Source organism: Calliphora vicina, chromosome 4 (genome assembly GCF_958450345.1).
Source record: "Calliphora vicina chromosome 4, idCalVici1.1, whole genome shotgun sequence".
In the NCBI taxonomy this organism is placed as follows: domain Eukaryota; kingdom Metazoa; phylum Arthropoda; class Insecta; order Diptera; family Calliphoridae; genus Calliphora; species Calliphora vicina.
The window spans coordinates 111,920,238-113,073,670 of NC_088783.1; the positions used below are offsets into that span (position 1 = coordinate 111,920,238).

The 1,153,433-nt window shown below is 26.7% G+C and overlaps 33 protein-coding genes and 1 long non-coding RNA gene across 49 annotated transcripts; 23 read left to right on the forward strand and 11 right to left on the reverse strand.

Annotated features, from left to right (window-relative positions):
* Window positions 1-302: 302 nt before the first annotated feature.
* Window positions 303-18,186, reverse strand: LOC135958681 (ABC transporter F family member 4-like). Its single transcript, XM_065509572.1, has 3 exons — window positions 18,093-18,186; window positions 16,687-18,021; window positions 303-451 (listed from the first exon to the last, which is right to left on the reverse strand). The coding sequence occupies exons 1-3, from the start codon at window positions 18,184-18,186 to the stop codon at window positions 303-305; spliced, it is 1,578 nt and encodes a 525-aa protein (XP_065365644.1).
* An 81,299-nt stretch (window positions 18,187-99,485) lies between these two features.
* On the reverse strand, window positions 99,486-100,080 carry LOC135958682 (uncharacterized). The gene is made up of 3 exons (XM_065509573.1): window positions 99,931-100,080; window positions 99,705-99,872; window positions 99,486-99,635 (listed from the first exon to the last, which is right to left on the reverse strand). The coding sequence occupies exons 1-3, from the start codon at window positions 100,078-100,080 to the stop codon at window positions 99,486-99,488; spliced, it is 468 nt and encodes a 155-aa protein (XP_065365645.1).
* Window positions 100,081-105,707: 5,627 nt separating this feature from the next.
* Window positions 105,708-106,359, forward strand: LOC135958683 (uncharacterized). The gene is made up of 3 exons (XM_065509574.1): window positions 105,708-105,920; window positions 105,974-106,141; window positions 106,207-106,359. The coding sequence occupies exons 1-3, from the start codon at window positions 105,708-105,710 to the stop codon at window positions 106,357-106,359; spliced, it is 534 nt and encodes a 177-aa protein (XP_065365646.1).
* A 9,995-nt stretch (window positions 106,360-116,354) lies between these two features.
* Window positions 116,355-117,006, forward strand: LOC135958685 (uncharacterized). Its single transcript, XM_065509575.1, has 3 exons — window positions 116,355-116,570; window positions 116,632-116,799; window positions 116,854-117,006. Exons 1-3 carry the CDS (start codon window positions 116,355-116,357, stop codon window positions 117,004-117,006), a joined length of 537 nt encoding a protein of 178 aa, XP_065365647.1.
* A 7,358-nt stretch (window positions 117,007-124,364) lies between these two features.
* Window positions 124,365-125,023, forward strand: LOC135958686 (uncharacterized). The gene is made up of 3 exons (XM_065509576.1): window positions 124,365-124,577; window positions 124,635-124,802; window positions 124,871-125,023. Exons 1-3 carry the CDS (start codon window positions 124,365-124,367, stop codon window positions 125,021-125,023), a joined length of 534 nt encoding a protein of 177 aa, XP_065365648.1.
* A 45,467-nt stretch (window positions 125,024-170,490) lies between these two features.
* Window positions 170,491-171,106, reverse strand: LOC135957223 (sericin-1-like; the record flags this gene model as incomplete). Its single annotated transcript, XM_065507927.1, has 2 exons — window positions 170,491-170,723; window positions 170,761-171,106. Coding segments are annotated over 2 exons (579 nt in total), but the record flags the coding sequence as incomplete, so codon positions are not given.
* A 1,984-nt stretch (window positions 171,107-173,090) lies between these two features.
* LOC135958687 (circumsporozoite protein-like) lies at window positions 173,091-174,095 on the forward strand. The gene is made up of 2 exons (XM_065509577.1): window positions 173,091-173,163; window positions 173,455-174,095. Exons 1-2 carry the CDS (start codon window positions 173,091-173,093, stop codon window positions 174,093-174,095), a joined length of 714 nt encoding a protein of 237 aa, XP_065365649.1.
* Window positions 174,096-184,132: 10,037 nt separating this feature from the next.
* On the forward strand, window positions 184,133-186,592 carry LOC135958688 (AAC-rich mRNA clone AAC11 protein-like). Its single transcript, XM_065509579.1, has 3 exons — window positions 184,133-184,161; window positions 185,147-185,628; window positions 185,742-186,592. Exons 1-3 carry the CDS (start codon window positions 184,133-184,135, stop codon window positions 186,590-186,592), a joined length of 1,362 nt encoding a protein of 453 aa, XP_065365651.1.
* Window positions 186,593-287,089: 100,497 nt separating this feature from the next.
* Window positions 287,090-446,050, forward strand: Fas2 (fasciclin 2). Of its 4 annotated transcripts, none has more exons than XM_065510335.1 (10): window positions 287,090-287,242; window positions 297,785-298,277; window positions 381,249-381,423; window positions 382,416-382,469; window positions 403,985-404,151; window positions 421,214-421,338; window positions 422,837-424,327; window positions 426,282-426,465; window positions 439,276-439,477; window positions 445,904-446,050. In XM_065510335.1, the coding sequence occupies exons 2-10, from the start codon at window positions 298,196-298,198 to the stop codon at window positions 446,025-446,027; spliced, it is 2,604 nt and encodes an 867-aa protein (XP_065366407.1). In that variant the 5' UTR covers window positions 287,090-287,242; window positions 297,785-298,195; the 3' UTR covers window positions 446,028-446,050. The 4 variants fall into 4 exon arrangements, with proteins under 4 accessions (XP_065366407.1, XP_065366410.1, XP_065366408.1 ...); XM_065510338.1 differs by lacking the exon at window positions 382,416-382,469 and adding an exon at window positions 440,941-441,063 and having other exon boundaries at window positions 287,091-287,242; window positions 445,904-446,045; XM_065510336.1 differs by lacking the exon at window positions 382,416-382,469 and having other exon boundaries at window positions 287,091-287,242; window positions 445,904-446,049.
* Window positions 446,051-451,515: 5,465 nt separating this feature from the next.
* GlcAT-I (Glucuronyltransferase I) lies at window positions 451,516-453,218 on the forward strand. Its single transcript, XM_065509124.1, has 2 exons — window positions 451,516-451,821; window positions 451,920-453,218. Exons 1-2 carry the CDS (start codon window positions 451,607-451,609, stop codon window positions 452,629-452,631), a joined length of 927 nt encoding a protein of 308 aa, XP_065365196.1. The 5' UTR covers window positions 451,516-451,606; the 3' UTR covers window positions 452,632-453,218.
* A 5,353-nt stretch (window positions 453,219-458,571) lies between these two features.
* Window positions 458,572-464,907, forward strand: LOC135957323 (farnesol dehydrogenase-like). The gene is made up of 2 exons (XM_065508049.1): window positions 458,572-459,168; window positions 464,616-464,907. The coding sequence occupies exons 1-2, from the start codon at window positions 458,587-458,589 to the stop codon at window positions 464,808-464,810; spliced, it is 777 nt and encodes a 258-aa protein (XP_065364121.1). The 5' UTR covers window positions 458,572-458,586; the 3' UTR covers window positions 464,811-464,907.
* Window positions 464,908-465,168: 261 nt separating this feature from the next.
* LOC135958804 (farnesol dehydrogenase-like) lies at window positions 465,169-466,068 on the forward strand. Its single transcript, XM_065509704.1, has 2 exons — window positions 465,169-465,785; window positions 465,841-466,068. Exons 1-2 carry the CDS (start codon window positions 465,204-465,206, stop codon window positions 466,033-466,035), a joined length of 777 nt encoding a protein of 258 aa, XP_065365776.1. The 5' UTR covers window positions 465,169-465,203; the 3' UTR covers window positions 466,036-466,068.
* Window positions 466,069-470,226: 4,158 nt separating this feature from the next.
* Window positions 470,227-471,600, forward strand: LOC135956680 (uncharacterized). Its single transcript, XM_065507230.1, has 2 exons — window positions 470,227-470,510; window positions 470,574-471,600. Exons 1-2 carry the CDS (start codon window positions 470,327-470,329, stop codon window positions 471,305-471,307), a joined length of 918 nt encoding a protein of 305 aa, XP_065363302.1. The 5' UTR covers window positions 470,227-470,326; the 3' UTR covers window positions 471,308-471,600.
* A 1,257-nt stretch (window positions 471,601-472,857) lies between these two features.
* LOC135956901 (uncharacterized) lies at window positions 472,858-474,085 on the forward strand. Its single transcript, XM_065507504.1, has 2 exons — window positions 472,858-473,121; window positions 473,184-474,085. The coding sequence occupies exons 1-2, from the start codon at window positions 472,938-472,940 to the stop codon at window positions 473,963-473,965; spliced, it is 966 nt and encodes a 321-aa protein (XP_065363576.1). The 5' UTR covers window positions 472,858-472,937; the 3' UTR covers window positions 473,966-474,085.
* A 1,879-nt stretch (window positions 474,086-475,964) lies between these two features.
* Window positions 475,965-477,308, forward strand: LOC135956822 (peroxisomal ATPase PEX6-like). The gene is made up of 2 exons (XM_065507415.1): window positions 475,965-476,266; window positions 476,334-477,308. Exons 1-2 carry the CDS (start codon window positions 476,083-476,085, stop codon window positions 477,167-477,169), a joined length of 1,020 nt encoding a protein of 339 aa, XP_065363487.1. The 5' UTR covers window positions 475,965-476,082; the 3' UTR covers window positions 477,170-477,308.
* A 4,952-nt stretch (window positions 477,309-482,260) lies between these two features.
* On the reverse strand, window positions 482,261-571,596 carry bif (bifocal). 2 transcript variants are annotated; one of them, XM_065508637.1, is made up of 5 exons: window positions 571,025-571,593; window positions 528,802-532,364; window positions 503,060-503,233; window positions 500,430-500,733; window positions 482,261-482,892 (listed from the first exon to the last, which is right to left on the reverse strand). In XM_065508637.1, exons 1-5 carry the CDS (start codon window positions 571,536-571,538, stop codon window positions 482,507-482,509), a joined length of 4,941 nt encoding a protein of 1,646 aa, XP_065364709.1. In that variant the 5' UTR covers window positions 571,539-571,593; the 3' UTR covers window positions 482,261-482,506. The 2 variants fall into 2 exon arrangements, with proteins under 2 accessions (XP_065364709.1, XP_065364710.1); XM_065508638.1 differs by lacking the exon at window positions 482,261-482,892 and adding an exon at window positions 486,151-486,322 and having other exon boundaries at window positions 571,025-571,596.
* Window positions 571,597-579,023: 7,427 nt separating this feature from the next.
* On the forward strand, window positions 579,024-581,656 carry LOC135957683 (uncharacterized). The gene is made up of 2 exons (XR_010576421.1): window positions 579,024-579,976; window positions 580,037-581,656. It is a non-coding gene; the product is annotated as an uncharacterized LOC135957683 (long non-coding RNA).
* LOC135957682 (zinc finger BED domain-containing protein 4-like) lies at window positions 581,637-583,967 on the reverse strand. Its single transcript, XM_065508469.1, has 2 exons — window positions 583,085-583,967; window positions 581,637-583,021 (listed from the first exon to the last, which is right to left on the reverse strand). Exons 1-2 carry the CDS (start codon window positions 583,935-583,937, stop codon window positions 581,910-581,912), a joined length of 1,965 nt encoding a protein of 654 aa, XP_065364541.1. The 5' UTR covers window positions 583,938-583,967; the 3' UTR covers window positions 581,637-581,909.
* Window positions 583,968-585,421: 1,454 nt separating this feature from the next.
* On the forward strand, window positions 585,422-589,157 carry Pis (phosphatidylinositol synthase). Its single transcript, XM_065507532.1, has 5 exons — window positions 585,422-585,713; window positions 586,079-586,213; window positions 587,934-588,087; window positions 588,160-588,320; window positions 588,385-589,157. The coding sequence occupies exons 1-5, from the start codon at window positions 585,653-585,655 to the stop codon at window positions 588,555-588,557; spliced, it is 684 nt and encodes a 227-aa protein (XP_065363604.1). The 5' UTR covers window positions 585,422-585,652; the 3' UTR covers window positions 588,558-589,157.
* A 249-nt stretch (window positions 589,158-589,406) lies between these two features.
* Window positions 589,407-590,649, forward strand: LOC135957359 (mitochondrial inner membrane protease subunit 1). 2 transcript variants are annotated; one of them, XM_065508089.1, is made up of 2 exons: window positions 589,407-589,591; window positions 590,099-590,649. In XM_065508089.1, the coding sequence occupies exons 1-2, from the start codon at window positions 589,499-589,501 to the stop codon at window positions 590,516-590,518; spliced, it is 513 nt and encodes a 170-aa protein (XP_065364161.1). In that variant the 5' UTR covers window positions 589,407-589,498; the 3' UTR covers window positions 590,519-590,649. The 2 variants fall into 2 exon arrangements, with proteins under 2 accessions (XP_065364161.1, XP_065364162.1); XM_065508090.1 differs by having other exon boundaries at window positions 589,451-589,591; window positions 590,104-590,649.
* Window positions 590,650-591,086: 437 nt separating this feature from the next.
* On the forward strand, window positions 591,087-596,974 carry CCT6 (chaperonin containing TCP1 subunit 6). Its single transcript, XM_065506797.1, has 2 exons — window positions 591,087-591,352; window positions 595,204-596,974. The coding sequence occupies exons 1-2, from the start codon at window positions 591,216-591,218 to the stop codon at window positions 596,660-596,662; spliced, it is 1,596 nt and encodes a 531-aa protein (XP_065362869.1). The 5' UTR covers window positions 591,087-591,215; the 3' UTR covers window positions 596,663-596,974.
* A 726-nt stretch (window positions 596,975-597,700) lies between these two features.
* On the forward strand, window positions 597,701-598,968 carry Hap40 (Huntingtin-associated protein 40 kDa). Its single transcript, XM_065506988.1, has 3 exons — window positions 597,701-597,825; window positions 597,894-598,815; window positions 598,896-598,968. The coding sequence occupies exons 1-2, from the start codon at window positions 597,743-597,745 to the stop codon at window positions 598,780-598,782; spliced, it is 972 nt and encodes a 323-aa protein (XP_065363060.1). The 5' UTR covers window positions 597,701-597,742; the 3' UTR covers window positions 598,783-598,815; window positions 598,896-598,968.
* A 441-nt stretch (window positions 598,969-599,409) lies between these two features.
* On the reverse strand, window positions 599,410-601,828 carry Ns3 (nucleostemin 3). The gene is made up of 5 exons (XM_065508576.1): window positions 601,630-601,828; window positions 600,315-601,562; window positions 600,100-600,253; window positions 599,834-600,039; window positions 599,410-599,770 (listed from the first exon to the last, which is right to left on the reverse strand). The coding sequence occupies exons 1-5, from the start codon at window positions 601,726-601,728 to the stop codon at window positions 599,552-599,554; spliced, it is 1,926 nt and encodes a 641-aa protein (XP_065364648.1). The 5' UTR covers window positions 601,729-601,828; the 3' UTR covers window positions 599,410-599,551.
* Window positions 601,829-605,496: 3,668 nt separating this feature from the next.
* On the reverse strand, window positions 605,497-959,537 carry LOC135956281 (uncharacterized protein CG43867). 10 transcript variants are annotated; one of them, XM_065506722.1, is made up of 12 exons: window positions 903,242-903,494; window positions 697,787-697,849; window positions 626,696-627,895; window positions 618,467-618,704; window positions 616,156-616,391; window positions 615,674-616,096; window positions 615,313-615,592; window positions 615,134-615,246; window positions 614,851-615,060; window positions 608,128-608,223; window positions 607,669-608,010; window positions 605,497-607,067 (listed from the first exon to the last, which is right to left on the reverse strand). In XM_065506722.1, the coding sequence occupies exons 1-12, from the start codon at window positions 903,422-903,424 to the stop codon at window positions 605,742-605,744; spliced, it is 4,710 nt and encodes a 1,569-aa protein (XP_065362794.1). In that variant the 5' UTR covers window positions 903,425-903,494; the 3' UTR covers window positions 605,497-605,741. The 10 variants fall into 10 exon arrangements, with proteins under 10 accessions (XP_065362794.1, XP_065362790.1, XP_065362789.1 ...); XM_065506718.1 differs by lacking the exons at window positions 608,128-608,223; window positions 903,242-903,494 and adding an exon at window positions 959,449-959,537 and having other exon boundaries at window positions 605,498-607,067; window positions 615,313-615,595; XM_065506717.1 differs by lacking the exon at window positions 608,128-608,223 and having other exon boundaries at window positions 605,498-607,067; window positions 614,881-615,060; window positions 616,156-616,292.
* LOC135956650 (retinol dehydrogenase 11-like) lies at window positions 938,014-938,931 on the forward strand. The gene has a single exon (XM_065507200.1). The coding sequence runs from the start codon at window positions 938,020-938,022 to the stop codon at window positions 938,929-938,931; it is 912 nt and encodes a 303-aa protein (XP_065363272.1). The 5' UTR covers window positions 938,014-938,019.
* LOC135956283 (retinol dehydrogenase 12-like) lies at window positions 950,094-951,436 on the forward strand. Its single transcript, XM_065506723.1, has 2 exons — window positions 950,094-950,226; window positions 950,286-951,436. The coding sequence occupies exon 2, from the start codon at window positions 950,290-950,292 to the stop codon at window positions 951,310-951,312; it is 1,023 nt and encodes a 340-aa protein (XP_065362795.1). The 5' UTR covers window positions 950,094-950,226; window positions 950,286-950,289; the 3' UTR covers window positions 951,313-951,436.
* Window positions 959,479-960,608, reverse strand: LOC135958689 (double-stranded RNA-binding protein Staufen homolog). Its single transcript, XM_065509580.1, has one exon. The coding sequence runs from the start codon at window positions 960,540-960,542 to the stop codon at window positions 959,583-959,585; it is 960 nt and encodes a 319-aa protein (XP_065365652.1). The 5' UTR covers window positions 960,543-960,608; the 3' UTR covers window positions 959,479-959,582.
* Window positions 960,609-1,036,101: 75,493 nt separating this feature from the next.
* Window positions 1,036,102-1,037,098, reverse strand: LOC135958690 (retinol dehydrogenase 12-like). The gene has a single exon (XM_065509581.1). The coding sequence runs from the start codon at window positions 1,036,987-1,036,989 to the stop codon at window positions 1,036,102-1,036,104; it is 888 nt and encodes a 295-aa protein (XP_065365653.1). The 5' UTR covers window positions 1,036,990-1,037,098.
* A 50,973-nt stretch (window positions 1,037,099-1,088,071) lies between these two features.
* Window positions 1,088,072-1,093,990, forward strand: Lztr1 (Leucine zipper like transcription regulator 1). The gene is made up of 8 exons (XM_065507641.1): window positions 1,088,072-1,088,942; window positions 1,089,008-1,089,316; window positions 1,089,383-1,089,497; window positions 1,091,432-1,091,595; window positions 1,091,675-1,092,499; window positions 1,092,559-1,092,734; window positions 1,092,799-1,092,977; window positions 1,093,049-1,093,990. Exons 1-8 carry the CDS (start codon window positions 1,088,347-1,088,349, stop codon window positions 1,093,451-1,093,453), a joined length of 2,769 nt encoding a protein of 922 aa, XP_065363713.1. The 5' UTR covers window positions 1,088,072-1,088,346; the 3' UTR covers window positions 1,093,454-1,093,990.
* Window positions 1,093,991-1,094,288: 298 nt separating this feature from the next.
* LOC135957857 (uncharacterized) lies at window positions 1,094,289-1,094,911 on the reverse strand. The gene is made up of 2 exons (XM_065508662.1): window positions 1,094,782-1,094,911; window positions 1,094,289-1,094,719 (listed from the first exon to the last, which is right to left on the reverse strand). The coding sequence occupies exons 1-2, from the start codon at window positions 1,094,824-1,094,826 to the stop codon at window positions 1,094,414-1,094,416; spliced, it is 351 nt and encodes a 116-aa protein (XP_065364734.1). The 5' UTR covers window positions 1,094,827-1,094,911; the 3' UTR covers window positions 1,094,289-1,094,413.
* A 1,122-nt stretch (window positions 1,094,912-1,096,033) lies between these two features.
* sunn (sisters unbound) lies at window positions 1,096,034-1,101,865 on the forward strand. Its single transcript, XM_065509141.1, has 14 exons — window positions 1,096,034-1,096,153; window positions 1,096,215-1,096,653; window positions 1,096,718-1,096,829; window positions 1,097,020-1,097,143; window positions 1,097,209-1,097,444; window positions 1,097,510-1,097,690; window positions 1,097,752-1,097,926; window positions 1,098,098-1,098,234; window positions 1,098,290-1,098,505; window positions 1,098,559-1,098,912; window positions 1,098,979-1,099,248; window positions 1,100,936-1,101,079; window positions 1,101,152-1,101,372; window positions 1,101,429-1,101,865. The coding sequence occupies exons 1-14, from the start codon at window positions 1,096,112-1,096,114 to the stop codon at window positions 1,101,517-1,101,519; spliced, it is 2,742 nt and encodes a 913-aa protein (XP_065365213.1). The 5' UTR covers window positions 1,096,034-1,096,111; the 3' UTR covers window positions 1,101,520-1,101,865.
* A 9,422-nt stretch (window positions 1,101,866-1,111,287) lies between these two features.
* Ork1 (open rectifier K[+] channel 1) lies at window positions 1,111,288-1,134,861 on the forward strand. 2 transcript variants are annotated; one of them, XM_065507693.1, is made up of 7 exons: window positions 1,111,288-1,111,388; window positions 1,122,719-1,123,041; window positions 1,128,525-1,128,826; window positions 1,128,892-1,129,143; window positions 1,129,280-1,129,383; window positions 1,130,265-1,130,412; window positions 1,132,126-1,134,861. In XM_065507693.1, the coding sequence occupies exons 2-7, from the start codon at window positions 1,122,897-1,122,899 to the stop codon at window positions 1,134,217-1,134,219; spliced, it is 3,045 nt and encodes a 1,014-aa protein (XP_065363765.1). In that variant the 5' UTR covers window positions 1,111,288-1,111,388; window positions 1,122,719-1,122,896; the 3' UTR covers window positions 1,134,220-1,134,861. The 2 variants fall into 2 exon arrangements, with proteins under 2 accessions (XP_065363765.1, XP_065363766.1); XM_065507694.1 differs by lacking the exon at window positions 1,122,719-1,123,041 and having other exon boundaries at window positions 1,111,359-1,111,388.
* Window positions 1,134,862-1,136,404: 1,543 nt separating this feature from the next.
* On the forward strand, window positions 1,136,405-1,142,844 carry LOC135956541 (putative ATP-dependent RNA helicase DHX57). The gene is made up of 6 exons (XM_065507074.1): window positions 1,136,405-1,136,669; window positions 1,136,737-1,138,829; window positions 1,138,896-1,139,100; window positions 1,139,165-1,139,921; window positions 1,139,981-1,140,179; window positions 1,142,066-1,142,844. Exons 1-6 carry the CDS (start codon window positions 1,136,602-1,136,604, stop codon window positions 1,142,629-1,142,631), a joined length of 3,888 nt encoding a protein of 1,295 aa, XP_065363146.1. The 5' UTR covers window positions 1,136,405-1,136,601; the 3' UTR covers window positions 1,142,632-1,142,844.
* A 1,314-nt stretch (window positions 1,142,845-1,144,158) lies between these two features.
* Window positions 1,144,159-1,145,216, reverse strand: LOC135958691 (uncharacterized). Its single transcript, XM_065509582.1, has 2 exons — window positions 1,145,197-1,145,216; window positions 1,144,159-1,145,122 (listed from the first exon to the last, which is right to left on the reverse strand). The coding sequence occupies exons 1-2, from the start codon at window positions 1,145,214-1,145,216 to the stop codon at window positions 1,144,159-1,144,161; spliced, it is 984 nt and encodes a 327-aa protein (XP_065365654.1).
* Between the last annotated feature and the right edge of the window lie 8,217 nt (window positions 1,145,217-1,153,433).

The following is a 1,153,433-nucleotide window of genomic DNA, read 5'->3' on the forward strand; positions in this document are numbered from 1 at the left end:
TCAGTTCTAGTTCAGGTTCTTGTTCAGGTTTTTCTTAAGATTCTTGTTCAGGTTCCAGTTCAGGTTGTAGCTTATTCCTCATTCAGTTCTAGTTCAGGTTCATTTTCAGGCTCTAGTTAAGCCTCTACTTCAGGTTCTTGTTCAGGTTCTATTGCAGGATATAGTTCTGGATCATGTTTTAATTCACGTTCTAGTTCAGTTGTAGTTCAGGTTCCAGTTCAGGGTCTAGTTCAGGTTCTAATTCGGGTTCTTGCTCAGGTTCCAGTCCAGGTTCTATTGCAGGTTATGTTTCAGGTTCTAGCTCATTCCTCATTCAGTTCTAGATCAAGTTCTTGTTCAGGTTTTAGTTCATGTTCTTCTTCAGGCTGTACTTCAGGTTCTAGTTCAGGTTCTAATTCGGGTTTTTGTTCAGGTTCTAATTCAGGTTCTATTGCAGGTTCTTGTTCTAGTTCTATTGCAGGTTATAGTTCAGTTTGTTCTTCAAGTTCCATTGCAGGCTCCAGTTCGTGTGCAGCTTCTAGTTCAGGTTCTAGCTCATTCCTCAATCAGTTCTAGTTCAGGTTCTATCACAGGTTCATGTTCAGGTTCCTGTCCTAATTTAGGTTCTGTTGCAGGTTCTAGTTCAGGTTTAGGTTCTAGATCTAGTTCAGGTTCTAGCTCATTCCACATTTAGTTCTATTTCTAGTTCTGTTCTAGTTCTGTTCTAGTTCTGTTCTAGTTCTGTTCTAGTTCTAGTTCTGTTCTAGTTCTGTTCTAGTTCTGTTCTAGTTCTGTTCTAGTTCTGTTCTAGTTCTGTTCTAGTTCTGTTCTAGTTCTGTTCTAGTTCTGTTCTAGTTCTGTTCTAGTTCTGTTCTGTTCTAGTTCTGTTCTAGTTCTGTTCTAGTTCTGTTCTAGTTCTGTTCTAGTTCTGTTCTAGTTCTGTTCTAGTTCTGTTCTAGTTCTGTTCTAGTTCTGTTCTAGTTCTGTTCTAGTTCTGTTCTAGTTCTGTTCTAGTTCTGTTCTAGTTCTGTTCTAGTTCTGTTCTAGTTCTGTTCTAGTTCTGTTCTAGTTCTGTTCTAGTTCTGTTCTAGTTCTGTTCTAGTTCTGTTCTAGTTCTGTTCTAGTTCTGTTCTAGTTCTGTTCTAGTTCTGTTCTAGTTCTGTTCTAGTTCTGTTCTAGTTCTGTTCTAGTTCTGTTCTAGTTCTGTTCTAGTTCTGTTCTAGTTCTGTTCTAGTTCTGTTCTAGTTCTGTTCTAGTTCTGTTCTAGTTCTGTTCTAGTTCTGTTCTAGTTCTGTTCTAGTTCTGTTCTAGTTCTGTTCTAGTTCTGTTCTAGTTCTGTTCTAGTTCTGTTCTAGTTCTGTTCTAGTTCTGTTCTAGTTCTGTTCTAGTTCTGTTCTAGTTCTGTTCTAGTTCTGTTCTAGTTCTGTTCTAGTAAAAAGTCCTAAGTAGCCTTATTATAGTTTACTTCCCTTGTTCTCCTGCAAGTCATCTTAAAAATAAAAAAAAAAATACTAAATTTATGTACTGTATGATAAATATTAATTAAGAGCTTTTCTACAAAAACTCTTATAAAAACCGCAATTTTGCGGGGATTTTTAAAATTTAAATTGCATTTGAAACCGAAAAGAACATAAATTATTGTAATAGTAAAAGCAAATTCTCAAAGTTGCTTTTAAAATAAAAAAAAAATATTTTTTTTCTGAAAATAAAATTTTTTAAAAAATTTTGTCTCCAAAAACTTGAAATAAGAGAAAGTATTTCAAACTTTAAAGTAAAAAAATATTTGTTATATAAGAAGCTATAAATTTCCAAACATTTTGTTCTTTTAATTATTTTTAAAAGGCTTAAAACATTGAAAAATACAAAATTTGTGTACTCAGACGTATGATTAATATTAATTATGAGCTTATCTACAAAAACTCTTATAAAAACCACAATTTTGCTGGGATTTTAAAAATTTAGATTACATTTGAAACTGAAAAGAACACAAATTATTGTAGTAATAAAACCAAATTCTCAAAATTGCTTTTAAAATTAAAAAAATTAATTTTTTTCTGAAATAAAAAATTTTGAAAAAAATGTTTGTCCAAAAACTTGAAATAAGAGAAAGTATTTCAAACTTTAAAGTAAAAATAAAATTTTATATAAGTATTAAACCCAACAATATGCAACAATTATGTAATTCCTCAAACACTTTGTGTCTGGTAAAATATATAGCGAAATAAGACAACAAAGTCATGGTCATAAAGTTAACATTGAAATGCAATACAAAAAAAAACTTTTGCTCTTTGTCTCCAGCTCACCACCTGAATGAGCAAAACGTCACTCAGTCATTTTTGAACACCAGACACAACAAATATTTGCCTGTTTGTTTGTTTATTTAACAACAGCAGCATACTTTTAGGTTAAATTGTCAAGCTTACACAGTAAAACAAACATACACAGAATTTCGGCGTGTTTAAATTAATGGTTTCTGTAGCAAATTTTACATCCATGTAAAGAGTGTATCTCATTGTATGAGTAATTTTTCCGCTCCACTGCCGTGCACGCACAAAACATGTCAGAAAATATTAAAATCCAACAAAAAAATATAAAATAAAGTCAATGTCTGACTATTTGTTAAACACTGACTGAGTAACTGTCACAGCATGTCAATTTCAATTTGACATTTATTGTTTGAGTAGAGTAGGTTGTTTACATTTTCTATATTACTATTGTATTGTTGTAGTAGTTGTTGCTGTTTTGGTGTTTTATGGACAATAGACTATAGAAAAAGGGGTCGGTGGTTTTATAATAATAAGCTGTATACAAATACAAATGTACACATAAACATTGTGTATTAATTCAAGCACGTTCCTCTACAATACAAATAAATGAACACACTCATCATCATCATCATTGTCATTATACTTCTTCTCTTTTTATTGCTAGCAGTGGCATTATAATTGTGTCTGACTTCTTTGCCTAACTCAGCAGCCATCACGCCCGAAATATTTAAGAATTCATAGAAAAACCTTTGTAAAAGTTGGTATTCTCTAATATTGAGCAAATAACGAGGGTGAACAGAACTAGAACAGAACTAGAACAGAACTAGAACAGAACTAGAACAGAACTAGAACAGAACTAGAACAGAACTAGAACAGAACTAGAACAGAACTAGAACAGAACTAGAACAGAACTAGAACAGAACTAGAACAGAACTAGAACAGAACTAGAACAGAACTAGAACAGAACTAGAACAGAACTAGAACAGAACTAGAACAGAACTAGAACAGAACTAGAACAGAACTAGAACAGAACTAGAACAGAACTAGAACAGAACTAGAACAGAACTAGAACAGAACTAGAACAGAACTAGAACAGAACTAGAACAGAACTAGAACAGAACTAGAACAGAACTAGAACAGAACTAGAACAGAACTAGAACAGAACTAGAACAGAACTAGAACAGAACTAGAACAGAACTAGAACAGAACTAGAACAGAACTAGAACAGAACTAGAACAGAACTAGAACAGAACTAGAACAGAACTAGAACAGAACTAGAACAGAACTAGAACAGAACTAGAACAGAACTAGAACAGAACTAGAACAGAACTAGAACAGAACTAGAACAGAACTAGAACAGAACTAGAACAGAACTAGAACAGAACTAGAACAGAACTAGAACAGAACTAGAACAGAACTAGAACAGAACTAGAACAGAACTAGAACAGAACTAGAACAGAACTAGAACAGAACTAGAACAGAACTAGAACAGAACTAGAACAGAACTAGAACAGAACTAGAACAGAACTAGAACAGAACTAGAACAGAACTAGAACAGAACTAGAACAGAACTAGAACAGAACTAGAACAGAACTAGAACAGAACTAGAACAGAACTAGAACAGAACTAGAACAGAACTAGAACAGAACTAGAACAGAACTAGAACAGAACTAGAACAGAACTAGAACAGAACTAGAACAGAACTAGAACAGAACTAGAACAGAACTAGAACAGAACTAGAACAGAACTAGAACAGAACTAGAACAGAACTAGAACAGAACTAAGACAGTTTAATTTTGCTGCCACCCTCGTTTTATTATTAAATGTTCCTGCATTGTTTTGTCATTTCTTGTCTACGCACGACTGCTTAATTTCTTTCTTTTTTTTGTGAAAATTTGTTTTATTTTGTGGCTTATTTGTCTTTCGAAATAAATTTCCTGTTCAAAATAAAACTTTTTCTTTTATATTATTTATTTCCTTGAAGAGGTATGAGTTTAACTGTAAGGTTTAATTACGGGAAACCTTTGTAAAATACAAAAATTAATATTAAGTTGCGGAGAATTTGCAGGACCAGCACAAATAATATTTGAGTAATAAGCAGGCTTGTTTTAATTTATAAAATAAATAAGTGACTGAAATAATAATGAATTGAAAAAGATGAAATAATAAAGAAAAGTAGTGGTATAATGAGGCTAAGAAGGGTGCTAATGGAAGGACCTATAAAGTTTTGGGTAGGTGAAATTTTTATTAATATTTTGTTGAATTTAAAAAATTTCTCTAAAAATATTTAAGTATTTTTTAAAATCTTTTTACAAACTGGTTAAACTAACATGTCTTTTACAATTTATTCAACATCTTGCGTTTGTTTTTAGCTTAGCATGTGTGTCATTTATTTTTATATACAAGCAAAATAAAGGCCTATTTATTTCGAGGAATAGGAAATATAAAGAAAAGCTGTGCAAAAATGCGAGCACATGTTAAGAAATGTTTAAGGAAATTTCTCACGTTTTTACTATAATTACGAATCAAAATACGTGACATGGGTAGCAAACAAATAAATAAATACAACTTAATGGAACCAACACACACAAAAACACATTTAGTTACCTATACATATACAAGATAAACACATGTGTGTGTAAATAAGTGAGTTAAAGTGTAACCAAATGTTGATGATGATGAAAATTAACAACTTTAACAAAAGCATATAAAATATAGCCTATATTTAGGAGTTATCGTAAAAATAAATGTGAGTTAGAGAGGAAAACAGAGAGAGCCAACAAAACGCTTACATATTTATCTCTAAAACACATGTCCCTTGCAATTGTATTACAAGAATTTATTGTCTTTTAATATTGAGCAAATAGTAAAATAAATATATGCCCCCGAAGTATGCTACAGTTTTTATAGTGGCAAGCAAAGCTTTATTAAAATCATCATAAAAGTATACTATAAATATTTATATTTGCTAAAAAATTTTTATGAATATTAACTGTAATGAGAAACATTAAAATTTGTGGGCATTAATATATTGTGATTTTTATGTTTTATATATTATGATATACAGACAGATTAATGAGTGATTTAGAAAATAATGAACCAAAGAAATAAATAAATAAGCTTTAATATGTTTTACAATAATAATAAATCTTTATGAAAAGAAACATTTTTAAAGGAATAAAATAGAATCTCAAAATTTTTGAAAATTATTTTTTTTAATTTTTTTTTTGAAGCACTTTTTTTAATATTTAAATTAGACACTATAAAGAAATTTAGTAGAATGGAAGCCCTAAAGTAATGTGAATTTACATCGCCCAAAATTAGTTTCATAGCTAGATTATCAAAAAAGTTATAAGCATTAATAGTAAGCAACCTCTGTATTAATATTAATCATACGTCATGTTTAAAAAATATTAAAATTTCGAAATTTAAAAGAATTATAAACATATTTTAAATAAATTTAATCTAATTTTGTTAGTTTTAATAATTCCTAATAACAAGTGTCTTTAAACTACAATAAAGGCATTAATTTGGCTCAAAAAATTAAAAATTTTCTTTAAGGAATTTTTTGCTTTTTTACTTGGAAGCCCTTTTTTGTTAATATTTTGTATTAAACAATATAAAGCAATTTAGTTTTATTGAAATATTGCGAATTCTCTTTACCCTAAATCATTTTCCTACCTAGATTACAAAAACCAATCAAACCTTAGTTTTAAACCACCTTTGTATTAATATTAATCATACGTCATGTTTTCACAACATTCAAATATGTGAATTTGAAGAAAATTATAAAAAAAATTAAACAAAAAGAATCAACATTTATTTGGTTTAATAACTATAACTACGAAGAACCTTCAAATATTAATAAACAGCTTAAATTTACTAAAAAACTTAAAATTTTTGTTATGGAATTTTTTAAAATTTTTACTTTGAAGCCCATTTTTGTTGGCATTTTGTATCAGACATTATAAAGAAATTATTTTATATTAAATCCCTGAAATATTGTGATTTCATATTGGCCTAAATCACTTGCTTAGCTAGATTACAAAAAAAGTTATAGGCATTATTAATAAATATGATCTAAATTAATATTACTCATACGTCAAATTAAAAAATTTCAAAATATTAAGATTTTTAAATTCTAGAGAATTAGAAACAATATTTCAAGCAAAATTAATTAAATATTCTATGTTTTACTAATTCTTAAAACCGAGTGTCTTTGAATAACAATAGCAACCTAAAATTGCCACAAAAAGTTAAACATTTTCTTATGAATTTTTTTATATTTTTATTTGAAAGACTTTTTTGGTAGAAGAACTTAAACAGAACTTTGATTGCATTTCATCCTCGAAGTCTCGTCTATAGTCTCGTCAATAGTCTCGTCTATAGTCTCGTCTATAGTCTCGTCTATAGTCTCGTCTATAGTCTCGTCTATAGTCTCGTCTGTAGTCTCGTCAATAGTCTCGCCTATAGTCTCGTCTATAGTCTCGTCTATAGTCTCGTCTATAGTCTCGTCTGTAGTCTCGTCAATAGTCTCGCCTATAGTCTCGTCTATAGTCTCGTCTATAGTCTCGTCTATAGTCTCGTCTATAGTCTCGTCTATAGTCTCGTCTATAGTCTCGTCTACAGTCTCGTCTATAGTCTCGTCTATAGTCTCGTCTACAGTCTCGTCTATAGTCTCGTCTAGAGTCTCATCTATAGTCTCGTCTACAGTCTCGTCTATAGTCTCGTCTAGAGTCTCATCTATAGTCTCGTCTACAGTCTCGTCTACAGTCTCGTCTATAGTCTCGTCTATAGTCTCGTCTATAGTCTCGTCTATAGTCTCGTCTATAGTCTCGTCTATAGTCTCGTCTATAGTCTCGTCTATAGTCTCGTCTATAGTCTCGTCTATAGTCTCGTCTATAGTCTCGTCTATAGTTTCGTCTATTGTTTTGTCTATAGTCTAGTCTATAGTTTCGTCTATTGTTTTGTCTATAGTCTAGACTATAGTTTCGTCCATAGTCTCGTCTATAGTCTCGTCTATAGTCTCTTCTATAGTCTCGTCTATAGTCTCGTATATAGTCTCGTCTATAGTCTCGTCCATAGTCTCGTCTATAGTCTCGTCTATAGTCTCTTCTATAGTCTCGTCTATAGTCTCGTCTATAGTCTCGTCTATAGTCTCGTCTATAGTCTCTTCTATAGTCTCGTCTATAGTCTCGTCTATAGTCTCGTCTATAGTCTCGTCTATAGTCTCGTCTATAGTCTCGTCTATAGTCTCGTCTATAGTCTCGTCTATAGTCTCGTCTATAGTCTCGTCTATAGTCTCGTCTATAGTCTCGTCTCTAGTCTCGTCTATAGTCTCGTCTCTAGTCTCGTCTATAGTCTCGTCTATAGTCTCGTCTCTAGTCTCGTCTATAGTCTCGTCTATAGTCTCGTCTATAGTCTCGTCTATAGTCTCGTCTATAGTCTCGTCTATAGTCTCGTCTATAGTCTCGTCTATAGTCTCGTCTATAGTCTCGTCTATAGTCTCGTCTATAGTCTCGTCTCTAGTCTCGTCTCTAGTCTCGTCTCTAGTCTCGTCTATAGTCTCGTCTATAGTCTCGTCTATAGTCTCGTCTATAGTCTCGTCTATAGTCTCGTCTCTAGTCTCGTCTATAGTCTCGTCTATAGTCTCGTCTATAGTCTCGTCTATAGTCTCGTCTATTGTGTCGTCTCTAGTCTCGTCTATAGTCTCGTCTCTAGTCTCGTCTATAGTCTCGTCTCTAGTCTCGTCTATAGTCTCGTCTCTAGTCTCGTCTATAGTCTCGTCTATAGTCTCGTCTACAGTCTCGTCTATAGTCTCGTCTAGAGTCTCATCTATAGTCTCGTCTACAGTCTCGTCTATAGTCTCGTCTAGAGTCTCATCTATAGTCTCGTCTACAGTCTCGTCTACAGTCTCGTCTATAGTCTCGTCTATAGTCTCGTCTATAGTCTCGTCTATAGTCTCGTCTATAGTCTCGTCTATAGTCTCGTCTATAGTCTCGTCTATAGTCTCGTCTATAGTCTCGTCTATAGTCTCGTCTATAGTCTCGTCTATAGTTTCGTCTATTGTTTTGTCTATAGTCTAGACTATAGTTTCGTCCATAGTCTCGTCTATAGTCTCGTCTATAGTCTCTTCTATAGTCTCGTCTATAGTCTCGTCTATAGTCTCGTCTATAGTCTCGTCCATAGTCTAGTCTATAGTCTCGTCTATAGTCTCTTCTATAGTCTCGTCTATAGTCTCGTCTATAGTCTCGTCTATAGTCTCTTCTATAGTCTCGTCTATAGTCTCGTCTATAGTCTCGTCTATAGTCTCGTCTATAGTCTCGTCTATAGTCTCGTCTATAGTCTCGTCTATAGTCTCGTCTATAGTCTCGTCTATAGTCTCGTCTATAGTCTCGTCTATAGTCTCGTCTATAGTCTCGTCTATAGTCTCGTCTATAGTCTCGTCTATAGTCTCGTCTATAGTCTCGTCTATAGTCTCGTCTATAGTCTCGTCTATAGTCTCGTCTATAGTCTCGTCTCTAGTCTCGTCTCTAGTCTCGTCTCTAGTCTCGTCTATAGTCTCGTCTATAGTCTCGTCTATAGTCTCGTCTATAGTCTCGTCTATAGTCTCGTCTATAGTCTCGTCTATAGTCTGGTCTATAGTCTCGTCTATAGTCTCGTCTATAGTCTCGTCTATAGTCTCGTCTATAGTCTCGTCTATAGTCTCGTCTATAGTCTCGTCTATAGTCTCGTCTATAGTCTCGTCTATAGTCTCGTCTCTAGTCTCGTCTCTAGTCTCGTCTATAGTCTCGTCTATAGTCTCGTCTCTAGTCTCGTCTATAGTCTCGTCTATAGTCTCGTCTATAGTCTAGTCTCTAGTCTAGTCTCTAGTCTAGTCTCTAGTCTAGTCTCCAGTCTAGTCTCTACTCTAGTCTCTAGTCTAGTCTCTAGTCTAGTCTCTAGTCCAGTCTCTAGTCTAGTCTCTACTCTAGTCTCTAGTCTAGTCTCTAGTCTAGTCTCTAGTCTAGTCTCTAGTCTAGTCTATAGTCTCGTCTATAGTCTCGTCTATAGTCTCGTCTATAGTCTCGTCTATAGTCTCGTCTATAGTCTCGTCTATAGTCTCGTCTATAGTCTCGTCTATAGTCTAGTCTCTAGTCTAGTCTAGTCTAGTCTCTAGTCTAGTCTCTAGTCTAGTCTCTAGTCTAGTCTCTAGTCTAGTCTCTAGTCTAGTCTCTAGTCTAGTCTCTAGTCTAGTCTCTAGTCTAGTCTCTAGTCTAGTCTCTAGTCTAGTCTCTAGTCTAGTCTCTAGTCTAGTCTCTAGTCTCGTCTCTAGTCTCGTCTCTAGTCTAGTCTCTAGTCTAGTCTCTAGTCTAGTCTATAGTCTAGTCTCTAGTCTAGTCTCTAGTCTAGTCTCTAGTCTAGTCTCTAGTCTAGTCTCTAGTCTAGTCTCTAGTCTAGTCTCTAGTCTAGTCTCTAGTCTAGTCTCTAGTCTAGTCTCTAGTCTCGTCTCTAGTCTCGTCTCTAGTCTAGTCTCTAGTCTAGTCTCTAGTCTAGTCTATAGTCTAGTCTCTAGTCTAGTCTCTAGTCTAGTCTCTAGTCTAGTCTCTAGTCTAGTCTCTAGTCTAGTCTCTAGTCTAGTCTCTAGTCTAGTCTCTAGTCTAGTCTCTAGTCTAGTCTCTAGTCTAGTTTCTAGTCTAGTCTCTAGTCTAGTCTCAAGTCTAGTCTCTAGTCCAGTCTCTAGTCTAGTCTCTAGTCTAGTCTCTAGTCTAGTCTCTAGTCTAGTCTCTAGTCTAGTCTCTAGTCTAGTCTCATCTCTCTTCTATAGTCTCATCTATAGTCGTGTCTATAGTCTCGTCTATAGTCTCGTCTATAGTCTCGTCTATGTCTCGTCTATAGTCTCGTCAATAGTCTCGTCTATAGTCTCATATATAGTCTCGTGTATTTTAGAGTTTTTTAACATTGTTTAAATTACTATAGTGCCAATATCCGTCGCTGAGCTAAAAATGAGGTGATCGAAACAGTGGACGTGCTCTCTCCCATATAAAGCAAATATCTGTAATCTAAAGAAGTTAATTATTAAGATTTTTGATAAAACTGGGCGGGATCGACACAAGAGAAACATTCTTATACAAGGTAAATAGTTTTTTCTTCGAATATCTGCAGAATAATTTTTGTGAAAGTTATCAAAAGTTGTCTATCATTTTAAGTAGTTTCTATCTAAAAAAATAAACCTTTCTTTCCCTCTCCAGCCTCAAAATCTTTAACAACATCTCAAATACTTTCTTGCAACTTCTTGACTTGTTCATTTTGCTAACAAATTGTATTAAGAAATTCATGACATCATCTCATACTTATGTATACATAAGAACATTGTATTTACAACCACCACCACCACCAACAAATGTCGCCATCATTGCTACAATCAACCACAGCCATCAATAATTCATCTAATGTCCAACTCCTACCACCAACACCAACATTATCTTCCTCATAAACTCCCATACATATATGATACAATACAATACAATAAAACTGTGTGTAATGCATAAAAGATGAAGCGTAAAGAGACAAAGAAGACACAAAATCTACTAGAGGAGTCTTATAGAATCAATAAAATACGAAAAATAACCAACAATTTTAAGCATATTTACAGCTAAAGACTCTTTAGAGACAAACAATATTTTCGTTCAAAATATATAAAGAGAAAATGTTGAAAAAGTAGAAATAAATATATCATATACAAACACGTTTGCTGGCAGACAAAAACACAAACGCATTTTAAAGAAAATAGGATTAACTTGTCATACACAATTGAATTTAATTTTCTATAGCTAAAATAATACACTCTCGCAAACATGTAACAAATTCTAAACCAATCCTCACTCCTTCTCCCACAGAACTAGTTCTGATGCATTCCTTGTTTAAACTAAGCATACATTCAGGAGTTTATAATACCACAATTGTCTGTCTAGTCTTTGAGTCTATAAGCATCAACATCAAACTTTTTTCTTGTTTTTTTTTTTAGTTTTGTTGCTGTTGTTGTATATTTATTAATGGGGTTATTTTGTGATTGGTTTTATTGCTGTTTTACTACCATCAGTGCCGCCACCTAAACTCTGTATATGTGAGTGAATGTATTGCATATTTGAAGGATCAAGTTGCATGTATCAAGTGTTTTAATAAATGTGCATAAAATGCCTGAATACATGCATAAATGAAAGGTATATGCTAAAATGAAGAGCGAATAGCTTATTTCAGTAACTTTGGGGGAATTTTTGGAAAAAGTACTTTTTCGTAAAAGTACTGAAATTTTGGGATTAAAATACATAAAAACATGTCCAAAAGATATGAGAATTTTTTTGAAAAAAATAAATTTTTGGAAAAAGTACTTTTTTGAAAAAGTAGTGAATATGTACTGAAAATTATGAAAAAGTACTGTTTTGAAACTATTTTTGGAAAAAGTACTTTTTCGTAAATTTAGGGTTTAAAATACATAAAAACGTAAATAAATAATAGGATATTTTGGCGAGTTTTAGGAAAAAAGTAAATTTTTGGGAAAGTACTTTTTTGAAAGTACTAAATTGAGGGAAAATTCTTGAAAACATAACTAAATGAAAAATGTTACATATGAGAAAGGAGTATATTTCAGTTACTTTTTGGGAGTTTTTGGAAAAAAGTACTTTCTAGAGAAAAAGTACTTTTTCAAAAATGTAATAAAATCAGAGATTAAAATATATAAAACCATGACTAAATGAATAAGTTTATTCCTTAAATAAGAAATATGAGCAAATTAAAGTTTTAAATAATGAATTTTTGATAAAGGTACTTTTTTAAAAAAAAGTACTTTTTTGAAAAATGTAAAAAATTTGGAAATTTTGGGAAAAAGTAAATAAATTTTAGTTATTTTAAATAGAAATAAACAAATTTTAGTTTAAAAGTCCAATTATTTAAGAAAAGTTTTTTTTTTTTTAAAAAAAGTACTTTTTTAAATGATAAATTTTAAAGGTGGCAAATGTGGAAAATTCAAAATTAAAAATATGTTTACAATTTAAAATCATATAGAAGAGAATTTAAGTTATTAAAGGTGTTTTTTTTCTTTTGGAAAAAAGTACTTTTTAAAAAAACGTTCCATTATTAGAAATTTGTAGAGAAATTTTATATAGCACATTAAACAATAAGCTCATTTTAATTCTCAAGAACCCTATTATTTGAATAAGGTACTTTTTTTTAAATTGTACTTTTTATAAAAAAGTACCAAATCCGTAAAATTTGTGGAGAAATGTTATATACAAAATTAATAGTCGTTAAAAATTCCATCTTATATGATTTTTGAAAAGTACCAAAAGTACTTTTTTATATTTTTAAGGAAATTCATACTTTTTGATTACAATACATTTTTAAATTAATAAAAAAATTTAGTTTTAGATCCCAAGGTACTTTTCGGAAAAAAGTACTTTTTATAAAAAAGTACCAAATTTGAAAATCTATGAAAATATGTACTAAAGTACCTTCAAAATATACAAAAATGAAATTTGTGCTGAATTTTCATATACAATTTAAATGAACTAAGTATTTTATTAAAAATATTATCCCCTTTAATTTCATATTTAAAAAGGTACTTTTTTTTGCTTGTAAATTGTTCTTTTGTAGCACAACTCTAGTGTAATCAAACATCCTGTTTTCTATCACTCACATACATTTGCATTTTAAAGTAACGGTAGTACTATGCTAGCATTCCCAGCAGGGAAAAGGTTGTAATAAAGAGGCCTTACAGAAGGCCACAATAGGCAGCTTCAATTCTTTTGGTACCCAATTTCCCTGCATTTCCATGAATCCTGCTGCTCGCAAACGTTTTGAGATTGCTACTTGTGTAGCTCCAAATGATTTTGTAAGCTCTTGTTGAGTTTGACAACAATCTACATGGCGTAGTTCCTCCAATTCTAGGTCCTCAAACTTCTTTGGCTGGCCTGGGCAATCTTTGTTTTCCGTTTCCAAATCACAACTTCTGAACCACACAAACCATAAGCTTTGGTGAGCAATCGTTGTGCTTCAGCGTTACTTATTTTCAATTTAAAGAAGTAAAGTAAAAGTTCCCACATGTGACGCTGTGTTGATACAAAATTCGTCATTATTAAAAACAACAACCAAGTTCAAAAGATACGTCCGTGAAATAATTATATAACTGCATGAGACATTTCCAGGTCGTGCACTCCCTGCAGTGATCAGAATTTGGCTCTATTCTCGTCACTCAGTCTCGTCTCTATTCTTATCTATAGTCTCGTCTCTAGTCTCGTCTCTAGTCTCGTCTCTAGTCTCGTCTCTAGTCTCGTCTCTAATCTCGTCTCTAGTCTCGTCTCTAGTCTCGTCTCTAGTCTCGTCTCTAGTCTCGTCTCTAGTCTCGTCTCTAGTCTCGTCTCTAGTCTCTAGTCTAGTCTCGTCTCTAGTCTCATCTCCAGTCTCGTCTCTAGTCTCGTCTCTAATGTCGTCTCTAGCCTCGTCTCTAGTCTCGTCTCTAGTCTCGTCTCTAGTCTCGTCTCTAGTCTCGTCTCTAGTCTCGTCTCTAGTCTCGTCTCTAGTCTCGTCTCTAGTCTCGTCTCTAGTCTCGTCTCTAGTCTCGTCTCTAGTCTCGTCTCTAGTCTCGTCTCTAGTCTCATCTCCAGTCTCGTCTCTAGTCTCGTCTCTAATGTCGTCTCTAGCCTCGTCTCTAGTCTCGTCTCTAGTCTCGTCTCTAGTCTCGTCTCTAGTCTCGTCTCTAGTCTCGCCTCTAGTCTCGTCTCTAGTCTCGTCTCTAGTCTCGTCTTTAGTCTCGTCTCTAGTCTCGTCTCTAGTCTCGTCTCTAGTCTTATCTCCAGTCTCGTCTCTAGTCTCGTCTCTAGCCTCGTCTCTAGTCTCGTCTCTAGTCTCGTCTCTAGTCTCGTCTCTAGTCTCGTCTCTAGTCTCGTCTCTAGTCTCATCTCTAGTCTCGTCTCTAGTCTCGTCTCTAGTCTCGTCTCTAGTCTCGTCTCTAGTCTCGTCTCTAGTCTCGTCTCTAGTCTCGTCTCTAGTCTCGCCTCTAGTCTCGTCTCTAGTCTCGTCTCTAATGTCGTCTCTAGCCTCGTCTCTAGTCTCGTCTCTAGTCTCGTCTCTAGTCTCGTCTCTAGTCTCGTCTCTAGTCTCGCCTCTAGTCTCGTCTCTAGTCTCGTCTCTAGTCTCGTCTCTAGTCTCGTCTCTAGTCTCGTCTCTAGTCTCGTCTCTAGTCTTATCTCCAGTCTCGTCTCTAGTCTCGTCTCTAGCCTCGTCTCTAGTCTCGTCTCTAGTCTCGTCTCTAGTCTCGTCTCTAGTCTCGTCTCTAGTCTCGCCTCTAGTCTCGTCTCTAGTCTCGTCTCTAGTCTCGTCTCTAGTCTCGTCTCTAGTCTCGTCTCTAGTCTCGTCTCTAGTCTCGTCTCTAGTCTCGTCTCTAGTCTCGTCTCTAGTCTCGTCTCTAGTCTCGTCTCTAGTCTCGCCTCTAGTCTCGTCTCTAGTCTCGTCTCTAGTCTCGTCTCTAGTCTCGTCTCTAGTCTCGCCTCTAGTCTCGTCTCTAGTCTCGTCTCTAGTCTCGTCTCTAGTCTCGTCTCTAGTCTCGTCTCTAGTCTCGTCTCTAGTCTTATCTCCAGTCTCGTCTCTAGTCTCGTCTCTAGCCTCGTCTCTAGCCTCGTCTCTAGTCTCGTCTCTAGTCTCGTCTCTAGTCTCGTCTCTAGTCTCGTCTCTAGTCTCGTCTCTAGTCTCATCTCTAGTCTCGTCTCTAGTCTCGTCTCTAGTCTCGTCTCTAGTCTCGTCTCTAGTCTCGTCTCTAGTCTCGTCTCTAGTCTCGCCTCTAGTCTCGTCTCTAGTCTCGTCTCTAATGTCGTCTCTAGCCTCGTCTCTAGTCTCGTCTCTAGTCTCGTCTCTAGTCTCGTCTCTAGTCTCGTCTCTAGTCTCGCCTCTAGTCTCGTCTCTAGTCTCGTCTCTAATGTCGTCTCTAGCCTCGTCCCTAGTCTCGTCTCTAGTCTCGTCTCTAGTCTCGTCTCTACTCTAGTCTCTAGTCTCGTCTCTAGTCTCGTCTCTATTCTCGTCTCTAGTCTCGTCTCTAGTCTCGTCTCTAGTCTCGTCTCTAGTCTCGTCCAGTCTCGTTTCTATTCTCATCTATAGTCTCGTCTCTAGTCTCGTTTCTATTCTCATCTATAGTCTCGTCTCTAGTCTCGTCTCTAGTCTCGTCTCTAGTCTCGTCTCTAGTCTCGTCTCTAGTCTCGTCTCTAGTCTCGTCTCTAGTCTCGTCTCTATTCTCATCTCTAGTCTCGTCTCTAGTCTCGTCTCTAGTCTCGTCTCTATTCTCGTTTCTAGTCTCATCTCTAGTCTCGTCTCTAGTCTCGTCTCTAGTCTCGTCCAGTCTCGTTTCTATTCTCATCTATAGTCTCGTCTCTAATATCGTATCTAGTCTCGTTTCTATTCTCATCTGTAGTCTCGTCTCTAGTCTCGTCTCTAGTCTCGTCTCTAGTCTCGTCTCTAGTCTCGTCTATATAGGAAATTTTAGAAATTTTAGCAGGCCCTTAAAATGAATACCTTTTATTTCTTTCCCTCTACGTTACCGCAGTTGCAGCCCTTACTTCCTAAGAGCACAACAAACACACACACAAAAAAGCAAAAGAGTTGGAGAGTTGTGCATAGATCCATTTGAGTTTGTGTGAAGGCATTGGCTACCGAGTGTGTTGGAGTATAATTCATGATATGACAAGTGTAATGCATAAAATTGCATGCCATTGGGGAAACATTTATCATCTGCATCACTTTGTTACTGGAGTAGAAGTTTTTCCTCTTCATCTCTTGTTTTTTTTGCAGTTTTTGTATTGAATGATGTTTTATGTTTGACTATTATCTAAGGTATGAGTGCTTCTTAATACGGTAGTCTATAAGGATAATTTGTCAAAATTATATTGTAAAAGTGTGTATGTAGGAATGAGAACAAAAAAAGCATATAGTTTAATGTTATAAATGAAGGGAAAGAGTTACTTGTCCAGTTTTTCAGGTTGGAGTGTAAGAGGTTTTTTTGAAGTTTAACAGGAAAAAGGAGTTTTTGTATTATAATAATGAGGAGGAAAAGTGGTAAAAAATAAGGATATAAGAGTCAATTTATGTTAGAGAGATTATAGTTGAGTCTTCTTAGGAGATTTTTAAAGTTTTTTTAGAAATATTTTTACATGATTTTAAGATTAATTAAAATGAAGAGACATTTTTTCTCCGCCTTTTCTGTTTATAAACCCTTTAAATAAATTAAAATTTTTTGGTATTTTTCTGTATTCCAAAGAACTTTATTTAACAAAACTATGTATTTAGAACAAAAGTAAATGAGCTATTTTTACAATATGACTTGTTAATTTTTGTATTAATTCCAAGTCTCTAGTAATTCAAATATTTCCCATATTTACGATAGCATGTGGGTTTTGGAAATGATCTTAGATGATACCAAGTATGCTTTTCTGTTGTCCATCATGAGATTGGTCTCCTTCCGCTGAAGCTTCTCCTCCAGCTCCAGCTCCAATACTACCTTGTGCAGCAATTCCTCCTTCAGCTTTTCCTGCAGCTCCACCTTCAGCATCTTCCTCTGATTCTGAGTCAGACTCTTCTTCAGCTTCTGCTTCAGCTCCTCCTTTAGCTCCAGCTCCAATTTTAGCTTTGCCTTCAGCCTTGCCTTCAGCTCCTCCCTCAGCCTTACCTGCTGCACCTCCCTCGGCTTCTTCGTCATCTTCTTGAGATTCTTCCCCAGCTCCTCCTTTAGCTTGTCCTACAAGTCCTTCTAAAGCTTCTCCTGCTGCTTCGCCTTGAACTTCTGCCCCTCCCTCAGCTTTGTTGGCAGCTCCTTCTTCAGCTCCTCCCTCAGCTTCTTCGTCTTCTTCTTCAGGTTCAGCTCCAGCTCCTCCTTTGGCGTGACCTCCAGCCTTCTTAGCATCTTCTTCCTCTTCTTCAGGCTCTTCATCCTTGCCTTCTTCTTCTTCTGGTTCTTCATCGGCTTCATCTCCGGCTGGCTTCTTTTTAGGTTTTTGCTCTTTCTGTTGTTCTTCTTGAGATCCTTCTTCTTCTTCTTTGGGCTTTTGCTGTTTGGCTTCTTCCTCTTCAGAACCTTCTTCTTCCTCTACTTGAGGTTTATCTCCTTTAGGCTTTTTGCTTTTGGGTTTCTCTTCCTCCTCTTCATCGTCTTTAGGTTCGGCTTCCTCATCTTCACCATTTTCTTCTTGAGGTTTGCCTTTCTTACCCTGTGCCTGTTGTTCTTTTTCATCCTTGGATGCTTCTTCATCTTCTTCTTCAGATTCAGCTTCTTTAGCTGGCTGTTTCTCCGACTTTTTCTTCTTTGAGGCAGCAGCTTCATCTCCTTCAGCTCCAGCTTGACCAGCTGCTTTAATGGCTTTAGCTACTTCATCATCAGTTTCACCACTTTCCTCTTCCTCATCTTCACTACCAGCTTCAGCGGCATTTGCACTAGCTATCTTTGGCTTTCCACCGGCTTTTGCTTCACCTTCCCCACCAATTCCTGCTGATCCCTTGGCAGATGCTTTTAGAGCTGCTTCGCCACTGGCACTTCCACCATCTTCTTCTTGAGCTTTAGCTTCCTTTTGCTCACCTTCCTCATCATCTCCCTCAGCCTCAGAAGCATCTTCTCCTCCCTTGTGACTACCGCCCAATTTCACCTGGCCCTTCTCCTCATCTTGTCTCTTACCAATGGGACTTTTATTTAAGCTAAAGCCTCCATCCTTTTCGTCCAGCAAATTAGTCAAACTGGCCGATTGTGCCTGCTGCAAAATCACTATAAAAGTAAAGGCTTTTTTGAGAATTATTTCCATTTATTAGGGGGGAAATTTCGGTTGCCTTTCTTACCTGCTAGTGCAATAAATGCTACAATTATGTATGAACGCATTGTATTAAATGATGGTCTTGTTTTTCGCTGAACTTGTAAACGTTTGTTATACATTTTCTTAATTGTTTCGTATTTTATATGCATTTTATTTGCAGTTACATGGGGTAAACTGTTTTACATTTGTGGCCATAAAGTCACGTACTTGAATTATTTTTGTATATTTTTTTTAGTAGGAATTTTAATTGATTAAAGTATTCTTTTGTTAAAAAATGTAATTGATTAATACGCTGAATGGAATGTTTGGTGTTTTTGTTTGTTTGTTGAGAAGATGTGAGAAATTGTTGAGAAATTTTAGAGGTAATGAAGGGGAGAGTGAGTAACATTACGTCAGAATAAACTTAATACTTCAAATTAATTAAATACTGACTGTTTTGGTTGGTATTATAACTGGAATCGTCACATGTCCAGTACTAATACTAGCAAGAAAGCTTCCTTAGCCAGCCTAAGGCGCGCGGCGCTGTGGTCGAAACCTGGAGTCTAAAATCTTGATATGATTGGAGTACGATACCTAGGAAGGGTGGCACGTCTCATTTGAGAAGCTTAGCTACATTTTACAGAGCTTTGGAGACTTTTTATCTTGGAAATAATTCGTTAACTAGGGAACGATTGGAGATATTTTAATGAAATTTCACATAGTTTGTGCAGAAAAATGAAAAATTTCAAGAAAACACCTCTGTGAGTCCCCTGAAGGTTAGAAATATCCAAGAGCGTCCAATGCATCATATAGAAATCACTGCTTGGTGTGGATATTGTGCTGGCGGTGTCACCAATCCATATTTCTTTCAAAACGACGTTGGCCAGGCCAATGGCGAGCACCATACATCAATGCCTACCAACTTTTTTTGACCTGAATTGGATGATATGGATACCAACGTCATTTGGTTTCAACGGGACTTCTCTACATGTCAAACAGCTCATTCAACATTCTGCTCGAGTGATTTTAGGGCATGGTCATCAAATCATAGCACGTGGAGATGATGTGACATGGCCACCGAAAACGTGCCATTTGACCCCGTTAGACTTTTTCTTGTGGGATTTTCTTTGAGAACTAGTTTGGACAGGTCGAACTTTTTGGATGATATTGAAACCAACGACATGTGGTTTCAACAGGACGAAGCTGTATTCTACATTTGAGGTCATGGTATCTCACGTAGGTGGATTCAACAGGACTTCTCTACGTGCCAAACAGCTCATTCAACATTCGCTCGAGTGATTTTAGGGCATGGTCATCAAATCACATCACGTGGAGATGCTGTGAAAAGGCCACCGAGATCATGGAATTTGACCCCGTTAAACTTTTTCTTAAAAGGTTTTCTTAACTCACAAGTCTATGCCAGTAAGCCACAAACCAGAGCGGCTTTCAAAGCCAACATAACCCATGCCATCGTTCAAATTCAGCCTGATTTATGCACCAGAGTCATGGGATAATGTCCAATTTCCCATGACTCTGGTGCTTTGAAAATGTTGAGTTTTTTACCAACGTATCGTCATATGCTTTACTTCTTTAATTTAGTTCAGGTGCCGCTGAAGCATACCATCATGTTCCATCTGTTTCTTCGGTTTCTTCGGTTCATAAGTGGTGATTTTGACAAGGAAGACAAAGGTTTGGAGGCATTACTCCTTGAAGATTGTTGAAAAACTCAAGTTGACAAACTCAAGAGCTTGCGAAATCATTGGGAGCTACTAAAGCAGCAATTTCAAAACTTTTAAAAAGAACGATTCATCCAAAGGCAAGGAAATAGGATACCATAAGAATTGGGAGCTACTAATGCAGTAGTTTCAAAACTATTCCAAATAGCAGGATTCATCTAAAAGCAGAGAATTTTGTTAACATACGAATAGAAGCTGACACACCTTAAAGACCATGAATTGGATGCATTACTCCATGAAGATTGTTGTCAAACTCAACAAACAGCAAGCAGCAGGATTGATCCAGAAGCAGAGAAATTGGATACCATAGGAATTGATGCCGAGAGACCTTGAAGACCAAGAATTGTTGGCATTACTCCATGAGGATTGTTGTCAAACTCAACAAGAGCTTGCGAAATCTTTGGGAGCTACACAAGCAGGAATTTCAAAACTTTTCCAAATACGAGGATTCATCCAAAAGCTGGGAAATTTGGTACCATACGAATTGAAGCTGAGAGACCTTGAAAACCAAGAACTGGAGGAATTACTCCATGAAGATTGTTGTCAAACTCAACAAACAGCAAGCAGCAGGATTGATCCAGAAGCAGAGAAATTGGATACCATAGGAATTGATGCCGAGAGACCTTGAAGACCAAGAATTGTTGACATTACTCCATGAGGATTGTTGTCAAACTCAACAAGAGCTTGCGAAATCTTTGGGAGCTACACAAGCAGGAATTTCAAAACTTTTCCAAATAGGAGGATACATCCAAAAGTAGATAAATTGGATACCATACGAATTGAAGACGAGATACCTTGAAGACCAAGAACTGGAAGCTTAGAGAACTTGAAGAACGATTTTGCATGTTCGAAATGATAATTTTTGCACCGAATCATTACTTGCGATGAAAAGTAAATCCCTTACGATAACCCGAAGCGTAAGAGAATGTATGTGAAGCCCGGCCAACCAATCGAATCGACACCAAAGCCAAATATCCAAGGCGCTAAGGTAAATTTCTGTATTTGGTGGAAGCAAAGGGGTCCTCTCTATTATGAGCTGCTGAAATCTGATCTGATCATCACAGAGAATCTGTACCGAATGCAACTGATTCGTTTGAAGCGAGCATAGGCCGATCAGAATATGCGGCCTTGAAACCATAATATTCCATCATGACAATGCTGGGAAACATGTTGCAATAGCTGTTAAAAAATATTTAAAAATTCCTGACTCCCCCTATAGTCTAGACCGTGCTCCGTCCCGTCTACTATTTGTTTCGTTTGAAGGAGAAGCATTTCTCTGAGTTTCACTTCACTTTGGAACAGAGTATCCGATATTGGCTTGATTCGTTCTTGGCCTCAAAAGATGAGCAGTTCTTTTGGCATGGAATCCATATGTTTCCAGAGAGATGGGAAAAGGCCAATACTTAGAATAAATTAATATTGTACAAATGTTTCAAAATAAAAGTCACAAAATTTACAAAAAAAAAAATCGAATTTTTTAAACTTCACCATGAATGGCAAGTTTGTAATTACTACATTTCTCATTTACGACCCCGCAAAGTGTATATATTCTGGATCGTTATAGATAGGCGGAGTCGATATAGCCATGTCCGCCTGCCCGTCTGTATGTTGAAATCATATTTCAGTAGCCTTCAAATAACTTGCATAAATGATTCTTACATTACAGCCGGTTCGGTTGGTATATAAATCGAGAAAATCGAAAAAATTTTTTTGTCAAAATTTTTTTCAGTAATGAATTTCTAAAAAAAATATTTTTTTAAAAAAATTTAAAAAAAATATATTTTTAAAAAATTTCAAAAATAAAAAATAAATTTAAAAATTTTTTTTCCCAGTTGAACTGTACGTTGTACAGCATGAACAAATTTTTCTGTCAAAATTTTTTTCACGAATGAATTTTTTAAAAAAAATATTTTTTAAAAAAATTCTAAATATTTTTTAAAAAAATTTTGAAATATCTTAACACAATTCTTAAGATAAAAAAATATTTTTTTGAAATTTTTTAAAAAATACTCTTTTTTTTTAAATTCATTAGTGAAAAAAATTTTTTCTGTGAAAAAAAATTCGGGCTAAATTACGTTGTACAGCATGAAAAAATTTTTTTCACTAATGAATTTTTAAAAAAAAAATATTTTTAAAAAAATTCAAAAATAAAAAAGAAATTTTAGCACAATTTTTTTTCACCGACAAAATTTTTTTGTCAAAATTTTTTTCACTAATGAATTTTTTAAAAAATTTCCAAAAAAAATATTTTAAAAAAATTTCAAAAAAAAATATTTTAAAAAAATTTCAAAAAATAAAAAAAAAAATTTTTTTTCCCAGTTTCACTAATAAACTAAAAACATTTTGAAATATCTTAAGAATTGAAATTAAAAAATTTCAAAAAAAAAATATTTTTAAAAAAATTTCAAAAATAAAAAAGAAATTATAGCACAAATTTTTTTTCACCGAAAACCTGTACGTTGTACAGCCCGATTTCAAGATTTTTTGCAAAAATCAAAAATTTAAAATCAAATTTTTATTTTATTTCAATTACTGGTTACCATACTCATCACAAGTAATCTATCGGTGGGTAAATAGTAACCTAACAGCTGCCTATTGGGCAAGTGCAGACGCTATTTTATCAGAAAAATGAACTAAGCAGCTGAAACCGATGACTTTGTTGTGATTTCTCATATTTAAAACCGATTATTAAAGTTTACGATGGTTTAAACAGGAATTTTGTATAAAGAATCAGGAGGTTAGGTTTTCAACCATTTCTGATTTATTTTTCTTAACATTTTCTAAACAGATTCTTCACTTAAAAGCCATAACCTGGGGTTAAATTAAAAATCTTATCTTCAAAACTCAATTAATATAATTTATTAAATAAACACATAGTAATATATCTAAGCAATATTACATACAAATACTAATTTATCTCTGAGCTAATAATAAATTTTATCATTGTCTGCTTAATCATTGAAACTGTATAGCCAGCCATTGATATTGTTAACAAGGTTTTATTAACTTTATATTTGTTGTTATTGCAGTTGTTGTCGATGATGAGTTTTAAATCTTAACTAATTACACCCTAAAGCAACAAAAACTAAAATACAACAACATACACAATCTAAACAAATACACGCACAAAACTCGTTAAAGTTTTCTTAATAAGTTTCTAAACTCACGACTGATGGGTTTATTGCACACATACATATAATTATATATACATACACACACACACACAGAGTTTCTAACACATACATACATATAGTAAATTAGTAGAAATAAAAATTAGTTAGGAGTAAGTGTTTAAGGGAGATTAGGTTAGAATTTGCTGCATTGCTATTATTTGCAATAAAATGGAATTTTTGTTAAATCTTTTAAAAACGGCTTAAAAATAGCAAAAAGTACTTTTTCTAAATAGTACCAAGAAAAAGTACCAAAGTACTTTTTGCTAATATGCTACAATTTGCTCTAATAAATTACACTTTTAAGCTTAAGTTTTTGAAATCTATAAAAAATACCAAAAAGTACTTTTTTTAAATAGTACCTAAAAAAAGTACCAAAGTACTTTTTGCAAATATGCTACAATTTACTCTAATAAATTACAATTTTAGGCTTAGCTTTTAAAAATCTATAAAAAATACCAAAAAGTATTTTTTTTAAATAGTACCTAAAAAAAGTACCAAAGTACTTTTTGTAAATATCGTACAATTTGCTTTAATAAATTATGTTTTTAGGCTTAACATTTCAAAATCTATTTAAAATAACTGAAAAGTACTTTTTTTAAATAGTACCTAAAAAAAGTACCAAAGTACTTTTTGTAAATGTGATACAATTTGCTTTAGTAAATTACAATTTTAGGCTTAGCTTTTAAAAATCTATAAAAAATAGAAAAAAGGTACTTTTTTAGATAGTACCTAAAAAAGTACCAAAGTACTTTTTGTAAGTATGAAACAATTTGCTTTAATAAATTACATTTTTAGGCTAATCTTTCTAAAATATATGTAAAATAGCAAAAAGTACTTTTTTTAAATAGTACCTAAATAAGTACCAAAGTACTTTTTGTAAATATGGTACAATCTGCTTAAAAAAGTACTTTTTTACTCTTAGCTTCTAAAATATATGTAAAATAGACAAAAAGTACTTTTTTTAAATAGTAGCTAAAAAAGTACCAAAGTACTTTTTGTAAATATGGTACAATTTGCTTAAATAAATAAATATTTTAAGCTTCGCTTTTAAAAATCTATAAAAATAGAAAGAAGGTACTTTTTTAAATAGTACCTAAAAAAGTACCAAAGTACTTTTTGTAAATAGGGTACAATTTGCTTAAATAAATAACAATTTTAAGCTTAACTTTTAAAAATCTATAAAAAAATAGAAAAAAGGTACTTTTTTAAATAGTACCTAAAAAAGTACCTAGTACTTTTTGTAAATATGGTACAATCTGCTTAAAAAAAGTACTTTTTTACTCTTAGCTTTTTAAAATCTATGTAAAATAAACAAAAAGTACTTTTTTAAAATAGTACCTAAAAAAAGTACCAAAGTACTTTTTGTAAATATGGTACAATTTGCTTTAATATATTACAGTTTTAAGCTAAACTTTTTAAAATCTATATAAAACAAACAAAAAGTACTTTTTTTAAATAGTACCTAAAAAAGTACCAAAGTACTTTTTGTAAGTATGAAACAATTTGCTTTAATAAATTACATTTTTAGGCTAATCTTTCTAAAATATATGTAAAATAGCAAAAAGTACTTTTTTTAAATAGTACCTAAATAAGTACCAAAGTACTTTTTGTAAATATGGTACAATCTGCTTAAAAAAGTACTTTTTTACTCTTAGCTTCTAAAATATATGTAAAATAGACAAAAAGTACTTTTTTTAAATAGTAGCTAAAAAAGTACCAAAGTACTTTTTGTAAATATGGTACAATTTGCTTAAATAAATAAATATTTTAAGCTTCGCTTTTAAAAATCTATAAAAATAGAAAGAAGGTACTTTTTTAAATAGTACCTAAAAAAGTACCAAAGTACTTTTTGTAAATAGGGTACAATTTGCTTAAATAAATAACAATTTTAAGCTTAACTTTTAAAAATCTATAAAAAAATAGAAAAAAGGTACTTTTTTAAATAGTACCTAAAAAAGTACCTAGTACTTTTTGTAAATATGGTACAATCTGCTTAAAAAAAGTACTTTTTTACTCTTAGCTTTTTAAAATCTATGTAAAATAAACAAAAAGTACTTTTTTAAAATAGTACCTAAAAAAAGTACCAAAGTACTTTTTGTAAATATGGTACAATTTGCTTTAATATATTACAGTTTTAAGCTAAACTTTTTAAAATCTATATAAAACAAACAAAAAGTACTTTTTTTAAATAGTACCTAAAAAAGTACCAAAGTACTTTTTGTAAGTATGAAACAATTTGCTTTAATAAATTACATTTTTAGGCTAATCTTTCTAAAATATATGTAAAATAGCAAAAAGTACTTTTTTTAAATAGTACCTAAATAAGTACCAAAGTACTTTTTGTAAATATGGTACAATCTGCTTAAAAAAGTACTTTTTTACTCTTAGCTTTCTAAAATATATGTAAAATAGACAAAAAGTACTTTTTTTAAATAGTAGCTAAAAAAGTACCAAAGTACTTTTTGTAAATATGGTACAATTTGCTTAAATAAATAAATATTTTAAGCTTCGCTTTTAAAAATCTATAAAAATAGAAAGAAGGTACTTTTTTAAATAGTACCTAAAAAAGTACCAAAGTACTTTTTGTAAATAGGGTACAATTTGCTTAAATAAATAACAATTTTAAGCTTAACTTTTAAAAATCTATAAAAAAATAGAAAAAAGGTACTTTTTTAAATAGTACCTAAAAAAGTACCTAGTACTTTTTGTAAATATGGTACAATCTGCTTAAAAAAAGTACTTTTTTACTCTTAGCTTTTTAAAATCTATGTAAAATAAACAAAAAGTACTTTTTTAAAATAGTACCTAAAAAAAGTACCAAAGTACTTTTTGTAAATATGGTACAATTTGCTTTAATATATTACAGTTTTAAGCTAAACTTTTTAAAATCTATATAAAACAAACAAAAAGTACTTTTTTTAAATAGTACCTAAAAAAGTACCAAAGTACTTTTTGTAAGTATGAAACAATTTGCTTTAATAAATTACATTTTTAGGCTAATCTTTCTAAAATATATGTAAAATAGCAAAAAGTACTTTTTTTAAATAGTACCTAAATAAGTACCAAAGTACTTTTTGTAAATATGGTACAATCTGCTTAAAAAAGTACTTTTTTACTCTTAGCTTTCTAAAATATATGTAAAATAGACAAAAAGTACTTTTTTTAAATAGTAGCTAAAAAAGTACCAAAGTACTTTTTGTAAATATGGTACAATTTGCTTAAATAAATAAATATTTTAAGCTTCGCTTTTAAAAATCTATAAAAATAGAAAGAAGGTACTTTTTTAAATAGTACCTAAAAAAGTACCAAAGTACTTTTTGTAAATAGGGTACAATTTGCTTAAATAAATAACAATTTTAAGCTTAACTTTTAAAAATCTATAAAAAAATAGAAAAAAGGTACTTTTTTAAATAGTACCTAAAAAAGTACCTAGTACTTTTTGTAAATATGGTACAATCTGCTTAAAAAAAGTACTTTTTTACTCTTAGCTTTTTAAAATCTATGTAAAATAAACAAAAAGTACTTTTTTAAAATAGTACCTAAAAAAAGTACCAAAGTACTTTTTGTAAATATGGTACAATTTGCTTTAATATATTACAGTTTTAAGCTAAACTTTTTAAAATCTATATAAAACAAACAAAAAGTACTTTTTTTAAATAGTACCTAAAAAAGTACCAAAGTACTTTTTGTAAGTATGAAACAATTTGCTTTAATAAATTACATTTTTAGGCTAATCTTTCTAAAATATATGTAAAATAGCAAAAAGTACTTTTTTTAAATAGTACCTAAATAAGTACCAAAGTACTTTTTGTAAATATGGTACAATCTGCTTAAAAAAGTACTTTTTTACTCTTAGCTTTCTAAAATATATGTAAAATAGACAAAAAGTACTTTTTTTAAATAGTACCTAAAAAAAGTACCAAAGTACTTTTTGTAAATATGAAGCAATTTGCTTTAATGAATAAGAATTTTAGGCTAAAATATTTAAAATGTAAGCAAAATAAACAGAAAGTACTTTTTTTACATAGTACCTAAAAAAGTATTAAAGTACTTTTGGAAATTATGATACATTTTGGCTCAATAAAAGTACTAAAGTACTTTTTTCAAAATCATATTTCAGATTAATGATTAAAAAACAACAGAAAAAAGGGCAAAAAGTACTTTTTTAAAAATAAATATCAAAAAAGTATTAAAGTACTTTTGGAAACTGTTTTACATTTTTGCTGAATAAAATCAGATGTCTGGCAAAAGTCATGGTCAAAAAGTACTTTTTCTGCAATGTTACCTAAAAAGTACCAAAGTAGTTTTTTTAAAATAAGCTAAATTTTGGCTGAATTATAAGATTTCTTGCAAATATTTAAAAAAACAACATAAATAAGGACAAAAAGTACTTTTTTCATATAGTACCAAAAATGCTACTAAAGTACTTTTTGAAGTAATGCAACATTTTGACTTCCAAAATTGAAATTTTTTAACATTTATTTTCAAAATAATGTAAATAAGGACAAAAAGTACTTTTTTCATATAGTACCAAAAATGCTACTAAAGTACTTTTTGAAGTAATGCAACATTTTGACTTACAAAATTTAAATTTTTTAAAATTTATTTTCAAAATAAAATAAATAAGGACGAAAAGTACTTTTTTTAAAAAAGTACCAAAAATAGTACTAAAGTACTATTTAAAGTAAGGCAACATTTTGACTTACAAAATTTCAAATTTTTTAACATTTGTTTTCATAATAAAGTAAATGAGGGCAAAAAGTACTTTTTTTAAAAAAGTACCAAAAATCGTACTAAAGTACTTTTTAAAGTAACGCAACATTTTGACCAAAATTTCAATTTTTTAACATTTGTTTTCAAAATAAAGTAAATAAGGACAAAAAGTACTTTTTTAAAAAAGTACCAAAAATCGTACTAAAGTACTATTAGAAAAAATGCAAAATTTTGCAAAACTAAAATTTAATTTAAGGAAATTATCTTAAGATTAATGAAAAGATAAACAAAAAGTACTTTTTTTAAAATAGTACCAAAGTTCCTTTTATACATAATGGTACTAATGACTTATTTATCACACCTCCCTCGCTTAATAATAATAATGAGCCAACTGAAAGCCTGACAGGGGAAGTCTGCTCTAAACATTATCACAAGTTTAATGATTGCTTGTCTGTCTCTATCTCTGTGTGTCAATGTATGTATTTTAAAATAAATATTTCTGTTCTATGGAAAGATTTCTAGAATTTATTTAGAGAAAAAGACAATAGAAAAAATAAATTTCATTTATTTTCTTTAGCAATATAAGCAAATATAGAAATATAGATAAATGTTCATTAAGTTTTCTAAAAACTATCACACATTTAAACACTGATTAAAGCCAACCCTAACTCTCTAACCTAACCCCCCCCTCCCCCTTTAAAATATTCCAGCATACATACATTTGACACATGTCTGACATGGCAAATAAATAAATGTTTAGAAAAGTGTTAATTAGATAAGTTTAAATTAAAAAAGAAAAAGAATTTGATAAAATTATTCAAATAAGTTTTCAACAAAGACAAAACAATGAAAACTTAGCAAATTGGTAAAGAAATATTCATTTAATTTGAACATTTGTAAAGCCTACAGTATAAGTGATGTGATGAATAAATTGTGTTGCCTACTTTTAGGATTGAATTTTAATTTGTTTAACAAGCCGAAATGTAGGCCATATTTCAAAGAAAACTTATGAATTATTGAAATTAAATTGTATAAAAAAATATTTCAACACTTTTTTAATAAAATATGAAATTATTTCTCCAAAGAACCACCTTAATACTTCCACAAATCTCACGCAATTTGTCAATATATTTATAGACAGCTATTGCTATTTAGCAAAATATCTCTTAAATGCGGAAAACTCACAACAATAATACGAAGTAAAATAAATCCAAAACCAATATTTTGTTTAACAGTAAAACGTGACCAAAACGTGATAAAGACCATTTACAAAAATTCAAACAAACAAACTAAAAATAAAAAGAAAACGATATTGAAAGTAATTAAAATGAAAGCAGAAGAAGAAAAAAAAATGCTAAAGACAGCCAAGAAAACTATAAATACAATAAACATTAAATAAATACAAAATAAATTGTTGCAACGTCAGCAATTACGGTCTCAAGTCAATGACCGTACGTACTAGAGCTAGTGGTTGGTGCTCTGGTTGCGAGTTTTTAATTCTTTTACAACAAACTGAAGCGTCAATAACAATTGGAAAAAAAAAGTTGTAAATACTAGTGTTAAATAACAATGAAATTGTTAATTGTTTTTATAATGGCTTTGGCATGTGGTATGTATGAGTTAGCAAAAAAAAAAAAGAAATAAATTAAATAATAATTTTATTTTTTTAATTGAAAAATTAGCCAAACAAACTTGAAGACATAAGAAAAGTACCAAAAAAATACTTTTTAAAAATTTTCAACTTTTAAAAATCAGTTACCAAACAAAAAAAAAACAATTAAAAAGGCTCTAAAAATACTTTTTTTTTAAATAGTACCCAAAAAATTAAAAAGTACTTTTTGCAAATTTTGAACATTTTGCTACAGTAAAATTAGTTTTGTTGACAACTTTTATAAAAAAAAACGGAGAAATAAAAAAAGTACTTTTTTACCTAAAAAGTACCTAAAAAGTAAATTTTTTAAATGCGCTAAATTTTGTCAATATCCTTTATGTTATTTATTCTTTATGTTATGAAATAAGCCAAAAATTACTAAAAGTACTTTTTTGAAAAAAGGTATTAAAAAAGTACTTTTCGGTATTAATGAAAATTTTTATCAAAATTTTTACCTAAAAATTAGTTTTTTGACAAATGTTTAAAAAACGGAGAAATAGACCAAAAAAGTACTTTTTTGTAAATAGTACCAAAAAATGTACTTTTTATAAAAAAATTCAAAATTTTCCCTTAATAACACAGTTTTTTCAATATGTTCTAAAATGGATTAAAAATGAAAAAAGTTCTTTTTTAAAAAAGGTATTAAAAAGTACCAAGGTACTTTTCGGTTTTTTTGACAAATATTTTCAAAACGGAGAAAAAGTACTTTTTTGAAAATAGTACCAAAAGAGGTACTTTTTATAAAAAAAGCAAAATTTCCCCTTAATAACATCAGTTTTTTTAATATGTTTTAAAATGGATTAAAAATAACAAAAAGTCCTTTTTTAAAAGAGGTACTAAAAAAGTACCAAGGTACTTTTCGGTATTAATTAAAATTTTTTACCTAAAAATTAGTTTCTTGACAAATGTTTTAAAAATGAAGAAATGTACCAAAAAAGTACTTTTTTGAAAATAGTACCAAAAAAGGTACTTTTTACAAAAAAAATCAAAATTTTCCCTTAATAACATCAGTTTTTTGAATATGTTCTAAAATTGGTTAAAAATTACTAAAAGTACTTTTTTTTAAAAAAGTACCAAGGTACTTTTCGGTATTAATGAACATTTTTTTCCAAGTTTTTATCTAAAAATTAGTTTCTTGACAAATGTTTTAAAAACGGAGAAATGTACCAAAAAAGTACTTTTTTGTAAATAGTACCAAAAAATGTACTTTTTATAAAAATTGCAAAATTTTCCCTTAATAACATCAGTTTTTTTAATATGTTTTAAAATGGATTAAAAATAACAAAAAGTCCTTTTTTAAAAAAGGTCTTAAAAAAGTACCAAGGTACTTTTCGGTATTAATGAAAATTTTTACCTAAAAATTAGTTTTTTGACAAATGTTTAAAAAACGGAGAAATAGACCAAAAAAAGTACTTTTTTGTAAATAGTACCAAAAAAGGTACTTTTTATAAAAAATGCAAAATTTTCCATTAATAACATCAGTTTTTTAATATGTTTTAAAATGGATTAAAAATGACAAAAAGTCCTTTTTTAAAAAAGGTACTAAAAAAGGTACTTTTCGGTATTATTGAAATTTTTTCCAAACTGTTACTTTTTTCAAATCCTTTAAAAAACGGAGAAATAAGACAAAAAAGTACTTTTTCTTTGAAAATAGTACCTAAAAAGTACCAAGGTACATTTTTAAAATAAGCTAAATTTTACCTTAATAACATCAGTTTTTTTTTAAATGTTTTACAAAATTACTAAAAGTTCTTTTTTGAGAAAAGGTGCGAAAAAAGTATACCTTGGTACTTTTTTCGATATTATTGAAAATTGAATAAAATTTTTTGTAAAACCTTATAAAACATAAATATGCTTTTTTCTACCCAAAAAATTTTTTACAAGAAAAAAGTATAAAAAAGTACCAAAAGCCGCAAATAATACTTTAATGAAAAAAAAAGTACCAAAAAAGTACTAAAGTAGATTTTGAAAATATCGTACATTTTGACCTTGTAACATCAATTAATTGTTAATTTGCTCAAAATTTTGCAAAAAACTTAAAAAGTACTTTTTTCAATAATAGCACCAAAAAAGTACGAAAATACACTATTAAAATTTAGTATAAAAAAGTACCTAAAATGTATTAAAGTACTTTTGTCAAATATGATTCATGTTGGACCTGTAACATCAACTTATTGTAAATTTTTTCAACATTTAAAAAAAAAATACCCAAAAGTACTTTTTTTTAAACTTACCAAAAAAGGTACCAAAGTACTTTCTGAAAATATGCTAAATTTTAGGTCAATAAAATCCACTTTTTGACAAATGTTTTAAAAACTATTTAATGAAGGAAAGAAGTACCAAAGTACTTTTCTAAATTATCGCATAGTTTGTCCCTGTAACAGCAATTAATTGTTAATTTGTTTAAAACTGTGCAAAAACAAAGCAAAAAGTACTTTGTATTTTAAAAGGAACCTAAGTACTTTTTGAAAATAAGAGATATTTTGGCTTTTTAACATCAAATAATTTAAAATTTGTTTGAAATTTTCCAAAATACACAAAAAAATTACTAAAAGTACTTTTTTTTTAAAAAGTACTAAAAAAGTACCAAGGTACTTTTCGGTATTAAAGAAATTTTTTTTCCAATTTTTTACCTAAAAATTAGTTTCTTGACAATTTTTTTTAAAAACGGAGATATGTACCAAAAAAGTACTTTTTTGAAAATGGTACCAAAAAAAGTATTTTTTTGAAAATAGTACCAAAAAAGGTACTTTTTATAAAAAATGCAAAATTTTCCCTTAATAACATCAGTTTTTTCAATATGTTCTAAAATGGATTAAAAATTACAAAAAGTCCTATTTTAAAAAAGGTACTAAATAGTACTAAAAAGGAACCTAAGTACTTTTTGAAAATAAGACATATTTTGGCTTTTTAACATCAATATTGCAACAAACATAAAAATTACTTTTTTGAGAAATAGTGCCAAAAAAGGACTTTCTTAAAAACATTTATATTTTGACCTTGTAACAGTGACTAATTTTAAACATGGCAAAAAAAATCACGAAAGTACTTTTATAAAAATAGTACCGAAAATTTATAAAAGTACTTTTGTAAAATATGGTTAATTTTGGACTACCAATATCAATTTATTGTAAATTTGTTAAAAATTTTCCAAAAAAAACTTAAAAAGTACTTTTTTGAAAAATAGTACCAAAAAAGTACTTTCTTAAAAAATTTTAAATTTTGACCTGGTAACATTGTCTAATTGTAAATATGCAAAAAAAAACAAAAAAGTACTTTTATAAAATAGTACCTCAAATGTATAAAAGTACTTTTGTAAAATATGGTTAATTTGTACTAGTAATATCAATTTATTGTAAATTTTTTCAAAATATTGCAAAATACACAAAAAGTACTTTTTTGAAAAATAGTACCTAAAAAGTACTTTCTTAAAAAATGTTACATTTTGACATTGTAATCACGACTAATTGTAAATATGAAAAAAAAATCACAAAAGTACTTTTTTAAAAATAGTACCTAAAATTAATAAAAGTACTTTTTTCAAATATTGTTAATTTTTCACTAGTAACATCAATTAATTGTAAATTGGTTCAAAATGTTCCAAAAAAATTCAATTTTTTTCGTAAAATTTGGTAAAAAAATTTGTCCTTTTTATTCCAAATTTTATTGAAATTTTGCAAAAATCCCAAAAAAGTACTTTTTTGAAAAAAGTACCAAATTCATTTCTTAATTGTAAATTTCTAAAAAGGTTTTAATTTTTATTTCCATTTTATTTAATGACATTATCGTCTATCCTCCCTTTAAAGCCCAAGCCATTTTCCCCAAACTCGTCCTGGAATTCTCTGAGGAAGAAGACGAGGGTTTCATTAAAATTCCCAAACTCAATCTATTTCCCAAACCCTTATTATTTGAGAAGCTGATCAAGAAAAAAGAAAAAATGGAAGCATTGTTTGAAAAGAAATTGGAAAAGCTTGAGGCAAAACTTTTGGCTAAAGATCCGCCTCCACCGCCTCCACCTGTTTTACCACCTCCACCAGTTCCACCTCTTGTCCCGCCTCCACCAGTACCACCACTTCCAGCCGATGCATTTGCCTTGACCTTATTGAAAGTGCTAGACGAAAAACCGAAAGCCAAATTAGTTTATGAGAAATTGGCTGAATTTCATCCAGATCTTCCGCCACCATGTGATTGCAGTCCTCCCGATGACTGTGAATTTGCATTTTTCACTTAGACATAATTATGTTTAGTATTTTAATAAAAATATGATTTTTAGAAAAACAAAAAAATGTTGGTTAAATAAATTATTCCTAAAATGGGGAAGGAGTTCTTCAAATTTCCCTAAATGTAATTTAAAGCCACAAAATTGAAATTATCTTAACATTAAATTATGTTTAAAAAAAAAACACAAGTACATTTATAACATAAATGTCTGCCATATGTTAAAGCTCATGTAGACGACCTATTTTACACAACAATTATTTATTTGTTCTCCCGGAGTGTGTCATATATTGTATTCATATGAAATTAAATGTACAATAAAAAGGGGAAGAAATTTACTTAAGTGAAATTGATTGAATTGTAAATTGATTGACGTTTGACAGCCGAAATTGTTTTACGCAAAATTGCGAAAAAGTCAATACTTGGAAAAAAAAGAAATAAATAAAATGGCCAATCAAAAGAATTAAAAGGGGATGGATTTTTTGTTTCAACAATATGGAGTAATACATTTTGATAAATTCAAAGGTATTGAATTGTTAAAGGACAAAAATTAATTTATATTAAGTGCAAAAGTGCATAAAGTTAATTATAGCTAATATTATTTATTTTGAAAGGGAATTTTCAAGAAATTTTGATTGGAGACCAAAATAAGAATTTTTTGAGAGAAAACTAATTTTCTAGAAAAAAAATTTAGCTTAAAATGGAACATTTTCTCAGGCTCATATCTGGCAAACAGTTCAAAATTTTACTCTCTGAGTCAAAGTTGTAGCCCTAGTCGTAAAGAACAAAAATTGTGAACAAATAAAATCAAAAAAACTTCATCTTCAATACCAAAATCGCAAAAAACTTAAAAAAAATCAATTTTTTTACCTTTTTTCCCTTGTTCAGGTCCATAGGTAGCAAACCGTTCAAGATTCAAGAAAACAGTCAACCACAAAAATGTACCTAAGATCTCAATAAACAACTTCTTAGAACATATGAACTTCCTAGGAATGATTCTTAATACAGTTTAGGTAGGTCAATATAAGTTAAAACTAAAGGAATTAAGTGTTTTGGGTCATAAACTATTAAATTATTATAAACTAAAGCATACTTTTAGGCAGCTTTAAAAAAAATTATTTTGAGTCGGAGATTAAATCGAAATTCCTAACGTTTACAAGACATGAGCCTGAGAAAATGATCAGTTTTTTGCAAAAATGACATCGAGGCTCCAAATCTTTGGGGGCCATAAAAAAAGTACATGACTTTGGACAAAACTGGGAGATACGGGTATTTTTTTGGGTCTTTTATCACGTACTGATATCCGTATATGCTTATATTTCTATTTCTAAAGCTGGATAACCTCGATTTTTGGCAGTATTATACCCTTCACCATGAATGGCAAGGGTATATTATCTAAGTTTGTCATTCCGTTTGTAATTTCTATAATTTTTCGACCTTATAAAGTATATATATTCTGGATCCTTATAGATAGCGAAGTCAATATAGCCATGTCCATCTGTTCATCAACTTTCCTTAGCGCCCAAATAACTTACATACATGATTTATACATCAATATATCTGGAATACCTTCGGCTCGGTTGGCTGATATATAAAGAAAAAACCGGGATTACCTCGATTTTTGGCCTATTTTTGATCTATGTATGTATATCTGGGTTGCTAAGTCATTAATAAATAAAAATGTTTAAAACTTTAAAAAAAATTTATTAAAAATTTTCAAAACAATTTTGAAAAATATTTTAAATCTCGAATTTTTTTTTCATAAAAAAATTTTTTTGTCATAAATTGTTTTTCACTAATAAATTGGAAAAATAAATTCTTTTACAAATTTTGAAGAACATTTTAAAAATTTTCAAAAACAATTTTTAAAAAAAAAAATTAAGTTTATTTTTGATGTATATAAGGCATAATAGTAAGTTGGACCATCACTGGGTCAAAATAGGGAAAAATATTTTAAAACCCGAAAAAAAATTTAATGTTTTTGTCATAAATTTTTTTCACTAATAAATTTAAAAAAAAAGAAATTTATTAAAAATTTTCAAAACATTTTGAAAAAAAAAAATTTTAATTTAGTTTTTTACAAAATTTGTAAAAAAATATTTTTATCATAAATTTTTTTTCACAAATAAATTTAAATTGAAAAAAAAAAATTAAAAAAAAATTAAAAAAAATAATTTTTAAAAATAAATTTTTTTTACAAATTTTGAAGAATATTTTAAAAATTTTAAAAAAAATGTTAAGTTTAGTTTTGATGTATATAAGGCTATATATAGTAATCTGGACCAACAAAGGGTCAAAATCGGGAATAAATATTTTAAAATCCGAATTTTTTTTTTTCATCAAAAAATTTTTTTTTGCATTAATTGTTTTTCATTAATAAATTTAAAAAAAAAAATTATTAAAAATTTTCAAAACTTGAAAAAAAAAATCGGAAAAATATTTTTTAACCCGAATTTTTTTTTAACAAAAAAATGTAATGTTTTTGTCATAAATTTTTTTTCACCAATTAATTTAAAAAAAATAAATTTATTAAAAATTTTGAAAACAAATTTGAAAAAAAAAATTTTAAAATTACAAAATTTTGTAAAAAAAAAAATTTTAATTCGGAAAAAATTTTAAAAAGAAATTTGGAAAAAAAATTAAAAAAAAATAATTTGGAAAAGGAAATTTTTTACATATTTTGAAGAACATTTTAAAAATTTTCAAAAACAATTTCGAAAAAAAAAGATTTATAGTAAGATGGACCAACAATGGGTCAAAATCGGGAAAAATATTTTAAAAACAGTTTTGATAGATATCTAGTTCTGTTCTAAGTTGGACCAACAATGGGTCAAAATCGGGGAAAAATATTTTAAAACCCGAATTTTTTTTCATCAAAAAATTTTTTTTTTCATAATAAATTTAAAAAAAATTTTTAAAACTTTGGAAAAAAAATGTATAAAAAATTTTCAAAACAATTTTGAAAAAAAAAAATCGGAAAAAAATTTTTAACCCGAATTTTTTTTTAACAAAAAAATGTAATGTTTTTGTCATACATTTTTTTTCACCAGTAAATTTTAAAAAAAAGGAAATTTATTAAAAATTTTCAAAACAATTTTGAAAAAAAAACAAATAAAATATAGTTTTTTACAAAATTTGTAAAAGAAAATGTTTATCATAAATTTGTAAAAAAAATTGTTTTTTGCAAATTTTGAAGAACATTTTAAGGGTATATAAGATTCGGCACAGCCGAATATAGCGTTTTTACTATTGAATTTTAAAATTTCTTATTATTTTTCGAAATGTTATGAAATCAATATTTCTTTCTGTTCATTGTTTTCATAGATTTTTATTATATCTCTCTGAATTAAATAATTATCACATATTGTTTTCTTGTTTTCTGTTTAGCACAGAGTTGCTTGCTGTCTGTCAGATTCTATTAGCAATTTGACAGCTCAATTTGTGTTGCATTTCATAACAGCTGTAAGATTGACATTGAATTTGTTAGTTGGATTAAAATACTAAAAGAATACCTAAACAAGTTGTTTAACAAACAAAGAAAAACACTTAAAAGAAAAGAATTGAAATTGCACTTTATAATAAAAAACATAAATAAAAAATTCAATGAATTTGAAAAACTGACATTTTCAGTTTCCAATGAAAATCTCTGTCACTATTTACTTAGACTAAGGAAAACAAATTAACCTTTCTACATAATTTAACAAAATCAATTGCAATTGTTATTCTTTAGCACATAAAAAAATAGCAAAAAACTCAATACGAAATAATATTTGTTGTAACACCAACTGACAACTCTGCTGGAGGCATAAAAATAAATGTACATGTCAAATTCGCACCCCTTTTTTTTGAAAAAGCAATGACTTCTAACATACAATTGACTGAGTGACTGACTGCATTTGTTTTATTTGTGTGTGTAAGTTTATTGTGAGTAATAACAATATGTTGATGTTAAATATTGTTGCAACATTAACACCTACCCCCTGGTTGCATAGCCCTCTTCCGGCACTATAGCACAGTGTTTGTGCAAGTGTCTGTATTTACTTGGCAGTGATTGCGAAATGTTCAATGACTTTTTGCCATTTTTTGTGTCTAATTGTTGGAATGAGAAAGGTTATTGACTAAACATTATTCTTAATAATGTTTCTAGGAAAATTTATGATTTAAATTAAAATATATTAACAAAATGTTTTCTATTTTTAACTATGAAGCCTAGTTTAACAAAAACAAACTTCCCACCCTCTCCTCTTCTATATATTTGTTTTGTCTGCAAATTTATGCCCAAAATATGTTGTTTTTAATCTAATATTTGTGTTTCCAATTAATCTCTAACCTCCAGCTCTAATAACTTGCTTCTACCATCTGCCCCCCCCCCCTAAATTTATAAAATATTTGTTAATCATAAACAAATGTAAATTTTTAGCCTTGTATAATTTGTTAAAAAATATGGAATAAAACCAAAGCAGAAAGCAATATTCGGCTAAGCCGAAACTAAAATACCAATCGCCTAAGATATACCCTTCAGTTCCAGTTCTGTTCTAGTTCTGTTCTAGTTCTGTTCTAGTTCTGTTCTAGTTCTGTTCTAGTTCTGTTCTAGTTCTGTTCTAGTTCTGTTCTAGTTCTGTTCTAGTTCTGTTCTAGTTCTGTTCTAGTTCTGTTCTAGTTCTGTTCTAGTTCTGTTCTAGTTCTGTTCTAGTTCTGTTCTAGTTCTGTTCTAGTTCTGTTCTAGTTCTGTTCTAGTTCTGTTCTAGTTCTGTTCTAGTTCTGTTCTAGTTCTGTTCTAGTTCTGTTCTAGTTCTGTTCTAGTTCTGTTCTAGTTCTGTTCTAGTTCTGTTCTAGTTCTAGTTCTGTTCTAGTTCTGTTCTAGTTCTGTTCTAGTTCTGTTCTAGTTCTGTTCTAGTTCTGTTCTAGTTCTGTTCTAGTTCTGTTCTAGTTCTGTTCTAGTTCTGTTCTAGTTCTGTTCTAGTTCTGTTCTAGTTCTGTTCTAGTTCTGTTCTAGTTCTGTTCTAGTTCTGTTCTAGTTCTGTTCTAGTTCTGTTCTAGTTCTGTTCTAGTTCTGTTCTAGTTCTGTTCTAGTTCTGTTCTAGTTCTGTTCTAGTTCTGTTCTAGTTCTGTTCTAGTTCTGTTCTAGTTCTGTTCTAGTTCTGTTCTAGTTCTGTTCTAGTTCTGTTCTAGTTCTGTTCTAGTTCTGTTCTAGTTCTGTTCTAGTTCTGTTCTAGTTCTGTTCTAGTTCTGTTCTAGTTCTGTTCTAGTTCTGTTCTAGTTCTGTTCTAGTTCTGTTCTAGTTCTGTTCTAGTTCTGTTCTAGTTCTGTTCTAGTTCTGTTCTAGTTCTGTTCTAGTTCTGTTCTAGTTCTGTTCTAGTTCTGTTCTAGTTCTGTTCTAGTTCTGTTCTAGTTCTGTTCTAGTTCTGTTCTAGCAAACGGAATGACAAACTTATATTTACCCTAGCCTCCCATGGTGAAGGGTATAATAACGTAACAAAATACTACAGATCAATTCAATTTATATGCAAATTTTCTTTGGGCGGCTACGCCTTGATGTCAGCCAGAAAATATTCAAATTATACCACCACAACAGGTGGCGGCAACGGAAATAAATACAAAACAAACAAAAAAATTCACAAATAAATGAAAATTCTTTGAAGCTGAGCAATATTTTCAGTTTTAATTAAAACACAACTAACAAAATGTCAATTGGCATAAATTTTCTTGGATTATTTAATAAAAATTTTGAAAAATAACAAAGATTTTAAGGAAAATCACAAGATACTGATAAAAAACAAAAGAAAACATTTTTTAAAATCGTATCAATTTTTTACAATAAAAAATTTATAAAATTTTTTAAGGCATTTGAATATTTTACAAGGTTTTTTGATTTTCGAACATGGTTTTTATGATGAAAATTCAATTATTTCATAATTTTTCTGGTAATTATTAGAAGTATATCACAAAAATACGGTTTTTGGTTTAAGTTCGAAAATTCGAACTTAAGTTCGAATTTCTAAAAATCCTCCAAAAATATTTTATTTTTAAAAAGCAATAAGAAACAAATAAAATTTTTAAGAAATTCCAATATTTTCTACGATTTTTTCATTTTCGAACATTGAATTTCGAAAGTAATAGAAAAACACAATATAAATTTTCTATTCATTTTTTAACTTAATTAATAAAAACATATTTTTATAAGTAAAAATCCAAATTTGTAGCATTTTAATCAATTTCGAAAATTCGAACTTAAGTTCGAAATTCTAAAAACCCTCCGAAAATATTTTATTATTTAAAAGTAATAAGAAACAAATACAATTTTTAAGAAATTCCTAGATTTTCTAAGGTTTTCGCATTTTCGAACATAGAATTTCGAAAATAATAAAAAAAAATAATAAACATTTTGTTTTAATTATTTAACTTTATTAATAAAAATATATTTCTTTAAATAAAAATAAAAATTTATGGCATTTTAATTAATTTCGAAAATTCGAACTTAAGTTCGAATTTCTAAAAACCCTCGAAAAATATTTTATTTTTAAAAAGCAATAAGAAGCAAATAATTTTTTTGTGAAATTCCAAGATTTTCTAGGGTTGTCTCATTTTCGAACATGGAATTTCGAAAGTAATCCAAAAAAATAATTAACATTTTGTATTAATTTTTTTAACCTTTAAATAAATTCTATGTTTTTTTTAGCTCATATGTAAGATTACGACTATGAAATTCAATTGATTTACATTTCCTCCTTAAGGTATGCAACAAAAAACTATCTTTAGGGGTACAATACATTATGCCCTTGTATTTAAATAAAATAACAATTGATTGGCTTCCTTTATTAGGAAATTTATACCTACAAAGGTTTTTATACACTCAAATGACAGCCCTTGAGCAGAAGAGAGATATACTTGAGCAGATATAAATGTTTTTTAACCAAACACAAGTAAAATTAATACAAAACGAATTAACCCCTTTTACGTGCAACCAACCACTTCAATAAGTTAAAATTTCCGGTGTTATTTTTTTTAACACATACTCCAAAATTAGAGTAAAAAAAAAATAAACATGATAAAGGGAATCTGATACAATAGCTTACATTTGAATGTCGTTGATGATGATGATGAGGAGGAGGAAGATTTGGAGGATGTAACCGGGCAGTAGTATAACACACTTATGCAAAATTTTCTATAAAACTTGTGCCGGGAGTATTGATTTTACAATACCACAAAATGTGTGTGTGTGTTTTTGAATTAATGAAAACGTTAAGGTTTTAGTGGTGGAATCAGGTGTGGCAGGAGGGTTGGCTTGTGGATGCTAAAGAAATTTAAGCTTAAGTAGTTTTCAAGTAGAAGTTGTGCTGCATATTTTTCTATCTCTCTTTCATTTATTTTTTTATGAAGTCTCAAAGTAAATAAAATCAACTTGAAAATCAATATCAACTTAACAATAAATTCTGTAATACTCGTGCAATTCTCTTCATTCATTCCTTAACAAAGGACACGTGCCAGACAACAATAGCTTGTCAGGGTCTGAGTGTGCATGTGGATGTTTGTTAGGAATATTCTCCTGTCTTTATTTGCCACACAATACCATAAAGTCGCGGCAATTATGTTGCAATTGTTGGAAAATTTTCTTAACATTTTTTTTATGAAGTTTCCTTTATTGTGTCAAGTGTTGCTGTAAATTATTGATGGAGCAAATATTCATTTTCTTGCTATTTCCACTCATCTCTTGTGTAAATATCAGATAAACGATAAAAATAGGTCTGGCGGATTGTTTGTAACATTTATAATTTCTATATTACTACTTAGATAACATTATTTAATCATTTCCAAATGAAGAACCCAAGAAAATGACTAAATTGTCTTTAAGATCATCTAGATCAGCTTAGAAATCAGAAAGAATGAAACATATTCAACTTTTTGTCTATGGTAGGGTACATCAAATAATATTTTACTTATTTCTTTCTTTCACATACTTATTGAAGGGTACAAAGTTTTACAGATTTAAATTCTTTTCATGTGTTGGAATATAAAAAAAAAACTTTCTAGACAACCGCAAAATATGCTAAGGAAATACTTGCCAAAGTTTACTTAAAGTTAGCATAACAAATACATGCAGTTGGGGTTTATATGGTTGACTTAAGCAGGAAAACAAAGTTAATTTGGTGAATAATTTCAATAATGAAAACATAAAGAATGAAAACTCAAAGATTTTGATTTAAATTAAAAAAAAATAGAAAAAGGAAAGGAAGTTTTTTTAACCACCAAAAGTATGCAGTGGTTTCTTTCAAACAGATAAGTTATAAAATACATATTAATGTAAGATAACCATAACTGAACTAGAACAGAACTAGAACAGAACTAGAACAGAACTAGAACAGAACTAGAACAGAACTAGAACAGAACTAGAACAGAACTAGAACAGAACTAGAACAGAACTAGAACAGAACTAGAACAGAACTAGAACAGAACTAGAACAGAACTAGAACAGAACTAGAACAGAACTAGAACAGAACTAGAACAGAACTAGAACAGAACTAGAACAGAACTAGAACAGAACTAGAACAGAACTAGAACAGAACTAGAACAGAACTAGAACAGAACTAGAACAGAACTAGAACAGAACTAGAACAGAACTAGAACAGAACTAGAACAGAACTAGAACAGAACTAGAACAGAACTAGAACAGAACTAGAACAGAACTAGAACAGAACTAGAACAGAACTAGAACAGAACTAGAACAGAACTAGAACAGAACTAGAACAGAACTAGAACAGAACTAGAACAGAACTAGAACAGAATTGCAGCTTATAAAACTCATTTTAATGTCAGTGTTCAAGACTTGTATCCATTTCGCACACATTCAATTTCCCATCTCCCTAAAATATGCTTTAAATATTACTCATCAAGTTTATTTGCGAAAACGTAGCATACTTTTCTTGATCATAAATTCCTCTTACTTAAAAGCCTTTTTTTAGTAGCCCTCTTAAAAGAAAACTCTTCATAAACAAATCTTGTTAAATCTTTTAACAAAATCAAAAACCCTCATCTTAACAACTCAACAAAATTTTTAACACTTCTTCATCATAAAAATAAACCTCATAATAATAATTTTCCGGCTTTTTATCGCTACATACTGAAATAAAAATTTCCTTTAATAAAATCAGGCTTTAAAAAAATATGTAATTTATTGCTTTATATCTGTGTGCAAGTGATGATGAGTAGTAGTTACTCTTTTCATTGATACTTCCATCAAAATTTGTTCATCCTCGAAAGTGCTAATGAAAACAGACAGTTTGGCAAAAAAAAGAAAACAGCATGCAACAAAAATGTGTTGTATATTTATAGGCTCATCAATCAATGTGAAGTGTTGCCTATAAATACTTGCAACAGTAGTATAATAATAATATTACAGTGAAATTTGAGAGCTTATCATAATGTTGAAAATAATAATAAACACTCAATATATTTTTGGTTTTTTTTTTATTATAAATTTTGCCAAAGCGGGTGCTATAAATCATTAAATATGGATTTTGATGTTGAGAGTTTATTAAAGCCGAAGGAAGACAGCTAGCAAGATTTGAGAAGCGCTACAATGAAACAAAAAATTAAAAGATAATCAACTCAGCCTATGACTCTTCTAATGATAATTGAAGTATCCTATCTTATATATTTAATTGCCTTTAAAACGCCTAAAAATATGTTTTACTATGGCTTTTTATCTTTGCAAAGGAAACGGATGCCACTATTATTTGTAAGGCACTTTTAATTACATCATTTTAATCACTAAACTGTTGCTACTTTCATTATTTTCTACGACAGCCCTTCAAATACATATTGCGTTGTATTTGCCAAAAAAAAAATTAATTTCATATAATTATCTTTTATAATAAATCCATATAGATTTTTCCATCATTATATAGTATTTGTTGCAGCCTTGTGTGGCAATAAACACGCCTTCGTTAAAATTAATTGTGGGGAAATGTGTATCAATAAAGTTTCCTTCCTGACTACTTCAATTGATAGGCTATATTAATCTCTCTAAATAAATAAGGCAGTTCAAATTCAAGTACTTTTTCAAAAAAAGATTAAATTTACTGCAATTTAATGTAAAAATCTACTACTTTTTTATAAAAAAAAGTATTGAAAAGTACTTAACTTTTAAAAAAATAATATTTTTCTCTTAATGTTTTCAAAATGGTTAAAGAAAAAATAATACTATAGCAAAATCTACTACTTTTTCAAAAGGTAGTATTTTTAATTTTTAGTACTATTTCTATAAAAATCAGGTTTTTGGAATGTATTCAAAAATATTTAATGAAAACAATATTTTTTATAAAAAAATCTATTACTTTTTTAAAAAGTAGTATTTTTAATTTTTGGTACTTTTTCCAAAATTTTTTAAAAAATTACTTAACTAAAACATTTACTACTTTACTATTTACTATAATTATAAAAAAAGAAATTTCATAGAAAAATCTACTACTTTTTCAAAAGGTAGTATTTTAATTTTTAGTACTTTTTCTAAAAAAATCAGGTTTTTGGAATGTATTCAAAATTATTTAAAGAAAAAAATATTTTTTATATAAAAATCTACTACTTTTTCAAAAAGTAGTATTTTTAATTTTTAGTACTTTTTCTATAAAAATCAGGTTTTTGGAATGTATTCAAAAATATTTAGAGAAAAAAATATTTTTTATATAAAAATCTACTACTTTTTTAAAAAGTAGTATTTTTAATTTTTAGTACTTTTTCTATAAAAATCAGGTTTTTGGAATGTATTCAAAAATATTTAAAGAAAAATATATTTTTTATATAAAAATCTATTACTTTTTAAAAAAGTAGTATTTTTAATTTTTAGTACTTTTTCCAAAAATTTTTAAAAAATTACAAACTTAAACATTTACTACATTTTTAATAACACAATAATTTTATTTATAAAAAAATCTACTACTTTTTCAAAAGGTAGTATTTTTAATTTTTAGTACTTTTTCTATTAAAATCAGGTTTTTGGAATGTATTCAAAAATATTTAAAGAAAAAAATATTTTTTATATAAAAATCGACTACTTTTTCAAAAGGTAGTATTTTTAATTTTTAGTACTATTTCCAAAATTTTTTAAAAAATGACTTAACTAAAATATTTACTACTTTTTCAATAACACAACAATTTTATTTATAAAAAAAATAACTTTAATAGAAAAATCTACTACTTTTTTAAAAGGTAGTATTTTTAATTTTTAGTACTATTTCTATAAAAATCTGGTTTTTGGAATGTATTCAAAAATATTTAAAGAAAACAATAATTTTTATATAAAAATGTACTACTTTTTTAAAAAGTAGTAGATTTTTAATTTTTAGTACTTTTTCCAGAAATGTTTAAAACCAAACTTTTTTACTATATTTGTTTTATTAGTTCACAAAAATAATTATTTTTATCAAAATATACTACTTTTTTAAAAAGTAGTATTTTTTATTTCAAATACTTTTTCTAAAAATATTGCAAAACTTTGCTATTCACTACTTTTTTCAAATACACAATAATTTTATAGATTTAAAAAAAATATTTTTTTATAAAAATCTACTACTTTTTTAAAAAGTAGTATTTTTTATTTTTAATAGTTTTTCAAAAAAAGTAGTTTTTTGGAAATGTATTCAAAAATATATAACGAAAAAATAATTTTTTATAAACATTTACTACTTTTTTAAAAAGTAGTACTATTTAATTTTAAGTACTTTTTCTAACAATGTTTAAAATTAGTCTTGTTTACTATCCTTAATAAATTATTCTACAAAAATAAGGATTTTTTTCAAAATCTACTACTTTTTTAAAAAGTAGTATTTTTCAATTTTAATACCTTTTCCATAAATAGTTGGAAACGTAACTATAACAGATACTTTTTAATACTCAAGTCATTTTTTTTTCAAAATATTTTTTTTTTTCAAAATCTACTACCTTTTTAAAAAGTTAAAAAAGTAGTATTTTTTTATTTTTAGTACTTTTTCAAAAAAAGCCAAATTTTTTGGAATGTACTCAAAATTATTTAAATAAAAAATAAAGTAAAAATAAAATCTACTACTTTTTAAAAAAGTAGTATTTTTAATTTTTAGTACTATTCCCTAAAATGTTTCAAAATACACTCATTATCTATACGTCTTTTATTATTATATAAAAATAATTATTTTTATTAAAATCTACTACTTTTTAAAAAGGTAGTATTTTTTTAAATTAAGTAATTTTTGAAAAAACAAATGTTCTAAACCGCTTTTTATTACATTTTTAATAATAAGGTAATTTTTCTAATGAATTTTTTTTTTCAAAATCTACTACTTTTTTAAAAAGTATTAAAATTTGTTTTTGCTCAAACACATTAGAACTTCCCTAATATTAATAATTTCCCCATATTTTTCCCATACATCATAATTGTCTGCTGTTACACCATCACTCCTTCCTCCTCCTCTCAAAAATCTTACCATTTCCTCTTCTATTAATTTGCCATTTCGTCTCGCGTGTGTTGCCTAAAGTTTTGCTATTTTATTCTAGCATGTCCTTCTTTCTTTCTTTCATTTGTCTGTCTGAAAAACGGATAAAAGGCTGAACAAAAACGTATTATACATAGAAGAATTGTAGCTTTATTATACAAAATTGCTCATTGAACAGGAAGTTATTATGTAAGTAAGTAAATCTGTATTTATAGTCTCTATATTGTTGTCTGCTATTTTCAATTTTATTTCAAGGGGTCGCTATTTGTATTGTATTTTGAGTCTATACTCCTATTCGTAACACAAAAGAAGTTTCCTTAAATAGATTATATTTTGAGCTGGCATATTTTGTACAAGGAATCATGAAATGAGTGAAAATCTTTGGGGAATTGAGAGGAAATTGTTAATAGAAAGCCAAAAAAGGCAGACATATTTTTAAAGTCACATGTCAGAAGAAGATATACTTTATATATGTTGTAGTCGAAAGCCATTCAAGTTTTTAAGAACCTTTTAGAATTTCTCGATCCTAATTTTTCCCCAATTTCCTCTCTTAAGTACCTGCAATTTTTACTTTAAATTTTTTATTTATCTTTTATTCTATTACCTTGCTTCCTTCGAAAGCCTTCTCCTTTTTGCCCAACTTTATCACACATTTCATTGTGACTTTGTTTAGACTTTATCAAGACTTTAAAACGCATGAAGCATTTCAAATTATCAACTCAACAGTAAAGTTTTTAAAATACAACAAAGGAAACAAAAAACAAATGCATCCAAATTCTGTTCAAAGTTTTGTTTCAGATACAAAGAGGAAAAAAATGGCTGATAAAATAACAACATGAGAATAGAAAAAGTTTTTGAAAACCCATAAAGTATGTACAACCACGATTACTAGTTAGTTGAAAAAATGAGTGGCGAAATTTAAAAGTTGCTGTAGAATAATTCAATCCAAATTGCATTAGAAAATACTATAACAAATTAACTATAGCAATGGTTAAAGTCTTGGCTATAGTTTCTAAATCCTCTCGCCTAGTCCATAGTTTATACTCTCCCGTATCGTCTATAGTCTTGTCTATAGACTCTTCTATAGTCTTGTCTATAGACTCTTCTATAGTCTTGTCTATAGACTCGTCTATAGTCATGTCTATAGACTCTTCTATAGTCTCGTCTATAGTCTCTCGTCTATAGTCTCTCGTCTATAGTCTCTCGTCTATAGTCTCTCGTCTATAGTCTCTCGTCTATAGTCTCTCGTCTATAGTCTCTCGTCTATAGTCTCTCGTCTATAGTCTCTCGTCTATAGTATCTCGTCTATAGTCTCTCGTCTATAGTCTCTCGTCTCTCGTCTATAGTCTCTCGTCTATAGTCTCTCGTCTATAGTCTCTCGTCTCTCGTCTATAGTCTCTCGTCTATAGTCTCGTCTATAGTCTCGTCTATAGTCTCGTCTATAGTCTCGTCTATAGTCTCGTCTATAGTCTCGTCTATAGTCTCGTCTATAGTCTCGTCTATAGTCTCGTCTATAGTCTCGTCTATAGTCTCGTCTATAGTCTCGTCTATAGTCTCGTCTATAGTCTCGTCTATAGTCTCGTCTATAGTCTCGTCTATAGTCTCGTCTATAGTCTCGTCTATAGTCTCGTCTATAGTCTCGTCTATAGTCTCGTCTATAGTCTCGTCTATAGTCTCGTCTATAGTCTCGTCTATAGTCCCGTCTATAGTCTCTCGTCTATAGTCTCTCGTCTATAGTCTCTCGTCTATAGTCTCTCGTCTATAGTGTCTCGTCTATAGTCTCTCGTCTATAGTCTCTCGTCTATAGTCTCTCGTCTATAGTCTCTCGTCTATAGTCTCTCGTCTATAGTCTCTCGTCAATAGTCTCTCGTCAATAGTCTCGTCTATAGTCTCTCGTCTATAGTCTCTCGTCTATAGTCTCTCGTCTATAGTCTCTCGTCAATAGTCTCTCGTCAATAGTCTCGTCTATAGTCTCTCGTCTATAGTCTCGTCTATAGTCTATAGTCTCTCGTCTATAGTCTCGCCAAAATCTCGTCTATAGTCTTGTCTATAGTCTCTCGTCTATAGTCTCGTCTATAGTCTCGTATATAGTCTCGTCTATAGTCTCGTCTATAGTCTCGTCTATAGTCTCGTCTATAGTCTCGTCTATAGTCTCGTCTATAGTCTCGTCTATAGTCTCGTCTATAGTCTCGTCTATAGTCTCGTCTATAGTCTCGTCTATAGTCTCGTCTATAGTCTCGTCTATAGTCTCGTCTATAGTCTCGTCTATAGTCTCGTCTATAGTCTCGTCTATAGTCTCGTCTATAGTCTCGTCTATAGTCTCTCGTCTATAGTCTCTCGTCTATAGTCTCTCGTCTATAGTCTCTCGTCTATAGTGTCTCGTCTATAGTCTCTCGTCTATAGTCTCTCGTCTATAGTCTCTCGTCTATAGTCTCTCGTCTATAGTCTCTCGTCTATAGTCTCTCGTCTATAGTCTCTCGTCTATAGTCTCTCGTCAATAGTCTCTCGTCAATAGTCTCGTCTATAGTCTCTCGTCTATAGTCTCTCGTCTATAGTCTCTCGTCTATAGTCTCTCGTCAATAGTCTCTCGTCAATAGTCTCGTCTATAGTCTCTCGTCTATAGTCTCGTCTATAGTCTATAGTCTCTCGTCTATAGTCTCGCCAAAATCTCGTCTATAGTCTTGTCTATAGTCTCTCGTCTATAGTCTCGTCTATAGTCTCGTCTATAGTCTCGTCTATAGTCTCGTCTATAGTCTCGTCTATAGTCTCGTCTATAGTCTCTCGTCTATAGTCTCGTCTATAGTCTCGCCAAAATCTCGTCTATAGTCTCGTCTATAGTCTCGTCTATAGTCTCTCGTCTATAGTCTCGCCAAAATCTCGTCTATAGTCTTGTCTATAGTCTCTCGTCTATAGTCTCGTCTATAGTCTCGTCTATAGTCTCGTCTATAGTCTCGTCTATAGTCTCGTCTATAGTCTCGTCTATAGTCTCTCGTCTATAGTCTCGCCAAAATCTCGTCTATAGTCTTGTCTATAGTCTCTCGTCTATAGTCTCGTCTATAGTCTCGTCTATAGTCTCGTCTATAGTCTCGTCTATAGTCTCGTCTATAGTCTCGTCTATAGTCTCGTCTATAGTCTCGTCTATAGTCTCGTCTATAGTCTCGTCTATAGTCTCGTCTATAGTCTCGTCTATAGTCTCGTCTATAGTCTCTCGTCTATAGTCTCGATAAAATCTCGTCTATAGTCTTGTCTATAGTCTCTCGTCTATAGTCTCGTCTATAGTCTCGTCTATAGTCTCGTCTATAGTCTCGTCTATAGTCTCGTCTATAGTCTCGTCTATAGTCTCGTCTATAGTCTCGTCTATAGTCTCGTCTATAGTCTATAGTCTCGTCTATAGTCTCGTCTATAGTCTTGTCTATAGTCTCTCGTCTATAGTCTCGTCTATAGTCTCGTCTATAGTCTCGTCTATAGTCTCGTCTATAGTCTCTCGTCTATAGTCTCGCCAAAATCTCGTCTATAGTCTTGTCTATAGTCTCTCGTCTATAGTCTCGTCTATAGTCTCTCGTCTATAGTCTCGTCTATAGTCTCGTCTATAGTCTCGTCTATAGTCTCGTCTATAGTCTCTTCTATAGTCTCGTCTATAGTCTCGTCTATAGTCTCGTCTATAGTCTCGTCTATAGTCTCGTCTATAGTCTCTCGTCTATAGTCTCGCCAAAATCTCGTCTATAGTCTTGTCTATAGTCTCTCGTCTATAGTCTCGTCTATAGTCTCGTCTATAGTCTCGTCTATAGTCTCGTCTATAGTCTCGTCTATAGTCTCGTCTATAGTCTCGTCTATAGTCTCGCCTATAGTCTCGTCTATAGTCTCGTCTATAGTCTCGTCTATAGTCTCGTCTATAGTCTCGTCTATAGTCTCGTCTATAGTCTCGTCTATAGTCTCGTCTATAGTCTCGTCTATAGTCTCGTCTATAGTCTGGTCAATAATATCTCGTCTATATTCGTCCCATCTATAGTCTATTGTCTCTCGCCTATAGTCTCTCGCCTCTCATGTACAGTCTTTCGTTTCTCATCTATAGTCTATCGGCTATATTTTCTAATCTGTTGTCTCTCGTCTATAGCATCCTTCGACCATTTTCCAATCAACCCACCCACTTACATGACTGTTCTTTTTAAACAAAATAATAAAAGTCTTGACTGATCTACCTGTCCTTTTTTACCAAAAAGTTAACAAAATAACTCTATTTTAGTAGACAATCCCAAGAAAAAACTAGCTTTTTGGTTGAAAAAAAACAACAAACTTTTGGGCAAAAGTTTTGAAAATATAAAGCAGACACAAAGTTGTACTGCAAGTCCAGTAATATAAAAAAGGTAGTAATTTAGTTGCATTTTAAGTAATTCTATTTAGTATTTTAACAATATAAATTATTTACATTTAATGAAGTACATATATTGCCTTAATAATGTTTAATTTCAATTTAAATAAGATCACATGTCATTTGCTACTGTCACGTAAGACACTACGTGTTGTTCTCAATATGAAAATATTTGCTCAAAGTTTTTTTCTTTAGTTTGTTTTAGGCTTGGGTTTGTCTTGTCTCTCATCATCATGGTTTATAACAGAATGTTTTATTTAGTTTTAATTTTGCACTCAGACATGTGTGGAGAATATTAAGAAAAAAATGTTTATTAAAATATTAAAACTCCTTCTCCCAGCAGCAGGCTGTTAGACTTTACGATTTGACAGCAGGCAAGATGTCACAAAATTAGGGAGAGCAACAGTGAAAAGGAACCTTCTGCTCACCAAATAATGTTGTATTTAAAAAATTTTAAGATTCTTTCAAAAATATTGTAATTATTTCAAATTTTCCAAAAAAAAAAAAATATATTTTTTCTCTTATGGTCTCCTCTATTTTCTATATCTCCTGCTTGCAAGCTTATTTGAATGTGTTGATGACTTTTAACACATGTAGTTGTCAAAAAACATTCTGAAAAATTCCCAAAACTTTTCTTAATTTTTTTCTTTTGTTTCAATAGAAAAACTTTAAAGAAACCATATGGTTTCACAGGAATTTCCTTGCTATGAAAAGAAAATCAAATAATAATTAACAAAGGCAGCCTGGAATGCAAGAATGTGAGGCAGCTTGAAGTTTTCTTAAAATAAAAACTCACAACAATGTCACTGATTTTGGCATTAAAATAAAAAAAAAATGCTAGAAGAAATAAAAAACATAATGAAAGAATGTGAGAGTTAATACGGGGCAACTAATACACAGAGAGTAGTAGAGAGAGACTATTGACGAGACTATATACAAAACTAGAAACGAGACTATAGACGAGACGACACTATAGACGAGACGACATTATAGACGAAACGACACTATAGACGAGACTATAGACGAGAGGAGACTATAGACGAGACGAGACTATAGACGAGAGACTATAGACGAGACTATAGACGAGAGACTATAGACGAGAGACTATAGATGAGAGACTATAGACGAGAGACTATAGATGAGAGACTATAGACGAGAGACTATAGATGAGAGACTATAGACGAGAGACTATAGACGAGAGACTATAAACGAGAGACTATAGACGAGAGACTATAGACGAGAGACTATAGACGAGAGACTATAGACGAGAGACTATAGACGAGAGACTATAGACGAGAGACTATAGACGAGAGACTATAGACGAGAGACTATAGATGAGAGACTATAGACGAGAGACTATAGACGAAAGACTATAGACGAGAGACTATAGATGAGAGACTATAGACGAGAGACTATAGACGAGAGACTATAGACGAGAGACTATAGATGAGAGACTATAGACGAGAGACTATAGACGAGAGACTATAGATGAGAGACTATAGACGAGAGACTATAGACGAGAGACTATAGACGAGAGACTATAGACGAGAGACTATAGACGAGAGACTATAGACGAGAGATTATAGACTATAGACGAGAGACTATAGACAAGAGACTATAGACGAGCGACTATAGACGAGAGATTATAGACTATAGACGAGAGACTATAGACGAGAGACTATAGACGAGAGACTATAGACGAGAGACTATAGACGAGAGACTATAGACGAGAGAATATTGACGAGAGACTATATACGAGAGACTATAGACGAGAGACTATAGACGAGAGACGATAGACGAGAGACTATAGACGAGAGACTATAGACTATAGACGATAGACTATAGACGAGAGACTATAGCCGAGAGACTATAGCCGAGAGACTATAGACGAGAGACTATAGACGAGAGACTATAGACGAGAGACTACAGACGAGAGACTATAGACGAGAGACTATAGACGAGAGACTATAGGCGAGAGACTATAGACGAGATACTACAGACGAGATACTATAGACGAGAGACTATAGACGAGACTATAGACGAGAGACTATAGACAAGAGACTATAGACGAGAGACTATAGACGAGAGACTATAGACGAGAGACTATAGACGAGAGACTATAGACGAGAGACTATAGACGAGAGACTATAGACGAGAGACTATAGACGAGAGACTATAGACGAGAGACTATAGCCGAGAGACTATAGACGAGAGACTATAGACGACAGACTATAGACGAGAAACTATAGACAAGAGACTATAGACAAGAGACTATAGACGAGAGACTATAGACGAGAGACTATAGACGAGAGACTATAGACGAGAGACTATAGACGAGAGACTATAGACGAGAGACTATAGACGAGAGACTATAGACGAGAGACTATAGACGAGAGACTATAGACGAGAGACTATAGACGAGAGACTATAGAGAGAGACTATAGACGAGAGACTATAGACGAGAGACTATAGACGAGAGACTATAGACGAGAGACTATAGACGAGAGACTATAGACGAGAGACTATAGACGAGAGACTATAGACGAGAGACTATAGACGAGAGACTATAGACGAGACTATAGACGAGATTATAGACGAGACTATAGACGAGACTATAGACGAGACTATAGACGAGATTATAGACGAGACTATAGACGAGATTATGGACAAAACTGTAGACGAGACTAGGCAGTGTTTTCTATATTCTTCTTATTGCTTAAACACAAAAATATTTTCTCTCTGTGTCCCATACTTTTGTAACAAATGTTGACTTCTTAACAACAAATTGTCCTGTTCCAAAATTAATTCACCATTTCGGTATTCTTTCTCAAAAATTAAAAGAAAACATTACCAAAAACATCTCAACAAAAGCCTAAAAATATGTTACATTTGCAAAAAGAAAAACGACAAATAAACAACAGGAATTAAAGTCAAACATATGCAGCCTCAAAGCATATTTTGTTTTTCTTATTATTTTTACATCTTTGTCAGTTTTGTTTTTTTTTATATATTTTTCTTTACTGTTTTGTTTCCTATTTAGCCCAAAAAAAAATGTTAAATAAAGAACATGAAAGACTTTCGAACAACTTTAGGAGAACGACAGGAGCAAAAAAAAAAAATTCATATCACGTCCTGGCGCTATAATTATTTCGTACGTGAATTATAATGTTGGCATAGAAGAAGAGAAAAAATTATGTAGTATGTGTTTTATTTTTATTATAAGTTTCCTGTTGAACACATGTTGTTTGCGAAAGAGTTCTTTTGAGTTTTGGTAGGTTGAGCTACACTAGGAACTTTACTTTGACAAATACTGAGAAAGAAAAAGTCCATAGGTACCAAAAGTTTCTTTTCCAAAATAGTCTGCTCAACTATCCAGGAATATTGCAATCTGTTGCGATATTTGTCGCGTTTACATCTTGAGAAATGATTTTGTTGACTCTTTAATAGATCCTAAACTGTAGCCTACTTTTAGTTCACCTTCAACTCCTTAACATATTCTGCATAAGTGCCTCCTCATTTCCGTTAAATGTTTTCGTAAAATTTCCTCTTTGTCAGTGAAATGTCAACACGTGTGCACCAGAAACAAACACGAACATAAAGAACTGTGTTTGGATGTGATCTTATGTTTGGTATGTTTTCTTCTTTTATTTTTTTCCGTTAAGAAAACACCAAAAAAAAAAGACTCCTGAAAAAACTTAGGAAAATTACGGCAGTTAAGTGAGGAGAGAAAATAGTGGAATGGGATGTATTAGTTTGTAATACTTCTTGTGTATATATGGTTTATGCAGTCAGTAGGAGTTTGTTTTAGCTTCAAGAAAATAAATAACATTTGATCGTGTTGATATGGTAGTTTATCTCTAAATAGATGGATAGATAGACCAATCATTGGCACACGATGTGGATGATAACATTAGAAACTAATAATTTACTGAGTGGCTAAGCAAAAGAATAACAAAAAAAATCCATATTGAACCCAACAGTTGGAAGATTCAATATGAACCCAGGAGTGGGGAGGAAAATAGCTTCTTTGGCTTGAGCAAGAAGTCTTTAATGAAAAAGGAAGGACAACTGTAACCACAACAAGGTACATGGAAATTAAGACTTAAACGTCCACAAAAAATAATTTGGAGTTAGCGAAAAGCGTCAGTACGAAAAGAGTAAAGACGCCTTATCAAGAACGTGATATCAATAAGAATAGAATGATGGATATGAAGATGGTTAGGAAGATGGATAGGAAGATGGAAAGGAAGATGGAAAGGAAGATGGATAGGAAGTGGATAGGAAGATGTATACGAAGATGGAAAGAAGGATTGATAGGAGGATGAATAGGAAGATGGAAAGGAAGATGGATAGGAAGATGTATACGAAGATGGAAAGAAGGATGGATAGGAGGATGGATAGGAAGATGGATAGGAAAATGGATTTAAGATGAATAGTAAGATGGATAGGAAGATGGATAGGAAGGTGTATAGGAAGATGGATACGAAGTTGGAAAGAAGGATGGATAGGAGGATGGATAGGAAGATGGATAGGAAGATGGATACGAAGATGGACAGGAAGATGGATATGAAGATGGATAGGAAGGTGGATAGGAAGATGGATATGAAGATGGACAGGAAGATGGATATGAAGATGGATAGGAAGGTGGATAGGAAGATGGAAAGGAGAATGGTTAGGAGGATGGATAGGAAGATGGATTTAAGATGAATAGTAAGATGGATAGGAAGATGGATAGGAATTTGGATAGGAAGATGGATACGAAGATGGCAAGAAGGATGGATTGGAATATGGATAGGATGATGGATAGAAAGTAGATAGGATGATGCACAGGATAATGAATAGGAAGATGGATAGGCAGATGGAAAGGAAGATGGATAGGAAGAAGGATAAGAAGATAGATAGAAATATGGAGAGGAAGATGGATATGATGATGGATAGGAAGGCGGATAGGAATATGGAAAGGAGAATGGATAGGAAGATGGAAAGGAAGATGGATAGGAAGGTGGATAGGAAGATGGATACGAAGCTGGATAGGAAGATAGAAAGAAGGATGGATAGGAGGATGGATAGGAAGATGGATAGACAGATGGAAAGGAAGATGGATAGGAAGAAGGATAAGAAGATAGAGAGAAATATGGAGAGGAAGATGGATATGATGATGGATAGGAAGGCGGATAGGAATATGGAAAGGAGAATGGATAGGAGTATGGATAGGAAGATGGATTTAAAATGAAAAGTAAGATGGATAGGAAGATGGAAAGAAGGATGGATAGGAGGATGGATAGGAAGATGGATAGGATGATGGATAGGAAGTGGATATGAAGATGGACAGGAAGATGGATATGAAGATGGATAGGAAGGTGGATAGGAATATGGAAAGGAGAATGGATAGGAGTATGGATAGGAAGATGGATAGGAAGATGGATACTAAGATGGAAAGAAGGATGGATAGGAGGATGGATAGGCAGATGGAAAGGAAGATGGATAGGAAGAAGGATAAGAAGATAGATAGAAATATTTAGAGGAAGATGGATATGATGATGGATAGGAAGGCGGATAGGAATATGGAAAGGAGAATGGATAGGAGTATGGATAGGAAGATGGATTTAAAATGAAAAGTAAGATGGATAGGAAGATGGAAAGAAGGATGGATAGGAGGATGGATAGGAAGATGGATAGGATGATGGATAGGAAGTGGATAGGATGATGCACAGGATAATGGATAGGAAGATGGATAGGTAGGTGGATAGGAATATGGAAAGGAGAATGGATAGGAGTATGGATAGGAAGATGGAAAGAAGAATGAATAGGAGGATGGATAGGAAGATGGATAGGAAGATGGATTGAAAGATAGATAGGAAGGTGGATAGGAAGATGGATACGAAGGTGGATAGGAAGATGGAAAGGAGAATGCATAGGAGTATGGATAGGAAGATGGATTTAAGATGAATAGTAAGATGGATAGGAAGATGGATAGGAAGGTGGATAGGAAGATGGATACGAAGATGGAAAGAAGGATGGATAGGAGGATGGATGGGAAGATGGATAGGAAGATGGAAAGGAAGATGGAAAGGAAGATGGATAGGAAGAAGTATAGGAAGATGGAAAGAAGAATGGATTGGAGGATGGATAGGAAGATGGATAGGATGATTGATAGGAAAATGGAAGATGGAAAGGAGGATGGATAGGATGATGCACAGGATAATGGATAGGAAGATGGATAGGATGATGGATAGGATGATGGAAAAGATGATGAACAGAAAGATGGATAGGAAGATTTCTAGTAAGCGATTCAGCACAGTTATGAACAGCGGCGATGAAAGAAAGCATCCCAGTTTTATACCAAAGTTGGAGTTGAAGGGTTCACTAAGCTTGCCGTTGTGTAGAACTCTGCATTTAGCGCCATGGTAACTGTTAACAGATTATATTTATGATTTTCTGTGGTATTCGCATGTTTTCAATGCGCTCCAGATGTATTCTCTATTCAGGGTTCGGGTCCGTTTAAAGTTCTGGAAACATTCTCTCAAAAAACAGTCATCTCCCCTTAATCATATACTAGAGCAAACTGAAGAAATCTCTATCAAAATCAAATTAAATCCTTGTTTCATCTTAATTAAAGACTACAAAACCATAACCAGATTCTTTTGTCTATTTGAGTATACTACAGTAAGTAAAAAGCATTTTCATGTGTTTTTCTCTCTACTCTTAATATAAGCTGACATTTAGCCATCAAACAAATTTGTGTTTATTAACGCCCACACTCTTAATCGTAACATAGAAAATCAACCACCTGACTTTTAAATCTCTATAACATCATTGCAGCACTTCATTACTCTGCTAACACGCTTTCGCTTTTCTCGCGTTTGTGTTTTTATCTGTTCTTTTTTTTCTATTTCTATGAATAATTACATTACAATTGTAATTCAATTTAATGCCAAACATTCTCATTTAACAATTTAGCAGACGTTTTTCTATGCCTGTCATGTTAGAGACTACAAAAGGAGGTGGTATGCTTGCAGATTTTAAAGTGTTGGGTAGAGGTGTGGAATGAAGTACAATTCAATGTACTTTTTTGGAAGGAATATTTGACAATATATTGGAAAGTTTACAGCGAAATTCAGTTATTTTGTTAGGTTTAAGATACTAATATTTCCAATGGTCAAATTCTCCAGATTTTTCGTACAGTTAAAGTTGATAATCATTTCAGATATAATGCTTTTCTCATTTAAATTGATTTTTTCCAAAATTTTTCATAAGTAGTGCTTCCTGCTAGTCGCCTTTCTTTCTTTCTGTAATCAATTAAAAAAGGTGGTCTGTTAAATAAAGCTGCCTGGCTGCTTGTATGGCTACATTTTAATCAGTCTCTTCATTGTCAAATTCATGTCTTTGTTCAGACTTTGGTTGGTTATAATCCTGTGTTTTTCGTTTTCGAGATGGGCGGAGGGCATAAGCCTGTGTATAGAAATGTTCAAATTGTAGCATTATTTACATAAGAATATGTTTTATTTTGAAAATTTGATTGTATTACAAAACCCAATTTGTTAGGGGTAGAGAGAACAGGTATCAAGGGGTTGTAATTCTTTTGTTCATCTCAATGGAGGGTGGCTTTTGTCACGGTTTGTTGTTCATATTTGTTTTTGTGCTGACAGACAAACTGTAATTAAATGCAAATTGAGAATAAATTATAAAAGTTTTATTTTGATTAAAAAGTTTACAAGAGTTCGGGTGCAAGTAGGTGGAGAGAGAGGAGTGAGAGTAAGTAATCTTACATTAAACACATAATTTAACGGAATAACTTTGAAGATGTTAATTTAGAAACACTTTGTTTTGTTAATTTATAAAAGCAAGAAAGTTGAGTAGAAGAACATAAAGTTGACTTCATACATGTGAGATTTTGTTCAGCTTAACCTACAAATATGTTTGGGGTTGGTATCCTTTCTGAATTTAATTAATATTTAAATAGCTTTTACTTATATATTTTCCGATCCTATCCATCCTATCTATCCTATCTATCCTATCTATCCTATCTATCCTATCTATCCTATCTATCCTATCTATCCTATCTATCCTATCTATCCTATCTATCCTATCTATCCTATCTATCCTATCTATCCTATCTATCCTATCTATCCTATCTATCCTATCTATCCTATCTATCCTATCTATCCTATCTATCCTATCTATCCTATCTATCCTATCTATCCTATCTATCCTATCTATCCTATCTATCCTATCTATCCTATCTATCCTATCTATCCTATCTATCCTATCTATCCTATCTATCCTATCTATCCTATCTATCCTATCTATCCTATCTATCCTATCTATCCTATCTATCCTATCTATCCTATCTATCCTATCTATCCTATCTATCCTATCTATCCTATCTATCCTATCTATCCTATCTATCCTATCTATCCTATCTATCCTATCTATCCTATCTATCCTATCTATCCTATCTATCCTATCTATCCTATCTATCCTATCTATCCTATCTATCCTATCTATCCTATCTATCCTATCTATCCTATCTATCCTATCTATCCTATCTATCCTATCTATCCTATCTATCCTATCTATCCTATCTATCCTATCTATCCTATCTATCCTATCTATCCTATCTATCCTATCTATCCTATCTATCCTATCTATCCTATCTATCCTATCTATCCTATCTATCCTATCTATCCTATCTATCCTATCTATCCTATCTATCCTATCTATCCTATCTATCCTATCTATCCTATCTATCCTATCTATCCTATCTATCCTATCTATCCTATCTATCCTATCTATCCTATCTATCCTATCTATCCTATCTATCCTATCTATCCTATCTATCCTATCTATCCTATCTATCCTATCTATCCTATCTATCCTATCTATCCTATCTATCCTATCTATCCTATCTATCCTATCTATCCTATCTATCCTATCTATCCTATCTATCCTATCTATCCTATCTATCCTATCTATCCTATCTATCCTATCTATCCTATCTATCCTATCTATCCTATCTATCCTATCTATCCTATCTATCCTATCTATCCTATCTATCCTATCTATCCTATCTATCCTATCTATCCTATCTATCCTATCTATCCTATCTATCCTATCTATCCTATCTATCCTATCTATCCTATCTATCCTATCTATCCTATCTATCCTATCTATCCTATCTATCCTATCTATCCTATCTATCCTATCTATCCTATCTATCCTATCTATCCTATCTATCCTATCTATCCTATCTATCCTATCTATCCTATCTATCCTATCTATCCTATCTATCCTATCTATCCTATCTATCCTATCTATCCTATCTATCCTATCTATCCTATCTATCCTATCTATCCTATCTATCCTATCTATCCTATCTATCCTATCTATCCTATCTATCCTATCTATCCTATCTATCCTATCTATCCTATCTATCCTATCTATCCTATCTATCCTATCTATCCTATCTATCCTATCTATCCTATCTATCCTATCTATCCTATCTATCCTATCTATCCTATCTATCCTATCTATCCTATCTATCCTATCTATCCTATCTATCCTATCTATCCTATCTATCCTATCTATCCTATCTATCCTATCTATCCTATCTATCCTATCTATCCTATCTATCCTATCTATCCTATCTATCCTATCTATCCTATCTATCCTATCTATCCTATCTATCCTATCTATCCTATCTATCCTATCTATCCTATCTATCCTATCTATCCTCTCTATCCTATCTATCCTATCTATCCTATCTATCCTATCTATCCTATCTATCCTATCTATCCTATCCATCCTATCCATCCTATCCATCCTATCCATCCTATCCATCCTATCCATCCTATCCATCCTATCCATCCTATCCATCCTATCCATCCTATCCATCCTATCCATCCTATCCATCCTATCCATCCTATCCATCCTATCCTATCCATCCTATCCTATCCATCCTATCCTATCCATCCTATCCTATCCATCCTATCCTATCCATCCTATCCTATCCATCCTATCCTATCCATCCTATCCATCATATCCATCCTATCCATCCTATCCATCCTATCCATCCTATCCATCCTATCCATCCTATCCATCCTATCCATCCTATCCATCCTATCCATCCTATCCATCCTATCCATCCTATCCATCCTATCCATCCTATCCATCCTATCCATCCTATCCATCCTATCCATCCTATCCATCCTATCCATCCTATCCATCCTATCCATCCTATCCATCCTATCCATCCTATCCATCCTATCCATCCTATCCATCCTATCCATCCTATCCATCCTATCCATCCTATCCATCCTATCCATCCTATCCATCCTATCCATCCTATCCATCCTATCCTATCCATCCTATCCTATCCATCCTATCCTATCCATCCTATCCTATCCATCCTATCCTATCCATCCTATCCTATCCATCCTATCCATCATATCCATCCTATCCATCATATCCATCCTATCCATCCTATCCATCCTATCCATCCTATCCATCCTATCCATCCTATCCATCCTATCCATCCTATCCATCCTATCCATCCTATCCATCCTATCCATCCTATCCATCCTATCCATCCTATCCATCCTATCCATCCTATCCATCCTATCCATCCTATCCATCCTATCCATCCTATCCATCCTATCCATCCTATCCATCCTATCCATCCTATCCATCCTATCCTATCCATCCTATCCTATCCATCCTATCCTATCCATCCTATCCTATCCATCCTATCCTATCCATCCTATCCTATCCATCCTATCCTATCCATCCTATCCATCATATCCATCCTATCCATCCTATCCATCCTATCCATCCTATCCATCCTATCCATCCTATCCATCCTATCCATCCTATCCATCCTATCCATCCTATCCATCCTATCCATCCTATCCATCCTATCCATCCTATCCTATCCATCCTATCCTATCCATCCTATCCTATCCATCCTATCCTATCCATCCTATCCTATCCATCCTATCCTATCCATCCTATCCATCATATCCATCCTATCCATCCTATCCATCCTATCCATCCTATCCATCCTATCCATCCTATCCATCCTATCCATCCTATCCATCCTATCCATCCTATCCATCCTATCCATCCTATCCATCCTATCCATCCTATCCATCCTATCCATCCTATCCATCCTATCCATCCTATCCATCCTATCCATCCTATCCATCCTATCCATCCTATCCATCCTATCCATCCTATCCATCCTATCCATCCTATCCATCCTATCCATCCTATCCATCCTATCCATCCTATCCATCCTATCCATCCTATCCATCCTATCCATCCTATCCATCCTATCCATCCTATCCATCCTATCCATCCTATCCATCCTATCCATCCTATCCATCCTATCCATCCTATCCATCCTATCCATCCTATCCATCCTATCCATCCTATCCATCCTATCCATCCTATCCATCCTATCCAGATGCTGAAGGAGATATCAAGGAAAATTAAGGAAATATTATTGAAATGGTAAGAACAAGGAAAGCTGAAGAAAACATGAAGGACACATTCGGGAAATTGGAATGGAAAATTAACGAAAATAGATGTTAAAGTGCAGGAAATATGAACATTACGGAAAGATGAAGGAAAGATGAATACAAAATTAAGGAAAGTTGAAGCAACGATCAGGGAAATATGAAGGCAAGAAGATGAAAAGATGAGAGAGATCAAGAGATCAAGGATAGATTAACAAAATATGGAGAAAAGATGAAGGAAGGAAGGAAGGAAGGTAAAGGAAAGATGATGAAAAGATGCAGAAAATTAAGGAAATATGAACGAAAAGTGAAGGACAAATTTGGGTAAAGATGAAGGAAAATAGATGGAAAGTTGCAGGAAATATAATGGAAAAATTAAAGAAAGATGCAGGAAAAATTAATGAAAAATTAAGGAATGATTTTTATGAGATTAAAGAAAAATCAAGGAAAGATGACGAACAAGATAAATGCAGGAAAAATAAAGTCAATATGATTTAAATATGCAGGACTGATCAAGGAAAGATGAATGAAAGATAAAAAGATCAAAGAAAGATCAAGGAAAAATAAAAGAAAGATAAACAAAATATGAAGGAAAGATTAAGTTTCTAAGAGTACATTCTTTCCTTTGTACTTATGACTTTAAGCTGTGCAGCATCATTCGATGTTCCCGTAAATTTTTTTAACTAATACAAATTTTAAATTTCTGTTTATCTCTTCTTGTCCCATTTACTTCATATATATTTTGTTCATTAATTCATTCCCATAAAATACATTTAAACTTAAATTAGTATTTTAAATGTTTAACATCCCTTTCTGCCGCCTTAAATAAAGGAAACCCTCCCTCCATATTCCTCAGCCAGTAATGACTCTTTTATGGTGTGAAAGTGTTAATGGTCGAGCATGGCAAAAGGTGTTGCATGTTTCGTGTATCAGTTGAACCTGAACAAATTTTTATTAATGTTAGCAATTCATAAAATTAGCAGGTCCTTTGTAATGAACGGTACAACGTTCGTTCGTTCATTCATTCATTTCTTGCTTTAGTGCAACCTTCGAACTTTAACATACTTTGTATGGAAGGAGAGAGAACGTGCAATAGAAAAAAGTGTAAAAAAGAACAAAACATATTGGATGATGGAAAAGAAAGAAAAATAAAAACAGGTAATAAAAGGGTTCAAGGCAATTAAATATGAGAAATTATGAAAAAGTATTTGCCACATTAAATTTCTGGAAATGAAACCCAGTAAAAAATTCTTTACTTTGTTAAGAATAAGAAGATGGGCTATCTATTTGAATTGTCACACATTAGACTTCAAATTTCCTTCATGTATCTTTGCGTATATAAAACTTATTGGTTTAAGTGTGTTTAAATCATATTCTCCCAAGTTAGTTAACAATATTTGAACATTTATTATTAAATTCTTGCATCTGAGAGCTCTATTTAGTTTGCTATTAAAATTTGGAAAAATCCGGTTAAAAATGGCTGAGATATGAGGCCGCGAAAATTTGTCCTTCCAAAATATTTTCAATTTCAACATTTCTGCGTAAATTGCATCTTTTCTCATTCTTTCTTATCTCCATATCTATCACTGGGTTATTTGCCTTAAATTTCACTGTAGAGACAATATTTTGTAACATTTTCATCTTAAGTACTCTTACACTTTGTTGAATTTTGTGAAAAACTGTTTCTGTTTTATTTGAATTTTTTTTTTATTCCTACTTCACGTTCTGGTGAAAGTTCTTCAATGCGTTTATGTTTTAATGTCTTTTCTGAACTCATTTACAATTTGTTTAGTAATAACGTTATGAATTTTTTGTTGTTTTCATTTCATGATTATTATGAACTGAGCTGAGCTCTTCATAGCTTTTGTTTCTTCTCCACTTTCATTTTATTTTTAATTGAATCATAAAATAATGCTAAATTATAGACAGTGTTTTTTAGTCTTGTAATAACAGAAGTGCTCACATTTTGGTGAAAAGATGTTTTGTAAAGATGCATAATGAGATTATGAACATTTTGCGTGACGAAAACTGAAGGTGTATGAAATGTGGAGTGTAAGGAAACTGGAGAATAATTTGTAAAGAGTTAGGGAAATGGAAAGAAAAACAGATGGTTTGTTACACTTTAAAGCATAAACTTTTTTAAAAGAACTAAAAACTTAAAACTAAACTAGTCCCTAGTCTAGTCTTTTTTTCTAGTCTCTACTCGAGTCTCTTGTTTGGTCTCCAGTCTAGTCTCATGTTAATTTCCTGGTCTAGTTTCAAATCTAGTCTAGCCTCCAGTCTAGTCTCTAGTCTATTCCCTAGTCTAGTCTCCATTTGTTCTAGTTCTAGTTCTGTTCTAGTTCTGTTCTAGTTCTGTTCTAGTTCTGTTCTAGTTCTGTTCTAGTTCTGTTCTAGTTCTGTTCTAGTTCTGTTCTAGTTCTGTTCTAGTTCTGTTCTAGTTCTGTTCTAGTTCTGTTCTAGTTCTGTTCTAGTTCTGTTCTAGTTCTGTTCTAGTTCTGTTCTAGTTCTGTTCTAGATCTGTTCTAGTTCTGTTCTAGTTCTGTTCTAGTTCTGTTCTAGTTCTGTTCTAGTTCTGTTCTAGTTCTGTTCTAGTTCTGTTCTAGTTCTGTTCTAGTTCTGTTCTAGTTCTGTTCTAGTTCTGTTCTAGTTCTGTTCTAGTTCTGTTCTAGTTCTGTTCTAGTTCTGTTCTAGTTCTGTTCTAGTTCTGTTCTAGTTCTGTTCTAGTTCTGTTCTAGTTCTGTTCTAGTTCTGTTCTAGTTCTGTTCTAGTTCTGTTCTAGTTCTGTTCTAGTTCTGTTCTAGTTCTGTTCTAGTTCTGTTCTAGTTCTGTTCTAGTTCTGTTCTAGTTCTGTTCTAGTTCTGTTCTAGTTCTGTTCTAGTTCTGTTCTAGTTCTGTTCTAGTTCTGTTCTAGTTCTGTTCTAGTTCTGTTCTAGTTCTGTTCTAGTTCTGTTCTAGTTCTGTTCTAGTTCTGTTCTAGTTCTGTTCTAGTTCTGTTCTAGTTCTGTTCTAGTTCTGTTCTAGTTCTGTTCTAGTTCTGTTCTAGTTCTGTTCTAGTTCTGTTCTAGTTCTGTTCTAGTTCTGTTCTAGTTCTGTTCTAGTTCTGTTCTAGTTCTGTTCTAGTTCTGTTCTAGTTCTGTTCTAGTTCTGTTCTAGTTCTGTTCTAGTTCTGTTCTAGTTCTGTTCTAGTTCTGTTCTAGTTCTGTTCTAGTTCTGTTCTAGTTCTGTTCTAGTTCTGTTCTAGTTCTGTTCTAGTTCTGTTCTAGTTCTGTTCTAGTTCTGTTCTAGTTCTGTTCTAGTTCTGTTCTAGTTCTGTTCTAGTTCTGTTCTAGTTCTGTTCTAGTTCTGTTCTAGTTCTGTTCTAGTTCTGTTCTAGTTCTGTTCTAGTTCTGTTCTAGTTCTGTTCTAGTTCTGTTCTAGTTCTGTTCTAGTTCTGTTCTAGTTCTGTTCTAGTTCTGTTCTAGTTCTGTTCTAGTTCTGTTCTAGTTCTGTTCTAGTTCTGTTCTAGTTCTGTTCTAGTTCTGTTCTAGTTCTGTTCTAGTTCTGTTCTAGTTCTGTTCTAGTTCTGTTCTAGTTCTGTTCTAGTTCTGTTCTAGTTCTGTTCTAGTTCTGTTCTAGTTCTGTTCTAGTTCTGTTCTAGTTCTGTTCTAGTTCTGTTCTAGTTCTATTCTAGTTCTGTTCTAGTTCTGTTCTGTTCTAGTTCTGTTCTAGTTCTGTTCTATTTCTGTCTAGTCTCTAGTCTAGTCTCTAGTCTAGTCTCTAGTCTAGTCTAGTCTCTAGTCTAGTCTAGGCTAGTCTCTAGTCTAGTCTCTAGTCTAGTCTCTAGTCTAGTCTCTAGTCTAGTCTCTAGTCTAGTCTCTAGTCTAGTCTCTAGTCTAGTCTCTAATCTAGTCTCTAGTCTAGTCTCTAGTCTAGTCTCCAGTCTAGTCTCTAGTCTAGTCTCTAGTCTAGTCTCTAGTCTAGTCTCTAGTCTAGTCTCTAGTCTAGTCTCTAGTCTAGACTCTAGTCTAGTCTCTAGTCTAGTCTCTAGTCTAGTCTCTAGTCTAGTCTCTAGTCTAGTCTCTAGTCTAGTCTAGTCTCTAGTCTAGTCTCTAGTCTAGTCTCTAGTCTAGTCTCTAGTCTAGTCTCTAGTCTAGTCTAGTCTAGTCTAGTCTAGTCTAGTCTAGTCTAGTCTAGTCTAGTCTAGTCTAGTCTAGTCTAGTCTAGTCTAGTCTAGTCTAGTCTAGTCTAGTCTAGTCTAGTCTAGTCTAGTCTAGTCTAGTCTAGTCTAGTCTAGTCTAGTCTAGTCTAGTCTAGTCTAGTCTAGTCTAGTCTAGTCTAGTCTAGTCTAGTCTAGTCTAGTCTAGTCTAGTCTAGTCTAGTCTAGTCTAGTCTAGTCTAGTCTAGTCTAGTCTAGTCTAGTCTAGTCTAGTCTAGTCTAGTCTAGTCTAGTCTAGTCTAGTCTAGTCTAGTCTAGTCTAGTCTAGTCTAGTCTAGTCTAGTCTAGTCTAGTCTAGTCTAGTCTAGTCTAGTCTAGTCTAGTCTAGTCTAGTCTAGTCTAGTCTAGTCTAGTCTAGTCTAGTCTAGTCTAGTCTAGTCTAGTCTAGTCTAGTCTAGTCTAGTCTAGTCTAGTCTAGTCTAGTCTAGTCTAGTCTAGTCTAGTCTAGTCTAGTCTAGTCTAGTCTAGTCTAGTCTAGTCTAGTCTAGTCTAGTCTAGTCTAGTCTAGTCTAGTCTAGTCTAGTCTAGTCTAGTCTAGTCTAGTCTAGTCTAGTCTAGTCTAGTCTAGTCTAGTCTAGTCTAGTCTAGTCTAGTCTAGTCTAGTCTAGTCTAGTCTAGTCTAGTCTAGTCTAGTCTAGTCTAGTCTAGTCTAGTCTAGTCTAGTCTAGTCTAGTCTAGTCTAGTCTAGTCTAGTCTAGTCTAGTCTAGTCTAGTCTAGTCTAGTCTAGTCTAGTCTAGTCTAGTCTAGTCTAGTCTAGTCTAGTCTAGTCTAGTCTAGTCTAGTCTAGTCTAGTCTAGTCTAGTCTAGTCTAGTCTAGTCTAGTCTAGTCTAGTCTAGTCTAGTCTAGTCTAGTCTAGTCTAGTCTAGTCTAGTCTAGTCTAGTCTAGTCTAGTCTAGTCTAGTCTAGTCTAGTCTAGTCTAGTCTAGTCTAGTCTAGTCTAGTCTAGTCTAGTCTAGTCTAGTCTAGTCTAGTCTAGTGTAGTCTAGTCTAGTCTAGTCTAGTCTAGTCTAGTCTAGTCTAGTCTAGTCTCTAGTCTAGTCTAGTCTCTAGTCTAGTCTCTAGTCTAGTCTCTAGTCTAGTCTCTAGTCTAGTCTCTAGTCTAGTCTCTAGTCTAGTCTCTAATCTAGTCTCTAGTCTAGTCTCTAGTCTAGTCTCCAGTCTAGTCTCTAGTCTAGTCTCTAGTCTAGTCTCTAGTCTAGTCTCTAGTCTAGTCTCTAGTCTAGTCTCTAGTCTAGACTCTAGTCTAGTCTCTAGTCTAGTCTCTAGTCTAGTCTCTAGTCTAGTCTCTAGTCTAGTCTCTAGTCTAGTCTAGTCTCTAGTCTAGTCTCTAGTCTAGTCTCTAGTCTAGTCTCTAGTCTAGTCTAGTCTAGTCTAGTCTAGTCTAGTCTAGTCTAGTCTAGTCTAGTCTAGTCTAGTCTAGTCTAGTCTAGTCTAGTCTAGTCTAGTCTAGTCTAGTCTAGTCTAGTCTAGTCTAGTCTAGTCTAGTCTAGTCTAGTCTAGTCTAGTCTAGTCTAGTCTAGTCTAGTCTAGTCTAGTCTAGTCTAGTCTAGTCTAGTCTAGTCTAGTCTAGTCTAGTCTAGTCTAGTCTAGTCTAGTCTAGTCTAGTCTAGTCTAGTCTAGTCTAGTCTAGTCTAGTCTAGTCTAGTCTAGTCTAGTCTAGTCTAGTCTAGTCTAGTCTAGTCTAGTCTAGTCTAGTCTAGTCTAGTCTAGTCTAGTCTAGTCTAGTCTAGTCTAGTCTAGTCTAGTCTAGTCTAGTCTAGTCTAGTCTAGTCTAGTCTAGTCTAGTCTAGTCTAGTCTAGTCTAGTCTAGTCTAGTCTAGTCTAGTCTAGTCTAGTCTAGTCTAGTCTAGTCTAGTCTAGTCTAGTCTAGTCTAGTCTAGTCTAGTCTAGTCTAGTCTAGTCTAGTCTAGTCTAGTCTAGTCTAGTCTAGTCTAGTCTAGTCTAGTCTAGTCTAGTCTAGTCTAGTCTAGTCTAGTCTAGTGTAGTCTAGTCTAGTCTAGTCTAGTCTAGTCTAGTCTAGTCTAGTCTAGTCTCTAGTCTAGTCTCTAGTCTAGTCTCTAGTCTAGTCTCTAGTCTAGTCTCTAATCTAGTCTCTAGTCTAGTCTCTAGTCTAGTCTCCAGTCTAGTCTCTAGTCTAGTCTCTAGTCTAGTCTCTAGTCTAGTCTCTAGTCTAGTCTCTAGTCTAGTCTCTAGTCTAGACTCTAGTCTAGTCTCTAGTCTAGTCTCTAGTCTAGTCTCTAGTCTAGTCTCTAGTCTAGTCTCTAGTCTAGTCTCTAGTCTAGTCTCTAGTCTAGTCTCTAGTCTAGTCTCTAGTCTAGTCTAGTCTAGTCTAGTCTAGTCTAGTCTAGTCTAGTCTAGTCTAGTCTAGTCTAGTCTAGTCTAGTCTAGTCTAGTCTAGTCTAGTCTAGTCTAGTCTAGTCTAGTCTAGTCTAGTCTAGTCTAGTCTAGTCTAGTCTAGTCTAGTCTAGTCTAGTCTAGTGTAGTCTAGTCTAGTCTAGTCTAGTCTAGTCTAGTCTAGTCTCTAGTCTAGTCTAGTCTCTAGTCTAGTCTCTAGTCTAGTCTCTAGTCTAGTCTCTAGTCTAGTCTCTAGTCTAGTCTCTAGTCTAGTCTCTAGTCTAGTCTCTAGTCTAGTCTCTAGTCTAGTGTCTACTTTATAATTAAGAGCTTGGTTTTTATACTAAACATTTATTAAGTTATTTTCCTTGTATTTCTCCTGTTTATTTAGTTTTAATTGAGAAATACTCCCTCTCTGTTTTTTTAATTTAATATAAACTTTTTAATTAAATATATTTCATATGTTTACTTACTAATGATTCAGTTAAACTAAAATCTGCTTTTAGCACTATATTTCACATGCTTTCCATTTGTTTCTATTTTTTCTTTTTTGCACCAAAAAAGAAAACAAACTTGTTGAAAACTTTTTAACAAAAACTTAATTTTACTCTTTATGTCACACTAAATTACTTAATAAATATTTTTGTACAAGTTGTTCATTTTGTTTTAAGAGAAATTTTTACTGTGAAAGTGGACTTCATTAAATGGTAGTAAAATAAAGAATGTTTGCCACAGAGAAAGTATGCATAAACATAGTAAAACTCTGTATGTAAATTAAATTATAAGGGATAGAATGTGTGAATTGTTTTAAACTAATACATGGGAGGTTAAGTGAAAAGGGACTTAAGAGGAAAATATTAAAAATCTAATTCAAACTGCTATAATTTAAAATTTCTATTTCAAGGACAACATAACGTATGATTAATATTAATTGAGGGTAATTTAGGTTAAACTTAAATAACTTTTTTATTCGAAGTGCTATTAATCTAATTCAAATGGTTAATTAAAGCAAACATTCCAAAGAATAATATGGTTGCTTTATTATATTTGAAAAAGTTCAAAATTCTATATTTTAAGACCATGTAAAAACCTATCATTGCAATTTTACCATTTAAAACCTTTTTCTCTTTAACATAACAATATGTATAGATTTCCAAATGTTAGTTACTTATTCCCATATTTTTTATTTAAGTTTTTCCTTTATTTCAAACTAGTTTTAGGTTTTATTTAGAAAAAATAGAAACCAAAAACTCCATTTCAATGTTTTAGCCGGTTGTATGAAAGTATATGGTGCCTTGTTGCTTTTGTTATGTGGCCTCAAAGTTTATAATGAATTTTGTCTTAAAACCCTTCAACTATGCTACACATTTTTTAGTTGAAATAGCAACTAAAAAACAAAAAACTACAAAAACTGTACCAAATTTGATTGTGCTGAAGTGTAAACTGGCCAGAGTAAAGTTTTCTCTCTCTCTCTCGTTTTTTGCACATTTATTTAAAGACTAAATTAATTTGCGTACAAAAATGTTTGTGTGTGGCCCAGTAAAATAACCAACTTGGTCATTATTATCTAATAAGCTGCAGGGTTGAAAGAGGAAATTTTTGTGGTGTTAATGAAATGTGAATTAAGGGAATATTAAAAGGTTTTTTTAATGAATTAAATAAACCAAAGGTTAGAGAAAAATAATAAAAAATAAATTAGAGAATGTTTAAAGGCTGTTGAAATAAGAAAATCTTGATTTAAAATATTATTTTTATAAATAACACTTAAAATCCTAAAAGTATGCTATATATTTTAATATATTCACATCAAAGCCTAAACATATGCTACACTTTTTTCTACTACATTAAATCTTCATTGTAACCTAAATCTTCCAATAATATTAAACTGTATTTTAACACCTCAAAGTATGCAAGGTTTTTCTATGGCCTAACATTCCATCACAACTTTGTTTTAAATAATTTTCCGTAAAAGCCTCAAAATATTCGTTTGAAACTAAATTAAATTAAAATCTTGTTTTAAAAAATTTAAAATAATCAACAAAATTTACTAAACTTACTGAAATTTATATTTTATTTAACCCAAAATATACCGATACTATAAATTTTATAAAAAATTGTTTATTTCACAAATTCATCATGCTGAGATTTCTATATACAAACACAAATATTCTTCATAAAAAAACTCCTCAAAACAAAAATAAATTACTTTACCTTAAAGCCTTTAAATATGCTTTAAATAAATTATACAATTTACAAAAAAAAAACAACATATTACACAAATTTTACATTTACCTAACAGCATGAATAACAATAAATAAATATTTACAACATAGCCAGAGAAAAAAAAAACTGAAAAAGAATTGTTTAAACATATTGGAAATAAACAAAAACATACACCCACTTTCTATTTATGTATGTTACAAGCAGCCTACAGGTATGCAATAATTTATATTTAATAGGTTTGTTTTTTTATATGCTTTTACCTTTTTCCTTACCTTCTCTACATATATTTTCTGTAGTTTAAATCAAAAATAGTTTTTGTCCGGATTTTTCCTCGAATCCCTTTAACTATGCAATATTCTTATAACACATTATAAATAAATTTGTAGATGTTAGCATATCTTTAAGGCATTTGTATATATGATTTAATATGAATTTATTTATAAACAAATTTCCTGCTTTTTTATATTTAAGTCTTCTTCATACACATTTTGTATGTTCTTGAATAGATTTCCTGTGTACGAAGTACACATGTAGAAGAAATTGGAAAAAAATCAGAGTGGAACAGGAAAACCCAGCAACAAATGGCAATTGAAAACTACAAGAGAATTAGAACAGAACTAGAACAGAACTAGAACTGAACTACAACAGAACTAGAACAGAACTAGAACAGAACTAGAACAGAACTAGAATAGAACTAGAATAGAACTAGAACAGAACTAGAACAGAACTAGAACAGAACTAGAACAGAACTAGAACAGAACTAGAACAGAACTAGAATAGAACTAGAACAGAACTAGAACAGAACTAGAACAAAACTAGAACAGAACTAGAACAGAACTAGAATAGAACTAGAATAGAACTAGAATAGAACTAGAATAGAACTAGAATAGAACTAGAATAGAACTAGAATAGAACTAGAATAGAACTAGAATAGAACTAGAATAGAACTAGAATAGAACTAGAACAGAACTAGAACAGAACTAGAACAGAACTAGAACAGAACTAGAACAGAACTAGAACAGAACTAGAACAGAACTAGAATAGAACTAGAATAGAACTAGAATAGAACTAGAATAGAACTAGAATAGAACTAGAACAGAACTAGAACAGAACTAGAACAGAACTAGAACAGAACTAGAACAGAACTAGAATAGAACTAGAATAGAACTAGAATAGAACTAGAATAGAACTAGAATAGAACTAGAACAGAACTAGAACAGAACTAGAACAGAACTAGAACAGAACTAGAACAGAACTAGAACAGAACTAGAATAGAACTAGAATAGAACTAGAACAGAACTAGAATAGAACTAGAATAGAACTAGAATAGAACTAGAATAGAACTAGAATAGAACTAGAATAGAACTAGAATAGAACTAGAATAGAACTAGAATAGAACTAGAACAGAACTAGAATAGAACTAGAATAGAACTAGAATAGAACTAGAATAGAACTAGAATAGAACTAGAATAGAACTAGAATAGAACTAGAACAGAACTAGAATAGAACTAGAATAGAACTAGAATAGAACTAGAATAGAACTAGAATAGAACTAGAACAGAACTAGAATAGAACTAGAATAGAACTAGAATAGAACTAGAATAGAACTAGAACAGAACTAGAATAGAACTAGAATAGAACTAGAATAGAACTAGAATAGAACTAGAATAGAACTAGAATAGAACTAGAATAGAACTAGAACAGAACTAGAATAGAACTAGAATAGAACTAGAATAGAACTAGAATAGAACTAGAATAGAACTAGAACAGAACTAGAATAGAACTAGAATAGAACTAGAATAGAACTAGAATAGAACTAGAACAGAACTAGAATAGAACTAGAATAGAACTAGAACAGAACTAGAATAGAACTAGAATAGAACTAGAATAGAACTAGAACAGAACTAGAATAGAACTAGAATAGAACTAGAATAGAACTAGAACAGAACTAGAATAGAACTAGAATAGAACTAGAATAGAACTAGAATAGAACTAGAATAGAACTAGAATAGAACTAGAATAGAACTAGAACAGAACTAGAATAGAACTAGAATAGAACTAGAATAGAACTAGAACAGAACTAGAATAGAACTAGAATAGAACTAGAATAGAACTAGAACAGAACTAGAATAGAACTAGAATAGAACTAGAATAGAACTAGAATAGAACTAGAATAGAACTAGAACAGAACTAGAATAGAACTAGAATAGAACTAGAATAGAACTAGAATAGAACTAGAACAGAACTAGAATAGAACTAGAATAGAACTAGAATAGAACTAGAACAGAACTAGAATAGAACTAGAATAGAACTAGAATAGAACTAGAATAGAACTAGAACAGAACTAGAATAGAACTAGAATAGAACTAGAATAGAACTAGAATAGAACTAGAATAGAACTAGAACAGAACTAGAATAGAACTAGAATAGAACTAGAATAGAACTAGAATAGAACTAGAATAGAACTAGAATAGAACTAGAATAGAACTAGAATAGAACTAGAATAGAACTAGAATAGAACTAGAACAGAACTAGAATAGAACTAGAATAGAACTAGAATAGAACTAGAATAGAACTAGAATAGAACTAGAATAGAACTAGAATAGAACTAGAATAGAACTAGAATAGAACTAGAACAGAACTAGAATAGAACTAGAATAGAACTAGAATAGAACTAGAATAGACCTAGAATAGAACTAGAATAGAACTAGAACAGAACTAGAATAGAACTAGAATAGAACTAGAATAGAACTAGAATAGAACTAGAATAGAACTAGAACAGAACTAGAATAGAACTAGAATAGAACTAGAATAGAACTAGAATAGACCTAGAATAGAACTAGAATATAACTAGAACAGAACTAGAATAGAACTAGAATAGAACTAGAATAGAACTAGAATAGAACTAGAATAGAACTAGAATAGAACTAGAATAGAACTAGAATAGAACTAGAATAGAACTAGAATAGAACTAGAATAGAACTAGAATAGAACTAGAATAGAACTAGAATAGAACTAGAATAGAACTAGAATAGAACTAGAATAGAACTAGAATAGAACTAGAATAGACCTAGAATAGAACTAGAATAGAACTAGAACAGAACTAGAATAGAACTAGAATAGAACTAGAATAGAACTAGAATAGAACTAGAATAGAACTAGAATAGAACTAGAATAGAACTAGAATAGACCTAGAATAGAACTAGAATAGAACTAGAACAGAACTAGAATAGAACTAGAATAGAACTAGAATAGAACTAGAATAGAACTAGAATAGAACTAGAATAGAACTAGAATAGAACTAGAATAGAACTAGAATAGAACTAGAATAGAACTAGAATAGAACTAGAATAGAACTAGAATAGAACTAGAATAGAACTAGAATAGAACTAGAACAGAACTAGAATAGAACTAGAATAGAACTAGAATAGAACTAGAACAGAACTAGAATAGAACTAGAATAGAACTAGAATAGAACTAGAATAGAACTAGAACAGAACTAGAATAGAACTAGAATAGAACTAGAATAGAACTAGAATAGAACTAGAATAGAACTAGAACAGAACTAGAATAGAACTAGAATAGAACTAGAATAGAACTAGAATAGAACTAGAACAGAACTAGAATAGAACTAGAATAGAACTAGAATAGAACTAGAACAGAACTAGAATAGAACTAGAATAGAACTAGAATAGAACTAGAATAGAACTAGAACAGAACTAGAATAGAACTAGAATAGAACTAGAATAGAACTAGAATAGAACTAGAATAGAACTAGAACAGAACTAGAATAGAACTAGAATAGAACTAGAATAGAACTAGAATAGAACTAGAATAGAACTAGAATAGAACTAGAATAGAACTAGAATAGAACTAGAATAGAACTAGAATAGAACTAGAATAGAACTAGAACAGAACTAGAATAGAACTAGAATAGAACTAGAACAGAACTAGAATAGAACTAGAATAGAACTAGAATAGAACTAGAATAGAACTAGAATAGAACTAGAATAGAACTAGAATAGAACAAGAATAGAACTAGAATAGAACTAGAACAGAACTAGAATAGAACTAGAATAGAACTAGAATAGAACTAGAATAGACCTAGAATAGAACTAGAATAGAACTAGAACAGAACTAGAATAGAACTAGAATAGAACTAGAACAGAACTAGAATAGAACTAGAATAGAACTAGAATAGAACTAGAATAGAACTAGAATAGAACTAGAATAGAACTAGAATAGAACTAGAACAGAACTAGAATAGAACTAGAACAGAACTAGAATAGAACTAGAATAGAACTAGAACAGAACTAGAATAGAACTAGAATAGAACTAGAATAGAACTAGAATAGAACTAGAATAGAACTAGAATAGAACTAGAATAGAACTAGAATAGAACTAGAATAGAACTAGAATAGAACTAGAATAGAACTAGAATAGAACTAGAATAGAACTAGAATAGAACTAGAATAGAACTAGAATAGAACTAGAATAGAACTAGAATAGAACTAGAATAGAACTAGAACAGAACTAGAATAGAACTAGAATAGAACTAGAATAGAACTAGAATAGAACTAGAATAGAACTAGAATAGAACTAGAATAGAACTAGAATAGACCTAGAATAGAACTAGAATAGAACTAGAACAGAACTAGAATAGAACTAGAATAGAACTAGAATAGAACTAGAATAGAACTAGAATAGAACTAGAATAGAACTAGAATAGAACTAGAATAGAACTAGAATAGAACTAGAATAGAACTAGAATAGAACTAGAATAGAACTAGAATAGAACTAGAACAGAACTAGAATAGAACTAGAATAGAACTAGAATAGAACTAGAACAGAACTAGAACAGAACTAGAACAGAACTAGAACAGAACTAGAACAGAACTAGAACAGAACTAGAACAGAACTAGAACAGAACTAGAACAGAACTAGAACAGAACTAGAACAGTACTAGAACAGAACTAGAACACAACTAGAACACAACTAGAACAGAACTAGAACAGAACTAGAACAGAACTAGAACACAACTAGAACACAACTAGAACAGAACTAGAACAGAACTAGAACAGAACTAGAACAGAACTAGAATAGAACTAGAATAGAACTAGAATAGAACTAGAACAGAACTAGAACAGAACTAGAACAGAACTAGAACAGAACTAGAACAGAACTAGAACAGAACTAGAACAGAACTAGAACAGAACTAGAACAGAACTAGAACAGAACTAGAACAGAACTACAGCAGAACTAAAACCGAACTCTAAACCTCCTCATAGAACTTAATCTAGATAATTTTGAACCCAATTCGAGTCCAATTTTTGCTTTATTTTTTCAAAATGATTGCTGGGCTTCTTTTAAATTTATTATATTTTGATTCTTGTTAGATTTATATGCTAGAGAACCATGTGTGTCTATAGAATCCTATTGCTTTATACACAGAACTAGAGTTTTGTTCACATTTATACAGAAACATCATCTTTAGTGTAGAAAATTTCTTATGTTTTTCTTGTAACTGTTTTTGTATATTTTTCTGATTTAAAAAAGACACAATTTTATTTATATTTTCTAGTCGTTTTGCACCTCGTTTTGTATTTTTATCTAGGTTTTCTTCTTGTTATTTTATTGCAGTTTTATTTAGTATTTTTCTGGTTTTATTATTGTCTTTTAGAATATTTTTGCTGGAATAAAAAACAATAAGTCTGGCAAATCTTAACATATGTAATGCATTTGATTTCCTGTAAGCTGATGTGTTAGAGTACATAATTTACATATTTTGAAATTTGCAAGACTTAAAATAACTTTAAAAGAATTTCCCTGGTAATCCTCAGATAGTATAATTTTGGTATGAAATTATTAAAGCCTTTACTAATACGGCTTTGTACAAGCAATTATTGCTTATTGATTTTCGAAACCTTAAATACAAATCTCATCTTCCTTAATAAATTGTTGCCTACAATCAAGCATTTCCCTTAAACTAATTATGAATTCCTAGAAATCAAATATTTGCCATTTAACTAGGCACTTGTACTAAAAGCAAATTCTTTAGTTCAGAGGGTCAGAGGTTATAAAAAGCTTTTCATGGTAAATGTATGTATAAATTGCAAAAGATCCCTTAACAGCAATTTACACATATCAACTGGACAATTAAATCTGCCACGTTTGCATTTAACTGGATATTTTTACTACAACTACTGGCCTTAAACCATTTATTGTATATCCCCCCGCTCCCCTCTATACAAACAGTCAGTCTTTATGCAGTCTTTAGTTGTGAATATCCAAACTAACGAATAATAAATTAAAAGAAAACATTTTATACGCAGAACAATTAATTTTGGCTGGCAACAAAAAAAAAACAAAACATTATTCTCCCCCTCCTAAAAGTATGCCAACAAAATGTTTTTACTCTCTTGTTGCTTGTTACCATTTCCGGCTACAAAATAGTGAAAGTATATATGAAATACAAGAAAAACATTGTGCCAAAATAATGAAAACATAACAAAAACAAAAACAACAACAACAACAAAAACCTGACAAAAACACAAAAACTACAAAACAAAAAGGAAAAGGGAAATGAGGAAAAAAGAAATAAATGAAGGGAAAAAAATTAAAGCCTACAATAAGGCGTCTTATAATTGTAATTGTATGGCTGGCAGTAGTCAGTCCCCAAGTTAATCACAGAAGCCTCACAACTATTATTTCCTTTTTATATTATTCTTATTTTATCTATTCACACAAAACTAAAAATGTCTGCATTTAAGATTAGGCGGTATGGTATTTGAGGTGCCCTTCACTTTCGTTTAAAGAATATAGTCAGTATTCTAGTCCAGTCCAGAATCCAGTCTAGAGTCTAGTCCAATCTAGCGTCCAGCCTACAATCCATTCTAGAGTCGAGGCTAGAGACTCGTTTAGAATCTTGTTAATAGTCTGTTTCTAGTATTGTCTATGGTTTTGTTAATATTCTCCTCTCTAGTCTATGGTTTCTTCCATTGTCTCCTCTCTAGTCATGTGCCTAGTATCGTCTCTAGTCTCGTCTACCTTCTAGTCTCCCTTCTAGTATCGTTTCAATACTCGTTTCTGGCATAGTTTCTAGCCTCGCATATAGTCTGCTATCTAATCTCGTCTATAGTGTCGCTTCTAGTCTCCTCCCTAGTCTAGTACAGTCTCTAGACTCGTTTCTTGTATCGTTTATAGTCTCGTCTATAGTCTCCTCTCTAGTCTTGTTTCTAGTATCGTGTCTAGTCTCGACTATAGTATCGACTACAGTCTTGTTTATAGTATCGTCTATAGTCTCGTCTCTAGTCTCGTCTTGTTTCTAGTATGGTCCCCACTGTAGTCTTGTTTCTAGTATCGTCTCCAGTCTCGTCTCCAGTCTCGTCTATAGTCTCGTCTATAGTCTAATCTCGTCTATAGTCTGGTCTCGTCTCGTCTATAGTCTCGTCTATAGTCTGGTCTCGTCTACAGTCTGGTCTCGTCTATGGTCTGGTCTCTTCTATAGTCTTTTCTCGTCTATAGTCTGGTCTCGTCTATAGTTTGGTCTCGTCTATAGTCTCGTCTCGTCTATAGTTTGGTCTCGTCTATAGTCTCTCGTCTATAGTCTCTCGTCTATAGTCTCTCGTCTATAGTCTCTCGTCTATAGTCTCTCGTCTATAGTCTCTCGTCTATAGTCTCTCGTCTATGGTCTCTCGTCTATAGTCTCTCGTCTATAGTCTCTCGTCTATAGTCTCTCGTCTATAGTCTCTCGTCTATAATCTATAGTCTCTCGTCTATAGTCTATAGTCTCTCGTCTATAGTCTCTCGTCTATAGTCTCTCGTCTATAGTCTCTCGTCTATAGTCTCTCGTCTATAGTCTCTCGTCTATAGTCTCTCGTCTATAGTCTCTCGTCTATAGTCTCTCGTCTATAGTCTCTCGTCTATAGTCTCTCGTCAATAGTCTCTCGTCTATAGTCTCTCGTCTATAGTCTCTCGTCTATAGTCTCTCGTCTATAGTCTCTCGTCTATAGTCTCTCGTCTATAGTCTATAGTCTCTCGTCTATAGTCTCTCGTCTATAGTCTCTCGTCTATAGTCTCTCGTCTATAGTCTCTCGTCTATAGTCTCTCGTCTATAGTCTCTCGTCTATAGTCTCTCGTCTATAGTCTCTCGTCTATAGTCTCTCGTCTATAGTCTCTCGTCTATAGTCTCTCGTCTATAGTCTCTCGTCTATAGTCTATAGTCTCTCGTCTATAGTCTCTCGTCTATAATCTATAGTCTCTCGTCTATAGTCTATAGTCTCTCGTCTATAGTCTATAGTCTCTCGTCTATAGTCTATAGTCTCTCGTCTATAGTCTATAGTCTCTCGTCTCTCGTCTATAGTCTCTCGTCTATAGTCTCTCGTCTATAGTCTCTCGTCTATAGTCTCTCGTCTATAGTCTCTCGTCTATAGTCTCTCGTCTATAGTCTCTCGTCTATAGTCTCTCGTCTATAGTCTCTCGTCTATAGTCTCTCGTCTATAGTCTCTCGTCTATAGTCTATAGTCTCTCGTCTATAGTCTCTCGTCTATAGTCTCTCGTCTATGGTCTCTCGTCTATAGTCTCTCGTCTATAGTCTGGTCTCGTCTATAGTCTCATCTATAGTCTGGTCTCGTCTGTAGTCTGGTCTCGTCTATAGTCTGGTCTCGTCTACAGTCTGGTCTCGTCTATGGTCTGGTCTCTTCTATAGTCTTTTCTCGTCTATAGTCTGGTCTCGTCTATAGTTTGGTCTCGTCTATAGTCTCGTCTCGTCTATAGTTTGGTCTCGTCTATAGTCTCTCGTCTATAGTCTCTCGTCTCTCGTCTATAGTCTCTCGTCTATAGTCTCTCGTCTATAGTCTCTCGTCTATAGTCTCTCGTCTATAGTCTCTCGTCTATAGTCTCTCGTCTATAGTCTCTCGTCTATAGTCTCTCGTCTATAGTCTATAGTCTCTCGTCTATGGTCTCTCGTCTATAGTCTCTCGTCTATAGTCTCTCGTCTATAGTCTCTCGTCTATAATCTATAGTCTCTCGTCTATAGTCTCTCGTCTATAGTCTCTCGTCTATAGTCTCTCGTCTATAGTCTCTCGTCTATAGTCTCTCGTCTATAGTCTCTCGTCTATAGTCTCTCGTCTATAGTCTCTCGTCTATAGTCTCACCTATAGTCCCGTCTATAGTCTCGTCTAAAGTCTCGTCTATAGTCTCGCCTATAGTCTCGTCTATAGTCTCGTCTATAGTCTCGTCTATAGTCTCGTCTATAGTCTCGTCTATAGTCTCGTCTATAGTCTCGTCTATAGTCTCGTCTATAGTCTCGTCTATAGTCTCGTCTATAGTCTCGTCTATAGTCTCGTCTATAGTCTCGTCTATAGTCTCGTCTATAGTCTCGTCTATAGTCTCGTCTATAGTCTCGTCTATAGTCTCGTCTATAGTCTCGTCTATAGTCTCGTCTATAGTCTCGTCTATAGTCTCGCCTATAGTCTCGTCTATAGTCTCGCCTATAGTCTCGTCTATAGTCTCGTCTATGGTTTCGTTTCTCGTCTCAAGTCTCGTCTAGACATTTTCTAGTATCGTCTCTAGTATCGTCTCAAGTCTCGTCTCTTGTCTCATCTCTAGTCTTACCTCGATTCTCGCCTGTAGTCTCGTATCTAGTCTAGTCTATAATATAGTTTTTAATTTAGTGTGAAGTTTTCACTGAATCACCTTAACATCATGCTGTAGGGTACTTTAACAAAAAATGTTAAACTTTAGCAAAAGCATGTCCCTTAAGATAACACGCTGGAAATGAACAAGAAATTAAACAAAAACCATCAAAGGAAAGTCTAGCACAAAAAAAAAGACAGAAATAAAACTTTTGCAATTTCGGCCATAACATTTACTTTCTTTTACATTTCTTTAATAGAAAGAAATGAAACTGGACTTTTTCTTTAATTTTCTTATAATACGTTTTTTTATTTGTAGCATTATTTTAGGGGTCAGCTAAAAGTTTAAATATAAAATTGAGAGGTAGAGAGAAAAAATAACCCAAAACTATTGCAATTAAGTTAATCAAAAAAGTTTCTTTCAGGGTTTTCTTTTTTCGTTGGAAATATTTTTCGACAACAAGCTGTCATTGCAGCATAAAAGTTTTTTTTTTTCAAACAAATTTCAAGTCTACACCAAAAAGTATGCAATGCAGTATTAGTGGTCATCATTTTTGTATGATTTTTTTTTTTGATGCTAGAGTGAAATATTGTTATAAAGAAGTTTTTTTGATAAAACTCTTTGGTCTTGTGTTTTGATTGGGGTTTTTTTAAAAGGCTTTTTGGTTGGAGATTTTGCCATTAAATAGATTTAAAAGCATAACTTTAGGGGTTTATGGAGCAAAAAAGAAATAATGCATATGAAAATGTAATAAGAAATGCTGTATTTCCCTAACCACAATTATTTTTAATAAAATTTATGAAATAATTTGATTAGAATGACACTTTATGAGAAAATGAAGTTAACATTTCTTGGAAAATATGAAAAAAATATTTTGTTTTGGTCATTGATTGTATGATAAAACCATTTAAGGAGTCTTAACATTTCTGCTAACTAAAATACTTTAAGAGATTTCAAAAAAACACTTGAAATAATTTCTCTATTTCCTTTTGTTTTCATATTTTAGGTTTGTTTTACTTAAAACACACACTTTCATTTTATATATAGTCTACTTTCAGGCTTTTAAATATTGTTTATTTATTTTGCAAATATTCATTTAGTTTTTCTCTCACTTGGTTTTTGTCACATACTCACACAAGACAATGTTGTTTGAATTGATTTTATTATTAAATTTATTTATGGTAAATAATATTTTTCCTTTTCTTTGGGTTGTCTAATTGTTTGTCTATTGTCTGAAACTTTACTTGTGCAGCTAGCATACTTTTAGGCTTTTGTTATCTTTGCATTTGAAGGATAAAATGTTGTATGTTTATTATTGTTATTATGTTGTGCAAATATTTGCTTTAGTAACAAATACATTTCATAAAAATTTAACAAGTAGTTATTTAGCAGTAAACACAATTAAATATTGTTGACATTTATTGAGGGTTTGGGAAGAGTCTGGCTTTTATTTCTGATTTTTTTAGGTTTTTTTTCCTCAGAATCCATTACTCCTCTCCTTTTGATAAGATTTAATAACCCATTTCTTCTCTGGCTTTTTTCTAGCTTTGCTAAAGATCTTATTGCCATTTTTATTTGTCACAATTTCAATTTCGTAAGTGCTTTAAATGAATTTTAAGAAGTCAAAAGTCATGCTGCATAAAGTGTACGCGTTTTTTCTGCAGTTTTTTTTTAGTTTGTCATATTTCATATCTCATATAGCGAGAAAACAAAACGAACAGCATACAACAGGTGTTGTCACTTGTCATTTCAAAGCTCTTCTTTAGTTTAGTTTTTTTTTTGGAGTACTTTTTGTTTGCATGTATATGGAAAGGGGGAAAGTAGACCTATCTTGAGTCATGTCAGATAGTATCTACTATAGTCACGTATATAGCATCTTCCTTTAGTCTCTTCCTATAGATTCACCTTATTATCTCGTCCTTCAGTCGTCTGTAGTCTCGTCCTATAGCCTCGTCTCTCTTCCACACTCTAGTCTCGTCTCTAGTGTTGTCTTGTCTCTAGTCTCGCTTTAGTCTCGCCTCCAGTCTCGTTTCTAGTCTCTTGTCTCATCTCTAGTATCGTCTATAGTCTTGTCTATATTACCGTCCTGAGTCTCGTGTCTATTCCCCTCCCTAGTCTCGTCTATATTAATGTCTCCAATCTCCAGTCATGTCTCAAGTTCCGTCTATAGTCTCGTATATAGTCCCGTCTCAAGTCTCGTCTCGTCTCCAGTCTCGTCTCTAATGTCGTCTCCTTTCTCGTCTCTAGTCTCGACTATAGTCCCGTTTATAGTCTCGTCTATATTCCGGTTTATAGTCTTGTACATATTAACGTATCGAGTCCCGTCTCCAGTCACGTCTCAAGTATCATCTCTAGTGTCATCTGTAACGTCTCGAGTCTCGTCTACATTAACGTCTCTTGTCTCTATACCCATCTCTAGTCTCGTCTCTTGTCTCGTCTCTAGTCTCGTCTCTAGTCTCGTCTCTAGTCTCGTCTCTAGTCTCGTCTCTAGTCTCGTCTCTAGTCTCGTCTCTAGTCTCGTCTCTAGTCTCGTCTCGTCTCTAGGCTCGTCTCTATTCTCGTCTCTAGTCTCGTCTCTAGTCTCGTCTCTAGTCTCGTCTCTAGGCTCGTCTCTAGTCTCGTCTCGTCTCTAGGCTCGTCTCTAGTCTCGTCTCTAGTCTCGTCTCTAGTCTTGTCTATATTACCGTCCTGAGTCTCGTCTCTATTCCCCTCCCTAGTCTCGTCTACATTAACGTCTCCACTCTCTAGTCATGTCTCAAGTTCCGTCTATAGTCTCGTATATAGTCCCGTCTCAAGTCTCGTCTCGTCTCTAATGTCGTCTCCATTCTCGTCTCTAGTCTCGACTATAGTCCCGTTTATAGTCTCGTCTATATTCCGGTTTATAGTCTTGTACATATTAACGTATCGAGTCCCGTCTCCAGTCACATCTCAAGTCTCATCTCTAGTGTCATCTGTAACGTCTCGAGTCTCGTCTACATTAACGTCTCTTGTCTCTATACCCATCTCTAGTCTCGTCTCTTGTCTCGTCTCTAGTCTCGTCTCTAGTCTCGTCTCTAGTCTCTTCTCTAGTCTCGTCTCTAGTCTCGTCTCTAGTCTCGTCTCTAGTCTCGTCTCTAGTCTAGTCTCGTCTCTAGACTAGTCTTTAGTCTCGTTTCTAGTTGCGTCTCTAGTCTCATCTATAGTCTCGTCTCTAGTCTCGTCTTAAGTCTCGTCTCTAGTTTCGTCTCTAGTCTCGTCTTTAGTCTCGTATCTAGTCATGTCGCTAGTCTCGTCTTTAGTCTCGTCTCTTGTCTCTTCTCTAGTCTCGTCTCTAATCTCGTCTCTAGTCTTGTCTCTAGTCTCGTCTGTAGTCTCGTCTCTTGTCACGTCTCTAGTCACGTCTCTAGTCACGTCTCTAGTCTCGTCTCTAGTCTCGTCTGTAGTCTCGTCTCTAGTCTCGTCTCTAGTCTCGTCTCTAGTCTCGTCTATAGTCTCGTCTATAGTCTTGTCTATAGTCTCGTCTCCAGTCTCGTCTCCAGTCTCGTCTCTAGTCTCGTCTATAGTCTCGTCTATAGTCTCGTCTCTAGTCTCGTCTATAGTCTCGTCTCTAGTCTCGTCTATAGTCTCGTCTCTAGTCTCGTCTATAGTCTCGTCTGTAGTCTTGTCTCTAGTCTCGTCTCTAGTCTCGTCTCTAGTCTCGTCTCGTCTCTAGTCTCGTCTATAGTCTCGTATCTAGTCTCGTCTATAGTATCGTCTATAGTCTCGTCTATAGTCTTGTCTCTAATCTCGTCTCTAGTCTCGTCTCTAGTCTGGTCTCCAGTCTCATCTCCAGTCTCGTCTATAGTCTCGTCTCTAGTCTCGTCTCTAGTCTCGTCTATAGTCTCGTCTGTAGTCTCGTCTCTAGTCTCGTCTCTAGTCTCGTCTCTAGTCTCGTCTCCAGTCTCATCTATAGTCTCGTCTCCAGTCTCGTCTATAGTCTCGTCTCTCGTCTCTAGTCTCGTCTCTAGTCTCGTCTCTAGTCTCGTCTATAGTCTCGTCTATAGTCTCGTCTATAGTCTCGTCTCTAGTCTCGTCTCCAGTCTCGTCTCCAGTCTCGTCTATAGTCTCGTCTCTAGTCTCGTCTCTAGTCTCGTCTCTAGTCTCGTCTCTAGTCTCGTCTCTAGTCTCGTCTCTGGTCTCGTCTCTAGTCTCGTCTCTAGTTTCGTCTCTAGTCTCGTCTCTAGTTTTGTCTCTAGTCTCGTCTCTGGTCTCGTCTCTAGTCTCGTCTCTAGTTTCGTCTCTAGTTTCGTCTCTAGTCTCGTCTCTAGTCTCGTCTCTAGTCTCGTCTCTAGTCTCTTCTTTAGTCTACTCCAAAGTCTCGTGTATAGTTTCGTCTCTAGTCTAGTCAATAGTCTCGTCTATAGTCTCCTCTATAGTTGCCTTTATAGTCTCAGCTATAGTCTCGTTTGTAATCTCTTCTATATTCTTGTTCACGTCTATAGTCTAGTCTTGTCTTATAATCTGGGCATTTAGACACGTGCTGAGAATCTTTGTTAAGTATCCGATGTCTTTCTTTAGCTCGCCTTCCCCTTGCATTACTTGGTCCTGCCAAATGTATGCAAATAAAGCATTTTTTTGTTTCGCTTCAACAGCAAACTTCCAAAAAGAAAAAAACAGCTTTCATGACAAATTCCCCCAGAGCTTTATTTGATTTTATGCGTATAGTTATGGCAACAACAGGAAAGTAGGCTAGAAAGGCTGAATAGAAAAACCAAAAAGGATGCTTTAATGCAGGCAATGTAAAAAGGATTTCAATGCTTTTAAACTTGAAAACTGTTTTAAAGAAGAAGTGCAGAAAGCTTTAAAAAAAGTGGTTGCTCAATGAAAATAACCAATTAGGAGATGGAAGACTTTTAAAGCAAAGTTATTAAAAGAAATTTATTTAGAGGAGTTTTTTGGTTTTAGTAAATGAAATTTTTTGGAACTGTCAACATTTTTTTATTTGAATTCTTTATAATTTGTGTTTTTTTTCCAAATTCTTGTTCCAAATTTTCGTTTTTGTCTTTTACTCTTGATTGAATATTGTCATCATCCATCTGTATGGATTCTTTTTTTGTTAATTTTTTCCAATTTTTTGCATCAGCTTTTTTGCAGCAATGTGTCAATTCAGCTGAATTGAATTTAGTTTTTTTGGCTGAATTTTTTTTTTTTGGGAATGCTGCTTGCTCTCAAAGGACTCGTTAGGTTTATTAAATTTTAAATGCATCCGAAAAACTTTAGTTTAGCGTTGATTTTGCCAAGTCTATCGGCAGCACGTCCTTTCATGTGATGCTTTGGCATCATAAATGTTGCAAGAAATGAAAGATTATTGGTGGATTTGGAAGCAACATGCAGCAGTAAAATTTGAGGAGAACAATGAGGAATTTGGAAATTTTATTTAAGAGAATAATCTTTAAACAAAAGTCCAACATTTCAATAATTTCTTTTCAGTTTACCTGGAGTTTTCCTTTTCATAACACAACTTTAACACGACTTTAATACTATCGATTTATTGCCTGACCCCTTTTCCCTTACGAAACCATGTCTGCAGTGTGCGTTTCAAAAACCTAACCAAATAGCGGAAGTGAAAAGGTGTTGGTATGATTAAAATCATTGACATTAAACAATGTGCTCATGCACACAATTATAAACAACCCCCTGCCTTAAAACTCTGGCACCCTTTAAATGCAACACTACCTGAGCCACATGAAACTGTTTTGCAACCCATGCACTCATTCATTCATTCACTCACTTCATTTGCATTTCAATTGATTGCAGAGTGTTTGTTAGTCCTGCTGTCCTGCCAGTACAAGGATAATTGTGGAAAATGTCTATTAATAGTGAAATTGAGGTGAGTTGGAGGTTGTTGTAATGGAATTACTTAGATGTTATTAAAATCCTTAAGATGCAAAAAGTGCAAAAGGGCGTAGAGATTGCATGTTTTAGATGTAAGCAACATTAATAATGCAAATGTGAGGGAAAGAAAGAGAGAGAAAGGGTTAGAAAACAAATAACTTTGATTAAAAGAAGAACATGTCAAAGATTTGCAATAATTTTACCCTCCACCTACAATTTTTTATAATGAACTAAATGGATTTTAGACTAAAAGCCTCTTCATCTTATAAATTGAAGAAATAAAGGAGGTGTATAGACCAAGCCTAAGGTGGACATTGATGTTTTAATGTGTAAGTCTAAGGGAAGGAGAGAACAATATACTAGAAGATAGTGTACTGGGTTATCAATCTGAGGTTTGAGGGTTCGAATCCCACCAGAGACTCTGGTTGTATCTGTGATGTTTTATCCAAAGATCCTCTCCGGAACATGCCGAGTGTCAATCGGTAAAATTAGTTTTTTCTTCTTGGACGGAAGGAAGGAAGGAGGAAGGAGGAAGGAGGAAGGAGGAAGGAGGAAGGAAGAAGGAAGAAGGAAGAAGGAAGAAGGAAGAAGGAAGAAGGAAGAAGGAAGAAGGAAGAAGGAAGAAGGAAGAAGGAAGAAGGAAGAAGGAAGAAGGAAGAAGGAAGAAGGAAGAAGGAAGAAGGAAGAAGGAAGAAGGAAGAAGGAAGAAGGAAGAAGGAAGAAGGAAGAAGGAAGAAGGAAGAAGGAAGAAGGAAGAAGGAAGAAGGAAGAAGGAAGAAGGAAGAAGGAAGAAGGAAGAAGGAAGAAGGAAGAAGGAAGAAGGAAGAAGGAAGAAGGAAGAAGGAAGAAGGAAGAAGGAAGAAGGAAGAAGGAAGAAGGAAGAAGGAAGAAGGAAGAAGGAAGAAGGAAGAAGGAAGAAGGAAGAAGGAAGAAGGAAGAAGGAAGAAGGAAGAAGGAAGAAGGAAGAAGGAAGAAGGAAGAAGGAAGAAGGAAGAAGGAAGAAGGAAGAAGGAAGAAGGAAGAAGGAAGAAAGAAGGAAAGAAGGAAGGAAGGAAGAAAGGAAGAAAGGAAGAAAGGAAGGAAGAAAGAAAGGAAGAAAGGAAGCAAGCAAGAAAGGAAGGAAGGAAGGAAGAAAGAAAGGAAGGAAGAAAGGAAGGAAGAAAGGAAGATATGAAGAAATGAAGAAATGAAGAAATGAAGAAAGGAAGAAAGGAAGAAAGGAAGAAAGGAAGAAAGAAAGAAAGAAAGAGAGAAAGGAAGCAAGGAAGGGAGGAAGGAAGGAAGGAAGGAAAGAAGGAAAGAAAGAAAGAAGGAAAGAAGGAAAGAAGGAAAGAAGGAAAGAAGGAAAGAAGGATAGAAGGAAAGAAGGAAAGAAGGAAAGAAGGAAAGAAGGAAAGAAGGAAAGAAGGAAAGAAGGAAAGAAGGAAAGAAGGAAAGAAGGAAAAAAGGAAAGATGGAAAGAAGGAAGGAAGGAAGGAATTCTATTGCATTTTCGGTCCTATATAGATGGTGTAAATAGTGACGAGATCAGATGGAGTGACATCTGATCCCATGATATCACAGCGAAACCTAACTATGTGACTTTCTCTAAGCGACTGGCCTTGTTAATGAAAATCAACAGGGATATTAAATACAACAATTTCAAGCAGATCATATCAAATCAATAATCAAGTCCATACAATAAGTCCATGACTTTTTGAATTTCCCTCCTCTTCACTGAAAGAAAAACACTGCTCCTGTCAACAGGCATCTGTCAGTTGACTCCTGTCAAAGTTTGAAGTAGTTGCGTCGTTTAGTTTGTGTTTGACAGCCATTGATAGCTGGATAAGCTACATAAATACCATGAGCACTCTGCACCATCAATTTAAATGGTAAATTTAGTGGTTTACTATATTTCGTTGTGTGAGTTGAGGGCTTTACAAACGAAACAATTGAAAAATCTCACGATATGCTGTTGGACGATCGAAATTGAAAATGCGAGAGATCGTGGAAGCCATAGGCATTTCACCTGGTTCAATGGTTTCAATTTTATTGCTCGCTTGGATATAAAAAAGCTTTCCACAAGCTGGGTGCCGATGACTGATTTTCAAAGTAAATTTGGATAATTTGCTAGCGTTGTTCAAGCCTCAATCTAGTCGGCATGATTTTCCAGAGTATACTGATCGTAAATATCAAAAGTGAGCGCATTGATCTCACAAAAGAGAGTAATTATTCTTCTTGGTTTTGTATATTGATCTCAACTTGCTGAATTACTTATTTAATGGCTCAACTCCTTACGTCTTCGCTGTATTACATCACATCTGTTGATTCTCCTTGGTTAAACTCCTCTCTAGGCTCTACGATTATTCTTCTCCTAACTGATCAGCTTCAGGTTCGCAATGTTGCTAAGAAATTTTTGACTTTTCGATATTTAGAGATAGAGCGGCTATCTTGAGACAAAAAGGGAAAGGTAATAGATAAGAGTAATTTAGGTTTATTAGCCTCAAATAAATATTGGAATTATATTTGAAATGAAGATAAAATGAAGAAAAAACCGGGACTATATTGATTTTTGGCCTATTTTTTATATATATCTGTATTACTAAGTCATTAATATAGACAATATGGATATCTAATGATAGATATTTTAAAGTCCATTGAAACGATGTAATTTGGACCTACAATGGGTCAAAATCGGGAAAAATATTTTCTACAAAAAAATGTTTTGTCATAAATTTTTGAAAAAAAAATTTTTTTTAAATTTTGTTTTCCAAAATTGCAACGATGTAATTTGGATCAACAATCTGGAAAAATATTTTTTAAAATTTGTTGTCATACATTTTTTTTACAATAAATTTAAAAAAATATTGGAAAATTTTTTTTTTAAATTTTCAAAAAAAAATTTCAATTTTTTTTTTTTAAATTTTGTTTACCAAAAAATATTTAAAATTTTTTATTTTAAAGTATAATTTGGTGAAGGCACAGCCATATACCCTTCACCATCGTGAGTTTGTCATTCCGTTTGTAATTTTCACAATATAATTTTCCGACCCTATAAAGTATATATATTCTGGATCATTATACATATCGGAGTCGACTAAACCATGTCCGTCCGTCTGTCTATTGAAATCAATTTTCTGAAGACCCCAGATATTTTCGGGATAATAATTCTGCCAGAAATGCTTTCGAGAAGTTTCCTATTTAAAATCAGCAAAATCGGACCAAAAATGGCTGAGATATGAGGAAAAAACCAGGACAACCTCGATTTTTTACCCATTTTTGACCTATATCTGGATTACTAAGTCATTAATATAGACAATATGGATATCTAATGATAGATATATCAAAGACCTTGGCAACGACGCGTCGCGACGTATATAGACCATAGTAAGTTGGACCTACAATGGGTCAAAATCGGAAAAATATTTTTTAACCCGAATTTTTTTTTTCACCAAAAGTTTTTTTTCGCTAAATCTTAAAAAAAAAATTTGAAAAAAACAAAAATTTAAAATTAAAAAAAAAATTTAAAAAAAAAATATTTTAAAATTAAAAACAAAAAAAATTAAAAAAAAACAATTCGAAAAAATTTTTTTTCCAAAAAATGAAAAAACATCCGTCTGTCTGCCTGTTGAAATCAATTTTCTGAAGACCCCAAATATCTTCGGGATGCAAATCTTCAATAATTCTGTCAGACAGAGAAGTTTGCTATTTAAAATCAGCAAAATCGGTCTAAAAATGGCTGAGATATGAGGAAAAAACTAGGACAACCACGATTTTTTACCTAGTTTTGACCTATATCTGGATTACTAATTCATTAATATAGACAATATGGATATCTAATGATGGATATTTTAAAGACTGCAACGACGTTATAAGGCCATGGTATGTTGGACCTACAATGGGCCAAAATCGGAAAAATATTTTTTAACCTTTTTTTTCACCAAAATTTAAACAAAAAAAATTTTTTTAATTTAAAAAAAAATATTTTAAAATTAAAAACAAAAAAAAAATAAAAAAACAATTCGATAAACTTTTTTTTCCAAAAAATGAAAAAACATGTCCGAGTCTGTCTGTTGAAATCAATTTTCTGAAGACCCCAAATATCTTCGGGATCCAAATCTTCAATAATTCTGTCAGACAAAACCTGGACAACATCGATTATTGACCTATATCCGGATTACTAAGTCATTAATATAGACAACATAGATATCTAATGATAGATATTTCAAAGACCTATGCAATGACGTATATAAAACCATAGTAAATTGGACCTATAATGGGTCAAAATCGGAAAAAATAAAAACGAAAAAAAAATTTCAAAAAACAAAAAAATTTTTTTTTTAAATTTAAAAAAAAAAAATTCAAAATAACAATTCGAAAATTTGTTTTTTTCCAAAAAATTTAAAAAACAACTTTGGAAAAAAAATAAATTTTGTTTACCTAAAAATATTTAAAATTTGTATTTTGAAGTATAATTTGGTGATAAGATTCGGCACTGCCGAATATACTTGTTCTTCTTTCGCTCTTCCAATCTCTTTATAGCTGTCAAATTTCTTATTATACCTCAAATTATTGCTCTTTACTCAGGCGGATTTAAATTTGTTTTTTTTTAAGTTGGACCTACAATGGGTCAAAATCGGAAAAAATATTTTTTAACCCGAATTTTTTTTCACCAAAAAAAAAAAATTTAAAAACAATTTTTTTTGGAAAATTAAAAAAAAAAAATTTTAAAATTTAAAAAAAAAAATTTTAAAATTTAAAAAAAAAAATTTCAAATTTAAAAAAAAATACATTTTTAACCCGAATTTTTTTTCACCAAAAAAAAAAATTTTAAAAACAATTATTTTTTTTTTGGAAAATTTAAAAAAAAATTTAAATTTAAAAAAAAAAATTTCAAATTTAAAAAAAAAAAATTTTCCAAAAAATGAAAATAAAAAAATAAATTTTGTTTACCTAAAAAATTTTCAAAATTTGTATTTTGAAGTATAATTTGGTGAATATTATTTGATTTCCTTTCGCTCTTCCACTCTCTTTATAGCTGTCAAAATTTCTTTTTATACCTCAAATTATTGCTCTTTACCCCCAGAGTGTTGTTTACTCTGGCGGATTTAAATTTGTTTTATTTTTCTCTTGCTAACATTTCTGCTTTATTATTATGGTCGTTGTTATATATTTTAATATTAAACATTAAAATTTGAGTTTTTCAACTTAAATACCATGACCATAATCTGGTCATGGCTTAGGGATTTGAAAAAATATTTTAAATATACAAAATATAGAGAATATTGAACACAACAACGAATAATATATTTTACATAAATGGGTGTGGATATGTGTTAATAACTAGGAATGTGAGATACTTATATATATAAGCCAGTATTAATACCCAGTAGTTGTAGGAGACTTTCCCGAACTAGTGATATTATCTATCACTAGCTAAGTCTCTAATTATTTTAGCATGTTCGTGTCCTAATTGACCCCACATAGATTACAAATAGACTGTCTTATAGCTGGTCCAAAGTAGTCAATGTTTTGGATTCATATTCATACTAAGAGCCAGTTACTTTACTAGTTATTTTAACATATACGACTGCTAATTGACCTCAAATAGTCAGTTAAAAAGACCTCTCATAGACAGTCCAATAACCGCTTGCTTGTAAACAAACCTTTTTCCGACAACAAGTCTCCAATAGATGACTGCTGGTGGGTGAAACAACTATTTTCTAAAGTGGCTACACTCTAGATTACTTAGGGACACTAAAGTGACAATTGAATACACGCTTGATTACATGGGAGGTATAAAGTAACCAATTGACCATGCATTAGTGACAATTACTGTCTATAAAGAATACATTGACTACTCCCCTAACTGCTGGGATGAACCACTATTAATATTTTTGGGATTTTACATGTATACTTTCAAAAATCTATTTTTATTTGGTTTTTAACCAGTCACAACCACTTCTACTTCCACACCATCCCTTTCATTCGCACTGATGAGGGTCAAAATTTCCATTAATAGATAAATACATGTTTATTATATGTATTTATGAATGTGGAAGTATTTTCCTATATGGAGTATGCATGCTTAAACATGTCCGTCTGTCCGTCTGTCTGTCCTGTCAATAATTTTAAATATTTTATTGTGGCTTGAGGTTTTAAAATACAATTTTCACTCTAGTATTTTTATGAATCCATATGGACAGGATGTTGTTATATGTTTTTTTATTTTTTCATTTTTCTCTCTTGTAGTTGCTCGATTTCATTTATTGTTTGGTTACAGTTTGATGTCGGCTTGTTTAATGAAAAATTCTATAGAATTTTCTGTGTTGCGGGGGTGTTTCTATGTTGGATTTTGTTGTCATAATGGACTTTAGGTTTTTTTTTTATGTAAAAAAATATTTGAAATGGGTTTAAAACTTTGGGGAATTATTGATTGTATTTGTCGACAATACAATGAAATTTAATAATAATGTCAAATATCTATGCATACATAACATGTATTTGAATATTTTTGTAGAGAATGTCAGTGTTTTGTTAGGGCAAGCAAATGAAAATGATTCAGACAATTTCAATCTATAGGGTCTTCCAAATAGGGACTTTCGAAGTTTGACCCAGAGTCTCTGGCGGGAATCGAACCCGCAACCCTCAGATTAATAGTTCACTACACTATCGACTGGTATATCGGGGCACCCTGTGGTTCTGAAATCCACACTATCTTTACCCCACTTAAAAATAAGAAAAATATGACAAGAAAAAGCCAGCTAATTTTAAACCTCTACAGACTTTCCATAACTTATACAATTTATGCCATCATCAATTCCTTCTCTAATCCACTTTCATTTGTTTTTAATCTTAAAACAAACTCTTAAATAACTCAAATCATTGCGGCATAAAAATCCCCTTAAAACAAGAAAATACAATTAAAATAATTTTTTTAATTCCACCAAAAGGCCTTTCCATTTAGTATCATAAAAAGAGGCCTTCATAATTCATCATACTCCAAGTGTTTGAAATAAACAAACCAAAAAAAAAATCACAGTTCTTAAAGAAAACCTCCCCCTTTATTAAGTGGACACCACTTAACTTAGGTTACAGAGTAAAAAGAAAAAAGAAAAATAGCGAGAAACAGCAAAAACTCATTAGTCTTAAAGAAATTTTTGCCTAAAATGGCAAACAAATCAGATGGATTTTCATTAATTAACAAAGTGCTTTTAAATGTTCACAAATTGTTAATGATATATTTAAATCAAACTCAGTTTAAGGAAAGCAAATTCTCGTCCTTCTTTTATTCACTTATTTTTCATGTGAATTTTGGTTTGAAAATTAAAGTAAATTTCCATTTGGACCACCATTAACCAACTTATAGCCATGACTATATTTCAGTTCATTTTCATATGAAATATCGTTTTTTTTTTGTTTGGAAAATATAAGATATCGTTCTTTTTACATTTAGACCACCAAAAGATCACAGTACAAATCAATTCGACAAACCGAAAGAAGACTGTCCATACAAAACTGGCAACGAAGGCAGGACAACTCATACAAATTGATCACAAATATCGAAAAATGGATAAATCGCAGTCACGGGGAAATCCTCTATCATCTGACATAGTTTTTGTCAGGACATGGAGGTTATCGTAGCTATCTACATCATTTCGAACACTCCATCGTCAATACCACACTCCGTGGGATTACTAGTACAGGCTCGGATCCAGCAGGTGAAAAAAGAGATTTTCCCCTCCCCATCCAAAACAGAAAAGTTGTATTAAAATAAAAGGAAATGAGAAAAATTTAAAATAAATTTTAATTTATTGTACCCCCTAAAATGGTTTCCCTGTATCTGTCTATAGTCACTTCTATAGCCTCGTCTAAAGTATCGTCATTAGTTTTGTATTCATTATAGTCTCTAGTCTTGCCTAGTCAATATAATCGTCTATAGTCTCGTCTGTAGTCTTGTATATAGTCTTGTCTATAGTCTCATCAATCGTTATAGTCTCTTGTCTAGAATCGTATTCATTATCGACTCTAGCCTCGTCTATATTCACATCTGTAGCCTCGTCTCTTGTGTCCTTTCTAGTCTCGTCTTTAGTCTCGTCTCCAGTTTCGTCTCTGGTGTCGACTCTCTAGCCTCTTCTATAGTCCAGTCTACAGTGTTGTCTATAGTTTTCGTCTATAATATCGCCTATATTTACAGCTGCAGCCTAGTCTATAGTCTCGTCTATAGCCTCGTCTATAATATCGGTTGTAGTATCGTCTATTGTCACATCTATACTATAGACGAGAGACTATAGACGAGAGACTATAGACGAGAGACTATAGGCGAGAGACTATAGACGAGAGACTATAGACGAGACACTATAGCCTCGTCTACAGTCTCTCGTTTATAGTCTCTCGTCTACAGTCTCATCTATAGTCTCGTCTATAGTCTCGTCTATAGTCTCGCCTATAGCCCCGTCTATAGTCTCTCGTTTATAGTCTCTCGTCTATAGTCTCTCGTCTATAATCTCGTATATAGTCTAGTCTATAGTCTATCGTTTATAGTCTCTCGTTTATAGTCTCTCGTCTATTGCCTCGTATATAGTCTCATCTATAGTCCCGTCTATAGTCTCGTCTATAGTCTCGTCTATAGTCTCGTCTATAGTCTCGTCTATAGTCTCGTCTATAGTCTCGTCTATAGTCTCGTCTATAGTCTCGTCTATAGTCTCGTCTATAGTCTCGTCTATTATCTAGTCTATAGTCTCGTCTGTAGTCTCGTCTATAGTCTCGTCTATTATCTAGTCTATAGTCTCGTCTATAGTCTCGTCTATAGTCTCGTCTATAGTCTCTCGTCTATAGTCTCTCGTCTATAGTCTCGTCTATAGTCTCGTCTATAGTCTCGTCTATAGTCTCTCGTCTATAGTCTCTCGTCTATAGTCTCGTCTATAGTCTCGTCTATAGTCTCGTCTATAGTCTCGTCTATTATCTAGTCTATAGTCTCGTCTATAGTCTCGTTTATAGTCTCGTCTATAGTCTCGTCTATAGTCTCGTCTATAGTCTCGTCTATAGTCTCGTCTATAATCTCGTCTATAGTCTCGTCTATAGTCTCGTCTATAGTCTCGTCTATAGTCTCGTCTATAGTCTCGTCTGTAGTCTCGTCTATAGTTTCGTCTATTATCTAGTCTATAGTCTCGTCTATAGTCTCGTCTATAGTCTCGTCTATAGTCTCGTCTATAGTCTCGTCTATTATCTAGTCTATAGTCTCGTCTATAGTCTCGTTTATAGTCTCGTCTATAGTCTCGTCTATAGTCTCGTCTATAGTCTCGTCTATAGTCTCGTCTATAGTCTCGTCTATAGTCTCGTCTATAGTCTCGTCTATTATCTAGTCTATAGTCTCGTCTATAGTCTCGTTTATAGTCTCGTCTATAGTCTCGTCTATAGTCTCGTCTATAGTCTCGTCTATAGTCTCGTCTATAGTCTCGTCTATAGTCTCGTCTATAGTCTCGTCTATTATCTAGTCTATAGTCTCGTCTATAGTCTCGTTTATAGTCTCGTCTATAGTCTCGTCTATAGTCTCGTCTATAGTCTCGTCTATAGTCTCGTCTATAGTCTCGTCTATAGTCTCGTCTATAGTCTCGTCTATAGTCTCGTCTATAGTCTCGTCTATAGTCTCGTCTGTAGTCTCGTCTATAGTTTCGTCTATTATCTAGTCTATAGTCTCGTCTATAGTCTCGTCTATAGTCTCGTCTATAGTCTCGTCTATAGTCTCGTCTATAGTCTCGTCTATTATCTAGTCTATAGTCTCGTCTATAGTCTCGTTTATAGTCTCGTCTATAGTCTCGTCTATAGTCTCGTCTATAGTCTCGTCTATAGTCTCGTCTATAGTCTCGTCTATAGTCTCGTCTATAGTCTCGTCTATAGTCTCGTCTATAGTCTCGTCTGTAGTCTCGTCTATAGTTTCGTCTATTATCTAGTCTATAGTCTCGTCTATAGTCTCGTCTATAGTCTCGTCTATAGTCTCGTCTATAGTCTCGTCTATAGTCTCGTCTATAGTCTCGTCTATAGTCTCGTCTATAGTCTCGTCTATAGTCTCGTCTATAGTCTCGTCTATAGTCTCGTCTATAGTCTCGTCTATAGTCTCGTCTATAGTCTCGTCTATAGTCTCGTCTATAGTCTCGTCTATAGTCTCGTCTATAGTCTCGTCTATAGTCTCGTCTATAGTCTCGTCTATAGTCTCGTCTATAGTCTCGTCTATAGTCTCGTCTATAGTCTCGTCTATAGTCTCGTCTGTAGTCTCGTCTATAGTTTCGTCTATTATCTAGTCTATAGTCTCGTCTATAGTCTCGTCTGTAGTCTCGTCTATAGTTTCGTCTATTATCTAGTCTATAGTCTCGTCTATAGTCTCGTCTATAGTCTCGTCTATAGTCTCGTCTATAGTCTCGTCTATAGTCTCGTCTATAGTCTCGTCTATAGTCTCGTCTATAGTCTCGTCTATAGTCTCGTCTATAGTCTCGTCTATAGTCTCGTCTATAGTCTCGTCTATAGTCTCGTCTATAGTCTCGTCTATAGTCTCGTCTATAGTCTCGTCTATAGTCTCGTCTATAGTCTCGTCTATAGTCTCGTCTATTATCTAGTCTATAGTCTCGTCTGTAGTCTCGTCTATAGTTTCGTCTATTATCTAGTCTATAGTCTCGTCTATAGTCTCGTCTATAGTCTCGTCTATAGTCTCGTCTATAGTCTCGTCTATAGTCTCGTCTATAGTCTCATCTATACTCTCATCTATAGTCTCGTCTATAGTCTCGTCTATAGTCTCGTCTATAGTCTCGTCTATAGTCTCGTCTATAGTCTCGTCTATAGTCTCGTCTATAGTCTCGTCTATAGTCTCGTCTATAGTCTCGTCTATAGTCTCGTCTATAGTCTCGTCTATAGTCTCGTCTATAGTCTCGTCTACAGTCTCGTCTATAGTCTCGTCTGTAGTCCCGTTTATAGTCTCGCCTCGAGGCTTGTTATAGTCTCTCAAGTTAATGATTTAAAGAGTGAGTCAGAATAAACTTATACAGACTATTCCAGCCAAAACTTATACTTGCTCCAACAAATTATTATTTTTATACCCTTCGACTTCGTGAAAAGTGTATATATGAGTTTGTCATTCCGTTTGTAATTTCCACAATATAATTTTCCGACCCTATAAAGTATATATATTCTGGATCCTTATACATAGCCTATTAAGCCATGTCCGTCTGTCTGTTGAAATCAATTTTCTGAAGACCCGAGATATCTTCGGGATCCAAAACTTCAAGAATTCTGTTAGACATGCTTTCGAGAAGTGTCCTATTTAAAATCAGCAAAATCGGTCCTCAAGTGGCTGAGATATGGGGAAAAACCAAGACAACCTCGATTTTTGACCTATTTTTGATGTATATATGGATTACTAAGTCATTAATATAGACAATATGGATATCTAATGATAGATATTTCAAAGACCTTTACAACGACGTATATAAAAAAAATTATTATCGGAAAAATTATTTTTTAACCCGAATTTTTTTTTTCACCAGAAAAAAATTTAAAAAAAAAATAAAATTTAAAATAACAATTTGAAAAAAAAAAAATGTCAAAAAAATTATAAAAAACTTTGAAAAAAAAATAAATTTTGTTTACCTAAAAATATTTAAAATTTGTATTTTGAAGTATGATTAGGTGAAGGGTATATAAGATTCGGCACAGCCGAAGTCGAACAACTCTTTCGAGAAGCACCGAACACTTCTAGAAGAAAAACAGCTCGTAAAGTTAAATGATCTGATTTAAAATTTGATGAAGGATATATTAGATTCTACACAGCCAAATATAGTTTTCTTACGTGTTATTTTATTATTTTGTATTGCTTTGGATTTAAATTCTATTATTTATCTAATGTAGCCCACTTTTATTTATCCACTTAATAAGCCTCACCCCCTTTTTTCCTCTGCTACCTTAATTTTATTTTTAATCCTTTTTGGTTTTCAAACAACTTTAATTCCCAGAATTTTATGCTTCACTGCTCTTTAAATTTCAAAAACAAATGTTTCCCCTTGCTGTTGTCATAACAGTACAGATATTTAGTATATTTTTCTGGAGCGTGTCTCTTCTAATTTTCATCAGTTCATTGGAATTAATGTTAATGAAACTATTTGTTTTTGTAGTACAAGTATTTATGCTAAATAATGTCTGTGTTTATGACCAAAAACAAACAAACAAATAGAATGAAACATTGTCTGTCTAGCAATGTCCTGCTTTATTTTTCTTATTATTTACTTTGGTTTAATGATGAAACTACACGATATTTATAGGATTTCTATCCAAATCAGCTATTGACTTAGTGAAACGGATGTTCACCAGCTCATTTGCATTTGGTTTTTGTGCTTGTTTTTGTTAAAAAAGGAAAAGGAAATTTCTGTTGTTGAGTGGGGGGGGGGTGGTAGAAGTACATTGAAAAATAAGAAATTAACCCTTAAGTGTGTAAACCAGCCAATTGTGGAACATTCCTCCTTTTACCGCCATGATGAAAGACCTTTTCCGTTTGTAATTTCTACATTTTCGATTCAGCCATGTCCATATGTATGTTGAAATCAGCTTTCCGTTGCCCCTAAATAACTTACATACAAGATTCATACATCAATATATTGGTTATAGTGCCGGTTCAGTTGCTTTTTAAAATCGAGAAAATCGGTCCACAAATGGCTGAGATATAAGCAAAAAACCAAGACTACCTCGATTTTTAAACTATTTTTGATCTAAAGCTGGATGAGTTATTAATATAGGCAATATGGATATCTAATGATAGGTATTTCCAAGACCTTTCCAATGACATATATAACGTCTTAGTAGTTTGGACCTACAATGGGTCAAAATCGAGAAAACGTAGTTTTTAACCCGAATTTTTTTTTTCACCAAAAAATATTTTCAATCTTTTTCTTAAGGTCCCTCTTTGGATCTCTAACTTGTTTTTACATGTTTCTAGTTTATCACTGTTGTTTTTAAATGCCTGTCTCTATACGACCCCAGTGACCTTTTGAGGGTTAATCTGTTAAATAACCAAAACTGTTGGTTAACTAGTTGCCAGGGGCTAAAGAATTTACTTCATCTAATTACATTATTTACATCAAGTTTAAGTGTTTCTCTTGTTGTTTCATGTTTTATATTGTGGCTTCAACTTCTTTTGCTCGCTTTTAACGGGAGATAAACTCAGTTTCATGCTGTTGTTTAAGGAAAAAAACCCAAAACATCAGCAAATTTTATACTTGAATAAATTTTGCCAAAAGAAAAATCGACTAAAAGCTTCATTAACAAATTGTTTAATTTCCATCATCTCTCAACAAAAAAAAAAATACAAATATTTTTATTGAATGTAAAATGCTACTCAACAATGACTATATAGATTTTCACACGCATTTTTAAATCATTAAATGAAGAAATTTTCAACTGGATCATATAATCATTGGAGGGAAATGGTAAATGTTTTAAAATGCTCTCCTCCAGAATCATATTCTTAACAATGATGTCATGCTGGAAATAAACAGAAAAAAATTCTCTTAATTGAAAATCAAGGGAAGTCATCTTAAATAAACAACTTACATCATAAGGACAGGTATGATTAATATTGCTGAAGTGCGATAAATCCTGCACCAAAGTCTTCCAAAATAGAAAACGATTTGAGTTCTTCATAAAAAGGCAAAAATCAAAGGTGTCATTATATAAAAACGGGCGAAAATCATGACTCTTGCGAAACAATTGGGCGCTCAGCTGTAATTTTTAAAAAAAATTAATAAATTTTCTTCCCCCACATTTCACCTCAACTTACCGTTATATTGTTCAAAGGTCTCTCATGCAAATTCACATTTATATTCAGAGCTATTTTATCCCTGCCCACGGCCTTCAGCTGGCATAACTTGAACTCGGCATAACTCTTATCATACGCCTGGCATTCCAATTTGGTGAATTTAACAATCATGCAGTTTTGCAAAGCTAAACTCTTAATAAATATTAAACAGATTAATAAATACCTGTATTCGTTTTGAAAATAAAACATTTTTTTTTAAGAAAAAATTTTGAAAATATTTAATGCGATTTGTTTAAAAGGTTATATAAAACTCATGACGAATTTAAGCTTATTTGGTTTTTTGAAAAACAATTACAATTTTGGTTGCTCAAGCATTAAGATTTAGTGATATTTTAAAAATAATTAACTATTGGCTCATTATTGGGCTACTAAGTAACAGTAAACGTTAAAACTATGATAAAATTAATTACAAACTAAATCATGTTAAACGAATAATCGTTTAAATTACAAACGATTAATCGAATATTTAATCGATTATTCTTTTCTTGCTTAAAACTAGCCAGAGAATAAAAGTATTTAACAAAATTAATTTAAAAAAAAGTTAAAAAAATATTAATCGATTAATCGAATAAAATATAACCGAATAATTTCATGAATATAATTCCAAGCAAATAAATAATAAACGCCTATAAAAAAAATAATTCACAATTCCAGGAATTTTTAGAATATTTTTAAATATTAATCGAATAAAATATTAACTATTAATCGATTGAAATAATACCGATACATCGAATATTTCAAATTAGCTTGCAAAATACAATCAGACGATGTAAAAACATGTTTTTGGAAATTTAAAAAAAAATTAAATATTAATCGATTAATCGAATAAAATATTAACGATTAATCGATTAAAATAAAAGCGAATATTCGAATATTTCAGAAACAATAGTGAAAAAACTTTGACCGAATTTAAAAAAAAAATTCAAAAATTAATCGATTAATCGAATAAAATATTAACGACTATTCAACTAAAATAAAACCGATTATACGAATATTTGAGAGAAAAAAAAAAGATTTTTTTAATTGTTAGAAATTTGTTTCAATATTCGAACGATTATTCGAAAATTTTAAATCGATTTAACGAATAAATTCAACTCATTTATCGAATATTTAAAATCCATTTAAAAGCTTTTTCAATATTAATTGATTAATCGAATAAAAAAATTAACGATTAATCGATTAAAATAAAATCGACTATTCGAATACTTCAGAAACAATAGTCAGAAAACTTTGACCGAATTTAAAAAAATTTCAAAAATTAATCGAATAAAATATTAACGATTATTCGACTAAAATAAAACCGATTATACGAATATTTGAGAGAAAAAAATATTTTTTTTAATTATTAGAAATTTGTTTTATTATTTATCGATTAATCGATTAAAATGACAACGATTATTCGTAATTTTTAAATCGATTTAACGAATAAATTCAACTAAATAAATTTATCTAATATTTAAAATCGATTTAAAAGATTTTTCAATATTAATTGATTAATCGAATAAAAAAATTAACGATTAATCGATTAAAATAAAATCGACTATTCGAATATTTCAGAAACAATAGTGAGAAAACTTTGACCGAATTCAAAAATTAATCGAATAATCGAATAAAATATTAACGATTATTCGACTAAAATAAAACTGATTATTCGAATATTTCAGAGGAAAAAAAGATTTTTTTTAATTATTAGAAATTTGATTCAATATTTATCTATTAATCGATTAAAATAAAAACGACTATTCGAAATTTTTAAATCGATTTAACGAATAAATTCAACTAAATAAATTTATCGAATATTTAAAATCCATTTAAAAGATTTTTCAATATTAATTGATTAATCGAATAAAAAATTAGCGATTAATCGATTAAAATAACAGCGATTATTCGAATATTTCAGAAACAATAGTGAGAAAACTTTGACCGAATTTAAAAAAAAATTAAATATTAATCGAATAAAATATTAACGATTATTCGATTAAAATAAAACCGATTATTCGAATATTTCAGAGAAGAAAATAAGATTTTTTTAATTGTTAGAAATTTGTTTCATTATTTATTAATCGAATAAAATTAAAACGATTATTCGAAAATTTTAAATCTAATTAAATCTAATTAGAATCGATTTAGAAGATTTTTCAATATTAATTGATTAATCGAATAAAAAAATTAACGATTAATCGATTAAAATAAAACCGATTATTCGAATATTTCAGAAACAATAGTGAGAAAAAATAGCTTATTTTAATTCGGTCAATTAAATATAAGCTATTAATCTAACAAAAACGATTATTCCGATATTTCAGAACAGAATAAGAAAAATTTAACCAATTAATCAAATAATTTAAATTGAATAATCTGATATATTAAACGATTAAAACAAAGCTGATTATTAACCGAATACCGAATTAAATTTATTCGATTATAAGAATATTTTAAATCGATTAATCGAATTTACTTAATCGATGAATCGAATATTTCAAATAAACTTATCGAATAATCTAATTTTCTTAATAAATTAATCAAAAATACCGAATTAAATTTATTAGATTAATGCAAGCGAATCAATAATAAACACGAATAAAAAAGATAATTTAAAAACACAATTCCAGGAATTTTTAGAATATTTTTAAATATTAATCGATTAAAATAATACCGATTAATGGAATATTTCAAATTGGCTTGCAAAATACAACCAGACGATGTAAAAACATATTTTTTTGAAAATTTAAAAAAAAATTAATCGATTAATCGAATAGAAAATTAACGATTAATCTATTAAAATAACAGCGATTATTCGAATATTTCAGAAACAATAGTGAGAAAACTTTGACCGAATTTAAAAAAAATTTCAAAAATTAATCGATTAATCGAATAAAATATTAACGATTTTTCGACTAGAATAAAACCGATTATCGAATATTTCAGAGAAAAAAATATTTTTTTTAATTATTAGAAATTTGTTTCATTATTTATCTATTAATCGAATAAAATTAAAATGATTATTCGAAAATTTTAAATCGATTTAATCGATTCAATTAAATAAATTTACCGAATATCTAGAAGCGGATTAGAAGATTTTGCAATATTAGTTGATTAATCGAATAAAAAATTAACAATTAATCGATTAAAATAAAACCGATTATTCGAATATTTCAGAAAAAATAGTGAGAAAACTTTGACCGAATTCAAAAATTAATCGAATAATCGAATAAAATATTAACGATTATTCGACTAAAATAAAACCGATTATTCGAATATTTCAGAGAAAAAAAAAAGATTTTTTTAATTGTTAGAAATTTGTTTCATTATTTATTAATCGAATAAAATAAAAACGATTATTCGAAATTTTTAAATCGATTTAACGAATAAATTCAACTAAATAAATTTATCGAATATTTAGAATCGATTTAGAAGATTTTTCAATATTAATTGATTAATCGAATAAAAAAATTAACGATTAATCGATTAAAATAAAAGCGATTATTCGAATATATCAGAAACAATAGTGAGAAAACTTTGACCAAATTTAAATAAATTTCAAAAATTAATCGATTAATCGAATATAATATTAATGATTATTCGACTAAAATAAAACCGATTATTCGAAATTTTCAGAGAAAAAAATGTTTTTTTTTAATTGTTAGAAATTTGTTTCATTATTTATTAATCGAATAAAATTAAAACGATTATTCGAAAATTTTAAATCTAAATTAATGAATACATATGTATATTCAGTTAAATGATATCGAATACTTAGAATCGATTTAGAAGATTTTTCAATATTGATTAATCGAATAAAATAAAATAGATTATTCGAATATTTTAGAAAAGATTAGTGAGGAAACTTTAACCAATTTAAATATAAGCTATTAATCGAATAAAAATTATTATTCCTATATTTCAGAACAGAAAAAATTAACCAATTAATCGAATAATTTAAATTGAAAAATCTGATACATTAAACGAATTAATTGAATATATTTAATTGATAAATCGTAGTTTTCAAATAAATTAATCGAATAATCTTATTTTCTAATAAATTAGTCAAATATTTTAAATCAATTAATCGAATTTTTAGAAAAAATTTTAATATTAATCGAATAAAATATCACTGATTAATCGATTAAAATGAAACCGATTATTCGAAAATTTCAGAATGAAATAAAAACATTTATTTTTTTGAATTGTTAAAATTTTTAATAATTAATCGATTAATCGAATAAAATATTTGTGATTAATCGATTAAACTAAAAGCGATTATTCGAATATATCAGAATGAAATAAATTCTTTTATATTTTTGATTTGGTAGACAGTTTTTATTATTATTCGATTAATCGAATAAAAAAATTAACGATTAATCGATTAAAATAAAAGCGATTATTCGAATATTTCAGAAAATAATAGTGAGAAAAGTTTAACCATATGAAATATGTAGAATGTGTTGATCTAATCTGATTCATTAATCGATTAAAACTGAAGGAAAACTTGACCACGCCCACTTATTTCAATTTATCTAAAATCGGAAAACGGCTGCACCTATGATAATTTGTTGTTAAATGTTCGTAGTAAAATTCGTAAGAAAAATTTACCACGCCCACTTTTTTTCTAAAATCGCAGAACGCTCATATTTCTGACCAAAAATTAGTTTTTTATATAAAAACTCAAAATATCTAAATTCGCTAATAACTTGGGTTTAATTAAGAAAAGGAGCTCGATCAGTGATCACTCATATTTCTCACCAAAAATCGATTTTTTTTATATAAAAACTCAGATTTTCAAATAAATTAGTCGTATACTTTAAATCAGTTAAACGATTGTTTAGGCAAAATTTTAAATTCGATTTAAATTAAAACCGATTATTCGAATATATAAGAATGAAATAAAAAACATTATTTTTCTTTTTACTACTAATCGAATAATCGAATAAAATATTTTAAAAATATAAATCGATTAAAATGAAACCGATTATTCGTAAATTTTAATTTAATCGTTATTCAATTACACATATTTATCGAATATTTTGAATCGAATTAGAAAATTTTTCAATATTAATTAATTAATCGAATAATGATTTAACGATTAATCGATTCATATAAAACCGATTAGTCGACTATTTCAGGAAAAAATATTATGGAAATTTTAACCAAATTAAATAAAAACTATTAATCGAATAATTTAAATCAATTAATCGAATAATTTAATTTTCTAATAAATCAATAAAAAATCATTTTCAATTTTAAATCATTTAATCGTATTTGCGATAAATTTTTAATATTAATCGAATAAAATCTTACTGAATAATCGATTAAAATAACTGCGATTATTCGAATGATGTTTTGTTATTTGTTAGAAATTCTTTTAACTATTAATCGATTAATTTAATAAAATATTAACTATTAATCGATTAAAATGAAACCGATTATTCGTAAATTTAATTTAATCGATATTCAAATATTGCACCTTTATTTGTTGTTGTCTTTGAAGGTTTGAATAAAATTAACGGGGTTTTCCAATAAACCGATTATTCGCTTAAATAATACACCGAAAACTATTTATTGTTCTGAAACTATCGCTGTTTGTTAATCAGCAACTTTTCGGTTAACAAACCTCTACCATTTAGTTTCAATTACAATCATAATCAGTTAATTGTAATTGTCATTTAACCATAAATAATTTGCGTAGCTAAGTACCAATTTTATGGTCTATCTCGTTCACTTCAGCTCCATAGTTGAACATGAGAACATCAATTATTTTAAAACTATTTCTATTTTTAAATAGTCTGCTCTCAATACCCGGATACCTAATCAAATTTACCAATTTAGAATGTCACGTTATCGATAAGGAATATGCGAACATACAGCAGTGTCGCCTAAAAGTGGTGGATCGTAATAAAGTTTCGCTAAATGTCCATTTAGGAATGTTGCAACTTCCTTTAAGCAATATAACGGTAAGTTATTAGATACTTCGATTTAACGAATTTATTTTCTATATTTTTATCAGATCGGTGGCCAACTGTTGCGCAAAAGTAATGATTATCGTCCCTTTCTTTACAACACCACGGCGGATTTTTGTAGTTTTGTTAAAAGTGGCCATAGATTTTTATTCTGGAAAATCTTATATGACATTATACGGCCGTATACCAATGCCAATCACACTTGTCCCTATAATGTAAGTTGATTTGTGTTGTATTTATTTAGTAATTTAATGCAAAAATTCTTCTTTACTTCTCTTAGGACGATCTGATTGTGAAAGATTTGCTTCTGAATGAAAATCTTATGAAACTTGTGCTATTTCCCACAGGCGATTATATGCTTCGTTTATACATGTATTCCTTCAATGATCTTAAGGTTAAGGCAAATGTTTATATTGCTATAAAAGAATATTGATTTGATAATATGTTTTTCACATTTAATTTGCTACACGTTTTTTATAAAATAAAATGCACGCAAGACTGAATTACTTAATTAGCCTCTACATTCTCGCCCATTGTCTTGTCTATATTATCGTCCATATAATCCCCCATAATATCGTCTACAGTCTCGTATATAAAGTGGTCCACATACTACTTGGAACAAATTTAGTTATTAGATGACCCAATAGTTGGATCTAACATACTGAATACCGATTCATAACTATGAAAAATCAGAGAAATAGTATCGTATATAGAATCGTATATCGTCTCGTTTATAGTCTCGTCTATAGTCTCGTCTATAGTTTCGTCTATAGTCTCGTCTATAGTCTCGTCTATAGTTTCGTCTATAGTCTCGTCTATAGTTTCGTCTATAGTCTCGTCTATAGTTTCGTCTATAGTCTCGTCTATAGTCTCGTCTATAGTCTCGTCTATAGTCTCGTCTATAGTCTCGTCTATAGTCTATAGTCTCGTCAATAGTCTCGTCTATAGTCTCGTCTATAGTCTCGTCTATAGTCTCGTCTATAGTCTCGTCTATAGTCTCGTCAATAGTCTCGTCAATAGTCTCGTCTATAGTCTCGTCAATAGTCTCATCTATAGTCTCGTCTATAGTCTCGTCTATAGTCTCGTCTATAGTCTCGTCTATAGTCTCGTCTATAGTCTCGTCTATAGTCTCGTCTATAGTTTCGTCTATAGTCTCGTCTATAGTCTCGTCTATAGTCTCGTCTATAGTCTCGTCTATAGTCTCGTCTATAGTCTCGTCTATAGTCTCGTCAATAGTCTCGTCTATAGTCTCGTCTATAGTCTCGTCTATAGTCTCGTCTATAGTCTCGTCTATAGTCTCGTCAATAGTCTCGTCTATAGTCTCGTCAATAGTCTCATCTATAGTCTCGTCTATAGTCTCGTCTATAGTCTCGTCTATAGTCTCGTCTATAGTCTCGTCAATAGTCTCGTCTATAGTCTCGTCTATAGTCTCGTCTATAGTCTCGTCTATAGTCTCGTCTATAGTCTCGTCTATAGTCTCGTCCATAGTATCGCCTATAGTCTCGTCAATAGTCTCGTCAATAGTCTCGTCTATAGTCTCGTCTATAGTCTCGTCAATAGTCTCGTCTATAGTCTCGTCAATAGTCTCATCTATAGTCTCGTCTATAGTCTCGTCTATAGTCTCGTCTATAGTCTCGTCTATAGTCTCGTCTATAGTCTCGTCAATAGTCTCGTCTATAGTCTCGTCTATAGTCTCGTCTATAGTCTCGTCTATAGTCTCGTCTATAGTCTCGTCTATAGTCTCGTCTATAGTCTCGTCTATAGTCTCGTCAATAGTCTCGTCTATAGTCTCGTCTATAGTCTCGTCTATAGTCTCGTCTATAGTCTCGTCTATAGTCTCGTCAATAGTCTCGTCTATAGTCTCGTCAATAGTCTCGTCTATAGTCTCGTCTATAGTCTCGTCTATAGTCTCGTCTATAGTTTCGTCTATAGTCTCGTCTATAGTCTCGTCTATAGTCTCGTCTATAGTCTCGTGTATAGTCTCGTCTATAGTCTCGTCTATAGTCTCGTCTATAGTCTCGTCTATAGTCTCGTCTATAGTCTCGTCTATAGTCTCGTCTATAGTCTCGTCTACAGTCTCGTCTATAGTCTCGTCTATAGTCTCGTCTATAGTCTCGTCTATAGTCTCGTCTATAGTCTCGTCTATAGTCTCGTCTATAGTCTCGTCTATAGTCTCGTCTATAGTCTCGTCTATAGTCTCGTCTATAGTCTCGTCTATAGTCTCGTCTATAGACTCGTCTATAGTCTCGTCTATAGTCTCGTCTATAGTCTCGTCTATAGTCTCGTCTATAGTCTCGTCTATAGTCTCGTCTATAGTCTCGTCTATAGTCTCGTCTATAGTCTCGTCTATAGTCTCGTCTATAGACTCGTCTATAGTCTCGTCTATAGTCTCGTCTATAGTCTCGTCTATAGACTCGTCTATAGTCTCGTCTATAGTCTCGTCTATAGTCTCGTCTATAGTCTCGTCTATAGTCTCGTCTATAGTCTCGTCTATAGTCTTGTCTATAGTCTCGTCTATAGTCTCGTCTATAGTCTCGTCTATAGTCTCGTCTATAGTCTCGTCTATAGTCTCGTCTATAGTCTCGTCAATAGTCTCGTCTATAGTCTCGTCTATAGTCTCGTCTATAGTCTCGTCTATAGTCTCGTCTATAGTCTCGTCAATAGTCTCGTCTATAGTCTCGTCAATAGTCTCGTCTATAGTCTCGTCTATAGTCTCGTCTATAGTCTCGTCTATAGTTTCGTCTATAGTCTCGTCTATAGTCTCGTCTATAGTCTCGTCTATAGTCTCGTGTATAGTCTCGTCTATAGTCTCGTCTATAGTCTCGTCTATAGTCTCGTCTATAGTCTCGTCTATAGTCTCGTCTATAGTCTCGTCTATAGTCTCGTCTACAGTCTCGTCTATAGTCTCGTCTATAGTCTCGTCTATAGTCTCGTCTATAGTCTCGTCTATAGTCTCGTCTATAGTCTCGTCTATAGTCTCGTCTATAGTCTCGTCTATAGTCTCGTCTATAGTCTCCTCTATAGTCTCGTCTATAGTCTCCTCTATAGTCTCGTCTATAGTCTCGTCTATAGTCTCCTCTATAGTATCGTCTATAGTACGTCTATAGTCTCCTCTACAGTCTCCTCTATAGTCTCCTCTATAGTCTCGTCTATAGTCTCCTCTATAGTCTCGTCTATAGTCTCCTCTATAGTCTCCTCTATAGTCACGTCTATAGTCTCCTTATGGTCTCCTCTATAGTATCGTCTATAGTCTCGTCTATAGTCTCGTCTATAGTCTCGTCTATAGTCTCGTCTATAGTCTCGTCTATAGTCTCGTCTATAGTCTCGTCTATAGTCTCCTCTATAGTCTCGTCTATAGTCTCGTCTATAGTCTCCTCTATAGTATCGTCTATAGTACGTCTATAGTCTCCTCTACAGTCTCCTCTATAGTCTCCTCTATAGTCTCGTCTATAGTCTCCTCTATAGTCTCGTCTATAGTCTCCTCTATAGTCTCCTCTATAGTCACGTCCATAGTCTCCTTATGGTCTCCTCTATAGTATCGTCTATAGTCTCGTCTATAGTCTCCTCTATAGTCTCGTCTATAGTCTCGTCTATAGTCTCGTCTATAGTCTCCTTATGGTCTCCTCTATAGTATCGTCTATAGTCTCCTTATGGTCTCCTCTATAGTATCGTCTATAGTCTCGTCTATAGTCTCCTCTATAGTATCGGCTATGGTCTCGTCTATAGTCTCGTCTATAGTCTCGTCTATATTCTCCTCTATAGTCTCCTCTATAGTCTCCTCTATAGTCTCGTCTATAGTCTCCTCTATAGTCTCCTCTATAGTATCGGCTATGGTCTCGTCTATAGTCTCGTCTATAGTCTCGTCTATAGTCTCGTCTATATTCTCCTCTATAGTCTCCTCTATAGTCTCGTCTATAGTCTCCTCTACAGTCTCCTCTATAGTCTCCTCTATAGTCTCGTCTATAGTCTCGTCTATAGTCTCCTCTATAGTCACGTCTATAGTCTCCTTATGGTCTCCTCTATAGTATCGTCTATAGTCTCGTCTATAGTCTCGTCTATAGTCTCGTCTATAGTCTCCTCTTTAGTCTCCTCTAAAGTCTCGTCTATAGTCTCCTCTATAGTCTCGTCTATAGTCTCCTCTATAGTCTCGTCTATAGTCTCCTCTATAGTCTCGTCTATAGTCTCGTCTATAATCTCGTCTATAGTCTCCTCTATAGTCTCTTCTATAGTCTCCTTATGGTCTCCTCTATAGTATCGTCTATAGTACGTCTATAGTCTCCTCTATAGTCTCGTCTATAGTCTCCTCTATAGTCTCGTCTATAGTCTCGTCTATAGTATCGGCTATGGTCTCGTCTATAGTCTCGTCTATAGTCTCGTCTATAGTCTCGTCTATAGTCTCGTCTATAGTCTCGTCTATAGTCTCCTCTATAGTCTCGTCTATAGTCTCCTCTATAGTCTCGTCTATAGTCTCGTCTATAGTCTCCTCTATAGTATCGTCTATAGTACGTCTATAGTCGCCTCTACAGTCTCCTCTATAGTCTCCTCTATAGTCTCGTCTATGGTCTCCTCTATAGTCTCGTCTATAGTCTCCTCTATAGTCTCGTCTATAGTCTCCTCTATAGTCTCGTCTATAGTCTCCTCTATAGTCTCGTCTATAGTCTCCTCTATAGTCTCGTCTATAGTCTCGTCTATAATCTCGTCTATAGTCTCCTCTATAGTCTCTTCTATAGTCTCCTTATGGTCTCCTCTATAGTATCGTCTATAGTACGTCTATAGTCTCCTCTATAGTCTCGTCTATAGTCTCGTCTATAGTATCGGCTATGGTCTCGTCTATAGTCTCGTCTATAGTCTCGTCTATAGTCTCGTCTATAGTCTCGTCTATAGTCTCGTCTATAGTCTCCTCTATAGTCTCGTCTATAGTCTCCTCTATAGTCTCGTCTATAGTCTCGTCTATAGTCTCCTCTATAGTATCGTCTATAGTACGTCTATAGTCTCCTCTACAGTCTCCTCTATAGTCACGTCTATAGTCTCCTTATGGTCTCCTCTATAGTATCGTCTATAGTCTCGTCTATAGTCTCGTCTATAGTCTCCTCTATAGTCTCGTCTATAGTCTCCTCTATAGTCTCGTCTATAGTCTCGTCTATAGTCTCCTCTATAGTATCGTCTATAGTACGTCTATAGTCTCCTCTACAGTCTCCTCTATAGTCTCCTCTATACTCTCGTCTATAGTCTCCTCTATAGTCTCGTCTATAGTCTCCTCTATAGTCTCCTCTATAGTCACGTCTATAGTCTCCTTATGGTCTCCTCTATAGTATCGTCTATAGTCTCGTCTATAGTCTCGTCTATAGTCTCCTCTATAGTCTCGTCTATAGTCTCGTCTATAGTATCGGCTATGGTCTCGTCTATAGTCTCGTCTATAGTCTCGTCTATAGTCTCGTCTATAGTCTCGTCTATAGTCTCGTCTATAGTCTCGTCTATAGTCTCGTCTATAGTCTCCTATATAGTCTCGTCTATAGTCTCGTCTATAGTCTCCTCTATAGTATCGTCTATAGTACGTCTATAGTCTCCTCTACAGTCTCCTCTATAGTCTCCTCTATAGTCTCGTCTATAGTCTCCTCTATAGTCTCGTCTATAGTCTCCTCTATAGTCTCCTCTATAGTCACGTCTATAGTCTCCTTATGGTCTCCTCTATAGTATCGTCTATAGTCTCGTCTATAGTCTCCTCTATAGTCTCGTCTATAGTCTCGTCTATAGTCTCGTCTATAGTCTCCTTATGGTCTCCTCTATAGTATCGTCTATAGTCTCCTTATGGTCTCCTCTATAGTATCGTCTATAGTCTCGTCTATAGTCTCCTCTATAGTATCGGCTATGGTCTCGTCTATAGTCTCGTCTATAGTCTCGTCTATAGTCTCGTCTATAGTCTCGTCTATAGTCTCGTCTATAGTCTCCTTATGGTCTCCTCTATAGTATCGTCTATAGTCTCGTCTATAGTCTCCTCTATAGTATCGGCTATGGTCTCGTCTATAGTCTCGTCTATAGTCTCGTCTATAGTCTCGTCTATGGTCTCGTCTATAGTCTCGTCTATAGTCTCCTCTATAGTCTCGTCTATATTCTCCTCTATAGTCTCCTCTATAGTCTCCTCTATAGTCTCGTCTATAGTCTCGTCTATAGTCTCCTCTATAGTATCGTCTATAGTCTCCTCTATAGTCTCCTCTATAGTCTCCTCTATAGTCTCGTCTATAGTCTCCTCTATAGTCTCGTCTATAGTCTCCTCTATAGTCTCCTCTATAGTCTCGTCTATAGTCTCCTCTATAGTCTCCTCTATAGTCACGTCTATAGTCTCCTTATGGTCTCCTCTATAGTATCGTCTATAGTCTCGTCTATAGTCTCCTCTATAGTCTCGTCTATAGTCTCGTCTATAGTCTCGTCTATAGTCTCCTTATGGTCTCCTCTATAGTATCGTCTATAGTCTCCTCTATAGTCTCGTCTATAGTCTCGTCTATAGTCTCGTCTATAGTCTCGTCTATAGTCTCCTTATGGTATCCTCTATAGTATCGTCTATAGTATCGTCTATAGTCTCCTCTATAATCTCGTCTATAGTCTCGTCTATAATCTCGTCTATAGTCTCCTCTATAGTCTCGTCTATAGTCTCCTTATGGTCTCCTCTATAGTCTCGTCTATAGTTTCGTCTATAGTCTCCTCTACAGTCTCGTCTATGTTCTCCTCTATAGTCTCGTCTATAGTCTCCTCTATAGTCTCGTCTATAGTCTCCTCTATAGTCTCGTCTATAGTCTCCTCTATAGTCTCGTCTATAGTCTCCTCTATAGTCTCGTCTATAGTCTCCTCTATAGTCTCGTCTATAGTCTCTTCTATCGTCTCGTCTCTAGTCTCGTCTATCGCCTGGTCTGTAGTTCTCGTCTCTAGTCTCGTCTATAGTCAAGTCTGTAGCCTCGTTTATAGTATCGTCTATAGTCTCGTCTATCATCCCGTCTCTAGTCTCGTCTATAGTCAAGTCTATAGCCTCGTTTATAGTATCGTCTATAGTCAAGTCTATAGTCTCGTCAATCGTCTCTAGTCTCGTCTATCGTCTCTAGTCTAGTCTATAGTCTCGTCTATAGTCTCTTCTATCGTCTCGTCTCTAGTCTCGTCTATAGTCTCGTCTATCGCCTGGTCTGTAGTTTCGTCTATAGTCTCGTCTATAGTCTCGTCCATAGTCTCGTCTATAGTCTCGTCCATAGTCTCGTTTATAGTCTCGTCTACAGTCTCGTCTACAGTCTCGTCTATAGTTTCTTCTATAGTTTCTTCTATAGTCTCGGCTATAGTCTCGTCTATAGTCTCGTCTATAGTCTCGTCTATAGTCTCGTCCATAGTCTCGTCTATAGTCTCGTCTATAGTCTCGTCTATAGTTTCTTCTATAGTTTCTTCTATAGTCTCATCTATAGTCTCGCCTATAGTCTCGTCTATAGTCTCGTCTATAGTCTCGTCTATAGTCTCGTCTATAGTCTCGTCTATAGTCTCGTCTATAGTCTCGTCTATAGTCTCGTCTATAGTCTCGTCTATAGTCTCGTCTATAGTCTCGTCTATAGTCTCGTCTATAGTCTCGTCTATAGTCTCGTCTATAGTCTCGTCTATAGTCTCGTCTATAGTCTCGTCTATAGTCTCGTCTATAGTCTCGTCTATAGTCTCGTCTATAGTCTCGTCTATAGTCTCGTCTATAGTCTCGTCTATAGTCTCGTCTATAGTTTCTTCTATAGTTTCTTCTATAGTCTCGTCTATAGTCTCGTCTATAGTCTCGTCTATAGTCTCGTCTATAGTCTCGTCTATAGTCTCGTCTATAGTCTCGTCTTTAGTCTCGTCTATAGTCTCGTCCATAGTCTTGTCTAAAGCCTTGTCAAAGCCCTGTCAAAAGCCTTGTCCAAATTCTCGTTCATAGTTTTATCCAATGTTTCGCTTAAAGTCTCATTATATCCTCCTGTCCGTCCTAGGGTTTATAGTGTCGTCTGAAATAATTTTTTTTTAATTTTACTGCAATGCGAAAAGTGATACTGCTTTTGCTATTACTTTTTTTTAAATATTTGTTTTCTACTTTAGTTCACCTTAAAGTATGCTACAGTTTTCAGTTCTTCCCTTAAAATACTTAAGTATTACCTCAGCTTCTTACTTTAAGTGTGTATAGCTGTCATTTCATTACTTTCAGCAGACTTCCTGTTCCAAATTTCATGTTTTATCTTTGTTACTTGCTTTACAAAATAAAACTTTTATTTAGACAAGTTTTTTTTTTTGCCTTAATTTGCTTTTATGAACAAACACATGTCTACTGAACTTTTTTTGCCAACTGTCTGAGTGTTATGTCAAGTTTTTTTTTAGATTTTTCTATATTGCAAATATTACTTGACTTTTGATGTTTGTTTTCTAACGAATATAGACTTTCGTAGTTTATATTCAAAAAGGTTCCATTAAACCCAATCAGTGTTTGATAATAAATGGTCATTTGCTGGGATGTGGAGTAAATAAGAGAAAAAATAGCCTTTAAAAGTAGGAAGTTGAAGAAAAACTGATATAAATATAGCAATTTACTAGAACGAAATTCTATTAGAAAAATAAATATTTTTTTATGAACCCTTGAAATATGTTTCTTTTTTTTGGGGAATCTTTACTTTTTTAAAGCCTACATTTAGGGGTAATATTTGGTCAGTACTTGTTAGAGGGTTTGTTTATTTAGGTAATATTTTACCTTTGGCTTCATATTGATAAATGTTAAGATTTAGTAGAGTGATATTAATATTAACACATTTGCCAGTATTTTTAAATATTTCTTATGTTTTTTGTCTGCATTGTTTAGCCCCTTAAGATAGGCTATTGTTATTGAGTTTGTGAATAATTTGTTTATTTTTATAAATACAAAATGCTTTATTGTGATTAGTTTATTTTGCTTCTCTTTTGACATGAATAATGATGTTTTCTTTGGAAATATTTATTAATTTATCATATCTTGATGCCATGATTTCGTAATATGTACATAAAATGCTTTTTTTCAGTCAATAATAAATCATTGAATAAATCTTTAGTTTCATTATTAAAAAAGGTATGACAAAATTTAGTTCTTTCTTGAATTCTTAATTAAATCTTAAAATCAAACATAATTTATTTGTATTTATTATTTAAATCATTCTCTGAATAGCCTAAATGTATGCTTTACTTATTATTTGAAAAAGAAAATCATCTTAATTGATTTGTTATTTAAATAAACAAATAAAAATAAAAATTTTTTTTAAAAAAAGACAGGCAATTAAGTTTTTGCATATTTAATTTTTGTTTAATGTGTTTATTTAACATATTAAATAAATACCAAACAATTAAAGAAAATAAATTGTGTTGAATTTGTAAAGACAACCAAAAAAAATAAGAATAAAATTAAAGCATACATTTGGGATGATTTAATTATGAGTAAAATAAATAAGAAATAAAATAATAATAATAAATATCATTGATTTTTTGAAAATGGAATAATATTTATAAAAATTTCTGTAAAATTGGCAACCCTACTTTAGGGAAACTTTTCCCCGCAATGGATATTATTTTCCCCATTTTGGGAATTTGAAATTTTTTTTAAAAAATGGCTTAATAAGACTTAAAATATTAAATTACAGCTAACAAATTATAAATTTAGGCATTCAAAATTTTTTGGGAATTTTTTTCCCCGAAATGGGAATTTACAAAAATTTTAGATATGATGGAAAATGTGTAATTTTTAAGCAAATGAAAAAATTTTGCTGGAGAAACCAAAATTTTTAATTAAAATTTTTAAGGAAATTATTTTCCCCGTTATGGGAATTCAAATATTTTCATAGAAATTGTTTTTTGAATTTAAAAAAATTATGTTTAATTTGATAAACTTCAAAATTTATTAAAAATGTCTGTAAAATTAACAACCCCACTTTAGGGAAACTTTTCCCCGCAATGGAAATTATTTTCCCCATTTTGGGAATTTAAAAATTTTTGCTAAAATGGCTTAATAAGACTTAAAATATTGAATTACAACAATTTATAAATAAATTTAGGCATTAAACAATTTTTGGGGATTTTTTTCCCCGAAATGGGAATTTACAAAAATTTTAGATATGATAGAAAATGTGGAAAAATTTCGTATGAAAACACTAAATTTTTATTTAAAATTTTAAGGAAATTATTTTCCCCGTTATGGGAATTTAAAAATTTATTTAGAATTAGTGTTGGGAATTTAAAAAATGTGTGTGTTTAATTGCATAGAATTTCAACATTTATCAGTTTCTCTTAACCATATGCTTTCAATTTATTTAATTTAATACATATTATTCAAAAAATAATTGCCTTAAACTAATTATATCTAGATTAAAAATAAATAAAACTTTTTTTGTTCTAGCATTTAATTCATTGTCATAGTTTAACATGAGAACATCAAATATTTTTAAAATATTGATAATTTTAAATGAAATTTTCATAATCCTTGCATTCGGCATTAAATTTACCAATTTGGAGTGTCATGGTTTTGATCCGGAATTTGTGCAAATTCCCTTGTGTCGCTTAAAAGTGGTGGCTCGTAATAAGGTTTCTGTAAATTATCATTTGAAATTGTTGCAGCTTCCCTTAAACAACAATCTAACGGTAAGTTTCAATTGCTGTAAAATTTGTAATAAATTTCCTAATTATTCTACTGATTATGCAGGTTAGAGGTCAATTGCTGCGCAAAAGTAATGAGTACCGTCCTTTTATTTACAATACTTCGACGGATTTTTGTCGCTTTTTGAAAAATGGCCATAAATTTTTATTTTGGAAAATTATATTGGACATTGCCCGGCCGTTTACAAATGTCAATCATAGCTGCCCCCTTAATGTAAGTTTTGTTATTATTTATTTCTAAATAAAATCTTTATTTTTATTTATTTAGCATGATATTATAGTGGCAAATTTGAGTTTAAATGAAAGTGATATGAAATTGATATTATTTCCTGCTGGTGATTATCTATTACGTTTATATCTGGATGCCTATCAAAAGCCTAAAATTAATATTAATGCCTATTTTGCTATCAAGGATAATTGATGTTAAAAATTTTATTAAAATGTAAGATAATAAAATAAATGCTGTTAAAGGGATATTTATAGTCAAGCAAAAAAAATTTAATACTCATTTCGCAACATTGTTTACGTTTTTTATCATTTTTACTTTGTATCACATATGAATTTCATATGTGTGGAAAACCACACACCAGGGTAACATGTCATTTTTTAAATATTTTTGAATCAATTAATTCGATATAATTATTTCATGCAAATCTCTTAACAAATTTTTTTAAAAATTTAAAAAAATATACATTTTGTGTGGTTTTACACACAAGGCGGAAATGAAGTTTAATTAGAGTTTTTCTTTTAAAAATTTGTATTATTCAAATTTTAAAATGTTTACTTAAAGCTATCTTTCATTACATAGATATTACATATGTGTGGAAAACCACACACTAGGGTAAGCAACCTCACTTTTTAAACATTTGTTTGTTCTAAAATATTTCCTAATCAATTAGTTCGCTAATTTCATGAAATACATATAAATAGCTTAACAAATTTGTTTGTGTGGTTTTACACACAAGGATGAAATGAAGTTTAGTTAGAGTTCTTCTGTAATTTTCTCACGGAATAGACATACAAATGTATACAAACACATGTTTATTCTAACTATTTTTTTTTTTTTTTTTTTTTTCATCATTTATTTATTGTATCTTCATTATTTAATGAACTAACAATAAGTGGTTCAAATCTTATATCTAATATTATTATTTAATTAGTCCAGCCAGTGCCGGACGAAAAAATTTTGTGTTCATGGTTGTTTTGGTTAAATTGGCATTCTTCCTTCTAGATTAGGTCTGCTGTGTCCCTCCTTCTTAATCGAGTGTGGCCACGGTTATCTAATATGTTGCGGGCCAGCGGGTTTGGGTGAACTTCAAGTTTTTTTAAATATTTTTGTACGTTTTTCGAGATTTCAGTTTTTACAATGGGCACGTTTAGATCTTTGTGTATATTCGCGTTTTTGATATACCAGGGGGCAACTGTGATCATTCTTAGAAACTTGTTTTGGCGTCTTTGGATCTTTTCTACATTTGACGCTGAGGCCGTGCCCCATAATTGTATGCCATAACACCATATCGGTTTTATGATCATGTTATAAAGTAGAAGTTTACAATCTAAACTAAGCGTGGAGTTTCTGCCAATAAGCCAATTAATTTGAATTGATTTCAATTTCATTTGAGTCAACTTTGCATCTATATGACTTTTCCATGTAAGGCGACGATCGAGATGTATTCCGAGGTATTTCACTTCCGATTGTTGAATTATTGTTTGGTTATTGATATGAATAGGGGGGCATGATTCTCTACGCAATGTAAATGTAATGTGTGTACATTTTTGCTCGTTGACTTTAATTTTCCATTGTTTTAACCATTTTTCTAATTCAAATATGTGGTTTTGTAAGTGACGAGACGCTTCTTGAGGGTTTTCATGAATGCTTAGAATAGCAGTATCATCAGCAAATGTTGATGTATGAGTGCGATTGTTAGTTGGCATATCAGACGAATACATCAAATATAAAAAAGGTCCCAGGATACTGCCTTGGGGGACTCCAGCTTCAATGGGTTGTGCAGTACTTAAAAAGTTTCCCTCTTTAACCTTAAATGTTCGACCAGTTAAATAGCTTTCCAACAGCTTATGTGTGTTTGCCGGTAAATTTTGACTCAATTTGTATATTAATCCAGCATGCCATACCTTATCAAACGCTTGAGAGATGTCGATGAAGAGTGCAGAACAGTATTTCTTTTCTTCAAACGCTTTTCTCACCATATTTACAAGTCTATGGGTTTGTTCGATAGTACTGTGTTTTCTTCTAAATCCAAATTGATGATTCGGAATACAATTGTTTTCAGTTAACATCGGGTACAACTTGTTCATAAGTATCTTCTCAAATAGCTTTGATATATTAGACAATAGGCTGATGGGTCTGTATGATTCTACTTTTGTGTGATCTTTTCCCGGCTTGGGTATCATGGTAACCAGTGAAACCTTCCATTCTGGAGGATAATATTCAAGTCGTAATATAGCATTAAAAATAAAAAGAATTATTTTTATTGCTATCCGGGGTAGCTCCATAAGCATCTTGTTGCTGATCTTATCCATACCAGGCGCTTTCTTGGGATTTAAATCAGCAATAGCATTTTCGATCTCTCGAATCTCAAAACGTAGGGGTACGGCTGCTGCAAAATAGGGTGCAACAGGTGGCAACTCAATTGCTTCGTTTGATGTGTTCGGTGTAAATACTTTTTTTAAATGATTAACAAACAGATTCCCTTTTTCAGTATCATTTCTTGCCCAACCACCACTTGAATTTCGCAAGGGGGACTTACATATAACGGGTCTTTTAAGATTTTTTGTTGCTCGCCATAATGAGTAATCCGATTGTGGGGTTGCGTCCAGGCTTTCTAAATATTTTTTCAATGATTCCATTTTTCGAAATTCCAAGAGCTTTTTAAGTCTTTTTATACAATCTTTAAGCTTCGATTTTAGTTGGGGGGATCTGTGCAATTGCCACTCTCTTCGAAATCTTCTTTTTTCATTTAAGAGCCGTTCGACATCTGCAGAATTAATTCTATTATATCTGAATTTTCGGGGTGTTTGGGTAGCATGTTGAGCAGCCATTCTGAGATTTTGATCGAAATTGATAAGAGAGTGATCGATATTTTCTGGTGTTCTTAGCGGTATGTTTTCCGAGCAATGTGTACTGAGGTATTTTTTATATTTGAGCCAATTTATTCTTGTGCCTGCCATCGCTAAATTACCAGTCGGGGATACAATTTCTAGGGGGCTCAATAAAGTAATAATAGTGGGTGAGTGATCTGAAGATAGTTCCAGCGAGGATTCAATTTGAATCATTTCTCTAGGGATATTTTTCATCACGCTAAAATCAATAACATCCGGTATTTTTCGTGGGTCAGTAGGCCAGTAAGTAGGTTGGCCGCTCGAAAGCACATGCAAACCCATTTTAGAGATTGAGTCGAACAAAACACGACCTTTAGGGGTAATCAGTCGTGATCCCCAGAATGTGTGCTTAGCATTATAATCGCCAGCAGCCAGGAAACGGGGGCCTAGTGATTTAAAAAATCTATTATATTGACTTTCTGTAATTGAGAATCTTGGGGGTGAGTATATCGATGAAATCACTAAGTTTCGATGAAAATCTTCAAGACAGATTGTAGTAGCTTGAAGATAATCTTCGCAAAAATCACACATTAAGTAGTGTTTTATTCGAGCTTTTATTAAAATTGCCGAGCCTCCGCATGCTCTACCTCTGGGATCTTTGGTGTCATATATTACATATCCATTTATTCGAAAGGAACTTCTGGACGTCAAATGAGTTTCAGAAACCAGCATTACATCAATTTGTTGGTTTCTTAAAAAATATTCGAGTTCGTTTTTGTGTTGGCGTATGCCGTTTGCATTCCAAAAACATATTCTTAGGCAGTTCATGGTCTGTTAAGCACAGCCTGCAATAACATTGATTGCATCTTAAGCATTTCTTGCATCATGTTACTCATTGAGTTTGTAAAGTTATTTACCGATTGCACAAGAGTTTCTATTGTAGATTCTAGTCGGGTAAAATTGAAAATTGGCGTTTGCTCTCTTACCTCTGGGTTCATATTTTCGTTTTGGGGTTGACGGACTTGCGGCTGAGTTTGGTTGTTTCTAAGTACATTTGCATATGTTACTTTGTTGTCATATGTCTGTTGCAACGGGGGGTAGTTCAAATTGATGTTATTTAATGGCTGAGCGGGGAAAATCTTTGGTTTCTGGCTTTGTGATTTTTTAACAATTGAGTAGACAGGACAACCCCTGTAGTTTGCTGTGTGGTTACCTCCGCAATTGCTGCATTTTTTTATTTTAGGATCATCTTTAGATTTGTTACATTGGGATGTGTTATGCAACTCCCCGCAAATGACACATACTGGTGGCAATTTGCAATATGCCTTGGTGTGTCCATATTCTTGGCAATTCATACATTGAACGGGGCCAAATCGTTTGTGTGGTTCTTCTACCGTAATTTTACGATGCAATAAGTACTTCAAGTTATATATGGGATGTGTTTCATTTTTTTTCAGGTTTATGTCACCGGGTTCAAGTTCAACACGGAAGAGTGGTTGGGGTATTTTTTCGCGATTTCTAATATTTATCACATTTTTTGTCTTATAGCCTTTATCTTCTAAGCTTTGCTTTATTTCGAGTGGTTCAACATTACAGTCAATACCCTTTATTACAACTTGTAGACCCTTGCTTCCTTTCAGCTGATAAGTGTAAAAACTTTTCTTTTGAGTTTCAAAATATGTTACAACCTTTCTATAATCGTTTTCACTATTGACCTGTATTTTAGTTTCATGAATCGTGCCTTTCTTGATTGGGATTACGTAAAAAGAGTTCTCTCCTATTAATGAGATCAGGCTCTGAACCAGTGGATTCGAATTATTTTCTCTCAAGTAAATGGGGGGTGGTTTTGTAGAATGGATTTTATTTACTGGTTCATTAGTTTCACATTCCAGAATAGAAAAACGATTTTCATTGTTTAGTCTATGAGGTTCACTATCCTTATATAATTTGGCCAAGGGTGCCGCTTTCGAGGACTTGGGACTTCGTGCCCGTTTTAAAACTGTAATATACCGGTCCATTCCAACCTGTATTTGGGATTTATTTTCATTATTTAATGGTTGACTAATCTTGGGTACAGCGCCGCTTAATGGGTTAATTTTATTTGTAGTTAGTGTGGTGGATTTCGTATCTGAAGCTGATATAGCTAGCATACTTTCAGGCATAGATAAAATATTTTTATTTTCTGATTGAGTTGAATTTTCTTTTGTTTGACAATCATTAGTTGTTGTCAATGCGGGGGAACAAGAACGAGCGCGGTTAACAGGTTTGGCTGTTAAAAACAAGTTGTCATCTATTCTTCTGTTTGTTTTGTTTATATTTTTTTCGTCTACATTAACTGTAACGTATGCATTTCTGCCGTTTACACTTAACCTTCGCTCACTGTTTTCGTTGAAGAGACTCATTTAAGAGTATTTGTAATTACTTTCGTTAACACTCTTGATCTTTATTTAATAGTCAATGCACAAAAAAGGTTCAAAAAAAGAAAAAAAAATATAAAGAATTTTTTTTTTTTACTTATTTGTCTTTTAGTTGTTGTTTTGATTTTTTATTTAATAATATTATTAAAAAAAAAGCGTCCTTTCGCGTAAATAATAAACAGGTGATATTTATATTTATTTTCCGATAGATACATTAAAATAACGAGTTATCTCGGAGTAAAAATAAACACGTCCGAACTGAACTAGAACTGAACGTCCGAACTGAACTAGAACTGATTTATTCTAACTATAAATCAGTTTTCTTAGTATTAGCTCTGGTTTATGCAAAATTCTTAACATCAAAATGGGGAAATTTTGGGTGAAATTTTTTCCCCCAAAAATGGGAATTAAGAAAATCAGCTATAACTTCAAATAAAGATTTAATTAATTAATATTATTTGAAATTTTAATAAATTTTGAAAAAAAAATTTGATTTTTCCCCGGAAATTAAAATTATATTTAGGGGATTATTTTCCCCATTTTGGGAATTTGAATTTTTTTTTTAAAAATGGTTTAAAAAAACTTAAAACATAAAATGATTGCTTTAAATTTATAAATTTATGTATTAAAATTTTTTGAGGGAATTATTTTCCCCGTTTTGGGAATTTACAAAAAATTAAAAATATGATAGAACATGTGTAATTTTAAAGCAAATGAAAGAAATTTATTGGAAAGACCATAATTTTGAATTAAAATTTTTAGGGAATTATTTTCCCCGTTATGGGGATATACAAAGACCTTGAAATTAAATATTTGTTAAATATGATTCATAAACTTTACAATTATGTTGAGAATTTCAAAGATTTGCAATAAACAATTTTGTGTGGTTTTACACACAAGGGTGGAATGAAGTTCTACTGGATTTCTATCATAGTATAAACGTATAAATGGATACATGCAAGTGTTTTTTCTTACTATAAATAATTTTTCCTAGTATTGTCTCTGTTTTATGCTAAATTCTAAATATCAAAAGGGTAAATAGGGGATTTTTTCCCCCAAAAATGGGAATTAAGAAAAACAACAATAACATAAAATTGATATTTAATTAATTAATATTATTTGAAATTTTATAAATTTTGAAAAAAAAAATCGATTTTTCCCCGGGAAATTAAAATTATATTCAGGGGATTATTTTCCCCATTTTGGGAATTCGAAATTTTTTGCTAAAAATGTTTAAAAAAAACTAAAATGATTGCTTTACTGAAATGGATATTATTTTTCCAAAATTTTTTTAATTGAAATTTTAAGGAAATTTTTTTCCCCGTTTTGGGAATTTAAAAATTTATTTTGAAATAGTTATTAGAATTTATAAAATTTATGTTTTATATCATAAAATTAAAAAAAAAATTAAAAATTTCTTTAAAACTAATATCCCCAGTTGTGGGGAAATCAATCCCCCAACAATGGAAATTAAGAAAAAGAACTAAAATATAAAATTTAGATTTAAATATGTATTTTAAATGTGATTTTTAAAATTTCCAAAAAAAAATATTTTTAGATTTTTCCCCAGAAATGGAAATTTTTTTAGGGGATTATTTTCCCCTTTTTGGGAATTTAAAAATTTTATTTAAAAATTGTGTTAAGAAACTTAAAGCAATGAATTATAGTTCTAAAACTAAAAAATTAGAGATTAAATATTTTTTGGGGAATTTTTTCCCCGAAATGGGAATTTACAAAAAATTGTATTATTATAGAAAATGTAATGTTTTCAACTAAATAAAAAAATTCAGCTAAAGAAACTATAATTTTGAAAAAAAAAATTTGAGGGAATTATTTTCCCCGTTTTGGGAATTTAAAAATTTTGCACAGAACTTATAAAATGTGTAGTAAACATTCAAATTTGTTTAAAATTTCCTTATTTGAGGAAATTATTTATTCCCACTTTAGGGGAACTTTTCCCCAAAATGGAAATAATTTCCCCGTTTTGGGAATTTAAAATTTTTTAGAAAAATTCTGTAATAAAATTTAAAACATTGAATTAGAGCTTTAAAATAATAAATTTATTTTAAAAAAAAATTTATTCCCCGAAATGGGAATTCATAAAAGTTTCAAGTGAAAATTTCATGGAAATTATTTTTTTCATTATGAAAATTTAAACATTTCATACAATAGTTGATTTTTTGGTTTCCCTAACTTTCAGTTTAATATTCAATTTGCCATAAATAATTGCTTTAAACTAATTAAATTTAGATCAAATATATAATTTGGCAGTCTAGTATTTAATTCATAACCATCATTAGACATGAGAACATCAGCTATTTTAAAGCTATTTACATTTTTCAATGGTATTTTTACATTCAGCGCTTTGGTAATAAGATTTACCAATTTGGAATGTAAGAGTTTTGATCAGGAATTTGTACAAATACCACAGTGTCGCTTAAAAGTAATGGCTCGTGATAAAGTTTCATTAAATTTTCATTTGAAAATGTTACAGCTGCCCTTAATCAATATGACGGTAAGTTTATTCTGCTGCTGTGAAAATTTCTCATAAGTTTCTTTTAATCTCCATCAGGTTTTGGGTCAACTGTTGCGTAAAAGTAATGATTATCGACCATTTCTTTACAATTCATCTACGAATTTTTGTAGCTTTGTTAAAAATGCCAATAAACTTTTATTTTGGAAAATTGTTTGGAACATTGCACGACCGTTTTCAAATGTTAATCACACCTGCCCCTATAATGTAAGTTTTTCTTGAGGTGATTTGTATTTCGAATAAAGCAATAATATGTTTATTTTGTTACATTTTAGCATGATATTATAGTGCAAAATATGATTTTGGATGAACATAATATGAAATTGATTCTATTTCCACCGGGTAACTATTTGATACGCTTTTATATGTATGTCCAGGGTAAGCGTAAAGTTGGTATTAATACTTATTTTTCTATAAAAGATAATTGATGTAAATAACATTGGTAAAATTAAAAAAAAAAAAAAACTAATTTTTTTTTTGATTCAAAAAAAATATATTATTCTAAAAGTTTTTTTTGTATTATTTAATGTTAAATTGTTGTTTTAACTGTTCACTTTAAAATGTATTTAAAAGTTTTTCTAAAGCTTGTCTTTAACTTAAGTTATAAGTGTTTTAACAAAAAATGAGCCTAATTAATATTAATCATACGCCTAGTTGGTTTTTAAAGCATATTTTGGATTTTCTTAGAAACCAGCTAACTTTTGAAGAATATTTTTTTTAATAAATCAATTTTAAATCAAAACGAACATATTTAAATGTATTCTGAAAATGCATTCAATTAAATTAAGGAATAATAGGTTGATAGATTGTTTTGATGGAAATAAATTTTCTAAATTTTCATATAAAAATACATATTTTGTGGGTATTTGTTATTCGAGGATTATAATGAGAAACAATGATTTCATTAAGTTTGAAAACAAAATAATGCATTCTTTTTTTAAAATTGAAAATACCAAGATTAAAATGAATGGAAAAACTCCATCTGTACGTGAGGATTTGAATTTTTCCCACAAAATGTAAAATTTCAATTTTTTTTTAAATTATAGAAAATGCAATGATTTTAACTAAATAAAAAAAATCTAATGAAGAAATAATAATTTTGAAGAAAAAAAAATTCGAGGGTATTATTTTCCCCGTTTTGGGAATTTAAAAATTTTGCACAGAATTTTGTTTAAAATTTATAAAATGTGTAGTAAACATTCAAATTTGTTTAAAATTTCCTTATTTGAGGAAATTATTTATGCCCACTTTCGGGGAACTTTTCCCCGAAATGAAAATAATTTTCCCCGTTTTGGGAATTTAAAAATTTTTAGAAAAATTCTGTAATAAAATTTAAAACATTGAATTAGCACTTTAAAATAATAAATTTATGTAATAGAATTTTTAAGGGGAATTTTTCCCCCGAAATGGGAATTCACAAAAATTGTTAAATATGATAGAAAATGTAATGTATTCAACTAAATAGAAAAATTCTGATGAAAAAACAATAATTTTGAAAAAAAAAATTCGAGGGAATTATTTTCCCCGTTTTGGGAATTTAAAAATTTTGCACAGAAATTTTGTATAGAATTTATAAAATGTGTAGTAAACATCATAATCATTAAAATTGGTATAAAATTTCCCCAAAAAAATTATGCCCACCTTAGGGGAACTTTTCCCCGAAATGGAAATAATTTTCCCCGTTTTGGGAATTTGTAAATTTTTAGAAAAAATCTGTAATGAAACTTATAAACATTGAATTAGAACTTTAAAATTATAAATTTGTGTATTATCATTTTTATCGGGAATTTGTTCCCCGAAATGGGAATTCACAAAAAATTTAAATTTGTATAAGATGAAGAAACAATAATTTTGAAAAAAAATTCGAGGGAATTATTATTCCCGTTATGGTAATTTAAACATTTCATACAATAGTTAATTGTATGGATTCCCTTAACCATATGTTTTCAGTTTAATAGTCAATTTGTCATAAATAATTGCTTTAAACTAATTAAATTTAGAACAAATATATAATTTTATGGTCTAGTATTTAATTCATAAACATCGTTAGCCATGAGAACATTAGCTTTTTTAAAAATATTTATGATTTTAAATGTTAGCTTTACAATCGACGCTTTTGTAGTAAGATTTACCAATTTGGAATGTAAGAGTTTTGACCAGGAATTTGTACAAATACCACAGTGTCGCTTAAAAGTAATAGCTCGTGATAAAGTTTCATTAAATTTGCATTTGAAAATGTTGCAGCTTCCCTTAGTCAATACGACGACGGTAAGTTTATTCTGTTTTTCTGAAAATTTCCAATAAATTAAATTTCTATTAATCTCCACCAGATTTGGGCTCAACTGTTGCGCAAAAGTAATGACTATCGACCATTTCTTTACAATTCATCTACAAATTTGTGTAGATTTTTAAAAAATGCCAATAAATTTTTATTTTGGAAAATTGCTTGGAACATTGCACGGCCGTTTACAAATGTCAATCACACCTGTCCCTATAATGTAAGTTTTTCTTTCGGCGATTTGTATTTTGAATACAGCAGCAATATGTTTATTTTGTTACTTTTTAGCATGATATTAAAGTGCAAAATTTGGTTTTGGATGAACAGAATATGAAATTGATTCTTTTTCCGCCGGGTAACTATCTGGTACGCTGGTATATGTATGTCCAGGAAAAACGTAAAGTTAATATAAATATTTATTTTTCTATAAAGGACAATTAATATATTTACAAAAATTAAAAAAAAAAAAAAAATACAAAAATTTTTTTTTTTTTTTTTTATTAAAAAAAAATATATTATACTAAAAGCTTTTTTTATATTATTTAATGTTAAATTGTTGTTTAAACTGTTTACTTTAAAATGTATTTAAAAGTTTTTCTAAAGCTTGTCTTTAACTTAAGTTATAAGTGTTTTAACAAAAAATGAGCCTAATTAATATTAATCATACGCCTAGTTGGTTTTTAAAGCATATTTTAAATTTTCTTAGATACCAGCTAACTTTTTAAGAATATTTTCTTTAATAAATCAATTTTAAATTAAAACGAGCATATTTAAATGTATTCTGAAAATCTTAAGGCACATTAAGGCGATTTAAAACTCAATATTTGATGGAAATAAATTTTCTAATTTTTTTTTTATTTTTTTTTTCTCAATTATAATAGCGTGAAACAATCTTCCTTTAGATGCTTTAATTTTACAAATTTTTTAATAATTAATGTAAAGTATCCCTCAAAATTTTATCAAATTCTTGCTTTAACTTTCTTGTAATCTCCATTTTTTAAACAAACATGAAATGCTCAGTCAATTTTTACCACAATTTCTTTCAGCAAAAAACCAAGAAATGCCACAAAAAATGTATTTCATTACATTTGATTTTGTTGCTGCTCATCATAACTGACATTTTTCTAATTTTCCACATGAATGATCAATAATTTAATGTGAATTTGTGCTGGCACAATGAAAAGGAAAGGAATTTCTACATAAAATAAAAAAACAACACAACTAACAAAGGTGAATGAGTACAAATTTAGGTACAAAGAATTCTGTAGAAAATTATTACAATTTGTTTAGAAATGTTATTTAAATCAAGGCAAATTATGACAATGTACAAGTTCATAGCAATATTTGCAGTAAATTTAATATAATTTTTAGGCATAAACTATTTTGTGGGAAATATTTTACAAAAATGATATCAATTGGATTTTTATGACTGGTATCTAGCCACCTTCCTTTCGTGTTCAGAAGAGTTATCAAGGATGAATCTGAGACACATCCATTACCTCATCAGAAAATCTATTTAACAAAATTTATGCTTAAATAGCTAAAAATTAAATATTTTTTCTTAAAGTCTTACTATACGTATGATTAATATTAATTAGGGAGCATTTATACATAAATGCTCATAACTTTCTTTAAAGAGAAGCTGAGAAAACTCTGGGAATACTATTAGAAAGTAGAAACATCAAAGATTAAAGCCAAATGAAGATAAGATAATAATATTTAAAAAAAGTTTGTTTTTTAGGAGGTAATAATTGGCTGAAGGAAAAAAAAATTTTAAATTTTTTGAAGAACATTATAAAATGGCTAAATTAGGAGGTTTATTTTTAAAGCTATGATTGAAAACTTAAAATTAACTAAAACTAAGTAACATTTGTAGAATTTTGTTTAAAAAATTTCTAAAAAATTGTGTTACTTCAAGGTATTTTACTTGATATTATAAAGAAACTCAATGATAATAAGTTTAAATATGTTTGCTTTTAATTAGATATTGTGTTATTTAAACATTTATGCTAAAAAAGTTAGCTGTTATTAATAAAAAATCATTAATATTATTTAAAACTAAAAGGCGTATGATTAATATTTAATTTTTTTTAAATTTGTTCATATTATATTGAATGTTGCTGAGAAACTTGTTGATAATAAGTTTAAATATGTAGCTTTTAATTAGATATTGCATTATTTAAATATTTTTGCTCTAAAAGTTAGCTGTTTTTAATAAAAATCTTGAATATTCTTTGGAAACCTACTAAGCGTATGATTAATATTAATTATGAAGTTATTTTGTTTAAATTACAATAACTTTGGTTTAGGAAACAATTAAAGGAATCTTTAAACGGATATTTAAAGCTAACATTCCAAAGAATAATTAAGCATTTAAATAATATTTAAGAATTGTTTAATAATACAATTTTTTAAAGGAGGAATTTAAAATAATTTTTTTTTAAAGGAAAATAAATTTTAATTTTTTTAATTTTAAACGAATTTTTAAGCTAAATAAAAACAAAATAGCTTAAAAACAAATTGTTTTTAACAAACAACAAAATCCTTCTTTCATTTGGTTCATACTTTTTTTAGTTTTTTGCTTAATTTATTGTTAAAGTTAAGCTTAATCTTCTTTATTTTTATTTTATTTAAAATTAATGTATATTTGTAATCACCCCCTTGCTGTTCATTTATTTCCGTTTAAATTTAAATTATAAAACATAAATTTTAATTTGAAACATTCTTCTTTATTTCAAACACAAATTTACACTTTCAGGTGTTATTAAATTTCCTTTTTGTAGCTAAAACAATAGCATGCTTTCAGGCGCACCTTTAAATTTAATTTAGAAAACCTAACAACAATAAGAAACCTTTTTGTGTTTAACAAAAACCAGCTTCTTTGTTTTAAGGCAGTAGCAACAACAAAAAAATCTAAAACAATTGATTTATTGTTATTTCCTTAAGTTCATTTTAGTGTTTTCAATACATTTCCGGTTTTAAAGTTCTTTTTTAAATTCTATTGTTTGCCGAAAACAAAATGTATACAAAATCCTTAAGGACTCTAGAAATGTTTCAAAAAGGGGAGGGAGAAACATAAAGTTTCTTTCAACAAAACCCTTATGGAAAGTTCAATAAAGCAAAAGAAACAAAAAATAGAGTTAGATTCGGCTAAAACGAATCTTAGATAACCTTCACCAACGATTGAAAATATTTCTTGGTGAAAAAAATTATTAAAAAAAAAATTTTTTTTTGGGTGAAAAAAGTCGGTTTAAAAAATATATTTTACCAATTTTAAGCCATTACGGCTCAGAATTACTATGGCGCCATATATGTCATTGGATAGGTCTTTCAAATATCTATCATTTGATATCCATATTGTCTATATTAATGACTTAGTAATTGAGATATAGATCAAGATCCAAAATCGAGGTAGTCTTGGTTTTTTGCTTATAACTCAGCCATTTATGGGCCGATTTTCTTGATTTTAAATAGCAAACTAACCGGGACTATAGCGGATATATTGATGTATGAATCATGTAAATATAATATTTGGGGGCTATGGAAACATGATTTCAACATACAAGCGGAAAGACGGAAATGGCTATATCGAACCCGCTATGCAGAATATATATTTTAGGGGGTCGCAAATGAAAAATTTAGAAACTACAAACGAAATGACAATTTTAACACTCTTGGTGAAGGGTATAAAAATAAAGCAAATACCCATAGAGTTTTGAAAACCAGCTACCCCTTTGTTTTTTGTTTTGGTTGTAACAAAAAAAAATAACAGGGTTTGTTTTTGTGGTTTTTGCTTGGAAATATGTAAAAGAATCTTTGCTAGCTAGTGTCATGTGTTATTATTGAGTCTGTGTGGCAACATGATAAGCTTGGCCATCCAAAGGGGGTGGCTGCTTCATTTTGTGTGGTTTTTATATGTTTGTTTTTTTGTGTTATTTTTTTTTTGTCCTCACTACTCATTTGCACTAATTTGCATTTATTAAGCTTGTTTGAATATTTGATCAAGATTTTTGATTTGTTTTCCTAGCAATTTTTTTTTTTGACTAGAAATTACAAATTATTGATTTTTGTTGTTGGTATAGGAGGTTTTGGTTGAGGCTAAGATAAGGGTTTATTTGTATAACCAAAAAACAAATTTTTAGGGAATTGACACAAATATTTTTAGAAAATACCATCAATATCTATATAGTGGCAAGATGTATATTAAGTAAAGTATGGCATACTTTTAGGCATAGATAAGAAATTATATAAATTTTGGATTGCAAAAATCATAAGAATATCAAAATGGTTTTCCAGACTATTAGTAAAAATATAACAACTTTTGCTGCAATGTTGGGACTATTTAAAAATATTTAAACTGAAGAACCTTAAAACCTATTTAAAAAAAAAAAAAACTTTAGCTTTTGAACCCAAACCTTATTGCTATAAAAAACTATTCCTGAATTAATTTTCTTATCAATTAATGCCTAAAATATTTACCTTCAAAAGGCTATCAAAACTTTAACTTTAGCTATTCTAGAACAAAAGTTATTAAAATTTGAATGAAAAATGTGCTCAATTAATATTAATCATACGCCTAGTAGGTTTTTAAAGAACTTTCAAGATTTGTATCAATTACAAGCAGCTTCTTAAGAATATTTTCTTCAAAAAATTAATTTAAAACAAGTAAGAGAGCATTATTTATGATAAGCCTAGCAGCGCTAGAATCTAATGTTACAACTTCGATAAAAGTTGGTCATATTAAGCGTAACTGCAAAGCTTCAATTAAGCGAAAATGACAAAACCGTTTTATTTTAAAGATTTTTCAATGAAAATATAATTAATTTATTATTATTAATGAAACTTTTAACAAATATCAAACAAATTTAGATTTTTTAAAGAAAGGTCAAAGGTCATGCTTTACGATTTTTTTTATTTTAAGGAGATGTTGTATTAAAACATAGCTAAAATTATAGCAAAGCCTTTCTTAAAGATTTTTCTTAAATATTTATGATTTTTTTTTTTTAAAAAAAAGGTCAAAGGTCATATTTATAATATTTGATTTTTGGTATTTTTTTATACCCTTCACCTTTGTGAGAAGGGTATATATAAGTTTGTCATTCCGTTTTTAATTTCTACATTTTTCATTTCCTATACACCCTATAAAGTATATATATTCTGGATCCTTATAGATAGCGGAGTCGATTAAGCTATTCCGTCTGTCCGTTGAAATCAATTTTCTGAAGACCCCAGATATCTTCGGGATCCAAATCTTCAATAATTCTGTCAGACATGCTTTCGAGGAGTTTGCTATTTAAAATCAGCCAAATCGGTCCACAAATGGCTGAGATATGAGGAAAAAACCAAGACAACCTCGATTTTTGACCTATATCTGGATTACTAAGACATTAATATAGACAATATGGATATCTAATGATAGATATTTCAAAGACATTTGCAACGACGTATATAAGACCATAGTAAGTTGGACCTACAATGGTTCAAAATATCAAAAACAATTTTGAAAAAAATTTATTTTTAATTTGAACCTACAATTTGAACCAAAATTTTAGAAGAAAACTGTCTTCACAAAGACACTTTTTTCTAGAAGAAAACTGTCTTCACAAAGACACTTTTTTCTAGAAGAAAACTGTCTTCACAAAGACACTTTTTTCTAGAAGAAAAAGTGTCTTCACAAAGACACTTTTTTCTAGAAGAAAAAGTGTCTTCACAAAGACACTTTTTTCTAGAAGAAAAAGTGTCTTCACAAAGACACTTTTTTCTAGAAGAAAAAGTGTCTTCACAAAGACACTTTTTTCTAGAAGAAAAAGTGTCTTCACAAAGACACTTTTTTCTAGAAGAAAAAGTGTCTTCACAAAGACACTTTTTTCTAGAAGAAAAAGTGTCTTCACAAAGACACTTTTTTCTAGAAGAAAAAGTGTCTTCACAAAGACACTTTTTTCTAGAAGAAAAAGTGTCTTCACAAAGACACTTTTTTCTAGAAGAAAAAGTGTCTTCACAAAGACACTTTTTTCTAGAAGAAAAAGTGTCTTCACAAAGACACTTTTTTCTAGAAGAAAAAGTGTCTTCACAAAGACACTTTTTTCTAGAAGAAAAAGTGTCTTCACAAAGACACTTTTTTCTAGAAGAAAAAGTGTCTTCACAAAGACACTTTTTTCTAGAAGAAAAAGTGTCTTCACAAAGACACTTTTTTCTAGAAGAAAAAGTGTCTTCACAAAGACACTTTTTTCTAGAAGAAAAAGTGTCTTCACAAAGACACTTTTTTCTAGAAGAAAAAGTGTCTTCACAAAGACACTTTTTTCTAGAAGAAAAAGTGTCTTCACAAAGACACTTTTTTCTAGAAGAAAAAGTGTCTTCACAAAGACACTTTTTTCTAGAAGAAAACTGTCTTCACAAAGACACTTTTTTCTAGAAGAAAACTGTCTTCACAAAGACACTTTTTTCTAGAAGAAAACTGTCTTCACAAAGACACTTTTTTCTAGAAGAAAACTGTCTTCACAAAGACACTTTTTTCTAGAAGAAAACTGTCTTCACAAAGACACTTTTTTCTAGAAGAAAACTGTCTTCACAAAGACACTTTTTTCTAGAAGAAAACTGTCTTCACAAAGACACTTTTTTCTAGAAGAAAACTGTCTTCACAAAGACACTTTTTTCTAGAAGAAAACTGTCTTCACAAAGACACTTTTTTCTAGAAGAAAACTGTCTTTTGTATTTTAATGTATAATTTGGTGAAGGGTATATAAGAAAAAATTAAAATTTTTTTTTAAAAATTAAAAAAAAATTTCGTATAAAAAAATTTTAAATTTTTCGAAAACAATTTTGAAAAAAATAATTTTTAATTTTGTTTCAAAGTCCATTGCAGCGATGAATATAAGGCTAAAGTAATTTTTAATTCAAAATTGTTTTTAAAAAAAATTAAAAAATTTCGAAAAAAAAATTTAAAATTTTTCAAAAACAATTTTGAAAAAAAATTTAATTTTGTTTACTTAAAAATATTTAAAATTTGTATTTTAATGTATAATTTGGTGAAGGATATATAAGATTCGGCATAGCTGAATTTAACTTGAATTTAATTGTTGCATATTACATGAAATATTTAAATTCAAAATCTGCTTTTAGGCTCAAAAGATTAAAGATTCACCGATACAAATATATTAAGATCCAGTCGCTTTGTTTTACTTAAAACTCTGTAACAAAGTTTTATATAATTACAGCTATATACGAATACATTATAAAAGAGAATGTGTGTAAAATATAACAACCGGAAGTAAAACCGTGAGACAATCATAATAAAAAATACAACACACCGAAAACAAAGCTTTAGCAAAGAATTTAACACAAACAAATAAACAGGATAAAGCTAAAGGAGAACAAATGAATTTTCATGATGCAGTAAAGCAAAAATACTCACATGCCAGTACATAATACTTCAGTTTAAACACACCAGCATGACAAATAGACAAATAAACGACCAAACAAAACAAAAAAAAAAAAATTAAATTAAATTGGTATTGTATTATTCCTGTCACCTACCTCTACCTCACATGCCTGCAATGACATTTACATTTTTACATTGTATTGTGGCAGCATGTATTATAAAATATTTCATGTATGTAAAGTATTACACTTCTTTTTTTTCGTATGTATGTACTGTGTTTCCCAAAGGATAAGTCGCGCGTGAAATTACAAACGTTAAAGTTTCCCATTGTTTTCTTGTTTTTTAGTACCTAGCTCGTTCGCTCGCTCCTGCTCTCATTCTATAGAATGAAACAAAAATTTGTTTCATTGTTGTTGCTGTTGTTTAAAGTATAAAGGTGTTTGAATTACTCTCATCCACACTCATATACAAACATACATTTGTTGTAAAATGTTTCATTCATTTTTGTTACGGTTGTTATTGTTGTCAAACATCATGACATAAAGGTGAGCGAGCAGAGACAGACATACAAAGGCAAATATATAAAATACTCTGAAATTATATTCGTAGCATATAAAAAATTGTAAATAATTGAGCTTTGGAAAGCTGTAAAGAGATGGGAAATAGAATTTTGCAGGAGCTCAACTTCGAAGGGGACTAGATGAGGAAGATAATAGGAAGATTTAGGCTTTAACCTTTATTCTTATATTTTTGTATTGAAAATGCAAAAATGTAAAAATTAAAAAAAAAAAAAAATTTAATTTTTTAAATATTTCAGAAATAATTTCAAATTCATTTAAGGTTTCTTAATAATTAAGTAGTAATTACATTAAATAACTAGGTTTAAAACAAAAAACTTTTATTTTATAGCCAGAAATATGTAAATTTATAAAAATTTAAATTTTAAGCTACAAGGCGTATGATTAATATTAATATAGAGGTAGTATTAAACAAATCGCTATAACTTGGAAACCAAGACATATATTTGAATAAATGAAAATATAAAATAAAGCCAAGACTTTACGGCTTCTCCCCTATACACATTTATTTATAAAGCTTTTGCAATTTAAGAAAATTTTTTATTTGAAATTAAAATTTACAAAATTTTTAAAAAAATTTCAATAATAATTCTTAATTCTTTTAAGTTTTCTTAATAATTAGGCAGTAATTACATTAAATTGAAAACGCAAAAATGTAAAATTTAAAAAAAAAATTTTTTAAGAAAATAAAATTTATTTAATTTTTTAAATTTTTCAGAAATAATTTTAAATTCATTTAAGGTTTCTTAATAATTAAGTAGTATTTACATTAAATAACTACGTTCAAAACAGAACCCCTTTATTTTATAGCCAGAAATATGTAAATTTATCAAAATTTAAATTTTAAGCTACAAGGCGTATGATTAATATTAATATAGAGGTTGAGTTAAATAAATCGCTATAACTTGGAAACTAAGAAATATATTTGAATAATTGAAACTGTTAAATAAAGCTAATACTTTAGGGCTTCTCCCCTATACAAATTTCTATATAAGATTTTTGAAATTTTTGTAAAATTTGTTATTTAAAATAAGATTTACAAATTTTTTAAAAAAAAAAATTTAAATTCTTCTGAGTTAACTTTATAATTAAGCAATAATTACATTAAATAAATATTTTTAAAACAAAAAAGCTTTATTTTGTAGCAAGAAATAAGTAAATTTATCAAAATTTAAAATTTAAGCTACCAGGCGAATGATTAATATAGAGGTAGTGTTAATTAAATCGCCATAACTTGGAAACTAAGAAATATATTTGAATAAATGAAACTCTTAAATAAAGCTAGGACTTTAATGCTTCTCCCCTTACACATTCCTTTATAAACCTTTTGCAATTTAAAGAAAATTTCTTAATCCAAATTTAAATTTTTAACAAAATTAAAATTTTTTCAAAAAAAATTTAAATTTTTCAAAGTTTTCTTAATAATTAATTAGTAATTACGTCAAATAAACAGATTCAAACCAAAAAACCTTTATTTTTTAGCCAGAAATATGTAAATTTATCAAAATTAAAATTTCAAGCTACAAGGCTTATGATTAATATTAATATAGAGGTAGAGTTAAATAAATAGCTATAACTTTTAAAGTAAGAAATATATTTGAATAAACTAAAATTTAAAATAAAGCTAAGACTTCAAGGTTTCTCCTGTATACACATTTTTTTATAAGGCTGTTGCACTTTATGGAAAAATTTTTATTTCAAAATAAAATTTACAAAATTCTTTAACAAACTTTTAATTTTTCCCAAACAAATTTTCAATTTTTTTGAGTTTACTTCATAACTAATTAGTAATTACATTAAATAATTATGCTCAAACCAAAAATCCATTATTTTATAGCCAGAAACATGTTAATTTATCAAAATTAAAATTTTAAGCTACAAGACGTATGATTAATATTAATAAAGAGGTAGTGTTAAATAAATTGCTATAACTTTGAAACTAATAAATATATTTCAATAAATGAAAATGTAAAATAAAGCCAATACCATACGCCTTTTACCTTATAGTCTTTTATATAAAATTCTTTGTAAATTTTTATCAAAAATTTTATTTGAAAATAAATTTTAAAAAATTTAAAAAAAAATTTATTTCAAATTTTCAATTTGAAAAGAAAATTTACAATATTCTTACGGAAAATTAATTAAGATTTTATAACAAAACTCAATTTTGTAAAATTTTTAAGAAAAATTTAACATAAATTTATATTAAAAGAGAAAATTCAACTTTTTATAACAAAGGTCATAATAAAATTAATCAAATCCGCCTCAATGTAAAAACTCTTACAAATAGCTTAGGTTTACGACCTCACTTTTGTCCACTCTGCCTTAAGAATGACGGAAAGCCTTGAAATTTTGTTAAATCCTTAAAGCCCACACCTCTGCTTGCTTTTCTTCAAGTCTAAGTATGTGTATGTCCTTTTTCTCTCCTGATACCTTTGTGTTTCCTCTTTTTTATGTTGTTTAACTAATATTTTTTTTATATTATTTGCTAAACTTTATGTCTAAACTTTTCTACAACAAAATTCTGCTAAAGGTTACAACACAAAAACCTAACAATGCCTGAGTGCCGGTATGGCTGCTGCTGCTACTGCTGTTGCTTTTTGTGGCTATACCTTAAGGAGTTTAAAGTTATTTTTTTGTGCCGCCACCTTTTTTTTGCATTTGTTTGCTTGCCTGTCCTAGCGTGAAAGCCGTGAAAATTGTCACCGAGGAAAATTGTAAAACACCAAGTGCCAACCATTGTTTAGGTGTCAGGAATTGCTAACATTCTTACTCTCACACCCTCACAAATTCGCATACCACGATTATGCTAACAGTAGCTTTTACTGGTTTTCAAAAGATTTTTATTAAAGCATACTTTAGGGAGCTATCTCAACAGAGGAGGGAGTTGATGGCAAAAAAAGTGTTATAATTTTTTACGCTACAAAGTTTTTTTCTTTCCATTGCTAACAGTTCGATTATTTTACGTTTTTGCTATGCTTTTGGTAGAAAGCTGAAAGAAATGTTACAAGTAAAATAACATTGTTGAGTGTCATTGTTATTTACGGTTTTTAATCTTCCATTTGTGCAGCTTTGTAAGAAAAATGCTGAAAAAATAAAAGGAATAAGAAGAAATTTTAAAGTTTTCTTAACAAAATCTTAATACGCATATTTTTGAATAATAATTTATTAAAAAAAAGTTTATATTAAAAGTTACAATAAAGGAGAAATGGTAGGTGAAAATAGGGAATAAATTAGCTTGAATTAAATATATTAAATTACCTAAATCATAACACAACTAGAGCTTATCTCTTTTTAAAACTTTTTTTTTTTTATCAAAAACTCCTTAAAGTATGCTAAGCGAAAAACATTTTAAAAAAACGTAGCATAATTTTGGGGTTTATTGGTCATCTCTCTCTACCACCAAATTATACTTGCTAAAACCTTCATAAAACCGCACAAAATATTAGATTTTAATTGGCTTTACATCTCGTTAAATCTTTCAAGTTTATTGTCTTTGAATTCCCTTTGATAACAGCCAACTGCCATCTTTGCTGTTCACCAAATTTTGTACAGTCGACAAACGAATTATAGGAGCAGAAAAAAGTTATCAAATGTAGCTTGAGGTAGATGATAATTTCCATTGGTACAATGTTACGGTTTATAAATATTGTTTATGGCCAAGATGATGGCTATAAAAGTATCAACACTAAATATTCGTTTTCAAAATAAAGATGAAACTTTCTCTGTTGGAGGGTAAAAGGACAGGAAATTAAACAAAAGCAGAAAGAACTAAAGGAGAAGAATACTCAGAAAATTATGAGGAAGGGCCTTTTATCCTTTTCCGTCTTTACAAAGACACTTTTTTTCTAGAAGAAAACTGTCTTCACAAAGACACTTTTTTCTAGAAGAAAACTGTCTTCACAAAGACACTTTTTTCTAGAAGAAAACTGTCTTCACAAAGACACTTTTTTCTAGAAGAAAACTGTCTTCACAAAGACACTTTTTTCTAGAAGAAAACTGTCTTCACAAAGACACTTTTTTCTAGAAGAAAACTGTCTTCACAAAGACACTTTTTTCTAGAAGAAAACTGTCTTCACAAAGACACTTTTTTCTAGAAGAAAACTGTCTTCACAAAGACACTTTTTTCTAGAAGAAAACTGTCTTCACAAAGACACTTTTTTCTAGAAGAAAACTGTCTTCACAAAGACACTTTTTTCTAGAAGAAAACTGTCTTCACAAAGACACTTTTTTCTAGAAGAAAACTGTCTTCACAAAGACACTTTTTTCTAGAAGAAAACTGTCTTCACAAAGACACTTTTTTCTAGAAGAAAACTGTCTTCACAAAGACACTTTTTTCTAGAAGAAAACTGTCTTCACAAAGACACTTTTTTCTAGAAGAAAACTGTCTTCACAAAGACACTTTTTTCTAGAAGAAAACTGTCTTCACAAAGACACTTTTTTCTAGAAGAAAACTGTCTTCACAAAGACACTTTTTTCTAGAAGAAAACTGTCTTCACAAAGACACTTTTTTCTAGAAGAAAACTGTCTTCACAAAGACACTTTTTTCTAGAAGAAAACTGTCTTCACAAAGACACTTTTTTCTAGAAGAAAACTGTCTTCACAAAGACACTTTTTTCTAGAAGAAAACTGTCTTCACAAAGACACTTTTTTCTAGAAGAAAACTGTCTTCACAAAGACACTTTTTTCTAGAAGAAAACTGTCTTCACAAAGACACTTTTTTCTAGAAGAAAACTGTCTTCACAAAGACACTTTTTTCTAGAAGAAATGTGTCTTTCGAAAGACACTTTTTTCTAGAAGAAAACTGTCTTCACAAAGACACTTTTTTCTAGAAGAAAACTGTCTTTACAAAGACACTTTTTTCTAGAAGACAACTGTCTTTACAAAGACACTTTTTTCTAGAAGAAAACTGTCTTCACAAAGACACTTTTTTCTAGAAGAAAACTGTCTTTACAAAGACACTTTTTTCTAGAAGAAAACTGTCTTCACAAAGACACTTTTTTCTAGAAGAAAACTGTCTTTACAAAGACACTTTTTTCTAGAAGAAAACTGTCTTCACAAAGACACTTTTTTCTAGAAGAAAACTGTCTTCACAAAGACACTTTTTTCTAGAAGAAAACTGTCTTCACAAAGACACTTTTTTCTAGAAGAAAACTGTCTTCACAAAGACACTTTTTTCTAGAAGAAAACTGTCTTCACAAAGACACTTTTTTCTAGAAGAAAACTGTCTTCACAAAGACACTTTTTTCTAGAAGAAAACTGTCTTCACAAAGACACTTTTTTCTAGAAGAAAACTGTCTTCACAAAGACACTTTTTTCTAGAAGAAAACTGTCTTCACAAAGACACTTTTTTCTAGAAGAAAACTGTCTTCACAAAGACACTTTTTTCTAGAAGAAAACTGTCTTCACAAAGACAGTTTTTTCTAGAAGAAAACTGTCTTCACAAAGACAGTTTTTTCTAGAAGAAAACTGTCTTCACAAAGACAGTTTTTTCTAGAAGAAAACTGTCTTCACAAAGACAGTTTTTTCTAGAAGAAAACTGTCTTCACAAAGACAGTTTTTTCTAGAAGAAAACTGTTTTCACAAATACATTTTTTTGTAGAAGAAAACTGTCTTCACAAAGACACTTTTTTCTAGAAGAAAACTGTCTTTCGAAAGACACTTTTTTCTAGAAGAAAACTGTCTTCACAAAGACACTATTTTCTAGAAGAAAACTGTCTTTCGAAAGACACTTTTTTCTAGAAGAAAACTGTCTTCACAAAGACACTTTTTTCTAGAAGAAAACTGTCTTTCGAAAGACACTTTTTTCTAGAAGAAAACTGTCTTTCGAAAGACACTTTTTTCTAGAAGAAAACTGTCTTTCGAAAGACACTTTTTTCTAGAAGAAAACTGTCTTTCGAAAGACACTTTTTTCTAGAAGAAAACTGTCTTTCGAAAGACACTTTTTTCTAGAAGAAAACTGTCTTTGGAAAGATACTTTTTTCTAGAAGAAAGATGTCTTTCTAAAGACACTTTTTTCTAGAAGAAAAATGTCTTTCTAAAGACACTTTTTTCTAGAAGAAAAATGTCTTTCTAAAGACACTTTTTTCTAGAAGAAAAATGTCTTTCTAAAGACACTTTTTTCTAGAAGAAAAATGTCTTTCTAAAGACACTTTTTTCTAGAAGAAAAATGTCTTTCTAAAGACACTTTTTTCTAGAAGAAAAATGTCTTTCTAAAGACACTTTTTTCTAGAAGAAAAATGTCTTTCTAAAGACACTTTTTTCTAGAAGAAAAATGTCTTTCTAAAGACACTTTTTTCTAGAAGAAAAATGTCTTTCTAAGACACTTTTTTCTAGAAGAAAACTGTCTTTCGAAAGACACTTTTTTCTAGAAGAAAAATGTCTTTCTAAAGACACTTTTTTCTAGAAGAAAAATGTCTTTCTAAGACACTTTTTTCTAGAAGAAAAATGTCTTTCTAAAGACACTTTTTTCTAGAAGAAAAATGTCTTTCTAAAGACACTTTTTTCTAGAAGAAAAATGTCTTTCTAAGACACTTTTTTCTAGAAGAAAAATGTCTTTCTAAAGACACTTTTTTCTAGAAGAAAAATGTCTTTCTAAGACACTTTTTTCTAGAAGAAAAATGTCTTTCTAAAGACACTTTTTTCTAGAAGAAAAATGTCTTTCTAAAGACACTTTTTTCTAGAAGAAAAATGTCTTTCTAAAGACACTTTTTTCTAGAAGAAAAATGTCTTTCGAAAGACACTTTTTTCTAGAAGAAAAATGTCTTTCGAAAGACACTTTTTTCTAGAAGAAAACTGTCTTTCGAAAGACACTTTTTTCTAGAAGAAAACTGTCTTCACAAAGACACTTTTTTCTAGAAGAAAACTGTCTTCACAAAGACACTTTTTTCTAGAAGAAAACTGTCTTCACAAAGACACTTTTTTCTAGAAGAAAACTGTCTTCACAAAGACACTTTTTTCTAGAAGAAAACTGTCTTCACAAAGACACTTTTTTCTAGAAGAAAACTGTCTTCACAAAGACACTTTTTTCTAGAAGAAAACTGTCTTCACAAAGACACTTTTTTCTAGAAGAAAACTGTCTTCACAAAGACACTTTTTTCTAGAAGAAAACTGTCTTCACAAAGACACTTTTTTCTAGAAGAAAACTGTCTTCACAAAGACACTTTTTTCTAGAAGAAAACTGTCTTCACAAAGACACTTTTTTCTAGAAGAAAACTGTCTTCACAAAGACAGTTTTTTCTAGAAGAAAACTGTCTTCGCAAAGACAGTTTTTTCTAGAAGAAAACTGTCTTCACAAAGACACTTTTTTCTAGAAGAAAACTGTCTTCACAAAGACAGTTTTTTCTAGAAGAAAACTGTCTTCGCAAAGACAGTTTTTTCTAGAAGAAAACTGTCTTCACAAAGACACTTTTTTCTAGAAGAAAACTGTCTTCACAAAGACAGTTTTTTCTAGAAGAAAACTGTCTTCGCAAAGACAGTTTTTTCTAGAAGAAAACTGTCTTCACAAAGACACTTTTTTCTAGAAGAAAACTGTCTTCACAAAGACACTTTTTTCTAGAAGAAAACTGTCTTCACAAAGACAATTTTTTCTAGAAGAAAAATGTCTTCACAAAGACAGTTTTTTCTAGAAGAAAACTGTCTTCGCAAAGACAGTTTTTTCTAGAAGAAAACTGTCTTCACAAAGACACTTTTTTCTAGAAGAAAACTGTCTTCACAAAGACACTTTTTTCTAGAAGAAAACTGTCTTCACAAAGACACTTTTTTCTAGAAGAAAACTGTCTTCACAAAGACAGTTTTTTCTAGAAGAAAACTGTCTTCGCAAAGACAGTTTTTTCTAGAAGAAAACTGTCTTCACAAAGACACTTTTTTCTAGAAGAAAACTGTCTTCACAAAGACACTTTTTTCTAGAAGAAAACTGTCTTCACAAAGACACTTTTTTCTAGAAGAAAACTGTCTTCACAAAGACAATTTTTTCTAGAAGAAAAATGTCTTCACAAAGACAGTTTTTTCTAGAAGAAAACTGTCTTCGCAAAGACAGTTTTTTCTAGAAGAAAACTGTCTTCACAAAGACACTTTTTTCTAGAAGAAAACTGTCTTCACAAAGACACTTTTTTCTAGAAGAAAACTGTCTTCACAAAGACACTTTTTTCTAGAAGAAAACTGTCTTCACAAAGACAGTTTTTTCTAGAAGAAAACTGTCTTCGCAAAGACAGTTTTTTCTAGAAGAAAACTGTCTTCACAAAGACACTTTTTTCTAGAAGAAAACTGTCTTCACAAAGACACTTTTTTCTAGAAGAAAACTGTCTTCACAAAGACAATTTTTTCTAGAAGAAAAATGTCTTCACAAAGACACTTTTTTCTAGAAGAAAACTGTCTTCACAAAGACACTTTTTTCTAGAAGAAAACTGTCTTCACAAAGACACTTTTTTCTAGAAGAAAACTGTCTTCACAAAGACACTTTTTTCTAGAAGAAAACTGTCTTCACAAAGACACTTTTTTCTAGAAGAAAACTGTCTTCACAAAGACACTTTTTTCTAGAAGAAAAATGTCTTTCTAAAGACACTTTTTTCTAGAAGAAAAATGTCTTTCTAAAGACACTTTTTTCTAGAAGAAAAATGTCTTTCTAAAGACACTTTTTTCTAGAAGAAAAATGTCTTTCTAAAGACACTTTTTTCTAGAAGAAAAATGTCTTTCTAAAGACACTTTTTTCTAGAAGAAAAATGTCTTTCTAAAGACACTTTTTTCTAGAAGAAAAATGTCTTTCTAAAGACACTTTTTTCTAGAAGAAAAATGTCTTTCTAAAGACACTTTTTTCTAGAAGAAAAATGTCTTTCTAAAGACACTTTTTTCTAGAAGAAAAATGTCTTTCTAAAGACACTTTTTTCTAGAAGAAAACTGTCTTCACAAAGACACTTTTTTCTAGAAGAAAACTGTCTTCACAAAGACACTTTTTTCTAGAAGAAAACTGTCTTCACAAAGACACTTTTTTCTAGAAGAAAACTGTCTTCACAAAGACACTTTTTTCTAGAAGAAAACTGTCTTCACAAAGACACTTTTTTCTAGAAGAAAACTGTCTTCACAAAGACACTTTTTTCTAGAAGAAAACTGTCTTCACAAAGACACTTTTTTCTAGAAGAAAACTGTCTTCACAAAGACACTTTTTTCTAGAAGAAAACTGTCTTCACAAAGACACTTTTTTCTAGAAGAAAACTGTCTTCACAAAGACACTTTTTTCTAGAAGAAAACTGTCTTCACAAAGACACTTTTTTCTAGAAGAAAACTGTCTTCACAAAGACACTTTTTTCTAGAAGAAAACTGTCTTCACAAAGACACTTTTTTCTAGAAGAAAACTGTCTTCACAAAGACACTTTTTTCTAGAAGAAAACTGTCTTCACAAAGACACTTTTTTCTAGAAGAAAACTGTCTTCACAAAGACACTTTTTTCTAGAAGAAAACTGTCTTCACAAAGACACTTTTTTCTAGAAGAAAACTGTCTTCACAAAGACACTTTTTTCTAGAAGAAAAATGGGTTTCTAAAGACACTTTTTTCTAGAAGAAAATCTTTCTAAGGGCCCTGTTCTCTGTTAATTTATTTTAATATCCCCCTCTTTCCGACTGTTTTTCTCTTTGTTAATGTTCCATAAAAGATTTATAACGCTGTAATTATAAATTAGCGTAAATAATATAGAAAATATAAACATAAAACATTACTTTGACCTCAAGGGTAGAATTACGTTTAACAAAATTTGTTTATTTATCACCACCCCTGCCTTATTATCATTATCCTCTAAAAAAGCAAACCACAAAACCTTAAAAAAAAATCCACCATAAAGTTACAAAAAGGTGTTATAATCACAATTTCTTTATAAACACAAAGTTTTTTTTACACAAAAAATTTAAAAATTCTCAAACATTATGAATACAAAATTAGTTGTTTGTTTGCAGGATACTAAAGTTTTTGATGTTTACATTATGATTAATATATACAACGAAAAGTACTTACACTTGTAGCTTTACAAAGTCTACAAAATATGACAAATTTTATTTAAAGTTAGAATACAAAAATGTTCCCTTTGTATAGCCTGACTTAGTCATTTCAAAAACTTGTGTAAATTACACATAAAACATGGTAAAACAAATGCCATGAATTGAGAACGTGTTAAGAATTTAAAATAGACACAGGATTTTTTTTAACATTTTATATTTATTTTCCATACAAATGTAATACTTTCAGTTTTTATGAAAGTCTTTTTTTAAACAGAAAGTGGAAAGGTGAAAGTACAAGTAAAAGTACGATAAAAGTGCTGCTGTATATGTTTTATAGATGTGTGGTTTTAAAACAAGAAAAACTAATAACCATGTTATGTTTTCTACAGGATACTTTAAAATAAATAAAAGTTTTATATTCATCATCAGCATCAGCAGCACAGGAAAAATGGTGGTTGCAAAAATTATGGCTAGAAACATAAGGTGACCTGCTTTACGAAAAAAAGTTCTTAAATAGGAATATTTCAGTACTGCTAAATATATTTTTCTTATAAACAAATTACTGGTCACCCCAACATGCAACATGTTAAAGATTTTTATGATTACAAAAAGCAAAAGCATATATACAAATTCATACAGCCTTATATTCATCGACAATTGTTTTAACAAAAAAAAAAAACATAAATAAAACCCAGCAAAAAAAAACCATAAAACTGAAAGCACAATTTTGAATGATGTTCAAAATAAAATTGAACATACACATTAAACTTGACTGTATGTATTTGAGGGTAATACAAATACATGCGTGCAAAGTTACAGTGAGTGCTAGAAAAAGGCCAGATATTCCAAAAGCAAACCTTCAAAATAGAGGCTAATTTGGAGTCAAAACTAGCCAAGACTCGCCTATAGTCCCGTCTATTGTCCCATTACAGTCTCGTCGAAAGTCTCGTCTATAGTCTCGTCTATAGTCTCGTCTATAGTCTGGTCTAAAGTCTCGTCTATAGTCTCGTCTATAGTCTCGTCTATGGTCTCGTCTATAGTCTCATCTATAGTCTCGTCTATAGTCTCGTCTATAGTCTCGTCTATAGTCTCGTCTATAGTCTCATCTATAGTCTCATCTATAGTCTCGTCTATAGTCTCGTCTATAGTCTCGTCTATAGTCTCGTCTATAGTCTCGTCTATAGTCTCGTCTATAGTCTCGTCTATAGTCTCGTCTATAGTCTCGTCTATAGTCTCGTCTATAGTCTCGTCTATAGTCTCATCTATAGTCTCATCTATAGTCTCGTCTATAGTCTCGTCTATAGTCTCGTCTATAGTCTCGTCTATAGTCTCGTCTATAGTCTCGTCTATAGTCTCGTCTATAGTCTCGTCTATAGTCTCGTCTATAGTCTCGTCTATAGTCTCATCTATAGTCTCGTCAATAGTCTCGTCTATAGTCTCATCTATAGTCTCGTCTATAGTCTCGTCTATAGTCTCGTCTATAGTCTCGTCTATAGTCTCATCTATAGTCTCGTCTATAGTCTCGTCTATAGTCTCGTCTATAGTCTCGTCTATAGTCTCGTCTATAGTCTCATCTATAGTCTCGTCTATAGTCTCGTCTATAGTCTCGTCTATAGTCTCGTCTATAGTCTCATCTATAGTCTCGTCAATAGTCTCGTCTATAGTCTCGTCTATAGTCTCGTCTATAGTCTCGTCTATAGTCTCGTCTATAGTCTCATATATAGTCTCGTCTATAGTCTCATCTATAGTCTTGTCTATAGTCTCATCTATAGTCTCGTCTATAGTCTCATCTATAGTCTCGTCTATAGTCTCATCTATAGTCTCGTCTATAGTCTCGTCTATAGTCTCGTCTATAGTCTCGTCTATAGTCTCGTCTATAGTCTCATCTATAGTCTCGTCTATAGTCTCATCTATAGTCTTGTCTATAGTCTCATCTATAGTCTCGTCTATAGTCTCATCTATAGTCTCGTCTATAGTCTCATCTATAGTCTCGTCTATAGTCTCATCTATAGTCTCATCTATAGTCTCGTCTATAGTCTCGTCTATAGTCTCGTCTATAGTCTCATCTATAGTCTCATCTATAGTCTCGTCTATAGTCTCGTCTATAGTCTCGTCTATAGTCTCGTCTATAGTCTCGTCTATAGTCTCGTCTATAGTCTCGTCTATAGTCTCATCTATAGTCTCGTCTATAGTCTCGTCTATAGTCTCGTCTATAGTCTCGTCTATAGTCTCGTCTATAGTCTTGTCTATAGTCTTGTCTATAGTCTCGTCTATAGTCTCGTCTATAGTCTCGTCTATAGTCTCGTCTATAGTCTCGTCTATAGTCTCGTCTATAGTCTCGTCTATAGTCTCGTCTATAGTCTCGTCTATAGTCTCGTCTATAGTCTCGTCTATAGTCTCGTCTATAGTCTCGTCTATAGTCTCGTCTATAGTCTCGTCTATAGTCTCGTCTATAGTCTCGTCTATAGTCTCGTCTATAGTCTCGTCTATACTCTCGTCGATAGTCTCGTCTATAGTCTCGTCTATAGTCTTGTCTATAGTCTTGTCTATAGTCTTGTCTATAGTCTCGTCTATAGTCTCGTCTATACTCTCGTCGATAGTCTCGTCTATAGTCTCGTCTATAGTCTCGTCTATACTCTCGTCGATAGTCTCGTCTATAGTCTCGTCTATACTCTCGTCGATAGTCTCGTCTATAGTCTCGTCTATAGTCTTGTCTATAGTCTCGTCTATAGTCTCGTCTATACTCTCGTCTATAGTCTCGTCTATAGTCTCGTCTATAGTCTCGTCTATAGTCTCGTCTATAGTCTCGTCTATAGTCTCGTCTATAGTCTCGTCTATAGTCTCGTCTATAGTCTCGTCTATAGTCTCGTCTATACTCTCGTCGATAGTCTCGTCTATAGTCTCGTCTATAGTCTTGTCTATAGTCTTGTCTATAGTCTCGTCTATAGTCTCGTCTATACTCTCGTCGATAGTCTCGTCTATAGTCTCGTCTATAGTCTCGTCTATAGTCTCGTCTTTACTCTCGTCTATAGTCTCGTCTATAGTCTCGTCTATACTCTCGTCGATAGTCTCGTCTATAGTCTCGTCTATAGTCTTGTCTTTACTCTCGTCGATAGTCTCGTCTATAGTCTCGTCTATAGTCTTGTCTATAGTCTTGTCTATAGTCTCGTCTATAGTCTCGTCTATACTCTCGTCGATAGTCTCGTCTATAGTCTCGTCTATAGTCTCGTCTTTACTCTCGTCGATAGTCTCGTCTATAGTCTCGTCTATAGTCTCGTCTATAGTCTCGTCTATAGTCTCGTCTATAGTCTCGTCTATACTCTCGTCGATAGTCTCGTCTTTACTCTCGTCGATAGTCTCGTCTATAGTCTCGTCTATAGTCTCGTCTATAGTCTCGTCTATACTCTCGTCGATAGTCTCGTCTATAGTCTCGTCTATAGTCTTGTCTATAGTCTTGGCTATAGTCTCGTCTATAGTCTCGTCTATAGTCTCGTCTATAGTCTCGTCTATACTCTCGTCTATACTCTCGTCGATAGTCTCGTCTATAGTCTCGTCTATAGTCTCGTCTATAGTCTCGTATACTCTCGTCTATAGTCTCGTATACTCTCGTCTATAGTCTCGTCTATAGTCTCGTCTATAGTCTCGTCTATAGTCTCGTCTATAGTCTCGTCTATAGTCTCGTCTATAGTCTCGTCTATAGTCTCGTCTATAGTCTCGTCTATAGTCTCGTCTATAGTCTCGTCTATAGTCTCGTCTATAGTCTCGTATACTCTCGTCTATAGTCTCGTCTATAGTCTCGTCTATAATCTCGTCTATAGTCTCGTATACTCTCGTCTATAGTCTCGTCTATAGTCTCGTCTATAGTCTCGTCTATAGTCTCGTCTATAGTCTCGTCTATAGTCTCGTCTATAGTCTCGTCTATAGTCTCGTCTATAGTCTCGTCTATAGTCTCGTCTATAGTCTCGTCTATAGTCTCGTCTATAGTCTCGTCTATACTCTCGTCGATAGGCTCGTCTATAGTCTCGTCTATAGTCTCGTCTATAGTCTCGTCTATAGTCTCGTCTATACTCTCGTCGATAGTCTCGTCTATAGTCTCGTCTATAGTCTCGTCTATAGTCTCGTCTATAGTCTCGTCTATAGTCTCGTCTATACTCTCGTCGATAGTCTCGTCTTTACTCTCGTCGATAGTCTCGTCTATAGTCTCGTCTATAGTCTCGTCTATAGTCTCGTCTATAGTCTCGTCTATAGTCTCGTCTATAGTCTCGTCTATAGTCTCGTCTATAGTCTCGTCTATAGTCTCGTCTATAGTCTCGTCTATAGTCTCGTCTATAGTCTCGTCTATAGTCTCGTCTATAGTCTCGTCTATAGTCTCGTCTATAGTCTCGTCTATAGTCTCGTCTATAGTCTCGTCTATAGTCTCGTCTATAGTCTCGTCTATAGTCTCGTCTATAGTCTCGTCTATAGTCTCGTCTATAGTCTCGTCTATAGTCTCGTCTATACTCTCGTCGATAGTCTCGTCTATAGTCTCGTCTATAGTCTTGTCTATAGTCTTGGCTATAGTCTCGTCTATAGTCTCGTCTGTAGTCTCGTCTATAGTCTCGTCTATACTCTCGTCTATACTCTCGTCGATAGTCTCGTCTATAGTCTCGTCTATAGTCTCGTCTATAGTCTCGTATACTCTCGTCTATAGTCTCGTATACTCTCGTCTATAGTCTCGTCTATAGTCTCGTCTATAGTCTCGTCTATAGTCTCGTCTATAGTCTCGTCTATAGTCTCGTCTATAGTCTCGTCTATAGTCTCGTCTATAGTCTCGTCTATAGTCTCGTCTATAGTCTCGTCTATAGTCTCGTCTATAGTCTCGTCTATAGTCTCGTCTATAGTCTCGTCTATAGTCTCGTCTATAGTCTCGTCTATAGTCTCGTCTATAGTCTCGTCTATAGTCTCGTCTATAGTCTCGTCTATAGTCTCGTCTATAGTCTCGTCTATAGTCTCGTCTATAGTCTCGTCTATACTCTCGTCGATAGTCTCGTCTATAGTCTCGTCTATAGTCTTGTCTATAGTCTTGGCTATAGTCTCGTCTATAGTCTCGTCTATAGTCTCGTCTATAGTCTCGTCTATACTCTCGTCTATACTCTCGTCGATAGTCTCGTCTATAGTCTCGTCTATAGTCTCGTCTATAGTCTCGTATACTCTCGTCTATAGTCTCGTATACTCTCGTCTATAGTCTCGTCTATAGTCTCGTCTATAGTCTCGTCTATAGTCTCGTCTATAGTCTCGTCTATAGTCTCGTCTATAGTCTCGTCTATAGTCTCGTCTATAGTCTCGTCTATAGTCTCGTCTATAGTCTCGTCTATAGTCTCGTCTATAGTCTCGTCTATAGTCTCGTCTATAGTCTCGTCTATAGTCTCGTCTATAGTCTCGTCTATAGTCTCGTCTATAGTCTCGTCTATAGTCTCGTCTATAGTCTCGTCTATAGTCTCGTCTATAGTCTCGTCTATAGTCTCGTCTATACTCTCGTCGATAGGCTCGCCTATAGTCTCGTCTATAGTCTCGTCTATAGTCTCGTCTATAGTCTCGTCTATAGTCTCGTCTATAGTCTCGTCTATACTCTCGTCGATAGTCTCGTCTATAGTCTCGTCTATAGTCTCGTCTATAGTCTCGTCTATAGTCTCGTCTATACTCTCGTCGATAGTCTCGTCTATAGTCTCGTCTATAGTCTCGTCTATAGTCTCGTCTATAGCATATATTCTAGAGTATATTTTGATTTCTTGAATGGTTTTCTTTATTTGTTCCTTCACTGTTTACATGCGGTACGAGTATTACTATCAACTGTCTTTAAATTATATTCATATGTGTGTATTTTTTGGGGGTATACGGAAATAAATGCGATTTTTTTTTTTATTAAAAATTATTTACTACGTGAGGTTTTTTTGTTTCCTTTACTATCGAACACAACAGACACACACATGCTGACTAATATAATTTACAGGTTCCTTTTAGTTTTATGTTTTTTTTTTCATTTCAAAACAAGGATACTTCCTGTATATTTTTTACGCTTGTCTGTATAAATGATGATAATGAGGGTGTTTGGTAACCTCCACTGTAGTGGTGGCTGTTTTTTGTTAAAATATTCGTGCGTATGTGTTGTTAATATTTTATTAATGCACATTTGCTGAGTGTATAAGTGTTAAAATTTTGTACGGTCTCCAGTTTTATGCTTCAAACAGTGCTTTAAGTTTTTGTTCCTTCGTTTTTTTTTTTTTTTGTTTGATTTTATTTCATCTCATTTTTATAAATGATAATTTACCATAAAAGCCACAAATGTTTTATAAAACTAAATGCAGTGTAAATGTGGAAAGCAGCAGCGCGAGCTAGAATGAAAATATTTCATTTGGTGTAGAAGAGTGTCTGTTTTGCTAAATAAAATGGACCACAGGGTGTAGTTAATGCTGCGAAGCAGGGACTCATTTAATACAAGTTAATATGAAATACATGTTGTTCCAAGTATAAAAGAAAATAATAGAATATAATAGTATATTAAATAAATAATATGTACCACTAGGAGGGAGTGAACTTTTATATTTAGAAAAAAAGCTTGTGTATTATTTTATTATTATTTTGCTTTTGAAATAATGAAAACAAAATAGCAAATTAGATTTTATTATTAAGCGAAAAAATACTACATAAATTTGTTTCAATAAGCAACACCTAAAAGTATGCAGGGTATTTTTTTTTTGCAAATAAGGGGAGACTTAATAAGAATTTATAAAAAAAAAACATGAAAGTAAACCAGCTGCTACAGGAAATTGCAACAAATTTATAATTTTTATAAACAAATAAGGGACAAAACTATATAATTAACTAGATTTTTTTAAATTAAAGCAAACTCTACATTTTATAAGTCAAGCCTAAAGTATTTCCCGAGAGAGTAGGGACGAGAGACCATAGAAGATAGACTATGCGAGACTACAGAGGAGACTTTTGACGATAGAATATTCTGTAGACTAGACTATATATGAGACTATAGCCGAGACTATAGACGAGACTATAGATGAGACTATAGACGAGACTATAGATGAGACTATAGACGAGACTATAGACGAGACTATAGAAGAGACTATAGACGAGACTATAAACGAGACTATAGACGAGATTATAGACGAGACTATAGACGAGGCTATAGACGAGCCTATAGACGAGGCTATAGACGAGGCTATAGACGAGGCTATAGACGAGGCTATAGACGAGACTATAGACGAGACTATAGACGAGACTATAGACGAGACTATAGACGAGACTATAGACGAGACTATAGACGAGACTATAGACGAGACTATAGACGAGACTATAGACGAGACTATAGACGAGACTATAGACGAGACTATAGGCGAGACTATAGACGAGACTATAGACGAGACTATAGACGAGACTATAGACGAGACTATAGACGAGACTATAGACGAGACTATAGACGAGACTATAGACGAGACTATAGACGAGACTATAGACGAGACTATAGACAAGACTATAGACGAGAGTAGAGGCGAGACTATAAACGAGACTATAGACGAGACTATAGACGAGACTATAGACGAGACTATAGACGAGACTATAGACGGGACTATAGACGAGACTATAGACGAGGCTATAGACGAGACTATAGACGAGGCTATAGACGAGACTATAGACGAGGCTATAGACGAGACTATAGACGAGGCTATAGACGAGACTATAGACGAGACTATAGACGAGACTATAGACGAGACTATAGACGAGACTATAGACGAGACTATAGACGAGGCTATAGACGAGACTATAGACGAGACTATAGACGAGACTATAGACAAGACTATAGACGAGACTATAGACGAGACTATAGACGAGACTATAGACGAGACTATAGACGAGACTATAGACGAGACTATAGACGAGACTATAGACGAGACTATAGACGAGACTATAGACGAGACTATAGACGAGACTATAGACGAGACTATAGACGAGACTATAGACGAGACTATAGACGAGAATATAGACGAGACTATAGACGAGACTATAGACGAGACTATAGGCGAGACTATAGACGAGACTATAGACGAGACTATAGGCGAGACTATAGACGAGACTATAGACGAGACTATAGACGAGACTATAGAGACTATAGACGAGACTATAGACGAGACTGTAGACCAGACTATAGACGAGACTATAGACGAGACTATAGAGACTATAGACGAGACTATAGACGAGACTATAGACGAGACTATAGACGAGACTATAGACGAGACTATAGACGAGACTATAGACGAGACTATAGACGAGACTATAGACGAGACTATAGACGAGACTATAGACGAGACTATAGACGAGACTATAGACAAGACTATAGACGAGACTATAGACGAGACTATAGACGAGACTATAGACGAGACTATAGACGAGACTATAGACGAGACTATAGACGAGACTATAGACGAGACTATAGACGAGACTATAGACGAGACTATAGACGAGACTATAGACGAGAATATAGACGAGACTATAGACGAGACTATAGACGAGACTATAGGCGAGACTATAGACGAGACTATAGACGAGACTATAGGCGAGACTATAGACGAGACTATAGACGAGACTATAGACGAGACTATAGAGACTATAGACGAGACTATAGACGAGACTGTAGACCAGACTATAGACGAGACTATAGACGAGACTATAGAGACTATAGACGAGACTATAGACGAGACTATAGACGAGACTATAGACGAGACTATAGACGAGACTATAGACGAGACTATAGACGAGACTATAGACGAGACTATAGACGAGACTATAGACGAGACTATAGACGAGACTATAGACGAGACTATAGACGAGACTATAGACGAGACTATAGACGAGACTATAGACGAGACTATAGACGAGACTATAGACGAGACTATAGACGAGACTATAGACGAGACTATAGACGAGACTATAGACGAGACTATAGACGAGACTATAGACGAGACTATAGACGAGACTATAGACGAGACTATAGACGAGACTATAGACGAGACTATAGACGAGACTATAGACGAGACTATAGACGAGACTATAGACGAGACTATAGACGAGACTATAGACGAGACTATAGACGAGACTATAGACGAGACTATAGACGAGACTATAGACGAGACTATAGACGAGACTATAGACGAGACTATAGACGAGACTATAGACGAGACTATAAACGAGACTATAGACGAGACTATAGACGAGACTATAGACGAGACTATAGACGAGACTATAGACGAGACTATAGACGAGACTATAGAGACTATAGACGAGACTATAGAGACTATAGACGAGACTATAGACGAGACTATAGACGAGACTATAGACGAGACTATAGACGAGACTATAGACGAGACTATAGACGAGACTATAGACGAGAGTAGAGGCGAGACTATAGACGAGACTATAGACGAGACTATAGACGAGACTATAGACGAGACTATAGACGAGACTATAGACGAGACTATAGACGAGACTATAGACGAGACTATAGACGAGACTATAGACGAGACTATAGACGAGACTATAGACGAGACTATAGACGAGACTATAGACGAGACTATAGACGAGACTATAGACGAGACTATAGACGAGACTATAGACGAGACTATAGACGAGACTATAGACGAGACTATAGACGAGACTATAGACGAGACTATAGACGAGACTATAGACGAGACTATAGACGAGACTATAGACGAGACTATAGACGAGACTATAGACGAGACTATAGACGAGACTATAGACGAGACTATAGACGAGACTATAAACGAGACTATAGACGAGACTATAGACGAGACTATAGACGAGACTATAGACGAGACTATAGACGAGACTATAGAGACTATAGACGAGACTATAGAGACTATAGACGAGACTATAGACGAGACTATAGACGAGACTATAGACGAGACTATAGACGAGACTATAGACGAGACTATAGACGAGACTATAGACGAGACTATAGACGAGACTATAGACGAGACTATAGACGAGACTATAGACGAGACTATAGACGAGACTATAGACGAGACTATAGACGAGACTATAGACGAGACTATAGACGAGACTATAGACGAGACTATAGACGAGACTATAGACGAGACTATAGACGAGACTATAGACGAGACTATAGACGAGACTATAGACGAGACTATAGACGAGACTATAGACGAGACTATAGACGAGACTATAGACGAGACTATAGACGAGACTATAAACGAGACTATAGACGAGACTATAGACGAGACTATAGACGAGACTATAGAGACTATAGACGAGACTATAGAGACTATAGACGAGACTATAGACGAGACTATAGACGAGACTATAGACGAGACTATAGACGAGACTATAGACGAGACTATAGACGAGACTATAGACGAGACTATAGACGAGACTATAGACGAGACTATAGACGAGACTATAGACGAGACTATAGACGAGACTATAGACGAGACTATAGACGAGACTATAGACGAGACTATAGACGAGACTATAGACGAGACTATAGACGAGACTATAGACGAGAGTAGAGGCGAGACTATAGACGAGACTATAGACGAGACTATAGACGAGACTATAGACGAGACTATAGACGAGACTATAGACGAGACTATAGACGAGACTATAGACGAGACTATAGACGAGACTATAGACGAGACTATAGACGAGACTATAGACGAGACTATAGACGAGACTATAGACGAGACTATAGACGAGACTATAGACGAGACTATAGACGAGACTATAAACGAGACTATAGACGATACTATAGACGAAACGAGACAATAGACGAGACAATAGGCGAGAACATAGACAAGACTACAGATGATACTATAGACGAAACTATAGACGAGACTACAGACGATACTATAGACGAAACTATAGACGACACTACAGACGACACTACAGACGATACTATAGACGAGACTACAGATGATACTATAGACGAGACTATAGACGAAACTATAGACGAGACAATAGACGAGACTATAGATGAGACTATAGACGAGACTATAGACGAGACTATAGACGAGACTATAGACGAGACTATAGATGAGACTATAGACGAGACTATAGACGAGACTATAGATGAGACTATAGACGAGACTATAGACGAGACTATAGATGAGACTATAGACGAGACTATAGACGAGACTATAGACGAGACTATAGACGAGACTATAGACGAGACTATAGACGAGACTATAGACGAGAGTAGAGGCGAGACTATAGACGAGACTATAGACGAGACTATAGACGAGACTATAGACGAGACTATAGACGAGACTATAGACGAGACTATAGACGAGACTATAGACGAGACTATAGACGAGACTATAGACGAGACTATAAACGAGACTACAGACGATACTATAGACGAAACGAGACAATAGACGAGACAATAGGCGAGAACATAGACAAGACTACAGATGATTCTATAGACGAAACTATAGACGAGACTACAGACGATACTATAGACGAAACTATAGACGACACTACAGACGACACTACAGACGATACTATAGACGAGACTACAGATGATACTATAGACGAGACTATAGACGAAACTATAGACGAGACAATAGACGAGACTATAGATGAGACTATAGACGAGACTATAGACGAGACTATAGACGAGACTATAGACGAGACTATAGATGAGACTATAGACGAGACTATAGACGAGACTATAGATGAGACTATAGACGAGACTATAGACGAGACTATAGATGAGACTATAGACGAGACTATAGACGAGACTATAGACGAGACTATAGACGAGACTATAGACGAGACTATAGACGAGATTGATTCATTGATATTTTCGTCTATATATAGAGACTCATCTATAGTCTGGGCTATTTGGTGAAACTCGTCTTTAGTCTTGTCTATATAGAGAGACCTGTCTATATAGAATAACTTGATTATAGTGTTGCCAATAGTCTTGTCTGCAAGCTCTTCTCGTATGTAAAGATACTATGAAGAGACGAGTGAGAGGTATGAGACTATAGAGGAGAAGATAGACGTGACTCTAGATGTGAATCTATGCGAACCTGTAGACGACACTATGGAACATAGAAAACGAGACTATGGAATAAGTGAATATTGAAGACGAGACTAAAGATGACGGTAATAAAGGCGATGCTTTTCTAAGACCTCTAGGAAGAGGTTTTCGCTGATAATTTATTATCCTTTAATAGAAAACTTTACAAAATCGCTGCCTTTGTGATTAATTACAAAAATATAAATCACTTTTTATGTTAAACAAAAATTAAATCCCGTGAAAATGCAATGAAATCAACAAAGCAACACCGGAGAATGTTTAATAATAATCTGCTTGAGACAACTGCAGTTGGAAAAATTGCTATGGTATTATTATTGTACTTTCTAGCAGTATGAGTTTTGCCAACATTTCTCCCTATTACTATTTACTCTTTACTAGCAAGTTAAAGCTTTTTATAATGAAATCATGGTTATCACATGGAAAAAAAGCAAGAATTCCCTGTGTTCAGTGAATTGTAAATGTTGGACAAATAAAAAATAAAAAATAAAGGGATTTATATGACAATTGTTGGCAGACGACAGTTTTTATTTGGTAGAGATTTTTCTTGTTTTTTGGTTGGTTTCATGGCATTTGTATTAAAATTAAAAGTAGAATTTTTTGATTTTTGTAAATGAAACAAAGAGGAGATATAATAAATTGGGCAGACAGGTTTTTTTGTGCAGAGGGATTTAATAAACATACAATAATATGATGGTGTTTAAAGGTTTAAGAAATAGTAATGGAAAAAAATATGTCTTGTGTCTTGTTATGAGAGGTTTATTAAATTAGTACAAAGAAATTGTGGCATACTTTAAGGCGCTAAATAACTTTTTTGAAATCATTTAATAAAAATTAGATTGGGAAGTAATAAGATAGAAAGCGGTTTGTTCTACTTTTTTTTATTAATTTTCTATTAGTATTTTAAACTTTCTACTAAATTGAGGTTTTTGTGATGCAAAAATTAATTGCCATCTAAAACTATGCTACAGTTTTTAGTTGCAATAAAAAGTTTTTAATTGTTTAAGCTTTTTTCCATTAAGTTTTATTGCAGTTAAAATGTTCAGTTTAAAAACTTGCTAAAAACGACAATGACATACTCAAAAATGTCCTTTTGAAGAAACACTCTCCTCACTAGACAAATCAAAATCTCAACCCCTACTACTAAAAGCTTTAGAATTCCACTTATTTCTAATTGTAACAATATAAAGACACCTTCTTCTATTATTAAATGTACAACATAATCGTATTAGTGTTTTACAATAATAAAATACTGCATACATTCAGGAAAACATACCTCTCTTGCATTTATACACTTTGACTCTGGTAACTTTTACCTAAAAAAGCCACAGCGTTATACATTTCTACGGAAGTATGTACTGAATCTGTATGTATGTCGGGATAAAAGTAAGTGTAAGTATGTGTTCCAATTTAGACATAAATTTTGTGTAAAAGTTTTCTTAAGTGGGATTTTCGACTTGTAAACGAGTACGGCAACAACAATGAAGAAAGAAAAAGTAACTTTCATGTTGTAACATGAACTAAATGCTAAATGACAAGTCTGTGTAATTGTATTAGTGAGAACACTTGATAATGAACACGTTAAACATGATAATGATGATGACAAGGCAACAGCAAGAGCACAAGCTACACTACGTACTCTCACTCTAAATGAAGCTGCTGTAACTATGATGATGTGAATGGTGATGATGCTTTGGTACATGGACAATATTTTTAATGGCTTTTTCCTGCATGTATTTTCACTTTTATTTTATATTTTTTTTTTCATTTGCTGTACTCTTACTTGTTCATAAAGTTTCTCTAAATTTTCTAAAAATTAAAACATGACATTATTGTTGTTGCAGTTGTATCTCAACTTGTCGAGAGAAATGTTAATGGTTTTCAAGTGTATAAAGGTAGAAAAAAATACGAACAAATTTGTGTAAAACTAAAAGATGTTTTAACATTTTGAAAAGTTAATTGATTAAAATTTGTTCAGAGAAAATATTAAATGAAAAAAGAAAAACAAAAGGGATTAAATACTTTTGGTAGTTAAATAATATTTGTTTTATTTTCTGTATGAAATTTAAAGAATGTTATACAATTCAATATAGGATTTAGTTAAAAATAAAATTTTATATTTTATTCATAATTGAAAAAAATAATAGCCATTTTTGTAAAATAAAAAAAAATTATAAATTTTTTTTTATTTTTCCAAAAAAATTTTTTTTTCAATTATAGAAAAATTTAAATTTGTTTATAAACAAATTGTAGTAATAATTTTTACCATTCATTAATAGAAAAAAAATTTTAAAAATTTTCCTTAGAATCTAAGTTATATATTTTTGAAGTTTTGAAGAAAGTGAAATTTGAGGGGCAGTCGTCACTACATTTTAAAATATACTTTTTTATGCTTTCACGCATATATTTTTTGTTGCAAGAAAAATTTTTTTTTTATAAAAATTGAAGGCTTTCATGGCAATTATCTCTGTTTAACAAAAAAATATTTTTTTTTCATAAAAAAAATTTATTTTTTTTCTAAAAAATATGTTTTTATTTAAATATAAAATAAAATTAATTAAAAAAATTGTAGTACTAATTTATACAATTCATAAACAAAAAGGAAATTTCAAAAATCTTTTTCATAAAACAAGTTATACATTTTTGAAGTTTTCCAAAAACTAAAATTGGCGGGGAAGTTGTTTATATATATATTTTTAAAAATTCCTATTTATGTGTTCAGCTTGGCTTTATTTCATCTAAAAAGTTATTTTTTATGTAAAATTAATTATTTTGTAGTAATTTTCTCAAATTAATTAACAAAAAAAAATTTTTTTTTTTTTTTTAATTTTTTTTAATTTAAGAAAAGTTTAATTTTTAATATACAAATTATAGCAATAATTCTTTCTTCTTCACAAACGAAAACAAAATTTAAAAAATCTTCATACAAACCAAATTATACATTTTTGAACTTTTAAAAGAACTGAAATTGGCGGGGAAGTTGTTTCTATATTTTTACAAATTGTTATTTATGTTTTCCGCAGGGATTGTTTAACCAAAAAAGTTTTTTTTTATAAAAATTATGTATTTTTCTAGTAATTTCCTCAATACAAATAAAAAAAAAAAATTTTTTTAATCAACCAAAAAAAATTTTTTCTTTAAAAAAGAAAAGTCAAATTTTTAATATTTAAATTATAGCAATAATTCTTAATATTCATAAACGAAAACAAAATTTAAAAAATCTTCATACAAACCAAGTTATACATTTTTGAATTTTAAAAAAAAAAACTGAAATTGGCGGGGAAGTGTTTCTATATTTTTACAAATTGTTATTTATGTTTTCGGCAGGGATTGTTTAACTAAAAAAGTTTTTTTTTTTATAAAAATTATGTATTTTTCTAGTAATTTCCTCAATTTAAAAAATAAAAAAAATTCTTTATTTTCCAAACAAAAAAATTCTTTATTTTCCAAACAAAACCATTTTTATTCAACAAAATTTTTTTTTTTTTATTAAAGAAAAGTTTAAGTTTTAATATACAAATTATAGCAATAATTCCTAGTATTCATAAACGAAAACAAAATTTAAAAAATCTTCATACAAACCTAGTTATACATTTTTGAATTTAAAAAAAAAAACTGAAATTGGCGGGGAAGTTGTTTCTATCTTTTTACAAATTGTTATTTATGTTTTCAGCAGGGATTGTTTAACAAAACAATTTTTTTTTTATAAAAATTATGTAGTTTTGTAGCAAATTCCTTTATTTAAGCAATAAAAAAAATTAAATTAAATTTTTTTCAATCAAAAACAAATTTTTTTATTCGATTATTGTTAACAAACAACAACAATACCTTTAAAATGTTGCTTAGAATCCAAGATATAAATTTTCTAATTTTCCCAAACCTATAAATTGGCGTGGAGTCGCCTCATTATTCTTAAAAATACTTAATTGTACTTATAAGATTGAATTATTTTCAACAAAAAACTGTTTTATGAATTTTAGGTATTTTTCAAAATTCAAAATTATTTTACCCAACAACATTTATTTTTTCAACTTTTAAAAAACTTAAATTTTTTATATACAAATTATATCCATAAATTAAATTATTCATAAACAAAAAGAAAATTTTAAAAATATTTCTTAGAATTCAAGTTATACATTTTTGAAATTTTCAGAAAAGTGAAATTGGCGGGGAAGTTGTCTTTATAAATTCTTAAATTAATATTTTATGGAACGGGGTGTTACTTTTTTCACCCAGAAACTTATTTTTTCTTATTATTTTTGTAGTTTACATGCATTTAACTATTTTATTCAGAAAATAATTTTTTTAATATTTTAAAAAACAAAAATTTGTCATATCTTCTCAATATTCTTAAAACTTAATTATTCTTATACTTAATTCTACTTATAAGCTTTTTCAGGAAACAATTTTTTTTATAAATATTATGTATTTTTCAAAGATTTTCCTATTTTAGATTAAAAAAAAATTTTAATATTTTTTTACATCCAAAAAATTTAAAAAAAAAATTTTTCAATATCTCAAAAAACTTAAATTTTTTATATACAAATTATAGCAATAATTTAAAGTATTCATAAACAAAAAGAAAATTTTAAAAATATTCCTTAGAAATTAAGTAAAATATATTTGAAATTTGCAAGAAACTGAAATTGGTGGGGAAGTTGTATTTATAAATTCGCTAATTCATATTCTATGGTACGAGGTGTTATTTTTTCCACTTAGGAACTTATTTTTTGTTATTATTTTTGTAGTTTCCATGCATTTAACTATTTTATTTACAAAATTTTTTTTCATAGAATTTTGTCCACGAAAACAAATATTTTTTTTTTAATATTTTTTTTTAAAAAAAAAATTATATTTAAATTGTAGCACTAATCTTTATTCCAGATCAAAATTCCAGAAGAAAATGCTTAAAAATTTTCTTTAAAAGTCTTATTATACAGTTTTGAAATTTACAAATAAACAAAATTGGCGGGGAAGTTGTCTGCATAATTTTTTTTTTCAAAACTCAAAGAAAAATTTAATTTTTACTTGATAAAAGAAGCAATAATTTGCTCTATTCACTAGCCTCTAATCTAGTTATTGACTCTAGTTAGAGAACTATGCTAGTCATTATATTAGATTTTAGAGTAGTTAATACCCTAAAGCCTAGTATATATAATAGTCTCTAGACTTAGATATAGATTATAACCTTGTGTAACCTAGTCTAACACATGGACTATTTACTAGTCTAGTTTAAACCCCTTGAAATCTTATTTCAAGCAGCATCCTTCTATTTTTAAATTAATGGAATACATTTATTTCTTAAAAAAGTAATCTTTCCCAAAAAGTGTGCTTTAGTTTTCCTCTCATATTTAACCTAAAAGTAAACACCATTTCTTATCAAGTCTACTATATGGCTTGAATATAATTCTAAATTTAACAGTTACCACAATAAAATGTTTGCTCGCAATTAAAACAGCTATGGTAAAAATTGAAATTGTAGACTGCTATGAGTGTGTATAGCTGTAATTGTGGATGTGTGTTAATAAAATGTATAAATTAAGCCACAAATTGCAATTTAATTTTAACTTGACATATTGAATTGTATGTTGGCGTTTCAAACAAGTAGGAAAACACGCACAGACACTAAATGTAAAAACATATTGGCGAAAATACCAAAAAATAACACACAAACAGGAACAAGGAATAAATAACAGAAACACAGTGTTATGGGTAGGTACCCATATCAAATGGTTCTCTGGAAAAATGTTTAAATAAAACGCGATTGTAATTTTCTTCAACAGGCATAAATTGGCATGGTAGTTTTCGCTTGTTCCCGACTCTCCTGGTTTATTACCACAATTTTATATTATACGTTATGCTGCCTTTTGTTACATTTTGTTGGGCCAACGTTTAAGAGTAAGAAGAAGTGTAAATGTTTAAATTATATGGAAAAAAAATTAAAGAAAAATATTTCTTCTGTGTTTGGTAGGTGAACACAGAATGTATGAGCAATGTAATTTATAGCATTTTCAGACAATAAGAAGCAAGAAGTAATTAAATTTTTTTAATTTTTGTTCTTTTTCCATTCTTTCGCTCTCTTGGCATTTACTTCATGTTCAGAGGTTTAAGCAAATTATAAAGTTATAAAGAAAATTGTTTAAGGTTTGAAATATTAATAAAAATAATAAGAAATGGAAAGCTTTATGGTATTGTGGGTAAGTTAAAAAGGAAAACCGTGTGAAATAGATTAAATTTCTAACCCCTTTAAACTCCTTATGAAAATTTTAGTTGCATACCAAGAATTTGTTTGACAGCCTTAAGGTATGCTTTAGTAAATGTGTTTAATGACAAATATTCAAATGAAAATAGTTGCGGGCCTGTGATATTTCGCACCTTTAAGTGTAATTAAATGAAGTGATGGGAATTTGAAGAGAACGAATTATGGAAGAAGATTAGTATCATAAGAAGCTTTAAAAAATCATTGTTGTTATGTAGATATGACGTCTGTATGATGAAGGCTCGTCTAGAGGTCTCTGCTTTATATTGATAAGGTTCTAGTCCATATTTTGTTTTCATAAAGTTGCTTGATTTCTCTAGATACAGTTTTAAATATTTTTAAACTCTAATGCCTACTTTAAGGCTGTTGTGTTGTACCTTACCAATTTGCATATTTCTCCTTTAATAGGCCTTCAAATACAATTTATTCGTAGCAAATATTGTTAAATTTTTTATAAAATTATTTTAAATTACTATTTTTTATACAGTTTCTGCTCAAACCATTTACAAAACTACCCTTATCCCCAAAAAGTAATAACACAAAAAAAATCTATAAAATTGCAACATTTTTGTATGCCAGACACGTTGTAGACAAATGACAAAATATTTTTCTTATCTTTGCCTTTCACAAAGTTGGTATTTTATTTATTTATTTTCTGTGTTTCTTACTGTTGTCCTTTTTGCAAATAAATTGAAAGTGAGTGCCAAGCAAAATAAAACCCAATTTGTGCACATTTTATTTTTCAAATGTTTTCAGTTGCTTTCTTTTTATGTTTTATTGTAGAGATTGTAGAAGAAGGCAAAATAAAATTTAATATTATTAGTTTTGCATAACAAAGCATGTTCAAAATACATATTTATTTGAAAGAAAAACAATCTATAAGAAAAGAAATGTAGCCAGTTATTGTGAATGAAAGTTGATAGTAAAAAAACTGTTGCATAGTTTTAGGAGGGGGAAATAAAATCAATTGAGATTTTTCTAAAGACTTAAGTTTAATTGAGCTTGAAGTTATAAAGTGAAAACTCGGTTTTTTTTTGACTCCAAAAATTTTTAAATTTTTTTTATATCGCAAAAATTATTTTCCCAAAAAAATTTTTTTTTAACTTTTTAAAAAAACTTAAATTTTTTTATATACAAATTAAAGCAATAATTTAAAATATTCATAAACAAAAAGAAAATTTTAAAAATATTCCTTAGAAATGAAGTTATTTATTTTTGAAATTTTCAAAAAAGTGAAATTGGCGGGGAAGTTGTCTTTATAAATTTTTAAATTCATATTTTATGCTACGAGGTGTTATTTTTTCCACTCAAAAACTTATTATTTCTTATTAGTTTTGTATTTTCCATACAATTATCAATTTTATTAAAAAAAAAAAAATATTTTTTCAACTAAATTTTTCCTCCAAAAAAATTTTTTTTTTTTAATATTTAAAAAAAAATATTTAAATTGTAGCAATAATTTTTATTATGAAAATTCCAGAAGAAAATGCTTAAAAATTTTCTTTAAAAACGTAATTATACAGTTTTGAAATTTACAAATAAACAAAATTGGCGGGGAAGTTGTCTGTATAAATTTTTTTTATTTCATAACTGAAAGAAAAATTTGTATTTGTACTTAAAAGCAGTAGTTTTTTTTTCTCTATTCATTAGCCTCTAATCTAGTTAAAAAAGTGAATTTAGCAACAAAAAGTTTTAAGTTAAAAACAAGTAAGAGTGCTATATTCGGCTGTGCCGAATCTTAAATACCCTTCACCAAATTATACTTCAAAATTTTAAATATTTTTAGGTAAACAAAATTTAATTTTTTTCCAGTTGTTTTTTGAATTTTTTGGAAAAAAAAAATTTTTCGATTATTTTAATTTTTTTTTTTTTAAATTTAAAATTTTTTTTTAAATTTTAAAATTTTTTTTTTTTAAATTTAAAAAAAATTTTTTTTTTTAAATTTAAAAAAATTTTTTTTTTTAAATTTTAAAATTTTTTTTTTTGTTTTTTAATTTTTTTTTTTTTTAAAAAAAAAATCTGGTTCAAAATTTTTTTCCCGATTTTGACCCATTATAGGTCCAACTTTCTATGGTCTTATATACGTCGTTGCAAATGTCTTTGAAATATCTATCATTAGATATCCATATTGTCTATATTAATGTCTTAGTAATCCATATATAGGTAAAAAAATAGGTCAAAAATCGAGGTTGTCTTGGTTTTTTCCTCATATCTCAGCCATTTGTGGACCGATTTTGCTGATTTTAAATAGCAAAATTCTCGAAAGCATGTCTGACAGAATTATTGAAGATTTGGATCCCGAAGATATCTGGGGTCTTCAGAAAACTGATTTCAACAGACAGACAGACAGACAGACAGACGGACAGACAGACAGACAGACAGACAGACAGACAGACGGACATGGCTTAATCGACTCCGCTATCTATAAGGATCCAGAATATATATACTTTATAGGGTCGGAAATGAAAAATGTAGAAATTACAAACGGAATGACAAACTTATATATACCCTTCTCACGAAGGTGAAGGGTATAAAAATTGCTGAAATAAATAATTTAATTCCTTTAAAACATTATTTTTCTAAAATTTGAAGAAATGAATTTTGATGTTTTTCGAAATCTTTTATTTTTATTTATTTAAAATTTTCTGATTTCCAAATATTTCTTTGGACATCATTGTATGTCTAAAGTTTCTTTTAATAATCTTTAGTATAAGTATATTTGGGATATTCATCAGGTTTATTTAAACAATTGTAGTCCAAAAATTGCCTCCATCTAGTGCAAGTTCTTCTATAGCAACGTGTGTCTGTTGGTGGATAACTCACTGGCTTTTCGGTATAGGGGGTAGGAGTTGGGGTAATAGGAGTGGGTGTAGGTATAGTGGGCACCGGTATGCAAATTCTTTTCACCGTTAGATTAGATTGTGGAGCCGTCTGTTTGACATTGCTAAGCAGATTTAAACCCAAATTAATTTTGGGCTCTACATTGACCAAATTGGAAATTTTATTATTATTGCCGCTGATTACAGTGCCCGATTCTAGGAAAAGAAAAATACCATAAAATCTTGTTCTATTACTTAATCGGAGAAATACTTACGATCTACCAGAACATCAAAACAAATTTCATTGGGTGGTGTCGGAGGTGTTACGTAGGTTGTAGGAGGAGCTGGGGTAGGGGGAGCTGGGGTAGGAGGAGCTGGTGTTGACGGTGGCAGTATGGGTGTTGTCGGTTTTATTATACACACCCTTTGTGTGGGCACATTGGAGGCTGCTCCCGTCTGCTTAACCTTGCTTAAAAGATTTAAATCCAAATTGATTTTCGGTTTCACATTGACCAAATTGGAAATTTTATTATCATTTCCTGTAATAGAGGTGTCAGCTTCTAAGGAAAAACAAAGAATTTAATTCAAAAAGTCATTAAAAACATTAGCAGATACTTACGACTTATGGGTATATCAAAACATATCTCATTGGGATTGGTTCCTGGCGTAACACCACCGCTGGGGTCTGGACTTCCACTACCAGCTCCACCCAATAGTTCAGTTATTTGACTTAGAAGATTCAAATTGACATTTAAATCGGGTGCCACATTTAATAAACTGGATATAACGTTTTTATTTCCCTTAATACTAGTGCCTCCGGGTGCTTAAGAAAATTAAAACAAATTAAATGGTTGCTGTAATACTAGAGATAAACAAACTTACCCGCTGCCGAAGGCAAACTTGGTATTGGAGATCCTGGTGGAAGAACACCTGGTGGTAGAACACCTGGTGGTAGAGCTCCTGGTGCGGGTGCTCCTGGCTTTCCTGATAGCTTTTCTACCAAAGAACTTAGGAGATTGAGTTTAACATCAGCATTAATGGGCAAGTTAATCAAGGAGGAAATTTCATTATTGTTGCCTTGAATCACAGTGGCAGCTGGAAGAAATTTGTAGAAAAATAAAATGATTCTTTAAAATTGGAACAATATTTAACAAGAAAAATTTGAATTTCAATCATTAGCCTTTAAGAAAATCTAAATAGGATAGAGATAGAGAAGTTTTTGGAAGAAAGCAGACGGAAAATTCATAAGAGATTCACACAAAAGAAAGATAAAGTACTAAAAACGCAGGAAAATCTTAATCCGAGAATTCCCAAGGCTTGAAAATAGAGCTTAAAGAACCTCAATTGATTTAGGATATTGGGACAAGTTTTTGGAAGAGAGCAGATGTCTTTCTTTCTACAAATTCAAGTCAGTCGATAGAGATTGACACAGAAGAGAGACGGGAACACAGAAAAATCTTAAGCCAAGAATTCCCAAGGCTTGAACCACAATTGATTCAGGATATTGGGAAAAGTTGAAGGTTTTGAGTAAAATCCTAATCCTAAAGGGTAAAAACAGCTGCGCTTACAACCTAAAAAAGTCATTGGAGTGTGAAAGTTATCCAAATCGGGATGTTTGCAATGCTGTGTATGGTGTATATTGTATATTTTTCAAAGATTATTACCTGATGCAGGATTCGCTTGTTGAGCTATTTCTTGTTTCAAAGAACTCAAAGCATTGATGAGGGCGGTAATGCGTATGGGTGCATTAATTAAGGATGAAACTTTATTATTATTGCCTTCAATGTTTAAACCACCAGGAGCTAAAAAGACAAATAATGAAATAAAACTATAGTAATTAGTTTCTTTTACAAACAAAACAAAACCTACCACCAGCTGTACTACCTCCAGCACCTGGAGTTGCTCCCGTATTGGGATCCACGGGACCCGGAACACCTGCAGTCGAACCTGCCAAGCCTTGTAATAAACCTTCCAAAATGCCCACCAGCAACTCCAACAGATTATCCACCAATTCCACCACACCTCCCAGTAAACTATCCAATAGTTCAGTGACCACTCCCTTACCATCGACACCACCCAATAGACCGCCCAATAAACCACCCAACAGATCACCCAACGTATCACCCAATAGGTTACCCAATAAACCATCACCCAATAAACCTCCCAAAAGTCCATCCACCAAGCCTTCCTTCCCCTTGCCACCGCCGCCCAATAAACCACCCAATAGACCGCCAACAAGGCCTTCGGCTTTTTTATCACCACCAGCAGCCGTTGGGGCACCAGTCCTATCAACTTTGCTTAAAATATTGACAATGGCATCTACATCGATGGGAGCATTGATCAGGCTAGAAACAGTATTATCATTGCCGGTAATGGTGGTGGCACCTAAGCAAAAGGAAACACAAATTCATGAAATACTGGAGGTTGTTGTCAGGGCATAAGTTTCGTAGAACTTACCTAAAGGCTTTTCTTTGGCATCTACCACACCGCTGCTTAATTCACTCAAAACATTGGCCAATACCTTGAGTCTGATGGGTAAATTTATTAAATTATTCAAACGATTTCCATTGCCCTTAATGGCAGTTTCTGGAAAAGAAATAGAGAAAATTCATAAACATAGACATGGAACCATTCAAGATCAAAGAGTTCTTAATAGTTTAAATACTTACGTCTCTTAAACTTATCCAGATTTGTGGCACATGCCTCTTTGGAAGCCTGCTTTTCTAAATCCTTGGCTTGTTCCACTGTTACTATTTTAAGTTCACTTGTTTCCTCACTATCTTCTTCTGATTTTTTCAGTTCAACAGAGGTAGACATAGAAACATCTTCATTGAATTTCTTTATATTGTTTGCTGATTGACCTTTAGTCTCCATACTTTCCATGGAGACAGAGGATTTAGAGGGAGAACCTGTAAGAGAAGATATACAAATTAAGGAACAGAACTAGAACAGAACAGAACTAGAACTAGAACAGAACTAGAACAGAACTCGAACAGAACTAGAACAGAACTAGAACAGAACTAGAACAGAACTAGAACAGAACTAGAACAGAACTAGAACAGAACTAGAACAGAACTAGAACAGAACTAGAACAGAACTCGAACAGAACTAGAACAGAACTAGAACAGAACTAGAACTAGAACAGAACTAGAACAGAACTAGAACAGAACTAGAACAGAACTAGAACAGAACTAGAACAGAACTAGAACAGAACTAGAACAGAACTAGAACAGAACTAGAACAGAACTAGAACAGAACTAGAACAGAACTAGAACAGAACTAGAACAGAACTAGAACAGAACTAGAACAGAACTAGAACAGAACTAGAACAGAACTAGAACAGAACTAGAACAGAACTAGAACAGAACTAGAACAGAACTAGAACAGAACTAGAACAGAACTAGAACAGAACTAGAACAGAACTAGAACAGAACTAGAACAGAACTAGAACAGAACTAGAACAGAACTAGAACAGAACTAGAACAGAACTAGAACAGAACTAGAACAGAACTAGAACAGAGCTAGAACAGAACTAGAACAGAACTAGAACAGAACTAGAACAGAACTAGAACAGAACTAGAACAGAACTAGAACAGAACTAGAACAGAACTAGAACAGAACTAGAACAGAACTAGAACAGAACAGAACTAGAACAGAACTAGAACAGAACTAGAACAGAACTAGAACAGAACTAGAACAGAACTAGAACAGAACTAGAACAGAACTAGAACAGAACTAGAACAGAACTAGAACAGAACTAGAACAGAACTAGAACAGAACTAGAACAGAACTAGAACAGAACTAGAACAGAACTAGAACAGAACTAGAACAGAACTAGAACAGAACTAAAACAGAACTAGAACAGAACTAGAACAGAACTAGAACAGAACTAGAACAGAACTAGAACAGAACTAGAACAGAACTAGAACAGAACTAGAACAGAACTAGAACAGAACTAGAACAGAACTAGAACAGAACTAGAACAGAACTAGAACAGAACTAGAACAGAACTAGAACAGAACTAGAACAGAACTAGAACAGAACTAGAACAGAACTAGAACAGAACTAGAACAGAACTAGAACAGAACTAGAACAGAACTAGAACAGAACTAGAACAGAACTAGAACAGAACTAGAACAGAACTAGAACAGAACTAGAACAGAACTAGAACCGGATCTAGAACCTGAACTAGAACCTGAACTAGAGCCTGAACTAAAACCTGAACTAGAACCAGAACCTGAACTAGATCCTGAACTAGAGCCTGAACTAGAACCTGAACTAGAACCTGAACTAGAACAGAACTAGAACCAGAACTAGAACCTGAACTAGAACCTGAAGTAGAACCGGATCTAGAACCTGAACTAGAACCTGAACTAGATCCTGAACTAGATCCTGAACTAGAACCTGAACTAGAACCTGAACTAGAACCTGAACTAGAACAGAACTAGAACAGAACTAGAACCAGAACCAGAACTAGAACTAGAACCAGAACTGGAGCCTGAACTAGAACTAGATCCTGAACTAGAACCTGAACTAGAACCTGAACTAGAGCCTGAACTAGAACCTGAATTAGAACCAGAACTAGAGCCTGAAGTAGAACCAGAACTAGAACCGGATCTAGAACTAGAACCTGAACTAGATCCTGAACTAGAACCAGAACTAGAACCAGAACTAGAACCTGAACTAGAACCTGAACTAGTACCTGAACTAGAACTAGAAATCTGAATTAGAACCTGAACTAGAAAGTGAACTAGAGCCTGAACTAGAACCTGAACTAGAACCTAAACTAGAGCCTGAACTAGAGCCTGAACTAGAACCAGAACTAGAACCGGATCTAGAACTAGAACCTGAACTAGAGCCTGAACTAGAACCTGAATTAGAACCAGAACTAGAGCCTGAACTAGAACCAGAACTAGAACCGGATCTAGAACTAGAACCTGAACTAGATCCTGAACTAGAACCAGAACTAGAACCAGAACTAGAACCGGATCTAGAACCTGAACTAGAACCAGAACTAGAACCTAAACTAGAGCCTGAACTAGAACCTGAACTAGAACCAGAACTAGAACCTGAAGTAGAACCTGAACTAGATCCTGAACTAGAACAGAACTAGAACCGGAACTAGAACCTGAACTAGAACCTGAACTAGTACCTGAACTAGAACTAGAAATCTGAATTAGAACCTGAACTAGAAAGTGAACTAGAGCCTGAACTAGAGCCTGAACTAGAACCTGAACTAGAGCCTGAACTAGAACAGAACTAGAACCTTAACTAGAACCAGAACTAGAACCTTAACTAGATCCTGAACTAGAACAGTTTACAATTAAAGTCATATCGGAATATCACTTCAATATCAAAGTGTTAACCATAGCTCACCTATTTCCCTTTTCAGCTTATTCGTTTCCATTTGCTCTTCATTACTTTCCATTTCCACTACTTCCTCCGACGAAGCTTCATCCTCCTCCTCTATTGGCATGGCACCCTTCATCACTGGCAAAAATTCCTTAGTAAATTTAGTTTCCATTTCTTTCATTTTCAGCACTACATCAGCATTTTTACGCCACAATGGGAAACCTTGAAAACCTTGAATATTTTGTTGTTGACTTTGTATGTAACCGAATTCAGTGGCCAGTAAAAATATGACTACAAATATTTTTGGTGTCATATTTATTTGGTTTTGTTTCTGGTGTGTTTACAATTTATTTGTTGTGTTTATTTTAGCTGACCTAATTAATTAATAATTTTTTTTCTGTTCTCGGTTTGTTTTATATACTAAAATTGTGGCAGCTAAAAATAATCGTTTATTATTAAACATTCTTGGTGCTTGCAAAAAAACGTGTTAAAAGTTGGTTTTTTTCTCAATGAATGATAAGGTTAATGACTTGCCAATCAATTTATGTTTGCAAGAATATTTTTTTGTTATAGGGGTAAATATTGGAGTTTCTTTAGCATTTAATTGATTGTAAATTATAAAATATTTTATTGCAGTTATTTAATTTAAGACTTGTGTAAGAAAAAGTTATGCTGATAGTGGGAGATTAAAGAAAGTATTAATGGAGAATGGAGAAGTTCTGTAGAAAATAATCAACTAGCTTGAATGGGTTTAATATTGTTAAATTAAAGTAAATATGAAATTTGTGTACTACTGTTCTAAAAGAATAAAATATTGTCAATAATACAATGTCATAAATTTTAAGGTACGAATGCTTGAAGATTATGTTAAAGGAGGAGAGCGATTCTTCTCTCGTTATCTATTGATAGGAAATTCTCTGGAAAGATCACCTATTCTTCAGCCTTCTGACGGTCTCGAAATAAACTTTCTATGTCACTTACCCTGTATACATTTTCCAAACAAGGACACTCCCTAGCTTCTCTAGTAATTTTAAATTTTTTTCGTGCGCACTGCCTAGTTGTATGTTTCTAAGACGAAAGCTTTGATTGAGATTATGTTAAAGGAGGAGTCCGATTCATAATATAGAAAGGACGTTGGTTGTATAAAGAAGATTGGGAAATTTTCCAAATGAAACACAAAGATCCTGATTATTTGGAGAGTTTGATTGGATTGTAGCATCTCATGGGCATTGTAGCCCAGACTGTTACTGGACTTGGAAAAAATTAGTATTAGAGTAATCATAGGTATGATTAAGGATCATTGCCTAGTTAGGGATAGGTCTAGGAGATCGGACAACGGTACCACGGACTATTGTAAAACTTAAGCAGACGAAGAGAAGTTTGAAACTGTGTATCATATTGTCTGGCATTGCCCGGATTAAATACTAGGTCGGAAATTCCAAGACAGCTTAAAATATAGGATTTAAAAATGTTTTGTATCTTTAATTTAGGAAGTGTTTCATAATGGACTGCGAATCTCCTAGTAAAATTGTATCTTACTAAACTAAAAGAAGGGGAACGATTAAGAGATTATATGTAGGAAACGAAGTGAATTGTAAAGATTTGAGTACTTAGATGAAGGGCTAGAGATTGTGCAAAAGAAAGTGTAAGAAATTGTAAAGAAAAAAGGCAGGTTGTTCATAAATACAGGAAGATTTTATAAAGTGGCTATTAGACGATGAAGCGCAGCATGATGCGCGAGCGAGAAAGCTTTGCTATTAAACCATCATATGAGGAATACGTTTCATATGGTAAACTTCACTTCTTATCTGTCACAATTCCGTCAGACTTCCATATATTTCAATAAATTATTGGTGGCTGAGTAGTAGGTTGAGAAGGAGAAAGGGTTGGTGGTAGAGTAGGAGGAAGAGTTGGTGACAGAGTTCGTCGAAGCGTAGGAGGAAAGGTTGGTGGTAGTGTAGTAGGAAGAGTTGGTGGAAGAGTAGCAAGAAGAGTTGGTGGCAGAGTAGGAGGTAGAGTTGGTGATAGAGTAGGAAGAAGAGTTGGTGGTACAGTTGGTGGCAGAGTAGGAGGATGAGTAGGTGGCAGAGTAGGAGGTAGAGTAGGAGGTAGAGTAGGAGGAAAAGATAGTGGCAGAATTGGTGGCATAGTTGATGGAAGCGTAGGAGGAAGAGTAGGATGTAGAGTAGGAGGAAGAGTTGATGGCAGAGTTGGTGGAAGCGTAGGAGGAAGAGTTGGTGGCAGAGTAGGAGGTAGAGTTGGAGGAAGAGTTGGTGATAGAGTAGGAGGAAGACTTGGTGGTACAGTTGGTGGCAGAGTTGGAGGAAGAGTTGGTGGCAGAGTAGGAGGTAGAGTAGGAGGAAGAGTTGGTTGCAGAGTTGGTTTAAGCGTAGGAGGAAAGGTTGGTGGTAGTGTAGGGGGAAGAGCTGGTGATAGAGTTGGAGGAAGAGATGGTGATAGAGTAGGAGGAAGAGTTGGTGGCCAAGTAGGAGGTAGAGTTGGAGGAAGAGTTGGTGATAGAGTAGGACGAAGAGCTGGTGGAAGATTAGGAGTAGGAGGAAGAGTTGGTGGAAGCGTAGGAGGAAGAGTAGCAAGAAGAGTTGGCGGCAGATTAGGAGGTAGAGTTGGAGGAAGAGTTGGTGATAGAGTAGGAGACCGAGTTGGTGGAAGCGTAGGAGGAAGGGTTGATGGTAGTGTAGGAGGAAGAGTTTGTGGTAGTTAGAGGAAGAGTTGGTGGTAGAGTTGGAGGCTGAGTAGGTGGAAGAGTAGGAGGTTGAGTAGGAGGAAGAGTTGGTAGTAGATTATTTGGAAGAATTGGTAGTAGAGTTGGTGGTTGAGTAGGAGGAAGAGTTGGTGGTAGAGTAGGAGGACGAGTTGGTTACAGAGTAGGAGGAAGAGTTGGTGGCTGAGTAGGAGGTAGATTTGGTGGCTGCGTAGGAGGTTGTGCAGAATGAAGCGTTGATGGATGAGTAGGAGGAAGAGTAGGAGGTAGGGTTGGAGGAAGAGTTGGTGATAGAGTAGTGGCAGAGTTGGTGGAAGCGTAGGAGGAAAGGTTGGTGGTAGTTTAGGGGGAAGAGTTGCTGATAGAGTATGAGGAAAAGTTGGTGGCAGAGTAGGAGGAAGAGTTGGTAGCAGAGTTGGTGGAAGCGCAGGAGGAAAGGTTGGTGGTCTTGTAGGGGTAAGAGTTGCTGATAGAGTAGGAGGAAGAGTTGGTGTCAAAGTAGGTGGTAGAGTTCGAGGATGAGTTGGTGATAGATTAGGAGGAAGAGTTGGTGGCTGAGTAGTTGGAAGAGTTAGAGTTTTAAAAATACGGGATCTGACCAAGCCATCTTCACAGTTTGATTATAAAAATACAAATAAAATTTTCACTGCGTTTGAGGAGAATTGGTGGGTTTAAGAGGAAGGATCAAATAATACTTTAATAAGGAGTAAGATTCGTTGTGTAGGAAAAACAAAGATTATGTAAAGAGAAGGTCTAGGCACAAGGAAAAGCATGAAAAACTCCCGGTGAATTGTTATTCATAATTGGGCTGATTGAGTTGGGGATTTTGTAACGGAAAGGAGTCAAATTCATTGTGCTAGAAAAACTGAGATTGTAGAGGGAATAAATTGGCTACAAAGATGGTGAAATTTCATGTCGCTACATTTTTTCTATGTAAGGTTTGCTGAAGTCACAGGTATCCAATCAAACCATAATCTCGAAGTCAACCTAACCAAGGAAACGCTTCAGTTCACAACTGAACTGATAGTAGATGGATAAGATGATTTAATATTTGGATTGAAGCCAAAAGATGGATGTTATGTGACGTAAATGATAAGTTAGTTGTGTGTTTTTTTAACAAATAATAGATTTATTTAGTTTTTAATAAAAAAAAGTTAAAATTTATTAAAAAAATGTATTGAATAAATAAGTATTTCCAGCTGGAACATAATCTCCTTTTGTGTTCCTCTTGCTGTCGTTGTAAATCTTAAGTCCTAAGATGAATGACAGCGATACCTCATTTTTCGCCACTTACGACAATACTTACGATAACAACGACGGATGGGAGGATATAGTGTATAAGGAGGATAGTAGGTGGTGGTAGGTTTGTAAGGAGGATAAGTGGGTGGATATGGGGGTGAAGTAGGTGGTTGGGTGGGAGGTAATGTTGGTGGCAGAGTAGGAGGAAGTGTTGGTGGAAGAGTTGGTGGCTGAGTAGGAGGAAGAGTTGGTGGCAGAGTAGGTGGAAGCGTAGGAGGTAGAGTAGGAGGAAGAGTTGGTGGCTGAGTAGGAGGAAAAGTAGGAGGAAGAGTTGGTGGTTGAGTAGGAGGAAGAGTAGGAGGTAGAGTAGGAGGAAGAGTAGGAGGTAGAGTAGGAAGAAGAGTTGGTGGTAGAGTAGGAGGAAGAGTTGGTGGCTGAGTAGGAGGAAAAGTAGGAGGAAGAGTTGGTGGTTGAGTAGGAGGTAGAGTAGGAGGAAGAGTTGGTGGCAGAGTAGGAGGAAGAGTTGGTGGCTGAGTTGGTGGCTGAGTTGGTGGCTGAGTAGGAGGAAGTGTTGGTGGAAGAGTTGGTGGTAGAGTAGGAGGAAGAGTTGGCGGAAGCGTAGGAGGAAAGTTTGGTGGTAGTGTAGGAGGATGAGTTGGTGGCAGAGTTGGAGGTAGAGTTGGAGGAAGAGTTGGTGGCTCAGTAGGAGGAAGAGTTGGTGGCAGAGTTGGAGGAAGAGTTGGTGGTAGAGTAGGAGGAAGAGTTGGTGGAAAAGTAGGAGGAAGAGTTGGTGGCTCAGTAGGTGGAAGAGTTGGTGGCAGAGTAGGTGGAAGAGTTGGTGGTAGAGTAGGAGGAAGAATTGGTGGAAGCGTAGGAGGAAAGGTTGGTGGTAGTGTAGGAGGATGGGTTGGTGGCAGAGTTGGAGGAAGAGTAGGAGGAAGTGTTGGTGGTAGAGTAGGAGGAAGAGTTGGTGGCTGAGTAGGTGGAAGAGTAGGAGGAAGACTTGGTGGAAGCGTAGGAGGAAGAGTTGGAGGCTGAGTAGGTGGAAGAGTAGGAGGTTGAGTAGGAGGAAGAGTTGGTGGCTGAGTAGGTGGAAGAGTAGGAGGTTGAGTAGGAGGAAAAGTTGGTGGCTGAGTAGGTGGAAGAGTTGGTGGCAGAGTAGGAGGAAGAGTTGGAGGTAGAGTTGGTGGCTGAGTAGGTGGAAGCGTTGGAGGTTGGGTGGATGGTAAAGTTGGTGGAACTGTTGGAGGCTGTGTAGGTGGCAAAGTTGGCGGTAATGTAGGAGGTCCCGTAGCTGGCTCTGTTGTCGATTCAATTGGTGGTTTTTTCGTTGTAGTCTTACGAACTTTACATCTTATCTTTTGCAAAAGCTGTGTAGCCACATTCGTATCAACTATTAGCTGTCCACCCACCTTAGCCAAAGTACTGATCGTATTATTTTCTCCCAACTGGGTAACATTCGATATTTCTAAAACACAATAAATAATTAAAATCTTAGTTATTATAAATTACAGTTGTAGAAAATACTTACGTTCTTGTATAATAATTTCATCACCCTCTTCTACACACTCCTCATCGGTCAATTCCTTGCCTGAAACCAAACCAGTCACCTGTTTGACAATTTCACCCAAACGTAGTTTCACCACACCCTGGGTATTCACCACAGCGCCTCTAATAACTTCATTATTATCGCCCACCATCAACACAGAATTGTCGGCTGGAAATTTTATAGAAATTTTATGCAAAATCTTTGGCTATTCCTCAAAAAATAAATACCTACAAACTTGTTTGGTTATATCTTTGTGTTTGGCCGAACCAGGACCGCCAGTCTTTTGCTGTGTTAGTTCAAGCAAACCCAGATCTACTATCAAGTCGGGGTTAATGTCCAAAAGCTGTATTACTTTAGTATTGCTGCCATTAATGAAAACGCGATTGGAGCCTAATGAATTTACAAATATTAGAAATAGATAGCTTTACATTTCATCAAAAAGATATCATACTATCTTGTGTATTTAACATGGTATTTAAAATTCCTCCTTTTTCTCCTTCTTGGCCTGCTGTTGCTTGATCGTTTTTATTCAACAATTTTGCCAGAATTTGGGCCTGCGGCGTTATTTTACCCAATTGGAATTTGGTTATGTTGGAGCCAGTTATGTTGGTGTCGGCATTGACTAGAAGAAATTTGTTAAAAATTAGATTGAAATGGTTTTATATAGTTCTTAAATTAAACTTACGTTTTTGAGCATTAACTTCCACATTTTCTATACCTCCCTTACTGGTGCTTTGCTGGTTTTTGGTTAACCCGGTTATGCCCAGCAAAGCCTGAGGAGCCACTAGTAAGCCATCAGTTTTGCGTATATTTGAGCCCTCCAAGGTGTCACTAAAATCAGCTGGGGAAAAAAAGATAATAAAATTAATTTCTGTGAGTTTTTTTTTTTTAAATTTACCATTTTGTATATTAGCTTTGATATTTTTAATGCCTCCTCTCTCCTTGCCCAATACAGTGTTTAGAAGTCCTAAATAACAATTAAATTTACTTGTTTTTTGGAGTTTTAAATGTTTTTTTAGCAGATTTCTTACCTTCTTTACCATCTCCTGTTATAACTTGTTTATTACCCTTCAATAAATCAATGGGTGCTCCCACTAAAGCTCCCAGTTGCAATAAATTGGATTTTCTTAAATTTTTGCCTTTTAATTTAGATGTTTGATCAACTGGAAAGTAATAAAAACATAAGAAATTGATATATTAGAAATTTAAACAATAAATGCAGAGCTTTTTAACATAAATTAAACAAAATTTAAACTAGAGCTTTAACCACTTCCTTAAAAAAGCTTTACTAAAACTTGATCGTAAAGTTTTAGTCGAAAAGTATTGTTAAATTTCCTATTTCAAAGCTAAAGCTTTTAAAGCTGCTTCAAAAGCTTTTATTTTATCCAAAAAAATACAGTAAATTCAAAGTTGAAATATTTGTATCTTAAGCTTTTAAAAACTTAACCGAAAAGCTTTAATTTAAATTAGAAATCTTAATAAATAAAACAGACTTTAAATTAGAAGCTTTTAAAAGCCTCAACTCCCCCATAAAGCTTTATTTTTAATATTTATATCAATAAAACAAAAGTTTAAACTAGAACAGTTCATTAAAATAGCTTTACTATAACTCGATCGTAAAGTTTTAGTCGAAAATAATTGATAAATTGCATTTTTGAAGCTAAAGCTTTTAAAGGTGCTTCAAAAGGCTTTTATTGAAGTACTAAATATCCAATAAATACAGTAAATAACACAAATTTGAAATATTTTTACACAAAGCTTTTAAAATCATTAATTTTGTTTAGAAATCTTTAAAAATAAAACTGGCTTTAAAACAGGAGCTTTTAATAAAGCTTTATTTTTATTGTTTAAACTAGAACTTTAAACAGCTCATTAAAAAAGCTTTACTAAAACTCGACTGTAAAGTTTTAGTCGCTAAAGCTTTTAAAGCTTCATCAAAAAGTTTTTATTGAATTACTAAATATTCAATAAATACAGTAAATACAAATCTGAAATATTTTTACATAAAGCTTTTGAAAGCTTAACTGAAACGCTTTAATTTAAATCAGAAAGCTTAATAAATAAAACTGACTTTGAAACAGAAGCTTTTGAAAGCCTCAGCTTCTCCATAAATAAAGCTTTAATAGTTAAATCAATAAAAAAATTAAAAGCTTTTCTTGCAATTTTCATACAACTTACCATTCTGCTGATTTATATTGAAATTATTTATATCACCCTCAGAACCTTCAATAGTTTGAACATTCTGTGTCAAGGCATTAATGGGAGCTCGTACTCCAACCGCTCCCTGTATCAAATTTGACTCTTGATTGCCCTGTCTTTTTATATTAGAGCTTTGGTCAACTATCAAGACAATATTGAAAAGCTTTAGATGTTGTTTAACAATTTTAATCAAAAAAAACTTACTCAATTGATTGTTTATATCGAAGTTATCAATATTACCATGCTCTCCATTCCTTACAGTTTGCTCATTTTTCGTTAAAGCTTTAATAGGGGCTGAGGCAGCTATCGGCAATTGAACGATAATGAACTTTTGATTGTTGGAGCCAAATAGTTCAGCAGTTTGATCCACTAATATGAAGAGAAGCTAATTAATGCATTATTATAGAATTTGTTTGCACTGAAATCCTTACCTTTTTGTGTATTTATTCTAGTATTATTTATACCCACCGGACCCTCCGCAATTTGCGTATTTTGCGTTAAAGCTTTTATGGGAGCACTAGCCTGCACCGCAGCTTGAGCAAAATTTGATTTACTATTGTCGCTGCCAAATAATTTGCCAGATTGTTGGGCTAATGAAAGGGAAAAGGAAGAGATTGAACAAAATTCCTTGACACAAATTGAAAAATGTTAAATAAAAAATGTGTTTAGTTACTAAATTGTTCATTTTCCTGCAAGTTACTGATGCCACCCTCTCCCCGGCTTATTTGTAAATTATTGCTGAGAATATCTATGGGAGCATTGATGCCAGCAGCCACCTGAGCCACATCGGATTCAACATTTTGAGCTCCCAGCAATTTGCCAGCTTGATTTACTAGAAGAATTCAAAATTAAATAAATTTGATATAAAAGCTTTTTCAATTAAGCTTTTATGAAGTTTTTTTTTAAGAAGCTTGAAGATTCTTTTACCTTTTTGTTTATTTGTTTTCACATTCTCTATACCGCCAGCACCCTCAGCCATTTGGATATTTTGTGTTAAAAGCTTTATGGGAGCATTAGCTTGCACTGGAACTTGAGCCAGGCCAAATTTCTGATGGCCAATGCCAATTAAATCGGCTGATTGGTCAACTGCAAGAAGAAAATAATTATAAAACCATATAAGCTAATAAATAAATTATATTCCTACATATTTGCTGGTTACTCTCCAAATTGTTGATGCCTCCTGGACCTTCGCCTATTTGCAAATTGTTGCTTAACAAATCCAAAGGCAGATTAACGTCGGCTGGTATAAGAATGCCGATAAAATCTTCATCAAATTCACCCAGCAATTGGGAATGTTGATCAACTGAAACAAATAATTGAGAATATCGGAGTTTAAAGCTTTTTTGAATAGGAATGGAAGACCAAAGCAGGTATTTTTTCTAAACAATTTGGAAAAAAAAAAGTTTTTTTTTGGGCAAATATTGGATATATGACTTAAAAATGCGGAATTTTTTTCCAGTTTTTAGCTTTTATTTTGTCATTTCGTTTGTAATTTAAACATTTTTCATTTGTGACCCCCAAAAAAACTCATATTCTTCATCATAAAAGATAGTGGAGCAGATATAACCATTTCCTTCTATCCATTTGTGTGTTGAAATCAACTTTCCGTTACTAGTTACTAGGTTCTAGAAAATCGGTTCATAAATGGCTGAGATATGAGAAAAAAAACACGACTACTTCGATTGTTTACCTATTTTTATACCCTTCACCTTCGTGAGAAGGATTTGTCATTCCGTTTGTAATTTCAACATTTTTAATTTCTGACCCTATAAAGTATATATATTCCATGTCCGTCTGTCTGTTGAAATCAATTTTCTGAAGACCCCAGATATCTTCGGGATCCAAATCTTCAATAATTCTGCTGGACATGCTTTCGAGAAGTTTCCTATTTAAAATCAGCAAAATCGGTCCACAAATGGCTGAGATATGAGGAAAAAATCAGGACAACCTTGATTTTTGACCTACATATATCTGGATTACTTAGTCGTTAATATAGACCTTTGCAATGACGTATATAATACCATAGTAAGCTGGCCCTACAATGGTCCAAACAAAAGTTCTTATTCGCTAAATATTAAAAAAAATTTAAAAACCAAAAAAAAAATTTTTAATTTTAAAAATTTTTAAAATAAAAAAAAATTTTGAAAATCGGAAAAAATATATTTTAACCCGATTCTTTTTTTAAAATATTAAAAAAAAAATGAAATTTAAATTTTAAAATTTTTGAAAAACAAAATTTTTATTTTTCACAAAAGTTTTTTTTACTAAATATTAAAAAAAAAATTTTAAAAAATTAAAAAAATGTTAAAAACATTTTTTCGAGAAGTTTGCTAAATCGGTCCACAAATGGCTGAGATATGAGGAAAAAACCAGGACAACCTCAATTTTTTTTTTTCAACAAAACTTTTTTTTTCGCTTAATGTTAAAAAAAAAATTAAAAAAAACAAAAAAAATTTTTTTTTTGGAATTTAAAAAAAATTAAAAAAAACAAAAAAAATTTTTTTTTTGGAATTTAAAAAATTTTGAAAAAAACTAATTTTTTTTTTTTTGTTTTTAAAAATTTTGAAAAAAAAAATTTTTTTTCAACAAAAGCTTTTCGCTAAATATTAAAAAAAAAATTAGAGAAGTTTGCTCTTTAAAATCAGCAAAATCGGTCCACAAATGACTGAGATGTGAGGAAAAAACCAGGACAACCTCGATTTTTGACCTATATCTGGATTACTAAGTAGTTAACATCTAATGATAGATATTTCAAAGACCTTTTCAATGACGTATATAAAACCATAGTAAGTTGGACCTACAATGGGTCAAAATCGGAAAAAATATTTTTTAACCCGATTTTTTTTTTCAACAAAAGTTTTTTTTCGCTAAATATTAAAAAAAACTAATTTTTTTAAAAAAATTTAAAAAAATAAAAAATTTTCAAGAAGTTTGCTATTTAAAATCAGCTAAATCGGTCACCAAATGGCTGAGATATGAGGAAAAAAACAGGACAACCTCGATTTTTGACCTATATCTGGATTACTAAGTCGTTTATATAGACAATATGGTTATCTAATGATAGATATTTCAAAGTCCTTTGCAATGACGTATAAATACCATAGTAGGATGGACCTACAATCGAAAAAATATTTTTTAACCGGGTTCATTTTCGCTAAATATTAAAAAAAAAATATATTGAAAAAAACAAAAAAAAAAAATTTTTAAAAAACAATTCAAAAATTTTTTTTCCAAAAAAATTAAAAAACTGCAAACAAAATAAATTTTGTTTATCTAAAAATATTCAAAATCGGAAAAAATATTTTTTAACCCGATTTTTTTTTCAACAAAAGTTTTTTTTTGCTTAATATTAAAAAAAAAAATTTTAAATTTTAAAAATTTTGAAAAAACAATTCGAAAAAATATTTTTCCAAAAAATGAAAAAACTGCAAAAAAAAAAAAAAATTTACCTAAAAATATTTGAAATTTTTATTTTGAAGTATAATTTGGTGAATGGTATATAAGATTCGGCACAGCCGAATACAGCATTCTTACTTGTTTTATTTATTGTTTATCAGGATTATTAAGTCATTAATATAGACAATATGGATATCCAATGACAGATATTTCAAAGACCTTTGCAACGATTTTTATATATAAAGCCATTGTAAGACGGACCTACAATGGGTCAAAATCGGTACAAATATTTTTTAAGCCGAATTTTTTTTCAACCAAAAAAAATTTTTTTCTCTAATAAATTTTCTTTTTAAAAATTATAAAATAAATTTTTCAAATTTTTTTTTTCACATATAATTTTTTTTAATAAAAAATAAAAAAAAAAAAATTTTTAACCCGAAATTTTTTTCAACCAAATTTTTTCACTAATAAATTTTCTTTTTAAAAATTATAAAATAAATTTTTAAAATTATTTTCATTATAAAATTAAAAAAAATAATTTTTAACCCAAATTTTTTTTCAACAAAAAAAAATTTTTTCACTAATAAATTTTCTTTTTAAAAATTTTTTTTCTCATAAAATTTTTTTCACTAAAAATTTAAAAAAAAAAATTTTAACCCGAATTTTTTTCAACCAAAAAAATTTTTTTTCATTAATAAATAAATTTTTTTTTAAAAATTATAAAATAACCCGAATTTTTTTTTAACGAAAAAAATTTTTTTTCACTAATAAATTTTCTTTTTAAAAATTTTTCAAATTTTTTTTTCTCATAAAATTTTGTTCACTAAAAAATTAAAAAAAAAATTTTAACCCGAATTTTTTTTCAACCAAAAAAATTTTTTTAACTTATAAATTTTCTTTTTAAAAATTATAAATTAAATTTTTAAAATTTTTTTTTCTCATAATATTTTTCACCAAAAAATATTCCAAATTTTTATTTTGAAGTATTCTTTGGTGATGGATATACAAGATTCTGCAGTATAGCTCTCTTACTTCAAAATTAAAACTTACCCTCTTGCTGATTATCCTTTATATTAAACACTCCCTTGGAGACATCCTTTACCGCTGGTAAACTAGCTCCCCCCAATAAACCTTGCAGTAAACCCCCGCTATTAAGTAAAAGTTGTGGTTTACCACTAACCCCTAAAATCACCCCTATCACCACACTTAATCTTAACAAAACTTTAAACATATTAAAGTCCTTCTTTTTCACTCAAAAATTATAAAAATTTTCTTTATTTTCTATTCATTTATTTTAACATTTTAATCTTGTTAATTATTACGTTCACTTGTTTAAACCAACTAATCGCATTTTTGTTAATTGTGTTTAATTTATAAACTATTTGCTGTGCGTTCATGTTTTTAGCTCATTTCAATTGCAGATTACAAATGGGAAATAAATATTTATTATAATAAATGCAGATAATTCTTTAATGAGACGTGGTTTTGTTTAGTTTAATCTTCGAACAACATCTGCTTTAAATAGTTTATTTCGTTTAAAATATAATATTATGAGGGTTTGGAGAGATTAACAATTCGGCAAAAGAGCGAAGTTGAGAGAGGTAACAGTGGAACTCAACTAAAACAAATAGTAATTTTTACTTTTAGGGATACCATGCGTAAATATTGCTCCGGTTTACAGTTGTACGATCTTATTTTCTGGGATAATAGGATTGATCCATCTTATCGAATTCTTTTAATGTAGGCCTATCCTTCCTGGACTGGTTTTTCTAGTGAAAATGCGGCTGTTACTATAAAATAACGAGTGAGTAGCCTTTTGAGATATATTTCAATTAACTTCAAGAACTGATATGCCTTAATCATGTGTTGAGTAATATAGCTGAACGATCCTCAATATCCCAAAAGGATAGAAGCTAATGTAGATCAGTTTAAGCTGGCAAAGGTTTGGATCAATTGCTTTATTACATAAACAATACAGTTTGGTATCAAGAATGTAATCTCAGTAAAGAATAAGCAGATCGCTATTAGAAGAACACAATTCACCAACTTTGAATTACGCAGGATATACTTAGGTAATCTAGTTTATATCCTTCCTGGACTATTTAGATCACTTAAAGAGTTTTCTACACAAACTTAAGCTGATAATTATGAGTTCATTGTCTTGTTAGGATTTCAGTGATCTTATGCTGATGAACTCTTTGTGTAAAAAGCTCTTTAACTGATCTAAATAGTCCAGAATCCCAACGACAAGTGTTTCCAGCCAACAATGAAAGAGGAAATCCTCAACAACCATCTTCATCTGCTCAAAATAGATCATATTCCTCCAACAATGGCAACAATCCCAAACAAAAATCTTCAGATACAAAAGGACAATCATTTCCTTTTGCCAACAGCGGCAATTCTTGGTAGCAGCCTTCAGAATCTAAAGCACAACTGTTCCCAGCCAATAATGAAATAGGAAGTCCTCATCAACAATACTCCCATGTTCAAAATATATCATATTACTCCAAAAAAGGCAACAATCCCAAAGAAAAATCTTCAGATACCAAAGAACAATTAGTTCCTTTCGCAAACAGCGACAATTCTTAGCAGCAGCCTTCAGAATCTAAAGCACAATTGTTTCCAGCCAACAATGAAAGTGGAAATCCTCATCCTATGTTCAAAATAGATCATATTCCTTCAACAATGAAAATAAGCCAAGACAACAATCTTTAGATAACAGAGGACAATCATTCCTCTTCGCCAAGAATGATAATTATTGGCAGCAACCTTCAGAATATAAAAGACAAGTGTTTCCAGCCCACAATAAAATAGAAAACCTTCAAGAAGAAATTTTCTATGCTCAAAATAGATCATATTCCTCCAACAATAGCAACAATCCCAAACAACAGTCTTCAGAGACCAGAGGACAATCAGTTCCTTTCCCCAACAGCGACAGTTCTAGGCAGCAACCTTCAGAATCCAAAGGACAACTGTTTCCAGCCAACAATGAAAGAGGAAATCCTTATCTACAATGCTCCTCTGCTCAAAATATATCGTATTCCTCCAACAATGGTAACAATCCCAAACAACAATCTTCAGATACCAAAGGACAATCATTTCCTTCCACCAACAGCAACAATTCTTGGCAACAACCTTCAGAATCCAAAGGCTAATCGTTGCCATCCAACAATGAAGGAAAAAGTTCTCATCAACACACTTACGATGCTCAAATAGATCATATTCCTCCAACAATGGTAATAATCCCAAACAACAATCTCCAGATACTAGAGGACAATCATTTCCTTTCGCCAACAGCGACAATTCTTGGCAGAAACCTTTAGACTCTAAAGGACACTTGTTTTCAGCCAACAATGAAAGAGGAAATCCTCAACAACCATCTTCATATGCTCAAAATAGATCATATTCCTCCAACAATAGCAACAATCCCAAACAACAATCTTCAGAGGCCAGACGACAATCAGTTCCTTTCCCCAACAGCGTCAGTTCTAGGCAGCAACCTTCAGAATCCAAAGGACAACTGTTTCCAACCAACAATGAAAGAGGAAATCCTCATCTACAATGCTCCTCTGCTGAAAATATATCATATTCCTCTAACATTGGCAACAATCCCAAACAACAATCTCCAGATACTAAAGGACAATCAGTTCCTTTCCTCAACAATGATAATTCTTGGCAGCAACCTTCAGAATCTAAAGGACAACAGTTTCCTTCCAATAATGAAGGAGCCCATCCTCATCAACCATCTTCCTACGTTCCAAATAGATCATATTCCTCCAACAATGGAAACAATCCCAAACAAAAATCTTCAGATACCAAAGGACAATCATTTCCTTCCACCAACAGCAACAAACCTTTAGAATCCAAAGGCCAATCGTTGCCATCCAAAAATGAAGGAAAAAGTTCTCATCAACACACTTACGATGCTCAAAATAGATCATATTCCTCCCACAATGTCAACAATCCCAAACAACAATATCTTGATAATAGAGGACAATCATTTCCTTTGGCCAACAGAGCTAATTCTTGTCAACAACCTTCAGAATTCACAGGCCAATCTTGGCCATCCAACAATGAAATAAAAAAGTTTTCATCCACAAACTTACGATGCTAGAGGTCCCTCATTTCCTTTCAAAATTGGAGATAATTCAAGGAGACAGTCATTTCCATCAATTTACATCAATGGAGGAATTTCTCCTCAACCACTTTCTGATGCCAAACCAACAAAATTTCTTTCCAACAATAATGACATTTACAGACAAACAACTTCAGATGCTACAGGATGAACATTTGCTACCCAAACAGACCACAATTCTACACAATTTCCATTCGATATTATAAACCGATTTCTACGAGCAACCTCCAAATGCCCAAGGCTCTTCTTTACCTCCTTCCAATTATGGAGACAACTCCATATATTCCTCAGTTTCAGAACAAACCAGATCTCTTATAACTAACAGTCCTTCCTTCTTATTATCTCCCTTGATGCGGAACTTTTAAGGAAGCGTCTTCTTACTCCCAACATCAATCTGGAAGATATTCCGGATTATGAATCTCTCTTTAAACAAACTTTAAAAGACGCAACATTAACACAGCCTTACACCAAAGCTGATAATTCAATATATCCTCTATCCTTTATCTGACAAGAAAGGGAGGACATTTCCCTTTACAACTAGCACAATATCTAAAGAAACACCACATCCAACTCTAACTTTTCTTTAATAAATATCCCTAATTTTATTGCAATAAAAAACACTTTTTATTGAAATACCATGTATTTTTCTTCCCATGAACTTCATGCATCAATTAATTGCTTATTAATGAAGGTCATTCAAAACTATTGAGACTTTCTTAATGAAAGTTTATCTCACGAGACCGGATATAACCAACAAACGTCATTTCCGCAGGCTGAAAAAAAGAAAACATACGGAAATTTCTCTTCTACTCAAACCAAATTTCACACGCAATTTTAATAAAACACTTTCTTATCTTTCTTAAATGACATAATACTCCATAAAATAATAAGAAAAAACTATTTTTTCAAGCACGTACAATCACAATTGACTACTCAATTTAAGAACAAAAAACGCAATACCAGACAATTAAACAGTTTAAACAAATTAATTCATATAAATTTCACAAAAATATAAACAACATCATCAGTTTTGCCAACATTACACCACACAACAAACGTCATTCTTTTACACAGTCATTCAGTCATTCATTCATAAAAAAAAGAAACTTTTAAAAAAAAGCCATTACAAAAGTGAAAATAACATGAATCAATATAAAACTTTCATGTTATTGTCCATGGCCATGGTGTGTCATACATTTCCATTAGTTGAAAACTACAATGAATATTCGCATCCGTATAGTAGAAGTTTTAAAAATTCCACGGTTGTTTTGTATGACAATGATATAGAAGTTTTGAAAACATTTATGGGTTTTGTAAATGATTTGATGCAGCAGAAACTGGAGATGAAAAAACGTAATGCTCTGACTAATAATACGGTGAATGCTAGTATGCAAAAGCAGGAGACTATGACCTCTACTCCTATGACCACAACAACGGCCTCTCCTTTTGATAGCTCCACACTTTCTCCTTTTGTAAGGCTGCTTTTAAAAAGTGGCATATTAATGAAAGCTATGAATGTTAAGCAACTACCGCAAATAGATATTGATGAAGATTTGGTAAAGAAGAATATTGGAAAATCTCATTCCAAATCTCCAGAAAATCCTAAACAGTCTCTACCATTAAAGAGTCATAACAATTCTCAGCAAATACCTTCAGAAGTTGGTTCCGGAATATCTCTGCCTTTCCATAATCCTATCATTTCCAGTCGACCAACTACAGCAAGCAGTGAAGATTCAGTTTCTTCCACTATTAATGAAAATTATCTCCAACAATCTTTAGATTCCAGAAAACAAACATTTCCTGCTAAACGGGATGAAAAATCTAAACAGGAACCTGAAAAAACAAGAGCACCACAATCCTCCTCTGCTCAAAATAGATCATATTCCCCCAACGATAGCAACAATTCCAAACAACAATCTTCAGATACCAGAGGACAATCAGTTCCTTTCACCAATAGCGACAATTCTTGGCAGCAACCATTAGAATCTAAAGGACAACTGTTTCCAGCCAACAATGAAAGAGGAAATCCTCAACAACCATCTTCCTATGCTCAAAATAGATCATATTCCTCCAACGATAGCAACAATCCCAAACAACAATCTTCAGATACCAGAGGACAATCAGTTCCTTTCACCAATAGCGACAATTCTTGGCAGCAACCTTCAGAATCTAAAGGACAACTGTTTCCAGCCAACAATGAAAGAGGAAATCCTCAACAACCATCTTCCTCTGCTCAAAATAGATCATATTCCTCAAACAATGGCAACAATTCCAAACAACAATCTTCAGAGACCAGAGGACAATCAGTTCCTTTCCCCAACAGCGACAATTCTATACAGCAACCTGCAGAATCCAAAGGACAATTGTTTCCAGCCAACAGTGAAAGAGGAAGTCCTCATCAACAATCCTCCTATGCTCAAAATAGATCATATTCCTCCAACAATGGCAACAATCCCAAACAACAATCTTCAGATACCAGAGGACAATCATTTCCTTCCACCAACAGCGACAATTCTTGGCAACAGCCTTCAGAATCTAAAGGACAACAGTTTCCTTCCAATAATGAAGGAGCCCATCCTCATCAACCATCTTCCTATGTTCCAAATAGTTCATATTCCTCCTATAATGGCAGCAATCCCAAACAACAATCTTCAGATACCAGAGGACAATCAGTTCCTTTCGCCAATAGCGACAATTCTTGGCAGCAACCTTCAGAATCTAAAGGACAACAGTTTCCTTCCAATAATGAAGGATCCCATTCCCTTCAACCATCTTCCTATGTTCCAAACAGATCATATTCCTCCAATAATGACAGCAATCCCAAACAACAATCTTCAGAGACCAGAGGACAATCAGTTCCCTCCACCAACAGCGACAATTCTTTAGACTCTAAAGGACGCTTGTTTTCAGCCAACAATGAAAGAGAAAATCCTCAACAACCATCTTCCTCTGCTCAAAATAGATCATATTCCTCCAACATTGGTAACAATCCCAAACAACAATCTTCAGATGCCAGAGAACCGTCATTTCCTTTCCCCAACAGCGACAATTCTAGGCAGCTACCTTCAAAATCTAAAGGACAATTGTTTTTAGCCAACAATGAAAGAGGACTTCCTCATCAACCATCTTCCTATGCTCAAAATAGATCATATTCCTCCAACAATGGCAACAATCCCAAACAACAGTCCTTAGATACCAGAAGACAATCATTTCCTTCCACCAACAGCAACAATTCTTGGCAGCAGCCTTCAGAATCCAAAGGCAAATCGTTGCCATCCAACAATGAAAGAGAAAGTTCTCATCCACAAACTAACGATGCTAGAGGTCCATCATTTCCTTCCAAAAATCAGGATAGTTCAAGGCAACTGTCCATTCCTCCATCCAACAATGGAGGAATTTTTCCTCAACCACCTTCTGATGCCAAAACAACAAAATTTCTTTCCAACATTAAGGACAGTTCAAGACAACCAACTTTGGATGCTACAGGACGAACATTTGCTTACCAAAACGACCTTAATTCTATACAAAATCCTTCCAATACTATAAACCGATTTCAAAAGCAACCTCCAAATATCCAAGGCTCTTCTTTACCTCCTTCCTATTATGGAGACAATTCCATATATTCCTCAATTTCACATCAAACCAGATCTCCTTTAACTAACACTCCTTCCTCCTTATTATCTCCCTTGATGCGAGAACTTTTAAGGCAGCGTCTTCTTACTCACAACATCAATCTGGAAGATATTCCGAATTATGAAAATCTCTTGAAAAAACCTTTAGCAGATGTAACGTTAACACAACCTTACACCAAACATGATAATTCAATATATCCTCTAAATGATCTTGCGAGAAAGGGAGGAAATTTTACTTTACAACTACCACAATCTCTAAAGGAAATAACACATCCAGGAAAAAGTTTACATCATTATTCTATTCAAGATAATTCTCTTTTAAATGCACAGCAAATTCCCGGCCATCGACCTTTGGAAGTCTGGAAAAGATCACTGCCAATTCCCACCAATTATGATCCCAAATACCTTTTGAATTTACCATCATTCCATAATGCTCAAGCTGCTTTAAAACTTCCAGGAAGTCCGCATCCTTCTACTCAAAAGAACGACTTAAGTTTTCAATCTCTAGACTCTTCCAGTCCTGCTCTAACCGTACCTCCTTATATACGAGACATTATAATAAATCATTTAAATTCTAGAAATCAGGAGTTAGGAAATGATGCAAAACAAGAAAATTTAAATGCCAGCAAACAAACTTCCACAACACCAGCCACAACCTCTCCTTCTACATCCACCAGCAACCCAGCCTCATCTCTACCAGATTTCATTAAGCAAATTTTAAAAGGTATAGGAAAAATTCCAGATACCGCTACGGATCCAAACTCCAACATAGCTTCAAATAGCCAATCATCAACTCCAGCCACTACTACTACTCCTTCTTTAGCAGTACATGTACCGCAACCAGCTACTATATCACCTTTCTTGAAACAATTCCTAAGCAGTGGCTTGCTTTCTAAAGCTCAGAATCCCGAAGACATTCCAGTCTTTGACTTTAGTTCACAGCCTTTAGCAGAACTCAAAAAACATTTGTATTCCACTACTCCCAGCTCTTCTACAGCTAATAGTAGTAGTAAAGAAGATCTTCCTTCAAGAGTAGAACGAGAATCTACCACACCAACTCCCAAGAAACGTAAGTGTTTCAAAACGTTTTGCTTTAAGTTCCAACATGACAAAGAATTTCTCTATTAGTTTAAGAAAACATAAGTTAATTTAAGCCTAATGTTCCTGTAACTAAAGTTCCTTTTAAGTATTTATGTTAATAAAATGTTCTGTAAATAAAGAATCCTTTTTAATATAAAGAAAATTCAAGCACTAAAATAAAGACGTAAGCTGAAATGAGTACAATAATCCTTAACCAAACTCTCTTTAAAATGGTAGACAAATATCAAGGAAGATAAAATACTGGACCATCCCGGAAGCAATTAATCTAGAATAAAGAGTGACAGCCAAATTTAAATAATCTCCTTTAGATTGAGTCACTCCTGGAGAAAATATAGAAAAATATTAGGAAAGATTTGACATAAATATCAAATACATTACTTCAATTTGAACCAATCTTCCAACAGGGATTCATATCAACTCCTCCTGAGATAACCATGCCCTCAAATCGGTCGTGCAGAATGTCCTAAGTGGCATGAACAGGAAATATTTGCTATCTTTCCTGGAAACAAAACCAAACTTCATTACTTTTTTCCACATTTTCACAATTTGTTGGCTGGCTGACCATCAATTTAGGTTTCTGTTTTTGCGCCTCATTTTAATTTCACTGTCAAGGTAATGTGAGACATCCCAATGATGTGTAGTTTACTTTAAATATGAAATGAAAATCCCTTAAGTCTAGTCAATGTCATTGCGGTGATGTAAAACGTAAACGAACACGTCCAACAGAAAAATACCAAACATAAAAATTCATCAGGAAAAATTATGACATTTACTTAAGCATGATAAATTATGGTCAACGTGACGAGTTATGACGAAGGGGAGAAGGTAGGCTAAGCTAAAATAATGGAAATTATTAAAATAAAATTATGGGGTTTGGAAAATAATGGTCGTTATAAAGCTCAAAGAAGACAAATCCCAAGAATATTTCATCGAAAGCCATAAAAATTTCAACATTTTCCTTATCATTTTTATCTTCTTCCAAGAGATCGTTCTGAATTTTAAGTACTTGCAGTCGATGATCTGTTACCAGAGCTGGAGTTGGATCAACGATCTGAGAATGTCGGAAGTTTATTCTCGAACTCGCTGCAAACACAATCCTCACATAATAAAACCTTTGTGATTATAGTAGAGGAATACAACTTCCTTCCAATGAGCTCAACAACGATCTTGTCAGATACCAATAATTTTTCTCCAACGATGAAAGAGCAAATCCTTGTTAAAGATCTGCAGATGAAAGAGAACAATAATTTCTTTATAGGAAATAAAGGATCTTACAAATCCAAATACAAATTCTAAGATCCTTCCAAAGTAGGATCCAAGATCCTTCCGAAGTAGGAGAAAGAAAGAAAAGCAATATTTTTTAATCAACGCTGAAAGAGAAATTCCTCGTTAGAGATTTTCAGATAAGAGATTTCATCCAATCCAATTAGCTTTACTATTGGATGAAGATGATTGAAATCTTTTATCTGAAGATCTCTAACGAGGAATTTCTCTTTCATCGTTGATCAAAAAATTTTGGTTTTCTTTCTTTCTCCTATTTTGGATGGATCTAGGATCCAACTTTGGAAGAATTTTTATCTGGGTTTGATCCTATATTTCCTATAAAGAAACAGTCTTACAAATCCAGATCAAAGTTCTTAGCAAGATCCTTCCAAAGTAGGAGAGAGAAAGAAAACCAAAATTGTTCTCCAACAAGGAAAGAGAAATTCCTCGTTAGAGATCTTCAGATAAAAGATTGCAATTATCTTCATCCAAGAATAAAGGAAATTCCTATCAACAGTCTTACAAATCCAGATGAAAGTTCTAAGCAAGATCCTTCCAAAGTAGGAGAGAGAAAGAAAACCAAAATTTTTCTCTTCAGAAACAAGATTTCAATCATCTTCATCCAATAATAAAGCAAATTCCTAGCAACAGTCTTACAAATCCAGATGAAAGTTCTTAGCAAGATCCTTCCAAAGTAGGAGAGAGAAAGAAAACCAAAATTTTTCTCCAACGAGGAAAGAGCAAATCATCTTTATAGATCTTCAGATAAAAGATTTCAATTATCTTCATCCACTAATAAAGCAAATTCTTAGCAACAGCCTTACAAATCCAGATGAAAGATCTTAGCACGATCCTCCAAAGTAAGAGATAGAAAAAAACCAAAATTTTTCTCCAACGAGGAAAGAGAAAATTCTCGTTAGAGATCTTCAGATAAAAGATTGCAATTATCTTCATCTAAGAATATAGGAAATTCTTATCAACAGTCTTACAAATCCAGATGAAAATTCTTAGAGATTCTTCAATACCCTTCCAAAGTTTGAGAGAGACAAAGAAAACCAAAATTTTTCTCCAACGAGGAAAGAGAAAATTCTCGTTATGGATCTTCAGTTAAAAGATTTCAATTATCTTCATCCAATAATAAAGCAAATTGGATGAAGATGATTGAAATCTTTTATCTGAGGATCTCTAACGAGGAATTTCTCTTTCATCGTTGATTAACAAATTTTGGTTTTCTTTCCCTCTCCTACTTCGGAAGGATCTTGGATCCTACATTGGAAGGATCTTGGAATTTTTATCTGGATAAAATATTTTATCTGGATTTGTAAGATCCTATATTTCTTATAAAGAAACAGTACTAAAATAAAGACGTAAGCTGAAATGAGTACAATAATCCTTAACCAAACTCTCTTTAAAATGGTAGACAAATATCAAGGAAGATAAAATACTGGAGCATTCCGGAAGCAATTAATCAAGAATAAAGAGTGACAGCCAAATTGAAATAATCTCCTTTAGATTGAGTCACTCCTGGAGAAAATATAGAAAAATATCAGGAAAGATTTGACATAAATATCAAATACATTACTTCAATTTGAATCAATCTTCCAACAGGGATTCATATCAACTCCTCCTGACATGACCATGCCCTCAAATCGCTCGTGCTGAATGTCCTAAGTGGCATGAACAGGAAATATTTGCTATCTTTCCTGGAAACAAAACAAAACTGCATTACTTTTTTCCACATTTTCTTGGCTGACCATCAATTTAGGTTTCTGTTTTTGCGCCTCATTTTAATTTCACTGTCAAGGTAATGTGAGACATCCCAATGATATGTAGTTTACTTTAAATATGAAATGAAAATCCCTTAAGTCTAGTCAATGGCATTGTGGTGATGTAAAACGTAAACGAACACACGTCCAACAGAAAAATACCAAACATAAAAATTCATCAGGAAAAATTATGACATTTACTTAAGGATGATAAATTATGGTCAACGTGACGAGTTATGAAGAAGGAGAGAAGGTAGGCTAAGCTAAAACAATGGAAATTATTAAAAGAAAATTTTGGGGTTTGGAAAATGAGGGTCCGATTGACCAGACAGCTCATCAAAGAAGACAGATTCCAAGAATATTTCATACAAATTTTAAGGTTTTCCTTATCGTTCTCATCTTCTATTTAGAGGTCGTTCTGAATTTTAGTTATTAGCAGTTGATGATCTGTTACCAGAGCTGGAGTTGGATCAACGATCTGAGAATGTCGAAAGTTTATTCTCGAACTCGCTGCAAACACAATCCTTCCATAATAAAGGAAGTAAATTTCTTTCCATTGAAGATGTTAATTCTCCAACAAAACCTTTGTGATTATAGTGGAGGAATACAACGTCAACGATCTTGTCAGAAACCAATAATTTTTCTCCAACGATGAAAGATCAAATCCTTGTTAAATATCTGCAGATGAAAGAGAACAATAGTTTCTTTATAGGAAATAAAGGATCTTACAAATTCAGATAAAAATTCTAAGATCCTTCCAAAGTAGGATCCAATATCCTTCCAAAGTAGGAGAGAGAAAGAAAACCAAAATTTTTTAATCAACGAGAGATCCTGAATCTGAGAGATCCTCAGATAAAAGATTTCAATCATCTTCATCCAATTTGCTTTATTATTGGATGAAGATGATTGAAATCTTTTATCTGAAGATCTCTAACGAGGAATTTCTCTTTCATCGTTGATCAAAAAATTTTGGTTTTCTTTCTTTCTCCTATTTTGGAAGGATCTAGGATCCAACTTTGGAAAAATTTTTATCTGGGTTTGTAAGATCCTATATTTCCTATAAAGAAACAGTCTTACAAATCCAGATGAAAGTTCTAAGCAAGATCCTTCCAAAGTTTGAGAGAGAGAAAGAAAACCAAAATTTTTCTCCAACAAGGAAAGAGAAATTCCTCGTTAGAGATCATCAAATAAAAAATTGCAATTATCTTCATCCAAGAATAAAGGAAATTCCTATCAACAGTCTTACAAATCCAGATGAAAGTTCTTAGCAAGATCCTCCAAAGTAAGAGAGAGAAAGAAAACCAATATTTTTCTCCCACGAGGAAAGAGAAAATTCTCGATATAGATCTTCAGATAAAAGATTGCAATTATCTTCATCCAATAATAAAGCAAATTCCTAGCAACAGTCTTACAAATCCAGATGAAAATTCTAAGCAAGATCCTTTCAAATTAGGAGAGAGAAAGAAAACCAAAATTTTTCTCCAACAAGGAAAGAGAAAATTCTCGTTATGGATCTTCAGTTAAAAGATTTCAATCATCTTCATCCAATAATAAGCAAATTCCTAGCAACAGTCTTACAAATCCAGCTGAAAGTTCAAAGCAAGATCCTTCCAAAGTAGGAGAGAGAAAGAAAACCAAAATTTTTCTCCAACGAGAAAAGAGAAAAATCTCGTTATAGATCTTCAGATAAAAGATCGCAATTATCTTCATCCAAGAATAAAGGAAATTCCTATCAACAGTCTTACAAATCCAGATGAAAGTTCTAGGCAAGATTCTTCCAAATTAGGAGAAAGATAGCCTCCATCTATCAATGAACGTAAAGAGAGCACTTTCAAAAGCAGGAGAAGAATTCGCCATTAGACGAAGTAGATCAAGCAAGAGAAAGATAACTTCCCTCTAACAATGAAGTTAAAGAGACAAACTTCAAAAGCAAGAGAAGATCTTTTCCTAGATTTGCTTAATGCCACCGCTTCAAATGTAAAACTTTCGCAATATTAAAGTCACGGAACGAGAGAGATAATTTCCTATAATAAAGACCTTTTTTTGTACAAAAAAGGAAGAACCACATTACGTATTTTTCCTGACATAGGTTTCTTGTCTAACATCCCCTTATAAATGTCTATCGCTCATAAGTGTCAGTTGGATGCACTCAAATCCACTTTGGTAAACAGAAACACGTATCATTTTGCAAATTTTATTGCTACAGCCTTGAGCATAAACTTAAGGCGATATTAACAATTCAGTCCATATGTTTGCAACAAGTTAATGGAATACTTGTTAAGGCTTATAGGATGGAAAGCATATTTTTAATGTTATCAATAGTTCTACGATAAAGAGTTTTATGTCTTGCGGAAGCCAAGGTTTCAAGGTTTTCTTTAAGTAAACAATAAAAAAGCATTCATTCTTCTTCTTAGCTGGAAGCGGGAAACATTCTATTTATAATTCTGCAGTTTTTTTGGGAAAAATTACCGTTTTTAGAACTTTTATTATTCAAAAACAAGAACATTTACTCCTAAAAGACATTTCGTGTTATTTTTTTCGGATTTAAACGATAATTTTAAATTTTTTGTTAAAAAGTACTTTTTTGGTACTTTTTATAAAAATATGTTAAATTACACCTAGACCAAGCAAATCTTAGTTTTTTGTTTTTCAAAGGTAAAAAAATTATAATTTCACTAGTTTTTGTGAAAAAGGAAATTTTTTTAAAAAGTACTTTTTTGGTACTTTTTATAAAAATATGTTAAATTACACCTAGACCAAGCAAATCTTAGTTTTTTTTTGGATTTTTAAAGCTAAAAAATGATTAATTCATTATTTTTAATGAAAAATGAAATTTTTTAAAAAAGTACTTTTGTGGTACTTTTTACAAAAATATGTTAAAATACACCTAGACCAAGCAAATCTCAGTTTTTTTTGGGATTTTTAAAGCTAATAAATGATTAAGTCACTATTTTTTGTAAAAAATTAAATTTTTTAAAAAAGTACTTTTTTGGTACTTTTTCAAAAATATAATAAGACCAAGCAAATCTTAGTTTTTTGGGATTTTTAAAGATAAAAAAGGATAAATTAACTATTTTTTATGAAAAAGGAAATTTTTAAAAAAAGTACTTTTTTGGTACTTTTTACAAAATTATTGAAAAATGTATTACATTACACCTAAGACCAAGCAAATCTTAGTTTTTTGAGGGTTTTAATATAAAAAAAGTGATAATTTAACAAAATTTTGTGAAAAATTAAATTTTTAAAAAAGTACTTTTTTGCTACTTTTTACAAAAATTTTCAAAAATATGTTAAATTTCACCCAAGACCAAGCAAATCTTAGTTTCTTGAGGGTTTTAATATAAAAAAGTGATAATTTAACTAATTTTTGTGAAAAAGGAAATTTTTTAAAAAAGTACTTTTTTGATACTTTTTATAAAAATATGTTAAATTACACCTAGACCAAGCAAATCTTAGTTTTTTTTTGATTTTTAAAGCTAAAAAATGATTAATTCATTATTTTTTGTGAAAAAGGAAATTTTTTAAAAAAGTACTTTTTTTGGTACTTTTTACAAAAATATAATAAGACCAAACAAATCTTAGTTTTTTGGGTTTTTTGAAGATACAAAAATTATAATTTCACTAGTTTTTGTGAAAAAGGAAATTTTTTAAAAAAGTACTTTTTTGGTACTTTTTATAAAAATATGTTAAATTACACCTAGACCAAGCAAATCTAAGTTTTTTGGGATTTTTAAAGCTAAAAAATGATTAATTCATTATTTTTTGTGAAAAATTAAATTTTTTAAAAAAGTACTTTTTTGGTACTTTTTACAAAAATGTTGAAAAAGGTATTACATTACACCTAAGACCAAGCAAATCTTAGTTTTTTTGGGGTTTTAAAATACAAAAGTGATAATTTAACAAAATTTTGTAAAAAATTAAATTTTTTAAAAAAGTACTTTTTTGCTACTTTTTACAAAAATATTCAAAAAATATGTTAAATTACACACAAGACCCAGCAAATCTTAGTTTTTAGGAATTTTTTAAAAGTAAAAAATTATAATTTCACTATTTTTTGTGAAAAAGGAGATTTTTGTAAAAAGTACTTTTTGGTATGTTTAAAAAAAAATACAACTTAGACTTAATTCTAGTTACTTTTTTAGTTTTTAATAAAAATTTATCTATTTTTAGTGTAATAGTAATTTTTGTAAAAAGGTATGTACTTGTTTTGGTACTTTTTTAAAAATATTAAAAAATATATTAAAAATTAAACCTAAGACCAAACAAATCTTAGTTTTTTGAAGAGTTCTTAAAAGGAAAAAATGAAATGAAAAAAGGAAATGTAAAAAAGTAGTTTTTTAGTATATTTCTAAAAAAAATTCAAATTACACTTTATTTCGCTTTTAAAACATAAATAAACAATAATTTCACTATTTTAAGTATAAAAGTAATTTTTGTAAAAAGGTACTTTTTTTGGTACTTTTTTTAAATATATAAAAACATGCAGAATTACATCAAAAACCCGATAAAAGTAAAAATTTTAATTTTACAATTTCATTGTGAAAAAGTACCTTTTAGAAAAAAGTACTTTTTTTGGTACTTTTCAAAATTATTCAAAAACATATAAAATTACACCGAAAATCAAGGTATTTAGACATTTTAGAATAAAAAAATATAATTTAGCTGTTTTCTAGTAAAAAAGTACTTTTCTGAAAATTTTTTAAAAAAGTACTTTTTTTGGTACTTTTCAAAATTATTCAAAAACATAAAATTTTACCCCAAAAATCAAGCTAGATTTAGTTTGTTAGTTACTTTAGAGAAAAATAAATATAATTTTTAAGTTTTCTAGTAAAAAAAGTACTTTTTAGAAAAAATTTAAAATAACTTTTATAAATAACTTTTTAAAATAACAATAAACACCAATCTAGTTTATTTTTTTATTTTTAGATATAAAAAATTGTAATGTTACTATTTTATTGTGAAAGAATACCTTTTCGAAAAAAGTACTTTTTTGGTACTTTTTAAAATTATTCAAAAACATATAAAATTACACCGAAAATCAATGTATTTAGACATTTTAGAGTAAAAAAATATAAATTTGTTGTTTTGTGAAAAAGTACTTTTTTGGAACTTTTTAAAAAATAATCAAAAACATGTAAAATTGTATCTAAGACCAAATTACGATTAGTTTTTATTTAAAATGATAATTTTTCACTTTTTCGAGAAATTGTACATTTTATTGAAAAAGTACTTTTTTGGTACTTTTTAGAAAATATTCAAAATCACTTTTCTATAAAAAAAGGTTTTATACTTAAAGATAAAGCTATTTTATTTTAAGGCATAAAAAATTATAATTTTAGTACTATTTTGTGAAAAGGTGCCTTTTAGTAAAAAACTAATTATTGAAAAAAAATATAAAAGGTACTTTTTTGGTACTTTCTAAAATTATTCAAAAAAACATATAAAATTACACCGAAAACCCAGGTAGTTTTAGTTTTTTAGATAATTTAGAGGAAAAAAAATATAATTTAGCTGTTTTCTAGCGAAAAAGTACTTTTCTGGTACTTTTTGAAAAAATTCAAAAACATGAAAAATTACATCTAATATTTTAATCTTATTATATTATATTAGTTTTACTTAAAAAAGGACGATTTTTCATTTTTCGTGAAAAAATATATTTTAATAAAAAAGTACTTTTTTGGTACTTTTTAAAATTATTCAAAAACATTTAAATTACTCTTGAAATTCAGCTTATTTTAGTTTTTTTTCTATTTTAAAGTAAAAAAAATATAATTTTATTGTTTCCAAATGAAAAAGTACTCTTTTGGTACTTTTTGAAAAAAATTCAAAAACATGAAAAATTACATCTAAGATTAAAATACCATTAGTTTTATATCAAAAACATATAAAATTTCACTAAAAATTCAGATAATTTTAGTTTTTTAGATATTTTAGAGTAAAAAAAAATTTTAATTTTTGTTTTTTCTGGTACTTTTTTTAAAAAGTACCAAAAAAGTACTTTTTTTGGTACTTTTTAAAAAATATCCAAAATCATATAAAATTACTTTTAAGTCCAAAATATGCTTAAAAATTATAATTTTTCACTTTTTCGTGAAAATGTTCTTTTTTCAAAAAGTACTTTTTTGGTACTTTTTAAAATTATTCAAAAAAAATATAAAATTACACTGAAAATAAAGCTAGTTTTAGTTTTTTAGATATTTTAGAGTAAAAAAAATATAATTTAGCTGTTTTCTAGTAAAAAAGTACTTTTTGGTACTTTTTGAAAAAAATTCAAAATCATATAAAATTACTTTTAAAACCAAAATGCGCTTAGTTTTTATTTAAAAAATTATAATTTTTCAATTTTTCTTGAAAATGTCCTTTTTAAAAAAAGTACTTTTTTTGGTACTTTTTTAAATTATTCAAAAAACATCTAAAATTACATCTAAGACCAAAATACGCTTAGTTCTTATTAAAAAAAATTTTAATTTTAAAATTTTTCTTGAAAATGTCCTTTTTTAAAAAAGTACTTTTTTGGTACTTTTTAAAAAATTTTCAAAAACATGTAAAATAACACCAATACATCTAGAAATAAACTTTATACTTTATTTTGAAAAATATAAATTTTCTTTAAGAATAAATGCTTAGCTTTAGAAATTATTTTTGTGTAGTAGTTGCTTTAAGTGTCGCCTTAACTCTACTTAACGTATGCTAAAGCTTCGTATGACAATTGAAAAAAGCAACCTTAAGTGAAACATAAAATTCCCAAATGTAAAACAAAACCAACAAAAAAACAACAACGAAATATGAGACTAACAAAATGTTTATAATGGACCAGACATAAATTCATTAAAATGTAATAAAATACTGTTAATAACAAAAAAAAAAAACAAAAAACTAGAATAAACAAAATATTTTTAACAACACACCCACAAATATATATAAATAAATAAAATAAGTTTAAGTTTTAAAATAACAAAACAACAAAGTCCCATGTGCAGGGCCTTTACTAATAATAAGACACACGTGTCTAACCCACAAATTAAACAGTAAAAAAAATTAAACTTAAACAAAACGGGGTGGGATGGGGTGAGAATTTTTCACTTAAATTATAAACTAAACAAGAGATAAACCTCAAAATAAAAAAGAATTAAAGTTAACTAATTAATAATGATGGTGATAACAACAAAAAAGCAACAATTTTAATAGGGTTATAAGGGTTTCAGCATATGCTCTTATTAAAATATAAAAGAGATAAGGCATAAGTAAGTAGGAGAGTGTGTAGAGAAGGTAAGTTAACGGTATTAAATCTAATTATCTTTATCAACACACTGGCTCATCTCTTGCTCTTGCTAGACAAAAACAACAACAATACAAAGTCTCTCAAGGTTTTTGTCATGTGTGTGTGGGTCTCTATATATTGTTGCTCTTGACATTTACCGTTATTGTGTTTATTAAACTCAATATTAAACATTCTCTCTTGTTGTTGATTAATCCTTCCTTTCTGTGTGTGCATGATAGTACAATGTCATATTATTGTTATTATTTGTGTTTGTATTTAGTTAATGAGCTTATTATTTTCTGTTTCACACAGTTTTCAACAATATGGCTGGCTTTTAAAATGTTATTTTTCTAACAATATTGTTTACAATTCACAGAACTTTGTTTTTTGGACAATTCTATTTTATTTTCAATAGACTTTTTTCATTAGAATTTATATTGAATATCTTTTTAGTCCACATAGGAGGGAGGGTTGAGTTTTATAACAAAATAACAAACAACATTATCTAGTTAATTGAGTTGTTTTCATAGAAACAAACACATATGTATTGTAAATATTTGCTATCAGTTTCAAATTTTCAAAATTATCAACCATTGTTTTGAAATGAGTGGGTGCCAAAGCAGGCTTTTTGAACAAAAAAATTAATGTGGGAACAACAACAATTTTATAAAATTTATAACAAGGGGATGTTAAATTAATCATAGAGGTATAAAACAAGAAAATACCAAAATTCATAAACAAAATTTCCAATTGGGGATTTTTTTAATTTGCCGGGAACTTAAAATTTCATTAAAAAACTGATAAAATGTTAAAAATATTAATAAAATACATGAAAATATTAAGAATTTCAAGTGATTTTATAAGAAAAATGAGGCAAAAATCGTGGTAATTTTAAGGGGATGTGAAATAATTTGTTTTTTTATAAAGAATTTAGCAAATTCCCAAACTTTTATTACAAAATTCCCCTTTTGGGATTTTAAAAAAAATTAGATTTTTCTTAAAAATATGAAATTTGGTGGAAAATAGTAGTTTTGTTAAATTCCCAAACTCTAATAACAAAATCCCCACTTTGGGATTTAAAAGAAAACAAATGGGAATTTAAGAAAACTTAGATTTTTCTTAATTTTTTACTAAAGAATGAAATTTTTTTTCAAAATTGTAGTTTTTTTAAATTCCCAAATTGTAATATCTAAATCCCCACTTTGGAATTTTTCAAAACTCTAAATGGGAATTTAAAAATGGAATGATATTTTAACATAAATAACCGTTTTGATAAATTCCCAAATTTTTATAACAAAATCCCCACTTTGGGATTTTGAAAAAATTAAATGGGATTTAAAGAAAAGCTTAGATTTCTTATATTTGGTTGACTTTAAAGTGAAATATTAACCTAAATAAACATTTTTCTCAATTCCCAAACTGTAACTGCAAAATCCCCACTTTGGGATTTTGAAAAAATTAAATGGGATTTAAAGAAAAGCTTAGATTTTTTGGCATTTGTTAACTTATTAGTGAAATTTTGAGAAAAATAACAATTTTGCTTAATTCCCAAAATGTTTAAACGAAATCCCCACTTTGGGGATTTTTAAAGTTTAATTTGGGCGAAAGATTTTAAGGGAATTTTGTAAAAGAAACTAAATTAATGTTAAATAATAAATAAAATATAAAGAAATCTTTAAAAATACTGTAAAAACTAACAAAATTAAAAGAAATTTTATTAAAAATGGAAAAAAGGTGGTAAAATTGGCGGGGAAGTCGAAAAATAGTTTTGGTATAGATGTTTAGCGATTTTTTTCAAATGATAATTGTTTCTGATAGTCTTAATTATATTGTAAACAGAAGTTTTTAAAATTCCCAGACTTCTATAACAAAATCCCCAATTTGGGATTTTGAAAAAATTAAATGGGATTTAAAGAAAAGCTTAGATTTTTTACATTTGCTTATTTTAATGTGAAATATTAACATAAATAAACATTTTTCTCAATTCCCAAACAGTAACTGCAAAATCCCCAATTTGGGATTTTGAAAACATTAAATGGGATTTAAGGGAAAACTTAGATTTTTTAAATTTATTTACTTTAAAGTGAAATATTAACATAAATAACCAATTTTTTAAACTCCTAAACTGTAACTGCAAAATCCCCAATTTGGGATTTTGAAAAAATTAAATGGGATTTAAAGGAAAACTTATTTTTTTTACATTTTCTTACTTATTAGTGAAATTTTGTGAAAAATAACCAATTTGCTTAATTCCCAAAATGTGTATTCGAAATCCCCACTTTGGGGATTTTTAAAGTTTTATTTGGGTGAAAGATTTTTATAGAATTTTTCATTGTAAAACTTCTAAGCATGTCTAAAGTAATAATTTTGCCAATTCCCAAACTTTATAAATAATTTCCCCCACTGGAATTTTTCAGAAATTTAAAGGGAACTTCGAGGAGACTATAAAAGTACCAAGGAAACTCAAATAGAGTTTAATAGTAAACAAAATTCTGTAAAATATTAAAAAATTAATAAAATTTCAATTAATTTCTTAAAAAAGGAATTTTTCGGGGAAATCTAATACTCGTTTTGAGGCATAATTTATCATACTTAAATTGATTTAATGGGTAAATCTTTTAATTAAGGACTTTAAGAATATTTTTAATACAGAATCTGAAGATTTTCCTTAAAAAAATTACAACTTTCTACTAATGCTTTCAGTTGGTTGATGGAAAAGTTTACTTACATGCCATCTTAGTTAAAACAAATTAATAAAATTTCAATTTTATTAAGAACTTTTTACACAAATAGAATATAAATGAAATATTATTACAAAATAATCGCTTTAATTAATTTTTATTAATATTTCATAAATAAAATCTTCTGTTTTAGTTGTTTGAGTAAAATGTAGCGGTTTTTATGTAAAAATATTGTTGGCAGCATTTTTAATTGTACCGTTATATTGTTTGTTTACATTTGGCAATGATAGAGAGAGATTATTGTTAAATGATGACAATTTCTAAAGCATACGTTAAGGCTGTGGCTACAAATAACGGTTACTAAGCTGTACTCAAAGTTAAAGTGGTTGTTTGGTTCTTAAGTCATTCTTAGAGTTTAAAAAACATTTATTGCATACTTTAAGGCTGTAAGAATTAGTTGGAATTATTATGGGGTTTTCTTTCTATTAAATAGTAAGAAAATAGTGTCATATTTCTGTTTTCGGCATTATAACTAAGAAATTAAGGTTTTTTAGGATTCTTAGATATATAATCAATTAAAGGCTGAGTGAGAATGATTGAAATATCCTTTATTAAATTTAAAAGTATCATATAGCTTATTGTTTTGTTAATTTTTTCTTTGTTGTATAGATTATATTACAGGTGGTTGTATTGTCCTAGACTAGATTTTTTAATAAATAGCACAAAGCCTTAGATTTTCAATTAAGATGTTGAAAATCTGTCAAAAGATTTTGAGAGAGATTTGTTTCATTTACAACAAAACACTTAAGAAGAACAATTTAAAGCAATTTACGTGTTATTTTCTTATTAAATCACGAAAAAAAATATCCCCTGCTAGAACGGCTATCAAATTATTTAAAATGTATCAAATTTCATTATAAATTTGCCGGATTCACAGATTTTAAAGTTATGATTTTATAAATTATATTAAAGTACTTTGCGGTTAGATTACAGGGGTTTTTTTCTGCTGTTTGACAAAAGATCCTTTTCCACTATAGAGCTGACACAATGAAGAGGGTGGTTTTCGATTTTAAGGGTTTCTTTTGTGTGTGTCTAATGCAAAAAAGAACAAGGAAGAAAGTTTTTTATTTGTTTTTTATATTATAAAGAGAAAAAAAACATTGTTTAGCGGATATTTGTTTAGATTACAAGTAAATTACATTAAATTTTATATAAGAGGATCAAAAATACAACAAGTAAAAAATCTGTTAGCAAAAAATCATTTGAATTATAATAAAATTATGCTGTAAAAAACACTTGAAGGACTTAAAAATTTTGTTTTGTAAAAAAATATGTTAAAATTTTAAGCTTTTAATAATAAAGTTACAAAAAGAAACTTCAAGGGAAAGGCACATTAGTGACTCAAAATTGTTTAGAAATGTATAAAAAACTTGTAAATAAAGCATAATCCTTAACAATTTGTTGTAGGAAATCCCAAGTGGGGATTTATTTTTATTGGAAATTTATTTTTTTTTTAAGATTTTTTATTGAAAACTACTTGAATTTATTTAGTAACTCGATTTTATACTTCCCCACTAATTCCCATAAATTTTCAAAAAATCCCTTGGAGGGAATTTATCTTTGAAATATTGGGAATTAAATAAATAACTTGGGAAACATGAAATTTAAATATTATGAATGAAAAATTAAATTTTTAAAGTTCCCCGCTAATTCCCATTAAGTTTTTTAAAATCCCCACAAAGGGATTTGGCTTTCTAAAATTGGGAATTACATAAAAATAATATTTTTATAGCAATTAGGAAATCTTTAAATGTTAGCAATTAAAAAATCTCACAAAGTTTATACAAAACTAACAATTTATAAGTTCCCCGGAAATTTCTCTAAAATTGAGAATTTGTTTTTTATGCTTTTTGATCATTTGGTTACACCAAAAGTGGCTAACAGTAAACTTTTGGCATTTCCTTTAGAAACTCTTGAATTTTAAATTGAAAATTTGTTAATATTGCTAAAATTTCAAATTGGGGATTTCCAGGATTATTTTAGGAATTTAAAATTTTAAGTTTTAAAAGAGACAAATGCTTATATAAGTTCCCTGCATTAATTTTTTATGTTCCCCTTTGATTCCCAGAAAATATTTAAAAATCCCAGAGAGGAGATTTCTGTTTCTAAAATTGGGAATTGAATAAAAAAATAATTTTAGTTGAATTTAAAAGTCTAAATATGATAAATATTAAGAAAATCTTAAAAATAATTATTTAAAACAATTTTTTCTAAAGTGGGGATTTTGTTAATTAATTTTAGGAATTTAAAATTATATGTTTTAAAAGCTAAAAATGCTTAAACAAAATGTAAGCATTAATTTTTTAAGTTCCCCTTTGATTCCCAGAAAATTTTTAAAAATCCCAGAGAGGGGATTTCTGTTTCTAGAATTGGGAATTAAATAAAAAAAATGATTTTAACTCCATTTAAATGACTAAGTATGATAAATATTAAGAAAATTACAAAAATAATTATTTTAAACGATTTTTCACTAAAGTGGGGATTTTGTTAATTAATTTTAGGAATTTAAAATTACAAGTTTTAAAAGCAGAAAATGCTTAAACAAAATGTAAGCATTAATTTTTTAACATCCCCGCCAATTCCCAGAATTTTTCTAAAAATCCCAAAGTGGGGATTTCAGTTACTAGAATTGGGAATTGAATAAAAAACAAATTTTAGCTCAATTTAAATGTCTACATTTGATAAATATTAAGAAAATCTCAAAAATTATTATATAAAACAATTTTTTCTAAAGTGGGGATTTTTTCAATTAATTTTAGGAATTTAAAATTATAAGTTTTAAAAGCAGAAAATGCTTAAATAAAATGTAAGCATTAATTTTTTAAGTTCCCCTTTGATTCCCAGAAAATTTTTAAAAATCCCAGAGAGGGGATTTCTGTTTCTAGAATTGGGAATTGAATAAAAAAACTAATTTTAGCTCAATTTAAATGTCTACATTTGATAAATCTAAAAAATTTTTAGTTTAACCGAATATTTTTAGTTCCCCGCAAATTTCTGTTTATTTGGGAATTTGTTAAAAATATTTCCAGGATTAAGTTTTGAAACTGGAAACTGCTTAAATAAGTTGCTAGGATTCATTTTTTAAGTTCCCCTTTGATTCCCAGAAAATTTTTAAAAATCCCAGAGAGGGGATTTCTGTTTCCAGAATTGGGAATTAAAAAATAATAATTTTAGGTGAATTTAAAAGTCTACATATGATAAATATTAAGAAAACATAAAAAAAAATTATTTAAAACCATTTTTTCTAAAGTGGGGAGATTGTTAATTAATTTTAGGAATTTAAAATTATAAGTTTCAAAAGCAGAAAATGCTTAAATAAAAGGTAAGCAATAATTTTTTAAGTTCCCCTTTGATTCCCAGAAATTTTTTAAAAATCCCAATTTGGGGATTTCTGTTTCCAGAATTGGGAATTAAATAAAAAAATTATTTTAACTCCATTTAAAAGACTAAGTATGATAAATATTAAGAAAATCTTAAAAATAATTATTTAAAACAATTTTTCTCTAAAGTGGGGATTTTGTTAATTAATTTTAGGAATTTAAAATTATAAGTTTTAAAAGCTAAAACTGTTTATATAAGTTCCCTGCATTATTTTTTTAAGTTCCCCTTTGATTCCCAGAAAATTTTTAAAAATCCCAGAGAGGGGATTTCTGTTTCTAGAATTGGGAATTGAAAAAAAAAATAATTTTAGTTGAATTTAAAAGTCTACATTATGATAAGTATAAAGAAAATCTCAAAAATTATTATTTAAAACAATTTTTTCTAAAGTGGGGATTTTGTTAATTAATTTTAGGAATTTAAAATTATAAGTTTTAAAGGCAGAAAATGCTTAAACAAAATGTAAGCAATAATTTTTTAAGTTCCCCCTTGATTCCCAGAAAATTTTTAAAAATCCCAAAGTGGGGATTTCAGTTTCTAGAATTGGGAATTAAAAAAAAAATAATTTTAGTTGAATTTAAAAGTCTACATTTGATAAATCTAACAAAAATCTTAGTTAAACCGAATATTTTTAGTTCCCCGCAAATTTCTGTTTATTTGGGAATTTATTGAAAACCTGTGCTAAATATGTTTTCTTTAAGAGAACATTTCAAACTTGTTGTTAGCATAGAATTGCACCTACTTATTAAAGTTTCCTGCAAATTCCCAGAAAAATTTTTAAAATCCCCCAGTGGGGATTTTGATTTTCAATTTTGGGAATTTACGGAAATAGGATTTACATTATAATTAAGAGTTTAAATGCTTAATTTCTTTTAGTTTTGCTGTAATTTAAGTTCCCCGCAAATTGCCTTCTCAATTTTCCAAAATCCCAAAATTGATAATTTTGGTTTAAAAAAAACTTTTTTTATTATAATTTTGGGAATTTAAATATTAGTACATATTTGTGAGACGATTGGAAAATCCATTAATGTTTGGGATTATAAGTTTTTATTGTTTTCCCCATGAACGTATCATCAATTCCCAAAGGCTCGATTAAGATGTCCTGCAATTGGCTATGATCAATGCTTGTAATCTCCTTAATTACTTTGCCAATTTGAGGGTTAATATTGGCTAAAGAAACAGTTTGTTAAAAATTAAACATTTTAAAGTTTTAAATGATTAGTACAGATTTCACCTACCAGCCATTGTTATCGCCTCATCCGCCGGCTTGGCCCAGCTGTGGTCAAAAAGTAACCCCAAAATTGTCAAAACTAATGAAAACCTCATTTTTGCGAAATTATTGAAATTTTTCTCTCCACATTTTTAGCAAGTTTTTATATACCGAAATCAAATAGATTTTTTCCAATTAGAAATTTATTTTATAGGCACGTTTTAAATTACACTCAAATAGCTGATTTTATGTATTTGTTGTGGGTTGTGGCAATTTGATTAACTATTAAACAAAATTATTTTGTAAACTATAGAATTTTACTGCTACGTGCTTTAGTACTAAAATTGAAAGCTCTAGCTAAAATGATTTTTTCATATAAAAACTGAAGGCACCTTTTACCTTACAACGTATTCCGTCTAGTCTCTCGAGGGTTTTAAATACGAAAGTAAGAACAAATGCGTTTAATTGCGGTGATTTTATTGCTGTGTGTTGGCTTTGTCGTGGTGCTGAGTGGGCCCAATGTGAATAAAATATTGAATATACAAATTGGTGAGTTAGTTCAAAAAGTGAATTGAAAATCGTGAATTTCTTTAAATTAAACTTTTGGATATGATTGATATTCACTTATGCTTGGAATGGGCTATTGCTATTAATGATAATAATTCAATAAATCTTAAAAATTCTTTATTGAAGAGAATTTGTTTAGTTCCCCTGATATTCCCTGAAATAAAATGGCGATTTTTCATAGAGAATTTTAGGAATTTAATAGAACTTCAGGTAAATACAGTCTTTTTAATGATAAATTTAAAAAATTGTTTTCAAAAACATATAAAAATTCGAATTTTTAAAGTTCCCCGCAAATTCCCATTTAAGTTTTCAAAAATCCCATTAGTGGGAATTTTGATTTTAAAGTTTAGCAATATGACAAAACCGCTTAAAATGATTAAGTAAAACAAATTATTGCAATCCCTGCAAATTCCCACAAAAATTTCAAAAATCCCCAAATGGGGATTTGTTATTTTAATTTTGGGAATTGAAAAATTTAAATTTTTAGCATGATTAGAAAGTCTATTAATGTTATATATAAACAAAATCTTAAAAATTTTTATTTAAAACCAATATTTTTAGTTCCCCGCATATTTTCTACAATTTGGGAATGTTACAGAACTTGTTTTTATTACGTTTTGTTTATGGAAACATTAAGCTGTTGTTGTTAGTAACGTATTGTATCTATTTATTAAAGTTTTAAGCAAATTCCCAGAAATTTTTTTAAAATCCCCAGCTGGGGATTTAGTTTTTAAACTTTGGGAATTTGCTGAAATGTAATTTAAATTACAATTACCATTTTGGATTATTAATTTCTTTTAATTTTTTAGTAATTTAAGTTCCCCGCAAATTCCCATTCTAGGTTTTAAAAATCCCAATAGCGGTAAGTTTTAATTTAAAGTTTAGCAATATGACAAAACCGCTTAAAATGATTAAGTAAAACAAATAATTGAAATCCCGGCAAATTCCCACAAAAATTTCAAAAATCCCCAAATGGGGATTTGTTATTTTAATTTTGGGAATTGAAAAATTTAAATTTTTAGCATGATTAGAAAGTCTATTAATGTTATATATAAACAAAATCTTAAAAATTTGTATTTAAACCCAATATTTTTAGTTCCCCGCATTTTTTCCACTATTTGGGAATTTCACAGGACTTGTTTTTATTACGTTTTCTTTATGGAAACATTAAGCCGTTGTTTTTAGCATCGTATTGCATCAATTTATTAAAGTTTTAAACAAATTCCCAGAAAATTTTTAATAATCCCCAGGTGGGGATTTCGTTTTTCAACTTTGGGAATTTGCAGAAATGTAATTTAAATTACAATTACCATTTTAGATTATTAATTTCTTTTAATTTTTTAGTAATTTAAGTTCCCCGCAAATTCCCATTCTAGGTTTTAAAAATCCCAATAATGAAAATTTTCAGTTTAAAGTTTAGTTATATGTGAAAACCGCTTAAAATGATTAATTAAATTGAATTATTGAAATCCCGGCAAATTCCCACAAAATTTTCAAAAATCCCCAAAATGGGGATTTCTCAGTTTAAGTTTGGGAATTAAAAAAATAGTATTTTTAGCTAGATTGAAAGGTCTATGAACATTTTCTTTTTGTTTCAGATAATACAGACAATTTTCTTTTAAATGATAACCAATTCCCAGTGGAAACTAAAGCGTTTTTCCTAAAACGTGTGCCCAGAGGCATTATTAAGGCAATTGCTGATAAAAAAGCAATCCTACTTAAAGGTCATTTAAAGAAAGGCAGTGATGATTTATGCTGTGACATATGGCCGGAATCTGCAGGTTTCTATATAATAATATCTTGCTTATAGCTCAATTTAAATATAAAATTCTTTCTTTATCCTTAGAAATCTCTATAGCGGAAGGTTTGCCCTTGGAAATTTTGGGTAAGTCTCTAAAAAGAAACTTTTAATTTTTGGTTATAATATGGAACTGATTTTCCTTTAAATAGATGGCCAGTTGCCGGTGGAGTCTGAGGCTGGCCTCTTGCCTGTAAAGGGCTTAGTGGGAGGCTTGTTAAAGAATAAAAAGGCCTTACTAGAAGCTTTACTGGAAGGTGGCTTACCCTCAATTAAACTGTTAGCAGGAGGAGTTTTGCCCCCCAAACCTGTCCTCTTGAAACTCTTACTTGCTCAATTGGATTTAAGTGGCCTCAAGTTTCCCATAACTGATGCTGCTGGAAAGGTTTTGGCCAATAAAAAGGCTCTTTTAGAGGTTTTATTGGAGAAAGGTTTGTCGGCTTTGAAGTTCCCCTTAACTGCAGGGGGAGGTTTTGTATTAAAAGGCAAATCGGAGCTTTTATCGCTGCTGTTGGGAAAAACTGTTGATACAGTTACGGATCTATTAGGAGGCTTGTTAGGAGGCCCCCTAGATCTAGTCTCCAATCTTCTGGGTAGTGGAGCTTTGTCGGTTTTAAAGTTCCCCCTAAAAGATGGTGTTGGAGGAGTTTTATCCGGCCTGGGAGATTTATTGGCTGTTATATTGGAGGGCGCTTTAAATTTATTGAAATTTCCTTTAGCTAATAAAGCTGGTTTGGTTTTCGCCGACAAAACAGCTTTGCTAACAGCTCTGGTGGATAATGGGGTTCTAAAGAATTTAAAGTTTCCCATAACGGATGCCAAAGGAGCCGTCATAAAGGATAAACTAAGCTTACTAAAGGGTCTATTGGATGGCAGTGTTTTGAAGTCTTTGCAGTATCCCATCCAGGATAAAGCTGGTGTAGCTTTCAGTGGTCCCGATGCCTTATTGGCCGCCTTGTTGGATAATAATGCCTTAGAGGCTTTGGGTTTTCCTTTGGCAGATGCTGCTGGCTTAGTTTTAACCACAAAACTGGATCTCTTAAAGACTCTTTTGGAGGGAGGTTTGTCTTTAATAAACTTCCCCCTTACAGATGCTCTGGGAGCCGTATTAAAGGGCAAGGCTGATTTATTGTCTTTGCTATTAGGGGCTGTGAAGACACTATTGCAAACCAAACAAACTCTTTTGCAGGCTCTGCTATTGGGTGGAGTTCCCAATTCAAATCTCCCTATAGTTGATGGTTCTGGGCTAATATTGCCTGACAAGTCGGATCTTTTGGCTGCTTTACTGGATGGAGTTGCTTTGGCAGCCTTAAACTTTCCCCTAACTGATGCAGAAGGTGTGGTTATAGATGACAGCGATATTATGCTGCAAATTATGCTAGAGTCTGGCTTAAATGCTGTGGAATATCCTTTAATAAATTTTCTAGGAGTTATAATGAAAAATGATGCTGATCTGCTGGATGCTTTAATTGATGCCAGTGCTTTACAATTCTTAAAGTTTCCTCTAGTGGCTAGCAATAGAGCGATTATCAAGGACAAGGAAGCCTTTTTGCAAGCTGTGTTGGATGGCAGTTTAGACTTTCCCTTAACTGATAAAGCCGGAGTAGTTTTACAGGACAGAGCAGAGTTATTGGGTTTACTTTTGGAAGCAGATACTTTAGCCGGCTTACATTTTCCTATTACAGATTGCACTGGCTTGATTTTGAACAACAAAGCTGATTTATTAACCATTTTAATTAAGGGTGGTTTGTCAGGCTTAAATTTCCCCATAACTGATAATGCTGCCTTAACTATCAAAGACAAACAGGCCTTCTTGCAGCTTCTGTTTGAGGCCAGTGTCTTGGCGCCCTTGGAGTTTCCTTTAAAAGACCAGACTGGAGGCCTTTTAACACATGAATTGGATCTATTAAAAACTCTACTAGGAGATATTCCCTTAACTGGCTTACTATCGGGAGTTTTAAAGGATAAAGAAGCTTTATTGGAACTTGTTTTAAACAAAGCTTTGGCAGCTTTAAAGTTTCCCCTAACAGATGCCGATGGAGGTATTTTGGCCAGCAAGTTGGAGCTTTTGAAAGCCATAATCGAGGGAGGACCCTTAGCAGCTTTGCAATTCCCCTTAACCAGTGTTAATGGCCTTGTAATAAAGGACAAGCTGGCCTTATTGGAAGCCTTAAACAATAAAGATATTTTGGCTAAATTAAAGTTTCCTTTAAAAGGATCGGCAGGCAAGGTTTTGCAAACCAAGGCAGATCTATTGGGGCTCTTACTAAAGGGTTTAAAGGTCTTGAAGTTTCCTCTAACCAATGCCGACGGAGTAGTTATTAAAGACGTAAAGGCTTTGTTGGATATGATACTAGGCCTAGTCTTGTCTATTCTAAAGCCGGTACTAGATTTAACAGGAGGACTTTTGGGAGCTAAAGAAGAGGAACCAGCAGCAGTTTTAGATGACAAACCAGCTCTTCCGGATGTGGATCTTAAAGAAGGAGCTTTAGATGCCAAACCAGCTCTATTGGAGGCAGTACTAAATGCTTTAGCTGCCATAAACTTTTCAGTTACCGATGCCAAAGGCATTGTTCTACCTACAAACATTGATTTGGTGGAAATCCTACTTGAAGCTGGTTTAGCTGCCCTTCCATATCCTATAACAAATGCTGCTGGCCTAACTCTAAATGCTAAGAAAGATGTGCTGTTGGTATTATTTGAAGCTGGTCCTTTGTCATCCTTAACGTTTCCCATAACAGCAGCTGATGGCACAGTTGTACCAGATAAAGCAGCTTTACTGGAACTGCTGGCGACATCGGGTCTATCGGCCCTTAAATTACCAGCCACAGATGCAGCTGGCATAATTTTGAAGGACAAGGCAGAACTTTTACTAGGACTGGCTAATTTATCGGCCTTACAATTTCCTCTAACTGCGAAAAATGGAGCGGTAATCCCGGATGAACTAGCCTTAATACTTCTCCTGCTTGATAAAGGCTTAGCGGCCATAAGCTTTCCAATAACTGATGCCAAAGGATTAGTTTTGAAGGATAAAACGGAAGTACTTGCTCTACTAAAAGGAATTTTGGATCTTAAAGAAGACGTACTAGCAGGAACTTTAGATGCCAAACCAGCTCTATTGGCTGCAATACTAAATGCTTTAGCTGCCATAAACTTCCCAGTAACCGATGCCAAAGGCATTGTTCTACCTACAAAAATTGATTTGGTGGAAATTCTACTTGAAGCTGGTTTAGCTGCCCTTCCATATCCTATAACAAATGCTGCTGGCCTAACTCTAAATGCTAAGAAAGATGTATTATTAGTACTATTTGAAGCTGGTCCTTTGGCAGCTTTAACGTTTCCCATAACAGCAGCTGATGGAGCAGTTGTAGCTGATAAAGCAGCATTAGTGGAACTGCTGGCGACAGCGGGGCTATCGGCCCTTAAATTACCAGCTACAGATGCAGCTGGCATAATTTTGAAGGACAAGGCAGAACTTTTACTAGGACTGGCTAATTTATCGGCCTTAATGTTTCCTCTAACTGCGAAAAATGGAGCAGTAATCCCGGATGAACTAGCCTTAATACTATTACTGCTGGATAATGGTTTAGCGGCCATAAGCTTTCCAATAACTGATGCCAAAGGATTAGTTTTGAAGGATAAAACTGCAGTACTTGCTCTACTAAAAGGAATTTTGGATCTTAAAGAAGACGTAGTAGCAGGAACTTTAGATGCCAAACCAGCTCTATTGGAGGCAGTACTAAATGCCTTAGCTGCCATAAACTTTCCTGTAACCGATGCCAAAGGCATTGTTCTACCTACAAATATTGATTTGGTGGGAATCCTACTTGAAGCCGGTTTAGCTGCCCTTCCATATCCTATAACAAATGCTGCTGGCCTAACTCTTAATGCCAAGAAAGATGTGCTGTTGGTACTATTTGAAGCTGGTCCTTTGGCAGCTTTAACATTTCCCATAACAGCAGCTGATGGAGCAGTTGTAGCTGATAAAGCAGCATTAGTGGAACTGCTGGCGACAGCGGGGCTATCGGCCCTTAAATTACCTGCTACAGATGCAGCTGGCATAATTTTGAAGGACAAGGCAGAACTTTTACTAGGACTGGCTAATTTATCGGCCTTAATGTTTCCTCTAACTGGCAAAAATAGAGCGGTAATCCCGGATGAACTAGCCTTACTCTTATTCCTGCTTGATAATGGCTTAGCGGCCATACACTTTCCTATAACGGATGCGAAAGGATTAGTTTTGAAGGATAAAACTGCAGTACTTGATCTACTAAAAGGAATTTTGGATCTTAAAGAAGACGTAGTACCAGGAACTTTAGATGCCAAACCAGCTCTATTGGAGGCAGTACTAAATGCCTTAGCTGCCATAAACTTTCCAATAACCGATGCAAAAGGCATTGTTCTACCTACAAACATTGATTTGGTGGAAATTCTACTTGAAGCTGGTTTAGCAGCCCTTCCATTTCCTATAACAAATGCTGCTGGCCTAACTCTAAATGCCAAGAAAGATGTAATGTTGGTGCTATTTGAAGCTGGTCCTTTGGCAGCTTTAACGTTTCCCATAACAGCAGCTGATGGCACAGTTGTACCAGATAAAGCAGCTTTACTGGAACTGCTGGCAACAGCTGGTCTATCGGCTCTTAAATTACCAGCCACAGATGCAGCTGGCATAATTTTGAAGGACAAGGCAGAACTTTTACTAGGATTGGCTAATTTATCGGCCTTACAATTTCCTCTAACTGCGAAAAATGGAGCAGTAATCCCGGATGAACTAGCCTTAATACTATTACTGCTTGATAAAGGCTTAGCGGCCATAAACTTTCCAATAACTGATGACAAAGGATTAGTTTTGAAGGATAAAACTGCAGTACTTGCTCTACTAAAAGGAATTTTGGATATTAAAGAAAATGTAGCAGTAGGAACTTTAGATGCCAAACCAGCTCTATTGGCTGCAATACTAAATGCTTTAGCTGCCATAAACTTTCCAGTTACCGATGCCAAAGGCATTGTTCTACCTACAAACATTGATTTGGTGGAAATCCTACTTGAAGCTGGTTTAGCTGCCCTTCCATATCCTATAACAAATGCTGCTGGCCTAACTCTAAATGCTAAGAAAGATGTGCTGTTGGTGGTATTTGAAGCTGGTCCTTTGTCATCCTTAACGTTTCCCATAACTGCAGCTGATGGCACAGTTGTACCAGATAAAGCAGCTTTACTGGAATTGCTGGCGACAGCTGGTCTATCGGCCCTTAAATTACCAGCCACAGATGCAGCTGGCATAATTTTGAAGGACAAGGCAGAACTTTTACTAGGACTGGCTAATTTATCGGCCTTAATGTTTCCTCTAACTGGCAAAAATGGAGCGGTAATCCCCGATGAACTAGCCTTACTCTTATTCCTGCTGGATAATGGTTTAGCGGCCATAAGCTTTCCAATAACTGATGCCAAAGGATTAGTTTTGAAGGATAAAACTGCAGTACTTGCTCTACTAAAAGGAATTTTGGATCTTAAACCAGAGGTACCAGCAGAACCTTTAGCTGCTAAACCAGCTATATTGGATACCCTACTAAGTGGCAGCGTTTTCTCTTCAATTGAGTTTCCAGTAACTGATGCCAGCGGAACAGTTTTACCCAGCACCATTGATTTAGTGGAAATCCTACTAGTTGGTGGTTTAAATGCCCTACACTATCCTATAACTAATAGTGCTGGCATAGTTTTGAAGGATAAGAAAGCTGTACTCACCATTCTGTTTGATAACGGTCCCTTGGCAGCTTTAAACTTTCCCATAACCGATGCTGCAGGCATTGTTTTACCTAACAAGGAAGCTTTATTGGACCTTGTTGCGACAAGTGGTTTATCGGCCATCAATTATCCAGCAATAGATGCTGCTGGCGTAAGTTTGAATGACAAATTGGATTTAATTGTAGGCCTTAGCAATTTAGCTTCCTTAGGCTTTCCTCTAACTGATAACAAAGGAGCAGTACTTGCGGATATTCCAGCTTTTGTAATATTCCTGCTTAATAATGGTTTAGCTGCTTTAAACTTTCCTCTAACTGATGCTAAAGGAGGCGTTTTAAAGGATAAATCGTCTATAACTATTATGGTGAAAGAGAGTTCGAATGGTAAACCTATTCCTATAACTGATGATGTAGGAGTAGCTGTAAAGAGTAAAAGAGAGGCCATTGATGATGAAGCTGTAAGTGGCAAACCCATTTTGGAGTCACTACTAAATGGTAGTGCCTTCGCTGCAATCAACTTTCCAGTAACTGATGCCAACGGAGGAGTTTTAGCCACCAACAATGCTTTAGTGGAAGCCTTACTTAATGGTGGTTTAGAAGCCCTTCAATATCCTATAACTAATAATGCTGGAGTAGTTTTCAATGATAAGAAAGATGTTGTAGCAGCTCTATTTGATGGGGGTTCTTTGTCGTCTTTGACGTTCCCAATAAGTGATGCAGGTGGCACCATTTTCAATGATAAAGAGGCTTTCCTGGACGTTCTTGCTTCAGGAGGTTTATCGGCAATACAATTTCCCGCAACCGATGCTAATGGCGTAAGTTTGAATGACAAAGCAGCTTTAATTCGAGGTCTTGGTAATTTATCATCCTTAAGGTTTCCTCTAACTGATCAAAATGGATTTTTAATCGGCGATAAACAAGTATTCATTCAATTTCTGCTTAACAATGGCATAGCATCTTTAAACTATCCTTTAACTGATGCTTCAGGAGCAGTTTTAAAGGATAAACAGGAAGTAACTGCTTTACTAGGAGGAAATTTGGATGTCAAAAAGGGCGCTACAGCAGAAGCTTCAGATGACAAACCAGTTTTGGATTCTCTACTAAATGGCAGTGCTTTCTCCTCACTTAAGTTTCCAGTAACTGATGCAAGCGGAAGAATCTTGCCCAGCAACATAGTGTTAGTGGTAATCCTAATTGATGGAGGCTTAAACTCACTTCAATATCCTGTAACTAATGCCGATGGACTGGTTTTAAATGATAAGAAAGCTGTTCTTTCAATACTATTTGATGGTGGTTTTATGTCTTCTTTGACGTTCCCAATAACTGATGCTGATGGCATTGTTTTAACTGACAAAGATTCTCTGCTGCAAGCTGTTATTAAACGAGGTTTATCGGCGATCCAATTTCCCGCCACTGATGCTGCTGGAGTTAGTTTGAATAACAAAGCAGATGTTATTAGAGGATTTGGTAATTTATCCTCCTTAAAGTTCCCTCTTGCTGATAGAAATGGGGCGGTGCTCTCCGATAAACAAGCCTTCATAAAATTCCTGCTCGATAATGGTTTAGAGGCGATAAACTTTCCTTTAACTGATGCTACAGGAGCTGTTTTGAAGGATAAACAATCTGAAAGTATTTTAACTGATGAAGAGACTTCGGGTGGAAAGCCAGTTTTGGATTCATTACTAAATGGTGAGGCTTTCTCGTCAATCAACTTTCCACTAACTGATGCCAAAGGAGGAGTTTTAGCCACCAACAATGCTTTAGTGGAAGCTCTACTTAATGGAGGTTTAGAAGCCCTACAATATCCTATAACTAATAATGCTGGAATAGTTTTGAATGATAAGAAAGATCTATTGTCAGCTCTTTTTGATGGTGGTTCTTTGATGTCTTTAGCCTTTCCCATAACTGAAGCAAGTGGCACCGTTTTAACTGATAAAGAGGCTCTTCTAGATGTACTTATTCAAGGAGGTTTGTCGGCAATCCAATTTCCCTTAACTGATGCTAATGGAGTAAATTTAAAAGACAAGTCTGAAATTATTAGAGGCTTTGGAAATTTATCGTCTTTACAGTTTCCTCTAACTGATAAAACTGGAGCGGTGCTTGAGGATAAACAAAAACTCATAGAATTTCTCATTGATAATGGTTTAGCTTCCTTAAACTATCCTTTAACCGATGCCACAGGAGCAGTTTTTAATGATAAACAATCATTAACTGATTTAGTAGGAGGGGCTGCGAGTCGCAATCCTGATGATGAAGGAGTTGCTGAGAGGGCTAAAAGAGAAGCAACTGATTCACAAGACGCAACAGGAAAAGCTTCGGCTGGTAAACCCGTTTTGGAGTCACTACTAAATGGCAGTGCTTTCGCTGCCATAAAATTTCCAGTAACTGATGCCAAGGGAGGAGTTTTAGCCACCAATAATGCTTTAGTGGAAGCCCTACTTAATGGTGGTTTAGAAGCCCTTCAATATCCTATAACTAATAATGCTGGAGTAGTTTTCAATGATAAGAAAGATGTTGTAGCAGCTCTATTTGATGGTGGTTCTTTGTCGTCTTTAACATTCCCAATAAGTGATGCAGGTGGCAATATTTTCAATGATAAAGAGGCTTTCCTGGACGCTGTTGCTACACAAGGTTTATCGGCAATACAATTTCCCGCAACTGATGCTAATGGCGTAAGTTTGAATGACAAAGCAGCTTTAATTCGAGGTCTTGGTAATTTATCATCCTTAAGGTTTCCTCTAACTGAAAAAAATGGATTTTTAATCGGCGATAAACAAGTGTTCATTCAATTTCTGCTTAACAATGGCATAGCATCTTTAAACTATCCTTTAACTGATGCTTCAGGAGAAGTTTTAAAGGATAAACATGAAGTTATTGCTTTACTAGGAGGAAATTTGGATGTTAAAAAAGATGCTAAAGCTGAAGCTTCAGATGACAAACCAGTTTTGGATTCTCTACTAAATGGCAGTGCTTTCTCCTCACTTAAGTTTCCAGTAACTGATGCAAGCGGAAGAATCTTGCCCAGCAACATAGTGCTAGTGGTAATCCTTATTGATGGAGGCTTAAACTCTCTTCAATATCCTGTAACTAATGCCGATGGACTGGTTTTAAATGATAAGAACGATGTTCTTTCTATACTATTTGATGGTGGTTTTATGTCTTCCTTGACGTTCCCAATAACTGATGCTGATGGCATTGTTTTAACTGACAAAGATTCTCTACTGCAAGCTGTTATTAAACGAGGTTTATCTGCGATCCAATTTCCCGCCACTGATGCTGCTGGCGTTAGTTTGAATAACAAAGCAGATGTTATTAGAGGATTTGGTAATTTATCCTCCTTAAAGTTCCCTCTTGCTGATAGAAATGGGGCGGTGATCTCCGATAAACAAGCCTTCATAAAATTCCTGCTCGATAATGGTTTAGAGGCGATAAACTTTCCTTTAACTGATGCTACAGGAGCTGTTTTGAAGGATAAACAATCTGAAAGTATTTTAACTGATGAAGAGACTTCGAGTGGAAAGCCTGTTTTGGATTCATTACTAAATGGTGAGGCTTTCTCCTCAATCAACTTTCCACTAACTGATGCCAACGGAGGAGTTTTAGCCACCAACAATGCTTTAGTGGAAGCTCTACTTAATGGAGGTTTAGAAGCCTTACAATATCCTATAACTAATAATGCTGGAGTAGTTTTGAATGATAAGAAAGATCTATTGTCAGCTCTATTTGATGGTGGTTCTTTGATGTCTTTAGCCTTTCCCATAACTGAAGCTAGTGGCACCGTTTTAACTGATAAAGAGGCTCTCCTAGATGTACTTATTCAAGGCGGTTTATCGGCAATCCAATTTCCCTTAACTGATGCTAATAGAGTAAATTTAAAAGACAAGTCAGAAATTATTAGAGGCTTTGGAAATTTATCGTCTTTACAGTTTCCTCTAACTGATAAAACTGGAGCGGTGCTTGAGGATAAACAAAAATTCATAGAATTTCTCATTGATAATGGTTTAGCTTCCTTAAACTATCCTTTAACCGATGCCACAGGAGCAGTTTTTAGTGATAAACAATCATTAACTGATTTAGTAGGAGGGGCTGCGAGTCGCAATCCTGATGATCAAGGAGTTGCTGAGATGGCTAAAAGAGAAGCAACTGATTCACAAGACGCAACAGGAGAAGCTTCGGCTGGTAAACCCGTTTTGGAGTCACTACTAAATGGTAGTGCTTTCGCTGCAATCAACTTTCCAGTAACTGATGCCAACGGAGGAGTTCTAGCCACCAACAATGCTTTAGTGGAAGCCCTACTTAATGGTGGTTTAGAAGCCCTTCAATATCCTATAACTAATAACGCTGGAGTAGTTTTCAATGACAAGAAAGGTGTTCTGTCAGCTCTGTTTGAAGGTGGTTCTTTGTCGTCTTTAACATTCCCAATAAGTGATGCAGGTGGCACTAGTTTCAATGATAAAGAGGCTTTCCTGGACGCTCTTGCTGCACAAGGTTTATCGGCAATACAATTTCCCGCAACTGATGCTAATGGCGTAACTTTGAATGACAAGGCAGCTTTAATTCGAGGTCTTGGTAATTTATCATCCTTAAGGTTTCCTCTAACTGATCAAAATGGATTTTTAATCGGCGATAAACAAGTATTCATTCAATTTCTGCTTAATAATGGCATAGCATCTCTAATCTATCCTTTAACTGATGCTTCAGGAGCAGTTTTAAAGGATAAACATGAAGTAACTGCTTTACTAGGAGGAAATTTGGATGTTAAAAAGGGCGCTACAGCAGAAGCTTCAGATGACAAACCAGTTTTGGATTCTCTACTAAATGGCAGTGCTTTCTCCTCACTTAAGTTTCCAGTAACTGATGCAAGCGGAAGAATCTTGCCCAGCAACATAGTGCTAGTGGTAATCCTAATTGATGGTGGCTTAAACTCACTCCAATATCCTGTAACTAATGCCGATGGACTGGTTTTAAATGATAAGAAAGCTGTTCTTTCTATACTATTTGATGGTGGTTTTATGTCTTCTTTGACGTTCCCAATAACTGATGCTGATGGCATTGTTTTAACTGACAAAGATTCTCTGCTGCAAGCTGTTATTAAACGAGGTTTATCGGCGATCCAATTTCCCGCCACTGATGCTGCTGGAGTTAGTTTGAATAACAAAGCAGATGTTATTAGAGGCTTTGGTAATTTATCCTCCTTAAAGTTTCCTCTTGCTGATAGAAACGGCTCGGTGCTCTCCGATAAACAAGCCTTCATTAAATTCCTGCTCGATAATGGTTTAGAGGCGATAAACTTTCCTTTAACTGATGCTACAGGAGCTGTTTTGAAGGATAAACAATCTGAAAGTATTTTAACTGATGAAGAGACTTCGAGTGGAAAGCCAGTTTTGGATTCATTACTAAATGGTGAGGCTTTCTCCTCAATCAACTTTCCACTAACAGATGCCAAAGGAGGAGTTTTAGCCACCAACAATGCCTTAGTGGAAGCTCTACTTAATGGAGGCTTAGAAGCCTTACAATATCCTATAACTAATAATGCTGGAGTAGTTTTGAATGATAAGAAAGATCTATTGTCAGCTCTTTTTGATGGTGGTTCTTTGTCATCGTTAGCCTTTCCCATAACTGAAGCTAGTGGCACCGTTTTAACTGATAAAGAGGCTCTTCTAGATGTACTTATTCAAGGAGGTTTGTCGGCAATCCAATTTCCCTTAATTGATGCGAATGGAGTAAATTTAAAAGACAAGTCAGAAATTATTAGAGGCTTTGGAAATTTATCGTCTTTACAGTTTCCTCTAACTGATAAAACTGGAGCGGTGCTTGAGGATAAACAAAAATTCATAGAATTTCTCATTGATAAAGGTTTAGCTTCCTTAAACTATCCTTTAACCGATGCCACAGGAGCAGTTTTTAATGATAAACAATCATTAACCAATTTAGTAGGAGGGGCTGCGAGTGACAATCCTGATGAGGTAGGAGGAGCTGAGAGGAATAAAAGAGAAGCAACTGATTCCCAAGACGCAACAGGAAAAGCTTCGGATGGTAAGCCAGTTTTGAATTCACTACTGGATGGTAGTGCCTTCGCTGCCATCAAATTTCCAGTAACTGATGCCAACGGAGGAGTTTTAGCCACCAACAATGCTTTAGTGGAAGCCCTACTTAATGGTGGGTTAAAAGCCCTTCAATATCCTATAACTAATGGCGCTGGAGTAGTTTTCAATGATAAAAAAGATGTTGTGTCAGCTCTGTTTGAAGGTGGTTCTTTGTCGTCTTTGACATTCCTAATTAGTGATGCAGGTGGCAACATTTTCAATGATAAAGAGGCTTTCCTGGACGCTCTTGCTACACAAGGTTTATCGGCAATACAATTTCCCGCAACCGATGCTAATGGCGTAACTTTGAATGACAAGGCAGCTTTAATTCGAGGTCTTGGAAATTTATCATCCTTAAGGTTTCCTCTAACTGATCAAAATGGATTTGTAATCGGCGATAAACAAGTATTCATTCAATTTCTGCTTAATAATGGTATAGCATCTTTAAACTATCCTTTAACTGATGCAACAGGAGCAGTTTTAAAGGATAAACATGAAGTAACTGCTTCACTAGGAGGAAATTTGGATGTTAAAAAAGGCGCTACAGCAGAAGCTTCAGATGACAAACCAGTTTTGGATTCTCTACTAAATGGCAGTGCTTTCTCCTCACTTACGTTTCCAGTAACTGATGCAAGCGGAAGAATCTTGCCCAGCAACATAGTGCTAGTGGTAATCCTAATTGATGGAGGCTTAAACTCACTTCAATATCCTGTAACTAATGCCGATGGACTGGTTTTAAATGATAAGAAAGCTGTTCTTTCTGAACTGTTTGATGGTGGTTTCATGTCTTCCTTGACGTTCCCAATAACTGATGCTGATGGCATTGTTTTAACTGACAAAGATTCTCTGCTGCAAGCTGTTATTAAACGAGGTTTATCGGCGATCCAATTTCCCGCCACTGATGCTGCTGGAGTTAGTTTGAATAATAAAGCAGATGTTATTAGAGGCTTTGGTAATTTATCCTCCTTAAAGTTCCCTCTTGCTGATAGAAGCGGTTCAGTGCTCTCCGATAAACAAGCCTTCATAAAATTCCTGCTCGATAATGGTTTAGAGGCGATAAACTTTCCTTTAACTGATGCTACAGGAGCTGTTTTGAAGGATAAACAATCTGAAAGTATTTTAACTGATGAAGAGACTTCGGGTGGAAAGCCAGTATTGGATTCATTACTAAATGGTGAGGCTTTTTCGTCAATCAACTTTCCACTAACAGATGCCAAAGGAGGAGTTTTAGCCACCAACAATGCTTTAGTGGAAGCTCTACTTAATGGAGGTTTAGAAGCCCTACAATATCCTATAACTAATAATGCTGTAGTAGTTTTGAATGATAAGAAAGATGTTTTATCATCCCTATTTGATGGTGGTTCTTTGACGTCTTTAGCCTTTCCCCTAACTGAAGCTAGTGGCACCGTTTTAACTGATAAAGAAGCTCTTCTAGATGTACTTATTCAAGGAGGTTTGTCGGCAATCCAATTTCCCTTAACTGATGCTAATGGAGTAAATTTAAAAGATAAGTCAGAAATTATTAGAGGCTTTGGAAATTTATCGTCTTTACAGTTTCCTCTAACTGATAAAACTGGAGCGGTGCTTGAGGATAAACAAAAATTCATAGAATTTCTCATTGATAATGGTTTAGCTTCCTTAAACTATCCTTTAACCGATGCCACAGGAGCAGTTTTTAATGATAAAGAATCATTAACCAATTTAGTAGGAGGGGCTGCGAATGGCAATCCTGATGAGTTAGGAGGAGCTGAGAGGAATAAAAGAGAAGCAACTGATTCACAAGACGCAACAGGAAAAGCTTCGGATGGCAAACCCGTTTTGGAGTCACTGCTAAATGGCAGTGCCTTCGCTGCCATCAAATTTCCAGTAACTGATGCCAAGGGTGGAGTTTTAGACACCAACAATGCTTTAGTGGAAGCCTTACTTAATGGTGGTTTAAAAGCCCTTCAATATCCTATAACTAATGGCGCTGGAGTAGTTTTCAATGGCAAGAAAGATGTTGTGTCTGCTCTATTTGAAGGTGGTTCTTTGTCGTCTTTGACGTTCCCAATAAGTGATGCAGGTGGCAACATTTTCAATGATAAAGAGGCTTTCCTGGACGCTCTTGCTACACAAGGTTTATCGGCAATACAATTTCCCGCAACTGATGCTAATGGAGTAAGTTTGAATGACAAGGCAGCTTTAATTCGAGGTCTTGGAAATTTATCATCCTTAAGATTTCCTCTAACTGATCGAAATGGATTTCTAATCGGCGATAAACAAGTATTCATTCAATTTCTGCTTAACAATGGCATAGCATCTTTAAACTATCCTTTAACTGATGCTTCAGGAGCAGTTTTAAAGGATAAACAGGAAGTAACTGCTTTACTAGGAGGAAATTTGGATGTTAAAAAAGATGCTACAGCAGTAGCTTCAGATGACAAACCAGTTTTGGATTCTCTACTAAATGGCAGTGCTTTCTCCTCACTTAAGTTTCCAGTAACTGATGCAATCGGAAGAATCTTGCCCAGCAACATAGTGCTAGTGGTAATCCTAATTGATGGAGGCTTAAACTCACTTCAATATCCTGTAACTAATGCCGATGGACTGGTTTTAAATGATAAGAAAGCTGTTCTTTCAATACTATTTGATGGTGGTTTTATGTCGTCTTTGACGTTCCCAATAACGGATGCTGATGGCATTGTTTTTACTGACAAAGATTCTCTGCTGCAAGCTGTTATTAAACGAGGTTTATCGGCGATCCAATTTCCCGCCAATGATGCTGCTGGAGTTAGTTTGAATAACAAAGCAGATGTTATTAGGGGCTTTGGTAATTTATCCTCCTTAAAGTTCCCTCTTGCTGATAGAAATGGCTCGGTGCTTTCCGATAAACAAGCCTTCATAAAATTCCTGCTCGATAATGGTTTAGAGGCGATAAACTTTCCTTTAACTGATGCTACAGGAGCTGTTTTGAAGGATAAACAATCTGAAAGTATTTTAGCTGATGAAGAGACTTCGAGTGGAAAGCCAGTTTTGGATTCATTACTAAATGGTGAGGCTTTCTCGTCAATCAACTTTCCACTAACTGATGCCAACGGAGGAGTGTTAGCCACCAACAATGCCTTAGTGGAAGCCCTACTTAATGGTGGTTTAGAAGCCATACAATATCCTGTAACTAATCATGCTGGAATAGTTTTGAATGATAAGAAAGATCTATTGTCAGCTCTATTTGATGGTGGTTCTTTGATGTCTTTAGCCTTTCCCATAACTGAAGCTAGTGGCACCGTTTTAACTGATAAAGAGGCTCTTCTAGATGTACTTATTCAAGGAGGTTTGTCGGCAATCCAATTTCCCTTAACTGATGCTAATGGAGTAAATTTAAAAGACAAGTCAGAAATTATTAGAGGCTTTGGAAATTTATCGTCTTTACAGTTTCCTCTAACTGATAAAACTGGAGCGGTGCTTGAGGATAAACAAAAATTCATAGAATTTCTCATTGGTAATGGTTTAGCTTCCTTAAACTATCCTTTAACCGATGCCACAGGAGCAGTTTTTAATGATAAACAATCATTAACTAATTTAGTAGGAGGAACTGCGAGTAGCAATCCTGATGATGAAGGAGTTGCTGAGAGGAATAAAAGAGAAGCAACTGATTCACCAGCAACAGGAAAAGCTTCGGATGGTAAACCAGTTTTGAATTCACTACTGGATGGTAGTGCTTTCGCTGCAATCAACTTTCCAGTAACTGATGCCAACGGTGGAGTTTTAGCCACCAACAATGCTTTAGTGGAAGCCCTACTTAATGGTGGTTTAGAAGCCCTTCAATATCCTATAACTAATGGCGCTGGAGTAGTTTTCAATGGCAAGAAAGATGTTGTGTCTGCTCTATTTGATGGTGGTTCTTTGTCGTCTTTGATGTTCCCAATAAGTGATGCAGGTGGCAACATTTTCAATGATAAAGAGGCTTTCCTGGACGCTCTTGCTACACAAGGTTTATCGGCAATACAATTTCCCGCAACTGATGCTAATGGCGTAACTTTGAATGACAAGGCAGCTTTAATTCGAGGTCTTGGAAATTTATCATCCTTAAGGTTTCCTCTAACTGATCAAAATGGATTTTTAATCGGCGATAAACAAGTATTCATTCAATTTCTGCTTAACAATGGCATAGCATCTTTAAACTATCCTTTATCTGATGCTTCAGGAGCAGTTTTAAAGGATAAACAGGAAGTAACTGCTTTACTAGGAGGAAATTTGGATGTTAAAAAGGGCGCTACAGCAGAAGCTTCAGATGACAAACCAGTTTTGGATTCTCTACTAAATGGCAGTGCTTTCTCCTCACTTAAGTTTCCAGTAACTGATGCAAGCGGGAGAATCTTGCCCAGCAACATAGTGCTAGTGGTAATCCTAATTGATGGAGGCTTAAACTCTCTTCAATATCCTGTAACTAATGCCGATGGACTGGTTTTAAATGATAAGAAAGATGTTCTTTCTGAACTGTTTGATGGTGGTTTCATGTCTTCCTTGACGTTCCCAATAACTGATGCTGATGGCATTGTTTTTACTGACAAAGATTCTCTACTGCAAGCTGTTATTAAACGAGGTTTATCTGCGATCCAATTTCCCGCCACTGATGCTGCTGGAGTTAGTTTGAATAACAAAGCAGATGTTATTAGAGGCTTTGGTAATTTATCCTCCTTAAAGTTCCCTCTAGCAGATAGAAATGGCTCGGTGATCTCCGATAAACAAGCCTTCATAAAATTCCTGCTCGATAATGGTTTAGAGGCGATAAACTTTCCTTTAACTGATGCTACAGGAGCTGTTTTGAAGGATAAACAATCTGAAAGTATTTTAACTGATGAAGAGACTTCGGGTGGGAAGCCAGTTTTGGATTCATTACTAAATGGTGAGGCTTTCTCGTCAATCAACTTTCCACTAACTGATGCCAAAGGAGGAGTTTTAGCCACCAACAATGCCTTAGTGGAAGCCCTACTTAATGGTGGTTTAGAAGCCCTACAATATCCTATAACTAATAACGCTGGAGTAGTTTTGAATGATAAGAAAGATCTATTGTCAGCTCTATTTGATGGTGGTTCTTTGATGTCTTTAGCCTTTCCCATAACTGAAGCTAGTGGCACCATTTTAACTGATAAAGAGGCTCTTCTAGATGTACTTATTCAAGGAGGTTTGTCGGCAATCCAATTTCCCTTAACTGATGCTAATGGAGTAAATTTAAAAGACAAGTCAGAAATTATTAGAGGCTTTGGAAATTTATCGTCTTTACAGTTTCCTATAAATGATAAAACTGGAGCAGTGCTTGAGGATAAACAAAAATTCATAGAATTTCTCATTGATAATGGTTTAGCTTCCTTAAGCTATCCTTTAACCGATGCCACAGGAGCAGTTTTTAATGATAAACAATCATTAACTAATTTAGTAGGAGGAACTGCGAGTAGCAATCCTGATGCTGAAGGAGTAGCTGGGAAGAGTAAACGAGAAGTAACTGAATTACTAGGAGGAGTATTGGATGCTAAAGAGGACGTATTAGGAGGAGGTTTATTAAAGGATAAAGAAGCTATACTCAATACTTTGCTGGATAAAGGTTTAGCTAAAATCAAGTTTCCTTTAACTGATGGAGCTGGCGGAATTTTGAAAAGCAAAACAGATCTATTGGCCGCAGTACTCGATTTAGCCGAGCTAGAGTTTCCCTTAACTGATGGAGCTGGAGGAATATTGAAGAATAAGCTGGCTTTTATTAAACTATTACTAAAAGGTGATGCTTTACAAAGTTTAGTGTTCCCCTTAACAGCTGTTGGCGGTCAAGTTTTGAAGGGCAAGGCAGATCTATTGGTCTTACTGTTGCAGGGTTTAAAGGGCTTAACCTTCCCCCTAACCGATGGAGCCGGCACAATTGTCAACGATGTAACAGCTCTTTTGGAAATTGTTCTGGGCATTGCTCTCTCGGTCTTAAAGCCGGTAACTGATGTAGTAGGTGGAATTTTGGGTAACAAAGCAGATGTGGTGGGAGGCACACAAAATCTGTTGCCAGCTCTTTTGGATGACAATGCTTTAGCCTCTGTTAAGTTTCCCCTAAATGATGCCAATGATGAAGTTTTGCCCGATAAATTTGCTTTATACGAAATCCTGCTTAATGGAGGTTTATCTTCGTTAGATTTTCCCTTAAGCGATGCTAATGGTAAAATTCTGGATGCTAAAGTAGATCTTTTGCAATTGCTATTTGATGCTAGTCCCTTGGCAGCCTTTAAGTTTCCCTTAACCGATAAAAAAGGCTTTGTTTTGGATGATAAGGAGGATTTATTGGAAGCTCTGCTGGAGGGTGAATTACCCTCAACAAACTTTCCCATAAAAGATGTTGCCGGTCAATTATTGCACGACAAGTCCGATATTTTCAAAGGACTATTTGATGTTAAGGTTTTAAAGGCTTTAAAGTTTCCCTTAACCGATGATAAGGGGGGAGTTGTAAAGAATATACCGGCCTTTATAGAGACTATGCTTAATGGCGGTTTGGCGGCCATAAACTTTCCTTTAACTGATGCTGGTGGCAAGGTTTTAAAGGATAAACAAGCTCTACTAGGTTCAATTTTAAGTGGCGCCGAAGCTGCGTTGGGGAATTCACCAATAGGGGATGTGGTTGGTGGGTTATTGGAGACGGAAGGAAACATTATTAAGACCACCGTGGATGGAGTGTTGGGAGGAGGAGCTTTAGGTAAGCTTTTTTTTAAGCTAATTTTAAGCAAATTTGTTTATTTCCATTTTTTGTTAAATTTATTTATTTTTAAAAAAAATTTATTTCTAAAAAGGTTTTAAAAAATAATTTTTTTTTAAAAAAAATTTCCAATATTTTTTTTAAAATTTTGTGTTTCTAAAAAAAATTCAATATTTTGTTTATTTCCATTTTTTTTTTTAAATTTATTTAATTTTTTTTTTAATTTTCAAAAAAAAAATTTTTTTTCTACAAAAAACGTTTTAGAAAAATTACCAAAATTTTTTTTTAATAATTTTCAAAAATTTCAATATTTTTTTTAACCAAATTTATTTCTAAAAAGTTTTTAAAAAATTATTTTTTTTAAAAAAAAATTCCAATATTTTTGTTTAAAAATTTGTGTTTCTAAAAAAATCAATATTTTGTTTATTTCCTTTTTAAAAAGTAATTTTTTTTTTCAAATATTTTTTTAATTTTCCAAAATATATAAAATTTTTCCCAAATAAAAAATGAAAAATCAATTTTAAAGATTTTTTTAATTCTTAAAAAATTTCGAAAACCCAATTTTTTCAAAAATAATTTTTAAAAATTTGTTTTTCAAAAAAAAATTCCAAATATTTTTTATGTTTACAATTTAGTTTTTTGTTGTTTCTTCATTCTTTTTTTTTCTAAAATTTTGTAAAAAAATTTCCAAGATTTTTTTAATTCTTAAAAAATTTCAAAAACCCAATTTTTTCTAAAAAAATTTCAAATATTTGTTTAGGTTTACAATTTAGTTTTTTGTTTGTATCTTCAATATTTGATAATTTTTTTTTTCAAATAAAATTTCGAAAAATCTATTTTTTCTAAAAAAAAATTTCAACCTTTTTTTACAAATTTTATTTGTTTCTAAAATATTAAATTTTTTTTAAATTTTCCAAAGAAAATTTAAAAATTTCCAATGTTTTTTCTAAAATAATTTTCAAATATTTTTTGTTACTATTTTAAAAAAATGTTAACAATTAAAATATGTTGTAATTATAAAAAAAAAATCCCAGATTTTTTTAATTCTTCAAAAATTTCAAAGAAACTATTTTTTCAAAAATTTGATCCATTAAAAAAATTTCAATATTTTTAAAAGTTTTTACAAAATTTATTTTTTTCTAAAATATTTTAAATTTTCCAAAAAAAATTTAAAAAACTTCCAACTTTTTTTCTAAAATAATTTTCAAATTTTTTTTGTTAATATTTTAAATCTATTAAATATATTAAAATCACTTTTTTTCTAAAATAATTTTTAAAAATTTCAATATTTTTTTATTTAATTTTTCTTTTTAAAAAGTTTTTACAAAATTTTCAGTTTTTCAATCTATTTCTTCTAAAACAATTTTGAAATATTTTTTAATTTGTTTTTAAAAAAAAAAAATTTTTCTAAAATAAATTAAATCAATTTTTTTTAAATTTTCAAGAAAAAAAGTTTTAAAAAATTGTCAAATTTTTTTTAATTCTTAAAAAATTTCGTAAAATCATTTTTTTCTAAAATAATTTTTTAAAAAAAAAAATCAATATTTGTTTATTTCCAATTTTTTTTTCAAATTTATTTCTAAAAAGTTTTTTTTAAAATATGTATTTTAAAGTTTCCCAAAAAAAACGTTTTAGAAACATTTCCAAAATTTTTTTTTTAATACTTAAAAAATTTTAAAAATAAATTTTTTTGAAAATAATTTTTAAAAATTTCAATATTTTTTTAATTTTTTTTAAAAAGTTTTCCAATATTTATTTTTATCTAAAATATTTTAAATTTTTCTATCTACATATTTCTTCTAAAATATTTTTTTTAATTTGTTTTTACAAAATTTTTTACTAAACTGTGAACTTTTAAAAAATAAAAAAAATATTTTCAATTTATTTTTAATTTAATTTTTAAAAATTTAAATATTTTTTTTTATTAAAATTTTTTTAAAAAGTTTTTACAAAATTTATTTTTATCTAAAATATTTTCAATTTTTCAAATAAAAAAAAATATTTTAGAAGAAATATGTAGATGGCTACAAATTTCTTCTAAAATTATTTTTACAAATTTTTTTACTAAACTGTGAACTTATAAAAAATAAAAAAATATTTTCAATTTAATTTCCCCAATTTTTTTTAATTCTTAAAAAATTTCGAAATGTTTTTAAAACAAATTCCAAACATTTTTTTAAAAATTCAAAAAAAATATTCGAATTGAGTTTTTTTCGAAAAAAAATTCGAATTTTTAAAAATTCAAAAAAATATATTCTAATTTAGTTTTTCCGAAAAAGAAAATTTTCTACAATTTTTGTTTTTGCAAAAAAATTTTGAAAAATCAGTTTTTTCTAAAATATTTAAAAAAAAAAATTTTCAAATATTTTTTTATTTTTATGTTTACAGTTTAGTTTTTTTCTTAAAAAACTTGTATTTATATAAATTTGTTTTGTTTCTTTTTAAAATATTCCTTCAAATTAGGTGGAAAATCTTCTGCGGGAGGCCTTGATATATCCGGCGACCTCCCTGGAGTTCCTGGTGGAATTGTACAATTATTGGGACACAATAAAGCCTCGCTACCCGCAGATAAAGCAGCTCTTTTGGAGGTTTTTTCAGATGGCACCATAAATGAACAAGATTTAAAAGAAATACTAGGTTAGTTTAAATTTATAAATGAAACCGGGAGTTTTCGTGACCCTTTATTATTTACTCTTTTGATAATTTTAGGCGATGAACAGTTCTCTTCTCTAAAACATAAATTATCCGGAGCTTTAAGTGCTGATGGTGGCTTTGATGAAAAGGAAAAAGCAGGACTTTTAGGTGGAATCTTTGATATACTGGGTGGCAGCCATGGTCTTGGAGATATACCTGCCCATCGCCTAGGCAAGTTAAGACCCGATATTGCTACTAAATTAGGAAAACTAAGTGCTATCAGTTCATTTACATAGAACCGAGATCTAAATCTTTCAAATTGTTGCCTTATCAAGATCAAAGTTTTTAATTTTTCGAACAAATATAATAAATTACATTAAATTACTCATTTTATTTTAAAACAATTTTAAACTAAATTTATATTGATAAAAAATTAATAAAGTTTTCATAAAAATTTTAAACTTTTTTCTCTTTTTATATGAATTATGCTTATTTTACTTATTTAGATTTTCAACTCCCCCTTAAAATAAATAAATTATTCTTATTTTTTCTCCAACAAAAAAAAATCTTTGAAAAACAAATAAAGCTGTTTTTGATTTTATGTTAAATTCAATTTAATACTTTGCAAATGAAACCATCTGCTTTTCAAGTTTCTGAAATCTGACAATGTCATTTCTTCTTTATACACTTCATTCAAATTTGTTTGTTTTTCTTTATTTTGTTTTTTTTTTTGTTTTGCATCCTGCAGCCTTATTTTTTTTTCTCATTGAAATTCATTATAATAATTTGCATAATTTCATAAAAATTATTAAACATTATTTGCTTTGTGTGTGCGTATGTTGTTGCATTTAAATTGTTTATTTAGAGATTAAATTACACATTTTAAAATGAATCAACAAAAAGAAAAACTGAATTCACTGAACCAAATTGAAATCTGTCAATATTTACACGGCATTTAAATGAAAAAAACAAAACAAGAAGAAGAAGTAAAGACAACAACAATTGTTTACTAATGTTTGAAGGACACGGTAATATTAAACTCGCACATCCATAGAGATAACAGTATTTTTGTTGTTTGTTTACTTATTTGTTTAGTTTTCATTATGCTGTTGTTATTGTTGTTGCTTGTCCTCATACGAGTACACGACAACTTACGGAGAGTATCACTCAATTAGTGGTGAGAAGAGCTAAATGAGGCAACAGAATGAATTACCGTTAGTTATTTTAATAATAACAAACATGGCTGGCTACAAAGTGTTATAAAATAATAGGGTTTGTTGAGTTTGTTTGCTTTTATAAAGATTTAATTTGATATTTAATAAAGAAAATATTAAACGAAATGCGTAATTGACATTATGTTGAAATAGTAGAGAATAATTTTAATTAAATGAAAGACAAACAAGACAAAGTAATTGTTTACTTTGTAACACTTGTTTTGGAAAACTTAAATAATCAAAAGTAATAAGTAAAATCTAAAGGGGGGTGAAAAAATAAGATTAAACTAATCAATTATCAAGAAATCAATAAGTTGACTTATGGCAAAAGCAAACAGCTGTTAAAGAAAAGCGAAATTTTTATTACTAAATCTAAAATAAATTATAGTAATATTTATAGCCAATATTTAGAGACAACAACAAAAGTTTTAAGAGTTCTATTGCTTTAAAAAATACTTAAAAATGGATTTATAACTAATATTAAGCCCTTTTTAGAACAGGCCTGAAAAAAGTACCAAAAGTACTTTTTTACAACATTCAAGATTTTGCAATTTTAGGTTTATTATTGCTTTATAAAGCACTAAAAATCGATTTATAACTAATATTAAGCCATTTTTAGAATAGGCCTGAAAAAAGTACCAAAAGTACTTTTATAAAAGACTCAAGATTTTGCAGTTTTAGGTTTTCTATTGATTTATAAAGCACTAAAAATCGATTTATAACCAATATCAAGACATTTTTAGAACAGGCCTGAAAAAAGTACCAAAAGTACTTTTTTAAAACATTCAAGATTTTGCAGTTTTAGGTTTATAAAGCAATAAAAATCGATTTATAACCAATATTAGCGAATTTTTAGAGCAGAAATCAATTTATAACCAATATTATGCAATTTTTAGAACAGGCCTATAAAAAGTACCAAAAGTACGTTTTTAAAACATTCATGATTTTACAGTTTTAGGTTTTCTGTTACATTATAAAGCACTAAAAATCGATTTATATATAATATTAAGCCATTTTTAGAATAGGCCTGAAAAAAGTACCAAAAGTACTTTTATAAAAGACTCAATATTTTGCAGTTTTAGGTTTATTATTGCTTTATAAAGCAATAAAAATCGATTTATAACCAATATTAACGAATTTTTAGAACAGAATGTAGATATTTGATATATTTTCTCAAAATATAAAAAAAGAACCAAAAAAGTACTTTTTGGAAATTTTGGAATTTTTGTAGTTTTTTATATCTCAAATTGTTTAATTAAATTTTATTAAAAAAAATCAATAAAAAGAGTTAAGTTATTCTAATTTTCTAGGAAAGGCCTAAAAATAGTACCAAAATTGGTGGTTTTAGAAATTTGTTTGTGAAATAAAGTATTTTTTGTAGGTTTTTCTTAATGTGGAAGTATCAAGCCTGAAAAATCTATTTAAAAAACCTATTTTTGGCATATTTTTAACATTTCAAAAAAAGTACCAAAAAAGTACTTTTTGAAAACTTTGGAATTTTTGTAGTTTTTATATTTCAAATTGTTTAATTAAATGTTAGTAACAAAAATCAGTAAAAATATTTAAGTAATTCTAAAATTTTCTATGAATGTCCTAAAAATAGTACCAAATTTGGTACTTTTAGAATTTTTTTTTGTGAAATAATGCATTTTTTATGGTTTTTTTCTTAAAAATATTTATTTAAATATCAATAGATATAAGCTGGCCAAAAATAAACTGTTTAAAAGTAAGAATTTGCTGGTTTTTCTCAAAATTTAAAAAAGTACCAAAAAAGTACTTTTTAAAAAATTTAATTTTTTTGTAGTTTTTTTTTATATTTTTCTTTTTATTTAAAGGTTAGCATTATAAATCAAGAAAAATAAAGAAGGAATTTCAACAAATTCCAAAAAAAGGGCCTTAAAATAGTACTTTTTTGAACAAATTGTAGTTTTACTGATATTTCATTTCATATTGAATTAAATTCTTGTTGCAAATTTCTATCAACATTATTTTGGTAGCCACTCATTTATTATTAAATTACTTAAGTAATTCTAATAATTAAACAGCTGAGCTCTCATATTTTAATAATTTACATTCTAACCTTTTGTTTTTATTTAATTAATTTATAGAATCTCTAAAAATATTAACTTAATAGAAGGTTAACCATTTTAATCCTATTTTTTTGGTGAAAAAAGGTACCTTTTATCCTTTGGATTTAGACCCAAACAGCAATAATCTTAAATAACTTAAATATACAAACTATATAGAGCCTTATACAACTTGTTAACCAAATATAATTACAAAATGCCATTATGTTTTTACAACACAATCACACACCGAGCTAAATATACAACAACTACATTAACACACAGCAGGAGCTGAGTACTTACACAAGGACTTCAGCAGACCTTTTCAGCCCAAAAAATTATTAAAACCACACACACCGTATGTCTCTGGATGGATGGATGGATACACTTGTGCGTTACGGGAATGTGTAAATTTTTGCACTTTGTCTTTTGTTTTTAAGGTTGTCGGGTGCGTTTTAATGTTGATTAAGGAAACCTTAGATTTACACACAGTCACTGTGATACTCATATCCATACACATATGTAAAGTATAACATATGTTGTTTTAACATCCTGGCAACTGACTGACTCTACTACCATCATCATTGTCCTCATTGTCATTGTAATCATCATCATCATCATCATCATTGCCAATGGTTTCATATTGACCACATGCTACATTTCAGTCCCTTTGGTTAAGACCTTTTCACTTGTAAGCGAGTTCTTTTCAGCCAACATATTGACCGTGGTAGGAATTCTTTTGTGGGGCGTTGGTAAGAGCAACAAAATATTAAAGAAGAGCCGGTGCTAAAGGTTTTTGTGGTCACGTGACGTTGATAAGAAAAATTCACAGGCAGTCACTTGACAAAACCACACTGCAGCACAGCGACACACACAAACAGTTGTTTCACACTCAAATTCCTTGAAAACTGTAACTTAATTAAGTTATTTGGCAGTGACAATGATTTTAAGGCATTAAGGCTGATAATGTGAGAATTTAAAAAAAGTACCAAAAGTACTTTTTGAGTTTAAAATTTTTTTTTTGTTTTTATTTGTTTTATAGCACGACAGTTAGTTAAAAATTATATTTAAAACAAAATTTTAGCAAATTTTATAGGGACAAAAAAAGTACCAAAAGTACTTTTTTGAAAAAATTTACAAATTGCCATTTTGGCCGTATAATGTTACTAAGTGACTAAAAAAAACAATTTTGGTCAAAATTTAATATGATTTGCATTTTTCCAAAAAGTACCAAAAGTACTTTTTCAAAATAATTAAAAAAAAAATATGTTAATTTTATAAATTTATAAGTACTAACCAAAAATTTCACCAAATTTTATAAGGGACAAAAAAAGTACCAAAAGTACTTTTTTTGAAAATATTTGCAAATATTTCATTTTTACATAAAAAAAAGTACTTTTTTGCAAACATTTACAAATTGTAATTTTTTGCATAAAATATTAATAAAGAGCCTAAAAAATCATTTTTGCAAATTTGACATGGGAAAAAAAAAAAAAAAAAAGTACTTAAAGTACTTTTTTGAAAATATTTACAAATATGACATTTTTGCATAAAATGTTACTAAAAAACCATTTTGACAAAAATTTAATAAGATTTTGGAATTTTCCAAAAAGTACCAAAAGTACTTTTTCAAAATAATTAAAAAAAATATGTTCATTTTATAAATTTATAAGTAAACTAAAATGTCTTCAAATTTTACAAGGAACAAAAAAAGTACCAAAGACCTTTTTTGAAAATATTTACAAATATGCCATTTTGGCCATAAAATGTGCCTAAAAAACCTTTTTGACAAAAATTTAATCAAATTTTACATTTTTCCAAAAAGTACCAAAAGTACTTTTTTGAAAATATTTACAAATTTGAAATTTTTTCATAAAATGTTACTAAAGTGCTTAAAAAATTATTTTTGACAAAAGTTTAATAAGATTTTGTAATTTTCCAAAAAGTACCAAAAGTACTTTTTCAAATTAATTTAATTTTTGTACTTTTTATATGCACAATGGCAAAATTGAGCGATATTTAAAACAAATTTTACCAAATTTTCTATTTTTACATAATGTCAACAATTGAAATTTTTTGCAAAATTGAAAAAAATACTTAAAAATTTGTAATTGTATTAAGATATTCTATTATTTACATGGAAAATACATTGTTTACATAATGTCAACAATTGAATTATTTAGCTAATTAAAAGAAAACTCCTAAAACTTGCTTAATTTATAAAGATTTTCTATTATTTATCTGGAAAATACATTGTTTACATAATGTCAACAATTACAATTTTTGGAAAATGAAAAGAAATACTTGAAAATTGATAATTTTATAAAGATTTGTTAATATTTACATTGAAAATTCATTGTTTACATAATATTTTAAGAAAATCATAAAAAATACTTAAAAATTGGTGATTTGATAAAGATTTTTTATTATTTACATGGAAAATACATTGTTTACATAATGTCAACAATTGAAGTTTTTAGAAATTGAAAAGAAATACTTAAAAATTGGTAATTGTATTAAGATTTTCTATTATTTACATGGAAAATACATTGTTTACATAATGTCAACAATTGAATTATTTAGCTAATTAAATACAAATTCCTAACTCTTGCTTAATTTATAAAGATTTTCTATTATTTACCTAGAAAATACATTGTTTACATAATGTCAACAATCAAAATTTTTAGAAAGTTTTAAGAAAATACTTAAAAATGGGCAATTTTACTAAGATTTTATATTATTTAGGCGGAAAATACATTGTTTACATAATGTCAACAATTAAAATTTTTAGAAAATCATAAAAAATACTTTAAAATTGGTGATTTGATAAAGATTTTTTATTATTTACATCGAAAATACATTGTTTACATAATGTCCACAATTGAATTATTTAGCTAATTAAAAGAAAATTCCAAAGTCTTGCTTAATTTATAAAGATTTTCTATTATTTACCTAGAAAATTCATTGTTTACATAATGTCAACAATTAAAATTTTTAGTAAATTTAAAGAAAATACTTAAAAATGGGCAATTGTACTAAGATTTTTTATTATTTACGCTTAAAATACATTGTTTACATAATGTCAAGTATGAAAATTTTCAGCAAAATTTTAAAAAGTTCCTAAATAATGGTAATTTTATAGAGATTTTTTATTATTTACATCGAAAATACATTGTTTACATAATGTCAACAATTGAATTATTTATCTAATTAAAAGAAAATTCTTAAATCTTGCTTAATTTATAAAGATTTTCTATTATTTACCTGGAAAAATACATTGTTTACATAATGTCAACAATTGAAGTTTTTAGAAAATGAAAAAATTACATAAAAAATTTGTAATGTTATTAAGATTTTCTATTATTTACGTGGAAAATGCATTGTTTACATAATGTCAACAATTGAAATTTTAAGAAAATTATAAAAAAAATACTTAAAAATTGGCAGTTGTACTAAGATTTTCTATTATTTACCTGGAAAATACATTGTTTACATAATGTCAACAATTGAAATTTTTAGAAAATTAAAAAAAAAATACTTAAAAATAGGTAAATGTACTAAGATCTCCTATTATTTACGTGAAAAATACATGTATACATAATGTCAACATTTTGATTATTTAGCTAATTAAAAGGTAATTCCTAAATCTTGCTTAATTATAAAGATTTTATATTATTTACCTGGAAAATACATTGTTTACATAATGTCAACCAATAAAATTTTTAGAAAATTTAAAGAAAATACTTAAAAATGGGCAATTGTACTAAGATTTTTTATTATTTACGCGGAAAATACATTGTTTACATAAGTCAAGTATGGAAATTTTTAGCAAAATTGAAAAAAAAAAGTTCTTAAATATTGGTTATATTATAAAGACTTTTTATTATTTACGTGGAAAATACATTGTTTACATAATGTCAACAATTGAATTATTTACTTAATTAAAAGAAAATTCCTAAAATTTGCTTAATTTATAAAGATTTTCTATTATTTACCTGGAAAATACATTGTTTACATAATGTCAACAATTAAAATTTTTAGCAAAATGAAAAAATTACATAAAAAATTCGTGATTTGATAAAGATTTTCTATTATTTACATGGAAAATACATTGTTTACATAATGTCAACAATTGAAATTTTAAGAAAATTATAAAAAAATACTTAAAAATTGGCAATTATACTAAGATTTTCTATTATTTACCTGGAAAATACATTGTTTACATAATGTAAACATTTGAAATTTTTAGAAAATTTAAAGAAAATACTTAAAAATTGGTAACTGTATGAAGGTTTTCTATTATTTACATGTAAAATACTTTGTTTACATAATGTCAACAATTGAATTATTTAGCTAATTGAAAGAAAATTCCTAAATCTTGTTTAATTTATAAAGACTTTCTATTATTTACCTGGAAATTACATTGTTTACATAATGTCAACAATTAAAATTGTTTGCAAAATAACATCAAATTCCATAAAACCTTAAAATTTTTAAAAATTCTGAATTTTTTACCTATAAATTCATCAGAGAATCTGGTTGCTTTAGCTTGGAAACAACGGATGAAGTATAAATATCGTGCTGTTTACTTCTTGGGTATTAGAATGGGATGAGTTTTGAATGGATCCAAGTGAGCTGCTAAATTCCAATTGGGTCTCTTAAACTCTTAGAAATTCTAAGAGATTTTTGCGTACTTTTACAAATTCTATTGATAAGGAGTGAGTTTTTGAAGCACTGTCTCACTAGTTTCACTTGTTATCCTGTGTTTCATAGCTTTAGCAAGTTTGTAGACATAATTTTCAATATTTTCTAAACATTTATTGTTCATTATTTTTCAAAAATATTCCAGCATTTCCCTTTTTCATCTAGACTTTCAGCTTATTTTGTTTCCTTGTTGCTGGTAATTTTTCATTATTTTTTATGATGTTTGTTTGTTGGTTGGTTGGTTTTTTTCCTATACAATCCCTTTTGTTTTAATGGACTTGAGTTGTGAGTTACGCTCCTTTTTTTGCTGGTTATAGTGGAAAAAAATAGAATAAATTGAAGTTGTTGTGTTTATAAAGAGGGAGAGAGACTAAATCCCTGATACGTGTGGTTTATGGCTGGCCATAGGCTTAAAAGGGGAAGAGTGATAGAAAGAATAGACTTCAAATCAACTGATACTGCTGGTTTTATATTTATTAAATGGTCGAGTTAAGTGGATTTAAAAACAAACACCAGAAACCTTAAAGAAATGATATACTTGAAGATAACAAACAGGAAACAGCAAGGAAGTGGAAGAGAGAAATGATTAATACTTTAGCTCAATAGAAGAGGAACTAAAGAAGAGCTACAGATGGGATTAGGAAATTGTTAAAGGATGCTAGGAGAAATATGAAATTTTTAAATTTAACTAAATTCCTTTAAATTTAAATGGAGGTTCTTTTTTAATCCTAACTGCTGCTTCAAGCCAACACCAGAAGTAGGAAATATCCTAACTAAAAAGGAAATTAAAATTAATTTCATTTAAAAGCAAAACTTTGTCCTTTGAAAAAAAAAAGTTTCACTTGTTTTTCTCTTCCACAAAATGAGTGTGTGAATGAAAAATTCCTCTTATTTTTTGTAACACATTCTCTCCACACAAAATCCCCATAATCCATTGTTTTTCTTTGCTGTTCCTGTTGTAGTTTTCTGTTGCTCATATTACATGTAGACGACTAATTAACATCTGCATTCCTTTGTAGAAAATCTCTCACATAATTAACACTTATGATAATGTTAATAATAGACAGGACGGACAAGGAATTACGTAGCAGAAGCATTAAAAATATGCCAGACATCATAAATTTTTTTGTGTTTTATGCTATAACAGCCAACCATCCCGCCAACCAACAAACAGTTTTGCTTTTGTTTGGTAAATAAATTTTAAATGAAAATAATGGCTGGCAAAAAAAGGTAAAACAAAAACTTACGGTAATTTAAACATAAATAATCGTTTATAAGAGATAATGCTACAAAAGTGATGGCAAAACATAATTAAGGCGTTAAGCAACTAAATTTACTTTAAGTTTGCGCAAAAAATTTAATGAATTTTCAAAGGAAATAAGATTTTTTTAGGAATTTGACATTATGTAAACAATATATTTTCAAGGTAAATAATAGAAAATCTTTATAAATTAAGCAAAATTTAGGAATTTTCTTTAAACTAGCGAAATAATTCAATTGTTGACATTATGTAAACAATGTATATTCCATGTAAATAATAAAAAATCTTTATAAATTAAGCAAGATTTAGGAATTTTCTTTTAATTAGCTAAATAATTCAATTGTTGACATTATGTAAACAATGTATTTTCCAGGTAAATAATAAAAAATCTTTATCAAATCACCAATTTTTAAGTATTTTTTTATGATTTTCTAAAAAATTCAATTGTTGATATTATGTAAACAATGTATTTTCCAGGTAAATAATAGAAAATCTTTATAAATTAAGCAAGTTTTAGGAATTTTCTTTTAATTAGCTAAATAATTCAATTGTTGACATTATGTAAACAATATATTTTCAAGGTAAATAATAGAAAATCTTAATACAATTGCCAATTTTTAAGTATTTTCTTTAAATTTTCTAAAAATTTCAATTGTTGACATTATGTAAACAATGTATTTTCCATGTAAATAATAGAAAATCTTAATAAAATTACCAATTTTTATGCAATTTTTTTCATTTTCTAAATATTTCAATTATTGACATTATGTAAACAATGTATTTTCCAGGTAAATAATGGAAAATCTTTATCAAATCACCAATTTTTAAGTATTTTCTTTAAATTTTCTTAAAATTTCAATTGTTGACATTATGTAAACAATGTATTTTCCATGTAAATAATAGAAAATATTAATAAAATTACCAATTTTGTATGTAACTTTTTCATTTTCTAAAAATTTCAATTGTTGACATTATGTAAACAATGTATTTTCCAGGTAAATAATACAAAATCTTAATAAAATTATCAATTTTTAAATATTTCTTTTCAATTTCTATAAATTTCAATTGTTTACATTATGTAAACAATGTATTTCCCATGTAAATAATAGAAAATCTTACTACAATTGCCAATTTTTAAGTATTTCTTTTCAATTTCTAAAAATTTCAATTGTTGACATTATGTAAACAATGTATTTTCAATGTAAATAATACACAATCTTTATAAAATTACCAATATTTTAGATTTTTTAAATTTTATAAAAATTACCATAATTAACATTATGTAAACATATACTTTCCATTAACACAACTAGTTTAATTTCCCTGGAACTGACGAACTAGTTATGTACTCCAAATCTGCCTGATCTTGCCGTTTTTCAAAACGATGAGTTAGAAATCATACTGATACTCATCTCATATTCGTCAACTCTTCCTTTAAACGCCGAATTCTATGCAAAAGAGAGTTGAGTTATTCTAAATCTGGTTGCTATGGGTGTTCTTTAAAACGTTGAGTAAGAATCGTGTACTTCTTCGTAATTAAAACGAGTTCCGTTATTATAGAAAAGATGAACTAGAAAGTCCTTCCTCGTTCTCATTTATTTTCGTTAAGAAAATTAGTTTCGTTTTCCTAAAACTTTCGAATTAAACATGTTCGTTATAGAGATTCCAAATCTGCTTGAATCTCAGTGTTTTTCAAAACGATGAGTCAGAAGTCTGGTATCTTGTACTTCCTCGTTAAGAGAACGGGTTTAGAAACAACTTCCTAGTTATTGGACCTATAAGAGATCCTTTATAGAGTCAGAAGTCTGTTATCCTGTACTTAGTTTTAGTTTTGTGGAGCACCTTACTCGTTCTTCTAAAAGATGAACTAGATAGTCCTCTAGAAGATTCTTTATAGAGATTTCAAATTGTGTTGATTTTGTTCTGTTTCAAAACGATGAGTCGGATATCAGGTATTTTTCACTTCCTCTTATAGAGATCAAGTTTCGTTATACTGGAACAGACGAACTAGACACTCTGGTAGAATGTTACTTATAGTCAATTGAAGAATAGAGTCATTCCATATGAGGAATAACAATGAGTCAGATGATTTCTCTTTAATGCCTTGTAAAGACAACGAGTTTTGTTGTCGTGCTACAGATCGTTGACTTCAACTCCTCGAAAATATTTTTCTGACACGTATGGACTAGACAGCCCTGCAGAATGTCTGTTATAGAGACTCTGTGAACACTAGTTGATCTCGCGGATCTTCAAAACAATGAAACGGAAATAAGGAATTTGTGCTTCCTCGTAATCAAAACGAATTTAGTTTTCTAGATTAGATACATTAGAAATTCCTTCCATTTTTCTGTTACGTTATCGTAAAGTGAACGTGTTTCGTTTACTTGACTTTCTAGATATATTCTGTATAAAGTTTTGTTGATCTCAGATCTCAGAAGTCTCGTACTTCCTCGTAAAAAGAACAGATAGACGAGACATATTCACTAAACTGCCTGTATAGACTGCTCTCCTCAATAGTACTTTTTTGAAATTCCAACAGGTCATATAAATACCATTTTTTTTAATTCAAACCACAAACTTTCAAAATCTACAGCTTCCTTGTCTAAGACTAAATTTTAACATTTCCTTGCCTCACTTCAACAAAAAAATAACAAGGATAATAATAAAAATTTGAAATGCTTGTACAATACATGTTCCGAAAAAGAAGATAAAAAAAAACGTTATTGGAAAAAAGGAACATGTTGTATTAAAATGTAGTAGCATCACATATGTACGAGTATATAAGTGGGGGTAAGTACTTATCAGACTGACCAAAAAATTTAAAAGAGTTTGAGTTTATAACTACCAAAATGTTCAATGTATATGATATAACAGGCTTTTAACTTTCACCCTGCTACTAAGAAGACGTCTTCCTATATAAAGGGTCTTCCAATAGAGACTTCCAAACTTTGAAAGTTGATAGGTGACATATTGTTGAAGCTTTGTGAAATACTACAGAGGATATTCTTCATGGAATCTATCTCTGAATCTAATGCTAAAAGCATTGATTCGGACTATAAATACCAGACTACTTTACGATGAAGTAAGAAATACTTAACTACCATCTCAACGTTTTGAAGAATACCGAGATCAACAACATTTGAAACACTTTCTTTTTACGATATGGTCAAGGAAATGAGGAAGGACTTTCTAGTCTATCGTTTTGATTATGAGGAAGTACATAATTCCTGGCTTCCGTTTCAATGTTTTGAAGAATATCGAAATCAACAAGATTTTTTATATTAATGAATATTCAAAACACGTTCCCTTTACGATGGGGTAATGAAAATGTGAAATGACTTTGATTATGAGAAAGTACAAAATTCCTCATCGTTTTGAAGATCTATTTGATAAACTGGAGTTGGAAGAGTGTCTATAACGGATATTCTCCAGGTCAATCTAGTCCTTATATGTCAGACAAATAATGGTTGTGAATTTGCTAATGATTTTGCTGATGAAGTCCAAAACAAATTCCTTTTTACTATCATAGAAATTCTAGTAAAGGACTGTCTAGTCTACAAGGAAGTACAAGAGTCTTCGCTTTGAATATTCAACAGGCCTGTAGTTCATCTGTTCCAGGAAAACGATGCCCGTTCTCATTACAAGGAAGTAATAGAAAGGAGGATTAGAGCAAGGCTTCTTCATAGTTACAAATTACATCTGTTAATAGTGCAATACTACAGAGAATGTCCTTCGTGAGATCTACAAGGAAATACAAGACTCATCGTTTTGCAAAAGAGTGAGATTAGACAGATTTGGAATCTCCATAATGGATATTCTACAGGCCTGTCTAGTTCATTTGTTCCAGGAAAACGATGCCAATCCTCATTACGCGGAAGTAATAGAAAGGAGGATGAGAGGACTTTTATTTTCATGTTCGGTACGCGCAACGTTCCACTTTTTTATGTGATGAGACCCGTTTCTCCATAATGGATATTCTACAGGCCTGTCTAGTTCATTTGTTTCAGGAAAACGAGACCCCTTCTCATTACGAGGAAGTAATAGAAAGGAGGATGAGAGGATTTTTATTTTCCATTCCGCGCGCTGCTTCCACTTTTTTAAGTGATGAGACCCCTTTCTGGATGATTGTTGGTCGTCAACAAATAAAATTGCCGAATTTGGGACGATATCAATCCAAATGAGATCCAAAGCATCCAATGCATCCCGAAAAAGTCACTGTTTGGTAAGGATTTTGGACGTGTGGAACCATCGGTTCGTATTTCTTTGAGAAAGGTCTATGATTACCAACTTCTTTTAGCCTGTCTTAGATGATATGAACTTCAACGATATGTGGTTTGGAAGTAATAGAAAGGAGTATGACAGAAAATACTTTATTTTCCATATTTCTTTTACGAGGAAATGTTCTGTTCGGGCAACGTTTCGCACGATTCATTCATCTTTATTGCGATGAGGCTTTTTTCTGGATAAATGGGTAACTCAACAAACAAAATAGTCGAATTTGGGACGCTACCAATCCAAATGAGATCCTAAGCATACAATGCATCCCGAAAATGTCAATGGTTGGTGTGGATGTTGGGTGTGCGGTGACATTGTTCCATATTTCTCTGAGAACGATGCTGGCCAGGTCGATGATTTATAATTTCTTCGCCCAATTTACGCGATAAGGATCATTTCTGGATAAATGGGTATCACAACAAAAAAAATTGTCGAATTTAGGTTGCTACCAATCCACATTAGATCCAAAACGTCAAATACTTTCAGGAAAAAGTCACTGTTTGGTGTGAATTTTGGGCGTGCGGTGTCATTATTCTAAATTTCTTTGAGAACGATGTTGGCTAGCTCTATGATTACCAACCTCTTTTTGCCTGAATTAAATAATATGGACATCAAAGATATGTGGTTTCAACAGGACGGCGCTTCATGTCTCACAGCTGATGCCAGATTATCCAATCTGCACTAGCGATTGGAAGGCATGGGGCATCTCAAGTGGAGGTAAGTAATAGAAAGGAGGATGAGAGGAAGGACTTTATTTTCCAGAAAAACTAAACATGTTCCTTTAACGAGGAAGTGTTCTATTTGGGCAAAGTTCAGCGCTCTTCGACCATGTTGCGCGATGAGGACCATTTCTGGATAAATGGGAACCTCAACATACAAAATTGTCGATTTTGGGACGCTAACAATCCAAATGAGATCCCAAGCATCTAATGCATACCGAAAATGTCAATCTTTGGTGTGGATTTTGGGCGTGTGGTGTCATTGGTCCATATTTCTTTGAGAACGACTTTGGACAGATCGATGATTACCAACTTCTTCGCCAAATTTACGCGATAAGGATCTTTTTTGGATAAATGGGAACCTCAACAAACTAAATTGTTGAATTTGGGACGCTACCAATGCACATGAGATCCAATGCGTTCAATGCTTTCAGGAAAAAGTCACTGTTTGGTATGAAATTTGGGCGTGCAAAGCATACAATGCATCCCGAAAAAGTCATTCTTTTGTGTGGATTTTGGGAGTGCGGCGTCATTGGTCCAAATTTCTTTGAGAACGACTCTGGCCAGGTCGATGATTACCAACTTCTTCGCCAAATTTACGCAATAAGGACCATTTCTGGATAAATGGGAACCTCAACAAACAAAATTGTCGAATTTGGAATGATACCAATCTACATTAAATCCGGAAAATGTCACTGTTTGTTGTGGATTTTGGGCGTGCGGTGTCATTATTCCAAATTTCTTTGAGAACGACTCTAGCCAGGTCGATAATTACCAACTTCTTCGCCCAATTTACGCGATAAGGACAAAATTGTCGTATTTAGGATGCTACCAATCCACATTAGATCCAATGCTTCCCGAAAAAGTCACTGTTTGGTGTGGATTTTGGGGGAGCGGTGCCATTGGTCTATATTTCTTTGAGAACGACGCTGTCCAGGCCATCACAACGCCTCCACTGAGGGCATGGTTATCTCACGCGGAGGAGATGTAAACTTCGATCCATATTTCTTTGGGAACTACTTTGGCGAGGTCGATGATTACCAACTTCTTCGCCCAATTTACGCGATAAGGACCATTTTTGGATAAATGGGTTCCTCAACAAAGGTAAGGATATTGAGCGTGCGATGACATCGTTCCTTTCTTCTTTGAGAACGACGTTGGCGAGTTCAATGACCAATTTCTTTTAGCCTGAGTTGGATGCTAAGGACACCAACGATATGTGGTTTCAACAGGATGGTCCTTCTTGCCTCACATCCTCACGAACGACTGAAGGGATTGAGTCATCTCTCGTGGAGGTATTGTAAGCTGCCCATCGAGATCGTGCGATTTGACCCAGTTAGAGTATTTCTTGTGGGATTTTCTTAAGTCGCAAGCTACAAAAAACAGCGGTTCTCAAAACCAACATTACCAATGTCACCGACCAAATTCAGCCAAATTTTTGCACCAGAGTCATGGAAAATTGGACATAGTGAAGCCGCGACGAACATTTCCATACATAATGCTAGACATAGGCCTTCCAAACTCATACATAACTTCGATGCTATCTCGCCAAAGCCGAAAGAAGGTACCGAAATTCCCTATTGTCGAGTACGTGATCTATAAAGAACTCAACCTTATTCCGTTACTACAGGAGTAATGTAGCCTTTTATCTCCAGAAAGCCAACTCGTCATTAACTACCTCGTTTAAGTTCTTTTTGGGAATGAAGATGAAACTGGTCCAACAGTCGTTGAATTCTCGACGATCATCCTTACTGAAGAGGAAGAAGGAGAGTACTTGTGTTTTGAGCTCAAGACCTCTTGGGAAGTTCTGTCCTCTTCGCGTAGTTTGGTGAATCAGTTTGCGGCATTATTAAATATCTTATTCAGAATGTTTTTTTTTTTTTTTTTTTTCTTTTTTTTTAAAAAAACAAACACAAACTGCGAAGCGTTTTGCTTGTCTGCAGTTACACCCAGAGTCTCTGGCGGGAATCGAACCCGCAACCCTCAGATTAATAGTTCAGCACACTATCGACTGGTCTATCGGGGCACCCTTATATGATAGAGCTTTGGAAAAAAAACCTGATTTGGGAATGTCTTTCTGACTCTTCTTCTTCTTGCTCTTAACCTTCGATTGGTCGGCAAACTTGAAGGCTATTGGTCTTCAAGTTGTTTTTTTATGTGTGACTTTTATCATCACTGCCTGAGAGGTCGTGTGCTGCCACCTAACTAGGGGCGAGAACTTTATTTTATTTAAGTCTTAAGCTAAGAAGCTCATACATAATTTCGATGATATCTCGCCAAAGCCGAAAGAAGTCACTGAATATCCCTATTGTCAAGTATGTGATCTATAAGGAACTCAACCTCATTCGGTTACTACAGATGTAATGTAGCCCTTTATCTCCAGAGAGCCACCTCGTCTTTAACTATCTCTTTTATGTTCTTCTTGGAAATGAAGCTGAAACTGGTCCATCAGTAGTTGAATTCTCGACGATCATCCTTACTGAAAAGGAGGAAGGAGAGTGCTTGTGTTTTGAGCTCAAGACCTCTTGGGAAGTTCTGTCCTCTTCGCGTACTTTGGTGAATCAGTTCACGGCATTATTAAATATCTTATTCAGAATGATAGAGCTTTGGAAAAAAAGCGGGATTTTGGAATGTTTCCTAACCCTTCTTTTTCTTGCTCTTAGCCTTCAATTGGTCGGCAAACTTGAAAGCTATTGGTCTTGTATTTATATGTGGCTTGAGAGGTCGTGTCCTGCCACCTGCCTAGGGGCGAGAACTTAGTTTTATTTAAGGAAGCTCTTACTGAGAGACCCTTTATTTGTGTCCTTTTTTGGCATTCTTCCCTGTACATTTATTCTTTCAATTTATTAATAAAAAAAAAGTGTCAGTATCATGTACTCACGCCTTTTGCTGCTGCATTGAGTCTGATGCCTGCCTTTACTGATTCCTTTTAACATTATTTTTTTATTCTTTCAGCCAACCCTTATGTATTATATATAAGGTTCTGTGTTCTGTGTGTTTTTTATTTTTGGGCAGGAATTTTTTGGAAGGTCCTTTCATGCTTCCTTTAGTAGTTTAAGTAGTAGCAGTAGTTTTTTTTATGTTTTCAATGTTGTCATTTTGTTTTTGTGCTGCTTTTTATGTTGTTGTCATTACATTTATTTATCCGTAAAGGATGTTGTTATCCTTTTTTCTACGGCTTGTGTTTCCCCCTTTTTTTTGGTTGTTGCTGTTGAGGATGATGACGATGATTCTCTGTATCTGTATAGGTTTTTTGTATGTCCTTTGTATTTTGTCATTTTCGTGTTTTTTTGTTGTTGTTGTTGTTATTGTCCTTCTTATGATCCTGTGTTTTGTCAAGTTAAGTGTTGACACATAAAATAAGTTTTTATTTTTTTGTTATAAAATAATGACCCTCATCATCACCATGAAATGTTTTGTTGCTGTTATTCCTAGCCGGCTTGCTTTAGCTATTATTGTTATTGTATGTCCTTATGTTGCTTTTGTTAGAAGGTTTTCCAAACTAATATTAAACATGTAGACAAGTGTAAAAAGGATTTTTTTTTGTTAGTTTGTGCATCTTTCTTTCTGTGTAGTTATAACATATTGTGTAGAACATTTATTAAATAGACTAATGGCTAAAGAAGTTCATTCAACTTTTGCCGTCATCGAAAATAATGTTAGTGGTCAAAGTGGTAATAAAGCTTAGAAGGAGGCTGGTGAAAATAAAAGTTATGAAATCAATTCTTAAACAAACTTAAGGAAAAAGTGTTTTATTTTAGGCCATTTATGATTTTCTTCTGAAGATTTCGCTTTTAACTGAGACATTTCAAGTGCCTGGTCGTCTGCCTGCTCATAACCATGGTAGTCTCAAGTATACAAGGAAATTTACCTTGTAAAGATCACAGCCCACAAGTATACAATGAAATATACAAGGAAATACATCGTGCAGTGAGAACTAGTTTCATTCTCCTGAATCAGTCCTGAAGAATGTCCACTATAGAGACTTGAAATCATGTTGATCTTGACACTTAATGAAAATGTGTTTTATTTTGGTCCATAGTTCTAAAATATATTCCAGTTGTCCGCTATAGAGATTTGCAATCAGATTGATCTTGTAGTTCTTCAAAACGCTGAGTCAGAAGTCATATGCTTCCTTGCAAAAAGAACGATTTTCCCGAAACAGGTAGATTAGACAGTCCTGAGGAACGTCATTTAAAGTCCGTTATAGAGTATAGTTATTCCAAATCTGCATGATCCCGGAGTTTTTCAAAAGCCTGATTCAAAAGTCAAGTATCTACGAATTTTCACTAAAATAGACTCGAAATTATCAAGGAAACTGATCGTTAAACACAAGGTTATTCTTACATAAGGATTACGAAAGACGATTGCAATTGGCTGGAAATTCAGAACATATGGACATTTAAGTATCTTCAATTTGCTTCCTTGGTTGTTAAACCAAACCTCTGAGTACATAACGCCCCAAACTAAACACTTTTCCCTGTAAAGAGAAAGTGGATTTCCACCCAACTGCAATCCTCCTTCGTGATCCTTATGTAAAAAGAACCTTGTGTTCAACGATCAGTTTCCTTGATAATTTCGAGTATATTTTAGTGAAAATTCGTAGTCTAGTAGTCATCGTTGTTTGGAGATATGTACCTTGGTCTTTGTGGTTCTCTTTCTATGATCCAATTGATAAATATTTTCTTGTTAATCACCTGCAAAATCCCACTTGGAAAACTCAATACCACATTGTCTCCTTAAGCATTCATTCCCTTATTCTCCAATTCGGCAAGAATCAGCCTTTGTAGAGTGTAGATCATCTTAACTTTAGCTGCTGTACATCGAACATGTTTCGACTTTTCGCTCTAGCGATTGCTCCATGAATTCCTCTACAACCTCTGGCAAACCTATTAACATTGAACGGCGCTTTAGTTAACCATGCGGAAAGCTCGAATGTTATGAAGAGGCCTCTAGCTTCTTGAGTGTTTTCTTGTCAATCACCAGCAGAAGCCTACCAGGAATATATAATACCACATCGCGATGCATCGTCTGCTTAATTCTCCAATTCGACAAGAATCGAATTAAGAGCAATCAGTCTCAGTAGAATGAAGATCATCCTACATTGAGCTGTTTCACATCAAACTTGTTAGTCGAACTTCAGTTAGTTCGGGAAGTTTTTGGAGGGTTCTTTTCTGTAAGCAGATTGTTGGCTTCCTGAAACCTCTGGGCGTTCCTCAAGCCAAAGAATAATTTAAAATCTTCAAAGTTATCGGAAACTATCGGATAAAAGGTGCTTTTGAGAATAAAGAACGACCTGAGAAGGACTCTTTCAATTTGTTCGGGAGGTTTTTAGAGGGTTCTTTTCTGTAAGCAGATTGTTGCTTTCCAGGGCGTTCCTTAAGCCAAAGAACAATTTAAAATCTTCAAAGTTATCGGAGACTATCGGATAAAAGGTGCTTTTGAGAATACAGAACGACTTTAGAAGGACCCTTTCAGTTAGATCGGAAGGTTATTAGAGGGTTAATTTCTTTAAGCAGATTGTTGGCTTCCTGAAACCACAGGGCGTTCCGTAAGCCAAGGAACAATTTAGAATCTCCAAAGTTATCGGAGACTATCGGATAAAAGGAGCTTTTGAGAATAAAGAACGACCCTAGAAGGACCCTTTCATTTAGATCGGAAGGTTATTAGAGGGTTAATTTCTTTAAGCAGATTGTTGGCTTCCTGAAACCTCTGGGCGTTCCTTAAGCCGAAGAACAATTTAGAATCTTCAAAGTTGTTATTACGTTTGCAGAACAGAAATAATTCAACTTTTTTGAATCTACAAAAAAAAAAACTAACAAATTACAGAAATTGATAGTTTTTGTCCATTAACAACAGATTTCTTTGCATCTTTTTGCCTGTTTTGTCTGCCTTCATCATGTTCTTACCCAAACAATGACTAATTTAAGTGAGTCATTTTGGAAATTGTAGAAATTTAGTCAGTTTGTCAAAAGGATACAGGATACTTAATGACAAATTTGTGTTTGTTTGTCTGTTTTTCTTTGTGACAATCAATTTCAAACACATACTTTCTTGTTTTTTCTTTCATCTTCAATGATTCCAATTTTCTAGTCAATTATTTGGCATGTGCTAATTAACAAAATTGAGTAAAGAAAAGTAAAAGGAGACAAAATGTTAACAACAAATTATCGCTAAGGCTACAAAAAGAAAAGGAAAACCAATGACCAAAACAAAAATTCAAAACAAACAAAAATAGAAAAGAAAGAAATGAAATGAATCAACAACAATGACATGATTTAATGCAAAGGATACACACTTAACCACAGGATACAAGGTAACTGTAAACGAACAAAACATTAAACAGTAGGGATTCCAAAGAAGAAAAAAAGAAACAGGACATACACACACATTTTGACATTATTTTTGTTATGTTTTGTTACATGATGTTGTTATTATTGCCATTGATGTCCTTGTTATTGTTGTTGTTTACCCCAAAGAGCTGTAAATTTTCTGTCACTCTCTCTCTCCCTCTCTAGAGGCTATACAATACCCAACACGCGTTAGTTTGATGATTATTTCGTTTTGGGTTACGCTTTTAGTTTTTGTTTACAAATGTCATCACAAACAATAACCAGCAAACAATAACACACACAAAAAAGGACATTTGATAAAGAAACTGGCCTGTGTTTAAACCAGCTAAAGTTACAATTGTTTAAATGTCCTTTTTTAAAGTAATTTTCAATGTTAATGTGTAGATATCATATAACCACTCTTTCACACACTTCGAGTTTACATTTTGTTTAATAAACTCTGTGCTATTCCCATGCTAAGATCTAGGGGTTTGTGGTACAGGGAGTGGTTTCCCAGTTTCCTTATTTGCCGAAAGCAAACATCATCCCAGCTGCCGGTATGTGTGAGAAAAGCCAATAGTTTGAATTTGGTTTTTCTGTGAGACAATTTTCAATATTTTAACAAATTGCTAGAAAATGAAGTCTTCTTTTTTGCAATTTTCACAAGGAATAGCGAAAGAATGCATTTTATTTGGTAGTCAAGAGGAGCATGGGAAATTCAGTAAAAATTCGGCTGTTGTTTTTATCTTGTTTTGGATTCTGCAACCTCATTAGTAGCAACTTTCAAAATAATGAACTCTATTTCATAATTCCTTATCAGCCTTTCCACCACTTGCAAGATTAAGATGGTTGGTTGCAGAGCAAAGAGTACTAGTTTTCTAATTGTCTCCGTCTTCTTATGAATCATCCATTCCATTCAAAACAAAAACTCAGGAAACCTTTGACGATCACTAAGGCAGTGAGAACAAAGTCACTCATGAATGCACAAAGATCACTAGTGGGAGCTCTGGCATTTCTGTTGACAGCCTGATGGAACTTATTTGGCTGCTTGTTCTACAACTTTACTGCTGCTTCTTAGATGGGCAGTGTAAGGATGAACTGTCCAGGCTAGGGCGTCGAAATGTTTTGAATCTCATTTCTGAAAAGCAAATCCACATGCAGTCTAAGAAATTAATCATCAGTACTTCAATAATGGACAATATATCTCTCTGAGGATTCACTATGGATCATCATTTATTGGCTTTTGCATGCCTAACCTTCGACCTTCCTGTTTTTCGTAACGTTTGATTTATTCAGGAATTGTGAAATACCGAAATGTTAAATAAATTCTTTGATAGACGAACTAAATATTCATTATCAAGATTTCCTCTTAGTTCTTCGCAGATAGTCTGGTTTCATCTGGATCTTTGTGGTAGCAGAATCTTATCTGGACTTGAGGCTTTACTATTAGTATATAAGTTTTAATAAAACGTTCTTTTCATTATGTTTAAAAGTTTTCCGCTTTCATTCATTAGGTGTTGGAGTCGTCTCCGTGTTTACTGTGGTGGTAGCTAGAATTTCCTAGGATATTCTTTGCATAAGTTTGGTGATATAATATTAACAAGACATCCTCGGTGGATGGTGTCATAGGCTTCTGAATTTCATCGTTAAATATGTTATCAATCCCTGTTCTAATAGAATCTATAAGTTTATTTCTGATATCAGGAGGGTTTCCGAGTCAGTACTGCTTTATTTATTTCGATTATGCAGCTTTCCATTATGTCTGGTTTCAGCTGCAACCTTGGAGTATCGGGATGTCCAAATTTACTCATAAACTTTGCACTAATTCCTTTATAGTCCTTGTGACTTTCTATTGCAATAGATTTATTTTACAAGTATCCATCAAGGCAGCTAGAATTTTGCAGGATATTTCTGTTTAGTGTCCGAGGTAAAACAACGACAACAACACTTTTAGATATCTACTGATCGCAGTTATTTTCACTCTTGATGGTGGCTTTAACTGAGCAAGATTTTTGAATTTCTTGAATTTGGATCTTACAGAAATAACGATCTACGAGTCTGTAATTTAAACTTATTCAGTGCCAAAAAAGTTAATGCTACAAAATGTGTTCACGCTTCAATCACTTTAAGAAGAGGATATCCGAGCAAAACCATATAAGGTACCCTGTTATCCTTCTCGATCGCCGTCTAACATGATACCACCATATTGAATCAAAAGTGACACACACAGAGAAAACAGATTCGTGATAGCAACCGAATTTGTTGCTAAACGAATGATTCTATCTTAGTGACCGAATTTTAAAGTTGTAGCTACAATATTTTGGAATGGGTAACTAAAATTTGGTTTCCTCAACTGAAATTCATCTTTATCAACTGACTTTCTGTTGTTAGGACTGAAAAATGGTATGTGTGCAACCGAATCATTCGATTGGCAACAAATTCGGTTGCTATCACGAATCTGTTTTCTCTGTGCATATAAAACTGAAGTCTATTCAAATGCACTGTCTTCCCGGTCAGCCCTAGACTTGGATTACAAGGTTGACTTGTATAAGGCGGTTATAAACCAATATAATCGTATGACAATGGGGAACAGCCTCTTCTTCTAACATCAAAAATATACAAAGAATACAGTCAAGACAAATAGGGTTCTCAGTGTTCCTACAATACGGCAGGAGATCAAATACTCTACTTCGAACTTCAAGAAAAAATTACTGAATCATCCAAATCCCCTTGTAAGGGAAAATTACTATCCTTCGAGGGTCACAGACCCATTAGAAGAATTGAAAACCTTGGACTTAATCAGAATTTCTTATCGATGAATACTTTTGTTGGGTATTGCAGTAAGAATTTCTAAAAGAAAGATTCAATAAAACTTGAAAATGGACAAAAAATTGTTTCTCCTCAAGAGAAACAATTTTCTATTGCTCTTTATATTTAATCCTTTTAAGTTTAATATTTAAATGATTTTTAGAATATTCATCTTTTGTCTACTTTTACCCTTTGATTTACAAAAAAAAAAGCCCAATCACAGAATATGTTTCGGCATTAGCTATTTCCAGATATCTTTGCTCCCATTTGATGCAAGTTGTTCCCAGATCCTTTGAGATAACTGTGATAGAAAATGAACCTTTGAAAGAGATCATGAATTTCATTTAAATTTCCTCCCCAAATAAAATCTTTTCATTCTATTGCACTTCTATTTAACTATTACTTACACGTAGAAACATATTATTCCTTTTTTTTCAGTTTAAAATTTAAATGATTTTTAGTTTATTCTCACTTTTTCTCCACTTTCTTGCACTTCCAGTGCCGGCATCCAAAACAATGTCTGCCATAAAGTATTAGTTTTATTTTTGCCCAGGTACTTGTAACGTATTGTTCTATTTGCATTACGGTTACTGGGGTAACCTGCTTCATACAGACATGCATGCATTCATGTTTGTCCAATATATACGAGAATGTTGGCCATTACCTTGTACCAAACAGGCAAACCAAACCAACCATGCATTCATTCATTCATCCATCTATCTATCCTTACATTTCTCTTGCTGTTTGTGGTTTATTATTTCCGTTACAGTTATTTTTTCCTCATTTTTTTTTGGGTAGGAGAGTGTTTAAGTAACAGTTTCATTTTCAAAGCATATTTTAGGGGGGCTAAATTGGTTATTGTTGTTGGCTTTGCCTTACCACCCAGTGATGTATGTGTTGACATGGGGAGAGAGAGAGTGAGAGTTTGCGAGTTGCCAACCTTGTTAATAGTGGCTTGCCAATGTTTTTTTTTTTTGTTCGTCTTGTTTGTTTGCTTGACATTGTTGTACAAAAACTTAATTAATGCAGTTGCAGTTTTGTGAATGTTGATGATTTTTTGTGTTTCTTTGCTGTCGGAGGTTTCTTTTTTGGGAGTAAAAAAGAGAATTTGTATTTAGATATGAAAAACTGGGAACATTTCTACAAACTCTCACTTTCTTTGTTGGACTGCTAGGCAAATGTTGCATCCAGCTTTTTGTACTTTTTGTTCTGGTATTAAAAATGTGTTAATGTGACAATAGATAATGGAAGCATTAAGATTTCTTACAAATAAGCCTCTCTCCTCTCCTCACTCTGAATACTTCAGAGGATTATAATTCTTTAAAAAGTCTCTGTAATAACTTTTTATCAAGTCCAGTTTATAATCGATTTATTTACTAGTCTTTGTTTGCTTCAAATGTTTTATTGATCTTTTTCTTATTAAATTTTTAAAAGACCTTTTTCGTCATTATTTCCCCCTCTTAACCATAAATATTCCATATTTATTTACCCAAAACTCATTAATAACAAATTACTTTGTGTAACTGAAATCTGCCCGTAAATTGGCAGTCAGTCATTCAGCCGGCCAGGCATTCAGAGTTTGGGAATTATTAAAAATCAATTTATCAGTAGCTTAACTTTTGAAACCTTGAAAAGTTTTCTGGCATAATGAAATTCCTTTTTTTTACTTAAAAACAAAATTCAAACAAACAATGTTCAAAATCCAAAATAATAAAAAAAAGGAAAGAGCAACACATGAAAGAGCGAAAACTCGCTGGCTATAACAATGAAATGTCATTAATCATTTGAGTACAATTCCAGCCAGCCAGCCATCTATCCATCCTCACATGAGTATGATTGGGACATGTGAGTAGGAAAATAATGGCATAAAAATTTAATGAATCCAACACCAACACAAAAAAAAAGAAAATTCAATTGAAATGGAAAGTTTTTTTATTTTTTTGGAAAGGCTGATGTATGGATTTAAACAACAATAAAGGATATGAGATGTGTTTCTTGTATATGAAATACATTACTGACATGACTTAAAGTATGACATGCAAAGCACAAAAAATTTGACAGATTAAAAGGGAACAAAACAAAAAACCGGGTTTCTTTTTAAGTAAAATTAATGGAAAATAAAATATTAATGAAATGAAGACTGATGTGATGAAATTTAAAGTTTAAAATCTTAAAGACAAAATTACAAAAGCCAGCAACAGGTCTACAAGAGATAACACCAACAATCTGTCAAAAAACAAGCAAAATGATAAATGACTTTAACCTTAAAAAGGGTTTTCTTTAGAATATGAAATTTCTTAACAGAACTAAAAAAATATATAGAAACTAAACATTTAAAAATAGTAGTAGATTTAGTACTATTTTCAAAATATAAAAATAATTACAATTCCCTTAACAAAAGACAGGAAACTAAATTTTGAAGTTCTGCTAACATTTACAAAAAAGTAGTAGATTTACTACTTTTTTTAAAATTAACGAAATATAAAATTGAAGCCAATAAAATCAATAAAAGACTTTAATTAACTAAAATTTTTGAAAATTTAACAAATTTGGCAACTTTTAAAAAAGTAGTAGATTTACTACCTTTTTTAAAATTAAATAAATATAAAACTAAATTAAATAAAATCAATAACAGACATTAGTTAACTAAAATTTTTGAAAATTTAACAAATTTGCCAACTTTTAAAAAAGGAGTAGATTTACTACCTTTTTTAAAATTAACAAAATTTTATAATAAAGTAATTAAAATCAATGAGAGAGTTTCATTACAAAGAATTTTTAAAAATTTAACAAATTTGGCAACTTTTAAAAAAAGTAGTAGATTTACTACCTTTTTTAAAATTAAATAAATATGAAACTGAAGCCAATAAAATCAATAAGAGACATTAATTAACTACAATTTGTAAAAATTTAACAAATTTGCCCACTTTTAAAAAAGTAGCAGATTTACTACTTTTTTTAAAATTAACTAAATATAAAATTGAAGCAAATAAAATCAATAAGAGACATTAATTAACTAGAATTTTACAAAATTATACAAATTTGCAAACTTTTAAAAAAGTAGCAGATTTACTACCTTTTTATAAATTAACCAAATTTTAAACTAAAGTAACTAAAATCAATGAGAGAATTTCATTACATAGAATTTTTAAAAATTTAACAAATTTTGCAAACTTTTAAAAAAGTAGTAGATTTACTACATTTTTATAAATTAACTAAATATAAAATTGAAGCCAATAAAATCAACAAGAGTCTCTAATTAACTAAAATTTTTGAAAATTTAACAAATTTGCCAACTTTTAAAAAAGTAGTAGATTTACTACCTTTTTTAAAATTAACTAAACTAAAACTAAAGCAAATAAAATTAATAAGAGACTTTAATTAACTAAAAATTTTAAAAATTTAACAAATTTGCCAACCTTTAAAAAAAGTAGTAGATTTACTACCTTTTTATACCCTCCACCACCATAAGTGGTGAATGAGGGTATATATAAGTTTGTCATTCCGTGTGTAACATTGAGAAATATTCATCTGCGACCCAACAAAGTATATATATTATTGATCCTTATGAAATTTTAAGTCGATTGAGCCATGTCCGTCTGTCTGTCCGTCTGTCTGTCTGTCTGTGTAAAACACGCTCACGTCCGAAATAGACAAACAAAATGGTTAAACTTGCAAGAAAAATGTTTATTGTTCTCCTAAGCAGTTTGGTATTGAAAATCAGCGAAATCGGTACAGTGGAACCAAAGTTATGAATGAAAATGTGGGACAACCTCAAAAAAAAATTGATAATTTTCATATATTTTTGGACATTTTTTGTAAATATATTGCAGCTAATATCATAAAATTTTGCACTCGTTACTTTTATGATAAAAAGAGTAACTCTGGTTAAAATTATAAGAATCGGTCCAAGATTTCTCCTAGCCCCCATACAAATTTCTTCCCGAAATATGGTTATATGGTCTATAAATGCCTACAGAATATGAATATCCATATGAAATTCAGCGAAAATAAGTTTCGTGGTAAAAGAAATTATATTACAAAATTTTTCGTGGATCGGCCCATATTTGACCATAGCCCCCATATAAAGTACACTTCCGAAAATCTCTTAAATAAGCATAAATGTCTTATAAATATCGCTATCAAGTTGAAATTCGACATGAATAATCCCCATATATACCAAAATTGCTGTACCTAATTCTATGAAAATCGGCCGATAATTGGTTATAGCTCCCATATAAGGACCACTTCCGAAAAACACAATAACCTACATAAATATCTAAAAAATATCAATATCAAAACAAAATTTCACACACATCCATAGTTTATATTTAGAAATCATACTACTAGATTTTGTGAATATTGGTCCATATTTGACCATAGCTCCCATATAAGGTCCACTTCCAAAAATCAGTTAAGTACTCATAAATCTCTTATAAATACATTTATCATGCTAAAATTCGACAAAAATTATACTCATATATATAGATATCACTGTACCAAATTTTATGCAGATTGGCCGATAATTGGTCATAGCTCCCCTATAAGGCCCATTTCCGAAAAAAGATATTAACCTTAAAAAGTATTAAAAACATATCGATATCAAAATGAAATTACTCACAGATCCAGTAATTTGAATCCAGTAATCATACTTCTGGATTTTGTGAATATCGGTCCATATTTAACCATAGCTCCCATATAAGGTCCACTCCGAAAATCACTAATATCCTCATAAATTTCTTACAAATATAGTTATCAGGTTGAAATTCAAAACAAATTTATTCAATATATACAAAAATCGATGTACCAAATTTTATGATGATAGGCCCATAATTGGTCATAACCTCCATATAAGAACTACTTCAGGAAAACACATTACCCTGCACAAATATCCATAAAAATCTACACTCAACCAAAATTTTACACCGATGAGTAATTTGTATCCAAGAATCGTACTACAAGATTTTTTAAATATTGGTGCATAATTCGGCATAGCTCCCACATAAGATCCATTCTTGTTAATAGCGTTGTTTATATGAAATTCTACAAAAATAGCCCTCAAATACTTAGGACCATAATAGGTCATAGCATCCATATATTAAATAAAAATAGTATACAGATCAGTAATTTGTATTCAAAAATCATAATACTGAATTTTGTGAATAATGGCCCATAATTGGCACCAGCTCTCATATGAATACATAAAAATCACGTTAAAATATTTTATAACAATCGAACGATAATAGGTCATAGCTAACACATAAGTCCCACAACCAAATATTTTGAAATTTGTCTAAATATATTTGTATACCCTTTTTTATACTCTGTTTCTTCACTTGAAGTTAAAAGGGCAAAATGTTGAGGTCCAGACTTAAACTCGACAACACTTTCCCTTTGCGCATGTGAAATTTCATTAAAATCGGACTAAGGGTTTAGAAGTTACAGATTTGTTTCCCTCTTTTTTTTCTCATACCACTGTGCTCCACTTTGACACTGAGATATTGTAGATCGTTTAACCCAGTTAAAACAAAGTGTTTACGGTTACCCATGTAAGAAAATAATAATTTACACGAAGATTTAGAAAAATTAAATTTAGACGACAATTTCTCAATTAAAAGACAATAATTAACTGTGTCAAACGTTCTAATAGGAATTTCAGTTATAAATTGCTGAATTAGATACAATTTTTTGTACATTTGAAATTAAATATCTTCTGCGTAAACTAGTCTTTCTAACAATTGTTATATTATTTCAGCTTTTATACCATCATATTTAGGTGGAGGGTATTTAAGATTCGGCCCGGCCGAATATAGTACTCTTACTTGTTATAAATTAACAAATTATAAAATTTAAGCAAATAAAATCAATAACAGACATTAATTAACTAGAATTTTTAAAAAATTATACAAATTTGGAAACTTTTAAAAATGTAGTAGATTTACTACCTTTTTATAAATTAACAAAATATAAAATTTAAGCAAATAAAATCAATAACAGACATTAATTAACTAGAATTTTTAAAAATTTAACAAATTTGCAAACTTTTAAAAAAGTAGTAGATTTACTACTTTTTTTAAAATTAACTAAACATAAAACTGAAGCCAATAAAATCAATAAGAGACTTTAATTAACTAAAATTTTTGAAAATTTAATAAATTTGACAACTTTTAAAAAAAGTAGTATTTCTACTACTTTTTTAAATAAAATAATTTATTAAATTAAATCTATAAATAGTTTAGAAAAGTTAAAATAAACTAAAATTATAAAGAAATTTCAATTTCGAGTATGTTTTAAAATAGTATTATTTTTACTACCTTTTTAAACATGAAAATATTTCTAAAATTTTGGCAATAATTAAATGTTTTGATCTTCAATATCCTAAAAATATAAAAATAGTTTTCTTTTACAAACATTTTAGGAAAGTAGTAGATTTACTACTAATTGTCAGCAAAGGAATTTATATTCCTGTAAATAGTATAAATCAGTTCAAATGAACTAAAATTATAAAGAAATTTCAATTCCGAGCATGTTTTAAAATAGTAGCAGATTTACTACCTTTTTAAAATATGGAAATATTTCTAAAATTTTGGCAATAATTAAATTTCTTTGGCTTTAATATCATAAAAATATAAAAATTTTGTACTTTTACCAACATTTTAAAAAAGTAGTAGATCTACTACTTTTTTATATAAAATAATTTATTAAATTCAAGCTATAAATAGTATAAATCAGTTCAAAAAAAAATAAAATTATAAAGAAATTTCAATTCCGAGTATGTTTTAAAATAGTAGTATTTTTACTACCTTTTTAAAACATGGATATATTTCTAAAATTTTGGCAATAATTAAATTGCTTGGGCTTTAGTATTCTAAAAATATAAAAATTTTGTACTTTTACCAACATTTTAGAAAAGTAGTAGATCTACTACTTTTTTAAATAAAAAAATTTATTAAATTAAAGCTATAAATAGTATAAAACAGTTCAAAAAAAAATAAAATTATAATAAAATTTCAATTCCGCGTATGTTTAAAAATAGTAGTATTTTTACTACCTTTTTAAAACATGGAAATATTTCTAAAATTTTGGCAATAATTAAATTGATTGGGCTTTAAATTCTAAAAATTTTGTACTTTTACCAAAATTTTAGAAAAGTAGTAGATCTGCTACTTTTTTATATAAAATAATTTATTAAATTCAAGCTATAAATAGTATAAAACAGTTCAAAAAAAACTAAAATTATAAAGAAATTTCAATTCCGAGATTGTTTTAAAATAGTAGTATATTTACTACCTTTTTAAAACATGAAAATATTTTTAAAATGTTGGCAATAATTAAATTGATTGGGCTTTAATATCATAAAAATATAAAAGTTTTGTGCTTTTACCAACTTATTAAAAAAGTAGTAGATCTACTACTAATTTTCTGTAAAGAAATTAATACAAATTAAAGCTATGAATATAATAAATAAGTTTGAATAAAATAAAAAAAAATTGTTTTCAATTTTGAGCAACTTTAAAAATAATTTTTTTATAAATTTTAGAAAAGTAGCAGATTTACTACTTATTTTATAAATATATGATAAAAGAATTTATACAATTTTATCTACAAATACCATAAAATAATTTAAATAAACTAAAAATATTATTTTTTTTCAGTTTTAAGCAACTTTTAAAATAGTAGTAGATTTACTACCTTTTTTAAACATGAAAATATTTCTAAAATTTTAGCATTGGCCTTGAATATCCCAGAAATATAAAAATTATAAATTCGAGCAACTTTTAAAATAGTAGTAGATTTACTACCTTTTTAAAACATGACAATATTTCCAAAATTTTAGTAATTATTAAAATTTTTGATCTTGAATATCCCAAAAATATAAAAATTATAATTTCGAGCAACTTTTAAAATAGTAGTAGATTTACTACTTTTTTTAAATATGCAACTATATGCAAAAATTTTAGCAATAATTAAAAGTTGTGGGCTTGAATATCCTAGAAATACAAAAATTTTATATTTTTTTAACCTATTAAAATAGTAGTAGATTTACTACTTTTTTGAATAATATTAAATTGCGATTTTTATTCAGAAAACTTTCTTTACTTTATAAATCTAATAAAAAATGACAGTTTTGTGGTTTTGCATAAATAATAAGTTATCTTAGGCATACATTTGATTAAATTATTATAATAAATTAATGAAAAGTTATGCCAAATAAGTTTTCAACTTTTCGAAAGAGATTTACAGAATGTAGTTTTATAATTCAATTAAAAATTTAGCAGCTAAACTAAAAGAAAAACTTTTTTGGTTTAGCTGTTAATTAAATTATAAGATGATGGCATACATTTAATACAATTACTTTATCTTTATCACTCCCCCAGCTACTTGCTCCTTCTTTGCAACAGTATTTCTTTTACTGAGTATGAATAAACTGACATGAGATCATTTAATCAGGGAATGAGAAAATTAAAAGGAAAATCCAATAATGATTTCATTACAAAAAATAAAGAATGAATGACAAGCCACACGTGTATTTAATTTTTGTTATTAATACATACTTATTATCACAACTCCCCACCCTCCCCTTTTCAGTTATATATTCCCCTTGTAAATATTTTATATTGTTGTACAAATAATAAGGATGATTTTTATTATAAACTTCCGGGGCTTTTAAAAGTAAAAATTTCCTTTAAGCCGGTAGAATACAATAGTTTAGCTAAATCAGTGTGAACCAAACACAAACAGCGAGGCACGAATAGAACTCGACTGCTTGCTCAAATATAATACGAACCCCAAAAAACACTCTCAGAGAAGAGAGCTTTCAACAAAGCAGGTTCCTGTACTTTAATACATTCTCATTTAAATTATGTCTCATTTTGGTTGACACTGAGTTAAATACTCTATTTCTTAACATATGGAGACTCCACTTATCACTCTCTCGCTCAGTCATTTAGTTTGCCATTCATTCTTTATTGTTTTGTAATAACAATATTGAATAGTTTAGACAGCCGGAAGACTGTGAAACCCTGAATGAAACCCCCCAAATGTCAACACATTTCACAAAATTTTATTTCGATTTCTTTTTTAAGGGAATCCTTAAATAGTCATTGTAAGTATTTCACCAGGACTCTGGCATTTGCTTATGATGATTTGTATTGTTATAGTTGCTGTAAATTCTAATGAATGTGTCACAAATATGCAGCGGGTGTTAAGTGAAACTATCAAATTTAGAAATTAACAACAATGACAGAAATGTAATTGATATTTTTAAAGGTAGCAGGGTAAACACAACATCATGCTAAAGTATTGAATAACCTAATTAAACAAATTTTTATTAAAATTTCCTTTTTCTTATTGAGAAATTGACCTTATTTTAATCTTAATTTGAAATTTCCCTAGAAAAGAAAGGAAAACTTTGACAGTTGTTTGTTATTTATTTGACTTATTTGACAGTTAAGGAGATAAACAGACAGCTCAGAGAGCAGGGGATGTTAAGAAAGTTTTATAACTTAATTATAAACATGTATTTATAATTAAGAAAGTAATTAAGTGAAATTAATAAAATATGTAAAGCAACCCAAATCTTTGCATGATTTATTTTGTCATCTATATAAATTTAAAAATGGGCGGGATGAGATTAGTGGGCGTGGCAACTTCCATACAAAGTAAATGAATTATATTAAAGTAATTAAAATCCATGAGAGTGTTTCATTAAATAGAATTTTTAAAAATTCAACAGATTTGCATGGTTTTAAAATAGTAGTAGATTTACTACCTTTTTTGATATAACGAAATTTAAACATTTTTATTAATTTGTAACATTAGTGGACTTCAATTTGTAAAATAAAATAAAAATTTTGCAATTTTTACATCATTTTAAAAAAGTAGTAGAAATACTACTTTTTTTCATTAATAAATTTCAACAAATTTTAGCCAGAAATGTTATAAAATAAGTTTACATAATCGAAAAATAAAAATTTTTAAATTTTGAGCAACTTTTTAAATAGTAGTAGATTTACTACCTTTTTTGATATAATGAAATTTAAGCAAATTTATTAATTTATAACATTAAAGAACTTCAATTTAAAAAATTAAATAAATTTTTTTCAATTTGTACAACTTTTTAAAAAAAGTAGTAGATTAACTACTTTTTTAATTAACAAATTTAGGAAATGTTTAGCTAGAAATATTAAAAAGAAGTTTAGATAAACTTAAAATATAAAATGTTTAAATTCTGAGCAACTTTTAAAATAGTAGTAGATTTACTACTTTTTTAATATAATGAAATTGAAACATTTTTAGTAATTTATAACATTAATGGTCATCAATTTAAAAAATAAAATAAAAATTTTGCAATTTTTACAATATTTTAAAAAAGTAGTAGATCTACTACTTTTCTTAATTAACAAATTTAAAAAAAAAATTAGCTAGAAATGCTACAAAGAAGTTCAGATAAACTTAAAATAAACAATTTTTAAATTCTGAGCAACTTTTAAAATAGTAGTAGATTTACTACCTTTTTTGATATAATGAAATTTAAACAATTTTATTAATTTATAACATTAATGGACTTTAATTAAAAAAATTAAATAAAAATTTTTAAATTTTTATAACTTTTTAAAAAAGTAGTAGATTAACTACTTTTTTTAATTAACAAATTTAGGAAATGTTTAGCTAGAAAAATTAGAAAGAAGTTTAGATAAACTTAAAATAAAAAATTTTTAAATTTTGAGCAACTTTTAAAATAGTAGTAGATTTACTACCTTTTTTGATATAATGAAATTTAAACAATTTTATTAATTTATGACAATAATGGACTTCAATTTAAAAAATTAAATAAAATTTTTTAAATTTTTTAAAAAAAAGTAGTAGATTAACTACTTTTTTTAATTAACAAATTTAAGAAATGTTTAGCTAGAAATATTAGAAAATTAATTTATCAATTTTTAGCCACAAATGTTATAAATAAGTTAACATAACCTAAAAATATAAAAAATTTATAGTAGTAGATCATACTTTTTCAAAAAAGTATATTTATATCTTCCCATTAAAGCAAATTTTTCTAAATAACCTATTCCTTACAAAAAATTTAAAATTTTAAGTTTTTTAAAAAAGTAGTATTTCTGCTACTATTTTCAAATCAAAAGTTATTTATGTATTTCAAATCGCCTTCACGAATATAATATCTAACACATACAATTTTACAAAACTATTTTACTATTTTAAAAAAAGTACTTAATATTTCACTACTTTTTTAAAAATATTTACAAACAAATATATTCCTATTAAAGCAATTTTTTTAAATAAGCATATTCCTATCAAAAAAATGCAAAATTTTAAACTTTTTTAAAAAAGTAGTATTTCTACTACTATTTTTAAATCAAAAATTATTTATGTATTTAAATTCGCTGTCACAAATATATTATCTATCACATAAAATTTTACAAAATTTACCACTTTTTTAAAAAAAGTACTCAATATTTCACTACTTTTTTGAAAATATTTAAAAAAATATCTTCCTTTTAAAGCTAATTTTTTAAATAACCATATTCCATACAAAAAATGGAAAATTTTAAAGTTTTTTAAAAAAGTAGTATTTCTACTACTATTTTTAAATCAAAAATTAATTATGTATTTCAAATCGCTGTCACAAATATATTATCTATCACATAAAATTTTACAAATTTTACTACTATTTTTAAAAAAGTACTCAATATTTCACTACTTTTTCAAAAATATTTAGAAAAAAATATATTCCTATTAAAGCTAATTTTTTAAATAACCATATTCCATACAAAAATTTAAAAAATTTTAAACTTTTTTAAAAAAGTAGTATTTCTACTACTATTTTTAAATTGAAAAAGAAACATGTCTTTCAACTTACAATTAATCATTTAATAAGATAAGATAAGATTCAATTTTAAACTTGTTTCAATCTCAGAAAAACACTTAACTTAAGTTTTCATATTTCTTTTTGTAAATTAACATGTCGTAACATTTAAATAAAACTGTCCAAAACAAGTAAAATATCCACAAAAAAAAACAAAATAATTTTATATTGAGAACATGATATAAAAACAATGTTTTCTGTAACATTTTTATTACTTTCAAATAGAATTGTAATGATAACACATACTATCGCTCTCTCTCTCTGTCTCTCTCTTTCACACACACAAAATCTTGGTTAAATGAATCTACACTTAAACAAAAACAGGAAACTGCACTGTCTAAATGTCACACATTGTAACAAATGCAAAAAAAAAAATAAAACCGGGCGTGTGTCAATATTCGAAGCAATAAAAATTTCGCAAAAAATTTTCGTATTTTCCAATAGTCCAAAAAACGTATGCAAGTAAGTAAAAGGAACTCTGCAACGATTTGTATAACTAGCAGACACACGCAGAACGAAAATGTATTGTTTCGGTTGTAAAATAAAAATGTATTTCTTTTTCATACTTTAAACAATTCTTATATACAAAAACTACGTATGAAGCGTAACAATATCAATTTATTAACTGACACAAACATACAATAAAAATACTACACATTCAAACAAACATAAATACATATGTATGTATTGAACACATGTATGCGAATTTCCAACCAAAATAACAATTGAAATTGTAGTGCAGTTTGTGTTGTTTTTTTTTTCTCCATCTGAGTGCGAGAGTGTTCTGAATTTTTACACATCATGCGAGGAAACTACTAGCAGCAGGACTGCAACAAAAAGCAAGAACAGCATCATCACTATCTGTGCCAGCAGAAAGAAGCTGTAGTGAGACAACTGCAACAACATGAAACCAAATGAAATTGTTAATAAAAATCGTTTTCAAACACAAAAACACACGCAAACCAAGCTCACGCATACCAACTTAAATTGTGCACGTTTCGCTCACACATACAACACTTGTTATCCTTGCACAAGTGAATGTTGGTAAAAGTGTGTGAGAATAAGATAAAAATTATCAAGTTATCGAGAAAAAATCACTAAAGCTTAAGAAACACTCGAAAAAATTTAGTTTAATTCTATATGAAAAACAAAAAAATTTTAAATTAAAAAAAGTAGTATTTCTACTACTATTTTTAAAATTGATTAAATTTATATTTTCGTAATAATTTAATTGCCTTACAAAAAAATTTTATAAAATTTACTACTTTTTGCATAAAAGTACCAAATAATTTACTACTTTTTTACAAAAATGAAAAGAAAATTTTCTTTTCTCCAAGTAAATTTTTTAAATAATCATATGGCAACAAAAACATTTAAATTTCATGGTTTTTTAAAAAAGTAGTATTTCTACTACTATTTTTAAATCGAAAATTAATTATGTACTTCAAATCGCTTTCACAAATATAATCCATAAAACATAAAATTTTAATAAATTTACTACTTTTTTAAAAAAAGTACTTAATATTTCACTACTTTTTTAAAAATATTTAGAAAAATTTTTTTTTCTGTTAAAGCAAATTTTTTAACTAACCGTATTCCATGGAAAAAAGTGCAAAATTTTTAACTTTTTAAAAAAAGTAGTATTTCTACTACTATTTTTAAATCGAAATTTAATTATGTACTTCAAATCGCTTTCACAAGTATAATCTATAAAACATAAAATTTTACAAAATTTACTACTTTTTAAAAAAAAGTACTTAATATTTCACTACTTTTTTAAAAATATTTAGAAAAAAAATATTTTCTGTTAAAGCAAATTTTTTAAATAACCGTATTCCATGGAAAAAAGTGCAAAATTTTAAACTTTTTAAAAAAAGTAGTATTTCTACTACTATTTTTAAATTGAACAAGTAAGAGTACTATATTCGGCCGTGCCGAATCTTAAATACCCTCCACCTAAATATGATGGTTTAACAACTTAAATAATATAACAAATGTTAGAAAGACTAGTTAACGCAGAAGATATTTTATTTCAAATGTACAAACAATTTTATCTAATTCAGCAATTTATATCTGAAATTCCTATTAGAACGTTTGACACAGTTAATTATTGTCTTTTAACTGAGAAATTGTCGTCTAAATTTAATTTTTCTAAATCTTCGTGTAAATTATTATTTTCTTATATAGGTAACCGTAAACAGTTTGTTGGAACTGGGTTAAACGATCTACAATATCTGAGTATCAAAGTGGCGCACATTGGTATGAGTAAAAAAAGATTGAAATAAAACTGTAACTTCTAAACCCTTAGTCCGATTTTAATGAAATTTCACATGCGCAAAGGGGAAGTATTGTCGAGTTTAAGTCTGGACCTCATGAAATGAAATTTAACAATTTATATACTTAATAATTGGATCAACATTTTTCCCTTTTTACCTCAAGTGAAGAAACAGATTATAAAAAAAGGTATACAAATATATTTAGACAAATTTCAAAATATTTGGTTGTGGGACTTATGTGGGAGCTATGGCCTATTATGATTCGATTGTCATAAAATATTTTTACGTGATCTTTATGTATTTATATGAGAGCTGTGGCCAATTATGGACGAATATTCACAAATTTCAGTATTATGATTTTTGAATACAAATTACTTATCTGTGTACTATTTGGATGCTATGACCTATTATGGTCCTAAGTATTTAAGGGCTATTTTTGTAGAATTTAATATAAACAACGCTATTAACAAGAGTGGACCTTATGTGGCAGCTATGCCGAATTATGGACCAATATTTAAAAAATCTTGTATTACGATTCTTGGATACAAATTACTGATCGGTGTAAAATTTTGGTTCAGTATACTTTTTTTGGATATTTGTGCAGGTTAATGTGTTTTCCTGAAGTGGTTCTTATATGGAGGTTATGACCAATTATGGGCCTATCATCATAAAATTTGGTACATCGATTTTTGTATATATTGAATAAATTTGTTTTGAATTTCAACCTGATAACTATATTTGTAAGAAATTTATGAGTATATTAGTGATTTTCGGGAGTGGACCTTACATGGGAGCTATGGTTAAATATGGACCGATATTCACAAAATCCAGAAGTATGATTACTGGATTCCAATTACTGGATCTGTGCGTAATTTCATTTTGATATCGATAAGTTTTTAATACTTTTTAAGGTTAATATCTTTTTTTCGGAAATGGGCCTTATAGGGAGCTATGACCAATTATAGGCCAATCTGCTTAAAATTTAGTGCAGTGATATCTATATATATGAGTATAATTTTTGTCGAATTTTAGCATGATAAATGTATTTATAAGAGTTTTATGAGTACTTAACTGATTTTTGGAAGTGGACCTTATATGGGAGCTATGGTCAAATATGGACCGATATTCACAAAATCCAGTAGTATGATTTCTAAATATAAACTATGGATGTGTGTGAAATTTTGTTTTGATATTGATATTTTTTAGATATTTATGTAGGTTATTGTGTTTTTCGGAAGTGGTCCTTATATGGGAGCTATAACCAATTATTGGCCGATTTTCATAGAATTAGGTACAGCAATTTTGGTATATATGGGGATTATTCATGTCGAATTTCAACTTGATAGCGATATTTATAAGACATTTATGCTTATTTAAGAGATTTTCGGAAGTGTACTTTATATGGGGGCTATGGTCAAATATGGGGCGATCCACGAAAAATTTTGTAATATAATTTCTTTTACCACGAAACTTATTTTCGCTGAATTTCATGTGGATATTCCTATTCTGTAGGCATTTATAGACCATATAACCATATTTCGGGAAGAAATTTGTATGGGGGCTAGGAGAAATCTTGGACCGATTCTTATAATTTTAACCAGAGTTACTCCTTTTATTATAAAAGTAACGAGTGCAAAATTTTATGATATTAGCTGCAATATATTTACAAAAAATGTCCAAAAATATATGAAAATTATCAATTTTTTTTTTAGGTTGTCCCACATTTTCATTCATAACTTTGGTTCCACTGTACCGATTTCGCTGATTTTCAATACCAAACTGCTTAGGAGAACAATAAACATTCTTTTTGCAAGTTTAACCATTTTGTTTGTCTATTTTGGACGTGAGCGTGTTTTACACAGACAGACAGACAGACAGACGGACAGACAGACGGACATGGCTCAATCGACTTAAAATTTCATAAGGATCAATAATATATATACTTTGTTGGGTCTCAGATGAATATTTCTCAATGTTACACACGGAATGACAAACTTATATATACCCTCATTCACCACTTATGGTGGTGGAGGGTATAAAAATAAGCATATTTTCAACTTATTTTTATAACATATAATATATTCCAGCTAATTTTTTTTATAATTTACCACATTTTGTAAAATAGTACTAAATAATTTACTACTTTTTTGAAATAAAATTTTAAAAATTATTATCTCATGAAAGCTTTTTCTTATAATAATCATATTCCATTCCAAAAACTTCAAAATTGTAAACTTTTTTAAAAAAGTAGTATTTCTACTACTATTTTTAAATTTAAAAATAAGCATATTTTCAACTTATTTTTATAACATATAATATATTCCAGCTAATTTTTTTATAATTTACAACTTTTTGATAAAATAGTACTAAATAATTTACTACTTTTTTAAAATAAAATTTAAAAAAAATATTATCTCATAAAAGCACATTTTTTAAATAATCGTATTCCGGTCCAAAAACTTCAAAATTGTAAAATTTTTTAAAAAAGTAGTATTTCTACTACTATTTTTAAATTTAAAAATAAGCATATTTTCAACTTATTTTTAGTGATATAATATATTCCACATCAATTTTTTTTATAATTTGCCACTTTTTGTAAAATAGTACTAAATAATTTACTACTTTTTTGAAATAAAATTTAAAAAAAAGATCGGCTTATTAAAGCAATTTTCTTAAATAATCAGATTCCACACTAAAAAGTAGTAAATTTAATACTTTTTTAAAAAGTAGTATTTCTACTACTATTTTTAAATTTAAAAATAAGCATATTTTCAACTTATTTTTATAACATATAATATATTCCAGTTAATTTTTTTTTATAATTTACCACTTTTTGAAAAATAGTACTAAATAATTTACTACTTTTTTGGAATAAAATTTAAAAAGAAATATTATCTCATAAAAGCTAATTTTTTAAATAATAATATTCCATTTCAAAAACTTCAAAATTGTAAACTTTTTTAAAAAAGTAATATTTCTACTACTATTTTTAAATTTAAAAATAAGCATATTTTCAACTTATTTTCATAACATATAATATATTCCAGCTAATTTTTTTTTAATTTACCACTTTTTGTAAAATAGTACTAAATTTTTTACTACTTTTTTTAATAAAATTAAAAAAAAAAATTCGGCTTATTAAAGCATTTTTCTTAAATAATCAGATTCCACATTAAAAAGTAGTAAATTTAATACTTTTTTAAAAAAGTAGTATTTCTACTACTATTTTTAAATTTAAAAATAAGCATATTTTCAACTTATTTTTATAACATATAATATATTCCAGCAAATTTTTTTTATAATTTACCACTTTTTGTAAAATAGTACTAAATTATTTACTACTTTTTTTAATAAAATTAAAAAAAAAACGGCTTATTAAAGCAATTTTCTTAAATAATCATATTCCATTCCAAAAACTTCAAAATTGTAAACTTTTTTAAAAAAGTAGTATTTCTACTACTATTTTTAAATTGAAAAATAAAGATATTTTCATGTTATTTTTAATCATACAATATATTCCACATAATTTTTTTTTATAATTTACCACTTTTTGTAAAATAGTACTAAATTATTTACTACTTTTTTTTAATAAAATTAAAAAAAAAGTTCGGCTTATTTAAGCAATTTTCTTAAATAATCAGATTCCATACAAAAAAATGCAAAATTTAATACTTTTTTAAAAAAGTAGTATTTCTACTACTATTTTTAAATTGAAAAATAAAGATATTTTTTAAATCATTGTTACTTTTACAATACATTCTTGATAAAATTTATTATGATTTTGTAGTTTTTCTTTAAAAAAAAAACTAAACTCTTTCTGTGAGTGTTTAATGATTCGTTACTAAACTTCTAATACAAAACTGCAATCGATATAAGGAGTGAGATCGAAAAATTCTTAACACACGTTTTTCATTACATTTTTTAACCCAAGTATTATTTGAATTTTTTTTTGATCAAGTTACCTTTGAAAAACATGTCAGTTATTATGTGTAATGTCAATTATATTAATTTTTTTGTTAATCTGATTAAAATGAGTGACCAGAAAAAAGTGCGTACTGAAATTATTAAATATTTTCAACAAAACCCAACTTGGTCTTACAAAAAGTTGGCCAAGCATACAAAGGTCTGCCGTCAAACTGTTTCCAATGTTATTAAACAGTACCGGGAGAACTTGTCAGTTGATAGAAAACCTGGTTCAGGTAGAAGGAATGGTCCACATGATGTTTCTAAAGCCAAAAAAATAGAACGCATTTTCAAAAGAGCTCCCAACACATCCGGTAGGAAAGCAGCCCGGTTAGCTCAGTGCTCGGACTATTTGGTACGAAAAGTTAAAGCTAATGCAGGTTTAAAAACATACAAGGCTCAAAAAGTTCCTGACAGGAACGCTACTAAAAATTTAGAGGCCAAAAACAGAGCACGGAAATTGAAGTCAAGTTTTATAAAAAAATATTCTTGCTGCATAATGGATGACGAAACGTATGTTCTGGCAGATTTTTCGCAACTTCCAGGTCAAAAATTTTATGTTGCTGATGCTCGAGGGAATGTTGAAGAAAAGTTTAGGACCCAAAAGCAGACAAAATTTCCCAGAAAGTTCTTGGTATGGCAAGCAATATGCAGTTGCGGCAAAAGAAGCCACTCATTTGTTACAACGGGCTCTATAAATACCGAAATTTTCATCAAGGAATGTTTACAAAAAAGGCTGCTTCCATTCATAAGACTTCATAATGTGTCCACTTATTTTTGGCCTGACTTGGCATCCTGTCACTATGGCAAACAAGCCCTTGAGTGGTACATGAACAATAATGTGGTATTTGTACCAAGAGAGGCAAATCCTCCAAACTGCCCGGAGCTAAGGCCAGTGGAGAGATATTGGGCTCTTGTTAAAAGAGAATTGAAGAGTACAAAAAAGGTGTCCAAAAGTGTGGTAGATTTTAAACGGAGATGGACTACATGTTCGAGCAAAGTGACAGAAAGCACTATAAAAACGTTAATGGAAGGGTTTCCGAAAAAGGTTCAAAATTTCATCACTAGTGATTAAAACTATAAAAATAATTTTTTTTGTAAATTGTAATAATAATTTCAATCAAATAAAAAAAAAATTAAAGCTGTAAGTTTAGTGGTTTCTTTTTTATAAACATATATGTATGTTAAGAATTTTTCGATCTCACTCCTTAGTTGTTAATCTTGGCATGTGGTTGTTTATTCTAGTTGATATTGTTACTACTATTATTTCCGTTCTTAGTTGTTATTGTTGTTGCTAATGTTATTGCTTGTTATTGTTATCCGTATCAGTTCTTTTTTTTTTGTTTGCTCCTTGTTATTTTTGCTTTCCAATTGCAATTTTATACACTTCACAACAAATCCTGTTTGCCAACGTATTTTCATAGACTGCTTTTCAAATAACCAACGATTTCAGTCTGTCTATCGTTGTTTAAATTTCCCAAGCATTTTCATTCAATGTTTTCAATTCGTATTGAATTTATTTGTTGATTTCGTTTAAATGTGCGTGCATGTTTTCCCCAGTCATAATTTATGAATTGAAGGATTAATATGCGAGTCAATGTATAATTTTATTTAGTTTCGTTTCCTTTTTAATATTCCTAGCATAACTAAAACGCAAAATTATTAGTTTTTTGGTGTCCAGATGATATCTTCGATTTTATTATATTTTTGTGATAATTTTGTAGCAATTTTTATCTTTCAACACTTGAGTTTGCGTAACCAAAATTTATGAGGGTAGGGAGTTGGTGGCTGGGAATTTTTGATTTCAATTTGCAGGAAATTCTTCACACTTTGAAGTAATTTTATGAGGAAGAAAAAACTAATGAATTACTTTGGCAAAGAGTCTCAGACATGCAATGTTGTCGTTAAGAATAATAATAAAGCAAATTGAAAAGAAAAAGAGGTCATTTTGGGAAGGAGGTTTTTAAGAAAATAAAATTTAAAATTCTTCAGAATTAGAATTTTTTCATTAAATGACTTTAAAAATTTCTCTCTATTTGTTTCATTTAATCCTGCAATTTTTCACAATTTCTTTGTATTTAAAACTTCTGAAATGTGTCCACAAAACTGTCAATGATTTCATATCCTCACCTTTGATTTTATTGGATTGTTTCGCCTAATAACCACCTATCAAATTTCATTGCTATTAGCTTTGATTTTTTCCATTGTCCTGCTTGTTTAGATGGGTGTTTCAAACACCAACCACCAGCGGTACCACCCATTGTTTGAAACTCATTTTCGATTTCCGGCCAAAAACCATAAAATTTTCATTGTTTTGCAATGGAAATTAAAACAAAAACTTTTCACTTTCTCCAGCATTTATTGCGTATTTAATTGTTTAAACAATGTGTGCTGATTTTTGTTTGCTAAATATTTTTCATTAAATTGTAACAACAAACCAAAAAGTGATTAAAATGCAACCCGAAACATCCCCCCCATCCAATATTGTAATAAAATAGGTCAAGCAAATACAATTTATGGGTTTTAAATGAAAATCTTATTTTCTCTAAACTATTTGCAAGTCTTTTTTCTATATAAAAACAATTTTTTTTTTTAATTTGAAAATAGTAGTAGAAATTTTACTAAAAAAGTATTAAATTAACTAAATTTTTAAATGGAAGTGATTGTTTTAGTAGTAAATTATTTACTACTTTTTTACGAAAAGTAGCAAATTATAAAAAATTTTAGCTGGAATATATTGTACAAGTGTTGGTGATTAGAAAATTATGATTATTTTTTAATTTAAAAATAGTAGTAGAAATACTACTTTTTTAAAAAAGTATGAAATTTACAAATTTTTTAAATGGAATGTGATTATTTGAAAACTAAGATTTAAGGATATGGTATTTTTCAAATTATTTTGTAAAAAAGTAGTAAATTATTTACTACTTTTTTACGAAAAGTAGTAAATTATAAAAAATTTTAGCTGGAATATATTGTACTAGTGTTAGTGATTTGAAAACTATGATTATTTTTCAATTTAAAAATAGTAGTAGAAATACTACTTTTTTAAAAAAGTATGAAATTTTCAAATTTTTTAAATGGAATGTGATTATTTAAAAAATAAGTTTTAAGGAGATGATATTTTTCAAATTATTTTGTGAAAAAGTAGTAAATTATTTACTACTTTTTTACGAAAAGTAGTAAATTATAAAAAATTTTAGCTGGAATATATTGTACAAGTGTTAGTGATTAGAAAATTATGATTATTTTTCAATTTAAAAATAGTAGTAGAAATACTACCTTTTTAAAAAAGTATGAAATTTTCAAATTTTTTAAATGGAATGTGATTATTTGAAAAATAAGATTTAAGGAGTTGGTATTTTTCAAATTATTTTGTAAAAAAAGTAGTAAATTATATACTACTTTTTTACGAAAAGTAGCAAATTATAAAAAATTTTAGCTGGAATATATTGTATAAGTGTTAGTGATTATAAAATTATGATTATTTTTCAATTTAAAAATAGTAGTAGAAATACTACTTTTTTAAAAAAGTATTAAATTTTCAACTTTTTTAAGTGGAATATGATTATTTGAAAAATAAGATTTAAGGAGTTGGTATTTTTCAAATTATTTTGTAAAAAAGTAGTAAATTATTTACTACTTTTTTACGAAAAGTAGTAAATTATAAAAAATTTTAGCTGGAATATATTGTACTAGTGTTAGTGATTAGAAAATTATGATTATTTTTCAATTTAAAAATAGTAGTAGAAATACTACTTTTTTAAAAAAGTATTAAATTTTCAAATTTTTTCAATGGAATGTGATTATTTGAAAAATAGTACTTTTTAAAAAAATATATTAAAAAATATCATTTTATAAAGTGTAATTTTGAGGTAATCGTATTCTATACAAAAAAGTCTAAAATTTAATACTTTTTTAAAAAGTAGTATTTCTACTACTATTTTTAAATTGAAAAATTACTAATTATTTTAAATCACTGTTACTTTTAAAATATTTTCCCACAAATTTTTTGGATAATTTGCTACTTTTTGTAAAAATAGTACTAAATAATTTACTACTTTTTAAAAAAATATATTAAAAAATATCGTTTTATAAAGCATAATTTTTAAATAATCATATTCTATACAAAAAAGTACAAAATTTAATACTTTTTTAAAAAAGTAGTATTTCTACTACTATTTTTAAATTGAAAATTATCTATATATTTTAAATCACTGTTACTTTTAAAATATTTTCCCACAAATTTTTTCTATAATTTGCTAATTTTTGTAAAAATAGTACTAAATAATTTACTACTTTTTGAAAAAAATATGTTAAAAAATATCGTTTTATAAAGGGGAAATTTTAAGTAATCATATTCCATACAAAAAAGTATAAAATTTAATACTTTTTTAAAAAAGTAGTATTTCTACTACTATTTTTAAATTGAAAATTATCTATATATTTTAAATCACTGTTACTTTTAAAATATTTTCCCACAAATTTTTTGGATGATTTCTACTTTTTGTAAAAATAGTACTAAATAATTTACTACTTTTTGAAAAAAATATGTTAAAAAATATCGTTTTATAAAGGGGAAATTTTAAGTAATCATATTCCATACAAAAAAGTATAAAATTTAATACTTTTTTAAAAAAGTAGTATTTCTACTACTATTTTTAAATTGAAAAATAAGCATGTTATTCAACTTAGTTTTAATTATAATACTTATTCCAGTTAAAAATTTTAAAATTTGCTACTTTTTTGTAAAAAAGTACTAAATAATTTACTACTTTATGATGAAATTTATAAAAAAAAATTGTTTTATTAAATATAATTTTTTAAATAATCATATTCCATACAAAAAAGTGCCATTTTTCAAACTTTTTAAAAAAGTAGTATTTTTACTACTATTTTTAAATTGAAAAATTTTTATATTTTTCAAAACACTTTTACACTTATAATATATTCCACATAAAATTTTTCATAATTTACTACTATTACTAAAAAAAAAGTAGATTAGTTTAAAAATATATAAAGTTACGTTATTAATTCCTTTTCCTTTTGTCATCTAAATCATTACGGTTTTAAACTATAACTTATTTCCTTCCTGTGATCTATTTTATTTATTAAATTAAAACCTTTTTTTCTTTCTCCCTTTTGAAAATAGTTTCCTTTTATGGCTCGTGTTTGCCACACATTCTCAGCAGGGTGTCTGTCAGGCATCTTCTCTTCATTTAGAGTTAAACTAAAAGAGTAGTGTGTGAATGCAATGTGTGTGTTTGTGTGCTGGGGTTAATTTGAAAACAGCCTGTATGACCATAATTATGTTGTGTCTGTAAATTCCGAACTGTCACACCAACCCGAGATCATAAAAGTTCAATTCAATTAAAAAAGGATGAGTAGATCTTTTCTGTGTAAAGATTTTGAGCCTGTATATTTATTTGAAAGCCTGTCTATACATCTGTATGTCTGTCTGACGGTTTGACTATTTGGCCATCCTTTTATGTGTGTTTGTGTTTAATAGGAGTTAATTTTCTAAATGAAATTGAAAACTGGTACTTTTCATCATTATTTCAGTATTGTGGTTGTGTGTAAATGTTTTTTGCATTTCACAATTATCTAAAAGGGTCAATCTCGGGGTTAAACATATTAAATGGTTTTTAATTTAATTAAAAAAAGTATAAAAACAATTGCATTCATAGAAGCAACAGTGCTAATAATCATATATTTTTAAAATTAAATTTTTCAAAATATTCTTTAAAACCTTCCAAAGCTGTTTTATTTTAACCCTCAATATGATTAATTACTGCCATTCTGGATTGAAATAAAAACATTTAAATATTCAAAATTCAAGCGGGTTTAAAATGTTTCTTTGTTTTGTTTTCAATCCTACTTAATTAAATTCTAAATCATTTGAATGATTTCAAATCAATTTTAATTTAATTTAAAAGTCTTCTTATTTTACTCATGGCATAAGTAAATTAGGAATTTAAATTACAAGGGTGTGTTTTTATTGTGTTGTCTAAATAGACAGTGGCTGCACTTCTGTCAGATTTTGCCGTTACGCCCTGTCAATTTAAATTTAAGCACGAATTGACCAGCGAGTGCAACAACATTGATTTGTTCTGGTTGTTGGGTCAAAGCAAAAACAAAAATAAGTTAAAGTCATGGTATTACAAAAGAAAAGAAAAATATGACACCAAATAAGGGTGACACCAATTTTGGGAAAATTTATATGAAATTTGAAAACTTTAAAGAAATTTTCTTTAAAAAAAACTAATTATGCTCAATTTAGTCTTATATCATTTAATATTGATGTAGTGATTGTAAAAATATGAATTATAAATAAATTAAAAATAGTAGTAGAAATACTACTTTTTTCAAAATTTGGAAATTTGTAACATTTTTGTGTAGAATATTATTGTTCTCAAAATTTTTACTAAAATGAAACAAATTTTTATATCAATTTTTAAAAAAAGTAGTAAATTAGTTGCTACTATTTTACTAAAATGTGTAAATTTTTTGAAATTTTAAATTTATATCAATTAATTTTGATGAAGTGATTCCAAAAATATAAATTTCAAGTAAATTAAAAATAGTAGTAGAAATACTACTTTTTTCAAAATTTGGAAATTTATTACATTTTTGTGTAGAATATTATTGTACTCAAAATTTTTAATAAAATGAAACAATTTTTTATAGCAATTGTTGAAAAAAGTACTAAATTAGTTGCTACTATTTACTAAAAGGTGTAAATTTTTTGAAATTTTAGTTTTATTTCCATTAATTTTGATGAAGTGATTCCAAAAATATAAATTTTAACTAAATTAAAAATAGTAGTAGAAATACTACTTTTTTAAAAAGTTGGAAATTTATTACATTTTTGTGTAGAATATTAGTTGCTACTAAATTAGTTGCTACTATTTACTAAAAGGTTAAATTTTTTGAAATTTTAGTTTTATATCAATTAATTTTGATGCAGTGATTCTAAAAATATAAATTTTAACTAAATTAAAAATAGTAGTAGAAATACTACTTTTTTAAAAAGTTGGAAATTTATTACATTTTTGTATAGAATATTATTGTTCTCAAAATTTTTACTAAAATGAAACAATTTTTTATATAAATTTTTAAAATAGTAGTAAATTATTTGCTACTATTTTACTAAAAGGTTAAATTTTTTGAAATTTTAGTTTTATTTCCATTAATTTTGATGAAGTTATTCTAAAAATATAAATTTTAACTAAATTAAAAATAGTAGTAGAAATACTACTTTTTTTAAAAAGTTGGGAATTTATATAATTTTTGTATAGAATATTATTGTTCTCAAAATTTTTACAAAAATGAAACAATTTTTTATAGCAATTGTTGAAAAAAGTACTAAATTAGTTGCTACTATTTTACTAAAAGGAGTAAATTTCGGGACATTTTTATTGGAATTTGTTTAATATGCATTTTTGAGTTTATAAACATGTTAATTTTTCAAATTTAAAATAGTAGTAGAAATACTACTTTTTTCAAAAAGTATGGATTTTCAAACTTTTAAGTATAGAAATGAATTATTATTAAAATTTACTCCCAGAAAATAATAATTTTGGTATAGATTTTGTTTAAAAAGCGGTAAATTATTTAGTAATTTTTTAAAAAACTAGTAATTTATAAAAAAATTTGTCTGATATCAATTAAACTTTATGATGTGATTCTAAAAACATAAATTTTAAGAAATTTAAAAATAGTAGTAGAAATACTACTTTTTTAAAAAGTTTCAAATTTAGTACTTTTTTGTACAGAAAATGATTACTAACAAAATTTGCTTTAAGATAACAATAATTTTTCTATAAATTTTTTTTAAAAAGTAGTAAATCATTTAGTACTTTTTTTAAAAAGTAGTAAATTTGACAAAATTATATATGACAACAATTTATGTTGATGATATGTTTCTAAAAACATAAATTTTAAGAAATTTAAAAATAGTAGTAGAAATACTACTTTTTTAAAAAATTATCTAATTTAGTACTTTTTTGTATAGAAAATGATTATTAACCAAATTTTGTTTAAGATAACAAAAATTTTTTTATAAATTTTGTGTAAAAAGTAGTAAATCATTTAGTACTTTTTTTAAAAAGTAGTAAATTTGACAAAATTATATATGACAACAATTTACCTTGATGATATGTTTCTAAAAACATAAATTTTAAGAAATTTAAAAATAGTAGAAATACTACTTTTTTAAAAAATTATCTAATTTAGTACTTTTTTGTATAGAAAATGATTACTAACAAAATTTACTTTAAGATAACAATAATTTTTCTATAAATTTTTTGTAAAAAGTAGTAAATCATTTAGTAGTTTTTTTAAAAAAGTAGTAAATCTTACAAAATTATATATGACAACAATTTATGTTGATGATATGTTTCCAAAAACATAAATTTTATGTAATTTAAAAATAGTAGTAGAAATGCTACTTTTTTAAAAAGTTTAAAATTAAGTACTTTTTTGTACAAAAAATGATTACTAACAAAATTTGCTTTATGATAACAATAATTTTTCTATAAATGTTGTGTAAAAAGTAGTAAATTATTTAGTAGTTTTTTTAAAAAGTAGTAAATTTTACAAAATTATATATGACAACAATTTATCTTGATGGTATGTTTTTAAAAACATAAATTTTATGTAATTTAAAAATAGTAGTAGAAATACTACTTTTTTAAAAAATTATCTAATTTAGTACATTTTTGTATAGAAAATGATTATTAACCAAATTTCGTTTAAGATAACAATAATTTTTCTATAAATTTTTTGTAAAAAGTAGTAAATCATTTACTTCTTTTTTTAAAAAGTAGTAAATTTTACAAAATTGTATATGACAACAATTTATGTTGATGATATGTTTCCAAAAACATAAATTTTATGTAATTTAAAAATAGTAGTAGAAATACTACTTTTTTAAAAAGTTTAAAATTTAGTACTTTTTTGTATAGGAAATGATTATTAACCAAATTTTGTTTAAATTTAGTAAATAGTTTAATACGTTTTTATGTAAAAATTGTATTGTATTATTTTTTTTAACTCCTTTTGAAAATTTTCCTCTGCCATTTGTGAAATTAGCCTTTTTTATATGTAAAAGTATCGTTTTCACTTTCAGTTCAGTTCAGTTTTTCTTTTTTCTTGATTTACTTTAGTTGATTATTTTGTTTTATTATAAAGTGAACACAAATTTTTTCCGCCAACAAACTTTGACAGTTTGACAGTTGAATGATGGAGACACAAGAATAAAAAAAACAACAAAAACACAAAGCACACAAAGGAAAGTACTATGAAAATGCTGTGTAGTTACCACTGACATTCTAACAGACACCTGTTTGAGTGGCTTTGAACAAAGTATTTAAAAGGACAGACAGAAGGATGGACGGAATGAGAGTTAAAACCAATTGAAAAGGGCTCGATTACATGGAGAAGAAAAAAATTTCACTTTATATGCTAGATTAAGTCACAAAGTAAAAATTCAATGAATTAATTTTGAATTAATGTGATTCCAAACAACAATTGCAAAGGGTTTCTTGTTAAAATGAAGTAAGTAGCTTTAGAATTGTGATTAAAAAGAGAGATAAATTGAGCTAAAATTACTTGAAATGCCCAGCAGAGTTTTCAATTTATCAATAACAAAATTGAAAATATCTTAGAAACTTAAAGAAAATAATCTTTGAACTCTTACTAAAACAAGAAAATTCGAATAAAATTTATAATCAACATAATTAACATTGTATCTAAACATTCATAAATATAAACAATATTGAAATGGGCTATAAACATAAACTGGGGACATTATCAACATTGTTGATAAACAATGTCAACATCAACAGCAACATTTTATTAGCAACAATCAACATTGGGACGTATCAACATTTATTTACTTTTCATACATGTTTAGAAACATGTCTGAGTTAATAAAACAAACATGTTTCTTTTTTTTATGAGAGCGACTCTCTCTTCCAATTGGAATTTCGAAAACTCAGCATGTTGCTTGAAACCAAACACACACAAAACAACTTCTTTGCCTTTTTTATTATTTCGCCGGAAATCTTATTACATTTCAGAGAACTGATGCAACATTTTTTTTTCAGTTAAAAATATTTGTAAAATCAAAAGGGAAGTATGAAAAAGTGTTTAATTGTGTTGTTGTTGCTGTTGTTTTAAACTACACACAAGACACCTGTTGTTGTCAAAGAGATGGAAATAAAAGGAAGAATTAATAAAGAAAGCCATAAAAATATGACAAGATTAAGAAGATGATACTAAAAAAATTATATTCTAAGAATAAAACTAATAAAAAAAATCTTGTAAAGGAAATAAAAATATGGATTTATTAACATTTAAAAAACAAATCTTTTATATAAAGTCATAAAAACAAGAAGTAAATATTCTGAAGAAAATAAACCTACAAATAGTTTTCAATAGACCTTTTTTTTACAAAGATTACAAAAAGGAAGCTATTCAAAAGTAGAAATATAAACAAGTTTCTAATATGATACTTGCACAATTATTCCAATTTTTTTAATTTAAATATAAAATATTTCTATTATTGTAAATTTTATAAAAAATAAGATGCTTTTTAAAAAACGTAATAAATTTCCAACCTTTGAAAAAAGTAGTATTTCTACTACTATTTTTAAATTACTTAAAAATTATATATTTGGAATCACATCATTATACTTTATTTATATCATACTAAATTTTTTGTAATTTACTACTTTTTCAAAAAAGTATTAAATAATTTACTACTTTTCAATCAAAATTTATAAAAAAAAATGAATTTTTCTAGAAACAAATTTTATTCTTAACTATTTTCTATACAAAAACATACAATATTAAATGCTTTTTTTAAAAAGTAGTATTTCTACTACTATTTTTAAATTGAAATTTAAACATGTTTCTAAAATCACTCATGCAAAACTATAATATTCCATCAACATTTTTAAGAAATTTTTAACTTTTTGAAAAAAAGTAGTAAATAATTTACTACTTTTTGGAAAAATAATATAAAACATTTCATATTATTAATTTAAATTCTATAAACATTAATTCTATAAAGAAAATAATAATAAATTTCCAACTTTTGAAAAAAGTAGTATTTCTACTACTATTTTTAAATTACTTAAAAATTATATATTTGTAATCACATCATTATACTTTATTTATATCATACTAAATTTTTTGTAATTTACTACTTTTTCAAAAAAGTATTAAATAATTTATTACTTTTGGAACAAAATTTATAAAAAAAAATTAATTTTTCTAGAAACAAATTTTATTAATAAGTAATTTCTATAAAAAAAATACAAAATTAAATACTTTTTCTAAAAAGTAGTATTTCTACTACTATTTTTAAATTGATAAATAATCTTGTTTTTAAACTAACTAAGCCGCTCTAAAAATATTCCTATACACATTTTCTGATAATTTAATACTTTTAGTAAAATAGTAGTAAATAATTAACTACTTTTTTGAAAAAATAACATAAAAAGATTTTACCATTTTATCAACAATTTTGTTTAACATTTATATTTCATTAAAAATATCATAAATTTCAACTTTTTTAAAAAAGTAGTATTTCTACTACTATTTTTAAATTAGTTAAAATTTATATTTTTAGAATCTCATCGGAAAGTTTAATTGTTGCCATGCAAAATTTTTTTATAATATACTACTTTTTAAAAAAGTACTAAATTATTTACTATTTGTTAAAGAAAATTTATAGAAAAAATAGTTTTTTTTTAAAGTAAATTTTATTACTTATTATTTTTTATTCAAAAATGTACTAAATATGTACTTTTTTAAAAAAGTAGTATTTCTACTACTATTTTAAAATTGAAAAATAAACATGTTTTTAACAGTTTTATGACGAGCTAAAAATATTTCATTACATATTTTTTAAAACTGTTTACTTTTTGGAAAATAGTAGCAAATAATTTACTAAGCTTTATGAAATTTATAAAAAAAAATATTTTGTATTTTTATTAATTTTAAGAACAATTTTATTAACATGAAAAATTAATAAATTTTGAACTTTTTTTATTTTAATCATTCTGATAAATCTTTATTTATTTTTGTTAAACATTTCTTTATAATTATATTAAAATATAGAACTTTTTTTATTTTTCTTAAAGAAAACACTTCAAATATTATATTTTCTTAATTTTTCCTTTGTTAATTCCAACAGAATAGGTTCCACTGTTAATTTTTCTATTACTAAACATTTACTTTGCTTAGCTACATTTCCAAAGAGTATTTAATGTTGCCAGCAACATTTTAAAAGTCTCTTAGTGAATCACTAAAACAAGTTCTCCGGAAATTTCACAACATTTACTGAGAAATTATTTTCCGTTATATTGGATTGAGTGAGCAAAGTACTGGTAATTTTGGGGTGTGTGTGTGTGCCTAAGAAATCAACATGAATCCATGCAATTATAAGTTGGAGTATTTAGTTGAATTTAGTTCTTATTAAAACACCAGAGCGTTGACAACACAATCAAATAATAACGGTGGTGGCTAAAAAGAAAAGCAAACGTAGAAAAAGGCCAACAAAATAATAAAACGAATCAAAGAAAAGAGCAACTTAAAAACAAATCCACACACACACGCTCTCTTCCCCCTCACAAAATTGTGTATTTGTGAGTGTTGCGTGTCATTGTATGAGTGCGTATTGTGTTGGCGCGTTTTATTTGAAACAGAATTAAAACGTTAATCATACAAGAAACGACTTCGGTTGATTTTTTTTTATTCGTTGTCTTGTTCTGGTTTGAGTATTAACGTTCATACAACAATCAGTTAGTTGTTTAACGATAACGAACGTGTTAAGAACGTTTGTGCAAAGAAAAGCGGTCGACAAAGTGTTAACACAGTTGAAGAAAACAAATACAAAAGAATAAAGAGAATTTATAAAATAAAGATAAAAAAGTAAATTAAAATAACAGAAAAATAAACGCAATTTTTTTCCTACTTTTTTTTACTAAAAAAAAAAAATTATAACGAATTTATTAAAAATAAACGGAAAGTTTTAGATTTTTTTTTTTAAAAAAATCTTTTATGTAATTTAATAAAATAAAAAGTACGTGTAAATTTTTTTTAAATAGTGTAACACTTATTTTGGTGTTAAGAAAAAAACAAATAGTAGAATATTTGTGATTTTACTTCAACAATTCACGTGCTGCTGGATTTTTCAAGGAAAATTATTGGAAATTTTGTTTAATAATAAAAGGTGCGTGAAAAAAATTGTTCTTCTAGAAACTATACCTATAAAAAAAATATTTGTTTAAACAAAATTAACATAAAAACTTTATAAAACATTTAAACAAAAGAAAAACTTAATTAAAATAAAAGAGAGAGAATTTACACAGGGCAACAATTTTTTTTTATTAAAATGGAGTTTTAAATATTGCAAAATTGTTTTGGGAAAAATACTATAAGCCTATGCAAGATTTCAAAAATATCCTTAATTTTCAATTTCAAAATAATTACTTTTGCCAGATCGTTCATAAAAGCAAACAGCTAGGGAAATCCCCAAATTATTATGCAATTGAGTTAGAATTAAGCACTACCCTGTTGATTTAGATTTCAACTCTGTTTAGATCGATAAAATCCGTTAAAAAAAACAAACAACAGGGTAGTGGCTAAATTTTAATTCAGAAAAATGTTTGTAGATGGGAATTAGATGCAACAAATTGCTACTTTTTATTAAAAAATACGAAATTGACAAAAATTTGTTAGCAAATGTTTAATAAATGCAAGAGTGATTTCAAAAACGTTATTATTTTTCAATTTAAAAATAGTAGTAGAAATACTACTTTTTTCAAAAATTGTAAAATTTATTAATTTTCTATACAGAATATGATTATTAATAAAATTAGCTGCAAATAGACCATATTTTTTCTAAATATTTTTTGAAATTAGTAGTAAATATTTGCTACTTTTTATCAAAAAGTTCTAAATTTTCAAAAATATGTAATAGAATGTATTTAAGACGATTAAGTGATTTTGAAATCATAAATTTTAACAATTTTAAAAATAGTAGTAGAAATACTACTTTTTTAAAAACTTTTAAATTTAGCATATTTTTGCAAAGAATAATATTGTTAACCACATTTATATTAAAAACATCAAAAATTTCTTATTAATTTTTTTATAAATAGCAAATTATTGGCTACTTTTCAATAAAATGTAAAAAAATTGTTAATTTATTTTTTAAAAAAATGTTAAAAATTTGTTTTTCAATAGAGAAATTTTCTTAAATTTAAAAATATCTCAAACTTAATTAAAATACTAATTAGTTTATTAAAAAATATTAAAATATCTTGAAAAAAATCCCAATTAATTTGAGAACCTGTAATGGAAAATATAGAAATTTTATTTTTGCTCACATTTTGGTCTTTCAGCTAAATCACAAAAATATAAAGATTTACAAACCGGTTATTATGACCTATAGTTCGAAAAAACTGTTAAAGAAATTTTATTACAAGTTGTAAAATCATTTAGCTGTCCGTCGCTTTTTGGACTTTCAAAATCTCAAATTTGATTTTTAAGACCTATATATTTTTTTAAACTCCTCAAAATGGTCTATCAAAAAGTCATTTAAAACTTATTGGTCTTTTTAGAAAATATTCGAGAAATTTGTTTATAAAAATCTATAGATTTTGACTAAAACTTTCATAAAACATGTTGGAGATTAAGATCCAAACATTTTATAAATTGTTATTCGATTTTAAGGATCTTTATTTAGTTTGATAACTATAGAATATGGTCTATTAAAAACCATTTATAAATTTACCGGTCCTCTTATAAAATGTTAGAGGAATTTGGCTTCCAAGTCAAAATTTAATTTTTATTATATTCATCAATTTTGTGGAACAGCAAGTGCTCAATTATGAAAAATTGTTAAAGGATTTTAAAGATCTACCTATATATTTTTAAAAACTATTCATTGTGGTTTATTAACCACAAAAAAACTTCATATAAAACTTCAGAAATTTGGTTTTAAAATCAACATTTTTTTATTATGACTTTCATAAAACTTTTTCAAACATAAAGAGCTCAAAAATAAGAAATAATTGATGGATTTTAATTTTTGTAAACTACTAAATGTAGACTAACAAAACCCATTTATAAATTTGCCGATTCTTAAACAAAGTTTAGAGAAATTTGGGTTCAAAATCCAAGTTTGTTTATTATCATATTCATAAAACTTGTTGGACCATTACAGCCCAATTCAGAAAACATATTTGCTGGTTTTGCAAAATCTATAAATATTTGTAAACTACTTCAAATTTACTATCAAAAACTAATTAGAAGTTCATTGGTGTTCTTATAAAATTTTAGACAGATTTTGGTTCCAACTCCAAACTAATTTTTATTACTCCCAAAAAACATAATGGATTTTGTAAATGTTCTAAAATGCAAAATTATTACCGCAATGTAAAGATTTATATATTTTTGTAAACCACTTAAAATCGTGTAACAAATAAAGCTTTCTTCTTTTAGAAAAAGTTTGAGAAATTTTGTTTTCAAAAAAAAGTTTTTAAATTTTATAATTTTTTCTTTTAAATCTAATAATTTTTGTTTATAATTTTTTAGATTTTAAAAAATCTGCATTGTTATTATGTAGGTATATAAAAAGCCTATAAAATTTAATAAAAATAATTTTTTTTTAAATTAAATTTTTTTATTTTTTAGTTTGTTTCATAATTATAAAAAAGTATTTCATTTATATGAAACCCTTAACATATTTTCATAGCTTCAATTCTGTTTGTAATTCATACAAAATTTTAAACAAATCCCTTTAGTTTTGACAAAGTTATAAGCTTATTAACAATAAGTTAAATCCGCAATTAATAACATATTTCCTTAAATTTCACAATATCGAGGCAAGAGATTTTGTGAAATTTAAGGAAATGTGTTGGTTATTAAAGCCGGATTTAAAACTAATTTCATTTTATTATTATAAATATGTGACAATGTTGTTATGATATATTTTGTTATAAACATTAATACACCTACATTTGGGACATATTTTTGGTTGTCCCAAAATTTTTTGGACAATTTTTTTTTGTCCCAAAATACAAAAACTTTTTAAAATTGCTATAGTTTTTGTGTCTTCAGTTTTTGTATCTTAAAATGCTTACAAAACACTAATTAAGCTTCTTTTCTTTGTCCCAAAATTTATGTGCCAATTTTTTTTTGTCTCAAAATAGAAAATAATCATATATTTTTTACATGTTCTTAAATTTTTGACAACATTTATAGCACTTTTTATTTTCACAATAAATTTGTGACAAATTTTTTGTTACATTTCTACACCTTAATTTCTTAACTAGGTATTTCCTTGTTTTAGAATTTCTTGTTTTTTTTTTTTCATCACAAAAGAACAAAACGATTTCTTTAGTTCACTGACTAGTATTTGTATTTCTAGTACAAGTAATAAGTTTTCATTAAAGTAAAGTTATTTTTAGTTTTGTTGTTTAACAACACACACTTTCGGTACCTAGAAAAAGAAAAAAAAAAACAGCTACAAATGAAATGCGGCTAAATCCAGTTGCAAAGGCCAAGAGACTTCGACATGTGAACAGTTTTTATAGCTTTGTAACACACATGAGTCTTTTTAAGAAAGAGCGTTTGTAAAAATGAATGACTAGAGTCAATAAACGACACAAAAAAGAAATAAAATAAGAAACAATTACGCAAAAAAATTATGAAAATTTTAATAGAAAATTTCCATAATTTGAACAAATAATTTACTACTTTTTGTAAAAAATATTTAGAAAAAAATATATATTTAAAGCAAATTTTATTGAAGATCATATTCTATACAGAAAAGTGGTAATTTAATACTTTTTGCAAAAAGTAGTATTTCTACTACTATTTTAAAAATAAAAAATTATGATGTTTTTGAAGAGTGATTCCATATTTAAAACATTTAAACAGAAATTTTCGCCAATTTTATTGATTTTAGTAAAAAGTAGCAAATAATTTACTACTTTTTGGAAGAAATATTTATAAAAAATATATATTTAAAGCAAATTTTATTGAAAAAAATATTCTATATAGAAAAGTAATAGTTTAGGACATTTTGAAAAAAGTAGTATTTCTACTACTATTTTTAAAATAGTTAATAGAAGGTCGTCACTAAATAATTTCTTCGCCCTTAATGATTCCTAATAAAAATATTAACATTTTTACTACTTTTTTTAAAAATAGTAGCAAATAATTTACTACTTAATTTCAAAACATTTTTAATGAATTTTTTAATTGAAAAATTGTGTAGTCTAGTGTTAATATTTCAATATTTGTATTTATTTTTTGATAAACACAATTTCAAGAGAGTGCGAGAGCTGCAGATAGATTAAAAGATACGGTTGACTAACAAAACCACAATTGGAATGCACGTTGAATAAAAAACTGGCTACCTGTCGTAAGTCAAAACAAAAAAAAAACAAACAGGTATACCTAGTTACAATACGTTTCAATGCACTGTGGATCAGTAAACTGCTCTCAAAACAAACTCGAATCTTTATGCTCTTTTCAAATACACTCTTTGAGTTCCCAATTCCAACTCTTGTCTAAATAAAACCTGTACTTAATGGGTTTGTCAGTTGTTTGTGTTTTCCAAAGCGAATTGACTTCAAGCGTGTTCAAGTAATCAAGTCATAAATAATAAAAAACAGAATTTAGTATTACAATGATTATTTAAAGTTTTTATCTTCTTTTATTAAACAGATTTCATATAATTGTGTCATTGTAGAAAAAAAAAGATAATTTAAACAACTGATTACAAAAACTCAGTTACAACGTTACTGTACTTTAGAATGCCGGTAAGAATTTGTTAAAAACTAAATTTTAAATGCTGGTCAATTTTTGATTCTGCTCAAATTTAATTTAGTTGTCTGCCATATGACTCACATTTTTTATTGGTTCCTTATCTATAGCTATCTTTTCGTAAAAAAAAACTATAATAGTAGTATATTTTATTATTGCTTTTAAGTGCTATTCAATCGCATTAAAGGAAAGGAAATATTTATGGGAAATAATTATGAATGAAATTTTGTTTTGTTTTTGTGTGCAATGAAATCTGAAACCAGTTTATAAACAAAGGCGCAGTAACAAAAAAAAAATTCACAAGAATTTTAAAATTTTTTTAATTGCAAATAAAATAAAGACATCATAAACACAATAATAAACACAGGCGAAAAAAAACAAATTTTCAAATTAAATTTCTTATTTAAATACCAAGAAATGCTTAAAATTCTATAATTTTTTTTATTAATATGTACAATATAAAACGGGCCCTTAAAGTACCACAAATTTAAAGAAAAATATGCATTATTTTAAATTTAGTACTTTTTTGGTACTTTTTTAAAAACCTGAAAAATCATAAATTATAATTAATTTTGACATTAAATCAGCTTAAAATACATAAATTTCGAATTTTTTAAAAAGTACCAAAAAGGTACTTTTTGCATAATTTTCCTTTTTAAGCTATAAATTAAAAAATTGTACATTCAAATTTCCATTTCAAATAAGAATTTAACAAAAAGTACTTTTTTTATTAAACAATTTTAAGGAAAATTTTAATCCAGAAAAAGAAAATAACTTTTAAAAACAACTTTTATTTTGCTAATGGTGTACAAATTCTGTAAATTCCCTTCCAAAAAAAAAAGTTTTTAAAAAGTACTTTTTTTGATTTGTTTCTTACAATGGAAAATTTCATATGGGAAACGAAAATTTCTTTTTAATAACTAGTTTTAAACAGTTTTGTTATAAAAATTCAGCAAGGATATGCCCCTCCGTAAGTGATTGATAAAAAAGTTTATATTGGACATTTTAAAGGAAATTTCATCGATGAAGTAAAAATTTCTTTTCAACAATGATTTCCGACAGTTTTTATACCAAAATTCCCTAAATAAAGCAATAATTCCATTCAAATATAATTTTTAAAAAAAGTACTAAAAAAGTACTTTTTTCAAATTCCAAAATTTTTAAGAAAATTTCATCTTTAATATGGAAATTACTTCTCAACCATGATTTCTGACAGTTTTTATACAAAAATTCCTTTCAAATATGATTTTTTAAAAAAGTACCAAAAAAGTACTTTTTGCAAATTCCAAAATTTTTAAGAAAATTTCATCTTTAATGTATAAATTACTTCTCAACAATGATTTTTTACAGTTTTTATAAAAAAATCCCCTAAATAATGCAAAAATTCCATTCAAATATGAAATTTTAAAAAAGTACCAAAAAAGTACTTTTTTAAATTCAAAAATTTTTAAGAAAATTTCATCTTTAATGTGGAAATTACTTCTCAACCATGATTTCTGACAGTTTTTATACAAAAATTCCATTCAAATATGATTTTTTAAAAAAGTACCAAAAAAGTACTTTTTTCAAATTCCAAAATTTTTAAGAAAATTTCATTTATAATGTGGAAATTACTTCTCAACAGTGATTTCCGACAGTTTTTATACCAAAATTCCATAAATAAAACCAAAATTCCATTCAAATATAAATTTTTAAAAAAGTACCAAAAAAAGTACTTTTTTCTAATTCCAAAATTTTTAAGAAAATTTCATATTCAATGCGAAAATTACTTCTCAACCATTATTTCTGACAATTTCTATACTTTCCCTAAGAAAAGCCACAATTTCTTTTCGAAAATGGTTTTTAAAAAAGTACCGAAAAAGTTCTTTTTTTAAATTTAACAAACTAACAAGGAAATCTCATTTATAAAGTCGAAATTACTTCTCAACAATTATTGGTTTCAGTTTTTTTCATAAAAAAGCGAAAATTTCTTTTCAAAAGGGAGTTTTTAAAAAGTACCCAAAAAGTACTTTTATGAAAAAATTTAATTTTAGTGGAAAATTTCAAGTAAAGTCAGAATTGCTATACAAAAACGAGTTTTACACTATTAGGTTATAAAAATTAAACAAGAAAACCAAAAATTTCTGAACAAAACCAATTTTTTTAAAAAAAGTCCCAAAAAGTACTTTTTCATATGAAATTTAACAATTAAAATGATAAATTTCATATGAAAAACAGAAATTACTTTACAAAAATGAGCTTTAAATAGTTCTGTTATAAATATTATGCAAGAAAAGCTAAAATTTTTAATCAAAATCAATTTTTGTAAAAAGTACCAAAAAAGTACTTTTTCAAAATTGTAGTATTTTTAATAGAAATTCAATATTATTTAAAGTTTTTTCACAAATTAAATTATTTCTCATACAACATTATAACAAAAAGTGTTAAAATTAGATAAAAATTTAAATTTTTATAAAAGTACCAAAAAAGTACTTTTTTTAAAAATGTATATTTTTGCTTAGAAATCAAAGTTTTACAAAAACAAGTTAAAATTTAACTCAAAAATCCATTTTTAAAAAAAGTACCAAAAAAGTACTTTTTGGAAATTTTAGTATTTTTAATATAAATTCATTAAAATCGGTATTATTTAAAGATTTTTTATCAATTAAATCATTTTCCATACAATATTATAACAAAAAGTGTTAAAATTAAATTAAATTTTTAAAAAAAGTACCAAAAAAGTACATTTTTTAAAAATGTATATTTTGCTTAGAAATCAAAGTTTTACAAAAACAAGTTAAAATTTAACTCAAAAATCCATTTTTAAAAAAAGTACCAAAAAAGTACTTTTTCAAAATTTTAGTTTTTTTTAATAGAAATTCATTAAAAACAGTAATATTTAAAGATTTTTTATCAATTAAATCATTTTCCATACAATATTATAACAAAAAGTGTTAAAATTAAAATTTTTTAAAAAAGTACCAAAAAAGTACTTTTGTAAAAAATATAAATTTTTGTTTAGAAATCCAAATTGCAGAAAAACAACTTAAAATTTAATTCAAAAACTGGTTTTTAAAAAAGTACCAAAAAAGTACTTTTTTGAAATTTTATTTTTTTTAAATAATTTATGATATAAAAGCTATAACTGTTTATTTCCGTAACAAAAAAACTAAAATTTATTACAAAATATTTGTTCTTTTTTTCCAATATCTCCTTTTAGTATACAATTCCTTGTTTACATTAAACATAATTTAAATGACAACACGTAAAAATGTTACAACATTAAACATAAATATTCATTAAACCCAATCATTATTATGCTAAAAGATAATGATCGTTTTTATGATGTCTTTTTTTTTTCCTCAGAAAATATGCTTAGGGTCTTTTGTTAATAAGAATTTAAGCATTCCGAAGGCATAATTTTCACACATTTTCAATGCGACACCACACCAACAACATCACGACGTGCCACTACTTAACACACGCATACAACATACATCCGAACACCTGTAAAGTATGAAGAATATCCTTTTGTTTGCCAGCATAATACGCTACATTTCAAAACATTCATGCATTATTTCGTTTGTTGCATTCTGAAGTTGTTGTTGTCGTCATTGTCACAAAGGAAAGAGTAAGTAACAGAGAGAGAGAGGGGGGATTCTTTTATGCGCGCTGCATCATTAAGCATTCCACAAACGTGTTTTCTTTAGATGCTTCTTACACTTTTACCTCAATAACCACCATATGATTTCCGTTACCGCCACCATGCCAGTACCAGCCAACCAACCAACACCATCAGCACCTGTATATAATCAGGCATTTGAGGAAAACTCCAGTGGCATTTATTTAGCTCTGACTTCGAAGAGGCGACAGCGTTAGCGGCGACGTGGTTTAAGTATTTAGTATGTATGTCCGTCCGTCCTTGTGTCTGTCCCGGTTTAATGTTAGGAAACATAAAGTAAAAAAAAAAACTAGGAATGTTGTAGAGGTTGGTGAATGTACTTTCAAGGAATTTTTAATTAATTTTATTGTGAAAATTGATTATTTAATTTTTACAGATTTGAAAATAAAAAAACGTTGAAGTTAGGCTTGATTTTAAACATTTAGTTGTGGTTAATCAAGTGAAACATTGCAACAGTTTTGAGAAAAACAATAATAAAGGCTGGAGTTTAACAAAAAAAATTAAAAAAAACTTAAATTAACAAATTTATATCAAAATGTAAAGAAATACAAAATTTGTACCTTTTTGGTACTTTTTTTAAAATGCTACAAAGTTAATTTTTTTAACTGTAAACTATTTAGAATTGAAAATAGTTTTCAAAAATCGAGATTTTTCAAAAAGTACCAAAAAGTACTTTTTGAAAACTTTGCTTATTTTATAAAAAAATAAATTTTTCAATTGTAAAACGCTTAAATTTGGAAATTCTTTTCAAAAATCGATTTTTTGAAAAAAGTACCAAAAAAGTACTTTTTTAAAAATGTACTTTTTTCATGAAAATTACTTATTTTCAGAAGTAAAACGTAATAAAATTAAAAATTCTAATGAATTCTACAATATTTTTTTTTGGAAAAAGGCCAACATATTAAAAGAATTAGAAAATTGGTACTTTTTTTAAATTCCATTTTAATAGAGAATAAATTTATTTCTATTAAAAATAGCAAATAATAGTGTTCTTTTTGCATTTATAACACTTTTTAAGACTTTTTGAAAAAAGTACCAAAAAGGTACTAATTTGAAATTTTACTTTTTTATAGTAAATTTCCCTAAAATCACTTAGAAATAAATTTCTTCAAAAACTTACAGATAATTTGTATGTCTATGCACCAAATTCTAGCCATTTGCTGATCTTTGAGCGTTTTTAAAGACATTTTCAAAAAAAAGTACCAAAAAAAGTACTAATTTGACATTTTTCTAAATCTCCTTAAATCATTTGGAAACAAATTTCTTCAAAACTAACAAGCTATTTTTATGTCATTGCAGCAAATTCTGGCCTATTTCCTGATATGTAGCCCTTTTAAAGCTTGTTTCCAAATAGTACCAAAAAAGTACTTTTTCAAATATTCCTAAATTTATAGGGAATTTTCCATAAAAAATGTTTATTATTGATCGGATTTTTTGTACAATTTTTGGTGCCAAAAAAGGTACTAACTTTTTTCATTCTTAGTACTTTTAAAGACATTTTCAAAAAAAAATACAAATTTGAAAATTTTCTTTTTTTATAGTAAATTTCCCTGAAATAGATAAGAAATACATTTCTTCAAAAAATTACAAACAATTGTTTGTCATTGCACCAAATTCTGACCTATTCCTGCTATTAAGCGCTTTTAAAGCTTTTTTTTCCAAATAGTACCAAAAAAGTACTTTTTCAAATGTTCATAACTTTTTAGTAAATTTTCCCTAAAAATAGTTATAAATAAAGTTTTTGAAATATTTTTATTATTTTCCGGATTTTTTGTACAATTTTTGACATTTAGTACCTTTTTTTCAATTTGGTACTTTTTTGGTACCTTTTTTAAAACTATAAAAAATATTTTTTGTAGCCCTAAGAAATTGCATAATTAAAAATTTGATATAAAAAATTGATTTTTAAAAAAGTACCAAAAAAGTACTTTTTAAAAAATTCAACATTTAACAAAAATGGATTAAAATAAATAATTTTCTCCTAAAATCCGTTATAATTTTTATTAAAAATAATGTTAAGTACTTTTTTCAATTTGGTACTTTTTTGGTACCTTTTTTATAATTGAAATAATTTAAATTTTTTAATCCTTAGACAAGGAAAATGAAAAATTTCGTACAAAAATTTATTTTTTAAAAAAGTACCAAAAAAGTACTTTTTAAAAAATTAAATATTTCAAGAAACAATTTATTTTTTTTCCCAAAATAGCAATTAATAATATTAATAACTTTGCAAATATCTAATAATTTTCTTTATTTATTTCTATATCTTTTCAGCTTCTACAAATGGCCATTATTAAATAAATTACGTGTCTTTTAGTGTATTTTGCTTTCAAACTTTTTTAACCGATAAAAAACCTCAATAATTATTGTTTTTATATACCTATGAATACAAAACACAAACAATTTCATTAAATCGAGAAACTGCTCTACAATATAAAAATTCGTGTTAAAAATTAATGTTTTTTTTATAAATAAAAAAAAGAATCTAAATACTATAGTCTAAATAACATCAATTTGTTTTAAAAATAACAACAAAAAATCTAAATAAAAATATTGTGTTTTATTGCAAAAAACAAAAAGAGAATAAAAATTTCTAAAATAAAACTAACAAACATCAATCTAGCAAAAGACTAGCACAACGCACAGTTCAATCCGAAAGCAGCAACTATAAAAATAACAACAAAAATGGGGCCTATAGGCAAAATAAATATTAAACCATTGGCGACCGCCATAGCAGCAGTATTATTTTTAAATATTTTATTAATAGGTAAGTAAAAACAAAGAAAAATAAACAATTAACCTAAAAATACTAATATGTACTAGGGTTTGTGTCTTAACTAAAACTGCAACCTTTTTAAAAGAGAATGACAACTACATGTTTTATAATGAGAAATATTTGCTTAAGACTCTTTAGTTTTTATGAATTTATTTATTCTAAATAACATCAGCTGACAATTTCCATATTTAAATAATAAAAATTAAAAACTTGTCTAAACATTAGGCAACTTGAAAATATTCCATATTTCTTAATATCTTAGTTTCTATGTATATTACAGTTTCAAGTACATATTAAAATTATCTTTAAACTTAAACAAATATTTATTAACTAATTAAATTAAGCTAAAGGCTAACATAAAGTTTCTTTCAACATAATCCCTGAAATTTTGACAAGAATATATCATTTATTTAAATAAAACTTTATTATATTTTTCTTCTAAAGATAAGATTATACTTAAAAAATTATCTTTATTTCATAATTTCCCAGTTAAAAAGTAAATAACTCATAAACACCAATATTTTGCTCACTGTTCAACCTTAAGAAAAGATAAACTCTTAAAAAAATTTAATGAAATGAAATCATTATCAAACTAATTTTCTTAAAACAAAAAAAAATTTGAAAAATTCAAAAAGGTGGCAACGTTATGATTCAAATCTTCAAAATTTTTACAAACATACATTATTTAACAAAACATTAGCTTTAAATAACTCAAACCCTACAAAATTTGTCTATAAAAAGAGAGAAATAAATAAAATTTATTAGAAAGGTGGCAACCCCAAGACACACAAAATAAAATTTAGCACCAGAAAACCTTCATAATTTAATTAGTTCACTTAAATATTAAAAACAGTTAGATTTTTGCCATCAAAAGCCAAAAATAACCAAAAGTGCTTCAAAAAGGTGGCAACTCCATTTACAAAAACTTAAAATTTTAAGAATTACAACTTTTTTTACTTCAAATTTACTACATTTAATTTAAAATTAATACATTTTAGCTTAAATTTGAGAAATATTAAAATTTTAGTGGCAACTCCAAAAATCAAAATTTAAAATTTGCCATAAAATTAACATTCTTAAACCTGGAAGAAGATATTTAAGTTATTTTTATCAAGTTTTTTCAATAATAAGATAAAATTAAACAACATTTATACCAAAAGGTGGCAACTCGAAATTTAAAATTTACTATAAAATCAATATTCTTAAATTGCAATTAAATATTTTAGTTATTTATAACAAGTTTTTTCAATAAAAAGTAAATATTAAACAAAATTTGTGGAAAAGGTGGCAACTCCATAAACAAAGTTATGAATTTTAGCACCAAAAAACGTTCATTAATTTAAACATTTAATTTAAAATTAGTAACTTTGTCCTTTAATTTGACAACCATACAAATTTTAATAAAAAAGTGGCAACCCCATAGATTAAAACTTAAAATTGACTAGAAAATCAACATTCTTAAACTTGCAATAAGATATTTTTGTTATTTTTAGCAAGTTTTAATCAAGATTTTTCAATAATAAGACAATATTAAACAAAATTTTCAAAAAAGGTGGCAACTCGATAAACTAATTTATAAATTTTAACACCAAATATCATTTTTTATAATAATATTTACCTAAAATTACGAAACTATCAGAATTTTAATGTTTAATTTGTAAAATAACCAAAAGTAATCAAAAAGGTGGCATCTCCATAACTTAATTTATAAGTTTTAGCAGCAATTATCATTCATTATGATAATATTTACCTAAAATTATAGCAACTAACAGAATTTTAATGTTGAATTCGTAAAATAACCAAAACTAATCAAAAAAGGTGGCAACTCTATTTTCAAAAGTTCAACTCCATTTTAAATTTCATAACGATTACTACTTTTCTTACCTAAACTATACAAGATTTAACTTAAAATATAACTTTTCCCTTAAATTTGAGAACAATAAAAAATGTTAGCCAAAAGGTGGCAACTTCATACACCAAATATAATATTTCTAAGCAAAATTTATAAAAAATTGCAAGAATTTGGGCAATCAATGAAGTTTCTAAACACAATTCTCTAAAAATTTTAATATTTTAAGAATTTTAGAAATGGGTGGCAACACTTTATAAAAAAATTTTATATTTTAAAGAAATAATTTAACAAATAATGTATATGCGTTTAAAATTATTTAAAAATTTCAATAAATAGCAACATTGGAGAAAAAGGTGGCAACGCTTCATAACCAAATTTGATATTTTAAAGCAAAATTTAGAAAATATTATAAGAATTGGAGTAATCAATGAATTTTTGCTACACAATTCTGTAAAAATTCTAATTTTTAAAAATAATTGGAAAAGAGTGGCAACGCTTTTTTTAACCAATGTCATATTTTAAAAAAAATTTTACAAACAATTTTGTTTACTTTAATAAATAATGTATTTAAGGTAGAAAATTCATTATTTTTTATGCAAAGTTTTCAAAATTTCATACTTTCCAAATTTGGCTTGATTGGATATTTAATGCTTTTGGTTGTTAAATTTTTTTATTTATTTTTTTTTATTTCAAACTAGGTTTATGTGTAATTTATGTTCAAAATTAGCCTAACATTAAATAAAACTAAAGCATTCTATTTTTGTTTGCTTTAACCGACGTAAGCTAGATTTTATCGGTTTTTTTTTTCATTTCCAACACAAAATTATTATTTTTGAGCAAAATTTATGACTATAATTTTTCAAAATTTAATAAGCCATACAAAATTGTGTGTTGTTGTAAAGTTAAGAGGCGTTTTTATGTTGATTTGTTTTTGGATTTTCTTTTTTAAGCCGCCTTTTGTTTTAGACGTATGTACTACATAGAATGTTGAGCAATTAATTTTCATGTTTAACCTCAAAAAAACAGGTTACTAGTGCTACTTACTCCAAACAGAAATTATTTTATGTACTAGCTTAATTTTAGGAATTAGTGGATTTTCAAAATGTATGTTAAGTGTAGGTTCTTGCTAAAGTAGACAAGAATCATAAAAAAGAATTTAAACGAATAGATAACTTTCATAAAATATATTTTTAGAAGGTAGTTTTAAATTGAATTTTCAGCTTTTAAAAATAAAGGTAATTAAATTTAGAGATAATTTAGGTGGTAAGCTAAACCTTGCTGACTCATTTAAACTGTCTAGCAGGGCCTTAATGAATGGTTAACTCGAGTTTATGTTGCAATTAAAGTTCATTATAAAAAACTAAGAAAAAAATTTAACAAAGTTATTGTGTTGCTTAAAGACAAAACGGAAATACGGTCACTTTTTTTTTGTTGTTTGTCAGAGTCTATATTCAGTTCAAAAGAAATGAAAATCTCTTTTATGGAAACAGGAAAATGTATCATGAAATAGAAATTGCTTACCTTAGGCATTTTTAATACATACTACTATTTACTACGTTCAGGTATGTAGAGCTATGTATGGTTGGGAAAATGTTTGATGGTTCCCATGATTATCATTACAACTGATAGGAAGATGATGACATAGAAACGTTGGAAACAAAGTCTACAAGTAAATAAAACATACAGCCAGTCATTCATTCATTCAGTTAGTCAGTCAGTCATGGAAACCAGCAGCATTACTTTCAATTACAAAATCAAAAAGGAAATTCATTACATTACGAGCCAGAGTATTTTTTTTCTGGCTTTATACTTTATTTAACATAGTTTTACTTTGTAAAAAAAATAGAATTTGTGCAAGGTATTTTTGTATGTTGTTTATAGAATCATTAAAATTAGATTTAATAGGGATAACCAACTATCATTCACTTACAATTTAAAGAAATTTACTTCATTACACTTTTTACAGTCAAATCTTTTTCAAAATCATGACTGTTTATATAAACAAATGTTTCCATGAATCTTTACTATTTTAAAATCTCAAAAATATACATTTCAATACAATTTAACAATAAATTAAACAAAATATTATTAAAAGTTTGTTAAATAACAACGATTTCCTTAAAAATGCAACTCTGCTAAAGATTTTCCCAACTGTCATTTAAATTAAGCAAAGCTAGGCTGGTATAGTACATAGATTGGGAACCATTTCATACGAATGTAAACAGAGAGAGAAATTAAGCACAGCTTGGCTGGTATAGTACAAAGATGGGGGACCATCGCAAGCAATATGTAAACAGAGAGACAAATTAAGCACAGCTTGACTGGTATAGTACAAAGATTGGGGACCAACTCAAAAACATGTAAATAGAGAGATAAATTAAGCACAGCTTGGCTGGTATAGTACAACGATTGGGGACCATCTCAAGCAATATTTAAACATAGAGACAAATTAAGCACAGCTTGGCTGGTATAGTACATAGATTGGGGACCATCACAAAAACATGTAAACATAGAGAAAAATTAAGCACAGCTTGGCTGCTATAGTACTTAGATTGAGGACATTTTGGTTTCAAATTCCCATTTTATACCGAAAAAATTTGCCTATTTTGTTCATTCATCCCTTTTTCAGCTATCTATAACAATTTAATGTTTTCTTTTTTTCTTCCATCAAATTGAATTTAATGTAAACAGCAGGCTTTTAGTAAAAATTTGAATTCCACAAAAACTATTTAATGTTTTGCCCATAAACCAAATATTTTATCATCACATTTCCGTACAGCTTCCTCGAGCCAGCAGAGTTTTTGCAAATAAAGTGACAAATATTTATCTATAAAATAAAACTTTTTGTCTTTATTATCATTGCTAAAGCAGAGAAAAAGGGATGAATTTGTTATGTTTTATATTTACTAAAAGAAAGCAATGATCTTAATGTTTATAGTTAGAGACATAAATCAATTTATGGTTATTAAATTTATGTGAATTTTTCCTGTAAAGGGAAGGGGGAAATTTAATGTTTTAACAACAAACACCCTTTTTGTTTGTGGATCTATAATGAAGTCATCTTTTTCAAAGAGGAAATTTACAATTTGAAATTGTTTTAATTTTGTTTTGTATTTGGGAAAACCATTCCCCCCCATATTTTCTTTTTAGAGGCTGCTTAACAATGATGTCATTTGTTTTTGGTGAAACATTTTAAGGTTTTAAATTATTGTTTGCTGGATTTTATTTTATGGCAATTGAACTGGCAATTTTTAGTTTCAGCTTTTAAGTAAATTGAAAAATATTTTGGAAAGTGGTGACTACTTTTTGATTTATGGCCACAGCAGTTATTGCTGTGTTAGCAATACAATTTTAACTGATATTTTGGCAGAAAAAAATAAAGCGATAGTATAACAAACTTTTAAAGTGTTTCCAAACATTTATTAATTAAATCCAACTCTAAATACTTGAAAATTAAGGATTTTTTTCAACCTAACCTCAAAATAAAAGTTTTTATTTTTAACTATTTCCACTCTAAAAATAACAAAATAAACTATATACATCATTTAATTGTCAAATTAAACAATTTGAAGTCAAATTTCTTTAAAATGGCAACATTTTTCAACATATCCTCAAATTGAAAATTTTTATTTTCACCTTTTTCTACTTTAATCCTAGTTAGTTAAACTATATAAATGTTTTAATTTCCAAACTAACCAGTTTTCAGTAAATATCCCTAAGAATAACAAAATTTTTCAACATAACCTCAAAATTAAAATTTTTATTTTCTACTATTTCCGCTTTAAAACCAGCAAAATTAAACTATATACATGTTTTAATTGTTAAATTGAATCAATTTATAGTAAATTTTCTTTAAAATATCAACATATTTCAACATAACCTTAAAATGAAAAGTTTTATTTTCATATAATCATAAAAAATTAAACTATATAAATGTTTTAATTTATAAATTAATCAGTTTTATGTAAATTTTCTTAGAATGGCGAAATTTGTCAACCTAACCTTAAAATTGAAAAAAAATATTTTTACTTTATGAAACATATAACTATATAAAACTTATTTTAAAACATAAGGTATTCCAGCACATATTTATTGAAAATAACGAAGTATTAAGATTATTTTCAACCTAACCTCAAAATTTAAAATTTTGAATTTAGCTTATTTCAAGCAGAAATAATGTGTTAGAGTAATTACAAAACAGTTTCAAGGCTTAATTCAACAAATTTTCCACATAATTTTGTATACTTTCTTCATAAACCCAAATATTTAGAAAAATCGTATGAAAATTTTGAAATAAAAGAAAAAAATTGCTTAAATGTGTAAAGCCTTAGAAGTAATATAAACTGAAAAACTAAATTTAATGAAGTTTTAAAAGATTTATTGCACATTTCAACATAATTTAGACTTTAAAAAAATATTTTGACATTTCTTTGTAACAAATTTCCATGTTAAAGCAATTATATGCCCAACACATATCTATGTTAACAATTTGGGTGATAAAAATTCATCACTTCACCCTGGCCCTATTGAGGTTAAAGTACTTTAGCTTATGTCAAACCACCCTTAAAAAACTGCATTGTAAATCATCTTTTTTTTATTTTTCTATACCCTTCCCCCCTCTTTAAAAACAAAAAAAAAAGAAATGACAAGCTTTAATTGACATTTTATGTAAACATGTATTGAAAACATTAAATACAAATTGAGATTACAACAATGAAAACAATATTCAAATATGTTTTCAAATAAGTACTATGGTAAACAACACAGCTGTGTTTAACTATCCAACACTCTCCCTCCCCCTCTTTATCTAATAAAAAAAAGAGAAAAACCCCAAAATATTTATGTAATTTTTAAATAATCTTAAATATTTCCTGAGATAATCTAAACAACATTTTATTAAAAAAGATAAACCATAAAATTTCCAAAATATTTTAATTCCTTTGGCTTAAGGTGGCAAGTTTATGTTGCAGTTAATTAAAACAACATGTTTTCTATTATTAACATTAACAAAATATTAATGTTTATAAACAAAATTTCAACAAACCAGAACAAATGGGTTTTTCTTAATGATTTCTAAGAAAGTTGGAAAAATGAGGGTGGGTGGCCTTTTACACTAATTCTAATTTTTTAAGTTATAATTTATGACCATAATAAACTATAATTCAAATGCAGGAATGTGTAAATTTTTATTTTTTCTGGAGTTATTTACCATTTCTAAATATTTAACTAATTTTCATGTACAATTTATAAAAAGAGAGAAGAATTAAGAATTAAGGTATAGTACATAGATTGGGGTCCATCTCAAACATATGTAAACAGAGAGAAAAATTAAGCACAGCTTGGCTGGTATAGTACAAAGATTGGGAACCATCTCAAGCAAAATGTAAACAGAGAGAAAAATTAAGCACAGCTTGGCTGGTATAGTACAAAGATTGGGGACCATCTCACGCAATATGTAAACAGAGAGACAAATTAAGCACAGCTTGGCGGGTATAGTACAAAGATTGGGTACCATCTCACGCAATATGTAAACAGAGAGACAAATTAAGCACAGCTTGGCGGGTATAGTACTTAGATTGGGGACCAAATCAAAAAGATGTAAACAAAGAGGAAAATTAAGCACAGCTTGTCTGGTATAGTGCAAAGATTGGGGCCAACTCTAAACGTGTAAAGAGGGAGCAATATTAAGCACAGTTTGGCTTCAATAGTGCAAATATTGGCGGCCATCTAAAAATATTAAAAGAGAGGAATATTAAACAAGCTAAAGCTTGGACAAAATTTAGATTAGGGACCAAATTAAGAGATTTGACAAACATAAATAAATATTAAACTCAGCTTAGTGCAAAAATTTCAACTTAACGATTGTTTAGAAAACTTAACGAAATTTTATTTCCAAAATTAAACATTTAATTAACATGTTAAATCCTTTTTTACCATAATGTACTTCATTTAAACTCAGATAGTGGCTTCCTTTCAGCTAAACGAATTTTTTTTAAAACTTAACGAAACTTTATTTCGAAAACAAAGTAACTTACCCACGTTTTTAAACTTGCTTTAGCATACCACACACTATCTAAACTTACGTCTGGACTTGAATTCCATTTAAAGAAATATTTGAAAACTTAACGAAACTTTATTGCCAGAACCAAGCAACTAAGAAATATTTGAATACCTAGTTTATCACACTACACATAATTTAATCTTATATATGGTCTTAATTTCAACTTAACGAAACTTTTTGAAACTTAACGAAACTTTATTTCCGGAACTAAAAAAATAGAAAAGTTTTTAAACTGGTTTTATCATACCAAGAAACATATAAACTTATTTATAAGCTTAATTTCAACTTAACGAAATTTTTTAAAACTTAACGAAACTTTATATCTGGAACTAAGCATTTTAGAAACATTTTAAAACTAGTTTTATTATACTAGACTCCATTTAATCCTATTTATTGGCTTAATTTGAACTTAACGAAAGTTTCTAAAACTTAACGAAACTTTATTTCCGGAACTAAGCTACTTAGAAACATTTGAAAACCTGATTTAACATAATACTTATATTTACTTGCAAAAATAGCCTGAATTTCAACTTCACGGATGTTTTGAAAACTTAACGAAACATTATTTTTGAAACCAAAAACATAAGAAAAATTTTAAAACCTGATTTTTTACCCCAACATAATTCTAATTCCAAAAATTGACTTAAAATATATTTAACAAATGTTTTGAAAACTTAACGAAACAGTTTTACGAAAACTTAAAGTCTAATAAAATAGTGTTTTGTATATTCATGAAGGCTTTAAATATAGATAACTAATTATTTTCATATACATTTTAGTTTTGTATGAATGTTTTAAAATCTAAACATTAACTTTATTTTAATTTAACAAACTTTTTAAAAACTTAACGAAAAATTTATTTTCTTAAGCTTAAGCCTCACAAGAAAATGTTCCATGTTTCTTAATATTTCCTTTTTTATTGCATTTTTTAAAGTAATTATTCATTAATTTTCACACGAAATAAACATTTTCCCATTAATTTATTTTATTGCTTTTCTCTGTGTAAAACCTTTGGTTTTTTTACAACCAAAAAATACATTTATTATGGTGGACGTTCTTTTTAACTCTTTTTTGGGGGAATATTTTGCTTTAAAGGAAAACAAAATGTATTGGAAATTTATAACCAAAGATAATGATGGCTGCTTTTACAGCAAAAACAGCATCATTAAGAGCTGGAGAATGCAGTTTATGGTTAAAGAGAGAGAAACCTCTCTTTTCGTATTAATCATTTAATGGTTTTAAAGAATTAGTAAACAGATTCTAGAAATTTATTTTAATTATTTAAAAATATTAATATTGTTTAACTGCTAAGGGGATTTAGAGACTAAGCGGCTTAAAAAATATAAAAAATTATACGATTTTTATTATTTCATTAATACTGTTACCTGCTGCCTCCTATGCTGCTCTTAGCTTAATTACTCTTCTAAGATGGGGTAACAAAAAGATGAGTAATCTTGTTGGCTCTTTAAGTACAGTTTTCAAATGAGTCATGTTAAGCTGTAATGAGAGATATAAAGAAGCATCTCTTATTACAGCTAAAACAATATTGATTAGCTGAGTAATTAGCTCTTTTTCCGTGATTAATGTTAAGATTTAATGAGAGCAATTAACAGGCATCTCTTATTACTGCTTAAATAATACTGTTAAGACTATTTTCCATTATTTTGTGAGGTATTCAAGGATTTTACTACATAACTTTGGTTAAACTTAACCGATTTTAAAGAAATTTTGGATTATATATCTAGAGACTATAAGAATTTCATGGGTATAAATATTAGCTTAAAAGAGGGTAACAAACTATAGAAAAAAGTGAATTGAAAATAAGGAAATTTCCTAAAACTTCGCAATATTACTAAACTGAGGTTGAGGTTGAATTTTGCTTCAAAACTTTGGCTAATATCAAGCGATTTCCAAAAAATTTTAAACTCTCTAGTCAAGAGAGTTTAAGAAATTCATTAATTCAAATTTATTTTGAAAAACTGTATTAAATTCTGTTTTATTTATCACCTTAAAATATTTAAAATTATGCTGAAAATGCATTTATTGCTTAAGCTTTGTCTTATTCATGGTTTTTTACCAACAAATACCAATAAGATCTTGGAAATGTCAGATTTTTTTAATTTTATTTTTATTTTAAACAAGCCAAAGATTAATGATGCCACGGGTTTTACTCACTTTACCTTTAAAAAAGCATTATTACACTAAAACCAAGCAGCAGAGACCTGAAAATATATATCACCAGCATGCACAGCAGAAGCAGTAACTCAGCATCAGCAGCTTAACAAAAACATGAAGCATCCATCTCTTATTTGTTTTTTTTTCTACAAAAAAAATGCTGAAAAACCTTTTGTTACACATTCCTTGTAATGATGATGATTGTTCTTCCATGTGATGTGATGTTGAGGTAAAAAAAAATCCATTAAATTTCATTTGAAATTGTATATTTTTTTTTTGTCGATTCAAACATGGTTTTATAAACATGCGTTTTCTGCTGATGCTGGCCCCATGCATTTTTAATCTCACCTACAAAAAGAATTTTAAGGTTTTTTGGGTGAAAAAAACGTCATTAACACTCGAAAGTTCATAAATCTTTTATACAGTTTTTAGTGGGAAAAATGTCATTAGTTTTGGCTTGTTAAAAAAATTGGCCCGGGAAAAAAACGCATGTTTTTCATTATGAATCATTTTGAATAATTTTTTTGGCCGAAAAGTTATAAAGCTAAATAACTGAAATCTGGCCAAAAATTTATGGGAGTTGTAAGAGAGATAAATTAACAAAGAGAATATTGATTTATAATTAAATTTCAATTTAAAAGCAGATTTAATAAGCTAAAGTCAATTGAAACTCATATATACAAATATTTTCAACTTAACGAAAGTTTTTGAAACTTAACGAAACTTTATTTCAGAAACTAAAACTGTCAGTAATATTTCAAAACCGGTTTTACAATATTACCACTACTTTGAACCTATATATAAGCTTAATTTCAATTTAACGAAAGTTTTTGAAACTTAACGAAACTTTATTTCAGGATCTGATAAGCTTAGAAACATTTTAAAACCGATTTTAGCACACTACACAGTATCTAAACTTGTTTATAAGCTTATTTTCAACTTAACGAAAGTTTTTAAAACTTAACGAAACTTTATTTAGGAACCAGAAAAACTTAGAAACCTGCTAATTGGAGGTTTAAAAACTACACTCAATCTAAACTTATATATAGGCTTAATTTCAACTTAACGAAAGTTTTTGAAACTTAACGAAACTTTATTTATGGAACTAAAAAACTTGGAAAAATTTTAAAACCAGTTTTCGCTTACCACATTCAGTTTAAACTTATCTACAAACTTAATTTTAACTTAACGAAAGCTTTTTAAACTTAACGAAACTTTTTTCGGAAACTGAAAAACTTAAAAAGATTTTAAAACCGATTTTAGCACACTACACAGTAAATAAACTTATTTAAAAAATTATTTTCAACTTAACGAAAGTTTTTAAAACTTAACGAAACTTTATTTCAGGAACTAAGAGAGCTGGAAATATTTTCTAAACGGTTTTCGCATACCACATGCAGTTTAAATTCACCTATAAGCTTAATTTCAACTTAACGAAAGTTTTAGAAACTTAACGAAACTTTTTTTTGGGAACTAAAAGTCCTACAGAAATTATAAAACCAGATTTATGATACTAAATGTAACTTAAACTTTTGTATAGGCTTAATTTCAACTTAACGAAAGTTTTTAAAACTTAACGAAACTTTATTTTTGGAACTAAAAAACTTAGGAACATTTTAAAATCGGTTTTATAATACCATCGTTTATTTAAATCCATATATAAGCTTAATTTCAACTTAACGAACGTTTTTGAAACTTAACGAAACTTTATTTCTAGAATTACAAATTTTGGAAAAATTTTAAATTGGTGTTTATATTACTACACCTTGCTTAAACTCATTTTAAATCTTAATTTCAACTTAACGAACGTTTTTGAAACTTAACGAAACTTTATTTCTGGAACTGAAACTCTGAGGAACATTTTAAACCCAGTTTTATAATACTACAGTATATCTAAACCTATGTAGAAGATTAATTTCAACTTAACGAACGCTTTTAGAACTTAACGAAACTTTTTTTTGGGAACTAAAAGTCCTAGACAACTTTTAAAACCGATATTATAATACTACATGCTATTTAAACTTTTGTATAGCCTTAATTTCCACTTAACGAAATGTTTTGAAACTTAACGAAACTTTATTTCGAGATACAAAAAACTGAAAAAAATTTTAAAATCAGTTTTATAATACTACATAGCATTTAATGTTATTTATAGGCTTAATTTAAACTTAGCGATACTTTTTGAAACTTAACGAAACTTTATTTCAGAAACTAATTATCTTGGAAATGTTTTAAAATCAGATTCATAATGCTTAACACCTTGAAATCCTAAATAATATATTAATTTCTACTTAATGCAACATTTTAAAACTTAACGAAACTTTAGTTTTGCAACCAGTTAGTTTAAAAACTTTTTGAATCGTAATTCTTGAAGCTAAACACCGTAAAATCTATTACATTAACTTTAGTACAATCTAAAGACAGTTTTAAAAACTTAACGAAAGTCTGTTTTCAACACTAAGCTTCTTCGAAACATTTTAAAGCCTGTTTTGCCATAACACATCTCCAAAAATCTTAAATATAAGTATAAATACAACTTAATTTAAGAATTTAAAACTTAACGAAACTTTATTTTTTAATCTATAAGAATTTATAAACATTTTTTCTGTTTTTGTTTTGCATAAACATTTTCCATATTTGTTTAAATAAAAAAAAACTTAACGAAACTTGATTTGTTCAACAAAATGCTTTAGAAATAATGTCAACTAAAATAACTTCAAAGCCTTGTAACTTTTTAATAATTTTCATAATAAAATTAAACATTTCTAGCATAATAAAAGGCCATTTTATTTACAAAATAAATTATTTCCTTTCCACTTAATTGAATCTTCTTAAATGGGTTTAAAAACTGACTTATACCGACTGACTGACAGCCAGCCTTTCTTTATATTGTTTATAAAAGAAACCAAAATAAACAAACAACAACAGTTTCCAATTGAAAACGTTTGTATTGAAACTGTCTGAACTGAGTTCAAAAAAAAGTAGTCACGATTTAACAAATAAAAAAAAACGAAACACAAACGATAAGACCTGAATGACGAATATCATTATTATTGACAAGAGTAAATGAATGAATGAATAAATGAAGTCTATATGCAATAAAAGGATTTAATTATTGAATGCAACAATATAACAATAGCTCTCGACTAGAGTTTTAAACCCCACAAAACCCATACAATCAAACACATTCCTAATAGAATTTTCAATTTGGTAAACGAAAGAGACAGGAAAGCCCACATGCAACCATTCTATAAAAAAAACTCGTACTAAACAAATGAAACGTGAAAGGCAAACTGATTAGTTTCTCGAAAATGAACAAAAAAACGAACAAAAATTAAATAAAACTTGTTAACATGAATTCTAAGCCATAAAAAATAAAATAAGAAAAGGAATATTTTACAAAAAAAAAAAAAAAACAAGTTGACCATAAAAATAGGGGGACTAATAGAAGTTAAAAACAAAAATTTAAGGCAGACCCTGTTTGGTAACATAACAATATTAAAGAAAGGGGGGAACAAGTCATGTTTTCTGTGTATGAAAATTCAATTAAAAGTAAATTTTGTTACAAAAAATATAGTTTTTAAAAATAGTAGTAGATTTACTACTTTTTTAAATTAACAAAAATTTATCAGATTTTTGTTTAGTTAAAGAAAAGGGAATTTAAAAATATAATTTTTTTCAGATTTACTACTATTTTAAATTAGTAGTAGATTTAGTACTTTTTAAAATATTTCATATTATGAAATAATTTCCATAATTTTGGAATTATAAACAAGACAATTTAAAAAAAATATTTTTTTTTTTGTAATTTGCTGCTTTTCTAAAATAGTAGTAGATTAAGTACTATTTCTAAAACTTAAAAGTTTTCAATAATATGCACCATTTTAAGCATACTATTAAAATAAATTGCAAGAAATTCTATTATTTTTGTAATTTACTACCTTTTAAAATTAGTAGTAGATTTAGTGCTATTTTAAAAACTTAAAATTGTGCAATTATCTGCAGGATTTGAGAACGATAAACAAGGAAATTTAAAAAATTCTAAATTTTTGGTAATATTTAATTTTTAGGAAATAGTAGTAGATTTAGTACTATTTCAAAAATTTAAAATATTGAAAAAACTTGCATTGTTTTAGAAACTGTATTTAAGGAAGTTTCAAAAAATTCAAAGTTTTTGTAATTTACTGCATTTTAAAAATAGTAGTAGATTTAATACTATTTTAAAAAGTTGAATTTAAGCAATAATTTCAGATATTTAAGAACTCTAATAAAGAATATTTAAAAAAAACACAATTTTTTGGAAATTTACTTCTTTTTTAAAAAGTAGTAGATTTAGTACTATTTTAAAAATTTAAAATATTGAAATAATTTGCATTATTTTAGAAACAGTATTTAAGGAAGTTTCAAAAAATTCAATGTTTTTGTAATTTACTGCATTTTAAAAATAGTAGTAGATTTAATACTATTTTAAAAAGTTGAATTTAAGCAATAATTTCAGATATTTAATAACTCTAATAAAGAACATTTAAAAAAACACAATTTTTTGGAAATTTACTTCTTTTTTAAAAAGTAGTAGATTTAGTACTATTTTAAAAATTTAAAATATTGAAATAATTTGCATTATTTTAGAAACAGTATTTAAGGAAGTTTTAAAAAATTCAAAGTTTTTGTAATTTACTGCATTTTAAAAATAGTAGTAGATTTAATACTATTTCAAAAAGTTGAATTTAAGCAATAATTTCAGATATTTATTAAAAAGTTAAGTTTTTTTGAAATTTCCTTTATTAGAAATTTCAAAAAAACTTAACTTTTTTGTAGTTTACTACTTTTTAAAATAGTAGTAGATTTAGTACTATTGTAAAATGTTAAAATATTGAAAAAACTTGCATTATTTTATGAACTATATTTAAGGCAGTTTAAAAAAATTCGTCTTTTTTGTAATTTACTACTTTTTAAAAATAGTATTAAATTAAGTACTATTTAAAAATTTGAAAAATATAAATTTTTACATAGTTAAATTTAATAAGGAATAAACAGAAATTTAAAAATATGTATTTTTTATAATTTATCACATTTTGAAATTAGTAGTAGATTTAATACTATTTCAAAAAGTTTAATTTAAGCAATAATTTCAGTTATTTATGAGTGCTAATAAAGTATATTTCAAAAAACTATATTTTTTTTTGTAATTTACAACTTTTTCAAAATAGTAGTAGATTTAATACTATTTCAAAAAGTTCAAATATTGAAAAAACTTTCATTATTTTATGAACTATAATTAAGGAAGTTTATAAAATTTCACCTTTTTTCTAATTTACTACTTTTTAAAATTAGTAGTAGATTTAGTACTATTTAAAAATTGGAGGATTCAACATTTTACATAGTCAAACTTAATAAGGGATTAAAAGAATGTGAAAAATATGTAGTTTTTTTTATAATTTACAACATTTTGAAATTAGTAGTAGATATAGTACTATTTTAAAAACTTCAAATTATGAAAAAATCTGCATATTTTAATAACGATAAACAAGAAAGTTTAAAAAAAATAACTTAAACTTAATTTAATACATTTTGAAAAAAGTAGTAGATTTAGTACTATTTTAGAATGTTAAAATATTGAACGAAATTGCCTTATTTTAGGCACTATATTTAAGGAAATTAAAAAAAATTCCAGAAGTTTTACAACTTTTTTTAATTAGTAGTAGATTTAGTACTATTTAAAAATTTGAAAAATTCAACTTTTTACATAGGTAAACTTAATATGGAATGAACAGAAAATGAAAAATATTTATTTTTTTTAAACTTATTGCATTTTGAAATTAGTAGTAGATTTAGTACTATTTTTAAAAACTTCAAATTATGAAAAAATTAGCATATTCTAAGAAAGATAACATGGAAATTTAAAAAAAAAATCAACTTATTTTATTTGAACTTAATTTAATACATTTTTAAAATAGTAGTAGATTTAGTACTATTTCAGAATGTTAAAATATCGATCAAAAATGCATTGTTTTAGTTACTATATTAAAGGAAATTAAAAAAAATTCTAGAAGTTTGTAATTTAAAACTTTTTTAAATAGTAGTAGATTTAGTACTATTTTCAAATTTGGAAAATTTATAATTTTTTCATAAGCAAAATTAATAAGGAATGAAAGGGAAATGAAATATATAATCAAATTTTGTGTTAATACTTTTTGAAAATAGTAGTAGATTTAAATTTAAAGATTTATGTTTAAAGAACCCGCATAATATTAACAACATTAATCAAGAATATTTAAATTTCATTAGTAAAGAATTTGTTTGCTGCCAATAATTTATTCACTTCTTTTTTATGCTAGTTTCTCTATCCGCATTACGTAATGAAGGTGTTGGTTATTCTTTGGCCACCAAAAGGTAATAGATGAGCCAATGAAGCCTTAATAATCTTTTAAAAACAGTTAAACTGTATACACATGTATCATTGACCTTAGCCACTCATGGATAGAGATAATGTTGGCAATTGTTTAGCCAGCATAAAGTTAACTAAGACTTAGGGAAACTGTCCCTCACCTCTTAGTCAGTTTTTTTTATTTTTTTTTTATTTTAAACTGACTCATGTTTTTTTTTCTGTTTTTATTTGTTTCCTTTGAAAACAAGTGAACTCAATGTAAAATTTACCCAAGTAAATGGCTTTAGAAGGTGACATTGTGCAGGTTCTTTTATAAAAAAATAGAGGTTGGCTTGGTGTTGGTAGCAGCAACAAAAGAGTTAAATGAAAAAATAATGTTTTTCATTTAACTTGTTTTAATTTTACTGTTAAATCTTATTTAATCCAATTACAAAAGTGTTGGTCAGGCGAACTAACTATAGAACAAAAAACAACACACAACATTAAATAAAGGGTTATAAAACAGTTAATTTTAAAAATAGATTTAGAAAAAAACGGTAATAAAATGTAAAAAAACAAGTAAATTTAATTAACTTTTTAAATAGTACTAAATCTACTACAATTTTAAAAATGGTAGTAATTTAAAAATCATAACAATTTGTTTCTTAGTTTATTATTTATTCAATTTAACTATGTAAAAAATGTATTTTTTCAAATTTTTAAATAGTACTAAATCTACTACTATTTTAAAATCCTAGTAAAATAGAAAAGAAAACATATTTTTTTTAAATTTTGCTTGATATTTATTAATTATGTAAATTTACAAAAAAAAAAACAACTTTTCAAATAGTACTAAATCTACTACTATTTTAAAAAAGTAGTAGCTTTAAAAAATAACCATTTTACAATATGTTTTTATTTTTTATTAAGTTTAATTATGTAAAAAGTAGTATTTTCTAAATTTTTAAAATAGTACTAAATCTACTACTATTTTCAATAGGTAGTAAATTAAATAAAGTGCAATTTTTGGAAATTTCCTTCTTTATAAATCCAAAAATAATGCAATTTTTTCAATATTTTAACTTTTTTTAAATAGTACTAAATCTACTACTTTTTGCAAAAAGTGGTAAATTTAAGAAAATCTATTAAAATATTATAATTTTCTTTTTCATTTTATTCCTCATTTAATTTAACTATGTGAAATGTTAAATTTTCCGAATTTTTAAATAGTACTAAATCTACTACTTTTTTCAAAAGTTAGTAATTTAAAAAAACGTGTAATTTTTGGAAATTTCCTTCTTTATAAAGCCAAAAATAATGCAATTTTTTCAATATTTTAACTTTTTGAAATAGTACTAAATCTACTACTTTTTGCAAAAAGTAGTAAAAGCTATTGAAATATTATATTTTTCAATTTCTTTTTATTCCTCATTTAGTTTAACTATGTAAAATGTTAAATTTTTCGAATTTTTAAATAGTACTAAATCTACTACTATTTTCAAAAGGTAGCAATTTAAAAAAAAAGTGTAATTTTTGGACATTTCCTTCTTTATAAAGCCAAAACTAATGCAATTTTTTTCAATATTTTAACTATTTTTAAATAGTACTAAATCTACTACTTTTTGCAAAAAGTAGTAAAATCTATTAAAATATATTTTTCACTTTATTTTCATTCCTCATTTAGTTTAACTATGTAAAATGTTAAATTTTTCGAATTTTTAAATAGTACTAAATCTACTACTGTTTTCAAAAGGTAGCAATTTAAAAAAAATGTAATTTTTGGAAATTTCCTTCTTTATAAAGCCAAAAATAATGCAATTTTTTCAATATTTTAACTTTTTTTAAATAGTACTAAATCTACTACTATTTTCAAAAGGCTGTTAATTATTAGAAAATAATTCATTTTCATTACATTTTTATTCCTTATTCATTTAAACTATGTTAAATCTTATATTTCTGAGATTTTCAAATAGTTTTCAAACTTTTTCAAATAGTACTAAATCTACTACTATTTTCAAAAAGCTTCAAACTTAAATTTTGTATGTTCTCACATTTTTTCTCTAACCTGGTTGTATCTCAAATGATTATTGCTATATTTTACCAAAATATTCAAGAGACTATATTTAATTCCTTCAGAAAATAAAATATTTTCCTATAAAACATCCACTTCAAACTTATTTAATTGACTTGATTACAACATGTTTTATTATTTCTTTATTTTTTAAATAAAAATGTACAGTTTTTTTTTAAATTAAACAAATATCATTTACATTCCATAAAATTTCGTAAAAAATTAAAAACAAACTGCTTAGTTTCATCTCAATTTAAAAAAAATTGCTGATGTCTTGTTAAATTCACTTTATTTTTTTCTCATTCTCTGAGTTTCCTCTGCCTCTGCTGTCAGAACTCAGGCCACTTAAAGTGTTGCCATTATGTCCAGCCATTAAACTTGATCTTTTTTTGTTTTCTTTTTTGACTAAAAAACTATTTTTTATTTATTTATACACATCTTCCTCTTTCTTCTGCTGAAACTAAATATCTAAGTAAGAATCATTGTGTTTTATATACATTTCTGTTATTTTTCAAAAAAAATATTTTTTGTTGTTTTTTTCTTCTCTACAACAAGTTGGCATAACAGCTCATTTGTAGATAATTTATGTTAATGTTGCTAATGATAATTATAAAGAATTTTTGTATTGTAATCAGTTTTTAAAAACGTTCTTTAGTTTGGAGGGAGGACAAGTTAGTGTTTCTTGCTTTTCTGCAAAATGTAATGGAGTAGAAAAGAATTTTAAGATCATTTTGTTTCGTTCTTCAAATTAACAGCTAGATAATTTGAGAATATTAAATTTACTTGGAAGAAAAATAAAGCAATTTTGAGGAAAATTCCATTTACTGGCTTTAATTGCTAGGCAAGGAGATCTGAGTTTCAAAATAATTCTAAGAAATTAAAAACAAAAAATTTGCCTAAATTAACATAATGTTAAACAATTCCAAACATTTAAGAAAAAAACACTTTTTTGTCTGTAAAAACAGGCAAATTTCTTAAAATTTTGGATTTTTTTAAAATAGTACTAAATCTACTACTAAATTAAAAAGTAGGAAATTGCAACAAATTTTTCATTTGATATTTCCTTGATTAATAATCTTAAAATTAGGCAGATTTTTAAAAAAAAAATTAAATAGTACTAAATCTACTACTATTTTCAAATCGCTGTAAAATACAGTAGAAAAAAATATTTTCAATTTTTAAACTAGTGTGTTAGTAAAATTAGGCAGATTTCATAAAATTTTTAATTTTTTGAAATAGTACTAAATCTACTACTAAATTATAAAAGTAGGAAATTGCAAAAAATTTAGCTTTTGATATTTCCTTGATTAATAGTCTTAAAATTTGACAGATTTTTCAAAAAAAATTAAATAGTACTAAATCTACTACTATTTTAAAATCGTAGTAAAATAAAAAAAAATTATATTTTTTTATTAAATAAAATGAAAATCATGTTTTATATTAATTAATTATGTAAATTTGTAAAAAATAACTTTTCAAATAGTACTAAATCTACTACAATTTTAAAAAAGTAGTAAATTACAAAAAAAAATAACTATTTTCCAATTTGTTTTTATTATTTATTCAGTCTAACCATATAAAAGGTTGTATTTTTCATATTTTTAAATAGTACTAAATCGACTACTATTTTAAAATCCCAGTAAAATAAAAAAAAATATATTTTTTTTTATTAGATTTGCTTAATAAACATGTTTTGTATTTATTAATTATATAAATTTGTAAAAACAATAATTTTTCAAATAGTACTAAATCTACTACAATTTAAAAAAAGTAGTAAATTAAAAAAATTACTATTTTTCAATTTGTTTTTATTTTTCATTCAGTTTAACTATATAAAAGGTTGTATTTTTCATATTTTTAAATAGTACTAAATTTACTACTATTTTAAAATCCCAATAAAATAACAATAACAAAATAACAAATATATTTTTTTATTAGATTTGCTTAATAAAAATGTTTTGAATTTAATTATGTAAATTTGTAAAAAAAATAACTTTTCAAATAGTACTAAATCTACTACAATTTAAAAAAAGTAGTAAATTACAAAAAAAATAACTATTTTCCACTTTGTTTTTATTCATTATTCAGTTTAACTATGTAAAAAGTTGTATATTCCAAACTGTTAAATAGTACTAAATCTACTACTAATTTTAAAAAGTAGTAAATTGGAAAAATTTTGGTTTTTTTTAAACTTCCTTAAATTTATTTTCTTAAATAATGTTGGTTTTTTCATAATTTTAAGTTTTTGAAATAGTACTAAATCTACTACTATTTGCCAAAAGATGTAAATTACAAAGAAATTATTATTTTTCATTTCCTTTTTATTGCTTAATCAGTTAAACTATGTAAAATATAGACTTACTCAGATTTTCGAATAGTACTAAATCTGCTACTATTTTAAAAAAGTAGTAGTTTTAAAAAAATCTTGCTTATTTAAATTTCTCTAAATTAATATTCCTAAAATTATGATGATTTTTTGAAATTTAATTTTTTTAAATAGTAGTAAATCTACTACTATTTTCAAAAAGGTAGTAAATTAGACAAAATTAGAATTTTTAAAAATTTCCTAAGATATATGTATCCAAAAATTATAAAAAATTTTTCATTATTAAAATTTTTTAAAATAGTACTAAATCTACTACTTTTAGCAAAAAGTAGTAAATATAAGAAAATCTATTAAAATTTTATATTTTTCACTTTCTGTTTTATGCCTCCTTTGGTTTAACTATGTAAAATAAGGAATTTTTCGAATTTTTAAATAGTACTTAATCTACTACTATTTTCAAAAGGTAGCAATTTAAACAAAAGTGTAATTTTTGGAAATTTCCTTCTTTAAAAAGCCTAAAATAATGCAATTTTTTCAATATTTTAACTTTTTTTAAATAGTACTAAATCTACTACTTTTTTAAAAAAGTAGTAAATATAAGAAAATATATTAAAATTTTATATTTTTCACTTTATGTTTTATGCCTCCTTTGGTTTAACCATGTAAAATGTGGAATTTTTCAAATTTTTAAATAGTACTTAATCTACTACTATTTTCAAAAAGTAGTAATTTTAAAAAATTTTAAATTTTTGGGAATTTCCTTATTATACTGCCCAAAATAATGACATTTTTTCAATATTTTAACTTTTTGAAATGGTATTAAATCTACTACTATTTTAAAAAAAGTTGTTAATAACAAACAATTAACTCATTTTCATTAAAATTTTATTGCTAATTCACTTTATTTTTGATAAATTCTGTTTTTCTGAGATTTTCAAATAGTTTTCAAACTTTTTAAAATAGTACTAAATCTACTACTATTTTCAAAAAGTAGTAAATTTCAAAGAAATAATTATTTTATATTTCCTTTTTAATCTTTATTAAATTTAACTATATAAAATCTTTTATTTCTCAAATTTTCTTATAGTACTAAATCTACTACTAATTTCAAAATGTAGGAAATTACTGAAAAGTTGTTTCTTGTTAAGAAAATTAGTTGTAATAATATTTTTTTATTGCTTAAGAAATTTGTTAGAAATTTTATTACATTTTGTGGTAGTTTTTATTTTCTATTTAATTAATTTTCAAGAAAATTTGTTCTGTTTTATTTCTTTGTTTTTTTATAGGGGCTTTTTTAAGTGCTTTTACATTTAATTAATTAACAATTTTATAGTTTAAAATTTCCCACCATTTAACAAGTCAGTGTTTTATGTCAAATTTTATTTTTTTATTGTGTAAGAAATTTTAGAGAAACTCATTTATCATTTCGTGTTTTTAAAATTTTCCATTTTCTAATACATAGTAAAAGTCTTTTGTTTTCATATTTTCTATAAATTGGTTTTTTATTCATTACTTCCTAGTTTTATTTTTAGTATTCTTGCCTTACGGTCAAATTCTTTTTTCAGTGTTTTTTCAACATTTATTAAGTTTTATTCCCTGCCTCAGGTTGGTTAGTTAGTAGTAGGAAAAAGTACTTTTAAAATTATTGTTGTTGTTGTTCTTATTGCTGCTGCTGAATCCTTTAGGGTCTGCCAGAGTGTTTGTTTGGTTGTTGTTTATGGCAAACCCTGCATAATGGAGAATACTTGTTATTGTTGTAATTTATTAAAGCAACGGTATTTCTGCTCTTTTATTATATTTTCTCTTTATTTTCTTTGGTTTCTGCAGCTTAACCTTTAAGCAAATACAGTGTAACTTGTTTGCAAATAATATAGTAGTAAATAATTAAAAAGGAATTAATAAATAAATAAAAAAATTAGTCCTTAAGCGTTTGAAAAGAAACAATTTAAAACTCATGAAGAAAATTTCTTAACAAAATACTGCATAAAACTTGATGCTCAAGCAGGAATAAATATTAAGGTAATTAAAACAGAGGAAAATAATTAATGAAGGTAGTAATACGAAACAAAAAAAATTAAATTAAATTTATGGCTCAAAACATTATAAGGAGCAACTAAGATGGATAAATTTTGAGCAGAAAAAAGATATAAAATTTATTGAAATGCTAAAAAATTTTTGATTTAGGAAATAAAGTTATTGAAAAGAAATGTAAGTAAAGAGATTTTCTTTATAAATTTTCATTAATTTTTTAATTTTAATAAAAAGCTAAAAATATAAGAGTTAATTGTGAATTACAGCTGAAATAAATATTTTTAATGATTTCTTGTATTTTTCAAGGTTTTTTTGAGTTTTTGTAAAAAGCTTATTTTAGCATATTTTTTGCATATTTAATATATTTTATCACAAAAACAAGGATTTCATAATATTTTCAGCTTAAAATATTGTAATTTTTATTTACTCTGTATTTTTTATATGTTTTTATCAAATTTTTAAAAAGCTTATTTTAGCATATTTCCTTTATGAACTTAAAAACAAGGATTTTTGTTAATTTAATTCCTAAAATCAGGGTTTTTAACCCAATTTTTAGATATCCAGTATTTTTTATATGTTCTTATCAATTTCTTAAAAAGCTTATTTTTGCATATTTTCATTATGTGATTAAAATCAAAGATTTTTGTTCAATTAATTCTTGAAATCAGTTTAATTATTACAACTTTATAATATTGCGCAATTTTTATATGTTTTAAGCTGTTTTTTTAAAAGCATATTTTAGCATATTTCCTGTGGTAGCTTAAAAACAAGGAATTGTGAACATTTACTACTTAAAATCATTTCTATTGACATAATTTTGTTATATTCCGCAGATTTCCAATGTTTAAGCTTCTTTTTTTAAAAGCATATTTTTGCATATTTTAGCATATTCTTTGTATTATATGTTATATGTTCTTATCAATTTTTTAAAAAGCATATTTCTGCATATTTTCATTATGTGATTAAAATCAAAAATTTTTGTTCAATTAATTCTTGAAATCAGTTTAATTATTACAACTTTATAATATTGCGCAATTTTTATATGTTTTAAGCTGTTTTTTAAAAAGCTTATTTTTGCATATTTCCTGTGGTAGCTTAAAAACATGGAATTGTGAACATTTACTACTTAAAATCATTTCTATTGACATAATTTTGTTATATTCCGCAGATTTCCAATGTTTAAGCTTCTTTTTTTAAAAGCATATTTTTGCATATTTTAGCATATTCTTTGTATTAGCTTGAAAACAAGGATTTTTTTGTTAATTACATCTTAAAATCAGTTTTACTAACATAATGTAATGATATTCTTCCATTTTTTAAAGTTTTTATTATGTTTTAAAAAAGCATATTTTAGCATATTTTCTTTTAGGGCTTAAAAACGAGGACTTGGGCACATTTACTACTTAAAATCATTTCTATTGTTTTAATTTTATTATATCCCATAGATTTTCTGTATTTTAAGCTGCTTTTTTGAAAAGCAAATTTTTGCATATTTTAGCATATTTCCTGTGAGAGCTTGAAAACTAGGATTTATGTTTATTTAATGCTTCAAATCAGTTTAATTGCCAAAATTTTACTATAATCCAGTCATTTTTAAATATTTTCATAGAATTTTTAAAAAGCATATTTTTTCTTAGAGCTTAAAAACAAGAACTTGTACACAATTACTTCATAAAATCATTTCTATTGTTTTAATTTTATTATATCCCATCGATTTTCTGTATTTTAATCTGCTTTTTTGAAAAGCATATTTTTGCATATTTAAGCATATTTCCTGTGAGAGCTTGAAAACTAGTACTTATGTTTATTTAATGCTTCAAATCAGTTCAATTGCCATAATTTTACTATAATTCAGTCAGTTTTATATATTTTTATAGAATTTTTAAAAAGCATATTTCAGCATATTTTCTTTTAGAGCTTAAAAACAAGGACTAGTGCACATTTACTTCATAAAATCATTTATATTGTTTTAATTTTATTATATTCCATAGATTTTTTGAAAAGCATATTTTTGCATATTTTAGCATATTTTCTGTTGTAGCATAAAAACTAGTTTTTCTGTTTATTTAATTCTTAAAATCAGTTTAATTGTCATTATTTTACTATAATCCGGTCAGTTTTATATATTTTTATAGAATTTTTAAAAAGCATATTTTAGCATATTTTCTTTTAGAGCTTAAAAACAAGGACTTGTATACATTTACTTCATAAAATCATTTCTATTGTTTTAATTTTATTATATCTCATAGATTTTTTGTATTTTAAGCTGCTTTTTTGAAAAGCATATTTTTGCATATTTTAGCATATTCTTTGTATTAGCTTAAAAATGAGGATTTTTTATTATTTTCATGTTAAAATCAGTTTTATTAACATTATTTAATTATATTGTTAAATTTTTAAAGTTTTTGTTAAGTTTTAAAAAAGCATATTTGGGCATATTTAATATGCCAGCTTAAAAAGTTAAAATTTACTAAAATTTAGCTTTAAAGCTAGCAAAAATTATTGTTATTTAAGCATTGCTAACATTTTAAGCTAGTTTTTGATGATTTTTAAAAAAGCATATTTTGGCATATTTTTTTATTTCAGTTAAAAACTAATATTTTTATTAAAATTTTAAAGTTTATTGAATATCTGTAACAATTTGTTGATTTTGAGCTTATTTTAAAAAGCATATTTGAGCATATGTCTAAATTTACTACCCAAACTTAAAATTATGTTTTTATTTTTAACTACTAATTACAGGTTTTATAAAAGCAATTTAAGTTATATTTCCTAGATGGTTTTTATTTTTCTTTTATATAAAAAATTTAGATTTTATTTATAAATCTTTTAGGAAATTTTCATTAACTAACTGACAATTTATGTGTCTACAACATTAATAAATTTGATTGTAATTAGAATTTATTAATCTGTCTAATAAACATTTAAGCAAATGAGGTAAACCCTGTTTATTTTCTTGTGTATTTTTTTTATATTTTTTCTTTCCTTAAGTGTATCTTAATTAACACTTGGTTTTTAATTGATTTATATTGTTTTTGTTAAAAAAAAAAAAAAAAAACTTAAGCAGCTGTGTGTTTTTTTATTATTTGAACATGAAAAAAAACACCAAATAAATTTGTACTCATCATGAAATGGCATCATCAGCCATTGAAAATTGATATGGGGATATTAATTTCAAACAAGACAAACAGACTGACTGATGCGTTAAAGTGGAAACATATGGATTAGATTAGTAAAATAGGGAAATATGTTATAAAAAACACTTAAATTTATAAATTTCTTTATTTTCTAAAAGGAATTTAAATTTATTTTCATCTATAGCAAAAATATGATTTATTTTTTATAAAACATTTAATTGTTTGTAATAAAACAATAACACAACATGATATTTAATCTTGTTTATAATGTTAAAGTCAAAAACAATAGACAATTCAATTAATAAATCATAAAATTAATGAAACGTTTGACTTGGTTTTACCTTTATTTACTTTGTTCAACAATGAAACATCAAAAAACAAGCTAAAATAAATAGATATGCCTAAAAATGACCTTTTATAATGCAACTGTGCAATTTATAATGCAGTAAAACTCATCCCTTAGAAAATGTAAACAAAAATTAGCTAAACACACACACTCTTTTACGTACACACTTACGCAATAACAATAAAACTCAAACAACAATAATACAAAATATTCCTCTTCTTCTTGTACCCTTGTTCAATTACAGAGTAATAATAAGCTACAACAACAATAACATGAAAATAGAAATAATGAGAAATAGTTGATGTTTTGTTTATCATACATATTGACACGCGTTGGTGTTAGTAATTTGTTTTGATGCAGTTTCATTTTACTCTCAGTCTCTTTTTTTAAACAAAAAGAAGAGTGATAAACACGGCAATGTTATTGTTATGATTGTAACAGTAAATGGGGGACATTTGCAATAAAACAGGGATGCCAATATAAATTTGTAGGAAATACTGGAGAATTTAAAGGAAATCAAACAAAATTTCATTAAATAAACAAATATTTTACATTTTTATTAAATTTAAACTTAAAATTTAAGAAAATAATAACTATTTTATAAAATAAGCTACATTTGTTGGTTTAACTTATTTTCTTTATCTGCAATTTTCTTAATATTGCTATAAATTGCATTTTATTTAGAAATTTCCTGATTGCAATCATTTTTATTGAACACGAACAAAGAAAAAAAACAGCTGCTCTTAATGGCTTACAAATATTCAAAGCATTTTAATACAAAAAAAAACCTAAATCGTTCAAATACTTTAATACTAAAAACAAACATAACTAATTGCCTTCCATATATATTTTCCAACATGAACATCATCATTATTTACGTCTTATGCCACAATCAGTTTGTTAACATTCTTGCGATTTCATTATTAAGTCCTCTGTGTGTGCAACATGCAACCTTTTTTTTTAAAACCAATAAATGGTAAAAAAGCCAAAAAAAACTGAAACATGATGAGTGGCATTAAACCTAATCCCTAAAATGACAATATTGTGTATTTTATATACAAACAGGGAAGAAAATTTTAGCTTGTTACCAAAACCTACCCTCCCCTTGTAAGGTTATTATACCTTTAAACCTGTAACATTTTGGTAAATGTTCAATTTTTTTAGAGACAGCAACAGAAATTATTATTACTATTATTATTATTATTATGTAGCAGCATAAGGCGCTTATTTTGGAAATATAGGAAAAAAAGAAGCTAATAATAGAGAAAAAGGACACTTAATGTTCTTTTTGGGATTTTGGGACTTATACAGCGAAATAACAAGGCAAACAAAAAGGAAAATAACTATTATTATGTTTACAAAAACGTGTGCAGGAACAAATTCATATTAAAAAATAATTTTGGCTACTTGTATTCCATTTTATTAATGTTTTAATTAACAATTTCAAAAATTTCAACTTTTGAAAATCAATTGGCAACTCGAGAAATAATAAATTTATATAAAATTTTCAAGTTATTTTAACAAATTCCTTTAGACAAATATTTAACAAGATCAAAATTTCAAAAGTGATTAAATTTCAATTTAGTTGGCAACTCGAAATATGAATAATTTTTAAGATTTCTAAATATATTTTAAAGAAAATTATATTTCAAGCAATACTACTATAAAATTTAATAAAATTAAGCATTTAGCCAAAATTTCGCTTGTGGTTGGCAACTCGTTTTGTTTTAAATTTCCAAATTTCTTCTGAATTTTAAAAATTTAAAACAGTTATTAAAGCTTTAATCACAAAATTTTAATTTTCATAAACTAAAACTCAGATTTTAAGAAATTTTTTACTAGTTGGCAACTCGAAATTTTATAAAATTTCAAGATTTCCCTGGAATTTTTAATAATTTTGTAAGGAAATTAAATTCCAAGAAGAAACATAGAATAACTAAAGTCATTTAGCAAAAATTTAAATTATTGTTGGCAACTCAATTTATTTCAAATTTCCAAATTTCCTATGAATTTTAACAATTTCAAACAGTTATTAAATCTTTCAGCACATAAATTTTATTTTCTTTAAGAAAAAATCAAATTCTAAGTAATTCTAGCTTTAGTTGGCAACTCGAAATTTTATAAATTTTCAAGATTTTCCAAAGAATTTTTAATATTTTTGTAAGAGCTTTTAATACCAAGAAAAACCTGCACAAAATTTAACAAATAAAATCTTTCAGCAAGGTTTTCAGTTATAGTTGGCAACTCGTTTTATTTCAAATTTCCAAATTTCTTATGAATATCAAACATTTTAACAGTCATTAAATCTTTTAATCACAAACATTTTATTTTCATTAAGAAAAAATCTGATTTTAAGATTTTTTAGGTTTAGTTGGCAACTCGAAATTTCACAAATTATTAAGATTTCCCAAGAATTGTTAATATTGCCGTAAGAAAATTAAATTCCAAGAAAAACTTGTATAAAATTTAATAAATAAAGTCATTTAGCAAGGATTTCAGCTATAATTGGCAACTCGATTTATTGCAAATTACCAAATTTCTTACGAATTTTAACAATTTGAAACAGAAACTAAACTTTTATTTACACAATTTTAATTTTCATTAAGAAAGAATAAGATTTTAGGAAATTCTAGCTTTAGTTGGCAACTCGAAATTTTATAAATTTTCAAGATTTTCCAATAATTTTTAATAATTTCTTAAGAAAATATAATTCTGAGAAAAATCTGTATAAAATAGAATAAATAAAGTCATTTAGCAAGGATTTCAGATATAATTGGCAACTCTTTTTTTTTAATTTTCAAATTTCTTATGAATTTTTATAATTTTAAAAAGTTATTAAATCTTTAAGCACATAAATTTTATTTTCTTTAAGAAAAAATCTAATTTTAAGTTATTCTAGCTTTAGTTGGCAACTCGAAATTTTATAAATTTTCAAGATTTCTAAAGAATTTTTTATTACTTTTGTAAGAAAATTAAATTCCAAGGAAAACCGGTATAAAATAGAATGCATGAAGTCATTTTGGGACGGATTTCAGCTATAGTTGGCAACTCGTTTTATTTAAAATTTCCAAATTTCTTATGAATTTTTATAATTTCAAACAGTTATTAAATCTTTCAGCACATAAATTTTATTTTCTTTAAGAAAAAATCTAATTTTAAGTTATTCTAGCTTTAGTTGGCAACTCGAAATTTTAAAAATTTTTTAAATTTTCTTAAGACACTTATATTTCAAACAAAAACCATAAATTCGTTCATTTCTTAAGATTTGTTTTATATCTTAGGAATTTAAATATTCATTATAAGTTAATAATAATAAACCTTTTTAATGTTGTTTATTTAATGTTTCTTTATTTTTAAATTGTTAATTATTGCTAACAACTTCTTTAGATAAAAACTCATGCGAACTTGTATTTTTTGTCTGTTAATTTTGTCACGCAAGTGTAAACAAGTTTTAGAACTGTAATTAGTAGCAAAAATATGTTGCTAAGATTTATTGCCTATTTCACACCCAAACAAATCAAAACAATAAAGCTTCACAGGGCGTTAAGTGGTCAAATTCAATGTAAACAAAACTTTATTTAATACAATAACAAAACATTTATAAACTTTTTCACAGAATTTAAGTTATGTTATTTATTTTTAAACAGGACTAATTAACAATTTCCTGTTGAACAATTTTGTTTAAACTCAAGTTTCATTAAAACTTCCTTTTAAAGAGTTTTTTTTTAACAAATTATGTTATAAAATGTATCAAATAACAAAAAAAAAATTCCATAAAAATTGTATGAGAATTAATACCAGTTTGTTTTTTTAAGAGATTTTTTTAGCAATTATGAAATTTTCTGCCTGTGTGATTTTGATTATAGAGTACATTTGGTTTTTGTGTAATTCTTATTACCCAGTTTTGCGTTTTTGTAGTTTATTTACGTTTTTAATGTGCCATAATCTGTTTTTAAAAGCAGGGTTGAACAAACAATCAAACCAGCTGTTTTAGTTGGTATTTTTCTGTAATTATTTTATATATTTTTTTTAATCTTTGCTTTATTTGTTTGTGTTAAGTAATTAGTGTCTAGTCAGGTGTTTTTCTTTATTGTTTGTCATGGATGGCGCTTTTTACTGAATGAACCATACAAATTCAGCATATATGAGAGTAATGATCAACAAATATTTGGAAACTGTTGTAAAGCAACAGGTTTTACTCAACTTCCGGTCATTTACCGTTCGATTTAATGGTTTGATGAATTTTGGTGTTGCCAATTATATGAAAAAAATTTATTATTCTAAAGTTTTTAACAATAGGAGATTATAAAATTACAAAATTTTTAATTATTATATTGATTATTATCAAAAATTTATTTTTTTAAAAATTTTTATTAAAGTCTTTATTAATTATGTTTTCTTTTCATTACAGGTATGTTTTTTTCAATTAATTGTGACAATTCCCTTTGAAATACATCACTGGGTAAGTTTGTAAGGCTTTATGCCTGTTAACTTTACTTGCAAACTAACGGTAAATGTAAAAAAGTCGTTTACCAACACTAAACTTTTAGAGAACAACAACAAGGCAGAAAAACAGTAATGACACTCGTCTAAAGCTAGAAAACAAAACAAATATCTAAATTTGGCAGGAAAAACAAATTTAAAAACTCTTTCTAAATATGTAGTGTAAACAAAGCTAATTTTAATAAATAAAAGAAATTTAGGATAATTTTGAAAATTTCCATTTATGGATTTTATTTTCAAAAGAGGAATTTTTATATTTTTTTGTTTCAAATTTTAATTGCTTAAAATGTCTAAACGAAATTTGGAATAATTTTGAAAATTTCCCTATAAACAAACATTTCCCTTAAAGGGAAATTTTATAAATATAAAATTTTAAAAATTTTTATTAAATTAAAAGTATGTTTATTAATTGCTTAATAAAAATTCCCAAAAAAATTTCAGAATTTCCCTTTTGAAAAAAATTTCCCTATGAGGGAAATTTTTGTTTTTAAGGGAAATTTAGAAAATTATTTAAAATTTTCATTAAGCATTTAAAACTACCTCCAAATTTATGAAAATTATTCAAAATCTCCTTTAAAATAGAAATTTCCCACTAAGGGAAATTTTTGTTTATATGGGAAATTTTGAAAATTCTTTAAAATCTTTAATAAGCTCTTAAAACTATCTTAAAATTTAAGAAAACCAATAAAAATTTCCTCTTAATAAAAATTTCCCTAGAAGGGAAATTTTTTTGAAAAAGGGAATTTTAGAAAATTCTTTAAAATTGTTATTAAGCATTTAAAACTACCTCTAAATTTATGAAAAAAAAATTAAAATCTATTTTGAAACAAAATTTCCTTATAGGGGAAATTTTTGTTTATAAGGGAAATTTAGAAAATTCTTTAAAATTTGTATTCAACTCATAAAACTAGCTGTAAATTGAAGAAAAAAAAATCAAAATCTACATTTAAATAAAATTTCCCTATAAGGGAAATTTTTGTTTATATGGGAAATTTTGAAAATTTTTTAAAACTTTGAGTAATCAGTCAAGACTATTTCTAAATTTAAGGAAAACAATTCAAAATCTCCTTTAAAATAAAATATCCCTGCAAGGGAAATTTTTGTTATTAGGGGAATTTTAGAAAATTCTTTAAAAATTTTGTTAAACACTGAAAACTAGCTCTAAATTTAAGTAAACAATTCAAAATCTCGTTTAAAATAAAATTTCCCTCTAAGGGAAATTTGTGTTAGAAAAGGGAAAATTTTCAAAATTATTTTTTTTTAATTTCTTATTAAATTTACAGCTAGTTTTAATTGCTTAATGAAAATTTTAATGAATTTTCAAAATTTCTTTTATTAACTTTTTCGGTTTTTAAAATAATTTTTATTGTTTTATGACAGAATTATTTCAGTAATTAGAATTCCAAAGATTATTTTAATCGCAAACCCACTAAAACTCTTAATTTCTTCGAAATTTTATATAAAACTATTTTCCATACATCACCAAAATGTCGTGTTTAAGTGACAATGACATTTAATGTGCCAAACTATTAGCTAGACATTAAGAACATCTTCCCCAAAAACTGAAAATAACAAACAAATGTTCAAATTGTTTTTTTTTCCAGAAAAAAAGACTTATTCAAATGTCTAAATGTGTTAATCAAATTTATGAGTTTGTTTGAAAACAATTTATTTTGATGTTTAAAATCCAGGGAAATTAAATTTGATGGTTTTGGATGGGGGAACACAAGAAGATTTATGTTGAATATTATAAAAAGAAACAAAATTCTTTGCTAAACTCCTTAGGAATTCAACAAAATATTATTATCTAGGGAATTAAGAAAAAATCTTCAAGAAAACCCCCCTTCCCCTCTTTAAAATTTGTTTAAAAATAGATGGGAAAAGGTGAGAAATGTGTTTCAGGGAGAATTGAAGAACTGTAAACAATTGTAGCTTTCGTATGTTTTGATTAATAGGGCTGGTGTGTTGCACATCTTTTTGAAATTAATAATAAATAGTTGTCATTTCAGTTATCAATTGTAAACAAATGCTGAAGTCATTTCTTAAAATTTGTTAGGAATGCTAAAGACTTGTCTTTTTTGGATGCTAATGGAGTTGAAGCATTTTGAATTTTTTTATTTATTAAATATTTTATAACAGTTTCTTAAAATTTGAGGTTTTCTATTTAATGCGGTTTTTTATTTATTCTTATTAAGTTCCTTAGTTGGTTTTAAGAAATTGTCTATTTAATTGACAGCTGTCAAAATACTTGACATTTAATATTTAATTTCCTTTGGGTTTTAAATTTAAAACACAATGTTTAATTGAACTTAAAACAAAATGAAAAAAAAAACTTACACAAACTATTGCACAATTTTGACATTGCTCTAGTTTCTGTGGACAAATAATTTTTTTAATTGTCATCAATATTGTTTTACAAGCTCTAGCACACGTAATTATTAATTGTGTTTTAGCAAAAAGGGGGTGACCAACAATAAAAATTTCAAGCAATGATGTAAAATAAAAGTAATAGTGTAAATTAACACACAAGGTTATAAAACAACAGAAAAAAAATTAAAAAAAAATAAACAAATTTCATTAATCTTGTCAATATTTATAAAAAAATGTTAAAACCTTTTAAATCTTTATTATTTCTGTTTAATTTTAATTAAATGTAAGAAAATTCTTACAAAAGCCCTTTTAATTAACAATTTCTTTACTGTTTTGCAGTTTTATGTTAAATTCTAAATGTAAGCAAACATTTTGCTTAAATAACAACAACAACTGTTAACTTTACATGCAAGCTAACGGTTAATGTAAAATTAACGTTTACCAACACTATTTACACAGAGAGTAATAACAAGAGAGCAAAACCAGTGTTAACAAGCGGTTTATAATAAGAAAACGTAACAAATATTGAAAAATAATGAAATTAGTTGAATTTAACCAGGAAAAAAGGCAAAATATATAGAAATCTTATAAAATAAATAAAAATTTAACAAAATTTGTTAATTATTTATGAAAATCTGGAAAAATTAAAAAGTTTATATTAAAATTATGGATAATTATCAAAATCTTGTTAGAGGATTAGCTATTTTAAAGGTGAATTGTTAAATTTTAAGCCAGAAAAATACAAATTTCAAGGTTTACTAAAATTAAAAATTTCTTTATGTTATTTTATTTAATTCTTTAACTTTTTGTTTGATTTTCAAACAAAATATAGCTTACTTTACAAAACTCAATGATTTTTTCCTAAATTTTCTTAAGAAAATAAATTTCTTTATAAATGTCATCTCTCATCTACATGTTGTCTAAGACAAATAGTTTGTTTATAGCAATTTTTCAGGCCACTTATTCCATACAACAACAAAAATTTTATTTGTTTATTTGAAATTTACCACTTTTGCAAAGAGTTTATTAGTATTTCATGACAAATACATGCAAATGAAAAAAAAAAATTGTAAACAAATGCAGATGAATTTTTTTTCAGAATCATTTAAGCAAATAGTATAAATAAATAAATGTTTTTAGAGATAAAATAAACAAAAGTTTTCTTTTTAAAAAAAAATATGAAATAATATCATTAAACTTAAGTAAACAAGTCACAAATTTTAATTAAATTAGAGACAATAACAGAAAAATAAAGACACACACAAGTTTAGAATTAAAAAAAAATAGATTTCTTAAGAAATTTAAAAAAATTTCCTGGTTTTTTTAAGTTTTAGAAAATATTATTGGGAATAAAATTAGTTTAGTTATAAAAACTAATCTCTGCAGGCATATTTCTCTCCTTTTTATCCTGATTTATGCATTAAAATTGGCTTTGATCTTCGTTTTTTTTGATTTTTAATAAAATACTAATTTGAAATTCCCATGCCTGCTTTAATATTAAGCAACTCCCCTGTCTGGCTTAACACTCTCTCTCTGTTAATAGCAGTGCTGCCAAAGTTATACAAAAAGTGCTGCCAAGTTAAATTACGTTAGAAAATATTGCAAATAAGCTAGAATCAGGTTAATTTCGCTATAAAATGGTGAATTTTGATTAGAATTTGAAAGAAATATATTAAATTAATATTTGCGACATGAAAAAACATATGAAATCTTTTTAAAATAGTTAAAAACTACAGTTTTAAGGATTTCTTAGAAAGTTTTAAAAAAACTATTAGAAAATATAAAAATTTTATAAAATTTTCTCAAAATTTTTAACTTTTTTTTAAAAAAAAATCTTCAATAGTTTTGATTTTTATAAAAAAAAAAATTAAAACTTTTTGTAAATATAGAAAATTTATATCTTAAATCTTAATTTTGTAAACAAAATTTACTTATTTCTCAGATTTTATTTTCATTATATTCTTAAAAGGAAATTCTTTACTTTGTACAATCTATTAAAATTATTTAAAAATACTTTCATTTTCCTTATTTCTTTATAAAAAAAAACTCAAGATCTATTTAAAGCATTATATTTACCCCAACTATGACGAAATATTTTTGGCGTGTGTCGCAAAATCATCACACACCGTATAGAACGCGGCAAATATTGTTTGAATCTCTTCAAGAAAATTCTAAGAGACACAAAGTTTAATAAACTAAAAAAAAATTTAAAAATAATATGATAATCTACGAAAACCAACAACATATTTTAGGTCATTAGCACAGATTTTTCTGAAAACAAAAAAAAAACAAAAATCTAGAGATGATTTAGTTTTTTTGTTCTTGTTTAATAACATTTATGTGGCAATAATTTTTATGTATTTTTTTTTAATGGAATTTTACACATTTGGAAACTTTTTCTTTTATATTTTTAAAGGTCAGTTAAACATTTTTTTTATTATAATTTTTCTTTATGATTTTTCAAGTGTTAATAATTTTTGGAATAGAATTTTTTTTTATGGAAACTAAAATTAACCTTATGAGAACTAAAATGTGTGTGTCATTTGAAAAAGCATTTTATAAATAACTAAATTTTTGTGTGTAATATAAACACTCAGTTCCCTTTTAAACAAAATTTAAGTACTTATGGCCGCAGATATTTTCTGGTTATTTTTACTTAAATCCTGTAAAACCCTACCCCCTCTTGCTTTAGTATCTATCTAAGCAGTTTATTTTGTCACCAAACAAATTAATGAAGCAGAAATGTTTACATTATGAGCTAAAAAACACACAACTTTATATATAGAAAAAAGTGTCTAAATGAAATATATTTATAGAAGAAAGAATAATAAATAAGTTTAGATTGAATAAAGGGGAGAAAATTACAATTTAAAAGCGAATGAAATTTAAAATTGTTAGTTTTCAATAGTTTTAGATTTTTTTTAAGTCCTAAATATCAATTTGTTGCAAATATTTGAAAATTCTATTAAAAATTATGGTTTTATAGGGAAATTAACATGATTCTAAATCAGTTTCAATATTTCCAAAGGTATTTTAATTTGGCAGCACTTTTTATACGACTCTGGCAGCACTGCTATTGAGAGAGACAGAAAGTTAAGCCAGGCCGGGGAGTTGCGAACTGTTACAGCAGACATGGGAATTTCAAATTAGTTTTTCATTGGAAATCATGTAAAACCATAAATTTGAAGCAAATTCAATTTCTGTTTATATATTTCAAAGCTACAGAGCTGGCAGTAAAAATCTATTTAAAATTTTTGGTGAAAACATATTTTTTAATTAAAATTTTTGGAAATCATACTGGATTCTAATTTGCTCTTGAAATTAAACCTTTTAAATCCCTAAACGCTTAAAACTTTGATTTCCCACAAAACTGAGTTTTTTTTTTACTATTTTAAAATGATTTCTTGCTAAATTTCAATAGTTTTGGGTTTTTTCATATTGTAAATTTTATTTTATTATAAATATTTTAAAATTCTGTTTAAAATTATCAATTTATAGCGAAATTAACATGATTCTAGCTAATTTTCAATATTTTCTAACGTTTTATAACTTGGCAGTACTTTTTATACGACTTTGGCAGCACTGCTATTGAGAGAGACAGAAAGTTAAGCCAGGCCGGGGAGTTGTGAATTGTTATAGCAGACATGGGAATTTTAAATTAGTGTTTCATTGAAAATCATGTAAAACCAAGACCAGGACAATGTAAGGCCCTAAATTCGGAAAGGGAGGGTGTGAATTAGGAATGCAGAGATGGGAGTATTGAAATCTAAATGATTTTATACAAAAAATTAAACAAATTTATTACTGTTTATAATAATTAATGGTAATTAATGTTTTAATAGCAGGGAATTTAAAAAAATGGGAACTTTGGCGACAATTGACTTCACGCTAGATTACCTGGGATGTATAAAGTAACCAATTGATTTCTATGTGCAAATAATGCATTGGCATGCATTGACTACTTGATTATATATTTTTTTGTATGAAATTTAATATTTTCCTAGCATTTAACTGCATTTTTGTTTTATTTATTCATAAGTTTCGGTTGGTAAATTTATTCAGCTTGACTTTTCCAGCTACAAATAATGATTTTCAAACATGTAACCCAAAAAAAACAAAAATATTTCCGTGTCAGTTTTGAACCCAAAAAACTAACCTACAAACGCCATAATAATACCAGGAAAATTTGGAAAAATAAAGCAAAAGCCTTGTTAAAAGTTAAAACACTCTTATCCTTAAACAGCAAACAGGTTTTTTTTTACATATATGAAGCACCAGTTAAAAAGTAAAAGTTAATAAAATTAAAAACAGACAGACTATGAATGAGGAAAGCCAACCAGAACAGAGAAATAAACTGAAAAATAAAACATACTGTTTTATAAACTGTTCATCATAAAATTTTCAAACTATTTTTGTTTGTTCTAGTTAATGGCTGAGCCGGAGCATAAAACTTCAACCCTGGAAGAAAAAAAAAAATAACACAAAAGGCAACCAAACCGAGTAGAAATAAAAATTGCACTAAAACTGTCAGGCTTGTGCTGTTTGTTGTTGGCTATAAAACCGGCTTGGCTGTTTTTGGTCTGTCCAATGGTTGGTTGCTGGGGTTAGTAGTAGTAGTAGTTGCATATGAAAAGTTATGGTTTCCGACAACACAAATCATTAAAGGTTCTCAGGGAAGTTTTTTTTTTCTTGTTGTTTGTAGTTCTTTTTTTCTCAGCTGCGGCCATATTATAAAGTCCTACTTGTGGCTGTAGTAGTGATTACACTATAATAAAGTTTCGAGTGTACAGGCACCCACTCTATCCATAACCCCCTTCTATACATACCCCATAAAATAGGCAACACTTATTGTTTTATAGAGTATCCTATACAATAGGCAACACTATTTTTTTTTTGTTTGTTTATAGTATGTTGCTTGTTATATGCTTTTAATAAATATGCATATGAATATGCTGGCTGGGCTGGCTTGTTTTTCATCTGCCAAAGAACTACCAACTAGAAAATATGTCAGAATTTATTTGGCAAGAAAAAAAACTGAACTGGTTTTGTAAAGAATAATTACAATAACTTGGTATTTAAATACACTAGCATGTACATAAATCAAATGTAAGAAAATGTACATATGTATAGAGTTATATTTGCTTTTCTAGCCATTGTAAATGATAGGGTATTGTTTTTCTTGTTTCTGACAGCTTTTGTAGGTGACATATATTTTTTGGGCAAACAATTTATTTGTTTTCTTAAATACAGAAATACATTTGGGGTGTAAATTTGTATTAAAAATTAAAAAGAATTTAAAAATTTTATGATTTTTAGAGGATTTTGTAAGAAATTTAAAAAAAAATCCAGCCCTGAATTTAAAATTTTTAAAAAATTCAAAATTCTAGCTTTTTATTCATTGTATTATAAATTTTAAAACAAAATCTGTTAATTTTTTATTTGTTTAACTTGATTTGTAAAATTTTAAAAATATTTCTAAATTTATAATAAATAACTCCCGTCTCTGTGTTTACAGTGACCGTTAACAGGGCTACCAGATGGTTTCATTGGAAAAAACCTTAAATTTGAGGAATTTTCAAACAGAATGTCAGTAGCTCCTGAACGATTGCAGATATCTTAAGAAAATTTTACATAATCAGTGCTGAGATGTTTTTGAGTTGATTTGTATTTAAAAGGGCTGCTAGTTGGAAGGGTGGCCACCCTAGAGCCTTCAAATTTAAAAAAAATTCAATTCTTAACTGAAATTTTATATAAAAAATATACTTCGATTTGTGGGTTATCTCTTTCAGCTCAAGAGATATTTTTGTTCCAAATTTTTTTTTTTAAATTTTCGTCGACCTTCGAAAATTGAATTTTTTTTTAAATATCCGTTGTATTTTTGATAAAATTTCAAATAAATAAAATAAAAGTTAAATACAGTTATCCCAAATTCGGAACATCTTAAAAAGAGCAAAATTTTTAATGTTTTTTTTTTTTCAAAAAGGTCTTCATCTTATTTCTCTTATAAAAAATAAATTTATTCGGGCTCGTATATATTTTGAATACGTTTTCGAAAGCTAACTTAACATAAATAAGTGTAAAATAATAATTGGTGTAACTAAGAGAACAGAGCCCTTCTCAGCTGTATCCAAACTTGGTCAATTTTGAAAAGATCTAATTTTTAACGATTTTTTCTCCAAAAAGGTCTTCATCCGATTTCTCTTATAGCAAACAAATTTATTCGGGATGGTAGATATTTTGTATAGAATTTTGAAAGAAAACTTAACGTAAATGCTTGTGAAATAAAAATTTGTTTAATTAAGGGAACAGAGTCCCTCTCAGCTGTATCCAAAAACTTGGTCAATTTTGAAAAGAGCTAATTTTTAACGATTTTTTCTCCAAAAAGCTCTTCATCTTATTTCTCTTAGAGCAAAAAAAAAAAGCGCCTCCAAACTTGGCCAATTTTGAAAAAAAATTTCACATTGATCTAAAAATTTCTTAAAACTCAAAGCTATAGAGCTGGTAAATTTTAATTTGCTCTTGATATTAATATTTATTGAACTTTCTTTAATCCTTTAAATCCCCTAAATGCTTAAAACTTTGGTTCTTAGTAAAATGTTACCACAAAACTGAGTTTATTTTTACTATTTTAAAAAGATTTCTTGCTAAATTTCACTAATTTTAGGTTTTTTTAATGTCGTAAATTTTAATTCAATACAATTCTGTTTAAAATTATCCATTTATAGTGAAATTAACATCAGTTTCAATATTTTCTACATATTTGCACTTGACAGCACTTTTTGCATGACTTTGGCAGCACTGCTATTGCGAAAGAGAGAAAGTTAAGCCAGGCCGGGGAGTTGCGAATTGCTACAGCAGACATGGGAAGTTCAAATTAGTGTTTCATTCAATTTTGAGAAAAATTTCCAAATTTGAGAAAAATTTCCAAAAAACACAATAAAAAACATTATAAAAAAAATATTATTTTTGGAAAGCCTCAATTTTTAACTTTTTTTTTTGTTTTCTAAAATTACTTTCATTTTAATTGCTGCTAATTAACTTTATTCAAACATTTAGTTTTATTTAGAATTATTTTTTTCTGTTTTCTTTTTAATTAAAGCTAAATATTTAGTTAATTAAGTTAATCAAAAGTGCTGCTTGTATTTAAAGTAATTTAACAATGACCCTGTAAAATAGAATGACAGCAATGAGCAACATTGAAATGCTTTAAGTTAATTTAAATGTCATAATTCTTTGTGCTCTCTCTATATAACATTTTCTTTTATATACATTTTTTTTTTATTATTTTTTATGTGAAAAATAAAGTTTGTCATTTCAATTTTTCTTTTGATAATAATTCTCCAGAGTTTTATGGCAGTGTGAGGAATCTTAGGCAAAACTGAGTGTTAATAGAATAAAAAAGCAAAAAGAGAAATTGTTTTAGTTGCAAAACTGTTGTTAAATCATGATTAAATATTATTGTAAAAGTTTTCTATTTGTCCAGGGTTTAATTAAAGGCTGGCAGAAATATTAGAAAAAAAAATTTTTTTAGGAAAAATTCTTGTTGAGAAATTAAAAGAGAGATTGATTAAGATGCCAATAAATCTTGGAGATAAAAGATCCCTCGATTTTCCAAAAACCTTTGAAGTTTTTTTCTAAACTTTTGAGATTTCTCATTTTTCTTTTATTATTTTAAATTACTACTTTAAATTATCATATTGCATACATATTTACCTTTTTAGATTTTTTTTCTTATTTACTTTATTTCCCTCGTTGTTGTTTTTTTTTAGTTTAACTTAAATGTCAAAATGCAAATGACATTTACAGTCTGTTGAGTATTGTAGTCATATACCCAAAATGATGTTTTTGCTGATGCTAACTCTTGATAATGCCAGCTGCATCTTCAATTTTCCAGTTTATTTTTCTGATTTTTTTTTCTCTTCTTTTTATAAACACAAAAGTGATGATTTGTTAAAGAGGAAAAAAAATTTGTTCAACAAAATGTCATAAAGTTAAATGTCAAAAAATATTGTCAACTTGATATTTGATTACATTTTTATAGTATATAGGGATTTTTGTATAAAATTTTGGTGCAAGGAAGCCAAGGAGTGAATTTTTGTGGCCAAGAAATGAGAATAAATTACAGTTATAAACTGTTTTAGATTCAAGAAAGAAAAGTAAGTTTATTTTAATAGAGTAATAATGACTGGAAACAACAGAGAGTAAGGGAGAGAGCGAGAGTAATAGAAAAAAATGAAATTAATAAACAGTGTTACCAAGTCATGGCTTCAAAAGTTAATTAAAGTACTGTTAGGTAGAAAGAGGGAGAGAGAGAGTTAAAAGCAATGTTATGGTATTTAACAGTGATACCAAGTAATTTTAAAGATTTTTTTTTAAACAAACACAAACATATTTCTAAATTCAGACCAAAAATGTCGATAAATTGTCAAAAAAAGGATATGTGAGAGCAAAACAGTCTAGTTTTTAAAAAAATCGTTAATGAAGACATCCTCATTATCATTCAGTCGCAGTAACAAACGATTTTTTTTAAATTTATTTCTAAAAAAAATTTTATGAAATTTTTTAAATTTTTTTTTTTTTTTGATTTAAAATATTTATTTTTTTTTAAATTCTCATTCAATTCGTCACAGTAACAAAAATTTTTTTTTTTAAATTTATTTTTAAAAAAAAATTTATGAAATTTTTTTAAAATTTTTTTTTAATTTAAAAAATTAATTTTTTTTTTAAATTCTCATTCAATTCGTCACAGAACAAAAAAAAAAATTTTAATTTATTTGTAAAAAAATTTTTATGAAAATTTAAAATTTTTTTTTTAAATTTTAAATTTTTTTAAAATTTAAAAAAAAAAAAATAATTTGTGAAAAAATTTTTTTGATGAAAAAAAATTCGGTTTAAAAAATATTTTATATTTTTCCCGATTTTGAACCATTAAATATCTGAATGCTATGATGATATATATGTCGTTAGAAAGGTCTTTGAAATACCTATCATTAGATATCCATATTGTCTATATTAATGTCTTAGTAATCCAGATATATTGCATATAAAAAGTGGTTAAAAAAATCGAGATACACCTGGATTTTAAAAATTAAACGAAGCGTAAACTATAGCAGATATGTTGATGTATGAATCATGTACATAAAATATTTTGGGGCTAGGGAAAATTGATTTCAACATACAGGCGGCCAGACAGATAGATGTAAATGGTTATAACGACTCCGCTAGCTACAACGATCGAGGGCACTCAAATGAAAAATGAAGAAATTACATTCATAATTAAATTTCTTCTTACATTCGTTTGTTCATTTAGAAATTCTTCAATTTTATAAAAAAAAATTTTTTTTTATTTTAATTAAAATAAAGAAAATTAGTTAATGTTTTTTATTAATCTTAATTAAACCTTAATATTAAGAAAATATTCAACAAAAATCTTTTCTTTTATAATAAAAAAAAAATCTATAAAAAAATTTTATTTTTATTATTATAAAAACAAATAAACCTATTTTCCTAACAGTTTACTAAATCTCTTAATAACTCGTGCAGATTTTAAAGTACATAATTATATTAAAATTAAGATTTATCTTTTTCAAAAGCAACTAAAAAAAAAAAATAACAAACTTTTGTCATAAAATTCTATTAAAATGTTTTAGTACATGTTGTTGCTCTATTTTGCAAAAGTTTTGCTATAAATTTTAAGATTTAAAACTTTCCAAATGCTAACGCTGTGCAGAAAAAAAAATACACACAGCTACTAAGTAAAATGTTTGCTAAGAAGAAAGAAAAAATAAATAAACTTTGTTAGAAGAACTTAGCAGAGCACTGCAATAACAAAACTAATTGATATAAATAGACTAAAGTTAGCTAGTAAACGAAAGTAAAATAAACAGAATTTAGTTGGTATTAATAATATTTACATGATTATTAGGAATTATTGTTGAAAACTATACGAACTCTGGCTAAACAATTATTGAAATCCCTAAGAAAATTGATTAAAAGCATTTTTTAAATAACATTTAAACTCCCAGCTCTGATGATGCTTCTTCTTCATGCTCTTCCCTAATTACTCATAACCTTTCTCTAGTTAGTAATCGAAAATGCTTTTTAAAATAACCGCCTAAAATATTTGCCAACTAACCAAATAATTTTGAACTTAAAAAAACATAAAAACAGCATTATTTGGCCTTATATTACAAAAACCACAAGGAATTTTAGCTAACATTACAACATACACACACTCTCTCACACACATTAAGCTTGCCTTCAACAACACCAACATCAATAATAATGTAAACATTATATTAACTGTTAAAAACACAGAGTGAGAGGGAGGCAATCAGGGAGATAGAGAGACAATATTGAGAGCCTGTTCAATGTTTTTGTTTACATTAGTGAACAGTAAAAGAAATACAGGATATATGTACCCCGACATACTAACGATAAAATATATTAAAAACATACAGTTTTTTGTTTTGCAACAAAAATGTAGTTTATATAAATGTTTGTGAGTAAGCCTGAGAGCTTTACATATAAAATTGTGCAGCTTACACATGTAGAGATGTCAATATGTGGGGATATTGTTCAATAAATATAGTATTCGAGATAAAGTATCTTGTTGTTATTGTTGCTGTTGTGTGTTGTTATTCCGTGTGTTCTAAATTCCAAACGTGTACACATTCTGATGACACAGTAGTTTAGCATTGTATAAATATATAAATTGCTTGTTATTCTTGCTGTGTGTTTCGGAACTTTTTATAAAAAAATGCAGCTGTAAAAAGAGTGGAATCTTTAACTTTAAATAAGCTGTGTTTTCTAGATTTTTCTAGAGTTTTGTTAAATTTTTAGAAGTATAACAGTTTAAAATGTCCTTCTTTAGACAAATGTGTAAGAATTTCAAGTATTTTTTATTAAAATTCTTTATTTTTTTTAGGTATTTTACACATAAAAGTAACTATTAATTAAATAACAGTTTAATATAACTGTTATACTAATTTCATTTGCAAATTAAACATAAATTTTAAATATTTTCTATGAAAATTCTTAATTTTTTTGGTTATTTTAAACATTAAAGAAACTGTTATACAAAAGTTTTTAATGTATAGCAGTTTTATATATTGTTATACTCTCTTCATTTGCAAAGCAATCATATTTTTTATTTTTTGTTATTTTGAAGATAAATGAAACTGTTATACAAACATTTTACAGTATAACAGTTATATATAAGTACTTATTTTGAAAAATTAACATAAATATTAAATATTTTTCTTTAAAATTCTTATTTTTTTTGGTATTTTAAACATAAATGAAACTGTTATACAAAAGTTTTTTATAAATAAGAATTTTATATATTGTTATACTCTCTTCATTTGCAAAGCAATCATATTTTTTTATTATTAATATTTAATTTTTTTTATTTTGAACATAAAATTAACTGTTATACAAATATTTTACAGTATAACAGTTAAATATTAGAATTAATATGGAAAAATAACATAAGAAAGAATGTATTGTATAACAGTTTCAACAGCTAATTGTTGTTCTAAATTCAAATATTTTCTTTATATTGCATTATATTGTCAAAATGTGGATCTTTTATGAAAGTGTTATACAAAATTAATATAGTATAACAGTTTAATATAACAGTTATAAACTTTCCTTTAACAAAATCAACTTAAATTTCAAATATTTTTCATTAGCAGTCATTATTTTCTTATTATTTATGTTTAAAATGAAACTGTTATACAAAAAATGTTTTGTATAACAGTTTCAAATGCCAATTGTTGTACAAAATTCAAATATTTTACTTTATATTGCATTATATTGTCAAAATTTGGATCTTTTATGAAAGTGTTATACAAAATTAATATAGTATAACAGTTTAATATAACAGTTATAAACTTTCCTTTAACAAAATCAACTTAAATTTCAAATATTTTTCATTAGCAGCCATTATTTATTATTAAAATAAAACTGTTATACAAAAAATGTATTGTATAACAGTTTCAAATGCCAATTGTACAAAATTCAAATATTATTCTTTATATTGCATTATTTTATTAAAATTTTGATCTTAAATGAATGTGTTATACAAAATTTTTATAGTATAACAGTTTAATATAACAGTTATAAACTTTCATTTAACAAAATCAACATTATTTTGAAATATTTTTCATTATATTGCATTATTTTGTTCTTAAATAATTGTGTTATACAAAATTTTTATAGTATAACAGTTTAATATAACAGTTATAAACTTTCCTTTAACAAAATCAACTTAATTTTGGAATATTTTTTTAAAAGAAGTCTTTATTTTTCTTGTTAATTATGTTTAAAATTTAACTGTTATACAAATTTATATTGTATAACAGTTTTATGTGAAAATTTTAAAATGTTCTGGGGATTTCTGTAAATTTTGCGATATTTTTTTTTTAAATTTCATTAGTATAACAGTTAAGTAAAAGTGTCATACAAGTTTAAGCTAAATAAAATCCTTTACAACTAAACAAATTTCTGAATTTGCCTTAATTTTTTATATTTTAGATTTAATATGAATGTGGTATACTCATTAAATTTATGTATAACAGTTTAATAATAAAATTTAAAACTAAACCAAAGTTTCCTTATTTTCCAAAAGGATTTCTTTTAAAATTGCAGTTTTCTTTTAAAATTACTCTTCATTAAAACATAATTAATTTCTTTTAAATAATTTTCCTTGTTATTCACTCCTTAATAATACTATTCTTAAAAGCAACATGGCTTCCTTGCTTAAACTCACTCTCTCTCTCTATTACGAAATGCAATTTTTGTTTGCAAAACCGTTATTTCATTCCTTTACATCTCCTCTCTCCCTCTCTCATTCACAATAAATAACTAAATGCCAATGTTTGAACTTATTTTGTTGTTTTTTTTTTTTATTATTTATTGATGATTTGTTGTGTTTGTATGTATTGGTATAATGTTATATTCATTGTTGTTGATTTGTTTTTTTTTTGTTGTATTCTCTATATAAATGACAATATATTGTATATGAATAGAGAGAAGATATTGCTCTTACACGCAAACACTTTACAAATAATCATTAAGGCATTTACACATGTATCAATTGAGTAGCAATAACAAGAGACAAGGGGACAGACAATTCTACGAAATTCATGATAAAAAGGGTAGGGAGGGGACAAGGAATTGCCACTCATAGCTAAAGTGCAAATTAAAGAGGGCATTGTAATGCCCCTACCTCTGGATGCTGACTATAATGAAGCTGAAGATGATGAGGATGATGCCACATAAACTTACAGCATTTATTTATAATATCTGGGGGTAATTGCAGCATCATTTTCTTGTCGTTGTTGCTGTAATGAGGCAGCGGTATCAAGTAAAAAGATACCACAAGACCTTTTATAGAAACCGCTTGCTTACTAAAGAAATACTGTAGTTTTTCCGCAAAAATATTTTATATATAGAGAAGAAACATTATTATGTCAGTTTAAGTGAATGTGTATTTTTGTATAATGATCATGATCAATGACATTTTGACAATTGTTTGGAACATGTGTATGGGCTAAAAAAAAATGTGTTCAATATTAAAACAAGAATAAAATACCAGGAAGTTATTTAGTGTAAAATAAATAAATTTCATTTTTAGGAACTATAGACTATAGTGTACACTATAGAGTAGTGTAGTGTATAGTGTAGCGTATAGAAGCTTTTAATCTTTAACATTTCCTAGCATCTCTAGAGTTTAAAAGCCATGGTGCCTACAGCAAAAAATCTTTTTAAAATTGCTATTTAATAGTAATTTTTTTTTTAATTATTTCCTATTTCCGTTTTGCTAACCAATGGTTAAATTGCCATTGTGTAAAACACTTGTCTAATGCTTAAGAAACATTTAAAAAAAAAAATTCTTACAAAAGAAAATATAGAATAGTAATACAAAAAGAGACCATCAAACATAGAGCCGTCAGCAAGTCAGTCACACAGTCAAGTTAGTCTTCCTTTTTACTTGGTATTTCCTTATTATTTCACATAGTTTTTCTTTTTATTTCATAACAAATCTAGCACTTAAACGTTCTATGACATTTGTTTAACATAGTTTCTCATACTTTTGCCTTTTTGCTTTCAAGGAATTATTTTGCATTATTTTTTAAATATATATGTATTTTCTGTTTGCTTTTAGTCCTTATATGCATGTCTAATCATGATTAGGAATTGTGATGAAACTAGGTTTTTATAATATTCTAGATTTCAAATAAAATGTTTGCTGTCTTAGAGCTATGGGGGAAGGTTTAAGGGCCAGAATTAGTGTCAAGAAAAATCGAATACTTTTTGTGATCTAAATTTATGTAATTCTGTATTAAAAATCGTAGAAAACTATGAAAAAGTTTCTAAATTTTTAGTATTTTTTTGCATAAATTCAATTAGTTTTAATTTGTTTCCTTAAATTGTACATGTAAAGGCTAAAATGTATTTTATTTTACAAGAAATACACAAATTTTAGACAATAACTTCAAATATAAAGATTTCAAACATATATTTTCTTTAAATTGACATAAATAACACGGCAGCCCTGTAAAATATTTACTTTTTACCTTAAAATAACAACAACAATGCTAAAAAAAATCCTACTGCCTTTTTATTCTCAAAATAACGGTTGTATTATTACTTAAATTAAGTATAGCTTTGTAGAAAGAGAGAGAGACAGAAATTAAGCTAGTGTAGTAGAAAGATTGGGGACCAACTAACGATGAGAAGTAAACAGAAACACAAATTAAGCAGGCCTAGTAGGAAGATTGGGGACCAAACAACAAAGAGAGATAAACAAATTAGGCAACGCTAGTAGAAAGATTGGGGACCAAATAACAATGAGATGTAAACAGAAACACAAATTAAGCAGGCCTAGTAGAAAGATTGGGGACCAAACAACAGAGAGAGTTAAAAATTAAGCTGGCCTAGTAAAAAGATGGGGACCAACTAACGATGAGATGTAAACAAAGACACAAATTAAGCAGGCCTAGTAGGAAGATTGGGAACCAAACAACAGAGAGAGTTAAAAATTAAGCTGGCCTAGTAAAAAGATGGGGGACCAACTAACGATGAGATGTAAACAGAAACTCAAATTAAGCTGGCCTAGTAGGAAGATTGGGGACCAAACAACAGAGAGAGTTAAAAATTAAGCTACGCTAGTAGAAAGATGGGGAACCAACTAACGATGAGTTGTAAACAGAAACACAAATTAAGCAGGCCTAGTAGGAAGATTGGGGACCAAACAACAAAGAGAGATAAACAAATTAAGCAACGCTAGTAGAAAGATGGGGGACCAACTAACGATGAGATGTAAACAAAGACACAAATTAAGCAGGCCTAGTAGGAAGATTGGGAACCAAACAACAGAGAGAGTTAAAAATTAAGCTGGCCTAGTAAAAAGATGGGGGACCAACTAACGATGATATGTAAACAGAGACACATATTAAGCCAGTATAGTAGAATGATTGGGGACCAAACAAGAAAGAGAGTTAAAAATTAAACAATGCGATGTAAACAGTGAAACAAATTAAGCCAGTATACTAGAAAGATTGGGGACCAAAAAACAATGAGAGTTAAATAACAAAGAGAGTTAAAAATTAAGCTACTGTAGTAAAAAGATTGATGACCAATTAAAAATGTATTGTAAACAGTGAGAAAAATTGCTAAAAGCTCTCCTATGATTTAACTAATCAATTGGTCCTTCGATTTAGAAACTAATTACGGTTTATTTTTTAAATTTCCCCAGTTTTATTTTAATCTTCTTACCAAATACCCATTACCCCATAACCACTCAATATTAAATACACAATTTCTTATTTCCTATCAAGTATTTTAGCTTATTGTATATGATATTATGTTGGCATATACAAAAGAAGCAAAAAAATAGGTTAAACTGTCTGTCTAATACTTGTTCATCATCTTCTTCTACCATTTCCACAGCACACACTTGCCATAAACTGGTAACTGGCACAAAAGCCAAATACATTCAACGTTTTACAGTGAATTCTTCATAGAAGGAAGTTGAGTAGTAGGGGAAAAGGCTAAAAAAAATATCAAAAGACACTTAACAACTTCCTTATAATGCAATTTTCCTCTTGACTCTTTTTAAACTATAAAAATGTTTTTAGCTTATTGTTGATAACTTCTCCTCTCTCTCTTTCTATCATTCTATCCCTATTCTAGCTATTTACTTTACCAATCTAAGCACAATTTTTCTTATTATGCAAATATTTAGTTTTTTTTTTTTTTGTTTAGTTTTGCAAATCTTTACTTTAATTCTGTTGATAAGGAGTGCTTAAAAAGTGTTTGAAATTTCTAGCCATACATCAATATTTAGTAAAATGACAAGTGTCTTTTAAAGTAAAGAGTGTAATGATGAGTAAGAGAAGTAGTAAACGGAAATTGTTTGCATTGAAATGGAGTACATTTGAGCAATAACAAAAAAAACTGTTAGTAGTAAAGAAAAATTTGCATTAAAAATACTAGAGGGATTGTTTAAATTTGTAATTAGTGACAAAATCAGGTTAATAAACTTTTAAAGAATAAAGTTTTATTAAAATTCTTAATATAACAATTAATATTAAAGATTTTTTTAAATGAAAATATCAAGAGCAAAAAAATTTTCATAAAAAAATTATTTTTTAATTATCCAGTTAAGAATTAAATGTAATTAACTTTTGTTTAATTGCAATTAAAAATTATGATTTTTTAAATTAATTTCTTAAAGAGAAATTTTTTAATGCATTGCATTATACAACCCTGAGAGAGACAACAGTGTTGGAAAACTTAGTGATACCAAGTCTTTAACTCTAAATCTCGAGGATTAAAATCTTGAATTTTATTTAAAATAAAAATACATTATTTGTTTATTTCTCTTATGTTACTAAAAAATAAAACATTTCAAGGAATAATTCTTAAAAAATTTAAATTTTTCTTTAAAAAAAATAATATTTTTAACAAAATCATGAAAATTCTTTTTCTTTCGAAATCTTAAATAAACAAGCCATTTAAAATGTACATATCACAATTTTTCCTTCCGTTTTATTAGCTTTCATTTTCCATTTAACCATTTTACCAGCAAAATAAAAGAAAAAAAATACTTTTTATACAGCAATTTATTCCCAGTTTTCTTTTTATCTTAATGAAAAAATAAAAATATGCTTCTCTTTTTGCCAAGGCTTCCTTCCTTTTTATTTGTGTTGTTGTAGGAAAAACTGAAAAGTATATTAAAATACTGTAAGAAAATTTCTTGTCATTTGCAGTTTTTTTTGTTATATTTTTTTCAGCATGTAAAGAAAAACAACCTTAATTTCATTCACATGTTTTTTAATATCAAGAATTTTTTCTCAGTTTTTTTTTTATTTTTTGCAAGAAATGTATAAAAATACATTAAAAGTTTTTTGGTTTGAGTTGAGCCAACAATTTCTAGTCTATGTGTGTTTATGTTTTGAAATGACATTAATATGTTTGACACAATTGACATTTTATGGGTTTTGTTTATTTGTTGACATTTGTACAAATGATGTCATTGTTATGGAGTCAATTAATTTTTGAGCAACACCTACAAAGAATTTTTTGTAAGAAAATTTAAAAAAAAAAAATTAATGAAAAATGTGCCAAAAAATTTAAAAAAAGATTCCAGTTAAAAAAAAACAATGTTAAATGTAACTTTAATAGTATTTATTTTAAATAAAAATTTCTTGAAAAATTTCTTTTCATATTAAATAATTTTTTTATAAAAATGTCTTTTACATTTTACTAAAAATCAAATTATTCATCAAACACACAATTTTCAGTACAAATCTTCAGATAAAAACATCAAAATCATTCAATTTCTTTAAACTAACTTAAACAGCACTACAACCCTATGAATTATTTCCTGTTTACCTTAAAAAAAACAACAACACTGCTAAAATAATCAGTACTCTCTTTGTACTCTCAATATAACGTTTTTACTTTCACATAAATTAAGCTAAGCTTTGCTAATATAGTGCTTAGATTGGAGCCCATGTATTGTAAACAGAGAGCGAGAGAGAGAAATTAAGCTGGTATAGTAGAAAGATTGGGGACCAAATAACAATGAGTAATAAAAATTAAGCCGTCCTAGTAGAAAGATTGGGGACCAAACATTAAAATGTAAACAAAGCGAAAAATTAAGCAAGTGTAGTAGAAAGATTGGGGTCCAAATAACAATGTATTGTAAACAGAGAGAGACAAATTAAGCTGGTATAGTAGAAAGATTGGGGACCAAACAACAAAGAGAGATAAAAATTAAGCTACTCTAGTAAAAAGATGGGGGACCAAATAACGATGAGATGTAAATAGAGATACAAATTAAGCTAGTATAGTAGAAAGATTGGGGACCAAATAACAAAGAGAGATAAAAATTAAGCTAAGCTAGTAGAAAGATGGGGGACCAAATATTGAAATGTAAACAAAGAGATAAATTAAGCAGGACTAGTAAAAAGATTGGGGACCAAATAACAATTTATTTTAAACAGAGAGAAAAATTAAGCTAGTCTAGTAAAATGATTGGGGACCAAACAATGTGATGTAAATAGAGAGATACAAAATTAAGCTAGTCTAGTAAAACGATTGGGAACCAGGTAAGGTTTTTGAAAAGAAATTTAATTTAAAATATTCTTTAATAATTTCTCTATTATTTAACATAAATTTACAATTTTTTTCATAATTTATTAATTTTTTTTCTTATTTCTTGTCTTTGCAGGTATGTTTTCTTTAAAATCTGTAACAGCTACCACAATTTGGACTAAAAATAAACAATAATTTGGCAAGTTTAGTTAAAATAAACACACAAAAAATATTATTTAAATATAAACAAAGAAATTTAACTCAAGAATTTTTACAAAAAGAGGATTATTTTAAAAAGTTTTAAGCAAAAATTAACAAAATAAAAAGTTTTTAAGCAATTTTAATAAAAATTACAAATTTTCAGAGAGATTAAAAGCCACTATAAAGAAATAAATTTGAAAATAAAGCGATTTCAAGGAAACTAAATAGTTTTAAGGAACAAGAAAGTGCTATAATTTTAAAAAAACAAATTTTTTTTTGAAAAAATTTAAAAGAAAATTCTTAAATTTATACTTATAAGTAGGTTTTAAGGACTTATAATAACTTGGATAACCTAAATAACAAAAAATTCCTAGTAAATTATAAGATATTAAAAATGTCTATTTAATTTTTTCGCTTAATTCATTTTAAATTTTGTTCAAAATCATAAATTTCCAATCAATAGAAGCAAAATGCATTTTCTAATAAATACACATTCACAAAATTGTTAAATGTTTTAGCAATAATTTCAGAAAATAAACAAAAACAAAAATGAAGCAAGTCATTTGTAATTCAATACTTTAAACAACATAAATTGAATAACAATTCAATTTTGCAAATATGTAATGTAGTTAGATGGAAGAGTTTTTGTGTTCATACGATATTTTTATAACATCAAATTATATTCATGACCAAACACACAACTCACACACAGAAAATTGCACAAATTTAGCTAAAAACTATTTTCAAATGTAAGTTTTTTTTCCCCCAAAACAGTAAAGACAAAATTATTTTCAACAAAAAACTAATATTTGTAAATTTCTTGTTCATACAGGCCAAACAGATTCTACTGTTTCCACTATTAGCCAGTGATGCAGAAAATAAACTACTGCTACAAGTACCCACAAAAAAAAAAAAACAAGAAAAAAACTTTATAAATATTTTAGTTTTATAGACTACCCAAAGAACTATTGTATATTTTACAGCTAAATATCTGCAAGTTGCACTTTATGCATTCATTTGCACTATATTTCGCTGCTGCTCTAGCTCTAGCTCCTGCTGCTGATCATTATCATTTACTCGTTTAATGCTTTAATGAAAAACATTAAATAAAAAGCACAAAATGTTTTGCAGTCACGCGCAAAACCAATCTAATGATGATGTGCTAATATTCCCCAGTATAAAAATTACTGCAACAACAACTAGAAAAACATTAAAATTTATTTAGAGGAAAAAAAATAACAACATATAAATTGTTTCTATTTCGAGTAGTTTTTGGGAAAAAAAAAACAACAAAAACTGTGGTGAAAGAGTAGTAATGTTCAGTATTTTAAATCAAAAGAAAATAATAGGGTATAGGATAGAGTTTACATCCTTTAAAATACACAAATTTCAAACGAGATCTTTAAATTATTTTAAAATTTACATAAACATTTTAGCAACTCTGTAAAATGGTTACTTTTTACCTTAAAAACAACAACTACACTAATAAAATATCCTTACTTCGTTTATGCTCTCTATATAACGGTTTTAATTAAACTCAAATTAAGCATAGCTTAGCTAGTGCAGTACTTAGATTGGTGACCAAGAGATGTAAACAGAGTTACAAATTAAGCTAGTCAAGTAGAAAGATTGGGGACCATTTAACAATGTATTGTAAACAGAGACACAGATTAAGCTAGTCAAGTAGAAAGATTGGGGACCATTTAACAATGTATTGTAAACAGAGAAACAAATTAAGCTAGTATAGTACAAAGATTGGGGACCAAACAACAAAGAGAGTTAAAAATTAAGCTAGTCAAGTAAAAAGATTGGGGCCCAAAAAACAATGAGAAGATGCTAACAGAGAGACAAATTAAGCTAGTGTAGTAGAAAGATTGGAGCCCATATAACAATGAGATGTAAACAAAGCGAAAAATTAAGCTAGTCTAGTAGATAGATTGGGGACCATTTAAAATAGAGTTTAAACAGGGCTAGAAAGTGTTATATGTATATAAGAAAATTTAAAATGGAAAATATTAGAAATCAGAAAATAAAAGTAGGAATTATTGTAATTTATTCAAACTTAATAAATTTTATAGTACATATTTAATTTTCTTTGGTTTTTTCCTTCTTTTGTTACCAAAAAAAAAATCTCAGAAATCTGTTTTTTATTGCGTTTTATATTTTTCCAGCCAGTTGCATTTCCTTGTTCGATTTTCTGTAGATTTTTTTTTTCCTCAATTCAATCTATGATTTGTTGCTAGTGCAAAAATTTTTTTATTACAACACATATTAAATAAATATATATTTCATAAATCATATAAAAAAAAAACTATACTATACATAGTAACAAAATCCTTATATTGTAGCATTGTTCATTTGTAACTGGGATTTTTTGAATTTCAGTTAAATTTTTCTCTTTTTCGAATTAATACCAAAAAGTATTTACGGTTCAATTGTTATATTTTGCTCACTGCTTATTGAATGACATGCACAAAAGGGAGGCAACAAAATTTTAATATTTTTTTTAAATAAAAAAACCTTGTGCTTACTCAAATTTTTATATATAGAAGTTTAAGTGAATGTGTTTTTATTAAATGTAGGAGGTAGGAGAGTTAAGTATTTAACTGAATTTTGCCAAATAATATTATTTCTTAGTTGGATGCAGCCAATTACTTTTCGCTTGATCCTCGTTTTTTTTCGTTAAATGATTCCCCATTTGAATAATATACCTACATATATTATACATATTTTTTCGTTATGAATAAATCATGGTTGTTTAATTTTTTTATATATGCCTGCAGATTTCTGTACATATTTTGCTTGTGAAAAAGCCAGGAATGCGTAAATTTTTATTTTTTTTTGAACTATTAAGGTTTTGATAAGCCCTATAGAAAATTAAATTGTAAAATATTTATTGGTTTTAAACTTTAAAATATTTAAAACTATAATTTAAATTGTTTATTTATCTGAAATTTATTAAAATATTACAAAACTATGTTTAAATGCATCTCTGTGGTTCGCAAATTCTCTACAAATATTTAAATTAAGCACAGTTTGGCTTGTAAAGTACTGGGATTGGTGACCAACTAAGCATATTTTATAATTAAAGAGAAAAATTAAGCCTAGTTTGCCTTGTGGAGTACATAGATTGGTGACCAATTCAATACATATAAACAGAGAGTTTTTCCTAAAGAGTACTTAGATTGCTGAACAGTTGTAAACACAGAGAGACAAATTAAGCACAGCTTGGCTGGTGGAGTACTTAGATTGGGGTCCACTTAAAAACCTGCTGTAAGTAAACAGAGAGAAATGTTAAGCACAGCTCAACATAGATAGTACTTAGATTGGGGACCAGTTGAATTGTGATGTTATAAACAGAGAGACAAATTAAGCACAGCTAGGCTCGTATAGTACTTAGTTTGGGGACCAGTTGAATTAATGTTATAAACAGAGAACAATATTAAGCAAAGCTTGGTGTGTATAGTGGTTAGATTGGGGACCAGTTGAATTTCTGTTATGAACAGAGAGAAAGATTAAGCACAGCTAGGCTCGTATAGTGCTTAGATTGGGGACCAGTTGAATTGATGTTATGAACAGAGAGAACAAATTAAGCACAGTTAAGCATCGATAGTACTTAGAGTGGGGACAAGTTAAATTGATGTTATGAACAGAGAGAAATATTAAGCACAGCTTGGTGTGTATAGTGCTTAGATTGGGGACCAGTTTAATTGATGTTATAAACAGAGAGACAAATTAAGCACAGCTAGGCTCGTATAGTGCTTAGATTGGAGACCAGTTGAATTTCTGTTATGAACAGAGAGTAATATTAAGCACAGTTAAGCATCGATAGTACTTAGAGTGGGGACCAGTTTAATTGATGTTATGAACAGAGATTAATATTAAGCACAGCTAAACGTTGATAGTACTAAGATTGGGGACCTGCTTAAACATTTTTAAAAGCAGACCAAGAGAAATATTAAACCAGTTATGGTTTCCTCCAGAGAGCAATATTAAGCACCATTTCTCTTCGATATTACTTAGATTGGGAAGGATTATTAAAGGAGAGTTATTCTACCTTAAATAGTGTTACCAACATGAATAAAAGTCTTTATTTACCATTTATTAAGTAGTATCCTGTTCAAAAATACAAAATAAAAATAGTCCCACTAATGGCATTTACATATTGTTGTGGCATTTGTGGTAGAACAACATTGCTGCAAAGCCAATGGAAAATTTTTATTTGTATTTGATAAGCCAGCTTTTTTTTCCACCCATTAAAATGTTGTTTTATTTATTTTTTGATGTTTTTTTGTTTTGTATTTTATTTGGTCCTGTGCACAGGCCATAATTCAATATGAACAGTTAATATGTTGTTTTTTTTTGTGCAGTTTATATTTAAAAAATATATACTATTTTTTGTTAAATTATTTAATATTTTAATATTATTACGAGATTTATAATATTAACGTATTTTGTGTTTGTTAATTATTTAACTGCAAATGTGTGGTAAACAATCATTTAAAATGGTTAAATAAAAGAAATGATACTGAAAATGGGTAAAAGAATTTTAATATAAATACAATAATAAATTAAAAAAAGGAGATACAATTTTGGGTAAGAAAAAATTTTAATTGAAATTATTTTGGATAAATTTCTGTAAATTATAGAAATCTATTTTAAGAATTTAATTAAACTGCTTTTATGATGCCTTAAAATAAGGATAATATCATTTTTATCTATTTCTCGAACTTAATTTAATAATAAATTTACTATTTGCTAAATCCTTAACTATTATTAAAACTCACGTTTGCATTTGAGGTCCTGCCAACAATTTTAGTTTTTTCGCTCTAAACCTCATCAATAAAATTGTATGATGCCCTAGTCCTCTTTATCCTTAGGCTTTACAATTATGCAACAAATATCACATGTTTAGCATAAATAATCAACAGACAAATCATCCATCATCATCATTCTCATCCTAACAGTCGTCAATGTTATCCCTCGTCACATCAGTCATTCACACACACTCACCCCATATAATCAAACAAATTGAGAATATGTGTCAACAACATCCAGCGACAATGATGACAACAAATCAAACAATCAAACAGTCGCCCAAACGCAGCAGCATTATAATGTTTAAAAATCTGCACGAAATTTTCAAATATCATGGCTATATGTAGGGCAAATAAAAGGGATTTAAGCAAACAGCAACAACCCTGGCTTAAAACTGTAAACAAATACACACACTCACTCATTATGTGGCCTTTAATGACAAGTTAAAATCGCCATGTTGGTTTAGAGCAAAAAAACACAACACAGCAAATATGAGAAAAGCTAAATTAAATTTGTCCACCAAGAAAATATGGCAACAACAACAGCACTAAAATCTCTTTCCCTATAACCGTTAGTTTTTTTGTAACAACAAACACACATCACTCAATCGAAAAGACAGATGATAATGACAAACAGTTAACATAAGCCTCACTGCTGCATGTGTTTGTTTATATTTACTAAACTTTACAGTACAGAGAGAAGAGGAAAGGGCAGCCTTAACATAAGTGTCAAAAAATTATGATGGATTTGTTGTTTTCCTTTACATGGCTGCATATTTTAGGCGCATTAATTGGAAAAACTGCAATAACTGTGCTAATACTCAAATATTCCTTAACCATCAATCATTTTAAAATGAATTTTTGGGATTTGTAACCAACAAAACAGGGAATTTAAACTAACATTTGGTTTAACAAAAAAACAATATTATAATTTTCCCGTTTTTTGTTTGTTGATTGATCATTTCTAAAGTAAAAATAAATTTAAAACACTTTTGTACTTTTTTTCATGGAATTGTTATTTAAATTTTTTTTTCGAATTCTTTTTTTATATTTGTTAACATCCTTTATTGTCATGTAAATATCTTAAGAAACAAAAATACTTTAGTAATCAATATATTGATTTTGTTGAACAAAAAAAAAAAACTGCTGCCTGCAGTTTCTAGGTTTTTAATCTTTCAACTTAATTTACATGGAAACAATGATGAAATTTTCATGAGTTCTACTTAATGTTTTCAAAACAAATGCAATAATATGTAAAAAAAAATTTGTAATTCAAATAGGAAAGGCAGCAGCATATCATTACATAATATGCTTATAAGGGGGTTTACAAAAAAGAGAAAAAAAAATATTTAAATATTTTTTCATGATTTTAAAATCAGTGATATTTTTTATTTTGTTAAGAAGGAATAAATTAGGGTATTTTAAAATGTTTTTTTGGAATAAATATTAAAAGAAGAATTTAAGAACATAAAATATCTGAACAAAAATGTTGATTTAGTAAATAAAAATTGGCTTTAAACGCTTTAAATGAACAATATCTACAATATTTGATAAATTATAAGAGAAAAATTAAGCTTAGTTTTGCTACATTACTGTATAAATTTTATATGTATGTTTTTTATTTTGTATGTTTTATACTATAAAACATACATCGGCAAAGAGCCACCTTAAGAGCTCTCTGGATTTATTTTCTTTCACACGTACGTAATTGGCAAAAAAGATTACAAGAAATCATTCTTACAAACCTTTGTATCAGTGCACTGAAAGCCAGAGAGCGGTACTCAAAAAACGCAAAGTGGTGTTAGTGTGCAAAGGCAATTTTACTCTCTGCCGATGTCTGGTATAAAATATGTAAACAAAGAGACAAATTAAGCCTAGCTTGCTGCGTATAGTACTTAGATTGGGGACCAGTTGAATTTCTGTTATAAACAGAGAGACAAATTAAGCACAGCTAGGCTCGTATAGTACTTAGATTGGGGACCAGTTGAATTCATGTTAAAAACAGAGAGACAAATTAAGCACAGCCAGGCTCGTCTAGTGCTTAGATTGGGGACCAGTAAAATTCATGTTATAAACAGAGAGACAAATTAAGCACAGCCAGGCTCGTCTAGTGCTTAGATTGGGGACCAGTAAAATTCATGTTATAAACAGAGAGACAAATTAAGCACAGCTAAGCATCGATAGTACTTAGATTGGGGACCAGTTGAATTCATGTTAAAAACAGAGAGACAAATTAAGCACAGCTAGGCTCGTCTTGTGCTTAGATTGGGGACCAGTTGAATTGATGTTAAAAACAGGCTTAAATTAAGCATAGCTAGGCTCGTCTAGTGCTTAGATTGGGAACCAGTAACATTCATGTTATAAACAGAGATACAAATTAAGCACAGCTAGGCTTGTATAGTGGTTAAATTGGGGACCAGTTGAATTCATGTTATAAACAGAGAGATAAATTAAGCACAGCTAGGCTTGTCTAGTGCTTAGATTGGGGGCCAGTAACATTCATGTTATAAACAGAGAGACAAATTAAGCATAGCTAGGCTTGTATAGTGGTTAGATTGGAGACCACATTAATTTATGTTATAAACAGAGAGAAATGTTAAGCACAGTTAAGCAGCGATAGTTCTTAGATTGGGGACCAGTAACATTCATGTTATAAACAGAGAGACAAATTAAGCATAGCTAGGCTTGTATAGTGCTTAGATTGGGGACCAGTTAAATTCATGTTATAAACAGAGAGACAAATTAAGCACAGCTAGGCTTGTATAGTGGTTAGATTGGGGACCAGTTGAATTTATGTTATGAATCTAGAATAGTTTTGTTAAAGTTTCTTAATTAAAATACCAAATTGTTATATCTTTTATATAAATTGTTTATTTATTGTTATAACAAATACATATTTATTTATTTTGCTGTCATTTCTTTTAAATGTCTTTTTTAACTTTGACCTTTTGCCAAAAAAAAACTAACAATATTTACTTATTGTTGGAAAGGATTTAAAATAAACATATAGAAAACTTTGTTAGCATAAGTGTTTTTGTTTTTCATACCCAACAATAAAAAGTAGAGCAAACTTAACATAAACTTTATTTATGAAATTTATGAGGCGCCAGACATATTGTTGCTAAAACACAACTTCACATTACCAAAGACGGGAGGGAGGAGAAAACAAACAAACAAATTACTTAAATATCTGCTTATACACATACATTTTTCAACAAAAACAGGGACAATTCTGCAATTCTCCTTTAATTTATAACTTTAATTTTGTTTTTAAAACTTACTCCCCTTAAATGCAACCATGTGTAGGTGTCATATGAGAGAAGAGAGTAAACAAAACATTTAACTGAAGCCAAGGTGGCCACACTGCATAACTTGACATATAATTAAACGCCTACTTAAGGCGTTTTGTAGTTTAAAAAGTGATTTGTTGCAGATTTTTTTTCAACATATTTTCTGTAGGGAACAGTTTTATCTGCTTAAGACATGAAGAACAGCTGTTGTGTGTAAATGTGCATTGTAGTTGTGTGTTTTTTAATACAATTTTTTGGTTTTGTGTGCAAATAGCATGTATTTAATTCATATATCATAAACGTTTTTTTATTTTGTGTGTTGTTGTTATATATTTATTGTCTGTGGCTTTTTTAGTAAGCTCAATGTGTTATATAGTGAATTCCTGGGTAGCCAGAATCAAAAATAAAATGGGAAGTTTGGCTAAGGAAAATTACAAAAAAAAGGAATTTTGTATGCTTTATAGTGTTATAGCGGTGGTTTTAACTTGTTTAATTTAGTTTTTTTTCAATAACTTATTTGGGGTATCCTTCCCTTTTTAAGTATTTTTTTATGTTTTTTTTTAAAGAGTTGAAAGTTTAACATTTACAAATGTTATACTATATATTTCATTATATTTTTATGTTATTTTTTGTTTTGTTTGTATTCTTTTGTTTAGCAATATTTATTTATGAGGTCATGCGTAAATGTGGGAACTTTTTGTATTATTATTATAATAATTCTAAGGAGCACATATGTAGACAGTGGGCGCAAAATAAAAGCAATTTAGAAAAATAATTTAAAACAAATTTTTTTAGAACTAAAAAAAATTAACTTTTAAAAAATTATAAAAAAATATAAAAATAATCTTAAAACAATTTATAAATTTTATTTAAAACTAATAAAAATTAACTTTTAAAAAAATAAAAAAATTTAAAAAAGCTTGGGAAGTTTATTTAATTATTTTTAAAAAATTTATAATATTTTTTATCACACAAAAAATATAAATTTCCTTAATTTTTAAATATTCTTTAGAAAAAAATTATTTTTTTAACCACTGTATTCATAAATTTTATTTTTTTATGCAGTTTTAAATGTAAATAATCTTTTAATGTGGGTAGTATATTGTTATGTAGGACTTAGCAGTTCTTTTCTACATGGTTCTGGCTTTTTTTCACAAAGAAACTAAATATGCAGGATAAATGGGTTTAATTGCAAAAAATAAAACAAGAAAATAACCCACAAAATAAAAACTGTTAACAAAATTCAACATAAATATTAAAGAAACTAAAAAATTTAATTCTAAAAAGCAAAATCAAACTTAAGAAATTAAATAATCAGAATAAATTAAAATTTCGTTAAAAGAAAATTAAAAATATTTATTTCTAATACTAATATAAGCCTTAAAAACTCTAATTTAACAAATAACTTTAGTTTTAATTAAACAAAAATTTTTCACAGTGCAATTCTTAAAAAAAACGGTAAAAATTCTCAATCAAAACAAAATGACTCAATTTAAAGCATAACATTAGCTGGCTCCTGTTAGTACAATATTAGAGACAGAAATTAAGCACAGCTTCATGCGTATAGTACTTAGATTGGGAACCAGTAACATTCATGTTATAAACAGAGAGAAAAATTAAGCACAGCTTGGTGCGTATAGTGCTTAGATTGGGGACCAGTTGAATTTCTGTTATAAACAGAAAGACAAATTAAGCACAGCTAGGCTCGTATAGTACTTAGATTGGGGACCAGTAACATTCATGTTATAAACAGAGTGGAAAATTAAGCACTGCTTAGTGCGTATAGTGCTTAGATTGGGGTCCAGTTGAATTGATGTTATAAACAGAGAGACACATTAAGCACAGCTAGGCACGTATAGTACTTAAATTGGGGACCAGTAAAATTTATGTTATAAACAGAGAGAAAAATTAAGCACAGTTTGGTGCGTATAGTGCTTCGATTGGGGACCAGTTGAATTTCTGTTATAAACAGAAAGACAAATTAAGTACAGCTAACATTCATATTATAAACAGAGTGAAAAATTAAGCACAGCTTGGTGCGTATAGTGCTTAGATTGGGGCCCAGTTAAATTGATGTTATAAACAGAGAGACACATTAAGCACAGCTAGGCACGTATAGTACTTAGATTGGGGACCAGTAAAATTCAGGTTATAAACAGAGAGAAAAATTAAGCACAGCTTGGTGCGTATAGTACTTAGATTGGGGACCAGTAGTGTTTCTGTTATAAACAGAGAGAGAAATTAAGAACAGCTAGGCTCGTATAGTACTTAGATTGGGGACCAGTTTAATTTATGTTAGAAACACAGAGAAATATTTTCTTGCATTTAAAATATTTTGGAAATTAATTTCTGTTTTTCAATTAATTTCTAATTGAAAATTAATTTATTATTTTCAAAGTCTTTTAAAATTGTTCTTTAACAAGTTTTTATTGTCTTAAGACTACTTTTCTGTATTATCATACTTTATGCAAATGATTATTTCTCATTTTTTTATATCTTCATTCCTCCTTATCAAAAGTATTAACAACTATTTTATTGTTTTAACTCGTCAGCATGGTTTTTTCATTATATCCCCAGAAAAAAAACTTTTTCATATTTTTATCTTGTGGTAATCTACTTAAAAACTAAATTTTTTTTAAAGGTTTAACATTATTTTAGCATTTTTTACGCTAAAACAAGAAATATTTTTTTCTTTTTTATCACAAATGCCAAAAAAAACTTTTAGTGAACATTATTTTCTGTTAGTTTTTTTCTACTTTCTTTAGTATTTACCCAAAAAAAAGAAGAAAACTTTTTTAGGAATCTTTCTTCTTTCTATGAAACTAACAAAAAAACAAAGAATCTTATACAAATCTCTATATTTAACGCTGGAAAAAAATGTGTAAGTTTAAGGCAGTGGAATGCTTTATTTTTTTTTCTTGTAAACTATGAAAAGAAGTTATAATATTTTGGTAGCGGAAAAAAAAATATATAAATAGAGAAATTGAAAACATTTAACAGATTTTCAGTTTTCAAAAAAATAGTGGGAATTAAAATGTGTAGTAAAAAAAATAAATAGAACATTATCTTGGAGTTAAAAATATAACAAAAATATTATTTATTTTGTAAATAATATGGAAAATATATTCAACATTATTTAAAGTAGAAACTAATAAACTAAATTGTACAAAAATAATGGAAAATCGATGTTTTTTGAAAAATTTACAATAAAATACAAAAGATTTTAAAAACGGTTGAAAGAATTATTTTAAAAATATTAAATTTTACTCATTATTTATTTTATTTGTTTTTTAGTTTTCAAAAAATATATTTATTTTACATTTTTTTTTAATAAATAATAAAACTAAATAAGACATAACATCATTAAAATCCTTAATGATTCTTAATTTAGCTTTTTTACTGCTTAAAAGTCCTTAAAATCGTAAGCGAAATATAACCAAAACAACGTTCAAGCAAATATTCATAGCAAAATGCAGTAACAACAACAACAAAACACTATTCTTTACAACAACAATTAAACAATTTCAAAATGTAAACAATACACACACATGCACTCAGGCTGCTACATATTAATATACAGCGAGAGAGAGAGTGAAACAAATATGGCGTTTAAGCAAGAACAAGAAATTAATGTAAACAAAACAACAGGGTCAAGCTAATAACACACATTTAACAGCAGTAGTGAGTGTCACTATTAAAACAAACATGGAGGACTTGTTTTTAACATAAGAACAGTAAAATATGTAATGATTTACTGGAAATTATGAAAATTACAAGATATTTGTTAAACTTTAAGCTATAAATGTTGGGAAAATAATAAAATTTATAAGTAAATGATGAAATTGTTTAAAAAAATTTTATTTTTAAATATTTCTAAATTAAAAAAATTAAAGAAAAATTTTAAATTTTAAGATTGAGAAAATAGAAAACGAAAAATATTGAAAAATGTTATAAATAATTATTAACAAATCATTTTACTAATGTTTTTTTTATATTTTATTCTCTTTGCAGGTATGTTTTTGAAACTAAAGCAACATTTTTTTGGAATACACATGTGACTTTATAAAAAAAAATCTTTAATCAAGTAAATTTACTATTATTTTTCTAAAATTCTTTAAGCATCTTCCTAAAACCACATAACCCCTTTTGCTCTATTGATTATCAATAATATAAAATAAATTCTTTGAAATATTCATCTAAGGCCTTGATTATGTATGTGATTTTTTCCTCTTTCCCAACCATTCATGCATTTAAGTTTGAATGTTTTTCGTGTCACAGTGTTACTGGGTCAATGTATGAATTGTTAGTTAGAATGAATGTCTATTATATGGAAAATGCATTCTTTACATTGAGCCATTGATGATGATGATGTCTTTCTTAAAAATGAGATTTTTTTCTCAGGCTGCTTGGCCAGGCCTTTCTTTATAAGATTTGCTAAAAGTGCCAAAACATCTTGGGCAATCATCAATATAAATTACATTTTCATTTAGTTTTTTTTCCTTTCTTTCATAGACTAAAGTACTTTTTCAAACTTTTTTTCTGTTTCTTTCAATGACTTGTAGCAAACAAAAAAACAAGAGAATTACAGATGACTGGAGAAAGAAATACAATGTTTGTGCATAAAATCAAGTGTTAGAAAATCGGTGTCAAATCATTTTTAATGATTTTCTGTAATATAAATGTTAATGTAGCTTCCTTTCACACATTTAAAGCTTTAATTTTTATTGTGAATGTTAAAAGTAATTTAACAAAGTGTTTAAAGAAAAGTGAAAGTACAATTATTGAGAAGTAAATGAAGTTTTAATTAACATTTCCTTTCCTTTTTAAAATTTTGTTGAAGTAAATAGTAAAAAAAAGTTTTTAGTTTCATTTTAAAAATAAAAAAAAAATCTTAAGAATTTGATTTTGAATTTTATTTTTATAGAATTGTTTACCTTCCAGGAAATATTACTTATTTTTGCTTTATTATTATTTAATAAGCAAGAAAATATTTTAAAACCTATAACTTTTACAGTAAAATGTAAAATAATCGCTTTAAATTTCTTGCAATATTTTCAAAATGTAAAGATTATTCCCAAAAATTATTACTTTTGCAGTAACAAGTTAAATAAAATCATTTAATTTAAGAAAATCCTTGAAATCGCTTTAAATTTCTTGTAATATTTTTAAAATATAAAGATTATTCTTAAAATACAACAAAAATAAACAAACTAGTCCTTGAAAACATTAAAAATGAGAAAAAAAACAAACTAGGCTTGATATTATGCTCTAAACAAAGTGAGAGAGAGAGAGACAGTTATATAATACAAAGTAAACAATAACAAACACACATGCAAACACACTTTGGAAAAGTAACGGTCAGGCTAAGCAAATGTAAACAAAACAACAGTGACTGTAAAATAACAGTGTGGCTAACTAGTTTAAGATAAAAAACAGTAATTTAAAGGAAATAAAGAAAAAATAAAGCAATTTAAGTCAGAAAAGCTGAAATTTTCAATTTTAGTTTAAAATTTATTAAATAAAGTATAAAAATAATGAAATTAAACAAAAAAGAAACCCATTTTTGCAGTTTTTTTAAATTTTATTTAAAAATAAATTTAAAAAAATCTGAAATTAAAAATTTTATTAAATTTAAAAACATTAAAAACGAGAAAAAAAAACGAACTAGGCTTGATATTATGCTCTAAACAAAGTAAGAGAGAGAGAGACAGTTATATAATACAAAATAAACAATAACAAACACACATGCAAACACACTTTGGAAAAGTAACGGTCAGGCTAAGGCAAATGTAAACACAACAACAGTGACTGTAAAATAACAGTGTGGCCAACTAGTTTAAGATAAAAACAGTAATTTAAAGGAAATAAAGAAAAAATAAAGCATTTTAAGTCAGAAAAGCTGAAATTTTCAATTTTAGTTTAAAATTTATTAAATAAAGTATAAAAATAATGAAATTAAACAAGTTTTTTTTATTTTATTTAAAAATAAATTTAAAAAAATCTTAAATTAAAAATTTAATTTTGAATTAAAAAAAAATTTTATATAAAAAATTGTAAAATTAAATTTACGATTTAAGTACCCTTTGGCTTTTCTGATTTTTTACAATATTTTTAATCCTTGAATGCATAACATTAAATAAAACCATTTGTATTTTACAAAAAAAAAAAAAACTTTAAGCCTCTTCAACAACTGAATTTTTATTAATTAAAGCTATAAAAAGGATTTTCATGTTTTCGTAAAAACAAAACGATGTGTTAATGGTAATTAAGGAAAAATGATATAACAAAAAAAACAAACAAACAAAACCAAATAGATAAATATAAAAAGGATTAATAAAAGTTTAATTAATCAGGCAGCAATGGATATCACGTGCTTATAATAAGATAATTCAATTAAAACCAAATACAAATAAATGTATATAAAATCAATTTAATTAAAATTATGGGAGGTAGGGCAATTAAACAAATAAAAATGGAAAAATTTTAAAAGAGACATTAAATTGAGTACAGAAATTCTGGTAATTTAAGTATTTTATTTGTTTAATTTTAAATTTTTTGAAGAAATTTCTTTTGCTCTGTGTCTTTTTATCTCTATTTGCATATGAAGTCTGTCCCCTTTTCAAAATTTCCTGAATATTTACTTGTACACTTACAGCTGCCCTCTTTAAGTTCTCATTTTACACAACAACATAATTTTAAAGTAAATAAAATTTAAATACCTAATTCAAGTGTCACTACCCCTCTTTCCTTACTACTCTGCCTTTTGCAGCATGTTTACAATTGACATAAGTGCATTGCCTTAGCCGCCTACTGCTCAACAACTTAAGTTTAGCATAAATGACAGTACATACAGCTTTTTTTGCTGCAGTAAACAAAAGGGTACAGTTATTTACTGCAACCACTCTATAAATTTTAAGCATATGCTTATTGTTGTTAAGCCCAAAAAAGGAAACAAAATAAAACTGAAAGAAAAAAAAAGCCAGTAACTACATGTGTGGTCTTTAGTTTTGTGTTTAAGTTTACGTTTGGCCCACAAACAACAACAAAATTTTGACAAGAAGATGTCAAAAAGAAAAAAAGATGAAACCAAAAATAAATATACAATTGTCAAATAACAAATGTGGTTCGTTGTAGTTGGCCCCAACACACAAAAAAATTCAACTTGCTTCAAGATGACTTAATTGTTTGTCAAGCAAAAAAAAAATTACCAAAAAACAAGACATTTTAAATGGAATTCACAGACAATTTATTGTATTTTCACACAGCAATAAAAAAAAGGGAAACATTTTGGCAAATTTTTTAAAGGTTTTAAGAAATTTGTAATAAAGAAATCAAAATAAAAAATGTTTTAAGAAAAAAAAATATTTTCTATTTTAAATTTATGAATTAAGATAAAAATTTTTGCAAAAGCTGACATTTTTTGGAGACATTTTATTAATTTTTTAAAAAAATAATAAATTTTTTATTAAAATTAAATTTTTATTTTAAATTTCCTTCAATTCAATATTAATATTCCAAAAAATCCATAAAACTATGAAAAAATAATGGTTTTGCTGAAGAATGTTAATTTTAACAGTTAGCCACACTGGTCAAAATGTAAACACAGCGAAAGAGAAAATAACGGTTACTGAGTACTAGAGTACACAGTTGCTTAATTAAAATAAGCTTAAATGACGCCGTTGGATAAAAATAACGCCGTTTCTAGATGGAATTTGATAATTTAATTAATTTTTTCTTAATTTAATGAATTTTGATGCAATTTTTTACAAGAATAATAGAAAAATGCTAGGGTTTAATAAATCTATATAAAATAAATTTTTTTAACATTTATTTTTGTAATAAAATTTGATTTTGTTTTAAAAATGTTTAAATAAAATATAGAAAAATTATAAGATTGTTTTCCAGGTTATAAAATTCTTTAAATAATTTTACTTGTCATAACTTTTTTTATTATTTTAAATATTTTCTCCCTTGTTAACTTTTTATTCCTTAAATATGTTAAATGGCTCTTTTATTTTCCTAATTCCCTTAATGAATTTATAAAAATTACTTTTATTGAGCCACTTGATTTAAACAATTAATTTCATTTAAACAATTATTGTTAAGAACAAGTAAGAATATTTACTTTTAAAACTTTTTCCTAACAAACACAAATGGAAATGCAAAAAAAACTTCAATATCTAAAACAAACTAAAACTCAATTCATTTCAAAAATTATAAGAAATACCATGAAGAGTCCTTTAGTGACATGCTTAGACTTGACTACTTCTGCCCTACAATGATGTGTCTGCAAACGGCTGCTTAGTAGTACAACATGATATCGAATATCAATGCCGCAAAATAAAAAAAATAAAACCAAGAAGAAAATTCTCTAATGAATTTGTGCCACACACAAGTGTCTTTTGCTACACACATCAAACACAACTTGCCGTTCTTTGCTGCCACTTCTTCTGGGGCTAACAGTTTCCTTAAGTGTTTGCATTATCAGTCAGTTATAATCTTCAATTGAAAATCAATTCAAGCAAAAACTTTATTAAATGTTATTGATAGCTGTGCTCTCCAAAATCCCCCTCTCTCTCTATATGTACTCCATGTCTTCCTGTTGGAAACTAGGAAAATTCTAGGGGGAATTATTGTTAAATATGATGGGTTTGATTACTTGTTGTAGTTGTGGTTGTTGTTGTTCTTGTCGTTGTAGTACTTAAATCTAGCATATGAATAATCAAGTAGAAGAAATTCAAGTACTTCTGCTGTAAATTTAAATGATTGATTGATTTCATTACAATTGCTAACTCCCAGCTATGGTTATACAGTAACCGTTATATTGGCAATACTGAATGAATGAGTGCGAGGAGAGAGGGGAGAGTAATAATGCACAGAGTTGCATTGTTTAAGCATGAAAATGATTACAAGTGTAAAGTGCATCTTAAAAGAGAAGGGTATTAGTAAATTTTAAGGTTTTACATTAAATTAAGTAAAGAACTAAAGGAATTTTTAATTTGCAAACAAAATGTTTAGAAAATGATAAGTTTTAAGATGAAATTGTTGTTATATATTAGAGAATACCCCTGTTTTTAAACTTTTCATTATTTCTCTAGATTTTTTTTTATGATTTACCATAAAAAAATGTCACATGTATAAAACTTTTTTCTTTAACATGTCTTGCATTTCTTTTAGTTTTTTTTATCACACTCTTTTATAAGTTTGTCACAAGTAATTGTCTTCAATTAGACCTCTTTCATAGGCCACAAAATAAAAATAATAATAATAAAAAAAAAATTGTTATTAAATTTTATTTTCCATTCTTTTTTATATACATAAATGAACTCTAATGAAAGCTGCATTCATATACTACATATGTATAAACTTGTACAAGATGAAATAAATAGTAGGGAAAAAAAATACTGGAAAATAAATTGAGAAAACAAACAAAACTTGTCTATTTATTAAGTGCAAAATAATTAAAACACACAAATGTCTACACTACTAACAAGACCATGTACGCTGGGAATTTAATAAAAAAAATAAATAAATAGAATAAACAAAAAATTATATTAAAAGGAAACTAGAGAAATTGAAGCTGAGGGAAAAAGGGAAATTTTTATAAAATTATAAAATATAAACAAGTTAAAAATAAAGAAAAAAAAAACTGTTCAAAAATTATATTAAATGTATAGAAAATTGTTTATTCAAACCAAAATATCATTAAAATGTAATAAAAAATTATAAAATTTTTTAGAAATTTTAAATTTTTTATTAAATCATAACATTTACTAGACATTATTGTTGCAAACAACACTTAAGCATTTAAGTATGGTGTAAAACTAAGAGAGATGCTTAAAATTGTTGAGAAAATATTTTAAAATTAAAACAATTTCCTTTAGAACTTAAAATTCTATGTAAAATCACTAATTTGTTTGTTTAAATTATGAAAAAATTAATGAAATTATCATATTCTATCTAGAAACGGCGTTATTTTTGTCTAACGGCGTCTTTTAAGCTTATTTTAATTAAGAAACTCTGTACTCTGTTACTCAATAACCGTTATTTTCTCTTTCGCTTTGTTTACATTTTGATCAGTGTGGCTAACTGCTAAAATTAACATTCATCAGCAAAACCGTTATTTTTCCTAGTTTTATGAATATTTTTACATTTTAAGCTTAAATTGAAGGAAATTTAAGACAAAAATTTAATTTTAATAAAAAAATGTAAACAAATTTATAAATTTTTTAACAAATTAATAAAAATTTCTTTAAAAAATGGCAGCATTTGGGAAAAAAACTATTTGAAATAAAATTGAATTTTATAAATTTTTAATTTAATTTATTGTTTCTGCTTTTAACTTAATGTATAACATTTTTATACATTCAGCCCAATTATGAAAAAAAAAATTCCCCGGGAGTTTTTTCCCTTTTTTCTTTTTTCCTATTCAAATTCTATGTTAAAAAACGAAAAGGGAAAAAACTCTTGGGGATTTTTTTTCATAAAAAGTTAAAATCAGAAAACATTTTCTAGACATTATTGTTGCAAACAACACTTAAGCATTTAAATATGCTGTAAAACTAGAGGAGATGCTTAAACTTTTTGAGAAAAAATTTAAAATTAAAATATTTGCCTATATAACTTTCAAAATTTAGTAAAAAAAAATAAATTCTTTGTTTAAATCAGACATCGGCAGAGCGTAAAATTGCATTTGCACACTAACACCACTTTGCGTTTTTTGAGTAACGCTCTCTAGACTTCAGTGCACTGATACAAAGGTTTGTAAGAATGATTTCGTTTCATTTTTTTTGCCAATTACGTACGTGTGAAAGAAAATAAAACCAGAGAGCTCTTAAGGTGGCTCTTTGCCGATGTCTGGTTTAAATTATGAAAAAATTATAAACAAATATAAATAACTTTGTTTTTATTACAAAACAATAACAAAAATATAAGAAATCATTACAGAAAAATTCTTTAAAACAGAGACAAACATATTATACCAGCAAAAGCATTCAAACTAGAACTTTTCATTAAACCTTCAAGTAAAAGTTATAAAAGAGACAAATATAGTCTACTGAAACACTTAAACATATCAAAACAATAATAAAGAGCGTAAAACAACTTGTTTACATCTCTTACCAAATTGCACTAGTGCAAATAACAACAACAATCATAACTAGGCTGCAAACAAACACACACCCACCCACACATTTCAAATTAAAAAATGTAAACAAACATTTGCACACCTACACAAACATTGATTATGTGAGAGAGAGCACATATGTGAGTAGCCATGTTTAAAGGTGAGAATAAAAGAAAATACCGTAATTATGAGTACACTGAAGAAAATTAGGCTGTTAATAAAGATAATTTTATAAAAACTAAGAGGTTTGGTTACAAAAAAGACTAGAACTAACGAAATTCTTAAGCAAATTAAGCAATTTTTTGTTATAAGAAGCTTAATACTTTAATAAAGGTTTTGTAATACATAAATATTAAGAAATAATAAAAAATAATACAAAATTTTACAAAAATAAAAAGGGATTTTATAAAAAAATTTTAAAACATTTTTTTTAAATTTTTAATAAAATTATTTTTTAATTACGTTAGGACCAACACCCATTTAAATTTTTTTTTTCATTGACTAATGATTTGTCATATAAAATGTGTGTATATGGACATGTGTGTGTTTCAAAGTTTTCAAAGTCCATCTATTAAAATGTTTTGTTTCAACTTGTTGTAGTCTTCTCTGTACTGGTATTCAATTGCATAAATTAGCGTTGTTTAAATGACAAACCATTAAATGATGTTGAAAAACCCTCTGCACTGCACTCAGCAACACATAAACGACGGCAAACGACACAGCAACATAAAACCGCAATTGTATACAATTGAAAAGTTATTCAACCAGTAATGCATATAAACGAATATGAAAGTGAATATGTTACCCTCAAATACTTGTCATAAAATTCCACATAGCATGACACACAACTTTCCATGGCTGGTGTTATAAGCAGCCACAGACAGCATCATCATCACTAGCAGCAGCAGTAATTTGTATAAAAATGAATGGTACTCAAATTTTAATCACTTAAAATACAAATGATATCACTCCCAATACATTCCCTTAAATTTTTTTATTATTATTATTACCCCATCAGCTTTATGTGTGTGGTGAAGTTTGTGGATGACGCTAATGCACTTGTTCGCTTCTTTTTTTTTTTTTGTTTCTTTTGAAAGAACTCATTAAAATGTCATTTAATTAATAATTGAGCTGGAAAACCCTTTTGCCACATTCATTCATTAACTAGCACTCTCCATTTGAAGCATAAAACTGGCGCTTGTTTAATGAAAGTTTTTTTTTTGTTTTTTGTTCAATTTTCTTTGACATTTTATTTTGTGGTCTCGCAAAGAGTGTTAAAGTATTTAAAATAAAAAAAAATAAAAAACATTTAATTTAGTTCTTTTTTTCCTTTATCTGATGTCTGTGTTGTAACTCTAGAGTTCAATTCGCTATTTAGTTAAAGTTGTATATACACAAGTTTTTTTGTTAAGTGTAATCGATATTTTATTTTAATTTTCTCTTGTTTTTAATTCTTTAGCAATGTTAGTGGGAAAGAGACGGAAAAACAGAACTAGCTTCAATTAAGTAGTCAATTGTGAGGAAATAATGCACAAAAAACTTCAGTACACAAGAAAGATATTTAAATGGATTTTGTTAATTGTTCAATAATAAAACTACAATGTAAAGAAAATAAATTTTAAATTTAACAAAACAAATAAAAATCATTATTGAAAAAAGTCTTGGTACAAATCTTTAACATTTTTTTTATTAAAATTAAATTTTTTCTTTAAATTGTTTTCAATTTAAGCTAGAAATTTAAAAAAATCCATAAAACTGAAAAATAACGATTTTTATTAATTTTAGCAGTTAGCCACACTGGTCAAAATGTAAACAGAACAATAGAGAAAGTAACGGTTACTGAGTAACAGAGTACAGAGTTGCCCGAATAAAATAAGCTTTAAAGACGCCGTTATACAAAAATAATGACGTTAGACGATAGAATTGGATAATTTCATTAGTTTTTTTAATTTAAAGAATTTTAATGAATTTTTTTACAAGAATAACAGAAAAATTTTAGGATTTTATATATATTCAAAAAAAAATTTATGTTCAGATTAAATCGATGGAAAATCTGGCAAATCGGTTAACAAACTTTGATGATATCAGAAACTATTTTAATAAATATAAACATATTTGCTATAAATTTTAAAAAATTTTAAGTTTTATGTAATACAAAAGTTTTTTTTTGAAATTGCAATGAAATTATATTTTTTTTTCTGAAATTACATGATTACAAATTTTAGCGATTTTATATTAAATAAGCGCTTTTTTAGAAATTACCTTTTTTTATTAAATTTTAGTTAGGTTTTCATTTTATTCTTTTTTAAATGATTTTTCAATCAAATTAAATTTTTTTTAAAAACTAGCGATTTTTCCAGTGATTTTAGCGATTTTTTCCATAAAATAATAAATTTTTAGTGAAATTAGTGATAAACTTTGTGTTTTTCAATGAATATAGCTTTTTCACATGATTATAGATTTTAGCGATTTTTTTTATTAAATAAGCGTTTTTTTCGAAATTAGGGTTTTAATGAAATTTTTCCTTTCGTCTTGATTTTATAATTGATTTTTCAATCAAATTAAATTTTTTTTAAAACTAGCGATTTTTTCTGAAACCTGTGATTTTAGCGATTTTGTAATTTAGCGTTTTTTTTTTATAAAATAATCAATTTTTAGTGAAATTAGTGATTAAATATTTTAATAAATATAGCTTTTTCACATGAATACAGATTTTAGCGATTTTTTATTAAATAAGCGCTTTTTTAAAAATTAGAATTTTTTATGAAATTTTACTTCTGTTTTGATTTTATTCCTTTCTAAACGATTATATTCATTAAATTAACAAGGTTTTTATGAAACTAGCGTTTTTTCCAGAAACCAGTGATATTGGCGATTTTGTAATTTAGCAATTTTTTTTTATAAAATAATAAATTTTTAGTGAAATGTATGACTTTTCAGTTGTTTTTAATATTGGCGATTTTTTTTTCTTAAATAAGCGATTTTTGTTAATTTATAATTTTTTTTTGAGAAATATGTTCGATTTTTTTAAATTTGTCATTTGTAATCAAATTTATATTTTTTTTTTTTGTTAATTTTGGCGATTTTTTGTGAAATTAAAGTTTTTTTATCGTTAAAAGGTTATTTTAGTTTTGGCGATTTTTTTAAATTAACGTGTTTTTTTAAATTTGGCGATTTTTTAAATTATTTTTTTTTTTTTAAATTTGCCATCAGTGTTTTTTTGTGTTATTTAATTTCCCTAAATAAATTTGAATTTTTCTTAAATATCATTTAATTAAAGCTTTAAATTAGAAAAACTGCTTAAAACTATGAAAAAATACTATTTAGCTGAATGATATTACTATTTGCTGTTAGCAACATTGATCAAAATGTAAACAAAGCAAAATAAAGAGAATAACCGTTAGTGAGTCAAAGAGTACAGTGTTGCCTAATTGAATAGGGCATTTAATTAAGCGATTTTGATAATTTCTTTATTTCTTTGATTTTTATTACATTTTAATGAATATTTTTTGAATTTAAACATGAAAATTAATGTAATAATAAGGAATTTTTTATTTTGTTCCTAAAATAAACCCTAATTTAATATTTATTTATATTTTATTTTCTTTTTTTAATGATTACCTTCAAAATATTTGTTTAATTTTGCCCAAATACCTTGTTTTGTTTGTTAAGTTGTTGCCTAACATATGTAAATGACATTCATAGCATATTTATAGGTGTTTAGGCAATTTTGTATAACCTTAAATGCAAAAAAAAAAGAAAGAAAGAAAGAAAGAAAACAAACTGTCAAAGAAAGCAAAATCTGTGCATGAGTGAGTGATGAAGTAGAATATTAAAAGCTGTAAGGGCTCTATAACACTCAAACTCAATGTTACTAGACATTATTGTGAATAGTAATGGAAATGGTAATTTGAAAAATAGTAAAGCCTACTTTCACATGCAAAAAAAAAAGTTATAAATAGTAGAAAATAAAAGAGAATTATATTAACTGAGGCATAGAAGAAAGCAAATATGTACAAAACTACAAATAAAAAAGAAGGCTGGTAAATACCCTACTGTGGAATTTCCTTTTAGAAAAAAATTTTTTTTTTCTTAATTCAACATTACCTGTTTCCGTATAGTAGCAACTAAATAAATAAAAAAATCCTTACAAGTCTTGCTAGGCAAATTTAAATTACTATACAGCACAGCCTTGTGCTTGCACAGTCATGTGTTTGCATATTATGAAGTATACTTTTAGGCGTTCATGAATATTTTTGCCAATTTCAGGCCCCTTCTCCTGTTACCAGCAACAATTTCTAATTTATATGCCATTTCTATTTATAAAAGCTGGGTTTTTTTTTTCTTAGCAAACAAACAAATTCATTTTTTGCAGCATATTTTATTGGAAATTTTATTTCATTTAAAAAAAAAGTAAGGTTTTTGTGACTTGCCTTTTTTATTTATGCCACACACGTTTAACGTCAGAAATTTTTATGCTTCAACGTATCTGCAAAGTCATTAGATGAGACTGTCACATGTGTGTTTTTAACATATTTTTTCTCCCCTCTTTGAATTTTTGTCTTAAATTGCTGGTAACTAACTGTGTTTTTTATGTTTGTTTGTTATTTGATACTCTAGAAATGATCTTTCCTGTCTGGCATTTATTTTGCTTTTACTCCGTTATTATGGCTGTTATTGTTGTAGGGTAAGAAGGTATATTTCCTGGCGTTTTTAGGGGTTTTTTTAGCATTTGAAATAATCATTCCGGAAGACATCCGTTTTTATTTTTTAAGAGCAAAGTTTTGAATTTTAAACAGTTTGGAATTTAAAGCTATAGAAAAAAGATAATTTTCTTAATTTAAAGCAAAGAAATTTTAAACTATAAAGAAAAATACACACCTTCATTTTTTAATTTTTTTTTCCAAATTTTATATTCAATTTAGTTATTTTTGTTTCCTTATTTTAACTCCTCATAATATATAAAACATTTTTGTTTATTTTCCTCATTTGTTTAATTGAAAAAATGTGAGTGTTTTTTTTTAACTTTTCAACACTATTTGCTCATTTGTGGCCGTCTGTTTTTAAATTAACTATTCTCTCATTACAGGCTAATATTTAATTCATTGTTTGAGCACTGTATAAATGTAAAAATATGAAAAATCTACTTAAATTTCAATTAATATTAATTATTTTTTATTGCCTACAATAAACAACAACAACAAAAAAATGCAATGAATAAAATGGCTAAAGAGCTGAGACATGTATGTCGATGGGGTTTTTTTTTTTTGGTTTGTTTTAATGAAAAGCTCGTGAATTGTTTGCTGCTTGTTACAGAAATAATAAAATGATATTTTTACACAATTAATATTTGCTTTAGCCTGTTGTTAATGTAAATAAAATTTAATGATTCATTAAACAAAAAAATGCAATGAAACTGTATTAATATTAAATAAACCAAGGAAAAAATGTCAAGTTTATTAGAGAAAATTTAATTTTTTTTAGGTTGAAAAGAATTTTCGGAAATTTTTTTAAATTTAAAATTTTTTTTTAAATCTTAAAACAGAAAACGATTTTTTAAAATTGTAAAAAAATATAAAATAGTTATTATGATTTAATAGCAACATTTCCCTGTAAAAGAAAAGTTTCCAGAATTTTTTCTGAAATTTATTTTAATTTTTTTTTTGTCAATTTATTAAAATTTAAATTTTTTTCCTAATTTTTTTTTTAAAGAATCGAATCGAATTTTCCGAAATTTATTTCAGAAATTAAAATTTTTTTTATTTATAAATTAAAAATTTTATAATTTCACAAAACGATTTTTTAAAATTGTGAAAAAATATAAAATAGTTATTGTGTTTTAAAAGCAACATTTCCCTGTAAAAGAAAAGTTTCTAACATTTTTTTTAAATTTATTTTAATTTTTTTTTGGAAATTTATTAAAATTTAAATTTTTTTCCTAATTTTTTTTTAAAATAATCGAATCGAACTTTCCGAAATGTTTTTGAGAAATTATAAATTTTTTTTTTTATAAATTAAAATTTTTATAATTTTTTCAAAACGATTTTTTAAAATTGTGAAAAAATATAAAATAGTTATTGTGTTTTAAAGGCAACATTTCCCTGTAAAAGAAAAGTTTCCAAAATTTTTCTGAAATTTATTTTAATTTTTTTTTTAATAAATTTATATAAATTTTAATTTTTTCTTTAATTTTTTTTAAATTAAATTTAAAATATTTGTTTAGCTTTAAACTTTAGTTTTTTTGTTTTATTGTTAAAATTTGTCTGTAAGAGCTTGAAAGAAAACGATTTTTTAAAATTATGAAAAAATATAAAATAGTTATTATGTTTTAATAGCAACATTTCCCTGTTAAAGAAAAGTTTCCAACATTTTTTTCCTGTTTTTTTTTAAATTAAATTTTTAAAAATTTTTCTCTGAGTGCTTGATTTTAAGTTTTTTTCCCCCAGTTGTTGGCATAGTTTTTCACATACACAAAAATCCTCGTTTTATTTAATGTATTATATTGTGACATATTAATTTAAATAAATAAAAAATTGCCACACATTTACATAAAAACATTGTTTGTATTTAAAATCTGTACAAAAAAAAATTTAAATAACACTCGAATTAACTTAAGTTGTTAATAAAATTTACATAAAAAGTATGTAGTTATATACAAATAACTATAAAAAAATCAACTAAATAAATAAATTACTTAATGAGTTTATATACAAATTGTATACAATTTAAAATAAATTGTGATTTTTTTTTATTATTTTCTTAAAGTGTACAAAAAAATTTTGCTAAATTACTATAATATTTTTGGTAAAACAATTTTTATTAGTAAAACTTTGTTTTCATTTTCAAACAATACCCAAAAACTCTAGTTGTTTGTACAAAAAAATAACAAAAATTATGTTCACAAATTCACAATTTAATTAAAAACATAAAATAGCGTAATTTTAGCAAAAGAACTGCAGAAAAAGTGAAACAAAATTTTACAAAAAACTTTAACTGCCAACCCTGGCACCATACCCCTTATAAAATGTCCCACAAATTGCCCCGTTTTTTTGCAAATGGCCACAAATAAACATAAACATACCTTCACTTAACAACAACAACAACAAAGAACTGTTAGCTAGAGTATTACACATAGCGAGAGAGAGAAGTAAAGGAATGAGCAAGTGGTATTAACAACAACAATTGGAATTGCAAGGAAGTAAAACTGTGACACACTAAAGAAAACAACAAATGAAATTAATGTCAACTTGTGGCATTTTAAAATGGCTGCAAAATAACAAAACTAGCTAGCTAGTTAAATCGTAAAATAAGTAAAAAAAAATAACGACAATAAATGTCCTGAAATAACCAGCAAAGAAAAGTTCAATGAAATAACTAGTAAATTGTTAATATTTAAACGAATTTTTGCTGGTCCTTGTTGGCAGTCAGTTGTTGGTTAAAAATACTGCTGACAGTTTCAAGACAATTTCTATTACAACAGCAGTGGTGCACAGTGTTATGCTGTGCGGTTGTTTTCTCAAAGCTTTAGGAATGGAAAATTAAAAGTTTGAGTTATTTATTTCTTGGAATTATGGCCAGATGAAGTTTTGTTATTTTATAAGGGTGTTAGCAAAAGTTATTGTCAATATTTTATTAATAATCAACAGGAAATATTACAAACAAATGGAATAAATATTGAATTTAATTATGTATGCAAAAAATAGCTATAAAGAATTGATAATTTTAAGGGAAAAATTGAAATAATATGAAATGTATTTAAAAAAAATAGTTTTTCGAAAAATAAGAAAAATTAAAATTTTAAATGCAAACGATTTCAAATATTTTTTTTAAAATAATCCATCTGCTAGTGATTTTTAAAAATAATAAAATTCTTTTATTTCTTAAAATTGATTTTTGTAGGAAAAAAGTACTTTGTTTCGAAAATTTTTATATTTCAATTTTATTTTGTAAAATTGTTTTTATTAATTTCTTAATTATTTTAATGAAAATATGGCCATATGTTAAATTAATTAAAAATCTAGTGTGAAAAATGTTTTCATAAAATTTTTCAAATTACTCAATTTTTCCATATGTTTATAAAAAAAAACAAAAAAAAATATTTTATAACAGATATATGTGTAAGTATATGATTTAAAGTACTTGCTATGGGATTTTTATTTATGTTTTATATAAAAATACTACATACAAGCAAATGTTGTGCTAACTGACAGTTCTGACAGCTGCCTTTAGACTGTCAAATTTCAACACAAGAAATTATACACAAAAAAAGATCTAACAAATGACTGACTGGCATTTATACATGTATAAGTGTATAAAAGTACATGATATTTGCAGTTATTAGAATAACAAATCAAAATTGTTTTTCAAATAATTATTTGAATTTTGTTTATATTATCACTTGCTTATGATCTTAATAATGATGAATACTATGAAACTTGTTGTGTTGTATTCTTGTATTATTAATTTCTTTATGAATGAAAACAAAATATGTATGTGGTTTTTTTGTATGTATGGTTTGGAAAAACAAATGTTTCAAATTATGAAGTGTATTATTGTATTGTGTGTTAAACTTCAGAGTAAATTAAACTAAAAATGTTTATAATTATTTTTGTGTGTACAAGAGATCTGTCTGTCATTTGTTTAAATGTTATTGGGGAAAAATTTTGAAATATTTGTTTAATTTTTCTGGGACATGAAGTGGAAATTAAATCTATATTAGCCTTAATTAAGTTAAGCAATTGTTAAGTTGTTTAAATTAAATTAAGTATGTATTTCTAAATGTTTTTAGAAGTTTGAAAAATTTCTCTAAGAATTCTTATTTAAAAAATAAGTTTCAAATATTAAAGCCTACAAAAATATAATTTAAATACTATTTCAACTATTTTTCATTCAAATAATATTTAAATTCTGTAAAAATGCAACACTGCCATTCAAATTAAGCACAGCTAATCATCGATAGTACTTAGATTGGGGACTATTTTAAAAATATGTAAACAGAGAGATAAATTAAGCACAGCAGAGCTGGTATAGTACTTAGATTGGGGACCATATCATAAATATGTAAATAGAGAGAAAAATTAAGCACAGCTTGGCTGGTATAGTGCTTCGATTGGGGACCATCTCACAAATATGTAAACAGAGAGAAATTAAGCACAGTTAAACAGCTATAGTGCAAGGATTGGGGACCAACTAAAAACAAGTTATTAACACAGCAAAAATTAAGCACAGCTTGACTGCTAGAGTAAAATGATTGGGGACCACATCACAAATATGTAAACAGGGAGACAAATTAAGCACAGCTTGACTGCTAGAGTAAAATGATTGGTGACCAAATAAATAATTATAGAGAGAGAGACAAATTAAGCACAGCTAAGCTGGTATAGTGCAAGGATTGGGGACCAACTAAAAACAAGTTATTAACACAGAAGAAAATTAAGCACAGCTTGACTGCTAGAGTAAAATGATTGGTGACCAAATAAATAATTGCAGAGGGAGACAAATTAAGCACAGCTTGGCTGGTATAGTACTTAGATTGGGGACCATCTCACAATATGTAAACATGGAGACAGATTAAGCACAGTTTAACAGCGATAGTGCAAGGATTGGGGACCAACTAAAAACAAGTTATTACAACAGAAGAAAATTAAGCACAGCTTGACTGCTAGAGTACAATGATTGGTGACCAAATAAATAATTACAGAGAGAGACAAATTAAGCACAGCTTGACTGCTAGAGTAAAATGATTGGTGACCAAATAAATAATTGCAGAGAGAGAAACAAATTAAGCACAGCTTGGCTGCTATAGTACTTAGATTGGGGACCATTTCATAAATATGTAAACAGAGAGAAAAATTAAGCAGCGATTGTAAAAAGATTGGGGACCAACTAAAAGTACACAGTTTAACGGTGTTTAACACTGTGTTGCCAAGGTGTTATAATTTGATTTTGAGTTTTTAAACTCTAGTTTCCTAAATTAATGCATTTTTATTAAATTTCTTTTAATATTCTTAATTTTTTATATATTTATGAGCTGTTCACATTAAATTAACATTTCTTTTTCCTTTTTTTAAATAATTTTTGACAAATTCCTTTGTTTTATTTGCTTTTCCTCTCAAGTATTTTCATTAATTGGCTTATATGGACAATTTTTTACTTTGCAAGTATTGCAAATACTTCATCCTCTTATTCTTAATTTCACAATTCATGTGAATTTTTGTGTAACATCCTTGGCATATGTGCTACTTAAATTTAATCAAACAGCAACATGAAGCATCAAACCAAACGAAACCATTATAATAATTCACGTGCCAGGAAATTGAAAGCCTGAATGACAGACAGAGTTCTTAAGGCATACAGTAGTAGTAGTATGTGAATATTTAATCAGAAAACTTATATAAAACATTTAAGGACATTTGATATATAAGGCACATGTCACACTCTGGCCAAAGATAATTAAGAAGAGAAAATTTCAGTTTTTTTTTTTGGTTTTAAATAAAAAATTTACGATTTTCTTATATATAAGGAAATAAAAGCAAATTAAAAGTTAAAGGAAATTACAGTTACTAGAAAAAATTATGCAAAATATTAAACAAATTTTTTTTTAAAAAATTCTAGAAAAATCTTGAAATTTTTTTGGGGCAGAAATGAAAATTTTTTTGAGAAAACATTTAATTTGTTTCATTTTTTGCTTTTAACTGTATCATTAATTTCCATTTTAACACTTATGCCCAAGAATCATTAAATTTATTTATATATTTCTTTTAATGAAACTGTATTTATCCAGAGCTGTTGTGCATAAATTGTTTCTTTTTTTCTTGTCTTTTTATTATTGAGGTTTTGCTTTTACATGTTGTGTACAAAACTTATATGTAAATTAATCTGGCTACTCGTTAAAAATGCAACTCTGCCTTAAACATATTTCAAACAGCTTAAGCTGCCGTTATTTTCTTTTCTCTCTCTCACTCTCGTTCTCCCTCTCATTTGATAACTCCATAAATAAATAAAAACGTTTATTTTATGTGGTCTTTTACTTCCAACATTATTTGTTGTTATAATTAACGAAAAAAAATGGAGGAAAAAAGTAAAATACTTTACACATTGACCACGTTAAAATTGCATTTATATCAGTAGCATATGTATGCTGAGTCCTTTTTTTGTTTGGGGTGGTCAAGTGCGTTCGTCCTGACAGTCACATTAACGCATTATTTACACATGATGTTTTATGCACGTGAGTTCGTTTTCATTTATTTTTTTATATATTTTTATGACCTGATAAGAGTTTGTTTTTATTTTAATTCTTTTTTTTTTGTGGGTTTTTTAAGCTTTTGTGTGTAAAAAAAAACTACTTTAGCAAATTGTTGGTCACTTTGGCCTTATATTCATGCATATGTTATTTTTTCAACAAATATGGTTTTGTTATTGTTGTTGTGCAGCTTAACTTGTAAAGGATTATTAAATAAAAATTTATATATTTTTAAATTAAAGATTATTTATTTGGGAATTTAATAAAAAAACAAGCAATTTGTTATGAAAATAATACAAATTTAAGCCAACTATGATCTTAGCCTAGACACTTTAGCAGAGACACTTATTTGAAGAATAGGCTTTAAATCAAGTTTCTTTTAAATGGAACTATCAAAATTATGTTTTGCTTTCTAAAATTTATGTTTATTTATTTGCAGATATCACCTTAGCCGCTGACAATCCCAAATTGGAAATTTTCCCCATGCAAGAAGTACAAAGAAAACCTGTAGGCAAATCTCTTATATTAACCTGTCGACCCAATGTGCCTCAGGGTAGCCTAGTCACCGATTTACAATGGAAAGATAATCTCAGTAACACAATATTGCCCAAACCGTAAGTAATTTTTCTTTTTTGTTTGTTATTAAAAACATTAAAATTTTGTAAATTTTGTAAAAAGGTAAAATAAAAAAAAAATTCCTGTAAAAAGTCTCCCTCCAAAATATAAATAAATAACAAAACAAAAAGGGTTATAAAAAAAATAAATTTAAAAAAGGGAAAAAGTAACTAAAAATAAATATCAAATTGATTAGGACTATAAAACTAAACAAGAAAGCTTAAAACAAACCTAAATTATTTAGCTATTGCAGATTTATAAATAAAAAAAAATTTTGTTTCATCAGGTTACCCTTTATTTATATGATATATGATAAAAAACATATACAAATTCCTCTTAAACCCAGTAATAAAACAATAATAATAATTTTTCCCTTAAAAAAAAATTGCTAAAACCTTTAAAAATATACCAACTAAACAATAGGGAATTTAATGTTATTAATAAAATACTTTATTAGCACAATACATCCTGAAAATAACAATAATTTATAAATAAATCTATAATAACACCTAAGAACCTTTTAAATACAACTATACAGCCCTGTACAAACACAGAGATGTTGTTTGCTTGTTGCTAGTAATAACAGGGATGTTAAACAAATGAAACCAAGCAAACAACCGTTAGGTTTTTGTTTACCTTTTTTAGGAGAGTGTTATTTTCTTGTTTTGTTTACCTTTTTGAGAGAGAGGTTTATTTTCACACTCACATACTGTTGTTTATGTTTGTATATGTGTGTGATATTTGTTTATTAAAGTCATACCGTCAAGAAAACCGTTATTATTTGTTTTTTTTTAACGTAAAAACTCTTATTTAATGATTTTTTCAAACGTTTTAACTGCTTTTTAATGCTTATTACATTATACATTGTGTCTTTCTTCTCTCGTTTATTTATTTTTTTTGATTTGCTTTATTAAAACTATAATTATTTTCCAAATTTTTAATTTCTTTTCTATATTTTTTTTTTTTGATTTAATTAAAAACTCAACTTTAGGCACAAATCTTATCAACCACTGTATGATTCTAAAGGACATAGATTAACTGATAAGTAAGTAAAGGGAAGTTCAAAACAGGGGAATTTTTCCCCCAAAAAACTTCCCTTTAGTTTAGAATTTAAAAACAAAAAGAAAAACGCTAAACAAATGATTGCTTTTGGCTTGCCTTAAGAAAATTAATAAAAATTCTACATTATAATCCCACTAAAATTTTAAATAGTAACAAAATAACACACAAAATTTTAACAAAATAATAAATTCCAAAAAATTAAATTAAAGAAAACCTTAAATGTTAAAAACCCTTTGCACGTTTTCTAGTTAAATGAGATTTAAAACTAAAACACAATTAGTTAATTATCAACTTAAAAAAAAGTATTTATTGTTTTGTTTATTATATTATAATTTTTTCTTAATTGTTTATATAATTTGCCTGTTTCTTTTGTTGTAATTTTGTGTGTGTGTCATTATCTATTATATCATTTAGTTTAAAAAATTAAAAAAAAACTAATTCATATCATTTGCTTTAAAAGCCAGTCCAACAAAAGGACCATACATACCTTAACAGAGGTGTAGTAAACCAACTAACTAATTTTGTACAAAATGTATAGCATACCCTTAGGCTTAGTTAAATATTACCCGCATTCATTCTCAGGGATCATAAAACTCATAAAAATACTAATTTAAAAGCATTTGAAAGATATTTATTGCAATAAGCATTTACATTTCATAAATTTTTGCAATATTTACATAGTTTTCATAAATTATTAATAAATTATAAAAAAAAAACACATATATCAAGGGTTAACTAACTTAACGAAACTATATTTTGGTAACTAAAAAGAATTTGAATTATTTTCTTAGGTATTCAAGTAATAAACCAAAAATGCTTTTAATTTCGATACAAATTTCGAACTTAACGAAACTTTAAAAAACTTAACGAAACTTTATTTTATAAACTGTAAGGAATTTAAGTAATATTCATCTATATTCAAGTAAAGGACATAAATTACCATTCATTTTGATACAAATTTGAAACTTAACGAAAGTCTGAAAAACTTAACGAAACTTTATTTTGAAAACCATTAGGAATTTGAATAATTTTCTTTTATATTCAAGTAATAAATAAAAATGTCTTTTAAATTTCATAAAAATTTTGAATTTAACGAAAGTTCGAAAAACTTAACGAAACTTTATTTCGGAAACTATAAGAAATTTTAATGATTTTCCTGGATACTCATTCAACACACATAAATTGCTTTTAATTTTGATACAAATTTCGAACTTAACGAAAGTTTGAAAAACTTAACGAAACATTATTTTGAAAACCATAAGGAATTTAACTAATTTTCTTTTATATTTAAGTAATAAACAACAATTTCTTTTATTTTCGATACAAATTTTGAACTTAACGAAAGTTCGAAAAACTTAACGAAACTGTGTTTTGAAAGTCATAAGGAATTTAACTAATTTTCTTATATATTCAAGTAATAAACAACAATTTCTTTTATTTTCGATACAAATTTTGAACTTAACGAAAGTTTGAAAAACTTAACGAAACTTTTTTTCGGAAACTAAAAGAAATTTTAATAATTTTCTTGCATATTCATTTAACATACATAAATTGATTTTAATTTCGAAACAAATTTCGAACATAGCGAAAGTTTGAAAAACTTAACGAAACTTTATTTCGGAAACTAAAAGAAATTTCAATGATTTTTTTATATATTCTTTTAATATATAAGAATTGCTTTTAATTTTAATACAAATTTTGAACATAATGAAAGTTCAAAAAACTTAACGAAACTTTATTTCGGAAACTATACAAAATTTTAATGATTTTCTTGGATATTCATTTAACACTCATAAATTGCTTTTAATTTTGATACAAATTTCGAATTTAACGAAAGTTCAAAATACTTAACGAAACTTTATTTTGTAAATTATAAGCAATTTTAACGATTTTTCTGGATATTCATTTAACACACATAAATTGCTTTTAATTTTGATACAAATTTCGAACTTAAGGAAAGTTTTAAAAACTTAACGAATTTAATTTTATAAGATTTAATACATAATTCCTACATTTGATCTTTAAATTAAAAAAAAATCTTGCAATCTTTACCTTTTATTATAACATTGATAAAGTTTTGTAACTTTATAACGATTTTTAAAAAATCCATAGCATACTTTAGGGATTTGTGTTAAAATAACAAACAAAAATCTATAAAATATAAATGTTAAACAGGGAATTGCACCACAACAAAATATGAACATATTTAATGTTAAAAAGTATATTTAACAACAATTACATACTCTAAAAGCCTATGACATTTTAAGCCACATAAATAAATGCCGCCCTGCTTTAACAACTAATTAAGATTATCACATATAATTAAAAATTATTTATCCCAGGAGTATAAAAAGGCCATAAAATAAACATTATACTGATATGTTTGTATCTATAAAGTGTTTTGGTTTTTATTGACATTTTCATAAATAATTAATGGCAAAAACTTTTGAAAAAACTATGTATTTGCTTTAAACTAGCAATAATGTTTTCTGCAATTTCCGGCGCAAAAGAAATTAAAGTGTTATTATTATTATTTTATTTATCTAGCCATCTAAAATATTTAATAATTTTAAATATTTAAAATGGTTTACGTTTATTTTTTTGCTGACCATCCCTAAAATATACTATGCATTTTTCATTATTTTATGTAAACGGAAGTAAACAATACGCCATTGTTTTTTGTCGTGTTGCGAATAAAAATTTATGAATTTTTTTGTGTGTAAAAATTGTTAAATTGTAATTGTTTTAGAAAAGTAAACAATAATAAATTTATTTTGAATAATCTATAATAAAAGAGGATAAAAAATTCAATAGAAATAATAATAAATCAAAGAGAATTAGAAAAGAAATAAAAAAACATATTTTTTATTTTATTAGATTAGTTTATAAACTATAAAAAACCGAATAATCGTAAAATATTCGAATAAAAAACACAATATGTAATAGAAAAAATTTATTATTTTATTTTCATAGAATAAAATCCGGATAATTATTCGATTAAAAAAACGAATAATCGAACAAATTTTGCAAAAACTTGTTTAATAATATTTATTTTCAAATATCATTAAATTACAGATTTTTTATTAAAATATTCGGATAATCATACGAATAAAATCCGGATATTATTCGAATACAAAACCGAATAATGAAAAATTTTGAAAAAAACTGTTTTTTAATATTTATTTTCAAATATCATTAATTTACAGATTTTTTTACCAAAATAAACGAATAATTATTCGAATAAAATACGGATATTATTCGAATAAACCCGGAATAATCGAAAAAATGTCCAGACAAAGTTGTTTTATTAATTTATTGTCTAATATTATTAATTTACAGATTTTTTTTATCAAAATATCCGGATAATTAAACGAATAAAATCCGGTTATTATTCGAATAAAAATCGAATAATCAAAAAAATTTCCAAACAAATTTGTTTTATTAATTTATTTTGAAATAATGTTAATTTACAGATTTTCTTACTAAAATATTCGGATAATCATACGAATAAAATTCGGATATTATTCGAATACAAAACCGAATAATGAAAAAATTTTGAAAAAAAATCAGTTTTTTTATACTTATCTTCAAATATCATTAATTTACAGATTTTTTTACCAAAATAATCGAATAATTATTCGAATAAAATCCGGATAATATTCGAATAAAAACCGAATAATCGAAAAAATGTCCAGACAAATTTGTTTTATAAATTTATTTTCAAATATTAATTTACATATTTTTTAACAAAATATCCGGATAACTAAACGAATAAAATCCGGATATTATTCGAATAAAAACCGAATAATCGAAAAAAATTTCCAGACAAATTTATTTTATTAATTTATTTTCTAATATTATTAATTTACAGATTTTTTATCAAAATATCCGGATAATTAAACGAATAAAATCCGGATATTATTCGAATAAAAAACGAATAATCGAAAAAATTTCCAGACAAATTTGTTTTATTAATTTATTTTCTAATATTATTAATTTACAGATTTTTTTATCAAAATATCCGGATAACTAAACGAATAAAATCCGGATATTATTCGAATAAAACCCGAATAATCGGAAAAATTTCGTAAAAAATTATTTATTTTTAATTTTTTTACTAAATGATCATATTTATTCACATATTTTATAAATATTAGTGGGATAATTCCAATAAAAAATGTACGATTAATTATTCGAATAAAAATGGGGAAAAAAATTTCTTGAAATTTTTAATTTTTCTGTTTAAATATCTTATTTAATCAGTTTCTTTGTTATAAAAATTATTCAGATAATTATTCGAATATAAAAAAACCGAATAATCAGAAAAATATTTCAAATATTTATTTTTCTTATTTTTTTACAAATATCATTTTGATAATGATTCGAATAAAAAATGGTAAAAAATGTCTGGAATTTTTAATATTTCCCTTAAAAATCGTCTTATTTAATAAGTTTTTTTTTCAATATTATTCGGATAATTATTCGAATAAAAAATATCTGTTTAATTATTCGAATAAAAAATTTGAAAAATTTCCTAACATTTTATTTTTCTAAAGTTTTCTTGTAAAAGATCATATTTATTCACTTATTTTACAAATATTATTCGGATAATTATTCGAATACAAAATGTCCGGTTAATTAATTATTCGAATAAAAAATGGAAAAAATCATTCTTTGAAAGATTTTATTTAATCAGTTTATTTTGAAACAAAATTATAATCCGATTAATTATTCGAATAAAAATAATCCGATTAATTATTCGAATAAAAAACCAAATAATCGGAAAAATATCGAAAATATTTATTTTTCTTAATTTTTCCATTAAAATATTTTATTTATTCATATATTTTACAAATACAATTATTCGAATAAAAAAATATCTGTTTAATTATTCGAATAAAAAAACCGATTATTCGGAAAAATTTCCTAAATTTTTTTTTATTAATTTTTCCATTATAAGGTCTTATTTATTCACATATTCTACAAATATTATTCGGATAATTATTCGAATACAAAATGTGCGATTAATTAATATTCGAATATAAAAAATGGAAAAAACATTCTTTGAAAGATCTTATTTAATCAGTTTATTTTGAAACAAAATTATTCGAATAATTCTATTATTCGTGTTCAAATAATTCGATTAATTATTCGAATAAAAAAACCGATAATAGGGAAAATATCGCAAATATTTATTTTACTTAATTTTTCCATTAAAATATTTTATTTATTCATATATTTTACAAATATAATTATTCGAATAAAAAAATATCTGTTTAATTATTCGAATAAAAAAACCGATTATTCGGAAAAATTTCCTAAATTTTTTTTTCTTAATTTTTCCATTATAAGATCTTATTTATTCACATATTCTACAAATATTATTCGGATAATTATTCGAATACAAAATGTCCGGTTAATTAATTATTCGAATAAAAAAATGTAAAAAAAAACATTCTTTGAAAGATCTTATTTAATCAGTTTATTTTTAAACAAAATTATTCGAATAATTATTCGAATAAAAATAATCCGATTAATTATTCGAATAAAAAAACCGAATAATGGGAAAAATATCGCAAATATTTATTTTTCTTAATTTTTCCATTCAAATATTTTATTTATTTATATATTTTACAAATATTATTCGGATAATTATTCGAATAAAAAAAACCGAATAATCTGAAAAATATTCCAAATATTTATTTTTCTTAATTTTGCCATTAAAATATTTTATTTATTCATATATTTTACAAATATTATTCGGATAATTATTCGAATAAAAAAGAAACGAATAATCGGAAAAATATCGCAAATATTTATTTTTCTTAATTTTTCCATTAAAATATTTTATTTATTCACATATTTTACAAATATTATTCGGATAATTATTCGAATAAAAAAAAACGAATAATCTGAAAAATATCCCAAATATTTATTTTTCATAATTTTTCCTGTAAAAGATCTTAGTTATTCACATATTTTACAAATATTATTCGAATACAAAGAATCAATCCAGTATTTGTATGTGTTTTCTGTGTAAAGCAATATTTGTGGAAGTTTTTTAATTAATTCCTAAAACAAAATATTTTACAAATAAAAAACTTGTTTCTGTTTACTATATAACAGCCTATAAGTAGGCAGTAAGAAATATTAACAAAAGCAGCAGAGACCAAAGAAAAAATTTATGAAATTTTTAGGTAAATTGAGTTGGGCAAATGCTCAGAAATAGAATTATTTCATGAAAAATTTAATAAAAAATTCTTTTAAAGTTTTTTTAATTAAAATAAAGCAATATTGTGTATATTTTTTTTTGGAAAACAAGTTTTTTCTATAGTATTTTTCTAGTAATAAATAAATATTTGTTTTCTTTGTTGATTCCTTTTATTTTGCAATATTTTTTGAAGCCTACTTAAAGGGATTTTATTTATTTTGTTATTAAAAGCTAATGTTTGTTGGTTTTTAAACAAAAACCTTTTATTATTTATAACAGATTTCAAGTATTTATTTGAATCATTTGATATACAGTTCTTTGTGGAATTTATAATATTTTTTTTAGAGTTTGTAAAAACTGTAATAAAACTTTTGATTGTAAGGCACGCAAAATTGCAGTTTATTTGCAAATTAGCCATAAAAAACAAACAAAGTGTGTTATATAATATAGCCTACTTTAGGGCTATAGTAACAAAGGTAATAAAGTTAATTTACGCAGGTTTTTTTTGTTCTTTCTATTCTATGACCATAATTGACCTAATTCTTTTTTGTAATGAAATAAACAATTAAATCAAATAAATAGTTAAAAACAGTTAATATAAACTTTTAGAAAAAATTAAGTTTATTAAATTTAAACAAATTTGTGCTGAATTTCAAAGTATTCTTCTTCAAATTTCATTTAAAAATACTTTACTTTGTTTAAATTCCTAGCTCCCAAATGTATGCTATAAATTCCTAAACCTCAATGTAACAAGCAGCTTTCGGTTGTACACTGTACCACCGCCTAATGTAATGATTTTCCAAGAACCTTAGCTAAAATCTATATTAATTTACTGCTTACCGAAGCCCAACCAACCGCTCCAAAATATGCTTCTCTAAATAAAGGAATTTCGTTGGAATATTTTTTTCTGGTTATTTGAAGCATATGCAGGTAAAGTTAATATTACTTACATATGCATATGACCTGCTGTCTATACAATACCATTCACCACATGCCTGCCATTTGTTTAGCCTGATTAACAGAGAGTAATAGATTTTTCCAAGCCCCCGCTATTTTTAAATTTTTATACAGCCCAAAAGTATACTTCACTTTTTTTTTAGTATTCACTAAAAATTCAACGAAAATGAAAAGGTTGCTAGTATTGTAATTTGAAATAAGCTACTGCATGTAAAGAAAAATTATTTAGAAATTTGTTTGCCATACATATGCCTGAAAGTATGTTTAAATTTTTGTGTAAAAAATTTAATGTAAAGCTTGTAATACAATTCCATTGGTCAATATTTATTTAAAAATGCATAGGTTTTTATAATAATGAGCTGCCAATAATAATAAATTAAAATAGTTTTAACTAGGAGTTTTTGGGAAACAACAAAAAAATACTCAAACAAATTTAAGAAATAAAAAAAAAAAAAAATTACATTTTTTTTCTGACATTTGCCCAACTCAATTTGTTTAACAAGTTGTTGTAGATTATTGAAAAGCTGCTTTTCTTAATATTAATTTTAAATATTAATTTTATTTGTTTTAAGTTACTTTCTAAGAAGAGAAAAGAAAGAAAGTTTTTTCAGTTAATCGATTTCTGATTCGAATAATTAACCGAATTTTTTTAGTCAAATAATTATCCGAATAAAAAAAATCTAAACAAATAGGATATTTTAAAGGAAAAAATTTTTTAGGACATTTTTTCGATTATACGGTTTTTTATTCGAATAATTAACCGAATTTTTTTAGTCGAATAATTATTCGAATAAAAAAATCTTAGCAAATACGATATTTTAAAGGAAAAATAAATTTTTAGGATTTTTTTTTCGATTATTCGGTTTTTTATTCGAATAATTAAACGAATTTTTTTAGTCGAATAATTATTCGAATAAAAAAAATTTAAACAACTAAGATATTTTAAAGGAAAAATAAATTTTTAGGAAATTTTTTCGATTATTCGGTTTTTTATTCGAATAATTATCCGAATAAAAAAAATTTAACAAATAAGATATTTTAAAGGAAAAATAAATTTTTAGGAAATTTCTTCAATTATTCGGTTTTTTATTCGAATTTTTTTAGTCGAATAATTATCCGAATAAAAAAAATCTTAACAAATAAGATATTTTAAGGGAATAATAAATTTTTTGCAATTTTTATTCGATTATTCGGTTTTTTATTCGAATAATTAATCGAATTTTTTTAGTCGAATAATTATCAGAATAAAAAAATCTAAACAAATAAGATATTTTAAAGGAAAAATAAATGTTTAGGATTTTTTTTCGATTATTCGGTTTTTTATTCGAAGAATTAACCAAATTTTTTTAGTCGAATAATTATTCGAATAAAAAAAATTTAAACAAATAAGATATTTTAAAGGAAAAATAAATTTTTAGGAAATTTTTTCGATTATTCGGTTTTTTATTTGAATAATTAACCGATTTTTTTAGTCAAATAATTATCCGAATAAAACAAATCATAACAAATAAGATATTTTAAAGGAAAAATAAATTTTTAGGAAATTTTTTCGATTATTCGGTTTTTTTGATTCGAATAATTAATCGATTAATTAATTTTTTTAGTCGAATAATTATTCGAATAAAAAATAAACAAAAATCTTAGCAAATACGATATTTTAAAGGAAAAATAAATTTTTAAGAAATTTTTTCGATTATTCGATTTTTTATTCGAATAATTAACCGAATTTTTTTAATCGAATAATTATACGAATAAAACAAATCATAACAAATAAGATATTTTAAAGGAAAAATAAATTTTTAGGAAATTTTTTCGATTATTCGGTTTTTTTGATTCGAATAATTAATCGATTAATTAATTTTTTTAGTCGAATAATTATTCGAATAAAAAATAAACAAAAATCTTAGCAAATACGATATTTTAAAGGAAAAATAAATGTTTAGCAAATTTTTTCAATTATTCGGTTTCTTATTCGAATAATTAAACGAATTTTTTTAGTCGAATAATTTATTCGAATAAAAAAATCGAAACAAATAAGATATTTTAAAGGAAAAATAAATTTTTTGGATTTTTTTTCGATTATTCGGTTTTTTATTCGAATTTTTTTAGTCGAATAATTATACGAATAAAAAAAATCTAAGCAAATAAGATATTTTAAAGGAAAAATAAAGTTTTTGCTAATTTTTTCAATTATTCGGTTTTTTTTATTCGAATAATTTATCGAATATTTTTTAGTCGAATAATTATTCGAATAAAAAAAATCTAAACAATTAAGATATTTTAAAGGAAAAATAAATTTTTGGGATTTTTTTTCGATTATTCAGTTTTTATTCGAATAATTAACCGAATTTTTTTAGTCGAATAAATATTCGAATAAAAAAAATCTAAGCAAATAAGATATTTAAAAGGAAAAATAAATTTTTAGGATTATTTTTTAGATTATTCGGTTTTTTATTCGAATAATTAAACGAATTTTTTTAGTCGAATAATTATACGAATAAAAATAATCGAAAAAATTTCCTAAAAATTTATTTTTCCTTTAAAATATCCTTCTTGTTTAGATTTTTTTATTCGTATAATTATTCGACTAAAAAAATTCGTTTAATTATTCGAATAAAAAACCGAATAATCGAAAAAAAATCCTAAAAATTTATTTTTCCTTTAAAATATCGTATTTGCTAAGATTTTTTTTATTCGGATAATTATTCGACTAAAAAAATTGGATTAATTATTCGAATAAAAAACCGAATAATTGAAAAAATTTCCTAAAAATTAATTTTTCCTTTAAAATATCATATTTGTTTTATTTTTTATTCGAATAATTATTCGACTAAAAAAATTCGATTAATTATTCAAATAAAAAACCGAATAATTGAAAAAATGTTCAAAAAATTATTATTTTTTTTATTAAATATCATATTTAATCCGATTTTGTACAAAATTTTTTGGAATAATTACACGAATAAAGCCCTAAATCATCGAATAAATTTCCTGTTTGTTGTTTTTTAAATTGATTAATTCTTATTAACAGCTATTACTCGGATTATTATGCAAATAACTACTTTCGTTCTCATTTTGTTAAATTGACCTTTGTTAATTCTTTCTTTTCTCTTCTTAGAAAGTAACTTAAAACATTTAAAGGAGATATATACCAAATGAGATATTTTAAAGGAAAAATAAATTTTTAGGAAATTTTTTCAATTATTCGGTTTTTTATTTGATTAATTAAACGAATTTTTTTTTGTCGATTATTCGGTTTTTTATTCGAATAATTAACCGAATTTTTTTAGTCGAATAAAAAAAATCTAAACAAATAAGATATTAATTATTAATTAAAAAAAAATAGTTTTTAGCTAATTTTTTCAATTATTCGGTTTCTTATTCGAATAATTAATCGAATATTTTTTTATAAAAAATCAGAATAAATAAGATATTAATTGAAAACTTCAAGAAGAATTATTTTTTTAAAATTTTTTCGATTATTCGGTTTTTATTCGAATATTTTGCAATCGAATAATTATCCGAATAATAATATTTGTCAAATATCTATTTAATAATATATTTTAGGGAAAAAATTAGGAAACATAAATTTTTATAAAATTTTTCCGATTTTATGTTTTTATGCGAATATTTTACGATTATTCGATTTTTATTCGAATAATTATCCGGTTATTTTTGTAAAAAAATCTAGATTTTAAAAATCTTAATAGAATAATTAAACTTTTTTAATTTTGTATGGTTTTTCGATTATTCGGTTTTTTATTCGAATACTAAATCGGGTATTTAATGTAAAAAATCTATATAATTATTGTTTTCTATATTAAAATAAAATAAAACTTTTTTCGAATATTTTATTCGATTATTCGATTTTTATTCGAATAATTATCCGGTTATTTTTGTAAAAAAAATATGGAATTTAAAAATCTTTTAATAGAATAATTAAACTTTTTTTTAATTTTGTATGGTTTTTCGATTATTCGGTTTTTTATTCGAATACTAAATCGGGTATTTAATGTAAAAAATCTATATAATTATTGTTTTCTATATTAAAATAAAATAATATAATTTTTTTTATTCGAATATTTTTGGATTATTCGGTTTTTATTCGAATAATTATCCGGTTAATTTTGTAAAAAAAATCTCAAAATTTAAAAACTTTTAATAAAATAATTTAACTTTGTTATTTTTTTAAAAAAATTTTCGATTATTCGGTTTTTTATTCGAATGCTTAATCAGGAATTTAATGTAAAAAATCTATATAATTATTGTTTTCTATATTAAATTAAAAAAAAAAAAATTTCGAATATTTTATTCGATTATTCGGTTTTTTATTCGAATAATTATCTGGTAATTTTTGAAAAAAAATTCTCAAAATTTAAAATCTTTTAATAAAATAATCAAACTTTGTTATTTTTTTAAATTTTTTTTTCGATTATTCGGTTATTTATTCGAATACTAAATAAAAAATCTATACAATTATTGTTTTCTATATTAAAATAAAATAAAACTTTTTTCGAATATTTTATTCGATTATTCGGTTTTTATTCGAATAATTATCCGATTATTTTTGAAAAAAAATTCTCAAAATTTAAAATCGTTTAATAAAATAATTAAACTTTTTTATATTTTTTAAAATTTTTTTTCGATTATTCGGATATTTATTCGAATAAATTTTAAAGTAGTTTCGATAAAATGTGAACAATTTTGATTTATCATCATAAAATTTAAAAAAAATGTTTCGATTATTCGGTTATTTATTCGAATAATTAATCGGTTATTTTTATAAATTCTGAAAAATTCGAATTCCTTATTTTTTGATTATTGGCTTTATTATTGATGATTTTCCAAAAGGTTTTTCCTTTTTACTTAATTTTCATTAAAATTTCATCACTTATTTTGTGTGATGTTTTGTTGCTTTCAATAAATTTTATTGTTACACAATTCCTGTGTTTTTTAGCCTTGATTGTGCATTAAATTTAGCTTCAAGGCCAGTTTCTCAAATAAATACCTATAATATACTTACATAATTCACAGACTGCCTTATTTATTTGCCTACTTTAAGGGGCATTAAAATGAAAATCTTTATTGCTGCATCATAATAAAAGATTATTTTAAGGCATTTAAAGGCAAACAAAAAACACAAATCGATTTTATTATTGTATGAATGAAATTGAAAATCATTTAGGGATTTAAATTTTGCCATGAAATTGTTGTTTTGACCAGAACTTAAAGCAAGCATACTTTAAGGCTATAAATAACAATTATTTATTTCAATGAATTTGTTTGGCCTTTGTCTTCAAAAATAATTAATTTCAGTTTAAGTAACTTAAAGGCATTTTTGTGCATTTTGTGCGATATAAATTTCCATTTATTTCTCTTAATGATTTACAAAATTGTAGAAGAAATGAAATGAAAAGAAAAATCATTTCTATACAATTAACATTAATTTTGTGTAATTAAATATACATGCTATTGAAATGAAATTTAATCGAAAATATAATTAATTTTGCCACTAATCTTTAGGCGATTACATACAACCAGATTTAAATCTTACAAAACTCACAGAAATCTCGGGCTTTGGCTACTGGCAAATAGAAAGGAAATTGTAACAATATTACATGTTAGGAAATTTATTACAGTCTTTTGATTTATATAATTGAATTAAAGGAAATTGGGGGAGGGGGTTGGTTTAATGAGGAGAAGAATATGTGTTCCAGCTTAAATATTAAGCAAAGGTAAACAATTGGTGTAATTAATGTTTGCTGTAAATAGCCTTAAAATATGCTCTGATTTTGGGTTAAGAAATCTATGAAATGTAAATAATATTTAATTAAGATGGTCAGGTGATTACAAGCTAAAGAGAGAGAGTGTTGGGCAGTTAATGTACTGGAAAATCATAGAGCCTTTAGAAAATAATATAAATAGAAAACAAATTAACAAAATTATTTGAATTTTCCTGGAAGTATGCTTTAGTTTTTTAAATTCAAATTTAAATAAAATCTTTCTATTATTTGTATATTCTTTTATTTTCATTTAAATATAAACCAACCACAACATATCCATTCTTTTCCATACCCCCTAAAATTGTGCTTTACCAAAAACCAAATATTTTTTGGAAAAAAAAATCTCTCTTATTTCTCTTTAATACCCCAACCATAAAACCTCATATATCTACAACGTCCAGTAAACATGTTTCTTTTTCTTGTTTCCCACTGCAATCATGGAATATTTTCAAATATATAAACAACTAACTGAAAAAAAAACAAATTCTTTAAAAAAAAGCTAACTACAAAACTAAAATCCATGTTAAATACTGTGACTTTATCCATAAAGCTTGGCAGAAATAATAAAAAAAACATGAAAAACATTTAACCATATACAACTACAACAAAAAAAGAACATGTTTTGTCATGTTTAAACATTTGTTTTTACGCTTCCCAGTCTCCATTACTCTAAGTCCGGCTAGAGGAGTTTAAAAATAAATTGCCGCCTAAAACTATGCAACAGAAATATATACATACATAAATATGATAAAAAAAACAGCGTACACATATGTATTTCAATAGGGAAGGGAAATACTAAATAAAAAAAACAACAAAATATAAATAATAAAACTAAAATTGAAGTAGAGATGCAAAGAACAACACCCTACAAAATAATATCAACAATCTATAAAAAAAAGAAAATGGAAAATATTCTTTCAGAATAAACTAAATATGAAATTTATTTAAAATTGTCAAGACATACAATTTAAATACAAAAAATATCACTTACGAATTCATTAGCCAGTTAATTTTTTTAAATATAAATTTTTTTTATTCGAATAATTAATCGATTAATTTTTTATAGACATTTTAATAATTATATTTTATCAATACATATGAAAATGAAAAATTTATTTTATTTTTTCGATTATTCGAAATTTTTATTCGAATAATTATTCGATTATTTTTTTAAAAAGATCGATAATTGCATGACTTTTTTTAATAAAGACGTTGAATGGCAATATTTTTTCAATTATTCGAAATTTTTATTCGAATAATTATTCGATTATTTTTTTTAAATATCGAAATTTACCTGATTTTTTGAATAAAGTCGTTAAAAGGCAATATTTTTTCGATTATTCGAACTTTTTATTCGAATAATTATTCGATTATTAAAAAAAAATTAATTTTCCAGATTATTTAAATAAAGTCGTTAAAGGGCACTATTTTTTCGATTATTCGAACTTTTTATTATTTTATTATTAAAGATCGAAATTTGCCTGATTTTTTAAATAAAGTCGTTAAAAGACAATATTTTTTCGATTATTCGAACTATTTATTCGAATAATTATTCGATTATTTTATTATTAAAGATCGAAATTTGCCTGATTTTTTAAATAAAGTCGTTTTCGATTATTCGAACTTTTTATTCGATTATTTTTTTTTAAATATCAAAATTTTCCTTATTTTTTAAATAAAGTCATTAAAAGGCAATATTTTTTCGATTATTCGAACTTTTTATTCGAATAATTATTCGATTATTCGAACTTTTTATTCGAAGAATTATTCGATTATTAAAAAAAAAAATTTTCCAGATTTTTTAAATGAAGTCGGTAAAAGACAATATTTTTTCGATTATTCGAACTTTTTATTCGAATAATTATTCGATTATTTTTTTTTAAATATCGAAATTTTTCTGATTTTTTAAATAAATTCATTAAAAGGCAATATTTTTTCGATTATTCGAACTTTTTATTCGAATAATTATTCGATTATTTAAAAGAAAATCCAAATTTTCGTGATTTTTTAATAAAGACGTTGAAAGACAGACAATATTTTTTCGATTATTCGAACTTTTTATTCGAATAATTATTCGATTATTTTTTCCTGATTTTTTAAATAAAGTCATTAAAGGCAATATTTTTTCGATTATTCGAACTTTTTATTCGATTAATTATTCGATTATTTTTTTTTTAAATATCGAAATAAAGACTGAAAGACAATAAATATTTCTTCGATTATTCGAATAATTTTATTCGATTATTTTTTTAAAAAGATCGATAATTGCATGATTTTGTTTAATAAAGACGTTAAATGGCAATATTTTTTCGATTATTCGAACTATTTATTCGAATAATTATTCGATTATCTAAAAAAATCCAAATTTTCTTGATTTTTTAATAAAGACGTTGAAAGGCAATATTTTTTCGATTATTCGAACTTTTTATTCGAATAATTTTATTCGATTATTTTTTTTTTGTAAATATCGAAATATGCCTGATTTTTTAAATAAATTCGTTAAAAGGCAATATTTTTCGATTATTCGAACTTTTTATTTGAATAATTATTCGATTATTTTATTTTTAAAGACCGAAATTTGCCTGATTTTTTAAATAAAGTCGTTAAAAGCCAATTTTTTCGAATAATTATTCGATTATTTTTTTTTAAAATTTCGAAATTTTTCTGAAAAATTTTCCAGATATTTTAAATAAAGTCGGTAAAAGCCAATATTTTTCGATTATTCGAACTTTTTATTCGAATAATTATTCGATTATTTTATTTTTAAAGATCGAAATTTTTCTGATTTTTTAAATAAATTCGTTAAAAGGCAATATTATTTCGATTATTCGAATAATTATTATTAAAAAAAATTAAATTTTCCAGATATTTTAAATAAATTCGTTAAAAGGCAATATTTTTCGATTATTCGAACTTTTTATTCTAATAATTATTCGATTATTTTATTTTTAAAGATCGAAATTTGCCTGATTTTTTAAATAAATTCGTTAAAAGGCAATATTTTTTCGATTATTCGAATTTTTTATTCGAATAAAGTCGTTAAAAACTAATTTTTTCTAACTCTTTTTGATTATTCCTATTTTTATTCGAATAATTATTTGATTTTTTTGGTAAAAAATTCGGATTTTTTAAATAAAGTCGTTAAAAGCCAATATTTTTCGATTATTCGAACTTTTTATTCGAATAATTATTTGATTATTTTATTTTTAAAGATCGAAATTTGCCTGATTTTTTAAATAAAGTCGTTAAAAGGCAATCTTTTTTCGATTATTCGAACTTTTTATTCGATTATTTTTTAAAAAAATATCGAAATATTTTTTCGATTATTCGAATAATTTTATTCGATTATTTTTTTTAAAAAGATCGGAAATTGCATGATAAAGTTGTTAAAAACTAATTTTTTCTAACTCTTTTTGATTATTCCGATTTTTATTCGAATAATTATTTGATTTTTTTGGTAAAAAATTTGGGAAAAGCTGTTAATGATATTAAAAAAATAGATCTAAGAAAACAACTTTTCCAGAAATTTTTTTCGATTATTCGTTTTATTTAATCGAATAATTTCCGACCTCTATTTGTAAAATTATCCGCATATTTTCTTCATAAACCATTTAAAATAAAATTAAAATATCAAAATTTAAAAAAACCCGTTTGTACGGTTTTTATACGAATAATTAACAGAGTTTTTATTCGAATAATTATCCGAATATTTCTTTTGTGTAAAAAATTATAATAATTGTGAAATTTCAAAATAAAAATATTTTTTTCGATTATTCGGTTTTTATTTGAAAAGTAACCGGTTTTTTATTCGAAAAATTATTCGAATACTTGTTAAAAAATCTAAAAAAAATTATGATATTTCTATGTTGATTTTTATAAACTGTCTTTTTAGGAAATTTTTGTTCGATTATTCGGTTTTTTATTCGAATATTTATCCAAATAATTTTTCTAAAAAATCTAATAAAATTAAGTTTTTCAATATACGTATGTATTGAAATAGAACTTAAAATCTAACTATGTTAGAAATTTTATTTGAGTATTCTGGGTTTTATTCGTAAAGTAATCGGTTTTTTTTTATTCGAATAATTATTCGAATATTTCTCAAAAAATATAAAAAATCATGATCATTCTATATTGATTTTTAAAAACAACTTTTCATCGATTATTCGGTTTTATATTCGAATATTTATCCAAATAATTTGTCTAAAAAATCTAAAAAAATTATGTTTTTCAATATCTATGTATATTAAAATAGAACTTAAAATCTAACTGGTGGGAATTTTATTTGATTATTCGATTATTTATTCCTAAATGACCGGTTTTTTATTCGAATAATTATCCAAATATTTCTCAAACAAATATAAAAAATCATAATCATTCTATATTGATTTCTAAGAACAACTTTTCAGGACATTTTTCTTCTATTATTCGGTTTTTTATTCGAATATTTATCCAAATAATTTGTCTAAAAAATTAAATTTTTTATTCGAAAAATTATTCGATTACTTTAAAAAATCTAAAAAAATTATTACCTTTCTATATTGAGTTTTAGAAACTAACTTCTGGAAATTTTTGTTCGATTATTCTGTTTTTTATTCGAATAATTTTATTCAAATAATTTTTCCAAAAAATCTAAAAATTATGATTTTTTAATATCTATTTTGAAATAGAACTTAAAAACTAAACGGAAATTTTATTTGATTATTCGGTTATTTATTCGAAATAACCGGTTTTTTTATTCGAATAATTATCCGAATAATTTGTATAAAAAAGCTTAAAAAAATTATCATATTTAAAAACAAACTTTTCAGGAAATTTTTCTTCGATTATTCGGATTTTTATTCGAATAATTATCCAAATATTTCTCAAAAAAATCTAAAAATTATGATTTTTAATATCTATGTATATTAAAATATAACTTAAAAACTTACAATTTTTTATTCGAATAATTATTCGATTAACTTTTAAAAAATCTAAAAAAAATATAATTCAATATTGATTTTTAAAAACCAGTTTTCTGGAAATTTTTCTTCGATTTTGCGGTTTTTATTCGTTAAATAACAGGTTTTTATTCGAACAATTATCCGAAAATTTTTTCTATAAAATCCAAAAAATTATGATCTTCTATATTGATTTTTAAAAACCAACTTTTTAGGAAATTTTTGTTCGATTATTCTGTTTTTTATTCAAATATTTATCCAAAAAAATATAAAAATTATTATTTTTCTATATTGATTTTTAAAAACAAATTTTTTTTCTTAAAGTAACCGGTTTTTTTATTCGAATAATTATCCGAATAATTTTTCTAAAAAATCAAAAAAAAATACAGTAGATCATAAAAACCAACTTTGCCGGAAGTTTTACTTAATTATTCGGGTTTTTATTCGTTAAATAACCGGTTTTTTTCGAACAATTATCCGAAAAATTTTTCTATAAAAAAAATATGATCTTTATAGATTAATATAGATTTTTAAAAACAAATGTTTTTCGTAAAGTAACCGGTTTTTTATTCGAATAATTATTCGAATAATTTTTTTAAAAAAATCTCAAAAATTATGATTTTTAATATCTATATTGAAATAGAACATAAAAACTAAATTTTTTTTTATTATTCCGGTTTTTATTCGTAAAGTAACCGGTTTTTTATTCGAATAATTATCCGAATAATTTTTTTAAAAAATCAAAAAAATACAGTAGAACATAAAAACCAACTTTGCCGGAAATTTTATTTGATTATTCGGGTTTTTATTTGTTAAATAACCGGTTTTTATTCGAACTATTATCTGAAAAATTTTCTATAAAATCTAAAAAAAATATGATCTTTATAGATTTATATAGATTTTTAAAAACAAATGTTTTTCGTAAAGTAACCGGTTTTTTATTCGAATAATTATCCGAATACCTTTTTAAAAAATCTCAAAAATTATGATTTTTAATAACTATATTGAAATAGAACATAAAAACTATTTTTTTTTATTATTCGGTTTTTTATTCGTAAGTAACCGGTTTTTTATTCGAATAATTATCCGAATAATTTTTCTAAAAAATCAAAAAAAAAATACAGTAGAACTTAAAAACCAACTTTGCTGGACATTTTATTTGATTATTCGGGTTTTTATTCGTTAAATAACCGGTTTTTTCGAACAATTATCCGAAAATTTTTCTATAAAATCTAAAAAAAATATGATCTTTATAGATTTATATAGATTTTTAAAAACAAATGTTTTGCGTAAAGTAACCGGTTTTTTATTCGAATAATTATCCGAATAATTTTTTAAAAAATTCTCAAAAATGATGATTTTTAATATCTATATTGAAATAGAACATAAAAACAAAATTTTTTTTTATTATTCGGTTTTTTATTCGTAAAGTAACCGGTTTTTTATTCGAATAATTATCCGAATAATTTTTTTAAAAAATCAAAAAAATACAGTAGAACATAAAAACCAACTTTGCCGGAAATTTTATTCGATTATTCTGTTTTTTATTCGTTAAATAACAGGTTTTTATTCGAAAAATTTTTCTATAAAATCCCAAAAATTATGATGTTTCTATGTTGATTTTTAAAAACAAATGTTTTTCGTAAAGTAACCGGTTTTTTATTCGAATAATTATCCGAATAATTTTTTAAAAAAATCTCAAAAATTATGATTTTTAATATCTATATTGAAATAGAACATAAAAACTATTTTTTATTATTATTCCGGTTTTTATTCGTAAAGTAACCGGTTTTTTTATTCGAATAATTATCCGAATATTTTTTTAAAAAATCAAGAAAAATACAGTAGAACTTAAAAACCAACTTTGCTGGACATTTTATTTGATTATTCGGGTTTTTATTCGTAAATAACCGGTTTTTATTTGAACAATTATCCGAAAAATTTTTCTATAAAATCTAAAAAATTATGGTATTTCTATGTTGATTTTTAAAAACAAATGTTTTTCGTAAAGTAACCGGTTTTTTATTCGAATAATTATCCGAATATTTTTTTAAAAAATTCTCAAAAATGATGATTTTTAATATCTATATTGTAATAGAATATAAAAACTAATTTTTTTTTATTATTCCGGTTTTTATTCGTAAAGTAACCGGTTTTTTTATTCGAATAATTATCCGAATAATTTTTCTAAAATATCTAAATAATTGTGAAATCATTAAAAAAAAAATTTTTTTAGAGAGAAATTATTCGATTATAATTTTGATTTGATTTTATAAATTTTTTTCGAATATTCGGTTTTTAATCGAATAATTATTTTTTTTATTTCTTTCAAATTTTGTTTATTCTTTAGTTTATTTGATAATTTGTTTATTTCCTCTTATTTTGTTTGACTCCTTAAAGTAGTCTACAAAAAATCTTGTGTTTACTTTTTAAGTAACACAATTGGTACAGCCTATTTGTTACTGTCACTAGGGTATTTTTTGTGTGTTTTGCCAAATATTTTTGTTGTTTTTTTGCCATTTTAAATAAATTGTTTGTTTGAAAAAAAAAAGAAATAATAGAGCAAAAATACTCAACCTGGCGTGTTTTACATGTGTTAGATATTTTGGTACATTTTTAAGCTTTTAATCTTGTTATAAATCACTCATGTCGGTTTTTACTCTGTGTGAGTGTGCAATAAAATGTTTAACAAAAAGGTATGAGGAAGCTTAAACAAATTTAAAAGAAAAATATTATTTTGATAGAAAAATAAGTAAATGTTTTGGGTATTTTCATAAATTTATGGCAAGAATTTGTTTACGGATTTTTTTTGGTACCTTAAAAGTATGCTAAAGAATTTGTTTATAGATTTTTTATTACAAAACAGCTACAATGAGTTTGATTATTTAAAATAATTGTTAAATTTTTGGGGAGATATTACTTGGTTGTGTTTTCTGTTTATACTGAGAATATACAGCCTAAAAATAGGCTATATTTTTTAAGGTCTTTCAAAAGTGGTTTAAATATAAAATACAGCCTTAAAATATGCAACATTTTTTAAAAATAGCCTTTCATAACTGTTTTAAATAGAAAAAAATAAAAAATAAGAAATTCAATAGTTTTATTTGCTAAATTGTTAAAATAAAAAGATTTTTAAATGAAATCGAGAAAAAAAATTTTTTCAAAAAAAAAAATTATTTTTCGAAGAAAAAAGTTTAAATTGTTTTTTTTTATAGAAAACTCATTGTCATTTTAATTTTAGTTAAGCTTACATCTGCTTTAAACATTTATATTATATATAAAACAATTAAATCATGTGTGTGTTTTGTCATCCCCAAAGTATACTACAGAAATTAATATGCACTTACTTTACTACTTCCTTTATTCATCTATAAAAAAACTACTTACAATTAGTTTAAATCATGCTACCACTTACTCTAGGTTTCTGTTTTTTTACATATTTTTGGATGATTTTGGTTTGAAACACTAACAAGCAAATAAAAAAAAAGGAATATTTTTCCATATTTTAGAAATTTCTTTTTTTTTCATATATAAAATACTAATTAAACATTTTTCATTTCTTATTTTCTTCCTCTTTTACTTGCAATTTCCGCCTTGATAAATATAGCAATGGCCGCAATCAGCAACCACCCATGTATACGGAAACATTACCCGGTGAAAGTTTGGCGCTTATGATTACCTCCTTAAGTGTGGAAATGGAAGGCAGATACTATTGTACGGCATCCTATGCTAGCACTGAGCTTTTGGAAACCAGTGTAATGATTAAAACTTATGGTGAGTTTGGAATATATTTTTTAATATTTTTTTGTTTGAAATTAAACACAGTACATATTTGTTTAAAATAATTGGCTACTTTGGTTTAGCATACATTTAGGGGTAGTGAGGTTTACAAGAAATCCTAGGTTTTCTTAAAGATTTTTTGTAATTTTAATTGAAATTTGTTTGTTTGCTTTTCTTGTGGTTTTTTTTTTGTTTAAGAAAATATAAAATAAAGATATGGTGTTTAATGTACTGAAAATAAAAAAAAAAATTATTTAAAAATGAAAAAAAAACTTGAATGTTTTTGATATTTATTTATAAATTTAAATAAAAACCATAATTTTAAACAAAAATTTCCAATAACTTTAAACAAAATAAACAAATTTAACTTAAAAAAAATTTACGCCTAAAAGCAGGCACCAATTTTTTTAAATTTTATTTTTATTAAAATCTCAACTTTAATTTAACAATATCTAAACCCTTTAATATTAGCTAAATTAAATTATTTTCTTATTTTTCTAAAAATTCCCACAAACTCCCAAAACTATGCTATGCTCTTTTAAAACATTTATTATACCATAATAAAACTATTATCTATCTCTATATAAAGTTTGAAATTTTTCCCAGAAAATGAAAACTTATTTCATCGCATACATTAGACAACAACCATTATTATCTTTTAGCAACAAAAAGAAAAAAATATACCAAAAACTTTTTGCGCCACAAACTACCGCAATCATAATCGTTAACAAAATATATACAGCAGACTTAACAGCATCCCTTTCACAAGAAAACAAAAACATACTACAAAAAACCATAACGCCTTATTTACCAAAGCTAGTAAATGAGCACATTTTATTTTTTCTATTATAACAGCAAAAATCCTGAAGATATTGAAACTAAAGTACTTGAAAATAGGCTTTAGTTTTTTTTTGTTTGTCTTAATAAAAAAAAACAACAATACCTAAAAGTAGACTACTAGTTTTGTTACTAAACTGCAGTAAAAAAACACACACACACAAAAACCTAAATAAATTTAAGTCTACTTTAATTTGAGTTCCCAACAAAGGCCGCTAGAATAAGACAGTAAGCATAGAATCCTAAAAGTAGGCAATAGAATTTTGTTTAATGATAAAACTACATTAAAAGTAAAAAAAATAAATAACAAAATTATACAATAAATAAAGCAAAATAAAAATAACAAATTTAAGCAATTTCAGAATTTTTTTTTCGATTATTCGGTTTTTTTATTCGAATAATTATCCGAATAATTTTTGTAAAATATCCTGATTTTTAAATAACTTAAAAAAAATTCAGAATTTTTTTTCGATTATTCGGTTTTTTTATTCGAATAATTATCCGAATAATTTTTGTAAAATATCCTGATAATCATAATTTTTAAATAAAAACATAACTTATACAATAAATTAAGCAAAATAAAAATAACAAATTTAAGCAATTTCAGAATGTTTTTTTCGATTATTCTGTTTTTTGTTCGAATAATTTTTGTAAAATATCCAGATTTTTAAATAACTTTTAAATTAACTTTAAATAAAAAATTCAGAATTTTTTTTCGATTATTCGGTTTTTTATTCGAATATTTATCCGAATAATTTTTGTAAAATATCCTGATAATCATAATTTTTAAATAAAAAAAAACAATTCCGGTTAATCGGGTTTGACCAGGAATATTATTCGATTATTCGGTTTTTTTATTCGAATAATTATCCGAATAATTTTTGTAAAATATCCTGATAATCATAATTTTTATATAAAACATAACTTATACAATAAATAAAGCAAAATAAAAATAAAAAATTTAAGCAATTTCAGAATGTTTTTTTCTATTATTCGTTTTTTTATTCGAATAATTTTTGTAAAATATCCAGATTTTTAAATAAAAACGTAATAAAATAACTTTAAATAAAAAATTCAGAATTTTTTTTCGATTATTCGGTTTTTTTATTCGAATAATTATCCGAATAATTTTAGTAAAATATATTGATAATCCTAAATTTTTAATAAAAAAAACAATTCCGATTATTCAGGTTTTTCCAGGAATTTTATTCGATTATTCGGTTTTTTATTCGAATAATTATTCGAATAATTTTTGTAAAATATCCTGATTTTTAAATAATTTTTAATTAAAAACATAATAAAATAACTTTAAATAAAAAATTCAGATTTTTTTTCGATTATTCGGTTTTTTTATTCGAATAATTATCCGAATAATTTTTGTAAAATATCCTGATAATCATAACTTTTTAATAGAAAAAAACAATTCCGATTATTCAGGTTTTTCCAGGAAGTTTATTCGATTATTCGAATATTTACCGAATATTTTTTGTAAAATATTCTGATAATCATAATTTTTAAATAAAAACGTAACTTTTGCAGAAAAAAATTAACCGATTATTCGTGTTTTTAAAGAATGTTTTTCGATTATCCGGTTTTTTTATTCGATTAACTTTTTTTGTAAAATATCTTAATAATCATAATTTTTAAATAAATATATAATAACATAACTTTTTTAAGAAAACCGAATCGATTATTCGGGTTTTTAAAAAAATTCTTTCGATTATCCGATTTTTTATTCGAATATTTTTTTTTTTTTTTGCTAAATAAATTAATAGTCATAAGTTTTAAATATAAAAATAAAAAAAAAATAACTTTTTCGGAAAAAAATTAACCGATTATTCGGTTTTTTCCAGGAATTTTAATCGATTATTCGGTTTTTTATTCGAATAATTTTCTGTAAAATGACCAAAAAATTCTATAATTAAATACAAAAATACTTACACAATTTTAAAGTACAGAAATTTCTGAAATTTTTTTCGATCATATTCGGGTTTTTAGTCGAATAATTATCCGAATAATTTTTGTAAAATATCCAGATAACAATTTTTAAATAAAAATTATATCAGGAAAAAAATTAGCCGATTATTCGGTTTTTTCCAGGAATTTTATTCGATTATTCGGTTTTTTATTCGAATAATTTTCTGTAAAATGACCAAAAAATTCTATAATTAAATACAAAAATACTTACACAATTTTAAAGTGCAGAAATTTCTGAAATTTTTTCGATCATTCGATCATTTTTTAGACGAATAATTATTCGAATAATTTTTGCAAAATATCCTGATAATTACAATTTTTAAATAAAAATTCTGATTATCACGAAAAAAAATTAACCAATTATTCGGTTTTTTCCAGGAATTTTGATCGATTATTCGGTTTTTTATTCGAATAATTTTCTGTAAAATTACCAAAAAATTCTGATTAAATACAAAAATACTTACACAATTTTAAAGTGCAGAAATTTCTGAAATTTTTTCGATCAATCGGTTTTTTAGTCGAATAATTATCCGAATAATTTTTGTAAAATATAATGATAATCATAATTTTTATTTAAAAATTCTGATTATCAGGATTTAAAAAAAAAAATCCGATTATTCGGTTTTTTCCAGGAATTTTATTCGATTATTCGGTTTGTTATTCCAGTTTTTTTTTGTGAAATGTCCAAAAAATTTACAATTAAATGCAAACATTTTTGCAGTATTCCAAAGTGCTACAATTTTACATTTTTTGGATTATTCGGTATTTTATTCGAATAATTATCCGAATATTTTTTTTGTAAAATATCCTTATAATTTTAATTTTTAAATATAAAATTAAAAAAAACTTTTTCAGGAAAAAATTATTCGGTTTTTTCCAGGAATTTTATTCGATTATTCGAATTTTTTTTGTGAAATGTTCAAAAACTACAATTAAATGCAAAAATTCTTGCAGTATTTCAAAGTGCAGCATTTTAGAATTTTTTTTCGATTATTCGGTTTTTTATTCGAATAATTATCCGAATAATTTTTGTAAAATATCTTAATAATCATTATTTTTAAATATAAAAAATAACATTTTCAGGAAAAAATTATCCGATTCGGGTTTTTAAGGAATTTTTTTTCCGATTATTCGGTTTTTAATACGAGTTTTTTTCTAAAATGTTAAAAAAAAATATATAATAAATACAAAAATAGTGCTGCAATTTTAGAATTTTTTTCGATTATTCGGTTTTTTATTCGAATAATTATCCGAATAATTTTTGTAAATTTTCATAATTTTTAAATATATAAATAAAAAATAACATTTTCAGGAAAAAATTATCCGATTCGGGTTTTTAAGGAATTTTTTTTTCCGATTATTCGGTTTTTAAACGAGTTTTTTTTTCTAAAATGTTAAAAAAAATATATAATAAACACAAACATATTTACAGTATTTCAAAGTGCAGCAATTTTAGAATTTTTTTTTCGATTATTCGGTTTTTTATTCGAATAATTATCCGAATAATTTTTGTAAATTTTCATAATTTTTAAATATATAAATTAAAATTAACATTTTCAGGAAAAAATTATCCGATTCGGGTTTTTACGGAATTTTTTTTTCCGATTATTCGGTTTTTAATACGAGTTTTTTATCTAAAATGTTAAAAAAAATATATAATAAACACAAACATATTTACAGTATTTCAAAGTGCAGCAATTTTAGAATTTTTTTTCGATTATTCGGTTTTTTATTCGAATAATTATCCGAATAATTTTTGAAAATTTTCACAATTTTTTAATATATAAATAAAAAAAATAAAATTTTCAGGAAAAAATTATCCGATTCGGGTTTTTAAGGAATTTTTTTTCCGATTATTCGGTTTTTAATACGAGTTTTTTATCTAAAATGTTAAAAAAAATATATATGTATATAAAATAGAAACATACTTACAGTATTTCAAAGTGCAGCAATTTTAGAATTTTTTTTTTCGATTATTCGGTTTTTTATTCGAATAATTATCCGAATAATTTTTGTAAATTTTCATATTTTTTAAATATATAAATAAAAAATAACATTTTCAGGAAAAAGTTATCCGATTATTTGTTGTTCAATTTTTTTTCAATTATTCGGTATTTTATTCGCTTAATTTCCAGTTATTTTTGGTAAAAAAATTTAACTAATTTTAATTTTATAACTTTTAGAGCTCTTCTTTGACATTTTTCGGTTTTTTTATTCGATTAAATTAATCGGTTTTTTAATCGAATAATTATCCGGTTATTTTGAAAGAAATTTTTTAATTTTTGTAGCTACTTAATAATATTTTTTTTAAATTTTTCTTAAATATTTAATTTTTGATCAAATTTCTTTGAAACCCCTAAAATTCTACTTCAGTTTTTAATTAAATTATTTAGCATGACAAATATAATCTTTTCATTACTTTGTTAATTAAACAAATTATATAATTTGTTAGTTTTTTTTCCCAAGCAAATTATCTCAAATCTTTATAACAGCTTTTAAGCTTAAACAGCCTTAAAGTAAACTTTAGTTTTTTTTGTAATTTTATAACAGCCTTTAACTATATTACATAAAGTTTTTTTTTTGCTTTACCCATTATCAAATTCCCAAATTGACATTGTTTTTTTTTTAAAACGAGTGTCTAGCTGAGAACACTATGCTAGCGTGTCTTGTTTATTTTTAAGTTAATTTAATTAGAGTGTGCTTGCTTGTATAACTATAGCATACTTGCAGGCAAATTAAATATTTTCGCAATAGTCTTTTGCTTAAGTAGCAACAATTTTTTAAGAAATTTTAAGAATAAAATAAGGTTAATTGTTTGAGAGTTTGTAAAGACAAAGAAAATGAAGATTTTCATAACCAAAGAGCCTTAAAGTAGGCAATATATTTTTGAAATTTAATTGAAACTTTATGCTGGGGCTTTAAAATGTTTGTTTTTGAAGTTATGTGAAAGTTTATAAACAATTTAGCTTTGTGTTTTTTTGATGGTTTTGCTTAAGAGAAAACTTTGCATACTTTGTGGCAAATATTGCAAATTTTTTGATTATTAAATATATTCTGCTTGAAAAGTTTTGTGTATGTACAATAAATCTGCTTTATTTTCACAAAACTTAATACATATTTAAAATTTCTATAAATAAGAAGATTATAAAGCTGCTTTGAAGAGCTTATTTCATAATTTATTTACTGTGATTGCAGTTCTTTGAGTTATATTGTAGATTTAAATCCTTGACAATTTTTATCTTTCAAAATTTATCATAATTTCTTTTTTGCAGTTTTAAACATGTTAATTTTATGACCAGTAATATTAAGGAATTTGTTAGGATTTTCACAACTACTGGAAATCGTTCAAGTATGGCTTATGCCAAAAACTGTTTACACACAAAATCCATTGCCTATTTTTAGGTATTGTCTTTAGATACACAAAAATTATGGCATACTTTTGGCCACTAGCCACCAGAAATGTATACAAGGCACATGATAATGAAATTAATGCCAGTAAATGGAAACTAAAATAAATTTTAAGCCATAAACTCTTAAAAATTTATTTCCATTAAATGAAATATTTTAAGTCTTTTGTCTTTATTATATACATAAATTAAAGCCTTATATAAAACAAATATCTTAACATTTACATATTTATAGGTTAATTAAATTAGTTTCTATAAGAAATGCATTAAATAAATAAACCTGACAACAGCTTTCTTGTTATTTCTATAATTTATTTAATAGCCTAAATGTAGGCTAAGCTATTTCTTTTAAATAAAAAAGTTTTTCTTTTTTTACCATAAAGACAACTGCATTTATTTGTTATTATTGTCAATAAAAAGTATATGTTGAACAATAAAAAGTTTATTTGTTAATTCTGGGAAATTTTATGTTGTTAAACATTTATGAATGAAAGTTATAAAAACGAAAATAGTTGAGCATATTTTAGGGGGTTGAGAAGAAAAGTTATGTTAAGAAAACAATTTTAATTGAAAATTAAAACAATTATTTTTTTTGTTTCTCAACAATTCAAATTAAACTTTATGACATAATAAAGGTTTAATATTCTGCTGGAAGTTTTCAAAAAGGTTTTTGTAAGATAAAAAGTGAAAGTCTTATTTCAAATTCCTTGGAAATCAAATAAACTGCACCATAGTATAGACTGGCTGGGTACAGTTTTAAAATCCAGCAAATCTTATTAAATTAACTTAAAATAAACAAGATACACTAGCTTGACTTAAAAATAATGTAAATTTGGGATTTTGATAATGAGAAACTCGAAAAAAACTACATGTAGCATAGTTTAAGGCTGTTGCTGTAAAACTGCAAAAAACTAAAGTTTACTTTAAGGCTGTTTATGCTTAAAATCCTGTTATAAAGATATGAGATCATTTGCAAAATACATAATTTGTTTAATTAACAAAGTAATGGAAAGATTATCTGTTAATTTGTCAAACAAAATAATTTAATAAAAAAAAACTAAAGCATAATTTTAGGGATTTAAAAGATTTTTTTTCAAAAATTAAATATTGAATACAAATTTGAGCAATAAATAATTGAATAAATTAACTGAAAAAATATCTGAATAATTATTCGAATAAAAAATTAATAATCGATTGGATTTTTTTGATGAGTTTTATTCGGACAATTATTCGGTTTTTTATAATTAAATGAAATAATCGCTTTGATGTTTTTTGATGAGTTTTTTTTTATCAAAATGATCTGGGTAATTATTCGAATAAAAAGCCGAATAAAAAATTAAATAATCGATTGGATATTTTTGATGAGTTTTTTTTTAGCAAATTATCTAGGAATAAATAAAAATAAATAAAATAAAAATAAAATATAATAATAAAAAACCGAATAAAAAACGAATAAAAAACCGAATAATTATTCGGATTAAAAATTTAATAATCGATTGGATTTTTTTGATGAGATTTTTTAGCAAATTATCTAGGCAATTATTCGAATAAAATACCGAATAATTATTCGGATAATTATTCGGTTTTTTATAATTAAATGAAATAATCGATTGGATTTTTTTGATGAGTTTTTTTAGCAAAATGATTCGAATAAAAAACCGAATAATTATTCGGATAAAAAATTTAATAATCGATTGGATTTTTTTGATGAGTTTTTTTAGCAAATTATCTGGGTAATTATTCGAATAAAAAACCGAATAATTATTCGGATAAAAAATTTAATAATCGATTGTATTTTTTGATGAGATTTATTAGCAAATTATCTAGGTAATTATTCGAATAAAAAACCGAATAATTATTCGGATAATTATTCGGTTTTTTATAAATAAATTACATAATCGATTGGATTTTTTTGTTAAGATTTTTTAGCTAATTATCTAGGTAATAAAAAACCGAATAATTATTCGGATAAAAAATTTAATAATCGATTGTTTTTTTTGAGTTTTTTTAGCAAATTATCTAGGTAATTATTCGAATAAAAAACCGAATAATTATTCGAATAAAAAATTAAATAATCGATTGGATTTTTTTGATGAGTTTTTTTTTAGCAAATTATCTAGGTAATTATTCGAATAAAAAAACCGAATAATTATTCGAATAAAAAATTAAATAATCGACTGGATTTTTTTTGATGAGTTTTTTTTAACAAATTATCTAGGCAATTATTCGAATAAAAAACTGAATAATTATCCGAATAAATAATTAAATGAAATAATCGATTGGTTTTTTTGATGAGTTTTTTAGCTAAATGATCTGGGTAATTATTCGAATAAAAAACCGAATAATTATTCGAATAAAAATTTAATAATCGATTGGATTTTTTTTATAAGTTTTTTTAGCAAATTATCTAGGTAATTATTCGAATAAAAAACCGAATAATTATTCGAATAAAAATCGATTGGATTTTTTTGATGAGTTTTTTTTAGCAAATTATCTAGGTAATTATTCGAATAAAAAACCGAATAATTATCCGAATAAATAATTAAATGAAATAATCGATTGGATTTTTTTTATAAGTTTTTTTTAGCAAATTATCTAGGTAATTATTCGAATAAAAAACCGAATAATTATTCGGATAAAAAATTTAATAATCGATTGGATTTTTTTGATGAGTTTTTTTTTAGCAAAATGATCTGCATATTTATTCGAATAAAAAACCGAATAATTATTCGGATAAAAAATTTAATAATCGATTGGATTTTTTTGATGAGTTTTTTTAGCAAATTATCTAGGTAAATTATTCGAATAAAAAACCGAATAATTATTCGGTTTTTTATAATTAAATGAAATAATCGATTGGATTTTTTTTGATCAAAATTTTTTATCAAAATCAAAATGATCTGGGTAATTATTCGAATAAAAAACCGAATAATTATTCGGATAAAAAATTTAATAATCGATTGGATTTGTTTGACGAGTTTTTTTTAGCAAATTATCTAGGTAAATCATTCGAATAAAAAACCGAATAATTATTCGAATAAAAAACCGAATAATTATTCGAATAAAAAAACCGAATAATTATTCGGATAAAAAATTTAATAATCGATTGGATTTTTTTGATGAGTTTTTTTAGCAAATTATCTAGGTAAATTATTCGAATAAAAAACCGAATAATTATTCGGTTTTTTATAATTAAATGAAATAATCGATTGGATTTTTTTTGATCAAAATTTTTTATCAAAATCAAAATGATCTGGGTAATTATTCGAATAAAAAACCGAATAATTATTTGAATAAAAAACCGAATAATTATTCGAATAAAAAATTTAATAATCGATTGGATTTTTTTGATGAGTTTTTTTTTAGCAAATTAACTAGGTAATTATTCGAATAAAAAACCAAATAATTATTCGAATAAAAAATTAAATAATCGATTGGATTTTTTTGATGAGTTTTTTTAGGAAATGATCTGGGTAATTATAAGAATAAAAAACTGAATAATTATTCGGATAAATAATTAAATGAAATAATTGATTGGATTTTTTTAGCAAAATGATCTGGGTAATTATTCGAATAAAAAACCTAATAATTATTCGGATAAAAAATTAAATAATCGATTGGATTTTTTTGATGAGTTTTTTTAGCAAATTATCTAGGTAATTATTCGAATAAAAAACCGAATAATTATTCGAATAAAAAACCGAATAATTATTCGAATAAAAAAACCGAATAATTATTCGAATAAAAAATTTAATAATCGATTGGATTTTTTTGATGAGTTTTTTTTAGCAAATTATCTAGGTAATTATTCGAATAAAAAACCGAATAATTATTCGAATAAAAAATTTAATAATCGATTTAATTTTTTATGAGTTTTTTTAGCAAATTATCTAGGTAATTATTCGAATAAAAAACCGAATAATTATTCGGATAAAAAATTTAATAATCGATTGGATTTTTTTTGATGAGTTTTTTTTAGCAAATTATCTATTATTAGGATAATTATTCGGTTTTTTATAATTAAATGAAATAATCGATTGGATTTTTTTGATAAGATTTTTTAGCAAATTATCTAGGTAATTATTCGAATAAAAAACCGAATAATTATTCGAATAAAAAATTTAATAATCGATTTAATTTTTTATGAGTTTTTTTAGCAAATTATCTAGGTAATTATTCGAATAAAAAACCGAATAATTATTCGGATAAAAAATTTAATAATCGATTGGATTTTTTTTGATGAGTTTTTTTTAGCAAATTATCTAGCTAATTATTCGAATAAAAATTCGAAATAAAAACCGATTTTTATAACTAAATGAATTAATTGGATTTTTTTTGGCAAAATATCTGGATAATTATTCGAAGAAAAACCCGAATAGTTACCCTATAATAAATTAAATAATCGATTTAATTTTTTTATGAGTTTTTTTAGCAAAACATCTTAGTAAATTTTCGAATAAAAAAACCGAATAAAAAAGAAAGAAACAGAGAATTTTACAGGCAATTATTGGAATAAAAAATCGGGCAATTATCCAAATAATAAATTAAATAATCCAGTTTTTTTTTTAATCGAAAAAATTTAATTTGATGATAAAAAGATGATAATTTTTAATATTTTCTGCCAAAAATTATCTGGAAAATTACTCGAATAAAAAAACCGAATAATTATTCGAATAATAAACTAAAGAAACAAAAATATTTACGAAAAACAGAACTTATAATGAATAATCATGAGTATTCACCTATTTTTGCCAAAATAATCGGATAATTATTCGAATAAAAACCGATTAATCGAAAAATGTGGTTGAAAAATACAGTTAAAGCATGTTATCCTTAACTTTTGTATTAAATTATTAATAGTTTTAGATATTTGTCAAAAATAATCGAATAATTATTCGAATAAAAAACCGAATATTCGAAAAAAAATTTGCTGAAAATTCTGAAAAATAAAGTTAAAGCTTGTTATCTTTAACTTTTGTATTTAATTATAGAAATTTTATAAACATTGACCAAATTATTCGAATAAAAAAAACCGAATAATCGAAAAAAAAATTCTAAAAATAATAAAAAAAGTTTTTTAATTTTATATTTAAAGCTTACTATTTTATTGAGATATTTTACAAAAAATATTTGGTTAATTATTCGAATAAAAACACGAATAATCGAAAAAAAATTCCTAAACATTTACAATTAGAGCTTCTTTTGTATTTAATTATAGCAATTTTTTAGTCATTTGTCAAAAATAATCGAATAATTATTCGAATAAAAAACCGAATAATCGAAAAAAAATTTGCTGAAAATTCTGAAAAATAGAGTTAAAGCTTGTTATCTTTTACTTTTGTATTTAATTATAGAAATTTTATAAACATTGACCAAATTAATCGAATAAAAAAACCGAATAATCGAAAAAAAATTTCTAAAAATCTTAGTTTTTAATTTTATATTTAAAACACTATTTTAGTCAGATACATATTTTACAAAAAATATTTGCTTAATTATTCGAATAAAAACACGAATAATCGAAAAATGTTTTTGAAAAATACAGTTAAAGCATGTTATCCTTTACTTTTGTATTAAATTATCGACAGTTTTAGATATTTTTTAAAAATAATCGAATAATTATTCGAATAAAAAACCGAATAATCGAAAAAAATTTGCTGAAAATTCTGAAAAATAAAGTTAAAGCTTGTTATCTTTAACTTTTGTATTTAATTATAGAAATTTTATAAACATTGACCAAATTAATCGAATAAAAAAACCGAATAATCGAAAAAAAAATTCTAAAAATCTTAGTTTTTAATTTTATATTTAAAACACACTATTTTAGTGAGATACATATTTTACAAAAAAAAATTTGGTTAATTATTCGAATAAAAACACGAATAATCGAAAAAAAATGTCTAAACATTTAAAGCTTGTTATCTTTTGTATTTAATTATAGACATTTTTTTGGTCATTTGTTAAAAATAATCGAATAATTATTCGAATAAAAAATCGAATAATCGAAAAAAAATTTGCTGAAAATTCTGAAAAATAAATTTAAAGCTTGTTATCTTTTACTTTTGTATTTAATTATAGAAATTTTATAAACATTGACCAAATTAATCGAATAAAAAACCCGAATAATCGAAAAAAAAAATTCTAAAAATCTTAGTTTTTAATTTTATATTTAAAACACACTATTTTATTGGGATATTTTACAAAAAAAATTTGGTTAATTCGAATAAAAACACGAATAATCGGAAAAAAACCGATTAATCGAAAAATGTTTTTGAAAAATACAGTTAAAGCATGTTATCCTTTACTTTTGTATTAAATTATCGACAGTTTTAGATATTTTTCAAAAAATAATCGAATAATTATTCGAATAAAAAACCGAATAATCGAAAAAAAATTTTCTAAAAATTCTGAAAAATAAAGTTAAAGCTTGTTAGCTTTTACTTTTGTATTTAATTATAGAAATTTTATAAACATTGATCAAATTAATCGAATAAAAAAACCGAATAATCGAAAAAAAATTTCTAAAAATCTTGGTTTTTAATTTTATATTTAAAACACTTTTTATTGAGATATTTTACAAATAAAATTTGGTTAATTATTCGAATAAAAAACCGAATAATCGAAAAATGTTGTTGAAAAATACAGTTAAAGCATGTTATCCTTTACTTTTGTATTAAATTATCGACAGTTTTAGATATTTGTCAAAAATAATCGAATAATTATTCGAATAAAAAACCGAATAATCGAAAAAAATTTGCTGAAAATTCTGAAAAATAAAGTTAAAGCTTGTTATATTTTACTTTTGTATTTAATTATAGAAATTTTATAAACATTGACCAAATTAATCGAATAAAAAAACCGAATAATCGAAAAAAAAATTCTAAAAATCTTGGTTTTTAATTTTATATTTAAAACATACTATTTTAATGGGATATTTTACAAAAAAAAATTTGGTTAATTATTCGAATAAAAAACCGAATAATCGAAAAATGTTGTTCAAAAATACAGTTAAACCATGTTATCCTTAACTTTTGTATTAAATTATCGACAGTTTTAGATATTTTTTTAAAAATAATCGAATAATTATTCGAATAAAAAACCGAATAATCGAAAAAAAATTTGCTAAAAATTCTGAAAAATAAAGTTAAAGCTTGTTATCTTTTACTTTTGTATTTAATTATAGAAATTTTATAAACATTGACCAAATTAATCGAATAAAAAAACCGAATAATCGAAAAAAAAATTCTAAAAATTAGTTTTTAATTTTATATTTAAAACACACTATTTTATTGAGATATTTTACAAAAAATATTTGGTTAATTATTCGAATAAAAAACCGAATAATCGAAAAATGTTTTTGAAAAATACAGTTAAAGCATGTTATCCTTTACTTTTGTATTAAATTATCAACAGTTTTAGATATTTGTCAAAAATAATCGAATAATTATTCGAATAAAAAACCGAATAATCGAAAAAAATTTGTTGAAAATTCTGAAAAATAAATTTAAAGCTTGTTATCTTTTACTTTTGAATTTAATTATAGAAATTTTATAAACATTGACCAAATTAATCGAATAAAAAAAACCGAATAATCGAAAAAAAATTTCTAAAAATCTTGGTTTTTAATTTTATATTTAAAACACTATTTTATTGAAATACAGTTAAAGCATGTTATCCTTAACTTTTGTATTAAATTATTGATAATTTTAGATATTTCTCAAAAATAATCGAATAATTATTCGAATAAAAAACCGAATAATCGAAAAAAAATTTTCTAAAAATTCTGAAAAATAAAGTTAAAGCTTGTTATCCTTTACTTTTCTGTTTAATTATAGAAATTTTATAAACATTGACCAAATTAATCGAATAAAAAAACCGAATAATCGAAAAAAAAATTCTAAAAATTTTAGTTTTTAATTTTATATTTTATATTTAAAACACTCTATTTTATTGAGATATTTAACAAAAAAAATTTGGTTAATTATTCGAATAAAAACACGAATAATCGAAAAAAAAATTTCTAAACATTTAAAGCTTATCTTTTGCATTTAATTATAAAATTTTTTTAGTCATTTGTCAAAAATATTCTAATAATTATTCGAATAAAAAACCGATTAATCGAAAAAAAATTTGCTGAAAATTCTGAAAAATACATTTAAAGCTTGATAAATATATTTATATATAATTTTTTTTACTTTAGTTTTGATTTATTTAATTAAACTTTATTGTTTTGATAAATTCTTTTAGAGTAAAAATTTTGTTGTTTATTAAACTTATTTGCTGGTTTTGTTTTCCCAAAAAAAAACTTTTATTTTGTTTTTAAAAACCTTTGAGAAAACTGGTATTTAAGTGGTTTGAGTTTGAGTATTAATCTCAAGTTATGTGAACAATTTGTTATTTTCCAAATAAAGATTCAGTTTTTTTTTCACAAATAAAAAATATGGAGAAAACATATTGCCATTATGGAAAAGAAAAATAAGTTTGTTTGCCATACTTTGCATAAATAAAGTTTTTTGTTGGAATAATTTCATTTAAAACAAATAAATTTAATTTGATTTTTCATAGAAAAACACACAAATGTTATAGAAAATTTTTTTACATATTTTCTTGTTTTTTTTTTGGGAAAACAGCTAAACAAACTTTTTCAATAAACTTCAGTTTAAAGTTGCACAAAAATAATAGAAGCATAAGAAAAGGGAATATGTGAAAACAAAAAATAAAAGAGCTAAAGAATATAAAGAGAAAAATGGTCAAAAATAAAACAAAAAAGCTATAGTTATGAAAACAAATTTTAGTTTAAAGAAAAATTTAAAAGAAGTTAGAATCGTGTTTTTTTTTTTGCAAAAAGTGTGAAAACATATTTAAATTTTGTTTAATCACTTACCCTATTTTGAAAATGTCTTGAATTGTAGTTTTTCTGTTTATTTTCCTGCCACTTTTTTACTTTCTGAAACGAAAAATACAAAGCAAATATGTTGTTAAGTATATTTGTTAAAATTGAGCTATTTGTGTTGGTTGTGCAAGAAAATATATTAAAAAAACTTGCTAAAATATCTGTTTTCTATTGCCTTGTGTATTTTCAAGGATATTTACTTAGTTTTTATGCTATAATTCAAGATTTCTTTATTAAATATATCACAAGTATCTTCATGTTGCAATCCTTGCAATATATTATGTAAATAGCTTTGTTTACATCTTACTCTCTCCCTCCCACACGCAATATTGTTTAAACTCTGTTTACTGTTTTCATGAGTTGCTGTGTTTGTTTGCTTTTCTCATACTCTTTCATTATCCCACTCTCCCGCTCACCATTTTTGGCTAAGCTCTGTTTACTGTTTTCATGAGTTGTTGTGTTTGTGTGCTTTGTCTCACACACTCCATTTTCGCTAAGCTCTGTTTACTGTAGATATGAGTTGAAGGGTGTGTGTGTGCGCGTGTGTGCTTGTTTGTGATTTGTTTTGTTTATGTTTTTATTTAACAAGGCTGCCAGATTTCATTGCGGGTGTTGGTTTTAGATAATGTTGACGATTTTTAAAGCATAATAGTGGGAATTATACAAAATATTAAGATTTAATTGATTAAGTTGGGAATTTTTAGTAGAAATTAAGCAAATTAATAGATTTATTGTTACTAAAATATAAAAATAAAGCATAATATCTCTCAAATCTGGCAGTTTGCATTTTTTTCTAATTCTTTCCACAAAAAAACAACTTTAAACTTTTGCTCCATTTTCCTTAATGTTTGTTGAAAAACTTTCCGGTTTTTTTTTTGTTAACATTTTACCATTTCTACGTGATGATGACAACACATGTTGTTACTTGTTTTCAATGTGATCTGTTGAGATTTTTGTTCATAAGGATTTCCTTACACAACACAAGCTAAATTCGAATAGTATTTTTTTTCTCTTGGCTGGCATATTTTTAGAAGTTTTTTTTCTCTCAAATACTATGTATTGAAAGCTTTGCATGTCAGTTTACTGTTTGTGTAAAGAAAAATTCCCAACTTTTTTTTTTTTTTTGGATTTTGTTCCGCTATAAATAAAACTACAGGATATGTTTTGTTGTTTAAAACATTTTTTTTTCCTAGGAATTTGCTTTCATACTGCTTATTTATCTTCCTAGTTTTTACTGTTTATATTGCAATTGCTAATGCATTTGTTTGTTTAGAGTTTTCTTTCAAACAAATGGTTAGAAAGAAAAAATAAAAAACTCTAAAATAAAGAGCAAAAAGTGTAAGAAAATACTTCCAGTTTTGTTAAGATTTCCGGTTGGTTGGTTTAAAGAAATAAATGTGCAACAGAAGAGACAGTTTGAAAAGATTTTGTTTCAAAAAATAAATGAAACATAAAGTAGGCTATACAATTAAACTTTAAAAGAAAAAAAAACTAGAAAAAAAAGAAAAACTAAATTTTAATAAATCTTTTTTTATCTATTTTTATTCCTACTCCTTTGGCCCCCCAAAAAAAACTCAAACTCCCTTAAACACTCCTTACAAATCACATACATCTGCTTACAACTTTTATTAAAATATTATGTACAGTCACGTTTGTCTTGCAAACTTTTCCATAAATATTTCTGGCGAAATGTCAACAAATGCACTGCAGATCCTTTAAATCCTAATACGTATGTCCTTAAGCAGCTAAGTTAAGCAAAAAGTTTTGTTGTTATGGTCTGTTCTTCTCCACGCTTTTCGATAAATAAAGTAGTTGAACAACATTGTTATTTTGTAACTGTCACACATGATGATGATGATGATGCTCTACTCTGCTCTGTATGTGCAGCAAACAATTTATTTAATTTTATTATTAATTTTACTTTTTGTGTTTTTATTTTCAGTTGCCATTACATGGACAAATGCCCCGGAGAATCAGAATCCCATTTTGGGCGAAGACTATGTGGTGAGATGTGAAGTGAAAGCAGATCCAAATCCCACAATTGATTGGTTGAGAAATGGCGATCAGGTAAGTCTAACAAATGGTCAATTTAGAATAAGATTAATAATAAATTGGCAAATGAATATGAGAATCTTTTTACATCAAACCTACCCAGAGGAATGGTTGAATAAAGGAGAAAGGAAAACCTTGTAGATTTAGACTTGAAAGGAAAATTAAGCTTCATTCGTGGATCTTCCAATAGTCTTAGTTGAGCTTCAATCGTGGATCTTCCTATAGTCTTAGTTGAGCTTTAATCGTGGTTCTTTTTATAGGCTTAGTTGAACTTCATTCGTGGATCTTCCTATAGTCTTAGTTGAGCTTCAATCGTGGATCTTCCTAGTCTTAGTTGAGCTTCAATCGTGGATCTTCCTAGTCTTAGTTGAGCTTCAATCGTGGATCTTCCTAGTCTTAGTTGAGCTTCATTCGTGGATCTTCCTAGTCTTAGTTGAGCTTCAATCGTGGATCTTCCTATGGTCTTAGTTGAGCTTCATTCGTGGATCTTCCTAGAATTAGTTGAGCTTCATTCGTGGATCTTCCTAGAATTAGTTAAGCTTCAATAGTGGATCTTCCTATAGTCTTAGTTGAGCTTCAATCGTGGATCTTCCTATAGTCTTAGTTGAGCTTCAATCGTGGCTCTTCCTAGTCTTAGTTGAGCTTCAATCGTGGATCTTCCTATAGTCTTAGTTGAGCTTCAATAGTGGTTCTTTTTATAGGCTTAGTTGAGCATCAATCGTGGATCTTCCTATAGTCTTAGTTGAGCTTCAATCGTGGATCTTTCTATAGTCTTAGTAGAGCTTCAATCGTGGATCTTCCTATAGTCTTAGTTGAGCATCAATCGTGGATCTTCCTATAGTCCTAGTTGAGCTTCATTCGTGGATCTTCCTATAGTTTTAGTTGAGCTTCATTCATGGATCTTCCTATAGTCTTAGATGAGCTTCAATCGTGGATCTTCCTATAGTCTTAGTTGAGCTTCAATCCTGGATCTTCCTAGTCTTAGTTGAGCTTCAATCGTGGATCTTCCTATAGTTTTAGTTGAGCTTCAATCGTAAATCCTCCTATAGTCTTAGTTGAGCTTCAATCGTGGCTCTTCCTAGTCTTAGTTGAGCTTCAATCGTGGATCTTCCTAGTCTTCGTTGAGCTTCATTCGTGGATCTTCCTATAGTCTTAGTTGAGCTTCAATAGCGGAGCTTCCTATAGTCTTAGTAGAGCTTCAATCGTGGATCTTTCTATAGTCTTAGTTGAGCATCAATCGTGGATCTTCCTATAGTCCTAGTTGAGCTTCATTCGTGGATCTTCCTATAGTTTTAGTTGAGCTTCATTCATGGATCTTCCTATAGTCTTAGATGAGCTTCAATCGTGGATCTTCCTATAGTCTTAGTTGAGCTTCATTCGTGGATCTTCCTATAGTCTTAGTTGAGCTTCAATCAAGTTATAGATGTTTTCAAAAAGACTTAAGCAGAAGAACTTTCCTATTTCTTTAATATAATCTTACTAAACGTATTTTTTTCCTCCTTTTCCTTGACAGATCCGCACCGGCGATAAATACGTGGTCCAAACACATGGTCTGCTCATACGTAATGTCCAAGAATCCGACGATGGTATCTATACATGTCGTGCTGCTGTCATTGAAACTGGTGAACTCCTGGAACGTACCATACGCGTCGAAGTCTACAGCCGTCCCGAAATCACCTACTTACCCAACACTCTGGAAGCAGTCGAAGGCAAACCATTCTCGGCCAATTGCACAGCTACTGGCAAGCCAGTACCAGAAATTTCCTGGATCAAAGATGCCACCCAACAAAATGTGGCCAGTGCAGATCGTTTTCAAGTGAATCCCCTCACCGGTCTGTTGAACATTAATTCCGTTACCCAAGACGACTATGGCATGTACACTTGTATAGCGAAAAACGATGCCGGCGTTGTGGATAAAAAGACCAAGTTGAATGTTTTAATTAGACCATCGGTTTATGAGTTGTACAATGCGACCGTCATTAGTCAAAAGGAAGTAGCGATTACGTGTCGTGCCAAGGGTCGTCCAGCACCCGAGATCACCTTCAGACGTTGGGGTTCCGAGGACGAGTATGCACCGGGCGTGCAGGTCGATGATGACCGCATTGTTTTGGAACAGTATATGGACGAGGATAAGGGTGAAAGTTCTGGTACTTTGCGTATTGCTCGTGCTATGCGCACCGATGACGGTTTGTATCAGTGTCTGGCACGTAACAAGGGTGAGACGGCCTACAAGACCGGCCACATAACCGTTGAGTTCCCACCAGATTTCTCGCACATGAAAAGTTTACCGCCCGTATTCAGTTGGGAGGAACGTAAAGCAAATCTTAGTTGTTTGGCCATGGGCATACCCAATGCCACCATTGAATGGCGTTGGAATGGCAAACCCATCAAGGATTCATTTGACAAGAATTTGATTATTGAAGGCACCGGACCACGCAGTAATTTGATTGTACATCCCGTGGCCCGTCAATACTATTCGGTTTACAAGTGCATTGCCACCAATATTCATGGCACCGCCGAACACGACATGCAATTGAAGGAGGCTCGCGTTCCCGATGCTGTTGAGGCTGCTGTACCCAAACAACTTACCGCCACCAGTATTACTTTCGACATTAGAGGACCACCAACGGAATTAGGTTTACCAATTACAGCCTTTACGGCCCAGTATAAAGAAGCCATTAATCCCGATTGGTCAACGGCACAAAATCGCAGTTGGTCTCCCGACTCACCCTATATTGTGGAAGGATTAAAGCCTCAGACCATGTATCATTTCCGTTTTGCAGCACGCAATCAGGTAGGTTTGGGCATATGGGGTGTGAATACCCAACAGTCGACACCCAAACGTTCAGCACCCGAGGAGCCCAAACCATTGCATGCTCCCGAACAAAATGATTTCGAAGAACCCGTTGTCGTGTCACCCTATTCCGATCACTTTGAGTTGAGATGGAGCGTGCCAGCTGATAATGGTGAACCAATTGATTTCTATCAAGTTAAATACTGTCCGGTAAGTGGGAAATTTTTTTTTATTACACTTAGTAAGAATATGTTAAACTTGCGGGTGTCGAATATATTTTAAAATAAAAGATTTTAAATCCCTCGTGGTACTTTGGGGGAATCAGTTTCCCATACAACCAATGAGCTTTAATCGCGGATCTTCCATAGTCTTAGTTGAGCTTCAATCGTGGATCTTCCTAGAATTGTGGATCTTCCTATAGTCTTAGTTGAGCTTCATTCGTGGATCTTCCTATAGTCTTAGTTGAGCTTCAATCGTGGATCTTCCTATAGTCTTAGTTCAGCTTCATTCGTGGATCTTCCTAAAGTCTTAGTTGAGCTTCAATCGTGGTTCTTTTTATAGGCTTAGTTGAGCTTCAATCGTGGATCTTCCTAGTCTTAGTTGAGCTGCAATCGTGGATCTTCCTAGTCTTAGTTGAGCTTCATTCACGGATCTTCCTATAGTCTTAGTTGAGCTTCATTCGTGGATCTTCCTATAGTCTTAGTTGAGCTTCAATCATGGATCTTCCTATAGTCTTAGTTGAGCTTGAATCATGGATCTTCCTAGTCTTAGTTGAGCTTCAATATTAGATCTTCCTATAGTCTTAGTTGAGCTTCAATCGTGGATCTTCCTGTAGTCTTAGTTGAGCTTCAATCGTGGATCTTCCTGTAGTCTTAGTTGAGCTTCAATCGTGGGTCTTCCTATAGTCTTAGTTGAGCTTCAATCATGGATTTTCCATAGTCTTAGTTGAGCTTCAATCGTGGATCTTCCTATAGTCTTAGTTGAGCTTCAATCGTGGCTCTTAATATAGTCTTAGTTGAGCTTCAATCATGGATCTTCCATAGTCTTAGTTGAGCTTCAATCGTGGCTCTTAATATAGTCTTAGTTGAGCTTCAATCATGGATCTTCCATAGTCTTAGTTGAGCTTCAATCATGGATCTTCCTATAGTCTTAGTTGAGCTTCAATCGTGGCTCTTCCTATAGTCTTAGTTGAGCTTCAATCGTGGCTCTTCCTATAGTCTTAGTTGAGCTTCAATCATGGATCTTCCTATAGTCTTAGTTGAGCTACAATCATGGATCTTCCATAGTCTTAGTTGAGCTTCAATCGTGGCTCTTCCTATAGTCTTAGTTGAGCTTCAATCATGGATCTTCCATAGTCTTAGTTCAGCTTCAATCATGGATCTTCCATAGTCTTAGTTGAGCTTCAATCATGGATCTTCCATAGTCTTAGTTGAGCTTCAATCGTGGGTCTTCCTATAGTCTTAGTTGAGCTTCAATCATGGATCTTCCATAGTCTTAGTTGAGCTTCAATCGTGGGTCTTCCTATAGTCTTAGTTGAGCTTCAATCATGGATCTTCCATAGTCTTAGTTGAGCTTCAATCGTGGCTCTTCCTATAGTCTTAGTTGAGCTTCAATCGTGGATCTTCCTATAGTCTTAGTTGAGCTTCAATCATGGGTCTTCCTATAGTCTTAGTTGAGCTTCAATCGTGGATCTTCCTAGTCTTAGTTGAGCTTCAATCATGGATCTTCCTATAGTCTTAGTTGAGCTTCATTCGTGGATCTTCCTGTAGTCTTAGTTGAGCTTCAATCATGGATCTTCCATAGTCTTAGTTGAGCTTCAATCGTGGATCTTCCTATAGTCTTAGTTGAGCTTCAATCGTGGCTCTTCCTATAGCCTTAGTTGAGCTTCAATCGTGGCTCTTCCTATAGCCTTAGTTGAGCTTCAATCGTGGCTCTTCCTATAGCCTTAGTTGAGCTTCAATCGTGGCTCTTCCTATAGCCTTAGTTGAGCTTCAATCGTGGCTCTTCCTATAGCCTTAGTTGAGCTTCAATCGTGGCTCTTCCTATAGCCTTAGTTGAGCTTCAATCGTTGTCTTAGTTGAGCCACCATCTCAGGACTTTCCAAGTTTTCAGTTGAGCTTATGAACTGAAATTTATAATTTATTTTGTTGTTCTTTTTTTACAGGGCGTTAAAATGGCCGGCGCCTGGCATGAACTGGAAAACCAATGCCAATCGGCCGATGTGGTCGAGAGCACCTCCTATGAAATGACACGTTTAAGTGGCAACACCTACTATCGCATCGAGCTGCGTGCCCACAATATTATTGGCTTCTCGTCGCCGGCATCCATCATTATGAAAACAACACGAGGTGAGTCCGATTCTGCTAATAATAATTTGGGAACCTTATTGTATACGGCCGGTCTTAATTCGGCCAATGCCGCCGCCCCATCTACACATAAAAACTTCATAACATTAACACGAACTACAACAACAGCTGCTACTATCACCACCACCATCACAACAGTCATGGCTATTGCTGCAACAACATGCCTAACATTATTAAGCATTTTAGCCACAATGTCAGCTTAAAAGCAAAACAAATTCATTACATAAATTTTTTTTTAATATTTTTGAAAAAAAGAAACAAAATTTTGTCTAAAAATTCAGTTAACTTGAACAACAAATTTATTTTTAATAATGGATTGGTAATAATTTCAAAAATAGTTTACACCAAGTTTATTTTATATAATTTTCTTTTTTTTCAATATCAACAACCTTTAAATTTAGACCTATAAATAGTTTATTTTGTTCAGTGTATTTCGTTTTTTATTTTGTTTGTTTGTTTCGATCTCTGTTAGCTTTGAATTTGTTTCTTAATGATTTTTGTATGGTAAACATTTGTTTTTTTGATAAGATAAATCTATCTATATAGTTTTTTGTAATTTTTGCATGCATTTTTAAGTAGAGTTTTTTTGCTAAAAACTTTTTTCAAATAAATTTTCTAATATAAAATACTTTTTGTCTAAACACTTTCATAACTTTTTTTAAACAAAGTTGTTTAACTGTAAAACACTAACCTTAAAATGTTACAGTTTAATATCTTAATTAAATTTATTTAGTTTCACGATTTTTCCATTTCTTTTAGTTTTTTTACACTCTGTTTTTGAATTCAAATCATTTAATTGTATAAAAACGTTAAAACAATAACATTTAACGCTTCATGTGCCTTACTTAACATATGGCAACTTTGTTTAAGAGATAAACAGAGTTGTATAAAACACTCACTGTAAATTGATAGCCTAACAGGGCTGCTGGACAGTGGTTGCAAACAGTAACCGTAAAAACCCACAGAATTATAATTATGCTTTGTTTGTGCAATATTCTTACTAGAATTATGAATATAAGTAAGAATAATATGGGATTATGTATCAAGCAATTTAAAAAAAGAGTTTAAATTATAAAATTCTGAAAAATTAATCGAAAAGAGTTCTATTTGAACTATTTTAGAACTAAAAATGTTCTGAATGATTTTGAATATATTTCAAAAATTCTCAAAACCAAAAATCTAGAAAATTTTTCATGGGAAAAAAATAAATCAAACTCATGATTTCTTTAAAATTATTCGATATGCAGTTTTAAATGGTGGAATATAATTTTTGTTTAATCAAAGACCTTTAAATAGTAGATTTTTATATTTCAAAGCTTTATTTGATTAGGAAATTTAAAAAAAGAATGGATTTTATGAGAAAATTCTACAAAAGAAAAACAAAACTTCTCACAAATTGCCTTAATATTGTTACGTTTTTATCTTTTAAAAACGTGGTTTATTTCCCTTAAATAAACCGGATACTTTTGATTGCAAATAAAAGCAGTTTAGTAGTTTAAAATTTGTAACAAATCTTTATTTATTTAAAATGTACAACAACAGTTTAAATGGTCACTCAGTTTGCAATATAATATAAAAACTTCTCACAAAATACCTTAATATTGTTACGTTTTTATCTTTTAAAAACGTGGTTTATTTCCTTTAAATAAATCGGATACTTTTGATTGCAAATAAAAGCAGTAATTTACATGTTTCAAAAAAACAATGAGTTAATTGCTTTAATATGCAATCAAACACAAATTAATGTGATGTGTACAGCCCTGCTAGTAAAGCAACCCTGTGTTTGTAGGCAGCCATGTTAATATGGCTCTCTTTTCACTCACACAGCTTAGTAAGTGAAGAAGAAGCTCTAAACATAAAAATAACTGTTAAAGGGAAAATAACAACAACAAAAAGCAAAATACACTGTAAATTAAATAAATAATAACGAAATTAATATAAAATAACAAAGAATTTCATTAATAAAACAATTTAAATATATATTTTCATAAAAAAAACCACAAATCAAACATTTAAATCATAAAAATTCCATTTATTACATAAACAAAAAAACATTTCAACTCATTTTAAAACTAATTAAACAATTTATTATAATTTGCTTAAAAGCTTGATAAACTCATTATCATTCATGGAAGAAAAAATGTGTGTTTTTTTTAAAAAAATCATTTTATCATACAAGTTTATTTTATATAAATTAATTAAATTTCCATGTGTGTTATAAATAATTTTTGTGTTGCTTTAGTTTTTTGTAAGTAAAACAAAATAACAAAATTGTTTTATGTTTAAATTCATACAAACATTTTTATAACATTAAAATATTTCAACAACTGCCAAATATAACGAAATCAAAAAAATATTAAAATTAAAAAACAAAAATGTATAGGTTTGTTTGTATAGGAAAACCTAAAAAAAAATCATATATTCCATTAATTTAATTAAAAAAAAATTATAATTATTTTCAGTTTCTCTTAAATTAAATTCTTTTTTTTTTAAATATAAGTTAGTTTTATTTTTATTTTTTTTAAATAAAAAAATAAAAAAAAAATGTATAAAAAATAGAAAATTGGAAAATTTTTTTTTACTTTTTTTTATTAAAATACATTTTTATAAATATAAAAAAAATTAATTGGTTTAAGTTAACTTACACAGTTTACTTAATATTGCAATAATTATTTAATAATTTTTAAGGAAATCTGAAAAAAAAATTTTATAATTTCCTAATTTATAAATATAGTATTATTATTTCTTTAAAAAAAATAATTAATTATAAAATGTAATTGTTTTTGAGTTTTATATTTTTGTGTGTGCATTCTTGAAAAAAAAAATCAAACTCAAACTCAAATTTCTATATAAATAATCATTACTTTTTTTCAATTTATAATTATTATAAATTATGTCTTAATTTTTTTTTTTTAATTAGAATTTTTGCCGTTTGTATATTCTATTTTATATATATATAAATAATTTTTTGTTTTTTGGAATATATTTAAAATAATAATAATAAATATTTAAAAACAAATATCTCTATACTTTTTTAATTAAATCAGCATTTTCATTTCTTTTTCCATAAGGTTTTTTTATAAGTCTGTATGTGTGTGTGTCTTGTCTTGCTCGTTTTGTTGCCATAATTCTATAATAATTCGTTAAATTTTATTATTAAATGTGTAGTTTTGTGTTTTGTTTACTTAAATCATACTTTTTGTTAACATCTCAATCACTATAACTTTGTTTTTCTCAACAAAAACAACCGTTAGTTTTAATAGTAAATAAACAATACAACGCCATGTTTTTATATTCTCTCTCTCTCGCTCTCTTTCTATTAAAATTTTTGTTTATAAGTGTTTGTATTAGGAATATTGTAAAATCCCGTTACTTTGTGGGCAAACACTAATTTCTTGTGTGGCCTCTCTTTGTTTATGTTTTTGTTGGTTTTGTTGGTGTGGAGAGTATTTATATAACTGTTTTTTGAGTAAAAATATCAGTTATTTACTAGATTTATTAATTTTTAAAGGTTTCTAGGTTACTTTAATGGATTGTTTAATGATTTAAAGGGGGTTTTTTATAAAAATTAAAGTTTAGGCTTTATTTTCTTAAAATTTATGAAGAAAATCAAAAAAAAATTCAAAATTAAAGGAAAATTAATTGATTTTTGGGCTATTTTTAAACAATTTAGCAAAATTTTAATAGCTAACGATTAAAAGAATTTAAAAATTATAAAATAATTTAAAAATTCTCTCTTTCTATAGAGTTTTTTAAGCCAGATTATTTTTATTTATTAAAAATCAAGGTAATTTGGCATCTTAAAACAAAATATTATAAAAATTATAAAATAAATTGGAAATTCTCTCTTTCTATATAATTTTTTAAGCCAGATTATTTTTATTTATTAAAAATCAAGGAAATTTGGCTCTCTAAAACAAAGTATTTCAAAAATATTTTATTTATTATGAAAGTAAACAAAAATGTCTCTTCAAATTTCCCCTAACTTTAATTAAATTTTTAAAATTTTTCGATTTTAAACCAAAATCTTGTTATTTTTTACAAAAAGAATATTTTTTAGCTGCAGGTTTCCATAAAATTTTTCAAAAAATATTTTTTTTCCTCTTAGAAAAACCCAAAAATTTCCTTAAAATTTCCCCATTTTCCCTTTTCTACCATTTTTAATGTTTGTTACTGTTAAATGTTAAAATTATATAACCACTTTTTGTGTTTTAAATGTATAACTAACTTAAAGTAGACAGACACCAGGACACTCTAACACTCTAAACGTTAAAACATTTTTATGTTTATTGTTTTAACACCTTAAATAACAATGATTGATCTAATCTCAGCCAAAGTCTCAAAATCACTACTAAACCTAACTGTCTCAAATATAATTAAATAAAAAAACCATATAAATTTCCTGAAAGAAAAAAAAATTGGGTGTTTAAACCTTGTTTTTTTTTGTATCTTTTCCCCATTTTTTTCTTCTTTTTTTATCTCTTTTTTAAAATAAACTCTCTCTTTCTTCTATGAACTAAATAATTTTGGCACGCTTAAAACAAAACCAAAAACTAAATTAAATTAAAAAAAAAAAAAAATTCTTAAAATTAAATAAATTTAAAACGCGCCGTTGCTAAATTAATGTGTGTGTGACCCAACCTTAACAGATAATCCTTATCCCAAAGACTCGGCTTTTAGTTATCAGCAATCTGGCAAGGATTTACTACTGCTAACAACAACGTGTGGCATGCTTGTCTTACTCTTACCCCAGCTAAGCAGTTCTTTAATAACTGTACTTCAACATCCAGTGGCAGCATTGTAAAAATCAAAACAAACTTAACAGTCAACGGTGTATTAAATAAGTCCTGTTTTTTTTTTCTTTTAGCAATTAAGCTGTAAAAAATCTCTAAACAACAATATTTTTAAACAAATTTCTTTAGAAATCTGTTTTTAAAATTAAATTTTTGATTTAAAAAATTTTTGTTTGTTTGTTTTGTTAAACTCATGAATTTTATATAAAAATGTTACTTAAATATTCCTGTTTTACTTTTCACAGTATTAAAAAATATTATTTTGTTAATAAAACTATGTTAATAATATAAATTATAAAGCATTTAAATAATTGTTAATGAAAAAACAAACCAAAAATAAAACCAATTAATTATAATAGTTCAATTACACATGAAACAAATTTTTATGTTTTTATTTCTTATTTCACTATATTACATCAAATTCCCTGTTTTTCTATTTTTTAAAAATTTAAAATTTTCATTTTTTTTATTCATCACCCCCTTCTACAACTACAAACACTGCCAAAACAAATTTGGAATTTTTGTTCCATTACCAAAGATTCCATAATTTATAAAAATTTACAACAATAACAAAAACGTAATTTCTAATAAAAAAATACAAGTTTATATAAAACTTTATCTAAACATTTTATATATATAGTATAAATTTTATATATTTATGTGTAAATATTATATTAATTGTTAGTTTGTTTATAACAGCAACAACAAATAAAACCAAAAAACATAATGACTCTAATATACTGAAACATATCCTCCCAATTTTTTTATAAAAATTTTAAATTTCTTTTAAATATTACATTTTAGCTTAATATTTAATTTATATCCAAGTTATAAGGAAAATATTTAAAGAAAATACCTAGATTTCTCTTTCTTTTACTTAAAAATGTTAAACAAATTGAAAATAGCCTTAATAATCGCTTAGTTAGTTGTTTTTACAACAAACATAATTCATTTTGTAACTCTCTGTTAGTTGAAAAGTAAACAAAACTAAAAAAAACAGTACTTGGCTTATTTAGTTGTTTTTGTATTAAACATAAACATGGCAACCTCTTGCTTAACTCTCTGTTAGTTGAAATGTAAACAAAACAAAAAAATAACGGTTCATTGTTTATTCAGTTGTTTTTGTAGCATGTTTAACTCTCTGTTGTTGGCCGCCACATGTTTAACACTCTGTTAGTAGGAATATAAACAAAACAAAAATACCGGTAACTCGCTCATTTAGTTGTTTTTGTAATAAACAAACATGGCCACCTATTAATTAACACTCTGTTGTTAAAAATGTAAACAAAAGCGCTATAAATAAGCAAATTTAGCTAAAATTTCATATAATTCTTCAAATAATTTAACATAAATAAAATTTTATTAAAATAATTGATAAAACTAATAGATTTGAGATTGAAAAATCGAAAAGGTTTCAACAATTAAGTCTTAATGAAAAATGTTTGCCAAGAAACTCAAATAAAAAATGTGTTGTAATAATTTCTTAACAAAATATTGAATTTCTAGAAAGTTTATAAAATATTTTCAAATAATATTGAGAAATAAGTTTTAAAATTTCCATAAAAAGTAAAAATTCAAAAAGATTTTTAAGAAAAAATCTTTATATTCTTTATATATAAAATATATTTAAAATTTTTTTTTAGAAAAGTTTTGAAATTTCAATTTGAAAGAAAAAATTTGAAGAAAATTTTTAAAATCTAAAAAAATATTTGAAAAAATCTTAAAATTTTTTCTTGTTTTTTTTTTTGAAATTTCAATTTGAAGAAAATTTTTAAAATCTAAAAAAATATTTTAAAAAATCTTAAAATTTTTTCTTTCAATTTGAAGAAAATTTTGAAATCTAAAAAAATATTTTAAAATCTAAAAAAATATTTTAAAAAATCTTAAATTTTTTTCTTTTTTTTGAAATTTCAATTTGAAGAAAATTTTTAAAATCTAAAAAAATATTTTAAAAAATCTTAAAATTTTTCTTTCAATTTGAAGAAAATATTTTAAAATCTAAAAAATTTTTTCTTTTTTTTTGAAATTTCAATTTGAAGAAAATTTTTAAAATCTAAAAAAATATTTTAAAAAATCTTAACATTTTTTCTTTTTTTTGAAATTTCAATTTGAAGAAAATTTTTTAAAATCTAAAAAAATATTTTAAAAAATCTTAAAATTTTTTCTTTCAATTTGAAGAAAATATTTTAAAATCTAAAAAAATTTTTCTTTTTTTTTGAAATTCAATTTGAAGAAAATTTTTAAAATCTAAAAAAATATTTTAAAAAATCTAAAAAAATATTTTAAAATCTAAAAAAATATTTTAATAACTCTTAAAATTTTTTCTTTTTTTTTGAAATTTCAATTTGAAGAAAATTTTTAAAATCTAAAAAAATATTTTTAAAAATCTTAAAATTTTTTCTTTCAATTTGAAGAAAATTTTTAAAATCTAAAAAAATATTTTAAAAAATCTTAAAATTTTTTCTTTCAATTTGAAGAAAATTGAAAGAAAAAATTTTAAATTTTTTCTTTTTTTTTGAAATTTCAATTTGAAGAAAATTTTTAAAATCTAAAAAAATATTTTTAAAAATCTTAAAATTTTTTCTTTCAATTTAAAGAAAATTTTTAAAATCTAAAAAAATATTTTAAAATCTAAAAAATATATTTAAAATTTTTTTTTTAGAAATGTTTTAAAATTTCAATTTGAAGAAAATTTTTAAAATCTAAAAAAATATTTTAAAAAATCTTAAAATTTTTTCTTTCAATTTGAAGAAAATTTTTAAAATCTAAAAAAATATTTTAAAAAATCTTAAAATTTTGTCTTTCAATTTGAAGAAAATTTTTAAAATCTAAAAAAATATTTAAAAAAATCTTAAAATTTTTTCTTTTTTTTTAGAAAAATCTTGAAATTTTTCAAAAAAATCTCATAATTTGAATTTTTATTTAAACAAATTTAGAGAAAAATCTTTAAATTCTATAAATTTTTTTTAAATTTTTTTAAACAGTTTTTCTCTTTATTTATTTTTTCTAATTTGTTGCTGAATTTTGTAAGACTTTTAAATATTTTCCTTATAAAATCTTGTTAGAATTTTATAATTTACTTAAAAATTGATGTTGATATTGTTTACAATTGTTAAATAAATGCTTTTGAAATGAAATTGGTTTTAAATAAAATATAAATCGTTGTGTTTTAGAAGTATACGTTAAAGACAATAAATGAATTTTAAAGCAAAAACAAAATAAAAAAATTGGCTTAACGAATTAAAAAAATAAATTTAAAATAAAATTAAATAACATTAGAGAAATTAAAAATGCAATTTATAAAAAAAGAAGACAAAAATACAAGGCAACACAGAAATATTTTTTTTAAAATAAAATGGAAAAATATTTCAAATATTTGAATTTCATTAAAAAAAGTTCAAATTTTTTTTTTATATATAAAAAATGTTTCTTTGTGCTGCCGACTTAGTCTTCTCAGCCCCCTCCTCCCCCCAAATTCCCCTAAATGTTTATACTATTTATTAAAATTACTTACAAAACATAAACGAATAATATTTGTTCGTCTAAAGCCAGCCGCCATTAAATTAAATAAAATTTAGTTCAATTTTATACAACAAAACTATAACTATAGTTAGAGAAATCTTAAAACAAAAACCAAACACACTTACACAGACCTGTCCGGATTAAATTGTAATAAAAACATTCCATTTACAAAACTCCTGAACAGTGTGTGTGTGTATTGAAACCCGCCTCTTTAACCAATATTAGCATTAATATTTATAAATATTAAAAATTTATTAAGTGTAAATACAACAACTAGATGAAAATATTAATAAATCGTAATTAAAATTAAGTAAAATTTAAAATAAGTTATAAAAAACTACAATTAAATAAAAGAATTTGTGTTAAAGAACTTAATAAACACAAGTGTACTTAATAAAAGAGACTAGACTGTAACGTACAACAACAATTCTGGCAGGATAGTTACAACAAACGTAAACAAGACTTGATTACAACTATTCTCAAACTGTAAACATTTTCAAGTTACAGGGAAATGATGGCAAAGACATAATAACGGTACTTTTGGTAAACTGAGATTTTACAATGCTTCTCAAACTGTAAACAATTGGCAGCCACAGGGAAATGATAGAAAAGACATAATAACGGTACTTTTGATGATTGTTAGGTATACTAAGAGAAAAATATGTTTAAATTTGAAAATAACTTAGAATAATGAGAAATAAATATAATTTAACAAAATTTTAAAGGAAATAAATTCCAACAAAAGTGATTTATGAAAAATATATTAATTTTTTTTAAGTAATTAAGAATGATCTACAAAAATATTTTAAAAACTTGACAGATTAGGAAAAATCAAAAATATATAAATATTGCCCATCTTAAGTTTTATATATATCTTTATGTTTTTCCCCTAAAACTCAATTTTTAGCGCCAATTGTTAAAAAAAATTGCTGTTAAACCAATAAAAAAAAGGTAATATAAAACAAAACACTAGTAAATTAAATAAATATTAAAAAACTAACATTTAAAAAACACAAAACCAAAAAAACTATTAATAATAACACTTAAAACAAATTAGCAACTTTTCTACCACCCCTAACTCCCTCCCACCACACCTTTACATTAAAATCTACCCTGTAAATATATGATTTTTTTTCAACTTCTTAAAAGCTTTAAAACTACTTTTTACTATCCTCATCCTACTTAAAGCCTGTGTTAATATTTGTATATATATTTTTTTTTAAAAAAACTCTTAATAATAATTTCTTTCACCCCCAAAACCTACAGAAATTTGCTTAAACTATTTTCTTTTTTATTTTAAAATATAAATTTTTTGCATTGGTTGTTTGTAATTGTCCTTTTATTTTGATATTATTTAAATAAAAAAAAATTTCCTAAACTGCATGCTGCTGCTTTGATTTAATTGCTGAGAAAATTTTATTGCAAATTGGTTGTATAAGTTATGCTTTTTTTTATTTTTCTTCATTTTAGTTTAGTTGGTTTTTTTTTTTAATATCTAAACTTTAATTTGTAAATTATTTTTGAGAATTGTTTCAAAAAAAAAACATCTGAATTATCAAAATCCATACACACACAAAAATGTAAAAAAGTGAGAACAAAAAAAAAAAATATTTGATAAAACAAATAGATCACTTTATTGCAAAAATCATTATTAATATTGGAGTTTGCTTTTAGTTAATAAGTTTAGTAATTTAAGCTAAAAAAATTTAAAAAACAAAAAAAGAAAAAAAGAAAATTTCATGAAAAAAATGAAAATTTTGCCAAAAAAAAAATTATTTCGTTCCCAGAAACTAATAATATCCAGCTTTGTGGCTAAAATATGATAAAATTGTCTCAAATTTATTAAAATTTTTATTTAAAAAAAATGAAAATTTTGCCAAAAAAAAAATTATTTCGTTCCCAGAAACTAATAATATCCAGCTTTGTGGCTAAAATATGATAAAATTGTCTCAAATTTATTAAAAATTTAAATTTTATTCACTTCTGAACTATGACATGATCAGCAAATAGTTAAAAATTAAAAGACTTGACCTTGAGCTCAACAAAAATTATTTTATTTTATTAATTTATATATTTTTTCTATTAGTTTGTATAGAAACTAATTACTCCCACCTCTTTATAATGTTTAAACTATAAAACACTTCTTCAGAATGTTTAAATTTCCCAAAAAATAATAAGGCTTATAGCAATTAATAACATCCAGCTTTGGTATTAATTTCATATTTCCCAACTCTGATTTGAAGTTTAAGATGCACTAGGATTTACAGTTTAAGAGCCACTACAACAAGGGGATTGATGAAAACAAACAATACACAAGGAATAAAACTAAACCATAAATTAGACAATAGACGAATACACTAGACAAGACTGTAGACTGGTCTATACACAAGACCATAGCGTAGACTATAAAAAACATATTTTTTAATATCTTCAGTCTTATAACAATTAACAACACCCAGCTTTGGTATTAATTTAATATTTCCCAACTCTGATTTGAAGTTTAAAAGTAACTGGGATTTACAGTTTAAGAGTCACTACAACATTGAACAAAGGAATTTATGAAATAAGACACAAGAGATAAAACTAAACGATAAATTAGACAATATACTAGACTATAGACTGCACAATACACTAGACCAGACTATAGAACCGACAATACAACAGACTAGACGAGATTACAATACTATAGACGGCACTATAGCCAAGACCATGTCCAAGACTATAGACGAGACAATAGCCAAGAGACAATATACGAACTACAGAGGAGACTAGAGACAAGACTATAAACGAGATTAGAGACATGACAGTAGACGATAATATAGCCAAGACTAGAAAGGAGACTATAGACGAAATTAGAGACAAGACAATAATATAGACGAGACTGGAGACAAGACTATAGAAGAGATTAGAGACAAGACAGTAATCGATAGTATAGCCAAGACTAGAGACAAGACAATAGACAAGACTATTATCAAGACTAAAGACGAGATTATAGTCAATACTATAGAGGAGACAATAGCCAAGAGACAAGACTATTGTCAAGACTGTAGCCAATATTAGAGACGAGATTATAGACCAGACTAGAGATTGGACTAGAGACTTCAAACTAGGCTAAGTTATAATTTAATTACCAAATATTTGTGTGGTTTAGAAAATATTTCTGCGCACTTTGTGTAACATTTTAACTTCTCTTTTGGTTTATTCTCTTGTATACCTTTTAGCAGTTATTTTATTGTGTTTGAATTCTCATACCGAAATGGTTATTCACTGTGAATTGATAGAAATGTTGTGTATAGTAGCCGGGATGAATACAAACAAAAATTAACATAAAATCCGAAAAAGTAAATTAATAAAGAATTTGAAGACTTCTAATTTAACTATTTAAAAACGAGTAACCTCTAAAAACCAAACAGTTTTTAGAATATAATTCTAGCAAGTGAAAAATTCATAAAACCAAAAATACACAACACTTTGCTTTGGAAATAATGGCCGAGTTAAAAATATAATTTATTACATAATTTCAATTGATTGTAACAGCTTATAGTATATAAAATTGGTTTAATCTAAAGATTTTTAGGAGAAAATTATACAAAATTGTTCTAAAAATTGTTATACTTTATTTATAGCTTGAATTCAATTCTCAGATTTTTCTGAAAACTCTTAAAGATTTATTTAACTCTTTTCCGTCATACAAAAGGATTTTAAAACAAAATTTTTTAAATATAACAATTAAACTAGTTATCAAATCATTGAAAATAATTAAAAGTTAGTTCAATACATGAATTTAGCATTAAAAACTTAAAAAAAAGAAAGTTTCAATTGCTATCACAACTCAACACAATGCGGTGTGTACATCCCTGCTAGTAAAGCAACTCTGTGTTTGTTAAGATGTGCATGACAGTTCTATTTACAAACATTCACTTACACATAGTGAGAGATGAAGAAGAAGCATTAAACATAAAAATAACTGTAAAAGCAAAGCTAGCGGGTAAAATAACAACAATAAAAAGCAAAATACACTGGAAATTAAATAAATAATAAGGAAATTAATAAAAATACAAAGAATTTCATTATTTAAGCACATTTAATATAGAAATATAATTTTTTGCTTTAAAAATAAACTATAGAACCAGACTTTAAACTAGAAAGGACCATAAAATTTAAAAAAAAAAATTAAATGTTAATAATTTGATTTGGTACTAAATTTTTGCAAGATTTTAAATATTTTCATGAAATTTTCTTTTTAAAAAAAAAACAAAAAAACCATAACCAATTCTAAAATAAGCCTTCAACAGCATTATGTATAAAAAAAAAAACAAATCACCTAAAGTGAAAGACAAAACTTAGAAATTTAGATACAACATTGTTAAGCAGTATGATTTACCCCCAAAACCCCCTTTTAAACTTAGTTAAAAAAAAACTACTTTATTACATTTAAAACTTGAAAAATTAACATTTTCTTATTTGCCTTATTTAGGTATTGATGTCATACAAATGGCTGAACGTCAGGTGCTTTCCTCAGCCTCCATAGTGGGCATAGCAGTGGGTGGTGTTTTGCTGTTACTTTTTATAGTAGATTTATTGTGCTGCATAACCATTAATATGGGTGTTATGGCCAGCATGTGCAGGCGCACCAAACGATCTCCTTCGGAAATTGATGAGGAGGCCAAATTGGGCAGGTAAGCTTAAGATTATTTTTTTTTTTTTTTTGATTTTTCAATTTAGTAAATTTATAAACTAATATTTAAGATCATATTAATATTGCACTAAATAAATAAATTGAATTTAAAAATTATTTTTTTTTATCTTTTTAACCAAAAAAAAAAAAAGTGTTAAATTAACCAAAGTGAAAGCCCTTAATCAGGATTTAAATTATCATTGGGTATTTCTGCGACCCAAATCGTTTCTAAACAATCGTAATTCATTAACATTGGTTTAAGTTTTAATTTTTAATTTATTTTTTTTTTAATTTAGTTTTGGTTTTAATTTTTAATAAGAAAAACAAAAACTAGTGCAATATTAAATAATGTTCTTTTGTTAAAGAAAAAACCTATTTCCCATTTTCAAACCTTTTCATACTAATTTCTTAATTTTAAAGTTAAGTTTAGTTAGTTTAGTTTTTTATTATATCCCCTTTATGAATCCCAAGTTATTTTTAGCCTTCATTGTCATGCATTCACATTATATTCCTTTAATCCCTTATATCCCATCTTCTTTCGAAATCCAAAATTCTATTCAAAATTCATTTATCGTAAAAATCAAAAATATCATCATAGTCTTTATGGTTGGCGTTTTCCGCTACCTTATTGCAGTGGCCAGCTGGTTAAGGAGCCCTCACCTAGTCCACCTCCCCTTAGATTAGGTGGATCATCAATAATGACATCACCATCGTACGTAAAACTCCTTCAATATTTTATAGTTTTTTATATAAACTAATCCTAAAAACATTTAACAAATCACTAGTTATTAGCTCCTTAACATAAGTAGCAATAGATTTTTTAATAATCCAAAAAGCTTCTTTCTATCTTCATCTCTTTACTTTCATACTGTCAATGTCATTGTTGGTTAGCGAAGCTTTGACATTTTGCTTCGCTAGTTGAAATTCTTGGCATGTTAACACGATCTGTTCCTCTTACTCGCCTAAATTAACTCAAAGGATCAAGGAGATCACAGATATTTCATTATTGCAGTTAATTCCTAGACCTAAAAACAACTTTTAGTTTTTAGACTCAAGAATTCAACAACCACATCTTCTCCAACTTGGAGGATCTATGAAATTCGAAATATAATGATAAGGTGCCGTTTCCTAGACTTGGTTAAGCAACAAAGACTTTATTATTCCAATCATAGTCTTTAGAAACATGTACTTCATCTAATTCTTGTAGAGTTTCTTCTATAGAATCAAGAAACCCCTTTTCCCCTGTTTATTTCTTATAATTTATTTTATTATTATTTCCCCCTTTTTAAAGCATAAGTTATTTCGCCTTCATTGTCATGCATTTACATTATTTTAATTTTTCCCTTATTCCCCTCACTTCTTTCTAAATCCAAAATTCATTTATCGTAACATACAAAATAAAAAACAAAAAAATCAAACCATTCAAAAACAAATCCAAAAAATATCACAAATTTAACCAAGCAGTCTTTATGGTTGGCGTTTCCCGCTACCTTATTGCAGTGGCCAGCTGGTTAAGGAGCCACCACCATCACCGTTACCTTTACCTCCACCCGTTAAATTAGGTGGATCACCAATGACATCACCATCGTACGTAAAACTCAATCAATGCTAAAAACTCTCTACTCTATTTAACAGCATATTTAATATAATTATCTATAAACTAATCCTAAAAACATTTAACAAATCACTCATGTCATGTCACTTATTAATTATTAACTCCTTAATTACAATAATCCTACTAAAATAGTTTAATTAGATTTTAAGTAATTTAGTTTAGTTGAGCTTAAATACTAATAATAACAAACGATAGCATGTTGAATTTAGCAAAAAAATATATATTAAATTTACAGTTGAAAGCAGAGGTCAAAGGTTAATTTGACAAAAACAAGTCTACACTTACATGCCTCAATGGATTTCCTAATAATCCAAAGAGGAAGGAGTCATGTCCTCAAATATGTTATTCTTTCATCTATCTTCTTCTCTTGATTTTCATACTGTCAACGTCATTGTCTGGCACGGAAGCTTTGGAATTTCCCTTCAGCTTGTCATTTAAACCCGATCTGTTCCTCATACTCGCCCGCTTAAACTCAGAGGATCAAGGAGATCAGAGATATTAGCTGTAATGTAATTCATCGTTTTTGGACTCAGCAATTCAACAACCACATCTTCTCAAACTTCGAGGATCTTTGAAATTCTAAATATAAGGAAGGATAAGCTGCCCTTCCTAGTCTTGGCTAAGCAAGAAAGACATTCTTATTCCAATCATAGTCATTAGAAAGATGTACTTCTTTTAATTCTTGAAGTTTTTCGCTATTAGACTCAGCAATTCAACAACACATCTTCTCAAACTTCGAGGATCTTTGAAATTCTAGATAAAAGGATAAGGAGACCTTTCCTAGTCTTGGCTTAGCAAGAAAGACATTGTTATTCCAATCAAAGTCATTAGAAAGATGTACTTCTTCTAATTCTTGAAGTTTTTCGTTATTAGACTCAGCAATTCAACAACCACATCTTCTCAAACTTCGAGGATCTTTGAAATACAGAATTTAAGGATAAGGTGCCATTTCCTAGTCTTGGCTTAGCAAGAAAGACATTGTTATTCCAATCAAAGTCATTAGAAAGATGTTTTTCATCTAATTCTTTAAGAGTTTCTTCGATAGGATCAAGTATTTATGCAGATATTCTCTATATTGTCACCTTCTCAAACTGTAATTCACATAATCCTTGAAGTTTTTCATTCAATTCAACAACCACATCTTCTCAAACTTCGAGGATCTTTGGAATTCTAAATATAAGGATAAGATGACCTTTCCTAGTCTTGGCTTAGCAAGAAAGACATTGTTATTCCAATCATAGTCATTAGAAAGATGTACTTCTTCTAATTCTTGAAGAGTTTCTTCGGTAGAATCAAATATTTATGCAGATAATCTCTAGGAATCTTTGGAGGATCTTCGAAATCCTAAATATAAGGATAAGCTGCTCTTTCCTAGTCTTTGCTAAGCAAGAAAGACATTCTTATTCCCATCAAAGTCATTAGAAAGATGTACTTCTTCTAATTCTTGAAGTTTTTCGTTATTAGACTCAGCAATTCAACAACCACATCTTCTCAAACTTCGAGGATCTTTGAAATACAGAATTTAAGGATAAGGTGCCCTTTCCTAGTCTTGGCTAAGCAAGAAAGACATTGTTATTCCAATCAAAGTCATTAGAAAGATGTTTTTCATCTAATTCTTGAATTGTCAGCTTCTCAAACTGTAATTCATCTAAGCCTTGAATTTTTTCGTTATTAGACTCAGCAATTCAACATCCACATCTTCTAAAACTTCGAGGATCTTCGAAATCCTAAATATACAGATAAGGTGCCCTTTCCTAGTCTTGACTAAGCAAGAAAGACATTGTTATTCCAATCAAAGTCATTAGAAAGATGTACTTCTTCTAATTCATGAAGTTTTTCGATATTAGACTCAGCAATTCAACAACCACATCTTCTCAAACTTCGAGGATCTTTGAAATTCTAAATATAAGGACAGGGTACCCTTTCCTAGTCTTGGCTAAGCAAGAAAGACATTGTTATTCCAATCAAAGTCATTAGAAAGATGTTTTTCATCTAATTCTTGAAAAGTTTCTTCGGTAGAATCAAGTATTTATGCAGATATTCTCTGTATTGTCAGCTTCTCAAACTGTAATTCATCTAAGCCTTGAAGTTTTTCCCTATTAGACTCAGCAATTCAACAACCACATCTTCTCACACTTCGAGGATCTTTGAAATTCTAAATATAAGGATAAGGTGACCTTTCCTAGTCTTGGCTAAGCAAGAAAGACATTCTTATTCCAATCATAGTCCTTAGAAAGAAATACTTCTTCTAATTATTGAAGTTTTTCGTTATTAGACTCAGCTATTCAACATCCACATCTTCTCAAACTTCCAGGATCTTCGAAATCCTAAATATAAGGATAAGGTGCCCTTTCCTAGTCTTGGCTAAGCAAGAAAGACATTGTTATTCCAATCAAAGTCATTAGAAAGATGTACTTCTTCTAATTCTTGAAGAGTTTCTTCGGTAGAATCAAGTATTTATGCAGATATTCTCTAGGAATCTTTGGAGGATCTTTGAAATCCTAAATATAAGAATAAGGTGCCCTCTCCTAGTCTTGACTAAGCAAGAAAGACATTGTTATTCCAATCAAAGTCATTAGAAAGAAATACTTCTTCTAATTCTTGAAGTTTTTCGTTATTAGACTCAGCAATTCACCAACCACATCTTCTCAAACTTCGAGGATCTTTAAAATTCTAAATATAAGGATAAGCTGTCCTTTCCTAGTCTTGACTAAGCAAGAAAGACATTGTTATTCCAATCATAGTCATTAGAAAGATGTACTTCTTCTAATTCTTGAAGTTTTTCGCTATTAGACTCAGCAATTCAACAACCACATCTTCTAAAACTTCGATGATCTTTGAAATACAGAATTTAAGGATAAGGTGACCTTTCCTAGTCTAGGTTTAGCAAGAAAGACATTCTTATTCCAATCATAGTCATTAGAAAGATGTTTTTCATCTAATTCTTAAAGAGTTTCTTCGGTCGAATCAACTACTTATGCAGATATTCTCTATATTGTCATCTTTTCAAATTTCCAGGAGCATAGGAGTTCTAAACATAAGGAATTCTTATGGCGAAGGATTGATTATTAAACATCAAGTCATTCCTTGCTGTTCTTCATTGTAAATTCTGGCTTCCTAAACCAGAATGTCTCCTCATCCTTCTTTTGTACTCCAAGTCTATTTTTCAAGTTCTGGAGATCAAGGAAGCTCCAAATCTGATTCAATTTTTCCAGTACTACCAATTATTCATCTTTTCCATTGTAAATTCAGACTTTTAAATCCTGGATTTCGTTTAGTCCTAGTGTTTTTGAACTTCTAGTTCAATTTTCCAAGTTTAGTGATAATGAAAATTGCAAATCGTTGGCTTTTTTTAAACTAAAGGTTTAGCTTTCAAAGTCTATTGGTTATGTAAACCCCAAATATAAATAAATCTTTTCAGTCAACCTGTAATTTTTGTTATATTTGATAAATTATTCCTTCATAATCCAGGATGTCTCCTCTTCTGCATCTTTTCAAACTTTGAGTGTGAAAGATTTGGTAAATATAAGGAGATTTTAGGAAATACAGGCCATTGCACAGATTTGCACATTTAATTAGAAGATTTTAAAGCTATTCCTCTTGTTGATGAACTATTAACGTAACATTATTGAGACATTCTTCTTCTTCTCTTCTATTTGATACCTTTTCCTTCCTGTTTCTTTGAACTCTGAAAGTGAGAGGAGTTTTTAAAGATAATAGATTTCGGAGTCTTTTTAAAATTTGATCTCCTAATATCTCGAAATTATTCGGAGGCTTTTGAATCCTGGAAGAGCAAATTTGGAGAATTCTTACTCGTGTTTAAAGTGCTGAGCATGATAAATGTTCCAAATACAAGGAGTTTGAAGGAGGGGGTCGAGCAGCCACAAATCCAGTAAGTGCAAAAGATCAAGATTATTTCACATCTTTAAAGCTCTGAGGATAAGCGAATCGTTTTGTTGCCCAAACTTAGACTGGTTTCCTGGAAGTGGAGAGGAGTGAAGAATATGAGGATGTTTCCTTATCTTTTAAATACAATAACATCTTAAGTTTCTTTTGGGCAATAACGAGCTTCCTTATCTGAATATTTTGGAGGTTTAGTTCTTGTTCTTTTAAGACATTGAGGTGCGAAATGTTCTAGGAGTTAAGGAGACATTTTGTTTCCCAAACTAAGACTGGTTTCCTGGAAGTGAAGAGAAGTGAAGACAGAGGATCCTGGAAGTGAAGAATATGAGGATGTTTCCTTATCTCTACATCTCTATGAATGAAATAAAATAACATCTTAAGTTTCTTTTGAGCAAGAACGAGCTTCCTTATCTGGAGATTCTGGAAGTGCAAAATTTTGGGGTTTTGTTCTGGTTTATTTAAGACATTGAGAAGTGAAATGTTCTAGGAGTTAAGAGAAACGATCAATATCTCAAAGTTTTTGAACAGACGATCCTGGAAGTGCAAAATATAAGGATCCGCTTTGCCTTGAAAGCTCGGAGTATGGAAAATGTTTTAAAGGCAATGAGTTTTTAAGAGAAACGATATGTTTCCGAAATGTTTTTCCGCAGAATCGAGCCATTTATTCAGTGGATCATGGAAATGTAAAATTTTAGCCTATAAATGGGAATAATTTCCAAGTTCCAACGTTTTTGACCAAGCCAAAGGATCATAAAGTTCAAGAGTGACATTCGAATTGAAACCAAAAACTGTAAATTTAATATATTTGTAGAAATTAGTTAGTTAGCAACCATTTTTTTTAACACTTAACAATTTTATTTCAAAATATTTCATAAATAAATTTTATTTTCTTTCTCTCCATTTACACAGAGATGAAAAGCAGCCCCTACAAACGCCCACTGGCAGTATAAAACAAAACTCCACCATTGAATTCGATGGCAAATTTGTACATTCACGAAGTGGTGAAATAATTGGCAAAAATTCAGCAGTTTAAAACCATAACATTATATGAGATGAAAAATAAGGCGAAACATTATAAAAAAAAATATAGAAAAATCTTTAGATTTTTCTTACAGTTTGGGAATAAATATGCTTGGATTAATAAATATACTTATATAAGAAAACTTTATATATGGTAAACATATTTATATAAACTTTGATGTGTAATAATGAACGAAAATGAAATATGTATTTACATTTTTAAGTTACTTTTTAATTTTTTTTTATAAATTAACTTAGTTTTAAAGAAATTCCTCATTAGTTAATGATTTAAACGAAAAAAACAAAACTTAAATGTAGTATTAAAATCTTGGCCCTTTCCAAATGTTTTATGTACAAAAAAAATGTTTAAAAAGAAAGGTCTGGATTTATAATTGAACAAAATTTCTTTAGTTTAAAAATGCCTTAATTATAATTGAATATTATTTTTAAATTTTCGAAATAGTTTTAATTTTAATAATAAGTTTCATATAAATAACATGCCATTTATTTAAGTTAAATTAATACGTAAGCTTAAAGATTGCTTTAATTTTAAGAAAATTTTTAGTTCGTACAACCATGACAAGTTTTTAATACTCTTTCTAAAGAAAAGTTCAAATTTAAGAATTTTAAACGGGTTTAAATTTATTAAAAAAGGGAATTGCTAGAAAAAATTTTACATAAAATTTAAAAGAATATTTAATAAAGCATTTCCCTCTTAAACATTTGAAATTATTTACAAAAATCTTAAAATAATAATAAAAATTATAGAAAGCTGGACTTAATCGACCAAAACAATATTTAAAAGGTTAAACAACAACAAACAATACAACCCGGCAGCATAAAAGTAAACAAAACAAACATTGCTTTACATTACTGCTACATTAACACAAGTAAAATCATGCTCTCTCTGTCTCCCTCTCTCATTAAACGCAAAATCAAAACAATCAATTCAAAGCAACAACAAGTTACTTGTTTCCTTTGTAAATGTAAACAAAAGAGGTGCAATAAAACGTGTAATCATGCTCTCTCTCCTTTTCTCCTTCAAACCAATGAGCAGGGCTTTTCAAACTGTAACATTAAGAAAGCACTAAATCAAAACAGATACCCTCAAACTGTAAAATCACTTGTTTAAGTGAAGGTCAGTCAATAAAACTAAAATCAAAACGAATATAATGAATTTTTTATGAAAATAATGTAAATTATTGAAACAAATGTTATAAAATAAATTGAAGAAATAATATTGAGAGGCTGTTACTGAGAGCAGATTTTTTTCACAAAATTTATAAAAATTATTCCATTTTTTTTGGGAAAGACTGCAAAACATGACTTAAAATTTCTATATAAAATTCATCTTGACATTTTAACTTAAAATTTATTTATAAAATTGGTACTTAATTGCATGACAAATTGACAAGACTAAAATTTCTTTAAACATTATTTAAAATTAAATATTTTTTAAGTTTTTTTCTCTTTATTTTAATATAAATTAATAAAATATTAAATTTAAGTGTAAATTGTGGCTTATGTGAATAAAATTTCAGCTAATAAGAATTATAAAAGAAATTAAAATAAAAAAAATTTAATTGAAAGAAAATAAAAATACAGAAAAAACAAATTTATATAAAAAAAATTAAACAAAGAGAGGCAGCAATGGAAATTTTTGAAAATTTCAAAAACTTCTTTATTAAAGAAATTAAATTCTTTAATAAAATATGAAAAAATTTCTTTAAAAAATTAAAAATTTTGAAAAAAATTCAAATTTTCTTAAAAAAAATTTAAGAAATTTCAAATATTTAGATTTTCTTTACAAAATAAACGAACACTTTTAAAAACATTTTCAACTTTTATATTTTTTTAATAAATTTCTATTGTTTTCGTCACTCTTTGTATTTATAGAGGAACAATGCTCAATGTTTATGTTAAAATTATAGAGGAAATATTTAAAACTTAAAAGGCCAAAAGAAATATTAAGCTAAATTTCTAAAAAATCTTATTAAACGGCTTATTAAAGTTTAGAATTTATATAAAAATTCTGTAATATTTAATGCAACAAATGAAAAATTTAATAAACAAACTAAAATTGAGGCCAACATAATTTAAAAAAGAAAAAAAATTAACAAATTTTTACAAAACCGCTAAAAAAAATACACGGCAGACAAAAATTCAGTAAAACATAATTAAAATTGCATAAATATCTTAATTTTATTGAATTTTCTAACAAAATTTACAAATAAATATCAAACACAAACATTTTACTTGTTTTAAAGTGTTTCTTAAAAACCGCTACTTGTGTAACACCTTAATAACAAGCTGGCGGCATCCATTTTTAAAGAAAGTAAACAACAACAACATTACTCCCTCACAAGGAAGTAAACAAAAGAATCCTCTTGAATTCTAAGAGCATTAACAGTAGTTCTCAAACTATAAACTTTGGTTTCATTATTAAATGAGTAAACAACAGTGATTCTCAAACTATAAAGACTTTAATAACAATGAGACCAACTGTTTAAAAGCAAATATTGACTTGATTATAAAAATCAAATCAAAACGTCTTTTTCTTTCATTATTTCCCAACCAATTGTCTACAAATTTAATAATTTCCAAAAAAAAAAAATGAAAACTGTTTGCCTAAAAATCTGCCGTGTATTTAAAATTCGGCCAAGTCGAATAATTATTTAATCATTTACTAACAATGCCGAATTACATATAATTTCTATTGAAAACAAATATTTGTTGTCTTAATTTCTTTTTTTTTATATTAAAAATCAAACCTTGTATAAATTATCTTAAATTTAAGCAAAACATTTAGCATAGATAAAATTAATTATAAGTAAATGTATTTATTAGAGCAGTAAGTTAAACATTTAAACAAAAAAACATTAACAAAAACCAAAACAAAAACAAAAACCTTTTCCACCACAACAAAATTATATACAAAATGAAAAAACCAGAAACCAATAAAAATTTATAATAAAATCATATAAAAATATAAATAAATGTTCAAATTTTATTTAATTGCAGTTTAATTTCATTTACATTTTTTTTTATTTAAACTATATTTTGCCTAACAAACAAGCGCCTTTTACGAGCTTTTTAACATAGAAAAAAACAAAAACAAATATTTAACAAAAAAAAAATACCATTTAAATGTTGAAACAAAATATAAACAAAAAACTTGTACAAATATTATTTTGTCATCAATATAAATGAAATCTACATTTATATACAAACAAAACAATAAAAAAACCAAACATTTAAAGTGTATAATATAATTTAATAATATTTATTAAAACATTCATAAAGAATTTATTAAAATAAATCTATAAATGTATATTAAAAATCAGATGAAAAAAAAAACAGCAAAATAACTAAATACAATAATAAAATGCATTTAATATTTCCAATTATGTTCATATATTTACTCTATTTATGACCAGAACATAAATTATTATTAAATAAAAAAACAGTTTACAAAAAGCTAATAATGAAATTAACAAATTTTGTAGCTTTTTTATTCCATTTTTGTATAATTTTCTCATTTTATTTTCCAAAAAAAAAAAAAATGAAACCTTTAAAATATTGAATAAATAAAAAAGAATCTAATAAATGACTTCCAAAAGATTATAAAATTGAAAAAGAGTTTTATTTAAACTGCGTCAAGTTCGTTAAATACAAACATTTGTATTAATTTCAGTTTGAGAAATCTACGAAAAATTAATATAAAAAATGCCATACACTCCCGCCTTAAAATGTTTCGTAAAAACGTCAACATTGATGTCAAGATAAAACATTATCAGGTATAGTCCATATTTATTAGGATTACAACAAGCTCTGACAGCATTAAATAAAGTAAACATCATAATGACCTTCACATTTGAAGAAAAATATAAAAAGAACCGCTAATTTGAGAGAATACAGAAACTACTTAATTCGCAGTGATTCTCAAACTATAAAACAATTTAATGACTCTCAAACTTAAGCTTCCTTATTAATTGAGTGCAGATAAAAACCGCTATTCTGTGATCATTGAGTAAACATGAAAATAACAGTGATTCTCAAACTGTAAACTGTTTAATATTGCAGAGATGGAAAGAAAATTATGAAAACGTAAATTTCAAGTCGAAAAGACTAAACAAATGGAAGCAAAAACAAGCATGAAAGCAAAAACTTTATCAAAAAACGCTCTGCTTGCAATCTCTCTAAACATCGTTATGTGCAAGTCCCACTGCTTAACAGCGGAATTCGTGTCCTGTACCTCAAATATTTGACCAACTACTACAGTGAAGATTTCACAGAACTTCCAGATTAATTTAAGTTTGGTATCACGTTATCGCATAAAGAATAGGAATATCGCTGGGGCATTCCCCAAAGCTAAGCCACTTTCCTTAAATTGTGTTTAGTTTCGCGAAACTTCCACAGCTTCAACGATTGGTCTGTAAAGTATCTAACAGATGTTCAGAAAATCCTTTAAGCAACGATCGGGAAAATTCTCTGAAGCAGTGTCTGTCTGCTTTCCATAATTTGTAGTAATGGTTTTGCGGAACATTCTATGTGAGGAGATCGAAACATGTTCTTAGATTGAATCGGAAGATCATTGAATCGATGTGTAGTAAATTTGATGAAATTGATTTAGTCGGGGTAAATGCTTAAAAGATGTGTTAGCCTGATTTCTTATGATTGATTAAATTTTGGACTGATGGCGAAACTTACTGTTTCTATCATCTAGTATGATTGCTTTTTTCATTCACAATATGATGCTAATTTAATCATTTCCTTTTTTCTTTTTCGGTTTTCTCATATACATTTTTCAACAATTGCTTTTAAATAAATATCGCGCTGGTTCCTCTAAAGAGCGTCAACTCAAAATTTTTCAATTTTCATTTTTTGCAAGAAATCGATGTGCACTGTAAAAATCTGCTATAATTTTCTCTACTCTTTCGCCAAAAAATACAATTGTATCCATACAGTTGTTTTATTGTAATGTATTGAAAAAAAATAGTTTTTTTCTTCTACTGAACAATTTAAAATTTTGAGTTGAATCTCTTTAAAGGAACCAGCGCGATATTTTATTAAAATTCAAACACTTTTCTACAATTAAATTATGTTAAACTATAGTATCTATTATATTTTATAGTTTTATTACAAATAAACCCTGTTTTAATAGCAATTTGATTAACAACCATGTTCTCCATGGATGTTTTCATTCTCCCTGCTGTTTTCATTCAAATTAACGTTTTTATAAATCTACAAAACTCTCAAACTATTTACAGTTTGAAGATAACTCTGTTTTAATCATTTGTTTACATGATGATGGCAACTTCCTTCACACATCGTCATTTTGACATTTCATCATCAATTTAGTTGTTGCTTTCTTCTTTTTTTTTTTGTTTTTGTACACACAACATTTGTTTACCTTTTTTATCTTCAAAATAATTTATATATAGATATTTCTTTGGCGTATTTTAAGACCATAAAACAACTAATAACTTAAAAGTTAATTAGTGAAATACAAATTTTTGTTATTTACATACAAAATCACTGGTAAAAAAAAAACAATAACAACAATAGGCCATAACATCAACGCATTGCAACATGTCGGAAGTACGCATAAAACCTAGACAAGTTTTGGTATTGATAATTGTATTCCTGGTGGTGTTATTAATGGTGCACCGCAATGGCAAAAGAACTTGCCAAGGACCAGCCTATCTACAGGCCATGTATAATAAAATGCAAGATGAGGAATTGCCCACCATCTATTGTATAACACCCACATATGCCAGGCCTCAACAAAAGGCTGAACTAACAAGGTGAGTTGGCAAGTGAAAAACTATAAAAATAGCAGTTCAAAGAACATTAAACCCTTGGGGCGTTTTGATGACTAATTTGTTATTTTCTTTTTATACAGATTATCACACATATTCATGCTGGTGCCTAATTTACACTGGGTTTTAGTGGAAGACTCTGAAACCACCACTGAACTAGTAAGAAATTTGTTAGAAAGAGCCGGTTTGACACAAAGAGCCACCCAACTGAATACCAAAACACCGGCTGCCTTTAAACTCAAACACAATGATCCCAATTGGATAAAACCGCGTGGAGTGGAGCAAAGAAATTTAGCCTTATCTTGGGTACGCACCAATGGCAATCCGGACAAGCACAGCATAGTGTTTTTCATGGATGATGACAATTCCTATAGTGTAGAACTATTTGCTGAAATGAGTAAATTGGAGAGAGGTAAAGTGGGTGTATGGCCGGTGGGTTTAGTGGGCGGTCTAATGGTAGAGAAACCTTTACTTAATGAAGCAACCAAAGAAGTGATAGGCTTTAATGCCGCTTGGCGTCCTGAAAGACCCTTCCCCCTAGATATGGCTGGTTTTGCCATAAGCACTGATTTATTTTTCAAATATCCTCAGGCCACCTTTAGCTATGAAGTGCAACGTGGCTATCAGGAAAGTGAAATCTTAAGACATCTAACAACACGTTCGGAACTGCAGCCTTTGGCTAATAACTGCCAGGAGGTATTAGTGTGGCATACAAGAACGGAAAAAACGAAATTGACAAATGAAGAGGCACTCAACAAGCTGGGCAAACGTTCGGATGAGGGCATGGAAGTGTAGAAAACAAATGAAATTTAAGAAAATATCAGAACAAATTTTGAACAGAGTTCAAAATGAATCAATATATTTCAACATTCTTTATAGTAGCAGACAGAATTGAAGAAAACTATTTCAAAAATACTTCGGCTTTGAATAATTTGGCTGTTAAAGTTGAAAATTTTATAATTTTTGATTTCACACTATTCTTTTTGAGTATAATTTTTTCTTTTTCCCTTATTATTTACGGATTATTTAGGCTTAATTTATGTTCATTTGTTTGTGTAGCGAATTTATTAGCAATTTTTATTTATTTTGTTTTTTTAATTTCCTTTAATTTAAATAAAAACTTTCTAAATGATTTCAAAACCAGAAAACTGAAATTTTTAAAACTTTCAATAACTAATAGACTATTCAATAACAATAAACTATTACGAATTATTAAAAATGTTCACAGAAAAATTGTTTAATTCGTAACAGGCCAATTTTGAATTAAAAATTTCTTAACTCTAAAATAAGAATTTCATAAACAAATTCAAAATTATAAAATAAATTTAATTTTTAATTAAATATCAGAATTTTCCATAAGAATTGAAAATGTTCCATTAAAATTGAAGCTTTTAAATATAATTTTGGAGAATTTTAGGATAAAACTAAACATTTGTATTAAAATTGAGAATTTTAAAATATGATTGGATGGTTTAACCTAAAATTCCAAAATTTTAAAATAAAATTAAGAAAAAAAATTTGTTGTTTAAAATTAAAATATTTCTAAATTTTAAATCGAAATCGAATTTTTTCAAATACAATTTAAAAAAATATATTTTTTAACTCTGAAACAAAAATAAAATTCAGAATTTTGAAATAAAATTAAATAAAATTGAAATTTCCAAATAATATTCAGAATTTGAAATAAAAATAAATTTGAAGTAAAATTCAGAATTTTGAAATTTAATTTTAGAATTATTATATATTTCTAATAAAATTGTGTTTATAAATTAAAATTTAAAAAAAAAATATGAAATCTTAAAATAAAATTTTGAATTTTCAGAATTTTAAAGTAATTTTTATTTATTCATTTATTTTATTATTTTAAAATAAAATTTCGGAATATTAAAATAAAATTTTAGAATTTTAAAACAAAAATTAAGAACAAAACTCAGAATTTTTTTAAAAAAAATGTTAAATTCTCAAAATATAATTTCGGAATTTTGAAATAAAATTTTAGAATTTTGAAATAAACTTTTAGAATTCAATATTTTTAAATGAAATTAGATAATTTCTAATCAAATTGAGAATTTTAAAATAAAATTTTAGAATTTTTAAATAAACATTAAAAATTTGAATTAAATTCAAAATTTTTAAGTGTAATTTTTATTTATTAATTTATTTTATTATTTTAAAACAAAATTTCGGAATTTTAAAATAATATTTTAGAATTTTAAAATAAAATTTTAGAAATTTGAAATAAAATTTGGAACAAAGAGAATTTTTTAAAAAATATTTTAGATTCTCCAAATAATATTTTAGAATTTTAAAATAAAATTTTAGAATTTTGAAATAAATTTTAAAAATTTAAAATAAATTCAAAATTTTTAAATTAAATTAGATAATTTCTAATCAAATTGAGAATTTTAAAATAAAATTTTAGAATTTTGAAATAAAATTTTAGAATTTTTAAATAAAATTTTAGAATTTTGAAATAAACTTTAAAAATTTGAAATAAATTCAAAATTTTTAATTGTAATTTTTATTCATTAATTTATTCTATTATTTAATAATTTATTTTATTATGTATTTTAAAATAATATTTTAGAATTTTAAAATAAAATTTTAAAATAAAATTTTAGAATTTTGAAATAAAATTTTAGAAATTTGAAACAAAATTTAGAAGAAAACTGAGTATTTTTTAAAAAATATTTTAGATTCTCAAAATAATATTTTAGAATTTTAAAATAAAATTTTAGAATTTTGAAATAAATTTTAAAAATTTGAAATAAATTCAAAATTTTTTAATGAAATTATATAATTTCTAATCAAATTGAGAATATTAAAATAAAATTTTAGAATTTTGAAATAAACTTTAAAAATCTGAAATAAATTCAACATTTTTAAGTGTAATTTTTATTCATTAATTTATTCTATTATTTATTAATTTATTTTATTATGTATTTTAAAATAATATTTTAGAATTTTAAAATAAAATTTTAGAATTTTAAAATAAAATTTTAGAAATTTGAAACAAAATTTAGAAGAAAACTGAGAATTTTTTAAAAAATATTTTAGATTCTCCAAATAATATTTTAGAATTTTAAAATAAAATTTAAGAATTTTGAAATAAATTCAAAATTTTTAAATGAAATTATATAATTTCTAATCAAATTGAGAATTTTTAAATAAAATTTGAGAAGTTTTTAAAAAATGTTGAGAATTTTTAAATTAAATTTAGATTTTCTTAAAAAAATTTGAAATTTCAAAATTCTAAATAAAAATTTTTAATTTTTCGAATAAATTTGAGAATTAATTCAAAGATTTTTAAATGAAATTTTAAAAGTTTTTATATAAAATTTGAAAAATTTTAAATTCAATTTTAGATTTTCTTAATAAAATTTAAGAATTTAATTCTAAAAAAAATTTTCAGTTTATTCTAATAAATTTGCGAATTAATTCAAAGATTTTTAAAGAAAATTTGAGAATTTTTTAAATCAATTTTAGATTTTCTTAATACAATTTTGAATAAGATAAACATTTAAGATTTTCAGAATTGTAAGATAAATTTAAAAATTTTAACATAAATCTGAGATTTTGAAAATAAATTCGAAAATAAAATTTGAGAACAGAAAAGTAAAATTTGAGAATTAAAAAAGAATATAATTTTTATATGAAAAATTAAAATACAAAATGTAGTATTAAGTCTTGTCTATAACTTTTGTAGGATATTAATATTGAGATTTTACTTCTGAAATTATTTTAAAAAAAATATTGAAAAAATGTCGCACTATTTCTTATAATTAATGCTCACATACAAAACTACACACACATAAATTGCAATTAACACAAAATTTTCTAGGGTCTTCCAAACTAATTTAAAAAATAAATAAAGAATTTTTTTTATTAAAGACATAAAAAGAGAGTTTTATTTAACGAAAGCTACTTTAAATCAAACACAAACTATTAATAAATGTTTTTGTAGATGAATAATTTTTTTAGTTAAATTCCTAAACTTGGGATTTTAAATCCCGAGATTGGGAATTTACGAAATTTCGGAAATATCACCTTAAACCACTAACAAAATCATTGAAAACCTTTATTTTATAGAGAAAACTTCATTTTAATAATTTTAGTTAAATTCCTAAAACTTCTAACAAAATCCCCAAAGTGGGGATTTTTATTAATAAAATGGGAATTCAAAAAAATCATTAAAATGTTTAGCAAACAATAAATAAATATTATTGAGGATGTTTAAATCTATATTTAGCTATTTTGAGTTAAATCCCTTACTGGGGATTTTAAATCCCCAAATTGGGAATTTAAGAAATTTCAATACTATGACCTATATTCAATAAGAAATCATTGAAAACATTTATTTTGTATAGAAAACTTAATTTTGATACTTTTAGTTAAATTCCTAAAATTTTTAACGAAATCCCCAAAGTGGGGATTTTTATTCTGAAAATGGGAATTCAGAAAAATCATTAAAATGTTTAGCAAACAATTAATAAATATTATTGAGCAAGTATAAAACACTATTTAGCTATTTTGAGTTAAATCCCTTATTGGGGATTTTAAATCTCCAAATTGGGAATTTAAGAAATTTCTGAAATATGACCTATATTCAATAATAAATCATTGAAAATATTTATTTTGTATAGAAAACTTCATTTTGATACTTTTATTTAAATTCCTAAAATTTTTAAAGAAATCCCCTAAGTGGGGATTTTTATTCTGAAAATGGGAATTCAAAAAAATCATTAAAATGTTTAGCAAACAATTAATAGATATTATTGAGGATGTTTAAAACAACATTTAGCTATTTTCAAATAAATCCCTTACTGGGGATTTTAAATCCCCTAAGTGGGAATTTACGAAATTTCGGAAATATGACCTATATTCAATAATAAATCATTGAAAACAATTATTTTGTAGAAAAAACTTCCTTTTGATACTTTTATTTAAATTCCTAAAACTTCTAAAAAAATCCCCAAAGTGGGGATTTTTATTCTGAAAATGGGAATTCAAAAAAATCATTAAAATGTTTAGCAAACAATTAATAGATATTATTGAGGATGTTTAAATCTGTATTTAGCTATTTTGAGTTAAATCCCTTACTGGGGATTTTAAATGCCCAAATTGGGAATTTAAGAAATTTCAGAAATATGACCTATATTCAATAACAAATCATTTAAATTTATTAATTTTCAGATTTAATTTGCATTTTGATACTTTTAGTTAAATTCCTAAAATTTTTAAAGAAATTCCCAAAGTGGGGATTTTTATTCTGAAAATGGGAATTCAAAAAAATCATTAAAATGTTTAGCAAACAATTAATTAATATTATTGAGAGTGTTTAAAACAATATTTAGCTATTTTGAGTTAAATCCCTTACTGGGGATTTTAAATCCCCAAATTGGGAATTTAAGAAATTTCGGAAATATCACCTTAAACCACTAACAAAATCATTGAAAACATTTATTTTATAGAGAAAACTTCATTTTGATACTTTTTGTTACATTCCTAAAACTTCTAACAAAATCCCCAAAGTGGGGATTTTTATTCTGAAAATGGGAATTCAAAAAAATCATTAAAATGTTTAGCAAACAATTAATAGATATTATTGAGGATGTTTAAATCTATATTTAGCTATTTTCAAATAAATCCCTTACTGGGGATTTTAAATCCCCTAAGTGGGAATTTAAGAAATTTCAGAAATATGACCTATATTCAATAATAAATCATTGAAAACCTTTATTTTATAGAGAAAACTTCATTTTGATACTTTTATTTAAATTCCTAAAATTTTTAAAGAAATTCCCAAAGTGGGGATTTTTATTCTGAAAATGGGAATTCAAAAAAATCATTAAAATGTTTAGCAAACAATAAATAAATATTATTGAGGATGTTTAAATCTATATTTAGCTATTTTGAGTTAAATCCCTTATTGGGGATTTTAAATCCCCAAATTGGGAATTTAAGAAATTTCAATATTATGACCTATATTCAATAATAAATCATTTAAAACTATTAATTTGCTGTTTTTCCCCTTTTCAAACTGGGAATTTAATTTATTTAGCAAGTTAAATTTTGGGAATTTTTAATATTTCATTTTAATTTCGATTTAAATACGAGACAAAAACTTTCTCTTTTATAACAATTGAAATAAATGCTCTTGAAAATTATCAATGTTTCCTTCCTGTAAATAAAATATTGAAATGCTGAAAGGCATGTTACACATTTTGAAGTCAACAAATCGTTCATTAACCGCTTAGTTTGGGTTTAAAAACCGCATAAATATTAAAAAAAAAACTACACCTGTTTGAAAATATAAAAAAATGTTCTAAAAATTTTAGTACTAATACTTTAATTCAACGTTCACTACCTCCCTCCCTTCACTCAAAAAGCCAGGAGATTTAAATAAGATTTCAAATTGAAAATAAAAGTGCAACCAGTTTAACTTGAGTTCAATGCTTTTAGACGGTAAAATCAAACAACAAATTTTGTTAAATATTAGTTATTACACAAAACAAAACTGAAAAAAAAAACTTAATAAAAACTCAATAATACATTAAGTGCAGGCTTTCAGTTACCATTAGTACGGAAAGTACTTTCGAACGTTAAACATCTGAATAAGGGAAACGGTTTAAAGCAAAAAGTGTTAAACAAATAAAGCGTAAAATTTGAAATTAAAGTGTTGAAAAAACAATCACTTTTTGTAATATTTAAAGAAGGTCAAAACTAGCTATTAATTTAATTTATAAAGCAATGGATCGCTGGCGTGGTAAAGTAGCTGTGGTAACGGGAGCCAGCTCAGGCATAGGTTGGTCCATCACCCAACATCTATTGCAGGCCGATATGGTGGTCATAGGTTTGGCACGCAAACTCAAGCATATGGAAGACTTGAAATCTGAATTACCAGCCGGCCAGCAGGAACGTTTCTTTCCCCGCGAATGTGATCTGACTTCATTACCCTCCCTGCGTACCGCCTTTCATTGGCTGGAGCAAAGATTTGCCCAGCGCATGCATGTGCTCATCAACAATGCTGGCATGTTGGAATTTTCCCGTTTACTAGATGCCGGCAATGATGAGGCCCTCAAGCGCATGATTGATGTCAATCTTATGGGCTCAATATATTGTACCAAAGAAGCCTATAGGCTAATGAAAAAGGCCATGGCCTTTGGTGAGGAGTGTCATGTGATAAATGTTAATAGTCTGCTGGGTCATACAGTGCCCGAGCATATACCCCAGTGTGGTTTCAATCTATATCCGGTGGCCAAGCATGCATTGAGGGCCACCAATGAAGTGTTGCGCCGCGAAATGTTTGAAGACAAACTATTGCGCTTATCGGTGAGTTTACTGCGTTCTTAATAGATACATATTGTTAAACAATTAAAACTTGTATTTAATTTATGCCATGCATAGGATTATATAAAAACAGTTTGTTAATTTGCCACAAACATTACATCAGTTTGAACTTTAAAAACAAACAAAAAAACACAAAACAAAGGAATTTAATTAGAAATCAGTTACAAACATAAATTAAATTAATAAATAAAGCGCAGTTTAATAAGAATATATTAGAGAGGTAGTTAATTGCTAGATTGTAATAGAAAAATTCCTAAATAAATTTTTTACTGGGGATTATGAATCTTCAAATGGGGAAAAAAATGGGGAACTTAAAAAAAATCAAAAAAAAGTTTAAAAAAAAATTTAAAAATATTATTAAGGTTAAATAAACTTCATTTAAATACTTTTAAATAAATTCCTAAAAATTCTACTGAAATCCCCAAAGTGGGGATTTAGTTAAAAAAAATGGGAATTCTTAAAAATCAAAAAATTTGTTAGCAAACAATTTAAAATAGTACCAAGAATGAAATTTTCATAATTTTTTAAATTTTACATAAATTCCCAAAAGGGGATTTTAAATACCCAAATTGGGAATTTACCAAAAGGCAAAAATATCATGTAAATTCATTAAAAAATTAATATGAAATCATTAAATTGCAATTTATTTCATTAAAATAAGGATTCTACCAATATTCCCAAAGTGGGATTTCAAAAAAAAAAATGGGGAAGTTTAAAAAATCAAAAAAAAGTTTAGAAAAAAATTTAAAAATATTATTGAGGTTAAATTAACTGCATTTAAATACTTTTTAATAAATTCCTAAAAATTCTACTAAAATCCCCCTAGTGGGGATTTATTTAACAGATAATGGGAATTCTTAAAAATCACAAAATTTGCTAGGAAACTATTTAAAATAGTACCAAGAATAAAATTTTCATAATTTTTTAAATTTTACATAAATTCCTAAAAGGAGATTTTAAATACCCAAATTGGGAATTTAACAAAAGGCAAAAATATCATGTAAATTCATTAAAAAATTTATATGAAATCATTAAATTTCAATTTATTTCATAAAATCAAACATTTTGCTAAAATTCCCAAAGTGGGATTTCAAAAAAAAAATGGGGAAGTTTAAAAAATCAAAAAAAAGTTTAGAAAAAAACTTAAAAAGACTATTGAGGTTAAATAAACTTAATTTAAATACTTTTAAATAAATTCCTAAAAATTCTACTAAAATCCCCCTAGTGGGGATTTATTTAACAGATAATGGGAATTCTTAAAAATCACAAAATATGTATGCAAACTATTAAAAATACAACTAAGAATGAAATTTTCATATTTTTTTAAATTTTACATAAATTCCCAAAAGGGGATTTTAAATACCCAAATTGGGAATTTACCAAAAGGCAAAAATATCATGTAAATTCATTAAAAAATGTATATGAAATAATTAAATTGCAATTTATTTTGCTAAAATTCCCAAAGTGGGATTTCAAAAAAAAAGTGGGGAAGTTTAAAAAATCCAAAAAAAGTTTAGAAAAAAACTTAAAAATATTATTAAGGTTAAATAAACTTCATTTAAATACTTTTAAATAAATTCCTAAAAATTCTACTGAAATCCCCAAAGTGGGGATTTAGTTAAAAAAAATGGGAATTTTTAAAAATCACAAAATTTGTTAGGAAACTATTTAAAATAGCACCAAGAATGAAATTTTCATATTTTTTTAAATTTTACATAAATTCTCAAAAGGGGATTTTAAATACCCAAATTGGGAATTTACCAGAAGGCAAAAATATCATGTAAATTCATTAAAAAATGTATATGAAATCATTAAATTGCAATTTATTTCATAAAATCAAGCATTTTGCTAAAATTCCCAAAGTGGGATTTCAAAAAAAAAAGTGGGGAAGTTTAAAAAATACAAAAAAAGTTTAGAAAAAAACTTAAAAATATTATTGAGGTTAAATAGACTTAATTTAAACACTTTTTAATAAATTTCTAAAAGTTTTACTGAAATCCCCTTAGTGGGGATTTATTTAACAGATAATGGGAATTCTTAAAAATCACAAAATTTGTTAGGAAACTATTTAAAATAGCACCAAGAATGAAATTTTCATATTTTTTTAAATTTTACATAAATTCCCAAAAGGAGATTTTAAATACCCAAATTGGGAATTTACCAAAAGGCAAAAATATCATGTAAATTCATTAAAAAATGTATATGAAATCATTAATTTGCACTTTACTTCATAAAATCAATCATTTTGCTAAAATTCGAAAAGTGGGATTTCAAAAAAAAAAATGGGGAAGTTTAAAAAATCAAAAAAAAAGTAAAAAAAAACCTTGAAAATATTATTAAGGTTAAATAAACTTCATTTAAATACTTTTAAATAAATTCCTAAAAGTTCTACTGAAATCCCCAAAGTGGGGATTTTATGTACAGATAATGGGAATTCTTAAAAATCACAAAATTTGTTAGCAAACAATTTAAAATAGTACCAAGAATGAAATTTTCATAATTTTTTAAATTTTACATAAATTCCCAAAAGGGGATTTTAAATACCCAAATTGGGAATTCAAGAAATTTTAGAGATACCATCTAAATTCATTAAAAAATCATATTAAATCATTAATTTATACTTTATTTCATAAAATCTAGCATTTTCCTAAAATTCCCAAAGTGGGATTTCCAAAAAAAAATGGGGAAGTTTAAAAAATAAGAAAAAAGTTTAGAAAAAAACTTAAAAATATTATTAAGGTTAAATAAACTTAATTTAAATACTTTTTAATAAATTCCTAAAAGTTCAACTGAAATCCCCAAAGTGGGGATTTAGTTAAAAAAAATGGGAATTCTTAAAAATCACAAAATTTGTTAGCAAACTATTTAAAATAGCACCAAGAATGAAATTTTCATATTTTTTTAAATTTTACATAAATTCCCAAAAAGGGGATTTTAAATACCCAAATTGGGAATTTACCAAATAGCAAAAATATCATGTAAATTCATTAAAAAACGTATATGAAATCATTAAATTGCAATTTATTTCATAAAATCAAACATTTTGCTAAAATTCCCAAAGTGGGATTTCAAAAAAAAATGGGGAAATTAAAAAAATCAAAAAAAAATTAAAAAAAAAAACCTTAAAAATATTATGAAGGTTAAATAAACATCATTTAAATACTTTTTAATAAATTCCTAAAAATTCTACTGAAATCCCTAAAGTGGGGATTTAGTTAAAAAAAATGGGAATTCTTAAAAATCACAAAATTTATTAGTAAACAATTTAAAATAGTACCATGAATGAAATTTTCATAATTTTTTAAATTTTACATAAATTCCTAAAAGGGGATTTTAAATTCCCAAATTGGGAATTCTCAAAATTTTAGAGATATCATATAACTTCATTAAAAAATCATATAAAATCATCATTTTGGAATTTATTTCTTCTATTGTTATTAATTAAACACCATTTGGATACTTTTTGTTAAATTCCTAAATGGAGATTTTAAATCCCCAAATTGGGAATTCCCGAAATTTTGGTACTTTTTTGGAAAATTAATGTAATTTGTCAATTAAAATGTTTTTACTAAACAAAATATAAAATTTTGTAGATTTTTAAAAAAGTACTTGCAGAGAAATATTAGAGGAAAAGGAAATAAATAAATTTAAGAAATTGAAAAAATTTTGAAGCATTTTAGAAAAAGTACTATTTTGGAAAAAGTAGTAAATTAATAAAATTTGTTAATTAAAACGTTTTAAGAAAAAAAATTGCGTGAAATGTAAATTTACGCAAAAAATACAGAATTTTAAAGCTTTTTTAAAAAAGTACTTTTTTTGGTACTTTTTGGAAAAAGTAGAAAATTATTCAAAATTGTTAATTATGCAATAAAATTTCAATTTACTTAAAAAATATAGAATTTTAAAGCTTTTTTAAAAAAGTACTTTTTTGGTACTTTTTAAAGAAAAGTAGTAAACCAATAAAACTTGTGAATTTTCAAGTTTTTAAAGAAAAATTTAGTTTTAAATGAAATTTACTAAATAAAATAGAATTTTGAAGCATTTTCGAAAAGGTACTTTTTGGAAAAAGTAGTAAATTAACCTAATTTGTCAATTAAAATGTTTTAATATAACCAAATAATAAAATTTACTAAAAATATATAGAATTTTAAAGATTTTTGAAAAAGTACTTTTTTGGTACTTTTTGAAAAAAGTAGAAAATTATTCAAAATTTTTAATTATGCAATAAAATTGCATAAAATATCAATTTACTTAAAAAATACAGAATTTTAAAGCTTTTTTAAAAAAGTACTTTTTGGGTACTTTTTAAACAATAGTAGTAACTCTATAAAAATTTGGGTTTTTCACGTTTTTAAAGAAAAATTTAGTTTTTAAATGAAATTTACTAAATAAAATAGAATTTTGAAGCATTTTCGAAAAAGTACTTTTTTTGGTACTTTTTGAAAAATGTAGTAAATTAACCTAATTTGTCAATTAAAATGTTTTAATATAACCAAATAATAAAATTTACTAAAAATATATAGAATTTTAAAGATTTTTTAAAAAAGTACTTTTTTGGTACTTTTTGGAAAAAGTAGAAAATTATTCAAAATTGTTAATTATGCAATAAAATTGCATAAAATTTAAATTTACTTAAAAAATACAGAATTTTAAAGCTTTTTTAAAAAAGTACTTTTTTTGGTACTTTTTAAAAAATAGTAGTAACTCTATAAAAATTTGGGTTTTTCACGTTTTTAAAGAAAAATTTAGTTTTTAAATGAAATTTACTAAATAAAATAGAATTTTAAAGATTTTTGAAAAAGTACTTTTTTTGGTACTTTTTGGAAAAAGTAGAAAATTATTCAAAATTGTTAATTATGCAATAAAATTGCATAAAATTTTAATTTACTTAAAAAATATAGAATTTTAAAGCTTTTTTAAAAAGTACTTTTTTTGGTACTTTTTAAACAATAGTAGTAACCTATAAAAATTTGGGTTTTTCACGTTTTTAAAGAAAAATTTAATTTTTAAATGAAATGTACTAAATAAAATAGAATTTTGAAGCATTTTCGAAAAAGTACTTTTTTGGTACTTTTTGAAAAATGTAGTAAATTAACCTAATTTGTCAATTAAAATGTTTTAATATAACCAAATAATAAAATTTACTAAAAATATATAGAATTTTAAAGATTTTTGAAAAAGTACTTTTTGGTACTTTTTGGAAAAAGTAGAAAATTATTCAAATTTGTTAATTATGCAATAAAATTGCATAAAATTTCAATTTACTTAAAAAATAAAGAATTTTAAAGCTTTTTTAAAAAAGTACTTTTTTGGTACTTTTTTTAAAAAAAAAGTAGTAAACCAATAAAAGTTGGAAATTTTGTTTTTAACTGAAATTTACTGAAAAAATTATAAAATTTTTAAGTAATTTGTTGATTATTTCATTCCAGACCATTAGTCCCGGCTTAACCGAAACCAATTTCGGTGCAAATAGCCAGAGACCAGAACACTTAAGTAATATGCCCGAATGTTCAGAGATTCTAAAACCTGAAGATGTGGCCAAGGGAGTTACATTTATATTGGGAACACCGCTACATGTAACCATTGCGGAATTGTTAATGGTGCCCACGGCTGAAAAGTATTAGATCTAAAAGATATTTATGTGTGAATTGTATGCAAATTATATAACAAAATATTTTAACATTAAATTTAATAAAATAGAAAGAAAGCAAAACATAACAATTTTAATACATTATTGCATCAAATATTTGAACAGTTTGTAGGTAATTTAAGTCTATGAGGTTTTATGTTTACGATCAATTTGCATGATCTTGATGAGAGAGAGCATTCATGCAAAACAAACAGCTTGACGGCTAAACTTTTAATCAAATTTAATATATTTAAATTTTTGAGACACTTTTTGAGTGGTTCTACTAGACAAATAAACAAATCATTTAAGTTAAATTTACTTAAACAATAAACACTTGTGCGAGATCGTGTGAAGATCGTTTTCAGTATTTTTAAATAAACCATAAGCAATGGATCGCTGGCAGCAGAAAATCGCCGTTGTTACTGGAGCCAGTTCTGGCATAGGCTGGGCCATAACCCAAGAACTTTTAAACTCAAATATGATAGTCCTAGGTCTATCGTTGAGTTTAAAAACTGAGCAGGATATAACAAATGAACTAAGCCACCAACAAAGTTTAAATTTTTTTCAAAAACAATGTGATTTGTCAAAGCTGGAGTCTTTAAAGTCAGCCTTTCAATGGATTGCTGAAATAGCAAACAACAAAATCCATGTTTTAGTCAACAATGCTGGTATGTGTGAATTTTCCCGGCTGCTAGATGAGGACAATGAAGAGTCTCTTAGGCGCATGATTGATGTAAATCTAATGGCCGCGGTATATTGTACCAAGGAGGGCTATAAATTAATGAAAAATTCTATGGCTCTAGACGAGGAGTGTCATGTTATTAATATTTGCAGTCTTCTGGGCCACCACATAATGCCTCATATACCCCAGTGTGGTTTTAATTTATATCCGGTAGCTAAGCATGCTTTAAGGGCCACCAATGAGGTTTTGAGAAGGGAATTATCGGAAGATAAATTAGTGCGTTTGTCGGTAAGTTGGGGGCTTGAATAAAAGAGTATTTAAGATAATTTTCATTTAATTTTAGTCTCTTAGTCCCGGCATTACGGCTACCAGATTTGGCTCTTATTTAGACAAACCCTCACACTTGACAGATTTACCCGATTTTCCGAATCTATTGCAGCCGCAAGATATATCCAGGGCAGTGAAATTTATTTTGGAGTCTCCTTTGCATGTGACAATAGCGGAAATGTTGATAGTGCCCACTTCAGAGAAATATTAGAGTTAGAGGAAATAAATAAATTTAAGAAATTGAAAAAAATTTTGAAGCTTTGTAGAAAAAGTACTTTTTTGGTACTTTTTGGAAAGATTAGTAAATTAATAAAATTTGTTAATTAAAACGTTTTAAGAAAAAAAATTGCGAAAAATTTTAATTTAGTCGAAAAATACCGAATTTTAAAGCTTTTTAGAAAAAGTACTTTTTTGGTACTTTTTGAAAAATGTAGTAAATTAATGTAATTTGTCAATTAAAATGTTTTAATATAACCAAATAATAAAATTTACTAAAAAAAATGTAGAATTTTGAAGATTTTAAAAAAGTACTTTTTTGGTACTTTTTGGAAAAAGTAGAAAATTTATAAAAATTTGTTAATTAAGAAAAAGAATTGCGTAAAAATTTAATTTACTCATAAAAAACCAAATTTTAAAACTTTTTAAAAAAGTACTTTTTTGGTACTTTTTAAAAAATAATAGTAACTCAATAAAAATAAGGTACTTTTCACGTTTTTAAAGAAAAAATTAGTTTTAAATGAAATTTACTAAATAAAATAGAATTTTGAAGCATTTTCGAAAAAGTACTTTTTTGGTACTTTATGAAAAAGTAGTATGAAAAAGTAGTAATTTTGTCAATTAAATTGTTTTAATACAGCCAAATAATAAAATTTTAAATTTTAATAAAAAAAAATGTAGAATTTGTAGAGTTTTAAAAAAGTACCTTTTTGGTACTTTTTGAAAAAAGTAGAAAATTAATTAAATTTGTTAATTATGAAAGAAATTGCATAAAATTTTAATTTTCTTAAAAAATACAGAATTTTAAGCATTTTTAAAAAAGTACTTTTTTGGTACTTTAAAAAAAAATAGCAACTCAAAAAAATTGTAGTATTTTTCACATTTTAAAGAAAAATTTAGTTTTTAATAGAAATTTACTGAAAAACATAGAATTTTGAAGCATTTTAGAAAAAGTACTTTTTTGGTACTTTTTGAAAAAGTAGTAAATTAACGTAATTTTTCTATTAAAATGTTTTAATATAGCCAAATAATAAAATTTATTAAACAAAATATAGAATTTTAAAGATTTTTGAAAAAGTAGTTTTTTGGTACTTTTTGGAAAAAGTAGAAAATTAATCAAATTTGTTAATTAAAACGTTTTCCAAAAAAAAATTGCGTAAAATTTTATTTTCCTTCAAAAATACAGAATTTTAATACTTTTTTAAAAAAGTACTTTTTTGGTACTTTTTAAACAATAGTAGTAACTCTATAAAAATTTGGTATTTTTACGTTTTTAATGAAAAATTTAGTTTTTAAATGAAATTTACTAAATAAACATAGAATTTTGAAGCATTTTAGAAAAAGTACTTTTTGGTACTTTTTTAAAAAGTAGTAAATTAACGTAATTTGTCAATTAAAATGTTTTAATATAACCAAATAATAAAATTTACTAAAAATATATAGAATTTTAAAGTTTTTGAAAAAAGTACTTTTTTGGTACTTTTTGGAAAATGTAGAAAATTAATTAAATTTGTTAATTAGGAATGAAATTGCATAAAATTTTAATTTACTTTAATTTAATTTAAAATACAGAATTTTAATACTTTTTTAAAAAAGTACTTTTTTGGTACTTTTTAAACAATAGTAGTAACTCTATAAAAATTTGGTATTTTTCATGTTTTTAAAGAAAAATTTAGTTTTTAATAGAAATTTACTGAAAAACATAGAATTTTGAAGAATTTTAGAAAAAGTACTTTTTTGGTACTTTTTGAAAAATGTAGTAAATTAGCGTAATTTGTCAATTTAAATGATGTAATATAGCCATATAATAAAATTTACTAATAAAAGATATAGAATTTTAAAGATTTTTGAAAAAGTAGTTTTTTGGTACTTTTTTGAAAAATTTGAAAATTAATTAAATTTGTTAATTATGAAAGAAATTGCATAAAATTTTAATTTACTCAAAAAATACAGAATTTTAAAGCTTTTTTAAAAAAGTACTTTTTTGGTACTTTTTAAACAATAGTAGTAACTCAATAAAAATAAGGTATTTTTCACGTTTTTAAAGAAAAATTTAGTTTTTAAATGAAATTTACTAAATAAACATAGAATTTTGAAGCATTTTAGAAAAAGTACTTTTTGGGTACTTTTTGAAAAAATAGTAAATTAACGTAATTTTTCAATTAAAATGTTTTAATATAGCCAAACAATAAAATTGACAAAAAAAAATATAGAATTTTAAAGATTTTTGAAAAAGTAGTTTTTTGGTACTTTTTGGAAAAAGTAGAAAATTAATAAAATTTGTTAATTATGAAAGAAATTGCATTAAATTTTAATTTACTCAAAAAATACAGAATTTTAAAACTTTTTAAAAAAGTACTTTTTTGGTACTTTTTAAAAAAAAATATAACTCAATAAAAGTTTGGTATTTTTCGGGTTTATAAGAAAAATTTAGTTTTTAAATAAATTTACTGAAAAAGATATAAAATTTTGAAGCTTTTTAGAAATGTAATTTTTTGTTACTTTTTGAAAAAGTAGGATTTAGAGAAAAAATAAAATTTAAGTAAAAAAAATATAAAATTTTAAGCTTATAGAAAAAGTATTTATTTTGGTACTCTTTAAAAAAAGTAGTAAACTAACTAAAATAGCATTAAACACCAATTTAATAAAAAAATATTGACTCAAAATTAAATTTACTAAACATTATAGAATTTTGTAGATCAAGAGTTAGATTTTTGAAAATTACGTCACGTCTCCATGTTACCCTATGATACAAATCTACTAATTTAATCATTTTCATAATCATTCTGTAAAATAACAAAAATGTCAAAATATTTTTACAATTAATAACAATAACATCCAAACAAACAAAAATTTTAGGTTTAACTTTTCAAAATTCAAAAACTTTGGCCTATATCATGAAACCCGTACGCAAATTATGCCTGGCCCCTCAAAACTATTGGAAACATAAATTTGCTGTCGTCATAATGTCTCACACCAAGGCTGGCTATCCCATTGTACGCTCCCTACTCGAGCTAGGCATGTATGTGGTGGCCGTTTCGCCGCACTACAAACAAAATGAAGTGTTGCGCCACCTCTTGAACAAACAACAGCGCCATCACTATTTCACCAAACAGGTGGATCTGCATACCATAATGTCTATAAATATGTTGATAATGGAATTGAAATTGCAAGCCGGTGAAGTGAAACTGTTTTTGTGTCTAATACCACAAATCAATGAGCAGGAGAAGTGTAATATTTTCGAAAGTCATAGTGAGGCTTTGTTGCAGACCATTATGGAGGTGAATGAATTGGGAGTGGGTGCCTTGTGTGCGTCAGCCAAACGTCATATAATTGCTAAGGATTATAGTCATATGTGGACAATGAGATTTCATCATGAAGAGCCAGAGTTGGTGCATGATTATTTGGAATATTTAATGGGTTTGGCTTGTAACGCACCTAGGTTCTTGAATGTTAGTTTAGAGAGAAAGAGGGAAATTAACAAATGTGGGCGATAGTAGGCAAGAGTTTCAATATGAACAGGAATTTAAGGAAACAATACTAACTTGAAGAGACTATGAGCTTTATTTGTTCTAAAATTTGTGTATATTTCTAACAAATATTTATAAATAAACTACAATTTAGACAAAAATCCTAAGTTATTGTTCTTGAAAATACAATTTGTGATATAAATCTAAGTAAAATCTTGAACTAACCTTATTTCCAAAGAATCTTTGCCGCCATTCTAACGCACACATATTTTTTTCTTAATTATTAAACACTTTATGCATATATGTAACACACAAACCTACAACAACACTTTAACAGTTTAATTACTTAAATTTTTGGCAAAATTTTTATTTATTTACTTTTATTTTCTTATTTTTTCATTTATTTTCCTGACACAACTCAACTTCCTGTTTATTAATAAAATTGTACTGTTATTTTACAGTATTGCCAAGCATAACTTTCTTGTCTTTTTATTATTTTATGAATCACCCTGTTGAGAAAGTGTGCTGCCAATATGCTGTTGTGTGTGTGCGTTTTGGCTGTTTGCTATAAAAGACCTGTTTGTTTTCTTCAAATGCGAACAAAATGTAAACACAAGTACCTTTTAAGCAACTCTGTAGAAAAGTTTGCCATAAATCATCAGCTGCGTGATTTTTTTTTTTAATTTTGACGACTTGTAAAAATGGCGTTTTTTTATATACGCTAATAACAGCTTAAAAATATTTTGTAATTTTAGCTGAAAAAAGTTGCCAAAACGAAAAATAAAGTGTGGCATAACAAACAATTCAACACAGAAAATGAGCGGTTTTCATCCCCGAGATTTAATTAATGCCATCAAAATAAGACCAGGCATTTACAACAGAGATCTATTGGAAACACCACCGCGCGAGCACAAACGTCGTCTATGGCTAGAAGTGGCTGAGCATTTGACACCCGATGAAGACTGGGAAAGCTATACGGATGTGGAAAAAGAAGCCCGGGGTTAGTATTGTAGTAAAATGCTAACTTGTTAACATTAGTTACTAATTTTTTTCTTATCTTTAGTGGATGAAATTTCCACCAAATGGAAACACATGAAGGACCATTTCTATCGTGAAATTAAACTGCAGGAAGCCGGCGAGGCTCATAAAAAGCGTAAATATATTTACTTTGACGATATGGAATTTATGCGGCCATTTGTGGGCTACAAATTGCCGCCCATAAACAAACGCATCAACAAGTCCAGAGAGTCTGAGGATTTCACACAGGATTTTGTGGGCAATGACACAGATCTTGATATGGATGTTTTTCTGAAGACCAGTGATAATGGGGAAGCGAATAACAGTTCAGGCCAAGAAAGGCGCACTCAATTGAAACGTGCCGTAAAGTCCACACCCAAGGTCTTGCCAAATAAATCTGGTAACAAGAATTCTAATACCACCAAGAAAACGACTGAAACTACAACAAATCCCACTTTTAAAATACGTGATGGTGACATCTCATTTTGCCTCTCGCTAGTGCCTACTCTGCGTAAACTGGGCGATGGCCGGAAATTAAGAGCCAAAATAGAAATTCTTAAAGTTTTGCACCGGTATGTAGAGCACATTGAACGCCGCAATTTGGTTAACCGTGCTGGTGCAGCCAATCACAAAAATAAAAGCCATCAAAATGCAGACAATGAGGATGACATGGACGAGGATCATTTGGAGGAGTACGAAGAGGGTGTGAATGTTAAACATGAACAACATGATGATCCGCTGAATGGTAGCGAGGGCAACACCAAAACCTGGTGGACTTAATCTAGGCAAAGGAAAAGTGACAAATTAAACAAACAATATGTTTAAGAAACTGGAAATAAATTACAATTTAAGGTAATTTAAGCGAGTTAGTAATAGAAAATACCAAAAAAAAAGAAACAAAAGGTCTATAACAAGGCGAATTTATACAACTATATAAATTTGTCTTGGTCTATACGCCTCGAACCAGATTTTTTTTTAGGATAGTAACAAGACGAATTAATATTAAGTCGTCCTGGATAGTAGTTATTTGTTAAATTTAAAGTTGAAAGAAATAAACCGAAAAAAGAAAATTATATATTTTTAATTTTTCCTATTCAAAACACGAAAAGGAAGAAAACTCCCGGAGAATTTTCTATAAATCGAGTGATTTCAAAATTGAATAAATAGTTGACAAATTGATGTTCTGGAATCCTCCCGGTCAATTTTTTCCCATAAATAGGCTGTATATTTTTTATATTATCCCTCTGTTCTATAAATCGAGTGATTTCAAAATTGAATTGTTGACAAATTAATGTTGTGGAAATCACAAGATTTTGTTAATACGGGTTTCTTTACTCGAAAGTAAAACGATTCGATTTACAGAACAACAAAATAGGTGAATTCGTTTTAAAAACGTAGCTCGGATTCGATTTACAGAACAGGGGAGATAATTAGCTTCTTTATAAAAAAGAGTTCCCTGTTCTGTAAATATACTTTATGAAAACATCCTAAGCTCACTACAATTTTAAATATCTTCTAAAATAATTAAAAAATATATATTTAGCTGCAATTATATATAATTGAAGCTTAGAATTATTAAATTTTTGTTATCAAATCTATTCCCTGTCAGCACTCGTAATTTTTACTTCTTACCATCCGTCTCCACACGTAATTTTAATTTAAAACATAAATAATAACGTCGGCAGAATAACGGAACTTTATTTCCAACTTTATGTTTATGTTCAAGTTGTAGAGAACACGTATTCATATAATTCTTTTTTGTAATTTCTTATTTTTATTTATTTCTTGATTTTTCAGCTTAATTTATCTTTTTTAACATAATTACTTTTGTTCTGTTTTTGGTTTTGTACGAATTCTTACCGAATTCGGCAATAAATGTTATGTGGGAAGAGTTCTTTAGAGTACGTGATTTTTTATTGCTATAATCTGCTTTGAAAAGCACTAAATTGGCATTACTTATATTGTTTACATTTAAAAAAATGCTGCCAGATGTAAAGATTTTTAGAAACATAAATGGAGTTTGACAGATTTTAATCTAAATTTAGCGATTTTTACTAAAAGTAGATCAATATAACAATACAAATATATTATTTGCTTTATTAAAATCATATTTCGTCACAGAAATTGTAGTAATGAAACTAAATTTAAGATTAAATAAATTATTTTATACGTCAAGATTTATAGATAAACTAACAAAAGTTTTATAGAAACATATAAAATAAATGAATCATGTCATTTTGACGTTTTTCCAAACAACTTATCTGGTAACTTGGCACTCATCGCCCTAGTAAATGGTGTTTTTATAGACGCTAAATTTAAGCCTCAAAGAAAATTTGTGATTTAGCTGAAAAAAAAGCAACCGAAATAAAAATAAAGTGTGGCATAATATTCCAAACAAACAGTTTTGAAAATGAGCGGTGTCAAGCCTTTGGATTTGATAAATGAAATCAAAATAAGACCTGGTATTTACAACAGAGATGTTTTGGAACAGCCGCGTCGCGAGCACAAACATCAATTGTGGATGGAAGTGGCGGAACGTTTGACCCCAGCCGAAGACTGGGAAAGCTATACAGATGTGGAAAAAGAAGCTAGAAGTTGGTGGTTTTTCTTTTAATAATAAATTAATATCTATTAAACAGCTATTTTATACTTGTAGTGGATGAAATTGCGGGCAAATGGAAACACTTGAGAGCAAATTTTCATCGTGATATTAAGCTGCAGGAAGCCGGCGGAGCCAATAAGAAACGTAAATATTTATATTTTGATGATATGGAGTTTATGCGCCCCCATGTAGGCTACAAAATACCACCACTTAAAAGAAACAAGTCCGTGGACTCGTTAGATGGCACCGAGGATTTTGAGGAGAATGACAATGATACAGACATTGATCTGGATGCTTTGCTCAAGACCAGCGATAATGCCGAAGAGGAGGAGGCCAAAGTACAAACTCGCACCAGATCGAAACGTGTCATAAAGCCTACCCTCAAAGCCATGCAAAATAAACCTTCCACTAGCACCCCAGTAGCCAGCCGCCTACAAAAAGAAGCCATTGTCAAGAGTTTTGATTTTTTAAAGAAAACCGGTGGCTCCACAAATCCCAGCTTTAAAATACGTGATGGTGATATCTCATTTTGTCTTTCGCTAGTGCCCACTCTGCGCAAATTGGGCGATGGCCGCAAACTAAGAGCCAAAATCGAAATTCTTAAAGTTTTGCACCGATATGTGGATCACATTGAACGCCGCAATTTGGTTACACGTTCTAATGTACCAAATCACAAGAACACCACCAATGCCACACAAAATCCAGCAGACATTGAAGAAGATATAGCCGATGATAATTCGGATGAGTATGAGGAGAGTGTTAATGTGAAACGTGAAAAACATGATGATCCTCTAAATGGTAGTGGCAGTGGCAACACCAAGACCTGGTGGACTTAACCTTCAGGAAAAATGTGTGACAAATTTAACAAATAGTTAAAAGAAAATAGAGAAACAAAAAAAATAATATTAGTTAAGTTTATTTTAAGAATAATAAAGAGATTATTCAACAACAGAAAAGAGATGAAAGATGTTTTGGAAGTCTTCCTATATTAATTATAAGAAATATGCCATAAAAAGTCTTAATAATGAATATTTAAGATACGATTTGACTAATTATACCTAGCCCTAATAGCGAAAATATCTTAACCAACAATATATACGATTTTCAATTTTAAATACAAATCGATAATTTAAGATCTTTTGCACAATCTTTAGAATTTTCAATTTTAGCTAAAAGGCACATAGTTTATATTCAGCCCAATCATGCATAAAAATTCCCCGGGAGTTTTCTCCTTTTTCCTATGTAAATTCAATGGTAAACAAACTCCCGGGGAATTTTTTATTCAAAATTGGGCTGATTATATTGAATTAAAATAATGTTTGTTATCCACTTAAAATATTTTCGGGGCTTGATACTATAAATATCCCCTATCCCTTGGAAATAAAGCTCCGTTATTCTGCCGACGTTTATTATAAGCCCAATTATGAATAAAAAATTCCACGGGAGTTTGTTCCCCGGGAGTTTTTTCCCATTGAATTTGAATAGGAAAAAGGGGAAAAACTCCCGGGAATTTAATCATATATAAATTTGAGCGGGGAATATAAATGTTCAATAGAGCAAACCCTAATTTTTCTTCAAATTCTAATAAATAGTTTTGTGTCATCCTGTTGTATTGTACAATCATTCCTGTTGATGACACATTTGACAGCTACAAAAACCTTACGTAAACATAGACGCTACGTTTAAACTGTGTACCTTTGATTAGCAAAGCTAAATATGTATTCTATCGTAAACGTAAGATTGAGTTTCATTGTAATCAGCTACAATTATAATTAACCTGACAAATATTTATCATAACAATAAAGGACGTTTATTGTCAAGGCAATGTTGTCTGAACAATAACACTAACCCTATGTCTCCACGTAGCAATATTTATTGCTGCAATTGTTAAATTTGATTGCGTCAATGAAATTTGCAAGTGTAGACCGCAAATTGCCATATGTAGCAATCCATTGCGCAATGATTGCTCTACTGATTGTCTGAGCAATTACTGACATTAATGTAAAATTTCTTCTTTCTATGATTCGGTGCGATTAATTTATTAAAGAACCAAAAGTAAAAAAAACAAAGAAATTAGTGGAAAAAAATCATTCAATACAAAATATAAGCAAAATAAACCACAGTTTTTCATAGAACTTCTCGCTTTGAAAATTTTGTATTTTTGACGAAAGTTTTCTCCACCTAAAGCAATCAACAATCACTCTGCTGTTGTTCTGCCGACGTTATTGCTTGAGTTTAGCAATAAAAATTGCTATGTGGAGACCTAGGGTAACAATTTTGTCTTAACGAAACAATAATGCTAATAAATGGTGACTATATCTGATACTTTTTTTATCTTGACAACCATTTTGACGTTTATCATGACAAAAATGTGTCAGGTTTAGACATTTGGTTAGATTTAGTTTGTTGTTTATGAAAATATCAATGTACTATTTTTAAAAAGCTATGTTTTCATATAATTATATATGATATTATTAATTTAAGATATAACTTTCATAAAAAATAATTTAAAAAATAGAAACATAAAAATCTTTACTCTGTTACTGTTTTGTGACATGTTATACTATTGTGTTCCCCTTGTTTAACACTAATTTAAATCTAAACTAATTTTTTCCGCTATACTGTCGGCATCATCTCTCCTATTCTATCAATGTTAATCTAATTTGAGAGGCTGTATTACAAAAACAATTACATGAAGAAAACTATTTAAAAATACAACCCAAAATGTAACTGAACATTACGATACGTTACGTAACTTTACGTTTAGTACAGTCTTTCGTTTGTGTGACAGCAATAACAAATTGTTGTTATTAATCCAAGTATGGCAACATTAATTGGAATTTTGTCGCTTAGAGTATACATATGGCGATTTTTCGGACGCAAAATTCCAACATTTTGAAGAAATAAATATAAATAAAGTGTGGTACAATATTCAAAATAAACAGCGTCGAAAATGAGCGGGTTTCTTCCCAGAGATTTGATCAATGAAGTCAAAATTAGACCAGGCATTTACAATAAAGATGTGCTGGAGCATCCTACCCGCGACCACAAACGTCAGCTGTGGCTAGAGGTGGCAGAACGTCTAACGCCAGCCGAAGACTGGGAAACCTTTACTGATGTAGAGAAAGAAGTCAGGAGTAAGTATTTGTTTAAACTTATTACCATAAATTTGTATTTTTATTGATTTATGTATTCTATTTTTAGTGGGTGAAATAGCCACCAAATGGAAAAACTTAAAAGATCATTTCTATCGTGAGATTAAGCTGGAGGAAGCCGGCGAAGCTCATAAAAAACGTAAATACATTTACTATGACGATATGGAATTTGTAAGGCCATTTGTAGGCTACAAATTGCCACCCATGAACAAACGCCAGAAGATCAACAACAACAACAATACCAACAATAACAATAATGACTCCATGGAGTCCACACAGGAATTTTTGACCAATGAAACAGACATTGATATGGAGGCTTTTCTAAATGACACCGATACTGTCCAAGAGGATGATATAAAATTTGTACCTGACAGCAGCACAGTACAGGAGGAGCGTGCCAAAACGAAACGTGTCATAAAGCCCACATTTAAGGTGGTGCAAAATAAACCTTCCTCCAGCTCTGCCGCCACCAATCGTTTACAAAAAGAAGCTATTATCAAGAATTTTAATGTTTTAAAGAAAACCGATAGCCCTTCCAACTCCACCTTTAAAATACGTGATGGTGACATTACATTTTGCCTCTCGCTAGTGCCCACTTTACGTAAATTGGACGACAGCCGGAAACTAAGCGCCAAAATAGAAATTCTCAAAGTTCTACGCTGTTATGTGGATACCAATGAACGGCGCAATTTCAACAATCAATCGCATGCGTCTAATTTGGACAACACCACCAGTAGCCAGTGTGATGACATTGAAGAGGATGATATGGACGAGGAACATTTAGAGGAGTACGAAGACAGTGTTAATATTAAACAGGAGAGACGTGATGATCCTTTAAATGGTGGTGGTGGTGGCAGTGGTAATACCAAAATCTGGTGGACCTAACCTTTGCAGGGTGAGATGTGAGACAAATGAAAACAAGAAATGTTTAATAATGACAAACATTTTAGTTAAGATTACGTTTATTTAGTATATTAAAACGAAAGAATAATAAAAATTTGCCATTAAAAAGGAAATATAAAAATCCTCAAGGATTTGTTAAAATTATTAAGAAATTAAAAGAAAAAAAATTATTGAATTATCCAAAACGAAAAATATTTCGATGTACAAATTTACTGCATTTACAAACGAATACTATTTCTTAAATAGTTTGGTGTCACATGTCTCTAGTTCTAATCTATGGTGTGAAATCGGAGACTCTCATGTCAAAGACCTAACTCAGTTGTCAAAAACCATAGAGCCCAATCTTTATATAATTCTTCTGTACGTGTGTTAGTAACTAAACTCCTCCTTAACGGCTGGGCCGATTTCGATGAAATTTGTTGTGTGTGTTTGAGTAGGTCCCTGGATGGTTTAGATTCGCAATTGACCTATATAGGAACAATGGGAATGGCACCTCCCATACAAAGTAAAAATTTATTATTGCATATGTGGAGTACTATTATAGTGGGAGTCTTCAAACTTTGTGCTATGGCAGAACAACGTTTGCCGGGACAGCTAGTTGTGTATAAAAAATCCTCGGGTTTTTTTTTTCTCTATTCCCATTGACTTTCAAAAGGAAAAATGGGAAAAGGCAACAAAAACCTCCCGCAGAACTACTATAAAAACTATTGACGTTTTTGTTTTTAAATAGTTTTGACAACTGAGTTAGGTCTTTGAAAGGCGAGTTTTCTATCTATGTGTATTTAACGATGGTTCAAAATATCATTTTGATGCTTTTGAATTAATTTGTATTACATTTCTGGCCTAAATTGGTTAAATTACTTACCATTTGTTATCTGGACTTGATTTTGCTAGAATAGAAAACGTCTTTGGTTAAAAAATTACTTTTGAAATCAATGGAATTCATCACACCTTTTCAAAACGCGTTCGTTTTGATATCGATCGATTTACTGCATTCGATATCGAGTGAAATTTATCAAAATTTTCTTATTTGTGATTATGGCATTCGATAATATAGCAAGAAATTTAGTATATTTTATTATAATTTCGATATCGGAATAATTTTTTTTGATACTATAGCTCATTCCTGTATTATCCAGCCAGGTTTTACGCTGGTTTTAATAGAAACATCTTGCCGTATTTAAAATTGCAATATATTTAGTTCTTTTCCTGATTAATTCTGTGTCTTTTCAGACTAGATTCTGCAAATTTTACTAGCACTGAATAAAAAATGGAAATTCCATCATTTTACAATTTTAATTCAGAAAAGGAAAATTTCAAATTAGATTGTATATAAACCACTATTATTATTATATAATATTCCTTTAAGATCATACAATTTCAATTTGATTAATTTTTAATGGCCGAATTTTTTTTGCTGTTCCTTGATTTGAGTGAAAACAATTATATCCAGAAAATCTATGGATATAATGGAATCATTCAATTAGCAAAGAATTTGGCCATCGCAACGAATCTGAATATTGTAATTTTAACTTTAAGAAGACAAAAATTTCCACAAAAATATTCCGGGGAAAATTTTTCCACTTAGGAACCCTAGTCACATGTCCTTTGATATTTTTATAAACATAAGTTTAATTTGAAAGATTTTACAATATGTTGCTGTGCTCCTCCAGTCTTTGTCTCTTTGTAGCGAACTTACAAATCAAACGATTTTAAAAATTCATAGAATTAACAAATCTTCTATAGTCCTCAAATATATTTCGAACTAGTTGACCGGCCCGGCTTCGCCCGGTAGCATTTACTAATGTTAGTTCTTAAAGTTTCTCCAACCCACATAAACCTGCCTTTATTTGCAAATAAAATATCTAAATTTGAACTGCATACTTTAGGGAGCTTTTTTTATTACAGTTAACTGGACCCAAAAAAGAAAAAAATCCGAGTTTTAAACGGAATTTTTGAATTTTTTTTCTTTACAAACCATCTCCTGAAAATTTCGAATCGAATAAAAAAAAATTATGCCAAATCGCTCCAGCCGTTCTCACGTGATGCCATTACCTTTTCAAAACGCTGGTTTATTTCCTTTAAATAAACCGGATACCTTTGATTGCAAATAAAAGCCGTTTAGTAGTTTAAAAATTGTAACAACTCATTATTTATTTAAAATGTACAACAACCACAGAATTAAATAGCCACTCAATCTTTTTAAACACATTTATAAATTCTCAGAAATACAGACACAATTTATAATGTACACGAATTTACATGAAAAACACAACACACTTTAAGGCACTCAGTTGATGTTTATTCGAAAGGCTTCTCTGATAAACTCTGCAACCTCTGCCACTATTTATAACACTGCCATCTGCACTCGAATATTCTAGATCTTACTAATATATACGCCATCTGTGGTGTACTTTCTACAATGTTCTTTAACTGAATATTTGAATTCGAATACAGCGTTGCCAAATTACAGTTTGCTATTACAGCACTGTTATTTGAAAGCATTATGCTACTTTTAAATCAGCACTTTAAATCGTTATATTTGAATTCAAGTACAATTTCGAAACAATATAGATAAGAAAAATTAGTTTTTAAACAAACAATACTTAACTTTCTATAAAATTATGTTCTTTTCTACTCATTCACAATTGGTTTATAGTCTATTAATTTGTTTCTAAATCTGTTACTTTGCAATAATTCAGAACATACTTATTTTAACCTTAATTAACCTTCATTAAATCAATGAATTTGTACTTACTCCACCGTAATGGGGAGGGTATATTGCGTTATATACTATATAGGGTATAGTGCTGATGTTTTTAACTTAAAATATACAAATCTGCTTAGGATCATTTTCTGAAATAGCAAAAGATGTGAAGCTTCATCGACACACTGTTTCAAATGCCATTAAACAGTATAAGGAAGACTTGAACATTGAAAGAAAACCTTTATCGGGAAGAAAACTGGAACAACACCGAAATATTAGAAAAACAGCTCGTAAAAATAAATGCTCTGATTCTTTATTGTGCCGAGCTAAAGCTAATGCTTGGTTGAAGTCGTATTAAGTTCCATATCACAATGCGTAAGGAATTTAGAAGCAAAAGAATGACCAAAAAAAATTTAGGTCAAATTTTATAAAAAAAAAAATACACCTGTTGTGTGATGGCTTAAACTTATGTATTGGCAGACTTTTCACAACTTCCGGCTGAACATTTGTATGTGGCTGATGGATGAGGTTATGTTGCGAACAAAAAAAAACAAACAAAACTTCCCTAGATGTTTCTTGTGTGGCAAACCATTTGCAGTTGTGGCAAAAGAAGCCAATAATTTGTGACTTCAGGCAAGATAAATACAGAAATATATTTTAACACAGCACAGAGTAGCTTCATATTTCAGGCCCGATTTGGCATATTGCCACTATGGAAAAAGGCCCTTGAGTGGATTCAAACAATAAAACAATAATAGCAATTTTGTACCACGGGAGGCAAATTCACCTGTGCAAAAGTAATGGGCTCTTGTAAAAAAAAAATACAGGAAAGGTATCCCAGGACATGTCCGATTTTAAGCGTAAGTAAACCACCTCATCCAAAAAGGTAACGGAAGCAACTATAAAATCATTAATGGGAGGATTTCTGAAAAAAGTGGATAATGTTTTTGAATTTGTACAATATTTAAATAAATTTACGTATTTTTGAGAATTTCTATATTGAATGGTTTAAGTTTTATTTAACTTAATACTTTCATGATCATAATCACCCCTATCGCGAATTAATATTTCTCCATGTTGTGGGATTTTTAGATGGAATTTTGTAAACAATAAACGGAATTTCACGATAGCAATTTTCCCTTCGAGTGAAATGGATATTTCATGGGAACAAAATTTCACATGATTATTTTTTATGAAACTTTTTATAAAAAGTCCCCTTTTTAATTCTAATAAAATTTCATCTCCTCTGTTCTGTAATAGGAAACCGGGTAGCCTTTTCATTTTCACATATTTTGGTGTTTCTGAATCGAATCCACATGATTATACTCAATCGTGCAATTTTTCGTTTTAGAAACTACTCTGATTTCACACCATTTACTTGTCTAGTAATTTAATAATTCTCTTAGTTTTTGTTATAAATAAATGCAATGTATTTTTAATATTTATTTTATTATTTTTTTTTCTGAATATTTCTTAATTGTTTTTCACTTCTTCAACATTATTAATGTATGTATTATGTATTTAAATTATAAGTTTCACATAAGATTTTGGATTGTATTTCTGCTTAATATGTTTAATTAAATGTTTATAATATATGGTATTTTAAATTGTTTATAATTATGGTAATTATTAATAAATAAGTCTTAAAATGTATTGTATATTAAAAAAAAGAAAAAAAACATATTGAAATGAAGTTAAAACTCAGCTGTAATGTTTAAAACAAAAATAAATTATCAAATTATTTTTGCCAAAACTTTCTAAAAGAGTTTTAATTCTTTTTTTTCAATATTTAATTATTTTTTTTTAATGCAAAAATTACTTATTTTATGAAAATACTATAAAATTGTTTAAAATTATCATAAATATTTAGTTATGTTTTTTTTAAATTTTATATATTTTTAAATTTTTAAAAAAGTACTAAATTAAATTAAATTTTTTTTTTATAAATTTTAAACAAAAAAAAAATTAAATCTTTTTTTTTAAAATTAAAAACAAAGAAATCTCAAAAAAATTACAAAAAAATTAACATTTATAATGAAATAATTTCTTAATTATAAATTTATTAATTTATAAAAAAATTAAAACAAATTTTTAAGAAAAATTAAAGGGATTCAAGGTTTTCGCAAAACGTAAAATGATTTCTCAAATTTTAAGGAATTTATATTGTTTTTTTATAAAAGAAACAAAAATACTCAAAAATATTTAAAAAATTACACTTTTAAAAGTTTTCATAAGCAATTTTCATTCAAGGCTGCCTAAAAGCATAACTTTAATTTTAAGCCCTAAAGTATGCTTTACTTTTGTGTTTAAACTTTTTATTATCGTTTTGCCGCTGAATCCCTTTTTAATACAAACAACATCATCTATCTGTCTTTACAGAAAAAAGTTACTTTTTAAACTAAAATTCTTAAAACAAATACATAGAATTTTTACTTTTATATAACTGCTAGGATAAACACTCACAAAAAAACAGCACGCACGCCTGCGCTTGCCTTACTAAATCTATGATGCTATTGTTATATTATTATATGTTTAAATATAAATAGTAAAGAAAATCACAATAATTTCGAATTTAAATTTTTTTGTCCAAAATTGTTTGTTCTCAATTTTCTTCAGTACAATAAATCGGTTTTCTGTGTTCCTTCACTGTAGGCCATATTGAGATCATCATCAGCTGGTTTTATATATTGCAAACTATCTGGCTCGTCATCATCTGCAGCAGCTCGTTGTTTAGTTGGCTTTTTCTCAACATCATCATAATCATCACATATTAGACCACCTGAAATGCCTACAATACTGCCATTACCACCACCATCACCTAAATCATTAGCGCCAAAACAAATACCATTCAAAAGTGTACCACTACCATTTGCTGTTGTTTCTGTGGGTGAGGAGGAAGAATCATTGCTCAGTAGTGAGGGTGCTCGTGTTACGCCCAATTGAAACAGTCTATCAATGGGTGCTTTTAGAGGCGTGTAGAAACCAAGTGGTGCTGAACCTAGAAAAATATGTTTGGTGAAATTTAGCAATTGGTTTTGAATAAAAGAACTTTTTTTTTTTGTTTTCATTAAGATAAAGATAGTTTTTGTTTTTACTACTAGTTATTACAAACTACAATACTTTTGCCAAATAATAGTAAGGAAAATAAAAAGCTTTTTTTATTTTGGATATTGTAAACAATTTCAACATAAACCAGTGCATTAAAAATAAGTAAATTTATAAAAAAAAATAAAATTAAAGAAATTTAAAAAAAAAATATTTAAAGGAAGTGTTTGTTTTTGAATTTGTATGTATAAAATATGTTATTTTTTATTTATTAGCTTAAATTTATATAAATTAAATCAAATTCAGTTAAATTTATTGGCGTTATTTTATTTAGTGATGTTTGTCTTCTCCCTGTAGCTTCATTAGCCAAGTAGCAGCAAATCTTTTAAGTATTTTCTTTTAATTATTAAAATTTCTTTGTTTCAAACTTAAAATTGCCTAGAATTAAGTATTATTAAGCAGTTTATTTATTAAATTTCCTAAAATGTTACACTTTTCTAAGAAAATTTACTTTTCTTCTTCTTTTTTTAAATTGGCATTCAGTATATATTGATAGCCATTTAACAACAAGAAGCCTTGCCTTTTAATTATTAAAATTTATTGCTTTTAAACATAAAATTACCTAGAATTTCTAATTATTATGCAATTTAAATTCTATTATTTATTAAATTCCCTAAAAATTTCACTTTTGTATGAAATTTACTTTTCTTCTTTTCTACAAATTGGCATTCAGTATAAATTGATGTCCTTCAGGGATGGAAAATGGAATTTTTTTTTGGTTAGCAAAACAAATAAAAGTTGAAAGACTGGCATTTAATTTAACTTTAGCGTATTAAAAAAACAATTTTTACTTTATAATATTGAAAAAATATGTTTATAATTATGTGGAATGTTTTAGCAAATGTTAATGTAGAAATTGCCTACAAAATTTGTACAACTATTATAAAATCAGAGGGCATACAACTGATACAATATAAACCAGCGGGAAAAGGATGCAGTTAAAAGGTCTTCCTAGCTATCCGCATTGCGAAATGGTTTATATTTTATAGAATGTCTACATAGGAACTTCTAATTGAAGGTCTGCTGAAGTTAGGGAAAGTTTCTTAATCATAAAATTGACAAAGAATGGATGAGAGTAGTTTAAAAACTACTTCACGCGAACTTCATAATCAGCCCAATTATGAATAAAAATTCCCCGTGAGTTTTTCCCCTTTTCTCATTTTTCCTATTCAAATTCAATGGGAAAAAACTCCCGGGGAACAAACTCCTGCGGAATTGTTTATTCATAATTGGGCTGAATATAAAATTGTATAATAAACTATATTTTATTATACCTAGAAGGACGTTATATAGGAATAATTGCAAAACCAATCATGCTTGAATTTTTTAAATAAAGGTTTGTTTTAGTATTTTGCAATGGAATTTTGAATGTGTAAGACATTTTTTAGAAGGAGAAACAAAGTCTATCCAGAACATCTTCTGCGAGAAGGTAGAGTGTAATGATGAGTATCACATATTTTAGAATGTCTAAATATGTTTTTTAAAAGGCATATAGAAGGAGGCCCAAAATAAAGAAAAGCTCGCGCGTTCGTATTCACTCGTTTACGAATGGTCTTGGCAGCTATCGCCCAGCGAGAAACCGTCTTATTTCTAAAAAAAACCTGGTCGAGACAGAAATGGAATACTGTTGAATCCAAATACAACATTTATAAGACGGCCGAAGGGAAAGACACTGGACGTCAAGTATATTCGTGACGAAAAGGCGCAAAACAGGCCAAACATTCTTACAAAGTTGTCACACGAAACCCATTTTGCGGAAAGCTTTCTCATACCCAAATGATCATTCAAAATTGAAACCACTGAGCAATGTGAGATGCCTATGGCTTGCACAATCTCAGGCACTTATCTCCGATCAGCCAACAATATATCGTAAATTTTTCCAATTGTTTCGGCTGTAGCAAAGTAAATTAATAAAGTAGACTCAGTAGAACAGCTGACTATTTTTTTTACTTTGGTCTGAACTGTCAATTCATTTGTGGTTGTTGTGGCGAAAAATACAACAAGCCCAAAAGCAAAAACAACAACAGGCAACTTTGACAGCTCAGACCTTAAACCAAAAACAAAATTGCTTGTGGTTTTTGTAAATGTTGTATTTGTTGTAGTAGTGTCGCTACTTTATTAATTTACTTTGGGCTGTAGAGACCTCAATTGGGTGTCCAGATCTTTCGGCATCTTCCGTGCATTAGTAAACCATTTTTTTTACCATTGAAATTGATGGTGCAGAGTTCCCATAGTATTTATCAGGCTGCCAATGGCGCAGCTTGTTCAAATTTTGACAGAAGTCAACTGACAGATGCCTATTGACAGGAGCAGTGTTGTCCTTTCAGTTAAGAGGCGAGATATTCAAAAAGTCAAAGACTTATTGACCTCGTATAGACAAATTAAAAATAGAAAATATCTGGAAGCCTAGGCTAGAGCTTTAATAAAAAAAATCCTGGTATTTTTATATTTTAGTTAAAAATTTTCACAAAAAGTTACTTTTTTTTTAATAATTCAATTTTATATTTTAAACAAATTTGTAAATTTCATTATTATTTTACACTTCTTTTAAATATGTTTTCTTTTTTTTCAAGGTTTTAATAAAAATTTAAATAATAATTTATTGAAATATGGTATGTTTTTTGTTTCAAAAATAAATAAATTAATAAATAAAAATACAAACAAATTAGTAAATAATAAAACATTGATTGATATGGAAATAAATTTGAAAAATAAATGTTAGTTACCTTAAATATGGATTATGTATTTTTGGATTTTTATAGTATTTTAATGAAAATGTTTTATTTTTTTTAAGGAAATCTACATTATTATGATTTTTCTGCTGTGTTTTTTTTCGTAATTTGTTAAACAAATATGTAACTTATAAATTAATTTTTTAATGAATAAATACAAATATATATAAATAAATTTAAAACAAATAAATTGAGCAAAATTTTTTTTATAATTTTTAGATAAAAAATAAACATGATTTGTTACAAATAAAAAAAATTAAAAAAAAACACTCTTATACCACTATTTTTTAGAGAGAAGAGTAGAACTGCTGGGTTAAACTACTTTTTGGCCGGGATTTTTTTTGGTTTTTGTATGTTTGTATGTTTTATTTTGAATGTAGTTATTGATTTTGGCATTTGAATTTTGTTCAGTGTATATATTGTTTATTTTCATTTTTGTATGAAGGGGGGAAGGAGTAATGATTTTGCTTTAGGCACACTAGCATCGTTTTCTTTTTATTATATTTGTTTTTGCTTATGACAATTAAACAAATTTTGTTTTGTATATTTGTTTAGATTTTGGTTGTAGAGTTGGATGTTTTTAAATAACATCTGGAAAAAAATCAAGAATAAAAAAAAGAAAATAAAAATTAAGACAAATTATTTTAAAGCTGGGATTTTTTTGTTTGATTTGTTTTTTTAAATAATTGTTTTATTAAGGGGACAAACACACATAGAAGACATTTACATTTTTATTTTGTTTAATGTTTAATCACAAATGAATGAAAGTTTGCATTTTAGCGGGAAAATAACGAAATTTTGAAAATGTTTTTGTTTGATAGTTGCCAATTGAATATATCTAGAGTTTTTCTAAAACAAAACAACAAAATTGCTTAATTAATTAAGCAAATTTTTAATATACTACTAATTAAAGTTAAAAACTTTTAGCCACAATTTTTTTCATAAAAATGTTTTATGTATAAATGATTTTTTTAACTTAGCAAAACAACTAAAATTTACAACATACAATAACGAAAATAAAAAAAACAGAAAAAAATAACCTGGAAATTTTCTTCAAGCTGTAAACAGCTGCTTCACTAACAAACATAAATATTCGATTAAAAACACAATATTTTAAACCTAATTTGATCAAAATTATTAATAATTTAGTAGTTCCAAAGAATTTCTTACAAATAAATCACAAACAAGCGATTTCCTATGCAAATTTCTATATTAGCGGTATTTTAACCTAAACAATTGGCATCATTTATTAAATACAACTCTGTAAGCCAGACATGGAAATGTTGATATGTTTTACTTTTTTTCAATACAAAAGGGTCTTCCAATTTGGATTTTCTAACTTTGACCTTATTGTTAAAGCTACATCTGTCGAATTGGCTGTAATTTATTCTGTTTGTTTTGTCAAATCACCATGGACTAATATTGAGTTCAAAAAACACATGGAAATGATAAAATTGATTTATCAAAATGGGTATTCAGTTCAGGCAACGTAGCGCATGCTTCGACAAGTTTAATGTCGTTTTACATAGAGGATTATTCGCATTGTGGTGGATAAATTTGTGTCCACTGGTTCAGTAAACAATGAGCCAACACTCGAACGACCACGAAACGCAAGAGCTGTCAAAAATATCGCCGCTGCCCATGAAAGTGTACAGGAGAATCCGAGGCAGTCCATTTCGCGGACCACAACTTGGAGAATTTCAACTGAACCAGGAGCTGAAGGTAAACGACCATTTGAATGGGCCCTTAAGCTGATGGAAACTGACTTTAATTTTCATTAAAAAAATCATCTTTTAAACTGAACCAGTAAGCGACCATAGACAACGACGTGTGTTCTTTGAATGGGCCATGACCCTAATTTTCATTAAAAACAATTTTCTTCAGCGATGAGGCCCATTTCTATATAAATGGGTACGTCAACAAACAAAATTGTCGAATTTGGGACGATAGCAATCCATATGAGATCCAAGAGCGCCCAATTCATCCCGACAAAGTCACTATTGTGGCTCTATGAGCCACACAGCTCATGTCTCATTGGACATTCTGCACGAGCGATTTGAGAACATTGACATCTCACGTGCTGATGATGTGAACTGGCCAACGAAATTGTGCGATTTGACCCCGTTACACTTTTTCTTGTAAGGTTTTCTTAATTAGCAGGTCTATGCGAAAAAACCACAGCCCATAATCTATGTCATCGGTAAAATTCTGCCTGATTTATTCGCCTCATAATAATCGGTAGCATCGATAGGCCTTTCAAACGAATTAAAACTGTCAATGATATCTCACACACACTTTGTTTTATTTAAATTTAAAGATATCGCTTAATGACATACCCTTTAGATCATTGGTACGCAAATAGAGGCATTAAATTTGTGTGCATGAATGGGTAAACAAGAAAATATCAGCAACAACATCAAGCAACTGATTGAAATATTTGTATTTTTACTCTCTATTACTCTCTATTGTTTACATTGGGGTTGTGTAAGTGTAAATTGACGAAAATCATCGTAATCTGAACAATATGAACGCCTACAAATGCTTTAGATGCTGCTAATGAAGCGGAATTTTTAGGTAAAAGAGAAGTTACCTGTGTAAAACAATATTTTCTATCGAAAATCTTGTGTATAACAGTATTTTCTAAAGAAAATTGTGTGTTTAACAGTATTTTCCATAGAAAATCTTGCGTATAAAAGTATTTTTAATAAAAAATCTTGTTTACAACAATATTTTCTATGGAAAATCTTGTGTATAACAGTATTTTCGATATCAAATCTTGTTTAAAACAGTATTTTCTAAAGAAAATCTTGCTTATAACAGTATTTTCTATAGAAAATCTTTTGTATAACAGTATTTTCTATAGAAAATCTTTTGTATAACAGTATTTTCTATAGAAAATCTTGTGTATAACGGTATTTTCTATAGAAAATCTTGTGTATAACAGTATTTTTCATAGCAAATCTTGTGTATAACAGTATTTTTCATAGCAAATCTTGTTTAAAACAGTATTTTCTGTAGAAAATCTTGTGTATAACAGTATTTTCTAAAGAAAATCTTGTGTATAACAGTATTTTCTATAGAAAATATTGTGTATTACAGAATTTCTAAAGTAAATATTGTGTATAACAGTATTTTCTATAGAAAATATTGTGTATAACAGTATTTTTCATAGAAAATCTTGTGTATAACAGTATTTTCCATAGAAAATCTTGTGTATAACAGTATTTTCTAAAGAAAATCTTGTGTATAACAGTATTTTCTAAAGAAAATCTTGTGTATAACAGTATTTTCTATAGAAAATATTGTGTATTACAGAATTTCTAAAGTAAATCTTGTGTATAACAGTATTTTCTATAGAAAATATTATGTATAACAGTATTTTTCATAGAAAATCTTGTGTATAACAGTATTTTCCATAGAAAATCTTGTGTATAACAGTATTTTCTAAAGAAAATCTACTGTATAACAGTATTTTCTAAAGAAAATCTTGTGTATAACAGTATTTGCTATAGAAATTCTTGCGTATAACAGTATTTTCCATAGAAAATCTTATGTATAACAGTATTTTTATATAGAAAATCTTGTGTATAACAGTATTTTCTATAGAAAATCGTGTGTATAACAGTATTTTCTATAGAAAATCTTATATATAACAGCATTTTTCATAGAAAATCTTGTGTATAACAGTATTTTCTATAGAAAATATTGTGTATTACAGAATTTCTAAAGTAAATCTTGTGTATAACAGTATTTTCTATAGAAAATATTATGTATAACAGTATTTTTCATAGAAAATCTTGTGTATAACAGTATTTTCCATAGAAAATCTTGTGTATAACAGTATTTTCTAAAGAAAATCTACTGTATAACAGTATTTTCTAAAGAAAATCTTGTGTATAACAGTATTTGCTATAGAAATTCTTGCGTATAACAGTATTTTCCATAGAAAATCTTGTGTATAACAGTATTTTTATATAGAAAATCTTGTGTATAACAGTATTTTCTATAGAAAATCGTGTGTATAACAGTATTTTCTATAGAAAATCTTATATATAACAGCATTTTTCATAGAAAATCTTGTGTATAACAGTATTTTCTATAGAAAATTTTGCGTATAACAGTAATTTTTATAGAAAATCTTGTGTACAACAGCATTTTCTATAGAAAAATTTGTCTATAACAGAATTTCTATAAAAAATCTTGTGTATAACAGTATTTTCTATAGAAAATATTGCTTATAACAGTATTTTCTATAGAAAATCTTGTGTATAACAGTATTTTTAATAGAAACTCTTGTGTATAACAATATTTTCTATGGGAAATCTTATGTATAAGAGTATTTTCTAAAGTAAATCGTGTGTATAACAGTTTTTTCTATAGAAAATATTGTATATAACAGTATTTTTCATAGAAAATCTTGTGTATAACAGTATTTTTATAGAGAATTTTGTGTATAACAGTATTTTCCATAGCAAATCTTGTGTATAACAGTATTTTCTATAGAAAATCTTGTGTATAACAGTAGTTTCTGTAGAAAATCTTGTGCATAACAGTATTTTCTAAAGAAAATTTTTTGTATAACAGTATTTTCTAAAGAAAATCTTATATTTTGTATAGAAAATCTTGTGTATAACAATAGTTTATATAGAAAATCTTGTCTATAACAGTATTACAAAGAGTTTTGCATATTAAATTTTGTTCAACACTAATTTTTGGAAAATTTATTTTTAAAATTGTTGTATAAATTCTTTAGTATACAAACACATGTCTTGTTTTACTATAATAATTAAATAAATTTATTATAAAGCCCTTCGTTTTGGGAGAGGAAGGGGATTAAATAAGCTAACAATATAAAATTCCAAGCATACTTTTTAGCTACAAACTAAACCAACACCTTAATGTTATTATTATTATTACATTAAACCCCTACAAATATTTTAAACTATAATTCAAATATGAAAATACTCGTAAAAATAATAAAAAAAAAATCCTAAAAAATATAATTTTTAATACATACATAGTAAAAATGGAGTAATAGTAGTAGAAGTAGTAGGTGGTGGTGATGGTTGGTAGTAGAAGTAGTAGTAGTAGAAGAGGTACACACAAAGAAAAACACTTTAAGAGATAGAGTTGACAGTAGTAGTAGAAGAAGTATAAGTAGTTATTCAAACATAATACAGCGTATTGCCAGGTATACGTCTACGCACTGGTGAAGGAGCATTATTATTGGTAGAAGAAGCTTTAAAACAAGTGGAGGAAGTAGTTGTAGTGGAGGAGCTAGTGGTACAAGTAGTAGTAGTAGAAGTCATAGTGTTGGTGGTTGTTGCTGTTCTTGCATTAACAAATAAACGTCGTGGTAAAACTTTTGGAGGATTATTTACGACGTTTGCTAGTTTTTTCAAAGGTGGAGCTGGAGTAACAATTGTGGCTTTTTGATTTTGTTGATATTTTGCTGTGTCAGCACACGATTTATTGGTGGTACGTAAAGAAGAGAGAGAAGAACAAGAAGAAGAAGAAGTAGCAGAATTTGTATAAGAAATATTTGTTGGTTGTTGTTGTAAATTATTCAAAGCCACCACCTTGGTTGAAAAATTAGTAGGAGTATTAATGGTTGTAGTAATAGTAGTAGAACAATCTATAGTTGTTTTATTAAAGTCCTTAACCGTAAGTGTTGTTGTTGTGGTTGTTGTTGGTGTTGTTGTGGGTGTAATATTAAATTGTGGGTTTTGTTTAACATAGTTTGTTTGCAAAAAATGTGGGGATGAAGAGTTAAAGGAATTGGAAGCATATAAGTTAGGACTAACAGTATTTTCATTCCTTAGGGAATTAGCATGGACATTTAAGTATTGGGAAGAAGATTCATTGCATGGCTCTAATTTTAAAGCACAAGAATTTTCATTTAAAACAGAATTATCAGATAATTTGGATGAATCCAAGGAGTTTAAGGAGGAATTAGTAGAATCTAAAGAATTAATATTATTTTCATTAAAATTATGAAATTTATTAGCAGAATTTTCAGAGCTTATTTCAAGGTTATCTGGAACTTTTGAACTTTTAGAAAAAATTTTAGAATTTTCATTAAAATTATGAAATTTATTAGCAGAATCTGGCATTTTTAAAGGATTTTCAGGAATTTTGGAAGAGTTTAAAGAGAATTTCTTTAAATTAAAACTAAATTCGTTAGAATTAACATTTCTTTTCAAATCTTTTTCATTATTAAAAGATTTCGAGCAAAATTTTGTAGAATTAACCTTAAATCTTAAAGAATCGCTAGAAGAGAAACTATTAGAGCTTAAAGTCTCCAATTTAAGGTTTGGATTGTTGACATTCTCAGCAATTGATTCTGTGGAAGGAAAACTTCTACCACTTAAAGTTTCCATTATGGTGTTGGGATTAAAGTTATTTCCAGTTTCCAATTTAAGGTTGGGATTGTCATTTGAATTTGTTAGATTCTCCTTTAGCATAGAATTAGTAACAAATTCATGGGAATTATTAGAATGTTTTGAAGCATCTGCTGTCTGGTTAGAGTAAAAGCCTGGTAATGACAAGTTTTCTACGTTTGGAGTAGAAAATCCAGGCAAGTTTCCAGCAATAAAGGAGGAGTTTGATATTTCAGTGGTGGCTGTAGTAACTGAGGAAATTTCATCATTTGCTTTAGAATTTACAGAGAAATTAAATAAATTTCCTGAATCTGGGGAACTATGGGGAAGTTTTGAAGTATTATCAGCGAATTTCGGAGAGTTAGTAGCAAATGTTTTAGAATTGTTAGATATTTGAGAGGATTCAAGAGATTCTGAAGAAGTTTTATTGTTTGCAATAGAATTTCCTGTTAAACAAAACAAATTTCCCATTTCCTGGGTATTATTGGGAAATTTTGAGGTATTTTCAGGGAATTTTCGAAATTTTGAAGCAGATGTTTTAGAATTGTTAGATATTTGAGGGGACTCTAGAGATTCTAAAGAATTTTTATAGTTTGCAATAGAATTTCCCGTTTCTGGGTTATTATCGGGAAATTTTGAGGTATTTTCAGGGAATTTCCAAGAGTTAGAAGCAAATGTTTTAGAATTGTTAGATATTTGAGGGGATTGTAGAGATTCTAAAGAAGTTTCAGTGTTTGAAATATCATAGGAAGATTTATCTTGGAATTTGGAAAAGTTATCAGGGTTTGTCGTAGAAGTATTTGCAATTTCTATAGATTCCTGATGAAGAGAATTAGAAACTTCACTAAAATTTTCTTTTTTGTAAGAATTTTCAGAAAATTTTATAGAATTAGTTGGTTTCAAGTTATTTCTACTGAAACTCTCCACTTTTGTGGCCACATTTCTAGTGCCAGCATTAAAACTGCCATATTTTTTCAAACTATTTGATGTATTTGGTATATTTTCCTCAATAGATTTTGTAAAAAGTGTAGAAATATGATCTGAAGTTATTACAATTGGAGAGTTCATAAATTTACTGCCAGCATCTGTAAAAACTGTAGCAGGGTTGTCAAAAAAAGTAGTAGATTCTTGAATTTTTGGAGAAATTGCAGATTTAGTTTTATAATTTGAGGTATTAACGGAAAATACCGAAACCGAGCTGGATTTAAAGGGTATTGTTTCAAATTGTGAAGTTTCAGCTGCTAAACTAGAGGAATTTTGAGGTAAAAAAGAAATTTCTTTTGGGGTATCATCAGGTACCTCTAAAGAATTTAGATTAAGCAAGGATTTAGATAAAATAGGATGATTTTGATGTCCAGAAGCTAAAGTAGATTCCTCTTGAGACTCGTCCTTATCCACTAAAGTGGTGGCCTCATAAATGCCTTTACATGTTTGGAGACTGTTGGTAAAATAACTATCCGAAGTCTGGGGTTTTAAATTCAGTGATTTTTCTGATATGAGGACAGCTGTTTCCTCTAAATTTTCATTAAGTTGGGATAAATTTACACACTCAACTGTTAAATGAGTTTTATTACTGGAATCTTTTAAGGGACTTAGGGGAATTCCGGAATTCTCTTTTACAACCTCAATTTCCCTTGAATTTTGAACCAAATTTTCTTGTAAATCTTTATTTTCCTCTTTGTCCATTAAATTTTCCTTGATTACTTCTGGATGTATAACCTCCTCCTGCTTTGTTTCCTCTTTCACCAGTTTCCCATTAACATCCCCCACATTATCATAATAATCAAATGAATAGGAATTTTCCGTAGGTGAATACCATTCTCCTGCATTACCGCCTTTCATCTTCATTTTGCCAGTTTTGGCAAATATTTTGCAATTAAGTTCGGGCCTTTTGTCGGGTAAACTTAACGATCTTTTGACCGGTGAAGGCGGCTGCTTATTGTTTGAGGTTTTCTCACTGAATGTTTCATAAAATCTTAAAGAGTTTTTAAATGATTTAGAGGCATTTTTATAAAACATTTTCGATTTACGAAAGCTAGCATAAGTGGAGACATTATGCGTGGCCATACTAGTCAAGGTTAAAATCTTTTCCGTGGTTTTGGTGCGCAAAGTTTTGGTTTTTTTTGCAGGTTTTTTAGCCAAAGATTCTGGGTTAGATTCATTGGTTTTGTTAGGCTTTGAAGACCATTTGGATTGTAAAGTATTGCAGGCTGAAATGTAATTAGTTTCCTCAATGCTGGGTGAGTCCTCCTCGGAACTGGATTTATCTAGACTTTGTAAACAGTATTCGGTTTTAGATTTCTTTAGGGTTAATAACTTATTAAAATCGTACTGTGAATCAGAATTAAGACCCTCTTCTAATATTTCAGAAGCCTTTAAGTCTTTGGGGTTAGTTTCCTCGGCGTCTTCCAAAGCCTCTAAAGAATCCATAGACATTTGCAAATACTTATTTAAGTTGTTCAAATCACTGTTAATTTCATTAGTTGAACAGTCTTCCTTTAATTTATTATGTTCTTTATATTTGGCAGAAGTTTCAACAGATTTTGTTTTTGAGATGTTTTCAAAACTATTTTCCTCGGATTTCAATACATTTTGGAAATCTTTATGAGAAACTCCAATTGAGGACTCTAAAATGTCAACAGAATTTTGAGGTGGCTTCTCTATATTATCATTCGATTTGGTTAAATCTATATTATCTAGAGATTTTGAATAATTTCCACAAACTTTAACCCCTAAATCAATGTTATCCATCGATTTAGATCTCAACTCCTCCAAATTCTCTCTTAACCTTAAACTGTTTGAAGATTTTGATTCAGAATTTATCATGCCATCCGGAATTTCCAGATTTTTATTGTAAATATCTCCCGTTTTAATATTTCTATATAAAGAATAATCTATAAAATCCGAAAAATTCTCATTTGAAAAGCCTGACTCCTTTAAGCTTAATTTTGAAGTATTATTCCACAAATTATCTTGAGATTTGGATTTCAAAGAAAAATCAGTTTGTTTGTTTTTATTTGTTAAATTTTCTGTAATTTTTAATGAATACTCTTTCAAGTTATCAGCTGTAACGGATAAACTTAAAGAATCTTGTGAGTTACAATGATTTAAATTCTCCATAGACTTAAATTCCCTGCAATGCAAATTCTCGTTAACTTTAGTATCACAATCTAAGGAATAATATGTATTTGAGGTTAAACTTAAGCTTTTTCTAGACTTTATACCAGCTGAACATAGAATATCAATAGATTTATTAAGATTTTCTAAGACTTTAGATAAATTTTCTTGCAAATTTGCATCAAAATCTTTAGCTTGCTGGGCAATTTCAGGGGAATTTAATAAATTTTCTTTGGTGCCTAACTTTTCTAAAGATTTTGTTGGCTGTTGTTGGGAAATTGAGGTCAAATTATCTGTGAGATCTTTAAAATTTGTCTCCACATTTTTCGGTTTCTCCAGATTTATGTTTTCTAAAGATATTGTTGTAAAATTTTCCTGTAAATCTTTGGTTTTCTCCAGATTTATGCTTGAGTTTAATAAATTTCCTTTGCTGGTTAAATTTTCCAAAGATTTTGTTAGTTTTTTTGACATATTCGATAAATCAGCTGTTAAATTTTGTGTTCTATAACTTAAATTTATAGAATCCTTGAGAGATTCCTCAAAACTTTGATTTTTCTGGGAATTCAAAGGAAAATTTAACAAATTTTCTAAAGATTTTGTTTGTTGTTTTGTTATATTTGTCAAATCATCTGTTGAATTTTGTGTTTTCGAATTTAAATTGAAACTATTGTGGGTTTTCTTTAAAGAATTGCCCAAAATATTTATTTCATTTGCCTGGTCCAAAGATTTTTTAGCAATTTCTGTTGTTTTAATTGATTTAAGTCTTAATTTTGTAAAATCTTCACAGTTTTTTGCAAAATCTTGTGGATTTTGCTGGGTTTTTGCGCTCACTGTATTCAGTGCTGCCAAATTTGCTAAGTCATTGTTTACTTTACAATCCAGGGATGTCACATGCTTTAAATGTGTAGAGTAGGCCAAGGCTGGGAAATTGTCATTGTTTTTTGAATTTGTTTCTTTTTTTGTTATTTTTTGGGATTTTAAGGCATTTTTAACATTTAAACCGTCAATTGTTGTCAAATTTTCTAATTGTTTGATTTTCAAAGTATTTTTTGTTATTTGATTTGAATTTTTTATTAATTCTTTGTTTTCATCCATATTTTTTGTTTTATTATTAGAATTATCCAACTTTTCTTTGTTATTATTTGGATGTTTTAAATAAACTTCTGTTTTATTGTCAAGTTTTGTTAATGATTTTAAATTTTCCAAGGATTTTGTTTCTTGTTTTACAATGTTTCCGGTTAATTCTACATAATTTTGCTGTAAACTAAAATTTTCATCCGATTTACATAAATTTTCTTTAAATTTTAAACTTTCTTTTGAATTGTCTACTAAATTATTAAGCGATTGGCTTAGATCTTTACATTCTGCTTTTATTTCAAAAAAAGATTTAAGGTCTGATAAGTTTTTGGAATTACAGGGTGTTTTTAAAGTTTTATCACTAGCCAGGGGTGTTGGAGGAGTAGTGAAAGCATTTTTAGAGAACTGGGAAAGTTTATCTTTTGAATTTACTTCGGCTGGAAATAATAGAGAAGTTGCCCTAGTTGCAGAAGTTTGAGAACGTGTACGATTTTCCAAATTCCTTAAAGAATTTGAACGTGAAACAGTGTTAGAGTTTGAAAAAGTTGTAAAGGTTTTATGAAATTCATTAGAACGCGAACGTTGTACGGGATTCTTAACTGGTGGCGACAAACTGGAAGGCTCTTGCAGAAAGCAAGCATATTGAGGTTTACTTAAGACTCTGGGAGTTTTGCGTTCTTTGGGCTCCTCATCTTTACGCTGTGACTGCTGGGTTTCCGCTGTCATTACAGTTTCCTTCATGTCTTGTTTGGTTTCTGCGGATTTTTGTGAATTTCTGGGCAAATTTTTGGAATTTAAAAGTTTTCCTGCTGCAGCTGGGCTGTTCAGTTGAAACCGTTTCACCGGTAGTGGAGGCTTTTGTAGGCTCTGTTGCTGGCCCAGCGGTAGTTTTAGATCTTTTCTTAATTTCTTCTGGTCTGTGGTGGGCGGTTCTTGGTCGTGTTGTATCATTGTGGCCGCTGTTGCAGCTGTGGTTAATGTCATACCCTTCTGTAAATCTGGGTAATCTGTAAAAATTGATTTGAGTATTTGTATTTTTGTTGATTCAACTTGAATTTGTATTTGATTTAATTTCTTTTAATAAATTCTTCCTGTTTATATGGGTTGTTGGAAAATGGGACTGAATGTACAACATTGATTACCGGGTGGGAAGTTGGTTGTTGATTTGTTTTGAGAATTGAAAAGTGCATTGGTGACCCTTGTATGTGATTAGCTGAAAAAAATGTAATAATGCTTGAAAATTGAGGTGAATGGGGGAAATGTAAAACAGGACCCCAAAGAATAATAAAAAAACGAATTCCAGAGATAACTCAATGTGGTGTGGTGAAATTTGTTAATAATTTTGTAAATATCTTTGATGTTTAAGTGAAATTAAACAAAATTAAGTTTTTTTAATGAATTCAATTATATTTGCCTTCAATGTTTTCTGTTTTTAGTCTTTCTCCACTTTCTTCATTTAGCTAAAATCTTTAAATATAGTTCCAGTCAAATTTCAACAATTTTTAAATGTCTTGCGGTCCTAAAAATGTATGATTCTAATGGCTATCATTAAGCTTTGCTTTTTAAATTGAAAGTATCAATCAAATTTGTTTGTTGTTTCGTTATATTTGTCAAATCATCTGTCACATTTGGTGTTTTCGAATTTAAATTAAAACTATTGTGGGATTTGTTTGAAAATTTCCTAAAATATCTAATTCATTTGCATTGTTTAAAGATTTTCTGGCAATTTCTATTGTTTTAATTGATTAAATTGTTAATTTTGTAAAATCTTCACAGTTTTTTGCAAAATCTTGTTGATTTTGCTGGATTCTTGCGCTCACTGTAGCCAGTGCTGCCAAATTTGCTGCATCATTGTTTACCTCACAATCAAGGGATGCCACCCATACGTTTTAAATGTGTAGAGAATGTCAAGGCTGGGTAATACTCATTGTTTTTTGAATTTATTTTTTTTTAGTTATTTTGTTTGAATTTTTGGGATTCTAAACCCTTTAAATCTTTTAAACCGGCCATTTTCCTCAAAATCTTTACTTTTCTTCGAATTTGAGCAAGAATTTTATAAATTTCTGATACGTTTGAAGCGAGCATTCGGCGAAAAACACCCAGAATATTCCATCGTGACAACGCTCGGCCACTTTATAAAATACCTGTTAAAACTATTTATAATGAAGTGGTTGGGAAGTTTTGTCCCACCTTCCTTATAGTCCAGACCTTGCCCCGTCCGATTACTATTTGTTTCGATCGATGCAGAACGCTCTCTCTGGGATACGCTTCACTTTATAACAGAGTATCCGAAATTGGCATAATTCGAAATTGGCATAATTCGTTTTTGGCTTCTCCTACTGAGGAAGTGATTTAGGGGTTAAAAAGCGAGCAGAGAAGTAATTCAGGAGTATCAATTTAGATCCTGTTGTAAACATTTGAAAAATTCCACATAATCGTTTAGTTTTCAGTTAAATTTGGAGATTTTCGTTATTATTTGTGGAATTTTTAAAAAGTGCTGCCAAATTTGCTCAGGATTTGTTTACTTCTTTGTCTAGGGTTGCCATACTTGACTTTGTTGTTGCTGTTGCTTAATTTTTATGTTTTTTTAAATCTTTTTTATTAAAATTATCTGAAATGTTTGAAGAATTGATATTTTCGGAAATGCGGATTTAAATTCGGCCTAAAATTACTTATATTCGTTTAAATTTCTGTATTTTATAGTTAAATTTATAAAAATCCGTGAGATTTTCATTATAATTTGTGAAATTTATAAAAAGTGCTGCCAAATTTGCACATGATTTGTTTATTTCATTGTCTAGGGTTACCACACTTGAAATAATAACAGAGGTTGTAAATTAACTGTAAATTGTTTAATTTTTTAGTTAAATTGGCTGAATTTTCAAAAGATTGATAAAAGAACTTGCGGCAACATTTTATTTTTAGTTTTTTATTACTGTTACAGAATTTTCTGAATTATCCTTTAAAATTTGCAGTTTTTTTGAAAGATCACTAGAAAAACTCCCTGTTATTGTGGTAAACTAAATGTTTTCTAAATTAGTTTTTGCTTTTAACAATATAACACTTTATCAAATTATCATTTCTGTTAGTTTTTTTACGAAATCAGTTTTTTTTTAAATTAAAAAGACTGGGATTAAAATGCCACTGATAACATAATAACTTAAATGTTTAAATGTTATATGATTTTAAAAATTCAATAAAAATAAATCATAATGAACGACGTTATATGATGATTTTGAAAAATTATTGTATGAAGAAAAAACATAACCTAAAACTAGCACAGTGTTACTTTGACAGTTGGCACCACTAATGCCAATGGTGTCAACAATTTCAATAAAGGCCGAGGGGGAGGGAGGACGATTGTTAATACACACGACATTTAAAGAAGGGTATTTTTTGTAAACGAACCTGTCACTCAACTGTTGAAACAATTTGCTAAATGCCGTTGAACACGTTTTCTTTAAATGTCTAAGAGATTTTTTACAGTGTGAACACATTTGAAACTGGCAACAGTTAGTAGTTGTGGTAGTGGTTATGCAGTTGGGGGAGGAATTATTAACAGGAGCAGAAGATGTCATGTGTTTGGGAGAAGGAGGTCTTAAAGGAGGCCTTAAAGAGGCCAGACACGGTAAAGTCTTGGGCAAAGGCGGTGGAGGCAGGGGAGGAGGAGGTAAATCATCCTCAGTTAAATCTAAAATATTTAGAGAAGAAGATTTTCGTTTAAGAAAAAAGTTTTATATTTGAAAAGCAAACGAAAAAAAAATATATAAAATTAAATTGTTTTGCTTTTGTTGTTTTGCTAAATTAAATGTTTAAATTAATTTGTTTGTTAATTTGTTGCTTAAAAGTTATTTTTAGGTTAGAAATTAGAAATTATAAATGGAAAAAACCCCTTTAACCTTTAAATATATATACAAAACTAAAGAAAACTACTTTATATTAAAAATTTTGTTAAAGAAATTTTAAGTTAAAATAAATTATGAACGCAAAAACCATAAAATTATGAATTAAGAAAGAACATGTTTGTTATTTTGAATAAAATTAAATAAATAATAAAATTTTTTTTTTTTGATTTGATTTTGATTAAAAAGTTTGCTAATAAATTTTAAACTTTGTTAACTTACCTAATGGTAAATTGCCCAATATGTTTTTGGTAGGCGTATTTGTATTGTTAGCGGCGACGGCAGGTGAACTAGCATTAAAGGTTGGCAGTTGTATAATCTCATCGGCCACATGATGATGGCTGGTGGCATTCTCTAAACATAAATTCTGAAATGCCTGGGTAAAATCATCGGGGGCCGAGCAGCTAGAACCAAGAGGCTGGGTATAGCTCTCATTGTACGCGCTAAAGCTTTCATCCACAATTAATGAAGCTTCGGAGGGATATTCAAATGTGGATGTTAGAGTATCATTAAATTGTACGCGGAACTATAAAATAAGCAAAAAGAAAAACACAGAAATCACTATAATGTAATACAAAAAAAACTTATGTAATTTGAAAATAACCTACTTAGAAATGAAGACAAAACAGAAAATACCTTTATGGAATTTTAATTAACAAAATATATGTTACCTCACTTGTCCTAACTACTTATGTACAAGTATATGCAAATTATTTGTAAAATTGCTTTAAAAATAATAATGAAAGCAATACACGCTTTAAAACAAGACGTTGCCATAAACATTAACCATTTGAAATTGAAAATTTATGTTAAAATATTTGGCACACTAAAATAAAAAAAGTGAATTTGAAAAAAATTAACTTAAAAGAGCAATAAACTTTGAAACAAAACTGAAAAGTAAACAGTTTCTTTGATTTCTTTATTAAAAATTCCTAAATTTAATCAATTATTTTTAAAATGTTCGGCACACTTTAGAAAAGTAATGTTATCGATTACTTTTCTATAGAAAATTAAAGTTATCGATTACTTTTCTATAGAAAAGTAAAGTTATCGATAACTTTTCTATAGAAAATTAAAGTTATCGATAACTTTTCTATAGAAAATTAAAGTTATCGATAACTTTTCTATAGAAAAGTAAAGTTATCGATAACTTTTCTATAGAAAAGTAAAGTTATCGATAACTTTTCTATAGAAAACTAAAGTTATCGATCAATTTTCTATAGAAAACTAAAGTTATCGATCAATTTTCTATAGAAAACTAAAGTTATCGATCAATTTTCTATAGAAAAGTAAAGTTATCGATAACTTTTCTATAGAAAAGTAAAGTTATCAATAACTTTTCTATAGAAAACTAAAGTTATCGATAACTTTTCTATAGAAAAGTAAAGTTATCGATAACTTTTCTATAGAAAAGTAAAGTTATCGATAACTTTTCTATAGAAAAGTAAAGTTAACGATAACTTTTCTTTAGAAAAGTAAAGTTATCGATAACTTTTCTATAGAAAAGTAAAGTTATCGATCAATTTTCTATAGAAAAGTAAAGTTATCGATCAATTTTCTATAGAAAAGTAAAGTTATCGATCAATTTTCTATAGAAAAGTAAAGTTTTCGATAACTTTTCTATAGAAAACTAAAGTTATCGATAACTTTTATATAGAAAACTAAAGTTATCGATAACTTTTCTATAGAAAACTAAAGTTATCGATCAATTTTCTATAGAAAACTAAAGTTATCGATCAATTTTCTATAGAAAACTAAAGTTATCGATCAATTTTCTATAGAAAAGTAAAGTTATCGATAACTTTTCTATAGAAAAAGTAAAGTTATCGATAACTTTTCTATTGAAAATTAAAGCTTTTTAATAAAATTATACAAAAACCCGAAATTTAAGGATTTTTCATGTTTTTAATTTTTTTATCTGCAAAAAGTACTGTTTGTCAACATTTTATTACTGAGATTAATGAAAGTAGAAATTTGCCGACATCTTTGTTTTGTTTGACATCTCTGTGTTACACGACTCTAAAGCAGAGCTGGGAGGTATTTCTTTACAAAATAAAAGTTAATTAAAGAAAATTGCTAAAACCTTGAAATTTTATTAAAAAACTGGAAAAATAAAGGATTTTAATGCTATAAAAACTATGTATTTATAGTATTTATATGTATAATATTACACTATTCAAATTATTAATATTCTAGAAATTTGTTTAATATTCTAACAATTTCCTAATATTTTTCTAAAATTCTCCTCAAAAACTAATGATTATCCCCAATATGTGTAACTATTTATTAATTCTAATTATATTCTTTACCCCACAGACTTACTTTCATTTATTAAAATGTGACTGAAATTTTTAATCAACCAAGTTCGCTTTTTTTGCCCTGAACACAAAAAAAAATACACAAATAAACAAAATTTTATCGCAATACCATAAAAAGATTCATTAATGAAATTTAATTATTGAAATTGGCATAAACAAAAAAAAAACAAAGAAAAACAATAACAATAAAATAATACAATTCTGTATTCTAAACAAAGTGATGTAAACAAAAGACGACGACACATTTACTGAATTTTCTATAATAATAAAAATGTACTCATATACACATTTTTATTTTAACTGCCATTTCCGTTTGTATTTGTTAAGCAAAAAAGGGGTCAATTGAAAATAAAGCTGATACAAAGATAAAAATTACTTGAAAACAGAATTAGAATTTAAATTGTAAGTGGGTGTAAAATTTCAAACGCACGATAAGAACAAAAGAGGCTTAAAATGTCTTAAAATAAGAAAATAAAAATATAAAAATCTTAGAGAACATAAGTGTGATAATTTAATTCCATAATTTCAACTTACCGCTGTATCTTTGGATTTCTGTCGAATACTTGATTTACCATCAATCACAATATTTGCATTAACAAATTCAACATCACATGGTGAGGGTGGACACATGGAAAAATCATCATAATCCATATCGGTGGAAGTTTCCACCGACAAATCACCCAATAAAACGAAACCCGATTCATTTGGCTGCAAAATTTCCAAAACAAAAACATAAAATAAATATTAAGACAATTTAAAAACACAAGGTCATTTAATTTAGAAACTAAGAAAATATAAAAAAAAAATATTAAATAAAACTGCATCATCAAAAGTGATCTTGACATCATGACAGTGATGTTGATGATGTACTTATATAGATCATCATATCTACGTACAAGGGAGTATGCAAAAAAAAATATAAATAAAACAACAACAAATTAATTAAAATGTTTAAAACAAAAGATCAGCTTACACACATGCTGAACTTGCAAACAGCTAAATTGGAGGCAGAGAAAACATATAATTAAAGGAATGATTTTATGGAAAGAAAACATTACTATTTTTATAAAGATTTTGCTTAAATACTTTATTTAAATATTAAATTTTGATTATTTCTTTACTTTTTAATAATTTTTGCTGTTTTACTTATTATTTTTAAAGATTTTTATTAATTTAGTTTAATTTTTCCATCTCTGCTAATAGTAATTACATGTTAACAGGTCTGCTTACCAAAAAATGCAACTGTTCTGTTACTAAATCAATGCACTCTATTACAACCCTGTAATTGTTCTTGTTGCTTATTCAAGCATTAGTTTTTTTTTCTACAATAACAATTGTTGCTGTTGTTATTATAGTTGCTTGCTGCTGCCGTTTCAGTTGTTTTGCTATTGTTGTTATTATTGCTTTATTAAAACTTAAGAGCAATTGTTTTTTTGTTGTTGTTTTTTACACATGTTTGTATGTAAGCAACTCGTGTTTGTTTTGACAGCATTTGATACAAGTGTATGTGTGTGTTTGTGTTATGCTTAATTACATTACCCACAAACCCATAAATATGGCAAAGCTGCTAAATTAATATGGAGAACAGGCAACAACAACAACAACACACACCAGTATAGTGGCTGTCATAATGCCAAATATAAACAAATCTCCTACAAAATCTACATACTCAACTACATACATCTCTAATTGTAACATTAACAATAATAACAACAATTGAAGCTTTTATTGTTTTTGCTGCTGTTTTTGATTTGACCTTGCTTTGTTTATGTTTTTTTATACATTTCTATCAGAAAAAAGTCAGTTGAAACCAAACTGTTGGTAAGGCAGAATATTTAAATGTCAGTTTAATAGATAATATAGAATATTGTGGGTATTTTTGCTAAAGTTAGACATAAGTTTGTCCTTCCATTTGTAATTTCTTGAATTTTTATTTGCAAACTCCTAAAGCATAGGGAAGGAAGTTGGTATAAAGATGTCTGCATATCATTATGTTGCTTGAAATCAGATATCTTAAGAATCTAGAATCAATATATTAGATATGAGGAGCCACAGAACAAAAGGTACTTTTTCGAATTTTTTTACAAATTGATTTTTTGGTATTTTTATAATATTTGGATTGAAATCTTCTAGAAAAAAAATCAATTTCCCAAAATTTTTAAATTTTCAAAAAAGTACCTTTTAAAATCGGTTCATTAGAGACAGATATATGCAAAAAAAATGTTCTTTTAAAACATATGTTTAAAGGTGAAGGGTATATAAAATTCGTCTTAGCCAAATATAGCACCTCTCAATTGTTTTTATTTCAATTACTAACAAGTTTATTGTAAGTTTATTGATCTTTTGAGTGGCACCTTAAGAGCAACCACCATGTGATTGTTAATTGAGACCCACAGTAATTGTAATATAGTAAATATTTTTAAATAAGTAATATTAATATTGATTTAAGAGCTTTGGAATTTGCAAGTTATTTGTATATATAGAAAACAAATAGAAAATCGTGTTAAAAAGTTATTTTATTTTAAGACTCTCAACTGATAAACTTAAATTTGTTTGAAATTGAAAATAATTGAAATTCTAACTACTTAATAATAACCTTGCATAAAAACTGTTTATGTTTAATTAGAAATTTAATTTAAAATTAAATTTTAAAGCTAACAAAATGAAATCGTTTTAAACAAAAAAAGGAAATTCAACAAAATAACACAAAAATATTTAACAATGACACTCAACAACTGACAATTAAACGTCAATTATGTCAAATGTGACAATATTATATGATAGGTGACCCTGTGAATTGACCAAATATTTTATTAGTTATTAAGTTAGGCTTAACTTAAGTTGAAGTTAAGGTAACAGTTAGATGATGTCAAGTTTTAATACTCTATATCTTTTTTAATCTTACATTATAAAGAAAATGGAGGCTTGTAAAAGGCTATCGATGCCTTAATATAAAAAGGCCCCAACTCGTGTTTTTTTTAAGTCGAGATTTTTTTTTTGGCTAATTATGATCGGACCATTTATCGAAATAAACGAAAATCTGGACTTACAAAAAAAAAACACGAGTTAGGGCCTTTTTATATTAAGGCATCGATACAAAGACCCACGATTAGGGCTCATAAAAGACTATATAAAGACCCACGATTAGGGCTCATAAAAGACTATATAAAGACCCACGATTAGGGCTCATAAAAGACTATAAAAAGACCCACTATTAGGGCTCATAAAAGACTATATAAAGACCCACGATTAGGGCTCATAAAAGACTATATAAAGACCCACGATTAGGGCTCATAAAAGACTATATAAAGACCCACGATTAGGGCTCATAAAAGACTATATAAAGACCCACGATTAGGGCTTATAAAAGACAAAATAAAGACCTTCGATTAAGGCTTATAAAAGACAAAATAAAGACCTTCGATTAAGGCTTATAAAAGACAAAATAAAGACCTTCGATTAAGACTTATAAAAGATTATATAAAGACCTACGATTAAAGCTTATAAAAGACAAAATAAACCCTTCGATTAAGGCTTATAAAAGACAAAATAAAGACCTTCGATTAAGGCTTATAAAAGATTATATAAACCCCCCCACAATTAAGGCTTATAAAAGACAAAATAAAGACCTACGATTAAGGCTTATAAAAGACAAAATAAAGACCTACGATTAAGACTTATAAAAGATTATATAAAGACCCACGATTAAGGCTTATAAAAGACAAAATAAAGACCTTCGATTAAGGCTTAAAATACTATATAAAGACCCACGATTAAGGCTTATAAAAGACTATATAAAGACCTACGATTAAGGCTTATAAAAGACAAAATAAAGACCTTCGATTATGGCTTATAAAAGACAAAATAAAGACCTTCGATTAAGACTTATAAAAGATTATATAAAGACCCACGATTAAGGCTTATAAAAGACAAAATAAAGACCTTCGATTAAGGCAGTCGATTAAGGCTCATAAAAGACTATATAAAGACCTACGATTAAGGCTTATAAAAGACAAAATAAAGACCTTCGATTAAGGCTTATAAAAGACAAAATAAAGACCTTCGATTTAGGCTTATAAAATATTATATAAAGACCCACGATTAAGGCTTATAAAAGACAAAATAAAGACCTACGATTAGGTTTATAAAAGACAAAATAAAGATCTACGATTAAGGCCTATAAAAAACTATATAAAGACCTACAATTAACGCTTATAATAGACTATATAAAGACCTACGATTAAGGCTTATAAAAGACTATATAAAGACCCACGATTAAAGCTTATAAAAGTCTATATAAACACCCATGATTAAGGGTTATAAAAGGCTATGTAAAATATTCTAATGTCATCTTCATTTATCATGAATAAAAGCTTTATAGTTTTATTAGAAAATAACCTTAAAAATTCCTATTTTCTTTATATAGTTTTCCTATTTTCTTGAGATTTTTTGTGTTATACATATTTTTCAATTAATTAATTTTTCATAAAACTGTTACATATTTTTTCACTTAATATTTTTATATATATTTTTTTTTTTGTTAATATTACTTTCAAAGTCTATCATATAGTTTTGCTTAAAATATAAACCAAAATAATTATTAATAATAATTTATACGTTACGCTTGGCTTAATGTTTAATAATTTAGTTGAAAATAATTAATACTCAGACAATTTTGATAATAATTTCCTATAAAAAAAAAATGGAAATATTTATATATATTTTAGGTTTAAATTATAAAGTTTAACATGCCCCAAAGACTTTAAACTACAGAAGAAAAAAAAAACAAACTGTTTCATATAAATAGAAATAGTTAAAAACTTTACTTTAAAAAAGAAGAGCAAAAATAATCAAAGAACACGTAAATAACATAAATTTTAATGTTACGTTATTTATACAGCTCTGCTGCTGCATTATGTTCTTCTTCTTCTTTGTTGTTGTTAACAGTGTATTTGGTGGTAGAGGGGGTTGGCTGCCATGTTTAATGCACTTCTCTTTTGAACACTCTCTCTTAACAAGTGCCAAATAACGAGACATATATGAATGTTTGTAATTTTATGTTACAGAGTTGTATATTATAGCACGTTCTCAATGCCAACTATAGTTTTTTTTGTTAAAACTATGTTATTACATGTTGTAAGTAGTTTTTTAAACATTTTTTTATGTATTTTAGTTCCTGTTTGCACAATAAACACTTGAAAATGTTTTGTTTTATACAAAAAAAAAAGCAAATAATTAAATTTAAGAGGAAGCTTTATAGTTTGATGTTTAAATTTTTTTATTTTAAGGTTAGTGTTTTGGAAAATTAGTCAGCATACATGTTTAAGGCACAATTGCAGTGTAAGGCACCAAAAAAAATTCAAATTGTTTAAAAAAAGCTATTATTTTACTAAAATTATTAATAAAATGCAAAAATTAAGAAGAAAGAAACTCTACTAAATCATTACTGATTAGAATTAGAACAATTTTGTTTTTGACAGCACTGAATTTGAAAGGATAGCTGTTAATGCAATAGGAAATGGTATAGAATCTCAAAAATATGTTTAAAATAAAGAAAAACAAAATGAAACTTTTGAAAATTATTATTTGAAATTAAAATTTATTGATAAAAAAAGGAAATTTCTAAAAAAAAGTTGAACAAATAACTCTTGCTAAATAAGTTTCTATGTAAATTTATCTCTTAAATAAATTGTTTAAAAAAAAAAATATATTTATGCAAATTTTATATTCAAATAATGCTTAAATAGTGTTTAAAGTCTAATTGTATTCAAATTCTCCGCTAGGTAAATATTTGTGACAAGGTCGTTTTATGCGCCAACAATGTTTTAAACAAATGCCTACATAATAAATAATGGTTACGCATAATTTAGAATATGTACATTTGTAAATGTATAAAAAAAAAACACATGAATAAACAAAACAAAGTCTATTTTAAATGTAAATGTCAATAGAACTACAGCTAGTTATAACATTATATTGCTAGAAATTCAAATTGACAACTTGACGCACTGTTGTTATATTGCTAGTGACAATTTGATGCACAGATCTAGTAATGCCAAGTTTTAGTTTGTATCACAGCTATTGGTTGTGATCTTAAGATCTTAAGAAAGTTGTGTTTAGTTAATATTTACTGTTAATTATTTCAAATTAATAAATATTTCTTTTCATTATTGCTTAGTTTTAATAACCCCTGGTGTTTTAGGTTTTTTTTTGGAGGGGGGGGGGTCTTTACTAATTATGTTTTAACTCTCAAATGTGTGTGAATTTGTTTGTAGTTTTTCTAATTTCTTGTTTTTGTTTTTTTTGGTTAAACTATACAAATCGTTAACAAATTTTTGTTATATTAGTATAAAATATAAAACAAAAAACTCGTTAAAAAGTCATTAACCCTTTAGACACAAAAAAGAAAATATACATACATTTTTTGAAATAAATAAAAATATAAAGACCTACGATTGAGGTTTATAAAAGACTTTATAAAGACCTACGATTGAGGTTTATAAAAGACTTTATAAATACCTAATATTGAGGATTATAAAAGCCGATATAATGAACTAAGATTGAGGATTATAAAAGCCGATATAATGAACTAAGATTGAGGATTATAAAAGACTATATAAAGACCTACGAGTGAGGCTTATAAAGACCTAAGATTGAGGCTTATAAAGACTATATAAAGACCTACGATTGAGGCTTCAAAAGTCCTACGATTGGGGCTTTAAAAGTCCTACGATTGAAGCTTATAAAAGACTATATAAAGACCTACAATTGAGGCTTATAAAAGACCTACAATTGAGGCTTATAAAAGACCTACAATTGAGGCTTGTAAAAGACCTAAGATGGAGGCTTATAAAAGACTATATAAAGACTTAAGATGGAGGCTTATAAAAGACTATATAAATACCTAAGATTGAGTCTTTAAAAGACCTACGATTAAGGCTTATAGAAGACTATATAAAGACCTACAATTGAGACTTATAAAATACTAAATAATGACCTAAAATTGAGGCTTATAAAAGTCCTGCGATCGAGCCTTATAAAATATTAGTATTTCATAAACTTGGCTTTACTTATTTTATGTATAGGTCTTTCCATATGCTTTCATTTGCTGAAACTTAGTATTCATAACAACTAGTTTTTCTTTTCTTTATTATTTAATAGTTTTTCAATTTTATTTTCTATATTTATGCTAGAGTTTTGCTTTATTTCTTTACTATAACAAGTAGAGGTGATTGTAACATACGTATGACTTAAACATGTTTCATTCTGTTTTTTTTTTATTATTTATTTCTTGCCAACTATTTTTGTCTTTCTATTTAACAAATATGGCAAGCATTAAGTGAATGTTATTACGGTGTTTTTTTTATTTTTCATTTTCTTCTACTCTCTACTTCAACTCTTTAGCTGCTTGCTGTTCACTTTATAAAATTTACCTCAAAATGAAAAAAAAAAAAAAAAAAGTTCTCTTTTATGCGTTTTTCTTCACTATTATAACTTGAAAGCCAAGTTGTATTGCATCATTTTGTTGCGTGTAGTAATACTTCAGTATTTGTCTCTACATTCATGTACAAAATTTTTAAAAAATTTAATGAGAAATGGAAAAAAACAAGACTTTTGAACTTGTTTTTTTTTTCTTGTTGTCTTCATTTAGTCACACTGCAAAGAAATGCAGTTTGAAGAAATATGTGGCTATGTGGTGATTAGGAGTTATGCGTTTTATATAAATACTTTACAACTTCAATATTTTAGATAAAAGTAAAATAAAAAAAACTAAATTTAAACAGGAAATTCAAGCAACAAGTAAAAGTATATCAATGGTAAAATAGTAATGTTTAAAGACTTTTTTTGGACACTAATTGTGCACAAAAAGCAAACGGGTTTCATGTAGGCGTTTTATGCTCAAATTGAGACATTAAAAGGGGTGACAAACTCACATTTTTAAGGAAGTGCAACTAGTTTTCTCAAATAAAAAACAAAATTACTGAAATAGTTGCAGAAAACATTAAAAACTTTAACATAACTTCAATAGCTAATAAATAAGTGCAGGTTAAGCAACAATTTATCTTGATTAAATGTAAAATTATTGATAAAATAGCTAAAATCTTAAATTTGTTAACAAAATAAGCAAATTGGAAAGAATATACCAGGATATGCTAAGAAAAACCGCTACTAAGGCATCACCAGGCAATAATGAACTTGGCAGCACTGGGTTTAAAAGCAGTGTTGTTAATGCAGTGGGAAAATGTAGTATAAAAAGGATAAGAAAAAGGGATAATTGTCTTAAAAGAATAGAAAATCTTGTATTCTCTAGATTTTTATCAAAAATGAGTTAATAAGCAAAGAAAAGAAAACAATGTTAAAAAAAAACTAAAATATTTAATGTTTTTTTTAATAAATTGTCCTCAATTATTTTACACTTTTTTCAATTTTAGGCTGAACTAACGAGTAATCAAAAATGGTTACTCGTTAGCCTAAAAACCGATTACTTTAATTAAACTGTGAAATTTTAATTTTTTAAGCATTTTAAAATTATTATTTAACTCAATTGTAGCAATTAATTAAAATTATCAAATTTTTCAAGCTTTTGTTAACCGTTACTTAAAACCGACTACCGGTTCTTTGTGTATTATTTATATTTTTATGATTTTTTTATGTTTTTTAAGACATAACAAAGTAAGTTTTCAAGAAATATATATTTTTGTAGAAAAAAATATGGTTACTTGGTTAGCCCCTGAACCGGTTACTTTTGTGAACGCTCAAAATTTAAGATGTCTATGTACTTAAATATGATTTTAAACTTAATTGTAGCAATCAAATAAAATTTTCTTATTTTAAAAGCTTTTTGAAGCGGTTACTTAAAAAAGTCTATCGGTTACTTAGGTATTATTTATAAATTGTTTAGGTTTTTAAAGACTTAACAAAGTATGTTTTCAAGAAATATGAATTTTTGTGTGACAAAATTATGGTTACTCGGTAACCATTTTAAACCGGTTACTTTTAAGAAAGTGTAAAATTTAAAATTGCTCAATTTTAAAAATGAATAAAAATGGTCTAATTATTAAAACTTTTGGTAACGGTTACTTAAAAATTACAACAGGTTACTCGGGTATTATTTATATTTTTAGGAAAGTGCAAAATTTAAAAGTATTATGTGTCTTAATAAGATTTTTTAACTCAATTGCAACAATTAATTCAAATTTTCTAATTTTTAAGGCTTTTGGTAAAGGTTAATTAAAAACGACTACCGGATACTCGGGTATTTTTTATATTTTTATAAATTTTTTTTATAATATTTAAGACTTGTTTAAGTAATCTCTTAAGAAATATATATTTTTTTAAGTCAAAATTATGGTTACTCGTTAGCCCTTAAACCGGTTACTTTAAGGAAAGTGTACAATTTTAATTGTATAAGTATTTTAATAAGATTTTATTAACTCAATTGCAACAATTAATTCCAATTTTCTAATTTTTAAGACGGTTACTTAAAAACTGCTACCGGTTACTCAGGTATTATTAATGTTTTTATAATTTTTTATAGTTTTTAAGATTTACTTTAGCAAGTCTTTCAATAATTATGTATTTTTGTGTAACAAAATTATGGTTACTCGGTAACCATTAAACCGGTTACTTTTATAAAAGTGTCAAATTTAAAATTTTAATATGATTTTAAACTCTATTGTAAAAATTAATTAAATTTGTTGCATATTTAAGTGTTTTAAAAGCGGTTACTTAAAAAATACTGCCGGTTACCCGAGTATTTTTTTTAATTTTTGGCAATTTTACACTAAAAAATCAATATTTCAATATTTTTCTTAAAGTTTTTGTTTATTTACTAAATTTTTTTTATTTGTAGGGGTTTTCCTGTTTACTTTTTCGCAAACTTTAAAATGACTTTTAATTTTTATCTTTTGCCAATCTCTATTTATAAATCATAACTTTAACGGCAGTTTTTTTTCTTTTCTCTTTTAACTTGATTTCTTTTTTTTCAGCTCAACAAACTTATGATTTACAAAGAATTTTGCACAACAAAAAAAGGTTTGCAAAAAAATATTTTCGTATAAAAATTTCTCAACACAAAGAAACACAACAAGAAAATAAACATATGTGTTGATTAAATAAAAGATAAACAAACAAAAAAACTGAAGTATTCTTATTCATTCTCCAAAAATATGATTCATAATTTTGTGTTTGCAGTTTTTTCTTTATTAAGAAATATTGTCATCAATTTTTATAAGAATTTATTAAAATTTTCATTTAGTTACAAGGAAATTTTTTTGATAAAGTTTAAAGTCCACAGGTTTACGTTTTTTTATTTTAACAATTGTTATTGAAATAATTATAGATTGTAATAATAATATCACATTAATCATTAGATGTTACAAATGATTCATTGAAATGTAAATTTAAATATAGTTTATAACAATTTGAAACAGAAATATACAATAAACAAATAACAAATAACAATTGTTTTTAGTTTTCAGACAATAAACAGAGAGTGAGAGACCGATGAGACTTATGTAAATCAAGTAAAGTGAAATTTAATAATATATATTGAGGTATTTTCAAGGTGAAATGTGGTTAATATTAAATATGTTTTAGAAAAAAAAAATAATAATAAACAGAAAATCAGTAAAATATTGAATGTCAATACAATTGGCTAGAAAATTATTTTAAACAGCTTAACAATTGTTTACAACAAAACAAATTTCATTAATTTTAAAGCAGATGCTTATTTCAGAATTATTTATTAAAAAACCGTTCTTAAAAACTTAAAATAAACCAAAAATACTTAAAAAACCATGATAGACAATGAATTTACATATGCATCCAAAAAACACTAAGGGGGCAACACTGGCAAACAATCAACATGAATTTGGCAGCACTGTGCTTGAAATAACGGTTGTTTGAGAAATGTAAACAAACGGAAAACTACACTGAGAGTAAAGAAATGCTACAATTATTCTTTTAGAATAAGAATTTCGTATTTTTTGTTAATTTCTGGATTAAGCCAAGGAAAATTTAAGTTAATATTAAATATTTAGTAAATTTCATGAAATTTTTTTTTTGACAAAAAAGTATTACCAAAATTTTCTCCCAATTTTACAAGCGACGTAAAAAAGTACCAAAAGTACTTTTCGAAAATATTTACAATTTTGCAATTTTTTTTTGTATCATGGTACTATAGTGCGTAAAAAACGATTTTGTATAGAAAATTTAAAAAATTTTACAAGGGATAAAAAAAGTACCAGCAGTACTTATTGAAAATATTTGCAATTTTTTATTGTTTAATGCACCAAAAATGCGTAAAAATCGAATTTCCACACTAATTTTGTAAAACAACATAAAATACGATATTAACACATTTTTTTCCCAATTTTATAAGGGATAAATAAAAGTACCAAAAGTACTTTTTGAAAATATTTGCAATTTTGCAATTTTTAATTGTATCATGGCACTATAGAGCGTAAAAAATGATTTCGTACAAACAATTTACCCAATTTAGCAAGGGATAAAAAAAGTACCAAAAGTACTTTTTGAAAATATTTGCAATTTTGAATATTTAATTGTTTAATGGCACTAAAAGTGCGTAAAAAGCGATTTTCTACATAAGTTTTATACAAATTTTACAATGTTCCAAAAGTACTTTTAGCAAATTTTGTGAAAAAAGTACCAAAAGTACTTTTGAAAATATTTAAATTTTGGCAAATCAATTGGTTTACGGACATAAAACAGCACAAAATACGATATTAGCACAAATTTATCCAAATTTTACAAGGAACATAAAAAAGTACCAAAAGTACTTTTCGAAAATATTTACAATTTTTAATTCAATAATACCTAGTAGAGCCTTAAAAACGATTTTCTACAAAATTTTTAGAAAAATTTTATAAATACCAAAAAGTACCAAAAGTACTTTTTAGAATTTCATACATTTTTATTGATGCAAGGCCTAAAAAGACAATAAACTAACGTCCTAAAAAGTATTTTTTTAAAATATGGCAAATTTTATATTTTTTATATAAATTTTGCAGCATTTAAATTAAATATTACGGTAAACTTAAATTCCCCCTTTCTAAAATATCATATTTCTATTTCCCCCTTTAATCATGTGTTTACAGATAGATTTTAATCTCCAAAACATAAATAAATGTTATTATAAAATCCCTGCTATTGTTTTTGTGTGAATTTGAGGGTTATTTAGAGTAGAAAATTAAATAAATAAATACATTATTACATTGTTGAGGCCATAAAAAGCTAAATATATAATAAAATTACAAATTTTATTTTATATTAACAAACTGTCACAACATAAAATCTAATACAAAAATTGTATGATGCGGAAATTGTTATGAGAAAACAAACAAACAAAAAAAAAGTAAACTGCATTTAATTGAAATTTCTAAACGGAAATTAAATGAACTTTTATTTGTTATATGAGAAATAAATTTATTAGAAATGGCAAAATAAATTAAATAAAAAAATTCAACAACATATACGCCATATAAAGTAAACAATTCTTTATATACAACATTTGTAAAGATTTATTATGAGAAAATATATTTTATATTTACTTCTCTATTTTTCTTTGTTATTGAGTTAGGTTTGTTACTGTAATGTTCATCTACAGGAAACTTTAAACTTAAATATTTATCAAAAAAATAACAATTATTTGCATTATTATTTAGGAAATCCTAAAATTCTAGTTTAATATTACAAAAAACCAGATTAATTTAATCAACATTGCCTTAAATTAGCTAGAAAATTAAAGATTAAACTTTTTTTTTTTAATTTTCTACACTAAATTTTCGTTTGCTAAATATAAACAGGTCATAAGTATTTAAACATGCAAAAAATTTCATATATTTCATTTAAAATCAATAAAATTTAATAAAAATTGTAAAAGCAATAAAAATAAGGTGAAACCGCCAATTGGCAACACTTTTAATCAAGTAACTTGCATATGGCAGCACTGTGGTAGAAACAACGGTAGTTTGACAAAAGTAAACAAACGTCAAATACACTGAGAGCAAGAATAGAGTAAAATTCCCCTTAGAAAATAAGAATTTTATTATATTCAAGATATTTACAGATTTTTTGGTTTAAATTAATAAAAAATTTAATAAATATTTAAAATAAATAATAAAAACTTTATAATAAATCATAAAAATCATATATTTTGCTAAATACAATAATTTAACAGGGATTAATATTAATCCCACCAAAAAATTTTATATTCTTCTAATAAACTCCATAAAATTAATTAACATTTAACCTCCTCTATATAAAATTTCATAACTAATTCACATAAAACCCTAATTTTTATCTTTTTTTCTATAAGAAACCAGTATTCGTAGCAATAAAATTCCTACGGATTTGTTTGAAGCATACAAAATTATGAATAACATAGATAAGCTTAAGAAAACAAAATGTATTTATAAATTTAAAACTAAACATTATTAAGAGTGCGAATGCAGTCTTATACTAGAAACAAATCCGCAATTTAATGACCGGTATAGTAAGTCTCAAGTCTCCAATCTTATTTAAGAGTGTGTTGACTGCAGCTGTTAAACAATAAAGACCTTGGTGTGGCTGGCTGACTGACTGGCTCCTGCTTGAAATTTATTTTTATTATTTTTTTTTTAGCAGATTATTTGGCTGGCTGACTGGTTGGTTGGTTGGTCAGTTGCCATGGGAACTTGTGTGTAAGAATGAAAAATTAAAGAAGAAAAGCACATGTTAATGCCTGCAGTTTTAGCCTGGTTTCGTTTCAAAAAAATTTCAAACCACCACAGCCAGCTGACCAGGCCAGGCCAATAAACTACATTTGGGTACTTAAAGAATTAAACAAACAGAAATAAAACCAAAAACAGATAACATACAAAATATAGTATGTGAAGTCAAGAAAAAGGGTAAAATTTAAGCTCACAATAAAATCAATGCAAAATTGTACAAGTTTAAATATTAATAAAAGTGTCTTGGGTTTTTTTTTTGCAAAAAAATAACATAACAGCTGCTAAATTAAAAGTTATTTAACTTGTTCATTGAATTGGACTGCACCTTTTTCTAAAGTTATTATAATAAAAAAAAGCACAGGGTAAAACAAAAATAGATAATATTCTTTAAAAGAAATAAGATAAAAAGAAAATTATTTCCATAAATTTATGCTTTATTCAACATGAGTTTGTCATTTCCTTTGTAATTTTCCATAATGTAATATATATTCTGCATCCATCTGTCTATTTTAAAAACTAACAAAAATTTGTATTTAAAATGCTTTAAAATCTCTTAAGGATTACATTAATAACCGCAATATTACAAACAACGCTAACTAGGCAGCACTGTTAATATGTTAACATGCAATTTAACAACCCTGTAATTAAAATCAGGGTTGTATAACAGTTTACATCACAGGGTTGTTAAATGTCATGTTAATAGATTAACAGTGCTGTCTAGTTAGCGGTATTTGTAGTGGAAAATACACTGATACCTAAAATACACAAAATTCCCACAAAACATTAAGAATTTTGTAAAATTTCACATATTTAAAGATTTCTTTACCAAATTCTGTTAAAATTAAAGAAAATTAATTAAATATTATTATATAAACTTTAATTTTAGAAAATTAAAAATTTTTAAACAAAAAGAACTGACTTGTTTTTAAATAACTTCTGCTATTGAAACACTCTATTTATTAACCAACAATTTTAGCATAAACCTTATTTTGTTTAACAAAAAAAAAGCCTGTTTTGCAAAAGGTTTTTTTAAGTTTAATTATAATTATCAGGTTTTATTTGTATTTTTTGTAAAAAATAGGATTTTTTTCTTCTTAATGGCTTCAAATGTTGCTCATATTTTCGTGGTTGATTTAGTTAAAGAGAACTAGTTTCTTTTAGACAACATTCTTTTTCTAGTTGCAAGAATGTCTAGTTGTTATACAAAATAAAAAAAGCAAAAATCTACATAAAAAAAACCTGCAGCTAAAGATGTTTAAAAAGACATTAAACAAACAAACAAAAAAAACGAAAAGAACTAGTTTAAATAAATAAAAAAAAAGATTTATTTAAATACAAGTGTTAACATTTAAGCGGGTTTTGAAACTAGAATTATCAAAAAAAAATTTATTTAAACAATTTTAAACAAAAGTTAAAAAAAACGATTTTTAAATATTGCGTTTTTTTTTAATTTTTTCCTAAAGAATTATTAGCTGCAAAAATGTTTATTATTTTGTATTAATTATAACGACTTTTCTTTGTAATAAGATTTAAAGACCTCACAACGTATGATTAATATTAATTCCTGGCTGTTCTAAGAAAAATCGGCCTAACTTTTATAATAAAAGAGCTATTAAAAATATTTATTATAATAATGAAAGTTAACACTTAAGGAAATATTACCAAAGAAACAAATATTTCAAAATTTCAATAAAAATAAATTTTTTTTATTAATTTCCATAAATAAATTTTTTTGGAAAATTAAATTTTTCGATTTTTTTTATTTAAAGGATAAATTTTAAGGAATTTGTATTAAAAGTTTAACAATAATTTCCTAAAGAATTGTTTGCTACAAAAAAAAATTTACTATTTTGTATTAATTATAAAGAGTTTTCATTAAAATAAGATTTAAAGACCTCACAACGTATGATTGATATTATTTACTAGGTCTGCTAACAAAAATTGCTATAACTTTTAAGCAAAAACAGCTATTGAAATAATTTATTCAAATAATTAAAGCTAAGTTAATAGGCCTTAGTTTATGGGTAAAACTATATTAATCAAATCTATCTTTAATAAAAAACGTTTGCAAGTTTTAAAAATTAAACAAAATTTTGTTTTTTTGGGCCAATTTATTTATTTAACTTTGAAATATTACAAATTTTTTACTATAAATTTAGAATCCTTTGATTTAGATTTATTTGTTTTAAAACAATTTGCTATTTTGTTTCGACAAAGCCGTGTTTTCTTTAAAATACGTTTTAAAGACACCATAACGTATGATTGATATTAATTATTAGGTTGCCTTACAAAAATCGCCCTAACTTTTACAGAAAAAGATGGAATGAATTTATTTGTTTACCTAATAAAAGCCAACATTATAGGGTTCAGTTTAGATGTGAAAATATGTTAATAATCTATAACTCTATTAAACAAATTTTGCAAATTTTCAAAATTATTAAATTTTTCAAAATTATTTTTTTTAAAATTTTCTTATTTAACTAATAAATATTGCTATATTTTTTATATAGTTTATTATTCATATAATTTTGAACTATTTGTTGTAAAAAAATTGTGCATTTTGTGCAAAACGTATGATTAATATTAATTATTAGGTTGCCTTACTAAAATCACTATAACTTTTTATTTAAAAGAGCTTTTGAAGTAATTTATTTAACAAAACAAAGCCAAGTTTATAGGGTTTAATTAAGTGCAAAAAATATATTAATATGCTTTAATTTTCTTAAAAAAATTTTGATAGTTTTATAAATTTAGAAAAAAAAATCAAATTTACTTTTTTTTATAATTTTTTTTATTAACTTTTAAATGTAAAGAAAGTTTTAATGTAGCTTTAGTATTCATTTGATTTTGAACAAGTTTTTGTAAAATGTATTTTTTTAATTATAAAAATTTTTATTAAAAATACAGTCACCAAAACATATGATTGATATTAATTATTGAGTTCCATTAGAAAAATCTTTAAATATATACCATTTCTTTAGTGTTTTTTTAGGTAATGAGACTTTAAAATTACAATTTAAGCAATTTTCTAATAATTAAAATTGCAAATAAAGCTCTTATGTTGTTAGTTTATTTTAATTTAATTAAGAAAATCCTTAAATTTTCCAAAAATGTTAGCACTTTGTTCTCTAAATTATAATATTTATTATTATTAGCCTTAATTATAACAAAAATGTTATAAAAATCTATTAATTTTGAAGTATTGCTCAAAAATACAAAAATATTAAGCAAATCGCTACCTAATCAACACTGCTAACCTAACATGGTTGCCTACAACAACAACACCATGTAAAAGAACAACAAAAAAACCTGTTGTACATTGTTGCTTTTTTTACTTGCATACAATTCATATGTATAAAAACCAAACATAAATTCTTCATTATGATTATTTTTATTTTATTTATGTGTGTTTTATTTTTGTCTGTAACCTTTTTTTATAAATATAAATAATTTCTTTTTGTAGGTTCTTTTTGTTAGCTTCTTCTAGTACCTTGTTGTTGTTTTTGTTTTTTTTGTAACAATCAAGTTAACATTTTGTTCTTCTTCTTGTTCCAAATAGCTAACGTTTCTCTCTCTCGCTCTTTTGAGAATACTCTTTTTCCTTTTTTGAACGAGAAAAGGTTTTGTTATATTGGTATTGTTTTTGTTATTATTTGTTTTTGAGTTTGCTGTTCTTTTCTGCTGTTTTTTTTTGGGTTCATTATATTTTTTACGGTTTCTTTTTATTTATGTTTTTGTATTCTTTGTAGTGGGGGCAGGGGGGTACTTTTAAACATGGCTTAGTTTGCTGTGTTTGTTGTTGTCTGTCTTCTTTGTTGTTATAGAGTTTTTTTTCTCAGGCATGTGTGTGCTTGATTGTTTGTTTATAAACGAGAATATTGGTATTTTAAAAGTGTGGTTTAATAAACTTTTGCTTAAAAATTCTATTCTTAAACACAGTTTAAAAAGACTTGCAAACATTCAAGATAAAGAGTCGATAAATTGAGAGTATTATGAATTAAAATTATAAAAAGTATAGGAAAAAGAGAAAATTTAAATATAATTTCCAGATTTTTTAGATTTGCATTAAAAAAAATTAAAAAAAATTCTGCTAATAGCTAATGGATTGAAAAAATTTGTTTTAAAATCCTAAATAGCTTAACAAAACACAAATTTAAGTAAAAATTTAAGAAATTTTCTGTTTTCTTTTAAAACGAAAATAATTTTTGTATTAAATCTATCTTAAATTCATAACCGTTGAAGGAAAATGCTAAAATAAACCCATTTACTTAGAATCTAAAACAAAAATTCTTGAAATACTTTTTTTCTTAAAATTATTCAGTTATTTTAATTTTCATATTTCAAATTTTTATTTCACCTAAATTCCCATTTAAGTTAAAAAAATTCCTTATGAGGAATTTCGTTAAGGATGTTTGGGAATTTGCAGAAATGTGATTTTCATTCAAATAAAGAGCTATTTTAAATTTCGTTTTTAAAAAATTTTATTTTCCGTAAATTCCCATTTAATTTTATTTAAATTGATTATGGGGAATTTGGTTAATGAAGTTTGGGAATTTGCAGAAATATGTTTTTTATTAAAATTAATAGTTATTTTAAGTTTCTTGTTTAAAATTTGTATATCCCCTAAATTCCCATTTTAATTTATTAAAATTCCTTATGGGGAATTTCGTCAAGGAAGTTTGGGAATTCGAAAAAATAAGTTTTTTCTTAAAATTATTCAGTAATTTTCATTTTCTTGTTTAAAATTTTTATTTCCCTTAAATTCCCATTAAAGTTTAAAAAAATCCCTTATGGGGAATTTCGTTAAAAAAGTTTGGGAATTTATAAAAATGAGTTTTTTATTTAAATTAAGATTTATTTTCTTTTTCTTGTTTAAAATTTTCATTTTCCTTAAATTCCCATTTAAGTTTAAAAAGAATCCCTTAAGGGGAATTTCGTTAAAAAAGTTTGGGAATTTACAAAAATATGTTTTTTATTAAAATAAAGAGTTATTTTATGTTTCTTGTTTAAAATTTTCATTTTCCCTAAATTCCCATTTAAATTTAAAAAAATCCCTTATGGGGAATTTTTTTGGAAAGTTTAAGAATTTTCAGAAATGTGTTTTTTTATTCAAATTAAGAGTTATTTTAATTTTTTCGTTTAAAATTTCAAGTTCCCCTTAATTTTTTCCTCATTGTCTCCTTTTTTTAACGAATTGCTTGATTATCAATAGTATTTTACTTTTATTAGGTTCTAAGATAGTTTTAATGCCGCTAAATTCTTTGAAATGTTTATTATTTCACTATAATAGAGAATTTCCTTCCTCCTTGGCCGGAAAATAGATAAATGCAGTAATATTAACGAATAGTTAAAATTAAGCGTTTTTAAAATCACTATAGGGCATCACTGCTTTAAACTGTCAAACGTTTCTCATGTCAAGGATTAGCAGTGATGCCACACACTCAAATCTTAGCAAGCACCGCTAAATTGTATTTGCAAATGGAAAAAGTTGGCTCTAAACATATTTACTAGATTTATGAACTTATTTTGGAGAAAATTGTTCCAAAAATATGTAGAAAGAAACTTAAAATATTTAAAAACTATTTTTTAAATTTTTATAGATTGTTTATTTAATTTTCTATTTTTTACTATGAATCATTTCTTTATTAGAATTTAGAATTTATTAATTTAATTGTTCGTAACAGTTTTTAGGTTATTTTTCATGTTATCAATCATTCAAAAATGCAATAAAATTGTTTTATAAGCAAGTGAAAGAAATAATATTTTTTTTTATTATTATTTTTAATGAAAGTAAATAATTTGCAATTTGTTTTTAATACTTTATATAAGGTTTGCCATCACCTTTAATCAGTCATATTAAATTTGATTTTATGAAATCAAAATGTCTGTCTAAATATCGAAACTCATTTAAGTTGAGTATAATAACAAATATTTTTTTTGTAAAACAAATAAATACTTTAGCAACTATGTACAACAACAAAAAGCTAGTTGAAAAGATAAGAATTTATAAATATGTATATAAAAAAAAAACGTAATAAATAAATTGTCAACTAATAGATAATAATAAAAAAAATTCACAAAGGTAAATACCAGTACAGAGTGCAGTACTTAAATGAAGCTATATATTTAATATTTGATAAATAAAGCTAAAGACAAAATGAGAAATTTTAGTTTAATGAGAAATTTGTAACAAATTTTTAAATAATAAGAGTTTGAATACGAATTAATGATAGTTTCTTTTGTTTTTTGTTAAAAATACGATGCAAGAGTAAAATATTTGCCTATTTTTAAGGGATTTGTATGAAAAATAAAAAAAAATTCATTATTTTGCTTTAAAACTGATCAGGCAACCCCTCCTACCTTGCATTTGTTTTGATTATTGCCAAGGACAACAACAACAACCACATAACTCTCCTATACTATCTCGCCATATGTTTTGATTATTGCCAAGGACAACAAACACACAACTCTCCACTACTCTCTCTCTCACTCCATATGCAAAATAACAACTCTGTCTTATTGATAACAGGGTTGTTCATTAATTTTCTTTGTTTTTATACAAGAACAGTGAGAAAAATTGTAGTAGTAGTTAAAAACAAATTCGTTTTAACTCTATAAAACCCTAGACAAATAAACATTTACGTATTTGGTAGATAATAAATGACTGGCAAAAGAGTATTATAAAAAAAATGTAAAGAAATATTCATATTGCTTTTATAAACTTTATAAAATAAATAATAAACAAAAAATTCAAAACATTAAACAAAGAATTCTTTTCCATAAACTGAAACCGAAGAAATAAAAAAAGATTACAAAAACATTTAAAAATATTTCTGTATTTTTGTTGTAAATTTTTTAACTAAGGAAGTAGGCTTTGTGATGCAATGTATTTCGTAAATGATAAATGTATTTTTTCAATTTCATTGTTGACCAAATATGTGTCAATAAACTATGAATACATTAATTTTTTTTTGGAAAAAAATGCATCAGTTTTCTGCTTTAGTCATAACCAGCCATAAAACTGAGTATTGACTTTTTGTATGTTACGTCTTGATAAAGCAAAAGCCCCTTTTATAAAGAAAATTTTAAAAAAAAAATATTTTTATTTGTATTTCCCTTAATTTATGATAAGAAGTGACGAGTCGTATGTTTATTTAAAATGCCTTTTAGTCAGTGACTATCTAACATTTATTTATTATCTTTTAGGTCATAAAGATTAATACCAAACTACTAAAAACAGTAATATTTTCATAATAAAAAATAATCGAAAGAAAAATTTTAAAAATAAAATAAAATTTTTCAATAAATTTAAATCGCAATTAACCAAAAATGTGAATTCTAATAAGAAAATGAAAATCTGCAAATTCCCAAACTTTCTTAGCGAAATTCCCCATAAGGGATTTTTTAAATTTAAATGGGAATTTAGGGGAAATGAAAATTTTAAACAAACAAGTCAAAATAAGTCTTAATTTGAAAAAAAAACTTATTTCTATAAATTCCCAATTTTCTAAAACGAAATTCCACATAAGGGATTTTTTTAAACTTAAATGGGAATTCACGGAAAATAAAAATTTTGAACAAGAAAATTAAAGTAACTCCTAAATTAAACAAAAAACACATTTTTACAAATTCCCAAACTTTCTTAGCGAAATTCCCCATAAGGGATTTTTTTAAACTTAAATGGGAATTTAGGGGAAATGAAAATTTTAAACAAAAAAGTCGAAATAAGTCTTAATTTCAATAAAAAACTTATTTCTATAAATTCCCAAACTTCATTAACAAAATTCCCCATAAGGGATTTTTTTAAACTTTAATGGGAATTTACGGAAAACAAAAATTTTGAACAAGAAATTCAAAACAACTCTTAATTTGAATAAAAATCATATTTCTATAAATTCCCAAACTTCCTTAACGAAATTCCCCATAAGGGATTTTTTTAAACTTAAATGGGAATTTAGGGGAAATAAAAATTTTAAACAAGAAATTCAAAATAACTCTTAATATGAATAAAAAACATATTTTTACAAATTCCCAAACTTCCTTAACGAAATTCCCCATAAGGGATTTTATCAAACTTTAATGGGAATTTAAGGGAAATAAAAATTTTAACCAAGAAATTCAAAATAACTCTTAATATGAATAAAAAACATATTTTTACAAATTCCCAAACTTCCTTAACGAAATTCCCCATAAGGGATTTTTTTAAACATAAATGGGAATTCATGGGAAATAAAAAATTTAAACAAGAAATTCAAAATAACTCTTAATATGAATAAAAAACATATTTCTATAAATTCCCAAACTTCCTTATCGAAATTCCCCATAAGGGATTTTTTTAAACTTAAATGGGAATTCACGGGAAGTAAAAATTTTAAATGAGAAATTCAAAATAACTCTTAATTTGAATAAAAAACTTATTTCTATAAATTCCCAAACTTCCTTAACGAAATTCCCCATAAGGGATTTTTTAAACTTAAATGGGAATTTAGGGGAAATAAAAATTTTAAACAAGAAATTCAAAATAACTTTTAATTTGAATAAAAAATATATTTCTATAAATTCCCAAACTTCCTTAACGAAATTCCCCATAAGGGATTTTTTATACTAAAAATGGGAATTTAGGGAAAATAAAAATTTTAAACAAGAAATTCAAAAACTCTTAATTTTAATAAAAAACTTATTTCTATAAATTCCCAAACTTTCATGATGAAATTCCCCACAAGGGATTTTCACTTACACCAAATGAAATAGTGTAAAGTCAAATATTTGAGGCGTTACTTTAATTTATAGCTCTATCCCGCAGTTTAACAAAACAACCGTTTAACTTTACCTCAAACTAAGCATTTCTTTGTTAAAATCTTAATTGAACAGATTTCAAATAAGATTTCTTTGAATTTTATTTCATTTTAACAACCATTTTTTTAACCACTATTTATCAGTGGTTAAAAAATGGAGTCAATGCAGTCAATTTTTATTTGGCTTTAGAAACAAATCTTTAAAAGTTTTGTTTCTTTTAATTGTTTTTTAATGGTTTTATTTTATTTTTTATTTTACATAATGATGTTTTAGAAAACTTGTTTTTAACGAGCTCACTTTCATTTTAATGTGATTGATTTTTTTTTCTAGCACGAAAAAAAATGGTAATAGAGGGAATATTTTCAAGAAAACACGTGTTTTGAGGGAATTTTCTAAAAGTAAATAACAATTTCAATAAGCAGCTCTTGAAATAAATGAGATATGTTGAACATAGCTTCCAGATTTGAGAATTTAAAGGCATTTGGCAGAGTTTTTGGATTAAAAATGACAAAGTCTGTCTTTTGGTACTTTTTGCAAAAAGTACTTTTTTGTTATTTTACACATTTAGAGCTTCAGGGCATTGGAAAATTAGTTAGAATTAAAATTGCACTTACAATAAACATTTTTGGGAAAAAGTATTAAAAAAGGTACTTTTGAGAAAAAGTACTTTTTATGTATTTTATTAAATTTTCATGTGCAAATTCTCAAAATGTAGTTATATGTAAAAATATATACTTTTTACCAATTTTTTAAAAACGTAGTAGAAAAACTACTTTTTTTAAAAAAGTACTTTTTTTGTTATTTTACACATTTTGAGCTTAGGACAATGGAAAATTAGTTAGATTTAATATTCCAGTTATAATAAAAACAATTTTGGAAAAAGTAGTAAAAAAAAGTACTTTTGGGGAAAAGTACTTTTTATGTATTTTATTAAATTTTCATGTTGAGATTCTCAAAATGTAGTTAAAAAGAAAAATATGCAAGTTTAAAAAAAAAAAATTAAAGCGTAGTAGAAAAACTACTTTTTAGAAAAAGGTGTTTCTTGGTGATTTAACAGATTTTTAACTCCTAATACGATAAATTATAAATTCCATACTTTTGGCAGATTTTATGAAAAAGTAGTAGAAATGGTACTTTTTGGAAAAGGTACTTTTTTTGGAAATTTTAACACATTTTCTTGGGCCGATTTTGAAAATGAAGATAGTTCTAAAGATATAAAGACGATAGTTTTAAAATTAAACACTTTTTTAAAAATTTTTGAAAAAGTAGTAAATAAGGTACTTTTTGGAAAAAATGATTTTATTGAAATTTTAATATATTTTGATGTGAAAATACAAAAAATGTAGTTATATATAAAATTGGTTAATTTTTAACATTTCTAAAAAAAAAGTAGTAGAAAATGTACTTTTTCAAAAAAAGTACTTCTTTGGAATTTTAATCTACTTTCAGGTTACAACACCGAAAAATTAATTTATTGCATGATTTTACAAGATTTCATGAAAATGTGGTGCCAAAAAAGTACTTTTTCCATAATTTTTGAAAAAGTATTAGAAAAGGTACTTTTTGCAGGAAAGTACTTTTTATGTATTTTATTAGATTTTCATGTGCAGTTTTTGAAAATATAGTTAGTTTTAAAATTGTGCACTTCCTTACAAATTTTTCAAAACGTAGTAGAAAAGGTACTTTTTGCAAAAAAGTACTTTCTTTGTATTTTAACACATTTTTAAATCTCAATACGAAAAATCATTTTTTTTTTTGTAATTTTCCAAGATTTTATAAAATAGTAGTAGAAAAGGTACTTTTAGAAAAAAGTACTTTTTTGTAATTTAAACGCATTTTCATGAGCAGATTCTAAAAATGTAGTTACATTTAATATTTGTTACTTTTTAAAAAAGTAGTAGAAAAGGTACTTTTTGAAACAAAGTACTTTTATGTAATTTTAACCATTTTTATTGTCAGATTTTGAAAAATTATTTAAATTTAAATAAAATTGCTTACTTTTTAATAAGTTTTTGAAAAAGTAGTAGAAAAAGTACTTTCGGGAAAAAGTACTTTTTTGTAATTTTAACTAATTTTTATGTCAGATTTTGAAAAGTTACTTAAATTTAAATAAAGTTGCTTACTTTTTAATATGTTTTGAAAAAGTAGTAGAAAAAGTACTTTCGGGAAAAAGTGCTTTTTTGATAGTTTTATTAATTTTCATGTAAAGATTTTCAAAATATAGTTTATTTCAAAATTGTGCACTTTTTAGCAATTTTCAAAAACGTAGTAGAAAAGGTACTTTTTTAAAAAAAGTACTTTTTTGTAATTTTAATCCATTTTTAGGTAATGTTTTGAATTATTGTTAAAATTTAAATGAAATTGCTTACTTTTTAAAATTTTTTGGAAAAGTAGTAGAAAATGTACTTTATGGAAAAAGTACTTTTTTTGGTATTTTTTATTAATTTTCATGTAAACTTTTTAGGAATTTTCAAAAACCTACTTTTTGGAAAAGTACTATTTTTTAATTTAACCCTGTTTTTGCTCAGATTTTTAAAAATTACTGAAATGAAAATAAAATTGGTTACTTTTTAACATTTTTTGAAAAAGTAGTAGAAAAGGTACTTTCTGGAAAAAATACTTTTATGCAATTTTAACTAATTTTTAGCTTAAATTTTGAAAAATTAATTAAATTTAAATAAAATTGATCACTTTTTAAATTTTTTTTAAAAAGGTAGTAGAAAAGGTACTTTCTGGAAAAAGTACTTTTTTGGTGTTTTTATTAATTTTCATGTAAAGATATTCAAAATATAGTTTATTTCAAAATTGTGCACTTTTTAGCAAATTTTCAAAAACGTAGTAGCAAAAGTACCTTTTAACAATAAGTACTTTTTATGAATTTTGTTAGATTTTCAGCTGCTTATCATGATAAGGTTAAATTTAAATGAAATTGATACTTTTTAACATTTTTTGAAAAGGTACTTTCTGGAAAAAGTACTTTTTTGGTATTATTATTAATTTTCATGTAAAAATTTTCAAAATATAGTTAATTTCAAAATTGTGCACTTTTTAGCAAATTTTCAAAAACGTAGTAGAAGAAGTACCTTTTGCAAAAAGGTACTTTTTAAGTATTTTATTAGATTTTCAGCTGCTTATCATGATAAGGTTAAATTTTAATAAAATTGCTTACTTTTTAACATTTTTTGAAAAAGTAGTAGAAAAGGTACTTTCTGAAAAAAGTACTATTTTGTAATTTAACCCTGTTTTTGCTCGGATTTTTAAAAATTACTTAAATGAAAATAAAATTGGTTACTTTTTAACATTTTTTGAAAAAGTAGTAGAAAAAGTACTTTCTGGAAAAAGTACTTTTTTGCTATTTTAATTAATTTTCATATAAAGATTTTCAAAATATAGTTTATTTCAAAATTGTGCACTTTTTAGCAAATTTTCAAAAACGTAGTAGAAAAAGTACCTTTTGCAAAAAGGTACTTTTTAAGTATTTTATTAGATTTTCAGCTGCTTATCATGATAAAGTTGTTTATTGTTTACTTTTGTAAAAGTATTTTTGAAATGGTACTTTTTTGTTATATTATTCCGTACTTTTGCCCGTTTTTTACCTTTAAAGGTCATTTAAATATAGTTTTTTCTGGGTTTATGATAAAATTACCATATTTAAGAGAGTTCACTGCCTAGTCAAGATCACTTTCACTTTTCTTTAACACAGTTTCTTTGTTTAATAAAAAATAAATAGAAATTGGTGTCACTTACCTTTGGCAATTCCCTTTTACGCCTAAATATAACACCATCGTTCTCTATATAATCGGGTACTTCTTTGCGATTGGAGAAATTAAACACCATGCTGGTGTTTTCGGCCGGTGCTGCTGGTGGGGCCTGGCGCCGTTTACGCATGGCCCACAATGGACTATTTGTAGCACTTATAACGGAATCAACATCGGAATAGCCAGCAGCCGCCGTGGCAGCACTAGAGGCTCCTCCGGAGGCGGGCGATGTTGTGTTGTGTGTGGTGGTCTTAATCACATGATCTAGCTGACTAGCTGAGGGCGAGGAGTTGGCCGCCGATGCCGCCACTGTATTGTTGGTGTGTGAATTTGCTGTGGAAGATTTTTTCAAATCATTGATGCGATTCTTTTCGATTTCCCTGGAAGTCAATGAAGTGGGTGTGGAATGTTTTAGTGTCTCCATGGTGGTTTCTGTTTTTTGCTGCTGGGTATTGAGTAGAGGACGTATCACACCTATTTGTTTTTGTGTCGTATTAAGGGGCGTAGCAGAGGAAGAGGATGTGGAGTTTGTGGTATTATTAGGGGTAGAGGGTGCTGAAGAGTTTGAGTTGGAACTGGAGCTGGTATTAAATTTAAATTGTTGTGTATAACCCGCTTTTGCTATATTATCGAGTGCCGTGCGCGTAATACGCTTTGTTGTTTTCAAACCGCCGTATTCGTCGTCGTCGTAGTTTTCGCCACCATCACTTAAATCACTACTACTGGGAGGAGGCGAGCCAGCCTTTGTTAAACACTCATAATTGTTAACGGTCGCTGCTGGTTCGTTTTTCGTATCGATCGTGCTGCTTGTTGCTGTTTCATTATTGTTTGGTTTTGTATTTTTATTATTAATCTTATCGTTTTCGTTTTTAAGAGAGCTAATATTGTTAAATTCTTGCTGGGTTTCTTCGTTTTTGAAATCGTTGTTGCTGTATGGGTATTTATTGTTTTGGCGTTGGCATGCGTCACCACCATCGCCATTATTGTCGCCTCTGCCAGCGACACCGCTGACGACGCCTCCAACAGCCATACTACTACTTCCCTTATTATTCATTGATTCATGGTTATCGCTGCTGCTGGTGGCTGCAGCACAGTTATCGGTTTTTCGGTTTGGTGTTGTATCGTTTAATTTCAATTTACTTAACTCTTTGGTTAGAGCGGTTAACGGTGAATCCACCTCAAATTTCTCTTTAATTAAATGATCTCTCTTTAAACTGGATAGTGGTGTATCCAGTTTCTCTTTAGAGTTGAATAGCTCTTTGTTTTGTTTGAAATCTCTTTCGTTGTTGAATTTTTGCCGGGGTATTATGTCCGGTGTGTGTTCCGATAAGGTGGTTTGGTTTGTTTTCAAAGGTGTTAAACAGTCTTGCGTGTTATTGATGGACGTGGCTATGGCCAATGCCTTTCTACCCAGGGGAGACTGCAAGAGATCTTGGGCTTGTGGTGTAGAAGTCTTTAAAGGTTTTTGCAGTTTTTTAGTGGGACTCAGCGGCTTGGGATAAGTAACCACCGGTTTTTGTTCTTTAATGATATTTTTAAAGGTCTCCACTTTACTGGCCACATCTCCCTTGGAATTGCTGCGATTGGTGGTGCGTGGCCGGCGATTGGCGGTGGCCTCAAACATTTTCAAAGTCTGCTTAACCAAATCTGGTGGTGGTCTTTCGGTATCATCTATAATAGAGGTTAATCTTTTGGGTGGCAAATGATCGGTGCCCTGCTGCAGTCTTTCACGGGCATTATGTATCTTATCCTCAATGGTAACACCACAATTGGGAGCCGAGCTATTGGCTCTGGTATGCCAAGGAGATTTTTCACTTAGCAAAGCCTCCACCGATCTAGCTCTTTTCAAAGAATCATTGCCTCGTTTTAGATGGCGTGAACGTTTGTTGTAGGAGGTTTCGGTAAAGGTAACACCCACCCCATTGGAACCTTGGGTATTGGAGGAGTATCTTTTCTCCTGGCCATTATTAATGGAGGTCTTCAAAATACCCATTTTCTTGCAGCCCATAATATGAGAATCTCCATTTTGTGTATCATTCCTTATTGTTTTATAATCAAAACCCTGATTCTCCTCATCTTCAGGCTCGTCCTCCTCCTCCTCATCGTCCTCACAATTTTCCTCCTCATCCTCGTTATTGTCCAGCAAATTATTGAGACTGGTAGAGCGTCTCAATTGATCTTTATTCAAACGCTGCTGTTCCATGGACTCTCGCAAAGCCAAACTTAAATAACGGCAACGCAATTTGGAGACAATGCCGGGGCCATAACTTAAATCCTCACTAGTATCTAAATCGCTGGCTGCACCCCCTCCTCCTCCTGAGCGATTATTTGCACGATTGGTGGCCTGGCATGTGGAGGTAATTGGATGCAAATGTGTGGCGCCAGTTTGTGTGGATTTTTTCATTTCTTGTACGGCCACCATTTTCTTTTTAATTGCACAGTTAGCCAATGTTGCTGATGATGATGATGAAGATGATGATGTTAAACAAGAATATGAATTAGAAGTTGTTAATACGTTGTTAGTTGTTGTGGTCTTGGTAGGTGACTTTAAATCCAACGATATATTATTGCCACCACTTGTGGTATTTTGTTTAAATTTATTTAATTTCTTTATATTCAAATGTTGTTCGTTTTTGATAAATTGATTTTCTTGTAATTTTTGTGATATTTTCACTACACTTGCACTACTACTACTACCACCAACACTACTATTATTTATACCAACACTAATACCACCAATAGTTACACTATTATTTGTATTATTATTATTAAAATTAATCGAATTTCCCGTAATATTCGTTATATTTGTAGTATTTGCCGCACATACTAAACGTTCACTCTCGCATTTATTAAGCGACTGATTTTGTAAATTCCCAACAGCTATGTTGTTGTGGTAATGTGGTTGGCTATTCACTAAACTCTCTCGCTCAGTCTCGGCTCTCTTTACAATTGCTGATGATGAAGAAGATGACGATGATGAAGAAGCAGTGTTGTGTTGTGTACTAGTAGTAGTAGTGGTGGTGTTAGTGTTATATGAAGAACCCGTTAAACGAGTTGCCATTTGTTGTTGTTTATTTGTAATAATAGCTGTTGTTGTTGTGGTTTCTGTTTCATCATTTAATAATTCTGCTTCTTCGTCTTGTTGTTCTTCTTCTTCCAATTTATTGGTATTTCTATACATTTCAAAATGTTCTTGTTTTTGATTTTCTTCCGTCATTTCATTATTTTCTTGCTGTATGTTGACTTTGCACTCTTTATTTAGCCGTTGTGGAGTAGTGATCTCTTCTTTGGTTGTAAATGTAGCTGACGATGATGATGATGATAATGATGTTGGTGTTGTTGCTGTATATTGACCTCCAAACAATTTTTCTGCCTTTTCTTTAAGTGGCGATGATGATGATGTTTTTGTATATGATTTAATGTTGTTTGCCGGCTTCGTACTAGTTGTTGTTGTTGTAATATATTGTTTATTTACCTTTGTTGTTGTGTTCGCATATGTTAATAATGAAGTTTTAGTGTAATCTTTGGTTGAGCAGACTTGTTGTAAACCATCTGCAAAAAAACAAAACAGAATACAGAAAAAATTTTAATTTTTTTTTGCGGAAAATTGGAAAAAATGGTAAAAGGAAATATAAAATTTAATTGGAAAAAAACGATTTTTAAATAAATCGGTACTAAAATTAAATAAAACTAAAAAGATTTACATTAATTTTTGCTTAAAAATATAAATTTGGGATTATTTCAATTAAAAATACATTTTTGGTCATCTGCTGTAGTTTTTTTAAAAAGTAGTAAAATACTAATATTTTTAAATGTGAAAATTTATCATTAAACCGACTTAAAATTTATAAACCAAAATTTTTTTCAACTAAAAATCAATTTTTGGGAATTTTGCTGCAGTTTTAAAATAGTAGTAAAACTACTACTATTTTTAAATGTGAAAATTTATCATTAAACAGGCTTAAAATTTATAAAACAAACTTTTTTTCAACTAAAAATCAATTTTTGGGAATTCTGCTGCAGTTTTAAAAAAGTACTAAAAATACTACTATTTTTAAATGAGAAAATTAATCATTAAACAGGCTTAAAATTTATAAACAAACTTTTGTTTCAACAAAAAATGCATTTTTGGGAATTCTGTTACAGTTTTTTAAAAAGGTAGTAAAATACTACTATTTTTAAATGTGAAAATTTATCATTAAGCAGCCTCAAAATTTGTAAACCAAAATTTTTTTCAACTAAAAATCCATTTTTGGGAATTCTGCTGCTGTTTTTAAAAAAGTAGTAAAAATACTACTATTTTTAAATGAGAAACCAGTTCATTAAACCGGCTTAAAATTTATAAACTAACTTTTGTTTCAACAAAAAATACATTTTTGGCCATTCTGCTGTAGATTTTTAAAAAGTAGTAAAATACTACTATTTTTAAATGAAAAAATTTTTCATTAAACAGGCTTAAAATTTATAAATAAACTTTTGTTTCAACTAAAAAAACATTTTTTGTCATCTTCTGTAGTTTTTTAAAAAGGTAGTAAAATACTACTATTTTTAAATGAGCAAATTTTTAATTAAGCAGCCTTAAAATTTATAAACAAACTTTTGTTTCAACAAAAAATGCATTTTTGGGAATTCTGTTACAGTTTTTTAAAAAGTAGTAAAATACTACTATTTTTAAATGAGAAAATTAATCATTAAACAGCCTTAAAATTTATAAACTAACTTTAATTTCAATTAAAAATACATTTTTGGCCATTCTGGTGTAGATTTTTAAAAAGTAGTAAAATACTACTATTTTTAAATGAGAAAATTTGTCATTAAGCAGGCTTAAAAATTATAAACCAACATTATTTTCAACTAAAAATCAATTTTTGGAAATTCTGTTACAGTTTTTAAAAAAGTAGTAAAATACTACTATTTTTTAAATAATAAAATTTCTTATTAAACAAACTTAAAATTTATAAACAAACTTTTATTTCAACTAAAAAGTCATATTTGGAAATTCTGTTACAGTTTTTTAAAAAGGTAGTAAATTACTACTATTTTTAAATGTGTAAATTTATCATTAAACAGACTTAAAATTTATAAACCAAAATGTTTTTCAACTAAAAATCAATTTTTGGGAATTTTGCTGCAGTTTTTAAAAAAGTAGTAAAATACTACTATTTTTAAATAATAAAATTTCTTATTAATCAGGCTTAAAATTTATAAACAAACTTTTGTTTCAACAAAAAATACATTTTTGGCCATTCTGCTGTAGTTTTTAAAAAAGTAGTAATAAAAGAATTCTGATGCAGTTTTTTAAAAAGTAGTAAAACTACTACTATTTTTAAATGAGATAATTGTTCATTAACCAGGCTTAAAATTTATAAACAAACTTTCGTTTCAACAAAAAAATGCATTTTTGGAAATTCTGCTGCAGTTTTTTAAAAAGTAGTAAAATACTACTATTTTTAAATGAGATAATTGTTCATTAAACAAACTTAAAATTTATAAAGAAACATTTATTTCAACTAAAAATCTATTTTTGCGAATTCTGCTTTAGTTTTTAAAAAGTAGTAAAAATACTACAATTTTTTATATAGCCCAAGGTCTCTTTAAATTGCTTTAAAATTTTTAACAATCCATGCTTTTCTATAAAAACTTATTTTTGGAGATTTTTAACCTATTTTAAAAAAGTAGTCAAATACTACTATTTTTGAAATATGAAAATATCACTTTAATTTCACCTTGAATTATTAACAACATAATTTTTTCATCTAACAACATATTTTTAAGACTTTTGTAACATTGTTAAAAAGTAGTAGAAATAGCTACTACTATTTTTTGAGTTAAAATTTTTATGGAAATATATTTTTAAACTGGTTTAAAATTGGTAATATTTCATTAAGCAACATATTTTTGGAACTTTTGTAGCTTTTTTTAAAAAAGTAGTAGAAATACTACTATTTTTTAAATTGAATTTTTTAAGAAAATTTCGTTTTAAATGGGCTTAAACTTGTTAACAAACTTTAATTTTAGCTTAAAATTTAAATTTTTTAAATTTTAAGACTTTTTAAAAAAGGTAGTAGAAATACTACTAAGTTTTAAATATAAATTTTTATGAAAATTACATTTTAAACCCATTAAGCAGTAGTAACAAACTTAGAAACCTGTTTTTTGTTAATATTAAGCCTTTTTAAAAAAGGTAGTAGAAATACTACTATTTTTTAAATATAAATTTTTATGAAACCCATTAAGTAGTAGTAACAAACTTTGTTTTCCTTTAAAAACATATTATTGTTAATTTTAAGCCGTTTTTTTAAAAAGGTACTAAAAATACTACTATTTTTAAAAGTGCTGTTTTCTTGAAAAATCCTCTTTAAACATAAAAAAACTTGATTTCTTAGCATATTTTGAATATAAAAACGAATGTTATTTAATGAGGTACGCCTTCTTAAAAAAGGTAGTAGAAATACTACTAAGTTTTAAATATAATTTTTCATGGAAATTATTAGCAATAACATTAAGTAGTAGTAACAAACATTGTTTTCCTTTAAAAACATATTTTTGTTAATTTTAAGCCTTTTTAAAAAAGGTACTAAAAATACTACTATTTTTAAAAGTTTTATTTCCATGAAAATTTGATTTTAAACATCATAAAACCTAATTTACCACAATATTTTGAAAAAAACTACTAAAATTATTGGTTTTTAAAAAGGTACTAAAAATACTACTATTTTTTAAAGAGTTCTTTTAATGAAAATTAAATCTTAACATAATAAAAACTAATATTTTGTTAAAAACACCTAAAAGTACTGGTTTTTAAAAAGGTACTAAAAATACTACTATTTTTTAAAGCGTTCTATTCATGAAAATTCCATTTTAAACATCATAAAAATATAATATTTTGAAAAAACAACATATTTTTGTTAATTTTAAGCCTTTTTTAAAAAAGGTACTAAAAATACTACTATTTTTAAAAGTTTTGTTTCCATGAAAATTTGATTTTAAACATCATAAAACTTAATTTACCACAATATTTTGAAAAAAAACTACGAAGATTATTGGTTTTTAAAAAGGTATTAAAAATACTACTATTTTTTAGAGAGTTCTTTTAATGAAAATTCCATTTTAAACATCATAAAAATATAATATTTTGTTAAAAACACGTAAAAGTACTGGTTTTTAAAAAGGTACTAAAAATACTACTGTTTTTTAAAAGTGTTCTTTTCATAAAAATTCCATTTTAAACATCATAAAAATATAATATTTTGAAAAAACAACATATTTTTGTTAATTTTAAGCCTTTTTAAAAAAGGTACTAAAAATACTACTATTTTTAAAAGTTTTGTTTCCATGAAAATTCGATTTTAAACATCATAAAACCTAATTTACCACGATATTTTGAAAAAAAAACTACTAAAATTATTGGTTTTTAAAAAGGTACTAAAAATAATACTATTTTTTAAAGAGTTCTTTTAATGAAAATTAAATTTTAACATCATAAAAACTAATATTTTGTTAAAAACACCTAAAAGTACTGGTTTTTAAAAAGGTACTGAAAATACTACAATTTTTTAAAGCGTTCTATTCATGAATATTTCATTTAAAACATCAAAAAAATATAATATTTTGAAAAAACAACTAATTTTTGTTAATTTTAAGCCTTTTTTTAAAAAAGGTACTAAAAATACTACTATTTTTAAAAGTTTTATATCCATGAAAATTCGATTTTAAACATCATAAAACCTAATTTACCAAAATATTTTGAAAAAAAAACTACTAAAATTATTGGTTTTTAAAAAGGTACTAAAAATACTACTATTTTTTAAAGCGTTCTATTCATGAAAATTCCATTTTAAACATCATAAAACCTAATATTTTGTTAAAAACATCTAAAAGTACTGGTTTTTAAAAAGGTACTAAAAATACTACTATTTTTTAAAGCGTTCTATTCATGAAAATTCCAATTTAAAACATAAAAAAACTTCATTTCCCACCATATTTTGAAAAAAACGACTAATATTAGTGATAGTTAAAAAAGTACTAAAAATACTACTATTTTTAAAAGTGCTCATTTCTTGAAAGATCCTTTTTAAACATAACAAAACTTAATTTTACAACATACCTAGTAGAAAAAAATAAATAAAATGCCACCATGTTGTGACAAATGGCTTGTTTACAGCTTCTCCCTTCCTTTTTCTCTCTCTCTCCCACTGACTCTTTATGTTTTTTCAACCCATTAAAATGATTTACCGCAAATTAGTACGAAGTTTTAGTTAATCATCAATAAAATAATGTTTTATGAAACCTCAAAATAAATGACTCACATATTTTCCCCAAAAATAAAAACATAATTGCAATTGTAAATAAACATATGTTAAGAATTAGGAAAATAAATTTATAATCAAATCAACCCCATTTGCTAGCCAATCTTAACCCTTTTGTAGATTGCAAAATTCAAAGCAAAATTCTAATAAGAATGAGTAACAACCACCAACTCAAGGCTTATTGGCTCTATAGGCAGGCTTTTAAATTTTTAAATTAACAACAAACAGCTGAGCTTTTTTCATTTTTATTAAATTTATTTTATTCTTAAACTTTTTTTGCATAAAAAATCATATTCAAAGTCAAATATAAATTCATACAATTATAAGGGTAGTTAGTCTGTTTCAATTTGCCTTTTTTTATTTATATTTTCATTCCTTATTGTTGTTGTTGCTGTTTTTGTATTTGTTGTGTTTAATACGGTTTTTTTGTTTGTTTTGTTATTGATTCCTGCTCAAATTATAACATGTACACAAAAAATTGCAGTAAAACACACACATACAAAAGACAATTAAAATTGATATGCAAATTCAAGAGAGACGACCAACTCAAAGAGTTTAATTTTTACTCATCGCCTCATAGAGAGAGAGTGTTTAAGATTATCATTGTTTTAATGATTAAAAATGTATCACTACAACCGGTTTAATTTCTTTAGCTTAGCATGAGGTAATTTTGAGAGCACTTGTTTCTCAAATCTATAAAATATATATAGATTAAGGTGGCCGGCTAATTTTTTTTTCTCTTTTGTATATTATCTTTTGTTTTTTATTTAAAGTTATTTCAGAAAACAATGGTTGTTTGTAACAATGAATGAAGTATGTTTATTTATAACCAGAGACAAAGGTTTTAATTAAATATGTAAATTAGGGTTATTTTGTTAAGGTTCAAAAAAAAAAATAAAGTGGGCAAATTGTTAAAATTATTTCAGCAAACTAAATTAAAATTTAGTTTTATTGAAACAAAATTGTACCAGAAAAAATTACTAAAACCAAAATATCTTAAAAATATAAATTTTTTAACATTTTGCGCAATTTTCAAAAGCGTACTAAAAATACTACTATTTTTTTAAATTCATTTCTTATGAAAATTTTACTTTAAACTGGTTTAAATTAGTTATAAAACTTTTATTTTAGCTTAAAAATTTTTTTTGTTAATTTTAAGCCTTTTTAAAAAATTTACTAAAAATACTACTATTTTAAAAATACCAATTTTAATGAAAATTTCATTTAAAACTACTTTAAAATCGTTATAGAACATTTATTTTAGAATTTTTGGAAATTGTAAGCCTTTTTAAAAAAAGTACTAAAAATACTACTATTTTCAAAATATACATTTTTATAAAAACGACATTTTAAACTTATAAAGTAGTAGTAAATTTCAAAAATATCTTAAAAATTGATATTTTTTTTTGTTTGCTGAGTTTTTTTAAAAAAAGTACTAAAAATACTACTAATTTTTTATACAAACTTTTCATGAAAATTTCACTTTAAAATTATTATAGAACTTTTGTTTTTGCTTAAAAATATTTTTAGTACCTTTTTAAAATAAGTACTAAAAATACTACTAATTTTTTATACAAAATTTTCATGAAAATTTCACTTTAAAATTATTATAGAACTTTTGTTTTTGCTTAAAAATATTTTTAGTACCTTTTTAAAATAAGTACTAAAAATACTACTAATTTTTAAATAAACTTTTTATGAAAATATCACTTTAAACTGATTTAAAATTATTAAAGAAATTTTGTTTTTGTTTAAAAATATTTTTAGTACCTTAAAAAATATAAAAATAAAAATATATTTTTCCGAATTTTAAAAAATACTACTATTGCTTAAAAATATTTTTAGTACCTTTTTAATTTCAGCTTAAAAATATATTTTTGGAAATTTTAAGACTTAAAAATAACTACTAAAAATACTACTATTTTTTAAACATATTTTTTTTTGCAAAATATGTAGTAGAAAATTTTAACTATTTAAACATCACAGTTAAAATACATTTTTTGAACAATTTGCTGCATTTTTTAAAAAAAGGATTAAAAATACTACTATTTTTTAAAATAAAATTTTTAAGAAATTTTCACTTTAAACTGGTTTAAAATTATTATATTTCTGCTTAAAACTAAATTTTTAGGTATTTTAAGCCTTTTTAAAAAAAGTACTAAAAATACTACTATTTTTTTAAATATAAATTTTTATAAAAATTACATTTTAAACTTATAAATTAGAAGTAAATTTGATTTGAAGTAGTAAAATTTCATGATATTCAACATTTGGAAGGAAGATCTCGCAAAACTACTTCAAAACAAGATCATTTAATAGCAAGAGAGTTAAAGAAATTCCCAAAAATGGTTACCCGGAAGGTTATCCGTAATATAAAATTGAAAATTAATTTTCATTAAATATTTGGTTAAAGTTTCCATTGTACTTAAATACGGCCACACACTGTTTGCCATTTGGCCTTTCCTGCTAAATTCTCTTTTTATCTTATCTCCCCTTCTCTCTTTAATTAAACCCTTAAATCTTTAACTATTTCCTTATTGTAACTTATTAAGAATTTGGTTTATTTTCTTTTAATTAGTTCTTGCTTTAAATACATATTTAATATTAGTCAAGCACCTAATATTTACTTAATAAAGTATTTATTAACTTTGAAAATGATAACACTTTTAATTATACACCAAAGGTATATCTATAAAATACACAACAAAAACTTTAATTGTTTGGCAAAAAAATAAAAACACCTAACAAATAAATTTGCTCTTTATTATGGTTACTCCCTGCCACTAGGTATTGATTTTTTATTTAAAGAACTCAAACAGACCATTTTATCATGTACTTTGACACATACAATGAGAATGATAACACAACAATAAAAATAAAAGCCACCATATTGAACAAATGTGAAAAAAAATAAAGAACTCTTGATAAAAACAACAACAATAATAAAAATACAATTGACAGACAGACAGGTCATCCAGTCTGTCTGTCTGTTTGTATGTATGTTGCTGTGTATGTTTGCCAATAAATTCATGTATTGATATCTTGTTCTTGTTGTTTTCTAATCAGAACAATAACACACACCAACTACAACAACAACTACATATGGGGAGATTGGTAAACATGGAGTATAAATCATTGTGATGTTTCTCCTTCTTCTTCTTCACGGAGTATACATTATTGTGAGTGTGTTTATAGCTGTTTTGTTTTGCTCTTTGTTGTGTTTTTAATGTTTGTAGGGTGTATTGTGAATTGTAAAGAGTACACTGAAAGAAATTTTAGTGAAGTAACAATACAAATTGTGTGGGATTTGTAAAGAATAAATGAAATTGTTTAAAATACAGTAATTTTAATAAAAATTTGTTAAAATAATGAAATAAAATTAATAAAAAACATAAGCAATTAAAGAAAATGTTAATAAATATATTTAAAATATTTTAGATTATTATTTTTTAAAGTTTTTTTATGTGCTTTTTCTTGCTGTACTTTTTAACTGTTGCTGTTTATTGTCAGTTATTTGTTAAGCTTTCAAAAAAAAAAAAAAAATAAAGCTGATTCTTTACATTTTGTCAATATTTTTGTTTTTCTTCTTTTCCAGTTGAGTTATAAAAAAAAACAGCCTTAACAATTCATGAATAATGTCTACATATTTATTGATTACGATTGTATTTCTGCACATCTGAACATTGTTATTATTCTTATTCTTTAGTTGCTTCTTTAACATGTTCATGTTATTTTTCATGTCCGTCTTTGTTGTTTATTCTTATAGATTTCCATTTATTAGAAGCGAAAACACAGTTGGTACTTTACGATACGACGACGACGACGGCACAAAACGACAGCTATGAAAACACAAAAGTGCTGCATCCACATTTTGCAAAAACACACATTATAGAAGAAACTGAAGTAGAGAATAAAAATAACTCACAGAAGTGTTTAGAAAAATAGGGATTTAGAAACATTGATCAAGCTGAAAATTTTTTATTCTTGAAATACTTTAGCTAATATAAATCACAATTAAATTATCTCCAAATTTCTTAAGATTCTGGATTTTTCAAAATTTTTAAAAAAAAAGAATCCCAGCTTATTAATCTTAGAATCCCAATAGCTCATAATTTTAAATAAAATTTTGAAAATATTTGACACCAAAATTTTGAAAAATAATTTCAAATTCATTAAATTTCCACCTTGAAATTCCTTAGAAAGAGAAATTACCGACAATTAATCTCAAAATCTCTTTAGAATCCAAATTTTCCGTACTTTTGGAAAAAAAAAATTGAAAACAAAACAGCGCGAAAAGATCGAATTCAGCTTTATTTACCCTAAAAATTCGTCCAGAAGGAGAAATAATAGCTCCTTATTCTCAGAATCCCAATAGCCAAACTATTCAAAAAAATGTTGATACAAAATTTAAAAAAAAAAACTCGAATTTCCTATCTTTTTACCCTGAAAATCTGAAAATCTCTTTAGAATTCCAATTTTCTATATTTTTGTGTCAATTTTTTTTTTTAAAAACTGAAATCAACTTTATTTAACCAGTAAATTCCAAAGGAAAGAGAAATACCAATTTATTATTCTCAGAATCCTAATGGCTTATAATTCGAAGCAAATTTTGAAAAGATTTTGGACCAAAATTTTGAAAAAAACTATCGAAATTCCTCCTGGAAGTGAAAAATTGTCCCAGAAAGATCGAATTCACCTTTATTTAACCTATAAATTCTTCCAGAATGAGAAATCTCAGCTCATTATTCTCAGAATCCCTTTAGAAACCTAATAGCCAAATTTTTTAAAAAAAATTTCACCCAAAATTTTGAAAAAAAAACTCGAATTTAAAAATGTTTCACCTTGAAATTCCTCTACAAAGATAATTCACTGGCGATTAATTTCAAAATCCCTCTAGAATCTCAATTTTCCAAATATTGAAAAACAAAATTGACTCAAAATTTAAAAAAATCAGAATTAAAATTTTTGAAATTTCTACAGAGAGAGAAATACTGTTAATAAATCTCAGAATTCTTTAAAAAATTTTTTTAGAAAAATTTTGAAATTTTTTTTTTAATTTCCCACATTGGTTGAAATTTTGAAAAAAATCCGACTTCACCTTTATTTAATTTGTAAATTCCAAAAGAAAGAGAAATCCCAGCTTATTTGAATTCACCTTTATTTAACCTTTAAATTCCTCCAGAATGAGAAATCCCAGCTCATTATTCTCAGAATCCCTTTAAAATCCTAATAGCCAAATTTTAAAAAAATAATTTCACCCAAAATTTTGAAAAAAAAACTCGAATTTCCAAATTTTTCACCTTGAAATTCCTCCACAAAGATAAATCACTGGCGATTAATTTCAGAATCCCTCTAGAATCTCAATTTTCAAAATATTGAAAAAAAAAATTGACTCAAAATTTAAAAAAAAATCAGAATTAAAATTTTTGAAATTTCTACAGAGAGAGAAAAACTGTTAATAAATCTCAGAATCTCTTTAAAATTTTTTTAGAAAAATTTTGAAATTTTTTTTTTTAATTACTGGTGAAAATTTTGAAAAAAAAAATCCGAATTCACCTTTATTTAATTTGTAAATTCCAAAAGAAAGCTTATTTATTTCAAAATCCCTTTAGAATATCAATAAGGCAAATTTTGAAAAATAATATTTTTTTTTAAATTAAAAAAAAATGCAATACTCAATTTTCCAAGTATTGAAAAAAATTCAATTTTCCAAATATTGAAAAAAATTCTAAGGAAAAAAATCAGAATTTACATTTTTTAACCTTGAAATTTCTCCAGAGAGAATCACAGTTAATAAATCTCAGAATCCCTCAAATATTGAAAAAATTTTTGACTCAAAATTTTTTTAAAAAAAAATCAGAATTTAAATTTTTTTTTAACCTTGAAATTTCAGCAGAGAAATCAAAAAAATTTATTTCAAAATTCCTCTAGAATCTGAATTTTCCTAATATTGAAAAATATTTTGACTCAAAATTTTGAAAAAGAAATTAAAATTCACAAATTTTTAAGATTGCTGAAAGAGAAATAAATCACAGTTAATTACAATAATTTTAAAATCTCTTTAGAATCTCAATTTTCCAAATATTGAAAAATAAAAATTTACTCAAAATTTTTGAAGAAAAAAAAATCAGAATTAAAATTTTTTAAACTCGAAATTTTTCAAGTCAATAAATCTCAGTAAAATGTTTTTTTAAATGTCTACTATATTTTTAAACTTTTCTGTTAAAATGTTTAAAATTTGTTTTTTTTATATTTTTTTCATATCTTTAAATAAGCAACAACAAGAAAGCAAACTCAAATAATAATAATAATAAAAGTTGACAACACACTTCTTTATTTATTTAAGAACATACACAAAAAAAAAACTATAACAATTTGGTGTCTTGTACTTATTTGTACAATACTAGAGCATAAAGTACAATTTCAATATGGTTTTGTTGAAAAAAGTTGAGTTGAGTCATCATTGTCAACACATTTGTTTAAAACTGTTTGAGGGGGTGTTTTTCAAATGAGTTTTTTTTTATAAAAATAAATATACATATAATAAAATTGTCATATGTAGGTATATAGATTTTTTCTGGACTTTTTGACCTCCCTGTGTAAATCTCTTCCCCTAAGGAGTATGTAATTAGCTTTAGTTATTGTTATAGGTATATGAAATAAACACACCCTTTTTGTTTGGAATTTTGTTAGCACAACTTTTCCTATAGGGTTGGGAAAAGTGTAAAATCATGTTAGAAACATATAAGGAAATTTTAATTAAATATAATAAACTAAGGCAAAAACAAGTGAGATACGAAAAATTTAAAAAATTGTAAAAAATATTTTTTTTCCTTTAAATTTAATTAAAAATTATTTAAATTTAGAAAGTTTGTATTTAAAAACATTACATTAAATGAATTAACTATTAAAATATATTATTTACTTAATAAATAACTAAAATCCTTTAAAAATGCATAAAAATCTGTTTCTATTAACCTAAAAACTCCTTTAACCATCTGGTACCAACATAAACAATGATAACGACATATGGCAGCACTCCTGTTTTAGTGCAATGAATTTAATGCAGGCTGACCTTGACAGGTGATGAGAAAAACAAAACAAACTCTAGCCTTGTGGTGCTCACTAATATAAACACTACACACACACACTAATTATAATCTCTGACACATTGCTTTGTTTACATGCATTCTTTATTCATATAAATATACAAAAAAAAAGGGTCATAATTGTCTACGTGTTTATAAATTAATTTACTAAACAAAAAACTAAAGTTTTTTTTAATGAAATAAATCGTATTTATTAAAAGAAATAAAACAGATATAAACTTAAAGCAATTTGCGTGTGACAAACTACAGCTGAGAAATAATAAACACTAAATAAATTATACAAAAAAAGTAAAGCAAATACAACAAAAACAACTGCAAAACAAAGATAGTAGTAGATAATAAATAACAAAAAAGAATCGCATACAAAACGAAGCAACAACTTGTTAAGACCAAAAACTAAACAATCTATAAAAGTAATAAAAAATTTAACGAAAAAAACAATGATATCAAGAAACCAATAAATAAATTAACAAAATTTCTAAGTAAAATATGTCGTATACATACATATATAAAAAAAGTAAATAAAAGATATTGAAAATATTTGGTCAGTATGTACTTCTAATTAAAAACTTAATAAGTACTTGAAGAAATTAATAGATAACAATTTTAATTATAAAGGGATTTTTTTCACAAAAACATACACAAACAAAATTAAAATAAAATATTTTGATATTTTAAAGTCAAATTTTAAAGGTTTTTAGCACAAAAATAAAAATTTTTAACATTTTTAACCAAATTCGAAAATTCGAACTTAATTTCGAAAAGTTTCTAAATATGTCAAAAGGTTTCTTTTATTTAGTTTATTATAAAAATAACAAAAATTTGAGAAAATTTCTATAAATTCATAAGAAAATTAAATTTCGAAGATTTTAAATAAATTCGAAATTAGTTTTTAGGCCTAAAAATGTTTTATTTTTCATCTAGATTCTTAGTTTATTTAGTTTTCAAAACAAATATGCCAAATTTTAATATTTTTAAACAAGTTCGAAAATTCGAACTTAATTTCGAAAATTTTTTTAATGTCTCAAAATGTTTCTTTTATTTTGTTTATTATAAAAATAACAAAAATATAAAAAAATTTATATTATTCCATAAGAAAATTACTTTTCGAAGATTCAATCTAAATTCGAAATTAGTTTTTATGCCTAAAAATGTTTTATTTTTCTTCTAGATTCTTAGTTTATTTAGTTTTCAAAACAAATATGCCAAATTTTATAATTTTTACCCCAATTCGAAAATTCGAACTTAATTTCGAAAAGTTTTCAAATATGTCAAAATGTTTCTTTTATTTAGTTTATTATAAAAATATTAAAAATGTAAGAGAATTTCTATAATTTCATAAGAAAATTAAATTTCGAAGATTCAATCTATATTCGAAATTAGTTTTTATGCCATAAAATGTTTTATTTTTATTCTATATTCTTAGTTTATTCAGTTTTCAAAACAAATATGCCAAATTTTAATATTTTTAACCAAGTTCGAAAATTCGAAATTAATTTCGAAAATTTTTTAAATGTCTCAAAATGTTTCTTTTATTTAGTTTATTATAAAAATAACAAAAATTTAAGAAAATTTCTATAAATTCATAAGAAAATTACTTTTCGAAGATTCAATCTAAATTCGAAATTAGTTTTTATGCCTAAAAATGTTTTATTTTTCTTCTAGATTCTTAGTTTATTTAGTTTTCAAAACAAATATGCCAAATTTTATAATTTTTAACCAAATTCGAAAATTCGAACTTAATTTCGAAAAGTTTCTAAATATGTTAAAATGTTTCTTTTATTTAGTCTATTCTATAAATATTAAAAATATAAGAGAATTTCTATAAATTCATAAGAAACTTAAATTTCGAAGATTTTAAATAAATTCGAAATTAGTTTTTATGCCTAAAAATGTTTTATTTTTCTTCTAGATTCTTAGTTTATTTAGTTTTCAAAACAAATAAGCCATATTTTACATTTTGAAGCTTGTTCGAAAATTCGAACTTAATTTCGAAAATTTTTTAAATGTCTCAAATTGCTTCTTTTATTTAGTTTATTATAAAAATATTAAAAATATAAGAGAAATTCTATAAATTCATAAGAAAATTAAATTTCGAAGATTCAATCTTAATTCGAAATTAGTTTTTATGCCTTTATTTTTCTTCTAGATTCTTAGTTTATTTAGTTTTCAAAACAAATATGCCAAATTTTAACATTTTTAACCATTCGAAAATTCGAACTTAATTTCGAAAATTTTCTAATAATGCCAAAATGTTTCTTTTATTTTGTTTATTATAAAAATATTAAAAAAATAAGAGAATTTCTATAAATTCATAAGAAAATTAAATTTCGAAGATTCAATCTAAATTCGAAATTAGGTTTTATGCCTAAAAATGTTTTATTTTTCTTCTAGATTCTTAGTTTATTTAGTTTTCAAAACAAATATGCCAAATTTTATCAGTTTTAACCAAATTCGAAAATTCGAACTTAATTTCGAAAATTTTCTAATAATGCCAAAATGTTTCTTTTATTTTGTTTATTATGAAAATAACAAAAATATAACAGAATTTCTATAAATTCATAAGAAAATTAAATTTCGAAGATTTTAAATAAATTCGAAATTACTTTTTATGCCATAAAATGTTTTATTTTTCTTCTAGATTCTTAGTTTATTTAGTTTTCAAAGCAAATAAGGCAAATTTTAACATTTTGAAGCATGTTCGAAAATTCGAACTTAACTTCGAAAAGTTTCTAAATATGTCAAAATGTTTCTTTTATTTAGTTTATTATAAAAATATTAAAAATATAAGAGAATTTCTAAAATTTCATAAGACAATTAAATTTCGAAGATTCAATTTAAATTCGAAATTAGGCATAAATTAAAATGTTTTATTTGTCTTCTAGATTCTTAGTTTATTTAGTTTTCAAAACAAATATGCCAAATTTTATAATTTTTAACCAAATTCGAAAATTCGAACTTAATTTCGAAAATTGTTTAAATGTCTCAAAATGTTTCTTTGAGCTAGTTTATTATAAAAATATTAAAAATATAAGAGAATTTCTATAAATTCATAAGAAAATTAAATTTCGAAGATTCAATCTTAATTCGAAATTAGTTTTTATGCCTAAAAATGTTTTATTTTTCTTCTAGATTCTTAGTTTATTTAGTTTTCAAAGCAAATAAGGCAAATTTTAATATTTTTAACCCAATTCGAAAATTCGAACTTAATTTCGAAAATTTTTTAAATATGTCAAAATGTTTGTTTTATTTTGTTTATTATAAAAATATTAAAAATATAAGAGAATTTCTATAAATTCATAAGAAAATTAAATTTCGAAGATTCAATTTAAATTCGAAATTAGTTTTTATGCCTAAAAATGTTTTATATTTCTTCTATATTATTGTATTATTTAGTTTTCAAAACAAATATGCCAAATTTTAATATTTTTAACCAAGTTCGAAAATTCGAACTTAATTTCGAAAAATTTTTAAATATCTCAAAATGTTTCTTTTATTTAGTTTATTATAAAAATATTAAAAATATAAGAGAATTTCTATAAATTCATAAGAAAATTTAATTTCAAAGATTTAATATAAATTCGAAATTAGTTTTTATGCCTAAAAATGTTTTATTTTTCTTCTAGATTCTTAGTTTATTTAGTTTTCAAAACAAATATGCCAAATTTTAATATTTTTAACCAAATTCGAAAATTCGAACTTAATTTCGAAAAGTTTCTAAATATGTCAAAATGTTTCTTTTATCTAGTTTATTATAGAAATATTAAAAATATAAGAGAATTTCTATAAATTCATAAGAAAATAAAATTTCGAAGATTCAATATAAATTCGAAATTAGTTTTTATGCCTAAAAATTTCATCTAGATTCTTAGTTTATTCAGTTTTCAAAACAAATAAGCCATATTTTACATTTTGAAGCTTGTTCGAAAATTCGAACTTAATTTCGAAAATTTTCTAATAATGCCAAAATGTTTCTTTTATTTTGTTTATTATAAAAATAACAAACATTTAAGAAAATTTCTATAAATTCATAAGAAAATTAAATTTCGAAGATTTTAAATAAATTCGAAATTAGTTTTTAGGCCTAAAAATCTTTTATTTTTCTTCTAGATTCTTAGTTTATTTAGATTTCAAAACAAATATGCCAAATTTTATAATTTTTAACCAAATTCGAAAATTCGAACTTAATTTCGAAAAGTTTCTAAATATGTCAAAATGTTTGTTTTATTTTGTTTATTATAAAAATATTAAAAAATAAGAGAATTTCTATAAATTCATAAGAAAATTAAATTTCGAAGATTTTAAATAAATTCGAAATTAGTTTTTATGCCTTAAAATGTTTTATTTTTCTTCTAGATTCTTAGTTTATTTAGTTTTCATAACAAATATGCCATATTTTACATTTTGAAGCTTGTTCGAAAATTCGAACTTAATTTCGAAAATTTTCAAAATATGCCAAAGTGTTTATTTTAGCATGTCTATTATAAAAATATTGATATTATATGGAAATTTTTATTTTTAATATTTTTTTTTATTGTATAAAATTTATTTCTTTTAAAATTTTCCTTTAATCTAAAGTTTTAATCGTTTGCTTGCACTTTATTCTTTTACTTCTTCTTGATTTTGTTTTAAAATTTCCTGTTAAACTTATTGCCCCACATTTGCTTATAGTATAACGTTGGTTTTCTTATCATCTCCATATTGTTTTCTTATATTTACAACAAAAACAACAAAATCTTTCAATACACATCCTCTTTTTCAACATGCAAAGCTCCCACCACTGTTTTATTACAACAAATCTGGACTCTACACTCTCCAAAAAAAAACCAACAACAAACTCGTATGCTTAATTTAACAACAACATAAATGCATTACAACAATAAACATAAACTGTCAATAATGGTCTGCCTGTATTGTCAAATGTCAATTTTTTTTTGGTTTAAAAACAGAGATTAATTTCAACACAGCCCCAGTCACACACAAAAAATGCACGCAACTTTTTTGTAAAATAATGAACAAAAAAACTTGTTATTTTTATATTTTAATGACACAATTTTTTTAATCTTATTGTTTTTCTTTTGTTATTGGTAGGTATTTTTTAAAACCAAAATTTTTGTTGGGGGGGGGGAATTCAAGTCATTAGGGAATCTGGACACATACACGCATATTGATTAGCTTTTAGCATTTTGTAATACCCTTAAGATGAGTAATAAAAATGGTATGCAAAACTATAATACCATTTCAATAAAGTTGAGGCTTCTTTTTGAAAAGTAAAAGGTAAATAAATATGGCAAAAAAAGTGTGTCAAAAATTAAGCACAACACTCACCTAAGCTAATAACAACAACACACACACACCTACTCATCATTTTGCTCAGGAGTAATGAAGCAAATCAAAACAAAGAAAGAAACAACGGTAAATTGTCGTTTAATATTAAAAACAAACATTTTTTAGCAGGAGTATTAATTGATAACAACAACAACATCACGCACACTCAATTTCTTTCAAGGAGTATTAAAGCAAATCAAAACAAACAAAACAATAACGGTAAATACTCATGTAAACAAAGCAGAGAGGTTGCCAATATTAAAGCTGTTTGCAATGAGTTGCCAATATGCTAAATAATATATTTTCAAGTAAATTTCATTAAATAATGATTATTTAGTTTAAACACAGTCATAAGTGTTCTTAATACTAGATAATTATTTAAATTTAAAGGAAATTAATGAAAAGAAGTAAAAAAATTATCAAAATCATTTAAACCTTATTTTCTTTAACCATTTAAATATACATTTAATCAATATCATACTTTACTATTATTGCATTTATAGTACGTATGAAAAAAAAACCAAGGTGTTAATTTTTATAGTCTTTTGTTGACCGTTTTAAAATTTGTTAAAAAAAAAATCTGCATACTTATATTTTTTATGGTTTCCACAATAACTGAAATATTATTTCAACGCTAATTTATGGTTTTTTGTTTGTTTTGCATATTTGTTGTATGTATTAAAAATTGTTGAAATTCTTATCGTTCTTTTGTGTCAGATTTATGGAGGGTTTTTTTTGTTGAAATATTTCTTGTGTTCTCTACAAATTACAAAGGAATTTAGAATTTTAAATATCAAAACAAAAATCAATAATTTTAAAGGCAAATAAATGATGAACAAGTTAAATGTTTTAGGTTAAACAAAGATTAATTGTACATTTTTCATTTATAGATAGCGGAGTCGATATGTTGAAATCTGTCATTCTGTATGTTGAAATCAACTTTCGGTATCCCCCAAATAACTTATATACATTATTTATACATCAATATAACCGTTATAGTTCCGGTCCGGTTGCTATGAAAATCGGCCCATAAATGGCTGAGATATAAGCAAAAAACCACGACTACCTTTTTTACCTTTAATTTATCTATATCTGGATTATTAAGTTATTAATATGGACAACATGGATATCAAATGATAGAAATTTCAAAGACCTTTCCAACGCCATAGTAATTGGGACCTTTATGGGTAAAAAACCGGGAAAAATATCTTTTAACCCTAGATTTTTTTTACCAAAAAAATTGTTTCCAAATTGTTTTTTCTCATTAATAAAATTGTTTCAGAAAAAAAAAATTTAAAAAAATTATTCTCGAATAAAAATTAACCAAAATATTTTCAATAATTCTTTTTAAAAAAAAAAATTACAAAAAATAAATGTTTAGGTTTCTTATTGAATTGTTTAACTTTGTTAACTAAATCTTTAAAAATTTTCTCAGTTTTATAATGTAATCATGAGAAATTTGGAAACAAATTTGTAAAAACTGCCCAGAAATTAAATTTTTGTTATTAAATAATTTAGTTTTCTTTTTGGTTTAACAAATATACACAAAAAAATTATCAAAATAGTTATACAATTAAAAATTCTAACCTAAAACAGTCGCACTTTCTAACTTTCATACATCTGGCAGCTTTATATAACATTTATCTCATTTCTCATTGTTAAGAAGAAGAAGAAGTACAGTTCCCATTAATAGCTCTCATTGTTCTAGAGATGCCAACTTTCATACATCTGGTAGCATTAGATATAACAGTTATCTCATGCTTCATTAAGCAGAAGAAGAGTTCTTTCTCATTGTTAAGAAGAAGAATCATAACAGCTCTCATTGTTCTAGAGATGCCAACTTGCTTTAAAAAAGTATTAATTAAGCTGATGTTTAAAGCTTAAGTTTAATTAACAATTTCAAGTTTAAGTTTAAGGCTAAAATTTATAAATTTAATATTAATAGATTTATATGATTTTTATTTATAGATAACCACTGTTTTTAATTACCTTTCTTTTATTTTCTTTTTACAACAAATTAATTTATGAAACCCAAATATTTATTATGCATTTTTTTTTCTTAACAAATCTTTGTTAATAAACCGTTAATATTATTAAAACAACAGATACTACAACAACAAACATTAAATTAACATGTACCATAAATGAATGCAACAGCCATGTTTACTTGCATTGTTGACTATAATGAGATCTACTTGAAAATTTCAAGTATTAAATACACAAAATGCAACAAATAATGGAAAAAGAAATGAAAAAAAAAACACTCTCTGGCTTGGTGTCTGGGAGTCACGATAATAATACTCAAGCTTCCAAGTTATTTATGATGGATTAACTTGTTGAAGTAAATTTTTTTGTTTAAACAAAGAAATGGAGAAGAAAAATTTTTTTTAATACAAGCCAGCTATGAGTGTTTGTTACAAACTTCAATGAGATAAGATTTACATATTTTTTTTTTGAAATTATAAAAAACATACAAAAAACTTTACATTTATTTTTGTTGTTATTGATTTAATGGTTTTGTTTTTGTATAAACACGATTTCTAATGCAATATTATTATAAATAAGCTGGTTTTATATAAAATTTCCATTAATTTTTGGGATTTTTTTTATTAATAATTTTTTGACTTTGAAAAATGTAAACAATTGCAGAGTTGCAATATTTTGTAACCCATTAAACTACTGCAGTGATAATGGAACAAGGTTACCACAATATGTAAATTGGGTATTGTGTTTGTTTCAAGGAATACTACTAATGTAAAAGAAAATTTCCATATTTTGAAATAAAATTGTAAAAAAATAAAATTTAATGCAAAAGAAAATTTCCATATTTTAAAATAAAATTGTAAAAAATAAGCTTTAAATGTTTTATTCTTAAATAAAGGCCTATATACTACACAAATTGCTCTTTTAATTAAAAATAAACGAATTTTATTTTCTTTCGATTTTCTTCGATTCCTAATATTTCGATTTTTTACTTTAAAATGTGTATTTATACATAAATATCAGAAAATCGCCACTTTTTAAGAAATAATCGCAAAATCTCCTGTTTACCAATGTTAGAAAATCGCTAGAATAATCATTAGAAAAATCGCTAATATATCACACTGGCAGCCATGTTGGCAACGTTGATTACTTTAACAGTGTTACCAGAAGGCGTTACCATAATAATAAAAGCTACCAGAGTCTAAGTTTCTTTTCAATCATTCATATTAAATCCAAAAGCCTAAATTAAACTGAAAAATTTAAAATAGTCACTTTTTAAGAAATAATTGCAAAATCTCCTGTTCACCAATGAAAATAGCTAGAAAAATCGTTAAAATAAATCGCTAATATATCACACTGACAGCCATGTTGGTTGGTTACTTTAACAGTGTTACCAGATGGCGTTACCATATTAATAAAAGCTACCAGAGTCTAATTTTATTTTCTAACATTCATATTAAATTAAAAAAAATAAATTAAACTTAAAAATTTATATTTCATAAAATTTAAGTCTTCTTGATTAAAACCTAAATAATTTTAATAATTAAACAATATTAAAATCCCGGTCAGATGATTTTCTATAAAATCGCCTAGTTTAGTGTCAATTATTTATATTTTGCATTAAATATGTGTAATGTAAGGGTTTTATTTTTGATTGTTAATTATTTATATTTTTCATTAAATATGTGTATGTGGGGGTTTTATGTTTGAGTGCCGCCAGAAGCCGCTTTCGTAAATATTTTTGGATTTTATCTCCTTTTTTAGGGAAATTTTTTGTAGAAAATCACAAATTTCATAGCAATTATGAATATTTTCATTCGAATTTAACGAATTTTGTTTTCTTTTATTATTAAAGAACTATTCTCAAAATAATAATTTTTAAACTGTCAGTTTTTTTTTAAATTTTTTCCAAAATTATTTTTTTTTACTGATTTTTCCTTTGAATTTGGTATTATACATAAACAGAGACAAAAATAACTGAAATATAGCAATTTTAAATGAAAAATTAACAAATCATTAAAAACACCATGCGTTAGCTCAAAAATCGCCAATATATCACACTGGCAGCCATGTGGTTAATGTTTATAACGGTTTCTTACAGTGTTACCACATCAATAAAGCTACCAGACTATAATTTCATTACGCAAACAAATAAAATATGAAAATTTTCAAATACAAAGTGTTTTAAATGCATTTTATATTATTAATTCTTAATAGAATAGTTTTTAAATGACAAAGTATTTAAAATAAATTTCCAGACTTAAGTCTGTCTTCATTTTGCATAAATGTTTTATAAGCTTATAAATTCTTTTGAAAATCTTTGTTTGTTTTTTGTTACATAAATTTTCTTTTTATTAACACCAAGTTTTCCTCCTCTTTAAGCTGTCCATCTCAATTATAAAACCCCCTTGATGAGCTGTAAACAATCAACTTTTCAAAATAATAAAAATTTTATGCAAATTGTTTTATTTTATTTCATTTTAACGTGTGAATTGTTATAAGAAATTTTTATATTGTAGAAAAAAAAAATTCTTTCTTCCGTTATAATTAATGCATAAACATTTTACTGAAATTGTTGTATGTAGTATATAAAAAGTTTTTCAACATGATCTTTTTCTAAATTATCTCAACACGAAGATTGAAATAAAAAAGAAAGAAACGTGCCATAGCACTACAATTTTGCATTTTTTTTAAACACAAAATAATATAAAATTGAAACGTTATTTAAGTAAATATCTTTAAAAAAAATATTTTCGTTTTGTTTATTAACAAAAAATTAAATGACTTTTTTTATGATTGCTATAATTTTAATGATATTTATTTTGTTTATTATAAAAAAAATGATGTGATCAGTCACACGTTAAGAAGTAAATATGTACAAGCAGTAGCAGTACAAATAATATAAAGTACTTTTTTATTATTAATAAGGTAAACAAAGCGAAGAGTTGTTTATTGTTGGTAGTTTAAAGATAGTAAAATGAGTGGTAACTTTGTCAAAGTATAACAATAACAAACATGTTACGCTGACATTATTTGTGTTCAAGATCATTAATCTTTATATTGTTATTATTGTTCTGTTAATTTTTCTGCTTTCAAGACTATTAAATGAAAGCAAGAAGTTTTAGCATTATTTTTTTTATATTGTTGTGATGTCTGTCATCATTTTAATATGTATCTTGGCGTCTGTGTTGTAGCCACAATTAATTGTAGGTCAATGTCTTAAATCAATGAATTGTTTTGAAATCTTCTTTCTTTTGATTTTGATTTTATAGTTAGAATTTCATTTAATTGTAAGTAATTGTTGAAATTGAAAAAAAAACCATCAACAAATGTCTTAAAGTTGACATTGTTTTCACAGCAAAAAGTTAAAAAAAAGCTAAATGTTTTTTTTTTGAAATCTTCAATTGCTAATGATCAAGATTGTCGCAAAGATATTTATTTTGGCAGAAAAGTTCAAAAAAAAAACTAAAAATAAATTCACTTTCTCTTTTTTTTAAAAAGAAAACAAAACTTTAAACTGTTTTTATATAAAAAGGTTGAAATTGTCCAAAAAAAACAGATATAATCTTCCTTATTTAATTAAACATGATTAAATTAGAGTCTGATAGCTTTACTGATATGGTAACACTGTAAAAAACCGTTATAATTGAAATTAGAGTCTGGTAGCTTTGCTAATATGGTAGCACTGTAATAAACCGTTATAAACCTCAAACATGTGGTTGCCAGTGTCATATATTGGCGATTTTTGATATCACTTATTTTAAAGCAGATTCTTTAAGTTTTAAACCATATTACCTTAAAAATAATCAACAACAATATTATTAATAAATGTTTTATTAGCCTTAAACCCAAATTCTTTTAATCTCCCATAAAATCTTGTAAAAAAACAATTTTAAACTTTATATTTTATAATTTTAATAAAACATTTATTTAATTAAGCCCGACAGGCGTGTCAATTTTATAATTGGTAACCCTATAGCTCCTTGCCAAACCCACAATAAACCATAACCACCTGCTTTACAATATAAAAAAAATTGGCAACAATTTTTTTAGAGCCCCATAAAAATGTATCAAATTGTTATTGAAATTAGAGTAAACAAGTGAATTATGCAACAACATTAGATTGTGGTTACAATAATTGTACATTAATGTTATTGATGATACCGCAGCAGCAAAATGGGCCATTTGTTGATGGGATTAAGAGAAAAAATTATAACTACATGGAATAAACACAAAATTTGTGAGAGAAATTTAAGGTGTGGGCGGCACAAAAACCGCAAAGCAAAATGTTTTAGAGGATTAAACAAAAATATATTAGCATATAAATAAAGAAAATGTGAATTAAATGAAAAAAGGTAAAGAAAAATTAAAAAAAAAATTACAAATAGAAAAAAATCATATAAAAAAAAATATAAATATTAAAATTTTTCAATTAAAAATAACAAGTTTGTATTAAAATATTTTGAATAAAAAAAATCGCAAAATTTTTAAAATTAAAATTTATTAATTTCGAAAAATTTAATTTAATTTATTTGCAATAAAAATAAAATACTATTAACAATTAATTATTTGCAGAAAAACATTAATTTAATAATGACAGAAGGTTGAAATTTTAGAAATTTACATAAAATATGTATTAAAATTCATTAAATTGTAAATTTTTTTAACCGTTTGTTTTTATTTTATTGATTTTATTGTATTATAAAAAATTAGATTACAATAAATTTCAAAAATTATTGAATATTTTTCCAATATTCAAAAAGTATTAATTATTATCAAATCAATATTACATATGAAAAAAATAGTTAAAAACTACTTTAAAATCTAATAATAATCTCCAGAATTTACTAACATTTTAATCAATTGTTTAAACTCCTGCTCCTCCTAATTCATAATCAATTTTTAATTTTATAAAAAAAGATTTATAACACAAAATTTCCCTACAAAATTCGTTTTATAAACCTTAAATAAATTTAAAAATTTATTATAAATAAGTCCTCTACTTTTTATTACTAAATTATAGCAAATATATTATTTATTCTATTCAAAAACTAAAAATAATTAATTACAAAATTTGCACAAAGCTAATAAATATAAAACTTAATCAATTATAATGCCTTAAAATGATTATTATGCAAAATAATTGCTCTTACTATCATTTTCAGCTTTTTTTACAGTAAACACCAACAAAATGTAGTAGTATTTTATTTACATCCTAAAAGTATGCTTTAAAAAATATTGCTACATTGCCATTTTAACATAAACTGTTATAACACTGTCATACTAATACATTACAACAAAGCACAAAGCTGCCAGATTACAGATTTTGTTAATGCCCACATATTCAACACATTTACCCACAGAAAAGTTAATTTTGGCAAAAATCTTAGATTTTTAAGTAAACTAAGGGAAAAGTTATTGATTTACCTGGAAATATTTATTATTCAAATAATTTTAATGAAATTCAATGTTTTTTTAGACATTTTAAATAAAAAAATTCTTGAAAATTTATTTATTTATCCCCAAAAATTTATAATTTATAGGGGTAATTGAATGATTTTATAAAAAAAATTTATAGAATCGAAAATCAATGTTTTCTTAAAAAAAAATTAATCTTATTTAATTATTTTAAGTAAAGTTGACAAAAAAAAATCCAAAAAGTAACCAGTTTGAAAATTATACGATACTTTAGCCAAATGACTTTAAATTAGTTTTAAATTAATTTGTATAAGAAATTTACCAAAAATTATGAAATTCTAAACGAGTAACCGTTTAAAATTTGTTTAAGTAATCGTTTTTCGTCTAAAATACATGTCTCTGTTTCCATAAAAATATTTGAGTAATCAATTTATAGCAGTAATTTTCACATAAAATCAAAATTAGCAAAAAGTAACCAATTTTAAAATTATACGTTACTTCATCCAAATAACTTAAAATTAACTTTAAATTAATTTGTAGAAGAAATTTACCAAAAATTATGAAATTTTAAACGAGTAACTGTTTAAAATTTGTTTAAGTAATCGTTATTCGTCTAAAATATATATTTCAGTTTCTATAAAAATGTTGACTAATCAATTTATAGCAGCAATTTTATCATAAACTAAAAATTAACAAAAGTAACCACTTTGAAAATTACTCGTTATTTCATCCAAATGACTTTAAATTAACTTCAAATTAATTTGTATAAGAAATTTACCAAAAATTATGAAATTCTAAACGAGTAACCATTTAAAATTTGTTTAAGTAATCATTATTCGTCTAAAATAAATGTCAGTTCCTATGAAAATCTTTGACTAATAAATTTATAGTAGTAATTTTAACATAAAATCAAAATTTACAAAAAGTAACCAGTTTGAAAATTACTCGTTACTTCATCCAAATGACTTTAAATTGATTTGTATAAGAAATTTACAAAAAAAAAATCAATGATTTATCAAAAAAATGTATTCAACTATTTTAGGTGAAATTGATGAAAATTTTACAAATTTATTCAAAAATTTATGTATTTCCAATAGAACTTGATGGAAGTTGCAGTTATTTTATTTAAATTTTATTAATAAAAATAGCCTAAAATCTAATAAAATAATAACATTAATTGAATATGGATGATAAATGCAACACAAAACAATAAAAATCTATAATTTTATAATTCAATGATAAAAATCACCACTCTATAAATAAAAACATGCAATATGGCAACACTTATTAAGAGAGAGAGAGTAAAAAAGATGGCGGGTTGTTATGAAAACGATGCCAACTTTATTTGTTGAAAAAATAAACATTAAATATGGCAACACTTATAAAGAGAGTGAGAGAGAGTAAATAAAAGATGGTGTTTCTTGCATAGAAAGGATGCCAACTTTATTTTTAAAGCAAACAAGGTTCACAACTATATTTTTAATACATAACAGCTGTAAAAACACGCCCAAAGTAAAAATAACAGATATTTAAATAAAATTCTAGTTATTTCAATAATAAATTAACAAAATACTAAGTTTTTTTTTGAAACATCCAGCCTCTCACTGATATTTTTTATGTAAATTTCATAAATTTTAAATTTTATTTAAAAAAGATATAAAGGATTATTAAAAAAATCTTTACTAAATTTTACTACCAAAAGCACTATGTTGTTATTACTAATTTTTTTAGTATCAAGAGCTCAAAATATTTTGTTATTTATTTGCAATGGACTTTAGAATTAACAACTTTAATTTAATCTTTGTCTTACTAACAAAAGACTTTCAGCTGTAATTGTTTTTAAGAGTTAGTTGCTGTTTTATATGCAATTGTTTAGTTATTAAATATAATTATTTATGGTTACAAACCAGTTTGCAGCACAAAGTATAAAATTTAAAATATGCTTGCAATTTAAAACTCCAAACATACATTTTAAATACAATGTAAGGCAAATAAATTTGCTAATTAAGCGGTTTTTGGGTTTGGTGTTAAAGTAAAAAGCAAAAAAAAATAACAGAGACCTTTCATTTCACCATAAATATTTATAAAGAATCAGCAAAAAATTAAAAGAATTTAATATTAATATTTATTTTTTGGCCATAGTAAATATTAAGCCTAATTCTTAGAATTAAGTAATAAAGTATAACCTAAAAACCGGAAGTTTAAATTATTATAAACTAATTTTATATGTATTTCATCCAAAAAAAATAAATTCTTTAAAACTCAAACATAAATATTTATCATTTATTTTCTTAACTCTATTTTTAATGCAAACGTGATTTATTAACATTTATCATTTTGTCTTGGCTTTTTTTTTAATTTGCTTGTGGTATTTAGAAATTATTTCTGTTTGTATAAAAAAATAATAAAAATGGTTCTGCTTTCTTGCATTTGATTTTCACATCACTATAATTTACATTTTTTTTATAACAATTTTTTCATTTACTTTACTTAAGCAAAAAAAAAAAAAGAGGAAAAAAACGTTTAGCATTTAGCAAAAGAAATTTAAATTATATAGAAATTTTTTTTTTGTCTAACAATTTTATCTTTAACAAAACGAAAAACATGGAACCTCATTATGAGCTTAAACATGAATTGTTAAAAAAAAGCTATAATAGATTTTAACACACTTTAATATAGTGTGTTGTTGTATTCTCCCCCTCTACTTTAAGGTTCACTATCATTTTAAAGTTCAAAAAGAAAATATTTGTTTTCCTCTTACCCCAGGCTGCTCACATCCCATTATAGTTGCGATAACAAATAAAAAACATTCTTCTGGTGTTGTACAAAAATAAACAATTGTCAACATTTAGCGCAGAAAAAAAATGTAATTATTGTTTATTTTCCAATTTACCGTTATTGGTTTTTAGCTTTGTTCTATAAAGGGAAGGTTACTCGAAACAAAATTCTTTTATTTTATTTCGCTGCCACATAAAACCTTAAATTTTGCATATTCTGGCTTAAAAAACACTTTATTGCTAACAAAACAAGCAATCTGGCACCCCTTATTAATAAGAGTAAATAAAAGATGGCGTTTTTTGTATAAAAAGGAGACCAACTTTACTTTACACTGAAAAAAACAACAAAAACAAATAATTTTATTATTCTGCAATCAGGCATCCCTTATTAAAGAGAGTAAATACAAGATGGCGTTTCTTGCTAAAAAAAAGTGATGCCAAGTTTTGTTTATAAAGAAACAAGGTTAACAACTCTGTTTTTAATACCAAAGAGACGTTAACATAAATATTTCTATAAATCTGTAATAATTTAAATAAAAATTAAACAAATTTAGAAAGTTAAAGTATTTTAAAGGTCTTTTAAATAAATTATCTATTAAATAAATTTAAAAAATATAAAAAACCAAGAAAAAAATTCAAATAAAAGATTTAATAAATTTAAATAACTAATTGTTAAACAAATATTTTACTAAAGCAAATTGTGTGAATATTTATTTCCCTTAAGGCTTTCTTTGTACAAAAATTCCCTTTACATTGTGCACTTATGTCTGTTGGCTATCATTCCATAAAAGATAATATTTAATTAAAAAAAATTACTAGCAAATTTAAGTACCTTTTGTGTAGTGTGTAGTTTTGCATGTGAACAAGTTTATTTAATTATAAAGTTTACAAATAGAAAAGGCGCAATAACGTTTCAACAATTAAACAAAAAATGTACTTGGAGTCTATGTAAAAGAAGCATTTTAATATAAAATAAAAATTACAAAAAATTTAACCACTTCGAAAATTAATGGTTACTTAGCCAAATGATTTAAAATTAATTAAAAATTAATTTGTATAAGAAATTTTTCAAAAATTATGAAATTTTAAACGAGTAACCGTTTAAAATTTGTTTAAGTAATCGTTATTCAAACAAAATAAATGTCTCAGTTTTTATAAAAATGTTTAACTAATCAATTTATAGCAAAAATTTTAACATAAAATCATAATTAGCAAAAAGTAACCATTTTGAAAATTACTCGTTACTTTAGCAAAATGATTTTAAATTAGTTTTAAATTAATTTGTATAAGAAATTTTCTAAAAATTATGAAATTTTAAATGAGTAACCGCTTAAAATTTGTTTAAGTAATCGTTATTCGACCAAAATATATATCTCAGTTTTTATAAAAATGTTTAACTAATCAATTTATAGCAAAAATTTTAACATAAAATCATAATTAGCAAAAAGTAACCACTTTGAAAATTACTCGTTACTTCTTCCAAATGACTTTACATTCATTTTAAATTAATTTGTATAAGAAATTTTCTAAAAATTATGAAATTTTCTAAAAATTATGAAATTTTAAACAAGTAACCGCTTAAAAATTTTATAAGTAATCATTAATCTTCTAAAATTTGTATGTGTATTTTTATGGAAATCTTAGAGAAATCTATTTATAATTAAAATTTTAACATAAAATTAAAATTAGCTTAAAGTAACCATTTTGAAAATTACACGTTACTTTAGCCAAATGACTTCAAATTGGTTTTAAATTGATTTGTATATGAAATTTTCTAAAAATTATGAAATTTTAAATGAGTAACCGTTTAAAATTTGTGTAAGTAATCGTTATTCGACCAAAATAAATGTCTCCATTTCTATAAAAATGTTTGACTAATCAATTTATAGCTGCAACTTTAACATAAAATAAAAATTACCAAAAAGTAACCACTTTTGAATATTTTTTTTAACCACGCTTAAATGTCTTCAATTTAATTTTAAATTATATTTCTGAAGAAATTTTCCAAAAATTATGAAATTTTAAACGAGTAACCTTAAAATTTTTGTAAGTAATCGTTATTCATCTAAAATTGGTATCTGCATTTTTATGGAAATCTTAGAGAAATCGATTTATAATGTAAATTTTAACATAAAATCCATATTACCAAAAAGTAATCACTTTGAATATTTTTTATAATTAAGCTAAAACTTCTTCAATTTACTTTTAAATTATAATTCTAAAGAAATTTTTTAAAAATTATGAAATTTTAAACGAGTAACCGCTTCAAATTTTGAAAAGTAATCATTATTCAACCCAAATAATTATAGGTATTTTTATAAAAATTTCTAAGTAATTAAATTATAGTTTTAATTTGAACATAAAATCAAATTTATTAAAAAGTAACCACTTTGAAAATATTTGTTTATTAGACCTAAATTTTTTTAATTTTATTTGAAATTGAACTACTTAAGAAATTTAGCAAAGAAATTGATTTTGAAATTTTTGTATACAAAATTTTCCAAAATTTATTAATTGTTCATTAATTTAAAATGATACTTATTTGACTTTTTATAAAATTTCTATAATGAAATATTTTACTTATTAATTTATTATCTGTAGCTGTTTACTTTGTTTAAATTTGTAGCATACAATTTTGTGTAATTAATCAATTATTGGTTAAAATAAAACATCTCTTGTCTATGCTTTTTAAACTCTCGTTAAAAAAAATATTATTTCTTTCTTAAAATAAACATTACAAATGCAATGAAAACCACACTTATTACTTTTTGAATTGATTAAACAATTTTTTTGAAAAGAACATTAAACTATAATAAGAAAATGCAGGTGTTGATGATAAGGTTATAGTAAAAAAAAAGAATTATACAATAATTGAAATGTGTTAAAAATTATTTCTATACAGTTTTGATGTATTTTTGTTCATTTCGTTAAAAAAAATGCAAGATAAGAATGTCAAAATATATTATAAAATAGGTATGTAGGTATAGGCGGCTTGTCAGTACAAAAATAACAAGTATTTATTATTAATGTTCTTATTTTGATATTGTTTTCTGTTTTCCAATATATTTAAGATAATGTCAAAGAATAAGTGAAAAAAATAATAAGAAATAAAGCAAGAAGTAAACAAATTTCAATAATAAATACGAAATAAATCATATTAATTGAATTTATTTATTTATGCAATAATTAAAGGCGTTAAGGATGTTAAGGAAGCGGCCATTTGAAGTATTTACAAAGTGTTTGCCTTTGTAGTGTAGTTTTGTAAACACTCCTTTTTGTCTCTAACCAAAATGGCGTAAACATTTAGCGAAGGTCACTTGTCAACAATGTTGCTTTGTTATTATTGTAACGGTATATTTAATGTTGTTGTTTTACACCTTATTTTAGTTTGTTTTGTACCACTGCCTACAATAACAAAGAGATGATGAAGAAGAAGCAGACATATAGCGAAGGTCACTTGTCAACATCTTAACTAAGTAAACATAACAGTAGTGTTGTTGTTGTATTGTGGTATGTAAACATTCTAATGTAAAGAGATGCCAATACAAAGCCATTTAAGCTACATAAAGTGATGTTTTTAAAGGAAGATCATTATTAAAACTGATTTCTGTTAAAAATTCAACAATTTCAATAAAATATTAAAGGAATTAATAGTTTTTCAAAAGGAAATAAATCACAAATAAAAAAAATTTTAAAATAAGCAAAAAATACCAAAAAAATATCTTTTAAATGAACCAAAAATTAATATTTAAGAAAACGAAAACTAATTTTCTTAAAACTTACTATCTATCAATAAAATTCTTATCTAAATATTTCAAAACTTTCATTTATTTTTTCCCCACTGTACTTTATAAATTAAAAACGAAAAATTTTCAATTAATTTTTGTACACATAATTACATACTTCATGGTTATTTAACCATTGATGTATATAAACCATAGTTTTTTTAATCTGTACATTACAAAATAATGGTTAAAATCAAACAAAAATCTCCAAACAACATAATTATTTAATCTCTACACATTTGAAAGGCGTTTAAGGAAAGAAAAAAAAGCTGCATATATTTTCATTTAGCCTTAAGTATTTTACAATATAATTAGTTATGTTTTCAATATGTGGCATTTTTCCAAATTGCCAACATAATTCCTTTTACATTCATTTTTTTCATTTTTGTAGTTCAAATAACAATAGCCAGATAGATAAATATAAACTTGTCATATCTACATAACTGGATTTAAGTTTACTTTTTTTTTGTTGCTGTTTGTAATAAAGTTTAAAGTCATAATTATATTTAATTGCATTTTTCTAACGAAAATCAAGCAAAAACAAGAGAAAGAAAATAGAGGAAAACCTCAATACATTAATAAGAGAGTGTTAGAGTAGAGGTTTTTGACAGCTAAGTAACGGGAAATGAATTCCTAAGAAAGAAAAAAGAAAATACCATGAAAATATTATTTTATACAAAATTTTTATCAATTCAAATAACTTTTTAAAAAAGTAGTAGAAATGCTACTATTTTATTTCTGCACAATTTAAGCATAAATTAACTAAAATAAAATAAATTGAACCTAAAATTAGTTTTCAATTCAGCTTTTAAAAAAGTATTGGATCTACAACTATTTTCAAAAAGTTAGTTTTCAGAAAAATGTTTCATTTATTAAAAAAATAAATATATTTATTTTAAAAAGCCTTTGATTTAACTTAAAAATAATTTTTAGGCTTTAATTACCTTTTAAAAAAAGTAGTACAAATACTAATAATTTTCAAAAATGCATTTTTTATTTTAATTTTATGTTAAACAGTAATAAACTTTATGAATGTTAATTATTAGCAATTTAAAGCGAATTTTAAAAAAGTAGTAGATATACTACTATTTTATGTATAACTAATTTAAGCAAAAAATCACTAGAAATAACAAACATTTTAATTAAAATTTGTTTTGAAACTGATTTTTGGTATTTAGCTACTTTTTAAAATAAGTAGTAGAAATACTACTACATATTTCCAAAATGGTCATGAAAAATGAAAATATTATTTTAAACAGCATAGAACAATATAAAACAACTTAAATGTTAATTTTTATAATGTTAGAGCTCATTTTAAAAAAGTAGTAGAAATACTACTATTTATTTTATGCATAATTTAAGTAAATATTCACTAAAAATAACAAACATTTTACTTAAAATTTGTTTTGAAACTGATTTTTGGTATTTAGCTACTTTTTAAAATAAGTAGTAGAAATACTACTATTTCCAAAATGGTCATGAAAAATTAAAATATTATTTTAAACAGCATAGAACAATATAAAACAACTTAAATGTTCATTTTTATAACGTTAGAGATCATTTTAAAAAAAGTAGTAGAAATACTACTATTTATTTTATGCATAATTTAAGCAAAAATTCACTAAAAATAACAAACATTTTAATTAAAATTTGTTTTGAAACTGATTTTTGGTATTTAGCTACTTTTTAAAATAAGTAGTAGAAATACTACTATTTCCAAAATGGTCATGAAAAATTAAAATATTATTTTAAACAGCATAGAACAATATAAAACAACTTAAATGTTAATTTTTATAACGTTAGAGGTCATTTTAAAAAAGTAGTAGAAATACTACTACTTAGTTTATGCATAATTTAAGCAAAAATTCACTAAAAATAACAGACATTTTAATTAAAATTTGTTTTGAAACAGATTTTTGGTATTTAGCTACTTTTTAAAATAAGTAGTAGAAATACTACTATTTTCAAAATTGTCATGAAACATAAAAATATTATTTTAAACAGCATAGAACAATATAAAACAACTTAAATGTTAATTTTATAACGTTAGAGCTCATTTTTAAAAAAGTAGTAGAAATGCTACTAATTAATTTAAGCAAAAATTCACTAAAATAAAAGACATTTTACTTAAAATTGGTTTTCAAACCGGTTGTTTAATACTTAGAAACTTTTTAATTTTAGTAGTAGAAATACTACTATTTCCAAAATGGTTATGCAAAATGAAAATATTGTTTAATACAGCATAGAACAATATAAAACAACTTAAATGTTAATTTTTATAACGTTAGAGCTCATTTTAAAAAAGTAGTAGAAATACTACTATTTATTTTATGCATAATTTAAGCAAAAATTCACAAAAAATAACAAACATTTTAATTAAAATTTGTTTTGAAACTGATTTTTGGTATTTAGCTACTTTTTAAAATAAGTAGTAGAAATACTACTATTTTCAAAATGATCATGAAACATAAAAATATTATTTTAAACAGCACAGAACAATAATAAACAACATAAATATTAAATTTTATAACGTTAGAGTTCATTTTAAAAAAGTAGTAGAAATACTACTATTTATTTTATGCATAATATAAGCAAAAATTCACTAAAAATAGAAGCATTTTAATTAAAATTTGTATTGAAACAGATTTTTTAATATAAGTAGTAGAAATACTACTATTTTCATTCAAAGATTTAAACATATGAGTTTTAAAATTTTATATTTACACCTTTTTTAATCTGTCAAAACCTCAGCCACTTCCACTCTTAAAATTAAAATCCCAGTGAAAATAGCTAAACCTCTTTTGCAAGTTTCAGAGTTGCAGAAAAACTACAAAACATGTGGCTAAATATTTATTTATTGTTAGTTATGTTTATTTATTTGCTCCGCAAACAACAAAATCAAAATAAACTCTAGCAAAATACACAGAGTTTGTTAAATTGAAAATAGATTCAAACGGCAAAGAAATCAAAATAAACAAACAAACAAGAGCTCTGAAAACATGGCAAAAAACAGCAACAACAACATGAAAAATGTGCATAAGATCACAGCACTAATTGAATTTGCAACAAACATCAAGTTTGATGGACAACCAAAAACAACAACATCAACAACATTGCTGCTACTGTGAAAACAAAAACAACAACAATTTAAAAACAAATGTTACAGTGTGTTGAAAAGAGGAGAAAGAGATAATTTAATTATAGATTAAATTATTGAATTTAAGGAATCTAAAACAAAATTCTACTGAATTCTAAACCTTGAGGAGGAATTATTCAATAAACATTTAAATAATCTAATATTTCACAATCTACCGAAAATACTCTTACATATTTAGGGAAATATTTAAATACTTAAATGAACTGATTTCAATTTTATATAATTTTTTTTCCAACCACTGTGCCTTGGTTGATTGCATTTAAGCATTAAATTTTTTTTTTATTTTTTGTATTTGCCACACAAAATAAATATATTTTTTTTTGTTTGTACGTTAGACGTATGATTAGTTAACGAACAAAATGAATTGAACTGCCAACTGTATGATGGTTGTATACTTCACGTACAAATAAATGGTATGTGGTAGTAGTTAGTTTAAAATTTATTTATGTTTGATTTAACAAAGATAATTTAGCAACAAGAGGTGTTATTGATAAATAAATCAATTTAAAAAATTTTAATCAAATTTAGATAAATTGTTGAAAATTGGCAAATTTCAATAATTATTTAAACAAGAAATAGGAAATCTGGACAACCGGGTAACTAATAACCAGTTTTAAAATTAATTTTTAGTAAAATTTATTTATTTTAGTTAATTTTTGCTTAAAATAATAATAGTAGTATTTTTACTACTTTTTTAAAATGAGCTCTAACTTTATAAAAATTAACATTTAACTTGTTTATTACTGTTATATGCTGTTTAAAATATTATTTTAATTTTTCTTGACATTTTGGAAATAGTAGTATTTCTACTACTTATTTAAAAAAGTAACTAAATACCAAAAAACCTGTTTAAAAACTAATTTTAATTAAAATGATTTATTTTAGTTAATTTTTTGCTTAAATTATGCATCATTTAAATAGTAGTATTTTTACTCCTTTTTTAAAATGAGCTCTAACGTTATAAAAAATAACATTTAACTTGTTTATTACTGTTATATGCTGTTTAAAATATTATTTTAATTTTTCTTGACATTTTGGAAATAGTAGTATTTCTACTACTTATTTTAAAAAGTAACTAAATACCAAAAAACCTGTTTCAAAACTAATTTTACGTAAAATGTATTTATTTTAGTTAATTTTTGGTTAAATTATGCATAAATAAAATAGTAGTTTGCTACTACCTTTTTTAAAATGCACTATAACGTTATAAAAAATAACATTTAACTTGTTTATTACTGTTATATGCTGTTTAAAATATTATTTTAACTTTTCTTAACATTTTGAAAATAGTAGTATTTCTACTACTTATTTTAAAAAGTAACTAAATACCAAAAAACCTGATTAAAAACTAATTTTAATTAAAATGATTTATTTTAGTTAATTTTTTGCTTAAATTATGCATCATTTAAATAGTAGTATTTTTACTACTTTTTTAAAATGAGCTCTAACGTTATAAAAAATAACATTTAACTTGTTAATTACTGTTATATGCTGTTTAAAATATTATTTTAATTTTTCTTGACATTTTGGAAAATAGTAGTATTTCTACTACTTATTTTAAAAAGTAACTAAATACCAAAAAAACTGTTTCAAAACTAATTTTAATTAAAATGATTTATTTTAGTTAATTTTTTGCTTAAATTGTGCATCATTTAAATAGTAGTATTTTTACTACTTTTTTAAAATGAGCTCTAACGTTATAAAAATTAACATTTAACTTGTTTATTACTGTTATATGCTGTTTAATTATTTTATTTTAATTTTTCTTGACATTTTAGAAATAGTAGTATTTATACTACTTTTTTTAAAATGTTTCTAAAATCCAAAAAACCTGTTTAAAAACTAATTTTAATTAAAATGATTTATTTTAGTTAATTTTTTGCTTAAATTATGCATCATTTAAATAGTAGTATTTCTACTACTTTTTTAAAATGAGCTCTAACGTTATAAAAAATAACATTTAACTTGTTTATTACTGTTATATGCTGTTTAAAATATTATTTTAATTTTTCTTGACATTTTGGAAATAGTAGTATTTCTACTACTTATTTTAAAAAGTAACTAAATACCAAAAAACCTGTTTAAAAACTAATTTTAATTAAAATGATTTATTTTAGTTAATTGTTTGCTTAAATTATGCATCATTTAAATAGTAGTAAATGCACCATAACGTTATAAAAATTAATATTTAACTTGTTTATTACTGTTATATGCTGTTTAAAATATTATTTTAATTTTTCTTGACATTTTGGAAATAGTAGTATTTCTACTACTTATTTTAAAAAATAACTAAATACCAAAAAACCTGTTTCAAAACTAATTTTACGTAAAATGTATTTATTTTAGTTAATTTTTGGTTAAATTATGCATAAATAAAATTGTAGTTTGCTACTACCTTTTTTAAAATGCACCATAACGTTATAAAAATTTACATTTAACTTGTTAATTACTGTTATATGCTGTTTAAAATAATATTTTAATTTTTCATGATCATTTTGGAAATAGTAGTATTTCTACTACTTTTTTTAAAATGTTTCTAAACACCCAAAAACCTATTTCAAAACTAATTTTAATTAAAATGATTTATTTTAGTTAATTTTTTGCTCAAATTACACATAAATAAAATAGTAGTATTTTTACTACTTTTTTTAAAATGCACTATAACGTTATAAAAATTAACATTTAAGTTGTTTATTATTGTTCTAAGCTATTTAAAATAATATTTTAATTTTAAAAATAGTAGTATTTCTACTACTTATATTAAAAAGTGGTTAACCCTGTCCCAAACCCCATTTTAATTAAAATTTTCTTTTATTTTATGTTAAGATTTGCTTAAATTAGTTATAAATAAAATAGTAGTATATTTACTACTTTTTTAAAATTTGCTTTAAATTGCTAAAAATTAACATTTATAAAGTTTATTTCTATTCTATATTGTTTAACATAAAATTTATATAAAAAATACATTTTTGAAAATAATTAATTTTTCTACTACTTTTTGTTTAAAAAGCGAATTAATGACTACAAATTATTTTTCAGGCTTGATTAAAGGCCTTTTATAATAAATATATTTATTTTTTAATAAATGAAAAATTTTTCAGAAAACTAACTTTTTAGAAAATAGTAGTAGATTCAATACTTTTTTAAAAACTGCTAAAAAATCTCAAAAACTTAATTAAAAACAAATTTCAAATAAAATTTATTTTATTTTAGTTAATTTTTGCTTAAATTATCAATAAATAAAATAGTAGTATTTCTACTACTTTTTTAAAATTCTCTTTAGATTGCTAAAAATTAACATTTATAGAGTTTATTTCTGTTCTATATATGTATTTCTACTTCCAATATAAATATTTCTACATCCAAATTATTTTTCAAGCTAAATTAAAGTCTTTCTTTATGTAAATTAAAATTTTTCTGAAACTAACATTTTAGAAAATAGCAGTAGATTCCATATTTTTTTAAAAAAAAAACTGCTAAAAAAGCACAAAACTAAAAAAATTATTTTAGTTTAGTTAATTTTGGCTTAAATTAGTTATAACTAAAATAGTAGTATTTCTACTACTTTTTTAAAAAGTGATTTGAATTGGTAAAAATTTTAATTTATGTTGTTTATTTGTTATATGTTGTATAAAATAATATATTTCTCATGAAAATAATATTACAAAATAGTAGTATTTCTACTACTTTTTTTAAAAATCACACAAAATCACTTTTTTCAAAAATTGTCTAAAATTTTGAAAATTCGCTGTAGCAAAACTAAAAATTAACATTTAAGATGTTTATTTTTGTTCTATGTTGTTTAAAATAATATTTTCTTTGATAAACCAAGGTTTCATTTTTAAAAGCTACGACTTTTTTAGTTTCCCCTTGACTTACTAGTGAAAAATCACCAAAATCGCAGAGTTTCACTTTATGGCATATGGCAGCCCTGTGTGTTTACCGTTATCTCTTTAGGCCGGTGTTGCCAAATGTGAATCAGAGAAAATCCTTAATTTAAGCGATTTTTTAAATAAAAAACCCAAAATTTGGAAATTAGCAAATTGAATACTGAAACTAAATATATGAGCAAGTCGGGAAAAGTAATCAGATATTATTTTGATGAAAAAATTGAAAATACGTCTAGGGAAGTGAGGAATATTGAATTGGGTTTGCAGGGAAGTGAAATTTTGAATATGAATTTTCTTTCTATTTTCTTAAAAAACACTACTTTTCAAAAGCACCTATTATTCATTTTGTATTGATTAGAAAACCAAACAACTATTGTGTGTTTTTTTGTTTCAAGTTGATGTTTTTTTTTAAAGAAAAAAAAACTAACTAACTTAAAGTTGATTGTTGCCACTCACCTGATGCAAGTTGGTCAATATTAGTGTTACTACCGGCTAATGAACGCACAGATGATGAAGATGTAGAGGTTTTTAAACCGCCAATAGCCATAGCAATTGTTGTTGGCGATGATGATGATGTTGTTGTTGTGGATGATGGTGATGAAGCACTTATTGTACGTTGTACATTTTGTTTACGTCTTTGTATGAGGTCACGTTTCCATTGTGGCATCTCGGGCAGGAATGAAGGCGATAAACTGCCAGCACTACTTAAAGCAGGTGAAATATTGCCATGCGATGGAGTAACATTGGAATGTTGCAAATGATGCTGCTGCTGTTGTTGTTGATGTGTTGTTTCTAATGTTAAATTAGAGGGACGTTCTGGTGTTTCCATCATGTCATTGCCAGCAGCACTTGACGATGACGATGAATCAGCCTTAAGACATTGCTGCGGCGACATTAAAGGAGTTTGCAGTGTAATGCTTTCATTGCCAGGTGTTTGTAAAGTATCTAAAGTTAAAGGTAAAGCTGCCATGTTTGCAAACTTTAAGCTTTTTTCAAAACTTTATTTTTTTTAGAATTTGATTTTTAAAAATTCAGCCTTTGATTTTTTTTTTCTGGTATCACTTTAATTTTTTTAAATTTCGTTTAGTTGCATTTATTAATTTTTATTTTTTTTATGATTTTCTAGAAATTTTCTTTTAATTTTCCTGTAAATTTTCTATGAGAAACATAAAGAAGAGCTATAAACTTTATTATAGTTTTATTTTTATCACACACCTCTGTCGTTGTCGAATGCCAAACGCGCACTGGCTGAGGTGTTTAACAGAAAATTATCCGATACTCTGGCTGTTATGTTGTTATCGCACGAGCAACTGTAGCCGAGGCAGGTATGGAATAATGAGTTTTGAAATAGCAACAAGCTCTTAAACTTTGTTACAAATAAGCTGTTTGATTTTATTTATACTAGAGCTCCTGTTTATGGCTTAATTTGATTTATATATGAAAATAATATTTTAAAAGTCCCCAGCTCTCTGCATCTAATAGTTATAAAACCTAACTCTAGCTTTAGTTTAAGTTTTTTACTATTTTTATAAAAGTTTTGTAACTAATTTTAGTGATTTATACAAATTATTATTGATTTTTTTAAAACACAAGCCAGTTGTTAAAATAGTTAACAAATCTATCATATTTTTTACAAAAACCCTTAAAGAATTGTTAAAAAATGATTTAAAAATAATGCACGAGTGCTGTTTTAGGACATAAAATACAAATACTACTCAATTTTCCAACCCTGTGTATGAGTACAATACGATTGCAAGTATGTTGCTAGTGTTGTTGTTGTATGCATTGCTGTTATTATTTTCTGGTTCTTCTTGTTGTTGTTACATTTTTTTTCTTGCTCTTCGTTTTTATAAACTCATCGGCAGCAATAACAACAACAAAAACAGCAGCAGCCAAATCAGTCAGCAATAACAACAAAAGCTATAAGAATGAATAGGGATTTTCATTCATGCGAATATTTTCTTAAGTTTTTTCTTGTTGTTTTTGTTGTAAATTTTCGTTTCGGTTTGGTGGGGTGGTAAATTTTCTGCTGCTGCTGCTGCAGTCTGAGAGTTTTAGTTTGTTTTCTTTTCATAGGTTATGGTTGCGTTTAGGAAAATACATATGTATGAATGTATAAAGCACACAAAACTGGGAGAAAGGTTCAAAAGTTTAAATATTTTCTGTAGTTTTTTTGTTGTTGTTGTTATAGTTGGTGTTTGTAATTTCCTAAATATGTGTGTTTTTCTTTTCGTTCGTTCTTTTTTTTTTGTTAATTGGATTTACTAGTTTTAGTAGACTGTTTAAAATAAGTAGTAGTGTTTTCTAGTTTTCATGTTTTTTTTATTTAACATTACATATTTTTCTTGTATACCTATTTATTGATTTTCTAAAAACGTTACAAAGAAAACTTTAAAATTCAAATATGTACATTTTTCCTAAAATTAACACCTTAATGAGAAAAATAAATCTATTTTGGCACTCTCTCTCTCCCTCTCTTATTTACTTTCCTCTTGTAACGGTTATTTTGATTTCCTTGCTTTGAACTAGAGCAGTGTTAAAATCGATAACTTGATTTTTGTTAATTAGTGATGGCAATTTAAATAATATAACCAAGTTTAAGAATAATTAATAATAAAAGTTTTTTTATATATTTTTTTTAATTCTAATTAGAAATAGAATATCTTTTATATTTTGTTGAAATTAAATTATAAATTAAAATTTATTAGCTGAATTAAAATCACATTATTATTGTATTTAAAAATTATTAAGAATTGTTGCTGAATTCAATTAAACTGCCGCAAAATTGGTGTTAAACTAAACTGATTTCGCTGTAAGCCTAAAAAATAATTAAATTTTTCTTTGATTGAATTACAACGGTTGGAAAATGCACCCAGTCGTTGGAGTACTGACAGTGGAATGATTGGAAATATTTTACAAGATTCCTCATTTCCGATTAAATGAAAACTATCAAACAGCGCAAAATACTTGGGTGTTATTCTGGTTAGTAAACTATCCTGGAAACCCAATATCTTAGCAAAGATATCCAAAGCCTTGACGGCAATTTTCTGTCTGCAGGAAGGCCATAACTACGCATTACGATATTAGACTCCAGTATGTAAACTGGCTATCCGATATTATTCTATGGAGTCTCTGTATGATTGAAGGCACTAGACAAAGGCTCAAATTGTTTGCTATTCGAGAAGGTTTTAAGAATAGCAACAGGAGACCTAAGAACGACTGCAACAAAGTCGCTCTTTATTATATTGAACTGAATCCCTGTGGATCTAATGGCCAGAAAAATTACATGCATGGAAACATGTACCATACTGTCACGCCAGTATAATCGGAAGCATACAGAATCTTCCAGATAATATTGATTATTCCTTCCTATCGAGGAAATTCATGGAATTAATGATTGGACCTTTACATGACACAACGAATCTCTCAGTCTATGTGGCCGCTTCTAGGAAAAGAGAATCCCAAATGAATGTAACATTATTTAAGCTGAAATAACGGCTATTAAAAGGTCGGCTAACTGGCTCAGTTATAACAAGATATCAGGCAGGAATATTCGTTTATACACAGAAAGTCAAACCTCTGATAGGTGTGTACACAACATCGAACTTAGTCCAGGATGGCAGGGAATCATTAAATAGGATGGCAAGACATTAAACAGTCGTACTCATGTGGTTAAGTGGACACGGAGATATTTCGTGCAATTGAGTGGCTGATATCTTGGCGAAAAAAGACGCCATATGATGCCTAACGGAAACATAGACTTCCTATAAGGGATTCACTGATATAAATGCAAGCTTCAAAACAGTATCTTTTACGATGAGATCGCTCAGACAAGATGGGGATGTGAACCCACCTGTATGGCCCCGACTAAGGGGTGATGTAGTGATGGTGATAACCGGACACTGCATACTTGGCCACCAAGCGAGAAGACTTCTGTAGAAGTTGTCAAAATGAAGAAGAAGATAAAACAATTTTTCATATTCTTTGCCATTGCCCGACAACCATGCGAGAAGACTTGGCCTGCCCTATAACGACTTCTGTAAAAGGAGTCAAAATAAAGAGGAAGATAAGACAATTTTTCATCTTATTTGTCATTGCCTGACATTAGGAGATCTACGAATAAGATTTCTGGGACATCGTTCCTTAAAAAGTCCTACGAGCTTTCGGAAATGAAGTTAGAGTGCATCAATGCCTTTATTAGGGATAACAATTGGCAAATCAAGCCAGACACGGGATTCTCCGCGGAGTGACCTAATATCCCTTAAATGACTGGTGCTTAATATTCTCCTCACTTCTCTTCAACTAATATCCTCTCTCTTTAATTCTTCTACTCCTCTTTTCATCTCTATCTGGCCCTCTTTCATTTCTATTTTCAGTTAACATAAAGGGAGCTACTGTTTGGACCCAAGTGAGCTGCTGTCTTTCCTGTTTCTACCATAAGTCCATGAATTGGTCGCTTTGTGATACCCTAAGGATCATGCTCAGGTCCTCAAGAGTCCATCACATGTCGGAAATGGCTTCAGTGCCAAAACAACCTGACTCACGAATGAACGAATCCATCTTCCTTACGTCCACAGTAGATAGATCCGCTAGGCCGTGCAAAAAAGGACTACCTATTATCGAAGTCTGAGCCCCCGCTAGAGCAGGGCAAAGACATACGAGATGTTCAATCGTTTCCTTCTCGTCTTCATCATGACAACTTCTACAAAAGTCATTGTATGGAGTGCCGTAAGCCCAGTAAGCACGGATATCAAAACTCGCATCCAAGCCCCGTGACTGACAATGACCTATGATGGTCAAAAGCGGGACATGTGAGCCTCGATATCAGGCAATTTCACAGACTAGACCATCTGAGCTGAACAGACGCAAACAATTTAACGCTGCATGAGTGATTTACAGCAGGATATCGGTAAACCAATCAAAATATCGATCTCTACGACTTGCAGACGTAAGCCCTTTTTGACCAGTTCATCCGCAATAGCATTGCCAAGTACACCAGAGTGACCCGGCATCCAGAATAATTGTCTCTACCATGCGGCTGTGTGTTTACCTAACCTAACCTTCTTTAATTGAAGTAAAAATCATTTAAAATTTTGAAAATTTGCTATAATTTTAGTTTAAAGTACATAATTATTCATATTTATGCAATCTGAGCCAAAATTTAAAACAATTTTTTAAGGTTCATATTTCTCTAAGGTTTTTTTTCTGTTAAAACCACACTCACACATGTTTTTTCTTGTATTTTTGTTGTTGTTGTCATCATTTGTTTTTGTAGCAATAACCACATACACTTCAAAACAAGTGTGTGTTTCCCTAGATTTGTTTTTGTTTGTTGTTATTGTCTATTGATAGTATAGACCTCAATTTTGTTGTTGGTGTCATTGTATTATGTATGAGATTTATGTATGTTGAGAGGTGAAAAGAGTTGAAAAATGAGATAAAAACAATATAGAAGTAAATAGGACGAAAAACTGTAACAAAGTTCAGTTTGGTGAATAATAATTTGGGCAAAAACATATTGGAGGCTGTAGGGGAAGGTGTATATAATAAAATTATGTTTAGATAATAATTGAATAAAGTCTATATAAATTCAATAAATCAAAAAATACTAGACTTTATATTTTATTTGACACAAATAAAATGCTTTAAAAATTCTTGCTGTTCGTTATTAAATATGTATGAAAAGTTATAAAAATAAACTTATTTATAAAATTTTACTTAATTTTAAAGTAAATGAATAAAAAAAATTAATTTTCAAATTCTTACCTTTCAAAAATATATGACAAAGTTTATTATTACACAATTTAATAGAAAAAAAATATTTTTTTTATTGAATGAAACAATTTTAAGAAAAATAGGCTTGTTTTTAAAATTCCTTTGTTTTGAAATTGAAACTTCAAAAACAATTTTCGTTTGGTAATAATTTTTTAAATATTTTTTTATAATTTTCTTTCTTAAAAAATATCTCGGTTATTTTCCCCAAAATAACAAATCCTTGTAAATTAGTGTTATTAAACAATTTCTTTAAAAAAAAAAACTGTCCTTTTAAGCAACAGCCTGTTAACATGTCCCAAAATTATATACATGTTTCATATTATTAACAAAAACCTTGAAAACTAGTGTTATTAAACAATTTCTTTAAAAAAAACCGCCTTTAAAACAACCCCCTGTTAACATGCCTTAAAATCGCCCATGTGGCATCTTTATCTTATTATCGATTTTTGTTTGTATAAACCATATGGCATCTCTTTGAGCATAAAAACAAGGAAAATGAAAACAAAACAGAAAAAAGACAACAACAACGAAAAAACAAAATATAAACAAAACTACAATAAGAATGAAACAACAAAAAACACAGCAAAATAAAACTTCAATAAACGAAACAAAACAACAGCAACAACAACCAAAAAAAAGGAAGAGATAGAGAAAGTAAAAAATACACCTCAAATTAACTAGAGTTGTAGAGAAAGAATCTCACAAAAGAATAAAAAAAGGGTGGTTGTTTATGGATGAATAGAGGGCGGCGGCGTCCTTATTTGGTGGGGGTTTTTATTCCTGCTGGTCCACAAAAAAGAAAGTGGGAGGTGGGTGGTATTAAATTTTGTATTGAGACTATGTACCAACTAACCAAAGTTGTTCATGATACTCCCGATGGTTGCTAAGAGTAAAACGCATTGGGTAGTAAAAAAAAGACACACAAACTGCAGCAGCAATAAAATAATATTAACATAGAACAAAATAAGGGAATGATAAAAAGAAAGGAAGGAAAAAGTAGAATTTTATTTAATAAAAAAAAACAACACTCACATACATACACACACAATCAGGGGACTCAGTGGCTGCAAAAAAAATCGCACAGACTCCAGACAGATTCAATTAATGTCTGGGATAATTGTTGGAAAATTATGTATATAGTATTTTTTCACTTCTTTTTTATTAAATTTATGTAGATAAATGTTTTATTTATATCTTTTTAGTTTGTTTAAATTAAACAAATACCTTTATCATCACTTCACTTATCAAAATTTGTTGTAGCTTTTTTTTTTGTTATTCACCTGCTTTTTCTTTCTTGTTGATTTATTTAGTGTAAATTTCTTATCTTTTATTTTATATGTAGATAATAATTGTTTATTTAATTCTCTTTACAAAAACTTTACTTTCTTTCACTCCGTATACATTTTTATTAAGTTCTAACCGCGCAAACTGTGGAAAAAATCTTATTTTCTGTGTGTGTTTCGATGTGTTGTTGAAAAAAATGTACAAAACAGAGCTGCAAAAAACTAGAGATTCTGCCAATCTGGCAACTTTATATTTCTCCGGCTCAACGTGAGCAGCTCAAATGTTCACGCCTGTGTATTTCTTATGGGAGGTGTTTGGCTCATAGACCCCCAAATCTAGCTTGTAAAAACTTCATATAAAAAAAATGGTTTTGCTCATGTCAGCCGCTGATGTCTGGTGCGGTGTTGCCACATTTTTGTTTTTCCACTCCAAGTGGCTTGTGTTAACTTTAAGCGTTTATTGCCAGATCGTTTATGTGGTTAAGGGTTGAAATGTTGTCAATTTACTACAATATATGCAACTCTGTGGTTTTTGCTATGTATGGTATTGCCAGCTGTCATTCAGTTTCAACTGTTAATTTAAATTGCCGCTTGTTTTAAAATGTTTATAGAACAAGTTAAACGGAAATTTATTATTTAAAACAATTGATATTTTGTGCAAATTTTTTATATAGAATAAAATAGCTGAAAACAGTTTTAGTATTGCCCTAAATTTGAGAATTTTCTCTGTACTAATTTACAATTATTTTTTTCATTATTTTATTTGGACGTAAATTGGTTCTAAGTGTTTCCCTTTGCAATCGAACCAAAAGGTACACTAACCTTTTTTGTAAAAACATCATCCTCACTAGAAGAGTATATCAAAAAAATAATATATAATAATTATTTTAAATATATATACATTTTTTTATGAAAATGATTACATATTGGCAAAATCACTATATTTTTAAATTTTCTCCTTCATTTTTAGCTTAAATGGTTCTAAATTTTCTATATGTCCTAACTTTCATATCAGGTTCTTATAAAATTTAACAAGTATAGTATTTCCATTCATCATTATGTATGAAAATACAATACTGTTATGATTACTAAGCACAGCCACTGTAACATTTACTATTATGATTACTAAACACAGCTACTACATATTAGTACACAATCAAGGCGTATTTAACAAGGTGACAGCAGTGGCGAATTGAAATAAATACAGGCGAATTCACTTATTTTTTATATATAGAGTTTGACATACGGGCGGATATTTTTTATATATGTAGTTTGACATTTGTGCATGCTATTTCTATAATCAGCTGTGCTGCCGATGGCACCTTATTAAATGCACCTTGCAATCAGCCAAAGTATATTTATAAATATATTTATAAATATACTTTGCAATCAACCAACCCGACTGGTGTCAGATTGGATCAATTGATTGTAAAGATAACTTTATATACAAATCGTACTGCAGTGAATATTTTGTTCGTAATATGCAATGGCAAACGCAAGATCATTAGACGAAGTTAAGAAATTGGTCAGAAATGTCGATCTCCTAATTTACGCTCCACCTGCCTATGGCAAAACAGCTTATCAGACGAACCGGCGAAAGCAGTTTGATCTGTCTGTATTTGATACAGACGATCTGGACTGTCCTGAGAATAGCAATCTTGAGGTTTTAATTACTAATTATCACCAATTGATTCCGACCCTTCAGAGCCAACTCGTGATAGCATTTGTTCCTTCCGAGGAGCAGTTTAAACGTGGTTGTGAATTTAGGGGATTAAAGTACCTACCATCATGGTACACCGACGTACTTGACTCTCTTAAACAGGCCGGATCTGATAAGAACATTATCCTTGTGAACTCTGGTGCTCCGATACTATTTTAAGAGCATTGCACTCGTGTGCAATGGCAATTTGGGAATGTGAAGAACTTCCACCAGTACCATCTCCTCCTGATTCACCTCAGAAGGTCGTCACACATACGAAAACCCTAGTATTAGTAGGCGAGGGGATTTTGGAACCAAGAATTGTTGAGGTTATTGCTCCTATTCAACCGGGCTCCCAGCTAATGTATCGCGATGACGTACAGGAATCTGAACTCGATGACATTTGTTTAGAGATTCAGAATAATGAACAGCGACCGTCCTCTCCAGATAAAGTCAGCTCGACATCTACACCACCGGTGAAGAAGCTGTCACACACACACACACACACTAACATATTGAGGCGGAATTTTAACAAGAAGAAGACATTTCACAAAAAGACAAGTACAATTAATAAATAATAATTTCTTCTAATTTAAGAGCAATTATAAGACAAAGTATAACAAAGGGACTACATGGAGAAGATCTACACAGGTGAATATATTTTACTTTATTAGTTATAGACAATAATTAATATTTTTCATTTTCTTTCAGCTAAAACAACAAATGAAAAAAATGTCAACAAAAACCAACTATAACAAACGGACGAAATTGGCCAAACAAAAAGTGAACACGGAAATTAGGAATAGAAATGTTTGTCAATAGTTCTACTGCTTTTTATACCCTTCACCTTCGTGAGAAGGGTATATATAAATTTGTGATTCCGTTTGTAATTTCCACAATATAATTTTCCGGCCCTATAAAGTATATCTATTCTGGATCCTTATAGATAGCGGAGTCTTTTAAACCATGTCCGTCTGTTGAAATCAACTTTCCGATGCCCCCAAATAACTTACATACTCGATTCATACATCAATATCTCCGGAATTCTTGCGGCTCGGTTGCTATTTAAAATCGATCCACAAATGGCTGGGAAAAAACCAGGACGACCTTGGATTACCAAGTCATTAATATAGACAATATGGATATCTAATGATGTATATTTCAAAGATCTTTGCAACGACGTATTTAAGAACATAGTAAGTTGGATCTACAATGGCTCAAATCGGAAAAAATATTTTTAACAATTTTTTTTCGCTAAATATTAAAAAAAAAACAAGTAAGAGAGCTATATCTTGAAGGGTATACCAAATTATACTTAAAAATATTTTAAGGTAAACAAAATTTAATTTTTATTTTCGAAATTTTTTTATAAAAGTTTTTTTTTAAAATTTTGTCTTTTCGAAATTGTTTTTTAATTTTTTTTAAAAAAAAGTTTTTTCCAATTTTTTTTTAAAAAAAATATTTATGACAAGAAACAATTTTTGAAGAAAATAAATTCGGGTGAAAAAATATTTACCGATTTTGACCCATTGAAGTTCCAACTTACTATAGCTTTATATATATCGTTGCAATGGACTTTAAAATATCTAACATTAGATATCCATATTGTCTAAATAGGCCAAAAATCGAGGATTTTTCTTGATATCTCAGGCATTTGTAGGCCGATTTTGTCGATAGCAACCGAGTCGGAAGAATTCCCGACATATTGATGTATGAATCATGTATGTAAGTTATTTAGGGGCTACGGGAGGTTGATTTCAACATACAGACGGACATGGCTTTATCGACTTCGCTATCTTCGCTATTTATACTTTGTGGGGTCCCAACTGAAAAATGTAGAAATTACAAACGGAATGACAAACTTATATATGGCAAAGGTTATAAAAATTAAAAAAAAAAAAATTAAATTTAAAAAAACGTTTTAAAATTAAAAAAAAAAAATTTAAAATTTAAAAAAAACTAAAAAATTAAAAAAAAAACTATTTTAAAAAAATTCGAAAAAAATTAAACAAACAACTGGAAAAAATAAATTTTGTTTACCTAAAAATATTTCAAATTTTTATTTTGAAATATAATTTGATGAAGGGTATATAAGATTCGGCACAGCCAAATATAGCTACTCTCTTTTTCATTATAAATTAATTTATAGGCTTAATTCCATTGTACTTCAAATATATTGAATTCATTCCTTTCAGAATTCATTCTTTATAGAAATATTTGCTTATTGAATCATTAAAATTTTCTTGAAATCAAATCCATTACAAAATAGCTTTAAAAAAGTATTGAATGATTCAAAAATAAAAAGTTGGTCTTAAATGAAACTGAATTTAATTTTATTTTTAAAAATCCTCATGTTTAAGGCCTTGTTTTAAAAGTTTTACTCAAATTTTTTAATTTTTTGTTGAAGGGCATAAAATATTTGGGAAGTAATTTGCAATATATACAAGAATAAGAATATTATAATTATTTATTTATATTTATTTAAATCAATATAAAGAAGCCTTCATGGCCAAAAAAAAAATACATGTATTATGCCGTCAACAAAAAAATGCTTACACTCAACTAATAAATCCATACATACATTTCAATAAACAAAATCAAACAGTTTTATATTATAATGACAAAACAAAAATTGCTCTGCCTCCATGCCCTTAAGATGTTCACTTCTATCGGCGTACAGTTTGCCAGCAGCTGTAAACAATTCCTCACTTTCAACACTGGTAGGTGGAGCTGAAATATATTTCAATGCAACAGTTTTCAAATTTTCGTAAGCACTTTTATCCCAATATTCATAAATATTAGATTTTCTAGGTGTTAAAGGCTCCTGTAGATATAATTCTAATTCTCGTTTAAACGAAATATTAGTTTTTATAGCAGACGACATATTGTCATGTTTTTCCCACAGCTTATTCTTGGACTTTTGAGCCCTTTTTATTACATCCGACGAACGTGATTTATTTATAAAGTCCGACATTTCCTTTTCAGCCAATTGAATTTGAGTTTCGTTGAGATATTTGTTTTTGAAACGGGGATCGAGTAGTGTGGCTACTATAAGAAATAGTGAGGTTTCAATAAATTTAAATCTGTTATTAAGAGCCTTTTTTAGCTCATCTTTAAATTTATATACAGCACTATCATCATCCTCTATTGAAGAGGCTAACATATCTATCAAAGGAATTACTAAGGAAACCGAAGCATTATCTGCTGATAAATCAATAAAGGCCTCATAAAAATTTTCCAAAGTCTCTACAATATCGTTTAACAAATCCCATTCTTCGGGGCTTAAAATTTCTATGCCACCATGTTCCTTTGAGTAAACTTCCACAGCTTTACGTTGTTCATTGATACGTTCCACCATCAAATATGTGCTAAGCCATGTATTATCCATATCCAAAACAAAAGCAAATTCATCTAAAGAAAGCATTTCCTGAATGATTTTCAAATTTTCTTTAGCGTCTTTGTAATATTCGAAATGTTTTACAATGCCGCGGCATTTTATTATAACTGCCTGTATATGCTTATCGGACAAAATTGCATCAGATATCACCAGCTGCATGTTATGAGCTACACATTTTATGTTGGCCAATTGCATGTTTGCTTCTATATTTAAAGGATTTTCGCAAACAACCAAGTGCAATTTTTGTTCTAATTTAAAATTGGTAACAATTTTTGAAAGTTGTTCGGCTATATAAAGTTCTAAAGGAAATATGTATACTAAATAAGAAATTGTTTATTTAAATGCAATTTATTAAAACCTACCTTTGTAGTCTTTTTCCAAAACACTGGCACCCAAAATTATTTTTTTCCTTGAAGCTTCATGTAAAAAATAGGCTGTAAAGCTTAACATCGACTGCAAACTATTAGGAGAACTCGATATATTTACAGCAATGCTTATCCATTTGGCTGATTCCAATATAGCTACCACTTTTTGCTGGACTTTGTTAAAAGTTTCCGGCATCAGGGATGTACGGAAAAATTGTTCGGTCTTTTTCCTGTATTGATTTGATTCAGTGGGATTAGCAAATTCGAGACGTTTAAAAGCAGACCCCTCCACTATATTATATGGCAGCATGTCCACCAGAATTAAGTCCATTATAGATTTATCAATTTGTTTGGATATATGATGATCATCCGGCCACTTACTGGCTACTTCACTTATTACAATTTTCTCTTGATTCTCGCTTTCATGTGCATTTGAGTCACTACTGCCACCAAATACAAAACTTGCTGGCACAGGGGTCTGTTCAAATGTGAATTTCTGTACCTGTTGTTGTTGCTGGAATGCAATTCCTGCTGCACCCCCAAATATATTAGATTTTTTATTATTTAATGCCTTAATAGTGGTGTTAGTGGTTGTCAGTGATTTAGTTAATATAGTACCAGGACTAGTGGTAGTCGAATTTCCGTTTCCGAAAAGTGTATTGTTATTATTGGCCGGCTTTTCCATTGTTTTGATACTGCTGCTTTTAGCAACAGTCATATTTGCATCTGAGGCTTTGTTATTTTTCATATTTGTTGTAATATTGTTATCAGTGGACGTTGGTTCTAAGTGTTCTCCTTTGCAAGCGGAACCAAAGGGACAAAAACCTTTTTTGAATGAACATACGACCATTGTATTTAATTGCGTCTGATTCAGTAATTGGAGAAATATTAACAAACCACAAAAGCAAAACAAAGAAAACTTCATTTTATGACGTCACCTTATTTGCAGTGACATGTATGGAATTGCCAGATTGATTTTAGATGTAACGGTTTTTTATGAAAAATAATATAAAAGCCATAGGGTAACATAGAGACGAGTCGTAATTGTCTAAAACTCAAGTCTGTTGCCTAAACCTAAACTCTTGCAACAACAAAACTCATTTTTGTCAATGTATTATGTTGTTAAATCAGACTAAATTGTTTAATTCTTGTGTTAAATTTTACCGCCTTTCTATACACTGAAAAAAAAATGACATCCTGCAAACAAAAATTTGAATTTTTATTTTAAAATTGCAAAATTGTTTCTGCTAAACATGTTATAGTATTACTTAACATACTTTTGATTTTAAAATGCTTTTCAAAAAACATGTAATTTTAAAAATAAGAATTAAAAGTTTTATAATTAAAATAAGATTTTTTAGCTTGATTTGAAATTATTGTTTCTGTGTAGTTCTTAGCGAATTATAAATTTATTTTGTGATTTTATGAAGCACCCGTTTTTATTATTATTAAATAAAACTGTCAGCACTGAACACACACCCCACAATTGTTGAGAGAGTGACACAATCAGTGTTACTAACTTAATAACAAACACATAAATCACGTAAATTAATGGAACAGAGACATTGTTTTGGCCCAAGACATATTCATTACAAAAAGCAAAGCTAATTAGTTTTCCTTTAATTGTTTGGAGGATCGAGCTGTCTAATTCACAAATGTTTGCTGTTGCGAATACTACAACAAGTTTGGATTATTTTGGACTATTTCGCTAATTTGGATTATAGTGTTAACGATAATTTCATTCTGAATTAAATTTTGTATTAATAAAACTTGAAAATAAGTAGCAAATTCTGGAGATTTCAAAAATCTCAATTATTAAAAATTAAAAATGTGTATGTATTTTAATAATTTCAAGTTACATATTTATACACTATTGGTAACGGTATATATTTAAATTGTATGTTATTTACGATTATTTCGGTAACGGTATTTTAGCGGTAATGATAATTGTAGTTATTTATGTGACGGTAACGGTAAGAAATAGCCAGTTGTTTTTGTAATTGTTTTGTAGATGTAGAGTAACTGAATTATTTAAATCAGAGCGGCACAATTATACTTTTAATATGTTTAAAAAATATATTCTGAAAAGGTTTAAAGAAAAAAGTGAAATTTTTTTTTATTTTTAATGATAAATTTTCTTTAAATTTCATATTTTTGTTAAAACTAATAAGGTTTCTTTTTAAATATTTCAATATTTAATTAAATAATCGCTGACTTTACAATTTTATACAAATAAGCTTTTAGAATCTATATTCTGTGATTTTTTTATGTCACCATTAGCAACACTTATTTTCATTGACTTTAGTCTCTCTCTAGAATTTTACGTGACAAGTGGTGTTGTTGTTATTGCAAAAAAAATCTGAAAGAGGAAAGAACAAAACGAATTTAGCGTATATAGAAAAAAAATTAATTTACAATAGAAAATAAATGCAAATTTCTAAAAAATTTGCGAAAAAAGCCCACAAACAAATTACATAAAACATAAACTAATAAAGAATTAATAAATTTAATAAAAAAAATACAACCGGTACTTTGTAATTTAGAACACAGCTAAAGGAATTTAATATGGAAAAAATGGCCATAGCACAGCATGATAATATATTTCTCTTTATACCAAATATAATTGGTGAGTAATTAAATAAATATTAAAATTGTAGCTAGATTTCAAAGCCAAACAAAAAATTGTTATTGTATATATAAAAATAAAAGGAAAACATATGGAAAAACTCAAACAATTTGGAGGTGTTTTTTAAGGCGATGATGGAAAAAAAGCTGTGCGGATTTATTGGATGCTTTGCTTTGTACATACTAATTAAATTATAGATATAGCGTATAGAAGCTACATGATTTAGGGGGGTTGTTTGTATACCTACAAATATATACATATTCCCCTTTAAATGCTATTATTGATTTATTTAAATTTAAGCAAAGAATTTAGCTTTGTTTTTTCTATGAATGTATGTTATATTGATTTATGAAATTGTGTTTTAGGTTATTGCCGCATTGTTTTGGCTTTAATTGCATTTTGGTACATGTCCACCAACTATTTGGTGGCCGGTTGGTGTTATGCAATAAGCGCATTATTAGATGCCGTGGACGGACATGCTGCCCGAGCCTTTAATCAAAGTAAGTTATAAACAATTAAGCTTTCTTATCTTACACAAAAAAAACAAAATAAGCTAACTAATGCATATAGGTACCTAGTAGTAAAATGGTAATCAGTCAAAGCACCTTTCTCTATACATATTAAACAATTATTGTATAAATTTCTTTAAATAATCTTTTGTATTGTATGTACATAGTTATATTTATAACTTATTTATGAGTTTGATTTTTTTCCATCTACAATAATAATAAAAAATTGTGTATGCCAGTGTGCATATATACTACTACCATATCTAACAATAAAAGTTAATAGCCGGTGTGGAAAGAAAACTTTAGACAGCTTAAATGTATGTATACTTGAATTAAGCAAACAGCACTATCAATATAGCGTCATTGTAAAATTCTAGAAATAGTAATTACATACATATTTAACGCTCTAAATAGCAAAAAATAACCAGAAATACTTAAAAAAAAACTTAAAATGTTTATCAATTTTTTTCATTTCCTTCACATTACTTTTATATTTTCTTAAGATTCAGTAATTTGTTAAACTTTCCTATAAAATTGTCTATATTTTATTTAATTTATATACCTACCTTTTCCCATTTTCTTTGCAATTAATTACAATCTTGTTATATTTTGTTTACATTTTTTTGTTTTTGCCTCTTTACGTCATGCCTGTTTATTTTTATTTTTGCCATTTCACTGTTGTTGTTTATATTTTCTTCTTTGTTTAACTGTTTATTAAAACATTGTTGTTTTAATTTATACTAATCAAACAAGTGCAATTTTTTGTATGTACATCAGTGATGTTCATCCCATACAACAATTGTTTAAAAAATTTAAACACATTTGTTACGCTCTTTTAAAGAGCGTAATAAATGTCTCATTTTTTCAGAAATTCAATAAGCATTGTTGTTGGTTGGTTTTTGGATGAAGCATAGCAAACACACGCGTTTCAATTACAATTGAACACAAAAAAACAAAGTTAAAAATAAATAAAAAATTTGAGAGTATTTCGGCCGTATAATGTATATTCTTTCATTTCCTTAAAATTTAAATTATATTCATTTAATAAATTGGTTTTATTTGACAAAAATTCTAAATTTAAACTTTCTTCATTTTGTTATTATTTTAAGTGTTTGACATTATGTTTGCTGGGTAACTCTCTCACCAAATATCTTCATTTTTATTTTTGAACATCACTGATGTACATGTTTATGTATTTCTCTTGTGTTATTTTGTTATGATTCTCTTTGTTTATGCAAATGTGGTAGCTCTCTCTCTTTAACTTGTCAATGCAAATTAGTGCAGTTAATTTATTTTAACAGGGTTATTTAGATGGTCAATAATAAATTGTAGTAAATTACTTTAATTTAATTAAATCTTTAAATTTTTGTTATCTTTAACAAAATGTATGTGTAAAATGAATTTAAACAGTAATAAATTGTTAGAACATTTTTCACAATGGGAATCCATGTCAGATATTTAAAAAATCTGTACTAAAATTTTGATTTTAAGGCATATATATGAAAAATATTAAAATTATTTTAATTGTAACAAAATCTATGCAAATAAATATATTTGAAAATAGATCTTAAAAGAAAATTTCCGTAAAGACATATTTTTTCAAATATTTTTCTAATACGAATTTGAAATTAATCTTATAAGAACATTTTTTTTTGTAAGGATAAAAATTCGAAAATAATTTCATTGAAATATTATTTTTATTTTATTTTAGGCACTCGTTTTGGTGCAATGCTAGATCAGCTGACCGATCGTTGTGGTACCATGGGTCTTTTGGTGACCTTAAGTTACTTCTATCCCTCCTATATGTTTTGGTTCCAACTGTCCATGGCCATCGATGTAGCCTGTCACTGGCTGTATATGCAAACGTAAGTAAAATTAAAAACTAATAGTTACATTAAAAGAAAATTGTATTTATCTATATTTTTTAACCCATACAGGAGCGTTGTTGTGGGCAAATCTTCCCATAAATCCACCGATTTAAGTGAAAATATCGTTATGCGTTTGTATTATCAAAAGGATGTCTTAACATTTATGTGCTGTGTCAATGAAGCATTTTATATTAGTCTTTATGTCTTGCATTTTACCACCGGACCAATAAGTAAGTATATTTGTAAAATATTTCAAATGAATTGTTCATAATATTTGCTTTCTTAAATTTTTAGTTTTTGGTGTTTCCCTTTTTAAAATGGCTGCATTTGTTACCGCTCCATTTGCTCTATTGAAATCGTTGATCAGTTGCATGCATGCCTATGTGGCCAGCATTGATTTGGCCAATATTGATAAACGTGAGCGTTTGGAGAAACAGGCCAAAGAAGCTAGCAAACGTTCGGAATAAATCATAAATATTTCCTTTTATTTAGCTAGTAAGTTAAATTAAATGATAAAACATGTGAAAGTGGTTTGTTTAACCACTAAACATGAAAAATTCCAGTTAATTTATTGTATAAAAAAAAACAAATTATGAAATTCTATATACTACTTTTCTATAACTATTTTTCTATAGTTATTTTTTTCCTTTTGCTGTTAATTTACAAATTATATTTTGTAGTTTTAGAGTTATTATTTTTAATTTTTTTTTTATTTATTTTAATATTAAATTAACTTTAATTTATTATTAAGTAGTGCAAACAAAAAAGAAATAACTTTGAAATTTTCTCTTTAATTTATACGAATTTTCCTTAATTTTTTTGGCCAAATTTGTAAAGAAAAAACATTTGAAATTGTCTAGTCTTGTTGCTAAGAATCAGAAAGCATGATGGAAACTAATTGTTAAAAATTTCTAATTATTTTAATACAAACTTATAATTATGTATATGAATATAAGCATTTTAAAGCCTAAAAAACAAACCAGAGAAGAAAAAATTACGATATACACAGAAATAAATACTATATATGTGCAAAAAATAAATGTCTACCAAAATATATAAATAAACAAGTCTTATCTTTTATTAAAAAGTATGAATGAAGATTTTTCTTTAACAATTATTTAAAATCCTTTATTCCTGGTTTTTCTAACAAAAAATAACGGTTCTTTAGTTTTAATTTAGATATGTAACACCCTGTTTCAAAAATAATACTGTTCTCACTGAACATACTTCCCCATTGACAGCTTTAACACAAACAGCTGTTTTTGTTTTCATTTTTTTTTATTCGTTTTAGAATCATTGTATTATAACATTTTATTTTTGCAAAATTATCATAAAAACCTCAATTAAACTAAATTATTTATGTAGTAAAGTTTGCTATCAGTGAGTGGTGTATGAAAAGTTAAAGAATATGCTTTCCCATTTAAAAGATATACTTAAATACAGCATACAATATGCCTGTGTGACACATTGTTTTTTTGAATATATTGGCGATTTTGTGGTGGTATATATATATTTTTCTTAATTATTACTAATAAAATATGGATATTTAATAGTTTTTTTTACAAAAATAATGGAATTTTTATGAAATTGTTAAAAATAATTTAATATTTGATAAAGTAAAATAATACCCCCACAGTTGTAAAAAAATAGTAGTGGATACCAAATAACGGATAATACTTAAAGGACATACGGGGAAATATGGGACAAATACATAATTAAATTTGAATATCTTTCATCCGTTTCTGGGAATAATAAATTTCCACGATCAAACTGTGGACAACCAACGTATATTATGATTTAAGCCCCAAACACATAAAATACTTTTCTTCAACAGCTACGTAACGGTGAAACAAATGTAACCCAATCAGTTACTTAATGCAGAGTTAAAAACCCCAGTTGAAGCAAAATTATTGTATGTGTTTGAGCCTTAAAACTTAACTTATTGATCATATTAATCTAAAATTTTTATTTATATAATTGTTTAAAACTTGTTTTTTTATTATTTTAGTGCAGTGGCCCCTCCATGGAACCCACCTTGTTCTCCAACAATATTCTACTTACCGAAAGAATAACAACACGTTTTCATAAACCCAATCGTGGCGATATTGTCATTGCCGTCTCACCCACCAATCCCGAGCAGTATATATGCAAACGTGTTGTTGGCTTGCCGGGTGATAAAGTTATTTTGGAACAGCCCCCACCCGAACTTCATGATGTTACAACTGATGTAGTCAAAAACACTGCCACTACCTCCACCTCGAAATCCGCAATAACAGAAGATTACGTGCCAAGAGGTTTTGTATGGATCGAGGGAGATAATCAGAGAAATAGTTCAGATTCTAGATATTATGGACCAATACCTTTGGGTCTGATTAAAAGTCGGGCGGTTTGCAGAATATGGCCATTGAATGAAATAAAATTGTTATGAAATAGGCAGTTACTAAGGGTCGGCATGATAAAGTGAAATGTATGCTAAAGGAATAAAATTACCGTAGAAACATGTTGGAAGTAAAATAATTTAAAAAGAAATAAAATTACACAAATTTTATAAAAATCTAATTTGAAATCTTATTCATGTTTTTACTAGCTATTATTTTATTTAGGTTTAAGTACTATATGCAGGAGGATTATTGTGGAATTCGATTAGAAAGGAAACACTTTCGAAATAGAATGTATAAAGCATAAAAATTCTTGGGCAGAAATATTATTAAATTTTTACGAAAAACAAAGTAGGACACAATTTCCAGAAAAACCTTTCAATTTTGAGCGGTACTGGAAAAATTTTGTATTATAAACATAAAATACATTTAAAATGTGTTAATAAGGCTATATTTATACAAATTTATATATTTTTCGTACGTTTTCTTAAAATAAAATGTCTAGTTAGTACTTTAATTTTACTGCTTTAATTAGCAACTGTGTGTAAAAAGCATACATTGTCCTTACTGAACATACCCTTTGTTACTTTTTTCTTATTAATCAAGTTTTGACATCTGCACATTTTTTCATTCCTATAAGCAAAAAACAGTGAGACGGTCGTACAAACTCTGGAAGTTTCTTAAGAAAAGTGTATTAAAATATATTAAATTAACTTAAAAAAATAAAAGAATAAAAACCATTTAATAATGGCTTCCATAAGTTTGTTAAATCCAAAAGCTGAGTTTGCTCGGGCTGCCCAGGCTTTGGCCATTAACATTTCTGCTGCCAAGGGTTTGCAAGATGTTATGCGTACCAATTTGGGACCCAAAGGAACAATGAAAATGTAAGTTTAACTGTAATTTCTAGCATAAAAGAGTTTAGAGATTGTGTTTTAAAAAGCTGGTAAAGGATTTTTGGCTGTTTTGGAAGCATCTGTGTTAGGAAACATCACGGGGTGTCGGCATTTTTTTATAGTGTGTAAAAATGAGGTTAGTTTGAAGTATTTGTATGTGTCATCGAATGCAGTAATTGAACAGTGTTGGAAAGTGAAAACATTTGGGTTATTAAGTAGAGTTTAAAGTGGGTAGATGAAAAATTTTGGGAAAGTAAGGAAATTTTAAATTTTTTAATTATTTAGTAGCTTAAACATGTTGTTTATGATGTTTGTTTGTTTTTGTATTTAATATCTTTAAAATAAATACTAAAATGTGTTTATAATTATTGAAAATTACACCATATGTTGTTTAGTTTTTAAATTCTTGGAGTTGCCAATATTTGTTAATTTTGAAACATGGTGGTTTTTAATTTATTGGGCACATTTAGCCTGTGAATTGTTTAATATTGATTACAATTTGCTATAAACATTGTGCCAGATTAAAATGTTTAATTTAATTTGAAAATGGCTTTAAAAATTCAAGGCCAACTTTCGGAACCATTAAACGTTAGATTTGTATATAGTTTTTATAAGACTTGTGGAAATAGTGGGAAGTAAAGATTTCAAAGAAAAAGAATTTCCATTTTCTTGTTCTTAATATATATTTATGCACAATTGCCATTGGATATTCTTAATTTTAATAAGTATTTTTCCAATTTTATTTAAAATTGTGCTACATAAAATGTTTAATTAACTCTGAAGGTGATAGAAACATTATCATTATTCGTATAAATTAAACAACATTCAAGTTTTATAGGACTTTTGTAGAAATAGGGGAAAGTAAAGGTTTCAATCTAAACGTAATTTTTGTTTTTGCACAACTGCCATTGGATATTCTTTGAATTTGAATAAGAATTTTTCCAATTTTATTTAAAATTGTGCTACATAAAATGTTTAATTAACTCTGAAGGTGGTAGAAAAATTATCATTATTCGTATACATTAAACAACATTCAAGTTTTTTAAGCCATTTAAAGAAATGTTGAAAATTGAAGGTAAACAAGTAAAGAATTTCTATTTTTGCATAATTGCCATTGGATATTCTTTGAATTTTAATAAGAATTTTTCCAATTTTATTTAAAATTGTGCTACATAAAATGTTTAATTAACTCTGAAGGTGATAGAAATATTATCATTATTCGTATCCTTTAAACAATAAACACAAATTATAGCAAAAGTTAGATGTAAGCGCATATAGCCTGTAAATTGTTGTAATAATCTAATAATTTATTATAAATGTTGCGCTATAAAAATGTTTGGTTAATTTAATTTGAATATGACATTCCAATACATTGTCATTTTTCGGAACCATTAATCTACAAGATTTTTGAATTGAATTTTGTTTTAGAAGATAAAGGTATAGGAAATTTTTTATTTGTTAAGATTTTTGACTTATTTTAGTCATAATATTGATTTGTTATTTGCGCATATAGCCTGTAAATTGTTGTAATAATCTAATAATTTATTATAAATGTTGCGCTATACAAATGTTGGGTTAATTTAATTTGAATATGACATTCCAATACATTGTCATTTTTCGGAACCATTAATCAACAAGTTTTATAACAATTATTATAAATTAGGGTTTTCAATTTTTCGTATTCAATTTAAATACATTTTCATAAAATTTTTACTCATGGTCAATACTGGCATTTATTAACATGTATTGCAGCAAATGTCAATCTTATGTTATCTGCAGTGACCCCCTTGACAAATATTCATCATAACAATAACCCCCTGTCTATACCTGATAAATTTTTATCATGATAACCGTCAAAATCGTTGTCATGATAAAAAATTATTCAGTATAGTCCCCATTTATTAGTATTATTGATTCGTTATGACAAAATTGTTAGTGCTTTTTCACAGACAACTTTGTCTTGACAACAAATGTCATTAATTGTTATAATAAATATTTGTCAAGTATAGACAGGGGGTTACCCCTGTTACTTGACAAATATTTATTATAACAATTAATGACGTTTGTTGTCAAGACAAAGTTGTCTTTGGAAAAGCATTAATAAATGGAGACTATACTGGATTATTTGTTATCATAACAACGATTTTGACGTTTATCATGATACAAATTTATCAGGTATAGACAGGGGGTTATGTATTTTAAATTGTGTATTAACATAAATAAGTATTCCCATAACCTTAACAAAGGTAAAGCAATATTGTTCCGTTATTCTGCCGGCGTTATTGCTTTATTGCCAACACATTTATTGCTAGTCTAGTCAGGGGTTAATGGATTTTTTAGCGCATTTTTAGTTTGTAAATTATTGTATAACTTTAAAAGTTTATTTAAAAAATAGCGCTATAAAAATATGGGTTAATTTAATTTGAATATGGTTGATAAACTATTCACCAATGTTTGGAACCATTAACCTACAAATAAAGCTATCAATATTTGATTTATTTTTCTAGTTGCACATATAGCCTGTAAATTGTTGTAGTAATGAATGTGGTCTTAACAAAATTACCATTATTCGGAACCATTAAGCCATAAATTTTAATCAATTTCTAGTAAAATATTTTCTATTGAAATCTTGGTTTTCTAGAAGAATACTTGTTCTTTAGGAATTGCACATATAGCCTGTAAATTGTTGTAATAATCTAATAATTTATTATAAATGTTGTGCTATATTAAAAATATTAATTTAATTTGAATGTGGCCTTAACAAAAATGATCATTATTCGGAACCATTAAGCTATAAATATTAACAAATTTCTTGAACATCCTTATCGCGAATTAATATTTCACATGACATATTCCCATTCATCGTTCATCAACTTTGATCACGTGAAAAAATGTTCCATGTTGTGAAAATTTTAGATGAAATTTTATAAATAATAAACAGCTGTTACGAACAAAATCAACTATTGTGAATGATAAGTTAGTGGGAAATCACGATAGCAATTTTCCCTTTAAGGAAAATGAATATTTTATGGGAACATAGATTTCACATGTTATTGGTTAAAGGGGTGATAGAATTTTGGATATCATGATCTCAATTTAATAGCTGGATAAACTTGTAATGCTAATAAAATTCTTTAGGTATTGCACATATAGCCTGTAAATTGTTGTAATAATCTAATGATTTATTATAAATGTTGTGCTATATTAAAAAGATTAATTTAATTTGAATGTGGCCTTAACAAACATGACCATTATTCGAATCGATTAAGCAATAAATACCAAGTCTGGAGAGAAACTGGAGAAAAAAAAAATTGGTGGAAAAATAAATTTTAATTAAAAAAATTTGGTAAAAATAAAATTTTGCTAAAAACATATTTTGGATAAAAATGTTTTTGGAGAAAAAAATAGATTTAAATTAAAAAAAAAAATTTTGCGGAAAAATTGTGAAAAAATAGATTTTAATTAAATGTTTTTTTACAAAAATTTTTGGGGGAAAAAAATAAAAACTTATATGAAGTGTATAATAATAATCAGCTGTTTAACTGACTCCACCTTATATGCTGTAAGATTCCGGAACTCTACGAACCAATCCTGGTGTAGTAGGACGCATTGCAGGGTGCCCTAAGCAATTTGGCCAAAGTTGGATGCAAAGGCAACCAGAAAACTAATTATGTTGGATAGGAAAAGTCTCAGGGCGTTAGTAGAAGTGATAATTGGAGTCTTCAAATCATTAAAAAATCCCCAAACAGTTTTCAGCTCACTAAACATCTAAATTATTTAAAAATTCCACCTTTACATCAATAATAACAAAAAAAAAATCTTTCATTTCCCTCTTTTTGCAGGTTGGTTTCTGGCGCTGGCGATATTAAAATCACCAAGGACGGTAATGTTTTGTTGCATGAAATGCAAATTCAACATCCTACCGCCTCTATGATTGCTCGTGCCAGTACCGCTCAAGATGATTCGACTGGTGATGGTACCACCTCCACCGTTCTCTTGATTGGTGAGCTCCTCAAGCAAGCCGATATCTTTTTGGCTGAAGGTCTGCATCCCCGCATTGTCACCGAGGGTTTCGAGAAGGCCCGCGAACAGGCTTTGTCTGTTTTGGAGACCATGAAAGTGCCCATTGAGGTGAACAAGAAGAGTTTGACTGAGGTGGCCAATACCAGTTTGAAGACTAAGGTCCATGCTGGTTTGGCTGAACTCCTCACCGATGTCTGTGTGGATGCTGTGTTGGCTATACGTCATGATGATAAGCCTGCTGATTTGCATATGATTGAAATTATGGAAATGCAACACAAGACCTCTACTGATACCTCTTTGATTAAGGGTTTGGTTTTGGATCACGGTGCCAGACATCCTGATATGCCTAAGCGTTTGGAAAATGCTTACATTTTGACATGCAATGTCTCTTTGGAATACGAGAAGTCTGAAGTCAATTCGGGCTTCTTCTACAAGACCGCCGAAGAACGTGAGAAGTTTGTTAAGGCCGAACGTGATTTCATCGATCAGAGAGTTAAGAAAATCATTGAATTGAAACATAAAGTGTGTGATGGCACTGAAAAATCGTTCGTCGTCATTAACCAAAAGGGTATTGACCCCATGTCTTTGGATGCTTTGGCCAAGGAAGGTATTATGGCTTTGCGTCGTGCTAAGCGCCGTAATATGGAACGTTTGTCTTTGGCTTGCGGTGGCATTGCCATGAACTCTTTCGATGATTTGGAAGAATCTCATTTGGGTTATGCTGGTGCTGTTTATGAGCACACCTTGGGCGAAAACAAATATACTTTCGTGGAGGAATGCAAAAATCCCCAATCGGTTACCATACTCGTCAAGGGCCCCAACAAACACACTATTGTGCAAATCAAAGATGCCATCAGAGACGGTTTGAGAGCCATCAACAATGCCATTAACGATAAGGCTGTTATTCCTGGTGCTGCTGCCTTTGAGGTTAGAGCCTTCAATCATCTAATGAAATACAAGGACACCGTCAAGGGTAAGGTACGTTTGGGCATCCAAGCTTTTGCTGAAGCTTTGTTGGTTATACCCAAGAATTTGGCCATAAACAGTGGCTACGATGCCCAAGACACTATTGTTAAGTTGACTGAAGAAGATCGCCTCAATCCCGATCCTGTGGGTTTGGATTTGTCCACCGGTGAAGCCATGAAACCGGTCGATTTGGGTGTTTATGATAACTACAACGTTAAGAAACAAATATTGAATTCCTGCTCGGTTATTGCCAGCAATCTTTTGCTGGTCGATGAGGTTATGCGCGCTGGCATGACCAGTCTTAAGGGTTAGTTTTCCCCCTGGGTTTGGAAAACTTTCTCAAGTATTGAATTGAAATAAAAAACACCCGCTTATCTAACATTTTTACTTTATTTTTCTTTTCTTGGTATTTAACCATGTTCCATATGTCTCATTATTTGCTAATTTGTTTTTCCATGTGTGTATACTTTTAAGACATTTTCTATTGATTTATTTAAAAATGCACTTTGAAAATAAGAAACAAAAACCTAAGGTTTGAAAACAAAAACACTCAACGCTAATCTATTAACCATTTTTTTTGAAATTTATCTAAAAAAAATAATAAAATGAAATCAAGCATTTAAAGGTGAAGTTTGGCAAAATAATTATCTGAAAAGAAGAAAAGGGTGGGTTGAAACTCCAAATCAAAGCAATCATTTTTTAAACTCAATAAAAAAAACGTGCAATTTTAAAATAGAATTGAAGAGGCTTGCTTAACCCAATGTCTCCACGTAGCAATATTTATTGCTGCAATTGTCAAATTTGGTTGCGTCCACAAAATTTCTTATGAAATGAAAGAAATTAGTGGAAAAATCCAACACAAAATATAACCAAAATACACCTATGTGTTTCATACAACTTCTCGCGTTTATTTGTGATGAAGCAATTTTAAGTTTTCTCCACTTAAAGCAATCGCTCTTCTGCAGTTCTGGCAACATTTTAGCTTATCAATAAAAATTGCTACGTGGAGACGTATGATATAGAAACAATCTGGCAAGCACCAATCATATAAGGTGGTGGCAACAACATATCTTAGGAAATGTCAACAAACAGAAATGAAAAATTTAAAAAATATGTATTAAAACTAGTATGTACTAAATAGTGTGAATATTTGAGTAGTGGCGGTTTAGTTATTTAAGTAAAAACTAAGTATTTTAATAAGGGCGATATTGAAATATAAAAACTGTCAGCAAAACAAAAAAACAGCTGTTGACTAACTCCACCTTATATGAATCATCTTGTTCTTTGCTTTGTTTACATTGCAATTTTATGAGACACCCTGTTTAGCAAAAAAAAAACTAACAAAAAAAAAAAATCAGCTGCAATTTAGTTTTACCGTAAACTTTGTCGGAAATGGATAGTTATCCAAAAAACTTGGTCGATCAGTATTTAAAAACATCTACAAAACTTAAGAAAATCGAAAAAGCAGTGTTCAAGTAAGTATAACAAGATTGAAGAGTATTTTAGAACAAAAAAAAAAATAATTATTTTCTGCTTTGAACAGACGTTTCGGACCGAATGTCTCCGAGGTATTGGATGACTATGGCCGCTTGGCCATAAAATTTGAAGAAGCTGGCATCTACCAATATGCCGCCATGTGTCAGCTGGGTGTGGCAAAGTGTGAAAACTATTTACAAAACTCCATGGCCGAGTGTCAGGCTTTGCTAAAAGCAGCACGATTATTTTTAAAGGCCCACGAAGAAATGGAGTCTTTGCTGTTGAGATCTAATCGTGACGAGTATAGGGAAACGGCATTGCATTGTTTTACCCAGGCTGTGGAGAAATGTCCTGATGATAGTGTTATTAAGGCAGCCATTATACGCGAAATGACTCCTTTACAGCCTCACTATGAGGTGACTAGTACTTTTAACTCGCCGGCTCATCGTATATACGAGCTAGAATTGGCTACTGAACAGTGTTTAAAGAATCACGACTATCTCAAGGCTTTACAGCAGCTAGATGATATTGTGGATAATATTTATGAGCGTAAAAAGCAACATCTCTATCAAGAGGTTTTGGCTAGAGTGGAAATCCTCAGAGTTTTACTATTGGTGGCCCTAACATTGCCACCGGCACGCCAGACACCAGCTCACATCAAGCTTATAGAGTTCTATGCTCAATTGGCTGAGTTTCAAGCTGAAGAAACGCTTGTGCCCAGTCCTAACCATTCACCAGTGCATGAGGTACACTCATTTGCCTCCTGGCGTCCCGGTTCATATTTAACACAATTTCAAAAATTTGCTTTGGCTGAGATTATTTTAGCCTGGCATTTGAATAAGCCGCGTGATTTAAAAGTAGCTTTACAAGAATTTCGTCATAATTTTATATCTTTGTCGGAACCGCAAAGATTTCTTATAAATAGTATTATACAGAAAGTCGATAAGAAGTGTTGAGAGACATGGCAAGATGATGATTAAAACAAAAAGGTTAAGCATTATTTGTTAATTAATTACTTGGAAGAATATTACTAATTTACATTCCATTCCTTTGTTTTTTTTTTATTTAGGTTTAAGTCAAGTAACACAAGATTTTTTAGCAAGATACATTAATAAAAAAAATACAGTTTCAAAAAGTAACAAGATTTTAAGGTAAGATTTTCAATTATTTACTTTTAAAAATTAATTTTGAAATAGTTAATTATTTTATATAAGAATTTAACTATTAATCAGTTGTTGTTCTCAATAAGAAAAGCTGCAATATTCTGTCAAATAACGTTTTCGTTTTTAAATGAAATTCACATATTTCGTTGTTTTGTAAATCGAATCTACATAATCTACAAACCTATTTCATTGTACAAAATCGTGCGATATGCAGAACTTTAATTTGTTAATTATTTGTTTATAAAATCACTCGATTTACAGAACAGAAATTTAAATATTTACAATTTATATAACTAACAAATTAGAACAATTCCCCCCCAAAAAAAATGTATTAACGGCTCGTATTTTAATGGGAAATAAATTCCTGTGTTTATTGAGAACAATATTTAATTGTGCTTTAGTTTTGAACTCAAACATCACTTTCCACTTTTATAATTACTCATGATTATATATTTAAAAAAGTTAATTATAAATTAAAATTATCTTAATTAAAAAAAATTTCACTTCGATATCATAGATTTTCCAGTAAATCACTTTTAAAAATTCCTTTTCTACACAAATCTTAATGTTGATCTAAATGATTGAACTTCTTGCGTAATTTTTCACGTCTTTCCTTCTTAACATTACGCCATGGCTTTTCGGTAGGCTCTTGTTGAACTATAGAGCCATCAGAGAGAACTCTAATATGGGGAAAATGTGTGCGACCCTTGACATGGGCGGCACCAGTTTGTTGGACGAAGAATTGATTATCCAATTCCTTGGAGGAAGTGTTTCTATTGATCTATAATAGAAAATAAAGAAATTTGAAATATAAATGAATTCATTAAGAAAATTTGTAAATTACCCTCATGGCTCTTTGCTGCTGATCGGGTAGAGATTTTTCCTCTACGATTTTACGTGTTCTTTCGGGAAATTGATGATATTCTTCTTGATCCACGGTAGGTGGAGCTACACAATATAACAGTTTACCATTGACATAATCCTTTAATACATAACGGGCCGAGCGAGATTGATCCGGTTGACCATTTGAGGTCATGAAGCCACGATTGTCTTAAATAAAAACAACAAATTAATAATACAATTTCTTGGGGAAATTTCCATAAAACTTACAGCCATAGGCCAATAAAAGTTCTTCTGAATGGGGACATCTATTGGGATCTTCACCCTCTATGGGTTTGGTTATAATAATGCCATATTTATCCTCTAAAATGTGTCTGGGAATGCGGCAACATAAAAGATTTACAGGGGGCACATGATCACGCATCTAAAATGTTTGAATTATTATAAAAAAATGTTATGAATTTAATAAATTTTGTAATAAATACCTGATCTATGGGCAATATACCATTCAATATCATGTCGGCTTTGGTTAAAACAAAACTGGGCATTACTAAACCGGGACAATCACACAGCAATAGATCTTGATCCAAAAACAAAGTCTGGAAATGTTTAGTTTTACCCGGTGTGGCTGATACAGAAACCTTTTTCTCTATCATTAAAGCATTTATGGTACTACTTTTGCCCACATTGGGATAACCCACCAGGCCAATAGTAGTAACTTTGTCTGTATAGGTAGGGCCTTGATAAACGTTCTTAAACATTGCTATAAGTTCTTCGCGTGACAACAATTTTGCACTATTTTTAAGAAATTGGGCTTCTGCCTTTTCTTCTTGGGGTGTGGGCAGTTTCTTTTCAATTTGTTGCAGTTTATCTTCTAGCTGATCTAATGTATTGTTTATATCATTGGCCGCCTGTTTAAGTTCTTTCAGAGAAATATCCTCGGCGTGTTTTTCCTCTTCCACTTCCTCGTCACTGGTTTCTGATTTATTTTTCACATCTTCAATTTCTTCATCCTCATTTTCCTTTTGTTTCTGTAATTTAATCTCTGTTTTGACAGGCTTTTCTTCTTTGCTTTCTGCTTCATTTTTCAATTCTTCGGTAGCCAAAGAAGCCGAGAAAAATGCAGTCCTTATGCCCTGAGCATCAAAATACTCGGCCCAATATTGCCTTTGTTTATCTGTTAGCAAATCGGATTTGTTAACCAAAATCATATTCATTTTATTGGGATTAACTTCCTTCACATATTTCTCCAAATCATCATTTCTAAACAGCAAAGGATTACGGGCATCCACAATTTGCACCACCACATCAGATCTCTCCACGACACGCCACAACTGGCGCCAAAATTCCAAATTCTTCTCATAAGGAGTCATTATTATATCTTCATCTTCTTGCAACAAAGCCAAATTACGTCTCCAGTCCAAGAAACTTTCTCGTTCAGCCCTTTGCAAGTCCTCGGCTGAAGTCTCGGCGGTCCATTTGGGTCTGCGAGGAATTTTCAGCAAATCTTTATTGTCTTTATGCTTTTTCTCTATAGTCAATTGTTCTTTGCGTGACAATAGACCCACACCCTGTTTGGGATTGATAAAAGCAATATTCAGTTTCTCAGCCTGGAACTCGGTGCCAGCCAATTCGGCTGTCCTCAAAAATTCTTGAAAAGAAGATTCCTCAGTAACGGAACTTAAGTTTAAACGACCCCAATCATAACCATCTTGGATTTCGGTGGTATGTAACTATTATAAATTAGAAAACATAGAATTATTTAAATTTTTTTGTAATAAAATTAAGATATTTTCTCACCATAGAATCATTGTCCACTTTCCTTCTGGGCGTATGACCAAAACGATCTTTTATCAAAGTACGCCCTAAATTATTGCCTCCTTTACCTTTCTTACTCATTTTTATTTAATTTCTTAGTGAAATTCTTTAGTTTTTCTAAATTTTCTTAATAAATTCTTGCAATTTCAACACGTGCACTGCACTCAATGAAAACAATTATCAAAACAATGCCCAGCTGTCACAATAAATCATTCACAATAGCGTTTTGTGGAAGAGAGCTGCCATATGTTTGCTAAGGTTGCCATATATTCGCTTAAGGTTGCCATATGTGTGATATTGTTGCAAGCGGTTACTTTTGGAGTAACGCTTCATTTGTTAATTTTTAACGGTAATTTTTGAATATTTTAAGGGTTACCTTTAGAGTAGCGATAAATTTGGTTATTTTTGAAATTATTAAAGGGTTTTGTGTATTTTATATACATTTATAGGGTTGTTTTAGAATATTATATGGTTTTGTACAAGTTTTAGTTAAAATTTAGGTTATGTAGGGGGTTTATATTTTTTATAAACTAAATTTTAAGAAAATTATGGAAAAGTGCATAAAAAAAAATTTTTCAATAGCTTGAGAAACGCCTAAGATTTTTTTGTAGATAAATAAAACGCATTTTTATTTTTAATAATATATTTTTTTCTTTATTACGGTCTTTTTTTTCTTAATAATTGTGTATAATTTGTTTTACACGATGTTTTTGTTTGTTTTGCCTACAAAATAAAGAATAAACTTAAACTTAAAAATGAAATATGGCGTTGTTAAATAGTGTTGATTTTTTAAATATATTTTTCACCATATAATGTGAATATATGTATTGTATATGCTTTTTTGGGATGAGTATATAAGTAAATTGTATATAAACATGACATATAAATATTTGTTTTATTACTATATAAATATCGAGAGAGAGAGAGAGAGAGAGAGAGACAAAGAAATATAGTTAGAGTGAAGAGACACATACAACATTTATATCACTAGGATTATTAAGTATAAATTTTAAATAACAAAAAAATTAAATTGTAAATAATAAAGCTTATAGAATACGAGAAGACTTAAAAGCCTGTTTTATATAGTTACTTAAGCATTTAAGTATGAGTATTTTTGTTTTAAATAAAGTAATTTTAATAATTTACAAAAAGAATATTAAAAAGTAGTTTTTAAATAAAGTATTTTGTTGAAAATTTCTTAACTGATTTGCTGTTTAGCTTTTGTTTTGAGATTTTTGGTTTAAGTTTTAAATTTAAGCCAAGTTTTGTGGTTTAATTATTGTTTTAAATAAATAGGAATCTTAAAGTGATTGTTTTAAAAGGTTTTTTTGTAGTTATGCTATTTTTTTATAATAATTATTATGTTTTTTTTTAATATTTGGAATACAAATTGTTTGTTCTTTGGATGTTTTTTAATTTATTTGATTTTTGTTCTTGTGTTTATTACTACCTGATTTTTTTTTGTCTAAATTCAGCATTTTTTGTTTTATAAATTTTTATTTGATTTTTTTTTTTATTTTTTTTTTGGTAATTTTGTAAATTTATCAAAAAATTTTTTGTTTTTGTTAAATATTACTAATAATGCTTAAAATAATATTATTGTTAGAAAATCGTTTTTATAAATTTTATTATATAATTTCGTTCTGTGCGTTGTTTTTTAATTTTAATTTTTTTTTAAATAAAAAATACTAATCTTTGGTTGATAATGAAACAAGTAAAATTAAAAATTTAACAAATAAAAGATTCACAAATTTTGAAAAGCTCTAAGTTTAAATTTTTAAAGAAAATTTTAAATGTTAAAACTATTTTCGATATATTGAAGTATTTTTAAACAAAACATAAAGTTTAACTTTACAAAATCCTTAACATTCAGTTATTTATTATTTTAGCATTTTGCTATTTTTACAAAAAAATAAACTAAAGCCTACTTTTTTGGTGCTTTGCCTTGGTTTAGTTTAAATTTTTTCTCTTACTTAATTATGCTTTACAACATTTCTTAAATTTTATAAAAAATGAGCTGGTTTTCACATTTTTACGTAAAAAACGTTTGTTTAACTTCATAAATGCAGTTATCGGCAACTTTTAGCTGATATTTCTGCAGTATGGCATCATCATGTTCATTACACAAACGTTTGACATTAAGCAGTGATGACAATTATGCTTTTTTTAAACGCTTAAACTTTTTGTTTGCTGCAACGTTTTAATATTCCTGCTCTTAGGCCTCGTTTGCACTACACAAATTGATAGGTAGACAGATATGAAGCAACAAGATGAAAATTGCGTTTAAATTTGCAAACATATAAAATTTAAACAAATATTTAACAACTTAATATACAATAATTAAAATAATTTAAACTAAAAGTAGAAGTCCTTTATAAACATAATTGGGAAAATATTAAAATATTTTTAATAATACAAAATTTTCTCATGTTGTTAAAATTGTAACAAATATTTTGCGAAGAAACTTGATATTTTGTTAAGTGCCCAAAGCATAAACAGATATTTGTGACAAATTGAGGTTATGTTTGAAAAATATTAGGTTATGTTGAAAAAATTTGTATAATCGTTAAAATTGTGGTAAAGCAAACTACAATAATAGTGTAAAATAAACGTTAAAGTGTGTAGAATTGTTTAAAGTCATTGCTTTAGCTTTTACATTGTGATGAATTTGGTTTATGTCGAAAGAAAAGTAAGGTTAGATTTGGAAAAATTTTGAAATCTTATAGAATTGGGTAAATTGGTTTTATACACAAAAAGCTTTTCCACAATTGTTTAAAATCTGTTAGAAAATTGTTTTTAAAGTTTATGAAATTGGCTTTGTTTAACATTTTTAATATTTTTAAAAAATTTAGGCAAAATCTATCTATAAAAGCGCAATATAGTTACAAATCTAGTATTTTTAAAAAACTTAATAGAGTTTTTAAAAAAACTTTACCAAATATTGAGCTTTTTCAAAAATTTGTTCTAAGATTTATTAAAAATCAGAAGCTATACAAATTGGAGAAATTTTCCTTATGATATTTTTACAATTTAAAATATTATGAAATAATTAAGGACTTCTTAAGACAAAAATTTTAAAATTATATATTTGGTTGGGTTAAAAACAAAATGTTTGGGACAAATACTCAAAATTTTAAGTAAAATATTTAAATAATTAAAATTATTCAAATAAAATTGATATTTTAAATATTTTAAAATAAATTATTACTATCTAAAACCTTGAAATCTATTTTTCAAGCAAATAAGATTATTTTTGGGCTTTTTAAAAATAAATTTTATGGAAATACCTTGTAAAGTTAAAGATTTTTTTTAAAAAAAGTAGTAAAATTAATCATATCCCTCTATTCTGTAAATAGAAACTGGCAAACGGATGATTTACTTATTTTACTTTCGAGTAAACAAACTTGTTTCAGTCTACAAAATCGTGCAGTTTTTAAAAATCGCTTGTTTTTTAAATCACTCGATTTACAGAACAGGTGGCTAGATTTGTTTAATTCACAATAATAGTTGTAATTCGCATGCTTCTTTTTCTTGCACATGTCATGTTATTCACTTGCAACTGATAGCCCAAATGATGTAAACACAACAAATGTTGTAAACAAAGTATATTTTGAGGTTAAAAAGCACCAACATTATAACATATGCATACTTTACGGCGTTCACATGAAATCTTTAAATCTCTAGAACTTTTTGAAAATATTATTACTTGAAATCTATTAAAATCTTAATTTCTGCACAATTTGTGAAATAATATAAAATATAAAATAAATTATATAGAAATTATAATATAAAAAACAATTTTCTTGATTTTTTTTAGTTTTAGTTTTTAAAGTTTAAATGCTAATTTTAAGTTCTAGTTTTGTTTTTCAAAGTTTTTGTTTAATCACTGGGTTTTGTCTTTAAATATTTACACTAACTTATTTATAATAATATTTTGTTATATAAAAATTAGTTTTTTTTGTTTAAACCTAAATCGTAATACATATATAATTTTTTGCCTATTCTTCTAGGCATTTCATAATTTTTAAAGTCTCTTTAAATTTTCTGCTAATGAGTATTTATTTACAATTTCTAAATTTGTTTGTTTCACTGGCCTATTTAATACGCTGATGATCGGGGGTACTTTTCAAAATATCGGGCTGATGAGGATGATGCAAATGATGACTTTGACTGTGCATAGAGTTCATGGTGCCCTGATGGGAACCAGCCTGAGAACGTGTACCGCCACCGCCTATGGTACCCATACGTTCATGGTCGCCGGTACTATAGTGAGAGGAACTTAAAGTATGTGAATGATTTGAATTAAGGGTATGGGTGGCATGTGAATTCAGGGTATTGTGGGCAGTAGTAGTGGCATTGGTGGACATGCCGGCCATGGTATTGCCACACAAGGTGCCGCCCACGGTATTAGTGCCGGTGCCGACAGCAGGTCTGGTTCTTAAAGATCTATGCGAGCCATTGCGTGTTAGGGAATTCATATGTGGTGTGCCGGGCACTGTATGGCCCAAAGCATTCATATAGTCGGCTATTAGTAAAGTAATTTCCAAAATCTTGGGCTTTGACATGGCAAATAGTAGTTTTTGTTCTTGGGTCACACAGGAGGCCAAAGTATCTTCATTGGACACTACCAGCATAAAATCATCTTGACAGCCACCAAATGTCATGACACTGGTATAAGGATATCTGGCTATGGGAGCCATGGATGACAATTCCAAAACATTTAAAGCATCTTCTGATACCGCCAACCAGGCCATGGCTTGATCCGAGTGCCGGGGCTTAGCCTGGAACAAACTAGCACCAAAATATGGCCATTTGCGGCAGCAAGTCAAATATATGCGCACGCAATCCAAAGTACTGCGTCCCTTTAATAAAATCCATTTGGTTATAAGCAACTCCTGTATCTCCTTCAACTGATCCGGATTCAAAGCGTCTCTATAGCGATAGGGATAGAATTTATCTAAAGCCTTGATGCCTACATTAGTGGTGGCACTTTTAGACTTTTCATGCGAATAATCACCCATATCGATTTGAGCCATTAGCGAGGCTAATTCCAAAGCCAAATCCCTTGACAAAGGAAATCTGCCCTGAACAATTTGATTGTTGGTTTGATAGCATAACAGCAATCTTTCTTTGTCCGTTTCAAATTTCACGGTATGTTTCCAATATAAACGATTTTTATAGGTTAGTTGAATGACGCGAGTATTTTCAAATTTACCCGAACCCTTTTCCCGCAAGGCAGTCTCCCATTTGGAAATAACATCACACAATTTAGCCAAGGGATCGAGATAATGTTCCAAATCCTTTTCTATGGGATCATCACTGAAGAGACAAAAACCATTGGAAGAGTCTCTAGTGCCAATTTCATGAGCCAAAGTACTTTGGAATTCCTCAATTGTGGTGGAGCCATCAAAGGAGACAACCTAAAATGATAAATAATATAAATATAGTTATAGTATTGATTATGTTTGCATTAAATATTAAATTCGTAAAAAACGTTAAAAACTATAAAACATTTTTGATATGGCAGCTTTATAAAACTAGAAGCTTAATCATTCACAATAGTGCATGACAATTCAAAATAGCGAATGACAATTCAAAAGCAAACGTTATTTTTGTTGTAAATTTCCTTATTTACTTTTAAATAAAGAAAAATTTTATTTTGTTCATAAAAATGGTTTAAAATGTTAATTTTTCCCATTAAAATAAACAAAAATAATATAATTTAGTGATTATTAAGTAATTTGAAACTGTTTTTTTAAATTACAAAGTGAAAGTGAAATGACAAGGAGTTACAAATTGCAATTAAAGAAAATTTTAATTTTGTTCATAAAAATGGTTTAAAATGTTAATTTTTCCAATTAAAATAAACAAAAATAATATAATTTAGTGATTATTAAGTAATTAAAATTCCAAAGTGAAAGTGAAATGACAAGGAGTTACAAATCAAAAATGTTTCGAGTTTTTAAGAATTCTGGGAAAGCTAAACACAGTTGGTAAGTAATTTAAGTATAAACAGCTTACCTGGTATGTGGTATTCATCATATGCACGGGTATGGCATGGGGCAGTGAGTGGTGATAAGGATTCTTGAGCAATATAGACAAAACTTCCATGCGTGAGGGTTTAGTTTCTCGGCCACCATTCTTTAAGGTTCTTTCCAAAGCACGCTCACAATAGGCGGCATATTTACCGGTCTCCGTTTTCGAATCAGCATTGCGTGATAAATGTAATTTTAAATACCACAATAAGCGGCTGGATTTGGGTACAAATAAGGATACGGCCAATGACAACAGCTGCCAACCCTGGACAAAAGAATAGGCAGGTGGATTGGATTTGCAGTCTATAATGGGTGGAGGTACAGGTGCCTAGAAAGAAAAAACATTAAATTTATAAAGAAATTTATGGGGAAGGGGTTTGTTTGTTATATTAAAGAATTAAAGAGAAAAAAACATGCTAATTCCAAACAATCTCTGTTGCAATACCTGTAAGGAGGTGGGTGAACTGCCATTTGCTTGAGCATTACCACTTTGTTGAGTATCACAGGCAAATAAACTTTGCGTGGCACATAATAGTAGTTGCTGTAAATTTGTTTGTTTTTTTTTTTTATAGATATTTTGACGCGCATTTCAATATTTTCGATTCGGAAAAATATAAGAAAAAAGATACAAAAAAATAGGCCAAAAAGAAAAAAATGGATAAAAAGTGCATTAAATTTGTTTGTTGGTTGAAAACTTTTTTTCTTAAAATTTTGAGTATGAATTTTTGTACAGTGTTGAGTTTTAATTGGATAAAACATATATTTATAAGATATTTATTGTAGTTTTGGGCATTTCTGGACGTTTATAACAAACTCAATTTTAGTTTTTAATAAAAAAGCGCCAAAATTAAAACAGAAATTAAAAGTTTAAATTAAATAAATAATTGAAACTCAGAAAAATAATGCACTGAAAAAGAAAAAACACTAAATACAAGAGAAAATTTTTTTTTTTAAAGAAATTAATTAAATATTTAGTTATATGTTTTAAATCTTTTTAATATAATGCAAAAATATATAATTTATTATATAAATATACATAGAAATTATGCAATATTATGATTTAATTATGAAATTTGTATAGTTTTTGATTTTTTACTAAGAAAAGTTTTGAAATTTACAGCAATTACATGTATGTACGTGTGGTTTTTTGTATATTTTTAATAATTATAGATAAACAAATCCTTAAAACATGTCTTGAAATTGAAGAAACAAAATGTGGTAAAGACAAGTGTAAACAGCAATTTTGTAGAAGTGTTTTTTATAAAAATATTTTTAAAACTACCAAATAAGAGTATTATATTCGGCTGAGCCGAATTTTGTTTACCCACCATCAATGTGTAACAATAAAATATTTATTTGATATAGGTATTACGCCATTTCTTGTAAATCCCCAATTTTTGAGTCATACACCCAATAGATTTGTCCTTCAGATATTTCATGAAACTACTAGAAGATGGCACTGTGTATAAAAATAGTAACAGCAAGTTGCTGAGGATTTAGTGTATGGCAGAGGCTATTTTAGTTAACATTAACTATCAGCGCAATTATGAATAAAAAATTCCGAGGGAGTTTTTTCGCCGGGAGTTTTTTCCCATTGAATTTGAATAGGGAAAATGAGAAAAGGGAAAAAAACTCCCGTTGAAATTGTATTCATAATTGGGCTGTATATTACCAGTGTTGCTTTTAAAGTGTATATTAATAGAGAGTGACTGTTGTGTAGATTTTAAAAAAGTGTAAAATAAACCAACGTTTTTAAAAGGTAAAAACGTAACAATATTCATGACTGCTCAAACAGTACTTCCGGGCTCCTTTCGTTTAGACAGACAGAGATATGAACATAACTAAATCTCCTTAGAATCTTATGTGGACCCAGGATCTATATACTTTTTGGTTCTACGACCAATATTTCGATATACCCCCAACTTTTTTGATAATGGGTATTAAAACTTAAAGCTAAATACGAAATATTATTAATAAGTCTTACAAAATCTTAATAATTCAACAACATTTAAAACAAATTTGTTTATTATCTTTGAATTTTTTTGTTATTGGAAGATTTATTACACTTATTATAATATTTGTTGTTGATTATAAGAACATTTATCAAAAAAATCTTAGCTACTGCCTGCAGTGATGTTAAATATTTTTTTCAATATTTCAAAAAATTTTTAATACTTAACCTCAAATTTTAAATAGTTTCAGGATGTATTTTTTTATCTTTCACCCCCATTTTCTCAATCTCTGATTATTTTTTATCGCGACGATAAACTGACAGTTCTCATACAAAAAAAAATATTAATTGAAGGTTTATCGTTACGAAAAACGATAACCAGATATTGAGAAAATGGGGGTCAATGATGTAAAGTTTGGTATTAGATATTGAAAGTTAGTTTTGTTCATTTTTGTTTTTTATTTGCTGATATTAACACTATTTTAAACAAATTAACATTACTGCAGTATATTTTGTTATTAAATATCTTATAGAATTTTTCTTTAGAATAAAATTAGTATAAAATATGGTTATTATATTAACATGCATTTCTAAGCTACTTTTTATTTATAAAAAATATTAAATTTAAATTAAACATACAACATTCATAATATAATTACTAATTAGGCAGATTTTAAAAGCTATTCAAAAGCTCCACATCAAATAAAAGCAAGGCCAAGTTTATAAAAATAATTTAAATTTTAAGAATTTAAAATAAAGTTTCTTTAGAGAACTTTGCTTTGTTTATAAAGCAAAGTTTCTTTAGAAAATTTAGAAAACTTTGCTCTGTTTATAGAGCAAAGTTTCTTTAGAAAACTTTGCTTTGTTTATAGAGCAAAGTTTCTTTAGAAAATTCGCTCTGTTTATAGAGCGAAGTTTCTTTAGAAAACTTTGCTTTGTTTATAGAGCAAAGTTTCTTTAGAAAATTTGCTCTGATAATACAGAGCGAATTACTTTATAGACAGAGCAAATTTTCTAAAGAAAATTTGCTCTGTCTATAAAGTAAAGTTTCTTTAGAAAACTTTGCTCTGTTTATAGAGCAGAGTTTCTTTGGAAAATTCGCTCTGTTTATAGAGCAAAGTTTCTTTAGAAAATTCGCTCTGTTTATAGAGCAAAGTTTCTTTAGAAAATTAGCTCTGTTTATAGAGCGAAGATTCTTTAGAAAACTTTGCTCTGTTTATAGAGCGAAGATTCTTTAGAAAACTTTGCTCTGTTTATAGAGCAAAGTTTCTTTAGAAAATTCGCTCTGTTTATAGAGCAAAGTTTCTTTAGAAAATTCGCTCTGTTTATAGAGCAGAGTTTCTTTAGAAAATTCGCTCTGTTTATAGAGCAGAGTTTCTTTAGAAAATTCGCTCTGTTTATGGAGCAGTTTCTTTAGAAAACTTTGCTCTGCTTATAGAGCAAAGTTTCTTTAGAAAATTCGCTGTTCATAGATCAAAGTTTCTTTATTTAGAAAATTCGCTCTGTTTATAGAGCAGAGTTTCTTTAGAAAATTTGCTCTGTTTATAGAGCAAAGTTTCTTTAGAGAACTCTGTTTATAGAGCAAAGTTTCTTTAGAAAATTTGCTCTGTTTATAGAGCAAAGTTTCTTTAGAGAACTTTGCTTTGTTTATAGAGCAAAGTTTCTTTAGAAAATTTGCTCTGTTTATAGAGCGAAGTTTCTTTAGAAAATTTGCTCTGTTTATAGAGCGAAGTTTCTTTAGAAAATTTGCTCTGTTTATAGAGCGAAGTTTCTTTAGAAAATTTGCTCTGTTTATAGAGAGAAGTTTCTTTAGAAAATTTGCTCTGTTTATAGAGCGAAGTTTCTTTAGAAAATTTGCTCTGTTTATAAAGAGAAGTTTCTTTAGAAAATTTGCTCTGTTTATAGAGAGAAGTTTCTTTAGAAAATTTGCTCTGTTTATTGAGCAAAGTTTCTTTAGAAAATTTGCTCTGTTTATAGAGCAAGTTTCTTTAGAAAATTTGCTCTGTTTATAGAGCCAAGTTTCTTTAGAAAATTTGCTCTGTTTATAGAGCCAAGTTTCTTTAGAAAATTCGCTCTGTTTATATAGCAAAGTTTCTTTAGAAAATTCGCTCTGTTTATAGAGCCAAGTTTCTTTAGAAAATTCGCTCTGTTTATAGAGCAAAGTTTCTTTAGAAAATTCGTTCTGTTTCTAGAGCAAAGTTTCTTTAGAAAATTCGCTCTGTTTATAGAGCAAAGTTTCTTTGGAAAATTAGCTCTGCTTATAGGCGATATTTCTTTAGAAATTTCGCTCTATTTATAGAGCAAAGTTTCTTTAGAAAATTTGCTCTGTCTATAAAGCAAAGTTTCTTTAGAAAATTCGCTCTGTTTATAGAGCAAAGTTTCTTTAGAAAATTCGCTCTGTTTATAGAGCAAAGTTTCTTTAGAAAATTTGCTCTGTTTATAGAGCAAAGTTTCTTTAGAAAATTCGCTCTGTTTATAGAGCAAAGTTTCTTTAGAAAATTTGCTCTGTTTATAGAGCAAAGTTTCTTTAGAAAATTTGCTCTGTTTATAGAGCAAAGTTTCTTTAGAAAATTTGCTCTGTTTATAGAGCAAAGTTTCTTTAGAAAATTTGCTCTGTTTATAGAGCAAAGTTTCTTTAGAAAATTCGTTCTGTTTATAGAGCAAAGTTTCTTTAGAAAATTCGCTCTGTTTATAGAGCAAAGTTTCTTTAGAAAATTCGCTCTGTTTATAGAGCAAAGTTTCTTTAGAAAATTCGCTCTGTTTATAGAGCAAAGTTTCTTTAGAAAATTCGCTCTGTTTATAGAGCAAAGTTTCTTTAGAAAATTTGCTCTGTTTATAGAGCAAAGTTTCTTTAGAAAATTCGTTCTGTTTATAGAGCAAAGTTTCTTTAGAAAATTCGCTCTGTTTATAGAGCAAAGTTTCTTTAGAAAATTCGCTCTGTTTATAGAGCAAAGTTTCTTTAGAAAATTCGCTCTGTTTATAGAGCAAAGTTTCTTTAGAAAAATCGCTCTGTTTATAGAGCAAAGTTTCTTTAGAAAATTCGCTCTGTTTATAGAGCAAAGTTTCTTTAGAAAATTCGCTCTGTTTATAGAGCAAAGTTTCTTTAGAAAATTCGCTCTGTTTATAGAGCGAAGTTTCTTTAGAGAACTTTGCTTTGTTTATAGAGCGAAGTTTCTTTAGAAAATTCGCTGTTCATAGAGCAAAGTTTCTTTATAGACCTTTGCTCTGTTTATAGAGCAAAGTTTCTTTAGAAAATTCGCTGTTCATAGAGCAAAGTTTCTTTAGAAAATTCGCTCTATTTATAGAGCAAAGTTTCTTTAGAAAATTCGTTCTGTTTCTAGAGCAAAGTTTCTTTAGAAAATTCGCTCTGTTTATAGAGCAAAGTTTCTTTGGAAAATTAGCTCTGCTTATAGGCGATATTTCTTTAGAAATTTCGCTCTATTTATAGAGCAAAGTTTCTTTAGAAAATTTGCTCTGTCTATAAAGCAAAGTTTCTTTAGAAAATTCGCTCTGTTTATAGAGCAAAGTTTCTTTAGAAAATTCGCTCTGTTTATAGAGCAAAGTTTCTTTAGAAAATTCGCTCTGTTTATAGAGCAAAGTTTCTTTAGAAAATTTGCTCTGTTTATAGAGCAAAGTTTCTTTAGAAAATTCGCTCTGTTTATAGAGCAAAGTTTCTTTAGAAAATTTGCTCTGTTTATAGAGCAAAGTTTCTTTAGAAAATTTGCTCTGTTTATAGAGCAAAGTTTCTTTAGAAAATTTGCTCTGTTTATAGAGCAAAGTTTCTTTAGAAAATTTGCTCTGTTTATAGAGCAAAGTTTCTTTAGAAAATTCGTTCTGTTTATAGAGCAAAGTTTCTTTAGAAAATTCGCTCTGTTTATAGAGCAAAGTTTCTTTAGAAAATTCGCTCTGTTTATAGAGCAAAGTTTCTTTAGAAAATTCGCTCTGTTTATAGAGCAAAGTTTCTTTAGAAAATTCGCTCTGTTTATAGAGCAAAGTTTCTTTAGAAAATTTGCTCTGTTTATAGAGCAAAGTTTCTTTAGAAAATTCGTTCTGTTTATAGAGCAAAGTTTCTTTAGAAAATTCGCTCTGTTTATAGAGCAAAGTTTCTTTAGAAAATTCGCTCTGTTTATAGAGCAAAGTTTCTTTAGAAAATTCGCTCTGTTTATAGAGCAAAGTTTCTTTAGAAAAATCGCTCTGTTTATAGAGCAAAGTTTCTTTAGAAAATTCGCTCTGTTTATAGAGCAAAGTTTCTTTAGAAAATTCGCTCTGTTTATAGAGCAAAGTTTCTTTAGAAAATTCGCTCTGTTTATAGAGCGAAGTTTCTTTAGAGAACTTTGCTTTGTTTATAGAGCGAAGTTTCTTTAGAAAATTCGCTGTTCATAGAGCAAAGTTTCTTTATAGACCTTTGCTCTGTTTATAGAGCAAAGTTTCTTTAGAAAATTCGCTGTTCATAGAGCAAAGTTTCTTTAGAAAATTCGCTCTATTTATAGAGCAAAGTTTCTTTAGAAAATTCGCTCTATTTATAGAGCAAAGTTTCTTTAGAAAATTCGCTCTGTTTATAGAGCAAAGTTTCTTTAGAAAATTCGCTCTGTTTATAGAGCAGAGTTTCTTTAGAAAATTCGCTCTGTTTATAGAGCAAAGTTTCTTTAGAAAATGTCTGAAGTTTCTGTAGACAATTTGGTCTGTTTCTGTATAACATTTCGTCAGTTTCTGTCTAAAGTTGCTTTGAACAATTTACTCAGTTTCCGTGAAAGGTTTCTTTGGAAAATATCTGCAGATTCTGTCTAAAGTTTCTTTAGAAAATTTGGTCAGTTTCTATCTTAAAGTATCATTAGAAATCCTCAGTTACTTAATCCTTTATACAGCCTTCCAAAGGATCTTGAAGATGTTTTGTAGTTGCTTTAATTCTTTTGCATTGTGTCGAAAGAGGAGCTCTTTTAGTTACATTTACTTGAGTAACAACTCTTCCAAAATATTTACATTTTGTATGGTTTGCTTACACAAAGAGAGAGAGAGTCTGTCATTTCTATGCTCTCTTTTTTGTTTTGCTATATCACTAAAGATCCTCTAAAAGATCTGTTTTTAATAATAATAATAATAATGATTAGTGTGTTAAGAGTTAAAACTAAAGGAACTAAAACTAAAACTCTAAATTCAACTAAAGACAAAACTAAATGAAATGAAACAAAAAAGCACTTTGCAACTTAAAAAACTTACGCGCGTTTGCTTGCCCAGTTTCTTGTTTACCTGGACGCCAACACTGAGTTTTTGGCCCGTATGCCTAGAGGTCTGTTTAATCAATATACAAATCATTTCCGATTGCAACTCGGGCATATCCAAACAATGTTGCAAAGCATTTTGGGCCAACACCACATGATAGTCAATGCCGGGCTGATTGACGGCCACCGACATGAACAGTTGGATGCTCTAAAGAGGAGGAGGAGAAGGAGAATTTAGATGTTTAAAGAGTTTTAAGGAGTTTTAAAAGAAAATATTGTACCTTAAACAGTTTAATGGCCTCTGGATGCATGACTTCGGTATGTAATGTGGTTAAGGGAGCGGATATAGTATCTTTGGTATGCAGCAAAATGGGATGACGCCAAATAACACAGTCTGTTTGAGGAAAATATAATAAATATCAATATTTCAAGAGTTTTTTGGTTTGTTATTAAGACTTACTAGGATCTCCATCGGTTTCCATTAGTTTTTGCACCAATTGCTCGTATTGGGAGCCAGCACTGGGTCCTCCACCCGATACCACTGTTAAATGATACAACCAATTATCACGCTCTGCCTTGCCGGGCAATATTAAATAGGTGGGGCCCTGATGGGCCGGATATATGGCCACCGTCAAATGAGCCTGGCTTTGGGGATCTTCTCTTTCCTCGGAATCGGAATCAGAAACATGTTCCACCTCCTCTACCCTGGCATCACGCATATTTATCTGACCTAAAGGATTCTGCTTTGAGTTTAGCACCAAAAATAATGGAAAATTATAGTTTGCTTTGAAAAATATATCCAAAAAAATCAAAATACTTACAGTTTCATTGGGGGCCTTGAAATATAAAAACATTTTGCCCAACAAAACACACCAACATTTCTTGGCATGACCATTCTTGACCTTGGTCACCCAACCCTGTAAGGTAGGCTTTTGATCGTCTCGGCTCAACAGCAATTTGGTGGCATTTCTTCTTTGCACATTTTGCAAAACCCTGATCCAATCATCCATGGTGGCATTGGAATCAGCCGTCAAATAGTATACTTTTTTACCCGTATCAATTTCAAATGTGGAGGCTCCCTCCGCTTTATTAATGCGACACACTTCATCCAGCAAAATTTGGCCCTGGGGCTTGCGATTTACATCATGCTGGCTCTTCCAGTAGGTGAGAGAGCCGTTCTTTAAAACAAACCAACGTTTGCGCCAGGTCTTCAATTTGCCACCCAGCTTAGCCAAATGGCCAGCCTAAGAAAAACATTTTTTAATAAATTCTATTCGATTTTCTATACAAAATTTTCAATTACCTTTTCCAAGGACTCCAATTTCTTACTGGGCGAATCCACATACGATTGCCGCATTAACAGCGACGGCATGCTGGCATCCATGGGACAGGTTGACTCGGACACCGCATCGGGCGGCAAAGCATAATCATCGGAGAGGCCTGATTCAAATGAAATATCTGAAATTACTGTGCCACGCATAGGATGGTGAGGGACACGTAGATGATGATTGTTGGCAGACGACAGTCTATGACATTGTGCTGGATTGGTTTGTGATGGTGATTTATGAAGACTTGGATTAGAGTTAGTGTGTAAATGTGATTGATAGTGAGTGTAGGGCAGGGGCATGGTATTATGATGGTGATTAAACTCGTGCATCAAGGACACATTATGTGCAGGTTGTTGTTGATGGTGGTGGTAGTGATTTACTAAAGTTTTGAGGCAATGGAATGAGGGCGTGTTTGTTTTGGTATAATGAATTGAGGATGAGTCATGCATTTGTGAAAGTGATTGAAGTTTTGGTGAATTTAATGTGAAAATTTAAATAGTTTTGTTTAGTATTTGAGTTTTTTTTTGGCTTAAATTATTAATAAATTGTTGAAGGATTGAGGAAATCCGGGAAAAGTTAACAAAATAAAGGAATTGGTTATAAAAAAATACATGCTTTTTATAAAGAATAAGGCAGAAACAAACTAGAAACTTTACTCAAATTCTTTAGAAAATTTGCTCTATAAACAGAGCGAATTTTCTAAAGAAACTTTGCTCTATAAACAGAGCGAATTTTCTAAAGAAACTCTGCTCTATAAACAGAGCGAATTTTCTAATGAAACTGCTCTATAAATAGAGCAAATTTTCTAAAGAAACTTTGCTCTATAAACAGAGCGAATTTTCTAAAGAAACTTTGCCCTATAAACAGAGCGAATTTTCTAAAGAAACTCTGCTCTATAAACAGAGCGAATTTTCTAAAGAAACTTTGCTCTATAAACAGAGCGAATTTTCTAAAGAAACTCTGCTCTATAAACAGAGCGAATTTTCTAAAGAAACTTTGCTCTATAGACAGAGCGAATTTTCTAATGAAACTCTGCTCTATAAACAGAGCGAATTTACTAAAGAAACTTTGCTCTATAAACAGAGCGAATTTTCTAAAGAAACTTTGCTCTATAAACAGAGCGAATTTTCTAAAGAAACGTTGCTCTATAAACAGAGCGAATTTTCTAAAGAAACTTTGCTCTATAAACAGAGTGAATTTTCTAAAGAAACTTTGCTCTATAAACAGAGCGAATTTTCCAAAGAAACTTTGCTCTATAAACAAAGCGAATTTTCTAAAGAAACTTAGAAACTTTGCTCTATAAACAGAGCGAATTTTCTAAAGAAACTTTGCTCTATAAACAGAGCGAATTTTCCAAAGAAACTTTGCTCTATAAACAAAGCGAATTTTCTAAAGAAACATTGCTCTGTAAACAGAGCGAATTTTCTAAAGAAACTTTGCTCTATAAACAGAGCGAATTTTCTAAAGAAACGTTGCTCTATAAACAGAGCGAATTTTCTAAATAAACTTTGCTCTATAAACAGAGCGAATTTTTTAAAGAAACTTTGCTCTATAAACAGAGCAAGTTTTCTAAAGAAACTTTGCTCTATAAACAGAGCGAATTTTCTAAAGAAACTCTGCTCTATAAATAGAGAAAATTTTCTAAAGAAACTTTGCAATATAAACAGAGCGAATTTTCTAAATAAACTTTGCCCTATAAACAGAGCGAATTTTCTAAAGAAACTTTGCTTTATAGACAGAGCAAAGTTTTCTAAAGAAACTTTGTTCTATAAACAGACCAAATTTTCTAAAGAAACTCTGCTCTATAAACAGAGCGAATTTTCTAAAGAAACGTTGCTCTATAAACAGAGCGAATTTTCTAAAGAAATGTTGCTCTATAAACAGAGCGAATTTTCTAAAGAAACTTTGCTCTAGAAACAGAGCGAATTTTATTAAGAAACTTTGCTCTATAAACAGAGCAAATTTTCTAAAGGAACTTTTGTGAAGCCATTTTTACTTTAAGGAAAAGAAGTGAAACAATTGTTAAAAATTAAAAAAAATAAATATTTGAAATAAAAAAGGGAACTTCGGAAAAATCATAACATTCTAGGGTTCTACATTTTACAGGAGCCAGTGTCAATTAGTGTTTTGTTTTAGTTTTTACCATTTCCAAATTTATCGGGGATTTCATTACAAAGGATTTGTTTTTTTTGTTATTCTACCAACAAATCATTAACTACGCATTCAACAGAAATAGAGAAAGGGTGGGCTGTACATATTTTTTGGGGGGACACGAAAAATACATACCTCTTGGTTTAGTATTTTTGGGACTTTCCGAACCGCTACGCTTAGCGGGACTCAATGACGACGAGGTCTTACAACTTTTCGATGGACTGGAAGCACTGCCGGAAGTAGAGGTTTCCGTATTATCGGTACTCGAAGAGTTGTGTGAATTGTGGGTGAGCATAACGGCATGATCCTCGCCATCGCTGGAATCATCGCTAGAGTCACCGGTGAAGGGCATGGAACGTATTTGAGAAGCGCGCTGGAATAAAAGGAAGGAGGAAAGTTTATTAATCATATAATTTATAAGTAAATGTGTTTGTAATAGAAAGTTTGGTAAAATTTTAATTTTTGATTTTATTGTGGCAGCTTCAAACGTAAATGTTGTCAAATAACCGGTTTTTAAACGAATAAATTGTTTGAAACCCGGGTTTTTAACCGAATAACGTGTTTATGACTGTTTAACTTTAAATAAATTAATTTACAAAAAAATTTATTTATTCTAATAATCGGTTTTTAATACATTTTTTTAACCGAATAAAATTATTTTAACCGATAACGAAAACATTATTTTAAGTAAAAATAAATAAATTAAGAAAAAATAATTTAAATTGTATTTTAACAACCGGTTTTTAATCGAATAATTTTTTGGTAACCGGTTTTTAAACGAATAAAATTTTTATGATGGTTTAATAAAACCATTAATATAAATTAAATAAATTTTAAAAAAATTAAAATTTTTCAAACAATTTATTCGATTAAAAATAGTTTATTAGAAATTTTTTTTTAAATATTAAATGTTTATGACTGTTTAAGTTAAAATAAATTAAAATTTTATTCGAATAATCGGTTTTTAATCGAATAAAATTATTGTAACTGATACAGAAACCCTTATTTTAAGTAAAAATAAATAAATTAAAAAAAGAATTTAAATTTGATTCTAAGAACCGGTTTTTAATCGCATAATTTTTTTTAGAAAACCGGGTTTTAATCGAATAACATTTTTAGGAACGTTTAATGAAAACATAAATTTAAAATAAATAAATTAAAAAAAAAGTAAAAATTTTTTCTAATAACCGGTTTTTAATCGAATAAATTATTTGAAACCGGTTTTTAACCGAATAACATGTTTGTGACTGTTTAAGTTAAAATAAATTAATTTACAAAATAAATTAAAATTTTATTCGAATAATCGGTTTTTAACCGAATAAATTTTTTGAAAACCGCGTTTTAACCGAAAAATATTTTTGTGACTAAACCGCTAATTTAAGTTAAAATAAATAATTTAGCATAACAAATTGCAATTTTATTCGAATATTTGGTTTTTGATCGAATAATTTCGTAATGATATTCTAATAACCGGTTTTTAATCGAATATTTTTTTGGGGAAACCGGATTTTAACCGAATAAAATTATTGTAACCGATAACAAATTTAAGTAAAAATAAATAAATTTAAAAACAAATTAAAATTTGATTCTAAGAACCGGTTTTTAATCGAATAATTTTTTCTGGTAACCGGTTTTTAATCGAATAACGTGTTTATGACCGTTTAAGTTAAAATAAATAAATTAACAAACAAATTGGAATTTTATTCTAATAATCGGTTTTTAATCGAATAAATTTTTTTGGAAACCGGTTTTTAACCGTATAAAATTATTGTAATCGTTAATGAAACCATTATTTTAAGTAAAAATAAATAAATTTAAAAAAATAATTAAAATTTTATTCTAACAACCGGTTTTTAATCGAATAATTTTTTTTGGAAACCGTGTTTTAAGCGAATAACGTGTTTATGACCGTTTAAGTTAAAATAAATAAATTAAACAAATTGGAATTTTATTCGAATAATCGGTTTTTAATCGAATACATTTTATTGGAAACCGGTTCTTAAACTTTTGGAAACTGGATTTTAACCGAATAAAAATTTTGTTATCATTAATTTATGTTAGCATTATTAAATTTACAAAATAAATTAAAATTTTATTCGAATAATCGGTTTTTAATCGAATAAATTTTTTTGGAAACCGTTTTTTAACCGAAAAAAATTATTGTAACCGATAGCAAAACCGCTATTTTAAATAAAAAAAATAATTAAAATTTGTTTCTAACAACCGGTTTTTAATCGCATAATTTTTTTGGTAATCGATTTGTAATCGAATAACGTATTTATGACCGTTTAAGATAAAATAAATAAATTAAACTAATTGGATTTTATTCGAATAATCGGTTTTTAATCGAATAAATTTTTTTTGAAAACCGGTTTTTAACCGAATACAAATTTTTTGCTTAATTTAAGTTAAAATAAAAAAATTTGCAAAACAAATTGTAATTTTATTCGATAAACGGTTTTTAATCGAATCATTTTTTTTTTGGAAACCGGATTTTAACCGAATAAAAATTTTGTTACCATTAATTTATGTTAAAATTAATAAATTTACAAAATAAATTAAAATTTTATTCGAATAATCGGTTTTTAATCGAATAAATTTTTTGGAAACCGGTTTTTAACCGAATAACAATTTTGTGACCGTTTAATTAAACACCTAATTTAAGTTAAAATAAATAAATTTGCAAAACAAATTGTAATTTTATTCGATAAACGGTTTTTAATCGAATAAATTTTTTGGTAACCGGTTTTTAACCGAATAAAAATTTTGTTACCATTAATTTAAGATAAAATTAATAAATTTACAAAATCAATTTAAATTTTATTCGAATAATCGGTTTTTAATCGAATAAATTTTTTTGGAAACCGGTTTTTAACCGAATAACATTTTTGTGACCGTTTAATTAAACACCTAATTTAAGTTAAAATAAATAAATTTGCAAAACAAATTGTAATTTTATTCGATAAACGGTTTTTAATCGAATACATTTTTTGGTAACCGGTTTTTAACCGAATAAAAATTTTGTTAGCATTAATTTAAGTTAAAATTAATAAATTTACAAAATAAATTTAAATTTTATTCGAATAATCGGTTTTTAAACGAATAATTTTTTTTTGGAAACCGGTTTTTAACCGAATAACAATTTTGTGACCGTTTAATTAAGCGTCTAATTTAAGCTAAAATAAATTTGCAAAACAAATATGTATTCGAATATTCGGTTTTTAATCGAATAATTTTTTTGGTAACCGGTTTTTAACCGATTAAAAATTTTGTTACCATTAATTTATGTTAAAATTATTAAATTTACAAAATAAATAAAAATTTTATTCGAATAATCGGTTTTTAATCGAATAAAAATTTTGTTACCATTTTTTTAAGTTAAAATTAATAAATTTACAAAATAGATTAAAATTTTATTCGAATAATCGGTTTTTAATCGAATAATTTTTTTTTTGGAAACCGGATTTTAACCGAATAAAAATTTTGTTACCATTAATTTATGTTAAAATTAATAAATTTAAATTTTATTCGTATAATCGGCAGGATACTTATTGTATTTAATCAGTTTTTTTTGCAATTAAATCCTTAATCCTTTAAGTATGCTTTAATTTAAATAAATAATGAAGTAATAAATGCCGTTTCTATTTAACAATGTATGCAAAATACTGTGTTAAGCTTTATTGCTTTTGAATTCTTTAAATTTCTCACTCCCTAATTATGATTTAAAGCAGGCTCCTTTGTCTTTCTTGTTATTTTACTAAATTACAGCTTAAAGTGGTTAGTGTTCAATGATTAGCATAATTTGAAGTTCTTTTTTCTTTTGTTTGTTTGCAAATTTTCAACAATAAATAAAGTTTATATTTTAAATGCCCCTAAAAGCAGGCAACACTTAATATATATTTGTTTTAAGCATTAGCAAATATGCTAATGAATGCTAAATAGCAAAAGTTTTAAAACTTCATTAAGTATGCTTTAAATTTGTTATTATTAGTTGAATATAAATTTGTTAAAACAAATGCAATAATTTCAACAGTTTATCACAATGGTTTGAAAACAACAAAAAAAAATATGTAGGTGGGGTTACAAGTTCTATTTAAAACTAAAATTTAAGCACCTTAAAGTAGGCTGCAATATTTGCTACAACTCAAAAATACTTGTATTTTGTTAAATAACAATTTTAAAATTTGGTTTATTCTTGCTGCTTTTGCAACAATCATTTAAACTTTTAACACAAGTACGTCCACCTCTGTTTGTAGTGTTGTTGTTTAAAACCCCCCCCCTCAAGTATGCTTCAAAATGATGTTGAACAATACAGCACGTTTTGCTGTCACATAGAACATGTTTATGCTGCTAAAAATATGCTACATTATGTATGATTTTTAGGTTGCGTGTAAAAATATTTATAAATAACATATTCAAAAAAGAAAAAAAAAAGATAATCTAGCAGCCTAAAAATATGTGAAGTAAAGTCTTGATGATATTGTGTTTATAAATAAAAATATCAACAATTTCTACAGCCAAATATATTGTACGGATTTGGAATATTTCTTAAACAGCCTAAAAGTAGGCAACAAATATTGTTTAAAACATGTTTAGCCTTGAGAAGTCTTTAAATATTTTCCAGAAAAATATTTTTCATAACTGAGCAGATGTGTTATGGACAATTTAAAATTTATAGAAAATACATTAAAACGCCTATAAATAGGCCATAATTTCAAATTTATAGAAAACAAACTTGAATCATCTACAAATAAGTTTAAAAATGAATAAATTTTGACATATACATAAATTTAAACCAAATATTCGAATAATTGGGTATTAATCGAGTATATTTTTGTAGTCATTAGTAAAAACCAACTTTTAAATGTTTTGTTGGAATATAGTTTAAATACAATTTTGATTTTTTTATTCGAATAATTATAATCGAATAAATTATTTTTAACCGAATAAATTTCTTGTTACCTGGTTACTAAAACTATTAGTTTAAGTAAAACGAAATAAATTAAATCAAAATAAATTTTTTCTAATAACCGGTTTTTAATCGAATAAATTTTTTGAAAAACCGGGTTTTAACCGAATAAAATTTTTTATGACCTTTAATTTGAATTAAATAAATTGAAAAAATTTAATTTTTTTCTAATAACCGGTTTTTAATCGAATAATTTTTTTGGAAACCGTGATTTAACCGAATAAAATTATTGAAACCGATAACGAGAATAAATAAATTTTAAAAAAATAATTAAAATTTTATTCTAATAACCGGTTTTTAATCGAATAATTTTTTTTGGAAACCGGTTTTTAACCGAATAAAATTATTGTAACCGATAAAGAAACAATTATTTTAAGTAAAAATAAATAAATTAAGAAATATGTAAGAATTAAAATTATATTCTAACAACCGGTTTTTAATCGAATAATTTTTTTTGAAAACCGGTTTTAAACCGAATCAAATTATTGAAACCTTCTTTATTCTTTATTATTTTAAGTAAAGTAAATAAATTAAGAAATAAGAATTAAAATTTTATTTTAACAACCGGTTTTTAATCGAATAATTTTTTTTGGAAACCGTTTTTTAATCGAATCAAATTATTGTAACCGATAAAGAAACCATTATTTTAAGTAAAAATAAATAAATTAAGAAAAAGAATTACAATTTTATTTTAACAATCGGTTTTTAATCGAATAATTTTTTTTGGAAACCGGTTTTTAATCAAATTATTGTAACCGATAAAGAAACCGTTATTTTTAATAAATAAATTTAATTAATAAATTAACAAAAAAGAATTAAAATTTTATTCTAACAATCGGTTTTTAATCGAATAATTTTTTTTGCAAACCGGTTTTTAACCGAATCAAATTATTGTAACCGATAACGAAACCGTTATTTTAAGTAAAAATAAATAAATTAAGAAATAAGAATTAAAATTTTATTCTAACAACTGGTTTTTAATCGAATAATTTTTTTTGCAAACCGGTTTTTAACCGAATCAAATTATTGTAACCGATAATTTTTAAGTAAAAATAATAAATTAAGAAATAAGAATTAAAATTTTTTTCTAATAACCGGTTTTTAATCGAATAATTTTTTTTGGAAACCGGTTTTTAACCGATAAAGAAACAATTATTTTAAGTAAAAATAAATAAATTAAGAAATAAGAATTAAAATTTTATTCTAACATTCGGTTTTTAATCGAATAATTTTTTTTGGAAACCGGTTTTTAACCGAATAAAATTATTGTAACCGATAACGAAACAGTTATTTTAAGTAAAAATTAATAAATTAAAAAAAAAATTAAAATTTTATTTTAACAACCGGTTTTTAATCGCAATATTTTTTTAGTAACCGGGTTTTAACCGGATACATTTATTGAAAACCGGTTTTTAACTGTTTAAGTTAAAATAAATTTAATAAAAATTTTATCGTAACAACCGGTTTTTAATCGAATAATTATTTTTGGAAACCGGTTTTTAACCGAATCAAATTATTGTAACCGATAACGAAACCGTTATTTTAAGTAAAAATAAATAAATTTAAAAAAGGCATTACAGTTTTATTTTAACAACCGGTTTTTAATCGCAATATTTTTTTAAATTAAAAAATCTAAAAGAATTCTAATAACCGGTTTTCAATCGAATAAATTGTTTGAAAACCGGGTTTTAGCCGAATAACGTGTTTGTGACTGTTTAAGTTAAGATAAATTAATTTACTGAAAAAATTTAAATTTTATTCGAATAATCGGTTTTTAATCGAATATATTTTTTTGAAAACCGGTTTTTAACCGAATAAAATTTATGGGAGAGTTAAATTAAAACGCGTTAAATTATATTTCTAAAACAAATTAGAATTTTATTCGAATATTCGGTTTTTAATCGAACTTTTTTAGAAACCGGTTTTTAACCGAATAAAGTTTTTATAACCGGTTACTGAAAGCGTTCGTTTTTTAAAAAAAAAAAATTTAGTGGCCGGTTTTTAATCGAATACATATTCGGTTAATAATAATCGAATAATCGGTTTTTAATCGAATAATTTTTTTAAAAACCGGTTTTTAACCGAATAAAATTTATGTGAGATTTAAATTAAAACGCGTTAAAATATATTTCCAAAACAAATTGGAATTTTTTCGAATATTCGTTTTTTATGAAACTTTTTTAGAAACCGTTTTTTAACCGAATAAAATTTTATAATCGGTTACTGAACGTTCGTTTTTTTTAAGTAAATAAATTTAAAAAAAAAATTTAATGACCGGTTTTTAATCGAATACATATTCGGTTAATAATAATCGAATAATCGGTTTTTAATCGAATAAATTTTTTGAAAACCGGTTTTTAACCGAATAAAATTTATGTGAGAGTTAAATTAAAACGCGTTAAAATATATTTCCAAAACAAATTGGAATTTTATTCAAATATTCGGTTTTTAATTAAACTTTTTTAGAAACCGGTTTTTAACCGAATAAAATTTTATAATCGGTTACGGAACGTTCGTTTATTTTTAAATAAATAAATTTAAAAAAAAATTAATGACCGGTTTTTAATCGAATAAATATTCGGTTAAAACCCGAATAATGTTTTTGTGAGCCGGTAATAAAACCATTAATTTAAGTTGAAATAAACAAATTTATAAAAAAATGGAATTTTGTTCGAATAACCGGTTTTAATTTAATTTAGAAAATTATTCGAATTTTTTGGAAACCGGTTTTTATACGAATAATTTTTTATTGAAATTTAATTTATAATTTCATTCGAATAATCGGTTTTTATTAGAATATATTTTTTGAAACCGGTTTTTAATCGAATAAAATTTGTGTAGCCGGTTAAGAAAACTGTGAATTTAAGTTGAAATAAACACATTTTCAAAAATTATTTTAATCGAATGTATTTTTTAAAACCGGTTTTTAATCGATTAAAATTTTTTTTATGAATAAAAACCGTTTTTATTCGAATAAATTGTTTGGAAATTCTAAATTAAGTTTAAACAAAATTTCAACAGAACATTAAAAACCCGGTTTTTATAAACGGTTAAAAAAATTATTCGATTAAAAAGCCGATTTTCGAGTAAAATTATATTTTTTTTTTAAATTTTTACGTTTTTCATAAAAAAAATTTTAATCGATTAAAAACCGGTTTTAAAAAATACATTCGATTAAAATAATTTTTGAAAATGTGTTTATTTCAACTTATTTACAACCGTTATAATTTTTTTGAAACCGATTTTTAATCGAATAATTTTTTGTAACCGTTAATGGATGTCGCTCATTTAAATTAAAATTAAGTTTAAAAAAAACTTTATTCGAATCTTGATTGTAACCGAATAAATTTGTGGGAAACCGGGTTTAGTTTGAAAAAAAAAGATGTGCAACTCACCCCTTTAACAGTCGCATAAACGGGCACTGATATATCACAGAAACCTCCACTGGCCGTTTGCTGTTGCCTGGTGGGTAATTGGGGTGTGCCGGGCGTGGTGGTGCCCTCGTTCAAAGAAGCGGGCGTATGACGGCCCTGATGACCAGCATTATTTAAGGTATTCGAGTGACTATTCGCCGCACTAGTGGTGGACTCTTGTATATCGGGCGGCGGTGGTGGTGGCTGAGCGTGACGATCCAAAGTGCCGCCATTTTCCGAGGCTCCCGCCAAACCATCATTGGCCACCTGATAGATTTTGGCCTCCCATGAGGGGAAACGATGCAAAGGAGGTGTGGGCGGCCTGGGAACCCCGCCCATTTCACTGGTGGTGGTGGTAGTACTCGAATTACCGCCACTCGCCATTAAAGCTGGATTATTTTTCATCCAGGCGGGCATTTTCTCACAGGAGGGCGTATAGATTTCGGCATAATCATGAGCCGTATCCGTATCGGAACTATCGGGCCGGCCATTCTTAACGCTGGCCGCCTGTTTTGATATGCTAGCTAAAGGTGCCAATTGCAGGCCATCAACGGCCGCCACCAGATTACGTTCCAGCTCAGTGGGCTCCATGGAGAGATTGCGGCGGTGCTGGTGATGTGGATAGGAGGCAGTTAGGGGACGATTTATGATTTCCTGGGTGTCTAAACTTTCGCTACGTCGTCGATTCTCTTTGGAGGCGGCAAAGTCTTGCACATCCAAACTTAAACTATTTCTAACGGGACCTATAACACTATGTCTATTCGATTGATTGGCAATATAGTTTTTTAATAATTCCAATTGTTGATTGCACTTTTGATTTTGTTCGCGTAATAATTGATTTTGTTCTTCTAAGTCGCGGAGCTTATTGTTGACCCACTCTTTGATTTTGGCCGCTTTGGCTTCGATTTGTTTGGCGTCCTGCAGGCGCAATTGACGTTGTTCTTCGACTTGGTATTCGAGAGAGTTTATGGTTTTTTCAGCATCTGGAAGACTTGAGGATAATTGTTGTTGTTGCTGTTGACTGGCAGTTAAAGTTGTTGAATTGGCTGGAGTTTGTTGCTGTTGTGATGTTTGCTGTTGTTGTTGTTGTTGGCCTTGATGATTCGTTGAGCTGTTGTTGGTGTTGGCTGTGCTGGGCGGAGGTTTTGGCCATTCACTCAACCTTTGTTCCATAGCCCGCACCTAAAATAAATTATGAAGAAAAACAAGAAAAATTTTAATATTTTGCAACTAAAAGTAGGCTTTATTTTTTAAGATTAAAAGCTTTAAGAGCTATGCTATGCATTAAAATAAATAAATTTAAGGCAAACAAGGTATTTATGTGTATTTTGTTATTAATTTTATTGTTTATTGTACAAATATTTACAAATTGTTAACTTCAACCTAAAAGTATACCTCAGTTTTTATTTATTTTTTACTTTAGCCTAAACGTATGCTTCACTTCTTACACTTTACTGGTTTCTGTTTTACAAATGCCACAAAATGTTTTAAATTCCTTTATTATTCAAAATTCCCCGACGTGTTTGTTAAAATATTCATACATTTAAACCAAAAACTCCAAACACGCTCAAGTTTTAATGTCTTCTTTTCTTTAGAAAGAAAAAAAAGTACTGTGTACTTCCGTTTCTACTTCTAAGAAAGTAAAACATACTTAACAACTTAGCCAGACGACTGCGGCAACAACATTTTCTACACTTTCAATGTTACTTTTTTTGTTGTATGTGTTAACAAAAGTAATGCATACTTTTAGAGGCGGAGGAAGTAATGCCATGGCAAACGAAGTAATTAAACAATTCGCGTGATTGCTAAGACTGCGTGCATTAAGAAAATATATTTTATTTAACATTTTGAATGCAGCTGTTTGGGGAAATGTTTAAGACAGTAAAACGAAACAAAAGTTTCTTGTGATATTTGAAGTTTTAAAAGACTTTTCACTCTATAATTTTGTGTACAAAAAAACGGTTTACTTCTTTTGTTATCTGTATTGTTAGTAATTATCGCATTATCCTTTTGTGTATATCTTAAGAGTTTGTTAAGTAAAACTAGATGAACAAAAAAAAAACCTCAAGACTAAAATTAAGTTAAGACAGAAGATAAGGTTGTTTTCCACAACCGGAAAGTTTTTAATAATTCCCGCACGTGGTAATAGAAACATCAACAGTAAATGTAGGAATCATTAAAGTAGACTAACTAGAAATAATAAAAAAATTAGAAAAACAAAATTATATTTCTCAAAAACACAAATTTATCAAATTTTAAGAGCAATTTTTGAATAAGCTGCCTAAAAGTAGGCAGCATTTTTAACCATTTAAAGCAAAATTCTTAGTTTTGCTTAAGTACTTTAATTTTTCTGTCCTAATTTCTGCACTAATAAAATTTTTAAAATTTTTTATATTTTTTTTGGAACCGGTTTGCTTAACCGAATAATTTATTCGATTAAAAACCGATTATTCGAATAAAAAATCTAAATTTTGCTTTCCCAAAACCTTAGTAGATTTTTTTTAAATTTTGTATAATTTCTAGGAACCGGTTCCCAAACCGTAAAACTTATTCGATTAAAAACCGGTTATTCGAATAAAAAATTACAAGAATTTTGAAATTATTTTTTTATAAATTTCTAATTGGTTACCTTTAATTTTTGCGAATAAAACCAGATTATTCGAATAAAATGTATTCGATTAAAAACTTTATTCGAATAAAATTTTTTTTTGAAATTTTCTTAGTTTTTCTTAAGTTCTTTAAATTTTTGCTATATAATTTTTAAAATTTTTTATATTTTTTTTGGAACCGGTTTGCTTAACCGAATTATTTTTTATTCGATTAAAAACCGGTTATTAGAATAAAAAATTTTAATTTTTCTTTCCAAAACCTTAATAGATTTTTATTTTTTAATTTTCTATAGCTTCTTGGAAACGGTTTGTCAAACCGAATAATTTATTCGATTAAAAACCGGTTATTCGAATAAAAAAATCATATTTTTTGATTTTTTTTTATAAATTTCAAATTGGTTACCTTTAATTTTTGCGAGTAAACACAGATAATTCGAATAAAATGTATTCGATTAAAAACTAGTTATTCGAATAAAAATTTTTTTGGAAATTTTCTTAGTTTTACTTAAGTTCTTTAAATTTCTGCTATATAATTTTTAAATTTTTTTATATTTTTTTGGAACCGGTTTGCTTAACCGAATAATTTATTCTATTAAAAACCGGTTAATCGAATAAAAAATCTAAATTTTGCTTTCCAAAACCTTTATAGATTTTTATTTTTTAATTTTCAATAGTTCCTTGGAAACGGTTTGTAAAACCATACAAATTATTCGATTAAAAACCGGTTATTCGAATAAAAAATTATAAAATTTTTTAAATTATTTTTTTTATAAATTTCTATTTGGTAACTTTTAAATTTTGCGAGTAAAACCAGATAATTCGAATAAAATGTATTCGATTAAAAACTAGTTATTCGAATAATTTTTTTTTTGAAATTTACTTAAGTTCTTTAAATTTTTGCTATACAATATTTAAAATTTTTTATATTTCTTTGGAACCGGTTTTCTTAACCGTATAATTTATTCGATTAAAAACCGGTTATTCGAATAAAAAATCAAAATTTTTTCTTTCCAAAACCTTAATAGATTTTTATTTTTGAATTTTCTTAGTTTCTTGGAAACGGTTTGTCAAACCGAATAATTTATTCGATTAAAAACCGGTTATTCGAATAAAAAAATCATATTTTTTTTTTATTTATTTATAAATTTATAATTGGTTACCTTTCATTTTTGCGAATAAAACCAGATTATTCGAATAAAAAGTATTCGATTAAAAACTAGTTACATATTCGAGTAAAATTTTTTTGGAAATTTTCTTAGTTTTACTTAAGTTCTTTAAATTTTTGCTATATAATTTTTAAAATTTTTTATATATTTTTGGAACCGTTTTGTCTAACCGAATAATTTATTCGATTAAAAACCGGTTAATCGAATAAAACATACAAATTTTGCTTTCCAAAACCGTAGTAGATTTTTTAAATTTTGTATAGTTTCCAGGAACCGGTTCTCAAACCGTAAAACTTATTCGATTAAAAACCGGTTATTCGAATAAAAAATTACAAGAATTTTTAAATTATTTTTTTTATAAATTTCTAATTGGTTACCTTTAATTTTCGCGAATAAAATCAGATAATTCGAATAAAATGTATTCGATTAAAAACTAGTTATTCGAATAAATTTTTTTTTTAATTTTCTTAGTTTTACTTAAGTTCTTTAAATGTTTGCTATATAATTTTTAAAATTTTTTTATATTTTTTGGAACCGGTTTGCTTAATCGAATAATTTATTCGATTGAAAACCGGTTATTCGATTAAAAAATATCCAAATTTTGCTTACCAAAACCTTAACAGAATTTCGTTTTAATTTCCTATAGTTTCTTGGAACCGGTTTCTCAAACTGAAAAACTTATTCGATTAAAAACCGGTTATTCGAATAAAAAATTATACAAAATTTTAAATTATTTTTTTTATAAATTTCTCATTGGTTACCTTTAATTTTCGCGAATAAAACCAGATTATTCGAATAAAATGTATTCGATTAAAAACTAGTTACATATCGAATAAAATTTTTTCTTAATTTCTATAAATTTCTGCTGTACAATTTTAAATTTTGTAACATTTTTCTATTTCTTTGGAACCGGCTTGTCTAACCGAATAATTTATTCGATTAAAAACCGGTTATTCGAATAAAAAAAATTAAAATTTGTTCGGACAAAAACTGATTTTACGAATAAAATTTATTCGATTAAAAAACGCTTAGTCGAAAAAATCATTCTTAAAAGATTTGTATATTATATATAGTAGTTTATTCGATTAAAAACTGATTATTCCATTACAAAACCGGTTATTCGAATAAAAAATTCTTAAAATTTTTTAAACATTGTTTTATAAATTTTCCGTAAAAATTAAAAATAATTTATTCGAATAAAAATTGATTATTCGATGAAACTTTATTCGATTACAACACCGGTTATACAAATAAAAAATTCGTAAACATTTTCAAATTATTTTTTTATAAATTTCAAAATGTTTTCAACGATTAAAAATTTTTCGAATAAAAAAATTCTAAAATGTTTAAAATTATATTTTATAGGCTCAATGAAATCTAATAAAAATTATTCGTTAAAAATCGCATATGCTACAATTTTTAAAAACTTCAATCGATTAAAAATTATTCGAATTAAAAAATTCAAAATTTTTTAAAATGATTTTTTTAGAAACTTTTTGAAATGGTTTAAACAATGTTTCCGAATAAAAACCGATAAATCGAATAAAAATTATTCGATAAAAAACCGAATACATATTATTCGAATAAAAAAATCCTAAACTTTTTTTTATGATTTTTATAAACCTTATGAAACGATAAAAAAATAACGTTTGGGAATATGATTTTTATAAACTTTATGAAATGATAAAAAAAATGAAGTTTGGTAATAAATCCCGATTAATCGAAAAAAATGATTCGTTAAAACTTGAAAATTATTCGAATAAAAAAAAACCTAAAATGTTTAAGTTTATTTTTTATGAAGCTTTTGAAATGGTTAAAAAAAAATTAATCGAATAAAAATTATTCGTTAAAAAAACAAAAATTATTCGAATAAAAAAAATCCTAAAAATGTTTAAATGATTTTTTATAAACTTTTTGAAATGGTTAAAAAAAATATTTTGAATAAAATCCAATTAATCGAGTAAAAATTATTCGTTATAAATCTTTTATCATAAAAAAATTCTAAAGTTTTAAAAATAATTTCTTATAGACTTTATGAAACGATTTAAAATCTTTTTAATCGGATTAATCGATTATTCGAATAATTTTTTTTAATCTTTTTAATTTAAACTTTATTTCAATAAACCGAACGAATCAAATTTTGATAACCGTTCATGAAAACTGGTTTTTGATAAAAAAAAAATATCGAATAATAAATCGATTAATCGGTTTTTAATCGAATAAAATTTAAAATTTTATTCGAATAATCGGTTTCTTAATTGAATATATTATTGGTAACTGAGTATACTAACGGTTTATTGAAAAAATATCGAATAATAAATCGATTAATCGGTTTTTAATCGAATAAAATTTTATTCGAATAATCGGTTTTTTAATTGAATATGTATATTATTGATAACTGAGTATCATATTCATATTCAATTAAAAAACCGATTATTCGAATAAAATTTTATTCGATTAAAAACCGATTAATCGATTTATTATTCGATATTTTTTCAATAAACCGTTGGTATACTCAGTTACCAATTATATATTCAATTAAAAAACCGATTATTCGAATAAAATTTTAAATTTTATTCGATTAAAAACCGATTAATCGATTTATTATTCGATATTTTTTTTTTATCAAAAACCAGTTTTCATGTACGGTTATCAAAATTTGATTCGTTTCAAACATCGATTATTCGAATAAAATTAGATTATTTTCAAATTTGAGATTTGTCTTTAAATATTCTGTTGATGACCTTTTTTTCCAAAAATTTTTTTATTTTCCCCTTATTTTTTAAGTGTGAAAAAAAGAAGATTTTCTCCTTAGCAAAACATTAATTATGGCCAAATTAACCATGAATAATTCTGGGCATGTTTAGAAAACACCAACCCAACAACTAGTCTTAATTACAAGCTTAAACAGCAAAACGTAGTCATATATTTTTGTGTTTTTCCTAAAAGTATGCAGTGTTTTTTAGTATTTTTTTTTGCAAACAAAGCAATAGGACAAAAAACTTGAAAACATTTTTTTGCAAGACCATAAATACAATGCTGTAGAAAATATAAATGGCAAAAAATATTACAGAGAAAGGAAATGGAAAATTAAAAAAATATATATAAAAATTACTGCAAACCTTGAAGTAGGCAACAGAAATATGAAAATTGGAAAAAACCAACTGGTTTATGTAATGAGTTTTAAAAAAATATTAAGGAAAGTCACATGATTTTAGATTACAAATTTCTAAGAAGTAATTTAAAAACAATTTAACAAAATATTAAATTTTCTTTATTTTTTTAAGCCTTTTGGTTAGGCAACATAAATTATTTTTATGAAATTTTTTACTTTTTTTTTCATTCATTTAATAAAATGTCAAACAAAATTTTCCTAAATAAATTTTCATTTATTGGCAGCATTGCAGCCTTTGTGTATGCAATATTTCTTGGTGCAAAAATTTTTTTGCACAATATTTGTTAGCTATTTTATTGTTTTTGAGCCAGGAACATGTGCATGATTAAATTTGCTCCATAAAATAACAAATTTTCTTATAGAAAACCTTAGCAAACATAAAGTTTGTGGTTTATATGGCAAGCAAAGACATGTTTTTTTTTGGTTAAGCCTGTCAGTTAGGCTATAAAATGGATTTAATTTTAGGTTTGAGGTAAAGCAAGAAGAAACCGGGTCAGTGGTGTTAATAAATATTTAAGCAGTTTTAAAAGCTGATGGAATTGAAAAATGAATTGAAAAGTACAAGTAGCTTATTTAGAATTGTAGATTTTAAGGCCTACTTTTAGGGGCAATTTGTAGAGATTTTATTTTGTTACATTTTATAACATTTGTGGTTTATTTTAAGAATCCTAGGTGTAGTAAATAAGAATATTAAGAATTTTAGGTTTCTAATTAATTACTATAGTTTATTTTATAAAAAGTGTAGCCTACTTTAAGTTGTATTTAACATAATTTAATCTATAGTCTACTTTTAGGCTTCTTTCGAAAAAATGTCCTTAAATTTATCTAAATTCCTTTACTGTTGTCTTGTTTAAAGCATTAACTCATTCCTTTTTTTCTTGTATTGCTGTTACAAGCATAATTTCTAATATTTTCCAATCACATACCGGCTATAACAGGTCATTATAATATAAATGCTTTGTTTCTGTTCCATTTCTTTATTTTTTTTGTTCTTAGCAGATTAAAACTGCTGAGCTCAGCTGTTTCTTAGCAAAACAATATAAAAAAAAACATACATTTAATATGTTTTTTTTGAGACACTCACACTCTATATAGTTTTATGTTATATTTCTTGCTAACTTCTTGTATAAAAGGAGATAAAGTGTAATAAAATTAACCCACTAAGAAAGGCTAAGAAACTCTAGAATTTTCTTAAGCTATATTTGATAAAAGAAATCCAGTTTTTAAAAATTTATGGTTCGAAGGACCATTTTTAGAAAAAATCTAAATTTTTAATTTTATAATAAAATCTTGTTTTAGTATTTAAAATAGCTTTATTTTTCATTATTATACATTTTAACAACCTATAGTGTTTGATTTAATTACAATTAGTTGAGAATTTAAAAAAAATCCAAGATTCGAAGGACCATTTTTATAATAAAATTATAAACAACATTTAGTTCTCACAAGGAGTTTAATAATGTTGGTAAAAAATTAATAAAATTTTATAAAAATAAAAGGAATTATATGTATTTAAAGATTTCCTAATTCGAAGGACCATTTAAAAGACCATTTAAAATTGTCTAATAACATTTTAAAGCAAAACTTTAAATTTACTTTAACTTCATAATTATGATTTTGTATTTGGTTGTATCAATTTTTCCATTTTATTTAAAGGATTAATATTTCCTTACATTAAAAACATGTACAAAATATAAAAATTCCTTGAAATAGCTACATACAAAGCATTTTTGATTATATATTTAAACATATTCACCCTCCTCTTGTCTTTCCATTCAACGCACACATTTTTAAAAAAAAAAAATATGACGACACATGAACTAGACCGATAAAATACCAATGAAAAATAAGAAAAAAAAAATCTTCTAAATCATAAATATATTTTATGGTTAAGGACATTAAAGTGGTTGTAAAAATGTTAAAGACAAAATTGTTTATGAATGATATAAAGGAAGGCAAATTGATAAAGGCGCCTAAAAGTAGACTATATTAATAACTGCTATTTTATAAAGGCCTAAGAATAAGGCTAATTTGGGACCTACCATTGAAGCTTATTTGGAACTGTTTAAAGCCATACGATTGAAGTTTATTTGGGACTGTATAAATACCTATACTTGAAGTTAATTTGACACTATGATTGAAGATAATTTGGGACTGTATAAAGACCTACGATTGAAGCTAGTTTGGGACTATGATTGAAGCTAATTTGGGACTGTATAAAGGCCTAAGATTGAAGCTAATTTGGGACAATGATTGAAGCTAATTTGGGACTTTATAAAGACCTACGATTGAAGTTAATTTGGGACAATGATTGAAGTTAATTTGGGACAATGATTGAAGCTAATTTGGGACTGTATAAATACCTAAGATTGAAGCTAATTTGGGACTATCATTGAAGCTAATTTGGGACTGTATAAAGATCTACGATTGAACCCAGTTTGGGACTATGATTGAAGCAAGTTTGGAACTGTATAAAGACCTACGATTGAAGCTAATTTGGGACAATGATTGAAGCTAATTTGGGACTATGATTGAAGCTAATTTGGGACTATGATTGAAGCTAAATTAGGACTGTATATAGAAGCTTATTTAGGACTATGACTGAAGTTAATTTGGGACTGTATAAAGACCTACGATTGAACCTAGTTTGGGACTATGATTGAAGCAACTTTGGAACTGTATAAAGACCTACGATTGAAGCTAATTTGGGACTATGATTGAATCCAAATTGGGACTATGATTGAAGCTAATTTGGACTGTATAAAGACCTACGATTGAAGCTAGTTTGGGACTGTGATTGAAGCTAATTTGGGACTGTTTAAGGACTTACGATTGAAGCTAATTTGGGACTATGACTGAAGTTAATTTGGGAATGTATAAAGACCTACGATTGAAGCTAATTTGGGACAATGATTGAAGCTAATTTGGGACTATGATTGAAGCCAAATTGGGACTATGATTGAAGCTAAATTGGGAAAGTATATAGAAGCTTATTTAGGACTATGACTGAAGTTAATTTGGGACTGTATAAAGACCTACGATTGAAGCTAATTTGGGACTATGATTGAAGCTAAATTGGGACTGTATATAGAAGATAATTTGGGACAATGATTGAAGCTAATTTGGACTGTATAAAGACCTACGATTGAAGCTAATTTGGGACTGTTTAAGGACTTACGATTGAAGCTAATTTGGGACTATGACTGAAGTTAATTTGGGACTGTATAAAGACCTGAGATTGAAGCTAATTTGGGACTATGATTAAAGCTAATTTGGGACTGTATAGAAGCTAATTTGGGGCTATGACTGAAGTTAATTTGGGACTGTATAAAGACTTACGATTGAAGCTAATTTGGGCCTATGATTGAAGCTAATTTGGGACTATGATTGAAGCTAAATTGGGACTGTATATAGAAGCTTATTTGGGACTATCATTGAAGCTAATTTGGGACTGTATAAAGACCGAAGATTGAACCTAGTTTGGGACTATGATTGAAGCAAGTTTGGAACTGTATAAAGACCTACGATTGAAGCTAATTTGGGACTATTATTGAAGCTAATTTGGAACTGTATAAAGACATACGATTGAAGCTAGTTAGGGACTATGATTGAATCTAATTTGGGACTGTATAAAGACCTAAGATTGAAGCAAATTTGGGACTGTATAAAGACCTACGATTGAAGTTAATTTGGGACATTGATTGAAACTAATTTGGAACTGTATAAAAACCAACGATTAAAGCTAATTTGGGACTGTATAAAGACTTACGATTAAAGCTAATTTGGGACTATTATTAAAGCTAATTTGGGACTGTATAAATACCTTCGATTGAAGCTAATTTGGGACAATGATTGAAGCTGATTTGGGACTGTATAAAGACCTAAGATTGAAGCTAAATTGGGGCTGTAAAAGCCATACGATTGAAGCTAAATTGGGACTGTATAAACACCTACGATTGAAGCTTATTTTGGACTGTATAAAACCCTACAATTGAAGCTAAATTGGGGCTTTATAAAGCCATACGATTAAATCTTATTTGGGACTTTATAAACCAATACGATTGAAGCTTATTTGAGTCTATATAGACCTACGATTGAAGCTACTTTGAAACTGTATAAACACCTAGAATTGAAGCTTATTTGGACCGTATAAATTTCTACAATTAAAGTTAATGAGATGTTCCCAAAGTTTGAATTTTTTTCTTTTTCCTGATAAATGTTCCCTTCGTTTATTTATGTTAATTAGCTTCTTATTTGGTCTTCTAAGCAAATATTAAATAACAAAATTCTATACATTTGCCGTTTATTTCAAACTTGCTTGTGTTCATTCTATTAATTAACAAAATCTTTCATCTTTAAGGCCTTAGGAAAGGTCTTTGTAAGTTTATATCCTGCTTGTAAATGCCTTAAGGCAGACTTTAGAAATGTTAAGAGAAAAAAAAACTTACTTAAATATAAATCTAAATGACCAAATAGATTTATAATTAGAAATAAATGTTATAAGTTTTATTTTATTTAAAAAAATACGAAAAAATCTAGAGAAATTATTTAAATTTTTTTTTAATGTCCTTAAAGTATGCTTTATTATGGTTCATATTTAATTGTTTTAAAAGTATAGATAGCTTTTAGTGAAAACAAGTTTCTATTTATTTAAAACAACTTTTATTATTTCTTTATTAACTTCTTTTTGTTCTTACCATTTCAACGCCTTTTTTTGCTTTGAAAACTTAAAACACTAAAAACGTTTCTTATTAAACAAAACTGCATAAAATATGCAATAGATTTACTGCTGTCTTGGTAAAAAGCTATAGCACCTTTTAATTTAGTTTTTTTGGGAATTTTATTACAAGAAAACTTTTTCTCATCACAATAAAAAACAGACAGACTCCTACACAAAAACTTTTCCAAAGATATAAGGACAAAAACCACATAAAAATTAAAAAAACGGGTCCTATAACCATCAAGGTTTTTGTCTCTACTTTAAACCCTATAGATATGCTATTAATTTTATTTAGAAAAAAACGAACTGTTTTTAAACTTGTTTTAATGTGGTAAAAGTTTTTTTATTAATTCATTCAGAAAAAAAAGCGTTAAAACTTTGCTAAAGAATTATAGCATACTTTTATGCATAAATTATTTGAAATCTATGGTCTGTTGGGGTAGATTTAAATCAAGACGCCATTTGGCAGCTAGTGCCAACATGTTTTGTGTTAACTGTCTAGCCAATTTTATGGAGTGCTGCAATTGTTTTGTATTAAAAGAAACGCAGCCAAAGAATGTCTCTTGGTTTTTTTCATAGCATAGTTTTGGGCTTACAACTACTTGTCTTTTTATACTTAATTGGGTTTTACATATATTTGTTATTTGCTATTGACAACTCTTATTCAAGATTCACAATTTATTATGTCTGGGGAGATTTTATAGAACGTACCAGTTTAATACTATATATTGTTTACACAGAATTTATGTAAAGCATACTTTAAGGTTTTAATATGTTTAAAAACTATTGCGAGTGTTAACAATGTAATGTAATGCATTACATACTTAATAGTTTATTACTTATAAAATGTAATTTATAGTTTGTATAAAGAAATTATGTAAATTTTATGTTAAGTGGGAGGAAATTGTGTTCTTTGGAAACTGTATAAAATTAATACATTTAAGAGAATTGTTTAAGAGTTAGTTTGCTTAAACAAATGAGCTGCAATTGAAGGTAAATTGGCACTGTTTAAAGAGCTCCAAATGAGGCTAAATATATAAATATTGAAGCTAATTTGGGACTGTATAAAGGTTGGATCTAATTAATGCTAATTTGGGACTGTATAAATACCTTTTATTGAAGCTTGTTTGGGCTATATAAATACTTACGATTGAATTTATAAAGACTTTGATTGTAGCTTATATGGGACTATAATTGGAGATAATTTGGGACTGTATAATACCTATAATGGATGCTAATTTGGGACTATGATTGAAGTTAGTTTGGAACTGTATAAAGACCTACGATTGAAGCTAATTTGGGGCTATGATTGAAGCTAATTTGGGACTGTATAAAGACTTACGATTGAAGCTAATTTGGGACTATAAGTGGAGATAATTTGGGACTATGATTGAAGCTAATTTGGGACTGTATAAACCCCTACGAAAGCTAATTTGGGACTATGATTGAAGCCAATTTATGACTGTATATATACCTACGATTGAAGCTAATTTGGGACAATGATTGAAGCTAATTTGTGACTGTATAAATACCTACGATTGAAGCTAATTTGGGACAATGATTGAAGCTAATTTGGGACTGTATAAAGACCAACGATTGAAGCTAATTTGGGACTATGATTGATGTTAATTTGGGACTGTATAAATACCTAAGATTGAAGCTAATTTGGGACAATGATTGAAGCTAATTTGGGACTGTATAGACCCCTACGATTGAAGCTAATTTGGGACTATGATTGAAGCTAATTTGGGACTGTGATTGATGTTAATTTGGGACTGTATAAATACCTAAGATTGAAGCTAATTTGGGACTATGATTGATGCTAATTTGGGACTGTATAAAGACCTACGATTGAAGCTCAATTAGGACTATGATTGAAGCTAATTTGGGACTGTATAAAGACCTATGATTGAAGCTGCTTTGGGATAATGATTGAAGCTAATTTGGGACTATGATTGAAGCTAATTTGGGACTGTATAAATACCTAAGATTGAAGCTAATTTGGGACTATGATTGAAGCCAATTTGGGACTGTATAAATACCTAAGATTGAAGCTAATTTGGGACAATGATTGAAGCTAATTTGGGACTGTATAAAGACCTACGATTGAAGCTAATTTGGGACTGTATAAAGAAGCTTATTTGGGACTATGACTGAAGTTAATTTGGGACTGTATGAAGACCTACGATTGAAGCTAATTTGGGACTATGATTGATGTTAATTTGGGACTGTATAAATACCTAAGATTGAAGCTAATTTGGGACTATGATTGAAGATAATTTGGGACTGTATAAAGACCTACGATTGAAGATAATTTGGGACTGTATAAAGAAGCTTATTTGGGACTATGACTGAAGTTAATTTGGGACTGTATAAAGACCTACGATTGAAGCTAATTTGGGATTATGATTGAAGCCAATTTGTGACTGTATAAATACCTACGATTGGAGCTAATTTGGGACTGTATAAATACCTAAGATTGAAGCTAATTGGGGACAATGATTGAAGCTAATTTGGGACTGTATAAATACCTACGATTGAAGCTAATTTGGGACAATGATTGAAGATAATTTGGGACTGTATAAATACCTAAGATTGAAGCTAATTTGGGACTATGATTGAAGCCAATTTGGGACTGCATAAATACCTAAGATTGAAGCTAATTTGGGACTGTATAAAGACCTACGATTGAAGCTAATTTGGTACTATGATTGAAGCTAATTTGGGACTATGATTGAATCTAATTTGGGACTATGATTGAAGCTAGTTTGGGGCTATGATTGAAGCTAATTTGGGACTGTATAAAGACCTACGATTAAAGCTAATTTGGGACTGTATAAATACCTAAGATTGAAGCTAATTTGGGACTATGATTGAAGCCAATTTGGGACTGTATAAATACGTAGGATTGAAGCTAATTTGGGACTGTATAAATACCTAAGATTGAAGCTAATTTGGGACTATGATTGAAGCTAATTTGGGACTGTATAAATACCAAGATTGAAGCTAATTTGGGACTATGATTGAAGCTAATTTGGGACTGTATAAATACCAAGATTGAAGCTAATTTGGGACTATGATTGAAGCCAATTTGGGACTGTATAAATACCAAGATTGAAGCTAATTTTGGACTGTATAAAGACCTACGATTGAAGCTAATTTGGGACTATGATTGAAGCTAATTTGGGACTATGATTGAATCTAATTTGGGGCTATGATTGAAGCTAATTTGGGACTGTATAAAGACCTACGATTGAAGTTAATTTGGGACTGTTTAAAGACCTACGATTGAAGCTAATTTGACCTAGGTTGAAGCTTATTTGAGACTATGATTGAATCTAATTGAAGAAACCTACGATTGAAACTAGTTTGGACTGTCTAAATACCATCGATTAAAGCTAGTCTGGTACTGTATAAATATCTACAATTTAAGCTTATTTGGGACTGTATAATAACCTATGATTGAAGCAGATTTGGGGCAGCTATTGAAATTAATTTTGCAACTGTATAAAGACCTACGATTGAAGATACTTTTGGAACTGTAGAATGTCCCCCTATTGTAGCTAATTTAGGAGTGTGTGAAGACGTACGAATAATTGAAGTTTAGTAGGACCTTTTTTTTATAAAAATTTCTTGGAAACATAATTATAGATATTTTTAATTAAAAAGCTTTTATTTTTGAAGCCAAAAATAGCATTTAATAAGACTACAAGACTGTTGTGATTATAATTAGTTCAGAATTTTGAATAATTGAAGTTTAGAAGGACCATTTTTATAAAAATTCCAGAAAAACTTAATTACTGTTAGTTTTGATTAAAAACCTAATAATATTGAAGCCAAAAATAGCATTTAATAAGACTACAAGAGTGTTTTGATTATAAATAGTTCAGAATTTTGAATAATTGATGGTTGGAAGGACCATTTTTATAAAAATTCCCGGGAAACTTAATTACTGTTAATTTTGATTAAAAGCCTTATAATATTGAAGCCAACTATTAAGATACTTATTAATATTAACAGATGTATAACTTTAAAGGTTAATAATTATGGTTTGGTTTTATGAACCGAAGGACCATTTTTAATTTTTTAATAAAACTTTGTAATAGTGTTTAAAATGTTATCATTATTAACTCTTAAAGCCCTTCTAGCCTTTAATATAATCAGGAATTTCTTTTAAGTAAAAAAATTTCAGAATTCCTAAATAAATCTAAGATACGAAGGACCATTTTTGTAAAAATTAAATTGTTTTATTTTAATAATAGATTAAATTTTGTATTAAAATTATTTTAATTGTAATGCTAATTATACAAAAAAAAGCGAAAAAATTATGCTCCACATTCAAAGACCGAAGGACCATTTTTCAAGTTGTATTAAAATTTTGCAGTAGATCTAAAATTTCCTTGGTTTTTATCTATAATAGTCTTTAATAAATTCCTGGCTTTTTGTCACATACGAAATATTTGAAATTTGAAACAAAATCTTAAGATTCGAAGGACCATTTTATATGTTGTATTAAAATTTTTAAGTAGAGATGAAATTTCGGTAGTTTTTATCTATAATAGTCTTTAATAAATTCCTGGTTTCTTTTCCCACATACGAAATGTTTGAAATTTGAAACAAAATCTCAGGTTCGAAGGACCATTTTTCATGTTGTATTAAAATTTTGAAGTAGAGCTGAAATTTCCGTAGTTTTTATTTATACTAGTCTTTAATAAATTCCTGGCTTTTTCCCACATACAAAATGTTTGAAATTTAAAAAAAAAATCTAAGATTCGAAGGACCATTTTTGTAAAAAAAAAATTTTTATTTAATTTTGTAGTTCTGCCAAATTATTCTTGTTTTATCTTGTTTTTTTTATAGTAAGTACAGTAATAAATCCACTTTTTACCTTCATTTCTCATGCAAAGAAAAACCTCAATGAATAAAACATGCTTGTTGTGATATTGAGCTCATTTAACAAAGTCAATTGCAGCAAAAAAAAAATTGCTAAAAATCATGCTAAAACTTTTAGAAATGAGAGTAATGTGTAGTGTGTGGTTTTTGCCATAAATTTATTATAAGAAATAAAATCTAATAGTAAATTGTATTTGTTATAAAAAAAACATAAACACATGTACTTATAATCAAATTCAATCAGATAAAAACACTTGAGTCTGTTTAACATGGAAAAAACTGACATAACACGTGCCATTAATTTGAAATGTTTTAGGATTAACAGACATTTAAGGGAAGGGGTGAAAAAAAACCAACACTGAGGGATATACTTACAGATTTTGTGGTAAAAAAAACTGATAATCTTAAAAAAAATAATTTAAATTGAAGAAAAACTTTTCTATATTTAAGAATAAACTATGAAACGAGATAAAATCCATTTTTTTAAATTTTTTTATTAAAAAATTAAACTTTTCTCAGTGTAAATTTGTTTCCCTATAGTTACTCTTTTTCCATAATTTTTTTTAATATTACATTCATGTTTATCATTTAAAACACACATTTTTTTCTAAAATCCCCAACTCTGTATTATTTTCTACACATATCCTGCCCTATGAATTTCTATTAGAGTGTTTGTGTGTGAGTTTAGCTCTAAAAAACAACAACTCTACTAAAATCCCCACACTTGATACTCTTTCCCTCTCACACTCTCTCTCCACAACAAACATGGCCCCACTTTACAGTTAGCTATGTTTTAGGATGAGTGTGTGTGTTTATTTAAACCTTTTTCTATTTGTCCCCACAAACTTACTCTTTCTCTCTCACTCTCTCGCTTAATAAAAAAACATGGCCCCCCTTTACAACAAGCTATGTTGTTGTGTTTACTGTTGGATGTGTGTTGTTGTTGTTATATTTGGAGATAAATTATACACTTAAAATAATTTATGGGTTGCAAATGTTTTCATTTTCCTAAGAGTTTTAAAGTAAAAAAAAAAAGAAAAACGAGTAAGTAAATGATTTCTGGGAATTTTCTAATGACAATGAAAATAGACTAAATATGTATGCAACATCATTAGTAGGGGAATTAAAGTTCTTTTTAATTTTATTAGAAATTTATTTATTCAATCACTTTTGGTTTCTAATGGTTTTGTTATGAAGCTGCTTTTGTGTTTTTCTTTCTGAGGAGAGGAGGTTGTAGATTGGTATTTTCTTAACTTAATTATTTGTTTAGTTTGGATTAAACATGCAATCAAATTAATGAAGATTCCTAGAAGTTGTAATAAACAAATGGCAAATAAAATAAATTGACAAATCTTCCGTTACAATAAATTAAATTTTCTTTTAGATGTTTGTTCTAAAAATATAGGTCATGTCATTGGGAAGTTCATTTCACATGTTTGTAATAAATGTCAATTAGAATTATTAATTGGATTTGCTTTTAGTTATTTTTAAATGTTTTGGGAAAAGAAACAAATGGGGAAAATTTTCCAAATGAAATTAACAAACAAAATTGTATAATTCAAGGAAAATTTGAAGATATTTTGTATTATTGCTTTTAAGTTTTGAAATGTTTTCTAAATTTTTTATTTAGAAAAATGTTTTTAATTAAAGTTTAACCATATTCATAAATAATTTTGAAATTTATAAAAGGTTTATAACATATAAATTCCATACAAAATCTATTTTATAAAATTTTGTAAATTTAAAAAAAATTATTTCCGATTTTTTAGAATTTGAAATTTTTTTAAAAATATTTTCTTTATCATACAAAATTTATTTTATAAAATTTTGGAAAATTTTCAAAAAATTATTTTCGAATTTATAGAATTTTAAAATTTTTCAAAAATATAAATTTGTTTCTAATATTTTCCATATCATTATTTTCCTTACAAAATTAGTTTTATAAAATTTTGGAAATTTTTCAAAAAATTATTTTCGATTTTTTTAGAATTTGAAATTTTTTTAAAAAATACTAATTTTTTTCTAATTTAATATCATTCTTTTTCATACAAATTTTTTTTATAAAATTTTGTAAATATTTCAAAAAATTATTTTCGATTTTTTAGAATTTCAAAATTTTTTTCTAATATTTTCAATTTCATTCTTTTTCATACAAAATTACTTTTATAACATTTAAGAATTTGAAAATTTTTTCATACAAAATAAGTTTTATAAAATTTTTTATGAAAATATTAGAAAAAAAAATATTTTCGATTTTTTAGAATTTGAAATATTTTAAAAAATAATTTTTTTTCTAATATTTTTAAAATCATTTTATTTTAATACAAAAATAGTTTTATAAAATTTTGGAAATTTTTCCAAAAATATTTTAGATTTTTTAGAATTTGAAATTTTTTTCTAAAAATTTTTTATGAAAGAGAATATTATTGAAAATATTAGAAAAAAAAAATATTTTCGATTTTTTAGAATTTGAACGTTTTTTAAAAAATATAAATTCTTTTCTAATATTTTAAATATCATTGTTTTATAAAATTTATATTTTAAAAAATATAAACTTTTTTCTAATATTTTCTTCTTTATACAAAATTAGTATAAACTTAGGGAAATTTTTAAAAAAATTATTTTCGATTTTTTAGAATTTGAACATTTTTTAAAAAATATTTTTTTTTATAATATTTTTAATATCATTTTATTTTAATACAAAATAAAATTAGTTTTATAAAATTTTGTAAATTTTTCCAAAAATATTTTAGATTTTTTAGAATTTCTAATATTTTAAATATCATTATTTTTCTTACAAAATTTTTAAAATTTAAAAAAAAAATCATTTTCGATTTTTCAAAAATATAAATTTTTTTTTAAAAATTTCAATATCATTCTTTTTCATCAAAACTAGTTTTTATAAAATTTTAGAAATTTTTTTTGAGTATTTTTCTCTTTTATATCCTTCACCTTCGTGAGAAGGGTATATAGTTTGTCATTCCGTTTGTAATTTTTACATTTTTCATTTCCGACCCTATAAAGTATATATATTCTGGATCCTTATAGATAGCGGAGTCGATTAAGCCATGTCCGTCTGTCTGTCTGTTGAAATCAATTTTCTGAATACCCCAGATATCTTCGGGATCAAAAATTTAAAATCAGCAAAATCGGTCCATAAATAACGGAGATATGAGCAAAAAACCGGGACAACCTCGATTTTTTACCTATATCTGGATTACTAAGACATTATATAGACAATATGGATATCTAATGACAGATATTTCAAAGACATTTGCAACGACGTATATAAGACCATAGTAAGTTGGACCTACAATGGGTCAAAATCGGGAAAAAAAAAAAAAAAATTTTAATTCGAATTTTTTTCTCATAAAAAAAATTGAAAAAACAAAAAAAAATGTTTAAAATTTAAAAAAAAAATTTAATAAATTTAAAATAACAATCGAAAACATTTTTTTTCCAAAAAATGAAAAAAACAACTGGAAAAAAAATTAAATTTTGTTTACCTAAAAATATTTAAAATTTTGAAGTATAATCTGGTGAAGGGTATATAAGATTCGGTACAGCCGAATATAGCACTCATACTTGTTTTATATATATGTTTTATTTTAACCCTTTTCCTTAAGTATCCTGCAATATTTACCTAATTTTTTGATTGCCAATCAATTCTAAACTTAAATATTTGCTCTTCTCCTTTTTTTTCACTAAAAGTCCCCTATACTTATTTTGCCAATTTTGGTAAATATGTTTTATTTGTTATAAATTTTTCTTAAATATATAATTTATATACATTCTTTACATTCTTTTTTGATTATACTAAGATTTACTAACAAATAAAGAAATTGTCTTTCATATCTTATTCCCCACGTTAAACGTACAAACCTCACATGCTAGCAAAGTAAACAAAACAAAACATAAACAATATTGAAATCCCTGTGACAGTTTTATTGTACACTTAAGCCATCAGTTAAATTGGAAAATAAATGCGATTATACTTAACAAATGTTACAATTTTAACCAGTCTTTTACTTTTAGCTTTCAAATATTTGTTTTCAAACATTGAACATGTTTATTTTATGTGTTTTGGATTTGTTAAGATTATTATAGAAAAATATATTTCATTTTGTAAATAGTTATAAAGGTCACTTTAGATTAGTTTTTGCTTAGAAGGACAGCTAAAAAGGGGTACATAATAAATTTGTCAAGGGTTTAATAATCTCGCTTATTTAAAAAGCAGAATTTCCAAGAAATTTCAATAGTTTTTAAACTATTTTTCTAAAATGTTACTAAATTTTGTTTTAAAGAATAAAAATTTTCCAAATTTGTTTAAAAATGTTTACATTATTTCACAATTTTAAATTAGTTTCTTTATTTTCTTTTATTCTTCTGTTCTTTTTATCATTTGTTTAGCATAAAAATAGCTTTTCCCTCTCTATCATTCAACAAACATTTGAAGTTAATCAAAAACGTGCCAAAGCATGATTTAGCTTGTTCTGCATTTCCCTTCTTTTTTTATTTATTTAAAACCAAATTATTATATGTATTAATGACTGAAAATACTCTCTATAGAAAAGTTCTTTATAGACATCACATCATACTTTCACTAATTTATGAGTCTGGCATGATTTACCACAAATAATAAAATGTAAAACAATAAAATATCAAGTTAATTTATGGCCTGGTTAGAGTATTGAAATGAAATATGTTAAGGGAAATAGCAGGCAAGTGAATAAAAGAATTAAAAGTTTAAATATAGATTGAGAAATTAAAAAAAAAACTGAAAAAATTGCCATGAAATTATCATTCACAATAGTTGATTTTGTTCATAACAGCTGTTTATTGTTTATAAAATTCCACACAAAAATTTCATAACATGGGGAATTTTTTCATGTAAACAATGTTGATGTACGAAAAATTGCAAAAGGGAACATATTTCATGTGAAATATTGATTCGCGATAGATTCGCGAAAATTTTTTTTTCCATATTTCAAACATTTAATGGAAATTTTTTATTGATTTTAACTAAATCTTTGTATTACTACCCTAAACTTGTGGTAAAATTATTAAATTTGCTTTTAAATATGTAATATTCTTAATTTCTAACATTTTGTTTTAAAATTCTAACCTAAAATGCTTTAAAATACAACAATAATGAATAAATATATTTCCTAATATGTTTATCACTGAATTCTAATAAATTCTTCTAATAGTTTTAAGTAAAAAACTATAATTTTGTTAAAATTTTGCATTTTACTCTTTTGATCCACTTAAATCAACTCTGTAAACAGAGTTGCACTTGGAGTGTGAAGCGGGCCACCTAAATTAATAAGCTTTTGTTTACGTTTAATGTAAAGCATCAATAAGTTTGTTTTCCTATAAGAATTATAGTTTTATTATAAAAATTTATTAATTTAAAGGAAATAAATTAAAACTGTTTAAAATTTGTAAAATTTACAATTTGGCAAAAGTATTTTATACTTTAAGGGGTTAACTAAGGATTTTTGCAGCTCTAGCAGTATTTAAATTTTAACTCTCTGGATTAAATTTTAATAAAGTCTGTAGCTCTAAGTGCTTCTGCTTCTCCTGACATCTCTGTTTGAGTTTGACATCTCGGCTGGAAATTTGAATTAAGCCTGGCTTCTGCTTTACCATTAGAAATTATATGTTTATTAGCATTTTATACATGGAACTATTGTCTGGACTAGAGTCTACACAAGAGAGGAAGAAAATGTTTAGTGCTTTGTTATTTGTGTGGGTTTGCCATGGAGTGGTGAGTTTCTATATGGCGTGGTGAGTTTAATCTCTAGATTGCTATTTAATTGTAGACAAAAACTTTGTTTTGTTTTATTTAATGCCGGGTTTTGTTTAGTAGTTAAGAACTTTTTGCTTAGTTATTTATTATTTAATTCAATATAAAAGTCTGTTAAATTCATTTATAAGCTTAAAACAATGTTTATTTACTCGAGTAACTCCTATTTTTTCTCAGCAAACAATTAAATGTTGGCAAAAAGTTTGTTTTAGCAAAAGTTTTTAATGGCATAACTGCATAAATCCCTTTCAATTATAGAAAATAATAGAAAGTTTTAAAAAAACAAATCAATTTTGTAATATAAAACAATTTTTTAAACAAAATAGAAAAAAAACAGTTAATTGCAGCTGTTAAATGGAAATAAAGGCACGTTTTTAAGATTACAAGGAGGGGAAAACAAGAAAGAACTCTTGACAATGATGTTGTGAAAAAAATGCTTTAATACTTTTAAAAGCAGCTTAAATATATTTCCACATTTTTTTTTATTTTTAAATCTTTTTTTTGTATAAAAAAACAGGAAGTTGAGATAAAATTTAAAACAAAATCATTGTCATAGACACCTTTATAATTTTGCCAGCCAAGTGGGAGTGTTTTTTTTTTTTATTTTCTATAAAGAGTGAAAGAAAAAGGTACTTAATTTTTGTTTTGTCTGCTTTTTTAAAGAAGCGCGCTTCTTGTTTAATTTACACTTGAATGCACATTTTTGTCATAATTTTAATGTTGTAGCAAAACGCCACCCTTTAGTAAAATGACAGCTTTAATAAAGAAACAAAATCATGTTGCATTTTACAAAACTGTCCAACTAGAAAATCAAGTTTAATATGGAGAAAAAAACAACAAAGCAAACATGCCAATAGGGAATTTAATAAAAGGTAAACAAAGGAAGTTAAAAAAGAATGATAACTACAAGTATTTCATAAAAATTAAGATTATTTAAATAAAACTTGATTAAAAGCTGATCATTGCCGTTATTTCACCATATTCACCTTTTTCACCTTGGTAAACAAACAGAGTTGCATTAGGCATGTGAAGTAAGCCTTCAAAATTAATAAACATTTGTTTATGTTTAAGTTAAAGCATTAATATGTTTATTTTCTAGATAAATTTACTAGGTTTTCTTTAACAAACTAAATTTATTATACAAATTTATTAATTTTAAGGAAAATAGTAGAAATTAAATTTTTTTTTTAAATTTTTACAAAATTTGTTATAAATGTTTTTAAAATGAATAAAAATATAATTTATTGTTATAATTAATTAAATTCCTTTAGCTATTCACAAACATTTTTTGTAAAAAATTTAATTTTATTAAAAAATTTTAATCTAAAATTCCTTAAAATTGTCATAATAATAATTAAATTTATTTCCTGCTATCTTTATTATTGAATTGTAGTAAATTCTTTTATTAATTTTAAGTAAATTGCTACAATTTTGTTAAAGTTTCCATTTTGCTAATGTTTATTGCTCTCTTTCCTTTTTCACCTTGGTAAACAAACAGAGTTGCATTTGGCATGTGAAGTGTGCCTTCAAAATTAACAAGCTTTTGTTTACATTTGGTTTAAAGCATTAATAAGTTTGTTTTCTAGATAAATTTAATACATTTTCTTTAATAAACTAGATTTATAGAAACATTTATTAATTTTAAGAAAAATAGTAAAAATTAAATGAATAGAAAAAAAATTAAAAACTTTTTATTTTAATTTTTACATAGTTTCTTTTAAATGTTTCTAAAATGAATAAAAATATAATTTATTCTTATAATTAACTAAATTCCTTTAATCATTCACACAAATTGTCAATAAAAAATTTAATTTTTTTAAAAAAATATATTTTAATAACAAATTTTGATCTAAAATCCCTTAAAATTGCAATAATAATAAACAAATTTATTAACTTCTATGTTTATTCTTGAATTTTAATAAATTCTTTTATTAATTTTAAGTAAAATGTTAGAATTTTGTAAAAGTTTTCATTTAACTGCTGTTTGTTGCTCTCTTTCCCTATTCACCTTGGTAAACAAACAGAGTTGCATTTGGGGTGTGAAGTAAGCCTTCAAAATTAACAAACATTTGTTTATGTTTGATTTAAAGCATTAAAAAGTTTGTTTACTTAATTAATTTAATATTTTTTCAGTAATAAACTAAATTTATTATAAAAATTTGTTAATTTCTTAAACTACAAGCATAAATATATTTTATTCTTAGATTTAGTATAAAATTTATTTAGATTTTTTCTACTTTTTCCTACTGACTGTTTTGTTTCCTTAATTTTAGTTGCTGAATTTATTTTCTCCCTGTTTTTATTTTCTTAAGTGTCAAATAAACACTTGGTTTAACATGACAGAATGCAGGCGTGTTTCTATTTTTTGTTGAACAACAATATGACATTGTTGCAAAATATACAGCAGCACAAACTACAAAGTAAATATAAATATACTTTGATAAACAAAAATATCTTGAATAAAAAGAACTTAAAATGGAAAATATGGTAAAATATAAAGGTCATCAAACTGTATAAGAAAGAAAATTAAAAATCTTTTAGCATTTTCTTAAAAAAAATAAAGGAAAATAAAGCAAGTTTTATAACTTAAACTTGCTTTTTTTTCCTTTATTTTTTTTAAGAAAATGCTAAAAGATTTTTATTTTATTTATTTAAATATTTTCAATATTTTTTCTATTTAAATTTTATATAAAATTGAAATAGAAAAAATATTGAAAACAAAACCCGGGATTAAATAAAACAAAAGAAAAACTCACCAAGCCTTATAGAAACTCACCACACCATAGCAAAGCCACACAAATAAAAAAGCATTAAACATTTCCTTTCTCTCTAGTGTAGACCTTAGTCCAGACAATAGATCCATATATAAAATGTTAACAAACTTATAATATCTAATGTTGAAGTAGAAGAAGCCCAAATTGAAGCTCTTAGGGCTACAGACTTTATTAAAATGTCCTAAAGAGAGGTCAAATTTAAATACTAAGAGACCAGCAAAAATCCTTAGTAGACCCTTTAGTGTGTAAGTACTAGGATGGCGTATCTTTTGAAGTTCGAATTTTCGAAATTGTCAAAAAAAAAAAAACGTCAAATCTATAAAATTTTGTTATAAATTTTATTTAAACCTTGTTATTAAGTAATTTCTATACTTATTTGGTGATTTAAAAGCTAAAATAAAAATTCGAAATTAAGTTCGAATTTTCGAAATTGCTAAAAAAACCTTCAAATCTATAAAATGTTGGTAGAAATTTTATTTAAACCTTGTTATTATTTAATTTCTAAACTTAGTTGGTGATTTAAAAGCTAAAATAATAATTCGAAATTAAGTTCGAATTTTCGAAATTGTCAAAAAACCTTCAAATCTATAAAATTTGGTAGAAATTTTATTTAAACTAGTTAAAAAGAAAATTCTATACTTATTTGGTGATTTAAAAGCTAAAATAAAAATTCGAAATTTAGTTCGAATTTTCGAAATTGTCAAAAAACCTTCAAATCTATAAAGTTTTGTTAGAAATTGTATTTAAACCTTGTTACTAGGTAATTTCTATAGTTATTTGGTTATTTAGAAGCTAAAATAAAAATTCGAAATTAAGTTCGAATTTTCGAAATTGTCTAAAAAACTTCAAATCTATAAAATTTTGTTGGAAATTTTATTTAAACTAGTTAAAAAGAAAATTCTATACTTATTTGGTCATTTAAGAGCTAAAATAATAATTCGAAATTAAGTTCGAATTTTCGAAATTGTCAAAAAACCATCAAATCTATAAAATTTTGTTAGAAATTGCATTTAAACCTTGTTATTAGGTAATTTCTATACTTATTTGGTGATTTAAAAACTAAAATATAAATTCGAAATTAAGTTCGAATTTTCGAAGTTTGCTAAATACTTTCTATTTTATAAAAAAATTAATATTAACCATAAAAATTATTAAATTTTATACAAATTTAGTAATTTTGAAGCTAAAATAAAAATTCGAAATTAAGTTCGAATTTTCGAAATTGTCAAAAAACCTTCAAATCTATAAAATGTTGCTAGAAATTTTATTTAAACTAGTTAATAAGAGAATTATATAGTTATTTGGTGATTTAAGAGCTAAAATAATAATTCGAAATTAAGTTCGAATTTTCGAAATTGTCAAAAAACCTTCAAATCTATAAAATTTTGTTAGAAATTGTATTTAAACCTTGTTATTAGGCAATTTCTATACTTATTTGGTGATTTAAAAGCTAAAATAAAAATTCGAAATTAAATTCGAATTTTCGAAATTGTCGAAAGAACTTCAAATCTATAAAAATTTGTTAGAAATTGTATTTAAACCTTGTTATTAGGTAATTTCTATACTTATTTGGTGATTTAAAAGCTAAAATAAAAATTCGAAATTATGTTCGAATTTTCGAAATTGTCAAAAAACTTTCAAATCTATAAAATTTTGTTGGAAATTTAATTTAAATCTTGTTATTAGGTAATTTCTATATTTATTTGGTTATTTAGAAGCTAAAATAGAAATTCGAAATTAAATTCGAATTTTCGAAATTGTCAAAAAACCTTCAAATCTATAAAATTTTGTTGGAAATTGTATTTAAACCTTGTTATTAGGCAATTTCTATACTTATTTGGTGATTTAAAAGCTAAAATAAAAATTCGAAATTAAGTTCGAATTTTCGAAGTTTGCTAAATACTTTCTATTTTGTAAAAAATTTAATTTTAACTATAAAAATGATTAAATTTTATACAAATTTAGTAATATTGAAGCAAAAATAGAAATTCGAAATTAAGTTCGAATTTTCGAAATTGTCAAAAAAACTTCAAATCTATAAAATTTATTTAAACCTTGTTATTAGGTAATTTTTATACTAATTTGGTGATTTAAGGCTAAAATAATAATTCGAAATTAAGTTCGAATTTTCGAAATTGCTAAAAACACCTTAAAATCTATAAAAATTTGTTAGAAATTGTATTTAAACCTTGCTATTAGGTAATTTCTATGCTTATTTGGTGATTTAAGAGCTAAAATAAAAATTCGAAATTAAGTTCGAATTAAAACTTAAATATTTTCAATATTTTTTCTATTTAAATTTTTGTATAAAATATTTTCTTGTTTTTAACATATAAAATTCTTAATATTTGTTGTTACAGTATGAATGTCAATATTGTTTTATATGCTTTTTTGATTTAGCTTTTTCTTATATTTTCTCAAAGATTATCCTTCTTTTTTCATATTATTATACTGACAGTTATTGAAATTGCTTTATATACGAAGTACTCTGGTGACAATAATAATATTTGTTTGGCATATTATTACAAATAACGTGTCAAATATAAGACAGCAAGTGAAGTTTTCTAGACATTATATTTTATAAACCTGAGAGTTAAAGGATTAGATAGAGAGAGGTGAATAAAGGAAAACTATTCAAAATTAAAAAAAATAAAAAGATTTGTTTTATAGAAAAATGTTAAATATTTTTAAAAAGAAAATCTTTTAAATTGGTGTTAAATTGATTTAAAAATGCTGGATTTCTTCCAATACAGTTTCTAATATTTGTCTTTTTTTTTACAATCTTTTTGTAATTCTTTCCTTAAACTTTTGTAACTCAAATCTAAAAAAGTGTTACTTCCTCCTCATTTTATTTCTCTCATTCATTTCACATCTTGCCTTTTTTACATTGTCTAAATTATTTCCCTTTTATTAACTTCTTTATTTTTTGCAAAACATTTGTTTTCAAGCATCTCAGTTCCACACAATTATAATAAGGCCTCATATTTAAATGACAACAGAACACACATACTCTAAATATTGTTCTTATATTCAAGCAGCAAATGTACTTGACTTTAGATTTGAAGAGGACTCCTCTTTTGAACAAGTATGTTGTCATTTTATTTATTTTTTGTGGTATGATACTTTCACATGCAAACATACACACTAGATATGGCAGCTCTATAATACAGAGATGTCTCTCTCTCTAGTGTTTGGGGCCATATTGTTTTAAAGAGAGGAGGGAGTTGGATGTGTTGTGTTTTTAAACTTTTTAATAAGTTGCGGTGAAATAATGAGACTTTTCAGCTGTGCACCTTTGTTGTTGCTGCTATTTGTTTATCTTAAGCTGTTGTTGTTGTTGTTTTTAATTAATCCTTAGGCCATAATGACAGTTATTATGAAGCTAAGAAAAAAACCACTTTGTTGGTAATTAAACGATGACAGGAAGTTAAATGTTGCTAGAGTTAAGCAGGTTTTCTTCGTCCTTATTAAAATGGTTTTAAAGGTAAAGGAAGTTGCTAAGTTAATTAAAAAGTTGTTTTAGTTTCAAGGACATTTGAGTATTAATTAAGTAGTAAATAGTTAAATCTCAGCAAGATAAAAGGAATTTTTAAAGAAATTATACTAATTAACATTTGATTTCAAAAGTAACAAGTATTTTCTTAATAAAATGAACTAATGGCCTTTAATAAATTAAAATTTTCAACTAAAATTACAAAAATGATGAAAATTTTATTAATTTTTAAAGAAATTAATGGAGTATAGCATTTGGCTTTAAAATTATCAAGTTTTTTATTAATAAAATTAACTAAATTAGTGTTAAATTAAGCATTTGAAGACTAAGTCCTTTAATAAATTGAAATTTTCAACAAAAATTAAAAAAAATCTGAAAATTTTATTAAAAAAAATTATTTAGACTTTGATGATTTTTTAAAATTCGGAGAATGAAAATATTTAAAAACTTCCTTCGCTAAATAATTTCTGCAAGTGTTGTTGATCTCAGGAATTTTTACAAAAAAAATTCTTTCCATTACAACAAAAGTTAGAAATATTCGAAATTTTGTAAAAAAAAATGTTGCTTTAAAAAAAAATTATTTAGATTTTGATGATTTTTTAAAAAATCGGAGAAAGGAAATATTGAAAAACTTTCTTCGCTAAATAATTGCTGCAGGTGTTTTTGATCTCAGGAATTTTTACAAAAAAAATTCTTTCCGTTACAACAAAAGTTAGAAATGTTGTAAAAAAATGTAGCTTTAAAAAAAAATTATTTAGACTTTGATGATTTTTTAAAATTCGGAGAATGAAAATATTTAAAAACTTTCTTCGTTAAATATTTGCTGCAGGTGTTTTTGATCTCAAGAATTTTTCCAAAAAAAATTCTTTCCATTACAACAAATGTTATAAATATTGTAAATTTTGTAAAAAAAAATGTTGCTTGAAAAAAATTATTTAGACTTGATGATTTTTTTAAAATTCGGAGAATGAAAATATTTAAAAAATTTCTTAGCGTAATAATTTCTGCAAGTGTTTTTGATCTCAAGAATTTTTACAAAAAAAATTCTTTCTATTAAAACAAAAGTTAGAAATATTGGAAATTTTGTAAAAAAAAATTTTGCTTTAAAAAAAAAATTATTTAGACTTTGATGATTTTTTAAAACTCGAAAATTGAAAATAATTAAAAAATTTCTTAGCGTAATAATTTCTGCAAGGGTTGTTGATCTTAGGAATTTTTACAAAAAAAATTCTTTCCCTTACAACAAAAGAAATATTGTAAAAAAAAATTAGCTTTAAAAAAAATTTTTTTAGATTTTGATGATTTTTTAAAATTCGGAGAATGAAAATAATTAAAATAAATCTTAGCGTAATAATTTCTGCAAGTGTTGTTGATCTCAGGAATTTTTACAAAAAAAAATTCTTTCCATTACAACAAAAGTTAGAAATATTGGAAAATTTGTAAAAAAAAATTTAGCTTTAAAAAAAAATTATTTAGACTTTGATGATTTTTTAAAATTCGGAGAATGAAAATAATTAAAAAATTTCTTAGCGTAATAATTTCTGCAAGTGTTGTTGATCTCAGGAATTTTTACAAAAAAAATTCTTTCCCTTACAACAAAAGTTAGAAATGTTGGAAATATTGTAAAAAAAAATTTAGCTTTAAAAAAAAATTATTTAGACTGATGATTTTTTAAAATTCGGAGAATGAAAATAATTAAAAAATTTCTTAGCGTAATAATTTCTGCAAGGGTTGTTGATCTCAGGAATTTTTACAAAAAAAATTCTTTCTATTAAAACAAAAGTTAGAAATATTGGAAATTTTGTAAAAAAAATTTTGCTTTAAAAAAAAAAATAGTTAGACTTTCATGATTTTTTAAAATTCGGAGAATGGAAATAATTAAATAATTTCTTAGCGCAATAATTTCTGCAAGTGTTGTTGATCTCAGGAATTTTTACAAAAAAATTCTTTCCATTACAACAAAAGTTATAAATATTGGAAATTTTGTAAAAAAAAATTTAGCTTTAAAAAAAAAATTATTTAGACTTTGATGATTTTTTAAAATTCGGAGAATGAAAATAATTAAAAAAATTCTTAGCGCAATAATTTCTGCAAGTGTTGCTGATCTCAGGAATTTTTACAAAAAAAAATCTTTCCATTAGAACAAAAGTTAGAAATATTGGAAATTTTGTACAAAACTTTAAATTTTTTGAAGCAGACAAGTCTAAATCCTTTTGATATTTAAGCATTCACAAATTTTCTTTTGAAACATAATTTTAAAGCAAGAGTTTTCATAACAAAGTTTCAAGAAAAATAGCAAAATTTGAGAATTTTTTTGTTTGAACTTTTTTTGACTTTGATGAATTTTTAAAATTCGGAGAATGAAAATATTTAAAAACTTTCTTCGCTTAATAATTGCTGCAGGTGTTTTTGATCTGAGGAATTTTTACAAAAAAAAATCTTTCCATTAGATAAAATTTTTTTGGACAAAAAAACAAAAGTTAGACAAAATATTGTAAAAATTAAACTTTTTTGAAAGATACTAAATGAAGCAGACATGGCAAAACATGTGCCATGTCTGCTTTAGACATGTGTCTAAATAATTTTTAAAGTGTTTTCTTTACGAATTTAACTTAAAAGTTAGAGTATTCTTAATTAAGTTTCAAGAAATTTTTTTTTTTTTGGAATTTAAATAAAGTACATTTTTTACTTTTATTTTATCATTGTTATTTTCAATTAAATCTTAATTTACGGTTATATTTATATAAAAAAAAGAAAAATAAATTTACATACATCTCACAATAATGAAGACACTGCAGGTGGTCAATTGTAATAAATCCTTAATTGCCATATTAAAGAGTTTACAGAACAGCAAAACTATTTTTAAACGTTTTATAAAGGGGGGATTTGTTTAAGTTTTAATAACTTCTTTAATTTCTTTTAATTTTATAAATTTTTTGTTTTAGTTTTTCAAAAATGTTTAGATTTTTTTTTTAAATTCAAACACTTTTTTTGTTTTGTTTTATTTTCTTTTATTTAATTAAATTGTTTATTATTCTGCTTTTTATCATTTAAAACTTATTTTAAACTTATAAATATTTATCCTTTGTTATTCTTTTAGGTTTTGGAAAAAAACCCACCCTTTTTTGGTTTCCATTTCATTTCATATTTCAAATAAGATTTCAAAATTCATCACCCTATTTTCAGGTTTTGTTTACAATGCGCAAAAAAAGTAAAAAATATTCAATTTCCACAAAAGATTATGAATTATTTCCAATTAGACACAAAAACGTTTACTGTTCTCGAGTTCATTGGCATGGAAACCGTAGAATGTTTAAGGGTTGGGGGTAGTTTTGTCTCACATCATATTTTTCATAGATAAAATAACAACAAGATGACTAAGAATGTAAGATAAAATTAGGGGGAAGCAAGGAAGTACGGCTTCTTTTAGAAAAACTTTTGCCAAGATGCCAAAGATTTGAAAATATATTTTTTGGTACTTTTTGGGGAATTTTTTGGTACTTTTTTTTGTCTTCAAATATTTTTCTGAAATTTCTTTAATTTTCCTTAATATTTCTTTATAATTCCTTAAATTCTTAACACATTAGTTACAAAATTCCCTATTTTCATAAATGCAATTTTGTGTGTTCCGCCCTAATATTTCTTTTATTGTCATTCCATTAATTTTGTACCCAATTGTTGTTGATTTTTTTGGTTTTGTTTGTTCTCAAACACACCGAATCACATGTTTCGGCACCATGCCTGCTTAAGCAGGGTGGTTTTTGTTGACATTTTTGCCACCGTTTTTTGGAAATCATGTGTTAAATTTCCATTTTCATATTTCTTTTAAACGAGGGGTGAGTTTTTTTTAGTTGTTTTTGTGTCACTTAATATTAGGCAAGGCATTGTTTAATTGCAAAACAGGGAACACAGTTTAAAAAGGGGGTAAGGTTATGGTTTTTGTCTGGGATTTACACCCAACTTTATGAGGATTAAGAGGAACAACAAAGTAAGTCAACAAACTACTGCAATGAGAATGACAAATAACATAAACAAATAAGGTAGAGACTAGACTTGGAAGTAGACTAGAAACTAGGCTAGATACTAGACTAGAGACTAGAATAGAGATTAGACTAGAGACTAGACTATACTAGAGTCTATTTTAGAGACTAGACTATACTAGAGTCTATTTTAGAGACTAGTCTACACTAGAGTTTGTCTACTCGGACATTAGAAAATAAATTAGTTTGAAAAACTTAGATTTTGGAACAAAACTTAAACATTTTTGAATGAATTGTGTCGGAATCTTTTTAAAATTTCTAGATTAATAATTTTTGTTGTGTTTTCATTCTAAATATGTCCTAAAAGTTATATCTTTCTTAACAAAAAATTATAAAAAAAAAACTTTATAAAAATTTAGCTTTAAAAAAAATTATTTGGACTTTGATGAATTTTTAAAATTCGGGGAATGAAAATAATTAAAAAATTTCTTAAAGTAAAAATTCCTGCGGGAGTTGTTGATCTGAGGAATTTTTACAAAAAAAAATCTTTTCATTACAACAAAAGTTAGAAAAACTTTAAATTTTGATTACAGTTTACACTCTATACTAGTTTGAAGAACTTTGATTTTGGAACAAAACTTGAACATTTGTAAAGGATTTGTGTCAGAATACTTTTAAAATTTCTATATTAATAATTTTTGTTGTGTTTTCATTCTAAATATGTCCTAAAAGTTATATCATTCTTAACAGAAAATTAAAAAAATTTAGCTTTAAAAAAAAAATTGGACTTTGATGAATTTTTAAAATTCGGGGAATGAAAATAATTAAAAAATTTCTTAAAGCAAAAATTCCTGCAGGTGTTGTTGATCTGAGGAATTTTTACAAAAAAAATTTCTTTCATTACAACAAAAGTTAGAAAAACTTAAAATTTAGATTATAGTCTACACTCTACACTAGTTTCAAAAACATAGATTTTGGAATAAAACTTAAAGATATGTGTCAAAATCCATTTAAAATTTCAATATTAATAATTTTTGTTGTGTTTTCATTCTGAATATGTCCTAAAAGTTTTATCTTTCTTAACAGAAAATTACAAAAAAGGTTCCAAAAAATTAACTTCAAAAAAAAAAAATATTTTGACTTTGATGAATTTTTAAAATTCGGAGAATAAAAATAATTAAAAAATTTCTTAAAATAAAAATTCCTGCAGGTGTTTTTGATCTGAGGAATTTTAGTAAAAAAAATTATTTCCATTACATTTTAATTTTTTTTGACAAAAAAACAAAAGTTAGGAAAAAGAATTTGGTGTAAAAATTAAACTTTTTTCAAAGATTCTAAATGAATCAGACATGGCAAAATCCTTTTGATATTTGTGTATAAATAATTTTTTAAATATTTTCTTTAGGAATTTAACTTAAAAGTTATAGTTCTCTTAACAAAGTTTAAAAGAAATATGTTAAAACAAAAAATGTCATTTTATTTAAGAATTTTTATTTTGAAATTTTTTGGCTTTGTTCATTTTTTAAAATTCGGACGAGGAAAATAATTGAAAAATTTCTTAGCGAAATAATTAGTGAAGGCATTGCTGATCTTAGGAATTTATAAAAAAAAATATTTTCCTTAAATTTACAAATTTTGGCCAAAAAAACAAAATTTAGAAATACAGGAAATTTTTGAAAGATTCTAAATGAGGCCGGCTTCTTTTAAAATTCTGTTTTATATTTAACAATTAATCATTTTTAAAGGGTTTTCTTTTGAAATATAACTTAAAAGTTCGAGTTTGCTTAACAAAGTTAAGCAAATAATAAAAAAAAATTAAATTTTTATATTGAACTTTTTTGACTTTAATGAATTTTTAAAATTCGGCGTTTAAGGATAATTAAGAAATTTATTTATGAAATTAATGTTGCATTTATTGTTAATCTCAAACATTTTTCAAATAAATTTATTTGCAATAAATTTAGAAATTTTTGCCAAAAAGTCAAAATGTTTAAAATTCTTAAAAAATATTAAAGATGTTGTATGAAGCAGATATGGCCAAATTCTTTGGATATTTAAGAATTAATACTTTTTGAAGCCTTTTCTTTGGAAATAGTTGTTTAAAACTAGAGTTTTGTTAAACAAAATATTAATTTTTAGCAATTGACTTTGATTATTTTTTAAAAATCGCAGTTGGATGATAATTAAATAATTTCTTCACGAAATTATTTTTAAAACTGTTGTTTCTCTATGGTATTTTTTAAAAAAAATTCTATGCATTGAATTTAAAGTAATAAGTAAAAAACTTAATAAAGTCAAGACAAATCTGCAATTACAAAATACTCATCTTAATAACTTTTATGTTATTAAAGTTAATTTACTAGAGTAAACTGATTTTTAATGTATTTTCATGAATTGTTAACCGGAATATAATATTCAATGAAGTCACAATAAATTTTTTAAAAATTTCATAAAAATTTTGATGAAAAATTTAATAAATGAAATTTTCTAAAACTTTCTAAAGTTTGAAAATTTCATAATTTTTTATTTAAAAATTTAGTTTCAAATTTTATAAAATTTGTTTGGGAAATTTTTTAAAAAATTAGTTTGAAATTTTATAAAAAAAATTTACAAATTTTTGAAAATTTCATAAAGTTTTTTTTTGATAAGTTCACAGATCATTTTCCTAATTTTTTTTTTTAATTTCACCATAAACATTTTCAAATTTGTTCTAAATTTATTAATTATTGTAAAAATTTTTTTGTTGATATTGGGATTTTTGTTATCAAATTTGAACTTTTCTTGTAAGAATTTGTTTGAATTCTAATGAAATCTTATTAGAATTTGAGTGTATAAAATAGACAATATTTTTTTCCAAAACCCTTAAGCATTTAATAAAGCGTAATAGAAATTTGAAACTTGAAAATAAATATTTATTTATAATTACATTTTATTGGTTTAAATATAAATTTCTTTACAAGAATAGAATTCCAATATTTTTTTTGAATAAATTTATTTTTAAAATTTCTTATTTTTTTTTTAAATTTTTATGTTTTTCTTTTCAATATATTTTTTTTATTTTAAAGGTTTTCAACACTTTGCATTATTTTTCATTTATTCCAATTTAGTTTCATTTTTCATATTAGTTGTGATTTTCCACAAATTTATTTTGATATTTTTAGAATTTTTTAAAGCATTCAGACACTTTCAAACATTTTTATTTTTATATCAAAATGGAGAAGAAACTTCAACAAACACATTCAAATATAAATATCCCGTTAACTCGCGCTATAGTTTTGATGAACCGTTATACACTAAACGAGCATTTACTGAAGACTGAAAATCATAGTATTTTTAATACAGTGCAACCAGCAGCAACAACAATCATCCAGCAAAGGTAGCAAACAAACAGCACTCATTCACCACCCCTCGCCCCCTCCATCAAAAACAACAACAACATGTAATAATGAAAAGGGAAAAATTCTACGCAAGCCTCATGTACTTTGAGTGTGTTGGATGTTAGTATTCTCACTCTCATTTCTTGGATTTACTCACAACATTTTCCTACATTAATGTGTGAGTGTTTGTGTACATGAGTTTTGTTTTGCTTTGTTTTCGTTTTATTGTTGTTGTTTAATGTTTAGAGGTGGTGGGTTAATGGGGAAAACCAGCCAAAGTTCATTGTTTTTTTTTTGTTGTTTTCCCGTGTTTGTTTTGTTGTTGCTTAAGTGCGTGCATTTGTCTCTGTTTCTGTATGTTTAGCAGAGTTGGCAAAGTTAGTATTTTGTTTGTTTTATTAGTATTTATTGGTTTAAGTTTTTTAAATTAACAAACATTCTATTTCTTTCATTATTTCTATAGTATTTCAACAAAGCTTAACGAATACCTCAAATATTTTGGAAAAATTTGTTTCGTTAAGAAAATAAATTTTCGTTAAGTTTTTTAAATTAACTAAATCTTAAAGTTTTTCTTGATTTATGTATAATTTTGAGAATTTTAAATGATAAAAGCAAAAATTTTGGAATTATATTTTTCGTTAAAAAATTAATGTTTCGTTAAGTTTTTTAGATTAACAAAATTTAATTTTTTGTATTGATTTATACATTATTTAAATAATGCTAAATGAATACAGCAAATTTTTTTAAAAAAATGGTTTCGTTAAGAAAATAAAGTTTCGTTAAGTTGTTTAAATTACTTAAATTTTAAAATTTTTCTTTATTTATGTATAATTTGGAGAATTTTAAACAATCAAGGGAAACATTTTGGAAAAATTAGTTTCGTTAAGAAAATAAAGTTTCGTTAAGTTTTTTAAATTAACTAAAATTTAATGTTTTTCTATATTTATATATAATTTTGAGAATTTTAAACGGTAAAAGCTAAAATTTTGGAAAAATATTTTTCGTTAAAAAAATAAAGTTTCGTTAAGTTTTTAAAATTTCCAAAATTTAAATTATTTTCTTGATTTATATACTATTCAAATAAAGCTAAATGAATACAGCAAAATTTTTGGAAAAATTTGTTTCGTTAAAAAAATAAAGTCTCGTTAAGTTTTTTAAATTAACTAAAATTTAGTGTTTTTCTTTATTTATATATAATTTTGAGAATTTTAAACGATAAAAGCAAAAATTTTGCAAAAATATTTTTCGTTAAAAAAATAAAGTTTCGTTAAGTTTTTAAAATTTCCAAAATTTCAATTTCTTTTCTTGATTTATATAGTATTTAAATAAAGCTAAATGAATACAGCAAAATTTTTGGAAAAATTTGTTTGGTTAAAAAAATAAAGTTTCGTTAAGTTCTCTAAATTACTTAAAATTTAAAATTTTTCTTTATTTATGTATAATTTGGAGAATTTTAAACGATCAAGGGAAACATTTTGGAAAAATTTGTTTCGTTAAAAAAATAAAGTTTCGTTAAGTTTTTAAAATTAACTAAAATTTTGTGTTTTTCTTTATTTATATATAATTTTGAGAATTTTAAACAATAAAAGCAAAAATTTTGGAAAAATATTTTTTGTTAAAAAAATAAAGTTTCGTTAAGTTTTTAAAATTCCCAAAATTTAAATTTCTTTTCTTGATTTATATAATATTTAAATAAAGCAAAATGAATACAGCAAAATTTTTGCAAAAATTTGTTTCGTTAAAAAAAAAGTTTCGTTAAGTTTTTTATATGAACTAAAATTTAATGTTTTTCTATATTTATATATAATTTTGAGAATTTTAAACGATAAAAGCAAAACTTTTGGAAAAATATTTTTCGTTAAAAAAATAAAGTTTCGTTAAGTTTTTAAAATTAACTAAACCTTAAAGTTTTTCTTGATTTATGTATAATTTGGAGAATTTTAAATGATAAAAGCAAAAATTATGGAATAATATTTTTCATTAAAAAATTAATGTTTCGTTAAGTTTTTAAATTAACTAAAATTTAATTGTTTTCTATATTTATATATAATTTTGAGAATTTTAAACGATAAAAGCAAAAATTTTGGAAAAATATTTTTCGTTAAAAAAATAAAGTTTCGTTAAGTTTTTAAAATTTCCAAAATTAAAATTATTTTCTTGATTTATATAGTATTTAAATAAAGCTAAATGAATACAGCAAAATTTTTGGAAAAAATTGTTTCGTTAAAAAAATAAAGTTTCGTTAAGTTTTTTAAATTAACAAAAATTATGAATTTTTTTATATTCAAATAGTACTTTACCAATGCTAAACAAATCATATAAAATATTTATTGAATTACCTTATGTTTAGAAAATAAAAATTTCGTTAAGTTTTTAAAATGTCAAAAATTATGTTTTTTTTGTTTAATAAAATACAATTTTAACCATTCTAAAAGGATATATCAACAGATTTTTAAAAATATTTTTGGTTTTGAAATAAAAGTTTCGTCAAGTATTAAAAATTTCCAAAATTGGCTAAATTTTTTATTTAAATTAAAATAGTAGTTAATAAAACTGCATTTTATTAAAAAAAGTTTTATTTTATTTAAAAAATTATAAATATTTCCTATTTAAACATCAATGCTAAAGGTTTCTTAAATAAAGCCATTTAAAAGATCGATTGGAAAACCTTCGTTAAGTTTTTCAAATCGACAAATTTGTCTTAATGTTTGTGGTTTTTACAAAATCGTGTGATAAATTGTCTATTCCTGCTGTTGAGTAAAATGTTTGTGAGATATTTTTGTTTTCATTTTGAGTTTTTTTATTCTTTCAACACACTAAACTTTCCATCCCGGATGTTGAGTAAAACGTTGTTGGGACATTTTTGTTGTTTTTGTTTTACACTTCATTTCATATTTGGGGAGTAAATTTCTTTTAAAGAGAGCGTGTCTTTAAAAGAGCAAATGGGGGGAAATAACGGATTTTGTTTTAGGAAAAAATAAAAATAAAAGGAAATTGTACAAGAAAAAGAAATTTTGCTATTTGGGAATAATTAAAAGAAATATTTGATATATTTTTAAACAATTTAAAAAGATTTTTAGACAGGGATCAAAATAGAACAGAACTAGAACCGAACTAGAACAGAATTAGAACAGAACTAGAACAGAACTAGAACAGAACTAGAACAGAACTAGAACAGAACTAGAACAGAACTAGAACAGAACTAGAACAGAACTAGAACAGAACTAGAACAGAACTAGAACAGAACTAGAACAGAACTAGAACAGAACTAGAACAGAACTAGAACAGAACTAGAACAGAACTAGAACAGAACTAGAACAGAACTAGAACAGAACTAGAACAGAACTAGAACAGAACTAGAACAGAACTAGAACAGAACTAGAACAGAACTAGAACAGAACTAGAACAGAACTAGAACAGAACTAGAACAGAACTAGAACAGAACTAGAACAGAACTAGAACAGAACTAGAACAGAACTAGAACAGAACTAGAACAGAACTAGAACAGAACTAGAACAGAACTAGAACAGAACTAGAACAGAACTAGAACAGAACTAGAACAGAACTAGAACAGAACTAGAACAGAACTAGAACAGAACTAGAACAGAACTAGAACAGAACTAGAACAGAACTAGAACAGAACTAGAACAGAACTAGAACAGAACTAGAACAGAACTAGAACAGAACTAGAACAGAACTAGAACAGAACTAGAACAGAACTAGAACAGAACTAGAACAGAACTAGAACAGAACTAGAACAGAACTAGAACAGAACTAGAACAGAACTAGAACAGAACTAGAACAGAACTAGAACAGAACTAGAACAGAACTAGAACAGAACTAGAACAGAACTAGAACAGAACTAGAACAGAACTAGAACAGAACTAGAACAGAACTAGAACAGAACTAGAACAGAACTAGAACAGAACTAGAACAGAACTAGAACAGAACTAGAACAGAACTAGAACAGAACTAGAACAGAACTAGAACAGAACTAGAACAGAACTAGAACAGAACTAGAACAGAACTAGAACAGAACTAGAACAGAACTAGAACAGAACTAGAACAGAACTAGAACAGAACTAGAACAGAACTAGAACAGAACTAGAACAGAACTAGAACAGAACTAGAACAGAACTAGAACAGAACTAGAACAGAACTAGAACAGAACTAGAACAGAACTAGAACAGAACTAGAACAGAACTAGAACAGAACTAGAACAGAACTAGAACAGAACTAGAACAGAACTAGAACAGAACTAGAACAGAACTAGAACAGAACTAGAACAGAACTAGAACAGAACTAGAACAGAACTAGAACAGAACTAGAACAGAACTAGAACAGAACTAGAACAGAACTAGAACAGAACTAGAACAGAACTAGAACAGAACTAGAACAGAACTAGAACAGAACTAGAACAGAACTAGAACAGAACTAGAACAGAACTAGAACAGAACTAGAACAGAACTAGAACAGAACTAGAACCGAGGTATAACTTAAGGAAGTTTTACAGAGAAGTTTTCCTTTAAAGTTTTTGATCAATTTTGTTGCTGAAATTTTATAACTTCCGTAACACAATCCCTTAATTAATCAGCACTATTGCTTACTCATGAATCATTCATTTTATTTATCAAACTACAAGACAATAGCATACTATTAGGCGCCACAAATTTGTAAAAGTTCATGAATCATTGGCATGAACTTATTCATCTTTAAAAACATTAGCACAGACATGAAACATTACAGGCATAAATACATAAAAAAATAATGGTAAATGGCAGGAGGTATTCTTTTCAAAAAAAAATTACAAACTTTAAATGTTACAAAAACTGAAAACTTGAAGAAAAAAAGATATAAAATTAAATTGATAAAAACAGTGATAAAATAGTTTTGAAGAGAAGTAAAGATGAAAAATTGGTAGACAAATAAGTATGAAATAAATTTTGAAGTAAATTATGGGAGACTTAGATTAAAAAGTACCCTTTACTAAAGAAATAATAATATTTTCTGCTGAAAATTTGTTAATGTACAAAGTACTTTTTCTACTACTTTTTTATTAAATCTAGCAAAAGAGCTTAATAATCTAGTTTATGTGTATTAGTAGATGAAATTATGTTGAAATACCAAAAAAGTACTTTTTCAAAAAAGTACCTTTTCTACTACTTGTTTGGAAAATGTGAAAAAAGTACCCAAATTTAGGACAAATTTGCTTTTTAGAATCAGGAGCTAAAAATATATGGAAATCCAAAAAAAAAAAATTTTTTTCAAAAAGTACTTTTTCTACTACTTTTTAAAAAATGTATTTAAAAAATATCATAAAAGTAGGTTAAAAAGAAGTAATTCATTATTGTTAGCTAAAAATGTGTTAAATTGCAAAAAAGTACTTTTTTGCTAAAAGTACTTTTCTACTACCTTTTCGAAATTTTTTCCCAAACTTCTTAAAAATCTAGTTATTTATTGGCAGCTAAATATTAACTGAATACATAAAAAATACTATTTGCGAAAAGTACATTTTCTACTACTTTTTCAATAAACATAGGAAAAGTAATTAAATTTTAGCCGGAAACTTGTTTTTAAGTATCTACATATGAAATTGTTTTAAAATACCTATAAAGTACTTTTAGACAAAAAGTAACTTTCTACTACTTTTTAAAAAATAATGGGAAAAGTACACAAATTTAAAGTAATTATGTACAATAGTATCAGAAGCTAAAAATATGTGAATTTACATAATTTAGAATTTTTTCAAAAAGTACCTTTTCTACTACTTTTTTCAAAAAATATGTAGCAAAAGTACTAAATTTTTAGAAAATAAATAGTTTAAACTAACTGTTACTGAAAGAGTGTTAAAAAACAAAAAAAGTACATTTTTTCAAAAAGTACCTTTTCTACTACTTTTTTTATTAAATTGTCCAAAATTACAGATTTTTACTACTCTTTCAAAAAATCTCGCAAAAGTGTGTAATAAAATAAATTTTTAGTATCGTTTGTTGAAAATGTACTCAAATAAAAAAAATTCCTTTTTCGAAAAAGTACCTTTTCTACTACTTTTTCATAAAATTTCACAAAAATGCGTAATATACTAATATTTTAATATCTTGAGTGAAAATATTTTAAAAATACATAAAAAGTACTATTTTGCAAAAAGTACTTTTTCTACTACTTTTTCAAAAATTGCCGCAAAAATTAAAAAAAGTTGTTTTTTAGTATCTGCCGCTGATAATATGCTAAAATACCAAAAAGTACTCTTTTCGTAAAAGTACCTTTTCTACTACTATTTCACAAAATGTTACTACACACATCTAAATGAAAAAATCTAACATTTCTGTACAATTTTTTTTACTTTTGTTAAATTTTAGTACTTTTTTGTCGTATTTTTACCCTTAAAGCTCCTCTTCCCTTTTTAAAAGTTGGTTAGAAGGAAAACCTAAATAAGTTCCTGGAAAATAAGTGTAACTTCTCACAATAAAACTAACAAAAACTATAAATTTTTTTGTTATGTTTGTCTTGCTGAAACAACATAATTTTTCATGTTGTCTTTGTTTAGAGATGAATGAGGAAAAAAGTAGCAGGGAGGCGTCATATGGCTTTTTAGGAAAAACAACTTAATTTTTGTTGTATTTCTTTATGATAGAGACAACAAACCTTGTAGAAAAGTACACAGGTAAGTTGTCCAGAAGTGGCAATATAAAATGTCAACTTCAGGTGACTTTTTTTAAACTCAAATCAATTCTTTTTTTAAAAAAGAAAATATTTTTTTTTTAAATTTGTTAGATTTTTTAAAAAAAAAATTCTTCTAAATCCAAAAGTGACTAATATTTTTCATTTCATTTCTCTCACAACTCTAGACTCCAGAGTCATAAAATCTTTTACAAATTTTTTTGTTTTTATGATGATGCTGCTGCTGTGAAGATGATGTAGTAGTTGTTTTTGTGGCTAAGAACCCACTCGCATGATGTGTTAGAAGATAGACAGCCAGACCTGCAGCCAGCCAGCCACACACACACTCAGCGCATCATCATCATCATTTAACACTCGCACATATGAGGAGTTTTATATGCGACTAAATAAATCCCCTAAAAAAGAGACATTTGGCTGCCATCCAGTCTAGGCGTCTGGCTTCAATGCACGACCAATAATTATAATGACAATAATGCAACAGCAAAAAGCGGCAAACGATAAAAACAAGACAAGAACTAAAGGAATTGGTAAGAAATATTAAACAGAAAAACTAATGGACAACAACATTATGGCAGGGAAATAAATTAAGAAACATTTTACAACCCATACATACACTTTTCTACTACTTTTTTTAAAAAAGTTTTAAAGAAGCAAACAATAATTTTGTTTTTTAGTATCCTAAGCTGAAAATAAGTTAAAATACAAAAAAGTACTTTTTTCAAAAAAGTACTTTTTCTACTACTTTTTCAAAAATGTACCAAAATAATGTTATTTTATGCCAGACAGACTATTTTGATTCAGGTGTTTAAAAATTTGATAAAATACTACAAAAGTACTTTTTTGCAACTAGTACTTTTTCTACTACCTTTTCAAAAATTTGTCAAAATTATGAAATTTGCAACCTAACTAGTTTTTTTTTTACTAGCTGCAGTTGCAAATAAGTTAAAATAAAATAAATACTTTTTATAAAAAAAGTACTTTTTCTACTACCTTTTGAAAATGTTTGCAAAAGTTAGAAATTTAAAGGCCAAAGTTATACAAATATTAAAAAAGAAATGATTTTTTAAAATTTAGTACTTTTAGAACATTTTTGAAAAAGTAGTAGAAAAAGTACTTTTTGAAAAAAGTAATTTAGACTTTAAAAAATACTTTAATTGCCTAGAATTTAATTAATTTTAAAAATAAACTTATATTTTGAAATAATTTCAGCATAAATTTGCGTACTTTTTAAGGTTTTCCAAAATATAGTGGAAAAGGTACTTTTAGGAAAAAAGTACTTTTTCAGTATTTTAACTTTTTTTTATTAGTAAATTACAAAAAAGTTGTTATTGCAAGATTTTCTGAAAAATTGATAGAAATGGTACCTTTTGCCAAAAAGTACTTTTTCTATTTAGATTTAGAAAAATACTTTTGAAACATTGAAATAATTGAACAACGTCATATCATTTATTTTAAAATGAATTGCAAATAAAATTTCGTATTTTTGAATATTTTTAAAAAAGTAGCAGAAAAAGTACTTTCAGGAAAAAAGTACTTTTTCAGCATTTTAACTATTTTTTATTAGTACTATGTAAAAAAGTTGTTATTGCAAGATTTTCTGAAAAATTTATAGAAAAGGTACTTTTTGCCCAAAAGTACTTTTTCTATTTGGATTAAAAAAAGTACTTTTGAAGCCTTGAAATACACAAAGAAAGTAATATAATTTATGTTAAAATGACTTGCACCTAAAATTTCTTACTTTTATAACATTTTCGAAAATGTAGTAGAAAAAGTACTTTCAGGAAAAAAGTACTTTTTCAATATTATAACTATTTTTTATTAGTAATATGTTAAAAAAGTTGTTAATGCAAGATTTTCTGAAAAATTGGTAGAAAAGGTACTATTTGCAAAAAAGTACTATTTCTATTTAGATTTAGAAAAGTAGTTTTGAAGCCATAAAATAATTGAACAATGTTTTATATTTTATTTTAAAATGAATTGGACCTAAAATTTCGTAATTTTTTAACATATTTGAAAAGGTAGCAGAAAAAGTACTTTAGGAAAAAAGTACTTTTTCAGCATTTTAACTATTTTTTATTAGTACTATGTAAAAAGTTGTTATTGCAAGATTTTCTGAAAAATTGATAGAAAAGGTACTTTTTGCCAAAAAGTACTTTTTCTATTTGTATTTAAAAAAGTACTTTTGAAGCCTTAATAAAATTAAACAATGTCTTATAATTTATTTTAAAATGAATTGGAGCTAAAATTTCGTACTTTTTTACATTTTTGAAAAGGTAGTAGAAAAAAGTACTTTTTGGTTTTTTTACATATTTTAATCTGAAATTACTAAAAAAAAATAGTTATTGTCGCATTTATTTGCAAAATTTGTAGAAAAGTACTTTTTGCCAAAAATTATAGTTGTTTCAATCTTTTTTTTAAAAGTTGAAGAAAATGTACTTTTTGCCAAAAAGTACTTTTTCTATTTATATTTAAAAAGTAGCCCTTTTGTCTTCAATTTTATTACTTGAAAAATAAATAAATCTTTTTGTATAACTTTTTCTTAAAGTTTGGTAATTTTTTAACATATTTGAAAAGGTAGTAGAAAAATTTTCATTTATTTTTATTAGTAAATTGTAAAAAATAGTTTTTTTTTATTATTTTGTGGAAATTGGTAGAAAAAGTACATTTTGTCAAAAAGTACTTTTTCTATTTGGATTTAGAAAAGTTCTTTTAAAGCTTAGAAATATTTAATTAAAGTCATGTAATTTATTTTTAAATTAATTTGAGTTAAATTTGTGTACTTTTTAACATTTCTGAAAAGGTAGTAGAAAAAGTACTTTTTTCAAAAAAGTACTTTTTGGTTATTTTCATTTATTTTTATTAGTAAATTGTAAAAAATAGGTTTTTTTATTATTTTGTGAAAAATTGGTTGAAAAAGTACATTTTGTCAAAAAGTACTTTTTTCTATTTTGATTAAAAAAGTACTTTTGAAGCTTAGAAATATTTAATTAAAGTCATGTAATTTATTTTTAAATTAATTTGAGTTAAATTTGTGTACTTTTTAACATTTCTGAAAAGGTAGTAGAAAAAGTACTTTTTTCAAAAAAGTACTTTTTGGGTATTTTCATTTATTTTTATTAGTAGATTGTATAAAATTGGTTTTTTATCATTTTGTGAAAAATTGGTAGAAAAAGTACATTTTGCCAAAAAGTACTTTTTTCTATTTGGATTAAAAAAAGTACTTTTGAAGCTTAGAAATATTTAATTAAAGTCATGTAATTTATTTTAAATTAATTTGAGTTAAATTTGCTTATTTTTTGACTTTTTTGAAAAGGTAGTAGAAAAAGTACTTTTTTCGGAAAAGTACTTTTTGGGTATTTTCATTTATTTTTATTAGTAAATTGTAAGAAAATATTTTTTTTAGCATTTTAAGAAAAAGTAGTAGAAAAAGTACATTTTGCCAAAAAGTACTTTTTTCTATTTGGATTAAAAAAAGTACTTTTGAAGCTTAGAAATATTTAATTAAAGTCATTTAATTTATTTTTAAATTAATTTGAGTTAAATTTGTGTACTTTTTAACATTTCTGAAAAGGTAGTAGAAAAAGTGCTTTTTTCAAAAAAGTACTTTTTGGGTATTTTCATTTATTTTTATTAGTTAATTGTAAAAATTAGGTTTTTTTATCATTTTGTGCAAAATTGGTAGAAAAAGTACATTTTGCCAAAAAGTACTTTTTTCTATTTGGATTAAAAAAAGTACTTTTGAAGCTTAGAAATATTTAATTAAAGTCATGTAATTTATTTTTAAATTAATATGAGTTACATTTGTGTACTTTTTAATATTTCTTAAAATGTAGTAGAAAAAGTACTTTTTGGGTATTTTCATTTATTTTTATTAGTAGATTTTAAAAAATGGGTATTTCTAGCATTTTGTGAAAAATTGGTAGAAAAAGTACATTTTGTCAAAAAGTACTTTTTTCTATTTGGATTAAAAAAGTACGTTTGAAGCTTAGAAATATTTAATTAAAGTCATGTAATTTATTTTTAAATTAATTTGAGTTAAATTTGTGTACTTTTTAACATTTCTGAAAAGGTAGTAGAAAAAGTACTTTTTTCAAAAAAAGTTCTTTTTTGGTATTTTCATTTATTTTTATTAGTTAATTGAAAAAATAGGATTTTTTTATCATTTTGTGAAAAATTGATAGAAAAAGTACATTTTGCCAAAAAGTACTTTTTCTATTTGGATTAAAAAAAAGTGCTTTTGAAGCTTAGAAATATCTAATTAAAGTCATTTAATTTATTTTTAAATTAATTTGAGTTAAATTTGTGTACTTTTTAACATTTCTGAAAAGGTAGTAGAAAAAGTACTTTTTTCGGAAAAGTACTTTTTGGGTATTTTCATTTATTTTTATTAGTAAATTGTAATAAAATATTTTTTTTAGCATTTTAAGAAAAAGTAGTAGAAAAAGTACATTTTGCCAAAAAGTACTTTTTCTATTTGGATTAAAAAAAGTTCTTTGAAGCTTAGAAATATTTAATTAAAGTCATGTAATTTATTTTTAAATTAATTTGAGTTAAATTTGTGTACCTTTTAACATTTCTGAAAAGGTAGTAGAAAAAGTACTTTTTTCAGAAAAGTATTTTTTTGTGATTTTAAATAATTTTTATTGTTAAATTGTAAAAAAATACAATTTTCAACATTTTCTGAAAAAGTAGTAGAAAAAGGTACCTTTTTTTTGCAAAACTGCAAATAATATTGCTTGATTTAACTAATTTCGCTTTAAGTGACTTTAGGTTTTAATAATTTTTAATTAATTTTCTTGTTTTAATTGCATTTTTATGTTTGTTTTAAAAAAATCAATTAACTATTTGTATTTCAACAATATTTCCAGCCTACACAATAACATAAAGTTTGTTTTTCTATTGAGTTTGATTTTTTCTTTTAGCCTTTGCTGGCCCAGTTTCTAGTTTGTTTTTGTTGCATTTTTTTAATTAACAATCAATCTAAACCAAAACCAAACAAACTGATGCAGGCAATAACAACACTTTTCAAAAGTGTTGAATGATTATTGTCTATAGACTTTCTTTTTGTTATTATTTATTAGTTTTTTCCCCTAACCCAGAATGAATATGGAAACATTTCAATGCATTTTGATTGATTGCATGTGTTAGAAGCTAAACAAAGACGTTATTTATATATTTTGATTAAGTTTTTAATGAAATCTAGTAATATTTCATTATGCTGTTTTGTTGTTCTTACATTCACGCCTTAAATGGTTTTTTGCTAAATGTGTCAGTGTGTTCACTTCACGTACGCAATGTTTACATTATGTCATTAAGCTTTAACATAACGGCAACAACAACATCATCATCATTTGTTTACAAATGCAAAAAAAACAAGGTTACCATAATGTTTGCTTTAGAAAGAACAGGCGAATATTCTCTTGAATTTATTAATTTTTTTTTTGAAAATCTCTCGCCAACACTGTTTACTTTAAAGTAAAGTGTACAGTGAATTAATTTTCATAACAGCATTAGCATTTGCATCAAAAAAAGAAAATAAGAAAAACTTATTTCATTACAAAATTAATGAACCGTGCATCCGTCATTATAAATGAATATATTGAGACATATTACACACAACGTCATAAAAAAAAGTAAAAACTAATATGAAAAACCGACAAAAATAAATCAGAAATTTACATAAAAATCATATAGAAATTATATTAAGGCGCACTTTTACACACAAACACAAGTCAGGTTGTTTCACTACAAGTATTTGAAAATTTGCCAACAAAAAAAGTGAAGAAATGCAGAAAGCATTTCGTTCACAAACAAGTGGAGTGTAAAGTGAACATGAAATCCAATTTAAACCATAAATCAGTTAACAGTTGGGAAAACAAAAGTATTGATAAATTTATTGAATATCCCAAAAAAAAAACATAGATTTCTACAAATAATGACAAAATTTTATAGAAAATTAAGGAAAATGGGGCAATTTTTAATAATAATATTATGAAATATGAGTATTTCAGCCATTTCTGGGCTTAAAATATGAAAATTCAAAATTTTTAAAAAGAGTAGTAGATCTACTACTTTTTTAAAAAGTTGCTAAATACCCAGAAAAATTAATGCCAAATAAATTTTAAGTTAAATTTCGTTTAAATACGATAATTTTTGTTTAAATTGTGCATAAATAAAATAGTAGTATTTCTACTACTTTTTTAAAATAAGATTTAAATAAATGAAAATTAATATTTATGTTGCTTATTTCAGTTCTATCATGTTCTTGGCTTAAAATATGAAAAATCTAAATCTTTAAAAATAGTAGTAGATCTACTACTTTTTTTTAAAGTGGCTAAAAAGCCAAAAAATTTAATTTTATAGTAATTTTAAGTAAAATTTTATTTTAATAAGATAATTTTTGTTTAAATTGTGCATAAATAAAATAGTAGTATTAATACTACTTTTTTAAAATAAGATTTAAATAAATGAAAATTCATATTTATGTTGCTTATTTCAGTTCTATCATGTTCTTGGCTTAAAATATGAAAAATCTAAATCTTTAAAAAGAGTAGTAGATCTACTACTTTTTTTAAAAAAATTTTATTTTATACTAATTTTAAGTAAAATTTTATTTAAATAAGTTAATTTTTGTTTAAATTGTGCATAAATTAAATAGTAGTATTTCTACTACTTTTTTAAAATGTGATTTAAATAAATGAAAATTCATATTTATGTTGCTTATTTCAGTTCTATCATGTTCTTGGCTTAAAATATGAAAAATCTAAATCTTTAAAAAGAGTAGTAGATCTACTACTTTTTTTAAAGTGGCTAAAAACCCCAAAAATTTAATTTTATACTAATTCTAAGTAAAATTTCATTTAAATAAGATAATTTTTGTTTAAATTATGCATAAATAAAATAGTAGTATTAATACTACTTTTTTAAAATAAGATTTAAATAAATGAAAATTAATATTTATGTTGCTTATTTCAGTTCTATCATGTTCTTGGCTTAAAATATGAAAAATCTAAATCTTTAAAAATAGTAGTAAATCTACTACTTTTTTTTAAAGTGGCTAAAAAGCCAAAAAATTTAATTTTATGCTAATTTTAAGTAAAATTTTATTTAAATAAGATAATTTTTGTTTAAATTGTGCATAAATAAAATAGTAGTATTAATACTACTTTTTTAAAATAAGATTTAAATAAATGAAAATTAATATTTATGTTACTTATTTCAGTTCTATGTTGTTTAAAGTGGTTTTTTAATATAAATATAGAATTTTTGAAAATAGTAGTATTTCTACTACTTTTTTTAAAAAGCTTTTAAATTGACAAAAACTTGTTTTTAAATAAATTCTAAGTAATATTTCATTTAAATAAGATAATTTTTGTTTAAATTGTGCATAAATAAAAGAGTAGTATTAATACTACTTTTTTAAAATGTGAATTAAATAAATGAAAATTAATATTTATGTTGCTTATTTCAGTTCTATCATGTTCTTGGCTTAAAATATGAAAAATCTAAATTTTTAAAAATAGTAGTAGATCTACTACTTTTTTTTAAAGTGTCTAAAAAGCCAAAAAATTTAATTTGATACTAATTTTAAGTAAAATTTCATTTAAATAAGATAATTTTTGGTTTAAATTGTGCTTAAATTAAATAGTAGTATTAATACTACTTTTTTAAAATTTGATTTAAATAAATGAAAATTAATATTTATGTTGCTTATTTCAGTTCTATGTTGTTTAAAGTGGTTTTTTAATATAAATATAGCATTTTTGAAAATAGTAGTATTTCTACTACTATTTTTAAAAAGCTTTTAAATTCACAAAAACTAGTTTTTAAATAAATTCTAAGTAAAATTTCATTTAAATAAGATAATTTTTGTTTAAATTATGCATAAATAAAATAGTAGTATTAATACTACTTTTTTAAAATAAGATTTAAATAAATGAAAATTAATATTTATGCTGCATATTTCAGTTCTATCATGTTCTTGGCTTAAAATATGAACAATTTAAATTTCTAAAAAGAGTAGTAGATCTACTACTTTTTTTAAAAAGCTTTTAAATTAACAAATACTTGTTTTAAAATAAATGTTAGGTAAAATTTCGTTTAAATAAGATAATTTTTGGTTTAAATTGTGCATAAATAAAATAGTAGTATTAATACTACTTTTTTAAAATAAGATTTAAATCAATGAAAATTAATATTTATGTTGCTTATTTCAGTTCTATGTTGTTTAAAGTGGTTTTTTAATATAAATATAGCATTTTTGAAAATAGTAGTATTTCTACTACTTTTTTTAAAAAGCTTTTAAATTCACAAAAACTTGTTTTAAAACAAATATTAAGCAGAATTTCCTTTATTTCAGTTAATTTTAGCTTAAATAATGTATAAATTAAACAGTAGTATTTCTACTACTTTTTTAAAATATACTTTAAATTGCTAAAAATTAATATTTATGTAGTTTTTTTTAACAAAATTTTATAAAATTCCTTAAATTTAGCTTTTTTGAAAATAGTAGTATTTCTACTACTATTTTAAAAAAATCTTGAAAATGCTGAAAAATGTTTGCTTAAGTAAAATAAAAGATTTCTATATGAAAATTTAAATTTTTACTCAAAAATTGATTTTTTTAAAATAGTAGTATTTCTACTACTTTTTTAAAATTTACTTTAAATTGCTAAAAATTAACATTTATTAAATAAATTTAATGAAATTCCTTAAATTTAGCTTTTTTGAAAATAGTAGTATTTCTACTACTATTTTAAAAAAATCTTGAAAATTCTCAAAAATTGTTGCCTAAGGTTTTCTGTATGAAATTTATTACTTTTTATATTATTTAAGGTTTAAATGTAACGTTTTTCATACACTTAAGCATGTTATTGAGTTTTTTTTGTTTTATTGTCCTTTTCTCAGAAAAACAATTTCCTTAAACTATTGTCAAGCCTTGTTGTTATTGTTATCGTTCTTAGCACTTTTTTTTATTATTTTTACAAGCAATTGAATGATAAATTGCTGTAAGTTCAGGGCAAAGTCATTCAACTTTAACACAGAAAAAGAAACATACAGACATACTTGGTAATAAATGTGAAATAAAACTAAAATTTATTGATTGTTTAAGGGGGGTAGAGGAATTTTATAAAGGTTTTTGGCTTGAAATAAAGGAATTTTTAAGGTTTTTAAAATAAACAAAGAAAATGAAAGGGTAATTAAATTGAAATTATGTCATGGTCTCATGTTGAGGTTTTTAAACCCCTAAAATTATACCACACTTTTTGTTTAAATTTAAGTTTAATTTGGATTTACCCACCTTTTTCCTATAGTTATCCATTCATAAAATTTTTCGTTGTTTTTCTCGTTTGATTTATAGTTTAATTTTTTCTAAAAAAAAACAATAAAACTTAAAATTGTTTTATTGGTTTTCGAAATGCACGCTCAAACCTCTGCTACATTCCACCAACACTTTTTTTTCGCTCATTCACATGTGTTGGTGTCTGTTTGTGTTCACTTATACAAATGCATTGTAATTTTTTTTGTCAAATAATTATGGAGGTTTGTTGTCGTTCTTTTTTTTTTGTTTGTCAAGGTTTATAGCTTTTTTTCATATTTTTCTTCATGATTTTAAAGGAAATTTCATAACTTTCTTAATAATATTCTTATTTTTATGGCCACAAAACACATTTTTATTTCCACAAATTTTTGTAAATTTTTTATTAAAGAATTTTGGTTATTTAACTCGTTTTTGTTAGATTTTTTTCAAACTCAACAAATAATTTTTTTTGTTTCGTTAATTTTTCATTGACGTCTGTATAAATTTTTTGTTGTTGCTGTAAATGGTGTCAAGAATTTTTATTCATTAGTTGAAAAATATTAAAGAATTCCAGGCTGGCAATGCTGGCCATTTATAAACCAGAGTTTAGAGACCTGCGCTGTAAAACAAGTGTCAAACTAAATTGTTGAACAAATAAACAGAAGACAAACACATTTTTATGTACAAAAAATACTTTAAATTTCTATAAGACTTTTCAAAATTTCTTTTCATTTTCCAAAACAACAGCTGGTCATATTGTCTATTTGCCGTTTGTTATATTATTTGTCTTTGATTTTGTGTATTTTTGTGTAAAGTAGTTAAGAAATATTTTTTTTTATAAAAAATGAAATTTTTTGAAATAGTAGTATTTCTACTACTTTTTTAAAAAGCTAATATTTATTCAAAATCTTATTTCAAATCAAATTTTAAGTAAAATTTATTTGATTTTAGTTAATTTTGACTTAAATTATATATAAACTAAATAGTAGTATTTCTACTACTTTTTTAAAATCATGGAAAATTCAAGTTTTAAAAATAGTAGTATTTCTACTACTTTTTTAAGAAACTGCTAAATACATCAACACTTATTTAAAAAGTATTTTTAATCCAAATTTTTATTGTTTTAGTCAATTTCGGTTTAAATTGTGTAGAAATTAAATAGTAGTATTTCTACTACTTTTTTAAAAAGTTAATAAATATTTAAAAACTTGTTTCAAAACTAATGCTAAATAAAATATATTTAATTTTTGTTAATTTTGACTTAAATCATGCTTAAATTAAATAGTAGTATTTCTACTACTTTTTTAAAATCAGCTTTAAATGGTTGAAAATGTAAATTTAAGCAATTTATTTCTGTTCTATAGTATTTAAAGTAATATTTTCATGGAAAATTCAAGATTTAAAAATAGTAGTATTTCTACTACTTTTTTAAGAAGCTGCTAAATATAGCAAAACTTATTTAAAAAGTAGTTTTAATCCAAATTTTTATTGTTTTAGTTAATTTTGGTTTAAATTGTGTAAAAATTAAATAGTAGTATTTCTACTACTTTTTTAAAAAGCTAATAAGTATGTAAAAACTTGTTTCAAAACTAATTTTAAGTAAAATCTATTTAATTTTATTTGAATTTGGATTAAATTATGTATAAATTAAATAGTAGTATCTCTACTATTTTTTAAAATTAGCTTTAAATGGTTGAAAATGGAAATTTAAGCAATTTATTTATGTTATATAGTATTTAAAGTAATATTTTCATGGAAAATTCAAGTTTTAAAAATAGTAGTATTTCTACTACTTTATTAAGAAGCTGCTAAATACTTCAAAACTTATTTGAAAAATATTTTTTATTCGAAATTTTTATTGTTTTAGTCAATTTCGGTTTAAATTGTGTAAAAATTAAATAGTAGTATTTCTACTACTTTTTTAAAAAGCTAATAAATATTCAAAAACTTGTTTCAAAACTAATTTTAAGTAAAATCTATTTCATTTTAGTTAATTTTGGCTTAATTTATGCATAAATTAAATAGTAGTATTTCTACTACTTTTTTAAAATCAGCTTTAAATGGTTGAAAATGGAAATTTAAGCAATTTATTTCTGTTCTATAGTATTTAAAGTAATATTTTCATTTAAAATTCAAGTTTTAAAAATAGTAGTATTTCTACTACTTTTTTAAGAAGCTGCTGAATACTTCAAAACTCATTTCAAAAATATTTTTTATTTCAAATTTTAATTGTTTTAGTTAATTTCGGTTTAAATTGTTCAAAAATTAAATAGTAGTATTTCTACTACTTTTTTAAAAAGCTAATAAATATTCAAAAACTTGTTTCAAAACTAATTTTAAGTAAAATCTATTTCATTTTAGTTAATTTTGGCTTAATTTATTCATAAATTAAATAGTAGTATTTCTACTACTTTTTTAAAATCATCTTTAAATGGTTGAAAATGGAAATTTATGGTGTCTATTTCAAGTCTGTAATATTTAAAGTAATATTTTCATGGAAAATTCAAGTTTTAAAAATAGTAGTATTTCTACTACTTTTTGAAGAAGCTACTTCAAAACTTAATTGAAAAATATTTTTTATACGAAATTTTTATTGTTTTAATAAATTTCTGTTTAAATTGTGTAAAAATTAAATAGTAGTATTACTACTACTATTTTTAAAATGCTAATAAATATTCAAAAACTTGTTTCAAAACTAATGTTAAATAAAATCTATTTCATTTTAGTTAATTTTAGCTTAAATTATGCATAAATTAAATAGTAGTATTTCTACTACTTTTTTAAAATATGCTTTAAATGGTTGAAAATGGAAATTTAAGCAATTTATTTCTGTTCTATAGTATTTAAAGTAATATTTTCATGGAAAATTCAAGTTTTAAAAATAGTAGTATTTCTACTACTTTTTTAAGAAGCTGCTAAATACTTCAAAACTCATTTCAAAAATATTTTTTATTTCAAATTTTAATTGTTTTATTTAATTTCGGTTTAAATTGTGTAAAAATTAAATAGTAGTATTTCTACTACTTTTTTAAAAAGCTAATAAATATTCAAAAACTTGTTCCAAAACTAATGTTAAATAAAATCTATTTAATTTTAGTTAATTTTGACTTAAATCATGCTAAAATTAAATAGTAGTATTTCTACTACTTTTTTAAAAATCAGCTTTAAATGGTTGAAAATGGACATTTATGGTGTCTATTTCAAGTCTATAATATTTAAAGTAATATTTTCATGGAAAATTCAAATTTTAGAAATAGTAGTATTTCTACTACTTTTTTAAGAAGCTGCCAAATACTTCAAAACTCATTTCAAAAATATTTTTTATTTCAAATTTTAATGGATTTAGTTAATTTCGGTTTAAATTGTGTAAAAATTAAATAGTAGTATTTCTACTACTTTTTTAAAAAGCTAATAAATATTCAAAAACTTGTTTCAAAACTAATTTTAAGTAAAATCTATTTCATTTTAGTTAATTTTGGCTTAATTTATGCATAAATTAAATAGTAGTATTTCTACTACTTTTTTAAAATCAGCTTTAAATGGTTGAAAATGCACATTTATGGTGTCTATTTCAAGTCTATAATATTTAAAGTAATATTTTCATGGAAAATTCAAGTTTTAAAAATAGTAGTATTTCTACTACTTTTTTAAGAAGCTGATAAATACTTCAAAACTCATTTCAAAAATATTTTTTATTTCAAATTTTAATTGTTTTAATTAATTTCGGTTTAAATTGTGTAAAAATTAAATAGTAGTATTTCTACTACTTTTTAAAAAAGCTAATAAATATTCAAAATCTTATTTCAAATCAAATTTTAAGTAAAATTTATTTGATTTTAGTTAATTTTAGCTTAATTTATGCATAAATTAAATAGTAGTATTTCTACTACTTTTTTTAAAATCAGCTTTAAATGGTTGAAAATGGAAATTTAAGCAATTTATTTCTGTTCTTAGTATTTAAAGTAATATTTTCATGGAAATTTCAAGTTTTAAAAATAGTAGTATTTCTACTACTTTTTTAAAAAGCTAATAAATATTCAAAAACTTGTTTCAAAACTAATGTTAAGTAAAATCTATTTCATTTTTGTTAATTTTGGATTAAATTATGCTTAAATTAAATAGTAGTATTTCTACTACTTTTTTAAAATTTGCTTTAAATGGTTGAAAATGGACATTTATGGTGTCTATTTCAAGTCTATAATATTTAAAGTAATATTTTCATGGAAAATTCAAGTTTTAAAAATAGTAGTATTTCTACTACTATTTTAAGAAACTGCTAAATACATCAAAACTTATTTAAAAAGTATTTTCAATCCAAATTTTTATTGTTTTAGTAAATTTCGGTTTAATTTGTGTAAAAATTAAATAGTAGTATTTCTACTACTTTTTTAAAAAGCTAATAAATATTTTAAAACTTGCTTCAAAACTAATGTTAAGTAAAATCTATTTTATTTTTATTAATTTTGGATTAAATTATGCTTAAATTAAATAGTATTTCTACTACTTTTTTAAAATCAGCTTTAAATGGTTAAACATGGAAATTTAAGGTATTTATTTCTGTTCTATAGTATTTAAAGTAATATTTTCATGGAAAATTCAAGTTTAAAAATAGTAGTTTTTCTACTACTTTCTTAAGAAGCTGAAAAATTCTTCAAAACTTATTTGAAAAATATTTTTTATTCGAAATTTTTATTGTTTTAGTCAATTTCGGTTTAAATTGTGTAAAAATTAAATAGTAGTATTTCTACTACTTTTTTAACATATGCTTTAAATGGTTGAAAATGGAAATTTAAGCAATTTATTTTTGTTCTATAGTATTTAAAGTAATATTTTCATGGAAAATTCAAGTTTTAAAAATAGTAGTATTTCTACTACTTTTCTTAAAAAACACTTCTACATCCATACGGTGATTCTAAAATCAATTTAACAATTTCTTTAATAAGTTTTATGTTATTAAACTTGAATTTTCAATAAGAATTTCAAATTTAAAATATTAGTATTTCTACTACTATTTTTAAATAAGTACTAAATAAAAAAAAATTGTTTTATAGCAAATTTTAAAAATTTCTTATAGAGTTTTATATATCGAACATATATTTTTCATAAAAATCGCAATTTTTAAATAGTAGTATTTCTACTACTTTTTTAAAATGTACTAATTTTCCACAAAAAACATTTATAATTAAGTTTTTGCCTAAATTTTGTGTATTTATAGTAGTTTAATCATAAAAATTTAATTTTTAAAAATAGTAGTATTTCTACTACTATTTTTTAAAAATGGTATTAAATATAAAAAAATAGTTTTAAAGCTAATTTATTACATTGCATTGCATTAAACATGAATTTTCTCAAAAATTGCAATTTTAAATAGTAGTATTTCTACTACTTTTTTGGTAATATGTTGCATAATGAATAAAATTCAACAATTAGTTAATTTCAATTGGATTTTTCATGTTTATTTAAGTTTTAAAAAATAGTAGTATTTCTACTACTATTTTTTAAAAAAGTTATTAAATATAAAAAAATAGTTTTGAAGCTAATTTATTACATTTCAATGCATTAAACATGAATTTTCTCAAAAATTGCAATTTTAAATAGTAGTATTTCTACTACCTTTTTGGAAATGTCTGCCAGATTGAATAAAAATCAAGATTTAGTTAATTTCAATTGGATTTGTCATGTTTATTTCAGTTTTAAAAATAGTAGTATTTCTACTACTTTTTTAAGAAGCTGCTAAATACTTCAAAACTTATATGAAAAATATTTTTTATTTAAAAATTTTTATTGTGTTAGTTAATTTCGATTTAAATTCTGTAAAATTTAAATAGTAGTATTTCTACTACTTTTTTAAAAAGCTAATAAATATTTAAAAACTTGTTTCAAAACTAATTTTAAGTAAAATCTATTTCATTTTAGTTAATTTTGGCTTAAATTATGTATAAATTAAATAGTAGTATTTCTACTACTTTTTTAAAATCAGCACTAAATGGTTGAAAATGGAAATTTAAGCAATTTATTTTTGTTCTATAGTATTTAAAGTAATATTTTCATGGAAAATTCAAGTTTTAAAAATAGTAGTATTTCTACTACTTTTCTAAGAAGCTGCTAAATACATCAAAACTTATATAAAAAGTATTTTTAATCCAAATTTGTATTGTTTTAGTCAATTTCGGTTTAAATTGTGTAAAAATTAAATAGTAGTATTTCTACTACTTTTTTTGAAAAACTTTCAAAATATCCAAAAATTTACTTTTAAACAATAATTACTTTCTTAGGCTTTTAGTAAGAACAGAAATCTTAATGGATTTCTTATATTTAATGTTGCTTTTTGTTTGAAATGCTTTAAATATGACAAAAACTCCCACTTAAAAAAGTTCTTCATAGCGGAAGTTGTTGAATTGCCAGAAAAAAACTTTACAATTCCATTGTACTCAATATAAATTTGTATACAAAAATGCACTTGCTATTCATATGTAGTTGTTGTGATTGTTGTTGGTGTTTTTGCTGTTTTTACTATAAATACAATTTAGTATGACACTTTTATGTCATGCGCTCTTTGTGTCAACTCAGAATAATGACAGCTAACTGAAATGTCATAATATGTGGTATTTACACATATAAAAAACTGATTGTGGAATGTGGATTGTATTTTATTGTAAAGATTTTTTAATTTTTTTTTATAAATTTCAAAGATTTGTGAATATTTTTTTAATAATTTTATTTGAAATTTGTTATTATTCAAGTTGTTTTAATGATATTCATGGTAATTTGTTTTAATTTCTTTATTCAGTTTAAACTTTAGGCAAACTTTGATTTTTTTTGTGAAATTTTTTTACACACTTCAGGAATTAGTGGGATTTTTTCCTTGTTTCTTTGTAAATTTTTTAGGTTTTTTGAAACTTTTATATTTCATTTTTATTTAAGCCTGAATTATTTATAATTTTTCTATTATTTACACTTGTTTTTATTTAATTCTTTATTAAGTTAATGAAAACTGCTTTTTTAAAACGCGTCTTTTCGTTGTCATTTTATAAAGTTTTTTGTTGCCAGCTCTTTTTTTCCAATTCTTACTTCCTTTTAGAGTCCTGTAATTTTAGTTGTTGTTTTATTTTTTCTCTATATAGACTTTTGTTTTGTTAAATTCTTTTTTATTTGCTTTAATTCTATCCCCCTTTTTAAATACCAAACAACAAAATCCACCCCATTTTTTCATACAACTCTGAGAAGTTGCATTTCATTTTGAAGACAATTGTTGTTGTTGTTTGTTTTTAGGTCCTTTCTTTTCTTCATTTGCCTTTGTGTTTCTACTTCCTTTAGACGTACTACGTTTCTTAGCTAATGAATGAATAAAAAAATCACTCAAAATCAGAGAAGAGCTGAATCTTTACTCTTTTTGAAAACAATGAGTTAAAGAGACTGTAAAAATTAGCTCTCTCTCTTGCTTCGAAAGAGGAGAACAAAAAGGGAAATTTCCAAAAAGGTTACCAGCTGTAAAATGAAAGTGATTTTGTTGAATATTTAATGAACCACTTGTAGAAGAAGTAATATTAACATTAAAATGACTTTGTCTATAATTTATATGTAAATAAATAGAATTTTCTCTAAAATATAACAAATTTGTTATATTTTTGGCAATTTTGAAAATTCAAATAAAGATTTTAGCCTTAAAATAATTAAATTTCTATAAAATTTCATTATGTATACAAATAAAACAAAATTTCTTACAAAACTAGCTAGTTTTCTTACATTTTAGACAATTTCGAAAATTCGAACTTAATTTCGAATTAAGATTTCAAGCCCAAAACGACTAAATTTTTATAAATTTAATTATTTATTTTGTTAAAATAAGTTTTTCAACAAAATTTGCTAGATAATATGGACTTTTGAGAATTTCGAAAATTCGAACTTAATTTCGAATTCTGATTTTAGCACCAAAATTATAAAATTTTCATTAAATTTCTTCATTTGTTTTGCTAAATAAGATTTTTTGGAAAATTTAACAGATTTTATAGAATTTTGGGAATTTCGAAAATTCGAACTTAATTTCGAATTATGATTTTACCATTAAAATTACTAAATTTGTGCAGAAATTCATTATTTATACAATTCAAATTTGATAGGTTATAAAATTTGAATAATTTTATTTATTTTTGACAATTTCGAAAATTCGAACTTAATTTCGAATTAAGATTTCAGCCCCAAAACGACAAAATTTTTATACAATTTAATAATTTATTTTGTTAAAATAAGATTTTTTAGAAAATATAACAGATTTTATAGTTTTTTGGGAATTTCGAAAATTCGAACATAATTTCGAATTAAGATTTCAGCCCCAAAACAACAAAATTTTTATACAATTTTTTCATTTGTTTTGTTAAATAATATTTTTTTGGAAAATTTAAACGATTTTATAGAATTTTGGGAATTTCGAAAATTCGAACTTAATTTCGAATTCTGATTTTACCATTAAAATTACTAAATATGTTCAGAAATTTATTATTTATACAATTCAAATTTGATAGGTTACAAAATTTGACTAATTTTATTGATTTTTGACAATTTCGAAAATTCGAACTTAATTTCGAATTAAGATTTTAGCCCCAAAACGACTAAATTTTTATACAATTTAATCATTTATTTTGTAGAAATAAGATTTTCAACAAAATTTGCTAGATATATGGACTTTTGAAGAATTTCGAAAATTCGAACTTAATTTCGAATTAAGATTTCAGCCCCAAAACGACAAAATTTTTATTCAATTTTTTCATTTGTTTTGTTAAATAAGATTTTTTGGAAAATTTAACAGATTTTATAGTTTTTTGGGAATTTCGAAAATTCGAACTTAATTTCGAATTATGATTTTACCATTAAAATTACTAAATTTGTGAAGAAATTCATTATTTATACAATTCAAATTTGATAGGTTACAAAATTTGACTAATTTTATTGATTTTTGACAATTTCGAAAATTCGAACTTAATTTCGAATTAATATTTCAGCCCCAAAACGACAAAATTTTTATACAATTTAATAATTTATTTTGTTAAAATATTTTTTTTTAGAAAATATAACAGATTTTATAGTTTTTTGGGAATTTCGAAAATTCGAACTTAATTTCGAATTAAGATTTCAGCCCCAAAACAACAACATTTTTATACAATTTAATAATTTATTATGTTAAAATAAGTTTTTCAACAAAATTTGCTAGATATATGGACTTTTGAGAATTTCGAAAATTCGAACTTAATTTCGAATTCTGATTTTAGCGCCAAAATTACAAAATTTTTATTAAATTTTTTCATTTGTTTTGTTAAATAAGATTTTTTGGTAAATTTAACAGATTTTATAGAATTTTGGGAATTTCGAAAATTCGAACTTAATTTCGAATTAATATTTTTTACTCAAATGGACACAATTTTTACAAAAATTCAACATTAATATAGTAAAATAAGATTTATAACAAAATTTGCTAGACTTTTGAGAATTTCGAAAATTCGAACTTAATTTCGAATTCTTAGTTTTTATGAAAAATTAGTAAATTTGTATAAAATTTCAATGTTTATACTGTTAAAAATATTTTTTAAACAACATTAAACAGATTTGTGGACTTTTGGGAATTTCGAAAATTCGAACTTAATTTCGAATTGTTATTTTATCACCAAAATCACTTAATTTGCATAGAATTTTAACAATTATTAAGTTAATATAAGATTTTCTACAAAACCATATAAATTTGTTACACTTTTGACAATTTCGAAAATTCGAACTTAATTTCGAATTAAGATTTTAGATTTAAATGAATGAAATTTGTATAAAATTTCCACACTAATATAGTTAAAATAAGATTTTTAAAAAAATTTGCTAGATTTTTGGACTTTTGCGAATTTCGAAAATTCGAACTTAATTTCGAATTCTGATTTTATCTTCAAAATTACTAAATTTGTGAAGAAATACAATATTTATACAATTTAAATTATATAAGTTAAAAAATTTGACAGATTTGATTGCTTTTAAACAATTTCGAAAATTCGAACTTAATTTCGAATTAATATTTTGGCTTCAAAATTACAAAATTTTTGTTGAAATTAAATTTGAAGTGAAAAAATTTTAGAAAAATTTAGCAATTTAATCGCTAAAATCTTTATTCAAAATTAAGTTCGAATTTTCGAAATTCTGAAAATAGAAATAAATCTGTTAAATTTTATAAGAAATCTTATTTAAATGAAAGAAATCTCTGTATAAATGTTGAAATAGTTTAAAAATTTTGTAATTATGCATCTAAAATAGCAATTCGAAATTAAGTTCGAATTTTCGAAATTTCTAAGAATTCCAATTTTTTTATTGTTTTGCAAGAAATTTTATTTTATCTTGTATACATAATAAAATTGGTTACAAATGAAGTAATTTTTCAGCTAAAATCTGAATTCGAAATTAAGTTCGAATTTTCGAAATTGTCAAAAATGTTAAAAAATCTTAATTATTTTGTATTTAGATCAATAATTGTTGAAATTGTATCAACATTCTGTTAGTTTGGTGCTGAAATCTCATTTCGAAGATAAGTTCGAATTTTCGAAATTGTCAAAATTTTAACAAAACTGCGTTATTTTGTTAGAAATCTTATTTTAATTGTATTTATCTTGATCTTGTATACAAATTTAGTAATTTTTTCGCCAAAATTCGAATTCGAAATTAAGTTCGAATTTTCAAAATTCTCAAAATTTTTTCAAATTAGTCATATTTTATGAGAAATTTTATTTCCACTGTATAAAAGTTTAAAAGTAGTTATTTTTCCGATTTAATCCAATTGGAAATTAAGTTCGAATTTTCGAAATTCCCAAAATTTCAACAAATCTGCCTTATTTTGCTAAAAATCTTATTTTAATTGTATTTATCTTGATCTTGTATACAAATTTAGCAATTTTTCCGCCAAAATTCGAATTCGAAATTAAGTTCGAATTTTCGAAATTCTCAAAATTTTTTTCAAATTAGTCATATTTTATGAGAAATTTTATTTCCACTGTATAAAAGTATAAAAAGGAGTAATTTTTCAGATATTAATCTAATTCGAAATTAAGTTCGAATTTTCGAAATTGTGAAATACATTGGAAATATATCATATGCTGTAAATTATCTTATTTGATGTTTTAAATTAATGAAATTCTATACAAATTTTATTATTTTTCTGGGAAAAATTAAGTTCGAATTTTCGAAGTTCTTAAAAGTTGAAAAAAACTAAATTATTTGTCAGAAAATCTGATATTAATTGTAGAAATATTGAAACTTTATAACAATTTTGTAATTTTATAGCTAAAATTTATATTCGAATTTTCGAAATTCTCAAAATCTTAAAAAATTTTGCTTATTTTGTTTAATTTGTGTAAAAATTTATTAATTTTAAAAATTAAAGTTCTTTTTTTGTTTAACTCCGGTTTTCCTTTTCTTACCTTAACAAAGCATTTCCTGGAAGTTTCCCTTTTCATAAAAATTGTTGAAATTCTTTTTGTGTTAGTCTTAAGAAACTGCGTTTCTATTTTTACAATATTTCTAAGAATTTCAATTATAATATTTTTTTTATCCATTTCATTGTCAATTTTTTTGAAGGGTATTAAGCAGCAGCATATTTTTGTATATAAATTGTTTTTTATTGTTATAAGATTTACATCCCTTATTGAAAGTTTTGCTAATGACTTGCTACGCAGAACAGACGTAAAAAATATACAATATTTAAACAATAACATGAAAAAGGTAAAGATTTTGGTTTTTTTGTTGCAGCCTTTTTAAACAAAGAAACATTGAAAACAGAAAAACTCATTATTTGCAACAAGATATATTTTTTTTGGGGAGGCTAAACCTTAATTATGTTTTATAGTTAGAGACAAATGATGGTGCAATTGACATTTGAGAGAGAAAAAGAAGCAGTAATTGCTATTAACCTTTATATCTTTAAGTTTGGGTTTTGGTCCTTCGGTCTTTGAATTTCAGTTATATGGTCCTACGAACCTTTAAGCTTAATTTTTAACTTCAGTATTATTTAAACTTTAGTACAGCTAGCTTTGATGTAAGTTTTCTAAATGTTCATATTATGGTCCTTCGAACGGTAATAATATTGTCCATCAGTTAAAGTTTTATCTCTAAATGTATGCTTTGGTCCTTCGAACCTTAAAATTGAGCCTATGGTCCTACGAACTGTATTATTAAACTTTGACATAAAAACTATTGGTCCTTCGAACCTTAATTTAGAATAGTTTGCTATAATCATGTGATTTCTTTGAGTTATGCAGTTAATATAAGATTATCTACAAAATCAGATAAATTTCTTACACTTTTGACAATTTCGAAAATTCGAACTTAATTTCGAATTAAAATTTTTGCTTCAAATGAACTCAATTTGTATTAAATTTTATAGTTAAAATAAGATTTTTTGGAAAATTTAACAGATTTTATAGAATTTTGGGAATTTCGAAAATTCGAACTTAATTTCGAATTCTGATTTTACCATTAAAATTACTAAATTTGTGAAGAAATTCATTATTTATACAATTCAAATTTGATAGGTTACAAAATTTGACTAATTTTATTGATTTTTGACAATTTCGAAAATTCGAACTTAATTTCGAATTAAGATTTCAGCCCCAAAACGACAAAATTTTTATACAATTTAGTAATTTATTTTGTTAAAATATTTTTTTTTAGAAAATATAACAGATTTTATAGAATTTTGGGAATTTCGAAAATTCGAACTTAATTTCGAATTTTGATTTTTGCATTAAAATTACTAAATTTGTGAAAAATTCATCATTTATGCCATACAAATTGTATAAGTTACAAAATTTTACATATTTGATGGATTTTTGACAATTTCGAAAATTCGAACTTAATTTCGAATTAATATTTTTACTCAAATGGACACAATTTTTACAAAAATTCAACTTAATATTGTTAAAATAAGATTTAAAAAAATTTGCTAGAATTTTGAGAATTTCGAAAATTCGAACTTAATTTCGAAAATTCGAACTTAATTTCGAATTCTTAGTTTTTTTGAAAACTTAGTAAATTTGTTTAAAATTTCAATATTTATACTGTTAAAAATATTTTTTTTAGCAAAATTAAACAGATTTGTGGACTTTTGGGAATTTCGAAAATTCGAACTTAATTTCGAATTGTTATTTTATCACCAAAATCACTTAATTTGCATAGAATTTTAACAATTATTAAGTTAATATAAGATTTTCTACAAAACCAGATAAATTTGTTACACTTTTGACAATTTCGAAAATTCGAACTTAATTTCGAATTAAGATTTTTGATTCAAATGAACTAAATTTATATTAAATTTCTACATTAATATAGTTGAAATAAGATTTTTAAAAAGATTTGCTAGATTTTTGGTCTTTTTGACAATTTCGAAAATTCGAACTTAATTTCGAATTAAGAGTTTTGATTCAAATGAACTTAATTTGTATTAAATTTCTACATTAATATAGTTAAAGTAAGATTTTTATAAAAATTTGCTAAATTTTTGGACTTTTGAGAATTTCGAAAATTCGAACTTAATTTCGAATTGTTATTTTATCACCAAAATCACTTAATTTGCATAGAATTTTAACAATTATTAAGTTAATATAAGATTTTCTACAAAACCAGATAAATTTGTTACACTTTTGACAATTTCGAAAATTCGAACTTAATTTCGAATTAAGATTTTTGATTCAAATGAACTTAATTTGTATAAAATTTCTACATTACTATAGTTAAAATAAGATTTTTAAAAAAAATTTGCTAGATTTTTGGACTTTTGAGAATTTTGAAAATTCGAACTTAATTTCGAATTAAGATTTTTGATTCAAATGAACTAAATTTATATTAAATTTCTACATTAATATAGTTAAAATAAGATTTTTAAAAAAATTTGCTAGATTTTTGGACTTTTGAGAATTTCGAAAATTCGAACTTAATTTCGAATTAATATTTTGCCTCCAAATTTACTAAATTTGCATACAATTTTATCAATTATCAAGTTAATGTAAGATTTTTCGAATATCTTTAATTCTAGGTTTTGGTCCTTCGGTCTTTGAATTTCAGTTATATGGTCCTACGAACTGTATTAGTAAACTTTAACATAAAAACTATTGGTCCTTCAAACCTTAATTTAGAATAGTTTGTTATAATCATGTCATTTCTTGGAATTTTCTATTAAATTTCTGTCTGCATTTTAGTAATTCTCTGACCCTTAACTGTAAAAATCTCTTCTTACAATTGCTGCCATACAATTTATGAATTATTTATAATTTTCCCTCATAAAATTCTCTACTGTTTTGTTTGCTGCTCTAACATTATTATAAAATTCCAGTAAATCTAAGTAAATTTAATAAATTCATTTCAATAGAAAGAACTCCCCCTTTTCATGTTTTTTTTTATTTAAAACAGTATCTCATAATCATTTACAAATCCTTGTCTACTGCTCGTTGGGGAGCTGGCTACATTCGAGTATAAATATTTATATCCCCCCGTGTCTAAGCAAATCCTCAACAAGTTTTAAACACTTTTACATATGTGTAAATGCAGTCTGTGAAGCTTTTGCTAAGGTTTTCTAGCTGGGGGAGGGCTGAATATTTTGTTTAAATACTTTTAAATCATGCTGAAATTCAATTTGTAACGGTGTGGTCGCTTAGGTTGGCTGGCGTAACAAAATTTAACTATTAAATCATAGTCATTGTTAAGTAACAGGAAATGGCAAAAAGGAAATGATATATAGATGGGAAGGAATAAAGTTAAGTAATAAAGAATTAAGGGCATCTTTAAAATGATAGTTGAAAAGGGGAACAAATCATATAAGCTTTAAGATTTTCAATATTTTGGGGCTTTTTAGAAGCTTTAATTAAAGCTTTTTGGTTACGGAAGCTTTAAGCTTTCGGAAAGCTTTAAGCTTAGTGACATTTTTAGCTTATTAAAGGATTTAAGCATTTTTGTAACTTTAAGCTTTATTGAAGCTCTTGAATTAAATCGAAAGCTTTAAGCTTTTATAAAGCTTTAATAAATCTTTTGTTATCTAGATAAGGTAATGAAGAATTAAGGTCATCTTTAATAAGATAGTTGCTCCCCAAATCATAAGCTTTAAGACTTTCTATATTTTGAGGGCTTTTAGAAACTTTAAACAAAGCTTTTTGGATTTGGAAGCTTAAAGCTCTCTTGAAGCTTTATTAAAACTTGTCGAAGCTCTAGAATGTCTAGAAGCTTTAAGTTTTTATAAAGCTTTAATATAAAGCATTAAGCTTTTATTAAGCTTTAAACTTTTTAAAAGCTTTAAGCTTTTATAAAGCTTTAAGCTTTTTAAAAGTTTTAAGCTTTAATAAAGCTTTAAGTTTATATAAAGCTTTAAGCTTTTTAAAAGCTTTAAGCTTTTATAAAGCTTTAAGCTTTTATAAAGCTTTAAGCTTTTATCAAGCTTTAAGCTTTTATCAAGCTTTAAGCTTTTATCAAGCTTTAAGCTTTTATAAAGCTTTAAGTTTTTATAAAGCTTTAAGTTTTTATAAAGCTTTAAGCTTTTGTAAAGCTTTAGCTTTTATAAAGCTATAAGCTTTTTAAAAGCTTTAATCCTAAAAATGTTCGAAAGTTTTTAGAAGCTTTAAGATTTTCTACAAAAAATATTGATATTTTCCTTTAAGCTTCCAAAAACTAATCAGATTATATAAAGCTTTTAAGCTTTTTCGAAGCTTTAAGCTAAAATTACTAACATTTTCTCATAAGTAATTCAAACTGTAGTGTAGTTTTTCCACACAATGCTTAACAAAAAGGCCAACCAAACAATTTAATGAAAATTTCCTGCATATTTCTGCCCACATCATAAAGAATGTAGCAAATTTGCCGCCCTTCCCACCAGACTCTAGACTAAAGTGCACACATATTTGCATGATTTCACTGCCAACATTCAAATATACCCCAGGGATGTGTTAATAAATGTAACAAACAAATAGCATTGAGCAAAAAAAACAAAGACAAAGCTGGAATCTGTATAGAAAATCCTCATGTGCGTACATCAATGTTTAGAAATATATTTACAAATCCCTTTACATTATGCTACAGCATGACTACCAAACTCCCGCTCTTTCTCTTTCCCAGTTTGCTATTAAATAGAGAGCGAGATATTGTTGTTCTTTGGTTTGGTTAAACTTTTGTTTTTAATGCTTATTTCCGGTTTGGCTTTAACTGACAAACCAAAAACACAAACAAACAAAATAGTCATCATCCAGGCATCCTGATTTGCATCCTTAAAATATAGAAACTTTTGCCCCATGATTGCTAAATTCAAGCAGGAATAAATATTTTCATATATCGAGGGTTGTTGCTGCCACATTATTCAAGCAGCATCATTTGCCCGCTGGCTTTATACATATTTCATATTGACTTATAAACCCTTATTGCCTCATACAATAAATAAAACAACTGAAACATTGGCAGCATGTTCATGTATTTCTCTACATAAAGGATTCCCTTTTTTTGCGAACTGGAATATCATAATTTTCAAATGGGTGCTAATGGTTGCAACAACACCAACTACATCACCAACACCACAGAAAAAAATAAATGTCATCTGTATATTTGCAAATAATGAAGATGATAATGTCTGTGATAATAATGTTTCTGATAGTAAATTGCAACATTAAATTTAACCATTTGAATAAATTGTTTGAAACGAAATTTTTAAAAAAAAAAATACCTCAACATTTATACATATTGTAAAGAAATCATTCTAAAACTTATTCAAATAAGTTTTCTACATAATTTAAATGATTTTAAACATTTTTAAAAATAGTAGTATTTCTACTACTTTTTTTAAAACCGTTCCAAAACCAAATTTTATAACGAATTTTGTGTTTTAGTGTTTGAAAAACGCACTCAAATGAATTTACTGCATAATTTAAGCGATTTTAGACATTTTTAAAAATAGTAGTATTTCTACTACTTTTTTTAAAACCGTCCCAAAAAATAATTTTATACCGAATTTTATGTTTTAGTATTTGAAAAACTTACTCAAATGAATTTAAGCGATTTTTAAAAATAGTAGTATTTCTACTACTTTTTTTAAAACCGTCCCAAAACCAAATTTTATACCGAATTTTGTTTTTTTAGTGTTTGAAAAACGTACTCAAATAGATTTACTGCATAATTCAAGAGATTTTAGACATTTTAAAAATAGTAGTGTTTCTACTACTTTTTTTAAAACTGTTCCAAAACCAAATTTTATACAGAATTTAGTATTTTAGAGCTTAAAAAACATACTCAAATGAATTAAGTGCTTAATTTAAGCAATATTAGACATTTTTAAAAATAGTAGTATTTCTACTACTTTTTTTAAAACCGTCCCAAAACACAATTTTATACCGAATTTTATGTTTTAGTATTTGAAAAACTTACTCAAATGAATTTAAGCGATTTTAAACATTTTTAAAAATAGTAGTATTTCTACTTTTTTTAAAACCGTCCCAAAACCAAATTTTATACTGAATTTCGTGTTTAAGTGTTTAAAAATCGTTCTAAAATTAATTTTCTGCATAATTTAAGAGAATGTAGACATTTTAAAAATAGTAGTATTTCTACTACTTTTTTTAAAACTGTTCCAAAACCAAATTTTATGCCGAATTTTATGTTTTAGTGTTTGAAAACCATTCTAAATGAATTTACTGTATAATTTATACTATTTTAAAAATAGTAGTTTTTCTACTACTTTTTTTAATACCTCCCCAAAAACAAATTTTATATCGAATTTGATGTTTTAGTGTGAGAAAAACTTATTCAAAGGAATTTACTGCATAATTTAAGCGAGTTTAGACATGTTTAAAAATAGTAGTATTTTTACTACTTTTTTAAAACCCGTCCCAAAACACAATTTTATACCGAATTTTATGTTTTAGTATTTGAAAAACTTGCTCAAATGAATTAAAGCGATTTTAAACATTTTTAAAAATAGTAGTATTTCTACTACTTTTTTTAAAATTGTCCCAAAACCAAATTTTATACCGAATTTTGTGTTTTAGTGTTTGAAAAACGTTCTCAAATGATTTTACTGCATAATTTAAGCGATTTTAGACATGTTTAAAAATAGTAGTATTTCTACTACTTTTTTTAAAAAATTTTCAAAAACAGTTTTTAATGCCCAAAATTGTTTAATTTGATATCAAAGTCATCATAAAACAAAAAAATAAGTATTTTTGATACAAATTTAATAAATTTTTTGTCAATTAAAAAAAAAATTCCAAAAATTTCTATTGAAATTTTCTTGTTATAAGTTTTTATTTTTATTTTTTTTTTACACAACCTTGAAAATTTATAAATTAACTTTTTGTGTTTTACACTCCTAACAAGATGAGCAAAAAAGTTGGTCATCTAATGCTTAAGCCTATTAAAATTTGTATTTTCCTTTACAGATTTTGCATTAAAAATCCTTTTTAAATTGCGTTTTAAATAAATATTTTACCATCTATTGTATTCCCCTGCTAAACATTTGAAAATAATGGACAACCCAAGCTGTGTGCTAAACAAATTTCTTATTTAAAAGTTAAGTTTTGTTTATGATTTAATGTTAAGGACACGTGTTTGTCCTTGATTTTTATTACTTTTCGGGGTTTTTAAAAAAAATGTTGCTGGAAATGAAACCGGAAATTAACCCTGTTTGAATAAACTCAAATGCTGTTTTGCTTTAGGACTCATAAAAACATGTTTTATTGTTTGTTTTCTTATAAATAATCAAAAAAAATATTAAAATTTACGGTTACTTTTATGCCTGCACGCTTTTTGAATGATTTTTAACGATGTGTTTACTACTCGTATGAGATTTCCACTCTCTCTTACTCCCCTCTCAGACTCATACAAACTTTTTTGGTTTATTGTTTATATTTAACTTCTTTTTAATGTTTACTACTTAAATGTATCAGGTTTTATACAGTTATTTTCTATTCTTGCTTGCTCTGCCTCTCCTCCCTCTTGTTACTCCTGTTTTTTTTATAGTTGCGCTCTTTTGTTTTGTTTGTTAATGTTTACGGTTGTTTGCCTTAAATCATACATACATACACATGTGTTTGTTGTACTCCCACTTACCTTATCTTCTGCCTCTTCGGCTCTTTCCTCTGCCTCAATGACTCTCTGCTCCAACTCTAGTAACTGTAATTGTAAAGAAAAAAGAGATAAACACAAAAACAGTGTGTGAGAAGAGTTATTAATAATGTTAATCGTAGAAAGAAAGAATTATTATTATTAAAAGGAAGTCATGTGTAATGTTTTGATAAACAAACTAATGCAAGTAAATTATTATTGAGAAGACATTAGTAAAAGAGAGAGAGAGAACAGACAAATATAAATGCTAGACAGTTAATAAAGCTGCCATATTAAAAGCAAAAAAGGGGGGGGGGGGGTGTTAAATGACTATTTAATAAGATTTTTATAAAAATAAAGCAAGTTTTAATAAGTTTTGTTAGAATTTTAATGTAAAACAAGGGCATATGGTTAAATTCTATATTTTTTGAAGTAAATTTTGAAGGAAAGTACATTTAAGTACAAAAAGAATAAAAAATTGAGGCTAACATGTTAAAGCTAAAGTTATTTAAGGCAGTTTGTTTAAGAAATAATGTTAAAGTAACAATATTTTATATGAATTAGAAAGAAAAACAATAAATTTTTAGAAAAAAAGTTTAAATTTTAAATTTGTGTGAATATAATTTTAATTTCTAGCAAATTTTTATTGAAAAACTATTAAAAAACCTAAACTAACGTAAATTTTAAGTCTGGAAAACTAATTTTAATTAAAAATTTTCGCTTAAATAAAATTTTTATTGTTATTTTTTAATGAATATAATTCATATTGTTTTAAAATAATCTATAAAAAGCAAAAAAATTAAAAAAAATTAATAGAAAACCATAAAAAATTCAAATTTCTACTAAAAATTTTCAAGGCGTATGATTAATATTTAATTAGAGGTTTTCTGAGAAAATCCTTTATAACTTTTACACAATTCAAGTTTGTAAAGAAATTTTTAATAGTAATGAAAGCTAAAACTCTATGGTATTAAATGATAAATAACAATGTTTACAATGATGCAATATAAGTAACAATTTCTAAGCTTCAATAAAAATTTTCAAAAATTTAAAAATTTAATTTTCTTAATTTTTCAACCTAAATTAAATTTTTATTAGATCTCTAACTAAATAGAACTTGTTTGATATAAATATCATAATTTACAAACAAAAAATCTTTTATTTTTTAACAAATAATGGCAAAGATTCGTTAAATTTGAATTAAATGTAACAGGGCGTATGATTGATATTTATTTAAAAGTAATGCAAGAATCTAAATATCTTCTAGACTATTACAGATATTAAAGTAAATGTAAATCATAATTAAAACTAAGACTCTAGGCTTCTTAATAGTTAATAACTAGCATTACTATTATTCAATATTAGTAACAATTTCACAGCTTCAATAAAATGTTTCAGAAATTTAAAAATTTTAATTTCTCTAAATTTTGCTCCTAATTGTATTTTCAATAGAGTTCTAACTAAATATAACTTGTATTTCATAAAAGTTAGGCTTTAGACACAATAAATCCATTCTTTTGTATTAAGAAATGACAAAAATCCATGAAATATTAATTGAAAATAGCAGGGCGTATGATTGATATTTAATTAAAAGTTATGTTAGAAAAATCTAAATAACTTTTTAACTATTAATGATATTAAAGTAAATGTAAATCATAATTAAAGCTAAGACTCTAGGCTTCTTAATAGTTAATAACTAGTCTTACTACTATTCAATATTAGTAACAATTTCACGACTTCAATAAAAATGTCAGAAATTTAAAAATTTTAATTTCTCTAGATTTTTCCCCTAATTATATTTTTATACAAGTTTTAACTAAATATAATTTGTATTTCATAATTATTAGGCTTTAGCCACAATAAATCCATTCTTTTTTATTAAGAAATGACAAAAATCCACGAAATATGATTTGAAAATAGCAGGGCGTATGATTGATATTTAATTAAAAAGTTATGTATGAAAAATCTAAATAACTTAAAGACTATTAAAGGTATTAAGATAAATGTAATTGCTAATGAAAGCTATGACTATACAGTTTTAAATAATTAACAATTAGCATTACAACATTTCGATATTTGTTATAATTTCAAGGCTTTAATAAAAATTTTCAAAAAAATTTCCAAATTAATTTTTAAAAATTTTTAACCTAAGCTGTGGTTTTATTAAATTTCTTAGTATTATTACTTGTATTTTATTAAAATCATGCTTAACTATCAAAAAATCTTTTCTTTTTGAACAAGAAATCATAAGAATTCGTGAAATTTGAATTGTAAGTAACAGGGCGTATGATTGATATTAATTTAAAAGTTATGCAAGATAAATAATCTAAATAACTTTTAAACTATTAAAGATATTAAAGTAAATAATAATCGTAATTAAAGCTAAGACTTTAGGCTTTTGAATACTTAACAATAATGTTTATAACTATTTAATATTATTAATAATTTCAGGGTTTCAAGCTAAAATTTAAAAAATTTTAAAATAAATTTTTCTAAAATTTTAACCTAAATTGTATTTTAATTTGATTTCTAACTAAATATGATTTGTATTTTTTTAAATACCTTTCTTGACTATCAAAAAATCTATTATTTGTTTACAAGAAATAACAAAAATTCATAAAATTTTATTTTAAAGTATCAGGACGTATGATTAATATTTAATTGCTAGTTATATAGGAAAAAGCTAAATAAGTTTTAAACTATTTAAGGAATTAGGGTAAATTGAGAGGCTTATGAAAGCTTAGAGTCTCAAGATTTGAATATGAAATGTAGAGTTCTTCTTAATCTTTAATTTGTATGTAATTTTCACAACTTTATTAAAAAATTTCCCAAAATTTTAATTTTAATTTTTCTTAAAATGAATCTTAAATTGTAGTTTTATTAAATTTTTAACTAAATATATTTTGTATTTTATAAATATCATGATTTACCACTAAAAAATCGGTTATTTTTTATAAAAAATTAGAATTTTTTGTTCTAATTTTTCACAAAACTCCTTTAAAATGTAATGGGATATTGAAATATTTTAAATATTTATACATTTTTGAAAAGTAGACACAATTTCCTTTCCATTGATATCAAATATGTCTAACTTTTCTTTCCCTAATATCAAACAGATGAAGGCAAACATAAAGTCTTAAAGTAAAATTTCCCTTGTTTAGTTAAAAAATTTCCCTAAATGCAGTAAATTATCTTATTCACTGTGTAAATGTATGTTTATGTGGGTGTCCCTGCTAAAATGCAACAACTATACAAAACAACCGGAGAGGGAATTGTGTCTACAATAAAGGAAACTTTCTCTTAGCAAAGACAACTACCATTCACAGTAGTGTTGTCGTGAGTTATGTTGCCACAACTACTCAACAATAGATGGCGCTTTAATAATATTACAAGCAAACACTGAAAGTACTGAATGTTTAACATAATTTCTTTAAATTTCTATAAATAGATAAAGTTTATAATGAGAATGTTCATTTGTCTGCTAGTTTTATTAATTCCACATATTTTAAAATTCCGAAACTAATAAAATTGGAGAAAAATAGCAAGCAAACAAGCAAACTGAATAATTGGTACTCCAACGTCCTGAGGTAGATTCAGTTCAGGCAGGAAATAATATGAATGTTAATGTTAGGGAGGGAAATTTAATATTTTTCACTTTCCCTGGACTCAAACCCTTCATTTAATGAATAATTTCTTTTTACTTTCTGTTTAATTTTAAATATTCTCTAGTTTTTTCTGTTTTAATTAAAATTGCACAATTTTTCATATTCAATTTAATTCACAATTGATGCAACTGTATTTGTAATTAAGTGCCAATATTTCAGCACATCTGTTTGTGACACTTTTACTTCATTAACTATTCATAGTTTCAAATTAAAACTGGAAAAAAGTTAAATTTTTTTTAAGGATTTAAGCAATAAAATAAATAATTTTTTTGTTAAACAAATTCTGCATATTTTACATGAAATTATAGATTTTTTTAACATTTAATTTAAAACCAGAGACTCCAAGCTTTCATTGGCATCACAATTTAACATAATCTCTTTAATAGTTTAAAAGTTATTTAGATTTTTCTAACATAACATGCAATTAAATATCAATCATACGCCCTGGCACTTAAAATTAAAATTTCACGAATTCTAAAGATTTGTTGTACAAAAATTAAAGATTTTTTTAATAGTTAAGCAGGATTTTAATAAAATACAAATAATAGTTACTAAGAAATCTAATAAAAACACAGTTTAGGTTAAAAATTTAGAAAAATTATTTTGGAAATGTTTTGAAAAAATTTATTAAAGCCTTAAAATTATTACTAATATTGTAATGTTGTAGGACTAATTGTTTGTAATTTAAAACTCTATAGTCTTAGCTTTCATTAGCATTAACATTTATCTTAATACCTTTAATAGTCTTTTATTTATTTAGATTTTTCTAACATAACTTGCAATTAAATATCAATCATAAGCCCTGTTATTTTCAATTCATATTTCAAGGATTTTTGACATTTCTTAATAAAAAATAACAGATTTTTTGTGGTTAAAGCCTAACATTTATGAAATACAAGTTATTTTTAGTAAGAACTCGTTTAAAAATACAATTAGGGGAAAAATTTAGAGAAATTAAAATTTTTAAATTTCTGAAATTTTTATTGGAGCCGTAAAATTTTTACTAATATTGACTAAAAGTAAGGCTAGTTATTAACTATTTGGAAAACTAGAGTCTTAGCTTTCATTATTATTTACATTTACTTTAATATCTTTCATAGTTTAAAAGTTATTTAGATTTTTCTAACATAACTTGCAATTAAATATCAATCATACGTCCTGTTACTTTCAATTAAAATTTCATGCATTTTAGTGATTTCTTGTTGAAAAAGAAAAGATTTTCTTGATTATTAAGCATGATTTTCATAAAAAGGAACTTATGTTTAATGAGAAATTTATTCGAAAACTAGTTTATGATGAAAATTTAGAAAAATATATTTAAAAATTTTCTAAATTTTTTATTAAAGTCCAGAAATTGTTGCTAATATTGAAGAGTTGTAAAGCTAATTGTTATTTGTTTAAAATTCTATAGCCTTAGCTTGCTATACTATTTTAATTTAGCTTAATAGCTTTAATATTATGAAAATTATTTTGAATTTTCTTAAATAACTTTTAAATAAATATTAATAATACGCCCAAATATTTAAATTAAAATTTCTTGAATTGTTTGTTATTTCTCACTAAAAAAGTTAAGTTTTTTCATAGTAAGGCTTGATATTTAATAAAATATAAGTTAAATTTAGTTCGATATTTAATAAAAATAAAATTTAGGATAAAAATTAAGAAAAATTATTATTTAAATTTCTGAAAATTTGTATTAAAGCCCGGAAATTGCTATTAATAAAACATATGTGTAAGAAATGTTGTTTACTATTTAATACCTTAGAGTTTTAGCTTTCATTAACATTAACATTTGTTTTACAATCTTTAATAATGCAAAAAGTTATTACGATTTTTTCTTTATAACCTCTAATTAAATATTAATCATACGTCCGGAAGGCAGCTTTTTTAATTTGATTTTTTTCAAGTTATTTATTAAAAATTTACAGATTTTTTAATTGAAATATATAATATATATCTAATATAAATTATATTTAATAAAAAATTGTAATAAAAGTTATAATTAACATAAAATTTTTTAGAAATAAAATTTTTAAGAAAAATAAAAATTTGTTTAAGGCTTTAAATAATTATAAAAGATTATGAAGTGGTATAAACTTTCAAATACAGTTTATAACTTTGGACTGTTGGCTTTCATTTCCACTTGCTTTTGTTTGAATAGCTTTAATTAATTCAAATTTATTTACATTTTTTGAGCATAACCTAGTAATAAATATTAATCATACGTCCTGTTGATTTTAACTTAATTTCTTTTTTATTTAAAAAAATTAAAGGTTTTATTATTAGCAATCAATATTTATTCTCAATTTTATGTATTTTTTAAAGAATAATGCTTTAAACTATATAAAATGTTTTATTTTAAAATTATTTTTTTCATTTATGAATTTTATTTGAAGTATTTTTTCAGCACTTTAAATAACATACTTCATAATCAATCATTTACAAAAAAAAAAAATGCATAAAAAACTGGATGATAAATTAGCTTACAAAAAAAAACTTTCACAAACCTTTACATAACGAAGCAATAATCAATGTTCAAATATAAAAATCATACCTAACATTAGGTGTTTAAGCATAAAATTGCTAAAACACTCATTGGAAAACTTAAAACACCCACATGATACAGCTGGTTTGTACATTAAACTGCTTTAACACGCATATAAAATGTGTATAGAAAAGCAAATTTGAAGTGGTGGCAACAAATTCAAAGTTTGTGAAAAAAAAATCTGTTGGAAATTAAATTTCTTTTAAAGGGAGACAGACATGTTTTTAGCTGTTTTTAGCTAATGTTTAAAAATCATGTTTAACATAATTTTTGCTTAATCTAGTTAAATATCTCCACTAAATGTGTTAAGGGAAGAATCTAAAAATATTTATGTTTTATAGAAATATTTGGTTTAATTTATTTAAACACGTAATATTTATAGCTAAAGTGGTTTTTTGTTGCTTAAAAGCTAGAATTTGTATCCTACTTTATATTTTCCTTTCACTTCACTTCCCGCTGTCTTACCATCAAATACATTTGAAAGCATTGGCATGTCTGTTTGTCATGTTTATTTTTTGTAGCTTACAATATTTTTATCTAAAAGTATTACTGTAACTATAAAGGAAATGTTTGTTTTCAATATTCTAAATATATTAACATTAGCCACCTAAAACTCAAAAGCAGCAGATTATAGATAAAGGAAGTAAATATTTAGAATTTTTTATAGCCTAAAAGCAAAAATTAAGGCACAAACTTCAAAAATCCATAATTAAAAATTTGATAAAATCAAAAGCTAGTTAGGAAATTATAGTTATACCATAAATCTAAAAAACAAAATTTTACACAAGTAACAAAATTTTCAAAAAATTATAAAAAATACTATTTATAGATTTATATTTCCTTTTTAATTTCCATTTAATAGCCTCAAGTCTTGGCTTTAAGTTGCTATTTAAATTATTTTGATACATGCTCTACATTCAAAGTTATAAGTATTTATGTAACATAACCTACAATTAAATATTAATCATACGCTGTGTTATGTTTTTTCAAAATATTATAAAATTTTAGTATTTCTTAACAAAAATGCTTAGGTTTTTCTTTGGTATATTAAAATTAATACGAAAATTTTATAGAATTTAGTAAAATAATTAAAAATTTTGATATTTTCTTTACTAATTTTGACCAACAAATATTTGCAAAATTTTTATTTTTTTTTTTTAATTAGAAAAAATATTTAAAAATATAAATTATAAAAGAAAATCTAACTTGTTAACATCATTTAAAAGCCTAATGACTTGGCTTTTATTTTCAATTTTAAAAATTTGAATAATTTTTCTACATTAAATTTTATAGGTATTTGTGTATTATAACCTGTAATTAAATATTACTCATACGCTTTATTATAATTAATTTAAATAATTAAAAATTTTAGTGTTTCTTAAGAAAAATATTTGGCTTTTTGCTTTAGAAAACTAAATTTAATAAGATAATCTAAATGAATTTTGTAAAATATTTAAAAAAATCAATCTTTTTTTGACAGATTTTGGCAAATAAAAAGTTTGTAACTTTTGAAATTTTCATTTTTAAATATTAAAAAAATTATAAAAAATACAATTTAAATATCAAAATATAATTTGGTATTCTTACTTAAAATTATGAAGTATTGTGCTTTATTTGTTATTTAAATAATCTTCATGGCTTTGCTATCGTAAAAGTTATAGCCATTTTTCTAACTCAACCTGTAATTAAATATTACTCATACGCTGTGTTATGTTTATTTGAAATATTTCATAATTTTAGTGTTTATTTACAAAAAGTTAGGGTTTTTGCTTTAGAATATTAAACTTTGATGTAAAGTTTATTTAAATTCAATAAAATCTTGAATAAAATTACAATATTTTCTAATTGAAATAAAAAAAGAAATTTTATGTTTTTTTTAATTGTAAGTTTTCAAAGTTTAAAAAATTCTAAAAATTATTTTTTATATTAAAACACTTGCTTTGTTATAACAATTTAGAAGCTTGTAGTCTTAGCTTTTATTTGTAATCCAAGAAATTTTAATAATTGTTGTACTTTCAAAGTTGTAGCCATTTTTCTAACTCATACTATAATTAAATATTAATCATACGTTACTGTTATATTTAGTTTAAATATTTCATAATTTTAGTGATTATTTCCTACAATTTATGGTTTTTTCATTAGAATATTAAATGGTGAGGTAAAGTTTATATGAATGAATTCAATAAAATCTTGAACAATATTACAATATTTTCTAATTGAAATAAAAAAATAAATTTTAAGATTTTTTTTATTTTGATTTTTGAAAGTTTAAAAAATTCTAAAAATTATTTTTTATATTAAAACACTTGCTTTGTTATAATAGTATAGAAGCTTGAGGTCTTGGCTTTCATTTGTTATACAAGAAATTTAAATAATTGTTGTACTTTCAAAGTTATAGCTATTTATCTAATGTAACCTGTAATTAAATATTAATCATACGCTGTGTTAGTTTGATCTAAATATTTGTATTTTTGGTGTTTATATCCATAAATGTTTAGTTTTTTCTTTAGAATTTGATATTGAAAAATAAAATGTACTTAAATAATGTAACTTCTTATCCCATATTGCATTTTTTACTTATTGTAGAATTTTTGAAAATTTTGAAATTTTCGTTTGTGCAAGTTTGAAAAATTCTAAAAAATACATTTTTTATTTAAAATTTTCTTTATAGTTCCCAGCTTATAGCTTTAAGTTTTAGCTTTAATATGCAATTTAAATAATCTTCATAACTGTTCTGTACTTTTAGTTATAGCCATTTGTCTAACTTATCATGTAATTAATATTAATCATACGTATTTTATAAATTTATTTTTTTTTTGTTTATTTAGTAATTTTTTTATAAAAAATTTAAGGTTTTTTAATGAAATCAATCAATTATAAAATTTGTTATACAATTTTAATAAATTCAAAAGAATTTTAATGAAATTGTTGCAATAATTTTGTTAATTTAAAAATTAAAAAAAAAATATTACTCTTTAAAGATTTTAGCTTTTAAATTTACAAATATTTAATAAAAATTATGTATAAAACAGAATTATAAATCACATTTACTTTAACTTAAAGTTCAAAAACCAATATTCTAACAACAACATAAAGACCGCACACAAACAAATGTAAGTTCGTGTGTTGCCATTAAAAAGCTTGGGCCTAAAATTATGCTTTACTTTTTGTTATACTTCTTTGTATTTATAGATTGTATTGCAGAGTTTTCTTTTACACAAACAGCAGCAACAATATGCTGCCTGTTTGTTTGCTGAGTTTGATTGGTAGGTGGGCTTTGAGGTGGCACGGCTGTACTTTTATTTAACTGTCAATGTCAACGTTATATTTTTGTTGTTTTTGAATTTTGAATTTTTACCAAAACTTTATTTAAACGTTTCATCCACCCCAGTTTAAAAAAGCACAAGAAGGACCTTTACAATATTTGCTCGGGTATTGTTATGCTTGCTGTTTTGTTTTTCATGTTTTTCCTTGTTATTTTTGTAGGTGTGTTTGTTTTAAGTGGCTTTACCGGCTGGGGAGTGGTAAATAAATAAACAGAGAAAAACATGCTTTTTGGAGAGTTGTATATGTACAAAAAAGCAGTCATGTACTATGAAGTATTTACCCAGTTTAATGAGAGTAAAGTGGAGAGCTAAATATTAAAGACTTAAATTTTTCATAAGAAATAATAAAATTTTAAATTAGTTAAATTAACGTATGAGTAATATTTAATAAAAGGTTAAGTTAGACAAATTGCTATAATTTTTAGTGTAAATCACTTATAAAGATTTTTTCAATTGGTAATTAAAGCCAAAAGTCAGGCTTTTAAATTAGTTTAACAAGCCTTATCTTCTTTTATAAATTCTATTTTTAAAAATTTTTTCAACTTTCAAAAATTAAAATTTTAAAAATATTTTTTTCCAAAATCTGACAAGAAAATAACAAAATTTGTACTTATTTTACTAAATTCATGACAATTTTCTTTTTAGTTTTAATACGCAGAAGAAAAAACCCAAAAATTTTCTTAAAAAACACTAAAATTTTAAATTATTCGAAAAAACCTAACACAGCGTATGATTAATATTTAATTACAGGTTACATTAGATAAATAGCTATAACTTTGAAAGTACAACAATTATTAAAATTTCTTTGATAACAAATGAATGCCAAGACCTCAAGCTCCTATACTGTTATAACAAAGAAAGTTCTTTAATATAAAAAATAATATTTAGAATTTTTTAAACTTTCAAAAATCAAAATAAAAAAATCTTAAAATTTTTTTTTTTTTGAATTAGAAAATGTTGTAATTTTATTAAATATTTTTTTGAATTCCTATAAACTTTACCAAACAATTTAATATTCTAAAGCAAAAAACATAAATTTTAGATAATAATCACTAAAATGATGAAATATTTAAACTGAATATAACAGTACGTATGATTAATATTTAATTATAGTTTGAGTTAGATAAATAGCTATAACTTTGAAAGTACAACAATTATTAAAATTTCTTTGATAACAAATGAAAGCCAAGACTTCAAGCTTTTAAATTGTTATAACAAAGAAATAGTTTTAATACAAATAATATTTTTTACAATTTTTTAAACTTTAAAAAATTAAAATAAAAAAAATCTTTATATTTCTTTTTTCATTTCCATTAGAAAATATTGTAATTTTGTACAAGATTTTATTGAATTCTAATATACTGTGCATTACAGTTTAATATTCTAAAGCAAAAACCCTAACTTTTTGTAAAGAAACACTAAAATTATGAAATATTTCAAATAAACATAACACAGCGTATGAGTAATATTTAATTACAGTTTAAGTTAGAAAAATGGCTAAAACTTTTACTATAGCAAAGCCATTAAGATTATTTAAATAGCAAATAAAATACAAGACTTCATAATTTTAAATAAGAATACTACATTATATTTTGGGATTTAAATTGTATTTTTTATAAATTTTTCAATTTTAAAAAATTAAAATTTCAAAAGTTAAAAAATTTTTAGGTTCCAAAATATGGCAAAAAAGCAAAAAAATTCTTACTTATTTTACAAAATTCTATTACATGTTCTTAATAAATTTAATTTTCTAAAGAAAAAAACCAACTATTTTTCTTAAGAAACACTCAAATTTTTAATTATTTAAATTAATTATAATAAAGCGTATGAGTAATATTTAATTACAGGTTGAGTTAGAAAAATGGCTATAACTTTTACGATAGCAAAGCCATGAAGATTATTTAAATAACAAATAAAACACAAGACTTCATAATTTTAAGTAAGAATACCAAATTATATTTTGGCATTTTTATAAATTTTTCAATTTTAAAAATGAAAATTTCAAAAGTTAAAACATTTTTAGTTTTCAAAATATGTCAAAAAAGCAAAAAAATTCTTACTTATTTTACAAAATTCTATTACATTTTCTTAATAAATTTAATTTTCTAAAGAAAAAACCAACAATTTTGCTTAAGAAACACTAACATTTTTAATTATTTAAATTAATTATAACACAGCGTATGAGTAATATTTAATTACAGGTCATAATACATAAATGGCTATAAAATTAAATGTAGAAAAATTATTCAAATTTTTAAAATTGAAAATAAAAGCCAAGTCATCAGGCTTTTAAATGATGTTAACAAGGAAGATGTTCAGTTATAATTTATATTTTTAAATATTTTTTCTAATTAAAAAAAAAGAAAATTAAAAATTTTGCAAATGTTTGTTGGTCAAAATCAGTAAAGAAAATATCAAAATTTTTAATTATTTTACTAAATTCTATACAACTTTCTTATTAATTTTAATATACCAAAGAAAAACCTAAGCATTTTTGTTAAGAAATACTAAAATTTTATAATATTTTGAAAAAACATAACACAGCGTATGATTAATATTTAATTGTAGGTTATGTTACTTAAATAGCTATAACTTTGAATGTAGAGCATGTATCAAAATAATTTAAATAGCAACTTAAAGCCAAGACTTGAGGCTATTAAATGAAAATTAAAAAGGAAATAGAAATCTATAAATAATATTTTTTATAATTTTTTGAAAATTTTGTTACTTGTGTAAAATTTTGTTTTTTAGATTTATGGTATAACTATAATTTCCTAACTAGCTTTTGATTTTATCAAATGGTTAATTTGAAGTTTGTGCCTTAATTTTTGCTTTTAGGCTATACAAAATTCTAAACATTTACTTCCTTTATCTATAATCTAATGCTTTTGAGTCTTAGGTGGCTGATGCTTATATATTTATAATATTGAAAACAAACATTTCCTTTATAGTTACAGTAATACTTTTAGGTAAAAATATTGGAAGCTACAAAAAATAAACATGACAAACAGACATGCCAATGCTTTCAAATGTATTTGATGGAAAGACAGCAGGAAGTGAAGTGAAAGGAAAATATAAAGCAGTCTAAAACTTCTAACAAAAAACCACTTTAGCTATAAATATTACGTGTTTAAATAAATTAAGCCAAATATTTCTATAAAACATAAATATTTTTAGACTCTTCCCTTAACACATTTAGTGGAGATATTTAACTAGATTAAACAGAAATTGTGTTAAACATGATTTTTAAACATTAACTGAAAACAGCTAAAAACATGTCTGTCTCCCTTTAAAAGAAATTTAATTTCCAACAGATTTTTTTTTTTAATAAACTTTGAATTTGTTGCCACCACTTCAAATTTGCTTTTCTATACACATTTTATATGCGTGTTAAATCAGTTTAACCAGCTGTATCATGTGGGTGTTTAAGTTTTCCAATGAGTGTTTTAGCAATTTTATGCTTAAACACCTAATGTTAGGTATGATTTTTATATTTGAACATTGATTATTGCTTCGTTATGTAAAGGTTTGTAAAAGTTTTTTTTTGTAAGCTAATTTATCATCCAGTTTTTTATGCAATTTTTTTGTAAATGATTGATTATGAAGTATGTTATTTAAAGTGCTGAAAAAATACTTCAAATAAAATTCATAAATTAAAAAAAAATATATTTTAAAATAAAACATTTTTTATAGTTTAAAGCATTATTCTTTAAAAAAATACATAAAATTGAGGATAAATATTGATTGTTAATAATAAAACCTTTAATTTTTTTAAATAAAAAGAAATTAATTTGAAATCAACAGGACGTATGATTAATATTAATTACTAGGTTATGCTCCAAAAATGTAAATAAATTTGAATTAATTAAAGCTATTAAAACAAAAGTAAGTGGAAATGAAAGCCAATAGTCCAAAGTTATAAACTGTATTTGAAAGTTCATACCACTTTATAATCATTTATAATTATTTGAAGCCTTAAACAAATTTTTATTTTTCTTAAAAATTTTATTTCTAAAAAATTTTATGTTAATTAAAATTTTTATTACAATTTTTTATTAAATATATACAAATATTATACATTTCAATTAAAAGATCTGTAAATTTTTAATAAAAAACTAGAAAAAAATCAAATTTAAAAAAACAACCCTCAGGACGTATGATTAATATTTAATTAGAGGTTATAAAGAAAAAATCGTAATAACTTTAACATTATTAAAGATTGTAAAACAAATGTTAATAGTAATGAAAGCTAAAACTCTAAGGTATTAAATAATTAACAACAGTTCTTACAAAATCTTTTTTATTTATAACAATTTCCAGGCTTCAATGAAAATTTTCAAAAATTTAATAAATAAATTTTCGTTATTTTTATCCTAAATTAAATTTTTATTAGATATCTAACTAAATACAACTCATATTTTATTAAAATATTATGCCTTACTATGAAAAAATCTAAGTTTTTTAGTAAGAAATGACAAACAGTTCAAGAAATTTTAATTTAAAGTATTCGGGCATATTATTCATATTTATTTAAAAGTTGTGTAAGAAAAATCAAAATAACTTTCATAATATTAAAGCTATTAAGGTAAATTAAAATAGTATAGCAAGCTAAGGCTATAGGATTTTAAACAAATAACAATTAGCTTTACAACTCTTCTATATTAGCAACAATTTCAGGGCTCCAATAAAAAATTTAAAAAAATTTTAAAATATATTTTTCTTAATTTTGATCATAAACTAGTTTTCGATTAGATTTCTCATTAAACATAAGTTCGTTTTTATGAAAATCATGCTTAACAATCGAAAAATCTTTTCTTTTTGAACAAGAAATCATTAAAATTATTGACATTTGAATTTGAAGTATCAGGGCGTATGATTGATATTTAATTACAAGTTATGTTAGAAAAATCTAAATAACTTTTAAACTATTAAAGATATTAAAGTAAATGTAAATAATAATGAAAGCTAAGACTCTATGTATCTAAATAGTTAATAATTAGCCTTATTCTTATTCAATATTAGTAAAAATTTAACGTCTTCAATAAAAATTTTAGAAATTTCAAAATTAATTTCTCTAAATTGTTCCCCTAATTGTAGTTTTATACGAGTTCTTACTAAATATAACTTGTATTTTATAAATGTTAGGCTTTACCCACAAAAAATCTGTTATTTTTTATTAAGAAATGTCAAAAATCCTTGAAATATGAATTGAAAATAACAGGACGTATGATTGATATTTAATTGCAAGTTATGTTAGAAAAATCTAAATTAATAAAATACTATTAAAGGTATTAAGATAAATGTTAATGTTAATTGAAGCAAAGACTATAGAGTTTTAAATAACGAACAATTAGTCCTACAACATTTCAATATTAGTAAAAAATTCAAGGCTATAATAAATATTTTCAAAAATTTCCAAAATAATTTTTCTAAATTTTTAACCTAAACTGTGTTTTTATTTGATTTCTTAGTAACTATTACTTGTACTTTATTAAAATCATGCTTAACTATTAAAAAAATCTTTCCTTTTTGAACAACAAATCTTTAGAATTCGTGAAATTTTAATTTTAAGTACCAGGGCGTATGATTGATATTTAATTGCAAGTTATGTTAGAAAAATCTAAATAAATAAAATACTATTAAAGGTATTAAGATAAATGTTAATGCTAATGAAAGCTAAGACTATAGAGTTTTAAATAACTAACAGTTGTCTTTACAATATTTCAATATTAGTAATAATTTCAAGGCTTTAATTAAAAATTTCCAAAAATTTAGAAATTAATTTGTAAAAATTTTTAACCTAAAATATGGTTTTATTAGATTTCTAACTGAATTATAACTTGTTTTGGTTTGTTTTTAAGTAAATTTATCTGAAATAATCAATTTAAAACAAAATAATTTAAGAATGATTTCAAAATAAAATATAAAATTTTTTTGGAATTAATTTTTCTTTCACTTAAATTGTTAGAATTTATTGAAATTCTTAGAATAAAAACCTTGAAGTGTTGGCTTTCATTTTCAGTTTCAATGATGTAAATAGCTGTGGTAGTTTCAAAGTTATGGAGATTTTTCCATTTCAATCCGTGAATTAATATTAATCATACGCCTAGAGGGCTTAGAATTGAAACTTTTAATTTTTTACTGTTTTTAATAAGAAAATTTTAATTTTTCTTAATGTTTATGGTTACTTAATTAGCTGATGATTTTAGGGTTTTAAAATGTTTTAAAAAATTTTGCTAATTAAGCTTAAATTTAGGTTTAAAGTTTTGATAAAATTTTAGATTTTTTCTATATTTAAATTAACTTTATTTTCATTTTCTTGCTACAATATTTACTTAAAACTAAGAATGTAGAGCATTAAAAACTGTGGTTTTTAGCTGACATTTGTTACCCAGAAGCATAATGATGTAGCTGATGTTATTATGACCTTGTGCAACTTAACAATGGTAAAATATAGCAGTTGAAATCTGGTTTTCTCATTGCTATAAAAAAGCATAAATATTGTGATTTTACAAAACAAATAAAAAGTTTTCTTCAAAACTGTTGGTATCATTAACCTGGTTTGTGTTTTTTTGCAGAGTAAACAGAGTGAAATATATATAGAAAATGAAGAAAACTTGTCATTTATGGAATGTAAAGCTTTGCTGTGTGCAGAAAGGCTATAAATATTTTACAGCAAATTGCAGTAAGTTTGCCTGAAAGTATGCTTTCGAAATGAGGGGATTTACTGCCAACGGCCAAGTGCAATTTCTTAAGGAAACACAAAGAGGTGTTGTCAGCTACTCCGCCTTATACTTGTTAAAGTTTGTTTTCTTAGCTTTTTTTCCATGTTTCAATACACAGAATACAAAGAGAATTGGTGTCAATTGTTTGTGGTTGAAGAAGAAAGAAATAAAAAAAACCTCCTAGGAAGTGTGTAATACTAAAGAAAAGGGCTTAAAGCGGGAAAGTTTTAAAATATATTGAATACAAATTGTCTCTTAAGCCCTTTTTCCTTTATTTTTATATTAAAGCAAAAAAAAGTTTTTTATGTTTTATATTTTTTTTTGCTAAGAAAATGTACAAGTATGAGTATTTATAGTTACAAAGTGAAATAGAGGAAAGTGAGGAAAACCTCATACACAATAACAGCAATACAACTGGGCAAAAAACAAGAAACGTATTAAAACTACTTGACATTTTCAAAATATGTTTGCTCCAAATGAGGCTTTTTGACACATGACCGTATAAGTTTTTTTTTTGTTACACACTTGACACAAACTATGAAAACAAAAACATCTAAATAAAAGTTTATGTGGTTGTTTATAAATATTTCTACAACACTAAACTATTAAAAACAAAAATATTTGTACTTAAAAGCAAAACAAGTAAAATTTAACAACAACATCCGTTAGCAATTAAAATAATAAATTTAAAAAAAGGCAAAATTAAAGCCTAAATAAAAAGGCGTTAAAATAAAAGAACATATTGTTGGCTAAATGACAGCAAATAAACAAGGTTAAGTAAGAAATATTACAAAAAAATAAAAAAAAAGATTAAATTAAACATCAAAAACTATTAAAGATTATAAAATTTCTTTAAATTTACTTGATTTATTAAAATTTTAATAAATAAAAAAAATATAATTTTTTTTATTTTAAAATTTTTTAATTAAATATAAATTTTTTTAAAAATTTTCCATAACATGCTAAAACTTTTAGATCTCATTTAAAACCTTGAAATGTTAGCTTTCTCTTACAATTATTAGAAAACTAATAGCTCTTTTAGTTTAAAAGTTATTTAGATTTTTCCTTTACAACCTCTTAATTAATATTAATCATACGTCCTGGTAAACGAAATCTTAAAAATTGGAATTTTATCAAATTCTTACAGAAAAATTTAAGTTTTCAAATTGAAATCTTAATACCTTGAAGCTTTTGCTTAACTTTAAAAAGATTTTTCAAAATTTTCTAATTTATTTCCTACAAATTTTTAAAAATGAAAAATATTTATAAAAAAATATTTTCTTTTTTTGTGTAAGAAATTTTGTTTAAATGTTTGAGAGCTGCATATTTGCAGCTTTCTTAGATAATTAAAGTCTTGGCTTTCTATAACACTTAATAGGAAATTCATATCTCTTTTAGTTTAAAAGTTATTTCCATTTTTCCTTTACAACCACTAAATTAATATTAATCATACGTCTCCCTAACTTAAATTAAAAATATGCAATTTCTTTAAGAAAATTTTAAGTTTTTTAACTAAAACATAATAAACTTTTGGTTTAGCTTAGTAAGTTGGCTTTAAGGGAAATTTTTTTAAGTAAATTTGTAAAATATTAACTAATTTTAATTGAGAATTAAATTTCCCTAAGAGGGGCATTTTTTTAATAAGGGAAATTTAAAAAATTACATCAAATTGTTTTTTATTATTAAATTTTAATTAAAAATTTATTAAAAATTAAAAAAAAAATTCGTATAAATAAAATTTACCAAAAAGGGAAATTTTGGGAAAAAAGGAAATTTTTGGGAAATTTTATAAAATTTGTATTTTAAATTAAATTTAAACTGTGATGATTTTAAAAATTACAAAAAAACTGTTTAAAATAAAATTTCCCTTAAAGGGATTTTTTTTAGTACGGGAAATTTTTTAAAATTGTTCTTCAAAATTAAATTTTAATTAAAAATATATTAAGAATTTAAAAAAATTCTTAACAAATAAAATTTCCCTTAAAGGGAAATTTTTTGAAATTAGGGAAATTTTGAAAATTTTATAAAATTTGAACTTAGAACTAAATTTTATATATAATGATACTAAAAATTATAAAAAAATCTGTCAAATATAAAATTTCCCTAGAAGGGAAATTTTGAAAATTATGTGAAATTGTTATTTAATATTAAAGTTTAATTATAAATATATTAAGAATTTAAAAAAATGTCTTATAAATAAAATTTCCCAACAAGGGAAATTTTTGGAAATAAGGGAAATTTTGAAATTTTTTTAAAATTTGCACTTGAAACTAAATTTAATCTATAATGATATTAAAAATTATAAAAATTGGTTCAAAAATAAAATTTCCCTAAAAGGAAATTTTTGTGAATTAGGGAAATTTTAGAAAATTTGAATTTAAAACTAAATTTAAATGGATTATATATTAAAAATTATAAAAAATCTATCAAAAATTAAATTTCCCTTAAAGGGAAATTTGAATTTAAAACTAAATTTAAATGGATTATATATTAAAAATTATAAAAAATCTATCAAAAATTAAATTTCCCTTAAAGGGAAATTTTTTAAAATTAGGGAAATTTTGAAAATTTTACAAAATTTGCACTTGAAAATTTAATCTATAATGATATTAAAAATTATTATTAAAAATTGGGTTAAAAATAAAATTTCCCTTAAAGGGAAATTTTTTGAAATTAGGGAAATTTAGAAAATTTTACAAAATTTGCACTTGAAAATTTAATCTATAATGATATTAAAAATTATTATTAAAAACTGGGTCAAAAAAAAAATTCCCTTAAAGGGAAATTTTTTGAAATTAGGGAAATTTAGAAAATTTTGTTAAATTTTTGTTAAGAATTAAATATTAACAAATAATCTCTTAAAAAATTAAAACGTAAATACAATTTTTAAAAGTATTTCATTAATTTAAATAAAATTTTGTATAAATTTTAAAATAAATATATTTTATTTTAAATATTTGGTTTTATATTCCAAAGAATTATATTTACAATGAAATGCTTTTATAAACTACGATTTCTTAGCTTTAATTTGTTGTATGATTCTTAGTTTTAGCTTGTTTTGTTTTCAAGTTATATACATTTATGTTGACTAACTGCCTAATTAATATTAATCATACGTCTGGTTATAAATTTTTTTATTTTTTCAAAATTTTAACATTTCCTACCAGAATTTTAAAATTGTTTATAAGCTAAAATTAAGTAGAAAGCTTAAGGATTTATTTACTTCAATATTTTTTTTTATTTTTTCAATTCTTCCTTTAGAAAATATTTCTGAAATGAAATTATTTCTGTAAATTTAATTTCTTTTTATGTTAATTGTCTCATAAAAAAGTATTTTTATTTTCTTAAACAAAAAAAAAAAAACTGCCTTATTGTTTATCATGATCTATTATTTTAATATATATGAATTATTCATAACTTTAGTAATAAATACTTGCTATGCGACGAGTATTATTTTGTACAGTAAATATGTGGCAAGCACTCTAACACAACACTTAGGGTTAAGGCTTTTCCTCTTGCTCTGCATCTCACTCTATGAAGTATTGCCTGGCAGTAATAGACTCAAAGCCTATACATATCTAACAAACAAACTTATTAAATATTCACATTTAGTTAAGCCCAAACAGAGTTAAAGTTTAAGAACGCGTAAAGTATGCTTAATGCAAGCAAAGGAATATTTTCGCCGAAGAATGTTAGCAAAACAAACGTCAAAAGACTGATAAAAAGGTTGTACAAAAAAACAAAATTATGCCAAAGTAAGCTCAATGTGTCTTTTAAATATATGTATGTATTTCTCCCTGATATATAAATAAATTTATAGTTTGAAAACAGGGTTAAATATTCAACAACATTTAAATTAGCATAATAATATTGAAGAAGTTTTGAAAATGGAGAGAGGTTAGGCAGTAAAGAACAACAACCTTAGATTTTCTTAGATTTTTTCTTAAAGACAACAAAAATAGGGTCTTCTTTATGTAGAATAGAAATGTTAAAGTAGGTTTATATTAAGCATAAAATAGTCTATTATATTCCATTTAAAATTATGTTAAATATGTTTTTTTTAATATAAAGCCTAAAGGTAGGCTACAGATAAAATAGCTTTAAACTAAAAACTCAAAAGGGGAAACGACAGTAATAAAAATAGAAAAACTATAATATAAACTATACCTACAAATATAAGAAAATTTAGATTTCCCTTAAATTTATTAACTTTTGTTAAATTTGGTTATAAATTTATTAAATTTAAAAAAAAATAAAATTTTTTGGAATTTTAATTTTTTAAAAAAATTAAATTTTCTTTTAACACAATTATAAATCAAAAACTTATTTATAATTTACTTAAATTCTCAAAATCTTGGCTTTCTATTCTAGTTTTAATAATATAAATAGCTTTAATAGTTTCGGAGTTACATAAAATTTTCTAACTTAACCTCAAAATTAATATTAATCATACGTCCTGTAGTTCTAAAATTTCAATTTTGATTATTGTTGATTTCTTTATGAAAACTATCAAAATTTGCTTTGGAAATTGTAAACTTATTTGTAGATTTATATAAATCATTTAAAACTCGTTGCAATTTATTTGATATTCTTTTGAAAAATCAAAAAAATAAATTTTTTTCGAATAAATTTTTTTTTTAAATTTTAATTTTCTTTTAACAAAATTAAAAACCTGGAACTTATTTATAATTTATTTAAATCCTTAAATTCTTGGCTTTCTATTCTAGTTTTAATAATGCAAATAGCTTTAATAGTTTCGGAGTTATATAAAATTTCTTAACATAACCCCAAAATTATTATTAATCATACGTTCTGTAGTTTTAAAATTTAAATTGTGAATATTTTTGATTTCTTAAGGGAAAATTGCAAAATTTGTTTTGGAAATAGTTTATTTAGTTCAATATTTATATAAATCATTTAAAACTAGCTGAAATTTATTTTATTTTCTTTAAAACAATTAAAAAAAAAATAAATATTTTATAAATTTAAAAGTTTTTCAGAAAATTATATTTTGGTCAAATACTGTAATTCCTCTTAGTTTTCTATTGAAAACATCATGATCAGAAACTGATCATATTTTCTAGTGAAAACATCATGATCAGAAACTGATCATATTTTCTAGTGAAAACAGAAACTGATCATATTTTCCTTTGAAAACATCATGATCAGAAACTGATCATATTTTCTAGTGAAAACAACATGATCAGAAACTGATCAAGTTTTCTATTAAAAACATGATCAGAAACTGATCAAGTTTTCTATTAAAAACATGATCAGAAACTGATCAAGTTTTCTATTAAAAACATGATCAGAAACTGATCAAGTTTTCTATTAAAAACATGATCAGAAACTGATCAAGTTTTCTATTAAAAACATGATCAGAAACTGATCAAGTTTTCTATTGAAAACATGATCAGAAACTAATCAAGTTTTCTAATGAAAACTTGATCAGAAACTAATCAAGCTTTCATATAAAACATCATGATCAGAAACTGATCAAGTTGTCTTGTGAAAACATCATGACCAGAAACTGATCAAGACTTTTCAAATATTTTATAGAAACGTTTTCTGGAAAAAAAATAATTTTTTTTTTAGATTTTACTTAAAATTTTCCTTAAATTTTTATGATTTCCTGTAACTTCTAAACGTATTTTATACACTTTATTACTGGCTATTATAAACCTTGAAAATTTAAATAAAATTCCCCAGTGAAACCTCAAAAACATAAAAAAATAAATTTCCAGACACCATTACGTATGATTAATATTAAATAAGAGGTTGTGTTAAAAAATCGAGAATAACTTGCTTAATAAACCAAATATTTAAACAATTTAAAGGGATCCTAAAAGCTAAGACATCAAGCTTTAATACAATATAAACTTAACACAAACTGTGGAACAGAATATTGCTATTATTTGCAATTTAAAAAAAAATTCAAAACATAAAAAAGTATTAAAAAGTAATCTAAAATGTTATTTTGTTATTTAGCTGGCTTCCCCTAAAAGTTTTTAGCTATTTTCTGCTTTATGAAATTTTAATTAATATTAATCATGTATTTTATTAATTTTGTATTCTCTTTATAAGAGTGTGTAAGTAAATGCTGTTAATAATTACAAATCGCGTTTTTTCACAAATCATGTTTATAATTTATTTATGAATAAATTGTATTGTGTTTAAAATAAATATTAATCAATTTATTTATAAAAATTACATTATCATGCAGTGATGTGATTAAAAATTTGTTTTAATGTTAAACGCACAAACAAAGGCAGAAGGAGATTAGTGTAATATTACAATACAAAGCTTTGTTTTTAATAAAAAATAAAAGCACGGAATTTATAATTAAATAGGGGATTTAAAAAGACAGGGGAATAGCTGGAGCAATATTTTCCAAACAAAGGAAATTTGAAAAGAAATAATATTTTCTTTTTTCACTGAAATTAGGCAATTTTTGTTTATTGTATTTAAATCTTTTATTTTTTGTGTCATTATTCCCAAATTTTTTTTTTAAGATTTATGTTTAAAAAATTTTGATTTTTTTTGTTTAATTGCAAATATTGGCAAAATTTTGTTCCACTGTTTGTGTTAAGTTTATTTTGTATTAAAGCTTGATATCTTAGGTTTTAATTGCCATTCAATTTGTTTAAATATTCGTATTATTAAGAAAGTTATTCAATGTTTTTTAACATAACCTCTTAATTAATATTAATCATACGTCCTGGTGTCTAGAAATTTTGTTTTCGATATTTTGGAGGTTTTACCAGGGAATTTGAATGCAGTTTTTGGAGATTATAATAGCCAGCAGTAAGGTGTACAAAATACGTTTAAAAGTTAGGTGAAATCATAAAAAATTATGGAAAATTTTGGGTAAAACCAAAATTTTTTAAGATTTATGTTTAAAAAATTTTGATTTTTTTTGTTTAATTGCAAATATTGGAAAAATTTTGTTCCACTGTTTGTATTAAGTTTATTTTGTATTAAAGCTTAATGTCTTAGCTTTTAACGGTCATTCAAATTGTTTAAATATTCGTATTATTAAGAAAGTTATTCAATGTTTTTTAACATAACCTCTTAATTAATATTAATCATACGTCCTGGTGTCTGGAAATTTTGCTTTCGATATTTTATAGGTTTTACCAGGGAATTTGAATACAGTTTTTGGAGACTATAATAGCCAGTAGTAAGGTGTACAAAATACGTTTAAAAATTAGGTGAAATCATAAAAAATTATGGAAAATTTTGGATAAAATTTAAAAAAAAAATTATTTATTTTTTTTAAATTTTGAAAAATTTTTAAAACTATTAAAGATTTCATGTTATATCTTAAATGAGAAAGTTTTAAATTATATTTGTTAAAAGCAGGAATAAAAAAATTGTTTGTGCCACTGTACTTTTTTATATGTTTTTAATCATTTATAATTTTAATCTCTGTTACATTGTTTACCATCCACAATTATGTATTTGTAATATTAAATAAATAGTTATATGTATACAAATACAATTTAAAAACAATAAATATAACAAATTAATACAATTTAAACCATTTTAACATTTAGTTTATATAAATTGTAATGTAATTAATCATACAATAATAATCATATTTAATTACAAATAATATATATTTTGTAACAAAATATATACATATAATAATCTCTATATAAACAACAATTTACACATTACTGAACAAAAAAAAAAAAACTGCATTAATTTTAAATGAAAATTCAACATTATTTAAATCATAATCAAAATTTAATTACAAATGACAGAATAATTTATCAAGAGATTAAAATTTTATAGAAAAATTATAAATATTAAATGTGTAAAAATGTTGGGTGTAAGGGATAACTATGAATAAATAGTTTTTATTACCTAGAGCGTATGATTGATATTAATTAAGAGGTACTTGGACATTAGTTGGAATAACTTTTGTCAGAAATTAAATATTTCAATTATGTAAATGGTAGTTGAAAGACAACATTTAAGGTCACAGCAGTGACCTTAAATGTTAAAATTTTTCTTAAATATTTCTAGAAACTAAAAAAATATTTTTTTAATTTTTTATTTTTTGCATAAAAGGTTTAATATTTTATTAAGAAACTTATTTGTTCCATTTTCTATATAAATTATAAATATTTCTTCATTAGAAATGTATCCTTTATACAGAAAATCACAAAGAAACGACTTTTTATAACTAGGCGTATGATTGATATTAATTCTGAGGTACTTGAACAAAAATTGCTATAACTTTTGCTGATCTTACTCAATTTAAAAACTTTCAATGACAAATTACAGGCAACATTTAAAGCTTTGAAATCTGTGTAGAATAATTTAATATTTAGTAACAAAATTTTTTGTAAATTTAACTTTAAACTAAAAAAATATTTTTTAAAATTTTGTTATTTTTAATTTTATTTAATAAATTGTTTAAAACTGTACTAAGAAACTTATTTTCAATATTTTCTAAAATTTGAAAATAAAAAATCATTAAAAATATTTCCCTTATACAGAAAATCACGAAGAAACGACTTTTTATAACTAGGCGTATGATTGATATTAATTCTGAGGTACTTGAAAGTGCTATAACTTTAGCAGCTGTTACTCAATTTAAAAACTTTCAGTAACAAATTACAGGCAACATTTAAGGCTTTGAAATCTGTGTAGAATAATTAAATATTTAGTAACAAAAATTTTTGTAAATTTAACTTTTAAATAAAAAAATATTTTTTAAAATTTTGTTATTTTTAATTTTATTTAATAAATTGTTTAATGCTTTACTAAGAAACTTATTTTCAATAATTTCTAACATTTGCTATAAAATTTGCAAATCAAAAATCATTAAAAATGTTTCCTTTATAGAGAAAATCATGAAGAAATGATTTTTTATAACTAGGCGTATGATTAATATTAATTCTTAGGTACTTGAACAAAAAGTGCTATAACTTTAGCTGCTGTTACTCAATTTAAAAAACTTGAATGGCAAATTACAGGCAATATTTAAGGCTTTAATACAGTTTATATTTATTAATTATAACTTCATGTTTATTTTTTAAAATTCTCTTTTAAATAAAAAATTTTTTTTTTTTTAAATATTTTTCCATTTAATTTCAATTATTTCTTAATGCTTTATTAAGAAATTTTTGTCATTTAACTTGTTATTGAGTTAGCTTTAACTCATAATCATATTTCTCTGTCCCTAGTGCAATTAATTTGACTGCTAATTATCTTAATACTCTTACAATTGCTAATTTTCCTTTTAAACTTTAACTCAATTTGTATTTGAAACTCTATGGTTATAATTGATTTCATTTTATTATTCACAAAAGGTGAGTAGTGAGTGCCATGATGTTGAGAGACTTTTAAAGTTAAGCAAATTAAACGCATTAAATACTATAGGCGCCTAACGGTTGCCATTAACAACTTGTTGTTGGCAGATGTTATACGCAGAAATGCATAATTCTGTATTTCAAATACACAAGATAAATAGAACTCTAATAAAGTAATTAAAGCTATAAAATAAAGGGCAATTATAAAACTAAGAAATTTTTTAAAGTAGTTTTATTTAAAAAAAAAAAATATTTAAATTAAATTTTGCCCTAAATTTCATGTCATGAAAGGCTTTAGATTTTAAAGGCAAGAAGAAGCCTTAAATTGCACTTATTCTGCATAAAAATATTATTATTTTTTTGGGATTTTCTGGGAAAAATTTCAATTTTAAAATTTTCAAACCACAAGGCGTATGATTAATATTAATTAATGACTTTTTTCTTAAAATCAGCTGTAAATCGAAGAAATAAAAAGCTAAATGGGATTTTTTAACTGAAATCAATAGAAAACATTTCAATGTTTGTTAACAAACATTTAAATTTCTGTAATAATTCTAAAATTTTCAAAAATTTTGCCAACAAACTAAAAATTTTTTTTCCAAAAAAAAAAAAAAATTTTATTATTTTATTTAAATGGCAAATTTGTATTTGTTTGGCCATTTAACAAATAATCATTTAAGCTTTATAATTGTTTAACTGTAAATGACAAGTCATTTGCAAATTTACCACTCAAAAACTAAAGTATTTATAATAAATCATTGAACAAACAAACAAAAAAAATCACATAAAACTCAACACTTTCAAACAAAAATCCAAAAAACAAAACTAAAGCCCTTGAATAAAACAAAAATTTCAATCAAATTTCCATCAAATCAATGCCAAAATCAATTTTGGTTTCAAACAAAACCAGGTAGAGTATGGCATTCATGAATATGGGGGAGAACAAATTCTATGGTAGACATAAAAAGTGGTTAGAAAACCATGACATTCAACATTTGACAAAACAGTAGGTATATCAGGACTGTTGCATAGCAAATTTTTTTGTGTGTTTTATGTTCAAATTAACGCTTCAATAACATTACAACAATAAACCAAATTAAAAGCCTAGAAATGCAGCAAAAAAAACTCCAAACTAAATGAGTTGTGCTGTACACTGGCACACAAACTTACATATGAAATCCTTTGCAAATTGCATTCGATGCCACAAATTAGAAAAGACACATAAAGTGAAAAATGAGTGGTGTTGCGAAAGGTCCAGCAAATGTAACAACTGCTCAGAAAAAACTTTTTTTAAAACCTCACACAATATTCTAATTTTCGCAACATTTGTGTAGTCGTTCATGCAGAAGTATTAATTGTAACCAAAAGGTAAACAATTTGCTAAAGTAAATACTACAGCAAATGTGCAGGACAAACAGAGAAACACTAGCGTGGCAAAATAATAACAAAAAGGCAAAAATTTCTATAAAAATTTAACTTATGAAATTTTTCAAAAATTATATTTTCTGCCTTTACTTTAAATTTTTAGAGAAATTTTCTTAGCAGCTTTGAATTATATTTACAGCTATAAAAACTCCAATATTTTAGCTATAAAACAGTGTTTAAATTTTTGCTTTAACTTTAATAGTTTCTAAGTTAGGGAAGTTTAAAGCAAATTACTTATTAATTAATATTAATATTAATCATACGTCATGTTAATTTTTTTTAAAAATCTTTATTTTTGGCCTGTTTTTGCAATTAAATCAAGTTTTTTAACATTTTATGGATAATATTTCCAATTAAGTTTAAATTAATGATATTTCACTTAAATATAACAAGATTTAATATTCATAATAATTCAAGGGTTTTTTGAATTTTTGTCTATTATCTGTAATAGAATCAAACAGAGATATTTTTAAAGAGTTTGGTTAATCGCTACAATCAAGGCTTTAATATGCTACATAATAATCCTTTATAGCAATGTAAAAAATCTAGGAAAGTGATATTTAAATCAAAATTTTTTTTTTAAAAAATTTTAAATTTAAATTTTGACTTAAAATTTTTCCGAAAATTTGTATGAAACCATAAACGATTTTTCAAGTTAAATTCACCACTAATCTGTTTCATGTTAAATGTAATTTAAATTGGGACTTTAGCTTTAATAGTGTTAAAGTTATGGCAGTTTAAGTAAATTTAGTTCATAATTAATATTAATCATACGTACTCAATATTTTTTTTTTAAATTTTGTAATACTTGCCCAGTTTTATAATTAAACTTAATTTTTCTCTATTTTATGATAAATATTGAATATTAGGCTTGAATTAAATGATTTCTTATGCAAAATATTCCGACATTTACTTAATTGTAATGCAAGAGTTATTCCACATTTTTACTTACATATTTTATTATGTATCACTTAGCAACGATATTAATCTGTTAATAAAATCATGATACTTAAGACTTTGCTATAAATTAATAAAACCAGTCTGTTCAATAGAAATTTTACGAATGTCACTCCAAAAACTTAAAATATTTTTTTTCAAAATTTTTAATTTTTGATTTTGTCTTAAATTTTCAAGATAACTTTGTTAGCTGCTATACATGTTTTTTCATACTAAATTGATCACTGATGTGATTTCTATGAAATGTTTTTAAAATTGTGTCTTTAGCTTTAACAGAGTCAAAGTTATTGGAGTTTAAGTAAAATGACTTCATAATTAATATTAATCATACGTCATATAATATTTTTTTTAAAATTGTTTATTACTTCCTTAGTTTTACCATTAAAGGTAATTTCTTGTTATTTTAAGATAAATATTGAATAATTAAAGATGTTTTAATGAAAAATATTATGGAAAATAATTCAAATAATTCATGGGTTATTTAACATTTTCAGTTATATTTCTAGTTGTGCGAAACATAGAAATCTTATTTAGGATACTCTATAATAAAATAATAATAAATTAAGTCTGCCGTGTACAAATTCTAACAATATGACCCTTAAAACTAAAAACTATTTTTTCAAAAAATTAAATTTTTTGATTTCATCTTAAATTTTCTTGGCATTTTTGTTAGCAGCTATATATATATTTTGATAACAAATTGATCATTAATTTGTTTTATATTAAATGGCTTTTGAATTGTGTTTTTAGCTTTAAAACTGTAAAAGTTATTGAGGTTTAAGTAAAATTACTTCATAATTAATATTAATCATACGTCTGCAAATATTTTTTAAAAATGTTTATTACTTGCTTAGTTTTAGCAATAAAGGTTTTTTCTAGCTATTTAAATACAAATATAAAGCATTAGCTTTAAGGTAAAGGGTTTTTAATTAAAAAGATAAAAGAGTTTAATTAAGTACATTTTAGGATTTTCCAAAATTTTTAGTTATAACTCTAGCTGTAAATCTTATTTAAGAGTTTTTATAATCCTAACATTCAAGGCTTTTCAAAAAATTATTAGATAAGTTTCAGCTGTACAAATTCTAATAATATGACGCTAAATTTAAAAATAATTTAAAAAAAAAAAAATTATTTTTTGATTTTATCTTAAATTTTCTGGATAACTTTTATAGCAGCTGTATATGTTTTTTCATAAAATATTGATCTTTGAAGTGTTTTTTATCAAAGGCTGTTTGAATTGTATTAATTGCTGTAATAGTTTTAAAGTTATGTTAATTTTAAGAAAATTTCATATGAATTAATATTAATCATACGTCAAGAATTTTTTTTTTTAAATTAATTTTTTTTAGCTTTTCTGATGTTTTAAAGGGGATTTTTTTGTATGCTTTATAATTAGTATGGTATATTAAAATTTTTACAATTTCTCTTTATTAATTTTGTTGCTTTTAAAAATTTTGTTGTGGAGTTAAACTTTTGTTAAATTCCTTAAATTTCTATATTATCGATTATTAAAGCAATTGTTATGTTCAGCTAACATTTCTTGGAAATTTAAAATGTTTTTGTACATTTTACACCTTGTTCATTTTCAAAATACTTTCTCGTTTTATGGATTTTAATAATGCTGAAACCAAGCAACAAAAATGAGTAGAAAAAAAAACGCTGCAAAACGACAACATATAGGAATCTCTCTAGGGTATATAAACTGTACATGACAATGATAAATTATTACATGAATTTGATATGAGTAGACTGGCAGGGATGCCTCACTGACTGACTGACTGCCTTACTCACTCTCTTGCCGACTGACTGCCTGCTTTTGTTTTGTAGCAGATACATTTTGCAATGTAGATACTTTATAGGGATTAGGGAGCAGCAGCAAGAGCTGATGATGATGATGTTTGTTGTTGAAATCTAGCATTTACGAGTATGAGAGATTGTTGCATATTGTCTGTCGGATATAATTAAGCATGATGTGAAGTTTTCTGTTGCCAACAAATGACTTGACAATAAAAAGATTATTAATTTACACAAGTAAAAGAATTTAAATTTCATTTTGTATTAAAACTCCACTGCTGCAATGTTGTTCATTTAATTTATTTCCTCATAAATCTTTAAGTTATTGTCATTTGTAAGTTTTGTTTTCATTTCAGTAATTTTTGTTGCAAATTGTCAATAATTTTAATTGCCCCAACAATTGTGTTGTGGCCCATTTGGTAGTTGCTAGCAAGTTTTTATACATATTACAGTCATAATCAGTTATGCTTCCTTACACCACCACCAACACCGCCAGCATATGGTTGGTCATTTAATTTTTAATTAATGTTTGTTGCCTTGTATTGTCTCTGTTTTTATTGCGATTTTTTATTTAACAAAAAAACTAGTTTGTTGTATAAAAAAGCAATTAAAATTCAACCATTCGGTAACCAGCCGTAGTCTCTGAAGAAAGAAGCCATTAAATGGTAATGCATTGTTGGTGGGTTATGTTCGTTACTTACTGTTTTTCGTGCCGTATAATGAGCCAAGATTCAAGCTGGATAAATATATAAGGCGCCATTATCATTAGTGTTGCACATTTATGACATTAAAAATATGTACTCAAACAATTATGGTTTCCTTTTCAGGCATTACGTTTCATTTTTGTTTTTAATGCAACAAATAACAGGGATTAATTTTAATAAAATACCAGTAATGCCTTTTTAAAGACTTTATAAATATGAGCAAGAAGTATAGCTATACTTAAAGTATGATTAATATCAAATATGCAATGAAAACTGAAGTTTTGTAATTTTTTTTTTTTGACGTATGATTAACCCGGCAATTCCCAGTGTCACCTACAGGTGACAAAGATTAACGGTAGTTTTAAACATAGAAACAGATATCACTGATAAATATTGATATTATTTATATACAGATAAGACCCTGTTTTATATCAGATTTTATTTTGGCAACGCTAGAATTTTATTAACTAGGGGATTTTTAAAAATCTTTAAGCAGTGTTTTTGATTTTAACATACTGGTGTGTGTCTTATGATAAATAAGTTGTTATAAAAATGCCAAACGGTTAAGTATCACAATAATTTTTTTTAATAAATACTGCTAGATATTCAGGCTAACAATATCAGCAAGTATTTTTAGAAAATTATTTTTTCTCTGCCCAGTGTCACCTATTGGTGACCCCGCTATAATATCGCAACTAGCTACATTTTTTTTTATTTTAAACTTATTTATAGTGTAAACTAGACGTATATTTACTATTTTTAATAAAAACAAACTGTTTCTCCCTTTGGCGAGGGTATGGGAATTGCCGGGTTAATATTAATTACGAAGTAATTTTCTTAAAATATCCATAACTTTAATACTCTTAAAGCTAAAGCCCTAAATTGAAAAGCATTAAATAAAGAACATATCACAGATTAATTTCATATGAAAAAACCTAGTTCTTAGCTAACAAAGTTACCCAGAAAATTTAAGATAAAATTAAAAATTAAAATTTTTTAAAAAAAATTTTTTTAATTTTAATTGTCATATTATTAGAATTTGTATACATCAGTGTTAAAATATTAATTTTTAAAATTTTTCTATAGAAAACTGAAAAAATTTTGAAAATTCCACAAAAAATTTATTAAATTTAGCTCTTAGTTATTATAATATTCAATGATTTGATCTTAATACTTATAAATTAAACAAAAATTTACCTTTATTTGCTCAAATAATCTAATAAAACTAAATTTTAGTTTTGACGTATGATTAATATTAATTATGAAGTAATTTTCTTAAAATTTCCATAACTTTAACACTGTTAAAGCTAAAGACCTAAATTGAAAAGCATTAAATAAAGAACATATCACAGATTAATTTCATATGAAAAAACCTAGTTCTTAGCTAACAAAGTTACCCAGAAAATTTAATATAAAATTAAAAATTCTAATTTGTATAAAAAATTATTTTCACTTTTAAATGTCTTTTATAACAATTTGTAAATTCAGTCTTAACATATTATTTTTTTAAATTTTCTTCAGTTTCTGATTATTATTTTTTTAGGAAACGTCAAAATTTTGAAAATACCACAAAAAGTTATTAAATTTAGCCCTTAGTTATTATAATATTCATTGATTTGATCGTAACATTTATAAATTATACGAAAAGCTACCATTATTTGTTCACATAATCCATTAAAATTGAATTTTTATAAATTTTATATTTGACGTATGATTAATATTAATTATGAAGTAATTTTACTTAAATTTCCATAACTTTGACTTTGTTAAAGCTAAAGTCACATTTTAAAAGTTATGTAATAGAAAATAGAATAGGGCTGAATCCTGTGGGAAAAACCTTATATAACAGCTAACAAAATATCCCAGAAATTTAAGTCAAAATAAGAAATTAAAAATTTTTCGAAAAAAAAATGTTAAATTCTTTTAATCAATTCTTTGGAAATATGTTCAGTATGAACTTTAGTTAAAATATTAGCCATAAACATTTGAAAAACTACTTTTAATTCCATAAATACACCAGTAATAAAGATTTTGTATAAAAATCTAACATGACGTATGATTAATATTAATTAAGCAGTAATTTCCTTTAAACTTCTATAATCTGGAAACTTTTAAAGTTAAAATAAAAATTTAAATGACATTTTATAGCAAATATTTTAGAGTTCGTATTACAAGAAGAAAACCTTTATAGCTGCTAACAAAAATTCCCAGAAAATTTAAGTCAAAATAAGAAATTAAAAATTTTTGGAAAAAAAAAATTTTTACAATTCTTTGGAAAACCAGTTCAGTTTCCTATGAAATGAAACCTCTTAATTAACTTTAATTTCCAACAATATGTTTATTTTGCTTAAACTGTTGTTTCTCTCCCTTATAATTTCCCACAATAAATACAGCAAAATATCACACTTGTTAAGTATTATTTTACTCTGTCATACTCACTCCTTTCCTTTTACAACTCACTACACAACTTCCTTTTTGCATTAGCAAGCCAAAAAAAAAAAACAACATTGTGCTTAAGTAAATGTTTCTGTTGTAATTAAAGCCTAAATACTTGTAGTAAATATTTTTAAATGTTGACAGCTACAATTGTCTTTACAAACATTAATTGAGGGCTTTAACTAGAAACAAAATGAAAAAAAAATAAAATAAAACCAATGAAAAACCAATTGAAACACCCTTAAAGTTTGTGTTAATAAAGTTCGATTAAACCATATAGGGAAAGTAACAGCAACAGTGAGTAGAGAGCTGGCTACAGTTACACACAGTTGAACTAATCTTAATTGGCAAACACCCCCCAACTTAAGTTACTCACTCCACTGTTTGTCATTAGCTTAAGCAATTGCCTGTCTGTTTATTAGGTTGTACTAAATGTATTTACTTATTTAATGCCTGATGTTTGTATAATCCATTAATTGTTTGTTTAGTGTTGGTTATCAAAAGAGGTTTAATTGTCTTCTCAAATTTCTTAAAATTTTCAAGAGTAATTTTTTAAATTTGGTTTTCATGTAAAATAAATTTTCAAAACGATTTGTTGCTATGATTTTAAGTAGGATTTTTTTTGAATTCCATTGGGATTTTCCATTTTTAAATTTTAATCCAAAATTTTTTTTTTCGATTTTTTTAAAAACAGTTTTTGTTAAAAAATATTTTTACAAATATTTTTCTTATATTTTTAGTTTATTCTTTATTTACTTCTATATTACAATTTCATATTAAATTTCCCATTTTTTATAAAGAATTAGCTAAAATTTTAATTTTTAGTTTTTTGTTAAGAAGGCGTATGATTAATATTAATTAGGTAGTAATTTCACAAAATCCTTTGTAACTTTTTTGTTTTTGTAGATATTACAACATTTATTTTTGCTATTTAATAACAACAAATCAGGCTTTAAAATAGTATTCTGTAAATTATTGTAAAACAAAATTTTTCTTACTATTTTAACAAAATAATTCAAAATATTTTTTTTTAGGAAAAATTTAATTTTTTTTATTAAGCTTTTTAAAGCTAATTTACTAAAAATTCCATTACTATGTTGGTTTTTGGTAAACCGTGTTGTAGTCTTTTTAATAAATGTTTTATTTTCAACATTTAAAGCTAATTTACTAAAAATTCCATTACTATGTTGGTTTTTGGTAAACCGTGTTGTAGTCTTTTTAATAAATGTTTTATTTTCAACATTTTTTTTGAAACAAAACTCCTGTTCTTTAACACTTATAGTCTATCTAGTTTTGTGTTTTAATTTTTTTTGGTACTTGTCGAATTGTTGGCCATAATATTGTAAGTAATATTAAACGCTTACGTTCAATTAACTTAAACTGCCAACAATTAAGTTAATTAAAACTAAAAACCATAGACAAACAACTTGTATAACAAAAGAGGCGCGAAGCAGCCCTCCAAACAGCAAAAGAAAAACAATGATTAAAGGTAATTCGTTTCTTTATTTTTGCTGTGTATCTTTTTAAATGATTTTCCTTTACTAAAAGCTTTTAGCCAGTGCCTTAAGAGTCATAAATAGACCGAGTGGCTTAGCAAAATATTTTGCTGTGTATTTTGGTGCTTGTCTAGCTCATTAACTTAATTGCAAACCATAAATTATGTGAAAAACTTGCTGGGTTTTCTCTGTTGTCTTAAAGAATCTTTTCCATTTAAAGATTTATAAATAATTTACAAAATGTTCAAAGAATTTCTTTCATTTAATTTTTTGTTTACATGCAGATTTCATTATCTTTGGCAAAAAGGCATTTTTATAAATTCCCAACATATTGTGCCTAGTTTTAGCTATTTCATTACAACTTGTGCTAAATAAATTTGCCAGCATTCAAGGTCATGCTGATTTCAGTTCTCTTCTTCTTTGGGCCAAAATATAACGGCAGCCACTTTTTTTTTGCACTCGTTTATACCGAGTTGTCATTTTTAATTCATGACTTTTATTATTGTGTCTTTCCCAAAAAAAACCACCCAGATAAAAAGGCAGCAACAAAAAATTATTTGCTAAATCAACATTTCGACACACAGCCCCTAGTATGACCTTGTCGTTTTATACGAGACATGTATAAAATTAATAATAATTTATGGTCTCTTTGCACTGCTGGGAATAAGTGATGATAGAAATCATACAGTAGACTTAGAAAATAATAAAACACAAGACATGAAAGTACAACGCCAAAATAAAGAATTTAAATAGAAGACAAAAATTAAAGGATGACAAGAAATTTAAGAAAAACAAATATTTAATTAAGCAAAATGAAGTCTAAGGTCCAAATTTTTATAATTTTTTTTTTTCAAAAATTCTATTTTCTTATTTTGATTAAAATTTTCTGGGAAAATTTGTTAGCAGACATTAAAAGATCTTTAGTGGAGTATAAACTTCTATATATTTGCTTTAAAATGCTGTTTAAATTTTTGTTTTAGCTTTAATAGTTTCAAAATTATTGAAGTTTAAAGCAAGTTGCACCTTAATTTATATTAATCATACGTCATGTAATATTTTTATAAAAATCTTAATTTCTTGCATATTTAAGTAATTAAAAGTACTTTTTAAACATTTTATGAGGACTAGCATCAAACTAAGTTTATATTAAAAATATTTGTTTAACAAATAACAATAACTTAAGATTTAAATTTTTTTTTTTTTTTTAAATTTTAATTTCTTATTTTGACCAAAATTTTCTGAAAATTGTTGGTAGAAATTTTATAAAAAGTTTAAAGCAGTATGAGCTTCCATATATTTGCTATAAAATGCCATTTAAATTTTTGTTTTAGCTTTAATAGTTTAAAAGTTATTGAAGTTTAAAGCAAGTTAATATTAATCATACGTCATGCAAATTTTTTATAAAAATAGTAATTAAAAGTAATTTTTCTAAATTTTTTGAGAACTTTATCAAATGAAGTTTAAATTAAACATATTTCTATAACAAATAACAATAATTTTATTTTTTAAAAATTCTAGATTCATATTTTGATTTAAATTTTATGGGAAATTTTGTTAAAAAACTTTACAAGAGTTTTAGTGAGGTATAAGCTTCTATAGTTTAAAAGTTATTTAATAGTTTAAAAGTTATTGAAGTTTAAAGCAAGTTACACCTTAATTAATATTAATCATACGTCATGTAAATTTTTTATAAAAACCTTAATTTATTGCGTATTTAAGCAATTAAAAGTACTTTTTCATCATTTAATGAGGACTATACAAATGAAGTTTAAAATTAAACATATTTCTATAAAAAATAACAATAATTTTTTTTTTTAAATTCTAGATTCATATTTTGATTTAAATTTTCTGGGAAATTTTGTTAGCAAACTTTACAAGAGTTTTAATGAGGTATAAGCTTCTGTATATTTGCTTTAAAATGCTGTTTAAATTTATGTTTTAGCTTTAATAGTTTAAAAGTTATTGAAGTTTAAAGCAAGTTACACCTTAATTAATATTAATCATACGTCATGTAAAATTTTTATAAAAATCTTAATTTATTGCGTATTTAAGCAATTAAAAGTAAATTTTCTAAATTTTTTGAGGACTTTATCAAATTAAGTTTAAATTAAACATATTTCTACAACAAATAACTAAATGTATGACATATTTTACATTTTTGCTTATATCTTAAAAGAAAGTCAAGTAAAGAAATCTGGTTATGGAGTCCTTGAAGTGCTTACAATCAAGTCTTTTCTATGGTATATAACATAACCCTACTACTGAGTAAAAATTCCACAAAAAAATTTTTTTTTAGATTTTTTTTTTCGAAAAAATTAAAATATTAAAATTTTTCTAAAATTTTTCTTGTTAATTTGTTAGCTACTACATATGTTTGTTAGCATCAAATTGATCACTGATCAATTGTTTATTGAATGTTTTTTGAATTATTGCTTTAGCTTTAATAGTGTAAAAGTTATTGAAGTTTAAGTAAAATGACTTCATAATTAATATTAATCATACGTTAGAAAATATTTTTTTAAATTGTTTATTACTTTCATATTTTTACAATTAAAGCTAATTTTTTGATATTTAATGATATATATTAAGCAGTAGTTTTAAATTAAATTATTTTCCATGACAAATATTGTAAAATATAATTCTGTTAATTCCGGGGTTATGTCTTATTTTATCTGATATCTATGGCTGTATGCAACTTAGAATTGATATTAATAGGTCCTTGAAATCTTTATAATTCAAGCTTTCAGAAAAATCTATAAATTATTGTTGAGCTTAGTAAATTCTATGACAATTGCTATTAAATTTACAAAAAATGTTTTCGAACATTTTGAATTTTTTTAGTTTGTCTCAAAATTTCAAGGTATATTTGTTAAATGCTGTTTATGTTTTTTCATTACAATTTGTTTTATAAAGTGTTTTTTATTAAATGCCTTTTGAATTTAAGCTTTAGCTTTAATAGTTTTCAAGTTATTGAAGTTTAAGTAAAATTACTTCATAATTAATATTAATCATACGTCATGAAATTTTTTTTATAAAATTTATTTTTTCTTGCTTATTTATGCAATTAAAGCTACTTTTTCATGAGTTTTATATGTAATGTGTTAAATTCATTTTATGTTATAATATTTAAGGTGTAAATTTAAAATTTTTATTTGATTTTTGTGGCTTTTTTGAATTTTTTTTTTAACTTTATGTAGAATTTAAATTTTTTAAATTCCTTTAAAACAGGTTTGTGTGTGAAACATGTCTGCATATAGTTGTTTATGCTATTTATCAGTGAAAAATTCCATATACATAAAGAGTTTTGTGTGTGAGCCGAACAATAAAACCGGAAATACACGTAAATTCACATTTTATAACCAATAACAAAACATGTTAAATCTAACAATAACGACAACAACTACAGCAGCAACAAAATCACTAAACGGAAAAACCAAATCCCCCGAAAAACCTCTCGCTCTAGTTTTTTTTGTTTGAATTTGAGTTTGTTTTTGACGGCAGGTAAAGTTAACAAATTGTTTGTTGTGATGCTGAATTGTTACATGAAACTACTGGCAAAAAAATTTGCTTAAAACGGTATGAGTACAACAACAATACAAACCGAACAATACAACACAAGCACGACTACATAAATTCGCACGCAATAAATTGTAGCATGTTTTTAGGCGAAAAAAAAATACAGAAATAAATAAATACGCGAAAATCTTCATCACAATGGCAAAACAACACAATACTTTGCAAAGATAGGGCTGTGGAAAAAAAGGAAAAACTGAAAAAGTCGAATGTATTTGCTCACGTGCGCATAGATAATGTCTTACCCAGATTAATGTAAAGCTTTTGTTTGGTACGATGTTTCTGCTAATGCCTCGCTACCTTTAGACTTCATCACTACCCCCTCCCTCTTCCCCTTCCTCTGCTACATTAATATCATTCAGTTTTGTTTCTCTGTAGTTAGTTAGTTGTTCATTTCATTTGTTTATTGGAGTATGAGTCTTAAGATTATTCGTGGTTTCATGTCATTATTATTTGGTTTCAATGCTGCTGCTTGAACTCCACCCTCTCTATTTGTTTTCTTTTCTATTCTATTCTATGCTGAGGCAATAACGTTGTTAACCTTATTGCTAAAAATTAAGCTTAACATGTTTTAAGGAGTTTGATTTGCTTGGCTGTTTGTTTGTTTTCTTAGTTCTGCATAATTCTGGGGGATTTAAAAGTAATATTTTTTAAGAGTTTCCAGCTTAAGCAAGACTGTGTTTTTTTGGCATTTAAGTTTAAATTCTTTTTAATAAACTCATAAATTACATAATTTTATGAAGTTAAGCATTGGCATTATCATCTCATCCTCATAATAATTGAGTTAAAAAAATGTGATTTTCTTTTAAGTAGCATTTCGGCAATTTCTGGGTAAATAAATTGCCAAATTTATGTGAAATATTAAGCCTTATTACATACCATCAAATAATAAATAGAAACGATTTGTTTTAAAGCTGTAGACTAAAAAGGAAATTTAAAAAATCATAAACGAAATAATATTAAACTCAATATTTTGTTCAAATTAAACATAATTTAACCCTTAAGTAATATAAAATTAAATGAATTTAACATAATAAAAGATTAAACCGGAAAAACTACCCTTAATTGCTCAAATAATCGAAAAAAATTAAATTTTATAAAAAAAATTTATTGACGTATGATTAATATTAATTATGCAGTAATTTTACTTAAATTTTAATAACTTTAATATTATTAAAGATAAAGCCACAGATCAAAAGGTGTTTCATATAAAACATATTAGTGATTAATTCTGTATGGAAAAACATATCTGCCGTATAACAAAAATTTCAAAAAAATTCAAGACAAAATCAAAAATTAAATTTTTTCAAAAAAAATATTTTACGATTTAAGAGTACTGTGCATAGAATTTCTAAAAAGCAAGTAGGATTATTAGTTTAGTGAAAAGCCTAAAGTGTCAGGATTTTAATAATATATAAATATAGTTTATAAGTGGCGTACAACTAGAGATATAACTAAAAATAGGGAATAACCCTGGCATTAATATTAAGTAAATGTTGGAATTTTTTCATTAAAAATCATTTAATATATCAATAATTATCTTAAAATAGCAAAAAATTAAGTTTAATTATACAACTGTGTTAGTTTTAGAAAATTTAAAAAAATATTTCATGACGTATGATTAATATTAATTATAAAGTAATTGTACTTAAACTCTAATAACTTTTATACTATTATAGATAACACAATAATTCAAATGGCATTTTATAGTAAACTATTTCGAAATCATTTCAATATAACAAACTATTTAGGATCACTAATAATATTTATTAGAAAATTTAGCTTGAAATTTAAACTATTTTTAAAATTTTTTGTTTTTAAATTTCTATTTTGAAGTCTTATTTCAAGCATAGTTTCTATCTATCATTATGCTAAATGTTATGGCTTTTTAAAGCTTAGAATCTTGTGAATAGTTAAAGCTGTAAACCTTTTTTCTAGCTGCCACACAATTGAAGTTACGAGCATATATGTAAATCAACCTTTGTATTAATATTAATCATACGTCATGTTAAAATTTGGCAAATTTTAAGATTTTTAGCAATATTTAATGGAAATTTAATAAAATATTTAATTTTTAAATAGGAAATAATGTTTAATAGCTAATAAAATGAAAAAATCGATTAATTTAAATTGTTTTTAAAATTTTATGTTTGCAATTTTTTTTTAATTTCTATTTTGAAGTCTTATTTCAAGCATAGTTTCTATTAATCATTATACTAAATGTTATGGCTTTTGAAAGCTTAGAATCTTGTGAATAGTTAAAGCTGTAAACCTTATTTATAGCAGCCTTATAATTGAAGTTACGAGCATATATGTAAATCAACCTTTGTATTAATATTAATCATACATCATATTAAAATTTGGCAAATTTTAAGATTTTTAGCAATATTTAATGGAAATTTAATAAAATATTTCATTTTTAAATAGGAAATAATGTTTAATAGCTAATAATATTCAAAATTCTATTAATTTAAAAAATTTTTAAAATTTTATATTTGCAATTTTTTTTAAATTTCTATTTTGAAGTCTTATTTCAAGCAGAGTTTCTATTAATCATTATGCTAAATGTTATGGATTTTTAAAGCTTAAAATCTTGTGAATATTTAAAACCCTAAACCTTTTTTATAGCAGCCTTATAATTGAAGTTACGAGCATATATGTAAATCAACCTTTGTATTAATATTAATCATACGTCATGTTAAAATTTGGGAAATTTTAAGATTTTTAGCAATATTTAATGGAAATCTAATAAAATATTTAATTTTTAAATAGGAAATAATGTTTAATAGATAATAATATTCAAAAATCTACTAATTTAAAAAATTTTTAAAATTTTATGTTTGCAATTTTTTTTTAATTTCTATTTGAAGTCTTTTTTTGGGCATACTTTCTATTAAACATTATGCTAAATGTTATGTATTTTTAAAGCTTAAAATCTTGTGAATAGTTAAAGCTGTAAACCTTATTTATAGCAGCCTTATAATTGAAGTTACGTGCATATATGTAAATCAACCTTTGTATTAATATTAATCATACGTCATATTAAAATATGGTAAATTTTAAGATTTTTGGCAATATTTAATGGAAATTTAATAAAAAAAATTCATTTTTAAATAGGAACTAATGTTTAATAGCTAAAAATATTCAAATTTCTATTAATTTAAAAATTTTTTAAAATTTTATGTTTGCAATTTTTTTTTTAAATTTCTATTTTGAAGTCTTATTTGGGGCATACTTTCTATTAAACATTATGGTAAATGTTATGGATTTTTAAAGCTTAGAGGCTTGTGCATAGTTAAAGCCCTAAACCTTTTTTCTAGCAGCCTTATAATTGAAGTTACGAGCATATATGTAAATCAACCTTTGTATTAATATTAATCATACGTCATATTAAAATTTGGGAAATTTTAAGATTTTTAGCAATATTTAATGAAAATTTAATAAAACATTTAATTTTTAAATAGGAAATAATGTTTAATAGCTAATAATATTTAAAATTCTATTAATTTTAAAAATGTTTAAAATTTTATGTTTGCAATTTTTTTTAAATTTCTATTTTGAAGTCTTATTTCAAGCATAGTTTCTATCTATCATTATGCTAAATGTTATGGCTTTTTAAAGCTTAGAATCTTGTGAATAGTTAAAGAACTAAACCTTTTTTATACCAGCCTTATAATTGAAGTTACGTGCATATATGTAAATCAACCTTTGTATTAATATTAATCATACGTCATGTTAAAATTTGGCAAATTTTAAGATTTTTAGCAATATTTAATGGAAATTTAATAAAATATTTCATTTTTAAATAGAAAATAATGTTTAATAGCTAATTATATTAAAAATTCTATTAATTTAATTTTTTTTTTAAATTTTATGTTTGTAATTTTTTTTTAAATTTCTATTTTGAAGTCTTTTTTGGGGCATACTTTCTATTAAACATTATGGTAAATGTTATGTATTTTTAAAGCTTAGAATCTTTTGCATAGTTAAAGCCCTAAACCATTTTTCTAGCTGCCACATAATTGAAGTTAGGAGCATTTAAGTAAGTTAACCTTGGTTTTAATATTAATCATACGTCATATTAAAATTTGGGAAATTTTAATATTTTTTGCAATATTTAATGGAAATTTAATAAAATATTTAATTTTTAATTAGGAAATAATGTTTAATAGCTAATAATATTCAAAATTCTATTAATTTAAAATTTTTTTAAAATTTTATGTTTGCAATTTTTTTTTAAATTTCTATTTTGAAGTCTTATTTGGGGCATACTTTCTATTAAACATTATGCTAAATGTTATGTATTTTTAAAGCTTAGAATCTTGTGCATAGTTAAAGCCCTAAACCTTTTTTATAACAGCCTTATAATTGAAGTTAGGAGCATTTAAGTAAGTTAACCTTGGTTTTAATATTAATCATACGTCATGTTAAAATTTGGCAAATTTTAAGATTTTTTGCAATATTTAATGGAAATTTAATAAAATATTTAATTTTTAATAGCTAGTGAGTTTAATAGCTAATAATATTCAAAATTCTATTAATTTAAAAATTTTTAAAATTTTATATTTGCAATTTTTTTTAAATTTCTATTTTGAAGTCTTATTTGGGGCATACTTTCTATTAAACATTATGCTAAACGTTATGGCTTTTTAAAGCTTAGAATATTGTGAATAATTAAAGCTGTAAACCTTTTTCATAGCGCTGACATAATTAAAGTTAAGAGCATTTAAGTAAATTACGTTAGATTTTAATATTAATCATACGTTATGTTTTTGAGTTAAAAAAATTTTAGAAATTTTTGGATTTTTAGCAATTTTTCATGGAAATTAATTAAAATATTCTTTGTATTATTTAAAATCAATCTCGCATGCCTTTAAATCTGTATAGAAAACAAAATTTGTAACAAATAAGAAATTTTGTTTCTTAAAATTTTTCTATATTTTTTCTTTGAATACTTATTTTGAAAATATTTTGTATTGAACCATACATATAAATTTACAAATATTATAACCCAGAACTGTTAGCAATTGTTAAAGCCCTAAATCATTTGTGTAGCTATTATATAAACAAAGTTGTAAGCATTATTGTATAACAACCTTTCTATTAATATTAATCATACGTCTCGTTAATAAAATTTTAAATTTCCTTTATTTAAGCGAATTATTAAAGTTTTTGGTATAAATTTCGATTTTCAAACAAATTTATTATATTTTACATTCTTTTTGAAGGCATTTAACGCTCAGTTGTATTGTTTTTACTTTAAAATCTTTCAGTATTCAATCAATATCATTTATTTCATTATAACCATTATAATCCTATTTTCAATATCAGTTTACTCATTTAAAAATCACAGCATATTTTTTCGAAACCAAGCTCATTATATCACAACACAGAACAAAAAGAAATGCTGCTTTTTTTGTAAATTATTTTTGTTACAATATTTTGTATGACAATCACAAAGTAGGAGTAGACAGAACGCCCCCATGCTATTGCATTTCGATGCTGATATAGTTGTTGCAACATTGTTCGAGTATGTATTTATGCTAATCACTCTTCAACAGTGAAAATTAATTAAAATTAAATTGTATACATCATCATAAAATGATTTATAAATATGGAAATTATATGCACAAGCTTCATAATAATGCCGAGCATAAGTGTCTGTGTCAGTCAGTACAATTGTGTGATGGTAAAAAGTGCGTTCGTTCATGGCCTTGTTGCATGTGCAACAACAACAATAGTAATAACCACAGAAAGCAAAAACAAGTTGCGTGTTTGCTAGAGTAGAGATTTAACAAAATATGACAGCTTCATAATGACATTTAACAAAACAGCACCTTTTTGCAAAACAATATGTTGTGTGGCATGTTATTTGCATTCCCCCTTTCCCTTTCTCTTTCTCTTTTACACGCACGCACTTTACATTTGCATTTAAATGCAAATATTATAAATAATTTCTGTTTTGTCTACTTTCACATTTGCATTTGCAAATATGCCGCAAATACTTGAAATACTATACAATTTATTAGTTATAAATGAAGTTATAATGCAAAATTGTAACAGGGGTAATAGAAATTATACACAAAAGCCTTAATAATAAATGCAACTATGTTAAAAGTAATTTAAATTGTGTAAAATTTTACATATTCAGCTTAAATTAAAGATTTTTGAATTTAAAATATGAAGGCGTATGATTAATATTAATTAAGAGATAGCTTCACAATTATGCTTATAACTTTAGTTAAATTTTAGCTACGACAATGTTTAAGGTTTGTATTGATTAACAACATTTCAGGCTAAAATATATTTGAATTTAAAAATTAGTTGTAGTACAAAATTTTTGAAAATATAAACTTCAAAGTCAAAATTTCAAAAATTCCCAAAAAAAATTATTTAATATTTAAAACCAATTTTGATTTTCTATTGCTATGTGGAACCTATAATAAATAAAACAATCATCATTTTATTATAATTGCTTAAAAATAATCAAATTTTTAAAATTTTATTTTTTCAAAACCATGACGTATGATTAATATTAATTTAGAGATGGCTTAACAATTATGCTTATAACTTTGTTGAAATTTTAGCTATGAAAATGGTTAAGGTGTGCATGAATTCAAAATATTTCAAAGATCAAATGCATTTAAATTCTAGTATAAGTTGTAATACAAAAATTTTGGACAAATAAACTTCAAAATAAAAATTTCCAAAAAAAAAAATTATTTTATTTTTAAAGCCAATTTCGACATTATATTGCTTTTTGTTACTTAGAATGAGTGAAACAATCATAATTTGATTAAATTTGCTTAAAAACAATCAAATTTTTAAAATTTAATTTTTTTTAAAAACATGACGTATGATTAATATTAATTTAGAGATGGCTTAACAATTATGCTTATAACTTTGTTGAAATTTTAGCTATGAAAATGGTTAAGGTGTGCATGAATTCAAAATATTTCAAAGATAAAATGCATCTAAATTCTAGTATAAGTTGTAATACAAAAATTTTGGAAAAATAAACTTCAAAGTAAAAATTTCCAAAAAAAAATAATTTTATTTTTAAAGCCAATTTCGATATTCTATTGTTACTTTTTACTTATAATAAGTAAAACAATTATAATTTTATTAAATTTGCTTGAAAACAATCAAATTTTTAAAATTTTATTTTTTCAAAAACATGACGTATGATTAATATTAATTTAAAGGTTGCTTAACATTTATGCTTATAACTTTTTTTACATTTTAGTTATGGAAAAGATTAAGGTTTATATAAATTCACAATATTTCAGGGATAAAATGTATCTAAATTCAAGTATAAGTTATAATACATAATTTGATTAAAAATTAGCTGCGAAGTAAAAACTTAAAAAAATTCAATAGAAAAATTTTAATGTTTTTTGAAAAAAAATTTGTATTCTATTTGTATTAAAAGACAGTCGGTATTCGCAATAAATAAAACAAATAAATTTTAATTAAATTGCGAAGAACGTTTTCTACAAATCCTTTAAATCGGGAACTTTTAATATTTTCAAAACCAGACGTATGATTAATATTAATACAGATGTTAACTGAGAATTATTTTTATAACTTTGTTTATATGCTAGCTAATAAAATGATTTAGGGCAATTTGAAATCACAACATTTCAGTGGTAAAACGCATCTAGATTTCTGCTTATATTGTAATACAAAATATGCCAAAAATAGGACTTCAAAGTAAAATTTAAAAAAAAAATCCAATTGAAAAAATTAAATTTTTTTTGCAAATGTTTGTATTAAATACCAATATTTAAAGAAAGTCAGCACTATAAATAAGTAGAACAAGCAAAGTTTGCTTAAATTCAATTTTATTTACAAATCCCTCAAATAGGGAAAATATTAATATTTTCAAAACCAGACGTATGATTAATATTAATACAGAGGTTGACTGAGAATTATTTTTATAACTTTGTTTATATGCTAGCTAATAAAATGATTTAAGGCAATTTGAAATCACAACATTTCAGTGATAAAACACAACTATATTTCTGCTTATATTGTAATACAAAAAATTTCAAAAATAGGTCCTCAAAGTAAAAAATTAAAAAAATCCGTAAAATTTGTTTTATATTTTTTTCACATTTTAAATTTCTATTGCTATTTAAAGACTCTTGTTATTAAAAATTATTGAAATAAATAAAATTTAATTAATTTTATTTGAAATTTTTCGTTAATTTGCCGAAATATAAACATTTTTGATATTTCGAAAACATGACGTATGATTAATATTAATACAAAGGTTGTTCCTGATAAATGCTTATAACTTTGTAAGTATTAAAGTTATAAACCTAATTTATGGAAATTCAAATTCACAACATTTTTGGGAAAATATAAAATAAAATATGTCAATAAGTTCTAATACAAAATATGAACAAAAAGCCTCTTCAAAGTAAAAAAAAAAATTAAAATGCAAAAAAAAAATTTTCAGTTTCAGTTTTTAATTAACATTAAATAATGGTAGCAGCAAAGAATTGATAAAAAATAACATTTAACTAGATTTATACTTGAAATTTCTATAAATTTAAAGCAAATTTCTAAAATTGTTAATTCAGGGCGTATGATTAATATTAATTTAAGGGTTATTTTACATTTATGTTTATAACTTTACTTGTATAACAGCTATGAAAATGATTTATATCAATATGAATTCAGAACATGCCAGGGTTGCGATCAAACTAAATAGCTATTGAACGTCTAATATAAAATTTTCTCAAAACAGGGCTTCAAAGAAGAAATATAAAAAAAATAATTTTTGAATTTTTTTTATTGTTTAAATTTTAGCTTTCTATTGATAGCCAAAACTCTTTAGATTTGAAATTAGTTAAACAAACTTAATTTGTTTAATTAACCCTAAAAAAAAACAGGTAAATCTAAATAATTTTCTAAAATTTTATTATTTTTGATTCAAGGCGTATGATTAATATTAATTTAGGGGTGGTTTACAATTATGTTTATAACTTTACTTGCTTATGAGCTACGACTGTGAGTCATGGCAATATTAAATCTCCACATTCTAAGCTTTAAACAGACATAATACTTAATATAAAGTCCCATATGAATTTTTACTGAAATAAGTCTTCAAAGTTGAAATATAAAAAAATTTAGATTTTTTTTTTAAATAAATTTTAAGTTAGAAATTCATTTTAACCATAGTACACAATTAAAATTAATAAATCCAGTGAAATTTTAGTTAAATTTGAACTAGAAATGAAGAAAAATTTATTTTAAAAAATTATTTCAAGAGACGTATGATTAATATTAATTAAAACTAAATTTACTTAAAATATCATAACTTCTGCTACAGTTTACATATTAAACTGATTTAAATTGCTAAAGACTAAGAAGATTTAAGGCTTTTATTTGAAGTATATTTTTAAGATTTTAACAAGCCTTGGTTTAAAGAAATTTTCTATCAAATTTAAATTTTTATTTCTATTTTTTTCTTTTCAAAATAAGCTTATTATACAAATATTGTACAACCTAATTAGTTTTTGCTTAATGTTTATTATATCTTTTTCATGCTTTTTAATCTCTTTAGTTTGTATTATATTTTTTTCTTCTGTTGTTTATACACCGCCATTGAAATTCTTGCATTTCATTCTGTTCTAACGAATTCACTTCATTTGCTTTTGTTCGGTTTTTTTTAACTCTATTTACCTGATCTGGTCTAATTTTGTGGTGAATTTCAATTACTGTTTTTTTCCCCGATGTTGCTAGTATTTGCTTTGCATTCCTTTACTCAATTTACGTTGGCAAGAAAGAAAAAAAAATAAAAACCAACAAAATGTACAAAAACTATATAGATGGTTGGTTTTTGCTATTCCTTTGAAAGTATTCGATTAAAATTGAAATTATTTTTTGTTTCCAGATGGGTTTAGTTTACGTTGCATGCAATTTTCTTTTGATACTTGAAAGATTAGGTAGGATAAATACATTTGGTAGATACAACTGTACAGTAGAGGGACTTAGTAAAATAATATAGTCTGGTCTAAACAATAGACCATAGTCTGGCTAAAAATTTAAATTGAATGGAAAATTTCTTTAAATAGTTGCTTTGAAATATCTTAACAATATATTTCAGATCAAAGCCTGAACTATTGTTAATCATTAGCAATTTAAATCAGTTTGTTATATAAACCGTACTTAAAGTTATGATATTTTATGTAAAATTAAAGCAAATTAATATTAATCATACGTCACCCTAAGAATTTTTTATAAAAATCAGTTTTTCTTGATATTTATTTAAATTTAAAACTGATTTCCATAAATTTTTCCATAAAAAGCATTAGCATGCTTCAATTTTAATAATAAAATTTAAGAAAAAAAAATTTCTTTAAAATATTTTTTTTATTTTTCAACTTTAAAGCCCCATTTTACTTATAATTTGTATTGGACTTTATGTTAAGTGTTATGTCTGTTTAAAGCTAATGGTGTTTGGATTTAATATTGCTTTAACTTATATTCATAGCTAATATACATGTGAAGTTATAAGCATAATTGTAGAACAATCTTTAAATTAATATTAATCATACGCCTTGAATATTTTTTTTCAATTTAAAAGATTTATAAAAATTTTTCGTATGATTGTTTTACTAATTTAAAATGTAGAAGGCCTTTAGATATCAAAAGAAAATTAAAATTGCAATAATTATTTAAATATTTTTAAATTTTATTTCTACTTTGAGGTCATATTTTGAGGCTATTTTATATTAGAGGATTAACAGCAGGGTAGCTTTAGTACATCCCTAGAGAGTTTTGAATTTATATTGCTGTAAATCGTTTTCCTAGCTGTTATACTAGTAAAGTTATAAGTATATATGTAAACTTACTCTTCAATTAATATTAATCATACGTCTTGAATTCAAAGTATTAATATTTGGAAATTTAGCAGATTTATATAAAATATTTGTTTATTTAACAATTTCAGGCATCTAGGGTTTGCAAATGTCAACAATAAGCTGTAATTGCCACAAAATTTTTAATTTTTTTTATGATTTTTTTTTTAAATTTTTAGTTTGCAGTAAATTATTGTGGAGACTTTCAATTAGAACTTATAAAGAAATCCAGACATATTTTATCTCTCAAATCTTGTGAGTTTAAAGAGCCCTTAATAATTATATTAGCTACAATATAAACAATGTTATAAGCATAATTGTTAAACAACCTTGGTATTAATATTACTCATACGTTATGTTTTGAAAATATTAAAATTTTTGAAATTTAAGAAAATTATAGAAAAATTGCAATTAAAATTAATAAAATTTTGTTAGCTTTACTAATTCTTAGTAACAAGTATCTTTAAATTACAATAAAAAGCTAAATTTAGCAGAAAAAGTGAAAATTTTGTTTATGAAATTTTTTACATTTTTACTTCGAAGACATTTTTGGGTCATATTTTGTATTACAACTTGAAAAGAACTTTAGTTAAGTTTTAGCCTTGGAATGTTAAGATTACAGACAGCCCTTAATCAGTTTCTTAGCTAGAATATAAACAAAGTTATAAGCTTAATTGTCAGGCAACCTCTGTATTAATATTAATCATACGTCAGAATTTTGAAAATTTAAATTTTCGAAAGTTACTACATTTTAGAGATAAATTTAATTAAAAATGTTTTTTTTTTAAATTTATTTAAGTCGAGTATCAATAAATATCAAAGTAAAGCTGAATTTCAAAAAAAAAAAATTGCGTATTTTTTTATAAATTTTTATTTTGAAGAGCCTTGTTGTTTATATTTTATATTGGACCTTGTATTGCTATTTAATTATATATTTTCCCTGAGATGTTGTGAATTTAAATTCGCAATTATTTTTTTTTTAACTTTTATACAACCAAAGTTATAAGCATAATTTGCAGGCCACCTCTGTATTAATATTAATCATACGTCATGGTTTGAAAACTTAAATTTTCGAAAATTAATAGATTTATACTACATTTTATGGGTAAATTTAATTATATTATATTTTTTAGATTAGTTATGTGATATTCAACAATATAAAGCTTAATTTACAAAAAAATAAATTCTCGGATTTTTTTTATATTTTTTATTTTGTCAAGCTTTTTTGTTTATATTTTGTATTGGACCTTATATTGATATTATTTTTATATTATCTCTAAAATGTTGTGAATTTAAATTGCCATAAATTATTTTAGTAGCTTTTATATCAACAAAGTTATAAGCATAATTTTCAGGCCACCTCTGTATTAATATTAATCATACGTCATGGTTTGAAAACTTAAGTTTTCGAAAATTGATAGATATATACCACATTTTATGGGTTAATTTAATTAACTAAAATTTTTTTAATCATTTATGTGATATTCAACAATATAAAGCTGAATTTACAAAAAAATAAATTCTTGAATTTTTTTTTTTTTTATTTTGACCAGCTTTTTGGTTTATATTTTGTATTGGACCTTATATTGATATTATTTTTATATTATCTCTAAAATGTTGTGAATTTAAATTTCCATCAATTATTTTAGTAGCTTTTATACCAACAAAGTTATAAGCATAATTGTCAGTCAACCTCTGTATTAATATTAATCATACGTCATGGTTTGAAAACTGAAATTTTCGAAAATTGATAGATTTATACTACATTTTATGGGTAAATTTAATTAAAGGAGATTTTTTTAATCATTTATGTGATATTCAACAATATAAAGCTAAATTTACAAAAAAATAAATTCTCGGATTTTTTTTTTAATTTTTTATTTTGACCAGCTTTTTTGTTTATATTTTGTTTTGGACCTTATATTGATATTATTTTTATATTATCTCTAAAATGTTGTGAATTTAAATTTCCATCAATTATTTTAGTAGCTTTTATACCAACAAAGTTATAAGCATAATTTGCAGGCCACCTCTGTATTAATATTAATCATACGTCATGGTTTGAAAACTTAAATTTTCGAAAATTTATAGATTTATACCACATTTTATGGATAAACTTAATTAAATGAGACTTTTTTTAATCATTTATGTGATATTCGACAATATAAAGCTGAATTTACAAAAAAATAAATTCTCGGATTTTTTTTTAATTTTTTATTTTGACCAGCTTTTTTGTTTATATTTTGTATTGGACCTTATATTGATATTATTTTTATATTATCTCTAAAATGTTGTGAATTTAAATTGTCATCAATTATTTTTGTAGCTTTTATACCAACAAAGTTATAAGTATTTAAGTCGCACAACCTATGTATTAATATTAATCATACGTCCTGTTAAAAAAATTTTAATTTTGGAAATTTGAGAGATTTAAAGAAAATTTAAAATAGTTTCGTTAGTTATTATTGATAACAAAGATTGAGGGTTCTTAAATAGCAATAGAAAAATAAAATTGGGAAAAAATTTTAAATTTTTTGTTTCAATTTTTAAAAGTATAGACTAAAATCTGTTCTAAAGTTTGGACTAAAGTCTAGTCTATAGTTTTTGTTTTCTGTACGGTCTTAACTTTTACCATTACCCGTCATTTTCTTGTTTTTTTTTTTTTTGTTGCTGCTAGTTTAACTTCTATATTTGTTTTTCGTGCTTGTTAAAGGTAGATTAAGTTTGAAATTAATGTTAGTTTTTACTTTTTTTCTTCTCTTCTTTTGCTTTGCTCCCTCATCTTTGTATTTATTTAAGTGTTTCTTTCAATTCTTGTTTCGCTCTCTTTCCTATTCAAAAAGTTAAAAGTGTGAAATTTTTTTTATGGGTGAAGAAAAAAAAAAGAAAATCAGAAGAAGTAAAAGAAAACTTTAATTTGGTTTTCAACACTTTTTTTGTGTTGCCTTCTTTACTTTGTCGACTTTGTCTAAAAGTAAAAGAAAAATGTTTATGTTGGCAGTTCTTTGAGGAATATGTTGCATGTGAGTTTTGAAATAATTGGTAAAAAAACTTAAAGACATTTTTAAACTAAAATTTAAATATAAAATGTTTAGTGTCCATTTTGCAGCAATTAAATTATCTGCTAACAAGGCAATATATTTTGCAGTATGAGTATTTTAGAATTTAATGATAATGCATTTTTTATAATCCTTTATGTGGCTGTTTATGTCTATGTTTTATTTTTATAATACAAATACTAATACACTCTACACATACAGACACTAACATTGTTATTATTCTTTTGTTTTTATATCCTTTTTGTTTATGATTATGAGCATTACGTGTTTGTTCAGCTTCCTGTGTATTTAGTTGCCGGTTTTTATTCATATTTTGTTATTTTTATAATAAAAATAATAATAAGCTTGTTGTTTTTGTTGTGTTATATATTTAATTACATCATTACAAATAATTACAGCGAAAATTATAATGCAAACAAAGGTTTATAACAGAAAAAACCCAAAGCCATTACAAACATTAAAAATAAATTTTTAATAGAAAATAATAAATTCGCATTTTTTGCAAAAAGTGTGTAGAATATTTATTAGTCTTTTAAGCAGTTTTGAAAACTAGACACAATTTCCTTTCCAAAAATATCAAACATAGCCAGACTTTTTTATTAAAATCAAAAATAAAAGGACTTCAACTTAAAGTATTCATGCATATATTTTAAAATCATTTAGATGATTGATTCATCACTTCGAATAAAAAAACCGAAAAATCGTTAAAAATTTCTAAAAGGTTTTCTTTCTGAGTTTTATAACGAAAAATGATTTTTTTTTAAATTTTTTCGAAAAATTTATTCGGATAATTATTCGAATAAAAAACCGAATAATCGTTAAATATTTCTAAAAAAGTTGTCTTATTGATTTTAAATTGAATTGAACAATTTTTAGATTTTTGACAACAAATTATTCGGATAATTATTCGAATAAAAAACCGAATAATCGTTAAAAATTTCTGAAAAAGTTTTCTTATTGATTTTTATAAAGAAATGTGATATTTCTTAGATTTTTGAAAAAAAAATTATTCGGATTATTATTCGAATAAAAAACCGAATAATCGTTAAAAAATGTCTAAAAAAGTTTTCTTATTGATTTTTAATTTTTAGATTTTTGACAACAAATTATTCCGATAATTATTCGAATAAAAAAACCGAATAATCGTTAAATATTTCTAAAAAAGTTTTCTTTTTGATTTTTATATTGAAATGTGATATTTCTTAGATTTTTGTCAACAAATTATTCGGATAATTATTCAAATAAAAAAACCGAATAATCGTTAAAAATTTCTTTTTGATTTTTATATTGAAATGTGATATTTCTTAGATTTTCTAAAAAAGTTTTCTTTTTTATAATAAAAAAAGACATTTTTAAAACTTTTAACAAAACAATTTTCGGATAATTATGCGAATAAACAACCGAATAACCGTTAAAAATTTTTAAAAAGGTTTTCTTTTTGATTTTTATAACAAAAAATATTTTTTTTTGATTTTTATTACGAAAAATAATTTTTTTTTGAAATTTTTTCGAAAAATTTATTCGGATAATTATTCGAATAAAAAACCAAATAATCGTTAAATATTTCTAAAAAGTTTTCTTATTGATTTTAAATTGAATTTAACAATTTTTAGATTTTTGACAACAAATTATTTCAATAATTATTCGAATAAAAAAACCGAATAATCGTTAAAAATGTCTAAAAAAAATTTCTTTTTGATTTATATAAAGAAATGTGTTATTTTTTAATTTTTTACAAAAAATTATTCGGATAATTATTCGAATAGAAAACCGAATAATCGTTAAAAATGTATAAAAAAAGTTTTCTTATTGATTTTTATAAAGAAATGTGATATTTTTTGATATTTTACAAAAAATTATTCGGATAATTATTCGAATAAAAAAACCGAATAATCGTTAAAAATTTCTAAAAGGTTTTCCTTCTGAGTTTTATATTGAAAAATTAAATTTTTTTGAAATTTTTTCGGATTATTATTCGAATAAAAAAGTTTTCTTATTGATTTTAAATTGAATTGAACAACTTTTAGATTTTTCACAACAAATTATTCGGATAATTATTCGAATAAAAAACCGAATAATCGTTAAAAATTTCTAAAAATGTTTTCTTATTGATTTTTATAAAGAAATGTGATATTTTTTGATTTTTTACAAAAAATTATTCGGGTAATTATTCGAATAAAAAACCGATTAATCGAATAAACTGGGGGAACAATTTTACTTTTTCAATTACATTTTGAATGATCAGAGATATTTTGATTTCTCACAATTTTTGAGAATTTTTTTTCGCAAAATTATTCGAATAATTATTCGAATAAAAACCGAATAATCGAAAAAATTTCCCAAAAATTATTTTTTATTGTTATATTAATTATTCAGATTGCTTTATGACACAAAAAAACTTGGATAATTATTCGAATAAAATAAAGAATAATCGAAATATGTTGCAATAAAGAAGCGATTAATTTAAAAAAAATCTAGAAAATTGTTTCGAAAGGTTATTTCTGATTTTTAAGCTAAAATTTCAGAATTTTCAAGATTTTATTACAAAATATTCATAAAATTATTCGAATAAAAAACCGAATAATCGAATAAAATTGGGGGAAAATTTTACTTTCTCAATTACATTTTGAATGATTAGAGATATTTTGATTTTTTTAAATTTTTAAGACTTTTTTTTCGCAAAATTATTCGGATAATTATTCGAATAAAAACCGAATAATCGAAAAAATTCCCAAAAATTATTTTTTATTGTTAAATTAATTAATCAGATTTCCTTATGAAAGATAACTAGGAAATTATTCGAATAAAATAACGATTAATCGAAATATGTTCGAATAAAAAAGCGATTAATTAAAAAAAAATATAGAAAATTGTTTCGAAAGGTTATTTCTGATTTTTAAGCTAAAATTTTAGAATTTTCAAGATTTTGTTTCAAAATATTCTAAAATTATTCGAATAAAAAACCGAATAATCGAATAAAATTTTGGGAAAATTTTACTTTTTTAATTTAATTTTGAATGATCAGAGATATTTTGATTTTTCAAAATTTTTCAGATTTTTTTGGCGCAAAATTATTCGGATAATTATTCGAATAAAAACCGAATAATCGAAAAAAATTTCCCAAAAACAATCTTTTATTGTTATATTATTTATTCAGATTGCTTTATGTAAAAAAAACTCGTGTAATTATTCGAATAAAATAACGAATAATCGAAATATGTTCGAATAAAGAAGCGATTAATTTTAAAAAAAAATCTATAAAATTGTTTCGAAAGGTTATTTCCGATTTTTAAACTAAAATTTCAGAATTTTCAAGATTTTGTTTCAAAATATTCGTAAAATTATTCGAATAAAAAACCGAATAATCGAATAAAATTACGGGAAAATTTTAGTTTTTCAATTACATTTTGAATGATAAGAGATATTTTAATTTTTCAAAATTTTTCTGACTTTTTTTTCGCAAAATTATTCGGATAATTATTCGAATAAAAACCGAATAATCGAAAAAATTTCCCAAAAATTATTTTTTGTTGTTATATTAAACAAATTAAGCAGATTTCATTATGAAAAAATTTCCAATAAAATTTTTGACATTTTCTTTTTAAATATTGTAAATTTTCAATTAATTTCCAGTGCTATTTTATTTGGAAATCTCTGATGTGTAAATTTTTGGCAATATTTTTGGGATTTTCTAAACAATCTTTGTTTAAAATAAGTTTTGTTTTCTAACAATAGTTTCAGTTACTCATGTCGAAGGTTTTATCAAGTTTTTTTTTTGTTGCTTCACTTCCTAAGGAAGAGAAGTTTATTGAACATTTTCTTTCTTGGCTAGTGATGTTCCTGTTTTATAGTTTTTCTTTACAGTTTTCCCTTAAAAACAAAACAGTTTTAACAAATTTTTCCCAGAAAACACACAATGGAAAAGTTATAACGTTTATTTGTGTAAAAAATATGGAAAATTTCTGTGTAAACTTTAACTTACTTTTTGGGAGTTGTTTTAACAATGTAAGAAAACTTTTGTTAAAAAAAAGAAAAACGGACCAGAAGTAAACTGCAACTTACCTGTAAAGAGAAAAGAAATAGAGACAAATAGTTAAGTAAAATGTATTAAATATTGAAATTTTTTTTAAATAATGAAAATCTTATATTTTATGAAAATTTTTTTCTCATTAACTAGAAAAACTCGTGTTAATTTCATTTTCTAACAAATGATTTAAAAAGTTTTTGTTTAATTTTTCCCCAGAAAATTGTTTGTAGTTTCTTTAGCAACAACTGTTTTGAAATAAATGTAATTAGAATGCAATTTCCCAAAGTTTCAAAAAAAAAAACAGCAGGAGGGGGATAACTAAACAAAGAGGGGAGCAACCAGCAGCCAGCGTAATTTGAACACAACTTGTAACAATTAAAACAGTTTAGCTCATAAAAGTTTAAAAAAATAAAAGCGAAATAAACATGTTACATTTGCACTGTTAGAAGGGGGCTGCAGAGATGCTAAACAAAACATAATGAGAACGTTTCAATTCATTATTTTGCTGTTTTTCTTTCAATAATGCCAAGTTTAAATTAAAAACAGAATTAAATTTCTCAAAAAGGAAACAAAGGAAATTTAGTTTTCCTTAATGAAGTAATAAAAACCCATTAAAATTTAAATTTTTCTTTACAAGAGGTCAAAGGTCACACTTTAAAAATTTTATTTTTTCATGGAAAATTAATTTTCAAATAATGCAAAGTAGCAACAAATTAAATTTTTTATAAAAACTAGACGAATTTTGGTTGATTTTGCGATTTTTTAAAAAAAGGTCAAAGGTCATATTTTTCAAATCTTACAATTTCATAAAAATTATAGTGTTAAAGGTTGGTAATTATATTTTAAATTTAATTTTGACAATTTTCTTATTTTTTTTACTATTTTTCAAAAAAAAGGTCAAAGGTCATATTGATAAAAATTTATAATTTTTAAAAATTTTTTATAGTTTCCTATACAATTGCTTGTAGTTTTAGAAAATAGTATAAAATTGTAAAATTTAATTTTTCCTTACAACAGGTCAAAGGTCACTCTATAAGAATCTTAACATTTCAGGGAAATTTTATTTTTAAATAAAGCTAAATAAATTGTACATATATATTTAGGCAAATTTTTGCCTATTTTAAACATTTTCAAATAAAGGTCAAAGGTCATATTTTTTAAATTTTAAATTTTTCCAAAAAGGTCATGTCTAGAACTTCAATATTTTTAAAAAAATATTAAATAGAAATAAAGCTATTTTATAAAAATGTTTAATTTTATAAAGTTGGCTTTAAATTTTTACAAAATTTAAATGTTTTCTTTTCCAAAGGTCAAAGGTCACACTTTTAGAATTTCATTATTTCATGGAAAATTAATTCTTAAATAATGCAAATTAGCAACAAAGTAAATTTATTATAAAAACTAGATGAATTTTGATTGATTTTGCGAATTTTTTAAAAAAAGGTCAAAGGTCATATTTTTAAAATCTTACAATTTACACTTTAAGAATTTTATTATTTCATGGAAAATTAAAAATAATGCAAAGTAGCAACAAATTAATTTTTTTATAAAAACTAGACAAATTTTGGTTGATTTTGCGAATTTTTTAAAAAAAGGTCAAAGGTCATATTTTTAAAATCTTACAATTTCATCAAAATTATATTGCTAAATGTTGGTAATTATATTTTAAATTTAATTTTTATAATTTTTTAATTTTTTTTAAAGATTTTTCAAAAAAAGGTCAAAGGTCATATTGATAAAAATTTAAAATTTTTAAAATTTTTTTTTACAGTTTTTTATAAAATTGCTTGCAGTTTTAGAAAATATTATAAAATTGTAATAATTTTTTTTTTTTGGACAAAAGGTCAAAGGTCATTTGTTTAAAATCATGGCTATCATGGAAATTTTGCTGTTAAATGTTATTAAAAGTGTTTTTAAAATAAATTTCATACAATTTTAATATTTTTTTTAAAATTTTTCAAAAAAGTTAAAGATTATTTTGCCAGAACTTGTAAATTTTTTTAATAAAAATTTTATAATTTTAATGAAATATCATTACATTCACTTTTAAAAATCAATTCAATTTAATTTCTTAACATTTTCATACAAAATTGCATCATCCTCTCTCAAAAACAGGTGAAATATTAACCTACTTATTGACCATGAAATTTTTATTTTATCAAAGTTATATAAAAAACTAATTTTATTATTTTTTATTATGAATAAGACCTTAAATTTTAAAATTTTAGCTTGTGAAAGTTTGAGTTTTATTAATTTTTCTTATAAAATTATTTGCTGGTTTATATTATTTACAAAAAATACTTTTAAAAAAATCATTAATACCCTGTAGATTTATAAGATTTTGTGTATCACATTAAGTATTTTTTTTTATACTTATTTTCAATTAAAATTCTTGTCCTTTTTTTCTCCATCTTCCATTAAAAACATTTCTCTGTTGTTTTTGTTTAATAACCATTTTAATGTTTACCTTTTATTTTGTACGTTATTAAAAAAATCTTTTTTTTTGTTTGCCTTATATTTTCATTTGTTTAATCCATAAAAAATCAGGTCTTTCGTAATGGAAAAAATAATACGAAAAAAATTGTAAATAATTAAATTCATATGCACGTTTTACAATTGTCACATTTCCATTCACATGCGCGAGTTGTATTTGTTTTTATAACAATAAATGTCCTCTTATTGTTGGTCCTACAGACACACGAAGATTATTATTGTTGTTGTCGTTGTTCATTTCATCTCGTATTATCTTGCTCACACGACAAGGCTGTGTTTTTTTGTTGTTATTCTTCTCTACTTTAAGTTTTTGTTAAATGTAATTGTGTTAGTGGTGATGTGTGTGCCTTCAACTGTCTCCTCTGCTTTCGTATGTTTATTTTCATTACAGATAGATATTGTTGTTGTTGCTGCTATTGTCTCATTAAATTGTGTGTGAGTACATTCCGTTATTTTAATTTTTTTTTGGTGAGTGAGTGTGTGTTGTTGTTGTGTTATTGCTCTTCTTATTGTTTTGTTTACAATAAACATTTTAATTGTTATTTGTATGTACGAATGTATGTACTTTCGTGCATATTCGTGTAGTTATGAGAGGCTTTCGTTAGGTACATTTATATTATTTAAGTATGTAAGAGCGTAGAGGCAAAAGAGTGTAAATAAGTGTATGGTTTGTTTACATGTTTGAAAGGTGTATGAAGAGGTGCATATTATTGTTTACTTTTTTTGCTTTAAGAAGTTTAACACACATTTTTTATACTGAGCCCAAACATTTTATTACTTAATTTTATTACTTTTTTTCTGGGAATTCTTTTTTTAAATAAAATTTTTTAATTAATCCGCGGGGTTATTAAAAGAAATTAAGTTTAATGAAAAATGTGCAGGAAATTTTAAGGAATATTAAGGAAAAATAAAAAAAGCTGATATCTGTACCAACTGCTGGTTTTATGATTAAAGCAGAATAAGAAAAATGTTAACAAAAGTTTCTTTATAAAATAAAAAACCGAATAAATGAAAAAAAATACCGAAAATTTAATTCTTGATTTTTAAGCTAAAATTTAACAATTATTAAGATTTTTCAAAAAAAATATTCGAATAGAAAAACGAATAATCGGAACAAAATTTTCTGAAAATTATTATTTAGATATTTATTTGCAATAATCATAACTCCTTGGATTATTTGCCTTAAAAATTGTAGTAATTATTCGAACAAAATAACGAATAATTGGAAAAATATTCGAATAAAAACCGGAATAAATGAAAAAAATATTCCGAAAATTTAATTCTTGATTTTTAAACTAAAATTTAACAATTATTAAGATATTTTTCAAAAAATATTCGGATAATTATTCGAATAGAAAAACGAATAATCGGTTAAAAATTTCTAAAAATTATCATTTTGATATTTATTTACAATAATTACAACTGATGGGATAATTTTACAAAAATATTCGTATAATTCTGCGAATAAAATAGCGAATAATTGGAAAAATATTCGAATAAAAAAACCGAATAAATGAAAAAATATTCCAAAAATTTTATTCTTGATTTCTAAACTAAAATTTAAAAATGATTAAGATTTTTTTCAAAAAATATTCGGATAATTATTCGAATAGAAAAACGAATAATTGGAAAAAATTTTCTTAAAAATTATCATTTCGTTATTTATTTACAATAATTACAACTGATGGGATAATTTTACAAACATATTCGGACAATTCTACGAATAAAATAACGAATAATTTGAAAAATATTCGAATAAAAAAACCGAATAAATGAAAAAATATTCCAAAAATTTAATTCTTGATGTTTAAACTAAAATTTAACAATTACTAGGATTTTTTTCAAAAAAATATTCGGATAATTATTCGAATAGAAAAACGAATAATCGGAACAAAATTTTCTAAAAATTATTATTTAGATATTTATTTGCAATAATCATATCTAATTGGATTATTTTACAAAAAATTTCGGTTAATTATTCGAATAAAATAACGAATAATTTGAAAAATATTCGAATAAAAAACCGAATAAATAAAAAAATATTCCAAAAATTCAATTCTTGATGTTTAAACTAAAATTTAACAATTATTAGGATTTTTTTAAAAAAAATATTCGGATAATTATTCGAATAAAAAAACGAGTAATCGGTTAAAAATTTCTAAAAATTATCATTTTGATATTTATTTACAATAATTACAACTGATGGGATAATTTTAGAAAAATATTCGGATAATTCTGCGAATAAAATAACGAATAATTCGAAAAATATTCGAATAAAAAACCGAATAAATGAAAAAATATTCCAAAAAATTAATTCTTGATTTTTAAACTAAAATTTAACAATTATTAGAATTTTTTCAAAAAATATTCGGATAATTATTCGAATAGAAAAACGAATAATCGCATAAAAATTTCTAAAAATTATCATTTTGATATTTATGTACTATAACCACAACTATTGGGATAATTTTACAAAAATATTCGTATAATTCTGCGACTAAAATAACGAATAATTTGAAAAATATTCGAATAAAAAACCAAATAAATGAAAAAATATTTCAAAAATTTAATTCTTGATTTTTAAACTAAAATTTAACAATTATTAAGATATTTTTCAAAAAATATTCGGATAATTATTCGAATAGAAAAACGAATAATCGGTTTAAAATTTCTAAATATTATCATATCGATATTTATTTACAATAATTACAACTGGTGGGATAATTTTACAAAAATATACGAATAATTCTGCAAATAAAATAACGAATAATTCGAAAAATATTCGAATAAAAACCGGAATAAATGAAAAAAATATTCCGAAAATTTAATTCTTGATTTTTAAACTAAAATTTAACAATTATTAAGATTTTTTTCAAAAAAATATTCGGACAATTATTCGAATAAGAAAACGAATAATCGGTTAAAAATGTCTGAATATTATCATATCGTTATTTATTTACAATAATTACAACTGATGGGATAATTTTACAAAAATATTCGAATAATTCAGCGAATAAAATAACGAATAATTCGAAAAATATTCGAATAAAAAACCGAATAAATGAAAAAATATTCCAAAAAATTAATTCTTGATTTTTAAACTAAAATTTAACAATTATTGAGATTTTTTTCAAAAAATATTCGGATAATTATTCGAATAAAAAAACGAATAATAAAATTTCTTCAAAATAGAAATTTTATTAAGTATGAACTTTGACCTTTCCTCAAATTTAAAGAAAACTGTCTTAAATTCCTTAAAAAAACTCTATTTAAAGTTTCTTTTAATGGAAATTTATGTAAAATCTTATTACAGCTGAATTTATCTACTTTATTCATTTTCATTTGTTTATTTACGCCATCTCAGCTGCCAATATCCCTCCACTAGCAGCTTATCTTTGTTAATTTACTTAAACTACTGGTAGTACACAATATTTCCTACCATTTACTATCGCTATCCTTAAATTATTATAATATTAATAACAGCTAAATTATGAACATTATAAGACTGGCTGGCGGGCAAAAATTTGCACAGAATCCAAGAAGATAAACTCCAAGACGTTGTAACAATAAGGCCAGGCCATGGACAATGGAAACCAGCCAAAGCTAGGGTATGAATAAACAAACAAATAGTCTGACAGTACAATCAACTTAATATTTTTGCTTTCATTCTGCAAGAATTGCTTGCCCCTGCTTAATAAAAATCAGCAGTTTGTGTTGTGAAATTGAAGATGATGAAAATATTTTTAATTAAATTCTTTTTTTGTTTTTTGCTCTTTTCTTTTTTTTGCTTCATAATAATACGCGTTTAATATATTTTTATGATGCACATTATAATTTTCACTTTATCTTTTAGTTACAGTCTTCTTATTCAAATTTCAAATGATGTCTATGAGTTTCCATCATCGTCAACATCGACATCATGGCAAGTAATGTCAGTTTCATGGTCCTGCTTAAAATAATGTTGATGCTGATGATATTGAAGGTTTTTTTTTGCGCTGAAAATTTTTTGCAACTTCAGCTATATGTTAAGGGGAAGCGGTATAAGGAGGGTGCTTTTTTTTGTTTACGCATCTTTATTATGTTTGTTTCTCAAGGAAAGCATTCGGAAATTGAATAGGAAATATAGTGGTTATATATTTAATACAGTTTACTTTATCATTAACCGGATATTGGTTATAAATATTTAAAAAAATATGGCTTAAGGTAGGCTAAAGTTTAAGAAAAAAGACTAAAGAAGTTTAACAAACTTTAGTTTTTCGTTTTAATCTGGAGTTTAAGCTATAATCTGGTGTTTAAAGCTATATGACCTTTGACCTGCTAAGAAATACTTTAATAAAACCTATAACAAATTACAAAATCTTAAACTATTTCTTTGCCAACCTCTTATAAATATATTTTATTTGATTTTTTAATAAAATTTTTAGATATTTTAAATTTTTTATTAATATGACCTTTGACCTTTTTTGGAAAATTTAATAAAATTTGAAAATTTATATAAAATTTTTGTTAGAAACAGCTTTTCTAATATTTAAGAGCTTAAAATTTGGTTAATTTTAAAATATTAACAAAATGACCTTTGACCTGCTGAAAAAAACTTCTATAAAACCTTAAACAAATCATAAAAACTTAAACGATTACTCTTCAAACCTTTTATAGATACATTTTATTTGATTTTTTAATAAAATTTTTAAAAAATTTTAATAATTTATCAATATGACCTTTGACCTTTTTTTGGAAAATTTCAAAAAATTTAAAAATTTTTATAAAATTTTTGTTAGAAACAGCTTTTCTAATATTTAAGAGCTTAATATTCGCTAAATATTAAAATATTAACTAAATGACCTTTGACCTGCTGAAAAAAACTTCTATAAAACCTTAAACAAATCATAAAAACTTAAACAATTACTCTTTAAACCTTTTATAAATATATATTATTTGATTTTTTAATAAAATTTTTAGAAAATTTAAATTTTTTATTAATATGACCTTTGACCTTTTTTTTTGGAAAATTTCAATATTTAAAACTAAATATTTAGCTGAAATTCTTTGTTTAGACTAAATTAAAGATAATTTTAAATACATTTTTTTATAAAAATATTTCAAATTTTGAGGTTTTTTAAGTTTTTTCTAAAAAAAAGGTCAAAGGTCACATTTTATTTAAAATTTGTTTTTATTGAAAACCTGTTTTTAAATTCTAGAAAATTTAGGAAGTTTTAAGGGTTTTTCTACAAGTTTTTGTAAAAAGGTCAAAGGTCAAACATTTAAAATCTTTAAAATTTGTCGCAATTAGATTTTTATTTTGAAATTTTAAAAATTTATAGTTTTTGAAAAAAGGTTAAAGGTCATATTTTTGGAAGTAAATATTTTGCTGAAATTCTTTGTTTAGACTCAATTAAAGATAATTTTAAATACATTTTTTTATAAAAAATATTTGAAATTTTCAGGTTTTTTAATTTTTTTATAAAAGGTCAAAGGTCACATTTCATTTTAAACTATTTTTGTATTAAAAACTTTATTTTAACTACATGTTTTTAAATTCTATAAAATTTAGGAAGATTTAAAGGTTTTTCTGCAAGTTTTTATAAAAAGGTCAAAGGTCATATTTTTAAAAATTTAATATTTTGTAGAAATTTTTCAAAGGTCACATTTAATTTTTAACTATAATTTTATTCAAAACCTTTAGATTAACTGCATATTTTTAAATTCTATAAAATTTAGGAAGATTCAAAGGTTTTTCTGCAAGTTTTTGCAAAAAGGTCAAAGGTCATATTTTTAAAATATTAATATTTTAAGACAAAAAAAGTCATATTTTGTAACACTAAATATTACTTTTAGACAATTTTAAATACATTTTTTATTAAAATATTTAAAATTTTCCATTTTTTTAATTTTTTCTAAAAAACGTCAAAGGTCACATTTCATTTTAAACTATTTGTTTTATTAAAAACTTTATTTTAACTACATATTTTTAAATTCTATAAAATTTAGGGAGATTTAAAGGTTTTTCTACAAGTTTTTGTGAAAAGGTCAAAGGTCATATTTTTAAAAATTTAATAGTTTGTAGAAATTTATTGCTTAAAAGTCATATTTTGTAACACTAAATATTTTGTTGGTATTCTTAGATAATTTTAAATGCATTTTTTATAAAAATATTTAAAATTTTCCATTTTTTAAAATTTTTCTAAAAAAAAGGTCAAAGGTCATATTTAATTTTTAACTATAATTTTATTCAAAACTATTAGATTAACTACATATTTTTAAATTCTATCAAATTTAGGCAGATTTAAAGGTTTTTCAGCAAGTTTTTGTGAAAAGGTCAAAGGTCACATTTTTAAAAATTTAATATTTAGCAGACATTTTTTGCTTAAAAGTCATATTTTGTAACACTAAATATTACTTTTAGACAATTTTAAATACATTTGTTATAAAAATATTTAAAAATTTTCCTTTTTTTTAATTTTTTCTAAAAAAAGGTCAAAGGTCACATTTCATTTTAAACTATAATTTTATTCAAAACTTTTAGATTAACTATATATTTTTGAATTCTATCAAATTTAGGCAGATTTAAAGGTTTTTCTGCAAGTTTTTGTAAAAAGGTCAAAGGTCATATTTTTAAAAATTTAATATTTTGTAGAAATTTTTTTGCTTAAAAGTCATATTTCGTAACACTAAATATTTTGTTGATATTCTTAGATAATTTTAAATGCATTTGTTATAAAAATATTTAAAATTTTCCATTTTTTTTTTAATTTTTCTAAAAAAAAAGGTCAAAGGTCACATTTCATTTTTATTTATAATTTTATTCAAAACTATTAGATTAACTATATATTTTTGAATTCTATAAAATTTAGGGAGATTTCGAGGTTTTTCTGCAAGTTTTTGTGAAAAGGCCAAAGGTCATATTTTTAAAAATTTAATATTTTGAAGAAATTTATGGCTTAAAAGTCATATTTTGTAACACTAAATATTTTGTTGATATTCTTAGACAATTTTAAATGCATTTGTTATAAAAATATTTAAAAATTTTCCATTTTTTTTAATTTTTTCTAAAAAAGGTCAAAGGTCATATTTCATTTTTAACTATAATTTTATTCAAAACAATTAGATTAACTATATATTTTTGAATTTTATCAAATTTAGGCAGATTTAAAGGTTTTTCTGCAAGTTTTTGTAAAAAGGTCAAAGGTCATATTTTTAAAAATTTAATATTTTGAAGAAATTTTTTACTTAAATGCTGAAAAAGTTTAAATTAACACAAATTGGCATAAAAAAAGGATTTTTTTATAAAATGTTTAACTAATTTTAGAAAAAGATTTTAAAGGGTCAAAGGTCATATTTTTAAAAATTAATATTTGAAAGAAATTTGTTGCTTAAATGCTGAAAAAGTTTAAATTAAAACAAATTGGCATAAAAAAGGATTTTTTTTTATAAAATGTTTAACTAATTTTAGATAATTTTGTTAAAGGGTCAAAGGTCATATTTTTAAAAATTAATATTTTAAAGAAATTTGTTGCTTAAATGCTGAAAAAGTTTAAATTAACACAAATCGGCATAAAAAAAGGATTTTATTGTAAAATGTGTAACTAATTTTAGAAAATTTTGTTAAAGGGTCAAAGGTCAAACTTTTTTAATAAATATTTTTGTAAAGATATTGAAATATTTGTCTTAAATTTCCATAATTTGATGATTACTTTAAGTTATTTTATTTAATTTTCATAAATTTTATGAATTTTTTTTTTTTGTTTTTTTAAGCAAACACTAGAATTTTAATTACAAACTTTTGCATTTTCCGTTTTCTAGTTTTATTTTGCACTGATTACAATAAAACATTTATCAACTCGTTTTAAAAATTCATAAACTTTTGCAACAATTCAAATTCAATAAAATGTTTTATTGTTTTACAAACTATTGTTTTATTTTGAACCGCAGTTAACTTTTCTATCGTTTGCAAAGAGTAGAAAAAAACAAATAATGAAATAAATATGCAATAATACAATATTTCTATGGCAAAAAAATAATGCTGTGCGGTAAAACAATACATTCAAAAGTACAATTGTTTTAAATTTTGAACAAAAAGTGATGGATATACAAAGTGAAAATGTAACTAATTTCAATACAGCCTGGAGGGTTTTTTTCATGAAAAATTTATGACAGGAAACAATAAAAAAAACTGAGCAGAAATAATTGAAATGAACAGGTATAGTTTTCAGATGATTTAAACAAAAAACAGAACATAATAATATGATGTTTTTTAACTTCTATTCATACCAGTGTAGAAGTTACAAAAATTTGCTGCATAGTTTTAGGGGCCATGGAAAAATGTGTGTTTCCACTAATTCTTTATTTCATACTAATGGCTTTAGAAGTTTTTTTCTTTTACAATATTCACCTTTAAATAACCTTCTCTTAATCGTTATTTTATTACAATTCATTGTCCTTTCAAATTCCTCTATTTTTTCTGTTGTTATTGTCAATACTCGTTCAAACATGATCCTGTTAACGCTGCAGAAAAAACGAGCTGGCGAAAAAACTAAAGCATACAAACAAACTATTACCAAATGACACTCATAAAATTCCAATCAAGCAATTTCATTACCTTTTTTCCAATTCATGCTCTTTCACGATTTTGTTTTTTTTTTTTTCGCCCAGCAATTTCCATACATGGCAGGTACTGACTGTTTTTAGCATTTAACTACAACGGTATGTGCCTCAATTGAAGCGTATTGTTTTATTTTGTGTAAAAAAAAAGTTAAAACCAAACACAGAAAAAACCTCCAAATACAATTGCAATATTGTACAAAAGAAGAAAAAAATATGAACTGAAATCGAGGGGGCGAGGGGGAGGGGGTAACTATTTGCATGTGAAATGGTTTAAAAATTGGTGAGCTCTCGCTATTAAAAGGTTTTTTCTATAGCTCTTACCAAAAAAGCTAAACAGAAATGGTGGACAGCCAAACAAAGTCAATAGACTGTGTTAGTATTTGGCAATAAAAGCAAGACAAATTTAAAAAAAAACTTAAATTAATGTTACACTTAAAAGCTATAGAAAACTTTCAAAGAGGCTCTCATAATCTAATTTCTAAATTTTTTGAGACAAAAAACTATTCTTTTAAATTTAAAACAAAAATCTTATTCAAATGACCTTTGACCTTTATAACAATACTATCAAATTAAACAAAATTTTAATATTAATTGATTATATTTTTAATTACTAACTTGTTTAAGTCAATATTTCAATGAAATAAGCAAAATTTACTAAAATGACCTTTGACCCTTTTTAAAAAAATTCAGAATTTGTAAGAAATTCAAGGGGAATTGATTATAAAATTACATAATTGTTTGTAGCAATGTATTTTCTGTTCATATTTCATAGAAATTGAGAAGTTTTAGCAACATGACCTTTGACCTTTTTTTGAAAATTTATGATTTTTAAGATATTTTTAAAAATTTTTTCATAAAATAACGTTATTTTCAACTTGAATTCAAATATCATTAAAATTTAAGCAAACTATAGACGATTTAAGTAAGTTTTATTAAAATGACCTTTGACCCTTTTTATAAAAATTAAGAATTTTTATGAAATTCAAAGGGAATAGGTTTTAAAAATACAGAATTTATTGTAACAATAAATTTTCTGTTCATATTTAAGAGAAATCGAGAAGTTTTAGCAACATGACCTTTGACCTGTTTTTGAAAAAGCCTGATTTTTAACATATTTTTAGAAAATTTGTTGTAAAATAACATTATTTTCAACTAGAATTCAAATATCATTAAAATTTAAGCAAAATAGAAAAGATTTAAGCAAGTTTTATTAAAATGACCTTTGACCCTTTTTTATAAAAATTAAGAATTTGTAGGAAATTTAAGGGGAATTGGTTATAAACTTGCATAATTTTTTGTAGCAATGTAGTTTCTGTTCATATTTGAGAGAAATTGAGAAGTTTTAGCAACATGACCTTTGACCTTTTTTGAAAATTTATGATTTTTAAGATATATTTAGAAAATTTTTTGTAAAATAACGTTATTTTCAATTAGAATTCAAAAATCATTAAAATTTAAGCAAAATATAGACGATTTGAGCAAGTTTTATTAAAATGACCTTTGACCCTTTTTATAAAAATTAAGAATTTGTAGGAAATTTAGGGGGAGTTGATTATAAAATTACATAATTTTTTGTAGCAATGTATTTTCTATTCATATTTGAGAGAAATCTAGAAGTTTTAGTAACATGACCTTTGACCTTTTTTTGAAAATTTATGATTTTTAAGATATTTATAGAAAATTTATTGTAAAATAACGTTATTTTCAACTAGAATTCAAATATCATTAAAATTTAAGCAAAATATAGACGATTTGAACAAGTTTTATTAAAATGACCTTTGACCCTTTTTATAAAAATTAAGAATTTGTAGGAAATTTAAGGGGAGTTGGTTATAAACTTGCATAATTTTTTGTAGCAATGTATTTTCTGTTCATATTTGAGAGAAATCTGGAAGTTTTAGCAACATGACCTTTGACCTTTTTTGAAAATTTATGATTTTTAAGATATTTTTAGAAAATTTGTTGTAAAATAATGTTATTTTCAATTAGAATTCAAATATCATTAAAATTTAAGCAAACTATAGACGATTTAAGCAAGTTTTATTAAAATGACCTTTGACCCTTTTTATAAAAATTAGGAATTTGTAGGAAATTTAAGGGGAGTTGGTTATAAACATACATAATTTTATGTAGCAATGTATTTTCTGTTCATATTTGAGAGAAATTGAGAAGTTTTAGCAACATGACCTTTGACCTTTTTTTGAAAATTTATGATTTTTAAGATATTTTTAGAAGATTTGTTATAAAATAACGTTATTTTCAACTAGAATTCAAATATCATTAAAATTTAAGCCAACTATAGACGATTTAAGCAAGTTTTATTAAAATGACCTTTGACCCTTTTTATAAAAATTTAAATTCTACATATTTTTTTTACATTTTTACTTTTTTTTATAAATATTTGTCACATGACCTTTGACCTTTTATAAATTTTTTAAGATTTTCACAAAATTGTTACACAATTTTACAACTAATAAAGCAAATATTTAATTAAAAATCATTTGCTTTAAAAGAAATAGCGAACATTTAACCTTTGACCCTGCTTTAAACATTTTTTGAATATTTTAGAAACATAAATTCCTTTACATACTTTTAGTTGTTTATTAAATAATTTTATTTAATTCTTGTTTAGCTCCACCCTAGAAAACCTTTCTTTGTCTACGATTGTGCGAAACATTCGTGCAATTGTAAAGCAATAATACCAAACAAAAAAAAACAGAAGACAAGGAATCTAATATTAAACGCGTAACATATTTAGCGAATTGCTGATGAGGGATTTTCTACCAACCATCATCTACTGCAGACACACCAAAAATTCTTAAAACATTGTAAGGTTTTTTTTTTAGGAAAAAAAGGAGCAAAATGTTTTTGAAGGCAACATATGCGTGTTCAAAGTATTTGTCTGTCTGAGTTTTTTTTCGCAGCAATTTAATTTCACATTAGTATGGAAAAAATAAATTTTAAGTTTTATTTTTTTGTTTGTGGCAAATACATGTTAAGGGATTTATTGAATAAAACCATTTAAAACAGCATACTTTAAGGCGTATAATTGTGTTTACAAATATACAGAGTGTTTACTTTTTGTTCAGCGAAAGCTATTAAATGTTGATTTTATGTTAATGTTAAAGCGTTAATGAAGTGTGGAATGATGAAAAGAAATTGAGAGATTTGAAATGGAATAAAATAAAAGAAATTTGTTTAAAGGGAATTAACAAATAAGTTTGAAGTAAATAAAATTTTTTTTATAAATTTTGCAATAATTCAATAAATTTTGAAATAAAGGTCAAAGGTTAATATTTTGAAAAATTAAGTTTTTTACAAAAAAATGGGAAAGCAACAAAAAAAAAATTGTTTCAATTGTAATTTAGCAAAGAGTGCGTGGAGAGATCTTTTCAAATGACCATTTGTTAGCGGAACATGTGTAAATTGAATTTAATTGTAAGTAGTTAGAGAAAAATTCAATTTCTGCACCAAGAATTTAAAAGAAATTTAAAGCAGGAAATCATTTTTATGGATTATAAAAGAAAATTTACAAAAACTAAAGCATACTTTTAGGAATTCAATAAATTTTATTACAGTTTTAAATAATTCAATTCTCTTTTAATGAAAACACTTTAAAATTCTGAAAAATTCATTAATTTAAAGAAATTGCCTTAAAAAATATGTTGCCTACTTTTAGGTTATTTTGAAAATATTCCTATTTAGGCATAATTTCATAACAATTCTTAATTACATTAATAGAAATTGTAATAAAATAAGAAATAAATAATGTTTAGCATACTTTTTGGGGTAAAAATTAACAAACTAATAATTTTAGCCTAAAAGTAGGCTTTAATTTTTATTTTTAAATAAAATTTTTATTAAAATTGTCAATGATTTCACTCTTTCTTAATAAAACCATTTTAAAATTCACAAAAATTTAATAATTTAAGAAAATTGTAAACAAAAAAGTGTTGCCTACTTATAGGTTTTTTGAAAAAAAATCTTATTTATACATAATTTTATGCGAAAACTTATTTTAAATAACAAAAACTAAACAATTAAACTATATAAAAAAATATTTGAATTTAAGCATATTTTTAGGGGCAATATTTAACTTTGTCAATTAATACGCCTAAAAGTAAGCTTTAATATTATTTTTTTAATACAAATTTTATTAAAATTATAAATTCTGTCATTGGTTATTAATACAATCACATTAAAATTCAGAAAATTTCAATAATTCAAAGAAATTGTAAATCAAAAAAGTGTTGCCTAATTTTAGGTGTTTGGGAAAAATCTTTAGGAATCATAATTTTTTGGGAATTCTTATTTAAAATACTAGAAATAATACAGATATTATACTTAATATAAAAATGTTTGAAATTTAGGTCAAAGGTTAATATTTTGAAAAATTAAGTTTTTTACAAAAAAAATTGTAATTTTAGCATGCAAAGTAAAATTTTATAAAAATCCCACAATTTTCTTTATATTTTAGAAATAAGGTCAAACGTCAAATTACCAATATCTGTAAATTTTATATTAAAATAGAAGCAATATTTTGTAAATAAAAATATTATTAGATTTTGTATTTTTTTAGAAATTTGATCTGAAGGTCAAAGGTCATTATTTTAAAATCCTGGATTTGTAATTTAAATGTTAGCAAATTTTTCTGGTAATTAAAAGTTATTCAAGTTTTTATAAAAAAATCTGGGAATTATAGATTTTTTTGTGAAGAGGTCAAAGGTTAAATTTTTTAAAAATTTTTTGATTTTACAAAAAAACATGTAACTTTTAATGGAAAACTTGAATTAAAATCATTTGTATGTAAATTTCATAAAAAATTTTACAATTTTGTTGGATTTGTAAAACTTAGGTCAAGGTCAACTTTTAAAAATCACTGATATTGTCCAACATTTATTAAATAATCTTTCCTAAATCAAAAGTTCTGAATAAAAATGGTTTATATTTAAAATTTCGTAATAATCTCACAATTTTCTTTGAATTTGTTAAGTTTGGGTCAAAGGTCAACTTTTTAAAAAATTCTGATTTTCTACAGAATTTATGGAATAATTTAACCAAAATTATAAAATAATGTTTTTTTTAAGTAATTCCTAAGTTTATAAGCCATTTTGGTTTATTTTTAGAATAAAGGTCAAAGGTCAACCATTCAAAATATTTGATTTTGTATAAAAGTAGCATCAAATCTTAAAAAAGAATGGTTTTATTGAACATTTTGGAAAAATCTATAAATTTTATTAATTTTTAAATTTTGGGTCAAAGGTCAAATTTTTTAAAATTTTAATATTGTGCTGGAATTATATCATATTCAAACAATAATTTATAATACACTCATTTTTTACAAAAATATTAAGTTTATAAACAATTTTGGTTAATTTTTACAATAAAGGTCAAAGGTCATAATTTAAAAATCTTTGACTTTGTATGTAAATAGCACAAAATTTTTCTTGGGAATAGAAAATGATCCATTATTTTGATAAAAATCCTAAATTTGGCTATTTTAATCCAGAGGTCAAAGGTCAAAATTTTTAAAAAATTATTTATTTTTGTTAAAATCTTATAATTTTCGCTTAAAAAGGGAATATAAATGGTTTTTAATGATTTTTTTTTATAAAAATCTATTAATTTTATTAATTTTTAAATTTTGGGTCAAAGGTCAAATTTTTAAAATTTTAATATTGTGCTGGAATTATATCATATTCAGCTAATAAGTTGTAATTTCCACTTTTTTTTACAAAAATCTTAAGTTTATAAACCATTTTTGTTAATTTTTACAATAAAGGTCAAAGGTCATAATTTAAAAATCTTTGAGTTTTGATTAAAACTATTTAAAAATCAGCTTAGAATTCATAATTAAAATATATTTTACAAAAATCTTAAATATATAACCCATTTTGGTTAATTTTTAGAATAGAGGTCAAAGGTCATAATTTTAAAATCTTTGAGTTTTGATTAAAACTATTTCAAAATCAGCTTAGAATTCATAATTATAAGATATTTTACAAAAATCTTAAATATATAACCCATTTTGCTTAATTTTTATAATAAAGGTCAAAGGTCATGATTTGAAAATTTCTGAGTTTTGATTTAAAATATTTAAAAATCAGCTTAAAATTCAAAATTAACAAGTATTTTACAAAAATCTTAAATATATAACCCATTTTGGTTAATTTTTAGAATAAAGGTCAAAGGTCATAATATTAAAATCATTGAGTTTTGATTAGAACTATTTCAAAATCAGCTTAGAATTCATAATTAAAAGATATTTTACAAAAATCTTAAATATATAAACCATTTTGCTGAATTTTTAGAATAAAGGTCAAAGGTCAATATTTTAAAATCTTTTAGATTTGATTTAAATTATTTAAAAATCAGCTTAGAATTCATAATTAAAAGATATTTTACAAAAATCTTAAATATATAAACCAATTTGGTTAAATTTTACATAAAAGGTCAAAGGTCAATATTTTAAAATCTTTGATTTTGCATTTAATTAGTGGCAATTTATTTTAAGAATAGAAAATTTTAAATTATTTTAAGAAATATGCTGAATTTAAGCGTTTTTCTATGGAGAGGTCAAAGGTCAAATTTTAAAATTGTGTAATTTTGTATTTAAATAATAATAAAATCTACTTTCATTTAAAAATTATTAAGATTTTAGGAAAAAATTCAAACAATAATAAGATTTTTGTATAGAAAAGTCAAAGGTCATGGTGGAGATTTTGCAAGTAAAATTTTGTTTAACGACTTTTGTATAGAAATTCTATTTAATCTTTAATTTAGCTAATTAAAATTGCATACAAATGGCTGCTTAAAGTATAATTTACCATTTTTTTTTATTTTAACCTTGAAAGTATGCTTTAGTTTTGTTATTTCCTTAAAGTTGTTCAACAAATTTTTAATTAATATTAAGTAAATGCTTTATTTGATTACAAATTTATTTGATTGAAAATGTTTTGATTTTTAAAGAAATTTGTATATTTATGATTTTAATTTTTTAGCAGTGATTTCAAAAAGAACTTTAGCTAAATACACAGATAAAGAGGAAGAGGATTTTCCAAATATACAAGTGTATTGCTGGCAGTTTAAACAACACTTTACTACCTTGATGCACGTAAAAGCAGCTTCATTGCAACAACAAGAATACGAAAAAAACACATACAAAATTGATACGTGCCTTTGCATTTGTAAGATTCATTTATTGAGCAGAGCAGCCAGCTCGATGGCTGGCTGGATGGTTGAATGGTTGGCTGACTGGCTGGTTGAAAACCTAGAGTACACAAAAGTATCATCATCACTAGTGTCTTCTCTAGCATCATATCCTAGGAAAATGTACGTTTAGTGCAAATTTTCCAAATCAAAATAGTCTCTGGGGTGCAGAGACTGGGTTGAGGGTGTTTAAAACTTCTTGCAGAAGATGCAGCAAATGTTTAATGCCGTTTACTATGTGCAAACTTATGATGCAAGTGTGTGTTCACTCATATAAATAGTATCAATGTTAAATTGTATGAAATGTATACTTGCCACACATGGCTCATGTTGCATTACAAAATGAAATTGTATTAGACATGGCAAATTCAATGGCAAAATGAATAGATTTCTCGTTTTTTTCTTTTCTTCTTTTCACTATAAGTTTGTAGGAAATCAAAGATGGGAAAGCAACAAAAAAAAAAAATAGTTTCAATTGTAATTTAGCAAAGAGTGCGTGGAGAGATCTTTTCAAATGACCATTTGTTAGCGGAACATGTGTAAATTGAATTTAATTATAAGTAGTTAGAGAAAAATTCAATTTCTGCATCACGAATTTAAAAGAAATTTAAAGCAGGAAATCATTTTTATGGATTATAAAAGAAAATTTACAAAAACTAAAGCATACTTTTAGGAATTCAATAAATTTTATTACAATTTTAAATAATTCAATTCTCTTTTAATGAAAACACTTTAAAATTCTGCAAAATTCAAATATTTAAAGAAATTGTAAAAAAAATATGTTGCCTACTTTTAGGTTATTTTGAAAATATTCCTATTTAGGCATAATTTCATAACAATTCTTAATTACATTAATAGAAATTGTAATAAAATAAGAAATAAAAAATGTTTAGCATACTTTTTGGAGTAAAAATTAATAAACTAATAATTGTAGCCTAAAAGTAGGCTTAAATTTTTATTTTTAAATAATTTTTTTTTTAAATTGTAAATCATTTCACTCTTTCTTAATAAAACCTTTTTAAAATTCACAAAAATTTTATAATTTAAGGAAATTGTGAACAACAAAGTGTTGCCTACTTATAGGTTTTTTGAAAAAAAATCTTATTTATACATAATTTTATGGGAATTCTTATTTTAAATAACAAAAATTATACACATGATATACTATATAAAAAAATATTTGAATTTAAGCATATTTTTAGGGGCATTATTTAACTTAATCAATAAATACGCCTAAAAGTAAGCTTTAATATTATTTTTTTAATACAAATTTTATTAAAATTATAAATCCTGTCATTGGCTGTTAATACAACCCCATTAAAATTCAGAAAAATGCAATAATTCAAAGAAATTGTAAATCAAAAAAAATGTTGCCTACTTTTAGATGTTTGGGAAAAATCTTTGGTAATTCTTATTTAAAATACCAGAAATTATACAGATATTATACTAAATATAAAAAATATTTGAATTTGTTATTTACAGAATTTAGCTACATATTTACTAAAAGTAACCGTTTAACAAAAAATCGAGTAACCATATACAAATTCTTGCTCTGTCAATTATTCTTTGAACAAATTATTAACATAAGCTTTCAAATGCAAAAAAAAGCAAAAATAAAAAAAAAATCACGAGTAACCGGTAGTCGGTTATAAAAAACTCAAGTAACCATTAGCAAAAACAGCAAAATTATAAATTTTTTGGGTGAAATTTAGTTTCAATCTAGATACCATGCTGTTTATATACAGAATTTTGATAAAAAATAAAAGTAACCGTTTACAATAAAACGAGTAACCATATAAAAATTCCTCCTAAATCAATTATTCTTTGAAAAAATTATTAACATAAGCTTATGTTAATAATGTATAAAAAAAAATAAAACGGAAAAAGAGCAAAAATAAAAAAAAAAATCATGAGTAACCGGTAGTCGGTTATAAAAAAACTCAAGTAACCATTAGCAAAAACAGCAAAATTATAAATTTTTTTTGTGAAATTTCAATCCAATCTAGATACCATGCTGTTTATTTACAGAATTTTGCTAATTATTAAAAGTAACCGTTTAACAAAAAATCGAGTAACAGTATAAAAATTCTTCCTAAATCAATTATTCTTTGAACAAATTATTAACATAAGCTTAAAAATGGAAAAAAGCAAAAATAAAAAAAAAATCACGAGTAACCGGTAGTCGGTTATAAAAAACTCAAGTAACCGTTAGCAAAAACAGTAAAATTATAAATTTTTTTTGGTGAAATTTCAATCCAATCTAGATACCATGCTGTTTATATACAGAATTTTGATAATTAATTAAAGTAACCATTTAACAAAAAAACGAGTAACCATATAAAAATTCTTCCTAAATCAATTATTCTTTGAAAAAATTATTAACATAAGCTTAAAAACGGAAAAAGAGCAAAAATAAAAAAAAATTCATGAGTAACCGGTAGTCGGTTATAAAAAAACTCAAGTAACCATTAGCAAAAACAGCTAAATTTTAATTTTTTTTTTTGTGAAATTTCAATCCAATTTAGATACCATGCTGTTTATTCACAGAATTTTGCTAATTATTAAAAGTAACCGTTTGCAAAAAAAAAACGAGTAACCATATAAAAATTCTTTCTAAATCAATTATTCTTTGAAAAAATTATTACTATAAGCTTAAAAATGGAAAAAGAGTAAAAATAAAAAAAAAATCACGAGTAACCGGTAGTCGTTTATAAAAAACAATCAAGTAATCCAATTTCAATCCAATGCTGTTTATTTCTAGAATTTTGCCAATTATTAAAAGTAACCATTTAACAAAAAATCGAGTAACCATATAAAAATTCTTCCTAAATCAATTATTCTTTGTAAAAATTATTAACATAAGCTTAAAAGCGGAAAAAGAGCAAAAATAAAAAACAAAATCACGAGTAACCGGTAGTCGGTTATAAAAAACTCAAGTAACCATTTGCAAAAACAGCAAAATTATAATTTTTTTTTGGTGAAATTTCAATCCAATCTAGATTCCATGCTATTTATTTACAGAATTTTGCTAATTATTAAAAGTAACCGTTTACAAAAAAACGAGTAACCATATAAAAATTCTTCTTAAATCAATTATTCTTTGTAAAAATTATTAACATAAGCTTTCAAATGCAGAAAAGAGCAAAAATAAAAAAAAATCACGAGTAACCGGTAGTCGGTTATAAAAAACTCAAGTAACCATTAGCAAAAACAGCAAAATTATAAATTTTTTGGGTGAAATTTAGTTTCAATCTAGATACCATGCTGTTTATATACAGAATTTTGATAAAAAATAAAAGTAACCGTTTACAAAAAAACAAGTAACCATATAAAAATTCTTCCTAAATCAATTATTCTTTGTAAAAATTATTAACATAAGCTTTCAAATGCAAAAAAAAAACAAAAATAAAAAAAAAATTACGAGTAACCGGTAGTCGGTTATAAAAAAATCAAGTAACCATTAGAAAAAACACCAAAATTATAAATTTTTTTGTGAAATTTAGTTGCAATCTAAAATTTATACAGTTAATTCAAGGAATTTTTTCGTTTGCTAAAAGTAACCGTTTTTCCAAAAACGAGTAACCGTATTAAAATACTTTTTGTATACATTATTTTTCAAATAAATTATGTAATAAGCATTTAAAATTGAAAAGAACTTAAAAAGTAAAGAAAATGAGTCGAGTAACCGGTAGTCGGTTATAAAATCCTCAAGTAACCATTCAAAAAATCAAACAAATTATGGAAAAAAATCATAAAATAAGGTTTAAATTCAAAATCTAAACTTTTAATTCACAAAATGTTAGCCTTTTATAAAAGTAACCATTTGTTGAACAAACGAGTAACCATATCAAAATTCTAACTAAATCAATAATTCTTTGCAACAATTTTTAACATAATTTTTCAAATTGAAAAAAATGGCAAAAAAAAACTAAAGTAACCGGTAGTCGGTTGTTAAGAACTCAAGTAACCATTGGGAAAAAAGCGAGAAATTTTATATAATTTAAATTAAAATATAGTTTAAAACCAAAATAAACACTTTTATTTAAGAAATATTTTCATTTGATAAAAGTAACCGTTTGGTATATAAACGAGTAACCATATGAAAATAATGTAAATTATTGTTATTTCTAAACAAAATAAATAACTGTAGCATTAAAATTGATTAATAAAACAAAAATTGTGATAAAATCAAGGATTTTTAATGAATTAATAAAAAAGTGTTGCCTAATTTTAGGCTGAAATAGAAAATTTTTAATTTTTGATAAATTTATCAAGAAATTGTTTTAAGAACAACAATTTATTGCTAAATTTAAACTAAAAACATTTTACACACACTTTAAGGTACAAAACAAAATTTGAAAAATAAAAATTTGCTCCCAAAAGTAGGCTTTAAATCTTTTATTTAAAGTTTGCAATGATAATAAATAGATAAATGCTTTAAGTGTTATAGAGAAGTCTATTAATATAACCTTAACATTAACCTCAAGAGAAAACCCAGCAAATGTTTCAACTTAAAGCTAAATTAATAGACTACAGCTTGTAAACTAAAAGCAAAAATCTTTTGCTGGGTTATTAGCAAAATGATGTCATTAAATATTTACAACTTTTATGCTGTGTTCTGGCACAAACCAAACGCGGCAAACAAACAAACACTTCAAACAATCTGTAGTTCTTTTTACCTTCTCTATTACTTTGCTTCAAGTAACTGGAAAAAGTATAAAAAACATTACTTGCCACAGCAACTCTACAGACTGGCTGTGAGGATAATGATGAGCATTTCAACAACAGATCTTTTTTCAAAGATATTTCAACATGATTTTGGAGGAGAAACTCCAACAGCAGCAGCAGCAGCAGCATCAGTAGTAAAATATAAACTCATAAAATAATCGTTACGTTTTATTGTCGACAATCATTGAGTTTGATTGTTGAGAGGGTTTGTGCTACTAATGCTCCAGCTACTCCAAACTGTTTTCTATATATTTTCATAGTTGTTTTATTTCTCATAAACATTTTTGCCAGCAGCTAACAACAATAATATTTAGTGAGATAGAAATGTAAACGTAAAGCAAAGAAAATAAACATTTTAAGTTTATTTAATTAACAGTTTAACAAACAAACAAAAAACACAAGAAATGAAGCATACTTAAGGGAGGGCAATAAGAAAATTTTCAAATGTTTAAAATAATAAAATTATTTAAATGCTATAAAGTAACCGATAACCGCTTCCAAGCGATTACCAATTACTTTTATATTTGTTCTATTAATTGTATTACATTGCTCTTAATTTTTTTCACATAAATTCAGATTTTTATGAAAATTAAACAGTTTTTTAATCGTTTTTCATATGGTTACTCGTTTTTATTAAATGGTTACTTTTGTTAAAAATTATGAAATTATGGAATTTAATGCCTTTTTATTTATTATTAAGGTTTTCTTAGCTTTTCAAAAGTTTTAATTATGGATTTTCATATGGTTACTTGCTGCCAAGAACCGGTTACTTGGAATTTTTTTTTTTATTTTTACAGGCTTTTCTTATATATTTATAAAACTAGTATGATATAATTAATAAAAATATAAATTTTTCTTAATTTTTGATATGGTTACTCGTTTAGTTTTAAGTGGTTACTTTTCTCAAATACAGAAATTATGGAATTCTAATGGTTTTGTTTATAATTTTTATGAATATTTCTAAGTTATTTTTCTTTTTAGAGTTTTTAAAGAGTGATTTTATATGGTTACTTTTTTTTTACTAACGGTTACTTTAGATTTTTTTTTGTAAAATTGTTTGTTTTTTGCTTTGTTTTACATTTTAATAAATTCCTTTACAAAAATTAGCAATTCTCAGTAGTTTTATATATGGTTACTTTTTCTTGTGAAATGGTTACTTTTATGTAAAATACAGAATTGTGAAATTTTAATGAATTTTATTACAAGTTAGTTATAATTTGTTTATTTTTTGCTAATGTGAAGTTTTTAAAAATAGATTTTAATATGGTTACTTGCTTCCAAGAACCGGTTACTTGCAATTTTTTTTTAATTTTTATGTTTTTCTCATATTTTTAGAAGTAAATATTTAAATAATTAATAAAAACATAAATTTTTCTATGTTTTTGTATGGTTACTCGTTTAGTTTAATGTGATTACTTTTCACAGAAACAGATGATAAGGAATTTTAAGCACTTTTTACATAATTTATAGGATTATTTGTTGAGCATTCTTCATTTTAGAGTTTTTATAAAGTGATTATATATGGTTACTTTTACTCAACTACCGGTTACTTAAGAATTTTTTTTAAAATTGTTTGCTTTTTTGACTAGTTTTGCAATTTAGTAAATCACTTTATAAAAATTATTAATTTTTAGTGGTTTTTGCTATGGTTACTTTTTTTAAAAATTGATTTTTATATGGTTACTTGCTACAAACAACCGGTTACTTGATTTTTTTTTAGTTTTCTATGGCTTTTCTCATTTTTTTTATAAAAATTTATTGAGATAATTGATAAAAATTTTAATTTTCATTAGTTTTTAATATGGTTACTCGTTAATTTTAAGTGGTTACTTTTCTCAAATACAGAAATTATGAAATTTTTCTAGAATTTATTTAATTATTTGTTGATAATTCTGTTTTTCAGAGTTTTTGTAGTGTGATTTTATATGGTTACTTTTTTGTGATTACCGGTTACTTTAGATTTTTTTTGCAAAATTGTATTTTTCCTAATTTTTTTTGTAATTTAATAAAGAAATTTATTAAAATTTTTCATTTTGTATTAAATTTAAATATGGTTACTTTTGTATTTTCAAGTGGTTACTTGTGTTTAATTGCTAAATTTTTTGTTTCTTGCCTTTGTTAATGATAAAGAACTCATTTTATTAAGAATTTATTCGCTATTTTAAGTTATTTTCATTAGTTTTTAATATGGTTACTCGTTTAATTTTAAGTGGTTACTTTTCAGGAATACAGAAATTATGGAATTTTTTTAGAATTTATTTAATTATTTGTTGATTATTCTATTTTTCAGAGTTTTTGTAGTGTGTTTTACATGGTTACTTTTTTGTGATTACCGGTTACTTTAGATTTTTTTTTGCAAAATTGTATTTTTCCTTAATTTTTATAATTTAATAAAGAAATTTATTAAAATTTATCATTTTATATTAAATTTGAATATGGTTACTTTTGTATTTTCAAGTGGTTACTTGAGTTTAATTGCTAAATTTTTTGGTCTTTACTTTGTTAAAGCAAAACAAATATTTTATTAATAATTTATTTGCAATTGTAAGTTATTTTCATTAGTTTTTAATATGGTTACTCGTTTAATTTTAAGTGGTTACTTTTCTCAAATACAGAAATTATGGAATTTTTTTCTAATTTATTGAATTATTTGTTGATTATTCTGCTTTTAAAAGCTTTTGTAGTGTGATTTTATATGGTTACTTTTTTATGATTACCGGTTACTTTAGATTTTTTTTTTTTAAATTTTATTTTTCCATAATTTTTTTAATTTAATAAAGAAATTTATTAAAATTTAACATTTTATATTAAATTTTAATATGGTTACTTTTGTATTTTCAAGTGGTTACTTGTGTTTAATTACTAAATTTATGGTTTCTTTGCTTTGTTAATGATAAAAAATTAATTTTATTAGGAATTTATTGACTGTTGTAAGTTTTCAAGGCGGTTACTCGTTTATGTTTGCAATGGTTACTTTTATTCAAGTTCAAAATCTCTATAATTCGCTATTTTTAATTTTTAAAATGGTTACTTAGGTGAACCTAAAGTGATTAAAGTTTACTTAAGGTTATTTGCTTTAGACCCTAGAATTCTCTTTGACTTTAATTCATAATAAAAAATTTAACCAAGATTTGTCTTTTCCACCCTTTTTATATAAATATTTGCCAGCCCATAAAAAAATAAAGATTTAAATTGTTTATGACTGTTGAAATCTGTTTGAAACGTGTAGGGCATCAGCATCATAATTTACTCCTTGCTTGTTACACACATGTGTATAGATAGACAACATAAAAGGACTGCAGTAGAATATTGTCAAATAAATTTTTTTTGGTTTAAGTTTTTTCTTATTTTGGTGTAAATGTACCCCAAAAATCCTTTTTATCCCTATTTTTTTGTGTTAATATTTTTTTTTGTTTTTTTTCGCTTGCTGCAAGCATAAGCATGCTTGAGAGCCAACTCGAAAAAAAGAATGTGCAAGCTCATAAAACAAGAATGTAGAGCCAGCTACACAAAAAAAAAGAAAAACAGAAATACATTCTTAATAAACACCATAACTGCAGTAGAGGCTAGAGAAATAAGTACACGAAATATTAAGATTTATTGGAATGAACATGAAAATGGAATTTATGGCTTTAAAATGCAAGAAAAAAATAGAGCAGAAAAGGAAATTATCTACATAAAACTATAAAAGAGAAATTGTTTAATAGTTGTAAGGGCTCAAAAAACGAAAGAAAGTTTAACAAAACTTAAATTGTTTTAAATTGCAGATGAAAATAACAAGCAAACCCCTTAAAATAGGCAATAGTTTTTTATGGTAATAAAAAACAAAATATATAAATTTTTTTTAAGCACAATTGTTTTTATTTCATTTAAAACCATTTAAATTCTACTGTTTTTTTATTTTTTTGACAGGCCTTCAATATAAAACAAAAAATATTGCCTACATTTAGGCTGACATGTTTTATTTTATTAAAACTGTTTTAAATTTAAATTTTAACTTGGCAGTTAAATAAATAAACTCGTATTTTTTATTATTAATATGTCTGCAAAGCATTCATGACTTATACTCGTTTAAAACCAAAAAGCATTGCCTACATTTAGGCTTTATTATGTTGGTTTTTATGAAAAGACTTTTAAATTATTGCTTGTTTTTGCCTTTTCTTGCTCAATCAAAATTAATCTCATCGTCATCATCAACATCATCATGACCTGGTGGCCATCACTGGAATGACAAATAAGACTCATTTGAAATTTATAGCATAATTTCCGGGGTCTGTTTACAAAATAAATATGAGGTTATTTAAAATTTATTACCAAAATCACAAGCAGCTGGAAAACACTAAAATATTTTCCATTTTAAACACCTGAGTACTTAAGAAGGTTTAAGAAAAATTTTTCTTAAAATAAAAACAACATAAATTTTCTTCAAATTGTTTATTAATTTATTTCAAGCTCTAGCAATTGCATTTGAAAAGTAACTGCTTTATGAAATATAAAAAATTATTTCCTGAAATTAAGATTAAATTAAATGGTTATGGTTTATTTTAAGTAGAAGAAATCCCAGATGTCAATGATAGAAAAAATCAAGAAACCTTTGATGTATAAAAGTTTCAAATACCCCATGTTTAAACATGGTTACTTGCTGCAAACTACCAGTTACTTAAATAATTTCCACTTTATCTTTATTGTTTTCTCTTGTTTTCTTAAAGAATATCAAATTATCACTAAAAAAAATTTGAAAATTCTATAAATTTAATACAATAATTAACTATTTAGCTTTGAAAAGTGATAATTTACGAAAAAAATATATTAAGTAACCGGTATTTTTTTTATATGAAAAAAGTAACCGTTTGAAAAATAGCTTGAAATAAAAAAAAATTGCTTAACTTTTTTTAATTGCTGTTCAAAACGAGCAAAATTATCAAAAATATTCTAAAGTAACCGGTATCTGATGGTTACTAAGCAAAAGTAACCATTTAGAAAAATCTGAAAATGTCGTTTTAAGCTTAAATTATTTATTAAAACCATAAAAAAATACTTAATATGGCCAAATTTTGTATTTTGACAAAAGTAACCACATAATTTATAGAAAGTAACCATTTCAAAAAATTGGAAAATTCTATAAATTTTATAATGTTATTGTTATGTTTATTAATGTTGAGCAATTTTTTTTTTATTTCAAGTAATTTTTCAAACGGTTACTTTTGTCATATAAAAAAAATACCGGTTACTTAACATATTTTTTTTCGTAAATTATCACTTTTCAGTGCTAAATAGTTAATTATTGTATTAAATTTATAGAATTTTCCAACTTTTTGAAATGGTTACTTTCTATAAATTAAGTGGTTACTTTTGTCAAAACACAAAATTTGGCCATATTAAGTATTTTTTTTATGGTTTTAATAAATAATTTAACCTTAAAACAAAATTTTCAGGTTTTTCTAAATGGTTACTTTTGCTTAGTAACCATCAGATACCGGTTACTTTAGAACATTTTTGATAATTTTGCTCTTTTTGAACAGCAATTAAAAAATGTTGAGCAATTTTTTTTTATTTCAAGCTATTTTTCAAACGGTTACTTTTTTAATATAAAAAAAATACCGGTTACTTAACATATTTTTTTTCGTAAATTATCACTTTTCAATGCTAAATAGTTAATTATTGTATTAAATTTATAGAATTTTCCAATTTTTTGAAATGGTTACTTTCTATAAATTAAGTGGTTACTTTTGTCAAAACACAAAATTTGGCCATATTAAGCATTTTTTTATGGTTTTAATAAATAATTTAACCTTAAAACGAAATTTTCAGGTTTTTCTAAATGGTTACTTTAGCTTAGTAACCACCAGATACCGGTTACTTTAGAACATTTTTGATAATTTTGCTCTTTTTGAACCGCAATTAAAAAATTTGGAGAAATTTTTTTTATTTCAAGCAATTTTTCAAATGGTTACTTTTGTCATATAAAAAAAATACCGGTTACTTAAATTAATTTTTTTGTAAATTATCACTTTTCAATATATAAATAGTTAATTTTTGTGTTAACTTGTTATTTTAGGAAACTTTTATATGGTTACTCGCTTAAATTTTAAATGGTTACTTTTAATAAAAACCAAATTCCATTTATATTAGTTAATTTTAAGGGTTTTAAGTTTTATTTTTAACAAAAAAACTAAAATTTAAGGTTTTTATAAATGGTTACTTTAAATTTCTAAACTCCAAATACCGGTTACTTAATTTTTTTTTTATAAATTTCTACTTTATTTAAGAATAAATATATTTTAAGAGTTTTTATAAATGGTTACTTTATATTTCTAAACACCAAATACCGGTTACTTAAATTTTTTTTTATAATTTTCTTTTCTATTTAAGAATAAATATATTTTAAGAATAAATATTTTGGTTAAATTTTTCATTTTATTATATTTTTGAATTGGTTACTTATTCACTTTTAAACGGTTACTTTTTACCAAATTACCAAAAACAAATTTTTGTAAAATTTATCACATTTTTTTAAGCATTTATTAGTCAACTTTATATTAATTTGTTATTTTTAAGAACTTTTTATATGGTTACTCGTCTAAATTTTAAGTGGTTACTTTTTTCAAAAGTTCAAAATGTACATAAAGATTCGTTTAATTGTTTTTAATAATGTTAAAACAAAAAAAAACAACAATTTGAGTTTTTTCTAAATGTTTACTTTAGCTTACGATTCACCAAATACCGGTTACTTAACAATTTTCTTATATTTTCTTCATTTTTTAATAGCAAATAGTGAATTTTTGCTAAATTTGTCATAACCATAAGTTATGATTACTTTTTCTCTTTTAAACGGTTACTTTTCTCGAACTAATAAATACCAGTTACTTTAAAAATTTTTGAAAAATCATAAAATTTGAAAAAAAAATCGAAAAAAATCTTTAAAAATTAGAAAATTGTTAGCAATGACTAAATATGATTTGAAAATCATATTAAAATAAATAAAAATTGTTTATTTTAAACTTTGATAAAAGTAACCGTTTTAATGGAATAACGAGTAACCACATTTTTTCCTAAACAAAAATATTTTTTTTCCTAAACTATTTTACTAAGTCAAAACAAAAGGAAAAATTTTAAAATTCGAAAAATAATATCGAGTAATCGGTAGTCATTTAAAAGTAACTGCTATCAAAATCTTTAAAAATTAGAAAATTGTTAGCAATAACTAAATTTGATTTTAAAATGATATTAAAATAAATAAAAATTATTTATTTTAAACTTTGATAAAAGTAACCGTTTCATGGAATAACGAGTAACCATATTTTTTCCTAAACAAAAATATTTTTTTTTCCTAAACTATTTTACTAAGTCAAAAAACAAGGAAAAATTTTAAAATTCGAAATAAAAATATCGAGTAACTGGTAGTCGTTTAAAAGTAACTGCTACCAAAATCTTTAAAAATTAGAAAATTGTTAGCAATGACTAAATTTGATTTTAAAATCATATTAAAATAAATAAAAATTGTTTATTTTAAACTCTGATAAAAGTAACCGTTTCATGGAATAACGAGTAACCACATTTTTTCCTAAACCAAAAATATTTTTTTTTCCTAAACTATTTTACTAAGTCAAAAAAAAAAGGAAAAATCTTAAAATTCAAAAAAAAATATCGAGTAACCGGTAGTCGTTTAAAAGTAACTGCTACCAAAATCTTTAAAAATTAGAAAATTGTTAGCAATGACTAAATTTGATTTTAAAATCATATTAAAATAAATAAAAATTGTTTATTTTAAACTTTGATAAAAGTAACCGTTTCATGGAATAACGAGTAACCACATTTTTTTTAACAAAAATATTTTTTTTTTCATAAACTATTTTACTAAGTCAAAACAAAAGGAAAAATCTTAAAATTCGAAATAAAAATATCGAGTAACCGGAGTCGTTTAAAAGTAACTGCTTTCAAAATCTTTAAAAATTAGAAAATTTTTATTAATGAATAGACATGATTTTAAAATCATATAAAAATTATTTATTTTTAACTTTGATTAAAGTAACCGTTTTAATGGAATAACGAGTAACCACATTTTTCCTAAACAAAAATAGTTTTTTTTCCTAAACTATTTCACTAAGTCAAAAAAACAAGGAAAAATCTTAAAATTCGAAAAATAATATCGAGTAACCGGTAGTCATTTAAAAGTAACTGCTTTCAAAATCTTTTAAAATTAGAAAATTGTTAGCAATGACTAAATTTGATTTTAAAATCATATTAAAATAAACAAAAATTTTTTATTTTAAACTTTGATAAAAGTAACCGTTTCATGGAATAACGAGTAACCACATTTTTTCCTAAACAAAAATAGTTGTTTTTCCTAAACTATTTTACTAAATCAAAAAAAAAAGGAAAAATCTTAAAATTCGAAAAAAAATATCGAGTAACCGGTAGTCATTTAAAAGTAACTACTTTCAAAATCTTTAAAAATTAGAAAATTGTTAGCAATGACTAAATTTGATTTTAAAATCATATTAAAATAAATAAAAAATTTTTATTTTAAACTTTGATAAAAGTAACCGTTTTAATGGAATAACGAGTTACCACATTTTTTCCTAAACAAAAATATTTTTTTTTTCCTAAACTATTTTACTAATTCAAAACAAAAGGAAAAATCTTAAAATTCGAAAAAAAATATCAAGTAACCGGTAGTCGTTTAAAAGTAACTGCTTTCAAAATCTTTAAAAATTAGAAAATTGTTAGCAATGACTAAATTTGATTTGAAAATCATATTAAAATAAATAAAAATTGTTTATTTTAAACTTTGATAAAAGTAACCGTTTCATGGAATAACGAGTAACCACATTTTTTTCTAAACAAAAATATTTTTTTTCCTAAACTTAGTAAAATAAGTCAAAAAAAGGAAAAATTTTAAAATTCTAAAAAAATATATCGAGTAACCGGTAGTCATTTAAAAGTAACTGCTTTCAAAATCTTTAAAAATTAGAAAATTGTTAGCAATGACTAAATATGATTTGAAAATCATATTAAAATAAATAAAAATTGTTTATTTTAAACTTTGATAAAAGTAACCGTTTCATGGAATAACGAGTAACCAGATTTTTTATCATAAAAAATTTATTTTTTTGTAAACTATTTTATTAAGTCAGAAAACAAGGAAAAATCTTAAAATTCGAAAAAAAAAAGTGTCGAGTAACCGGTAGTGTTTTATAAGTAACCGTTTGGAAATGCTTTAAAATTAGGAGAATAGTTTTAATAAGTTTCCATTTTATTGCCTGCTTTCAGGCTTTTTAAATATTATGGCTTTCATATCTATTATTTAATATTTTAGAGCGTTAAAACAGAATATTTTATCACATTTTATTAATATTTAAAATCTTTATTGTGTAGTTTGTTTTATTATTATAAAATAATATATGTGTTTTTTGTATGATACACTTAAATATATATTTATGTAGATTGTATAACCCTTAATGTATGCTTTGAAATATTTATGTGTTTATGAACACAAAAAACTATTCAAACTTTCTATCTGTGTTTTTTGTATATTATTATTGTTGAAAACTATATTATTTCTTTTATATTTAATATTAAAAATTCATAAATTTTTTAAGTATCCTCCCCTTTTGTTGGACACAACAGAACAGAGAGCTGCCAAAAAGTATGCAATAAATTTATGTTTTATTTTTGTGCAGAGAAATAAAAGAAAAATTAACAAACAGCAAATGTGTTGACATAAAGAAGAAATAAAACTAAATATTTATGGTGAAAACTTTAATAAAATATGTATGTACATATGTAGGAATAAAATATAGAAGCTACAATATGACTTTATGAAATATGAAGGAGCCTGAAAACAGGCTGTCAAAAACTGTTGCAAAAAGAAACAACAAATTGTACAAAAAAATAAACAATACTTGACCCTTTTTGTGTATAAAAAACAAGCAGCAGAAATACATTTTAAAAGAACAATATATAATGAAAGGATTCTTATTAAAATAAGCCAAAAAGTAGGCAATGGTTTTTGTTGCAGTTTCAGTTCTAACCAGTATGAAAATGTGAAACCAAAAATATACTTTAAAATCAATTTTTAAATAGAGAAAACCATAAAAAATCATTTAGAGCGAAATTTTATTTTAAACAGCCTAAAACTGTGCTTTAATTTTTTACCATCAATTTCCAAATTTCCATTTATATTTACAAAAGTCTTGTTGTTTAAAATAAACCTTCTTATTTCAACTCTATTTAACACACAAACAAAATTGATGCTCAAACATTAAATTGCCTTGACTTTAGCTAGTTTTCTTAAACAACAAAATATAAAGCCTATCTATTAGGGGCAAAATTTATTCAACTCTTAAAAAAGTCTTCTCTTTAACTGGTTTTATATTTGTTTTCAATGCTTTTATCATAAAGATACTTCAATATTTTCTGGCTTTTATTTAAGGTTTTCCTATACAATATTTTTTAATTAAAACAAAATTGTTCTTCTTTACATATTGTTTTATTGTATCTGGCAAATAAACGAAAACTCTAAAATAAACCACAAACTTTTTTTTATATACAATACATACAAAAAACAATTAAAACAAATACCATTTAATATGTTTTAAGACCTATGAGATAGAAACCTAAAAGTAGGCTTTACTTTTTAAAAAGAACCTCCCCCCTCTGACCAAACTATACTGGCTTTATTTAACAACTTTTGAAATAATTTGTTTAATGTTTTTTCAACTACAGAAGACCAATCTCCTATTGCTTCAATTTATAGTATATTTTGTTAATTTGTTTTTAAAACAAAAATGTTTTTCAAAGCTAAAGTAAGAGTTTGAAAATGAGGAAACAAAACACACAGTGGCATGAAATCAAACACATTTAGACATAATTTTAAACAAATTATAGTAAAAACCACAATAAAATTCTATTTTTTCTGTTTTTCAGAAAAGTAACCACTTAAAATTAAACGAGTAACCGCATCAAAAGCCAATGAAAATTAATATTTTTATCAATTATTTCTAAAACTAATATGTCAAAAGTAAATAAAACATAAAAAATTTCAAGTAACCGGTTTTTGAAAGCAAGTAACCATCCATAAAGTAACCACAAATCCCTTTGGAAAACTTAGCAACAGCCATAAATGTCCAAATTATAATGGAATTACAATAAAAAGCTTACAAATTCTGAATTTCTAACTTTTAGATAAAAGTAACCACTTTATAAAAACCAAGTAACCACTTAAAATTACTAATATTTAAAAAAAAAAATATTGAATTGTTCAAATAATAATGGAATTACAATAAAACTGCTTAAAAATTCTGAATTTCTAACTTTCAGAAAAAGTAACCACTTCATAAAAACCAAGTAACCACTTAAAATTACTAATATTTGTAAAAAAAAAATATTAAATTGTCCAAAAAATAATGGAATTATAATAAAAATTCTCAATTTCCAACTTTCAGACAAAAGTAACCACTTCATAAAAACCAAGTAACCACTTAAAATTACTAATATTTGTAAAAAAAAACAAGTAAGAAAGTATGGTCGGTCAAGCCCGACCATATAATACCCTACACCAAGTAAATGAGTAAAAATATTTTTCTTTTAAAATTTCAATAATTTATATTTTTGAGTGATTTTCGGAAGTGGGCCTTATATGGGGGTTATGACCAATTATGGACCGATCACCATAAAATTAGGTCGTGTGATTTATGTCTATATTAAAGTTAACTATGTTGAATTTTGTGTGTATACCAACATTTTTAAGCGATTTAAGCACGTTAAAGTGATTTTCGGAAGCGGGTCTATATGGGAGCTATGACTAATTATGGACCGATCGTAACAAAATTTGGTGACATGAATTTTGTATATATAAGACTTATTTGGAGCGAAATTTGTGTAGATACATAGATAAATTAAACATTTATGACCGATAAAGTCCAAATTTGAGGGGACATTTGTATGGGGGCTAGGTGAAATAATGGACCGATTTCAGCCAGTTTCAATAGGCTTCGTCCTTGTGCCGAAAAAGTAATATGTACCAAATTTGATCGAAATATCTTCAAAATTGCGACCTGTACTCTGCGCACAAGGTTTACATGGACAGCCAGCCAGCCAGCCAGCCAGCCAGCCAGCCAGCCAGCCAGCCAGCCAGCCAGCCAGCCAGCCAGCCAGCCAGCCAGCCAGCCAGCCAACCAGACGGACGGACGGACGGACGGACGGACATCGTTTAATCGACTCAGAAAGTGATTCTAAGTCGATCGGTATACTTTAAGGTGGGTGTTAGACTAATATTTTTGGGCGTTACAAACATCTGCACAAACGCATAATACCCTCCCCACTATGGTGGTGTAGGGTATAAATATTAAATTGTCCAAATAATAATGGAATTACAATAAAACAGCTTAAAATTCTCAATTTCTAACTTTTAGATAAAAGTAACCACTTCATAAAAACCAAGTAACCACTTAAAATTACTAATATTTGTAAAAAAAAAATATTAAATTGTCCAAATAATAATGGAATTAAAATAAAACAGCTTAAAAATTCTGAATTTCTAACTTTTAGATAAAAGTAACCACTTTATAAAAACCAAGTAACCACTTAAAATTACTAATATTTGTAAAAAAAATATTAAATTGTTCAAATAATTATGGAATTACAATAAAACAGCTTAAAAATTCTCAATTTCTAACTTTTAGACAAAAGTAACCACTTCATAGGAAACAAGTAACCACATAAAAAAATACTGAGAATCGCTAATTTTTGTAAACAAATTTATTAAATTGTAAAAATATGCCAAAAACAATAAATTTTACATAAAAAAAACTAAAGTAACCATTTAAGAAGTTTAAGTAACCATATAAAATTTCTTTAATAAACTTTAACTTTAAAGATTTTTTGAAAAATAATTAAATAAATTATGATAAACAACATTAAAATTGTATTATTTCTGGTTTTGGGAAAAGTAACCACTTAAAATTAAACGAGTAACCATAGTAAAAACTAATAAAAATTCATATTTTTAAGCATTATTTTAATATTTACTTATAAAGATATAAGAAAATTATAAAAAAATGTAAAAAATTCAAAGTAACCGCTTTTCTGATAAAAGTAACCACTTCAAAATAAACAAGTAACTGGGTTAAAACTAATGAAAATTTATATTTTTAACAGTTATTTCATTAATCTTATAAGTTGAAGTGAGAAAAAAACAAATAAAATCTGAAAATTTGAAAGTAACCGGTTCATGATATTAAGTAACCATATAGAAATTTTTTCAAACTTTAACAAATGTTAAGAAAACCTTAATAATTGATATCAAAAATCATAAAATTCCATAATTTGTAGGTTTTTTAAAAAAGTAACCATATTTTAAGAAACGAGTAACCATAATAAAAACAAATAAAAATTAAAAATTGTTAACAATTACTTCATTTACATTAAAAATTACGAATAATAGGTAAAATAAAAATTATTTTAAATGATTTTTCAGGCGGTTACTCGTTTATTTTTTAAGTGGTTACTTAAGACAAACTTCAAAATTCGGTAATTTTGTTAGATTTTCTTTGTTTATAAACAATATTTGAATTATTTTCAATTATTTTAATGTTTTTTAAAACGGTTACTTAAAATAATTGTTAAACGGTTACTGGTTACTTTTTAGCTTTTCCATAATTTTATAACTTTTTGTATTTTTTTATTAAATTTTTAAAGAAAACCTAAAAAAAAATATTTTTTTTTTAGATTTTATTGCGGTTACTTTTATTCTTTTTATAGCCTTTCCAGTCTCATTGTGCCACATTTTGTCATATAAAACAGTTTAAAAGAAATATAAATGAATATAAAAATATTTTGAAAACCTTTTTTCAAATTATGTACTTTTCTACAATTTTTGTTATTTCCAAAGTTGCTTTATTTGCAAACAAAAATACGTTACACACCATTTAACCACAAAAGTTTTTCCATTTCCTTTTATTTTTCATTTATTTTTTTTGGGGATATTTATTTCTAAAATCCTTGAACACAAGCCTAAAAGTATGCTTTAGTTCTCACTCCATACCTCATCATATTTATTTTAAATTGCTGAAAAGGTAATTGAACTTATTTTCTTTATTTGAAACTAAACTCCATTATGAGTTGGTTTTTTTTCTAACAAAAAAAAAGTAGAATTTTTTAGAATTTAGAAAAAGAAAAATTATCTAAATTACTTATGGTTACGCACGTATTATCAGCAGCAACAATATTATCTTCATCATCATCATGAATCTAATGAACATTATGATGATAAAGATGAAATTAGCTTTAGACCAGTTTCCCATTGGTTGGGGTAATAAAAGTTTCTTTTGGCTGCTGCAATATTGTTTCGAATGTTTTTCAACGTTAATCACTTGTGGGGTTTTAATACATTATTTGTTCTATTGTTCGTTTGGTTGTCTTTTGGATTTTTCTGTTATTCTAGCTGGAAATCGTAAATTCTCATTTTTTTATAAAGAATTTTTCTTTTCGTAAACTGCCATTGCCATGGTGTCAACATTAAAAAATTTACATAAAATTGTTTGGAAATCGTTTATTGGCTCATTGATTTGGAAAAACAGATGTATTGTAATATGTACGAATAATTATATTTGCATTTTTAGTGCTGTTTTCTTTTTTTTTTTGTTTAGAAAGACATTAAGCAGAAAATTAAAGCACAGTTTTAGGGGATGAAAATAATATTAAAAGGAATTTAAATCTGCAAACGAATGCCATAAAATATGTAATAAAACCATTAAAACAACAAAGCTAACGCATTTTGTCAAAAGCAGAGTAAAAAAGGAAAAATTAAAATTTTTTTAAGAAAATTTCTAAAAATTATTCGGTTTTTTATTCGATTAATTTTATCCGGTTATTTTTCAAAACTCAAATTTTTTTTATTTTTTTAAGATAATTTTAAATTTCTGAAAACTTTTTACGATTATTCGGTTTTTATTCGAATAATTTTATCCGGTTATTTTTCAAAAAGTTTATTATTTTTTATCTCGAATCGGAAAAAGTTTTCTCGAATTTTGCATCGATTAATCGAAATCTCTTAAGAAAATAAAAAAATAAACTTTTTGAAAAATAACCGGATAAAATTATTCGAATAAAAAACCGAATAATCATTAAAAGTTTTCTGAAATTTAGAATTGTCTTAATAAAATAAAAAAAATTGAGTTTTGAAAAATAACCGGATAAAATTAGTCGAATAAAAAACCGAATAATTTTTAGAAATTTTCTTAAAAAATTTTTAATTTTTTTTAATATGTATATAAATGTTGGGCAAAATATTCGATTAAAAAAACGGTTTTTTATTAAAAACTGTTGGGTTTTTTAATCGATTAATTATCCTAATTTTTTTTGCATTTCGATTATTCGTTTTTTAATCGAATATTTTTGCCCATTATTAAAAAAATTAAAAATGTTTAAGAAAACTTCTAAAAATTATTCGGTTTTTTTATTCGAATAATTTTATCCGGTTATTTTTTAAAACTCATTTTTTTTTATTTTATTAAGATAATTCTAAATTTCAGAAAACTTTTTAAGATTATTCGGTTTTTTATTCGAATAATTTTATTTTAAGAAAATTTCTAAAAATTATTCGGTTTTTTATTCGAATAATTTTATCCGGTTATTTTTCAAAACTCAAATTTTTTTTATTTTATTAAGATAATTTAAAATTTCTGAAAACTTTTTACGATTATTCGGTTTTTTATTCGAATAATTTTATCCGGTTATTTTTCAAAAACATTATTTTTTTTATTTTCTTAAGAGATTTCTAATAATAGATTAAAAATTCGAGAAAACTTTTTCCTATTACTGGGTTTTTTATTAAATTTTTTTTGGGTTTTTTAATCGATTAATTATCCTAATTTTTTTTTGCATTTCGATTATTCGTTTTTTTTTAATCGAATATTTTTGCCCAACATTTATATTCATATTAAAAAAATTAAAAATTTTTAAGAAAATTTCCAAAAATTATTCGGTTTTTTATTCGACGAATTTTATCCGGTTATTTTTCAAAACTCAATTTTTTTTATTTTATTAAGATAATTTTAAATTTCTGAAAACTTTTTACGATTATTCGGTTTTTTATTCGAATAATTTTATTTTAAGAAAATTTCTAAAAATTATTCGGTTTTTTATTCGACTAATTTTATCCGGTTATTTTTCAAAACTAAATTTTTTTTATTTTATTAAGATAATTTTAAATTTTTGAAAACTTTTTACGATTATTTGGTTTTTTATTCGAATAATATCCTGTTATTTTTCAAAAAGTTAATTTTTTTTTTATTTTCTTAAGAGATTTCGATTAATTGATTCAAAATTCGAGAAAACTTCTTCGGTTTTTTATTAAAAAAATATTCGGTTTTTTTAATCGATTAATTATCCTAATTTTTTTTGTTCAAAAAAATAGTTTTGCGTTTTATAACTATTAAAAGCCACTTAATCCAATTTGTTTTAAAGTAATTATGGAATATTTTTAGTTTATTCGAATAAATTATTCGGTTACTTTTATAAAATAACTTGATTTTCTAATAGAAAAATGTTTGCACACTATTTAATATTAAAATTAATTTTTTTTACCAAATTTCTAAAAAAAATTATTCGGTTTTTTATTCGAATAATTATCCGGTTTTTTTTTTTAAACGAATAATTTTAAATTTTTTCAATTCAATTTTTAATTGATTTGTCAATTTCAGAACAATTATTATTTATTTTTTATTCGAATACTTATTACGGGTTTTATTCGAATAATTATTCGGTTGTTTCCAAATTTTAAAAAAAAAAATTTTGATTATTCATATTTATTCGAATATTTTTGCCCAACATTTTATATTAAAAAAAAATTAAAAATTTTTAAGAAAATTTCTAAAAATTATTCGGTTTTTTATTCGAATAATTATCCGGTTATTTTCCAAATTTTCAAAAAAAAAATTTTGATTATTCATATTTATTTTTGAAATATTGTTATTCGAATTTCCAAAAAAATGATTCGGTTTTTTATTCGAATAATTATACGGTAATTTTTTATTGCTTTTCCGATTAGAAAATTCAGCATTAATTAAACTTAATTAATATTTTGGAATATTTTTAATATAATCGAATATATTTTTTCTGCAAAATTTTTGTTTTTTTTTTTGCTTTTCCCACATTTTATAGAATTTTAAATCTTAGTCGAATAATTTATTCGGTTAATTTTAATGCAAGATTACGAATAAATTGGAAAAAAAATTCAATTTGATTTCTAAATGGATAATTAAATAGATAAGACAATTTCTGGAAAATTTTCAAATTTATTCGGTTTTTTATTCGAATAATTATTCGGGTATTTTAGTATAAAAATTTAGCATATTAAAAAATGATTCGGAAATATTTGCAAAATAAATTTTAAATGTTTTGGAATATTTTTAAGTTAATCGAATAAATTATCCGGTTTTTTTATTCGAATAATTATTCGGTTATTTTTTGAAAATTTTTTGTTTTTCGATTTTAAACGAAGTCTAATTACACTTCCCAAGTTTTTTAGAATTTTAAATCTTAATCGGGTGTTTTTTTCAAATCTTCAAGATTATTTTTATAATTTGTTAGATTTTTTCATAAAATTTCACTTACTCTGTTATTTTATGTATAACTTCTCGGAATTTCATGTTTCTTACCTGCAAAGAAATAAAGTATATTCAGAATTAGTTAATTTTCTTAAAGCTTTATTTGTTTACAAAATATAAAGCATACTTTTAGGTTAGCTATAAAAATGGCTAGTTTTAATAATCACATGTTTATGTCTTTACAGTTCATCAAATCTTCAAAAGAAGTTTTTCTTTTATTCATTATTTCTGACAACTTTAATTAAATTGAAATGTTTACTACGTATAATTAAGGATCTTAATCTTAAACCTAGAGATCCCTTTTATGCTTTACTACCGTAATAATCATTGTGCATATGTTAAAAAACAAAGTTTTTGTGTTTTATGTTACTTTGGCCAACAACTAAACCAAAATACCTTTATGAGTCCAGTTTGATGAGTATGAAAATGAATAAAGAAAATCATCATCAACTTTGAAATAGAAATTTCATTTCAGAAAAAAAACCCAGACAGACAGCTATCTGTTTTATGTATGAAAGATTGTGGGGGAGGGTGTGTAAAGATTTCCATCAAAACATTTGCAATTTCCTAAATGTATGGGAAACGGAAATACAAGCTAAAGAAATAGAATCAAACAACAACAACAACAACATGTAGTAAAAGAAAACTTTAGATTCCTAGAAAAACGATAAAGATTTTCTGCTTGCTGCTCTGCTCTTCAACACTCGTTATGATGGATTTGTTATATTTTTCATTTGTTTTTTCTGGGGGATAAGGGGTGGATGTTAATAATAAGCAGGATTTGGGTAAAAGTTTTTGCTAAGTAAAAGAAAATAAAAATAGAAGAAATAGAAATTCAAGACAAATAAAGGTTTTAAGGTTAAAATATGGTTAAAGTAACAGAAAATATGCAGTAAGTATGATTTGTCGAAAAAAAAAATCCGCAAAAAAAAGTTTCACCTAAAAGTATGCTTTAATTAAAGGTTAGATAAAAGCAAATAAAAAGTGCGTTATTTTTTGTATCAAAAAGCAGGTTAATAAAGACTTCAGTAGAGAAATAAATTTTGAAAGAACGGAAACATATTAAAATGAAATATTACACGATTATTCGGTTTTTAGTCGAATAATTATCGAAATATTATTGTAAGAAATCTATTTAATTAGTTTATTTTAATATAAAATTTAAGTCCAAAAAAATTTTAGAAATTTTTTTTCGATTATTCGGTTTTTTTATTCGAATAAATGGCCGGTTATTTTTTGCAAAATTTCTTAAAAAATTGTATCTGTCAACATTTAAGACCAAAAAAAATTTTAGAAATTTTTTTTCGATTATTCGGTTTTTTTTTATTCGAATAAATAACCGGTTATTTTTTGAAAAATTTCTTAAAAAATTGTATCTGTCAACATTTAAGGTTTTACGCAATTTTTAAGGAAATTTCTTGGATAATTTTGAGGATTTTTTTGATTATTCGGTTTTTTATTCGAATAATTATCCGAGTATATTTGTAAAAAAATCGTTATAATTGGGTTCTTTTAATGTGAAATTTATATCAAAAATAAATTTTAGAAATTTTTTAACGATTATTCGAACTTTATCGATTATTCGGTTTTTTATTCGAATAATTATACGATTATTTAAAAAAAAAATCTGTAAATGATATTTCAACATAAAATTAAAAAACTTAAACTAAACTTTTTCCAATTAATCGCTTTTTTTTATTCGAATAATTTTTCGAATCTTCGCCTTTTTATTCGAATAATTTTTGTAAAAATTTCGCATAGTTTTAAACTTTCAATATTAAAATCAAAGATCAAGTTTTAAATTTTTTTTTAAATTATTCGGTTTTTTATTAGAATAATTAACCGGTTATTTTTTTTTTTGAAAAATTTTTTAAAAAAATTTAATATGTCTACCTACATTTAAAGTTTGAAGTAATTTCTAATGAAATTTCTTCGATAATTTTGGGGATTTTTTGATTATTCGGATTTTTTATTCGAATAATTATCCGAGTATATTTGTAAAAAATCCTTACAATTGGGTTCTTTTAATATGAAATTTAAATCAAAAATTAATTTTAGAAATTTTTTAACGACTATTCGAACTTTATCGATTATTCGGTTTTTTATTCGAATAATTATCCGATTATTTTAAAAAAGAATCTGTAAATGATATTTCAACATAAAACTAAAAAAATAATTTTTAAGCTAAACTTTTTCCAATTAATCGGTTTTTTATTCGAATAATTAACCGATTATTTTTTTTAAAATATTCACAAAAATATTAATCTTTAACGTTAAAGTAACAAAATTTGTTTAAGAAAATTTTTGAATATTCGTTTTTTTATTCGAATAATTAATCGATTATTTTTTTAAAAAATATACATAAAAATATAATTTTTAGAGGAAATTGTTTGGATAATTTTGAAAATTTTTCTTTGTTTTATTCGAATAATTATCCGGATATTATTTTTCAAGTGAATTTTAATTACTTTTCAATTTAAAACTGGGAAATCTTTTTTATAATTTTTTTTTCGAATTTTTTTTTAATTTATTCGGTTTCTATTCGAATAATTATTCGGTTATTTTTGTAATCTATTAAAACAAAATTTTGAATTTTTAGCTTTTAAGTTATTTTAGATTATTCAAATATTTAGTCGTTTATTTAATCGAAAAATTATTCGGTTACTTTGGTTTTTATTCGTATAATTATTCGGTTATTTTTGTAAAAAAATTCTTATTTTTGGCATCATATTAGAAAATAATATTTTATTTATTTTAGATTATTCGAATATTTTTTCGGGTTTTAATCGAATAATTATTCGGTTATTTTAATGAAAAATTTTAAAAATTTAATTGCTTAATCCAGAAATCAAATTTTAGTTCTTATTTAGAACTTTACCGATTATTCGGTTTTTTATTCGAATAATTATCCGATTATTTTTGTAAAAAATCCGCATAATATGATATTTCGTTAACTTTTGAGCTGAACTTTTTCGGTTATTCGGTTCTTTTTATTCGATGAATTTTTTTTCATAATTTTGTGAAATTTTTTTAATATTCGGTTTTTTATTCGAATAATTATTCGGTTATTTTTGTAATAATTTTTTTTTATTTTTGGCATCATATTAGAAAATAACATTTAAGTTATTTTAGATTCGAATATTTTTTTCGGGTTTTAATCGAATAATTATTCGGTTATTTTAATGAAAATTTTTTTTTAAAAATTTAATTGCTAATCCAGAAATCAAATTTTAGTCCTTATTTAGAACATTACCGATTATTCGGTTTTTTATTCGAATAATTATCCGATTATTTTTGTAAAAAATCCGCATAATATGATTAACTTTTAAGCCAAACTTTTTTCGATTATTCGGTTTTTTTTATTCGATGAATTTTTTTTATAATTTTGTGAAATTTTTTTAATATTCGGTTTTTTATTCGAATAATTATTTGGTTATTTTTGTAATAATTTTTTTTATTTTTGGCATCATATTAGAAAATAACATTTTAGATTATTCGAATATTTTTTCGGGTTTTAATCGAATAATTATTCGGTTATTTTAATGAAAAATTTAATTGCTTTATGCAGAAATCAAATTTTAGTCCTTATTTAGAACTTTACCGATTATTCGGTTTTTTATTCGAATAATTATCCGATTATTTTTGTAAAAAATCCGATTTACCGATTATTCGGTTTTTTTATTCGATTAATTATGAATTTTTTTCATAATTTTGTGAAATTTTTTTAATATTCGGTTTTTTATTCGAATAATTATCCGGATATTATTTTTTATTCGGTAATTCGAATAATTATCCGATTTATTATTTTTGTAATTTTTGTTAATTTAGATTTTTCGAATACGTTTTCGGTTTGTTAATCGAATAATTATTCGGTTTTTATTCGAATAATTATTCGGTTCTTTTTGTTTTCTTTCAAAATTAGTTATTTTAGATTATTCGAATATTTATTCGGTTTTTTAATCGAATATTTATTCGGTTTTTTAATCGAATAATTATTCGGTTTTTAATCGAATAATTATTCGGTTATTTTAATGAAAAATTTTATGAATTGACTTGTTTTATATAGAAAAATTTTTGACAGTTCGATTATTCGGTTTTTTTATTCGAATAATTAACCGATTATTTTACTTTGTATAGTGGAGAGTCTCAATCTATGATTCTAAAACCTTATTTCTGGAATGTTTTCTTTCGATTATTCGTGTTTACAGCTATTTTCCCCTATTTATACCCAAAATTATGCTTTAATATTTTTCCAAAATTTAAATTCCATTCAACTTATTTGATTAGCTGGCAAAACGTAAAATAAATAATATGAATAAAAAATAATGCCATAAAATACAATCCCCAATCCTCTATGAACACAAAAAAAAAAATACCCAGAATATATAGAAAAATCTGTATATAAAATAGAAATATAATCAGTTTATGAAATAAAAATCATAAACATTATACCTAAAAGTATGCATCAGCTAGCAAATGAAAAGCAGATATGCATGTGGTATGAATATATGTATGTATATGAGTACTTTTTTTATGACTTCTTTTTACCAACAAAACAATTTTTACGACTTTAGAGGTTTGGCCATAAACAAAACCAAATATGAAATGCGTAACAAATGAGTAAAAGTTTGGAAAGTATTAAAAAAATTAGATGCAGCTAACCATAAAAATCAAACAAATTATATGGAAACATACACTTAGTTATCAGACTCTCTTAGGGCTTAACAAATTTTATTTAACAGTTTTTTTGGTTTAAGCAAGAAAAACCAACAACAAATTGTTTATGGTATTTTTAGGCATTTAACAAAAATCAAACTGTAACTTTTGTAGCACTTCCTCTCTCAAGGGCTGGTGGAGAGCAGAGCCATAAAATCCATCAAACCCTGTGATTTTCTAATTAAATAAAAATTACTTTATTTAATATAACAAAAACAAAAAAAAAAACATTGAAATATACTCTAACACATGCTGAGCATTATAAAAACCACTACATGTACATGCAAATTTAATGAATTGGAAATAAGCATTGCATACATTTAGGCACTCGGCAGAAAATAACAAATATTCACAATAATGGCAAACGCATTTATTTGCAGCATTTGTAGTCAATATTAATTTATGCTAATAAAATTTAAATTAATTTTGATTGCTGGCAAATGTAATTAAGCTTATGCTGTCTGTCTCTCTTTTCCGCAATAACAACCATTGTTTCTCTAACCTTTTAATTTGCTAATAAATTTATCTTAATGATTTTTTTTGTTGTTAAATTTTGTTTGTTTTTATTCAAATCAAGATAAAAAGGAATTTGTGTTTAAAAAAAAAATTGAAATTCTTTTTTACATTTGCTTTATTCTAGTACAACACTAATGATCATGGTAATTAGTGCTCATTTGGTTAAGCAAAAGGACAGTCAGCCAGCAAGAGGATGTGCTTTACTTTATTAAAAGGAAATTAAAATATATTAAATATAATTAAGATACTTGTACTTCACTTAGTAACCAAATAACAAGAGATTTTTGTAAAGAAAAGCATACTTTAAGGAGCAAGAAAAGCAGATTTAATTGAATTAAACTAATGATTCATTAGAATTTTAATGAACACAAGCAATTTAAAACAATAAAACAGAAAAAAAGAAAAAATTTAAAAAATCTCCAGAAATTATTTACTAAATTACTCAAAAATTATTCGAATAAAATCCGAACAACCGAAATTTTTTAAAGAAAATGTTTTTTTATTTAATTCATATTGAAAAAAACTAAAAATTTAAAAATTTTTTCAAATTATTCGGATAATTATTCGAATAAAAAACCGAATAATAATTTTTTAAAGAAACTGAGTTTTTTTTAATTTAATATTGCAAAAAAAACAAAAATTTAAAAATTTTTTACAAATTATTCGGATAATTATTCGAATAAAAAGCCGAATGAATTTTCTAAAATATAGTTTTTCGGTTTTTAATGAAAAATCATAATAATTTAAAATTTTTGAGAAAAAAAATTAACGGTTAATTATTCGAATAAAAAACCGAATAATCGAATAAATTTTTTAAACATCTATTTTTTTAGTTAAGATATTAACACATCTGTATTAAAATGATTTTTTTCAAATAAATACAAATTCTTTTTAAAATAACCGGATAAAAATATTCGAATAAAAAAACCGAATAATTAAAAAAATGTTTTTTTCATTTTAAATTCTAAACCTAGTTTTTCAGTTTTAATAAAAAATCATAATAATTTAAAATTTTTGAAATAAAAATTATCGGTTAATTATTCGAATAAAAAACCGAATAATAATTTTTTAAAGAAACTGAGTTTTTTTTAATTTTATATCGAAAAAAACAAAATTTTAAAATTTTTTTATAAATTATTCGAATAATTATTCGAATAAAAAACCGAATAAATTTTCTGAAATCTAGTTTTTCGATTTTTTAATGAAAAATCATAATAATTTTAAATTTTTTAAATAAAAATTAACGGTTAATTATTCGAATAAAAAACCGAATAATCGAATAAATTTTTTAAAAATCTATTTTTTTAGTTAAGATAATAACACATCTGTATTAAAATGATTTTTTAAAATAAATTCAAATTGTTTTAAATATAATAATAAATAATAAAATAAAAATATTCTAATAAAAACCCGAATAATTGAAAAAAATTTAAAAAATTTGTTTTCATTTTAAATTTTGAAATAATTGTATAAAAATATAATTTTTTTAAATTTAAAAAAAATTACTCGAATAATTATTCGAATTAAAAACCGAATAATCGAAATGAATTTCTAAAATTCTCTTCATAAAATTTAAATTTGTTTTACATTTTATTAAAAAAAAAAAAAAAAAAAAAAAAAAAAAATAATCGAATAAAAAACCCAATACGTTAAAAATTCCTACATAAATAAAAAAAAATCTTCAAAAAATGTTTAATTAAATGTTCTCTGATTGATATTGATAAGGATGATTTTTTACAAAAATACTAGAATAATTATTCGAATAAAAAATCGAGTATTGAAAAATTGTTTGAAATGTTTAAAATATTATTTAGTTTTAGATTTTATTTAAAAAAAAAACTAATAATTAAAATTTCAAAAAATAACCGTTAAAAATATTATTTTAATGTTTAAAATATTATTTTGTTTTAGATTTTATTTAAAAAAAAACTAATAATTAAAATTTCAAAAAATAACCGGATAATTATTCGAATAAAAAACCGAATAAGTAAAAAATTTCTACAAAAACACAAAAAAAATATTTGCTTATCAGTTGTTTTCTGATTCTATATCAAAATATCATGAAAAAGATGATTTTTTGCAAAAATACTCGGATAATTATTCGAATAAAAAACCGAATAATCTGAAAAAATTTCTAAAAATGTATAAAATTTAATTTTGTTTTAGATTTTATTTAAAAAAAATAAAAAAATTTAAATTAAAAAAAATATTCGAATAATTACTCGAATAAAAACCGAATAAGTAAAAAATTTCTACAAAAATACAAAAAAACTCCTAAAAAAATGTTTGATTAACAAATGTTCTCTGATTTTTATATCGAAATATCATGAAATAGATGATTTTTTACAAAAATACTCGGATAATTATTCGAATAAAAAACCGAATAATCGAAGCAAATTTCTTAAAATGTATAAAATTTCATTTTGTTTTAGATTTTATTTAAAAAAAAATAAAAAAATTTAAATTAAAAAAAAATAACCGAATAATTACTCGATTAAAAAACCGAATAAGTAAAAAAATTCTTACAAAAATACAAAAAAACTCCTAAAAAAATGTTTGATTAACAAATGTTCTCCGATTTTTATATCGAAAGATCATGTTAATAATGATTTATTACAAAAATACTCGGATAATTATTCGAATAAAAAACCGAATAATCTGAAAAAAATTCTTAAGATGTATAAAATTTAAATTTGTTTTAGATTTTATTTAAAAAGCTAATAAAATTAAATTTAAAAAAAATAACCGAATAATTATTCGAATAAAAAATTGAATAAGAAAAAAATTTTACAAAAATACAAAAAACTCCTAAAAAAATGTTTGATTAACAAATGTTCTCTGATTTTTATATCAAAAGATCATGATAATGATGATTTTTTACAAAAATACTCGAATAATTATTCGAATAAAAAAACGAATAATCTGAAAAAATTTCTAAAAATGTATAAAATTTAATTTTGTTTTAGATTTTATTTAAAAAAAATAAAAAAATTTAAATTAAAAAAAAATATTCGAATAATTACTCGAATAAAAAACCGAATAAGTAAAAAATTCCTACAAAAATACAAAAAAACTCCTAAAAAAATGTTTGATTAACAAATGTTCTCTGATTTTTATATTGAAAGATCATGGTAATAATGATTAATTACAAAAATATTCGAATAATTATTCGAATAAAAAACCGAATAATCGAAAAAAATTCTGAAAATGTATAAAATTTCATTTTGTTTTAGATTTTATTTAAAAAGCTAGTAAAATTAAATTTAAAAAAAATAACCGAATAATTATTCGAATAAAAAATTCAATAAGTAAGAAAATCCTCCACAAATACAATAAAAAATCCTTAAAATTTTTAGCTTAACAGTTATTCTCTGATTTTTATAGCAAAAGATATTGATAATGATGATTTTTTACAAAAATACTCGAATAATTATTCGAATAAAAAACCGAATAATCGAAAAAAAATTTATTAAAATATGTTAAATTTAATTTTGTTTTAGATTTTATTTAAAAAATATAATTAAAAAAAAATATCCGAATAAATTATTCGAATAAAAAACCGAATATGTAAAAAATCCCTAAAAAATATCCATGAAAATGGCTTAATAATTTTTTGTTCTTTAAATTTTTAAACATTTTAAGAATTTTAACAAAAAAAAAAACGGGATAATTATTCGAATAAAAAAACCGGATAATTATTCGAATAAAAAACCGAATAAAAAATACTGAAAATCTGTTTTTTAAATTTTTATATTAAAAAATAATAAATTTTTCAATTTTTTACAGGAAAAATCCTGATTATTCGAATAAAATTATTCGAAAATAGGTAAGTTTAATTAGTAATTTGGAGTTTTCTGCATAAAATGTTTGAAGTCTTTAAGAAAAGAATTCTATTATTTATTTAATACTCAATTTAACATTGGCCACTATTACTTTTTAAGCAGAATCTTGCTGTTTTTTTTTTTTTTGTCTTTCCAAACCGTAAATCACACATATAATTTAATATCAATAACTCGATATGATATATGACAACATATTCCATAACTCTGCTCTATTTTTTTTTGTCTCTACTTAATGCTACATATTCCTGGTAAATCATCATGTTGTAACCATGATTACATTGTTCTTTAAAAGCAAATGGGGAAAAAAATCGTAGAAAAAAACAATGAAATGGTTAGAAAAGTACTGACAAAGCACGCACAATATTGCAATCAATACTACAAACACACACACTCTGCTATATATACAGACAGACAGAAATACACATATTAAGGATATGAAAGAATATACATACACTCTCATACATTTAGTTAAAATTCCTTGCTAAGATGTTGGAGAAGAATTTAATATTAACTCAAGAGGAAGTAATTGAAAATCAAATTGAATGAAAATTAAATAGAATCAACTTACAAAATAACTGTGTTGTAGTAAATTTGGTTTCAGTATAAGTTCGTTTTTTTTTTTTGCTTTTTAAAAGAAGAAAAAACAAAAAAATATATTAAAAAAAAATGCTGCAATACTTTAACCAAATCCAAGCAGAAAAATGTTTAAAATCAGACAGACAGTCACACAGGACACATGGAAAGACGGCACAAAAAAACCACCGTCTACACAGACATTCAGTTTTTAAATAAAAGACAGAGCAATAGAAAGAAGAAAAAAAAAACATACATGGGAATGTATTTAAACAGCTCGGAAACTATACAAAAAAATGCAGACACATTTGTTAGTTAAATGTAAGAGAATAGAAAAACAAAGACAGACTGGAAGGGGGAACACAGAGCCTGGGGTTTACTGATGAAATGTAAAGGAATTTATAGAAATATGTATTGTAGGTACGTCTGTCTGTCCGTCTACTCGTATATTATTTTAACAAATATTATAAAGGTATAAGTATAAACTTAATATTATCTAAATGGTACATCTATAATAGTGTTGCTGTTCTGTTTTGTCTTTGTTACTGCCAACTAAAATAGACTAAGGCAAGAGCAAAAAAAGGACCAGTAGCAAATTTAAACATTATTAGAGAGACAAACAGGAAAATATTCGAATAATAATGAAAAAAATTAGAAAAACTTAATGTGTTTACAAAATTATCCGGATAATTAATCGAATAAAAAACCGAATAATCGGAATATTTTTCTAAATTTTAAATGTTAATCATAATAACACCAGTTTTTTACAAAAATAACTGCATAATTATTCGATTAAAAAACCGAATAATCGGATAATTGTTCGAATAAAAAGTCCAACAATCAGAAAAATTTAATGAAAGTTGTTTTTTCAACTTCTAAATTAAATTCTAATCACATTTAGAACTTTTTTTTGCAGAAATATTCGACTAATTATTCGAATAAAAAAAAATAACCGGATAATTAACCGAATAATCGCAAAATTTTTTACATTTTAAGTGCTAATCATGATTACAACAATTTTTTGGAAAAATTCTCCCATAATTATTCGATTAAAAAACCGAATAATCGAATAATTGTTCGAATAAAAAGTCGAACAATCAGAAAAATTTAATGAAAGTTGTTTTTTCTACTTCTAAATTAAATTTTAATCACATTTAGAAATTTTTTTTTCAGAAATATTCGATTAATTAATCGAATAAAAAAAAATTAACCGGATAATTAATCGAATAATCGGAAAATTTTCTACATTTTAAGTGCTAATCATGATTACAACAATTTTTTGGAAAATTTCTCTCATAATTATTCGATTAAAAAACCGAATAATCGAATAATTGTTGGAATAAAAAGTCCAACAATCAGAAAAATTTAATGAAAGTTGTTTTTTCAACTTCTAAATTAAATTTTAATCACATTTTTAACTTTTTTAGCAGAAATATTCGACTAATTATTCGAATAAAAAAAATTAACCGGATAATTAATCGAATAATCGGAAAATTTTCTACATTTTAAGTGCTAATCATGATTACAACAATTTTTTGGAAAAATTCTTCCATAATTATTCGATTAAAAACCAAATAATCGGATAATTGTTCGAATAAAAAGTCCAAAAATCAGAAAAATTTAATGAAAGTTGTTTCTTCTACTTATAAATTAAATTTTAATCACATTTTTAACTTTTTTTTGCAGAAATATTCGACCAATTATTCGATTAAAAAAATGAACCGGATAATTATTCGAATAAAAAAACCGAATGATCGGAAAATTATCTAAATTTTAAATGCTAATCATAATTACACCAATTTTTTGCCAAAATAACATCATAATTATTCGATTAAAAACCGAATAACAAGATAGTTATACGAATAACATACCAAATAATCGAAAAAATTAAATTGAAGTTGTTTTTAGTATTTCTAGATTAAATTTTAATCACATTTTTTACATTTTTTCCAGAAATATTCGACTTATTATTCGATTAAAAAAAATTAACCGGATAATTATTCGAATAAAAAAACCGAATAATCGGAAAATTATCAAAATTTTAAATGCTTATCATAATTATACCAGTTTTTTGCAAAAATTCTACCATTGTCTCCATAATTATTCGATTAAAAACCGAATAACAATATAGTTATACGAATAACAAACTGAAAATTGAAAAAATTAACTGAAAGTTGTTTTTTGTATTTCTAGATTAAATTTTAACCACATTTTTATATTTTTGTAGAAATATTCGATTTATTATTCGAATAAAAAAAAATTAACCGGATAATTAATCGAATAAATAACCGAATAATCGGAATAGTTTCCAAATTTTAAGTGCTAATCATGATTACAACAATTTTTTGGAAAAATTCTCCTATATTTATTCGATTAAGAAACCGAATAACAAGATAATTATTCGAATAACAAATGGAATAATCAAAAAATTAACTGAAAGTTGTTTTTTGTATTTCTAGATTACATTTTAATCACATTTATAAATTTTTTCCAGAAATTCCCGACCAATTATTCGAATAAAAAAAAATTAATCGGATAATTATTCGAATAAAAAACCGAATAATCGTTACAAAATTTCAGAAAAGTATTTTTTTCGTTTAATTTTATATTCAAAAACAATTTTAAATCAAAAAAACTTAATTTCTTATTAAAATATTCGAATAATTATTCGAATAAAAAACCGAATAATCGTTAAAAAATTTAATTTCAAGTATTTTTTCCATTTAATTTTACAATCAAAAACAATAATAAATCAAAATAATTTCATTTCTTATAAAAATATTCGAATAATTATTCGAATAAAATACCGAATAATCGTTACAAAATTTTTGAAAAGTATTTTTTTCTTTTAATTTTATATTCAAAAACTATTTTAAATCAAAAAAACTTAATTTCTTATTGAAATATTCGAATAATTATTCGATTAAAAACCCGAATAATCGTTACAAAATTTCAGAAAAATATTTTTTTTCTTTCAAAAACCATTATAAATAAAAAAACTTAATTTCTTATTAAAATATTCAAAAAATTATTCGAATAAAAAACCGAATAATCGTTAAAAAATTTCATTTCAAATATTTTTCTCCATTTAATTTTGCAATCAAAAACAATAATAAATCAAAATAATTTAATTTCTAATAAAAATATTCGAATAATTATTCGATTAAAAAACCGAATAATAAAAAAAATTATTTTTTATTTTTTAAAAAGAAAATTAAAAAAATCATATTTAAACAGATTGATGAAAAATTTATTCGATTTTTAAGCGAATAAAAACCGAATAATCGAAAAATTTTTCTACTGACTTCCTTTCCTGACTGCATAAATTGTATTTGTATTTAGCTGTAATACACATACATTTATAACAGCATTAGCAACAACAAAACTACCTTTGAAAAACAACTAAGAGGAAACAAAAAGTATTGCATATGCGAGGGGTTAAGGTTAAAATGTAGACTTTGGCTATGACAATGAACTTTCAGTTGCAATGTTGAGTGTCTGTCTGTCTCTCCCAGAGAGTGTGTGTGTCATATGACTTTAATATTTTTCTATTTTTTTGTTGCAATTCGTATATATATTTTTTGGTAAACACCCTAGGTTATGCTTTATATATATTTTTTTGCAAATATATTATATTTGTTTAGCCAAAATAATAAAAAAATGTAGACTTTCATAGAAATGTAAACATTTAGTTGTGTATTTTTTATGAAATTAAATTAAATTTGATAAAAAAATGTGTTTGTGTTGGAAAACGTCAAATATTTAGCAGACAAATAGACGAAATGAAGAGAGAGAGAACAAACAACAGTAAAATAAATATGTCAACAAATTAACAGCCAAAAAGTATGCTACACATTTAAAGTGTTATTTTGCCTTTAATAGAGAATGTACTTTTTTAGATTTTTGTTTATTTTTTTTAAATAAGTTCAAGTTTTTTTTCCATAAAACACCTTTTATAACGTTCATATTTCCGTCTTTGATGTTCTGAAGGTTGTTTTTAAAAACTTTATTAAAGAATTAAAAATGAAAAAAGTGTGTATTTCTCAAGCAGTTTCTGCAAAACAAAAGAAAACTTGATAAAAAGTTAAGTGGAAAACAAGTTGTAATAAAATACTCCTAGAAACTCTTCTTTATAAAAAATATCAAATGTAAATTAAGTTTAACTTATGTTTCTAGCATCCAAAGGAGGGTTGCTTTATTTGTTCTTCGTTTTTTTTTTTTTACTTTTTAACATTTGTTGCTTAGATATGAATATTTTGCTTTATCTGATGATGTAGCTGAAATTTGATACTACTTGAAAGTGATACTCGATGAAATCAAAAGACAAGGGATTATTTAACAAGGACCTGTCGCTAAAAAATGCATTATAAATAAAAGGGTGGGTTTGATTCGAGTTAAGCCAAAACATGTGTTAAAGATTATTAAGGAATAAAAAATAAATTTAAAATTAATGAAAAAAAATTTTAAAAAACATTAAAAAATCCAAAAGAATTTTATACAAAATCAAACAAAATCTAAAAGTTTCCATCGCCTCATCTTTGATTATTTTTGCAAGGATTACAAATTTTACAAAGATTTTACAGAATATGCTTAAAAACTGTGAAGCAAACATGTAGTTTTATTTAATAGGCAAAATATTAAAGATTTATCAATATGACCTTTGACCTCTTTTTCTCAAACTAACAAAATTGTAGAAAAATTCTTACAAAATTAATGAAATTTTAATTATAAATCACTTGCCATTAATATTTTGATAAAATCTGAAAGATTTAAAAATCTGACCTTTGACCCCAAATTACAAATTTTGCAAATTAAATGATATAACAAGGATTTTTCCAAAATTTTAGTATAAAATCGTTAAGTATTACACATAACTAAATAATTAAATTATTATTTAGGCAAATTCTAATAGTTTTACAAATATGACCTTTGACCTTTTTCTAAAAAGTTTAAAATTTAAAAAAAAAAACTATTAAAATAGATTAAAAATAACAATTTAAAACAACCGCAGTTTTTGTTTTTGCAAAATCTAATAGTTTTAGCAACATGACCTTTGACCTCTTTATCTCAAACTAGCAAAATTGTAGAAAAATTCCTATAAAATTATTGAAATTTTAATTATTAATCACTTGCCATTAATATTTTGATAAAATCTGAAAGTTTCAACAATATGACCTTTGACCCCATATACAAATTTGGCAAATTAAAAGGAATATTGGGGTTTTTTAAAACATTTAACTATTAAATCGTTAAGTGTTACACATAACTAAATATTTAAATTGTTTTTGAGGCAAATTCTAATAGTTTTACAAATATGACCTTTGACCTTTTTCTAAAAAGTTCAAAATTTAAAAAAAAAAACAAGTAAGAGAGCTATATTCGGCTGTGCCGAATCTTATATACCCTTCACCAAATTATACTTTAAAATAAATTTGTTTAAATATTTTTAGGAAAACAAAATTTTATTTTTTTTTAAATTGTTTATAAAATTTTTTTTTGGAAAATTTTTTTAAATTTTATTTTTTTGAAAAAAAATTTATGATAAAAAAAAAATTCGGGTTAAAAAATATTTTTCCCGATTTTTACCCATTGTAGGTCCAACTTACTATAGCCTTATCTATATCGTTGCAATGGACTTTGAAATATCTATCATTAGATATCCATATTGTCTATATTAATGACTTAGTAATCCAGATATACATAAAAAAGGTCAAAAATCGAGGTTGTCCCGGTTTTTTGCTCATATCTCCGTTATTTATGGATCGATTTTGCTGATTTTAAATAGCAAACTTGTCGAAAGCATGTCTGACAGAATTATTGAAGATTTGGATCCCGAAGATATCTGGGGTCTTCAGAAAATTGATTTCAACAGACAGACAGACGGACATGGTTTAATCGTCTCCGCTATCTATAAGGATCCAGAATATATATACTTTATAGGTCACGAAGGTGAAGGGTATACAAATTAAATATTCATTCAAATAGATCGAAGAATAGAATTTAAAAAATTCACAGTTATTGTTTACACAAAAACTAATCGTTTTAGCAACATGACCTTTGACCCATTATTTTAATAAATTTTGCAAAATTGTAAAAAAAAAAAATCTTATAAAATTTCATAAATTTCTATTATAAATAATTCTGTTCTAGTTCAGGGTCTAGATCAGGTTCTAGTCCAGGTACTAGTTTAGTTACTAGTTCTGTTCTAGTTCTGTTCTAGTTCTGTTCTAGTTCTGTTCTAGTTCTGTTCTAGTTCTGTTCTAGTTCTGTTCTAGTTCTGTTCTAGTTCTGTTCTAGTTCTGTTCTAGTTCTGTTCTAGTTCTGTTCTAGTTCTGTTCTAGTTCTGTTCTAGTTCTGTTCTGTTCTAGTTCTGTTCTAGTTCTGTTCTAGTTCTGTTCTAGTTCTGTTCTAGTTCTGTTCTAGTTCTGTTCTAGTTCTGTTCTAGTTCTGTTCTAGTTCTGTTCTAGTTCTGTTCTAGTTCTGTTCTAGTTCTGTTCTAGTTCTGTTCTAGTTCTGTTCTAGTTCTGTTCTAGTTCTGTTCTAGTTCTGTTCTAGTTCTGTTCTAGTTCTGTTCTAGTTCTGTTCTAGTTCTGTTCTAGTTCTGTTCTAGTTCTGTTCTAGTTCTGTTCTAGTTCTGTTCTAGTTCTGTTCTAGTTCTGTTCTAGTTCTGTTCTAGTTCTGTTCTAGTTCTGTTCTAGTTCTGTTCTAGTTCTGTTCTAGTTCTGTTCTAGTTCTGTTCTAGTTCTGTTCTAGTTCTGTTCTAGTTCTGTTCTAGTTCTGTTATAGTTCTGTTCTAGTTCTGTTATAGTTCTGTTCTAGTTTAGGTACTAGTTCTGTTCTAGTTCTGTTCTAGTTCTGTTCTAGTTCTGTTCTAGTTATGTTCTAGTTCTGTTCTAGTTCTGTTCTAGTTCTGTTCTAGTTCTGTCCTAGTTCTTTTCTACTTAATTTTTAAATCAATTCTATCATTATTTACTCTCAAAATTCCCCTTAAAACAATTACCCCCAAAGTCTAAGGACACGTGTTCCTAGAAAATATATTTGTAATCCAACAAATTGCCGGTTTTCTTAGCACTTTAGCAATCCATCTTTACTTATAGATTTTCAATATTTTCCATAGATTTATTGTATGCAAACTCTTGCAACCACAATTACTTATTGGGCCAATACCAGCCGCAGGACATTATATTATTGAGCCGAATCACACGGAATTGCAAAAACCACCACTTTAAGGATTTAACACGAACACAAACATGCACAACAACTACATATTTTTGCAATTATTTAAGAGAACGTGTGCGTATGTTTGCAGTCTTTTTTTTTGCACATTGTAAATACTTCACTTTTAAACGAATTTATCATGTGTCAATGTTTCGAAGGTGAAACACAAAAAGACCTTCTTGTTTTTGTAATTGATACAGAAAAATAAAAATGATATTTTTGCATGTTTACGGCACACGTGCCAGAGTTATCAAGGGAGTGCTAGAGAAGGATATTAAAGCATACTTTTTGGGGTAAAATGTAAGTAGATCTATTAAATTTTATGGGAAACTAATTTTGGAGGAATAAATAAAATAAATATTTATTACTTAATGATTTATTGAAAGGAAATTTTGAAGAAAATTTTTTTTTTTTTTTTCAAAAAATTTTTCCAAAAAAATTCCAATTTTTTTTAAAAAAAAAATAATTTTTTTTTTTTTTAATTTTATGTTTGATTTATAAAATTTAATTGTTTTTATTAAGTTTGTCTTTTAAAATCTTTCAATAGCATTGTTAGTTTCCTATTTATATTGAAAACAAAATTAATTGCCTAATTTTAGGCTTGCCAAAACAGCAAGTATCAATCAATTTATTAATAATGACTATTGTTAAATACCGAACAATAATAATTTTATTTGAGTTTATTATTAACTGCAATGCATACAAGACAATGTATGAGATGTGAGTGTGTGTGTACGTGTTTTACAGTGTATTGGGTATAAGTTATAATTGAACACAATTTGTATTTTATTACTTTATATCAATAGTAAATTTATTTAAGTTGCTCATAAAACTATATATTTTTCATATAGTATCTATGATAAAATTATATTTATTTATTTGCTATTGTTGTTGTTATTGTATTATTTATGGTCTCCTGAAAACAACAAAAAAACTCTTTCCCAAAGATGACCCGTTTATCTTATAAACAATTCCATAGAAACTTTTGGTTTGAATATGGAAAAAGGCTGCTTTTAAAAGTGTGAGTGTTAATGCCACATACATGTGGCATTGTGTGTGTGTGTCTGTGTAGTTGTCTAATTTTATGTTGCATTTGGTCACGTTTTCTAAGTTTCGTGTGGCATCACGTACTTCTGCTCAATTTAACAAAGTACGTAGGATGTGAATCGTAGTCAGTCATCAACACAGGCAACCAACAATTCAGTTTTCAGTTTTATTTATTTTTTATTCTCAATTGCTGCTGCAGCCGCTTGCTACGGCTGTTGCTACAAAAGATTGCCATGATACAATGAAACAATTGTTATGAGATCTCATATCATATACAATATAGTATTCTTCTTCTAAACAAATGTATGTGTATAACTATAAATTACGTTTGCTACCAGAAATAGAAAATACAATATTGATTGTCAAAGTACATGTTGTTAGAAAACCAACCAAACCAATCCAATTCAGAAAAAAAATCTTAAAATGAAACCATTTGAAACACAAAATTTATAGCATAATTTAAGGCACAAAAAAAAAATCAGAAGAATTGTTAATCAAAACAAATCAATTTAGCTAAATAAAATAAACGAAACTTTTAAAGCCCACATTAAGAAACCAACAAATTTTTTAAAAAATCTTAAAGTTTTCATCACCTGACCTTTGCTTATTTTTCAAAGGATTTAAAATTCTACAAAGTTTTTGCAGAATATGATTAAAAAATGTGATACAAATCATTTGGCTTTATTAAATTGTCAAAATCTTAAAGATTTATCAACATGACCTTTGACCTCCTTTTCTCAAACTAACAAAATTGCAGAAAAATTCCTATAAAATTAATGAAATTTTAATTATAAATCACTTGCCATTAATAATTTTGTAAGATCTGCATGTTTTAACAATATGACCTTTGACCCCATATACAAATTTTGCAAATTAAAAGGAATATTGCAGATTTTTCACACATTCTACTATGAAATCGTTAAGTGTTACATATAACTAAATATTTAAATTGTTTTTGAGGCAAAATCTAGTAGTTTTATAAATATGACCTTTCTCCAAAAAGTTTAAAATTTAAAAAAAAAACTATTAAAATAGATTGAAAATAACAATTTAAAACAACCGCAGTTTTTGTTTTTGCAAAATCTCATGGTTTTAGCAACATGACCTTTGACCTCTTTTTCTCAAACTAGCAAAATTGTAGAAAAATTCCTATAAAATTAATGAAATTTTAATTATAAATCACTTGCCATTAATAATTTTGTAAGATCTGCATGTTTTAACAATATGACCTTTGACCCCATATTACAAATTTTGCAAATTAAATGTAATAACAAGGATTTTTCAAACATTTAACTATAAAATCGTTAAGAATTATCCATAACTAAGAGTTTAAATTTTTTTTGAGACAAATTCTAATAGTTTTACAAATATGACCTTTGACCCTTTTTCACAAACTCAATAAATTGTTTATAAATTGCTACGAAACTACATACATTTAACCAATGAACTGTTTGGAATTACTTTTGAAGCAAAATCTTAAAGTTTTAGCAATATGACCTCTGACCCTTTCCCAAAAGTTTTGAAAATTTAAAGGAATAACAATATTTTTTTTTAAGAAATTTCGCCATAAATTTGGCGTAAATAATCAATTAAAATGTAAAAGTTTTAAAAATATGACCTTGACCCTTTTGCACAAACTTAATAAATTGTATATAAATTGCTACATAACTGCATACATTTGTCGCATAAACTATTTGGCATTATTTTTTAAGCAATATCTAAAAGTTATAGTAATATGACCTCTGACCCTTTTCTAAAAATGTTTAAAATTTAAAAAAATAATAAGGATTTAGTAGAAATTTCGCATTAAAATGATTACACATGTCAGTAAAAAGCATTTGGCATAATTAATCAATTAAAATCTTAGAGTTGTATAAATATGACCTTTGACCCGGATAAAATTTTTTCGAAAATATTTGTTTATAATAATAAAAATTTAATTAAAATGATTTGCTACTATTATTTGCTATAAATCTAGAAATTTAAAACAAATGACCTTTGACCTGTTTCCTTAAATTTTAAATCTTAACATTTTTTTGGAAATTTAAAAAAAATGATACTCCAAGACCACTTCAAGAACTGATAAACCTTTCGAAACTTCTTTAAACCACTACTTTAAGGTTTATTACAAAAAAATCTTCAAATCCTTTCAAAAATTAATTACTCAAACTCTTAACATAAAATACAACTGTTACAACGTACGGCAAATATTACGCACTTTTTCCTAGTGGCAACAGCTACCGGAAATAAGCAATGAGAGAGTAAAAAAAACCCCATAAGTAATATTTCATTCTTTTGAAAACGTAAATCAAATACAATTAACGTTAATTAAATATACATCTAAAAAGGCATGACCATTAAATATCATCACCATCAGCATTGGGTTTTTAACAACCACCATCACCATCATATTATTCATAGCAACAATATTTCTTCAACTAAAACCTCAACTTAAGTACACAGCTTCCACCCCCTGCCCTAAAACCTACTGCTTGATGAATATTTTGAAAAGACCTTTAAGAAAATGAAAAATAAACAAATAAATAAATATTGTTAAAGGGAAATTGCACAAGATGTATTGCCCTTGTTAAATATATTTAGAAGAGCTACAGTATGAAAGTAATACGTTGAAAACCACAAAAAGTCTTGGCTGATTTTTTGGGAAAATATTTGTTTTGGTTTTCAGTTGTTGTTTTCAAAAACAAAAAAAAAGTTGGGGGAAGTAGTTTTTCGGGGGCTGTATATTTAAAATTTAGGGGAGTTTTTGGCCTTAACTAAGAAGTGGTTTAGGTATTGTGGCCATGTAGAAATCTTTTTTAGAGTATGGTTTTCTAGCCTGTTGATTCGCTACATAACTATTAAGAATTGTAATTGTTACAATTATAATATGTTCTTATTATAATACAATTACAAAACATTATAACTCAATTATAATACATAATAACTCTATTGTAATGCGTTATAATACATAAAAACTCCATTATAATGAATTATAATTTATTATAACTCTGATATAATGCGTTATAATGTCTTATAACTCCACTATAATACTTTATTTTACATTATAACTTTATTATAATGTATTATAATACATTATAACTTTATTATACTGTATTATAATACATTATAACTCCATTATAATGCTTTGTTATAGATTATAATTATATTATAATGCTTTATAATGTATTATAACTCCATTATAATACGTTATAATACATTATAATGCGGTATAATGTATTATAACTCCATTATAATACGATATAATACATTATAACTCCATTATAATGCGTTATAATAAATTATAACTTCATTATAATACATTATAACTCCATTATAATGTATTATAATACATTATAACTCCATTATAATATATTTCAATACATTATAACTCCATTATAATGTATTATAATACATTATAACTCCATTATAATGTATTATAATACATTATAACTCCATTAGAATGCGTTATTATAAATTATAATTATATTATAATGCTTTACAATGTATTATAACTACATTATAATACGTTACAATACATTATAATGATTTATAATGTATTATAACTCCATTATAATATGTTATAACACATTATAACTCCATTATAATGCGTTATTATAAATTATAATTATATTATAATGCTTTACAATGTATTATAACTACATTATAATACGTTACAATACATTATAAAGCCATTATAATGGGTTTTAATACGTTATAACTTCATTATAATGTATTATAATACATTATAATGCTTTATAATGTATCATAACTCCATTATAATGCGTTATAATAAATTATAATTGTATTATAATGCTTTATAATACATTATAACTAAATTATAATACGATATAATACATTAAAACTCAATTATAATGCGTTATAATAAATTATAATTATATTATAATGCTTTAAAATGTATTATAACTGCATTATAATAAGTTACAATACATTATAACGCCATTATGATATATTATGACACCATTATAATGCGTTATAATACATTATAAATTCATTATAATATGTTATAACACATTATAAATCCATTATAATGCGTTATAATAAATTATAATTATATTATAATGCTTTATAATAAATTATAACTCCATTATAATGCGTTTTAATACGTTATAACTTCATTATAATGTATTATAATACACTATAACTACTTTATAATGCTTTATAATTTATTATAACTCCATTATAATATGTTGTAATACATTAAAACTCCATTATAATACGATGTAATACATTATAATTATATTATAATGCTTAAAAATGTATTATAACGCCATTATAATAACTTATGATATATTATGACACCATTATAATGCGTCATAATACATTATAAATTCATTATAATATGTTATAACACATTATAACTCCATTATAATGCTTTATAATACATTATAACTCCATTATAGTACGATATAATACATTAGAACTCCATTATAATGCGTTATAATAAATTATAACTTCATTATAATACATTATAACTCCATTATAATGTATTATAAAACTTTATAACTCCATTATAATATATTTTAATACATTATAACTCCATTATAATGTATTATAATACATTATAATTCCATTATAATGCTTTGTTATAGGTTATAATTATATTATAATGCTTTATAATGTATTATAACTCCATTATAATACGTTATAATACATTATAATGCGGTATAATACATTATAACTCCATTATAATACGATATAATACATTAGAACTCCATTATAATGCGTTATAATAAATTATAACTTCATTATAACTCCATTATAATGTAATATAACACTTTATAACTCCTTTATAATATATTTTAATACATTATAACTCCATTATAATAGGTTATAACACATTATAAATCCACTAAATGCGTTATAATAAATTATAATTATATTTAATGCTTTCCATTGTAATGCGTTTTAATAGGTTATAACTTCATTATAATATATTATAATACATTATAATGCTTTATAATGTATTATAACTCCATTATAATATGTTATAACACATTATAACTTCATTATAATGTATTGTAATCCATTATAACTCCATTATAATGCGTTGTAATACATTATAATTATATTATAATGCGTTATTTTATAAAAATCCATAGCATTTTCTATCAGTCCCATTTGCCTGCCATTTCCCCCCAACAAGTTTTTCTTTCTAAAGTCTAGCAAAATATCTGTCTGTTTAACATACATAGACATACTTAAGTATTTATTTTATTATTTTTTTTTCTCTCTTGTATTTATTTTTCCTAACAAATTGCAATTGTATTGCGTAAATCAAATAAATATTACGTTTGTTAGCTCTCCCCACCTGCAGGCATTAAATTGTATTTTATTTTTTGTCCAAACATTGTAAATTGGAATAAAAGAGAAAGGGAAAGAAATGTTGTTTTACTTTGATGTTTGGTTAGAATTTTTCAATGCAGTCTGTTGCCTGGATTTTTTTGGGGCTTTAGCTTGTTGAAAACAAGTTTTTTTTTTCTGGTGGGTGTTCATTATGAAAGTGATAGATTTGATAGGTTTTTTAATAAATTAAATGGAGGTTTTTTGGATGAGTGTTGTTGCAAGGAGGAGGGGGCTTGGTTTGAAAAGTGAGTATTGTATTAAAGGTTGTCAAGCGGGGTTTTTAATTTGCTAGAGATTATTTTTGGTATCGGTTAATGGTAATTAGGAAATTGAAAAAGATTTTTGTCAGTAAAACTCCATTATAATGCTTTTTAAAACATTATAACTTTATTATAATGCAGTTAAATATATTATAACTATATTATAATATTACATTATAACTTTACAATAATGTATTTTGATACATAATACCTCCATTAAAATTCGTTATAATACATTATAACCCCATTATAATGCGTTAAAATACATTATAACTTTATTGTACTGCATTTTAATACATAATAACTCTACTATAATTCGTTATAAATCATTATAACTCCATTATAATGTGTTATAAAATAGTTTAACCCCATTATAATGCTTTAAAATACATTATAACCCGATTATAATGTGTTATAATACATTATAACCCCATTATAATGCGTTATAATACATTATAACTTTCATATAATGTAATTTAATGCATTATAGCTCTACTATAATGTTTTATAATACATTATAGCCCTACTATAATGCATTCTAATACAGATTAACTCCATTATAATGTGTTATAATACATTTTAACTCTATTATAATGTGTTATAATATATTATGACTTTATTATAATTAATTTAAATGCATATTAACTCAATTATAATACATTATAACTCCATTATAATGTGCCATAAAATATTATAACTTTATTGCAATGTGTTATAATCCCATTATAATGCTTTAGAATACATTATAACCCCATTGTAATCCGTTATAATACATTATAACTCCATTATAATGCGTTATAATACATTATAACTCCATAACAATATGTTATAAAATATTACAACTCTATTATAATGTGTTACAATACATTATAATCCCATAATAATGCGTTATAACACATTATAACTTGATTATAATTCATTATACTACATTATAACTCTTTTATAACTTTATTATAATGCTGTTTAATACACATTAACTCCATTATAATTCGTTATAATAAATTATAATGCATTTTAATACATAGTAGCTTGATTACAATTCATTATACTACATTATAACTCTTTTATAATGAGTTATAATACATTATAATCCCATTATAAAGCGTTATGATACATTATAACTTTATTATAATGCATTTTAATTCATAGATACTCCATTATAATGTGTTATAATACATCATAACCCAATTATAAGGCATTATAATACATTATTACTTTATTATAATCCATTATAATACATAAGAAATTCATTATAATTCTGTATAATACATTATAGCTCTATTATAATGTGTTATAAAATATTATAACTCTATTATAATGTGTTATAATACATTATAATCAAATTATAATACATTATAACTATATTTTAATGCATTATTATTCATTATAACACATTATAACTCTATTATAAAATGCTATAATACATTACAACCCAATTATAATGCATTATAATACATTATGACTTTATTATAATCCATTATAATACTTAAGAAATTCATTATAATTCTGTATAATACATTACTGATCTATTATAATGTGTTATAAAATATTATAACTCTATTATAATGTGTTATAATACATTATAATCAAATTATAATACATTATAACTATATTTTAATGCATTATTATTCATTATAACACATTATAACTCTATTATAATGTGTTATAATACATTACAACCCAATTATAATACATTATGACTTTATTATAATCTTTATAATACATAAGAAATTAATTATAATTCGTTATAATACATTATAGCTCCATTATAATGTGTTATAAAATATTATAACTCTATTATAATGTGTTATAATACATTATAATCCTATTATAATGCATTATAACTATATTTTAATGCATTATTATTCATTATAACACATTATAACTCTATTATAATGTGTTATAATATATTACAACCCAATTATAATGCACTATAATACATTATAACTTTATTATAATCCATTATAATACATAAGAAATTCATTATAATTCGTTATAATACATTATAGCTCTATTATAATGCATTCTTATTCATTATAACACTTTATAATTTTATTATAATGTGTTATAATACATTATAACTCTTTTATAATGCGTTATAATACATTATATAACCCCATTATAATTCTTTATAATAAATTTTTTTGATTTTTTATAAGCAGCTTTAAATTTGCATTTAAGTTTTTATAAATCCAAAGAAAACTGTTTATGTAAACCTCAATACTCTTAAAGAATTTTAAAATTTCCTTCAAATCAAACTGGACAAAAGATTATAACACAACCAATAGGTCCTATAAACAATTTTATGTTATTTTTAAAACAATAATTTATCAAAATTCTACTATTTAGTTATTTTACAACACACTCAAACACCTTGCTAAATTGTTTATTACAAAATCGTAAAGAAATACGGCTTTTTTGGGTTATTTTCAAGCACAAACACTTCTCAAAATATTCCTTTTATAAAGTTTTTTTTTGCAGGCTCTTTAAGTTGATTTGAAGGAATTTTTAACCAGTTCACACATATTTTAAGAGTTACTTTTTTCATTCCTTTTTTTAACGGTAAAACAGGAGAGTGAGAATGAAAATAAGAAGAAAAAAAAACGTAAACAGAGAGACAGAAAAGCTAAAATAAAAAAAATACTGTTATGTGCCGCACACAGCTCATTTATAATTTATACTAAAGATGTGTGTGAGCACGCGAGTGAAAAGTGTGAAAGAGTGGGGGGGAGAGTAGGAGGAAAACAAGTTTAAGCACACAAGTACATGATAAATGCCCAGGCGTGTTTAAGTGTGTCTGTGTGTGTGTGTTTGAGAGAATGTGTAAGAGATAAAGGAAAAGGAAATAAATGAATAAATGTAGTGGTTTATAGTCTCCAACACATATGCATGCCTTTCTAACACACTTAAATATGCTGGCCTGTGTATAAATAAACATTTACTGTTATAAAAAAAACACTCATCTACACATAGCCACTGTTAAAGATTTGTTTGAATGAATTTGTTTGTGGTTGATTTGATTGCTTTATGCACCCTTTGAGTAGCCACATGAATTTCAAATCAGTATCACGTTTTACACGATCTCTCTAGCTTGGCTTTATTTTTGTTTTTTTTTATCATCTTCTGTTTTTTTTGGGGTTATTATTGTTGTTATTTTTATATTTTGGCTGTTTGTAACTTTTTTTTGGCCAAACACTCATTTAAACATTTATTTACATGTTTAAATCTTGTGCTAAAGAAAAAACTAAAGCTGTTTTAGAGAAAAGGTACTTTTTTAGAAACCAAAACAAAAGTACCAAAATTTATTTTGTTTTAATTATAAAGAAATTTTAAGAGAAATATTTAATATTAGTTCGATTGGAAAATTAAATGAAAAAGTACTTTTTTTGGACCCCAAAAAAAGTACCAATTATAATAATTTTATTCTATATTTATAAAATTTTGCCAAAAATATTAAACAGTAACTAAATTACAAATATTAATTTTAAACTAAATTAAAAAAAGTACTAATTTTAGTGCCCAAAAAACGTACCAATAACAGATTTTTCTAGATATTAATATCAAAACATTTATTTCTTAGAAAATTTTAAAAAAAGTACCAAATTTAGTACCATAAAAAAGTACCCAATAAATATTTTACTAAAATTAATAGGATTTTGCTATTAATAAAAAATTCTTATCAAATTTAAAACTTGTTTTCTTTGAAAATTTCAAAAAGTACCAAATTTAGTACCAGCAAAAAGTACCATAACTTAATTTTATTAGAAATTCAAGGATTTAGTAGGAAATATTTAAATGCACACACATTTAAAACTTTTCTTGTTCAGAAAATTTCAAAAAGTACCAAATTTAGTACCTGAAAAAAGTACCAATAAAAGATTTCACTACAAATGAATAGGATTTTGCCATTCATTTTGAAGAAGCCTAAAAAGGGAAGAATTTGTTTTATAGAAAATGCTAAAAAGTACTATTTTTAGTACCACAAAAAAGTACCAACCACTTGTTTTATTCACATTTTAAAAGATTTTGTCATTTATATTAAACACTAATAATATGCAAAACTTTTCTTATTAAAAATTATAAAAAAGTACTATTTTTAGTGCCACCAAAAAGTACCAAAACTGTAGTTTATTAGAAATTCAAAGGCTTTTAACTAAAATAATAAATTGTAACTAAATTAAAAGATTTTATTTTAATGAAAGTTAAAAAAAGTACTATTTTTAGTACCACAAAAAAGTACCAAACACTTGGTTTATTCACATTTTAAATGATTTTGTCATTTATATTAAACACTAATAACATGTAAAACTTTTCCTATTAAAAATTATAAAAAGTACTATTTTTAGTACCACCAAAAAGTACCAAAACTGTATTTTATTAGAAATTCAAGGAATTTTGCTACTAATATTGAAGCAACTTAAAATATATAAATTTATTTTATAGAAAATATTAAAAAGTACTATTTTCAGTACCACCAAAAAGTACCAAATCTGGAATTTATTAGAAATTCAAGGGATTTCGACATTAATATTGAAGCAACATAAAATGTAAAAATTGATTTTATAGAAAATGTTAAAAAGTACTATTTTTAGTACCACAAAAAAGTACCAAATCTGGATTTTATTAGAAATTCAAAGGATTTTGCCTAAAATAATAAACTGTAACTAAATTTAGAACTTTTGTTTTAAAAAAATTTAAAAAGTACTATTTTATGTGCATAAAAAAGTACCAAAATCTATATAATTACAATTTTTATATGATTCTATTAGTAATATTAATCGGAAATAAAATGTTATACTAGTTGTTTCCCATAAAATTTCAAAAAGTACCATATTTAGTAAAAAAAAATTACTAAATTTAGTATCATTTAAAAAAGTACCAAAATAAATTTTATGAGATGCCCACAATATTTTGTAAAAATATTAAGTATTAAACAAATTTTGCAATTCTAGTTCTTAAAAAAACTGGAAAAGTACTAAATTTCGTAATACAAAAAAGTACCAAATTTGATTTTATTACAATTTGTATACGATTTTGTTAGCTATTCCATATAAATAAAATTTAATACTTATTTATCCCATTCAATTTCAAAAAGTACTATATTTAGTAGCTTTAAAAAGGTACCAAATTGATTGATAATTCCAAAAAGTACTATTTTTAATATCACAAAAAATTTACAAAATTTAATTTGTATCATAATTTTTTTCTTAATTTATGAAAAATATGAAATATCATGTAAATTAAGTATTTAACTAAAAAAAGTACTTTTTTGGTACTTTTCAAAAAAGTCTTAGAATTAATATATTTTATAAAATTTTTTAAAAAAATATATGAAAATAAAAATTATTTTGTTAAAAATATGAAATTTGACCTTAAATAAGTACTTTTTAAAAAAAGTACTTTTATGGTACCTTTAGAAAAGTACTAAAATATTTTTTTTATGTATAATATGAAATATTATTCAGATTTATTAGTTAAAAATATGAAATTTTTAAAAAGTACTTTTAAAATAGGTACATTTTGAAAAAGTACTTTTTTGGTACCTTTAGAAAAGTACTAAAATATTTTTTTTTATGTATAATATGAAATATTATTCAGATTTATTAGTTAAAAATATGAAATTTTTAAAAAGTACTTTTAAAATAGGTACATTTTGAAAAAGTACTTTTTTGGTACCTTTAGAAAAGTACTAAAATTATTATTTTTATAAAATTCCAAAAAATTTTGTGGTTAGTATGAATTATTTTTTTTTTAAAAAATATGAAATTTGACCTTAAATAAGTACTTTTTAAAAAAAGTACTTTTTTGGTACCTTTAGAAAAGTACTAAAATATTTTTTTTTTATGTATAATATGAAATATTATTCAGATTTATTAGTTAAAAATATGAAATTTAAATATAAATAAGTACTTTTTTGAAAAAGTACTTTTTTGGTACCTTTAGAAAAGTACTAAAATATTTTTTTTTATTTTAAATTTTTTTGGTGGATAATATTACTCATATTTTGTAGTTTTCTGGAAAAGCATATAAAAAGTATTTTATTTTTTTGCTACAAAAAGTACCAAAATTTAATTTTTTTAGAATTAAATTAAGATTTTGTTACAAGTTTATGTTTAAATGACTTTTTATAAAAATGCACTTTTTAGTTCAGTTTTATTTCTTTTCTTTTGGAATTTTTTTTCCCTTTTTTTAAAAGGTTTTACCAATTTTCCGTTGTCTTTTTCTTAACATTTACGTTTCTTGATTTTGATTGACATTTTAATGCGAAATTTTTGACAGTATTTCAAAGACTGTTAAGAGAGCATTTGAACGCCTAAAAGTAAACTCTAGTAAATTGAACTATAAGAGGCTTACACTAGAACAAAAAGAAAAAAAATGGTAAATTGACAGAAATTATTGAAAAAGAAAGACCTTTAAAAAACTGTGCTTAAATTCTTATTTTATATAAGTTTAATCAACATTTTGACATTAACTTAAAAACATTTTAACCACTATTACAAAACCATTTCCGTTTGTAGTTCACTTCCGCTTTACTAAAGTGTATAATACGAGTGGTTGGTTGGAGAGTTCATGTCATGTAATGAAAGCAACAAATTTCCGCTTGGTTGGCTCAAAAGCCAGCAAAAAAAAAAAACAACCAAAGGGGGAGGTATTGAAATACACTGGCCTAATAGAGCAAATTTACTTACATTTTACTTATGCAGTTAAAGGAGGAAAATTGGAAAATGCTGCAAAAGGAAAACCAAAGAATATTAAAATATTTTTGAGAACAAAATATTTTGGCCACTGGCTTTAACAACAACAATGTTGTTTTAAGGTATATTTCCAGAAAAATACAAACAACAACCGAAAACGGAGACCTCAAACAAAAATAAATGATAAAAATGTATTTTCAACCGGAAGAAGATTAAACAAGAACGCATTTCCGTTTAAATCAAATGCAGACAACGAAAATCCCCTCCCACCCAAAAGCTGCCTTTTTTTAAATGGAAATGGCATCCAAAAGCAAGCAAAAAAGAAACTCCATTTAAGCTCTGTGCTAGACTATCAACGAAAATTGAAATAAATTTATTCAGCCTGGAAATATGCTACATAAAATAATTTTTTTTTTTATATAAAACAGAAATTCAGGCCATAAATTAAGTATCACAGAGAAAACAATTTTAAATTATTCACTTTAAGCTGATTTGTAAGGCCAGCCATGGAATAAATGAATGAAATGAATGTCAACTGAAAAAAAACATGGCCTACTTTAAGGATGAAAGAAAAAATAAAAGAAAAATTAAGAAATGGAAACATAATACCGTGAAATAAATATTTAGAAATCTGAAATATTATTTAAAAAAGTACTTTATTTTAGTACCAAACTCCGAACTTTTTAAAACGAGTCTTCCCTTAATTATTATACCTCAAAGTATAATTTAAAACTTCTTTATATTTTGCTGGTTTTCTTTTGCAGCTTTAACCTCAAAAGTATGCTATACTTTAGATGAAAAAATTGTTTATGTTTTTCTTTATAATTTTTAATATTTAATCTTGTTGTTCTATATTTCTTTCCGGGTTTTTTGTTTTTTTGCAATAACCACCGGAAAGTATGCTGTATTTTTCGGTAAATTTCTTTTTTGTTTTCTTTTCGCTCATAACTATAACTCAAAGTTAAAAGGTCATTTTGTCTTGTGTATGTCGTCAGTTAAGAGCTAAAGTGTTGTTGTTTTTAGTTTTTTACCGGTTTTTGGTAGAATTTTTTTTTTGTAATATTTTTATGACCAACTAAAACAAACATTACTTGTTAGCAAACACACCTGTGACTCTATAAAAGCCAATGAGAGAAGGGGGATTATTTTGTTTTTAAAGAAAAAAATGATTTTTAAACAAACAATTTAATATAGAGACTGAAATTAGAAATCTAAGACAAACAAGCTTGAATTTTCATATTTAAATCGAAGTTTTTACAAAAAATACTGGGATAATTATTCGAATATATTAGAAAATAATCGAACAATTCCCTAAAGATGTATTTCTATGATTTTGATTTGAAAAAAATAATTTTTCAAATTTTTTTAAAAAAAAATATTCGAATAATTAATCGAATTTATTAGAAAATAATCTAACAATTCTTTAAAGAAGCATTTCTATGATTTTTATTTGTAAAAAATAATTTTTAAAATTTTTTTTAAAAAAAAATTATTCGAATAATTAATCGAATAAAAATTAGTACCCAACAAATTTTTTTTCTAAAATACTTGATTGTGATTTTTCTATTAAAAACACAATTTTTTTCAATGTTTTTAAAAAATATTGAAAAAATTATTCGAATAAAAAACCGAATAATCGAAAAAAATCTGAAAAATAGAATTTAAAATTTTATATTTTACAATATTGTATTGAAAACTAATTTTTTTCAATGTTTTCCAAAAAAATATTCAAAAAAAATATCGAATAATTATTCGAATATTTAATCGAATAAAAATTTAGTAGTCAACAAATTTTTTTCTAAAATACTTGACTGTGATTTTTCTATTAAAAAGCAATTTTTTTCAATGTTTTAAAAGAATATTGAAAAAATTATTCGAATAAAAAACCGAATAATCGAAAAAAAAAAAAATCTGAAAAATAGAATTTAAAATTTTATATTGTACAATATTGTATTGAGAAATAAGTTTTTTCAATGTTTTCCAAAAAATATTGAAAAAAACATCGAATAATTATTCGAATATTTAATCGAATAAAAATTAGTAAACAACAAATTTTTTTCTAAAATACTTAATTGTGATTTTTTTATTAAAAACATTTTTTTTTCAATGTTTTTAAAAAATATTGAAAAAATTATTCGAATAAAAAACCGAATAATCGCAAAAAATCTGGAAAATAGAATTTAAAATTTTATATTGTACAATATTGTATTGAGAAATAAGTTTTTTCAATGTTTTCCAAAAAATATTGAAAAAAATATCGAATAATTAATCGAATAAAAAACCGAATAATCGAAAAAAATCTGAAAAATAGAATTTAAAATTTTATATTTTACAAAATTGTATTGAAAAATAATTTTTTTCAATGTTTTCCAAAAAAATATTGAAAAAAATATCGAATATTTTTTTCAATGTTTTCTAAAAAAAATATCGAATAATCATTCGAATATTTAATCGAATAAAAATTAGTAAACAACAAATTTTTTTCTAAAATACTTAATTGTGATTTTTCTATTAAAAAAACAATTTTTTTCAATGTTTTTCAAAAAAAATTTAAAAATTATTCGAATAAAAAACCGAATAATCGAAAAAAAAAATCTGAAAAATAAAATTTAAAATTTTATATTGTACAATATTGTATTGAGGAATAAGTTTTTTCAATGTTTTCCAAAAAATATTGAAAAAAATATCGAATAATTATTCGAATATTTAATCGAATAAAAATTGAGTCAACAAATTTTTTTCTAAAATACTTGATTGTGATTTTTCTATTAAAAAACAATTTTTTACAATGTTTTAAAAAAAATATTGAAAAAATTATTCGAATAAAAAACCGAATAATCGAAAAAAATCTGAAAAATAGAATTTAAAATTTTATATTGTAAAATATTGTATTGAGAAATAAGTTTTTTCAATGTTTTCAAAAAAAATATTGAAAAAAATATCGAATAATTATTCGAATAATTAATCGAATAAAAATTAGTAAACAACAATTTTTTTTCTAAAATACTTGATTGTGATTTTTCTATTAAAAAACAATTTTTTTAAATGTTTTTAAAAACTATTGAAAAAATTATTCGAATAAAAAAAACCGAATAATCGAAAAAAATCTGAAAAAAATTTTATATTTTACAATATTGTATTGAAAAATATTTTTTTTAATGTTTTCTAAAAAATATCGAATAATTATTCGAATATTTTTTAATCGAATAAAAATTAGTAAACAACAAATTTTTTTCTAAAATACTTGTAATTTTTCTATTAAAAAACAATTTTTTTCAATGTTTTTAAAAAATATTGAAAAATTATTCGAATAAAAAACCGAATAATCAAAAAAAAAAATCTGAAAACTAGAATTTAAAATTTTATATTGTACAATATTGTATTGAAAAATAAGCTTTTTTCAATGTTTTCCAAAAAAATATCGAATAATTATTCGAATATTTAATCGAATAAAAATAAAAATAAACAACAAATTTTTTTCTAAAATACTTGATTGTGATTTTTCTATTAAAGAACTATTTTTTTCAATGTTTTTGAAAAAATTATTCGAATAAAAAACCAAATAATCGAAAAAAATCTGAAAAATAGAATTTAAAATTTTATATTTTACAATATTGTATTGAAAAATAAAGAAAAAACCGAATAAAAAATTCTCGCAAAAACTTTTTTGATGCTTATTTTAACATTAATAATATCATAATTTTTCAGATTATTTGACAAAAATAGCCGGATAATTATTCGAATAAAAAACCGAATAATCGAAAAAAAATTCTCAACAATTTATTTTATATTTTTAAATTAAACAATTTAGTTGCTCTTTATTTTTTGTATTAAAATTATCGTAGTTTTTCAGATTGTTTGACAAAAATATCCGGATAATTTTGGGAATAAAAAGAACCGAATAATTTTGAATTTTTTTTCTGAAAACTTGTGTTTTATTCAGTTTATTTTAATTTTGAAAAAACACAATTAAACATGATTTTTTTTTCAAAAATAATCGAATAATTATTCGATTAAAAAACCGAATAATAGAAAAATTATCGCAAAAATTTATTTTTTTATTTTAAACATAAAATATTAAGTTGTTGCTTACTTTTATATTAAAAATATCATAATTTTTCAGATTATTTGACAAAAATAATCGGATTATTAGTCGAATAAAAGACCGAATAATTTTGATTTTTTTTAACACTTGTTTTTTATTTAGTTTTTTTTATTTAAAAAAAAACATTTACAATTATTTTTCAAAAATAATCGAATAATTATTCGAATAAAAACCGAATAATCGAAAAATTTTATTTTTATTTTTAAATTAAATATTTTTTTTTATTTAAAAAAAAAAACATTTACAAATTTTTTTCAAAAATAATCGAATAATTATTCGAATAAAAACCGAATAATCGAAAAATTTTATTTTTATTTTTAAATTAAAAGATCTAGTTTTTATTTTTCAGATTATTTGACAAAAATGTCCGGATAATTTTTCGAATAAAAAACCGAATAATCTTGAAATTTTTTCTGAAAACTTGTGTTTTATTCAGTTTGTTTTTATTTTGAAAAAGGACAATTAACATGATTTTTTTCAAAAATAATCGAATAATTATTCGAATAATAAACAGAATAATCAAAACAAAATTTTTCAAATGTATTGCTTAAACCTTAATATTAAAATATCTTAACTATACAGATATTCCCAAAAATACTCGGTTAATTATTCGAATAAAAAACAGAATAATCGAAAAAAAAATTCTGAAAATAATGAATAATCGTAACAAATTGTTCAGAAAATTTGTTTTACAAAAATAACCAGATAATTATTCGAATAAAAAAATCGAATAATTTCTTCAAAATGTTTTTTTTAAACGTTATTTAATGTTTATATTAAAAATTATATTTTTTCCGAATTTTTGAGAAAAAAATATTCGAATAAAAACCCGAATAATCGAAAAAACTTCCTGAATATAAATTTTTAAAAGTGCTTTAATTTGTTTAATAAAATGAATATTCGTATTTTTTTTAAAAAAAAGTTCGAATAATTATTCGAATATTAAAATACATAATCGAAAAATTTACTAAACTTTTTTTTCAGAAATTTTTTTTTATTCTGTTATAAAAGATTATAATTTCTCGATTTTTTGAAAAAAAAAAAAATATTCGAATAAAAAACCGAATAATCGAACAAAAATTTCTGAGAATAACGAATAATTGTAAAAATTTTTCAGAAAATTTGTTTTTTTTATTTCATTTTATTTGTTTTTAGTAAAATGTTATTATTGATTTTTTTTTTTAAAAAATAACCGGATAATTATTCGAATAAAAAAACCGAATAATCGAAAAAATTTCCTGAATATATATTTTTTAAAGTGCTTTAATTTTTTTAATAAAATGAATATTCGTATTTTTTACAAAAAAAAATTTCGAATAATTATTCGAATATTAAAATACATAATCGAAAAGTTTACTAAAAATTTTTTTTCAGAAATTTTTTTACTCTGTTTATATTATAATTTCTCGATTTTTAAAAAAAAAAAAATATTCGAAAACAAAAATTTCTGAGAATAACGAATAATCGTAAAAATTTTTCGGAAAATTTGTTTTTTTTTCATTTCATTTTATTTGTTTTTAGTAAAATGTTATTATTATTCGGCTGTTTTACAAAAATAACCGGATAATTATTCGAATAAAAAAACCGAATAATCGAAAAATGTCTTCAAAATTATTTTTTTAAAACGTTAGTTAATGTATATACATATTCAAGTTTATATATTTTTTTTTGAATTTTTGAGGAAAAAAATATTCGAAAAATTATTCGAATAAAAAAACCGAATAATCGAAAAAATTTTTCTAAAAACAAAGTTTTTATTTTTGTATTGAAAAATCACTATGCTTTTGACTTTTTAGAAAAATATTCGAATAATTATTCGAATAAAAAACCGAATAATCAAAAAATATCTTCAAATAGTTTTTTTACGTTATTTAATGTTTAAACATATTAAAGATTATATTTTTTCGAGTTTTTGAAAAAAAAATATTCAAATAATTATTCGATTAAAAAACCGAATAATCAAAAAATATCTTTAAATAGTTTTTTTTACGTTATTTAATGTTTAAACATATTAAAGATTATATTTTTTCGAATTTTTGAAAAAAAAAATATTCGAATAATTATTCGAATAAAAACCCGATTAATCGGAAAATTTTTTCAAAAAACATAATTTTTATATTTATATTGTAAAATAGGGATTTTGACTTTTTACAAAAATATTCGAATAATTATTCGTTAAAAAAACCGAATAATCGTTTAAAATGTTTCCTAATTCTATTTAAATTTTTAAGATTTTCCGTTTAAATTAATTAAAAGCTTAAGAAATTAATTTAAATTGAAATGTTGATGTTGCTTTAAACATTTTAAATTCTATTGCCTATTTCTAGGTGCTTCACTTGCAAATTTCCTTAACTTTATTTTCCTTGTTTTCTAACTTAAGATATCTTTGTGTTTGTTTTTTCTTTACTTTTTACGTCATTTTGAGTTAATGTTTTCTTTTCTAGTAATTTTGTTCTTTGTTTATTTGCATTTTTTTTTAGCTTTTTGCTTTTAGTCTTAAAGTTAATATCATTCAATCAATACATTTTAGCAAATGTTCACTTTCATCAAGTTTGTTATCACTTCCGCAATACGAGTTTTTCATTCTATAATGCTCCTATGCCCCCTGCTCCTCTTCCCCCCTGCTTTGATGTGATGTGTCTTCTTCTTTTCAATATGTCATTTACTTTTTTTTTTCTTTCTCTCAATTTTATTTGTGTTGTATAAAGATTTTTTATGACTTTTGCTGTTTGAAATACACATCCTGTTGTACCTTATCTAACAAATAACCAACAACAAAAAAAAGAAAGAAAACAGGAATATCATTTGCCATGTGGGGTTATAGATATAGTCCCTCTGTTGAAACTCACCCTCCTTTATTTATTTCAGTTTGATTTTTCCCATTTGTTTAAAATCAATTTTCTACACATCACATTCAACATGATTTGCTTTTTTTGTTTGGTACTCTTTTGTATTCGTTTGTGTTTGTAGCTTTTTTTAGAAATTTTTAGATTTCCTATGGAAAGTTTGTAGGTTTTTTTCACTAGGTATCTCTCTCTAAACCAGCCTATTGTCAAAAAATCTATAGCTTTGTTAAGCTCTTTGATTTGTTTTATCGAATTTTGTATGTTTATGACAGTTTTTCTGTTTCCCTTAACAAAATGCTTAAGAGTTCTAATAAAAACAATCAATAGATTGTTAGTTTTTTGTAATCTGATTAGTCTTATGACAATGGCTTAAGATTTAGTTGGGAATTTAGGAACAAAAATAGATTTTTTTTACTTTTTTTTTAGTATAAGAACCTTAAAGTAGGCTACAGTTTTTTGATTTCCTTAGTCTGTTAAGTTTTGAAGTAGACCATGCAATTGTTGGTTAAATTTTCTTAATGAGATAAGAAAACAGCCTAAAAGTAGACAATTTTTATTGAATGAAAAAAATTATTAAAGTAAATTAAAGAGGAATCCTTTTAAATTGAATAACAGCCCCTTTAAACAAAATTTTCATTACGATAATCTCAATCCTTTTGTTATTTCCACAAATTTATAAACATAAACTTTAACAGACTTCAACAAACTAACTGACTTGACTTAAACAATATGTATAGGCTGCCAGATAATCATTAACCGAAAAACAATGACGGGAAACTAGCAGTTTACATTTGTTTTTGTTTAACCGCACACAACATACAAAAACATAAATACGAACTGAAAACATATTGAAAACCAGTAAACCAGCAAACAATATTCAAAGAAAACCAGAAAAATTATGAAAACAAATTGTGAATAATTTTATTCGAATAATTATTCGAGTATTTTTTCGGATAATTTCACAATTCTATAAGTATAAAGTTTAAAATATAATTTTTTAAAAGTTTCTTGAGGTTATTTGTTCTTTATTCGTATTATTATTCGGTTTTTTATTCGAATAATTATTTAATTTTTTTTTGTACATGAAAATAATTCTTTATATTTTTTGGATATCACAATAAAAATGTGTATTCCAAACATTTTTCCGATTATTCGGTTTTTTATTCGAATAATTATTCGAGTATTTTTTCGGATAATTTCTTAATAAACATCACAATTCTATAAACATAAAGTTTAAAATATAATTTTTAAAAGTTTCTTGATGTTATTTGGTCTTTATTCGTATTATTATTCGGTTTTTTATTCGAATAATTATTTAATTTATTTTTGTACATGAAAATAATTCTTTATATTTTTTGGATATCACAATAAAAATGTGTATTCCAAACATTTTTCCGATTATTCGGTTTTTTATTCGAATAATTATTCGATTATTTTTTGAAAAAATATCTCAATAATCTTTAAAATTCTTTATAATGATAAAAAACACATATTTTAAATGATTTTGCGATTATTCGGTTTTTATTCGGCTATTTATTCGATTAATTATACGATTTTTTCGTACTAAAAATACATATGTATTTTGAAACAAGGTCATAATATGAACGAACGTTAAAAAAGATTTACAAATTTTTAAACTTTTGTTTATTATGTTTTGAAATAAAAAAAAAAAATCTGAAAATTTTTACGATTATTCGGTTTTTTATTCGAATAATTATTCGATTAATTTTTGTAAAATATACCAAAAACCTGGAAATCTCAATAAAAAATGTGTATTCCAAACATTTTTCCGATTATTCGAATTTTTTATTCGAATAATTATTCGATTATTTTTTGGAAAAAATATCTCAATAATCTTTAAAATTCTTTATAATATTAAAAAAAACATATTTTAAAAGTTTTTGAGATTATTCGGTTTTTATTCGGTTATTTATTCGATTAATTATTCGGTTATTTATTCGAATAATTATTCGATTTTTTCGTACTAAAACAAGATCATAATATGAACGAACGTTAAAACTATATTTTTTACAAAATTTTCTCGATTATTCGGTGTTTTTATTCGAATAATTCAACGAGTATTTCTTTCAAAAACGATTTAAAAATTTTTAAACTTTTGTTTATTATGTTTTGAAATAAAAAAAAAATCTGAAAATTTTTACGATTATTCGATTTTTTATTCGAATAATTATTCGAGTAATTTTTATAAAATATACCAAAAACCTGGTAATCTCAATAAAAAATGTATATTCCAAACATTTTTCCGATTATTCTGTTTTTTATTCGAATAATTATTCGATTATTTTTGGAAAAAATATCTCAATAATCTTTAAAATTCTTTATAATGTTAAAAAACACATATTTTAAAAGTTTTTGCGATTATTCGGTTTTTATTCGAATAATTATTCGATTTTTTCGTACTAAAATAACATACATATTATGAAACAAGATCATAATATGATCGTTAAAACTATATTTTTTACAAAATTTTCTCTATTATTCGGTTTTTTTATTCGAATAATTCAACGAGTATATCTTGCAAAAAAAATTTAAAAATTTTAAAACTTTTATTTATTATGTTTTGAATAAATAAAAAAATCTGAAAATTTTTACGATTATTCGGTTTTTTTTATTCGAATAATTATTCGAGTAATTTTTGTAAAATATACCAAAAACCTGGAAATCTTAATAAAAAATGTGTATTCCAATTTTTTTCCGATTATTCGAATTTTTTATTCGAATAATTATTCGATTATTTTTGGAAAAAATATCTCAATAATCTTTAAAATTCTTTATAATGTTAAAAAACACATATTTTAAAAGATTTTGCGATTATTCGGTTTTTATTCGGTTATTTATTCGAATAATTATTCGATTTTTTCGTACTCAAATAACATACATATTATGAAACAAGATCATAATATCAACGAACGTTAAAACTATATTTTTTACAAAATTTTCTCGATTATTCGGTATTTTTATTCGAATAATTCAACGTGTTTTTCTTGCAAAAAAAATTTAAAAATTTTAAAACTTTTATTTATTATGTTTTAAAATAATAAAAAAAAAATCTGAAAATTTTTACGATTATTCGGTTTTTTATTCGAATAATTATTCGAATAATTTTTGAACAAAATTTAAAAAATTGCTGAATTTATTTATTATGAAGTTCTTCTGCATAAAAATAATAAATTTTGAGCCTTTTCTTCAATTATTCGGCTTTTCATTCGAATAATTTATGTAAAAGAACACCAAATCTGTATATTTTAGTTTTTTTTATGATTTTTAATACAAAAATAAAAATTCAGAAAATTTTTTACGATTATTCGAATAATTATTCGAGTATTTTTGTAAAAAATCTAAAGAATTGTTATTATTTATCAATATGAGACACCAAAATCAACATGTGAAAAGATTTGTCGGATATTTTTTCCGATTATTCGGATTTTATTCGAATAATTTTTGAACAAAATTTTAAAAAATGATTTTTCTACATAAAAATAATAAATTTTGAACCTTATCTTCAATTATTCGGCTTTTCATTCGAATAATTATTCGAGTAATTTATGTAAAAGAACTCAAAAGCTGTATATTTTAGTTTTTTTATAATTTTTAATATAAAAATAAAATTTCAGAAAATTTTTTACGATTATTCGAATAATTATTCGAGTATATTTGTAAAAAATCTGCAGAATTATTATTATTTATTAATATGAGACACCAAAATCAACATGTGAAAAGATTTGTCGGATATTTTTTCCGATTATTCGGTTTTTTATTCGAATAATTATTCGAATAATTTTTGAACAAAATTTTAAAAAAATTGCTGTATTTATTTATTATGAAGTTCTTCTGCATAAAAATAATAAATTTTGAACCTTATCTTCAATTATTCGGCTTTTCATTCGAATAATTATTCGAGTAATTTATGTAAAAGAACTCAAAAGCTGTATATTTTAGTTTTTTTATAATTTTTAATATAAAAATAAAATTTCAGAAAATTTTTTACGATTATTCGAATTTTTTATTCGAATAATTATTCGAGTATATTTGTAAAAAATCTGCAGAATTATTATTATTTATTAATATGAGACACCAAAATCAACATGTGAAAAGATTTGTCGGATATTTTTTCCGATTATTCGGTTTTTTATTCGAATAATTATTCGAATAATTTTTGAACAAAATTTTAAAAAAATTGCTGTATTTATTTATTATGAAGTTCTTCTGCATAAAAATAATAAATTTTTAACATTTTCTTCAATTATTCGGCTTTTCATTCGAATAATTATTCGAGTAAATTATGTAAAAGAACTCAAAAGCTGTATATTTTAGTTTTTTATGATTTTTAATATAAAAATAAAATTTCAGAAAAATTTTGCGATTGTTCGATTTTTTATTCGAATAATTATTTGAGTATTTTTGTAAAAAATCTGCAGAATTATTATTTATTAATATGGGACACCAAAATCAACATGTGAAAAAAATTGTCGGATATTTTTTCCGATTATTCGGTTTTTTATTCGAATAATTTTTGAACAAAATTTAAAAAAATTGCTGTATTTATTTATTATGTAGTTTTTCTACATAAAAATAATAAATTTTGAGCATTTTCTTCAATTATTCGTCTTTTCATTCAAATAATTATTGGAGTTATTTTATTTTATTCGTTTTTTTATTCGAATAATTTTTTGTAAAATAATTAGAAAGCTGTATAATTTTGTTTATTATGATTTTTAATATAAAAATAAAATTTCAGAACATTTTTTACGATTATTCGATTTTTTATTCGAATAATTATTCGAGTATTTTGGTAAAAAAATCTGCTGAATTATTATTATTTATCAATATGAGACACCAAAATCAACATGTGAAAAGATTTGTCGGATATTTTTTCCGATTATTCGGTTTTTTATTCGAATAATTATTCGAATAATTTTTCAACAAAATTTAAAAAAATTGCTGTATTTATTTATTATGTAGTTTTTCTACATAAAAATAACAAATTTTGAATATTTTCTTCAATTATTCGGCTTTTCATTGGAATAATTATTCGAGTAATTTATGTAAAAAAACTCAAAAACTCAAATTTTTTTAGATATTCGTTTTTTTATTCGAATAATTTTTTGTAAAATAATTAGAAAGCTGTATAATCTTGTTTATTATGATTTTTAATATAAAAATAAAATTTTTTACGATTATTCGATTTTTTTATTCGAATAATTATTCGAGTATTTTTGTAAAAAATCTGCAGAATTATTATTATTATTATTTCTGATATTTTTTCCGATTATTCGGTTTTTTATTCGAATAATTATTCGAATAATTTTTGAACAAAATTTAAAAAAAAAATGCTGTATTTATTATTATGAAGTTCTTCTGCATAAAAATAATAAATTTTGAACCTTTTCTTCAATTATTCGGCTTTTCATTCGAATAATTATTCGAGTAATTTATGTAAAAGAACTCAAAATCTGTATATTTAATTTTTTTTTTATGATTTTTAATATAAAAATAAAAATTCAGAAAAATTTTGCGATTATTCGAATTTTTATTCGAATAATTATTCGAGTATTTTTGTAAAAAATCTGAAGAATTATTATAAATTATTTTTCAATATGAGACACCAAAATCAATATTTGAAAATTTTTGTCGGATATTTTTTCCGATTATTCGTTTTTTTATTCGAAAAATTATCCAAATATTTTTGTACAAAAATCTAAATAATTGTCATGTTTCAATATGAATATTAATTTGTAGATTTATTTTTCGATTATTCGTTTTTTTATTCGAATAATTATCCGAGTATTTTTGTAAAATACCTGAAAAATGGTGACTTTTCAATGTGAAAATAAAAAGGATATATTTATATAAACATTATTCAGGTTTCTTAATGAATAATTAACCGGTTTTTTATTCGAATTTTTTATCGGTTTTTTTATTCGAATAATTATTCGATTTTTTTTTTGCCAAAAAAATCTAATTAATTATAATCTCTTAATATAAAGATGAAATAAAACTGAATTTTCTACATATTTCTGAAAAAAAATTTTGAATTTAAATTTCAAATCCTAGCAAAATTGTTTGTTGGTTCATGAAATACATACAAATGTATGTATGTAAATGATATAATTGAGTTTATATTTGGTTTACACTCTGCATATATTGATATTAACATGAAAACTACACACACCGATACAAAACCCTTCATTACAAGTGAAGGTTTGTGTAAATGTACACTTGTATAAATTAATAAACATTTGTGCCAGTGATGAAAACTCCATGATAAGAGGGGAGAGTAGTGTAGAGAATTGAAAGAAAGTCTAGTGTATGTTTATGTCACTGCTGCTGTATTAAAGGTAACAAACACTACATAGAGGTATTTATTGACAGCGTTAATAGGCTTTGATGATAGCAACAGCAAAAGGTAGCAGAAAGTAGGATTAGGTATTAAGAAAATATTAAATGTTATGCTTTCTTAACAAATATTTATACAGAATAAACAATTTGTAGCAAAACTAAAGACTGTTTTGAAACTATAACAGTGTTTAAGTAAATTTAATAATTTTAGCCTAAAAGTAGGCTTTAAATTTTTAGCTTATGTTATGTACCTCGTAAATAACTCATTGTTTTCAATATATTTATATATGAATTTGAAGCTGATACTTGTTAAATCATTGTTTAAATATTTGTTTGTTTTTGTATAGTTGTAAAGTTGGCTTATGTGTCATGTTAAAGTATTGTATGTAAATATGTGTAAAACATACCAGCAATTGTTTGTATTTTATGTATTGATAGGTCTATTGTAAAGGTAGTTTTTGTTGCTGTAAAACCTGCAAGTGAATGAGTGGATTTTCGGCGAAAAAACATTGTTTACATGAGTACATGTCAGTGATGGTTTATGAAGTGCTGGTTACAACATGTTTATGTTTTAAAGATTTAAATGAAGAGCATAAATATTAAGCAATATTTTCGATAAATGATTTTTATTCGATTAATCGATTTTTATTTGAAAAATTTTCCAAGTATAAATATTTTATGCATAAATAATTATAATGTGTAAAAAAAAAAAAATTTTCACAATATTTCTGCGATTATTCGATATTTTATTCGAATAATTATTTGGATATTTTTTCTAAATATCAATAATAATGATATTAATTTTATATAGAATACAAAAAACATACTTTTCATGAAATTTTATGTTTATTCGGTTTTTTATTCGAATAATTATTCGAATAATTTTTTATAAAAATCTAAAAAAATTTAAATTCTGCAGCAAAATAAATAAACTATGTTTCAAAAATTTTTTTTTAAAATTATTCGGTTTTTTATTCGAATAATATTTTTTTTAATCGATTAATTATCCTAAATAATATTGTTTTGACTATATACAAATGAAATAAAATACAATTTTCTGTAAACTTTTCATGAAATTTTATGTTTATTCGGTTTTTTATTCGAATAATTATCCGAATAATTTTTTATAAAAATCTAAAAAAATTTAATTTTGCAGCATAAAAAAGAAACTATGTTTCAAATTTTTTTTTTTTAATTATTCGGTTTTTTATTCGAATAAAATTTTTTTTAATCGATTAATTATCCTTGCTTTTTACACTAAAACATCTGAAAAATGATGTAGATAATAAGATAAAATTCAAAAAGTTACGTTACAGTAAAATTTTGTTCGATTATTCGGTTTTTTATTCGAATAATTATTTATAAAAAGTCGGATTCTTCACTAAAAAATCAACTTGCTAAATGTTTTTGGATTTTTTTTCAATTATTCGAATTGCTATTCGATTATTCGGTTTTTATTCGAATAATTATCCAAATATTTTTGTATAAATCATAATAATTTGGATTTTTTTCTGCAAATTTTATTTTATTTTCCGCAATTTTGTTCGATTAATCGGTTTTTTATTCGAATAATTATCCGAGTATTTTTATATAAATCTAAATAATATTGTTTTGACAATATAAAATGAAATAAAATACAATTTTCTGTAAACTTTTTTCGATTATTCGCAATTTTTTTCGATTAATCGGTTTTTATTCTATTATTTTATTCTATTATTTTTGTACAAATCTGAATAATTATGGTTTCTTATTTTATTAGAAAAAAAAAACACAATTTTTTTCTGATTATTTGTTTTTTTATTCGATTATCCGGTTTTTATTCGAATAATTATCCGAGTATTTTTATTTAAATCTAAAAAAATTTGATTTTTCCATTTAAATATGAAATAAAAACCAATTTTCTGTAAAATTTTATTTTATTTGCAATTTTGTTCGATTAATCGGTTTTTATTCGATTAATTATTCGGTAATCTTTTTAAAAATCAGAAGATTTTTGATTTTTTCATTTAAATATGAAATAAAAACAAAATTTTCAGAATATTTTTCCGATTATTCGGTTTTTATTCGATTATCCGGTTTTTATTCGAATAAATATCCGAGTATTTTTGTTTAAATCTAAAAAAATTTGATTTTTCCATTTAAATATGAAATAAAAACCAATTTTCTGTAAAATTTTATTTTATTCGCAATTTTATTCGATTAATCGGATTTTATTCGATTAATTATTCGAGTATTTTTATATAAATCTAAATAATATTGATTTTTCTATTTAAACATGAAATAAAATACAATTTTCTGTGAACATTCTCGATTATTCGCAATTATGCTCGATTAATCGGTTTTTATTCGATTAATTATTCGGTAATCTTTTTAAAAATCAGAAGATTTTTGATTTTTTCATTTAAATATGAAATAGAAACAAAATTTTCAGAATATTTTTCCGATTATTCGGTTTTTATTCGATTATCCGGTTTTTATTCGAATAATAATTTGGATGTTTTTTTAAAAAAATCTCAATAATTTTTATTTTTCCATTAAAATATGATATAAAAAACAAAATTTTCAGAATTTTTTTCCGATTATTCGGTTTTTTATTCGAATAATTATTCGAATATTTTTTTGAAAAATTCTTAATTATAATAAAATGTTAGTTTAAATGTTAGAAACAAATGTTCACAAACTTTTTTTCGATTATTCGGTTTATTATTCGAATAAATATTCAAGAATTTCTGTTCAAAGTATAAATTTTTGAAATTTTTTTAATATTATTTAATTTTTAAATTTAAAGTAGTTGTTTAAAGCCAAATTTATTATATTAATGGAATTTTTGATTAATCAGTAGGAGGCTGCTTTTAATTTAAACCATCAAGTTAATTTTGTACCAAATTTAAAGCCTACTTTCAGGCTTCCATCAAAATTTAATAGAATTTTTAACTAAACTGTTTAATGATTTCTGTTCTACAGTTTCATGTTAAATTTTTCAACAATTTTATTAGCCTGTTGACACAGCTTTTATGTTGTACGGCAATTTAGTTAGTTCCTTAAGAACTGTTGCCTATTTTAAAAATATCTTGATTAATAATAAATAATATTTGCCTTCTAACATATAACTTTCTCTGTTTTACATTCTATTGTTAAAAAAACTCTTATGTTTTTCCTGCTGATGTTTGACATTTTTCTAGGGAATTTTATTCCATTTTAACAAAAATATCAACAACATTTTTTAAGTTTAAAACAATGGCAATGTAGAGAAGAAAAGCAAAAAAAAAATGAAATGAAGAAAATAAGAAAAACAACACAACTTGACACCTTTGGAAAAATAGTCTTGAAGTAAGTGTTTAGCTTGCTAACGCACAAACACATGACATTTTTTTGCTTCACAGGATTCTAACTTACTTAAATGTAGTACATACACTACATGCTAAGGAGTATGTAGAAAACTGAAAGAAAAAAAAAAACGTACCAAGTGTAGACAATAGCATAACGACTGTGACAACATACACCTCTGACTCCAACAACGGCTTCAGTTATCTTGGAATTGAAGAATACAAATAAATTTTTGATTTAGCCGTTTTTAAGGTTTTGGCTTTTGGAAGTTTTTTTTCTGGCTCCTTTTATTATTGTTGTTGACAATAGTGGCATGAAAAAGAAAATAACATGTCAACACTTGTGTTTATGCGTTTCCGCTTTTTATAATGTCATTGACATGGATTTTTTTTTGTTTTGCTCTTCAACTAGTGCGCTGTTGTTCCGCTCATTTTCTACATGTTTATAAAAATAAATGAAATTTAAGGAACACATTTAAAAATAACTTTTAAATAGATGTGTGACGCGTAGAAAAACATGTGTAAATGTATTGGAGAAAGTGTGTGAGTGTCAAAGTGTATTAAATTCCATGTTGATCATTTATTTGTCTTAGAACGAAAATACCCTTCAAAAATAGCGAAAATCTAATGAAACAGCAAAGAAATTAAACTTATAAAAAGTGAAGCATACTTTTAGGAATTGTTGAAAATGCATAAAATGAATGATAAAAATACATTCTAAAGCTTTCTTTATTATTTACCATGTAAATTACAATTCTATTAAGATTTTCATTAAAAAAAAAAAAATTGTCAAAAAAATATTCGGATAATTATCCGAATAAAAAAACCGAATAATCCGGAAAAAATTTTTAAAATTCTTTTCTCTCTTAATATTTATTAATTGATTATGTATATTCTGATTTTTTTTTTTATAAATATCCGAATAATTTTTCAAACAAAAAATAACCGAATAATCGGAAAAATTTTTATAAAATATTTTTTTCTTCAGGAATCAGAAATTAAATTTAAAATTTAATTAAACCAATTTTTTACAAAAATTAGGAAATAATTAGTCGAATAAAAAAAACCGAATAATCGAAAAAATTCAAAAATATTTATTTTTTATAATAATATATCAACTTTTTACAATTTTTTCTAAATTTCTGAATAATTATTCGAATAAAATAAAAAATTAATCGGATAATTAAGCGAATAAAAAAACCGATTAATTGAAAAAAAATTTAATTTTTGATATTTATATTGATATAGGCTTAATTACAAGGATTTTTTAAAAAAAATACCCTAATAATTATTCGAATAATATACCGAATAATCGCTATAATTATCAGAGAAATATGAAAAAATAATTTTTTGTTTTGGAATAATAAAAATTTTCTAATTTTGTAGATTTTTTTAAATTTTGCAATAATTATTCGAATAAAATTACTCGGATAATTATTCGAATAAAAACCGAATAATCATAAATTTTTATTTTTTATAATAATATGTATATCAACTTTTTACATTTTTTTCTAAATTTCTGAATAATTATTCGAATAAAATAAAAAATTAATCGGATAATTAAGCGAATAAAAAAACCGATTAATTGAAAAAATTTAATTGTTGATATTTATATTGATATGGGCTTAATTACTAAGATTTTTTAAAGAAAATTTCCTAATAATTATTCGAATAATATACCGAATAATCGCTAAAATTTTCAGAAAAATCTGAAAAAATAATTTTTTGTTTTGGATAATAAAAATATTCAAATTTTGTAGATTTTTTTTTAAATTTTGCAATAATTATTCGAATAAAATTACTCGGATAATTATTCGAATAAAAACCGAATAATCATAAATTTTTATTTTTTATAATAATATGTATATCAACTTTTTACATTTTTTTCTAAATTTTTGGAATAATTATTCGAATAAAATTACTCGGATAATTATTCGAATAAAAACCGAATAATCATAAATTTTTTCATAAAATTAGTTATTTGTTGTGTATATTCCAATAACATAATTATTTAGATTTTTAAGCAAAATAACCTATAATTATTCGAATAAAAAACCGAATAATCGTATAAATTTTCGGAAATCTACTGAAAAGTTAGCTTTTTTTAATTATAAGATATTTTCTTAACGATTTTTGTTTTTAATTTCCGAAGAATTATGCGAATACAATATAAATTTATTCGGATAATAATTCCAATAAAAAACCGAATAATCGTATAAATTTTCGGAAATCTACTGAAAAGTTAGCTTTTATTTTGAATAATTATAAGATTTTCTTAACGATTTTTTTTTAATTACTGATTAATTATGAGAATAAAATATAAAATTATTCGGATAATAATTCGAATAAAAACCGATTAATTGAAAACCGTTATTATTTTTATTTTTATATTTATATTGAAATATTATAACTTTTGAAATATTTAAGGAAAATATCCGATTAATTATTCGAATAAAAATTGCCGATTAATCGAACAAATTTTCTGAAATCTACTGAAAATTTATTTTTGATTTTTTAATAATAAATAAAACATAATTCTTAGATTTTTTTAAGTTTTTCAAATAATCATTCGAGTAAAATTAAAAAATAATCGGATAATTAATCGATTAAAAGCACCGAATAATTGAAAGAAATATCCCAAGAAGTAGTTTTTTTAATGTTTTTATTAAATTAAGATAATTGTTTAAATTTTTAAACAATATAACCGGATAATTATTCGAATAAAAATCCGAATAATCGCTAAAATTTTCATAAATCTGCTGAAAAGTTGTTTTTTGATTTTAATTAATAAATAGATCGTATTTTTAAAATTTTTCCAAAAATTATTCGAGTAAAATAAAAAAATAATCGATTAATTATTCGAATAAAAAGATGAATAATTGAAAAAAATTTCTAGAAAAATAGTTTTTTGATGTTTAAATTGAATTAACATTATCATTTAGATATTTTAAAGAAAACAACCGGATAATTATTCGAATAAAAAACCGAATAATCGCTCACATTTTTGAAAATCTGCTATATATCGAAATTCTTTTGAATTTTAATTTTTTTTTTTGGATAAATTTTCGAATAAAATAAAAAATATTCGGATAATTATTCGAATAAAAATCCGAATAATCGCTAAAATATTCGAAAATCTGTTGAAAAATAGTTTTTTTGATTTTAATTAATAAATAGATTGTATTTTTAAAATTTTTCCAATTTTGAAATTTTTCAAATAAAAAAATAATCGATTAATTATTCGAATAAAAAGACGAATAATTGAAAAAATTTCCAGAAAAGTAATTTTTTTATGTTTAAATTGAGTTAACATTATCATTTAGATATTTTAAAGAAAACAACCGGATAATTATTCGAATAAAAAAACCGAATAATCGCTCACATTTTTGAAAATCTGCTGAAAAGTAGTTTTTTGTTTTTAAAGAATAAATCATATATCGTAATTCTTTTGAATTTTAATTTTTTTTTGGATAATTATTCGAATAAAATAAAAAATATTCGGATAATTATTCGAATAAAAAACCGAATAATTGAAAAATTTTACAAAAAATTTGTTTTTTTATGTTTATATTGAAATAATAAATTTTTTTTAGGATCTGTAAGGAAATTGGATTATTATTCGAATAAAATAAAAAATATTCGGATAATTATTCGAATAAAAAACCGAATAATTGAAAAATTTTACAAAAAATTAGTGTTTTGATGTTTATATTGAAATAAAAAAATTATTTAGGATTTTTAAGGAAAATGTCCCGGATAATTATTCGAATAAAAAATCCGAATAATTTTACAAATTTCAGAAATAAAAGGAAAAGTCTTATTTTTTATAATCAATAAAAAATATATCATAATTTTATTATTTCGAATAATTATTCGAATAAAATATAAGGAAATTCAGATAATTATTCGAATCAAAAAAATAAAAAGCTTCACGATTTTTGGGATATTTAAGTATAGCATCCTCTTTAATTCCTTTTTTTCAGCCTCTTCATTAAGAAAATAACAAAAAAATCCTCATAATTATTATAATTTTCAAATAGAAACTATCACTTAACCATGGCATACTTTTCAGCGCCATTGAAATGAATGATACTGTTCGTCTGTAATTATTATTGTTATTTCAATATTTATCAAAACCATAGCATACTTTGAAACAGCTTTGAAGTGCAGATGGATATTCAAGGAATTTATTTTCATTTTAATGTATTTTGTAGTATTTGTTTAGTTATAATTGTTGTTATTTGGAGAGTGGAAAGGGGAATTATTGCATAATCATTATTAAAATAATGCTAAAAATAATCATAATAAATGCCAAATGGAAAATATGAATTTGTGTTGTGACAAAAGATTGCATTGAGCATTGACGTCAATGGCAAGAATATTATTAAAAGGGGTTTAAAAAGGATATTTATGGAAAAAACTTTAATAACAAAGAAAAAAATGCCCAAAATATCAATATTTTCTCCATATTTTGTACTGCTTTTAAACCTCTGCCCCTAAAAATATACTTTTTTTTTAAATTAATTTTGTCCCCCATTTTTACTACTTTCATTTATTGCATTATTTAATTTTCTCTCTTTTTTTATTAACAAAATTTTTCCCTTTAATATTTATTAAATTATAATTAAAACAATACGTGACATTTGTGCACAAACAATGAAACACCAAAAAAAAAACATTCTCTAATTACCTAAAAGTATACAACAAAATATTTCAATATTCATAACAGCTCCACGAATTCAAACGTATCATTCATTCATTCATATAGATCCCGGGTATTATTATTATTGTTATTATTTTCGAAGCTGATTAATTCATAATTGTTGTTGACATTTCATCATAAATATTGTTGTGGTCTAGTGGGATGGGTGGGTGTTGGTTGGTTGTCAGAGATAAATTACCTTTATGGGGAATTAAAGCCATAAAAGAGTTTTCATATTTAGTTATAACTTTTTCGCAAAATACCACTCATTAGTAAAGTAATTTACTAAAATATGCACAAATTAGTTTAGAGTGGCAGTGTTAATTTTATAGTCACATTTAGTTTTAGTTTATTTGTTGTTTGTGTTGCCTGCATCTAGGCTTATTATTTGGATAATAAAAAGTTAGCGGTAACGGGGCATACAATTTTAATTTACAGATTTTTATGTTTATTGTCAAGTTTATAAATAGTTATGGTTGGGAAATAACATTCATTGGAATTAATGGAAATGTTTATAATTGGATTTTAATTAATGCTAATAACAAAAACTTTATGGAAATTTTTTAAACATTTGGTTTATTTATTCTAATTAATTATCCGTTTATTTTAGTTAAAAAATCTAAATAGTTATGTTATTTTATTAAAAACCGTAAAAATCTGAATTTTTTAGAATTTTTTTTATAATATTCGGTTTTTTATTCGAATAATTATCCGAATAATTTTTTATTTTTATTCGAATAATTATTCCGAAATTTCAAAAAATCTAAAAAATTATAATGTATTTATTATTAAACACTTAAAACCCAATTTTCGCGTTTTTTATTCGAATAATTATCCGAATAATTTTTTATTTTATTCGAATAATTATTCCGAAATTTCAAAAAATCTACAAAATTATAATGTATTTATTATTAAACACTTAAAAACAAAAATTTCTGTAAATTTCAGAATATGTTTGCGTTTAATCGGTTTTATTATTCGAATAATTATCTGCAAAACTTTCCAGAAAAATCTAAATAATTATAATATTTCAATATCATTACCAAAAATTTAGTTTTCTAGATTTTTTTCAATTATTCGTGTTTTTACTCGAATAATTATCCGAATATTTTTTTATTTTATTCGAATAATTATTCCAAAATATCAAAAAATTTTAAAAATTATGAAGTATTTATTATTACAAACTTAAAAACCAACTTTCTTTACATTTGAGAATATGTGTACGATTAATCGGTTTTATTATTCGAATAATTATCTGCAAAACTTCCCAGAAAAATCTAAATAATTATAATATTTCCATATAATTACCAAAAATCTAGTTTTCTAGATTTTTTTTTCAATTATTCGTTTTTTATTCGAATAATTATCCGAATAATTTTTGATTTTATTCGAATAATTATTCGGAAATTTCAAAAAATCTAAAAAATTAAGATGTATTTATTAATAAACACTTAAAAACTAATTTGCTGTACTTTTCAGAATATTTGAGCGATTAATCGGTTTTATTATTCGAATAATTATCTGCAAAACTTCCCAGAAAAATCTAAATAATTATAATATTTCCATATATAATTACCAAAAATCTAGTTTTCAAGATTTTTTTTCAATCATTCGGTTTTTTACTCGAATAATTATCCGAATATTTTTTTATTTTATTCGAATAATTATTCGGAAATTTCAAAAAATCTAAAAAATTGTGAGGTATTTATTATTTAAATCTTAAAAACCAACCTTCTTTACATTTGAGAATATGTGTGCGATTAATCGGTTTTATTATTCGAATAATTATCTGCAAAACTTCCCAGAAAAATCTAAATAATTATAATATTTCAATATAATTACCAAAAATTTAGTTTTCTAGATTTTTTTTTTTCAATTATTCGTTTTTTTATACGAATAATTATCCGAATATTTTTTATTTTATTCGAATAATTATTTAGAAATTTTAAAAAATCTAAAAAATTATGAGGTATTTATTATTACATACTTAAAAACCAACTTTCTTTACATTTCAGAATATGTGTGCGATTAATCGATTTTATTATTCGAATAATTATCTGCAAAACTTCCCAGAAAAATCTAAATAATTATAATATTTCAATATAATTACCAAAAATCTAGTTTTCTAGATTTTTTTTCAATTATTCGTTTTTTTATTCGAATAATTATCCGAATATTTTTTTATTTTATTCGAATAATTATTCCAGAATATCAAAAAATTTTAAAAATTATGTTTTATTTCTGATTTCAAACCTAAGAACTAATGTTCTGTACATTTTAGAATATGTTTGCGATTAATCGGTTTTATTATTCGAATAATTATCTGCAAAACTTCCCAGAAAAATCTAAATAATTATAATATTTCAATATGATTACCAAAAATTTAGTTTTCTAGATTTTATTCAATTATTCGTGTTTTTATTCGAATAATTATCCGATTATTTTTTTTATTTTATTCGAATAATTATTCGGAAATTTCAAAAAAAAATTAAAAAAAATTGTGAGGTTTTTATTATTACAAACTTAAAACCAACTTTCTTTACATTTGAGAATATGTGTACGATTAATCGGTTTTATTATTCGAATAATTATCTGCAAAACTTCCCAGAAAAATCTAAATAATTATAATATTTCCATATAATTACCAAAAATCTATTTTTCTAGATTTTTTTTCAATTATTCGTTTTTTTATTCGAATAATTATCCGAATATTTTTTTATTTTATTCGAATAATTATTTAGAAATTTAAAAAAATCCAAAAAATTGTGATGTATTTATTATTTATAAAAACGAATAATCATCCGAATATTTTTTTATTTTATTCAAATAATTATCCCGGTTATTAGGTTTTTATTCGAATAATAGCACGAGTAATTAAAAAAAATTGGAATAATTAATATTTCTCATTTTAAAAATTAAATAAATAAATAATATTTATAAAAACCGATTATTCGGTTGTTTATTCGAATAATTATTCGAATATTTCATAAAAACTTTTATTAATTATGCTGCTTCAATACCAAAATCAAATAACATCATGTTGCATCAACATCTTTCTTTTTGAAATTTTTCCAATTTTTATTCGAATAATTATCCGAATAATTCGGTTTTTTATTCGAATAATTATCTGATTTTTTTCTTTTAGTCTAAAAAATCAACATCTTTCAATTTAAAAATAAATTTTACCGAATATTGTATAAAAACATTTATTAATTCTTTTTTAAATTTTTTTCAATTTGTATTCGAATAATTATCCGAATAATTCGGGTTTTTATTCGAATAATTATGCGAATTTTTTTTATTGTAATCTAAAAAATCATCATTTTTCAATTTAAAAATAAATTTTATCGACTTTTATTGTAATAATTATCCGGGTTATTTGGATTTTATTCGAATAATTATTCCAGTAAATTTTAAAATTTCAAAATAATTATAAATTTTCAATTTAAATATAAAATATTAACCATTGAGAAAAAAAATGTTTCCAATTTTTATTCGATTAATTATCCGAATAATTCGGTTTATAAATTTTATTAATTATGCTGCTTCAATACCAAAATCAGTCAACATCTTGTTTCAATTTCTTTTTTAAATTTTTTTAAATTTTTATTCGAATAATTATCCGAATAATTCGTTTTTTTATTCGAATAATTATGCGATTTTTTTTTGTTTTAATCTAAAAAATCATCATCTTTCAATATAAAAATAATTTTTCAATTTTTATTCGAATAATTATCCGAATAATTCGGTTTTTTATTCGAATAATTTTTTGTTTTAATCTAAAAAATTATCATCTTTCAATTTAAAAATAAATTTTATCGACTTTTATTCGAATAATTATCCGTGTAATTTGGATTTTATTCGAATAATTATTCGATTAAATTTCAAAATAATTATAATTTTTCAATTTAAATATAAAAAAAATTAACCTTTGAGAATTTTGTATCGTTTATTCGGTTTTTTATTCGAATCATTATTCGGGTATTATGTGTATAACAGTCTTTTTAATGGAAAATTTCGTTTCTGTTGTTTCAATAGCAAAATCAATCAACATATTGTTGCAATTTCTTTTTTAAAATTTTTATTCGAATAATTATCCGAATAATTCCGTTTTTTATTCGAATAATTATCCAATTTTTTTCTTTTAGTCTAAAAAATCATCATCTTTCAATTTAAAAATAAATTTTTAATTTTTATTCGAATAATTATCCGAATAATTCGGGTTTTTTTCGAATAATTATGCGAAATTTTTTTTGGTTTTAATCTAAAAAATCATCATCTTTCAATTTAAAAATAAATTTTATCGACTTTTATTCGAATAATTATCCGGATAATTTGGATTTTATTCGAATAATTATAATCGAATAATTATTAAAAATTTCAAAATAATTATAATTTTTCAATTTAAATATAAAAAAATAACCTTTAAGAATTTTGTATCGTTTAATCGGTTGTTTATTCGAATCATTATTCGGGTATTATGTGTATAACAGTCTTTTTAATGGAAAATTTCGTTTCTGTTGTTTCAATAGCAAAATCAATCAACATCTTGTTGCAATTTCTTTTTTAAATTTTTATTCGAATAATTATCCGAATAATTCGGTTTTTTATTCGAGTAATTATCCGATTTTTTTTCTTTTAGTCTAAAAAATCATCATCTTTCAATTTAAAAATAATTTTTTAAATTTTTATTCAAATAATTATCAGAATAATTCGGATTTTTAATCGAATAATTATGCCAATTTTTTTTCTTTCAATTTAAAAATAAATTTTATCGACTTTTATTCGAATAATTATCCGGGTAATTTAGATTTTATTCGAATAATTATTCGAGTAAATTTAAAAATTTCAAAATAATTATAATTTTTCAATTTAAATATCAAAAAAATTAACCTTTGAGAATTTTGTATCGTTTAATCGGTTGTTTATTCGAATAATTATCCGGGTATTATGTGTATAACACACTTTTTAATGGAAAATTTCGTTTCTAACAGGATTTTTTTATGGAAAATTTTATCTCAAGTCCCTATAGAATATTTTGTTTCTTTAACTTATTTTTGCAAATTTTTGAACTTACTCCTTTAAATAAAGTAATTAAATTTTCATCATACCTGCAATAAAAAGGAAAATAAATCAATTAGTTTTAATCACTAACAAACATTTTAATTTATTTAGAAGATTTTAGACAAAAGTTCCATTATAAAATAAATACAAAGCTCAAAAGCCTTTAAGTATGCTGCATAATTTATTTAGTTTGTGTAAATACTTTAAAGCTGTTACAAATCCAACTGCAGTCTTGATAAAACTGACCTTTTGCAGCCCATTTAATTGGACAAATAATACAGCCTTAAGTTAAGCCTTAAGTTTTACGATAAAACAAAAGGAATTTTTATTACTTTTAATTAAATTTGCTGTATAAAATACACAATACTGCAGGCTTAACAAAATATCTATAGTTTTTCATTTGCATATACATACATATATTTTTTTTATACAAATAACTAAAATGAAAATTTTAAATATTTATATTATATTAAAAGTATTAAGTAAATGCAGTTATGTTAACTGTATAATAGTGCATAATCATTTTTATTTGAGTAAATTTATATTAAGCCTAAGGGTTATGCTGCATTTTATATGGGTTTTTGCAAATAAATGACTGTAATTAATATAATAATGTAAAAAGGGATGTTGGAGAACAAACATACATGGGGCTATTTAAATGAATATAAATGTTTATAAAAAGACCATATTAAAATATATAAAAACAGATGTATTAAGGTTAAACTATTTGATTTTAATTAACAAAAAACTATTATAAAAAAGTAGAGAAAAACCAAAAAATAAAAATTATAATTTGAATTAAATTTTTTTTTCCATATTTGTAAGTTTTTTTGTACATTATGAATTAAAGTAAAGCTAGATTAAATATTACATTTAATAGCTTAAAATGTTAGCTTTCATTAGCCTTTTAAAATGTAGAGTTGGCTCAAACACAAGGAAAGTTATAATGAAAAATGTAAAACTACTCCCTAATTAATATTAATCATACGCCAGGTTGCACAAAATATTTAAAATTAAAATTTCTCATAGAATTTTCAACTTTTTAAGGAATTTATTTTTAAATTCTATAACAATAATTAAAACTCTTTTGGGGTATAAACAAATGTTTCATGTAAACTATTAGAAACACCTATAAATTTATTTAAATTTAAAATTTCCTTTATAATTTCAGGCAATTGTTTGATTTTTTTATTTATTTATGCTTTATAACTTCTCTAAAACATTTAAAAAGAATCTCGCTAACATTAATTAACTGTCAATTTGTGCAACAAACTCCAACTATGTGCTCTGCTTGTTCGCTTTCAGCCAAACTTTGCTAACAACTTTAACAGCAATCCCTAAACATCATGTTTTAAGTATGATGGGGGGTTGATTTTTTTCTCTTTTTTTATGCAGTTTGTAAAAATAAATTGCATTTTACTATAATTTTCAACTTTAACAACAGATAATTAATTATTTTCTTAACTCAAAGTGTTTTCTATTTGAAAAATACTAAAAGAAGAAAAAAAAACCAACTTGTGAAAGTTAAGTAAAAACGTCAATTGCAGTTTAAATGGCAAAATGAAATGAAGCTAAAGGAGATATGAAAAATTACATACTTATATTGAGAAAATATTAATTGAAATGTCTGTTTTGGTAATATTTAACACAAGTTTCAAGATATAAATGAAGATATTCTTAAATTGTTCAACATAAACATAAAAATCATTAAATTTTTAATTTAACAACAAATTTACAATTTGCAAAATTTTTTGTCCACCATAAATTAAACTAAAGCTAGATTTTATATTACATTTTATAGCTTATTATGTTAGCTTTCACTAGCCCTTTAAAATATCCATCTGGCTCGATTACAACCAAAGTTATAATCAAAAATGTAAAACTACTACCTAATTAATATTAATCATACGCCTGGTTGTACAAAATATTTAAAAATTCAAATTTCTTATAGAAGTTGCAACATTTTAAGAAATTTATTTTTAAATTCAATAACAATATTTAAAAGGCTTTTGAGAAATAATAAAATATTTTGAAATTTGTTGTAAATTCATAAATTTTTTTTGATTGAAAAAATTTCAAAAATAAAAAAATTTCAAAATTACTGAAAACCTAAGGAAAATAAAGAATTTTTGTGAAAAATTATTCATTCAATTATTAAAAAAAATATCTGAAGTTGTTATACAAAATTTTAAAATCACAAAAAAAAAATTATTTTTTGGGATGAATTTTTTTTAATATTTTTTCAGTGAAAAATTTTGTTAGGTAATAGTTTTTAAACTTGAATATGTTGGCTTTAATTATCACTTTAAAAATCTGCATTATATTGAACACAACAAAAGTTATAGCTTAATTTGTATATAATCACAATAATTAATATTAATCATACGCACTACTGGCGTAATTATGAAAAAATCAATATAATTCCTAAACTACAAGGGCAATCTTAAAAAAATTTGGGATAACAGTAGTGCCAAAGCTAAGCTTTCAGACTATTATAGTAATTTTAAATATAAGCTTAGTGAGTTCTAATGATTGCTAAATATGACCACCTCAAAATTAAGAAAAATTTAGTTTTTCAAAATCCTATTAAATTTCTTGTTATTTCTTAAATTTATTCCCCTTAGACTTTGCTTAAATTTCTATAACTCTCCATTATTTGCAAAAACTTATACATTTGACCAAAAACGTACACAATAATGTTTGTTAACTACTATTGAGCTTTAAACCTCTTCCCCAAATAAAAGTTTAAAGTGCTTTTTTGCGACATGTATTAGTTGTTTTTCTGCAGCTTAATAGCTAAAGTTTCCTTTCGTTTGCCTGGTTTGTTTCTTATAGTTTAAAGATGTCTATCTATTTCTTATTTGTCGCCTTATACTTTCCTTCGATTTGGTAGCATACTTTAGGGAGCTAAAAGTTTTTGTTAGTACCAGCAATGAAGAAAAGGGGTAACAATATGAACGCGAAAGTTTTTCCTATGCAGTATGCAGTTTTTTATTTTTTTGCTGGGGCAACAAGAAATCAAAGTCAATAAACTTTAATCAAGACTTTAGTAGCAACAGCTACCAAAAAAAAAGGTTAAAAGGAAAAGGTATGTTATTGGTAAAAGTTTGTTATTGGAGGAAACTTAAGCCAAAGAGGAATGAAAGAAAATCTTTATTAAAGTATTGAGGTAAATCTTTATTTATTAAAAGAAAACTTGGCAAATTAAACTTAAATTCAAAATAAAAACTAAAAATTTAAAGGCACCTTAAAGTAGGCTATGATTGTATCATAAAAAAGAGTTATACTTAATAATCTCGTTATTTTTATGACATATTTCCTTAAGTTTTAGAAAATTAATATGGTTTTCTAAGCATAAACTTCCAATACTCTACTTTTATGTCTCTATTATGAAAAAAATCAAAAAAAAAACAGCTGCGTTAGAAAACTTACTAAATTTATTATTTAATTTATGATTGAAATCAATCATAAACATAATTTCATATTCTGCTAAAGAAAAAAAAATATCAAGAAAAAATAAATTCATTAAGTTAATGCTACAAAATCAATCATATTTTTTCATTCTTAACAACATCATAATACTAACTCAACACCCTCCCATTTTCTTTGTTACTATGATACAGAACAAAGTTTTTTTTTTTTTTGGAGCAAAATTGCTGTGTGCTTGTATTTCTTTTTCTTAACTTTTAAATTACTTGTTATACCCATAAACCTAAATCATCCATTGCCATCAAATACTAAGTGTAATTTGATCATTTTTCTATAGCTAGCTTCAACAAACATGAAGTGAAAACTTTCTAGTACAACATAAAATTTGTAAAAAGAAATTTAAACAACAAAAAATATATAAGAATGTTTCTTTACACAACAAAATCCTAAAAAAAAGCTATGAAAAATATTTTAATAGCTTTAGATGTTTAGGAAATATAGTAGAAATCGTAAATTTATACCAAGTTTTAACAAGCTAAAAAATTTAAAAATTTTAATTTTAAAAAAATTTTCTTTGGCCTAAAATTTTTATAAATTTTCCTTGGCAAGAAGATTTCTTTTGTCTTCAGTTTTATACCTTAATTTGTTGGCTTTTGTTATCAGTTTAAAAATTTACTTTTTGTTAAACACAACAAAAGTTATAGCTAAATTTGTAATTTAACACAATAATTAATATTAATCATACGCACCCTGGGTCTCAATGTGAAAAAATTAATATATCTTCTAAACTACTGGAGCGAAACGGACTCCCTTCAGACTATTTAATACAGCTAAAGCTAAGCTTTCAAAATATTGTTTACAGAGTTGACATATTGAAGCACAGTGGGCCGTAATGAGTCACAAAGTTGAATTAATAAAAATTTAAAATTCTTCTTTTACAAAACTTTAGCTTTTTTAATGTTTTTAATCACTTACTATTATCACTATTAAATAGGAAATATAACTGATATGGAATAATTTGTATATTGTACGAAAATAAATGTTAATAGCTAAACAAAAGTTATTCAAAATGTTTCAAGATTCAGAAATAGCTAATTCTAAATACATTTGACGAAATTACATAAAAACATGTACATATTTTTACTGATTATTTGAAGTTAAAAAAAAATATTTTTTTATTTTAATTTTTTTTTAATTTTCCTTTAATAAATGTAAGAGAAAATCTTTGTTTTAAATAGTTTTAAAAATTAATATATTCGCTTTCATTAGCTGTTTAAAAATATACTACATGTGAAACATGTTGTTGTAAATTTATACTAATTTTGTACTTGCAAAAAAATTATAAAATTTTAATTTAAAAAAAATTTTCTTTAGAGTTAAAATTTTTATAAATTTTTCTTAGAAAGAAGTTTCCTTTTATCGTCAGTTTTATAGCTTAATTTGTTGGCTTTCATCAGCACTTTAAAAATCTATTTTATATTGAAGACAACAAAAGTTATAGCTAAATTTGTCTTACAACTCAATAATTAATATTAATCATACGCACCATAGTACGTTCAAAATTAAAATGGTAATATTTTGGAAACTACTGGAGCGATCTAATTGAAACTTCATATATTATTAAGCAAGGAATTAAGCTTTTCAAAGAAACCTAAATCGAGGTCAAAAATAAACACAGTGGGCCTAAAATTAAGATTTTTGTTATTTCCTTTCTACTGAAAAACTGTAGAAAACTTCCTTTACATTACAATTTTTTATGTTTATTAAAAAAATATGAAAATTTTTTGTTGCCATTAAAAACTTCATATATTTTTCATTCCCTGTGCTGTGTATTTATTTATTTATTTTATGGCCATAATATACCATACTTTCTAGACAACATAAAGCTGTTCTTATACTCATAACTTGTGTCCCTCTACTCACTCTCTTTCTATTTTATTATTATTACATAATACAAAGTTTTCATTTATGGCTTTTGCTTTTAAGTATATAATGAAAGTGCTTAAATATTATCAACACTTTTTACTTTCTACGCCAAAGCTAAAGCCAAGCCTTTTTGCTCCCCTTAGAAAAAAGTAGTTACAAAGTTGTGGCATAAACAAAAATCTCATAAAATGTATGAAAAAAATATATTGAAAAGTTAATAGTTGAGCTTAAAAAAAATGGAAAAATTATAGTTAAAGTTATAAAAAATATATAAAGCTATAAATGAAGTGATAAATTTCTAGCAATAAATTGAATAATATTTTTTGTAAAATTCTTTCAAATTTAAAAAAAAAATATTCATTCAGAATGAATTTTTTTTAAACATTTTTTAGCGAAAACTTTTATTTTAGAATAGTTTTTATACCTCAAAATGTTGGCTTTATCTATCAGTTTAAAATCATTAAAATCATTCTTGAATACACAAAAAGTTGTAGCTAAATTTCTAATTCATCTCAATAATTAATAATAATCATACGCACCACTGGCCTTAAAATGGAAAAATAACTACAACTTCTAAACTACTAGAGTAATCGCTACAAAATTTGGGAAATCAATAGATTAAGAGCTAAGCTTCCACAGCATTGTAATTACAGTGGTTAAATTTAAGCACAGTGGGCTTTAAAGTAGGTCAAAGTTGACTAATACAAAAATTTTTTTTTTGTTTAGAAATATATGTAGAGTTTGAGTTAATAGGTTTTGTTTTAAGCATATTTTTCCTTTTGCAAAATCCTCTTAATGGATTTATTTACAGAGTGCATTTTTCATTAAATATTTTAAAAATATTTTTTTTTTTTGATTTGAAATTAATTTTTTGTTAAATATTTTTTAACGAACAGTTTTATTTTGTAATAGTTATTATACCTTAATATGTTGTCATTCATTACCTTTTTAAAAATCGACTTTATATTGAATGCAACAAAAGTTATAGCTAAATTTCTAAATTATCTCAATAATTAATATTAATCATACGCACCACTGGCCTTAATATAGAAAAATAACTACAACTTCTAAACTACTATAGCAATCGCTACAAAATTTAGGAAATCAATAGATTAAGAGCTGAGCTGCCACAGCATTGTAATTACAGTGGTTAAATTTAAGCACAGTGGGCTTTAAAGTAGGTCAAAGTTGGCTAATACAAAATTATTTATTTTTTTGTTTAGATATGTAGAGTTTGAGTTAAAAGCTTTTGTTTTAAGCATATTTTTCCTTTTGCAAAATCCTCTTAATGGATTTATTTACAGAGTGCATTTTTCATTAAATATTTTAAAAATATTTTTTTTTTTTTGATTTGAAATTAATTTTTTGTTAAATATTTTTTAACGAACAGTTTTATTTTGTAATAGTTATTATACCTTAATATGTTGTAATTCATTACCTTTTTAAAAATCGACTTTATTTGAACCCAACAAAAGTTATAACTAAATTTCTAAATTATCTCAATAATTAATATTAATCATACGCACCACTGGCCTTAATATGGAAAAATAACTACAACTTCTAAACTACTATAGCAATCGCAACAAAATTTTGGAAATCAATAGATTAAGAGCTAAGCTTCCACAGCATTGTAATTACAGTGGTTAAATTTAAGCACAGTGGGCTTTTTCACAAATACAAAATTAATTTTTTTGGTTTTCAAATATAAGTAAACTTTGAGTTAATAGCTATTGTTTTAAGCATATTATTCCTTTTAAAAATCCTCTTTTGGATTTCTTTATTTAATATTTTTAAAAATAATTCTTATTTATTTTCTCTTTATATGAATTTCACATGTGTTTATACAATAAAACTAAAAAGTGTATATATCATTTGTTTTAGTTTCATATGCTGTTTTTTTTTATGTCGCATTGTTTGTTATTAATATGTTTTAGTGGTATAAACAAGAACAGAAACTAAAACCGAATAAAAGTTACAGGAAAACAAAACCACACAAATATAACAGAAGTGGCAGACACAGTTAGAGAGACAAACCAGCAAAATGTTTAGCCAACTAAATATTCCTTAGGAAATATTAAAATTTTAAATTCCCAAGAGGTTGCTGCTTCAGAAAAAAGTTTCTTAGAAAGTTTTCCAGACTTTTCAGGTCTTTAAGCATTATGCTATAATTTGGTCCTTCGAACCCTAAATATTTTATAAATCCGATTTTTGAGTTAACATTTGCACTAGTAAGAAAGTTGTAATTCTTATTGATATAAAGAAATGCTTCATATGATCTGTAAAAGCCTACAATGAGCTACCAAACTGTATATAGAAAATGGTCCTTCGAACCTTAGTTTGTATTTCTATTGACATTTATAAGTTTTCCTAGATTTTTCAAATAATTTGCCTTAAAAACTATTGAAAAATGTTGCTGGCTTATTTCATACTTTTATAAAATTGTTTCCCTTTTAACTTTATATTTATTTTTAAAGGCTTATTGCATTTATTCCTTCTATTCTTATCCTACATTCTCTGCAAATATTAAGGTATGTTTATTGCTGTTGTTTTTATTTTAATATTTTGCATTTATTTGTAGTTATTTTTTATATTATTTGAGGTAAAAGAATTAAAACTAAAGCTGCCCCATAAAGTATGCAACACATATGTGTTTGCATGTGAAGCAAACAAAAACCGAGTGGCTTATAATCTCTATGGTTTTAATTAAATTTCTTGGAAAATTTATTGTATTTACTTGGGGAAAATAATTGAAAACAATAGAGAAATAAATATTATTTTAAAAATTTTATTTATTTAGAGAAAAAGAATAAGTTTAATTGAAAGAATAAAAACCAAAAGTTAAAAGTAAAGTCCAGGGAAACAGTTATAGAAAATTAAATTTTTGGAGTTCGAAGGACCAATTTCTAAACTTTATATAAACATAATTGGAAGTTGTTTTACGAATGTTTTAGAAGTTTTTATTAGGAACTACTACAATTTGGAAGAAAATTTTAATTTTTAGGGTTCGAAGGACCAATTTCTAAACTTTATACAAACATAATTGGTAGTTGTTTTACGAATGTTTTAGAATTTTTTATTAGGAACTACTACACGTTGGAGGAGAATTTTAATTTTTTAGGGTTCGAAGGACCATTTTCTATCTTCATGTTTTATACAGTTTGAAGTATTTTTTTAGATTATTTAGAAGGTTTTTATTATTATCCATTTTATTACCAACCACTAGACATATAAACATAATATTATTGTCAGGATTAAATTTTAAAAAAAATTTAAGGTTCGAAGGACCAATTTCTAACTTGGTTTTTCTCACAGTTTTAAGTATTAATTGTAAACCACTAAATAACTAACTACTAACCGCATAAATACAATATAATTTCCTGGATTTAAATTTAAACAAATTTTAGGCTACGAAGGACCATTAGCTAACTTTGTTTTTCTCACAGATTGAAATATTTTTCAGATTATTTAAATTGTTTTCATTGTTAACCTCTAAATTACTAACTAGTAAACGCATGGAGGCAATATTATTGTAAAGAATTTAATTTTTTAAAATTGTTAGGGTTCGAAGGACCAATTTCTTACTTTGGTTTTCTCCTAGTTTGAAGTATTTTTCCGATAGTTTAACTAACTACTAAAAGCAAGAAGGCAATATTATTGCCAGTGTATAAATTTCTAAAATGTTTAGGATTCGAAGGACCAAGTTTTTAACTTAATTTTTCACATAGTTTGAATTAATTTAAATTTATTTAGAACGTGTTTATTATTAACCATTATTAACCACATTAAATATAATATTGTTGTCAGGATATAAATTTCTAAAAATTTAAGGGTTCGAAGGACCAATTTCTAATTTTGTTTTTCCCACAATTTGAAGTATTTTTCAGATACTAACCACATGAAGGCAATATTATTGCCAGGGTATAAATCTCTAAAATTTTTAAGGTTCGAAGGACCAATTTATAACTTGGTTTTTCTCACAGTTTGAAGTATATTTTAGATAGTTTCAAATGTTTTTATTATTAACCATTACATTACTAACTTCTAGCAGCATAAAGGCAATATTAGTGTCTGGATTTAAATTTATAAAATCTTTAGGGTTCGAAGGACCAATTTCTATCATTGTTTTTCTCATAGTTTTAAGTATTTTTCACATAGTTTAACTAACTACTAGCCGCATGAAGGCAATATCATTGTCAGAATTTAAATGTTCAAAATTTTTAGTGTTCGAAGGACCAATTTCTAACTTAGTTTTTCTCACAGTTTGATGTATTTTTCAGTTTGACTAACTATTAGCTGCATAAAGGCAATATTAGTATCAGAATTTAAATTTCTAAAATTTTTAGGGTTCGAAGGACCAATTTTTTGACTTAATTTGTTCACATAAATTGAATTACGTTTCAGACTACTTATAATATTTTTATTATTATATTTATTATATGTTTTAATGTTAATAACTTTGTCAACAACATCAAATGACTGCTTCTAACCTTAATAAATAACTTTTTGCTAACTTAACATGTTTAGCTATAATTTAATATCATAGAGCCCCTTAATTAAGCCACCTTTTTAAACGAACAAAAACAATTTATATAAAACTATTATTTAACTCCTACACTCTTACCTCTCGCTCTCTACTGGCTACAAAACGCCCACTTTTTGGTTAAACACGAATAGATTTTAATCATTATTGTTGTAGTTAAATGTTTGGAAATTTTGTAAAACATGCAAAACCTAATTAATGTTATCGTTATGCAGGTATCATTAAAATATTTATTTTATACAAATTGCCATAAATTTTAGCTTGAACAACAATAATAAAATTAAGCACATAAAATTGATAAACTAAAGGAAACAATAGGTAAAAGTAAAGGAGTGATTTGAGTTAAAGAGAGAAGAAATCTTAAAAAAATATAATAATTTTAAAGTTAAAATAATGTACTTTCTTTACGGTATTGTCAACAGCTTAAAAAACCTAGTATTTATCTGATTTTATGAAATAGCTAAAAAATATTTTTAAAATTTAAAATATTTTTTGGATTTGGAATGATTTTTCCTTAAAATTTTTTTACACAAAACTTTTGTTTTGTATTAGTTTTTATACCTTAATTAATTGGCTTTCATAATCTATGAAAAAAACTGATTTGCCTTAAATATAACAGAAATTATGGTTATTTTTGTATTTTAACACAATAATTAATATTAATCATACGCCACACTGGTGTCAATAGGGAAAAATAAATATAACTTCTAAACTACTAAAACTATCTGTACAAAATTTGGTAAATATGTAGAGGAAGAGCCAGGCTTTTGCAACATTATTCAAGCAGTGTTTAAATTTAAGCACAGTGGGCCAAATTTTGTTAAAATTTTGTTAAATTTTACTAGCGCAAAATTTAAAAAAGAATTACTTTGGCAAATACAAGCTAAAAAAGTATGAAAACAATGCTTATAAAACATTGATATCAACATACAATCGTATTTATCTGATTTTATTAAAAGCATAAAAATATTTTTAAAATTTAAAATATTTTTTGGATTTGAAATGAATTTTTTTTTAAATATTTTTTACACAAAACATTTGTTTTGTAATAGTTTTTATACCTTAATTAATTGGCTTTCATAATATATGAAAAAAACTGATTTGCCTTAACTACAAAAAAAATTATGGTTATTTTTGTATTTTAACACAATAATTAATATTAATCATACGCCACACTGCTCTCAATAGGGAAAAATCAATATAACTTCTGAACTACTAAACCAATCTTCACAAAATTTGAGCAACCTACAGAGTAAAAGTCAGACTTTCGCAGCATTGTTCAAACAGTGTTTAAATTTAAGCACAGTGGGCCAAATTTGTTAAATTTTACTAGAGCAACATTTAAAAAAAAATTACTTTGGCAAATGCAAGCTAAAAAAGTATAAAAACAAAGCCTATAAAACATTGCTATCAACATACAATCGTGTTTATCTGATTTTATGAAATAGCTTAAAAAAAATCTTAAATTTAAAATATTTTTTGGATTTGAATGAATTTTTCATTCAACATTTTTTACACAAAACATTTGTTTTGTAATAGTTTTTATACCTTAATTAATTGGCTTTCATAATCTATGAAAAAAACTGATTTGACTTAACTACAAAAAAAATTATGGTTATTTTTGTATTTTAACACAATAATTAATATTAATCATACGCCACACTGGTCTCAATAGGGAAAAATCAATATAACTTCTAAACTACTACAACTATCTGTACAAAATTTGGTAAATATGTAGAGGAAGAGACAGGCTTTTGCGGCAATTTTTAAGTTTAAGCACAGTGGGCCAAATTTGTTAAATTTGACTAACACAAAATTTCAAAAATTTACTTTTTCAAATATAACCCTATAAAAGTTAGAAAAGAAAACCTATTAAAAACAAAACAAACAAAACCCTTAATTACTATTGATAATAATGACATTTTAATGCCAAAAACTTTATTTTTACTATATTCTTTTAAGGACAATAAATTTTTTAAACCCAAATTTGGAAATAAATCTATAAGCTATTTTTACACAATTTCTCTAAATCTTATTAAATAAAAGCAAAGTTTTTCCTTTTTCAAATAAACATGATAAATGTTATTGTTTTAAGGGTTTAAGGGGGATAGCATTGTTTAATCTTAAACCAATTAAACTTAATTAACTTATGATGTCTACTTTAAGGCTTTGGTTTGTATTGTTGTGTATCTCAATGTGGTTTTCTTAGGCCAGCATTTTGTAACAACAGCTAAAATCTGTTTCTGGTTAAGGAAGGTTTGTTACACACAGTTTGTTATTGTCTAGCTTTCATTTATTTACTAGAAAATTTTAACTTTTCCACATAAACTAAAATATTGTAAACCATTAACGCTGGAGGCCATAAACTACTGACAAACCACCACAAACTTTTCAAACAAACAAATTTTATTTTAAACTTCCTAATTTAAACAGCACCTCCCTTATTATTATTATTTGTTTATACATACAATACATTTCCTATAGCATATTTTTAGTTGGCTTTTTCATTTAATGTTTAGCCAACCAACCAGTATAATTTACATTTTATCCATTGTTGTCTAGTTGAAACAACAACAAAAAAAAGGAATCTTTCCTTTTTGCTACAATTATAATTGTTTGTTTTTTTAACCAACATAAATTATCTCTATATAACATATTTTAAATAAAATCTGTGCCGTCTTTTAGGCTGGCAAAAAAAGGGATTGTGTTTATTTTTTAGGTTAGAGGAAAAACAAAAACAATATAAAATCTATGGCATCCTTTTTGTATTAAACACACACGCACAGAGAAGGGGGAAAGGAAATCATATGTTTTGCAGCCTTTTTTGGTTACTAATTATTTCCGTTAGTCTGAATAATAAATAATTAAAATGTTATACAAAAATACCCCCAAAAGTAGGCTATAGATTTGGAAATGGCATGAATGGAATCCCAAAAGTAGGCAATATATTTGATAAAAAGCTGTATTTTATCAAACAAAGGGATTTATATTGAAATAAAAGTTTGCATGAGTTAAAGGAGGAACAAAAGGCGACCTAAATGTTAACAAAAATAAAGATCATATTTTCGATTATTCGGTTTTTTATTCGAATATTTTATAGTAATTTCCGTAGATTTTTTGTCAAAACATAATTTTTAAAAATAGCTATTTGTATTTATATGACTCTAGCTATAAGTTGAGCAAAATCCAGGAATTCCTAAAATGGGATTTGAAAATCCCCACTTTGGGAATTTTTAAAAACCGCTAAAATCATTTTTAAACTTTACTACTGGTAATTTATATGACTAAAGCTATAATTTGAGCAAAATCCAGGAATTCCTAAAATGGGATTTGAAAATCCCCACTTTGGGAATTTTTAAAAATCGCTAAAATCATTTTTAACCTTCAGTAGTAACAATTTACAAGACTAGAGCTATATTTTGAGAAAAATCCAGGAATTCCTAAAACGGGATTTGAAAATCCCCACTTTGGGAATTTTTAAAAACCGCGAAAATCATTTTTAAACTAAACTACTAGTAATTTATATGACTGTAGCTATATTTTGAACAAAATCCAGGAATTCGTAAAATGGGATTTGAAAATCCCCACTTTGGGAATTTTTAAAAATCGCTAAAATCATTTGTAACCTTCAGTAGTAATAATTTTTAAGACAAAAGCTATAATTTGAGCAAAATCCAGGAATTCCTAAAACGGGATTTGAAAATCCCCACTTTGGGAATTTTTAAAAATCTCTAAAATCATTTAAAACCTTCAGTACAAGTAATTTACAAGACTATAGCTATATTTTGAGCAAAATCCAGGAATTCCTAAAACGGGATTTGAAAATCCCCACTTTGGGAATTTTTAAAAATCGGTAAAATCGTTTTTAAATTTAACCACTAGTAATTTATATGACTGTAGCAATAATTTGAGCAAAATCCAGGAATTCCCAAAACGGGATTTGAAAATCCCCAATTTGGGAATTTCTAAAAACCGCCAAAATTATTATAAAAATTATCTTTTAAACTTGCTTTCGGAATATTTTCAAGATTTTATTTAATAAATTTGTTAAAATCTCAGAATTCATAAAGTGGGATTTAAAAATCCCAAATTGGGAATTTATTTAAATATATCAAAAATTGCTTTTAATCCTATTTAAGGTTAATATAAATGATTTTAGTTATTAATCTAAAAAAATTCCGGAATTCCTAAACTGGGATTTGAAAAATCCCAAATTGGGAATTTTTAAAAATCATGATTTTGATGTAAAAATATTTAAAAATGCCAATAAATAAGCTGTATTACTTAATTCTAACAATTTTATTGTATTTTTTTAAATTCCTAAAATGGGATTTTAAAATACCCAATTTGGGAATTTTCTCTTATGATAGTTTTGAAGACAAAATTCTCTTTTAAACTTGGTTTTACTCTATTTAATTTTTTTTATTTAATAATTTTTTTAAAATCCCAGAATTCCTAAAAAGGGATTTCAAAAATCCCATTTTTTTCCTTCATATTTTTTTATAATATTGTTTATCTACCTCTAATGCTAGTTTTGTTTTTTAACGCTCACTTCCAGTTTTATAATTTTTTTAGCAAAAAAAACTCCAAATATAAAATTTGCCACTCGCTCTAGTCAAGGGAGCATTTTAATTATTCATGGCGCTGTTGACAAAAAACCCAAAAAACTTTTTCTGCAGTTTGATTTTATTTTATTAGACTACAATTTTTTCTCTACTCTTCCCCAAAAAATATTTAAAATGAAAGCAAAAATCTAGTGATTTTCAGCTTGAGTTGTTGTATGTGGAAATTAACTTAAGTACAAAAGTGTTTTATACCAAGATTCCTCAAAAAAAAAAGCAGAAAAAAGGTCTCATGTGGGTTTTGTATGTATTACTGTGTTTGTAGATAATAGAGATTGTTGAAATATTTTGTTATCTCTGGTTTGATTTTTTTTGTAACATTTTGCCACTTTTTTGCACAAGTTTAAAGTACTTTTTTATTTTGCTTTGCCATTAATGACAGTTTAAAGTCTTGTCTCGGCTCTATCTCTCTCTCTCTCTCTTTTACTCTGAATGATTTTGTTGTATATTTAGTTTTAAAATAGATTAGTCTCTGGGGATATTTAGATAATTTGTTGAAGCTGTATTTATTTTTTTTTCTGCTTGATATTTGTAGTTGTTATTGGGTTGTTGTCTGTAATATCTATGTATGTATTTTTTTGGTTTGTTAGATTAAAGCCCTAAATGTATGCTTTGGTATTTTTGTGTTTATGGCCTTTTGTTAATCAGATTTTTATGGTGCAAAAAAAAAACAAAACATGTATTGGGAAAAAATGTTTGCAAATAAAATAACCATGAAAAAAGTTTTGATTTTTTTCGATAATAAAGGGAATAGATATAAATAGGCTAAAATTAAATAAAATCATGTTATTTTTTAAGACAATAAATAAATTTTTTAATCAAATGTTAAAAGTTTTCAACAAAAATCTCTTTTTACAAAGAACTATTGCCCATATTTAAGCTTAGCTTGAGTATATAACAAAACTAAAGCATACTTTTAGGCATAACTTAATTAAGTTAAGGAAAACTGTTTTGTTTTCACAAAAATGGAAACAGTTTTTATTTCTTGCCAAAATTGGATTTAATTTCCCAAAATTAAGGACTAGTTTTTGCTAAAATAAGAACAGTTTTTTTTTTTAAAAAAATTATTCAGACATGTTGCAAAAGTGGAACCAGTTATCCCAAAAAGTTTAATTTTTTTCTATAATTTAGCCCTAAATGCTATAAAAATATAATTTATAGAACACAACAATTACATGAACACTTAGTTTAAGATTTTTTGAAATGGGAACAGTTTAATTTTAATGGCTACACAAAATTCAAAGTGGGAACAGTTTATTTTTAAAAGGAATTTAATTTTTGAACACACACAAGTATTTCTTAAGGGAAAAAAATAATTTTTAAAGTGGGAACAGTTTTCGAAAAAGTGGGAACAGTTTGATTTTTTTTCTAAAAATTATCTAGAAATGCTAGAAAAGTATAATTTATAGCACATAACATCTAAATAAACACTTAGTGTTAGATTTCATGAAATGGGAACAGTTTGTTTTTAGTGGTTATCAAAAATTCCAAGTGAGAACAGTTCATTTTTAAAAGGAATTTAATTTTTGAACGCACATATGCAATTCCTAAGAGAAAAACTTACTTTTTAGAGTGGGAACAGTTTTTAAAAAAGTAGGAACAGTTTGATTTTTTTCTAAAAATTATCTAAAAATGGTAGAAAAGTATAATTTATAGCAAAGAACATCTAAATAAACACTTAGTGTTAGATTTCATGAACTGGGAACAGTTTGATTTTAGTGGATATCAAAAATTCCAAGTGAGAACAGTTTATTTTTAATGGGAATTTCATTTTTGAACACACGCAAGTAATTCTTAAGGGAAAAAAATAATTTTTAAAGTGGGAACAGTTTTCGAAAAAGTGGAAACAGTTTGATATTTTTCTAACAATTATCTAAAAATGATAGAAAAGCATGATTTATAGCACTGAACATCTAAATAAACACTTAGTGTTAGATTTCATGAACTGGGAACAGTTTGATTTTATTAGCTAAAAAAAATTCTAAGTGAGAACAGTTTATTTTTAAAAGGAATTTCATTTTTGAACACACAGATGCAATTCCTAAGAGAAAAACTTATTTTTTAGAGTGAGAACAGTTTTCGAAAAAGTGGGAACAGTTGGATTTTTATCTAAAATTTAGACCTAAATGCTGGAAAAATATAATTTATAGCACAGAATAACTATAAAAACTCTAAGTGTCATATTTTTTGGATTGGGAACAGTTTGGTTTTATTAGTTAAAAAAAATTCGAAGTGGGAACAGTTTATTTTTAAAGGGAATTTAATTTTTGAACACACACAAGTAATTCTTAAGGGAAAAAAAATATTTTTAAAGTGGGAACAGTTTTCGAAAAATTGGGAACAGTTTCATCTTTATCTATTTTATTTCGTAAATGTAAAATATTTCAAGTGGGAACAGTTTATTTTTATTGCGAAATTTGGGTTTAAACTCACACAAGTGATTGGTAGTTGAAAGCGTTGAATTTTCAGATGGGAACAGTTTTTTAGAAAGTGGGAACAGTTCAATTTTTTTCTATAATTTATCCCTGAATCCTATAAAAATATAATTTATAAAACACAACAATTACATGAACACTTAGTTTAAGATTTTTTGAAATGGGAACAGTTTAATTTTAATGGTTACACAAAATTCAAAGTGGGAACAGTTTATTCTTAAAAGTAATATAATTTTTGAGCACACAGATGCAATTTTTAAGTGAAAAGAAAATTTTTTAGAGTGGGAACAGTTTTTGAAAAAGTGGGAACAGTTTGATCTTTTTCTAAAAATTTGCTAAAAATACTTGAAAAGTATAATTTATAGCACAGAATAACTATATAAACACTTAGTGTCCGATTTTTTGGATTGGAAACAGTTTGATTTTATTAGTTACAAAAAATTCAAAGTGGGAACAGTTTATTATTAAAGGGAATTTAATTTTTGAACATACAGATGCAATTCCTAAGAGAAAAACTTACTTTTTAGAGTGGGAACAGTTTTCGAAAAATTGGGAACAGTTTAATTTTTTTCTAAAATTTAGACCTAAATGCTGGAAAAATATAATTTATAGCACAGAATAACTATACAAACAATTAGTGTCTGATTTTTTGTATTGGGAACAGTTTGATTTTATTAGATACAAAAAATTCAAAGTGGGAACAGTTTATTTTTAAAGGTAATTTAATTTTTGAACACACACACACAATTCTTAAGGGAAAAAAATAATTTTTAATGTGGGAACAGTTTCCGAAAAAAGTGGGAACAGTTTAATTTTTTTTCTAAAAATGAGCTAAAAATAAATTCATATTGCAGAATAACATAATTATTAATTAGATTTGAAATTTTTAAACTGGTAATTGAAAGCCGTAAATTTTCAGATGGAAACAGTTTTTTAAAAAGTGGGAACAGTTTTATTTTTTTCTAAAATTTTTTCAAAAACATCTATAAAAGTTTAATTTATTACGGAAAATCTGTTTATTAACATTTAGTATTAGATTTTTAAACTGGGAACAGTCGAATATAGTTTAATATTAGAAATTCAAAATGGGAACAGTTAATTTTTATAACAAAATTTATGTTCAAACTCACATAAGTCTTTTTTAGAGGCAAAGAAACAATTTTTAAATGCGAACAAAAGTGGGAATAGTTAAATTTATCCACAAAATAGCAGGTTAATCCAAGTTATAATACATTTCCTTCACAGAAACTAAAAAAATATTGATATAAATTTATTTATTTTCCCTAGAAACAGTATTTCAATTGAAAACAGTTTACTTTACTTTAATTAATTGCCAAATATGTATTTTTCTTACTTTATTTGCTTTAAAATGTTGCTTTCTTAAAGAAAATCTTTTAATTTTTATTGCATACCTTAAGGGCTTTACAAATATGGTTTGTAAAGCATATCTTAAGGGGTTTTCAATAAAATTGATTAGATAGTACTTATAAATTCTTTACAAACTTCTTATGGTCTCAAATTCTTTAATTTCATTTAAGAATGTACAACATTTTACTTAGATTACTTCATAAAACATAATATTGCTCAAAAATAATAAAGCATATGTTAAGGCTTTTTTACTTACAAGAGAATTTTAAATGAATATATTCAAATAAGAACTTGAAAAGCATTAAATATAATTTCATATTTTGCAGTAATTATTTTAATGACAATAAAAGCATCAAACTAAATATGTAGAAACAAAGATCTGCTTTGAAGAGTATGCCTGCCTGCCTGACTGACATTTACATATGTTAAATCACTTACATTGATGATGCCTTTTTAGCTCAGGATGAAGAATGTTTTGTAGTATGTAAGTGTAGCAAAGTATTGTATCTTATTTATCAGACACTCATATTAATGTATGTAGTATATGAAAATTGATTTGATGCAAAGCAAATTATTCATGTATAAATAAAATCTTTTGTTTGCAGTGGCGTGTTTCAGAATGACTAAGTTTTGTAAATGTAATTCAAAATTTTCTTTAGATTTAGCATTTCACAATAGAATTATTAAGTTTGAAGGCAAGACATGTAATGAAATGTAAACAATAGATTCTTAAGAGTGGAAATTATAGAGAAATTATGTGTTGGATACGTCACTGTTGTATTTGTTTTCCCAGCAAACTTGAGCTTCAAACTTCAGTACATCCTTTTTGTTTGTTTTTTTTTTATTTTGTTCTCCAAAAATTGTGAATGCTTCATTACTTTGGCAAACTTAATAAAGTCTGCAACATTTTGTGCATAAAGTATGATTATTATTTTACAGTTTTTTCTTTTGTATATGCTGAGTAAGGGAAATGAGGAAATTATGTTGCATATGTTAAGGCACTTTATGAAATAAGTAACAGATATCACTCACAAAGAGGAAGAGAAGTTATTTCATTACATTATACTCATTATGTTTATAGTTATTTTAAGTAGAAATATTAAGGAAACAGAAAAGAATATGAAATACCATTAAAGTAACTGCATTTAAAATTTTAACTGTTCCTACTTTTTAGAAAACGTTTTTACTTTACAAAATCAATGCTAATTGATTAAAAATTCAATGTTTATAACATAACTTGCAAATTTTTTTAAAAAAAATTATTTTTTTTACCAATTTGGGCTGATTTTAAAAAAATTTAAACTGTTCCCATTTATCAGAAAACTGTTCCCACCCTAAAAATAATTTATTTGCAATAAACAACATTTTCATTAGTTCAGAAATTAATTTCGCTTAAAAAATAAACTGTTCCCACTTTAAATATTTTTAATTAAATAAAAATCAAACTGTTCTCAACCTCAAAATTTTATCACAAAATCATAATCATAATTAATGTGTTTTAAACTTAACTTTTCTAACAATATGGGCTAAATTTTAAAAAAATTTAAACTGTTCCCATTTATCAGAAAACTGTTCCCACCCTAAAAATCATTTATTTGCAATAAACAACACTTTTATTAGTTCAGAAATTAATTTCCCTTAAAAAATAAACTGTTCCCACTTTAAAAAATTTTAATTAAATAAAAATCAAACTGTTCTCAACCTCAAAATTTTATAACAAAATCATAATCATAATTAATGTGTTTTAAATTTAACTTTTCTAACAATTTGGGCTAAATTTTAGAAAAAAATTAAACTGTTCCCACTTTTAAGAATACTCTTCCCACCCTAAAAATCATTTATTTACCATCAACATCACTTTTATTAGTTCAAAAATAAATTTCGCTTAAAAAATAAACTGTTCCCACCTCAAATATTGTAAATTAAATAAAAATCTAACTGTTCCCACTACAAAAATTTTCACACTGACTGATAATAAATTGAGTTGGTGTTTTAAAAATAATTTTTCGAAATTTTTAAGCTAGATTATAGAAAAAATCAAACTGTTCCCACTTTTTAGAAAACTGTTCCCACTTCCAAAATTTAATATTTTACTTCTATATTACAGCTATAAGTTCAAACAAGTAATTTGTCTTAAAAATAAACTGTTCCCACTTTAAATATTGTAATATTTATATTAAATACAACTATTCCCACCTCAAAAAATGTAACAAAAACTTGTAATAAACTAATTCTGTATCAAAACATTAATTTTTTTTAACATTTTAGGCTAAATTGTAGAAAAAAATCAAACTGTTCTCACTTTTCAGAAAACTGTTCCCACTTAAAAATTATTTTTTTTACTTAGTAACTAATTCTATGGGCTTAAAAAAGCAATTTAGCTTAAAAATAAACTGTTCCCAGTTGAAATATTGTAAATTTAAAACAAATAAAACTGTTCCCATTCCAAAATTTTAAATAAAAAATAATAAATAGATTTTACATGATAAATTTATAACCTTTTTTTATCATGGTTGTCTTAATTTCAGAAAAAATCTATGTCTTGCCACTTTTTTGTAAACTGTTCCCACTCTTTTTTTTCATTATTTCATCAAAAGCAAAGCATACTTACTAGGCGCCCACCCTTAAAATTATAATTTCTTTTTCCATTAACTTTTAATATTTTTCAGTTAAACACTTATTTAAACAATGTATTTTAACTTAGCTACAAAATGGGAAACACCTAAAAGCATGCTGTAATTTCTTTTCCTTTTTAATAATCAAATGTTTGTTAATATTTCCATTATACTTGTTCGATTTTTTTTCTGCACTTTTGTATAACTATTACTCTGCTTTTATCCCTTTTACAACACATTACAAAAGGAAAACCGGCTGTGTTTTTTTTTAATTTTGGGAGAATTCCTTTTGTGTTTGAACTTGTTTTACACACAGTTTTGTAACAAAGCAGGAATCACTCACACACTTTTATTAAACAATTATACTACGGGCTAAATTCTTTAATACATGTGTGTGTGTTAGGAGTGTGTGGGTGTTTGTAAAGGTGGTAAAAAAGTTTGTTCAGATTTTTTTCTCATCAAGTTTTGTATTTTCCTTTTGTATCAGAAGTTTCATTTTTTTCTATTCAAAGTTTTGTGTTTTTTCCAATTTATTCTTTGGTAGCTTTTGTTTTGGCAAAGTCTTGGGGAAGTTAGTTTACGCAGTGTTCGGAATATACAGACTAATTGTTTTCCACCATAATGTATGAGATTAATGAAATTTTTTCGCAAAATGAATTCTATAGTATTTAGCTCATGAATTTATGCCCTGGGAACAGTTTCTTTTTGAGAAGAGTCATAAATATCAACTGGGAACAGTTTATTTTTTAGCGGAAATTCTTCATTAAACCTTCCTAAGTATTAAGAAACTTAAATAGATGATTTTTGGGGTGGGAAGAGTTTTTTAAAAAGTGGGAACAGTTCAGTTTTTTTCGCAAAAACCACAAAAATTATTGAAAAGTTAATTTTGTGAACTAGAAACTAATATTGAACAATTAAATTAAAAAAATTTTAGACTGGGAACAGTTTGTTTTTGAGAACAGTCATTAATTTTAACTGGGAACAGTTTAGTTTTTAATCGGAATTCTTTATTAAACCTACCTTAGTATTTAGAAACTGAATTATATGATTTTTGCAGTGGGAACAGTTTCCTTAAATTTGAGAACAGTTTCGTTTTTTTTTCCAAAACTTTTAAAAATTGAGGGAAAAGTTAAATTTATAACATAAAACCAATGTGTTGCCTTTAAATTAAAAAAAATTGTACTGGGAACAGTTTACATTTGAGAACAGTCATATATTTAAACTGGGAACAGTTTATTTTTTAACAGAAATGCTTCATTTAACCTACCTAATTATTTAGAAACTGAATTATATGATTTCTGAAGTGGGAAGAGTTTTTTCAAAACTGGGAACAGTTAAGATTTTTTGTCAAAACTTTGAAAAATTGAGGGAGACATTATATTTATTGCATAAAAATAATGTATAACTATTAACCTCAAGAAATTTTGCACTGGGAACAGTTAATTTTTGAGAACAGTCATAAATTTGAACTGGGAACAGTTGAGTTTTAGCTGGAAAAAACTTTCCAAATCATACACTAGAGTTTAATAACTAAAATAAATCATTTTTAGGGTGGGAAGAGTTTTTTTGAAAATGGGAACAGTTTTAAATTTTTACTAAAACTAGCAAAATTTGTTATAAAAACTAAATTTTAAACATTAAATCCAAATATAATTATTAATTAAATGAATTTTTGCTATGGGAACAGTTTATTTTTAAGAGTAATAATATGTTTTAAGTGGTAACAGTAATTTTTTAGAGGAAAATATGTTTTAAACATACTAAATATATTTCTTTACAGTGGGAACAGTTTTAATTTTTTGATAAAAATTTTATTTGATTTCACTTAATTCTTTTCCTCATTTTCTCTTAAACCATATTAAAAATTCAATAAATTTATTACTATGAAATTTCCTTAATTTTGTGTGAAAGTAAGTAAAAAAAAAACAACCTTTCCCCACATAAAGTAAAACTAAAACCACTGCATTCACCAAAAAGTCAGCAGTCGTTTGCGTTCAGCTAACAAGCACTAAAAAGACCTTTTGTTCCATACAAATATTGGTTTCCTTTAGCCACCATATTTGTGAGTTGGTTTTTTTGTTCACTTTTCACTCTTTCTCTGGTGCTTCTTTGTAATGGTTTCTTACTTTTCTTTAAACTTTCTATACGTTTTTGTCTCGTTTTTGGGTTGCATTTGCTGTGTGACTTGGTGTAGCCTGGCTTGGTGTTTCCTGGCTGCCAGTGGAAGAAGTTGTTTGAACTGTTACTTATTTGTTTGCGGTTAAATAAAGCTTCACCACATTTTCAACAGTTTGCCGCAAAGACCAACCATACTTTATTATAATGATCAGCAGCAGCACAAATATTGCAACAATTTTCTTTACATACCAAGGATTTTTTTACAACTTTTATCCAGCTCATGACAAAATAAAAAACTAAAGGTTTTTAATAAAATAAGTAAAGAATGAAATGGCCAGTCAATAACGGCCTAAAAGTATGCTACGTTTTAATTATTTTAGAGTTTTACTGACAAAACTCTATAAAAAATGCGGACACCTCTATGGGATGTTGAATACATAGAAAATTTCTAGGAAATTTTAAGTATTATAAAAGTGTCTTTGTTATATCCCCAAATACCTCCAAAAAATTTCCATATAAATGACAAAATTTTAAAACACACAAAAGAATTATATGACTCTGGGGAATACATACCTTTTTACATATTTATACAAACAAGAAAACCACGTTAAATGAAAATTATGGTAATAATTTATAATGTGCAAATATTGTGAACATTACTCCTCAATGTATGCTGCTTCAATTATAAAGCCTAACAATAGGCTACAGTTTTATGTAAGCAAATTTCTTTGCTCAAAAAATTGCAAAAAAAAAGGTTATATTATCATAATTTTTCTGCTGTATAACAGTTTATAGAGAACAGTTTTTAATAAAACAAAAATAAAAAAAAAATTTTGAATAATGGAAATTTTGTATAAAAGAAAAAAAAATTTTTAGGTTTGTTTTTAAAATTAAACTCACACACGTGATATTTATAAGAAAAACTTAATTTATGTTTAATTGGAATTAAGAGTGATGTAAAAATACTATGTTTTTCCAGTTTTAATATAAAACAAAATATGGGCATCACGAACGCGACATTCGTAAAGAAATCTTAAAAACATTTGAAAAAATTTAGAATTTTTAGGTAATACACCCAATATAACAGTTCCAAGGCATAGTATACCAGTTAAAATCTTAGTATAAGAGTTAGTATAACATTTGCAAGTCTTAGTATAACAGTTTAAGTCTTAGTATAACAGTTTTAAATATTAGTATAACAGTTTCAGGTCATATTATAACAGTTTTAAGCCTTAGTATAACAGTTTATATTCTAGTATAGCAGTTTCAGGTTTTAGTATAACAGTTTTAAATCTTATTATAACAGTTTCAAGTTTTTGTTAAACAGTCTCAAGTTTTAGTATAACAGTTTCAGGTCTTAGTATAATAAGTCATGTTTAGTATAACAGTTTCAGGTCTTAGTATAATAGTTTTGTTTTAGTATAACAGCTTAAGACTTAGTATATCAGTTTTATGTCTTAATATAACTGTTTTAAATTTTAGTATAAGAATTTCAGATCCTAGTATAACTGTTTCAAGTCTTAGCATAATAGTCAAAGTCTTGGTTTAACAATTTAAGTTTTAGTATAACAGTCTAAGTCTTAGTATAATAGCTTAAATCTTAGTATAAGAGTTTCAAGTCTTAGTATAACAGATTCAAGTCTTAATATAACACTTTAAATATTAGTATAAGAGTTTCAGGTCTTAGTATAACAATTTTAAGTCTTAGCATAACGGCTTAAGGCTTAGTATAACAGTTTGAAATTTCAGTATTACAGTTTTAAGGCTTAGTATAATACTTTGAGTCTTAGTATTACAGATTCAGGTCCTAGTATAACATTTTCAAGCCTTAGCATAATAGTTAAAGTCTTCGTATAACAGTTTTAAATTTTAGTATAACAGTTTGAATCTTAGTATAACAGTTTCAGGTCCTAGTATAACAGTTTCAAGCCTTAGCATAATAGTTAAAGTCTTCGTATAACAGTTTGAATCTTAGTATAACAGTTTCAGGTCCTAGTATCACAGTTTTAAGTCTTAGCATAATAGTTAAAGTCTTGGTATAACAGTTTAAATCTTAGTATAACAGTCTAAGTTTTAGTATAATAGCTTAAATTTTAGTATAAGAGTTTCAAGTCTTAGTATAACAGATTCAAGTCTTAATATAACACTTTAAATATTAGTATAAGAGTTTCAGGTCTTAGTATAACAATTTTAAGTCTTAGCATAACGGCTTAAGGCTTAGTATAACAGTTTGAAATTTCAGTATAACAGTTTTAAGGGTTAGTATAAAATTCTAAGCCATAGTATAATACTTTGAATCTTAGTATAACAGTTTCAGGTCTTAGTATAACAGTTTCAAGTCTTAGCATAATAGTTACAGTCTTAGTATAACAGTTTTAAATATTAGTATAACAGTTTCAGGTCGTAGCATAACAGTTTTAAGCCTTAGTATAACAGTTTAAATCCTAATATAACAATTTCAGGTTTTAGTATAACAGTTTTAAGTCTTGTTATAACAGTTTCAAGTTTTTGTAAAACAGTCTAAAGTTTTAGTATAACTGTTAAGTCTTAGTATAATAGTTTAAGTCTCAGTATAACATTTTTAAATATTAGTATAACAGTTTGAGGTCATAGTATAACAGATTTAAGTATGAGTATAACAGTTGGAAGCCTTAGTATAACTGTTTAAATCTTAGTATAACAGTTTCAGGTTTTAGTATAACAGTTTTAATTCTTAGTATAACAGTTTTATAGCTTTGTATAAAACTTTGTGATTAGTATAAGTCTTTTTGGTCCTAGTATAACAGTCTAGTTGTAGTATAAACTAGACTGTTCCTTAATGACATTTTCCTTGCATACTTTAAGGTATAACATTAAAATAACAATCTAAAGCATACTTTTGGCATATTTTCTTTTAAATTAGACCTTTTAAGTAATTTAAACATTAAATAAACATTAGTATTTACTTTCAAATGTTTAAATAAAAAAATTAAAGCAAAAACAACAAAATTATTGTTTATTTTATATTAAAAACACCTAAAGCCTAAGGGTATACCCCAAAAAATTTATGAAAACAAACAATAAAATGAATTTATCACAAACGAACCCTTGAAAAAATAAAAACATTAATTTGAAATACCTTTTTTTTCTTTTAAGAGTTACACCAAATTATCAGTCATAAAGCTTACCTAAAAAGAAAAGGGAGAAGAAAAGAAATTAAATTTACAATTCAATAATATTTAATAAAAAAAGCTTACAGAAAATTCAATATTAACAATAATAATAATAAAAGCTATTGTTAAACAAACAAAAACTCTTATACTTGCTCAAATACATAAATTTAAATTATTTGTTAAATCTAATTCATTAAAATGGTTTTATTGTTAACATTTCCGCCCCACTTTTGAAACAGCACAATTTGCATACAAAAACTCTACCCTGTGTTTAGTTATAATAACCAGTAAAAGCCATAGAAAGGGGAGAGTCTACATGAAAAATTTTCTAAAAAAATTTACATAATATTTTCATATGATTTTTTTTGACAAAAGGTTTTGAATCTGTTATATGACAAAACCCGGAACAATTTTTACAATTATGCATAAATAAAGACTCCTTAAGGCTAAATGCCCTTTTATAACAGCAGCCACACAAACTCACCTACATAAACACACTTTTATACACCCTTTCCTACACTTTAACTCTTCTCTTTATAATCTTGAAAGGAAGTGTCTTTAGTTTAGCTACGAGTCTAACTCAATAGACAGCTTGCAGTCAAATTAAAATCACATTAAATTTGCATATTTTTAAGCGCTTACAAAATACACATTCTTCTTACTAACACACTTACACTCACTCTAAAATTAGACTGAGGACTTTGTTTTTGTTTGTAAAATGCAGAGACACGTTTTTTCTTAATATGTTGAGAGCAAAACCAAAAAAATAAAGAAAAAAACCAACAAACTTGTGGTTTAGTTTAGCAAATTTTATAAGTTTGCTGGCGAGCAGGGGGCTGGCTAGAAAGAAACAGAACTTATTTGCCGCAAAGTGTTTATGAATATTTGATTGCACTGTTTTTGTCTAAGAAGTTTTGGGAAAATTTAATTAAAATCACAGATTTGGGAAATCAGTTGAGAAGAAATTTTTAAAATAAAATGGCCATCATGCATCAAGTAGTAGAAATTTAAACTTTTGCAATAGAATTATAAAAACCAAAATTGGAATAGATTTAAGAATAAGAATTTTTCCAGCGGTTTTAGGTCTTAGTATAACAGTTTAAATCTTAGTATAAGAGTTTCAAGTCTTTGGATCTAAGTATAAGAGTTTCAAGTTTCAGTATAACAGTTTAAAAACATAGTATAAAAGTTATAAAATTTAGTATAACGGTTTAAAGCCTTAGTATAACAGTTTTGGGTCTTAGTTTAGCAATTGTAAATCTTAGTATAAGAGTTTAAAGTCTTTGTATGACAGTTTTGTCTAACTAAAATAGTTTTAAACCTTTGTATAGCTGTTAAAAATCAGTATAACAGTTTTTAATTTTAGTATAACAGTTTTAAATTTTAGTATAGCAGTTTTAGTTTAAGTATAACAGTTTTAACATTTAGTAAAGAGTTTCAAGTCTTAGTATAACAGTTTAAGTCTTAGTATAACAGTCTTAAATTATAGTATAAGTGTATCAAGTCTTAGTATAACAGTTTAAGTCTTAGTATAACAGTCTTAAATCTTAGTATAAGAGTTTCAAGTCTTAGTATAACAGTTTAAGTCTTAGTATAACAGCCTTAAATCTTAGTATAAGAATTTCAAGTCTTAGTATAACAGTTTAAGTCTTAGTATAACAGTCTTAAATCTTAGTATAAGAGTTTCAAGTCTTAGTGTAACAGTTTAAGTCTTAGTATAACAGTCTTAAATCTTAGTATAAGAGTTTCAAGTCTTAGTATAACAGTTTAAGTCTTAGTATAACAGTCTTAAATCTTAGTATAAGAGTTTCAAGTCTAAGTATAACAGTTTAACTCTTAGTATAACAGTATTAAATCTTAGTATAAGAGTTTCAAGTCTTAGTATAACAGTTTAAGTCTTAGTATTACGGTCTTAAATCTTAGTATAAGAGTTTCAAGTCTTAGTATAACAGTTTAAGTCTTAGTATAACAGTATTAAATCTTAGTATAAGAGTTTCAAGTCTTAGTATAACAGTTTAAGTCTTAGTATAACAGTCTTAAATCTTAGTATAAGAGTTTCAAGTCTTAGTATAACAATTTCAGTCTTAGTATAACAGCCTTAAATCTTAGTATAAGAGTTTCAAGTCTTCGTATAACAGTTTAAGTCTTAGTATAACAGTTTTAAATTTTAGTATAGCAGTTTTAGTTTAAGTATAACAGTTTTAACATTTAGTATAAGAGTTTCAAGTCTTAGTATAACAGTTTAAGTCATAGTATAACAGCCTTAAATCTTAGTATAAGAGTTTCAAGTCTTAGTATAACAGTTTCAGTCTTAGTATAACAGTCTTAAATCTTAGTATAAGAGTTTCAAGTCTTAGTGTAACAGTTTAAGTCTTAGTATAACAGTCTTAAATCTTAGTATAAGAGTTTCAAGTCTTAGTATAACAGTTTAAGTCTTAGTATAACAGTCTTAAATCTTAGTATAAGAGTTTCAAGTCTAAGTATAACAGTTTAACTCTTAGTATAACAGTATTAAATCTTAGTATAAGAGTTTCAAGTCTTAGTATAACAGTTTAAGTCTTAGTATTACGGTCTTAAATCTTAGTATAAGAGTTTCAAGTCTTAGTATAACAGTTTAAGTCTTAGTATAACAGTATTAAATCTTAGTATAAGAGTTTCAAGTCTTAGTATAACAGTTTAAGTCTTAGTATAACAGTCTTAAATCTTAGTATAAGAGTTTCAAGTCTTAGTATAACAATTTCAGTCTTAGTATAACAGCCTTAAATCTTAGTATAAGAGTTTCAAGTCTTCGTATAACAGTTTAAGTCTTAGTATAACAGTTTTAAATTTTAGTATAGCAGTTTTAGTTTAAGTATAACAGTTTTAACATTTAGTATAAGAGTTTCAAGTCTTAGTATAACAGTTTAAGTCATAGTATAACAGCCTTAAATCTTAGTATAAGAGTTTCAAGTCTTAGTATAACAGTTTCAGTCTTAGTTTAACAGTCTTAAATCTTAGTATAAGAGTTTCAAGTCTTAGTACAACAGTTTAGGTCTAGTATAACAGTCTTAAATCTTAGTATAAGAGTTTCAAGTCTTAGTATAACAGTTTCAGTCTTAGTTTAACAGTCTTAAATATTAGTATAAGAGTTTCAAGTCTTCGTATAACAGTTTAAGTCTTAGTATAACAGTATTAAATCTTAGTATAAGAGTTTCAAGTCTTAGTATAACAGTTATAAGATTTAGTATAACACTTCAAAGCTTTAGTATAACAGTTTTGGATCTTAGTACAACAGTATAAGCCTTAGTTTAAAAGTCTTAAATCTTAGTATAAAAGTATAAAATCTTAGTATAACAGTTTAAGTCTTAGTATAAGAGTTTCAAGTCTTAGTATAAGAGTTTCAAGTCTTAGTATAACAGTTTAAGTCTTAGTATAAAAGTCTTAAATCTTAGTATAAAAGTTTCAAGTCTTAGTATAACAGTCTTAAATCTTAGTATAAGAGTTTCAAGTTTTAGTATAACAGGTTAAGTCTTAGTATAACAGTCTTAAATCTTAGTATAAGAGTTTCAAGTCTTAGTATAACAGTTTAAGTCTAAGTATAACAGTCTTAAATCTTAGTATAAGAGTTTCAAATCTTAGTATAACAGTTTAAGTCTTAGTATAAGAGTTTCAAGTCTTAGTATAACAGTTTAAGTCTTAGTATTACGGTCCTAAATCTTAGTATAAGAGTTTCAAGTCTTAGTATAACAGTTTAAGCCTTAGTATAACAGTCTTAAATCTTAGTATAAGAGTTTCAAGTCTTAGTATAACAGTTTAAGTCTTAGTATAACAGTATAAAATCTTAGTATAAGAGTTTCAAGTCTTAGCATAACTGTTTAAGTCTTAGTATAACAGTCTTAAATCTTAGTATAAGAGTTTCAAGTCTTACTATAACAGTTTAAGTCTTAGTATAACAGTATTAAATCTTAGTATAAGAGTTTAAAGTCTAAGTATAACAGTTTAACTCTTAGTATAACAGTATTAAATCTTAGTATAAGAGTTTCAAGTCTTAGTATAACAGTTTAAGTCTTAGTATAACAGTCTTAAATCTTAGTATAAGAGTTTCAAGTCTTAGTATAACAGTTATACGATTTATTATAACATTTGAAAGCTTTAGTATAACAGTTTTGAATCTTAGTATAACAGTTTAAGCCTTAATTTAAAAGTATAAAAGTTTCAAGTCTTAGTATAACAGTTTAAGCCTTAGTTTAACAGTCTTAAATCTTAGTATAAGAGTTTCTTAGTATAACAGTTTTAACTCTTAGTTTAACTGTTATGAGATTTAGTATAACAGTTTAAAGCCTTAGTATAAAAGTTTTTTTACTGTTTTCAAACCGGTTTCGCCTTTTGAATACTCTAATTGTATATGCAGCTTCAATCATCCGTGGATTTTTACCTATCGTTATTAGCATCAAAACCACCTTAAAAGCAAAAGCAACACACACTATCTATTACCTGCATATTGAGCCCTTAAAGTACCTCATGTAGCCAGTTCAATTCCAGCATTTTCATCATCATTTTATTAGTGATAATGAACTCCGGCATTGATGTTCCCCACCAAAAAAAAAAAAAAGAAACCCACAACGCAACAAAGAGAATAAATACTAAAAACTACATATTACCCTGACCACAGCATATGTTTAGGCTTTTGCTAGCGAAAACAACAACGAAAATACTAGCATACAGCCAGGGGGGGTTATGGTGACAAACAGGAAAACAAAAAAAAAAGAAAACTGTCAAGTATTGTGTGCATAAAACAGCAACACAACACAGCAAATAAATGGTGAGATAATGGCAAATGCTTGAATAGCACTAAACAAACAGAATAAGCAACGGAAAGCAGAGAAAAACAAAAAAACATCCTGGAAAAAGTGAATGAATGAATGGTTTTTACCGCAATGCTGGTCGCGTATTGCTTTTTTCCCTCTCATCCCCCCTTCCACACTAATTTTTTTTGGTGTTTTTGTTTGTAAGTATTTGTAGTTGTAGTTTTCATTAGGTGCGCAATGCATTTGTGGTTGAAATTGGTACCTGTGTGTTCACGGTTTTTTTGTTTGAAAGTGATGCTCAAAGGAAAGCATCTAATGCCTGAATAGACTATGAAGTTGCAGCATTTAATAGCATTTTAGATGCAAGTAGAGTGTAACTGTATGGCAAAGAAGAGTGGTTTGTTGTTGAAGTTCATATATCAAGTTTAAAGCGCCTACTTCACTTTTTAATTAAAAACAACAAAGAAAATGCAGAGAATGAAAATTTAGCTAGATGGTGGAATTGAATAGTGTAAGAATGTTAAAAAAAAATGCGAATGGATAATGAAAGGAATATTTAACTATAATTAGATTAAAAGGTTTTAAGAAATTTCTACAAAATTTTCTACTACTTTTCTTCAAATTCAGAAAAAGTTCTAAATTTGAGTAACTTTTTTTAAAAAAAAAATTCCATAGAATTAGAATATATTTGGTTTTAAAAATTATTATTAACAAATTTTAGTAATTTAGAGCAAATTTTAAAATAGTAGTAGATTTTACTACTTTTTTAAAAAAATATTATTTTACATTTTATAATTATTTTTTAATACCAGAGCTAGTTGCAAACAATTTTAGAAATATTTTAAAGGAAATTTTTCATTAAAAAATCTACTACTCTTTTTAAAGATTCCTAAAAAGTACTTAATTTATGTACTTTTTATAAAAATATTTTTAAGGAATTTATATTTATTTGATTCTAAAAGGATTACTATAAACATCTACTACTTTTTGTTAAGTTTAAAAATAGTAGTAGATTTTACTACTTTTTTAAAAAAATATTATTTAACAATTTATAATTATTTTTTAATGCCAGAGCTGTTTGCAAATAAATTTTGAAATATTTTAAATGAAATTTTTCATTAAAAAATTTACTACTCTTTTTCAAGATTCCTAGAAAGTACTTAATTTAAGTACTTTTTATAAAAATATTTTTAAGGAATTTATATTTATTTGATTTTTAAACGATTACAATAAAAATAAACTACTTTTTGTTAAGTTTAAAAAAAGTAGTAGATTTTACTACTTTTTTGAAAAATATTATTTCACATTTTATAATTATTTTTTAATGCTAGAGCTAGTTGCAAACAATTTTAGAAATATTTTAAAGGACATTTTTCATTAAAAAATCTACTACTCTTTTTAAAGATTCCTAAAAAGTACTTAATTTAAGTAGTTTTTATAAAAATATTTTTAAGGAATTTATATTTATTTGAAACTAAAACGATTACGATAAAAATCTACTACATTTTGTTAAGTTTCAAAAAAGTAGTAGATTTTACTACTTTTTTAAAAAAATATTTTTTTACATTTTATAATTATTTTTCAGTGCCCGAGATGTTTGCAAATAAATTTTGAAATATTTTAAAGGAAATTTTTCATTAAAAAATCTACTACTCTTTTTAAAGATTAATAAAAAGTACTTAATTTAAGTAGTTTTTATAAAAATATTTTTAAGGAATTGATGTTTGTTTGATTCTAAAACGATTGCGATAAAAATCTACTACTTATTGTTAAGTTTAAAAAAAGTAGTAGATTTTACTACTTTTTTAAAAAATATTTTTTTACATTTTATAATTATTTTTTAATACCAGAGCTGTTTGCAAACAATTTTAGAAATATTTTAAAGGAAAATTTTCTTTAAAAAATCTACTACTTTTTTAAAGTTTCCTAAAAAGTACTTAATTTAAGTAGTTTTTACAAAAATATTTTTAAGGAATTTTTATTTATTTGATTTTTAAACGATTACAATAAAAATCAACTACTTTTGTTAAGTTAAAAAAAAAGTAGTAGATTTTACTACTTTTTTTAAAAAAATATTATTTTGCATTTTATAATTATTTTTTAATGCCAGAGCTGTTTTCAAATAAGTTTTGAAATATTTTAAAGGAAATTTATCATTAAAAAATCTACTACTCTTTTTAAAGTTTCCTAAAAAGTACTTAATTTAAGTAGTTTTTATAAAAATATTTTTAAGGAATTTATATTTATTTGATTCTAAAACGATAAAAATCTACTACTTTTTGTTAAGTTAAAAAAAGTAGTAGATTTTACTACTTTTTTAAAAAAATATTGTTTTACTTTATAATTATTTTTTAATGCCAGAGCTGTTTGCAAACAGTTTTAGAAATATTTTAAAGGAAATTTTTCATTAAAAAACCTACTACTCTTTTTAAAGTTTCCTAAAAAGTACTTAATTTAAGTAGTTTTTATAAAAATATTTTTAAGGAATTAATTTTTATTTGATTCTTAAACGATTACTATAAAAATCTACTACTTTTTGTTAAGTTAAAAAAAGTAGTAGATTTTACTACTTTTTAAAAAAAATATTATTTTACATTTTATAATTATTTTTTAATACCAGAGCTAGTTGCAAACAATTTTAGAAATATTTTAAAGGAAATTTTCCATTAAAAAATCGACTACTCTTTTTAAAGATTGCTAAAAAGTACTTAATTTAAGTACTTTTTATAAAAATATATTTAAGGAATTTATATTTATTTGATTCTAAAACGATTACAATAAAAATCTACTACTTTTTGTTAAGTTTAAAAATAGTAGTAGATTTTACTAATTTTTTAAAAAAATATTATTTAACATTTTATAATTATTTTTTAATGCTAGAGCTAGTTGCAAACAATTTTAGAAATATTTAAAGGAAAATTTTCTTTAAAAAATCTACTACTCTTTTTAAAGTTTCTTAAAAAGTACTTAATTTAAGTAGTTTTTATAAAAATATTTTTAAGGAATTTATATTTATTTGATTCTAAAACGATTACAATAAAAATCGACTACTTTTTGTTAAGTTTCAAAAAAGTAGTAGATTTTACTACTTTTTTTTAAAAAATATTATTTTACATTTTATAATTATTTTTTAACGCCAGAGCTATTTGCGAACAAATTTTGAAATATTTTAAAGGAAATTTTCCATTAAAAAATCTACTACTCTTTTTAAAGATTCCAAAAAAACACATAATTTAAGTACTTTTTATTAAAATATTGTTAAGGAATTGATGTTTATTTGATTCTAAAACGATTACTATACAAATCTACCACTTTTTGTTAAGTTAAAAAAAAGTAGTAGATTTTACTAATTTTTTTAAAAAATATTATTTTACATTTTATAATTATTTTTTAATGCTAGAGCTAGTTGCAAACAATTTTAGAAATATTTTAAAGGCAATTTTTCATTAAAAAATCTACTACTTTTTTAAAGATTTCTAAAAAGTACATAATTTAAGTACTTTTCATAAAAATATTTTTAAGGAATTAATAATTATTTGAAACTAAAACGATTACAATAAAAATCTACTACATTTTGTTAAGTTTCAAAAAAGTAGTAGATTTTACTACTTCTTTAAAAAAATATTATTTTACATTTTATAATTATTTTTTAATGCTAGAGCTAGTTGCAAACAATTTTAGAAATATTTTAAAGGAAATTTTCCATTAAAAAATCTACTACTCTTTTTAAAGATTTCTAAAAAGTACTTAATTTAAGTAGTTTTTATAAAAATATTTTTAAGGAATTGATATTTATTTGAAACTAAAACGATTACGATAAAAATTTATTAAGTTTCCTTAAAATTAAAAAAGTAGTAGATTCTACTACTTTTTTAAAAATTGGTTATTTTACATTTTATCCATATTTTTCAATGCTACATCTGTTTGCGACCAATTTTTTAATTATTTGAAAGAACATTTTGTATTTAAAAATCTACTACTTTTTTATAAATACCTAAAAAGTACTAAATTTCAGTAAATTTTTAAAAAAAATTTTATAGAAATATATATTTAATTTATTTTAAAAAGTTTGTGATGCAAAACAACTAATTTTTAGCAATTTTAAAAATAGTAGTAGAATCTACTACTTTTTTAAAAATTGTTATTTGTTACATTTATGTTTATGTTACAACAAAATAATTGTTTTCCGGTAATTTTGAAAATATTTTAATAAAATATGGTATTAAAAAAATTTACTACTTTTTTAAAAACTAAAAAAAAATCAAGTACGATTTAAAATTTGTTTAATTTTTGTTTGCTTTATTAACATTTAATTTTTCTAATTTTGAATTTCAGCCTTTCTTCATATCGCCTTTATTAAGCCCCAAAAAGTATGCTCCAAATATTTGTTAATAAATTAAAAATCATATGCAAAATTTTTGTTTCTTTTTTCACCCTCAAACATACATAGTTCTGTGTATAAACTGGCCTATTTAACCACATAATAATGCCCACAAAAGAGAAATATACACATTATAATAATATTCTATAGAAATCTAGCGACAATAAACACAAAACATTGTGGTGGCAGCCTAAAAATCCACTATAATTTTCTAAATAACACAAAATTACTATACTATGCTGCAATAAAGGGACAAAAAAAATAAAAATAAATAACTAGGAAAAAAAAGAAGGACATTATTATAATTCTAATATGGCTGGATGAATATAAAAAGGTTTCAGTTACACACACTTGGCTACAAATAATGTTCTAGTATGTACTAGTATATGGTTTTAGTGGTGGAAGTGGTTGTTATAATATTTTGTTTTTATTTAAATAAATTCACCTGTTTGGAGGTCATAAATCTTGTATTTTTAGACACTTTAAATAAAACACTGTATATGCAAACATTCTACCAAACAAAAAAGAAAAACTATTGCATACATTAAGGCTTTTTAAACATGCAATGTGTTTTCTGTTGTATAGAAATTTAAATGTTAGAAAATTCTTTACATTTATATTTCCATGTAATAAATGCAGAATGAAAACATTTCTAAATTGTTTAATAATTTTTATAGTCTAACTGTAGCAGTTTAATGACATTTTTTGTATCATTATTGTTTTTGGCCAATAACGAACAAACAAAAACTTAAATTGCCAATTGTTTTAGTTTAAGGCCTGTTGTTAAATGTTTTTACATTTACCAGCTCTTCAACACATATGACCTGCTCCATGTATGTTAACAATTGTCTTTCATACCTTTTTATTGTTTTGGGTATTGCTTTTCTCCTACCTCCCTCTCCCCTCCCCCTTTCCATTTCCACATTATTTTGTCTGTGTTTTCTTTTACTTCCGGTAGTTATTATTTTTATTGTGTTTTTTTTCTGTAATTGTGTGTCTGTTTTATATGAAAACAAGGTGTTGATCAATGGTTTTTATTATACTCATTAAAATATTGACCTAAGGGAGCCGTTAAGTAGACTATAATTTTATTTCGTTTGGCAGAAAATAAAGTTTTCTTTTGTAATTTGTTTGGGGACAATATTATAAATGAGCGAGGAGACTGTATGGCACAGGAAACAGTAGAAAAATAAAGGTATTTTGCAAAAACCAGGAAGAAATTACTTTAAATAACCTAAAAGTATGCTTTAAAATATAAAAAAACTGAAATGAAAGAGAACTAGAACTAGAACAGAACTAGAACAGAACTAGAACAGAACTAGAACAGAACTAGAACAGAACTACAACAGAACTAGAACAGAACTAGAACAGAACTAGAACAGAACTAGAACAGAACTAGAACAGAACTAGAACAGAACTAGAACAGAACTAGAACAGAACTAGAACAGAACTAGAACAGAACTAGAACAGAACTAGAACAGAACTAGAACAGAACTAGAACAGAACTAGAACAGAACTAGAACAGAACTAGAACAGAACTAGAACAGAACTAGAACAGAACTAGAACAGAACTAGAACAGAACTAGAACAGAACTAGAACAGAACTAGAACAGAACTAGAACAGAACTAGAACAGAACTAGAACAGAACTAGAACAGAACTAGAACAGAACTAGAACAGAACTAGAACAGAACTAGAACAGAACTAGAACAGAACTAGAACAGAACTAGAACAGAACTAGAACAGAACTAGAACAGAACTAGAACAGAACTAGAACAGAACTAGAACAGAACTAGAACAGAACTAGAACAGAACTAGAACAGAACTAGAACAGAACTAGAACAGAACTAGAACAGAACTAGAACAGAACTAGAACAGAACTAGAACAGAACTAGAACAGAACTAGAACAGAACTAGAACAGAACTAGAACAGAACTAGAACAGAACTAGAACAGAACTAGAACAGAACAGAACTAGAACAGAACTAGAACAGAACTAGAACAGAACTAGAACAGAACTAGAACAGAACTAGAACAGAACTAGAACAGAACTAGAACAGAACTAGAACAGAACTAGAACAGAACTAGAACAGAACTAGAACAGAACTAGAACAGAACTAGAACAGAACTAGAACAGAACTAGAACAGAACTAGAACAGAACTAGAACAGAACTAGAACAGAACTAGAACAGAACTAGAACAGAACTAGAACAGAACTAGAACAGAACTAGAACAGAACTAGAACAGAACTAGAACAGAACTAGAACAGAACTAGAACAGAACTAGAACAGAACTAGAACAGAACTAGAACAGAACTAGAACAGAACTAGAACAGAACTAGAACAGAACTAGAACAGAACTAGAACAGAACTAGAACAGAACTAGAACAGAACTAGAACAGAACTAGAACAGAACTAGAACAGAACAGAACAGAACTAGAACAAGAACAGAACAGAACAGAACAGAACTAGAACTAGAACTAGAACTAGAACAGAACTAGAACAGAACTAGAACAGAACTAGAACAGAACTAGAACAGAACTAGAACAGAACTAGAACAGAACTAGAACAGAACTAGAACAGAACTAGAACAGAACTAGAACAGAACTAGAACAGAACTAGAACAGAACTAGAACAGAACTAGAACAGAACTAGAACAGAACTAGAACAGAACTAGAACAGAACTAGAACAGAACTAGAACAGAACTAGAACAGAACTAGAACAGAACTAGAACAGAACTAGAACAGAACTAGAACAGAACTAGAACAGAACTAGAACAGAACTAGAACAGAACTAGAACAGAACTAGAACAGAACTAGAACAGAACTAGAACAGAACTAGAACAGAACTAGAACAGAACTAGAACAGAACTAGAACAGAACTAGAACAGAACTAGAACAGAACTAGAACAGAACTAGAACAGAACTAGAACAGAACTAGAACAGAACTAGAACAGAACTAGAACAGAACTAGAACAGAACTAGAACAGAACTAGAACAGAACTAGAACAGAACTAGAACAGAACTAGAACAGAACTAGAACAGAACTAGAACAGAACTAGAACAGAACTAGAACAGAACTAGAACAGAACTAGAACAGAACTAGAACAGAACTAGAACAGAACTAGAACAGAACTAGAACAGAACTAGAACAGAACTAGAACAGAACTAGAACAGAACTAGAACAGAACTAGAACAGAACTAGAACAGAACTAGAACAGAACTAGAACAGAACTAGAACAGAACTAGAACAGAACTAGAACAGAACTAGAACAGAACTAGAACAGAACTAGAACAGAACTAGAACAGAACTAGAACAGAACTAGAACAGAACTAGAACAGAACTAGAACAGAACTAGAACAGAACTAGAACAGAACTAGAACAGAACTAGAACAGAACTAGAACAGAACTAGAACAGAACTAGAACAGAACTAGAACAGAACTAGAACAGAACTAGAACAGAACTAGAACAGAACTAGAACAGAACTAGAACAGAACTAGAACAGAACTAGAACAGAACTAGAACAGAACTAGAACAGAACTAGAACAGAACTAGAACAGAACTAGAACAGAACTAGAACAGATCTAGAACAGAACTAGAACAGAACTAGAACAGAACTAGAACAAAAATCAATACTAGAACTAAAATAAATCTGAATCAATTTTCTTTCAAAATATTTTCTTTTATTGTTTTCAAATTGTTTAAGTTTTATTATTGTTTGTTATGGCTGTAAAAACTTATGCATACTTTTAGGGATTTTTAAAAAAAATTTATAAAAATTAGTTGAAAGAATATAATTTTGAAAAATTTTTATATGAACTTTGCAAAAAGTAGTAAATTACCTAAAATTTGTAATGGGATTTATTAATCGTATAAAAGTAAACTTGAAATCATTACAATTTTTCAATTTAAAAATAGTAGTAGAAATACTACTTTTTTAAAAAGTTTAAAATTTATAAATTTTTGTCTGAAATATGATTTACCAAATAATTTTTTAAAAAGTACGAAATTATTTAGTACTTTTTTACAAAAAGTAGTAAATTTTATAAAATATGTCATATAATTTGTAAAGCATATGAAAGTCAACCTGAAAACATTACAATTTTTCAATTTAAAAATAGTAGTAGAAATACTACTTTTTCAAAAAAGTATGCAATTTATAACGTTTTTGTCTGAAATATGATTTACCAAAATTTAAGCTTTAAGAAAATGTAAATTTTTATAATAATTTCCTAAATAGTACGAAATTATTTAGTACTTTTTTACAAAAAGTAGTAACTTTTATAAAATATGTCATATAATTTGTAAAGCATATGAAAGTCAACCTGAAAACATTAAAATTTTTCAATTTAAAAATAGTAGTAGAAATACTACTTTTTTAAAAAAGTACCGAATTCATCACTTTTTCATATACAATATATTTTACCAAAATTTTAACTTTAAGAAAATATAAATTTTTATAATAATTTTCTAAAAAGTACGAAATTATTTAGTACTTTTTTTTAAAAAAGTAGTAAATTTTGTAAAATATTTTATGGAAGTTATTAAGCATATTAAAGTAAACCTGAAAACATTAAAATTTTTTAATTTAAAAATAGTAGTAGAAATACTACTTTTTCAAAAAAGTATGCAATTTATAACTTTTTTGTCTGGAATATGTTTTACCAAAATTTTAACTTTAAGAAAATGTAAATTTTTATAATAATTTTCTAAAAAGTACGAAATTATTTAGTACTTTTTTACAAAAAGTAGTAAATTTTGTAAAATATATTATATAATTTATTAAGTATATTAAAGTAAACCTGAAAACATTAATATTTTTTAATTTAAAAATAGTAGTAGAAATACTACTTTTTTAAAAAAGTATGCAATTTATAACTTTTTTCTCTGGAATATGTTTTACCAAAATTTAAGCTTTAAGAAAATGTAAATTTTTATAATAATTTTCTAAAAAGTACGAAATTATTTAGTAGTTTTTTACATAAAGTAGTAAATTTTATAAAATATGGTATATAATTTGTAAAGCATATGAAAGTCAACCTGAAAACATTAAAATTTTTCAATTTAAAAATAGTAGTAGAAATACTACTTTTTTAAAAAAGTTTAAAATTTATAAATTTTTGTCTGAAATATGATTTACCAAAATTTTAGCTTTAAGAAAATTTATATTTTTATAATAATTTTCTAAAAAGTACGAAATTATTTAGTACTTTTTTAAAAAAAAGTAGTAAATTTTGTAAAATATGTTATATAATTTATTAAGCATATTAAAGTAAACCTGAAAACATTAAAATTTTTTAATTTAAAAATAGTAGTAGAAATACTACTTTTTTAAAAAAGTATGCAATTTATAACTTTTTTGTCTGGAATATGATTTACAAAAATTTAAGCTTTAAGAAAATGTAAATTTTTATAATAATTTTGTAAAAAGTACGAAATTATTTAATACTTTTTTTTAAAAAAGTAGTAAATTTTGTAAAATATTTTATATAGTTTATTAAGCATATTAAAGTAAATCTGAAAACATTCAAATTTTTCAATTTAAAAATAGTAGTAGAAATACTACTTTTTTAAAAAAGTATGCAATTTATAACGTTTTTGTCTGGAATATGTTTTACCAAAATTTAAGCTATAAGGAAATGTAAACTTTTATAATAATTTTCTAAAAAATACGAAATTAATTAGTACTTTTTTTAAAAAAGTAGTAAATTTTGTAAAATATTTTATGGAAGTTATTAAACGTATGCCAGTAAACCAGAAAACGGTATTATTTTTCAATTTTAAAATAGTAGTAGAAATACTACCTTTTTAAAAAAGTATGCAATTTATAACTTTTTTGTCTGGAATATGTTTTACCAAAATTAAGCTTTAAGAAAATGTAAACTTTTATAATAATTTTCTAAAAAAGTACGAAATTATTTAGTACTTTTTTTAAAAAAGTAGTAAATTTTGTAAAATATTTTATGGGAGTTATTAAACGTATGCCAGTAAACCAGAAAACGGTATTATTTTTCAATTTTAAAATAGTAGTAGAAATACTACTTTTTTTAAAAAGTACTGAATTCATCACTTTTTCATATAAAATATATTTTACCAAAATTTTAACTTTAAGAAAACGTAAATTTTTATAATAATTTTCCAAAAAGTACGAAATTATTTAGTACTTTTTTACAAAATTTTGCTAAATAAACCCGAATAAATTTTCTTTCAAAATATTTTCTTTTATTGTTTTCAAATTGTTTCAAGTTTTATTCTATATATTTGTTTACACAAAACCACTTTCCCTTGTTTTGTTATGGCTGCAAAAACTTAAGCATACTTTTAGGGTTTTTGTTTATAAAACATTTCAAATATCTCGATTTTGTTGCTTAAACTCTCTAGCGTAAATGTTTTTCATGTTAAAAATCATTAAAAAAGAAAATGCTGAAAAGCATTGAAAATACAACTTGAACAATATAAAACATAAAAAGCTTTTAAGTCTCTGAAGAGATTTCTGGTTAAAGCAGCCTTGAACATAAGAAGAAATGAATTATTTGAAACAAAAAGATTAAAATAAAACACAAAAATAAGTTAAACTTGAAATAAGTTGTAAAAGAAGCTGATTTAAATATCTTAAAAGACAGAAAATTTCGCAGAGTTTACAAACAAAACATGTCTAAAGATATTTACAAGCAAACAATAACAATATTTCGTTTTAAAACGTAACAACGTTTTTACTCACAATCCTGTGTTCATATAAATCACAACGGAAATGAAAAGTTCAAAATGTTACACAACTAAAATAGCGTAACATAAGTATGCTACAGAAGAAAAACACACACACAATACTCCCTAAAAATATGCAACACAAAATAGTAAAAATATAACGGGTAGCAAAAAAGGAGCAGTCACAGCTTGTTTTAACTTACAATTGACATTTGCCAACAAGATCCGCTTTTAGCCCAAAAAAAAAACACTCGTTTTAAATGGCTAAAAGAGAGTAAAGAATCCAAACACTGCAGACGACATTATAGACTGCTTTTTGGGGCTTCTGCACCCAAAACACACAGCCACTCAACACTCCTGCTCCTCCTACTCTACACCACTTCTTATATTTACAACCAAATACCTTTGGATTGTATGACAACAATGTACCGGAAAAAAATTACACTTTCTCTTATTTTATTTTACTGTTCTGGCATTATTGCCGGGTTGACAAAAATATTATAGGCAAAACAACGACAACAGCAACAAAACGCGACAATTTGGCATAAAGTTTTGTTGCTGGCAATCGAAATACAAAATACAACTGGAGGAGCACCACCAGAGCCAACAACAATAGCAACATTAACGCCATAAAATTGTAGAGTCAGCGTGCCGAAAAGTCATAAATCTTCTAACACGGCTGGTGGTCTACACTTACACAAGTCCCGAGTCGGCCACCCACTCCTCTACTGCCACCTACAGTCAGCCAACGCAATAAAACAAAATGGGCTTTAAAAATTAACATTGAAAACAACGAAAAATGCCTAGAATTCACAAAATATTTTTATGTTAAAGAAAAAACTGAATTTAAATTTTATATTTAACTTTTGGCGCTTGATTTTGGGTAACAAATAAAAAAATAAAACCCTTTAGACATTTAGATACCCAAATCTTTATTAAAAGCCCAAAAATTGGCTTTATTTCTCAATTTTAAAATAGTAGTAGAAATACTACTATTTTTAAAAAAGTACTTAAATCATAAATTTTTTATATTTTATATATAGTTTAACAAAATTTATTTAAAAAAAAATATTTTTTACAAAAATTTTCCAAAAAAGTACCAAATTATTTAGTAAATTTTTTTAAAAAAGTAGTAAATTATAAAAAAAATTCACTGGAAAGTTTTGTACAAATAAAAGTAATAATGAAAACATTAAAATTTTTCAATTTAAAAATAGTAGTAGAAATACTACTTTTTTAAAAAAGTACTGATTTCATTACTTGTTTATATACAATATATTTTACAAAAATTTTAACTATAAGAAAATGTACATTTTTATCAAAATTTTCTAAAAAGTACGAAATTATTTAGTACTATTTTTAAAAAAGTAGTAAATTTTGTAAAATATTTTATATAATTTATTAAGCATATTAAAGTAAACCTGAAAACATTAAAATTTCTTAATTTTAAAATAGTAGTAGAAATACTACTTTTTTAAAAAAGTATGCAATTTATAATTTTTTTGTCTGGAATATGATTTACAAAAATTTAAGCTTTAAAAAAATTTAATGTTTTATAATAATTTTCTAAAAAGTACGGAATTATTTAGTACTTTTTTACAAAAAGTAGTAAATTTTATAAAATATTTTATGGAAGTTATTAAGCATATTAAAGTAAACCTGAAAACATTAAAATTTTTCAATTTAAAAATAGTAGTAGAAATACTACTTTTTTAAAAAAGTTGTAAATTTATTACTTTTTTGTATGGCTGAATTATCTAAAATTTTTAAAGTTCTTTTTAAAAGTTTTAAAATTAAGTTTGAAATTAGTATTTTTTATTGATTTGAAAAAAGTAGTAAATCTACTACTTTTTTCAAAAAGTATGGAATTCAATACTTTTTTCAAATGTTATAATTTATTCTTGTTTAGTCATGTTTTATTTACCTTCTTAATTGTTTTTAATTTCTATAGGGTCTTTTGGAAATGGCTTTGTTTTACATACTTTTTTCTTATTTGCTTTATTTTAACCATTAATCATTGTTCTCTGTCTAACATTTTGATCAAGGTTCTAATGTTTAACTAACAGCCTTTTTATTTTGCTTTTGCCTTTCTTTACTGTGTAGAGGAGTCTCAGTCAATATGAAATATTATTTTTGGAATTTAGTGGTTGTGTTGTGCCAAAATAACAAGGTGTAGTTTTAGGAGATTTTTTTTATATTCCGAACAAACTAGACGGCTTGACGCCACAGCATAAACACACAAGTGTAAAGTTAGACGAAAGAAAGGCAATGAAAATTAACTTGTTATGAATTATTATAAAGTTTCAGGTACTTTTAGGGGGTTTTCATTAGAGCAGTGAAGAGTATGTAGTTTTAAAACAAAATAAAACAAAAATTAAAGCATACTTTTGTGTGTTAAATGAAAAATTAAAGTTTTTAACTTAAATTTAAGTTTGTTTTGTAAAAGAGTAAGAGAAATTGAAATGAAATTGTTTAAACATGTGCTGCATTCCATACCATTTAAATTACCAACCATAAAATTGTATAATTTAGTAAGCAGTCAGCCAACTATGGCCTATTTTAAGGCTGCTTGATTCACAAAACAATTTTCTTTCGATTTTATAATACAAAATATCTGTTATTTTAACAAAGTCTTAGCTAGTAACCCAATTTTTTTTTTGGGTTTTTTTAAGGCTACTTAACTTTAAAACAATTTTATGTAGCCTACTTTTCACAGGCTTATAAATAAATAGTATTAGTAGTGTTGCCTACTTTTTGGCTTTGCTCTAACTTATTATTTCTTCTTTGTACAAATTGCCTTGAAATACCATTTGACAAATGCCATCATCTTAACTGACAACAATAAATTGTGTCACAATAAAATGGTCAGAGAAAATAAAGTTTGAACAAAACAATAGCATATATAAGAGAATAAAAGAAAACCTAAAATAGAAAATGTCAACAAAGTTTAAATGACCCAATCTTTAACACACCAAAAAAAAACTTTCACACTACGAAATGTAAAAACAACATAAGAGAATGTTAAGAAAACTTAACAACAAAAAAAAACGAAACCCAAATAAAACTGATGATAAACATATTCATATCTATCTTATTTGATTTGATGAGGCTCTCGTTTTATATTATTTAAACAAATCTAAAGTTAGATCATTTGAGACTTATTGCAAAATGTACCCTAATAACAAGGGTGATAAATGAAGCAGAAATTTGAAACTTACTATTTAAAATAAAACTAAACAAAAGTAATTTTATTTAAATTAAAGAAACTTAAGGAAAACTTGAAGAAAACTTGAATGAAATTTATTAAATAAATAAAATTAAGCATGAAAAACATTATTATTTTTCAATTCTAAAATAGTAGTAGAAATACTACTTTTTCAAAAAAGTTTAAAATTTATAAATTTTTGTCTGAAATATGATTTACCAAAATTTCAGCTATAAAAAAATATAAACTTTTATAATAATTTTTTAAAAAGTACGAAATTATTTAGTACTTTTTTACAAAAAGTAGTAAATTTTGTAAAATATTTTATATAATTTATTAAGCATATTAAAGTAAACCTGAAAACATTAAAATTTTTTAATTTAAAAATAGTAGTAGAAATACTACTTTTTTAAAAAAGTTGTAAATTCATAACTTTTTTAGATACATTATATTTTATCAAAATTTTAGTTTTAAGAAAATGTAAATTTTTATAATAATTTTCTAAATAGTACGAAATTATTTAGTACTTTTTTAAAAAAAGTAGTAAATTTTATAAAATATGGTATATAATTTGTAAAGCATATTAAAGTAAACCTGAAAACATTAAAATTTTTTAATTTAAAAATAGTAGTAGAAATACTACTTTTTTAAAAAAGTTGTAAATTCATAACTTTTTTAGATACAATATATTTTAGCAAAATTTTAGTTTTAAGAAAATGTAAATTTTTATAAAAATTTGTTAAAAAGTACGAAATTATTTAGTACTTTTTTACAAAAAGTAGTAAATTTTGTAAAATATTTTATGGAAGTTATTAAGCATATTAAAGTAAACCTGAAAACATTAAAATTTTTAATTTAAAAATAGTAGTAGAAATACTACTTTTTTAAAAAAGTTGTGAATTCATAACTTTTTTAGATACATTATATTTTAGCAAAATTTTAGTTTTAAGAAAATGTAAATTTTTATAATAATTTTCTAAATAGTACGAAATTATTTAGTACTTTTTTACAAAAAGTAGTAAATTTTATAAAATATGGTATATAATTTGTAAAGCATATGAAAGTAAACCTGAAAACATTAAAATTTTTTAATTTAAAAATAGTAGTAGAAATACTACTTTTTTAAAAAAGTTGTAAATTCATAACTTTTTTAGATACATTATATTTTAGCAAAATTTTAACTTTAAGAAAATGTAAATTTTTATAATAATTTTCTAAAAAGTATGGAATTATTTAGTACTTTTTTACAAAAAGTAGTAAATTTTATAAAATATTTTATGGAAGTTATTAAGCATATTAAAGTAAACCTGAAAACATTAAAATTTTTCAATTTAAAAATAGTAGTAGAAATACTACTTTTTGAAAAAAGTATGGAATTCATTACTTTTTTGTCTACCATACATTTTAACAAAATTTAAACATTAAGAAATTGACATTTTGTATAAAAAATTCCCGAAAACTACTAAATTATTTAGTACTTTTTTTAAAAAAAGTAATAATTTTCATAAAATTTGTAATGGAATTTATTAAACGTATAAAAGTAATGTTGAAAATAATATTATTTTTCAAATCTAAAATAGTAGTAGAAATACTACTTTTTGAAAAAAGTATGGAATTCATTACTTTTTTGTCTACCATACATTTTAGAAAAATTTAAACATTATGAAATTGACATTTTTTATAAAAAAATTCCCGAAAACTACTAAATTATTTAGTACTTTTTTTAAAAAAAAGTAATAATTTTCATAAAATTTGTAATGGAATTTATTAAACGTATAAAAGTAATGTTGAAAATAATATTATTTTTCAATTCTAAAATAGTAGTAGAAATACTACTTTTTCAAAAATGCTTTATATACATACCATATGGAATTTGTTAATTAAAATCGTTTTATTAAGAAAATTTTAAATTGTTTACATCATGTAAATAATGTAATTTACAAATATTTCCAAGAAAAACATAAAATTTAAATAAAATATTTGATTTTTCCCTATTATAATGAATTTTTTTACTCGATGTAAATACTTTTTTACATTGTTGACATGGTGTAAACAAAGTATTTCGTGTAAATATTATTTAAAACTATTTTAGTAGTTGTTGTAAGTATTGTATGCCGTGAAAACTAATTATTTACCTTCATGTAAATAATAGGTAAATAATGTTAGTATTTATATACAGTCGTGTAAACAATGTGTAAACATAACAAAATCTGCTAGAAGACTTTAATTTCTTTATAGCAATTTACTAATAACATTTCAAATAATTTTTTACATGAGGTAAAAAATAGGTAAATACTATATATACATGGAAAATATTACACCTAAACAAGTAAACAATGAAGAGTTCTTCCGTTTTTTTCTGGTCATGTAAACAATGTGTAAAATTGTCTAAAATGTATGGAACTGTTTCATTTCTTTACTCTACTTTATAGAAAACACTTCAGATAATTTTTTACATGAGGTAAATAATAGGTAAACAATGTAAATATTCCCTGAAAATATGTCAACAATTAATGGTTTTTAAAATTTTCTCAAAAACATTTCAAAATTACTATAAAAATTAACTCCTTGTTTAAATTTTACCTAGATGTTAATATTTTCTTATAAGCTTCTTTCTCCATTCATTAAACTGAAATTTGTTACCTCGCCTTTAAACTAAAGGCCAAAAACTTAACTAATCAGAAACTAAAACGGTTAACGACTAGAAAAACTAAGATAATTTTCTTACTGAACACACACCAAAAAGAACACAATTTATTTAGAAAAAAAACCAAAAAAATCCTTGTTAAGGTTACCCAAAAACTGATGGCAATATGAAAAATAAGCAAAACGAAACTAAAAACAAACTAAACACGCCCGGCAAACACACTAACGAACTCTAAAAGAGGGAAAGAAAAAAAGGGTTTTTGCTTGTTTACGGTTTTCTAAGGGGATTTGACTTCAATTAGGATTAATACACCAGATACCAACAACCAAATGAAGGAATGAAAAATAGAAAAAAAAAACTTAAATGGAAATCTTTAAAACAAAATTGCGTAATATGGCAAAAAAAATAAGAAACCAAAATTTGTAAAATTTAAAGAAAAGAAATTTCCTAAATTTCTGTAAAAACTTTAAATTTAGTGTAAAAAGGTCAGGTTATATTGTTAGAACTTCTAAATTTTTTAAAAATATTGATGGCAAATTATTGATTATTAAAATCTAAATAATTTCCTTCATTTCTTTAAGTTTTTTAAAAAAAGGTCAAAGGTCATATTTGAAAAAAATCAATATTTTGCAGAAATATTAAAGCAATATAATTCTAGTTAAAGATTTAATTTACTTTTAACTAAAATTGGTAAAAATTTTAAGTATTTGGAAAAAGGTCTAAAGGTCACCAATTTAAATTATCTAGATTTAAATTAAATATTGATAAAAAAATAATTCATAAAATTTTAACCAATTTTATAGACTATTTAATAAAAAGTTCTTAATTTATTTACAAAGGTATTGATAACAAATGATTTATTATTAAAATCTAAATAATTCTATAGAAACATTTCTTTGAATTCTCAAATTTTGAAAAAGGTCAAAGGTCATATTTTATAAAAAATATAATTTTGAAAAAAATATTGATGAAAAATAATTCTAATTAAAGAAATATTTAAATAAATATAAAATTTTCTTAAATTTTTATAAAATTCTGCAAAAATTTTAAATTTTTTAAAGAAAGGTCAAAGGTCATGTTCTTAAAACTTTTACAATTTACATAGATATTGATGCCAACTGATAAATTATTTAAATTAAACTTATTCTATGGAAAAATTTCTTTAAATTCTTTAAGTTTTGTAAAAAAAGGTCAAAGGTCATTATTTTAAAATTCATTATTTTGTCAAAATATTAATAATAAATAATTCTAATTGCAGTAATAATGTATTTTATATAAAATTTTCTTAAAATTTCCATAAATTCTGGAAAAAATTTTAATTCTTTAAAAAAGGTCAAAGGTCATGTTCTTCAAACTTTTACATTTTACATAAATATCGATGGAAAATTATTTATTATTAAAATTAAAGTAATTCATAGAAAATTTTCTTGAATTATAGAATTTTTTAAAAAAAAAGGTCAAAGGTCATCATTTTAAAAATCTTGAATTTGCTAAATTATTGATGAAAAATAATTCTATTTACAAAATTAATGTATTTTATATGAAATGTTCTTAAATTTTTTATAAAATCGGGAACAAATTTTAAATTTTATAAGAAAGGTCAAAGGTCATGTTCTTAAAACTTTTACAATTTACATAGATATTGATGCCAAATTATTTATTATTAAAATTAATTTAATTCTATAGATAAATTTAATTGAATTATAGAAATTTTTAAAAAAAGGTCAAAGGTCATCATCAGGGAAACCAAAATATGCAAATGCATGTTTTTTCTGGTGAGTCTAATGAGCACATGGATAAGATATTTACACGTTTCAGAACTATTTAAGAATTTTGGCATCGATTTCTTAGTGCATATTTTTGCATATTTTACCCTTAAATACATATTTTTGCATATATTTGTTTTAAGAGCATATTTATGTCATATTTTGCGTTTTTAGAGCATATTTTACTGTTTAATAGCATATTTTGAGTTTACCAAACACAAATTTTGTCTTACTTATTTTTCGCTGTTGTGTTACAGGTTTTTACTTCCTTTGTTTAAAAATCAAAATTGAAAAATAGATGGCTTTTCACCAAAAAAAAAATTAAAAAAAAAAAAAAAATTTTTTTAAATTTAAAATAACAATTCGAAAAATTTTTTTATTCACAAAATGAAAAAACTGAAAAAAAATTTTTCTTCACCTAAAAATATTTAAATTTTTTATTTTGAAGTATTAATTATATAAATGGTATATAAGATTCGGCACTGCCGAATATAGCTCTCTTACTTGTTTCAATATAAAATAAGCACTATTTTAATAATAGCTCCATCTAAATATAAAATTTTAGTTCTAATTCAAACTTAACCGTTCTAAGTATTAAAGAAATATTGTCTTTTAAATTTGCTCCTGTAACATCAGTTAATGTCGAAAGAACATTTTCTATGTTTAAAAATGTTTTCAGATCCAATAGACAACGATTTTTATTTGAAAATTTAAGTAAATTTTTTTTGGTTAAAAATTATGTAAAAGTTTGTTTTTTTAAGAGCATATTTTTTAAATTTTAAGAGCATATTTTAAAGTTTTTACTGCATATTTAAAGCGCCTAAAACGCTTTTTTTAGAGCATATTTCCGGTTTCCCTGGTCATCATTATAAAAATCTTGATTTTGCTAAATTATTAATGACAAATAATTCTAATTACCGAATAAATGTAGTTTATATAAAATTTTCTTAAATTTTTTATAAAATCGGGAAAAAATTTTAAATTTTATAAGAAAGGTCAAAGGTCATGTTCTTAAAACTTTCACATTTTACTTGAATATTGATGTCAACTTATTTATTATTAAGATTAAAGTAATTCTATAGAAAATTTTCTTGAATTATAGAAATTTTTAAAAAAAGGTCAAAGGTCACAATTTTAAAAATCATTATTTTGCAAAAAATATTAATGGGAAATAATTCTAATTACCGAATTAATGTATTTTATATAAAATTTTCTTAAAATTTCCATAAATTCTGGGAAAAATGTTAATTCTTAAAGAAAGGTCAAAGGTCATGTTCTTAAAACTTTTACATTTTACGTAAATATTGATGGTAAATTATTTATTATTAAAATTAAGGAAATTCGGTAGAAAATTAGCTTGAATTATAGACTTTTTTTAAAAAAGGTCAAAGGTCATCAGTTTAAAAATCTTTATTTTTGCAAAAATATTAATGGGAAATAATTCTTATTACCGAATTAATGTATTTTATATAAAATTTTCTTAAAATTTCCATATTCTATAGAAAATTTTCTTGAATTATAGAAATTTTTTAAAAAAAGGTCAAAGGTCAGCATTCTAAAAATCTTGATTTTGCCAAATTATTGATGAAAAATATATGTATCTATTTACAGAGTTAATGTATATTATATAAAATTTTCTTAAAATTTCCATAAATTCTGGAAAATTTTCTTGAGTTATAGAAATTTTTAAAAAAAAGGTCAAAGGTCATAATTTTAAAAATCTTGATTTTGCTAAATTATTAATGACAAATAATTCTAATTACAGAATTAATGTATTTTATATAAAATTTTCTTAAAATTTCTATAAATTCTGGACAAATTTTTAATTTTTTAAGAAAGGTCAAAGGTCATGTTCTTAAAAGTTTTACATTTTACGTAAATATTGATGGTAAATTATTTATTATTAAAATTAAGGAAATTTGGTAGAAAATTAGCTTGAATTATAGACTTTTTTTAAAAAAGGTCAAAGGTCATCAGTTTAAAAATCTTTATTTTTGCAAAAATATTAATGGGAAATAATTCTTATTACCGAATTAATGTATTTTATATAAAATTTTCTTAAAATTTCCATAAATTCTGGAAAATTTTCTTAGTTATAGAAATTTTTAAAAAAAAGGTCAAAGGTCATAATTTTAAAAATCTTGATTTTGCTAAATTATTAATGACAAATAATTCTAATTACAGAATTAATGTATTTTATATAAAAATTTTCATAAAATCGGGAAACAATTTTTAATTTTATAAGAAAGGTCAAAGGTCATGTTTTTAAAACTTTTACATTTTACTTGAATATTGATAAAAAATTATGTATTATTAAAATTAAGGAAATTCGGTAGAAAATTAGCTTGAATTATAGATTTTTTTTAAAAAAGGTCAAAGGTCATCAGTTTAAAAATCTTTATTTTTGCAAAAATATTGATGAAAAATTATTCTTATTAAAAAAAAATCATTTATTTTATATAACAATCTGTAAAAATGTTACAAATTATGGAAAAAGTTTAAATTTTGTTTTAAATAAATATCAAAATAATAATTAAAATTTACACAAAAGCCCCCACCTTACCTTTCTCAACATATCGTCCAGTGAATCGGCATCCAAACCCGTATAATTATTATTAAACTGTGTCGAGCAATTGGAGGAATTGCTGGTGTAACGTTTGCGGCGACCCATGGCGGGAGAGTTCACCAACGAATTGGGACCACTCGAAGCATAACAACCTGATGCCATCAGCAAACCCGGATACATGGTATGATGGTGCAAAGGTGGCGTTGAAGAGCCACTTAAACAACCACTGCCAGCACAACAAATACTAGAGCCACCGCCTCCACCAACACCACCACCCGCATGACCATGTGAGGAACATTGTTTTAAATTGACTATTGCTGGATGCTGTTGGGGCGAGTGATGCATGTGTTGCAAGGTGGCAGCTGAGAGCGTATGATGCAGATGATGCTGTTGCTGCTGATATGCTGATGTTAAGATCTTGGAGGGTGAAGAGTTGACGGACGAACAATTGGAATGTGTAGAGATATGTAGATTTTTATTGTTGCTGGTAACACAAACACCACCACCACCACCTCCATTACTGCTATTGTTTGTTGCTGCAGTTGTATTTAGGCAACCATTGGTGTTTGTTTGTGTTAATTCCTGGCTTGCAACCGATGATGAATTTGGTTGTGTCATCATCATTTCCTGCTGCATTTGTTGATGATGACGATGCTTTTTCAAAGTACTATTGTTGCTGCTGCTGTTGTTGGTGTTGGTGTTGCTGTGACTGTTGCTGCAGGGCGGGGAGCAACTGTTTTTGCGTAAACGTTGCTGTTGTTGTGGTTCATCACACAACATCATGGTGTTATCCATTATATTTAAATATTTCCTTTTTTTTTTTTTTTTTTGGTTTTTCAAAAAAACCTCCGAAAACTTTTCACTGATATGATGTTATATTCAACACATTTTTTTGAAATGATTTCTGTTTTTTTTTTTTGATGATATTTGTATTTAAAAAAGTTTATTTTTTTTTGTAAAATAAATAATTTTTTCTCTGCCACACTGTTGATTTATATTTTAAAATTTTTATTTATTCATTTATTATGCACAAGATTTATTGGTATATTTAATTGTTTATTGTAAACATTTTTCGGTTTATGTTGTGGATTTCATTCATTTTCATTTTCTTTTTTTGTCATTACACTCAAACTCAATTTCGCATTATTATGGCTTTTAATTACTAGTAGTTTTTTGTTAAATATTTGTTTTTTTTTGCAATTTTTTTCTAGCACATTTTTAGGCGTATTGGTTTATTAAATTCCTCATGTTGATGTGTTTTTTCTTTTTTTTGGGTGGATGATGGCAAATTTTTATTTCATTTGAAATTTATGGTTTGTTTGGGTAAATTTATTAAATAAAATCATGTTTTTTTTTCTTGTTAGTTTGATTAAAATTACTGGAAAATTAATTAGTATGAGAATACAAATTTAAAGCATACTTTAAGGCGTTATATATAAAATTTTTTAAAGGAAATTGAACAATTTTGCAATAATGAAATAAAAACTTAAATAAATAAAGCCTAACAAAATATTAAAAAAATAATAAGGCGAAAGGTCAAAGGTCATATTAATAAAAGTTCTATATTTTCTAAATTTAATGACAGTAAATCATTTAGAACAGAAGCAAAAGCAATTTCATGCTAAATTTTTTGAAAAATTCAAAGAAATTTCAAAAAGGTCAAATGAGGCAGGCAAATAATTTAAATGTAACTTTTTATTAATTCTACAGCAAAATTTTGCAAATATTACTCAAATTTTAAATTTTTGGTTTAAAGGTCAAAGGTCATATTAATAAAAGTTCTATATTTTCTAAATTTAATGACAGTGACTCATTTAAAACAGAAAAAAAAACAATTTCATGTAAATTTTTTTTTATAAATTCAAAAAAATTTGAACGAGGTCAAAGGTCATGCCTTTAAAACGTCTTTATTTACTGAAAATGAGGCAGGCAAATAAATTAAATTTAAGTTTTTATTAATTCTACATCAAAATTTTGCAAATATTATTAAAATTTCAAATCTTTTGCTTGAAGGTCAAAGGTCATATTTATAAAAGTTCTATATTTTCTAAATTTAATGATAGCAACTCATTTAGAACAGAAACGAAAGCAATTTCATGCTAAAATTGTTGAAAAATTCAAAGAAATTTCAAAAAGGTCAAAGGTCATGCCTTTAAAACGACCTTATTTACTAAAAATATTGCAAGCAAGTAATTGAAATGTAAGTTTTAAATAATTATTTATCAAAATTTTGGAAATATTCAAATTAAATTTAATTTTTTGTATGAAGGTCAAAGGTCATATTAATAAAAGTTCTATATTTTCTAAATTTAATGACAGTAAATCATTTAAAACAGAAAAAAAAGCAATTTCATGTAAAAATTCAAAGAAATTTGAACGAGGTCAAAGGTCATGCCTTTAAAACATCTTTATTTACTGAAAATGAGGCAGGCAAATAATTTAAATGTAAGTTTTTATTAATTCTACAGCAAAATTTTGCAAATATTATTAAAATTTCAAATTTTTTGCTTGAAGGTCAAAGGTCATATTAATAAAACTTTTATATTTTCTAAATTTAATGACAGTAAGTGCATTTAAAACAGAAACGGAAGAAATTCCATGCAAAAATTTTTGAAAAATTCAAAGAAATTTGAATGAGGTCAAAGGTCATGCCTTTAACATGTCTTTATTTACTGAAAATGAGGCAGGCAAATAATTGAAATGTAAGATTTAAATAATTATTTACCAACATTTTGGAAATATTCAAATTAAATTTAATTTTTTGTTTAAAGGTCAAAGGTCATATTAATAAAAGTTCTATATTTTCTAAATTTTATGACAGTAACGCATTTAGAACAGAAGCAAAAGCAATTTCATGCAAAAAATGTTCGAAAAATTCAAAGAAATTTGAATGAGGTCAAAGGTCATGCCTTTAAAACATCTTTATTTACTAAAAATATTGCAAGCAAGTAATTGCAATGTGAGATTCTAATATTTCTTTACCAAAATTTTGTTAAAATTTCTAAAGGTTTTGTAAAATTTGTTAAAAAGGTCAAAGGTCATTCTACAAAAACTTATTTATTTTACCAAATTATGACTATTTAAAGTTGTAATATTCTAAATATAATGAATTTATGTTAATTATAAACAAAATTTTTTGAAAATTACTGTAATTTTCGCAAATTTTTAAATTTTTTGTAGAGGGGTCAAAGTTCATGTTCCCAAAATTTCTATATTTAGCCATATTTGTCTTCTATATTGATGGCAAATGAATTATAATAACATTTTAACCACTTTCTTAATTAATTTTGTTAATATTTCTTAAGATTTTGTAAAAATTTGTTAAAAAGGTCAAAGGTCATTCATCAAAAACTTATATATTTAATCAAATTATGTTTATTAAATGATGCATTATTGAAAATATGTTGAATTCGTGCTAAACTTTACGAAATTTGGAAATTAATAACAAACAGGTCAAAGGTCATGCTGTTAAAATTTTGATTTTTTAGAAAAATTTGTATGGAATATAATAAAATATTTAAAACTAAGTGATGCTATGCTAAGTTTAATGTAAATTTCACACTTCTTGCAAAAGGTCTCAGGTAAAATTAATAAAATTTTCTTGATTTAACTAACTATTGATAAAAAATAATTTGATTTTAAAAAACAATAAATAAATTTGTTTAAATTTTAAAAATTTTGAGATTTTTTTATTTAAATTATATTACTAAGCCATTTCCCTTGTTTTGTTTTCTTATTTAGTATTAGTAAGCAACAGTTACCGCTTTGTTTCAAATACTGTTGCCTACCTTAGGGCTTTTTTTTTAAAACATTTGATTGCCTATCTTTAGTTGTGTTTTTTGCTGTTTATTATTTTTTACACATTTTAAATTATATTTCTACAAACAAGAAAAAAACGAGACAACATTGAACTATAAATCAAACGAGTTAAGTTGTGGCAATAACAAAAACAATGCGATGAAAAATATTGAGTTATTTATGGCACTGCTGCATTGATTGTCCATTTGCCAGATACCATCACTCACATGGATGCCAGGCTTTGGCAGGCTACACTGAATAGTTTCTTGCTTAAAGTTTTCGATCATAAGGCAACGAAATCCTGCCAGACAGTTGGTAGACATGATTAAAGTAAAAATTTGTTCATATACATACGCTGTTTCAATTCATTTTGTGATTTGGTGGTCGTTTTTTTTTTTTCTTTTTTTTTAAACACAAAAGCATTTATCTATTGATATTGAAGTTTATTTTTATTTCTGCCTTGATTTTCTTTATTTTTATTTTTTCTTTACTAAAGGTTCAATGTTATTTATACTATGTGAACAGGAAGAACAAAAAAAACTGTCTCCATCTCTTTGCCTCTGTCCAGAGACCTAAAGTGATAAAAGACGAGTAGACAAGAATAAATAAAACAAAAATCGATTTATAATTTATATACATATATTTCCTTATTCCCTTGTAAGTTTGTAGAGTTGATGTGAAAAGACCAAAAAAAAAATAAAAATATTATTTGCAAAAATGACAATAAAGCACAAACTTCACACACTATCTTGGGCAGAGTATGAAGTCTGAGGAAAAACCAGCACATGATAGACTCTCAAGTAGAATAACACAGTACAACACATGATTTTGGGACTCAATTCTGACAATTACACGTGAAAGTAGCCCCAAAAATAAGAACTTCTGTATCATTAGTTTTGTCAAGTTGGCTGCCGTAATAATTTAATGGCCATACGAATTTTTTTTCCTCATGGTGGATTTTTATCACTTTTTCTATATTTTAGAACGGTTATATCTCGTATACCGTACGGAATATCTCTTTTGTGGCTGAAGCAAAGTTGTAGATATTGAATAGTAGAAAAAAAAGTACGGAACATACCGTACTTTCAAAGCATCCAGTGCTTTGAAAATCGCAAAAATGCCCATTTTTTAAATTTTTTACCATTTTTTCACCTTTTTTGCTCAATAACTGGATTACAAATCCAATTATGGACTGATCACAATGAAATTAGGTCGTGTGATTTGTGTCTATATAAAAGTTACTTATCATGAATTTTGTATGTATACCATAATTTTTAACAGATTTATTCACTTTAAAGTGATTTTCGGAAGCGGGTCTTATATGGGAGCTATGAATAATTATGGACCGATCATAATCAAATTCTTTGCCATGAATTTTGTATATATAAAACTTATTTGGAGCGAAATTTGTGTAGATACATATATAAATTAAACATTTATGACCGATGAAGTCCAATTTCGGGAGGACATTTGTATGGTGGCTAGGCGAAATAATGAACCGATTTCAGCCAATTTCAACAGGCTTCGTCCTTGGGCCGAACAAATTATATGTACCAAATTTTTTTATGATCGGTCCATAATTAGTCATAGCTCCCATATAAGACACGCTTCCGAAAATCACTTTAAAGTGCATAAATCTGTTAAAAATTATGTTATACATACAAAATTCATGATAAATAACTTTCATATAGACACAAATCACACGACCTATTTTCATGGTGATCGGTCCATAATTGGATTTGTAATCCAGTTATTGAGCAAAAAAGGTGAAAAATTGGTAAAAAATTTAAAAAAATTGTCATTTTTGTGATTTTTAAGGCACTGAATGCGCCTTTTTCGGCTAGATATGTTCCGTACTTTTTTTCTACTATTCAATATCTACAACTTTGCTTCAGCCACAAAAGAGATATTCCGTACGGTATACAAGATATAACCGTGCTAAAATATAGAAAAAGTGATAAAAATCCACCTTGAGGAAAAAAAATTCGTATGGCCATTAAATTATTACGGCAGCCAACTTGACAAAACTAATGATGCAGAAGTTCTTATTTTTGGGGCTACTTTCACGAGCAATTGTCAGAATTGAGTCCCAAAGCAATGAACTGAAAAATGTTGTACTGTGTAAGATAATGATGACAATGATGATGATAATGCTGAGGTTGTTGATAATAACAACGATATGAAATTTAATACGATTTATTAAATGGAGAAATATGTATTGATTGCTGTTTTAGAAGACAAATATTAAAATAAAGTTGATAAAACCAAAATGTTAAAGAACCTTAAACAGAACATTAAAGCGGCTTAATTCTAACAAATCAAGTAAAAAAAGTTAAGAAAATTAATATTTATGAAAAAAGGTCAAAGGTCATGTTAATAAAACTTTTATATTTTAGCTGTTTAATGAAAACAATTGCATAGTAAAGTAAATTTTATTAACATAATAAGAAATTTTCTAAAAATTTCCCCAAATTCTTTAAATTTAAAAAAAAGGTCAAAGGTCACAGCCTTCAAAATTCTTTATTTGGACAAATTTTTAACAGCAATTAATTTTAATTTTAGAAACTTATTAATTTGCCTAATTTTCTATATAAATTTCTTAAAATTTACAAAAAAGGTCAAAGGTCATAGTCCTAAAACTTCTTTATTTTGCCGAAATTTTAACAACAATTAACTTAGATTTAAAAACTTATTTATTTGCCATAGTTTTTTATATAAATTTCTTAAAATTTCCTAAAATTCTTTAAATTTAAAAAAAAGGTCAAAGGTCACAGCCTTCAAAATTCTTTATTTACACGAATTTTTAATAGCAATTAAATTTAATTTTAAAAACTTATTAATTTGCCTAATTTTCTATATAAATTTTCTAAAATTTACAAAAAAGGTCAAAGGTCATAGTCTTCAAACTTCTTTATTTTGCCAAAATTTTAACAACAATTAACTTAGATTTAAAAACTTATTTATTTGCCATAATTTTCTATATAAATTTCTTAAAATTTTGCAAAAATTTATAAATTTTCTGAGAAAAGGTCAAAGGTCACAGCCTTCAAAATTCTTTATTTACACGAATTTTTAACAGCAATTAATTTTAATTTTAGAAACTTATTAATTTGCCTAATTTTCAATAAAAATTTTCTAAAATTTACAAAAAAGGTCAAAGGTCATAGTCTTAAAACTTATTTATTTTGCCGAAATTTTAACAACAATTAACTTAGATTTAAAAACATATTTATTTGCCATAATTTTCTATATAAATTTCCTAAAATTTTGCAAAAATTTTTAAATTTTCTTAGAAAAGGTCAAAGGTCATGTTTATAAAATATACATATTTTGCATTTTTGATAATTAGAAATAATTTGTAATATAAATGTGTTAGATTTCAATATAAATTTCAAATTTTTAATAAGAATTTCTAAAAATTTATTAAAATTTAAAATTTTTTGAAAAAAGGTCAAAGTTCAAGTTAACAAATCTTCCATATTTTAGGTTTCAGATGATGGCAAATGATTGGTAATACATAGTTTCATAATTTTCACAAAACATTTTCTAAATATTTCCTAAATTTTTATAAATTAAAATGAAAGGTCAAAGTTCATATTTTTAAACTTCTATATTTTAACGAAATATTAACGGTAATTAATTTATATCGAAGAACTAATTAATTTTATATTGAAAATTTGGAAAATTTCCTAAAATTCCTTAAATTTAAAAAAAGGTCAAAGGTCACGTGTAATAAAATTCAAAATTTTTTAAAACTATGGTCTATAAAAGATTAAAAATTTAAAATAAGGCTTATTTGTTCTAATTTTAACAAAATTTTATTTATTCTTTATTATTTAAAATCTTGTATTTTTCATTTTAAAGTATATATGTATTTTTAAATATTTCCTCATTAATTTTTTTTTATTAAAAAAAAACCTGTTCCCTTGCAATACTTACTTTTTCACCATTTAAGTTTAATCAATTTTATGCTTAACTATTTATAAGCATTGAAAGTGAATGGCTGGCTGGTTGGCTGACTGACTAGCTGTTGCAAAGCCTTAGAGCATGCAACACATTTTAAGCAAACAAAAAACCATGTTGTGGCAACTAACTAACAAAACTATTAATGCAATGTTTCACTTAACACCACAACACTAGTGGGCATTGGAAAGTGGAATAGTTTGCCTACACACCAGGATAGGAGTGTTCCTTTGATTAAATGCAATTATTGGGAAATGGAAATGTAGGCTAAATTAAAAATTTCAATTAAAAAATAAGAGATGTTTTCTACATATTTGGAACAAAACACTTGAAATTTCATGAAAAAAATTTTAGGAATTAAATGCTATTTTATATTCTATTTTTATCACATTTTTAAAGTTAATAAATTCTTAAAATAAATAAGTTTTTTTAAGCCTGACCTTTGACCCAATGTTCTAAAAATCTAAATATGTAAAATTTTATTTAAAAAAATCCTTTAGTTTTTCATGGTGAATCTCATTATATCAATAATTTAGCAAAATAATGAAATTTGTTAACAATGACCTTTGACCTGAGATATAAAAATTCAAAATATACCTATATTTAAAGAAAAATTAACATAAAATCACTTATCTTCTTAATACTAAATATTATAAAGACAATAATTTGTTAAAATAAAGATATTTGTTGAGTGTGACCTTTGACCCGAGTTAAAAAATTTTAAATTTTGTCAAAAACTTTACCAAAAATCACTTAGTTTTCTGCAAAGAATTTTCGCAGCATCAATAATTTGTTAAAATAATGAAATTTTTTAAGTATGACCCTTGACCCCAGTTAAAAAAAAATTTTAATTTTTAAGAAATTTACATAAAATCACTTAGTTTTTAATAACAAATCTCTAAGCATCAACAATTCTTAAAAATAAAGAAGTTTGTTGGGTATGACCTTTGACCTGAGTTTTAAAAAATTTCAAATTTTGGGAAAAATTTTACAGAAAATCACTTAGTTTTTCATAATGAATCTATCTACATCAATTATATGTTAAAATAAAGAAGTTTGTTGACAATGACCTTTGACCTGACTTAAAAAAATTCAGAATTTTCCAAAAATTTTACATAAAATCACTTTGTTTTCCATAACAAAAATCCTATCGTCAACAATTAGTTAAAATAAAGAAGTTTGATAGGAATGACCTTTGACCTGAGTTTTAAAACATTTTAAATTTTGGAAAAAAATTGCAGAAAATCACTTAGTTTTTCAAAATGCATCTTTTAACATCAATAATTTTTTAAAATAAAGAAGTTTGTTGACAATGACCTTTGACCTGAGTTAAGAAAATTTAAAATTTTCCAAAAAATTTCATAAAATCACTTAGTTTTCCATAACAAATCTCTAAGCGTCAACAATTCTTAAAAATAAAGAACTTTGTTAGGAATGACCTTTGACCTGAGTTTAAAAAAATATTAAATTTATCAAAAATTGTTCACAAAATAACTTGGATTTCCATAATGAATCCAATAACATTAACAATTTGTTAAAATAATGAAGTTTGTTGACAATGACCTTTGACCTGAGTTAAAAGAATTATGAATTTTTCAATAATTAAAACATTAAATCACTTAGTTTTTAATTAGAATTTATTTAATAGCGATAATTCTAAAAAATAAAGAAATTTTTTTTATATGACCTTTGAACTTTTATACAAAATTTTGTAAATTTAAGAAACATTTTCTATTAATTTTTTGGAAAAAATATAATGAGAATTTTTGTTAAAGTTTTTAAATTTGATTTTCAATTTTCACTTTTTATTTCCCTTTATGTTTTGTTGTTATTAAGGCTGATAGCTTAAATTTTTGTTTTATTTTAGATAAATTCCTTTTATTTATTTATACTTTAGGTTAATTTGCATTTCTTGTTTATTTTAGCTTGTTATTTTTCTATTTTAATTTAAAACACTTTTAGCCTAGAAGTAGGCTTGTTATATTTTCTGTTTTCTTATTTCCTGTCATCACAAGAACATTTCTATTAGAATTTTAAATTAGTTGCTTTGGAAATTAAAATATGTTTAACTAGGCCTGACTAATAAACAAAAAACACAGACACAAAATAATTTCTTTTTTAAAATACAAGATTTCCTTAAAATTTTAAGGCCGCCAAAAAGTAGGCCTTAGATTATGAAAACCACAAACAACAGAAATATTTCAAATTAAAACTAGACATTACAAATTATTGCAAAATAAACCAAAAAGCTGTTTTGTTAAACAAAGTTTTTTTGCAGCATATTTTAAGGCGTTGCAAAAATTTTCTTTACTTTTTTTTTAAATTTTTATTTAATTTATTAAAACAATTTGTTTATATTTTTTAAGCACTTTTGAACACTTTTTGTTTTAAAATTTAATACGTTTTATTTAAAATTTGTTTAAAAAATTTCTTTAAATTTTATAAGCTACACAAAAAACTACGTTTTTAAGACGAAAGCGTTTTTAGTTCTTTATTCCGTTTACCGATACCATGCGTTACGCAGCATAAAATCAACTGATTTTCGTTATGAAATATTTGTAGTGATTTTGTCTATTTACAAAAATATCTACAAAATTACAAGGAACAACGAATAACACGAATCTAAAGATTATAGCAAAAACATGCGCAGAAATACAGGGAAATATTTTCAATCAGCCAAAAAGTATACTAAGGAAAATGTAACAAAAAATCTTAAGCAAAGGGAGTAGAACACAAGAGCGAGTCAGAGAGAGAGAGAGTAACTGTGGCAAATAAAGTGTTAGCTATAATAGAGTAAAACTATTTATATTTTTATTTTCAGCTTCCTTTAAGCAGGAAGTAAAAATGAAAGTCATTAATAACACAAAACATGATTTGTTTTCTTTTTCTATTTTTGCTATTTTGTTGTTGTTGTTGTTGTAAATGATTGTTTATAGTTGGCCAACATCTTAAATTCCTTTGCATACATTTTGGTTAGATTTTGTTTCGTGTGAATGATAGATTCAATAAACCTTAAATAAGGCATAAATGGTGAGAGAAATTATATAAAATAAAAAAAAATTAAAATTAAATCAAGGAAAAAGCTTAACGAATTTTTAAGCCTTAGGCAAATAAAAAATAGGTTTTAGCTTTAAAAACGTTGAAATTTTTCACAAAAAAAATTAAAAATTTTACAGAATTTTCTATATTCTTCTATATAAATTTCATAACAGCAATAGTTTGCTAAAATAAAGAAAATTTAACATCATAACCTTTGACCTTTATGAAAAAATTTTGAAAATTTCCAAAAAAAATTACATAAAATCTCTTAGTTTTCTTTTTTAAAATTTTTAACATAAAATGTTTTGAAAAATTTTGAATTTTAACAAAATGACCTTTGACCTTTATAATCAAAATTTAAAAAATTTCCAAAAAATTTACATAAAATCTCTTAGTTTTCTATTATAAATCTTTTAACATAAAAAGTTTTGAAAAATTTTGAATTTTAACAAAATGACCTTTGACCTTTATAAAAAAATTTAAGAAATGTCTAAAAAAATTTACATAAAATCTCTTAAATTTCTATTACAAATCTTTTAGCATCAAAACATTGGACAAATTCTGAAGTTTTAATACCATGACCTTTGACCTTTTTGTAATAGCTTTAATAATTTAGCTCAATTATGATAAAATTTTATTAAAAACTAGCTAAATTTTGTTCTAAATCCGTTTTTATTTTTATATAAGCAAAATACTTAAATTTTAAAAATATGAACTTTGACCTTTTTTTCAAAAAATTAAAATTTTTAAAATAAAAAAATTTTAAAAAATTTTAAAAAAAATTACCTAAAATCTCTTAGTTTTCTATTATGAATCTTTTAAAATAAAAAGTTTTGAAAAATTTTGAATTTTAACAAAATGACCTTTGACCTTTATAAAAAAATTTAGAAAATGTCTAAAAAAATTTACATAAAATCTCTTAAATTTCTATTACAAAGCTTTTAGCATCAAAATATTGGACAAATGCTGAAGTTTTAATACCATGACCTTTGACCTTTTTATTATAATTTTAATAATTTAGCTTAATTATGATAAAATTTTATTAAAAACTAGCAAAATTTTGTTCTAAATCCGATTTTATTATTATATAAGCAAATACTTAAATTTTAAAAATATGAACTTTGACCTTTTTTAAAAAATTAAAATTTTTAAAATAAAAAAAATTTAGAAAATTTCCTAAAAATTTATATAAAATCTCTTAGTTTTCTATTATAAATCTTTTAACATAAAAAGTTTTGAAAAATTTTGAATTTTAACAAAATGACCTTTGACCTTTATAAACAAATTTTGAAAAATGTCTAAAAAAATTTACATAAAATCTCTTAAATTTCTTTTACAAATCTTTTAGCATCAAAACATTGGACAAATTCTGAAGTTTTAATACCATGACCTTTGACCTTTTTGTAATAATTTTAATAATTTAGCTTAATTATGATAAAATTTTATTAAAAACTAGCTAAATTTTGTTCTAAATCCGATTTTATTATTATATAAGCAAAATACTTAAATTTTAAAAATATGAACTTTGACCCTTTTTCATAAATTTTAAAATTTATAAAGAAATTTTAAAAAAAAATTTTAAATAATTTGTTATGAAATTAATTAATGCTTTAATTTAACTCATTTGCCTTAAAATAAATCGGTAAATATGGAAGATAATTTACCATGACCTTTGACCTCTTCAAAAAATATTATAATTTGGTGACAAATTCACTTAACTTTTAATAACAAGTGTCTTAATAGCAATTATTTGTCAACAGCTTGAAGTTTTTTACTATGACCTTTGACCTTTTTCAAAAAAATTACAATAATACCCCAAATTTTAGTAAAATTTTATCCAAATTAATAAATTTTCAGTTGCTACTTCATAATTTATCTTAAATAGGCAAATTACCTACGTTTTATAACCAAAAACTTTGACCCTTTTTCATACATTTTATAAATTTAAACAATTTTCTTTACATTTTAATCTGTCATTTAAAAATGCTTAATTTTCTCTACTTTTAAAAATTCTATTTACATTTATTTTTTTTCAGATTTTTTCTATAACCTCCCCCTTGCTGCCTTGCCCAACAATAACACAACAAAGATTTCAAGGAAAGACATGTGTTTGCTACAAATGCAAACAAAAATAATGCGAAAAAAGTAGATGCTATAAAATAATTAATCAAAAGGTGATTTAAAACTCTCCCCGAAAAAAAAGCAAACAAACTCTCTAACAAAAAAAGAAAAATAACAGTATATTTCACACTCTCTCTCTCTTTTTAGAAAGGCTTATTAGAGTGGGAAAAAGAGAGAGGGAGTGAGAGTTACAGCTAAATATAGGGAAATTTTAAGAAAATAAACAAAAAAAAAGAAGACAAAACAAAGCATGTTCTAACAAATAAATCAAATGGAAAAAATTTAAAGCCTACTTAAAGGAGGTAATTTTTGATGGTTAAAGGGAATTAAAAACAATTTAAAGGAAACTTTTAGAGAATTTAAAGATGCTACAAAATTTAGGTTTATAAATCAAAAAAACTCTGATTTTTGATAATCAAGCAAATTTTATCAGTTTTGTGATCTTATTTAAAACAAAATAACCGGATAATTATTCGATTAAAAACCGAATAATCGAAAAATATTCGAATAAAAAACTGAATAATCCTGAAAAAAAACTGTTGCTTTGTTTTTTATAACAAAAAGTAACAATTAATCGAATATTAAACAAAAATATTCGAATAAAAAACCGAATAATCTGGAAAAAAATGTAATCAAGCAAATTTTATCGGTTTTGTGATTTTATTTAAAAAAAAATAACCGGATAATTATTCGAATAAAAACCGAATAATCGAAAAAATATTCGAATAAAAAACCGAATAATCTTGAAAAAAAATTTTAAAAGCTTTTGCTTTGTTTTTTAAAAAAAGAGTAACCATTAATTAAATATTAAAAAAAAAAATATTCGAATAAAAAACCGAATAATCGAACATTTTATTGGAATTTGTTCCTTATATGTTTTATGACAATTTATCATAACTTTAATGATTTCTTAAAAAAATAATTATTCGAATAAAAACCGAATAATCAAAAAAATATTCGAATAAAAAACTGAATAATCTTGAAAAAAAAATTTTAAAAGCGTTGCTTTGAAATTTAAAAAAAGAGTAACAATTAATTAAATATTAAAAAAAAATATTCGAATAAAACCGAATAATCGAACATTTTATTAGAATTTGATTTCTTAAAAAAATAACCGAATAATTATTCGAATAAAAACCGAATAATCGAAAAAATATTGGAATAAAAAACCGAATAATCTGGAAAAAAAATGTAATCAAGCAAATTTTTATCAGTTTTGAGATTTTATTTAAAAAAAAATAACCGGATAATTATTCGAATAAAAACCGAATAATCGAAAAGATATTCGAATAAAAAACCAAATAATCTGGAAAAAAATTGTGAAAAGCTGTTACTTTGTTTTTTAAAAAAAGAAAAAAGAATAACAATTAATTAAATATTAGAAAAAAAATATTCGAATAAAAAACCGAATAATCGAACATTTTATTAGAATTTGTTCCTTATTAGTTTTATGACAATTTATCATAACTTTAATGATTTCTTAAAAAAATAACCGAATAATTATTCGAATAAAAACCGAATAATCGAAAAAATATTCGAATAAAAAACCGAATAATCTGTAAAAAAAATGTAATCAAGCAAATTTTTATCAGTTTTGAGATTTTATTTTAAAAAAAATAACCGGATAATTATTCGAATAATTGAAAATTTGATTAGAAGTTGTTCTTTCTTAGTTTTATGGCAATATATAATAATTTTTATGATTTTATTTAGAAAAGTAACCGGATAATTATTCGAATAAAAACCGAATAATCGAAAAAATATTCGAATAAAAAACCGAATAATCTGGAAATGAATTTTAAAAAACTGTTGCTTTGTTTTTATAACAAAAAGTAACAATTAAGCAAATATTATATTAAAATATCGTAATAATTCGAAATTTTCATCAAAATAACCGGATAATTATTCGAATAAAAAACCGAATAGAAACGAATAATCGCCAAAATTTACTAAAAAGTTCATTTCCTTTATAAACATCTAATCTATTCAGTTTTATTTTGCAAAAAAAATCTGAATAATTATTCGAATAAAGAACTTGAATAATCAGAAAATGTTCCTAAAAATTAGTTTTGTTTGAAAAACATGTAATCACACAAATTTGCTGATTTTCTATATTTTATACTGATTTTTTTATAATTTTAAAAAAAGTAACCGAATATTTATTCGAATAAAAAACCGAATATTCGAATAATTTTTCTTAAATCTTTTTTGTTTAATTGTTTTTTTTCAAATATACGAATTATTCAGAATTTCTTTAAAAATAATCGGATATTTAGTCGAATAAAAAACCGAATAACAACGAATAATTTCAAAAATTTACTACAACCAGCAGCTTTTTACTGTTTTTAAAACATCATTATTATTTTGCGACTTTTTTCAAAAAAATAACCGAATAATTTTTCGAATAAAAAAACCGAATAATCAGCAAAATGTAACTAAAAGCTTGTCCTAAGGGCTTGTTTTGTTTGAAAATCGTATAATCCAATAAATTAGCTGATTATCTATATATTTATATCAAAATTTTGCGGAATTCAACAAAAGTAACCGAATATTTATTCGAATAAAAAACCGAATATTCGAATAATTTTTCTGAAAAGTTTCTTTTTATTTGTTATATTAAAATATCCTTAGTATTCGGATTTTTTTTAAAAAAACCGGATAATTATTCGAATAAAAAAACCGAATAACAACGAATAATGGCAAAGATTGACTAAAAGGCATATAATCAAAAGAAATTGTTGATTTTGTATATTTTTATATTGAAAATTTGCAGAATTTAACAAAAGTAACCGAATATTTATTCGAATAAAAAACCGAATATTCGAATAATATTTCATACAATTTTTTATATAATTCTTATATTTTATTGGGAATTTCTTTAAAAATAACCGGCTAATTATTCGAATAAAAAACCGATTATCAACGAATAATTTCCAAATTTTACTACAACCAGCAGCTTTTTACTGTTTTTAAAACATCATTATTATTTTGCGACTTTTTTCAAAAAAATAACCGAATAATTATTCGAATAAAAAAACCGAATAATCGAATATTTTTTTTTTAATTTTTTAAAACCATTTTCTGATAGTTTTCGTTAAAATTTACTATTTTACAAAAAAAAATAACCGAATAAAAAAACCGAATAATCAAATAATTTTTTTTTTTTTTTTATTTTTTAGAACAAGTTTCTGATTATTTTCGTTAAAATTTACTAGTTTTCCCTAGTATTTTTCAATTTTATAAACAATCATGAAATTTTCTAGAGCATTGAGCCTATTTAAAGCGCAAATTCTCTTAAATGTGTTAATTTTCATCCAAAAGAAAATTTCCCAAAATTTCATTCATATTAAATTCCTTTTTTTTCATTTTTATTTTCAATTAAGTTTGAAAATCTCGTTATAGATTTTTAGTTGTTCCCCGGAAAAATGAGTAGAAGCCCAAAAAAAAAAAACTGAACGAAATACAAAAACAAAAATTTATTACTTGGTTATTTGTGGCACTCAACCCATTTAAAGGGACGTATGTATGTAGGTACGTACAACACACATTTTGTGTGTTGAATATCGATTTTTGTTAAGGTTTTGATAGAAATTTTTAGTTGCTGTTATTGTTGGCAGCTTTTTATTTCCACAAAACAAACTGACGTGAAACTGTCGCTCGATATTAGGAGGCATGAACAGAACACAAACACACACAGCATATCCACAACCAACAACATTGAAAAAAAGTGTGCAAAATTGTCTGCAGGCTTTAATACAGACACATACACACACCTACATACATTTATTCATTCATTCATTTATCCTTATATTTGTGTGTTTTTTGTATGAAATACAAATATACATGAATTCATTTCTTTTCAAAAAAAAAAACCAACATATAAAAACTGCTAAGGATTTTGACCTTAAAAAAATTTTGTTGTATGTCGGGCTATGTATGTTAACTGTCATATGCATAATAATTTCAACCTCTATGCCACAGGAAACAGTTTTTTTTTTTGGAATGTTGACGTTTTTGGGCGGTTTTTGTGAAAATTCGAGGGAACAAAAAAATATGTTTAAAATTGTTACAAAATCAAATGGAAATTCGTACATATACTAAATAGTAAGAGAAGGGAATTAAAGCAGTAGATAATTAAGATTGAATTTTTGTTGAAGGTCATGAATTTAAATAATTTATACAGCGAATAAAAGAAACAACGTAAAATTAGGCTAGACGTCAACATTCATCCTTATTCGAATAAACACCGAATAATCCCCAAAATTAAATTTTCTGTTCAAAAAACCATCAATTTACAAATTTTCTAAATTTTTTGAAAAAATTTTCACAAAAATAACCGGATAATTATTCGAATAAAAAAACCGAATAATCGGAAAATTCTTCCTTAATCCTTTTCTTTTATTATTATATGAAGACAACGCAATTTTTCATATTTTTTTTAGAAAAATAACCGGATAATTATTCGAATAAAAAAACCGAATAATAAAAAAACTTTTTACAGCGAATAATCCCCACAATCAAATTATCTTTCCAAAAAACCATTAATTTACAAATTTTCTCATTTTTTTTTTTAAAAATTTTCAGAAAAATAACCGAATAATTATTCGAATAAAAAAACCGAATAATCGGAAAATTCTTCCTTAATCGTTTTATTTTATTATTATATGAAGACAACGCAATTTTTCATATTTTTTTTAGAAAAATAACCGGATAATTATTCGTATAAAAAACCGAATAATAAAAAAACTTCTTCCAATTTTTTTATGTTGTTATTATATTAAGACAACTGAATTTTTCAGATTTTTTTTTTACAAAAATACCCGAATAATTTTTCGAATAAAAACCGAATAATCGAAAACTATTCCTTAAATTTAATTTTATGTTTAAAAAAACCATTAATTTACAAAGTTTCTTATTTTTTTTAAATTTTTAAAAAAAATAACCGGATAATTATTCGAATAAAAACCGAATAATCAAAAACTATACCCATAATTTAATTTTCTGTTTAAAAACCATTAATTTACAAATTTTCTCATTTTTTTGAAAAAAATTTCAGAAAAATAACCGAATAATTAATTATTCGAATAAAAAAACCGAATAATCGGAAAATTCTTCCTTAATCCTTTTATTTTATTATTATATGAAGACAACGCAATTTTTCATATTTTTTTTCAAAAAAATAACCGAATAATTATTCGAATAAAAAAACCGAATAATAAAAATTTTTTTCCAATTTCCAATAAATAAAATAAAAATTCTTAAGATTTTCAAATATTACACTAAAATATCAGCAATATTTATTCGAATAAACACCGAATAATCCAAAAAATTAAATTTTTTGTTCAAAAATCCATTAATTTACAAATTTTCTCATTTTAAAAAAAATAACCGAATAATTATTCGAATAAAAAAACCGAATAATCGGAAAATTCTTCCTTAATCCTTTTCTTTTATTATTATATGAAGACAACGCAATTTTTCATATTATTTTTATAAAAAATATTTGGATAATTATTCGAATAAAAAAAAATCGAATAATCAAAAAAAAATTCCAATTTTTCTTTATTTTTATATTAAAACAAACGAAATTTCTTCATATTTTTTAGGAAAAAATACCCGAATAATCGAAAAATATCCCATAAATTTTATAGAAAAATAACCGGATAATTATTCGAATAAAAACCGAATAATCAAAAACTATACCCATAATTTAATTTTCTGTTTAAAAACCATTAATTTACAAATTTTCTCATTTTTTTGAAAAAAATTTCAGAAAAACAACCGAATAATTATTCGAATAAAAAACCGAATAATCGAAAAATATTCCCAAAAAGTTTTTATTATCTATTTATAAAAAAAACATTGTTTTTCTATAAAAAAAAAATAACCGGATAATTATTCGAATCAAAAACCGATTAATCGGAAAGTATCTTTGAAATATAATTTTCTGCTAAAGAAAACCGAACAATTAGGAAAATTTTCGGAAAAGTTATCTTTGGATGCAAATTCTTTTTCTAATATTTTTATATTAAGAGATCATATTTCAGATTTTCTGCAAAATGTAACCGAATAATTATTCGAATAAAAAATAAAATAATTTACTGTTGAAAATAACTATTTATTAACAAATTTTCTACTTTTTAATATTTTTTCACAAAAATAACCGGATAATTATTCGAATCAAAAACTGAATAATGTACAAATTTGCTCGAATATGTTTTCTTTAATTTCATATTAAAATAAGATAATTTTTAAAGTTTTTTTTATAAAAATATCCGAATAATTATTCGAATAAAAAAATCAGAAAAATTTTCTGAAAAGTTATTTTTTATAAAAATTCTATTTATTTTATTTTTATATTAAGATAACATAATTTTTCAGATTTACTGCAAAAAGTAACCGAATAATTATTCGAATAAAAAACCGAATAATTGGAAAAAATCTCCGAAATCTAATTTTCTGTTGAAAATAACTATTTATTAACAAATTTTCTACTTTTTAATATTTTTGTCACAAAAATAATCGGATAATTATTCGAATCAAAAACCGAATAAAATACAAATTTGCTCGAATATGTTTTGTTTAATTTCATATTAAAATAAGATAATTTTTAAAGTTTTTTTTATAAAAATATCCGAATAATTATTCGAATAAAAAAATCAGAAAAATTTTCTGAAAAGTTATTTTTTATAAAAATTCTATTTATTTTATTTTTATATTAAGATATCTTATATTTACATGAAGATAACATAATTTTTCAGATTTTCTGCAAAAAGTAACCAAAAAATTATTCGAATAAAAAAACCGAATAATTGGAAAAAATCTCCGAAATCTATTTTTCTGTTGAAAATAACTATTTATTTACAAATTTTCTACATTTTAATATTTTTTCACAAAAATAACCGGATAATTATTCGAATAAAACTTGAATAATCTAAAAAAGTACTTTAAATTTATATAAAATGTTAAAGCTTTTTTCATTAATTCCCCCCATAAGTATGCTTCATTTTATATTTTTTAACTTAATCAAAAGCATGTTGGCCTGTAAACCTCATAACAATTTAAACAAAAAGAAATATTTAAAATTTTCACCAAAAAAAACTATTTCGTTATTATGACAAAAATAAAGGAAACCATTACAAAAGTATGCTACATATGTATGTTTATTATTTAGAATAATGTAACTGCTAAAAAACATTAAAACTGCTCTAAGCTCCTTAAAGTATGCTTTAATGTACGGGTTAAAGTCAATTAGTTTTTTTTGTGTGTATGTGTGTAACAGCTATTAACATAGAGAGAAAAACCTTTTTATTTTGGAAACAAAATTGTAAACTTTTGGTGTGTGTGTGGCTGCTGTCATTATGGCTTCAATGTATTGTCCTGCTATTGTATGAATATTAAAAAATATGTAGCACAACATGTGGGTTTTAATGTTGTACGTAAGGGTTACATCTTTATTATTGAGCATTTAGGTTGAAAATGTCAAGATATCAAGATATCATATTGTACATTCAAACAAAGTGGAGTTGCAGGAAAACGGAAACATGTGATGAAATGCCGGCATAGAAAATGTGACAGAATAAAAAAGGTTGATAATATAAGTAACAGTTTGTAAGGCCTTTTGGAAAATGGAAATTAAAATTTATTAAAACAAAACTACTTTAGAAAAAGGAAAGATATTAAAAATACAAACACAGATTCCAATACACACAAAAAGTAAAGATATTTAAACAGCCTAAAAGTATGCTATAGAAAAGGAAATTGTTTCAAATAGTCTATATTAGCAGGTTTTCTAATAAAAAAGGAATATTTTAATTAAAAGTATCATTTTTCATCACATTATTGAAAATAATTTTGTGTTTTTGAAATTTTTTTAATTTTCTAAATATGGCCCGCCACAAAACTTTGTGTATTTAACTCAAAAGGAACTTTTGTTATAATAATGTTATTTTAAAGTAAAGTTTTAAGATTTATTGCAATAAAAATTCATGAAAAAAGTTCCTGAAAGAGTTCCAGAAAAAATTTTCAGGCGGGCCATATTTTTGAAATTGAAAATTCTAGATTATTTTTCCAAATTTTCAAAACTTGACCGTTTAGCTACTACGAAAATACATTTAATAAGTGTTTATACTTGATACTTATAAATATCTCAGGCGGGCCATATTCAGCAATTGGAAAATTTAAAATTTATTGCAAATGTTTAAAATTTAAGAAGTTCGCCAGTTCAATATAACTTTTAAAAAGTGTTTTTATTTAATACTGACAAATCTCTCAGGCGGGCCATAATTTGCTATTAAATTTTTTTATTTTTTTTTAGAATTTTTAAAAGCTAAGAACTTTTTCACTTACAAATAACCTTTAATAAGAACTTTTAGTTAATATTGGCAAATTTCTCAGGCGGGCCATATTTTTGGCATGGAAAAATTTAAATTTATTTTCAATTTTTAAAAACTGACAACTCTACCATTTAGAAATTGCTCTAAATAAGTGTTTTCAGTTTATTTTCACAAATATTTGTGGCGGGCCATATTTTGTGTTTGGAAATTTTTTTATTTATTTAGAATTTTTAAAAGCTGAGAAGGTTTTCTTTACGAAATAACCTTTAATAGCTCTTTTTATTTAAAACTTACAAATATCTGAGACGGGCCATAATTTGCATTTGGAAAATTTTAAATTTTTTTTGAATTTTTAAAAGCTGAGAAGGTTTTCTTTACGAAATAACCATAAATAGCTCTTTTTATTTAAAACTCACAAATATCTGAGGCGGGCCATAACTTGAGTTTGGAAAATTTTAAATTTATTTAGAATTTTTAAAAACTGAGAAACTTTTTATTACGAAATAACATTTAAAAGCTGTTTTTGTTTAAAACTCACAAATATCTGAGGCGGGCCATACTTTGTGTTTGGAAAATTTAAAATTTTTTTCTAATTTTTAATAATTGAGGATCTTTTCATTACGAAATAAAATTTAAAAGCTCTTTTTATTTAAAACTCACTAATATCTGAGGCGGGCCATAATTTGTGTTTGGAAAATTTTAATTTTTTTTAGAATTTTTAAAAGCCTAGAACTTTTCTATTACGAAAAAACCTTTAATAGCTCTTTTGATTTAAAACTCACAAATATCTGAGGCGGGCCATAATTTGTGTTTAGAAAATTTAAAATTTTTTTCTAAGTTTTAAAAACTGAGAAACTTTTCTATAACGAAATAACCTTTAATAGCTCTCTTTATTTAAAACTCACAAATATCTGAGGCGGGCCATAATTTGCGTTTGGAAAATTTTAAATTTATATAGAATTTTTAAAAGCTGAGAACTTTTTTATTACGAAAAAACCTTTAATAGCTCTTTTGATTTGAAACTCACAAATATCTGAGGCGGACCATAATTTGTGTTTAGAAAATATTATTTTTTTTTCTAATTTTTAAAAACTGAGAAACTTTTTATTGCGAAATAACCTTAAATAGCTCTTTTTCATTAAAACTCACAAATATCTGTGGCGGGCCATAATTTGTGTTTAGAAAATTTGAATTTTTTTTTATTTTTTTAATGACGAGAAGTTTTTCATTACGAAATAACCTTAAATAGCTCTTTTTATTTAAAACTCACAAATATCTGAGGCGGGCCATAATTTGTGTTTAGAAAATTTTAAATTTTTAAAAGATGATAAATTCTTCATTACGAAATAACCTTTAATAGCTATTTTTATTTAAAACTCACAAATATCTGAGGCGGGCCATAATTTGTGTTTGGAAAATTTAAAATTTTTTTAAAATTTTTAAAAGATGAGAAGATTTTCTATTACGAAATAACATTTAAAAAGAGTTTTTATTTAAAACTCACAAATATCTGTGGCGGGCCATAATTTGTGTTTGGAAAATTGAAAAATGTTTTACAATTTTTAAAACCTGAGAACTTTTCTATTACGAAATAACTATTAATATCTCATTTTATTTCAAACTCACAAATATCTGAGGCGGGCCATAATTTGCGTTTAGAAAATTTAAAATTTATTTAGAATTTTTAAAAGCTGAGAACTTTTTTCTTACGAATTAACCTTTAATAGCACTTTTTATTTAAAACTCACAAATATTTGAGGCGGGCCATAATTTGTGTTTAGAAAATTTTAAATTTTTTTAAAATTTTTAAAAGATGAGAAGGTTTTCATTACGAAATAATCTTATAAAACTCTTTTTATTTAAAACTCATAAATATCTGTGGCGGGCCATAATATGCGTTCAGAAAATTTAAATTTTTTTTTCTAATTTTTAAAAGATGAGAAGTTTTTCATTACGAAAAAACCTTTAATAGCTCTCTTTATTTAAAACTCTCAAATATCTGAGGCGGGCCATAATTTGCGTTTGGAAAATTTTAAATTTCTTTAGAATTTTTAAAAGCTGAGAACTTTTTTATTACGAAAAAACCTTTAATAGCTCTTTTTATTTAAAACTCACAAATATCTGAGGCGGGCCATAATTTGTGTTTGGAATTTTTTTTTATTTTTTGTAAAATTTCTAAAAGCTGAAAACTTTATTATTACAAAATAATGTATAATAAGTCTTTTTAGTTAATTCCCACAAATATCTGAGGCGGGCCATTTTTCTATTAACAAATTTTAATTTATTTAAATTGTTTGCATTTTAAACTCTTTAAAGAGATTCTAAACTGTTATTGTTTTCTCAAAATTCCTTTAACTGCCTAGAAGTATGCTTTAATATTTATATTTATTGATAATCCTTAAAGTATGCTTTGTTTTCATAAATCTGTTTAATTTTTTACTGGTTTTACAGTTCACTTAAACCTTTTTCTTGACTACTGCTACTAATGCTTGTCAAAATTGATCCCTGTCATGTGGACAGAACCCGTTAATAATAATTAAAATCCACGACAAAAACTTTACAAGAACTTATATGGCAATAAATAGGGCGAAAAGTTTTTGCCAAAAACAAAAGAAATAAAATCAAACCAAAAACCGCCCCACCTCCAAAAAAAGTAGTAAACAAAAATTATGAACTCATACAAAGCAAAAAGAAGACAGAAGATGAGTGTGTTGTCACGCATAATTAAAATTAAATGCGCTACAGGGAATAATACAAATGAATTACAACAGCAGGAAGAAAAAAAACAACAACAATAACAGAAAAGAACATGTGTCATTATAAAAAGCATATTTATAGGAGCAGTAACAGAAACCCGAGAAAAATATTTTCTTTTTTGGCTGGAAAAACCACACACACATGTTGGCTTATACATTTATTTATATGAACAGCTACAGATTTTTCCACTCACTACCAATATTTACATTAAAACCGGCAAAAGAAACACAAACTCTCATATCCAACCCACAAATGTATGCTTTTAAGGGTAACCGCCCACAAGTATGCTGTATGTTTTTTTATATAGAGAACAGTGATAACCAGCATAAACCTACAGACAACATTCAGATATAAAATTTCTTTGCAAGTTCATTTATTATGCTTGTGATGTCCATTAATTACTTTATATATGGGGGTACATATTAAAAAGTCACAACACTGCATAACTTTGCAGGTAAGAGAGAAAAAAAAAATCACCAAACTCCAGCTGCTTGCTAGCTGTTCAATGCTTTTACAACATGTTAATCTTTATATGGGAATTTATACATTTTGTACTTACCGAAAATACATGAAAATATTCTTAAGCCTAAACACTAGGCAATGAAATGCTTTCAACACTAATTATACGCAAATTAAACAAAGTATATTTTTGGGGGGGTTAACTCAAAATATTTCCATACATATTTGCATGCTTAAGTAATTCTGGCGAGGCGTAATTAAAAATCCCAAATTAAAAGGCTTTTTCAAACTACTATATCCCTCATCCCTCAAAGTATGCAAAAGGGTTACACGATTTCAAGGCTAAATCGTAAAGAATTTGTTAGACTGAAAATTAAAAACGTTGCAAGCATATTTAATGAGTTAGAAAACACATAAACAAAAATTAATATAAAATCTTTTAAGTCTTCAAGAAAAAAACAATTAAAATTTTCAAAATTTAAAGATTAAAATTAAATTTTTTTTAAAATTCCTAGCAACAAATATGGCCCGCCAGAGATGTTCCATAGTATTAAGTTAAAATACTTATGAAATGATACAAGGTAAGGGAAATCTGCTCAGCTTTAAATTTTTTTTAAAAAAATTAAAATTTTCTAAACACAAATTATGGCCCGCCTCAGATATGTGTGAGTTTTAAACAAAAGCTCTTTTTAAATGTTATTTCGTAATAAGAAACATTTCAACTTTTAAAAATTCTAAATAAATTTTAAATTTTCCTCACACAAATTATGGCCCGCCTCAGATATTTGTGAGTTTTAAATAAAAAGAGCTATTAAAGGTTATTTCGTAATGAAAAACTTCTCAACTTTTAAAAATTCTAAATAAATTTAAAATTTTCAAAACACAAATTATGGCCCGCCTGGGATATTTGTGAGTTTTAAATAAAAAGATCTATTAAAGGTTATTTCGTTATAAGAAACATCTCAACTTTTAAAAATTCTAAATAAATTGAAAATTTTCACAAACACAAATTATGGCCCGCCTCAGATATTTGTGAGTTTTAAATAAAAAGAGCTATTAAAGGTTACTTCGTTATAAAAATGTTCTCAGCTTTTAAAAATTCTCAATAAATTTAAAATTTTTCTGACACAAATTATGGCCCGCCTGGGATATGTGTGAGTTTTAAACAAAAACTTTTTTTAAATGTTATTTCGTAATAAGAAACATCTCAACTTTTAAAGATTCTAAAGAAATTTTAATTTTTCCTAACACAAATTATGGCCCGCCTCAGATATTTGCGAGTTTTAAATAGAAAGAGCTATTTAAGGTTACTATGTAATGAAAACCTTCTCAGCTTTTAAAAATTTGAAAAAAATTTAAAAATTTTCTAAACACAAATTATGGCCCGCCTCAAATATGTGTGAGTTTTAAATGAAAACACTTTTTAAATGTTATTTCGTAATGAGAAACATCCCAACTTTTACAAATTTAAAAAAAAATCTAAAATTTTCCAAACACAAATTATGGCCCTCCTGGGATATTTGTGAGTTTTAAACAAAAAGAGCTATTAAAGGTTATTTCGTTATACAAAAGTTCTCAGCTTTCAAAAATTCTAAATAAATTAAAAATTTTCCCAACACAAATTATGGCCCGCCTCAGATATTTGTGAGTTAGCACTAAAAAGACATACTAAATATTATTTCTATACGTTAGAATTCTTAGGTTTTAAAAAATTAAAAAAAAACTAAAATTTTCCTATCCCAAAAAATGGCCCGCCTGGGATATTTGTGGGTTTTAAATAAAAACACTTTTTAAATGTTATTTCGTAATGAGAAACATCCCAACTTTTAAAATTTTTAAAAAAAATTTAAAATTTTCCAAACACAAAATATGGCCCGCCTAGGATATTGGCGAATGTTAACTAAAAACGTATACTAAAGGTTTTATCGTTATCAGAAAGTTGTCAGTTTTAAAAAATTTAAAAAAAATCTAAAATTTTCCATTTCAAAAATATGGCCCGCCTGAGATATTTGAGAGTTTTAAATAAAAAAAAACAATTAAAGGTTATTTCGTAATGAGAACCTTCTCAGCTTTTCAAAAAATCAAAATAAATCGAAAATTTTCCATTCCAAAACTATGGCCCGCCTGAGATATTTGTGAGTTTTAAAGAAAAATAACAATTAAAGTTTATTTCATAATGAGAACCTTCTCAGCTTTTAAAAACTTTAAATAAATTTAAAATTTTCCATTTACAAAATATGGCCCGCCTGAGAGATTTTTGAGTTTTAAACTAAAATACCTATTAAAGTTTATATCGTATTAGAAAAGTTCGCAGCTTTTATAAATTCTAAAAAAATTTAAAATTTGCCCATCCTAAAAAATATGCCCCCTTTTCCCCCTTAGAATTTTTTTTGTTTTTTTAATTTTTTTCCTTTTTTCTTATAATAAACTCTTCTTAAAAACAACTTAAACCCTAAACTGTCATGTTAAAGTTCATAGTTATTTTCAATTTTCCACAGATACAACTTTCAAAAGGCATATGCATTGTTAACGAACAGCTTAACTATATTATATTTTTGTACTTTTGTGAAAAAGAATAAACCAAAAAAAATTAAAATGAAAAAATCCTCTTAATAATATATCTGGGTATTACGCCGATAATTTACTCAATGAGTGCACAAACACAATTACAGCAATATAACCACTCCAATGCAATACACTACACAACAATAATTGTCCAGCTTAAGCCACACACCCCCTTAAAAACGAGTTTTTCCTTTGCTAGTGGCTGGCCGGCCATACAATGAGTTTATTGTCGTGTGAGTTTGTGGTGACATGAATGTAAAAGGGATTAAAATGGCTTGAAATCCTCTTAAGTGTCGAGTTAAAATGTGGTTTATGCTGAACAGATGGCGGCAGCTGAAGGTGAAACTAATTGTAGTGGCCAGATATAACTCAATAAAACACTTCAATAAGACTTTGGCAAAAGGAATTTGAAAGCAAGACTTTGGCTATGATACAAAACAATAAGATATGATAATGGAAAACGGAAGGAAATATGATATGAAAGCTTAAATATGGAAATTTATGAATTTTGAGTGTCTCCTTAATCTTTTGCACCTAGAGTATTAAAATCTCCTTAAAGTATGCTTTAAAATTTTACCAATTTCTTGTATTGTTTTTCTTAGAACAAAAATGTCATATTTTGAAGCATACTTTTAGGATATTATAAAGGAAATTGTTTGGCCAAGCACACACAATGTTATGCTTTAACGAAAACTTTAACAAGACAAGCATAACCCTAAAAAGCAACCAATAATATCAATACTCTTAAGCAAATAACAGAAATATCAAACAAAAAAAAAGGAAATTCCCCAAAAGCCAGATACTTTTAAAATCAAAAACCACAAACCCTCAAAACAAAAAATAAAACTCCAAAGAAAATATGAAAAGAAAACAAAAGACAATTGTTTTGAAAAACCAAAGTAATAGACAACAAAACTACGTGTTTGTTGGTTAGAAGAAAAAAAGTTTTAAAATATGCACACACACACTATCATACTTAACCACTTCCTTTTGCCACACACATTCATAGGAAAACAATGATTTTGATAACAAAAGGATTTATGGAATTTTTATCAAAGTTCAAGTACATGGAAACTAAACAAAATTGAAAATTATCGAAAACCAACAGCCAGCAATAACAACAGAAAATAAAAGAAAACTATAAAATCGAAATCACAGGACACTTAGCACAAAATAAAACAGTGGTTTTAAGAGAGTTTTATTTATAGAAAAAACCCCAAAACTAAGCGAAAAAGCGCCTAAATAAAAAACCGCACAAAATTAAAGAATTTTACAAAAACTAAATGAATTGCTTAAAATATTCAATAACCAATGAAAATTGAGAGATTTTTATAAAAAAAAATTTAAAATTTGTTGAAATTAAAAAAACGCCTAAATAAAAAATTTCTCAGAAAACGCTAGAAAACATAAGAAAATCCAAAAATTTTAATAAAAAAAAAATATTATAATAAAAATTAAAAAAAAAATCGCTAGCACAAAAAACGTCTCAAAATGTTAGCAAATCTTAGAAAAAATTAAGAAAGAAATACGAATAAAAATGTTTAGAATTTTGTTTAAAAATTTAAAGAATCTAAAAAAAACGCCTAAATGAAAAATTTATCAAAAACTTATTTAAAGTATGAAATTTAAAATATCCAATGAAAACTAAGCGAATTTTAATAAATCAAGTGGAAAATTTAAAGACTAAAAAAAAGCGCCTGAACAAAAAACTGCACAAAATTAAAGAAATTTTACAAAAACTAAATGAATTGTGTAAAATATTCAATAACTTAGAGATTTTTATCAAAAAAATTTTAAATTTATTGAAATTAAAAAAAACGCCTAAATAAAAAATTTCTCAGAAATTGCTTAAAAACATAAGAAAATCCAAAAATTTTAATAAAAAAAAATCGCTAGAATAAAAAACCTCTCAAAATATTAGCAAATCTTAGAAAAAATTAAGAAAGCAAGTAAAATATTGAAATACTGATAAAAACTTTTTTAATTTAAAGAATCTAAAAAAACGCCTAAATGAAAAATGTCTTAAAAACTTATTTAAAACGTATGAAATTTAAATTTTGTTCTTAATCCGGAATTAATGAATGAAAATTTAGAGATTTGTGTAAAAAAAATTAAAATTCGTTAAATTAAAAAAAAACGCCTAAACAAAACATGTTTCAGAAATCCAAAATTTTAATAAAACAAAAAGAAATTATAATAAAATTCAATCTTCAATAAAAAAAATTAAAAAAAAAATTTTAAATAAAATTTTCCAAAAAAATCGCTAAATAAAAAACGTCTCAAAATATTAGCAAATCTTAGAAAAAATTAAGAAAGCAAGTAAAATAGTGAAATACAAATAAAAACATTTTGCATTTTGTTTAAAAATTTGGAAAAAAAAATTTTTACAAAAAAAATTCGGTTTAAAAAATATTTTTCTCAATTTTGAGCCATTACAGGTCCAATTTTTGATAACGTTATAGACATCATTAGAAAGGTCTTTGAAATATCTATCATTACATATCCATATTGTCTATTATAAAGACTTAGTAATCCAGTCAATGACTAAAGATCAAAGATAGTTAAAAAATCGAGGTAGTCCTGGTTTTTTGCTTATAACTCAGCCATTTGTGGGCCGATTTTCTTGAATTTAAATAGCATCTGAACCGACACTATAGCGGATATACTGATGTATGAATCATTTATGTAAGTTATTTTGGAGCTACGTAAAGTTGATTTCAACATGCAGATGGTAAAAAAAAAATACTTTTCAAACCACTGTTTAGTTTTTAAATGCCTTAAACTGCTGGAACAGGTGCTTTTATTGTTATTTTGCCATTATTATTGCAGTCAAACAGCATCATAAATTTATAACAACATTGTTGTTTCTTTATTTAAATGTTTTTTCCAAGACAATTTCCGAAAAAAAAACAAAAATTCTTTAATTTGTTTATTTTTGGCAGATTTTATGATTTTCTTCACGTATTGGCTGGAGCAAAAAAAAAAATAAAAGAAGTAAATAGCAGTAGTTGTTACTTGGTTAAATTCTCTTCTTGGCAGCCTGTAACTGCATCACCAGAACTTTTGTTTTTCTCTGTTTTTGTAGCCATAAAATCCTCTTTACAACATTGTCTTACAATTGGTATTATTTCCATCAAAGACTCTCAAGTGTGCTGGGTTTATGGTCGCTTTTCTGTTTTCCAAAAACAAAAAAAAAATATCCAGAAAAACCCACAATAAACAAAATGTATTGTTGTAACTTTAACAGCCAGTCTTTTTGTAGTTTATATAGAGTGAAATAAAAATTGTTGAATTATGAGCGAAAAAAAACAGAAAATTTAACAACATATTGCAACAAATTTATGCAAAGTCATAAAAAATTCAAGTTTATTAGCCACAATAATACTGGGTACAAGAACAACAACATTTAAAATTTTTATTTAAAATCCTATTATTGCCAATCAAAATGTAAAACTGCTATTAATTTGAATATTTAAATAAAGTTTTTTTAGACTCAAATTAAAACCAGTTTGTTAACTACCTAATAGCTTCAATTAAAATGCTTAAAAACACAACAAATTAGCAATTTATGTGAAATTTATTAAGTTTTGCTAACTCAAATTAGTGTCAACATATTAATTGATTTAAGAACCCATTAAAAAGCAACTTGGCTTTTACTACAACTTTTTTCTCAGGCGGGCCATTCACAGATTTCCAGTCATTTTGGCAGCCAAGATCTTTATTGTAACAAAAACTACTAACTTGACTTCTAAACTAAATTAACAAAAAATTTCTCAGGAGGGCCATAAACCTGCTTCCAGCATTTTTGCTTATTTCAGCATTTTCTATAGATTTTTTATAATTTTTTTCCAAGATTCTAAAAGTCAAAGGGATTTTTGTTCTAAAAAACCCTTAAACAACATCTAAACTTAATCAACAAGTTTTTTCTCAGGCGGGCCATACAACGATTTTGTTTATTTAGCCACTAATAAAGATTTTTTGGTAATTTTTCTTTAAGATTCTAAAAGCCAAGACCTTTTTTGTTATAAAATTTAATTAAATGTCTTCTTAGCTAGGCAAACAAGAAAAATTTCAGGCGGGCCATAAAAAAAATTTAACAAAAATTCATTATTTTGCTGTTTTTATCACTATCTCAAGTATGAAACAATTTTATTTGAGTAATAACATGTTCAATTACTTCAAAACTGTTGTATACAATACTTTTTCTCTGGGGGCCATAAATTTGTTTAACAAATCTATAATTTTGCTTATTTTAGCTACTAATAAAGACTTTTTGAGAATTCTTCTTTAAGATTCTAAAAGCTAAGACCTTTTTTGTTATAAAACTTAATAAAATGTCTTCCTATCTGGGCTAACAAAAATTTTTTCAGGCGGGCCATAAACAGAATTTAACAAAAATTCATTATTTTGCTATTTCCAGCATTATTTTCAATTGCAAAAAATTTTATTGGAGTAAAAAGTTGTTCAATTACTGCTAAACTGCAAAAACCAAATACTTTTTCTTGGGGGCCTTAAATTAGATTCAAAAAATCTACAATTTTTGTTATTTTAGCAACTAGTAAATACTTTTTGGTTATTTTTCTTTAAGATTCTAAAAGCTAAGACCTTTTTTGTTATAAAACTTAATTAAATGTCTTCCTGGCTGGGCTAACAAAAAAATTCTCAGGCGGGCCATAAACATGATTTAACAAAACTTCATTATTTTGCATTTTTTAGCATTATTTTAGGTAGTAAACAATTTTATTTGTGTAAAAAGTTGTTCAATTGCTGCTAAACTGCTAAAACCAAATACTTTTTCTTGGGAGCCTTAAATTAGATTAAAAAAATCTACAATTTTGCTTATTTTAGCTACTAATAAAGATTTTTTGATAATTTTTCTTCAAAATTCTAAAAGATAAGACCTTTTTTGTTATAAAACTTAATTAAATATCTTTCTAGCTGGGCTAACAAGAAATTTTTCAGGCGGGCCATAAACAGAATTTAACAAAAATTCATTATTTAGCTATTTCCAGCATTATTTTCAATTGGAAAAAATTTTATTTAAGCAAAAAGTAGTTCAATTACTGCTAAACTGCTAAAACCAAATACTTTTTCTTGGGGGCCTTAAATTAGATTCAAAAAATCTACAATTTTTGTTATTTTAGCAACTAGTAAATACTTTTTGGTTATTTTTCTTTAAGATTCTAAAAGCTAAGACCTTTTTTGTTATAAAACTTAATTAAATGTCTTCCTGGCTGGGCTAACAAAAAAATTCTCAGGCGGGCCATAAACTGAATTTAACAAAAATTCATGATTTTGCATTTTTTAGCATTATTTTAAGTAGTAATTAATTTTATTGTTGTAAAAAGTTGTTCAATTACTTCAAAACTGTTGTAGCAAATAGTTTTTTTGTGGGGGGCCTTAAATTTGTTTAAGAAAATTTATAATTTAGCTTATTTTAGCTAATAATAAAGATTTTTTGATAAATTTTCTTTAAGATTCTAAAAGCTGAGATCTTTTTTGTTATAAAACTTAATTAAATGTCTTCCTAGCTGGGCTAACAAAAAAATTCTCAGGCGGGCCACAAACAGAATTTAACAAAAATTCATTATTTTGCTATTTCCAGCATTATTTTCAATTGCAAAAAATTTTATTGGAATAAAAAGTTGTTAAATTACTGCAAAACTGTTAAAACCAAATATTTTTTTTTGGGGGCCTTAAATTAGATTCAAAAAATCTACAATTTTTGTTATTTTAGCTACTAAAAAAGATTTTTTGAGAATTTTTCTTCAAAATTCTAAAAGCTAAGAACTTTTTTGTTATAAAACTTAATTAAATGTCTTGCTAGCTAGGCTAACAAGAAAAATTTCAGGCGGGCCATAAACAGAAATTAACAAAACTTCATTATTTTGCTATTTTCAGCATCATTTTCAATAGCAACAAATTTTATTTAAGCAAATAGTAGTTCAATTACTGCTAAACTGCTAAAACCAAATACTTTTTCTTGGGGGCCTTAAATTAGATTCAAAAAATCTACAATTTTGCTTATTTTAGCTACTAAAAAATATTTTTTGCGAATTTTTCTTTAAGATTCTAAAAGATACGACCTTTCTTGTTATAAAATTAAATTAAATGTCTTCTTAGCTGGGCTAACAAAAAAATTCTCAGGCGGGCCATAAACAGAATTTAACAAAAATTCATGATTTTGCATTTTTTAGCATTATTTTAGGTAGTAATTAATTTTATTGGAGTAAAAAGTTGTTCAATTGCTTCAAAACTGTTGTTCCAAATACTTTTTTTGTGGGGGGCCTTAAATTTGTTTAAGAAAATTTATAATTTAGCTTATTTTAGCTACTAAAAAAGATTTTTTGAGAATTTTTCTTTAAGATTCTAAAAGCTGATAGCTTTTTTGTTATAAAATTTAATTAAATATCTTCCTAGCCGGGCTAACAAAAATTTTTTCAGGCGGGCCATAAACAGAATTTAACCAAAATTCATTATTTTGCATTTTTAATCCTTATTTTAAATAGGACACAATTTTATTTGAGCAAAAAGTAGTTCAATTACTGCTAAACTGCTAAAACCAAATACTTTTTCTTGGGGGCCTTAAATTAGATTCAAAAAATCTACAATTTTGCTTATTTTAGCTACTAAAAAAGATTTTTTGAGAATTTTTGTTCAAAATTCTAAATGCCAAGACCTTTTCTGTTATAAAACTTAATTAAATGTCTTCCTAGCTGGGCTAACAAAAAAATTCTCAGGCGGGCCATAAACAGAATTTAACAAAAATTCATTATTTTGCTATTTCCAGCATTATTTTCAATTGCAAACAATTTTATTTGACTAAAAAGTTGTTCAATTACTACTAAAATGCTAAAACCAAATACTTTTTCTTGGGGGCCTTAAATTAGATGCAAAAAATCTACAATTTTGCTTATTTTAGCTACTAAAAAAGACTTTTTGTTAATTTTTCTTTAAGATTCTAAAAGCCAAGACCTTTTTTGTTATAAAACTTAATTAAATGTCTTCCTGCCTGGGCTAACAAGAAAAATTTCAGGCGGGCCATAAACAGAATTTAATAAAAAATCATTATTTCCCATTTGTAAGCATTATTTAAGGTAGTACATAATTTTATTTGAGTAAAAAGTTGTTCAATTACTCCTAAACTGTTGTACCAAATACTTTTTCTCTGGCGGGCCTTAAATTTGATTCAAAAGATCTACAATTTTGCTTATTTTAGCTACTAAAAAAGAGTTTTTGAGAATTTTTCTTTAAGATTCTAAAAGCTGAGAGCTTTTTTGTTATAAAATTTAATTAAATGTCTTCCTAGCTAGGCTACTAAAAAAAATTTCAGGCGGGCCATAAAAAGAATTTAACAAAAATTCATTATTATGCATATTTTAGCGTTATTTTAGTTAGTAATTAATTTTATTTAAGCAAAAAGTTGTTAGATATGTTACTTTGGTCAAGTTCAAAAACTAATTACTGTTTAATTGGCTTTACTAAACTGAATGTTAGTTAAATATTTTCAGTTGTTGATTACTTTTAAAGCGGCTAACAAGTGCGACCAGTCAAGTTACAAAAAAAAAACAAGTGTGACACATATTTATATAAATTACATAAATAAATAATAAAATATTTGAAATTTTTAGCCAAATGTCTATAACAAAATTAATGCAAATTCAATATTTCAAGAATATTTTGCAATTCTACAAGAATAATAGATTAAAAATGGCTTCAGTGGGTGTAATTTCTCTAATGGCGGCCTATGCTTTCTACAAATGGCGCGAAGGACCATATTACACCAAAACCTATGGCTTAGAACACAAAGTTGTTATTATAACTGGCTGCAATACCGGTATAGGCAAGGAAATTGCCCTGGACTTGGCCCGGAGAGGTGCTAGAGTCTATATGGCTTGTCGTAATTATGAGAAATGTGAACAGGCCCGTTTGGAAATAATTTCTAGGACAGGAAATCCCCAGGTGTTTAATCGATCACTGGATTTGTCTTCTTTGGCATCAGTAAGAAGATTTGTGAAGAATTTTTTGTTGCAAGAACATCACTTGGACATACTCATCAACAATGCCGGGGTATTGGGTGTAAAACACAGCTTAACCTCTGATGGTTTTGAGCAACACTTGGCCGTCAATCATTTGGGTCATTTTCTTTTAACCAATTTATTATTGGAGGCTTTGAAAAATTCCCCCAGCGGTCGCATTGTGGTTGTCAGTTCTATAATACATTTCATGGCCTCTATAAATAAAGAAGATTTGCAAGGTGAACGTAATTATAATAAAATGCAGGCTTATGCCCAAAGTAAACTGTGTAATATATTATTTACAAGAAAACTGGCCCTGCTGCTTAAGGGGTCAAAGGTCACGGTGAATTGTATGCATCCGGGCGTGGTGAGAACTGAAATATGGCGCAATGATGCTTTACTGGGATTTTTAAATGCTTTGCTTAGCAGATTACTTTTACGTTCTCCCAAAGGTGGAGCCCAAACAGCTTTATACTTGGCCATAGATCCTGGAGTAGAGGGCAAAAGTGGAGACTATTATGACAGAATGAAAGTGGCCCAAATATCGACAAAAGCGAAAGATTCGGAATTAGCAGAGTGGTTGTGGAGGGAAAGCGCAAAACTGGTGGATTTAAATAAGAAAAGTTTATAAATTTCCAATATTTAATAATAAAAATTAAAATTTTGTTTAAAAAATTTAAAGAAAATCAAATAATTTTACTTTTTTTTTATTAAAAAAAAAGTAAGCTAAAATTTAGCAAAAAATTTAGAAAAAACACCAGATTTTCTAAAAATTCTTGTCTTACAAAAGAAGAGCTATAAATTAATTAAATACTTACAAGAAATTTAAATATTGTCTTAAAATAATAATGAAATTTTGAAAAAATTGTAAGGCCCGCCTGAAATTTTTTTTGCTAGCTAACTTAAAGCTATATTTAATTATTATTTATAACGAACCAGGCCTTAGCTATTAGAATCTTAAAGAAAAATTTTCAAAAAATATTTATTAGTAGCTAAAATAAGCTAAATTATAAATTTTATTAAACAAATTTAAGGCCCCCCACAAAAAAAGTATTTGCAACAACAGTTTAGAGGTATTTGAACAACTTTTTACTCCAATAAAATTAATTACTACCTAAAATAATGCTACAAAATACAAAATCATGAATTTTTGTTAAATTCAGTTTATGGCCCGCCTCAAAGTTTTCTTGTTAGCCCAGATAGAAAGACATTTCTTCCAAATTAATAACAAACAACGACTTAGCTTTTAGAATCTTAAAGAAAAATTCTCAAAAAATCTTTATTATTAGCTAAAATAAGCTAAATTATAAATTTTTTTAAACAAATTTAAGGCCCCCACAAAAAAAGTATTTGCTACAACAGTTTTGAAGTAATTGAACAACTTTTTACTCCAATAAAATTAATTACTACCTAAAATAATGCTAAAAAATGCAAAATCATGAATTTTTGTTAAATTCTGTTTATGGCTCGCCTCAAATTTTTCTTGTTAGCCCAGATAGAAAAACAGTTCTTCCAAATTAATAACAAACAACGACTTAGCTTTTAGAATCTTCAAGAAAATTTATTAAAAAATCTTTATTATTAGCTAAAATAAGCTAAATTATAAATTTTCTTAAACAAATTTAAGGCCCCCCACAAAAAAGGTATTTGCTGCAACATTTAGAGGTAATTGAACAACTTTTTACTCCAATGAAATTAATTACTACCTAAAATAATGCAAAAAATGCAAAATCATGAATTTTTCTTAAATTCTGTTTATGGCCCGCCTCAAATTTTTCTTGTTAGCCCAACCAGGAAGACATTTAATTAAGTTTTATAACAAAAAAGCTCTTGGCTTTTAGAATCTTAAAGAAAAATTCTCAAAAAATCTTTATTAGTTGCTAAAATAAGCAAAATTAATCTAATTTAAGGCCCCCAAGAAAAAGTATTTGGTTTTAGCAGTAACTGAACAACTTTTTGCTCAAATAAAATTAATTACTACCTAAAATAATGCTTAAAAATGCAAAATAATGAATTTTTGTTAAATTCTGTTTATGGCCCGCCTGAAAAATTTTTTGTTAGCCCAGCTAGGAAGACATTTAATTAAGTTTTATAACAAAAAAGGTCTTAGCTTTTAGAATCTTAAAGAAAAATTACCAAAAAGTCTTTACTAGTTTCTAAAATAAACAAAATTGTAGATATTTTGAATCTAATTTAAGGCCATCAAGAAAAAGTATATGGCCCGCCTAAGATTTTTGTACATTTTTATTTAATAAACAAAATTCCCTTAAAAATAAATTCATTGCAGCATTAGTTTTAATCCTGAAACATAAAATTGAAATTATTTCTGTTACAAATTATGGCCCGCCTCAGATTTTAGTATTGCATTATGCTGGAAACAAAAGATCTGCCAAAATAAACTCACTATTTATTAAACTTTATTTTGGTAGAAAATAAATATGTAAAAATATGGCCCGCCTCAGATTTCTGTATTTCTTTATGTTACAAAGAAAATGCATTCGGAAATATGTTAACTGTAGGATTAGCTTTAATTTCAATAAAATAAATTTAAATTATCTCTGTTACAAGTTATGGCCCGCCTCAGAATTTAGTAATTTATCAAGTTATATAGAAAAAAGCTTTGAAAATGTGATAATTTTTCCATACACTTAATTTCTATAATAACAAATTTTAAATATTTTTGCTACAAAATATGGCCCGCCTCAGAATTTTATAGTTTTTTAAGTAACAAACAAAAATCTTAACAAAATAAGTTCATTTTAATGTTAGCTTTCATTTCATTATAAAAAATTTTAAATATTTTTGCTACAAAATATGGCCCGCCTCAGAATTTTTTAATTTTTCAAGTAACAAACAAAAATTGTAACAAAATGAGTTCATTTTAATGTTAGCTTTCGTTTCATTATAAAAAAATTTAAATATTTTTGCTACAAAATATGGCCCGCCTCAGAATTTTTTAGTTTTTTAAGTAACAAACAAAAATTATAGCAAAATAGGTTCATTGTAATGTTAGCTTTCATTTCATTATAAAAATGTTTAAATATTTTTGCTACAAAATATGGCCCGCCTCAGAATTTTGTATTTCTTGGAGTAAATATCTTTAAGTTATTAAAATATGTATTATTTAGGCCTTAGCATTATTTCTATAAAGAAAAATTTCAAAAATTTGTATACAAAATTATGGCCCGCCTCAAAATTTTTTAATTTTTTATCATAAAAAGAAAAAAGCTTTGAAAATGTGATAATTATTCCATAAGCTTAATTTCCATAATACAATTTTTTTAATATTTTTGCTACAAAATATGGCCCGCCTCAGAATTTAGTAGTTTTTTAAGTAACAAAAATAAATCATAGCAAAATAGGTTCATTTTAATGTTAGCTTTCATTTGATTATAAAAAATTTTTAATATTTTTGCTACGAAATATGGCCCGCCTCAGAATTTCATAATTTATTAAGATATATAGAATGAAACTTTTAAAATGTTATAATTATTCCATAAGCTTAATTTCCATAATAAAAATTTTTAAATATTTTTGCTACAAAATATGGCCCGCCTCAAAATTTCGTATTCTTTATCTAACAAACAAAATTCTTTTACAAATCTATTCTTTATACAACCAGCCTTAAGATGGTTAAAAAAAATTGTTAAAATTTTTTTTTAGAAAATTTGGCCCGCCTCAGATTTTTGTGGTTTTTCATGCTATTAATAAAAAATATTCAAAAATGTAATCAATACATTATTAGCTTTATTTTGATTAAAAAAAAATTTTAGAAATTTTATTTTGGTTTAAAAATTTTTGTTAAAATACAAAAAATGTTGCCTTTAATTTTGTGAAGAATTTTTTTGCAAAAATTTTTTGTATAATGGGAGGCCTTTAATTTTTTCATTTAATAAATATTCTACAAACATATTTTCTATTCATGCCATAAATAATATGATTATTATTAGTGTCTAATTAGTTATGTAGCATTATGAATGTTTAAATAGAAAAAAAGTAAAAGAGAAACAAAATAAAATGATAGGCAGACAGTTATACAAAAAAAAAAAAACAAGTAATAGAGCTATATATGAATATGGCGAATCTTTTATACCCTTCACCAAAGTTCATTTTATAATAAAGATTGAAAATATTTTATGAAAAAAAAAAATTTTTTTTTGGTAAAAAAAATTCAGGTTAAAAAATATTTGACCCGATTTTGAGCCATTAAAGGGCCGACTTAATAAGACATTTTATATGCCGTTGCAAAGGTCTTTCAAATATCTATCATTTGATATCCATATTGTCTATATTAAGGACTTAGTAGTAAAGATAAAGATTAAAGATCAAAAATGGGTCAAAAATCGAGGTGGACTTGGTTTTTTGCTTATAACTCAGCCATTTATGGACCGATTTTCTTGATTTTTAATAGCATGCGAACCGGAACTATAGCGGTTATATTGATGTATGAATCATGTGTAAAAGTTATTTGGGGGCTAGGGAAAGCTGATTTCAACATAGGTTTTTAGGTTCTCAAATGAAAAATATAGAAATTACAAACGAAATGTAAACTTAACACTCATGGTGAAGGGTATTAAAAAGAAAAAAATATTGAAATAAAAATACTGGGAATAGTGTTATAATGACAAGGCTTTAATGATGTTCATTATTATAATGAGCATGATAATGATGATGGCTTTGAAAGTTTTCTAAAGCAAAAGCAGTCAGTCAGTGGCTGTGGTGTTAATGACTGGGAATTCATTTATTTGTAAATGAGTGACAGCAGTAGTAGTTTTGTTGCTGCTGTTACACTTATTAACTCATTTCTAGAATCCTCGTGTTGTTTTAATAATGGACTCCCCAGAGATCTTAATAAAAACCAACAGAAAAAAAGAAGCAACAAGAAAAAATTACTAATGAAAGTTGGAAACCCATGTCATGATGACATAGTTTTGGTGTCATTTGAATGGAAATAAAATGTAATAGATTTTCAGGAAACAAAAACAAAAAAAAAACACATTTTGTTTATTTGCTCTTGGTTGTGTTTTTAGGCAATTTAATTAAGTAATTAAGATGTTAATGAATAATTATACAGCTGGAGACCAATGACAAGCAACAAGTTTCAAACTGGGTAGGAAAATTAACCAAATAAATTTAAGATTATTTAAAGAAAAAGCCTTAAAACTCCCTCTTCTTTTCCTGGCCCTGCTTAACAAATTTTCAGTTTTGAAAGGTAAGATATAAATCATGTAAAAAACACAGCTCTTAGACATTTCTTTTTAACCCACAAACTATGACGGCTTTTTTATTTGTGATTGAAAAAGGTTTCTTCAAACATAAATTAGATTCACACACATTCAAGCTACTTGAGAACTACATATGAAGAGGGTGGTTTTTGCAATTGTCTCGCAAAACTTCATGACATGGGAAAATTTCTCATAAATGAAATGGGTCAAAATTCTAGTGTTGAAACAAGTAGCAGACAATTATTAAGATATTTCCTAAAATAATGATGTGAAATAATGATAAATTATAATTATTAAACTATGGCCTGTCTCAGAATTTTCTATATCTTTAAGTTACAAAAAAATCTCCCACTATTTCTATTTATTTTAGATTTTTCTTTAATTTTCGTTAAAAAAAAATTAAAAAATATGGTAGTGGTTACTTTTTGCTAATACAGATTTAAAGTAAAATATTGCTTAACTAAGGAGTTTCCTATAAAATTTCATAGAAATCTATAACATTTTTATAATCGAATAACGATTACTTAGCCTTATTTTAAGCGGTTACCCGCCTTAAATTTTCGAATTTTGAGAAAACTTCTTTAGTAGTGTAATTTAAATTTAATTTAAAGAATTTTAGACCAAGTAACGACTAATTTTCGAAGTGGTTACTTTTTTCTAATTTTGATTTTAAGTGAAAAATTATATAACCAATAAATTTCTTATACATTTTTAAAGTAATTTACATAATTTTTTGTATACGAATAATGATTACTTAACAATATTTTAGGCGGTTACTCGTCTAAAAATTTATAATTTTGAGAAAACTTCTTAAGTAATGTTATTTAAAATTAATTTAAATAATTTTAGGCCAAGTAACGAATATTTTTTAAAGTGGTTACTTTTTTCTAATTTTGATTTTAAGTGAAAAATTTTATAACCAATAAATTTCTTATACATTTTTAAAGAAATTTACATAATTTTTCTAATCGATTAACGATTACTTAACCGATTTTTAAGCGGTTACCCGCCTTAATTTTTCTAATTTTAAGAAAACTTCTTAAGTAATGTTATTTAAAATTAATTTAAATAATTTTAGGCCAAGTAACGAATAATTTTCAAAGTGGTTACTTTTTTCTAATATTGATTTTAAGTGAAAAATTGTATAACCAATACATTTCTTATACATTTTTAAAGTAATTTACATAATTTTTCTAATCGAATAACGATTACTTAACCGGTTTTTAAGCGGTTACCCGCCTTAATTTTTCTAATTTTAAGAAAACTTCTTAAGTAATGTTATTTAAAATTAAGTAACGAATAATTTTCAAAGTGGTTACTTTTTTTTAATTTTGATTTTAAGTGAAAAATTGTATAACCAATTCATTTCTTATACATTTTTTAAGTAATTAACATAATTTTTCTAATCGATCAACGATTACTTGACCGGTTTTTAAGCGGTTACCCGCCTTAATTTTTCTAATTTTAAGAAAACTTCTTAAGTAATGTTATTTAAGATAAATTTAAAAGCTTTTAAGCCAAGTAACGAATAATTTTCAAAGTGGTTACTTTTTTCTAATATTGATTTTAAGTGAAAAATTGTATAACCAATACATTTCTTATACATTTTTAAAGTAATTTACATAATTTTTCTAATCGAATAACAATTACTTAACCGGTTTTTAAGCGGTTACCCGCCTTAATTTTTCTAATTTTATGAAAACTTCTTAAGTAATGTAATTTTAAATAAATTTAAAAGCTTTTAGGCCAAGTAACGAATAAATTATCAAAGTGGTTACTTTTCTCTAAATTTGATTTTAAGTGAAAAATTGTATAAAAAATAAATTTCGTATAAATATTTAAGGAAATCTAGATAATTTTTCTAATCGATTAACGATTACTTAACCGGTTTTAAAGCGGTTACCCGCCTTAAATTTTCGAATTTTGAGAAAACTTCTTAAGTAATGTTATTTAAAATTAATTTAAATAATTTTAGGCCAAGTAACGAATAATTTTCAAAGTGGTTACTTTTTTCTAATTTTGATTTTAAGTGAAAAATTGTATAACCAATACATTTCTTATACATTTCTAAAGTAATTCACATTATTTTTTTAAACGAATAACGATTACTTAACCGGTTTTTAAGCGGTTACCCGTAATAATTTTTCTAATTTTAAGAAAACTTCTTATGTAATGTAATTTTAAATAAATTTAAAAGCTTTTAGGCCAAGTAACGAATAATTTTCAAAGTGGTTACTTTTTTCTATTATTGGTTTCAAGTGAAAAATTATATAACCAATCAATTTTTTATACATTTCTAAAGTAATTCACATTATTTTTTTAAACGAATAATGATTACTTAACAATATTTTAGGCGGTTACTCGTCTAAAAATTTATAATTTTTAGAAAACTTGTTAAGTAATGTTATTTAAGATAAATTTAAAAGTATTTAGGCCAAGTAACGAATAATTTTCAAAGTGGTTACTTTTTTCTAATTTTAATTTTAAGTGAAAAATTGTATAACCAATAAATTTCCTATAGATTTTAAAAGAAATTTACATAATTTTTCTAATCAATTAACGATTACTTGAACGGTTTTTAAGCGGTTACCCGCCTTAATTTTGCTAATTTTGAGAAAACTTCTTAAGTAATGTTATTTAAAATAAATTTAAAAGCTTTTAGTCCAAGTAACGATTAATTTTCAAAGTGGTTACTTTTTGCTAATTTTGATTTTAAGTGAAAAATAATATAACCAATCAATTTCTTATACATTTCTAAAGAAATTTAAATAATTTTTCAATCGATTAACGATTACTTAACCGGTTTTCAAGCGGTTACACGCCTTAATTTTTCTAATTTTGAGAAAACTTCTCAACTAATGCAATTTAAAATTAATTTAGACAAGTTTTAGTCATGCAACGAGTACTTGTAAAGTGGTTACTTCTAAGCAGTTTTGATTGTTACCGAAACTGAACTAAAAAGAAAAAAATCTCTACCAAAATACACACATTTCTTCCGTAAATTAATATCTGAAGCAAACAATTTCAAAATTTTCTATTACAAATTCATTTTAAAAAACATTTTAATGCCTTGAACTTTTGTGCAAGTACCACGTTTAATTTTTCAACATGTATGACCATTACAAAGCCAGTTGCACATTTCAAACATCTGGTTTTTCTTAAATGAATATCTGTATGAATGAATACTTAATAAATGAATACGAGTATAAATAAATATGCAAGTGGTGACAACAACAGAAGTACGTACACATGTTTGTACAAATTAATGTATTTCCAACGTTATCTGTCTGTGAATTAAATGAGTAAATAGATACACACACATTCCAAAAATACGTGTTTGTACTCATTTTCAAATTTGTATTATCGCAACAATTGTTTTTGAGTAGAGAGAATTTAGTTAAATGAGAGATTATGAAAAAGAGAGTGAAAGTAATAAAAAGATCATTTTAGCGTTTTTTTTACGACACATACAAATTTGTATCAAAAACGCCATGTAGGGAAAATTATTCGAAATTTTATGATTTTTTGTTACTAAAATAATGTTCGGGTCATATATGGTAATTTTTTTTAAATAAAATTAAAGAATAAGCTGCAAAGAATAGAATTTGTTAGAGGTTTTGTGTCTAACTTAAAGATATCTAAGATGGGCCATAGTTTGTGCAGGTATTTTCTGTTTATGACAATCAATCAGTTATTCCATTTGAAAAAGTATCTAAATTTCTTTAAAACCTTATAAGAAATTTATTGGTTATACAATTTTTCACTTAAAATCAAAATTAGCAAAAAGTAACCACTTTGAAAATTATTCGTTACTTGGCCTAAAAGCTTTTAAATTTATTTTAAATAACATTACTTAAGAAGTTTTCTCAAAATTAGAAAAATTAAGGCGGGTAACCGCTTAAAAACCGGTCAAGTAATCGTTATTCGTTTAGAAAAATTATCTAAATTTCTTTAAAACATTATAAGAAATTTATTGGTTATACAATTTTTCACTTAAAATCAAAATTAGCAAAAAGTAACCACTTTAAAAATTATTCGTTACTTGGCCAAAAAGCTTTTAAATTTATTTTAAATAACATTACTTAAGGAGTTTTCTCAAAATTATTAAAATTAAGGCGGGTAACCGCATCAAAACCGGTCAAGTAATCGTTATTCGTTTAGAAAAAATATCTAAATTTCCTTAAAACATTATAAGAAATTTATTGGTTATACAATTTTTCACTTAAAATCAAAATTAGCAAAAAGTAACCACTTTGAAAATTATTCGTTACTTGGCCTAAAAGCTTTTAAATTTATTTTAAATAACATTACTTAAGAAGTTTTCTCAAAATTATTAAAATTAAGGCGGGTAACCGCTTAAAAACCAGTCAAGTAATCGTTATTCGATTAGAAGAATGTATCTAAATTTCTTTAAAACTTATAATAAATTTATTTGTTATACAATTTTTCATTTAAAATCAATATTATAAAAAAGTAACCACTTTGAAAGTTATTCGTTACTTGGCCAAAAAGCATTTAAATATATCTTAAATAATATTACTTAAGAAGTTTTCTCAAAATTATTAAAATTAAGGCGGGTAACCGCTTAAAAACCGGTCAAGTAATCGTTATTCGTTTAGAAAAATTATCTAAATTTCTTTAAAACATTATAAGAAATTTATTGGTTACACTATTTGTCAATTAAAATCAAAATTAGAAAAAAGTAACCACTTTGATAATTATTCGTTACTTGGCCTAAAAGCTTTTAAATTTATTTTAAATAACATTACTTAAGAAGTTTTCTCAAAATTATTAAAATTAAGGCGGGTAACCTCTTAAAAACCGGTCAAGTAATCGTTATTCGTTTAGAAAAATTATGTAAATTTCTTTAAAACCTTATAAGAAATTTTTGGTTATACTATTTTTCACTTAAAATTAGCAAAAAGTAACCACTTTGAAAGTTAATCGTTACTTGGCCAAAAAGCTTTTAAATTTATTTTAAATAACATTACTTAAGAAGTTTTCTCAAAATTAGAAAAATTAAGGCGGGTAACCGCTTAAAAACCGGTCAAGTAATCGTTATTCGTTTAGAAAAATTATCTAAATTTCTTTAGAAATGAATAAGAAATTTATTGGTTATACTATTTTTCACATAAAATCAAAATTAGCAAAAAGTAACCACTTTGAAAATTATTCGTTACTTGGCCGAAAAGCTTTAAAATTTATCTTAAATAACATTACTTAAGAAGTTTTCCCAAAATTATTAAAATTAAGGCGGGTAACCGCTTAAAAACCGGTCAAGTAATCGTTATTCGTTTAGAAAAATTATCTAAATTTCTTTAAAACCTTATAAGAAATTTATTGGTTATACTATTTTTCACTTAAAATCAAAATTAGCAAAAAGTAACCACTTTGAAAGTTATTCGTTACTTGGCCTAAAAGCTTTTAAATTTATTTTAAATAAGATTACTTAAGGAGTTTTCTCAAAATTATTAAAATTAAGGCGGGTAACCGCTTAAAAACCGGTCAAGTAATCGTTATTCGTTTAGAAAAATTATGTAAATTTCATTAAAAATGTATAAGTAATTTAAATGTTATACTATTTTTCACTTAAAATCAAAATTAGCAAAAAGTAACCACTTTGAAAGTTATTCGTTACTTGGCCTAAAAGCTTTTAAATTGATCTTGAATAACATTACTTAAGAAGTTTTCTCAAAATTAGAAAAATTAAGGCGGGTAACCGCTTAAAAACCGGTCAAGTAATCGTTAATCGATTAGAAAAATTATGTAAATTTCTTTAGAAATGAATAAGAAATTTATTGGTTATACTATTTTTCACATAAAATCAAAATTAGCAAAAAGTAACCACTTTGAAAGTTATTCGTTACTTGGCCTAAAAGCTTTTAAATTTATTTAAAATTACATTACTTAAGGAGTTTTCCCAAAATTATAAAAATTAAGGTGGGTAACCGCTTAAAAACCGGTCAAGTAATCGTTATTCGATTAGCAAAAGTATCTAAATTTCTTTAAAACCTTATAAGAAATTTATTTGTTATACTATTTTTCACTTAAAATCAAAATTAGCAAAAAGTAACCACTTTGAAAGTTATTCGTTACTTGGCCAAAAAGCTTTTAAATTTATTTTAAATAACATTACTTAAGAAGTTTTCTCAAAATTAGAAAAATTAAGGCGGGTAACCGCTTAAAAAGCGGTCAAGTAATCGTTAATCGATTAGAAAAATTATGTAAATTTCTTTAAAACATTATAAGAAATTTATTAGTTATAAAAATTTTCATTTAAAATCAAAATTAGAAAAAAGTAACCACTTTACAATTATTCGTTCGTTTCTTGACTAAAAATTGTTTAAATTTGGTTTCTTTTCCCAAGACATTTTGGGCATTTTCTTTGCTGAAATGGATCATGTCATTAATACCATCATCTGGCTACCATTTTTTTCATTTCATTCGCTCCCTCTCACGTTCTTTCTCTTTGTTACTCTCTGTTTATTTATTTATAAAATTTGTAATCATTTTGTTTTTGTAGAGATTAGATTGGACTCTTTCGCTCAATTATGCCGCTTTTTTTCACCAGCCAGTTGTTGAAAGGCAGTTAAACATTGAACTTTGTTTTATAATTTGTGTTATAATTTTATAAAAATTATACTTTTAAATGTTTTAATTACATTAATTTCATAACAAACATTAAATTCCATAAAAAGCTAGTAAGTAAAGTGTAAATTTATTTTCCCTTCATCATTAAAACTCATTCATTCTCCACCAGCACCATGACTATAGCGGAATTGTTAAACTATCTATTTTGTCGCGATCAGGTGCGCATCTTTTGCGTTAAGGGAGGCCAGGAATTTGAGTTCACCTGCTGGTGTCTGCTGTCGGCCGTGGCCATGTATGTGTTTTATTTGTGGCGTGAGGGGCCCTACTACAACAAAACCAATCGTTTGGATGGCAAAGTGGTGGTAATAACTGGCTGCAATACGGGCATAGGCAAGGAGACAGCCTTGGAAATGGCCAAACGGGGAGCCCGTGTTTACATGGCTTGTCGTAACTTTGATAAATGTGAAAAAGCTAGAAGAGAAATTGTTACTCTATCAGGCAACACCAATGTTTTTAATCGCTCTTTGGATCTATCCTCCCTCAAATCGGTAAGAGAATTTGCTGAGCAATTTTTAAAAGAGGAAAAACGTTTGGATATTTTAATCAATAATGCCGGCATAATGAGCACACCACGCAAACTCACCCAGGATGGATTTGAACAACAATTTGGAGTCAATCATTTGGGACATTTTCTTTTAACCAATTTATTATTGGATCTATTAAAAGCCTCTGCTCCCAGTCGCATTGTAGTGGTCAGCTCTCTCGCTCATATCTTTGGCAATTTCGATAAGGAAGACATGAATTTAGAAAAGAACTATACTCGTTTTGGTGCCTATGGACGCAGTAAATTATCAAATATTTTGTTTACCCGCAAATTGGGCCGCATGCTGAAAAACTCAAATGTTTCGGTGAACTGTTTACATCCCGGCTCAGTGCAATCGGAATTGACACGCTATGATCCGGTTTTGAATTTCTTTAGTTCCATATTTTCCAAGTTCGTTTTACGTTCCACCAAGGGTGGCGCTCAAACTATTTTGTTTTTGGCTTTAGATCCGGAAATGCAGGATGAAACGGGTGGCTATTATGACAGAATGAAGTTGTATCCTTTGCTGGCCAAGGCTAGAGATGATGAAATGGCTGATTGGTTGTGGCAGGAAAGTGAAAAGTTGGTGGGTTTGAAGGAAAAGTCTTCGTAAAGATAAGGTACTAAAGAGTTTTAATACGATCTCTAGTTTTGTAATGTTTTGTATTGAAAAAATTTTAAATTGTTAATAATGATAAAGAAACCATATGTTTAAAAATAAAAGAGTTAAAACCAAATGATTTTTGTGAACTTCATTATAATCATGAATTGAACTAGAACTGAACAAGAACCTGAACTAGAAAAGAACTAGAACAGAACTAGAAAAGAACAGAACTAGAAAAGAACTGAACTAGAACTGAACTAGAACTGAACTAGAACTGAACTAGAACTGAACTAGAACTGAACTAGAACTGAACTAGAACTGAACTAGAACTGAACTAGAACTGAACTAGAACTGAACTAGAACTGAACTAGAACTGAACTAGAACTGAACTAGAACTGAACTAGAACTGAACTAGAACTGAACTAGAACTGAACTAGAACTGAACTAGAACTGAACTAGAACTGAACTAGAACTGAACTAGAACTGAACTAGAACTGAACTAGAACTGAACTAGAACTGAACTAGAACTGAACTAGAACTGAACTAGAACTGAACTAGAACTGAACTAGAACTGAACTAGAACCTGAACTAGAACTGAACTAGAACTGAACTAGAACTGAACTAGAACTGAACTAGAACTGAACTAGAACTGAACTAGAACTGAACTAGAACTGAACTAGAACTAGAACTGAACTAGAACTAGAACTAGAACTGAACTAGAACTAGAACTGAACTAGAACTGAACTAGAACTGAACTAGAACTGAACTAGAACTGAACTAGAACTGAACTAGAACTGAACTAGAACTGAACTAGAACTGAACTAGAACTGAACTAGAACTGAACTAGAACTGAACTAGAACTGAACTAGAACTGAACTAGGACTGATCTAGAACTGAACTAGAACTGAACTAGGACTGAACTAGAACTGAACTAGAACTGAACTAGAACTGAACTAGAACTAGAACTGAACTAGAACTGAACTAGAACTGAACTAGAACTGAACTAGAACAGAACTAGAACAGAACTAGAACAGAACTAGAACAGAACTAGAACAGAACTAGAACAGAACTAGAACAGAACTAGAACAGAACTAGAACAGAACTAGAACAGAACTAGAACAGAACTAGAACAGAACTAGAACAGAACTAGAACAGAACTAGAACAGAACTAGAACAGAACTAGAACAGAACTAGAACAGAACTAGAACAGAACTAGAACAGAACTAGAACAGAACTAGAACAGAACTAGAACAGAACTAGAACAGAACTAGAACAGAACTAGAACAGAACTAGAACAGAACTAGAACAGAACTAGAACAGAACTAGAACAGAACTAGAACAGAACTAGAACAGAACTAGAACAGAACTAGAACAGAACTAGAACAGAACTAGAACAGAACTAGAACAGAACTAGAACAGAACTAGAACAGAACTAGAACAGAACTAGAACAGAACTAGAACAGAACTAGAACAGAACTAGAACAGAACTAGAACAGAACTAGAACAGAACTAGAACAGAACTAGAACAGAACTAGAACAGAACTAGAACAGAACTAGAACAGAACTAGAACAGAACTAGAACAGAACTAGAATAGAACTAGAACAGAACTGAACTAGAACCAGAACTAGAACCAGAACTAGAACCTGAAATAGAACCTGAACTGGAACCTGAACTAGAACCTGAAATAGAACCTGAACTAGAACCGGAAATAGAACCTGAACTAGAACCTGAACTAGAACCTGAAATAGAACCTGAACTAGAACCTGAAATAGAACCTGAACTACAACCTGAACTAGAACCTGAACTAGAACCTGAACTAGAACCTGAACTAGAACTGAACTAGTACTGAACTAGAACCTGAACTAGAACCTGAACTAGGGCCTGAACTAGAACCTGAACTAGAACCTGAACTAGAACCTGAACTAGAACATGAACTAGAACCTGAACTAGATTAATTTTTCAAAATTTATGTTAAAATAGATTTAAGGAATTTTAAAAAAGTCTCTTGGAATTTTAGTAAATGTATTGATTTTGTCTTTTATAGATTTTTTTAATGTTTTGATTTAGTTTTTAATAATATTTCTGTTGTATAAAATTTTTTTCTTGTGAAAAATTTAAAAAAAAAATTCTGGGATTTTGGAAATTTTTATAAATTATTTGGGAATCTCTTAAAATATATAGAATTTGTGTTCTTTTTGCTTTATAAAAATTGAAGATTCAATTAAAGTAAATTTTTGGAAAATTTGTGCCAGGAAATTTTGGGGATTTTAAATTTTTTCTAAGGAATTTGGGAATATTTAATAATTTTGAAAAAATTCGTCTTCTTTGTTATTTTTTTTTTTAAAAAATCATTTAGATATCCCATTTTTTAATTTTTTTTGCAGGGAAATTTTGGGGATTTTAAATTTTTTTTTAGGAATTTAAGAAAATTCAATAATTATATCAAAATTTCATTGTTGCTTTACTTATTTTATAAAAGATCCCATTTTTTTAATTTTTATTTTTTGTTTTGAGGGGAAATTTTGGGGATTTTAAATTTTTTTTTAGGAATTTGGGAATATTTAATAATTATATCAAAATTTCGTTGTTTCTTTAATTATTTTTTAAAAAATCATTTAGATATCCAATTTTTAAATTTTTTTTTGCAGGGAAATTTTGGGGATTTAAAATATTTTTTTAGGAATTTGGGATTACTTATTAATTATGTAAAAATTTCGTTTTCTTTGTAATTTTTTAAAAATATTCATTTAGTTATCCCATTTTTTAATTTTTTTTGCGGGGAAATTTTGGAAATTTTTAAAAAATAAAAAGGGAATTTTTAATAAATTTCTAATTTTTGAAAATACTTTATCAGTTGACTATGTATTTTCATGCAAGTAGTGATTTTGGGAGCCATTTCGCAAAATGGGAATTATGGGGATTTTTATAAATTATTTGGGAATTTTTAAAATCTATATTAAAGCTTTCCCTTATCAATTTTTAAATAAATTAAAATTTTTTTTTCTTAATTTGAAGATTTTGTTAAAGGAAATTTTGAAGATTATTAAAAATAAAATGGGAATTTCCTTTAAATTAAAAATTTTGTTAAATTTTAAACAAATTTCATTTGAAATGTATAAAATTTGGAGTTATTTTGTTACTGGGCATTTTGGGGATTTCTTGTATTAATATGGGAATCAAAGAAAATACAAATATTCAGCACTTTTCCAAAAGAAACTCATTCAATTCGCTGTGAACAAAATATGTGACTACATTTTTCATTAATTTTTGAAGAATCCCCTCCCCTAGTAATTTCTTTACTTTCCCTGTTTTCTTTCTTTTATTCCTTATTCCAATCTATCTGCCCTACAATATCTTCCGGCCACAATATTCCTTGAAGTTGCATTACTTTGCCTATTGTTTTCTATACAAAACAACTTTTACATACCTTTTGAAAGAAAAACAGCACAACAATGCTAAAAGTACTAGTTACTGTTTAGTTTTACTATTTAAATACTTTCATCAAATGAAAATTTCTTTTTTTTGAAAAAGAAATTTTCTAAAATACGCTGTGTCACATTGTTGCCACTTTCAAAGAACGTCTTTTGTTTGTTGCTGCCACATTTGAAAATGTGCAACAAGCAGACAAAGATATCTTCAGGCTAATAGTTCTTGCTGTCTATTCTGGTTTAGTCTGCGGCTCAAAGAAGCACAAAAAAAACAGAAAACTATTGTTGATAGATAGATAAAAGATAAAGAGTAGCTCTACTACTACTACTGCTACTTATGTAATGAAAGAATTAAAAAGCATATTTTTAGGAGCAGATAAGTGGATACTTTAAAGACTACTTTTAGGCGGAATATTTAAGAATAAAATAAATGAATAGAAATAATAAAAAACCTTAAAGCGATTTATAAATTTAAAGAATTCTAGTACTGTTTAATCCAGACGTTTTTTCTAGACTTGTTATTCACCTTATGATCGAGTTTTAGATCCTTGTGTTCCACATTTTTTACTTCTTTCTTTGTTTCTATTGTGTAACAAAGTTGTAATAAACTTAAATCATTAAATCATGTATTTCCACGTCATATATTTGTTTTATTGTTTGGTTTTTAATCACATATTCATACAAACCATATTTAAAGCATATAAGCAGGCTCAATATTCAACCACTGTCAAGTGTTGCATACTTTAAGGGGAGTTGTTTCATGGATGCCAGAGTTAGTAACATAAAATGAACAAACAGACTAGCAGAGCACCAAAGCGCTTTAATTTATTTATTTTTAGAGTTTTACACAGGCATGTTTTCTGTTAAAGTATAAATTCATTAAGAACTAACACTTTAATAAACAGTAGCAACGAAAATTGTCAATAACAAAGAACAGAACTTGAACAAAACTGGAACAGAACTAGAACAGAACTAGAACAGAACTAGAACAGAACTAGAACAGAACTAGAACAGAACTAGAACAGAACTAGAACAGAACTAGAACAGAACTAGAACAGAACTAGAACAGAACTAGAACAGAACTAGAACAGAACTAGAACAGAACTAGAACAGAACTAGAACAGAACTAGAACAGAACTAGAACAGAACTAGAACAGAACTAGAACAGAACTAGAACAGAACTAGAACAGAACTAGAACAGAACTAGAACAGAACTAGAACAGAACTAGAACAGAACTAGAACAGAACTAGAACAGAACTAGAACAGAACTAGAACAGAACTAGAACAGAACTAGAACAGAACTAGAACAGAACTAGAACAGAACTAGAACAGAACTAGAACAGAACTAGAACAGAACTAGAACAGAACTAGAACAGAACTAGAACAGAACTAGAACAGAACTAGAACAGAACTAGAACAGAACTAGAACAGAACTAGAACAGAACTAGAACAGAACTAGAACAGAACTAGAACAGAACTAGAACAGAACTAGAACAGAACTAGAACAGAACTAGAACAGAACTAGAACTGAACTAAAACAGAACTAGAACTAGAACAGAACTAGAACCTGAATTAGAACCTAAAATAGAACCTAAAATATAACCTGAAGTAGAACCTGAACAAGAACCTGAACTAGAACTGAACTAGAACTGAACTAGAACTAGAACAGAACTAGAACAGAACTAGAACAGAACTAGAACAGAACTAGAACAGAACTAGAACAGAACTAGAACAGAACTAGAACAGAACTAGAACAGAACTAGAACAGAACTAGAACAGAACTAGAACAGAACTAGAACAGAACTAGAACAGAACTAGAACAGAACTAGAACAGAACTAGAACTTAAACTAGAACAGATGTAAAACACTACTAGAGCTGATATAATACAAAACTATATTTGAATTAGAGCTGATATGAAACGTAATTTTATCTCAACAAAAATAAAATATTTAGTTTATCTTTAATTGTTTATGAATCTAGGGGTATTTAGCTATACTTTGCCTTTTAAATCGTTTCGAAACCTTGTCAAAATTTCTAGTAATTTAATTTTAACAAATGCTCAAAATTTCAAATACTCTGGCGTATGATTAATATTAATTCAATGATTTTAGAGGGAAATAGCTTATAACTTCATAACCATAAGAGATAATTAAAAACTGTAAACGGTTTTGAACTTTAAACTCTCCCAGAATTGTTTCTATGTAAAAAACTTTCTATAAAACTTTGAAGAACTAAACTAGATGTGATGCAGAACGTATGTAGAAGTTTTGTAAAACAAAACTGCATGATTATTTTATTCTTTCACACATTTTTACCTCGTTTTGTTCCTTACTGTTGTATAGAATACTTTGTCACATACATTTGCAATTCTATACACAAAACTGTATGCCTTCCGGTGAAATGACAATCTGTTTGTTTTCAAACCGAAATGAATGACATACATATACCAGCAAAATAAAACTTCCAATGAAGGTAATGTGGCTGAGGAGGTTTCCTACAAAAAACGGTCATACATGTAATAACACAGATATGTGGAAATATTTCACAGATTTTTAATATAAGGCATGTATAAATTTCCTTCTTTTTGTGCCCCTGTAAAGTGAAAGAAAAAAAAACTTTTTCCGGTATAATGAAGCATAAAGATTATAAATAAAATATAATAAAACAAAACAAAGAGAGAAAGAGAAAAAAAAGAAGTGCCAGCATTAACAATGGCTGCAGCAGTTGAGTTGTATGGAAAAGTTTAAAAAAAAGAGTGTAACAAAACAAAAGAATATCTAGTATATGGAGATTCGAGTTGAAAAGGAAACGGAAACATATGCATGTTATTTATTTATTCATAAAAGAATAGCAAAAAATCTGCAAAAAAAAATTGGAGTAGTATAAATGATGAAACTATTTAAATAAATATATTTCTCATGTTGTAGCAACAAAGGATTTATGTTTTATTTAAATATATGCTGCAAAAGTTAAGAAGTTTCTTGTTGCGAAAAACACAATATTTTTATAGTATCAACAAAGTTTGATGGAAATGTTTAAAAAACAAAAAAAAAATTTTTCAACAAAAAATATTTTTTGTGTTTAACTAAAGATTTTTGTTTGCAAAATCAACATTTGTAAATATTTTGTAATTGTTTGTTAAACTTTAGCTATTTAGCTTTAAAATGACATTTAAAAGTTTCCAAAATCTTTTCAATTTCCAGAATTGTTATTAATTTAAAAATGTTGTAATATTCCAAATACTGTGGCGTATGATTAATATTAATTCATGGGTTTTTTAAGTTAAACAGTCATAACTTCAAAACCATTATAGATAATTAAAACCTGTAAATAGTTTTGTATTTTAAACACTTTTAGAATTCCATTTTAAATAAAATAATTCAAATTTCAATGTAAGTTGTTAATTTTAACATCAATTTATTTTGAGCAAAAATAATTTCTCTTTTTCACCAAAAATTTTTAAATACAAAATTAAGATTTTTAATTCATATTAAAATGTTTATGAATATAGCTATAATTAGCTTTAAAATGCTGTTTAAATTTTTTCAATATCTCGTCAATGTGAAAAATTATCAATATTTTAAAAATGTACCATAATTTCAAATACTCTGCCTTATGCTTATAGGAAAACAAGCCATAACTTACAAACCATGAGAGATACTAAAAATTTGTAAACGTTTTTGAATTTTAAACACTTCCAGAATTCAATTTAAAAGTAGCAATTTAAACAATTAAGTGAAAAGTTAAAATTTTATTTTGAGCAAAAAAAATTTCTCTTTTTCACTTAAAAATTTTTAAATACAAAAACAACATTTTTAAATTTTCTTAAATTGTTAATGAATTTACAACTATTTAGTTTTAAAATGGCATTTAAATTTTTTCAAAATCTTTTAAATTCCAAAAATCATCAATATTTTAAAAATTTATTAAAATATCAAATACTCTGGCGTATGATTAATATTAATTCACAGGTTTTTAAAGAAATTATCTCATTGCGTCAAAACCATTAGAGATAATTGAAAACGGTAAAAGGGTTTGACTTTTAAACTCTCCCTGAATTTTTATAAACAAAGAAACTAACTAAAGAAGACTGCAATATAAAAGCTATAAGACTTTAAAGTTAGAATTGTTTTTTTTAAGAAATTTCTTAAACAAATATTAAGGAAATTTAACAATAATTAGAAATTTCTTTAAAGTTAAAATAAAATTGTTGTAATTTTGAATTCTTTAGCTTTTAAAAACAAAAAAATCTTAAAATTTTTTTTAATAATTTTTTTTCTTTTTCACTTAAAAATTTTTAAATTCAAAAACAAAATTTTAAAATTTTCTTAAATTGTTAATGAATTAACAACTATTTAGCTTTAAAATGGCGTTTAAATTTTTTCAAAATCTTTTAAATTCTAAGAATTATTAATATTTTAAAAATGTTTTAAAATTTCAAATACTCTGGCGTATGATTAATATTAATTTCTAGGTTTTATAAGGAAATTGACCATAACTTCTATACCACAAGAGATAATATAAAATTGTAAACGGTTTTAAACTATAAACTAAACCAGAATTATTTTATAGAAAAAAACTTTTTAAAGGAGCTAACAGTGTTAAAGCTATAACACTTTGAAGTAAGAATTTGTTTTTGATGAAAAAATTTTTTATCATTTTATGTCCTTTAGCTCTTATAACCAGCCTGTTTTTAATATTTTAAAGAACTTACCTTTTCTCTTAGCATATCTCGTATGCGTCCCGCTTGATTCTTCGAACGATGTAATTCCAATTGCAGCTCCAGGCAGCGTTCTTGCCAATTTATCTAAAATATCCACAAAATTAAAATCCTTTTTTGCTTTCCTCTCAACAAAAACTTACCTCTGGCACTGCCTGTCCATAATTATTAACCTGATGCACATCCAAATAGTCGGTCAATGAAGAAAAATGTGGCCAGGGGGCATCAGCCCCATCTAAAGATGAAACTGGATTAATGGCTCCAACCCCACCACCTCCACCATCCTTTTGATTTGTATTATTGCTGCTAGAGCTGGTGGTGGAGGAAGTGCTGGGTATACTTGAGGGCTTGGCGGGTATGGGTGGAGGTTTGTTAGGCCTTCTTGGCATTAAGCGGGGACTATTGGGGGTAGATTGTGCGGTTTGCTGGACATGATGATGATGCTGCTTGTGTCCAGCATTTGCTGATGCATTAAGATTTTCCATTTGTTGTCTATTTAAAGGAATTTGTCCACTAAATGAAATGGCTCTTTTGGTTAATAAGGGAGAGGCTGTCAAGGACTGTGAGGTGGCATACAAGGGCGGTAGAGAATGCTGTTGCTGCTGACTATGATGCAAGTACGCCGAAGGCATCATTTGTGCTGCAGGTTGCTGCTGATAGTGTTGATATTGCTGCTGCATTAAATGCTGCTGCTGCAAGTGACTGGGGGTATGAGTCGAAGGAAAAGTATGCAAATAATTATGACCGCCCGAACCCATAACTCCTCCCCCTCCTCCTTCCCCCACCTCCTGTGTCCTTACATGAAAATAATTGTGCGTCTGAGTCAAATATTGATAATTTTGCTGCTGCTGCTGATGTTGATAGTGCTGAAAATGTGAACTTGTACTGCTGGCTGCACTACCATTGCTAGCGGCTCCCAGTGAAGCTGGTGTCGCCCTGCCCGATGTGGAGGGTGAGGGTGAAGACGAGGCAGATCTTCGGCGTTGTATGGCCAATTGTTGCTGGTAATGAGAGGAGGGTTGCTGTTGTAAATTGGTTAGAGGATCAAAGATCTGTGACAATCTCCCCGAAGGCACTTCGTCGGACATTTAGGTGGTTTTTTGTTGCTGTTGTTATTAAAGAAAGAGTTTAGAGAGGATTTATAGCTTTATTATGGTGGTTAGAGTTTTAGTTTTAAAATGGCTGGGTTTTATGTAGTCGTAATAGGCAGATTCATGGTTTTGGTTTTAAAGCTGTAAAGATAAAGAAAAAATAATACATTTTAACTTGGTTTAGCATAATTTTTTAGACTTTTTTCTTATGTTCGAAAATTCGAACTCAAGTTCGAATATTCAGAATATCGATTTCTACTTGAAAATGCTAGAAATTTAAATAAAATATATTTAAAAATAACAAAACTGAATTTTAAGCAGATTTGTTTAATGTTCGAAAATTCGAAATTAATTTCGAATTTTTCGAAAATCCTAGAAAATCAACAAAAACTCATTTAACTAAAAAGGACATGCTTAAAACTATTTACAAAAAATTTTTGAGACTTTTTGCTAATGTTCGAATATTCGAACTTAAGTTCGAAAATTCAGAATAACGTTTTTTTACTACAAAATCCTACAAATTTTAACAAAAATTAATTAAAATGATTAATAGCTTCATTAAATTAAATTTGAGCCATTTTACGTAGATTTGTTAATGTTCGAAAATTCGAAATTAAGTTCGAATTTTTCGAAAGTCCTAGAAAATCAACAAAAACATGTTAAACAAAGAAAGGATGTGTTTAGAATCAGTTGCAAGCTATTTTTTAGACTTTTTGCTAATGTTCGAAAATTCGAACTTAAGTTCGAAAATTCAAAATTTTGATTTTTTTTCTCGAAAATCCTAGAAATTTATATAAAAAAATAATTAAAATGCAGAAAATAGATGTCTTAAATTAAATAAGAGCAATTTTAAGTAGATTTGTTTAATGTTCGAAAATTCGAAACTAAGAAAATCCTTAAAATTCAACAAAAAAGCTTTTAACAAAAATGGAACATGCTTAAAATTCTTTACAAGCTATTTTTTTAGACTTTCTGCTAATCTTTTGAATTTTCGAACATTAAACAAATCTACTAAAAATTGCTCAACTTTAATTTAACAAAACTATTTTATTCATTTAAAAAAACAAATTAAATATAAGTAAATTATAGTTTTCGAAATTAAGTTCGAATTTTCGAAAATGAAAAAAAAAATAAATAAAATTGCATTCCTTTGCAATATGTTTATTATGCACCTACTGGATATTTTTAACTGCCTTGGGAATTAGTAGAAGACTTTAACATGTGGCCTAACTCCAGTATTAGAGAAGTCTGATTTCACACACTCTAAAGCCGCCGCTACTGGCTCGTCTCTCTTTCAGTTACGCATCTTCAGATGGATACCTAATTAACGGCATCACAAAGCTCTTGTACTTTTTTAATTCGCTCCGCACAGCTGCCAAAACTAGAGTCCGCGGTATCGATACTCCCGTTATTCTCTTCAGAGGATAGCCTAGCAGGATGTCTAGACTCTAGTCTAGTCTCTAGTGTAGTCTCTAGTTTAGTCTCTAGTCTAGTCTCTATTCTTGTCTCTAGTCTAGTCTCTAGTCTAGTCTCTAGTCTAGTCTCTAGTCTAGTCTCTAGTCTAGTTTCTAGTCTAGTCTCTAGTCTAGTCTCTAGTGTAGTCTCTAGTCTAGTCTCTAGTCTAGTATGTAGCCTAGTCTCTAGTCTAGTCTCTAGTCTAGTCTCTAGTCTGGTCTCTAGTTTTATATATAGTCTAGTCTCTAGCCTAGTCTCTAGTCTAGTCTCTAGTCTAGTCTCTAATCTAGTCTCTAATATAGTCTCTAGCCTAGTCTCTAGCCTAGTCTCTAGTTTTATATATAGTCTAGTCTCTAGTATAGTCTCTAGTCTAGTCTGTAGCCTAGTCTCTAGTCTAGTCTCTAGTCTAGTCTCTAGTCTAGTCTCTAGTCTAGTCTCTAGTCTGGTCTCTAGTTTTATATATAGTCTAGTCTCTAGTCTAGTCTCTAGTCTAGTCTCTAGTCTAGTCTCTAGTCTAGTCTTTAGTCTAGTCTCTAGCCTAGTCTCTAGTCTAGTCTCTGGTCTAGTCTCTAGTCTAGTCTCTAGTCTAGTCTCTAGTCTAGTCTCTAGTCTAGTCTCTGGTCTAGTCTCTAGTCTAGTCTCTACTCTCTAGTCTAGTCTCTAGTCTAGTCTCTGGTCTAGTCTCTAGTCTAGTCTCTACTCTCTAGTCTACTCTCTAGTCTAGTATCTAGTCTAGTCTCTAGTCTAGTCTCTGGTCTAGTCTCTAGTCTAGTCTCTGGTCTAGTCTCTAGTCTAGTCTCTAGTCTAGTCTCTAGTCTAGTCTCTAGTCTAGTCTCTAGTCTAGTCTCTAGTCTAGTCTCGTCTCTAGTCTCGTCTGTAGTCTCGTCTCTAGTCTAGTCTCTAGCCTAGTCTCTAGCCTAGTCTCTAATCTAGTCTCTACTCTCTAGTCTCTACTCTCTAGTCTAGTCTCTAGTCTAGTCTCTAATCTAGTCTCTACTCTCTAGTCTCTACTCTCTAGTCTAGTCTCTAGTCTAGTCTCTAGTCTAGTCTCTAGTCTAGTCTCTAGTCTAGTCTCTAGTCTAGTCTCTAGTCTAGTCTCTAGTCTAGTCTCTAGTCTAGTCTCTAGTCTAGTCTCTAGTCTAGTCTCTAGTCTAGTCTCTAGTCTAGTCTCTAGTCTAGTCTCTAGTCTAGTCTCTAGTCTAGTCTCTAGTCTTGTCTCTCGTCTAGTCTATTACATTTTTGGTACTTCTTCTTTTAATCTTGCCTACTTTCAGGCTGCATTTCCCTTAGTCCGGCAATTAAATTTATTATTCAATTTAAATTTAATTTAAAATTATACATTTAAAACAAAAAACCAAAACTTTACAACCTATAAATTACTCATGTTCAACATTGTCAAAAGCACTCACATCAACTTGCTGTATTTGACATTTAAATTTAGTGTATAAAAGTTATAAAAAAAAATATTGAAAAGAGTAAAAGAGATAGAAAGGAGTAAGTGATTGTGTGTATATTTTAATAAATTAATTTGTGAAAATATAATTGTAGAATTAATTTCCTTTTATTATTATAGCAAACAGACACATGTGAAAAGCATAGGTTCAAAATGGCCTTAAAAGCAGTGAAGTAAAGGAATGCAAACTTTCAAAAAAATTGAAGATTAACTTGAAATTCTGTATTAATTTAAATATAATTACATTATTTTATGTATCTGTTTTAAAAACAACCTTTTGCTTCATGCAAACTAACTCTGTGCAACAGCTATTTATTAGCACATGTATAAATATTAATAACTTCAAATAAATACCAGGCATAGACAGCCAAACCGACCATTAACTGCCTGGCATGCCACTCAGGCATGCAATCCTCAACCATACATGCAACACAAGTAACTTAAATTTGTTTAATATTACTTGCAACGTAACGTTGCTGCTACTAGCAGCCACAAGAAACATTCTTATAATGGGCCTAGCTACTAGACCTGGTTGAGTTGAGTGGTGGCGTATGGATGGAATCCAATAAACGGAAATGTCAAATCACAAATATTTATTGAAAAAGACACTGCTGCTACTGCTGATATTGCTTGTTTGAGGAGACAACAGCAGCATGATTGGCTTGTAATTCAGCACCCAATCCTAAATGTGAGACTCGCATTTTGCATTTGAGTCTTCATGTAACTTTCATTTAATATGCAACAGCAGACACACATGGCAACACAAAATGTAAATCTGTAATTCATAACTGCCGCCACCATCACCAAATGCAAATTATTACTAGGAATTTCTTGTAAAATCTTTTGCAAAAGAAGTTGTTTTTTGAAGTTCCTAGAATAGGTTGTTTTTGGCGGAAATGTGTCCCCAAAAGGAACCAAATAATTTGCATAGGAAACTCCTAAATACGATTAACCCTAAATACCAAAGAAATATTAACTATTTAAAAACCCTTCCCTCCCAAAAAACAAACTCTTACATATTTACTCTCACATAACCCAACAAACATTTCATTTTGATAATTAATATCGAATACACAATTTAAACCCTTTTAACCCACAAAAAAGACCTAGAATTTTAACAAAACTTTATTACAACATTTACTGGGTTACTTATCCAGCTTTTATGAATTGTTTGTTAAAATGCTAAACGTGAGCGCGCATTTATGTCACGTAAACATTAGTTACAAAAATGTTTACTCGATGAAGAAAACAACAGCAACAGAAAACTATAATAATACTTAAATATAAACGATTTATATGAGAGAATGTGTGAGTTCAAATAGTTTATGGTTGAAGTTTAGGGTTAAATGGTAGCAGTTTTTAACAGAGATCGCATAACAATGCGTTACACCATGCAACACTATCGCCTACACTAGTCTAGTTTCTAGTCTAGTCTCTAATCTAGTCTCTAGTGTAGTCTCTAGTCTAGTCTCTAGTCTAGTCTCTAGTCTAGTCTAGTCTCTAGTCTAGTCTCTAGTCTAGTCTAGCCTCTAGTCTAGTATCTAGTCTAGTCTTTAGTCTAGTTTCTGGTCTAGTCTCTAGTCTAGTTTCTAATCTAGTCTCTAGTCTAGTCTATAGTCTAGTCTCTAGTCTAGTATCTAGTCTAGTATCTAGTCTAGTCTCTAGTCTAGTCTCTAGTTTAGTCTCTAGTCTAGTATCTAGTCTCTAGTCTAGTTTCTAGTCTAGTCTCTAGCCTCTAGTCTAGTCTCTAGTCTAGTCTCTAGTCTAGTCTCTAGTTTAGTCTCTAGTCTAGTCTCTAGCCTCTAGTCTAGTCTCTAGTCTAGTCTCTAGTCTAGTATCTAGTCTAGTCTCTAGTCTAGTCTCTAGTCTAGTCTCTAGTCTAGTCTCTAGTCTAGTCTTTAGTATAGTCTCTAGTCAAGTCTCTAGTCTAGTTTCTAGTCTAGTCTCTAGTCTAGTCTCTAGTCTAGTTGCTAGTCTTGTATCTAGTCTAGTCTCTAGTCTAGTCTCTAGTCTAGTCTTTAGTATAGTCTCTAGTCAAGTCTCTAATCTAGTCTCTAGTCTAGTCTTTAGTCTAGTCTCTAGTCTAGTCTCTAGTCTAGTCTCTAGTCTAGTCTCTAGTCTAGTCTCTAGTCTAGTCTTTAGTATAGTCTCTAGTCTTGTATCTAGTCTAGTCTCTAGTCTAGTCTCTAGTCTAGTCTTTAGTATAGTCTCTAGTCAAGTCTCTAGTCTAGTCTCTAGTCTAGTTTCTATTCCAGTATCTAGTCTAGTCTCTAGTCTAGTTGCTAGTCTTGTATCTAGTCTAGTCTCTAATCTAGTCTCTAGTCTAGTCTTTAGTATAGTCTCTAGTCTAGTCTCTAGTCTAGTCTCTAGTCTAGTCTCTAGTCTAGTCTTTAGTATAGTCTCTAGTCTTGTATCTAGTCTAGTCTCTAGTCTAGTCTCTAGTCTAGTCTTTAGTATAGTCTCTAGTCTAGTTTCTATTCCAGTATCTAGTCTAGTCTCTAGTCTAGTTGCTAGTCTTGTATCTAGTCTAGTCTCTAGTCTAGTCTCTAGTCTAGTCTCTAGTCTAGTCTCTAGTGTAGTCCCTAGTGTAGTCTCTAGTCTAGTCTCTAGTCTAGTCTCTAGTGTAGTCTCTAGTCTAGTCTCTAGTCTAGTTTCTAGTCTTGTATCTAGTCTAGTCTTTAGTATAGTCTCTAGTCAAGTCTCTAGTCTAGTCTCTAGTCTAGTTTCTAGTCCAGTATCTAGTCTAGTCTCTAGTCTAGTTTCTAGTCTTGTATCTAGTCTAGTCTCTAGTCTAGTCTCTAGTCAAGTCTCTAGTGTAGTCTCTAGTGTAGTCTCTAGTCTAGTCTCTAGTCTAGTCTCTAGTCTAGTCTCTAGTCAAGTCTCTAGTCTAGTCTCTAGTCTAGTTTCTAGTCCAGTATCTAGTCTAGTCTCTAGTCTAGTTGCTAGTCCAGTCTCTAGTCCAGTCTCTAGTCTAGTCTCTGGTCTAGTCTCTAGCCTATAAACAAATTTACAAAATATTGCAGAAATCAGTTTAAAATCATTTATAGATTAAAATAACACGATTTAGTCAATTGTAATTAAATTTTTTTAAATTCCTAAATTGGGGATTTTAAATACCCAAAATGGGAATTCTTTAAAATAAACAAAATAACACTAATTTCCTAAAAATCTCTTGAATAATTTGAAGAAAGTAAAATTTTGTGCTTTATTTTCCAAAAAAGGGTTTTTACCAAAATTCCCAAACTGGGGAAGTGATTTATTAATATTGGTAAATCTGGAGAAGTCAAGAAAAGTTTACCAAAATTACAATAAATTAATTTAACGCAATAATTTATAAAAAAAATCATTTAATATAAACATTTAATTAAATTCCCAAATGGGGATTTTAAATACCCAAAATGGGAATTTAGAAAAATCTATGAAATATGACAGGAGTAAGTTTAAAATGATTTATAGATGAAACTAACATGATTTAGACTATTTTAATTAAATTTTTTTTAATTCCCAAATTGGGGATTTTAAATACCCAAAATGGGAATTCTTCAATATAAACAAAAATACAGAAATATTCTAAAACTCTGTTATTTAAACTGCCGAAAATAAAATTTTGTATTTTATTTTCCAAAAAAAGGGTTTTTACCAAAATTCCCAAACTGGGGAAGTGATTTATTTATATTGAGAATTCCGTGGAAGTCAAGAAAAATTTATCAAAATTATAATAAATTAATTTAAAGCAATAATTGGTAAAAAAAATCATTGAATATAAACATTTAATTAAATTCCCAAATGGGGATTTTAAATACCCAAAATGGGAATTTAGAAAAATCTATGAAATATGACAGGAGTAAGTTTAAAATGATTTATAGATGCAACTAACATGATTTAGACTATTTTAATTAATTTTTTTTTTAATTCCCAAATTGGGGATTTTAAATACCCAAAATGGGAATTCCTTAATATAAACAAAAACACACAAATATCCTAAAACTCTGTTATTTAAACTGGCGAAAATAAAATTTTGTGCTTTATTTTCCAAAAAAAGGGTTTTTAGCAAAATTCCCAAACTGGGGAAGTGATTTATTGATATTGGGAATTCCAAGGAAGTCAAGAAAAGTTCACCAAATTTATAATAAATTAATTTAAAGCAGTAATATGTAAAGAAATCATTTCATATAAACATTTAATTAAATTCCCAAATGGGGATTTTAAATACCCAAAGTGGGAATTCCCAAAATATTGCAGAAATTAATGAAAATACTATTTTTCGAAAAACTAACTACATATTCACAACTTTAGAGTATCATTTCATACATAATTTTTTGTTTTAATACTCAGTTCATCTACTTTTATATTTTCTACTCAAAAAAAAAATTTAATTTTGTTTGCCTCATTCACACACAAGTACAACAGTTCTGCAGTGTGTTTATCGTCTACCCAAGAAGTCTGTAGAATATTATGGTTTTTGAGGAGTTAGTTGTAGCTGGTAGTTTATATGAACAAGTATTTTGTAGTTGTTGGTGTCATATCGATAAAATCTAATTAAAATGCGCGACACATGTGCGCATATTTTACATGAATTTAAACAAGTTGTTGGTTTTGTTTTTTTTTTGTTTTGTTTTATTTTCCAAACCATTCATTGTGAAGTAAAATGCTGCATTTAATAGTAGTCGAGGGGGAGAATGAATAGCAAATATATACACTATTATTTTATTTAAAACAAAAAAAAAAAAAAAAAAACGTTTGGAAAGCGACTCCCAGGCGAATGAAAATAAAATAAAATGCAAACATTGTAGTTTAAACTATTACCACAATATAAAAAATATTACTTTGACTGCTGCTGCTGCTAGAAACTACTACGATGATTACTGGCTGCAAGTTTGCTTACTTGCTTTTCATATCTTCAGTAGTTTTGTATGGTGGGTGCGTGTGTGTCTCATACTGAAGTGCTTTTGGAGTGCTGTTGTGGAAGAATGTTTCGTGTTGGTACTATTACAAGCGTAATACACTCGTTCTAACATGCTAACATTGTTGAATATTAATATTTTTGTATTTCTAGTAGCATTTACTTATTGGCAATTTTTATCATGTATTAAATTAAAGTTGTAGCATCAATTACTGATTGATTTAAATGCTAGAAAATTCAAGAAATTTTCGAAAATTAGTTACACAAATTTAATATAATAAAATCTTTAATTTTTGTATTATTTTACAATTGTTTTGTTTATGTGTTTATGTTACCAGGTTTAAATCTATATCTATAATAACTGTGTCATTTGGCAAAATCCAACATCAATACAGGAAATAACACAGTCAACGATTACCAGCCTCAAAATATGCAAATAAATCCTTACAAATCTGCAGCATAATATAACAAATACAACAGCAAATACAAATACATGTATGTGTCTTATTGATGCATCCATTCAAAAGGATTTATCCGAAAATGTGCATGAGTAAGCCAAAAATCAGAAAATAAAAATCTGTTACAAACAATACGGATCGGATAACACACACACCCCTTAAATTTGAGAAGAGAAAGAGGAGCATAAACCTACTTGTTTCAAAAGGTGAGCTATTTGACTATTAACCCCTTAAAAACTAGAGACTAGACTAGAGACTAGACTAGAGACTACAGACTAGACTAGAGACTAGACTAGAGACTAGACTAGAGACTAGACTAGACTACAGACTAGAATAGAGATTAGACTAGAGACTAGACTAGAGACTAGACTAGAGATTAGACTAGAGACTAGACTAGAGACTAGACTAGACTAGAGACTAGACTAGAGACTAGACTAGAGACTAGACTAGAGACTAGACTGGAGACTAGGCTAGAGACTAGACTAGAGTCTAGACTAGAGACTAGACTAGAGACTAGACTAGAGACTAGACTAGAGACTAGACTAGAGACTAGACTAGAGACTTGACTAGAGACTTGACTAGAGACTAGACTAAAGACTAGACTAGAGACTAGACTAGAGACTAGACTAGAGACTAGACTAAAGACTAGACTAAAGACTAGACTAGAGACTAGACTAGAGACTAGACTAGAGACTAGACTAGAGACTTGACTAGAGACTAGACTAGAGACTAGACTAGAGACTAGACTGGAGACTAGACTAGAGACTAGACTAGAGACTAGACTAGAGACTAGACTAGAGACTACACTACATACTAGACTAGAGACTACACTAGATACTAGACTAGAGACAAGACCAGAGACTAGACCAGAGACTAGATTAGAGACTAGACTAGAGACTAGACTAGAGACTAGACTAGAGACTAGACTAGAGACAAGATAAGAGACTACACTAGATACTAGACTAGAGACAAGACCAGAGACTAGACTAGAGACAAGACTAGAGACTAGACTAGAGACTAGACTAGAGACTAGACTAGAGACTAGACTAGAGACTAGACTAGAGACTAGACTAGAGACTAGACTAGAGACTAGACTAGAGACTAGACTAGAGACTAGACTAGAGACTAGACTAGAGACTAGACTAGAGACTAGACTAGAGACTAGACTAGAGACTAGACTAGAGACTAGACTAGAGACTAGACTAGAGACTAGACTAGAGACTAGACTAGAGACTAGACTAGAGACTAGACTAGAGACTAGACTAGAGACTAGAATAGACTAGAGACTAGACTAGAGACTAGACTAGAGACTAGAATAGACTAGAGACTAGACTAGAGACTAGACTAGAGACTAGACTAGACACTAGACTAGAGACTAGACTAGAGACTAGACTAGAGACTAGACTAGAGACTAGACTAGAGACTAGACTAGAGACTAGACTAGAGACTAGACTAGAGACTAGACTAGAGACTAGACTAGAGACTAGACTAGAGACTAGACTAGAGACTAGACTAGAGACTTGACTAGAGACTAGACTAGAGACTAGACTAGAGACTAGACTGGAGACTAGACTAGAGACTAGACTAGAGACTAGACTAGAGACTAGACTAGAGACTACACTACATACTAGACTAGAGACTACACTAGATACTAGACTAGAGACAAGACCAGAGACTAGACCAGAGACTAGATTAGAGACTAGACTAGAGACTAGACTAGAGACTAGACTAGAGACAAGATAAGAGACTACACTAGATACTAGACTAGAGACAAGACCAGAGACTAGACTAGAGACAAGACTAGAGACTAGACTAGAGACTAGACTAGAGACTAGACTAGAGACTAGACTAGAGACTAGACTAGAGACTAGACTAGAGACTAGACTAGAGACTAGACTAGAGACTAGACTAGAGACTAGACTAGAGACTAGACTAGAGACTAGACTAGAGACTAGACTAGAGACTAGACTAGAGACTAGACTAGAGACTAGAATAGACTAGAGACTAGACTAGAGACTAGACTAGAGACTAGAATAGACTAGAGACTAGAATAGACTAGAGACTAGACTAGAGACTAGACTAGAGACTAGACTAGACACTAGACTAGAGACTAGACTAGAGACTAGACTAGAGACTAGACTAGAGACTAGACTAGAGACTAGACTAGAGACTAGACTAGAGACTAGACTAGAGACTAGACTAGAGACTAGACTAGAGACTAGACTAGAGACTAGACTAGAGACTAGACTAGAGACTAGACTAGAGACTAGACTAGAGACTATACTAGAGACTAGACTAGAGACTAGAATAGACTAGAGACTAGACTAGAGACTAGACTAGAGACTAGACTAGAGACTAGACTAGAGACTAGAATAGACTAGAGACTAGAATAGACTAGAGACTAGAGACTAGACTAGACACTAGACTAGAGACTAGACTAGAGACTAGACTAGAGACTAGACTAGAGACTAGACTAGAGACTAGACTAGAGACTAGACTAGAGACTACACTAGAGACTAGACTAGAGACTAGACTAGAGACTAGACTAGATACTAGACTAGAGACTAGACTAGAGACTAGACTAGAGACTAGACTAGAGACTAGACTAGAGACCAGACTAGAGACTAGACTAGAGACTAGACTAGAGACTAGACTAGAGACTAGACTAGAGACTAGACTAGAGACTAGACTAGAGACTAGACTAGAGACTAGACTAGAGACTAGACTAGAGACTAGACTAGAGACTAGACTAGAGACTAGACTAGAGACTAGACTAGAGACTAGACTAGAGACTAGACTAGAGACTAGACTAGAGACTAGACTAGAGACTAGACTAGAGACTAGACTAGAGACTAGACTAGAGACTAGACTAGAGACTAGACTAGAGACTAGACTAGAGACTAGACTAGAGACTAGACTAGAGACTAGACTAGAGACTAGACTAGAGACTAGAGACTAGATTAGAGACTAGATTAGAGACTAGACTAGAGACTAGACTAGAGACTAGACTAGAGACTAAAAACCCTTTTTTGGAAAATAGAATACAAAATTTTAATTTCTCCAAATTATTTAAGAGATTTTTAGTAAATTTGTGTAATTTTGTTTATATTAAAGAATTCCCATTTTGGGTATTTAAAATCCCCAATTTGGGAATTCGAGAAAAAAAATTTAAATAGTAATTTTTTTATAGAAAAATCATATTAAACTGATTTCTGCAATATTTTGTGAATTTTTTTAAATTCCCATTTTGGGTATTTAAAATCCCCATTTAGGAATTTCTTAAAATTTTTATTTTCAATCATTTTTTTTTACATATTACTGCTTTAAATTAATTTATTATAATTTATAATAAACTTTTCTTGACTTCCCTGGAATTCCCAATTTCAATAAATCACTTCCCCAGTTTGGGAATTTCGATAAATTTTTTTTTAATTTTTTTTTTTTGGAAAACGGAATGACCTCAAAGGATTAATTTTAATATTCCTTATATTTCTTCTGTTTTTTTCACTTTCCTCATATTTGTTGGCTCCGGCATTGATGTTACACTGCAGCAATTTGCATAATGCATTTGCCAGTGGCTTTTGTATGCAACAAATTCCATAAAAAGAGAAGAAAAAAAAATTGCAATAACAAATAAGGAGCACACAGTTCAATCTGTTGTATTATTTTTAATGCTAAATATGGCAAACACAACGAGAAATATGTGGCACACACAGGACAAAGCTCACAGAGAGACAGAATAGGAGAGAAATAAATAAAAACGACAATAAACAACATTTTATTAATTTGCAAGCTGTGACAATCAAACCTTGATCTGCGTCTGCACTCCCCATCATGACTTACTACGTCTGTCACATTCATAAAACACACAGAAACACAGCTGGAGTTTCCTGCAGATTTCAATTGAAAACTGTTTTCATATACAAATGCATTTAAAGCTTCCTTCTCTCCCCAGTTTCACTGCAAATTGTGTTCTAAAGGTAAATCTTGCTAAAGGCTAAAATTGATCAAATATTGCATGTGTTTAGTTGTAACAAAACTGAAGAAGAACAAAAAAACACAATTTGTGAATGCTTATTGCAATGTGCAATGTGGAAGAGCCAATGTTAAATACCCTGTAGCTTTTTAAATGGCATAGATCTCCTAAACAAATGCTAATACTGCAAGTGCGACCCAGTACAAATGCAATTGTAGCTATTGATGTGTGTGTTTTTGTTGCTTGAATTTTCAATTTCCTGCAGGTTTTTGTTTAGTCAAATGCCATTTGTTTGATATATTTGTGGGAACTGCAGACAGCCAAGAACAAAAGGTAAAATACGTTACTGCGTTACTCAAGTGTTATTTGAGGCAAATATTTGTTGGTATAATGCAAAGTTCAAGTTGAGGTTTTCTGTTGTTGGTGTTGTCGTTGCTGTGTTGTTTGGAAATGAAAAATTAATTAAAAACATTTAATGTCTGAAGTTGCCAGTGGAGCAATGAGAATGTTTAAGGAATGGCAGCAGCATTACTTTAAGGAAATAATTAAATTATGGCAAATTTTTAGTAAATTTTCAAGCCAATGTAGGACTAACTTGGAACGGAATAAATCTCACTATTGAAGTGAACTTGGGACTAACCTGGAACTATCCTTCCTATACTTCTTAACCTTCCTATCCTTCCTATCCTTCCTATCCTTCCTATCCTTCCTATCCTTCCTATCCTTCCTATCCTTCCTATCCTTCCTATCCTTCCTATCCTTCCTATCCTTCCTATCCTTCCTATCCTTCCTATCCTTCCTATCCTTCCTATCCTTCCTATCCTTCCTATCCTTCCTATCCTTCCTATCCTTCCTATCCTTCCTATCCTTCCTATCCTTCCTATCCTTCCTATCCTTCCTATCCTTCCTATCCTTCCTATCCTATCCTTCCTATCCTATCCTATCCTTCCTATCCTTCCTATCCTTCCTATCCTTCCTATCCTATCCTATCCTTCCTATCCTTCCTATCCTTCCTATCCTTCCTATCCTTCCTATCCTTCCTATCCTTCCTATCCTTCCTATCCTTCCTATCCTTCCTATCCTTCCTATCCTTCCTATCCTTCCTATCCTTCCTATCCTTCCTATCCTTCCTATCCTTCCTATCCTTCCTATCCTTCCTATCCTTCCTATCCTTCCTATCCTTCCTATCCTTCCTATCCTTCCTATCCTTCCTATCCTTCCTATCCTTCCTATCCTTCCTATCCTTCCTATCCTTCCTATCCTTCCTATCCTTCCTATCCTTCCTATCCTTCCTATCCTTCCTATCCTTCCTATCCTTCCTATCCTTCCTATCCTTCCTATCCTTCCTATCCTTCCTATCCTTCCTATCCTTCCTATCCTTCCTATCCTTCCTATCCTTCCTATCCTTCCTATCCTTCCTATCCTTCCTATCCTTCCTATCCTTCCTATCCTTCCTATCCTTCCTATCCTTCCTATCCTTCCTATCCTTCCTATCCTTCCTATCCTTCCTATCCTTCCTATCCTTCCTATCCTTCCTATCCTTCCTATCCTTCCTATCCTTCCTATCCTTCCTATCCTTCCTATCCTTCCTATCCTTCCTATCCTTCCTATCCTTCCTATCCTTCCTATCCTTCCTATCCTTCCTATCCTTCCTATCCTTCCTATCCTTCCTATCCTTCCTATCCTTCCTATCCTTCCTATCCTTCCTATCCTTCCTATCCTTCCTATCCTTCCTATCCTTCCTATCCTTCCTATCCTTCCTATCCTTCCTATCCTTCCTATCCTTCCTATCCTTCCTATCCTTCCTATCCTTCCTATCCTTCCTATCCTTCCTATCCTTCCTATCCTTCCTATCCTTCCTATCCTTCCTATCCTTCCTATCCTTCCTATCCTTCCTATCCTTCCTATCCTTCCTATCCTTCCTATCCTTCCTATCCTTCCTATCCTTCCTATCCTTCCTATCATTCCTATCCTTCCTATCCTTCCTATCCTTCCTATCCTTCCTATCCTTCCTATCCTTCCTATCCTTCCTATCCTTCCTATCCTTCCTATCCTTCCTATCCTTCCTATCCTTCCTATCCTTCCTATCCTTCCTATCCTTCCTATCCTTCCTATCCTTCCTATCCTTCCTATCCTTCCTATCCTTCCTATCCTTCCTATCCTTCCTATCCTTCCTATCCTTCCTATCCTTCCTATCCTTCCTATCCTTCCTATCCTTCCTATCCTTCCTATCCTTCCTATCCTTCCTATCCTTCCTATCCTTCCTATCCTTCCTATCCTTCCTATCCTTCCTATCCTTCCTATCCTTCCTATCCTTCCTATCCTTCCTATCCTTCCTATCCTTCCTATCCTTCCTATCCTTCCTATCCTTCCTATCCTTCCTATCCTTCCTATCCTTCCTATCCTTCCTATCCTTCCTATCCTTCCTATCCTTCCTATCCTTCCTATCCTTCCTATCCTTCCTATCCTTCCTATCCTTCCTATCCTTCCTATCCTTCCTATTCTTCCTATTCTTCCTATTCTTTCTATCCTTCCTATTCTTCCTATTCTTCCTATTCTTCCTATTCTTCCTATCCTTCCTATTCTTCCTATCCTTCCTATCCTTCCTATCCTTCCTATCCATCCTATCCTTCCTATTATTCCTATCCTTCCTATCCTTCCTATCCTTCCTATCCTTCCTATCCTTCCTATCCTTCCTATCCTTCCTATCCTTCCTATCCTTCCTATCCTTCCTATCCTTCCTATCCTTCCTATCCTTCCTATCCTTCCTATCCTTCCTATCCTTCCTATCCTTCCTATCCTTCCTATCCTTCCTATCCTTCCTATTCTTCCTATTCTTTCTATCCTTCCTATTCTTCCTATTCTTCCTAAATCCTCTGACATATTTCGTTATAAGGAAAAAGGATTTGAAGATGTTGTTAATGAAGATGTTGTTAATACAATTGAAAGAAAACACGGAATAACTGATTTGACTTCATAGAGAAAGCAATAAATCCCTTTAGATGAATATCATAGATCCTAAAGGATAGATGCCACAGATTAATCCAAAAACGGCAACAACTGCTTCCTGGAGTTTCCAATATCCTCCTGAAACTCCATTAACTCTTCCTCTTTACCATTCAAGTCTCTTTCAACAATTTCAATTTCATTAAAACATAATTTATTAACGCCTAATGAGATTTAATATCTCATAACAGTGCAAATTCATTCATAATTAAGCGCAGAAAAGTAAAACCGAAACTCCTGCCAATTACAGAAGAAAAAACAAAACAAGTCTGATACAAATCTTGGTAATTGAAACTGTCAAATGCAGTTAAACACATAACAATGGCCACAAAAGAAAAATTAAATACGAAAATATGTTTTGGTATGACCACAACTACATTTTTTTTATGGCAACAATCTCTCAATCTCTTGGGTTGGTTAACAAAAGCCACACGGTTATTGTTGTTCATTGACTGCTGTTTGGTTTTGTTTTGTTTATTTTGCCGCCTTTAATGGAGGAAAATTCCCACATGACTAATGTTACCGAAAGACCAGGTGTAATTGGTTAAACATGGTCATTACAAGACTTTATACACTCTACATTAAAAAGAGAAACTGAGAAAGGAGTGGAAGGTGGAGCGGGCGAAGTGGTCGATATGTTACAACTTGTTGAAAGTAATGTTTGATTGCAATTATTTGTGGGTAAAATAAATTTAAAAAACTCGCTAGCTATTTCTTTGGTTATTAGGGGTATTCGCGTAGGACTTTGAGGATTTTAAACTAAAGCAAATAGTTTCAAATAGTTTTAGATTCGAAAATTCAAATATTTTGAATGCTTTACAAAGCTTTGTTTATTGTTTAGTTATAATTATTTTACGATTATGCATGAATAGCCCTAATAATCATTCATTACTCGTTTTTATTTAATGGTGCAACAGCAATTACACAAAATCCATTGACCCCAATAATAAAAAAAAATGTTTTTAAAGGTATTTTAAGGCCATTAATTTATTTAATATTTCTTGTTGATTCATACTTTGTTGTGGCTGGCTGTTGGATAATTGTTAAAAATTTGTTTTATGTACAAGTGTTTGACATACAAACACACCAACAACTTGCAACTGCCACACTGCCACAACACACGTACCAAAAGCACCTGTTGCTTTTTTTTAAGCATTTTAGTTTTTCTTACTTTACAAAGTTTTACCTCAAATAAAATATTTAATCACCAAAAAAAAGTCTTAAATAAATTGTGACGTTTTAATAAATTATACTTTGTTGGAAAGACCTGACCAGACAACAAACAGGAAGAGTTATTTTTGTTTATAAATTAAAGTTGAAAGATTTAAAGAAATCATTTTTTTTTTAAATAAAACTGTCAATACATGTTTAAACAAATATTCAGTTGACCATAAATAACATTTTTTGACAAATGATTTATGATAAATTTATGTAAAGTAAAGAGATTTTACGATTGTTGCGATTATTCGGTTTTTTATTCGTTGAAAAAACCCAATATTTTGGGGTAATTTATTTAAATAATTACAATCGTTCAATTTAAAAGTAAAATTTTAAATTTTTTAATTTTTTTAATTTTTTTTCAATTAATCGGTTTTTATTCGAATAATTATCCGAGTATTTTCTCAATTATTCGAATAATTTTTTGGAAAGAAAAATCTAAGATTAAAACACACAAATTTCTGCAAACTTTTTCGATTATTCGTTTTTTTTATTCGAATATTTATCCGAATATTTTTTGCAATATAAAATAAAATTGAGAATTTAAGAATTTTTTGGGGTAAAAAGAAAAATTGGAAATTTTAGAAATTTTTTTTCAATTAATCCGTTTTTATTCGAATAATTATCCGAGTATTTTCTCAATTATTCGAATAATTTTTTTGGAAAAAGATAAATCTAAGATTAAAACAGACAAATTTCTGCAAACTTTTTTGATTATTCATTTTTTTTATTCGAATATTTATCCGAATATTTTTTGCAATATAAAAGTAAAATTGTAAATTTAAGAATTTTTTGGGGTAATTTATTTAAATAATTACAATCGTTCAATTTAAAAGTAAAATTGGAAATTTTAGAAATTTTTTTTCAATTAATCGGTTTTTATTCGAATAATTATCCGAGTATTTTCTCAATTATTCGAATAATTTTTTTGGAAAGAAAAATCTAAGATGAAAACACACAAATTTCTGTAAACTTTTTCGATTATTCGTTTTTTTTATTCGAATATTTATCCGAATATTTTTTGCAATATAAAAGTAAAATTGAGAATTTAAGAAGTTTTTGGGGTAAAAAGAAAAATTGGAAATTTTAGAAATTTTTTTTCAATTAATCGGTTTTATTCGAATAATTATCCGAGTATTTTCCAATTTATTCGAATAATTTTTTGGAAAGAAAAATCTAAGATTAAAACACACAAATTTCTGCAAACTTTTTCGATTATTCGTTTTTTTTATTCGAATATTTATCCGGTTACATATTTAAAAATAATTTTGAATAATTTTTCAATATTAAAAGTACTTTTTAAAATTTTATTTTGGATTATTCGAATAGTTTTCAATTATTCGGTTTTTTATTCGAGTAATTAATTATCCGGTTATTGTTTCAAAAAAAAATTACTAAATAAATTCCTTTTAATTTAAAAATTCACTTTAAGGCGATTTTTAAAATGATTCGGTTTTATTTCGAATAAAACTAAAGTTTATTCGGTTTTTTATTCGAATAATTATCCGGTTATATTTTTTTAAATTATGAATAATTATAATCATTCAATATAATAATAAAAAACTAAATTTATAGAAATTTTTTTCATTATCCGGTTTTCAATACAAATAATTTTCCACTTATTCGGTTTTTTATTCGAATAATTATCTGATTTTTTTTAACAAGTTACTAAATCTATTTCTTAATTTAAAAATTAATTTTGTTTTTTTTATTGAATAAATTTTCCAATTATTCGGTTTTTTATTCGAATAATTATCCGGTTATTTAAAAAAGTTTGAATAATTATTCAATATAAATATCATATAAAAACTTTTAAAAATTTTATTTGAGATTATTCGAATAATTTTCTATTTATTCGGTTTTATATTCGAATAATTATCCGGTTATTTAAAAAAAATTGTATTCATTCAATTTTAAAATTTATGAAACTTTTTTCGTATAATTTTCGTTAATTTGGTTTTTTATTCGAATAATTATCCGGTTATTTGTAAAAAAAGTCACGAAATATATTCTTTCATTTTTAAAATTTATTTTGCAACTTTTTTTTGGACCTTTTTTCCAATAATTTTAATTAATTCGGTTTTTTATTCGAATAATTATCCGGTTAGTTTTTGCAAATATCTTTTATTATTAGAATTATTATCCGTTTCTTTTAAATTTTTAATAATTAAAAACTTTTTAAAATTTTATTTCTGATTATTCGAATAATTATCCGGTTATTTGTAAAAAAAAGGTTACTAAATATATTCTTTAAATTTTAAAATTTATTTTGAAAAAATTTTGTGAATTTTTTTCAATAATTTTCGATAATTCGGTTTTTTATTCGAATAATTATCCGGATATTTTTTTTAATTTTTATTGACTATAATTACTCAATATAAATTTCATATAAAAACTTTATAAATTTTTTTCTTCCGATTATTCGAATAATTTTCTATTTATTCGGTTTTATATTCGAATAATTATCCGAATAATATTCCATTTATTCGAATAATTATCGGGTTGTTCATAAAAAAAGTTAATAAATATATTCTTTAAATTTTAAAATTTATTTTGAAAAAAAATATTCGTACTTTTTTTCAATAATATTCGTTAATTCGGTTTTTTATTCGAATAATTATCCGGTTATTTTTAGCAAATATATTTTAATAATTTATATTCAATCAATTTTAAAATTTATGAAACAATTTTATTTGCAATTATTCGAATAATTTTCCATTTATTCGGTTTTTTATTCGAATAATTATACGGTTATTAAACAAAAATTATGAATTATTTTACAATAAATTTCATATAAAAACTTATTAAATTTTTTTCTTCCGATTATTCGAATAATTTTCTAATTAATCGGTTTTATATTCGAATACGGTTATTTATAAAAAAAATTGTAATTGTATCCTCTAAATTTTAAAATTTATTTTGAAACAAATTTATTTGCAATTATTCGAATAAATTTCCACTTATTCGGTTTTTTATTCGAATAATTATCCGGTTATTTATAAACAAATGATGAATTATTTTACAATAATATAATTATTAAATATAAAAACTTTTTAAATTTTTTTCTTCCGATTATCCGAATAATTTTCTATTTATTCGGTTTCATATTCGAGTAATTATCCGGTTATTTATAAAAAAAGTTTTTAAATGTATTCTTTAAATTTTAAAATTTATTTTGAAACAATTTTTTGTACTTTTTTCCAATAATTTTCGTTAATTCGGTTTTTTATTCGAATAATTATTCGGTTATTTTTTTGCATAAATTTTTATAATTATATGCTTTCAACATTATTATCACACATTAAATTTTTAGGAATCTTTTCTTGATTATTCGGTTTTTTTATTCGAATAATTATCCGATTATTTATGAAAAAATAAAAAAAATTATATAAAATCTATCAATTAAGAAATTAAAAAATGATTTTTTCGATTTTTGTTAGTTACTCGGTTTTTTATTCGAATAATTATCCGGTTATTTATGAAAAAATATATAAGATCTTTCAATTAAGAAATTAAAAAATGATTTTTTTCGATTTTTGTTAGTTACTCGGTTTTTTATTCGATTAATTATCCGTTTATTTTTTTCAAAAATTGTTTATTATTCTTATACTATCAACATAATTATGATAAAACAACTTTTTAGAAATTATTTTGCGATTATTCGGTTTCTTATTCGAATAATTATGCGTTTATTTTTGTATTTTTCTTTATTAATATCAAAAATTTTATTTTGAATTTATTTTTTCGTTGTATAATTTTCTCAAACTATTTTAAAATGTTTACTATTTTTAAACTTCAATACATTTGTCTGTTTATCTGTTTCTATTTGTTTCAATTGTTTTTTTATTATGAACCCTATTGATTTTTCTAAACTTAGCCAAATACTCATGCTAAAGTCTAAACAACTCCCTGCATTAACCAGAAATTATCATTAATGTTGTAATAATGTTGGCTTTTCAAGCAAAATTACAATTCTGGGAAACTGTAACTGAAAAATTCCCCGTAATTAACTTAAACGTTCGTAGAGTAAAACAATCAATTCCTAGATTCTTCTTTATTAAGTTCGAAATTCCCCATAATTATTATATCACTTTTAGTTGTAACAATCAGGATTAGTACATTTAAGATAAACATTTTCAGAAAATTGTAACAAAACCTGGTATCAAAATTAACAAGAAAGTAAACAGCTGTAATTTTACAAGAAATATTACAATAATTTGATAGTAAGTTACACAAATGTTAACAAATGTAAAGATTCCTATAAGAAAATCTGTTAATAAACACAGCTGTTATGTTAAAAATATTAACAAACATTATAAAAAGCATGAAAACATATAAAAATTCTCTTAATATTTGAAAATGTATGAAAAAATTAAGCTCTTTGCTTAAGAAAACACTAACAGTAACAGACATACTGTAAATTTGTTATTTACAGCTCTGTAATCTCTTTACATTATCTTCTCTCTCTTGTTTACATTAAATTTCCCAGAGATTAAAACAGAAAACAAACAGCAGAAAAACTGCAACAGTAAACACCCTATAATTTACAAATGATTGCTGGTTGTTTGTTGTTATTGCATGTTGCTGTAGGTTTGTTATTTTTCTCGTTGTTGTTGTTGTAAATTTGTTGATTGACTTGCCGTTGCAGTGCAACGAACTTTTGTGCCAATTTTTTTTATACATTTTACGCTTAAATTTTATTAGATGTGAAATTCAATTGAATAGTTTTACATGAAATACAAAAATTTCTTACACAAATTTACACATTTACATGGGGGTGTTGGTTCTTGTTGTTGTTTTTGTTGCTTAGCATTGATTGTTTATGTTTTGCTCTTGCCAAAAGAGAGTGAGTAAGTTTGTAACTAACGGTAGGTTTTTTTTATTTATATTTTTGTTATGATTGTGTTTGCTTTGTAAACACAAACAAACAAATACTCATTAATGAACTTGTTGTTGTTAATGTTTTTGTTGTTTTTTGGTTTGTTTATGTTATTAATATACCCTGGTCAACGGAAAAAAGTCAGCGAGTTAATCAAATCATCTCAATTAGAGGAATATAAAAGAAAAATGTTTAAAAAATTTTATAAAAACAAAGAAAAATCAATATATTCTAATAAAACTGCAAAAAAAAATATAAACTTAAATAAAAAATTTTATATTTCAAGGGAAAAAATTTAAGATTTGGTTGATATAATTTTTTTTACGGAACTATCCTTAATTGTATTACATTAATATATTTTCAACAACCTTTTGCTAATAATTTTCGATTAATTCCTCATAAACTGTTTAAAATGTTTTTAATTCGATTATTTCTGAAAAAAATTTTAATTTAAAAATAATTTTTTTTTTCGAATAAAATAATTTTCGATTTATTCGGTTTTTTATTCGAATAATTATCCAGTTATTTGTAAAAAAAAAATTACAAAATATATTCTTTCAAATTTAAAATTTATTTTGAAACAATTTTTTGCACTCTTTTCAGTAATTTTCCATTTATTCGGTTTTTTATTCGAATAATTATCCGGTTATTTGTAAAAAAGTCACGAAATATATTCTTTCAATTTTCAAATTTATTTTATAACAATTTTTTGAACTTTTTTTCAATAATTTTCATTAATTCAGTTTTTTATTCGAATAATTATCCGGTTATTTTTTGCAAATATTTTTTATTATTAGAATTATTATCCGTTTCTTTTAAATTTTTAATAATTAAAAACTTTTTAAAATTTTATTTCCGATTATTCGAATAATTATCCGGTTATTTGTAAAAAAAAGTTACTAAATATTTTCATTCAATATTAAAATTAATTTGGAGCAATTTTTTGGACTTTTTATCCATTAATTTTAGTTAATTCGGTTTTTTATTCGAATAAATATTCGGTTATTTTTTGCAAATAGTTTTTATTATTAGAATTATTATCCGTTTCTTTTATATTTTTAATAATTTAAAACTTTTTAAAATTTTATTTCCGATTATTCGAATAATTTTCCATTTATTCGGTTTTTTTATTCGAATAATTATCCGCTTATTTCTAAAAAAAGTTACTAAATTTATTCTTTCAATTTTAAAATTTATTTTGAAACAATTTTTTGGACTTTTTTTTCAATAATTTTCGTTAATTCGGTTTATTATTCGAATAATTATCCGGATATTTTTTTTTAATTTTTATTGATTATAATTACTCAATATAAATGTCATATAAAAACTTTTTTAAATTTTATTTCCGATTATTCGAATAATTTTCCATTTATTCGTTTTTTTATTCGAATAATTAACCGGTTATTTCTAAAAAAAATACTAAATATATTCTTTCAATTTTAAAATTTATTTTGAAACAATTTTTTGGACTTCTTTTAATAATTTTAGAAAATTCGGTTTTTTTATTCGAATAATTATCCGGTTATTTTTTTTTTTTGAAATTGTGAATAATTATAATTATTCAATATAATCATAAAAAACAACTTTATAAACATTTTTTCCATTATGCGTTTAATTCGAATAATTTTCCATTTATTCGGTTTTTTATTCGAATAATTTTATCCGTTTTATAAAATTTTTTTTTTACTCATTTTTCTTTCGACATTGTAGAAACAACAAAAAGTTTAATCCCTTATATTAAAAACATATTTTCTGCCATCAACTGTATTATCCGAGATGAGAGAGCCATTACAAGAGCTTAATAATAAACATGCCTCATCATGCATTTGTGCATTCATTGAACTTTTTTTTCTTCTTATGGTTTTGTTTTTTTTTTGTTTGCATTATTAAAATAATATAGTTGTTGCTATTTTTATTTTCTCATATATATTTTTTTTCTTACAATTTATTAAAGATAAAAACTAATTTCTTTGCAAAAATTTAGTTTTTTCCCCACATCTTTTAATTTTCTTAATAAATGTATGTAGCAGCAGCAAAAAACCCAGTGCTATAATTAAACATGCCATCATGCTTGTTAAATTGTAACAATTTTTTTATATCATTTATTTATTTATAAATTACTTGGGAGTGTTTTATTGCACATACTACATTTTATTAAATCAATAATTTCCAAATTGGACGCAAGTAATCTGAAAATGAAGGTCAAGTTTAAATAAAATTTACTGGGAACTATTTATGTATTTTCTCTCGGCTATTCTTTAGTCTCTCGACTGGAGACTATTCTATCGCTAGAGACTAGCTACTATTCTACAGCCTTTAGAGACTATTAAATATACTCTAGAAACTATTCTAAAGAATCTTGGGATTAAAGACTTTCTATAGTCCCTTGAGATACTATTCTAAAGACTCCTGAGAATATTCTATATACTATAGAGACTAGAGATTATTTTATAGGCTTCAGCGATTTGATACTACAGATTTTTCTTAGTCATTCACCCAGGTTCTAGTCTCGTCTCTGGTCTATTCTCTAGTCTAGTTTCTGTCAAGTCTCTACTCTCGTTTCTACTCTCTTGTCTAGTCTCATCTTTAATCTCGTAACATCTCTCTTTCCTATTCTTTTCTCTAGTCTCGTCTCTTCACTGCTATAGTATCGTCTCTCGTCTCGTTTCTATTCTCATCTCTAGTCTCGTCTCTTGTCTTTTCTCTAGTCTCTGCTATAGTCTCGTCTCCAGTCTCGTTTCTATTCTCGTCTCTCGTATCGTCTCTAGTCTCCCCTCTAGTCTCGTCGCTAGTCTTGTCTCTAGTGTCGTCTCTAGTCTCGTCTTTAGTCTCGTCTCCAGTCTCGTCTCTAATCTTGTCATTAGTCTGGTCTCTAGTCTAGTCTCTTGTCTAGTCTCGTCTCTAATCTCGTCATTAGTCCGGTCTCTAGTCTTGTCTCTAGTCTAGTCTCTAGTCTAGTCTCTAGTCTAGTCTCTAGTCTAGTCTCTAGTCTAATCTCTAGTCTAGTCTCTAGTCTAGTCTCTAGTCTAGTCTCTAGTCTAGTCTCTAGTCTAGTCTCTAGTCTAGTCTCTAGTCTAGTCTCTAGTCTAGTCTCTAGTCTAGTCTCTAGTCTAGTCTCTAGTCTAGTCTCTAGTCTAGTCTCTAGTCTAGTCTCTAGTCTAGTCTCTAGTCTAGTCTCTAGTCTAGTCTCTAGTCTAGTCTCTAGTCTAGTCTCTAGTCTAGTCTCTAGTCTAGTCTCTAGTCTCTAGTCTAGTCTCTAGTCTCTAGTCTAGTCTCTAGTCTAGTCTCTAGTCTAGTCTCTAGTCTCTAGTCTAGTCTAGTCTCTAGTCTCTAGTCTAGTCTCTAGTCTAGTCTCTAGTCTAGTCTCTAGTCTAGTCTCTAGTCTAGTCTCTAGTCTAGTCTCTAGTCTAGTCTCTAGTCTAGTCTCTAGTCTAGTCTCTAGTCTAGTCTCTAGTCTAGTCTCGTCATTAGTCTGGTCTCTAGTCTAGTCTCGTCATTAGTCTGGTCTCTAGTCTCTAATCTAGTCTCTAGTCTAGTCTCTAGTCTAGTCTCTAGTCTAGTCTCTAGTCTAGTCTCGTCATTAGTCTGGTCTCTAGTCTGGTCTCTAGTCTAGTCTCTAGTCTAGTCTCTAGTCTAGTGTCTAGTCTAGTGTCTAGTCTAGTGTCTAGTCTAGTCTCTAGTCTAGTCTCTAGTCTAGTCTCTAGTCTAGTCTCTAGTCTAGTCTCTAGTCTAGTCTCTAGTCTAGTCTCTAGTCTAGTCTCTAGTCTAGTCTCTAGTCTAGTCTCTAGTCTAGTCTCTAGTCTAGTCTCTAGTCTAGTCTCTAGTCTAGTCTCTAGTCTAGTCTCTAGTCTAGTCTCTAGTCTAGTCTCTAGTCTAGTCTCTTGTCTCGTCTCTAATCTCGTCTCTAGTCTCGTCTCTTGTCTCGTCCCTAGTCTCGTCTCTCGTATCCTTTATAATCTCGTCTCTCGTAGCCTCTATAATCTCGTCTCCAGACTTGTCTCTAAACTGATCTCAAGTCAAGTCTCTACTAGTCTTGTCTCTAGTCTCTGCTCTAGTTTCATCTCTAGTCTCGTCTCTAGTAATGTATATTCCTTTCTCTAGACCCGTCTATAGTAGAGTACAAAATAAACCTTTAAAATAATAAAGTATGCAAAAATCTTTATTACATTTTAACCAGACTATCATTGAAAGGAGGGACGGAAGCAAGAAGAAACAAATCAAAAGAATAACTGTTATAGGCAGCCATTTAATCAATTATGCAAAAAAAATACCTTCCTCGTGTTAATGCATACAAATAAAAGCTTAAATAAACACATGTTCTGAAGGAGAGAAAGAGAGAGGGAAGAGTTCGGCAAATGTGTTTAAAACTCTAAGTAGAGACAAATGCTGTAGCGACTTTGTAGGATACCCTACTTTGGAATAAAATTTATTATAAAAAAAGATAGAGAGAAGGGGGAATAGCTTTGAGATCTTTCAAAGTAACAGAAATACTGGAAATATTTGAATTTTCTCAATAGTTAGGAACTTCATTATCTTCCGAAGTAGCAGTAATATTTGATCCAGGCTACAGTTGTAATTGAAGTCCTTGTATTCATAGGTTAATGCATTTGAAGAAGACACTTGTTTGACTGTCTTTTAAATCGGGTTTCAATTTAACTTGGCCTCTATATTCCAGTTAGTCTCCAGGTCTTCCTGGGTACCAAACTCCCAGTTGATACAGCTATCTCTAAGTTAACAATCTTAGGCCGAGTTCTGGAGCGAAGATCACATTGTATAGGAAACGTTTCCAGATTCCAGTTACTGTAACAAACATTCACTTCGTTATTTACCTATAACTTTTAATTTTCTCCTCTTCGTTTTACATTTTATCCTCTTCCATCTGTCTGTCTGTCTGTCTGTCTAGATGATGGTTTATTCAACCATTTCAATAAATTCTATTTATCTGTACGAGGAGTTTTATACGTTTTTCTGTTTTTTCAAAAGTTGGAGAGGGGTAGGGTAGAGAGTGTATTTTTAGCTTTGTATTGCCTTCCATATGAATGATGCAACACGTAACCTGGTTGTTTTATAATTCAGTGCTGCTGACTGTGTAGCTTCCTTCAGCTTTAGCTTCTCATTCAACCATCATCATCGTCTATGGTTGAAATGCATTAATAATTAATGAAAATTTAAGGTAAACGTAGGTGAAAATTGTACATGACAAATACAATTCGTATGCTGAGAGTTTTATAAAGTGTTAACTTAAGGTTTATTTTATTTTCATTTCGTTTTTGTGGTAGTTTGTTTTTTATTACGGCTGTTAGCGAAGGAAATCTGGAAAATAAGTTCTTTTGATTAAATAATCGAGGTAGTTTATGGCGGGTTTAAGTGGAGCGGCATTTACTTTTAGGGAAAGGAAACAGTTTTTAGTTTATCTATAGAAAATTGGCTGACCAGAAACCAAATATTGTTTTACAATCCTTCAAAATAACAAAACTTCAAGCTTTTATGGTAATATACGTTTTAAGAGAAAGATTTCTTTGCCCCAAAAGAGAGTAAAGCCTGTCACTATTCACTGTTATTCCTCAAATTACAATAACAACATTTAAAACTCATTTATTGTTGTTTGTTTTCTAAACACATGTCTTTTGTCTCCCCCCTTTATAATTTCTATACTTCAAATTTCCATTCTCTTTTGTTATACTTTCAAGTATTTGTGTTTATACAAAAACAAAAAACTGCTGGCTAAACAGCTGTAAAGTATGCTTTAATTTTTGTTTTCCTTTTTTCACATTTTCTTTCTTTCTTGTATTTTTAATTGTTGTTGCTGCTGAAAGCAAAAAAAGAGTACAAACAAAAAGCAATGTATTGTAATGTCTGCCATTACCTACTATATATGAGTACTAATCCATTGAACTTGAGTGTTTTCTGTTTTGTCACGAACTCTGTCCGAGAAGGGGGGGGTAGGTAGGGAGCCAAGTTGGTGGAGGCAAGAAAAAGTGTTGTGTTATTAAGCAACAACAATTGATTATTCAAAGTTTAAAAGGGCGTAAATTCGTACAAATAAACGGTTTATGAAGAAGTGCCAATTGTTGCATACTTTGAGACTTTGATGTAATTTATTCTTGGCTTTAAGCCCATTTAAGTAGGCAGCAAATATATTAAGTAGCGTTGCGAACTAATTATTGAAATCTTGGAAGAAACGGTGGAGTATAAATAGAAGGTAAAATAAGTAGGGGATCAAAAGTATTTAGCGTAATGAAAAGGCTTAGGTAAATGAATTGGGAAAATGTAAGGAAAGGAGTTATCAATTGGAGCTCAAGTGGAAACAAACTGGGACAAAACTGGGACTATATAAAGACCTACGATTGGAGCTTAACTAAGACTATGGTTGGGGCTAAACTAAGACTAGGGTTGGAGCTTAACTAAGGCGAGGATAGGAGCTTAACTAAGACTAGGATTGGAGCTTAACTAAGACTAGGATTGAAGCTTAACTAGGACTAGGATTGGAGCTTATCTAAGACTATGATTGGAGCTTAACTAAGACTAGGATAGGAGCTTAACTAAGACTAGGATTGGAGCTTAACTAAGGCTAGGATTGAAGCTTAACTAAGACTATGATTGGAGCTTATCTAAGACTAGGATTGGAGCTTAACTAAGACTAGGATTGGAGATTAACTAAGACTAGGATTGGAGCTTAACTAAGACTAGGATAGGAGCTTAACTAAGACTAGGATTGAAGCTTAACTAAGACTAGGATTGGAGCTTATCTAAGACTAGGATTGGAGCTTAACTAAGACTAGGATTGGAGCTTAACTAAGACAAGGATTGGAGCTTAACTAAGACTAGGATTGGAGCTTATCTAAGACTAGGATTGGAGCTTAACTAAGACTAGGATTGGAGCTTAACTAAGACTAGGATTGGAGCTTAACTAAGACTAGGATTGAAGCTTAACTAGGACTAGGATTGGAGCTTATCTAAAACTAGGATTGGAGCTTAACTAAGACTAGGATAGGAGCTTAACTAAGACTAGGATTGGAGCTTAACTAAGACTAGGATAGGAGCTAAACTAAGACTAGGATTGAAGCTTAACTAAGACTAGGATTGGAGCTTATCTAAGACTAGGATTGGAGCTTAACTAAGACTAGGATAGGAGCTAAACTAAGACTAGGATTGAAGCTTAACTAAGACTAGGATTGGAGCTTAACTAAGACTAGGATTGGAGCTTAACTAAGACTAGGATAGGAGCTTAACTAAGACTAGGATAGGAGCTTAACTAAGACTAGGATTGGAGCTTAACTAAGACTAGGATTGGAGCTTAACTAAGACTAGGATAGGAGCTAAACTAAGACTAGGATTGAAGCTTAACTAAGACTAGAATTGGAGCTTATCTAAGACTAGGATTGGAGCTTAACTAATACTAGGATAGGTGCTAAACTAAGACTAGGATTGAAGCTTAACTAAGACTAGGATTCGAGCTTAACTAAGACTAGGAAAGGAGCTTAACTAAGACTAGGATTAGAGCTTAACTAAGACTAGGATAGGAGCTAAACTAAGACTAGGATTGAAGCTTAACTAAGACTAGGATTGGAGCTTAACTAAGACTATGATTGGAGCTTAACTAAGACTATGAATGTATCTAAACTTGGAGCTTAACTAAGACTAGAATAGGAGCTTAACTAAGACTAGGATTGGAGCTTAACTAAGACTAGGATTGGCGCTTAACTAGGACTAGGATAGGAGCTTAACTAAGACTAGGATAGGAGCTTAACTAAGACTAGGATTGGAGCTTAACTAAGACTAGGATAGGAGCTTAACTAAGACAAGGATTGGAGCTTAACTAAGACTAGGATTGGAGCTTAACTAAGACTAGGATTGGAGCTTAACTAAGACTAGGATTGGAGCTTAACTAAGACTAGGATTGGAGCTTAACTAAGACTAGGATTGAAGCTTAACTAAGACTATGATTGGAGCTTATCTAAGACTAGGATTGGAGCTTAACTAAGACTAGGATTGGAGCTTAACTAAGACTAGGATTGGAGCTTAACTAAGACTAGGATTGAAGCTTAACTAGGACTAGGATAGGAGCTTAACTAAGACTAGGATTGGAGCTTAACTAAGACTAGGATAGGAGCTTAACTAAGACTAGGATAGGAGCTTAACTAAGACTAGGATTGAAGCTTAACTAAGACTAGGATTGGAGCTTAACTAAGACTAGGATTGGAGCTTAACTAAGACTAGGATAGGAGCTTAACTAAGACTAGGATAGGAGCTTAACTAAGACTAGGATTGGAGCTTAACTAAGACTAGGATTGGAGCTTAACTAAGACTAGGATTGGAGCTTAACTAAGACTAGGATAGGAGCTAAACTAAGACTAGGATTGAAGCTTAACTAAGACTAGAATTGGAGCTTATCTAAGACTTGGAGCTTAACTAAGACTAGGATTGGAGCTTAACTAAGACTAGGATTGGAGCTTAACTAAGACTAGGATAGGAGCTAAACTAAGACTAGGATTGAAGCTTAACTAAGACTAGGATTGGAGCTTAACTAAGACTTGGAGCTTAACTAAGACTAGGATTGGAGCTTAACTAAGACTAGGATTGGAGCTTAACTAGGACTAGGATAGGAGCTTAACTAAGACTAGGATAGGAGCTTAACTAAGACTAGGATTGGAGCTTAACTAAGACTAGGATAGGAGCTTAACTAAGACTAGGATTGGAGCTTAACTAATACTAGGATAGGAGCTTAACTAAGACAAGGATTGGAGCTTAACTAAGACTAGGATTGAAGCTTAACTAAGACTAGGATTGGAGCTTAACTAAGACTATGAATGGATCTAAACTTGGAGCTTAACTAAGACTAGAATAGGAGCTTAACTAAGACTAGGATTGTAGCTTAACTAAGACTAGGATAGGAGCTTAACTAAGACTAGGATTGGAGCTTAACTAAGACTAGGATAGGAGCTTAACTAAGACAAGGATTGGAGCTTAACTAAGACTAGGATTGAAGCTTAACTAAGACTAGGATTGGAGCTTAATTAAGACTATGAATGGATCTAAATTTGGAGCTTAACTAAGACTAGAATAGGAGCTTAACTAAGACTAGGATTGGAGCTTAACTAAGACTAGGATTGGAGCTTAACTAAGACTAGGAGAGGAGCTTAACTAAGACTAGGATAGGAGCTTAACTAAGACTAGGATTGGAGCTTAACTAAGACTAGGATAGGAGCTTAACTAAGACTAGGATTGGAGCTTAACTAAGACTAGGATAGGAGCTCAACTAAGACTAGAATTGGAGCTTAACTAAGGCTAGGATTGGAACTTAATTAAGACTAGGATTGAAGCTTAACTAAGACTATGATTGGAGCTCAACTAAGACTAGGATTGGAGCTTAACTAAGACTAGGATAGGAAGTTAACTAAAACTATGATGGAAGCTTAACTAAGACTATATAAAGATGAACGATTGGAGCTTAACTAAGACTATGGTTGGAGCTTAACTAAGGCTGTAAAAAATATCTACAATTAGAGCTTAACTAGGACTATAAAAAGTCTCTACTCCATCAACATCTACATCTTTCTAAGTAAAATTTGTATCAAATAATAGTATTTCCCCTATTTAAATTCTTATCGTAAAAACGCTTTAGCCAAATCTAAGTCAATTTCAATTATTAAACATTACTCCACAAAAACGTTCAATGACCTCCAGCCTCTAGCCATTAACAACATAATGTCGTTTACACACCCAATTTTTTGGAAATTGTCCAAATTACACAGAATTTGGTCAATGACTGTTTAAATAACTTTTGACACAAACCCAACAATACAAGTGTTATTTCCTATTTCCGTTTAAACAGCCAACAAAACACACAAAAACAAAGAGAACACTAAAGTAACCAAAAAAGAGATTCCTGAAAATAACAAATTTTCGTTTTAATATACATATGTGTGTCAAAGACCTAAATCATTTCGATGATTTCTTTTCAAACAATCAATTTCTTAGACATGTAAAAAAAACCACAAATATTTAAACTCCTGCTAAGATAGGCACAGGCTACTTTAACCCTTCAAAAACTTTAATCTAGCTAAGAAAAAGAAAAGAAAAACTAATGGAATTCGTTAAATAAAACAATAACAAGATGTGCTTATAAATTTGTACATAGCTCTTCATTTTCCTTTTAACTAGCGCCAAGTCGTAACGTTTTACCATTGATTTTTCCCCAGAGTATAGGGAAAAAGGAAAAACAAACAACCAAATAACAACAACGCCAGTCAGGCAATAGCAATCACATTCGAAAAGGCTCTTCAGTTGCTATTCAGTGGTAAATGTTGTTGCTGTTGTCAATGGCTTTCTGTTTTATTTTCCTTGTACTCCCTATCCCTCTTTCTGTGTCCCTAACTCCCTGCCTCCCTACTTTCCATTGCATTGGGTTTCCAGTTTTATGGGCTTCTCCTTTTACAGTTCATCTACAAACATTTCGTTGTGTGTTTTCTGTTATTTCCGGTGTGTACAATTGTTTAACTGTATGTTATGCTTGGCAACCGGAATTTATGCTTCTTTTTTTTTTGCAGGAAAAAATAATAAATATTTTGTTGTTATTGTAGGGGTTTTATTTGAATGTTAAAGAAGGTTTCCTTAGGCTGGAAATTGGTTATTAATATGAAAATATTGAGGAATTTTGTCTGAGTTTCAATAAACAAACTCTGTTCAGTTCAACAGCAAAGAGTTTTGGGGATCATTTAAGCTTCCGGAGTGGATCAAAATCTATGCTACTGAACATTGTTTGTTAGGTTTTGGAGAAGATTTTTAAGATCTACTATTGAAGCTTTTTTCAGACTAGGATAGATTTATTTTATAGATGGATTATAAAGAAACTTCTAGATACATTGTTGAGATCACATAATCAGGAATCGATTCGCTTTACTATTTCCAAAAATATCGAAAGTTGAAGAACTTTGTAGACAATAAAACATTTACACTCTCCTCTCCTTAAGCAGTTTCACATATTCAGCAATACAATATTAAAAGCCAAACAATATTGCTTATCCAGCATATTTCGGAAACTAATTTCCACTTAACTGAAGTTAAACATCTAATATTTTATAATTTTAATGGTTACTCCTCTATTTGAAAGCGAAATATTATAAAAACCCAGCATAGTTTGAAGACTCTTTAGATTATTGAGGATGTAAAGATGTATTTTAACGCCACTTTGGAACTGTTTGTTGAGTTTATATAAAAGGAACACCTCTGGCTTCATTACTTTCAAAGACCTAGGAAGTATTCGATGTTCAATAGAATATTGGACGTTAATTCGAGTTTTCTTGGAATATTGGAGTTTTAAAGGTGGATTCTAAGGAAACTTCCTACATAATTGTGGAGACAACATAATCTGGAGGAATTTGGATTAATTTATTTCCAGAGATATCAAAAAATAAATAACATTATTTCAAGAAAAATTTCCAAATATTAAAATTGGAGTTTTCTTGGAATATTGAAGTTTTAAAGCTGGATTCTAAGGAAACTTCCTACTCCATTGTTGAGACAACATAATCTAGAGGACTTTGGATTAATTTCCTTTCAAAGATATCAAATAATAAATAACATTATTTCAAGAAAAATTACCAAATATCAATATTCGAGTTTTCTTGGAATATTGGAGTTTTAATGGTGGATTCTAAGGAAACTTCCTACATCATTGTTGAGACAATATAATCTGGAGTAATTTGGATTAATTTATTTCCAAAGATATCAAAAAATAAATAACTTTATTTCAAGAAAATTTTTCAAATATCAAAATTCGAGTTTTCTTGGAATATTGAAGTTTTAAAGGTGGATTCTAAGGAAATTTTCTACTCCATTGTTGAGATAACATAATCTGGAGGACTTTGGATTAATTTATTTCCAAAGATATCAAAAAATAAATAACATTATTTCAAGAAAAATTTTCAAATATCAAAATTCGAGTTTTCTTGGAATGTTGGAGTTTTAAAGGTGGATTCTAAGGAAACTTCCTACTCCATTGTTGAGACAACATAATCTGGAGGGATTTGGATTAATTTATTTCCAAAGATATCAACAAAGAAATAACATTATTTCAAGAAAAATTTCCAAATATTAAAAATCTAATTTTCTTGGAATATTGGAGTTTTAAAGATGGATTCTAAGGAAACTTCCTACTGCATTGTTGAGACAACATAATCTAGAAGACTTTGGATTAATTTCCTTCTAATGTTATCAAATAATAAATAACATTATTCCAGTAAATATTTCCAAATATCAAAATTTGAGTTTTCTTGGAATATTGGAGTTTTAAAGGTGGATTCTAAGGAAACTTCCTACTCCATTGTTGAGACAACATAATCTAGAGGACTTAGGATTAATTTCATTTCAAAGATATCAAAAAATAAATAACATTATTTCAAGAAAAATTTCCAAATATTAAAATTGGAGTTTTCTTGGAATATTGAAGTTTTAAAGCTGGATTATAAGGAAACTTCCTACTCTATTGTTGAGACAACATAATCTAGAGGACTTTGGATTGATTTCCTTTCAAAGTTAATGTTACATTATTCCAGTAGAAATTTCCAAATATCAAAATTCGAGTTTTCTTGGAATATTGGAGTTTTAAAGATGGATTCTAAGGAAACTTCCTACTCCATTGTTGAGACAACATAATCTAGAGGACTTTGGATTAATTTATTTCCAAAGATATCAAAAAATAAATAACATTATTCCAGTAAAAATTTCCAAATATCAAAATTCGAGTTTTCTTGGAATATTGAAGTTTTAAATATGGATTCTAAGGAAACTTCCTACTGCATTGTGGAGACAACATAATCTGGAGGAATTTGGGTTAATATATTTCCAAAGATATCAAAAAATAAATGACATTACTTCAAGAAAAATTTCCAAATATCAAAATTCGAGTTTTCTTGGAATATTGGAGGTTTAAAGATGGATTCTAAGGAAACTTCCTACTGCATTGTGGAGAAAACATAATCTGGAGGACTTTGGATTAATTTCCTACCAAAGATATCAAATAATAAATAACATTATTTCAAGAAAAATTTCCAAATATTAAAATTCGAGTTCTCTTGGAATATTGGAGTTTTAAAGATGGATTCTAAGGAAACTTCCTACTCCATTGTTGAGATAAGATCATCTTGGTGTTATCTGCCTTCATTAGTTGCAAAGATAACGAATGTTAAAGATCTTTTTTCTAGTAAAACTGTTACATTTTCCTTAACCAGTTTCACATTAAGATGTTCAGGAAAGAGCAACGATTAAAGTGTTTCTTCCATGAAGAGTAGCTCGCTAAACTCTTAGAGAACTACTCTTCCTTTAAGTGGGATAGTTGATCGAACGAGTTCTTCCCTTTGGAAACTATAGCAACAATATAACTTACAAACTATATTGCTGTTCAACTGCAAGCTCTATTTTTACAAGTTTCTAGTTATCTAGGTGGCATTGTAGATGTATGGCTGTTATGTTGTTACCCATTTTTAAAATTGATGAAGAGGTTTTCGTTACATGGTTTTGTTGAGCTAACTCCACATACATTATGCTTCTCTAAAGCTGTCCTCAGTTGTCGTTTATGCCATCCGTACGTCTGTCTGTCTGTCCTTGTTTTCCTTTGAATTTTGTAGGTTTGTTGTTGCCACTGTTACAACTGTCAACAGTATGTATATAAGTTGATGTCGTATTGTCCCCAGATACTAGAGGGCGCTGTGAGCATAAATTGTTTAGCAGCTATTGTTTCTATTGTTGCAACAAAAAAAATTAGCACGCAACTTTTTACACAACACTCTGCAACATACACAGAAACTCAGCCATACAATTTATTTATACATTGTGTTTTGTTGTCAACATCATCGCCATCATCATCATTGTCGCTGTCGTCATTGCCATCCTTTCTGTTTTCATTCTGTTATTGTTGGCTGTCATTCATTTATTTCCAAGCTTGATTCAGTAGTCTTCCTCAACTGTTTAGATTATTTCGTATGCGTGTGTTTGGGTTTTTGTTGGTTTTTGGTTCTGCCTGCAACTTATGGAAATGAGTTTATGAATATTTTGTGGTGCCGTGTGTTCGTTCCCCTTGTCTTTCTCATACCATTTATGGTTGGTTGTTTATTAAAATTATTTTCTGTTGTTGGATCTCTGTATTTCCGTTCTTTAGTTTTATTTCATTTCATTCACAAAAAATGTTTATTGCTTCAACACCTTTTTCTTTTATTCACTCATTCCCTCATTTGCTTTCAAATGCTTTAGATTTACCATCTTTAGTAGTTTGCGGAACGTGACTGTTACGCGTTTTTATCGGCTTCCATATATTTCAACGGTTTGTTGTTGGATCTTGTTTCTTACAGTTTAAGGGATGCAAATTAATTCTGTTTTGAAACTTATGTATTTATTCTTTTCATTTTGTTGGAGAATAAATCAACAATATATAAATAAATATTTGTTTAAAGTTGTAACAGCCAGCTGAATGTATTCTAAAAAGACTTTGGGGATTATTGGCCTTTAGCTGTTTTAACAATTTTGCATAACTTATTGGTTTGGCTCCCTATTTGGAGCTTCGCCTTAGAAGGTTTCAAAGCGTGGCTTAGTAATGATCGAAAGTTTAATCAAATTAGCTATTACTCAGCTACAAGTTTAGCTAATAACCTTCGTAATAGTCGGCATTCTTCCACTTGCTTTTCCTCCCCTTTCCCTTTCCTTACTTTTAAATCAAAAACTATTTAAAATCTCTTTCTCTTTAAATTTTTCTTAAGCAGTATCTAAATTTTTACAACCCATTTAATATGTTTTTTCTTTACATTCAATTTCAATATGATTACTAAACCGTTTTACATTTACCAGCCACTATTACAATCATAATGATCATCATCATTACCATAAACATTGACAAGACACCAGAGATAGAGAGTGAAAGAGAGACACTGATAAAAATGTCATCTCATTACAATTTACAGAGTTGTAAGTAAGTAGTTGCTGCAGAGACAGTCCAACATCATGGACAGACTGTTGCTAAGTACAAGCAGAATATGCATGTGGGTCTTGTTTTTTTTTTTTTTTTTGTGAAAAGAAAACAAATTTAAAAATATAAACTTGTAAACATTTATAAAAACAGACATAATAATGCAATTTACAATTGGATTTGTTGGTGGGTTGTGATGGTTTTCTGGTTTTCACAAGTACTCTACTTAAGGAAATAATGTTTTCTGGGGAGTTTGGGGATACTGGCGATATTAGGATCATCATGATCCTTTAGCATCAACTCTTTATTATCTTATGCCAACTCTATAGATTTAGAAGTTCCTCCATTGCTAAAACACTTCCGGATCTTAAGGATCTTCTTCTTAAGATCATCATGATCCTTTCATGATCAACTCCTTTTATCTTCTGCAAACTCCCTAGATTTAGAAGCTCCTTCCATTGCTAAAACACTTCCGGAGGATACAGGAATCACTGTACTGATAACCCTCATCCAAGTAAGACTCCAGTGGTCCAACAGCGAACATCCAATTATAGCTCTATAATCCTTGTCCCAAAAAAGATCCCTACATTCTCCTCATTGTTGTTAGACAATGCAGATTTCTTTGTATTCCGGAAGCGTGAGGAATGACTGACCCTGCTTATGAAATTTGACAAGCCACGAAAGCAATTATGATAAAATATTCCGAAGCGAGTATCCAAAAGTCGAGGAAACATTCTCCTCATTGTTTATAGCCACTGCAGAATGCTTCATCTTCGAAAGACTGGAGTACGACTGACTGATAATTGTGGAATAATCCCATTCTTGGTCCAGTAAGTGCCACACAAATACTCTCATCATTGTTGTTATCCATTGCAGACTTCTTTGTTTCCCGGAAGCGTGAGAAACTACTGATCCTGCTAAAGAAATTTGACAAGTCACAAAAGCAATTTTGTTGGAATAATCCAAGTTGTCCAATTGACCGACTTAGCGAATATCTAAAAGTCGTGGAAACATTCTCCTCATTGTTGCTAGCCACTGCAGACTGTTGTTAGCCCCTACAGACTGCTTCTCATTCAGGAAGAGTGAAGCCTGAGTGGCTCTGATGAAGGAGATTGACAACCGACGAAAGCAATTATGGTGCAATAATCCAAGCTGGCCAAATGACCGAGTTAGCCCCATATATTCCGGAGCGAATATCCAAAAGTCTTGGAAACATTCTCCTCAATGTTTCTAGCCACTGCAGACTGCTTCATATTCAAAAGAGTGAAGCCTGAATGACCCTGATGAAGGAGATTGACAAGCCTCGAAAGCAATTATTGTGAAATAATCCTAGTTGTCCAAGTGACCGACTTAGCTCCACATATTCCGGAACGAATATCCAAATTCGTGGAGTCATTCTCCTCATTGTTTCTTGCCACTGCAGACGGCTTCACCTTCCAAAGATTGCAGTATTACTGATAATGCTAAGGAATTTAACAAGCTACGAAAGTAATAATAATGCAATAATCCCATTATTGGTCCAGTTAGCTCCACACATTCCGAAACGAATTTCCAAAAGACTTGCAAACATTCCCCCAACTGTTGTTAGCCCTTACAGACTGCATCTCATTCAGGAAGAGTGAAGCCTGAATGACCCTGATGAAGGAGATTGACAAGCAACTAAAGCAATTTTGTTGGAATAATCCAAATTGGCCAAGGGACCGAGTTAGTCCCACATATTCCGGAGCGAATATCCAAAAGTCGTGAAAACATTCTCCTCATTGTTTCTTGCCATTGCAGTCTGCTTCACCTTCAAAAGAGTTAAGTATGATTGACACTGCTAAGGATTTTGGCAAGCCACGAAAGCAGTTGTAGGGAAATAATCCCATTCTTGGTCCAGTAAGCTTCACACATTCCGGAGCGAATATCCAAAAGTGGTGAAAACATTCTCTTCACTGCTGTTAGCCTCGGCAAACTGCTTCACATCCTGGAAGAGTGAAGCCTGACCGACCCTGCTAAAAGAGTTTGACAATCCAAGAAAGCAATTTTGTTGGAATAATCCAAGTTCTGCAAGTATTCCATATAATTGGCGAGTAAACTCCACACATTCCGAAACGAATATCCAAAAGTTTTGCAAACATTCTCCTCATTGCTGTTAACAATTAAAGATACTTCCACATCCTGAATGAGTGGAGTATGACTGACACTTCTAGTGAAATTGGAAAGTCACGAAAGCTGAACCCATCCTGGGTCCAATAAGCTCCACACATTCCGGAGTGAATATCCAAAAGTCTTGAAAATATTCTCCTCACTGTTACTAGCCATTGCAGACTGCTTCAGATCCTGGAAGGGTAAAAGCGGAGTAACCCGGCTAAAGGAATTCAACAATCCATGAAAGCAATTTTGTAGGAGTAATCCAAGATGTCCAAGGCGTGTAAACTTCAAACACTCCGTAGCAAATATCCAAAAGTCTTGCAAACATTCTCCTAATTTTTGTTAACAATTAAAGACAGTTCCACATCCTGGAAGAGTGGAGTTTGACTGACACTGCTGGACCCAGAGAGCTGTAGCCATCCTTGGTCCAGTAACCTCCACACATTCCGGAGTGAATATCCAAAAGTCTTGAAAATGTTTTTAGCCCTTTTAGACTACTTCATATCCGGGAAGAGTGGAACCTAATTCACACAGCTAAAGAAATTCGACAAGCCACTACATACGCTCTTGACATTTCATCACTCTTCCTCACTTTCTATAACCATAGTGTTCCTCTTAGTCGCCCTTGCCTAACCTCCTTGTTGTAAATACCACACACAACAAATGTTTTCTATACAGTTTCACTCAACGTTGGTGTTATTATTTTGTTATTTTTCCAAATGAATGTTTTGCACACAGCAAAAAAAAACCAACTAAAACAAATTCCCTTTTATATAATATATTTTGTATTATTTTTTTGTTTTAGACCAAAAGCAAACAATATAAGCCACCATATAGTAACAAAGTTAATAGTTTATATTGTTTAGAAAAGTTGTTGTATAAAAGGAAACTAGATGAAGGAATGTGACCAACTACACAAGTTATCAGATAGACTGATACTGTAGGAAATTCATATATTAGCATAATTTTCACTGGTTTAGGTAGTCCAACATAAGCTTCATTTGGAAGTCTTTTAGAGTCCTATATACGATTTAATCGCAGGTCTTTATTAGCTTCAATCCTAGGTTTTTATTTACAAACTTCCAAAGTAGGGTTTTATACAAGCTTCCAAAGTAGGCTTTTTAGACTCGTAAGTCTATACAAGCTTCAATCGCAAGTATTTATAAGAATCAATCGCAGGTCGTTATAAGCTTCAATCGCAGGTCTTTGTAAGACACAACCTTAGGTCTTCACAAGCTTCAATCTTAGGTCTTCACAAGCTTTAATCGTAGATTTTTATACGTTTAAATCATAAGTTTGTACAAGCTTTAATCGAAGCTTCATCATAGGTCTTCATAAGACACAAGGTAAACGACCATAGACAACGATGTGTGTTCGCTGAGTGGACCCTGGAACAGTAGGAAACTGACCCTAATTTCTTCATCAAAACCATCTTCTAGATGAACAAAATTATCTAATTTGGAACGATGTCAATCCACATGAGATCCAAGAGCGTCCTATACATCCCGGAAAAGTCACTGTTTGGTGTAGATTTTGAGCTGACGGCTTCAACGGTCCATATTTCATTGAGAACGACTTTGTCCAGGCAATCACCATCAACGTCGAGTGCTATAGGTCCATGATTACCATGTTCTTTTTGTCTGAATTGGATGATATGGCCAGCAACGACATTTTGTTTCACATTGGATATTTTGAACTAGCGATTTGAGGGCATGGTCATCTCACGTGTAGATGATGTAAACTGGCCACAGATATTGTGCGATTTGACTCCGTCAGACTTTTGTTTGTAGGGTTTTCTTATGTGTCAGATCTATGCGAATAAGCCACAGACCATAGCGGCCTTCAAAGCCAACATATCCAAACATCAGCCTGGGGGGTTACTCTCTATTGCGTTGCGAAGGAAAAACTGAACAATTGGTACCCTTTACTGCGTTTTCGCATCGCAAAAAAAATGTGTTTGTCCTATTTCAGCTTCTATCTTAGTCCTGTTTCAGCTTCAATCTTAGTCCTATTTAAGCTCCAATCGTAGTCCTATGTAAGCTTCAATCTTAGTCCTATTTAAGCTCCAATCGTAGTCATATATCAGCTTCAATCTTAGTCCTATTCAAGCTTCAATCTTAGTCCTATATAAGCTTCAATCTTAGTCCTATTTCAGCTTCAATCTTAGTCCTATTTAAGCTCCAATCGTAGTCATATTTCAGCTTCAATCTTAGTCCTATTTAAGCTCCAATCGTATTCCTATATAAGCTTCAATCTTAGTCCTATTTAAGCTCCAATCGTAGTCATATATCAGCTTCAATCTTAGTCCTATTTAAGCTTCAATCTTAGTCCTATTTCAGCTTCAATCCTAGTCCTATTTAAGCTCCAATCGTAGTCCTATTTCAGCTTCAATCTTAGTCCCATTTAAGCTCCAATCGTAGTCCTATTTCAGCTTCAATTTTAGTCCTATTTCAGCTTCAATCTTAGTCCTATTTCAGCTTCAATCGTAGTCCTATTTAAGCTCCAATCGTAGTCCTATTTCAGCTTCAATCTTAGTCCTATATAAGCTTCAATCTTAGTCCTATTTCAGCTTCAATCTTAGTCCTATATAAGCTTCAATCTTAGTCCTATTTCAGCTTCAATCCTAGTCCTATTTAAGCTCCAATCGTAGTCCTATTTCAGCTTCAATCTTAGTCCCATTTAAGCTCCAATCGTAGTCCTATTTCAGCTTCAATTTTAGTCCTATTTCAGCTTCAATCTTAGTCCTATTTCAGCTTCAATCGTAGTCCTATTTAAGCTCCAATCGTAGTCCTATTTCAGCTTCAATCTTAGTCCTATATAAGCTTCAATCTTAGTCCTATTTCAGCTTCAATCTTAGTCCTATATAAGCTCCAGTCGTAGTCCTATTTCAGCTTCAATCTTAGTCCTATTTCAGCTTCAATCTTAATCCTATATAAGCTTCAATCGTAGTCCTATTTCAGCTTCAATCGTAGTCATATATCAGCTTCAATCTTAGTCCTATTTAAGTTTCAATCTTAGTCCTATTTCAGCTTCAATCCTAGTCCTATTTAAGCTCCAATCGTAGTCCTATTTCAGCTTCAATGTTAGTCCCATTTAAGTTCCAATCGTAGTCCTATTTCTGCTTCAATCTTAGTCCTATTTAATCTCCAATCGTAGTCCTATTTCAGCTTCAATCTTAGCCCTATTTCAGCATCAATCTTAGCCCTATTTGAGCTTCAATCTTAAGTCTATATAAGTTTCAATCGTAGTCCTATTTCAGCTTCAATCTTAGTGCTATTTCAGCTTCAATCTTAATCCTATATAGGCTTCAATCGTAGTCCTAGTTCAGCTTCAATTGTAGTCATATTTCAGCTCCAATCGTAGTCCTATTTCAGCTTCAATCTTAGTCCTATTTCAGCTTCAATCTTAGACCTATTTCAGCTTCAATCTTAATCATATATAAGCTTCAATCTTAGTCCTATTTAAGCTTCAATCATAGCCCTATTTAAGATTCAATTTAAGCTATAATCTTAGTCCTATATAAGCTTCAATCGTAGTCCTATTTCAGCTTCAATCGTAGTCCTATTTCAGCTTCAATCTTAGTCCTATTTAAGCTTCAATCATAGTCCTATTTAAGCTCCAATTTAAGCTATAATCTTAGTCCTATTTCAGCTTCAATCTTAGTCCTAATTCAGCTTCAATCGTAGTCCTATTTCAGCTTCAATCTGGGTCCTCTATACGCTCCAATCTTAGTCCAATTTCAGCTTCAATCTTAGTCCTATTTAAGCTCCAATCATAGTCCTATTTCAGCTTCAATTGTAGTCTTGTTTCAGCTTTATTCTTAGACCTATATAAGCTCCAATCGATGTCCTATTTCAGCTTCAATCTTAGTCCTATTTCAGCTTCAATCGTAGTCTTTTTTCAGCTTCAATCTTAGACCTATATAAGCTCCAGCCGATGTCCTAATTCAGCTTCAATCTTAGTCCTAATTCAGCTTCAATCGTAGTCCTATTTCAGCTTCAATCTGGGTCCTCTATAAGCTCCAATCTTAGTCCCATTTTAGCTTCAATCTTAGTCGTATTTAAGCTCCAATCATAGTCCTATTTCAGCTTCAATCTTGGTCCTCTACAAGCTTCAATCGTAGTCCTATTTCAGCTTCAATTTTAGTCCCATTTAAGCTCCAATCGTAGTCCTATTTCAGCATCAATCGTACTCCTATATGAGCTGCAATCGCGGCCCTATTTCAGCTTCAGTTTTAGTCCTATTTCAGCTTCAATCTTGGTCCTCTATAAGCTTCAATCGTAGTACTATTTCTGCTTCAATCGTAGTCCTGGTTCAGCTTCAATCTTAGTCCTATTTCAGCTTCAATCATAGTCCTATTCTTCAATCTTAGTCCTATTTTAGCTTCGATCATAGTCCTATTTCAGCTTCAATCGTAGTCCTATTTCAGCTTCAATCTTAGACCTATTTCAGCTTCAATTTAGTCAATTTTAGTCTATATAAGGTCCAATCGTAGTCCTATTTCAGCTTCAATCTTAGTCTTATTTAAGCTTCAATCATAGTCCTATTTAAGCTCCAATTTAAGCTTCAATCTTAGTCCTATTTAAGCTTCAATCTTAATCCTATATAAGCTTCAATCGTAGTCCTATTTCAGCTTCAATCGTAGTCCTATTTCAGCTTCAATCTTAATCCTATATAAGCTTCAATCGTAGTCCTATTTCAGCTTCAATCTTAGTCCTATTTCAGCTTCAATCTTAGTCCTATTTCAGCTTCAATCTTAGTCCTATTTCAGCTCCAATCGTAGTCCTATTTCAGCTTCAATCTTAGTCCTATTTCAGCTCCAATCGTAGTCCTATTTCAGCTCCAATCTTAGTCCTATTTCAGCTTCAATCTTAGTCCTATTTCAGCTTCAATCGTAGTCCTATTTCAGCTTCAATCATAGTCCTATATCAGCTTCAATCTTAGTCCTATTTCAGCTTCAATCTTAGTCCTATTTCAGCTTCAATCGTTGTCCTATTTCAGCTTCAATCGTAGTCCTATTTCAGCTTCAATCATAGTCCTATTTCAGCTTCAATCTTAGTCCTATATAAAATCCAATCAAAGGTCTTCACATCGTCATACATTAGTTTCAATCATTGTCCTATGTAAGCTCCAATGCAGTTCTAAATAAGCTCCAATTCTGCATATGGTCCTAAATTAGTTTGAATTGTAGGTCTAGCCATTAGAACTTGCTTACTTATTTGGACTCCCCATACACGTTCCACAACTGTTCCAGAAACAGTTTTAGTTTAAAGATTATTTTCCATTGGTCCCATTACTCCCTTTGCTTAGCCTTTAAAAATGAGTTGTCTGTCTATCTTTCATTACCACCCTGTCTATTCAACATCTTTCCATCTGTCCAGCTTTCAAAGCCCCCACATTGTTCTTGTTACTCTACATCGATGGTGTTACATGTTGTTAAAGTCAACACCCATCTTAATTCTAATCATTAATGCCATTATTTGCTTCTTTGCAATAATGGCTGCAATAGCAACAAACTGGCAGCAGTAGCAACTGCTAAAAATAGCCAAACTTAAACAACATACAACACTTTTGCACAATGTCTTCTACACACTTGCACTGCGTCACTTACTGGGCACTACACTGCTCCAAAAAAAAAAAAAAAAAACCTAACACTCCTCGAACTACTCCAAAGAAAAACAAAATCTATTCCATACTGGCAACAGTTCTGTATTGTGGAAAAAACGTATAGAAAAAAAAACTAGAAAAACAAACTTAAACAGACAGTAAACATTACAAAGGAGAGGTAACACTACAATATTTACTGTAACAAAATGTATCCACTTTTATCCACTGCCAAGACACTACCCAGCAGTACTTCCACTATTCACTATCCTACACTACACATATATTTTGTACTTAATACTAGACTCCTCGTATATGGTCATGATAATCTCTTTAGCGCAGTCAGATTTATTTTGTTGCTACGTACGTACGAGTATGTTTCAGTTTAGTGTTGCAGTGCACTTTTTCCCAAGTTTGGCGAGGGAGGGGGGAAACTGACTGGGTTATGGAAGACATACATACATAGCCGGTCAGTCATTCAGGCAGTCATGTAGCCATTCAGCCATGTTTAGCCACTACATTGCCAATGTCTCCACCCACTCTCGCACTTGCTTGTATTACATTTGGAAGACTTTAGAATTGTGCATATGGCAGCAGGCAATAAACTTGGTCAACTATGCAAACACACATATATGTAGACTGAAAACAGAAAACAATTTTGTTTATAGTAAGGCAGATAATTATAGGTGTTCAAATATCTAGTATTTCATTATATTGCAAGTGGAGAATGTAACAATTTGCAAGATTTCCACTTGTCTCTGCATTTGTAGACTATTTCAAGGATAGAAAGCATCTATGACTGATAATTCGCTTCATGTAGATTTCAAAGGAACCAAATGACACTTAAATTTGATTAGTTTATATTCATACATGTCTCGCAGAAGTATTTCGATTTCGGCAGTAAGAATTTGGACATTTGTCCACCATAATCCATCACTGGTAATCCTTTTTATGTGGATTCTAAAGGCGAAATTGACTTTGCGTGACCAAACGGCACTGAACATATTAAACTGCAGATTTATGTTTTGTTAGGTTAAGTGGGTTGCTCGCAAATTAATCGAGTTAACTTATGATACGCCTAGGAGTCTTCATGTATGCCTCTCGAGGCCGTACGACTTTGTGATTCATGTGATTCATTTGTGAACCAACCGGTGCTTCTGATAAATTTGATTAGATTCGTTAGTGACATATCTCTGAGACAGTCGAGAGCATGAAAGAGACCAGTACCAAGATGGAATAATTCCAGATCTTGTAGAGCAGGACAGTTGCATAAAATGTGTGGTAACGATTCCTATCCTTCTTCGTCGTATAGTTATAACGTGGGTAACCCATACGTTCTGACATACATGTATCCAACCACACAGTGCGCAGTAATTATACCTGAGAAACCTGATCGAATCCCTACCAAGAGGGACAGAGAATTCTGTATATCCTACAAATTCCCTCTCTTCCAACACCCATTCGATATCGCCATGTCCTTATGTGCAAGAGTTACGTCCAAGGACAGCCCGTTATTAGCATATTCATCAGCGATTTCATTTGCCCGGATTATGTCATGTCCTGGAATCCATTAACTCAACAAGGTGTTGTCTAAGTTGGGCCATTACAGTCGAGAAGACATTTCCACCTAAATACATTTCAGTTAAGAGCCTTGATTGACTCAGGGCTGCAGGTAGGTTTCGAGATTTAATTTCCGAATTTCTACTCGCAGCTGTACAGATGAAAATAGACTTCTTGGAAAACATTTGGAGTATCAAGCAGTCTGAGAGAGACCGAAAGGCCGAATTCGTTTGAGAAGATTCCTGAACTTGAACCCATTTCCGTCTTTGAACCGTCAGTGTAGATTGAGATCACGTCGTTCTGACGAACTGAGTTCGGGGCCCAGTCACCCTTGTCGTTATTCTAATCCCAAAGGTCCACAAAAATTAGGTTTAGGAACCATATAGTCCGTTCGTTGTCCCATGATTGGCCTGCCACTCTTTTGTAGGATGTTGTCATGACCAATACGTTCATGCTTCAGTTCGCCTGACTCATCAACACTCTCACGGACAGCGACGATATTTTCGGCAGATTTTGCGTTTCCTCGTCGTACGGGTCTCAAATATATCCAAAACACTGCGAATAGTCCTCTCGGTAGGATGATTATGGCGACCAATTAAGGCCAAAAGAAGTTGGTGCTCGCCGTTGACGGTGATGGACCAGCAAACCTCGTACTCAAAGAAATATGGACCAATGAAGCCGCCTCAAAATCTACCCCAAACAGTGACTTTTCCAAGAAGAGTTCGACACTCTTGGACCTCATATGGATTTTTTTCGTTCCAAATTCCAATATTTTGTTTGTTGTCGTACCCATTAATCCAGCAATGGATCATCATCGCCCAAGATGATTTTTTCATGAAAATTAGGGTCAGTTTCCAACTATTCCAGGACCTATTCAGCAAACACACATCGTTGTCTATTGTCCTTTACCTTCTGCTTCTGGGTAAGTTGAATTTTGAACGGGTGCAAGACCCAAATTCGCCAAGTTGTGGTCTATGAAAGGTAAATTTCCTGCCAGCGACGCCAAATCGTCTGCCGGACAGCGGCGATGTATTCGACAGATCTGGTGTCTCGTCGTCGTACGGGTTGGTTGGTTCATTGCTTATTGCAACAGTGATGACTGAAATCTATTCAAAACACTGCGAATAGCTCTTTATGTAGGACGATAATGGCGACCAATTCAGGTCAAAAGCAGTTAGTGCTGGCCGTTGGCAGTTATGGTCCGACAAAACTTGTACTCACTCAAAGAATTATGGAGTGGTGACGCCTCCAGCCCAAAATCCACTCCAAACTGTGACTTTTCCGAGATGTATTGGACGCTCTTGGATCTCATGTGAATTGTTATCGATAAGTTGGTCCTCGCCGTGTGCGGTTATGGCCCGGACAACCTCGTTCTCAAAGATATATGGGCCGAGGACGCCGTCAGTCGAAACTCCACACCAAACTGTGACTTTTCCGGAATGCATTCGACGCTCTTGGATCTCATGTGAATTGTTATCGTCCCAAATTCGATAAGTTGGTCCTCGCCGTTGGCGGTTATAGCCCGGCCAACCTCGTTCTCAAAGATATATAGGCCGTGGATGCCGCCAGCCCAAAATCCACACCAAACTGTGACTTTTCCGGGATGTATTGGACGCTCTTGGATCTCATGCGGATTTTTATCGTCCCAAATTCGAGATGTTAGTGCTCGCCGTTGACGGTTATTGTCCGACAAACCTTGTACTCAAAGAAATATGGAGTGGTGACGCCTCCAGCCCAAAATCCACACCAAACTGTGACTTTTCCAGGATGTATTGGACGCTCTTGGATCTCAAGTGGATTGGTATCGTCCCAAATTCGTGAAGTTGGTGCTCGCCATTGGCGGTTATGGCCCGGTCTACCTCGTTCTCAAAGATATATGTACCGAGGACGCCGTCAGTCCAAAATCCACACCAAACTGTGACTTTTCCAGGATGCATTCGACGCTCATCGATCTCATGTGAATTGTTATCGTCCCAAATTCAAGAAGTTGGTGCTCGCCGTTGGCGGTTATGGCCCGGCCAACCTCGTTCTCAAAGATATATGGGACGTGGACGCCGTCAGTCGAAACTCCACACCAAACTCTGACTTTTCCGGAATGCATTGAACGCTCTTGGATCTCATGTGGATTGATATCGTTCCAAATTCGAAGAAAATGATTTTTTGCTGAAAATAATGTTTAGTTTCCAACTGCTTCCGGAACCATTCAGTGAACACACATCGCTGTCTATAGTCCTTTACCTTCAGCTCCTGGGTAAGTAGAATTTTTAACGGGTACCGGCCCCAAATTCACCAAGTTGTGGTCTTCGAAGGTCCAAGTTCATGTGAGCGACCCAAAATCGACTGCCACGGATTCTCCTGAAACCTCTTACGGAGAGCGGCAATGTTTTCGACAGATCTGGCGATTCCTCGTCGTAGCGGTATTGTTTCATTCTTTACTGAACCAATGAACACTCAAATCTATCCAAAACACTAAGACTAGTCATCTCGGTAGAGCGATTAGGTCCACCTTAAGATAGTCGAAGAGCTTGGAACTTTGTCAGAACAAAACATCCATTTTGATAAAAGAATTTTATCAGTTGCACGTCTTGTTGAACGCTATATCCGTCCATAGTGATTTGTCAAAACAAACTGAATAAATGCCAGTCAATTTGACAGATGTAGCTTCAACAATATGACCGCTGTCATCAGTCAAAGTTCGGAGGTTCATTTTGGAAGACTCTTCACTTCTGGAAAAAGAGTTTGGGTTTTTTGTAACTGCTGCGGGTTCTTCTTCACTCTCTCACGGACAGTGGCGATGTTTTCGTCTTTGTACTGGTGTTGGTTCATGGTTTACTGAACCAGTGAACTCAAATTTAACCACTACACTGCGAATATTCCTCCCGGTAGGGCGATCGTTAGATAGACGAAGCTCGCGGAACGATGGCCGATCGGATCAAGTGTTATTGATTTGTCAATAACAAACTGAATAAATGCCAGCCAATTCGTTAGATGTAGGTTCAACAATATGATCTCAAAACTGTCAAAGTTCGGAAGTTCCTATTGGAAGACTCTTCACTTCTGGAAAAAGAGTTTGGTTTTTTTGTAACTGCTGCGGGTTCTCCTGCACTATCTCACGGACAGTGGCGATGTTTTTGTCTTTGTACTGGTGTTGGTTCATTGTTTACTGAACCAGTGGACTCAAATATATCCACTACACTGCGAATATTCCTCCTGGTAGGAAGATTATGCTGATCGTTAGATAGACGAAGCTCGCGGAACGATGACCGATCGGAACAAGAGAGTTATTGATTTGTCAATAACAAACTGAATAAATGCCAGCCAGTTTGACAGATGTAGCTTCAACAATATGATCGCTATAAACTGTCAAAGTTCGGAAGTTCATATTGGAAGACTTTTTAACTTCTAGGCAAAGGGTTTGGGTTTTTTGCAACTGCTGCGGGTTCTCCTGCACTCTCTCATGGACAGTGGCGATGTTTTCGTCTTTGTACTGGTGTTGGTTCATGGTTTACTGAACCAGTGGACTCAAATGTATCCATTATACTGCGAATATTCCTCCCGGTAGGAAGATTATGGCGATCGTTAGATAGAAGAAGCTCGCGGAACCATGCTCGATCGGAACAAGTGTTATTGATTTGACAATAACAATCTGAATAAATGACAGTCGATTCCACAGATGTAGCTTCCACAATCAACTGTCCCCTATCAACTTTCAAAGTTTGGAAGTCCCTATTGGAAGACCCCTTAACTTCTAGGTAAAGAGTTTGGGTTTTTTGCAACGGGATGCTTGGAAACTCCTAGGCATTCTAGCACATTATTCTTAGAACCTAAAATCATTCCAAAAAGGAGCATTGCGTAAAAATAAGTTAAGATCGGGATTCTCAAAGCGATCTTTACATTTGTCTCCTCAATTCTAATGGTATCTCTCCCAATATCTTTAACAGTCTGCCTTTAATTATAATCCTGGCTATATCTTGTTGTGTTGCTAGACAAATTATAACAACAACTACTCAGAAATAACACAAATTTTTTGCGTCTATATTTTCTTTCTGTTATTTTTTTTCTAATTTTTTTTAACTCAATTCTCCTACATAAATAGAAAAATACTAAAAACATTTTACATACCAAACAGTCAGTCAGCTAGTCCGTATAGTGAGTGGTGCTTATGCAATAGATGTTGCTTCCAAAAGTAACAGAAAACGTAAAAATCTGTTTAAAAACATGAACAAATTTTTCTTGTAATGGGAAAGGGGGAAGGTATGCCAAGCAGAAGAGTTAGTAAGTTTCATATACTAACTTTTCCTAATTGAATTGTAGCTGAGTTATTTAGGCTATTTTCTATTGCTTTGTGGAAATAAATTTCTACAATTTCTTTTTAGCTATCCTTCTCTTTTTAACGATTATTTTTTTCCAACACTTTTTCTAGTTCCATTAGAAGAAAATAAAAAAAAAAAAAAAAAAAAAAAAAAAAACTTAAACATTGCTCTTGACATGTTTAGTTGTTAGTTTTGCTATTTTTGTTCGCTGTACATACAATAGTTTAGTTTGCCGTTTTTTTTTGTAGTTCATGTTATAGTCAATTATTTTTGTAGTTGGCATATTTTTTGTATTCATTCTCCTAGTTTTGCAGTTATGTCAGCACAATAAAATTTACATTGGAATTGCAACTACTGCAAGTTATTTCAATGAGAACAGCGACAAAAAAACACACATAGCAAAGTGCTTTAACATCATTTGGGGAGAAATGTCCAAAATGACAGCAGAGCACGAATAGATTGATTTGAAAATTGGAGGTGTTTAATAAAAAAAAAATGAAGATCGATCGGTGATCAGTCAGGTTGTTGACCCAGAAACGATCTTGATAAGATCTTCAATAATAGAGCTTTTAATTGATCTGGGAGTTAAGATCCTCTTTGACGATCAGCTAAATTACTTTTAAAAGGAAGGAGTTCGATCAAAGATCGATTATTTTTTAATGTGTCCATTACTTTCTAAATAAACTTTTAGTCAAGATCATCATGAGCGATCAGTGATCTCTCTTTTGCTGATCAAACATTATTAAGCTTTCACATGAAAAACCTAAGAATCGTAAAACCTCAATAACTTTCCTAATAAGCCATTGATTCTGAATAGGAATCAACTCGAGAAATGTCCAAAATGACAGCAGAGCACGAAAAGTTTGATATGAAAATTGGAGGCGTTTAATAAAAAACTGAAGATCGATCGATGATCATTCATGTTGTTGACCCAGAAACGATCTTGAAAATTTCCAACAAAATATTAGATCTTCAATAATAGAGCGTTTAATTGATCTGGGAGTTAAGATCCTCTTTGACGATCAGCTAAATTACTTTAAAAAGGAAGGAGTTCGATCAAAGATCGATTATTTTTTAATGTGTCCATTACTTTCTAAATAAACTTTTAGTCAAGATCGTCATGATCGATCAGTGATCTCTCTTTTGCTGATCAAACATTATTAATCTTTCACATGAAAAACCTAACAATCGTAAAACCTCAATAACTTTCCTAATAAGCCATTGATTCTGAATAGAAATTAACTCGATCAGTGAATGATCACTGATACATATTTCCAATTAAAAATTAATGATTTAAAAGAAATTCAAAGCCAAGTAAAGCCATTTCTCCTAGTATTTCCAACATTTCATTTAAATAATTTTCCTTAATTCTAAATCTAAATTTAAATTTCTCCACTTACCTGTCATTTAAAAATATAAAAAAATAATAATAACCTTCAAATGAAGTCCTCCTCCCTTTGAAAGTAAACACAAAAATCCATAAAAACCAGGAAATGCATTTTCAAGCAAACGTTAGCAATACATAAATCGTGGGCGTGGGTAGGAAATGCACCAAATTATAATATGAAGTCGAGAGCCGCTTGAATCCCTTGCCGCCTGTTCTGGTTACACGTGGAGTTGACAAAACATAAAGCAAGAATTAGACACGTCTTAGACACTTTGGCAAAAAGTACACCCCATTTAGTAACAAATGGCAAAAAAAAAAACACAGAAAGAGTTTCTTTCGCGGTAAAAGTTTTTTTATTTGTTTGTTTTTTGCAGCTTAGACACACACGAACACGACAACACAATAGCGGGCGCGACAAAACGAGTTTAAAATACCACAACGAGTACGACGTCAAAGGAATTAAAGGAAACGCGACGAATATTTATACAGTGAAGGAGGTTTTTTATAGATTGTCTACAAGATTTCAACCGGAAACAAGACATATTTATACATTTTAAAGGTTTTTTATTCTCTCTTTGTTAGTTTTCATAAAAAATTTTAACTTTTTTTTAATTTTCTATTTTGGCGTTTTTTTTTAAAAATTTTTCTTTAAGATTTTTTTAATTTTTTTTGTTAGAAAATTGATAGCCACCATAAATGTTTTACATTTTATAAACAAAATTTAATTTTCATAGGTTTTTAAAAGGTTTTTGCAACATTTTTTATTTAGGCGTTTTTTTTGAATTCTTTAAATCTTCATTATTAGTAAACAAAAATCACTTTTACTTTTTTCTTTATTTTTTTTTAAGATTTTTTGTTGTTTTAAAGGTTTTTTTATTTAGGCGTTTTTTTTAAGAAATTTTTCTTTAAGATTTTTTTAATTTTTTTTGTTAGAAAATTGATAGCCACCATAAATGTTTTACATTTTATAAACAAAATTTAATTTTCATAAGTTTTTAAAAGGTTTTTGCAACATTTTTTATTTAGGCGTTTTTTTTAATTCTTTATATCTTCATTATTAGTAAACAAAAATCACTTATTTTTTATTTTCATTTTAATATTTTACTTTTTTCTTAATCTTTTTTATGATTTGTTGTTGTTTTAAAAGGTTTTTTTATGTTGGCGTTTTTTTTGAAAATTTTTATTATAGATTTTTTTTTAATTTTCTTTTAGAAACTGGAATTTTATCTCAAATTGTTTACATTTTATGAACAAAATTTTATTTTCCTAAGTTTTTAAAAGGTTTTTTAGACATTTTTTATTTAGGCGTTTTTTTTTAATACTTTAAATCTTCATTATTAGTAAACAAAAATCACTTATTTTTTATTAGCATTTTAATATTTTACTTTTTTCTTAATTTTTTTTAAGATTTGTTGTTGTTTTAAAGGTTTTCTTTATTTTGGCGTTTTTTTGAAAATTTTTATTTTTTACTTTTTTTTTAATTTTCTTTTAGAAAATGGAATTTTATCTCAAATTGTTTACATTTTATGAACAAAATTTTATTTTCATAAGTTTTTAAAAGGTTTTTTAGACAGTTTTTATTTAGGCGCTTTTTTTATATGCTTCAAATTTTCAAAAAATTTAAACAGAATTCCAGAAGTTTTTATTCGTGTTGTATTATTTTACTTGCTTTCTTAATTTTTTTGCAAGATTTGCTAACATTTTGAGACTTTTATCATTTTAGCGATTTTTTTTTTGATTTTTAACACAAATTTTTTACATTTTATGAACTGAATTTACTTTTCATACGTTTTTAAAAGGTTTTTAAGACATTTTTTATTTAGGCGTTTTTTTATATTTTTTTAAAATTTTCAGAAATTTTAAATAAAATTAAAGAGTTTTACTTGCTTTTATAATTTTTTCTAACATATTGAGACTTTTATTATTTTAGCGATTTTTATTTTTTTGAGAAATTTTTATTCAAGAGTTTTTTTTAATTTTTCTTTTAGAAAATTTAAGTTTAATATAAATCCTTTATATTTTATAACAAAATTTTAATTATCATACGTTTTTAAGCAGTTTTTGAGACATTTTTTATTTAGGCGTTTTTTTATTTTTCTACCCTAATCAATTTGTTTTAGTTTATTTTACTGCCATTATTAAATTTTTTTGAGATTTGTTTAATTTTAAGCTTTTTTTATTTTGGCGATTTTTTGGTAAAATTTGTATTTATCTTATTTTTTAATTTTTCTTATTGAAAATTGAATTTTAATATAATTTCTTTATATTTTATTACAAAATTTTTAATTTTCTTGTATTTTTAGCGATTTTTGAGACATTTTTTATTTAGCGATTTTTTGAATAAAATTTTTTTTTTAATATTTTAATAAAAATCTCCTTATTTTCGTTTGTAATTGAATATTTTCACCATTTCATAAATTTCTTTAAAGATTTATTGTAATTTCAGCGGTTTTTTATTTAGGCGCTTTTTCTTACTCTTCAAATCTTTAACTTTTTTTAATAAAATTCGCTTAGTTTTCATTAAGATTTAAATATTTTTTAAACTTTTAACACTTTTTTGAAAATTTGGTTTTATTTTGAGACGATTTTTATTTAGGTGATTTTTGTTTTTGCTTTTATTTGGTAGATTTTTTTATAAAATTTACACAATTTCCTTTTCTGTTTTAATATTCATTAGTTTTGGAACATTCGTAGACTTTTTTCATTTATGCAATTTTTGTTTAAGTTTCTTGAATTTTTAAAATTTTTATTTAAAATTCTCTTTTTCTTTCATTCATATTTAATTATTTTTGATTTTAGCAAGTTCTTTGGCTTTAGAGACCTTTTGTTTAGGCGTTTTTTTTTAATTTTCCAAAATTTAATTCCGTCAAGGTAGCATTTTGCCTTTTTTTTATTTAGGCGTTTTTTTTGTGTTTCCAGTTTTATTTAATTTTTAGAGTTTAAAAACGCTTTTTGTCTTTATTTTATGTCAAATATACTTGTTACTTTTTTTCTTTAAACAATATTTTGGAGCTTTTTATGGGTTTTTTGTTTAAGCGATTTTTTATATTTTTTTCTGATTTCGCCGGGATTTTTTACATAATATCAGCATTTAATGTTATTTTCTAGTTTCCTGTTTAATTGTTGTTTGCCTGTAAATAAATGTAATAGTTAAAATTAGTTTTTTGTTAAATTTTTAAATTTAGCAAGATTTTTAGCTTTCTATCTAAATTATAAAGACAAATGAATTAATTTTATATTTGAACAAGTAAGAGTGCTATATTAGGCTGTGCTGAATCTTATATACCCTTCACCAAAGTATGCTTCAAGATAAAGTTTGACAAATTCCATTTTGGTAACTTTCTATTATTAGAAATTAAAAAAAAAAATTGAGAAAATAAAAAAATCGCCAAAATAAAAAAACATTTGCAAAACTTAACATTTAATTGTATATAAAATTTTTCTGTCTTTTTTATTAAAAAAACCTGAAAATAATGGAATTTTTATTAAAATTTAAAAAAGCGTTTTTTTAAATTTAAGCGATTTTTTTCCAAAACTGGGAAAAATGTGAGATTTTTATTTAAACGATTTTTGTTTTGAAACTGAGAAAAATTTTAACTTTTTTTTTTTCGCAAAAATCTGTTTTTATTTTTAGCGATTTTTTTCAAAAAGAAAATTATTGCGATTTTTTATTTATTAAATAGTTTTTATTTTTTTTTGTGGTATCCATTCAGTAGGTTTTATAAAAATTGTTTGAATACCTGGGAAAACCTGATTTTTTTATTTAAGCGATTTTTTTCAAAAAAATACAATATTGACTAGCGATTTTAATTTATTTATGTGTTATTTTTCATGATTTTTTATTATAAATGTTTTGAAACTGGGAAACTTCCATTATTAATTTAAGCGATTTTTGCAAAAATAAAATTTGTGACGTCATTTGTACGATTTTTTATTAAAAATATTCAATATAAGAAATATAAACTTTTTTTATTTAAGCGATTTTTTTTTTGAAAAAAAAAATTGTTTTTATTTAAGCTATTTTTTGTAAAAATAAAATTTGTGAGACATTTTGTAAGATTATTTATATTTTTTTATTAAAAAAAAATTTCAAAATAGGAAAAATTAGCATTTTTTATTTAAGCGATTTTTTTCACAAAAGAAAATTTTTGTGATTTTTATTTAAGCGATTTTATTTGGAAAGCAAATATTGAAATCATTTCAATCCAAAATATATTTTTGCGGTATTTATGAGCATTTTTTTATTAAAAATATTTTTTTATTTAGCGATTTTTATGTAAAAATTATTTTATTTATATTTTTTTTTATTAAAAATGTTCAAAATAAAATTAAACGTTTTTTTTCAAAAAAGAAAATTTTTAAAATTTTTGCGGTTTTTTTTAAATGTTTTAAAACTTGTAAAAATAAAAACTAAAAAAAAATATTCAAAATAGGAAAAATAAACTTTTTTTATTTAAGCAATTTTTTTTTTAAAAAAAATTGTTTTTAAGCGATTTTTTGTAAAAATAAAATTTGTGAGACATTTGTAAGATTATTTTTTTTTTAAATTGTTCAAAATAGAAATATAAGGGTTTTTTTTCAAAAAAGAAAATTTTTAAAATTCTTGTGGTTTTTATTTAAGCGATTTTATTGGGAAAGTAAATATTGAAATCATTTCAATCCAAAATATATTTTTGTGGTATTTTTGAGGATTTTTTATTAAAAATATTTTTTTATTTAGCGATTCTTATGTAAAAATATTTTTATTTAAATTTTTTTTTATTAAAAATTTTCAAAATAAGAAAAAGTAAACGTTTTTTATTTAAGCGATTTTTTTCAAAAAAGAAAATTTTTTAAATTTTTGTGGTTTTTATTTAAGCGATTTTATGCGAAAAGCAAATATTGAAATTATTTCATGATTTTTTATTATAAATGTTTTAAAACTTGTAAAAATAAAATTTTGTGAGGCCATTTGTACGATTTTTTATTAAAAATATTCAAAATTGAAAAAATAAACTTTTTTTATTTAAGCGATTTTTTTTTTAAAAAAAAAAAATTTTTTATTTAAGGCGATTTTTTGTAAAATTTGTGAGGCATTTTGTAAGATTATTTATATTTTTTTATTAAAAAAATTTTCAAAATAAGAAAAATAAACGTTTTTTATTTAAGCGATTTTTTTTCCAAAAAAGAAAATTTTTGTGGTTTTTATTTAAGCGATTTTATGCGGAAAGCAAATATTGAAATCATTTCAATCCAAAATATATTTTATAAAAATTTTATTTAAGGGATTTTGTTTTAAAAAATATAATATTAACAATTTAGCGATTTTAATTTATTTTTGTGTTATTTTTCATGATTTTTTATTAAAAATGTTTTGAAACTGGGAAACTTCCATTATTAATTTAAGCGATTTTTGCAAAAATAAAATTTGTGATGCCATTTGTACAATTTTTTATTAAAAATATTCAATATATTGAAAATAAACTTTTTTTATTTAAGCGATTTTTTTTTTTGAAAAAAAAAATTGTTTTTATTTAAGCGATTTTTTGTAAAAATAAAATTTGTGAGACATTTTATAAGATTTTTATTAAAAAATTTTCAAAATAGGAAAAATAAGCGTTTTTTTATTTAAGCGATTTTTTTCAAAAAAGAAAATTTTTAAAATTTTTGTGGTTTTTATTTAAGCAATTTTATTCGGAATAGCAAATATTGAAATCATTTCAATCCAAAATATATTTTTGTGGTATTTATGAGGATTTTTTTATTAAAAATATTTTTTTATTTAGCGATTCTTATGTAAAAATTCTTTTATTTATATTTTTTTTTATTAAAAATATTCAAAATAGGAAAAATAAACGGTTTTTATTTAAGCGATTTTTTTTTTTTTGAAAAAAAAATTGTTTTTATTTAAGCGATTTTTTGTAAAAATAAAATTTGTGAGGCATTTTGTAAGATTTTTTTTAAAAAATGTTCAAAATAGGAAAAATAAGCGTTTTTTTAAACTATTTTTTTTTTTCAAAAAATAAATTTTTTACACTTTTTGTAATTTTTATTTAAGCGATTTTATTCGGAAAGCTAATATTGAAATTTGTATTTATGAAGACATTTTAATTAAAAATATTTTTTTATTTAGCGGTTCTTATGTAAAAATGCTTTTATTTATAATTTTTTTTATTAAAAATGTTCAAAATAAGAAAAATAAGCGTTTTTTATTTAAGCGATTTTTTTCAAAAAAGAAAATTTTTAAAATTTTTGCGGTTTTTATTTAAGCGATTTTATTCGGAAAAGCAAATATTGAAATTATTTAATGATTTTTTCATATTATAAATGTTTTAAAACTTGTAAAAATAAAATAAAAATGTTCAAAATAGGAAAAATAAGCGTTTTTTATTTAAGCGATTTTATTAAAAAAAGAAAATTTTTAAAATTATAGCGATTTTTTAATTTTAAAATAGTTTTTTATTTAAGGGCTTTTTAAAAAAAAAATTAAAATTTTTGCTAAGTGAAAAAATCGCTTAAATAAAAAATGTTAATTTTTCCTATTTTACAAAAGGCCTCTTTTATTTTATTTTTACAAGTTTGAAAACATTTATAATAAAAAATCACGAAATAATTTCAATATTTGCTTTTTCGAATAAAAATCGCAAACATTTAAAAAATTTTCTTTTTTAAAAAAAATCGCTTAAATAAAAAACGTTTATTTTTCTTATTTTTAAATACATTTATAATAAAAAATGATGAAATAATTTCAATATTTGCTTTTCCGAATAAAATCGCTTTAATAAAAATCGAAAAATTTTAAAAATTTTAATTTTTAAAAAAAATCGCTTAAATAAAAAACGTTTATTTTTCTTATTTTTAAATACATTTATAATAAAAAATCGTGAAATAATTTCAATATTTGCTTTTCCGAATAAAATCGCTTAATAAAAACCGCAAAAATTTTAAAAATTTTCTTTTTTGAAAAAATCGCTTAAATAAAAAACGTTTATTTTTCTTATTTTTAAAAAAGCATTTTTACATAAGAATCGCTAAATAAAAAAATATTTTTAATAAAAAAATCCTCATAAATACCACAAAAACATATTTTGGATTGAAATGATTTCAATATTTGCTTTCCAAATAAAATCGCTTAAATAAAAACTACTACCATTTTGAAATTTTTTATTAAAAAACTAAAAAAAATCATGGAAAATAGTTGGTTTTTATTTAAGCAATTTTTTGTCAAATTTTATTATTGCAATTTTTATACTTCAAAAATTATTTTATAGAATTTTTTTAAAATAAAAAAATAAAAAAAAATTTTAAACTTTTTTGGAAATTTTTAGTCAAATTTTATTATTGCAATTTTTATACTTCAAAATGATTTTTTTGAATTTTTTTTAAATTAAAAAAATTTTAAACTTTTTTTTAAAAATTTTTAATCTTTTTTCTGTTTTTTTTTTATTAGAAATATTTCAAAATGTTTTTGTTTTTATTAATTTCTTAACTATTTAATTTGCTTTTTTATTAATTTCTGTTTAAAAATAATTTATTTCGGTGTTTTTCTTAAAAGTTTTACTTTTAATTTAAATTTAGTTAAAAAATGTTTAACTTTTTTAAAAAATTTTAGTCTTTTTTTTCTGTTTTTTTATTAGAAATATTTCAAAATGTTGTTTTTTATTAATTTCTTAACTATTTAATTAGCTTTTATATTAATTTCTATTTAAAAATAATTTATTTCGTTGTTTATTCTTAATAAAAGTTTTAATTTTCATTTTATTTTCGCAAAAAAAATCACTAAATTTGCCTGCCTTGCTTTTCAAACATATGTTTTAGTGTAACAGGGTATTATTCCCTGTTGTTGTTATTATTCTTGTATTCCTTACACTACATCTCTTTACATTTTCCCTATTTTTGCACTCTCTTTAGGGACCAAGTTCTTTTGAAGTTACAATAACAATACTAGCAACAACAACAGTACGAAAACAAATAACAGTAACATAAAAGAGGAGCTCTTTGGCGCATGTTAAAATAACAAAAACAGAAGAGTATGTTTGTCTTTAAACAAGCAACAAAAACAAAACAGAACAAAACTGAACAGAACTAAACAACAACAAAAAAACAGCAAGTAAAATAAAACAATAGCAACAACAAAAATCATGCAAAACCTAGCATGAATAAGACACAAATGTGTGTATAATTGTGAGAATGATGGATTGAATATGTAGGAAAGCAAAAAATAAAATAAAACAAGAACAAGCAAAGAAATTCACAAAAGGGAGTTGGTTTTTCTTAACAAAATTCTAAAGGAAATTTTAATAATTTTATGCCACACACTTACTTATTACTTTAAAACACTTTAGTTAAAGATATTTATATAAAAAACATGGTTTTTTATAATTTATTATTAATAAAATTTATACAATTTGTTTAATTTTCTTATTTTCATTAAGAACTTTTTAGGAAATATGTTAAAAATTGGCTAAAATTTTCTTGGTAATGCTTTTTATTTGTTACATTTTCTTTTTTCTTTCTTTATTTTATTACTGAAGGTATATTTTTTAATTAATTCCTTTATTTTTCACACACTAAACACAAATAAAACGTTTTTTATTACAACACACACGCTTACACGCTTTTAATTATTATGATTATTATCGGAAAAAAAAACCACGACCGAATAAAAAAGAAGCCCGTCTTCTTTACAGTTGTTTATCCTAAGATGTCGTATGAAAAACTGCTCTTACTCAATAAAAATAATTGTAAACCACTGCTAACTAAACCCCACAAGTATAGAAAACAACAGCAACAACAACAAATAACCCCATCATAACATTCAACTAACGACTCACTAACCAAAAGAGTGTAAACAAAACAGAGAAATGTTAATGGCAAAACTGCATTCCTTTTGCTAACATTCTCTGTAAATAACAAGAGCATGTTATTGTTAAGCTCTCTCTGTTATACAGTAACATTGTTATTGTTATTGTTTTGTTTTTATGAATTTTCTTACACATTTTCTGTTGTTGTTTGTATTAATGTTAAATATGGGGGATTGCTACACTAAATATTATGTTGTTGTTGTTATTATTAGCAGTAACAGGTGGTTGTTAGTGGTTTTTATTTATAAAAAACATTGGTTTTGCTAATTGTTAACATTACAGGGTGTAACAGATAAATAATAAAAGAGAATTTCAAATAAAAACACAGCTAAGCTAGAAAAATTAAATAAAAAATACTTTATATAGGTAAAAAAGTAAATTAAATTAAAATTTAATTAAAATTTCTTAATTTTTGTTATATTTTATAAAGTTAAAGCCATATTAATTAATTTAATTTAAAACATTTTAAATACATTTTTATATAATTATTAAAAATAACTATTATAATATGTAAATTAAGCAACAAACATTATTTTCATAAAAAAATAAAACTTAACGAAACTTGTATTCCTTAAACAAACACAATACAAATTATATTTTTGCTTATAAAGTTAACAAAAGTTATAATTTATGAAAAACATTAAAAAAAAATTCATAGTTTAAAATAAAATAGAAACTTAACGAATTATAATAAATAAATTTAAAGCTATAAGTATTCACTATAAAAAAAATTATTTAAAGCTGCAATTTTTCCTTTTTTTTAGACATTTTTAAAAACTTAACGAAAGTTTATTTTCCAAACAAAAGGCAAAAAAATAAAATTTCCCCATATTATATAAGCTTTAGAAAATTGCTATTAAAATCTAAAAATTTTTCAAAATTTGCATTATTTAAAAAACTTAACGAAACTCTATTTTCTAAACCGTTATAGATAAAACTTAAATTTTTCTCTATATGCTTTATATAAATCTGAATTATTTTTATTTATTAAGAAATTTTTAATTTTTATTAATTTAAAAAACTTAACGAAACTTTATTTTTGAAACCAAAAACATATAAAAACTAATTTTTATAAATTAATTTACTATAAATAAAACCATATTAAAATCTAAAAAAAATTTCAAAATTTGGTTAATTTAAAAAACTTAACGAAACATTATTTTCCAAACCGTTATAGATAAAACTTATATTTTTACTTAGTTGCTTTACATATCGCACACTTATTTTTATTATTAAGAAATTTTGAATTTTTATTCATTTAAAAAAACTTAACGAAACTTTATTTTTGAAACCAAAAACATATAAAAACTAACTTTTATAAATTAATTTACTATAAATAAAACCATATTAAAATCTAAAAAAAATTTCAAAATTTGGTTAATATAAAAAACTTAACGAAACTTTATTTTCGAAACCAAAAATATTCAAAAGAAAATTTTTATTTATTTATTTAACATAAATTAAATCACATTAAAATCTAAAAAAATTTTAAATTTTTTTCAAATAAAAAAAACTTAACGAAACATTATTTTCCAAACCGTTATAGATAAAACTTAGATTTTTACTTAGTTGCTTTACATATCGCACACTTATTTTAATTATTAAGAAATTTTGAATTTTTATTCATTTTAAAAAACTTAACGAAACTTTATTTTTGAAAACAAAAACATGTAAAAGCTAATTTTTATATATTCATGTAACATAAATGAAATAATATTAAAATCTAAAAAAATTTCCAAATTTGGTGAATTTAAAAAACTTAACGAAAGTTTATTTTCTAAACCCAAAATATTTTATAGAAAATTTTTTTATATTAATTAAACTTACATAATATTATATATAAATCCAAAAAAAAAATTAAGCCAAAAATATTAAAAAGAAAATTTTTATATATTCATTTTAATAAATAAAATAAATAAAATCCTATTTTAAAACTAAAAAATTTTCAAAATTTGGTTTATTTAAAAAACTGAACGAAACTTTATTTTTGAAACCCAAAATATTCAAAAGAAAATTTTTATTTATTTATTTAACATAAATGAAATTATATTAAAATCTAAAAAAATTTCAAAATTTTATTAATTTAAAAAACTTAACGAAAGTTTATTTGCTAAACCCTTGCAGGTACAAGTCAGATTTATCAATATTTGCTTAGTCGACATTAAATGCATTATAAAACCGGAAACATTTTTAATTTTTATGGATTTAAAAAACTTAACGAAACTTTATTTTCTAAACCAAAAATATTTGATAGAAAATTTTTACATATTAATTTAACTTACATAATATTATATTTCAAAACGAGAAACATTTTCAAACTTTTGGTCATTTAAAAAACTTAACGAAAGTTTATTTCAAGAAAAATAATAATTTTTAAATATTTAAAAAATCTTAACGAAACTTAAATTTTTAAAGCAAAATCCTTTAAAAAAATTAAAAATAATACCTTTAGTCTCGAAATAATCATTTAAAATAATTATTTTGTTTATTATTGCCACTAAAATTACTTCCCCAGTAATTCCCAAAAAGGGAATTTAAAATCCCCAAATTGGGATTTCTTTAAACTGCAAAAATATAACATTAAGCCTCTAAATAATCATTTAAAATTATTATTTTGATTATTATTGCCTCTAAAATTACTTCCCCGGAAATTCCCACAAAGGGGATTTTAAATCCCCAAATTGGGAATTCTTTAAATTTCATAAATATCATCTTAAGCCTCTAAAAATTCATTTTAAATTATTTTTTTGTTTATTATTGCCTTTAAAATGACTTCCCCTGAAATTCCCAAAAAGGGTATTTAAAATCCCCAAATTGGGAATTCATTAAATTTCAAAAATATCATCTTAATTCTACAAAAAATCATTTAAAATTATTTTTTTGTTTATTATTGCCACTAAAATGACTTCCCCGGATATTCCCACAAAGGGGATTTTAAATACCCAAATTGGGAATTCTCAAAATTTCAAAAATATCAACTTAATCCTCTAAATATTCATTTATAATGATAATTTTGTTAATTATTGCCACTAAAATGACTTCCCCTGTAATTCCCAAAAGTGGGGATTTAAAATCTCCAATTTGGGAATTCTTAAAATTTCAAAAATATCATCTTAAGCCTCTAAATAATCATTTAAAATTAATATTTCGTTTATTATTGCCACTAAAATGACTTCCCCGGAAATTCCCAAAAAGGGGATTTAAAATCCCCAAATTGGTAATTCTTCAAATTTCAAAAATATCATCTTAAGCCTCCAAATATTCATTTAAAATCATTATTTGGTTTATAATTGCCACTAAAATTACTTCCCCGGAAATTCCCAAAAGTGGGGATTTAAAATCTCCAAATTGGGAATAGTCAAAATTTCAAAAATATAATCTTAAGCTTCCAAATAATCATTTTAAATTATTATTTTCTTTATTATTGCCTTTAAAATGGCTTCCCCGGAAATTCCCAAAAAGGGGATTTTAAATCCCCAAATTGGGAATTTACAAAATTTCAAGAATATCATGTAAATTTCGTAAATAATCATATAAAACTAGTATTTAGAGCTTTATTTCCCCAGAAAATTGGTTTATCTGGCGAAAAATACTTTAAAATTTTCTTTTATAACAAATCCTTAGAAATTAGTACTTTAGCCGGCCTAAAGTCCTTTAAACAAATTATCACCCTCCCTCCATTCTTCTTTCTTTTAGCAAATGTGTTTGTTGTCTTTTAGTCCTTGACATAAAAGTTATGACATGATGACATGACACATACTAAACAATGTTAAAACGTATGTTTAATATCCGTTTGCTTAAATATTCTCTCAATGGAGATTATGCCAGGAGATTCTAGGACACATCATGTAATTCAGAAATTGTTGTAAAATATAAATGTCATATATATTTTCATTTAGCTGTTCAAGCTTTTGTTCAACATTATGTGTAACTTTCATTTCCGGTTTGCTATTTATAAACAGCATAAAGAATAGCTGCAGACAATAAGACGAAAGTAAAAAAAAAACACAATTTCCTTGAGTACGTTTAAATGCCACAGTGATTTCGGAATAATACACGAAACAGACACACAGGTGTTTTTATTGTAAATGAGATTTGTAATAAATTACACGCACACACATAAAAATACTAACTCATTTTCATGCCCCATTCCTTGCAAAGCAGCAACATTATTTTAACAGTTAAATATTTTATGTCTCTATGTATGTGCCTGCCAGCCCCAGTGTTAAGGTGTTGAGAGCTGCTTGGCCAAAAGTAATCTGTCATATGAGCAGTAAGTGGGTTTGGGGGGAGAGTTTTTGAGATTTTCATCATCTCATCTCTGGCTGACTGTTCAGTATTATTGTGTTTTTGTATGTTTCTGTTTTTAGAGCTGAAACTTGTTTATGCCTTTTGCGTGATCGTTGGATTTATGATGATTTTTTCATTCATTCATTTCCCCCAAAACACACATATTGCCAGTGGAAAATGAGGTGCCACAATATTTCATTTCATTACTTTTATTTTCTATTTCCAGCAGCAATAACATATGTACATATGAAATATTTGGAATAAAGAACACAGGCACAGTGGTGAAATTAAAGACAATAAACTGCAAAAATATCAAAAATTGTTACAAAAGTTAGAGAAAAATCACTAAACATAAATTCCTAAATGGGGATTTAGAATCCCCCAAATGAGAATTCAACAAATTTAAAGAATAACACCTAAATTCCATAAATAATCATATAAAACGATTAATTTGAGTTTTTTGAAGCTAAATTTTGTTTCCCCAGAAATTCCCAAACTGGGGATTTTAAATCCCCAAAATGGGAATTCACGAAATTTCAAAAATATCACTTGAATTTAATAAATAATCACCTAAAATTTTTTGTTTTTACATTATTTCACAAAAAAGGGTTTCCCCGGAAATTCCCAAACTGGGGATTTTATTAAATAAAAATGGCAACCCTAAAAAATATGAAAAATTGTTTCCTAAAAATTTATAGATACTATATTAGTTAAAATAAACTATTTTTACCCACTTTTAGTTAAATTCCTAAGTGGGAATTTTAAATCCCCAAAATGGGAATTCTCGAAATTACAAAAATATCACATAAATCTTATAAATAATCGAATAAAATCTTTAAATTTAATAGTGTTCCAAAGAAAAAACTGTTAATTTGTTTATTTTATGCATCAAATTGGTTTCCCCGGAAATTCCCAAAAGTGGGGATTTAATGAAATGATTTTGGTAACCCTAAAAAATATGAAAAATTGTTTTCTAAAAATGTATAGATATTATATTAGTTAAAATCAACAATTTTTACCCAATTTTAGTTAAATTCCTAATTGGGGATTTTAAATCCCCAAAATGGGAATTCAAAAATTTTCGAAAATATCACATAAATCTTATAAAAAATCGAATAAAATCTTTAAATTTAATAGTGTTCTAAAGAAAAAGCTGTTAATTTGTATATTTTATTCACCAAGATGATTTCCCCGGAAATTCCCAAACTGGGGATTTTATTAAATGAAAATGGCAACCCTAAAAAATATGAAAAATTAATTCCTAAAAATTTATAGATACTATATTAGTTAAAATAAACAATTTTTACCCACTTTTAGTTAAATTCCTAATTGGGGATTTTAAATCCCCAAAATGGGAATTCACGAAATTTCTAAAATATCACTTAAATCCTATAAATAATCGAATAAAGTCATTAAATTTAATTGCGTTTCAAAAAAAACTTTTAGTTTGTATATTTTATGCATCAAATTGGTTTCCCCGGATATTCCCAAAAGTGTGAATTTTATGAAATGATAATGGTAACCCTAAAAAATATGAAAAATTGTTTCCTAAAAATTTATAGATACTATATTAGTTAAAATAAACAATTTTTACCCAATTTTAGTTAAATTCCCAATTGGGGATTTTAAATACCCAAAATGGGAATTCACGAAATTTCAAAAATATCACCTTAAGCGTCTAAATAATCATTTGAAATGATAATTTTGTTTATTATTATCACTTTAATGACTTCCCCGGAAATTCCCAAAACAGGGGATTTAAAATCCCCAAATTGGGAATTCTTAAAATTTCAAAAATATCGCCTTAAGCATCTAAATAATCATTTAAAATTATTTTTTTGTTTATAATTGCCACTAAAATGACTTCCCCGGAAATTCCCAAAAGAGGGGATTTTAATCCGCTTTTTGGGAATTCTCAAAATTTCAAAAATATCATCTTAAGCTTCTAAATAATCATTTAAAATTAATATTTTGTTTATTATTGCCACTAAAATGACTTCCCCGGAAATTCCCAAAGTGGGAATTTTAAATTCCCAAATTGGGAATTTACAAAATTTCAAAAATATCACCTTAAGCTTCTAAATAATCATTTTAAATGATAATTTTGTTTATTATTGCCACTAAAATGACTTCCCCTGAAATTCCCAAAATAGGGGATTTTAAATCCGCTTTTTGGGAATTCTCAAAATGTGAAAAATATCATCTTAAGCCTTCAAATAATCATTTGAAATTATTATTTTGTTTATTGTTGCCACTAAAATGACTTCCCCGGAAATTCCCAAAAGGGGGATTTTAAATTCCCAAATTGGGAATTCTTAAAATTTCAAAAATATCACCTTAAGCTTCTAAATAATCATTTAAAATTATTATTTTGTTTATTATTGCCATTAAAATGACTTCCCCGGAAATTCCCAAAAGGGGGATTTTAAATCCCCAAATTGGGAATTCTTAAAATTTCAAAAATATCAACTTAAGCTTTTAAATAATCATTTAAACTTATTATTTTGTTTATTATTGCCACTAAAATGACTTCCCCTGTAATTCCCAAAAGAGGGAATTTAAAATCCCCAAATTGGGAATTCTTAAAATCTCAAAAATATCATCTTAAAACTCTAAATAACAATTCAAAATGATTATTTTGTCTATTTTTGCTACTAAAATGGCTTCCCCCGAAATTCCTTAAATGGGGATTTAAAATCCCCAACTTGGGAAATCTCAAAATTTGAAATATATCACCTTTAGCATCTAAATAATCATTTAAAATTATTATTTTTTTATTATAGCTACTAAAATGACTTCCCCGCAAATTCCCAAAAGGGGGATTTTAAATCCCCATATTGGGAATTTTCAAAATTGCAAAAAAATTTCCTTAAACCTTTAAATAATAATTTAAAATCATAATTTTGTTTATTATTGCCACTAAAATGACTTCCCCCGTAATTCCCAAAAGTGGGGATTTATAATACCCAAATTGGGAATTCTAAAAATCACAAAAATAGCATCTTAAGCCTTCAAATAATCATTTAAACTTATTATTTTGTTTATTATTGCCATGAAAATGACTTCCCCTTAAATTCCCAAAATGGGGGATTTTAAATCCGCTTTTTGGGAATTCTAAAAATCACAAAAATATCATCTTTAGCCTTCAAATAATCATTTAAAATTATTATTTTGTTTATTGTTGCTACTAAAATGACTTCCCCGGAAATTCCCAAAAGGGGGATTTTAAATCCCCAAATTGGGAATTCTCAAAATTTCAAAAATATCCACTTAAGCTTCTAAAAAATCATTTAAAATGATAATTTTGTTATTATAGCCTTTAAAATGACTTCCCTGGAAATTCCTAAAAAGGGGATTTTAAATCCCCAAATTGGGAATTCTTAAAATCACAAAAATATCACCTTAAGCTTCTAAATAATCATTTAAAATGATAATTTTGATTATTATTGCCACTAAATTGACTTCCCCGCAAATTCCCAAAGTGGGGATTTTAAATCCCCAAATTGGGAATTCTTAAAATCACAAAAATATCATCTTAAGCCTTCAAATAATCATTTAAAATGATAATTTTGTTTATTATTGTCACTAAAATGACTTCCCTGGAAATTCCCTTCCAAACCACTGTACATTTCCCTTAAAATTTTGAAAATTTGATGAAAAAAACCAACAGCTTTCTTTTGTTTTTTTCGTTTTTTTTTCATTTTTGTGGTAATAGTGTAGAAAATTAATTTGAACGTGTTTAAGCCATAAAACGTACGCACACATACTTTGGCAAGGTACTTCACAAATACTTTATGGCAGCAGGGCGAAACCCAAAACAGCAGCAGCAGCAGCCAGCCAGCATTAAGAAGAAAATGAAAAGAAAATTTAATTAGATGACATGACAAGTCAGTCAAAACAAAACAAAACTTTTTCTATAAGATGAGATTTATTTTTAGCAAAATGTTTATGAGCAACATCAAAAACAGAATAAATGAAATTGAAAAATCGTTTGCCAGCTTACGATTGGATTTAAATTTAGAAAAATACTTGAATTTGCTAAAAAAGATGTCTGTTTTTTATTTGTTGAAAAAAATCCTTTATTATTGCCCTTTTTGCTGGAGTTTGATGTTTGCTTTCAATTTGTTTTTATTTGAAAGACTTTATCCTTTAGCCGTTTTTTTTTTGTTAAGGACATGTTCGATTTTGTCACTTTTGTGTGATAATTGCTTTTGTAGTACCATTCAAGTTCCATTTTTTTTGGGGAATTTTTTTCTCTCCCAAAGTAACATTGTCATTTGTTTGGCCAACATTCTTGGGTGTCTGCTGAGAGAGTCTGGCATAAAAACTAGACAGGATTTGGGCAGAAAAGAAAGGAATTTTTTGGAAAATTTCAATTGCTGGCAAGTAACAAAGAATAAATGAAGAGATTCTTAGAAAAAATTTAAAATTTTTTTTTAGGAATTTAAAATTTTTAAAATATTTTTCCAGCTAAAAATCATTTTAAACTGATTTCTGTCATATTTAATAGATTTTTATAAATTCCCATTTTGGGTATTTAAAATCCCCATTTGGGAATTTAATTAAATGTTTGTATTTAATGATTTTTTTGCAAATTATTGCTTTAAATTAATTTATAATAATTTTGGTAAACTTTTCTTGACTTCCCCGGAATTCCCAATATCAAAAAATCACTTCCCCAGTTTGGGAATTTCGGTAAAAACCCTTTTTTTGGAAAATAAAATACAAAATTTTACCTTCTCCAATTTAAATTAAAGATTTTTAGGATATTTCTGTAATTTTGGTCATTTTGAAGAATTCCCATTTTGGGTATTTAAAATCAACAATTTGGGAATTTAAATAAATTTCATTAAAAATGTTCTAAATCATGTTATTTACATCTATAAATCATTTTAAACAGATTTCTGTCATATTTCATGGATTTTTTTAAATTCCCATTTTGGGCATTTAAAATCCCCATTTAGGAATTTAAAAAATTTTACAAATTCAATGGTTTTTTTGCAAATTACTGCCTTAAATTAATTTATAATAATTTTGGTTAACTTTTCCTGACTTCCCCGGAATTCCCAATATCAATAAATCACTTCCCCAGTTTGGGAATTCTGGTAAAAACCCTTTTTTTGGAAAATAAAACACAAAATTTTGCTTTCTCCAACTTAAATTAAAGATGTTTATGATATTTCTGTAATTTTGGGCATTTTGAAGAATTCCCATTTTGGGTATTTAAAATCCCCAATTTGGGAATTTAAATAAATTTAATTAAAATGGTTTAAATCATGTTATTTTCATCTATAAATCATTTTAAACTGATTTCTGTCATATTTCATGGATTTTTTTAAATTCCCATTTTGGGCATTCAAAATCCCCATTTGGGAATTTAATTAAATGTTTATATTTAATGATTTTTTTACCAATTATTGCTCTAAATTAATTTATAATAATTTTGGTAAACTTTTCTTGACTTCCCCGGAATTCCCAATATCAATAAATGACTTCCCCAGTTTGGGAATTTCGGTAAAAACCCTTTTTTTGGAAAATAAAATACAAAATTTTACTTTCTTCAATTTAAATTAAAGATTTCTAGGATATTTCTGTAATTTTGGGCATTTTGAAGAATTCCCATTTTGGGTATTTAAAATCCCCAATTTGGGAATTTATTTAAATTCAATAAAAATGGTTTAAATCATGTTATTTTCATCTGTAAATCATTTTAAACTAAATTCTATAATTTTTCATGAATTTTTTTTAAATTCCCATTTTGGGTATTTAAAATCCCCATTTAGGAATTTAAAAAATTTTACAAATTTAATGATTTTTTTACAAATTATTGCTTTAAATTAATTTATAATAATTTTGGTTAACATTTCTTGACTTCCCCGGAATTCCCAATATCAATAAATCACTTCCCCAGTTTTAGAATTTTGGTAAAAACCCTTTTTTTGGAAAATAAAGTACAAAATTTTGCTTCCTCCAATTTAAATTAAAGATTTTTAGGATATTTTTGTAATTTTGGTCATTTTAAAGAATTCCCATTTTGGGTATTTAAAATCCCCAATTTGGGAATTTAATTAAATTCAATAAAAATGGTTTAAATCATGTTATTTTCATCTATAAATCATTTTAAATAGATTTCTGTCATATTTCAAAGATTTTTTTTAAATTCCCATTTTGGGCATTTAAAATCCCCATTTAGGAATTTAAAAATTTTTAAAAATTTAATGATTTTTTTGCAAATTATTGCTTTAAATTAATTTATTATAACTTTGGTAAACTTTTCTTGACTTCCCCGGAATTCCCAATATCATTAAATCACTTCCCCAGTTTGGGAATTTCGGTAAAAACCCTTTTTTTGGAAAATAAAATACAAAATTTTACTTTCTCCAATTTAAATTAAAGATTTTTAGGATATTTCTGTAATTTTGGGCATTTTGAAGAATTCCCATTTTGGGTATTTAAAATCCCCAATTTGGGAATTTAAAAAAATTAGATTTTTTACATTTTTATTGATAAAATTGTTTCATTTCGTGTCAAGTATTAAATTTAACTCACCAAAAACATGATTTTTTTTTATTTCCCCTCAAAAAAAAATAAAACATCCTCAATTCCTTTTCATTACACACAAATTTGTTTTATTACATTTATTACACCAAAAATTTACACCTACTTCATACACATATTTCACAAAAATATAAAACACATTTACATTCCTATAAAAACAGACAATAAAATGCAAACATTCGCTATTTTTTTATGGATTTCTTTGCAAAAAAAATATTGCCATGTCCCCTGTAAAATAACCATAAAACATTTTACACGTATGTTGCGACAATATAAATTTTACTCCATAGAGTAGAAAAACAAACAAAAAAATCTCTACAAAAATATTAAAACAAATTTTTATTTTATGAGGCAGCCAGCCAGCTTCCCGTATGTGCAAACAGTTAAAATCTACAATTCATTTTTGTTTAATAAAAATTTATAGAAACTGTAAATGAATGAAAGGGAAGAGCATGAAACACAAATGAAATAATGACTTTTTTATAATGATTTATGGAGAGGTGGATAGAGAAAGAGAGAGAGAAGAGCTTAAAAGAGGGATAAACACAGTTTGTGGGGATTACAAATCTAACAAAAATCATTAAAAATAAGTTTTCTTGGTTAGCTTAACATTTGAATATTGTTTTAACAACTTTTTAAAGGAATTTCAAAAATTCCCATTTTGGGGATTTTAAATACCCAAAATGGGAATCCTTTTTATTGCCCTAAATTACAGAAATATCTTAAAAATATTTTATTTAAACTGGCTAAAGTAAAATTTTGTATTTAATTTTCCAAAAAAAGGGTTTTTTCTGAAATTCCCAAACTGGGGAAGTAATTTATTGGTAATGGGAATTGTGGGGAAGTCAAGAAAAGTTTACCATAATGATAATAAATAAATATAAATTAAGAAAATGTGAAAAAATCATTAAATTTATAAATTTAAGAAAATTCCTAAATGGGGATTTTAAATACCCAAAATGGGAATTTAAAAAAAATTATGAAATATAATAGAAATCGGTTTAAAATGATTTATTGATGAAAATAATATGATTTAAACCATTATTATTAAATTTAATTAAATTCCCAAATTGGGGATTTTAAATACCCAAAATGGGAATTCTTCAAAATGACCAAAATTACAGAAATATGCTAAAAATATTTTATTTAAACTGGCTAAAGTATAATATTGTATTTTATTTTCCAAAAAAAGGGTTTTTACTGAAATTCCCAAAATGGGGAAGTAATTTTTTGATATTGGGAATTCCGGGGAAGTCTAGAAAAGTTTACCAAAATTATTATAAATTAATTTAGAGCAATAATTAGTAAAAATATCATTAAATATAAACATTTTATTAAATTCCTAAATGGGGATTTTAAATACCCAAAATGGGAATTTTTCAATATAAACAAAAATACACAAATATCCTCAAGATCAATTCAATAATCCAGCGAAAATAAAATTTTGTATTTTATTTTCCAAAAAAAGGGTTTTTACTGAAATTCCCAAACTGGGGAAGTGATTTATTGATATTGGCAATTCCTGGGAAGTCTAGAAAAGTTTGCCAAAATTATTATAAATTAATATAAATTGAGAAAATGTGAAAAAATCATTAAATATGTAAATTTTTTAAAATTCCTAAATGGGGATTTTAAATACCCAAAATGGGAATTTAAAAAAATGTATGAAATATAACAGAAATCGGTTTAAAATGATTTATTTGATGAAAATAACATGATTTAGAAAAATTTTAATTAAATTTATTTAAATTCCCAAATTGGGGATTTTAAATACCCAAAATGGGAATTCTTCAATATAAACAAAAATACACAAATATCCTCAAGATCAATTCAATAATCCAGCGAAAATAAAATTTTGTATTTTATTTTCCAAAAAAAGGGTTTTTACTGAAATTCCCAAACTGGGGAAGTGATATATTGATATTGGCAATTCCGGGGAAGTCTAGAAAAGTTTGCCAAAATTATTATAAAATAATATAAATTGAGAAAATGTGAAAAAATCATTGAATTTGTAAATTTTTTAAAATTCCTAAATGGGTATTTTAAATACCCAAAATGGGAATTTAAAAAAATTTATGAAATATAACAAAAATCGGTTTAAAATGATTTATTGATGAAAATAACATGATTTAGAAAAATTTTAATTAAATTTATTTAAATTCCCAAATTGGGGATTTTAAATAGCCAAAATGGGAATTCTTCAAAATGCCCAAATTTACAGAAATATGCTAAAAATATTTTATTTAAACTGGCTAAAGTATAATTATGTATTTTATTTTTCAAAAAAAGGTTTTTTACTGAAATTCCCAAACTGGGGAAGTAATTTATTGGTAATGGGAATTCCGGGGAAGTCTAGAAAAGTTTGCCAAAATTATTATACAATATTATAAATTGAGGAAATGTGAAAAAATCATTGAATTTGTAAACTTTTTAAAATTCCTAAATGGGGATTTTAAATACCCAAAATGGGAATTTAAAATAATCCATGAAATATGACAGAAATCTGTTTAAAATGATTTATTGAGGAAAATAACATGATTTAGAAAAATTTTAATTAAATTTTTTTAAATTCCCAAATTGGGGATTTTAAATACCCAAAATGGGAATTCTTCAATATAAACAAAAATGCACAAAATTCCTTAAAAAATCGATTATGGCGAAAATAAAATTTTGTATTTTATTTTCCAAAAAATGGTTTTTATTGAAATTCCCAAACTGGGGAAGTAATTTATTGATATTGGGAATTGTGGGGAAGTCAAGAAAAGTTTGCAAAAATTTTGTTTTTAACATAATTCTAATTTTTAATAAAAAAATAAGAATTTTTTAAGGAGTTTTAAAGAATTATAAATTTTAAGAGTTTTATTTTTATAAAATTCTTATTTTATTTTATTTTAATTTTTTATAAAGAAAAATAAGAGTTTTTTTAATTTAATTTTAAAATTCTTAAGAGTTTTTTTTATTATTCTGTAAGGAGCCTTAAAGAGTTAAAAATTTTTAGAATCTTATTTTTTTTATAAAATTATTATTTTTTTTTAGATTTTTTATAAAAAAATAAGAATTGTTTTAATTAAATTCTTTTTCAATTTTAAAATTCTTAAAGAGTCAAAAAATTTTAAGAATTTTATTTAATAAAATAAAACTCTTATTTTATTTTAATTTTTTATAAAGAAAAATAAGAGTTTTTTTAATTTAATTTTAAAATTCTTAAAGAGATTTTTTTTTGATTATTCTGTAATAAGGCTCCTAATAAGAATTAAAAATTTTAGGAATTTAATTTTTTTTATAAAATTCTAATTTTATTTTTGATTTTTTATAAAAAAAATAATAATTTTTTAATTAAATTCTTTTTTAATTTTAAAATTCTTAAGGAGTTTTAAAGAATTGTAATTTTTAAGAGTTTTATTTTTTTCAAATTCTTATTTTAATTCTTTAATTTAATTTTAAAATTCTTAAGGAGTTTTTTTTATTATTCTGTAAGGAGCCTTAAAGAGTTAAAAATTTTAAGAATCTTATTTTTTTTATAAAATTTTTATTTTATTTTTGATTTTTTATAAAAAAATAAGAATTGTTTTAATTAAATTCTTTTTTATTTTTAAAATTCTTGAAGAGTCAAAAAATTTTAAGAATTTTTTTTCTTTTTTAATTTTAAAATTCTTAAGGAGTTTTAAAGAAATAAAAATTTTAAGAATTTTATTTTTATAAAATTCTTATTTTATTATAAAGAAAAATAAGAGTTTTTTTAATTTAATTTTAAAATTCTTAAAGAGTTTTTTTATTATTCTGTAAGGAGCCTTATAGAGTTAAAAATTTTAAGAATCTTATTTTTTTATAAAATTATTATTTTTTTTAGATTTTTCATAAAAAAAAAGAATTTTTTAATTAAATTCTTTTTTAATTTTAAAATTCTTGAAGAGTCAAAAAATTTTAAGATTTTTTTTTAAAAAATTTTTTTTTTTTAATTTTCTAAGGAAAAATAATTTTATTTAAAAAACTCTTAAGGAGTTTTTTTTATTATATTGTAAAGAGCCTTAAAGAGTTCAAAATTCTAAGAATCTTATTTTTTTATAAAATTTTTATTTTATTTTTGATTTTTTATAAAAAATTAAAAATTTTTTTAATTAAATTCTTTTTTAATTTTAAAATTCTTAAAGAGTCCTGAAATAAAAAAAATTTTAAGAATTTTTTTAAAAAATTTTTTTTTTTTAATTTTCTAAGGAAAAATAATTTTATTTAAAAAACTCTTAAGGAGTTTTTTTTATTATATTGTAAAGAGCCTTAAAGAGTTCAAAATTCTAAGAATCTTATTTTTTTATAAAATTTTTATTTTATTTTTGATTTTTTATAAAAAATTAAAAATTTTTTTAATTAAATTCTTTTTTAATTTTAAAATTCTTAAAGAGTCCAAAAATTTTAAGAATTTTTTTTTAAAAAATTTTTTTTTTTTAATTTTTATATAAAAAAAAATACTGTTATTTTTAGCTTAGACTAGGAGTAGCCTTAATAAATTAACAATTTCTTTACTTAAATTAACATTTTCACTTAAAAAGAAAAATTTAGTTTTCTACAAAGTCTCCAATTTCACCATCTTCAAACTCTCCTGCCACAGCCAATGGGCCAAATGGGGATTTCTAACCCAGGGCGGCATATACGACTGTTTCATATCCACATAAAAGCCCCCAGATTTATTTTCCAACTCAGGATCCAAAGCTAAATATATGGCTGTTTGTGCACCCGACTTGATGCTTTTGGCAAAAAATCTGAGCAAAGGATGAAACAAACACCAGGTATTTTCATATAGCAAATCGGTTAGAACCAAACCGGGATACAGGCAATTGGCAGTGACTAGAGAATCTTGTAAAATCTCTGCTAGTTTGAGGGTGAATAGGGTATTACAGAATTTACTTTGCAGGAAGGCCTTGAACCAGATAAACGATTTTTCACTTTGTAGATCTTGTTTATTGAGCAGAGCCAAAATATGGGCATTTGAGGAAATGGTTACAATTCTGCTGGGTCCGGAGCTTCTGAGAGTATCCAGTAACAGATAAGTGAGTAGAAAATGACCCAAATGATTGGTGGCCAATTGTAGTTCATAGCCATCGCTGGAAAGTTGCCTTTTTTTGGTGACTATAGCTGCATTATTGATTAAGATATGAAGACTGTGTTCTTGCTTCAAAAATTCCTCCACAAATAGTTTAACTGAAACCAGCGACGACAGATCTAACGATCTGTTAAAGACCTGTAAATTTTTGCTTTGTTTTATTATCTCCAAACGGGCCTCTTCACATTTCTCATAATTCCGACAGGCCATATACACTCTAGCTCCTCGTTTTGCCATTTCCTCCTTGCCTATGCCCCGATTACAGCCCGTTATAATGACCACTTTCCCATCCAAACGATTAAGCTTTTGATAGCGTGGACCCTGTAAATATTTCTTCAGGAAATACAACATAATCCACAGAATAGCCAAGAGAGCTATGATACCAAACACCCAAAACCATAATTGCTCTCTGATGTGATTGTAATGGGAGGTGTCTTTGTTCTCGGTATTATTGGAAGATTTTAATCTGTAACATTGGTTTAAATCAATAATATTTTAAAAGAAATTCTAACTAAATTGAAAATTCACTTACTTAATTAATTCCATTTGAAAATTTTGTTCAAATCGTAGTTGTATTCTCTCGGATGACAGGTTTTAAACTGTTTACAATTAAATCATTTCTTTAGTTTGTTTGCAAATAAATAGATAATTATTTTAAAGCTTTAATGGCCAACTAAGAGAATTAATAATAAGCAACACTAAAGGGCAAAATATAAACAACAAAATTTAATATAATTAAAAAAAATAACCACTAAACTGTCTAACAAAATTTAACTTAAAAAATTCATAACATTTAAACATTAAACCAAAATTAAGTTTACTTTATTTAAGGGCCTTATTTTTGCCCTCCACTGTACAAACTTTTAAAACCAGTATACATCGTAATGAATGCATGTAAACGTCTACAGAATTTTTAATTTTCTATACATATGAATTATTAACTATAGCTAGCTATCTAGCTATAGTTAATAATATTAAAAGCTGACTGACTTATTTGGCTTATTTGAAAAATTTAAGGCTCAATACAAGCAATTGTTTAATAGCAAAGAGAATTGCTTTAAAATGAGCAAAATTTTGTCTTTTCACAATGACAACACACAAAAAAAAAACAACTACATTTCTTAGAGCCAAGAGAGCTAATGCTCTATAATTAAAAACAATGTAAAAAACTGAATAATTAAACAGATAATTACACTAAGCTACAAAAAAAATACAGGGAAATTAGTAATATAAAAAAAAATATTAATAAATTTTTAAGAAAACTTAAAATTTATGAGAAAAACTAATAAAAATTAAATTTTTTAAAAAAGTAGTATTTTTTTAAAAAAAGTAGAATTTTTTTTAAAAAAGTAGTATTTTTTTTTATTAAAAAAAAGTATTTTTTAAAAAAAGGATATTTTTTTTTTAAATAGTAGTATTTTTTTAAAAAAGTAGTTTTTTTTTTAAATAGTAGTATTTTTTTCAAGAAAACTAAAATTTATGAGAAAAACTAATAAAAATTAAATTTTTTAAAAAAGTAGTATTTTTTAAAATAGTAGTATTTTTTTAAAATAGTAGAATTTTTTTAAAATAGTAGTATTTTTTTAAAATAGTAGTATTTTTTTAAAATAGTAGTATTTTTTTAAAATAGTAGTATTTTTTTAAAATAGTAGTATTTTTTTAAAATAGTAGTACTTTTTTAAAAAAAGTAGTATTTTTTTAAAAAAGTTTTTTTTTTTAAAAATAAATTAGTATTTTTTTAAAAAAAATAGTATTTTTTTAAAAAAAATAGTATTTTTTTAAAAAAGTAGTATTTTCAAAAAAAAAGTAGTATTTTTTTTTAAAAGGTAGTATTTTTGTAAAAAAGTAGTATTTTTTAAAAAAGTAGTATTGTTTTTAAAAAAGTACTTTTTTCAAAAACGTAGGAAAAATCTAAAAAAATACTTCAAATCTTAAATTTTAAATGGAAAACTACTGAAAATTTTAATTTTTAATTGAAAATAAAAAAGTAGTATTTTTTTAAGAAAGTACTTTTTCTAAAACATTTTTCCAAAAAACTAAAAATTATTAAGAAAATCTAATAAAATAATTAAATTTTTAAAAGAAAAACATTAAAACAACCAATTTTATATTCGTACTTTTTTCAAAATGTAGTAAAAATCTTAAAAAAAATTACTACAAATCTAAAAATTAAATGGAAAACCACTGAAAATTTTAATTAAAAATAAAAAAAGGAAATTTTTGTACAAAATAAAAAAGTAGTATTTTTTCAAAAAGTACTTTTTTATAAACATTTTGTACAAAAACTATAAAGTCTAATAAATTTTTTATTTGAAAAAGGTAGTATTTTTGGAAATAGTACTTTTTATAAAATTTTTTTACAAAAAACTGAAAATCTATCTATTATTAGATTTTCTTAATAAAAAATGTAAAAAAGTACGTTTTCCAAAAAGTACCAAATATACTACTTTTTTCCAAAAATAATATTATTCAGTAATTCTTTTAAAAATATTATAGAAAATAAAAAAATTTACTCAAAAATAAAATTTTTCAAAAAGGTAGTATATTTAGTACCTTTTCTTAAAAACAATTTCATTGAAAAAAGTAGTAAATTTAGTAGTTTTTCCCAAAAAAAAAACTAAAATTAATCAAATAAGATGAAAAAAAACACATTTTACTCCTTTTTTAGAAAAGTAGTAAATTTTTCAAAAAGTAGTAAATATACTACTTTTTTCCAAAAATAATAATATTCAATAATTCTTTAAAAAAAATTATAGAAAATAAAAAAATTTACTCAAAAATACAATTTTTCAAAAGGTAGTATTTTTAGTACCTTTTTTAAATGTATTAAAATAAGTTAAATATGTATGGAATTTTTCTTAAAAACAATTTCAGTTATTTTTCTGTTAAATTAACGTACTTTTCTAATAAAAATACTAACATTTCCAAAAAGGTAGTAGATTTAGTACTTTTTCCAAAGTTTGCTAAAATTGTAAAAATGTTAAAGAACTCAAATATAGCTTATATATAACTATACTTTTCTTCATTTACCAACCAATAGCATGCTACAGTTTTCAAAATCTCTTCAATCTTTAAAATTCATTTAATTTTGCTTTTATTTTGTCCAAAAAAAATCTTTAACTTAAAGTACAAATATCAACAAATCATCTTAATGATAAGCATTTGAATGTGCAAAGCTTAAAAACGCCTAAAGTTATGCTTTCATTTCTTTTCATCATCTTGCTTATTTCTGCAGCAGCATATTTATTTGTCTAGCTGTATCTTTTACAGTTTTTAATAAAATCCTTTATCTACTCAACATAAAACTGCAACTATTTTGTAAAGAAAACTGCATAAACAAAACTTAGAAAATGAAATGTTATAACTTAAGGCTTTAAATAAGTATAAAACATTTTTAAAAACTCCTAATATTAAAAAGTTTTTAATAAAATCTTACTGTTAAACCAGTAGCAAGTGTTGACAATATGAAATGCTAGTTCGAATAAAAATATAGAACCTTTGCAAAATAGAAATAAACTTGCACCTTTATTTATATGCTGTAAAGTATGCAATACTTTCTGTTATTTGGTAGCCCCTCAAATATGCTTTTAATTGTTGTGACAACTTTTAAATTTAAACATTATAATCCACAATTTTAACTTAATTTCTACATTTCATTGGTTTTACAAAATCCCATCTGTTCATTAAACCTTTAATTCTGATTCCCCTCCCTCATATATTCTTTCTTTTATTAAGTGCTAAGCAAGCCCTCCTCCTTCCTCTCTCTCTCTCTCGCTTTTTCTTTTTCAAACTATGTAATATTTTAAACAATTTAATTGCCAAATGCATAAAGATTTTCATTTTGACTTTATGCCAACCAAGGGAGGGGGATTTTTCACAGCCAAAGCTACAGAAAGAAACGTATTAAAAAGGATTTGTTTTCTACATTCAGTAATTAAAAGACACCAACATACAACCACTTGGCTTCCACACATCCAACAAAGCAATAATAAAAAAACTAAAGATTTTAAGAAAAGCAAAAAAAAAAATCCCCAGTTAAACTGTTTTAACATTAAGATTTCGACAAGAAAATTGTTGTCGTTGACAACTTAAGTAACATGACATTTTTTTCTATCTGTCGTTTTCTTACTGATTTTATTACTGCATGTTGGGGACAGTGTTGTAAAAAAGGGGTTAAAGCAGACATAAATACATGGCAAAGGATAGAAAAACCTTGAATCTAAAAAATATGAAAGGAATTTTTAGTAAACGACGAAATTAAAAGGCTATGAAGACTGTTTAAAGAACCCTATAGAACTAGAACAGAACTAGAACAGAACTAGAACAGAACTAGAACAGAACTAGAACTAGAACAGAACTAGAACAGAACTAGAACAGAACTAGAACAGAACTAGAACAGAACTAGAACAGAACTAGAACAGAACTAGAACAGAACTAGAACAGAACTAGAACAGAACTAGAACAGAACTAGAACAGAACTAGAACAGAACTAGAACAGAACTAGAACAGAACTAGAACAGAACTAGAACAGAACTAGAACAGAACTAGAACAGAACTAGAACAGAACTAGAACAGAACTAGAACTAGAACAGAACTTGAACTAGATCCTGAACTAGAACCTGAACTTGAACTAGATCCTGAACTAGAACCTGAACTTGAACTAGATCCTGAACTAGAACCTGAACTAGATCCTTAACTAGAACAGAACTAGATCCTGCACTAGAGCCTGAATTATATCCTTAACTAGAACAGAACTAGATCCTGAACTAGAACCTGAACTAGAACAGAACTAGATCCTGAACTAGATCCTGAACTAGATCCTGAACTAGATCCTGAACTACATCATGAACTAGATCTTGAACTAAAACCTGAACTAGATCCTGAACTAGAACAGAACTAGATCCTGAACTAGATCCTGAACTAGATCCTGAACTAGATCCTGAACTAGATCTTGAACTAGAACCTGAACTAAATCCTGAACTAGAACAGAACTAGATCCTGAACAAGATCCTGAACTAGATCCTGAACTAGAGCCTGAACTAGATCCTGAAGGAGATCCTGAAGTAGATCCTGAACTAGATCCTGAACTAGATCCTGAACTAGATCCTGAACTAGATCCTGAACTAGATCCTGAACTAGATCCTGAACTAGATCCTGAACTAGAGCCTGAACTAGAACCTGAACTAGAACAGAACTAGATCCTGAACTAGAAAAGAACTAGATCCTGAACTAGATCCTTAACTGGATACTGAACTAGATCCTGATCTAGAGCCTGAACTAGAACCTGAACTAGAACAGAACTAGATCCTGAACAAGATCCTGAACTAGATCCTGAACTAGAGCCTGAACTAGATCCTGAAGGAGATCCTGAAGTAGATCCTGAACTAGATCCTGAACTAGATCCTGAACTAGATCCTGAACTAGAACCTGAACTAGATCCTGAACTAGACCCTGAACTAAATCCTGAACTAGATCCTGAACTAGATCCTGAACTAGATCCTGAACTAGATCCTGAACTAGATCCTGAACTAGATCCTGAACTAGATCCTGAACTAGAACCTGAACTAGAACAGAACTAGATCCTGAACTAGATCCTGAACTAGAACAGAACTAGATCCTGAACTAAATCCTTAACTGGATCCGGAAGTAGATCCTGAACTAGAACAGAACTAGATCCTGAACTAGATCCTGAACTAGGTCCTAAGCTAGATCCTGATCTAGATCCTGAACTAGATCCTGAACTAGATCCAGAACTAGATCCAGAACTAGAACAGAACTAGATCCTGAACTAGATCCTTAACTGGATACTGAAGGAGATCCTGAACTAGATCCTGAACTAGAACCTGAACCAGATCCTGAACTAGAACAGAACTGGATCCTGAACTAGATCCTGAACTAGATCCTGAACTAGATTTTGAACTAGAACCTGAACTAGATGCTGAACTAGAACCTGAACTAGAACCTGAACTAGATCCTGAACTAGATCCTGGACTAGAGCCTGAACTAGAACCTAATCTAGAACAGACCTAGATCCTGAACTAGATCCTTAACTGGATCCTAAACTAGATCCTGAACTAGATCCTGAACTAGAACCTGAACTAGATCCTGAACTAGAACAGAACTAGATCCTGAACTAGATCCTTAACTGGATCCTGAACTAGATCCTGAACTAGATCCTGAACTAGAACAGAACTAGATCCTGAACTAGAAAAGAACTAGATCCTGAACTAGATCCTTAACTGGATACTGAACTAGATCCTGAACTAGATCCTGGACTAGAGCCTGAACTAGATCCTTAACTAGATCCTGAACTAGATCCTGAACTAGATCCTGGACTAGAGCCTGAACTATATCCTTAACTAGATCCTGAACTAGATCTTGAACTAGAACCTGAACTAGATCCTGAACTAGAACAGAACTAGATCCTGAACTAGATCCTGAACTAGAACCTGAACTAGATCCTGAACTAGAACAGAACTAGATCCTGAACTAGAACAGAACTAGATCCTGAACTAGATCTTGAACTAGAACAGAACTAGATCCTGAACTAGAACAGAACTAGATCCTGAACTAGATCCTGAACTAGAACAGAACTAGATCATGAACTAGATCCTGAACTAGAACCTGAACTAGATCCTGAACTAGAACAGAACTAGATCCTGAACTAGATCCTGAACTAGATCCTGAACTAAATCCTGAACTAGAACAGAACTAGATCCTGAACTAGATCCTGAACTAGATCCTGGACTAGAGCCTGAACTAGATCCTGAACTAGATCCTGAACTAGATCCTGAACTAGATCCTGAACTAGAAACTGAACTAGATGCTGAACTAGAACAGAACTAGATCCTGAACTAGATCCTGAACTAGATCCTGAACTAGATCCTGAACTAGATCCTGAACTAGATCCTGAACTAGAAACTGAACTAGATCCTGAACTAGAACAGAACTAGATCCTGAACTAGATCCTGAACTAGATCCTGAACTAAATCCTGAACTAGAACTGAACTAGATCCTGAACTAGATCCTGAACTAGATCCTGAACTAGATCCTTAACTAGATCCTGAACTAGATCCTTAACTGGATACTGAACTAGATCCTGAACTAGATCCTGGACTAGAGCCTGAACTAGATCTTGAACTAGAACCTGAACTAGATGCAGAACTAGAACAGAACTATATCCTGAACTAGATCCTGAACTAGATCCTGAACTAGAACAGAACTAGATCCTGAACTAGATCCTGAACTAGATCCTGAACTAGATCCTGAACTAGAACAGAACTAGATCCTGAACTAGATCCTGAACTAGATCCTTAACTAGATCCTTAACTAGTTCCTGAACTAGATCTTGAACTAGAACCTGAACTAGATCCTGAACTAGAACAGAACTAGATCCTGAACTAGATCCTGAACTAGAACCTGAACTAGAACAGAACTAGATCCTGAACTAGATCCTTAACTGGATCCTGAAGTAGATCCTGAACTAGAACCTGAACTAGATCCTGAACTAGAACAGAACTAGATCCTGAACTAGATCCTGAACTAGAACAGAACTAGATCCTGAACTAAAACCTGAACTAGATCCTCAACTTGATCCTGAACTAGATCCTTAACTAGATCCTGAACTAGAACAGAACTGGATCCTGAACTAGATCCTGAACTAGATCCTGAACTAGATCCTGAACTAGATCCTGAACTAGATCCTGAACTAGATCCTTAACTAGATCTTGAACTAGAACCTGAACTAGATCCTGAACTAGAACAGAACTAGATCCTGAACTAGATCCTGAACTAGATCCTTAACTAGATCCTGAACTAGATCCTGAACTAGATCCTGAACTAGATCCTGAACTAGATCCTTAACTAGATCTTGAACTAGAACCTGAACTAGATCCTGAACTAGATCCTGAACTAGTTCCTGAACTAGATCCTGAACTAGATCCTGAACTAGATCCTGAACTAGATCCTGAACTAGATCCTTAACTAGATCTTGAACTAGAACCTGAACTAGATCCTGAACTAGATCCTGAACTAGTTCCTGAACTAGATCCTGAACTAGATCTCGAACTAGAACCTGAACTAGATCCTGAACTAGATCCTGAACTAGTTCCTGAACTAGATCCTGAACTAGATCCTGAACTAGTTCCTGAACTAGATCCTGAACTAGATCCTGAACTAGATCCTGAACTAGATCCTGAACTAGTTCCTGAACTAGATCCTGAACTAGATCCTGAACTAGATCCTGAACTAGATCCTTAACTAGATCTTGAACTAGAACCTGAACTAGATCCTGAACTAGAACAGAACAAGATCCTGAACTAGATCCTTAACTGGATCCTGAAGGAGATCCTGAACTAGAACCTGAACTAGAACCTGAACTAGATCCTGAACTAGATCCTGAACTAGATCCTGAACTAGAACCTGAACTAGATCCTTAACTAGATCCTGAACTAGATCTTGAACTAGAACCTGAACTAGATCCTGAACTAGAACAGAACTAGATCCTGAACTAGATCCTGAACTAGATCCTGAACTTGATCCTTAACTAGATCCTGAACTAGATCTTGAACTAGAACCTGAACTAGATCCTGAACTAGAACAGAACTAGATCCTGAACTAGATCCTGAACTAGATCCTGAACTTGATCCTGAACTAGATCCTGAACTAGATCTTGAACTAGAACCTGAACTAGATCCTGAACTAGAACAGAACTAGATCCTGAACTAGATCCTGAACTAGATCCTGAACTTGATCCTGAACTAGATCCTGAACTAGATCTTGAACTAGAACCTGAACTAGATCCTGAACTAGAACAGAACTAGATCCTGAACTAGAATCTGAATTAGAACGGGAACTAGATCCTGAACTAGAACCTGAACTAGATCCTTAACTACAACCTGAACTACAACCTAGTCTGAACTATACTAGTCACCAACATTTAGCTAAACTTTAGCTACCTTAAAACTTTTCAGCATTTTGCATTCAGTCTATAAAATTTGTAGAATTAACAACCAGTTAAAGTGTCAAATACAAAAAAAAGAAGATAATTCTTTGGCAAAAGCAAATAAGAAATAAAAATTTCCTTTGAGTATTTAAAAGAATTTTTAAAAATTACAAAGAAACACAACTGTTATATCTGTTTTAGAAAAAAAAAGTGGCTACAAATTATATGACTTAAAACGTAAAAGAAATCACTTATCATGGCATTTTATTAGTTTAAAATACATATTTTGCTGTAGTTGTCAGGACCTTAGTATGCATCAGCTGCACTGCTACGGTGTTAATTGTCATGTCAAAGTTTAGAGATGTCTTTGAAAATGAAATCTTTACATGTGTGAAATGATGAATTTATAACTTGACATGTGTTGTTTAAAAATTCCTTTTTGTTTGAAGATTATAAATGTTTGGGGATTTAATTATAGCATAGTTTCAGGTGTTAGAGAAAAGAGCAAAATATGTTATTTATCTTAAGGGGGAGATGCAGTTGATTATAAGAATTTTGAAAATATTATCTTATTAGTTTAAGAGCTTAAGATTATTACAATTGAAATTTAAAATATTATTTTTGAAAATTTAGAAATTTAATTTATTTTGCTCAAGTTTTAAAAAAAATTTATATAAAAATTGAGTTATTATTTTTATATATTTTAAATTAAATAAAAATAATTAGATTTTTTTAAATATTTTTTTAATTATTTTAAAAAAAAATTTTTGATTTTTCATTCTCAATTAAAAGTTTAATTTTGATTTAATTTATTTATTCCATATGTTTCCATTTCCTTTTAAAAAATTTATTTTTTTTTAATTTTCTTTTAAATTTTTTTTGAAATTTTTCAGTTTTTTTCAACATTTATTGCCTATTTTTAACTTAATGTTGCAACAAATTTTTAGTTTAATTTATTTTATTTTTTTAGTACTTAGAAATAACATTTGAAATAACATTTGATCTAAATCAAATGTGTTGTTTTTGTTGTGTTAGCTATAAATGTTCTTTTGCTTTTTGCTAACAATAAATTTTTCAAATAAATCTAAAGTGATTTGTATTTGTCAGAGATTTTTTTTTGCTACAACAAAACAACATACAAACATAGAAATATAAAAATATTTAGCAAAACTGAACTGCATAGTAAAATAAATAACAACAATTTTCTAAACTTTATATGTTCTTAAATAGTATATATCAAAAACAACAAAACAATTGATACATTTCTATAAACATACAATACAACATGTATAGTACAGCTGTTGCAAAACAAAATATAAAAAAAACAACAAGAAAAACAAACAAATGTAACCATAAAGACTGTTACAGACTCAGACATAAACAATGGCTGCAAAAATATATAAATATACATACATTCTTACCTACATATATGTTTTAAAAACATTAATTCATACATACATTCATTCATTTTAAGAACTGTTAAATGTTTTTAACTTTATTACATGTTTTTACATCTCTTCTTCATGCTTCCTCACACTCACTCCCACTCTCTTGCTATTTTCCATTACACCGTTATTTCAATACCAGTTTTCATATAAACAAACACACATTCACCCACCCACACTCTTTTTCCCACTCTCTGCTATTTGTATATTCGCCTGACTGAGAAAACAAAACAAAACATTGAGCAAGTAGTTTTTCCCGTTACTTTCTTTTGTTGTTGTTATGTATGTATTTTGATTTCTCTCATTGTTGATTTGTTTAAGTGAGTGCGAGGCGAGTGTGTGTTTTTGTATGCATGCGTTTGTATTGTATTTAGGGAAACGGAAATGTTGTATGGGGTTTTTGTTTAAATGTGACACAACTGGCAAACTGGCAAATGTAATAGACAGCAACACTAACAGCAAAAATAATTCAACTAGAATGAAACTAATGTTATTGTTGCATCTATGTGACAGTTTTTTTTACTATAAAATAAATTACATAACAAAAAATAACTATTTAAATATATATTCATACAAAAAAACTAATTCATAGGCATTCAATAGGATTTTTCTAAATATTTTTTAGAGAAATAAAGGAAAAATAAAAAAAAGGAAATAAAAAATTAGCAACATTTGCAAAATTAATGAGGTGAAAAGAAGTTAGAAAGAAAAATTAAAGGAATTTCTAAATAAAAGAAAAATTTATTAAAAATTTTTTAAAATAAATCGGAAACTCTCCTATCACAGACCTAACTCAATTTTCAAAAATCTAAATTTTGAGAATGTTTTGGAAAAAAAACTATGTGACAACAAAAACAACTCTCGTAGGTGTGAAAATTTTGATTAATTTTATAGTTGAATTTTTTTTCTAGTTTCCACTCTATGTGATTTTCTCTATGGTTCAAAGAAATTCGTTTGAATATTATAAAATTATTTTAATAAAGTTGCAACAATAAAGTTTTGAATTTTTTATATAAATAAAATTCATTTAATTTTTAAAATTAAATTAAAAAAATGTATACAAACATTTATAAAATATTTTAACTAATTTTGATAGCTTATGTCTTCAGCCTTTACTTTGTAAAGAAATATTTTAAAATTTTCCCTTATTTTTAAATTTATCAAAAAATTAAATTTTTTTTATAAAAAAAAAAATAAAATGTTTTGCCAAGTTTGGAGTCTTATAACAAAAGTATATATTAAAAACTTTAAAATATTTCAATTTATTTTGATAGCTTACGTCTTCAGCATTTACTTTATAAAGAAATATTTTAAAATTTTCCCTAATTTTTAAATTTATCAAAAAATAAAAATTTTATTTTTTAAAAAAAAAATAAAAAGTTTTATAAATTTTGGAGCCTAATACAAAAAAGATATATAACATTTTTAAAACTTTTACTTTTGTGTTTAATAGCCCATTCTATAAACTTTCGGATCTAAGAAAAATAATTTACGATTTGGTTTTATAAACTAAAAAAATGTTTAATTAAAAATATGTTAAACAAAAATTTTCATTATTTTTTAAATTTATATATAAATCTTTGAGGTTAAATTAAAAAAAATATATATAAAAATTTTTAAAATATTTTTTATCATTTTAGTAGCTTAAGCTTTCAGCTTTTATTTTATAAAAAAATATTTTAAAATTTTCTTTAATTTTTAAGTTTAACAAAAATTAAAAATTTTATTTTTTATAAAAAAAAAATTCCAAAGTTTTACCATGTTTGGAAACTTATACAAAATCAATATATTAAACTATTTAAGTTCTGGTTACAGTTTTCGATAGCATGTTTTATTGGCTTTAAGATACAATAAAAAATATTTTACATTTTAGTTTCAAAAACTTAAAATTTTTCAATTCAAAAATATACTAAAAAATCAATTTTTTTTTTAAATTCTAGCAAAGTTTGTTGGTGTATTAAAAATATAAATATTAATATTTTTTAAATGTTTTATAATATTATGATAGCTTATGTCTTTAGCTATAAAATAGATTTTAAAAATATTGCGAATTTCAATAATTTCTAAATATTTGAAAAAGTTAAAAAATTTATATTTTAGGAAATTTTCATAAAATAATATTTGAATTTTGGGCAAATATTAAAAAAATATATATAAATATTTTTAAAATATTTTATTGTATTATGAAAGCTTATGTTCTTAGCTATTAGTTAATAATTAAAAATTTTAATTTTTTCATTACTCCTCAATTTTGTGAAAAAAAATATTTTTTTGAAAATTTTTTTATTTTGCTTAAATTATTTATTTTGCTTGTTTAAGTACAAAATTAATACAGATTACCTTATGTAGTGCATTTAGTTGTTTGTAATAAATATTAACACTGGCTACTGGCTTCTAAAAATATATAAATAAACAGGTGTTTATAGTTTATATTTAGTCTTGACTACACCTGCACAATTCTGTCTTAACATGATCTCTCTCATAAAGTTTATTGAAGTGGAGGGAATAAAGAACAACAAAAAAACAAGCAAGACAAAAATAAAAGCAAGAATAATGTAAGTATCTTAAGTAACCAAGGAGATGAAAGCAAAAAAGGACTTGTTAGTTTATGAGATAGTCGTCATCATCTATATCATGAACATCATTGCCTTCTCTTTAAGGGCAGCTATATGGTGAAGTATTAGACGTATGTGTTGCTGCAACCTGATGATGCCTCATAAACTAAAAGCTGTTTTATGTGTATTTTCTAAAATAAGTAAATAAAGCAAGGAAATATGGTAGAGTATAATAAACCAAATGACCTTTCCTTAGCTGTGTAGCTTGTATTAACTTTCTAAGCTTATTATCCTTATTACCCGTACTCTTTAAGTTGTAATATTTTCTTGCTGTTTTCTTATTTATTTTTAATTTTTTCTAAGACTACAGGTTACCTTTTAAGAGTTTGAGCTTAGAATTATTATATGTTAGCAGCTATTAGTAATATTAGCAAGACAGAAAGCCTTAGAAGTTTGTAAACTAAAGCACAAACTCTAAACTCCATAATAAGCCCAAAGAGATTTAATACTTTTAAAGGTGAAAGAAAGGTGTAAAAGTAATAATAATTTGTTTAGAGTTAATATACAGCTATACAAACTCCACAGAGGTTTAAGCAATTCAATTTTCATAAAGAATTTTAATAAAATCTTTAAATATTAAACCATAAATAACTTCCCCGGAAAGGGGATTTTTTCTTCGGTTTTAGGAATTAAATTTTTAAGCTGAAAATTATTAAAAATTATTGCATTTAAAACTTTCATATAAAAATTTATGGGAAAATATGTTTTTTTAAAAGAAATAAGGTCTTAATCCCATAAAAGGGATTTTGGGGATTTTTGTTTCGTTTTTGGGAATTCAATTTTTAAGCACGAATTTGTTCAAAAAGTAATTTTAAATACTTTTTATAAATAATTTTAATAAAATCTTTGAATATTAAGCCATAAATAACTTCCCCGGAATGGGGATTTTTGCTTAGGTTTTAGGAATTAAATTTTAAAGCAGGAAATTATTAAAAAATTATTATATTTAAAACTTTCACATACAAATTTATGGGAAAAATAAGTTTTTTAAAGAAATAAGGCCTTATAATCCCTTAAAATGGATTTTGGGGATTTTTGTTTCGTTTTTGGGAATTTAATTTTTAAGCTCAAATTTGTCTAAAAAGTAATTTTAAATACTTTTTATATAGAATTTTAATAAAATCTTTAAATATTACACCATAAATGACTTCCCCGGAAAGGGGATTTTGGCTTAGGTTTTAGGAATTCAATTTTAAAGCTGAAAATTACTCAAATTTTTTATATTTAAAGCTTTCATTTAATAATTTAGTGAAAAATATATATTTTTTAAAGAAATAAGGTCTTAATCCCTTAAAAGGGATTTTGGGGATTTTTGTTAAGTTTTTGGGAATTAAATTTTAAAGCGCAAATTTAATCAAAAAGTAGTTTTAAATACTTTATATAAAGAATTTTAATAAAATCTTTAATTATTACACCATAAATAACTTCCCCGGAATGAGGATTTTGGCTTAGGTTTTAGGAATTTAATTTTAAGGCAGTAAATTATTAAAAAAAATTATATTTAAAGCTTTCATATATAAATTTAGCAGAAAAATATGTTTTTTAAAAGAAATAAGGTCTTAATCCCTTAAAAGAAATTTTGGGGATTTTTGTTTCGTTTTTGGGAATTTAATTTTTCAGCACAAATTTGTTCAAAAAGTAATTTTAAATACTTTTCATAAAGAATTTTAATAAAATCTTTAATTATTACACCATAAATAACTTCCCCGGAATGAGGATTTATGCTTATGTTTTAGGAATTCAATTTTAAAGCTGAAAATTACTCCAATTTTTTATATTTAAAGCTTTCATTTAATAATTTAGTGAAAAATATATATTTTTTAAAGAAAAAAGGTCTTAATGTCTTAAAAGGGATTTTGGGGATTTTTGTTAAGTTTTTGGGAATTTAATTTTTCAGCACAAATTTGTTCAAAATGTAATTTTAAATACTTTTCGTAAATAATTTTAATAAAATCTTTAAATATAACACCATACATAACTTCCCCGGAAAGGGGATTTTGGTTTAGGTTTTAGGAATTAAATTTTAAGGCAAAAAATTACTCAAAATTTTTATATTTGAAGCTTTCATTTAATAATTTAGTGAAAAATATATATTTTTTAAAGAAATAAGGTCTTAATCCCTTAAAAGGAATTTTGGGGATTTTTGTTAAGTGTTTGGGAATTAAATTTTTAAGCCCAAATTTCTTAAAAAAGTAATTTTAAATACTTTTCATAAACAATTTTAATAAAATCTTTAATTATTATGCCATAAATGACTTCCCCGGAATGGGGATTTTTCGTTCGGTTTTAGGAATTCAATTTTAAAGGTGAAAGTTATTAAAAATTATTATATTTAAAGCTTTCAAATAAAAATTAAGTGGAAAAATAAGCTTTTTAAAAGAAATAAGGTCTTAATCCCTTAAAAGGAATTTTGGGGATTTTTGTTACGTTTTTGGGAATTTAATTTTTAAGCGTAAATTTGTTAAAAAAGTAATTTTAAATACTTTTTATATAGAATTTTAATAAAATCTTTAAATATTAAGCCATAAATAACTTCCCCGGAATGGGGATTTTTGTTAAGTTTTTGGGAATTTAATTTTTAAGCTCAAATTTGATCAAAAAGTAGTTTTAAATACTTTTCATAAAGAATTTTAATAAAATCTTTAAATATTACACCATAAATAACTTCCCCGGAATGGGGATTTTTGCTTAGGTTTTAGGAATTAAATTTTAAAGCAGGAAATTATTAAAAAATTATTATATTTAAAACTTTCATATACAAATTTATGGGAAAAATAAGTTTTTTAAAGAAATAAGGCCTTAATCCCATAAAAGGATTTTTGGGGATTTTTGATTTGTTTTTGGGAATTTAATTTTTCAGCACAAATTTGTTCAAAAAGTAATTTTAAATACTTTTCATAAAGAATTTTAATAAAATCTTTAATTATTAGGCCATAAATAACTTCCCCGGAATGGGGATTTTTCGTTCGGTTTTAGGAATTCAATTTTAAAGCTGGAAATTATTAAAAAATATTGCATTTAAAACTTTCATATCAAAATTTATGGGAAAAATATGTTTTTTAAAAGAAATAAGGTCTTAATCTCTTAAAGGAGATTTTGGGGATTTTTGTTTCGTTTTTGGGAATTTAATTTTTAAGCCCAAATTTCTTAAAAAAGTAATTTTAAATACTTTTCATAAAGAATTTTAATAAAATCTTTAAATATTACACCATAAATAACTTCCCCGGAAAGGGGATTTTGGCTTAGGTTTTAGGAATTCAATTTTAAAGCTGAAAATTACTAATTTTTTTTATATTTAAAGCTTTCATTTAATAATTTAGTGAAAAATATATATTTTTTAAAGAAATAAGGTCTTAATCCCTTAAAACGGTTTTTGGGGATTTTTGTTAAGTTTTTGGGAATTTAATTTTTCAGCATAAATTTGTTCAAAATGTAATTTTAAATACTTTTCGTAAATAATTTTAATAAAATCTTTAAATATTACACTATAAATAACTTCCCCGGAATGGGTATTTTTCGTTCGGTTTTAGGAGTTCAATTTTAAAGGTGAAAGTTATTAAAAATTATTATATTTAAAGCTTTCATACACAAATTTAGTGGAAAAGTATGTATTTTAAAAGAAATAAGGTCTTAATCTCCTAAAGGGTATTTTGGGGATTTTTGTTTAGTTTTTGGGAATTTAATTTTTAAGCGCAAATTTGATCAAAAAGTAATTTTAAATACTTTTCGTAAAGAATTTTAATAAAATCTTTAAATATTACACCATAAATAACTTCTTCGGAACAGGGATTTTTGCTTAGGTTTTAGGAATTCAATTTTAAAGCTGGAAATTATTAAAAATTATTATATTTAAAGCTTTCATATACAAATTCATTGGAAAAATATGTTTATTAAAAGAAATAAGGTTTTAATCTCTTAAAGGGGATTTTGGGGATTTTTGATTCGTTTTTGGGAATTTAATTTTATAGCGCAAATTTGATAAAAAAGTAATTTTAAATAGTTTTTAAGAAGAATTGTAATAAAATCTTTAAATATTACACCATACATAACTTCCCCGGAAAGGGGATTTTGGCTTAGGTTTTAGGAATTCAATTTTAAAGCTGAAAATTACTCAAATTTTTTATATTTAAAGCTTTCATTTAATAATTTAGTGAAAAATATATATTTTTTAAAGAAAAAAGGTCTTAATCTCTTAAAAGGGATTTTGGGGATTTTTGTTAAGTTTTTGGGAATTTAATTTTTCAACACAAATTTGTTCAAAAAGTACTTTTAAATAGTTTTTAAGAAAAATTGTAATAAAATCTTTAAATATTAGGCCATAAATAACTTCCCGGAAATATGATTTTAGCTTAGGTTTTAGGAATTCAATTTTAAGGCTGAAAATTACTCAAAATTATTATATTTAATGTTTTCATTTAATAATTTAGTGGAAAAATAGATATTTTTTAAAGAAATAAGGTTTAATCCCTTAAAAAGGATTTTTGGGGATTTTTATTTCGTTTTTGGGAATTTAATTTTTAAGCTCAAATTTGTCTTAAAAGTAATTTTAAATACTTTTTATATAGAATTTTAATAAAATCTTTAAATATTAAGCCATATATAACTTCCCCGGACAGGGGATTTTTGCTTAGGTTTTAGGAATTAAATTTAAAAGCTGAAAATTACACAAAATTATTAAATTTATAGCTTTCATATACAAATTTAGCGGAAAAATATGTTTTTTAAAGAAATTAGGGTTTGATCTCTTAAAGGAGATTTTGGGGATTTTTGTTTCGATTTTGGGAATTCGTTGAAAAAGTAATTTTAAATAATTTTCATAAAGAATTTTAATAAAATCTTTAAATATTAGGCAAAAACAAACTTCCCCGGAAAGGGGATTTTTGCTTGGGTTTTAGGAATTAATTTTTAAGTTTGTAAATTACTAAAAATTATTATATTTAAGCTGTTTTTTTCTTATAACTTTTTATTATTTTATCTCAATGTTTATTTTAAATTTTTTTTAACAAATTCCCTAAATGCTTTATTTAAATCTAAACATTTTATATAATTCCTGCTAACAATTTTTTTATTTTTTTTTTTATGCATTTTCGCCTGTTTCTATCTCAATGAAAACAAATCCTTACTCAAAGCAGCCATAATTTTCAAATTTGCCAAGTTATTTTATATATTTGTTTTCAAATAAATATATTGATTGGTTTACGCTGAGCGGCAATAATTTTGCAAAACAATACGCTTTATTACTTACATGTGGTTCAAGAAAAAACAGCTAAAAATTTGGTGTTTATGGCAAAACGCCTTGAAAACACTCAACCTTACACCTACCAACACTTGCAAATAAAGAAAAACAAAGAAAAAACAACAACAACACACTTGAAAATTATAATGTTAAAATATAAACAGAAATACTCCCTGCCTCCCACTCTCCCTCTCAACAGTTAAAATGTAAACAAAACAAAAAAGCAAAACATTCGCACACACTTGTATACAGTTATGCATGAACCAGAGAGACAAAGAGACATCCATACAAACATAAACAAAACAACCGCAAATATTCCCATAGAATATTTACAACAACAACAAAATGGAGTACTTTAAACACACACTCACTTATAGATAAAGCTTGCATATGGAGAAAAATCATATGGTAAGATTCATGTTAAAAGTATAGCATACTTTTTGGCAAACATTTTTTTTTTAAATTGCTAAGTAAAGTCATAAATTTATTTATTTAAACCAGCGATAACATGATGCTAAATTCAAAGCAATTCAAACTTTTGTTCATACCTTTCCAAAACAACAAAATAACCTTGGGTGGCCTATAAATTCTGTGCTAAACGCCCCGTTTCTTGTGTTTCTCTTGCAATATTAAGCTCTAACGATGCCTTTGGAGTTCATAAAAAAACACCTACTTTGTAGAATGCTACTTTTTATTTGGAATATCGATAAATCGTTTGGTATTTATTACCTTTCTGGCAATATGAACTTTTGTTTGGTGAAAAAAAAAAATAAATGCTATGCGACAATTTTCTTTTCTTGTACACGTGTTTTTGCTTATTGTTATTATTATATAAAACATTTTCAATACTCGTATGTCATGTAATAATTTGCCAAGCTAAAAAAAAAATCTAGATATTTTCAAGTTAAATGTTTTTAGATAAGGAAAATACAAACATTATTTGTGGGTGAATTGTAATAACTTAATTTTGAACATGAAATTTAAGAAAATAAGGAAGTGAAAAGCTTTAAAAGTAAAAAATTCTAATTTACAGCCTTAAAATTAAAACCTAAACCAAAATCCCCATTCCGGGGAAGTTATTTAAAACCTAATATTTAAAGATTTTATTAAAATTCTTTATGAAAAGTATTTAAAATTAATTTTTCAACAAATTAACGCTTAAAAATTAAATTCCCAAAAACTAAATAAAAATCCCCAAAATCCCCTTTAAGAGATTAAGACCTTATTTTTATTAAAATACATACTTTTCCACTAAATTTGTATATGAACGCTTTAAATATAATAATTTTTAATAATTTACAGCTTTAAAATTAAATTCCTAAAACCTAAGCCAAAATCCCCATTCCGGGGAAGTTATTTATTGTGTAATATTTAAAGATTTTATTAAAATTCTTTATGAAAATTATTTAAAATTACTTTTTGAACAAATTTGCGCTTTAAAATCAAATTCCCAAAAACTAAACAAAAATCCCCAAAACTCCTTTTTAAGGGATTAAACCTTATTTCTTTAAAAAAAACATATTTTTCCCATAAATTTTTATATGAAAGTTTTAAATGCAATAATTTTTAATAATTTACAGCTTTTTAATTGAATTCCTAAAACCGAACGAAAAATCCCCTTTCTGGGGAAGTTATTTAAAACCTAATATTTAAAGATTTCATTAAAATTCTTTATGAAAAGTATTTAAAATTACTTTTTGAACAAATTTGCGCTTAAAAATTAAATTCCCAAAAACGCAACAAAAATCCCCAAAACTCCTTTTTAAGGGATTAAGACCTTATTTCTTTTAAAAAACATACTTTTCCACTAAATTTGTATACAAAAGCTTTAAATATAATTTTTAAAAATCTCCAGCTTTAAAATTTAATGCCTATAACCGAAATCAAAATCCCCTTTCCGGGGAAGTCATTTATGGCCTAATATTTTAAGATTTTATTAAAATTCTTTATGAAAAGTATTTAAAATTACTTTTTGAACAAATTTGCGCTTTAAAATTAAATTCCCAAAAACTAAAAAAAAATCCCCAAAATCCCCTCTAAGAGATTAAGACCTTATTTCTTTTAAAAAACATATTTTACCACTTAATTTGTATATGAAAGCTTTAAATATAATAATTTTTAATAATTTACAGCTTTAAAATTAAATTCCTAAATCCTAAGAAAAAATTCCCATTCCGGGGAAGTTATTTATGGTGGAATATTTTAAGATTTTATTAAAATTCTTTATATAAAGTACTTAAAACTACTTTTTAATCAAATTTGCGCTTAAAAATTAAATTCCCAAAAACTAAACAAAAATCTCCAAAATCCCCTTTAAGAGATTAAGGCCTTATTTCTGTTAAAAAACACTAAATTTGTGTATAAAAGCTATAAATATAATTTTTTTAATAATTTACTGCCTTAAAATTAAATTCCTAAAACCTAAGCCAAAATCCCCATTCCGGGGAAGTTATTTAAAACCTAATATTTAAAGATTTTATTAAAATTCATTATGAATAGTATTTAAAATTAATTTTTGATCAAATTTGCGCTTAAAAATTAAATTCCCAAAAACTAAACAAAAATCCCCAAAATCCCCTTTAAGAGATTAAGACCTTATTTCTTTTAAAAAACATATTTTCCACTTAATTTGTATATGAAAGCTTTAAATATAACAGTCTTTAAAAATTTACAGCTTTAAAATTAAATTCCTAAAAACCTAAGCCAAAATCCCCATTCCGGGGAAGTCATTTATGGTGTAATATTTAAAGATTTTATTAAAATTCTTTATGAAAAATATTTAAAACTACTTTTTGATCAAATTTGCGCTTTAAAATTAAATTCCCAAAAACTAAATAAAAATCCCCAAAACTCCTTTTTAAGGGATTAAAACCTTAATTCTTTTAAAAAACATATTTTTCCACTTAATTTTTAGATGAAAGCTTTAAATATAATAATTTTCAGCTTTAAAATTGAATTCCTAAAACTGGAGCCAAAATCCCCATTCCGGGGAAAATATTTAAAACCTAATATTTAAAGATTTTATTAAAATTCTTTATGAAAAGTATTTAAAATTATTTTTTTTAACAAATTTGCGCTTTAAAATTAAATTCCCAAAAACTAAAAAATCCCCAAAATCCCCTCTAAGAGATTAAGACCTTATTTCTTTTAAAAAACATATTTTACCACTTAATTTGTATATGAAAGCTTTAAATATAATAATTTTTAATAATTTACAGCTTTAAAATTAAATTCCTAAATCCTAAGAAAAAATTCCCATTCCGGGGAAGTTATTTATGGTGGAATATTTTAAGATTTTATTAAAATTCTTTATATAAAGTACTTAAAACTACTTTTTAATCAAATTTGCGCTTAAAAATTAAATTCCCAAAAACTAAACAAAAATCTCCAAAATCCCCTTTAAGAGATTAAGGCCTTATTTCTGTTAAAAAACACTAAATTTGTGTATAAAAGCTATAAATATAATTTTTTTAATAATTTACTGCCTTAAAATTAAATTCCTAAAACCTAAGCCAAAATCCCCATTCCGGGGAAGTTATTTAAAACCTAATATTTAAAGATTTTATTAAAATTCATTATGAATAGTATTTAAAATTAATTTTTAATCAAATTTGCACTTTAAAATTAAATTCCCAAAAACTAAACAAAAATCCCCAAAATCCCCTCTAAGAGATTAAGACCTTATTTCTTTTAAAAAACATATTTTTCCACGTAATTTGTATATGAAAGCTTTAAATATAATAATTTTTAATAATTTCCAACTTTAAAATTGAATTCCTAAAACCTAAGAAAATATCCCCATTCCGGGGAAGTTATTTATGGTGTAATATTTTAAGATTTTATTAAAATTCATTATGAAAAGTATTTAAAATTCATTTTTGAACAAATTTACGCTTAAAAATTAAATTCCCAAAAACTAAACAAAAATCCCCAAAATCCCCTTTAAGAGATTTAGACCTTATTTCTTTTAAAAAACATATTTTTACACTTAAATATATTTTTTTTAATAATTTACTGCCTTAAAATTAAATTCCTAAAAGCTAAGCCAAAATCCCCATTCCGGGGAAGTTATTTATGGTGTAATATTTAAAGATTTTATTAAAATTCTTTATGAAAAGTATTTAAAATTACTTTTTGATCAAATTTGCGCTTTAAAATTAAATTCCCAAAAACTAAACAAAAATCCCCAAAATCCCCTTTAAGAGATTAAGACCTTATTTCTTTTAAAATACATACTTTTCCACTAAATTTGTATATGAACGCTTTAAATATAATAATTTTTAATAATTTCCAGCTTTAAAATTGAATTCCTAAAACCGAACGAAAAATTCCCATTCCGGGGAAGTTATTTATGGTGTAATATTTATAGATTTTATTAAAATTCTTTATGAAAAGTATTCAAAATTACTTTTTGAACAAATTTGCGCTTTAAAATTAAATTCCCAAAAACGAAACAAAAATCCCCAAAATCCCCTTTAAGAGATTAAGACCTTATTTCTTTTAAAAAACATATTTTTCCACTAAAGTTGTGTATTAAAGCTTTAAAATAATAATTTCCAACTTTAAAATTGAATTCCTAAAACTGGTGCCAAAATCCCCTTTCCGGGGAAGTTATTTATGGTGGACTATTTTAAGATTTTATTAAAATTCTTTATGAAAAGTATTTAAAATTACTTTTTGAACAAATTTGCGCTTAAAAATTAAATTCCCAAAAACTAAATAAAAATCCCCAAAATCCCCTTTAAGAGATTAAAACCTTATTTCTTTTAAAAAACATATTTTTCCACTAAATTTGTATACGAAAGCTTTAAATATAATAATTTTGAGTGATTTTAAACAAAATTTCTACAAAAATATCCTAAACGAAGTTCTAATTAGAAATTCCATAGTATAGTTTTGTGCAACTAAATATTTCCTAAGACACTTTATTAAATTTAGTCAATTCACAAACCTTCAACAAATTCTAGCAATTGCATTTGCAGATTTTGTCTTATTCCGTCATTTTAACAAACACAACAACAACATCAAAAAACCCGTACACGACTTCTACTAATTAAACGAAACCAATAGAAAAATTTGCAAATTTTAATTTCCGATTTGTGTGTGAGCATTCATAGATACCATTAATTAAACACTTTTAGTTTATCACCAACACATTAGTTAAGACTTTCCACTAAATTTGAATTAATTTTCAACACTTTTTATACTATTTTTTCCGATTGAAATAACCCGACAACATTTTGGCGGCCGTTCACTTAAACGTTTGATAATAAGACTAAAAAACGGCGAATTTATACAAGGTGGAGCAAGTGGCGAATTCAGGGAAATTGGCGGGAAGTCATTAATTTGACATTCCGAACAATACTCTCACTAATGAGAATGTCCAACTCCATATATAAAAATGAATGAATGAATTCGCGCCAATTTTCCTAAATTCGCCTCGCCACTTGCTTCACCTTGTATGAATTCACTTCGAAATTGTTCTAATCAGGGATTCGAATAATTTTCTATTCGCTGCAAAAGTCTTTTAATATTTAAAAGATGTTTTTGCTATAAAGCAGTTATTTTCTACCGATTATTCGTTTATATTTATTCGATTAATTTTTTATTCGTTGCCTAAATCACCTATTATACCAATATTTTCTTATTTAACATTTCAAAAATAGTTTTTGGAATAAGGCGTTACCAATTTTAATGATTATTCGTTCTCATTTATTCGAATAATTTTTTATTCGTTGCTAAAATCGTATAATATTTAATATTTTTCATTATAATACCGATCTGGATTAAGTTCTGTGGTTTAGAGAGAAACATTTTAACGATTATTCGTTATCAATTATTCGATTAATTTTTTTATTCGTTGCAAAAGTCATCTTTTATACCAAAATTTTCATATTAAAAAGTTTAAACGATGTTTTTGCTATAAAGCAGTTATTTTCTACCGATTATTCGTTTATATTTATTCGAATAATTTTTTATTCGTTGCAAAAATTTTATAATTTTTAATATTTTCCATTATGATACTGATCTGCATTTATTCTTGTGGTTCTTAAATCAAAATGTTAACGATTATTCGTTATCAATTATTCGATTAATTTTTTATTCGTTGCCTAAATCACCTTTTAGACCAATATTTTCTTATTTAACGTTTCAAAAATAGTTTTTGGAATAAGGTGGCACAAATTATAACGATTATTCGTTCTCATTTATTCGAATAATTTTTTATTCGTTGCAAAAATCAGCTTTTATACCAAAATTTTCTTATTTAAAAGTTTAAACCATAATTTAGCTATAAAGCAGTTATTTTCTACCGATTATTCGTTTATATTTATTCGAATATTAATTTATTCGTTACAAAATTCGTATATTTTTTAATATGTTTTATTATGATACCGATTTGGATTTAGTTTTGTGGTTTTGAAGTAAAAATTTTAACGATTATTCGTTATCAATTATTCGATTAATTTTTTTATTCGTTGCAAAAGTCATCTTTTATACCAAAATTTTCCTATTAAAAAGTTTAAGCGATGTTTTTGCTATAAAGCAGTTATTTTCTACCGATTATTCGTTTATATTTATTCGAATAATTTTTTATTCGTTGCAAAAACTTTTATAATTTTTAATATTTTCCATTATGATACTGATCTGCATTAATTCTTGTGGTTTTGAAGTCAATATTTTAACGATTATTCGTTCTCAATTAATCGATTAATTTTTTTATTCGTTGCAAAAGTCATCTTTTATACCAAAATTTTCCTATTAAAAAGTTTAAACGATGTTTAAGCTATAAAGCAGTTATTTTCTACCGATTATTCGTTTATATTTATTCGAATAATTTTTTATTCGTTGAACAAATTTTATAATTTTTAATATTTTCCATAATGATACTGATCTGTATTTATTCTTTTGGTTCTGAAGTCAAAATGTTAACGATTATTCGTTATCAATTATTCGATTAATTTTTTATTCGTTGCCTAAATCACCTTTTATATCAATATTTTCTTATTTAACGTTTAAAAAATAGTTTTTGGAATAAGGCGGTTGAAATTTTAACGATTATTCGTTCTCAATTATTCGAATAATTTTTTATTCGTTGCTAAAATCGTATAATATTTAATATTTTTTTATTATAATAACGATCTGGATTATGTTTTCAGGCTTTAAAGTCATAATTTGAACGATTATTCGTTATCAATTATTCGATTAATTTTTTTATTCGTTACAAAAATCAGCTTTTATACCAAAATTTTTCTATTAAAAAGTTTAAACGATAATTTTGATATAAAGCAGTTATTTTTTACCGATTATTCGTTTATATTTATTCGAATAATAATTTATTCGCTACAAAATTCGTATATTATTTAATATGTTTTATTATGATACCGATCTGGATTATGTTTTCTGGCATTAAAGTCATAATTTAAACGATTATTCGTTCTCAATTATTCGATTAATTTTTTTATTCGTTGCAAAAGTCATCTTTTATACCAAAATTTTCATATTAAAAAGTTTAAACGATGTTTTTGCTATAAAGCAGTTATTTTCTACCGATTATTCGTTTATATTTATTCGAATAATTTTTTATTCGTTGCAAAAATTTTATAATTTTTAATATTTTCCATTATGATACTGATCTGCATTAATTCTTGTGGTTATGAAGTCAAAATTTTAAAAATTTTAAACGAGTTCCCTAAATTCTTTTAAAAAATTTCAACTTTTGTTCCCTTTTTAAAAAACATTTTCCATATTGTAGTTTTCTGGTACCTTCATCATCATCATTGTTATTGTTGCTGTGTGTTCTTTTTTCAATATGAATTATTAATATTTATTTTAACAATAAAATACCGGAAAAAATCCCGTTAACAAACACTATACAACACAAAAGGTAAAAGGCCAGCATAACAAAAAGGAAACTCTAAAATGTATAGCATACTTGCTGGCGCAAAAATCAAATTAAATTTAACTGCCAAACAAGCAAATGGTAACGATGACTACAACGCTGATGGTGATGATGATGGTGACGACGGTGACAACAATGACGTTAGTAGCCAACATTTATTATTTTAAACAGTTTTTAAACTTTAATGAAATTAGTTTGTTCTCAATAATAAAGAAGAATAACCAACTGAATGCGTGCAAAGTGCTCCTAAACATCCTACAAGTATGCTTTACATTTAGGTTCTAGTGTGGAAAGGTGTGTTAATGTGTGTTGGTTCCCTTATGAAGTTGTCAGTTTTAATTTAATCATTTTATTTTATTGTATTCAGAAATTTATGACAGTGATGATGATGATGATGCAGACTACACGAGTTGATTTTAATGGCTGCGTAATAAAATTAGAACTAAAACAATGCAGGACATTTTGGAGAACAAGGAAAAGTGTTAATGGAATTATTTGAGGCGAAGAAAGGATTTGTTGTTCAATGAATTTTGGATAATAAAAAACAAATCTTAAAAAAGAAAAAATTTAGTTTATTTTTAAACTTTTCCCACTATCTGTTTTAAACAAATTAGCTCAAATTTTGCACAAATATTTTCTAAAATCTTGTTATTTCAAAAATTATTATATAATTATTATATAAAGGCTAAAGTTTAAAAATTTGCACAAATTTGCGCAAATCAGAAAAAAACATTTCAAAAAATTTTATGAATTCCGTAAACTAAAGTGTTCTTAAGCAAACCCAGCATTTATTTTCCTTTCTAAGGTACATGTTTGTGCAAAATTTGCACAAATTTTGTTCAAATTAATGCAAACAATTTTGAAAATCTCATGACTTCAAGTAATTGAAAAGAGCTGCAGTATTTAAATACTTTCTTTTATATTTTTGAGAAAATTTGCACAAATTTTGCACAAAATTTATTAAATTTGCACAAATATTTTTGATATTTAAAAGATTTTAAGTAAATCCAGCTATATTTGAGGTTTACTCAATACCGTCTGGAGCAAATTTTGCACAAACTTTGTACAAATTTTGCATAAATTCACACAAATTTTACACAATCTTTGCACAAAAACTTAGGATTTTGGGAAATATAATAGATTTTAAGCAAATATCGCAATATTCTTCTAAATTTTTGAGCAAATTTGTGCAAATTTTTTTGTAAAAAAATGGTTAAATATGCACAAACATTTTTGAAATTCTATGATTTCGAAAAACGAAAAGGGTTTTAAGAAAATTCAGAATTATTTTAGTTCGTCTTGTATCTAATTTGAGTAAATTTTATAAAATTTTTGTGCAAATTTGCACAAACTTTTTCAAAAATCTTACGATTTTGCAAAACTAGAAGCACTAAAAGCAAATCCAGCTTTATTGTTACATTTTATCATCATTTTTTTTATAAATTTTGCACAAATTTGTATAAATTTTGCACAAATTTACTAAAATGTTTGCACTAATATTTAAAGAAATATTGTTAGTTAAAACAATTATAAATTCATATTATCTATTTATACAAATTTGCGCAAATTTTACACAAATTTGCTCAAATTTTTGCACAAATTATTATGAAAATCTTAATAGATTATTTTTTTTTATTTATTTTTCGAAATATAAAACAGATTTAAATAACTTTGATTTATATTTGAACAAATTTGGGCAAATTTTTACACAAATATTTAATGAAATGTGCAAAATTAGCTCAAATTTTTGCATAAATGTTTATTAAATTCTTAAAAACCTCTTTTTTATTTGTTTTTCGAAATATAAAAGAGTTTTAAATAGTTTCCGATTAATTTTAACATTATATTTGAACAAATTTGGTAAAATTTAACACAAATTTGTTAAAATTTTTCCTTAAATATTTAAGGAAATCTTTTTAGGTAAAAAGTTATAAATTATATTAAAAAGTATACACAAATTTGCGCAAATTTTACACAAATTTGCTCAAATTTTTGCACAAATCATTATGAAAATCTTAAAAACTTATTTTCTTTAATTTATTTTTCGAAATATAAAACCGTTTTAAATAAATAACATTCAATTTTAGTTTCACTACCTCTAATTTGAACAAATTTGTGCAAAATTTAAACAGATTTCGTCAAATTTTTACACAAATTTTTGAGAAAATCTTGTTAGTTAAAATAATTATAAATTCATATTATCTATTTATACAAATTTGTGCAAATTTTACACTAATTTGCTCAAATTTTTGCACAAATATTTTTGAAAATCTTTAAGACTTCATTTTTTATTTATTTTTCAAAATATAAAACCGTTTTAAATAAATTCCTCTTAATTTTAACTTCACAAGCTCTATATTTGAGCAAATTTGGGAAAAATTTAACACAAATTCGGGCAAATTTAACACAAATTTGCTCAAATTTATGCAAAAATATTTGAAGAAATCTTGTTAGTAAAGAAATTATAAATTTATATTATTTATTTATAAAAATTGGCGCAAATTTTACACAAATTTGCTAAAATTTTTGCACAAATGTTTTTGAAAAATCTTTAAAACTTCTTTTTTTTATTTATTTTTCAAAATATAAAACCGTTTTAAATAAATTCCTCTTAATTTTAACTTCACAAGCTCTATATTTGAGCAAATTTGGGCAAAATTTAACACAAATTCGGGCAAATTTAACACAAATTTGCTCAAATTTATACAAAAATATTTGAGGAAATCTTGTTAGTAAAGAAATTATAAATTTATATTATTTATTTATAAAAATTGGCGCAAATTTTACACAAATTTGCTCAAATTTTTGCACAAATATTTTTGAAAAATCTTTAAAACTTCCATTTTTTATTTATTTTTCAAAATATAAAACCGTTTTAAATAAATAACATTTAATTTTAGTTTCACTACCTCTAATTTAACACAAATTTGGTCAAAATTTAACACAAATTTGCTCAAATTTATACAAAAATATGTGAGGAAATCTTGTTAGTAAAGAAATTATAAATTTATATTATTTATTTATAAAAATTTGCGCAAATTTTACACGAATTTGCTCAAATTTTTGCAGAAATCTTTATGAAAATCTTTAAAAATTTAAAAAAAAAATATTTTCTTGAAATTTGTTTCTCATTTCTCTTTATTCTATGAAAAATTTACACAAATTTGTTCAAATGTTGAGCAAATTTTGCAAAAATTTCCTCAAATTTTTTGCACAAATTTGTTTCTTATTCCTTCTTTATTGTTAGCTTAAGTCTGAAATTCCCTATATTCCTTCTATGTTAAAAAATTTTCCTTAAATAACCCTTGATTTTTATTGTTCCCATTACTTTTTTTCAATTTCTATTAAATTAAGATTTTCGTTTTAATAAATTTTTGTTTTTTAAATCGATTTCCTGTTCTAATAGCCAAAGTGTGTTGGTAATTTGTCTCTGTAACTACAATATATTCAATAAAGTTTTTTTACTTTATTTAGCTGTAACAAAAACTAATTTATTATAGGGAAATTTTTTCTTCAACATAATGCAACATGTTGCAATAACACACACCTTTGAAATCAAGATGAATGAAATGTAAAAACAGGAAGATGAATAAGAAGTAACAGTAAATAATGTTTTAAAATTTATCACAATTTACATATGGGTACTTTTGAACACCCTTTTACTTTTACTCACACACTTCTATTTTTAACTTCCTTTTGCTGGTCTTTAAAAGAAATCCTTTTATATTTTCTTTATGTTTAAATCTTGGAAATATTTGGTTTTTTCTTTTTAGAAACAACCCCTTTTTTAAAATAAACTGTTTATTATTTTTCACACATATTCACACACATTAATATTTCTTAAGTTTTTAAAATGGTTTAGTTGAAAAAAGGACGTGTGTTTTTGAGTGAGATTTTTTATTATTTCAAAATTTATTACCTCTTTTTTTCTCTCTCGCATCTTAACTGTAAAATTCTGCTTGTGTGGAAAATTAATTCGTTTTAGAAAAATTAACGTTTATTTTAAAGTATTTATATGAAAAAATAAAAAAAAACGGTTAAGAAATGTTATAAATAAGAACAGAACACAATTCAAAATATAAATCCCTAAAGTATGCTTTAAAAAAGAAATAAATCAAGACTCCTCAAAGTAGGCAGTACATTTTAAACCTAAGGAAATTGAACTTGTTTAAAGTCAAGCTTTTAAACCCCCACGATTGAATGTTATTTAAACACCTTAAAGTAGGCTGTACTTTTTAAATCTAAGGAATTGAACTTATAAAAGTCTTTAAACCCCTATGACTGAAGCTTATCAAAAATGATATTAAAAACTATTATTAAGTATGATTTAAATCTATTTTAAAACATTTATTTCTGCTTAAACAATTAGCTAAACTAAAACATCTGCATATCATTTTTGTTTAGCCTAAAACTATGCTTCCTTCTTCATTTCCTTGTCATGTGCTTAAAATATACAGCAACAATTTTATAAACTCCACTTTCCTAACCACATAATTATATAATAGACTTAATTATACAAATATTATTATTATGCCTAGATGAAGGAAACTTCAGTTTACTAGATAACCCCAAAGCTTAAACAAAATATAAACACATTTTATGTTTTTTTGTTTTTAGACTCAAACATGCAAGCATGATTATGCATGCATATTTTGGGAGACATGTAAACTCTTAGGCTCATAATGAAATCTTTAGAAAATTATTATTATTTTAACTAATTATGGTTAAAGACTAAGGCAAAGCCAGGCATAAGTTAAGAAACTTTTAAGAAAACCAACAAACAAACAAACGAACCACAGGTATTTTGAGGTAAATTATGCAAGCAGCCTAACATTAGGCTAAGGAAAATAAACTTAAACTAAATGAAGCTGAAATATAATAATGAGAGGGAGTGTTAAGGTTTCTTTTCATATTTTATTATTGCTCTTATTTTGGAATAGTAATTTTGACAATTTTCTTCTAAGCAATCATAATTATTTAATATTTTATAGCATAACTTAAGGAGCTAAAGTTATGTTAGACAATTTGCTAAGGGAATAAGTCAAAGTCTTATAAATTGCTGCTTTTTAAATTTAAAATGAAAGCATCAATAGGAAAAGTGTACGAAATAAAACAATAATTTCAAGAAATTTAAAAAAAGGAAAATCAATAATATTTGATTTCTTTAAAAAAAAAACACTGAGAAAATGTTCTTCATTATTTTTTATATTTTACTAATTTCTTTCAATCCCGGGATTTGGGGATTTTTGGAATTTCATTTGGGAATTAAATTCTTCCTACTATTTTTATAGTTTTTGCTTAAGAAGCTTAATATTAATAGATTTTTTGTTTCTAAACATTGGGATTTAGGGGATTTTTGAAATTCTTTTTGGGAATTTTTGAATTTGCTTTATATTCATAAGAAATGTTACCTCTTTTATAAAAAAAAATATAAATAACAATCATAATCCCTCAAAATTCCAGTCTAATTGGTATTATAAAACTTCCCCAGTTTTCAGGGATTTTCTGAATTAACAGAATTAATCCATTACTTTCTTTAGAAATATAATTTAATTGAACTGTTACAAAATTTGGACAATTTTTTTTTAAATTAAATCAAAATTTTTAAAAATTTCTTAAATCCCGGTTTTGGAATTTTTCAAATTTAATTTGGGAATTATTTTTTTCACAAAATTTTTATAGCTTTTGCTTAGAAAAATTATTACTGTAAAATTTTACATATGAAATCTTTTTTCCAGGAACTTTCCAAATTTTTGGTATTATGGGATTTATGAATATAATTTTGGGAATTCTTAAATTTTCATAAAACTCCTGCAAAATAAGCTTTATTTTATTATGAACATAAATAGCAATATTTCCAGAATAATATTTCAGTCTAGAGACATTTTTAATACTTCCCCATTTTATGGGATTTTTATAAATCATTTGGGAATTCTTTAATATTAGTATTTTATGCTGATTCTGTATTTAAAAATAAATTCTTGTTAAATTTTGTGAAAATCTGTAAAATTTGGCCAAAAATTTGTTTAATCCCAGTTAGGGGATTTTTCATATTCAATTTGGGAATTCATTTATGTACAATATTTTTACAGTTTTTGCTTAAAAAGTTTTATAGAAATACATTTTGGTTATTAAACATATGTTCCAGGAATTTTTTTAATTATTGGGAATTATGGGATTTTTTAATTTCATTTTGGGAATTCTTAAATTCAAAGAAATTTTATAAAGAAATTGTTTTAATATATAAATAATATAAATTACACTATTTCACAATAATATTATCATCTAAACATTCTTATAACACTTCCCCGTTTTTAGGGATTTTCCCAAATCAATTTGGGAATGCCTTAAGGTAAATATTTTATGCAAATTTTGTATTTAAAAATAAACTCTTATTAAATTGTCTTAAAGTTAAACAAAATTTGGCCAAATTTCTTATAATCCGAGATTGGGGATTTTTTAAATTTAATTTGGGAATTAATTTTTTTTAACTATTTTTACAGTTTATGCATAAACAGCCTTTTGTTAATAAATTTTGACTATCAAATGTTTTTTTTTTCATGGATTTTCTAATTATTGGGATTTAGGGGATTTTTTAATTTCATTTTGGGAATTTCGAAATTTTCTTTGAACTCCTACAAAATACGTTTTAATTGTTTAAAACAGTTATATTTCAATATTTTAAGATGTTTATAATAGTTTTACGACTTCCCCATTTTGTGGGATTTTTCAAAATTTGTTTGGGAATTCATTGTTTTAAATAGTTGTATAAATTATTGCATTAACTAATAAAATTTTAATAAATTATGGAAAAATTTTAAATTTTTTTTAAATTTTTTTTAATCCGAGATTGGGGATTTTTTAAATTTAATTTGGGAATTAATTTTTTCATTAAATTTTTACAGTTTTTGCTTTAAAAACTTTATGTTAATCGATTTTGTTTATTAAAAATTGTTTCCAGGAATTTTCTAATAATTGGGATTTATTTTTTGGAATTATTTCATTTCCTACTAGCATTCCTTTATAAATCTTGAATTCTGTTGTTTGTAAGAAAAAGAAAAACTCATAAAATTTTCGTTTTCATAAATACGCATTTTGAATTTCATTAAGTTTTCAACTGCAAGATGAATTCTCTGTGTATGTGTGTTTCTTTCTTTATTTTTATGAAATCATAGAATTAAATGAATTTCCAGCAAACTCGCAGCATATGGTTTAATAACTTTAGCTAAAATTTGCTGCTCCAACTGCTGAGGGTAAGCAACGTGAAAGCATGAAATGAACATGAACGTGCATGTCTGTCTGTCTATAAATTTTCAATTTTCATTTTGCCAACGCCATAAATCTCTCTCTAGTAAAATAAAAGTTATAAAATATATTTATTCAAACCGTCTAAGGATTTTTATGGCTTTTGGCTTTAAATGACATTTAAACAAATTTGTTAGAGTTTATGTTTTAGCAAAAGCAGGCTTATTAACATTTAGAAAACATTTGTAAAACCTAAAATCATTAGGTTTTTCTAAACAGCTGTTATTTGATAATAAGGCAAATTGTAGCATACTTTTAGGCTGTTAAATAAAACATGGCCTACATATTTATATTTTTTTATTTTTTAAGCCAATTAACAAAGTTTTTCCTTGTTGTCAAAACCATTTATTTGTGCAATATTTTATTATTATTATTATTTAAAATCTGCCACAACAAAAAAATATAAAAAAATTTGCCAAAATTTGTTTTTTTCTTTTTTTTAATCCTGCTGTTTTGCTTTCAATTGCATACTTTTCATGTTGTATTGTTAGTTTGCATTATTGTTGCCTATTTTTTGGCTGCTAGACATGTTTTTCTGTGCTACTAGTTTGTGGCTGTATAATATTGTATTATTAAAAAAATTATTCTCCTTTTAATGGCAACTATTTTAATTTGTAAATGGCATTTTCATAAATAAGTTTCTCGGCTTTTTTTCCAAAGAATTTCTATAAATAAAGGGAAAGTAAGGAAATAAAAATTTAAAGAAAAAATAAACTTCTTATTTGCATTGAAATTTATCAAATTTAAATGAAATTTTAGCTGCAAAGGTACACCTTTATAGAGACTTAAATCACATTCAATCATAGGTCCTTGAAACTTAACTTATAAGCCTCAATCACAGATCTTTATATATTATTTTAGAAGCTTCAATCCTAGGTCTTTATAAAGTCCTTTACAAGCCTCAATCTTAGGTCTTTATTTAGTCTTAAATAAGCTTTAATCGGAGATATTTATAAAAGCTTTTATAAGCTTTAATCGTAGATCTATATTAAGTCTATTATAAGCTTTAATCGTAGATCTATATTAAGTCTATTATAAGCCTTAATCGTGGAGCTTTATATAGTCTTTTATAAGCTTTAAACGTAGAGTTTTAAATAGTCTTTTATAAGCTTTAATCGTAGAGCTTTAAATAGTCTTTTATAAGCTTTAATCGTGGAGCTTTATATAGTCTTTTATAAGCTTTAATCGTAGAGCTTTATATAGTCTTTTATAAGCTTTACTCGTAGAGCTTTATATAGTCTTTCATAAGCTTTAATCGTAGAGCTTTATATAGTCCTTCATAAGCTTTAAGCGTAGATCTTTATATAGGCTTTTAAAAGCTTTAATAGCAGAGCTTTATATAGTATTTTATAAGCTTTAATCGTAGAGCTTTACATAGGCTTTTATAAGTTTTAATCGCAGATATTTATATAGTCTTTTAAAAGCTTTAATCGCAGAGCTTTATAAAAGCTTTTATAAGCTTTAATCGTGGAGCCTTAAATAGTATTTTATAAGCTTTAATCGTGGAACTTTAAATAGTCTTTTATAAGCTTTAATCGTATATCTATATAAAGTCTATTAAAGCTTTAATAGTAGAGCTTTATATAGTCCTTCATAAGCTTTAAGCGTAGATCTTTATATAGGCTTTTAAAAGCTTTAATAGCAGAGCTTTATATAGTATTTTATAAGCTTTAATCGTAGAGCTTTACATAGGCTTTTATAAGTTTTAATCGCAGATATTTATATAGTATTTTATAAGCTTTAATCGTAGAGCTTTATATAGTCTTTTATAAGTTTTAATCGCAGATATTTATATAGTCTTCCATAAGCTTTAATCGTAGAGCTTTATATAGTCTTTTATAAGCTTTAAACGCAGATCTTTATAAAAGCTTTCATATCCTTTAATCGCAGATTTTTATAAAAGCTTTCATAAGCTTTAATCGCAGATCTTTATAAAAGCTTTCATAAGCTTTAATCATTGATCTTTATATAGGCTTTTATAAGCTTTAAACGCAGATCTTTAAAAAAGCTTTCATATCCTTTACTCGCAGATCTTTATAATAGCTTTCATAAGCTTTAATCATAGATCTTTATAAAAGCTTTCATAAGCTTTAATCGTAAATCTTCATATAGTATTTTATTAGCTTTAATCGTTTAATTATAAAGCTTTTTATAGCTTTTATATTCCAGGTCTCTTTGGAATCTAAGGTACTTTTTGTTAAAAAGTACTTTTTTGCAAATTATTGTTATTTTTTTTTTAATTTGCCCTAATTTTTGTGTTTTAATGCTAAAAATACCCCTTTAAAGGCTAAGGCACTATTTTACAAAAAGTACTTTCCTGCATCGTTTTAAATTTTTTCCCCATTTCATTGCGAATAATAATCACAAGTCGTTATTATTTACTTTTAATTACAATTAATGATTTCTAATACATATTTCCTTTCAAGTTCTTTGACATAAACCCCAACCTTTGTCTAACAAAGAAACTAAAAATCCTTTCACAATTTCATATTAAATCTATAAAGAAAAAAATCTCTACCACAAAATAAATAAAATAAACCCCAACCTCGCAAAGCCGATTAAAAGGAAACTGCGGCTTTTATGTTGCAAAAATCTTTATGTATGTTTCTGATTGCCCTCTTCAAAGGTTATGACAAAGTCTATCAAGACAACATTTCTCTGGTTAATTTTATATATAAAACAAGGATGGCGCTGAAAAACTATACTTTATAAGAAATAGTAAATAAGTAACATTCAAGTACTCCATCCTCCCTAACACATCTAAGTAGTGGCACTTGAAATATTACCATTGCCACCATTATCAAAGTCCTTCATGTCTGCAGCAGCAGCAGCAGCATTAACAGCAACACACAAAAAGCATCAAATATTTCACAGCCAATATGATTCATGCCACATGATTCGCCCCGGCATTCAGCACTTAAGCAGCAGCATTTTTAGCTGCTTGTCGCTGTTGTTGATATTTTCCATTTTACTCCAAAAAAAACATCATTAATATTTTGTTGTTTCGCTTATTGTTCCCACTTTAGTCATTGTTCAAGTGTATAGTTTGCCTTATGCCGTAAAGGAGTTGAAACACAGCTTCTTTTAACTATATTTTTCACCAAATCTACTCAAGTGTGGAAAATTCTTTTGTCAGCAGCAGGAGAGAAATAAAGTGAACAAATTAGCAAAAAAAAGAAAATCGAAAATTAAACGAAAATTCGAAAAAAAATTTAAAATATTTAAATAGTTTAAATAGTTTAAGGCAATAATTAAGTCAATAGTTTAGTCTAGTGTAAAGTCTAGTCTAAAGTCTAGTGTAAAGTCTAGTGTAAAGTCTAGTATAAAGTCTAGTATAAAGTCTAGTGTAAAGTCTAGTATAAAGTCTAGTATAAAGTCTAGTGTAAAGTCTAGTATAAAGTCTAGTGTAAAGTCTAGTGTAAAGTCTAGTATAAAGTCTAGTATAAAGTCTAGTATAAACTCTAGTGTAAAGTCTAGTATAAGGTCTAGTATAAAGTCTAGTGTAAAGTCTAGTGTAAAGTCTAGTATAAAGTCTAGTGTAAAGTCTAGTGTAAAGTCTAGTATAAACTCTAGTGTAAAGTCTGTGTAAAGTCTAGTGTAAAGTCTAGTATAAAGTCTAGTATAAACTCTAGTGTAAAGTCTAGTATAAGGTCTAGTATAAAGTCTAGTGTAAAGTCTAGTGTAAAGTCTAGTATAAAGTCTAGTGTAAAGTCTAGTGTAAAGTCTAGTATAAACTCTAGTGTAAAGTCTAGTATAAAGTCTAGTGTAAAGTCTAGTGTAAAGTCTAGTATAAACTCTAGTGTAAAGTCTAGTGTAAAGTCTAGTATAAAGTCTAGTACAAAGTCTAGTATAAAGTATAGTGTAAAGTCTAGTGTAAAGTCTAGTATAAACTCTAGTGTAAAGTCTAGTGTAAAGTCTAGTATAAACTCTAGTGTAAAGTCTAGTGTAAAGTCTAGTATAAAGTCTAGTATAAAGTCTAGTATAAAGTATAGTGTAAAGTCTAGTGTAAAGTCTAGTATAAACTCTAGTGTAAAGTCTAGTGTAAAGTCTAGTATAAAGTCTAGTATAAAGTCTAGTGTAAAGTCTAGTGTAAAGTCTAGTATAAAGTCTAGTGTAAAGTCTAGTATAAAGTCTAGTATAAAGTCTAGTATAAACTCTAGTGTAAAGTCTAGTATAAAGTCTAGTGTAAAGTCTAGTATAAAGTCTAGTATAAAGTCTAGTATAAACTCTAGTGTAAAGTCTAGTATAAGGTCTAGTATAAAGTCTAGTGTAAAGTCTAGTGTAAAGTCTAGTATAAAGTCTAGTGTAAAGTCTAGTGTAAAGTCTAGTATAAACTCTAGTGTAAAGTCTGTGTAAAGTCTAGTGTAAAGTCTAGTATAAAGTCTAGTATAAACTCTAGTGTAAAGTCTAGTGTAAAGTCTAGTGTAAAGTCTAGTATAAAGTCTAGTATAAAGTCTAGTGTAAAGTCTAGTATAAAGTCTAGTGTCAAGTCTAGTGTAAAGTCTAGTATTAAGTCTAAAGTAAAGTCCAGTGTAAAGTCTAGTGTAAAGTCTAGTATAAAGTCTAGTATAAACTCTAGTGTAAAGTCTAGTGTAAAGTCTAGTGTAAAGTCTAGTATAAAGTCTAGTCTAAAGTCTAGTTTAAAGTCTAGTGTAAAGTCTAGTATAAAGTCTAGTATGAAGTCTAGTATAAACTCTAGTGTAAAGTCTAGTATAAAGTCTAGTGTAAAGTCTAGTGTAAAGTCTAGTATAAAGTCTAGTGTAAAGTCTAGTGTAAAGTATAGTGTAAAGTCTAGTATAAAGTCTAGTATAAAGTATAGTGTAAAGTCTAGTGTAAAGTCTAGTATAAAGTCTAGTATAAAGTCTAGTGTAAAGTCTAGTATAAAGTCTAGTGTAAAGTCTAGTATAAAGTCTAGTATAAACTCTAGTGTAAAGTCTAGTATAAAGTCTAGTGTAAAGTCTAGTATAAAGTCTAGTGTCAAGTCTAGTGTAAAGTCTAGTATTAAGTCTAGTGTAAAGTCCAGTGTAAAGTCTAGTGTAAAGTCTAGTGTAAAATCTAGTGTAAAGTCTAGTGTAAAGTCTAATGTAAAGTCCAGTGTAAAGTCTAGTATAAAGTCTAGTGTAAAGTCTAGTGTAAAGTCTAGTGTAAAGTTTAGTGTAAAGTCTAGTGTAAAGTCTGGTGTAAAATCTGGTGTAAAGTCTAGTGTAAAGTCTAGTGTAAAGTCTAGTATAAAGTCTAGTGTAAAGTCTAGTGTAAAGTCTAGTATAAAGTCTAGTATAAAGTCTAGTATAAACTCTAGTGTAAAGTCTAGTATAAAGTCTAGTGTAAAGTCTAGTATAAAGTCTAGTATAAAGTCTAGTATAAACTCTAGTGTAAAGTCTAGTGTAAAGTCTAGTATAAAGTCTAGTATAAAGTATAGTGTAAAGTCTAGTATAAAGTCTAGTATAAAGTCTAGTATAAAGTCTAGTATAAACTCTAGTGTAAAGTCTAGTATAAGGTCTAGTATAAAGTCTAGTGTAAAGTCTAGTGTAAAGTCTAGTATAAACTCTAGTGTAAAGTCTAGTGTAAAGTCTAGTATAAACTCTAGTGTAAAGTCTAGTGTAAAGTCTAGTATAAAGTCTAGTATAAACTCTAGTGTAAAGTCTAGTATAAAGTCTAGTATAAACTCTAGTGTAAAGTCTAGTGTAAAGTCTAGTATAAAGTCTAGTATAAAGTATAGTGTAAAGTCTAGTGTAAAGTCTAGTATAAACTCTAGTGTAAAGTCTAGTGTAAAGTCTAGTATAAAGTCTAGTATAAAGTCTAGTGTAAAGTCTAGTGTAAAGTCTAGTATAAAGTCTAGTGTAAAGTCTAGTATAAAGTCTAGTGTAAAGTCTAGTGTAAAGTCTAGTATAAAGTCTAGTATAAAGTCTAGTATAAAGTCTAGTATAAACTCTAGTGTAAAGTCTAGTATAAAGTCTAGTGTAAAGTCTAGTATAAAGTCTAGTGTAAAGTCTAGTGTAAAGTCTAGTGTAAAGTCTAGTATAAAGTCTAGTGTAAAGTCTAGTATAAAGTCTAGTGTAAAGTCTAGTGTAAAGTCTAGTATAAAGTCTAGTATAAAGTCTAGTATAAACTCTAGTGTAAAGTCTAGTATAAGGTCTAGTATAAAGTCTAGTGTAAAGTCTAGTGTAAAGTCTAGTATAAACTCTAGTGTAAAGTCTAGTGTAAAGTCTAGTATAAACTCTAGTGTAAAGTCTAGTGTAAAGTCTAGTATAAAGTCTAGTATAAACTCTAGTGTAAAGTCTAGTATAAAGTCTAGTATAAACTCTAGTGTAAAGTCTAGTGTAAAGTCTAGTATAAAGTCTAGTATAAAGTATAGTGTAAAGTCTAGTGTAAAGTCTAGTATAAACTCTAGTGTAAAGTCTAGTGTAAAGTCTAGTATAAAGTCTAGTATAAAGTCTAGTGTAAAGTCTAGTGTAAAGTCTAGTATAAAGTCTAGTGTAAAGTCTAGTATAAAGTCTAGTGTAAAGTCTAGTGTAAAGTCTAGTATAAAGTCTAGTATAAAGTCTAGTATAAACTCTAGTGTAAAGTCTAGTATAAAGTCTAGTGTAAAGTCTAGTATAAAGTCTAGTGTAAAGTCTAGTATAAACTCTAGTGTAAAGTCTAGTATAAACTCTAGTGTAAAGTCTAGTATAAAGTCTAGTATAAACTCTAGTGTAAAGTCTAGTGTAAAGTCTAGTATAAAGTCTAGTATAAAGTATAGTGTAAAGTCTAGTGTAAAGTCTAGTATAAACTCTAGTGTAAAGTCTAGTGTAAAGTCTAGTATAAAGTCTAGTATAAAGTCTAGTGTAAAGTCTAGTGTAAAGTCTAGTATAAAGTCTAGTGTAAAGTCTAGTATAAACTCTAGTGTAAAGTCTGTGTAAAGTCTAGTGTAAAGTCTAGTATAAAGTCTAGTATAAACTCTAGTGTAAAGTCTAGTATAAAGTCTAGTGTAAAGTCTAGTATAAAGTCTAGTATAAAGTCTAGTATAAACTCTAGTGTAAAGTCTAGTATAAGGTCTAGTATAAAGTCTAGTGTAAAGTCTAGTGTAAAGTCTAGTATAAAGTCTAGTGTAAAGTCTAGTGTAAAGTCTAGTATAAACTCTAGTGTAAAGTCTAGTGTAAAGTCTAGTATAAAGTCTAGTATAAACTCTAGTGTAAAGTCTAGTGTAATGTCTAGTGTAAAGTCTAGTATAAAGTCTAGTCTAAAGTCTAGTTTAAAGTCTAGTGTAAAGTCTAGTATAAAGTCTAGTATAAAGTCTAGTATAAAGTCTAGTATAAAGTCTAGTGTAAAGTCTAGTGTAAAGTCTAGTATAAAGTCTAGTATAAACAATAGTGTAAAGTCTAGTGTAAAGTCTAGTGTAAAGTCTAGTATAAAGTCTAGTGTAAAGTCTAGTGTAAAGTCTAGTATAAAGTCTAGTATAAACTCTAGTGTAAAGTCTAGTGTAAAGTCTAGTGTAAAGTCTAGTATAAACTCTAGTGTAAAGTCTAGTATAAAGTCTAGTGTAAAGTCTAGTATAAAGTCTAGTGTCAAGTCTAGTATAAAGTCTAGTATAAAGTCTAGTATAAACTCTAGTGTAAAGTCTAGTGTAAAGTCTAGTATAAAGTCTAGTATAAAGTATAGTGTAAAGTCTAGTGTAAAGTCTAGTATAAACTCTAGTGTAAAGTCTAGTGTAAAGTCTAGTATAAAGTCTAGTATAAAGTCTAGTGTAAAGTCTAGTGTAAAGTCTAGTATAAAGTCTAGTATAAAGTCTAGTGTAAAGTCTAGTATAAAGTCTAGTGTAAAGTCTAGTATAAAGTCTAGTATAAACTCTAGTGTAAAGTCTAGTATAAAGTCTAGTGTAAAGTCTAGTGTAAAGTCTAGTATAAAGTCTAGTATAAAGTCTAGTGTAAAGTCTAGTGTAAAGTCTAGTATAAAGTCTAGTATAAACTCTAGTGTAAAGTCTAGTGTAAAGTCTAGTATAAAGTCTAGTATAAACTCTAGTGTAAAGTCTAGTATAAAGTCTAGTATAAACTCTAGTGTAAAGTCTAGTGTAAAGTCTAGTATAAAGTCTAGTATAAAGTATAGTGTAAAGTCTAGTGTAAAGTCTAGTATAAACTCTAGTGTAAAGTCTAGTGTAAAGTCTAGTATAAAGTCTAGTATAAAGTCTAGTGTAAAGTCTAGTGTAAAGTCTAGTATAAAGTCTAGTGTAAAGTCTAGTATAAAGTCTAGTGTAAAGTCTAGTGTAAAGTCTAGTATAAAGTCTAGTATAAAGTCTAGTATAAACTCTAGTGTAAAGTCTAGTATAAAGTCTAGTGTAAAGTCTAGTATAAAGTCTAGTATAAAGTCTAGTATAAACTCTAGTGTAAAGTCTAGTATAAACTCTAGTGTAAAGTCTAGTATAAAGTCTAGTGTAAAGTCTAGTATAAAGTCTAGTATAAAGTCTAGTGTAAAGTCTAGTGTAAAGTCTAGTATAAACTCTAGTGTAAAGTCTGTGTAAAGTCTAGTGTAAAGTCTAGTATAAAGTCTAGTATAAACTCTAGTGTAAAGTCTAGTGTAAAGTCTAGTGTAAAGTCTAGTATAAAGTCTAGTCTAAAGTCTAGTTTAAAGTCTAGTGTAAAGTCTAGTATAAAGTCTAGTATAAAGTCTAGTATAAAGTCTAGTATAAAGTCTAGTGTAAAGTCTAGTGTAAAGTCTAGTATAAAGTCTAGTATAAACTCTAGTGTAAAGTCTAGTGTAAAGTCTAGTGTAAAGTCTAGTATAAAGTCTAGTATAAACTCTAGTGTAAAGTCTAGTATAAAGTCTAGTGTAAAGTCTAGTATAAAGTCTAGTGTCAAGTCTAGTGTAAAGTCTAGTATTAAGTCTAGTGTAAAGTCCAGTGTAAAGTCTAGTGTAAAGTCTAGTATAAAGTCTAGTATAAACTCTAGTGTAAAGTCTAGTGTAAAGTCTAGTATAAAGTCTAGTGTCAAGTCTAGTGTAAAGTCTAGTATTAAGTCTAGTGTAAAGTCCAGTGTAAAGTCTAGTGTAAAGTCTAGTATAAAGTCTAGTATAAACTCTAGTGTAAAGTCTAGTGTAAAGTCTAGTGTAAAGTCTAGTATAAAGTCTAGTCTAAAGTCTAGTTTAAAGTCTAGTGTAAAGTCTAGTATAAAGTCTAGTATAAAGTCTAGTATAAACTCTAGTGTAAAGTCTAGTATAAAGTCTAGTGTAAAGTCTAGTATAAAGTCTAGTATAAAGTATAGTGTAAAGTCTAGTGTAAAGTCTAGTATAAAGTCTAGTATAAAGTCTAGTGTAAAGTCTAGTGTAAAGTCTAGTATAAAGTCTAGTATAAAGTCTAGTATAAACTCTAGTGTAAAGTCTAGTATAAAGTCTAGTGTAAAGTCTAGTGTAAAGTCTAGTATAAAGTCTAGTGTAAAGTCTAGTGTAAAGTATAGTGTAAAGTCTAGTATAAAGTCTAGTATAAAGTCTAGTGTAAAGTCTAGTGTAAAGTCTAGTGTAAAGTCTAGTATAAAGTCTAGTATAAAGTCTAGTGTAAAGTCTAGTATAAAGTCTAGTGTAAAGTATAGTGTAAAGTCTAGTATAAAGTCTAGTATAAAGTCTAGTGTAAAGTCTAGTGTAAAGTATAGTGTAAAGTCTAGTATAAAGTCTAGTATAAAGTCTAGTGTAAAGTCTAGTATAAAGTCTAGTGTAAAGTCTAGTATAAAGTCTAGTGTAAAGTCTAGTGTAAAGTCTAGTATTAAGTCTAGTGTAAAGTCCAGTGTAAAGTCTAGTGTAAAGTCTAGTGTAAAATCTAGTGTAAAGTCTAGTGTAAAGTCTAATGTAAAGTCCAGTGTAAAGTCTAGTATAAAGTCTAGTGTAAAGTCTAGTGTAAAGTCTAGTGTAAAGTTTAGTGTAAAGTCTAGTGTAAAGTCTGGTGTAAAATCTGGTGTAAAGTCTAGTGTAAAGTCTAGTGTAAAGTCTAGTGTAAAGTCTAGTGTAAAGTCTAGTGTAAAGTATAGTGTAAAGTCTAGTCTAAAGTTTACAGCTGTGATCACTCATATTTCTGAACAAAAATCGATATTTTTATATAAAAACCAAAATATCTAAATTCTTTAATAACTTGGCCAACAAGCGTTTAATCAAGAAAAGGAGACAATACGTTTTTTTTTCTTTTTAACTATTTTTATCCATTTCAAACCGCTTCCCACAAAATTCACAAATCGAACAGAAGCATTTCTTTTCAATTTGGACAGGACAACGTCTGTCGTTTCAGCTAGTTTATGTATATTTTTAATATGTATTTGTAATAATTGACAAACTCATAACTCCCTGAGGAAATTTTGCGACAAAGAACTCCTTAAAATATGCTTTACATTACTCTTGCTTAATAACATTGTATTGATAATGGTTTTTCTTGGCAAATATTTGTTGAATTCAATTAAACTTTGATTAAAATATTATTATTGTTATTATTATTAAACAAACAATAAACAAAAAGTTGACTTTTGTTTGTATATTTACAAGAGCATCAACCGCTCTTTTTCTCTCACTCTCTCTCGCTGTCCTTATCTTGCCACTCATAAATATGTTATTGCCTTTGTGTATTTATGTAAGTGTATGGATTTGTATGTACAGAGACAGAAATGTGGACAATTGTATGTGAAAGTAAACATTGAATGCCATAAGCAAACAAATAAATTAAACAGACTCCCTAACGTATGCAATAAAAATTCTTAAATAAGCAACAGAAAGTAGCAAGAATGTATTGAAACACAGAAGTTAAAATAATATTTTCGTTATAAGTGTAGGTTTATAAATGGTTTTTAGATATTTTTTTTTCATAGTTTGGTTTTGTTTTGTTTGCATGTGTGTAAAATCTATGATGACATTTAAGTAGGTACTTAGGACAAACATGCAGGAGTCTGTGTGTAATTGCCAAGTAGTTTGAGTAATAAATATTACAAAAAAAAGCACAAAGCATACTTTTAGGGAGTAAACAGAAGGACCACTATGAAAATCCCTGTTAAGTGTTTGATATTTCAGCAACAAGATGACCAACTAAATTTGAAGAGTCCTAGCAATTAGTAGTCTATATGTTGGTGCTATTAGTTACTAAACTTTAGCTTTCCTGGTTATTTTATCGTTATTGTTTGTCAATATTGTTCATGCAGAGCGGGTATGTAGCACAGTAAATGGTTTCCATTTTAGGTTACAGTTTACTGTTTACTGTTCGGTCAGTATTTTGATAATGAATTGCCTGGACATTCATAATTTATTACATCAAATCACACACATTGCAAATGTTCCAAGTATTGTCTTACAATGGCTTTTAGTTCTTGAATATATGTACAAACGAACCAACATACGTACCCCTTAGAACATTATCAAGAGTGTTTGGCTAAAGATATAATAAAACTTAAGCACACAAACACAGGGATTCAGAGACTCACTGGAGATTGAACAATTGTGTCCATTGTTGGTATTGGTAATGGAGTACACAAATATCAAGTTGTATGTATCAATCACTTTAAAAGCATGGCAAATATTTGTCAGACTCTTGCAGAGAAATTAAAGTTATTTCAAGTAAAAAAAATCTAGATATTTTTTACATTTAATAACAGTAATTAAGTGTATATGGTAAGGGAGGTTAAAAAAATACAAATTCTAAAGCATACTTTAAGGAGAACATTAGAAAATGATAGTATTTCAAGAAATAAAGATTTTAATTACAAAAATAAACAAATTGTTGTTAAATTCAGTATAAATAAATACTAAAATTTGAAGCACAACATTATCACAAGATTTATTAAGAATTTGTCTTCTTTTAAACCTAATAAAGCCTTAAAGTATACTTAAATAACTTTTTTTAAAATAATTCCACCAGAAAATCTTCACCAATTATTATTTATTTTCAATTTCCCGGAAATAAATACTTTGTTTGCCTTGTAGTTTTTTCCTGTTAACTGGCTTTTAACCATCTTCCACCCCATCTTGCCCTCTGACCCTTATTTTTTTTGCTATTCTTCGCTTCTTTTTCAACCGTGAGCTGGCATTTTATAGCAAATAAATGTTTCTCGTCAGAAAAATTCAATTTTGAACGCATATTACATGGGAAAAGAAGAATGGCGCACTAAAAAAAGGTCACAACAGGATACACCAGAATACCTTATCATTTTAATTTTGTTCCTTCATTTTTGTTACATTTTACCTTTATCTATTTCCTGTAATCAGTATTATGATGATGAAGCTATTTTAATGCAACTTTTTTTTTTTTTTTTGCTCAATTTTTATAGAAAATATATTTTGTTTTTGTGCTTAATAGCGGGGTAATTAAAGTTAATGAATTTCGGGTTGTACAAAGGATGTTTTTGGGGGCATAATGAATGCCATTTTAAAGAGTTTTAAATGGTGTGTTTAAGGCTTAATTAAAGTTAAAAAAGAAATTTAAAAAAGATGTTAAAAGTGGCTATGAATAGGCTATAGACTAGACTTTACACCAAACTTTATACTAGACTTTACACTAGACTTTGCACTAGACTTAACACTAGACTTTACACTAGACTATGACCAAGACTTTACACTAGACTTTACACTAAACTTTAGACTAGACTTTAGACTTTGCCCTAGACTTTACACTAGAATTTACACTAGACTTTAGACTAGACTTTTCCTTAGACTTTACACTAAACTTTGCCCTAGACTTTACACTAAACTTTGCCCAAGACTTTACACTAGACTTAGCACTAGACTTTACACTAGGCTTTAGACTAGACTTTACTCTAGACTTTAGACTAGACTTTACACTAGACTTTACACTAGACTTTCCACCAGACTTTACACTAGTCTGAACACTAGACTTTACACTAGACTTAACACTAGACTTTATACTAGACTTTATACTAGACTTTACACTAGACTTTACACTAGACTTTCCACCAGAATTTACACTAGACTCTGCACTAGACTTTATACTAGACTTTACACTAGACTTTACTCTAGACTTTACACTAGACTTTGCCCTAGACTTTACACTAAACTTTACTCTAGACTTTAGACTAGACTTTACTCTAGACTTTAGACTAGACTTTACACTAGACTTTACACTAGACTTTACACTAGACTTTACACTAAACTGAACACTAGACTTTACACTAGACTTTCCACCAGACTGAACACTAGACTTTATACTAGACTTTACACTAGACTTTGCACTAGACTTTGCACTAGACTTTACACTAGGCTTTAGACTAGACTTTACTCTAGACTTTAGACTAGACTTTACACTAGACTTTACACTAGACTTTCCACCAGACTTTACACTAGACTGAACACTAGACTTTATACTAGACTTTACACTAGACTTTGCACTAGACTTTCCACCAGACTTTACACCAGACTTTACACTAGACTTTCCACCAGAATTTACACTAGACTTTAGACTAGATTTTACACTAGACTTTACGCTAGACTTAACACTAGACTTTACACTAGACTTTACACTAGACTTACTACCAGAATTTACACTAGACTTTAGACTAGACTTTAGACTAGACTTTACACTAGACTTTACATTAGACTTTACACTAGACTTTGCCCTAGACTTTACACCAGACTTTACACTAGACTTTACACTAGACTTTACACTAGAATTTACACTAGAATTTACAAAAGACCTTACAGTAGATTTACATTAGACTTTACAGTAGATTTACATTGGACTTTACACTAGACTTTACACTAGACTTCACACTAGACTTCACACTAGACTTTACACTAGACTTTACACTAGACTTAACACTAGACTTTACACTAGAATTTACACTAAACTTTACACTAGAATTTACACTAGACTTTAGACTAGATTTTACACTAGACTTTACGCTAGACTTAACACTAGACTTACTACCAGAATTTACACTAGACTTTACACTATACTTTACACTAAACTTTAGACTAGACTTTAGACTAGATTTTACACTAGACTTTACGCTAGACTTAACACTAGACTTACTACCAGAATTTACACTAGACTTAACACTAGACTTTACACTAGACTTTACACAAGACTTTACACTAGACTTTACACTAGACTTTACACTAGACTTTACACAAGACTTTACACTAGACTTTACACTAGACTTAACACTAGACTTTACACTAGAATTTACACTAAACTTTACACTAGACTTTAGACTAGACTTCAGACTAGACTTTACACTAGACTTAACACTAGACTTTACACTAGACTTTGCACTAGAATTTACACTAGACTTTACACTAGACTTTACACTAGACTTTACACAAGACTTTACACTAGACTTTACACTAGACTTTACACTAGACTTTACACTAGACTTTACACTAAACTTTACATTAGACTTTACACTAGACTTTACTCTAAACTTTACACTAGACTTTACACTAGACTTTACTTTAAACTTTACACTAGAATTTACACTAGACTTTACGCTAGACTTTACACAAGACTTTACACTAGACTTTACACTAGACTTTACACCAGACTTTACATTAGACTTTACACTAGACTTTAAACTAGACTTTACACCAGACTTTACATTAGACTTTTCCCTAGACTTTAGACTAGATTATTTTTCAATCTTGATTTTTTTATTTTTTTAAACATTATTTCATTTTAATAACTCCTTTGGTTTATTTTATTCCATTAGTTGCCTCTAACCATCATTATCCTTATTTGCCTTAAGATAAATTTCAGCAAAAAAAAAGAAACCAAACAAATAAAGAAAATTATTAACATAAACTTACCCCAAAGAAAAAAACAAATCCTTTTAGTTTACATTTAAAAACAAATTTAGATTGGCCTGAAGGCCAATATGTTTATGTGTATGTTTCTATTACATAAAGTAAATAAATTGTACTTTCTATTGTTTTAACAAAATTACAAATTACTAACAAATTAAGGATAACAATTGAATTGTGTTGTCAAATAACAAAAATAAACATGAAGTTTTACAAAATGAAAACAAGTGCAAGAAAAGAGAGGGAGAGAGAGAGGAAGAAAAATACAGTTAGAAAATTTTGAGGGAAGAAAAACAAAAGAAGAAATTAAAAAAGGGAATAAATTAAATTAAAAATTAATGAATTTTAATTAAATTAATCTAAAATTTTATAATTTTTTAAGGTATTTTTAATTTTTTGCAGTGTATAGAGTTTGTTACTGTTTACTATTGGAAATTATTTCCATATAGCAAATGTTACTCTCCCAGGATTTTAATTAAGATTGACATAAAAGACAATCTATGAAATGAAAACAGTAACTGGCATAAATTTCTATTAAATCTAAGAAAAAACAAATGTTTACAATTAGTATGTAAGTTATACAAGTTTATTGCAATGACCAGACAAACTTCATCTTCATCATAATTGTAGCTAGCCTAAAATATCCCCAGTGCATTGGGGGGGGATTTTGAAAATTCATATAGTTATTGCAATATTGAACATGTTGTTGCTTGTTTTAATGAAACATAAATTGAGTTTATGCTTGAGAAGATTATGATCTGTTTCTTTTTTAGTAAACAGTAGACATTTAACAAAATGACATGTCATTTTCAAAATGTCAATAGCATTGACCATAAAAATCCCTTGTCAAAATGTCCAGTAATAAACTAATGTATCAAATATGGTTTGATTTTCAATAATTTCCTTTAAAATCTATAGACTTAACAAGGGATTTATGGCAACTGCCAAACAGACGACCAAACAACCAACCAACCAACCATCCACCAACAACTGACCATGGCATAAACATTCAATACTGGACCCTAATTTTCTGCTTAGACAGGCACTACATAAATTTATGTGTTTCTTTTCTTTTGCATTAACCCTTTTTTTCTTATCAGTTATTTTATATTTATTTCCAGGCTAAAGTCCTTCTCCCCCTTCTCTTTAAATAAAACAAAAAAAAAACTTTCATTTAACCATGAAGAAAATAGCAAGATTTAGATAAACAAGAGTTAAAATTGACAGTATATAAATACCAACACCAATTCTTTAATGTTATAAACCTTAGTTTTCTTTTCGCAGCTTTTTTTTTGAAAAAATAAAGAAATTTATTGAATCCCCCTCCTGCTGCCCCTTCCTATTTATATCAAAGTCTTAAAAGGCTTTAAGCCGTTTTTTTAATATCATTTAATTGGCAACATTATGCATTCACAACAAAGCACATGGTACGATTGTAAACAAATATCAGTTTGTGAATTTATGGCGGCAGGTAAAATGAAATAAAAAGAAAAAGTTGCAGAAAATTGCTTATTTAATCATGGAAATGTATTTTTTAATAGTGTAAAATAAGCTGAATAGTTAGAAATTACTAAAATATCATATGATTGAAAGTGCAACTTGGTTTTTATAAGAAAAGGTAGCAATGAATGGCTAGCTAGCACAATTCGGGTTTTGTCAGGAGTCGCTAGGTCATCGTATCTTACACAACATTATTAGAGGTGAGGTTTAGCTTTATAGCTTCAAGGACACCTCACTCCGGAGGTCTGTGTAAAGCCGCTGCATATTTAAATGACCACAATTCTAGCGGAATCAAAGGGCTTACTTAGCAATCCCATAACAAGGCTTTCTCCGGATAAACTCTAACACCTGAGCAGCTGCTAATATGAGTAAAGGTCTGCATTAATTTCTGAAAGTATCCACAGAAAACTTGAAACTACTAAGCTGCTTCAAGAAGACTTTCTAATAGGCTTGATCTGGCCAATTAATAATATTGAACTTAAGAAACGACCAATGATCTCCTTCTACAGGACATAGTCAAAGCGTTGCTAACGCTACCATTCTAGCAGTGCATTTGTTAATAGAACTGCACTGGAAACTTCATTGCAGTTTCCAAGAGCGACATTCTGACAGGCTTGATGTCGGAGAATCTCTAACGCCCGAGCATCTATTAATAGAAGTTCACTTCCGTTAGAACCTACAGAAGGCTGGCAATTAATTTGTTGTCTCAAGAGGATACTATAAATGACGGAGAATGTCTAAATTGGCACACCTATTAATAGAAGTGGGCCTGAGTTCACTGACATTCTGACAAGACTACGTTAATAGTTATATATATTATATATAAATAGAGTGCGACAGTTTTTCATACTGTGACTAAACAAACCATAAAGCCTTCCTATATTAAAGAGCTAGCTTTTCACTAAAGCGTCCATAGGACAAAATTGTGTATGAATAGCACTCAAACAATGCATATTGATAATGATGTTAAAAGGTTAAAGATGCTTTTGTGTAGCAACGATAAAAATATTCTATAATTTGTCCAATAGTTTTTGATATTTTATATACATCAATACTGTGCTATTTTATATTAAACTTAATTTAATTAGCATTATTATTGTTAAAAAGTTGAATTTCTTTAATATTTCATTAAAATTTAAAAAAAAAATAACTGAAAAAGTAACCACCTAACCTCACTTATTAAAACAAACAAAATAACGGTTTTAAGTTGGCCACACAGTTGGCTACTCACTTATTAAAACATTTGGATGGCAACTCTCCAACATTATTACTATCATTTCCAGCCGGTGGCATCTCTCTGCTCCCAACAGCTGTTTCACTTTTGCAAATGACCAGAACAAAACAAAAACTGACATTTCATTGATAATTCTTTTTAACAATTCTTTACATCCCTGCTTCGTTAGCAATCCAGGACTGGAAAGACATTTTTGCTTGACAGCAGAAATTTTGTCGGCTTTCAAACAGCCAAATGTAAAATTGCCTTAAAAGTGCTTGAAGATAAACTGATTCCCCAGGAGGGCCGCCGCTTGCTATGCGACACATAAGAAACACAGGTGTTTGTGTGAAGTAACAAATTTGAAGTTATTTTCTAACGCAGGGCTTAATTTTTCCGCCAAAACGAAAAGGAAAAATTTACAATAAGAAAATCAATTATATTTTAATTAGAATTTTTGCAACAACAAATTGTTAAGAAATTTTATAAATATTATAAAAGTGTTTAAACAATAAAACTAGTTATAATATTAAAAGTGAATAAATATTAAAATAAAACCAGCAAAAACGGTGGACGGGGGCGAGGAAAACACAAGAAAGAACTGTTTTTATTATACACACACGCATAATTTAAAAAGAAAAAGAGGAAAAAAAGTTAATGCAAGAAGACAAAAAGAAAATTTGCACGCAAAAATTGTGAAAGAAAAAATTTAATTGTTAATTAGTTGGGAAGAAAATTTAACAAAGTGTCGCATAGTGAGAAAATTAAACCGAATAAACGTTTTAAGGTTTATGATACGTTCATGCTAAGGGCGATTTTAGGGTCGGATTCGACCGATTCTCAGGAGGACGCAGCAGCAGCAGGTGTGGGGACGGCAGCTAGCAGTAGTAGTGTTGGTGGTAGTGGTAAAAACTCAAATAGTCCAGCAGCTGGCTCACAGGGCAGTAAAACTGCCGGCGGAGGTACAGGCAAATTGGCCAGTTCATTTTGTAGAGGTGGATGCAGTCGTTCGATATCATCGAGTGCGGTATTAAACAATTACGATTACGGCACCCCAGCCACAGTAGCTCCTTCCACATCGACTATTTCGGGCAGCGGCTGTATAGCATGCGAAGCTGATAAACACTATCAGCAGCAGCATCAGCAACAACACTATCACTCCGAAACGGCAGAGCGTAAAAGTCGTCGCAGTTTTGCCACACGCAGTAGTTGCAGCAAAATGTCACATTCCAGTTCGAGTTCAATGCGGGGCAGCTCACGCAGCTGCCTGTCCAACAACTCTAAATCCGTTTCGCCCGGCAGCTACAGTTGTAATGCTTTAAATGTGGACTTTAGCACATACACGGCCACCCATCAGTGGACAAAAATGTTAGAGTGTGCAGAATTTGTGGGGGCTAAGTTAGAAAAAAATAACATAGTTCTTTCAGGAACTTTTAAATATTTAATAAAAAAATCTATTTCAGGCGTTCCAAACATACGGTGGTGGCCTACAAAGATGCCATGTATGTGTTTGGCGGCGACAATGGCAAGACCATGCTTAACGATTTGATACGTTTCGGTGTCAAAGATAAATCCTGGGGTCGTGCTTGTGCCACCGGCACACCACCCGCTCCCCGCTATCATCATTCGGCGGTGGTGTATTGCAATTCCATGTTTATTTTTGGTGGCTATACGGGTGATATACACAGCAATTCGAATCTCACGAATAAAAATGATCTATTTGAGTATGAATTTCAAAGGGCCATGTGGGTGGAGTGGAAATTTTCGGGAAAGTAAGTTGACGAGACAGAATATTGGGGAAACTGAATTAATTAATATAAAATTTGTTATTTTATTAGAATGCCGGTGGCTCGTTCAGCTCATGGTGCAGCAGTTTATGATAATAAAATGTGGATTTATGCGGGCTATGATGGTAATGCAAGGTTAAACGATATGTGGACTTTAAATTTATCGGTGAGTATAGGGAAATTTTAAAAATTATTAAAAGTATTTAAAAAATAATGAAAATTACTGATGTAGATTCAGAGAAATTAAAGCGAAATTTTTTAAATTATACCAAATAATTCTTTATTAATAGAAATAATGCTTAGTAATGAAAAAATGTTTTAAAAATCCTATCTAAATAAAATGTTCCTCAAGGGAAATTTTCAAAATTTTTTCAAATTCTTGTTCTTTCTTAAATAACATGTTTAATTATGAATGAAATTGAGAAAAATCTTGTTTAAATAAAATTTCCTTAAAAGGGAAATTTTTTTATGCTAGGGAAATTTTAAAAATTTTATAATTTTTTGCTTAACTGTTGGGAATTATTCATTATAACGAATAAAAATTCAAAAAACTTTGTCTGAATAAAATTTTGTTAAATTCTTCTTTATTCTTAAATAAAATGCTTAATAATGAATAAAATTTAGAAAAATCTGGTTTAAATAAAATTTCCCTTTAGGGGAAATTTTTTAAAATAAGGGAAATTTCTAAAATTCTAGCAAATTTTTCTTTATTCTTAAATAACATGCTTAATAATGAATAAAATTGAGAAAAATCTTGTTTCAATAAAATTTCCCTTCAGGGAAAATTTTTTAAAACAAGGGAAATTTCCAAAAATCTATCAAATTTTTCTTTATTCTTAAATAACATGCTTAATAATGTAAAAATTTGAGAAAAATTTTGTTTTAATAAAATTTCACTTTAGGGGAAATTTTTTAGAAGAAGGGAAATTTCTAAAATTCTAGCAAATTTTTCTTTATTCTTAAATAAAATGCTTAATAATGTAAACATTTGAGAAAAATCTTGTATCAATAAAATTTCCCTTCAGGGGAAATTTTTTAAAACAAGGGAAATTTCTAAAATTCTAGCAATTTTTTTTTTATTCTTTAATAAAATGTTTAAAAAAGTTTGAGAAAAATCTTGTTTAAATAAAATATCCCTTCAGGGGAAATTTTTTAATAAAAGTTAAATTTCTAAAATTCTAGCAATTTTTTTTTATTCTTAAATAAAATTCTTAATAATGTAAACATTTGAGAAAAATCTTGTTTTAATAAAATTTCCCTTTAGGGGAAATTTTTTAAAATAAGGGAAATTTCTAAAATTCTAGCAAATTTTTCTTTATTCTTAAATAAAATGTTTAATAATGTAAAAATATGAGAAAAATCTTGTTTAAATAAAATTTCCCTTTAGGGGAAATTTTTTAGAAGGGAAATTTCTAAAATTCTAGCTAATTTTTCTTTATTCTTAAATAAAATGCTTAATAATGTAAGCATTTGAGAAAAATCTTGTTTAAATAAAATTTCCCTTCATGGGAAATTTTTTAAAATAAAGGAAATTTCTAAAATTCTAGCAAATTTTTCTTTATTCTTAAATAAAATGCTTAATAATGAAAAAGTTTGAGAAAAATCTTGTTTAAATAAAATTTCCCTTCAGGGGAAATTTTTTAAAACAAGGGAAATTTCTAAAATTCTAGCAAATTTTTCTTTATTCTTAAATAAAATGCTTAATAATGTAAAAATTTGAGAAAAATTTTGTTTAAATAAAATTTCCCTTCAGGTGAAATTTTTTAAAAAAAGGGAAATTTCTAAAATTCTAGAAATTTTTTTTTTATTCTTAAATAAAATTCTTAATAATGTAAACATTTGAGAAAAATCTTGTTTAAATAAAATTTCCCTTCAGGGGAAATTTTTTAAAATAAGGGAAATTTTCAAAATTCTATCAAATTTTTCTTCATTATTAGAAAAAATTTTTAAATATTAGAAAACTTCTGGAAATTTTCGTAAAATACAAATTTTCCTCAAAGTAAATATTCGAAAATTAGGAAAATTTTAAAAATTAATTTAAAAAAAGGAACATTTCATGATTTTAAAATCTAAAATTCTGTTTTGTATTTATATTTTTAGGGTGAAAACCATCAATGGGAGGAAATCGATCAAAAGGGCGATCGTCCGCCTACATGCTGCAATTTTCCGGTGGCTGTGGCCCGCGACTGCATGTATGTGTTTTCGGGACAAAGTGGTATGCAAATAACGAATTCTTTATTTGAATTTAATTTTAAAAGCAAAACGTAAGTAAAAAACAAACCCTCAAATCAAACAAATTATTCAAAAACCCCTTAAATATAACCTGAAAATTTTCATAAACAGCTGGCGACGCATAGGCAACGAACATGTGTTAAGAGGTGTGGCTTCCCAACCTCCCTCAAGACGTTATGGTCATACCATGGTCCATCATGATCGTTTTCTATATGTTTTCGGGGGCTCTGCTGACTCTACTTTGCCCAATGATTTGCATTGCTATGATTTGGACTCTCAGGTGTGGTCGATTATACAACCTGAGCCCAATTCGGATGTACCCTCGGGCAGAGTATTCCATGCCAGTGCCGTGATAAGTGATGCCATGTATATATTTGGTGGGACGGTGGATAATAGTGTACGCCGCGGTGATACCTATCGCTTTCAATTCTCCAGCTATCCGAAATGCACGTTACGCGAAGATTATGGCAAATTTTTTAGTGAAAAACAATTCTGCGATATACAATTCATTGTGGGACCCGAAGAAACCAAAATTATGTCTCATATAGCCTTTGTGGCGGCCAGATCGAAATATTTGCGTACAAAAATATTGGCCGCACGAGATGCCAGGCAACAGCAAATGGAAAAAGTATTTGGTTCGGGTTGCATCGAAGTGCGCAGTTGTCCGCCAGGCGCCAATCAAGAGCCTTTGCTGGAGGTGAGATTGCTCAATGCTAATCCCGAGGCTTTTGAGATTATACTCAATTATATATACACGGATCGTATTGATTTGAAAGATACGTATAATAAGAATATAATAATCTTAATAACGGATATTTATCAATTGGCTGGCTTGTTTTTAATGCCACGTTTGGCTCATGGCTGTATACAGTATTTGGATTTTAAAATCAATAAACAAAATGTCTTGGAGGCTTTGTATAATGCGGATAGAAAGAAGTAAGTTTTCTGGGTTTTATGGGAAAAAAAAAATAAAAATTAATTTTTGTTTTCCAAAGAATACAAATTGTCAAGGATCATTGCATGCATTTCTTAATCAAAGAGGAAAACTTTACCGATGTGGTTATGTCCAATGAATTTAGTGATTTAGACAAACCTTTATTGGTGGAGATCATACGCAAAAAGCTAAATCCCAGCAAAATAGTGGCAGATCCCAATGTGGATAAAAATGTGGGTAAGTACACAGAAACAAATAAGATTTATAAAAATTTTCCATTACATTTTTCAATTTGTTTAAGGCACCACATTGGAAAGTGATATGGCGGTATTTTTGGAGTCCACGGGTAAAGATTTTTGTGATATCAATTTGGTGTTGGAGGGCCATGTTATAATGGCCCATAAATCCATATTGTCGGCTAGAACACAATATTTCCAGGCCATGTTTCGTTCATTTATGCCACCGGATAATACGGTTAATGTAAGTTTTAAATACTAAAGTAAAGCTTATAAAGGAAACACAATGATTCATGTGTTCCCTTATCCTTACAGATTTCCATTGGCGACATTTTACCCTCCGTCGAAGCCTTCCAATCTCTGCTGCGCTATATCTATTATGGCGAAACCAAATTACCACCCCAAGATGCTCTCTATCTGTTTCAGGCTCCCCATTTCTATGGTCTCTCCAACAATCGTTTACATTCGTTTTGCAAATATTCCCTAGAGCACAACATCACCTACGAGAATGTCCTGCAAACCCTAGAAGCTTCAGATTATACGAAAATTTTCGACATTAAAGAACATGCCTTAAAGTTAATTGTTAAGGATTTTGCTCGTGTGGCAAGGTTGCCGAAAATCTCCGGCCTCTCGCGTGAGCTTTTGCTGGAGATAATACGAGCTGTAGCCGATTCACATGGTGAATTTTTAACACGCATTAGTATTAATACAGATATCTGAAAATTGGTGTTATTACAGCCTGCTTTACAATTCCTATTGGCCTGGCTGCAAAAGGGCAACAATGCTGCCTGACACCTTAAAGTAAATTCTCTTAACGAACATATATTTTATGTTTTTTTTTTATTATTTCTCTATATTATCTTAAATATAATAATAGTTAAAGAAATATTCTTGTGTTAAAGAAATTTATCTAAATCTAAATGCTTTATAACACTTTATTATCTTTATTTTAAGAGTTATTTACTCTTATTATATAGAAAACAATTTCGTAAAATGCTTATGTACTCGAAATTCTTTTAAAATACTCTCTATCTCATTTAAATTTTATTTTAATAAACGATTTTTTTTTAGAATTAATCTGTGTCTGTGTATTTTTAAGCTTCAAGCATGTTTATTTGTTTTTAAGTGGTGTATGTAATTGTATGTCTTATTTTTTCTTAATTTTTGTTTAAAATTATTTTAAATAATCTTTTTGTTTTATATTAAATATAAAATTCAAAAAGATTTATACAAATAAAGCTAAAAATAAACTTATAACTTGAGTTTTCTTGGGTTTAAAGGAACTTTAAATAAAAAGATAGTAAAAAAAACTTACCGGCAGCAAATTCTAAGTCCAAACAAAACCAAGTTCAGCAATTTAAGACAATGTCTGAATTAGAACTTTAACCTGTTAGTACAAGTTCTAATTGTGCTCAGCACTCTAATCGCTTGCAGATTTTAGGGGTCATCTTGGACTCTTGCCACAAAAGTTTAACTCCACTAAAGAATTTCATATTTTCCAATAAAAATCCATAAAATTTCTTGCTATTTCATTTATTAATCAGCTTTTTCAATGCCACAATTTCATTAAATAGGTAGGTATAATATGAAAATCTATAAAATTGTAAAAAAAAAATCAGATCAATCATGTACTAATACTTAATATTTTATGATTATAAAATTGTCTGCAACTCTCCCTTACTATTCCTGCATTACACTCCCACTACTTTCAGATTTGTCCACCGCACCCGTTTCCAGTTTCATTAAATCCACCGATAACTCCAAGCATTTCATTTGTTCATCCAAAGCCTGCTGCTGCGAACGTAATTGCAAATTAAAGGGCCGTATACGCTGGGCAGCATCCTGTATGGTCTCTAATGTTTCCAGTAGATCCATAATTTTTGTCTGAGCATCACCATACTCCTCCAAAGTGCGCGGATCAATGGAATCATCATATTCACACAATTGCTGGTAAATACTGTCAACACGGCGATTGATACTTTCCACCTGCATGAGATAAATAATTCCTTTAATTGGTCTTTAATAACAATAAATATTTGCATAATTACCAATTTAATATGATCTTGTGTTAAAGTATTTTGTAATTCACTCATTTTTATGGAAATTCTATGCGGAATTAAATGTATAATAACAACAAAAAATTATTAAACTGTAAATAAATTTGAATTGTTGTTGTTGTTTTTTTCGCTAGGCAGCGCTGTCAATGGCAGCTGATATTTTGTTTTGGTTTTAAGCAGGGTTGTATTTTAAGCTAATAACAGGTTGGCAACTCAAGTGCAAGATAACGGTTATTTTCAGTTTTAATGATAATTTTGTTTAAAATAGCAGCAATTAAGCAATAACATTAAGAAACAATTTTAAAAACATATCTCCATATTAAAAAATGACTATTAAAATTAATTTTTCAATAAATTTTCGTTGTAATTGTTTGATAATTCTAATAATCGTTTATGAAAGCTATTTAGTTTCATTTCGCTTACTCTATTGGCCTTATTTATAATCAATTTTTAAAATTGTTACAGGTTTATAAAACAAATTTTATAGGAAATTCGGTTTTATAAACCTTTTGTAAAATTTAAAAATTATTTATGAATAAAGGGGAATGCCCCCTATATATATGCATAATATACTGAATTATAATAAAAAGCCAAGAGAAAAACTCATTTTAGATTGAAATCAAATAAGTACAAATAATTATCATAACAATTAGTGACGTTTGTGGTCAAGACAAAGTTGTCTGAGCAAAAGCGCTAACAATTCTGTCATAAGAAAGCAATAGTACTAATAAATCGAGAATATTATCATGAATACATTTATCATGACAAAAATTTATCAGATATAGCCTTAGGGTGAACATTCTTAACCTCTGGTTATACCTGATAAATTTGTATCATGATAAACTTCAAAATGGTTGTCAAGATAAAAAATTATTATATAGTCCCCATTTATTAGTATTATTGCTTCGTTATGACAAAATTGTTAGTGCTTTTGCTCACCCCCTGTCTATACCTGATAAATTTTTATCATGATAAACATCAAAATCGTTGTCATGATAAAAAATTATCCAGTATAGTCTCCATTTATTAGTATTATTGCTTCGTTATGACAAAATTGTTAGTGCTTTTGCACAGACAACTTTGTCTTGACAACAAACGTCATTAATTGTTATAATAAATATTTGTCAAGTATAGACAGCCTAACTGGAAGATATATACAAAAAGTTAAAATCATGAAACCCTTTTTTCTTGCAGTGGCAATAAAAGGTTGGCAACACCTTTAAATATATATACGCAGTTTGGCGGAAAAAGTCGGTTTAATTTATAAGAAATTTGAATTTATCGTCTTTTAACCTTATTATTTCCCAATGTTAAAAAGAAAATGCGGTTTTTAACATTATTAAAAAGTGGAGTTACTGTCAAGGTATAATAATACTAAAATTTTTAATAGATTTCATTGAAATATTTTAAAATTTCCCTTGCAGAATGTGGCTTTAGGCTTTGTTCAAGCTTTGCTGAAAGAATCCTGGCAGGAAAACGAATTATGTCTGGAATTAACATGTGATTTTATCAATGATACGTTGGCGGCCATTGGCCTGGATTGTCTTATAACCCCTGAACAAATTATTGCTGGCGGCACGTACGATTGGCCACTGGAACAAATACAAATTTATAATTTCCACCATGTGGAAATGGATTTTAAGAAACTTGAAGAATTCCTTGGGGAGCTGTGCTACTTGGTGCAGCTGCAACATGAAATATTTATCAATGATTTGAGGGAATTACATGAAGATGATGATTTGGAAAGTCCGGTGGAGTTTTTAATGCAATTGATAGCGGTGTGGTGTAATGTATATAAGCAGTTGCAAAAGCTGGAAGATATGCAGGCTAATAAACGTTTTGAGGAACCTTTGTCGAGAATAAGTGAGGAGAAAAGTAAGCATAGTTAAGAGCGTTTTGAATGAAAAGTTGTTTTTTTCTTTGGAAGATTTCCATTTATTGCTGGGCATGCATGAATTACGCAAAATGTATCGTTTGGATTTACATCTATTGGATGCAATATGTACTCGTCTGTATTGGAGTGCTTTGGAAGGACTTTAGTAAGTATTTTAATGAAAAAAAATCAGATGTTCCTTTATGTTGGTAAGTGAATAAAATATCGAAACATAACCAAACAAAAATTGAACATAACCTAAAATTTAAAGAGAAAAATGTTAGGACCATAGAGAATACATTGAGCGGAAACTAAACGAAAATGATTTCATATATTTCACAATTACTTCCTTTTAGCTATAAACAAACCCATGAAATGATATTTACCGGTTTACTGGACATTTTCTCCAAGGATTATGATTTATTTTATGCAAGTTCGTCTCAAACTATAAACTTCTTTTATGAAGCTTTTTCCGTACAGGTAAAAAATTTAAAAGAATTCAAGTTAAACATACATATTTTATTATATGGAATGAGTTTTTACAGATAAACACCCTAACTCCTTTAAAACTCTATCAAACTTTGGGACAAATGCTATTGGAAGAGAATATTTCTACATCTAAAATGAATATATTAATAAATTTTCTCATAGAGCCCTCTATGTTGCAAGTATATTTCAGCACATTTCTAGCAAAACGTTATAAATGGTTTAATAATATAACCACCAAGAATTTGGTGAAAATTCAACATGAAGCGGTGAAATTTTTAAATAATTTGCAAAGGTAATTAAACTTTTTTTTAAAAAAAATTGATTTATGTTTTCTATAAAGTTTTAAAATATTTCTAGCAAACTTTTAACTTTGGATTGTTTTTCTCGTGAATTTATGGAATCTGTATTGAATTTGATATTTAAAACCCAGCCGATAACCTCAAATTTAGTCTGTCATTTGTATATTAGCATGATGAAGCGTAAATTTTCCGATCAAATGATATTGAAACATATAATGGATTTTTATGTGCGCCACTTGGTAAGTAATTATTTTAGCCATAATTACAAAGGAAAATATAGGTATTCTTTTTATATTTTAGGGTTCCATTTTTCAATTGAGTTCCTATATACACGCTATGTATGAACATTTTGAGTTTTTATTAAATTTCAATATTTTTTTGGAAATTATAACGGATGTTAACACTGCAGAAATAATAAGATTATTAAGTGCTCATATATTGGTTATAGTTTTTGAAATAAAAGTATCGGAAGAAGGTAAGTTAAAGAGAATTTTAGCACCAGCCAGAATGTAAGACAAGATTTAGTTCCGAAGTTTGAATTTATTGCCTTAAAATGTTTCCGGCCGGTGTCAAAAAAAAAAAAAAATTTAAGGTTATGTTTTTCATTTTAACCCAACATTTTTATTTATCACTTTTCTGTTTTAAGCTGCCTCTACTAAACAAGAACTACAACATTTATTACAAATATTGCCGGAAATATTTGAAAATTTACATTGCCAAAGGACCGAGGGAATATTACTAAAAGTCTATTCCTTTATAGCCATAGACAAATTAAAAAAACCGGTTTGTAAGATAATTAATTCACAAGAATTTATTATTTATTTTTAATTTACTTTAGGCTCTGGACAATTTTATACACTATGCTATGGGTATATTCACACACTTTGCCAACAATTTGGAATATCCTCTGCTAATGAATATTTTCAATATATTCCACAACATATTGAATTTTAATCAGGAATGGCAACATTTGGAACAACTAAGTGATCATTTATTGCATACATATCATGAAATGATAAGGGATCTTAAGAGACTAGAACAAACTCCAGAAAAGGTAAAATTTTTAATTTAAAATAATAAACACCCATTTAAATCTGTTTATTTTAGCTTTCAAACGCAACTTTGGTGAATTGTAATAATTTATTAAAACGTTTTAATATTATATTAAAAACCAAATATGATTTATTGGACAATAACTATTTGGACATCATACGCACCTTGTCTCATTACTTTCTTTACAATCCAGAAATTCAATCTTTAATAAATAAAGATAACTTCTTTTTGGATTTATATGCTTTGGAAATAATTATATCCTGCATGTTTAAATTACTTAAGCAGCAATCCGATACTAATCAAAATTATACATTTTTCCCTGAAGCTCAACAATTATACAAATATTTATGGTTAATATTGAAAAATCAAGATGAATTATTAATGCTACCAACAGTGAGAATAAAAACGGTAAGATTACTTTATAATTCCTTTCTTTGTTCTGTTACTTTTTTAATTAAATTAATTTTGTTTTAGTATTTTTGTTCTTTATTGCTATTATTTACCCATTTGCCGTTTAAATTCGATTCCAATGTTTATCGTCAGTTGGTACAAATCTTGATAGTGGTGAATTTTAAAAATAAAACGCCAAGTCATAAGGACGGCAATGAGTCGCAGCAATTACATCCTTTACAGTGTGTGGAATATCAACGTGTGATGTTAAGACAATTTACGGAAATGCATAAATATCAAAGGGTACAAATCCATACAAATATGGTATGGAAATTGTGTATTTATTATGGCATGGTAAGTTGATAAAATTTATAAAAAAAAAAACTAGATATTCCATAATAATTATTAACGTTGTATGTAAAGTGCCACGCCCACTTAAAATTTCAAAAGTATTCTATTGTTCCTTGGCCAATAAGCGTTTAATCAAGAAAAGGAGCTCGATCTGTGATCACTCATTTCTAAACAAAAATCGATTTTTTTTATATAAAAACTCAAAATATCTAAATTCGTTAATAACTTGGCCAATAAGCGTTTAATCAAGAAAAGGAGCTCGATCTGCGATCACTCATATTTCTGAACAAAAATCTATCATTTTATATAAAAAAATTCATTTAATTGGAAATTTTTAATTTGTTTAAGAAATGAGAAAATTTTGAGTTTTATTTATGTTTTAGTAAATTTTGAAAATTAATCGGATAATCGGTTTTTGATTCGAATAATCGGTAAACCGATTAATTAATTTTAATTAGATTTTTTAATTTGTTTGTGAAATAAAGTGAAAATTTTGAGTTTTATTTAAGTTTTAAGCAAAATTTTAACGATTAATCGGTTAAACGGTTTTTTATTCGAATAATCGGAAAACCGATTAATCATTTTAATTCAAAATTTATTTATTTTTTTAAAATAAAGTGAAAATTTTGAGTTTTATTTCTATATTAATTAAAATTTTAACGATTAATCGGTTATTTGGTTTTTAGTTCGAATAATCGGAAAACCGATTAATTAATTTTAATTGAAATTTATAACTTTTTTTGTAAAATTTTGAGTTATAAACAAAATTTGAACGATTAATCGGTTAAACGGTTTTTTATTCGAATAATCAGAAAACCGATTAGTTCATTTTAATTCAAAATTTATTTATTTATGTAAAATAAAGTGATAATTTTGAGTTTTATTTCCATTTTAATTAAAATTTTAACGATTAATCGGTTATTTGGTTTTAGTTCGAATAATCGGAAAACCGATTAATTAATTTTAATTGAAATTTATGACTTTTTTTTGTAAAATAATGTAAAATTTTGAGTTTTAAGCAAAATTTCAACGATTAATCGATTTTTGATTCGAATAATCGGAAAACCGATTAATTAATATTAATTGGATTTTTTAATTTGTTTGTGAAATAAAGTGAAAATTTTGAGTTTTAAGCTAAATTTGAACGATTAATCGGTTAAACGGTTTTTTATTCGAATAATCGGAAAACCGATTAATTCATTTCAATTCAAAATTTATTTATTTTTGCAAAATAAAGTGGAAATTTTGAGTTTCATTTCCATTTTAATTAAAATTTTAACGATTAATCGGTTATTTGGTTTTTAGTTCGAATAATCGGAAAACCGATTAATTAATTTTAATTGAAATTTATAACTTTTTTTTAAAATATTGTAAAATTTTGAGTTTTAAGCAAAATTTCAACGATTAATCGGTTTTTTATTCGAATAATCGGGAAACCGATTAATTAATTTTAATTGGATTTTTTAATTTGTTTGTGAAATAAAGTGAAAATTTTGAGTTTTATTTATGTTTTAAGCAAAATTTGAACGATTAATCTTTTAAACGGTTTTTTATTCGAATAATCGGAAAACCGATTAATTCATTTTAATTGAAACTTTATTTTCATTGTCTTTTTGAAAATGTTAACAATTAATCGGATATTTTATATAGAAAGTAGTGTGAACAGTGCCTATTTTTGTTTTCTTTTTAGTTCAAACACACTTTCCAAAAGGAATTAAAGGATTTACTTATTACTTTGGCCAATTATAGATTGAAAATCTATAAACATATCATTTCCGTATTAATATACAATCTGTATAAACAAACTCCTAATCTCAAACACATGACCATAGTGGTAAGTTTAATTTAAAAGAAATTCCAATAAAATACATCAATTCTTTACTTAACTTTTATTTATTTATTCCAGTCCATACTAAAACAACACAAACATTTAATTGATAATAACATAAATGTCGATTCATCGCCCCTACTTAAAGTCCATGTGGTCTTATTGGTATTACAAATATTGGAAAAGGCCTTAAGTGTTCAACGCTTGAAGGCGGGCCACAATCGTTTAGAGGCTTTAAAGCATTTAAACATTTTCATAGAGGACTTAGATTTAAATCAATTGCAAGCAAAAGAATTAATGTAAGTTGAAATTGCAAATCCTTAGATAAGTGTTTTTATTTTAATTTATTGTTTAGGCAACAAGAGGTAACAAAAATGACCCATCATTTAATTACCGCTGATGAACGTAAATATTTGGATAATTTCAAATTGCTGCTTATAGAATAAGTTGGCTAAGTTTATTGTTTCCGCCACAAAGTGTTTAAAATGTATTTTTGTTTCTATGTTTGGATTTGAATTTATTTTATTTATTTTCTAACTCGCCAGACATTGCAGTGCCTTTTTTGTTTAATTTCATTTCATTTTTATATTTATTAGTTTATTACATTTGTGTTTGGTTTTATTATTCGTATTATTATTTAATTTAACATGTTAAACGTCAGTAACATTTGACGCCTGTGATGAATAAAATTCCTCTATTGCTTTTAAACCACCCAACTAGCCTTTTAACTAAACATTAATTATTTTATGGCAATTATCTTATTTATCTAAACTAGATAATAAGATAATTCCAAAACCATTTTTGTGCACTTGCCTTTTTTTTGCACACTACATACTACATTCTTAAATAGCGTTATTTTGCTATAATTTTATTACGACAATTTCGGTTTGTTTCCCCAACACACCTCAAACAAATTGTTAAATGTGGAAAATTTGTCAATTATATTATGTTTTCAAATTTGAGTCACATGTAAATGTCTTCGTTTTAAATAAGATTTATGGGTTTGCTAAGGTGACCAACAATTTTTTTTTATACTAAAACGTTAAATTTTTTTGCTTAAAATTGAAACAAAATTTCCATAAAATTTATAACGAATAATTGCTAAACCCATTAATCGAATAAAACAATTTTAAATTTGAATTAATTCTTCCTAATTTTTAAAAAAATAAATTTAAATTTGAAGTATTATTTTGATTTCAAACGAAATTTAAACGATTAATCGGTAACCGGTTTTTTAACTCGTCACAAAAAACGATTAAAATTAATTTTTTTAAATTTTGTTTGTTAAATTTCTATTTTAAGCCAAATATTAACGATTAATCGAAAAACCGGTTTTTGTTTTTTATAACCGATTAATCGAATAAAAAATTTTAAATAAAAATTAATTAATTTATCTTAATTAAGAAAATTTTTTAGTATTATTTTGATTGTGAACAAAATTTCAACTATTAATCGGAAAACCGGTTTGTAACCGATTAATCGAAAAAAAATTTAAATAAAATTTTTTTAATTTTCTGCAACTTTTTATGAAATAAAGTAAAATTTTATGTTTTATTGCTATTTTAAGCAAAATGTTAACGATTATTCGGTAACCGGTTTTTAAAATCTTCAACGATTAATCGAAAACCCGGTTTAAATCATTTTTTTTTTAATTTTCTGCAACTTTTTATGAAATAATACGTAAAATTTTGTGTTTTATTGCTAATTTAAGCAAAATTTTAACGATTATTCGGTAACCGGTTTTTAAACTATTCACAATAATCGATTAAAATTCGTTTTAGAAATATAATTTTTAATTTTATTTGTTAACTATTAATCGAAAACACGATTTTAATCGGTTATCTTTCCGAATAAAAAAACGGGTTTCGATTAATCGTTGAAATTTTGCTTAAATCTAAAATAAAAATTAAATTTCACTTTATTGTCATTATTTGAATGGCAGATCCCAACAAATAAAATGAAAAAATTAATTTTATATGAATTTTAATCGGTTATTTTTGCGAATAAAAAAACCGGTTTTCCGATTAATCGTTGAAATTTTGCTTAAATCAAGTATGAAAATCATATTTCTCTTTATTTTAGAAACAAATTATAAATTTCCATCATATTTTTTTATCGATTATTCGGTTTTTCGAGTATTCGTAAATGTTTGCATAAAAATTCATTTTTAAAATCAGAGAATAACAAATAAATTGAAAACTTACATTTTAAATAAATTTTAATCGGTTATCTTTCCGAATAAAAAACCGGTTTTACGATTAATCGTTGAAATTTTGCTTACATCTAAAATAAAATTTAAATTTCACTTTATTTTCATTATCTCAATGACAGAACCCAACAAATAAAATGATAAAAATTTATTTTATATGAATTTTAATCGGTTATTTTTGCGAATAAAAAAACCGGTTTTCCGATTAATCGTTGAAATTTTGCTTAAATCAAAAATAAAAACCACATTTCACTTTATTTTAGAAAAAAATTATAAATTTCCATTATAATTTTTTTTAATCGATTATTCGGTTTTCCGAGTATTCGTAAATGTTTGCATAAAAATTCATTTTTAAAATCAGAGAATAACAAATAAATTGAATGTACATAAGTTACATTTTAAATAAATTTTAATCGGTTATCTTTCCGAATAAAATACCGGTTTTACGATTAATCGTTGAAATTTTGCTTAAATCTAAAATAAAATTTAAATTTCAGATTATTTTCATTATTTTAATGACAGAATCCAACAAATAAAATGAAAAAATTAATTTTATATGAATTTTAATCGGTTATTTTTACGAATAAAAAACCGGTTTTCCGATTAATCGTTGAAATTTTGCTTAAATCAAGCGTGAAAACCATATTTCATTTTATTTTAGAAAAAAATTAAAAAACATCCATCATAATTTTTTTTAATCGATTATTCGGTTTTTCGAGTATTCGTAAATGTTTGCATAAAAATTCATTTTTAAAATCGGAGAATAACAAATAAATTGAAAACTTACATTTTTAATAAATTTCAATCGGTTATCTTTCCGAATAAAAAACCGGTTTTACGATTAATCGTTAAAATTTTGCTTAAATCTAAAATAAAATTTAAATTTCACTTTATTTTCATTATTTTAATGATAGAACCCAACAAATGAAATGAAAAAATTAATTTTATATGAATTTTAATCGGTTATTTTTGCGAATAAAAAAACCGGGTTTCCGATTAATCGTTGAAATTTTGCTTAAATCAAGTATGAAAACCATATATCACTTTATTTTAGAAATAAAGTGCTTAAATCAAGTATGAAAAACATATATCACTTTATTTTAGAAAAAAAAAATTAAATTTCCATAATATTTTTTTTTTAATCGATTTTCCAGTTACATATATTGTGATTAGAACAGTTTAAGGTTATTTATACGTTTTGATTCTTCTATAGAACAATTTTCATTTCCTGAATTCTATAGCAACCTAGAAGGTTTTTCATTTGTTTGTGTGGCCACCTTAATTGTTGACTCAATTTAAAAATTAAAATCGTGTGTTTAAAAAAGTAAATCAAAACAATTTTCGGTAATTTTTTTTTTATTTAAACGCCCTTAAACTGTTTAATTTTTTTGCTTTGTTTTATTGTTGATTTTATTTAGAATGATTTAATTTTAACAACATTTACAAGCTAATTAGCATAATATTGTTAAATGCACAATAATATAATTATGTCATAGTTATAATCAAGACAAAATCAATATTAAACTATACAAGTATTAAGTTGTCCAGCTATACTGGGTTGAACATTATTTTTTTGTTTTAAGAAACAAAGAGGCTAAAAGTTTTTGAAACAAACTAAGGAATTGACAGATGAATACAAACATAATTGGCCTTAACAGCTGTCATAACAGATCATAACAGAAGGATCAGTTTAATATTGATCAGTTTAAAAGGTTTTTATTTTTTTTAACTAGACTTATTCTTAAAGAATCAAATCGGATCATGTTTTAGCTTTACAGCTGTCATAACTGAAAGATACCTTCTAAACTGATGACTCTTTCTTAGAATATCACTTCTGATCTTGAATATTTTAACTTAGAACCTTTCAGAGAAGGAATTGATTTTTAGTTTAAATAAAATTTCTTTATTATCACGTTTAAATTTGATTAATGTACGTGACTTTAAGGCCTTTTAAAATATCGTCTAGCTTTACAACAATTTTTTTTGTTGAAATATTTTCCTCTACTGCCAATACCTTTTTCCAGAATATAATAAAATTCTTTGTGTTTTCTTCAAATTAACCGAATTTCGTCATAATATTTCATACTGTTTAATCATTTAAATAAATATTTATGAATTTTGTTTCAGCAGTTATTAATCATTAATTGTAATTAATTATAAATTATCATTAAATAAGCAGTCGATAAAGTATATTTAAACCATAAAATTGGCCTTTATTGACATAAACTTGACAAGGGTTTATCAATAAACACATTTAATTTTTTTTTAAGGAAAATTGATGTGAATTTAAAGAAAAGTAAAGCTGATATAACAGTTTGTAAAATATAATGGAAAATTTGGTTGTGTAGTTTTCAATTTAAAAATAAAATGCTTTAAAAGCTAAAAATTTCAAATTTATCCGCCCCAAGTTAAAGATGAAAGTAGCCAAGTTGTATTGTTTTAGAAAGGAAATTGTGTCTACTAAACTAAAAGTATGAAAAAAATCTGAAATCCTGTAACAAAGGCATTATTCGGCATTTTTATTTGCATTTTAATGTAAGGTAGGTGTCGCTAGAGGCTTGAGATGTCAAATTAAGTAGTTTTTGTTGCTATGAATACTACAACAAACGTAAAAGCAACAAAAACAACAGACAAGTTTTTGTACTTGTAAAAAAATCGCTTTCAACTTGTAATGAATTCGCCTTGAATGCCATGTTTGCAAAAATGAGTGGCATTGTTGCCAACCATTTGCATTTTGACGTAAAGCAGTGATGCTAAATATGACCCTTTTTTCAACGGTAATCTTTCTACTATAAACCAGTGATGCTTAATTACTGCTTATAAACACCACAGCAAATATTTTTGTTACGATTATTAAAAATTTACAATATTTTGCATAAACTAAATTTATAAATTTATAAATTTAATAATTGATTATGAATATGGGGCTAATACTTTTGTAAAAATTTAATAATAAATAAACTCTTTCCTAAACAAAATTTAACCCATACTCATTTTTTTAACAAAACTTTTCCTCCATCATTGTTTATGTTTTATTTTTTGCTTCATTAGCACCTTTTTTGCAGCACATTCTTTAACACTGGTCATCTCCAAAACCCCCCTTTTTACTCCCTCTACACCAAAGTACTTAGTTATTTTAGCTCTGTGGACATAAATAATTTATGCTCCATATAATATGATCACAAAACCTATTTACATTGTAGTTATTTTAAATGTTAAACAATTATTGTATTTGATTTTACGGCTGCCACTGACGTAGGTACACAAAAACTACTTAAAATGTCAATAAACACTCGAAAAGAGCGTAAACAGAGAGAAAACCCCAGCAAATCAAGCTGATTGAGAATTGTATGAAGGGGATAGATCAAGTTTAACACATGTCGCACCAAATCTCAGTACTATAGTGTAAATAAAAGTGCGCTACATAATTTGAGTAACAAATTAGACAAAAAAAAATAAACAAAAATAATTATCAAGTAACAAGATTTTTAGTAAGAACAAAGATCTTAATTATTTTATAAGTTTATAAACCCTATACAAGCCTCAATTGTAGGTCTTTTTATTTTATTTGTTAAATTTCTATTTTAAAGAAAATATTAACGAATAATGGACAAACCGGTTTGAAACAGATTAAACGAATAAAAAATTTTAATTAAAATTTTTTAAATTTAATTTTTTTGAAATAATGTGAAAATTGTGTTTTTTCAATTTTATGGAAAATTTTACCGATTAATCGGAAACCGGTTTTTTACGGTTTACGAATAATTTAAAAACCGATTAATCGAATAAAATAAATGTAATTAAAATTTATAAATTTTCTTTCAGTAAATAGTGTATTAAAGAAAAATTTTGTGTTTTATTTCTATTTCAAACAAAATTTCAACGATTAATCGGATAACCGGTTTTTATATTCTTCTCTATAAACGATTAAAATTCGTTTCTGAAATATAATTTCTAATTTTATTTGATCATTCTCATTAAAAACATTAATTTTATGAAAATTTTAAGATTATTCGAATAACCGATTAATCGATTAACCAAAAATTTTGCATAAAGTTAAAAATTAAATTTATTTTTTTAAACCAAAACTAATAAATTTTAAGAAAAGTAATAAAATTGGGGAAACAAATTTTAATCGATTAAACGAATTTCCGATTATTCGTAAAATTTGACATTTCAAAACACCCACAAATTATTTGTAATAACAGAGTATAACAAATAAATTGTTAACTTACATTTTTAAGGAATTTTAATCAAATATTTTTGCGAATAAATAAACCGGTTTTCCGATTAATCGTTGAAATTTTGCTTAAGTCTAAAATAAAAATTCATTTTCACCTTATTTTCATTATTTTATTGACAGAAAAGAACAAATAAAATTAAAAAATGAATTTTAATCGGTTATTTTTGCGAATAAAAAAACCGGTTTTACGATTAATCGTTGATATTTGGCTTAAATCAAGTTGAAAACCATACTTCACTTTATTTTAGAAAAAAATTATAAATTTCCATCACAATTTTTTTTAATCGATTATTCGGTATTTCGATTATTCGTAAATGTTTGCATAAAAATTCATTTTTAAAATCAGAGAATAACAAATAAATTGAAAACTTACATTTTAAATAAATTTTATTCGGTTATCTTTCCGAATAAAAAAAAACGGGTTTCCGATTAATCGTTGAAATTTTGCTTAAATCTAAAATAAAATTTCACTTTATTTTCATTATTTTAATGACAGAAAAGAACAAACAAAATTAAAAAAATAATTTTAAATGAATTTTAATCGGTTATTTTTGCGAATAAAAAAACCGGTTTTCCGATTAATCGTTGATATTTGGCTTAAATCTAAAATAAAAATTAAATTTCACCTTATTTTCATTATTTTAATGACAGAAAAGAACAATTAAAATTAAAAAATTAATTTTAAATGAATTTTAATCGGTTATTTTTGCGAATAAAAAAACCGGTTTTCCGATTAATCGTTGAAATTTTGCTTAAATCTAAAATAAAAATTAAATTTCACATTACTTTTCATTATTTTAATGACAGAAAAAAACAAATAAAATTAAAAAATTAATTTTAAATGAATTTTAATCGGTTATTTTTGCGAATAAAAAAACCGGTTTTCCGATTAATCGTTGAAATTTTGCTTAAATCTAAAATAAAAATTAAATTTCACATTACTTTTCATTATTTTAATTACAGAAAAGAACAATTAAAATAAAAAATTAATTTTAAATGAATTTTAATCGGTTATTTTTGCGAATAAAAAAACGTGTTCTCCGATTAATCGTAGAAATTTTGCTTAAATCAAGTATGAAAACCATATTTCACTTTATTTTAGAAAAAAATTATAAATTTCCATCATTATTTTTTAATCGATTATTCGGTTTTTCTATTCGTAAATGTTTACATAAAAATTCATTTTTAAAATCAGAGAATAACAAACAAATTGAAAATTTACATTTTAAATAATTTTTAATCGGTTATCTTTCCGAATAAAAAAACCGGTTTTACGATTAATCGTTGAAATTTTGCTTAAATCTAAAATAAAATTTAAATTTCACTTTATTTTCATAATTTTAATGACAGAAAAGAGCAATTAAAATTAAAAAAATAATTTTAAATGAATTTTAATCGGTTATTTTTGCGAATAAAAAACCGGTTTTCCGATTAATCGTTGAAATTTAGCTTAAATCAGGAATAAAAACCATATTTCTCTTTATTTTAGAAAAAAATTAAAAAACTTCCATCATAATTTTTTTTAATCGATTATTCGGTTTTTCGAGTATTCGTAAATGTTTGCATAAAAATTCATTTTTAAAATCAGAGAATAACAAATAAATTGAAAATAAATTTTAATCGGTTATCTTTCCAAATAAAAAACCGGTTTTACGATTAATCGTTGAAATTTTGCTTAAATCTAAAATAAAATTTAAATTTCACTTTATTTTCATTATTTTAATGACAGAAAAATGAATAAAATGAAAAAATTAATTTTATATGAATTTTAATCGGTTATTTTTGCGAATAAAAAAACCGGTTTTCCGATTAATCGTTGAAATTTTGCTTAAATCAAAAATGAAATCCACATTTCACTTTATTTTAGAAAAAAATTATAAATTTCTATCACAATTTTTTTTAATCGATTATTCGGTTTTTCGATTATTCCTAAAAGTTGTCAAAAATTAATTTAAAAAAACAGAATAACAAATAAATTTTAATCTTTATATAGTATTTTAGAAACTTCAATCGTAGATCTTTATCGAGTATTTTAAAAGCTTCAATCGTATTTCTTTTGTAGTCCTAAATAAGCTTCAATCGTAGGTCTATCTATCACAAATCCATCAACCAAATGAAAATTTACTTTTTAAACAAGTAGCGCCTATTAAATTTAAGATTAAAAGAGTTTCTTACGTTGTAATTTTTCATATACATCGTATCACTTATTTCGGAATTAATCTATTATTATTTAAGATGATTTAGTTTAAATTAAATTTGCCTTTTTCTTATATCTCATTGTCAATTGTGTGAAAATACTGCTCTCAAGTGTTTGCAAAGTAAAGGAATTATAAATTTAAATTGTTGAAAAGAAAAAGCATTTAATAGTTTGTAATAAAATAGATAAAGAAGAAGTGATTATAAAGCTATTGTAATGTTATAAAAACTGTTATTGGGACGTAGTAGGTGTAAATTAAAATGGAATTTAAACAAGAATGTTGCATTGTGGGGGACTAAGGTGACCGTAGGTTAAAATTGGTTTTCAAATAAATGAATGTTTTTAAAGAAATTATGAATTTAGAAAAGAAATTAAGAATTTTAAATGGAAATTGAAGGTCAATTGACAGATCCATTTCTTGAAATCAAGTTGTCGCCAAAATTTTGATTTTCATATTGGCCCGGATCAATGTCAGCCATATTTCCAAACAAAAAATCAAGCTCTGACTTAATTTTTCACCAAACGAAGCATTCTTCTGGCTGTAATGGCTGTCTTGTAGGGTCTGTTGTGAATTAGTCTCACTCCATATGCAGCATTTTTTTTATTAACAAACGTCAATCTATTCAGAAAGATTTGCTGGAATAGGTTACTGATCATAAATATCAAACAGTGATCCCGGTATGACAGTTCGTTCGACAGTTAACCACTAAAACCTTTAATTTGTTAACTAAATTGTCTATTTTTTAATAAAATTATCATTTCTCTAAAAGAAATTAAGCAAAAGAAGAAACTTTATTTAAAATTTCTACATTTGGCCACCTTAGTTTTTCCTCACAGGGTTCATTGTTTACAAACTGCATTACACAGCAACAGGGTGCAACCAATACATATAAAATGTATGAGCAAAAATGTCAACAAACATAAAACCGTTATGTGAGGCAAAATATTCTCAACAGCAACAACACAAAACTGTTTTATTCAAATGCAAGTGTGTATGTACTCATCAATGCCTGCTCTTACGGTAAATTTGTTAGTGTTAGTACAATGTTTTGTTTTTGTTTTTCTCAGTATTGGTGGGTTTGTATAGAATTTTTAGCTTGAATTAAAGCTTCTTTGCTATTTTGTTGTTATATTTTTCGTAAAGAAAAAAGTGTACACATAAGCAAATTGTAACAGAAACCAATATTTGTTGTTGTTGCTGTTGGTGTTATTGTCATTATTTGCTATTTATTTTTGAGTGTGAATTTAAAACAACAACAAGCTCAGTATACTAAAGTAGTACTCTACACATGTCTCATCAATGATCATCATCGCTTGTAGTAGAAACAACAAATGAAAAAAAAAACAAACAAATCACAACACACAACAACTTTACTCACTGATTTACTACTAATACTACTACTACTACTATTTTTTTTGTGTTGTTTAATAAACACACTACTAAATACAACAACAACAATTGTGTCTTTCTTTTTTTTTGAAAAAGTAGAAAAAATAAAATAAAAAGAAATAATATGAAAATTATTTAATGTTCGTAGAATTTGCCCGTTAAACGCCAGTCAGATGACGAACTTCAAAACGATCGTACTGTAAAATACTTAGAAACGATAAATATAAAACGGTTTTAATAATAAAAAAAAATAAAAAACAGATACAAAATATAACGGTATTTTAACAGAAAATTTAAAAAAAAAATTAAAATTTTTAAAAAAAATTTAAATTAAAACTAAAATTTGGAAAAAGAAAAACCAGAATTTAAAAACAAAAATAAAAAATTTTTTAAGAAAAACCTGAGTTTAAAAACTAATAATGTTTGAACTTAAAAACAAAAATAAAAAATTTATAAAATTTTTAAACATTTTTAAGAAAAACCTGAGTTTAAAAACGAAAATATAAAATTTTACAAGAAAATTTATAAAAAATATATATAATTTTTATAAAAACAAGTGTTTTTAGTTTTAAATATTTAGCATTGGTTAAAAAACAGAAAAATTATGAAAAATCTTTAGCTTTTGTTAAATTAAAAATAATATGAAAAAAAAACTAATAATGTTTGAAATGTGTTAATTAATTAAATGTCTGAACCCGGTTTAAAATCCCCAATTTTAAGCTGTCAAATTTGCCAAACAAAATAATGCATAACTTTTAAAGAAAAGTTTTGTTATAAAAGTTATGAATAATTTAATTATCGAGCAAGATTTTAAATTATTAAATTTAGAATTAATTTTAGAATATCATTAATTTTATAGGGGCCTAACTCAGAAACATGATCGGAAAACTAGTTTTCCAAATTTTACATGAAAAACTTAAAAAAATTATTTGGAAACTAAGTAGTTTTTAGTTCTTGATGCAGAAACACCGGAAAACCAATTTTGCGAAAAACAATTTTAGAATTTCTTTATGAAAAACACTCAAAACTTCTTTCAAAATTAAGTGCTTGATTCAGAAAGGATAACAATTTTCATATTTTTGTATGAAAAACACTCAAAAATTATTTAAAAACTGAGTGATTTTCATACAAAAATTTGAAAATTGTTTTCCTTTCGTGTTTCTGAATGAAAAACACTCAAAACTTCTTTCAAAATTAAGTGTTTGATTGAGAAACACGAAAGGATAACAATTTTAAAATTTTTATATGAAAAACACTCAAAACTCTTTTCAAAACTGAGTGATTTTTATACAAAAATTTAGAAATTTGTTTTCAGGTTGTGATTATCAGGTCAGATATGTATGAAAAGCACTCAATTTTCAAATAATTTTTGAGTGTTTTTCTTAAAAAAAATGTAAAATTGTTTTCCTTGTGTTTTTGTATGAAAAACACTCAAAAATTAGTCGAAAACTGAGCGATTTTCATACATATGCCTTATTCATACATGTGCTTTATTGAAAATCTGTCAGTTTTGAATCTTCATAGAAAAATATGAAAATAGTTTTCAGTATTTTTTTTAATTGAAAAACACTCAAAAATTATTTGAAAACTGAGTGATTTTAATAAAAAAAAAATATAGAAATTTAAAAATTGATTTCCGTGTGTTTTTAATTAAAAAAACACTCAAAAATTATTAGGAAACTGAGTGATTTTCATACAAAATTTTAGAAACACAAACGAAAAACAATTTTTCAAATTTTTATATGAAAACCACTCAGTTTTGAAAGAAGTTTTGAGTGGTTTTCATATAGAAAATTGTTTTCCTTATGTTTCTAATTCAAAAACACTCAAAAATTATTTGAAAACTGAGTGATTTTCATAAAAAGTTTAGGATCTGATTTAGAAAAACACAATTTTAAAATGTTTTTTATGAAAATCACTCAGTTTTGAAAGATATTCTTCAATTTGTTAGATTTTTAAAATGAATGTCTGACATTCCGTCTTAAGATTTTAGTGAAGCTCTGGTTTGAAATATTTTGTTAGTTAAAATTCTTATAAAACTGTTTAGATAATAGAGAGTCTATTTGACTCTAAATAATTGTTTGCAAGAACTCTTAATAGTTCCTAGAATGTGGCTGAAGATTGTAGAACAAATTTCGATTATAGTTTTTCTAGAACTATATATTTGTAAGGCTTTGTTTAAATAATTGTTTTCTTTTTTCACCACGGAGTCCATGAAATTGGGATTTTCTGTTTCAAATCACTTTTGCAATGACTCAAAAGTAGTTTTATTATTTTATTAATTAATAATATTTAAAACAAAAAAATCACTCATACGAATGCTGTTTTTTGCTCACCACTTAGATTTTTTGATAACTGAGTTAGGTCTTTGTCACCAGAGTTTCCCATCTATGACGCAAACCCTTTAAATCTGTTTATATTGGCAACACTGCCATTTACTGTTTACTTTTTTTTACGTTCAATGGCCGACATTTTTTTGTTTTTGTTATTTTTTTTTCGCTGCCATATTTCAGCAAATATGTATTTCAATCATAATTTACTATAGGAAAAGTGTAAAAGTTTTAAATAATTAATATGCCAAACACAAATTAGTTTCGTTCTTAACTAAAAAAAATGGCCATAAAACCAAGTGAAAGAGAATTTTACACTTTAAATAAGCATGCAAACGAAAATAAAAGGGGGGAAATGTCACGCAGTTAAAATAAAAAAAAGTAGTCAGCAAAGTTATTTGAATAGTTATTTATTATGTAATTTTGTGCAATATTCTATTTCAAGTTTTGTTTTTAATTTAATGAAATTTGAATCAGTTGTTGCTACCTAAAATTTTGTAAAAATAAAATGCATATTTAAGTATTTTTTTATTATTATTTCTCAGGAGTTTCAAATGAATAGTTTTTGTAGATATTTAAATAAAAATGTTTAGGTTTTTTTTGTTATGGTTAAACTGGGAATGAATCACTAGCAATATTTTATTTATATATTTTTGGTTTCAAATGAATTTTATAACTTAAAATAGTTATTTCTTTGTTATAAACTAAGTTTAAACCCAAGATGTTCTTTATAAAATAAAAAAAATTAACAAAAACAAATATATTTTTCAATTTAGAAAATCATTAATTTGAAAACTTTCTCAATTTTAACTAAACTTAGTTTAAACTAAAGATTTTGAATGAAATTTTTCTTCATTGAATAAAATTAATTCAAAGGCCCTAGTATAACTTAACTAAACTAAGTTTAAACCCCAGATTTTCTTTATAAAATAAAAAAAATAACAAAAACAAATATATTTTTCAATTTAGAAAATCATTAATTTGAAAACTTCCTCAATTTTAACTAAACTTAAATTAAACTAAAGATTTTGAATGAAATTTTTCTTCATTGAATAATATTAATTCAAAAGCCCTAACTAAACTAAGTTTAAACCCAAGATTTTATTTAAAAAATAAAAAAATTAACGAAAATAAATATATTTTTCAATTTAGAAAATCATTCGCTTGCAAAAATCTTTAATTTCAATTAAACTTAGTTTAAACTAAAGAAATTTGTTCTCCATATTTTTTCTCCCAAAATTTTATTAATTAAATTATTATTATTTTCTTTATAACTTCATTAATTTTAATCTTTCCATGTTCAGTTTAATCTGGACTCCACTTTTAAAATTATCACTTTTTTTAATTTTGCTAATTTCGTTTAAAAAATATGTACTGTGGTCTTTCCTAATAAATCTAATGCTAATTAATACAGCTAATAAATCTCGCACTAAACATTTTAAATTTATAGAGTATAAATAATAAAGCAAAGAAATTTATAGATAGATAAATAAATCAAAATAGAATAGACAAAATTATAAAATAAAAGTGATAATACTTAGTTAAAAAAAAAAACAAGACGAAAAAGTACACACTTTTTAGAAATTACTCATAGACAAAAATAATTATGGAAGGCATAAAAAAGAAAACAAATACAAAATTCAAATATTCAATTAAAGGTTTTAAAGCAGCTAGAAATGTGATGACCGTGTCAAAAACAGTGACATTTTTAATATGAATGTACAAAAATTTTGTATCTATAATTTGCCATTTAAAACCAACAAAATTCCATTACTCAGCAAATTTTTTAAGAAAAGCATAAGAAAATTAGTTTATTGAGCATAAAATATGTTTATTTTGCTTAACAATTTACAAGTCACAGCTCTGCTTATAAGGATGTCATTATTAAACAAGTTGGCAACATTGCATATCTGCCGACAAGGACGCCGTGTTGCCAACGATTTTTATACATTTTTGTAGTGATGCCACAGGGTTCAATTTGGTTTAGTAAAACAGGATTTTTGAGAAAAAATATTGGCCTTCTAAGGGGGAAATTAGTTGTACATTAAACAGTTAAATTAAACACCAAATTATTAAAATTACTTATTAAGTCCCCATCTATACTGTGAAACATTTGGTGCAAAACATTTGAGTTTGATGATGAAAGGGAAAAGAGGAAATGAAAAGGGTACTCTGTTTCATGTACATGAAGTTTTTGTTGAGTATGTCATCCACATTTATTCGTTCGTATTCGTTCTGTACAGAAATGTCAAAAACTGAAAAGCAAAAACTTAACTGTGTGGACACGAATGCAGTTCCAAAAGAGAATTTAAAAATGTTTCGCAGCAAATGTTCCACAGTGTGGACCGGGGCTAACAAAGATACTTTTGGAATGAATAAATAAAAAAATGCATAAAATGTTAATATTTAAAATGACTAGCTTTGCTTCGCCGCACCAATCGTAATTAAATAAAATAATTCTCAATATTTTTATATAGTTTTAAGGATAATTATGATATATGCTTTTGCCAACGATTATCATTCACTCAGAACCATATATATATGCTTATTTTCATGGTTCGTTATCTTCTTCTTTATATATATATATAAATGAAATGGTCCATGTATGTAATGGCATCACGTGAGAACGGCTGGAGCGATTTGGCTGATTTTTTTTATTTGATTCGAAATTTTAAGGAGATGGGTTGTAAAGAAAAAAAATTCAAATTCCGGGTAAAACTCCAGTCAAATATAATAAAAAAGCCCCCTAAAGTATGCAGCTCAAATTTATATATTTTATTTGCAAATAAATAAGAACAGGCAGGTGTATATGGGTTGGAGAAACTTGAAGAACTAACATTAGTAAATAGCTACCGGTCGAAGTCGGGGCGGACAACTAGTTATAAAATAATGAAAAAAGTACTATAATTAGGAAACAAAGTACCTTAAATTCCCTTTTTGTGGATTCTAACTGATTCAAGAAGAAATTAATACAATAACCTAAATATTTGTTAAACTAACATTAAACGTTTTAAATTTATATAAAAAAACCTCATTTCAAAAACCACTACATGATAACACTGCTTTGTTTTGTAACGGTATTAAGCAACAGTGTCTCAACTGTTTCCATTATTAAGTCACAAGGCGTTTTTTTTGTTCTCTTCATTACTGTTTTTTTTTTCTGATAAATACAATTGTTTACATAATTAAATGTTTAAAAAGTCTTTTCATAATCTAAATGTCATACGAAATCTATTAGTTAGTAATACTTGTATGTCTGGAAAAATTAAATTGTTTAAAATAAACAATATATATTAATTAAATGATTGTATTTTTGTATTTGTAAATAAGTACATAGTATGTATGTTATTTATTTCATATAATTAATGATTTATTTACAATATTTAAAAGAAGATTTCTTTGTTTAATAATGAAGAATTAATATTACTTAATAGACTTAACAAAAAAATAAATTATAATAATAAGGAAGAAAGAAAGCTTTGCTAAATATAAGACCACCTCACATGATAACTGTTATGACTGAAAATTTAATATTTTATATTAATTAAATGGGTTGTCAAGGAAATGTGGTTGTTTTAAATTTAAAATGAATTAACTAATATTTAATTAAAATACATAATTGAAATGGTACCGCCATTTATTTTGAAATATAAACTTATTATTATTGAAAACTTTAAAATAAAAATTTACACAAAAAATTTCCAATTCCATTTAATCACAGTTGCACCTATAGTATATCAGTTTTTAAGACGGGCCATATTTTGTTTGTATTTCCATACAAATTTATATTTCCATTTAATAACAGGTTTAATATTAATCCCTTTATTAATAATCAATTTTTAATTTTATGAAAGGTTTATAAAACAAAATTTTCATACAAAATTTGTTTTATAAACCTGTAATAAATTTAAAAATTGATTATGAATAAGACGTTAATACTTAAAAAAAATTTATTTTATTTATTTTATTACATAAAACACACATTTCTTAAAATAAGAATTAGTTTATTTTGCTTAACAATTTACAGGTTACAGCTCTGTATATAGGGAATCCATTAGTATACAAGTTGGCAACTTTACACATCCACAAGGACATTGGCAAGTTGACAACGAATTGTTTACATTTGTGTGCAGGTTCACAAACGTCTAGTTTACTTACGCAAGTCTTGAGTTTGTAGAGGAGATTAGAAAGATTTTTCCCTTTTTCTTCCTCTTCTATAAACTCAAGATTTGCTCAATTATACTTGACATATGTAAACCAGCTCAAAAATGTAAACAATTCGTTGCCAACATCCTTGTGCATGTGTAAAGTTGCCAACTTGTATTCAAATGGATTTCTTATATGCAGAGCTGTAAATTGTTAAGCAAGCGGAATGATTGTGGATATACTGACGTATCAAACTTAAAACATTGCTATTTTTAAATAGCACCTCCGTAACATTTGTTTGTTTTTGTTATAAGCCTAATAAAACTTAATTCAATTATTATGTTCTTAATTTAAAAACGATTAGATTTATAGTTTATGATGAAATCCACGAAATGTTGCTAAAATATTCCCACACAAAATTAAGGTTTAACTTTCCATAATGACTAACATTTTTTTTTGGTTACCAAGTTTTTTTTTCATGTCTGGTCATTTATGATCCTTAATAACCCCAATTAATTGATAATTGTTTGATATGCCTTATTGCCAAACAACCTGAAATTAGACGCCATTTAATTCAGCTAACATTTATGTATATAATTCCTTTTTAAACACATTTTAATATTGACATTTTAATATATTCTGAATCCAACATGCTCAAACCATAAATCACGGTGTTTTAAAGAGAAAATCAATTATTATTAATACCCCCTCATATATTTTTTAATTAAAAAAAAATTATGTCTAAACATACAATTTATGGCCCAGCCGTCTTATCACCAAAAATAAAGTAACAGGCCTCAGGTACTATATCATTTTCGTAAACTTATTGAAAGAGCAATAAACGAAATAGACAATGATAAATGACTGTTAAAGTTTAACACAAAAAATGTGATAAAAAATATTACGTATAATTTGAAAAAATGGTGATTTTTTAAACAAATAATTTTTAAACAAAAAAACTCGTGCTAATTTTTATTTAATATTTTTTGTAATAATAAATTAAATTATTACTTGCACACTTGCTCTCTTCAATTGATAAACTTTGCTTTTTTGTTTATAATTATTTATTTTAAATAAAATTATAAAACTAATTGTTAATGATAAGAAAATGTATGCAATTGTCAATTTTAAGTGTGAATTAACCTTGTTATTAAACTGTAGCAACAGCTATTTGCCATTTCTCTCATTTTCTTTCTTTCTCTCTCTCTTTAGCCTTGTGAAATGAGTAAATTTGTTTTCGGTTTGTTTATGTTTACATTTAACGTAACGGTTCTTAGTTTGAAGTGTTGCCAACTATTTAAATGGTAGTAAACAACATTTTTTTTTTAATTTTAAAAGAAATGAGGATAAGTAAGCTAGAAACAACAACAAAAACTTAAATAATAAACAGATTAATAATAATAAACAAATAATGAAACATTATTCTTATGAAATTTCAAACATTTATAAGGGATCTATTGAACAAAGATCTTTAAATTTTATATGAAATGAGGAAAATTAAGCAGGAAATAACTTACAAATATTTAAGTAATAAACAGGTTAATGAATTCTTATGATATTTTAAATATTACAGAAGGATTTATTAAAAATTATCTAGAGCTGCTTGGTAGAATTTCATAAAAGTGTCAAATTAAACGATTTTTAAATTATTTTCTAAGGCCACAAAGATCAGCTGAATGTTTAAATAAAATCGAAATACTTTTTATGTTGTTTTTTTTTATAAATTTCATATTAAAACACTTGCATTTAATCATTTATAGAATTGCAAAAAAAAAAACATCATCATTAAAAAATTATTAAACATTATCAGTAAAGCGATTAAAAGAAAATGTTTAAAATCAACGTCTGCTTTTATTTTTATGCAACCAATTTAGCCTTAGCCTCCGCATTCAATAATGAATTATAAATGTATTGCAATTGATAAGAAGGTTTTGTAAAAAATTGTACAATATTATATAAAATAAATAAACTAAAAATAAAGCAAATTCATTAATAAATAGGCAACATTTAAAAGGAATGCTACAATATAAAGAAACCGTTACTTTAAACGAGTAATAAACCATATTTTAATTATTTGCAATAATAACACTAATAAATTGGCAACATTTATAAGGAATGCAACAATGTAAACAAATCCAGTTGTGCAGAGTTGGCAATTGGCAACACTAACAAGGAAGTCAAAAATGTAAACAAACCAAGTTGTGCAGAGTTGGCAATTTTAAAAGAGAAATAAACGATATATTTTTATTATTTCTAGAAATTCTTTAATAAATTCACTAATAATCAAAATAAAACAATTGAAAGCACTATATTAAGGTGGCTTAATGTTATTTTAACAATTCCATTTGACATATTTCATAAATATCGCAAATCAATTAATAAATTGGCAACACTTACAACACGAAACAAATCCAGTTGTGCAGAGTTGGCAATTCTAAAGGAGAAAGAAACCGTTATATGACAAATTCTAATTGTTGCTTGCAATTCTTTAATAAATTGCTTAATAATTAAAAGTTAACAATTGGAAGCACTAAAAATTAAATAGAAAATAAGCCCTATTGTAAATACAAATATTTTTAAAATATCATATTTTATATAATAAATAGCAAATGTTTTGTTGTTATAATTCATAGGGCATTCAAAATTCGTTTTCGTTTTGGTACCTTAAAATATCACTATAAAAGTTTACAACGTCACGGATTAATATCGTGGTGAAATTTAACTCATTTTATTATAGTAGGTCTAGCAAATTTTATTACTTTTTTCTGGGGTTGGTTCAACGAACACAACTATACACAAAGTCTTAGAATTAGATTCCCAGTTAAATTTTGTTCGTATTAGTATTTTGCTAAAAATAAAATATTGCCTTATTTTGCACTGATAATTTTTACTTGTAATTTCGTATTTACGTTTAATTTTGTTTGTTATTTGTTGATTTTAAATCAGACTGATTAGGAAGTTAATTGGTTTTGTTTCTATTTATTTATGGGTATTATTCTTTAAAAAAAGAAAGAAAAAAACAAACAGAAATAATCATGGGCATTTGTGGTAGTCTTAAATTTAAACTTTGATTTATGACGTTATTTGTGGTTATTTTGAACAAAAAATACTTAAAAAGAAAACGTGATCGTTAATAAGTTTATAACCTTCTTTTCACATGCTCATTATGAAATTAAAAATTTATGTTTAACTCTGCATGCTCAATTCCCAGCACTTGGTGATAATGTTTGTATTTCAAAATAAAACAAATAGAAATAATTTTTATACATGACTGCTACAAACACTTGAAATTAGCTCAAACTATAATAAAACCTATTAATATATTGAATACGAATGAACTTTAACTATATTTTATTATTAAATGTTCATAATTTATGAGAAATATGTTAAAAATTAACATTAAAGCTGAATCTGGAATTATAGGTCATTTGCATTTGCTTCAAATTGGGAATTTCCAGCTCTGCTTTCAAGGCCGCCATTTTTATTCTGCTGCAGTTGGCAACTTTGCTTATAAGGATGCCATGTTGTCCTGAAATTGTTTATATGCTTCTAAAGTTGCCATAATGTTTTGTTTTAAGCAGAAAACAACAAAATTACTTTAAACTAGATTTATTTAAGGGGTTAATTATAGCCGGTAACGTCAGTAACCATGAGAAACTTGCACTTGATTTTTTCGAGTGTAATTAAAAGAAATTCTCTGCTTTAGATGGCACTTTAAAAGATAATTTTATTTTTTTTTTGCTTTATTTCATATATTTTTTTATGATAATATAATTATATTTCTGTTATTGTGATTATAGAAAACACTTGAGATAATTATAAATAACATATGTAATAAATTATAACAAACAAATTTAAAAAGAAAAATTACTATTAACACCTGAAGTTATAAATTAATAATAAATCTTTGGTTATATTACAATTTTTTGGGTTTGTCTTTTCTTGTTTAATAAATATTTATTTTAAAATTATTATGATTTATATATTTGCTTTAATTTTTTTTGGGGATTGTCTTCGGCACAACAAATATGTTTAAAAAAAAGAGGTTTCTACGTCATAGCGTAGAATTCTGCTGAAAATTTGTCATACATTTATTAGCAGTACTTTATTTTGTCTACTAATTATTTAAACAAATATTTGTTAACAATATATTAAATCAAAAAGCAATTCAGCATATTAAGTAAAATTTAAAAAAAGTGTCATCATTTTTATTAGAGCAGATTTTCAAATACATTTGTTTAAATATTAAAACAAAACTTTAATTGCAATTTTATTAAATGTGATAGATGAAAGGAAAAATATAGTTTAAAAAACAATAAATACTAATTAAAACATAATTACAATAATAATAAATTTAATTTAATAAAGATTTTTGTTTGAAAAAGTCATTAAAATCTAAAATAAATAAGGGCAATACTATAACTTTACTCAATCCTTAAGGAATCCATTTTTGTTGTTTAGGAAGTTGGCAACGTTTTTGTTTACATTTTCGCTTAGATGTCCATATTGCCTATTACATCACACTTTACCGTTATATTACAATAACCCCATAAACATTATGGTGTAAACTTGTAACAACAGACATAAATTTCTAATTTATAACGTCATTAAATGTTTTACTAAATTGATGAGTTCTATTTTTCATTTCTTCTTATATATACAAGTGCTTGATAAAGATTAAGATTTGTTTTTTTTTTATTATTTATTTTAGAAACAATTTCGTATTTTTGTTAGCTACTAAACTAATAATTTTTTAATTGGCATTTTGTACTTTATTGTCAGATAACTAAATTATTGATATGATTACACGGTTTTTTTTTTTTGTTTTGTGTTTTTAATTTAAACTAAAACAATTCCTAAAAACAAAACCTTATATTAAAACAAAAAATTCTATTAAAATGGTTATTGTTTAAAGTTAAGAATTTCAGTTAATAAACAGAAGTTGTCTAGTGAAAAACGTGATTTTTTGCTTAAAAAAGAAAAAATAATAAAAAAAATATTTAAAAAAAATTCAAACCTTTTTTGTCATAATTTTTCTAACAAATGCTAAATATTTAAAATAAACAACAACAACAAAAAAATAATAATAAACATGGTTAATATATTTTTACCATTTACCCGCAATCCCAGAGCTCCCGCAATCTTAACTTCACAATCACGTTGTGATTGTGTTGACAAATCCCGTCAACCGAGTGCAACTTTACCTTCTCAACAACAACAACAATACAGTACAAATCAAATAAATAATAATTTCGCCGAGTGTCCGCAGCATTCCAATGCTACTGTGACAGGCCAAAAGGAGCATAGAATGATGTCACCGAAACGCTGGATTTTATTGTTAATTTTCTATATATCCTATTTAATGTTTGGTGCTAGTATTTATTATCACATTGAACATCGTATAGAGGCTGAGCAAATACAAGAAGATCAAAAGGATCGTGCTAGAATACATTGTAAGTTTAATAGAAATTAAAAAAATAGCTATAATATAGTTTTTTTTTACTTAAAACATAAATTGAAACCTTGATAAAATATAAAATTGCATTATTTTAGTGATTTAATAGATATTAATTGAAACAAACGTCTTCTCTATTTGAAAAAAATCTTTTACAAAACTATATTTAAAAACGCATCAAATTTTTTATTGGAAAAAACTAGCCTGTTTCTCTCGAAAGATTTTAAATATACATTGTTTTTGAAAACTAACACATATAAAACCATTTTAAAGGTTAATTTCAACTTATTTGTTATTATTTTAATGAATTTAAACATATGACAGGTCTCAAAGCATGAAACACATTTAATTCCCCTTCTTTCATTGTTGACGTTGCAGTCTACGCAGCCATTGTGTTCAATCACATATAAAACCAAATATTTTGATATGGCAACTTCACAGTTAAACAGGAATGATGCCAAAAAGGACGTTTTTCAACAGAGTTGTAAAATTTAGTACTATTTTTGAACAGAATTGTTAAATTTAGTATTATTATGTATATAATTATGAAATTCAGTGTTTTATTATGCAAAATTTACCTAAAATAGCTATTTGATCACTTAAATTGAACTAAAACAAATAATTGCTCATATTAAACTCATTAATACTCCCTATTAATTAGAAAGACTAAATCCATAGAACGATTTTCTGTGTGATTAGGCAGATCTTTAGGTGGCTGTTGTTAGAGTGAGGAAATCGTGTAAAAGAATAGGAATTATATGGAATTTGGATCCTAGAATGAAATGTAAAGGTAACTTTTTTAGTATTCCATGACTTTACGTTTAATTTTCTGAGGGATTAGACAAATATATAGACTAATGTCGTCATATATGTGGGATTTGGTTCCCAAAATTAAACATAAAAACAGCTTCTTTAGTCATATTTGACTTTACTTGACTTAGCAACGTTTCTTCTTTAGAAATACCAAATATCAGATGTGGGATGCACACTAACACGACTCTGACTTATGGAAATGCTCCTAAAACGAAATTAAGGAAAGAATTGTGGAAAAAAGATCCCTAGAAAGATAATATTGTATGATTAGACATGCTACTGGTAGCAGACTGAGGCAATCGTAAAATATTTCAAGAATAATGTGGGATTTGGATCCTACAATGACTTTACTTTGCTTCGTCATAAGAATTATAGGGATACTATTTGAAGACAGTTTAAATGTTCCTAATCTTAAGCCGATCGGATACCAGTGTTAATGCAGATAGTAATTTTACTCTTAAATGAATTTAAAGACCCCCTCAAAAATAGTTGTTTCCCAATTAACGAGGAAGAGTGACTTAGAAAATGTGTGACACTTTTCTCTTCATCTTTAACAAAACATACTTCTTCTTCTGTCCGCTTAACTCCGTGCGGAGCTAGGGCCTCAAGAGGTTTCCAAAATACTGTCTGAACATTGCTCCCTCCCAGAGACATAGAGCTTGCCGCCGAAGCGCCAGGATTTGAAAAATGTGTGTGACCTCCTGATAGACTTATCTTCTGTATTGGCGTTTTATTTATGTTATTTGTTTGACTAATTTGTCAGGATTCCTTCAATGCTTGTAAGAATAAAGAAGAGATTAGTGGAGCCTGACACTCCTTGTTTGAATAAGCAGAGGCGTAGGCTTCCTGGAAGCTTATTCATCCGCTACCATCCCTTTTGCACTATTCTGATTGATCCTATTCCCCGAATAAGTCAGGTTCGCTCCGAGGAGTCGGAGGTCGTGAGTCTTCTTTGTTGGTTGCATGGACAAGGATTGGTTTATTGTTTTACTCTTCAAATCGACTAGATTAACAATTTAAATATGGATAAAATATCTCAGCAATACTAAAATCGGAACTGAATTTCTAGTGAATTGACAAGGAAAATAGTTTGACACTTTAATCTTTCAGCCCAATTATGAATAAAAAATTCCGCGGGAGTTTGTTCCCCGGGAGTTTTTTCCCATTGAATTTGAATAGGAAAAAGAGAAAAGGGGAAAAACTCCCGGGGAATTTTTATTCATAAATGAGTTGTTTATATTTATCTTAATATTGACATACATGAGAATGTGTCCCACAAAAAATACAAAATCATTTGACGATAACTTGCCATAGGAAAGCTTCTAATATTCATTCAATCAGATCGAAAATCAAGACAGTCCTGCTTCCTTTTTCCCAAAATAAGACAGATCCTAACTAAACATAAGAAATGTTATATTCATCAAACCAAGCAGATTGACAATCGGGGGGGTTACTTCTAAATTCGATTCGGAAGGAAATCGTTTCGAATTACAATGTATTAGCACACAATTTCGAACATTTTCGTTTTCGGCTTGAGTTCATCAGTAACCGCCCTGGTTAGAGAATCCATTATGATGCTCCTTTTCCCAAATAAACCAGCATTATTAAAAAATATAAATCTGTCTAATTGTTCACTTAAAAGACACTCGTTACCTCCATGTCCAATAATAATTTGAGAATGGAAAAATTTTCATGAATGTCGTTAATGAGTCAATCGATTATCATTAACGATTTGTTATCGTTTTAGCCGAACCTACCCTACTAAATACATATTATTAATGATTTGATAACACACACAAATATTGCCCTTAATTTTATTTTGTTCACATGGAGCAAATTATCGCTTAACTTTAGATGATTGCTTTAAAGCGGGTTGTTTGTTTGCCAGCTTTACAAAATATTGTTAAACTGGATGAGCATAATAAATACGAGTATATATTGATTGTCAACCAGCTGGAATGTGTCAATAACATTTCGTACGATAACAGGAAATTATCTTGTCTTGAATTTTCAAGAGGTTTTGATTTTTAAACATTATGACGTTACTACTTACTCGTACGATACGTACGACATGCCTGACATAACTTCAAATTTAGACATATTTGATAATTAATTATGAATGCTTAAAAATAGCATACATTTTTAAGAGTTTAATTCAAAAAAAATATGAAACAAAAAGATAAATGATAAATGGAATTTGTGTAATCTTAAAACTGACTAAATTTCTTTTATAATTTTTAAGTTTAATTACGAATTTAACTAAAGTATGTATTCCATTTTTCCATGAGTGACAAGAGAATGTTTAGACATATTTGATAATTAATTATCGTTACCTTAATATAGAAATCTCCTAACTAATTCATTTTTCTCTTATTACTATTTAACCTCATTTTCTTTCAGTGTTTTTAGTAGAGTTGCCATCTTTGTATATAACATTTTAATAATACAACAAATTGTTTTTGTTGTTGCTTTTTAGCAATTTACTAACTTGCGTTATTAATTAGCTCATTTATAGTTTATTTATATTATAAATTAACACATATTTTATGTAGCTTTTATTAAAAAAAAACCCATAAAATATTTGCAAAAAATTAACAAAATTTTTAAATAACAATTACAGCAGACTCACGACTTGGAAAAAAGCTCAACGCACGATTTAAAAGGAAAGATTTTTGAAAAAAAAAATAAAACAATTTCTTAAACATGTGATTATTAGAAAATGCCTCAAATTTAATAAATATTTACAAATGAAAACAAATAAGAGAGCTATATTCGGCTGTGCCGAATCTTATATGGACAGCACTACACAAATCGAATTGAAGCCAATTTTATTCAAAAATTTATGTTTTGATCGATTTAAACGTTATTTTATTAAAATACAATATGGTAGCTCTATTAATAAAACCATTTGTTTACCTTTTCCCACTAACAGGATGGCAGCACTGTGTTAAGTAAATCCTTTAACCGAATAGTGTTGCCAGTGTTCATATTATTGATAAAGAAAAGTTGGCAACTCATTGCCTTGACAAACAAAGCAAAGTTAACAGATTAGATGCTAAAAAGGTTTAAAAAAGAAGGATGTTTTTTAAATTTATTTTAATCGTTCGTTTGCTAGTTTGTAATATTTTTATCACAAAAAGTAAACAAAATATTAAAATAAAATATAAAAAATATTAAAACGAATAGATATTTATAAATAAAAAAATATTAAAAATTCAAGATAATCTTCAATTTTAGAAATTTCTTTTATAAAAATTTATTTCTTTATAACAATTAAATAAATTAAAACACAGCACTTTAAACAATTAAAAATAATTGAATTTTAACATGCTGCTGGACAATTTTTCTTAATCAAATAATACATTTAGCTGAGATTTAACTAAGAAATTAGTCATAATTCCAGCGCACAAAAAAATTCTTGAAAACATTTCATACACCAGACCTATTATTGTCTTTAAATTTTGATTTCTTTTTATTTGAAAATTATCAGCTCTTATGTACGGCAAACAATGTGTTTTGCATTTCACACATTTATTTAAGTTTGACTGGTGAAATGAACTTCAATCAAGCATGAAAATACGTTTTTTTTTTATATGCACAACAAAATCATTAAATAAAAATTAAATTAATTTAACAAACACTGTAGATAAACATACATGGCTGGCAAATAGACGATAAAAATCAAGCAAATAAACATATGTACATAAATGTAATAAAAAAAACTATAACCCAAAAACTAGAAATAAAAAAATAATCCGGAAATTAAAGTAAGTGATACAGACATCAGAACTCCCGCTGTCATGTAACGGGTCAAGTTTCAGACTTAGCCAATGATAAAATTTAACCGCCTGCCCGGCCATTTATTTTGAATGTCAATGATTTTGTTTATTTAAGTGTTTTTGTGCCACCAGTATCATTTTCAATTTTTTTTTTATGCTATTTTTGTCATTGTTTAGTTTTCAAAATAAAAATGTCATGCATTACATTAATTGTTTGATCTATGAATGAATCTTGTTTGATGCGAGTGATAAGATTAATTGTAAAAAATTAGGTGTGTTTAGACTACAAATTAATTGTTTGTTTCGTTAAACTCTTAAATAAAGCGTACATTAATGTAATTAACATGAGGAAGTATTTGTTTTAGTTAAATTTTGAAAATCAACGTAAATTTGTTTATTACAGCTCGAAATTTTTTCATTATTTATTTAATAATATTTAAAATACTAAATTTAACAATTCTGTTGAAAAATAGTACTAAATTTTACAACTCTGTTAAAAAAGTCCTTTTTTGTTATAATAGAAATATGGCAGCCTATATTTGCAATATTACCGTTACTAAATAAGGTTGCCATATGAAATGTTGGGTTTTATGTGGGATAGAACACAATCACTGCGTAGAATTCAGGGTTAAATACGGAAAAAATGGAAAATTCAATGTTTTTAAGGTTTTAAGAGTTAATTATTGTTAAAATTTATTGAAATAATAATAAATATATTAAAAATTAATAAAAATACATAATATAACAATTAGCAGTGAAAAGCTCGTAATAAATTAATGAAGGAAACAGTTATGGTATATTTTTTATCATGTTTTAACTTATTTAAATTTCTTTATTATTTTAGAATTTTCCGTTTTATTATTATATATTTTTTTATTATTATTTGCAGCTTATTTAATTGACCAACTAGAGGACAAAAATGTCACTACACAAAATGAAATTTTGGAACGTATTACCGATTATTGTGGTAAACCGGTAACAGATCATACACAAGATGAGGCGGAACCCTATTACAAATGGACCTTCTATCATGCATTTTTCTTTGCCTTTACGGTATGCTCCACGGTGGGTTATGGCAATATCTCACCCACCACCACTTTGGGACGTATGATTATGGTTGTCTATTCCGTCATAGGTATACCAGTCAATGGTATATTATTTGCCGGTTTGGGTGAATATTTTGGCAAGACGGTAAGTTTAATTTAAAACCCAAAAAAAAAATAAAGTTTTATTATATTTTATTTTCTACTTTCTAGTTTCAATCCATTTATCATCGTTATAAAAAGTACAAAATGTCGAATGACAAACATTATGTGCCGCCCCAACTAAGTTTAATCTCCACCATATTAATAGCTTTGGTGCCGGGTATTACTTTATTCTTGCTAATACCCTCTTGGGTGTTTTCCTATTTTGAGGGTTGGTCTTATCCGCTGGCCTTTTACTATTCCTATGTAACCACTACCACTATAGGTTTTGGTGATTATGTGCCCACATTTCAGCCACAACAGGTAATTTAGTGGAAAATTTTAATGATTCAATACAAAATATTCCCAATAATTGTATGATTTAATGTTTAATTTTCATAATTTATTTTATGTTTGCTAATTCTAAGAATTTTGTTTGGTTTTTTTTTTATTTATGTAGCCCAAAGAGTTTGGCGGTTGGTTTGTGGTTTATCAAATATTTGTTATAGTCTGGTTTATATTCTCATTGGGTTATCTATTGATGATAATGACATTCATAACAAGGTGAGTCCAAAATAAACATAAATTTTATATTTAAGGCTATAAAATAAGTTTGCTGGGTTAGTAACTACTAATATTCTAATCAGTTTTTAAGACACATGAAATCAGCATTTGAAACATTTAAAGATTGTATAAATCGATTAAGGGAACACAAATGTCTAAGAAAATAAACTAAGTTGAATACAAATCAATACTAAGCAATTTTCAATTTATACAATCTATAAATGTCAACTGGGTTATTTTTGCACAAAAATTTTATTTTTTTTTATACAAAACTAAGGTTTATTCAAGTTTAAAGGGATTTTTGTATTTAAAATATACTTGCACTATAAAAATGTATCCAATAGTTTATAAATAATCATTTTTAAGCTATTTTGTATTCAAAATATGTTTTTTGCTCAATTTAACCGTTATTTTATTGAAAAACAATATGGTAGCTCTATTTATAAACCCCTTTGTTTACCTTTCCTTACTAACGTAGTGGCAGCACTGTGTTAAATAAATCCTTTGACATAATAGTGTTGCCAATGGCAATTTTAAAAGGAAATGGTTATAAATGTAACGGTTTTTGTTATTAAAGCTTAAAAAACTGATTTTGAGAGATAAAACAAAGGAAACATGAAAAAATTATTAAATTAATATAATTCGAATAAAATTTAATTAAATATTCTTAAAATTTAAAAATAGTTGGACGTGTTTCCAATGTTTTATTCTCAAAATTTATGGGTTTTATGTAATAGTTTTTTTTTTACTTTATAAAATTTTTAAAAGGTTATGGCAAACATTTTGTTTTTTTTTTCTTTTCCCCCCTCAATCCAAACAATTGTTTTATATGTTTTTCTTTTTTCCTTTCCACTCTCTCTCTTTTCCCCCTTATATTGCAGAGGTTTACAAAGTAAAAAATTATCACAATTGGAGCAGCAATTATCATCGAATATTAAAGCTACACAACATAGAATATGGAGCGGAGTTACCAAAGATGTGGGCTATCTAAGGCGTATACTGAATGAGTTGTATATATTGAAATTTAAGGTAATTTTGTTATTATAAAAAAGGCAAAACAATTAAACTAAAGGTAGGATCACACGATTGCCGCAATGCACCAATTATTGGTCTATTTTATACGTCAATCGTGTGATTTCACAACTTATTGGCTCATATGTCAAACCACAACAATATTGTGCTTATTTGGCCCAATCAAATGCAACCCTGGTGCGGCAATCATGTGAATGCTTGATAGGCAACATGCACCAATAAAAATGTTAAAAATACACCAATATTTATTGTGTTCTAGTGCGGCAATCAAAGAAGACAATTAGCGCCAATATTAATTTTTGTAAATGAAATATTGTTTTTGTGAGTCACTCTCTGACCCACATACATCTTTTAACATTTATTTATTAATTTTTTTATATGATAATTAAGGCCGACGCAATTTTCTTTTTTTATTTAACAAATAATTTTTTCAAAAATAGATTGTTTTTACATTTATGTAAACAAAACAAAATTTAAAATCTAGCACAACAGCTGTTTCTCTGAGTTGCCGTAAACTAGAACAATCGTGTGACTGAAATGCGACAATTATTGCCACTAAATCGCTTTGCGCCAATTTACGACAATCAAATTTATATAAAATGAAGCAATCATGTGACTGCAGAGAATTTGATTGGAACAATTTCTTTATTGGGCCCCAATTCAGCACAATAAAAATTGTATTAAATTGGTTCATTGCGGCAATCGTGTGATCCTACCTTAACCAAATCATAATAAAATTCTGGCAAAAAAAATTAAATTTTTAAAATTTTTTTAATAATTTTTAATGAAATTAAACTAAATTTAATTTTTTAAACAAATTTATAATTTTTTAAATAAATTCAAAATTTTAGTAAATTTTTTTAAAAAAAGTTTTGAATTTTTTTAAACAAAATTTTGAATTTAAAATCAATAATATTTAATTTTTTTTTTTAAATTATGTCAAAATTTTGGAATTTTTTTTTTAAAATTTAGTATTATTTTTAATTTTTTAATATTGGTTCTATTTTTTTAAAAATTTTTTTACAAAAAATTATTATTTTTAAATTTTGAACTTGTATTAAAAATTTTTATTTTTTTTTTAAATTTAACATTTTTGTAAAAAAATTGGAATTTAAAAAAAAAGTTTTTCAAAATTTTTTTAAATTTTTTTTTTTTTTTATTTCGAATTTTATAATGATTTAAATATTTTTTTATTATTATTATATTTATATTTTTGTACCTATATAAAATATTTAACATTATTTTATAAAATATTTATGTTTTTTTTTTAGAAAATTTTGGGTTTCATAATATATTTTTTTTTAATTTTCCCTTTGTTGTTGTGCACTTTTTGATTTGTGGCACTATAATACAATATATTTGTAGTGTTTTAATTTAATATTGGGTGGTATTTTAAATCAAATTCTTGTTTTAGCGATTTTTTTTTAAATGTTATTAAATTAACAAAAAACATTCTTGTACTTACTCTTAGATTTTTTACTAGCAAAATCCTTAAGGAAGGATCATATTGTGTAAGTATTGATTTATATAATTCAATACACAAATTACTAAAAATACACAAACCAAAGCCCCATAACATTTAAAGAAACCCACCAACATAAATGTTCTTAAAAACAATTTCTAAAATGATAAATAGTAAAACAGTTTCTTATTTTAAAATAAAGTATCTTATGGAATTTCTAATTTTTCCTTTATTTCTATTTATTCCAGCCCGTTTATACCGATGAAGAAGAGTTTGAGCAATCCCTACATCGTTCCAATTCTTGCCCCGAACTCACCATGTATCGCGTGGATCCCGTGCCCATACCCAGTCGCAAAAGAGCCTTCTCCGAGTGCTACGATGCGGTGGAGGCTAGAGGTTCTACCTTTATGGTACATGCCTCCTCTGATACAGAACTCAATCGTATTGATCGCACGAAATCCTTTGAAACGGCCGAAGCCTTTAGACAAACTACCGGCCTGTTGGCTAAAGTGGTGGGTGCTTTAGCGGCGGTTAAACCGCCCGCCGAAGAAGAGGATACCACTTTGGGAGCCAGCAGCATGTATGGCGGCTATCATGGCTTCTCCGATTCACAGATATTGGCCAGTGAATGGTCATTCCCGGCTGCTAATGAGGTGCCGCGTCCTAGAGGTCGAGCTTGCTCGGACTTTAATCTAAATCCCAAGCCCCGTGTCAGGCGCACAACAGTGGCCGGCCATAATGAGTGGACCTGGAGTGGTGACAATGATCAAATACAAGAGGCTATTAATGTTAGAAGTCGTCAAATGGATCGTGATAGAGAAAATCTGTACCGCAGTAGTTTCGGTCTACCCAGCTTAGACTATCGGGTCGAGATGGAAGATGAGGAAATGGCACGCAAACCCAGTAGGGTTAAGAAATTCTCCATGCCAGATGGTTTCCGCAAACTGTTGCCCTTTAAGAAAAGGCCATCACAGGCTGAATTTTCTGGTACAGACATTGAAAAGGCTAATAGTCGTAAATTCTCGGTGGTTAGTGTGCCGGAGATTATGCAGCATCAATCACCAGCTTTGGATTACTACAGCACCGTAACGGCCAATGCCAGTCCCACCTTCTTCCGCAATGGCAAAGCTTTGCCCATATCTCAGCTAAATCCCTCTCAAGGTAGTCTTAATAAGTCTTCAACCATAACAAATGGCCATTTGCCAGAGTCCAATGTAATTTCCAATACTTCCTACCAAAGAAATGTGCCCCAGGGAGCAGCTCGCAGACGTAGAGATTCTATATTTGCCCAAAATCCTGTTTTGGCCCATCGCAAAGGCAGTCTGTATCCACCAGCGGCTCTTAGCCAAAGAAGAGGTAGTCTATTTAACACTGAACGTAGAGGCAGCACGGCCTCGTCTGCCGGCATGCCGCCACCACGCAGAGGCAGTCTTTTCCCCATGGCCGCCAATGCCAACAGAAGAGGCAGTATTTTGTCTAATACCTCGCAAGAAGAAATGGATGTTTTGGAAAATACTACGCTGGCCGATTTAATAAGAGCTTTGGAAATGGTGCACACCCAGGCGGTATTAGAGGAGGCCACAGAAGCCTCTAATGCAGCCACTCAATCGGGAAGTGGTGGCCTGTCGGGCATATTCAAAAAGAAACGTAAGGCCAGCACTAGTGCCATAGATCCACCACCTTTGCCACCAATTTTATCCTTGTTTGGCAATGATAATGCCACTCTCAAGGCAGCCGCTGCCAATCGTTTGTATGCCCGCAGATCCACCATAGTGGGCACATTGCCGCAAACTAGCCAACAACTCAATCAGTCTTCCATAACTAGCAACAACAACAATGTATTAACCAGAAGACGTCTATCAACAGTACAAATCCTGGAGCCACCACCCAGTTACAGTGAGCAAGCCAGCGTGCCATCAACACAAAGTAAATTCAAGAGGCGTTTTAGTGTTAGGCCCACAGCTTTGCAGATACCTCCCGGAAAAGCACCACCGCCCGGGGTAAACATTAACACGGTAACAGAGGCTGTGGATATGGCTGCTGCCAATAAACCTCAGGGTTTAACTCTACCCTCTCAAACAGTGCTGCAAAGGCGCTTGTCTCTAAGACCCTCACCCTTGGCCTCCAATCCCACCATAACCACCACTGCACCCGATGGTTCACCCACTAGTCCTACAACTTCAGCAGCAGCCAGTAGCAGCACTACACGTTTGTTACCCTTACCAGCACGTCCCTCAAACACCAGCACACATTCCCCGCTTTCACGCATAGTGCAAATATCACAAGCTCAACGCAAATCCAGCATGCCCGATGGCTTGGCGCCACGTAAAACCGATAAATAATCATAAGGTTTTTTTTTCTTTTTATTTCTATTTACCAAAATGTACACTTAGTTTGAGGTACTCTCTCTCTCTATTTAGGCAGCCAATTCACCGTGAATGTTTGGCCAAAAAGTGCCATTTAAAGTTAATGTTATTGTTATTATATCTATTTTTTGTTTAGCTAATTTAAAATGTTGACAGTTACTGTCTGTAGTTTTCTTTAACTCGTAACTATACTTAATACATTTTTGTCATGATAAAAATGGTTGGCAACAGAAACATATCAGTTTATTATTGTTATGACAAAAATGTCACAGCTTCTGCTCCCACAACTTTGTCTTGACATTTAACGTCATTAAATGTTGTGATAAATATTTGCCAAGTATAGATACGATGTTAAGCATAGGCTTTTTAATGTTTTAGCTGCATAAATTTCAAATTTATGTAGACTTTTCTTAAGTATAATTTTTGTTTCCTGAAAATTGCCAAATATATTTTTTAAATAAAGACAATATTTAGTTTGTAGGTATTTTTTTTAGTATTTTAAGTCTAGCAAATATATTATACATAAATTACATTGTTTTGTAATTATAAACGAGCAAATATGAACAAATTTTTAATAAAAAAAATTAATAAATATTTGAAAAATTCAAAAAAAAATAATTTTTTAATTTGTTTTTTTAATAAAACCAGTAAAAAGTAGCTCAATAAAACCAGTATCAGGCATTAAACATTCCCTATTAAAATTAAATTTGAAATTTAAAAAAAAATATTTTTTTAAATCCTTAATATTCAAATTTATTGTTTTATGCTAAAAATGTATACGGAATTAAGAAACATTATTATTTTTAAAAAGAAGTTTCCATATTTTCGATTTTTTTCAACAAGTTTTATTGTTTCTTTCTAAAAATCTATAAAGACTATAAAGAAATATTCTGATTTTCAAGAAGTATTTCCATATTTCCGGTTTATTTCATCCGTTTCCCCTAGAAAGCAAACAAACTAATAATTTTCCTTTTTCCGCTTTGACACATCCGTTTCCGGCTAAAGGCAAACATCAAACTATATACAGTTTAAAACTATATAACAGTTTGAGGAGAACTGTGTACATTAATAAATGGCTTGCCATACTTGGCATATATGAAATTTTTTTTATTTTATTGAATTAAACTTGACAAACCGTACATTAAAGAACGTTATTTTAAGGTATTTCTTAATACATTTTATATGAGGTTTTCTAGCATTGGTGCAAGATCTCTTTATTATTTTCTTATTTTCAATATGCATACACAGTTGAAAGCCTTTACAGTTTAAGGATAACTGATCAAGAAATATGTATGGAGGATTGCGATTTTCTTAATAATGGCAGTTTATTTTTAGTTAAAATATAGCTAAAAAAAATAGCAATTTGCTGGAAAAAAATGTGTAGATTTCTTATTAACTTTTATTATCATTGATAAACTTAAAAAATTCCAGAAGCTAAAATTATAGTTTGAGAGGGACTGCTAACAAACATTTATGCAAGGTAATCCACTGTAGCGTTTTTTGTATGATATTGACGACTTTTGTTAAGCATGGTTAAAATTTCATTAAAATTTAAAAAAAAAAATATAATCAAATGGTTAAATGATACATAAAATTATAAGTATCATATTGAAAACTAGAATTATCGTTCTGTTAGCTAAAATAGTTGTATTTCAAACAATATTATTGTATATTTTTTTACAATAATTTGCTTTATTCAAAAATTTCATATAAATTGTTGATGTATTTCTATTTATTATATTTATTATTAAAAATTACTTTTTTATAATAAATATTTCAATTTCTAACAATTTTTTGTTATAAAAATTTGATATTGTACATGAAAAATAAATATTTTTGCGTTTTTTTACTTTTCAATAGTAAGCATCACTGCTAACAAAATGTAAACAAAAACAGCTGTGCGAGATACACAACAACAACAATCATATACATAAATAACAAAGTTAAAGCCAATATTGTTAGCGCCGTTAAAAATAAGCTAATAACACTTGTTGCATTTAAATTAAATTATTAAACCATATAAAATTAAAGAAATAAATAAGAAACTAAAACTAAAATTATAGGCATTTGAACCTTCATTAATATTTTATTTTGCTTTTAATTGAAAATAAAATAAAAGTTTTAATAACAAATATTCTTAACGCCTTTTAATTTTGCTATTCAGCAGCTTTGTAGTGTTAAGGTTTTCGGGCACGTTGTTGCTGTTGTGCGGAGTTTTTGTTTTATTGTTGTGAAATTATTTTTTTTCCTACGGAGGAGCTTTTATTTTCTTAATAATTTCACAAGTTTTGTATACAATATTATCTAGTTATTATTTCCAATACTCCAACGTAATTATATTACAAGCAACGCATCAACATGGATGAAGGTTCTCAGCGTTTAATTGACGATTGTTTTTTGCGACCTGTTACAGATGCTCGGGCAACGTAAGCAAAATATTTGCTTTATTACAATAGTTGGGTTTTTTTTACAAAATTATTTATTTTTTTTTAGCAATAAACCCGTCCAAGTGGCGGCACCTAAGGTGGCCTTGAAGACCGAAATGCAGGTATTGCGCTTGAGTGATGAGTCACAAAAAATGTGCATGGAAACCTTGAAATCTATACACGGTGATGATTTTCGTTTGGATGATCCTACCAAGTATAAGGATCGTGGTGGGAGAATGAAAAAAACCTACTGGGAAGATCGTGGCACCTTAATAGTGCAATCAGTAACAAATTATTCCACAATGAAACCACCAGCAGCAGATGGTAGCCAAAGCTTGGAACAGCCGGAGGATCGTTTAAGGCGTTATGCTTTATTGAAACTAGAAAATTATGGTTTTGCAGTGCCCCATTGTTTAGAGGCCTATGAACATTGTGAGGGTGATACGGATAAGGCTTTATTGCTGTTGTTTCGCAAATACATGCGACTGCCGGAGAATGAGGAATGTAATGTTTCACACTCTTTACCCAGCGATATAACCGAACAGGAATTGCTGGATATGCGCAATGATGAGAAGGAGGCTTTAGAATCTATATACGATAAACTGTATGAGGAAAAGGAAAAGAATTTTGTGTGGAGTTTAAAATTTAAAATAGACCATCTGTTGCAGCATAGTCCTTCGGAAGTACGTAAGGCCCGTGATTTAGCTGTAAAGGCGGCTGATCAAGCCAGAGGCAAATCTAATTTTAAGAAGCCCAAAGAACCTCAAAGATGCCGTAATTTCGATAAAGAAGGCACATGCAAATTTGCTAACAAATGTCGTTTTGCTCATATAAGACCAGAACCGGAAATTAATAGTGAAGAAAATTTAAAGAAAAAAGAAAAACCCAAAGAATCCGATGACAATTGTTTTTATTTGGAAATAAGATTTCCTCCAAACACCAAATATCCCTATGAGGCTCCCTATATCTATTTGAAAACCACTTGCCATGACATACCCACAGAGGTGAGACTGAGAATAGCTAGGAAATTATATAAAGAGGCTAAAGAATCTTGTAGAGATGGTATACCTTGTGTTTTCAGCATCTCCGAACTATTGCAACTGGACGAGAGTTTCTCTAACACCATAGATTTGCATAGTAATCCTTTTCCGTCAGCCGATAAGTCGCTATTTTATGTGGAAGACATCAGCTTAGAAGAAAATAATATTAAGGATTTAGCTCCCTTGCCTACGCACTATGAAAAGGGTATGACATCTCGAGGAGATAATTACAGAAAAAATCTAGACTCTTTGGAAAAGGAAGATAGAATGTTGCTGAAAAAGTTTATGGAAAAACGTAGAGATGAACGCTATAAGAAAATGATGGCTGGCAGGCAAAATCTGCCGGCCTTTTCAAAAATGTTGGACATATTAAACCTGCTGGAAACTTCACAGGTTTTGGTGATATCGGGTGAAACGGGTTGTGGTAAATCTACACAAGTACCTCAATTTGTCTTGGACAATTGGTTTTTCAAGGCCTCCCAATTAGATAACTCACAAAAAATGCCTCATGTGGAGGTGATATGCACGCAACCTAGACGTCTTTCAGCCATTGGTGTGGCCGAGAGAGTGGCTGATGAAAGAGCCGAAAGAATAGGCCAAACGGTGGGCTATCAGATACGTCTAGAGAATAAAATATCCTCAGCCACACGCCTAACTTTCTGCACAACCGGTATATTACTGAGACGTTTGGCCTCCGAACCGCTGCTCGATTCAGTGACACACATTATAGTTGATGAAGTGCATGAACGTAGTGAAGAGTCTGACTTTTTGCTTATGATATTAAAACGCATTTTACCCAAAAGACCCGATTTAAAAGTTATTCTCATGTCTGCCACTCTCAATGCTAAACTATTCTCCGATTATTTTGGCAATATACCAGTATTGGATATACCCGGTCGTACTTTCCCCGTAGAGCAGCTATTCTTGGAAGATATTTTAGAGCGCAGTGATTTTGTGATGGAATGTGATTCACAATACAGTCGCAAGGTAAATAAAAAGGAGGAAGAAGAACTAATGCGTGAAATGGAATATGCTGATATTAAGGCGGAAAATATAGCACCGCCCACAAAGATAAAGGATGAGAAATTAAATTTATCCGCCATGTATGCTAGATATAATGGTGGGTTATTATGGCAAATTTTTTTGTTTGGGAATGTTTTATTTAAATATGTTATTTGTTCTTTAGATTATTCCAAGAAAACTTGTAAATCAATTTATCTAATGGAGCCCATGAAGGTTAATCCCGAACTGATAGAATCGGTGCTAAAGTACTTGGTGGAGGGAGAGCATAATTGGCCCAGAGAGGGTACAATTTTGATATTTTTACCTGGTTTACAGGAAATTCAAAGTGTTCATGAGGCTTTGTGTGATAGTGCAATGTTTGGACCAAGGTAAGTTTGATTTTAAAACCGGTTGTTAAACAAAACAGTTAACATTTTCATATTTATTTTCCAGATCTAATAACTACATTTTGGTACCACTACATTCCACCCTGTCCAGCGATGAACAAGCCGCTGTCTTCCGTCCCGCCCCCAAAGGCAAAAGAAAAATAGTGTTAAGCACAAATATAGCCGAAACTTCAGTGACCATAGATGACTGTGTCTTCGTCATCGATTATGGTCTAATGAAAGAGAAACGTTTCGATTCCAATCGTAATATGGAATCCCTAGAACTAGTCTATGTATCACGAGCCAATGCCAATCAACGTAAGGGACGCGCTGGTCGCGTTATGCCTGGTGTTTGTATACATCTCTATACCCATCATCGTTTCAAATATAATTTCTTGGCTCAACCGGTACCCGAGATACATAGAGTTCCCCTGGAACAATTGGTATTGCGTATAAAAACATTGCCCAACTTTGAGGGTCTCAATGTGGTCGAGGTATTGGGTCAAACTCTAGAACCACCCACCGAAGAAAATATTGTATCGGCTGTGACAAGGCTGCAAGATGTGGGCGCCTTAGATGAGGATCAACAGTTAACACCGTTGGGTCATCATTTGTCCGCTTTGCCGGTGGATGTTAGAATAGGCAAATTAATGTTGTTTGGTGCTATTTTCCAGTGTTTAGACAGTATTTTAACTATAGCTGCCTGCTTATCACACAAATCACCCTTTGTCAGTCCGTTCAATAAACGGGCCGAAGCCGAAAGACGTAAACGAGAATTTACTTTGTGTAATAGTGATCATTTAACTTGTTTGTTGGCTTATAAGGTAAATGGTGAATTATATGTAATAGAGAATTTGTTTATTTTGAATCTTTTATTTTCCAGAAATGGTTGGAGGTTTCTAAACGTAATTTCTTTGCCAGCCGTAATTACGCCGATGAACATTTCCTCTCCTTGAAGACTTTACAAACCATTTCCGAAGTTAAATATCAGTTTTTGGAACTTTTGGTTTCGATTGGTTTTGTGCCCATTAATGTGCCTAGAAAACGTAAAAATGCTAATGACAATATTTTAGAATTAACGGGTAAGTAAAAGAGGATTTTATATATTTAGGAATCAAACGAAAACGAATGAAAATAAACGAACGAATAAATAAACTAATGAAAAATGCACCGATTCATACGAAATCGATTGAAAATGATGCGGTTTGTATGAAATCGATTGATAAGGAACCGGTTTATGAAAATCGAATCGAATGAAAAATCACCCGTTTCATATGAGATCTAATGAAATATAAACCGATTCAAATGAGAAAAGAACCGGTTCGTATGGAATCGAATAAAAAATGAACCGATTCAAATGGTATCGATTGAAAAACAAAACGTTTCTAATGGAATCAAGTGAAAAATTTACCGATTCCCATGGAATCGAATGAAAAATGAACCGGTTCATACGAAATCGAATGAAAATGATGCGTATCGAATAAAAAGGAACCGATTCATATGAAATTGAAAGAAAAATAAAGCGGTTCATACGAAATTGAATGAATATGAGTGGTTCGTATGAAATCAAATGATAAGGAACCGCATTATATGGAATCGAATGAAAAATTAACCGGTTCATATGGAATCGAATGAGAAAAGAACCGTTTCATATGGAATCGAATGGAAAATTAACCGATTCATATGGAATCGAATAAAAAATTAACCGGTTCATACGAAATCAAATGAAAATGAACCGATTCATAAGAAATCGAGTGAAAATTATCTGGTTCGTATGAAATAAAATGAAAAAGAAGCGATTCATATGGAATCGAATGAAAAATTAAACGATTCATATGGAATCCAATGAAAAATGTACCGGTTTGTATAAAAAAATCGAACCAAAATGAACCGGTTCATATGTAATCGAATAAAAAATTAACCGGTTAACATGGAATCGAATGAAAAATTAACCGATTCATATGGAATCGAATGAAAAATTAACCGGTTCATACGAAACCTAATGAAAAATAAACCGATTCAAATGAGAAATGAACCGGTTCATATGAAATCGAATGAAAATGAACCGATTCATATGGAATCGAATAAAATATTAACCGGTTAATATGGAATCGAATGAAAAAAGAAGCGATTCAAATGGAATCGAATAAAAAATTAACCGAAATGAAATATTAATACGAAATCAAATGAAAATAAACCGATTCATTCGAAATCGAGTTAAAATTATCTGGTTGGTATGTGAATCGAATGAAAAGGAACTGATTGATATGGAATTGAATAAAAAATTAACCGATTCATGCGAAATCTAATGAAAAATTAACCGATTCATATGGAATCGAATGAAAAATGTACCGGTTCATATGTAATCAAATGAAAATGAACCGTTTCATATGAAATCGAATGAAAATTAACCGATTCATATGGAATCGAATAAAAAATTAACCGGTTAATATTGAATCGAATGAAAATATAACCGATTGATATAGAATCGAATGAAAAATTAACCGGTTCATACGAAATCGAATGAAAATGAACCGGTTCATATGAAATCGAATGAAAATTAATCGATTAAAATGGAATCGAATAAAAAATTAACCTGTTAATATGGAATCTAATGGATAATGAACCGGTTCATATGGAATCGACTGAGAAATTAACCGGTTCATATGGAATCGAATGAAAAATAAACCGTTTCGTATGAAATCGATTGAAAAATAAACCGGTTTGTATGAAAACGAATTAAAATTAACAGGTTCATATGGAATCGAATGAAAAATAAACCAGTTCATATAGAATCGAATCAGAAGTGAACCGGTTCGTATGAATTCGATTGAAAATTAACCGGTTCATAAAGAATAGTCTGAAAAATGAAGCGAATCACATAGAAATTTCATTGTTTTATATATTTTTTCCAAATTTTTGTCACAAAACTAATTTTCTTTAAAAACTTTTTAAATTTTTCTTCCAGGTACCGACTTAAACATCAATGGCGACAATAATCGTTTATTAATATCCCTCCTGTGTGCTTCCCTGTACCCCAATATTGTTAAAATCATGACACCCGAAAGAAGTTACATACAAACGGCCGGTGGCGCCATGCCCAAAATGGCCACTGCCAGAGATTTACGCTTTAAGACACGAGAAGACGGTTATGTAGCCATTCATCCCTCCTCCGTCAACTCCGATGTGGGCAACTTTCAATCGCCGTTCCTGGTGTATCAGGAAAAAGTGAAAACCTCACGCATTTTCATACGTGAGTGCAGTATGTTGCCCTTAGTACCCTTGGTATTATTTGCTGGATCCGATCTCAAAATCGAATTGCATGATGGTGATTTTCTATTTCTTTTGGAAGATGGTTGGATTATAATAAAGGCTCATAATCATGAGACAGCTGAAATGATACAGTGTCTGCGCAATGAATTGTTAAAGCTGTTGGAGGAGAAAATTCGTGATCCTTGTTTGAATTTATTGAATCATGAGAATGGATGTAAAATTATACAAAATATTGTTTACTTGATTGGTAATAATAATTAAAAGGTTCTCGATTTAGTGAGACAAATTTCATTTAAAATATTTTTTTCATTGAGATTAATTAAACACAAAAGGAAATTATTGAATGTTGTAATGTTGTATTTTTAATTTAGCAAATTTATTTTTAAATTGTATTAAATTAAATATATTTTGTATATAAAATACTTGATTAAATATATAAACAAAATAAAAACGAATTGGAAATATTAAATTTAATTGGTAGACAATACGTACTACTTTTTACACTCTAAAATGGACAATTTGCGAAGCATCGAAAATTTCGAAATTAAGTTCGAAACACTTTTTATTAAATTCTAAAATTAACATTTTGACAAACTTTGAAATTAAGTTCGAAAAATTTCAAAATCATTTAGAATTTAAAAAATTTGTTAAAATTAAAATTTTGGGAACTTCGAAATTAAGTTCGAACATTTTTTTAATTTATTTGGAATCTTTATAATTAAATACTAAAAAGACAAAAGTTACAAAATAAAGATTTCAATACTCTAAAATTAACATTTTAGAAAACTTCGAAAAAATTATGTTTCAAGATTTTGAATCAATTTTCATACGAAATGGAAAGGAAATTAATTGGTTCATATGAAATCGAATGATAAATATGTATGTTCATACGAAAGCGAATCAAAAATGAACCGCTTCATATAGAATAGCATGAAAAATTAACTGCTTCATACGAAATCGATTGAAAATTAACCGGTTCGTATGAAAACTCATGAAAATGAACAGTTTTATATGGAATTGAATGCAAAATGAAGCAGATCTTATGAAATCGAATGAAAAATAAATCGGTTCATACGAAATCAAATGAAAAATGAACCGGTTCATATAGAATAGCATGAAAAATTATCTGGTTCATACGAAATCTATTGAAAATTAACCGGTTCATATGAAATCAAATTAAAAATAAATCCGTTCATACGAAATCGAATGAAAAATTAACCGGTTCGTTTGAAATCTTATGAAAATGAACCGGTTCATATGGAATCTAATGAAAAATTAAGCAGCTCATAAAGAAATCGAATGAAAAATTAACCGGTTCACACGAAATCGAATGAAAAATGGACTCGTTTATACGAAATCAAAAGAAAAATTAACTGTTTCTTATGGAATCGAATAAAAAATTAATCAGTTGATATGAAATCGAAAGAAAAATTAATCAGTTCATATAGAATTGCATAAAATTGAACCGGTTCATATTTAAAAATCATAAAAATCATGAACACTTTAAGTATGCGCTTCAACAAGTTACAATCAGAAATAAATGTCGGAAAAAGGTCAACTTTTAAAAGTTCACAGATAACTTTTCACTATCAGCCCAATTATGAATAAAAATTCCCCGGGAGTTTTTTCCCTTTTCCTATTCAAATTCAATGGGAAAAAAATCCTGCGGAATTTTTTATTCATAATTGGGCTGTATAAAAATTCTATTTAGCTGAAATTTGATGAAATGAGATTAAAATTTCACAAAATAATTTAAAAAAAATGTAAATTTCTTAACAAAACACTTTACTATAGATATGGTTGTTGTTGTTGTTGCGACATTTCCGTTGCTGGCGCAGATTCCTGCCAGGGAAAACTTTCCGATGATACAGCAACAATCTTTGGTTTGTGGAGACTAGACTCCTTAGGTAGCGTATAACCGGATAGTTGATTATAACCATTGCTAGTAACAACCGTTTGCGTCTCATATCTTGCCTTTTCAATTTGTAGATTTAATAACTCAATTTTTTTGTTCTTCAACTCCTCCTCCCACATTTGTCGTTTTGCATTCAACTCTTTTTCCCATAAATGACGTTCGGCAGCACGTTTTTCCTCATTTCTATAGAAAGTTTTCTGGGCTTTAGACGCTCTTACATCAGACGCATCACAATTTGAAGCCCTGCAATTTTTGACCACCACACTTTGTTCGGGTGATCTTTTGGAGTTTGTGGAAAATGTTGGACAATTTGTAGGCGGTGTTAGTTGTTTTTCAGGTGTATGTGTCAATTGTACTATGGGTTCATATTGGTGCGTATCATCCTCAACTTCATCATCTAACACTTCAGTTTTACATTTAACTTTGTTTACCTTACGCTTGACAACTTCATTAGTTATTATTTCATTACTATTCCCCTCAAAACTGTGCTCCATTGAAGAGGCACCCATGGCTAATAAATCAACTAAACGATTTATGGCAACCGAACGAACTTGTGAACAACTGCAAGATGCTTCACCATTCTCCAGATAATCTCCGCGCTTTTGTGATGCCATTATTAGTTTAGCCTTCTTTTTCATGTTTTCATATTTCTCCCGTAACATCTTTGCCGTCCGGTAAGTGTCCGTCTGATTGCTAAATTCTTGTTGGATGCTTTCCCATGCTTCATTTTTTTGTTTACTGGTATAGCCATCCAATTTTTTCGTCTCGATTATTTCTATATGGTTTTCTATCAATGACACCAGGAAGTCTTCTTCTTGGGCGGAAAAGTTTTGGCCTCTATAATAATGAAGAAAAATCACACACTTTAATAATGTGGACTACTTTTTCCATTAATCTGTAGTTTTACTTGCCGTGTACGTTTCTCTTTCATTGTGCTCCAAGCCTTGCAGTGGAAATGTTGCAACTACTTTAGTTCCTTGCTTTAGTTGGTTACAATAACAACAAATATTTGTAACTGAAAAACGTTTTTTTTTCTTTTATTTTAAATAAACCTGTGATAACAATTAAAATTTTATATATTAGTGTTTTTTTAAATAAAACCTGAGGTTATTATTAAACCACAAGTTATACTAACCCACAACCAGTGATGCCAGCAGCAAATTTAACAAAAAAAGCAATTTGATTTGCCCACAAAATCCATTTTTTATTCCCAAAAGGTGGGTGGTATATTCAAAAGAGATGGTGGTATATTGAATATATCACTCCGTTTGTAACCCTATGTCTATACAAAATTGTTGTCAAGATAAAAAATTATCAGGTACAGTCTCCATTTATTAGTATTATTGCTTCGTTATGACAAAATTATTAATGCTTTTGCTCAGAAAAAATTGTCTTGACAACAAATGTCATTTATTGTTACGATAAATATTTGTCAAGTATAGACAGGGGTAACACATCATATCACACATCATTGCGGCAATAAATATTGCTACGTTAAAAAAAAGTCTAACGGGGTCAAATCGCACGATCTCGGTGGCCGCTTCACATCGTATTCATGTAAAAACTCTAATAATAATGATCTTATATAGCGATATTTTATAAACTGAAGCTTGTTTATTGAAATATAATTAAGAAAAATCTGATTTTATTGTATGGGAGAAAATAGTGGATTTTCAGGAAGTCTACTGGCAACACTAGTTATTCTACAACAACAACAACGAATAGTAGTGACCGGGGATGGAAAAGTCAACACAATCGTAATTATTTGATATTATTTGCCACAAATGATTACACTGATACGATACAAATAACAGTTCTCAAAAAAGTAATATCGAACCGTATGGATATTTTAAAGTTCTACAACCACTTTTCGATGCAAGAGAAAAAATACGATTTTCAATAGGCAACGAGTGTGATTTAGCCATTTTCTTTTGTTTGTTTTCTATTGCCGTATTACCAGACCAAGCTGATTCATATCTGAGTAATCTGTGCTATTTGCAGGTATTCCTGTCAAATGTTGAGTTTTTACTAGGGTTCCATAAGTAGATTATTCGAACAATTGACTTTTTGCTGAAAATTTGAAATGACGAAATTGACTTTTTTGGCCAAAATAGTCGATAAAAATCGAAAAACACTAATATGTATTGGAAAAAAGTCGACATCTTTCAAAAATTTAAAAAGGTCTTAGTTCGAAAAGTCGACTTTTTAAAAATCGAAAAGTCGATAAAAATCAAAAACTCAAATATGTAATGGAAAAAAGTCGACATCTTTCAAAAATTTAAAAAGGTCTTAGTTCGAAAAGTCGACTTTTTAAAAATCGAAAAGTGGATAAAAATCAAAAACTCAAATATGTAATGGAAAAAAGTCGACATCTTTCAAAAATTTAAAAAAAAGTTGAAGTTCGAAAATTCGACCTTTTAAAAATCGATAAAAGTCGAAAAGTCAATTTTTTTTTTTGCAAAATCCCACTAAACACAAATATCCCTTAATGTGGCAGCCTCAGCCTTTCTCTCATTTCGTACAGAGTTGTATTTTGTATTTGTTTTTCTAAATTTCCACGACTGGAACAACTGCATCGGCAGCGCAAAAACCGCACGGATTTTCCAGTTTGTCAATCAGACCTTTCAAACACCCCATCTAATTTACACGGGGTGTTTGTCAGTCATGGTTAAGCAGGGAAAAGTCAAATGGTCAGTCAGGTAAGGTTTACATGTGTTCGTGTGAGGTGACTGTTTGAAGAGGTTTTCTGTCGCAGAATTTGTTTTTTGTGGAAATCAAAAACAGTTGTTTCGCCATTTTTTGTTGCTAATTTGGAAATTTCTGAGAAACACAAATCAGTTGTAACAAGTGTGTCGGAGCAACAGGTTGTGTTATTTTTTTTTATGTGTTGTAAAAAGTGTTTAATATCTAATTAAATTGCCGTTATTATTATTTTATAAATATCAAGTACAGTTTTTGAGTGAAAAATATAATAAAGAAGGTAAGTGTAATATTTAAGAAAAACTTATTAATCAATCTTTTAAATTCATTACAAATTTATAAAACGATTTTTGTATGGAAATTTTGTTTTATAAAAATGCGTTCTTTACAATACAACGACTATTTCAAGAAACGGAAAACTTTTGGGCAGGTCCCTATATTGAAAAATGTATCCGATTATCAATTTGTTACCTACACCCGCATGGACCGGGAAACATTTAATTCCTTAATTAAATTAATTAAGTCATTTGCTTCATGTAACGAAAATGCAATCAAATTAGATGAAAGATTAGGCGTAACATTAAGATTTTTGGCAAGCGGGAACAGTTATACGGACTTATCGTTTTTGACAGCAATTTCCCCAACCTCTATTGCTCGTATTGTATTGGAAATTTGCCAAGCGATAAACAAAGGCCTAAAAAATATTATTAAAGTAACGTAGTTTAGTAGGATAAACTAAATTTGTATTAAATTAAAAAATATTTTACAGCTACCAACTGATGAAAGGTAGTGGAAAATTGAGAGCGAACAATTTAATGAACGCTGGAATTTTCCACATTGCCTTGGAGCCATTGATGGGAAACATATCAAAATAAAAAAAACCTGTTGGGTCTGGGGACATGTACTTGAACTACAAAGGGTACCACTCAATTGTGCTGATGGCAATTGCAAATGCCAACAAAGAGTTCTTAATGGTGGACATTGGAACAAATGGCAGAGGGCAGGGAGATGCCAGCCTAATAGGAAACACGCAATTTTTTTCCGATTTAGTTAGCAACAAGCTAAAAATTCCGCCACCCGAACATTTAAAAAACAGCAAAATAACGGCTTCATATGTGTTTTTGGGGGACTCGGCATTTCCAATAAAGGAAAATCTGATAAAACCGTATTCTTACTACTCAACAGATAAAGACAAAATTACATTTAATTATAGGCTGTCGAGAGCGAGGGTAGTAGTGGTGGAATGCGCCTTTGGAATATTATCAAATCGATTTCGAATTTTGCATACAACAATCAATCTCTCACCAGACAAAGCTACACTTATAACGATGACTTGTTGCAAATTACACAACTTCCTACAAAAGAGAAAAATAAATGCAAGTAGTGATTAAGATATTGATTTGAATTTACCAAAGTTTATTTTAAAAACGGTTGCCGATACTGTTTGCGATAATGCAACAGAAAATCGTGCTAATTTTAAAAAATATTTCAATACAATTGACATATTAACACACTAATGCCAAATTTGTTTTATTTTCCAATTCAAAGTCGAGTTCTACAAACAACAAATCATCCATTTTTAATAGTAAGTATTATAATAAATGGTCAATAAAAAGTTATTTGTCACATGTCTTTATTTTTTATTTTCCAGACTTTAAAATATTCCTTCCAAACCAACTTTGCTTCGTAATGCAGTATGTAAATGGAGGAGAATTATTCTCTCGTGTAAGTTGTGAAAGCCTGCTGGCCGGTCTTTTGGCAAAAGATCCAAAAAAAACGTTTAGATGGCGGACCAGGTGATGTGAAAGAAATTCAAGTACATCCTTTCTTCGCCAGCATTAATTGGACTGATTTGGTGCAGAAAAAGGCAAGTAATTGAATAATTACGAAATTTACATACATATAAACATAGCACACAAATAAGTCTAATTTTTATTAAAAGTTCTAAATTTTATTTAAGTGTTTCATGATTGATTACATAATAAAAATTTTAATGTTTATTTTATAGATCGAACCGTAACTTCAGATACTACGGATACACGTTATTTTCACAAAGAATTCACAGGTGAAAGTGTTGAACTGACTGACGCCTCCTGATCCCACGGGTCCTTTGGGTTCAATTGCAAAAAAGTAAGCAACATCTACGTATTTTAAATACATATTTATGTATACATTACAATCATTAACAATTGTATATGTTTCTTTCATTTAATTTTACAGTTTAGAGTTATCAGAATATTCCATCCACATTAGATACCACAAAGTATACAGAGGCGTCACGAGACAGAAAATAATATAGTTCTATATTTGTTTCATTTTTAGTAACTGCCCTTTTCATTTTGTTTTAGTCTTAATTTTCTGCCGCAATAATTCAATTTCTTTCCGATTTAGTTTGATGCAATCATTTATTTTTGTAATATTTCACTTTTAATTGCCATTGTACATGTGGAGTTTTATTTTGCAAATGTAAAAAACAACCAAGAATTTTGTTTCATTTAAATTTACACGTAAACAATACACACATTTTTATAATTTTCCATTTTAAAAAATTTTGTGCCACAGACTACGAAAAAATTGTCTTACAAATTTATTTGTTTGTTTTGTTCACATTTCTTTGTCTACCAAATTCGTGTTGTATATAGCGTTTTGCTTTAACACATCACTGATATTGTAGTACAAAATATATTGCTATCTCTTTTTATGAGAACTGCCCTAACATCTGATTTTGCGTTTTTTAAACGTCAAATTTGACACTTCTGTATATTCTGTGTTAGATACTTCATCACACATCAGCCAGCAACTCAGCTAGTTTGGCATCAATGCAATAGAAAAGTGTGCAATGCATTTGATTACAATTCAACAATTATTATTGTATATGCCATCAACTACATCATCAACAGCAAAATATATTAGTCGTGTTCACGTCTAAACAAAAATCGTTCAACGTTTTCAACTTGAATATCCGAAGTAACAATTATGACAAACAAAACAATAAAGCAACCTTTATTAAATTAAACAAAAAAACAAATAATTAATTCAATGAAAGTAAACAAACACTGCTACTCCAAAAAACAAAAAAAAAATACTAATCACCCCAATCGCGAATCAATATTTCACATGAAATATGTTCCCTTTTCCCATTTTTCGTTCATAAACTTTGTTTACAGAAGATTTATTTCTTCGCTCGCACCGAATAAAGTGTGATGTTTTTTTTTAACTACATACATATTTTAGTTTTAACAATAATTGTTATTTTTATGTTCTTTTAATTACTTTAGTACAAAGAATTAATTTTTCGATATTAATAGGTACAATTTTAAATTTTTATTTGACATTGTAAATATTTTCATAGGGTTTTTATAACAAAAATGTTCCTAAATACAAATAAAATAAGAAAAAAACAAGTAAGAGTGCTATATTCGGCTATGCCGAATCTTATATACCCTTCACCAAATTATACTTCAAAATTTTAAATATTTTTAGGTAAACAAAATTTAATTTTTTTCCAGTTGCTTTTTGAATTTTTTGGAAAAAAAATTTTTTCGATTGTTATTTAAAATTTTTTTTTTTTAAATTTAAAATTTTTTTTTTTGTTTTTTAAATTTTTTTTTTTTTTTAAAAAAAATTCGGGTTCAAAATTTTTTTTCCCGATTTTGACCCATTGTAGGTCCAACTTACTATGGTCTTATATACGTCGTTGCAAATATCTTTGAAATATCTATCATTAGATATCCATATTGTCTATATTAATGTCTTAGTAATCCAGATATAGGTAAAAAATAGGTCAAAAATCAAGGTTGTCTTGGTTTTTTCCTCATATCTCAGCCATTTGTGGACCGATTTTGCTGATTTTAAATAGCAAAATTCTCGAAAGCATGTCTGACAGAATTATTGAAGATTTGGATCCCGAAGATATCTGGGGTCTTCAGAAAACTGATTTCAACAGACAGACAGACAGACAGACAGACAGACAGACAGACAGACAGACGGACATGGCTTAATCGACTCCGCTATCTATAAGGATCCAGAATATATATACTTTATAGGGTCGGAAATGAAAAATGTAGAAATTACAAACGGAATGACAAACTTATATATACCCTTCTCACGAAGGTGAAGGGTATAACAATACATAAAAATAGTTTAATGATAGAAATAAATCATTTTTTTAAGTAATAACTAATGAAAATAATAATTAAACTAAAAAAAAACATATAATGCATCAACATAGTTACCGACTTCCTCTTTAATAATAATAATAAGAATAAGAAGTTCTGCAATTTAGTCACATATGTCACATATAATAAGTACACTACTTTGTTATTATTTTATTTTTTTTATAAAAAAAGTGAAAAATTTAAAAGCTTTTTTGTATTAATGATTTATTGGTATCAAAGCCTGTTCGTGAGAATTTTTGAATTTTCCGTTTTGGTGCATTCAGGGACTTGTAGTAAAATTTCACGGACAACATTTTTGCGGAACATTTTTACCGCTTTAATCCCTGTTTTAATGGAGTTTGTTGCTCTTTTTAAAAGAAGGACAAAAAGACCCATGCCTTGAGGATTTAGAGGGTTAACATATATTCTACAAAAATATTCTCTAAAATCAAATCCTATCTTGAGCATTTCGTCTTTTATCCAATGATATTTCAGTACATATTTTTTTTTGATAGTTTTTTTTATTGGTTACAAGACTAAATGCGCAAGATAGGATTTGATTTTAGACCTATGTTTTCTTGGGGAAATTTTCTTGGAATTTTACGTAGAATACGTTTCTGCTATACGATTTTTTACTTTTTGGTCGTCCATACAATTCGAGCCGGCCTAATAAGTATACTTTACATTAAACTAGTTTCGGTGTGTTTAAATAAATTCCTGATACAGGAATTGATTTTTCGGAATTTTCAATATTTAATGCACTAATTAATAAATCTATGTGTGACATTTTAAGTTGACCTTTACTGGCATAAAGGGAAATTTCGTTAATAAGTCTGATTCTAATATATTTTTGTTCGTTATCTGGTATTTCAAAATTATGTAAACAGCAATGTTCTACAGGAGGTGCACGCTGCAAAAGCTCTTCTGCCATAGCTAACAACTTATCTTCAAATGAACCAACTTTTTTCTTTTTCGGAGTCTAAAAAGGAAAATTTAAAATTTTTATTTTAACATTATAATTTTTGTATAATATTAATTATGGATGTCAAAATTATACATATCGTCCCCTTAATAAAACAATAGAGTATAATTTTTTTAACATTTCGAAACATTTTAGTAGACATCTAGAACAAAAGTAATATTTCAATTGATCTTTTGAGCCACTTTGTGGAAGTAGAATTACTTCACCAAATTTTGACCACATCATATAGAATCATCAGTTATGTAGATTCTTATTATGGTGTATATGCTTATACACTATTGTTTTATTGAGTTATATATACCTCATCAATTTCAAAACTTTCGTTCATCATGGAACTACCAGCAACGCAGCTATCAGCTCCATTAAGGAAGGCCAACTTTGGAAAATACCATAGTGTAGATTTGAATACATCATTGGCGCCAGCACCACTCCTTACACTGTTGTTTACTTTCCTCAAATCACGACGATAGCTGGTTCGAAAAGTGTTAATTTTACTTGTTACCATCCTTCGGTCCGCGAGGGGATAAATTTGTTTTAATTTTTCGATAAGCGAGTTTAAAGCCAGATTTCTCTTATTTAAATTCCTGTAATCCTCAGAGTTTGATTTCCACAGCTCCGCTAAATTCTCATACATTTACAAAAATTCACCCCAAAACACTTTGTCTTCCATTTTATTGTAAAAAAAATTATGTTCTGCAAATCTAGAGAAAATAACCTTTAAAACATACTTAAAAGTGTACCACAAAAAAATGTGTGGCCTATTTATATATAAGATTTAGAAATGGTTTTAAAAAACATAGCGTTAAAATAAAAATATAAATTTTAGGTTGCGAAACCGCTAATCGCTTTTAATCATAACACTCTTGGGCCACTGTTTCGAAAATCAGGCATTTATGTTCTGCACGGTGGTCAAAAGTGGCGACTAGTGTTGCAGTTATTCGCTGACCATTACAAGAACAAAATTTTTATTTATCCAACCACGGAATTGCTTTCAAAAATAGGGTAAATATGGTGAAAGTGAGAACAGGAATAGCCATGATAATTTACTAAATTAATTTTTTCTTAAATTATAACAAAATTCTTACCTCAAAAATAGAAACTGGAGAAATGATGTATATTTTCAAAAATTTCAGAAATCCGTCCCTCAAAATTTCAGAAAAACGTGATGATAAATAAAAAGATATTGCTTGATAAAAGTAATTTTTTTGTAAAAATTTTTTAAAAAAATGACGCTTCAGAAAATACGACGAGATATTTCTGAGGCAATCCGTAAAATACGTGCGCTGAAAAAAAAGTACATATATTTATG

What these genes read in the sequence shown, in the direction of transcription:
- LOC135958681 (XM_065509572.1), bottom strand. Translation starts at nt 18,186, where the DNA reads ATGTATAACAAACGTTTACAAGTTCAGCGAAAAACAAGACCATCATTT. An exon ending in AGCATTTATTGCACTAGCAG is followed by an intron (nt 18,022 to 18,092) that starts GTAAGAAAGGCA and finishes TTACTTTTATAG; the next exon opens with TGATTTTGCAGCAGGCACAA. An exon ending in ACAACAGAAAAGCATACTTG is followed by an intron (nt 452 to 16,686) that starts GTATCATCTAAG and finishes AACCTGCAATAG; the next exon opens with AACTAGAACAAGAACCTGCA.
- LOC135958682 (XM_065509573.1), bottom strand. Translation starts at nt 100,080, where the DNA reads ATGATTGTTAAATTCACCAAATTGGAATGCCAGGCGTATGATAAGAGT. An exon ending in GACCTTTGAACAATATAACG is followed by an intron (nt 99,873 to 99,930) that starts GTAAGTTGAGGT and finishes TAAAAATTACAG; the next exon opens with CTGAGCGCCCAATTGTTTCG. An exon ending in ATCATACCTGTCCTTATGAT is followed by an intron (nt 99,636 to 99,704) that starts GTAAGTTGTTTA and finishes GTTTATTTCCAG; the next exon opens with CATGACATCATTGTTAAGAA.
- LOC135958683 (XM_065509574.1), top strand. Translation starts at nt 105,708, where the DNA reads ATGAGAACATCAATTATTTTAAAACTATTTCTATTTTTAAATAGTCTG. An exon ending in TTCCTTTAAGCAATATAACG is followed by an intron (nt 105,921 to 105,973) that starts GTAAGTTATTAG and finishes TATTTTTATCAG; the next exon opens with ATCGGTGGCCAACTGTTGCG. An exon ending in ATCACACTTGTCCCTATAAT is followed by an intron (nt 106,142 to 106,206) that starts GTAAGTTGATTT and finishes TACTTCTCTTAG; the next exon opens with GACGATCTGATTGTGAAAGA.
- LOC135958685 (XM_065509575.1), top strand. Translation starts at nt 116,355, where the DNA reads ATGAGAACATCAAATATTTTTAAAATATTGATAATTTTAAATGAAATT. An exon ending in CCTTAAACAACAATCTAACG is followed by an intron (nt 116,571 to 116,631) that starts GTAAGTTTCAAT and finishes CTGATTATGCAG; the next exon opens with GTTAGAGGTCAATTGCTGCG. An exon ending in ATCATAGCTGCCCCCTTAAT is followed by an intron (nt 116,800 to 116,853) that starts GTAAGTTTTGTT and finishes TTATTTATTTAG; the next exon opens with CATGATATTATAGTGGCAAA.
- LOC135958686 (XM_065509576.1), top strand. Translation starts at nt 124,365, where the DNA reads ATGAGAACATCAGCTATTTTAAAGCTATTTACATTTTTCAATGGTATT. An exon ending in TGCCCTTAATCAATATGACG is followed by an intron (nt 124,578 to 124,634) that starts GTAAGTTTATTC and finishes AATCTCCATCAG; the next exon opens with GTTTTGGGTCAACTGTTGCG. An exon ending in ATCACACCTGCCCCTATAAT is followed by an intron (nt 124,803 to 124,870) that starts GTAAGTTTTTCT and finishes GTTACATTTTAG; the next exon opens with CATGATATTATAGTGCAAAA.
- LOC135958687 (XM_065509577.1), top strand. Translation starts at nt 173,091, where the DNA reads ATGAAGCGCAGCATGATGCGCGAGCGAGAAAGCTTTGCTATTAAACCA. An exon ending in TGAGGAATACGTTTCATATG is followed by an intron (nt 173,164 to 173,454) that starts GTAAACTTCACT and finishes GAGGATGAGTAG; the next exon opens with GTGGCAGAGTAGGAGGTAGA.
- LOC135958688 (XM_065509579.1), top strand. Translation starts at nt 184,133, where the DNA reads ATGCGTAAATATTGCTCCGGTTTACAGTT. An exon ending in TATTGCTCCGGTTTACAGTT is followed by an intron (nt 184,162 to 185,146) that starts GTACGATCTTAT and finishes TGTTCAAAATAG; the next exon opens with ATCATATTCCTTCAACAATG. An exon ending in ACAACCTTCAGAATCCAAAG is followed by an intron (nt 185,629 to 185,741) that starts GCTAATCGTTGC and finishes AACAATCTCCAG; the next exon opens with ATACTAGAGGACAATCATTT.
- Fas2 (XM_065510338.1), top strand. Translation starts at nt 298,196, where the DNA reads ATGGGGCCTATAGGCAAAATAAATATTAAACCATTGGCGACCGCCATA. An exon ending in GGTTGAGAAATGGCGATCAG is followed by an intron (nt 421,339 to 422,836) that starts GTAAGTCTAACA and finishes TTTCCTTGACAG; the next exon opens with ATCCGCACCGGCGATAAATA. An exon ending in ATCAAGTTAAATACTGTCCG is followed by an intron (nt 424,328 to 426,281) that starts GTAAGTGGGAAA and finishes CTTTTTTTACAG; the next exon opens with GGCGTTAAAATGGCCGGCGC.
- GlcAT-I (XM_065509124.1), top strand. Translation starts at nt 451,607, where the DNA reads ATGTCGGAAGTACGCATAAAACCTAGACAAGTTTTGGTATTGATAATT. An exon ending in CAAAAGGCTGAACTAACAAG is followed by an intron (nt 451,822 to 451,919) that starts GTGAGTTGGCAA and finishes CTTTTTATACAG; the next exon opens with ATTATCACACATATTCATGC.
- LOC135957323 (XM_065508049.1), top strand. Translation starts at nt 458,587, where the DNA reads ATGGATCGCTGGCGTGGTAAAGTAGCTGTGGTAACGGGAGCCAGCTCA. An exon ending in ACAAACTATTGCGCTTATCG is followed by an intron (nt 459,169 to 464,615) that starts GTGAGTTTACTG and finishes ATTTCATTCCAG; the next exon opens with ACCATTAGTCCCGGCTTAAC.
- LOC135958804 (XM_065509704.1), top strand. Translation starts at nt 465,204, where the DNA reads ATGGATCGCTGGCAGCAGAAAATCGCCGTTGTTACTGGAGCCAGTTCT. An exon ending in ATAAATTAGTGCGTTTGTCG is followed by an intron (nt 465,786 to 465,840) that starts GTAAGTTGGGGG and finishes ATTTAATTTTAG; the next exon opens with TCTCTTAGTCCCGGCATTAC.
- LOC135956680 (XM_065507230.1), top strand. Translation starts at nt 470,327, where the DNA reads ATGAGCGGTTTTCATCCCCGAGATTTAATTAATGCCATCAAAATAAGA. An exon ending in TGTGGAAAAAGAAGCCCGGG is followed by an intron (nt 470,511 to 470,573) that starts GTTAGTATTGTA and finishes TCTTATCTTTAG; the next exon opens with TGGATGAAATTTCCACCAAA.
- LOC135956901 (XM_065507504.1), top strand. Translation starts at nt 472,938, where the DNA reads ATGAGCGGTGTCAAGCCTTTGGATTTGATAAATGAAATCAAAATAAGA. An exon ending in TGTGGAAAAAGAAGCTAGAA is followed by an intron (nt 473,122 to 473,183) that starts GTTGGTGGTTTT and finishes TTATACTTGTAG; the next exon opens with TGGATGAAATTGCGGGCAAA.
- LOC135956822 (XM_065507415.1), top strand. Translation starts at nt 476,083, where the DNA reads ATGAGCGGGTTTCTTCCCAGAGATTTGATCAATGAAGTCAAAATTAGA. An exon ending in TGTAGAGAAAGAAGTCAGGA is followed by an intron (nt 476,267 to 476,333) that starts GTAAGTATTTGT and finishes TTCTATTTTTAG; the next exon opens with TGGGTGAAATAGCCACCAAA.
- bif (XM_065508637.1), bottom strand. Translation starts at nt 571,538, where the DNA reads ATGGCAGCTTTACCTTTAACTTTAGATACTTTACAAACACCTGGCAAT. An exon ending in AGAAATCCAAAGATACAGCG is followed by an intron (nt 500,734 to 503,059) that starts GTAAGTTGAAAT and finishes CTTATTTTATAG; the next exon opens with TTCCGCGTACAATTTAATGA. An exon ending in ATTGGGCAATTTACCATTAG is followed by an intron (nt 482,893 to 500,429) that starts GTAAGTTAACAA and finishes ATATTTTTCTAG; the next exon opens with GTTCAGCACCACTTGGTTTC.
- LOC135957682 (XM_065508469.1), bottom strand. Translation starts at nt 583,937, where the DNA reads ATGGTCGTATGTTCATTCAAAAAAGGTTTTTGTCCCTTTGGTTCCGCT. An exon ending in TTTGGAAAAAGACTACAAAG is followed by an intron (nt 583,022 to 583,084) that starts GTAGGTTTTAAT and finishes TATTTCCTTTAG; the next exon opens with AACTTTATATAGCCGAACAA.
- Pis (XM_065507532.1), top strand. Translation starts at nt 585,653, where the DNA reads ATGGAAAAAATGGCCATAGCACAGCATGATAATATATTTCTCTTTATA. An exon ending in TGCCCGAGCCTTTAATCAAA is followed by an intron (nt 586,214 to 587,933) that starts GTAAGTTATAAA and finishes ATTTTATTTTAG; the next exon opens with GCACTCGTTTTGGTGCAATG. An exon ending in CACTGGCTGTATATGCAAAC is followed by an intron (nt 588,088 to 588,159) that starts GTAAGTAAAATT and finishes TAACCCATACAG; the next exon opens with GAGCGTTGTTGTGGGCAAAT.
- LOC135957359 (XM_065508089.1), top strand. Translation starts at nt 589,499, where the DNA reads ATGCTTTCCCATTTAAAAGATATACTTAAATACAGCATACAATATGCC. An exon ending in ATATTGGCGATTTTGTGGTG is followed by an intron (nt 589,592 to 590,098) that starts GTATATATATAT and finishes TTATTATTTTAG; the next exon opens with TGCAGTGGCCCCTCCATGGA.
- CCT6 (XM_065506797.1), top strand. Translation starts at nt 591,216, where the DNA reads ATGGCTTCCATAAGTTTGTTAAATCCAAAAGCTGAGTTTGCTCGGGCT. An exon ending in CCCAAAGGAACAATGAAAAT is followed by an intron (nt 591,353 to 595,203) that starts GTAAGTTTAACT and finishes CTCTTTTTGCAG; the next exon opens with GTTGGTTTCTGGCGCTGGCG.
- Hap40 (XM_065506988.1), top strand. Translation starts at nt 597,743, where the DNA reads ATGGATAGTTATCCAAAAAACTTGGTCGATCAGTATTTAAAAACATCT. An exon ending in ATCGAAAAAGCAGTGTTCAA is followed by an intron (nt 597,826 to 597,893) that starts GTAAGTATAACA and finishes TGCTTTGAACAG; the next exon opens with ACGTTTCGGACCGAATGTCT.
- Ns3 (XM_065508576.1), bottom strand. Translation starts at nt 601,728, where the DNA reads ATGAGTAAGAAAGGTAAAGGAGGCAATAATTTAGGGCGTACTTTGATA. An exon ending in AAGTGGACAATGATTCTATG is followed by an intron (nt 601,563 to 601,629) that starts GTGAGAAAATAT and finishes AATTTATAATAG; the next exon opens with TTACATACCACCGAAATCCA. An exon ending in GTATATTGCCCATAGATCAG is followed by an intron (nt 600,254 to 600,314) that starts GTATTTATTACA and finishes CAAACATTTTAG; the next exon opens with ATGCGTGATCATGTGCCCCC.
- LOC135956281 (XM_065506722.1), bottom strand. Translation starts at nt 903,424, where the DNA reads ATGTATCCGGGTTTGCTGATGGCATCAGGTTGTTATGCTTCGAGTGGT. An exon ending in TGGACGATATGTTGAGAAAG is followed by an intron (nt 697,850 to 903,241) that starts GTAAGGTGGGGG and finishes TTACAATTACAG; the next exon opens with TTACTAGAGTTGGAGCAGAG. An exon ending in AACTGGGCAAGCAAACGCGC is followed by an intron (nt 608,224 to 614,850) that starts GTAAGTTTTTTA and finishes ACAAATTTACAG; the next exon opens with CAACTACTATTATGTGCCAC.
- LOC135956650 (XM_065507200.1), top strand. Translation starts at nt 938,020, where the DNA reads ATGGCGGCCTATGCTTTCTACAAATGGCGCGAAGGACCATATTACACC.
- LOC135956283 (XM_065506723.1), top strand. Translation starts at nt 950,290, where the DNA reads ATGACTATAGCGGAATTGTTAAACTATCTATTTTGTCGCGATCAGGTG.
- LOC135958689 (XM_065509580.1), bottom strand. Translation starts at nt 960,542, where the DNA reads ATGTCCGACGAAGTGCCTTCGGGGAGATTGTCACAGATCTTTGATCCT.
- LOC135958690 (XM_065509581.1), bottom strand. Translation starts at nt 1,036,989, where the DNA reads ATGTTGTATTTCCTGAAGAAATATTTACAGGGTCCACGCTATCAAAAG.
- Lztr1 (XM_065507641.1), top strand. Translation starts at nt 1,088,347, where the DNA reads ATGCTAAGGGCGATTTTAGGGTCGGATTCGACCGATTCTCAGGAGGAC. An exon ending in TGTGGACTTTAAATTTATCG is followed by an intron (nt 1,089,498 to 1,091,431) that starts GTGAGTATAGGG and finishes TTATATTTTTAG; the next exon opens with GGTGAAAACCATCAATGGGA. An exon ending in CACCGGATAATACGGTTAAT is followed by an intron (nt 1,092,978 to 1,093,048) that starts GTAAGTTTTAAA and finishes TTATCCTTACAG; the next exon opens with ATTTCCATTGGCGACATTTT.
- LOC135957857 (XM_065508662.1), bottom strand. Translation starts at nt 1,094,826, where the DNA reads ATGAGTGAATTACAAAATACTTTAACACAAGATCATATTAAATTG. An exon ending in CACAAGATCATATTAAATTG is followed by an intron (nt 1,094,720 to 1,094,781) that starts GTAATTATGCAA and finishes TATCTCATGCAG; the next exon opens with GTGGAAAGTATCAATCGCCG.
- sunn (XM_065509141.1), top strand. Translation starts at nt 1,096,112, where the DNA reads ATGCGGTTTTTAACATTATTAAAAAGTGGAGTTACTGTCAAG. An exon ending in AGTGCTTTGGAAGGACTTTA is followed by an intron (nt 1,096,830 to 1,097,019) that starts GTAAGTATTTTA and finishes ACTTCCTTTTAG; the next exon opens with CTATAAACAAACCCATGAAA. An exon ending in TAGAACAAACTCCAGAAAAG is followed by an intron (nt 1,098,506 to 1,098,558) that starts GTAAAATTTTTA and finishes TGTTTATTTTAG; the next exon opens with CTTTCAAACGCAACTTTGGT.
- Ork1 (XM_065507693.1), top strand. Translation starts at nt 1,122,897, where the DNA reads ATGATGTCACCGAAACGCTGGATTTTATTGTTAATTTTCTATATATCC. An exon ending in CCACATTTCAGCCACAACAG is followed by an intron (nt 1,129,144 to 1,129,279) that starts GTAATTTAGTGG and finishes TTATTTATGTAG; the next exon opens with CCCAAAGAGTTTGGCGGTTG. An exon ending in TGTATATATTGAAATTTAAG is followed by an intron (nt 1,130,413 to 1,132,125) that starts GTAATTTTGTTA and finishes TATTTATTCCAG; the next exon opens with CCCGTTTATACCGATGAAGA.
- LOC135956541 (XM_065507074.1), top strand. Translation starts at nt 1,136,602, where the DNA reads ATGGATGAAGGTTCTCAGCGTTTAATTGACGATTGTTTTTTGCGACCT. An exon ending in CATGTATGCTAGATATAATG is followed by an intron (nt 1,138,830 to 1,138,895) that starts GTGGGTTATTAT and finishes TTTGTTCTTTAG; the next exon opens with ATTATTCCAAGAAAACTTGT. An exon ending in CTTGTTTGTTGGCTTATAAG is followed by an intron (nt 1,139,922 to 1,139,980) that starts GTAAATGGTGAA and finishes TTTATTTTCCAG; the next exon opens with AAATGGTTGGAGGTTTCTAA.
- LOC135958691 (XM_065509582.1), bottom strand. Translation starts at nt 1,145,216, where the DNA reads ATGAAAGAGAAACGTACACG. An exon ending in ATGAAAGAGAAACGTACACG is followed by an intron (nt 1,145,123 to 1,145,196) that starts GCAAGTAAAACT and finishes TCATTATTATAG; the next exon opens with AGGCCAAAACTTTTCCGCCC.